This window comes from Penicillium crustosum, assembly GCF_028827405.1.
Source record: "Penicillium crustosum strain IBT 35664 chromosome Unknown utg000001l_segment0_segment0, whole genome shotgun sequence".
NCBI lineage: Eukaryota > Fungi > Ascomycota > Eurotiomycetes > Eurotiales > Aspergillaceae > Penicillium > Penicillium crustosum.
In genome coordinates, this window is record NW_026623122.1 from 7,051,997 (window position 1) to 8,131,738 (window position 1,079,742).

Below are 1,079,742 nucleotides of genomic sequence, written 5' to 3' on the forward strand. Positions count from 1 at the left end.
GGCTATTTCATTGATAGCGACTGGGTATATCGAGAGGTGCTACTAGACTTCAAGCCTATTTATGGGGCGCATACTGGTGCAAACCTAAGTAGTGCGCTGATAGAGACCCTCACAGAACATGGAATCGAAGATAGGGTGTTTGGGCTGACAACAGACAATGCATCAAACAACAAAACTCTTATGGAATCCCTTCAACAGGTTTTACCGGATGGTGTTATTGTTATTCGAATTCCTTGTCTTGCCCATGTTATCCAACTTAGCCTGAACCAGCTTCTTGGACACATCAAGGCAGTTCCAGAAAATGAGACTACAGAGACAAAGTGGACTGATCAACAGTCTAAAATGGCCCAGCAGAATGCACAACAACAGCAGCGAGGGATTTCTTCTACGCTGAATAAGATTCGTTACCTTGCAATATATGTGAACGCTAGTCCCCAGCGCCGGGAGAGTTTTTACAATCTCCAGCCCCAAAAAGTCAAGATTGCCCCAATCCAAGATGTGAAGACCCGGTGGAATTCAACATTCCTAATGCTTCGCCGCGCGAAGAGACTACGGTCTGTTTTTGGCCCTTTTTGTGAAGAGTATGCTCGTCTTGATCTGCTACCAGATACCGAAGAGTGGCGTCAAATTGACTATCTTCTTTGTATCACGGAGCCATTCTTTGATTATACTCTACAACTCTCAAAGACTCGGGATATTACTGCACATTATACTTTTAAGATATACAACCGGCTTTTTGAGCATCTTGAACAGTCAATGAAGCAGCTCAGACGGAAGCGTGTTCTATGGAAGAAACAGATGCTTGATGCGCTCGAAGCTAGTCGACTAAAGCTTGACGAATATTACTCTCAGACTGATCATATCCGAGGGTATATCTTTGCGATATGTACCATGCTTGCGCCTGTGAATAAGTTTCAATTCTTTCAAACTGATGACTGGGATCAAGAGTGGCGCGATAAATATCGCCAGGCATTCCAAAAAGCTCTCGTACCATATCAAGATCGGCTTTCTCATATACAAGACTCGCAACCTTCTTATAATCAACCTCGACCAAGTTCGAAGCTTGATAAGATGTTGAATAGTAATAGAAGACAGCTGTCGGGAGTCACAGATGAGATAACACAATATCTCGATAGTGGTATGTTAACCCTAAATAATATTAATATTTTACTAACTAGTTAATAGATACGATTGAAATTGCGCCTCTTGGTTTCTGGAGAGAGAATCAACACCGCTTTCCAGCTATTGCAGCTCTTGCAAGGGATATTCTCTCAATACCAGCAACAGGCGCTGGTGTTGAACGACTATTTAATACCGCTCGAGATATCTGTCATTACCGCCGGGGAAGAATGAAGTCCGAAACAATCCAAGAGCTTATGATGTTCCTTTGTACTTCAAGATTCGATCTTGAGGAGCAAGAGGCTAAGCGACTTGAAGAGTTTTTTACACAAGACGAAATTGAAGTGGCGAAGGAAGAGAAGGATGAGAGACCCGATGGGGTTGAAGTAGACCCAATTAGTGATACTGAAGAGCTAGATAAAGGGGATAAGGAGAATAAGGCGATAGAGGATATTGAAGATGATATGATTGAGCCTAAGCTACCGGATAATGGTACGCAGCTCCGATTATCAGGACGGAAGCGTAAACAGCGAGATGATGATAATTTCCAGTATCACTAGTTAGCTAAAATATTATCTTCCTACCCTAAATCTACATACTCTTGATATAGATAAGATGCAAGAGAAATACCCAAAATTACAATAAGAGATTGTATAAATTATGCAGTGAGGATTCCTTGGTATATTTGTCTTATTTGTAACCCAATTGGGGCCCCAGTATGGGTCCGGGTTGAGGGTAGTAACCCAGAACCCAGCGCTGGGTTGAGATTTTGGACCCGGACCCAACCCAAACCCGGGTTGGGTCCGGGTTGGGTCCGGGTCCGGTTGGGTTCTGCGGAAGCCTAATCGTAACGGCCTTTCTTTATACCGAACTCAAAGAACTAATTGAAATTGAGCTTCCTAAAGGTCAAAGAGAGCTGTATCCCGACGACATTAGCCTCCTTATAAAGACTATTTATAGTTTGAAATAAAGCCCTAGAGAGTAGTATAAGCTGTTACACAATATCTTAACCTCTATAGGATTCACCCGAACACAATCGGATCACTCTATTTTTATAAAAAGAGGAAATCCAGTCTTATATATCATAATCTACGTCGACGATCTTCTAGTTCTATTACCCTCTGAGCAGGAAATTCAACGGTTTAAGATCGCAATCGCTAAGCACTTTGATACATCTGACAAAGATATCCTCGAACGATACCTTACTATCAATATCTACTACAATAAAGGGGTGATTTACCTCTCCCAGTACGACTACGTTAACAAAATCCTTACTCGCTTCGGTCTTAAAAACTGTAAGGCAGTTGCTACTCTAATAGATAAGAAGCAACCTTTGATAGTATTTAACGGCACCGCTTCAAAAGCAGAGATCAAAGAGTTTCAAACTAAGATCGGGACACTGATTTGGTTAATAGTTTCGACCCGTCCTAACATCTCGTTTATCGTCATTAAATTGGCGAAGCATACCAAGAATCCAGGCCTATTACACTTCCAGGCATTAAAGCGAGTGTTTCGTTACCTTACTAGCACGAAGTATCTGTCTATTTCGTTTTATAGAAATAATGCTTTATATAGGTACTGCGATGCAGATTGGGCTGGCCCCTATAGTGAAAAAGGCCTCTCTACGTCTAGCTTCATTTTTATAATAGCCGGTGGAGCAATTTCGTGGACTTCAAAGAAGCAATCTTGTGTTACTCTGTCTACTACCGAGTCCGAGTACATTGCTAAAGCGCTTGCTACGCAGGAAGCTATTTGGCTTACTCAATTATTGACGGAGATTGGGATTGCTGGGTTTCTACAAAAGCCGATTTGCATTTATGCCGATAACAACGGAGCCATTGCTTTGGCTTCAAATCCAGAGTTTCATGTCAATACTAAGCACATTGCCATTAGGTATCATCGCCTACGAGAAGAAGTGGCAGCTAGTTCAGTGAAATTCGTTAAGATTCCCACTGCCGACATGGCAGCAGATGGATTGACAAAGCCCCTTGGAAAGATCATGTTCCGGAGATAGATCTTGCAGATGGGTCTAGTGCCCTATAAAACTGCATGATTTCTGGTTTACATACAAAAAATGGGGGGTTATTTCAAAGTCAAAACCTGGTTTTTTACACTGGAGGATTGAGTTGTGTCAAGTACTATGCATTTATGCATGCTGAAATTACCAGGTCTTTACAAACCGGGAAATCAATGGACCGTCATGATAACGGTACCATACAAAAATACATACATTGCTTAATCAGCTATGTCCGCCGAGATTGGAAAAGAGCGGATCTTGTCATTTTAGTTAGTTAGAGAATTTACATATGTCAGATTTACCATACATTGTCGTATCCGTCTATTTCTGTCAGTTATGAGCCCGGCTTCGTTCCAATTAAGATCTGTCTACAACATATAGACCATCTTTTACCTAGCTGTCGCCGATTCACAGTGGTTTTGACAACGGTCAACCCCTGAATCGTCGAAGCACCCCTATCTCCTTCGAAGAAGATCAGATTCATCGACGAAAATCGACAATAATGAATATTATGTCAAGCCTCTCCGCGGCCTCCTCCCGCGTCATTTTGAAGGATACAGAATCATGGGATGCATGGCTCTCATATATTAAAGCAATTGCAGTTGCATATAAAGTATGGGATCAATGCAATCCGTCTCTTAAGGAGGAAGAACGTCCTAAATTGGAACCACCTGAAGAGATCATCTCTGTCAAAGATGCCATAAAAGAATACCCAGAACACTGGTTCAATGTGAGGCTATCCCTAAAAGCAGATTGGGATGCAGAGAACAGAGCCTATCAGTCGAAACTACAGGCATTAGATCTAGTGGCGGTGGCAATTAGGCAGTCAGTTGATACTCCCTACCAGCCCTTTATCATTGATATACCATCACCTTTGGAGCTGATGCTCAATCTCCACAAACGATTTGCACCAGAGAGCGATCCTACATACAAAACTAAGCTCCGTCAACAGTGGCGGAACCTAGATAGAGGCCTAGATCGGAACACCGATATCGAGAAATGGCTTCTAAACTGGGAATCGCTTTACCAATCGTGTAAGAAGGCAAGGATGCCAGAAGCAGAGGATGCCACGAATCAATTCCTTGAAGCAATCTCTATAATGTCGCCTGGATTCTATGAAACATGGGCTCTCAGAGTACAGGATAATCAGGACATCCCTTTCTTCGAAATCATGACTCGGTACAAAGCCCACTGGAAGATTACCCATGGCAGGCCGGCTGCGCAAAGAGGCATCTCAAAGGCTGCTTTCTCGACATGGCAAGGCAATGAAGAAGCAAAGCCTATAGAGGCAAGGAATGATGGCCTAGAAAGAAGGCCATGTCCATGTGACAGGGTAAAATCGAGAGTTCATATGCCTTGGGCCTGCTGGGAAATCTATGAAGATAGAAGGCCTGCTAATTACCAGCCCTCACCGGCATTGAAACAGAAGTGGGAGAAGGCCATGAAGGCTAATCCTAGATGGAAGGCAATTGTCGACAAGAAGCGAGCTGCATATGCAGAAGGCCAAGGGGGACCCTTGCTAAAGAGCAAGCGAATACAACCCTCGACGATGAAGCCTTTGGCTTCTTGACAACCAACGCAGTCAAAATTGACACCGTTATGTCAACAAAAATCAAGGATTTTGAAGCCACAACTACACCTACAGAAGACAGATGGGTAGTTGATACAGGTGCTCAAATCCACGTATGCAACAATCGGAGCTTGTTTAGCACCTTTAAAAGCGTACAGAGCAACGTCAAAGTGGGAGATACAGAGACGAAGGTGGCCGGTATAGGCACTGTGGTCATCTATGGTGTAAACCCTACCACTGGAAGCGCCGTTAAGATGAACCTATTTCAAACTAGGTACTCGCCAAACTTCCATAGTAATCTGATATCTCATGGATTGATGATGAAGGGGGGCCTATTAATGAATCTCAGAGCAAACTGCATTGAGACAATTGATGGCCATCGTCAGATCTATAAGATCTACCACGATCAGAAGCTATCATGGCTCACCCAGACAAGGGGTTTTATAACCCAAAAGGCATCAGATTTGAAGCCTGAAATGACGTTTGCCACTAAGAAATCCAATCAGGAGCCAAAATCTGAGGCTTCAATTGAGCTCTGGCATCGTCGATTAGGCCACATTGGCAAGGCGCGAATTGTCAAACTGGCAGAGATGACTGAAGGAATCACTATTGCAAGCAACCCAGGCAAAGAAATGCAGGTATGTGAAGCTTGTCAATTGGCAGATGCACCTAGGCAAATCTCTCGCCGGAAGATAGGCCAGGCATATGGTATATTAGGGAGAGTACACTTCGATCTAGTACAAAACCAGCCTGCCTACAACGGTCATATATGGATGACGCACTTCTATCTCGATGGAATAAGGTGTCACTTCGTATTTACCCATATAAAGAAGAGCGAGTGTCAGATGGCAGTTCGTAAATTCTTAGCATTGATCCGAAACTGGTTGAAAATCGAGATCAGGGTATTTCATTATGATAATGAGAGAAGCGCCGGCAATGAGGTTGAATCTATGATTGAAGACGAAGGGTGTACCATTGAGCATGCACCACCTGGCTTGCCAGAGATGAATGGACCAGCAGAGAGATCTGGAGGCATGATAGTAAGGAACGGCAGAGCATTGCTCAATGGTACGAACCTACCCCACAATCTATGGCCAGAGACGATGTATGCATCTGCATATATGATGAATCGTACCCCTACAAAGATGGATGGTAAGTGGATCATACCATGGAAGGAATTGATGCGCTATGCGGCTCCAGATGGCTTAAAAGATCAAATTGTCAACCTGTCGAATATGAGGCTATATGGGTGCTTAACGTACTCAAGGCTTCTGAAGAGAGTACAATCTAACAAGATGGCTCCGAGAGCAGAGATCGGCTATCTTGTAGGCTATGTTTCAAAGAGCCTATACAAGATCTGGTTTCCATACAAAGGGCGAGCAGGCATAGGCAGAGTTGAAGTTGTAAGAGATGCTGTATTCGATGAATCGAGACAGTACTCTAAAACGAAGCCTTTACCGCAAGAAGAAGATGCAATTAGTACTATGACAAATGGACTAAGCGCTAAGAACTGGCCCCAAGTGCTCTCAATGGAAGAAGCGCAGTCAGAATTGAGCATAGAGATGCGTATGCCGATGTCAATTGCTCGCATAACTCTCAATGATGACGTCGAAAACCGAGAACAAGGTACTGCACCAGAGGCGGTAAATGAAGAAATCCAGGAATCTAGAGTTGTGGAGCAAGCTCAAACTCTAGATAGTAGGGAGGAGACACCAAGGGTCCCCCCTTTAAAGGAAACACCTGTTTTACCTTTAACACCGGCTTCAATGGCAGGCCCTGCTTCAGTGGTAGAACATATCTCAATGATAGAGGTAAGGGATCAAGAACAGATCCCTGGGAGCTTCCCTATGTCACCACAGAGAGCCTCACCACAAAGAGCACTATCGTCGATTGCTACGATTGAGAGTACGCCACATGAGAGATCTCCTACCTCGCTATCTTCGCCAGATCCGATCAATGTCATACAGTCGATCGAAGCTGAAGGGGGAGAGGGAGATCAATATGATGAAGATGAAGCAGAGATAGAGCGTCAATTGCAACAAGAGATGCAGTATACGCCTACTCCAGAGCCAGAAGATCGGCCTACTAGAGAGATCTCTGCGTCAATTGATGAATCTAACATCATCTCAGGCCCCAGAATACGGAAGCCAAAGGCAGATCCAGACTACACTGCATATCTATCGCTAGACGAGAAACAGCTAGCCGAGCCACCAAGCCTTCTATATGCCTTTACAACAGGTATTACGAAGAAGCTCAATATGCAAAACAGACTGCATAGAGATCAGATGCCTCCACCACCAGAGAACTGGAAGCGGCTAAAAATCCATCCCTTTGCCACGCAATTGAAGGCAGCTGCGGAGTTTGAAATTGAGACCTTAAAGGCTAAAGAGACCTTCTCTCAGGTTGCATTACCGAACAAAAAGAGCACCCAGATCTTGCCATTGAAGTGGGTATTTACATACAAATTTGATGCAGATGGTATGCTCGAGAAGTTCAAAGCAAGAATCTGCGTGAGAGGAGATCTACAGTGGATGTCAACTGAAGAAAAGAGAGCTGCTACACTAGCTGTCAAAACAGCGAGAGCAGTATTCGCACTAGTTGCCGCCTTTGATCTAGATATGATTCAGAGAGATGTGGTTACCGCATTCCTGAATTCAATGCTAGAAAGCGAGGTTTATACCAAGTGTCCACCAGGCTTCGAAGCACTAAATCAGTGCTGGCTCCTGCATAGAGCCCTCTACGGATTGCGCATGTCACCAAGGCTTTGGCAGCAAGAAGCTACAAAGGTGCTAGTAAAACTAGGCCTTACCCCAGTGGAAGAAGATCCATGCATCTTTACAACCAAAGGCATTATTGTCTTTTTCTACGTGGACGATATCATCATCGTCAATCACCCCAAACAGGCTAAAGAAGCCGCTTTACTAGATCAAAATCTAAAGAAGCAATGGGAGCTTCGAGAACTGGATGCAAGCTGGTTCTTGAATATACGTATTATACGTGATAGAGAGCAGAAGAAGCTCTGGTTATGCCAAGATAGCTACATCGAGAGCATGGCACACAAATACAATCTCGTCACAGAGAGAAAAATAGGGTCCCCACTGAGCATTGAGCCTCTAGTACCCTATGATGGGGTGGCATCACCGCAACAGATTCATGGTTTCCAGGCCAAGGTTGGATCTGCGCAGTATGCCACCACCATTACCCGGGTAGATGCTGCAAAAGCAACCTCCAAAGTGGCTGAATTCCTTACAAATCCAGGACCAAAGCATATAGATGCAGTCGATCGCATCATACAGTATCTCTATGAGACACGCTTTTGGGCCATTGAATACGGCATCAGAACACCAAACAAACAACCTAGAAATCGAGATACGACCCTGACGATGGCGGCGAAATCAGTTGAATTTGCAAGCGATGCGTCGTTCGGAGACCATAAAGATCGAAAGAGCTCCGAAGGGTATATCTGCAAGTTATATGGTGGCCCAATCGATTGGAAGGCCACTAAGCAGAAGACTGTCACCACATCGACTACCGAGGCCGAACTACTAGCTTTAGCAGAGGCAGGAAAAACCGTACAGTGGTGGCGACGAGTGCTTAATGCACTAGGCTTCGAACCAGATCACCCACTATCCATCATGTGTGACAACCAGCAAACTGTCGATTTATTGACGAAGGAAGGGGCCGCGATGCATACGAAGCTCCGGCATGTTGACATCAATCGATGCTGGATGAAGCAAGAAGTTAGCGCAGGTCGAGTATATGTGGACTGGGTACCAACTGCTGCGATGCCAGCAGATGGGCTCACCAAAGCTCTGACGAAGCAGAAGCAGGGACACTTCAGAGAGTTGGTTGGAATGAGGGACGTAGGTCACATGATTCGTCACATGACCTCTGAGAACAGAGGCTGTTTTGCGGAAACTGCATAAATCGACGATTTGAGCCGAGATCAGTGAGGAGACAGGTGAGGTAAGTTGGAATCACTTGCGAATCATTTGCGAAGCGGTTGCGAAGCAGCTGCGAAACAGTTGGAAGAAAGGCAGTCCTTGAGAGCTTTGAATAGCTTCAAGAACTGGGGGGTGTGTCAAGTACTATGCATTTATGCATGCTGAAATTACCAGGTCTTTACAAACCGGGAAATCAATGGACCGTCATGATAACGGTACCATACAAAAATACATACATTGCTTAATCAGCTATGTCCGCCGAGATTGGAAAAGAGCGGATCTTGTCATTTTAGTTAGTTAGAGAATTTACATATGTCAGATTTACCATACATTGTCGTATCCGTCTATTTCTGTCAAGAGTTTCTAACCGCGGTCAGAAACTAGGAGTATTAGTACTCGGGCTCTACCCGCGCTCACTGTAAGATCCCCTCAGCTAGAGTTTCTGACCGCGGTTAGAAAGTATAGTAGAATAAGGCTTTAATCGTATAATTAATTTTCTGACCGCGGTCAGAGATAGTAGTAGTCGAAAGGAGATCTCAACGTGTAAGGATAGAGTGACTACTTTACACTGTATTCAAAATATATTTCTACAACTTCAACCATGTCAGCAAACCTAAATTATCAAATACCACTACAACCATGATTATCTTTAATTTTTATTGGTAATAAACTAATATCTGGCCAATATAAAATGATATAAGTGTCTATTTAGTTTAGTCATATAAAGTTGATGTCGAATAAGTGAGTTCATATGGGTTCGATCTAAAACACAAAAAAATACGAAGATTACATGTTGATTATTTAGCAACTTTATGAACGCCAAGAGTTTGTTTTTATGCAAAGTTGGGTTTTACTGGGGCCCCATTGGGGGCCCAGCGCTGGGTCCGGGTTGGGTCCGGGTTCGCTGACTTCGACCCGGACCCAGGCTGGGTCCGGGTCCGGGTCCGATATCTCGACCCAAACCCGGGTTGTGCGATAGACTAGTTACGATGTCGATATAATAAATTGGCCAGCCTTTAGCAGCCGTAATGGCTACGAAGATTTTGAAAGATATCGGCTTAGCGACGACAGTATAGACTTTATAAAAGTCTAGATCCTTAATCTAACGAAATCTACGAGTAACAAGTCTTACTTTATACGTGCTATTATACTTAATTTTGAATACCTATCGTAAGGAGAGAGGCTTTCGGCCCTTCGTATTCCTAGATGATCGAGGGATTCGACGCTATATACCGTTTTTGATCTATCGAGCAAGTTCTTTATAAGCAGTATCTAATTATTTGTCTTTCTCGATATAGGCCATTGCTTCTTTCTAGCTATTAGGTTCGAAACTAATATTATTGGCTATCAATTTGGAAGATATATACTGTGGCTCTTTAGAAGTAGCTATAGAAAAAAGATTGATTAGTACCTCTGGGGTGTCAGCTAGAAGCTAGAGGACGTTGCTGTTAAAGAAAGATCGGCTAGCTAAGCTGTTAATATATGCCTAGCTAGGCTTTTTAGACCTTATCGATCGACGTACTGACCTAGGATCCGATAGATGCTGAGTGGACGGGACGTAGTCAGTATTGGGTAAATCATCTGGAATTGGATCTAGATAGGAAAAATCAATTGGTAATTCCTGGTTAATAACCTGCCGGGAAGCTGGTTGTGGCTCTACGAGAGCCCCTACCCCACCTACATCAAAGTAGACCTGGCTTTGAACCTCCGCATGGGTCCCTACCCCGGAACCTCGAACCTCACCTCTTGAGGTGAGGTTCCAACCTTACTAACCTCCAACCGCCCATTAACCTCCAGAGGTTCTTTGAGGTTCAACCTCCATCGACCCGCATGAACCTGCATATACATAATTTCTTGACGCCTTTCCTCTTTTGGCTGGATAAAATTGATGATTCATCTCTGTTTTTTACAGCTGTTCCGTTAAACTATAGACTTTCCACTGAATACTCTATCAATATAATGAATTATAAAGATATAGTCATTGAAAAGTAAATAGGAGGCGTGGTCACCTATAAATTATAGGTAATATCCGATGATATCGACGTGGTGGGTGGTCAATAGAGGTCATCGATAAAATAGCATGTAAAGTTGTAGATATATATATCGCAGACACTGTAAAGTATGTGTATCTTTATTAGTAGAACTACAGTTCTTTAAGAAAACTATAAAGATGCAGTTTAATTCCCCTCATTTTAATATCATTCAAACCATTATATCTTCTTCTATTACTTTGTCTTTTAGAATTCATGTTAATTGGTCTAGATATACCGTGAATCCGGATTAAATGTCCCAATTGTTAGACTTAGACATTCTATTTTTCCTACATTGAGGTTCTCGTTGAGGTTCGTTGAGGTTCATTGAGGTTCGTTGAGGTTCGTTGAGGTTTATTGAGGTTTATTGAGGTTCGTTGAGGTTTATTGAGGTTCGTTGAGGTTTATTGAGGTTCGTTTCTATAGTGATCCACTATACTAGCGAATCAGATATAGATAGGGCTTTATAAAAGTTGATATATCAATTTAAGCATTATGGAACAGGGATAAACAGATGCCCCAAGAAGACCCCGTAACTTCTACAGAATAACTAGTGAGTTCCTTATTATCTTCCCTAAGTTGTACTGGTTTACTAAAGTTATCATGTCTCAGATTACCGACGGCTACGGCTACGCATCATCTAGCTTCGAAGGGTTACCGCTAGACGCGCTACAGTACCTTACCCCTGACGATACGCTATACCAACGCGAAAGCCAGTTTGATTCAGTTCTGGACCTTCCAGACCTTCTAGACAACCAAGTCCGATCTCGTGCAGGACCTCGGGCCCTAGACACCCTTACGCGAATCAAGCCAGATAGTATTAACGAGTATATCGTCTTTACTACCGACATGTCCGCGGAATTCGTTAAGTGGTGGCTTCAAACTGATTTTGGTAAGAAGAAGCGGCTAAACTGGGAGGTCAGCCGTCGCGCAGACTGCTGGACTGGGTTTCAACAAGTTGCACATACTAAAGATGGAAAGCCTGGCGTTATGTGCAATCGGTGCCGTACAGTTCTTACGCATCCAGCTACAAATCATACTGGAAACTCATCGATGCAGAAGCATCTTGATGGGCCAAGGTGTCGACAGCGAATTACGAAGAAGGGTAATATCCAGCAACTACTTAGCGACGCGGTATGTTCGAAATAGCCTATACTCAATATCAATACTAATAATAAATTCACTATATTTTAGGCCGAGAGAAGACCAGCGCCTCTCTTTACCCAACAAACATGGGAACAGAAGATTCTAAACCTAATCACTGTATCACATTTACCCTTTCTCTTCGTCGAGCACCAAGAATTCCATGATCTCATTTCCTACGCACGGCTAGCACCTACACTACCGAGCGTTCCATCAAGAAAGGTGATTCGCGACCGCCTCCGGGGTTTCGTTACAGAGTATCAACAAGAGACACTACAACAGCTGCCATCTGGTGCAAAAATGTCGATTGCGCTTGACTGCTGGACTTCACCATTCAAGCACGCATTTATGGCTATCACAGGATACTTTCTAGACCAGGAATGGGAGTATCGTGAGGTCCTACTTGGGTTTGAGCCAATTTCTGGATCTCATACTGGCGTGAACCTCGGGGACGTAGTTATCCAGATCCTACAAAAGCACCAAATCGCTGACCGAGTGCTGGCGGTGACAACTGATAATGCGTCTAACAATAAGACACTTATCGCAGCAGTGAATGATTCAATCAAGAAGCTACATATGGAGACGGATTCTACGATTGTCCAAGTGCCTTGCCTTGCGCATGTTATTCAATTAAGTCTAGTTGATTTACTTGGTAAAATCAAGGCTTCGCCAAAGAATGATAACGCCGAGATAGAATGGTCTGATGATCGTGTACGTTTACTTCGTGCGCGCCAGCAGAAACATGAGATCGCCGATACTCTGAACAAGGTATGCTTCTATTTAGAAATCATGAATTATGATTCAATAACACTAACTATTCTGATTTCTAATAGGTCCGAGGTCTTGCGGTTTATATCAACGGAAGCCCTCAACGTAAGGAAGCCTTCCTAAATACCCAGCCTAGTAATACGCTCCGGCTTCTTCTAATCCAAGATGTTCGTACACGGTGGAATTCGACATTTCTAATGCTCCGACGGGCGAAGAGGCTTCATATCGCATTCAACAAGTTCTGTTCCGACTATGATCAACACCATTTTACATTAAGTGCAGAGGGGTGGCGACAGATTGACTATTTACTTTGCATTCTTCAGCCCTTTTTCACGCTCACTACGCTAGTTTGTCGTACTAAAGACTCGAGTATCCACCTTGTCTTTAGGATTTACAATAAGCTCTTCGATCATCTTGAAAGATCAATGGGTCAGCTTCGTCGAAAGAAGGTTCCCTGGAAACAGCTAATGCTTTCCTCCCTCGATGCTGCGAAAGAGAAACTGAAGAAATACTACGGCGAGACAGATGGTATCGAAGGCAATCTCTATGCAATTGGGACGATCTTAGCGCCGTCGAGCAAGATGGAGTTCTTTTCAACAAGTGATTGGGACCCAGATCCTAAGACAGGAAAGGACTATAGAAAAGAATACCGCGAGAGTCTTCAGTCTTTTTTTGAGAGATACAGCCAACGTATACCATCAGAGATGATGCAATCTGATAGCCAGTTATTCACAACTGAATCGGAGCTTGAGAAGGCTCTTGACGGCGATTCTTCACAACGATTAACTGCTCCGCAGTACGACGAGCTCACCAAATATCTCCAGAGTGGTAAGTAAGTAAGCCTACTTTATAAATCATATAACTAACCTTACCTAATTAGAAACTATTAAAGGATCTATTCGGATCTTCTGGAAAGATCATCAGAGGGAATTCCCTATTCTTGCAAGCATTGCCCGTGATATCATGTCAATTCCAGCGACTGGTGCCGGAGTTGAGCGTCTTTTTAACTCTGCCCGCGATGTATGCCACTACCGCCGGGGGTCGTTAAACCCAGAGACTGTTCGCGATATTATGTTATACATGTGTACAACAAGATTCGATATCAAGGAGGAGCAGCGGCTGATTCTCCAAGAGTATCTTTTAGACCATGAGATAGCCGCTTCGACCGAAGCACTTGATGTCCAGACACATGCTTTCGAGGCTATTAGTGATGATGAGGAGGATGTCGAGATATGTCTTGATGCAACCCCGGACGCACCGCTACTCTCAGTAGTCGCCGCTGGAAAGCGGCCTGCGGTTAATTCTGACGATGAGGAAGAATCTGATGCCGATGAATTTGCGGATCTAGATAAGAATAGGGCATCACCCTTACCTGACTTCCCTGATACGCAGCATCGTGCATCCGGTAGAATAAGGAAGAAGTCGAGACTACTAGATGGGTATATAGCTTGATTACTTGAATCTTGACTCTTGAGAACTATAACCCGACACTGAACTATAGATATAATATAAACCATTGATGATTGAAAGTTGAAACCCTAATTCGACGCTGAGCCAGTGAACCCATAATATGCACTAAATCCTCCTGCAAGGGCATACATTAATGAAGTGTTGTTTTATAATTACGAGAGAATACAGCCTATTTCTACATAATTTATGTAGTTGACCCTAAGTCACGTTTTTTACCTATTTGTCATGCTTGTTGAACCTCAGGTTCACCCGCGGGTAACCTCCATGAGGTTCGGTCCAAGATAGAACCGCCCGGAGGTTCTAGGTCATGGAACCTTAACCTCCGGGTGGGTGAACCTCCTTGAGGTTCGTGAGGTTCACCCGTGGTTCCTGGCCAGGTCTACATCAAAGTAGGGACTATTATCCTCCCGTTATACCTCTATAAACCTACCTAAACTACCCGCTATTTTATTATCGTCGCCGGGTAAATCGAAGGTATCGGGATCGGGGAGGGGAACGTCGATTATTGGAAGTAAAATACTTTCAATTTCTAGAATACGGTCAATTTCTAGAATACGGTATTCTAGAATTAAAGGGTTCGAAGGATCGAGTAGAGGGTTTGCCGGAGTAAGAACTGTATTATCAATATTATCCTTAACAGAGGGAGGGGGCGGAGAACGAGAGTCACTCCGTATATTATATAGATTGTTAAGATATTGATATATCTCACGACGATTATCTTCGTCGTAAAGGAAGTCAATTGGAACGTGTCGTTTAGGTGATTGAGAAGCTGGTTGTTTATCTACCGAGTCGAAATTGAGATCGTACTTAGGATCTAGAAGTGTTGCTAGTAAGGGGTTCTTATTAAAAATAATATTGCGAGAACGCTTAATCTTTTTAGTGCGTATATTATATAATATATAGTTATTACCTTTATCGTAAGCGATCAACCTAGCTTCTTCTATATATAGATTAAGCTTTATAGGACGCTTTTCCTTTAGAATTAAGAACTAATATTGATAACCGAGAGTACGAAGGTTAGATAGGTTAGGTTTCCTGCCATACAGAGCTTCGTAAGGTGATATCTCGATTTTTAAAGCGTATAAACGATTCATCGTATAGTTGATTCTACTAAGCAAATAACCCTAAAGGTATTTCGGGAGTTAGTACTCCGCTATAACCGTAATAAGGGGTTTAACTAGGTAACGATTTTTAATCTCGGCGATACTATTCAGTTGCTTAGTGTAGGGAGGGGTAGGGTCCTAAATTGTATCCTTCGAAGCAAGATAGGTGGCTAGTGGTTTATGCTCTATTGCATCGTCACTATATACCTTCTTAATCGTGAACCCGAACTAGGTTTTTAAATGATTCTCTAGTTAAATATAGGTTTCAGTAACCTACGATCTAGATTAAAGAAGAAATAGCTATATAAACCGGCTAGTATTATTAGTAAAGGTGATAAAATATCTCTCTCTACCGTACGAAGCAATTGAGATTGGTCCCTATACGTTAAGATGAATAAGATCACTAGGTTTTAATCTAATCGATCTCTCTTTACCGAAGGGGAGGGTATAACCCTTACCTTTAATGTATAGGGTGTATAGAAAGGTGATACCGGCACCTTTCTTTAATTTAATACTATCACTATAAACTTCCATCTTCCGTACCCTATTCTCGCTAGCGTAATAAGCTCGACGGTGAGCTAGATCAACTGAGATAGGCGTAGGAGAAGAACCTTTCTTTATAGTAAAGACGGAATTAGGGGAACCCGAGACTAGATTGGAATCTAGTATAGTATCAACCTTATTGATGCTAGAGCAGTTTAGCTAGTAGTGCTCTCCTTCGTAGGTAGTAAAACCGACAACTGATTCCGAGGACGTATATTGATCCTATAACTTGAACGTTATTAGGCCGTTCTTGACCTATATACCAATGTCTTCTTTGTTGAGAGCGGATATTGAGATTAAGCTAGCTTTGAGATCTAGAGTAAGCTATACCTTATAAAGGGTAAGCGAGCTAATAAGATCATCTGATTGTTTATTTATTATTCGAAGAATAATATTTCTATATCCTTCTGTGTAGAAAATATTACCTGTCGCTGTTGATATAGGTAATATATATTGACGGAAATTAATGAAGACAGATTTATATAGAGTTATATAGGTGCTAGTACCTAAATCGACTATCTATCGAGAGACGTCGTCGTTACTAGTACAAAGTGCCTCGGTAGAGACTGTGTGTACCCTATATTCTTAAGCCTGTTAAAATAAAGCGTTCGTGAACAATGTGTTGTACTTAGTAACTGGATCGTCAGAAGGAGGTCCTTACTGAGATAGTAGGTACGATGCCGGAGTATATACTACATTAGTAGTGCGAGGTTGTTGATGAACCGGGATAATCCGTCCTTAGTTGTCAACCTAACCGATAATCTAGCCGGGTTGTGGGATAGTTACCTGCTATGCTTATTGTTAAGGAGGTTGTATGATTGTATTAGCAGAGCTAGTATTGTTCTTTAATAAACAGTTCCTTAAGTAATAATTACCTAGAGTATTATAGAACTTGCAGAAGATAATGTTCTCTTTACGTTCGAAGGGCTACTTCTTCTGCTTCTTATCCTTAGAGGACGAATCGTTGGAATCCTTATTCCTAGACTGGCCTCCAGATTTGTTATTATTCCCTTTCTTATTATCCTTCTTCTTGTTATTGAAGTTGTTAGAAGAGTTGTCTTTGTTAGACGACGACGAGGTAGAATTTGCTATATATAACGAAGTATTGACTAGGCGGTTATATATCTCCGTCTCTATAAACTCGATATATACCTTATCTATCCAGTTAGATTCCTTCTTATTAATTCGAAGGTTCTAAAGGAAGGCGGAATATCGTAGATTTTCGAAGATTGCTTTCTTGAAGTGACAGAGTTCGAGTATTAGGGATAGAGGCCTAGATATAGCAGTTATATCTCGAAGAGCTTCCTGAAATTTGCGTACAAAGTCGGATACGGATCCACTCTTATAGCGAAGGTCAACCCACTTAGCAAAGTAGGTATAAGACTGTTAATACGAGGAACCGGCATACGTCTTCCGGAGCTTGCGGTACACTTCCCGTGTATCAATGATTTGTACTATAACGGATATAGCTTCAATACCGAGGGTCTTACGAAGGTTAAGGAGTATCCTTGTGTTGCAAGATTCCCAGTTGTTACACTAGGAGTCATACTTCTTCTCTAGCCGAGAATTGATCTCTTAAAGTTCAATAGTCCTCGTACGAATTTGAGAAGGTATAATAACAATGTTAGCTTCAGAAGTAACTGCCTAAGCATCTTTAAGAAGATCTTCAGTGACTCCCTTTACCGTGGTATCGTGGTATTGTGGAGGGGATAGGATCGGAATCCCGTGGGTGAGTATACGTGTATAATAGCGATTGTTGGCAGTAAGTGCTAGGAATAGGGCAGTTTCCTAGTCCCTAAAATTGGACTGTCCCTTCAATTTAGGGACGGAGTCATAAAAATCAATCTCTGATCGATTGATATCGAAATTTTCAATGTTAAATGAGCCAGCCATAACGTCTTCTTCGGTACCGGGGTGCTCGTCAATAGCTGTGGGTAGACCTGGCACTGCACCTCGGGTAACCCTACCGACCCTGCACCTGCACCTCCATTTGGGCGGTGTAGGTTCAAAGATTCCGACCCTCAGGTGCGGTAGGTTGAGCACCGCACCTCATGAGGGTAACCCTGAGGTGCCCCTGAGGTGCGAAAACTATGACTAATATGCTAGAAACGTGACTTGGGGGTAATTGCATAAATTATGTAGAATTGGGCTGTATTCTTTTGTAATTGTAAGCTAAAGATTTATTACTGTATAGCCTTACAAGAGGATTGAGTGCATATCATAGGTCATAGTTTCATGTTTGAATAGGGCTTCAATTCTCACATTTGCAGTGATAATATCTATTATACAGTATGTTCTCAAGAGTTAAACTATTAAGTTATATACCCATCCAGTAGTCTCGATTTCTTCCGCATCCTACCTGATACACGATGCTGTGTATCAGGTAGGTCAGGCGACACGGAGACCCTGCCCTTATCTATCTCCGGAAGTTCATCGCCTTCAGATTCCTCCTCATCACCAGAAAAGACCATAGGGCGCTTCCCGGCAGCAACTGCTAAGAGTGGTGGTATATCATGATGTACCTCAACATCTTCCTCATCATCACTGATAGCGTCGAAGGAGTGTGTCTGGATGTCAAGTGCTTCAGCTGAAGCTGCCATTTCATGATCCATAAGATACTCTTGCAGAATTAGCCGCTGCTCCTCCTTCAAGTCAAATCTTGTTGTACACATATACAACATGATATCGCGAATAGTCTCTGGGTTTAATGAACCCCGGCGGTAGTGGCATATATCCCGGGCAGAGTTAAAAAGACGTTCAACTCCAGCACCAGTCGCTGGAATTGACATGATATCACGGGCAATGCGGGCAAGAATAGGGAACTCTCTTTGATGATTCTTCCAGAAGAGTCTAGCTGAACCATCGATAGTATCTAAGAATATTAGTTTTATGATCATATAGACTTAGTGCTAACTTACCACTCTGGAGATATTTAGTGAGCTCGTCATATTGCGGACCAGTTGATCCCTTTGAAAGATCACGCCCACATGCCCTCTCAAGCTCTGACTCGGTTGTCATTAAATGGCTATCAGACTGAACCATATCTGATGGTACATGTTGGCGATACCTCTCTAAAAGTGACTGGAGACTCTCACGGTATTCCTTTCTGTAGTCCTTTCCAGTCTCTGGATCTGGGTCCCAATCACTTGTTGAAAAGAATTGCATTTTGTTCGACGGTGCTAGGATTGTCCCAATTGCGTAGAGATCACCCTCAATACTATCAGTCATACCATAGTATTTGATCAATTTCTCTTTTGCAGCTTCAAGGGAAGAGAGCATCATTTGTTTCCAGTGAACCTTCTTCCGCTGAAGTTGAGATATTGACCTTTCAAGATGATCAAAGAGCTTGTTGTAGATCCTGAAGACAAGGTGGATACTCGAGTCTTTGGTACGACATACCAATGTGGTGAATGTAAAAAAAGGCTGGAGGATACAAAGTAGATAGTCAATCTGTCGCCACCCCTCTGAATTTAATGCGAAATAGGGTTGATTGAAGTCCGCACAGTACGAATTGTACGTAGTATAAAGTCTTCTTGCCCGCCGGAGCATTAGGAACGTCGAGTTCCATCGTGTACGAACATCCTGGATTGGGAGGAGCTGTGACTGAGTATTGGACTGGAGGTTTAAGAAGTTTTCTTTGCGTTGAGGGCTCCCGTTGATAAAAACTGCAAGACCTCGGACCTATAAGTAATAGTTAGTATTATTCACAGTTCATAAATAGAAGCATACCTTGTTTAATGTATCAGCGATCTCATGCTTCTGTTGGCGCGAGCGGAGTTGACGTAACCGATCGTCAGGTAATTCTGACTCAGCATTATCATTCCTCGGCGAAGCCTTGATCTTACCAAGTAAATCAAGTAGACTCAGTTGAATGACATGGGCAAGACAAGGCACTTGAACAATTGTCGAATCTATCTCCGGGTCTGACTGTAGATCCTTGATTGACTCATTCACCGCTGTGATAAGTGTCTTATTATTAGACGCATTATCAGTTGTCACCGCTAGTATACGGTGAATGATCTGGTGCTGTTGTAGAATTCGAATAACAACTTCACCAAGGTTAACGCCAGAATGAGTACCAGAAATTGGCTCAAAGCCAAGGAGTACCTCACGATACTCCCATTCCTGGTCTAAAAAGTATCCTGTGATAGCCATGAAGGCATGTTTAAATGGCGAAGTCCAACAGTCAAGGGCAATCGACATCTTTGCACTGGGTGGGAGCTGTTGTAGAGTCTTTTGTTGAGACTCTTTGACGAACTCTCGGAGACGCTCACGAATAACCTTTCTTGATGGGATGCTTGGTAGTGTAGGTGCTAGTTGGGCGTAAGAGATAAGGTCGTGGAATTCTTGATGCTCGACAAAGAGGAAGGGTAAATGTGATACAGTGATCAGATTAAGTAGCTTCTGCTCCCATATTTGCTGTGTAAAGGTAGGTACTGGTCTTCTCTCAGCCTGAAATATAGTTAATTAAGGATTCGTCTTAATATTCAACAAGAAATATAGGTAAACATACTGCGTCACTAAGTAGCTGGTGGACACTACTAGTTCCCTGGAGTGCCTGCTTCGGTACTCGTTGTCTACATCTTGGACCATCAAGGTGCTTCTGCATTGTTGATGTCCCTGTATGATTCGTAGCTGGATGCGCGAGAACTGTGCGACAACGTTTGCACATAACGCCTGGCTTTCCATCTTTGGTGTTTGCAACTTGTTGGAACCCTTTCCAGCAATCTGCACGACGTTTGGTAGGACTTATATCCCAATTGAGATTTTGCTTCGACCTACCATAGCCAGTCTTAAGCCACCAATCCACGAACTCCTTTGTCATTTCTGGTGTACAGATAATGAACTCGTTGATACGGTCAGGCTTAATTCGCGCAAGGGTGTCTGGAGCGAGTGGTGAAATGTGTGACTGAGGGCTAAGAAGGTCTGGAACTGATCCAAACTGGCTTTCGGATTGGTATTGGCTCCGGCTCTGGCTCTGGCTCTGGCTTTCGCGTTGGGAGAGGGAGTCTTCGGGGAGGAGGAAGTGTAACGCGTCATATGGCACCCCGTCTTGACTATCGAAGTGAGACGATGGGTAGATGTCTGAGAGCTGAGACATAGTAGGTTCAGTTAGCTAGATACTAGAGAAGAAGAAGATAAAAAACGTACTGATTGCTTTACATGAAAAGATACATGATCTTCTTGGGGCCTCTGTTTGACCCTGTTCAAGATGCTAGAATTGATCTATCATCTTGAGTATCTATAAGTAGATCCTATTGGCTAGTTCAGTGGGTAATTTGTATAGTAACCCTACCGCACCTCAGTGCACCTCACCGCACCTGAGGGGTAAACCTAATTAAACCTCATCGCACCTCGGTACACCTCGCTACACCTCAGGGGTAAACCTGAATAAACCTCACTGCACCTCAAAGTAACCCTCAGGTTGAGAAAATATTATAATCAGAACAGCTAAGTCTAACAACTGGGAAGTTTGAACTCAATTCATGATGTATCTGTGTTAGATATTCTTAATTCTCTAAGACAACATGATAGAAGAAGATTTGACGGTTACAATGATATCAAAATAAGGTGATTTTGACAACATCTTGAAGTTCTTTACACAAAACTGTAGTTATGCCTTTGAAGATACATAAGGTAAACAGCATACTCGATATATATATCTGCAACTTTACATGCTGTTTTGTCAATAACCCTTATTGACCACTTCCAACGTCGAATTTCTTTGTATTTATTTAGAGTTTATAGGTAACAATACCTACTGTTTACTTTTACATAAGTATTTGTTCATAAATCCTTATGTTGATAGAGTATTCACTGATATGGCTTCAGGCTGACGGAACAGGTGTAAAAAACAGAGATGAATCATCCATTTTATCCAGCCAAAAGGGGTAAGGTGTCAGAAATTTATGCATATGCGGGTTGATGAGGGTAACCCTGCACCGAACCTGTCGACCCTCAGGTGCGGGTCAGGTGCGAAGGTCCGCACCTGAACCTCCTGAGGTGCAGGTGCAGGTGCGGAGGTACTGCACCTGTGGGCGGTGTAATGCCAGGTCTAGCTGTGGGGTATATGAACGGCGGTCGACTGGGTCGAACGGCCAATGAGAGACGGCGGTCGATAGGATCGAACGGCCAAGTGTGGATAGTCGAAAGACTCGACCAGTGAAAACTCTGATTTTTGCGATCAAAGCTCCACAAAGTGGGGTGCCACGCAAAGCACTAAGGATTGGAGGAAAGATGGGGCGTGAGGCATGCAGTGATGCAGAGGCTTCGACGGCCAGGTGCTCATAACCTGTTACAGAGAAGGCCAGGGACTAGTAAGTACGCTGGTAAAATCACTGTATTGCGCTGTAGAGAGAGAAAGAGAAGAAGCTATCTACAGATGCTAAGACTAATGTACTGGGAGCAAACAGTGGTGGTCACGTGACCTTCCAACAGCTTTATATCCAGAAATGTATATATATGTCTTGGACAGAACGTAAACTCCATCATGCCCCCGGACAACTTTTTACTCAACTTGTGCTCACCTCAATCACTGTTCGCAAAATGGGCTCAATCAAGGAAGTTAGTGCGCACACTGAGCATAGCTCCGAGATGTCTACCTCTCACGAGGAGCATAAAGAAACTGATCCTGTCACTGTCCTTTCGGCAGCTCAGGCGGTTGAAAGTCTTGATTATATCAAGCCTTCCCCGTGGACGCCGAGTATGTTTCGCCTTTACGCCGTTCTCTTGTGCGCTTATCTCGGTGCATGTACCAACGGCTTCGATGGTTCAGTCATGGGGTATGTAGATCTCAGGATTTGGCACCTTTCAACACTCTAATTTGGTCTGCAGAGGATTGAACGCCATGACTTCATATCTTCAATACTTCCATATGTATGGCGACCCGGAAACTCTCCTTCTTGGTAGCTAATTCCTATGTAGGGAATCGGCTTCTGCTTCTACTGGCCTCGTGTTTGCCATTTACGGAATTGGTACTAAGGATTGCGGACTTTGGCCAATGATATCATATCTAACTTTGGAAAAGGAACGATCTGTGCCCTCCCCTTCGTTGGTCCCGTAAACGATCGTCTCGGCCGACGTGCTGGCATGTTCACCGGAGCAACCATCGTCATCATCGGCGCCATTGTTATCGCGAAGTCGCTCACCACTGGCATGTTCTTAGGCGGACGCTTTATCCTGGGATTCGGGGTTGCTTTTTGCAACATCAGTGCACCAGTTTATGTCGGCGAAATAGCTCACCCGTACTGGCGTGGAACGCTCATGGGGATCTACTCAAGCCTTGCGTTCGTTCTCTCGCCTCATCCACGTCGTGAACGCCGTTTTATGTTCTAGGCACTCACATCTCAGTTAGGGGTATCGGTTCCATTATGGCCACTTGGGTCGTGTATGCTGCTCAGTTCTTAGGGCCGAGCGGATGGCGTATCCCTCTCTGGTGTCAGTTGATCTCAAGCGGCCTTCTCTTCGCCTTTGTGTGGACTTTACCCGAAAGCCCACGGTGGCTGGTTGCGCAGGGACGACTTGAAGCTGCGCGAAAAGTATTGATACGCTACCACGGCGAAGGAAATCCCGAGCATCCCCTCGTCAAGTTAGAGATGGCCGAAATGGAGGCTCAAATTTCGAGCACCGGATCCGATAAGAGATGGTGGGATTATAGCGAGCTCTGGAAGACCCGTGCTGCGCGTCGCCGGTTGCTCTGTGTATTGACCATGGCTACCTTTGGACAGTGGTCAGGAAGCTCGCTTACAAGTACCTATTTACCCGTTATGCTCCAAAATGCCGGAATTACCTCTCAGCAGAAGAAGCTGATGCTAAACGGAATCTTTACCGTTCTTACATTTCTTGCCAATCTTTGTGGAGCCAGGCTAATGGATAAGGTTGGGAGAAGACCGCTCCTGCTCGGCACGCTCTCCTTCTGCGTCGCATGTTTTGCGATCATCATTCCGACCTCGAAGTACGCCACTGAGAATCCGGATAACTCGGCTATCGCAAACACTTCTATTGCTTTCATTTACCTATTCGGCCTCAGTTGGTATTTGGCATGGGCTCCTCTTTCGCCCATGTATATCGTTGAGGTGCTTGACACGAACACGAGAGCTAAAGGGAAGTCCCTGGCTCAGCTTTTCACTGCGGTTGCTTCAACTGTCATCACATACGCCTCTTCACCGGCATTTGCGGCATTGAAATACTACCTCTATGCTATTTTTATTGGATGGGATATCATGGAACTTGTTGTTATATACTTCTTTTGGCCTGAGACTAGAGGCCGCACACTCGAGGAGCTCGAGGAGGTCTTCTCGGCACCGAACCCAGTTAAGAAAAGCTTGGAGCCGAAGACTTCTCAGACAGTCATGAACGCCATTCACGCTGGTAAAAGGGACGTGGAGATGACAGAGAACACCAATGCTGTCTAGAACAGCTTCAAACTCAATGCATCATTGATAAAGCCTTTGAAAAGTCTCACAGGTGTTACTGTTCTTTCCTTATAGGAATGGACACAAGAAAGAGTCGATACCTATTGATTCTAAAAAGCAGCTTTATGACAATTTTTAACTTCGGGATACATTTTCAATAAGGCGTTTAGGTGCTTATATATAAGTACTCGATTTAATCTGATTTAGTATAATTTTTTTTTTCCTGCTTTTACCAACTGTATGCTCTGCGTAACCCGGGAAATAGAGATTTAACCCTATCTCGTCATCAGGGCCCTAGCTGAGAGCCTTCGTGCATAGGAGCCTTAGAGAGAGAATCAGAAGGAAGAAGCTGAATGAGCGGTGACCACGTTGAATGATACATCCCCCCATATTCCATTGGCTGAAAGCAGCCTTTATTGCTGGAGTGGCCTCTAGCACTGCGAAGTAAGCTTCTTTGCTTATATGTTGTTGTTTCCCCCAGCATCCTAGTGGCTGGCTACAATTGAAAATAATTGTTGATTTTCGAGTTGTTCGTGACGAAGATAACATTGCCCCCACTTAAGGGGCACCTGGGCATAGGTGGTGGGTTATGTGACGCAATCAATCGACGAGTTCAGCTCGTATTGCGGCCCGGGGACCATCTGACGAGACACAGAAATGATAAACGAATTCTGATTGGATTCAATGTCTCCTACGCTTCGACTTAGAACCGGCAGAGATGCATGTTGCTGGCTTCGCGTTAGGACTGGTGGAGTTGACTTTCTTCACACCCAATAATGTATCTGTATCTGAATTTGATGAATCCGATGCATCTGATGCATGCCACTACAGAACTGAGATTCGTGATCATCACACTAATAATAATATACCATTGACGATGAATTCCTATCACTCCAAAAGACTCAATCTGGGTTTTGTTTTTCAGTGCCTATTCAACTCTTCGGTCAAGCACTGCCACCATGACAAAAATAATGGACAACTTTGCCGCCAAAGGCATCTCCTATTACACACCAGCACAAGACCCTCCAGCAGGCACACAATTAGAGGGATCAACCAAGCTGTTCACCCCTCTTACCATCCGCGGTCTGACGCTTCCAAACCGTCTGTTCCTTGCTCCCCTTTGCCAGTACTCTGCCAATCCCAACGATGGCAAGGTAACCGATTGGCATCTGACACACATGGGCGGAATTCTCCAGCGTGGCCCGGGATTGGCAATTATGGAGTCCACAGCCGTGCAGAAAGTGGGTCGTACCACGCCTCAAGATCTTGGTCTCTACGAAGATGGTCAGATTGAACCATTGAAGCGGATCACCGAGTTTGCCCACAGCCAGAGTCAAAAGATCGCTATTCAATTATCTCACGCTGGTCGAAAGGCTAGTGGTGTTGCTCCATGGTTGAGTCTCAACGCTATGGCTGCTAAAGAAGCCGGCGGGTGGGATGGGATCGTCGCACCGTCTGCAATCCCCTTTGAGAAAGGAGTCAACACCATTCCTAGGGCCCTTACCTTAGAGGATATCGAGGTCTTGATCAAAGATTTCGCGGAGGCTGCGAAAAGGGCTGTAAAGGCTAACTTTGATGCTATTGAGATTCACTCCGCTTACGGGTATCTATTGCACCAGTTTCTGAGCCCTGTTAGCAACAAAAGAACGGATCGGTATGGAGGTAGTTTCGAGAACAGGATCAGACTACTTCTGGAAATTTCCGAGGCGATTCGTGCTAGCATCCCGGAAACAATGCCTCTATTGATTCGAATTTGTGGGACTGATTGGTTCGAGTTCAGCGATAATGATGAATTGAAGAAAGACTTTCCCGAATGCTGGACAGCTGCTCAATTGGTTCAGCTCGCACCTTTGTTAGCTGACCGTGGTGTTGACTTATTGGATGTCAGCTCAGGTGGCATCCATCCCAAGTCCGTCAGTGCTATCAAACCGGGGCCTGCCTACCAAATGCATTTGGTCCAAGAAGTCAAGAAATCCGTGGGTGACAAGCTATTGATAACGGCTGGTGGTGGGATTAAAACGGGGCCTCTGGCCGAGGAGGTGGTGCAATCTGGCATTGATGCAGTGCAGATTGGGCGCTGGTTCCAGCAGAACCCTGGCTTGGTTCATGCTTTCGCTAATGAGCTAGGGGTGAAGGTGAGGATGGCCACGCAAATTGAATGGAGCTTCGGGAGGGGTGGAAAGGGAACAATCAAGAGCTCGTGATTACACAATTGGCACAACATGACCTATGACCTGCTTTGTAATAGATCAGCCATTCCAAGGTTCGATCTCACTTTTCTTCTAGAATAATGCATGCCTTGGGATAGACCTTCCCAGACTCGCAGTCGCTACCTAGGTATGAGAAACCAGACCACATATCGTGGGGAATACATTCCTGTTCATCGATTCTCTTGACAACACCCACTCCAGGAGAGCAAAGTTCCAAACCGGGACAGTCCATGGTAACTTTTCATCCGCTATCTCGTCAATCCAGTACGTTATTTCAAGGCCACTTAAATAGTGAAGCTATAAACTGATGTGGCATTACGGAGTCAGTCATGGAACCGGAGAATTCTCGCTCTTTGCTTTTTTGATTTTACTATCTGCTTCCCTTCCATCTTCCGATAGAGCTGCATACCCAGAGACCACCCATTTACGCGACCATGGATTGGTTGACGAATTTGTTCACAGGAAAGGATTCTGCGAAAACTGCACAAGAAAAGGCACAAAAACGAGGGAGCAAAAGACATAGTCAAAATGTTCTTGCGCGGGAGAAGGAGCTACGACGGGGGAAGGATAATGGAGGGAACAAGGCGCGCTTTTTCTGGGGATCACCGGGGCAGACGTACGAGAATAATGTTTGTCGTCCGGGCCAAGGGGTTTGAATGGCCAACTGGCGGATAGTTCGGAGGACTCCATTCTACACACAAATATTCGAAACAAGACGAAAATGTTATAGCATCTACTTTTTGGCTACTTTCTTGGTGACGATAGATCTCCGATGCCTCTGAAATATAATCTTGATTGGGATTTTGATTGAAGCATTGAAGGTAGCCCATCAACTCCCTTTTGTTGAACCTCCTCTAGATGCTATAGTTTTTGCCAACTAGAAACTCCAATTCAAACCATGCTCTTAGGTATCACCAACGCCTCGAAAGGAAAGAAACCCTTATGCAAAATCAAACAATATAGATGCAAGATGAGCAAGTATAAAAGATAATGAACGCACCAATATAACAACGATGTATGCAAATGCAAAAGAAAAGAAGAATACTAAAATTAAAATGTATTCCCATCATAAGTACCGCACACCCAAACCAGCATAATTAGGGCGTACCGGGGAACTCCCACTCCGCGCGCGAGTCCCATAAACCTCCAGTCGCGGCGCAGGCGCAGGTGCATAGACTTGACCCTCGTGCTGAATCAAAGGACCCGACAAATTGGGATGGTATAGCTGATACTGCTGGGGACGTGGGGGCAGCACTCGAGTCGATTCATGGAGTCTGAGTCGTGCGTCTCGTACATCAACGCGGTGTCCGCCAAAATGCAAATATTGCACCGGCTCAATCCCCGGATTCCAGCCAGGGTCGGGGTATTTCAGTCGTTCGTTCATGGAGCCGAGCTGTCCGTGCGATGACACGGGTGGACTGGGGTAGGTGGAATCTGACTGGAGAGCACTACCCGCCAGGGGCAATTCGGTTGTCCAGCCAGGGGTCCCAGAGAGCATTTGTTGTTGTTGTTGCTGATGCTGCATGCTCGATGGGGGACTCGGGATCATCTCGGGGGCCTGTTGAAAAGTTGGAACCGGTGAGAACCGCGGGGGGATATCGCACGGGTTCTGTGACCCATGATTGATGAGAGTAAGCCGAAGATTCACGCGACATCGGCTCGGGGATGGAGCGCTCAGGGGCTGAGCCCACGTGTAGTTTGGAACTAGATAGTGACAATGCGCCAGGCATGATTGCGGATGGATGAGCGATGGAAGGCCTAGGAGCCCCCGAGGTAGGTATTGAGCCCTGCGCTAATTGAGAAGATCTTCTGCGGCTTGAAAGAGTGACGGAGATGTTCTCGTCATATGGAAGAGGTGGTGGATATGGAAGGAGGGATGGCACGCTTGCGGATAGACTTTGAGGGACTTCCAGATGTGGCACAGAACCACGCCTAGAGGGAGCCCGGGATCCAGGCGCGGTATGTAAACCTGCTCCATGGTGATTGGGCATATTGAACTCAGGCTCGCTGTAGGTTGACTGGCTCAAAGGCTCAATTATCACTTCGTCGGTGATCTCATGGTATAGCGGAGACGTAAAGGCGTAGCCCGCTTGACTATCGAGGGACTCGGTGGACGGTTTCATCTGCAATCCGCCATTCAAATGCAAACCACTAGCTGGATCCAAGGCCTGAAAAACGGGAACAGATGATGGGCGTTTTGCTGTAGAGTCTGTCTCTAAAATTCGTCGGGTGGCTACATTCGCATAGGTAGGAATGTTCTCTTGGTTTGCTGGTGGAGAGGTGATTGTGGGCTGCAGGGTGCCAGCGGACGCTTGAGAATTGCTAGACCGACGCACTGCAGCAAGTGCTTTTTCAGCAGCTGAAGCCATCATCAAAGAGCTCCCCGTTTCGCGGGCAGCTGTGCGGCTTGATGATCCTTTGCCTTGGATGGAGGACAGTTTGACCAGTGGGGTGTCGAATTTGGTATCTCTAAAGCGATGAGGGCCTCTGTTTCGCCTCTTTGTTTGATTCACTTTATTTTGCCCTTGCTTTGAGTGTCGGTTGACCACTTGCCATTCCGACAGGCTAGTGGTTAATGGAGGACTCGATGAGGGAGGTGTATTGTTCGGTTTCTCTGTCGCTTGGCTCATTTGCGACATCGCAGGAGAAATTCGAATTGCCCCCTTGGCTTCACCATCTGTTTCATATCCCTCTTCGGATTCATACCCAGATTGTCTGAATATATGTGGTGGGAAAAGCTCTAACCTGAACTGGGGAGGCGGCATGGCTATTTCCTCGGGAGACTCTGCTCGAGATGACCCGAGATCACTCCAGTTGAAGGTAGACCTACGCGATGGACCTTCGTCGGCTGATGAATCGCGGAACGAGGAGGATGAGCTGCTTGACCTGTCGAAAACTGATTTCTGATTCCGTACAGAGTGGTGTGAGGAGCTTGGGGACATGTTCTCGATTTCTTTGCTGATCAATGACGCCAACCGTCGCAAATTCTCTCGCGTTTCACGAACTATTAGTGGATGTAGATGTATTGTTGCCTTCTTTGGAAAAAGCTCAAGCAGTCGTGAAGCGTGAGTTTCGTACTCTCGGTAATCCCGTACAAGGCCACAGTCTTCATAATGAGCCATCCGTCCCATAGCGGCGTCGAAAGACGTGATAAGGAAACGGGTGGCAACAATCAGCCAAGTATCGAAGAAACCAGGGTCATTGGTGCTCATGAGGCCTTTGTTCTCCTCGTCCTTGATTCGGAGCTCATCACGACAGAACCCTTGCACCACACTGTGAATCTTAACTACATCAACCACCGATTCATGGCGGTAAATAGAGAAAAATCCCTCTTGGCTGCTCTCTGTCAGAGAATCTGAGAGCTCCGGAACACTCTTCACATCCGAATTCCTCTGATCACCCTCAAAATAATTAACGGATGATCTCTGCTGAAAGAGATCGGCATCTGTAATCCGTTCAACCAACCCATAGTGAATGAGGGTTCCAAGTGTGGTATCGAGATTGGGATCTTCTCCTATTTGGCTGCTGGTCTGAATCTCCAAATTCTCAGCGGCCATAGCTGCCCGACCCAGGTTCAGAAGGCCCACTGGCACCTGGTGGCCAAGAAACGAGAGAAGGTTAATCAAGTGCAACGCCTGCTTTTGCTGCAACCGAAACAAATCGTTCATGATTCTCAAGAAGGGCTCTGCAAGTTTTTTGTCCGTCACCTGAGATTTGACATGGTACTTTTCGATTGGTTTACCTGTTGCGTTGAGATGGTGCCCAATCGCATGGATTGCCAAAGGTAGACATTCGTAGTGCTCGACTATCCGAGTAGCCTTAGAGATTTGCTCGGGTGTCGCTCGCGTAATCCCAATATCCTTAAACAGAAGCTTGCAAGCGTGTTCTACTTGCAACCGCGAAATCATCAAACAATACGGCTCGTACAGTCGCTGCTTTTTGCGCAGCGTTGTGTCGACCGAGGTGTATATAATACTGCACTGTTTGCCCCATGGCAAGACGTCCCTGAACTTATTGATGTCGTCGTCACGGTCGAAGGTAACACCATCGAAGATGAGGAGCCAATCTTTGCGTGTCTGAAGCCAGAGGCGGACTGCATTCACATACTTTTCAGTCTCGTGATACTCAGTGCTCACGGTGACCTTCTGTTCAATTAGCGTAGCTGCTTGTGCAATCTCCCAAAAACACTTGTAGGTTGATTCACGGGACTTGGCATCAATCCAAAATATGCCACCTGGGTAGCAGTCACGCTGAGTGAACACGTACTGGCGAGCTAGATGTGTCTTGCCGGAGCCTGGAACGCCGGAGATCAGTACGGCCATTGTCTTTTCCGGACGTGCCTTGGCTTTGAACAATCTGCTGTGCAGCACTTCAAGTTCTTTCTCCATTCCAAAAAAAGTAGCGTTGGGATGAAACCCTGGAGGTGCCACGAATAAGGGTGCATCTTTGGTGGAATAGTGGGAGAGTTGAAGAAGTTCACTATTTCCCAGATCAGATACTGGGGAGTTTCGACCTTCTGTCGCAGGGGCGCGCGGTAGAGATAATATGGATTGGCCTATGATGAAGTCAGCCAGCGTGACTCTAAAGAAATTTGATGGTTCTCATATTGAGAAGAGTGTAGGTCAGCTAGTTTGAGGACATGAGATGGGAGCCACCCTGGAGACAAGACCAATACTTTCAGTACAAAAATGAAGAACACACTGTGTATTGTGTGAAAAAATAATAGAGTGGATTTGCAAAAGTATTTGGCCCCTTAGCTCGATAACGAGTGGCCAAGGAAATCATGGACAAGAATTGGAAGAAACATGAGCAAACTGAGCCCGAAGAAAGAGCGGAATAAAACAAAAAAACAAAAGCAAATGTGGTTCGCCGGAAAGCTTCAGACAGGAGGCTCCTCAATCTCATAGTCCCTTAACGTGACAGCCACTTCCGGTGCAGGGAGAAGGTATGAATCCCTACCGGTTCTGTTTAAATCAGGCATGCTTCGATTTGCCGGGTCATCTATTCTTGCTGCAATAGTCAGCATCCGAAAGAATACATATCAAAAAGGTACCTGTTTTCGAAAGGCTCACCGTCATAGATTTCCCTTGCCTTGGCCTTCTTCTCCTGGGTGCGGGCTTTCTTCTCTTCCGCCCAGCGCTCTGTAATCACGGAAGGAGCCTGACGTGAGTACCGTAGAATGGCCTCGGCTACAACTTCATAGCCCGCCGCATTCTCGTCATCAAACTTGCACATATGGCTGTGATCGGCCTCGATACCAGCCCGCTCAACACCTTCCATGTACGGCGCGGCTGAGTGTTCGTCTACAATAACTTCGCGGGTACCACGCACGTCGGTGGACCGTGTTTCATGGAAGAAGTAGATGTGGAATCGGCCCATGATATCAACGAAGAGACTGTTGATGTGCTGTAGGGTTTCATTGTTGGTCCGCAGAGCTTTGACAAGCTGCGGAGACGCCTCCATGAATTTCTTGGGGAGCACAGCATTACAGATGTTGTGCAACAACAAACCCCATTTCGCAATATCGGATCCATTGTGAGGTGTGCCGAGAAAGAGGATGCCAAAAGTGGAAACATAGACGGAACGTAGATGCTCAGTCTTCTCACTCGAGAGACTACGGGAGTATATCAGGGCGCGCTTCACGATCAGGCCTCCCAGCGAGTGGCAGATGAAAATGATCGGACGGTTGGAGCAGTCTCGCAGCTATATGAGAAATTTAGGTCAGTTCTTGAGGCTCGATACCAGACGAAGAAGATATCAAAGGCAAGAGCAATCAAAAACAAAGTTGAGAATATAGACCTACATTTCGATTAGCAGCGAGACTGGATGCAAGAGTCTCAGCATGGCTGACAACTGAATCACGCGAAGCTCCATCGGTGAAAGCAGTGACATTCGCATTGTAGCCGTAAGTAAGAATGCGGGGACAGAGTGAGGCAAGCACATCCGGGAGAAGGTCCGTAGGCCAGAAGCAATCAGTGGTTTTACTGGTCCAGGAGTCGTGAGGATGGCCGTTCAGGCCGTGAACAAAAACAATATCGATCGTTGGATCGTCGCGCGGGGTATAGATCTGCGTCAAGCCAAAGGCCTTGATGGCCTTTGGATCGGCGATACGAGGCTTGGACATGGCAACGGATGAGACAATAGCAGAGTCAGGATGTTATTGCCATAATATATGAAGTTGGGAGAAGAAGAATTCAAGAGCCAGTCCGGACTTTGGCTTTTATAAATATGATGCAGGTGACTGTGGGTGACTGGGGGTGACTGGGGGTAACTGGGGGCAGTGTGTGCACCCCCCTGACCCAGGTCACCCGGACTATTTTGGTCGATCCATGGGGTTTCTGCATCGGTTTTGAATCCCGGGTGACGGGCCGCATATTATTCTTCTCTATCATTTTTTGGTTATGTCTTGGGTTTTGGCCATTGGTGATTTAACCCGGGGTTCCTTGCACAGCCCTGTCAGATCGGGTAACCTGCCAGGTACCGTGCCACTCAGACCTCGAGTTGCCGTTATTCATAGACATACATAAGTATAATATGTACGATGTTGCATCATTGCATCATTGATGAGTATGCCTTGTTCAGGGTATGCTGCCTTGGAGTATTCCTATATAGGTAGTGACCAGTGAGTCACGTAGATCAACCATGGGAAATGAAACACACTTATGTAATTTTGGCCCCAGGCCAATCTTGAAATGTTCATAATGTTCTCATTTGGTCCATTTGGTCTATATTGTAGCCTATTTAGGACCAGAGTCGGAGTCAGAAGTATAGACAAGACCAGGCTATAGATCAGGCAGAAGCTTAAAAGCACAACCATGGAAACAAAATATATCACTCCCCAATGGAAATAGATCCATGCATGCTACATAAGTAGATCACTATTTACTATTTACAGTCACTGAATCATTGTCTTATGGGAAAACCTATGCTTATTAACATTGGATTCCAAGGTTGGAAGGTTGCCCTCATGATCAGAAACCATGTCCACATGATGTCTCGGTATGTTAGTACGTACCTAACACTCTACCTTCAGTAGTCTATCCAGTCTATTTAAATCGGTTTTTCTTGTTCTGAGTTACTAATAGGAGTAAACTGCACATAAAAGTCCATAGAATTAAAGGGCATATCATTTTGATAATATAGCTTACCTAGGTGCGTCACCTTTTTCTACATATATCACTCGGCACTCATCCTATCACAAAACATTACCTCCCACGGAACGCCGGCTTCCGCTTCTCGACAAAGGCGCGCAGCGCCTCATACCGATCATCAGTCTCAACGACTGCCTCATAAGCCGCATTCTCCGCACGCTCACCCAGAGCATGAGCACCGACAGCCTGCATCGCCATCTTGATAGCAATAGGGCCACCTTCACAGATATCCAGAGCGAGCTTGATACTCTCCCGCAGGACACGTTCGCGGGCAACGCCCTCCTGTGCCTCCTCCTCAGGCAAAACCTCCACAAGCCGATCACAGAGCCCAATGAAGTAAGACTCGGGTCCAGTCACCCGGCGGCCGGTGAGAATCATATCCCGAGCGCGGTTCACGCCGATAATCGGAGGGAGGCGGTATGTGCCGCCGGCGCCGGGGATAATGGCAAGACGTGTTTCGGGGAGGGCGACAACGCTAGAGGATGCGAAGACGCGCAGGTGCGTGCACAGGGCAAGCTCGAGGCCGCCGCCGAGGGCTACGGACGAGACGGCGGAGATGGTGGGGATTTCGAGGGAAGCGAGTTTTTGGAAGGTGGCGCGGAGTTTGAGGAGGAAGTCTTCTGTTCTGGATAGTCGCGTTGAGTGGTTAGCTGCATATGTTCGCGTAGATTCTAGCTTCAAGCCCGGGGCACCGGGCACCGGGCACCAGGGCACCAGGGCACAGGGTTGTTTCTCACTCGGCCATGCTCATGTTGGCGCGTTCCTTCAGGTCTGCGCCCGCGCAGAAGGCTGCATCTGCGTTACTCGCTACAACCAATGCCCGGGTTGGTCCGTTGCCTCCTTCGGCGGCGATAGAGTCCACATGCTTCGAGAGCGTGTCGAGTAAGTGGGTAGAGATCGCGTTGCGAGCTTTGGGCCGGTTCAGCTGTAGCACGCGCACATGTCCTGAGCCTGGGGCGGGGATTTGTTGGGTCTTGATGATGTCTTCTTCTGTGCTGGTGCTGTAGCGAGAGATGAAAACCCGGGTAGGTACCGCGGTCGCCCGGAGGTGGGCGAGAGGTGCAGAGAGGCGGACGAGGCGCGTTGACATAATGGTTGCCATTGTGCAGGCGGCAATTCAAAAATCCAGTCAGATTACTCTCGACTGCGATATTCAAGTGAAGAAAGATAGACCACTGCGCTGAAAAGTTCTCGGGTGGAAGTTGTTCTCGGAGCTCGGGTGTGGGGAAAGCTCTGAGGCCGACGATTACCGAAAGCTACAGCGCTTGATAAATAGGATATATATGGGGGGGTATCATGTACATTGACAAAAGTTCTCTAAAACTACAATATTATATACACAGTCACTGACAATATTCTGCAACCTCCGCATCACTCGGCCAGTCCCAGCCTGTCCGGCTGATAAGGTCGTATGCTTCCACGATTAGGTCCGATGGTACCCGCGTGTCAATCTGTTGCTGTCGTCTTTCCAAAAACACCCTGATCGCCACAAGGGTTCGACGCATCATTTTGTCTCCGTTTGCATGTTCGTCTGCAGCTTCTTTCAATAGATCAGCTGACCGACTCATCCAGTGCAGCAGATGCAACAACCCTTCGTCATCCCCTACAGACCCCAAAGCCCGAACAAAGGCATGTAGCGTGGCAGGTGATGGTATTTGTAGCATCGAGGGAACATTGAGATGTGTCTCGGAGGCGATTTCCCCCGCAAAGACACTTCGCTCCGCATGCTCTGAGGTTTTGGAGGCTGGGAGAACAAGATGATCAAACTGATGCTTCAAAACCTGCAGCGCGTGGTGCATCAAAGCGTCAGTGTCGTTATCGCCTTCGTTTGTGGCCTTGAGACGACGGATGCGAGCTTTATGAATCAGTACAAAGCTTTGTTCGGCGGTGCCAGGGTGTTTAAGGGCAGCGTCAATGGCTTTTGTAAACGCCACACATAAAATGCGGAATCCTTCCTCGCCAAGTTGAACATCACGCTGTCGCATCCAACTTAATGCTCTGAGAGCCTGGTGCCATGCTAGTATGCGCTGAAGACTGCGAGTTCTTAGGCCATAATACCCGGTAAGGCGCTCCCGGGTCAGAGCAAACAGAATATGGGTCCAGGCAGGGGTGTAAGGAGCACGTCGCAATTTCGTCAATTGGATCGCGTGCCATAAAGCCCTTGGGTAGTGCTGATTACCTGGGTGTTCCTCGGAATATGCAACAAGGTCCACTTTCGCACCGGTCGAGCTGTCAGCGGCTATCAAGGCCGGGAAACGGTCGGCTGTGAGAATATTTCGATTACCGACATGCAGGCTAGTAATATCCGAATGTGTGCATAGAAACTTGATGAACGATGCAAATACCAAGTCCGGCAAGTCATGAAAAGCTCCAAGGTCCAAAGTTTGGTATGTGCGAGGTTTGTCCTGCACAACAGAGAGTGCCTCGATTTGAGCATCTGTCAAGTCTCCACATTGGAGATACTGCAACCCTGAATGCAGAGAAGTAGCCGACTGAAGTAATAGGCTGAGGAATCTTCCAGAAGGCCGAAGCCCCCGTCCGCGCATATGATCAAGGAACTCATCCACAGTAGGTGGTTCTGTGGGCACATAGATAATGTCGCGAGCAGAAGCTGGTTCAGGGTGGACTTCAAGGCCATCTCCTGGCAGAACATGACTCATTTGGTCAAACTCGCGTTCTATGGCATTTCGTCGGTAGATTAACTTTTCAGCCATGGCAGCGTAGATGGCACCCTTCGGGGGCAGGCCACGATCCTGATAGGAGAGAAAGCATGCCCAGGCTTCACGGACAGTCCTCGTAGAGCGAATGCGAGCAACCCACATTTCATGGTGATTCGACTTGGAGCCAGGTCTATCCGGTAAAGCTTGCGGGCGACGCATCATAGCCCTCGTCTGCACCGTCGGGCTGTGATCCGTATCCCAACCCGCCAAAATCGAGGATATGTCCTCCCAAAGACGATGGGAATAACCAGCATCCTTCATTTGTGAAAGTACCTGCATTGCACGGCTGAACATCCCTTCATTCCCACGCTGGGAATCAATTCCCAATTTCTCTTCCTTCCATGGGGGCCACGATGGAGCTTTTAGTTCAGCAGACTGGCGCTCTTCGGATGTTTTCTTATGGGCCAGCTGGACTGCAACGACCGCTCGATATCCTTGTCTTGTGACAGGAAGGACGGGCGTATGGGTTGCCATGGCTCGAAGAAGCTCAAATTGCGCTTGCTGTTGGATAGATGTGGAGCGGTAAGGAGCTATATTGGCCGGAATGGAAAGTAACCAGAGACATTCATTGAACTTGGCGGTTTTGGCGCGATCATCATGTCGAGTCAACAAAACCGACCTCTCGGCATCATCCACCCTGCGAGCTGAGAGGAAGCGAGCGAATGCACGTGCAATAGTAAGAAGTGATTGTGGCCACACGCGCCGAGCATGGCGGATTAAACGCACTACCAAAATCATGCATGTACCAGAATCGATTTGAGGCCGGAAGTCCTCGGGTGATAGCTCAGGATCATTTTCGGCAACACTAGCAGGAGTTTCAGGGATGGGGAAGGTATGTCCGCTCATGAGATGTAAAGAGTGAATTAGGAGCAAACGGAAGGTGTGAGCATCAAGGTTTTGCTGTCTCAAAAGATGGAGCGGGATAAAAGGTGGAATCCTCGGACTAGCAGCGCCAGATTTGGCTCTGTCCGTTTCGAACAAGAACAGCCGTACCATTGCCTCGTGGGGGCTGTGGCTCTTCATGATCCAGGCCCAAGCAGTCACATCGGCGGCATCGTAGCCACGCCATGATAAGTAGTCATAACTTGTGTTTCTGAATACTTTCTGGAGAGCGATATCCAAATCCTTCTTTGCGCGCTTATCCGACGTTGCTGAAAATAGCGGATCAACTTCTCGTAGGTACTCCCCAAGAATAACCGGCAGTGACGGCTTTTTTGGTCGACCAACTGTCCTCAGCTCGTTCTGTGCTTGGGGTGTATATTTGGAGCGAGCGCGGACAAGCCCGGCTGATTGACCACCATATCCAAGGGCGTGGCCAGTATTTCGCAAAGCTTTGGAGAGATATTCGGCAGGTTTCGGTTTTACTCTGATGTTGGGGGTCTTTTCGAGCGTTTTCTTTCCGAACGAGCTATCCACCGAGTCTTGGGGCACTGTTGCGCATTGTTCGTCGAGTAAGGAATCTGGCCGCTTTTTGTTGAAATTGTCACCGAGTTGTGAGGGTGGAGTGTCGATTGCAAGTGAGTCGGGCACATTGAGGAACGCAGTGGACTGGAACGAACGAAAACTGCCTAGGCTTAGGCCAGCCAGGGAATTGCGTGAATAATGTACGGGAGACTTGGTGTCGTGACGAGATATTGCCTAGGACACATCATGATCGTTTAGCACTATATCCAATGACGGGCAGAGTCAAATTAAAAAATAATTACCTTGTACAATTGACTATTGAGCAGGTCTGCTCTTAGCCGCGATACTCCCGAAAGGCTTCGGGCATGCTTGAAAACTGATGACATCCATGAACGTAGTCATGGGTGAAAGTGCCTGGACGCCACAGACCCATTCAATAGGCTCAAAGAGTTATTTGTCTCCGAAGATGAGAGAAGTCAAGTCAGGAATCAGAAAAATACAACAATCGCGCGGCAGAAAATGGGGTCACGTGATGGATCGTCAGAAGGCGCGCCATTCCGAAAAGCGCAAGTGAACGTTCTCTCCAACAAAACAGAAAAAAAGGAACACTTGACCTATTTGTTCGAGGGTTGTCTATTGCATTGATCATTGTCCTAATACCTTGGTCTCTACTGGCAATTATTTCCACCTCATATTCACCTCTTTTATTGTGGTGACGTGGAGGTTTTATCTTCCTCTCCCCTCGCTCTTCGCGATCCCCATCTTCTCTAAGGATTCGCTTTGACGCCCTATCCATCGAGGTTACTTGGACTTCGGCTGCTTTCCGAACCAAGTATCAACCTCAACACCAAATTACCAGGAAATATTTATTTCCACGATCGCATCCTTCCAATCTTTTCTTTCGACCTTCTGATTTGTGGACCCCATCCATTTACATTGGAGGGGACCGCGTCAAAGCAAGTATCGTGAACCTTTACCTCGGCGCGACTTCGCAACCATGAGCGCCGACGAAGCTGGAGACACAACACCGGTGTCCGCCACAAATGGCGAACCTCATCCTGACCCTGCTACTAATGCAACCTCTGGGAAACGGAAGCGCTCCACTCAGGACGACAAACCAAGCACTGATTCAAGTGCCACTACCTCCCGCGATCAAGCAAATCTTCATGAAACTCTACGCAGTCTGATAGAGCTTCTACTGAAGTAAGCTTTGATAAAAGTATGCGATTCTTAGTTTTTCGCTAACAAGTCACTCACAGGCACGACACCGAACTCCAACTCCTCTCTTGCCCCTTCCCAAATTCAACAACCAAGCCTCGTACCAAGCGCGCGAAGATTTCTGGCGATTCAGAAACCTCCAACATCCAAACACGCGTCAATTCGGGCAAATACAGCACATTGCAGGAGTTTCTTTCCGACATCGAAAGAGCATCAGCTGCTGTAATTGAACGCAATCAGACTCAGGCCAACGGTGCAAAAGAAGATGGGGCACCTTTGAATGAGGTGGTCAACCGGATCGCAGCATTCAAAAAACATATGAACAGCTTGATTGGCCAATCCTTCGTCAACCAACCCGAGGTCAAAACAGAGACAATGGAGGACGACACCGACGAATCAACGGAGCTTCACGCGATCAATGTCTGCCAGCGAGAGGATAAGCCCGCCCTAACACTGTTCGGAAATCCATCGAATCCCAAGCAGCTATTCTCAAGTCTTCAAAAATCAGTGAAGGTACCGTTGCAGTCTGAATCTGGACCTGAAAAGTTTGTCGAAGTGCAGGAGGAGCTGCGCGAGCTCGCTCTGCCTAATGGCATCACAGCCACCAAAGTCATCCCTTACAACCTTGATGCGGCATCTCAACCAAAGCGAACATTTGGGGAGGTATTTGCTCCACGCGAAACATTACCAAAGCTGGAACCTCCGCGTAAACGATCTCACCGGGCTAATTCGACCACATGGACGGATCGCTTCGATGCCACTTTCGATGTCAGAACATTTTTGGGGGAGCGCAGCAACTATTGCCTAGCACCCCTCCCTTCAACCCAGTGGCTTCAATACGGTGGAGTCACATCATCGCCTTCCTACTGGGACCGTGTAGAAAAGCATACAGATTCGGATAATGTTCATCGACATGGCGATCCTGCCCTTTGGACTGGCCCCGATTCGTCTGCTTTCCAGGGTGTCTTCTCGTCATTTGCCCCTTCTTACGACAGCTCTGGCGCGATTGTACAGCGCGCTTCGAAGGATATGATTTGGTGGGCACAACGGGGTGCGGACCGCGTGAGCAAATTGCTATCGGTCCCATGGGACAAAAGCATCAGACAAAATGACACCCAAACCGCTCAGCCGGGCAATATTGGCGAACTTGATGAGAGCATTCTAGATGAAATGGTCGAGTCATTCAACGCCCAAGACTTTGCTATTGACATCACGGAAACCGATCCGAGTAGTGAAGTCGACCTGGAATCAAAGGAGATCAAGCAAATGCTTGAGGAAGTATCCGACTTGCTCGACACTCTTAGTTCCTACCAGCGACTTCGAAGTTTCAAACTTCCCTCTGATTTGCAACTGCCTGGTCAACAAGTACCTGAGTCGAATGAAACCCCTGGCCTTGATTTGGGCGATGTGAACACGCCCTCTGAAGCAGAGACCCTCGTGTATGATACCCTCAAGTCAAGCCTTGCTGCAATCGTCAGCAACTTGCCACCTTATGCCGTCGCTAAATTGGACGGTAATCAGCTCGCTGAGTTGAATATCAGCCAAAAGGTTCTGGTTGAAACTCCTGACTACAGCGGCACCATGGAAAAGGATGACTTCACTTTATCGCAAGAAAGGGCTGCAGCATTGCTCGCAGCAGCCACTGCCGCAAACCGAACTTCAACACCCTCTACTTCACGGCCTAGTAATTACCAAGGCTCTCATAGTGCCTACAACCAACGTGCTTTTGCTTCCAATGCTCGGGTTCCGGCTCAACCCGGGTTCCAGGTCACGCCGCAGCACGCACGGCAGCCCTCAGCGCCAACGACATACACGCATGCTTATGGCGCGGGTCGTCCACCAAGCACACCCGGTCAACGCCCAGGCAGCACTCCTCAATACACGCAAATGAACCCGCAGTACAGTCAGGGCAACCAGGCTCCTCAATACCAGCGTCCTACTTCCAATGGATTTGCCCAAGTGTCTCCACAGCCATACACTCCACAGCCCAGGCAGCCGGGGACATTCAACGCCACGCCACAGGGACGTACACCCTACGCGACCGCAACGTCGAACCAGCGAGCTCAGTACCCAGGCCAAACTCCTTCACAAGCTGGCTACTCAAACTCCGCTGCCAGTGCCACATACTCTCGTAGTGCGGCCGAACAAGCTGCGCTGATGGACAGGAACAAGGCACAACTGGCGGCTCGACAGTCAGGCCACAGTCCTTCAACACCTCAACCCCAAGGGCTAGATGCTCGTTCTTCCCAAGAAGGCAGCATCACACCAGGGAGCAAACCAAATGGCACGCCCCTTTCAACCTAGAACCTGATACTTGCGCGAATTTGAGGATATGGGCTTGTATTCAAAATTCAAAAATGCGGTTTGTTTTTGGAGAGAGGCAAATCTCCAACATTACATCCCTCTACAGTCGGCTTTCTGCTTTATTGACTTTTGCATTTTCCCTCTTACTATTTTCGTTTCGAATGATGAGCACTGGATGTGATCCGCGTCTCCGATTTTTTTTCCCCAACTGTGTTGTTAATGAACCTCTTGATCCCTGGCTTTGTATGATTTCTTTTTATTTGGTGTTGTATTATGGACTAAGCGATTGGCGTGGATGGTTTTACTTCAAGACAGGTCAGCCTGGGTGTACAGGCTACCATTGCGATACAGCTAAGTCTTGCTTAGAGAGTTACTTGTTTTTTCGCTTTCGATCCAATTCAATCAATATGCTGCATATCAGTACACATTGTGCTTTCTAGTGTAAAGATTCCATTGTAAAGAGGGATACTGGTAAGAGAGCCTGCAGGGAGTTCCCAGAATATCTCATAAATAGTACATTGCTCAATAAAACCCCCATATAAAGAGAAACACCCACCCTGCTATAGTATCTCCCAGTCCGCTGTATCTCCAGTCCAATGCTCATATTCCATTACACGCCAGGCCCGAGATACTCGTCTATCTGCCATATCCAATTATTGAAGCAATCGCCCGAAAACCGAACGCCATATCTTTCTTGCGCGCTTGGTGGTGAGTGCCCTCCCAACCTTCCCTTCCCAAACAAATAAAAAAAAATCATAGTGACATATAGGGCTCGTCGCAAGGAAATAAAACAAAGAAGATTCGTAAGTCATAAGCTGATGCAGGCAGGATCCAATCCAAGTTGAGAAAATAGAGCATCGAAGCTATGGAATGAACATAGCAGCAATAGTCATAAAACCGAAGTATCTATCGAGAAACGTTAGTCACAAATGCAGTCCCACAACAGAATGGGAAGCAATCATACATCATAGCACAGCGCCAACCATCCCTCGAGTCAACCAGCGTATCAATACCAGCCGAATAATTCGCTGCAATGGCCGATGCGGCGCCGCCAACAACTGTCACAACGACGAGACGACCGGAGAATTCCGCAATAAGGCTAAACGCCAACAATGGTAGCAGTAGCGCTCCAGAGGCTATAATAATGGCGATGTAGACGGGTGCTGCGGCGGTAGAAGCAGCCAGTCGCGGGGTGAGGGAGACCAGATCCGCGTCGTGAATTAAGAACCGTGTCTCGACACCAGCGACCGGTTTGTTCTCTCTCATCCAGGTTCGATAGCCCGTGATTTCCTGTTCCGATGCTCGCGGGAGGGTCTGGAGGACTTTGCTATAGGCGCTGAGGGCGTTGTCTGCACACTAGTGAGCCGGCCTGCTTTGTGGAATAACGATATCGAAAGTGGAAGGAAAGAACTTACTATATTGTTCGGTCTTTTGGATCAAAGCACTCATGAGGTCCATTCGACGGTAATGTAAAGATGAGTACGCCTGTGACTGGGCGTCGCGCCGTCGTGAAGCAGGTAATGGCTTTGCGCCTTCCTGCTCGGCTATGTCGACTCGATGCATTTCTTCATATTCATCTAACACGTGGAGATCTTCTTCCATTTGGGAGATCTCATCTTGGAGGTGGAGAAGAACGCGGTGGTTCACGGTCTCGAAGCGTCGGTATAGTGGAGGGAAGCTCCCACTCTCTTCTGAAGTGGACTTGGTTAGGTGTGAAGCTAGGAGCCCATATCCTGATGGCTCTTGCGATGCGTTGGAGTCCCGTCGCTTTGTCGGCGTCCTGTGAATGCTATCTTCAGGGCTTCTTGGGGAGATGGTGGCAGCGGTGGTCTGTGGATAGCACCGCTGTCTCTTGATGAGTCATGGTAGGTCGATGGCCGGGACAGTTCTAGTTGGCCTTTTCCTGGGGAGATGTTTGCAGTCGAGATCGGACTCGGTTTTCTGGTTGGTTGTCTCTTCCGGGTGACTAACTGATTGCCAGTTGAAGGCGCGGGTGGTGCTGCGGACTTTCGCGGCTCTTTTGGACTTTTGGATGCCACTGAAGCTGATTGGGCGACTTTCTTCGGGGGTATGTTGCCTCCTGAGACCAACACGCCATGTGGTACGGTATTTGCCCGAGGCTTAGGAGACTGGATCTTGGTGGTAGTGTGTATAGGGCGTGGAGGATCCAGCTCCTCATCGGATTCGGATTCAGACTCCGACGATGATGAGGATGCTGATGATGAGTCTGAAGACGATTCCTCATTCTCTTCCAGGAATTCAAACACATTAGGCAACTTCTTCACCGGCTCTGCGGGTTTCTGTGGTGGGTTCTCTGGAATGGCAGGCGCATTTAGGGCTTGTCTTGACCCGTTGGGTTGCTGTGAAGGCGAACTGTTCGCGACAGTTTTAGGACTTGCAACAGGGCCAGCCTGTGTGTTTGTAGTGTTCGATAGCAACGAGTATGTCCTCTTTCTTCCATCCTTTTTGGACTTTCTAGTTTGGAGCGGCATGATGATCGGAGCAGTTCGGAATCAACACCCGATTCATACCTCTTCGAAATATAGATATCAAATCAGAGCATGCCCGCAGGGGAAGAAAGGTGAATGAGAAATAAAGTACATGAAATGAATTGCAGCAATGGAATCACAATGGAATTAGGAGTATAGGGACCCGAGGCATAGCCTAGGGGGAGGGGTGGAATTCCAGGTCTCAGATGGAGTCGAGTGTCAAAAGGTGCGGAATCTAGGGGATGGGAAATAGTATGATATCTCCAATTTCCCCGCGAATTCCATCAGACATTCCCAAGATAAAGGGAATACGGTATTATTATAGAAACGTCAGCCCAAGTTTCAAAGTTGGTAGGTTTTGTGTCAGCTGCTGAAAACAAGCCCAAAGTGTTTATGCTGGTCGAAATGTAGTCTTGTAATTCGTCACACCAGTCCCGGCGCAATCTGAAGCAACTTAGAAGCGCCGAGGGTTTTATTTAGATCGACCAATGACAATGGTGTCGCAAGGAGGTTCCTTGTATCCCTGTCGATCGACCTCTGTCTCACGATTCAAAGAAATCAGGCAATCAAGAAATAGGAAAACGTTGAATTGCCGAGTTGCTAAACATTCTGAACAATCCAGTGTGGGCCGAAGTGTGACAGCAAATCAGGCCTCATGCTTAATGCAAAATGCAAACGCATGTGTGTCTGAACGAAGTTAGAAAGGAACATGTAGTTATGCGCTGGTCGATCTTCCTTGCATCTGGCGGTCTAGCGAAGCGGGGGAATGTGATGCAGCTATGTGAACAGTGTACGGACTCTGTACAACGCCACTTCTCTGCCATATTGCGTGCATAAAGCATGAAGTGTCAAGAATGTATTGATATGGGGAAGTTAAGTAGTTGTCGGAAGTACTCTAGGTGCTAGAGGTTACGAGGATAGAGGGGAAATTGAGATAATCAACTATTCAGTATAGAGGATATACATATATGTAGATACATATGTAGATATATCATTTAATTTTCAATACCATAATTAAGTTTTGAACGATTTTTAATTATTCTGTGTACATACAATGTTGTACATACAACATTGTATGTACATTGTATGTACATTGTATGCATCTCGTCGTGGCATCCCCCAGGCTACACGCATACACCTGGGGCTTTCCCTATCTGCCTATCTAAGCTGCCGCTTTTACAAGGTTTCTTACATATGTAGTTAAACTGCTGCCGCTTTTGTGAGCGTGCTCAGGCTCAAGACCACTAAGTATATTTCAGCATTGGCTACTACTCAGAGACCTCAGGAAGTCACTTCACTGATTAACCTGTTTCTACTACGTCTAATGCTCTTATAATTACTATGATCGTGTTTCAATTCATGTAATCAATTTCTTCAGCCTAAAGCTTTCAAAGCTTCCTAGCCATCTAACATAGCACAGTCCAAGGCTGACACTTAATTCACCATCTTCTTGTAAAGGTCAGATGCACCTTTGATCGCAAATCCAATCGTTGTCAGTATCGGGTTACCTGCGAAACCTGTTGGGATCACACTGTTGCCACCGAGATACAAGTTCGTCGAATTATGAACGCAAAAGTTCGCATCCACACACGAGTCCTCCTTGGTCGAGCCTACGCGAGTAGTTCCCTGATGAATAAGTACTTATTAGATCCAGATAATACAAGACCGTGGTCTAAGATCGGGACCAAGGTACTCACATATCCATCCGGGGCTTTTTCCAAACCCCCAAACTGCGGCGTTGCACCTGGCATATAGCTTCCTAGACTCGCAGCAACTTCCGTCATACTTGTAGACTAGTTAACTGACCAGGTTCCATCAATGCGTAGAGGTTTTGACTTACTCGCTCATCATCTTATGCCCTCTTTCATTATCCTCTGTGTTTTGCTCAAATTGAGCCTCGTACTGGACGTCGAGTCAGTTTCTTTCGAGTCTATACCGAGCAAAAAGACACTCACCATGGGCATACCCCATCTATCTCCTATATCGGTTGTGAACTTAAGGCAATTTGCTGCATTAGGTGTGCTATATCCAAATGATTGAAGATGAAGCACCACCCGCTGGTCGACGGTACTGCTAGGTTTACCGACAGGAGCAGGGTTACCACCGAACTGCGTAGTATTCCAGGTTAGTAGACAGTTTGATTGGGTTGGAAGTAACAGTTCCATACCATAGTTGACAGCGGGTTCCGCTCAGAGTTGAACAAAGCAGGGCTACCACCAAACTGCTTAGTATTCCAGGTTAGTAGACAGTTTGATCGGACTAGAAGTAAGAGTCCCATACCGTAGGTAACTGCGAGTTCCCCTCGGATTTGGAAAAAGTAGGGTCACGGTGAATCTGTATAGTGTTCCATGTTAGTAGAAAGATTGATCAGACTGTCAAGTAACAGTCACATACCTCAGTGTACCACGGTTTCTCCTCAGAGAAAGGCAAACCAACCTAATCCAGTCAGTTTCCATCCTAGGCCCTGTACTACTACATCAATGGCATACCTGTGGTTCGGGGTCACTTTTGGGGATGGGAATCTTATCCTCTGGGTATTTCTGTTTGTGTTCATTGATCAGGCCCTGCCAGACCTCGCTGTTGGCTTTCGGCACGGCATGAACTATGTCCTTTTTAAGGATTACTTGACATAGCGCCGATTTCCGATCCATTAGATAGCGTCCCTGTAATGCGTATTGTAAGTCAAAGTCAAACTATCTGCTAGAGGTGAAATAAAAGGCGCTTACCAAGGCAGGGAGACGGTCACTTGAACCTGATTGCTCACAGCCGGAGCTGAAAAGCAATTGGGGAGTTTTGATGCCACCTCCACATATGACATAGTAACGCGCGAAGACTTTCTTTTCTCCTCCTTGTTCAAGATCCTTGACAATGGCATGGGCAATCTGATTGTTATCCTTATTTGAAGGATCTTGGAAAACCAGTTTCGTGCACAGGTGCTCGCACAGCAGCTCAAATTGCTCAGCCTTTGAAGACTTGAGATCAACTAGATCGCCGAGGATGGTGGAAACTGTCGACCACCTAGCCGAGCCATCTGTAGCATCCCTTGTGCAGGCAAGTGGAAGCGATTCAACTTGTCTACCCTCGAAGGACTTTGTCAGTGCCTCCTTCACAATTGCTTGACGGAGAGAGGTCTCGTCAAACGCAGTGTTGTTGACATCGATCAACTCTTTGGCCTCTTTCATAAGCGTGCCCCAATCTTCAGCTCGGTATTTGCTTGGTAGCTCGGCTTGGTGCGGCTCGGGTGTTGCACATGTTAAAGGAGCTGTTAGGGCGTCGTACCTAATTTGTATTAAAATCTTGATGACCAAATAGTGAAAGATCCGAGAATGGTGAGCCAAGGGATGACTGACCTGCCGTCCAACGTTACCATAGTAATCTTTGGCTTTTTCTGCGAATTAGCGCTCAGCTCCGCGATCTTTCTCGCGTAGGTGGCTCCTACAGGACCCGACCCAATGATGAGAAGGTCTGTAGTGATATCTTGACCCGCCATTGTGGAGGATTTTATACAGCAGATGAGGTGGTTACCAAATTTCCAGTACAAGTATACTAGGGGGGGATATCACACGAGGCTACGGCCATGTGCTTGGGGGATAGTTAAGCTCTATATATACCTCCCTTCGCGTGATGTATGTATCTACCATCGTCTTCTTTCAAGACACGTCAAACATGCAGGAAAACAGCTTGTCCCTCATACATACATCTGACCTTGCGACAATTCCAATTTTACGTAAAGGGTCCCTTAGACGAGGTTAACGATTGGTTGATCTATACTTTCTTCACAGATTAGGTTCATAGTTAACCACAGTGGAATGGCGGTCAATTGCAGCCACCGATTGACGAGTGTGGATCGCGGTGGTAGTGGACCAGCAGTGAACTAGTAGTCAGCTGCAGCCCATTGACTACTAGGTGTAGATCTCGATCTAATAAATGGATTGGGAAATTACAGTTTTCGACTCATCAATTATTGTGTCGACAGACTGGACGGTGAGATAAAATGTATTAGTGCATATATAAGGAAGAAGTGTATGGAAGTAACTCTCTACCTGGGTATTGAAGATAATAGATCGATATGAGAAATAGAGAAACCTTGGGAAAACATATATTCTACTGCGGTATGCAAAGCTACAGTAGCGATGAACCCCTCGAATTTAGTATATACTAAGGCTTATGCTGCCTTGTAGTATACTACAATGCCCAAGAAACTATACTTCACAAACCAATACTTGGATTTTGAACAGAATTGAGAGCTTTACTCGTGTTTAAGCGTTAAGTGTAGACCTGGGTGGATGAGGGTTCGTATAGAACCTCGAATTTTTCCCCCTAATCCCTTGAATATGAGCTCAATACAACTCTGCTAGGCATAAAAGATATCTGTAATAATATTCTATTTTTCTTATAATTTTTAAAATATTGTAAATGAATAAGAATGATGGTTCGAAAATGAGGTTTAAAAAGGTCTTTCCCGAGACGTCCAATGATCTGCAGATCGCCAAGTCCCAGCTTCTCCCGCAAATTCACGTCCTTCCAAGGTTCAACACTCTTAACCCGAGTCCAATCTCTCTATGCTTCGGTCATGGATTGGCAGCGGTACGGTCCGCTCTCTTTGCGTTCGACGCTTGACTCGGTCATCCCTTTCATCCCCTAAAGCCCGATTCTCCTCCGCGCCAACCCGTTATCTCCAACCGCCGGTCTCCGCAGATCGCGTTCCCCTCCGCAAACAACTCAAGCAGGAAGCTAAAGCGCTTCGGTCACACAAGAAACAACGCAAGGAAACGGAGGAGGCTTCGAGGCAAGAATGGGAACTCACAGTGGGTGTGGAGATCCACGCGCAATTGGATACAGAGTCCAAATTATTTTCCCGTCAGTACGCCTTGAAACTCGGAGACTACGAGTCATCCTCTCATAAATTGAATAGGGGCAGCAACATCGACAAGTGATACTCCCAATTCCAATGTTGCGTTGTTCGATCTGGCGTTCCCGGGTAGTCAACCGGTTAGTGTTATAGTATACGATGCTGTGAAATAGAGCCAGGGCTGATCAGGGACAGGCATTCCAAATTGCAACACTCCTACCAGCTCTCCGCGCTGCCATTGCACTGAACTGTGAGATACAGCCGATCAGTCGGTTTGATCGGAAACATTACTTCTACCAGGATCAACCGGCGGGGTATCAAATCACACAATACTATGGTAAGTACTGTCCCTATTTACCCGGTGAAATATACTTACCTCTGCCCTAGAACCATTCGCACGAAATGGATACGTTGACCTATTCGATTACGATGGAATCGCTCCGGAAGACGGCGAGCGGGTTCGTATTGACATCAAGCAACTCCAGTTGGAGCAGGACACGGCCAAATCCCAGGAATACCCGCCCTCAACACAACTTCTCGACTTCAACCGCGTGTCCCATCCTCTTATCGAAATCATCACTATGCCTCAAATACACACACCTGCAACGGCCGCAGCATGCGTTCGGAAACTACAAGCCATTGTACAATCGTGTGGTGCCGTGACTACGGGAATGGAGATGGGCGGTCTTCGTGCAGATGTCAACGTCTCGATCCGACGCCGAGGAGAAGCACCCGGGCAACATCAGTACGATGGGATCAGCGGGCTGGGTCAGCGTACCGAAATTAAGAACCTCAGCAGCTTCAAGGCAGTAGAAGATGCCATTATTGCTGAGAAGAACCGTCAGATCGAGGTGCTCGAGAGTGGCGGTGTCATCGAAGGAGAGACACGTGGCTGGACGATCGGCAGCACCGAAACTCGCAGACTTCGTGGCAAAGAGGGCTCGGTCGACTACCGCTACATGCCTGACCCTGATATTCCACCACTGATCATTGGAGAGGACCTACTTTCTAGTCTCAGAGAATCTATCCCGACAGCACCAGACGCTCTTCTTACACTGCTCGTCGGATCCGAGTTTAGTCTGCCAATCGAAGATGCCAAACCACTCATCGAGCTAGACAATGGAGCCCGCCTCGAGTACTACCATGATGTTGTGGATATCCTCCGCACCCTTCAAGTAGACCAGGACGACAAAACGCGCGCCAGTCTCGCGCGGGTGGCAAGTAACTGGGTTTTACACGAGCTTGGCGGTCTTGTGGCCAAGGCAGACCAGGCATGGGACGCGGAGATCGTCCCAGCCCGATCCTTGGCCCATCTCATCGATCATCTGCAGCGGAAACTTATCACCGGCCCGACAGCCAAACAGGTGCTGGCAACCATCTTTGACGGGGACCGTCGACCAGTGCCGCAACTACTGGAGGAGGAGAATCTCCTCCTGCGGCCGTTGTCGCGTGAGGAGTATCTAGCGCTAGCAGAGTCAGTCATTGCTTTGAACCCGCAGATGGTTGAACAGATCCGCAGCAAGAATCAGCTGGGTAAACTGGGCTGGTTCGTGGGGCAAATGATGCGCAATGGTGAGAAGGGCCGCGTGGAGGCACCCAAAGCAGAGGAGATTCTCCGGGAATTGATTCTGGAATAGCTTGTATAGTATAGTATAAAATGTATCCTATGGCATCAATGATACCCTCATGACTGTGACCAATACTGTGTGTGGCCTTTCAATTATTCTATTTTCCATGTAAACTCTCTCCCGGACCTCCGATACCACCCCACGGGCCTGGATAAAACGTCGGAAATGAAATTCTAGAAATTCCGGTCTATCAGTCACTGTAACAGGTCAAACCAAAAGTCTTGTGGGACACCGAATGGCCCTAAAGGGGGAGCTCTCCTCAACCTGTACTTAACGGAAGTGATGGAGATCCGGCGGAGTCGGTTTGATCGCTAAAAGCAGTTTTTAGCGACTTCGCGGGCACTGCGCAAGGAATGAAGGCACTGCCCCGGTTGAAGTCGGGGCAATATGAAAGATGCTTTGAGTCAATTCTGAGATATTTAAAAGGAACACCTATCCTCTTTTTCTTCTCTTCTTTTTTGTTTTAAAATAAAATATCAACATCATCCTGGACCTTTCTTATCCAGAGCCTCTCCACTTTTTTGATCTTATCTCGATCTTTCCGATAGCTCTCCTTAGGTTGTTACTTCCTACAATCACCTACAGTCATCCACATTCTACACAATGACACAACCTTCAACAATCACTTCGAGGTTCCTCTCACACCCTAACCAACTCGGCGTTGTTGCCGTTGGTTTCAATGGCGGCCAGGTAAGACACCCTGTGGAACCGAAGCTATAGATCAATGAATCATACTAACCCCACTATTCACAGTGCAAGAAGGGCGTCGAAGCCGCCCCAATGGCCCTCATCGAATCAGGCCTCCTAACTCAACTCAGCGAGGATCTCGACTATGAAGTTCACCACGACAACACAGTCCACTACTACGAGAATGACATCCCCACCGAAGACCCCGACCACCGGGGCATGAAGAAGCCCCGCGCCGTCAGCGCCGTGACCGAAAAGCTCAGCTCCCAGATTTACGAATATGCCAAGGATGGAAAGTTCGTACTCACTCTCGGTGGCGATCACTCCATCGCCATCGGCACCGTCTCCGGCACAGCAAAGGCAATCCGCGAACGACTTGGCCGCGAAATGGCCGTCATTTGGGTTGACGCCCACGCCGATATCAATATCCCCGAGACTAGCGGCAGTGGAAACATCCACGGTATGCCCATGGCCTTCTTGACCCGGCTGGCCCGGGAGGAGAAGAAGGATATCTTTGGCTGGATGCAGGACGAGCACATTGTGAGCACACAGAAGCTTGTCTATATTGGCTTGCGCGATGTCGATCGTGGGGAGAAGAAGCTTTTGCGTGAGAATGGTATCAAGGCTTTCAGTATGCACGATATCGACCGGTATGTTTCTATTTCTCTTTCGCTTGGTTTTCCTATGGTGGTGACCTCCGTGCTAACTTCTCTGTGCTCTACTAGCCATGGTATCGGTCGCGTTGTCGAAATGGCTCTCGCTCACATCGGTAACGACACCCCCATTCACTTGTCCTTCGATGTCGATGCGCTGGATCCTCAGTGGGCTCCTAGTACCGGTACACCTGTTCGTGGTGGTTTGACGCTGCGGGAGGGAGACTTCATCTGTGAAGCTGTGCATGAGACGGGAAATCTGATTGCGATGGACTTGGTCGAGGTCAACCCCAGCTTGGAGTCCAAGGGCGCATCCGAGACCATTCGAGCAGGGTGTTCGTTGGTTCGTAGTGCTTTGGGTGATACTCTTCTATAAGGACAATTCGATAAAAAAGATAAAAGAGAATAGAGAATATTAAATGAGATTTCTAGAGAATTCAGTCCAAAGATTGGAAGTACGAAGTCGATCAAAATAATACGGCCAGTCAGAGTACGGAGTAAATCCCCTGCCACCCCAATTTCCTAAATTTCCCCCTCCCCGGCCTTTTGTTTTTTTGTTTTTTTCCCTTGGTTTTTCCTCCTTTCTGTATTCTGTACAAAGTACATCTTGGCCTTTTCTCTCTAATCGGAGATTTATGCGCAATTGTAAATATCCACGTCGCACCAACTTCAAATCCCCAGGGCCTCCAGCGCTCAAGGGCGCCCAATGCGCTGTCCCAAATCACCGCGCCTCACCAGAAACATCCATACGATTCTACCAATCTCAGACTTGGATCACTTGACTCACGATCTGGCCATTCGATCCCAAGTCTGCAACAAAACATAGGGCATCCAAGCCTGCGTCGGGCAGTATACAACAACAATACCAGTATAAAGCAAGCAACACACTCCAGTCGCAATCGAGCTCCATCACCCATCGCAATCCAAAACACACCTCCAATCCCTCCATCGATATCCCACAAACGATCCAATGGCAGTCCGCAAGCGCCACGAAGCGCGCCGTCGCTACCACTGGCCCGAACTCCAACTCAACATCTGGATTATGGTCGTGTTATCATGTTCAGCAACATGTCTGGGTATCTTCTCCTGGTTCATGGCTGTACAATCACAAATGCATCTCGGGACACCATGGTAAGTGGTTTTTATATTTATATCTATACAATGTGGATTCGATGCATTCTTAGAATCCACACCCCACATTCTCCCCATATCAGACTTGTTATATAGAACACGGAGAGATAAGGATATACTAACGATATCCAGGCTCTTCCCTTACATGGTTGTATCCAGTGCCCTCGGTGTATGCTTCATTTTCCTTATTATGGTGCTTGCATCGCGACACTTCCTCTTACCGGGGATTATCATCATCGGCAGCTTTATTCTCCTTGTGCTGTGGCTGACGGGTCTGATTGAGACTTCGTTGCAGCTGTATGGGGTTGTAGGCAACGTCAATGATAATTGTCAGATCTATGTGAGGGATAATAAGTCTTGGGGGAATAATATTAATACCTTGGCTTGGTTGACGCAAAGTACCATATGTGAGTTCTTTGCTTTCTTATATCTCCTTTTGATATTCTCCAAAGTTAGATGACTGACTGTGTTAGGCAATTGCTGGAAAACTGCCTTTGCACTCGAACTTGTTAATACGATTTTCTATCTTTGGATGATGATTATGTCGTGGCAGGTTAATCGGGATGTTTATGATTGATTTGATTTTATGTTTTTTTTTTGTTTTGTGATACCATTTTTTTTTGCATCTATGGCGTTGAAAGCGATCTAGCATTGGATTTTTGGGGATGTACTATTTATGAGATCTGGTTTTATCTGAAAAGAATATAAACGAGTTGTTCCAACCTACATAGACATACAGATCATACTAGTCGATCCAGACAGAATCCCTAGTAGTTCATAGTATATCGAACTGAATTGTACAACTAGCGACTCACAGATACACACAAATTCCTGAGAATTACACACAAAACACATAAAGTCAAATGGACCTAATAAACGCCGTCGCTATGCCAAGAGCGCATTGCAACCGCACCCACGCCGGTGATGACACGGCAGAAAGCAGACACAAAGAGAATCTGAAACGAAAGCACAAGAATCAAGTGCTCTATCCATTCTCAGCTGCAGCATCTGCCTCTGCTTGAGAGTCATATCCTCCACCCTCAAATGCAGCAAGCATCTCCCGTTCCAGCTCATCGTCATCGTCATCAGGGTCAGGATACTCGGGCTTTGGGCCACTGGTTCCTGCTGTGTCAGAGTCAGACGTTCCTTCCACAACTGGTGTTTTTGGTTGATCTGGGGAAACCTGGTCAATTCCGGCGGCAGGAGCCGACGTGATTTCTCGCAGCTTGGTGTTGCGCTCGTAGGAGCGTTTGATGCGTTGGGAGAGTCGGGAGCCCTGCTTATCATGGTCGTCTCCGTCGTCGTCTCCAGACTCTTCTTCGTCGGTGCCGCTTTCGGTTTCTTCATTGCGTTTACGCTTCTTGCCTCCTGTGGATGGTTCATCTAATAAGGACTCGTTGTCGCTTTCACTTTCATCATCGCTACCCAAGAAGTCCTTCAATTCATCGTGTACGGCAGCTTGCTCGTCGGCATCATACCCAATTGGCGATGTCTCGTCCAGACCGGACGACTTGAAGATGTCTTCGGCATCATCTTCTTGTGTCCATTGGGACCCTGTCATATCCTCGTCTGTGGATGAAAGCATGGAGGTCTCGAGTTCGAGTTCACTTGGGGTCAGGGGATCGCCTCGGTCATCTGGGTGAAGCGGGAGGAGATAGGGTTCTTCGTCCACATGTCTCCACTGAACCAATGCGTCCACAAGCCATTGTGTCGTCACGATCTTAATATTGGGATAGCGAGTGGCTTCTCTCACCTTGGCGGTGCGATTGCGGCCAGCCACGAGGTGCGTTGTGCGAGCATTTACCCTTGACGAGATCGTCACACCAAAGCTCTTCGCCCACAGGGAGATGTCTGCATTTTGGAAGTCTATGCCCAGAGGAAGCACGCCTGAAAATACCAATACTACTCCTCCAAGGATACGCCGTTTGATCTGTGGCATGATGTCCTTGACATCGGGAACCAACTTGAGATCCACGTCTTTGTCTCTTGAGTGAACCTTTTCTCCCCTTAGAGCTGCCACCCGACCGCCAAGAGCGAGAGTCCGCCTCTTATCATATTCATCATAGAATTGAAGGTGCACTTGTTCAAGGCGGTTTTGCAACTGGTAGAGTTCTTGGTCGTGATCTTCAAGAAGATGGTGTCGATGCTTCGCATGTTCCTGGGTTTCTTCGACGCTAGACGATGCATCACTGGTTTCAGCGATATTATCCTCTGCCTCCAACTCCTTTTGCTTCTGCAACAAAGGTCGATCCTCCACTTGATGCAATATTGTCTCTTCTTGCGCATCGGTCTGTTCTTGGAGGAGTCTTGGGCTGTCTCCACCTCCCATGGTTACCAGCTGTTCTAGTGCTGAGATCTCGGTCCCCTCTTGCGTTTTACCATTGACATGGTGCTCTTTGGTCTTCTCGGGGGCCTTTGCTTCGATCTGAGGCTTGTTCGCTCCAATATCTTCCTTCTTTGGGAGGAAACTTGAATTGATATCACCAATTCCGACGAAGAAGTCATAAGGCGAGACCTTGATAAGATTGGGACTCCACCGCCAGATATCACCACGGTCATCAATGATCACCACCATCTTTGTGTCCACTGGGAAGAGCCGTTGCAGGTCCTTGACCGTCAAACTTCCGCTCTCATCACGACTAAGAATTCGGTCTCCAAAGAGCTTGCGGGTGGGATCAATGATATCAACAATATGTTGGGCATAAGCACGAGTGCCCATGGTGTAGATGTGCAATTCATATATCTCGGCCACATTTTGCAAGAATTCCTCCAGTCCTGGCCGCAGCTTGATGTAGTACCAACATCCACGCATCCCAGGTCCATCGTCAATCAGTTGGAATTGTCGCACATCTTTCACAGCTTCGTGGTTCGGATTTTGCTTGTCTTCTCTCCATTCCCCCACTGTCGGATCAACAGTGGCATGGATAATAGTTTGATCAAGATCCACCACCAAGGTCAAACGCCTTGATGCAAGTAGCCGGCGCTTCGCGTCTTCTTCGACTCGGGTTGCCTCCCGTTCGCTGACAGTAAGTGTGACATTATCATGGGCCATGGAGATTGGAGCGCGCATGGAATCTGTGATTTCGGTGTTGTACGTAGATCTGTTCGCACGATAGACGGTTAGAAAGGCATGTTTCCCGCTAATAGGGTTATACATACTCAGTCATGTCCTTTCCGCACTCGGCGCAAAGTCCTCCAAACTGGATCTCGTGCGCGCAAGGCTCATCGATTTCGACAACGTTGACCCTAGCAACAATTAGAGGACATTCAACAGCAAAAGGACAAGATTCGATATTCTCACGGTTCATCAATAACGTCTCCCTTGTGGATTTGCCATTTAACGATCTCTCCATCAACAGTCGATTCGAATCTAGTCGGGTATCTACGCTTTACCTCGACGATGTTCCCCAGTCCATCACCCTCAGTGACGGTAGTCTCATAGACATACCAAAACAAAGCCTCATCCCTCTCAACCGTGTCGCCAGGCTGCTTAAGCAGCGACGTCACGGTGATCGGGTAATGTAGGCTGGTGGGCAGACGGAGAAGCATCGTTGCTCTTCGTTCGCCCCCAGGCGCGATGTAATGTACAAATGCTCAGTCTTTGTCCTGCCGTTCTCCCAAAATATATCCTGTGCCCTTGGTTTGTTGACAGTGCGCGTCGAGGACGTGTGGGTCGAATGGATTGATCGCGTGCGCTTCCGGCTACGAAGCCATCACCGACACGCAACGCGTGTAGAGCTGGAGTATATCGGATTTCGGCGGGTGTATTTCAGCCTATGACTCAGTAGTCTGGGCTAGATCGGTGGGATAGGTAGGTGTTAATGGTGGTTTAGGCAGCGCAATGAGAATCGCCACTCCAAGGCGCAGATGGGAAAAGAAAACTGTGCGCCTAGCACAACCTGGCGCGGAGGTCAGAGGTAAGCCACACACCAGGCGGAGTAATTTGATTGAATTTGAGAAGGCGGAGAAGGTTGAAAGAGGAATGCGGGTTGCAATCAAAGAAAAGGGAAGCTCATTGAAGTTGTGCGGGGACTCGCTCGATCCAGGTTGGACCTGGAGCTACGTCCGCTTATGTCATACCGGTACTTGAAAACCGGTAACTCCTCTTACTAGTTGACATGCGATCTACTTCAGTCCAAGTATCTTTATTTTTCTGAATGGTCTGATATAATGGCTTGATCAAGCAACTACCGAGGTAGTTTTATTTCTACTCTAGGTAGTAATGGTGACATCCCACTTGGCTTCGGCAGTATGTATTAGAAACTTGACTGTAGATTGGTGCTTACCTGCACCTTAACCAGCATAAGCTCCAGCCAATTGCCACTCAATTTCTTACATCTGGGAATTAGCCGAGGGATCTAGCACGACATATGGAGTACTGAAGCCAGTATGGGGGAAGAATTATTCAATAACAAGGTCAAATGTAATAAGTAGATCTTAACCAATAAAGATATCAATTTGCAGTACCAATGAACGACAGGCCTCATGACGGGGCTGTACCAGCAGGGAAAAAAACAAAAACAAAAACCCTTAGCAATAGGCGAATAAAGTGCGCTATGAAACCATACGTTCAACCCAGAAGCCACATGTATATACATACGAAGCAATCTCTTGGTGTCACCTGATTCTTTGATATTCACAGCTCACTGAGCCAGAAGCATTGGGGAATTTATTTCGCCTTAGCCAGACCGACGGCGTTGTTACCGACATCGTAGACACTGTACCAACGGCGCAGGAAGGCATCACCCAAGATAGCAAGGGGACCCACGGGCTCGGGGAAGTCCATGCCCATGAAGCTACTAATGCAAGAGCCCTGGACCTCCAGGATGTAGTCATGGGGGCCAATAGTGAACTTGTGGCCACCCAGGGTGAAGGTGAGGTCGGGCAACGAGTCACGCTTGTCACACTCGACACTGTACTGGCCAGTGAAGCCCTTAGTGGCACCGATCTCCTTGTTCCTGTGGAATGGGTCAGCAAAGAAGGTTACAGAGACATGGGGAAAAATCAACTTACAGCAGCTCGGCCATGGTGGAGGGCAGAGCAATGAGGGGAGGTACCAGTGTCCAGAATGACACCAGTGTTCTCAAGTTCAGCAACGTTGTTGCCAAGGGCAATGGAGTTGAGTTCGACCTCCCAGTAGGCCTTGCGGCGGAGAGGGATCTTGATCAACTCGCCAGTGTAGTGGCTCTCATCGATACCACCAAAGGTGGCGACAGAGTTATCGCCATCCTTGTTGGCATCGCCAAGGTAGAAAGCGAACACAGGCTCATCCACGAGCTTCTGGTTGATCATGTGATAGAAGGGAGGAACCATCTTGTTCACAGAGATGGTATCGTAGCCAAGGCCGAGAATACCATCAAAGCGACCGAAGGCAAAAGCCAGACCAGGCTCATTGGTAGCTTCGGCGAAGTCCTGTCCCTCGACCTTCAGGTCACCGATCTGGAGGGTGTCCTTGGACACGAAGCCGCTCAGGCTGCCAGATCCATAGCGAATCTCGAACTCGGTGCCATTCTTCTGGTAGGTGCTCGAAGAAGACGAGTCATACTTGCTGTGGAGGAAGCAGGCAATAGAGCTGCACTGCGAAGAAGGGACCCACAGGTTGGAGCTACCGGTGTCAAGGACAACCTTGAAGGTCTGGGGAGGGGTACCAATCGAGATCTCGGAGAAGTCTGGGAAGGTCAGCGTCATCACTTAGACCGTAGATAGTCATGGGTATTATCTTACACTGGGCATTCAGGAAGTTATCAACGAGCACGTCATGGCCACTAGCGGGGTTTAGGGAAGTGTCGTGGAACAGGTCCTGGTGCTTCTCAGGACGAATGCCCATGTACTTCTGACCCAGGTTGTGTACATGAGCATCGATGTTGTGTGTGTTCTATCAATCGATTAGCTTCCAGGGTATTCTCAGGGCAATATCGATGATGATAATCATACCAGTTGCTCAGACAGAGGGACCTTGTTAAGCTTGAGCCTGTGAACCTCGGCGGCAGCACTGCCCAACAACGCCGAAGCTGTTAGGAGAGTGAATGACTTCATCATTCAATATGAGAAAAGAAGGCTGTAGATGTTAGATGCAAAGAAGAGAATGACTTGAGATGTGAGAAGGAACCTAGGAAGGAGAGGAGATAAGGGTAGATGGTAGATGGGGGAAGAGTGGAGGCTGGAGAGACGATGACGGAAGCGGGAGGGTCACACTAACCCCTTTTAGGGGATGGACTCATGACATGGGTCCTCATCCCCCGGGGCATTCCAGTTCCTGACGTACACAATAAATTATCTTGTTTCTCGGGCTATTTACTCACTGGATTACTATAGCTCCTCTATCATATACTCCGTGCAAAATCGAACCTGAGCAGGGGAAGCGCTTTGGGCTGCTGCCTGGGCGTGATTAGCGCTATGATCGGACTGGTCGGAAGACACCCCTCCCGGCGTACCTGGCAGCTGCAAGATAGTTGATGTGGCAAAAGGCCAGGCTCATGATTGTATGCCTTGTTCTACGGCAACGGCAGGGTATCGTGCCCTACTGTGATACGCCATGAAGTTTTAGATGCGTACGGAGTATCATTATTGTAGACTTGTAATCATATGTCTGTAGTTCATCTACACTGGAACCCAAATCCACTTAGTGCCTCTTAAGGGCGCCAACCTCTACATGCTAACTTTGTGTATAGCGCAACTTTTTGTGGGTTTTCCCTACCATTTTTTCATCGGTTTGTCTATATTCTAGCGATGCCTCGTATAAATGCACCCTACTAAGATGACCCGTACAGGGCTATGTGAGCTGCGTAACCCTGTAATTCAATATATGGTCCTCGGGTTGAAGGGGGTTGGTTCAATGGGGAGCCAACCCCCTGACAAGAGATGTCTTTTTAGAGTGACTTTGCGCCATCTTCCAACCTCATCGTGATGTCTCCAGCGACGCGTGTGTCCCAGCAGGATCCCGAATCTGAATATATGTATTTACTTCATCATAAACCTTTCTCCCGGGGTCCTCTGACACCACAAAGCTTCACCTGGGGGGCGGTGATAGTCGGACTGCTAATCGGTGTATTGCTCAGGTGTGCAGCTCTGCACATAAGAGGTGAGACTACCCCCTGCAGTGCTCGTCATATCCGAGTATTACAGACACCCGTGGACGACTGACAGAGCGTACGTTCTTTGTTCCCGCATGACCACCCGCCCAGCGCCGAGCCCTTTATGAACCTCAGAAGGTAGCCACCTACATACAACATAGGTAGCCTTGAGAACGTCCCTCTGGATATCATCCATCTATACCACTCCTGCTTCATCCGGGTATCTTTCTAGATCTTGTTCTTCCCACTATTAGCCTTCATTCTCACGAGTCAGCACATAGACCTCCCATTTCTTTATTTCGAAGAATGGCACCCATCGTTCTCGTCATAGGTCCAGGCCCACTACAGATGGTAAAGCAACTTCACCAAAGCACTGACACTTCACCTAGGCGCAAATCAAGGGATTGGATTCAATCTACTCCGAGCGTTTGCCGAATGTGGATGGGATGTTTATGGTACTATCCGAGCAGAAACTAGATATGACGCCTCATTTCATGATGCAAGCCAAGTTTCACCCTAAAGAATATATAGGGCAATCATTTTGCTAATAATATCCATGGAAACTACTGGCGCTAAGATCATGGATCTTGACTATCTGAGCGAGAGAGTACCATTGCGGCTGCGGCAAAGACATACGGCGAGAAAAAGCCCCTCGATGTTCTTAAGCAATACTTTTAAAGCCTACCTTACTACGAACTTTAATGCGTGAATACCATACTAGGCACACTTCAATGATATGGTCAGCTCCGACTTCCATTCTTAATGGGTGTAGATGTGAGTGTGAGTGTGACGTCAGTTGAAGTATCGAGTGAGGGTCCACCCGCTCCTTTGTATATACAACATTGAACATACAATATAAAACCAGCAATGATGACACAAAGGCATGGCTTATGAATGAATACTTGGTGGGTTTCTATTGCTACTTTGGATTTACCTGCGTTACTACAATCTACAGTGGCGGACTTTTTAATCTAATAATTTGTTGAACATTTTTTGTAGATGAATATATATATCTTGACATCCCACCCCCCAAAGTCATCCGTATCCGCATCTAAGAACCGATACCACAAAATAGACCATAATTCCATCGGTGGGTCCGTAGAAGAACAAGAAGAAGAAGATTAGGAAAATAGATATAATGTACATAAAAGAACCTTGATTCGACACGCATGTTAAAGCAAGTGGTATACAGGCAGGGTGTTGCCAGTCAATCTACAATCTACATCTACAATCTAAAAGAATGAACGGAAGACCATGGGATCAAGACATAATCCAAACACTGTGACACATGGCGCCTGCATATTATTGATAATACAACTGGTGAGGGAGACCAAGCTTTCGTCACCCATACCCACGTTCCCAAGAGACCCAAGCATTTACCGGTAGAAGTCAGGTCTGCAAGTAACCAGTTAGTGACATAGAAAATCCCCAAAAGAGAACAAGAAACATACCGGTCATCATCCTGTCCAGTCTTGACCTGGACGGCATAAGCATCTTCAAGGTCCGATTGGATAATATTGTAACGGTTCTTGCGGACAGCCCGCAGACCGGCCTCCTGCATGATAGCAGCAATGACAGCACCAGACAAGGGGTCATTGCGCACGATCAAGGCATCGAGATCGACCTCGGGGGACAGTGACATCCTCGCGGCAATGGTTGTGAAAATCAATCGGCGCTCACGTCGGTCACGCAGGTTTGGGAACTCGATCTTTCGGTCCAGACGACCAGGACGCAGCAAAGCTGGGTCCAAGGTGTCGGCTCGGTTGGTGGCCATGATGACCTTGACGTTGCTGGTTTGTTCGAAACCGTCCATCTGGTTCAGCAACTCCAGCAAGATACGCTGAACTTCACGATCGGCACCAGTTTGGGCATCGAAACGCTTCGTGGCGATCGCGTCGATTTCGTCAATGAAGATAATGGCCGGGGAGTTCTCACGAGCCATTCGGAACACGTCACGGACCATACGAGGTCCCTCTCCTAGATACTTCTGTACGAACTCTGATCCGTTGACACGAATGAAACTGGCAGTTGTGCTGTTGGCCACGGCTTTCACCAGCATGGTCTTTCCGGTTCCGGGGGGCCATAGAGCAAGACACCACGGGGAGGGTCAATACCTGCAAATCGTTAGCAGTGCCATTACACGCAATGGATCTCCATAACTACCCACCAATTTGCTTGTAGAGTTCGAAATGTGTCAAAGGCAGCTCGACCGCCTCCCGAATCTCCTGTTTCTGCATATCCAAGCCACCGACATCTGCGTATGTCACATCGGGTTTCTCGTTCTCGCCGAGCATCGCGATAGAGGAGTCAGCCTCGGGAGGAAGAATATCGACAAGGGCATTGGAGTGACGGTGAAGGGCGACCGAGGATGAGGGCTTCAACTTCTCGCGGTCGAGAGTGGAGAGGATACGGACGACGTAATTAGAACCGGTCGAGCTTTGCACAATGCCGGTGCTATGGATGAGTTAGCAAAATGACCATCTCGACTAGGGTCCCAGACACGGAAAGACATACTTTTGATCGATTGCCTCCATAAACTGTCCGATGACCAATGGCACACTCTGTATGCGCTTGATCTCTTCTTGTGCCCGAACCAGTTCCCTCTTCAAGCTCCTGCATCAAACGACGGTAGTTAGCCACTGATCCAATATTGAACAACAGAATCCAATATGCATACCTCTGCTCATCCTTGATGTATTCCTCCTGGAGTTGGATATACCTGTGTTCGACGTCAGTACAGATCACTCCATCCAACAAACATGGTTAGACATACTCGAGATGTCTCTGTAGCCTCTTGAGGGTAGCATATTCATCGTTTCCATCAGCCCCCGTGCCATCGAGGGAATCCAAGTTGGCGAGGGCGTCGAGCGCACCTGGCTTGGTAAGAGGCGTGACGTTGTTCGCCGGGTTCTCCACGGCAACGTCTCCCATGGTGAATACTTTAGATAATGAGCAAGATGAGAAAGGAGATTATGTCTATCAACTGGAAATGGAAGGGAAATGGGATGTGCTTTGAAGATGGTTGGTGAATGACGCGCTGTGTGAAGGGCTCGGAGTTCAGCCATCTGGAGCTTTCGATGCTATGGGCCGGGAAGCTTATCCGTCACGTGATGACAGCCAATCTTGCCAACGCTTATAGATTTAGTTCTATGTTCCATGAAACATTCCATCACAAGAGTTTCACGACTGGTTATTTTCTATATATTATGGTGTATATGTGTGGTGTCCAATACTTCCTCATTCCAGGGCTAGAAGATTGTGGCAATTGGCAATACGGTAACACTACCAAATCAGGCGCCCGTCAACTACTTGAAACATTCGTATGCAACAATCTCACCCAGAACAGTGAGATAAATTACACAGAGCTTGGAAAGTCTCGACAGTTCTGATCATCATTTCCCCTGTATCTTGCCCAGGCACCAAGTATACACTAATCTTGTCTGGGTGAGTGTCTCAATCCAAATCTATGGTCGGACGCTAGCGGCTGTCGCGGAATATGTAGCCCTGGAGCCAATAACGAGAATCTCAAGCTTATTCGCCTGGGTTGTATGTTTCATCGAGTGATCTGTAGATGCACGGAGCATGTTGCCAGTTTGGACACCTGATCAGGTTCAAGTCAGGAGAATATCATATTGGACCGCCGTGCGCAAAGGCCTTTGAGACGGTTACGAGCATCCTTGCCATTGGAGTTAGCCATATCCTCAAGCTTGGCCCAAAGCCCTACAGAAGGGAAATGAAGAAAAATTGATCCAATCATTTGTAGTGGTGGAGTAGGCCGGGACACGGTAGGTGGGACAGGCACCAAAGCTGTCATGATTTCCCACGCGGATCGAGTCGGATCCTTGCACGGGGTTCACTAGGAAACCCAGGTTAATCCACTCCTTAGTTCTTGACCTCGAATTGTTGGTAACTTCGGAGTATTGGGCGCGCATCGACATGATTATCAGACGCTAGTGCGAGCTTTATATAAGGAGAACCGCCCGCTGGTCACCGTCACGGCTCTAGATCTTTTTTTTTCTTCCTCTTCTATTATTTCTTTCCCCCTTCCCCCAGGTCTTGGTCTAGAAAGACTCTATTTTTTTTCCATGGCAGTTTTCCCCTTTGGAATTTACCACTGGGTGATTGCTAACCCTCAGACGATATCGGGGGTTGGAGTACTATATGATCTAACCTGACTCGGCCAGACCGTTGGAATGGATCATCGTTTAGATGATTTATGAAATCCGAGGGGAAGATGGGGTTTTTATGGGAATTTTCGCCCAGAAACAGATTTCCTTCATTCTCTTTCTGTTCCCTAATATTTTCTATTCCTTTTTCCTCTTATGTGTGGCCAGTCTCTTTCATACATATGCAGGTTGAGGCTGACGACACCCGCTCTCAACGAGATAACAAAACCAATGGGAAATCTAGACTAACACAAAGGACCAAAAACAAAAGAAACTCCCCCAAAAAAGAAGAGAATGAGAAAAACGAAGAAAAACGAGTCCAAAGAACTTGAAAACTGAAAAGAACAGAAAGACTAACCTAGTAACACAAAAACACCAAGTAACAACAGAGAGGGTTACTTGCAAAAGCTCTGACCTGTCAGTAATTTTCGCTCTCCTCTCTCCACTTCCCCTTTCATCCCTAACTGAACGGATCTTGTGAATCGGTAAGTACGCCAGTTTCTTATTTGTTTCGTTTGTCTTTTTATTTTTTTTTGTTCTACCCATATTATATTACATTATATTACCTTATATTACCTGTATTGATATGATTTGGTTGTGACCACGCACCCCCTTCTCTTTTTTTCCTTGCCTTCTGTAACCGTTGGTGGTTTCTGGAGGGAATACTCCCATTATTATATCTTGGCTCTTTATGAAAAAAGGATCAAGACTGACGTTCCTTGTCTATGATTTGCTAACATTTTAGTCTACCCCAGCCTTCTTACTTCCCCCCTCCTCTCCCCCTGCCCCCCAAATCCATAAACGCCTTTGCCTCCCGTGGTTTGCTGCCTTAGGTTCCCAACACCACGTGACCACACCTGGCCAACCTCTGTCCCCTTCATTATCCCCCATCTGCCAATTCCGGGACCCGGCTTCAGTCATCCGTATAAAAAGCGGAATTTAAGTCACTCCAGCCTTATCGGTATGTACCTCATTCCCTCCCCTCCTTCCCCCCATATTATCTCCTATATTTCCCCATGGTTGTGCCTTCCCTCCCCACTTTCTCTTTGACCTGTGTCGCGACCGGGTCTGGGCGCGACTCCAAACATCTCATCCCCGACGCGTCTACCTGATCGTCCATCATTGGACTAAATCCTACACTTCCTTCATTCCTATATGACATCGTTTGCACATTATAGCGATGGCGTATGAGCCAATGTTCACATGCTGACTCGCCCTAGGTAGATGGGTTGGCAAAACCGCTCGACATGAATGCCTGGCTTGCCGACGCCTCGAATATTCCTGGCCAGGATAATGGCGCCTTCCATCCATCCACTATAGATCCCTCTACTGCTTTCCTTCATGGCTCCCCGACCTCCCAGGATCCATCCCAATTCCAGCGCATGTTCAACAATGGCGTGCCGCGGAATGCTTCCCCAGGCTTCCACAATTCAAACCAAGTGATTCCATCCAAGCGAGCACGGCCGGAAGATGGCATGCCCATGTCACCAAGGCCAGCACCGGGTGGCGTGACGGGGTCGCGATCTCAAACCCCCCACCAACCATTTCCAGGTTATCAAGGACCGGCCAATGGAAACCCGCAATTCCCGCAACACCCGACGCCGTACCAGCATCTTCAGCAAGGAGCGTCTCCGAATGTCACGCAGTCGCCTATTATGCAGGACTATGATCAACAAAGCGCTCGTATGGGAACGGCCTCGCCAAGCCCCTTCTCGCCCGCTGGCCCGCCCCCTGGACCCCATATGTCTCCATCGCAGTCGGACGGCAGCCGCGTGAATACGCCGCAAAACGCCAACTTTATGCAAGCGCAGCAATTTGGTGGAATGACTTCTGGAGCCCCTCAGCCCTCGATGCAGGCGCCGCAGTTCAATGGCATGCAACAAGTACCCCAGGGCTACCATCAAGCTTTAGCAAACCAGCAACAGCGGCTGCATGCCATGCAGCAACATACACGGATGAACCCCAATCCTGCAATGGCTGGACGGCCGGGTCCAGGCATGAACCCGATGGCCAATCCTCAGCAGCAGCAGCCCATGGGAGGAATGAGACAAATGCCCCCGAACATGCAGTCAAACATGCCGAAACCCAGTAACCCGGAAGGATTTTTGCGCTCATTGCAAAAATTCATGGTGAGCCAGAATCTTCCGATGGACCCAAATCCAATTGTCAGTGGCCGTCCGATCAACCTCGTTCAGCTTTATGCCACGGTTATGAAGATGGGAGGATCAAAAAAGGTCACAGCAACAAATATGTGGCCAGCAGTTGCACATCAGCTCCAGTTCCCCCAGATGCAATACCCCATGGCCGCCCAGGAGATTCAAGCTCACCACTCCAGGAACTTGGCTCCCTATGAACAAGCTTTCATCAGCTCACAACAAAAACAAATGGCGGACCACATGCAGCAGCAACAGCAACAGCAGCAGCAACAAGGTGGGATACCGCGGCCGCCTAGTCAATTCCAGTCACCTTCAGTTAAGCCTAATCCGGGCTTTGAGCAAGGTCAGACAATGGCACAGTCCCCTCAGAATAATACGCCAGTTCATAATAATGCCCCCGGGAACCCAGTTAATGGGTTCGCCACGCCGACGCACGCTCGAAGCCAAAGCAGGCCACCCCAGGCCGGACATCGGCAAAGCATCTCGAGGGGTTCGCAGCCACCAGTCCCACCACCCACTGAAGCTGCTCCTGGACAATTCACAGCTCCTTCCCCGCAGTCCGTGAAGGGTGTTACACCTGTTCCGGGCCAACATCAGCCCGTACAACAAGAACAAAAGCCAGAGCAGCTAGTAAAACGACCTATTGAAGAAACCTTCAAACCCATGGTTCTGACAGGGAGTCGTTTCCACGGACCCATTGCCGTTGATGAGATGTACCAAATTGGCGAGGATATCTCCAGACTAAAGCCAAACGTGCCAAGCTTTGCAGAACTAGGAGTTGTTGATATTCATGCGCTGACAATGGCGCTCAAATCCGGGATTTACGCTGAGATCCGGGTTGCCTTGGATACCCTCACCACACTTTCTGGTGAACCATCTATTCAGATTTCATTGGAGAACTGTGATGACTTGGTAGAGAGCCTGATCGACTGCGCCGAAGATCAGGTCGACCTTCTAGCACAACACACCTTGGAAGAGTCGGACACTATGCTGCTACGTTCCTATGATGAAGTCACACGGGACTGCCAGTCTGAAAACACATCGCTTGCAGATGTTCCCGAATTTGGAAGTATTGAGTACGAACTAGACCGGGCCGTCGATCGACTTATCTGTATCACCACCATCCTGCGCAATTTCTCGTTCAGCGAGACGAACTTCTTACCTCTTGGTATCCCTCCTGTCGCCCAGCTGTTTTCAGCCGTCTTCCGTTACATGGGAACTCGCAAAATGTTCCTGCGGACAAGCCATAACACGTTAGACTTCATGAAGGATGCAGTGATCTTGCTGAGTAACTTGGCGCATGTTGTTCAAATCCCCGGAAAGGACGAGGCGCTGAATTTGTTGATTTTCTTGTTGGCATTCTCACCCGAACCTGAACCCACATCACCCTCCGGCAAAGTGATGTTCACTACTTTCAACTCTTCGGTTGATCGATACACCCCAGCTGCCGTTGACGGGCTTGCCAAAATGTTGGCTAGAGATGACCCGAACCGAACTTACTTCAAAGCCATCTTCTCGGGCGATGGGTCTGCACCTGCCCATCCGGAGTTGTTAACCCGTGCGTTTGGCCTTGCCATCTCCTGTGTCCCCGACAAAAAGCCCATGGCTGTCGTGGATGCACGCAAAGTGTTTTTAATGCAAGGTCTTCTGTCCGCTGATGTCCTCACCACATTCGCCGATGGTGCTCTTGCCAAAGCATGGCTCGAGTCAGTCGACGGGTTCGCCGTCCATCTCCTGCGACTTTCCTGTGCACTGTGCACAGAACGCATCCCGCAAATCAACATGCGACAAAGAAGTCAGGCCGAAGCCGATGCATATGCCTTCAGCTCAATTGTCAACCGAGGACTGGGGATTCTACGCCGACTGGCGGAAAAATCAAAGCAAGTTGACAACACCTCCCCTCTCAACATCCCATCGGGAATCCTTCCCAGAAAAGAAAGCTTGCTAGGTGCACTGCTCCTCCCCAACATCGACGGTGGTGTTGTTCGCCAGCTCCTCTCATATGCTCGGTTGGCGGAGTAAATGATATCTGCATGAACCTCTAATGCGCTGGTGACAGGTTGGTTTCGTACCAGTCCCGCCTAGGAGGAATCGGATCCTCTTCCACGTAGCATATACGACAATCTTGATTTTCTCTCATGTCATTTGTACTCATGTCGACTGTCAGTCTTCCTATTCTTAACTTTTGGGCGCTGGTCGGTGATGGGGATTCTATTTTTTTGTTCTTGTGAGATAGCGTTCTGTTCTGCTTCGGTGTACAATGCTCAAAATACCCTCGACACAAATCGAGAGATACTTGCATCATAACCAACTGGCCTTTGCTTCCATTTAAATTCGTAACTATCAAATCGGTGGCTTCCCAGAGATTCGTAGTTGGACCCAGCCACGTCGAAACATCTAGTAGAGACAGAAGAGGGCAATGGTAGCCCTATTCCATCATCCGCTTAGCGAAGTAGTTTGGAATTTATAATCTTGAATAAGTCTACCCGTGGCCTACGTTGGCATACCCCAATTGCAGACAGCAGCATACCTACTACACACTGTTACAGGTTTCCTGAAGGGAAATGCATGTGTTCATTCAATATCAAAGCACTAGCACCCATCGAGTCGTCGAAAATGTACAGATTGGAAGTGTTACAGGTAGATAGAAGAGCAAGGGAACACGAAAAAAAAGCAGGTGGACGCCAGAAGACACGACCAGATAGATAAGACACAAACACCAAAGGGAAAGAGGAAGGAAAAAGTAAAGAAAAACAACCCGAAACGAGATTAAACGTATGCACCGAGAGGGAAGAGGAGAGAGAGATCAAGAAAATAGATATTACCCATCCACATCAGGGACCACCGTGAGCGTTCGTTTCTTTCTTTCTCCTCCCTTGTTTTCAACGTGATGTGATTCTTGGTCTCTCCGATAAGTATGATCTAGCATACCCCTCGCAATAGGGGTATGATGATGCTTTTGGGGGTGAATCTTGGGGCCATTCGAATGATTCCAATGAGCTCTTCAATCGCGAGAGTATGAGATAAGATAGAGGTATTAGAGAAGAAAGCATTTAGAATTTCCGCTCCTGGAGGAAGTTCAGAATCTCGGGTTTGCGCCAGCCCTGTATCCATATATCAGTTTTCTGTCGCGTGATAATTAACTGCACCGTAGAAGCGAACATACCTTGACAATGATGTGGCCAGTGAGTCGGTTGAGAGTAACATCCGGGTTAGGCTTGTTTCCGTCAACGACACCCAAGGCAGAGGCTAGGTCGTTGCGGAGCGCGTCCAGATCGCCTTCGGTCTTCTGGAGCTTGGTGAGTTGCTTGGTGCCGCCGGCCTTGGTGACGACGTAGACGGGAAGCTGGTTGGAGGCAGTGCGACGGACGAAATAGGGGAGGTTGGTGAGCTGCAGGGTCGGGCTGGGTTTCTTGTCTGATTTGGCTGGGGATGGAGTCGCCGATGGGGTAGTAGATTGTTGTTTCAGGGCTTGCGCTTGACGGCCGAGATGAGCGAGGAAGGTACGGCTTTGGCGAGTAGGGAGAGTAGGGAAGGAGGATTGAGGACGATCTGAGAGGAAGGGTTAGCCATGCGCGCTCTTTTCTCAGTTGAAACTAACACGGCATAGATGCGTGTTTTTTCTTTCTTTCTTCTCTCTTGTTTGTTGGTTACAAGATATTGCAAGATCCGAGGATTCGGCCTTGCTCTTGTGGTTCTTAAAGATCAAGAGATCAAGATGAAACCGAACAAATCGTGACTTACGTGAAGCTTTCAACCTCGCCTGAGGACATAATGTGGAAAATGAACTACATGTCTGAACGGAAGCCACGGACTGTGCAGAGTTGACGCGAAGAGGAATCGTTGTGGCCTGCTTTCGCATGGCCGAAGACGGGCCTGAGTATAGAAGAGACGGCATTTCTCACGTTCTAAAGGACCGAAAGAAAAGACCTGGTTGGAGAAGATGGGGATATCAAGGCAGAGACTGGGAAGATCGGGGAGCGACATCTGATGCTCCTCTGCTCAGATTTTCTGCCACCGCTTGCCCAACACCCACTTCCAAAAAGGGTTTAGGGCCACCGACGCCCGCACAATCTGCAAATTCTCCATTGATCGCGGTTGGCCCTTTGTTATCCCCCTCTAGACCTTTAACCCCCTTCTGCCATCTTTTGAGATCCAATATGGCAGACAACGCCCCCCTACCGCTGAGACTTTGCTCAGCGGCGCTGCTGCTCACACGCCCAAGACCGCCGAGGATATCACCTCCCAGCATGATTTGCTGCCCCGACTCATCCCGTACCTCGACCGTCACTTGGTCTTCCCCCTGCTCGAATTCAGCGCTACCGGCGATGAGGAGGATAAGGAAATCACCCGGGCGAAGTACGAGCTCCTGAAGCACACCAACATGACCGACTACGTCGCCAACTTGTGGCAGGAGATCAACGATTCCGACACCATCCCCGAAGAGTTTGTGAAGAAGCGCGAGGAGGTTCTGGCCAAGCTACAGCACTACCAGGATCAGAGTGAGAAGATTACCGAATTGTTGCAGGATGAGGAGGTTGTCGGTAACCTGCGAAGCGACAAGGCCGCCAACTTGCGGTTCCTCGAGGAGCAGCACGGTGTCACCAACGAGATGGTCAACTCTCTCCACGATTACGGACGCTTCCAGTACAGCTGCGGCAGCTACGGAAACGCCGCTGAGCTGCTTTACCAGTTCCGTGTTCTGTCCACCGACAACGACAAGGTTGCCGCCGCCACATGGGGTAAGCTCGCATCAGAGATCCTGACCACCAACTGGGAGGGTGCGATGGAGGAGGTTCAGAAGGTTAAGGACTCAATTGAGACTCGCCTGTTCAACAACCCCCTGGCTCAGCTCACCAACCGCTCTTGGCTCATTCACTGGTCGCTGTTCCCCTTCTTCAACCACGACCCCGCCCGCGACGTCCTCACCGACCTCTTCTTCTCCCCCGCCTACATCAACACCATCCAGACCAGCTGCCCTTGGATTTTGCGATACCTCGCCGCCGCCGTTATCACCAACCGCAGCCGCCCCCAGAAGCACTCCGGTGTCTACCAGAAGCAATTGAAGGATCTGATCCGCGTTGTGCGCCAGGAGGACTACGAGTACACCGACCCCGTCACCGATTTCGTCAAGGCCCTTTACGTCGATTTCGATTTCGAGGAGGCACAGAAGAAGCTCGGCGAGGCCGAGGATATTCTGCGCAGCGATTTCTTCCTTGTCTCGGCCGCCGACGCTTTCGTCGATGCTGCCCGTCACCTCATCTCCGAAAGCTACTGCAAGATCCACCAGCGTATCGATATCAAGTAAGTTATTCGTATTGGGGAAATTGGTACGAACGACAGACTAACGATTTCCTTTTTTTTCTAGGGACCTTTCCACTCGCCTCGGTCTGAACCAGGACGAGGGTGAGAAGTGGATTGTCAACCTTATCCGCGACACCCGGGTTGACGCCAAGATCGATTACAAGGAGGGCACTGTTATCATGAACCACCCCCCTCAGTCGGTCTACCAGCAAGTCATCGAGAAGACCAAGGGTGCCTTCTTCCGCACACAAGTCTTGAGCGCTGCTGTCGCAAAATAAAAACACCATGACCTTGATGTTGAAAACTGAACTTTTCTCTGTTATGTGATTTCCAACTTGTTTCTGCCTGCCCCATTTTTTTAGTGATCTCCCCGTGTAGGTCACAACACGGTTGTTTGGGGACTCCATGCAGAGTGGCATCCGGCTGGCGTTTTTTCGGGGGTCCACACTTATTTCTTTACCTCTTTAGTCTTGCAGTTATGCAAATCACTCTCTCCCCATATTTTTTTTCACTTCCTGTGTCGGATATTTTGCTTGACCTCTTTATGTATTGGCCATTTCTGACCCTGGAGGTTTGGAGCGAGGGGGTCCCCAAAAGCAGCCAGAGAATCATGGCGCCCTCATATCTTTGGGGGGAAAAGATGAGAGATGGAGATATGTAGTAGACTCTTTGATCTTAGGGTCTGATTTATCTATGCTGTTACGAATGGTCTATAGAGATGAGTGAAAGATGATGTCTTTTTTGACAATAACCCATGTTCCAAAATATCCTTGTTCTTAGGCTAGGGTTATGTCCCGGTTTATCATTGATAACTCGTAACTATTATAATGAGCATTGAACATAACACCTATTTGACGTCCATATCTCCCTCTTCCAGCCCCAGTGCATACTGTGTGGTTGTGGGGATCATCCCATTTGTCTTTTTCTCCCCATGAGCCTCGAAAGATCAGCCCAGCGCATAGTTTGTTATAGGCTAGCAGCTTCAAATCCGAGATTCCAATGTATTCAAAATCAGATTTGGCGTTATGACAACTAATAGGCATCAAGACCACGAGAAGTAAGAGAGAAGGGTATATCAAAACGAGACGAAAGACACATATTTCTATCAGCTCAAAACAGGGCTACCCCCATTGCCCATAAGAGCCGCCTCCATCCCACCTGGGCAGGATTAGTGTTCCATTCCTTCCACTGGTCCATCGGAGTTCCTGTAGTCCAAGGATTTCACCTGGGTAACAAAGTCAGGGGTTGAATATCTATGTGGCCAATATCTGCAATCCACGAGATGCTCCGGGGCACGAAGAACGAGGCTTAAGGAGGGAAAGGGTCAAACGGAGCAGTATTAGGCGGCCATGCAGGAAAGTCCTTCCTCGTAGACGGAATCCTAGAACGGAGGCAAGAGGTAGGAAAAAAACAGCGAGTCCAATGGATGAAACCAAGAAAACAAAATTGGGCTCGACGACCGCCTCGTGAGTCTGGTTATGCACGCCTGCGTGTTCCAGGTTGATTAATAGGGATGATCTCATTGATGTACGGCTCAGACTGAGTTGCTGGGTTGTCGCTGCTGGAGCTAGAAGTGGAGGAGCCGCTGGTGTTGTGGGTCATCCGAGTAGCTTCCTGCTTTTCGTACTCTCGAGACATTACAGCGAGATCATCAATTTGTTCCTGTTCGAAAGAGTCAACGATGTTCGATTATTCTTCTCCAGGTTCGATTCATGTTCAAATAAAGGTAGGGGAAACAAACCCGCGTGAGTGGCACGCCATTGATGAGATACCCATCGCGTCCCTGCAATGATATCTTGTTAGAATGAGCCACACATAGAGGGGAGTAGTAGAAGCAATGGCAAGACATACCTGGTAGCTGTAGGGTCTAACTGTTGCACTTGGTCCAAGGAAGTAATGGATATGGCCTAAGACAATATGTCGGGACAGTCCATATCCCGGAAGCCAGTATTGCTGGACAGGAGCCATTATCAAGGCTAAGGGGTGAGGCGTCGAGACGGGGCGAAGAAAGGGCTATGGTCTGATGTCAGTCGACACCGACACACAAACGGACCGTGCCTAGAAGCTCTTTGTGGGACTTTGGGCACGGCTCAGAAGGATGAGACATGAGTATAAATAGGTTGGTTGATACCCTAGTTCAACAAATAACAATTCAACCAGAGACGGAGATGCATAAGACAAATCTCTATTGAAAATGCAGGCCCCGATCCTTCGGAGAATATGGTCTCACAACAGGTCAACGGCAGAGGGGACCGCGCATCCCCCCCCTTCATCGAACAGCACGATCCACAAGGTCGGCTGCACATAGGCAAATGAAACCAACCGGCTACCCACGAATTCGGTAACACTCAAGCGAGTGTCCACGGAGGGCGGCAAGAATCAGAAAGTGAAACCAGTGGAGAATCACCAGAAACGGCCCAGATCTTGTGCCTTGATCTCGAGAGGAGGGTTCATGTCGGAATGTTCGGGGGCGGAGGACAAGAGAACCACCCGCCTCACTTTATCAACCAACGAGGCCCAACCCTTTTTGCCCTCCCTTGATGTGTGTCAATTTGCAGCTTCTGACCGTCAAAATGGGACGGGATCTTGGTCTGCCCACTTTTCCCACTGTTTACTACCGAGGACCCGGTCTTGGACGAAAGTGAGGCTTGCATGGAGGAGCATCGGCCTCGAATCAATCTCAAGGCGCATAGAATTGGGGTATTCCCCTAAAAGGAGTGGACAGTGCACCTGTAGGAGTATTTGGAAGAGGAAGGAAATCAGTTCTGACGTCTCCTTTTCTCTCACCGCAGATTCTCAAACCTATGCAGCGCCAAATTGGCTCACTGCGGTGGACTGCGGTGGTGTCGTGGCACCACGGATTGTAGTTTTAGATCGCGGGGGCCACTAAGCTGCAGCGAGAATATCTGCAGCTCTCGCTTTTAGGGTATGAACTCGCCTCAATGGCATGAATTCTGTATTGCCAAGACGATATTGTATATGGGGTCATTGGTTTTCGAAACACATGGCAGATGGAGAGGAGCTTAGGTGCGGGGACGATTGGAGTTCCTCTCTCGAGGATATATATTAATCGGGGTCCGATATCATTTAGTTCAGAATTGTGTGTGCTGTATCTCCGATCGACCGAGATGTAATCAAGAGGTTCATCACGGAGCGTTAGGATGTGACAGAATATGCATGAACACATTCATGCCTGTTAGCCCGGATGCTCCCGAGGTGTCTACGTGGGGTTCAAACCAATCTTAGTCCACAAGGCGCTTCATGTAATATTCTCTAGTCTTTTCATAATTCGTCCGACATGAGCGAAAACAAAATATCTCGCATCGACATCGCCTTTACTGCGGAGGCACATATGGGGTCACCAACATCTCACTGAACTTCTCCAACTTCTCCTTCCCGCGAACTTCCTCAACAAGCATTGGCATACGGACCACATTGAAATCCTCATAGAGTTCCTCAATCTGATCGAGGTACTTCTTCTGCATCTTTCTCCGGGCAGTGCACTGTTCGCAGCCGCTTCCTTCCTTGGGGAACAGCAGCTGGTTGACAACGATTGCGTGGGTATCGATGTTGTAGCTGGTCAATTCCTGGATCATACGTTCCGTCTCGTAGAGCGACAAGAACTCTGCAATGCATACACAGACAAAGGTGGTCATGTCTGGGTTCTTGAATTGCGTGTTGACCTCGCTAATAGTCTCACGCAACGACTCCATCTTCTGCAGCAACTCATCCATGTTCTGACCTCCGGGTAGACCACCACGGGCGCCCAGAATCGAGTTGAGCATCGGACCGAACTGGGTGGAGAGCTGGGAGAGCTTGGCTAGCGCCTTCTCGAGTACGGTGGGGAATTGGAGGAATCGAAGGGTGTGGCCGGTGGGCGCGGTATCGAACACGATGACTTCGTAGGAGAGTGACTTGACCTGCTTTAGGACTTCGGCGAACGACATAGCTTCGTCAACACCGGGAATCTGCCATCACCAAGAGTTAGATTGACACGTAGAGTGTATTGCGCGACAATGGAATAAGCACTTACGCTGAAAGCAAGATCCTGCATCATGTTTCCCATGCCCAATCCCGCCATGGGATCTTCGGCCTGGCCATCTCCGGTAGCGAGCAGATCCTGGATGCTCCCATTGGGGTCGATCTCCATCGCGCTCAGGTTTGAGTAGCCATCGATCAGACGGGCCTCCTTTCCGAACTTTTGACCGAAAGCGTCGCTCAGGTTGTGTGCGGGGTCGGTCGAAATGAGGAGGACGGATTTGCGGACTTTGGCCAGCTGGATGGCCAGCGAGCACGAGGTGGTGGTCTTACCCACACCTCCTTTTCCTCCGACGAAGATCCAACGGAGAGTGTTTTGGTTGAGAACTGACTGGAGCGTAGGCTCCATGTCGAGGTCGTCGCCATTTACCACGGCGGAGGACATTGTGTATGATTTGTTGAAGTTCTGTATGTTGCGAAGTTGGGAGCTTGGAAGTTCAAGAGTTCCCAAGTTTGCCCCGCAAAATCGAACTTTCCGGAAGGCAAGACTTTCACATCATAACCCTTTCAACTTTCTCTGGGTGTTTTTATATTTTATGTTAGATACATGCAATTGGCCTTAGATGCAATATATCTAGGTAGAGTTATAATTAGCCCCGTTCATCTACTAATTGAAAAGGTTCCTATGGTCGTGGGAGCTCTTCGTCTCTGAACCCACAAATTTACCCTACTTAAGTTCTCACAAGAGAGATAATTCTATTTACTACAGATAGTCACTAAATTAGGAAGCGAAGAGGCTATAGAATATTCATGCGCGAGTCATGGATCCCCGATTGATAGTTGCATGGCACTCTCCGCAGCCATCGGTATCCTCCGATGAACCTTTGATAGCACTGTAGAGCTCCTCCTTCCAGGGCATTCTTCTTCTTTTCCCCTTTTTTTTCCTTCTCCTATATTCCCACCTTCCCTTTGAATGAATGGACTCCCCTCAAAATAACCAACAAATTGGTCGTACCACCAACCGCCTCGCACTTTATCAGCAACAAATCTCCCCCGCCCCGCACACCAAAGACTCAGTCCCAGTCAAGCAACAACCAACCACCATGGCAGCGCGCGATCCCATCACCTGCCATTGCCTCAACACTTTATCAGGGACACCCGCAGCCAACCTGCCAGTGACCCTAACCCTCCTCTCCGCCCCGACATCCGCCACCAGCGGCATCTCGTTCCGCGCAACTACGAACGCCGACGGCCGCGTCGCCAACTGGACACCAGTTGGAACAGCCTCAGAATCAGTCCCTGCTATATTGGCTGCTCTGCCTGCTGCAGACAGCAAGACCAACTGGTCTGTGCGTTTTGACGTGGGTCCCTGGTACGAGGCCCAGGGCGTCGAGAGCTTCTGGCCAGAGGTTGAGGTTAAGTTCACTGTCAAGGGACGTGGCCGTGAGGGCGAGGAGGGCTGGCGCCACTACCATGTTCCTGTCCTCCTGGGTCCTTGGAACTACTCGACTTATCGGGGTTCGTGAAGTTTTGGTATAAATGAGGGTTCCTTTTTTTTATGTAAATATTGCAATCTCTCCAGGGTTTGGTGAATGGATGTCAATGGGCTATCTCTATTGCAAAGGTGTTATTCTGAAGCATGGATCTTGGCTATGGTTTTTATTGCTCATTTGTTGTCTAAAAGCTTTATGCTTTATGTTTCTTTAGATATATGTAGGCTGTAGGGTGAACTGCGCAGGTGAGGATAACATCTTCCTATTGAATAATATCCATAGTTCATTTTCTCGGAATGAGAAACAGCAGGCAGATTACTTGGACTCCTTCAGACGAACTGTGGATACACTGAAGATCCTGTCAAACCTTGATATTTTTATCTTCTATCAATTATACCTTATTGAAAAAGGGTTGATATTGCAGTGCTTGGCTATGCCCTTAAGAGTTCGAGTCGGCAACCTGCTTTTGGAAATTACTTCCTGTGAAGTAATACTATCTTGACTGTGTGTTAGTAACTTTTGGCATATATATGGAGTTTAAATATAGTCGAATGTTTCATCCAATGCAGGTAATTTTGAGTGGCTCGATAGGTATTTTGGGCTACTACTTGATAAGCACCAAGCTCCCAAGATGCATTGAGAGTCATGTCCAAGCTGAGTCGTTGCAGTTAGACCTGTCTCACAATCGACGGGTGATGCACATACGTACAATCAAGGTTGAAGGATACCAAGACTGTGGGGAAACCTTGGAACTCTCCACCACCCTCAATCCCGACGAAATCGCCCAATTGGCATGGTGATCAAATGGCTAATTTGGGCTAGACCACTCTTTGCAATTATCGCATTGATATTCAAAATTACGATTGTTAATGATCTATACGATGGTATGCTCTCGAGACACTACTATGTAGAAGGTGATTGATATCACATACTAATTAGTTACTACCTAGCCTACGGAGCATATGGTAGGCCCCGGGGTCTTTTGCATTAATGTCAGGGGTAATACATCCCTAAATAACAATGTTATGTAATGTACAAAGTGCCGCCTGGGCCAGACGCGATCTTGTATACTCCGTACTCCGTATGCATACGACGCGTATGTTGTATGGAGTACCCATGGATACACCCGTGGACTGCCGTTGATTAATAATGTCCTGTTGGGGGCCGGTAACAGGTGATACAGGCTCTACACATACATAATAATGTACAGACCTTGGTCAGATACAATATAGTCTTTTCCTGTCCCCATTTAGCATATATAATATGTACACCTAGATTTCGGTCACATATGGGAGATCAACATATCTACGACTTGTAGAATTCCAGTGGCAACCTTGAAGATAGATAGGATCCTCACGTGCCATCGATTGCGTCATCATTTTCACCGCATTCTTTGGGTTAGGTGAAATCCTCATCTTGGCATTGAGGAATTATGTTCTTTTATTGGTCAAAAGGGTGCATCTGACCCACAGCGGGAGAGATTTCTGTCGTCACCGTGACATAATGAATAATACTGGGATGACCAACCTTGGAAACTCTCTGTATCAAAGATGCAAGCATCGACTCTCTACCAGTAGGTACAAGGATTGCGAAGAGTCGACTCGCGATTGTACAATTTCCTTTTTGTTCTCTTTTTGAGCCAGTGATATTGGATCAGGTTGACTCCGCTCTCCATGGCAAATGAAGATTGACCTATTCAACCGATTCTCCACCTTATGGTCAAAATCCTAGGTAAGGGTGTCTCTTTATGGTATAGAATGTCTGAGATGGGGAGGGTAGCACCCCATTTAGACCGAACAGGCAAATACGAAGATTAGAAGAGTACCAATAGCAACATTTTAATGTGTACAAAGTACAAAATACAAAATGGTGGAAACCAAGCTCGAACCTGATTCGGAGAACGACAGTTACCGTCATGTATGTTGAATATGCTGGACACCCATATAATTTGAGGTCCAATTTTTTTCAAATACAGTACCTGACCGTAATTGTGTATTTTTTCTTTTTCAACTGCCAAAATCCCCCAATTCCCTAAATTTCATCATATCCCTCTTCCCCCTACGTCACTCTCTTCCTCTCTCACTCTCACTCTCACTCTCCCAGAAAGCCCATTGTTTGTTTGGCTTTGCAGCATTTTATATCTATTATCTTCGAATAAGCCCGATGTCTGCTGCGGTCGCCCCAGCTGTATCGACTCTTCGATCAAACATGTCTTCCCCCATGGACTCGAAGAAGGAAAAAGAAGGTTCGTGTGTCACGCTTTTTTACATTTGCGCATTTTTCTAGTACTTTTGCTTTACACTGTGATTCCATATGGATGTTTCTCTACCTTATTTCATATTCTGCATTATACTTCCAGAAAAGAAAAAGTCCCCTTTTTTGGTTTGGTAATACGCCACTGCTCCCCCGATCCTTAAATTCCCCAAGTCCATTTGCCGTCGCGATGACTTCACCCACTGGCGTCATTGATCTCCTCCCCACCAACACATGAATCTTCCACAATGAAGCCCCCAACTCGATCCCAAAACCGCAGTGGTACCTATTTGCGATCGCATTAATTCTTGGCGCGTTGCTAACTCGAACTCTCCCCGTCAGACTCGCAGGCCGCGTCTTCACAGAACGACCAGAAATCTAACGTAGAGCCTCAGACCTCGTTGGCGCCGCCTCCACGACCGGGTGCGCCTACTGCGTCTGATACCCCGGACTACTTCAGTTCCATGCACAATCCTTTCTCGCTAGAGCCCAATCCATTTGAGCAATCGTTCGGAGGGAATCCGGCCGAGACTCCAGGCAAATCGCTTCTTCCCTCTGTTGCTGCGCTCACCTCACCGGCCTTACCTGGAACAACCTCTACTACTGGTGGTTACAATTGGAACAACTCCCTCCGCTCGGGACCTCTTAGCCCGGCTATGCTCCCTGGGCCCACCGGCCCTAATGACTACTTCGACAGTATCGGTCGTGGTTTCCCTACCCCGAACGAGTCATCTCTCCGCACGGGACTGACACCTGGCGGTGGAGGTTCCATGTTCCCGGCCCCCAGTCCTAACTCACAAGCTCTCTTGCAACAACTTCAGAACGGCGGTGCCACTCCTTCCACTATTGATTTCCATCGCACCGCACTCACAGCGAAGAAGAACAACTCGAATGCTCCCACCTCCAACCCCAACGAGCAGGAACAAGCTGCTGCTAATATGGATGTAAAACCAGCTCGGCCCGCTGACTTCACTCAGCATGATGCGGCTGATGCGGCGAATGGACTGTTCATGCTGGCAAAGGGTGGCCAGGCAAACAATGCGCCGATGAACCATGCCCAGATGCCAAATGATACCCGTGCTGCAACCCGACGTGTTTCCCAGAACACCAATGGTACCAGTGTTGAGGATGCATCTGATCATGAACCCGCTAAACCCGCTAAGGGTAAGGGCAAAAAGAGTGCCGCTAAGGCCCCTGCTGCCAATAACCGCCGCAAGGCCGAAGATGCCCCGAAGGGATCCAACAAAAGGGCCAAAGCCAACACGGAGATGCCCTCGGATATGGATGATGAGGACGATGACGATGATATGAAACAATTCCCAATGGATACCAAGAAGATGACTGATGAGGAGAAAAGACGCAATTTCCTGGAGCGGAATCGGTATGAATGATCCGGCCTTAATATATTCGGGAACTTGGGATACTAACGTTTGCTACAGTGTCGCGGCTTTGAAATGTCGTCAACGGAAGAAGCAGTGGCTGGCTAACCTCCAAAACAAGGTTGAGCTTTTCACCTCAGAGAATGATGCCCTTACTGCTACAGTGACTCAGCTGCGTGAAGAGATTGTCAACCTCAAGACTTTATTGCTGGCACACAAGGATTGCCCGGTCTCTCAGGCCCAGGGACTCGGCCCCCTCATGATGAACGGCATGTCAGCCGGATATGATCACCACGGGTATAATATGCCGCCTAACATGGGCATGCAGCCCGGTGGCATCCCTACACAGGGCATGCGTCGATGAGATAACTTGCTTTGTTTCTCATCTCAAGATACCTATCGTGCTTTTCGCCGCATGTAGGAAATACGGTTCACTGCTTAGATCCGGCGGTTGATCTCTTCTTCCTAGGAGTTTGTTTTTCCTCGCGGTTTCCTTCGGCTAAGGCTCCGCCGATTGTTCTGGCATGGGCAGGTGTTAATGATCCTCACGACTCAAAAATGGACGGACTAGGTGGTCTGGAATGACCTTTTTTGAGGGTGTGTCAACTCGGCGTATGAGATGCTTTCTTTCGATTTATGGCTGCTTCGAGGTTGATGTTCTGCTTTATGATGTTTCCCCTTTCCCTTGTTGTATTTTTTTTACCCTTCGCTTTTCTTCTTTTTAATCCTCCTCCTTGATGGCTCAGAGGAACTTTTTACCTTTCGCTTGTCTAATACTTGAGGGCACATCGGTGCATTGTTTGTTTTCCCAAGTGTGGGTTGCTTGTGTCGAAATACATGATTCCTGGGTGGCGTACGGATGGCTTTTGTGATTTTTTGATGTTTGACTAGTTTCCTTGAACCAGATGGTTGGGCAAATGAATCAACAATCGCTTTCTAAGTGTGTTATGCAATTTTGTAGATCTTCATTTAGTATATGCTGGGTGTCTTGTAGCTCTGGGATCTATAGGGGTCGTATCTTCAGACATCGTATATCATTTATTAACGTTTTATAGTAAACCCTTCAAAGTCGTGTACACATCTAAATTCTAGAAAATTCTTGTCAAACTCGGCTTCATCCACATGGGCTGTTCACACGTGTTGTTCATCCGCCAATTTTGGATCTTATCATTGTCCCATCCTGCCGTGAATTGCTCGGAAATTTCCAGCTTGCTCTTTGCTCCAAGTCGCAGGCTCCGCACAAACACGCAGACTCCAGCAGTATCATAAGTGTAAGACATACACCAATCCCGGTCATGGCATGCCTGGCGACAAGCTTCTAATGATTCATGTTGGGGTAGAGTATCAGGTTGTTCGATGATTCCACCCCAGGCTCCATTATCCCATCCTTTTCGCTCTGACAACTGTCCCAGACGAGGGTAGTCAACCAAGTCTGCGTAAAGTAGGGGCTTCTGTGATATGAATTAGCACTTTTATCAGCCAGTAGGCTCAGCAAAACGCATCATACCGTTCTATCTCGCTCATCCTCCCAGTCCGCCAGCCCGGTCATATCACCCAATTGTGATTTATGCATACTAATCGCAGGCTGGCACCAGTGATGATCATCACCAAACGGAATCGAGTCCAGCGGGTGCGCATTAAACATCGGCCACATCCCAGACAACTCAATGCCCTTTTCATACAGCGCAAACCCAAGCACAGAGTCACCACAGCAGTCATCTTTCACAGCCTGCATATACTGGCCACTAAGCGATTGCCCAATAAACTGCCCATATTCACCAACCTCCCGCGCCACCAATATATCAACCGCAGCTCGGGATAGCACAAAGCCCGAGCCACCGTATGCAAACCAATTGACCTTCCCATCACCGATATCGCGGCCTGGCGCAGGCGATCCCATATAAAGAGGGGATGATGGATCGAACTGTTCCAGCATTCGGAACAGGTTATCCCACACGAAGTAAGTATCCGTCTCGAGAAAGACGTACCACTCCGCTCCGGGGTTCACTTTCTTAGCACGCTCCACCATGGGCAGAAACTTGAATCTATCGAGTTTCCACCCTGCTGAGCCGTCGATGTTGCTCTGACCGCGTTGTAGTGCTTCGTACGCTTCGAACTCCGGAGTCTGATTCCGGGCCGAGGGGGGCAGATCAGCTAGAATATCGTGCACACGATGGCCATGGAGCTTGGTTTCCTTGTCTGATATAACTAGCAAGTTGGAAATGCAGCGGGTTACAGAGGCCATGTGTGTGTCGACTCGTTTCGGGTCTTCGGTTGCGCTGGTTTTCAAGATAATCTGAATGCGCGATAGCACGTCTGATGGGAAAGCGTCACAGGTCGCACTTTGCGAACTCTCGGTGTCATCGCTGTCATTTCCGTGCTTGGGTTTCCGGAACCGGGTGCTTGTTTCCCATGTCCAGTAGTCCTTCTCGTTCGCAAGCTCGTCTTTCGTGCTAGGTGAGATGTCCTCTGATAAACCCCGCGAAGAGAATAGTGTGAGTAGGAGGATGGTCGAGACGGTTAAGAACAGAGCAAGTAATTTGAGCTTTGCGTTGCCTAGTACTCTGAAAAATGGTCGCGCGGTCGCAGAGGTAGATGTGCCTGTGCCCATATTGGGAGATTGCACATTTGATTTACTAAAACAGGGACATAGAAAGAGAAAGGGAAGAGAATAGGAAGAATAGAGATAACACTAAAAAAAAATTTAAGCAATTAAGGCTTTGTTAGGGTCGCCTCTGGGGTGGCTCCAAATCCTACAGATCCTGTATGATCATGGACGTCACTATAGCGGGTCTGCTCTAAAATGCCCCGAGTCATGCCCGCAGTGTTGCGTACACGTTGGCTATACTTTGACTGTGCATTTGCTGAGCCTGAGCTCAACAACTGCTGGAATTGGGACCGAAGGGCCCAAGTTCCTTGCGCAAATTCCATGATGCATAATTCCATGATTGGTCGGTGAAGGCCATACTGCGGTTTTAAACTATGTAGATGGGCTCATGTGTAGATATCTAATTGTTGTGGAAAACTAACCCAAGGAGAAGCCTGTAAGACATCCCAGAGGACCTATATTATAAAGAAAGGACATGGAGTTGTGAGTCTCGAGATGCGTTGTAGTAACAACCATGGACTTTTACATGACAGGGAGATATCATATCGCCGGGCGGGTAAGGGCAAGCTCAGATAGCGATAGGACGATAAGGATTATGCCTTAGGGAATTGGCACCAACACACGCCAAACATCACAAACACAAACACTCAAGCTTCAAGCTTGAGTCCGCGTTACGTCCATTGAAATGCAACTTGGAGGGATCATCTTAGACGTGTGTTGAAACTTTACAGTCTAGTATCAGGCTTGGTTCGCGACCTTCTTCCCTAACCCGCTGCCTGAGCGATCTCTTCTTGCCCAACAATTCCTCCGCAAACAAAGCACCCACAGACGCCAACCACGAGCGAACAGATACAAGATACCGAACAATTCGCCCACTAGGGCACCGGGCAGACGATGTCAAATCCAGCCCGAAACCCTGCACGCGGGCGCCGCTTAGATGACGCCCTCTCCCAGCTAGTCGACGGCCTAACCCCCGCGCTCCCGATCTCCGCCATCCAAGACGAGGACTACTCAGACACAGAAGAAGCCCTCGCCTCAGCCGAAAGCCGCCGTCACCATGTCCTCATGGAGCGCGCCTGGCGCATCCTCGACACCCACGCTAGCACCAACGCCCCGGACCCAGGATCACCAGCGGGGCTTGGTGGACGCCGCGGAAGTCTCGCGGGAACAGAGAGCATTAACAACGCGCCAGATCTGATTAAGCGCAAGCTGCGCCGCGAAAATGTCAGCCCGGATAAGGCGGTGCGGTTTTCGAATCTCTACTCTCGTCTTCTGACGCAGCCTGTGCTGTCGCAGAAATGGGGTATCCTCTTTTTGCTATATAAGTTGTCTGCCTCGGATGAGCCAATGGAGGGCGGGGAACGAAGCCGGAGCCCGTTGATGGACGAGGCGCATTTGCACAATATGCTGGGGAAGGGTGGTGCACGTCCAAGACGGGGTACGATGATCGACTCGGAGGATGAGGGCCCCGCCGTCAGCTCGTCGGCTTCGCAGCAACACCAACGCGTACTACCGCCCAAGATGGAGCGGCAGAGCTCACTGCGACATGATATCGATCGTGATGTTATAGACCAGGCGGGGCGCAGCGCGACTGAAATACCAGCCACCCGCGTTGATGCTGGGGTGAATGATCGTTCCGGCGATGAGGATGTTCGTGCTGCTTCGCCTCGGCCCTCGAGTGCTAATCCATCGGGCCCAGCCAAAATGTCTGGGTCTGTTGAGAATAGGCTCCTGCGCGACCTTCCGTTCAACTTGCAAGGGTTGTCTTCGTCGAATCTGCAGTTTAGTTCCTCGTCGAGCTTGAAATTACCCTCCAATCTATCTGCGCCAATAACTTCACTTCTTAACACCTTGGCGGAGCCTTGTCTCCTTTATAAAGGACTGTCTGTGTTTGTGGGGGGCGAAGAAGGTGGACTGGTGAACCAGAGCTTGCGAGCTGCCATTGCCGTTGAGCTGCGCGCATATCTTAGCTTGGTGGCTACACTAGAGGCGGAAATCCGACAGGCGCTGGCCGCGATTGGAGATGGAACCGAGCCTCAAGGTGTACGAAAGGGTGGCGTTACCTTGAAGCGGTGTGTGGTGTGGACGAGAGATGCTACGATGGCCCTTCGGCTGATGAGCTTGATTGTGGAAGAGGCTCAGAGTGAGTGCACAGACAAATGACTAGACTTTCTTAATGGCTGACACATATATCATAGGCAAGAGGGGTGGCCAGTTGATTTCCTTAATACACGGCTTTTCAACATCCCACGGAGATCCCTTCGTGTGCGCATTCGCCGAGAAACTTCTTGCACATGTGACGCGCCCATTCTACGATATGCTACGACTATGGATTTATGATGGTGAACTGTCAGATCCATACAAGGAATTCTTTGTCGCTGATCCAGAGTTCCGGCCCAAGACTGACCCTCGGCGGCTTGCAACTAGCGTCTGGGAGGACAAATATAAGCTTGATGATGACATGCTACCTTCAATCATCACTCAGGAGTTTGCGAAGAAGATTTTCTTGATTGGAAAATCCTTGAACTTCATCCGCCATGGCTGCGGTGATTCAGCGTGGGTGGAAGCTTATTCAAAGAAAGCCTCCAAGGAGCTTCGATATGGTGACACTGCCACTCTCGAGATCTCCATTGATGAGGCATATAAGACCACAATGGCTCGATTGATTTCCTTAATGAATGGAAAATTCAACCTATTCGATCATCTAAAAGCACTGAAGAGTTACCTGCTACTGGGCCAAGGAGACTTCATTGCTTTGCTCATGGAATCGCTTGCCACAAATCTGGATCGCCCAGCAAATTCACAATACCGACATACCCTAACTGCACAGCTGGAACATGCTATCCGTGCCTCCAATGCACAATACGACACCCCAGAAGTGCTGCGCCGGCTTGATGCCCGTATGCTCGAGCTAAGCCACGGTGAAATTGGATGGGATTGCTTCACATTGGAATATAAAATCGACGCTCCCGTGGACGTGGTCATCACACCCTGGGCGTCAACTCAATACTTGAAAGTGTTCAACTTCCTCTGGCGCATCAAGCGAGTTGAGTTTGCACTCAACAGTACCTGGCGACGATGCATGACAGGTGCACGAGGAGTGCTAGGCAACGTGGAAGACAAAGTCGGAGCAGACTGGAAGCGAGCACGCTGCGTGATTGCAGAAATGATCCATTTCGTCAATCAGCTCCAATACTATATCCTGTTCGAAGTCATCGAGTCCAGCTGGGAACAACTACTCGAGGCCATCCGGAGACCGGACTGCACACTGGACGACCTTATCGAAGCACACACCAAATACCTCAACTCCATCACCCACAAGGGTCTACTAGGATCTGCATCCTCCTCACGCTACGGCACCTCAACCTCAACCTCCGCCAAACAACCCGAAGAAAGCTTCCTCAGTCAGCTCCACCAGATTCTCAAATTCATGCTTGCCTACAAAGACGCCGTGGACGGCCTATACTCCTTCTCCGTTGCGGAATTTACCCGCCGCCAGGAGATAAACGCCAAGATCGAGACTCGCTCCGCCCAGGGTCAATGGGGTCTCGCAGAGCGTGATCTCCTCTCCCGTCAATCCAGCACCCGGGCCGGAACATCAATTGCCTCCCCGGACATCCGACCCGATAGTGCTGGGGTAGATGGTGTCAACACCCCGCTTTCAATATCTGGCCCCAACTTCGCCGCCGACGACAACATGCTTGCCTCGCTTCGCGTCCGCCTCCGCGAACTCTCCGCCGAGTTCCGCTCCCGTCTGACTGTCCTCCTCGGCGATCTGTCGTACCAGCCGGATGTGGATATGCGTTTCCTGGGCGTTGTGATGAACTTCAATGATGTCTATGAACTGCCTAAACGGCGGAAGGCGGCTGGTCCGAGCGCCAGGGATAAGGAGAAGGAGAAGGAAAGGGAGAAGGCGAAACGGAGGGCTGCTGCGTCTGCAGCGGCTACCGGATCTGGGACTGAGAGCTTTGTACAGAAGGAGGTTCGCCGAGAGAGGAGGGATACTGGGGCTAATGATCCTGGGTTTGCTTCCGGGACTGGGACATAGATGTCTGCCGCTATCACGTTCCTCCTATGAGGGCATCATTAATGCGATTGACGAGTTCCACGATATCTTTCTTTTCATTGAAGTGTATACAAGTCTATCAAGAGCTGAATACATACTAGAAAATCAACCAAAATCATACAATTGAATGCAGAAATTCATCGCTAACAAGAGGTTGGGCGCTGGGAGATCTTCTATTCTCTGATATCAGCCAATAAAACTCAATTATCCCATGCCAAGCTTTTAGCCAAGATCTGGGTCCTGTCCATCTATAACATCAAATCCAGTCGATCATCCATAGTTTGTTGCCAATCTTCAGATGGAGCATACAACTCCCTAGAGTCACTCATCCCATATTCTGCAGGCCGTCTATGTAGATGCTAAGAATTCATCGTTTATCAAAACGACCCGAAGAGTGTCGAAGTGCTAGGTGCCCCCGTGCCATGTATGATCCTCGTCGAGACCTTCGATCTTCGATCTACGCGGCTTTCTGAGTTCAGATCTATAAGTTCGGCATCCTAAAATGCATTAATACGCCCTATGCTACAGACATCTCGATACCAGAAGCCCGTGTCCATGCACAAAGCTTGATCTGAAAATCTGACTCGAGACTTTGACATTATTTCTATTAGTCTACTATAAATGCTCATCATATCTTGGGCTAATGGCTATTGGTAGCTAGTTGGTAAAACTCCTCGATGTCAGTGTTAGTACGATTTATAGTTGCCAACCTTGGAACCTTAGAACCACTTGGGGCTGAGATAGAGGCGGCGTGGCATTAGATCTAGAACTACCTAGGTTACGTCACAATCTGCCAGACCATAGACTTGGATCTTCAGTGGTGGCTTCGGTCGTGACTTCCAAGTATAGACAGAAAAGTCACCGCCCTTAACTGCCATGGAGTATAAATAAGGTCGACTTCCAGATTTCTTTTCTTCTTTTTCCTCTCCCCAGTGTGCACGGGTGAGATCCCTAGTCAAAGACTACCTCAATTTTTGACCCTCACAGCTTGACTATGTCTGGCTTCACCGTGTCATTGGGCTTACACTAACCCCATACGATGCGAGCCCTTTTTTATCAACTGTAAGGCTTGTCCGGGCACTTGGAGAGGAAGTTGTCTATTGCGCATGCTCTAGGTACCATGTTATTGTCGTGTCCATATGTGTCCTTTACACAGTCTTCTGCCACTCTCAATGCCATACAAGTTATACAGTCGTACTTTGTTTGTTTCCTTTGAGGTTCCCTCCACGTCCATGACTCTCCACGACGTACATGCTCAAGATGAGAAATTATCACACATTGTATTGTGGAGCCAGTTGTTCAATAGCATCCGTTTGCTGGAACTTCGTTCGTCTTTGCGTCCCATAGGAGATCGCGGTTCCTGTTTCCCTCTTCTCCGTGAATAGATCTCCATTTCTTTGCTCCTTGAAGATTTTACCTGTAGATCACTGGTACATCAACATCAAGACCATTAGGCACAATTCTCTGACCGACGTTTCCGTACCCTGCACATCAATATTGATTATTTTGATATGTTTCAATTGGTAATTCCCTTCCAAATAGTTAGCCCTTCGGAGTATGTAGAAAGAGGAGACAATATGATTGGCTGGCGCAATTGATCGGCAGAAAAAAAGTAGTCTCCGCCCAACCATCTCAGCACCACAGTCGAGGTCGCATTTACAGGCCTTGAACTTCAGACTCCAGCCTTCTTTAGAGCGTCACGCTCCTCTCAATTCTATTTTGTTTCTCGTTAGGCCCTGTCGCAACCCGCCTGCAGCAAGGATGGCGCCCCAGACGGACGTCCAGTCCCCAGCGTCGAAAAAGCTTGGATCGAAGCTCAAGAAGTCGAAGGATTCTACAGGAGAGGAGGGAATTGCAGGCGCACAGGAGTCCACTCCCAGCAAAAAGGACGCCAAGTCCGACAAGAAGGACAAGAAAAAGCGCAAGTCCATTTCCGAAGATGCGGCTCCCGAGACCGACGGCGAAATGAAGAAAAAGAAGAAGCGCCGCCATACCGAAGATGACAACGACCAGAAAGACAAGGATGATGAATCGCACACGAAAAAGAAGAAGCGAGTTTCATTCGGACCCGGAACAAAGGAATTCGACGGCGACTCTGAAAGTGAGTCGGACGATGTCGACAGCAATGATGCTGCCGCAACCGACGGAGCCGAAGCAGACACCGAAGACGCCGGAGACAAGACCGCCGAGGAGATGAAGCAGCGCAAACGGGAGAAGAAGAAGCAAAGAAAAGCCGGTACCGCCTCGGCTGAGGCCCCAATCCACGAGACGCCTATTCTCTCGTACCTGAGCCACTACCACCGAGCACGCGCCACATGGAAGTTCCAAAAGAACCGGGAAACCAACCTGTTCAAGCACTTGTACTCGCTTGAGCATGTCCCCTCTAAGTACAATACATCACTGCTGGCGTACATGCAGGGCCTGAAGGGTGATGCCGCCAAGGAGCGAATGAGCAATGCTGCGAGGGGAGGTGATCAAGGCCGATATGGACCTTGACAAGCCGAAGGAAGACGAAGAAGGGGAGACCCGGGAGCCTTCAACAAACCCCGAGTACCTGGAAGCTATCAATGCGTTCCGCGAGTGCTTGCCAAAGGGAGATGAGGATCTGGACAACGTCAACTTCGGAGAAAAGTTGGAGGGAGACGTTCAAAAGCGTTTGCCGAAGAGGCAGCGAGCAGAGCTGGTCTTTTTCGCTGTTGCCGGCAAGCTTTTCAGCGCTGAGGACTTGAAGAAGCCGAAACCGAAACGCAAGGCTCCCGAGCCCGTGGTCAACAAGAAGCGGAAGAACAGAACTATGGTTGTGGATATCAGCAGCAGCAGTGAGGATAGTGATGATGATACCCCGGCTCCCAAGAAGGCTGTCAACAAGCCCGCGCCTGATAGCGATGACGACACCTCGTCGAGCGGCAGCAGCAGCAGCAGCAGCGACAGCGACAGTGATAGTGATGACAAGTCGTCTGCTGCCCCGGCCCCGGCCAAACAGAGTGCTGCGAAGATTCCTTCATCGTCCGCCCCCAGTGGTGCTGCAGTGCCTAAGGAGACCAAGGCTGCCAAGCAGAAGAAGGAGAAGTTTGTACCAGTCCGCAAAGAAAAGCCTAAGCCTGCTGTGCCGAAAAAGACGCAGAAGCGAAAGCTCAGAACTGCTCAGATCGAAATCTCGAGCAGCGAGAGTGACAGCGAATAGTTCTGACGAAATAGGATTCAGGTTGCTACCTAGGGTTTGGATGTGTATATATCTCTACCACAGCATTTGGGACGGTGTAATTATGTTCATGTCAAAAGTCATTTTATCCTCGTGTCGTCCGGATATGCATTGAAGTATGTGTAGTAGATATCTATATGGTTCGTTTTCTCTTCGAGGTTGATATTTCACGCATTCAAGATCGAACAAAAAAAATAGCAAAAATAAATCTGGGCCAGGCTTCTAGAAATCAACTTATAGGCCCTTGTTATTCCGTGAACTACCTCGAACTCACGAATAGTGGAAATCCATGACCAATGCTGGTGAACTTCAGGGCTGTTGATACAGGAACATGGAAGGCGGTGAAGCTGACCTCAAGCTTGAGCTCAGGCAGCTCTGGCACGCGTCACTGATCAACCCCCATCATCTCATCCTCTCGGACCCTCCTTCCTCATTTCTTTCCTTTGCTTCTCTTAATCTAGCTATAAAATACTTGAAGATCCGCCGTCATGTCTGGTATGCTCCCTCGTTGATGATGGCTCAGTCCAACCTCATGACTTCATCCCCGACTGACCTTGGTTCTCTCCGCAGGAAGCGCCTACGATAGACATATCACTATCTTCTCTGACCAGGGTCGATTGTACCAAGTTGGTATGTATCGCCCACTCGTCAACGATTCCACCTCAGCCTGCTCAGCGGTCTCAATCCGTACGCTGTTATTATGACCGCTGACCAAACATCTCCCAGAATATGCATTCAAGGCCATCACTTCGGCCAACATCACCTCCATCGGTGTGAGGGGCAAGGACTGTGCCGTGGTGCTCTCGCAGAAGAAAGTCGCTGTAAGATGGATTCCTCATTTATAGCTTGGGGGTTGCGCTCATGCTAATCTGCTGTCTACTAGGACAAATTGATCGACCCTTCCTCCGTTTCACATGTTTTCCGGATCTCGCCTTCCGTAGGCTGCGTGATGACCGGCTCCATAGCAGATGCTCGCGCATCTGTCGACCGGGCCCGTGGTGAGGCTGCTGAGTTCCGGTACAAGTTCGGATATGAGATGCCGTGCGATGTCCTGGCTAAGCGTCTGGCAAATATCAACCAAGTCTACACACAAAGGGTATGTGTTCCCCGCCACCGTGCAACCATCTCATCCAGAGAGACAGAATGGCTGACATGTATCTCTTTTAAACTCTCCAGGCTTACATGCGACCACTTGGCGTGGCTACGACCCTGATCTCCGTCGATGATGAGAGCGGCCCGCAGCTCTACAAGTGTGACCCAGCCGGTTACTACGTTGGGTACAAGGCAACAGCATCCGGCCCCAAGCAGCAGGAGGCGTTGAACTACCTGGAGAAGAAGCTGAAGAACAAGGATGCGGCCGCGGGTAGTTGGGAGGAGGTTGTGGAGCTGGGCATTACAGCTCTCAGCAATGTGCTAAGTGTTGACTTCAAGAAGCACGAAATTGAGATTGGTATCGTTGGTGGGCCGCGGGTCGATGGCGAGGAGGGAACCACTACAGCATTCCGTGCCCTGACGGAAGAGGAGATTGATGAACGGCTGCAGGCCATAGCCGAGAAGGACTGAGCGAGCTGGGCCTGCAAGCTATGGAGGTAATCGACCAGTAATGGAAGGACAACGGTGTTTATTTTAGAGAAGCAGACGATCTGTGAATGATAACTCAATTGTTTCCTGCACGAGTATACTTTCGGCCATGTTCGGGGCTCTCATCTTGCATATTGACTCCATACTACTAAAACATGCATATATTATCGCTGGTATTATGGATACTCGGGCATAAATCCATTTCTTATCGATACTACCTATGGATACTATAGCGTAACCCCGTCGGGTGGTCCGAGACCATATCCAGCCTGTCAAAACTACTGGAGAATCCGCCACCCGTAGAAAATTTTTAGATAGAAAATTCGGTATTACCGATTTATCACAGCTTCCGTACGTGCATAAAAGCAAGGAGACAGTGGACGGGCATGCTACTACTACGAGTCTGTTGTGCGGGGTGCCACATGTGGCTTAGCGGTGGCTGGATCCTGACAGCCCATAAATTATTCATCGATGCGTCCAATGGTCTTTCTCAATGGTCTTTCTTGGTATATGATTGGTATTGTCAATTGAACTAGAGAGGCTAGGGGAGACTAAAGTGGCTAATAGTAAGAGTCCCAGGCTAAGAATAAGTGTGGCAAATATCAGCTGAACATGTTCACCCTAACTGTCAGATCCACTACACGTCGAGCAGATCTCGTCTAATGCAGGTCCAAGGCTGAGGTCTCGACTTTTTTGCCCTTGCTCTATGTCTCTGGATTTTAACAGGGGTCCCACGAGCCATGATGCATCGCAAAAAAAAAAAAAAAAGAAAGGGAAAAAGAAAAGAAAAAAAAGGGAGAAAAAAAAGTATGGTTCCCCACTGAGTAGTTCATTCATACTCTCCAATCAGCATCATGAAACACCATCTGTCTCTTCTTACGAAAATCCCCAAATCGGTCGCACAGGAACCTAATCTCATATGCGGGACAACTCTCTCCACTTCAAATCCACAGCTCGGAATACTGTAAAGACAATAGGCCAGTTCTTTTCCCATGCGACATATGGGCCCTCCTTCCTGGGCCCTCCTTCCTGTCTCCCTAACTGTCTCCACCGATCCATCTCCTCGGAACAGGGATGGTCCTAGTCATGCCGTAAACGGTTTCTCGGGAGCTTATGGTGTTGCCCGGTCCCATCCCAGCTGTGCTTGACAACCCGAGCTCCCTGATCGTGGGATCTTGCCCGTCTATTGGTGCAGTTCGTTCTCTTGGTGATGATGTATCCTGACGTCGGCTCCGCTGTAGCGGGCTGATAAATCCTTGGTTTCATATTATTATTATTTTGTACTATTCTGGCTTTTTTTCCTTTTCTGGTCCACCTATTGAGGATTGTCATGTATGGGGTAAGGAGAGAGACACACCACAACCTTTGAACAACTTATATCTTTCCTACTTCCCCCAAGAACCGTTGGTGGCCTAACAATCTCGACTTCATGGACCATCAGTTCCTCTGACTATTGCCTTTATTTCATCTCTCATTGGCTATCGTTGATATCCATTCTTTATACTTGCTTTTTGCCTTCTTCCTACTCGTCCATCGTCTGATCCTTTTTATATACTTAATCTACCAGAAACATGGCAGACGGATGTAAGCTTACTTTCCAAAATCATCTCAACCAATCACCGAAACAAACTGCTAATAATCGTGCAGTGAACCAAGCCCGCGCTATGCGAGTCGCAGAGATAATCAACGACTACCGCACTCTCCTGCTCCACATCTCGCAACAAAATGTCGAAGCATCCCAAGAAGAATACTGGGAAGATGGCTTCGTAGTACTCCGCGAGTCCATAGCCTCAGCCCAGACCCTAATGTCCGCCAATTACCAAGCCTGTCCGGTAACAGGGCAAGGGAACGTCGAGACCGAGAAAGCCGAGCTACGAAGGTATGTATATATATACATATATATTTCTCCCTCTCAGCCTCCAAGTATTTCATCATTTCAAGACGCTAATGGTCTCTCTACAGAGTCATCCTGGACAGCAGTGCACGCCGATTCCAGGCGCACAAGATCTACCTGCGCGCCGCCGCAGCCCGGCGATGGGCCATAACCCGCGCCAGCGCTCTCCGCGGCTCCAATCCAACGGCCCAGTTGAAGAGCACAACTGCCACCCTCCATCAGGATCTGGCTCGCTTCACGGATCAGCATGTCGTGGCGGACTTGCGAGCTGCTGATCTACGCGCTGGTCACTGGCTTGACGATGATCCATCCTTGGAGGCAATCCATCGCTGGGTCGCGGGCCGGTAATGGGGATATGAAACGGATATGAAACGAAAATAAGAATGGAAACGGAAACGAATGCATGTCGCATGGGGTTGAGGTTGGGAGCCTTTTTTTCGGATTTTTGCCTTCTACTGATTCATGGGTGGTTGGGAGCCTTGGGCTTTGTATGATTCTTTTTAATAGAGGGGCTTGTGTGAGATGGTAGGTACAGCGCTGGTCGTGAGTACTGCCTTCTGTGAAGAAACAAAAATGAGTTTGGATTTTATTGCGTGGTTTTGGTTATAGCTACGATATCCCCTCTTTTTTTTTTTTTGGGTTGTATTTCTGTTTAAAATGTTATTAGTTATTTCTAAGAATCAATTTCTATTGTTTTATACTTAATATACAAGACTCGCAATATATACTCCGTACTCGTACAATAAGCCGGGAATTACCCGTGGACAGCCCTAATGGCCCCACAGGGATCTAACACAAGTACTAGTTACAAAAAGTACTCCCTACAAAATTTACTTTCATTGCTTTCAGAGACTACATGCAAAGACCGAAAATCATAAATGCAGGCCTCGTCGACCCTGTCGGCAATTGACATATGAACTAGACACCTGGGGCGCCGAGGCAGAGATGCCAGCTGAAAGATCCACTGTATATCTAAAGTGAAGGGTCAAGAAAAAAAAAAACGTTGCACAGATCAGAGTGGATCATCAAGTTGTAGAGATTTCCGACACGGGCTGCGAAGCTAAGGGCGTTAGTTCGGCTGTGTAGATCCAATCAGCACTACGAACGACCATATCGCGGCTCGAGTTCAGCTATAGATGGACTGGATTTTCAGGCGACATTTTTTCCCCTTTGTTTCTATAGTGGATTTATTATTCCCACGTTTTAATTTCCTCCCGTTAAACTTCCAAGTGGGCTATCGGATCACTTCCTATCCATACATTTTGACTCTTTAGTATCTTCTCGGTCGTCGCGGCACTCAGGAATAGTTCTGTGTCTATTTCGTCTTGCACGATCGGCACAACCGGCATTAGGGTATTAATACGAGGTGGGGCATGTTGGATAAAAATGCTCTGTCGATCCTTGTAAATCAACTTCTTCGGCGACCTCCGGTAGTTAGGTCTAATAATGTATTGGTGGATAAACAGTGGTAACCTCGCATTTTACGATATAGAACTATATATCTCATGCATCAATTTATAACTTAGATATTGTGATCCAGAAATTCATCACATGGGAACAAGTGGAGAGTATTAGAAAAGAAGAAATGAAATATATATATAAGGAAATTAAATAGGTTACATCAAAACCAAGCATACTTGGGGGTCATGCATGGACCTACAATTCCATGCTAAAATATTTATCTATAAGTTCGAGGATCATCTCATGACGAAGAAGAGCGTTAACCCCTCCACGTGTAGTCACGGTCGATCTTTGTTATATCACTCGCTATCCTGTTTATGTCACCACGCGGGATTGCCGCTTCTCCGAACATTCCTCGGCTTGAGGTTGTCACTTGCCACGGGTTCAATGGTCGATCTACTGCCGAAAAAAAGTCTGACCTATGCTCCATTCCCCAACCATATCTGAGGACGTAAGTCGCCTGACCCAAGGTTTATGTATCGAGGAATTGCGTGGCTTCGGGAGCTTATGTTAAGCTCCATTTGACGAAGAGCGTGCTCACTAGAGGTTATGAAGGTGTTTGTAGATCTCGCATCGCGATGTACTTCTAATCATGAGATCTTCAACGATCTTCAAAATATTCAATTTCACAACCAGTACAATCACAATGAGTTCTCATGACTAGTCAATCATGACTTCACATATAGTATTGCTTCTTTTTCCTAGGCGGACCATGTCGCATTCTTGCCTAGAGTTACATTCTTCAACATCACGAGTACTTGATACTCCATATCTTGTGCTTCCACAAAACAATCAAGTTTAAATTCAAAACCAATAAACTAACACACTATTACATGAAACATATTAGGGATTGGCTATGAATGAGGTTACATGCACCTTGAACAGGTGGAGGTGTCACGCACCACGTTTTGTTGGACCCTTCTGGGAATTTAGTAAACATACATATAGTCTCCCACCGACATAGGTTGTCTCCAGATTATCCAGATTATATCTTTGATTGCACAGATACATCTCCAATCTTCTATCTTTTTGGATATCTTTGTGGATATCTTTTTCGATCTATACTTAGCCACAATTAGTGCCTTGGTGCCTTGAATTATACACCGCCACATGTGAGACCCCTAGGGCTGACCAATGACGTTGTGGCGTTGATCTTGCCCAGACCCTCCAAGGTACGACAGTCCACTAACAATTAGGCTGCGACATAAAGTACTTCCTAGAAATACTTGCACGCTGCCTTTTAGTGTTTTGGTCGAAACTCTCGAACATAACTTTCTTCTGAATTGAAAATTGTGGCGTATCGTCTCAAATCCATTGCTTTGTTTACAGTCCTACTTGTGGCTGTCCTCGTGCAATACCTTAACTATCCCCGTACTACCCACCCCGCACCAACCATGTCTGAAATCAAATCAGTCGCCTACTTCGTCAATTGGGTATGTGCTTAACTTTACTTACCTCATTTCATTTCACTTTTGCATGATCTGCATATCATCTCACTATGTCTAACTGGCTGGACATATACACCGAAAAAAACACGAATGTTGACATACCCCACAGGCAATTTACGGCCGCAACTACAACCCCCAGGATCTGCCCGCGGAGAAACTGACACACATTCTCTATGCATTTGCCAACGTCCGTCCTGAAACCGGCGAGGTGTAAGTCCTGCTCCTGACCCTTACAGACTGCACAAGAATTTCCTGACCCAGAACTGCAGGTACTTGACCGACTCTTGGTCCGACGTCGAGAAGCATTACCCGACAGACTCGTGGAACGATGTCGGTGACAATGCGTACGGATGTGTCAAGCAGCTTTTCCTGCTCAAGAAGCAGAACCGCAAGCTGAAGGTTTTGCTTTCTATCGGTGGCTGGACTTACTCCGCGAATTTCGCGCAGCCTGCAAGCACCGAGGAGGGTCGCACTACATTTGCTGAATCCGCTACACGCCTGGTTCTTGATCTGGGATTCGATGGTACGTTTCGTCGGCTAAGCACTTCAGGACTGTATACAATGCTAATTTTGACTCTTTATAGGTATTGATATCGATTGGGAATACCCCAAAGGTGAGTTTGTCAGAACATACTTGAAGGAAGTACGAGGCTTATTTTATATTCAGATGACGCTGAGGCTGAGAACCTTGTTCTCTTGCTCCAGAAGTGCCGAGAGGTATATCGTTCTCCTAAATCTTTAATTGGACCAACTAACGGGAAATAGGTTCTCGACAGAGAGGCTGGTGCCGATCGCCGTTTCTACTTGACAATCGCCTGCCCTGCCGGTATGTTTATACCATAACCTCGATGACGGGAAAGTACCATGAACCACCAAACTAACTGCTTCCAGGCGCGAGCAACTACGAGAAGCTTAAATTCCAAGAGATGACCCCCGTGCTAGACTTCTACAACCTCATGGCGTACGATTTCGCCGGCAGCTGGGACAGCAACGCTGGCCACCAAGCGAACATCGCCCACTCAGATTCAAACCCTGCATCCACACCCTTCTCGATCAACGCTGCTCTGGACTACTACATCAACAACGGTGGTGTACCAGCCTCAAAGATCGTCATGGGAATGCCATTGTACGGCCGTGCATTTGAAAACACTGATGGACCCGGCGCCCCCTTCTCCGGAGTTGGAGAGGGCAGCTGGGAGAACGGGGTGTGGGATTACAAGGCGCTGCCCAGACCCGGGGCCGAGGAAAAGTTCGATGAGGAAGCCGGTGCCTCTTACTGCTATGATGGCGGTTCGCGCACGATGGTTTCTTACGACACGCCCCATGTGGCGCAGGTCAAGGCGAACTATATCCTCGAGCGCGGACTGGGTGGTGGTATGTGGTGGGAGAGCAGCGGTGACAAGGGGGGTAAGGAGGCTGATCCGGCGGAGGGAAGCTTGATCGGTATCTTTGTCGACGGTATGGGTGGCGTAGGCGCTTTGGATCAGTCAGAGAATGCTCTTGAGTTCCCCGAGAGCAAGTATTCCAATATCCAAGCTGGAGTCCCGGAATAGGTTGAGTGAGAGCTTGCACGGCTTTATGCAATGCTATTAGCAGTACAGTGATTTACCAGACAGTGACAATATCTCAGTCTACGAATACATACGAGTTTATCATTACGTGGGAATTTTGAGTTTTCGGCGGATGCCTAGTTTTATTCTTTGTATTGACTGTAGCACATGGGTATACCAAGGAACCATCATCAACCAACGTCAACCGTGATACTCCATCACTTGCCCCAGCCCAGAGAAAACCATGCTCAAGCTCGGTGACAGCACACCACGGCCCGACTTAGACCATTTATTTGGCCTCGTCGAAGACGTAGGTGAGGTGGCACTTACCGCAGTACTGGCGGTTGTGCATAGCGGCCATGAAGACACCGGCACCACACTATAAGAAAGGATGAATTAGTTTTTGTTGACTGAAATTGTAGGATATTGTCTTGCGAAAAAAAAAAGTGTGAACACATACCTCGGGAGCGGGGCACTCGCGGCGAAGACGCTCGATCTTTCCATCACCGTCAACCTTGTAGTACTTGAGGATGGCGAGCTTGGTCTTCTTGTGCTTGTGCTTGATCTTCTTGGGGGTGGTGTAGACCTTCTTCTTGCGCTTCTTACCACCACCACGCAGGCGAAGGACGAGGTGAAGGGTCGACTCCTTCTGGATGTTGTAATCCGAAAGAGTGCGGCCATCCTCGAGCTGCTTGCCGGCGAAGATCAGGCGCTGTTGGTCAGGGGGAATACCCTCCTTGTCTAGTGCGGGGTTAGCCCATGTCGCCTTTTCTGTATATTTTTTTTAAGAGCCTCGCATGTGTGCGATCGTGGCTCGTGGATTTCCGTTGTGCTTACCCTGGATCTTGGACTTGACATTGTCAATGGTATCGGAGGACTCCACCTCAAGGGTGATAGTCTTACCCGTAAGGGTCTTGACGAAGATCTGCATCTTGATGAAGGCCTGCGATAAAGTCAGTGGGATGCTCGCGATGATAAAAATGTGGCAGGTAGAGAGAGAATGGACTGCATGCTATTTGCGCATGCCCATCACATTCCTATTTGCCTGTATAGGACCAAGACTCACCTCGACAGTCGTGTCTTCCTCAACCTTGCAAGATTAAAAAAGATCGTTGTGCGCGGAAGCCGGTTGGTGATTAAAATCGTTGTGCGGTCACGTGGGTGGGTCATATAGCCGAAAGGAGTCTAGCTCAATAGAAAATGCTGACTGATATCAATCACGTGTTAGGCGGTAAAACAGTGACGGGAAAAGGTCGGCCCGTCTTTGCAGAGAGCCCATCACGTGATTCACGAGTGATGTGCATGGATTTGTGCCTGAGGCCACCTATATTATCCCGTGTTGGACAGGTCGAATATGCAAGATCAAAATATTGGATGTGACGCCATGGGGACTCTTTCGGCCTATCGGCCTATGGGTACTATATATGGAGCCAAGGTCTATATAATATGAGATCGACTTTGTTTATATTGAATCTCCTCGGAAACCAACCGAGGAGTTGGTTTTTTTCTTAAGTCTACGTACATTTAAATGGAGTATTATCCCAGGGATTAGCTGCCCTTGCAGTAAAAGCCGAATAATTCTAAGCAAGGTGATCATCAAAGGGCCAAAAAAAAAAATCAAAGGGCAAGGGAGTGGGGCTGATGTTCGTCAGAGCCTTGGTTTCCCAGACGCCCGGGCTAAGGCGTTGCTATGCCAACACCCCGATTGTTGATGAGAACGGGTCTCTCACATAGATCTGGGCCCCAGAACCAAACTTGGGAAACCATTCATACATCCGTGTTTCTGCTCTTTCAGGTTCAGTTCTGAATCCACAGTGTGACAGGTTTACTTGAACTTGATACTCTTGAGTTGCGCTACTTGAGGCTCTAACAACTTTCCTTCCTCTTCCCTGTTGCCCATTGCTTTCTTATTCACATACTGACACCTCAATCAGGACCCATCCGTCAATCGGCGATATAATCATGAACTCCAACGCGCTGGGAACCGGTCGTCATCGTCGTCAAATCTCCACACCAGTTGCTCCATACCAGCCTGCGCCAGTCATGACCAATATGCAAACCCGTCGGTCACATCGTCGAGGCCAGACTGTGGACTACAGCTCTTTCAGTCAACAGCCACCTATGGACCGACACATGCCGAAGACGGTCTCGCAGCTGCGAGATTATTTTAACGAAAAATCAGGTTTCCCATATCAGCAGAGGGATGTACAGCAGTATCAACAATATGCCCAGCAGCCCGAGCGGTCTTTCATTCCATCAGGCATGCACATGCAGCAGCCATATCAATATCAACCTCACCAATCGCTCGGGTCTGACTGCCAGGCTTTCAACCAAGAACAATTGCAAGCGATCCACACCACCACTGGCAGCCCTGCGCCCTCTTCCGTCGGTGCTCCGGCTTTGTCTCGATCAGCCAGTGAATGCTCCGAAAACACACCATTGAAGCTTGCCTTGCACCGCATGCAACAAGAACAATTCTCGAACCAGCAACAGGAACAATTTATTGGCAATGCCGACTGGGAATTGTTTCCTCAGCGCAACATGCCAATGGTCCAAAACGAGCAGGTGACGGCGTATGCCGGACAAATGCACCCAGTCTCTGTTCAACCAAAGGCTCCATCTGCGAAGATCCTTTCGCAAATGTCTACTGCTTGTATGTGTCGTTCTCTTCAGTCTAACGCGCCTGAAGCTAATCGTATTGCAGACAACTCCCCCATGACCCCCGACTCTACCCCATTGAAGAGATCTATTGATTATTCCATGTACAGCAATGACCCAACACCTTCCAAGTCCCAAAGTTTCTCATTTCCCCAAACCCCTGCCACAGCTGAGATGCAAAGAGCCCAGTCTTTCCAAGGAGCCCCCTATGTCAATTCCGTGCAGATTAAGCAGCAAATGCCGTCCCCCGTGAATTCCCCGATTACCGCGTCCTTCCCCGAGGTTGCTGATATGCCATCCCCGAGCTCTTACGGAATGACACCTCAAAATTCCAATGTCTCATTCACATCTTCCACTGGCAGAGCCAAGAAGCGATCCCAATCTACTGTGTCGACTCCTATCGAGTCAGTTGCTTACGATGGTGACCTTGATGCTCGAGTTAAGGCATCAGTCCAGCAAACCGGTATCTCGACCGACGAAATCGCCAAGTTCATCTCCGGCCCCGACCCCAAAGATGGAAAGTGGGTCTGTCTATTTACAGGCTGCCTTTGCCGCTTTGGTCGCAAGGAAAACATCAAGTCCCACGTCCAAACACATCTCGGAGACCGTCAATTCAAATGCGACATTTGCGAAAAACACTTTGTGCGCGGACACGATCTCAAGCGCCATCTCAAGACACATAGTGGCAACAAGCCCTTCGCATGTGCCTGTGGTGCCAGCTTCGCTAGACAAGATGCCTTGACTCGTCACCGCCAGCGCGATATGTGTGTTGGAGGCTTCACTGGTGTGGTTCCAAAGACTACCAAGCGTGGCCGTCCCCCGAAGAAGAAGAACAGCCGTCCCGATATCGAAACTCGCCAGGCTAAGTCCACTCGTACTCGTCAACGTGTTGCTGAAAAGTCAGCCTCAATCACTTCAGCCCAGACCCAGCCCACTCTGCAAGATGCTCCTGTGTTCAACTCGCCCAACTACGCCCCGTCCACTGCCGTCTCGTCATTCACGCCGCCAACCTCCCCAGGAGACAGATACCACACAATGTCCCCGCCGTGCCAAACCTACAACTCCCTCGATGCTCAGCTCGAGGATGACATGCTGCCCTTGTCACCACCCCAACTCGCTCACGCTAGATACGAGCAGGCAATGGCCGAGTACGGATCAAATTTTGGTTCCCAGACATACTCGCAGGAATCCACGTACTCGCAGGAATCTCTCTACAGCGAATCTGCTCTCTCGCCTCGGGAGATGTCTTCCCCTCGCTCGGCGCCCACCCTGGCTGAATCATCCGTCGGCTCGGAGATTGATATTTTCATGACTCAAGATCCATCCGACGAGTTGCGAGAGGAGTTCGGCCATCTCGGTCACTCGGGTCTCCCCGGTTTCTCCACTTATCAGTTCGTGGATACCACCGACTTCGCCTCTGTCTCATCATATTACCCCGAGAAGACCTTCTCTGGTCTTCCCCACATGGATGATGACCTGACAGACCCAATCGACTGCTTGTCCAGCGAGTTCCTGGTGGACCCTTGAACGGCTTTTGGTACACAAAATAAGAGCACGACACATACGGCGCGGCTTATCATTTTCTTCACGGCGACACTTCTTTGCAACGATACGGGACGACCTTGTACACTTTAATGACCCATGACAAAAAATCGGGCGTTTACTTTCTCTGCACATTTCGGGATTTGAAACAACTTTGCGGACATGCGGGTGTTTCGGGCTATTTGCTTTTTGCCCTTTTTGCCCTTTTTGCCCTTTCTGCCCATATTTACCCCCTGTATTTCTCCTTGTTTTTTTTCCCTTTGTCTTTTCGAACGATTTGCTCAATATTCACGTCCTTTTGGCCTTGTCTCATCCCTTTGAAGATGCTTGATGTATGGCGACGTGTTTATTCCCGGTGTTTACCTTTCTTTTTATATGTTTGATGATGCGATATGTATTTGATGTCTTTACTTTCAATGGATCTTTTCTGTACTTACCCTGTCAACAAGATGACTTACTTGGAGGAGGATTTTCCTTCGATGACAGACATAATTGCCGATAGCCTGTACTACTATGTTGAACTTTTTATGCACACAGTTTACATCTAGTTCCATATCATCTTGTTACTGTCTGGATTGTAGAATCGTAGCTTGAATCCTCTAATTTATATTTTATGAGCAAGGAAAATAAATGGTCTGACGAAGAGCCATACAGCGTAATGTAAAGAGGGCAAATACCTTCAAATCTATCAATGTACACCTAAAACTCGAAGTTGGAAATATTCGCTCAGAACAAAATGACATACTAAAATATAACCGTAAGCAACGCGCATTTCTATTTGGTATTTCTAATTATTCGAGCAATTCTGCTCGAAACAGTCGGTGACTGACAGTCTTCTCGCCCCATTCTATGCTGGGATTTCTGTGCAACTCTATCACATCCCGATATGCCTGCTCAATGACCTAATTTCCACTAGAGGCATAGGAAGGCAAAGCAATAGTGAATATGATCATCTACTTCGAAGTCCAGGTGATCTCAATCTCAATAGGCCGCCCCCCCTTGCGAAGCATACACATTACTTTGTGTACGCCCCTTGGGTGGACTGTCGGCATAGAAGGTAGTGTGATCACTGTAAGCGAGCTTACCATCCTTGGCCTATATGCAGTGTGAGGATTTGAAACGATATCTCGTAAAACGATTTGGGGTATACATACGGTGAACTCGCTTGCCGTGGTGACGTGGGGTCCGCAAGCAAGGGCGTCGCGCTCGAAGGCACAAGGCCCCTTGCTAGATTTCAGAGTAAATATATCATCTGCAAGATACAGTTTACTTCATGTTAGCAAACAATAGCAGAGGCATCATATGCGGAAAGCACATCTACGAACCGGAGATCTTTTCGGCTCGGAAAGTCGCACAGGTCCCTGACGAAAACCATGTTCCGTAGCTGATGATGCAACCATGCTTTCTGTTAAGCCTCTCCACAATCAAGTTACCTCGGCCTGTAAACGGAGTACCTGGTGACGTAGGCTCGGGGTGACCTATGGTCGTCGTATGGGTAGGCTCGTGGCGAGCATGCTTCAGTGGGTACTTGATTCCCCTAGAGGGGCAATTGGACTTCAGGCCATCTAGTCATCTTGTAAGCTTGCAATCTACCAGAGTGAGTAACTTTGAAGGTTGACCGACCTGGGCCTGCAGAGATGAATTCTCCCGATTGCAGACTTCCTGCGATGTTGAAATGGTACCAAACCTCATTGATGGCGCCGCTTCGACAACGAATAGTGACGGGGTTTCCATGGGCTTGTTCCAGCGCAGCTTCAATATCGGCAAGAGCATAGGTTCGTGTTTGGGATGGGATGATGCCGGCATTGGCCAGGAACTGATATATGGTTAGTTGTTTGATCCGAATATATATAGTTGGTCATTGATCGAGAGAATCAAACTAACCTCATGGGTGGGCAACTCCTTATAAACCTCAACAGTCTTGTCGAAGTAGTCCACAACCTCCTGTTGTGGTAGATAGTCCGAGTAGCAGTCTGGTTCCAGGGTGCTGACGCAAGTGCCGTGCTTGTTCCACTCATGTTGCCACAGATTGCTATCGTCACCACGGAAATCCTTCCAATACTCGCTCATGTATTCGAGCAAGTCTCCCCGGCCCGCATCAACTAGGATCAGAGAAATGTTGCTGTACTTGCGTCTGGAGTCGCAGAATTGGTCAAAGCCGCCGTTACAGTGATCGGGCCTGGAAGAGTTAGTTAGTTGTATACTAATTCAATCTGGAAATATAGTACAAACTCACCATAACCCATGGATAGTCCATGCGTCTTCAGGGCCAAGTGCAGGGTCGACATCCCAGAATTGCGTCTGTAGCATTTGACCGCCGGGGTAGTTGAAACAGCAGGTGTCTTGACCGTGGTAATTGGCTTGGCAACTTATTTCCGAGGCCGGGCACGACGAGGAAGTTCCGGGTTTTGCATTCTCATTTGAAGTTTGTGAAAGCCAGAGTGAGCCGACGGTCTTGAGGATCTTTTGGGGTCCAGGGATCCCCATGAACTGTTGTGATGATCCCCGCATCATCGATGGCAGCCGTTTGTGGTGATATCAGGGAACACACTTGTGAAATTGAAGCAGATGAAGAATATAACAATAGACAAGTAGATAAGTACTAGGATTGTCGTATTCAGAGGAGGGATAGGTATACTCAGGAGGCTACAAAGGTTGTCCGTGTACCGTCGGAGTCGCCTCGTGCGGAGTCTCATATGACTAAGCGCGGGGACAGCTGATAAGAGTCATCCGGGCTTTGTTTACTTGCATAACAGCAACCACATTCTGTATTGCACTCGTTTAAAGTTGAAGATGGTCATTCAGAGTAATATTCTTACATTCAAGAGTGGAGGGGTATCATAGTTGGTTGGTCCACGGCGGGCAAAATATTTCACTGACCTTGTGTCTGTCATTTTCTGGCATCAGGTGACTCTAGGCCTCCTGCCTGCGCGCCTCCTCCTGCTCATGTACTCTTTCTTTCCACAAACGCAATACTTCAAAGCCAACTTCAACGGCAATGAGCAGAATGATAATCCATTCGAGTCGGAGACCATGTGTCTCACTAAGGCGCTCCCGGAGTACACTTGCGATCTCTTGCGCATAGTCCATCTTCTCATTCAGCAGTTTGATGCGAATTCCAACATCTAAAGCTCTGCCAGCCTGCTCATAGTATCCTTCTAAGCCTAGCTCGTGGCGGCTGTCCCAAAATATATCAGGAAGAGAATCTGTGAGCTCGGAATAGAGATTGAGCTGTGCTCGGACACTAAGTAGCTGCCCAGTTTTGCGGAGGACAAAGTCTCGTGTAAAAGGAAGACGTGATCCTTGTGACAGGAGAGTCGGAATTGGCCGAGTCGATTCAAAATAACTTGAAAGAAGGCTCTCGAGGACAGCCAACTTCGTACTCCGGGCAAGACCCGAGGAAAAGGCAACCTTAGTCAACACCGTATCGACAGATTGTTGCCCCACTGGTGATCCCTCGGCATCCCCGTGGCCAGAGTTGGTTCCTAGTATAATTGTGTCCCCTTTGATCACACTGTTCTCCCGCTTCGGATCCTCCACGAATTCGAGGTCCTCGGTTTCCAATTCATCAACATGTGCACCTTCTGCTGCGGGCAAGAGAGTTCGTGTTGCTAGGAATGATGTGAATCCTTCCGGGAGCGACCACGCTACGACTGTACCAGAGGGAAACACAAATAAATCGCCCACTTCGTCGGATGATAGATCTGTGCTCGAGGGATTCGTCATGCGCTGTATGGAATCTAACGGTATCTGAACATGAACGACTTGTGGGAAGAGCCCCGTTTCCAACGGATCCGGTTCATATCCTCGTTCTTGTAAAATATCTCTGACTTTGCGGATGTTGAATTGCTCGGCTACAGCATAGGCAGTCACTGTCTAGAGACGCAAAACGATTAGTAGACGAAAATGGTAGAAAATCTCAGTTATGCCAACCTTAGTCCGATATAAACCTTGCTCTTTGAGGAGCGCCTTGGAGTGAATGCCATCCTTTGACCTCTGTGCCTCTACCGCTACTCGCCGCAATGAAGTGGGAGCTGCTGGTAACCTAGGCCCCCGTCGACGTTGCTTCTGGGAATCTGGAGAGAACTCAATCGGTTCATCGTTGTTGTTCTGTTTTTGTTTTAAGTGGGCATTGGATGAGAAGAAATCCTTCCGTCGGGGAAGTGCCAATGGAGGAGAGACGTGAAGGTATTGGGTCTGCGGTCGCGTAGGTAGCTGTAATAATGGGCGCTTGCAGCTCACGCAGACAAATGGCCTGGCAAACATTGTGTGTTTGAGGAACAAAAACACCAGTGGCTTGGTCGATGACATCGTTTTGCAGCCCGCGGCCCGATACCCAGCTTAGTCATGGAACCAAGCTCGGGGCCCTGACCTACCCCGGCTCAACTGTAGAACCACAGAATCCCGTTTCCAGCTTGTCGCATTCCACTTTAACCAGCTCGGGAGCTGCAGGCGCTGTGAGGGATTCGCCATGGACGCGCCTGGCGCGACACCGCCGGACGAAAGTGCCGTTCAGAGCACCCCCAAGCACGACACATCCATACGAACCAGTTCACCAACAGACACGACTGAAGGCGCCCAAGATAAGCACCAACGATACAATGACCACAGCTCTAGTAACAGTGATGACGAGGAAGAAGAAGAAGAGGCCGAGGAAGAAGATGAATCGGACGACGAGGATGAGGAGCCCCGCCTCAAGTACGCATACCTTACGAAGCACCTAGGATCAGTATATCGCAACGGGGATGCGACAAGCTCGTTCCTCGTAGCAGGAGATAAAATGGTATGTGTTTTTAGCGGAACCTATATTATGATAATGAGCTAACGATGTGCCTAGATCGTCGGGACACACAACGGGAACGTCGTAAGTTAGCCACACCAGCGCGCAGACATATGAGCTGATCCTGTCAAGCATGTTATGTCCTTGCCGCTTCTACAATCCCTCCGTGTATATCATGCACACTCAGCAAGTGTAACCTCAATATCGATATCGCCATTTCCACCTCCCCTCCCGAATCTTAGGCAAGACACCTTCAGCAAGCAGACCACAGAGGAATACAGACCATCCACGCGATCATCTAATACTACCGGCAGTATCCGTGGCCAAGGGAAACTGAGTAACCACCCAGCTGTCCCTCCCATACCATCGAATTCGATTTACATTGGAACCTCCTCAATTGATGGCCACGTGTGTATCTCGTCGCTGGTAGACCCCAAGGACGTGCAATTGCGCAATTTTGGTCGACCAGTCCAGTCTATCGCTTTGTCTCCAGAGTACAAAACTGATCGGACATTCCTGTCTGGTGGCCGAGCGGGCGAATTGGTTCTGACGACTGGCGGCCGTATTGGAGCGACCTCCAACTCGACAACAATGGGGGGTGCGGCCGCCACAGCGTCAAGTTGGCTTGGATCCATGGGCCTGGCATCCACTAGTGGAAAAGATACAATTATCCACAGCGGGGAAGGCACTATAAGCACAATCAAATGGTCACTTTCAGGAAAATATGTAGCCTGGGTCAACGAGGAAGGCATCAAGATCATGCGGTCAAATCTGCATCTGGATTCCTCGGAGACAGAATTTGCGTGGAAACGAATCAGTCATATTGATCGTCCAAATCGTCCCGGCTGGGATGAAATGGCAGGTGTTTGGAAAGCACGCGCAGAGTGGATTGACCAATCTGCTTTAGACAGTCGGGACAATCTCGATCCAAGTGACAACCCAGCAAGTCCAGAACTTCAGTTGACCGTGTCGACTGAGAAAGTGGAAAAGCTTGTCGTCGGATGGGGAGGAACTGTTTGGGTCATTGATGTCTACCCCGAAAGGGCAAGCAAAACATCGAAGGGCGAGAAATTGGGCTCTGCAGAGGTTGTTACAATGTAAGCTGGAGCTCGAACGCGTTGAATTATCCATCGCTAACTTTGAACACAGATTACGAACAGACTGCGTGGTATCTGGTATCTCATTGTATACGCCTCGTCTTCTTGTCATTCTTGCATATATGGAAACCGAAGGTGAAACTGCAAGTAACGGAAGAAGCAGTGGGACCCGGAATCGGAAAAAGGGCCTGGAACCGGAACTTCGTGTCATTGACATTGAAACCAAGGAAGAAGTCAGCGCTGATACACTTTCAGTAAACCGGTTCGAAGGTCTCTCGGCGTCCGATTATCATCTGAGTGTCTTGCCTCCGTGGAAGACCCCGGAGGGACAAGTCGTTCAGCGTGGTGCCCTGGGGGGCTCTTGGGTATGGGCTCTTGGATGCTACTATGTACCCTGCGCGGCTATTCAGCTCCGGGGCCAGCATCCGAAGTACCACAAGCAGTGGTGATAAGGGGTCTGGTAGGGTTGCTCCCTCCTTTATATCCAAACTCCATGCGGCCGAAGATGCCCTTCCGAAGGAGGTTCAGGAAGTTGCAGGTGCCCCTGGCGCCAAAATCTTTGTCCACAGCCCATACGACTGCGTTGTTGCAGTAAAAAGGGATCTGGCAGACCGTTTGTCCTGGCTTGACTCTCATGGCCAGTACGAGGATGCATGGCGTCTCGTCGATGAACATCCCGAAGCTGCGGGCTCGATACCTGACCTAGCCGAAGTTGTTTCCGTGGCTGCAGGAAGGTCTCAAACCAGTTTAGGTGAATTTTTTGCCGACGATCGATCATCTATCACAACGGCTGGTCGAACAAAAGTTTCTGCTGCTGAACAGGAAAAGGCTCGCCTTGGGGAACTTTGGATCAACCAACTTGTCAGCGAAGAGAAGTGGACTGAGGCTGCAAGCATTTGTGGCAAGGTCATCCGCGACGCCCCACGATGGGAACACTGGGCATGGACCTTTATCAAAAATGATAAAATTGACGAGATCACTTCGCAAATCCCGGTCGACTTAAATCCATCGTTGTCTTCTCGGATTTACGAAGCCATTCTTACTCACTATGTGTCACGAGACTTAGTCAAGTTCAAAGAACTCATCGAAATATGGCCATCCGATTTGTTTGATGCGAATGTGGTCACAGAAGCCATCGAAGCACAGGCGAAATCCGAATCAGTGCGCGCCGGGTCTGAGGAGTGGCGAATCCTCACAGATTGCCTCGCTAAGTTGTTCCTAGTAGGAGGACATCATCGCGAAGCCTTGCGTTGCTATATCCGATTGCAAGATGGAGATGCTGCTATGGCTTTGGTCCGGGAGCACCGCTTGCTTGACGCAGTCACTGATGATATACCGGCCTTCATTATGATTCGGGTTTCCAAAGAGCAGATGAAGTCAGCCACGAAATCCGAACTGGAGGAGTTGACTTCGGAGCCCACGCGGCTCCTTGTTAGTGAAGCATACACGGGAATTGTTCTCCCAGATACCGTGGTATCTCAGTTGATAGCCGCAAACCGGTTCCTGTTCCTCTATTTCTATCTCCGAGCGCTCTGGCGAGGCGAGTCACTACCGCACGACGCCTCTAAGCCCAGAAGGGGACGTGGAACCCATGCTCGGGATGCAGCCAGCAAGCTTGCTGCCGATGAAGGCAAAGCCCTGATTGATAACTTCGCCGATACGGCCGTTGAAGTATTTGCTGACTACGACCGGCCTCTGCTGATGGAGTTCCTCCAAACAAGCATATCATATTCATTCGAGAAAGCCACATCCATCTGCGAAGACCACAAATTCACACCAGAGTTGATTTTCCTCTTGTCGAAGATGGGCCAGACAAAGCGAGCCTTGAATCTGATTCTATCTGATCTCAAGGATGTTTCACAGGCCATTTCATTTGCGAAATCACAGGAGGATCCTGATCTATGGGAAGATCTGCTTGATTACTCCATGGACAAACCGAAGTTCATCCACGGTCTTCTAGTCGAGGCCGGAACGGCCATCGACCCGATAAAGCTTGTGCGTCGGATCCCGAGCGGGCTCGAGATTGAAGGTCTACGAGAGGGTCTCACTCGCTTGATCCGTGAGCATGATCTGCAAGCTAGTATCAGCCAAGGTGCGGCCAGGGTTATGCAAAGCGAGGTTGCACTTGGAATGGACTCGCTGCGTAAAGGTCAGCGCCGGGGAATCAAGTTCGATGTCATTGATGATAGACAGGAAGATTTCAATAAGACACCGACCGCAAAGACCCAAGCTCAAGATCAAATATCTGTGAGCAGTGGCGCGAAGAAATTCGGAGGCCCTGGACAAGGAAGATGCGGCGGTTGCAAAGCCGCCTTCCGGGAAAACGGTATGATCTTGACTAAACACCATTCCATATTTTATCCTCAAAAAAGAGCAATGCTAACAATAACTCTGCCACAGAGCGAGAAATCCTTGTTGGCTTTGCTTGTGGCCATATTTTCCATCTCTCCCACTTGCACGCAGATACATCACAGCCACAATCCAGCACGAATAGCCGTGACCGATCTGCAGATCTTACACCCCGAGCAATGTCTCCGGTTGACGAGACCCGATCTGCTACCGCATCTCGCACCGTTGGTCCTAAAGTCACGACGGCAAGAATCCTGCGGGACAAGATTGGTGATGGATGTCGGATCTGTGCTCTGACGAGAGATATTGAATCCCTTGGTGAGGTTGAGGTTTGAGCTCTGTTGGGGCAGGGAGATCTGTACCCATTCACGTCTGTCCTGTGTGTATACTCCATGTGCACATACCTATGCATTCTCCTTGTTTCTCTGAGATACCCTGGCTTTTAGCCAAGCTACTACACCCATTTGTTGGGGATATCAGTATTCATCCATTCTTTGAAGTAATTATACTGGCTATTGTGTTCATTTTACAAAGATGCGTGTTATGTTCAATGCTTTGGCTGCTCAATTACGTACGTAGTACTCTCTACTTATCTGTAATATTTGTTTCATGGCCGAAACATAACTACCCGAATGCATTGTTCGGCCAGCTCTTTTGTTTTTGGACTTCGTATTTGGCTGCAGATTACAGATTATAAGATATGTTGGACATAACCAATAGTGAACATTCTTAAAATTTGGAAAGCTATGCTTCAACTAGAATATTAGTCACTAATAAAATTTGCAAGATTAAGGGGAGCCAGTTGCGTCCCATAAAAAAAACCATGGGTTCATCAAATACCATCGCAAACACAATCATCGCATCAGGTACTATCCTTGCTACATCAGAAGATGGCTAGACTTGCTTCCTAACACGGGAAGAATGTGTGGCGTTCTCACAGAATCATGTGAAAGATATGAGAGAGGATAACCACAATGCTCAAGGTAAAAAGACGGCTGTCCATGATTCCAGCGGCATTGGCACTGTTGAAAACAGGAGAAGGGGAGTTAGTGCCACTGGAAGAAGTACCACGGGGAGATGGTGGGACAGTATCCTCCTGGGTGTGGGTAGGCTGTTGAGGAGGTGCAACTGAAACCTTGGACTCGGTTGTGGTACCCTCGGCCTCAGTCACCGCGGGCTTGGGAACAGTAGTGGTAGCCAGAGTGGTAACCTGCTGGGCAGGAGGAGCAGGAACCTTGACCACCGTGGTAGCCTCGACAGTGGTGGCGGGCGGAAGTGGGACCAGCTCAGTTGGCTGGATCACAGTAGTCACCACCTCAGTTGTCTCCTGTGGAGGGACACCAGGAATAGTTGGCTGTACAACGGTGGTCACAAGCTTCGTGGTCGTGTGCGGAAGTGGGACCAGCTCAGTTGGCTGGATCACAGTAGTCACCACCTCAGTTGTCTCCTGTGGAGGGACACCAGGAATAGTTGGCTGTACAACGGTGGTCACAAGCTTCGTGGTCGTGTGCGGAAGTGGGACCAGCTCAGTTGGCTGGATCACCGTAGTCACCACCTCAGTTGTCTCCTGTGGAGGAACACCAGGAATGGCCGGCTGTGCAACAGTGGTCACAAGCTTCATGGTCGTGTGCGGAAGTGGGACCAGCTCAGTTGGCTGGATCACCGTAGTCACCACCTCGGTTGTCTCCTGTGGAGGGACACCGGGAGCAGTGGGCTGGAGCACAGTAGTCACCAACTCAGTGGTGGTCTGCGGAACAGGAGCTGTGACCGGGATCGGAGTCACAGAGACAGTAGTAGTCTCCGCAGGGATGGTGGTGTACACCTTGGTACTGATGCATTTGGTGGTCTCAGTGCAAGGGATCTCAACTGTGACAGTGACCTCTTCAGTGGAAACCGGGACAGGAACGGGAACAGTTATCTCCGAAGGCAGGGTGCTGGTGGTGAGAACCTTGGTGCTGAGACACTTGGTAGCCTCGGTGCAAGGAACCTCAATGGTGATGGTGATCTCAGTGGTCACTGGGGTAGGGGCCAGCTCAGTTGAGTTGAGGCAAGGAGACGTGGTGTAATATGTGGTCACATCAGTTACAGTACTAGGAGCCTGGGGAAGAGTTGAGTTTGTGTACGTGATTCCAGTGGTACCAGGGACAGGAACCACATTGGTAGGACGAGAAGATGTAATGGACCCAGTAGTTACTTCAGAAGTAGCTCCAGGAATATCGGTGGTACCAGGCACAGGGGACACTTCCGAGGAGGAAGAGCAAGGCAACGAGATCGTCTCGGTGGTGAGCTCGGTAGCAGTGCCGGGGATTGCAGAAGTGGTGTGGCCCTCAGCAGTGGTGGCAGAAACAGGAGCCACGCTGGTAGCATTGGGAAGAGATGAAGAAATCGACTCGGTGGCAGTGGCAGTAACCGTGGAGGATTCAGCGTTGGTTACAGAACTGCTTCCAGTGGACACCTCAGTAGTACTGGGCACTGGAGTCTGAGTTCCGGGTACGGAAGACTGCGAAGTCACAAAAGTGGTACCAGGTGTAGGAGTATAGGTTGTACCGGGCACAGAAGACTTGGTAGTTACTTCAGTAGTTCCGGGAACAGAACTGTGAGGGCCAGCAGGCACAGATGACTGCGTAGTCACCTCAGGAGTGCTGGACACAGGAGCCTGAGTAGTAGTGGCAGGCACTGGAGTCTGGGAGGAAACTGGTGCAGTCGGCTGAGAAGACACCTCGGGGGCGTTAGACACAGAAGTCTGAGTTGTAACAGGCACAGTAGACTGAGAAACACCAGGTACAGGGGTAGTGACCTGAGCCGGAACGGGAGTAGTAGACTCCATGGTGAGAGGTGTAGTAGATTGCTCAGTGGTGCAAGGAACATCTGTGGTGACAGTTATGGTCGGCTCCTCATGACCGCAGGTAGTGTGCGTGACAGTGACAGTGACTGGTATCGAGTTAGTTCTTAGTCTGATGAAAGGCTCGGGAATTGAAAACTCCCCGTGTAGAGGATGAGGAGCCTAGACTTACTCAGTTCAGAAGCGCGAACAGCACGACCAAACAAGGCGCGAGGCAAAATATTGACTGTGAAGATTGATCAGCAACGGTAGATTCCAAGGTAGACCTAAACCGTGAGATTGACTTACCTTGACCAAACTGGTACTGCTCCCCAGTGTGGGGGTCCTGAAGAAAGACCGTCTCGATGTCATGGCATTCTGTTCAATGACAAGGTCAGTAGGTAATCAAAATTTAGCCAGTTATGGGTTATGAGACATACCAGCCGAGGCAGCGACCATGGTCACCAGAGTGGTGACCATAGCCAGAAGCAACTTGAAACGCGTCCAAGCTGCCATCTTGGCGAAGACGAAGGTTAACAAACGAATGTGAAGTGATGACTTGATGGAATAACCAAGCAATCGATGAAAACGAAGGTGAATGTAGAAAGGGGGAACGAGTGTGAAGTGGAAGAGGAGAAAAAAGAAGAGATAAGAAAAGAAAGTGGGAGTTGGGGGAAGAAATAGTAAACAAAGTCACCACCATCTTGAGGAAGGAACGGTGCCCGTGACTACGAGGGAACACGTGCTGGTTTCTGATTATGTGCTTTCCATCTTTGCCCAGGTGAAGTAAAACAGACAAGGAAGTCACGACTGCCACTTATGCCTATGGTGAAGGTACTTGATATGGCAGTACTCCTGAAATATAATTCGAACATCACACCTCTATGTGTGACTCGAATAGAACTTTAAACTGGATGCACCGGCAACCTTAGGTGTACAACCTGAGTGAGACAGTCTAAATCTAGTTCTTTGACGGAAGTGGATGTAAAAGAAAAGGCCTTTTGCCTAACATCGGGGGGTTTCGTTCGGTAGAATCATGCCGTGGGCGACAGTAAAGGGCTTCATGTCCGGCTTCAGCACAGGGATCGACTCAAAACCAGCCCCCTACGACTCTCGGATGAACAGAATCATTTCTATAAGAGGCTGGGGTATCACAGACAATGGTCTATGTGTCACATTAATAAGACCACAAGGTAAACAGGCATAGCTATATTTCCATTATTGTGGTCAGGCCATAGAGGTCCCGAACTAAGTTTGAATATAAGACAAAGTAACAAAACATTGCCAGGGGATTAACTTTATAAAATTATATTTGAAGTAACGATTAATATGGGCATGACAACCTAAATTTAGGCCAGACACTGTGAGAAGGCTGAGTCGGAAGTGGGATATCATTTTAGCCTTGAAAGTTGTTGATTATTAGCAAGTCTAGAACAGAGTTCTATTTGAACTTAACAGCCCAATATCAGTGCGAAGGATGATCTATGTTATACTTTCAGTTCAGGGGCAATGGTGACACAACTTAGGGCAAGATTTATCAGGTGGGATTGCAACGATATAATCACGTCAGCAACTAAGCAACCATGGATAGATCGGTATCATTTGAACTTTATAAGCACAATGTCAATGTTGACTGTGAGAAAGATAAGATCTAACTAGGTTAAGTACAACATATATATACTATAGACACAAGGTACGTTCCCATAAGCAATGCCTAGCCAAACTAAATACCCACTATAAAAAGCGACAAATGCCGAGCATAGTCCTAGCCGTTAGATAGATACTCGGATGAAAAAGAGAAAAAGAAGTAAAAAAGAAAAAGGTCCAATCAGGGACATCAGGGACATCAGTCAAAGTGGCAAACGATATTCAAACGCTTGATACACTCCGGCTACCGAAAAATACTAGTGGATACAGATACATACGTAAACGTATTTCTGAGGTACCCGGCAGATGGGTATATAACCGGAATCCCCTATACCCAAAGGAGCGGTCACGTACCGGGACGACCCGCGCAGAGAAAACGCGAAAGTGGAAATTATTGATTTTTGCCCCGCCCCTAAAGAACGCTATGACATCATATTGCTTTTGTGTGGAATGCTTAGGAATCCAAGTAGAAGGAGTTTGAAATACTTAATTTGTGGGTGTCTGATTAAGGATACTAATTAAGATACACCGAGTTTTTCACATTGTACAATACATATGACAAGTAGGCATGCATGCCTAGTTCCCACCAAAGTCGATCCTTGCCCCTAATTACTATCATACATATATGTAAGCCACCCCAACACGGCTACGTTTTTGTCATAGGCAATAATCCCGCCAGAATGCCATGCAGTAGAAGTGATTCAGCATCTGCAGCTATCTACAGCTATTTGAATGACAAGCGCTCAGACTATCATGCCGTGCATTCTACGGCATATGACTTGAGAAGGTTTCCAACCAGTATTTTAGGAGCATTCACTTCATTATTACAAGCGATAATCAGCGTGAACTAGAAAATCTCGCTGAATTGAATGGTATTTGGGAATGACTTCAAGAGCTGTGGGCAACACTAACCCCGTTTGGGAGTTTCCATGCATAGAGTGAAAGTAAAATGTTTGACTTAGCTCCATCGGAGAATTGTCAACGGGTAGGTAACAGACCAAAGGTTCGTTATGCTATATATATGAAGCTGTAGTCGTAGATAGCTCGAGGTTCCTAAAACCAAAAGCTTTGGTCACTACACTTTGAAGGCAGCTTAATATAGGTTCAACTCTTTGGCCCTATTAAGACACCCCCAAGCGCTTAGCAAGACTAAGAACTAGGAAGTTATCTAATTGTAATTCTGATCACTATGGTCTTGCCGCTCTGAAAAACCCCATTCCTCATTGCAATGTAGTTCTCTTCTTTCTATGACCAGGAGAATCTTTATGTTCGTATAGCTCGATGGTCAAGGAAATAGCTGCAGTTTTACTCAGTGATCAAGAAGCGACAAGAAGTAAGAAATAAGACAGGAAAGGAAAAAGAAAAGTTGCGAGGCAGATAATATCTAGTACACATGTGAGCTGGGGCGCTTTTTAAAGTATGTAGTTATTCCATGTAGTCGATCAGGAGGGGTAGATAGATAACCAGGTACATATATTAAAAATATGAAATGCTCAATAAATATTCGAGATATACCCCTCCTCAGCTCAACCAAATCTTTTAAATTTTTTTACGAGTCTTTGGTGGTTGAACAGTGTTGGGTTTTTAGGACACATCTAAAACACGCGATGTTATCGGCTCGCTTGTATTATCCACTCCAGGCTTACGCCATAAGGGGTACGTTACGATAAGAGCAGCACTTTGTCAGCACTATAAGATGGCGTGATTGGGAACAATTTGTACCCCTCTAGGAAATCAACTGCTCTAGTCCCTGCTCATATATGTATAAAATCACTACTATACACTCAGTAACAAAATGGCATCTATCCTATCTGCACATGAAATAGGCGAAGGCCTTCCCGTTTTAATAATCCATGGATGGCAGATGGAGGGAAAAGGCGAGGAGGTGGACTTCGAGCCGATCTTCAACAAAACACCTGGACTTCGCCGCATTTACGTGGACCTTCCAGGCATGGGCGCAACACCCGCGGATAATGTCAAGGATCTGGATGAGATCTACCATCGCCTTGTTCAATTCATTGATTCTCGACTTGGGAGCTCAAGATTCCTACTTGTCGGCTCATCATGTGGCGGCTACCTTGCCCGTGCGATAGCTCAGAAATATATTGATCAAGTCGATGGTTTGCTTTTACGGGTACCACTCATTGAGCCCAAGGACAGCATGCGCGATCTCGACACTTTCAGCCCTTTGGTTGCAAACGAGCAACTCATGTCGAACCTGCCAGCCGAGGATAAGAAACTGTTTAGAAACGTTCTCATCCAAACGCCTGCTTATGTTAAGACTTTAAAGGCAAAATATGAGGAAGTTTATATTCCAGCGGAGAAGGCAGCAGACAATGAGGCGTTGGATCCGATCCGAGCTGATCCAAATCGTTATCAGTTATCTTTTTCGTTGGATGATAAAAGTGCCAAGTTCTTTGCACCCACACTTGTTGTATGTGGTCGACAAGATGACAATGTGGGCTATAGAGACAGCCTTCGATTGCTGGAGCTCTATCCACGATCAACCTATGCTGTTCTAGATCGTGGTACGCATGGACTTCCTATCGATGAGACTGGGCTTTTTGAAGCTCTTGTTCATGATTGGATAATCCGGGTTGAGGAGTGGCGGGGTCGCACGGACAGCTAAGGGGATAGCAGCTCGGGGAGGCTTGAAAAAAGCTCGGGAAGACCCGAAACATTTGGGCTCATGCTGTCCAACTCCAGGGTGGATCAGAAAACCGGACACCTCAGGCTGCTTAGGGACGTGCTCAATTTCCTCAGTGTGAAAAAGTGGCGAGTGGTGAGCACTAAAATTGGAAGGGAGGGCCAAGAATTGCTAGACATTGTTCTGTATATATGTACGATATTACTTGAAATCTAGTCCAGTGTTCGGCAGTCTCGTTATAAACTCGGAATTGTTTTCCTCACGAATCAAAGATATGTTCTACCAGAAGGCCTATTAGAGAGAGTGATTTCATTATTGTGGGGTATTACTTCGAGGTCGATACATAGGGATTTAGACACTTATAGCATTTGGGTCGGATATCTCTACTCGGGATAGAGATATCACTGACTGTTGCCCGAGAAAAAGGAAAGAAAGATCAAATACAGAAATTAAAAAAAGCACAATATTTTTCTCGATTTAGCTGACATTCCAGGCCTAGAGCATCCATAGATACGATCTCGAAATGGACTCAAATACTCCATACCTCTCGCTCTCGGGATCTGGAGGAAGATCATCACGAAAACGAGAAAGAGATACATCTGCAATGCAACCGATTTTAAGCGTCGCAAGCCTAGATTACAAAAGAAGTAAGAAAAAGAGGGGTGAAAAAAAGCCAAAGAATGTATGTACTCTACGATCTACTGCGTACGTAGAAATGAGTGCTCGATCTGGAACACGACCGAAATTGAGACCCAAGGGGGTGAGTCCCGAACCGAAAAGCCAATTGGACATTGGCTTGAGGGCGGCAGGGCGGCAGGGCGGCTTCAGAGCCGTCCAATAAGAGGTCTCACATGTACCCGATGCAGTGGTTGGGATCTTCATGGGACCATCCATGGATGGGCAGTTCTCAACGGCTCTCTACCAAGTTGCTGGGAACCGGGGAGTGGATTACCACGACGTCCACGGGTGTTATCCATGGATGTTGGCTTTTTTTCGTGGTCGTGAAAGCCACAGTCCGTGCGCTTCTGGGTCGATGTGGAATGATTTGTGGGCCTTGATGCGTTCATTGCTTTCGTTCTTTTCTGCCTGCTCGGCACGGCAAACCCGATTTGGGGGTTGCGAGCGTCAATCATTATCGGTTAACGTGGCGGTTTTTCAATGCCAAGAATTAGTGACCAAACGCATGATGGTTCCAAGGTTCTTTTAAGTTGGTGGCTTTATTGCTGTGGTTGATGAGGCTTAACAACTTAGTATTAGTGATATCTTGTGCTCAAGGATAAAATACGGCTTCTACATGTAAGATAATTGAGGTAGCAAGGTCATCGTATTCTGCACTTGCATCAGTGTAGCTGACTTGTAGTCTCGTCCTCAGGCAGCTATCTATATTAAATGATCCAAATTCCGTAGATATGCACATGGCATAGACGTGGATAGAGATCGCATAAAAGTCGAACGCTCAGCGGGTAAGAACCAGCAACCAGCAACCAGCAAAAAAGAAAAGAAAAAGAAAAAAAGAAAGAGAAAATTGGTTAATGTCGAGTGAAAAGACGTGGAAAATCAAAAATGGAACAGGGTATCAACCTCGTATGCTCGGCCCTCGACCAGATCCAAATAATAACCATAACAGACAAAGATATCAATAGTTCCATACCCCATCGACTCATATACCGTCGTGGATAAGCAACGCTAAAGTGGAACAAAGAGATGTTAAAAAAATCAAGAAACATAGCGTAACAGGGTATCGTTGCTCGGAGACTCGTTTATTATCCCCATGTACAACGCCCCGTAGAAAGGAGAAACTGAATGCCAGCCCATTGAGAAAGGAAATATAAAAAACATAAAACGAGAAGAAGAGTGCAACCCATGCGCTCAAGATGGCGAATTCGTGTACTGCAGACCAGAGGCGAGTCGAAGAGAAAAGGTACTTTTGTATTATGTTCGAATTTGAGAGGCGAATGGCATGGCTTTGAGATGTATGCAATGTGGTTTTAATATGTTAATTTGATCTCCAAGGGGTGTCCGGAAGCACTGCAATTGGGACCTGGTGTTTCGGAGATGTCGACGATCATGTCTTGGCCCTCTGGAAGCTGGCAGACCACCTCGTCATCCACTATGACTCGCATGCCTTTGTCATGGACATGCACGATATTTGAGACTCGCATCGGATCAATGTGATATTTCTCGGTAATTTTCCTCACAAGATCTCGAGCGGTGCGTTCCGTCAAATAGATTGCACGGTAGTAGTCCTCTGCGCGCTTCGCATTTCCAGTGTATCGAACATAAAAGCATGCGACTGTGAAGAAAATTAGTAAACATATTAACGATCGGGTTGCGCTTGCAGAACTTACTCGGCTTGGGAGGGCGTTCGGCCGGAGGTCGGTAGGTCAAGTCTACACCCACGGCCTCTATGAAGCCCCTAGAGACTTGATCGCCAGCAGGGATTCTCTGGATGGTGGTTGGGCACTTTGCTAATCTGAGTGTTTGTGTAGGCGGCGAATTCGAAGAAGAGGTATTAGTGTTGGGCGGCGAAGGCATCATTGACTCCAATTCACGTGTGCTTGAACGGCTCATATTTCCATACTGAGGGGAATCGCCGTCGGCGGATAGCTGAATGGGATATAAGTCGGGATCGTCGAATGTTTCACCGCGTAAGCCGAAGATGCTCACTGAGCGAGTAGATGAGAACATCTCTTGCATTGTAGTCAACTTGGCTTGGAGATCATCCTCCAAGGAGACTTTCTCTGGAGGAACATCGTCCGAGTCTACCGACCAAGTTCGCTTGTGGGTCGAAGACTTCATAAGATTGTCGGATCCCTTTGCAGTAACAGGAGCGTTGCTTCCCCGTTTGCGCTTCGCGAATCCACCACCCATCTCCGCTTGGGAGACTTGCTGCTTAAGTTTATCAATGGTCTTCCTGACATGGGCAACGTCATTGGACAGCTTCCGCTCGGCACCATGATCCCGGAAAAGCTTTACTTTGCAGTAAGACAGCTCCGTATCCCGTGATACGCCTGTCTCCTCGCCCGGGGACAAAAGCTCGGTTTTGGCGCACAGTCTGACAGGAATTCCCTTCACGCCTTTAGAGTGGCTGAAATCCGTGGAAAGGAAATTAAACCGCACGGGAATGTTGCAATCGGATGCACCGCTCGCTGGATTAGCAGTCCAAGTGACGCAGAAACCGTCGACCGATATACTCTCGACTTGCACCTGTCGATTCCGGTGTGCATCACTGCCACCTTGTAACGGATCCACATATTCAACAGCTAATAATTTTCCGCCCCGTTGATGGGCTTCTGTAGTACCACGGCCTTCCTTCCATAGTTGCCAACATGTTGCCGGTTTCGCTCGCTGTTCTCGCTCTTCGAAGGAAACGCGGACAAATGTTCTATATCGAAGCAGTTCGTGGTTGATCATTGGTGGGTTCGTGTCAATAACTGAGATATTGTATGCTTGGCCCTTATTGAGATACGTCACGGGAATTTCACTCAAGTTCTTCACCATGGCGGTCGGTGCTCGGAGGGAAACATTGAAGCGGAATCTAGAGCGTGATAAAATGCGGTTAGCGTTGAACAGAAATTTACCTTTGAACAAATCATTTTAACTCACTTTTCGCCCTTGGCATAGGACATGTCACCAGCCATTTGAGCCGAAAAGTCCGTAGAAGCCGTCACGTTGGATGCCGTTTCGGCTTGTACACCATTTAGAGAAGAATCATCGAGAGTATCATCCATAGCGTCATATGAGGTGTCGCGGTGCATAAATGCGCTTGGTGCATATGACGGCTGCTGTGCGTATTGGTTCATGTCATGTACTGGATTCATGAACTGCGGATGGAAGGGCTCAAACCCATTGCTGTGGTGATTGTGTATAGCTGGCATGCCCCCCCAGCGGGGTCATCAGGTGCATCCCGGTTGGAGTATGCAAATCGCCAGCCTGATTATGGAACATGGCACCCATTCCCGAAGAAGTTGGAGTATAGAAGCCTGGATGTTGGTTGACAAGAGGCATCATGGAAAATGAGGCTGATTCCATCCATGAGGGCGTCAACCCTAGTTCGTGCATATTTCGGGGAGTGCGGTCGTTGTTGGTGATTGGGAACTTGATACCATGAGTCTCCTCCATTTTCACATCGTTGTTCTCGGCCATTCTAACAAGAATTGCTTTGTTAGTTTCGATTAAATGCATTTCACCCAGTGGAATACATGATATACATACCTCGATGCCATCAAAGGTTCACCTGCCCTCACATTGCGCGGGTCTCCGGTTGGCCCACCCTCGCTGTCTCGCCGAGGGACAATGTCTGAAAATGCTTGCTGGAAGCGAGTGATGAACTCGCCATCCGGCTTTCGAGCGCTTTTGCTGTGCAGAAAGAATGTAACGTTAGAAATGAAACCACTATATTATTCACAACTTAAAGCGTTAGAAAACTCACCGGCTGTTAAACATTATTTATTTTATCAATGCTTCGCTTGACCCGGGATAGTAAAGAAAAGAAACAAAGGTGGCCACCTGTAAATTGGTGGCCCACTCCCAGTAGAGTCAGATGTACTCTATCTGGTCTTCAATTTGAAGTGGATTTATCGAGATTGTGGGCGTGCGGATGTCGTATGCGGCGTTCGATGGGTTTGAAGTTATCCGGAGCCTTGCGTCGAGAGAAAGGATCTATGAAGAATTTCGTCTGAAGGAATGCGCAAATGACTAGATGGGGTGTGCAAAATGAAGTATGCCACGGAAGCTCGCGGGACTGAATAAAAACGGTGAAGGTAAATAAAGTATAAGGTCGAGCCCAAAACAATGTTTAAAATAGTAATGGAATAATTTTCCTTCTTATAGGAGATTGGAGGAAATGTATAATTGGAGAGACGAGGGGTGGAGGGGAGATGACGATGTTTTAAAGGGAGAGGGGGAGAAGGAATAGTAAGGATGGCACGGTCGATGAAGCCCTCCAATGAAAGATGTATAAAGAGATCCCACAAAACTGTCATAGAGCCACAGTGGACTTTTTAACAAAAAGGGGGGTCCATTGGATGTGCTCGGAAGATTTTAAGAGGAGTTATGATCTCGGGAAGAGGAAAGCTGTCGCCACCTAGGACCGATAAGAACAGACCACTTTTGGTAAGAGGCGTTTTCTTTTTTCTTTTTTTCTTTTTTTTTAAAAAAAGAGAAGAAAAAAAGACCTCTCCAAATGGTCGAACTACTAAATAAATTGTATAATATATTTGGCTACGAATAAAATGATTGGCAACAACAGAAATAAATTATGGGGTAAAGGAAAAGGGCCCCGGGGGGCACTTACCGAGCTACGGAAAGCCGTGCAGGTATAAGTGGGGAAAACAAATACGAGAACGAGCTGTAAATTTACCGTATTATATATATTCAATGTTTCCTGATCCCATACGCTTTCTATTGTATCTATGCTCGATACAATATACATACGTAGGTAGACATATATTGTAGACTACATAATAACATATACCAGCTGGAAACATTTCATAGTTCGCCATTTGTACTATACGATCCATGGTTCCCTATTCCTAGCATATACACCCGTGGTCTATTGCCAGACATGCGTATACCTACCTCACTGGCGCCAGCAGGTAGCATAGAATTTTCTCAATATGACTTATTCACGGGAACTTGGAACCATTTCCTTATTGGGTAATATCACTTTGTAGCAATGGCTATACCCAAGCAGAGTGTTTAGGACTTTGTACATGCCAACGTTTGTAGTCTTGATCTAATACGATAACCATCATTTATTGTTCGAGACTTCAAATGCGTCAACGTCATAATATATATCTAAAGTCTGACCTCATAACATGGCGTACATTGTACAACATACAAAAGTACATCGGCTGCGAAAGGAAGGAGAAGTTGTGTGGGACAGTGAATCTTTGGTAGTTAAGCATGATAGGCAGCCGGCCCGACCGGAACTGCAGCAAAACTGATATTACTCGGTTGTTCGGTTTGATCATGAGTTTTTCCATTGGAATCCATTGGCTGGGTCCGGGGATCTATCAATTGAATCAGTTATACCAGATGCATCAGTTGCGTGCTGCCTACCAAACATTCAAATTTATATTGAGATTGATGATCTCATCTTCGGTCTTTTCCGGCTCAAGGAGGACCCTTATGAATGGAGGCTGTGGTTTAGTTGAAAATTGAGTGGTTTCTCTCGTTGCGCGAGTCTATCATATACTATTGTATAAAACATTATTGTAGTCTACCAACATGGTTTTTACATGTAGTAATAGCCATAGCTTGTCTTCCGGTGTGGTTTATACTCGGTATGGAATGTATGTTGTAAGGTTTGATGTGACATGGAGTAAAATACAGCCACATACCATTTCAAAACAATGCCGGTCAAACACAGCTCATTGCTGGAAGGCCCACCCACCAGTAATATTGTTCGATTTATCCTTGAATGATCGGCAGAGCACGTGCTGTACGTATATTTACTAGGTACATACCTATAAATACTCGGCAGATTTGAATACATGTACATATGTTACAGGGTATGTACCTACTCGAGCTTCAATTTAAGTTATTGAAGCTAAAGCGCGGAATCCCAGATTCGTTTCCAAAATTGTAAATTACTAGTCTAGCGTATGAAGCTAACCCCCGGGGGGCTCATGGGCTTGAGTATCCAAGGTACTTTGTACGGAGTACTCCGTACATAAACACTAATCTTCTAAGGACATCTAACTAACCGAACGCCTTCTCCACTTGTATTACCTCATACAACAAGAGGGCGTCCACCATTGCTCGTCATTGACACCCTCTCCACATTTTTTTTCTTTTTCAAACGGTCGAGGGTCAAATTAGACCTGATGTAACGACCTTTCTTCTGAGATCAGATTTACTATGATTGTAGCAGTGCGAGCCAACGTCGTCATATGGAAACGCTTTCGGTGATAGAGCATGGAGGGATGGGCTAGATGCCAGCTGCCAGCGGCTGTATTGGAAAGGCCACATCTACGGTTGAGGAGAAAAAAAAATTTAAAAGTAAAGATAAAGATAAAAAACAGAAAATAAAAAACAAAAAACAAAAAATGTTTGAACTTGTGTCATTATCTATGAGAATCAATCGGAAACAGTAGGTGTACAGAGTACACAATCGATTATTGGTCGATCTGACTTTTGACAGGAGCATCGTAGGAGCTACCTTACAGGTGCGCCACAGTATAAAGTACGGAGTATGCTGTACAACTCAATATGCAAAGTTTGTCGGCTCAACGCGCCGATCGGTTACGTCATCTGTACAGGGGTATGTACGGAGTATAATGATCGAGCTTTACTAAGAGGACCACAAAGTACAAGTACGGACAGTTGGCCGAGCGCTTAGTGGTGTGTGTAAGCGGCTGAATTCCCCACTCTAGACGAATCCACCGCGCCGAATAAAAAGGGAATGAAAGTCAAATACAGTACGGAGTATCCAACGGAGTATCCGTTGGATCGGCAATGGGAGAGGGGCCGATCTACCGTGGCTTACAGTGGCGGGTGCTGGCATAGCCAGTAAGACCAACAAACGGTCTTGCCACTTTGATTTTCAGGCATTCAGAAGGCTCTTTGGGTAAACGGAATGCCCCGGTACAGCTTACGCAGCTTTGTATCAGCCACAATTATGTCCCAATTTTGTTTCCACTTATGCTCAGTTTAAGCGCGAATAAGACATTCGTATGTATTAACATATTACGTTGTACATTTGCACTTTATATTGATACGTCGAATCCCTGTAGGAAACAAACTTCAAAAGCTCATTGGCTACTTAACATGCTCACTCACTTACTTGGAGAATTTATATACTACTACTATGTCGAAGTATAAATGTATTTACTCTGTGATGAGCTCTATCCACATCATTGGCCATGGTTATATTTTCCTGGAGCTCGGATACATATCGTACCCAGGTACCTATGGAAATATCAAAAGTTCCCCGGGTCCCCGGGCCGACTCATAAAGTTTAGATATGACGAGGTCTGTCCCGAGAGATTGGTGATAGATATTGTTTCACTCCACAATAACGGGGGGAGAACGCACAGGCGTTCGGATTGGCCGGCTATTATTTCCGTCTACAGAGGGTAATTGAATATGTACTGAACGACATCATAATAAGTTTTATAGTGTGTTGATCGTACCTATGATTGCTCTAGACTAGATGATTGGTTATGGGCTACGGAGTATTTTCCCACAAAGATCCATCTCTATGGCTGTACAAAGTACGTTAGACAATAACTCAACGCACATTCCACCATGCATTTTGACGTCTCTGCAGTACTATCATGACCCACATTTTCGCTATGAATCATGAGTTGTTAGCGTGTGTGGTCATCTTTGTTTAATGAGACTGGGATTATTACGTGTTTTCGATGTCCCTGCCCATGTGGTGCTTCCCTGGTTATACATGTCAGACTATTTTCTGCCTTTCTCTGCTAGATACCTAAATTTTCGAGCCAACCGGATGTCGTCAAGGGCAGACAAATGTGGCCCTATTGTGGTCGAAAACTCTGAACGTGCCTTGTTAGCCCTTGCTAACATCGTAGCATTGTGGTTTATGCCTTGAACGATTGGCATTTGTTTACTCTTTGGATCTTAATTCTTGAACATTGACGGTGGTTTCATGACATTACCCTATATGAACTATCCAACTAATATGAATGATGTCCCCTTTACAAAATGATCCGGTAATGCTGCGTGACCATCCGTATGCCCAATGATTACCAGTAAGTATAGCTCCATCCACCCGGAGTCTGTATCGACCGCGTCTAAGGTCGAAGAAAATATCACCATGCATACATGCAACCCCAACACGCCCAGGACGCCGATGTGTGACAGAAAATAAAACAGAAGAAAACATATAGACACAGGCAGAATCCGACAGAACCTCGTGTATGTAGTGGCCAATGGCCGGTCCTTGATCGCGGAATTGCCTGTTCCCAGATTAGGGATGAAAAGAGGGTAAAAGATGCAAGAAAATGCAAGGCTTGGTACTGCCAAGCCGTTCAAAGGAGATGAATGAGGAGGATGCCTGCAGTCATTCGCAGTCCACCATGCTGTATGATGACCGGGTTTGTGGTTTGCCTCGAGGGATGAAAATGAGGACAAGGAGCTTCAAGAGCTGGAAGAGAAGGAAGGTGGTAGACAGCAAATTGCTATCAGTGTTGAATGATCAATGAGAACCCATCGATCCATGATGCACAGGAGCCGGAGATTCCAGCAATCTTGTATCCCAAAGGAGGTATTAAAGTGTGGCTGTTGGAAGTTGGTTAGCATGCTTCAGATATTGCGAGATAATAAAAGATGTTACATACCCTGAACCACCGGTAGCATTTCCATATATACCAGATTTCCTCCCCAGGCTCGTGAGAATTTCAATCCCATCAATCCAGAGACCAGCCCGGACATAGAACCCAAGTAGGATTTCACCACGTCGGGTATCAAGGACAAACTCATCACCGCCAGGTTTACCTCCTCGCTTGCCGAATAGCTGGCTGGTCGCATCCTCGTAGCAGAACTCGATACCATCCACTGCATTGCCATGGTAGACTTTGATCGATGTCAAGAGCTTTGTTTTGATGAAGGCACATTCCAGTAACACCTGCTCAGGTTCACTGCCTTCCATCGCCGACTGGCCTAATCTGCCGCTTTTGAAACCAGACTGGCTTTTGGGCAATTTGACGACAGAATTTTTCGATTTCAAATCACCAATGTTCTCAACAGTGTAGCTGCCCAATGCACCAGAGCAGACAACCAGGCGAATGTTCTTCTTCTTTTCCTTCTCGGTGCCATACACACGCTGGCGAAGCTCGATCTCGGTCACCGCAACTTGTCGCGGCAGTCCGTTGGGGCTCGACTCGCTGTTCAAATACTCAATGAAGTTGTGACAGAAGGTGTCACCCTCGGCATATAGTTCCATGAATGCAATCCCCGATGAAGCGGTGAACAATATCTTGCCGTTCTCGACTGGCCACACCTGGACGCTGTCATCCGAAGTGGGAGAAGGGTCACTTGGGAGTCGGAAGCTTGGGTGGAATCGGAAGCGTAGCGCATCGAGGCGGTGCCAGCTACACTCGTCGTTGGGCAAACACACCTTTAACCCTTGAGTCTTGGTGCGGGTTGAGAAAGGCTCTCGAGTCAGGAATGTTCTGTTCAAACGCACATAATCGCGAAGCATGACTCCCGACTCCTGGTGAGGACATCCGAAGAGATGGCCCACCTCGTGCAGATGAGCACCGATGCCCAGGTTTGCTGATTCCCAATTGGAGCCCGCCTCGCCACAGTCATTGGCGACATGGTTCGTGTCCGTGCGGGTGCAGTCTGTGAACGCATCCACGACTTCTTCCAGGCATGATGGATAGCTTTGGAGACAATGAGACCCAAACATGGCCATTTTGATATCGTCGTCGGCCGAACCTAAAGCCGCATGGCCGGTGATCATCTGGGATTGGGTATCCCAATGAGAATCAAGGAGGAGAACGGAGACATATTGCTTCTGGCCGGCCTGAGGCTGGAAATGATTTCGCACCGCTTCTTTAGCAATGGCGAACAACTCGTCCTTTTTCCCCGCCTTCTCGTTCTGCTGGGCGATATTAAGATCTCGGAGTTCGGCCACCGTTTTCTCAGTGCGGACTACGTGAATCTTGGCCTCATTCCGCATCTGGCCTTGTGCCAAGTCTCGACGGCTCAAGCTACCAGACTGCCACTCTTCCTCAAATCGGAAACAACGGCGCCCGAAATTATTGCGGAACATCTGCTCACCGGTGAAGGCCTGCCAGAGGTAGGCTGCCATACGGTACTTTCGAATCGCCGTTTCCAACCCGTTTCCTTCGCGCTCGACCCTTTCCGGTACTGCATCGTATGTGCCATCTGAATCTTTCCCCAGGAGGATAACCAGCTGCAATGGCGGGTTGTTGACCAGAGGAAGATAGTTGACGCAAATCCAGGAGGAGTGGATGGCGGGGTGGGTGCTGCCCGTGGACAGCTTTGGCGAGACAAAGTCAAAGCGCAGACGATTAGGACCGGGAACTAGATGAACGAGGACTTTAAAATGCGATGCCGTGACTGGCCAGCAGGTCGACGGGAAATTATCTTGGTGGTGGTAGACAGTGACGTTTCCGTCCAGCGGATGTTGCCTTGGGTCGCCGATTTGACCATACACTAGCAGCACTTTCTGGTTGACCTGCACGATAGTCAGACACTCGATTCTATTTCACCAGAGAACAATATGCGCCTCCAATTTCTGTGCTGGCAGGCAAACATACCCATGAATTGTCAGCCACAGACACGAGTCTTGGGGCGTAAGGTGAGACGGGAGCCTGTGATCGGTACACGCCATTGACTGAGGACGAGCTGCTACCCTATATCCCGAAGCGATCATAAGTCAGTATTGTCCGTTGTCGCGGGAATGAGTACCGGTACATACAATAACGCTGTTTCTCTGAGAACCGGCCACCAGAGGCCCTGGTCGCTGTGTAGGCGGGGGTACACTGACTGCGCTGGTGGGTTCGGATTCATTGAGGGCAGGAAGACTGGGTGTTGAAAGGGTTGGTTTGATCGATGACGGTGGAGTGATTGAGTTGTGGGAGGAAGTGTCGATCGTGGATGATGATTTTCCGGAGACCTCCTCCACACTCTGGGATGGAGTCTTATGAAAAGTGGCCTTTGACCGACGCCGTAGGTCTTTGAAAAAAGGCATGGCGAAGTTGAGAGAGAAAAAGAGGGAGCTTGCCTGTTGTTTTTTTTTAAGGCGGGTAAATTGTCAGGAACAGGGTAACCGTTTGCGGTTGACGACAAGTCGCCCCGCAAGTCACCAAATAGGGGGGAGGAGGGGGAGGGGGAAAGGGGGATGAATGGTTTAATGTTGGTTTATAGAAGTGTACATGTGGTTTTTTTTTGGAAAAGAAGAAGGAAGAAAGAAGAAAAAGAAAAAGATCAAAGATCTCAGGGATTCCCCTTAGCTTCAAAAAAATAATGAGCGACTATACTTAGAGCACTTTTAAAAAAAAACCAGAAAATAGCTCTAAAAGGGCATTACGTACCCTCAATCTTCGCCTAACCTTCGCTATTATTCTGTTATCAGCTCAGCTCAAACTCTTTTAAGTCGCAATGTTTCAGAGTGGATCGGATCGCACTAATATCCTTAGCTTAGATCTTGTCTGAGAGCTCACATAGCTATGTGCCACCTTGCCCACCTGGACACGGTATGTCCTTCTTCCTCATTATTCCCTGTTTCAGGGTAAACTTCCTGTTATGCTACATTTTTTTGGGAAAACGATGGGAGTTACGTAGGTGGCTCTTGTTAAAATCTACCTACAACATAGGTACCACCCTTAAGGGGGCCAAGATTAGAATCTTGAAACGGGGGTCTCTAACAGGGCCACATAGATGGCTAGATACAGCCTCACAGCCCAAATAAGAATTGATTTATTATTTCCTTTCATCACACCATGTGGACATCTATGTGGTAGAATGCTTATTTTATCACGTTTTCCCCATTTTCCCCATTTCTCTCATTGATCCTATTTGTTCTGTTTCCAGGATTGGATACTTCATACAAAGTTCATAAAAATGCTTTCGGCGATCTAGAGCATACCTCAGGGGAGAGACGACCTCATTCTCCAGTCCAAGTGGATCGGAATCTGTGGCTGCATGCCTGGTTTCTATGGGGATTCCGGAACAGAAAAAGAAAACATTTTTCTTCTTTGAGAATACAAAGCTGTGGACTAAACTGTACAGAGTATAGTAAGTAGGTGATGGGATTTCAACAGGGTACGTGCATGTGGATTGATCTAATTTCCAGGGCAAACGATTGTGTTTGAAAACAATAAAATAATGAAATAATGGAACTAGATAGGGGTTACTGAGTTGAACTATATAATAGTCGCTAAGTACTCCGTACTCTAAGTACTATAACGATGGCGTACTCCGTACTCCGTACGGAATAGTTCAGATAAAACGGTTACATAGTAGAGTAGATCTATGTTGTAGAAGAAAGTTGATGCAAGACAATAAAATTAAAATTAAAATTAGAGACATTTGCTTCCCCAGTATCTTCTGTTTGACAGTTTTAGCGAATAAGAGGTTTCTTTCTTTCAAACCCAATCTGTTCAAGTGCTTCTCCAGAATTGTTCTCCGAGTTCCCGCATTTCGCCAATCTCTCACCCTTCCCTTTCGCCCTTGCTCCCCCTCCCCAAACCCCAACCTTGACTCTTCGAAAACGTCTTTCATTTTTTTTTATTTTTTGCACAGGGGTGTCTTGCTTGTTTCATTGGGTTCCTGATACAATGCCTCTATCACAGCCGGGCTCGGCAGAAAAAACGATCCGCAAAATCGATATCGCCCAGGTAAGAGATGGAAAAAAAAAGAGGCTGCGGATCCCTTGAGATGCAGCCTTGGCTGTCAGTTCAAATACTTGCTACTGTATCCGAATACTTTTAGATGATATTGTTGGTGATGTGGGACTGACCCTGGATTCTCTTCGCACAGGTTTCTCTCAGTCTGCAGGATCGATTGGGCCTTGCCAAACTCAAGTACCAACATGGTCGACTGCACGGTCTAAACCCAAACCAGCAGGATGGCAGACCCGCTCTTGAGAGTGACAAGCCTTCCGACTCTTCGTCCGAGTTCTCACGCAGTCGTTGCGAGACTCCCTTCACCTCCCCTCCCCTCCAAGCCTCAACCTACTCCAAGGAGCTCCCTCGATCCGCCCGCAATAAGCATGCCGCCACCTTCAACTCTCGAGTCATGCAGCCCATGCTGTCTGCCAGTCGAAAGCGCCTCCGGTCTGACTCCGATTCCGAACGTCCTGCCAAGGCACCTCGGGTCTCGTGGAAGAGTTCTTACCGGCTGCCGGAATCCCCCCCTGGCATGAACCGACACCGTACGAGCCGGCGCACACAAGCCCCCTTCATGTCCGAGGCTACAATCCCGGAGATGTCATCGCCTGTATATCCTGGACCGTCGGAAGAGATCGATCCGGATCTGCCGTTGCACAGTTTCCAGAACATGAGCTCGATCGTAGGCTCCTCCCCTCCACGAACCCCTCCTCCGAAACATATGCGATTGCCCCGAAACAACCAACCTCAGAACCACGAGGACGGTGCGGATTTGCTCTTGTATCTCGCCAACTCCCCGACCCCGGCTCGGGTTGCAAGGGGCAACGGAAATCAGGCCTTCCCACCTTCCACTCCTCCCAGCCAGCACGCAGTACTGCCCGGCATGACACCCACCATGGGCGGTGGCATGTTCGCCAACATCAGCACACCCAATCAGCAATTCAATTTCGCGGATTTCGTGAATGTGACCCCTAGCCCGGCGCAACCAACTTGGGGTGGCCGCACCCCGGGCAATCCTGCTCGCACCCCACTTACTAGCAACAGAAAGCGATTGAACTTCGATGCCCTGGTTCCTCCAAGCAACACCAGCCCTCGACTTCGTGGCAAGGAAACAGGGCTGGCGTTACAACTCGGCGGCGAACTGCATCCATGAAACCCAGTGTTTCTCTCTTCATTTTTCTCTTCTTCTGTTCATTTTTGCCTTTAACTCCCTCTTAAAAACCCCATTGACGACTTTCTTATGATCATGTTATGTACACATTGTGTTCATCCCCTATGTAATTTGCCCTCTCTCCGATGTGGAGGCTTGCTCTTTCGAGGACCTGAGCCTCGATTGGGAGGGCCTCTACCTGGACTTGCATCCACAGGCGTTGTCTTTTTACCTTTTTAAATGCTTTACTATCATGTCTTGCATTACCTCTCATTCATGAAGACAATATGTCTTGCATTTTCTATGTCATTGTTTGCCCCTGGCAATTTCACTGTTCACTCCTATTTCTTTCTTTCTTTTTTCCACCCTTCCCAACTTGCCTTTGATGAGTTTGTTTAATATTTTTGCATAGCCCCTGTCTTGATATAAGAAGATGGAAGATGAAATGAAATATGTTCACTGAGAACATACGTGTATCTCAGCACAGCCTATAAAAAACCACATATTTCACCTTGCCAATCTATTTTTATTATGCTTAGTGGCCCAGAACACCCCGGGGGCCCCAGCCCACTACACATCTTATTGTGGACCTTAGAGCATATAGGGCGTCTCAGCCCAGCATGAACTTCCCTCTGATCGGCTTATTGAAAAATATGTTGTTTCCTTTCCCGTCAACCACGTAGTCAACCCCTCATTTTCACGTCCAATCCGGTCGCGTCTTTTCGCGTCACTTTCGCGTTGCGGTTTAAGAGGATTTTCGGTAGCCAATCAGAGACGATGAGATTGAAAGTCAAATGTGATGTCATATAAGGCCCTACCTAATATTTTGCCACTAGGATATAGATATACTTTGTAGATAAAGGACATCAGGACGAATAGAAAGTACGGAGTGCCAGATATCCAATTGATCTACACGGGACTATGTTGACACGAGATATTCCGAAGTGAAATCACACTCGGAATAATTCACACTAAAGGAGCCCAAAATCCGAGTTCGTGCCTCAAAAAAAGGTCATTCGATTCATGGTAAGCATCTGGTATATTCCGTATCGTGTATTCTGTAACCTCTATCCTATATCTTGTATCCTCTGCCATCCTTTCTCTCTGTCTCGTCGTTCAGTATAGTTTCTCGCTTGCTGTCATGCTTAACTTGAAGCTAATAGGAATAATGCTGAGCGCAAGCAAGAGTAACAGATGGCCGAAGGAGAACACCCGGTGGTTCTTGTCAGGTCGAGCCTGTAATATTCACAAGTTAATCATCCGGGCCTAAACCAGTCAATGGCTTCATTAACCAACTTACATCGTATGTCCAGTCATCCGAACGACTCCAATGGGTGGCGTACCACATGACAAATGAGTTCCATGGGTAGATGAACCAATTCTTCTGAGACTTGTAGTCGATAAAATACTGCCAGCAAGTGAATATCAGATATATATATATATTCTCAACATAAGATGGGATGTATTTCCTTACACTACTGCATGAGGTATTGAAGATCGTCGTGGCGATTTTCTCATGCAAATTCTCATTGTACTCTTTCTCACTGTCGGGCTTGACCTCGACAAATGAAGCCCGGTCTTGAAGAACCGGTGCAATCACTTTCATAACAAGGTTGACGTAGCTATTACCCCTGTTAGCGGGGATGCCATAAAAGGAGATCAGAACACAACTTGACATACTTTTCAATGCAGTAAATGGCAGATGTGTGGCCTTTACCAGAGTTGGGACCAAGGACATAGAAGAAATTGGGAAATCCGGACATCGCGATGGATTTGTATGCCTCCTTGTAGCCGAAGTTACCCCAATGTTCGTCACGGGTCCGGCCATTTCGCCCTACCAGCTCGACCTCGTATTGCGTCAGGGCGAATCCGGTGGCAAGAAGCTGTGTTGGGGAGAATAAGGCACAGCTGGGACAACAAGCAAAGGGTCTGGGGTATTTTGACTTACAATTGCATCTGCAGGGTATTCCTGGCCAGATTTGGTGAAAATCGAATGAGAGGAGATTTTGACAATGGGATCATCTGTAAGATGAATATTGCTTTGTTGAAGGCAGCTGATATATCTACTGTTGTCGAAGATCCGGCGCTATATTAGAAGAAGACTCAGTATGTGCCCCGAAATTGAATTGAGTTCTGAAACCTTGCCTTGCATCCAATCTCATAATTTGGTGTCAAAAGGGGCCAATATTGCTCTTTAATCCCATAATAATAAGCAAATGGTTGACATCAACTATTCATATTCATTGAATTGAGCTCACCGGGTGCAGTGCTTTGAATGTAGGCTTTGCTTCTCTCTGCTGATAGATTCCTGGCTTTGTTTCCCTTATAATTAATATTGAATCTGACAGCAGTGCTCTCCAAAAACAGAAACACAACCAGTCTCAATAAACGTAGAACACCGGGCATATAGCGAAAAATGAATTTCCACTTGTTGTCGATTTGCATGTTTTCATTTTGCAAATAGAATTGGGGTGTCTGGAATAATGAGAAATAATATCTTCCAAATGTGAAAAGCGTGTCTTACCCGAATAAATTGGGTGATACTTCCAGCTTCTTTAGCAATAGCGGGAATAAGCTGAGCAGCCGAACCTGATCAACTGTTGGTGACATGTCCTTAGCGGGGGGGAGAAAACTCACATCCATTGCCAACGACGATCAGATCTTTCTGATGAAGAGACAAATCTGCTTTCCATGCAGCGGTATGGACAATATCCCCTTCAAAAGTTTCGATGCCCGGAATGCCAAATTGATTTGGGTTTACTAAGGCTCCAACAGCAGATATCAAGATTTTACACTCGTGATAGAATGTTTCACCTGTGGACAAGTCCTTCAACTTGACCAACCAGCTGTTTGTCAAGTCTTGCCAATATGCCCCTTCCCATTCTGTGTTCGGAACGATGTGTCGAGAGACGTCGAATTTATCCGCAACCTTGTTGAAGTATTCCAATATCTCCGCTTGTGGTGGGTAAACCTTCGAGAAATCGGGATTTGGGGCAAATGATAGACTGTAGAAGACCGCTGGGATATCCACGGCACAGCCTGGATCTATAATGACATGTTAGGCACTGAAACGTTTGAAGAGAAAGAGAAAAGAGATCAAACAAAAAACTAACATTTATTCGCCCACCAAGTCCCTCCTGGGGCAGGTGAACGGTCATAGATGATATAGTCATCACAATTGTGCTCTCTTCGAAGTTGACAGGCTGTAGCTAGACCAGAAAATCCAGCTCCAATGATGAGCACCTTGGAGGAAGTTTTGTTCTCAGAGGGCACCATATTGAAAATTCAAGATAAATTATTCTTCAAGTTGAATGAGAAGCGAAGCGTGCTTCGTAGTTTTTCCTACCGATTTCTCAAGGCTGAACTTATAGCTGCCCGAAGATAGCATTCTTTGTGAGAATGTCGTCTATAGTTCGGGATTTGATGCTAAAAGGGCCATAGATACTACGTGACTAGCATGGCGTACATGTCCTGGAGTTACACAATTTGGTGGATCCACAAGTCACCAACCAACCCACTACACCCTCCGGAACATCTAGGACGATAAGAGTAGATCTATCGGATATGAATTAATTAAAATGCATTTACAGATTGTTGATCTTCTCGTGTTTGATCGCAGTAAATTCAAACCCACTTTATATACTCCACGACCTAAGGCAGACAGCCCTATCTGGTATTGCAATAGCACCCATTTCGTCTATACGCATACCCCTATCATACACCGTTTTCTAGTTTCCTGCAACTGAAATGTGAGAGAAGGATACGGTGAATGGTCGTGCCAATAGGGAGATACATTGAGTTGTGATAACTTCTTGTATAGTTCAACATCGATTAGTCGTATTTGGTTGCATCAAATTCCACTCTATTGCACAATTCCGTTCGTCCGATATACTGTCTTGTATATTTCTTTTCAAGTTTGTACAGCAGAAACTATCAGCTTCTTTGTCTTTTCAACTTTCATCCAGTCATTCCACTACCACGAAGGCTCGGCCAGAACCAACATGTTTATCGCCTTTGTCCCTATCTTGGTGGATATAATCCATCATATTGGTTGGATCAAGACCATAAAGGTGTTTGTACCTTTCTTCCTGATAGCTATTGGTAGTACATTACTTGCCTGGGTGTCAATGGTAGCATTTATCCGGCGCAAGTTGGTCTTGTGGTCTGATGGAGACCCCGAAGATGAGAAAACGTTACTGGGAAGACCTCAACTCTATCCAGCACACCTAACACATGCTCGCTTCTTCCCGGAGAAGTACCATTACTGGATCAATTACTTCCTCGTTGGGGTTCCAATTGGACTTCGTGGTCGTGTTGGGAGTGTGGTTTCTATTGAAAGTGACCAACACATCCCAGTCACAAATCCTATCTACGCTTTTCTGAAAAGAATCTTTCGGGTTCCACTTTGGTTTAGAATTGATACTAGTTGGTATCTTCATCGTGGAGATGGGCATGTGACCTTGGCCGCAAAACTAGAGCGTTTTTTGAAAGAACGGGTATGTTAGCTCTACCTGGAAAATACCTATGCCTGATGTTAAAACTTCTAGGGCGAGGATCCAAACCAATATCCCTATGCATATCTCATCAGCATCCCCCAGTTTCTCTGGTGGACCAAAAGTCCAATCTCGTATTGGTATCTCTACTCGCCTCTCAAAGAGCTTAGTGGAATCATCATGGAAATCAACAACTCATACGGCGAAAAAAAGAATGCGTTCTGTCGATTAACCAAGGAAGACTCTTCCTCTTACGAGAAAGCGGCAACTTGCGAGGTTTTCAGCACGGCTTTAGGAAAGGGACCTCATGGCGATCAACTCATTCGATTCACCTCATCGGCTCCCACTGCCAAGTATTATAAGGGCAGCTGGGAGAAAGACATATTTGCTTCGCCTTTCGAGAAAGTTGAAGGTGGATTTGCCCTTCGATTCATGGACCCATTGCATCCAGCACCTGAAAAAGGTGGCCCACTGCACTCTAACATGACTCTTATCAGCATCGACGGCAAGCCCAAGATCTCCAGCCGTCTCTTTTCCGTTGCTCCGCCAGTTGACCCTCTTGCGGCATCATCTTGGGAGCTGGCGAGCTTCCTTCTCAGTTGGTCATTTGTTGTGCCAGTATCGATTGGTCGGATTGTGGTAGAGGCACTTCGTATTCGATTCAGAGGCAACCTGCCCTATTTGAACAAACCGGATGTGAAGAAGGGAAATATCCCTCGTAATGCCTCAGAAACAGAGAGGTATTATTACCAATTTTCTTTGTTTTTGTTTAAACTTTTCTGACTGTCCTCATAGGGATTTGGAACCTTTTTTCCGGCTGTACCTCTCCCACCTTGTTGAGACATGCCGTTTTCCTTTGGAGGTGATCTATACGCCTGCAAAATCACTACATCTCCACCCCATGTCAATGCATTCCCCAGTCAAAACCTACACTTCTGCACCGCCTCCCACTCTCCAAATACAGCCTCTCACGCCTCAGTTCTATACGAATATCCTGAAATACCCGGATCCTAAAACCGGAGTTTTCTCCGAAATGGAGAACATCCCCCAACCCTGTGATCCGGAGTCCCAGCGCTTATGGGCATCAGACCCAGCGATGTTGCAGAGATTGATTGAATCGACAGTAGATTTGCCTAATGCCAAGGTAATTCGAGTCCCCTCGGTTTCAGTCCCCGCTGAGCTTCCGATCTATCCCGCAAGCAATCCACCATGGCAAACGAATACGGGACCGAGGACGTTTATGGATGCTTTTACCGATTCCAACTGCCCATTAGGCATGCGCAGGAGATATCGGGCCGCACGGATCTACTGCTACCTAACAGAGAAGTTTGCGTGGGGGTCTTACAAATTGGCTGCTGCTTATGAGTTTCTGCTGCGCACGGTAGTCTTGAGGCTATATTGGAGGGGTCTGTGGTGGATGTTGTGCGACTTTCCAGTATCACGTTACGAGAACGTTTTGATAGTATCAGGAGTTTATTTTGTGGGGGTTCGAGCGTGGATGGCCCTGAGTGGCTATTTCTATAGATAAGCGGGGGCTAGTTGGGCTGTTTGGGCGTTGTTCGTGTATTTGGTTGGCTGTGGTAACCCTGGGTGCATGTGAGATCTTTGTGCTAATTCGAATTTGGAATCTTCTGCGTCGTGAAGAACTCGTAGAGAAATTTCTTTTACTGCTTTGAGTTGGCACGATATGGTTATTGCGTACCTGTTTGGTGGCGTAACGACGGGCCTATGAACCCTCTCCACTCCCGTAATTTTATATTATTGTATGCAGCTCATGGTCTAGGTTAGAGATGATCCAATCAGCTGTAACCAATTGGTCTAAGTAGCGCTGAAGATATTATCACCATATCATCAATCCCCGAGAATCAACCGCCCAAGCCGCCCAATCTTACCTACACCAATATTCATTCGTAGCTTCTACACCCAGAAAAGTAAGCCGTCCCATAAATAGGTTGTTAAGCCTACCTTATATTGTAGTTTTTGGCTAATTATGTAGTCCTGTAGGGTTATTCTATGAACGTGTATAGGAATTGATACAAAGGTGAATATGTATTTGAACTTGGGACTCTGTTAGATTGCCTAACCTACATCACATATGCAGAATATTTGGGATACATGAACTAGCAGGAAAATTAATTTTAAACACCTACGCGGTGAAGGGGATGTTGGGCTGCACGTGGCATGCATCTATAGAGTACCATGTGATAAATAGGATATGTTTTTTTCTTGCCCTTCTCTTCGGTTCCTTTTTCCCCAAGAGTTTTTTTTCTATTACAGATCCAAGCATTTATAATTCTTAGATTTCTGTAGAATTATACAGAGGGTAGATTCAACCTTGAGCCTCGCGTGGCCTCCTCTTCCGCTCGTTCTCAGTAACATGCTCCCTTCATTCAATACCGTTCGTCTTTGGCGTTGTTTGGTAAAAGACGTCAGGAAACTCTTCCTTCAGCATCGCTAACTTCGCTGGCGCTGTCGGCTGGGACCCAATCTCCTCCCACTTCCGCTTGCGCTCCAGCTTTTTCTCAACAGAGGGCTCTGGGCGCTCTCCAAAACAATCGCCACCCTTCTCCTTTTCGCAGTAATTGACATGTTTCTCAATGAATTGAGAGAGCTTTTGCTTCGGCTGAAGTGTAGGCGTAGATATATTCAACGAATCACATTCGTTGCCTTCCACTAGGAATACGGAGCGCGCATGCTTGCGAGACCAGTTGGGTTGTTTCCCCAGGTTTACTAGCACATGGTAATGAATTCGTTCGGTTTCGTCATTCTCGCGACAACCGTAATATGTCGCCGTCCTAAGATCGTTTCGTTCTAGCATATAGCTAAACCCTTTTTCGAACTCATCTTTCGATTCAATAGAGCAGTGCGAATAGGTCAAAAAGACACATCGATGGCGCAACCGAGGTTCGATTTGGGAAGGAGACCCAGATACCTTGGAAGACTTCTTTGACTGTCCGCTCACAGAGCTTGCTCGAGATTTACCGAACATTTTGGTATTAACCGAAGACGACATTGTGCTTGTTCCCATTTGGGATTGTTCGCTCACAGGGCCTACTCGATATCTAACGAACATTTTGTTATCCAAAAAAAAATAGTTTAACTCTGCCCAAACTATAGGGAACCATAGTCTCCTTATATATTACATCGTGCATAACGTGATATGGCACTTCGTGCCAAGAATTACCTAAATAGGCAATTTTCTTAGACCGCAGCGGGTGGGGTTACTGTGCCAAGAATATCCTGTTTAAGGAGACGGTCAGGTGCTGACCGGCCCGTTTGAATGGCAATACCGTGCCATTGCCCGGCACTACCCTTCAGGTTCATTTATACGATTCTGGCCAATGACCGGGGTCACCTCCCGCTAGCTATCTGCGGGTCCTCCCGGTTCTCAAATTCACCCTAATCGGGGAATTACGTTGAGACTCTCATATTCAATCTCGACCACCTTGAGTCAAACCTTGGAATATATAGATTGAAACATGCACAACAAACGGTTGACAACCAAATTCTCCTTTTTAGGAGCGAAATCCTTTCTGGATATCATGAAAAACGGCGCTGAGAGATCATTTCATGATTACTTTACCTCCATTGGAACCTATTTTCGGACCCAGGATGAAACAATCTCGGGTGGAACTGCAATCATTGTCGCTTGTGCATCAAGTTCCATATCTGGTTGTCGGAAAAGAGCAGTAAAAGTAAGATATAAGTCTGCATATGCCAGACTAAGCAATGCTAGAGCCGGAGAATTTAGAAATTAAATAAGCATTTTACCTGAGCCCGGAACCTTGCCTTACCCCCTTTGACAAAAGAAACCATATATTTGTCTAGATGCTAGCCTTTCCCAGAAGCCGTCCGACGACTTGTATTGAACTTTTCGGGGTTCGGAATTACGGAAGGATTTATGTTCATAAAGTACGTTTTTGTGCTCATTGGAGTCTGTCTATGCATGAGAACAGACATAATAGGGCTATAGGATAGGTTTCATTTTTAATGCGCTAGTTGCGAAAGTAAATCCCAGAGAAAGAGGGTTTCCTTTTTTGGAGTTTTTCAAAGAAAGACTATAGAAAATACTGGAAGAAAAATACTTGAAAGCCAAGAAGAGGTGTCTAGGTGCAGCAAAGCTTTCTAGACCTGATCTACCATCTTTACGTTGTACTTTGGTTTATGCAGCTTGACAAATGCATAAGGGATGTATAGAGACACAAAGGCTATAATACACTTTTTAGGTGCTGCTTATTTTCGGCATCACTCCGTACCGAAAGTCCTGGTCTTTTCAAAAGTTCAAGCAGAAATGGGAATTGTGGCTCATATCGCAAATTGGATGCTACATATGTTGAATGCCAAGGGAACTAGACAGCAATTGGTCCGAAGATATGGGGACATATGGGGGTATGGGGTAGCCTAGTGGTACCTGGGCAGATCCGTGGACCTATCTGCATCAAGCCCACACCACGTCTACAGATGCAGATGCGCAATTTCTGCTTGAAAATCTTCCATCGGAACGCGCGTTACACATAATTCCCTTATTCCGAGATGTCTTACCACATCTGCTGCTGGGATTTCCCAATAAGGGACAAGGACCGTGATCGAGAACTTGACCAAGATCCGCTTGCGCGGGTCAGGGTCGTCATAGTCGGTTTCGATCGGGCGATCGGGCTGATAGGAGATGGCAAGAGGACTATAAGACAAGTCTCTTTTCAGCCGGAATTTTCTCTCCGGCATCATCACTCAGCATTAGAATCATCGTACAGCGCCTTTCTTTGCCATCATGAGCCAGCTGCGTCCACTCAATTCGCTTAGCAGTGGCGTTGCTTTCGTTGCTGGTGCCAACGGAATCACTGGTCATGCTATTGTTGAATATCTTACTCGGCGACCCGAAACCGAATGGTGAGAGATCCCGAATTCCTTGACATACGGCCCCTCAGATGGATTTTGTCTTTTTCTAACCAGAATTTTGAGGGGAAAACAGGTCGAAGATCATCATCATCTCACGTAGGCCACTCAACGCTCGCTTCACTGATCCCAGGGTTGAGTTCATTGCCCTGGACTTCTTGGACTCCCCAGCGAGCATTGTAGAACAGATCAAAGAACTCTGTGGAGATGTCACGCATGCATTCTTCACGTCGTATATCCACAGCAACGACTTCTCTAAACTCCACGAGAAGAACGGCCCCTTGTTCCGAAACTATTTGGAAGCCGTGGACCAAGCTTGTCCGAAATTGCAGCGTGTTGTTCTACAGACAGGTACGCCGTGATTCTTCGATTTGCCAGGATCATTCTTTGCCCTAGGTCTCAAAGATTGCAATCCCTAACTTTTACTTAGCATTACGGATTTCAATTCCGAGAGTTGACATCCCCACTCGTGGAAGAGATGCCTAGATATGATGGACCTGAATCCATCTTCTACTATGAGCAGGAGGATGACATGTTCGCTATCCAAAAGCGTCGCCAAACCTGGAGCTACAACATCATTCGTCCCATGGGAATTATCGGATATGCCTCTCAATGTAGGACAACCCAAATGTTTTCGTTACTACGAGGCTGACGCAATGAATAACAGACATTGGCATCAACGAGGCTCTGCCTATTGCTCAGTACTTCCTCATTTGTCGTGAGCTTGGCATGCCTCCCAAATGGCCAGGAAGTTTGAGTAGCTACCTTCGGGTCGAGACCCAGTCTTACGCCCCTGGTATTGCCGACTTGACCGTGTGGGCTGCTACCCAGGACTGCTGCAAGGACGAGGCGTTCAATCACTTCAACGGCGATGTGATTGTCTGGAAGTTCCTTTGGCACCTTCTAGCTGACTACTTCAATGTCCCGCTAGGCTCGAGTGAGCCCACGGAAGCCACTGAGCCCATGGACATGCTTGAGTGGGCTAAGGACAAGCGCCCTGTTTGGGAGAGCATTGTGGCCAAGAATGGCGGTGACCCCGACGCTTTCCAGCTAGACTCATTCGCCTTAATGAACTGGTACATCACACCCACTGTGATGAAGTCGCCATTAATTAGCACCGTGCGCAAGGCGAGAAGCTTCGGCTGGACCCATCACGATGACACTTACGACACGTGGCTGAAGACCTTCAAGTCCTACCAGAATGCTGGTGTCTTGCCTGCACCCTAGACTGGGAGCAGCATACTCGGTAGCTCTTGGTGTAGCTTGAAGAGGGGTTCTTTATTTGAAACAAAACATGTAGTCAGATCTCCTGCAAGGTTAAAGTACTAATCTGAATGGCAACTCGCACATATATCAGCCTGGTGGCAGGGTGAGAGTGGTCGAGGGCAATGTATATAGCATTTCACTATCGTATTCGACATGAACAAGAACCCATCTACTCTATTCCCTCCTCCAGACAAACCTCCCCAGTCTCCCCACCTTCCCCTGCCTCTCCTGTCCGCTCCATCTGCTTCCGCCACAGCAACGCCAGATAATCCGACGAGGTAGCCTCATCAATAGACTTATCCTCACGAACCTTGATAAACCGTGGAAACCGCAGGCTTAAACCGCGCTCATCGCTAACTAGGCCAATAGCAGCCGGGTATGTAGGACTGAGCGTGATATCCGCAAAAGCCATTTCCCACACTTCACACGGCTCAAACCACACATCTGGTTCGCCATGATACTCGACGTAGCTGGGGCGTGAGACGACGTTTGTGCTGCCATGCGCGTACTTTTCCTTGTTGCTTTGGTAGAATTTGTCCGTGAACCCGGACATGCATTTTGTTACGGCTTCTAGGGTCCCTGTTTCCGGGTTGCGTACTGCTAGTAGGATCGGAGACCACCATTTTGCTTTGCGGCCTTGGCCATGCCACCCGGCTATCGGGATGAGGTCGAGGGTTTCGGAGGAGGTGCTGTAGTCCTTTTTTACTTTGAGCCAGGATTCGAGGCGTTTATCTGGTTCGTAGGTTGAGAGGAGGGGTTTGCGTCGGGTGGGTTTCTCTTTGGGTTTTACTTGTTGGTTTGGTTGCTCGGTGGTTGTGGTGGCCGTTTCGTTGGGGAGGTTGTTGTTGACTTGAGTGTTCGCACCGGGCTTGTTATCGAGGAGTTTAACCATGATTCCCTCGCACTTGACATCAATAGCCGATTTGAAAAACTCAAGGACAGTCTCGGAATCCGCTGATGTCGCATCCAGGCTATTCACCCAGCCAAAATGTTTTGGAATCTCTACAAAGAGACTGCGAAGTAGTTCGCGGCGTTCTCGAAAGGGGCGATCTAGCAAAGGCTCGCCGTTGAGATACATGAGGTCGAATGCGAAAAGACAGACATTGACTTTAATGTCTCCGATTTCGACATTTTTCTTTGCACGATTGGTCAAGACCTGGAATGGCTTGAGATCACCAGTCTCACGGTCCACGGCAACTACTTCTCCCTCCAGTATAAAACTGGACACGCCTTCTCCTCGCATTTGCGGGACGAGAGAGACAAGATCTGGGTACTTCTCCGTCATGAGCTCCAGATGGCGCGAGAAGATAGAAACTTTCCCTCGCTCGTCGCAGTGTACCTGCGCACGTTGCCCGTCATATTTGTACTCGCAGCTAAAGTCTCGGCCTTGGAGCTTCGTCAACATTTCTGACAGATCGCGTGTGATGCTGCCCAGCATCGGCCGTAGTGGGATGTGCATGGTTAGGCCGCATCTGACCAAAAGCTCTTCTGTGGGCCCAATCTCTAATAAACAAGGCACCAAATCATTGTAATTAGGATGTCTAGCGTATGACGCTTTGACAATTTCTTCCGCATTGTTGTAGATTTCCGCGAGCTCGTCCTTCTTCAAGCGTGCAAGTTGATGCGGACGAACCTCAAAATCCGCCCCGACTGGCTTAGAATACAAGACAGCTCGAGCGAGAGCAATCAGCATCGTTGTCTTGACTGCACCAATTCGCAGGTTTTGGACCAATGTCCGAACAACATATCGACTCTCCTCGGCGCCGCGCGTATCCTGTAGAAGCTTCTCGACAATCCTCTGCTTTGTCTCTTGACTACCAGGCCCTTTGCTACTGGCAATTTTCTGAAGCGACTGGTATACTCCCTTGATTCTTAACGGCTTCGGCTTCACTAGAGTGAATGATTGTCGTTTTTTGGCTTCGAATGCAACATCTCCTGCATCGCCATGCTTATCATACAGTGTTTTGAGCCCTTGGCTATTGAGGCCGTATATCCTTTTTAGTGCCTTGGAGATGGAAGAGCCCCCCAGACCTAGCTCTAGTTCTTCGTAAGGAGGTGATATGGAATTGGTTGCTAGCCACACAGCAGGCAGGACACTCGATGGATCCCCTTCAATGAGAACCCGAAGAAAGTTGACCAGCGTATCGACAATCTTTATTCGACTGGTCGTCGCATTCGCCAGGACAAAAGCTCTCGTCAATAAAGCGTAAGAAGCATCCCCGCCTTCTGTTGCCCAATGCGACCGCAGTTCTGCTGCGTATTGACTCGCATCGAAGGTCTGAGGGCTTTGATCGAGAGGAATAGCAAGGGATATTGTATCCTCCGTGCCAGCTGATGACTGGAGCGAGAGAGTGCTCTTCTTTTGTATCGCCGGCGGTACCGGGGGTGAAACAGGCGAGTCTAATGTAGATGAAGCTGTATTGATCTGCGTATCTGATTTTGTATCTTCGGTAGGTGTGCTTGTATTTTCTTGCTCGTTCCACTCGGCCTGTAGCTTGCGCGCAAGAGCTTCATCAGAGAGAGTTTGCTCAGTGACATCGGGGACTTTTAAATTGATTTGTTCTGTGGTCTGCCCTTTAAAGAACGACTGAATACTGCGAGTCGGCTGTGACGAATCTCCATTTCTTTTCCGCTTCTTTGCTGGACTAGACATTACTCAAAGTGTTGATAGTGTAAGAGCTCATGGTTGCCACTGCGGAAGACGTCAGTCCAAAAGGCGGAGATCAACATTCGCGACACCTTGCGCTTCCGCAGTCAAGTTTCCCTCTTCAACGATGGCCTCCCTCACGGAATTATCTTCGCATGAGCGGACTCGGGTCGAAGATTATTTAAATGACAAGATTCAGGTTTCTGCCGATCTGGAGAGTTTAGATTCGCTGCTCTCCAGTCTACGCGCGCAACAGGAGCTTCAGCGGAAGCAGGTACTACCCCCCACAACCCCGACCTTCTCTCTAAACACTACTGATATAAACTCGTCACCAAATAGTTAGCGGAAGCTAGCGAAGCACTTTCAAATGCGACGAAAGCCTCTAACGACCATGCCGAAGCCACTCGAAAGCAAGCCGAGGCGTTCACCGCGGAGCAAGCGGACATCGACCGACGATTAATGGCCATCACACAATCCGAGACCAGTGATGAGGCGGTACGGAGTCTGGAAAAAAGCATGGAGAAGCTCCAGCGGCTTGAATTATCCAAGGGATATGTGGAGTTGCTTAAGGAAGCTGAAGAATTGAGGTAATGCCGCTTTCACCAAGCATGAGGGGCTGGAGACTGAGACAGCAATACAGCAAGCAAGCTTTGGCAGACATTGCCTCCGAACCACGCGCCGCTTTGAAGCCCTATGCCCGACTACGAACCATCGTCGGACTACTGAAGGACGCCCAGCCTGCTGCCGAAGGGGCGGCCCCCCATCTTGTCGACTATACAGACAAACTAGCCTCTGCACTGAGACAACAGATGAAGACATACTTTAGTGACCGGCTGCAGAAGACGCTTGAAGAGTTGAAATGGCCGACAAGACAATTGAATGTTACCGACCAGCTCCTGGCCCGGTGGAGGCAAGATGTTGAGCTGTTGATCGACCTGCAATTACCGTACGATCAGTCACTTCATGCTCGGATGCATATTCTAACGGGTTTCTTCTTAGTGAACTTCAAAGCCGTGATACACTAACTTCCGGGCTGAGCTTCGAGCCACCAGTTCTGTTCCCGTTAGAGGTTATGGTGCATCATCTTGATCTCCGATTCAAATATCACTTCAGTGGGGACAAGCCAACCAACCGGCTGGATAAGGTAATATCGCTCTATATCTACGCAGAAACAGAAGGCTAACTTGGCTTCTAGCCGGAATATTTCCTCTCGCACATAATGGACCTTATCAACCAATACGGCGGGTTTTTCGTCTCTTATCTGCAACCCATCTTTGATGAAAGGGCCGAAGCGGTCGGTCCAGGTCTGGAATGGAACTTTTACAATGCATCACACAGTTACATTACTGCATTACTTCCTATGCTGAGACAGAAAATCAGCCTGTTCCTCCCCCAAATCTCAAACTACCCTCAATTGCTCAGCCACTTCATTCATGAACTGATGAATTTTGATAACGAGATCCGAGAAACCTGGAACTATATGCCAGATCCATATGCGGACGACAATTGGAAGGGCGTGACCTGGGAAGTGTTGACCAAACAGGGCTGGTATGATCGATGGCTTGAAGTTGAGAAGGACTTTGCGTTGGCGCGATACAAGGATATCATCGACACCGCGGACAGTGGAGAAATCGACTACGATGGCATGGAGCTCACTGCAACGAAACCAACAAAGGCTGCAATCCGCGTGAATGACCTTCTCGAAACCATAACCGAGCGCTATCAGCCCCTGTCATCTTTTAGCCAGAAGCTGCGGTTCCTCATTGACATTCAAATCACGATTTTCGATCAGTTCCACGAACGCCTCTATTCTGCACTAGAAGCCTATCTCGCAATGACGTCCACGATTGGACGGACTGTACAGGGGGCCGACGGGCAGGCCAGCGTCGAGGGTATCGCTGGGCTGGAGCGACTTTGCAGAGTATTCGGAAGTGCCGAATACCTCGAAAAGAAGATGGAGGATTGGAGCAACGATGTGTTCTTCGTTGAGCTCTGGTCCGAACTTCAAGATCGGGTTCGACAAAACCGAGATAGCGGTCGCAACGTAGCCGGTACTATGTCTGTCGCAGAGGTAGCGTCGCGTACCTCACCTGCAGTGGCCAACAACAACGGCACCCAGACCGCGGCATCACCCGATGGCGCTCTCTTCGATGAGACGGCATCCGCCTACCGTCGTCTCCGACTTCGCTCGGAAACTATCATCACATCCACCTTGTCCTCTAATATACTCGCCGCTCTGAAGCCCTACTCTCGCGTATCCACATGGGCAACGCTGTCGACCCCCTCTGCCACAGCGACGGCATCTCCCCTCTCACCCACTTCCGATCTCTCCCATGCAATGCGTGTCTTGTCCACGCAGCTCTCATTCCTCTCTCGCGCACTGGGGACTGCGCCTTTACGACGAGTCTCGCGCCAGCTCCTATTGTCAGTTCAGAGCTACATCTGGGACAGCATCCTAACTAAGCACACCTTTTCTGAGACTGGAGCGGCCCAGCTTGCCAGCGATGTCGATCATCTCTGTCACGTTGTGGATTCTGCACTCGGTGCGTCTGGCCAGGCAGGCATCTCATTGCAGACCATCAAAAGGCTCAGTGAGGGATTGCGTATACTTTGCTTGAGTACGGCTGGGCAAGGGGACGTCTCTGCAAAGGAGGACGTGCCTTTAAGGCTATGGGATGTGGAGAAGATGCTATTTAGGGACAACGAGAGTGCACGGGGCGTGCTTGCTGAATTAGAGATTGACTCTCTATCGGAAGCTGAGGCTCGCTCCGTGTTGGAACGTCGGGTCGAGATTGGCAGTTGATGGCTTTGATATCACTCTATACCCAAGCTATTCTCCTTGCACAGAATTTATTACTACTGTTCAGGTAGGTATAGTTTGAACCTATGCCGAGTACTTTACAACCTCTGCATTTGAGCTCCGAGATATTGGCTCATCTTGTTCTTAGGGTGTTAAATTGATACACAGCCTTATATACTGCACCAGATATCTTGTATGTCGTATCCCGTCTCTCATGTCCATAAGCTGTACTCTATATATGCAAGTAAATCAAAAGAAAACAAATCACGCACCTGCTCAAACGCGGTGGACAACAGGCCCGTGTCCACGCTCACCAAGCCGCTTCTGCGGAACGGCCGAGTTACTCGCCTTCAAAGACTCAACAATACCAGGACCCACCTCCTCGATGGCGCGGACAAGCGAATCGACAGTCTCCTTGGTCGTCTGGACATTCACCACACACCGGAAGAACTTCCCATTCCCAGCCGCATCCTCGTCTCCACTGGGGGCGCAAAGTCCACCATGAAGCCCTTGGGCACGATCGCATGCGTCACCTGCTCGGTGACCTTGCTGTTATTCTTCGCGCGCTGTGTCTCATTCGAGACAATGCCACGCGGGTACACGAACTCCTTGCCCGGGGCGTAGTAAAAGCACACCTGCAGACAAGGCGGGGGGTTCTCACTAATAAGAACGAAATCAGGATGTTGCGCGATGGTATTAGCCAAGTGCGCGGCGACGTCGCATGCCGAGTCAATCTGCTGCTGGTAGCCCTCACTGCCGTAGTATGTCCAGCCCAAAAACAGTTTGAGGGAATCCGCACGTCGACCACATTGGAGGGTGAGGTCTGCCAAGTCCCACACTTCCGGGGAGTCGGCTTCCAATTCATTACCGTTGGCAGCGGGCTCGTCTTCTTCGTTGTGGAATAGATATCCCGCGGGGAGGGTGTTCGCCTTGTGGAACTGGCGCATATCGGAGGCCAGCAGGTACGAGCAGGTGACCGGAACGCCAAGCATTTTGTGCGGGTTAATGGTAATGCTGTTTGCTTTCTCTGCGCCGGCTAGCTTATGTTTCTGACGCTGGGAGAAAATGAACGAGCCGCCCCAGGACCCATCGATGTGGAACCACATATTGTATTTTTGGCAAATGGCTGCGATTTCGTTGAAGGGGTCGAAAGAGCCCATGACGGTTGTGCCTGCGGTGGCATTGACATAGAACGGCGTTCGGCCTTCGCTCTGTGCCTTCTGGGCCAGTTTCTCAAGCTCGGCTGGTATCATGCGGCCGACTTTGTCGATGGGAACGGGCCAAACGGCACTGCTGCCGAACCCGAGCATTTGCGCCGCTTTTTCCACGCTGTAGTGGCCGTGCGCGCTTGTGAAGAGCACGAACTTATACGCGCCGTTTCCGTCTGTTTTTGTGCTGGGGTAGAGATTGTTGCGCGCAATAACAATGGAGGTGGTGTTCGATGCGGATCCACCTTGTACGGAAATACCTCCTGCTCGTGGACCATTCAGCCCGAAGAGGTTCGCCAACCGTTGGCCGGTATATTTCTCAATGACTGTCAGCGCAGGTGACACTTGGTAGACGTGTACGTTGGTGTTCAAGGTAGCGAGGATGAGCTCTGCTGCCACGCCGGGCGCATTGGTTGACGCATACAGCTTGTCCAAAAAGCCCTGGTGCCAGGTGTTGACCGAGTATTTCAGGACCTTTTGCAAGACCTCAATGAGGCCTTCCTGCCTGGTGCCTTTCTCTGGGATTTCGAGCTGGAGGATATCCCGCAGCTCTTCGGGCTTCTTATAGTCTACCAACGAGGTCCCAGCCAGCCCGGTATGTCCATTCGTGCCGTTGGTGCCGTTGGTGCCGTTGGTGCCATTTTTCTGTATCGAGGACCCGTAGCGATCCTCGTCTGCAGATCGGATAAAGGGGATGAGGAGGTCTTCCACTGCTTTCAGAAGCTGAGTATAGTTATTATATTAGTATCAGAAATATCAAATAGAGGATCTGGTGGGGTGTAGATCATTGCGACATGGAGTTGACTCACGCTTTGCACTTCATAGGCGCGGTTGGACTGCGCAATGCCTGACATTTGTACAGATTCTCAGGTTCTAGTATTTAAAGATGCAATAGACAGGAGCGAGTCTATAGAAAAGAAATAGAAAAATAAACAGGGCAAAAGGCGCAATTGGAAAAAAAAAAAAAAAAAGTTTACCCGGCGATCTCGGAGATGACGATAATCCCGTAGAGCCTGACATCATCCAGTCTCTCGAGCCTGGAGCATTGGTCTATACAAACTACTCAGCTATGTACTCGTATTTTGAGGATTCTTCTTATCTACATTCCTTACATATGTACCGGATAATACCTGGCACTCGAGATCTTTTCCCTTCTATTTTAGTGCTCACCTCTTGCCGCATTTTGATCTCAGAGTAAAATTGAGCATGCCCCTGATTAGGAATGTGTATGCATTTCTACTACAAATATACGTGGTGGCTCCCCTGGTTGATGTGCAGATCCAATATCGAAAGTGGGCTCGATATGTGTCTCACCTTTTCTTGAATCGATCACCGGTATTCTCACACGAAGGGTGGTGAACATGGTAATTGAAGGTGACTTCATAAAATTAAGATTGCCCTAGACCTAACCAAATACTAATACAGAAGAAGTGTAAAACATAAAGCGTGTATTCATGCGGAAACTTGGCCCCATAGCGCGATATCCAGCAGACTAGCGAGATCGGTCGTACCGTCCTCTCTGACAACAGCACACCCAGAGCCTCTCAACTCTTCCCAGTCCCGAAGATGTCGTTCAATGGTCTCTCCCATAGCAGATGCATTAAAGATTTCACACATTCTCCAATGTGCATCGAGAATTGCGGGGCATGGAATCTCGTACTCTGTGTTTGGCAAAAATCGGACGCGTCGATCGGAGGGAATGGCGGGGATGTCAGCCGGGGGGTAACGCTTGTAAGTCTTCACCTCGTACTCATTTTCGATGTCCTGATAAGAAGAGTGAGCATAAATGGTTTCATGGTAGATCATCGCCTGCTTACGGTAGGCTTCAAGGCAATTGTGAATTTGCCAAACTGGGTATGCACCGAGTCTCGAAGAGTGATCCCATTACGAAGAGTGTTGATCTCCTCTACTGAAAGCATTTCTCGTAGCGTAGGGAAACACTTGTACAGTAGGGTCCATGTACTTGATGTATCTCTTGGCGCTCCGGACACCCCTGGCCAAGAGGCAAACGCAAAAGGAATTATGTGAGCCCCCTCAGTCGGGCCATAGAAAACGTTTTCTGGTTCCCCTTCGTGCTCCCATTGATCGGTGTTCAGTTGACCTGTGATTACACAGCGATAGTTGTCCCGCAGTTGGAGCTGTGCCGCGAACGAAGGGTCACGGCTTTCCGGTTGATCGAGGGTAGAGGCAACTATGTCAACGTGCTCCTGGCGCTTTGAATGAGGACTTTCCACAACAGAGGGTGCTTTTGATCGGGATTTCACTATTTAGCAATGTCAAGAAAAGTCAACGGATACTTTTGAACGGAATGTACTTACTCGGTGCAGCAAGTCCGGTGAAAAGGTTCATAAAAACATCGTACAGTTCACGGTCGGAGCTTGTCTCAATAACATCTCTCGCGATGGAGGTTCTGCCGGCCTCTGGTAGCCACGTGAGAAATGCATTCAAGCCGCTTTTCAACAGCGTCTCATGGCGAAGAGACTGGTTTTCATAAGCCTGGATCTTAATCCGGGCGTCTTTCTCCAAGCTGGTTAGAGAGTCTGTAGTGTCCGTGGAGAGTGTTGACAGTCCGCGGGGTGCTGTGGGTGGGGGTACTGTGGGCAGGAATTCTCTTGCCAATCGACGTATACGCGGCGTGTTGGAAGGTGAAGCTGATCGATTTCTCTTTGCCATTTTGGAACGGGGCGTATTGCATAGAATTGATAGACGCCAAGTAAAGGAAGATCTGCAGACCCCGAGCAGCCGGGGAAACCGGATCTTCAAATATCCTCCAAGTTCAATATAAGACACATTGAACTCCATGAGAATCCAAGGATCATATATACAAATGAGTTAGCTCCATAATTATTGGCGTTTGATTCTGATGTCTTCGATCTCCACGAATGAACTATATATAATTCGTCGATTTTCTAAATATCTCCAAGGTGTTTTAGAATATGATATATCGATTCATAAGAAAGGTATAGAAATAGATATAAAGCGATAAAACAATTGAATGCATTAACGCCTTTTTGTATGAGTACATGTGCATTTCGTCCAATATGTAATTTTATCACCAGTACCTCTTCACCTGCTAGCCACCGCAGTCTGATTCGCCCCAGTAGCGCCAGCATCGGCTGCTTCCTTGGCCGCTGCATAACGGGCCCGAGCCTGCTCAAGTTTAGACTTGGGACGTTCCGCGCCTTCATTGCCCTCGGTTCGCTCCTCAAGGCCCTTGGCCTTGTGAGCCCAATCGCGACGGCGGCGCTTGAAGAGATCCATTGACCAGTTTCGCCAGACTGCGCGGCCGACAAAGGAATCGCGGAGCTCCTGTTCATGCTGCTCGAGTTCTTGCGCCATGCGCTCCTTGACGAAGAAGATATCCTTGGTGGCAGTCCAGAGCGCATCCACCACGTGTGAGCCGCTGCTGCTCAAGGCAAGAGGTGTGAGGTGGCCTTGGAAACGGGTGGTGAGCTGTCGCCGGATTTGAGGCGTGGAGGTTGTGGAAGTCAGGGCCTGTTGGAGAACGCGGGAAGAGGTGGTTTCTTGAGCAAGTTGTACGATGGTTTCGGATGATTGGGCGAGGAGACTCGTGTAGACAAGTTGGCTGAGAGGGCCAGGAACAGTCAACATAATTTGTGCCAGCAGAGAGCCATGAAGTTTCTCGGCTTTCTCGGCCGCAGACACCGGGGGTGGGCCTCGTGGCTTGCGCTCCTTTCCGTCGTTGTCCTCGTCCATATCATGGTCTTCAGATTGCGGGGCCTTGTTCTCGGAGGGGTTGAATTTGAGCATCTGCTGCAGTCTGATAACAGGATCTTGGCTATAAGCATCCTTAAGTGCTTCGGCAAGAGGCTTTGTGTCGACGCCACGGACTACACACCGCTCGATCAACATCTTGGGGACAATGAGTCTCGACCGTTCAATCAGGCCCGGAATTTCGGGGATAATGTTGGTCAGGGCAATCTTCAAGTCATCCTTGCCAAGCCTTTCCAGCATCCGAAGAACCACATATCCAGCAGTGCTGTTGCGAGAGAGGGAGCCGATTCGGTCACCCAAGTTGTTCCTGTAAAGGTTTTTGAATGATTTACCAGGAAGGTATCGCACCATCGTCTCTAACAGGCGAGAACCAACTGGGTCGTAGAGGAGACCACGAATGAACACCGCGCTTTCGGATTCTTCCTCGAACGACTCATCGGGAACCAGTCTGCGGATGGTCGACTTAGGATCTTTGGCGCTGGACTTTCCGAAATGCGAAAGTTCCAGGAACAGCAACACCTGCAGCACGGGATTTCCAACCGGATGAGTAGCCAGGGCTCGGAGATAAACATCATCGAGACCGGAAACCATATCAGTCATGATCTTCTTGAGCGCCGGCTCAAACGCCTCTGGAACAGCGTGTTTCTCGGCTTTCGATTTGCCTGGCTTCTCCTCGCCCTGAACTGTCGGAATCTCGATTCTTTCCTTCTTCCGACTTGCGACAAACGACTCATTTGACGTGACATCAACTGGCTCGCCTGCAAGAACCAGCAGTAGCACTCGGATTGTGTGCGACGCAAATCGCTCTGTCAACAGATATCCCCAATTTTCCTTCAACTCCTCAATAACAGCCATGAACATTTCTGCGAGCGACATCTCCGGCTCTTCCTCTGCTTCTTCGTCTGACTTTTTGGGTTGAGATTTCGTCTTTTGCATGACGGCAGGCGCAGCGTGAATGAAAAGTGTCTCACAACAATGGCTGGCGAAGCGATGCTGCACTAGGTGGAGGAAGTGACCGATAAATTTGCTGAATATCCGGCGCAGTTGACGAGCGTCTGACATTGAGATCAATTTCTCCATGAGTCTCGAACAGCCCTGACTGCAGGCAATCTTCAACTCCTTGCCACTGGCTTCCGCGTACACACTGTCGACAAACAAGCTGCGCTCTTCGGCATCCTGGAACTGGTTGAGCTCCAGCATTTCGTTGGCGCGCTGGAAGTATTCGGACTCCTCCTCGTCTAGAAGACCGTAGAAAACCATGTCCCCATCGTTATTAGGCTGCTCGCCTTCCTGCTCTTCGCCCTGGTCAAGGGGAATGTAGTCCTCATTTTCGGCAATTTGGATGTCATCGTTGGCCTCGTTGCTCTCGTCGGCGTCGTCGGCAGAGGGCTTGATTCGCTTCGCGACCGGTTCTTCGGGAGTTTCCTCAAACTTTCTCTTGGAATCCTCTTTCTGAGCTTTCTTTTCGGCCCTGCGGCCTCTCTTTTGTTGTTCACGAGGCATTATGGCGGTGTGTCGTGAGGGAAGATGGGGTTGAAGCGCTGGAAATTTTTTGGATAAGCGGTGGTCCAAGCGTCTCCGCGGTGATAAGAGTTTGGTCTGTTTGCAACTACGGCCATTCTATAAGACCAAAACAACAGGCCGATTATTGAGTAGAGCAAATTATAATTGGATTTCATATGGCATCACTAATATACAGGTTCATTTTGTATCCTTTACACTGCAGAATAAATGGCAGAGACATGGCGCCCACATTCAACACGCTGTTCCATGTTCACATTGCGCGTTCCGACCTTGCCCTTGTGGCGAGGCATGATCTGCAATCGCGCTTCAGCCTGGGCTTTCTTGTTTTCGGGGGGTGCGTTGATGTAGGTAGGCTTGGACTGATTGCTTCGCCTTCCTGTTCCCAGCTGGAAATGCTCGTTGCCTCCCCACCAGAGTACATCATAGCCCCAGTCTTTAGATTGATCCAAAGAGTCCTTGGTAGTCTTGCTAACATTGGTTTTGTTGTCCAAAATAGCAGAGACATGTGTTGTACCGACAGACATGGCCCTAATGCGGATAGGGGTCATCTGATTTGTCTTCTCGTCATACTCACTCATACCACTTAGGGCTTTCACCTTGGTGGGCGAGTCCTGCAGGTGAACCCATCTGCCATTTCCGAGAGTACCCCAAATTCCCCTACCACAGGCCCATGTGTCTGCAGTTACATGTCCAAGATCATGAACATTGGCAGCCTCTTCTTCGTGTCCCAGAATGCGCTTGGAATCGACGGAGAAGAAGGTGTTGGCGCCACCAGCAGCAATGCTGGTAACCTTGGGCTGGTAGAGATTTCTTCTATATAGCTTTTGAACCTTCATAAGGAAAGGAGCATCCTTGAAAGGCCTCTCGGGTTCAAAATCAACACCCAATTGGCCAAATGAGTTGTCGCCAAAGCCAAACATACGGCCATCTTTGGTTAGCGCCAGCGAGTGGTAATCACCACAAGCAATCTGAACAATCTTAGAGCCTTTGAGAGCTGTAATTTCATGACAGGCATCTGCCGGCCCTTTGGGTCTGGTGGACCAGGTAAGTCCCTCCACACCGAGTTGGCCAAGCGAAGGGTAGTTTTCGGTGGATGACGCCGCAGAGAAGACTCGGCCAGAGCTTGTGAGAAGCAGTACATGTTCCTGTCCTCCACTGATTGTAGTGACCTTTTCACCAAGCTTCAAAGATGGGCTCAGCACCCGGTAGCTCAGATTAGACTGGTTAGGCCAGAACGGAACCCAAGAGCTTTCCGTTGTCTTTGGGCCGGTGCGTTGCCCGTCCTTGGATATGGGCAGTGAGTATACAGTCCCATCCGATGACAGCGCAATGATTCGACTTTCGGACAGAGCGAGTGAGGTGAGATTCTTGCCGGTCAGAGTCACCGTGGGCTTGAAGTCCGACTCCGAGTACGCCTTGCCCCATTGAACTAGATCTCCGTTCTCAGTGATTGCTGCACCTGACTTTTCCTCGATCTTGAGATCTCTCAGCACCTGGCCGTCAAAGTATTTGAAGCGCCGAGGAGTCTTGATGTCGGTATCTTTGGATCCCGGATCCACCACCCGATAAACGTTCGAGCCCCATGTGTAGACGGCGGGACTTTTCAGGCTTCGTTTTTCTTGAATGAACTGAGCTTGGAGGTCGTTGACATCGACGGGCACTTTCTTCGTAACCTCCGGGCTACTCATCCAAGCATCCTTTCCACCATCAGCTAGGTATGAGTATCCCAAAAAGGCTGCAGTTCCTGTCACAGCGAATCCGAGAGAATTGCGGATCCAGTGTGATGACGGGCCTGGCTTTTGCGATTGACTGCTAGCAAACCGGGACCATGGCGCATTTAGTGACTGAGCCGTAGAGTTTCTGAGGGGACGAAAAGCGAGGACAGAGTGCGTCGCGGGCCGTCGCATTTGGTTTTTCAACATTGTGGATGATGGCTGGATCACCAGCTAGAGCATAACCAAGCTGCAAAGGTGAGGTTATATCCGGGGAAGCTCTCAATGCCGCGCCTGTGATTTGTTGCAGCATCCAGGCGGGATCTATCGGCAGAATCCATCTCGGAGTTGACCACATCGCAGTTGGACCTTAACATCTAACTTGGCGTGAATTCCACTCTAGATAAAGTCGATAGAGAGAAATGAGCTGCGGGCTGACTCCTATCACACTCCCTGGGCCTTGAACGCACCATGTCTTCTACAAAGCAGCAGCGTGCCCGCCGTCAAACCGCCCCCTCTGGCCCGCCGCGCAAACCCACCGCCAAAGAAACTCAACCAAGCCTCCAAGCATTGGACGAGAAGTCACCTAGCGCTTCTGAGTGGAAAACACTAGGATGGACCAACGAACTTGAGTTTTCCCAATGGCTCAATGATGTCAAGAGTGAGCTGATTGAGGAGAGCTACGATGAGTACCAGTATGATCGACATTGGACGGTTATCGGGGGTGTACTAATTTACTTTCCTGTAGGAATTGCTTGGATGAACTTGAACAATCGAAAGAGCACATTGACGAAATCTTAACGAACACCCTGACCCTTCTGGATGACCTATCCAGCTTGTCCGAATCATTCAAATCGGTCGAGACCCAAACATCGAACTTCGAGAAACAATGCCAAGGGCTTTTGTCTGCCCAGGAACGAGATACAAAACTTGCGAATGGCATCCAGAACAACCTCCACTATTACGATTTCTTAGACCCCGCATCGCGACGGCTAAATGCTCCCGGTGCGGGGAATACAGTTCGCGACAAGGAGTTCTCAGATATGTTGAGGCGTCTGGACGTGTGCTTGGATTACATGGAAACACATGTGAGTGAGCTCGTCGTGGATATTTATGCGCCTATCGCTTACCTCCGCGCAGCCGGATCAAAAAGAAGCAGAAGTCTATCGCTCGAGATACCGTCTACTGCTAACGCGTGCCTTGACGCTTATCCGCGGCAACTTTGTATCTTCACTCAAGGATATTTACCAGAATGTGTCCAAAAAGATTTCAGATCAGCAGTTGAATGACACGGCCTTGTCGGCTCTTCTGTACGCCAAGTTCAGGGTTGGAGCACCCGAGCTGAAGCAGATTGGAATCGAGATCCAAAAGAGAGCTGTGCCACCGCTTAACCCGGATCAAAATAACGAAGCAGAGTATCAAAGTCTGATGAACGAGCTGCACAGCAATTACTCGGCTACCCGTGCAAAGCTGATCATTCCGCTTGCTCGTAAAAAGCTCGGCGAAATCACACAAACGCCTAGTTCGTCCAAGGACCTCGTTGCCTTTGCCCGAGCTAGTATCAGTTATATCCGTGGTCTGTGCCTAGACGAATATGATTTATGGGGAGAATGGTTTCACGGACAAGGAGGCTTGTATGACTTCCTTGAGACGCTATGTGAACCACTTTATGATCACCTTCGCCCACGGATTATCCATGAGTCTGATATCGTCAAGCTATGTCAGCTGTGCAATCTACTGCAGACTCGCTATTTCTCTGACCCAGAAGAAGAACCAGAACAAGTCGAGACGAACCATCTGGACTTTTCGGTTTTGATCCAGCCCGCTCTGCAAGACGTTCAGGCCCGACTTGTCTTCCGTGCTCTGGCTGTTCTGCGCGACGAAATCGAACGATACAAACCTCGCCCAGAGGACATCGATTACCCCATGCGCAACCGACAGGTATCTTTGACTGTGTCAGACACTCAGATCTCGGGCAAGAAAGACACATCTGCGGATACACTAATCGACATGACGGCCAAACAAGGCGACGACACAGGCGACTCTACACAGGAGACAGACGGAAAATGGGACTTTGAGACCCAGACCGCCCTAAAGGGCTGGTATCCAACCCTGCGAAAAGCGATCTGGCTCCTGAGTCGGATATATCGCCTAGTGAATGTAAGATGTCTCCCTGTGACGGCCGTGACCTCCCACCTATACTGACCATCTTAGTCTACCGTCTTCGACGACCTAGCCCACCAAATCGTACACCAAACAACCCTCTCCCTCCAAAACGCCAGCACCCTAATCTCCGCCAAAGCCACACCAGCGGACAGTCAGCTGTTCCTAATGAGCCACCTCCTGATCCTAAAACAACAAATCGTCGCCTTCGACATCGAATACGTCTCCGCCGACATCTCCTTGGACTTCTCCGGCATGACAAGTACATTCTGGGAGCTGCGCGAGCGCGGCGGCCTCTTCAACCCACGCAACCTGATGCGCCTCGTGGGCCACGGCCTCGTACCGCGCGTCGTCGAGAACATGCTCGACGCAAAAGTCGAGTTGGATGGTCGTCTTCGCACAGTCATCAACGACTTCATCAATGCCTTTGCTGCGCGCATGACCGCCTCGCTACCGGCTCAATTCGTTGATTCTCGCAATCTGGCCCGCGGTGAACTGATTCTTCCTTCCTGCCGCACTATCGAGAAAGAGGTGCCGGGTCTGCGTAAGGTCTTGAATGCGTATATCGACGACACGCGTATGAAAGAGACGCTTGTTGGGGCGGTCCAGGACCGCACTATTCAGATTTATGAGGATTTCTTTGAGAAGTATACTTCCTCCGAGAAGGCCAAGGGCAATTTTGTTAGTAAGAAAGGGAAGGGTCGGGACGATGCTGTCTGGGATGTTAATACCTTTGCCGAATGGTGCGAGGGTGTGTTCCGTGTCGGTGTCGCTGGGTTGCAGGCTGATATCCCCGAGGACGATGACGATCTCCTAAGTACCAGCTCTTAGGATTTGGATTCGTTCTCATGATCTTTTTTATTATCCGCTTTTTGAGCATAGATACCATGTTGAATTGAGTACTTTTGTACATGTACAAGCTGAAGAATTGTACAAATTCTTGTTAGCCCTAAGCAATTCTTGCCAGTATTGTAGTGTATCACAATCAGAGTATACAGAGGGAATAATAAATTTCCCCCGTAAATGTTACTATTCACAAATTTCAGAAGAGGTATATACAGCTGATCAGAAAGCCGGAAGAATCCAAACGATAAATCTCGCTTTGACGCATGTCAAAAAAAAAAAGGGTATGTACGGTCGATAGGAGAAAGCACAAAATCGTTAAGTTACTCCGAACCCAGCGAAACAATCAAAATCAAACCAAGGGAACTCAAAGAACATCGCGGATCTTCCCGTACAATTCCGTGTCTAGGAAGTTATAGTTCGCATCGGACTCGCAGAAGGGATGGCGGGTAAGCAGGGTTCCAGCAGTAGGACGTTCAGCCGAGTCACTGGGAATATGTTAGTAAAAGAAAATCCCAGAAACCAAGGTTTGAAAAATCCATGCATGAAAACTTACATTGTGAAGCAATCGTACATGAATGCAAGAGCCGCGGGACTAATGTTCATAGAAACATCATCCGGAATCGGTGGAGCCTGGCTCAGGCTGCCGAGTTTGAAGATGGCGCCAATGGCCTCCTCCTTGCTCCATGGTCGACGGCCTGCGAACATCTCCAGAACCACACAGCCAAGGGACCAGATATCGACCTTGGCGCTGTAGCCTTGGCCCTGGGACTGGATGACCTCCGGGGCCATCCAGAAGACAGAGCCTTGCATGGAGTTGGATGAGTCGTTGCCGTAGATGTCGTCTGTCTTCTTGGAGATACCGAAGTCGGAGATCTTGCATGTGCCATCAAGATCCAGGAGGATATTGTCTGCTTTCAGGTCGCGGTGGAGGATTCCCTTATCGTGCAGGTATGCCAGTCCGCCCAGGGTTTGCCGCGTCAGTGATCTCACGACACTTTCTTCAAATTTGCCATGCTTGCGCAGACAACTTCCGACAGACCCACCGGAAATATACTCCAAGTAGATAGAGATGGAGAATTCACCTCGCTCGCATCCAAGATACTGTACGATGTTGGGATGTTCGAGGTGCTGCATCGTGTCAATCTCTTGGTCCAGAGCGGCCACCATCTCCTTGATACGGTCTTTGTCTGCCCCTGCAATTCGGGGGTTGATCTCGACCAGTTTGACAGCCAAGACTTCACCATTGTCTGCGTTCATGCCTAGGTATACGCGACCATAAGTACCCTTGCCGATAAGCTGACCACGGATGATGCGGAAAGTGGGCTGTCGCTGAGGGACAGGGCCTGTATTGGACGCCACTTGGGTGCTGTTTTGAGGGATCGGATCGAGTTGGCTAAGCCGGGTGCCTGGCCTAGGCTTGATTTGCATAATTTTGGCGCCGAACATCTTGGTACTCTTTCGGCGCAGAAGATCACCCGACCTCTGGGGACCAGCATTGCTAATGCTGTTCGTTCGGTTTGCTCCCTGGGCCACCTGTCGAATGGATTTCATGCGAGAGAGTCCGCCGCCACCGCCTCCACTACGAGCAAGTTTCTGTCGAGCAAAATTGGCAGGTTCAGGTGGTCTCACCGGAGCTGTATCAGGTGCATGGGTTGCATGCGGCATAGGTGGCAGTGCTTCCTTTTTCACGTCATGTTCGCTGATAGCCTTGGTATTGGGCGATGAGGGCTCATCCAAGTAAGGAGCGTCAAGATCAACGTCAGGGAAGAAGTCATCGAGATGGTCGATAACGCCTTCGACAGCGGGTCTGCTTGCCCAAATATCTCGTGCAAATGACTCCCGCCGTAGTGGTCCAGGTCTCTCATCTTCAGGCGAGACTGGTCCCCAGGTACTAGACACCGGTTCCTTCCCATCAGATGCCTCCCCGCTGGAACTGGGACCGGCAGTGCTTGGAGATTTGAACCTGACGGACAATTTTGATCTTAACTGATCCTTTGTGTTGACAGTGAGCGATGGCCTCTCCGACTTCTTGTCAGCCTCCTTTTGCGCTTCTCTCTGTTCTTCCTGGGCCCTGGAAGGTCGGACTTGGAATAGGCCATCGTCCGAGTCATCATCGGAGTCATCATCAGAGTCCTGTTGCTGCTGAGGAGTTCGCTGGAAGGATACTTGATTCTCTTCAAAGTCGAACTCTGGGCCAAATGACTTGCGGGATTGCAACCCTGGTCTCGGTGGGTCTTCAGAAACAGGCTTTTCGGGTGACTGATTGGCAAACGAGACTGGCGGTTTCTCGCGTTCAGTGCCCATCTTCGAGGCGGGCCTCGAAGAGTCTGAAACATAGTCAGCGGGAGATCGATCAGGCCGCGCTGTGTCATGCATATACTGACCGAGGGTTGTTCTACTTGAAAATGTTCCAGTAGAATCAAATGATCCTGGTCGCTCAGACCCGGAGCTTGCACTGTCTTGAGTGTTGGCTGAAGGCTTAGATGTAGCCGGTACCGAAGGCAATGGCGTGCCAACGGCACTTGTAATGCGGCCAACGCTGGCAATTGCTGCGCCCAAGGACGGCTGCAACCGGTTTTCACGGTTTTCACGAGTGGTAGGTCTCCTGCTGAGAGAATTGACCTTGGTAAGAGTGTTGGACTCGATTGGAGCTGTTGGAGGTTTGCGAAGTGGTACGAGAGTATCCCCTTTCTTTTCGTCGTAAGGCGAGATACGAGGACTGTCAAAATCAATGATCTCGTTTCGCCTGTACCCGGTGTCACTGTACGCATTTTTGTTCTGGTGAGACTGTGGTATTTTGGATTGTAAATACTGTTTTTGTTTGCGCTCGACTTCGCGGAGATGCTCCTCATGGCGAGCGAGCAAATCGGATTGGTCAGACCCAAGAGCTTGGGTTGCGTCCTGTCCAGGCTCTGCCGAGGACGCCTTGCCTGTCGAAGCCTTGAGAGTAGTTTGCCGAGAGCCCAACAATGGAGATTCTGGTCTGGTGCGATGCGGTGATAACCTATTGAGGGCTTCTTCGTCCAAGGGCTTCCTATGGACCTGGTGGTGTGTTGCCGTGGGGGACATATTGGACTTGTCTGCGAATGAAACTCCCAGGCCATCGACTCGAGGAGTATTAGATGGCATGGGAAGCATAGGAGTTCCTCGTACAAACAGCTTGAGAGAACCATATGCATCCGACTTGCTTCGACGTGACTGTGCGAGGTTTGCGTCACTCATAGGATCCTCATGCTCACTCTGCCCGGGCTGAGTGAAAAAAATCTGAGCATTGGTCGGGTCGACCGCGAGGCTTTCACAGATCCCGTTACGCAATGACTCGTAAGAGTCCAGGTCGGAGATGTCAAGCAAGCGGAAGTTCAAGCCATCTGTGGTGACAAATATCCATTTTTTTGTCTTGGTGGTCGCTGTGGATGGACGCTCACCAACAGACATGTCGCTGGAGTTGTAAGAAGGCTTTATATAAGGAAGATAGGCCTCATTCGGGCGAGTTTCCGGGCTCGTCGTAGGTGACGAGTCTTCATGGTGCTGATCAGGAGATGGCTGACTTTTCGGCTTCTTCTTCAGAATATTGGAGAAAAAGCCCTTGTGTTCCTTAGAGTACGAAGACGAGGATTGGTCACTCCATTGCCGACCAAACCCATCTTGAGGCGAGGGGCGAGCACCCTCTGGGCCTTGCCTGCGAGCATCATAATCTTGGCCTTGTCTACGTGCATCATAGTACCGGCCTGTGGCGCCCCGACTGAATCCGGGGATCGACTCAGTACTATTGCCCCGAGAGTGATCATGCTGTTTCAACGTGAGATCCCCAGTAGATGATGAGAAAGCTCCTGTATAAGCGGGTGACGCATGTTGAAGGGCTGGGCTACCACTATTTGGACTTTCTTCATGGGGCCGAAGAGATGATCCCTGAAAAGTGCCCGATTCACTGCCAATGGACGGACTCTGGCGTCGATGGTCGGTGTTCATCCCCGACAAGGCGGTGCGGGTATACTCAGACCGCAAATGGTCAGGTCGCATCCAATTTTCTCGTGCCGGAGAGTCATTGTATCTCGGCGAATCGTGGCCACCAGGGACCGGCATGGTAACCGAACGTTGCCCAGGTTGCTTTTGGCCGTGGTTGGAGGCGTGTAATGCACTCAGATGATCCGGACTAACATCATTAACACCAGGGATAGGGCCAGCAGAGCGTGGCTCTGGGACATTATTGGAGAAGTAAGCTGCACTAGTCTCAGGGAACGCAGTCGCCGGCGGCTGCGTCTGATTCAGTGGTGTGGAGACGGTATAGTCTTGCGAACCATCATGGATTTGACGGATCAATTTGCGCATACGCTTTCCTTCATCTCGTTCCCGGCCAGGTTCCCATTTTTTGCCACTCCGGCCGACCTCCTTTGCCAATTGAGGATAGACTACTTGATGCATTTTTCCAAGATTTCCACGCCCACCAGATCCATGTCCAAGCTCTAGGAAGTCGGCGCCTTCGAGCTCCAAGGCTTTGAATGTTTCCTGCCAATCGTTGGAAAATCCATTCTTTGCAAGCCAGAGGAGCACGCGATCCAATGGCCACTGAATCGCAGCTTCACTGTGAGATAAACCACCCAGCGAAGTACCGCTGGGATTGTGACGATGACTTGTAGTTTTGGTAAGTTCGGTAGTTTGAACTGTCGCCTGCTGTTGCGGACTATCGTTGGACGTTAATTCATGAATGTTGCCATGAAGAGCGTAGGGCGAAGAAATAGTGCGGCCACCTGGCGTTTGGGGAAGGCTTGGATCTGTTTTATACGGGACTGAAGTATTGATGTGATCGTGCATTTGGCTGAGACCCAACCGTTGTCTCTCGGCATTGGTGTGGGCATATGGATCATATGGAGCAGCTCTTCCATGGGGGTCGAACAATCCTGGAATGCCAACGCCGATAGTATCGTTCCCGGGTATATAAGTCGCAGATGTCAGAGGCTGATGGTCATGACGCGGAGGAACTATCGACAACTGAGCCGGTGGGCGACCGTATGTTAGATGCTGGTTTGGTGCGGGGGCGAGAGGTGGCGGCGGTGGGAAGCCTGGATTCAGCGGCGGTCTGCCCCAGTTTTGCTGCCACCCTGTTTGAGCACCATAGGTCGCCCCTGGAGGTGGGCCAGGAGGAGGTGGTGGCACCATCGTTTGGGCTTGTGGGTGTCGAGGCGGAGGCGGAGGCAGGTTCATGTGTTGTGTTTGAGAGGAAGGCGGGGGCCCCGGGACATACTGCTGACGGCCATCCATTTTGATAGCCGATGCACTGGATTTGCCGGCTGGGTGTAGTTATATCGCGCTGTCTCGACTGCGACGTCCAGGAGGCGCTTGGGCAGAGGGGGGTTTTCGGGGTTGTTTAGGTATGATCATGCTAGACGTCCCAGGCACCGAACAAACAGTCGGATTCGAGGACTAGATACTCGGTCTTGTTGATCGCTTCAGAGAGGCAGAAATGACACGGATTTAGGTCGTCAGTGCGCGAGTTGACATGGTTCGTTTCGGCGTCACCGATGTTATCGCAGCGCTTGGGATTGCGGAACAGACCGAGATCGCGCGACGGGCTGGTACAAAGCCAAGAGAATCTCAATAATCGACTCAAACGAAGGGGGAAAAAGTCTTCTGAACTCAGTACATGGTTAGTCACCGGCCGAAGAGCTCCCAAGGGTTTAGCTCCCAAAGGTTTTGGAGGGCTGATGCGATTGGGTCGAAAGATTGGAAGATTGCAAGATCACAAAAAAGGTCGAATGAAATCCAAGCAGGTGCAAGCGAACGCAGAACACCACAACTCCTTACTTCCCATGTATTTTCGGGAAACGAATAGAACTCACCGATAATTATCGAAGGGATAATATATGAAATGGCGTGTGGAACGTCGTATATATTGTTTTGATGTCTTGAGAAGAATTGTCACGTGGCTCTTAGATTTGGTAACTTGCTCTTCCTTTTTAGGGTTATAGCAATTGTAGTTATCCTAGGTATCTAGGACACACAGTACACAGTAAGAAAGAAAGAACAGTATAACATACGTTTCAACCCTTTCTGCATGGGATACTTTCCAGACCCCTTCCGAGACCCTGAAATCTCCTAATCTCACCTTCGGTGGCCCGTGATCACCTAGCACCCGTTGCGCGCCAATAACAGCCCTGTGGCGTCTGTCTTCAATTTCTGACATGCTCTCTAGAAACGTTGGATGAGACATTCATGGTTTAGTGTACCCCTATAATTGCCATAGCCCGGAATACTAGTATTAGAGCGAGTCCTTTACGGAGAACTCCGTACTTACACTAGAAGTAACAGAACTCAAAGCCTGTCACTTGAAAAATAGAGTAAAAAAAAGGCATAATAAATTAAATTATATCGCGCTAGTAGCCCAACAGAATACCCATGAAGATTATTTTTGAGAAGTCATAAACATCCACAATTGGACACATCAAGTGGCCCCATTTGTTGTACACAAAAAGCCGAATCTAAATCTCGAGACTTTATACCTCCAGATCTAGAGAACAGTACCCTTGTTCTGTTCCTTGTCCACTCTGTAATGTCTCCACATACCGATACACGGAACAGCAAGCACAAGAATTGCCGTCGCAGCAATACAGCCGTACTTCTGACTGTAGCCGTAGGCGAAGTTGATCGCATCACGCTCCTCAGTGCCGGGCAGAAACTTCATTTGAGCAACATAGCCACCGGCATAAATGGCAGCCCACTGGTCCTTGGCACTCTCGGGCAGGGCCTCACGCAGTCCCTGGGGAAAAGTGTTGGCATAGATGGCAGCAGAGACGGCATAGCCAATGGCACCGCCCAAGTTTGAGAATAGAGAAACCAGCGAGATCATCATGGGAATACCTTCACGGTCCGAAGCGCACATCACGGCCATTTGCTCGCCGATGACCATCATACCTCCAGCGAAGGCAATGAAGATCTGACACATGATAACGTATCCGATGTCGCTGTCCGAGCCACGGAAGTGGATCATCAGCCCGGCGCCGAGGGTCATCAATGGAAGAGCGAAGAAGAGACAGCTGTACTTGAACTCCTTCACATAGCGGATCCATAGGCCGAAGATCGGGGACCAGAAGCAGGACCCCACTGTGTAAATCGCTGTCATATAGCCAGTCATCGTGACATCGAGATTGTATACGACCATCACAAAGTAGTAGTAGTATAGATCCCAGGAGTAGAAGCTAAAATAGAGGATAGCCGAGAGAGCACATGCGCCGAAGACGGTACGGTCCCTAAATAGCTGGTAGGGGATGAAGTGGGTACGAGCGAACCATTTTTCCCAAGCCGCAAATACGAAGAAGAGGCAGAAGCCAATAACTAGCGGGGCGATAAAGGCGGCTTCACCGTATTGTGCACGACCGTAGTTAGCCAAGCTAAAGGGAAGGAGGAACAAGATAAAAGCCGCCATCAGGATGAAGGCACCGATGACTGCAAATTCGGTTAGTGGTTGATTAAGAACAGAGGAAATATATATATATACTCACTATCAAACTCATGCAAGTAGTGAACGACGGACTGCATGATAGTCCGGCCGCTAACTGGACGCCGTAGGATACCCATTTTCCGGGCCTTGTTCTCATAGTACTTAAAGACACCAGCCAGGGGCAGGAAAACAAAGGGCATGATAATAGCAAAAGAGCCGTAGGCCCAGCGCCAGTTGGAAGTTTTCAGGAAATGCGTAGCAGCCAGGGGACCCGTGAACGAAGTGCAGATAAAGGGCGTGGAGGCAAAAGCAAAGGCGAAAGCACGGTTGCGCATACCCGAAGTATCGGCAATGAAGATGTCCAGGATGATATAGATCGCATCATATCCAACCCAGTACAGAACGTATCCGGCAGCGTAACTGTTGGCATTGTTGCAAGCAGCAAGAATGATAATACCGAGGATATACACGCACGTGAAGATGATAAGACCTTCAGCACGTCCCCATAGTGTCAAGATCTTTCCGATGGGGAGCTTAAGAACTCCACCGACAATGCTTGCCAGAATGGTGGCCGTGCTGACCTGAGAAGCATTCTGGAAGTTAGAATAGGCATAGTAGAGGACGTTGGAACCGATAGAGGAATGCAACGCCAGCATAAAGAAGCAGATCCAGATCCTATAGATGTTAGAGTCTAGTTCATCTACTACTCTGCTTCATACTACTTACCAGGCATAGGTCGCGACAACAGCCTTCTTGCTCCAAACCAAAGCAACAGCCTCAGCCTTGCGCACACCATCTGCGGCATTTGCGCTGACCTCGTCGGGATGTTCCCGGATTTCCTTCTCCGCACGATCTAGGTTGTTCAGGCCATCATCATTTGCATTCCGCTCCACATTGGTATCGGTTTTCTCGTTTTCTTGAGTTGGGCGCAGGTCCTCGACGATTGCACCGTCCTTCCGACCACGAGTCAGATTGATGACAACCATGGCTTACAAGCGAGGATCTCTCTTGTATGGGCAGCCCCGGAAGAAAAGATTGAGACTATGAGAAAGAAAAGGAAATGAAAGGGACAATCCGGGAATCCAACTATATATGGATCATTTAAACAGATTTTTAGTACTTTTATTCCTTATGGAAGCTAACCAAGAAAGCGTAGCTGAGACTTATCATTGCACATCCATGGATACAGGTAGTTAGTGCACCAAAGTGCCTGGGTTGAACGGATCAGATAACCCAAGCCATGGAACTAGAGCCGAAAAAATGATCCAGTCGGCACGCCACGCAATCTGGAAGGCTGTGAAATTCACCAGTGCTTTTCGTGGCTGAATTATGCCGGTACCATTCTGCGCACAGATTGGTTTATGGGCCACCGGTCAGGTCCGGCTTGTTTTTAGGGTTTGGCTAGACGGCTGAGAAAACCCGGTTTCCCGGCAGTCAGTCGCGGTAGGCTCGTTGTTTTTTTTTTCTTCTCTCTTTTTTTCACCTTCTATTATTTTCCCAGGATTTTATATTATATCTAGCCTATGAATTCAAGTGTTGCATTGCAGCTTGGAGGTAGGAGGTAGATACAACTAGGATATCCAAGAGTAGCAAAAAATACAGGGGAAACATGGGTTTTTCTAGTAAATTAATAGACCCCAAGACATGTTATATTACCCGATCAGTCAGGCCTCCAATGAAAATGCAAACCTATTGGGCGCCACAGGCTTGTTTTGCGCGAAGTGGAGAGGAAGGTGACAATCAGATGTATTTCGGGGCTCCACCCGAAATCTGCAGGGTGCCACATGATGTAGAGGTAGCCTTCGATAATTACATTGTCGTAGGTTTAACACGGGTATGTAAGCTAGGTATGATGAATAGGTACTAGTATCTGGACTTAGGCATAAGGCTACTGTGTATGTGTATAATCCATCTTATCAGATGAAGATTATCAGATCAATTCCAAGGTCCAAACCCAAATGCCGACAAGTGTATGCCGGGTGCTCTCGGGCCATTCATTCCAAGGTTCCAAGTTTTTCAGCCCTCGGAAGATGCGGCCACTACCGGGAGATTTTTATTTCTTTCCTGGTCTAGGAAGAGCAGAGTTTTTTTCTAAGGGTTTTTTTCCTCGTTGAGCCAAACCCGGCCGATCTGGGTCTATATTTTCACACTACAAAGTATAGACAAGCTCTGCCTCAGTCAACATCTCTCACAGCTTTACCTTAGCGGAAGCTGAAGTATTTACCTCGGTCCAGTATCCGAGGGTGAGGCTCTTTAGGCCATCGGCCGGCTCTTTTGCTCTTTCTTCTCTCACCGGTAGGCATACCGACCTTGAAATCCCTAGCAGGAGCAACTATCCTCAGAGCTGAACGAATTAAAAGGACTCGCATTTGGTAATTTAAATTTCTTCCCGAGAATCTCCAGACATCGGGCCGGCTCTGCAATTTGCATATCCCCATCTACTTTATAGCTTGCTATTTTTACGCCGGACGCTATTTAATAATGGTAGACTATTAAGAATATGAAAATTTCATTGCATTTCGTGACTGAATAGCGGAGATATTCGTGCTCCTCAATAGCAAGCGTTATTAAATCAGCCAGTACGTGGCTACCCTCTTTGAAAGAAAACGCCGTGAAGATAGAAAACAAACTGCTAAGGCCCAGATAATCCAGAGTTCAGATATTACGCTGTTTTCGTGTGCACCTGGACATTACAACAATAGCATAATATGTTCTCGCGCTTTGAATAGCTTATGTGCTGCTGTTGCGATGCGCAGCTGCCTCGGCGGTCAACTTCAAGGCCGCAGGAGCATCGTCGCGAGGCATGTACAACTCAACCAGCTAAATAGTGCGTTAGCAGAGAATTTGAGACTTCCTTGTGTTGGTACTTACTCGAAGCTTGTCGGACACGTTGAAGTCCTCGTCAGCGAACAGCTGGTTAAGTTCGTCACGGGTCTTGATACGGTAGCCTTGGTAGTTGTCCTTGGCTCCGAAGACTGTGGGGATGTTGGCAAATTCCCAAGGCTGGATGTCGTTGTAACCTGCGTCCCATCCGTGGATGTATCGCTCGATGGTGTAGCCATCGTTGCAAATAACGAAACTGGAGATGGTCAGTTGATGAAATGAGAATTATGGGCGGATGGTGATGCTTACACAATAGGGTTCAGCTTATTCTTTAGAATAGTACTGAGTTCCTGCACAGTGAGCTGGATACTTCCATCGCCGATGAAGAGAATAGTTCGGCGGTCTTTCTGCTCCTTAGCAGCGAGAGCAGCACCCTGGCAGGCTCCCATAGAATATCCAATGCTACCCCAAAGAACTTGGCTGATGGCAGTCACGTTCGCGGGGAAGCGAGTTTCCCAGATACCAAAGTTGGCAGTGCCAGTCTCTGTAAGGACAATGTCCTTTTCCTTTAGCCACTGTCCAACGATCGGCCAGAGCCACTTGTGGGTGATAGTTTGATCGGTAGAGGCTTGTTCACTTTCGGGCAGTCGGTTCGTGATCAGAGGGATATGAGCCGGAGTCAGAGCATTCATGCGCTCAACGACCTTCCTCAGAACACCTTTCATGTTGATATCGGGATACTCAGAGTACCGCACTCTCACGAAGGTACTGTGGAAGTCAATAGTGTTCAGCTGTCCAACACGATAAGTGAAGCCGGTAGTGTTGAAATCAGACTTGATCGCTCCGATGCTCAGAATGAGGTCAGAGGACTCAACGGCCTCACTGACTCCAGCGTTAGACCCGTTACCAGCATAAACACCGCCGAAGTTCTTGTGGTCCTCGTTCACGGCTCCCTTGCCCATCGGAGTCACAAAGGTTGGCAAGCCAGACTTCTCCACCAAGTCGCGCACTTCTTCTAGTGCGCGGTGACGAATGGCACAGGCGTCGACCAAGATGACAGGGTTCTTTGCGGCATGGAGATACTTCAGGACAACATCGACCACATAGTCCTCCTTCTCCGGGTCATTCTTAGGCAGTGAAAGATCAATCGGGGTCTTCAGGCGATTGCCGTTGACCTTGGCAGCGACCATATCAGTTGGCAGAGTGATGTACACCGGACGACTGCGGATCCAACATTCACGAATCGCGCTGTCGATCAGAGTGGCTGCGTCATGGGGGTCGTTCAGGCGTGCGACATAGCAGGAGATACCCGCGCTCATCTTGGTAAAGACATTGAAATCTCCGTTTCCGAGAGTGTGGTGCAACAACATTCCATCCTTTTGAGACTGAGTGGTGGGCTGGCCAACGATGTGGATAACTGGGACAAATTCGGAGTATGCGCCTGCGATGGCATTGAGGGCGGACAACTCTCCAACACCGAATGTAGTGACAAGGGCACTAATACCGTTCACACGAGCATAGCCATCCGCAGCATAACCTAAGAGAGACTGGTGTTAGATCCAAATAGTTCGTTTGTAGTGAAGTCTATCTTACCGGCATTGAGTTCATTGCAGTTTCCAACCCAGTTGAGATCACAGTTAGGCAGGTAATCCAATGCTGCAAGATTGTAGTCACCGGGCAGACCATGCACTGAGCGAATTCCAACCTCATGGAGACGTCGGAATAAGTACTCGGCAACATCGATGGGGTTTTCGAGCTCCTTGGTGGCAATATCGGTAGTTGCCATGATGAATTGATGTGTTTGTGGGTGGGGAGATAGATGGAAGGATGATAATTAAATGGTGGGAGGTAAGAGTCGAGGGGTAAGAGGTTTGTTATATATAAAAAAAAAAGAGTAGCACAAACTTGTGTTGCTTCCCTGATAAAGCAAAAGGTGAGACCACTTTAGCTACGTCATTGATTTGATGTCATACCACACCACTTTGCTATTTTTATGATATTGGATGTTGTGTTTAAAACGTTAATTAGAGGTCTAGAGCTCAAAAGATAAGAGATTTGTTTCAATATTTAGTATCTTTAAATAATATAGCGCATATAAAATATAGAAAACATAGTACGATGTAATAAGCATCTGTTGTTGAAAGCCGGCTAAACCCAATCACAGCCATCTCCCGGCCGATCACACAAAACTCCCACCCCCACCACCTCAGACCACCATCCTGGCATATCAAAGCTTGGTTTGTCCAAATGGGGAAAAGAGCTATGCCCGACAAATCAAATCGCGCTTCAAAGAAGAAAAGGGTTAGTTTCTATATCTGGATTGCCAGAGCACTAACTAATGAGATTAGGGTGGTGGTGGAAAATATGGGCCGCAGAAAAGTCGTGTCCCTATTGAATCTGGCGATGTGGGTGTCTTCTTGACATGCGATATGGGCAGAGAAGGGAAATGTCTATCTGAGGCAGTGGATATTTTTTCTCAGGTGGGACGATTTTTCTTTTCCCTTTTCTCACACCGAAGGTGAATCCTACAGTTTTGCTGACTTTTTATCTAGGCCATTGAGGGCACTGAAAATCAAGAGGAAGAGGAGCAAGATACCGACGATGAAGATATCGAGGCCCAGATCCGAAGGGAACTGGAGGGCCTACAGCCCAACAAAGATAAACGTCGTCAATTCGAGCCCATGCAAATGGAAATGCCGTGTGGTAAGTCGACGATTGTGTTGTATTCCCAAAAAAAACGCCATTTCGCTTCTGCGCTCGGCCCTTCGAACCGTTGATTGGTGCTAATCCTGATAGTGACATTTATGCGTCTTGATCCCTCCATAGACCCGGTGAAGCTTGTACACCGTCTGTGTATCGAGGCACATGCCCACCCGGAGACTAAGAAGAGCCGGTGGATTAAGCGCATGCATCCAGTCACGTCAATGCGGAAGACTTTGAGTGTGGACCTAGCGGCTTTTGCGAAAGAGATTCTCAAGCCTCATTTCCATTCGGGAGGGCCGCCGAAGACGGTGAGTTTAAAACCCCCTACCTTCCCTCTTTGGGCTTTTGGGCAGTCGGAGATGCTACTGATCTGGGAAATGATCCGATCATGCATTATGTTGCTGTGAGGGGAAGTATACTTTGAACATTGCTGATTTGTCATTTATTTAGTACGCCATTCGGCCTACTGTGCGAGGCAATTCGAAGCTCAAACGTGACATTATTATCAAGACTGTTGCTGATGCTGTCGGACCTGAGCATCCAGTGAATTTGACGAACTATGATTTAATGATCCTCGTCGATGTTGCCCAAGTGAGTACCAGAAAACGAACCCTATCCTGCTAAATCTTTAACTGACTCGTCGCAGAATGTGGTTGGAATGAGTGTAGTTGGAGGCGATTACGATAAGCTGAAGCGGTTCAACTTGGCCGAAATCTACGATCCTTCGCCAAAAGAAGAGTCAGCAGCCACAGCCACTGAAACTAAGGCTTAGTTTAGTGTCAATGGCACAGTACTTTCCACAGAAAGCACCAAGTTAATTTAGTGGAATCTTTTTATAAATACTATGACCCATATTACTCGTCGATCTCTCTTCTGTCGTTGCGATCAATTCAACAAAGGTATCTCAAAAAGGCCAAGCCAGTCATTCGGCGTCATCCAAAGTCTCGAAATAGTCTATGATGGATTGGATGCAGGATGAACTCCAAGTAAGACATCTTCGATATTGGGGTTCGTGTCACAAAGTATGATCCATGCAAATTTCAAATTTACCCATAGACAATCATGTTAGTCGGGGAACCTTCTCCACTTGACATTATTTTCGAGTTTTTCCGCGACTAATCTACTATCGTTGGAAGAATCGAAAACCATTAGAGGGTAATCGGATATCCACAAATAAAGCTGAAACGCCCCTGTTATGTTTTGTATTTTACACGCTTTTTTCCCTTTCTGGAGTATTGTCTTGTTATTTGGTGGGGTTGGGGGAGGAGGGGGGGAAACACTCTAGGAAGTTGGAGTGGATATATAATTGACACGACATCAACTATACCCACGCTAAAAGCACACTACTTGATGTTGAACCCCCCAGTATTTACTACATATCACATCTCCGTAGCTAGCGATGCCACATATATATTATTACGGAGCACAGAGTACTCCGTAGAGGACCCAAAAATCCCGGGCCGCGACCGAGTTCATGCAGTCATAAGCCGTCCACGGGCCCATGGGTCCAGACAGCATGGACGAATCACTAAAAAAGAAGACGGAAGCTATATGCAGATCCAAGGGTCTACTTAAATACTTGCTTGGAAGGTTCAGAAGTATTTGTAATGCAAGTCATTTAATTCAAGAAACCCTCCGGTGGCTTGCATGGACCTCAGGAACGTTCCGTAGCAATTCCAGAAAAATAGAATCGATTATCAAACCGGAATAGAGTACCCAGATCTAGGCAAAAAAGGAAATAAGTGAGCTCGGCAAGAAGCCGAGGAGAAGAAATATAGAACTTTGGACACTATAACTCTGGATCCACGGGAAGAATTCGGCAAGGGACGACTGTGATTGGTTAAAGGGTCAAGTGCTCGGATGATCAACTTTCTTAGAGCGGGATCGTTAGGCGAGACGGCTTCACTTAATTAACCTGTTCCCATATTTCTTATTAATCGTCGGCCAATGTGATAACAGCGTCCTTACTCTCGCTTGTGAATACTTCGCTAGCGAAACATATTCTTCCAATTTGACTCCGCAGTCTATCGTCAACCTCGGATAACAAGGGCTTCTCCATCGTATCTCGCGTGGATAAACCTAGAAGCGAGAGTCATGGCGCTGAAGACACGCTGTCACTGTGCTTCTATTGCGGGTTACGTACGTAGACGATCATGGCGGTCTGGTTTGGCCCATTGATATTCAACTCCAGGGAGTACTCCGTACTCCGACTATGGATTCTTTTTCGCGTATTCTCTGTTCTAGAAGCGAGATTTGCGCCACGTCTGCTGGGAGTATTATATCCTCGGCATATATTCGTCTTTGCCTGGCAAAGGTCCATGATTCACGATAGCCTTGTTCATACGTTACCCCTGTCAATATCTTTTCCAAGGTTCATGAGTCGTAGCCTTGCTTATATTAGCGTCCCACTCTGCCCAGGTGTTTGCCAATCTCCCCTACTAAATAGACCACGATGCAACAACTTAACCTGAAAACATGGTCTACGATGCCATCACTCAAGAGAACAAACGGCAGCGAACCTTTTCATCGACAGTCTCGTGCCGCCGAGGTAGACGAACACCATAGATTGGACGATGTCCTCTCGCTGCTGTTTCCTTCCACAGTCCGTGTGCAACACTCACATCCAATTTTTGGCCACATGCACTCATTGCGGCTTCTGACGCTGTCGAATGGAGCCCATTTGTTGCTCAAGGGGTCTCCATCATCAAGGACCGCTCTCCTTCGACGTGAGCGGTCGTTCCTCGAAACCGAAGCCCAGTTCCTTTCCCTTCTAGCGCAAAGTGCAAATCCTTGTATCCCTCGGCTCTACCATTATGATCCCCATGGAAGATTCTGGGGATCTGCCTACTTGATCCGACAGTATATGAAAGGGAAGAGTCTGTCAGAGATGGAAGGCAAGCTCACCTCCCAACAACGCGACGGTATCGACCGCCACTTGGGCTTCTTAGTGAGCGCCATCGGCCAAAATGCGGCTCCTGGGTTTGGCACTTTGCAGCAAGTGGCATTTGGCGCGGGAAGACCCTCCTGGCGAGAGGCCTTCTGTGCCCTGTTTGAAGGCATTCTTCGCGATGCCGAGGACATGTTCATCCACCTTCCTTACTCGGAGATCCGACACGAACTCAGTCGCCTAGCACCTGCTCTTGAAGATGTTTCACTACCACGTCTTGTGGTCGTGGACTTTGGTCGACCCTGCCACGTTTTGGTAAACGAAGAGTCGGGACAGTTATCTGGCATTGTGGACTTCAGCAGTGCCGTATGGGGTGATGTGTTGATGGCAGAGATCTTTGCCAATGCATCCCCAGCAGTTTTGCAGGGAGCAGGGATGGCGGTGTCCAGGACAAGGGAGGAAAATATCCGGTTGGTCTTGTATGTGTCGGAATACTGTTTACTATCTCAATTCTTTTGCGCTGTTGCTAATTCTTTTTCCCCCCAACCTAGGTATGCGTGCTACCGGCTGGTGTCCCAAATCACTGTGCAATATTATCGAAATCGAGACGAGACGAGCGAATTTGATGCGCGGAGACGATTGACAACCACAATTGCGGAAATGACGAGACTTACACTGGCATAACGGGGCAAGCATAACGGGGCAAATTGATTTAACTGAGCGCTTTATATGTCCAACGTGATACCTAGATGATCACTATTAGACTGGTTCTGTTGCATAGCGAGGTTCCTTCCAGCGACGGGCTGGCCCTATATAGCTGCATGCGATTTGGAATTTGGATCTTTTTTTTTTGCATTGATATATATAGCGTTTGTATCAAAAGGTTCGAATCAAAATAAAATTTGTGCTCATATCAATATATATGTCGTAGAACAACAAGACTCAGAGGAGAGAGAAAGAAGAATCAAGTTGCCTTCAATGCCAAGTCGGAACTGATAGGGCAGGGCGATAGGGCGGAGCGGGGCAGATCCGTTGTTTAGCTTCTGCATGGCGTCAATGGTATTCTCTCTCCGCACTTGACCATTTCTACATTTCCCATAACCTGCCACACCTCTATCGCAGATGGCTCAGTTCCTGCGAGGAAAGCAAGCTGGTATCCAGAAGGATCTGTCTGCGGGCTTATCCCCGGACTTGTTCCTCCTGGACGATGTAAGTTCTTGGCATCCCAGGCACCTCTTTTTCCCAACTGACACCGCTGTTCTCAGTTCGCACGATGTGGTGTAAACTCGCAGATTAGTGCAATCGCATATGATCCCATACAATCCCTCATTGCAGTCGGCACCAGTGATACTCAGTTCGGAAGCGGGCAGATCTATGTCTTTGGGCAACGACGAGTTTCAGTGGTCTTTGAGTTTCCGCGGAAGGCGTCCGCGCGGTTCCTTCAGTTTTGCGCCGATAAGCTGGTCAGCATCGACTCCAAGAATGAAATCTGCATATACTCCTTGGTGACTGGACGCATGGTGGTTTCCTATGCGCCACCGGGCCAGGTGACCGCTTTGTTAACGGACCCTTGCTTGGATTATGCGTTTATCGGCTTGCAGAATGGTCCGTAAATTGATCAGGAGGAAGAAAAGAACTGAATATTGACCTGTGAATAGGTGAAATTATTGCGTACGATCTCGATCGAGAGTCCCTCACGCCGTTCAAAGTTCCGAATTTGTGGTTGGAACGGAACCCTCGCGCGCGGTTCTTCCCCGTCGTATCTCTAGAGTTCTCTCCTCGAGATATTGGCAAGATTTTAGTGGGATATCCAGAGGGAGCAGTGACATTTACATTCAAGCAGAATCTTGCTCAAAAATACTTTGTTTATGAAATCCCCCTGGGGCACCGGGTGGAGACTCCCTACCATCTCACGACGTGCGCAGACCCAAATTGACGAACGCGATCTGGCATCCCAACGGGATCTTCATTCTGACAGTTCATGAAGACTCAAGTATAGTGCTCTGGGATACAAAGGATGGGCGCAAGCTTCATGCCCGGACTGTCCAGACACCCAATGTCGACCAACCAGGTGCTGGTGGCAGACCAGGCTCACCTGGGGAGGCTGCTGGGCCCAAAGAGCCTATCACAAAGGTTATCTGGTGCGTCAAAAATAACCCGGATGACACTGGACTTTTGGTGGCTGGTGGCCGACCAGTAGGTGATCAGACCAAGGGCCTCGTTTTCTTGGACATGGGCTCGACGCCCAACTATCAGACATCCTCATGGCAAATCCTATCTAATTATCTCGAGCGGCCACGGCGACAAATCAATCTCTCTGTCCCACCGGGGGCTAAGGTTGTCGACCTCTGCCTGATCCCTCGATCCTCACCCTACTTCAATGGCGCCCATGACCCAATCGCACTCATCGCTATGCTATCATCTGGTGAAATTATTACCCTGAGTTTCCCCAGTGGACACACAATCACACCAACTAACATGCTACATCCGTACCTCACTTTCGTCCATCCCTTTGTAAACAAAGCCGTGCTTACTCCCGTTGATCGGACGGTGTGGCTTGGTCTGAGAGAGCGCCGGTCGCAGGGACCCAGATTTGCAATGGGCGGCGTGGAGGCGAAGAACCCCCTGAAGCGCTTTGAAAACCGCAATGTTATTTCGACCGCACACGCAGATGGAACCGTCCGTGTCTGGGACTGTGGACACGATGATGAAATTGAAAACGGTGACGTGGTTCAAGTTGATCTTGCCCGTGCCATAGGCCGAGTCGGCAATATCGAGGTGACCGAAATGTCTCTCGCCAGCGGCACCGGCGAGATGTCTATTGGACTCAGAACCGGAGAGCTTGCTGTCTTCCGCTGGGGCAACAACCCCTCATACGGGTGCGAGGAGTCTCCTGGTGCCAATGAAGGACCAGGGAAGCTGACTCCGATAACCAAGCGAACTGACCCTGGTCTCAAGACAGGAATGCTACCTCTGACTCTTTTGAATATGCAACAAGGTCCGGTGACAGCATTGAAGCATGGGCAGGTTGGATTTGTAGCGGCCGGTTACCAGAGTGGTATTTTGGTGATTATTGACTTGCGTGGGCCTGCTATCATACACACCGCACACATGTCAGACCTCGTTAAGGGACAGAAGCGGAGTGGCTTCCGCAAGAACCGTGGCTCGGACGAAGTTCAGCCAGAATGGCCCACTCAAATCGAATTTGGTGTGATGACTTTGGAGGGCGAAGGTACCTATGCATGACTCAGGCTAGCGGATTAAACCAATGTACTAACCGTGTTCTAGACTACTCAAGCATTTGCTGCTTTGTCGGCACGAATAGGGGCAATGTGGCAACATTCAAGATCCTTCCTGCTTCCAATGGCACCTATGAAGTTGCTTTTGCTGGGTCATCGGCTGTTGAAGACAAGGTGATCAGTGTCATTCCCATCGATGCCGAGTCTGGTGGTCTTGCTTTGGCTACTCCAAGTTCAGTCGGAGGTTTGAGGAGTGGTACGAAAATTAATGGTGTTGTCATTGCCGTGACTCCCTCTGGCTGTCGAATTTTCAAGCCCCCGACATCAAAGGGTGCCCACAAGACATGGGATGACTGTCTCTGCGACTCAGCAGCCCTTGTCAAGACTGAGGGACGAGGCTACAGCTTGGTTGGTCTTTTCGGCGACGGCCACGCGCGAGCATTCTCGATCCCAGCTCTTCGAGATATTGGTTGCACCAAGATCAATCATATCGCGGATATGCGACGCCTCTCGGAAGCTTGCATCACCCCTACTGGAAATATCATGACATGGGTTGGCCCTTCAGAGGTCGGAATGTTCAATGTTTGGGGAGGTGGAAACAGACTGTATGCGCTCCCCATCAATTCGTCGAGACAGTGCTAATGCTAACTCACGTACAGGCACCCTTCAAATGATAAGCTTTACAACCCAGAAGCTGTGGTTCCCCCGCGTCCAACCATCACGAACGTCCAATGGATCTCCGGCACACAATATATTTCACCGGCTGACATGGACATTCTAAGTAAGTCAGCCCCATCAATGCCTATATAATTGTAATCTAACATCAAATCTAGTCGGCGGTCCAGGGCGACCACCATCGAAGGGGATGATCGAACAGATGAAACTCGAAGACCAAGAACGCCGAAGAGCCCAAAACGAAGGACGAACCCCACCGACACCCGCGCAGGGTAGCAGCCAGGAAGGCTACTGGTCTTACATGTCACGTCAAGTCCAAGAGCGCACAGAGCGTCTCGGGATCGTCGGAGATAGCATGGACAGACTAGAGGAGAACAGCAGCGGCTTTGCTAACGATGTTAACAAATACGTACAGTCACAAAAGAAGAAAGCTATCATGGGCGGTAAGTCGATCTTTCTTCAGGTCCACGGACCTATGTGTAGTGTTTAACCCCCTTGCATAACTGTCGCTGACCGGTCTTTTGACAACAGCGCTTGGTTCCAAGTTTGGCTTTTAGGCGATATCTCCTATCGAGTTCGGGATTTCTAAAAATGGGTGAACTATACCTACCTCCTAGGAGGAGTCTTGATTTTTTTTTCCGGTGTCAGGTTAGTTAGGTCAAGGCGGGATGTGACAGATCACTTAGCAATTTCACCCCTCCACTTGACTCCCCGCTGAAAGCTGGATCCACCTTGCTCGTACAATTGTAGGTGTTCACTTGTCTGCTTTGGCAAACTTAGAGCAGAAGCTATCAAAGCTAGTTCCAAGACATAACCACACCTAGCTACGTGTGAAATGAAGACAAGTACATAGCAACAATGAATCTGATAAAGTGAGACATAAGTTCCGTGCTATGTACTTTGGGTAAACAATAGACTAAGTTTTTGTTTTGGTGAATAGTTCGATGGAAAGGAACGCTCTAAACATTCTAGGTGTCAATTCTCGCCTCAAACTACAATGCTAGTATTTCATAGATTGTAGAAGGCGGTTTGACATTCATCAATGCCGCCCCTGCATGGTGCGTACTGGGGAGTTGGTTTATGTTACAAAAACGGCCTCACCACCATGCCTATTACTGCATGGAGAAGATTGGAGCAGAAGGAATATAAACGGCTGACTGAAGGCCAGTGGGATTCAAAATTATACCAATTCTATTTCAAAGACCTATAGTCAATGCCAATTCAGGGTAAGAACATGGAAAATCAGTCCAAGGGTCGTAAACATTGCGTTCTGGCTGTCGTTAAATAGCATTCAAAAAGGAAGAGTGTAAAAAGCAAAGAAACCACTCCTGCAGGCCGGTAGGACACCATAATTTAGTGTACCATGAGCTCAGGCTGAGGCTGGTGAGTTGGCTTGGCGGTATCGTCCTTGTGTTCTGCGTCGTCGCCCATCTCAACATCGTCGTCACCATCACCACCATCTTCCTCATCAAGATCATCCTCATCGTCGTCACTCTCCGCCTCAAGATCTTCACTTTCGGCATCGGAGATCTCTTCTTCCTCGTCCTCCTTGCCAGCAGGGGCATCGGTGCCTTCCATTTCATGGTCATCACCCTCGGCGGGCTTGTTGGATTCCTCGAGCTCCTTGAGGAGTGCAGCCTCGAGCTCACGCTCCTCAGCACCGTAGGTTCCACTGTCATCGTCGAGACCATCGGCCTCGGGCTGGTCAGGCGGGTACTCTGCGGGGGCAGAGTCATCAGAGTCCCTAAGAGGAAAAAAAAAAGGTAAGTAAAATCCCCACTAGGTATGTAAACAAACAAAACAAGGGATTCTCACCATTTGATGGCAAAGCGGGTCACACGGGGCTTCTCGGCGAGGACATTGCGGCGAATGCGCTCAATCACGGGCTTCGCAGGGGGCTCGGCTGCCAGCTCCTCGCTGTCGTACTCGTTATTCACGTAGTAGCCAACACGAACGAACTCTCGGCCATCGTAACTGCAGGTGAGGAGGATGACGGTGACGCCAAGCATCTCGGAAGTAGGAATGCGCTTAACATCAGGTGCGTCGGCCTCGAAGATGAACTTGTTCACTCCGACCGGGATGGGACCGACGAGGAGGGAATCGAGTTCCTGATCATACTCGGAGCTATTATAGTTAGAATCTGCAGGATTGGTACGAAACAAGGAGCGTTGAGAGGGGACGTACGAAGTGGCGGATCCGACGTAGGTGAGTTTCCATTCCAAATCTGAAAGAACTTGTTAGAAAACTCGACTAGAAAACAAGGGGGAACAAGTGAGTACTCACCCTTCTGAAGCTGCTCAAGGCACTCAAAGGTAATTTCGAACTGGTAAGAGGCGGTGAAAGGAGCCGGGTTGTTGAGGTTTTTCACTCCCAGGAGTGAGACGACGGACATTGTGATAAGATATGAGGGTATGTACGGGGAATTAAAGAGTTCAAGAGGCAATAGGAGAAGATTGTATGAACAGGGGGAGTGGAAAGAAGAAGAAAATAGGAAAAACAAGAGAAATCAACAGGTCCACAAGAATGCAGTTTACTCTTAACCCCTCTAGCTTAATGCGAGGAGCCCATCGATCGACGCGCCTTTCGCGTCCCTCGCATTGCCCTCACCGCCTGCACGTGACCCCAATTTCACTACCCGGGCAACTTGCATCACAGTCATCGCAGCTTTGCTCTCTACCTCTTGGCCATTATTTGCTATCAGATACATTGCGGCTGAGGGTTATCTCGTCAAAAGTGGCTGTGCTCCACCTTAACCCTTGACCTTTGGAAGAGTTGTCTTCATTTTAACTCATCCTGATATCACATCGCGCAAACCCTGCTTCGGCTTGCGCCGTCACCTTCTGACGTTCCCAGTTCCTCACTTTTCCTCGACTTTGCGATTATCGCATCGATCACCCCCCATCATGGCGGACGATGAAGCTGAAGCTGCCTTCTTCCAGGCTCAAGCCTTAAATACTGATTCCCAATCCCCAACTGTGGAGCAGGAAGGTGATAACTCAGACGCAGAATCAGATGACTATGACCCCTCACTGGCATTGGGGGATCAGTACTCGGCCTCGTTTCCCGAGACCCAGCAACCTGATGCAGGCCCCACTGATGCAGCTCCCTCGGGTGAGACCGAAGATTCCATCCCCAACCCGACTGCCGCCTCCGATGCAGATGTCGCCTCGGACGCAGACGCTGGCCAGACCAGTGATTCCACCGATCCTTCTCAGAACCCCTCACGCGCAGAGTCGTCGACACCTGTGCCAGCATCTGCCGCTGCTGAGGCACAGCCCAAGACACGAACAATTGGCGGATTTGAGGTTGATGATGACGAGGATGACGAGGGTGATGCGGAGTATGAGCCGCCGGCTGTGCTTGGGGGTGAAGATGTCAATGCTGTGCCTGTGACCATGTCTGAAGATCCCAGCTCAGGAAATGCAATGCAAAACACTTCCCCTGATGTATCATCACACCAAGCTGAGCAGGCACCTGCCAGCGGACCAGATGTTGCCAATAGTTCTTATTCTCCTGATCCTGTCTATAATATCGATCCCTCTTCTGTTCCTGTCCAATCGCAATGGGCTACGCAAGACTTGCAATCCGCAACCATGCAGAACAATACTGTTCCTACTTCTGTACCTGACTCTCCTGCTTCAAAGGGTCGTCTGGCCCATGACCGTGTCGGCATGCTGGAAGACCGGATTCGAGAGGATCCCCGAGGTGATATCCCTGCTTGGTTGGAGTTAATTGCCGAGCACAGAGTCCGCAACAGACTAGACACCGCACGCGACACTTATGAGCGGTTCTTGACGCTGTTCCCCATGGCGGTAAGTCTTCCCTTTTCTTGTCCTTTCTTTTTCTCTCTCGGCAAGGTACACGATTGCTAATCGGATACATCTCAGGCCGACCAATGGGTGGCCTATGCCAGCATGGAGTCTGAGCTCAATGAATTCTTCCGTTTGGAGCAGATCTTCAACCGGACGCTCCTGGCGACACCCAGCGTTCAGCTCTGGTCTGTCTACCTTGATTACATCCGTCGTCGTAACCCATTGACGACAGATGCATCTGGCGAGGCACGGAAGACGATTTCATCGGCATATGATATGGCCATTCAACATGTTGGAATGGACAAGGACTCCGGAAATATCTGGACAGACTACATTGAGTTCATCCGTTCTGGGCCAGGAATAGTTGGTGGCTCTGGGTGGCAGGACCAGCAGAAGATGGACCTACTGCGAAAGGCCTACCAACGAGCTATTGGCGTGCCGACCCAAGCTGTCAATACTCTCTGGAAGGAGTATGATCAATTCGAGATGAATCTAAACAAGCTCACGGTAAGCTGGACAGTACTTGAATCCAACTGGCTCGTATTAACGTTCTCCACCAGGGCCGCAAATTCCTTCAAGAACATTCACCGTCCTACATGACTGCGCGTAGCTCATACACGGAATTACAAAACATCACCCGCGATTTGATTCGGACGTCGCTTCCACCACTGCCTCCTGTTCCTGGCTCCGAAGGCGATGTTGAATATTCAGCACAAGCTGATATCTGGAAGCGCTGGATCGCATGGGAAAAAGAAGATCCTCTAGTACTGAAAGAAGAAGATCCTGCCGCTTACAAGTCACGTGTGGTGTACTTCTACAAACAGGCACTCATGGCACTGACCTTCTTGCCCGAAATGTGGTTTGATGCGGCTGAGTTCTGCTTCCTAAACGATATGGAAGATGCCGGCACAGATTTCTTGAAGAAGGGCATTGATGCAAATCCAGAGAGTTGTCTGCTGACATTCAAACGCGCGGATCGACTCGAGGTCACCTCAGATTCGGAACAGGATTCCGCCAAGCGCGCTGCCAAGGTCCGGGAACCATACGACAAGTTGCTTGATGCGCTTTACGAGTTGATCAACAAGGCTCGCAATCAGGAAACCCAAGATGTCGAACGCATCGAAGCTTACTTTGCTTCACAGAATGTGGAAACTCAACCTCAAAATGAGGATGAAGATGATCCTGAAGCCAAAGAAAGAGAAGCCGCCAAAACGGCACAGATTGATGCCGTTCGAAAGACCCATTCCGTTCAGATCAATATCATCTCCAAGACTGTCTCCTTCGCATGGATCTCTCTCATGCGCTCCATGCGTCGGATCCAGGGTAAAGGAAAACCAGGAGAATTGGCTGGCTCTCGCCAGATTTTCGCCGAAGCGCGCAAGCGAGGTCGGATTACCAGCGATGTTTACATCGCGAGTGCTCTGATGGAATACCATTGCTACAAAGACCCTGCGGCCACCAAGATCTTCGAGAGGGGCGCAAAATTATTCCCAGAGGATGAGCACTTTGCACTCGAATACTTGAGGCATCTGCTCGACATTAATGATACCATCAGTAAGTCGACATCCTAAGTTTCTAAGAAACCTACTAACCACTGTCAAAGATGCCCGAGCTGTGTTCGAAACAACCGTTAGGAAATTGACATCCAACCCGGAGAATGTGCACAAGGCTAAGCCCATCTTTTCCTTCCTCCACGAGTATGAATCACGCTACGGTGATCTCACCCAGGTGATCAACTTGGAAACCCGCATGCGTGAACTATACCCGGAGGATCCTGCTCTGGAACAATTCGCCAATCGTTACTCTAATTCCAACTTCGACCCTACTTCCGTGCAACTGATTTTGTCCCCGTCCCAGACTAAGCCGAAGACCCACATGCCAGGAATATCCGCGGAATCCCACGGTTCTCCCACGGCCAGATACATGGACACTTCCCTCAACTCACCTAAGAGACCTTATCCTACTGATGAATATGATGAAGACTCGGGTCGCCCACGAAAGTTTGTTCGCGCTGAGTCACCAATGAAGAGCGCACAAGCTCGGCGTCTCGACCAGCCGAAACGAGTACAACAGTTGAATGGCCAAAGTGCCTCATACAGACCGCAAGGTTCTCCAGCTCCCCTGCCTCGTGAAGTGGTGAATCTCTTGAGCATCCTGCCTTCTGCGGCTGCCTACAACATCACCCGCCTTTCTCCCGAGAAAATGATAGACCTTCTTCGCCACGTTGAAATTCCTTCCGACATTTCCCAAATACAGATCCCGCAAACTGCACACGGACCAGGTGGAGGTCAGAACCCCTACTCCGGTAAGATCGTCATATATCTCTCCCATAATGACATTCTTACTCATACCTCATCTCTAGGTGCTTACCGCTGAGCCAGTGGTTGCTCCTTCTTCTCCGAGGACCACAGTTCACTTGCAGTGTAAAATCACTTGCTCTCTGCTTTTGCAATTTCATTTCCCCGGCGCGCAAAATATCCCGATTTGTCTTTTAAGGACTTGATGACCCAGCTCTTTTTTCCCTGGGGGGCATTTCACGAAACATGGTCGGGGCATACGCGGTTGTTCAGAGCCCCCTTTGCATCTTCCATCGGCGTTGATCTATCTGGCATTTTTTCGTTCTTTGTTTTTCCAAATAGGGCCACAGGCCACCAATTTCTGCTTGCTGGTTGGGTCCACCCAACCATGCTTTGTACAGACTCAAATAAGCAGATAATCTCATAAACAAATTAAGCAAGCAGCCTGTGCATCCCTTTTGGTAGATTCTTAATCATCTTGAAGTGCACAAAGTCGCCCCCCTCCTTCGCCCATAGATCTTACGTCCATACATTCGATCTTTCTTCCAACTCCCCTCAGTGAAGTCGATATATATAACAAAGTAGAGGCGAGGACTAGGGCCTGATAGCGGATAAATGTAACTGACATTTTCTCGGGCGAGCAGTTCTGGCAAAAGGAAGAAAGGTTTGTTGATTCTCCTGAAAGTCAGGGTCTTGCCACTCTACACTAGGAAAAGAATAAGTCATCCAGAGAGTAAACCTATTCGATGGGTGTCCATGCAGTTTGAATTTAACATAGAATCTTAAAGCAAACCCTCTTCCAAGGTTGGAACTGCCCAGATGATGGTGATCGGTGGGGCATCTGCGGAAGCAGCGTGGGGAGTGGGTCTCTACGTCATCGTATACTCCACACAATGTGCCTAGGTAAAGCCTAGGAAATATCTTTGAGCTTGCACAATTGCGATGGTGATGGGGGAAACTGGCGACCGTCACCGTCACCTCAACTTGGACACATAGACCTAAACCTATACACCAGGTCTCATACTACATTCATGGTACCCCAGCTCAAACAGCTCTCGACCTTTTCGATGGCTTCTCCTCAGGGTGCTGTTCTCGATGGAAGTCGGTCACACATCCATGGGGGTTCTCTTCAAGGTTTTCATTACAGCACATGAACGTAAAGCAGTGTGGGAAATCCTTGCGCATTTCATCGGTGTCCACCTCAAACTCATCCCAATTGTCGACAAAAAGATCTTCGCCGGTGGGCTCATTTTTCTCTATTGTGGGTTAGCTTATTGAGCATACTCGACTGGACCGTGATCTCAATTTTTGCACAATCGTGCCTGGATTATATCGACAGCTTTTCTCCGTGTTGGTCGTAACATCGAATTCCTTCTCGCAATTGATGCAAGACGCGTATCGGGAAATTGCTCTTTTATTGCTGTCGGGGCTCTCTTTGGTATCGGCCGCCAATACCAGAAATTGACTCTCGGCTTCTTTACGAGCCTGGTCGTTTTTCGCGCAGATGGATTTGAGAACCACGCGTAGCCTCTGGTCGGACGCGTTGTTGATCGCGCGACCGAGCGTGGTGGCCTCAAGCTCTTCCTCGGTGATTGGCATGAGGATCTGTCTTGTTTGTTGGTTTGGCTTCGTTGCTTTGTGCTTAACCAAAACTGTAAATGAGTGGGTTGGTTGGGAGGGACTACAAGATTTGTATTAGGGGGGAATCTTAGACCAAAAAGAACAATCGGCCCGAGCCGCAGATTGAGCGTATTATCTTTTGTGCCTTTTTTTTACTACTACATCATGTAGCCCAGATCTTCTAGCATATTCCAGCCTTCTTTTTATGTTAAAATTAACATCAAAACTAACATTAACAAAGGAATAATCGGCCGCGTGTGCGGACTCTGTCCTTGAGAACAACGTAATCCAGTTAGGTCGATGGTAGTGTTTTTTAAGACGCCTTTTCAAACGTCTTTTTACATGTCTTCTTAGATATCTCATTTCAGATATTTCTTTCCCTTCTCAGTTTTATAGATAGATGATGGGAAATGGTGGGAAAGAGCTTAATTTATGGAAACATATTTTTTATGTATAACCTTTGATTCTGGTCAAACCACGAAAAGTCAAAGCCCTATTCATCATATCAATTACTTATACACCATCCAATTATCTCATGAAAAGGTTAGATAACATACAGATGGTTGAATCTTCATACTTTTCGGAGACCAGTTATTCGGTTTTGTAGGTAAGGTGAAACTGCGAACTAAGTGAGCACTGGACATTGAAAAATACTACAGCCAATTAGATATAGAAGTATTTGACTATTTCTTACTTTAGTCACATTTCGATCGCACTTCGTGTGCTAGACCCCGGCTCCTTCCTTAAAGTAGGTCATACCTATACCGAATCTGCCTCGGCCTTTATGGAGCCTGAATTGCATGATATTCCGCACTGTCTTATAGACAGGCAATGAAACAGTACAAAGGAAAATAAATGCTTTAAGTTAACCCGTGGAAGTGAGATGGGATATCTCGTGGCACATAGACCACACGCTAATGGGTCGATTGTGTTCATCTTGTTGGCCCTTTCTTTTTGCTTTGCACCGCTGCTTGAAGATGCCACAGATACTCCCATCGAGAAGACACCAGTTCCACTAAAATCTAATTCATATGTACTTATGGTTTTGCTCCTGAGCCTTCCATGTAACCCTATATGTATCATCCTCTGTTTGCTGACAGAAGTCGACAGCTAACGGAACCCAATCAGAGAGTTATGCCTTTATTCCTTTTACTCCACATTTTTATTCCGACTGACTGTTGGCTGTTTACCCTATCTCGGGTACGGGCAGAGGGGCTATTTCATCAACCTCTATGTAACACGCTAGTCAGTTTCCCAGTAGACTACTCATCCGGTGCCACCATCTTAAGCATCATTACCAAGGTAATCGACAAGATTTTTCCATAATATATTAGGTGTTATATCAATAGCGCCGCAACTAAGGAGCCTTGCTCTAGACAGCTTTCTGTCAGATCACAAATAGAACAAATCGTTGCCTATAAAGATTGTCGATTCACATTCAGAGAATAAGTAAAACTTGCACTAGCTCCTCCTACGCGCGTTTGAACCAGCGGACAATCTCAAGGGAAAGTGCGAGATATCTAAGCATCGGGTTCCTTGATATTATTAGACAAACGCTAGTATAAACGAGTATATTCAGTTCACATAGGTCGGACTTTGATGGCAATTGTAATGTTACATATATATATGCTATACTAGGTATCTCTATGGTATCCTCCATACTTGGAAGGGACATCCTGCTCTAAAAAAGGGCATTGTTCTATGCTTATTCATAGAGTCTGCCTACCTACTCAAAAGGGCAGACGCTACACAATACCCATTCACCTCGAGAAGGAACACACCTTGCCCCGTACCCCAGGTACCCGCCCTAACTTCATCTATAAAAACACCTCCCTCGTTGATCTCTTCCTTCTTTCTTTTTCTTCTCTCTCCATCACTCTCCATCACTTTGTCTTTAGCAATTGGGATTTCTGCATCTGTTTGCATCATCCAAACCGAAGACATTTCTTAGTTTGACGTTTAACACGTCTGACTACCTCTGTGATCCCCCCATATCATTTACCACGACAATCATCTCTGGCTCACTAAAGTTTTTGACTCTGTGTAAGTGGTCACTCTCATACTACCTACCCCTCTTTCATTCCGAGTTCAAGCGAAGCAAAAGCGAACGGTATCTACTTCACTTTACATTGCCAAGTAGTATGGCCTCTTAGCTGTCATAACAACCTCACTTTGTTTCGCCTGTCTTACTTGATGGCTCCACGTCTCTCATAAAAGAAATAGAACCTTGACTAACAAAGGGTGATTGATAGGAGCGTGATTTCACCATGGGTCCCCAAAGGCCTATGAAACCCTCAACTGAAGAGGATGATGAGCACAGGTCCCGTTCCGGGCACCGCTCTACCACTTCCTCCAAGCCCAAATCTACCTCCACACCTACTGCAGCTACGAAAACATCTTCAAAGCCTCCCCACTCTTCTTCGTCCTCCCGCCAACCCAAGCTCACCCTTGAGCTTCCTTTGCGCTACTCTGCTCCTGTGGCAAAGCCCTTGGATCCGCGCCAGGTCCAAGAGCTGCGTGACCACAAGGCTAAACTGGAAGATGAGGCAAGACGCAAAAAAGAAGCAGAAAGCACTGCTTGGATGCGCCGAACCCGATATGACCCCGAGTCAGGCGAGCACCGGAAGCCTAAGAGCACTGGTTCCAGTAGCAGTGACTCTCCCATCCGTCGAGTTGAGACCCCTCCAGAATTCCCGGCTAACTGGACTCCGGAAGAAAAGGCCAACTATGAGCGTCTTGCTAGAGAAGGAGTGAAAGTGGCTGTTTTTGAGCAGCACAGACTCGACCAAGAGAAGGTTATCCGACACAAAGATTACATGACCGTTGCCTGGGATGGCTGTAAGAATATTGACATTCCCTGGCATCGATTCAAAGTCAGGCCTTCTTCTGTAAGTTTGCGACCGATAATTCCCGATAACTCTACATCTGTGGATAACGAATTATGCTAACCAATCTTTTTCTAGTCTGCCCCAGAGGAGACTCAAATCCAGCGTCGTGTTGGCTACAATACTTCTGGCAAAGAGATCGAGGTTATGATGAATGCGTACCCGATCACTTCTTTCCCAGACAAGGCAGTTTATCAGTATGAGGTGAGTGCTTTTTTGCCCCTCCTTAATGGAATTATTTGCTCATCAATTACTAGATCAATGTTCTCCATGGAGACCAAAATGAGACTGACCGGCGGGTCTTGAGAAAGTGCTGGAACAGCGAGACTCGAAAAGCACACATTCCGGATGGCATCTGGGATGGTGGAAGAATCTGCTGGTAAGTATAATGTATTTCTGTTTACTGCCATATATTTTCTAATCTGTGTTGCAGGTCGCTGCGCAACTTTGATGACTGGAATGAGATTATCGACTTCAAGGGTGACTTGACCCGAGACATCAAGACTCTTGCTACTGTTGATGAGTTCAAGAGGAACCCTGCTTTTAGAATGTCCGTCATTCAAAAGCGAAAGATCAACTTGTCAGTGATCAATTCCTGGCTGCAAAACCGCCGTGATCTGGACGAACTCGTAATTGAATCTCTGAGTAAGTACTCCTTGATTTCGCGTATCACTCCGTTTTTGATTCAGCAAGCTGATAATGACAGGCTTCCTTGATCATTTGCTTCGCGAATGGCCCACTAAACAATTTTCTGCAATCAAGCGGGCCTTCTTCTTCGACAAGCTTGGAGATGATGAGGAGCTAAAGCAAGAATTTTACCAGCCGCTCGCCAATATGGGTGCTTCCGTTTACCGAGGCATCTACCAAGCAATTAAGCCCACTCCTGTAAGGCATCATCCGTTGATTCAAATTAAAGATCGGAAAACTGACGTTTACTTATAGCAAGGTCTAATCCTCAATGTCGATGTCGCTCACTGCGTTTTCTTTTCTCGTATTAGTCTGATGGGCTACATGATGAATGTGAACGGATGGAACGACATGTTGACTCTGGTCAGGAACCTCCAGTCAACTCGCGATGAATATGGTGGTACAAAGGAATCGAAGTGGTTTGCCCAGGTGAACAAGAAGATTCAGGGTCTTCGAGTGGCACCCAACTATGAGGGTTGCCCTTTCAAGCTGAAGAGTTTCATTGTCAAGGGCTTGATTCATGCAAAGCCCAAGGAGTTTTTCATTGATTATTACGACAAGGCCACTGGGAAGTCTACTCGAATTCACCTCGAAGAGTACTTTATGAGACGGTACAACATCCGCCTCGAATACCCCAACATGCTCCTGGTGGAGATGCAAAAGGAAGATGTTCATTACCCAGCCGAGTTCCTAGTCATCAAAGGCCTCCAGCGATACCGCTACAAGCTTACTGATGTACAGGCGGCACAAATGATTCAATGGTGTGCAACCAGGCCTCCAAAGCGTTTGGCCAATGCTCGCCAGTCCAAGGAGCTTCTCCAGCACAAGAATGACCCGATTCTAAAACTTTATGGCATGAAAATCAGCGATCAAATGATCAAGACCAAGGCTCGACTGCTTCCGAGTCCTGAGCTTCAGTTTGGGGGCAACCGCAAGCACAACCCTCAGCATTCTGGAAGTTGGGATCTCCGCGGTAAGAAGTTCTACAAACCCAATGAAAAGGCCCTTCAGGCTTGGGGTGTCGGGTTCTTTTCCGGACATCGAAAGTCAATCAGCCAGGATCAGACATTGAACTGGGTTGAACAATTTGTCAAGATGTACAAGAGCATGGGTGGTGAGGTGACTGGTCGACCGGTTGTCAAGGGATTGAGCGAAGACGTTGGCACCAGTGTTAAAAAGCTCTACGATGCGATCGCGGCGCAGAACAAGAGAGAGCCCCAGCTCATGGTATTCATCGTCCCCGACAAGGATTCTTGGGTCTATCTTCGCATCAAGAAGTCTTCCGACTGCCGATATGGGACCCCCTCTCAAGTGCTCCAATCTGCACACTGCATTACCAATAGGCCTCAATACCATGCGAATGTTCTCATGAAGGTGAATGCGAAACTTGGTGGCATCACTGCTCGCGCTGTCCCCAAGTCAAAGAGCTCAGGTCTACGCCCGGGTTCCATGATAATTGGGGCAGATGTCACTCATCCAATGATGGGCGTGTGGACCCCGTCGTTGGCAGCCATGTCTGTTTCGGCAAATTCTACTGCCACTCGCTACATGGGTGGATGTGAGACAAATGGAGATCGAATTGAGATTATCCGGGATAAAGTGATCGAGTACATACTACACCCCATGGTTGCTGAGTGGAAAGCAACTGTTGGGGGTGGCAAGGCTCCTGAGTACGTCTACTATTTCCGGGACGGTGTGTCTGCGTCCGAATACCAAAGAATTCTTTCAGAGGAGGTCCCTGCAATTCGCTTTGCCATTGCACATGCGTGTGGCCAAGCAATCTGGGCTGGCAAGATGTGTGTTGTGGTTGCCAACAAGCGCCACCATCTTCGAGCGTTCCCTGACCCCAAGAATCGCGCAGCCGCGGACCCCCATGGTGGCCCCCTGCCAGGTACTCTTATTGATCGAGATGTGACTAGCCCACATGACTGGGATTTCCTACTCTACACGCACATTGCTCTGCAGGGAACTCCACGCCCGGTCCACTACCATGTCCTGCTGGATGAGATGGGCCTGAAGCCCAATGATCTCGAGGGCATGATCAATGATCATTGTTACCAGTACATCCGCTCCACAACCTCCGTGTCTGTACACCCTGCAATTTACTACGCCCACTTGATTTCGGTTCGTGCTCGCCACCACGAGGATGTTCCCATTACCTCTGGGCCCCAGAGTGGCCCCGAGGTGAAAATGACGAACCCAAAGCCCAAGGAGCCCCGAGCCAAGAGATTGCTTCCCATTGAAGGCACCTCAAACAAGCTGGCTCTGGGTATGTGGTACGTCTAACTCAACTGTAACATTTTTATTGTTATGGACAGGATTCATCTTGTTCACTCGACGTCGTAGCCGATTCCTATCCAAAGGATTTGTGTTATGACTCCGGTTTCTCTATCTGCGAACTGCTTTGGGTATTATTCCACGTTGTTTTTATGTTATTCCTCGAATGGAGTTTCCATGGCATTACCTTTGTGGTGCTGCCTTCAGGATGACTCGATCTGACATCAGGGCTGCGGTAGATGTTGTTCGCAAGAACAACTGGACCGGTTGCACGCGCAATCTTACAGTTCTGAATGAGCCATACTTCCTTTTGTTTGTATTTTAAGAGGCTTTGTTTCTGATTTCTTCTCTCACGCTTCTCTCGATCTGGGCCCAATTTTAGTAGGCTGTTGTTTCTACAACTTGGCCTACTGGATACCGAGGCTGATCTTTAGTTGATGACGAGTTAGTTCCATATTTCTTTCCCATGTTGTTAACCCAGAAAATACCAAACCCCCCCCGTTCGCGGGAATCCTCTTACATTGTGCACACTCCGTAGATTTAAAACAATTGAAGGTTAAGTAGGCTTTTCCGTTCATTTTCTACTCCGATATATGTTTAATTATGGAGTGGAATCTGGTAAAAGGAGATATTGAAACCGTTTCAAGCGGATTAACTTTCTTTTTATGTGGGCATCTCTAACATAGGGCCATGGGATTCATCCCATAGAGCTTTGGAAACAGCTCCTGGTACTCACTTCTCGTCATTACTACTAGCTAAGTTACCCATTAATCTTTGCTTAAGCTGGTACATAAGAGCAAGATAAATGTCACACAAGGTCTGAATTGAATAATTCTGAATAGGTATTCTGTAAAGAAATGAAAAATCCCATCAAGGGACATTATGATACAAAAAGACTAAAATGGGGAGATCGTCCACTCTGCCTTTCCAGCCAAGGATAGAAAGGAAGTGAAAGGAAAAAGCAAGAAGTAGAGAAAAAAAAAAAACAGGTAAAATACAAGGACTGGATTATGTATCGCTGCAAGTTTGAGGGGTCAAAAAATACAGTCCCCCAATAATCAAATAATCATATAATCAAATATTGAGTGCTGGCTCGTATTGCTGACTCGCTCCCTTTTCGTCAATCGTATCGTGGCGAAGGGACACAACAGTCTATCTGATCTCGTCTCGAGAGACATGGGTCGCAGATATTGAATATCAGAATAAAAATGCAAGTAGGTATGCAAAAATCAAAGCATGCGACGCAAGATAAGGAGAGGAGGTGTGAAGGAGAGGATAAGGCAACTGTTTGTAGTCAACCGTAGACCTACCTGACCCTGCAAGTTACAAATCATGCTCCGTTGGTCATGGATTCACCAGCGCCATCACCAAGGCCGATGTCTTCAGTCTTCGTGTCGGCATTTGTGGCCTGGTCACCAGTCGTTTGATCGCCTTCACCATCTGGGTTGAAGTTGGGCATTTCGAGGGCCAGACTGTTTTTCTTTGATTTCTTCTTACTTGGCTCTCCGCCGCCGGATTTGGATACCATCGGTGGAGCGGCTCGTTTCTGCGGACTGGATGTAAGACCCGAGAGACTAGACTGGGGGATTTTGCCAGAGGCTGGGAGACGGGGTTTGATGGCCATGGGCCGCTGCTTGGGAGGCAGCTCCAGGTCTTCCACAAGAGGTTCATCACCGTTTGCGTCAAGCTTGCCCTTGAAGAAGTCCTGTAGGAGTCCAATCTGGCGAGGTAGGTTGTCTGTTGAGATGCGTGCATACGGGGGCGGAGGAGCGAAAAGAGTAACGGTCTGTGAAACGCTCGTGCTTTGCGGATTGGCCGCATTGAACATACGATTCTGGAGCAGATGCAAGGGCACACTGAGCGTGGAAAGGCCAAACTCCCGATCCAAGCCCAGTTCCTTGAAACCGAAGAAATCCTCGTCAATATCCTCAGCAAAGTCACCGCCGACGAACTGTTCACTGCCATCCGCAAATGCGTTTGAGCCATCTTCGCCGCCTTCAAGAGCGGGTCGAAGGAGTTCCGTCAGGAGTGACCTGAGGCGATCATTAGCAGTTGTGAGCTTGGTCCCCAGACGATCCACATCATCCTTGATATAGCACTCCAATTCGTCTATATGGATTCCCACGGTGGACAAGGTGTGCAGAACGATTTCAGAATGAGTGTATGCAGGCTTCCATTCGGCGGCTGAAGGTGTAGCTTCATGTGACTCCGTGGTAGGAACCTTCGGTGTTTCCATGTAAGACTTGAAGGTGGACCCCAGCTTATGGAAAAAGTCGGCGGCAATATCAGTAACCGCTTCGAGGGCAGATGGCTGGTATTCCTCAAAGCCAGTGTGATAGAAAACCTTAGCGACTGAGCGCTGCAATGCTGCCCTACAGGCCCAGGGGGCAATGACAGGGCCGTTGTCATTCATGACATGTGGTTCGATGTCTTGCTCCTGAAATGGCTCGGGTTGATATTTCTGGAATTGATTTTGGTACATCTAGAGAAAGGTTAGCCAAAATACCGGGTGATAGCAGAGCAATATGGTCGTTTACCTGAGATTGAAGCTGCATCTGCTTAACAATGCCAATTTTTGAGCAGATCTTACGAGTTTCTTGCATCTGTCGCATGTTGGAGTTCATCTTGCGGGTCAACTTGCTATCTGGCTGGACAAAAAGACCTTTTTCAAGCATATGAAGGAACTCTTCAGAAGCATCAACAACATTGCCTTGCGCGTCCTCCTTCCAGAGTAGCCGCTCAGGGAGATCAGGAACACCAGACATGACATCGTAATAATAAGGGAGCATCTGGTCTTCTTCCACCTCAATGCCTTCTGCAAGGCTCTCGCCTGCGGCCTCGGGTTCCAAGGCTTGAGAGTCCCCGTCGCGAGACTTGTCAGCTTCGATAGTAGCTTGTTTCTGGTGTCGAAGCCATCGGCGCATGCCAGCTTTACTTCTGAGCAAAGCGGGTTCTTCGGCGTTGAGCTTGTCTCCCCGGAGGAGACGATGTCGCTCCGCCGCAACGCGCGCTCTGTCTTTCTTGGTGACTTGCTTCCACACTTTGTACTCGGGGTCTTCCGGCTCTACGCCGCCGGAAACCGACATGGCACTGAGCGCAGTTGTCGACGTACTAGGGCCGTCGATATCCATTGAATCGTCCTGGCTCGCTGTAGCTATCGCTCCTGGGCCAGCGGGGTCAGATGGCGTGTTAGATCCAGGAGGTGGCGTGGAAAATCCATTTTGACTAGCTTCACCAGTAGCATCCGAATCCGCGCGAGCTGGCGCCGGTGGCTGAGTGCTGGGGGCCCTGGCGGGACTGGGAGTATTGCGAGAAGGGGCTGTTCCTTTTTTGGAGGTCTTCTTGCCGGGAGCCTTTCTGCCTCGCGAAGACATGATGGGCTCATCGTCACTCTCCTCGGCGCCATCGTTATCGGCAAGCTGGAGTCGACGTTCTTCGGCCTCAACTTCCGCACGGTCTCTGATGACAATATCCGGGATGAGAGGGACAAGCTTCTCGGTCTCCTTGCGCATGTAAAGTGCATGCTTCCGGAGGGGGTGTTCGGTGTTGGTATTGTATTTCAAGCAATTCGCCCAAATGAGGGTGAGGTCATCGACGAAGTCTTGTTTCGACCTATACTGTAAGCCTTTCAGCTTTTTGGTCATTGATCCAAGGTCCATCGGGTGCTTAATGACTAGTAGGAAGTTAGTAGATGAAATAGATCATTGCGGTGAAAGCGCCTCTTACTTGTATGATAGTCTGGCGCATCGCGTTTGTTGACGCGAGTCAAAAAAGCAGTTGAATGTTCTGTCATAGCTTTGAGCTCACTGAGAACCTTTTCCGCAGCTTCATAGAGCTCTTCTTGGCCGACCTTGTCTTCGTTCGCCCATTTGCTGCGATTCTTGCGAACCTCACTCAGCAAGCTCCGAAGTTCAGCATCCGATGCCTGGACCCGGTCGCGCTTCTTATCAATTCGTGCGATAAGGTTTTTCAGAGTCAAACTGGAAGCGCCCAGGTTGGTATTACTCAAGGAACTGTAGCCATTGGAAGCCCCCGAAACATTGTTGCCGCTCATGTTAGCTTGGCCAGATATCTCTGCCTCAACTTGTCTCTCTGATTCCTCCAAGCGCTGTTGATCAAGCATAGCATCCCGGTCATTCTCAAGAGTGTAAAACAGAGTGTGGAAGCTTCTTCTGGCGGCCTCCTCCGTTGCCTTTTTGTCTTCCTCGAGTTGCTTCCGGAGATCTTCCATTGTCTCCTTCTTGGGCTCTTTTGATCCATCTGCTATCGAGGTACCGGGACGGGATGCCAATGGCGCGGCACCACTAGGCTCCTGCGACGCAGAGGCGGACTTGGTTTTCAGAGGGGATTCAGCAGCATCGTCCATTTCCTCATCCTCGTCATCATCATAGTCATCGTAATCATCGTCGTCGAGCTTGCGAGCAGACTTGCGTGGGGCGGTGGAAGGGGGAGGCGCATCATCGACGCGTTCGGGTTGAGCTTCGGACGCCTCAGTAGTTTCCCCAGCCGCAGGGTTATCGTCCGAGTATCGTCCAGAGAACAGCGCACTTATTTTCGCCTCACTGCGGCGATACAATTCACGGAATTGAGCAATGCGCGGGTCCTCTTCGGGCGCGATATCGGCTTCGGATGTCGAACTAGGGTTCGGCGCTTCGGCGCCAACAGAGCCGCGTATTTGGGGCGTCCGGGAGCCAGATAAAGTCTTCACTAAGCCATTGACTGGGCGGGGAGAGTCCTGAAGATCATCTGGGGGCCGAATATTGCCCGGAGGCCAGGCGTTGTGGCCGAGCGACATGCTCGCTCCAAAACCCCGGTTCTGGGGCGGGCGAGACTCGATTCTCCGCGATTAGGATTACGGGCCGATCGGACGCGACACAGGGGTCGGGGAAGGGACAAAAGGCATAGAGATAGAAAACACCCCCGGTAAAATTGACTGAAGATGTCAAATCGGCAAAAAATGATAGCGTGGGGGTGAGGTTTGATGAAGAAGGTCCGGGGGAGCTTCATAGGAAGTTTCTCTGGACGGGGATGAAGTACAGGGCATGAAGGCGGAGTCAACCGGCAGATCTGGTCTCATTGTCAGTCTTTCGACTTGCGATCAATCGCTATTGTTCACATCTTGTCTTATTTCAATCTATTATTATCTGTAGTTTTTACCTGAGTTTACTGTGGGATTTGTCTGTTCCTGTCTCAGATTTTCCACTTCTTTGTTGTGAACGTCCATTGCTCCGCATATGACGCACAAGGCATCAGCTGGGGCCGAACTCCTCCACATTTGACAGCTCTCCCGAAGACTGGACAATCACTTTCACGGAAAAAGAGTTTCAGTCAAAGCTTCTTCTCACTTTCTTCCTCGCTGACCCTCATTCTCGATCACCATGCGCATTCGCTATCCTTTCGCAGGTGAGATTTGCTTACTTACTATTCTGATTCCGGCGATCTCCCCAACTAACCCGCCTCAGGTGCCTTCATCTTCCTGCTCTTCTTAGCTGGTTACATCGGCCTTCTTCCACACAGCACCTCTTCAACGATACCAACACAGCTTCAACCCAATGACAAGTTCCTCCACCTCGTCACATTTTTCCTACTCTCAGTAACATTTTACTGGGTCCTGGACACTACCCGTCGTCGCACGCTACACGTGACCCTCGTGGTCTGCACATTAGGGCTGGGTATTGGCTCTGAAGTTGTTCAAGGTTTCCTTCCAAATGGTCGAGACTTTGATATCTTCGATATTGTCGCCAATGTTGTCGGTAGTGTAGGTGCTGTTGGACTTTGCAGCTGGTACCACCGACGCATGATGGAACGCCGCCGACAAAGTCGGTATGGAATGATGGAGGAGGGCACTGAAGATGTCGAGCTCGGTGGCGTCGGGAATTCCCGTCGCGATTCAGAAATCATAGGCCCGCAGGAATCCGGTGTCATGAGTCTTGAGCAGGAAGTCGACAACTGGGATGAGAATGCAGTGGAGACTTGGGATACAGAAGAAGCGCCCAGCCCTGAACGAGAGACTGCTCCTCCCAGTTATCATGAAACTGGCCCTGTAAGTGGCCAATCGGCTGCAATTCCCGCCGCGGCAAAGCGTATTGATTAAGATTACTTGTAACTGGAGCGAAGCGTGTACTGTGTGCTTTGGAAAGGAGAAGCCTTGCGTCACATTCAGAACTTGTTTTGCCATAGTTACTCTCTGTTCTTATGTATGATGATGGATTTCATGTCTTGGTCTCACGTCGGTATGATAACAATCTCGATTTTGTGTTCAGCAGTGCGATTTTGTTTTGTTGTTTGTTTATATTGTTATATTATGCCTTGATGGGGATGATTTTCTATGGTGAAGATTGCAAGAAGTTTCTCGTTATTTTCAAGGAATTGTACAGTAGCGCGGACTTAGTGGGAATATGTGGGAGGTATTACATAGCCGTGAAAATGCCAATAACGAAGTCTGATCCCCCCAAAGCCTATGATAGATATGGTTATTCGGTAAAAGTAGAATGTCCCAGATCAGTCGACAAAGCATACAATATCACCAATTGGCTAATATACAGTGACTCTAGAGCGAGACTGACAGTGCTAGTCAATAAGCAATATAACTACATCCAAGATGATAACCAAAGTAACAAAACGGGGGGTATTTCAACAGGAAAGAAAAAATATATAGCAGGGGGGTTGAAACAAGGCATAATTCGGAAACAGTCGCAAGTTCAAAATCAAGTAAACACCGGATGCCATGAAGGGATGCAACATAAACATAAACTTTCCGTCCAAAGTACATGATCACGGATCGGACGGAAAGAGGTCAAAATGAAGGTTGAGCGGGCGTCATTCATTATCAGGATCAGAAAGTTCCGGTGTACCAGTCCGACTTCTCGTCGGCGTATGGATGCGATCTGGGACAGCTTCCAATTCCGGCTTGAAAGTTGGCAGGTAATCTGCCTGGTCATTCAACTTAGCGATTTTCGCAGATCGTTCCTCGCTGCCGTTAGGCGAGTCCATGTTCCAGTCTGTAATCTTGCCCAGCTTCCGATCGGTTTGTTCCCGGAGCACTTCATAGATAAATTGCATCTGCATCTCGTTGTAGACCATCATCATCCGTTGCTCGCGCATCTGATTGACTGTTTCGAAAACAGGATCGACCTCTGGATGTTCCATATCCAACAAATGTCCTGACTCCAGTTCGCATAGCAAATGATCAAGCGCAATGAAAGTTCCTGTCCGGCCAACCCCTGCGCTGCAGTGCACGATTCGCGGATTATCGGGGGTGGATTTGGAGGCTGACAACTTGATCAAGTCGAGAAGGGCTTGGCGATCGCTGCCTTCGGGTTTGGAGTAATCGGCCCAGCCAGCGAAAAGGAAATGCCAGACGATCTTTGACTCGGAACCGATGGCCAGTTCGAGCTTGCGGATTTCAGATCGTGATCTAGCGTCGAAAGTTGATTCCAACAAGGTCACCCTACCCAAGACGCCGGGTTCGGTTTGCTCGCTCTCATCGAAGAGAACGTCCGACTCATTTGCGAATAGGACCATTGAAGCCTGCTCCGTATCCAATGGGAAATATTGAGCGCACTTTTCCCGGCCCGCTTCAAAAGTTTGGGTAAGCATGACAATCACGCCGACCTCCTGGCTTTCATGGAAGACCATGTGCCAAAACTCCGCGAGATACCCAACTTTGGGGCCCTGATTAATGGTAAGAATGGTAAGCAAAACATATGATTTTATGATGGAACGCGCAACCTACCTGGGTCGCTATATAATTCCTTCTTTCCCGTGTCACCGAGTCTTCCAGTCTGATCGGAGATGCATTGATAAAATCACACTCGCCCTCGGGCACCCGCAGATGGACCCGACAATTTGCCCACGCCTGGACGTTAAAATAGCGATTCCTGTCTTTGACTTTGGGGTCTACCTCTAGGGCGAAGGGATGCGTGAGATCATTGGCCAGTTGAGCCTCGGCGAGACGTGTACGCTGCATCCATTCCAAATCCTCGAACTTGTCATGGATCTCTGCATAAAGGAAGCGGTCAGTCACATTCCACGTGCAGGGTTGTATTCTCCGATAGGCGTTTTATGCACCCCTCACTCACCCGAGACAGATTGACACAGGAACGGTGGAACATCTTCCGTATTTCCAGCTTCCAGATTCGGGTTGTCTTGATCCGCACCCAGTATATCGAGCCCCGCGTCGTCATTTTCGGGCAGTCCGCGCTTGGTCGCCTGGAAGCTGGTGTCGATCTTGATATTCGGATGCGCCATCTTGGCGGCCGCGATCCGCTGGAATGCTCGGACTTTGCTGATGACACCACGCGCTTTCCTCCCGACAGTTCTAGCTTTGGATCGTTTTTTGTGCGGGGCAAAGTCGAAGGAAGGAGAGGGGGAAGGAGACGGATCGGTTCTCGCGCTATCAAAATCCGCAGACACTGGTGCTATCTGCAGTGATGACAGATCGGGACAGCTATAGAAGCTGTCCCGGGAAGATGTGTCCAGGGCCAGATTTTTTGAGGATCGCGGGGGTTGGGCGTCGAGGAAGTGGAGGAGAGCGTCGCAATAAAAGTAACCTTATTGTGTCAGGCCGTATACTCCCGAGTCCACCTGATTGATTTTTCGGATCAGGAAGCAAATTTCATAAGGATTACAAGAATAAGCCGAAGGTTTAAATGAAAAGAAGAAGACAAGTAGGGAAAAAAAACAAGGCGAAACTGGAGACGGGCTAAAAAGGAGAGAAAGTGGAGGGGCGCATAAAAGAACAAAAGCTCCGAGATGCCCGAGTATATTTATATTTTATATAGTATTTATTGTAGTATTGTAGTATTGTAGTAGAGTGTTATATTAGTATGTAACATATAAACTGAAACTAATATACGGAGTAAACCGAAACTATTTATGTTTTCATATTCAAAGGCCATGTCGCATTGGTAACTGGGCCCTTTGCCACTCGAATTCAGCTGCTTGCGGCATCCCACATTCATAGGACATATACACTATTTAGGGCCTATTAATATTTGATTTTTAGTTGGTAACTGAATTCTGATAGAAACGGGGACTTTATTATCGATTTTACCCCTTTGATGACCTTGTATGACTCTATTATACTTGTATACTCTTTTATTTGATCTCCTTTACTTCTTTCGGCGGGGAATGCCTGAGGAACTTCATACTCTTCTCTCTTGTCTCTCTCTCTCTCTTTCTCTTCAACCTCTTCCTCTTTCTTCTCTGTATCACTCTCTCTTTATTTATTCCCTCTTTTACAATAATCTCCAATTTCCATCCTCGGTCTCGGATGACGCCCTCTTATCCTGACAGGTGTTGAACACCCCCGATTCGCATATGTCAACAAATCCCCAGAAATGGTTTCCCAAGCTCAGATCGTTGATCGCACAACCGCTCAAAGTACCGCTTCCCTAGTATCGCGTCCCTCAAGTAGACGACACCGTTCCGGTCGCTCGCACCATGGCGGCTCTTCGCATCCCTCTTCGAACGATTTCCCCATCTTCACGTACACGGGTGACACCGAGGTCGTGATCCGCACCGGATCGCAAGAAAGGCGTTATCTCCTCCACAAATTGATATTATCACAATGCTCGGGCTACTTTGAGGCGAGCACCAATGAGGGCTGGTCGCGCCAAATGGCTTTGGGTCCGTCAAAGCCTGAGGGAACGCTGTCGCGACTGAGCGAGGATGATGATTTATCGAACGGGTCAACGTTGGCACCGTCTGATAACGGTGGAATCTCGACGCGACCAGGGGAGAAGAGACGCTGGCGATATGAACTTGACTGGGAGAATCGCGCAGAGGATGAAGAGGCGATCCTTGTCCAAAAGGTATACTTTGCGCCGGCGTGTCGCATAATCTCATCTTTGCCAACAATGCTAATGTCGCGCGTTGAAACAGCAACCAACCTATGCCCCCATGTTCAGTGGCGACCAAGCTGCATTTCCTCCGACGATGACCAAGCCGTCCAACGCCCATGCAGGCTTCGTTCGATCTATGGCGAATCTAGCAGGGATGCAGTCGGTAGCCCACCTACCGCAAACCAGGGAACACACTGTCGCAGTCGACCCCTTAATACGTGACTATGACAATCTACTACGAATATTTTACAATCATGCCCCCATTCTCAACAGTGTCAACATCGCCTCTGCATATACAGAGTGCAAATCCCTCCTCGCATTGGCCGATATGTACGATGCGCTTCCGGTGACAGGGCCCCGCGTGGACCACCACCTGCTCGGCTTTGGATCTCGTCTATTCAAACAGATCGCCAAATACCCACCCAGCTACTTGAAGCTGGGATATCTCGCCCGCAGCCGGGTGATCTTCTCCGAAGCCTTGATCCATGTCGTCGGCCAGTGGCCCGCCGCCCTACCAAGTCTACGAAACGGCTCCTATGCGCCACTGCCAGACTCACTATTAGATGTGATTGAAGACAAAGTAGAAGATCTCGACGAGCTCAAAGCGCGCGTTGAATCCAAGCTCCTGCGCCTATCCTTAACCACCTCGCGCGGCGAACGTGTCGGCCCCTCAAATGCATACCTGGACTGGCTCGCCGTATGTCTCTTCCGCCAATGGCTGATAGAAAGCACCACGCCACCTCCAGCTCCTATTCTTAAAACTTCGGGTCCAAGCGATGGTCCCGTCCAACCTACTGCATCGGCGTCACACCCAGCAAGCACATCGCGATCAACCACGTCCCCAGACCCGTCCGCGCGCATCTATAGATTGATCGGCTCCTCTTCTCTGCAGGCATATTTGCCCCACGATGAGCTCAAGCGCTTCCTCAAACTCCATCCTACATCCTCCTCTGGCTCGCTTTACACGCGCGAGACTCTGAAACGCTTCGAGCGTAAGATGGACGAGATGAAACGGCTGGCACGGGATATCGTCAAGCCGCTAATGCGTAATTTCCTCGAGTTGGAGTTGAAGAGCCCGGACCAGGCACCCACTAGTACCGTTGGTCCTCGTGAGAATACTCCGGTGGGGTTGCCATATCTGACATGCACTCGTGTTGAAGATATAGACCTACCTTGGAAATGAGCCTGACAACTTCTTGGGATCTCCAGGGCTATCTATTTGGCTTGCGTTTTGTCCTGATCATCATCATCTTCTTGGGTATCTCTGCCCTACTTGGTTTTTTTTATGGCGTTTGGTTATTTCCTTTTTTATCTGCCTTCCTTCGCAGGCTGCTGGTCTTGTCTGACGAAAGAGACCAGATTGTACCCCTGTCTCTGTGATTTGCAATGATGAGATGTTTATGCTTACTTGATTTATGTTTTGTTTCTGATTTATGTGTTCACGAAGTCATGAATGGCTCTGCCTCTGATTTGTTCTGTTCTGTTTTTATTTAATATTCTGCTTTATCCTGCCCTCAATGAGGCAGCGATTGGGGGTCTTTTAAGACCTCCTTTTTGTCTACTGTGTTTTAAAAGATACCAAAAGGTCGCAAGTAATGCAATGCAAGGTTCATGAAGATAATCACCTATCCTTTTTATATTACAGGTAGCTCAGATGAAGCATACTTTCACTAGAAGAAATACATATATGTCCGCTACGTCCCTAAAAAGTACATAGTATACAGCGTCTCCACGAGGAGAGCGAGAATAACCCCTTAGCCCACCTAGCTCCGACCGATACTCTCCATTCCATCCATCCAAGGCCGCAAAACCTCAGGAATAACAACAACACCCCGCTCAGCATCCCACCCATTCTCCAAAATTGCAGCCAGCACACGCGGGACAGCCATAGCAGTCCCATTAACAGTATGCGGGAACCGTGACTCCTTCGCGCCACCGCCACGCACCCGAGCCGCCAACCGCCGACTCTGGTAATCCGTACAGATAGAAGCAGAAGTAACCTCACCCCAAGCCGACTCCAGATGATGAATCTCGGGATCAACAGGCGTAGCACTACCACCCGACGCCGCACGTAGACGAGACGGGAAGAGCGCCTCGATATCTCGCTTGCGCGTCGCGCTAGCCCCCAGATCTCCACTCGGCATCTCCAACACACGACAGGGCAAATGCAGCGCCGTCAGAATCTCCATCTGCATATCCAACAACTCGTTGAACATATCGTCCGAGCTCGGAACGGCCCCGTCCACGCTATCCGCCCAGCCGAACAGCTCGACCTTGGTGAACTCGTGAACGCGATACAGACCCTTCGTGTCGACGCCACGGGAACCCGCCTCGGCGCGGTAGCAGCGGCTCGCGCCGACGAGCTTGATCGGTAGCTCGGAGGCGTTCATGTCGCGCCCCGCGTACATGGCTGCGAGAGGGATCTCGGCGGTGCCGGTTAGCGAGCGTTGGGGTTTGGTGTTTTTGTCGCGTTCGTTCTGTTCAATGGACCAGATCTGTTGCTCGTTGTGTTGGTCGCGGGGTTGGAAACCGCATGCTTCAGCAATGTAGGAGTAGACGATTGAGGGCGGGGCGACGGTTTTCCAGCCTCGGCGGCGGGCGGTGCTCAGCGCGTACTGGACGAGTGCTTGTTCCAGCATTGCGCCTTCGTTGATCAGGAAGTACCAGCCCCATCCTGTTGTTGTGGCGGAGCTGGCGAAGTCGAGGAGTTTGAGCTCTGTGCCGATTGTGACGTGCGACCGGGCTTGGAGCTCGGCTTGGGATTGGCGGGTCCAGGCGGGGGGTTCTTGGGGGTTGAAATTGAGGTATTGGACGAGAGCTGGGTCGTGTCCGATAGGTGTGAATGGGGATGAGAGGTTTGGGAGGGAGAGGGCTAGTCGGTTGATCTCTTCGGTGCAGGTTGCTTTGCGTTCTGTCATGGACTGCGAGTCGTCCTTTAGGCGCTGAGCTTCTGACTTGAGTTCGGCTAGTTCCTCGCTTGGATTCAGGCCCTTCTCATTGGCGTTTCCATCTGCGCCTTGTCGAGTCGCAATGTGTAGCTTGGCGATGGTCTTTTCTAGTTGCTTGATGCGGGATCGAGGGGTTTTCAGGTCGTGATCGAGCTGTCTAGCTTCCTCTGATAGTTGTTGAATTTTCGACGGATGCCCGGCATGACCTGCATAGTTACGATCTATGCAGTTCTGTGCATAGAGGTCGGCATTTTGGCGGATGTGTTTGATGTCCGGCGTAGGCTTCGGAGCTGTCGCGGGTCGTAGTATGTCTCGATTGCGTCGGGCGGAGGAGAAATTGCGCAAAGATGTTTTCAATCCATAAGAGCTCCTGCAATTGAAGCAGACATATGAAGTGAGCGCCATTGGATTTTGGGGAAGAAGAAAAGAAGTGAACAGGCAATGAGTGGTGGATATGTAGTGGATCCCGCCTTAACCCTTTTGGGGGATCTGCATGTCCAATACTTTGTACTCCGTACTCCAACATATAACTATGCAGATCACAACTATCCAAATCTCGCACAATCATACTCGTTGCAGGTCTGTTATGAATGAAGATTGAATACATGCATTCCCTAACAATTCTTCTTAGTATTCTCATTTCAAACTTGGTAGGCAATGTCTGATTCAGTCTGTCAATCTCTCCAACGTTCATATATATATATATATATATATATATATATATATATACCAAGACTCTTAGGTCTATCAGCATCACCACATGTTGCAGTCGAATCACTATTCAGTCGAGCAAATCTCTCATCATGGCCCGTGAACGCCTTTTGATTGATTTGTACGACATTCCAACCAATATATGCTCGTGCGTGCGATCACCTTGGCCGCAACACACCATATCTCACTGTGTCGACACTTCTTTATTGGTGGGTTAGTTATATGCGCCAATACAGATCTATGGGCTGGTCTAATATTCGGGCGTGCAGTCTCTGGCGTTGATACATCAGGAATTATAACAATGGGTACTCATGTCCCCAATGCGATAGTATTGACAAGGAGACGCCGCTGACTTGTTGTCTTAAGGTTGGTGATATTCATAGATATAGCTGGGGCAGAGGAGCGGGGGTTATTATCAGTCGATGAACTATGCTATCCCGGAATCTGGACCACCTACCTTGTCTATGACAGACACGCCATTACGCATGGAGGCAGTATTCTACTTGATATCGAAGGGATATTTCCCTTCTCTTTCCCTCTCTGGCCCCTTCCTTTCTCGCCCCTACCATAGCCTACGCATTGATTTTCAATGAGGTATTTCAGGTATTATGCGATGAATTTTCTTATTAAAAAAATGATAGTACAAATAATAGAGGGGGTAGGTGAAATGAAGGAGGTCGAGATAGAAGAGTCGAGAACATTTGACTGATTTCACATATCCAGTCCATTTGCTTGACACTAAAGTTTTCAGCGTTAGAGAATGATAATTGGGAAGTGAGATTTGAATTACCATTTGCCAGTACATCCCCTTGTTGCGGAGTAATTCCTGGTGTGACCCCCTTTCGACGATCTTAGACCCATTTCCATTCTGACTCTCTCCAAAAACGAAAATAATATCCGCTTTCTGGATAGTTGCCAGTCTGTGCGCAACTGCGACAATCGTCATACTTCTCCGTGCTGCTAGACGTTCAAGGGCACCCTGGACAACCTTTTCAGACTGCGAGTCGAGACTGGATGTTGCCTCGTCTAGAAGCAACAAGGTAGGTTTGCGTAACAATGCACGCGCTATGCAAAGTCTCTGGCGCTGGCCACCGCTCAATGCCGTCTGTGCTTTTATACCTAGATCTGTGGAGTATCCGTCAGGCAGGGATGTAATGAAGTTGTGGATCTCGGCATCAATGCATGCCTGAACCACCTCTTCGTCAGTGTATTCTGATGGGTCGAGGCCAAGCGTAATGTTGTCTCGAATGGTGCCCTCGAAAAGCCGTGGCTCTTGTGCTACCAGCGACAAGGATCGACGGTATGAGGTTGTATCTATCGAAGTGATATTTTCGCCGTTGAGGAAAATGTTCCCTTTGTAAGGGTCGTAAAATCGCTCGAGCATGGATATAACGGTCGTTTTCCCGCAGCCCGAGGCGCCGACAAATGCAACGAACTGGCCACTTTCAATGGTGACATCGAGGCCAGTGAACAATGGGTTCTCCTGTGAAGCATACTTGAAGGCAACATTTTGAAATTCGATATGAGCTCCAGCATGAATAGCTGTATCCATCTTGAGCTTTTCGGGGTCCTTGTCGGAATGGCTCAAATCTGGACGGAAGTCGAGCATTCTGTTCGCTGCAGCAGTGCCCTGGGCGATATTAGGCCCATAGCTAAAGAATTGGCCCGCTTGCTGTCCGCCTAGAATGATGGACATGTACACAACAAAGAAGGAAACCGGCTCGTACTCTCTAGACGCTAGCAGCTGACCACCGTACCAGAAGGTCAGCGCCATGGCACAAAGCTCAACGCTATCAGAGAAGGCAAACACGAGAGTAGCGAGCCATGCTTTGCGAAAAGCTTTCTTTTGCTGCTCTTGCAGAAGGTTCGAGTATCTTTTCAAAATGGAATCCTCCATTGTTAATGCCGAGACAGTGCGAAATGCTCCGATAGCTTCTGCTGCGAACTGGGAGCTACCGGAGTAAACAGCAGCATTCATGGCCTCAAACTCCAGTTCATAACGAATGCGCATAAACGCAGCAAGGAAAACGAAGGGAAGAGCAGCAAACATAGCCACGAGAGATAATTTCCACCCAAAAGAAAAGGCAATGGCCATGCACCCAATCATGCTGCAGAGTGAGATGACTGGGAAAACACCATTTAACCCGATCAAATCTTGGATCTGCTTGGGATCGGTTGCCAGACGTGACACGAGCGACCCGGAGGCATTCTCGTTCAGATCATAGAATGGAACGGACTTTTTCAGAATGTTTTCAAAATATTCCGTTCGGCAAGTGGAAGATAGTTCCTATAATACTGTTAGATCCATTATGTATTTTGAGTATAATATCCACTGACAACTGCGAGTCTGTTGGTCGCGAAGCCAATCGCTGAATAACTGGCGCCAAGTCCAAGAGACAAGACAAAGAACCACAGCGACCAAAAGTTGGCGGCATCGGTCAGTTTCTGATCTCTAAAGCTGAACACATTGATAAGCTTTGCGAAAAGCCAACTCTGTAAAGGGTACGCAGCTGACTTATGGTTAACCAGGATCAAACAACGTTCGGGAAGACTGCTTACAGGCAGCACCCAAAATGCCGAGGAGTGCTAGGAGGAAGAATGGCCCATGAGTACGAGACTCATAGATCAAAAGTCCCACGCTGGTGAAGAAGCCCCGTTTTTTAGTCTTCTTGGCCTCCTCGTGCGAGTCTTCGGCAGTAGCAGTCGGATAGTGTTCAAGCTCCTCTTTCAAAGCTTCCATGGTCTCCACTGTATCACTTTCATCATCTCCGGCGATTTCAAGTCTCTGTGCATTGACCAGGCCCCGGTAAAGGCCGTCCTCCACAGCAAGAAGCTCATCGTGAGTCCCTTCTTCAATGTTCAGACCGCCGCGAAGAACAATGATCCGATCAGCTCGTCGAACGGTGGATAATCGGTGAGCAATCACAAGTGTAGTTCGGTTCCTAGAGACACGATCGAGGGCTGCTTGAACAATCTTCTCTCCCCGAACATCAATCGCACTTGTGGCCTCGTCCAGAACGAGAATAGTAGGCTCTTTAATGATACTTCGCGCTATAGCCAGGCGCTGTTTCTGACCTCCGCTTAATTTCGTGCCGTTCTCCCCCACAAGTGTCTCGTATCCCTGGAGATTTTAAGCAACGAAAATGGAAAGTGTGAGCAGCTTACATACCTTGGGCAGCCGATCAATGAACTCATCGGCAAATGCTTCTTTGCACGCATTTTTCACTAATCTGGCTTTGACTGAGTCAGGCTCATCTTCCCATTTAGTACCGATTAATCCGAAAGAGACGTTCTTGAAAATCGTATCGTTGAATAAGAACGGCTCTTGCTGCACAAGCCCAATGTTAGATCTCCACCACTTGAGATCCAGCTGCTCAATATTGCGCTGGCCCACTGAAATGCTTCCTTGCTCTGGAGAATACCATCTCTCTGTGAGTGCGACGATAGTACTTTTACCCGATCCTGATGGGCCAACTATTGCTGTTGTCTTGCCTCTCTCAAACCGCGCGTTGAGGCCGATGAGAATTTGGGTATCCGGTCTAGAAGGATACGAAAACTGGACATCCTTGAAGACTATATCTCCTGAGTCGAGGGCAGCTGCATCGCGGTCTCCGCCAGAAGGAATTCCTTCCGAATCGATTATCTCAAAAAAGGATGCTGCTGCACTGGCCGCTTTGAAGATCATCACTAATGGCGATGCGATACTGCCTATTACGCTCACTGCAATCATGACCGAAAAGAACACCCTAGAACAGATTTGTAAGTATCGACAAAGTAGCTGGGGGGAGAAGACATACGTTATGACTGTGTTAATGTTCGGTATATGACCCTGCTGAAACAGTCTTAACCCTAGCCAGAATGCCAACGCATAGCTAGCATACATGGCAAAGAAGATAAGACCAAGTTGAAGCCCCATGATGACAGACATGCGCATTCCTCTTTTCCGAGACTCTTGGACCCATTGACGGTATCTTGTGGCCAACGGTGTCTCGGCGCCCAGTGAGATGACTGTTCGTATGGAACCAAAAACTTCCGCCGCGATTGCCGAGTGTTTTTCATCTGCTTTGTCCACATTTTGCTGGATTTTGGAAATTGCGGGCAACGTCAGAGAGCATACGATCAGAATGAAGAGTAAAGCCGAGCTGGTCGCAAGGGTAAGGGCCCACGAATACTTGAAGGCTATGATGTATGCGGCAATCAAAAGAGCGAGAGATTGGAACAAAATGGCCAGTTTGTCGGAGATACTTTGCTGAATAGAGTTGGAGGAAGTCGTGATAGCATTGACAACTGTGCCGACTGATACTTGGTCCAGTTTACTCAAAGGCTGGGCGAAAAGCGAATCCATGTATTCGAGTCGTAAAGAAGCTGAAACTCGAAGGCTGGTAACACGAAAGCAGTACTGCGGTTGGATTTTCAGCAGGTTAGCTTTGGGGGAAGTACCGCAGTTTCACTTTGGGTATCCTAGCATACCATTGAAAAGTATGTCAAGACGAACTTCGCGATGAAGAGGTAGACGATATAGAGACTTTCAAAGTTAGCCTTATGATACTGTGATGACAATTGTGACCCTGCACTTACCTTAGTCGACTAACGGAAGCTTTGAATTCGCTTTCGGTCGTTGTTGAATCAGGAAGAAAGTAATCACTGAAGCTACCGACCAGCTCGCCAAAAACGATATTCATGATAGGCAATGGCTGAGGACCGATTAGTACCTTTTTTTGGTCCTTTGCAATTGAACTTCCAAAACACAATCAACTTACGACACCGGAGGCCATGGAGCATATGAGAGCGACCATCAAGACCATGCGATCTTTGGTGGTCAGGTAGGAAAGAATCCTCTGTATATTCTTAGCGATATATTGCGACGAAGTATTCCCTCAGTCACTTGACACATACGAAATAACCGCTAAGGGGCGCAGATTGATCTTCCACATTTTTGGTATCAAGATCCCGCTTGGGTTCCTCGTTGACTTCGACAACATTGGGCTGTCGGTCATCTGTCAAATGTGGAGAATGTGACTCTCCAGTCATAGACCTTGTCTCGGTCACAGCTCCTTGGGGTGAATCTGACGAGAGATCCATCCTTTGGAGAGCAATGTTGATGGTAGCAGAGGAGAGTGCTCATCCTAGGAAGAGGATTCCTTTGAACTTTATACTCGGGACAGGTAAATTGCCTGTAACTAGATAATGTGACAGGATACGGAAATTTCCAGACTAACTCACTGTATTTTTAGATAGTAGCTTTATGATAGGCCAATAAATCTCGGATCGTCATCAATGTGGACCAAAATGGATCAAAGAGATGCCTGCTTGGCACCCCTCAGGAGTAATAAAGCTCGAGCGAGAGGTAGTTCCTAAATAGGTTTAGATCGAGATCTAACCTAAACTAGCGTACGGTCTTTCGGGGTTACTGAGAGTCCAGCCCCACTTAACAGCCTTGTGACCAACCAGAATCGAGGACCCCAGATACTTGGAAGTCCCTCCGGACTTTCGGCCTTTTCGCTTTTCCCGCAACATCCACACGGAGCCAACGATAGCTAACAGTGCGACCACGAACAATAATGAGTACTGGGCTTACATCAGCGACTATTTCGGTGAGAAAATATTATGTCCACATGCGAATCGATCGAATTCTGACTTGAGGTTATCCTAGTGCGGTCGTTGTCAGTCTAAGAAGGTATAGAGCCCTTGGGGGTAATGTCATCTTCAATGCAGCCACAATAACAATCTTCTAGATTCGCTGCAATCGAGCTACGCCGATATGTGATAGATGTGAAGCCATAGGGGCTGAGTGTGCTTACCTGCCACGAAAGCCACGAACTAAGAAACAAAGGTACATTTGCTCAGCCATGAAGCATTAATACATCCCTCTAGATTTTCATTGACAAGACTATCGCAGGACCGAAATTTCTAAGAAGAATGCTCTTCTAGAAGTTCTCGAGCGCCTCAGACGCTTAGAGGAGCATTGTGGCTTGGATACTTTCGCGGGAAATCAAGACAATGAGGCCGATTCCATGTCTATCTCTTCTGTCGAATCAGAGAACACACGGATTGCAATCCTGCCTGAAATACCGACCACAATAGTCCCACCCGGGATCCGTGATATAGTCAGTCGTATCAAAGATGAAGGCAGTCAATCCATGCTTCTCTCTAGTGTCTTCTGTCACCTGCAACAGATCCAACCGTGCTTTCTCGCAAATGAACAATGCTTCTGTACCATTACTTCCGCCATGTCGGAAGTCGAGTTCATGCAAGATACAGAGCCTACGAAGCCATCAGAAGAGTTGTCCATTCCAAAAGACTTGGCCAAACAGCTCATAGACTGTAAACACATCTGACCCGTGCTTGATGATTCATTCGCTAACGTCCAATCCAGATTACTTCAGCTTCTGCGATTTCGAAGGCTTCAAGATGCCTCTCGAAAAATCATTTCTAACTTCAATTCCTGATCTGCTCGAAATACCCCATGTTCAACTAGATTGTACCTCCCAACTCATCTATTACACCACTCTTTTCCAAGGCCTCGTTTTAAAGCCAGAGACACTCCCAAGAAGAGGAACCTTGATCCATATTCTATATCGGAAATGCGTTTCTCTCAGCGAAGACTGGCTGAAAAATATCAAAGATACCCCAGCCGACTTCTTTGCAGCATTGACACTGGTAAGACAACTAGATACTTCTCAATATAACACCAATGAATTAACAATTTCAACAGATGTCATTGTCCCTCGAATGTTGCAATATCGATTTATCCTGGAAAGCCCTCGCCCAAACATGCAGGATATCTAAAGCCCTAGGACTTTTCTCCGTGGATGAGACACCTTCCGAGGGAGGAGATAAACAACTTTCCACAGAGCCGGAATCTCTCCCACACCAGGCGGAAGTAGAGCGAAATCGAAAACGGTTCGAATTCTGGCACATTTTGCGAACGGATTGTTTTTTTCGCATGTGTTACGGAAAACCAACTCTCATCCCGGCAGGATCGTGGAAAGTCAATTTCCCCGACCCAAATATCAGCAGCGTTAACCATGAATCATCCCGCTTCATAAATATCCATTTCATCGCGTCTATGCGACTGACGCTCATTGTGATGAAATATCTTGATTGGGTTGACGGAGGGAAAGATCCTGATCCCGTCTCCCATGATGCGACAATTGACAGTTTTATCGACGAGGTTGAGCCAATATTATTGGATTGGGATGTGGTACGTTTCACACTAACTTGGAACACCAATTTACGAAATCTTTCATTCCTAATTTATCACTCTAAAGGAGGGCCTTCTTCAAATGGCTACAAATCACCTCGAGATATGGTTCTGCGTCGATGTACTATTCAGCACTTACAAAATGCTCATCGTCCTCTATCAATCGAAAAAATGCGAACAGAGTCATATCCTACCAGCCAAGGCTGTGGATATATCCAGAAAATCCGTGAAAATCTTCCAATCTCTTCTTGGATCGTCGGAGTATGCGTTGTGGGGCGTCAGGTATGTCAAGCATACAACTTACCTTTCCTCGTTTGCGCAATTAATTAACCGTTCGAACAGTATCTTATTACTCCACCAGTTCATCCCCTTTTTTATCCTTTGTTTGGATATCATTGGAAATCCTGACCACGCCAATCTCGAGGAGGATCTCGTATCCATAACCTGGGTTAGCGATTTTGCCGAGATGGTCATTAAGGAACGAGTCGAGCTCAGGCCAGTTATGCTCATCATTAAATCTATGGCTACAGCTTGCCAGCAAACGAAAATAATAAAACTAGCGCGAGCTACTTGAAATGGTGTTAAAAGTGGCCGTTTCTTGCTTCCCATTCACCATGTCATCCTTAATTGTGGTAGTAGTAGCGGTAGTAGTAGACTATAAATAGAGGCAAATAAGAATATAAATATACCCTTCATATCTCTAGCGAATAATACTATAGTATTTTCTAATAACCGGGATAAATCGATATTAAGTAGTTTCTAAAGTATAGCCCTTGTGTGAAATGAATACCTAATCGTCGAATAAAAGTCTCCCACCGGCCATTCTTTTCGAGAAGCTTGGTAACTCCGGGGACTATCCATTTTTCTCAAGTATAGCCAATAGAGCAAAATGTCTTATAGATGACTGAAATATCAACCCCCAGAGCACAGGGTGAGTCAGTCACTCCCGTTTTGGTCATTAGCTGAGTGTTCACAACGCTAAGTTCACATATTCGATTCATAAATGGTCTGCAGTATTGTTGAATCCTCTCACATTGCCCATCTCACAACCCCAATTTATGCTTCTTAATCCTCGCACCCACTCCAGCGAGAATAAAAACGACAGAAACAAGTACACCCCATAGAGGGATGTGAATCGCTATCACGTTGTAGGTGGTCTGCGTCGCCGCCACGACAGTCGCCACCTCCAGCAGTAGCAAAACATAGCCGCTCCAGCGATGATACTTGTAAATACGCTTCCCAGCGTCGACACTGCCGAAAACGGTAACCGGCAAAAAGTACTGAAGAGCGCCGACCACGGCTTGTAGCACGATAGCGATGTAAGTAGCCAGACCTAGAATTCCGTGGGGAGAGACAAAGTGCGGATGAGAGCCCTTGTTAACCTCGATAATGACAAAGGCAGATATAAAAAGGGCCACGCTGAGTAGTTGTAAGATGTGGTGGATGCGAGTACCAGTACGTTTCTGTTGCGGGGTAGCAGTTGGTTGTAAGATGAGAGCTGCTTGAACTTGAAGCAGCAAGGCGGAAATTCCGAGTAACTGAATATCCAGTTAGTGTTGGGGATATTTTGTTTGGCTTCTTATATCTCCTTACTGGATGCGGGGTGAATAGCGAGAGGGGAAGGGATAAGACTCCTTGCCAGACCAACGCCGCTAGCTAATGTATTTTATTAGTCTTCTGATCTTCTAAATTGGTTGGAATGCTCTCACAATCCAAATCCCTGCTTGCGCGACACTCGCTGTTCCTGAATTTGGAGTTAGTTATGGGATTTCGACCAGAAGCTTTCACGCTCACCTGTGAAGAGATTCCGATAGATACTCTCATCGGGCTTTTGTGTGACATCGCCTGGACGGCCCAATAGAGGCTCATCTTCTCGCGCTATAATTGTTGCGGGGTGATCTTGAGGAATTCCTGTTGCTGAGGCCATGATGAATGATGCGCATATGAACAATTCAGAGAAAAAAGATCAAAGAAAAGAGGATGAGGGCGGTGGCTAATAACCCTTGCGTTGCTTTTTGCTTTTTTTCTCAGGTGTAAATGCACATCTACAAACATATGTGTTCTGTGCGAATCACAAAGTACTTGATTACTGAAATTATTCGTGATCGTCGCTATCAATGACGTTCTGCATCACATCCGCTTTTTGCCGAGAGCTGAAAAGGCCATTCAGACGCAGTCTATTGCAAAACCTGACTTGGCAAAATAAAATAAAATGTCGCGATTTGGACACGTTACTCTGTTATTCTCACTTTGTTACTCCAAATTAATATTGAGTCTCACAAGTACGTGGCCATCTTACTATGCTGATACTGCACTACTCTAGAAGACTACGTACAATTACTGGGGCCAAATTTCAACTGAAGAATTCCATTTGATCTAAACATCTAAAATCCAATCACTAAAGCACTGAAGCACTAAATATCGCAATTAACGCCTAGGCTCAGGGGAAGGAGCACCACTCCGGTCACCCCGATCAGGCGAAATCCGGTACTCAATATCGGCAGGGACACAAAAGTCCAAAAAGATCATCATGCTCTCGATATCAGCAGCGACTCGGTAGTTGCTGGTGGGGTCCTTGACAAGAGCATCTTTGAAATATTGCACCCGCTCATAGAGCTTGTTGCACTTGGCAGTCCAATTAGGGTTGTGGTAGGTATAACGAGCCTGTCCGGCGATTCTCAGGCCCTCAATTCGCAGAAGCAAAAGAGACAGAGAATTGATAACCATCTTTCCGCTCCCTTTGTGGTTGTCCTGGAGGATGTCAATCTGAGCGTGCAATGTGGTCATGAAATGACGACGCTCCTCTTCGTACGTACCGTAGGAAGTGCGTGCAGGCATGGTGTTGGTGAAAGTAAGAGTGGATTGTGAGGCTTACTTGTGATAGTGGCTTTTGAGCTGATTGCTTGGACACTGAGTAGCTGGTAGATGATGAGACATGTAAGGGTGGTGCCATCCGGCCTGCTTTATATCTTTTTGTAACCATCTGATCGAGTACTTGGTCAAAGAGAGACAAAGCAACAATGGTCTTTATCGGATTCTTTATATCTTAAACATAGCACATAGATTCGAGCCGGAGGATTCACATTTAATAAAGTAATGCTAGCACAAAGGTGTGTATCATCTTCTTTGTGGTAAATGGTAATAGACATCCATTTAAAGTCTATATTCAGCCGCCTTTCATGATATTCACCAAGGCATTGTCAACACAGGCCCTTCCTCTCCAGACCCAACCCTTCCAAAGACCACCTCCGCTCCCAGATTCTTCGGGTCCAAGTTCATAACAATATTGAACAAAGAACTACTTCTACTCGAGATATGGCGCGATGGATCCTCCTCGCAACATAGTGCCTGAGGCTTGTTATACGTATCGGAGAAGATACGTTCTCGCAATAAAGCGGGTGTGATAGCGTCGCCCTGAACACCATCCTGAATTAACTCCTGCGTCAACTCCCCTAGCCGCTGAAGCCGGATAGGTGACCCAGATAGCCAGGGCGGCTCATTCACATAGCGATTCTCAAGGAAGTGGTTAGTATGTCTAATAATCCCGGATGCATCCTCGAGGATATGCTTGTCTCCAACTGGTGATAGCTCAAGCCCTAGTGCTTTGGTACTGTCCGCACAAAGGATATGCTGAGCAGAGGCGACACCACCCAAAGACTCGAGGGTCTTCACGGCATTATCGACAGAAGTACTCTCCAAACACAACCGAAGCGCAACATGGATCGGGACTTTGCTACTAATCATCGGTTTGGCGCGAATTGCATTGAGACAAGTTCCGACGCCGTTGGCATTGAATCCAATCTTGCCGACGATTCCTGCCTGAAGACAGTTAATTACATATTAGAATATAGACGCATACAGGAGTCCTCACCTCGGCAATCATATAGATAGTAGGTTTCCCAGCCTGTTCAATTGATACCATCGCGAGGTTCTTCTTGACAGTCTTTGTCCAATCCCAGTTCTGTGAGAGCACTCGTGTCGTCTCACTTTTCTTCCAGCTGAGTGTTGTGCAGCCGTCGGAAAATCGGCCTAGTGCTATCTCACTTCGGCAGTTGAGCGCAATTATGTCGAGCACATCTAGCCCAGCACCCTCGGCGATACCTTCCATCTCCGTGAATAAATGAGGTGTTAGGCTCTGGAGGGTGGGCTGGAATTCAGTTGCGACTTCGCGCACATCTTTCCAGGCTAGTTTTGAGGTGTTCTGGAACATAAAGTCGTAGATAGATATCTGGCTATGGATTTGTTCCCGCAATGCGCGACCATGTTGTAGTCCGATCTAATTGTAATTCATATGAGTTAGCTGGAGTTCTTGTCGCATGCAGATGTTCATATTGGAGAGTGTACTTCTCGAGGAGTGCCATGGAGCTTCAGCTTGATTGGCTCGTTTTCAGACATCTTGAATTTACACAATAACTATACAGATGATCAAAGCCAAGGCTATCTTCAGCTATTTAATTGACTTGAGACATCAACAGCCGAGCAAGGTTCCCCTCAGTTGGAGTCATTCGGGGTCTAGCCGATAAGCATCGCAATGACCTGCCCTAACTGGCTATCATATGATATTCCAACAAATAGAAGCTTTATGTTGTGATGTTATACAGGGAACTAGTGGTGACACACTAGTCTCCAAAACACCCCGATGTAAGACTTATCTCGTATACCTACTGCCGAGGTTGTGTAGATTATCACAATATATATAACACCGATAACACCATCTTTGTGTAAGCATTTCATTTATGTTGATTATTTATCTTCCCATATAAATCATCTATGCGTCTTTAATCAAATGCTTGAATAACTTGTCCAGGTAATAGGCAGACTGCTTGGGATAGCGAGTCTTTTCTTCGGACTCAAAGTCGATAAATGTGGAACCGAAGCGATCCGCATACCCAGCGGCCCATTCTAGAGAACATCAGTCAATTATTCATATAGTGGATGAAGAAAACAGCCACTTACCCCAGTTATCAGTGAATGTCCAAGCAAAGTAAGACCGGATATCAACTCCGTCTTCCTTCACAGCACGCGCCAGCGCATTGCCAACATAGCCCTCAAAGAATCTGATGCGGAACTCATCATTCAGAACCTCAGGCGTGGGGGCTGTTTCACCCTTGGCGGTGGTACCATTCTCAGTCACATAAATTGGCATCTGGTATCGTTTATAGATCCAATTTAACAACTTCCTGAATCCCCCAGGGGCGGCCCGCAGCCACGGGGTATCACTTTCCTCCCCGCGAGACACACCTTGCTTATTCTCATCAAAGATCTCCACATTACCCTTATGGTCATTGATATCAGGCGCAGATGTTGTATGCTTCACAAAGAAAGTCGTATAGCTATTCATACCATAGAAGTCCGAGCTCCCGAACACAAGCTTCGATTCCTCCTCCGTGAACCTCGGCAATCGGTCACCGAGCTGCGCCCGCATCGACGCAGGATAATCACCCGTTTTGTACAACGGGTCCGCAAACCAAGCAATCTCGAACTCGCGCGCACGCTCCGCAGCTTCTTGGTCGCGTGGGTCCTCCTCATCCCACGGCTCGGACCAATTACCATGCAGTGTGATACCAATAGTTCCCTTCTGCTGGGGCTGGAACTCCTCCCGGTACAAGCGCACAGCATGACCATGCGAGACGAGTTCAGTGTGCGCGACGGTGAACGGCTCTGTGGATGAATCCCCCTCGGCATTGCGCTCACGGAAAGATGATCTACCTGGTGCGTGCACGCCCGCGGCATACCCGGCGAGGGTATAGACTCCCGGCTCGTTGTATGTAATCCAGTGCTTGACGCGGTCACCGAAGCGCTCAAAGCAGACGCGGGCGTAGCGCACAAAGTCCGGCGTGTAGGCTTCCTGGTTCAGCATGCCTCCGTACCGATCTTCCAGGGCTTGGGGGATATCCCAGTGGAATAGAGTGATGAAGGGGGTGATTCCATTGCGGAGGAGCTCGTCGATGAGATCGGAGTAGAATTTGATTCCTTGTTCGTTGACGGGGTCGTCGCGGCCGCCAAGGGGGATGATTCGGGACCAGGATAGAGAGAAGCGGTAGGCATTTACGCCGTAGGACTTCATGAGCGCCACATCTTCGCGGTAGAAGTCGTAGGCTCGGACGGCGTCATCGGCTGTGCTTCCATCGGCGATTTTGCCCGGTGTGTGGCCGAAGGTATCCCAGATTGACACGCCTTTGCCGTCCTTGTTCCAGGCGCCTTCTATTTGGGCTGCTGCTGTGGCGTACCCATGGAAGAAGTCAGGTCGGAGCACATCCTTGAGATCTTGCACTGAATTCAAATCCATCTTGCTGTGTTGTAGGATTGATGAGATTATGACAGGGGTGACAATTTATTTTCTTAGCTTGGAGCTCTCATCGATGATGCCCCGCAAAGACATTATCCGGATAAAGTCTTATTGTTGTCTTCGATTTACCCCGAGACTAGGATATGCGGGTGTTGCTCCGTGGTGGTTTAGGAAGTGCAGGGACCTCGCCTTAGCTGTTTATACGGAGTGGATATAGGCGACGGTGGGGATGCCAATGTTTGGAGGACGAAAGTACCCTAAGGTATTAAAAATCATACAGTTGAGAATTGAAGTCTTTTGTTTGACTAATTTATTAATCTAGTTGATCCTATGTTCACCACCACCAGTAATCTCTACTTGTAACTCATTGTAGTAAACAAGTACAGTCTCTCCACGCTCCGAAATTATAGTCAGTTCACCTACAACACGGCCATTTTCGAAATTAAATTGCAACTCAAACCCACCACGCGCCCGCACTCCTCGGATGGATCCAGTCCAGTCCATCGGACACGCTGGAAGGATGCGAATCACCCCGGACTCGTGGGATTGAACCAGCATTTCAATAATACCCGCCCCACCACCAAAGTTGCCATCGATTTGGAATGGAGGGTGACTGTCTAGTAGATTGGACAGAGTGGACCGGGACAACAGCAAGTCTAGATGCCTGCTACATTCATCGGCTTCGAGTAACCGTGCGTGTAGGTTGATCAGCCACGCGCGACTCCAGCCAGTATGGCCGCCACCATGTTCCGCGCGTCGACGTAGAACTACCCCGCACGCTTCTGCCAACTTCGGGGTTTGTGTTGGCGTGATTGCATTTCCAGGATGTAGAGCCCACAAATGGGACGTGTGACGATGTCCGGGTTCGACCTCAGCATAGTCAGTGGCCCATTCCTGTAGATACCCAGCAGGGGATATCTGCATTGGTGGGAGGCGAGACTTTGTAGCCTGAACTGCTGGAAGAAGGGCATCATCGAGATCAAGTCTCTTTGCACAAGATTGGAAGGCACCCAGAATAGCGTCTATGATTTGGATATCGATCGTCGATCCTTCACACAATACGCCCTTTTGGCCCTTGTGGTCGTAGAACGAGTTCTCTGGAGAAGCAGACGGACTGGTGACAAGATATTCACCATTGGCGTCTTTGACCAAAAAGTCGAGGAGAAACTCTACGCATCCACGCAGGGTGGGGAACATCCGACGAAGGAATCCTTCATCGCAGGTAAATTGGAAATGATCCCAGATGTGGTAGCAGAGCCATGCACCACCCAGGGGCCAGATACTTGCCGGCATCCATCGATCAACGGGGGCTGTATCGGCCCAAATATCAGTATTGGAATGGGCTGTCCATCCTCGACATCCGTACATGATCCGAGCTGTGACTTTACCGGGTTCAACCATGCGTTCGAGTAAATCAAACAGAGGGATTTCGCATTCGGACAGGTTACACACATTTGCAGACCAGTAGTTCATCTGAAGATTGACATTGGTGGTGAACCGGGAGCCCCATGCTGGATGGAAGGATGGGTTCCAGATACCCTGGAGGTTTGCAGGAAGTGATTTGTGCCCATCCCGACTACATGATATCAGGAGATAGCGATTGTAGTTGTGGTAGAGTGCGATGAGCCCTGGATCTCGAGAAGACTTCAGACGTTGATCGGTTGGAATTTCGGGAGAGTCTAGTCCAAGCTGCAATTCCATTCGGTCGTATAAAGACTGGTAATCCGCAACATGACGGGCGCGGAGGTCCTCCGAAGAGTGGCCCAGGGCATCCTCTGAATCTTGCTTGGTTCGCTGATCAATGTCTTCATGTCGAAATGTTGTTTGCGCCGCAATAATCAGCAGTGTATCGCTGGAGTTCACCACCAGATTATTTCCAATTTTGGTAATTGTGCTCTCAGCACTGTCGCAACGAACAGACACGATGCAGCACGCTCGATTACTATTCTTTCCCCCAGGCGTAACATGCATGGTGATGGAGTTACTGGTAGCACTGACATTGTCAAGCCACTCATTTGTTTCAAATTCCAAGTCACTCATGCGGGTTAGACGAACGACAAACTCAGCCTTGCTCGAGGAACGCAATCTGATCGCAAGCACATCATCCGGGTAACTGGCCAGGACTTCACGTTCGAAGCGAACACCCTGGTACTCATAGCTGACATGCGCTGTAGCACTTGTGAGGTCCAGTGAGCGCCGATAGCTTGTAACCTGATTGGGATCATGTCCCAAATCCAAGAATAGGTTTCCTAGCGGCTCATAGTTCCGCTGGCTGATAGGGTTAGCGAAAAACGCCAGCTTGGCGATCTTCTCAGCTTCGACATGGTTCTCCGCGCGTATAGCTTCTCTTAGGCGCGGTAGATACTCGAGCGCATCTTGCGGGTTGCGATCTTGTGGTCCTCCATACCACACGGAATCTTCATTGAGCTGTAGCATTTCGGTGTCGGTACGTCCATACACCATGGCGCCTAAGCGCCCATTCCCGACTGGCAGGGCTGAATTCCAGTCCTCCGCAGGTTGCTGGTACCATAATTCCGACATTTTCAATAATATTCAATGGGTCTGGTCTGCTGGTCTGTGTTGGGATGATGTATCAATATGGCCTAGCCCTGGTGACCAAGGCGGCGGTTCGGTCCGTCAGCCGCGAATTTTGAACAGAACAGGCTGAAAGACTGTAAATCAGACAGGTCAGAGGAGCTAAGAGCTAGTAGAGTAATCGGAAAACCGATCTGATTTGCCAAGAGCAAAGGATTCCGGGTAATCTTGCTGGTAAGCGCCAGCTCTAACTCTTTCCCCGGTTGTTCCCCGGATTCCAGGCTAAATGTCTCCACCGGATCACCCCCCTCCTTGTGATCTGGGGTAGATCCGGCCACTCCAGACTAACAATGGAGAAATATTTAAGCGATATTCCAACCAACTAGATGCTAGTTTCTCTCCGCAGTCGCATCTTACTGGTGAGAAATCCCTAGGGCACATGGCGAGAAAACGCAATTCAGGAATTGGCGTACAAAATGTACAGCGTGACCCTCATCACTCACCAATCACTGCCCATTCTGGTAGTTATATCATGCCACAAGCTAATCTGATCCCAAACTTATGTCTTCCCCGTGGCGAAATAGGTCGCTCGGCAACAGCCTGGATGCCGACCGTTGATTTGTTGCCCCCCCTAGCTTCGTGAGACCGATTCACCGAAGCAGAAATACCCCGGCATATCCCCGCTTTTAGCTCGAACTTGACTGCAGCTCAAGGGCTCTCGACCCCATACTTCTGGGACGATCATTTCTATACTCTTTCAAGCCCATTTGATCCAACTTGCCAAACCGTAACAATGACCTCGGGTGCAGCCTATGCGGAGGCCAAGCTGGGCAAGAGCGTGGATCCGGAACATATTGAGGAGGTTGCCCTGGCACGGCTGACAGAAGAGGATCTATGGAAGTTGTCCCAGGATTCCCTGACTCTACGGTCGTGGACCGGAGTCCGGTTGGGTCTCATCATGCTGGTCCATGGTTGCAACCAAGCCGGCTTTGGAATTGACTGGGGTGTCATCAGCGGCATCAATGCTTTGACTTCATGGCACAACTACTTCAAATTCGAGAGCAGTGGTGGCACATATGGATTGATCAATGCTCTGATGCAGATTGGTGTCGTTTGTGGAGCGCCCTTCATGGGTTTGGCGGACGTGATCGGCCGTCGTGGAATCAATTTCACCGGCAACGCCATTGTCATCTTCGCATCTCTCATGCAAGGCCTCGCCACGAACCTTCCAATGTTCATGGCCGGTCGATTCTTCATGGGATTTGGCACTGCACTCATGTCAAGCTCTCAGTACATTGGCGAGATTTCACCTGTCCATCTTCGTGGTGTTATGGTCGGCTTTTTTGGCGCATGCTTCCAGGTCGGTAGTCTTGGTGTGCTTGGTGCCATGATTGGACTTACCGAGTTGCCTGGTAACAACTCCTGGCGTGTTCCCCTCATTCTTGAGGCTTTATTCCCTACCCTTGTCTGTCTGGGAATATACCTTTTGACTCCCGAGTCGCCCCGTTATTATGTTATGAGGGGAAATCGGCAAAAAGCAAAGGAAATCATCGCCAAGTACCATACTACTAGCGCCGACATCAATGAGCCCATTGTCGATATTGTGGTGAGACAGATTGAGGAATCTCTCGAGAATGACCAGACAGGCTACAGGGCTGCCTGGGACTATCGCGTCTTCTTCACCAAGACGGCCCGTTTCCGACTCCTGGTTTTGTTTTTGTACTCTCTCTTCCAGCAATGGAATGGAGGTGGTATTATCACGTACTATGTGAGTGGTTAGATTGAAGTGACACCTTATTCAGTGGCTAATACCTTTTTAGATGGTTCCTTCACTACAGCAACTCGGAATGGAGGGCGAGAAGCAGCTACTCGGTGTCAACATTGGCACCACCGCAGTCTATTTCGTCTTTACAGCCGTTGGCGCTCTTATAGTCGATAGGTTCCGCAGACGAACCATGATCTTTGTGGGTCTTATCAGCATGATTATCTTTCAAACGGCTACAACAATCACATCATGGCAGTACAATGTTCACGGCACTGCAGCGGCAGCGGCGCTCACCATTCTCTGGATCTTCCTTTACCAGACCTTTTCAGCCACATTTGTTGCAACCATGCACAACTTGTATCCAATTGAAATTCTCTCTCTACCACTTCGTGCCAAGGGAATGGGTCTTTACGGTCTGATCCAGGGAGGTGCCGGAGCTGCACAGACCTACGGAATTGGCGTCGGTATCCAAAAGGTGGGTTATAAGATTTGGGTCGTATACATCGTGTACAACTCCATTCAGCTCGTCTTGTCGTGGTTATTCTTCCCAGAGACCAGCCGTTTGTCTCTAGAGGAGATTAACACGGTGTTTGAGACCCCAGGAGTCCACCCGGTGAAGATGTCTTTGGATATTGAGAAGGCCAAGAAAGCCAGAGCGGCGGCGGGCCGGGATGAGGAGGGCAGTGCTGATCGATAAGCATTCAATAGCAGGGAAGCGTTTATTAAAGGGACCGGATAACATAATTTGATGCATATTTTCCGTCTTTGTTTCACCTCCAAGCTCTAGACTTTAGAGCCGATCTAAACCTTAGAACTGGTCCTATCAATGCTTCGAAATGGAATTAAAAATCTCAATATTACACATAGATGAAGACAAATGCACAAGTGGAACAGTTGAAACGCGTCGGACCCGATATAAGCCTGTGCCTACCCGTCGGAGGGGTGCTTGTTCTGTCACACAATTTCCGCCCTCTGTCTTCTCAAACGTATATGAGACATCAGAAAAACGAGGTTTGAAATATTTTGTATCCCTATCAACTTCCCAAAAGGATAGTGTTATCTTCAACTCCATGGTCGGATCTACAATTAGTTGACATCAGATGATCTTCCCGAGCCCTAAAGTGCCCAGACCATCTTCAACCCGGCCCATTTCCCGCTGAGATACCTCATGGAATCTTTTCTTTTTTCTCCGAGACTCATCGCCACCAGTCTAGAATTCAATCACAGCCCATAGGTCCCCTACATTTCGGCCTGCAGCGTTACACAAACAAATCAGGTACCGAGTTACGACATTTCGCACTCCGATCCTTTTTTTAGCTCCGTCTTTCCAAGTGAGAGACTATTCTGATTAATGATTTGAGCCTGCGATTGGTATCATGTGCTATGGGAAGAAAAAATAAAAGCAAAACGGTCAACGGGTTTTCTGCAGTCTGTAGTGTCACAGATGACCCGGTGTGGTGCTCTGCAGCCCTAATATGGTTATCCTTAGAAGTATTGGATGGTGACGCAAGCCAGAAGGGAGACAAAAAGAGACTACGTGGCTGAAGCATATAGCTTAGCTGGTTCATGGGGTCTTTTTTTCCCCCTTGCCTTTGTATCCTTTGTAATGAGAACATATGTATGTCTCTGGGAAACGAGAAGAGTCAACAGTGGCAATTGCCAGTTACTTATAGTCTGGGCCAGACACTGCATTGATGCCAGTGGCATCGCGTAAGGGATTTTTGCTCATCTTCTCTGCAGCTATCGAGAGTTTGCAAAATCGACAATAGTCCATATTAAGATCTCCATGAAGAGTATAATGAAGAGGAAGACGGGCAAGGTGGAAATGACGGGCAGGCTACATCAACTCTATTTTTGTGTAATCCAGTTGCTTGCCTCTAATTGACCCTCGTGGCAACGGTATAGAACCGCTTAGATTCTTTTTGATTGTCTCTCAGCTGAAGAGATCCGGATCAGATTGTTTGTTGCAAACAGTCAATCCGTCCTATAACAATTGGGATATAAAATAATATGTAAATGTCCACAGTACAACTGCACAACATACAGGTATCTTTTAATCTACGGATCCTGATACACAGAGATGTACGCACGGCCATACGGACCGAGACGGGACTGCATCTGCCGATTGATGCTCGACCCTTCCAACAAAATTCCTAGAGTCATGCACGTCCGGTTGCGCGGTCTGGCGATTCAAACATGGTGTTACCCTGGCTTTTTCACTAAAAGCGCCAGACAAGGCGACAACTTAGATCCATTGGCTCGGCTTCTCATCACGAGACAGATGGCACTGTCGTCAAAAAGCAAGCGGGTCATCGCCGCTCAACACGGGATGTGCAGGTCCCTACTTCGAGTACCGTTCATTTTGTGAAGAAACTGTTGGGTTGGGTGAAATTCTCCCATGTGTATGTTGCATGTGTCTTTTGATCTCCTTCTCTTTCCGGGATGGTTTTATTGTGGCCATGTCTCCCCCTTTTTCTGCGCTGCAGTGTTGAGGGGTGATACATCCGGCATGTCGGGTATTGGAGGATGTTTCCTTTGGACAATGACGGTGAACATGATCTCGTCATGATATAATTGATCAAGTTTTCTCTTATATTCCTCCCCCTATAGCTCTTTTTTTCCCTTCGTCATTAATTTGGAACCCTTTTGTTTCAACACTATATTTCTATGTTTGCTTCAGGAGTGTTCTAGGCGTGACATGCTCATGAATCACTTGGTTCATCTTTCAACAGATATACATACTTCCGGTCTTTGAACACCGGTCTTTGAACATAATACTGTGCATATTCTTCACTTCTTCTAAACTCCCAACACATTCCATTGCCAAAACACGGTTATAAAACTAGTTCATTGCCTGCATCGACAACCAAACCACCTCTCTCTCGTGGTCCAGTCCGAGATGCCCCCGAAGAGTACACAAGACAACATGGTGCCCGAGGCAAAAGGAATCAAGTACGACGAATGCGAGATGGCGCTCTTCCGTGCCAAGCTATCGTACCATGCCACGATTGATGAACGGATGGCCTCACAGAACTCAAACCTGACTTCGATCGCGGAAGCCCAGGCTCGAATCCTCAAGGGATGGGAAATACAGATGCAGGGCACAAAGGATTTGGCTGGGAAGAATGGGGGTCGCTCTGAAAGTGATAAGAGAGCAATGGCACAGTATGCATGGAGGTATACGGCTCTGGAGAATGCTGCAACCAAGACCACTGGAAAGGGATAGCGACAAAACTTCTTCTTCTTTTGTTCTTCTTCTTTTGTTCTTCTTCTTTTGTTTTTGTTTTTCTTTTTTTTTTTTTTTTTCTTCTTCTTGCTATTTGCGCCCACCATATTGAATGATACGAAGGCATTGCTGGCGTTTGTTTAGAAGCTTCACAGCTTAGTTTGATGTTCTCGTGCTGAAATACTATGTCAACCTTTTCACACTGACATCTACTCTCATAATCTGGTGATGATATTAGGGGTCCTCATTTCTAATTTTATGTTTTTATGTTCCATAGGAGTTGAGGTCCCTCTCCCGCTTGTGGGCTATGTGTGAGTGCAATACAATTGAGTACCTTATCCCAGTCCTGAATCTCTGATTCGAGGGAGAATTCGTTGAATGTCACACAAGCAGGTTGATCAACATTGCAACAGTAACAAGTACACCTCGTGTGTACTCATGCAAAGGACTGGGGTGTTGCATTTGGTGAAAGACATTCGGGATATATGGGAATCAGCAATAAGTTCACGAATCACTGCGTCATTGTATAACCCCGTGTATGGGCAATAGTAGATACCGTGTTTGACTTGATCCCCATTCATTTTACCTCACAATTCTTTCTCTCTGCTCAATATATATCTACTGCATTGTATGGATGACATAACATGTAATGAGAAATAACTCAAGCCGAGCGGCTATTATCACTCGTATCTGGGGATAATGGCAAGTCTTATTGGTCGAATCGTTGAATTCCGTCGAACTCCGGGCTCTTAGAGCGGGTTGCGCAGGAAAGATATCACTGCCACAGTAGGCGCAGTAGGTGTAAATTGAACATTTTGGATTCCTTTGCCTTCTGTGGAGTCTATGACTTTCATTTCTAGTCAATGAGAGACTACCATTCGGATAACAGCGCTCATCGGAGACCTCCGATATGGCTCGCCATGTAGTGGGTCAACAATCCAACTCCGAAATCAACTCCGAAAGGCCCCAACCCGGCATTGGGCCTGGGCTTAGCGGCTACGGGCGAAACCTTCAAGGGAATCCCGGGAAAGATAAGTTCTGATTGGCTCTGACGAGAAGAGGATAGAAGAAGAATGGGGATTGTCGACGTCGGGGAGTAATGGAAATGCATTTCGAGGGGCAAGTTCCCTTATCGATAACCCCCCCACCCTCCTATTTAAGTATACACTCACGCCTACACTCTCTTCGACTTGTCTTTTTTAAAACTCATTAAATATATAATTCTTATAAATCAATCCAAAATGCAAGTCGCAGCTACCGATATTGATCAGGTGTTCGCACACACCACCAACCTAGCCTCGTGCAACCTAAACAGCAAGATCCTAGCCTGTTCAAACGACTACTTCGCTTCAGCCGATAACCTCCTCACCCCCACTCCCTCCATCTCACGCCCCGGCGTCTTCGTTCACACTGGTGCCTGGTATGATGGCTGGGAAACCCGTCGACACAACCCAGATCCCTACGACTGGGCCGTGATCAAGCTCGGCGTCGCCGCAGCCTACATCCACGGCGTCGAAGTAGACACCGCACACTTCATCGGAAACTACGGCGAGAAGGCAGAGCTACAAGCTACACACGCACCGGAAGGTAGTGGTATCACAGATGCCCAAATCGCAGACCCCAGCTTCGCCGGCTGGAAGACTCTTCTCCCCGCTTCGCCTTGCGGTCCCTCACAGCGCCACGGATGGAAGTTCGACGCCGACATCAGTCAAACTCCTTACACTCACTTCCGTCTGCTGATGTACCCCGACGGTGGCTTCGCCCGTCTCCGTCTTTACGGTCACGCTATCCCCCCTCCTGCCCCGGCCGTCCAGGGTGCTTCGGCGCCCGTTGAAGAGCTCTCGTCTGCTCTCAATGGAGGTGTGGCTCTTGCTGCCTCTGACGAGCACTTCACCCCCTCGTCTAACATTCTACTTCCTGGTCGTGGAAAGGATATGGGTGATGGATGGGAGACTGCTCGCTCGCGCGCTGCTGGCCACGTCGACTGGGCTATTGTTAAGCTGGGTCTTCCTGGCTCGGTCTCCAAGGTTGTTGTTGACACTAAGGACTTCCGTGGAAACTTCCCTCGTGCTGTGCGCGTGCACGGCTTGGTTGCTGGCGCTGGCGGTGATGGTGTCCCCTCCGCCGATGACGCAAACTGGGTTGAGATCGTCAAGGGTGACAAGCGTTGCCAAGCAGATACCGAGCATGTCTTTGGGCCTGATGATCTCACTGCTGGTGGTGAGGATACTCGGGTGTTCAGCCATGTCAAGCTGACCCTTGTTCCGGATGGCGGTGTCAAGCGATTCCGGATCTTTGGTCGTCGCGCTTAGATTCCTGTCTAATATCATGAGAATGAGGAATATGTATATAGCTGAGATTCTAGATTTAAATAATGCATTATGTTCAAATGTCCAAATCACAACATCTCAGCGAGGATATCCAAGGAAGAATTATGTCATTGATCATGATTATGAGTGGGAAACACCATCGTGTTGGAGACGAAAACGAAATCAGACGCACGATTCTCATAGAATCTCCAAAAGAAACACTAAAGAACTACCTAGGCAGTGAAGGACAAGATGCAAAATGAAATAAAAAGCTAAATAGAGATAAACTCATCGACCCAAATGACGCCTAACTTCTATCTTTGCAAACTCGGGTATAAATTAAAAATGCATGGACTCATTTCTTTTCCAATGACAATGGTTTCGGTTCATCTGAAGCCGAAGAGGAGTAACTGGTAGGTGTTCCAGCGCCACCATCAATACTTGCTTTCGAACGCTTTTCTCGAATAGCAAGACGAGACTTGGGGTAGGATGGCGGCGCAGGGGCGAGATATCTGTCCAACAATTCGCTCAAAATGGGCGAGCGGACCGGTTTCGGGAGGTAATTGTTCATGCCAGCCTCGAGGCATTTCTCGCGATCACCTTCGATGGCACTTGCAGTCATGGCGATGACGAGCACTTCGTTTACATTCGGGTCGGGATCTCGGCGCAGCTCGCGGGTCGCGTTGTATCCGTCAAGAGTGGGCATCATCACGTCCATAAGGACCACGTGGAATGGATTGCCTTCTTGGGAGCTTGCACGTAGAGCATCGACAGCTTGTTTGCCGTCGCTGTATGCGTTGCATTGGAGGCCAAGGCCAGTAACAAATTTCACGGCGATCTTTTGATTGATTGGGTTGTCTTCGGCAATGCAGACTCGGATCTGATCACGAGGGATTTGGGTGAGGTCGCGAGCTGAGGACCGACGGACTTCGTTTTCTGCATTGCTCAGATCTTGTGACCATGCAGTCTTGACCGCCGTCTTCTTGGGTGCTTTGTTGAAGACCAAGTGGAATGTCACGGTCGTTCCAACTCCGGATTTCGATTCAAGCCAGATAGCTCCACCGAGAACATCTTCAATGATAGCTTTACAGATTGACAGGCCAAGGCCACTACCGCCATATGATCTCTCTGTGGATGCGTCAGCCTGTGAGAATGGTCGGAAAAGGCGAGCTTTCTGTTCGTCTGGAATGCCGATGCCGGTGTCAGTGACCGAACATTCAAGGCGAACCCGACCTTTGCCCTCACGCGCAACCCTCGCTTTGACCGTAACTGATCCAGCAGGAGTGAACTTGTAACTGTTGCTGAGGAGATTCATGAAAATCTGGTGGAGACGAACAGGATCGCCGAGAACAACGAGCTCTGGTGGTACCTTATCGAGGTTCTCGATTGTCTCTAGGCCTCTGTCACGATGTGTGTATCGCAAAGCCCGGATGACTTCTGATATGGTTTGTTTTAGATTGAGTGGGACCGTGGAGATCTTCATTTTTCCGGCCTCGAGCTTCGAGAAATCGAGAATGTCGTTAATGAGGGTGAGCAAGGTATCAGCACATACACGAATCGATTCAACGTATTCATCTTGCTCCTTGTCAAGGAAAGTTCCCTTGAGGAGTTCCGATAAACCGATCACGCCGTTCATCGGAGTACGCAAATCGTGAGAGATATTGGCAAGGAAAATTGATTTGGCCCTTGCTGCGTCTTCCTTTAGCTTCACATTGTGCTTCGCTTCAGCCTCCGCATTCTTTGCCTTCTGTTCGGCCTCGCGTGCCAAGGCCAATGCACGCTTTTGGGACTCAATCATGGAAGCATTCTTGGCGCTGACCTTGCGAATTTCACGGAAGAGCAACGCGTTGGACAACGAGATACCAATTTGGTTGCAAAGCAGATGCAGCACCACAACATTGCGCTGTGTGAACCAATTTGGTTTTCCTTCCAGATGGATGACGCCGAGAAGGCGATCTCCTTGTACAACTGGCAACGCGATAACAGACCGACCCGTGGGGTAATTTGCCAGGTACGTCTCGCTCACGTTGGAAAACCGTTCATCTTCGAGAACGTTGTGAACAAGAACTTCCTCCTTTGTGCGCATGACATAGTCCGAGATATGCAAGGCCATTCGATCCTCCATTTCCGAGAAAGGGAGACCTTCTGGGAATGATTTCTGGCCCTTTTCCGAATCACCTGCTGCGGCAATTGCAAAGCCGTTGTTGTCATCAAAGTCTGTAGCAATGATGGCGAAATCGGAACCGTTGCAAGACTCCAAGATAATCTCAAGCATTTTCATGAAAAGCTTGTCAATTTGAAGCTCAGACGACATGACTTGGCTAGATTCGAGAATGCTGGATAAGTCAATAATGTCTAGCCCGACACTTGATATGTCTAGAGACCGTTCTCCGGCAGCCACACCATTTTGCTCAATCCACTGTTGTCTCCTCTCATCCTCTTCCATCTGCTGGGGAATCAGGATCTCTTCTTGCACAACATCACGGCTGATCTCAAGAAGAGAATCAATAGTCTGGCAGCCAACATCAACGGTTTTTGCCGAGGTGGCCGTCTTGAGTAACCATTCATGTTTCTCAGCAAGCTGCGAAGATTTGCCACCGGCACCAATAGCGCTCCAGGAGGCGATAGCATCTTGGATCACAGCACGAGCGGCCCTCTTTGCTCCACGTCTCACCAAAAACTCGCCCTGCAGCTCAAGAGCCAAGGCTTCTTCAAGGGGCCAACCATGGATTTGACAATGGTCAATCGCAGACTCGAAGCTCTGGATGGCAGCGCTGTGATCGTTGCGAACCTCGGAGATCAGGGCTTCTAAAATTAGAGCCCACATGCCATAATTTACTTCTGATGCATCCCGAGCAAAATCGATCTCGGCCTTGTATTCCAACAGTGTCTCCATCTTGCCATCAAGATATCCTTGGGAGGGATTGTCATTGTGAAGTGTGAGAAGTGAGGCCGCCAGATAGAAATAAATCACGTAGGACACACGTGCCGACCAGAGCCTGTGCCTAGTGAACAAAAGCTGAGTACCTACTTGAATCGTTCTGGTGTGGTGACCGAACAGGAACAGTGGGATCATGGCAAGACCCCAGTAGATGTCACGGGGTCTATCAGCGTTCGTGGAGTTAACATCCAAGTGCATCATGTACTCAGATGTGTTGTGATTGGCGTCTGACATGATGCCGTCGGCAGATCGGTAATCAGTTTTTCCTTGCAGAGCGCGCGAAACTTGGTGGACTGCAATAAGACTAGCCCCACCGCGGGTATCTTGTTTCCACTTGGGAATTTCTTCGGGGGTCTCCGTGCAGAAAGCTTCCAGCTGCGCCATGTCTTGGCCAAGATACAATCGAGTCATGGCCATTGATGAGATGCTGATCAGGGTGAGATATGGGTCACCCATCGAGAAAGAAGCCTCGAGCGAAGCTTCCAAAGCAGGTAGCGTGGATGCCATAGGAACACGTAAATGGCTGACGTAGAGATTATGAACAATGGAGCCTCTGCTCTGAGTCGACAATTCAGGGCAGAGCTCCAGTAGTTCCAGCGAAAGGTCGCTAAGTCTCGTGCCAAACTCGGTATCTTTGAAGCGACCCAAGGAAATCATGGCAAGATGGGAGCAACCTATCGCGATCTGTGTGAATCCACCCTTGAAGATATGAATGTTCATCACTTCAAGCGCCATCCGATAGAAAGTCAATGCATCATCCCAGTACGTGACTGTCATCGCCTCCGCCATGACTGCGCCGATAGTCACTATAGTGGGGTCCTTGGAGATTGGCTTTCGGCCAATAGAGCTCATGTCGGCAGTTTCGAGATAGGACTTGAGGCGCAGATAGGCAGCGTCGCACTCCTCGTAAGTTGTAGGTTGACGAAGATGGACACCAAGCTCATCGAGGCAGGTGAGAAGCGATTCCATCGAGCGATGATGATCGCCTATCTGGGCAAAGATTTTGGCTTTAATGATCCAGGCTTTCGACTTGCTTACAGCGTCCTTGCCATGCACAAACACCTCGTTGATCAACTTGAGGGCGTCGTCATTGTGGCCCTGGGACCACGACATCTCCGAGGTCGTGATAAATAGCCGCATGGTTTCGTCGTAATAAACATCGGGTTGGAGGTCATTCCACATATCATCCTGAAGTAAAGCGATGCAATGACGGAAGTACCAAAGTGCGGACGGGCGCGCGCCCGATTGGAAAGCAGTTTGTCCGGCATCCCATAAGATCCGTCGATACTCGAGCCGTCTAGTCACTCGAGACTTGATAGTCTGCGACGCAAGTGCCACATGATGAGCCATTGAATAGCGACTGCGATGGTCGTGGTAATATTTCATCAACACTTGTGAAACGATGAAATGCATCTTTTCTACATTTCGACCTTCGCTCAAAGAAAGAGCAGCTTGTGCAAGTCGTTCATTGCCGAACCTAGGAAAATTAGTAAGAGCTTTGGCTATAGCAGCAATCAACAGTAGATGTCTCACCTAAACTCGTCGTCGGTCTTTCCTGTGTTCAAAAGGTTCGCTTGGACCAAAAACTGCAATCCAACAACTATATCACCCTCTGATTGTCTGATAAGTGTGACATTTTGCGGTGATGTGAGATCAACATCATCGTCATCATTGCTCTCATAGAGAAATTCACTTGTCAAGAGCTTTTGCACCAGAGAAAATGAGAAGGGACTGCCCAGAAGAGATCCCCAGACCATGATTGATCGGGCGGCTTGAGGAATGTCCTGAAGACGCTTGGTAAGAAATCCAAGTCCAAGCCCTTCGCCGTAGACAGGAGCCACAAACTCCGTAAATATCCGATCAAGGTCGAATAACCACTTAGAGTCCTTCCATGAATACCAAATGCAGTTCGTTCGGTAACAAGTCTCAAGCATTACTCGAACATAGAAGGGATTTCCTCGGCTTTTCTCCTGAACAACTGCACAGAGTGGTGTCAATGTTCGATCGGGTTTCTGGTGCATTGTCGTCGCTACAATTTCCATGACATGCTCCTCTTCAAGGGGCTCAAGTGCAATTCGCGTGATCGTTGGTAGATCTTCCGCAAATAGAGCTTTCACCTGGTCAGATGGAATCTCCTCCTTGCGGCTTGACAGTATGAGGACACAGGGGAGCTTTGCTTTGATGATTTTCATTACCAAGTCCAAAGTTTCGTCATCTGCGTGTTCGAGGTCATCAAGACATATGGTGATGAGTTTGAAATGACACAACGTTCGCAATATCTCGAGGAATGTCTCCATGAGCCGCATGTTTTTCGAGGCAGCATTTGCCAAAAAGAAATCTTGGGAAGTCTGCCCCTGATCCAGCCCGGGGATTCTGACGTGCTTTGATGGCTCACCCTTATCTGGCATGAGAAGGCTGGCCTTTGCTTCAGTCGGTCTGTATTTCGCACCAGGGGACATCAGCTGCTCAGGAAGATCCAAAACTCTGTGCAGAGTAGGCCACATGGGTCGCAGGGCTATTCTGACATTATTGTGGTAATCTGTGGTGACATCGCGCTCGGAAAAGATTTGGCGCAACAGACTGGCTAACAGTTTTGCAAATGGTTCAAATGGGACACGTTTGGCTCGGTCGAGACGAGTAATTGCTATGCATCCAAGTTTGCGAACTGTTGGTTGTATCCGATTTAGGAGATCTGTTTTTCCAATTCCAGCGGGGCCGCTGATTGTAATCACTTCACAGCGCTCGCTGCGACGAGACTTCGCACTATTCTTTGGTTTATTCAATGAATGGAGTGATCCCGATTGACTAACAGTATGGTTTGTTGATTGTTGACTGGGAGGACCGATGGAAGGGTGACTATCGCGGTCTGTGTTATGGGAAGACCGAGAATGTGATGGGCTCTTGACTCTGCTGGAAGCTGTGCCTGGGCTTTGGCCATACGTATCGGGAACAATTGTATGGTTCGGAGTGCAAAACGACGTATCGCTACCCGGCGCAGATTCATGGGTGTTTACTTGTGCGAGATGATGACTGGTGACATTGGAAGCCGATCGAGGGGGCAGATGGAAGGAACCAGAGTCGCTAGAGACAGAGGCAAATTCGAGGCTTTCGATGCGGCTTTCAGAAATGGACGAAGTCGACGTGAGAGCGTGCATTGTCCCGGGACTTTGAGTTCCAGCTTTGGCCAAGGCAGCCGCCTGGCGTTTATTGACCTTTTCGATGATACGGAGGATCTTGTCATATTCTTCTTGCCGGCCGAACATCTTCGTTGGGAGAGTGAAAAAGGAAGACACGTCTCCTTGCGCGACTTGGAAATTGCTCAATGCTTCACCGTCACCATCACCAAGTAACTTCGCAATTTGGGTCAAGTCTCTCTTCACAGATGAAATTGTGTGGTAACGGTCATGGACTACCTTTTGGGTCATTTTTTGGATGACAGCGGAGAGAGCGTCTGGAATATCCATTCGTTTCCCAGAGACTGGCACCAATCTCTTGCCTAGTACATTTTGTACCACGTCAACGGGGTCGGTTCCTTCAAATGGGAGTTTCCCCACCAACATGGACCAGAAGAAGAGGCCCAGTGCATAAATATCAGTGCGACTATCCGGCTCTGTGGGCATCCTTCCAGTCTGCTCTGGGGCAATAAATTGCAGTTTGTACTTCGCTCCAAGCTCGCGCGAAACGGAGGACCAGCCCTCGCTCAAAACGTTATCAAATGATCTGGCACCGTTACCGGTGTTTGCGAGCTTCACTGCGCCAGTCTCTGCACAAAAATGGAACGCATCGCCTCGGATTTCGCCATGTACTGTCTTCAGGCCATAGTGCAGAATCTCCAGGCAATCGCATGCCCCTATTGCGAAATCGAAAAAGGCCTGTAAGGAGACCTGCTCGCTGGGAGTGGCATTGTTGTCCTCGCCTCTGGACCCTGCCGCAAATGAGGCAGGACCAAATGTGACTAGATCTCGCAATCTGTCATGGCCTGGAGACTCAAAAATCGCTACCAGCAGCGTCTTCGAGTGGCCATCATCTGGCTGTAACCTGATCAAGTCGACTGGCCGTATTGTATGATTGCAATCTGGGTCTGACGATTGTACAATTGACCTGAGCATATGAAACTCTCGTTCAAGCCGGATAATGTTGGTGGAGATTCGCGCGATAACCGGTATCCATGTTTGGTCTGTTTCTAGGCTATGTTGATTGGAAAGCGAAATCTCACTACTGGTTTCGCTTACGCTCAATCTTCGCAAGGCACGGGCAGACGGGCGGGTTTCTGTGCGCGGGGAGAAGCGCGTGAGGCTCGACGGTCCGGAGGAGGCGGGATTGGAGGAATTTGCGAGAGGGGTTAAAACATCCGGTTCTAATGCATGACGATATCCTGAGATATGCCAATGATTGTATGTCGAGTGAAACGGTTCGATCGCCTGGTCCCAGGTATAGCCAGGTAACTGGCCTAATCGTTCGAAAAGTCGGGCCGGTGGCAGTGGCAAGTCGTCGCTGAAAAGAGTACTCTCCTCCATATCTCAAGTTATTTGAGTCGTCTCCGCCCAACTTGCTACCATGAACACGTCCCGGGGCGATGGGTCAAATTGAGTGGTGGGGGGTGTGATGAGGATGGGACGATGGGGAAAGCGGACATGCAATATGCAATATGCAAGCATCCACAAGATAGATTATGCGCAGTAAAATGTACAGTGGATAGACAGAGAAGTGTCGCCTTTAGGCGTGCAAAGTGAAGACATCAAAAACAAAAGAGCCTGAAACAGACCAAGTTCTAGAATTCAAGATGAGGATTTTGGCCTGAGGCTGTGAATTAGTCAGCTGTCAGTTCCGCCGGATTAGGGCAGCTGATTGGACTTGGCCCCGGGGCCTTATATCAACGTTAATTAATATATGATACCTGGTATCTTGGGGGAATAACCCACTGCTCAGGCCACTGCGTATTCATTGTCTGACATCATTGAGAAATGGCCCAGGGGGCTGTGTTTTTTTTTTTTGTATCTAAATATACTCTGCGGCTCACCATATATAGCAAGCCAGAAGCGGATATGGTTGACGCCGTTTTTAAGCATAGCTTTCAGATATATGTACTCTTCATAAGTGATGAAGGCTGGATGGTATGCCCATTCACCCTTCGATGACAAGAATTGTGCTTGTTATAAATTTCCACTTCATAGCCATGCTACAATATCACATTATTACAAGGCCAATCTACCTAGCAGTCTAGAGTGTCTAGCCTACCTAAGTATCCTGACGACAGCCTGCTAATAACCATCCGAATTCCAGGACAACCCTCATGATACACAATACTAATGATACATACCAATCAGATCAATGTGAGACATCTCAGATTTAGGACTTGTGGGGTACAGTGCTCCACGTCCGGACCTCGGCACTGACGCCACTCAGGCACGAAATCCGGTTTGACATCTTCCAAGGTTAAGATCTTAAAGATCTTGAGATCTTTGGATCCTCTTCTTCTCGCCTCAATTTTCTTTCTTTCGCAGAAGCCAGTGCGCAGAGTTACTCCCGTTGCATTATGAGCTCCCTTAGGGATCCACTCGGCCTCTTAAAGGCACTATTGATCCGCATCCCGCTGATCCTCAAGACCATCCTCCTGCATGGCGTTCAAATGTCCCCCGTCAAGGGGAAACAGGACATGCGCACTGAATTAACCGTTGCCATTATTCGCTCATTCATGAAAACAAAGGCTCCACTTGGCAAAATCCAGAAGCAAGGCATACGCGACCCTGGAGTCAAGGGCCCTATGTGGGTGTCCAAGGTGACCCTCCCGCAGCCCGAGATCGACGTGCGCAATGCAGTACTACATGCGATCGAAGATCTCAAGACCGGTGATGAGACATACGATATCCCCGCAACTATCGCCGTCGAAGCCGAATGGACCGGTTACCGCGCGGGAGTAGGAAAGAAAACACCAGAGCCCGATATGTCGGAAGAGGAGAAATACAATAAGCTGCGCGAGGAATCCCCGTCTGATATGACGATCTTGTATTTCCACGGAGGAGCCTATTTGTGAGTGTCGCTGGATCCTTCAAAAACCGCGCATATAGCTAACGCATCCAAATCGAAAAAAGCCTGTTGGATCCGTGCAGCCACCGCGTCCCCGTCGCACACCTATCCCACTTGACAGGCGCCCCCGTCTTCTCCGTCCGATATCGTCTCGCTCCTCAAAACCCATTCCCAGCTGCGCTTGTCGACGCCTTAACAGCATACCTCTCACTCCTCCACCCCCCTCCAGGCTCCCTCCACAAACCCGTGCCAGCCAACAAGATCATATTCGCTGGTGATTCCGCAGGCGGAAACCTCTCCCTAGTCCTCCTTCAAACACTCCTAACCCTCGACCGCGCATCCCGCCCAATCCGCTTCCACGGCGAAGATGTGCCCATAGAATTACCCGCAGGCGTCGCAACCATTTCCCCATGGTGCGACGTGACGCGTTCAATGCCATCTACCAGCGACAATGCACACCTCGATTTCCTCGAGGCACCGGCTGTACCCTCCGACGACCCAACTGTCAAGACTGCATTTACCCCGCTCCCTTTTGCGCCAGACGACATCTGGCCCACGTCCCCGCCTCGCGCCGACTTCTACTGTAACGCTAGTATGCTGAGCCACCCATTGGTGTCTCCGCTCGCTGCCCCAGCTGCTCTCTGGAAGGACGCACCGCCTATATGGATCTCGACTGGCGAGGAAGGCCTCATGGACGAGGGTCTGGTTTTAGCGCGTCGCGTCTACCAGGCCGGTGCGCCTCTCGTTGCGGAGATGTTTGAGGGTATGCCACACTGTCACGGTTTAGTCATGATGAACAGGCCAGCTAGCCATCGTTTCTTTGAGGGCTTGGCTGGGTTCTGTCGTGATGCTGTTGCCGGCCGGGTCGTTTCAACAGGGAACCTCACCTGGTTGGGCTTCAAACTCCAGTTGACAAAGGAGATCCCTATTGAAAAGGCTTGCGAAATTAGCGATGAGCAGGTTGAGGCTCTCATGCAGAGAATGACTGCTTGGAAGCTGGAGGGAGAGATTGAACTACAGAAGCAATGGCGTGCGAGAGCACGGTTGTGAGTTGTTTTATATGGGTTGCTCTCCGAATTTCGTATTATACCCTCTTTGTATTTTTAATGATACTAATGACGAACCGTGTCTGTGATAGATGGGGGCCGATAGGGCAAAGTCCCCTACCCTATACTAATTGGGCGTTTATATGGCTGTCTGAAAGACTTTACATACTGGATTATTTTTCTTAGAGAACAGGTCTCTATAGCAACGAATCGCTACCCGGGATTGCATTATCAGATAGTAGCTCAAACCGTGCCGAATTAGAACCACGAGCAAAATGAATTACTGGGATCCACCGAAAAGCTATTCAACCAGTTCAGAGTGAAATTCTAAAGAAAGCAAATGTCGTGGGAACTTAAAAGACCAACTTCGGGAACTAAAGGTATTCATCGTCGTCCATTGCATCCTCCGCCGACACCTGGTCACTGACCCACTTCTGCGGGAGCGGGTTCCGAGCTGACCAGACAGGCTGCATTGGTTGTACGGGCTGCTGTGTATAGTGAACCTGCTGCGGCTGAGGTACAACGTTTTCAGCTGTAGGCGCTGACAGCCAGGGGAACGCAACTGGCGTTCCGTTGATGCGGATTTCGCCAATGAAATTTCCAAGCTCTGGTGCGTCATCCACATAGCCGTCCGAAAGACCCATCAATTGCGCCACGAGCCGAGAGAAAGCAACACAGATAGCGAAAATGGGCGTGAAAATAGTCGACAGATGTGACCAGCGCCACAGCATTGTGACGGTTACCCAGGGGTATAAAGGCGCATCGGGTTGAAGGCAATAGCCTTCGCATATTTCGGATATCTCGGGATGACTATATCGGTCCCACATCAGACATTCGATGATATACCACGATAGTGAGATGATGATGAGCCAGCCGAACTTAGTGGGCCGCAGACGTTGGGATCGCGGGCTCCGGTTCCACAGCCGGGGAAGAGGTATCGCGGCGTAGACTCGTCCATCAGAGTGCGTGCCACAGCCTTTGCAGGATTCGCCTGTGTGCAAGTGTGATGACTGCGGGTTCTTCTTGATTAAAGGGCTTGCTTGCGATACAATCTCGGTGTCGCGTGTAACATGACCCTCCAGGCCGTCGAGTCCTTTCTTGACTTCATCGATGTGTCTCATTAGTGAGTTGAGCTTGACATTCAATGAATCCAGGTTGACCACGTCATGATTGTCTTTTGAACTGGCATTTTCGAGCTGGGCGAGGACGGCCTTTTCGTAAGCTTCGTCGTCTTCCTCAATTTTGCCTTCACCTGGCCCGGCGTCCATAAATGCTTGAAGGGACTCGATGGTATCATCCCCGAATTCGACGTCTTTGCCAGAGCTGGCATCCTCGATGACCGTCTCCAACGCACTTTTAGGTAGATGAGGTCGCACCAACGGAGGTCTTGACTCCTTCCCAGGAAGTGCTTCAGGGGGGGTCTGTTGTTTCTCAGTAGTCTGAGCGGGCTTTGGATCCTCGGCTTTTGATCTGACATCTGTTGGTTTTGTAGAGGGTGCAATATCTTTGGGCTCATTCGTTATGGGCGGAGGGATGATATCTTTCGTCAGATCTTCGGGGAGCTCAATCTTCTCAGCTACCCGCTGTGTCATAGGAGTATCAATCCATGCGCCAGTCACCCGAGGGGTCTTGTCATAGATTTTGCTTTGAAACAATTTGAGTGGCTCGGGTGTTTGGACAGTATCAATTTTAGGGGTCTCAGTTCTAGAAAGTTTCCGTAGTAGATCCCGGGAGTCGCGCTTGCTGGGGCTGGGCCTCGCGAACGACGAGCTTTTGTACACAGTGATTGGGGAATTGGGGATTGCTTCGCCGCCACTAGTCGGTGAAATCAGCTTTGGGCCAGACTGAGTTTCCCCAAAATCCTTATGCGTTGCCTGCATATACGGATTGGCGGTACGTTCTTCAAGAGCGCTTCTAGCAGAAAGTGTGCTCCGCGCCGGAGAACGAGGAGAGGTACGTGTAGAATTGGGCGCTTGAGTTGCATCCGTAATAGTTGGCGACCATCGTCGACGTGCTTTTTCCACCTCTTCTTCGGAGACACTACGCTGAGTAGGTTTCCTCTCCCATTCTTGTCGGTGACCTGCGCGATGGCCCCAGCCAGTGGGTATATTCGGTGAAGGAACGCCGTTCCTGTCAGCCTCTGGCACATCATATTCCACCTCAGTCTTATCTTCCATTCGTCTTCTCAAATTATCCGCTGTCAACGCATCCCGTCCGACCTGAGCCCTGCTGAAGACCGGCGAGCGCTGGCCGGTGACGCGCTTTAGGCGCTCTTCATCTTTGGTATAGTCCCTGTTCTTGCGGGCTCGATGGTCGCCGAGTTCATCGCCAAAGCCAGTATCGGAGAATGGTCGGCCATTGGCTCCTCTTCCGTTGTTTGTGTCCCTCGCTCGGGAGGACGAGGGGCGGCTTCCGGAGCGTGCGCCGTACTGCGGCTCCCAGTCATAGTCGCGCACAAGATCGGCTAGAGCATCATCTTCGTCAATTCGCCTATATGCATCCTCGAGTTCTTTAGGGGGAGGAGAAGTCTGAGAAACTGGCGAGAACGCGTTAATCGGTTGCCGCTTCGATCGCGGGCTTGGTGATGTCACGTAGTGGTATTCGTCGTCGTAGGTGGCGGACATTGTGTGTTTTGATGCGTCTCGATATGCATCAGCTAGAGACCTTGGGCGAATAGCGTGTCGTGGATGCGGATCATCTTCCTGAGGGGGTGATGGGAGCTTCGCAGGTATATCGTAATGGTCGAATTTCGAGGCGCGTCGGAAAGGTGACCGTTGTCTGTCTCGCGAGACTCGATTGTTTTTATCGAATGACATGGCCGAAATACCCCTTGCAGCCTACAGAGGTTCACATGTAGGGAAAATAGTGTAAAAGGGAGAAAGACGCGGTTGTCCTGCACTGTGAAGAAATGACGGAGGTAAATACGCTCCCATGCCCCAATGTGGTTAGGCCGTCTGAATCCCTTCCGCATTACGTCGACACTCCTCCGATAATTTGTCTTCTCAACTTGTCTTTACTCTTTGTCCTCGAGACACATTAATAAGAGAGAATTTACAACCTCGTGATGTTCAAATGACCCTCATATTGTCTTGACATGTGACACGTTCACTCACCCTATCCTTGAAAGCTTCGATAAAAGCAACACGACTCGCATTCCATACCCTTGAAAAAAGCTTCATATCAAAAATATCCAGCAATTCGGTAGGACATACATATACCAACCTCCACGATGGCAAAATCATCACGGCGCTCAGGTCGCGGCAAGACAACCCCAGCGTCATCCGGAGCCTCGACACCAAGCTCCGCATCTTCAGGCCCGATCCCACCATTCACCAAAGTCCCGCAAGCCTTGCAGCCGTTCGTCGAAGACCTCTCTCCCGACGAAGTATACCTAGTCCACATCGACATCTCAGCAGAGGAATTGAAGCGGCAGACCTTCACCGTACCCCTCATCGTCAACCTGATAGTAACTGCTGTGATTGGCCTACGGATCTACATGGGAATCAGTACATATCCGGCGCTCGTGGCAACGCTCATCGGGCTTCAAACTTCCATGACTGTGGACACGGCAGCCACCCCGTGGACAGATTCGGTACAAATCATCCTGCGCCGCACGGTTACTATATGCATCGACTACTTCCTCGTGACCCTGTTGTGGTCATGGCCTGTTAATTTCATCAGAGGGCCCGTGCGCTGGCGTCGCGCCATCGGTTTCCGTGAGCGAGAGATCATTGTCCGCCGCAGTAACCGCAGTTGGAGTAAGGAGCTCGAGCGCAACAGGTGGATCCGCGAAGACGAGGTGCGTCGCGATAAGATCGTCGCCGCTGTGACCCCCGAGCGAATCGGAAAGACTGGTTACTTGCTCGTGGACGAGGATTGGAATTTAGATTATGCGGCTATGGTTCGCGCCCATGCTCTTGTTGATCGCACTCGCAGAGGCGATGGTGTACAGATGGATGAGTTCCGCACTGCTGTGTTGGTCAACACGGATGCCGATGGCTGGCTGATCTGGCGTGTGGAGGATGAGAATACTCCCACGGGTGAGAAGCGATCCATTCAGCGTGACCAAATCCTTGCCTTCAAGGAGAAGTTGACTGAGATGGGCAAGGAGGATCTCTTCCTCCGTTGGGTCGAGCTAATTCAATGGGAGAGCTCACGGCCTGGTGGCTTCACTGCGGAACGGCAACGGTCAGCGATGCTGCAAGCGAAGCAGATGTTTGAAGATGAGAACGTGAATTTCAGTCAATTCTGGGACGACATGGGTGGCATGGAAGGATTAGACTAGTGGTTTATCTTTCATGATCATGTCACATCTAGATTTCCCTCGACCTCGGCCTACTCGCCATGTAAAAATACTCTCTATATCTAATTTTGTTTCGACGTATGTTTCATAAAGCACGACCGGCACCTTACACCCTAAATCCTTTCAAGTAGATCGATATATTCAAGTGTAGATTGCATTGTTGGGTATCTGGACGAAATCAATGTCAAAAGCAAATGGGACGTGCAAGGATGCGCGGATGGCGGCGCGGAACGAAAAGAACAATGCAACGCCCTATTACTGCAGGGCTTGTTAAAAAAAAAAAAGCAAGAAAACAGTCTTATGGTGCGCCACCCTCAAGTCGATAATCAAGAGACCACAATTTCTCCCACGGGCGAGATCGTCGACGATCAGACGTCGACCGAACGGGAGAAGAAGCGGTGCCACTTATATTTGGTTGAGCGGATGCAGAAAGAGGACCCTAAGCCAAATGACACCATTAGCACCCGAGGCCAGATCATAAAAACAGACCCGGAAAAGACGGAAGATAAACAAGTCAATCCCTACTTTTCACGGGTCGGAGAGCAGGTCACGGCGAACCTCGTCGAAGATCGGAGCAGCCTCTCGAGGCTGCGAGCCGGCGTCCGCTTCGGTGGGGCGCACAAGATCAGTCGTGGATTCAACAGCATGCTGCGACGGCGTGGGGGTGCCCCGCTTGGAATTCGAACTCTCGCGGCGGCTATCTAAGCTTCTGGATAGAGTTTTGGCAATGGCGCCCTCGTCGGTACCCCGTTTGAGGCGGATACTACCCTTGGCATCGACGTGCGCCGATGCAACTGTGCTCTTCGCTATGCCCGGTGTAGCAGGTGCACCAGGCTTCTCTTCTACAGCCTCGAGGAGATACCAACGGAGGCCGTCTGAAAGCTCGAATGGATTCTCGTCGTCTAGAGAGGTGACGTCGCTGGCGTCCCCGAGGGAGCGACGGTCTGGTGCGACGCCGTTCATTGACTTGGAAAGATCTACAACTCTTTCCTCGATCTTGGTGATGCGGGCCAGGAGCCAGTCCCGAGCTTGTAGTTTGTGGGAATCTTGCTCGCGCAGGAAATAGTGCGGCGCACCCACGTTGAAGGCTGCCCAGGAGCGAATCGCCTGATTCCGTGTGGGAAGGAAGAGAGCAAGATCGCCTTCTTTGAAAGATCGGTAGGCAATCTTGTCATGAGCTTCGCTCTGAACTCGGTGGTATTTTTCACGGTAGCCTCGAGCTTCCTTTTGCCATTTCCGGGCTAGGAGTTCGATGTCCTTGACGCGTTTGACAACAACGTCACCAAATAGCGCCACGTCAAACTGAGCTAGACTTTCCATGAATGCTGAGAATTTGGCGTCTTCATCTTCCAGGGTTTCGGCTTTCATCCAGTCAAGAAGAGCTGTATCTGGCTTTAGGGATACAATGCCTGACTGGACGAGGCTTTCACCTAGGCCCACCGATGCACTGAGCTTCGAAGCACGCTGGACAACGAGTTGACCATCTTGCTGAATAATGGTGAAGCCTAATTGCTCGAGCATCCGACCCAGCTTCTCAACCTGTGCGAACAGTTGATTCGAAAGCTCGAAGGACTTGGTGCCCCGAGCTTCGAACCGTGCCACGGCCTGGTCATCGGTGTCCGAAGTGGCCCCTGCTTTCCTCTCCCATTCTGTGGCCTGATCTTTCAAATTTCGAGCTTCACTCTCAGCTTCCGCCAGTTTCCGTGACAGCTCTGCGTGTTTCCGTTCCTCTTCGGCGATCTGTCCACGCAGCGCTTCAGAGCCACTCTCTCCAGCAGCTATTTGAGATTGCAAGGAACTGAATTTAGATCGCTCTTTGTCCAGTTCACTGGTCAAGTCCTCCGACTTTGATTGCGCGTGTGAAAGCTCTGTAGTTAGTCGCGACAATTCGGACTGGCATTCGTCGAAGCTCTTTGCCCGCTCTTCTGCCTCTGACTCAAATTTGACAATTTGTTCTTCGAGGGCCTTGTTTTCAGCCATTGCCTCGGATGCATTCGATTCTGCGCTCTTCGCGTGGATCGAAAGACCCTCGGAGAGAACTTCAATGGCTTTGATTATGTCGGGAAGTTCGACAGGCACAATGCCCCCGGGCGAGAGGTTCATGAAGATAGCTTGGAGGGCCTGGTAACTATCTGAATGCTTTTGCTCCAACTCCGCTTGTCTGTGCTCGAGATCATCAATATTAGCCTGGAGGCTTTCTTCGCGCTCTTGCCGAGTTTGAATTTGTGCGTTAAGGTCAGTAATTTTCTGTGCGTCCTCGGCGGAATTGGCATGAGCATTTTCAAGGTCGACTTCGAGCTGGTGCATGCGATCGTCAATCTCTTGTCTTCCATGCTCCCTGCTATCCATAAGCCGATCAAGCTCTTCTTCCATTTCCTCGGTGCGAAGTCTGAACTTCTTCAACTCCGAGTCCAGATATCGGCGCTCATCTTCGAATTCGCGTTGGCGCGCTTCGAGGTTGCCTATGAGGTCCTTTTTGGTAGATTGAGCTTCTTGGTATTTGTCGGAGTTTGTTTGGCGCTCAGCATGAGCTTCCTTATGGAGTCGCTGGACCACATCTCTCTCGGCTGCCAGCTCTGCTTCAAGAGTAACAATGCGCTGGATGAGTGCTTTGTCTTCGGCAGACTGAGTGGCTGAGACTCGCCTCGAAGAGACGGATGACCGCCTGGAGAGTGCGTCAGGGTGTGGAGATGCAGGTGAACCAGGGAAGTCTGGGCCGAAGGTGCCGCTCGGTGGCCGGCTGAGCTGACTTTGACGATGCAAAAGGTCTTCCAATTTCCGGATACGACTGTCAGACCCCTTGAGCCGTTCTTCTAGCTTTGTTTTTTCCTCTTGCAAGCTACGCACGGAGTCATCGGCACGTAATATAGAGCTCCGACTCAAGTCAAATACGCTGCCTTGTTTGAACGCTTTGGCCCGTCGTCTTTGCTGCCGAGTGGGTGCATCCAGCTCCTTGAGTTGTTGGGTAAGCTGTTCCGCTAGATTGGTCAAGGAATGAGTGGTCTTTAAATCGTCGATGTAATACTCGATCTCTTTCCGAGCTACATCAGGCCATTCCTCATCCTGACCTTGAAGGTTGACTTCGATTCCTGGTGTGGTGGAATCAGTCACAGTCATGAAGTCTCCCATATTTTTTAGCCATTTTTTCCTGCGGCGTTGCTCTTCATCTCTCAAAACCGCCATCTCCTCAGCCAGCGTTAGGGAATCAGTTTTGATCTTATCACTCCATTCTCGCCGCCGCACGGATTCGATAAGAATCGACCCATACACCATTGGCATCTGAAAGACAGAGTAGATAACCTCAAAGGCATTACTCCCTACGTCCAGATTGACCATTCGTGCATGGGCGTCGGCCAGTCTAGACTCAAGGGAGGAGATCGTGCGCATATGTTCAATGGCTGCTTTCTCGGCGGCCCCCCGGCGCTGCACAGCATGCTCCAGCGCAACTTGAAGCTCGACGCTGATCTCCACCAGCGAAGGAAGAAGGTCCTTGGTATGGCTCAATGCAAGCCTTGATATATTGGCCAACGTTTTCTGATTGTTCGGCAGACTGAGAACATGCTCATAATCAGACCCGATCTTCTTCGCAATAGTCTCCACTTCTTCCAACAGTCCATCCACCTCGTCGAAATTCGAGGCAAGGGCCTCGTCCACCAGTCGTTGAGTGTCCGAGGCGATGTCGCCGATAGTTTTCTCAACGTCATGGATGCTACCAGCAAATGCCGACGACACAGTTGCTGCCTCTGATCCAGCCCGTTGAACCTCGCCTACGTCGACAAAGTCTCGCAGCGTTCCGGTTGGTCGATCCTTGTCCATTTTGGGCGTAGACGGGCGTCCAAGCAGAGGGAAATCTTTCCGCGCCGGGATGTTGTCCAGTGTGGAAAGAGCTCGTTGCCAGCCATCTAACGCAGCCTGCTGCTCTTCCAAAAGGCTATTTGCCCACGACTGTGCCTCCTGGAACCGATGCTCTAGGTTACCCACATGAGACTTGAGGTTCTCCAGAGCCACGCCCACCGCGCGATTTATAACATCAGTTCGTTCGTTATGTTCTCGGAGGTTTTTGTCAATTGTCTCACAGCGACTGGACAAGTCCAGTGCCCAGTTGCGCCGTGTCATATAGAGGTTCCGCCATGCCTGGAGGTCATTCACGTCTTTGAGGATAGCTGGCGGGGTACCGGGTCGGAATGGTTGGGGAGGAGGTAGTTCCGGAAATTTGACGTCGCCTGGTTCACTGACGTATTGTCGGTCATATACAAAGATCTCGTTCTGCGATGGTTGCCTACGAGTTAGCATATTTCCAGGCCATGATTGATATTGATAATATCGCACCTCGGTAGCGAGCGTTTGGATCTTGACATTCTTTCCCCGGGCGGTCATCAATATTTGCCGTGGAGGTGGAATGGATGTATGGTGAACAATCCATGACTTCAAAGCATCGGGACTATAGACGATAGACGGGCGTCAGCTGGAGTTCGGACAGTCCATTCAAACATAAATTAAGAGATAGTAGACACCATCAAATAGAGTTATTGAAGACTTACGAGGCAAATGCCACTGGATTAGCCAGGAAATGCTCCCCAGTGTGAGCAATGTAGATGTGCAACGACATTACCCCCCTCCGCACCAGGCGAGCTTAGATGCTCAGTAAGAGAGAAAAGTGAGAATTATTTCCTAAAGAAGAAGATACAAGGGAAGAAAGAAAAGTATGAGAGTCCTGAAGCCCCCGATCAGGCTGGTCAGGACGTTGAAGGTTGCGGAGCGACCTCGTGTGTGGCCGGGGAAGCTCGCCCACCGCCTCCGGTCTCATCTTCTTATCACCAGATACGTCCGCATTCATGAGATCTACATCCATGGCTGCAAAACATGGCCAGTCGCTGCCTCACCTGCAATCTGGTGAGGTGACACTACTAGATTATTCTGCAGATGACTCTCGTGATGTCGTGACTTTATCCGATAAAGAGGCCTTGGTGCTGCAGCTTTACAACCAAGTCCAGGAACAACAGCTAGAAAAGGCATTTCTTGAACAAGGTACATCTGATAAAAGCTTCGCTATGCTTAATTTTTAATTTTTTTTGTTCTTTTTTTGCTTTTTTTGCTTTTTTTTGTCTGTCTTCACTTCTAATCGCTTTCATCCTATTAGAACTGGAATCATTTTCGGGCGCAAATGCCGAAGAACAGCTCGCAATAGCAGAACGTGAGCTCCTTGAGGCGCGATCTACTTACACGGTCAGGAGGAAAGCCGTTCGCACTATCCTCATGACCGAGCCTATTCTCAAAGCTGTTCACCTGAAAGCCGCCACCCCTGCTGAGAGGTACGTACCCACAAAAAGCCCAGAAGTTAGATCGAATTCTAATAGAGGAATACGCAGAGCCCTTCTCTGTCTAGTGAATCGTCGCGATGTGCTTGCGCTCGCACATGAGAATCTTGCGTCGGCACATAATTTGGTGATGAGACAGCTCTCCAACCTAGAAGTAAAGAATCTACAGATCAATCGCGAAAACCAGGACCTGGTGCGCCAGCTACTAGAGCTCACGAAAGAGGATTCATCCTGGAGAGAGAAGCTTGAAGACCCCGAGCTGCTGTCGCAACTGGACAGTTTTGAAACAGATTTAAAAGCGCGCAAAGCTCAGTGGGAGACTATGAAGTCCATTGCAAGTGCTGTGGTTGTTGCCAGTGGACTAAATTGGGCCGATGACGACATGCTGCGCGCGTTGGTGCTAGATGAAAGTGATGACTGATGTTTTTCGTTTCGACGCGTTCTGATGCCCGTGTTTTTTTACGATTTTCCAATTCCGGCCCCTAACTGTACTCAAGAGCATAGGCGCTGCACAAAAATACCCAAGTCTCCGGAACATTCGATTTTTATCCTTAAGGAGGAAAGAGAAAATGGTAATTTTGAGCTGAAAATGTGGACCAGATAATAATTATTACCAGGGCAACATGTTAAGTCCATCAGTACTACAATAATGATGGCTATACACAGCGGTGTACAATACTCTGCGTCTTTAAAGTAAGGGCCTATGCTCGGATAAATGCATAGTTAACTAGCCCCCTTTATGATTAGTTAGAGATGAGATATAGAATGATTTAGAGCCCACAATACAGACGCGACTCTATGACGCTTTCCTGTCGGAAGGCGTGGAACTGTAGTACATTACAGGTGGATTAGCCCATACACTCAGTACTCCAATACTGCAGTATCAACGGTACTCCGTACACATACGGAGTAAAAAAAGGGACATCTTTGTTGACGGAACACCAGAATGTCCCCAGGTGGTCTATGCGTTTTTATGGATTTAGCAATCTCTACTCTGTACGGAGTACGTGACTTTCGATTTTGATCTGACAATCTGGCAACTCTAGCAAGATGTTAGCCTATAGAGAAGGCGTACTCCATAGTATCCGGAAGATAAATGAGATATTTTCGCGCACTTGGCGGTAGGCGCATGCTAGATAGAATATCCATGTTAAAGCCTACTCATATTGGAGGAGATATCCATTCTGAATTTAGCTTGTGATGATGGTGTGATCCGGCTCTGTAAGGAAGGAGTCTAAGCTTGATCATCTATTCTAAGACGTTCCACGTCCATACCGTTTTACTTTGTAACCTATCAGTCTGGGCATGGATATCCCTCGAGCTAAGAAAACAGCGATACCTCTATACCATATTCACCCATGCTTCTCACTCTAGAACACGTATGGCTCTTATCAACAAGGTAATCAACGTCAATATGTACATGTTTATGTACTTTAATGTTCCCTAGGTTCCTAGGTACCCGCCCAGCCGTGTTTTCAACTGGGGTTACGCTAAAAGGGTACGCCACGCTTATGATTGAGCAACCATCCGCCCTTGCCTGAAGATGATAGTTCAATACCAACACTATTATGTACACACATACCCTCAGGCGCACTTTGCGTCTGTGATAATTAGGGTTTGCATCATTACACAAAATCCTCAGCTGAATGATAATATCAATGGTTTTCACACCGAGCGCTTAAGTCGACCTTTTCTGAATCCTTGTTTTATCAATTAGAGGGAATAATAGTGCCAATGATCGTGAACTAGGCCCTGTTTTCTAGGGTTGTAAAGGTACCCCGTTGAAGTTAAGATGTACTCCGTACCTATGCATAACCTTGGGACTCGCGGCCAAAGCCATTATACGCTATACCATATGGAAGCAAGTTCATAATGTCCAATGTCTGTACCGGAGTACACAAGAATCGTGGCTCAAATTATGTTATAAAATGCTTGATTGTTACTTCTACCTCCTTCCGCATGTCTCTTGGAGGTGTTTTTCCGGGATTTTTATGACATACATCGTAGCCTACTTGGTACTTACAACAAACATAGGGCTGAAAGAGTATCGATGCCTATATTATTATTCAATAGACTAAATTTTGCGATATAAGCTACATCAATTCGATGGTAAACACCGATGGTAACAGGTACGGGGTACTTGCCGAGCAGACACTTTTACTATGATGTTACCGTGTACCGTATACCTGTGTACGTTTGCGCGGTTTATTAATATGACGGAGCGCAATCCACAAGTCCCAAGTGCCGGAATGATGGTCTCGTTTCATAACGCCGTATTGAATTCTCTAATTCATTCAACTGCCCACAAAGACTTGCCTATAAAAAATAAATTTTGAAAAAAAGAAGGTGTATGGATTTTATCCATTGCAAACAATATAAATGGAATTTTTTAAGGTAAATTAGGGAAATAATACGTAAATTTCGAGAAATCTGTTGCAAATAGTATGGTAGCCAGTGTAAATTACAAGTATTGAACCATACGTTTCTCTCAGCCAGTCAGCGAAACCAGCGAAACCGTGCTTGCCTTTCCCTTGCTGTGGCCCCCCTCTCTTTGCTACTACTACGGCCCTCCCCCCTCTACTCTTCTCTTCTCTTACTATCTTCCTACACTACTACAACTCCCCCATACAAAACTCCCCTTACAAAAAGGTACTGCATATCAACCCCCGAGTTCTATAAATCAACACTTCTGAAGCACATTTCCTCCACCACCACCACACCCCCTTTTTTCCCAGCTCTTTTGGTCCTTGGAATCCTTTATTTTCACCTCATTTCCTGTCTTTTTTTTTCCAATTTGCGCCGACCTTGCGGTCGCGCGCTACACCTTGATCTATGTTTTTGTCCACCTAACTAACATGAAAACTCACAGTTCTTTTTTTTCAACATATTCTAATTCGTGATCATCGAATTCATGTGAGTTGATCTTATCCCTATCATCTCGAAGCTTTGTTTTCCCTCGGTCGCAAGTGGTTGACTTGCGCGCGAAACGCGTCGAGCAAACACTCGCGTCCATCCTTCTCCCCTCTCCCCTCCACTCTGATTTCTTTAAATACTATGTCAATTGCGCATATAAATCTCCCCTTGACACAATTGCACCTTTTATTTCTCCAGCAATACACCTATTGTGGCAAAATTCCTCAGAAATCACATCTAACTTTAATCAGTCATCATGCCTAAGGAGACCACCACCAAGTCTACTCGCAAGGCCCCCGAGAAGCGCGTCCAGCGCCGCAAGAAGGGTAAGTCAAAAAAACTAAACCATCAGTCACCGGCTTGTACTAATTCACTTACTAGACCCCAACGCGCCCAAGCGTGGTCTGTCTGCCTACATGTTCTTCGCCAATGACAACCGCGACAAGGTTCGCGAGGAGAACCCCGGTATCAGCTTCGGTCAGTGAATCTCCTTCAGCTTAATTGTACCTCTCTAACATCCCTACAGGCCAGGTTGGCAAGCAGCTCGGTGACAAGTGGAAGGCTCTGAGCGAGACTGACCGCAAACCTTACGATGCTAAGGCTGCCGCTGACAAGAAGCGCTACGAAGAGGAGAAGGCCGCCTACCTCGCCAAGGCTGAGGAGGAGGAAGAGGAGGAATCCTCTTAAATGCCCTCTAGCTTCACTTCGTCTTTTGCCTCTGGGCGTTTGTGTTTCTCTAATGGTTCTCCTGATTTTTTTTCGGACGGTTTCATGCACGGTTTCTGGGTTTGGAGGACGGCTGGGGTTTACTTGCTTCTGAACTGTGCCTCTTTGCTCTTATCGAGGGTATTAAGTTATCAATGGGAAATCTCAACCTTTTAATTGGTGCCAACGTACATTCCAAGTAGCGTAGCTTTAAAACGATTGTAAGAAAAAAAAACAAGCAAGCGTTGGCAAACTCACTTGCTTGTTGGGGGTGATTCAAAAGTAAGCTTCGATCTGTTGTGCAAGGGGTTTTCTCCACGCTGTTCAGATTGACCTCACTTCAGCTCTGATCTTTGGCTGCCGAGCTTCGGGGAAGCTTCGGGAGCTCTGGAGAGCTCTTGGGCTTTTTTGCCCCGCAAAATCGCCGCGGGGCTCACCGCCTGCGTCATTCACCGCCACAATAATCCGGGGTCAAGCTCGAAGCTTAACCTTGAGTTTGTTTCGAATGCTACGGGAATCTTCCAAGCAACGTCGCTTCGTCCGCTAACCATGGACTTTTATCGGAAAGTCCCAAATCCATATCAAAGCGCATGTCAAACAAAAGTCAGCAGAGAGCCATGACCGTTGATCACAAAGCGTTATCGAAGACTACGATGGACGAAGAACCTACAGCTGCCTGGAGCTGGTGGTTCGTGAAACTCCGACCCTAAACCCCTGAATCTCACTCTGAAGATGAAAGCCCCGAGATCCTGTTGGGGTCTTTGGGGAATGGCCAGAATCGCCAATATGTCCTTAGGGCTAGCGCAAGTGAGTGCGCGCGGGGCATGCTTATGCAATATGAGCGGGGGTACGACGATCCGATTGCGACATAACACAGTGCGATTATACGCGGAATGTAACGATACGTTACGGGCGCGAAGACGCAGACATGGTGATTACTACGCAAGACGGTTACACTTTGGTCTCACGATGAGACAGGAACACAGCAGGGCGACAATACGGTGATAACGGTTTCACCACAACGCAGGACTCATGGGGAGCTTCAACACTACTGGCGCAAGGTAATAGGTCAATTATATGGAAGCCTTGAAGCCGAGATACACCGGTGAATGGACACGCTTCGGCGATTTCTTTGCAGAGGTTTGCTGGGCGTCATACATCAATCTCGATTCATGGGTTGTTATGCATGTCGACGATTGTCCAAGCAAGAGTCGAGCAGTTGTCTTCAATACTGGTGCATCCTGTATAAAGCCACCCTCTCGCGAATGTATTCACGAGTTCCAATCAGCAGCATATACTAGGTCCGGGACTCCTTGATGCGTTGGTGGCTTTCAATGAACTCATCAACGGAAATTCTGTCATCGCGGTGATCCAACCCATGTTTATAATGACCTCGGTAAGTGTCTATCTACTCCTGAACGGGATTTTGGTGGACTTGTCGAGTCACATGGACGAGCATTATGCATTCGGGCTGATCCCGACCTTGTTGTGTCGGCATGGCCTCGGTGTGCCATTTGTTGGGACATACATATCAAACCACGTTACCACGATGACTTCGGCCATGAGGGTGCGGTGGCATATACGCACCATTCAACGAGCGGTACACATGAATGTAATAGTGAGTAAATCACATATGAATGACTATATGATCGACTACCCCGGTGCAATTAGAAACCTGCGTGCAATTAATCGCGAAGTATGTTCGCATTCTAAAGCTTTGTAGCCTGCGCCGATCTTCGATGCCCGACTTCAGTATATAACGCCGGTTTCCATAGTGACAGTCTTGGCCCCAAACAGCCCTAATAAAGCTCGTTTACGCGAGTCATGTTAATATTGATGTTCTAGCCCGTTCTAAATCCAATATTTTTATATATATGTATGTACACGCCGGATTCTAGGCCGCGGGTCGATACGTTTTTTTTCGTTTTAGTGGTAACCTGTCAACTACAGAACCCGGCAAAACTAACAGTTTCTCTTGACCGCATCCCACTCCCACTTCCGCCACATAACCAGTTTCTTAGACTGCAGTGGTCATCGGTGTTTTCGATGGCCTCAATTTGAAGAGGAGGGGAATACACAGAGCTATATTCCTTCAGTCTTGGGAGGTCATTAAGATCTTGTGCAGCAGGGCCCTATCGTCGGTCCCATAGAATCTAGCGCCGTCTGTATTTCGAAGGGCAGTTCCTAACGTTTCCCAGGTTTTTTCAACTCGAGGGGTGTGAGACCCGCTATATGGCATGATTCATTAGAGGTGTGGAGTGAGGGAGAAGGATATGGTGTAGACCCTAACGTGGTAGATGCTTAGCGGCGCTATATATAGACTTTGAGCTGTTCCGAAAAAGGAGCGTATTGAGCCAGAGACCTCGAGCCGAAGATAAGCTAATCAACTTGGTAGCATTTGCTTTTTAGTACTCGTGAATACTCGACTATATAACCTATTCCCTCTTAACAGATTCCTCTTTCTCGATTTTCGTGCAAGTCTTCACGTGGAAGCGACCATATTCAGGAACCAAGAGTTTTTCCACTACTCCATACTCCCTGTACTTTTTGTCCCAAGGCGCCGTATCCTATGATTGGTCTAAGTGAGGGGGCCATAACCAGGTAAGACTGAACGGTTCTCCACATTTAGGGCTGGGAAATACCCTGTGAACCATGGAATCTGAGTCAACCTTATAGCTTATAAGAGTATACCTATATACATATTCCCCAGGTCCTCTATATCCCCAACAAGCGGTCTACGATTGAGAAAAAGAGAACGGGTTGAAGATGACGAAGAGACCAGGACTCCACTAAGCCCCGCCATTCGCGCGTGAACACGTCAGGTCTTGGACGCAAGGGAGAACCCTGAGAGAGCCGCATGGGCAATTTTTTTTTTCCTTGTTGTCTTTGTTAAATAATCTTAATTGTTCACATGTAAGCTTATTGGCCTATTTAATTCCTATTTTTTTTTCCGTAGCCCCTCCTCGAGAACCCTCCCCACCATATCCCTCCCCCTCCCCCAAAAAAAATAACCCTCCCAAAGCCTTATGGCCTAACCCTGTGGACTATAAGATGGCTCAGGCTCTGCGCGCATCTCGTCAGAGCGCCGACGACGTGGCGGCCGGCTTCTATGCATTCCGGGGTCCCCTCCCAGAACATGTGGGCGAAATCACATCGCTCATGTCCGAGTTATACGCAATCAGCTCATCCTTGACCACCTTGGAACGCCTAGCTGAAGATCCCCGAAATCGGCGTTATTTCGAAATGATCAAACCCGATTTGAATGTCGTGCAAGCCAGTTTCACATATACAATCGAGGATATCGGCGAGATTTTCAGAGGGCTCGATGGCCCCGATAATAGTTTGGCAAGATACAGACGCACTTGGGTAATTATGAGCCGGTTCTTTTGGGATCAATCAAACTATACCCTGGCCACCCGTCTAGCCAAGTATAAGACGGTCTTTAAAGAGTTCAATGACTTGGTAAGAGAGTAGGTGCTCCGCAAAAAAGGATCCAGTAGAAAAAGCGCACGTGTGTATATATACTCATTCACGGTCTTTATTAGGGGCCACTATACCTCCTCCCTTCTTGTGGGCCTTGTCGATGGCTTCAAGACTTTACTCTCCATACAAGATGGCCGGTTTGCTGCGCGCTTTGAAGGCATGACGCTCCGTCCGAATGACTCCCCCACCGGCAACCGCACGAGTCCCCCGAGCCCGGTTAGGGAGCGCCCGCTGAGGGACCGCCCAGTGAGAGAACATCCAACGAGGGAACATCCAGTGAGGGAACATCCAGTGAGGGAACATCCAGTGAGGGAACATCCAGTGAGGGAACATCCAGTGAGGGAACATCCAGTGAGGGAACATCCAGTGAGGGGACACCCAGTAAGAGAACACCCGGTGAGGGACCGCCCAGCGAGTGACCGGAATGCACGACGGCAGAGGTCATACGAGCGTACTCGACCGCCGCATATGTCTCCTCCGCCGATGTCATCTTCCTCCACCACTTCTTCGGATTTCCCGCCTTCTGTACCGGATATCCCACTCTCGCCGCTTACTTCTGCATCTGCAACGACGGCTACTAGCCACTCCAGTGACCCTGATGTTATCAGGGAACACTGGGCCAAGGATACATTTGGCTCTAGTGGCACCAGCACCCCCTCTACCATCTGTCAGAGAAAAGTGAGTTATCGATGGGTTGATTTGCTTTTTGGCATTTTGCTAATATATTTGACAATAGGTCACACTGCTGCGGAGAACCTTATCCGGGTATTAAACAATTAATTAAAGACAAGGGCTTCGAGGAGCTCCTTCAACTGCAAGTTGGGAATATTTACCTCTCTGGAGCATATGTTTTAACACAGTATAGATCTCTGAACGACGAGTCCGATATGCGCGTATCCTTTTACTTAAGAAGAACAGACCATCGCGTCCGAATCCTTTGCAGGGAACCCCACCGGACGGGGCCGAGTGACTACTACTGCTTGCCGCTTAATTTACTTGAGATCTTGCGAGATGGCTCTTGTCTCCGAATATGCAGGCGGCGGAATCGCGGAACAGAGCTTGTTCTATGGACGCAATTGAAGTTCACCACATTGGAAGGTCAGTGATGCCCATCTAAAAAGTCCGCGTTAACTATCGAAGTGACATGCTTACAGCTTTTATTTTGCAGATCTAGTGCTATTCCATTGCACATTCGTTGCCTTGCGCTCCCAGGATGAAGGCCACCCTGTCGGAGATATTTTAGACTACGAGCTGGAGCAGGAAGAAGAATGCTTTGGAGGGTAAGTAAATCATACCAAGAAGGGAAATCAAGTGCACAGAGGCTGACATCTACTAGCACAATCACCGACGATGACTACGTGCACGCGCTGCGCGTATACAAAGACACGGTGACAGGAGCTGTAAGACTCCAATCGTCAATTCACCTAGGCGATTTGAACCAGTATGTAAACTGTCGATTGAACGAACTAAACATTGAATGGCTGGTAACAATAAACGCAGTACGCCCGTCTGGACTGCGTTTGTCACTCACAACCTCGGGAAACGCAGTTGGCTTAAGTCGTACGATTCGAAAACGGTGATTTTGCGTGATGTCAAGCCTGTGATATTTATGTCTATGGATGATTATACACCCCCGCAGACGTCTCATGGACAACATGTCCTCGAGTTCACAAGCTCTTCTGGTAAGTAGTTAGACCTGAATGGAACCCGATCTCGAGTATTTTTGACTGATTGGATTTTGGCTAGATGCCAGGGAGTTCTTGAATATCATGGAGGAATTGGGCGATTGAGTTATGAATGTGACTGTGGGGGGGGGGACTTACAGTTTATAATTGGAATCTCTGTTCTGGCATAATGAGTTATGAGTTATGTTGATATGACTGCGATGATTCAAGATTTCAAAATCCGTGGATTGCCTTCTAGTAGTCCCGATAGTTGTGTCCTTCTTTGGATCTTTTTTTTCTCTCGTACAGTAGGCTTCAAGCTCTCTGCTTCAAGTTCTCTGTCGCCATAGCAGCCCTACCACTGGCTACGCTGTACATCTAAATAAAGTACCCTACATTCCGAGATCCTCAGAACCATTGAAATATACAAACACATAGACTATATTCAATCAAATGCATTCAAATGCATTGTTTGGAGGTAAAAGTGCAAGCTAACTAATGAGGGGTATCACACATGCAAAAGGAAAACGCAAAGTAGGAAGCAGAAAGCACGTTGTCAATCAAAGCGCGGGCAATGGGAATGTGGCAAGGTATCACTTGGCCACCGCGGAATACAAGGAAGAAACCTAGGAAGTCTCCTTATCCGTGTCCATTGTAGATTCGGCGATATCGTCTGGGTCAGGATAAATCATGACCATGTACCGTCGCCACAGTGGGCATTTAGTTCGGTCATACGGGGTGTCTGACTCAGGGTACAACCACATCGAGGGCGGTGGTTTAGGTGGAGGTGTGGTTTTGGGCTTAGGGTTGCGTTCGGCTTCAAGGTCCTCCAGGCGCCATCGCTCCCTCCTCTCTTCCTGAAGTCTGTTGATTTCTTTGATTCGCCACTCTTCATGAGCCTTGCGCTCAGCCATCCGTTCCTCGTCCGTTTTCCGCTTGAATAAAGTTTCCTCTCGTAGAACTCGGAGGTCTTCCATCTGCTGCTTGCGCTCCTCCTCATCGGTGGAGAAGGTATAGAATCCAGTTCCACGGTTGCGAACCTCTGCTTCGGCGTCGTAATGCTTCTTCTCCGGAGGGGTAGGCGAGCGGTCACGACGAGCAGCGAGGTGGGACATGTGCGACGCAATGTTGGCATCGGGATTGAAGGCTTCAGTCTGAACGGCCTCCCCGTAAATCAAATTTTCAGGACGAGCAGGGCGCCAGCGTTCCTGGGCAGCTCTGCCACCTGCTTCTTCCTCCTTAGCGCGAGCGGCTTCGGCGGCTTCGGCGCGAGTGCCACGGCGAGAACGGCCAAGATCGTCTTCATAGGAAATAATCGATGCATTGTCATCATCTAAATCATCTTGCTTGAGCGGCTCCTCGTTTGCGTGCTTCAGATCGAAATCAACCAATACGTCTTTCTCCTTGCGTCGTAGTCGGGCTAGGTAGGCGTCCGGGTCGGATGGATTAACTGGCATGTCATCATCATCACTGTCACCGGCAAGATGCAGTCCCTTCTTCATATCATCGTAAAGGCGTGCCTTTTCCTGCATGCGGCGTCGAGACCGGCTCAGCGTGTTGGCGTCAACGGAGCCAATATCCTGAGTGCTCCTGTGGACTTGCTTAAGCGCCCTGTTGTCATCTGCGAGATCGGCAGCTGCGCGCTTCTGAGTTCCTTTGTTGTGCTTTGAAAAGATATCTGACTTCGGATGCTTGGAGGGACGGTGGCGCCCGCGCGACGAGGCCGAGGTCGCATCTTGGGCGATGAGTGAAGAGAGCTGAGAGGTGAAGGCGAGGCTTGAAGAAGTGGTTTGCTCAGTTTTGTTCTTTTTCGAACGGGGTTGCCCGTAAAGGGAGTCCTGATCAACAGGCATGATGGTGAGAACGGGTACGTATTGTGTAATGTCAAGAAGTAAGTTGCCAGTTTCACGGAAGTTCTACGTCCTACAATGCCACCCGCTTATCGATAAGCCCGATGGGTCAATCTACACCGCCAAATCCTTGGAATTCATTTTCTGCCAGTCGTTGATGACTAAGGCCGATGTTCGGGGCAGCCCCGCACCCCCACTACTCAGGTGAATCGATCGCGTCGTGACTCAATTGATCAATCCTTTAATTTTGATATAATATTGAACTCTTGGTTGAGAATCAGAAGGTTAAATTGATCGAAATAATCAAGAAAAATTTATACAATCAGCATCATGTCCGCTAGCCCTATCTACCTTGGTGTCATTGGTAAGTCACCCCCACTACTGAGCTTGGAAAAGTCCGAGTCAATTGAGTACGTACTAATGATTTGATGAATCAGGAGTCGGAGGCGTTGGCACTGCCTTCCTCCAACAGCTTGCTCGTCTCCCCAATGCGCCTCAGCTTGTCGTCCTTGCCCGTTCCTCCCAGACCCTCCTTGCTCCCACTCCTGCCTATTCGCCCGCCATCCCCGCCGCTGACTGGGCCACAGCTTCTGCTGCACCTTCTCTGACCAAGAGCGGCGCCCTCCAGGCCGAGGAGATTGCCACATACCTTGCCGCAGCCCCCGGCCGGGCCATTCTGGTCGATAACACTTCCGATATTAGCCTCGCCCGGCAATACCCCACATTCCTCAAGAAGGGCATCTCAGTGGTGACCCCCAACAAGAAGGGTTTCTCCGATGACCTGTCCCTGTGGAAGGATATCTTTGCCTCTGCAGCTGAGGGCAAGGCGCTCGTGTACCACGAGAGCACCGTCGGCGCCGGCCTTCCCGTGTTGTCCACCTTGAAGGACCTGGTGGCCACCGGTGACGAGGTCACCCGCATTGAGGGTGTCTTCTCTGGCACTCTGTCCTTCCTCTTCAACACCTTCGCCCCTGCATCAGGATCTTCCGATGCTCAGTGGAGCGCCGTCGTCGCCCAGGCTAAGGAGCTGGGCTACACCGAGCCGGATCCTCGTGATGACCTGAACGGCATGGACGTTGCCCGCAAGCTGACTATCCTGGCCCGTATTGCTGGTCTGGAGGTTTCCCGCCCCGACTCTTTCCCCATTGAGTCACTGATCCCCGCTGAGCTCGAATCTCTGCCTTCATCCGCGGACGGCATTACCCAGTTCATGACCCGCCTCCCTGAGTTCGATGCCCAGATGGCCAACATCAAGGAGACTGCCGAGAAGCAGGGCAAGGTTGTGCGCTACGTTGGTAGCATTGATGTCGCTGCCAAGGCTGTCAAGGTCGGTCTGCAGTACTTCGATAAGGACAGCGCTATCGCTGGTCTGAAGGGCAGTGACAACATTATCAGCTTCTACACCAAGCGCTACGGTGCCAACCCCCTGATTGTTCAGGGTGCCGGTGCCGGTGGTGATGTTACTGCCATGGGTGTTTCGGCCGATCTTATCAAGGTTGTCGAGCGCCTGCGCTAAATGTTGAGTCTTGGAGACCTAAAAAGATAAAACCCAAAATATGACAATGCATATAAAGTATAAAGAAACAGATTTCATTTACCTCCAAGTCTTGTGCCATATCTACTCTTCGTAGTAACCATTCTGCTCGTGTGGATGTGGATCATGCTGATCCTTGCATACTAGTATTTCCCTCGTTTTCTGAGAACCGAGTATGCACTATGTTTATACTAAGTACGAGATCTCTCTCTCTCTCTCTATATCTAACCTTTGACTTATAAATTAGGCACAAATGATATAATGGTATAAGTGGTATATGCAGTGGTCTAGGACCTTAGGAAGTCCTTCAATGCTTCCCCCCACACATCTCCCCTCTTATAAGTATGCATTTTTGGCACATTCCCCCTCTTCAGGCCATCGACCGCATTCGCCAGATCCTCACCACAACCCTCATCCTTAATCTGCCTAACCGGATATGTGTAAGTGTGGACGGTAAAGACAAGAGCCTTGGATACCGGCAGCCGATGTAATGTCTGACGCTCACATCGGAGAACAGTCTTTAATATTATCAGCGCTACTCCAGCAAATCAACTTCCTCACATCCAACATACCTGATCAACATTCAATTCCCCAGGCTCAATAGCCTCCTCCTTTTCCCCCGCCACAGCATGTGTTCCGCTAAAAGCAGCAAATAGCTCCGTTTCAATGGTAATACTCCAATTGATTCGTTTCACAAATTTCCCAACCTGAAGGCGTCCAAAGAACCTATCCATGCTGAGCTCCATCTTCTCCCGATAGCCCGGGACCGGCACATGAATATCTGCTAAACGCAGACCGAGCTTCTTGCGCGTGTTGAAGCCAGCCGGGAAACAGACCGCATATGCCTGTAGTACATATTTCGGCTGTTCCTCGGCATTGGGTGAGAGCTCAGGGAGTAAGATTAGGAAATCATCGTCTACTGTCTGAGAGAGGATTTCTAGGGCTTGGATTGCTGGCGTCGTTGGTGACAGGGTTGTTGGCCATGTTGCGCCTGTTACCAGGTTTTGGAAGATCGAGCTTTCGGCGTTTAGCTTGAACATACTCGGGTATCGGGTTGGTAGGTATGTCCTCAGCACAAAATTGTATAGCTCGCTAATGGTGGGGCGGATGCGAGGGTCTTCCTCTGGGGTTTGATCGTTGTTGATTGCTACCACGACATCATGGTTCTGCTCCAGTATGGACTTGCGGATAGCGAGTCGGTCCTTGTAGGTTTTGTCCATCGGGAGGAGCTCTGACGGATCGAGGTTCTCAAGTGCTAAGATGCATTAGTCTAAATGTGTGTCAAGTGTTGTGATATAGCACATTTGTATAAGATCGGAGGAGGGGACTCACCCATGGTCAAGTTATATTTGTCTTTTCCTTTGAATGGCCTAAATTGTAACTGCTCGGTCTCCTCCCAATTGAACCCCTCCAGAGGTATGATTGGCGTTGTCTTATTATCTGAACAAGTTGTCTTCGTCTTCCTGTATGCATTATCCTTGCGATATTGTCGAACCCTCCACATGACACCACACAAGCCCACGATAAGAACATAGAGCAGATTTCTGGAGATTATGGGCCATGGTGCATCAATGTTTAGTTTGTATAGGGTTTCTGCCATGTTCAAATCGCTATGGAGTAGATCTGAGCCGTTGAAGTTTACAATCCTTGCTCAACAGAGAGTTTTATGCTCAGAACAACTACTTCCTCCGCATGATCTCCGCACGAGAAAGCGAAGTTGCGCTGGAAACTTTATGTTTGGGCTTATCTCTCTCCACTTTGACTGGCTGGACTGTCCGTCGATGTTTTCTGATTGACTCACCAGGCCGAGATGGTCCTGCGGGGTTGGCACTTTGAGATAAGATAGTTGGGGTATTATTAGATAGGGAAATCACTTCCTAATATCGACTTTGTGTAATAGATTATACTCTGCTATTATTGTACAGTCTTCGATGTAGTATAAGTCATGTACATGCAACCTTAGAAGACCCACAGTGTTGCACGATTCGAGACTGAAGGACAATAAGAGAAATGTATGTTTACTCAATAGTCAAAACGACATAAGCCACAAGAGACATAACAATAACACAAGATCGTAAACATCATCACAAGAGGAAAGAAACTCGAGCATCATATCTGCCCCGAGCTCCTTTGTTTCAAGACACCATCTCCACTCAAATGTGGATTCAATGTTTGGACAACAGGGCTCACGTTCTCCTTCCCAGGGTCATCACGATCTCTCTCCCTTTTCGACCACGGCGAATCATCTCGATCTGCCGCCTCGCTGTCACCGGTATCCATCTCCACGCCACGCAGTCCAAATGCCCGCCGTTGCCCGCCCGGACGTTCATTCAAGCTCGGCGCGCGAGGACGCTGTCGACCACGTGCTCGCCCACCAATCCAGGGGACTTCCCAAAGGATCAGTCGATATATCCAGATGGTTGCGTCGAGGAATACGAGGAAAGCCCATGGGCCAATTGTGATGAGACCGAGGAAAAACTGCGGAATCCGGGGTAGTAGATCAGTAACTGCGTCATAGTGAAGGGGGGTAAGGGCTAAAGGCGGGAGAGGAAAGGGGAAACTCACGAAGATGCGAGCTGCCCAGCTCTCGAGGTGGGTAAGCTCCGATGGTAGGATGGAATACCACGCCATTTTGGTGTGGATTTCGAGTGCTGGGGAGCCCTCGGGAGGTTACGGTTGCTGGTGGGTTGGAGCTGTGTCAGTGCTCTGGCGCGGTGCGACTGGGCGACTCGGTCCACCCTTGTTGACAGCTCCCTTTTCACGGTTGCTTCATTTTTTAGAGTCACCTCAAACGCTTTTGATTCTCGGTTGGTAAATGAAATGCAAAGAATCAAATTGCACTTGCTCAGCTTGGATTCCACGATTAAGGTACGGTACTTCGATCTAATTGGCTGGACCCTGGAAACTCACGTGAGCAATTATGGCCTGACAGTTCGGGTGTCTATCCATCTCATGAAATACAATCCTTACCATCCTCTTCCACTCTTTTTTATTCTCGAAGAATATACCAATCAATTTAGATTGGTCAGATACCAGAGTAAAGTTGGGTAGGTCTGTCTAAACATCATACTTCCCCCAGGTAATACCTTGGTATCCCACTGTTCTTCGACCACTTTCTCTGCATCATGCCCTCATAACATTTAGTCCTCAGCATGCCTTTGGAGAAGTAGACTATAGTCTATAATCATCGAGATAATAGTAGTGAGATATATGAACCAAACTCTTCTTATCATTTCATCTAAGCAAACAAGAGACATAATTACAGTATATCTGAACCTGTATCAACTTTCATTCCGCGTGGCACTAACGGCAGCATCCTCCTTTTTGACATTTCTCATCGGCATGGGAAGATCGCAAATGCTCATTCAATTTGTCCCTTCGACCGAATGACATATCACACGACGGAAAAGAACATTTGAATGCACCAGGGGATATGTGCTTCTCTTTGATGTGCCGCCACAACGATGTATCACGGGTGAACAGGCATGGGTTTGTGCAATCTTTCCAATCACATTTGATAGGACTGGCGAGGCCTCTCCTTGGGAAAATTCGTTAATATAGAGAAGTGGAGAAAGGATAGAGACTTGTATCAAGGAAACTTACTTGATGTTTGGTTTAGAGCGACGTCTACGCGACGTATGATCATCACTTGGACTAGCCTCACAGGTTGCATCTTTCAAAGGGACTCCTACTAGGGTTGAAGATTGCCCCTGTTGATGGCTATTTGAGCCAGAGTGTTCAAATTCCATGCAAGAAGTGTTTATCGTATTCTCTGCCCCAGCTGGCGAAGAGTTGTCTCTGACCCATCCAATGGTAAAGTCCATGCCAATTTGAGGGGACTTAACAGGGGTGCTGAGGCTGAAGCCATCCAAGGTCCATGGGGATTGCATATAAGGATCATAGATGGAACTTGAAAATGGGGGATTCTGTTCGAGGTAGGGAAGTGTGCTTTGGGGTGTGGTTTGAACAACGGACGAAGTATGAGCAAGACCCTCTCCCTCTAAAGGGAAGGCATGAGAGTGTTTGTCGGGAAAAGCGCGCATCATGACGAATGAGATTGACAAAAGTAGACAAATCAAGTGACTTGATATATAGAGAGGTTTGAAACACGAGTGTATTTCAAAGGAGATGCTAAAGTCAATATCTAGGAACGGGGGGGAAGGGTTTAAATGATAAAAAATCTGGGAAAAATATTGACATAGGAAAATACATAGATATTATTCTATTTGACGATTTGTCCTTAGCATCCACTCACCCACTCCATTCATTGCCGTATAATTCTGTTTTCTTTTTTTTTCCTGCTATGTTATTTTGGTATCATGGCGCTCTTAATACCAGTAATACAGAGCATGCATACTACCATACATAGTATAGTATAGGATTGCATGGTATAAGCCCCTGATTCAATTCAATGCATACTACGGAGTAGCTAATCCATGGATCTATTGATCGCTTTCAAAGTGGGTAGGCGAATCCCACCTGTAACTATATACCTTTGTACCAATAGTTAGACGGGGAGGATTGGAGATCAAGGACGACCAGTTACATCTATTAGGCTTACGGAGAACCGCTCCGTACAGGATTAATATTTAAAGAATCTTTATATACGTATGTACCGAGTACAGAGCGTCGGATCCACCGATCTTCTGAGCTCTTCCAATAGAATCCCTTCAATTCTCGTATGACACTTCACATCACATCACTTTCACTTCACTCACTTCACTCACTCCATCCGCTCCATCCACTCCATTCACTTCAGCTGAAGATATACACTACCCCACTATTTGAGGCTCTGGCAGATATGTAAGTAGTAACTAAATATATAACTAGTCAGTCATATTCTCTCAGATCTTGAAATATGAAAAGGCTAAAAAGCTCATATAAATTCCACATTGCCATCCTGAATTCTAGGTACTCCTTGAACGAAATATTCCCATCTACTTGATAAGTTTTCTGTCAACATGGGCTCATTGTCACTCCATAAAGATCATATATCGAGGCCTTGTCTTAATGAGAACTCCCATATTAAAAGTCTATCGTTAGAATGTCAAGTTTTCACCCAACTCTGCCTGTCTTTTCTCTTTTTCTTTTGCATTCCAGGCCCATAGCGCGCGTAGCGCGCGTCACTATATTGTAGTTAGCATAGTCTACATATTGCTTCGACAGTTACATCCCAGGCAGCATAATGCGTGTACATTGGCTTCAAACTATAATCTGCCATATAACTGAGCCAAGCGCCCAATATACCTACCGGGTATTGGTACGCTCCAGGGGATGCAATATTTCACCGGATACAAGATCTAGAAATCAAGTACCTTTTATATGATTTACCCATACAAAAGGTACTTAGACACCCCGTAGGTATAACACACTTTTTCTCAGCCCTCGAACTAGCTAAAGTAATAGGAATTGTAGGAATATATAGCGCCAGTATAGCTTAATTAACTTAATGGTAGTATTAGTCTTGATATCTAATATGGAATAATAATTATTTAGAAACGACGCTATATATATAATGGTTAGATACCCAGATGATTTCTTTGTTTTTAGTACACTTAACATTCCTTACTAAAGTTTTATTAAATAATATAGACTTACTTCACATCATATATATCTTCTTTATCTTCCCTAACTGGTTCGACGGCCGAGAAAAAGCGTGTTATACCTACGGGGTGTCTAAGTACCTTTTGTATGGGTAAATCATATAAAAGGTACTTGGTTTCTAGATCTTGTATCCGGTGAAATATTGCATCCCCTGGAGCGTACCAATACCCGGTAGGTATATTGGGCGCTTGGCTCAGTTATATGTCGAAACTATGTTGGAGGAATATAGCCCCCTCCCCCCTAGGCCCTAAACAAGAACCGAAGTTTTATTTATGGTCTAGTGGTAAAAAAGCCTGTATTTTTTTCTCCCACAATATATACCCCTGCCTAGCCCACATCAAGTGTAAAATCTCTCTTTACTTAGATATCCGATCCAACCATGAAAATCTTGATGATCCACGGTATATTGAACGCCAGAATCCCGCAGTGCCTACGAAGTAAACTTAACCACTACTCCGTAGGATCCCGCCAATCGGGCGAACTCTTCCGAGCAAAACTCCAAGCCTTAGAAAAATTAATCCACCGAGCCCTTGGCCCTCTCCAGCCGGGAGTTGAACTCGTGTATCCAACAGCTCCATTTGCTCTACAGCCCTCCTCGGGTACCACATCCGACCTGCGCAGTCGGCACGGTGCGTGGAGCTGGTTCGAATCCGAATCCATTGACGGTCTTTACCCGGGACTAGAAGGCGGCCTGGAATCTATTGCGTCTATTCTCAAGGATTCCGGGCCGTTCGATGGGATCGTCGGTTTTAGCCAGGGGGCCGCGGCGGCTGCCATGGTTGCCTCGCTGTTAGAAGGAAATCGAAAAGAGGCATTTGCTAGATTGGAAGCGGAGGCTGGGATTTCATATCCCGCTTGCTTCGCGGATCTTGAACACCCGCCGCTCAAGTTCGTGGTTAGTATTTCGGGGTATGTTGCTTCTCATCCGGATTATCGTGCTTTCTATGATCCTGTCATTCGGACGCCTGTGCTGCATTTTCTGGGGAGTATGGATACGGTCGTGGATGAGAGAGCGTCGATGAGGTTGGTGGAAAGTTGTCAGGAGGTGGGGGATGAAAAGAAACAGATTGTGATATGGCATTCTGGTGGACATGTGGTTCCAAGTGGGAAGCGAGAACTCGCTGTGGTTGCGCATTTTATAAAGTCTAACGTGAGCTGAGAAAAACTTCAAATTCAAGACCCATTTTTGTCCAATAGCTGTGTGCAATAAATTCGTAGAGGTGTTTGCTGGCACTATGCGCAAGGATGCTGTTGAATTAAGAGCTGGACTAGTAATTGAGAACTATGGGAATTGGAAAAGTTTGATACTTTGATATTGAAATTGAGCACTTTATGTGTATATGGTGATTTCCAAGACATGCTTTAAAACAGACAAAAAGATTTAATCGTGAACTTCGTGTTTAAAAATGACGCTGAGTCCCCCCCCGAGAGATGTTGTTCGCCAGGCTAGAATACAAAAAAAAAAAAGGCTATACAAATGCAGATGCCTGGCCCAACAAGGCCGATATGAACAAATCACAGCTTACCGCTGTGGACGGTAAGCGTCGTAGGAGGTGTACGGGGGCTCATCGTCCTGGCCGACAGGCCCATACCCACCGGTCCGCCAGCGACCGAGCGGATTCGTGATATCCATCTGCCCAGGAGCCTGTGCATGGGTGAGTAGTCTGGACTCCGCCTCATCTGTATTTGAGTATGCTCCCGTGCCACTGTCGCCTCGTGATAGCGGCACACGGAAGGCCGGATGAATCAGTCCAGTCGGGTCGGAGTGTTCATGCGCATTGTGTGTATGTAGAGGTGGGATTGATGGCAAAGAGGGTGCCGGTGATGAGGCACGTGATGAGCTGGGAGACCACTCGCCTCTCATAGTACTGCGGGGTGTGTGCGAGCGCTCTGTCATCAGATCCTCGGGTCGGCCGTAGATGCCGCCTCCGAACTCTTCCCGGAAGTCTGCTCGATCCTTGTAGTACGAGAAGTCTAGATGGTTCTCCGGGACGACCTCGAATGGCGCTGGTTCGGCAGACTTGCCGGGCTGCGATGCAAGCATCGGGTTCATTGCAATGTCCGAGTACTCGCCGCCCGTGTCTCCCTGGTCTAAACGACCCTGGTAGATTTCCTTTAGTGCTTCGGCTGCCTTGGCGTGCACCATAGGTGTCAAAAGTGGCTTGTACAGGGCAGGGTGTCCGAACTTGGTGTTCAGACGGTCGGAGGCCTTCTTGTCGGAAGTGTTCGCGCCTAAGGCCTCAGCATCGCTTAGGTTTGAACGATTGTAGAACTCGCAATCGGAGTCAAACGTCTTCATGCAATAGATCTTGAATCCAATCATCAAGAAAGGCAGAGGGGCCACGCAAAACACCATGTTCCACGTGCCGCTCGACTTGGCAACGAGAGCGATGATCACGTTGGCAAGAATAGTAGCGAAGATCAGGCGATTGAATAAAACTCGCCAAAACGCACCGCCAGACTCATTCTTAGTCACAAACACGTACATCAATAGATACTTCTTCAACATGGCATCCACACCAAAGTACAATGCCGTCACCGGTAATACAATAGGTTGCAAGGTAGCGAAACAGAAAGCCACGGTGGCATAAAAGAGGAAGTAGTTGTAGTAACTGGCGTAGTCGAATGGTGGCGGTGCGGTCCACTCAATTGCCTGTCGGGGTGTGGGTGCGAGGAACGTCTTGGCGAACCAGACCCAAGCCATGGTAACCAGCTGCACAAGATCGATAGCAGCACCGAGATTGCGCTGCAAAAGATACGTCACCCAGAACGGTGACACGGTGCATAGAGCGCTTACCAACTTGGCATACATCCGGCTTTCCAAGATGGCTTGCCAAGCGTCTTCGTGGTTTTGGGTTTTATCAACCACGAACGACACGAAGTACCAAGCCGCCGAGAAGAGTGAAAAGACGATCAGGTTGTTAAAAACGAAGAACGCATACAGATGCCCCAGCACGTGGCGCTCTCGAGATGTTTTAGTCTTGCTGCCACCTTGAATAGAAAGCCGACGGAAGATGACCGGAAGCGCCAGGTATACGAGCGAAGTCAGTGCAGGCGACGCAATACCCTGGACAGCAGCCCAAACTGTTGGGTGCCCTGCCAGCGAGGTCTGGAACGCCGGCCATACCAAACCCAGATTTGACAGGTTGGACAAGAAAATGGCAATCAGACCGTTAGGAACAATCCACACAAGGGTCAAGCATGTCACCCAGATGACATTGACCAGTCGTTTCCATTTGCGTGCCGATTTGGAAAGTGGAAGGTTTTCCCAGATGAGATCACTGGGCCGCGGCGCAAGAGTAATAGTGGTGCCCTCAGGGCGCTTACGGCGTGCGTTCCATGCCACAGCATGAGCGTGCTCGATATTGTCCCAGCTGGCAAAGCCGTAGGGCATTGCGTTTCTGCGATCTATCGACGCACGTCCATGCTTGATTTCCTCCTCCAAGACGCGAATCCGGACAGATAGATAATCGATCGCGTCCACTTTGCCGCCGGGTAGTTGATTGCGTTGTCGGCGAGGGGGACGTAGAGTCGGTCTTTTCGCGGGCAATCGGTCTGGGTTCTTAAGGTATTTTGCCAAAACGGACTCGAGTTCTCGGACAACCTCTTCATGTTCTTTGATGATCCTGGGTAAATCCCTGACATTACGGCCAATCGCGGCTCGTGGGAGGGCCGCGGTTGGATTAACCTGGTCTGTCAACCGCAGGATGCCTTCGTCGGTACGACTATTGGGAGGGATGTCCGTGATCATCAAGGTTCTGGCATGCAGACTGCGCTGATATTCAGAGCTTTGGAAATATTGCCTCCGCAGGTTCCGTACAGCGCGATAGTTCCTCCACAAAAAGAAAACAACAATAAGATCAAAAGCCCAGGCACATACCACTTGACTCCAAATAGCCGTGGGATTGGTGATGTTGAGGGGCGTCATCATATTGAAGGCGGCAGATGCCGATGAGTCGGTAGCACCCTTGCTCTGTGTGACATTGACTGGTATCATGACGAGGCAGCCGATTATGCTGAGAAAGATGAAGATGTTGCGACACATTTTGGTAAATCGGAGGAAGATTGCGGCGTCCAGGCCAACAGTCTCGATCAGCTGCGGTTCCCGCGTATTGATGACCGGTTTGACCCAGGCGAAGAAGCCCTTGCCCACGGGGGGTGGGGTGTGTTTGAGGTCTGCATGCTTGACTTTGGGCGCATAGACAAGCGAGTGACGGGGTCGAATGAGGGAGAAGAGGAGGGCGAGGAGGACAGTGACGCCGATCGAGGTGCCTAGTGAGGCCCAAATAGCAGTAACTGTAAACTGTAGCTTGTCAGCATAGTGTTCTTTCTCTCCGGAAACAATTTGAACTTACTGCGGAGCGGAATGGATTCGCAATCAGTTCGAGGAAAGTATCCTTCCCATCCGTACGAGCATGTAAGCTCAAGTGATGTAGATCCATTACGTCAAAGCAGAAACGAGTGGCGGATCCGGCATTAACGAGTGGCCGGAGGAAATCAAGAACCCAGCATGAAGATGAAAGGGAATAGATTAAAACGAGGGGAAAGGGAGATTCTAAAAAGATGGGAGAAATAAGAGGTGAGACAAAGATAATGCGCACGCATGAAAGAAAAAAAGGTGGACTCCGTTTGGCCTGAACTAGTTATTATTAGAATTTGGTCATGGAGTTATTGGATTCTTGGCCAGACTTAGCGTCGCTGATCTCCGCCGTTGGAATAAGGAGCCACCAAGAGCCACTTTTCTTCAATATGAAAGTCCCTCACACCGAGTACCTGAGTACAATCAATGCCGTTCCCACGGCTCTGAAGATCAGATTTTGCGTCAACATCAACTGGCGTTCACAGTGGTGCCCTGACACGTTTCATCTGTTCGCTGACCCATCCACTATCATATCATTGGCAGTCCACCAGCTTATGTCAAGTGGCACACCAATCAGTTGCCCAAAGTAGAAAAAGTCTGGAACATTGCAATTGTTGGGCCCAAGGTACCACAGTACCACACAAGACATGAGGTGGACTCATGTAGGTACGTTGTTGTGCCACCCTTTGGTGTTCCTGGCGTCCAAAGGCAGTTTGAGGGGGTTGTCGGAGCATGACGACCGGCATACCGGGGGATTTATTAATCCTACACATTTTTGTAATTAATGTTATGTAATCATGGCTCCATATAAATTGTACCAAGAGCCGATACAGAAATACAGAGAGTTGAATACCACTGATTGGACCCCTACATTTACAATACAGACCAATCCGACAGTTATGAGCCCGGTTCGCATCGAAGAAAGCATTACTATTTGAGATATAGTATCTAGTACACTACTAGAAGCCTGCTTTCTACCCCTTGAAACCTCCTAGCTACCCCTGAATTAGCAATTGTGAAGCTATTCCCAGCTACCCCTGAATCCAGCAATGGAGGCAGCATCAATTCTCTCCGCCATGAAGGGCGAAAAACTGAAGGACTCGCCGCAGTGGCTCACTTGGTTTGCAAAAGTGCAGCTATATGCCATGCAAAAGAACGTATGGGACCTTTGCAACCCAGATCCCCCGACGACAACCGAATCCCAAGCAATAAGATCTATACCTCTCCAAGAACCGGTGGAACCGGAATACCCAGAGGACGGCGATGACAAGGATCGAAGGATTTGGCGAGATCGAATGGACGTGTATAAAATGAAGTACACGAAGTGGGAGAAGCAAGCAAAAGGACTAAGTGATGTCAACGAGTACATCCTTACCTACCTCGACCCAATGCATCACCTTGCTCTGATCACATATCGTACTCCGTATGAGAGGCTTGTATACCTAAAGACTAGATTTGCTCGGTCAACGGCGTACGAAGAAGAAATCCGTATGAATTGGAAGGTCTTTGCCATGCAGAAACCAACCGGTGATATTGAGCAGTGGCTTCAAAAGTGGAATTCACTAAGAGAGCAAGCTATTAGCCTCGGCATTAGCGATGCAGATTCCAATCGAGACTTCCTACATGCAGTTAAAGAGGTACTGCCAATCTGGTGGCAAGGAAAATACCAAGAGATTGTTATGGATAAGAAGAAATATGACACTCGAGATCTTCTTGAATCATTCCGTGCAATGAATCGGGAGATAGGCGTCAAAACTGTGACCTCAACTAATGCTCCAAAAAGTGCTTTTTCAACCTGGCAAGGTCATCGAGAAGCAAAGCCGGAAGCGAAGCAAGAGAAGCTTCCATTCGAGAAGAGAAAATGTCCATGTGGCAATGGTCATCCACACCACAAGGTGGCCAACTGCTGGCTCATGAATGAAGCTATACGCCCAGAAGGATATACCCTAGACGAAGGGAAGCTAGAGAGAGCTAGAAAGAAGCTAGCAAATGATCCAGGGTGGAAGCAATGGGTCGACAAAGCTGTCAATGAAGCTAAATCAAAGCATCATGAATCTGCAAACCACGTTAGCTTCGCCACCACCTACCAGAGTAAGCAACAGGGCAGGCCTCAGAGCAGGCCTCAGAGCAAGCCTCAGGGCAAGCCCCAGGGCAAGCACCAAGGCAAGCTACTAAGTGAAGCTATACAGATTGGCAAGCATGCACTCTCAGCTGCAAAGACTGGCGAGCTCTCTCTCCGCAATCGATGGATTCTTGACACTGGGTCCAGTTCACATGTATGCAATAACAGAGCACTGTTTATTGATTTTACGCCGGAAGTCATAGATTTGACAACTGGTGACAGTACTACGCAGGTGCTAGGGAGAGGCAAAGTTCGACTAGTCGGCAAGCATCCACAGAAAGGGAGAATGGAAATCACATTGAGTGATGCTCTCTACTCGCCTAGCTTCCATACAAATCTAGTGTCGTACGCGATGCTAAAGAAGAAGGGGGGCACCTGGTGTCAACGTACAAACTGCATCCGAGATCCAAAGGATCTACCTGTTGTCAATGTACATCTATGGGACCAGTTTAACCTCTGGATTTTCGATGAACCAGGAGAGGTTCTACCGCAACAAGCATATGCCGTAAGCGCAAGCTCACTAGTACCGGTACCAAGAGTATCAAGAACGTCAGTAAAGCCGCAGAAATCAGAGGCATCCCCCGACGTCTGGCACCGAAGACTTGCTCATATTGAGCCCCGTGCCGTAGCTAAGCTTGCTACTATGGTAGATGGTATAGTCCTCCAGGAAGCAGAGCAAGAAGAAGCTTCATTATGCCAAACCTGTCATATTGGGAGAGCACCAAAACAGATCTCTCGCCGGCCAGTAGGACGTACTTTTGGACGATTTGGAAGGATCCACTTTGATCTCATACAACTGCCGCTAGCATACAATAGACACCGATGGATATCTCATTTCTATATGGAAGGAGTACGATTCCATTGGATAATGACACATGAAGTGAAGCCTGAATGCCAGCTGGCGATCAACCAGTTCGTACAGCTAGCAAGGAATCAGTGGAATCTACCTATCAAGGCATTTCACTATGACAATGAAGCTGCAGCAGGCAAAACAGCGGAGCACAGTTTGACAAGCGATGGTATCTTGATATATCATACTCCACCCGGCCACTCAGAGATGAATGGGTATGCCGAGAGATCTGGCGGGATGATCATTACCCGTATGCGTATGCTCTCTCTTGAAGGCAAGCTTCCGAAAGACCTATGGCCTGAATTCGCAAGCGCTGCAGTGTGGTTATTGAACCGTACCCCTACATACATTGCTTCTGAGAACAAGTGGTTAATACCATGGGAAGAAGTAAGAAGAGAATTTGCTCCAACAGCCCCGAAGATCAATCTAGCAAATGTTAGATTATATGGAAGTTTGGCGTACTGCCGCATTGAGAGGCAGATCCAGTCAGATAAGATGAATCCAAGAGCAGAGGTCGGCTTCCTAGTCGGATACTTGGCATCTAATATCTACAAAATCTGGTTTCCACACAGTGGGAAAGTGAGGTATATACGAGATGCAGTCATTGATGAAGCACGTAAATACTCGCCGGACTATGAGAAATCTCAGCCTATTCCACTACCATTAGTGAGAGAGCCAGAAGAGATTACGCCCGACGAAGTGGCGCAAATCATCAACCATCAGATCGCTAGCCAGGAAGCAACTAGTACGCCGGAAAGTGAGCATCAAAACCGACAAGATGAAACCGACGATGCTCTACCAGATGCTCTTCCAGATGCTCTACCAGATGCTCTTCTAGATGCTCTTCCAGATGCTCTACCAGATACTCTACCAGATACTTCACAAGATATTCAGCTAAGTGAGGTTGACTACCGAGAGATCACCCCACTTCAGGGGGTGAGCAGGCAGGCATTAATGCCTACCCCAATAAGCCTACCACCTATACTTCTGACCTCGGTCAGAAAAGAAGCCGGTGAGATCCAGGACATACAGAAGGATCAAGATCCATCACCATTAACCCCACCAAATGAAGAAACTGGCTTACAGCAAGGGGTGGAAACTGGCCCTGATCAGGGGGGTGGATACGCATGATCTAGATGATCAACTGCTCAGTGAAGATCAGGCCCATGAAGAAGCCTATGAAGAAGCCAATGAAGAAGCCAATGGAGAACCTAATGAAGAACCCAATAGAGAGGTGGAAAATGAGCTAGAAAGACAGCTCCAGGCAGAACTGCTAGCACCAAGCAGAGAGATCTCCAGCAATATAGATGCCAGCAACATACTAAGTGGACGTCGAATACGCAAAGCAAAACAAGATGACGATTTTGCATATGCAACCACTATAGTACAGGGTATTGACGAAGAAGAGCCACCGGCTCTACTACATGCATTTGCAGCTGGTCTATACGCCGAGAAACCAAACGCTCGCCGCCATCGAGATGATCTCCCACCACCACCCAAGTACTGGAAGGATGTCATAAATCATCCTTTTCAGCAAGGTTTTCTCGCAGCAATGAAGAAAGAGATCCACTCTCTATCTGAAAAAGAGACATTCGAAGTCATTGAAAAGCCAAAGGATCGAGGGATACAAATCCTTCCCTTACTATGGGTTTTTGCATACAAATTCGACCAGGACGGTTACCTTTTGAAATTGAAGGCTCGAATCTGTGTTCGTGGGGATCTTGAGACGATTACCTATGAAGAAAAGAGAGCTGCTACGCTAGCAGCAAGAACAGCAAGAATGATCTTTGCACTAGTCGCTGCCTTTGACCTAGACCTCCGTCAGCGAGATGCTGTCACTGCATTTCTGAATAGCAAGCTAAGCCAAGAGAAACCGACGTATACGCAGATGCCAGAAGGGTTCCAGTCCCTAGGTAAATGCTGGAAGCTTCGTCGAGCATTGTACGGCTTACGGATCTCGCCACGTCTTTGGCAACAAGAAGCAGCTAGTGTACTCCGAAAACTAGGTCTGCAACAAGCACCAGAAGACCCTTGTGTCTTCGTCGGAGAAGGGCTAATAGTCTTCTTCTATGTGGATGATATCTTAATTGCTAGCCATGCAAATGCTAAGGCAAGAGCCATGCAATTGGAGCGAGATCTAGAAGCCCACTGGGAGCTGACAGATCATGGAGAAGCATCATGGTTTCTCAATATCCGAATCATTCGCGATAGGAAGCAGAAGAAGCTCTGGCTATGTCAAGATAGCTATATGACAAGCATTGCTACCCGCTACAATTTGACAGATCGACCACCTGTCTATACGCCACTACCAGTTGACGAATTGACGCCTTACCAAGGCGTAGCCACCCCGAAGGAGATCCTTCTCTATCAAAAGAAGGTTGGATCCGCAGGCTATGCCACCACTATCACTAGGCCAGATGCTGCAAAGGCCACCGCTCGACTAGCTCAGTTCTTGACGAATCCAGGGCCCCAGCACCACCAAGCAGCTGACCGGGTCATCAGTTACCTATATACTACCCGGAACCTAGCTATTGAATATAGTGCAGACGCAGTAAGCACTGGAATCGATTCCATACAGTTCGCAAGCGATGCTTCATACGGAGATCACCCAGATCGAAAGAGCTCTGCAGGCTACATCTGTCAAGCTTATGGTGGACCAGTTGACTGGAAAGCGAGCAAGCAACCCACCGTGACAACGTCAACCACTGAAGCAGAGCTGCTAGGCCTATCAGAGACAGGGAAGCAACTTCAATGGTGGCGTCGACTACTAAAAAGCCTCGGTTTTGAACCCTCCCACAATATGACGATCGACTGCGACAACGAGAGAACGATCAGCCTACTTACTAGTGAGGACACTGCCTTCGAAACGAAGCTTCGGCATGTCGATATTCATCATCATTGGCTTCGGCAAGAGGTTAGAGAAGGACGCATAATGGTGCGATGGGTGCCGACGGCGAGCATGGTCGCAGATGGACTCACAAAGATGCTATCTCGCCAGAAGCATGAGAGCTTCCTAAGGATGCTCAGGATGGTGGACATAGGCTATCTAATGGCCTAGTCAATTAAACCATGGAGATCAATATGCCGATCTAACAAGTCCAGCAATCCCATACTGGGATAGCTGAGGGGGTGTGTCGGAGCATGACGACCGGCATACCGGGGGATTTATTAATCCTACACATTTTTGTAATTAATGTTATGTAATCATGGCTCCATATAAATTGTACCAAGAGCCGATACAGAAATACAGAGAGTTGAATACCACTGATTGGACCCCTACATTTACAATACAGACCAATCCGACAGGGGTTTGTTGCCTGAGGCAATGATTGATGCCTGAATAAATCCATAACCTTTAACGGTCCTTGTTCGCAAGATAGAGTGAGCAATCCTCACGGTTGATTCTCTCCTAATTCCAAAAATAAAACAATAATAATAATAGGAGTAGCCGGCTGTGGCAATTTAACCGCAGAGTATGCGATTTGATAATTGCTTTGTGGTTTAGTCACTACTCGATTTCCTCCGCATTAAACACCACATAAATGTTATAAGAGCTACACTACCAGTAACGGAGATACATATTCCCGAAAGTTCGATCATATATGAAACACTACCCTTTCAATCAATTCCTATTCGTTGACCCCTCATTACTCTAGAGAATTGTGGCGAGGGCCACGAGGCTCCCGCGCGGCCAAGAATGCTGACAAAGTTCTACCCCGTGCATGATGTTCTGCACTTGAAGCTTGAGTTCATAGCCGAGCGCTCTGTATCACATTTGCAGGTGGTCGACTGAGACTTGAGGGTGTGACCGCAGGTATATGTTATCATGTTATAACACATCGTGTTGTTAGGAGAGTAGCCCTAGAGATATGACATTAGCTATACGTAATATCTTTACCCAGGACACTTAGTAAGAGAGCCCATGGGCATACTCTGGGCCTTACGAAATAGATTTATTGTTGTTATGCTTAGATTGGATGCAAGAGTCTTGAGATTAAATCTATAGAGAAATGTGAGGTTTTGTTCCGTTTATATATTCAGTCATACGACGATTTCAAATAACCTAGGATTGGGGAAGATGACTTCCTCATCTTGGCAGATGATCATGAGCCCAAGTCGATTTGTTTGCTTCGCTTTTTGAGCCAATTACGTGTTGGAAGCCCGGATCCCGTTATCCCGACGGGAGCAGCTGAGCGGGGTGAGCAAGAATCGCAGAGAGCTTCATACCACAACCAACGGTCTGCCAGCGCACGCTCAAGGCTGATTGCAGGGATGAGGACCCCTATCGCAACACCAGTAAGAAGTTAGGAGGCCTGATTTTGATTCATGCATTCCACCCTAAGAATGAGTTCAGCCGCACCGACTCGCCCAATAATACTAGACCGATCCATGGCCAGTGGCTTATGCACTACCGCGTGTGTCGCCCTCTACAGCCGGTCGAGTCTGTTGGTACTGGCAATCTGCAGAAGTGGAGAATATCTTGAGTGCAGTAAGAGTACTCCGTAGGTCTCGCCCATATCCGTTCCTTGACAGTTTTTTTTTTTTGGGTCGAGGGCCTAGACCCGTAGGTCGGCTGCGGGTTGAGGAATATCTGCGAGCGACATTTTTTTGGCCTCAATCCTATTTCCTGCATAGTTATTTCTTTGGAAATGAAATATTCTCTTCTACTTCAACCCAAACTAAAACATACCCCTTACCTTGATACAGCGCAGTCATCTAAGAAGAATTGTGTGTGTATATCTCGCTGTGGGGTCTTTGGGCAAGAGTAGCCCCAAAATTGACGCATAAGCAATGTCTGCGCGTAAAATCATTAGACTTCATTAGACTACAATGATCTTACGCATAGGCATTGCTTGTGAAAATGGTTGTTATATCCAGTCTCGGTTGAAACGCAGAAGCACACGAAAAACGCATTTAGAATACGTGTTCTCCACATAAGATGCTATGTAACAAAACGTAGCGTCAACTCGATGAATTGTGCTCATCATGGGCAAGCTCTGGAAAAACCAATTACACCTTCGATATTGCCATTCACCTCGCAGGCTTGGGCCAACACTTCATGTTAATGGCTTCTTCTGTCTACGTTCTCAATGGTATATGTATATGTCTAGTGTGCTTTATAATTTTGTATGTTTTTAGTTCATTCTTGTGCAAGTTTTTTTTATCAACGTTGTGAATCGTAGATGGTATTATTCGCTATTTACATCGTGATATCATCAAAAGACAGGAGTACCGCCTAGATGGAGTTGCATATAGAATAAGTGGCTCATAAGAATATTGGCACTTTAGTTCTTGGCAGCCTCTGCAACATTGTTAGTACTATTCTCTAACCAGCTTTGTTCAATGGTTTCAGCTTACCCTTGTGGACATCAGCCTTGGTGTTGTGGGAAAGCTCGTCCTTCTTGTCGACGAGAGCATCCTTGGCAGCGCTGGCGCGGGTGGAGACGTTGGCATCGCTGTTCTTAGCGACGCTCTTGTTGGCCTCCTTGGAAGCCTCAGCTCCAGTTCCCTGGACGGTCTCAGCGACGTAGTTGGCGGCTTGCTATAATGTTTGGTTAGTCAATGGTAAGAGGCAAGTACCAAGAGACTTGGGTTGAAAACATACCTTGACGGTCTCCATTGTGAATTTGGAAGTTGGAAAATGTGATTTGTTTGAAAGGGTTGAATGATATTAGTGGAAGATGACTTGTGTAGAAGAATAATTGAACTTCTGGGGAAGTTGAAGAGATATTTATATTGTTCTGGGTCCTATCCGGGGCAGGGGCAATGATGTCATGACGTCATTAGTGAAAGGGCCCGTACCTCGCGCAGCCCAGTTGCCAACTTCAGGTCAAGCATAGAATCTTGGAAGCTTGGTGGCTGTGACCCCAGGTCGATCCACAGTTTATGCTTTCTACCATTTCTAACCTTTCTTACATCACCGGTTACATGCATTGGGAATACAGATTTAGATCTACAACACTTGCATTGCACGCGTGAACATACTTTGCGGCTTTGATAGACACAGCTAACTCGAACATTCCATTTTATTCCATAACCAGTTCTTCAAATATGAGAGGCCATTCCAAATATCCCCAGACTGTTCCCAGATCCACCAACCTGGCTGCATGACGTATGGACATCTTTACCCCAACAATGCAACTACAGAATAGTTGGCCCGAGTACATTCCATGGATGGAATATTGGTATGCTGTCATAATAAGTAGTGGTCTATGGAAAATCATTTGGTGCACACCTGACTTATAATTGAGGCAAATTGAAGCGAATATTGTGCCTATTCATCAGCAATTAGAGTCATTGAAAGAAATACCTCGGCTTAAAAAGGCAAACCTTCCATTATGCTACAATGATATATTATATTATCCAGATGTGGTTATACGACTGCGGGGTTGAACACTGATTAATGCACACACTGTACAGTCCGATCTACTTGGTATGTACGCAGGTCATGACTAGCGCCGAGCTTTTTGTATGGGCCTATGACGTAGTTCATCTGAAGTCTTCCAGGGTCGTCTAGACTACCTGTGGGCCTTTGGAAGCACAGCTGTTCGGCGAGTTAGAGTCCCCGGTATCTGAATCCACCAATGATAGTGAAATATGAACTCCACAATCTATAGAACTCATCCTCTAGTCGTCACTAAGGAGGTCAAAACATTCATTTATGTTTATTTCCAAGGATTACTAGTTCCAATCGATCCTAGTAGAGATCCATTAAGATTTTGCCAGGAAGTCAGGAGCGATGCTGGCGTTCAAGGGTCAGCCCCAAGAGCCGTAAGACAAGCAATTTATATAGGTAGTTCGTACCTTCGCCCGTGAATTTATTGGAGATGGACAAGAATATTCTCCTTTGTTTCTCCTAGCCCTATAGGCCGCGATGAAATAGATCCTACAAGGAATAGAATTTCCAAGACGGCTTGTGCTCGCGCGATAACGGCTGATCTTGCATCGAAGCCCGCGCCAACTCGATTGGCATACAATTCCCCTTCAAAAACCGGTCATGAAATTCCTTCTCAGCAAGGAGCCCCGTCTCGACAGTCTCCTTCCGCAGTGCATATATTTGCAATGCACCCAGCATATACCCGGCTTGATATAACGGCGAGTAATCGCCATTCAATGATCGTCTCACTTCTCCTTCTGCAGTGGCACGTTCGTGTCCAACTTGATCAACGAGCAGATCAATGCACTCCTGAGGAGCCATCTGTCCAAGATGGAACTTGATGGAGAATATAATTCGGGCGCATCGATGAAGTCGCCAAAACAGCATTCCGATCCGGTTCTGCGGCGTCTTTTTGAATCGCTCGTCATTCCACAAAATGAATTCCCAGTACAAAGCCCATCCTTCAATCCAAAACGGTGTGTCAAATAGCTGGCGATAGGGTTTGTATCTCACAATCATGTGCATCTGCAAATGGTGGCCAGGTATCATCTCGTGGAAGACCGTAGCGCGGGAGAAATGGATGTTGTTCCCACGCATCCCCATCAGCTTGGATTCATGATCCATCTCATCGGTTGGATATGAGACAATGATACAGTCACCTCCGAGGAAGAAAGGGTTTACTTTCTGGCGCTCGGGCGACATCATAAACATCTGCCAGTTCTCCTTGGCAACCGGTGGAACGGTGACGAGTTGATGATCTTCGACAAAGGAGATTGCTTCCATCGTGAGATCTCGGACTAATTCGGTCTGTTTTCCAGGCTCGACAAAGTCATTCTTGACTTCTTCCAGGGCCTGCTTCCAGTTATCCCCGTACCCCATGCTGCGTGATGCCTTCTTCATTTCACTGACACACCATTTGAACTCCTTCTCTCCGATCGAGATTAATTCTTCCGGTGTGTAGGCAATCATTTCACCCAAGAGTTCGCTAAGTAAACCCTCCCGACCGATGGGATCCCCCACTATCGCATCTTCATTGCCTGGGCGGATGCCAGCCAAGTTCTCTCGGATACTTGCTGAAACATCTTTCAGGCCCTTTTCCACAACCCCATATGGATGTGATACCCACCAGTTGAATGACGGATCGTAGCCTTTGTAGAATACGAACCATTCTTTCAGGTTGGTGTGCAATGAGTCTATGTTTCTCGCCGCTCTAAATGCAATCGTTTTCTCCATCCGGATCTTGGTCGAGCCGTTTTTGACCATGTCTATCACGGCTGCGATTTGATACTGGGATTCAACAAGCTTCCGTGCAGCGTCCTTTGAATTCATCGACACTACCATGGCACGAGCCTCACACAGCTCCAACAGTGTGTCTGAAAATGGTAGAAGTAGTGCGGTCTTTTCATCTTGTTTAGAGTTGAGTTCCAACTCGCGCAGCTGTCTTTCTAGATAACCTTTTATCAGAAGATAATCTACCTTCCCTTGTTGATCGTAAAGATCAAAGGGCTGGCTGCGGAGTGAGTCGAGCTCGGATGTAAGGTAATCGCGTAGCTTCTGGGTTCTTTTGCGAGATATTTTGATGGGGAAAAATTCTTTGATATCTTTGAGGTCCTCGGTGATGCGCTCAATCCTGTCGCGTATCGTGTCGGCTTGTGCACGTTGGATGGCGATGCCCCTAGGTGAAGTGACAGACACCATGATAGGCAAAATCTGGTTATCACTCTGTTTTGTTTGGGAATATATGAGTTTGCTTGTGTTTTAAAAATTATTTTCTTTCGAAGTTCATTCTTAGAGGCAGGAAATCAGAAAGAAGCAACGTGTAGTGAAGAAGCGCTTTCCTAGAACTGGACTAACTCTGAAAAAGAAAAAGCATAGACTCCCGGCTAAAGTAGAACCTAATTGATCCATTTGATTAAAATAAATAGGTCCTACAATACTACATCGGGTGTCGTAACCGACATTATACCTTATATCGCCGGGTGGTCCGAATGGTTGATTTTTGGTCATATCGTACAGAGTAACCTTATCTTATAAAAGTTGAGCGGTCTTTCTCCGCGTTTATACCTAAAGCAGTACTTTGTTATCTCGACGGGATGATACCCTAACGTGGGCAGTCCAGGGGAGGACTAGGGGTAATGCTAAAATGCGGGGAAATGAATCAAATGCTACGTTGCGTTTGGAGGAGCTACATTGTGTTTGGAGGAGAAACTTATTCTCCTAAGGACTGGACCGGCAAGTGGACCGGCCCGGGTTAACTTCTACATATATACTTTCATAGCTGGTGTGTGCAGCCATTGCCAAGTCTAGATAAGACAATTCAAGCTCAATTGACGCCGTATACAGATTACAGTTCTCTTAGCTGTTTGCTATGATAGATAGTCCCCTTGAACCTCCTAATCTCTCTTTCTCTTTCTCTTTCTCTATTTCTTCCTATCTACCAGAAATATAAGTATTGAATAATATCTGTCATGCCCAGAAAATTTTAATTTTAAATCGATCGCCCAGTCAAATCCTAAGCAGGTTACCTGCTACCCTATTGTCGCAGGATGGCTTCACATCTGCCTGTCACGGAGGGCCTTGACCCCTCCCAGCTCGGCATGCCAAACGAGAATGACAAGTCAGTAAGCAATATGATCCAAGAGTTACACAAGGTTCAGCTCTCCCACCAGTGGGATCCAAATTTGCCACAGGAGCAGATCGATGCCATTAACGAGGCAGTCAAGACAGGCGATCAGGAAAAGGCTGCCGAGTTGGAAAAGGCTCTCGCTCAGGAGTCTCAGTATGAGTCTGTTCGTGCCGCGGTGCGCAACACAGATGGCGGAGAAGTTGCAAACACCGTACGCGCCTGGGTGCTGGGCATGTTTTTCACTACTCTTGGAAGTGGACTCAACATGTTCCTTAGCATGAGGTGGGCTTTTATTCTGATGTAGCCTTTGAGTAGGAAATTGTTTGCTCATTTTGCGCTAGGAGTCCTGCCATCTCGTTCCCGGCCATCGTCGTGCAGTTGCTGGTCTATCCGATGGGTTGTTTGTGGGCCAAAACAATGCCGACTCGGAAGTTCAATACATTTGGAGTGGAATGGACGTTGAATACCGGTCCTTTCACCATCAAAGAGCATGCAGTTATCACAGTAAGCTCCTGAAAGTTGATACTCAAAAATTAATAAAGCTGACGTTTTGTTTTCAGATCATGGCAAAGTGGGTGGATCTTGATCGCATCGAAGCTTTGACATCAATGCTAAGCAATGTATAGTGTGTCGATCGGATATGCTTATTGTACGGATGCCCTCTTGGCATTGAAAGCAAAGCGTGAGCAATATCACTGGTGCTGAATAAATATTGGTCTAACATACACTTTCAGCACTTTATAATATGGAACTTGGATGGGGATTCCAACTTTTATTCGCTTTGAGCAGTCAGGTTGTTGGCATGTCACTAGCTGGAATTTTCCGCCGGTTCCTCGTTTGGTAAGCCGGAACCCTCTCTGCTAAGATTGCCAATACTCACAATGTCAAGGCCCGCTGCTATGATGTGGCCTAGTCAATTTGCGAACACTTCCTTGTTTTATGCTCTTCACGACTGGAGCTCCGAGGATGAATCAGAGACTCACGGGTGGAGCATCTCACGATACCGATACTTCCTATATGTGACAATTGGGGCTTTTGTTTGGTATTGGTAAGGCTCTCCTATTCCAATCCGAACTACATATGCTAATTTCTTCGAACTGCAGGATACCGGGAGTCCTATGGCAAGGCCTATCTGTTTTTGCTTTTGTCACCTGTAAGGTCCCATTGACTCGTTCCATTTCTGACTTGCGCTGACACCTTTTTCCTGTAGGGATCCGACCCAACAATGTGGTTCTAAACCAGCTGTTCGGAGGCTTTACAGGACTCTCCCTCATCCCTATCACATTTGATTGGACGTAAGATTTACAGTCCCTGTCACTCGTAGAACCCCGGAAAATATGTAAAGCTAATTATAACCAGCTACGTCTCCGCATATCTCGGAGATCCACTCTTGGCACCTGTCCATGCTCTTGTCAACACCTTCATCGGGCTTGTGGTGTTTGTGATCATCACCACGATCGGGATCTCTTACTCTGGGGCTTTGTATGCTGCGATATCTCAACAGACTCATTTCAAGGCTGACAGCAATATAGGTACTCCGCCTATCTCCCTATCAACACATCCAGCACCTATGATAACACACAAAATGCCTACAATGTAACCAAAATCCTAGGTTCTGGTTTCTCTTTTGATGAGGAAAAATACAAGGCATACTCACCGATGTTCCTGGCTCCAACCTTTGCCTTGAACTATGGACTGTCGTTTGCAGCCCTCACAGCAGCTATTGTACATGTTATTCTCTTCCATCGAAAGCAGATTTGGCATCAATTCAGGGCTTCTCGGGAACAGGAACCTGATATTCATCTTACCATGATGAAGAAGTACAGGGAAGCACCTGACTGGTGGTATGCGGCACTATTCCTGTTCTCGATCGCCTTAGGGCTTGCAGGTATTCTGGCATATGATTCGCAGCTTCCTTGTATGTGATATTCCTCTCGGTCTGATGCTCAAATCTGACGAAATACATAGGGTGGGGCTTTTTTGTCTCGATCATCCTAGCCGTGGTCTTCATAGTATGTTGTTGTGTTACGATCACTGCTGGATTATTTTTGACTCAAACAACAGATCCCGACTTGCATGATTCTCGGAATCACTAATATTACGCTGTGTACGTGCAGTCCCGCGCCTCTTGTGTGTGTACAATGCTAACCAATGTAGCTCTAAACGTTCTATCGCCGTTCTTGGCAGGTTTTATGATCCCAGGAAAGCCAATTGGGGTCATGGTGTTCAAGGTCTTCAGCACCATCACCTTGGGACAAGCGTATGGACGGATCCTCTCTTTCTAGAATGAAGGCTTACCTTAAAATAGTCAAGTATACTGTGCGGATCTCAAGGTAAGAAACTTTCTCCCCATGTCAGCGGACCAGATTGTTGACTCTTCTTCAACAACAGCTGGCCCATTATATGAAAGTGCCACCCCGCGTCACCTTCATGTGTCAAGTTGTTGCCACAATATGGGCAAGTATTGTTCAGATTGCAGTCATGAATTGGACTCTAGGCAATATCGATGAAGTTTGCACGCCGTATGTTATGCATATACTTGGAGAGAGAACGTGTTATTAACGATCTATGGGAACAGTACTCAGTCAGGGAATTTTACATGCCCAAACGGAAGAGCATTCTTTTCATCCAGCATCGTGTGGGGTCAGTTACCTATGTCTCAGGTACATCCCAGCATATTACTCCATACTAACTATTTATGTAGGTGTTATTGGCCCACAGCGCATGTTTGGACCCGGCGCCATGTACTCTCAAATACAATGGTTCTGGCTGATCGGCGCTCTTCTTCCCGTGGTATTCTATGTCTTAATACGAGTATTCCCTCGGTCTAAGCTCAGGTTCCTAAATGCACCTGTGTAAGTCACAGAATAAATATCCTTGGTGGAATATGCTAATATTATCAACAGGATGCTAGGTGCTATGGCTTGGCTGCCTCCGTAAGTCTACAATATTCCCGGTGCTGTTATTCACGGTTACGTGTTACTGATCATTTTACAGGGCCACTCCTTTGAGTTTCTCGTCATGGGTTATCTTTGGCCTCATTTTCAACTACTTGATTCGACGCCGGTGGGGCGGCTGGTGGCATACTTACAACTATATCACCGCTGCAGGACTTGACTCGGGCCTCATTCTGTCCACCATTGTTATTTTCTTCGCGATTATTCTGCCGAATGTCTCGATACCCCAGTGGTGGGGAAATACAGCTCCATACGAGACCATGGTACGTAACTATATCCTGACATTTATTCTTGTGGGCCTAATGAGGTATATAGGACTCTCTTTATACTGCAGTTCGAAAGACTGTCGCAGATGGTGAGACTTTTGGACCACAGAAGTGGTGATTCTCTCACTGCTCACAGGAACTATGCACTTTTTTTTGGAAATCACATTCTATAAATGCAGATTTGATGTTGAATACTATCCTTACATCCGGATATTTATAGAACCTCGGCCCACGTGACCGTGACTACAGGCCGTTAATACAACATAGTTTAGTTCCCCAGGGTTGCATGTAGCCAAGTGCTGACGTGGTCATAGTATTATATGCATGTTAGTAGTATTCAGTATTGCCTGGGGGAAAAAAACAATTAAACAGTGACCTAAAAGAACTAAGAAAGAATTAAAAGAATTTCTACAAAAAAGGGGGCGTAGTCGGGGATGAAACCCAGCCTCAAACAGAATTTGGGTATCAACTCGAGAGCTTGCAACCTTGGAAGTTGTCGCCCCTAGACGATCTCCGCACCCCAACCTCCTCTTACTCTTAACCCCCTCCCCTCTTTCATCTTCGTCCTTTTAGTATCATCATCTTTCATCGCATTTGTATCACGGGATTTGTTTCATCCCGTGAGACAGTCCTCGTACCGCATCAACCGTGCTCGGGGCCCAGCCGTTGCTGCGGCTTCCCTCCATCTCCCCCCGCTCATTCCTTTGACCGCTCCAAACCCCTCAAGGAGAGCCATCCACGATGTCGGTACCGACAACTAACGCACCCACTGTGGTCCGTAGCCACTCAACTACATCTCGTCCCTCTCGAGCCCCATCGGACCTCCCGCATCGGACACGGAGTGTGGCGGTTCGATCGTCTAATACGACCCAGCCTCCTATGCCAACTAACTTATCACATTCGAAAACTCCTTCCCAGGACCGACGTCCACCCTCAAACCACACTGCGCTTGAGGGTGCAGCCCGGCGCGAATTTGAGGCATCCAATGCCGCGCGCATGCCTTCTCGTCGAGAAACGTCATCGGACCGATCTCAGGAACGCCCCTCGACCGCTCGAACTGAAACCGGCCGGAGGCACCAAAGAAACCCCTCGACGCAAAGCCGTCAGCGAGACAGTATTGACATGACACCGAGCTCGGCTTCACAACCACCGCCGCAACATGCGACCGCAACAGGTGCCCCCGCAGCTGCAGCCGCGCCTCGGCGACGGACTACGATCACGACGCCGACGGGTCAGTGGGCACTAGGCAAAACAATAGGTGCTGGAAGTATGGGAAAAGTAAAACTGGCGAAAAATATGGAGACTGGAGAACAGGTACGAATATTCGAATCTTTGTCTCGAATTATCAACACAATACTGACTACGGTCGCAGGTCGCCGTTAAAATCGTGCCACGACTCTCGACCGAGGAACACCGCACCACGCGGGAAACAGAGAGAGCTGATCGCTCAAAGGAAATTCGGACAGCTCGAGAAGCCGCCATCGTCAGCCTGGTGAACCACCCGTACATCTGCGGCATGCGGGACGTTGTTCGAACATCATACCATTGGTACATGTTGTTTGAATATGTCAACGGTGGCCAAATGCTGGATTATATCATCTCCCACGGCAAACTGAAGGAAAAGCAGGCGCGCAAGTTCGCACGACAGATCGCCAGTGCATTGGATTATTCCCACCGCAACAGCATCGTACATCGCGATCTGAAAATCGAGAACATCCTCATCAGTAAGACTGGTGATATCAAAATCATTGATTTTGGTCTCAGCAACTTGTTCTCCCCAAGAGGTTTGTTGAAGACATTCTGCGGTAGTCTGTATTTCGCTGCTCCGGAGTTGCTCCAGGCCAGACAGTATACGGGACCCGAAGTTGATGTTTGGAGCTTTGGAATTGTCCTTTATGTCTTGGTTTGTGGAAAGGTACCTTTCGATGACCAGAGTATGCCTCAGCTGCATGCGAAAATCAAGAAAGGTGTGGTGGAATACCCGCCAGGTCTCACTGCCGGTAAGTCAACCTTGAAAAGATGCTTCCTCTGAACCCATTGCTGATTAGGCTTCGCAGAGTGCCGCCACATTATATCCCGCATGCTGGTCACTGACCCCAAGCAGCGTGCCAGCTTGGCCGAGATCATGAACCATCCCTGGATGAATAAGGGCTTTAGTAACCCCCCAGAGAATCACCTCCCTCATCGTGAGCCTTTGCAGCTACCTATTGATCCAGAGGTCGTTGAAAAGATGACCGGCTTTGACTTCGGGCCTCCGGAGTACATCACAGCTCAGTTGACTAAAGTATTGGAGTCCGAGGATTACCAACATGCTCTCCGGCTGTACTTCCGTGAACAACAACAACCTGTTTCCAATCACCCAGAGCGCAAACGAGGAGTGTTCGATTTCTACAAACGTCGAAACTCTGCGGCCAGTCGTGATACTCTTTCCGCACCTTCGGCCGAGGCGGTACAACTAGGCAACGACCCTTTAAATGCTTACAGCCCGTTGGTCTCCACGTACCATCTGGTCAAAGAAAAAATTGACAGAGAGCGGGCCGAAACACGTCCTGGTGCCCTTGGTCTTCGTCAAACCCCGAGTGAAGTCCATGTGCCTGAGCTGCGGCCCCCGGAAGCCGCCCACACCAATCAGTACCAGTTGGCAGGAGACAAGGATACTGGGCGGCGGTCTCGGCCACGCGCCCGCACTCATGGCGAGGACGAAGCCTCAGAGGGAATGAAGATACTTCATTCTTCCTCGCCATCTACACACGCAGTCCCAATCTCGCAGCCCGACGCCCCCGCCAAGAAAGAGAGCACTGCTGCTGGAATCTTGAGAAGATTCAGCACTCGCAGGACCAAAGATCGTAGCCGCGATGTCGATCGTGAACGCGTCAGTACCCCCAACACACCTACACTCAACGTTCAACCTCCTGCGGATTCGGCATCTCCGATGAACCGTGGCTTCAGTGTAAGGAGAACCCGACGAGCGGAGCCATCCACAGGCGAGACGTCTTCGAATGACAGCCGGCCTCAACAGGATCTTCTAGCGGCTCCGGGCTCATCAGAACGCAATGCGCAATCCAACAAATTCCTGGAAAGATCTGCCAGTGTCAATTCGGCTGACTACCGAACTCGGAGAGCCGCACGGAGAAGTGATGCCGATGCCTTGGACGTTACTGCAGACCGTCAACCTCCCTCTACCAGTGACTCCGATCAAGTTGTTCCGAATAATCAGCAAGATCCGGCCAGCGTGAGGGTTGGTGGACGCACGCACGCGGCGCGCACCATGTCGCTGGGACACGCCCGGCGAGAAAGTATTCAGGCCCGCCGGGCCCGACGAGAGGCTACTCGAGAGGCCAACGTGCCCGAAGAGACAGACGCAGACATCTCGGGCGCAGGAACAGCACTGGAGAGCGCTAATGAGGGAGAAGATCTGTCCAAACCCGTGTTCCTTAAGGGTCTTTTCAGTGTTTCCACCACCAGCAGCAAACCTTTGCCCGTCATTCGAGCCGACATTATTCGGGTCTTGAGGCAGCTCGCAGTTGAGTATGTCGAGATCAAGGGTGGGTTTAGCTGCCGCCACGCCCCCAGCATCGATCTAGACAAGGTCGTTGATGTTGCCCCTCCCAGTCCGGAACGACAGGGGCAAGTATCAGGGCATCGCCGTCGTATCAGCTTTGGCGGCCTCCTCAATCATGATGAAACCCCACACGACAGCCGCACTGGGTCCTCCAAACTTCGTCGAGCTCAAGCTCCGCCGGATCACAGTTTCACCACGAACTCGGACGGGTCAGATGAATACGTTGCACGGGAACATGGTGGTCCGGTCGGCGAACGTGTCGTGGGTGAAACCACTACTCGTGTACAGAGCGACACTGGAGAGAACCTCGTCCTTCGCTTCGAAATCCTGATCGTGAAGGTGCCCCTGTTCTCCCTACATGGTATCCAGTTCAAGAAAGTATCAGGTGGTATGTGGCAGTATCGAGAGATGGCGAAGAAGATCCTCGATGCATTAAAACTGTAACCTGTCCCATTCACATAAAAACCTTGGCCAAGAAGCACATTCTATGACAAGGCCTCTTCCTTTGTCACTGCAGTGCACAGTTGGCGTTTTTTTCCCTTTTCTTTTCTTTTGACTTACATCCATCTACGACGCATCCGCACGCATGAGCATTCATCCATTTTGCCCCTTATCATTTGCATGTCCATTGCTATCTTTGCTTTCCTCTCTTCTTTCATAGAGAGATCATTTATCTTCATTAGCCCGTTATTTTCTCTTTTCGTCCTGAACCTAAGTACTCCTCCATCCCTCAATACCTATTGACCTAGCTAGATTTGCACTATGGTCTTCATCGTGTATATTAGTGAAGACGTTTTGCTTGCCAGCTTTTTTGCTTTTGCTTTGCCCCCCTGTCATATATTGGCTGTTGTGGCCTCGGGAGATGGCGTTGTATCTTTCGTTGGACAGTTATGAACTTTATGTTGTGGCTACAAATACAAAATGGTTGCGGTAATCTCCCGTAGGATTTCCTATTTGTAACCTGCCCTGTGCTGTGTAAATAAGTTCAGGTCCAAGTGATATTATAATCCAACCCAAGTATGTTAGCTTATTCCCCCCTTTCTCTGTTGGTCCATATATGCCATCATCTATCCATGAGTGGCTCGCTGCTGATATTCTAACCCAGAACTTTATCTTGATCGGGATTCACCCAGAGCCGGTGGGCGAGCCAACAACACCAAATATCATCTAAGGATCCCACCAGACTCATTCTTAATAAGAGTATAGATAGATCCCGAGGTCATAGCTAAATTCTAGTCTAGGGGCTCAAAATCAAACCTGGGCATACCCTCCCTGTCCGTACTTACGTAGATGGCAAGTTTATGGTATTTATGCAATAAAAGAAAAATAGAATATGTAAACAGAGTACACAAACCATACATGAACTTTAATTTGATTGTTGAGGTCTTTGGTGATACTCGTGAAAACGTGGGACTAAATACCACGAGCGTAGCACCCGCTGTTGTGCCACTGAGGCCTAGAGCCCGGGGCCCAGAACCCAAACCAGGGACCCGGGGAGGGTCTAGGGCCCGATGCGAGCGCGCATATGTAACCCTTATCCCGGGGAGTGGGTGGGGCTATGGCTATGGGCGCGTCAGTGCGCCCGGGTGCGCCGCATCGAATTGACCAGTTGGCGGAGGTTTTGAGAACCCACTTCCCCCCCCGACTAACCAAAAGCCCTAAAGGGCCTGCTATTTATTAAATAACTCGATAGTTGGAAATTGAAACTACAAATAGAGGTTCTCTGTAAGAAGAGCTCTCTATTGTCGCTTTGGAGGTTAAAAAGAATTCTTTCGGGTTAGGGCGTAGGGGTAGAACTGTAAGACTCCCCCAACGCCAGCCTCCACTACCACTCACAGAAAGCCTTTAGTAGGGATGGCTTAGGGCCAAATACCCCTAAAAAAATCGCCTCCAAGGTTGCATATACGATGACTAAGGCATTAATAGAGGTCCAATATGTGATCACGTGATAACTTTTATACTTCGCTTTTTTTCCAAAACTCATGCGACGCCGACAAATTTCTACATAATTTGATCTTTTTATGCTATTTTATAGAGGTTTGAAATAATTATACTATGAATACCCTATAAAATAAGCAGACTCCTATGCTGAGTCATCAAACACATAGGACGTTGATCGGATGAACCTTGGAAGTGAGGTCCGACATTGATGCCAAGACTTTACAACAGCCTTTGCCCTCAAGCATTCAAAGCGCTCTATACGCCGTTCCCCACGTCTGATCGTATTGATAAATATACCAATCGATAGCAGGCGTTGAGCTCTATAATATGGAGCTTTTTAATTTGCATTTTTGGACTCTCTTTGGGTTTGGGAGTTACCGGGCAGTTGGAGATTGATTGAAGGCTCATAACTTTCCTGGGTGCTGTTCCCGCGCTTCCCCAACAACCCCTTTAAATCACTAATCAGCGGCCACCAATCAGAATACCCCTGTCAACCCAAAACACAGCAAACTCGAGACATAAAAGAGAAAATTAGCTTGTTCGATAGTGGAAATTATGAATATCATAATGATAATAATATATAGATATTTTTTCTTTAAATTGAGGAAACAACGAAGGCTAACGATAGGGTGATCATTACCTATCTGGGTAATGGGAATAAGGGTGCTGAGTCAGCACCTGTCAGGGCGGGCTCCACCACGAGGTCTTCCCGTCCTCGTTTTCTCAACCTCACCTGCTCACCACTAGACTGCGACATCGCCCGTCCATGGGCACCTAGGAGGTGCCCAAGGCCCGTCCACGGTGGGCCTTGGGCTATTTGGATTTTCGAGTGCCCGTCCATAACGCCCAAGGCCCACGGGCATGCCCACGGCGGGCATGCCCACGATGCCCACCATTGCATAAAGTCACCCAAAATGGACGTATAACTCGCTGACTTTGCATAATAAATAACTGTTATTTACACCTGTTTTGCCAACTCCATGTAAAATGGCAGTTTTAATCTACAACATCTATAAATTTTACTGAAATATCTATGTATATGAGAAACTAGTATATATATGATACGAATTGGAATAAAATTTTAATCGAAATACATCATATTGTGTGGTATTTTTATTAACTTATCAAATCATACTGTAACAGCTTGAAGATATATATTTAAGTCAGTGGTACATGCCTGGCATTTTCTATAAGTAAAATACTACTTATGGATTCTACTTTATCTCTCACTCTAGTATATTTCTCATAGGTAGATCGAAAGATAATTAGTATAATTCTTATTTTATAAGCTTATATCACTAAATTCTGTCAATTATATCACTCAAAGACTTGTGTTATTATTCTGGGAGTTTTAAATCCTTCGATTGTAACTCAAGATGGGCGTTTAGGTATGTTCCCATGGGCGTGCCCACGGGCGTGCCCACGGGCATGCCCATGGACAAAGACACTTATAGCCAATCAGCTTATAATATATAGTGGGTCTACACTCAATTTACGATCTATCAGATCTATACAAAGCACCCCTTTTACTAGTAATCCTCGTTTCACACGGTCGCAAGTTACCTATTGTAAGTTCAGATCACTCACTCTCCTATAGTCGTTATATTATCCCTTACATCACATTAACCATGTCCCAACCTAGTGCCTATACCGCAGGGCCTTCTTCACTTCCTCCGAGCTCCCAACCAGACCTCTCCTACGTCGCCGATATATTTGATCCTAACCTTAATCCAAATATTGATCCCAGTCTCTTCAACAGCCAACAGACTTCTATCTCACTGATAGAGTCCGAGTTCACTCAACCGGCTATTCTTGATTGCTCTCTCAAACGCGTCGGCCCCGATCGGAGAAAGCAGTTTATCCTCTACGACGCGATGAACAACGCGTCCAAAGTAAAGTTTATCGAGTGGTGGCGTACCACAGTACGCGGCAGCAGTACTGAGACACAACAAAGGCTACGATAGGATGCAAAACACATATTAGATGTCTGGGAGAACTTCGACCAGGTAATGAATTCCCAATTCTTTCCAGTGTTGCTCGCGACATTCTCTCTATTCCTGCAACAGGCGCTAGAGTTGAACGTCTTTTCAATTTAGCACGGGATGTCTGCCACTACCGACGTGGGCGGCTGAGTACGAAGACAGTCCAGGATATCATAATGTTCCGGTATAAAACCCAGTTCGACATTGAAATAGAAGAACTACCCGATGAGGATACGTCCTTGGATTCAATGCAAGAAGCAGACGAACAGAGAGAGGCTAAGCTTACCACTGACATGCCTGAACCAATCAGCGATAGTGAGGATTCCGAGGATAATGATCCTGTTGGACTGATCGAGTATGAGTTTATGATGGAGAGTCAGCTTCCTCGTCCTTCTATAGTGCTAAGTACGCGGAAGCGACAGAGAAGTGAGCTAGTCGACAGCGAAGATAAGAGCAGTCCTCATCTCCCTCATTATGGAGATAAGGGTAGCACTCAAAAGCGCCCTGGTTTAAGAGAAGCAAGGAAGCGTGGCAAACCTAATAATGATCAATTTGTATCGTATTAGTGTAAATATATGTGACAGAAATAGACGGATACGACAATGTATGGTAAATCTGACATATGTAAATTCTCTAACTAACTAAAATGACAAGATCCGCTCTTTTCCAATCTCGGCGGACATAGCTGATTAAGCAATGTATGTATTTTTGTATGGTACCGTTATCATGACGGTCCATTGATTTCCCGGTTTGTAAAGACCTGGTAATTTCAGCATGCATAAATGCATAGTACTTGACACACCCCCCCAGTTCTTGAAGCTATTCAAAGCTCTCAAGGACTGCCTTTCTTCCAACTGTTTCGCAGCTGCTTCGCAACCGCTTCGCAAATGATTCGCAAGTGATTCCAACTTACCTCACCTGTCTCCTCACTGATCTCGGCTCAAATCGTCGATTTATGCAGTTTCCGCAAAACAGCCTCTGTTCTCAGAGGTCATGTGACGAATCATGTGACCTACGTCCCTCATTCCAACCAACTCTCTGAAGTGTCCCTGCTTCTGCTTCGTCAGAGCTTTGGTGAGCCCATCTGCTGGCATCGCAGCAGTTGGTACCCAGTCCACATATACTCGACCTGCGCTAACTTCTTGCTTCATCCAGCATCGATTGATGTCAACATGCCGGAGCTTCGTATGCATCGCGGCCCCTTCCTTCGTCAATAAATCGACAGTTTGCTGGTTGTCACACATGATGGATAGTGGGTGATCTGGTTCGAAGCCTAGTGCATTAAGCACTCGTCGCCACCACTGTACGGTTTTTCCTGCCTCTGCTAAAGCTAGTAGTTCGGCCTCGGTAGTCGATGTGGTGACAGTCTTCTGCTTAGTGGCCTTCCAATCGATTGGGCCACCATATAACTTGCAGATATACCCTTCGGAGCTCTTTCGATCTTTATGGTCTCCGAACGACGCATCGCTTGCAAATTCAACTGATTTCGCCGCCATCGTCAGGGTCGTATCTCGATTTCTAGGTTGTTTGTTTGGTGTTCTGATGCCGTATTCAATGGCCCAAAAGCGTGTCTCATAGAGATACTGTATGATGCGATCGACTGCATCTATATGCTTTGGTCCTGGATTTGTAAGGAATTCAGCCACTTTGGAGGTTGCTTTTGCAGCATCTACCCGGGTAATGGTGGTGGCATACTGCGCAGATCCAACCTTGGCCTGGAAACCATGAATCTGTTGCGGTGATGCCACCCCATCATAGGGTACTAGAGGCTCAATGCTCAGTGGGGACCCTATTTTTCTCTCTGTGACGAGATTGTATTTGTGTGCCATGCTCTCGATGTAGCTATCTTGGCATAACCAGAGCTTCTTCTGCTCTCTATCACGTATAATACGTATATTCAAGAACCAGCTTGCATCCAGTTCTCGAAGCTCCCATTGCTTCTTTAGATTTTGATCTAGTAAAGCGGCTTCTTTAGCCTGTTTGGGGTGATTGACGATGATGATATCGTCCACGTAGAAAAAGACAATAATGCCTTTGGTTGTAAAGATGCATGGATCTTCTTCCACTGGGGTAAGGCCTAGTTTTACTAGCACCTTTGTAGCTTCTTGCTGCCAAAGCCTTGGTGACATGCGCAATCCGTAGAGGGCTCTATGCAGGAGCCAGCACTGATTTAGTGCTTCGAAGCCTGGTGGACACTTGGTATAAACCTCGCTTTCTAGCATTGAATTCAGGAATGCGGTAACCACATCTCTCTGAATCATATCTAGATCAAAGGCGGCAACTAGTGCGAATACTGCTCTCGCTGTTTTGACAGCTAGTGTAGCAGCTCTCTTTTCTTCAGTTGACATCCACTGTAGATCTCCTCTCACGCAGATTCTTGCTTTGAACTTCTCGAGCATACCATCTGCATCAAATTTGTATGTAAATACCCACTTCAATGGCAAGATCTGGGTGCTCTTTTTGTTCGGTAATGCAACCTGAGAGAAGGTCTCTTTAGCCTTTAAGGTCTCAATTTCAAACTCCGCAGCTGCCTTCAATTGCGTGGCAAAGGGATGGATTTTTAGCCGCTTCCAGTTCTCTGGTGGTGGAGGCATCTGATCTCTATGCAGTCTGTTTTGCATATTGAGCTTCTTCGTAATACCTGTTGTAAAGGCATATAGAAGGCTTGGTGGCTCGGCTAGCTGTTTCTCGTCTAGCGATAGATATGCAGTGTAGTCTGGATCTGCCTTTGGCTTCCGTATTCTGGGGCCTGAGATGATGTTAGATTCATCAATTGACGCAGAGATCTCTCTAGTAGGCCGATCTTCTGGCTCTGGAGTAGGCGTATACTGCATCTCTTGTTGCAATTGACGCTCTATCTCTGCTTCATCTTCATCATATTGATCTCCCTCTCCCCCTTCAGCTTCGATCGACTGTATGACATTGATCGGATCTGGCGAAGATAGCGAGGTAGGAGATCTCTCATGTGGCGTACTCTCAATCGTAGCAATCGACGATAGTGCTCTTTGTGGTGAGGCTCTCTGTGGTGACATAGGGAAGCTCCCAGGGATCTGTTCTTGATCCCTTACCTCTATCATTGAGATATGTTCTACCACTGAAGCAGGGCCTGCCATTGAAGCCGGTGTTAAAGGTAAAACAGGTGTTTCCTTTAAAGGGGGGACCCTTGGTGTCTCCTCCCTACTATCTAGAGTTTGAGCTTGCTCCACAACTCTAGATTCCTGGATTTCTTCATTTACCGCCTCTGGTGCAGTACCTTGTTCTCGGTTTTCGACGTCATCATTGAGAGTTATGCGAGCAATTGACATCGGCATACGCATCTCTATGCTCAATTCTGACTGCGCTTCTTCCATTGAGAGCACTTGGGGCCAGTTCTTAGCGCTTAGTCCATTTGTCATAGTACTAATTGCATCTTCTTCTTGCGGTAAAGGCTTCGTTTTAGAGTACTGTCTCGATTCATCGAATACAGCATCTCTTACAACTTCAACTCTGCCTATGCCTGCTCGCCCTTTGTATGGAAACCAGATCTTGTATAGGCTCTTTGAAACATAGCCTACAAGATAGCCGATCTCTGCTCTCGGAGCCATCTTGTTAGATTGTACTCTCTTCAGAAGCCTTGAGTACGTTAAGCACCCATATAGCCTCATATTCGACAGGTTGACAATTTGATCTTTTAAGCCATCTGGAGCCGCATAGCGCATCAATTCCTTCCATGGTATGATCCACTTACCATCCATCTTTGTAGGGGTACGATTCATCATATATGCAGATGCATACATCGTCTCTGGCCATAGATTGTGGGGTAGGTTCGTACCATTGAGCAATGCTCTGCCGTTCCTTACTATCATGCCTCCAGATCTCTCTGCTGGTCCATTCATCTCTGGCAAGCCAGGTGGTGCATGCTCAATGGTACACCCTTCGTCTTCAATCATAGATTCAACCTCATTGCCGGCGCTTCTCTCATTATCATAATGAAATACCCTGATCTCGATTTTCAACCAGTTTCGGATCAATGCTAAGAATTTACGAACTGCCATCTGACACTCGCTCTTCTTTATATGGGTAAATACGAAGTGACACCTTATTCCATCGAGATAGAAGTGCGTCATCCATATATGACCGTTGTAGGCAGGCTGGTTTTGTACTAGATCGAAGTGTACTCTCCCTAATATACCATATGCCTGGCCTATCTTCCGGCGAGAGATTTGCCTAGGTGCATCTGCCAATTGACAAGCTTCACATACCTGCATTTCTTTGCCTGGGTTGCTTGCAATAGTGATTCCTTCAGTCATCTCTGCCAGTTTGACAATTCGCGCCTTGCCAATGTGGCCTAATCGACGATGCCAGAGCTCAATTGAAGCCTCAGATTTTGGCTCCTGATTGGATTTCTTAGTGGCAAACGTCATTTCAGGCTTCAAATCTGATGCCTTTTGGGTTATAAAACCCCTTGTCTGGGTGAGCCATGATAGCTTCTGATCGTGGTAGATCTTATAGATCTGACGATGGCCATCAATTGTCTCAATGCAGTTTGCTCTGAGATTCATTAATAGGCCCCCCTTCATCATCAATCCATGAGATATCAGATTACTATGGAAGTTTGGCGAGTACCTAGTTTGAAATAGGTTCATCTTAACGGCGCTTCCAGTGGTAGGGTTTACACCATAGATGACCACAGTGCCTATACCGGCCACCTTCGTCTCTGTATCTCCCACTTTGACGTTGCTCTGTACGCTTTTAAAGGTGCTAAACAAGCTCCGATTGTTGCATACGTGGATTTGAGCACCTGTATCAACTACCCATCTGTCTTCTGTAGGTGTAGTTGTGGCTTCAAAATCCTTGATTTTTGTTGACATAACGGTGTCAATTTTGACTGCGTTGGTTGTCAAGAAGCCAAAGGCTTCATCGTCGAGGGTTGTATTCGCTTGCTCTTTAGCAAGGGTCCCCCTTGGCCTTCTGCATATGCAGCTCGCTTCTTGTCGACAATTGCCTTCCATCTAGGATTAGCCTTCATGGCCTTCTCCCACTTCTGTTTCAATGCCGGTGAGGGCTGGTAATTAGCAGGCCTTCTATCTTCATAGATTTCCCAGCAGGCCCAAGGCATATGAACTCTCGATTTTACCCTGTCACATGGACATGGCCTTCTTTCTAGGCCATCATTCCTTGCCTCTATAGGCTTTGCTTCTTCATTGCCTTGCCATGTCGAGAAAGCAGCCTTTGAGATGCCTCTTTGCGCAGCCGGCCTGCCATGGGTAATCTTCCAGTGGGCTTTGTACCGAGTCATGATTTCGAAGAAAGGGATGTCCTGATTATCCTGTACTCTGAGAGCCCATGTTTCATAGAATCCAGGCGACATTATAGAGATTGCTTCAAGGAATTGATTCGTGGCATCCTCTGCTTCTGGCATCCTTGCCTTCTTACACGATTGGTAAAGCGATTCCCAGTTTAGAAGCCATTTCTCGATATCGGTGTTCCGATCTAGGCCTCTATCTAGGTTCCGCCACTGTTGACGGAGCTTAGTTTTGTATGTAGGATCGCTCTCTGGTGCAAATCGTTTGTGGAGATTGAGCATCAGCTCCAAAGGTGATGGTATATCAATGATAAAGGGCTGGTAGGGAGTATCAACTGACTGCCTAATTGCCACCGCCACTAGATCTAATGCCTGTAGTTTCGACTGATAGGCTCTGTTCTCTGCATCCCAATCTGCTTTTAGGGATAGCCTCACATTGAACCAGTGTTCTGGGTATTCTTTTATGGCATCTTTGACAGAGATGATCTCTTCAGGTGGTTCCAATTTAGGACGTTCTTCCTCCTTAAGAGACGGATTGCATTGATCCCATACTTTATATGCAACTGCAATTGCTTTAATATATGAGAGCCATGCATCCCATGATTCTGTATCCTTCAAAATGACGCGGGAGGAGGCCGCGGAGAGGCTTAACATGATATTCATTATTGTCGATTTTCGTCGATGAATCTGATCTTCTTCGAAGGAGATAGGGGTGCTTCGACGATTCAGGGGTTGACCGTTGTCAAAACCACTGTGAATCGGCGACAGCTAGGTAAAAGATGGTCTATATGTTGTAGACAGATCTTAATTGGAACGAAGCCGGGCTCATAACTGACAGAAATAGACGGATACGACAATGTATGGTAAATCTGACATATGTAAATTCTCTAACTAACTAAAATGACAAGATCCGCTCTTTTCCAATCTCGGCGGACATAGCTGATTAAGCAATGTATGTATTTTTGTATGGTACCGTTATCATGACGGTCCATTGATTTCCCGGTTTGTAAAGACCTGGTAATTTCAGCATGCATAAATGCATAGTACTTGACAATATGAATATAATGAATGCCTAAGTCATTATGCAAAGGCTTCCAAGGCTTATTTCTGACCCCGGTCAAAAAAGTGACAATGTGTCAAGTTGTTGTATAAAGGCTTCTAAAGCTCATTTCTGACCTCGGTCAGAAAATTGACAGTAGTATCAAGTCATTGTACATGTAATCGAATTACTCAAAAATACAGAGAAAAAAATGCACAAATAATGCAGGTCACGAGGTCAAGAAATTCTGCTTACTAAAAAGGCCCATGGGCGCCCACGGTGTCCATGGACAATGGGCCCTAAGGGTAGGGCCCGTCCATGGGCGTATGGATAGTGCCCATCGCCCGCTTACATAAGGCCCGTGGGCACTGCCCACCCGCCCGTCCATGGGCGATGTCGCAGTCTACTCACCACCTCAGGCCTCTATCTTCAACCACGTCTCCCATCCGCCACAAACGTTGGATCTTCTTCCAATCACTTTTAGTTTTACCGGCGGCTCTCAAAGATATTGTTTTCCCCTTTTCTCGTCCTCCTCAAACGTTCTTTTCCTCCTATCCTTTTATTTTCCCTTTCTAGGCTAAGATCCTCGAGGCATCGATACTTCAAGGGTCTCCACAGCCTCTTTTTTTCTTATTCACCTCGTCTATCATCTCTACTATCCTGAAAGGGGTCGTAATTGCGAGAAATTACACTTTTTTTCACGCGTTCTAACACCTGTCACCCCCTAACGCCTACACGTTGCTTAGGATGGCAGGACGCGTTCTCCTTAGTTCGGGGGCTAACCAAAACCGAGTGTTCATCGACTTGACTGATGAGACTGACCCCGGCGATTCTGAAGTCGTAAGTGCATATGCCCGTTCATCTCGATCTTCCAAATATTACTCTGCCTAAGCCCCTGGGCCCGTGCCCCACTATATCTTTCTTTGTCTCGTCAATTATTATTTCCCTCTAGCCAACTGTTTACCTAACTATCTGGCAATCCTATCCCGTGGACATACACAACTACTTATTTGATTGTTACTGAATATCGCTCTTAGTCAAAGAACTTGGTGCAGGGCAAGGTTCCTTTTATAACAGCAGTAGCTTATCACCAACCAACTGTTCCACTCAAGAGGAAGAGCGTGGACATATCCGAGGATGTCTCAGATACTTCGTCGAGTGATATTCACCGGCTACCACGTCGTGCACGCCTCTCGCATGCTCACCCTTCCCCCTCCCCTTCCCCACATACGCCAAGTCCACCAGACATAAAGCCATCTCAAATTAGTGTTGTGATCCCATCGCCGACATCAAAGCAAAGGCGCGAGATCGCGATCGCACAAAATGCGTCCAATGTAGATGGCATGGACGTTAATATGTTTCCTACGACCGACGAGCAGGAAAGAGTCAAAAAAGCTGCATACCCTACTACCAAGCCTCGTGTTGACCGTCGTTCGGTCCCATTATCGTTCAAATCAAGCTCAGATCTGAACATTCTTAACTTACCATCGCTCGCCGAAACCAACCACCTTGCGAAACTCAGTCATACTCTTGACGAGAAGCTAAAACGCATCGATGGTCCTTCGGTCATTACGGCAGTTGAGTCACCACAGCGTCTAGCCAAACTAGCCGATAACTTCGAGTTTATCAATGGCTATCAATACCGCGCGGGTGTTGAACGGATTCCCGATGACTCGGATTTCAACATCGGTTGTGCGTGCACTGAAACCGAGGGTTGTAATCGATTTGAATGTGATTGCCTCAGCAAGGAAGAAGACTCTGAAGATCGCATCGTTCCGTATGAGATCTGTGAAAGCAATCCGAGATTGATTGTTGCAAACAAAAGCTTCCTCAAGCGCAAGGCCATCATCTATGAGTGCAACTCCCGTTGTGGCTGCAATGGAAAGCGGTGCTGGAATCACGTCGTCCAGAAAGGCAGGACTGTTAGACTTGAAATCTTCGACACTGGATCTCGCGGTTTCGGTTTGTCTCGTTCCATTCCCTCTTTGCCTCTCTATACTAACAATGATCTTTATTAGGTCTTCGGTCCCCCGACTTGATTCACCAAGGACAGTTCATCGATCTTTACCTCGGTGAAGTCATTACGAAGGCTGAAGCCGATGAGCGAGAGAACCTCACCGATGGTTCGCACACACAATCCTACCTCTTCTCTTTAGACTGGTATGTCAAAGATGACGACGATGAAGAAAAGAATATGAAAGTCATCGATGGCCGCAAATTTGGTTCCGCAACCCGCTTTATGAACCACTCTTGCAACCCTAACTGCAAGATCATCCCTGTTTGTACCACGAATCACGCCGACGAATATCTTTACCACCTTGCCTTTTTCGCTTACCGCGATATCTCCCCTGGCACCGAACTGACCTTCGATTATAACCAGGGCGAGGAGAACACAACTCCTCAGAAGATTGATCCAGAAGCAGTCCCGTGCTTGTGTGGTGAATCCAAGTGCCGTGGTCAGTTGTGGCCAAACAAGCGCAAGGGCCAGGGATCCAAGCCTTAATAGGCTTTCCTTTGTGTCAATGCCCGCGTGCCCTGGCTACCCTTCCTACCAACTAGCTAGTACCCTCTCGTTTTTGTTCTTTGCAGTTTTCCATACCCCCATCATGTGTGATTAGCGACTTGGTTTTTCTTTTCTTTTTTTTTTTTTTTTTTTTTTTTGCACAGTCATGACCATAACGCAAGTGCATAAAAGCGTAGCCTGCCCTTCTTCCAGACATATTTAAGCCTATTGGCTTTCTTTCATTTGTGATATCTTTGTTTGCCTTTACTGTGTGTTAGATTCACAATACCCTGACAATAATTATGTATGATTAATGACAAACAACAAACAAAGCCTAATTTCGAATTACTTTCAACTTCCTTGACTTAGCCCTAGTGGTATCGTTCTGTCGTGAGCTTGTCTCTCTGATAGGTGAGCGAAGTGGGTATTTGATCAAATCTAGAAACCAGCCTCGATAGGGCCATTAAACCCAGTGAGCTTTGGGTCTCGGTTTAACCCTAGGGGGATAAATTCCAACCTAGGAGCAGAAGGGGTTGCGATTACAGAATGGGAGTCAAGGAAGAGAGGAGGGAAGAAAAAAGTAAGATATCTAGGCACCAAGCATGGTTACCAACAGATAAAACAATGGCAATAGGATCTTGTTCTAGCCCTATGGAGACTGTAGCTAGATATAGTTCGATAGAGTGATGTTGACTGCTACTATGTAACGGGCCAGAGCCCGGCTTGGATCACGTGAGGCACGTGCCCATAACATACATAAACCCCCATCGCCAGTAGATAGTTACCTTTTCTCTAAGATTGATGTAAACAGCATGTTGGCCTAGCCTAATTGAATCAATAAAGCTTCAGCCCTTCACATACATCAATCTTCCGATTCTTATCGTTAAACCATCGGACCCCAACGGAAAAGCCCTAGAAGCGACAATCCCTAGGCATAGCAGAAGAATTACCCCTGAATCACCCCCGATTCAGCGACGAAGCACCAACAGAATACCAGTAACCATGGAACCTCAGGCTCAGCAGAGTACACCCCCACAGTGGGTGGAAGCTATAATGCAACAGATGATGAGGAATCAACAAGCCCATGGCGAAGCAATGGAGCAGTTCACTACCTCCCAACAGCGGATGGTGACTGCACAAGAGCAGCACGCGGCAACCCAGGAACGACTCTCCGCCGCACAAGGAGAGCGAATCCGCCGCCTCGAAGAGATGATAGCACAACAAGGCATCAGCAATCAAACCGATGAGATCACTAGCGAAACGGTCACGGAACAAGTACGAACCGCCACCGAAACGCCGTCGAGTATCGGAGAGCCCTACCGCCGACCAAGAGCGAGACTCCCCGACCCAGTGTTATTCGCGGGAAGTGTAAATGACTGGCCTACATGGCGCATCACGATGGAAAACAAACTGGCAGTCGATGGCGAAGCCATTGGTGCCACACACGAACAATTTATGTACGTATTCTCCCGGCTAGAGAAGCTCGCCTGGAAGAACACCGGGACGTATGTGAAACACCGACGAAACGACGGCACCCCGGAAGAGCTCCTAGATTACCTAGAAAAGATCTATGGTGACCCAAACGCACAAGCACGGGCTGCCCGACGCCTTCACCAGATCAATCAATCTGAAGGTATGGCTTTCTCGAAATTCCTACCACGGCTAGAAAAGGAGTTCGCCGACGCTGGAGCACTAGAATGGCCCGACGAAGCTAAGCGACAGATCTTGCTCGGTTCCCTAAATCGAACTATGAGCAATTCGCTGATGAATCGTGGTATACCCGCCACCTTCCAAGGCTTGATCTCCCGTCTTCACGAAATTAGCACAGATATGGACGCGTTGAACATAAGTAAACCGCCCACTCGCCGCTCTACGAAATCTGTAGATGAAATGGATTGGACCCCGACGGTATCGGTAAACCGCGTCGATCCGCACGCGAATCACCGACGAATCAGTCGCGAACGCCACGAACGACCAAAGAGAGCACAATGGGTTAGTGAAGAAGAGATAAGCAGCCGCCGGGAAGAAGGCCGCTGCCTACGTTGTGGAAAGCCCGGCTGCTGGATTTCGGAGTGCCCGCTCTTACCAGCAAGACGCCCAGAGCAGAAAAACCGCGTGGCGGCAAGCAAGCCGAAAAGGAAGGAGGATCGCGACAGTAGCGAAAAGCCGCCGAAACATAAACGAACCGCCCGTATCAATAAATCGCGAGCAGTAGTCGAGGAAGATACCGAACCTAGTTCGACAGAAGAGAGCGTACAGACCAATAGTGAGTCGGAAAACGAGTAGCTCCTGTTCTTAGCCGCGAGCAGGAGCGAAAGGGGGTCGAGAAACTAGACAGAAGCGAGGAACCACCGTTCCTAGTTGACGTTAGAGTGAATGGAATCCAGTTTGCAGAAGCACTAGTCGATCATGGCTGTCTAAGCTACGCAACAGTAAATGGAGCACTCGCTAAATCTCTCGACCTTCCGCGCATACAGATTCGTCCCCGACAGCTAGACGGAGTGGTAGCGAATCAGGGCCGAATCACCCACGTCACGTATTTCAATGCGGATATCCACGGCCACCAGAACGGTACGATCTTTGCGTATATCATTGAGGACCAGATAGACGAAATCATTCTTGGCCTCCCGTGGATCAAGGACGTCGATGGAATATACTCGCCGAACAAAGGATATATGGACATTTTCTCTAAAACCAGAGAGAAAACCAGATGCTGGAATCGAAAGAATAGGACCATCGGACCGGTCGGTGCAAAAGCACTACGTGTTAACCGCGCTTCAGCCAAGTCGATTCGGCAGCTATTCGATAGCACCCCTCGACCGGATCGTCTACAGATTGGGAAAGTCACGCTAGACGATATCGACAAAGCACTACGACCTAAGAAGCATGTCGATTTGAAGGAAAAGCTACCGAAACGGTACTGGCAATGGCTGGATGTCTTTAGCCAACAGTTAGCTGATAAGCTACCACCACATCGACCTGGAATCGACCATAAGATACCACTGAATCGCGACCGAAATGGTAACGAAGAACACCCGCCTTACGGTCCACTATACGGAATGAATAAAGAGGAGCTTTTATACCTACGAAAAACGTTGACAGATCTACTGGATAAGAACTTCATCCGTGTTAGCAAGTCACCCGCAGCCGCCCCAGTACTCCTAGTGAGGAAACCGGGCGGGGGAGTTCGATTCTGTGTCGATTATAGGGGGTTAAACGACCTAAGCGTAAAAGATCGCTATCCACTACCCCTTATCCGAGAAACCCTACGGAATATGGCGAAAGCGAAGTGGTTTACGAAACTGGATATCATCGCAGCGTTTCACAAAGTACGGGTAGCACCAGGAGAGGAATGGAAGACAGCGTTTCGTACCCGATACGGCCTCTTTGAGTGGAATGTTACGCCTTTTGGCCTCACCGGAGCGCCAGCGACATTCCAACGGTTCATCAACCAAACCCTACAAGAGTACCTCGACGACTTTGTATCAGCGTATGTCGACGACATCATCATTTACTCTAGCGGTTCGATAGAAGATCACCGCCGAAAAGTACACGAAGTGCTACGGAAGCTTAAGGACGCGGGGTTGCAATGCGACATTGGAAAGTCGGAGTTCGAACAGAGCTCTGTTAAATACCTTGGATTCATTATCCGTGCAGGCGAGGGAATTCACGTGGACCCGAAGAAAGTGGAAGCAATACGTGCGTGGGAAGCCCCGAAATCAGTACGCGATGTGCGCGGATTCCTCGGATTCGCCAACTTCTATAGATCGTTTATACCCCGATTCGCTGCCTTATCGGCACCGTTGACCCGGCTCACGAAGAAGGACGTGGTGTTCCAATGGGATGAAGCTTGCCAGCAGTCCTTCACAGAACTCAAGGACCTCTTTATTAACGCCCCAATCCTAGCACACTTCGAAGAAGAAAGAGAGACGGTAGTAGAAACCGATGCATCCGGATGGGCTACGGGAGCTGTACTATCTCAACGACAAGACGACGGCCAGTTGGCCCCCTGTGCCTATATCTCGCAGAAATTGACCCCAGCAGAGTCGAACTACGAGATCCACGACAAGGAGTTGCTAGCGATCATACGCGCACTACGGGAATGGAGGCCCGAGTTGAAGATGGTCCCACGATTCACTATCGTAACGGACCATAAAAACCTACGATACTTCAACAAAGCGCAGCACCTTAGTGAACGGCAGATGAGATGGGCAGGCTTAATGGCAGAATTCGACTTCACGTTACACTATCGGCCTGGGAAGCTCGCAGTGCTTCCCGATGCACTCTCACGACGGGGCCAAGATATACCACAGGATGCTACTGACGAACGACTATCGAATCGGTTCCGAACCCTCTTCGAAAAGGTCTCGGTTCGACTGAGCAGACCAAGACAAGCAGTCACCGATGCCTCAGAGGAAGAAGCGCGATTAGACTTCAATACCCCAGTTTCCCTCTTTGAAGAACCCAAGTTACAGGAGGAATGGAAGAAGGGCAGGGCGACAGATGGCACATATCAGCTATACTCCCAAGCTCTACAGCAGGGAGACCGCCGAATCGCCGCCGAAACGGGCGTGAAGACTAGCCTATCGGAATGTCACCTCGATGAACGAGGGCTACTATGTTTCCGCCAGCGATTATGGATCCCAGACAGCGAGCCATTACGCACAGGGATCATCCAGAAGATTCACGATTCTCATATCACCGGGCACCCAGGACGAGACGCCACATACTCGATATTATCTCGACGGTTCTTCTGGCCCGGCGCAGCCAAAGATGTACGACGATTCCTACGAAACTGTACGGTATGTGGAAGGAGCACAGTCTGGCGCGATACGAAACACGGGTTGTTAAAACCGTTACCGATTCCCCAACGAATCTGGGCCGAAATAGCAATGGATTTCATCACAGACCTACCCCCGTCGAAGGAAAACGGAGCCACGAATCTATTGGTTATAACGGATAGGTTGACAAAAGGGGTCATCTTAATTGGTATGACAGAAATCACGGCAGGACGGGTGGCGGAAGTCTTCTTAACGCATTTCTATATGCACCACGGACTCCCGCTAACGATCACGAGCGACCGAGGCTCGCAATTCGTAGGTGGGTTCTGGCGAATCGTCTGCGAGAAACTATCGATTCAGCGACGATTATCTACCGCCTTCCACCCCCAATCAGATGGAGCAACAGAGCGAGCGAACCAAGAGGTCGAACGGATCATGCGAACGTTCATTGCCTACGCTCAGGACGACTGGATGGGGCTACTACCAATAGTAGCTATCGCGATTAACAACCGAGACGCCTCCTCAACAGGTTTATCCCCGTTCTTCTTTACCCATGGGTATCATATCGACCCCCTAGGAATCGAAGACAGTAGTACGAACGCTCTCGGAACAATGATGACTCAGCCCGCACGCGCTGGCGAAACGTTCGTGAATCGACTACGAGAAGCCACCGATTGGGCACAGTCAGCGATTGCAGTAGCGCAGGAGAAGCAGCAGGAACATACAAACCGATCTCGGCAAGCAGCACCTACCTACCATGTAGGAGATCGGGTATGGTTGAACCTACGAAACGTGCGCTCTCAGCGCCCGTCGAAGAAACTAGACTGGATTCATGCACAATACCAAGTTGAAGAGGTGCCTACGTCCCACACTGTGCGCCTCAATGTGCCTTCTGGCATACACCCAGTCTTCCACGTAGAGTTGATTCGACCTGCCGCAACGGACCCGTTTCCGTCACAAATCGTGGACGATTCGCAGCCACCCCCAGTTCTAGTCGATGGCGAGCTGGAGTACGAAGTTGAAGAAATATTGTCGACACGGGAGAAACGAGTTGGTAGGGGAATACAGACTGAGGTTCTGGTGAAATGGGTGGGATATGCAGAAACGACATGGGAGAGGTTGGATCTGGTTGAGAGCTGCTCAGCACTTGATGACTACGAACGACGATACGGGCCCGTTCCGAGGCCCTCTCGGCACCGTTTCAACGCCGACGGCGACATCATCGTGCCTATTGTGAGGATCAATCTAAAGGGGGGGTACTGTAACGGGCCAGAGCCCGGCTTGGATCACGTGAGGCACGTGCCCATAACATACATAAACCCCCATCGCCAGTAGATAGTTACCTTTTCTCTAAGATTGATGTAAACAGCATGTTGGCCTAGCCTAATTGAATCAATAAAGCTTCAGCCCTTCACATACTATACCATTCTGCCTTCTAACTATTCCCCAACTGACGGATAGCCTATTTGATTCCAAACTGTATAAAGTTCTAACTCTAGTATGTAGTGATAACTATACGTATGACCACTTAGTTGGCATGTAAATACGTTTCTAAAATAAGGTTCTATATAGGCTATAGTTATCACAATAAAATAAAAATAGGGAAATAAAGCTTAAACTTTTAATTATTAAACTAAAATTTGATATATATAAAAAACTATGTACAGATAATAATACTATTAATATTGTTCCATACATATATAGATAAAATATAATATCTCGCCTTCTTTAGGATTTAGATATAAATTTATGAATCAGTACTTTCATAGGTAAGGTTATCTAACCTTGGAACCCTGGCATAATTTATAAGCCTTGAAGCCAGCACGTTCCAAGGTTAGGTATGGTCCGCAGACAGAGTATTGCGAAGGCTACGATATAAAAAATATATATTTACTCTTAGTGGATCTACTACACTTTCCATGCTACAGAAAATGAAATCAAATCCGCACCTTTTTTGAAAACCTGCTTCAATTTCTATAATATTACACAATAGATAATATTTCGGTCTCCTCTGTTCTGGGAGTAGAGGGAGGCCTTCAGAATATCCTCGTATCTCCCTCTGTGAGATGGAACCTAAAGCACCCAAAGACTGGGTGATAGGTCTTGCTTCGCATAGGTCAAAGCGGCATACAAAAGCCCTAGGCTTCCGGAAACAATAGCCCCAGAAAGGTGCTGGTGCCACGCCCTCAGTGGAAAAAAACAACAACATTCCAACTAGCCCTAAATTGGCCGTGAGGAGAGCATAGCCCAAAAGTTGCACCTTAAGCACACGCGAGCGTATCGAATCAACGCCACCAACAAAAAAGTATAGACCACATGCCAATGCCACAACAAGCAGATATGTGATAATGAATCTGAGTACTTTATCTAGATCGGGCCGGGAGTCTCGCGGTACCTCTAGATTATTCAGGGTCAGCGGTTTCTGGTAGCTCGTCTCGTATATTTCTTCTACGACACTAGACAGTTTGTGGATGCGGTGGAGGATGATTGTGAGTTGTTCGGGGTTATGATAGTCACGGTTGGGAGGATATGAAAGATATATATGGCTTGCAAGAGTAATATGGTTAGAGCGATAACGCCCAGACTGAGGATGGATTGCTGGAGAGCTGCCATTGTGGCTTGAGAGGGCATTTCCAGTAAGGGAGGCTATTAGAATTAAGCAAGATAAATCGCGAGATTTCGGATTGTATCTCATTGTACATCCTGGTGGTTTCGACCCGAGTCATCGGTTGTGATTTGTGCATTGTTTAGTTGTATCCACCCAAACTAAATGGCCCCCAATTCGATCTTCATATGAAGTCTGTGTATGGCTATGTTTCAACACTTGAGCTGGAGATTAGGGCCAAGCATGGGGCTTGATGCTTCGAGCCTTAGCTAAGGTTGATCTCGGAGCCCTCTGATGTAACTTCCGATATGTCCGCTTTTCTAACAGACCTTAAGGGCTTAGCCAATTGCAGTAGACGTGTAACCCTGGTTCATCAGTACATTATCCGTAATAGTCAAAGCATATATACTAATGATGGATAGCTTCCTCTAAATAGCCCACTATATATAACCGTAGGGTCCGGGCTTACCCGAAGCCTGAACCCTCTTTGGGGGTACAAGTATTAAGGAAGTGATTAGGACATCAATAGAACATTAAATATAACTATAAATATAACTATAAATATTCAGTTAGGCAGCTATTACAGCAAGGACTCAAATGTAACCCCCAAAAATACAATCCGACATATTTCCAATATCCAGCCACTATACAATATTCCCTATCCCACATGCTTTTCCGAAAGCAGAAAATCCCAACTTCAGACAGAAGCAATTAAAACAAATAGAGTATCACAGCAAAATCCCAAAAAAAAGCAAACAATAGCGTAAAGAAAAAAAGAAGAAGAAAAAAGTTCAGCCTAAGCCCTCCCTTCCATAACCTCAAAGATGCCGCCCATCACAAAATTAGGCTTCACCTCCCCAATCCCCAGATCCACAGGCCTCGGCTCCATCAGCCCCAACCCCTGTCTCTCAATCGAGTCCCCATCACATCGCGCCCGCTCTTCGCTCAGTGCCATGTCGATCTTCGACGGTCGTCGGCGGATAACCATCGCTGAGCGGCCGCGTAGGACAGCGCAGGGGAGCACGCTGCTGGCATTGTGGGGGGTTTCGGAGACTGGGTGCGGGCGGGTTGGTTGATTTGCGGGACCATCTGTGTGCTTGACACTGTCGGGTTGTCCTCGGAATGTGTGGGTGTGGAGTTTGGAGGGGTGGAAGGATAGGTTGAAGAGGTGGTGTGGGGAGCTTTGAGGTGAGTGGGTGGATGTTGGAGAGGATGGTGGTGAGGTTGTTGTTGAGCTTGGGCTTGAGGTGTCGCTGGTTGATTTGGGGCTTCTGGAGCGGAAGGATGTGCTCAAGGAGAGAAATGGTGAAGTGATATGCTTCATTGTTGGTTTGTGTGTTGTTGTGTTGGTTTGGTGCTCTTTTTGGTTTGTTGTTGTGGAATGTGAGGCTTTGGATATGACTATATCGTAGTAGAGGATTTGGGATAGGATTGAATTGGTTATTTGTAGGATGGAAATTTTTAGGGATTTAGTTGGGTTTATTAATTTTCTATTTGACTGCAAGGATTGTGCAGGGATAGTTAAGACACGGATTGAAGGATTGAACGCATGCGGATGAATGTGATTGTTCCCTGAAAACGGACACAATGCTTTTTGGCAGTTGGAGATGTTTCTTTCTTGATTGGTTTTGTATTATCTTATTATCTACATATGTACAGAGTATAGTTAACTAACTAGTTATTATCTAAAGTTCATGTACTCCGTACTCTTGGGGGTATAGGTCTCATTCTCTTCTTCTCCTATTTCCTCTTTCGGCTTCAATAGTAACTAGTTCGACCCACTTGATTCATGCAGTCTCCTATAGTTTAAACGATCATCTGTTTTTAATGTCCGATAGTCAATAGTCAATCGTGTATCCAATTCTATGGGGAAAAGTTAGGATTAAAATGGAATCCGACGCCGCTGCTATGCAAAATGCTCAAGGAGAGTAATATACAGCACAAAGTCAGAAAAACCAAAAGAACCAAGTAGGTCACGAAACCAAAAAAAAAAAAAAAAAAAGAAAAAAAACCAAAATCCCCAATCCATTTAAGGACAATGCCAAAGAAGAAAAGAAAGAAGAAAAAAAAAAAAGAGTGAGTAAAAAACCAAGCCACGCTACTATCCACACCATCCACTTCGTGATAACATCCAAAATTCATATAGATCAATACACAGCATTTTATTCCGAACTGCGATCGCCCGATCGTCGCTGCGTGAAGCTTCGTCGGATACTCTCACCCCAGGCGGAGTTGTCTAGCGAATGCATGACGTCTTGTACATTCATACCACTGTTATGACGCGAATTGTCGGCAACCGGAGGCGCCTCTTGTGTTTCGTTGGTGTCGAACGAAGTGCGCTCCCCATACATCTGTCGCGGTGTGATGGAGGGACTGATACTTGACCACTCCCTCGTAGGCGTGTTGGACCCAGATACTGACCCGCTCAAGTTGGTATTGATGCGGGGTAGAGCATTGCGGTTGGCAGTCGGGCTGGACTCGGCTCGTCTATGGTGCGAGACCGGGGAGAGCATGGGAGGGAAGTTTCCATCCAAATCTGGTTGTGTCTGGGGTGTGACCGCGCCGGAACCTGGCTGGTCGTGCTCCTCGTGGTCGTCGCCTGGATCGTCGACAAAGATCTCCGGTACAGTGAATGTCGGGACCACGCTCATCCGGCCGCTCTTCTTGCGGTCAATTTGGCGACGGAATTGGCGTGACCAGTACAGGGTATCAAAGAAACCGACGACGGTGTTTCGACGGACAGCCTCCTCCACCCGCTGCAGCCGTGCTCGGCGACGGAGGAATTCTTCAAGCCGCAGGCTCTTGCTATCGCTAATCACATTGTAATGTGCGAGGATCATCAAGCACTGGTGGAAGGAGATGCCGCGATCGGGGTCTGCTGACACGAGGATTTCTTCGTAGAAGGCATTCAATCGTCTGCGCCGCTCTCGAATACTTTGAACTGGAATCCGCGATATGATCCGAGAGAGCTCCTCCAGATCCACGCCAGACGAGACACGAGAGTTTGGCCGCATTGAGTGTCGTGGCTCAACCAGCGAGACCATCGAATTTCTTGCGTAAGAGCTCATCGAGTTCCTCTGAGGGTCGATCCGGCACTTTTCTAGGATACTTCCAACAGTGAAGTCCCCCTCGTAGATTCGCATTGCAAAGACACCAGAGAGCTCACCGAGGAGTCGAGGGAACTTCTCCGTGGATATAAAGCCCGTCCCGTCCGGATCATACGTGGCCCACGCCTGCTTGAACCGGCGGATCTCTTCGCGGCTAATCGCGTATAGCCCGCTACTCCGCTGGTAGACATAGGAGAAACTTTCAAAAATCAATGAAACAAACAGCGAGACGAAGATGTACATGCTGATCAGGTTCCATGCAATGAAGAGGGTTCGGGCCCACGGCGCGCTTCCACAGTCGTCATCAAGGAAATTGGCGTTCTGCGTGCACAAGGGCGGGGTCATAGTAGCGAAGTCCTCCATGAATTCATTCCATCCTTCTCCGCAACTTGCTCGGAACAGCAGGATCAGTGATTTGGGTACATCGCGGAAGTTTTGGTTGTGATCCTCATTTTCGCCGAACTTGGTAAGGCCGAACGCCTGGTTCATCGCAATGCCAAACACCAAGAACAGCACGAACCAGGTAGCTAGAAGATTTCCGATCACGGACAGACTAGCTGCTGCTGTCTTGAAGAGCTGATCAAGCTGGTTGTTCCTTGGAATAAGCAGCAGAGCAACAGACACGAGGAAAAGCTTGTTGAGCTCTACCACGGCATGGCTTCTTTCACGGTATGAAATGTCAAGGACGGAGGTGATGGAAGCGCCGGGTACGGCAATGAGAGAGTATAGATCCCATGAACTTCGGCTAAATCGATGCCACCCAAGACCAATCAGTCGGATGAAGACATTCGCAAGGTAGACAAGCATGAATGCCAAAAATATAATAGCTATATTGACCGATCAGTAACAAGCAACATTCAAACCAAGGCAAAAAAAAAAACCTACCTCGAAGCAGCTCCCACCAGTCGGGTTCGGGATAGTATTCCAGCACAAGTAATAGTAAGTGAACTACAAGGACGCAAGTCACAAACCACGCCCACCGGCCATGCTTCTTAACTGAAATTCGGTAACACCACAGCCGAAGTTTCTTGCTCTGGTCATCAAACGATCGTTTCGAGGGCGATACCTGTCGGAGAAGTTTCCGCAATTCCAACCAGGAACGTTGCTCAGCAGTCAGGAAGGCAACACCAGTTTGTTCTGTGTAATTGCGCATGAACACAGACACAAACAGTGTCAGAACAAACACGGCTCCAAGTAAGTTGAAAACCACGAAGAATAGTCCGTTCTCTGGCGCATTTAGATCTTCCGGTTGGGTCATCTTTCCAGTGATGCTCATTGCAGCTTCTTGTACGTCGATCCAACCTTCTTGGGAGACAATTTGGAACAGAATGAAGAGGGAGTCACCAAAATTATCGAAGTCATAATAAGAGTTTCCAGCCACTCGTGGAGCAAGCACATCCCAATTGTATGGCGAGCTGGAATATTCATTGACGCAGTTGGTCAAGTTCCCGGAAAAATCGCCGTCGTTGCAACTGGCCATCTGCCCGTTGAACAGATTGACTCCATAGATGGCGAACGGTATAAGGAAACTCATAGAAACCGCAGCGGCAGCAATAACCTTCCATCCCCCGACAATAATAACAGAGTGGAAAGTGTCCTTGGCGCTGTCACTGACGTTCAAAAGACGCAACGCCCTCAGCGCTTTGAAGGCGCCAATGGCTCTGGAAACACTCCAGTCCTGTTTGAGCGAGCCGCCGACACTGACCCACAGCGTGATCAAGACGATTCCGTCGATGAATCCCCAGGAACTGCGGAAAAATGCGTTCGGCGTCCAGAAGAAGCCATCGGCGATCACTTTAATGGTCGCTTCAATAGTAAACACAACGGCAAAGCCCAAGTCAGTATATACGAACCAGTTGCGGTCAGTACGGAAATACTGTCGCTGATACAAGGGTGTTGTAATGCAGGCGAGAAGCACCATGGCGACAATGGCTGCATAAATGAAAGCAGAGAACGCATACCACACTGGCTTGTATGGATCTACACCCTCAACTCGTTGGTGGCCACGTCCTGGGCCGACAATTCGCTGACAAATTTTCCGAACGAAACTATGCGGCGGGAAAAGAAACAGTGATTTGTTATAGTTGGGGTGTTTCACGAGGTATTCTCGCTGGTCCCGTTTTCTCTGCTCTGCCGCAGTAACAACTTCCCTTGCCATGGTTCTCGGATCCAACTCCTCATAAGCACGCGAAAACTTCAGCTTCGAGTAGAAAGGATTTGGTTCCCTCCGCATAACAAGCGTGGTAGCTTTCGTCCATAGAAGTGAGATCCACCCTGGTTGAATGGTCTCTTGAGTCGCACCTTCTAGCATTGCGCTCACCCTGCGTGTATCTTTCGGTCTTTCCCGTTGTTGTTGCCTTGTTTCTTCTTCATCAAGGAACTCTTGCACCACGGCGTCTTTCAGCAACATTTCCAACGCTGCAGGACCATGGTCGAGTGGATCTTTGTACCGGGCTGAATCGCGACCCATACGAAGGATTTTCGAGAGCGCTAGGTTTCCTTGGGGTGCCCCATGCACTTGCTTCTGTTCCAAGAACGCCTTGACCTGGTGCATTCGTTTTTCGTCTTCTGAAACATCAAAGCTTTCCTGAATGACAGCAATGAACATGTTTAGGATGATAAAGTTGGACACAATGAACCAAAGAGTAATGAATGCGGCAGAGATCCACGCTGTGTTGAAGCCGGTCGTATATGCGCTTGCATTGTAAAGAATCGTCGTCCAATTTTCACTTGACAGAATCTGGTACATTCCCAGGAATGAGTTGTAGATGTTCGAAAACGTGATCATGATCGTCGTGCCACTTGGATCTGTATCTGGGATCTGAGTTCGAAAAAGTTGTGTTGCGAAAATGGCAGATAAGAAGGTCATCAAGAATAGGAAAAATATCAAGTTGAGCAGACCGACAGCATTGCGGAATACAATCAGGATCAGCTTTCTGGTCACAGAGAAAGCCAGTACCACCCGGTAGACCCGAAGGATCTGGAACAAGGTGAGAACTGTGTATGCACGACCTGAGTTCCTGATAGGCGGTAGCTGGATGACGCAAGTGACGATTACAAGCAAAAGGTCTGCCAGGTTACGATGCCTTCGATAAAACATGCGCCAATCCGAGGCGAATCGCAAGATAATCTCGACTAATAAAATGAGAGTGACAACAGTCTCAGTAGTATCGATGAACTGAGTGCGTTGGGCAGACATAGACGAGCTTCTAAGGGCTTGCACGATAAGGTCAAAGATGATGAGACAGACCCAAACCCACTCAGTTTGATCATATATACGCTTGAGACGACTGACTTTGCGAGTCACTGTGTCATCTTCATCGACAGCATCGAGCTTTTGTACGGCAAAAGCACTGCGCTTGCTCTCTTCTCGAATCACTTGGAATGAGTGTGTGATAACCGCGACCAGTAAGTTCACCAACCACAAGCTCAAAATGACAAACCCACAGGCAAAGAAAAGAGCGGCAGCGAGATAGTCCGTGTCAGTGGTATAGTAGAGCAGATCGGTGAATGTATTGGAGCTCATGATCACAAAGACCAACTCCAGGGAGTGCAGGATGTTGTCAAAGCTCATGGTTCCATTGTAAGGATTGACACCTTCCATGCATACAGAACCTTGAGGGCAAAGATATCCTTTGGGGCTGAAACCTGAGTCGATACCATCGGGGTCAAGCCATGGCATTTTTCCTCCCGTCTCGTTGAGATACCCGCCACAAAATTGCAATGTGTCCCATGGATCATTCAATGTGTAGTTGCTCTGGCCTGCAGGGTCAATCCAAACACATGTTCTCTTCAAACTGGACTTGAAACTCTGGATGCCAATGATGGCGAAAAGAAGCCAGAAGAAACCGATGAGAAATGCGACATGAACGAGCAGAGGAGCTGCTCGCTTAAGGCTTCGAAGAATTACCTAGAATTAATTGGTCAGTATCTCGAAGGTCACATCCTCGTAATGGAAGACTTACCGAAGTGCCGTTGGTCATGGCAAGGAGACGTAAAAGTCGGAGACAGCTTAGCATGCGAAAGATGTACAGTTGGTGTGTTTTCTCAACCCCTGAAACTGAAAGGAAAAAGGATACCCAAAAAGCGACCACGGCTACAAAATCAAGCCGGTTAAAAGAGTGTCGAAGGAACGCGCGATGGGCAAGCCTGACGCGACGTTTTTGTAGAGGATCATCATAGACTTGGGGGTCCAATCCGTTCATCCCTGTAAATGTTCGCAAGATTGAAGCTTGGGGCTCAGCCGCAAGCATTGATGCTTTCTTGACTGTCCCCTGCCGATGCGGTGTGATCAGGTTCCTGCCCTTCTCTGCAATTGCTTTTCTGATGCCGAGGTTGCGATTAAGTGTACTGTACTCGACAGGGTTGAGAATAAGCCCAGACACCAAAATCTTAGAGCCTATCTCAAGCGTGTAAATGATGAAAATGGCTAAGAAAACCCAATCAAACTTGCTGCTTCCGAATCTCACTGAGTCCGGGTCACTAGGGAGCGCATCTTGGACGGTCAACAAGACGGTCTGGATGACGATAACAATCAAGATGAAGGGCTCCATGAACGGATTCACCAGGATATCACACAGCCAGAGTCGGAGAGGGTGATTCGGTCCCAATATTCCAAGTGACCTGCCTTTAAATGGATTGTTCCGATCCCTCCATAATCTGCTGGAGGAACGTTTCTCTCGAGCTGCTTGAGCCTGTTGGTTGGAGTCTTGTGCAAAATCTACCATCGCGGGCAAGACCGGGGGTCCATCCATCCGTGCATTCTTATCAAGTTCTTCCCTCTCAATCGTTTGTTGTACAACTTCCGGTTCGTTACTCAAATTAACCACTCGCTGCGACATGGATTTGACCATTGAGCCGGCGCGCTGCAGAGCCCCACTTGACGACGATGGAGACAAAGACCGTGATCGATCCCGGACACTGCTACCACGACGGCTTCCCATACCATCCTCCAGGTGAGGAAGATCATCGCCCAGTCTTGAACCACCAAAATTCACGGAGTGACCAGTGTCCGTACTATGCCGCCCTTCTGCACTAGCAGCACCGCTCATTGGCTGCAAATATCGAGGATCGGTCAACCGTACCGTATCATCTTCGGGGTTGTAGCCGTGTGGGTCGTGGGAATCATAAGTATCTAGAGGTACGATGTCAAGGTCGGAAGCAGAGTCGTCAAAACCACGGCTTGCTGATGGTCCCGGGGCCGATTCCCGTGATTGTGGCCCATTGAAACTGAGACCAACCGATGATATTGCTTGCGCGAAACCCCCCAGGTCATCAAGTGGGGAAGCAATCTCTGTATAGCGCGTTTGTGACGGTTGGAATGGATTCCTGCTCGGTGCAGCCGAATCGATTGGAGAATCTTCCGCAACACTCTCATAATTACTGCGCGACCCCCTCCCGATCAACGATTGTCGTGAGAAGAGACCGGTCCCCGCGCGGCTTCTCCCGCGCTCGTTGGAGACATCTCCCGGTTTCGAGAGATCTTGTAGAGGGATCTGGTTCGGCGGAGCGTTTTCGTCATTATCAAGGTTCTGGCTATCTGGCGCCATCGTCGGGCAGGATCAGAAATTATTGAATCGCAGACATCGCAGGCCGAACGGGGGGGTTCTTGGACACGGTGATGACACGTGTGGTTGACGGGAGAAAATATGTATAATACAGGAATAGAAAAGAGTGTGAATATAAGACACGAATTAAGAAAAGAGACAAGCCTCCAGAGCTGAAAATGGGCTAAGGGCGTCCGGATCGCAATTGCACTAAAGTGGACAAGTCCCGGCATGCACCTATGGATATTCAACGTTAGAACGTTGTTTTTGGCTGACATACCTCGGCAGGGCTATACATACATCGTACATGATGTATTTTTAATTGCTTGCTACATACAGATGTACCCCGTACTACCTAACACGTATATACCTTGCTTACATTACTATTTCAGCTCCTGGAATGAAAATTACAACGGGTTTCCCAGATGCTGACGCAGCCTTATAAAACTGTGTTGCCTAGTGGGGTTCCGTCCAAAAATAGTTCTACAACTTTCAAATGTCTTGGAATGTCTTGAAACATTGAACTCTCAAAATCTCGAAATAAATGTATTGATTGAATTCAATCGGTATCCATCTGAGAATCCTTTTCTTGAACGTGTTGCCGAACGCCATCCAGGAACGCATCTACCGCATCGCCACCACCAAGGGGTACTCCACCTCTCCGCATAAATCCTCCATTAGCCACGGGGATCTGCAAGGCCTCACTGATGCTCGGAAGCCCACCATCACGGAGGGCTACAGTAAGACTCGCCAAGCTTTGCATGAATTGGGGAGAACGAAGCACTTTTCGGAGAATATCTTTTTTCTGGGAGAGGTCGAGGGACAGGAGAGCAGCCTGGGCAAGTTCCGGGTCTGTATCGGCTTCCGAAGCCTCAGTATTGCCCTGGGCCAGCAAAAGTAGTGCGGGTGGCAAGAAGTTCAGAAGATGATCGGCAGTAGTGGTATCAGCAGAATCGATAAATTGGAACGTGGTCGAGGGTGGAAGGAGGTCTTGGAGTGTCGTAGATGGTCGTTCAGGATCTTGGGATTGGCTCTGGCTCTGGCGGCCGCCCAGGGACTTCAAAAAGTCCTGGACAACCGACGCTGGGTCTTCCTCGGTAGTTGCTCTGTAAGAATGGCAAATTAGCTTGGATGCCCTCGATCAAGGCTGTCAGAGATATGTACCTACGCTCGTCCACCATCGGCACCACCCTCTCGTGACTCTTGTCCCTCCTCACGCACGTCGCCGCCGGTCGCATCGGGGCCAGCACCACCGCTGCCTGTGCTGTGGTATCGGCCGCGATCATGGTCGGTTCCTTCCACGTCTTCCATGGTCTCATCGTCATCACCGCCCGAGGGCCGACGGGGAAGATTGGCGATCTCGTGCTCTACATCAACATCCTCACCCTGCAGAAGAACATCGACAATTTCTCCAAGCTTTAAGTCACGAGGGCTGAACCAGCTTGGGTCACCGTCCTCGTGCTGGGACTGGGACTGCATCCAGAACAGGTATCGCTGAGAGCTAGAGGAGAACTTCAGGACGAAGATCCGGCCATTCGTAGCGTCCCTACCGGATGGCTTGTAGGGAGTAAAGCTGCCATCTGAAGGAATCATCACCAGGTCAAGTTCGGGCTCGTCTAGTGAGGCGCTACGCGAGCGCCAGCAGAAGTGGATAAGATCATCTTCGGAGTAAAGATAGACGTAGCCGGGGGTGGGCTTCGGCTTTACGGAGGAGCTAGAGAGCTGGATTAAAACTGTCAGTAAGGTTTCAATGGAGATAGGAGTACATCCGGATGATGGAGTTGATCATCGAACTATCCCAGTCTGGGTCCGGAAAGCTAAGCTCACGTACATCCAGGTCACAGATACCTGCTTTGAAGGTGATGATCGGAGCTATCGACATGTTGGGAATTTGATTCTGAGCAGATAACCAATAATGGATTATACTGTATCGACAGAATTGGCACCCTCCAGGTAGATAAAAAAGAGTTGTGGAGAATGTAAGAGATAGAGTATACAGAATGAGAGAGAGGCTGCGAGCGGTATACGTCAGTTGTTTGTGTTGAGCACTGCTTCTGCGTTAGTGGTTTTATGGTCGGCCGTACATATTGGCCTTACAGATATGGCATCAATGGGATAAGTTACCGCTTTCCAAAACTGGCTAGGGCTGTCGGTTAAACACGTGATAGGGCTTCGTACACACAACCCTCAACGAATTCCCGCACTGGAGCCGACTCCGCTTAGCCAGTCCAAGTCCTCACCCAAATCTCCAACAACCACCCCGACAACCATTCATCCTTCGCCAGCAGCCATCATGTCGGACGGCCAGACGAAGCAGTTCGGGAAGAGCCAGAGGGTCGTGCCCGCCGACAAGGCCCAGAAGTGGTACCCCGTGGACGATCAGTCGCAGCCCAAGAAAGTCAGTACACCCTATGAAAATGGGACGCCACAAAAAGAGGAGGACATACGACCGGCACACATCTGCCCCCGATGATTGCGACGATAGCACCGGTATTCTGAGGAAGAGCCTTTGTGAATTACGGGGCGACATCCAGCCAGACACCGGTGTCAATCGACGACACATGAAAAAAAAGTTCATCAAATCTTGTGATCTTGTGCGAATCGCATTATCATCTGGGGAAGATGCGGCCATGGCGATGGAGATACTTGCGGATTCATCGGGAATCGCTGGGATTTGTGTGACATCAGAGACTAACTACTTTGTGTGTTTACAGGTTCGCAAGACCCTGCGTCCCGCCAAGGTCCGCGAGACCCTCGTTCCCGGCACCATCCTGATCCTCCTCGCTGGCCGTTTCCGTGGCAAGCGTGTCATCCTCCTCAAGTCCCTCGACCAGGGTGTCCTCCTTGTCACCGGTCCTTTCAAGATCAACGGTGTCCCTCTCCGTCGCGTGAACGCCCGCTACGTTATCGCCACCTCCAAGCGTGTCGACATCTCCGGTGTTGACGCCAAGGCTGTTGAGAAGATCTCCGCTCCCGGATACTTCACCAAGGACAAGAAGGCTGAGCAGAAGACCGAGGAGGCTTTCTTCAAGCAGGGCGAGAAGGCCGAGGTACGCATCTTGTCTAGGATATCACATACTTGCAGTGGTCAAAATACTAATTACTTTTTTGTCTTTGCAGAAGAAGGTTGTTGCCAGCGCTCGCGCCAGCGACCAGAAGGCTGTCGACCAGGCTATCCTTGCCTCCATCAAGAAGGAGGATTTCCTCGGCAGCTACCTCGCTACCACCTTCAGCCTCCGCAACGGCGACAAGCCCCACGAGATGAAGTGGTAAATGTGTGGTAGCCGCGGGTTCGGTAGATAGTTGGGGAGGACCATTTTTCCAACGAGGGGCGGCTCGATTGCAGATCGGCATCCTTTCGCGACTTTCGGGGGGCCGGTTTCATGAACCATGTCATGTAATTCCTACGGGATCCGTCAAAACACGTTTTTTCACTTTTCTTATGATTTGCGGTTAATTCGGATATCCGGATGTCGTTCTCATGTTTCATGTTTCAAGAAACCCGTTCCCTTTGCGCGTGGCTGATTTTGCATGAAGCTGCGTTATGAAGAAAGACTTCAAGCAAAAAAAAAGATTAAAAATCACCTCGTTCCAGCAGGCGGGCTGGATTCTCTTTTATGTTCAGTATGACCTACTCCCATTTCAAGGTTCAGGCGGCAATCCAAAATTGGGCAATTCCTTCGATTCATCTATACGGTCGTGTAATATCTTGTAAGACACTAAAATATAAGGTTGCTGGGCCTTGTCTGTAAGTGGATATCCGCATTGTGTGGAACTAAAAGTGTAAGATCTGAAGATCTAGGCATGGACGATCAAGTATAAAACAATTTGTGTCTTGACACTGCTCAATGGACAAGTGCAATGACTGCCCGGCTGTATTACTGTGGCATGGAAGGTTGTGTGACAAGTTACTAAGCTTTTCGATAAGGTTAATATCCCGTTAGATGAGTCTAGTGCCACCACTCCGCCAGTCATTAATTAGGGCTAAGTGCCAGCCATGTATACCAGCCATGTATCCCATCTTGGCTACTAACTGCATACACTGGGATTAATATTGAATAATTAGGCCAAATCAAATATTGTTAACATTAATGCTAACGTTTCACAAATACTATAAAGCTCAAAAAATCCAACCATCCTCAGATATATATTGTAGATTTGGATGATATATTTTGAACAATCCCAACCCACACTCCAAACAATACCAACAAAACAAGACAAAATCTACACAGCTGCTATCCCATGATTCATCATATACTCGTCAATGGTCATCTCATCGTCGCTTTGACTTTCCAGACCCAATAGCCTTTCGCTTCGCAGCCTCATATGCCCTCCGCATATCCCGCTCATCCGCCTCATCACTCGTCTCATCGTCGCTTTGCGGTTCTCCAACAGCAGTGCCAAGAATCCAATCCACAACACCCCATGGGCCATAATTCCCACTTCCACCCATTAACAAATGCATATCTGTGCGACGGGCCATCCCACCCAAGAAAAAGGTTGTCGGCATGACAGTATATCCAGAGTATGCAAAGGTTTCCTCAACAGAGATAAACAGTAGGTACAAAATATACGTAAGCATATGGAAGCGGAAGATAATGGCCGGCACATAGGTCGGGATGAACTTGGTAATCAGGTAGGGGACCGGGTGGTCATAATGCGCGGTCAATGGGAACGGAGCAGACAACGAATGATACCAAGTCTGGTGCCATCTGGCAAGTGTAGGAGATAGTCTGGAGTGGAGAGCGTAGCGGTGAAGGAAATATGAAAGAAACTAGTAAAAGGAAAACCAGAATGTTAGCAAATTGGACCATCAAAGAAAGTGCATCACAGCAGCGTAGCCGGGAAATTCTAATTTACTTACTTCTCGTCCCAAAATCGCCAAGCTCAAATCCTTACACATCTCAAATGGCATAGGGAGCTTCAGCGATACCTTGAGCGCACTGCGCTTGCCGAGTGTCTGGACAAGTACCATCTCAAGTACGCCCTGCACAGCGATACCCAAGAATAAATTGAACAGCCCCCACCCGGCAATTTTGAGTTCCTTCGCATGGATCTTTCGGCGCCTTCTCCCACCTGGCAAGCCCGTCGCGCCATGGGCCTTGATGAGAACCGCGGCTGATGGGGTCAGGATATCGAAGAGGAAGAAGATAATGGATGGCAGTGCGTAGAATATTACGCGCACGGCAATCGTTCCGAACATTTCCACCCGGAGTCGGGAATGCGACAGTACCAGCGTTGACCAAGTCATGTAGAAGAAGAGGAGGTTCAGGCTGGTGCTGTAGGATGACAGGATTGGAATGAGAAAGACAGACATTATCGGTATCGAGAAGAGGGCATCCATCTTGATACTAGTTTGAGCGGCGATTGCTGTTAATGGTGTTGAAAGACTTGAGGGTGAATTTGGTTGTAGCTTGTGCTATCGCTATCGTCGAGTCTTTTCGGTGGGGGAGCGAGGGTTTTGTTTCTGTTTCTCCAGCAATTCCTCTTTGTGCCGAAAATAGTAACCTGTGATCAGTTGCCATTCATATTTGAGGCAAAGACTCTTTCAAATTCCAAACTGGGCAGAGCAATTGAGAACAAAGAAATTTGGACGTCGAAAATGGGGTGGCAGGATAAACGATAAGCTTGGTTAACTACATCATACGTCATCCACCACATTGTGCTTTCGGCCTTTCATCAAGACAGTGCTAAAAATACGATTATAGACATGCCATTATTTTTTACAGTTAATACTAATGTGTAACAGAGCTCAAGAGGAATCGAAGAATGTTTAGGTGTTGGGAGGGACAGCCGAAGGAGGCGCCGCCGTACAAACAGCGCTCAGGGTATCATCATACATGAAGCAGTCGACAGAGCATGTGAAGAAAACAAGATTACGCCCGATCGTTACGAAGCCGGAGTACTACCTGGAATGCCGTTCTGCTTTCCCCAAGCGAACGTCTTGCTGCGAAGGTCTGGAATGACCTGGAGGAATACCAGGTTGCTGAGCCAGCTGAGCATGGTGTCACCGACAATGCTATTTTTCGGGCTGGGCCCAAGGGCCGTTCCTTTCATAATGGAACCAACAAGATTGGTAGTGATCAGGTACTCCCCACGCTCTAGGGCACGGATAGAGATTTGGGCGACCTCCGATGGCGTCTGGGGCTTGTCGGCTTCTTCGAGTTTTTTGGTCAATTCAGGCTTGGTCTTTTGCTCGTTGTCAAAGCCGGGCGAGAGGATGCCCATGGGGAAAACGGTGTGGATTTTGACATCCGCAGCCGGGGCATCACTGCGGTGCCGTTGGGTATAGGCTCCGTTGTACATTTCGATTTCCTGGCTCAGAGTATCGGATAGAGAACGAATGGCTGCCTTGGCAGGCGAGTACGGCGAATAGCCGGCGATGGGAACGAATGCAAGGGTAGAGCAGGTGAAAATGAGATGTCTCCGGGGTGTTTTCATCTGTCCACTCGGAGGAACGGGGTTCAGCCAGCTGCGCAGGGTGGCATGAGCTGTGTTGGCCGCAGTCCAATAAATTGTGTCCATTTGCTGTCGGTGATCTTGGATGGGCACATCGACGAAATATCCTGGGCGGGAGAAGCCCGCGCAGCACCAAACAACGTCGGGAGCAGCTCCAGAATTCCACGTTGTGACTTCTGCGATGACTCTTTCGCACTCGACGGGATCGGTGAGATCGGCGCTGATATAATGGAACTTCTGCTTCAAGATATTCGCTGCCTTGGCCTATATGATATGTGAGTGATATTAATCATTTGATTATAGAGGGATGTCTGACCTTCATCTCATCGACTGCAGTCACCAGCTTGGAGACAGTGCGCGCAACCACGACCACATTTGCGCCTTTCGCGGATAGCTCAAGTGCGACAGCTTTGCCCATGCCATCGGAGCCACCGGTAATTACCACGGTCTGTAAGATCCAGTCAGCACGTACCACATTAGTTACGTAGTCTTGTACATACCTGCCCCTCGACATTGAACTCGTTTTGGGACCCGAAACCAAACATCTTAGCAATAGTGTAAAGAATAATAGTGCAAAGGAGTGCGGAAGCGCCCAATATCGGGGTTGATGTATTATTATAGGAGGACTGCAAGGAGGAGAGAAGTTGAGGGAGATGGAAACGAGCAATTAACTCGCGAGGATCCATCGTGAATGAATGGCAGCTGCGTCTGTTGATTGTCCTCGAAATGGAAGGCACACAACGGGGTAGTAAATCGGTGACACAGAAATACCCGAGATCGTTCTGGTTTGGACATTTCAAGGTGTGCTACCGTAAGAGTACAAGTATTTGAATTACTGAAATGCAAACAAAGCAAAAGCCCCCCACTTGGGGCTAGCGCAACCAAGGCGGTGAGAGGCCAAAAAATAATTTTATCACAGTTTATCGGATCGACTGAATTGGTTCACTGTCGTTTGATTTCTACACGCAAAAATGGGCAGCAAAAAGAGAAAAGCCGGTCGCCCGGCGCAACCGAAAACAGCCCCTGAACCCTCTAAGTTTGACATCGAAGAGCGATTCGAAGACTCAGAAGATGACTTCCAGACCGGCCGTGATCAGATTCTACTTGAGGAAGGCCCAGAGGCAAAGAGACGGCGGAGAGTTGCCGAGGAAGGTATGTGACTCTAATAATGATTTAATCTGCTGCAAAAGGTGTCTTACTGATCGCCGCAGAGGAATTGATCCAACCCTCCGACGAAGAAATCCTTGGCTATGAATCCGCAGACGAGGATGACGACCTTGAAGACTCAGAAGAGGAAGATGAATATGATGATATGGGCCAGCCAAAGGGTGGCGCCGAATCCGAGGAAGAAGATGAAGGCATTGCTGCCTGGGGCTCATCAAAGAAGGATCTTTACAACGCAGATCAGATCGAGACCGAGGTCGATGCACTGGAGGAAGAGCAGGAGGCCAAGAGACTACAACTGAAGCAGTTGCAGGCTATGAATGAGGCTGATTTCGGGTTTGACGAGTCTGAATGGGTGGAATCCGGCAAGGGTGCAGAGGACGGCGCCGATGCTGGCGTGGTGACTGAAGTGCTTCCGCAATTGGAGATCACCGAGGATATGGATACCGATGAGAAGCTGAAGATTTTGAAGTCGAGATACCCCGAGTTTGAACCCCTGGCGAAGGACTTTGTGGATCTTCAAAGCTCCTTCAAGGATCTTCAACAAGCAGCCTCGAAGGCTTCCTCAACAGACGACGATTCAGAAGAGCCACAGCCATCTCCAGTGCCCGTGGTGAAATTCCGTGCGCTATCTGCGTACCTTGGCACGATCAGCATGTACTTCATGCTCCTCTCCTCCCCATCTCCCGATGCAACGAGCGAACACGTTCCGATGACCCCCGCCGAACTCCGACAACACCCTGTCATGGGATCGCTTGTCAAATTCCGGAAGCTGTGGAACACCGTCAAGGATCTCGAGGAGGTTGAGGAGGCCGTTGAGGAGCCTATCAAGGAGACTAAGACCGAGACAACCAAGGCACCAAAGAACCAGGAGACCCAAGAGAACAAGAAGCCTAAACAGAAGAAGCTCAGCAAGGCTGAGATAGCACAGGCAGAAGCTGAAGCTCTCCGCGCCGAGCGTCTCCGCCAAACAGAGGCCGGCCTCGCCGATCTCGAGAACCTGGCCACCGAGCCTTCACGGAAACGCAAGACACAAAAGGTCAAGGCACCTCTCAAGGATGACGACTCTGACTTCGGTGACGAGGATGCCCTCACAGCCCACGAGGCAGAGGAGAAGGCCAAGCAGAAGCGCTCGCTCCGCTTCTACACCTCGCAACTGGCCCAGAAGGCCAACAAGCGCAATGCAGCAGGCCGAGATGCCGGCGGAGACGCCGATCTTCCATACCGCGAACGTCTGCGTGACCGTCAAGCCCGTCTCAACGCGGAAGCCGAGAAGCGTGGCCGCAAAGAACTCAACCCCGACCAGCAGCTGGGCGGTGATAGTGACGACGAGGATCGTCGTGTCGCCAAGGAGCTCCGCCGTGGTGAGGGTGCCAAGGAAGGTACCGATGACGACGAATACTACGACATGGTGGCATCCCGCTCCAAGAAGCGCAAGGACGACAAGCAGGCTCGTGCAGATGCGCACGCTGAGGCTGAGCGCCTTGGTGGAAAGGTCTATGAGCAAGAGGAGATTGGTCCGGATGGCAAGCGTGCTATTACGTACCAGATCCAGAAGAATAAGGGTTTGCACGCGAAACGCAGTAAGGACTCACGTAACCCGCGTGTTAAGAAGAGAAAGAAGTATGAGGAGAAGAAGAAGAAGCTTGGCAGTACTAAGCAGCTGTACAAGGGTGGTGAGGGCCGTGGTGGATATGGTGGTGAGCTTACGGGTATCAAGAAGAACCTGGTTAAGAGTGTTAAACTGTGAATGTGTGCTTGATCATAAACTTCACGGTCTTGTGTGTATGTTTTCATGGCGTTCACTGCGGGCAGTTTCAGGCATTCGATGTGTATATAACCCCGATTTCATCTTTTGGTTTACCCGAAGTTTCAAAAACCGTTTTATTCATCTCAGTCCATCTTCTCTTAGTAGGTACATGATGCGCTTGATGCACTAGAAATTCTAGCTACTATGATCCCAACTTAGACTGTTTTTCCCGATCTAGATGCGAATGATCACCCGTGGACATTCATATAAAATACTACTTCATTCTCCTAATGGGATAGATCAACACCGTGGGTTCGGCCAATTGATGATGACATGGGGTGTAAATGTATGTTGCACTTCGAAAGGCGATTTGGGATATCCATGGATCATTGACCTCCATGCACTTGGTGCCGTAATAATAAATCCTTTCACTCGAACAAGCCTTCAAAGACTGCCTTCAAATGGTCTGAGCCACCCTGTGAGAAATCAACCTCTAGAAAACCTCTCGCTAGGGAGTTCTTGTAATGACGCTGTTAGTTCAATTCGTTTTCTTGTTAGAAAAAGAAGAACTCATACCGCTTCTTCTAGGTCTTGCATCTCCTCCGAGGATAGAACGGCACAGGCCGCGACGATGTTCTCTCCTCGTGCCGAAAGAGACGCAATATCATTTGCGCGAGATACAATAGCTGGGTCGATACCGTTGATTGCTGCACAACTATGCCGCGCGTCAATTGACTTTGAATAAGTGCAATGCGGGTACAATAAAAAGCAGGACGTACATGGTACCAAAGCTCTTGTTGCTTCGCCCCGGACGAAAGCTGTTAGAACCGTAAGCTTCATTCACGTACCATTAACCCAGGAGCCAGTGTTCGTGCACATACTTATAAAGATACGTGATCTGGTCCTCGACTTCCTGGGTTTCTTCGGAGACTTGGACTTCCATGTGGCCAAGCTGGAGTCGAGGGCGCAAAGCGAGGAAGTTATTCTCGAAAATCTCATGAAAATGAGTTGCTGCAATGACTTTAGCGGGACTCTCGAGGCGCAGCAGATAATCGAGTATGCCACAGGCAAGCCCGATGCCGTCTGAATGCGCTAATTAGCCTGCATCAAGAGCGATATCTAGACAGGACAAACCGCTTTCGTTGGTTCCCTTCCCAAACTCATCGATGATGACCAAGCTTCGATTTGTGACTTGTTTCAGGCAGAGGGAGATCTGCTGCAAATCGTTCATGAATGTGCTTTGGACCTAAACACATGTGAGCCTGCCAAGTCCGAGACTTTATACAGAGGGTTCGAGATAACCTTGGAGACACTCTCTTGGGTATTGATTTTGGTCAAGATCTTATCCGTGACTCCCAATTCCGCGCTGTCCGCAGGAACAAAGCTGTGGCTATTAGCCTTTGTATGACCATCTCAATGAAAAGAGAAATACCTCCCAATCTGTGCTAGGTAGACAATCAGAGCCACCTGATTTCAAGTTAGAAAATGTGTCCCACAAAGACAAATATAAATTACCTGCTTGATATAGACACTTTTCCCGGAGTAGTTCGGTCCAGTTAAGAGCAACATGCTGGGATTAGAATCTATGGATGACGCAGCATCATTGATCCCAGACTCATTCCCACCAAATATCAATGTGTTGTTTGGAACATAGGACGAAACAGTCAATTCTTGCAGAATGTGCCTGCTATTTGTCAGGGATATCGAGGGATGATTGTTGGCGAGGTCTTACCGGCCACCCTTGATTCTGATCACATTTTGTTCAGCCATTCGTGGTCTGGTCAGCTTATAAAAGCTGGCTGCCTGTGTGAGAGCAAGAAGGCTATGGAATTTGTATCAGTGGACCTCGCAACATGTTCCACAAGGACTAACCTATCAATATCCCCGCAAATATCAGACGCATCGACGAGCACGTTCTCATATCGAAGAACCCTCTGCGCCAAGTCGTACACAATCTCGATTTCTTTCTCTATCAAGGTGCACTTTTCAGTTTTCCATCTCCATGGCCTCCTATTAATCCAGCAAGCTTACCACATATAATACCGTATATATCCCCCAACTTCTCATCCATCTCTCTCATGCGGAAGTCTTTGAAATACGCCCGATTCTCCGTGATGAACATCAATTCCCACTCGTCATTGGAGCCAGTATAGACCGCGGCACCATGATCATTGAGTGGAATGGCAATGTTGAACCCAAGCTGAGGGAAGTAAATAACATTAACGTCGACATCGAGAGTCGCCGGGATTGTTGCGGCAATGTCGAGCGCAACGTGCTTGAGAAGACTGTTGAGACCATCGTATCTGTCTTTGATTCTATCAAGATCTCTGTCAATTCCTTGCTTAACTACTGTTCTTCCTTGCTCTTCGGAGTTATCAATATCGACCTAAAGGATTAGATGAGTTATTAATTCCCACTAAAAAGGGACCTTACAATTTCTTGAACCATACGACCAACTCTGTACAGCTGTGCTGCTTCAAAGACTTTGAGAGCCTACAAGACGTCAGTACACGAATAACTGAGATACCTATTAGAGATCGACCTTGCTTCGGAGAGTCAGGCTGTGCGCTCCAGAGACTTCCCGCAGTGCATCGTTGATGTCGATAGAGTAGAACGCAAACTGGTCAGTCAACCTATTAGTATTGCAATACAAGAATTATTACCCTGGCATAGACGGATGGTAGCAAATTAAACATACAGCAAGAAGGCTAGCCCAAACTGTAGTTTTGAATCCAGTAACTTTAGCACTGCCAGTACTAATTCCCTTGCGAAGATTGATCATGACAGGTCTGAGGTTTTTGATGTGTTTCAATGCCTTGGCCATCTTCTCCAATACAGCAATATTGTCAGGGCGGGAGAAGACTCCTATAAAATCATGCCGTTCACGAATCGCAGCTAGATCCACGCTTGGACGGAAAAATGTTTGCTTGAGTCTTGCCCTACCCTGAGGAGTGTATGCGAAGTGCTGGAAGAGCCCATAGACCGAAAGACCCTCTTTACCCGAAGCTGACTTTTTCCCTGGGCCCTGATTAAACATATTTGGGTGTGACTCCGACTGGAGAATCTGGAGAGAGGTGAAGGTGTTGTTGTTGATCCACATCGTATGCCGTAGATTGAACATCTGCAGTGCTCGAATCCGATACTCATTTCCTTCTTCAAGGGGGCTAGGTGCCGCGGCTCTTCGTCGCTGCAGGTAGGTGAGTATAGCCCCTGCACAGCCAATAGTCACGGGGTTCTCCATGTCGACGGAGCTTGAGATGTGCAACAGTCTCCCTTCTTGGAGGGTGAAGCCCATCTCTTCTGGATCCACTTCTTCCGGCCCGGCAAGGCCATTCTGAGGCACGAAAAACCGGATGCGCTGTTCGTGCGTAGATGAAATTTCTAAAGCCAGGAGTTTGCTTTCTGCATTGGAGTAACTGAATTCGGGTGTTGGACGAATGTCTATCTGGTAAGGAAGGTAGGTAGAAGAAACTAGATAGAAATTATCAGCATTTGCTTGCACTGGAAAGGGTCAAGAGCTCAAATGTACCATCTTCTTGTGCAAGGGTTTGATCTTGATTTTGAGAACTAAGATCGACACGAGGAGGTGTCAAAACCACCGTAGGCTTGATTTGGAGAAGTACTGCATATGGCCCGATTAGCACTTCAAATCTAGACATAAACAATGAACCCACAAGCGTCAATTGTCTCCATGTCCCCTGAGCGACTGTCTCCAAGCAGATACAACTTTTCTTCTTCGGCTGAGTAGTATGAGCACCCCACAGTTCCGTGGTCCTTCATGTCGATGGCAGCAATGACATGATCATCTAAGTCATCATCAGTAGCCCTCACCGAACGATCTGTTTCGATCTTAGTATTGGTAGGAAACGGAGTGCGCAATTGAATTGCCGATGAAATGATAGGAGTTTGAGGGGGACCACTTGAAATGCTGAGGGCTTGACTTGATGGCGCCCTGTGGCCCAGTCGTCGCCCAGAGGTACGAGGCGTGATTGGAGGGCGTGAAGCTGGTGTTCTCTTTCTTTGTAATGGAGGCATCTTGTCGAAGCTAATGGAATTGGGGTCACCAGGGATGCGATGAGAAAGGGAAATGATGAGGAGAATGAAATGGTGGGTTTCTATTGATGGGAAGCCGGCCTAGTCACCTGTCCACGGGTCGCCCTTCGAGCCTACATGAAACAGGCAATATGATCAATATGATTAGAACTAGATTATTGTACAACGAGTGAATGGACTAGTATACAAAGTCATACAGTCGTGATATGTAAAGTGCAGGCAGATTCGACATGCAATCGAAAAATTCCCAAAAAAAAGTAATACAAAACATCGTATGCACCACATAAGAACGCTAGATTTCATGTTTTCATTCACTCTTGCGTGGTTAGCACCAGGCCAGACTTAGCTTCATCCAGAGAAACTTGGACAGTTTGACCAGAGACAACTTCACCTCGGATGATCTTATCAGCCAAGCGATTTCCAATCTCCTTGGCAATGAGACGGTTCAAAGGTCGGGCACCAAATCTGGGATCGTAGCCTTTCTCGCACAGCCAGTTCTTGGTCTCATTGTCAACCTGTAAGATCATACGGCGGTCATCGAGTCTGGCCTGAAGCTCTTTGATTCTGATGTCGACGATATCACGTAGAGCATCCTTCGATAGCCGCCTGAAGATGATGAATTCATCAATTCGGTTCATGAACTCAGGTGGGTATGCGCTCTGAACCACATCCATAACAGCCGCTTTGACCTTTTCTGGGAGTTCGGCATCACCGGATTCTTTAATTGGGTGTAAGGGGTCTGCCCCGACCAAAATGCTAGCTCCAAGGTTCGAGGTCAACACAATCAGGGTGTTTCGGAAATCGACCTTGTGGCCTTGGGCGTCTGTCAAGAAGCCCTCGTCGAGGACCTGCAGCAGTAGCGCCGAGATATCACGATGCGCCTTCTCGAATTCATCAAATAACAGGACAGCATAAGGCTTCCGTCTGACAGCCTCGGTAAGCTGGCCAGCATCATCATATCCGACATACCCAGCAGGGGAACCGATAAGACGACTAATTGTGTGCTTCTCCTGGAATTCACTCATATCAAAGCGCAAAACAGCAGTTTCGGTGGAGAAAAGGAACTCAGCCATCTTCTTGCAGAGCTCAGTCTTTCCAACACCGGTGGGGCCAAGGAACATGAATGAGGCCATAGGGCGGTTTTCTCCGCTGAGGCCAGCTCTCTGCATCCGTACAGCGTTTGCCACAGCAGAAAGCGCTTCGTCTTGTCCACGGACTGATTTTCGGAGAGTATCCTCCATATGAATCAGCTTCTCCACGTCTCCAGCCATGAGCTTGTTAACGGGGATGCCTGTGGTCCGAGAGACGACATTTCCAATATCATCTGCAGTAACCGAGTCATGAATCAAAGTTTGATTTTGAGGATCCTGTTCAGCGCCCTCTTTAGGTAACTTGGTTTCGAGGTCCGGGATGGTAGAGTATCTCAACTCTCCAGCCCTGGCAAAGTTTCCTTCGCGTTGAGCTTGTTCAAGTTCAAACCGAGCGCGTTCCAAATCCTCCTTGGTGCGTTTGATAGCATCAATTTCGGCCTTCTCCTGCTCCCAGGCCTCGGTCAATTTAGCGGCCTCCGCTTGCTTGGTCTTCAGGTCTTCTTGAAGCTTCTCCCGCCGTTCGCGGCTGGCAACATCCGTTTCCTTGCGAAGAGACTCAAGCTCGATTTGGATTGTGGTGATATCACGTTCGAGTTCCCGAATTGAGTCGGGCTTCGACTCCTGCTGCAACCGCAGAGCTGACGCAGCTTCGTCGACAAGATCAATTGCTTTGTCAGGGAGGAATCGATCGGTGATATATCGATTGCTGTAAGTAGCTGCAGCTACTAAAGCACCATCTGTAATTCTGACACCATGGTGTACTTCGTATTTGTTTTTGATGCCCCGTAGGATTGAAATAGTCGAGGCGACCGATGGCTCGTTCACCAGAATAGGCTGGAACCGTCGGGCAAGAGCCACGTCTTTTTCAATTAATCGATATTCGTTGAGGGTAGTGGCACCACAGCATTGAAGCTCGCCTCGCGACAGAGCAGGCTTGAGCAGATTACTAGCATCAATACTGCCCTCGGCCTTGCCTAGTCCCAGCAAAGTGTGGAGCTCATCAATGAAGAGGATCACCCCACCTTGCGCATCCTCCACTTCCTTCAGGACGGCTTTGAGACGCTCCTCAAAATCGCCCCGAAACTTGGCTCCCGCGATTAAAGAGCCTAGATCCAATGCAACAACCCGTTTGTCTTTGATGCTCTCTGGGACATCTCCTTGTACGATGCGCTGAGCCAACCCTTCGAGAACGGCGGTCTTACCAGTTCCAGCAGCACCGATCAGCACAGGATTGTTCTTAGTTCGCCGGGAGAGAATTTGAATAGTTCGATGAATCTCGGCATCTCGCCCAATGACTGGATCCAGCTTGCCAGCTTTAGCTTTCTCTGTGAGCTCAACACCATACTTTTCGAGTGCTGGTTTCTCGTCCTCTCCACTCATATCCATCCGGTGAGTGCCACCTGGGGGGTGTGGACGCCCCCCCTTGGAATAGTGGCGGACATATACTGAGTTATGGTTGACGGCTGGTAGAATGATAGAGGCGCAGGGCAGTATGCTTGACCTTGGGATCGGAGACAGAAGGCGGGTCGATGATAGGTGAGACGTTCGCAAAAGCCGGCTGCGGGCATTGAGGGATAATCTCGCGGCCATGATGTAGATAATGGAAATCAGGCCTTGAGAGAGAGAGGAAAAAAAGCCGTTCAGTAACCCAACATCTGAGATGTCACTGGTATAGCTTAAATACCATCAACCAAGGTCCCTCGGGAGGCTTCTCGAAAGATCCACATAGCGAACGCTAAGTGGCGGAGAGAGCTGAAGCTCCGTCACCAGTTAGTCACCTGACTAGTCAAAGCTCCATCCTGAAGTCACCAGTCAATCACATGACTAGTCCAGACAAGCTCGCCAACAAGTCACCTGACTAGTCTTCGCTCTTCCACGTTTTTCCGTGACTCCGTTAGAGATTTTCCGTAATAAAAAAAAATCCTCCCTTTTTAACCCCTCCCTCATCTACTTTCTTTTCCTTTTTTCCTTTTCCCTCCAGATACCAACACACCTCTCTTTCACAATGGGTTTCACCGACTTTGTCTCTGATGCCGGCCTGACTCGTAGGCGCCCCTGAGATTTTGTTATTTCGAATCAATTGGTGACTGACTGTGCCCCTCAGTGGCCAACAACTTCCTGTCCACTCGGTCCTACATTGTTGGGTATGAATGCCTCCCCCCCTTAATTGCCCAATTTTTTTTTTTTTTTTCCATTCTTCTTTTCTTCCTTTCCTGTTATGCTTTCATGATGAGAAACATTGGTCCGTGTTTAGGAGGCGGATTAAGACCCCGCTGGATGACTACAACCAATCGCGAGCAATCGCACCTCTGATCTTGCTTTACTATGCCACATTGTTGAATACTTTACATCTGATGTGAACATCAATGCTAACTCTGTTCAACAGCAACTCGCCCAGCCAGGCCGATGTCGTGACCTTCAAGGCCTTCAGCGCCGCCCCCGACGCCGCCAAGTACCCCAACGTTGCCCGCTGGTACAAGCACATCGCCTCTTACGAGAGCGAATTCTCCACCCTCCCCGGTGACTCCTCCGCAGCTTTCACTACCTACGGTCCCGAGACCACCGAGCTTCCTTCCAACCCCAAGGACAAGCCCGAGGAGGAGGATGATGATGAGGACCTCTTCGGTTCCGACTCCGAGGAGGAGGACCCCGAGGTCGTTGCCGAGCGCAACAAGCGCCTCGAGGAATACAAGGCCAAGAAGGCCGGCAAGGTCAAGCCCGCTGCTAAGTCCCTCGTCACCATGGAGGTCAAGCCTTGGGGTATGTGTTTTTCCAATCTCTTCTTTCACCTCAGATGCTAACAAACATTTCCAGATGATGAGACCAACCTTGAGGAGCTCGAGGCCAACGTCCGCGCTATTGAGTGGGATGGTCTCGTCTGGGGTGCCTCCAAGTGGGTTCCCGTCGGCTTCGGTATTAAGAAGCTCCAGATCAACCTTGTCGTTGAGGACGAGAAGGTCTCCACCGATGAGCTCCAGCAGACGATCGAGGAGGATGAGGACCACGTCCAGTCCACTGACATCGCTGCCATGCAGAAGCTGTAAATTTGCGATGCCCATTTATGAAGCAGGAATTGTGTGATGGAAATGCGTGATGTCAAAGGAATCCTTTACGAACCTAGTCCAACTAGAAAGCTGGTCCAGTAGTGACCGGTCATTGATGAAAATTTAAAAAAAATTCATGACCATTATATACCCCTGTAAATTTTCCACTGTAATTTGCCAATAACCGTGTCAGGTAGTTGATCAAGCTTTCTTTCTTCCTTTTGGGACTTTCATACAGAATACTGGAGCGGTAATTGCTCGACTGACTTTCAAAAGACAGATATCGACTTTGGGGCATTCGATGTCTCGTATATCAACGCTCAATATATACATATATATGGCTTCTAACCAACATTCAATCAATAGTCCCAGATAATCAATCACAATTACCTGGCCTAGTCGTTGAATCGTTTCTGTTGACGTCGCTGTCTCATCATAATTTTCTTGTGGATGATGGTTTGGCCGCTTTATGGGTTATAAAGCCTGCATAGATCCTTGGGTAACTAGTACATATTCTACATTATACAAGCGAAGGTTTAAAATTCCTTGAGGGGCTCATTTAAATAACTAAAAATGGAAGAAAAAAAGTGTTGGTTAACCCATTTGAAAGGGAATTCTTCATGTCCCGAAATATATTTCCGCCACCCTGTCCTCCTTGCAAGGCTGGTACATTATAGCGATGACCTAATAAGGCTTAGCCCCCACAAGCTTCAGCAGTTTATCATTCAACTGTGGAAGCTCTAACGGTTGATCTCTATCTCTTGGATCCCTTGTCCCATCCTCAAGCATCACATGAGTATTGCGCACCACTACGTGATCATGGGGCCAATGAGTGGTTCCTCCCCAACGCTCGAAGACCTGCTTTTTGAGAGCCAGTTGTTCGGGGCTTGCCATGGAAGCCGGTGTGTATGCTGCATATATGGCCGTTCGAATCTGATTACTCTTTGGTGTGGGATCAGATCCATAGTGGATTGTGCGACTGTCCCATAGAATGAGGTCCCCAGGCTCCGCGCAGACCTTGTGTGGCCCCATACCTCGGACTCTAAACCAGTTCAGTTGCTCGGGTGGAAAGAAGTAGATGTCTTTGAGCGGCAGCCAAGAGTCCTTGTTTGGACGGGAATTGAAAAATTCTTCGTTATGCGCATGGGAGCCGGGCCATACGACAAGACCACCATCTTCGGGACCGGATGACGACAAGCATATGATACCTTGTATACAATGTAGTCCCCGTCGAAGAGGCGATTGATCCACGTGTTCCCAAGGTTTCCGTGTTGGTGCGTCGGGTCGATTTGGGAACGTGATGTTTAGGCTGTCAAAGCTCGCCAAAAGTTCATCTGTCCCCCAGAGAGTAGCGAACGTTTCTAGGACGGCAGGTTCCGTTCGAGCATCCCACATAAACTTTTCATGGGAAACACAGTACCCAGCAAAGGTGCGGATTTTATTCTGAACTGGCAAGTTTTTCTCAATCCAGGTATTGTTGTCCTCGAAATCAAGCTCAGTGCCAAATGAAAGGAGCCATTCTTTGGCCTTTTCACGATACTGCGTGACGCGCTCCGGGGGAATAACCCCCTTGATCACGGCAAATCCGTCTTTGGTCAGGTCATCACGGAAATCACCGTGGTTCGCTGATCTGATTCAAACTTAGTGACGTTGGAACAAAAGTATTCATATAGGTTCGATATTACCTCAACAAATCTGGTCTTGGCGAGGGAATCAACTGAATATCCGTGGATGAATTCTTGACATGTTCCGTGGACAAGCCTTGAAGAACTGAGACCGAAGGATACTTCTCACTTGACATTTTTGAAAAGTTAGTTTTCAATGGAGAAAGCTGATGACTTGAGGCCTATCATTTCGAACCAATATATACCATTTCAAAAGTAAGGGAGAGCCCGTATCACTGAGAGTTAGACAGGCCCAACCTACACATGTATGTACTTCGAGATAACTCTAACTTAAGAGCGGGCCAATGAAGGTCTTGCATCAAGCATTCCCCGCACTCACCCCACGCCCCCCACGCCCTGTGTGTCCCGTAGAGGTGCCCAGCCTGCCAGTTACGGCCCGTGTCGATGGTTCACTACACCCTAGAACGCCCCCCCAGACCAATATTGATCGGGTACTGCACCCTGTAAGGTCAGTAGCCGTTATCGCTACGGGCAAGAACTTATGTTGTTCGGACATTGTTCTCAACATCCCGAGGGTTTCTCCTATCATCTATCTCTTAACTACAACGGATATAATGATATCTTCACTTGTCAAGTAACAACTTTCAAGATTGTACCAAGACCTGAGCCAATGAGCAAGTAAGGCCTTTATCTTCACATCTTTTCAGGTCTGGTTCACCAGGTTGAGTGTTGTTAGGCGACTGCATGTCTTTGATAGAGATAAGGACTGGCTTAGGAATTGCAATCCGCCACAACCTTTCTTGCATCAAGGACATAAAACAACGAAAAGTTCCTTCCTACATCAATAACTCATCATTGAAAATCTTTTAAGAAATGGACCAACTTTTTAGCATTGTGCAGTTTGGCTCTATAGGCCCACTGCAGCCCAAATCAAGCAAATTGACAATTACTTTGCTTGTGATTACCTGTTGCGTCTTCGCCGTGGTATGTAAATTTATTTCTAGTTCGGGCTATGACGTACCGCGTCTAGACGATTTGGCACAGGACTAATTTTCATAGACAACTGGATACGATGCTGGCTTGATGTAAGGAATGTGTTGGATTTTGATTATCAAAACGCATGCTGACAGTGAACCCAAGGAATGGCATTAACATGATGCCCCAGTACGTGGATTGGTTTCAATTGACGACGGTGACCAAGTCTCTGAGCACTTGTGCGTCCTACATTGGATGGTTTATTGCTGCACTTTTCATGGGTCCTGTTATTGAACGCACCGGTCGAAAGGGCGGTATTGTTGTTTCAATCATCCTGAAGCTCATTGGGATTGCATTGATGACATCCGCTCAAAGCGTCGGCATGTTCATTGGAGGCCGTATAATTTTAGGATGGGCCAAAGGAACCGCAGCTATTGCTTCTTCCACGTAAGTCTTCGTTTACGTGCTCACTAAGCGCAGCCACTTGCTGGTGCATTATCTGACACAAAATATGGACCACAGTTGGTTGGCAGAGACTTTACCATCGGACATTCGTGGACGAGGCCTAAGTGTCACGTACTCGGTCTTTTTCGTTGGTGCACTCCTCGCTTCTGGGATATGCTATGGCACGGCAAATATAGCTAGCTCATGGTCCTGGCGTCTTCCATGTTTACTTATGTCTATGTGGTCCCTTGTTTGCTTTGGTGTACTGTTTGCGACGCCTGAATCGCCTAGGTGGCTGGTGAGCACATCTTGGACCCAAAGTTCGACTTTTATGAAGCTCATGATTGCTGATAAATCATGTCACAGGCTTATCACGGCCGAGAAGACGAAGCCTTAAAGGTTGTAGCGTCCATTTATTCGTCCGGTGACGTTTCTTGTCCGGTTGCAATTGCCCAGCACCTTGAAATTCTCAACGCAATGCGACATGAGCAAGAAAGTGGAAAGACGCTCTCCTACGCGGAGATTGTGCGAACCCCTAATTCTCGCAAACGCCTCATTCTCGCTCTGAGTGTGGCAGTTATCTCTATGTTATCGGGGAACAACATCGTATCATACTACCTGGGTGATATGCTTACTACGGCTGGAATTTACAACAGTCATGTACAGCTTCAAATTGTGAGTACTAATCTTGGTGATTTTAATGGCCGGAATTTTATGGGTCGAATCTAACACATTTAGACAATCGTCCTTAATTCATGGGCATTAGTCTGCGCAATGTCTGGCACTTTCCTGACGGATAAACTTGGACGAAAAACGTTGTGCTTGATGGCATGCACTATGATGACTATTACCTTGTTCTTGGTTGGAGTTTTAACTAAATGTTTGTCATCCACGATCATTCAGTTCAAATTGTGACATTTAATTACATACTAACACACGATTTCCAGTCTTTGGAAATGGAGCCGATACATCCGGGGTATATGCCACGATTGCCATGATTTTCCTTTTCCAAGGCTCTTATAGCTTCGGTATCACCCCTATAACCCAGCTTTATCCGCCTGAGGTGCTTAGCTACTCGATCCGTGCAAATGGCATGGCAGCTTGGACTCTAGTTGTTAATCTTTGCGGGTCAGCTTTCTTCTCCATTACTAGCATCTTATTCATCAAACTGACATAAGCTATAGACTTCTCTCGACACTGGCAATGCCAATCGCACTGGGAGCGATTGGTTGGAAGATGTACATGATCAATGGTGCGTGGGATGCACTACAAGCAATATTCGTGGTATTCTTTTGGATTGAGACCAAAAATCTCTCGCTTGAAGATATTGATCGGGTGATTGATGGCAACCCGCCACTCAATGGCATCGACCCTGAAGGGCACTATGACAAAAAGGATACCAAAGACCTGAATCCGATCACAGAGCATGAAGTTCAGAAGACGACCCGGGTTAAGCGGTTTTTCTGACTTACGTCTTAGTTCCTTTGCCCTTTTGTTTTCTAACGTTGCTAGGGCTTATACCGTGGTTAGTTGAATAAATTGACATCTCTCAAGATTATGCAACTACAGCAATGAATCGATGAAATGGCAGAAAAACTGTGTGCATGAAACCAACGAAAGAGTAAACACTATTGGCACAATAAAAAATAACCCCTAAATAACGTTCGGATCGTGTATGTTATTTTTCTTATTGGAACATTTGATCTTGGCTCAAACCTCGACCCTTTGTTGACCTGTGTTACCAAGCGTTAGCTGGACATATCATATATATGTTGATATTAACATCGACAGCCATACTCATCGGATGTGTTTTTTGGTGTCGATAGCAGAGGACAAGATGAATCAAAAGTGTTTACACCGCTGATAAGCCTGGCAAGAAGCTGCTCTAGCTGATCAGCATCGGGTGTGACCGACTGCACAAGTCGGGGTATTGGGGTATTGGGAGGATCTTTATATTGAGCCACAGGCTCTGTAGCCCGGCCGTCGAGAAAATGGGGAGAAGATGGATATATATCGTTTTGCAATTGTGCCATGTTAAGAGACCAAAGGAAAAATATGATGAAAGATGAATGCGAGAAGAACCAATCCCAGGATTTGATTGCTGCTAACGAAAGAAGAAATCACCGTAAGTGTCCGAGGGAATATGTTCTTTATGTTGGGCCCCACGGCTCATTTTTGGGATAAATACACCGTATATAGTGCAAACCGGGTAATTTGGAGTGTCTTGATCTTGATCTTTCTAGTTCCAGACCGGCTGGCAAATCGTGCAAGGTATATCAAACGTGTTTCCCCTCTCTTTCTTGAACCATATTTTCTCTCTGTGTGACAGCCACTTTAAGCCATCTATGAGTCCGCATCCTCCGAAGTTGACGGATCTTGCAGAGGAAGCAAAGTTTTTCGCTATCACAGAGGTTACTGAGGAATATCGGGGTTGGACAGTAGAGTCGAACAGTGTTACCCTCGCTCAGGGGCCGATCTACTGTGTGTTGCCCATTGGCGTCGCAGAATTCACCGAAAGGAAGTATACAGAAACAGTCATGGTTTTATGTCAGATACACCAGTTTATTCCATCAATTGACACCAGCATGTTCATTGATGGGGTTGTAGACATGTACATAAGTAGTAGTGTTCCAATGTCCAGTTTCGGGGTTGATATTGCAAGGAATGAATAAAAGGTTCACTGAAGAGTTAGGTAGGGAGATACCCCCTTTATTCACTAGAGAAGGCCCCATGGAAACAAAACCATGAATCATTTTCAATAGCAGGATGAACAAATGCAATAGATGTGATGAAATCTGAGCCAGTCAAAAGTTGATTAGGTAAACCGCGGGATGAGCCTGAAGGCCGGGGCCTCCACGAACCTCCCGCGAACGTATCAAACGGCATCACAACGCCGTCCACAGCCAGGGACCCCAGACTTCATCTCAACCTCAATAGTCCGGTGGAGATTATCTAGAATTATCCACCGACGAAAAAAACCCGCAGCGACCCAACCTAACCACCGAACACCAACTCGCAACCCAAAACCAACCTCACCACCCATCATGAGCTTCCTCTCCCGCGCGGTCACTTTGTTCGGCCTCATCCTGATAGCTCACGCGTAAGCTCTCCAATCATCGGCTTAATAACTATATCTACTCCCCCTCGAGCGAAGCTAACAATTCCCTCTACAGAGGCTACTCGGCCCACGAACACACTGTCCTCTACAGCAACCTCACATCCACCGCCCTCCCACAAGACATTATCATCGAAACCCTTGTTTCCGTATTAATTGTTTCAATCGGACTGGTCTTGGGCGCGCAGAAGTTGAAGCCGATTAGCTGGCGCGAATGGGCGGGCGAGATCGAACGGGATGGCGGAGCGCGCAACCCGTACCTGAGTCTGGAGGAGCGTTATGGATTCTGGGATATTCGGGTGAGTCTTATCTCTACTTTGATGTGTATCTTGCCGGAACTACATCCAGATGTGGATTTATAATGATGTGCTTTTATTGCGGGACATCAATCTTTGCTTTGAGTCAGGAATCTCAGGAGCTAACATTTGGAAAAAAAATATAGGCTAAGCGAAAGGAGTTTGCGGACTGGGTTCGCGGTCAGGATGTGTCGATCAAAGAGTGATTGTTGAATATTGAATATTGAGTTTGTGATTATGTGCTGCAGTGGGGGAGCTGTATAATATGCATTGCGGCAAAAGGATTCAGTTTTCAAATGAGATGCTCAGTTTGTTGCTGATTATGATATCTACATCCAGAACCGATAGTCGTGTACTAATCTTGGATAATCACTGGTGGCATGCGCCGATGATGAGGTGGCAAACTCATATTCATGGGATATACTCTAGAGGCGACCGAGAGGTTGCACAGACATACCACCCGTACGCCTCCCTGGCTGCCCGCTTGCTTGTGACCTTGAGCAATGGGATCACTGCTAGATATAGACGCTTTTGGCGCACCCGATTTGCATTCCCGCGCCATACTGATGCAGGATGGCGATGTATAATCTAGGCCATTGGAAGCATGACTCCGCCTAAATTATTGTGATTAGCCCAATAAGCAAGGGGGTTATATCACCTGCACGGTAGCAATAGGCAAGCTTATTCTAGAGTCGTCCGAGAATGCTTGGCTCAGCACAGGGAATCATGCGTTGAGGTGATCGCAATCCTGTATCTGGTGATGGGTAGAAGGCAAGTTGAGACCGAAGGCGAATTGCAGGTGCAGCCATGTAGTGCTGTAAATTGTATACATACGATGTAGCTGTACAACCTAATGACACAATATGCATGTCAATAGTACTACATACCTGTCCAACTAGTCACAAAAAGACCATCTGCAGTGCTCTGGGATCAAGCTTAAACCCTCGAGGTGCACGGTACGAGTATAGTATGTCGACCCTCTTTGTCCACTTTGATATCCTATGTACACCGTACGGAATAGGAAGATACTGCTATTTTAGTCAAGGCACTGCCCAGAAAAAAGAAAATATAAATATAGATGCGGTCCCCTACTGGATGGAGTTAACCGAGCCGTTGACTTGTCTCAAATTGACCCACCTTCGTCTGATGATCTGAGGAGTCTACAAAGTACGGGTTGGGGTTGCTGGTGCCCAAAGCACCAACCTCGAGATAATTGGTGTACAGAGTATTCCGTAGGGTGGAATTTGTGAATTAGATATTGTTAAAACTAGCTACATCCTTAAAACAATAATCTAATAATACTACAATGCCTAGTACATAGTAGAGGAAAAGGTACAGAATTTACCTCGGCCAACGGAGTACCTGATTTGATGACAACTGGAACCAAGTGATGTCTCACTTGGAGGCTGGTTCGACTTTCTTAGCCCCAAGACACGTAGGATCGCGCCATTATCTGAGGCCTAAGAAACTATTACTCATAGTAGTTTATATTGAGTCAGATGTGAGAAAATCCAGAACTGAACTGGATGGCATCAAAAGGGATTCGTATGCCGCCACGCGGTCAAGGGTATGTCCCACTTACTACTCCGTACGGGGTAGTAACTTCCAGGGTAACTTCCAGGGTAAGTAAACTTTCAGGCTACTGAAATCTGAATTATTGGCTGAAATTGAGACATATTTCGTTCCAAGTTTATAGATTTCTATATTTGTTATGATTACGGAGTACTTTGGATAGGCTGCCCAGCCCCGGTGGTCAGACGCGGCTAAGTTAGCTAGTGTCGGCATATTGCCACTATGTCAATATGCCAAGTATTCCAAGTAATTCCAATTATTTCAATTATTCCTTGATTTCGTGCAAAAGAAATAGGAACGCATTCTATATTTGCTGTCATTGCAGTTAATTATATTTGTCACGTAGCATTGTAGAAGTGAATATCCCCTATGAATATATCACCAAATACATGGGGCTTGTGGATTTGGTGTGACCCCAGAAATCGACTAAAATAGAAACAGCAAGACCTTGCAGATCTCAAATTGCGCTAGATCCAGACTCTGATCGCTGACTGGAACAGGTATTGGCAAAGTACGTGTGTAAACAGTCTACAATATGAAACTTCCGTTGTTTCCCAGGACAACCCCCAGCCTTATAATCCCACCACCCCCAGCCTTTTTCTGAGATCACTTTTATTTCTCTCTCCACCCTCCCCATATTTCCTTACAATAATCCATCTAATAATCTCTAATCCATCAAAATGCGTTTCTCCATCGTCTTCACTACCCTCTCGGCCATTGCCCTGGCCAGCGCCCAGAGCAGTGCCTCCGTCGAGGTAAGCAGAACCAAAACATCATACCATACCACCAAAAGAACAACATAAGCTAACCAATCCAACAGACTGTTGACAACCCTGCCACTCAGTACCTGACCCAGACCAACTCTCTCGGTGTCGTGACTGGCCAACCTGAAGCTGTCACTACTCAGCCCTCTGCTGTCACCAGCCAGGCCGCTGCCGTGACCTCGCAGCAGCCCGCTGCCTCCATCCCCGCCGGTCTGACCTCGCCCGTCGCCGGCCCCGGCGCCACTCACACCACTTTGTCCACTGCCTCCAGCAGCGCTGGCACTGGCACCGGCTCCTCTGCCACCGGCACCCAGACCTCAGGCTCTTCGGCTACTGGTACCTCTTCCACTAGCACCAGCTCCTCTGACTCCTCCGAGTCCTCATCCAGCTCTGGCTCTAGCTCCAGCTCGTCTGCTTCTGCTTCCAGCTCAGCCTCTACTGGTGGCGCTGCTATGGCCACCGCTGGCCCCGTCGGTCTCGGCATGGTTGCCGGTGCTGCTCTCGTTGCTTTCCTCTAAGCAAATTATGAGCCTTGTGACTGGCCAACGTCAATCTCATGTCTCCTATCGTACTGTGATGTCCACTCCGGTCCCAGTTAGGTGAGGGGTTGGTTGCGGTCGGTCGGTTATGTTGATCCAGTATTTGGATTAACGGGAATGAGGGACATGAATATGCGAACATCGATTATTTTTTTTAAGGGGAATTTGTTATTTCCCTCCCCCCAGGTTTCATATTGAATTTTTAATTCTTTAGCATTGGGCAGGACTCGTCTGTTTCACTGCGTTGTACTCGGAGGCGCATATTCACGGCGCACCTGGTTCCAACTTTTTTCTTCTCTCTTTGTGATTAACTTAATCCATCCCTGGGTAAATACGAGCCTTAATTTCCTGAGTATGTATCGAGAGTATAGATCATAAATGTGCGTTAGACATGTCGCAATTCCTCACAATATTATGGTAATAATTCATGCATATGATCGACAAGGGCTCGCTCCCTCATTTGTAGCAACAAGCAAATCTTAATTATTGCAAGGGGTCAGTGGGTACAGGTCATGATACATATCCCGCGATAGGTATTACGTATGTACGGAGTATGTAGTACATACATAGTCAGTCAGTCTCGTTAACGAGTGGGTGAATTTGGATTTCATCTAGGCACGCATTACACCACATATATGGAGTACCCCGTACAGCGTACTTAGTCCACAGCTTCTCGGAATAACACGCAAGGACCGTGATATAATTTTGTTTGGGCTGAAATAGGAGGCAAGGGCCATGAGCTCTCATCTAATTCAAATATTACTCTACCAAGACTTATACATGCCTGGCAGCTGCTATCGCTCTCGCACTCAAGGGACACGCCATGACCGCTTTCGAGGTACACATGTTGTCACCCAGATTCAAGAGATTGGAGAATTTAAATCACACTCCTTATCTTGCGGCTATTGATTAGATGGGGACTTGGCCCCATTCGAGACCTTGGAACTGAATATTATGGTGGCAGAATGGCCAGCTCTATCCCAAACTACCCTCAACAAGAACGACTAGATGCTGAGTACCCACGGCTCAAAAAACCATCAGATCTATTGTGCCGTATTGTAACAGATGCTTTTTGACCTCGCCGTTGAGGTTGATATTACCATCGTTCCACCGGAAAGTGCCTTTCTTTGTGAAGGTAACAAACACCATGCGATAGTACGACAACCACGGTCAAGCTCATTTCAAGAATGGGTGTACCCAGGGCATGAAAAGGCTGAAAGAAATAATGTAATTGGGAGTCAATAAGCAAGAGTAAAATTGAATGAGAGATCGTTGAGACCGGAAAGGACGAAAAGACATTGAAAGAACTGCTAGCAGTAGAAGAAAACCGGCTGCTTGAAGGTTTTTACAGGAGATAACTCTCAACAATGCGCTTGTCCCACGTTTAGAACGAGTGTCAAATTTCCCAGTTGTAAGCAAAAGCTGCGTCATTGGGACATCTTCATTTTCTGCCGCAAACTCAATCAAGTTGCAGCCTTACATCAGCCCCGTCTTCTATACGGAGTAGCTAAAGCGGCGATATCACTCTGTCCAGACTCCACTACTTGCGGAGAGGGAAATGTCATGCCAGTTGCTGTTGGGGAGTTTCTGCTCACACCCATCTTTGGCATTCGAGTGGCCAAATCTCGATGACCCCCTCGCACAGTCCAAATATACTTTTAGCTATCTATATGAAGATAGCTGGACCTTCTTCCTCTTTCTGTAAGCCTGACGTATGAATGATATAATATAAGTAGGCAGGGTATTATTTTTCGCCAAATAAGGAGATATGGCTCAATTAATCTCTCCCCCTTTATATTCCTAACTTCCTACAATAGATGTCTCATGGGATAGCAAGGGATATAGCAAGGACGGGGTGAAAGGGCAATCCCAAAGAGGTAATATTAGTTACGCGTCTATGACGCGACAAATATCACGTGACTGACGCGCGACCGAAAAGGTTAGTGCGACCTCCACTCAAAACAAACCGTCGACGAAGTAACCATTTCTTATCATTGTGATTGTGATTGTGATTGTTGTGCTTTCACTGGTCCGCATCACTTTCTGAATTTGCATTGTTCTCCAACATAGTTTATCCTATTCTTTTAGTACCCTACAACCATCCAAAAGTCCAGCATGGTAAGTCATTTATGTTCAACTCATTGACACATCGGTTTCCCAGCAACCACTGTATGCTCGTGCTCTGTATCTGACATGGATATCTAGCCGTCCAACTTGCGCCGGCTAGCTGCCGACCATGCTGCCCTGCACCGCGATCTTCCGCCGTACTACTTGCAGCCGTCAGACGGTGACGACCTGTCACAGCTGACAATACTTCTCACGGGCCCAGCGGGCACACCTTTTCACAGGGATTATGGGAGCTCCATCTTAAGATGCCCGATGACTATCCTAAGAGTCCCCCAAAGGCTACCTTTAAGACGAAGATATGGCATCCAAACATGGAGGAGCTCACCGGAGCCGTCTGTGTGGATACGCTTAAACGGGATTGGCAGCCCAATTTAACACTCCGCGATGTACTGGTGGTAAGTGGGACAGCGCTAGGGAAATGAGTTTTCGAACTAACGACAACACTTGTTTCTATTCAGACAATCTCATGTCTACTTATCTACCCCAACCCGGACTCTGCCCTCAACGCTTCTGCGGGCGCTCTTATGCAAGAGAACTATGACGCCTTCGCACACCAAGCCAAGCTCATGACCTCAATCCACGCCCCGATCCCACCCAACTTCAAGGATGCAGTAACCGAAGCAAAGCTCCGAGGTGAGGAGGCAGGGACAGCACGCGAGGAGAAAGAAAAGGACGCAGTCATTCAACGCCCGCGGAGACAGGCCCGCGCCCACGCCGCTGCAAGCAAGAAAACTGCCCGCAATACCACTGCATCTGAAAGCACACCACAATCCTCATATGCTTCCCAATCCTCATATGCTTCCCAATCCTCATATGCTTCCCAATCCTCATATGCTTCCCAATCCTCATATGCTTCCCAATCCTCATATGCTTCCCAATCCTCATATGCTTCCCAATCCTCAAACCCTTTCGCCGAACCTCCCCCGTCCATGACAGACGACGTCGACAGCGAAAGCGACGACCCCGCTAGCGCAAGCAAAGAAAACAACCCAACTCTTTCCCCCTCACCTGTCTACTTCGCGCCCCCGAGTCCTCGTAAGACTGCCTTGGGAAAACGCCCCCTCTCCGTCCTCTCAATTCACTACCCGGAAGACTCCGATGCAGACATGATGCTCATCGATTCTGACAACGACAACGACGCCCCCGCCATGACCTCCAATGAACGAAACATCACTGCAAACACACGTTCCCGTACTTCATCACCACTACGGAAAACACCCAAGCTCTCCCTACTCTGTGGAGGAGTCAATGCCTCCGGCCGTCTCCGCGATGAGATGCCAATATTCGAAGACTTGCCCCAGCTGGCTATGCAAGACCCCCTACGTCGGCTGAGCGGGGACGGTAAAGAGAACCGCGGATCCGTAGCCGTACGTGGGTTGAAAGAGAAGCGTGAATACCAACCCATGAAAACGCTTAATGGCTCTACTCCCGTTTCTCCAGCACATGCTCAACTACCCACGCCGTCACTACCATCGTCATCTCTGTCAGGCTCTTCCAATTCTGGAATCCCCAAAAAGAAAGCCACAAGCGGCTTGCACAAACGCCTAGCTGTCAGAGCAAAGCCGCGTATTGGAATCCGCCGGCTATGAGAAATCCATCCATCTATCAGGAACTTGATTTAATCTGATGGATTTCTTTTGTGCTGCATTTTCAGCCCTCTGTTTCATTTCGATAATTGGAGACAAACCAACTTCTGATTTGAGTCGAGCTGATTTTGATTTTAATTGGCTTTTGTTCTCCCCTCTCTCTACACCTATTTCACTACCCCTGCCCCCATTAGCGACATTTCTTGATACCCTTGGTGGTCTGTTGAATTCAACCGGACTTACAAAATTGCATGAAGCGAGGAGCGAGGAGGACTTCTGGAGCTGGTTCTATTACTGCATTGGCAACATGGCCAGGTTGGGCAAGGTGGCCCTGTAGTTACAATTTGACTTAGCTTGGACATAGTTGTCTGTTTGTTTATGAATTCGTATGAAATTACATGTCTCATGATAGTAACTAGTTACTGTAATACTCAAGGGAAGTAAGTAGCTACAGATCACTTCGTCTCTAGATATAGCAGCTATGAGCTGTGTTCCTTGGCCATCTCTCTTACGCGCATTGGAATTGGGTTCATTCTCTAGCAGGAGCTAGGCAACACCTATATCATAGGTTGATAGTGCAGTCAACAATGTGGCGCAACTTCATGACTTCTACAATCTAGTCCGAGCTTACAGTTTAGCAATGTTGTGATACTTGTGATACTTTCATGACGATATATGACCATATAGATTAATTGTACGTCTGCAGAAAGAGCCCTGCCCAGGCGGAGAGTAGGTAGAAGGTTGTAATACCATAGATTAATCGGAAGGATTTTCTGGGACTATCGAGCTGCAATGTCCTTCCCGCCAAGTTTCCAAACATTCCCAGAGAACGAGAACAAAGAAAACCAGGCAAGCTCTGGCACTAAGAGATTTGCCCAGGTTTCAACTAAAATGCTCAAAAAAAGACAAACAACCGCTTTGCACATATAACTGGATAAGTATAAGAATCCCAGGACACGTCGAAAAGATGATGGGTAGAATTGGGATAATTGGATGAAGCCACCGAGAAAAAGCGTAACCAAGAAAAGATATGCCGATAACGATATGTTCGATCCACGTTGGGATTGGATTATGTCCGTAGGCGTGCATGAGACACAGCATGCTCCGCTTGAGCGAAGAAGCTGCAGGGTGGCATGCAAGAAATATATCCCATGAAGAAAACAGAGCAGAGGTTCAGACCTCTACAGGGCGTAGGGGTTGACAGACCGAACAGTGAGGCATCTAGAGTTGAAATCGAAGTTAGTTAGGAACGCTCATGCTAGGGGGAAAAAAACTGAATGGGAATACATACGGAGGACTCTTGCTCAGGTCAGTCTTCAGGATGATGGGAACTCGGGTCATCTCTGTGACATCCTGGATAAAGTCTCCATCCACCTCGCGCAGCTTGAATAGATTCAAGTACTTCTCCTTGTTGGTCAACTTATTCTCGGGTGCATCACCAGTGCCGGAGGCAATCTTGGGGTCCGAGCGAGTACGGTGAGGTCCCTGCTGGTGGTGACCGTTGCGGGTAGGCGAGGGCGGCATGCTCTGAGTCGAGCGGTCGGCGGAGTTGAGCGACACGCCGGCTGCCATTTCAGTGACATCATCCACATCCTCATCGTCGTCGAAAAGGGCATCGACATCGTCCGCAGACATTGTGCCGGTCTCGGTTTGCTTACGCATGGCCTCATCGCGTTCTTTGGCCCGCTCTCTCGCGGCTTCGGCCTCGCGAGCAGCCGCGGCAGCTTGGGCAGCACGGGAGTTACCGGGCTTGGGACGCTCATCTTCGGGAATGTATGCGGACGAGGGAACACCCTTCTCCCAGTACAGCTCGAGCACACGGCTGTCCTTGCGATACTCAGCCTTCTTGAGCGGCAGCTGGTCGCAGTGAACACGTTTTTCAAAGCCGAATTCCGGAATAAGGACGTCAAAGGCAGACTCATAAACGCAGAGTACAATGCCCTCACTGATGAGATCGCCGCCAATCTCGCGACTCTTACGGTCCATTTTACGGCAGGCCTCAATGTGCACACTCTGCTCCTGGGCGTTGAGAGCCGAGTCTTTCTTGTTGTTGCAAAGATCGGCAGTCTTGTTCAGTGACTCGATATCGTCGTTGAACTCAATGGCACCCTCGGAGAGCACAGCCTCAAGTTGACGGTGCACAATGATATCGGCGTAGCGTCGAGAGGGGTTGGTGAAATGGGTGTAAGCCGGAACATTGAGCATATAGTGCTGGCGCATTTCATCGGGAGTACCACTGCTGACAAAGTACTTGGCACGCTGCATGGCCTTGGCAATGAGAGTCTCCATACCCTGCATCATGTGTTAATACATACATCTATGACGGTGAGTACAAGAAAGTCACTTACCTTGCGAAGATCCACATCTTGAACCTTGCAGAGAGAGCTCTGGAGGCTGCCGCTGCTGCTCGAGTCCATCTCGAAGCCAAGACGGTTCATCCGCTCAACAAACGAAGTAAGACGACGAGAGTTGGGCGAGAACTGACGACGCAGGAAAGCTCTGTCCGGCATAGCGGCCACGAGCTTACGAGCAACAAAGAAGTTGGCCTGGTGGCTCAGCTCCTCAACAAGTTCATGTGCTGGGGTTGACTCGAAAATATTGTATTCGACTGGCACATTCTCGTCATCAAGCTGCTGAAGCAGACGCTGCACAGGAACGTTTGACACGCGGTTACCGAAACGAGCTTCGCGGAACTTGCCAGCAGTGTTCTAAATGGTTGTTAGCATAAGGGAGAGAAAAAAAACGAGTGGGAGAATGCGAATAAACTTACGTGCAACAAGCGGATGCTGTCAGCAGAGATGCCACTGGTGTTGACATCAGACTTGCCCTGAACAAGTGCATTGACCTGATCGTAGTCAAGACGGCCAGCGCTCTTGATGACACCTTTGCCGATCCAGACATCGTCATCCACGATACCAGTGTTGGGATTGGCCTTGAATACCACGCTGACTGTAAGGCGATCTTCGCCAGGGACAAGAGAGCAAAGCTCAGTAGAAACACGGGTAGGCAACATGTTCATGATTCGATCCACCAAATAGACTGCAGTACCGCGCTTCTTGGCCTCACGGTCGACCAGAGAGTTACCCTTGACAAAGTGAGCAATATCGGCCACGTGAACACCGATCTCAACCTTGCCATCGGCAAGGCTCTTCACATGGAACGCATCCTCGAGGGACTTGCTGTCGGCGGGGTCAATCGTAAAGATGGTCTCTTCACGGAAGTCACGTCGCGAAGCCAGGGCGTCTCCCTCGCTAGAGACGGACCAGTCCTCCCAGCCGATGCTCTTCAGCACAGCATCGGAGAAGTCATCCGAACCGAAGTTGTTGTCGCGGAGGAGGGCATCTGTCTCAACCCGCAAGTCACCCATCTCTCCAAGCTGCTCAACGAGAGTTCCGAAGGGATGCAGAGAGGTAATAGGCCACCTCTTGATAGAAGCAACAAAGATTCGGTTGGCGTAGTCCTGGTGCTTCTCAACGAAGTCCCGGGGTGCCTGCTCTGTGGGGATGGCAATAAGTGGAACACGCTTGTCAGTGGGCTTGAACCAGACAATCTTTGGCTTGTCTTGGTGACGGTCATTGTGCGAACGACCTTGGGCACCATCTCTGGCTTGCCGCTCGGCCTCCTGCTTCTCCTTCGTAGCTTGGCTGCTGGGACGCAAGAGACCCAGGGTTCCTGAGAACATCTGGCCCGCCACACGCTCAATGACCGCAACAACATGGCCGGCGTACAAAGGCTTCTGCTCGTCGCTGATCTCATCCTCTTCGCACAGAAGAAGGCTCTGGCCCTCGACCTCGACATCGTCATTCTTCTTCTGGGTAGGGCGCTGGCGAAGACTACCACGGCGACGGATGCTTCCATCCGGGCCAATTTCCTGTCTATCGCCAGTGGAATCGGAGCGACCAAGCTTGTCATTTCCAGCATTGCTGTTGGAGCGGGCATCAGTGATGTCCTTGCGCTTCTTCTTTTCCTCCTTTTCTTTCTTCTGACCCCACACTTCGTCGACATCGAGAAGCTCGATTGCGACATAGTCACCCTCAAGGGCGCGGTTCCGATCTTTGCTACCGCAAATGAAGATGTCGGCATCAAGATCATCGGTGGTAACATAGGCATCGGAACGGTTCTTTTTGTTGACACGCAAAACACCAGCGACCAACTGTCCATTGCTAAGGAGCGCAGGGAGGTTTGCCTGAGGAAGGTAAGGAGTGAAAAGGGTCTTCCGCTGCTGCTGTTGTTGCTGCTGTTGTTGAACAGAAATCTGCGGTGGGGCATGCTGGCTTGCTTGAAGACCACCCATACCTTGGGCGTTCTGCTGCTGAAGAGCTTGGAGCTGAGCCAGCTGGAGAGGGTTCAGTTGCTGACTACCGAACATCTGAGGTGCCATCATAACTTGGCCCTGAGGAAGTTGGATAAGCTGAGGCTGGCCAAGCTGAGGTTGGCCGCCATACTGGAATTGACCAATGGAACCCATGGACTGGTTCATCGAGCCGCGCGAGCGGTGGCCGGGCTGGAATCCACCCTGCTGCTGACCGACAGGCCTCTGCTGATCCTGGCTCTGGTTTTGGTTGTTGGGTTGGCGCCAGTTGCCCTCAAAGTTTCGCGAGGATGACCGAGCATGGCCAGCCTGGCTGGGTCGTCGTTGATTATCAGATTGATTGGTTGTTGGCTCACTGGCTTGGGGGAACTGGAAACCGCCAGCACCGCGACCGGAGATGGAAGCTCGGTTACCACCGATGGCCATCGATTGGCTGCGGCCGTGACCACCAGCCCGCATATTTCCGGCCCGCTGGAAGGCAGGTCCCTGGGGTCCCTGGGGTGCCGGAGATGTGCTGGATGCAGGCTTATCATCCGATGAAGACTGATTATCAGAAGCACTTGCGCCAGGAGCAGGAGCTGGGAACTGGAATCCGGAAGCTGTTCTCTTCTGCTGGGCTAGCTCGGCAGCTTTCTTAGCCTCAGGAAGAGCAAGCGAGTGGCGGCGCTGGTGACCACCGCCGGGAGGACCTCCTCGACCGCGGCCGTGGCCGGTGTTCTCATTCTTGTTATTGTTGTTTTGACCCTGCTGGTTATAATCGGCGTATCCCGATGCTCCAGAAGACGGGGCAGGGGGTGGGCCCATGGGAAGACCAGGGAGAGCAGACTGGTTGCGACGGTGCGAATGCTGGTTCGGTGCGTTCATTGGTACTCCAAGCTGCTGCTGCTGCTGCTGTCCGCCCTGCGGGAACTGGAATGCATTCACTTGCTGTGGGGAGACACCGCCCATAGAGGCACCGGGTTGAAACGAGGGCACCTGGCCCAATTGCTGGGGCTGCAACAGCCCCATGTTAACGTATTGTTGGTGTGTCGCAGCAATTTGTTGCTGCTGCTGCTGGAGCAACTCGATCTGTTGTTGGATGGCCAGTTGTTCCACTGTAAACAAGTTTAAGTTAGCTGGGATGACGGGACTATGGGTTTATAGTGGGCAGTCAAGAGGGCGGTCACATACTCATCAACGGGGTGAGCTCAGATGGACTTCTCCGATGAGCAATATGGAACTTGCGGCCACCGGGGCCCTGAGGCCCAGATTGACTCTGTTGATCCATGATCCCAGATGACAGAAGCTGGCAGTTACTGTAGAATGTAATATGTGTGTTTGGCGGGGCGAATCCGGCGACAGGAGAGACTGGTACTGCGCCAAAAGGCAAATGAGCCGAGTGAGATGGATCACAGGCCAACCAAAAGGAGTCTGTATGTGCGGATTGTGGTTTTCAATACGTAAATTATCCTAGAAGAGTGACAAAGAGCGGATCAGTAAGGGTGCAGGATGGTAGTAGGAGCAAGAGAAGGCGAGAAGAGGGGAACACGGCGATGTTAGAGCCCATATGAAAAGTGAAGCCCAAAGGTAAGAGCGGACTCAACGGAAGCTTCGATCTCAGGGGGAAAGAAGCACACTTGACGATGACCTCACAAATAACCAAAAGGCGGCAAGGGCAATCGAAGCCGGGTGGAACTTCCAAAAGCAAATGCGTGGAGTATATCACAATCCTCTTACCTGCAAGATGAAACTAATGACAACCTCCCAACCCTAGCATTCCAAAATGACGTCTGCAGAGTTCAATGTGGGATGATCGCCTTTTTTTTTTTTTGTTACTAGTCCAAGAGGTGACGAGGGGCAACCGGGGTGATGGCAAGTAGAAGTCGAGGCAATTGCACGTTCAAGGAAAACTTGGAACGAGCAACACTGTAGCAACAGGATGAAGCTTCGAACAGGAGTTGGAAGGACCGAGGGGATGGAGCTGTGCTGGAAAGCACGACTGCAACCGACAAAAAGGGGAATTCGACCAAAAGTACCTCGATGAAGAACCGGGGTGGACTTTAGGTAAAGAAAGCCGTTGAAACGAGCTTGTCTTTAGGATGATTCCAAAGTTCTAAAACGGGGATTCAGAGTTGATCCCCGAAGAGAATGACAGCGAATACTGAAATTAGAGGGAAGGATAGAATAGACGATGAAACCATCGACTAATTCGACTCGAAGGAGCGATATTGGGGGGAAGAAGAGAGGGATGGGATAAGAACAGAGAGGAGGGGGGAAAGGAGAAGAAGAAAGGTGATGCTGGAGATACAAAGAGGTGTGGGGAGAGGGCCATTGGTACGGAAAGAAGAGGGTGTGTTCGGAAATGACCGAACAAGGTTTTATTACAGCTTTTAGGGCAATAATCCCAGAGTGGATCGTGTAAATACTCTGACAGTTATCCATCATACTCTGTTCCATTAGGAGCCATGGATGATCGCCATTGCTACCAACTTCATCATCATCCTGATGCATCCGTTGAACTGCTTCGAGTCTCCACTTAAAGTGTCTAGTATGATCATTGGGGTCTACATGTAAATAGGAGCCGGCGTCTTCTGTACCGGAAATACCGACTCTCCTCCAGTACTCCATACAGAAGTTCAAATATAGAACAACTAGTGGTGGGTTGGCTAGCTTAGGGACTTTTAAAGCTAAAGGATCAGTATCCGCTGGGCTAATTGAATATACCCTAGGGAAAACCCAATTGCAAGCTCAAGTCCGGTATGATCGAAGAAATTTGATCATTTTGTATTTTGTTCTCCCAATTATATAGGGCAAGTCAAAAATGGATGATGCTCACAATGATGTAAACGTCAACGTTTCCAGGCGGGAGCGCGCCAGGGAACCGAACCGGCTCGCGGGTCTTGCTTACATACTCATTTGTCTTGGGGGACCCTCAAGGGGGTTCCCCAAGACCCTCTTTGGCTATATACTGGCAGTAAATCCTAGGAAATTGGTTGATTGATGTTATTGGTGTGTAAATCAATTGAGATTGCTCTTACTGTACTCCGTATGTGTCTCAATCTTCTTAAGTACTAGGGCAAGGATGTTTAATAGCCTGATATTCCCAAAGTAGTGGCCGATATAGTAAGGCGGTGATGAGAAGGCGGTGAAAGTAGTTTGGTCTTTGGTAAGATTGAACTTTACAGGTAATTTATTTTCTTTGGCTTCAAGATAAGGGTTTTGAACATTGGAGGAAATATTTTGAAGGTCAAAGGTACATTCATGTACGTTGAGTACTCAAGTCGCTTACTATTGGATGGTTACGCAATGCAGGCAAACGCTTGATTCCGTTTGTGCCCCTCGAAAAGCTACATGCTAATCCCAACCTTCCCATAGCTTCAATCTCCATGGACCCTCCCTTCTACTACTATTGACGCGACAACGTCCAATTATTCGCTCACGAAACGCGCGATTCACTTTTTGAACTCATCACCTACCTCATAACCTCGCAATTACTCCCACGCCATACCCTTCAGCCTTCCTCTTACCCTCCACTTCAGATCGATAACTACATTAGTCGTGACCAGCACTTCGCTTTGCGATATTGTTCTATGCTGAAGGCTTCTGAACTCGCCTAACTACGGATATGGTCTCGGTTACTTGAGTTCTCTACGTTCACTTGAGTTCCCGCATATTCACTTGACCATCCTTTCCCCTCACCAGCCCTCCGAACCTCCCCGACCTTTCCCCAAACGCCCACTCGACCACTCCTCACCAGGAACCAGAATAAACATATCATTTACTCAAATGTCAACCCCCACAATGACGCGATTCCGAACTCATGTCCCACCCTTGGACAGCCCGTCCAAGCAACTGATGCTTGACCTCGTTCGCGATCTTGAACAAGTCAAAATCTTCGACGCGGATCTGAAAAAGGTTCATCAGTATGAGCGAAAGCAATTTTACGAAAATCTCGATCGGATCGACCGCGAGCGTGAAGCAGTCCACACAGCTGCCCTTGATCAGGCCGCCGCCTTCCACGACCGCGTCCGCGAGGAAGCGGAGACAACTTTAAAGGTTCATCTCCTCGCCGAAGAGGAGGAGCGCCTGCGGAAGGAAGAATCCATTCGCAAAGAAAAGGAACGACTTGAACGTGAAAAGGCTGAAAAGGTACGCCGCGAACGAGAAGCAGCTGCACGCGCTGAGGCCGAACGCCAAGCCAAAGAGCAGGCCGAGAAGAAGGCCCAGGAGGAGGCGGCTAAGAAAGCTGCTGCGCTTGAAACCGCACGCAAAGCTGCGATCGAGGAGAAGCTTCGCAAGGAACGCGAGCAGGCCGACGCCCAGAAGCGCAAGGAGGATGAGGAGGCTCGAAAAGTGCAGGAAGAGGCCGACGAAAAGGCCCGCAGCCAACAACAGCAGAAACTTGGTGCTGGGAACCTTTCGGCTGAGGATATCCAAGAACAGCAACGTTACGTTCAACTACACAAGACTCTCAAGGAAATGCGCAAATGGCTCAAGGACATTGGCCAATCCCAGCCCGACCTCAAGGCGACCATGGGCAATTTACGACGCTCAATCAAGAAGTCTGTTGGCCAGCTTCGAGCCGGAACCGGTGCGAATAAACAGCAGGTACGAAATCAAGCCCCCGTTCAATGGATGTGATTCTTTGAATGCTAATTTTGAAAATCAAACTTAGATTGTTCAACTCAAAGGTGAACTCGAAAAGGCACTTGCCTACCCAGAGCCAACAGTCGACATTCGAAATTTCATTGCATTCCCACCTGAGGAGATTGCAAAGTCGGAGAACAAGGTGCCGGCAATGCTCATCTACGGATTGAACATTCTTGCAAAGAGCTTGATATCCTCTCTTTTGGCTGAAGCGTCCATCAAACAATCCCACGCTGAGCCGATCGGCATCATTGCTGCACAGATTTTCTCCTTTGATATGTTCACGTACAAAGGTATACACATGTCCGACATCATGTGGGCTAAGTACCGTGTTGTTTGTCCTGCTCTGTGGGGATTCACAGGCAATGACAAGACCGAGGGTGGACGTCGTGTCCTGGGTTGGTGGCGTTCCGCAGACACTGGTTCATGGGTCTCTGAACAAGTTCACATGGACCGCATGACCGCACTCGGTGCGGGATATGCTGCTATGACTCTTCGTAACTTTGCGAAGTCCCCACGTCGCAACCCGTTCCCCAACACCATGTTTTGGGTTTCTATCCACAAAATTCTGGCCATTCCGCCCGCGGAGTTGCAGGAGACCCAGATTGCTCTTCTGGCAGCCCTCTTCCGGTCGTCGGGCGAACGCATTATCGGATTCTTCGGCCAGTACGGGCTCGCGCTGATGCACCATGTCATCGTCGAACTGCCCCGCAAGCTTGGGCGGGAGACAATGGCTGTGACACAGCTGAGCACTCTCAAGGAGCTGTACTTGAAAGAGAAGAATTTCGCGTTGTGATTTGGACTGGCAGGCGTTTTACGGGTAGGGAAGGATTCGAACCTTCAGGATCACTTAGGTAGCCCCAGCAAGGATGGCTGGAGGCAATACAAAACATACGGCGTTTTTCTCTCTTTTTTTTTTATCTAGACCGGCGATCATCGCCGGATATCATCATACCCTCTATGAATCATGTCAGAAACACTTTGTATGATAGAGCTTGTTACTATGTATGTAACAACAGCTGAAATCCTACAGCCAATGTCAGCACACTGTGAAAAACGCCCCCCCTGGTGAGTCTGGCTACAATAGAACGTTGGTTGCATTTACATTCCTGCGTGGGCTCGGCTAACCCCAGACTCCCAAGCCACAGAGCCACAGCCATGCATTGAACATTCTGACAAGCCCCCACTCACATACCTCGTGGCTCAGTACACAACCACCACCTAAGTCCTAATTCTGACCAACACATTGTAGAACCAAACGCCTGTATATTGGAGCGTTTCCATCCTCGGATTTTCAGTTCCCTCAAAAGGAACCAAACCCGCCCCTTGCTCATCCCACCCCTGCCATTCATGCATGAATCTACGCACCTCATTCGTTCGCCACTCATCCACATTTCCGAATGCTGTTTCCACTAGTGCGGCTTGACCAGGCGGGAAACTGACCGTCAATACTGTTATTTAACCGGAACTAACTGGGTATCCATCTAGATTTGGAGCTGAAGCTGGGCCGGGAAATGCCGGCTACCAGATTTGGGGTTCCGGGGAAATATTAGGTCTTGGGGAGAAGGAAGATTTCTTTCAAGGTATGTATGGATATCGATGGTGATAATGAGGATTCGAGGTGAGTACTGGCTAGATATTTTATGCATACCTTTTTACGTGTGTTCTTGTTTGAGATGAGTATTTGGACTCTTGAATGTTTTAACTCGGCTGTTATACTGCAAAGAAAGCTAGATATGTACTCCTCTACTATGTAGCTGAAACAAGTCTCCATTGTATGGAAAGTAACCCAACTTCCCAGTGACGTTGTAATTGCTCCAGACGTTGTGTGGTTCAGGATGGCAAGCGGTGATATGGGGCCACCCTTGGCTGCCATTGACCAATCCACAACGAGATCCAACTCTGCAATGTTGTAAACTTGGATTCTGACTGGAACATGCATCTCTGCCTTGACCATGGTGATTAGCTAATTGTGAAACCTGCAGGTGGTATGAGCTATCTCAAGTACATTTTGGCTGCAAGGGACAAAATTTGGAGTGGACGGGCTAGACCAGTGCATCATGCCCAAAGGCAGTTGTGGAGAGAGAGGCCCGGCTAGATTCTAGTGAACCCATAGGAAATTCCAGTTCCAAAGGTATCTCTCAGTGGTTCTCTTCTCAGAGGCAATGAGGATCGGCGAGGTGGGCGGTGTGGGCCAAACCACAATTACAATGTGGTTCCTTGCCATCCGATCGATTCTGGATTTCCCCAATTCTCTCCACATGGGGGCGGTTTTCCAGAAATCAGTTGGGCATCTGGAATTCTGGGCTGGGCGTTGTCAAGGTGACATCACGACTCATGCGGCTATATCGAAGATATTAAGGATATTAAGATGGGCATTGGATACAACTCAATGGAATGCGCGTTGAAGGAATTATGAAATCGAAAGATTATCTAGGTAAGGATATAGGTAGGACAGTCGGATCATAGATAGTCACGGTCATAGAAGCCTACAACAGAGGTAAAGGGGAATTGTTTCATCCACGGGCCCAAGAATAGTCTTTGTTTACTCTGATTGGTTCCCGGGTGCACCCCTATAACCTCCAGTGGGGAACTCTCCACAAGACAAAGCCAGACCCTGTCAGGGCCTAAACCCTCAATTTCCCCCCGTTCCCGGTCCTCTGGGTCTTTCTTCTTGGTCCCTGACGTACCTTCATTTTCCCTTTATAACCCTTACACTCTTTTTCTTCTTTTGTCACTCTTTGGTCGAATCTCTCGTTTTCATCGACCTCATCTTTCATAATGCGTACCTCTGGTCTTATTTCCCTTCTGCTGGCCGCTGCCCCGGCTCTGGTCTCTGCTAAGGGTACTCTCGGTTTCTCCCTCGGTGACAAGAACGCCGACGGTACCTGCAAGTCCACCAGCGACTATGAGGCCGATTTCGATGCCCTGAAGGGCCTCTCTACTCTCGTCCGTACCTATTCCGGCACTGAGTGTAAGACTCCTCAGAACATTCTGCCTGCTGCCAAAAACAAGGGCTTCAAGGTCGTTCTCGGCATGTGGTAAGTTTCTAGTTCTTCCCCTCGCCCCTAAGTGGAACTATTTTTAACCAAACTTTTCCTTTTTTAGGGTTGGCAAGCCTACCGACACTAAGAACCTGTTGGAGGAGCCTTCCTTCAAGGGAGATTGGGCTGCCATTCAGAAGGCCATCCCCGGTTACGAGGACGTCATTCACGCCATCACCGTCGGATCCGAGACTCTCTACCGTGGTGACTTGACTGGTCCTCAGCTCCACACTTATATCAGCCACGTTATGGATAATGTGCCCAAGGGTGTTCTTGTTGGCACCGCCGAGAGCTGGAACAAGCTCGCTGACGGCACCGGTGACGCCCTGTTCACCCAGGAGCCCGTTGTGAAATATGTGTAAGTGGGGGATAAACAAGGACAATGGGAACATTGCGCGCCAATACTGACCTACTTCATAGCTTGGCCAACGCCTTTGCTTACTGGCAGGGTACTTCCGCCGACGAGGCCCACAAGACCTACTTCGATGACATGGCTGGCGCCATGGAGCACATTCAGAAGATTGCCGGTGACAAGGCCGACCAGATCAACATTGTCACTGGTGAGACCGGCTGGCCCACCGATGGTGGTTCTGACTACGAGGCTGCCAAGGCCGGTACCAAGAACGCCGAGAAGTTCTGGAAGACCGGTATCTGTGGTATGCTCAACTGGGGTGTTGACCTCTTCTACTTCGAGGCCTTCGATGAGTCCTGGAAGCCCGATACCAAGGGTGATAACGGCGAGATGAAGGATGAGCAGCACTGGGGTCTGTTCACCGCGGACCGCAAGATCAAGTTCGATACATCTTGCCCCAAATAGACCATGTGTGACTATTTGTTCGCTTCATCTGAGTGTCTTTGCTTTGATGGCTTGCCCGCAACTAAGCGGTTTCTTTTTCAGATTGTATTCATTTATCCCGGGGATTTTCATCTCCTACTCCAATGGAAATATGGTTTAATTGGCTCTGGCTGTATAACTAGATAACAACATGGACATTGCTGCAGCGTTGCGCTGAGTTGAAATTGCACTTACAATACAAAATATAAACTGGGGAGCAGTTGCAGTCTATTATGACTATATAGATAGTGGTAGTATCTAGTAAGGTGTCAGAAGGTTGGTTCCCCAATGCTCTAATTCTGCAGTTTCACTCACAATTCATCAAGTCCACCACCAACCAGAATTACAGGCTATACAGGTCCCTAAACGCTGTTGGCCTATTCAACAACACTTGAGGATGGTCAAATTCTACTAATTGTCCATCACTTAGCACCGCGATCCGATCAAAATCTAGAATACTATCTAGACGATGCGCGATGGAAATAATCGTAGCTCCTTCAAACTCCTGGAGAATCACCTCTTGGATCACTTTATCGGTGGCTAGATCAATGCTGCTAGACACTTCATCCATCACAACAATCTTACCCTTTCGGAGAAGAGCTCTTGCAAGACAGAAAAGCTGTTTCTGTCCTGGCGAAAAGAATTCCGCGTCCAAATCGACACCGAGGCCTCCTTTAGACTCAATGAGCGACCATAGGCGGACTTTGGAAAGTGCATCAATGATCTCTGCATCATTATGCTTCTGCAAAGGGGAGGCATTAAGTCGAATAGTTCCCTTCATTATGAAGGCGTCCTGTGGTATGGCGTTGATTCCAGCACGAACAGTCTGTTTAGGAATCTTCGTTATATCCACGCCGTCGATGAGAATAGAACTTTCCGGTGAAACCTCAAGTAATCGCAGGAGAGTCATAATCAAAGAACTTTTCCCACTACCCGTTTCCGCATACTCCTATTTTCTCGCCGGGCTTGATATCCATGTTGATGTCCTTGAGAATGGGAATGCCAGCCAGGGAATAGGAGGCAGAAACCCCTTTCAAAACAATACCACCCCTGTCCGGCCAGTTTTCTGGAACGGGCTCACGCTCATCCTCGAGATTCTCTGTCGGTGTGGTTGAAGTGAAGGTCTTCAAGCGTGACACGGCGCCAATGGAAGTCTCCAATGCAGTCCATTGCCGAACAATCCATGTCAAGGATGCGCTGAAACTCATAATGTTCAGCAATGCTAAGCTGGCGTATTCCGCTCCCACAGATTGACGGAGCTCAACAATCAGTACCATCAGCAGAATAGCGAGCACTGCCACCATCACATCTAGAACGATGGATAGCCACCGCTGGATGCAGAATAGCAGGTAATACGCCCGCTGGGAGTTATCTAAGGCGCGTAGGTTTTGATTTACAAAATCCTCGGACCATCCAAATGCTCGGATAGTGACCAATCCAGAGAGGGACTCGATGAAGTGCGTGTACAGCGGTGACTTTGCCTCCAGGTCGAGTAGACGCACTTGGCGGGAGGTTCTGAGGTAGAACTTTTGTATGACTATTGATTTTCGACTGTTAGCTCCGGCTATCCCAAATTCTCTTCTATAGAACGAAAGCAGATACTTACCCCACACGATAGCAACCACTGGTGGCAGCGCAAAAGCAAAATAGCCAGTTGCTATACACATCAATATGGCGCCCATTATCGCTTGAATCATAGAAACCACCAAGTCAATAAGCGTAAATGGAAGTTCTTTGTCAACGATTGACATGTCCTGGCTGAAACTGTTCCTGAATGTTAGCGAGTATATATAGCAATGCAAGGTAAACCTCCAGCCTACCGGTTTGTCGTGACGCCTGTATCTGTACTTGTGAAGAAGGACAATGGAGCATCCATTACCGATTTGAGAAGTCCAGCATGTAGTCTTTCGGCACTGCCTGGCACCACGTAGAGGAAGAAGTGGTAAACAGAGACATTCCAAAATATGGCTCCTATTCCTGCTATTATTCCATATAATCCGAGGTACAGCGGACTAACTTCATCCCCACTGGTTGCGTATGCTTTCGTCCACAGAGAAACAACAAGCTCCGTCAGTTTCACAGCGACCCCGGAAAAGCTCACTAAGAACAGTGAGAGGCATGCTCTTGGCCAACCGATCGAAGCAAAGTAATACTTATAGGTAGACCATTCGCCAATAGGTCGATTGAGTTCATCCTGTCCGGCTTTTTTCTTTTGCACTGCACCGCCGTTTGGAGGTTCAATGGATATTTCCTTTGCGGAGATACGAGTCCCATCGGAATCTGATTCATACTTGTGCCTTTTCTCCAGGCTTTCCACATACCCTCCAGCGCCCCGGAGCTTATCAAGCGAGCCCTGTTCGGCGATGCCTCCAGTAGCATCCAAAGCAATAATATAGTCAGCATAGTGGAGGCGATGAACGGCATTGGTGACGAGAAGAACTGTTGCCTCCAGTTGTCTAAGCAAACCAGTCTTGCCAAATAGTCTTGTGAACACAATTTCCTCTGTCTCGGGATCTAGTCCAGAAAAGCCATCGTCGATAATCATCAGCTCAGATTTGGCATATAGCATCCGGGCCAGAGCCACGCGCTGCTTCTGCCCGCCACTAAGTGAGATTCCTCCACTTCCCACGATAGTATCTTTTAGTGATTGATTAGTTGTTATCATCTTTGCATTGAGTTATGCCACTGCATTGAGGTAGACATACCATGTGAGTCTGGCATCATTGCAATATCATGATCTAGGGCACATGTGACGACCACTTCCTCGTACCAGTCAACATTCAATAGCGAGGGCCCTATAATGTTCTGTCGGATTGTTGTGTTTTGAATCCATGGCTTCTGGTCTGCAAATGCACTGGTACAGGAGTCACGGTGCACTGTGCCCTGGGAGACTGGTGTCTCGCTCATGAGGCCCTTCAACAAGGTGCTTTTACCACACCCGACTGGTCCAATAATGAAAACAAAGCCTTTCCGCGCCATGGAGAAACTGACATCTGTGATTATAGGGGTGTCTGCAGTCCATGCAAATCCTGCGTTTTGCACTTTAATGAGAGTAGGGCTGGGATCACGCTGTTTCCGGGAATACAGTTTCACATTCACTAGATTTTCCTGGTTACTGTCTTGGGAGAGAAAAGTTGTGATGTCTTGTTCGGTATTTTTCACACCTTGTCCACTGGCCTTGAAGGATTCTTCCAGCGGTATGAATATCAATTTGCGGGATGGGGACTTTAAAAATTTCTCGATCCTGTCAAAACAAGCGAATGCGGCTTTGAGTGTTGGAATTGTTCTTAGCATAGTATTTACCGGGTTCGATAACATGCCAACCAGAGAAAGACCAGTGAAAGCAGTGGCAGAGGTGAAGTTCAACTTCTCGTGGTCCTGGATAAGGGCAAATACCAAGAATGTAACGAAAGGAGCTAGCACTCTCATGTTATTTGCTGGAGAAGAGTTAGGACAGATGATTCCAAGTATATTGTGTTGTACACATACTAAAGAACACGCTAGCCGACAAAAGACGTCTGAATAAGGTCGACATTTTCAATTCCGTGACGCGGAGATTCTGAACTGTTTCAAAAACAATCGGTGTAAAACCGAGCATCTTCACAGCCTAGCGATGTCTCCGTTATTCTCCCAACCCAAAGCCACACCCATAACGCACTACTCACCTTCATTGACCCAAGCATTGTGGCTGTGACATCGATACGTGTCTGTATACCTTCGTTCCACCGTTTCTGTGCTTTGCCGATATAACTCGAGATCTGTATGATGCACAGCGTTGACACAATTGCGACAACGGCGGGTCCTAGGAAGGATAATCCCAGTTCTCGATACAGTAACCACATGGCGATACCCAGTTCAAGTGGAACTGCCCAAATTTCATGGAGGTTTTGGAAGCCTCCGCATATTGTTTCTAGAGACAGCGCACGGGAAAAAAATGAGTTATGTTTCAAATAGCCCACAACAGACAATAAGAAAAGCTCACCGGTATCATTTGACATTAAGGTCATAGCTGCCGACTCGTCGAGGGATATAATGCTTAGATCCAGCGTTTTTGCGCAAATCATACTCACCAACGTACCGCGGACGACAGTAGTAAATCGAAAGGTCATGTGCGTATATACACCATTGGTAATCGCTGTTCCTAGGAACACGATGCCAAATGCTCCAGTCAAACCCCAGCCGATACTCTTCGCGTCAGTCTGGGAGGTGACAAAGTGCGCTGTCCGGGAAAGAAGAAATGGCTGGGTATATCGAAAGGCAATCAGGCAGATACGAGGAAAGACACAGAGGACCAGCTGGCGACGCGTTACGTTCAATGTCAACCAGAACAACGCATGAGAGCGAGATTTGTTGGTTTGGGTCCATTTTTCTTCGGCCCGTCGACAAAGCACAGTTGATTTCATCTCTTCTTCGACCGGGAATAAGTCATCTGTGTGGATAATCCGTCGAAACCCAATCGTCAACAGAGCGTTCAGCCACCAGAAAAGTGCTCGGCTATAGATCCCACTGGTCACCTCCGGGTGAACGTCCTGGTACGGCTCTAAGAGGATATTTCGCTTTTCGATTGCTTCCATTATTGTAAGGGCAAGCTTCACTGCTACTGTTACTGTAAACACGGCTGCAATGTGCAGGGGGGCACCTTGCATCCATAGTGTCCTTGTGTGTGCAATATCGAACAAAAAGGTGATCATTAGATAGGTATTGATGAGTGAAGATGGACGAACAGAGCGAACATGCTCAATGTGAGAAAGCCAGCATAGTCCTAAGGCGTCGGCGAGGACAAGCGCGGTCGCGGCTATTGAGGTTGATGTGCGAACGCCAGAATTTGTTGCATAGAGGATTAAAGCAACAGCTTGGAGAGAAGTAAAAACCACGAGCAGGAACTAATGAGTGATATAGGTCCTTATTAGTGGCTGCGTTGTGGTTGTTGGCTAGAGAGTCAGACCAGCTTGTTGCTCTGTAGAAAGCTACGGGAGACTTTGTGGGATTGTCCGTATAGTGCCCACAATCGAAATGGTATCAAGACTAGCAACAAGGTAGAAGGCAATATAGACAATATTGTATATTCGAATAAGGGACTGAAATCAAACTGATTCGGACTAGGCGCCTGGGGCCCAAAGACGTCGAGGCCAGCCTCAAATAGAGTGGAGTTCGATGCCATTGTGCATTGGAATAGATGTAGGATGCATGCTCGGCGACAAGTCTTTATATTTTTCTCGAGTTATATTGTACCTAAACTTGTCCATTATGACTCAGATGCATGAGCTCAGCTCACTACAGGATTGCAAATTCCTGCCTTCCACTTGCGTGATTTCTACCCTCTTCTCTCCTCTGTGGTTGTAGCGAATTCATTCAGCTGGGAAACAATACAGAAAGGGGTTAAAAGGATAACTCGATAATCCAAGAGAAATATGCATGGATTTTATACATTGAATTTGTTGAGGTACTACATATAGGTAGCATCTTAATTGAAGCGCATAAAGGAGAGGAAAGATACAACCAGAAGGGGTTTAGCCTGGAGGAGTGCGCAACAGGCATTGCCCGACACCCGTAGACAACGCTTGAAACTCTCACCAATCAGCATGAAGACACGAACCCTGGAACCCATTTGTTGCTCGGTAGACGTTGATTGGCGAATGAAGATACAACCCATTAGTCATACTGATAACACGGCCCTCGGGGATGGTACGGTATGGTCGAATCCATGGAAGGCTGTCCTTCTACCCCTGAATCTCTTAGATCTCCAGTTTTCATTGTTTACATTTACACAAGCAAGGGGAAATGTACCCTGAGGGCATGAGTACCCAGTATAAAAATCTATCCTTAACTTTGGACAAGGCAAGGGTCATTTGAATCAGATTCAGTGTCGGGTACATGTGCGTTATGCGTACATATGTAGCATAGCAGTTGACACCGTCAAAAAAAAAAGCCAACAAGACAAGCTAAGCCAACGGCCTCGGTCTACGCTAACCAAATAATAAGCGTTGAATGGACCCCCGGGCCTATGGTACCCTGTACACCGCATTAGCTCGTACTACCCACACTTTAGCAGGTACCCAGTACTCCGTACGACGATCCAATACCCGTGACGTCCGACCTTTTTTTCCCCTTAGTTCCCCATCCTGGTCTTTGATGCTTCAGACTCAAGCGTGCTTCTGATCTCTCTATTCTTTTGATTTCCTTGCAGAGTGCGCCTATTCAGAAAAGAAAATACGACAACCTGCACATTATCTCGCCCCAGGTTGTCTTGCCAGCGGTGATCTTCAATTCCGATTTGATTTCCATGCGTCAACATTCTGGACGATAAGCGGAGCGGCAAGCAAGTGCTTGCTGCAGGAGTCGACACGGAAGGTGTGTGTGTATACATTGGTGTTATTTCTCTTTAAACCTTTCTCGGGGTTGTGGAATTGGGGTCCCTACTTCGCGCCACGCGATTTGGACTTTATTTTTCAACTCCCTTGATTCAATCGCTCTTTTGCCCTTGACCCCTCCAAATATGTCACTCTAACCACGCCGGATGACTACAGATCTAGATCACTCCGTCTCTTCCGCCATCTCGGCGCCTTCTCCACAGTTCCACTCGCGGGACACGCGCCTCCTCCGTGAATCGCGTCTGGCTCCCTCACTACTCTTGTCCTCTCCGCCATCAGGAGACTCGAGTCCGTCGACCGTTGGTTCCCCTGGCCAACGAACCTCTCCGCGGAGCATCACCCTCGAACCCCCGCCTCTCCCATTTTTATCCTCGTATCGCGCAACCGAAGAATCTCGAGCCTCTTCGCCGGTCAACCGCGAGGCGGAAAGCAGCATCTACTACACCACTGCGTGGGGATCCCCATATGCAGCACCCAGCACTCGGAGACTGTCAGTGACCAATAGCCAAATCGAATTCGCTGGTGTCGACCACGGATCTGGTCCCATCTCGCCTGTCTCGTCAGTAGCCAACCACACCGAGTTGCGGAGATCGAGTGCCGCCAACGACGACACCCTTGAACCCGTGGACCGCGATATCCCGGCCCATAACGGAGGTAAATCGATACGGGACTTTACGCAAGATTGGATCAACCAGTACCTTACTGGTCAACCTAGAACAGAGCGCAGTAATTGGCTCAGCGACGACTCAGGAAGTGAAGCACCTTCGTTCATAACTGCGAGGAACCACTTTGCCGACGACGCTTCGGACGACTGGCTCGGTCTGGAAGACGACTTTCGTTCCGACGACCTATTGAAAACTCCAACGCTCTCTGATTTCGTTGGGAAAAAAGCCGCTGCGCGTGCAAAAGTCAACAAAACCTTACACAAACGCGCCGGTACCCTGCGGCAGGAGGATTTTTGGGGTTTTGCTTACGACAAAGATCCACCACAAAACAACATGTCAGACCCAAACACACCCACCGTCGAGGTAAACTCGCCAGTAGAAAAGCCGTTACCTCCTCCGCCCGCAAACGCAACAGAGGATGCTGCAAAGATGGAAGACCCACCCAACCCGGGTCCACTAAAAACACAGGTCTCTGATATCAGCAGATCAGCCACCCAAACACCACGGCGGAGAAAAAAATTGAATTGGCGTGGGAAAGCCTGCATAATCGAGCTACCGCATGATGATAAGAGAGGTTCGGGACCTGGGTATCGTCTCCTAACGCCTGCCGACGTTCATCAGCGAATGCAAGAATGGGAGAACGAAGGGTACGATGTTCGTGGATTCACCATTGGCGATTCCGAGGACCCCTCCATAACGACAACTCTAGGAGGTCTCAGCCGACCCCTATATCCTGACCCATATGACCTCCATGAAATTTCCAAGAGCCAACCGCTTGTCGTCACTTTCCCAGACAGGGCCAAGTGGGAGTCTTATATTACTGAGCTCCAAGAAGAAAAGCTACGCGCTCTTGGGGTGTCATTCGGTGATGATGAGCCCGAACAATCAATATCACCTGATTACTCGCTCAACCCCAGTGGCACACCTTTCCCAGGCCTTGTGGCATCCCCGCCGATCCCTACTGCGTCTGCGGCAAGCAATCCGCTCGGCCATATTCACCCATTCTCGCCCCATTTCAACCAGTCATCAATGCCTACGCCTGGTGCGATGGAATCCATGGCCTCGCCTTCGCAATTCGGTATGCAGACGCCATTCATGGGCGCGGATCAAAATATGATGGGAGGATTCCCCTTCCAATTCCAGCCCACGCCTCCTACCCAGGGATCTATGACTCCCCAAGGATTCATAAACGCCCGGCAGCCAACCACTTCGGCTGGCCCAGGGCCAATGGGCAACTTTTCCTCTATGCTATCGCCGGTTTCTCCGTTGCATGACCAGGGGTCTTTCCACCCCGGGTTCAACGATAAGGGTGTGTTCGATGATCAATATGGCCATGGCATGCACCAGGAAGGTCTGCCATATCAGGCTCCCAAGACCCCAGTTAATGGCCACCCAGATCATTTCCATGCATCGAACATCGAGATTGCCCAGCCTACACCTCGAGGTCACGGTCATAATTTGAGCGAAACTCTGCAAAGAGGACTGGACCAGATGACACATACCGATTACCATCTGGAAAACTCGATCGACCGACAATTGGAGGATGATTACCGTGATGTGAGCGACCACGCAGGCCTGAATGCCAACATGCTGAAGTCGCGCTGGGGATTGCCAGAAAATGAACACCACGCACAGAACCCTTCCCATCACGCACCCCATCCCTTTACCCAGCACCAGCTCCCTCACCAATTTTATGGAGACCAATATCAACAACACAATGGTCTTGATGCTTCTGATCTCGATACGAACCCCAGTGTTGCGGGTACGCCGCAGACTCGCCAAGGGCCGTGGCACGAGACCCAGCCCAGCGGCCACTCCTACCACGCAGGCCATCAGTCGCAGCTCTCGATTTCATCACTCAATGTTGAAGCCAAGGAATTCGACCCTACCGCATCGTTCAATTCCCAGCCTGTGCCGTTCGGCAACGACCCATTCCAGTTCGGTGGCAGGAGCGAGCAAGGACTCGGTTTTGTCCCGCCTCCCTCGTTCGCGCCTGGTAGCAGTATTAATGGCCCAATGGATTCCAAACTGAACCAAAATGCCAATGGTAGCGGCGGATTCAAGTTCTCCGCCGCATCGTTCAATGTTGACGCGCCTGTTTTCAACCCCAACCCCTCGGTCAGCCTCAACTCGAATGCCAGCTCCGTGCAGCCTCCCGCTGGTCAGCCTAAGATCTTCGGCAACATTGATATCAGCGAGATCACCACGCCTGACAAGAAGTCCAAGGCTATTCCTATTGTGCGGCCCGATGAGATCGAACAGGAGAACAATGAAAAAGAGCGGGTCGTTGAAGACGACGCCAACGGTCGACCCGTGCAGCCTACCGACCGCCACAAGCGTGCGCGTCGCGGTGTTGGCCACGCTGAAGGCGAGGCTAGATACAGCATCTCGACCCACCCTCTGGGTGAGGCAGGCAACGCTCAAGCTTCTAACGCGCTCCATGCCGTCGCTGAGGGCAAGGAGAATGCCATGCCCAAAGATAACAATGCGGTAGAGCGGACAGGTACGCCTGTTAGCGAAGCTGACACTTGGACTTTGTTCGATGCGAAGCGCGAGGCTGAGAATGCGTCGCAAACTGGATCACCCGCCCAGGCAGAGACCTCTAAGGATATTGTTGTCGAAGAACGTGAACCAAGGGAGCCCGGTGCAGGAGATGATACGTCTGTCACTGTCTCAAAGGGTGTCGACCACGCTCCTCATGGATCTAAGAGCTCCATCAAGAGCAGTGTGCTGTCCCCTAATGCCCAGCCTTTCGAGTTCAAGCCTGCTGTTGCTCAATTTGTTCCTACGGCGGTTCAACCATCTAGCTTTGCTGAGCCAAAGCTTCTTGAAGCAAATGTCACCGAGGAGCAGCGCATCGGAAACGCTGTCAAGAGTCCCGCTGAAGATAAATCTAAGCAAGCTGGACTCATGGCTTCTCGCTTTGCCGCCACAAGCCCACCTAAGAAGGCAACCTCGCCAGATCAGCCTGAGGCCCAGACTCCAACCCGCGTAGAAACAGAATTCATCACCCGCCAACCTAAGCATTACGATAGCCCGTGGGACTCCGAGGACGACTCACCTGACGACGAGGAGCTGAATGCAGTCATGGAACAGCTAAACGACGACGACGCAGATGTCGGCATCGAGCGACAAGCGACTCCTTACAGCACGATCCACGCGACTCCCTTCCAACCGCGACACGACCACCTCACGGAGTCGATGGGCGGTCCCACGAAGGAACAGCGGTTTGGTTCCGCGGAGGCCCGAAGTGAAGCCCCCAGCCCGAGCCCTGGTGGAGTCCCCAAGACCTACAAGCTCAGCATTCCCAAACTTGGCTCGGACATCGATGCCCACAGCAATGCTACCTTCTCTCCACAGAAGAGCCTTATCTCTCGTCTGCAGTCCCCTGTTCGCCACCTTGTTACTGAGAATGACCATGTCAGTGACTGGGATGACATGATCTCCGCCGGTGAAGACGAGAAGTTCATGAACCGTAACCGCTTCTTCGACCGTCGCATCAATGATCTTGTTGGCACCGCGATCGACGAGCATTTGGGCCCTATGGAGCGTGCCTTGGCTGTCATTCAGCAGTCGGTGGCTTCTATTGCCACGGGCACCGCAAGCAGAAGGGTCTTCCGCAGCACATCCGCCGAGATGGAAGACAGTGATGCTGATGATGAGGACGATGACGGCGAGGAAGCTTCAGTTCGCGACCGCTCGCCCCACAACATGAGGGAGCGTAAGCTGGAGATGCTCAAGAATGTTGTCATGGAAGCCTTGGTTACCCATGATATCCCTCAACGCGTTTCCCCTCACTCCAGCCACAGCGAGATGTCACAGCTTAAGGAAAGCATTGCTGAACTGCAGGCTCTCACAATCAAAAAGCTTGCTCAGGACCCTGTTGGCGATATGCGCGAGATTCTCGAGGAAGCCATGGCCAAGCAATTGGCCCAGCAGATCGCCTTGCAGAAGCCGCCAAGCCCGCGCCTGTCAGAAGCCGAGGAGATTGGTGCCGACAGCCTTATGCTCCAGATCGACGGTCTCAAGGGCATGTTGCGAGTTGCCGATGAGCGTGCCGAGCAGGAGTACAAGGATCGCCGCGATGCGCAGGATGCTATGACTGAGCTCCAGCGGCTGTTGAAGTTTGCTGAAGAAGACGCTGCTCGTCACAGTGCTGCTGCAGAGGATGCTGAGTCTCGTCTCCTCCAGTTCAAGGAAGAGAAGATTCCCTACTTTGAAAAGATGCAGTTCCGCACCGAGTCTCTTATGGAGGAGAGTGAGACTCTTAAGGTTACTATCGCCGAGCTGTCCACGAAGAACATCGCGCTTGAGGGTACCCTCGATGAGTACCGCCTTTCTAGCGATAGCTTCCGCCGTCAACTTGAAACTACCAAGGGCGAGAACAAGTCTCTACATGAGACTATTGATCACCTGAGAACTCGCATCGAGGACAGCATGGTCTCGCGCCAGAACCTCACTGAAAAGTTCGATCGCCTTCAAGATGATATGCTCAATGTCACTGCCGAGATTACTCGGGATCAAGCCGCCTGGCGCAGAAAGGAGGAAACCCAATCTGCTAGGTACAACGAGCTGCGCGCGTCGCACTCTCGTGAGCTCCAATTGCGCCAAAAGCTTGAGGAGGACGTCCGCGAATTCGAAAAGAACGAGCGGGAGGCCACAAAGCTGAGGTTCATTCATGAGCAATCGCAGCAAGAGAACGCTAGACTGGAGGAACTGGTCACTAATCTCCGAGCGGAGAACCATGACCTACAAATCAAGTCTGCCCGGTTCGAGCGAGAATTCATCGAAGCCCGTGAGAGCAGCCGTGTCGAGATCCAGCGCACTCGCTCCTCGATGGAGGCGGACCTTGAAGCTTCTAACAGCCAGGTCAATATTGTGCGTGCTGAGCTGGAGGCTCAGATCATTCGTCTGCAGACTCAACTTGACAACAACCGCATGGATACCGATACCTCTCGCGAGCGCTACGAGCTTCTCCTCGAGGAGGCCAGGGACTCGAAGGCCACCGCCCTGGCTGCTAAAGACCTTGCCATCGATGAGAACCGCAAGATTCATGAACGCGTTCTCAATGACCTACGTGAACGTCACGCTCGCGCTTTGCATAACTCTTCGGAGGATCGTGCGCGCGGTGAGAGTCACAACATGGAGCGCATAGCTCTGTCCGAGGACAAGGCTAACCACCTGCAAGAGCGCGTGAACCTCCTTGAAGAGAAGCTTGAGATTGCTCAAGCTGCTGCTCGTGCTGCTGCCGAAGCAGCCCACAGCGCCAAGACGATCCCTAGCCCATCGCCGGCTGCCGCACCCTCACACTCACGGGCGACGCCGTCCATGTCCTACAACAAGGGATCTGAAGAACCCGAACGGATCTCTCCTCAAGCCTTGCGCGAGTCGATCTTCGTCCTCCAGGATCAGCTCCAGCAGCGTGAGACACGCATCGAGGAGCTCGAACAAGAAGTCTCCGCGATAGATAAAGATGCACCGAATAAGATCAAGGAGAAGGACACCGAGATCACCTGGCTGCGTGAGCTCCTAGGCGTCCGCATCGACGACCTGCAAGACATAATCCAGACCGTGTCCAAGCCCTCATTCAATCAGCAAGCCGTCCGCGACGCAGCCATCCGCCTCAAGGCCAATCTGCAAATGCAGCAACAAGAAAAGGAACGCCTAACAACCGGCAACCTTCCTTCCCTCGCCGACCTTGCCGCCTCACCCCGCTCCCTCCCCCTAGCTGCAGCCGCCGCCTGGGGAAATTGGCGCAAAGGCCGCGAATCTGCCGCCAACGCCTCCGAGCAGACCCCATCAAAGCCCAGTAATGCGAGCACTTTCCTGTCGGGCCTTCTAACGCCCCCAAGCTCTCATGTCCGAGATAACGGTACTGGCTCGCAGACTAGTGCCGCCGCGCGATTTGCGCAAACTCGCCCATTGAGAGGCTTCAAATCAGCCCCAAGACGGGGCTCAGTTCGCAGCCAGGCACCTATCACAGAGCCGCCTCAGACGCCACCTCTTCTCCGTCGCTCGAGTTATGATCATGACGCTGAGCCGGCGAACTACGAGGATGGGAGCTTCGCGGATGAAAACGAGAGCACCGTTGATGGGATGGTTTCGGCTTCGCCGAAGGAGAGAGACGACGAGGGTCCATTTGGGCCTCAGATAAATGGAGTTGAAGCCGAAGAAAGCGATATTCAAGCCGACGCTGAAGCTGACGTCTCCTCTTCCGACGAACCCTCCACCGAGGAAGAGTGATCCCGCTGCCTTTGATCGTTACTCATAGATTGCTTTGAATTTTCCTCTCATCTCGGTGTTTCTTTGCTTTTTTTTTTTTTTTCTTTTTCTCGTCAGAAAAATGACTACAGAACGAATCATCGATCTGTGATATCTTTGCATTTATCGTTTACTGCTATTCTCTGCGTTTGGTGCCAGCCGCCAATTTTCCAGATTTCTCTCCTCTCGTTACATCCATATTCCCCCTTTCGACATACATACCTATCTTCCGGCTTCATGGCCGTTGATCGATGTTTGCGTTTTCGGATTTGATACCACACCGTTATTTCGCTTGCTTTTCTACCTCCCATCTCCTCCGAAGGTCTTGTACATTGAATATCCTACTTTACTTTTTTTTCCCTTCATGTCCTATCATTTACACCCCTTCTATACATACTAATAGTCAATCTGTGTCACTCTTTACTTTCTGATTGTTCTATATTATTCCATGCATGTCCCCCATTTTTGTGATGTCGTTGTCGGATGTAGCTTGTTGATACACGCTTCCCGTTGCGTTTCTTGTAGCTTATTACTATTCAAATGTTCACATATGTTAAACAAGCGTTGTTAACTAATTGGTACCGGCCTATTAAAGGTCTGCTATTTTTACTTGTATACATAACAGACTAAATCCCTCCAGGCAGACTAATTATTCAAGGCAGCAGTGTTGATTCCCCCATTTTGGGCTTGGCATCACCGGGTCGTCAAACCACTTGCTTAATAAACAAAGACCTTCACAAACCTCACATTTGATTCTTACACTGTAAAGCCAAGAAATACACATCAAAGCGAGAATGTGCGAAAAAATGTGCCAAAAAATATATTTCGCCAACAAACACCCGCTCTCTAGAGCTCGCAAGACACAGGTCCTTATCTCGGTGGTTTCGTGGCCATGCGCTCTCGCCGCCGTCTTTACGAGTCGTGATGGCCCTCAAGCATGGATCCAGCTCATTGCAGTGAGTCTTCCTCTCCTACTATGATAGAAGCCAACCTAACAATTCGAAGATCACGGTTTCTAGCACCATACCTGTATTCATGCTCTTCGGGTATCGCAAATCCAGAAGTCAATCTTATTCGCTTCTTGAAATCGCTATTGATGGCTTGGTCGCATTGTCCCTAGTCGGGGTATACATCTCTGGAATGATCCTCCTTTCTACTCAACAGATTAGCGAATGGGAATCTCCCTGGGACTATACGATTGCCCGTGGTCTTCCCCAGGTTTACTCCAACCTCTCATGTATCATCCTCGGGTAAGTCGGTCTAGCAATCAAATATCACCTGGTCTTTCAAATATACTAATGTCACTAGTCTGTTATATTTGCGCACCTTTTCCCAAGGTTTATTCCAAAAATGCATTAGGCCTATGCCCAAGACCCGCCTCGTCAACTACATCCTTTGCCCAACCTGTAACCAATCTGTGAATCTTCCGATGACCAAGAGTCAGGATGTGACTATGAGCGTGGCGGGACAGGGAAGACCCTTTGGCACGGCTGATAGTCTTTGGGGTCTGTACTCTGATGATGTTGGGCCCCAGATATTGCTACCCGAGAGCTCCTTGGGCATGGAGGGTATGCAGACTACTGGAATTGTGTCTAATAACTGAAGCTTTGGGATGCTGAGAACAAAGCTTTAATATGGATGCAAGGGCCTAATATTTTGACTTTTTGCAATCACCGATAGCCCGACTTTGCTTCATAAAGTAAGTCTCCTTTATATTGGTAAGACAAGTATACCTCCTACTAACGGCACTATCCCAGACAATCGGAGTTATATACAGGTGGCAAATAAAGGTGCGTCAATGGTGAGACGATTGGCTACTCTACGGTTATATATGAGGTTAAGTTTTAAGATGTCACCTTCCAAGGGAGAGTCTCCTAGATAAGTCATTAGAAACAAATTGCAAATAAGCGTACTGCTATAGATAACTTCAGCCGATTATCTGCCATAAAAGTACCACCTATAAGGTAAGAAGTTTAGTAATAAAATAGAGTACTTTATTATTTTAGATTACCCAATACCTCTGTTATAAGTTAGGTTTCATCTGTATAAGAATAAGTACGGGTAATATATAGTACTTAGATTTGCAATTTCCTAGTAGTTATAGTAAATGCTACTATATGATATTGGTTTAGAGTAGCTGATTCTCTACAATTACGATATTAGGAAGGCAACAAAGTATCACCTGGGATGTTAAGAATCTTGACCGAGGATGTGCTCAGGGGATGGTCAGGTGATACTCAGTGAGTGGGCACCTGAGAGCATGTTGATTATGTAGTAGTCAGTGGTCAGCCTTGGAAGTCAGGGTACCTAGGGGCGTGCTCGGTGATCAAAAGGCGGCAAGAGGTGAGCACTAAAACGGAAAGAGAAAGGTCTCGAGTTCCAGGCATTATCCGGTATATATGACTTCATACGTAGTGTCGCTTTCACATTATTATTATTCTTGCACGTTAAATATCGAGACTTGGTACTGGCATTAAATGAATAAGCTACATTCATATCGCATTTTTATAATCTTCCTCTTGCTTTATATAGTTCGAGGTTTGATAAAATTCATATCCTACGAAGTGGTGATATTTTGTGGCATAGCTGGCTGGTACAATTAGGTTTGGCCATGTCTAAATTCATTTCTCTCTGCTGTGAGTCTTCCATTGCTCGTTGTATATTGAATATACTGTATGATGCTTTCTTGCTTTGTATCTAGAATTGGTCAATTGGAACTGTTTGTTACTGTTTTAGCACTAAACATAGGTGTCTGTTTATAGTTGATGCACAGGGTAACGATATATATATGCTGCAGTATACATTGGAAGATTTTGGATAATCATTTGAATAAACGTAGAGACTATCATATAGGAGGCTCGGTCAAACAAGAAATTAGAGATAAAAAGATCAATCATCATAGTACAATCTAAATCCAACCAACTAGAGTCTAGAGTATACATCGAGCCAAGACCGAATCTCAAGGCGGAGCGGTGTTTATTGAAAGTGGTCCGAGCGCCGCCAATTGACACCTTGCGCGTTGACCAACAACCAACATCACCACCACTCAACTCGTTAATTCCCCCAGACTCATCGGAGTCAGTCGAAACCTTCCACTATGCGATTCTCAACAAGCACCATCCTGGTCACCGCGCTGGGGTGGATCACCGCCGCGACCGCACACACCATCCAGCTCAAGGCACACACACGAGAATGCTTCCACGAGTCACTGCACCGGGACGATGTCATGACTGTCACTTTCCAGGTTGGAGATCGGGAGTTTGGAGGGAGTGGAAACCTTGAGGTTGATTTCTGGGTATGAACTATCCCAGTCCCGGTCTTGGTGTTGGGTGATTTGAGTGTCGCTCGGGAGTCCTTTTCTGCTCCGATGGTGGCATTGGCCATGATATATCGGATCCAGAAACCGAGAGATAAATGTCTCCCACGACTAGTTCAGCTACTACATTGTGATGGAGGGATAGTTCAAGCGGAGAATGCAAATGCTAACGCTCGGTCGCCGCAGGTCGAGGATCCCCTGAGAAACCGCCAGTACTTCAAGCAAGCCGTTGCCTCCGACGACTACTCCTTCACCGCACAGGCGGATGGTAAATACAACTACTGCTTCAGCAACGAGGGTTGGACCTCGAACTCTAAGGAGGTCTCTTTCAACGTCCACGGAATTGTCTACGTGCCCGAACACGAGATGGCACAGGATCCCCTCGAGGTCGAAGGTAAGCGCGGGGAACAACAGCCGACAGAAGAATATTGAGACTGATTATCTGGTGCTATCTAGTTCGCAAACTCTCCGAGGCTTTGACGCAGGTGAAGGATGAGCAATCGTACATTGTCGTGCGTGAGCGAGTACACCGCAATACCGCAGAGAGCACCAACGGCCGCGTGAAGTGGTGGAGTATGTTCCAGCTTATGGTGGTCATCGGCGAGGGTGTATTCCAGGTGTGGTGGCTCAAGAGATTCTTCGAGGTATGCGTGGTTCCTTTGATTGAGACACCTGAAGATGAGATACTAATGCTCGATATGTAGGTCAAGCGTGTGGTCTGAACTAGATTTGCCGTGTTTCCTTGATCAAAAACATATCCTTTTTCCTCTTTTGTTATGCATCGATGAGCGGCAATTGTGGATTTTGGTATTTCTGGAGCAGTTCGTTTTCAGCGCGATTTACCAGGATAAATTTATCACGTTTTCACGCCATGGTATCATGCGACCGTCAAGTCTATATAATATCAATCTGTATTACCACAGTGACACATGAACTTCGTATGGACTTATACGGAGTACTCCGTATACTTGGTAGTATTATAGTTGTCCCGAGGATGCCGCCAGTGGCTGGTAAAAAGTACCGCAACCCAAAAAGAATGCGGAGATAGGTGAATTCTGACCCAATTGATACTGTCGCATGTTTGGGCCAAAAAATAAAGAAACCCTTTTACAAAATACAAAGGATTTCTCGCAATTACTTTATTTCACCGTGACGAGTATACATTGACCCCGCAACAGAGTAGAGACAAAGGTATAACCCCCGTTCTCTCAAATGCAAGGGAGGAAGTCTGACCACCGGGGACAGGAACAAAAATCCGATATCACGAGCACCTTACATGGTACTCAACCTTGGATAGTGATGGACGACCTCGAGGGAAACTCCAGCATCCTAAAAAACCCCGATCCCAGCGATCCGCTCTTCCATGTTTGCTGGGGTCGACAGTCGTGTTCAAGTTGCCTGACTGGTGATGTTGCCTGCAGCTGGTGTGCCATAGTAGGTCACATCCTCTTATGAACAGCTTGGCCTTTTTGTAGTCAAGTTTTACGTTTCTCTCCTTCTCTCCTTTCCCCGTGATTTACATTCCACATGCGCAAGCTCTCCACCGTACTCGTTTCACATCGTGCTCCCTTGCGTCTCCATTCTACAGAATGGGGAGAGGGGTTTCAAGGCCACAACCCGCAGTATTACCTTTGACTCTGACTTGATCAGCACGTTCAGGCCCATGATCTTTTCCCCCGTGCTGGAAGAAGCTGACTATTGATTGTTGATTGTTATGATATAGTCCTCGACCTGTGTTCCTAACCCATCGTGGGTTCCAATATTTGCGCCTTTGGGCTCAGAAAATATCTGCCCCCTTGGCTCCAAGGAGAGATGGGAGTTGAGAGCTAAGCCGTTTGGGTGTCACGCTAGTACCGTGACTGTTCTGTCAGTAATCGGTGCTGTGCTTACAACGCTGATGTTGGGCGTGGTAGGGGTTGGATTGGTGTGGCTTGTGTACCGGACTAGACGGCGTTGGAAGGAGGTAGAATATGGGGAGCTTGACGAGGAAGGGCAAAGATCATCTAAGTGGCGAGGTTGGGATTTAGGGGTTGCGTCCTTCGTTGGTCTCTTTCCTCAAAGGAGTCGGACAGAAAGTCAGCCCCAAGCCGAGGAGGAGATAAGGCCGCTGTTGGAGTAGATTCTAAGCACAGGTGATGCTATATTTATGTCCATGAGCTGAATATGGAATGTATAAGGAATGTTTCTTGGTATATTGCTATATAAATTGCTACCCCAATCAAGCGATACAGTTGATCATCTCGCGTGCCACTAAAGCCATCTCCTCTGCAGTCTGCTTGCTTCTTGGAATTAAATGCCCCGCGCCATGATCAAATAGATCAGCACTGTCTGGATCGCACATATTGTATAGTGCCATTGACCCATCAAGGAACGGATCAGCCGCACCAACAACATGGAAGGTAGGAATAGTGATTGGTTGTTCATCATAGTCGTCAGCCGTAAGAAGCTGGCCAGTCACGGGATGCACTGGCGGCCATCCGCCGAAAAAGATCGCGCATTTAATTCGAGGCTTCCGACCAAGTTCTCTTTCTCTTCTTTGCTCCTCGAGAATAAGCGACGCGGCAACTTGGGCGCCCTCAGAGAAGCCAATCACACCATCAATGTCGTCTTCACTGTCGAGAATGCCAACCAGACTGTCCACAACCTCGACGATACATGAGAATGTGGGATCATCTGCCGCCTTTGCAGCGGCTTTGATTGCCTCTTCCGGGGTGTCGCGTTTCGGGAAATCTCTCATGTTTGCGTGAACCCGTTTAGGCCCATCGACCTTGAAGAAGGTGTAGTTGGGTGGTGGACCGAAAAATCCGGCAAAATCTGGGGGAACATGTACCTCGGTGGCTCCCTGCGTGTAGTGGAAACTGGCATTTCCATTGGACGCGAGGGCATCAGCGAATGGACCTGGATTCACTATTAGTTCTCTTCCAGCAGTTCTTTCAACATTCACTGCATCAACTGCAGCTTACCTAGCTGTGTTTGGAGAGCCTATATATCCAATGTCAACTAAATGATTTTGTTTCCACGTGACAAAAAAGGATTGACATACCTTGGCGCTGCAATAGCCTCCTGGGAGACATAAAAACCTCATCACGATGATTAGCTGGGGAAGATCTTCGGAGAAAAACGCGAGATGGAATACCAGCCGGGGTGTTCTATAAAGATACTTTGTATGCGAAGACATGGACGAATTACGCCATCAGGGATCTGCCAGGATCCCGGGGGTTTTGCCTCTATGGTTGGAATGTACCAAGTACGCACCCTCGCCTTAGCAAGGGCACCGGAACGAAACACTATCTAAAACATCGCAAAGACGTGGCTTGGAGCGCCAGAGCAGATTTACTGATCCTGATTTGCAGCCCTGGAAGCCAAAAAATGAGAAGAAATGAGTGGACCCGATGCTTTGATGCACGGAGGATCTAGGATCCCATTGACGTGTTCGCGATTTGCTCGGTTCGTCATCAAGGAAGACAGGCATGGGCATTTCCAAGTTCTCTCGACCTATCATTGCCTGAATCAAGGTTGGATCCCCTGTTTTAATCAGGAAACCACAGGATGCAGATCGGCACGCGCACGCTTGGATGGCCATGCAAGGGCGGTTTTTACTCTATAACAAATTATTTTGACGCCCTTTATTATTTGTTATCCGCCTTTCAGGAAGTACTTGGATGAACTAATTGCCCGTTTTGAAAGGTCCGGCATTGTACTATTCTACACATTCTTTTCCTGCAAATCGATATTTGTTTCTTTGGACACTTGCTGGACATTGGTGGTAATTACACTGCCAGGTACATAATTCAACATCTTGAAACCGGACACTGAATCTATCAAAAGATGCGCCTTCAACAGCCCTGCGGGACTGGAACACCAGTTACTGAGATCCCAAATGCCTCTTTGCACGAGATGCCTAGTGAGAACCCCGATAGTGCCACGGGCGATGTACCCAAGCGAACAGCCATCATCGGCATGTCCTGCCGCCTCCCAGGAGACGTTTCAACCGCTGAAGATTTCTGGGACCTCTGTTCTCGAGGCCGAAGTGCCTGGTCGCCAATTCCGAAGACCCGCTTCAACGCCGATGCCTACTATCACCCTGATCCCGATAGACCAGGCTCTTTCAACCCGACAGGAGCCCACTTCCTGAAAGAAGACATTGGCCTATTCGATGCGCCCTTTTTCAGCATTACACTGGTGGAGGCACGATCAATGGATCCGCAGCAACGTATTTTCCTCGAATGTGTGTACGAAGCGCTCGAGAACGCTGGAATCCCGACCCATGAGATCACCGGCAAAAACGTGGGAGTCTTTGCCGGCGGCTCATATCCCGACTACGAAATCAACAACACCCGAGATATCTCAGCTATCCCCATGTATGCTGCCACTGGAACGGCCATAGCATTGCAGGCGAATCGGATTTCGCATTATTTTGACTTGAATGGGCCTAGTGTTACTGTCGACACAGCTTGCTCTTCTAGTTTGTCTGCTCTCCACCTGGCTTGTCAGAGTCTACGGAACGGTGAATGTTCGATGGCCATCGTGGGAGGATGTCACTTGAATATAATTCCAGAGGCTTTCGTCTCGATGACACGTTCTAGGTAAGTCAAACCGATTGATCTCGTGAAACACGTACGCTAATTACTGCGCCACTAAAAGATTACTTTCCGACACTGGTCGCTCATACCCATTCGATCACCGCGGCACTGGCTTTGGCCGAGGTGAAGGTGCTGGTTGTATTATATTGAAATCTCTCGAGGACGCCGAGGCGGCTGGAGACGCCATCCGATCCGTAATTATCAACAGTGGCCTCAACCAGGATGGACGGACCAGAGGTATTGCAACACCAAATGGCAAGGCACAGGAGGCATTGATTCGTCAAGTCTATAAAGAGGCATGTATAGACCCGTCCTTGGCAGGGTTTGTCGAGGCTCATGGCACGGGAACCAAAGTTGGTGATCCACTCGAAGCCACTGCATTGAACGCCGTCTTTGGAAAAGGACGGACTCCGCGTCAGCCGTTGCTTATTGGGTCTGTCAAATCGAACATTGGTCACACAGAAGGAACGAGTGGCGTTGTTTCAGTGATAAAAACGGCTCTGGCACTTGAGCGAGGCTTCGTACCACCAAACTGCAATTTTGAGAAGGCGAACGACGCGATACCCATGGAAAAGTGGAACATGAAGGTGAGACCAAGGGCCAACTTGAAGTATTAGCAAACCAAGCTAACGGCCAAGTAGGTACCCAAGAAGCTGATGCCTTGGCCTCGGGGCAAACCATATGCAAGTGTGAACAACTTTGGCTTTGGCGGGACCAATGCCCATGTTATTCTACAGCGTGGTCCCAGACACGAAGGCCAGCTTGCAGCGAACAACGATCCTCTCGAGCGCAAGCTGTATGTCGTCTCTGCATACGATAAACAAGCTACTATTCAACTTGGAAAGTCCATTGGAGCGTATCTCGACCTTTACCCAGTTGCTTTCAACGACAGCACTTTGGATAACATGGCCTACACGCTGGGACAGCGACGAACATTCCTGCCATGGAGATTGGCATCATCTGCAATCCTTGGACAGGAGCTGACTGCCTCGCTATCTACCAACGCAGTGCCTGTTCGTTCTTCCAAAGAGCCTACCGTCGGCTTTGTGTTTACTGGACAAGGTGCGCAATGGCACGGTATGGGCAAAGAACTTCTGAGCACCTACCCGGTCTTCAAGCAGACCATGCAAGACGTGGATGCTTGCTTGAAATCCCTCGGTGCTACTTTCTCAATTATCGGTATGTCCCATCTATAATACCGTCCACAGCAGTATTGAGCTACTCTAATACCCCACATAGATGAATTGCTTTTGACTGACCCTAGCGCAAGCTCGATCTCTGCGGCATATATGAGCCAGCCGGCTTGTACCGCGGTGCAACTAGCGTTGGTTGATTTGCTCTCCTCCTGGGGCATTCGTCCCAAGGCAGTGGTCGGCCATTCAAGCGGAGAGATCGCAGCAGCTTACGCGGCGGGGATTCTCAATCTTGAAGAATGTGTTCGTGTGGCGTACTCTCGTGGTGTCGCAGCGAACTTGGTTGCAAATGACGAGTCTCTTAAGGGCGGCATGTTGGCGGTTGGAGCTAGCGCCTCAGATATTCAGCAAATCTTGGATGCGATGCGAGACAAGCAGGCAGTTATTGCCTGTGTGAACAGCGAATCAAGCGTCACTCTGTCTGGTGATGCGGAGGTTATCGACCATCTGCAGACTGCTCTGGACAAAGAAGGGATCTTCACACGCAGACTGCAGGTTGAGGTTGCTTACCATTCTCATCATATGAAGACTGTTTCGAAGGAATATCGATCCCTGCTCGGCAAGATTACGCCTCGCGACTCCGATGTTCCGTTCCATTCGACCGTTTATGGAAAATTGGTTCCAGGGAGTGCTTTGGATGCCGCCTACTGGGTCGATAACCTGGTCTCCCCTGTGGAGTTTGTGGAGGGTCTGAAGAGCCTTGTGACTGACGAGGAGGGAAATACACCGATTAGCACATTAGTCGAAATCGGCCCTCACCCTGCCCTGCAATCACCAGTGAGGGATATTGCTCAGAAATACGCCCCGAATTCCAATGTGCAATACCTTCACACCTTGAAACGCAAGGTAGATGACATCGAGGCTGTCCAAAACCTTGCTGGCTCGCTGTTCACGCAGGGTATGAACCTCAACTTCCAAGCTATCAACTTCCCGAACTTGAAAACAACGATAAGGAAGCCAGCTGTTTTGACAAATCTGCCCAAATACCCGTGGAATCACTCAGAAAGATACTGGTTCAGCTCACGGATAGCTGATAACCATTTCCATCGCCAATTCGCTCGGAGTGATATCCTCGGCTCTTTGTGCATAGAGAATGTCGACTTTGAGCCTCGATGGAGAAATATCCTTCGCGTTGAGGACCATCCTTGGATCCGCGAGCACAGAGTCCATGGAACCACTGTGTATCCAATGGCCGGTTTCTTGGCTATGGCTATGGAGGCTATCTCACAACACGCACAACTTCACCATATTACTCCGGGAAAGATCGACCTCCGCGAAATCTTCATTAGCCGTGTCCTCGCCATCCCGGATAACTCATCGGTGGAGACAATGCTCAGCCTGAAACCAGCCCGAGCGGAAGCTCCTAGCAAATCAGTCCTCGGCTGGCACGAGTTCAAGGTTTTCTCATGGGCTGAGGGCCGCGGATGGGATCAACACTGCAATGGTTTCATCATGGTCCACGAAGCCAAGGACGTCAATCCTGTGGATGGGTCTCGACAGGAGGTTGAGAAAACCGCACGCGTCACTCAGCAAGCATTGAACATGCGGAATTCATGTTACGTGCCCGTTGACAGCAAGTTCCTCTACGAGAACATTTCCAGCGGAGGTGTTCATTACGGTCCTCTTTTCCAAGGACTGACTGATGTATCTGTGAGCAGGGATGCGAAAGCAATCGCTACCCTCCGTATCCCAGACACGAAGGCAGCAATGCCCCATCAACAGGAGACCCCCTGCATTGTGCACCCTGTTACACTTGATCTTTGCAGTCAAATCATGTGGGTCTTGAGTGGCTACGGCGAGCCCGGCCCGCAAGTCACCCGTGTGCCGTCGCATGTCAAGCAAGTCTCCGTTTCCTTGTCCCAAGAACTCAGTGCTGGAACTGTGCTGCAACTCTATGGTAGCAAGTCAGGAAATGAATCCGCTAGCAACCCTGAGACCAACCACATATTCGCCAGTCTTCCCAGCAACCCAGCGAATCTGCTCATTGACATCAGTGGTATCACTGTGGTACCGGTATCGAACGATATCAAAGGTTCAAAGAACACTTCGCCCGACCAAATTTGCTACAAGGTCCAATATGAGCCTTGCTTCGATTTCCTCTCTGCTGAAGATTATCTACAGCTCCCTCGCCCAGAGACTGACACGGTCCAAGGCCTTGAACGAATGCACCGACTCGAATCTGTGGCAGAGCACTATCTCGCACAGATGGTCAAGTCTGTGACAGAAGAAGAGGTCTCGAGTTTCGAGCCCCACCATCAGAAATTCTATCGCTGGGCCCAGAACACTTGCAAAAACGCGGGCATCCAAGCTCCTTTGCCCCTTGACGTTCTTGAACAGAACAGAACCGTCAATGGTGCAGGCGAGTTGACATTCAAAGTGGGAGAGTTGCTTCCCCAAATTCTCAGGGGCAAGGTAGACGCCTTGACTCTGCTGCTGGAGAATGACGGAATCGATAGACACTACCGTGACCTTGACGCTCTGAAAGAGGCTTATGCAAATGCCTCTGTCTGCATTGACAAGATGGCACATCAAAACCCTGAACTCAACATCCTTGAGATTGGTGCCGGAACAGGTGGTGCCACCCTGCCTATTTTGCAGAGTTTGGGCGGAGGCGAAGCAGGATCTACGCCTCGGTTCGGGCACTACACCTACACGGACATCTCTCCTGGTTTCTTTGAAAAAGCCAAGGCAAAGTTCGAGAACTGGGGACGCCTCATGACATACTCGACACTCGACGTGTCCGCCGATCCCATCGGCCAAGGGTTTAGTAATGGCACGTATGACGTTGTGGTTGCTTGCAATGTGCTGCATGCTACTTCCGATATCAGCCAAACAATGTCAAACATCAGAGCGCTTTTGAAGCCTGGTGGCAAGATCCTACTCATTGAGGAAACTGTCCCCAAGGCACGACACTTCCCATTCGTACTCCTGCCCGGATGGTGGCTGGCCAATGACAAATTCCGCAACGATGGGCCGCTACTCACCGTTGAAGGATGGAGCAACGTGATGATGGAAACTGGCTTCTCTGGCGTTGACCTGTGTGTTGAGGAGTACCCTGGAGCATCTTTCCAATCTGGTTGTCTTATGACATCCACCGCGAAGAGCCCAGTAACCGGTCCCGCAAACGCCGGCGATATTGTGATTCTTGGCATTGACTCGCTCGGCAGCGTGTCGTCCCTCAGCCTCGAATCTGGCCTCAGGAAGATGACCGGTGTTCACCCCATCACTGCTATGGACTCTGATGAGGTTGATGTCACTGGCAAATGGTGTATTTTCCTCGGGGGCATGGATCGCTCAATCCTATCGCACCTTACTGAAGAAAAATTCCAGACACTGCAGAGTCTTCTGAGCCGGGCTCGAGGTTTACTGTGGGTTGTTCGTCACAGCAAAACTGACCTAGAATCGCTTGGCGCGAACATGGCGATTGGACTGGCTCGTACTGTCAGATCAGAGACTGGACTCCAATTCGCCACGCTTGATCTGGGAGAACGAGAGACCATGCCCGATGCTGAGGCCGTGAGACACACGCTCAATGTTTTCAATGGAGTGTTCTGCGAGACATCGCAGCTGACACAAAACGACTGGGAGTTTGTTGTCCGAAATGGCAATGTTTGTGTACCCCGCTTGATTGATAACAACAAATTGAACCTCAGTGTCCAGCAAGAGACACCGGATGCGCCTCCCCAGATGCAACCCTTCAAACAAGATCGCGCTTTGCGACTTGCTGCGGGCGATGGGAGGGGCCTTGATGAGCTTTACTTCACAGACGATGTTTCCCGCAATGGAACCCTGCCGGAGGATCATATCGAGATCCAGGTCCACAGCACCGGCCTGAACTTCAGAGATGTTTTGATGGCCATGGGCCAGCTACAAGGAGACAGACTTGGACAGGAATGCAGTGGAGTCGTGACTCAAGTCGGAGCCGCGGTATCCGACTTCAAGATTGGAGATCGGGTTTGTGCGATGTCACCGGGTTCCTTGTCAACTTTCACTCGTTGCCCGGCCTCCGGATCCTGGGCAATTCCCGACGATATGCCTTTCGAAATCGCGGCTTCGATTCCTGCTGTGTTCTGTACTGCTTACTACTCTCTCATTGACTTGGGCCGATTGACTAAAGACGAGAGCGTCTTGATCCATGCCGCTGCAGGAGGTGTTGGCCAAGCTGCTATTATCATTGCTCAGAGTGTTGGAGCCAATATTTTCGCAACAGTTGGTAGTATCGAGAAGAAAACCTTCCTCATGGAAACTTACCAGCTCAAGGAAGACCATATATTCTTTAGTCGTGACATGTCATTTGCGCAGGGCATTCAGCACGCCACTGGTGGCCAGGGTGTTGATGTTGCTCTCAATTCGCTTAGCGGTGATGCCTTGCAAGCAACATTCGAGTGCGTTGCGCCCTTCGGTCGTTTCATTGAACTCGGCAAACGGGATATCACGACAAACTCTCGATTGGAGATGGCCCACTTCAACAAGAACATCTCCTTCGCATCTGTCGACTTGGGTATTGTCAAGGAGAAGCGTCCGCAATTGACGAAGCGGCTGCTGCGTGATTCGTTCAAGCTGTTTGTCGACACCAACGCCCAGTCGAGGTGGTCTGTCACCACTCTTCCCATCTCAGATGTTGAGGTTGGATTCCGGGCGTTGCAGGGCGGACAAGTGATCGGCAAGATGGTCGTCCAGGTTACTGATGACTCCATGGTTAAGGTATGTTTTCTCGGATTTATGACAGTCACATTTAGAGCGGATGGTTGCTAACTCAGCATGCAGGTCCATCCCGCTAGAAGGGATGAAAATCTTCTTCGCACAGACGCTTCATATGTGATCGTTGGTGGAACCAGCGGGATTGGTCTCGACATTGCCAGTTGGTTCCCAGAGAAAGGAGCCAAGAATATTATACTGGTATCTCGAAGTGGCGTTAAGACTGAAATCGCGAAGCAAACTGTTCAAGATCTTACTCACCAGGGTGTCAATGTGGAAGTCTGTCGCTGCGATGTGGCGGATAAGCAGAGCGTGGAGCAAAATCTTGTTCCACTCCTCGCTCGCATGCCTCCCGTTCGTGGTGTTGTATACGGCGCTATGGTTCTCCGGGTAAGTTTCTCAACAAATACCAAATCACATCTCCGCTAACTAGTCTCTTAGGACACCCTTTTTGAAAAGCTTAGTTTCGCAGACTACCAGACCGTGATGATGCCCAGAGTCCACGGAATCTGGAACCTCCAACGGGCGTTGACAACAACTAACGGTAGCGTGGATTTCTTTGTCAACCTTTCATCTGCCGCTAGTTTTGTTGGTAATATCGGCCAATCCCCCTACGCAGCTAGTGGAACCTTCATGTCAGCGCTCGCCCAGTACCCCGAGACAGCGAAGATGCGCTGCTCGACAATCGATCTGCCCATTGTGCGCGGAATTGGATACCTCTCCGACGACCAGAAGCGCGAGGCAATCGCTAAACAACTCGGTACCGAGTCCGTTGATGCAACAGAAATCCGTGGTCTTGTGACCGCGGCAATCCGCAACGAGTTCGACCTCTCGTGCCAGGGACACTGTGTGGTTGGCTTCGAAGGCGTCAAATCCACGCCGGTCAATGAACAGCCCTTCTGGGTCACCGATACCAAACTGTCGCATCTGCTGCGCCTCTCCACCCTCGCTGGCGCGGGTGAATTGGCCGAGTCTGCGCAGAATAGTACCGAGATTCCGCCCGCAGTTGCTGTCCGGCAATGTAAGGCCCGCGAAGCCGCCGAGGCAATTGTTGGGACTGCAGTGCTCAACAAGATCGCTACCATTCTCATGCGTCCTATGGAAGACCTTGATCCTGCTGCACCTATCACAGTTTATGGTCTCGATTCGCTGGTCGCCATTGAGATCCGAAACTGGATCACTCGCGAGTTGGAAGCTAATTTGCAGATCCTGGAGATCTTGACCAGTGAATCTATCCCAGCTCTTGCTGAGACGATTCTCAAGAAATCGGGTATCCTTACTTCAGACCTGAAGGCTGAGTGGGGTCTCGATGTGGCTGAAGGCCGAAACGGCCAAGAATGAATATTCTCCCCATCTACATTCTTTTGATTGAGAATATATCCTGTCAAATGTCAATCTCTTGCTATATTTTGGCAATGTATTGCACTCTACAACCTTTTCTTTACTTTGTTTATCTTATTTTGTCGGCATAGATATTGAAATTCAAACGTTTCCCCTGCATAATTAATTCATCGCCTATGGATTCGACGGCTAGCTTTATGTAGGCCGTCATCACACATGTAAATTATCACATGTTCTTACGGTGAGAAACATTTCCCGTTGAGTGCATTGGCGACTATCAGTGGAGAAAAAGGGATTGCCAATGGTCTGAGCGATGTCAAATCTCCGGTTTCTCCTCGGGGATCATCGCACTAGTGTGAATATTATTAGCCTTGTACGAGATATAATCCCGTTGTAAGAGGCTAATTGTAGCCGTTGCAATATACTTGAAATACCCCCCCTGTTGACCCGTAAGCCCTAGTGACATGTTTGTATTCTAGTTGGGCAATGCATCTTCCTAAAGGAGGTAGAGACATGGTGGCCCCATATATCTGCCATAATATTATAAACTGCATGTATTAACCCCACATCCCGCGTCTGACAGTTCAAATACCGGGGATTATTTATTCAAGCTGTGTTTTCTCTCAACTGTCTGCCTAAATCAGCCAAAAGGTAGCCATGACTCACCAAGAGGTCTTTCAAGTACAGCCTTTCGGGTGGGAGAACGACCTAGAAGAAGAGCGCTTTAAAGTGTCTACATTGGACTATTTGACAGCATGCACCTACAACAACTATGCTCTATTCTTTCGACTGGAAGACGCCGAGAAGAATCGGGCCGTTGATGTCTTGAAGGCTGGCCTTGAACGTACTCTCGGCCAAGTACGCCATCTTTGTGGGACAATTGAGAAGGACCCTACTGGTGGACATTCATTTGTCAAGAAAAAGGACAGCGCTGTCAAGTTATACGTTCAATGGCTGGATTCTCCAGATCTCTGCCAGGATTATCCATCATTTGATGAGATAGAAGAGGGCAACTTCCGTACCTCGGTATTGGGTGATCTTAAGCGATGGAGTGTACCTCCTATGACATACGGAGAGAAGCCAGAGGCACACCCAGATAATAGTCCAGTGGTGGCGTCCTATAAAGCCAACTTCATCCGTGGTGGATTGGTCTTCATTATGCACCATCTCCACTATGCCAATGATGTTATGGGATGGGCTGGGCTCACCCACCAATTAGCCGAGAATTGTTATGCAATTGTCCATCAGACAGAGTTTCCCTCGTGGGATGCTGGTTGCCTGGATCTGTCTCGTTTGATCAAGGCTGAAGTGCGCGAGGAATTGAAAGTTGATGGTCCTCCACCGCCTGAGATTCACCCGGATCATATCCCAGCCCAGAGTCTGCTCTTCCATTTATCAAAAAAGAAAGCAGCAGAACTCAAGAAGCTCGCTTCTCCGGCAGATAATACATGGATCTCTACTTACGATGCCTTTTCCGCATTTATCTGGCGCACAGTTACGCGACTAAGAGCACCAATATTCAAACCCGATCTCTCAGCGCCTCTATTCTGGGGAGAGGCTATTGATATGCGGCGCCGATTCCACAGTCCCAAGGTCCCCCCGCGCATCCAGCAAAACGTTGCTGCTGTAGCAATGTCGTCCACGGCACCTTGCACTGCCCCAACCGCCGCAGAAGTTATCTCAGAGTGGCCGCTGCCAAAGTTAGCCTTCTACATCCGCCAGTTGACCGACAGTGTTACGCAGGAGGCCTTAGACCTGGCATTGGAAATGGCGGCCACGGTACGCGATAGAACAGCGCTGAATACTCGGATTGATTCACAGCCACCGATGTCGGTACTCCAGACAGATCATCGCGATGCCAATGTTTCAAGTGCCAACTTTGGCTTTGGCTCTCCAGTTACATACCGTCATCTGATGGATTGTGTCACTCAAGGTGTTTTTATCATTTACCCGCCGCGAGACCTGTCTCCTGAATCGAATGATGGGCCTGAGTTCTCTCTTGCTTATGAGAAGAGCCTCAAGCAGGCACTCATTGAGGACCCGGAGTGGAACCGGTACTTTGAATATAGGGGTGTCGATGCCATGGATTCTCGTTACGAGGATACCTCTTCTGTGTGAATGTGAATTAAAATTTTATTGAGAGTATGCTTGTACATACGAATGCATTGAGCTTCTAATTCCTCTGACAAATCTACGGTTAACCATGACCACTCTGATTCTTAGAAACAAAAGTCCTAGGTTTTTATTATCCATACCCAAGCAAACATAGGGCACAACTGCAAATTCGGTTTGGATATCTCATATGGTGCACACTGGTACTGGTCACGTGTATAGTTGTATAGTTTTAATGTTCTTTCTTTGGCAACAACGACGCCCTCTGTTCTTTCTTTGCAGAAAATAACATTGTCCTTCTAGGTTGTTACGTCCTGCAGCTCACATCCTCGTCGCATCATGGCAGCTTTGTCACTATTCAAGGGCTGACTGACTTGTCTCTAACAGAATAAACCCCTGGCCTAAGCACCATGGATCAGAGCACCAGAAAATGCGAATACCCGGTCTTTCAGTACAGTAACTTCGATGTGTCCGCTATCTGTCAACTCGCAGGTGAGATGCGAAAGCTCTCATGCACATGTGATTTGAATCAGCGTCCAATGTGCGGCGGCTTTAACTGGGCAGTTTCCCTTTTATTCGCAGATGGAATCCAATGGGTTCTTCGCTCGCCGGCGCAGAACCACCCCGACCTGTCCGAAAGAAGTATCATCAAACTCCTCTTAAGCGAAGCTGCTACGCTCAGATATCTCAAGATTTACACGGACATACCTGTTCCTGATCTTCGTTCGTATGGGTAAGTGAGGTGAGCTGCAACATAAATGCCGTATCACGGAGCTGACTTTTGGAAGTGCTTATCGAAACAACCCTGTTCGGATCCCATACATTTTGATGAGCAAGGCGCAAGGCAAGTCGTTGAACACAATGTGGGGGAACGATGATCTTCGTAGCCGTCTGGATTCACTCGAAATGAACAAAGTAATATCTCAACTGGGACAAATTACATGGGACCTTGCTCAAGTCCGGTTTCCCCTCATTGAGTCTCTTTTTGAAGAAAATGGATCCTTTGCTGTTGGAGAATGCCTGTCAAAAGGCCACATCCAACATAAGAGACATTCATTGGAAGGAATTCCTCGTGGGCCCTTTGACAACGAGAGTAAGTTTTACTGCAGTCTCATTGTGGCTTTGACCAAACACGCCGAAATGCTACCATTGGGGCACCATTGCTTCACTGCCCCAATACCGTCTAGAAATGACTACGCCTATAAGGACCTGTGGCAGTGTGCCCGCGATCTTTGGAATCAATTCGTCACCGTTGGACAAAAGGTTGGCAGTGCCGCGAATAGAGTTGACTATGTTATTGCTGCAAATGTCCTCAAACATTTGATCTCTCAATATGAGTGCAACTGGTCTGGAGCCGGTCAGCTTTCCACTCTGCCACCCAGATCTCACCATGGGCAACATATTCGTCGACGATCAATACAACATTACGTGCATCATCGACTAGGCCTTTGCCACGACTGTACCCCTTCCAGTGCTTTTGTCACCACCCGGATTTCCTCAGTCGCGGCATAAGCTAGATGAGAGAGTCTGCCTTGGTTTCAGACACGGCTTCCAGGATGCAGCTGGGCCCAATACACACAATATACTGGTGGGATTGTCGGTTCCCAAGGCTATCTAGTGTGTTCAAAACAGCGAATTTGCTTGGTGTCTCACACGGTTTCTAGCATTCGATTCCACAGATGACATTTCGCTTTTTCGTACAATGTGGGGATCAGTGTACTCATCGGACCACAAACTCGAGTCGTATTTCTTTTCAGAAAGATCTCTACCGTATTATCGAAAGTTGCATGGAAAGATCAGAGAAGAGGACTTGACGGAATCTCGGATCAAAAAGTCAGAGAGTGATCTTTTCACCAAATCCTTGACCTTCGAGCTGTATTTAGCTCGTCATTTGACGATGATGTCAGACTGGGGATTCAATTATGACGCGTTCAAACAATCTGGTCTGCGAGATACAGAACAGATATTCGTAATTGAGGGGCGGGTTTGGCGATGGATTTTGGAATTCAAAAGACAACACCGCAACAGGATTGGCATTGAAGAGTGAGAGGTTTGAACATGGGCATGGGCAGTTTGAGAGAGACAGGTGCCCGGATGTGGCTCATACAGCTGACAAATAGAATACAAGTGTATTGTTAGGAAGAAAAGCAGCGAGAGATTATTGTTATGCTCAATCCATGTCCGATTTTCCAGCTCCGAAAAGACTCACAGCTCAAGATGACACGATGGTTTTTTAATATGGAGAGGCATATTTACACCAATACATTCATTCAACCCTCTCCCGTCCCATGTTGTATTGTTTGTCAGCTCCTTGAGGGCTTTCTGGGTGACGGATGGGCTGGATAATTCTATAAGCTTGAGGTTAGCTTTGGAGGTTAATTGGTCGCCGGGAAGAGATCTTAGGGGCAAGAAAGAGACACAGACCATCTCGGAATCATTGCCAGGCCGATGGCCCTTTCGCCTCTAGCAACCTTTTCGGCTTTTTCGGCTCCTTCGGTGGTATGTGGGTGGTCGTCTCCAAGAGAGCGGACCCCAATCCGATGGGGCTGCAAATGATGATGCTCTTAGGAAATGTAGGAAGGGTTGAAGAATGAAGAAGGAAGTTTACGGCCTGATGTTCTTTTATATCGCTCTTGCCTGGATTACGCGCGTTTCGCCTAGACTGCGCGCGTTCCGCCTGGACTATGCAGGGACATAGGGGTCATAGTTACATTCGGTTTTAATGCATACAATGGTGCTTTAATGCCTTAATTTAGTGCGGCAGAAAAGTGAAGATACCTGAAGTACAATTACAAAGGCCCGCGGGTGCCTGAACATCCGCTTTAGGCAGTATTTAACCCAATGAATATGAAGCTATATCTGCCATACAAATCCATACATCGTATGGTTTTTAGGCGGTTTGAACCTGAATTCAGTGATAAATAGTGTTCCGCAAAGCTCATAGATGGGCCCGAACCCCGGACTCAAAGCCCAACCAGCAGTAGGCTATTGGCCCACAGCCCATTCGTGGGGGCCTATAAGGCCCCTATCAAAGCCCATTAAGGGGGGTTTATTTAGCATCTTGTAATCGCTATATTCTGGCCCTTTTACTAGTCGCATAAACTCAAATTTAGTATTAATAACAAAAGAAGCTATATAAGTATATATTTTAAATTCAAATAAAATCCAATTAGGATAGGTCGAGATACTACGAAAAAAGAAAAAGAATGTTTTAAAACTCAATAACTATATAACTATATAGGATCTAGACGGGAGTACTACTACCTTCTAGGTGAACTTCTGTAATTTATAAATTATCTAAATAACGTGTTTTCTCGCGATTTTAAACACCACGTAGAGATATAACTAGTAACGGACTCTAAACCATTTAAACTAATAAAATATTACTTTTAGTATAAGGCTTAGAAACGGGGTTAAAACAAAGGGTAATTTTAAAATCCCTAAAATGGGGGTTCAACTTCCCAATTCTCAGCATATTTGTACTGTTTGAGGCCCAGTTGGGGGCCTATTCACCCGCAGTGGGCTTTTCCTTAGGTCCATCGCCCACCGATGGGCCCGAAGTAGGACCCAAGCCCAGCCCATTTGTGGAGCTCTAGTGATAACCCTGCAAAGCTCGACAATCGCCTTGTCACTTTACTCTACCAATCTTAATAGATTTGTATTTTATTATATTAACTAGATAATTAGTAGTTTATCTAACATGGTACGTTTTTATACTTGAAAAGCAGGCTTTGTAGAGTGTCAATATTGATGGACTGAGGTGGTAACCTTAGCCCTAACTAGAGAGCCCTGGAGCCCTGGAGAAGTTGACGAGTTACGTATAGTCCGGCGTACTAGTTATTCCGTGCCGAAAGCTTTACAGTACACTATATTCTGAGATCTGAAAGCGATCAAGATTAATGCCAACACCCTCGCCGTGGAATCACTATCTACCGTTGACTAGTCACAGATTGACCCCGAAGGCTTTTATATCCATAAAAGTATGCTCATGGATAGCGAAACTTCTGTATCGGGAAGAATGCAAATCTATTTACAACATACGATCACATCTGCTAGGTACGTACAACAGCGCCTCAGCCGCCAGAGATATGCCGGCGATCGGATCCTTTCCGCGGGGGACCAATCAGGACTCTTCGTATTATCGAACGCCCCTGGGCCCTCGATGGCCTGCTCGTACGCTTTTAAGCTTTACCGGGATTGGCTGGTTTTGATAGGCCCAGCCCATTATCTTATCGTTATTATGTACTACCTCCAGTGCGTTCCAGCGGAGATCTCCGACAGCCTTGTATACTTCCCAAGGTTATGTTCCACATTAATATAACCACTGATTTTAATCAAGGGGCCCCCAGCCTTGTGGAGAGCTCCGATGGGATTCCATTGATAAATCATAGATATGATAACGGGCTAATATAGTGGGTTTCATATAACTCAATCGGTCAATGTCTGTCTGGTGGTATGGATATGCCTCTGTCTCGCATCTTTTGCGTCCCTTGCTTGGGAAATCCCCATACTATTGACCCACTAATATGTCTCTTTCACCTCGAGCCGCCCTTTATGACCTCGGTCCAAGGCTCCTGAGAGATATTTGGACGCTCACTGCCATCGCCATTGTCATAGTCTCTTTGAGGGTGGCAGCAAAAATAAAGATTCGGAAATTTGGCTGGGATGACATTCTCATGGTTTCAGCATTGGTTAGCCCGTTCACGTCATGTCTCGGGTTTTATAATAATTTAAAGTGTCAAAACTGACCTCTTATCTGACACTTAGTGTCTTGCTATAGTAGGATCAGCTCTGATTACCGTGGGCATCAACTATGGGTTCGGTCGCCATGTTTGGGACCTTGATACAACTACGGTCGTTCCCAAAGTTGTTATGTTCGACTACCTAACACAGACGTTCGGCATTGCTGGCGGTACTTTGGGTCGCATCTCCTTCATTGTCTTCGTCATCGGTTTACTGGGCACCAAAAGATCACATAGAGTGATATTATGGATCATAGTGGGGTTACAAATCTTGACTAATTCGATATTGATCATTATTCTATTTGTTCAATGCCCGGGACATGCATCTGCTATCTGGAATCAGGATGGAAAAGATAAATGCTGGGATGTTCGTATCCAAGCATACTACGGGTACTATCAAGGATGTATGAGTTTCTATTTATTGCCCTGACCTATATATGATTGAGACTAATTATTGGACTATGAACAGCATTTAACTCAGCGACAGACCTTTATTTGGCAGTTTTTTCAACATATATATTCTGGAATTTGAATTTGAAGTTGAGGGTCAAGCTGGGCTTGGTCGTACTCCTTGGATTGGGCATTTTGTGAGTGATGAGTTCTCGGAACCTATTTTAAGATGTATCCAGCTAACACAGTTATCACGAATTTAGTGCCATGGCAGCCTCCGTTATGAAAGCAGTCCAAACCCAAGTCCTCGCACGCGCAGACGATGATCCAACTGTTGCAACCGTCAACTACGACCGCTGGCTATACATCGAAGCCTACTTGGTCATTATAACAGCATCAATACCTTGCATTAGATCGTTATTACGATCTGTTCGAGGACGAACAATTGAAACTGGGCGGAGCGCATACGAGTTGAGTTCGCCATACGCTAGAAACTCGATACCCACATCTAGATCCCGGAGATTAACACCGACAATAACCGGAAAGTCGATGATACATATCTCTGATAATTCTAGCGCGGATGATATTTTGGAATGGAATAATAATGAGATTGATGGAGTACACGAGATGACGGAGTCGAAAAAGTCGATACATGTGTGTGTATAGAATTCTATAGACATTGAGCTTGATAAAAGATACTCCAATTCCAAATGTAGTTGTTAATTAGTATGGCTTCAAAAGTGAGATGATCGAAAGTGGGCAGGCAGTAATCTCGGGGATACGAGGTTGGCATCACCGCTCTCAACCCAACCTGCACGTAAGCACCTCGCGGCCTAAACAAACTCCAAAATTGCAGCCGAGAAGTGGATAGAAGGCATAATGTGGCCCTTTTCAACATATCCAGAGAAGACAGCGGGTGATGTAGCCGGAAAGACGTTCGACTACATCATCGTCGGTGGTGCGTGTCACTTCCCTCGACCAAAAGCCATCAAATCGACTAACCCCAAAACAATTCCCCAGGCGGTACGGCAGGATGTCTAATCACGAACCGCCTTTCCACTTCTCCAAACGCTTCAGTCCTAGTCTTGGACAAGGGTCGCGTCAAGGCCGGGGTTCTCTCGCGGATCCCGCTACTCGGCATTCTGCAGAGCGGGGTCGTCCGCTACCACGCCGAACCCAACGCGCACTTGCGCGGGCGACATGTGCAACTTCTTGCCGGCGAAATGCTGGGTGGTACCAGTCGCGCTCACTCCATGGTATGGAGTCCTGGCGGCCAGCCCGAGTTTGACGGCTGGGCGCGTGAGCTTGGGCTGGATGAGTGGAGCTGGGAGAAGGTAGCACCGGCGTTTGCACGGGTGGAGAAGGAAATTCCGCGTAAAGGAGCGGGTGATTTAGGACTCATGCCGTATATAGATGCAGCGATGGAAAGAGTAGGACTGGATGATGGAGGGGGAAAGCGAGGCACTCAGCGATATACCCGCAGCGAGGTCTCGGTTGATGCAAATGGGAACAGGGTGTCTGCTTTGACGGCGTGGCTGGATGCCTCGGTTGTGAATGAGAGGAAGGGGCGACTGACGGTGTGTACAGGCGTGACAGCGACGAAACTTGAGTTTGAGGATGACGGGACGATGGTTACAGGCGTATGGATTAAGTCTGAAGGGGGTGCGGACATTTTGGTCAAGGCGCAACAGGAGGTGATTATCTGTAGCGGCGTTTTCGGTACGCCGCAGCTGCTAATGCAAAGGTTGGTTGTGATTTCCAGATAACCTCGCTTTGCGATGCTAACAGCTAACAGTGGCGTTGGCCCCAAGGACCATCTGTCCGCTCATAAAATTCCAGTGGTGCATGATCTCCCCGCAGTGGGTGCGAATTTGACCACCCACATCCTTGTACCAGTCATGTCAGAGCTCCCACTCAAGCACACACTGCATATCATTCAGACAGCGGCTATCTTATGGCACTTTTTGCTGTGGCTCTTCTCCGGCACTGGAGTCCTTGCCTCTAACGGTCAATGGGGCGCCGCATTTCTACACTCGGATACACTCAACGAGGCAACAATGACAGTCGTACCTCCTGAAGACAACGAGAAGAAAGTGACCGATCTTGAAATCCTGATTGCCCCTCTTAGCACGCTTATCGAGTACGGTGTCCCCGGAGTGCCCTGCGTGACGTGGTACGCGGCTCTTGTGCAGCCCCACACCACAGGCAGCGTTGAGCTGTCGTCTGGCCCTGATGCGAAATCGCCCCTGAAAATCACACTCCCGTTGCTAACAGACGCCCGCGATAGCGCCCGGTTGCGTAAGGCGGTACGGTTCGCAATGCGGTTGGCAGATGAGTTTGCGGGGCCGGATGTCGGGTATCCACACCCGGCGCCGTTGACTATGGCTCCCGGGATGGGCTTAGAGTATTTGGACGGTCTTATGGACAAGAAAAAGAGCAAGAGCGAGAAGAGAAAGCTTACAAGGGCGTTGCCACTACAGAAGGACGCTTGGAAAACTGTCACTGATACGGACATTGATGAGTATATAAAGAGGTTGGTAACAGGGAGCTATGATCCCGCTGGCACGTGTCGGATGAGTCTTAGAAAGGAAGAGGGTGTAGTAGATCAGAGCCTGAAGGTTTATGGAGTGCGCAACTTGCGAATTGCAGATGCGAGTGTGCTTCCTCGGTGTGGGGGTGCTTCGATCTCGGCGTCCATTTATATGATTGGGGAGCGGTGCGCTGAATTTATCATGGGAGAGGATGAGTTTCCTTCCTAGATATGCTGGAAGATTATATTTACTATAATTTGTCACGTCGAGGATGCCTGAAGCTCTCGATACTCCTTCAAGGCAGGAAGACTATAATATGGTACATGGAAGACGGAAAATGGAAGCACTTCCGAAACTCCAGCCGCCATTTCAGCGGCATCGCCGTGTATTTCCGCAGAATGGAACATTCCCGGGTCCACAATGAGAAGATCCATCTCTGCCAGCGCTTGCGCTAGGCCCCATGTATTCCCTATCGTATGAAGACACTGTATCACCCATCGACGCTGTGGATGAGTTGGCCCCTCGACGATGCCGGCAATAAATAGGGGCCATAGCATCATGAGACCGCCCAGGTAGCTCTCTGGTGGAAGTATAGCCGATTCTGGAAGCACTTCCGAGTTACAGGCACCCAGATGAAATGGAGTACTGCGACAAATGTCGGCGCCGAGTCGACGGATGGTTGAGCGCAGAGACTTGCTGTATAAGCGCAAATCATCGGACAAAGATGTAGGCGAGCTGCTGGATAGCTTGTGGACTTGTGATAATATAAGCTCACTGACAAAAATGCGCGCGCAACGGTAGTGGTTCCAGCAATTGGCTGCCCATATCCCTGGATAGATGTGGTACTCATTGTTGTAGGGTCGAATTCCGTGACAGCGGCGTTCGAAAGAACGGTCTAGCGGCATGAGTGTATGACTACTGTATGTAAAATCTGGTGGTAGCGCAGCCAACCAGGCGAGAAGGTCTGCTTCGATGGCACAGGCTGCACTAAGGATCTCTTGGGGATCGGTCAATGTTTGCGTGTGAATATTTGCCCGTAGATTCGAAAGATGGCCGATGATTAAGATAATTTTAGTACCAACGGCATTTTTTATCTGAGGAATCATGTCGAGCTTTGTAAATTCCAGTAGAGAGCTGGGCACAAGCACATCGCGCTGGAGACAACTGATGATCTATGAACGGATTAGTCTTTCCTTCATAGCTCTAACGATTGTCTCTAACGCACGATCTGATACCGTAGATGTATGAAAAGCCGGATGCCTACTTCGCTTTGCAATTGTGTAGCTCCCCGGTGCTTTAGTAGAGCTGCCGCCCCACAAATATGGTTCGTCCACCCCTCGATGCCCTGCGGAGCCCTTGATACCACAATCTGCGGATGTTGGCATTTGCCTTTTTCCCCTTGGGTTGGAGGGAAGTACTCACTTCATACAGAGCTAGAAGAACAACTGCGCCAAGTGTCTGGTTTGTCTTAGCTTCGTCGGCATCGGCAAGCGCCTGATTCACTAGCTTGAGAGCATATCCATATTCCTGATGCGCAATGTGGCTGAGTGACGCGGCACGTCGAACACGCGAAAGCATGGCGCTGGCAACCGCCACGATGCTGGATTGTATAGCTCGCTGGCCTAATGAGCCACCGGACTCCATGAGAAAATCGGTTAACATGTCTGTTATCAGGACATTTCCGGGAATGGCGTGCGACTGGAGGAAGAAGCAAATAGCCTCCTGCTTCGAAATTCCCGTGTTGGGGTGTGTCTTCACCGGACTTTGCCTGGCCTGGCGCTTCCAAGATCCATGGCCAAGATCGGGACCGAAATCATACGCTAGGTCGTCCAAGCCCCCGGATGAGTTTGTGGCGACAGATGATGCAGAACTTCGTCCTAGGTAGGCAGAACGAGGCGAACGGGACGGCATTCGGTGCCTGAAAGAAGATGACGGGGTGGAAGCCGTAGAAGAAGACTGAGAGGAACGCGCTTTGCGCAGAACGGATTCGGTCTCATCGCGGAACATCAGCGACAACTCATCGCGATACCCAGGACATTCTCGGTTCTTTCGAATGCATTCCCCGCAGGCCGGTCGGGCCTGGTCGCATTTGATCTTGCGTAAGCGACAGATTCCGCAACCTTTGCTAGGTTTTCCATCATTTACCATAGTGCAAATGCTTTTAATTGGATTAGTAGGGTTAGTAAAGTATCAATGGTTTTGAGGCTGGAGTGATCAGTGTTGAAAAATTTCAAGGATGTCGATTGGGGTGAAGTCTTAGCCCCACGACATTGGGCTGAGATTAAGGATCTAACCCGCATGGATCAAAGATCTGCATAAGTAAGTCCATGGGTGTCCACAGACAGACGTAAACAGACAGCTGGCACTCAAAAAGCTTGGACTCTATCCATCAAAGCTTAGATTTTGGCCTTGTGATCCACATTCACTTCCGTTGGCCATGCCCCTGGGGCTCATGGGGATGCTACCTCATACCGGAGAATTTGTGGCTGAACAGTTGGAATAGGCTAAGCAGTCCGGGAATAATGTATCCAGATACATGGAATACTCGACCTCTTAATATCACCAAACTCGTCCGGGGGGGCTAAACTGCTAAATGGAGGTTGTGTGGAGCTAAACCCAAAAGGGATAGCGATGCGAGGACCAATCAGCTGTGGAAAACTTACATCCAACTTCCCAGGTTGCATATATCAGCCTCAACATTTTGTTTTCGAGTGAGACACTGGGGTAAATGAGATGATCGTCATTTTTCTACAATTGGCAGTCGACGCGTGGGAAGGTGCTCAATGGACAAATCTACTAAGTCAAAATACCTCAATATCTCGAGACATTTACTGGTAATTAAGAGAAGCACTGGCCCCAAGACTCCCCCGATATAGCTAATTGATGGATCATTTGGGAGAGTTCCATTGTCATTCACACCGTAATATGGATATATTTGGCCCCCGATGGGCCTTGAATCTTATTTAAAGGGACGAGCTGAATACTAACTTTCATTGGGCATACCTAGGTAACCACGTTTGGAGGCTAAATCTAGGGACTCGTTAGGTGTTGCAAAGTTTTGGGGGCCAGTTCAATACTCGCATGTAACAACCAAACTTCTCAAGGCTGATTGGCTCTCGCAATATGCGCTGTAAGTGAATTAGCGTGGTACCTGAAAGTGTGCATTTCGTCGGGATGAAATAAGAAGATATTATCCAAAATAAATGAAGCCTGAACTAGTATAAGAAGGCTGTGATCTCTTGCAGTAAGATTTTGCTTTTCATCTCCATCTAATATTCCATTAATCGTCCCCTGTGCAATCTCAATCATGAAGCTGGCTTTGACTGCTCTTCTGCCAGCCTTTGCGGCTGCAATACCTTCCCCCCTTCTGTCACAATTGATGCTGGCGCAGTCCAAGGAGGAAGATGCGAAAATGGAAAAAATGCTGTCTTCTACAAGGCAATTCCCTTTGCTGAGCCTCCTGTTAATGAACTGCGCTTCGAGCCCCCCAAAGCATACAAGAAGCAATACTCCCAGGGTAAACTGGATGCAACAACTTCGGCCCCAACCTGCATTCAATTCTCAGATGACTTCACCGAACAAAAATTGAACACATCTGCACTTTCATCTGAAGACTGGTAAGTCAACTCATTGGGTCTCGGACCTCTCAATTATCTCATTATTTGTGAAGACGGAAGATCATACTAATACACCAATGTTGCAGCCTTTACTTGGATATTTGGGCACCGTCTAATGCTACTAAAGACTCAAAGCTTCCAGTCAAGGTCTGGGTCTACGGTGGCTCGGAAACAGAGGGCTCCATCTCGGACCCCTTGTACGATGGCTGTAACACGGCAGAGGCAGGCTCGATTCTCGTCTCAGTAAACTACAGACTTGGTCCCCTTGGATTCATGGCCCTTGAAACTGCCGGAATTTACGGTAACCAGGGAATTCAGGACTTGATTCTGGGGTTAGAGTGGGTTCGCGACAACATCGCGGCCTTTGGTGGAGACCCGGTATGACCAAATCTGCATTAAGCTACAATCAAAAGGCGAGAAAGGGAAGCTGATATGTGTGCTCTACTCCAGAAAAAGGTGCTTCTCTTCGGCCAATCAGCAGGTGCTGAGAATGTATACATCATTGGTTCTCTTCCCCAGGCGCCTTCTCTGATCAACGGTGTCATCGCGGAATCGGGTGGTGGTAGGAGTGTGTCCTCAAACTCGACTCAGCAAGAAATGGGCGCATCATTTGCTCGAACTCTCAAATGCAGCTCTAGTGATGTGAGTGGCGAGACTTTCATTTGCGATTTAGGTAGAGGACACTGACATTTTCACAGAAATCCTGTCTTCAGTCTAAGACAATTTCTGACTTTTATGCCGCATACCCAGCCGATGCTTTCTTGACTCAGGGAATCGGATACTACGGTGATGGATCTCTCAGTATCCTTAGTAAGGGAACTCATAATTTCTACCCCTATGTGGACGGCAATGTCATCGCCGAAGACCCCTACGATCGCGGAGTACAAGTGCCAACTGTATTTGGATCCAGTATGTGCATGATTATATGTTTTCTGGGTGAAATCTTGCTGACCTACCAACCTTCAGATTCGAATGAAGCTATTGTTTATACTTTACAATGGGCCAGTAAATCCAACCAAATTCCGACGACATCAATATACAAAGATTTTCTTCGCCACAACTTCGGCAATGCCGCCTCGCTTGTTGGAAAGGCCTACTTGCCATCTCTATTCGAATCGGAGGCTAAGGCTATCTTTACAGCTTCGAGTCAATTTGCTCAGATTGGCTACAACACGACCGCACTCGAAGTACTTTTGGCAATGACGCAGGTCATAACCGATTCTACCTATAGGTGTCCGGCATGGTACGGTGCAGCGCAGGCCAGTCGCAAAGGCATTCCCACTTGGACGTATGAATTTTCCCACAGTCCAACGTGCGCTTGGCTATACACAATAGATGCTACCGATGTTGGCTTTTTCGGCGGCGCTCACACAGCTGAAATTCCCTTTGTCTTTGGAAATCTGGACAATTCATATCTCCCCAATGGAACTTGCAATTCCACATCCGATGAATGGCATCTCGGAAGCCAGATGATGGATTTATGGACTGCAATGGCAGAAAATGGTGAGCCATCAACAAAGGGGATTGAGTGGCCGCGATTCCAGACCCAAGGGAAGAACCTGTCGACTCCAGGCTTGATTTTTGAGAACTCTACTGTGTCTGGTACCATTGATTACACCGGATGCGATCTGTGGATTCAAGTCAATGCGATGCTGTCAGCAAGCAATACTACAGCCTCGGGAACACCGACAACGGTATCTGGTGGCTCGACGTCTTCGCCATCTTCCACTCAATTTAATGGCGCGACGACCCTTCTGTCTAAAACCGAGGGATACCTTGCTTTGAGTGTGCTGCTCATGGGACTGGCTGCACTTTGATGGTAGTTTAGCGTTCAAGACATTGGGAATTTGGCTATTCTAGCAATCTACCCTTGTTTGAATGATCTGCCTACATACATATATGTACAACTTAGTATGCTTGCCTTCATTAGATGTGAATATGGTGGTTTTGTGTTTCCTCTTCATTTTTCCAGTCATACTTGTCCAATTGCTACGATTGAGCCCCCTAGAAGGGTCTTAGCCCAAACTTTCTATCGTATACAAAATTATTAATCTGTTCACGCCCACTATCTCCTCATAGTAGTGTTCATGGCTCCCTTCATCAAGAAACCTTGGAAATTAGTTTTTGGAGTCGATCGGGGTCAGTGGTTACCCGTTCGGGCCGCTTCCAAGGTTCCAAGGTTAAGGCTAGTCCCCACACATCCATCGGCGCGCTCCGACACTTTGGGGGGTTTGGGAAGGGATATCAGGGCCTTATAACGAACACAGATTTCACCAAACTTAGTGCAAAAGTTGAACGTCGGACAGGTATCCATTCGTATCATATTATATTGCTCGCGAAACAGATTAAAATCCCATATTAGACAACTTTCCAAACCACCCTTTCTGCACGAGGCTGAAAGTGGATATTTATAAAACTAAGCCAACCTCGCAGAGCAACTCCTTTTCCACCGCAACACATCCAACCCACACATGCGATATACCAATAGACCTCGACGAACGAAGCTTTATTCAAGCATCGGCTTCGATCTTCTCGGTAACGGTACCATCCTCCTGAACAACGATCTTGTCCACATTTAGGGAGGCCTTGACGGGGTTGGGCTGCTGGTAAACCCACTCCAACTGTTCCAGAGTTCGGCCCTGGGATTCGACACTGTAATAGCAGGGGTTAGCACGAAAGGGATTTGAAATGTGGGAGGAGTGTAAACGGAATCGTAATAAGCTTACCAGAAGAAGTACCAGAAGACGGACTCGACAACGTCCCAGCCGACAAAGATCCAGAAGTAGTTGGTAGAAATGTTCGCGAGACCAATGGGCGTAGCAAACTGGCTGATGAAACTAATGCTGCTGACCATGAAGCCGGACAGAGCCAAGCCCTTGGAACGAGTGGTTGTCTCCAGAGCTTCGGCCGGAATGACACCCTGGAGGGGAGTGTAGGTGAACGAGAAGACCACGTTGAAAAGGTAGTAGAAAGCAAGAGCAGCCTTGCCCTTGGTCTTGCCGATTAAACCAGTATTGGCGACTTCCTGCAGGATACCGGCATTGATACCCAGGGCGACAGCGCATGCTATATATTGGTTAGCCGGGCTGACTTTGAAGAAACTGGGGGGAACAATAGATGAGACATACCAAAAGTACCGAAAATAAGAACAGGGCGACGACGCATCCTGTCGGTGAAGTACACGGCGGTCAATGCACCCACAGCTGAGATAATAGAGTTGACGAGGTTAAGCAGCAATTGGGTTGAGCTGGACTCGTATCCAATAGCCTTGAAAATAGTGGCGTTGAAGTAGCCAAGACCGTTGCCAGACCACTGTCCAAAGACGGAAATCATGATGACCTGTGCGAAACGCCAGCGTCCACTCTTTGTCAAGATGAATGGTCGGTCTAGTGAGTTAGAAACGTTGGTCAGTTGCTATTGCGACAAATAGTGATTATATCAGCATTGCAAAACTTACAATCCCACCATCTCTTGTCAATGCCATCAATTCGAATACCTTCCTTCATTTCCTCAATCTCAAGACGGACCAATCGAGCGTTGGGGTCACCATTTCCGTGATACTTGACCAGGAATGCCTCTGCCTCTTCGTTCCGGCCGTTGGCGATGAGCCAACGAGGTGACTCGGGGATGAACCAAACGGATATAATGACAATAATACAGGCAAAGCACTGGCAGATAAAAGGAATGCGCCACTGATAGTTGTTACCAATGAAGTTGGTACCGTATGTGATAGCGGCAGCAGGGATGGAACCACCGAACCAACCGCAGTTGTAGAAGCCTGTTTTAAGGTTAGAACCGTATGTTATTTTAAGAAGGATCAAGATACTCACCAACGGCTCGACCACGCCAGTGAGGTGGAGAAATTTCAACAGCATAGGCAGGAGCGGAGACGACCATGATTTGAATACCGACACCTAGGACGAATCGACCGACAACGAATTGGGGCAGTGTCATAGCACTGGTGATAATGACAGCTCCAATGATGATCACCCATCCACCAATAAACATGCACTTGCGACGACCAAGCCTGTCGGAAATGATAGCGCTGATGGGAGTGCAGACAATAGAGCCACTGGGAACAATTCATATCAGTTGCCATAATATGTGTAGAACAGAGAGAAAGCATACACTGTGTAGAGCGACGTAACAACGGAGACCTTGGGGCCATCCATTCCGGTCTTGAAGACATTTTGATAATGATCCATGGCGAGGATAGATCCCATCAGAGATCCTATATTCGGTTAGTCGATGCCATTTTCTAGTGTCGATTGAATACTAACCATCATAACCGTTGGCACAGGCACAGCAGAATGCGACAAAGATACAGACTGTAATGGTCGCACCAGACGTTAGTGTCTGGGGAAATATTTGCTGCATTAGTCCAAAGGTTGTAACTTACAGTACAAGTGCATGGATTCCTTGCTCCATCTTTCGATCTTGGTCTCTTCAATAGCAGCGAAAAGATCGGCCTATATTGTTACCGAGAACTAGGTCAGTATTTCGCCCGTACACGAAGATTTTCGAAACTGACATTCTGGACCTCCTTGGTCTTTGCGCCCTGGCGCTTGGTTGTCTCCCCATAGCCAGCGATAACTCGAGCAGGGTCTTCAATGCCAGAGGAGATGCCATACACCTCCTCGCCTGCCTTCTTGTCGTCCGACATGATATAATTCCGCGAGTATTGAAGCCGGCGATCTCGGTAGATGATCCGGTCGGTGATAGACGGGACTGGCGCGATGAATCGTGAATTTCATGAACAGCGGGGCAGCATGTGGTTCTTATACTGTTAGCAAGTCACATCACCTAGTAATTAAGGAAATGACTATAATCCTCTTTGGGAACGATTGGGTGGAGTCTCCGGTTCCCCAGACTCTCCATTATCTTGTGACCCCGGACCCCCTGTTGTCACCAGTAACAGACGCCTCCAGTTGGTGGCTTTTTCAAATAACTCCGCGTCCTGATTGGAATTGGACATTCCCCAATCATACCATTCTTCCCCCACCATAGTCGCTATATTTCGATTGCCATCTTGAAAAAAATTAGGGTCTGATGCCGGGATGATCGGGCCTGTATCCCGCTTAGCGAGACTGGTGAAACTTGTTCGAAGTGTCCAAGCTGTTGGGGCTAGCCCCTTTTCGAATGTACCTAGCTACTCTCAATGCACAAGGAGCGAAGGAGGGTCGCGAGCCTCAAATTCAAGGCCAAATATTTACTACAATAGTTCTAGACCCATGGTTAGGTACATATTCACATGGCCTTCGTAATATTGCTTAATTTACTCGACACGCCTCTTCATGTGAGTGGCGATGTGTTGATGTTTTATTTTGGGATTCTTCTATCTATCCAGCTTGACAACTTCACATGTTCTTGCCATCTACCAAAGTTGCGTGGCTCAAAAATTACCTTTCCAATGATGCCCTCAGTATGCCACATATCCAATTCCCTTGTCTCACGAGGGCGAAAAGTTAGAAACGTTGCACGGAGCTACTGTCAGCGCGGAGTCTTCTCCGTGCTGGATCCTTCACGGACTCCGGGGTGCTTCCCCCACAATCCACTAAACTGTTTACACTCGACTTAACTTCTTTTGCTAGCTGCTGCTCTAGCTTATTCCCTTAGATTATGGTTGAATGTGCCATTCCCTCGACCATTACACTTCATCAAATTTCGGCCCGAATCTCCCATCAGATGTTCACCGCAAATGCCACTGAATCTAAAGGGCTGACCGTGCGTTGCGTTAGGTTTGCATGAACAGAGATCAGATCGATCTAAACTCGCTTCACAGAGCGCCATTACGGCGGAGGTTGGGCCGAAGACGAGGAACCAAAATATCACAGCTCCGGGCCGAACTGAGAATTTCTGGAAGCGACACTTCCGGAACGGAGATGGCCACGGAGATGGACCATAAAAGCTCAAGAAGGGCGTAGGGTAATTTCAGCCACGCATAACTCCGTACGGAGGATGGACGCCTCAGCTAGTCATTTCTCGGAGTCACCCGTAATTGCTTGGCAGCGGCGCTGACTGAAATCATTAAAAAGGGGGTGTTTTCCGTCAGGAGGCTGGGGGATTTGTGTGAGACCGTCTGCCAACGATTTATTGGAAAAAGAAATATCCCAAATGTTTGAGTGCACATCAAATGATGCTGTGAGAAAGAGTCCGGGGTAGGGAAGGACATCCTGCGGGTGGATATCCTGGAGTTCTGGGGTCGGGTGTCCACACGGACGAAAGCAAGCTAGCGAGCAACCAGTCCCGACGAGCGTCGGGAATCAGCGGGCCTCGGCCCATTTTGTTCCAAATAGTCGGTCGACATGAGTGTAGGGTCTTGGCATACATGTTTTCTTACCGTCTTGTCGGGGTTGAGAGGCAAACTTCGGATAACAACACACATTTATGCGCTGGAATTGTTAATCCCTCGTTCGCTAGAATATATATTTCGAATACATGTTCTTTAGGCAAGAGAATGACTCTTCATACACTCACCAGACTAATATTTGGGGGAGATTGGGTCAATATGGGATGTCTTTAGGTACAGAATACGCAGTACCATATAGATGGCAGTATTGAACTTAGATCGGCGCTTGGAAGCTGTCGACATTGAACCCTTCGCAAACAATCAATATTATTCAGGTATATTCTGCTATAAGCTCTCAAATGTTTAACATGATTAGGTCCTAGCCATATACGGAATACTCCGTACGGAGCAGTCATAAAGTCAAGCCTCGCTGGGCATTGGCACCGCGCTATGGAAGTCTATGATGACGACCCCAAACCTTGGAGTACGTATACAGTCTACACGTCGACCCGAACAAATCTCTACCTAGGTACTTTGCTATTCTCACCAACCCTTAGTGATCAACAACATTGGATCCCTCCAATTGGTTTATCCCTCTTGCAAGTTTCGTTCATGTTATGGGCGAATTTAACAAACCAGTGACATATTCCCCTAGTCGAAGGGAGAACCTACTACCTCTGATACTTCAGAAACTACCAAGCTCCTCTACTCGCCAAGAATCCATGAAACACTGACTTCTCTTTTTTCTATTTCTGCGACTCTCTGGTAATTCTCCGAAACGATAACCTCTCCAGGGGAAATATCGTAGCGATGACGCAGAATTTTAGCAGAAACCATCCAGCAACACTATCTCGGATCATCCCTACTTGCAGAATGCATTTTGCGCCCGGCGATATCCTCCAAAAAACCACCGTTAACCATATACCTCTCGAGTTTTCCATGGCTGCGAAGTTGTTATACAATTCTGTTTACCGGAGCGCAAGATATGCGAAAATTACCGTAGCCATATTAGCACCCGTGGACCCGGAAAGACCTAGGGTGCTCTACTAGGACCTGTTGCCAGTTCCTTAGGCGTTTCGGACTCTGCAGCAGATCATATCACTGGATACCGACCAAATTACCCACTATACGATGCCAAGCTACGACAGACGTTGGAGATATCATCATATTATGTGTCATACTCCAGTGTCAGAACAAAACTGCTCATTACTCGTTTAGATGTAGAGCTATCCAGTCGTGTTTAGTTATATTTTGTCTTTGGACGATTTTCCCCATACAAAGAGCTGTAGAAAGATAACTAGTAGACCTTTGGGGAATATTAGCTTGATTTTAAATTGGTCATTTAATACGACAACCTCGGGAATACACCTGGGGTTTCCTTAAATTTGTCAGCATGTTAGGGACCCGGGATTGTTCTGATGACTGAACGTCCCCAATACAATTACAAAATACATACACAACAAGGCTCAAGACATCCATGGATCCATAAATCCAGCCTATAGGGCTTCGGAGAGAGGTCAAGAAACTTGTAACACTTTTCCAATATGACATGCTACCGTCATTCACGGATATCTTTCAGGGTTCTCCCAACTTCTAACCTGTCACGACCTTCCAAGGTTAGAAACATGTATCAATCGTAACACAGAAACTGTAATCTGCCTACCCAGGTGTTTCTGCTAAATGCTGATACATCGTTGTTACACGCGGCCTGCATGGCTCGAATTGTTGATTTCTCATCAATGCGGACCAGTCGTCATTTTAGATTGGTCATCATCTCCCGAGTACGGTTGAGGGTTGTGAGATACGCATTGGGGAGAAATCTCAACATGGCGAATATAAATAGGGTGGTCTGCTGGCTCTTGAATCCAAGGTAACTTTCAACCCCATATTTTAGCAAGACAATCTTACTACGAAATCAGTACGCTGAGACCATCATGTCTGCCCCATCAGGAACAGCTATCGTTTTGATCGATCCTTACAACGACTTCCTCCACTCGGACGGGAAACTTACATCGGCGCTCAAGGACCTTGATGAGAAAAATACCATCAATCACCTAAAAGAGGTAGTTGCAAATGCGCGTCTCCATGGTGTTCCTATATACTATGGTTTGCATCAACAGTGGATACCAGACCATTACAACGGATGGCAGCATATGACCCCGAACCATGTCCGCCAGCAAGAAGTACGCTTGTTTGAGGAGGGAAGTTTTGGTTCTCAGATCTATGAAGGCCTAGAGCCAGACCCAAAGAATGGTGATGTGGTTGTGAGCCGCCACTGGTGCAGCGAGTAAGAAACATGCATATTCAGCTCACCAGACAGCATGCATGAAGGAACTGATAACTTACCATCCTATATAGTTCGTTTTCAAATACCGACCTGGACTTTCAGTTGCGACAACGTGAGATTAAGAGATTGGTTTTTGTGGGATTAACTGCCAACACGTGTCTTGAATCTACTGCGCGCCATGCCTACGAGTTGTAAGTAGCTAAGGACGAGCAAGCATTGTTTTAAGTATAACTGACTCATGGGCTATCATTATAGGGGATACCAGGTGACAATGCTGTAAGGATTCCTTTCGTTTCATTGAATCAAGCGATCTGGGTAACTGATACATTGTCTCAACAGGAAAGACGCTACTGCTGGGTGGTCGAAAGAGCTTATTGATGCGGCAACGGACTTGATTTGGCCATTGTTTGCACAGGTTATGACCGTGAAGGATTGGGTGAATGAATGTTCTTGATACGGAGGATTTCTAGCATGGTCAGGAAATGGAGGGATGAAGGAAGACAGAGCATACGCGGGACGAGGTAGATTACAGAAAAATTAACAAAAAAAGATGAAAAGCCTGGAAAATTGATCGTACAATTGAGGCCCGACTGCTAGATCCATATACAAACTTATAAATGGGTACATTGTGACAAAAATGTGACAGTACGACAATGTACGGGTATCCATGGACGGTGTCAGGTATGATATTTGTCATTCGTACGGAAAAGTTCGCGAACGAGAATTTGAAAGGTTCCAAGGTTAACGGACAATCTGACTAAACTTAATATGCACCCGTGGACCCTCCAGGGCTGTATGCAAATACAATATTTCAAAACGTGTATCACACGACCTGCACCTGACCATCCATGGATTCCAACCTTGGAAGGAACTTGATTTGTCATCAATTGATCTGAAGTTTGATTATTAATTGCTCAACCACTCCTGGGCCCGGAGACAGGTGACTTCCCGTTGGCTAGCCTTGAATTTCAAGCTATAATCCATATACTCCCTACATCAATAAACCAAATGCCGGTGAAGAATCCGAGAAAGGCGAAGGTGCAGCCGAAAAGCCCGACACGTGGTGTGCGAAGCAAAAGACAACGTCGCATGTTGTGCTCCTCGGAGACCCCTGAGATTGGCGATCAGGGCAATAATCGAGATGTCCACCAAACCCAAAGTATTGATTTGGACACAAACGACACAACCCGATCTCTTAATTGGGCTCTGATAGTTGCCAGCGTTGCTGAACAGCCATATCCTTCCCAAATCCAACAATACAAAGAATGGAGAAGTGCGTACCCTTCTCTTTCGAAGCAAATCTCAATAGATGCCCTCGAAAACTAAACCACATATAGGAGCTGGTTCAAAGCGCGAGGACTACTGCTGCATCTGCCATGAGTCTGATCGTCTCGAGAATTGTCATACATGCAAACTCGCATTCCATCGCGAGTGCTTACCCGCCGGCTGCGCACGTAATTCATATGACCACCTTTTTTGCTTGATATGCGTCCGTCGAGGCTGGGACAAAGCACCTCCAGTGCTTACACCACCCGCTTCTCCTCAGCCTGCCCCCGCCCAAATCCATGATCCTCCCAGCCATGCAACCAATGAGACCAACTCGAATGCTTCGCCGATTTCTCATCTACTAGGTCCTACATCAAGTCTAGAACTGCAACGAGGGGGAATTCAGACCCAACCCGCTCTAGGAGAATCGCAACCTAGTGCAGTTGACCGAGATACAAGCCACGATGTAACATATCCAGGGCCTGCTGGTCCGACCGCTACAGAGAGCCTCCAACCTACTGGACGTAAACGAAAATCGCGCTATGGGACGCTGCCCGGTGATGCGGATGCATCGCTTGCTCTCCAGACCGCTACAGATAGCCCTCAAGGCAATCGACGTGGGCGGAAATCGCGGTATAGCACGCTACCAACTACTGTGGATGCATCGCTTTCTGTGATTTATCAGGAACTCGAATCAATCGCCATGCTCCGAGCAGAGATCGAGGAGCTACGTACCCAAAACACCCAATACGCTCAAACCATCAAAATTCACGAACAAACTCAAGTGGCTCTGAGGAGAGACCTAAGCACTTTGCGAGAGAATGCCACCAACTCTGAAAGTACCAACAAGGAAATCAGTGAGCTACGAGAAAGAAATTCAGCTCTAGAGGCCGAACTGCTGGTTTCAAGGGAGCAGACAGCTGCGGCAAAGGAGCTAAAGGAAAGACTTGCGCAGTTGCTCAACACCTAAGCCTCAAAGTTTTTTGGTTTAGCCTATCAAGACTAAATCAGCCTTCATTTTCCATGTGTGCGAATGATAGACCTGACCTGTAAAATAACATAGGTCCATCTGTCCATACATCCATGACCATTAACTCAGGAGATTTACATCCCTTTTAATAAAACAAGGCAAGTTAGTAACTATAGGAATTTGGAAGCTTGGCATAGTTAGTTCATCATACCCTTGTTTCCGCAGTCTTCTACTTACTATGGCGTTTAGATGTTCACAAGCCTCCCATCTCCATATTTCTTCTTGTTTAGTCTGCCGCTTGATAGTCTCTTCTAGATATCGACATCAATATAGCCTTGAAGTACCGAAGCCGTCAGCCACTTAGCTATGACCTATTAGAGAGCGTCTTATGGTGTCTTGCATCCATGAATTGTAAACAATATCCTTAAAGGCATGTTTTGAAGGGCACTCTCGGCGTAATATGCTATTTCATGGCCCTCCACTTGAACTCAAGTACTCACCGCGCAGTCTGTTATGCCTTTGTCTGTTTATGAATGATTTGTCGGTTCCCTTCCCACCCATCTCTTGTGGCCTGTTATGGTCTTCATGAAGCTATATAAATGGATCCATGGCCACAAGTGTTCTCTATCTTGAAAAGTTCCTTCATCATTCCCTTCCACTTTCACACGTATAACTAAATATTCTACCTATATCTACATGTATCAACTGCAAAACCATAATGACGTTGGAAATTATCTTGCCAAGACTGTACATACTCAAATGTTTCCTCCGTTGAAGTAGATATCCAATACATCATTTTCTTCATATACGCTATCTACGTCTATTAATTACATTATCACTTGAATACCTCCAACTTTCACCCAACACCAAAATGTCTCTGCCATATCCGAGACCCGCTTTCATATTGTCGGTGTGTATCCCATATCAATAACATGTGAAAAGCGCATAACACTAACAGTGGCAATCTACAGCACAATATTCTTGGCCAGTTGGAGGCCGGTAAGTCACTCTTCCAAGCTGTTCATTCGATATTGTCACTAGATCACTCACGGTTTCGCCGTTTCACAGCCGGAACACCGTACTTTGAACCTTGCATCGCTATGGTAAGCCACCAAGAATCCCCGTGCTGAGTTACCCTATCATTCTAATATCCCTGCCTATCTGTAATAGGCTTTGTCCAGTGCTTAGTCTTCATGAGGTTGTATACATAAATTTATGGCCGCAAGTGCTCTCTACCTTTTAAAGCTTTGGTGCTTGCTCTTCTTTTTGGTTCTGCGCATAGAGGATACCTACGTGTGTCAATTGCCCCATCATAATAACTTGAAGTACATGCTTAAATATTCCCTCTGCTGAAGTCAGATATGTCTCACGTTATCTTCATATATAACTCAATCTTCTATTCGATCAAGTGACAAGATGGTTTATAGCACTATATAGCCAGAGTCCAGGATCTGTTATGGGTATTAAGACTGAGATAAGTAGCGTTGAAGTTTCCCTTCCATTACGGCCACATAGATTGCTCACTTTAAGTCTCAGATTGAGGAGGAAGTCCCGGTGTGAAATTTGGTGCAGACGCCTGTCCGCTGGGCATATATATGCACCTTCCACATCCTCTTCCACCTTTCCTTCCTTTCATTTCTCCCCTCCCATCCTTCTTCTTTCTTTTATTTCATCTTTCTCCATCTCTCGCTTTTTCATCACTTTCGACTTACATCACTTTTATCAAACTGATTGTACCTTTTCCACCATTATTCATATTTTCCATTCTTGGTTTCACTGACCGCGATATGGTAACAATGAGTTCCCGAGGGGCAAGACTCGCTTTCAATTTTTACGTGTGTATCTCATATGAATGGAAATTGAACCATGAATGATGCTGACCTGGCAGCCTATAGGCCGACATACGCGGTCAGTTAGAGACAAGTAGGTCCCAGCTCGAAGTTCTGCCTAGGATATTGTCACATATCACTAACGGATTTGTCCTGGTATAGCCGGAACGAACTATTTCGATCCGTTTGTCGCCATCGTGAGCCACCAAGCATCCTTAATACTAAGTGCCCCTGATTTTCAAATACCCTGCCTATCTACGGTAGCCTGGCGCTCGCGCCCACATCCGCAGCGCATCTGGATTTATGCCCGCTTTGGTCGCCACCGCAACCTATGTAGATAGTGAAAACACTGAGATTGTCCTTGGTGAGCACACTTAGTTCGAAGCGGTTCTGAGGATGGTGTATGTTAAAGCAAACCTTGCTGAAGAGGAATAATTACACGGGAAATTGCTAATGGGCCTTCTTATGTAGTGCACATGACGGTGCCGTGAGTCACTACAAGTCATCCTCAATCTAATCATCTATTTACATATATGCAGATCATATTTGTGAATATCTCCGCAAACCTCACCTGCCAGTAGTAATTTTGGTCATGCGATCTCCTGCCCAAAATAATCAATTCCGGGGGATACAAAAAAAACTTTATTACAGACTGGGTGAGATAGATGAAATGTGGTCATTTCTATAAAAAATTTAATGTTGGCAGATAGGCCCAAAAATCGGAATAATAATTGTGGACTAGAATAAAATTAGGCACCAAAAAGGATCGTTAACTATGGAGTACCAACCTATGGAGACCCAAGTCCCCAAGGTCCCTACAGGTTGGGCACGTGATGGAGTCATTGGCTGTCGCATGAGCAGACAGAGCAATGTTCATATGTCCATATGTCGATCTGGGGATAGTAGCCTAACTCTAATCGGGTGATCAGGTCATTTTGATCGACTGATTTAAGTGATTTGAATACATAAGGTATAGATAAGATCTTTTTTTTTACTCCGTACACGTTCTTCATCTTTCAAGTGTTTCTCCTTAAATTCACCATCGGTCTCTGATTGGTTGTCTCTTGAAGTTGTTCGGCTACCGCGCCCGCCTAGTGACGTGACCGTGCAGATAAGATATTTGCGCAAAATATTCCGAGCTTTCGACTTTCACTCTTCTCTCTTGATGTACCAGTTGGTTTAGAGGACTCATGCAGTCAATTTTCTTGCTGCTGGGCCTCTTTGCCGACGCCATCTCCGCCAGCCCCTTGGGGCAACAGCCGTTGGGCCATCTTGGTCCAGCGGAGCTACCTGGGCAACTGGTGGAGGGTTTGCGCAAACCTGTACGCGGGCGATTCTTGCATATAACTGGTGAGGGGACAGTTCTCTACCTTCGTGTGTCTGCCCCATGCTGACCAACAGATTTTCATCCCGACCGCCTCTACAAACCCGGAACCTCGATCGATCGCTCGTGCCACCGTGGTCAAGGCCCCGCGGGGTATTTTGGGGCTGAGGGCACAGATTGCGATTCACCCCTATCACTTGTGAACGAAACATTTCGCTGGATCGAAGAAAATTTGAAGGATGAGATTGATTTTGTAATTTGGACCGGCGATTCTGCCCGACACGATAATGACGAAAAGCTCCCTCGCACGGCAGATGAGATCATGGAATTGAATGTATTCCTGTCTCAAAAATGGGTTAGCATTTTCGGCGAGGAGGAGGTTCGTGAGACCTTGAATGCCGCACCCAAGATTTCGATCCCTGTGATCCCGACATTCGGTAACAATGATATTATGCCCCACAACATCTTCAACGAGGGCCCCAACAAATGGACAAAACGCTTTGCGGAGATATGGAAACCATTCATCCCAGAAGATCAGCGTCACACCTTCGTTGAAGGCGGTTGGTTCACCACGGAGGTGGTCCCCGGTCGGCTAGCGGTCATCAGCTTGAACACCATGTACTTTTTCGATTCCAACAGTGCGGTGGATGGATGCGACGCCAAGTCGGAACCTGGATATGAGCACATGGAGTGGTTGCGGGTGCAGCTGAAAATACTGCGCAGTCGCAACATGAAAGCCATCCTCATGGGCCATGTCCCCCCAGCCCGGTCGAGCGAGAAAAAGAACTGGGATGAGACATGCTGGCAAAAATATACGCTCTGGATGCACCAGTACCGTGACGTTGTTGTCGGTAGCTTTTACGGCCATATGAACATCGACCACTTCATGCTCCAGGACAGTAACAAAGTCAATATTGATTCCAAGGTTGATGGGAAGGTGTCGATCAACTCAAAAACCGACTACCTCCAGTCGCTTCGAAACCAATGGTCCTCATTGCCATCTCCTCCGTCGGGCCTTTTCGAGGACCTTGACTCCCTATCGAATTTGGAGGATCTCTCGGAAGTTGGAACGGCGAAGAAAGGCAAGGGGGGGTAAAAAGAAGGAAAAGAAGAAGCAAAAATTCTTGGACAAGATTGGGGGCCCATGGGCAGAACGATACAGTGTATCGCTCGTAGCTCCCAGTTTGGTACCGAACTTCTTCCCTAGCCTACGCGTGATCGACTACAATGTGACGGGATTGGATGATGTCGCACATAGGGCGGAATTGCTCACAGATGAGGTTGATGATACCACTGTCGGGCTCGACCATGCTGCGATTGATACAACGGGAACCAGCGATGATTCTCTGGCTGCCCCCGGAATTCAGAAGAAGAAAAAGAAGGGCAAGGGCAAGAAAAAGAAGCCCAAGTTCAAAGTCCCCGAGCCCCCATCCCCAACCGCTCCTCCGGGTCCTGCATACTCCAACCAAGCGTTCACTTTGCTTGGCTACACGCAATACTACTCGAATCTAACAAAAATTCACGAACAAATCGCGGCAGGAAAACGAGGCGATGATCCTCGTATCGACTACGAGATCGAGTACACCACAAGCGATGACGTGTATCAAATGAAAGACCTGACAGTGCGCAGCTTCTTCCAACTCGCTGCCAGAATTGGCGAGGAAGAAGCCGAAGCAAAACAGACCGACGCCAATAGCGAAGACGCTGATTGGTCTGTTGCTAAGAAAAAGCCAGTGAACAACGTGTGGCAGGCTTTCTTGAGGCGCGCATTTGTTGGCTTCCCAGTTGATGACCTGGATGAATAGAGTGATTTTGCTTTAGCGTCTTTCTTTTCTCTTTGGAAACTTTTGCATTCACGATACATAGCTTGCATCTCAGGCTTATACAGTGGAGACTTGTGCTATCACAAGATGTTATTCTAGATTATGGCCGTCGTTCAATGTTGGATATGGAACACAAGATTGAAGTAAAAGTAGAGCAAATAAAAAAACCCCCAAATTATCAAATTCCACATTATCTGCAACTTTTTACAATTCTACAATGGACTTGTCTAATTGGGCGATCAGCAAGGGCATCTGGCGGTGTAACAGGTTGGATACTGTACCTTTGGGAAATGGGAACACAACGTCAATAGAACTGCAGTTCATCAATATATTATTCGTTCCTATGTCTATGTACGGAGTACCTTAAGTACATAGATAGATGTTGTACAATGATCACTACAAACTTGTTACTTCCATCACATCACATAGGTGGATTTCCATCGCGACCACAATTACCCCCAATACCCACAATCACAGCCACTGCCAGCGTGGCAGTCCGTGCTAGCAAGGTTTAGATTAAATGCCCAGGTACATTCAAAGTAGTCTGGCCCGAGGACTTGGGCACTTAGCTGGGGAGACTGGTCCTGGAATAAGTAAATTCCCAGCCAATCTACGATGCTGCCCTAATTGTTTTTTTGCCTTGAGCCGCTGCCACGTAGCAAGCCCGTCATCACCATTTAGTTAACAGGCTCAAATTAACATCGCACGCAAAAACAAGACTAGTGCAGGACAGCACAGCATTCGCTAGATTGTACCAGAGGGAGATGACTTGCCACTGAGTATCGCAATTGCACAGGCCCTATTTTCATAGTACGTAGTAGACTTTATACAAATAGAGCACCACCTCCACTTCTAGCACACCTGTAATCAATTTTTCACAATTTCATACAATTCTGTTGATTATTGTGGGACTTCAAGACAGACTAGTAAATAATTACTATTACAGTACTCCATCCTTACGCATATCTTCCAACCCGATCTCTTCGTCATATCAGGGGAAATCCCCACGCAGCTAGCATGGCCTTGCATTTCTACGTCGAAAATCTTTCAATTTTCTGATTCTCTTTTAATCTGTGGACTTTGAATCCATACGAGCAGCCCTAACACTTACAATAACAATTCTAACCCCCTAGTGCTCCTAGCTCGAGCCCCCGAGCTAGTAGCTTCATACCCGAGACACAGTCCCCAATTCCCAATTCCTTCCCCGCACAGACTTCGCTGGCACCCAGAATCGTCGCATTTCGCATTTCGCATTTCGCCTCTGCCCCCCCCTACTTTGCCGGCCACACGATGCGTCAAGTTTACTTGCAATCCAGCCACGAGCTCCGTCACTCCATTGCCTGCTCCTTGCGTTGTTAGCCGAATTCCCAGCCACGATACAGTGTGAATACGACATTCGGAACTCAGCCGTCACTAGTCCGAAACGGGAAATATTGATTCGATTGATCGGACAGCGTTGTTCCGCACTTGTGTCTACAAAAATACGATTGGAACGTTATATACATTTGGTTATCGCTATTGGATTTGCTACCCGCACCAGGAACGAAAGCCATTGGCTGTGATATACTCCGCGGTCTGAACAGTCGCCGCCCCCTCGGGTCCCGCCGAACCTTGCAGCTTGCACCGAACTTGCTGCTCTTGGTTTCGGATATTCAGTGAATTACGCCTTTTGGATTGAGCGCGTCGCTGGAACAGTCTGAGCTTTTTGGGCGCCAAGATCTTGATTTGGCAGATCAATTGGTCCGCAGCTTGGGAATACGCGCGTGGTTGGAGCATGATTCAGTCGCTGCGTTTGGTTATTATTTGAAATTCTGTTTGCGCGCTTTTCGGTAAGTCCAAGCTGTCTTCGCCTATACCCTTCTTTGTTGGCGTATCCCTAGCTTCGCGATTGAGTTTTCTTTCGGTCAATTGGTCTTCTTTGAACCTCCACTTCGCCTGTTGCTTGAGACCAATGACCAATATGGCTGACTCTATCTGCCTAGACTCCCCAATTCCTGGGTCGTGGGATTTATGGATGGCCTCCTCTGAAGTGGACCAGAAAGCCCTGGGCAATTTCGCGGCCGTCATGGGCCTCGAAAGCCCCCTGCTCTCGGCAATGCTATACAAAATCCTCGGCGTCTCCGTCATGCTATCAAAAAAGCTACTTAGAGCCCGCAAACTGCGGCGCCTCGACACAACACGTGAAACAAGATCTCTCCAGCTGTACCATCACATCATATGGCTCTCCCGCGAAGGCCTACTAATACTGGAGGGCTACATCCTTCCTATGGTAGACAGGTATGTCGAGCTAAAAGTGCTCGCGTACAAACTCCGCGCTTCCTTCTACCATATTTTCGTCTTATTCCACAATCGCCCAATTTTCACCCCCGACACCGACATGCCAACCCGCCTCAAGCATGACTCTATATACGGCATAGATGCCCTTACCACCCTCGGCGTCTCAGACACCCACAAGTCCAAAGTGAATATGACTTCAACACCAACATCCCGCCCTCCCGGCCTACCAGTAATGCAACCAGTCCAGCCACCTGAACCAATTTCCTCCTTCCTCCTCCCACCACTAGACTACACAGCCACAGCAACAGCGTGCTTCAACCACGCAGCAGCCCTCTCCGACAAACTACTACCAGGCTCACACCCCCTCCGTCTCTCGGTCAAACTCGAATACGCAGCATATCTATACGACTGCCTTCAAGACCCTGTCGCCTGCCGCCGCCTCGCAAAACAGGCCATCGCAGACGTCTACAATGCCCAAGAAGGCATGGACGACGAGAGCTTCGAAGACGCCGCAGAGATCGTCAGTGTGCTGGGCAAGATGGTCAAACGCGGCGGGAAACCCAATTCCAGTACCGGCACTCCGGGGAGCAGTATCTCCCGCGGCGGTGGCTCACGCAGTCGCAGTAGTCGCTCGCCCAGCCATATGGATATTAGCGTGCCGACTACCGTCTCTCCAGTGCCGGTTACGAAATCTACCCCCGTTGATGGGACTCGTGTGGGAATGAGCCAGCCGGCTGTTCCTGATGCTTCTATGATTAATCCGATTTGATGGAAATGGAAATGTGCATGATTAATGAAAAGCTGGTGCTCCGATTCTTGTCATTGTGCTCTGAAATATATTGCTTCTATATGTGATTATGTATTGCTGTTTTCTGTTGGTTTCTGCTTTCAATAAGCATGTGTGTACATAGTCATTATGCACCTCTTTTGATATTTGTAGATATACGCTACGCTTTGATGACCTTCATTGAATATTCACGAAGGAATGACATGTTTTGCGCTCTATGAAATCAATTCTGCGTTGTACAGGTTGTTGTAATGGTGGGCATGCATATCACCGCGCTACTTATATGTGAAATTCTAGAAGAAAAGCAAACATTACACGTGGCAAGCCTTTGTTTTGTTTGACCTGCGCCAATAGTTCAGTGCTATAAAAGGTGGCGTGGGGTACGATAAACCTCAAATATCTTGATTTCAATTTTTATACCGTCATGCCTACTTGACATCCATCTATCCCCGATTCTAGTGACTAAGAATGATGTTCTTCTATATCAAATATTTAATCTGTCTATATACCATGATCCCAAATCTCTCACACTTCCATCTACTGGATACCACAACCCTGGTGCAGCTGATGTCCAAAGGTTGTCGGGCTCAATGTCTTCAACACCATGGCATAAGGCTGCACTGGTTCCACTCGTCGCTCTACGAGGGCTCTGGTGCGATGATTTCCTCCACAGTCCAGTGCTAAAGGCGAGAAAAGATAGAACTTGTGCTCTTGCTCTTGCTCTTGACTGTGGGATTTCCGACTTAGGGGTCCAAAATTCTCAGAAGACTTCGACGCCTCTACCAGAAAGCCACTCCTAAGATACATTGTAGGATCTGGCAATTGAGTCCGTGATGCGGTCACATCCAGGCTCTTTCAACCTTGCTTTAGAGCCCGTGGAAAATTTGGACTAGTGAGTATCCCTTGTGTCTTCGAGATCATCTTTTTAGGGGTTTTGCTAATCTCGAATTCTCTCTTATGGTAGTATGAAGTTATTCGCGGACACAATCGCATTTCACGCATTGTTAGAGTGAGTTTCCAGCTTGTGAGTTACCGAGGATCCCAGGGTTATAGAGAAAATAATAATGCTAACCTCATTTACAGCATTAAGGATGTCCGGGCTGCCGCAGTGACTATACGCTGCTTTAGCTTCCTCGGTCAACTCTTATGAGAAGACCTACACACTAGCAGGCAAGACATGCGCAAGTCTTGTGAGTCTTTGTTTCTCATTTGCTTTGCCTTCTTTCGTTTACAGTTTGCTAATAATTCCAACGATCCACCTAACTAGTCCGATATGACATCGATGCCTATCAATGCCATCTTCATATGAGGCCTCAGACCAGACTTACCGACACGGGCTTGAATTTAGACATCGAATTTCAAATGTCACCACCTAGTGACTCGAAGCAACCGAGCGGCATCTTATGGAAATCCCGGCCATATTCGCTCCTTCCTGTTAACGATACTTCCCACCCGAAACCTGTTCTGGTTGTGCAGCCTTCGATTCGACGTTTTCGTCTGTCTGGCTAGCATTCCTACTTTAAGGTTGGCGTGGTACATTTCTCCTCTTCCTTCCCGGCAGAGAATCCGGAAGTGGGCTAAGCTTCAGCATCGCCCGGGCTACTTGGCTAAGGGCCTCAATTTAGTGCTCTCCTTCTATTCGTTGTGGGGGGTGAAGCCGACAAAAGCTGCGAAATAGTAATCTTGAAGCAGTTCATCGTCGCTGTAAACGCATTGCTGAATGTAACGTAGTTATCCATGATCTTGATGCTGGTTATAACCTACCATGATGCATAGGTGAGGTTTGACACAAGTTGTTGCGGTGTCATGGTGAACACAACCCTGTCTAGGATATTCTCTATTGTATGTTCATTTGTTTACAGTATTGTCCAATTTTTTGACAATTCATCTAGGAAGGGATTTTCAGTGATCTACGAGTGGCAACAGCCCCAAATAGGAACAGAAAGGAAAGGCATAGCGTACTCCATAAGTAAGCGGCAAGCCAGACAGGGATGGCGAGTACCAAATGATATCAGTAGGGCGGTGCACGTGGTGGATCATAATGCCGATCAGTTGCTATTATTATCGGACGTTGGCGGTTGCCTCGGGCGATGGACTTGGCTCACATCATATCATGCATGAGAAGTGTAAACTCGAAGATAATATTGCACGAATCAATATAATAGTTAATGAAGTCGGTTGAAATAAATCAAGGACGCTCGAGCGGGAAAGCATGTTATTTCTATCTCAGGGTGGTCGATACGATGTTGCCAGGAACCTTGGAATAGTTATTGATGGCTCAAGCCAACATTCGAGTCTGGGAAAACCCCGAACCATCAAAATGGGAACAGCGTGGGAAAACATTCTTTAATATATTGCGGCATAGGAATTCTCAACACTAGATCAAATGGTAAATCCAAAACAACCCTAGATTATGCCCTAGATTATACTTATACTACACCTCTTCTGGCAACGCTAGCTATAGCTCCGAGATGAGTGAGGGACAGAGGGATCGCAAGGGCAAGTAGCTAAAGCAGAATATTGGGCGAAGGGTGAAGCTTCTGCGATGACCACGCAGATATTATTTTTTTGGCTATACGTAAAAAGGTTGTCTGTACACCTTATTCGTTTTGCCGTATCCATCCAAAAAGACATTAACTGCTATCTCACATAAAATATCCATATATTATCTTGAACCAGGCAAATCTGATCATTGAAGTCTGAGGTTGCCTGCGGAATATTTCCCACAGGGAGAAAATTACCAAGTGCCAGATTGCACAAGTGGACGTAATCAAAGATGCCTTTTTTTTATCCATCTGGGATAGCTGCCGGATGGCAGCGCTGCTAGTTCTGAGAGGTGATACATTGACGCATCCAGACAGCAAGGTAGGCCCTGCTTGCTTGTCTCCAGTCAGTTAGACCTCGGCGGTAAACAGATTGATCATCCCCCTGTATCTCTGTTGTTCACTCGATTATAAGTTAGCTGGCAACCCGTACCAACCATTCAAGATTCGGATAACTTCATCCTTCTACTCCTCGGCTAACGGAAACATAGAAAAATGATCGAAACCTCGTACAATGAGACTGAAAAACTATGAAACAAATTTCCACTTATTCGCTCTGAAGCCATATAACGACCCGAATGAAAAGTAGCAACGATGAGAACATGGTTATGATGAAACTAAGCTGAGAACACCTTGGGCAGGTAGTGACCGACGTGATGATTAGGAGAAAGCACCTGGAAAGCGGAAACTACATATATACTGTTGCCACTCGAGATATAGAGGTAATAAATACCTACTGAAGGCTGAAGTCGCAGCTCGAGACAACTGAAGAGCAACTTGAGAGGGTAGCCTGTATTAGACTGTGGCTTTGCCCTCCTACTCCACCACGGACCCCTCAAAGTCGAAGGACGTCTCGCTGGAGGATGACTTATTGGATGATGGCAACCCGATGGTGATCTAAAATAACAGAACGTTCCACTTCATATACGAATTTCATTGTTATCTTGGTAGCCAGCTGTGTATATGACCATTACGCTTTCACCTTATGCTCTACAATCCAAGCAAGATAGACACCCTTTGGGGGTTAATTCAAACTGTTTCACTGTACATTTGTGGGACACTGGCCACTTAGTAACACGGTGAAGCAACCTTAAAATGTTCCTCGTTTGCTATTGCAAGATAATAGCTGTGCTACTCACAAAGGCATCCATGGAGCTGCGACGAGACTGGTGGAATATTAACCGGTTGCCTCGAGCGATGGACTTGGCTCACATCATAGTATGCATGAGGGGTATTGCGGAAATACTAAATGGCTTAATTGACTAGGGCTGAAATAAGCTGGAATGACCAGAGAAGTGGGAAAATCCTGTTTTCCTGTTTTGGAGTGATCGACACGTTGCCAGGGACAGTGGTGCCTCAGGCCAACATTCTTGGAAGGGAAAACTTCCTGTCAAAATGGGGGCCAACGTGGGAAACATTCTTCGACGTTTTCAGTATAGAGGGGCCATTCTGTACACTTCAGATCAAACAACATATTTCGAATAAGTCCAAGTGATTGTACTACAACGGTCATCGACGTCATACTCTCAGTCTGTGCGAGAAAAAAAAAAGAGAGAAGCCAAGAAATAGCATCCACCTACCCCGAGGGCTCCTTATCGTGTTTCATTCGACTATTAACCCGTCGAATCCACTTGAATCCACCGCATCTCGAATTTCCTCTCTTTTCTCTTCTTCCCAGCTCCTACAAATCTTCCTGGTGACACTTCAAATACACCAGCCCCCCTGCGCGTCGGCGCGTTACTCTGCAGAAACGCTGCATCCTACGGAACGTTGCATTGAAACGCGAAACACCCGAGCTTATTCCCTCCATGGCCGTGAAATTGTCTCTATTGCTCCTCAATTCCCGTGAAGCCTGAACCTTAACACAACTTTTGGAAGCTCCCGGACGGAGTCGGGGAGCAGGGACGATGTGGTCCAGCTTGGATAAACCTGGCGCTCTCCCACTCCTGATTCTCATTGTGTTCTCGCTGCTCACATTGGTGCCATCACTACCTAATCTGTATCACTCGAAGTTCGCAGACTTCAGCTTCTACACCGGTGCAGCTCGTCGTATGTCCCCATTCCCGCCAAGCTCAAGCTCATTCGAGTTAACTAACCAATTCGACTTTCCAGAGATTCCACTGCTTCAAGATAGTGTCACCGAATTAGCACCGAAAACACATACCCTCAGCGAGCCTCGCAAATCATGGATTCTTTCAGCGTCACATCGATCGCGAGGAAATCGCCAACCGCTTACCGCGCGCGTTGGCAATGCCGCTCCCATCCCGGCCAGCGAAACAACCACCGTCGCAAATAAAAGTCGACTTTCATCCTTCACACGCGAATCCTCATTTTCATTCAGTCGCAAAGCCCGCGCATTCAGAACCTATTTCATCCAGCAATTAGACGACTACCCATTCCTCACGTCATTCTCCAACCGCAGCCTAGTTGCAGACTCGATGCATCCATATCCTACCATCACCATGAACGAATCTCTCCCAACATCCGAAAACGAATCTCCAAGCATCCCGTCATATAATAATTCATCCGATAGCATCCTGGAGCCACTACTGCCCTTTCCTGCCTTCCTTCGCGATATGTGTCAGCAGGCCTGTCATGTCGCCATTGATTTTGGAAAACGCGTCGGACTCCAAGGAGCAAATTATGCGAAATCGATCTCCCTCCCGGAGTGGATCACAGGGGCTCCCACATCATTAATACCCAACCCCACAATTCCCAACGCCTCCTCGGAGCAAGATTCATTCCCCCCAGCCGAGCAAGCACCGCCCCAACAAAAGGTTGGCGCTGAGGATTCCACCGATGCTGCTGCTGGTCGGCACTCCCAAGAACTTCATGGAAGCTGTATGGCTGTTGTGATCGGTCTTGTTGCAGGCATCATGTGGTTCTAGAGCATACTGTCTTGGGTACTGCTACTACTTCATGTGCGTCCGCTGATATGTGTGATGACCTTTTGTCTTATTTGGTTTTGGCGCATTGTATTAGATACTTGTAGACAATTGGGCCGGTGGCTCTGGTTTAGCCTCCTGTTGGAATCTAATAATCACATTTACCATTTCTCGTCTTGGCTCAAAATCCATACCTCAAGTCTTCGCCTAAAAGAACTTAGGCCCCTTTTTGTTACAAACTCTTCCACTAGAAGACGCTAGTCACGACGCCTATATCTATCTAAGAAATGAGGGAGCTATCGGTAATTACCCACAAAAGGCAACGAACGGAGGGAGTCGACTACAGCACTTTCACCCTTCCACTCCACCAAATGTACGGCTGTTCCTCTTGAGTGTTTTCCAAATGAGACGGTACTCTCTGTTTGAGGGAGAACGTGACTGAACAGAGTGATTCATTTCCAGTTGTATAATGAAGAAAGGAATCCCACCTGTGCGACCCAGGCGGCTTTGTGCGCACGCTTGGCCCTGTATATCCTCTCAATTTGGGTATAATTTGGTTCAATTAAATTCAAGAAGCAACCTATCGTCTACATAGGAATTACCATCATCTATGGCGAAGTGCAATTCTATCATATATCATACTTGGACGTATTCTGATATTACATCTAATCTCGGCTATAGGGCATAACTTGTAGGAACTAACGGAGTTTTCATCTTACCTCCTTGATAGTTTCAAATGCCATATTTCTACTATATTCCATTATCTTCTACTTACTCATCCAAGAATTTGGAAGAACACCCTGATGGACTTGATCCTTGATGACAGTGAGCTAACCCGATACGGGCTCTAGTGGAGATTTTTGTGGACGCTGGTTGGTCCTTCCGAACTATACCAACAATACACTTGAAGGACACTTAATCCCATTATCACCGAGAGAAAACATATAAAGCGGACCATTTCATCTGGCTGAAATGGAGGACATATCAATCAAGGCTTCTTTGTTTTCTTCATTGCTCTAAATCTTACACCTCCACCCAATATGTCCAACAATCAACAAGTTCTCCGCTCCGAGGTCGTCCTCGAGAAGTATGGCAAGGCCCTTGCTGGGAAGACAGGTAAGTCTAGATTCCCATCATCTTTTAAGGATAAGAATGCTGATGAAACATCTTCCTTTCGTAGTGCTCATCACCGGCGTTTCCGACGACTCCATTGCAGGCGAACTCGCACTTCAACTTTCCGCCGCCGATCCAAAGCTACTCATCCTGAGTGCCCGTGCCGAATCAAAAGTGGCAGGAATTAGAGAAAAGATCAAGTCCACCAAGCCAAATGTGGAAACTCGCTTTCTCAACTTGGACCTGAGTGACTTGAGCGCCGTGCGAAATGCTGCCGGAGAGCTGAAAGATGTGTCTCACATCGACCACCTTGTCTGCGTCGCCGGTGTAATGTTCCCGCCTTACAGCAAGACAAAAGATGGATTTGAGAGTCAACTAGGAGTCAATTACCTGGCAAACTTCCTGCTTGTGAAATTGCTTCTACCGAAGATCCGTGCCGCAGGGCCCGATTCGTCTGTGATTATCATGGCCTCGTCCATGGTCAAACAAGGGAAGATCCACTTCGATGACGTTAATTTCAGTGTGAGTTTAATTCACTGGTTATGTTTAGCAGTACTGACATTCTACTTCCTTGTAGGATGGCCAGACATACGACCCTATGGTCGCATATGGCCAGTCGAACGCTGCGAGGGTTATGTTTGTCAAGAGACTGGGTGAGAAGTTGAAGAGCGAGAAAATCCGTGTTTTCAGTATTGATCCTGGTGGTATGCCTTGGTTCTTCTGCCGATTCAATGGGTATAGCTGACGAATATATAGCTGTTCAAACTGGTCTGCAACGACACTGCCCTCCGGAATTTTTGGATCAGGTCGCCGAATGGAAAGAGGCCGGAGGTATGTTCGGCTCTTTTGCTAAATGCTTTGATTCTCACTAACGACATGTTTAGCCATGGTTGACATGGATGGAAAGCCAATCGAAATTCCCCCATGGACTACTACCTCAGAAGGAGCCGCTACAGTCATCACAGGAATGATTGACCCTACCATCGCAGGTAAGTAGAACGCCTTGCCAAGCCTGCATCTCGAGTTTCTTTTACTAATCATGTCCATATTCAGAGTACAACGGCTCATACCTCAGCCAGAACGCAGTCTCAGACCACGAATTGCACACCCATATCAACGACGAAGGCAACTGGACCAAACTCTGGGATCTAAGCGAGAACCTGACCCAAGAGAAGTTTTCTCTATAGGTTATTTGGAGTTGAGAAGAGTTTGATCTGTTTATTATATATAGGTTGAAATATCACTCAATCTCGAGCACGATAGGCTTTTCCCCTCGCTGTCTCCTCCAGTAATTAGAAGATTTGACTATGTCAGGACAATCTGTTGCCATCCATTTCCATTTCCTGATGATTGTCTCCGAGAGCTCATAAGCAAATGGATCCCAAGCTTCGCCCCAAACGCGAATCCCGACTTCTACTTCTTGTGACGGTCCACAAGTTCCATAAAAGTCGCAGCATAGTTCATCTTCGTCAATTACATTTGTCCTCATCAGGAGAGCCTCCCGGAGAGATAACACAGGAATTAAATCAATCCAGGGATGGTGGATAATCTTCCTCTGTTTCTGAGATGGAAACAGGCTTGCTGGGAGATGTACCGCCGACATCAACGGTCCGACGAGGTTGAACTGTGACGCAAGGTCTTCATTGAGAAGATCAAATGTGAGGCCCAGGAGATTGGCATTGATTAACAGAGCGCGAAATATATTGAACTGGGCGTCGTAAAAAGTGGGATTGCGTGGGAGAACGGGGTTCTCAATCATATGCATGGCTTTTCCATAAAGTTCATTCATAAGCTTATCGTGCCGAGAAGAGTTGGGGTAAGATAGATTTTGTTTATTTTGATTGAGAGGCGACGATGGTTGGGTAACTTGATGGCTTGTTGCTCCATCAGTAGATGTGCTTCTTTTTCGGATGTTTGAATCATCGACATAGACAATCCATTTCCTATCTGGCGTTTTCTGTTTGCCTTTAGACTCTAACGCCTTTCTTTTTCCTATATATAATGTTAGAATGAATATTTGATACTTGAAAGGCCGGATGTGGCGAATAAGAGTGCCACCTACTGCTCGCACGTTGATTGAGGCGATTTTGGAGTCGTCTTCGAGCCGCGGGATCCAACATGTCTCCCGAATTACTTGAAGCTGTTTGCTCGAGAGCTGGCGGGTGATCAACTTGGGCAGTCATCTTTAAAAAGCTGTAGTTGAGGAAACGAGGTGGTAAGAAGTGAGAAGGTTTAGACGGGAGGTGGTCGAATGCCAAGATCGGAGTTAGCGTTAGCTCCGAATAAACGCGGACAGCGAGACATTCTACAACATATCAACTATTTTAGAACTAATCTACCCATCTTGGCTTTTCGATCGAGTGTAACCACACATATAGACAATTTTTAACTATCTTACTAACCGCTGAGCAACTCGGAAACGCGTCCGATGACCTCTTCACCCCTTCATATTCATGACGTAGCTCAGTGGCCAAACACCAAAACAGTAATATCTCCAATGTCTTCGAGATAGCGAACGTCTATGGAAATTATTCTCTCATATTATATGGAATCCTCGGCCTTTTTCTCATCTATTGCGGGATAGAATATGACACTTGCCTCCAAACTCCGCCAGGTACTTACCTGTGGCCGTAAGAAAGATTCAGGTCCCCCACCAATAAGTGAGCCACGCACAGAGACTGGGGATGACAATATAGAGGATGAATCTTATGGGACCTTGAGTGAGGTCGCTGCTCCGGCTCCGGTTGAGCCTACAACTGAAGAAGAAGAAGCGCGGCACGAATCCCTAGATAAGAACCTCTCTGGGGCACATTCTCACCCTCAACTCGGCAATAATTGAATGGTTTGATCATAGGTACCTAGTCCCAGTACCCTTCCTATTTCTTGTTTACGGTATCGGCCATATTACTAACATCCTGAAGAACGACTTCACGAAATGCACCAGCAAGCAACCTTTGGGGAAATGAGTAACAGTCTTCCCGGACACCAATAGCTCCAAAGATACCCTGTTTGTTCTTAAATACTGCATACACACAATACTACCCCCCTTTGATCAGGCATCCCGAAGAATTTTGGATTGAGGCTCTGTGCAGGGTTAACCCTGTCTATGCATGGCGGGCCCCACTAGTTTAATTATGAGCTTAACTATACTCTTGAGTACCACTATTCGGGTCGTAGACGGATTTGCATTTATATGCAGAATAATAAATCTAATGCATATCAGGGATCAGGCATTTCCTGCCAACCGTTGGACCATGGTTCCATAGCTGGTATAGTATATTACATCTGGCGAGACGGGGCGTGTGGCTTACCTGATTGGGCAATGTGCTCGAGCATTTCATAACACTCGAGTGGGCTCTCTTGTTAACGCAGCTGGTTTGAGATCCTTCGGTAAAATCGAAAGATGACCGCAAATATCGTATCATACGATTGATTATTTCGACTAAATATTTCTATTTTGTCCAGACAGAGGCATCGTACCCATCCATCAAGGACGTATAGTCTGGACCAGCCGCAGCCCATCCTTTAATACCCCCCGAGAGAACCAAGCTCTTGACCTCTGTATCCTGTTGATCTTCGAGGTAATCCGCAAACCATCCTGATGCACGAGTACCTCGGCCGGCAGATGACCCTGAATATAGATCAGTATTGGCGTTTCAAAAAATATGCTATTATATTCATTGTGTAAGGCTTACCGCAATACCAAATCACATATTTCACACTGCTGTTCGATACCAGAGAATATAATGTTGGGATCGTAGGGTATAAACTCTGGGCTGGCAAGTTCAATGATCCTCGGATCGTTCCTCCCTTTTGACACATCAGCGCATGAAAATATCACTATGTGTTCCGAACTGCCCATACCTCATAGTCTGTGCGACGCAAATCAACAAGTAGAAAGTCTTTGCCTGCTTGTTTACCCTCTCGAATCCATTGCAATAGCTCTTCTCGCGATATGGATGGTGCTGCACCCCTTGGTGCGGGATATGCAGCATGCCATGGAATCTCGGCTGACATAGTGGTTAAGACAAATTCTGAAGTTAAGAATTGCGATATTCGACACTTCTCGGACTGTTATGCAGGTAGAATACCCCGAATACCCCGCCTGGGAGGAATGTCACTCCTGCTTTCTGATTGGTTAAGGTTCTTCGGGTGACGAACGGGAAGTGGACCCTTCGAATTCCATAGTCTGATCCTTCAGCCAATCAGCGCCTGCCAGTGACATATCATCACCATTTATTTCCAAAGATCTCAGGACGAATATAAAACATGCTCTGCTGTCTGGTACGTTCATTGAATTCCAACAATCGTCTACTCAATCAGTCACTAATCGAGCAATTTCGATTAGTCACTATGGCATCAATACGCCCACCAGCATGTTCACATGTCTCCAGTCCTCCCAATGACCAAATAAAAGCATGCGACATCGAAAAGCAGAATGAAGCCTCTTCTCCAGATGAGCCATCGAAGAAACAATCTATGTTCTCAAGTCTCGGTCTTCTCGACCGATTCTTGGCAGTATGGATTTTTCTTGCTATGGCAATTGGAATCATCCTGGGCAACTTTGTCCCAAACACAGGCCCTGCCCTGCAAAGAGGAAAATTCGTAGGAGTCTCCGTTCCAATCGGTACGTGCAAACAACTCCCAACGTTTGTTGTTTTTACTCACTGAATATTCTAGCTGTGGGACTTCTTGTCATGATGTACCCTATCCTATGCAAGATTCGGTTTGAATCCCTGCATCATGTTTTCCGAGCGAAGGAGATTTGGATCCAGATGGCCTTCAGTATTCTTCTGAATTGGATTATCGCCCCTTTCCTCATGGTTCGTAACTCTAACATTTACATGACACGAAGTTTATCACTGACTTGGTTTTATTAGCTGGCATTGGCTTGGGCGTTTTTGCCCGACGAGCCAGAATTGCGACAGGGACTGATCATTGTTGGATTGGCACGGTGCATTGCTATGGTAGGTCTAAACCACTCAGCAACTCACCCTTGGAAACGAGACTATTCTAACTCTTATCTTCTATCAGGTCCTAGTTTGGACAGGGCTAGCTGGAGGCGATAACGAATACTGTGCCATCCTCGTCGCTCTCAACTCGGTCCTGCAGATGGTTCTTTTCGCTCCAATGGGTGTTTTCTTCATCAGCGTCATCAGTGGCGATTCAGTCACTTTTGAATATTCAACAGCTGCCCAGAGTGTTGCGGTATTTCTCGGAATACCTCTCGGGGCTGCAATCCTCACCCGTTTCGTGCTCCGACGAATTTCTGCGAAATGGTACGATGAAACCTTTTTGAAGTGGCTTAGCCCATGGTCTCTCATCGGCCTTCTGTTTACAATCCTTGTGCTATTCGCCTCGCAAGGCCGCCATGTGGTCCACCAAATCGTCTCTGTGGTCCGAGTCGCAGCACCGCTCATCGTTTACTTTCTGATCATCTTCTTTGCGACCCTCCTTGTCGCATACAAATTAGGTTTCGGCTATAAGCTGGCCACTGTGCAGAGCTTTACAGCTGCAAGCAACAATTTTGAATTGGCCATTGCTGTTGCGGTGGCGATGTTTGGCGCGGATAGCAACCAGGCTCTTGCTGCAACTGTGGGGCCTCTCATCGAGGTTCCTGTACTGTTGGGTCTGGTATATGCCGTCAAATTGATAGCCAGACGAGTTGGGTGGAATGACTAAGACAAAAATGTAGAATCTTAGCTATAAAATAATTTAGACAGACAGTCCTAGATAGATATCAATTTGAAGTCCCACAAACCGCGGGGTGCCTTTTTTTGTTTAGTCCTGGAATATTGTCCGTGGTGCAACAACAACTTTCCTTCACCGCCCATAGTTAGATATCCATACATCCAATGCCGCACACCCTGTCTCTATTCAGTCCTGTGCCTCTCAAGTCTCCTGCTTAATAGGGCATCGGGGCTTTGTGATGGGCGGATTTACGCACGGTCATGCCGTGTGTTGTTTCATTGCAGACCGACTGTCGCTCCCAGGTAGCATAGTTCTCATCCGAGCTGTTAGGCTTACTAATAATCTTGACTATCCATGGATCCGTACCAAAAACGGGGCCATTAACAAGAAAGGAGATTTCATTCACAAGAAACTATTAAATCGTACATGGTATCAACCATTCCATGTAGACCTTAGGCAGGTAGAGCTCCTTACGTAGGCTCGTTATCGAAGTCAACAGGAATGCTCTCCAACCACCCAAAAGTCAGTCTTCGGCCCCCCAAGACTGGATGCGAGAAGCTTAATATTCCGATCCCCGAGAAAGTAGGAGCCGTGAAGGACACCGAGGTATTTAGCTAGACGTAGAGATGCGTAGACATAGAATGTAGTCTGCCCGGTTTGTGCGATATATCGAGAGGTTTGAGCGTAGATACGACAATGTTCATGATATAACGAGTAGTATGGGGATTTCTTGGCCCTCTGTGGCGTGGACTGGCGATAGATAGTGATGAGTAGCTTGGTACACTTCCTTATTGGTTGTGCACCTTGACATGTGTACCTAATCAGTGACATGCCACTTTCAGTTCATTGGACGACACCAACTTCCCCCTTACTTTCTCCACTTGCTTTTCACGTAATATCACGTTCCTACCTTAGAAGGTTGAATATCTTCAACTTCATCTCTTTCCCCAACATAGGTGTTAACTGTTACAGATTCTTGAGCCCAACTTTAACTATGCCTCGCCCAAAAACTAAGACCAAGGTCGGTTACCTCTGGCTCGTCCCATATTATTATTCTTTTGATTTCGTCCTACTCATGTTCAACCCATGTAGAGCGAAAATCTCGCCCGCATTCGCAATAATCAACGGCGCTCAAGGGCAAGGCGACTAGACTATATTCGGGATTTAGAGGAAAAAGCAAAGAAATACGACGAGCTAATTGCATCAACTCCTTCCCCATCGCTATCGAAATTTGATAAATTACAGTCCGAAAATGCCTGGATGAGAGGGTTACTGGCTACCCTAGGCTTCAATTTCAACTCTGTGGACCCACCTCCCGAGAGCATCCACGACAGCGAACCCAACATGATGTCAGCGGTAGGGTCACCAGATAAAGCAATCATTATCTTAAGTTTCTAATTATTTCAAGATCACGGGCTCGGTTGCTACTAGCGTGGAGACTCGCCAATCTATGGAAAATCCAACTTCCTTGTCATTCTGGGAGCAATGGGACTCGTCAGGTCTATCGCCTGACATGGGACTGGATTTCAATACTCCGTTACTATTGAACAATTTGGATACTCTCTCGGCAGAATCAACAGAACCGAATATTGAGCCCAGCAGCTACCAGGGGACCCAGGAGGCCACTGAAACAAGTCCTTCGAGCAACATGAATACAACTCTGTGCTCTTTAGCATGTCAATGGGTGATCCAATGCAATACAAAAGGCGTGGAATTGGATGTCCTGTACTTTCGGATGGAGCGTGGTTTCAGAAAAGGGAACAATCCGCTGGAGGGATGCAGGGTGGATAATCAAGTCCTTATTAAGGTTTTGACGGAAATATCTTGAGATAGATCGGTTCAATTTCAATTAATATGCGGTATTTCTCTTACTGCTTGACCGCATAAATTTGGAACGAGCCTGTATGAAAGTCAGACTTGGTTTAAGAATTAAAAACCTTGACTCACCGGCCCATTCATTAAAGTCACACTCCAGCAAGTCTCCTTCAGTGCCATTCTTCCCTCGTCCTCCCCCACAGCAACCAGATGGCTCCGACCGGTCGTTCGTGTCTCCAAGATCCATCTGACCCTGAACCAAATCTTTGTAAATATTGATGTCACTGTGGGTATCAACAATCACGATATCTAAGGGGAAATGGACGGTTAGTAAAACACACAAGCCACAAGCACACCTGGGTAAGCACCTTTGAATCCTGCCTCGGAGAGGTACTTCTCATACTCATGAACCTGGCTAGCCCCTGCAATGCATCCAACATAGAAAGACAGGCTGTTGACCACTTCTTGCGGAAGTTCCTTTCGGGTCAGGATATCACTGATAGCAAGGCGACCTCCAGGCCCCAGTAAGCGGAACATCTCGTTGAACGCAAGATGCTTGTCAACTGTAGGAACAAGGTTTACCACGCAGTTGCTGATGATGCAGTCGGCGGTAGCATCTGGCAGGGGGATAGAGGTGATCGAGGCTTCGATGAAGGATGCGTTGGAGGCACCCGCTTTCTCCGCATTTTTGCGAGCGAGCTCAAGCATGCTCTATATCATTTGCGTTAGTGGGGGTATCTCAAGTCGTTGATAGAAGGGGGATTCTCACCTTCGTCATGTCCACACCAATGGCTTTCCCTTTAGGGCCGACTTTCTTGGCTGCCAGCAGAACATCGATGCCACCGCCACTCCCCAGATCAATCACCGTTTCGCCCTAGAATAAATTGTTAGGCAGCTGTAAGATAAGATAGGTGGTCGTCAACACACCTCTCGCAAGTTGGCCAGGGCTAGGGGATTCCCACAGCTCACCCCAAGGTTTGCAGCCTGGGGTATTGAGCTCAGGTCTCCGGAGTCGTAGCCAAATGCTTGGGCAATATTTTTCTCGGCTTCCTTCTCCTCGTTGGTGGAATCTCGATCAGCCAATTCACCATAACGATTTTGGACACGATGATATATTGGGGCTGGGTCCATATTGTGACTCTGGTAGGTGAAATGATCGTTGGAAAAGAAGTGGCTGCAAAATGTAAATGGGTGCAGGTTTTATGTTTAAATATCCCGCGCAGATGTAGCAGCATGTCACCACCTTCGGATGAACGCTCCAATCATTACGCCCTAACAATCAAAATAATAAGATGACTTGGCCCTATGCCGTCATAGTGTGAGATCTTGGGGCATGTAATTGGCTCTCACTGTTTTTGGCATGTCACTGCATTAGGAACGAGAGGGCATGAAAGGTCTAGTGCTTAGATAATCTCGAGATCTCACTCTTGAATTAAAATCAATATACAAGAAAAAAGAGAGGCGCAGACCCGCTGTTTACCCCCAGCCCCTTGGGACCGCCACCCCCTTCAGGTACTCGGTGCCGGTCAATTACCCTGTGGGTGTGGAAGAGAACGCCTCTATAACGCCAGTTTGGCAAAGGAAACCATCAAGGGTAACCCCTCCCGCGCCAGTAGCTATATCATGCGTACCCCCCATCGCACTGAGCTAACCGGGGCGGATCTGCTGGGAGGGACATGTTTTCTTTCCTTATAACTAACCTATTTCCTAATTAGGAAGTGCAATTAACTAGGCAGCCAGAGTTCAATTACCCGGTATTAATTTCATTTCGATACTTTATTGCCGCAAATATTCCCTACGAAAGTTGCTGTGTCGTCGTTTTTCGAGTCGAGAAGGTTGACATTTCTTCCAATCCAGTTTCCCTTCTATCATCGGAGTCTCCTTGCAGTCATTCTCCTACTTCCACCAACAACACTCGAGTTCCTTCTTGGGCTCAAAAACCTTCGTTCTCCAAGAAGAGATCTGCTCCACACGCACGTGGTTAGACTCTTTTGTCTCTGATATACCATTGACAATATTCCAAGACTAAGCCAAAAAAAAAAAAAAGAATAAAAACTAAATTATCCATAGATACACTACATATATCCATGGATACATCAGGAGGATATCTATATCAAGTAATACCATTGATAAGAAAGAAGATTTCATTCAGAGAAGCTATTACATCATACATTTTCTTGAATTCATTGCGGTCCAGGACTAGCACCACCGTTCGAGATGAAGAAAACACCTTTACTTCTCCACGACATCCAGGTCAACGGGAATACTCTCGATCCACCCGAAAGTCAGTCGACGGCCAGAAGCGGTGGAATCTTCCGAACAAGCATCTTCCGGGAAACGTGGAAAGGGCACATCCAGCCCGAGTCGGTCATACAGTTGGTGCCATATGATACGCACAAGCTGTACGTCATTGTCAGCAATCACGGGAAATGAATCTCCGCCGGACACCATGAGTACGTCGTTAAGCTGGTCCAGCATGGACCGAGCTCGTCCAATTCGCCGTCCCAACTTTGGCACCATTGCACAGCATTCCTCATACATGCGAAGAAGGCCCTGAGCTCGACAGAACTGTGTCCTTATTGTTGTAGCCGACCTAGCGGTGCCACCAGTTTCAACTCGCTGTATCCAACCGATTGGGAAGCTGTGCGAGGCAATCAGGATGAGAGCAGCGGCATAGAGATGGTCAAGCTGCTCAAACTTCGAATCTTCATCATCCTCCTGGTTGAAGGATGTCCATAAAGTCTTAACAATGCCCTGGGCGGCAGCGATGCATTTTATGGCACCATCCTGAACCAGGCTAAGAAACGGATCCGAATTCACAGAATCCACGTTCTTGCCAGCTATATGAGGAGTCATTTCACAAGTGCACGAGTAGGAAAGTCGTAGGCACAAGACAAAGAAAGGGCGGTACTGGCGCAGCCGGAAGTAATTGTATCGCATATGAGTAACAAGGGACATGCGACGAATAACCAAGTCTTCCTCCAATGTCAAATCGATGCTATACCCCTTCCATTTCAGAAATTCGGGTAGGCCATGGTTCCAGCTGAACAGATTTCGATTGAGATCCTGGAAACCACTTAGGTCCACGACAGAAAGCCATTTAATGGGGCATTCCATACGAGTCACACGTAGGTTGTTTTCGACAGTGATGAGCTGATCTGTGTGTTTGTAGAGTGAGGCGGAAGCAACGAAGAAAGAATATGCCGCGAGGCGTCGGTTGCTCTGGTCACCTCCCATGTTGTTCTCAATCAGCGACTGCAGCGGCATTGGCAGATCATAGAAGGTATCGAGGTATTGATCAACAATTCCAAGCTGGAGGGTGAGAGAAAGTTTCTGCATCCACAGAAACTGCCATACTAGGCGCACCTGCTGCAAGGATTGCTTGTCGACGGCGAGGCGCCCACCGTGCATGGTTTGGATCCGAAGTGGCTGTGCTCTGGCAATAGAAAGGGACAGGGTTTCCCAGGCCAGTCTCAGATGTCCGACCATATGAAGATACTGGGTTCGGAGTATCTGTTGGTGGAAATATTGAAGCGACGACTGAGAGCCCAGAGTCACAGGAATGCGAGATGTAGCAGCATCGTACCATTTCCGGGGCTCTGAGGGGTCCTCATCGCCAATGAGGACACATGCAATTGCGAGGCAGAGGCCGAGGGTCGGATCAATACTCTTAGGTTCAAGGTTGCCGTGGTTCAATGCCAGGGCGAAAGTGACTTTGAGTTTGTCTAGATCAAGGATTGGAATAAAATGAGCCTGCTTGGCAAGGAAGATATTCCAAAGTTTCTTTGGGACTTCGGAGTTAAACGGAGAACGCAAATGAGGTGGTGCAATGATGTTGTCACGGCCCGACGACTGGGTGCCAGAAGGAGCACGCTTAGGAGCCGGAGTGGTCATCTTGTTGGGGTTCGAGGACTGGGTTCTAGAAGCAGCACGTTTGGAAGCCGGGGCAGCCATGTCGTTAAACTGGCCGCCAGAAGCAGGACGTTTCTTGGATGCCGGCTCGATGGAAAGCGACGCAGTGTCGCTAGATTGCGACGACTGCCTGCCAGAAGGAACATGCCTCTTAGGCCGGATGAAAGGATCGGACGACGGCATGGTGGCGTCAGTCAAATGAATGCGTTCCACAGGCGATGTGGGTGAAGATGAAGAACGAGAGGGGAAAAGAGAAGGATGGGTGATTGAAAGAGAGATGGAGGTGACAGAGTTTTCTTTATGGGTTATTGTTGCTCTTGAGGGTGTCTCTGGCGTGTGCGAGGAAGGCACGCGTGGAGACGTAGACTTGGGTGGCACCTTCCTTGTTGAGATCAGAGTTTCTGCTTTGACACCTAGACTACCCGTGCTGACATTGGTAATCCCACCATCTGGGTCTAAAAGCTCCGCAAATTTCCTACGGGTTGAAGGGCTCAGCTTCGAGTTGGCCCCTATCGCTGCAAGAAGCTGGGCGCCGAGGAAGCCGATACGTGGGTCTTCCTTGTCCAAGCCATAGGTATCAGGATTAAATATGATTCTTTTTAGTCGATGGAGGAACAGGTGGTTGTGATCGGATGTTGGAGCCGCCGATGCACTTGACAAGCACTCTTCGACGCATATGATACGCTCTTGCATCTTCTTATCCTCGGGGCTCATCAATGGGCCATATAAGAAGTTCTCAAAGCGGCTGAGAAGAGCACGGGAGCATCGACCACCCTTTTCCAGCTTGATTGTTGCATTTTGCATGAGATCATCTTCTTCACGCCACTCGTTATTCAATGGTGTGGCACTCGATCCAGCAATCGTGGGTTCAGTGGTTGGGCGTTCAGTCTTAGCTTTCATGAGTAGCTTGACGATGTTGCGCAAAGGGCCTGCTGCAAGATTGCGATGTTTCGTTCTCTGAACGTTGATTTCGGTAGTCAAGTTGCATCGGAGCTCCATCTCATCTTGAGGCAGAGTAGGAGATATGCTACGCAGTGGAGGAGCCGGTCTACTTTCACTGGGCATACCGGTGCTAAATGGTGTGTTTTGGTCCTGTTCCAACGCAGATCGCTTAGCGGCAGCTCCAGAGCCAAGTTCAGATATCTTTTGCCGTTTCGCAGGAGGCTGCTGGGGTATCTGCGTCTGCTGAGCATGGCTGAAATCATGTGGGATGGTTGATCCAACCACATCATTGACAAGCTCGGTCCGTTCAGAAGGACTGTTTGTAGCTCTTGGTCTTTTGTCGCCCGTTGTGGGTAAAACAGAGTCATTATTGAACACTGGCACTGAAAATGGAGCACCAGTCTTCTTGGTGATTCCGTCCTCGGCACTTTTGTTCTCGGTACTAGATGATATAAAATCAGTCATTTTGACTCGACCAAACTGATATCACGGATATACATACACTGGTAAGGCCACGGAAGGATATATGCATTCTGCTTCAAAGCCCAAGCTCTGACAGGACTGGCAGGCTATGTAAATAGTCAGTCGTCAATGCACTTGCAATCCTCATTGCCCTATCAAGTCATGGGGTACTTACATGGTCTAGTGCGATCACAGCGCTTGTGCTTTGTCTTGCATTTCATACAAGGAAATCCCGGCGGGTGGGTTGACTGTGCCGAATAAGTCGTTGATAATGGAGCCGATGGTGGCCGCAAAATGTCAGCGCCATTCGCCATTGGCGTTTGATCAGCCATTGCCAGGTTCAGTTCACTTAATTCATTTAGTGAAGAACTAGATCTATGAGGGTGGCAGTATCAGAGTACGTTGCTCAGACTCAGGAGGATAGAGTTCGCCTCGCTGAGTTGACTTGATAGAGACTGTACAGTTCCCCATAAAGCCAGCAACAAAGAGCTTTTCCTTTTGGAAAATCACTCGCCAATTTCAAAGACTGGACTTTTTGAAATGATCAAGTGGAACTGAAGAGAATGGAGATGTTGGTTGTTGGTTGTTCACGAAGTAAATACAGTTCACGGTGAAGTGAGAACAACCATTTGCACCTGCGATGAGAAAGATTTTGAGCCAGCACCACAGATTGGATTTGAGGACTACTTTCTGAGGAATTAAATAATATGTTGATCTGAAATGATTCACTGGGGAATAATTGATGAACACACGTCGAGGCGCGTGGCAGAAGCGTGATGGTCACAATGACAGATGGTTGTGAGGCTTGGATCACCACGAGAAATTCAAGGCCGAAACAAGAGTTCAAGGTCCAGTCCAACTGCGCCTCATCAAATCAAATCCCCTGAATGATAGACCTCATCTTCTTGCGTAGTGGCGATGATACCTGAACCGGGCTGCCATTCGAGTAAGAGTTAGGGGTGGTTGTTATCTTACCGCCTAACCATTTCCACTACTATACTCCCAATGCCAATAATAGCCCTATGATATCCATCTGGGAGTACAAAAGGAACTAAAAAACGTGCGCACGACAATTTTATTTTTCTAGTCATCAGTTCAGTTTACCCAGATACTTTAAGACAAGAGAGAGTGACTGAGCTGTGGCTAATACCACAAGTATTAGGGTATTTGTACGAAATAGCCGGGTTAGGTCAATTTGGGTAGCAAAACTGATTGGAATTAGAGATCAAGTACATATTCAACACATTAAGACGCCCTTGACGAAGAAAGACTACATATATACATATATTGTACAATTATGAGGTACCTGTGCACAGCATGAGTGGATCTACCATCATCCACCTGACAATCAAAGATGGACCAAATACGTGAAGTATACCCCCTTGTAGAATGTGCAGGGGGCAGCTAATTCATGCGAGCAGGGCTGGGGAAGAAAGTATGCAAAGATAATGCAAGAAGCGCCATATGCATTATTGTGTCGGTATTACGATGTCGATCCCTCGATATAGGAGAATCCCCCCGGTGGGTAATGGTTCCCGCCAGCAGACCACGAGAATCGGTACAGTTGAACATTCAATGCTCGTCCAAAATAAAATGATCAGGACTGTGCTTTTTCCGCTTCGTCCACCGATCGCTCGACTTCTTGCTCTGTCCATCGATGGAACAATTTGCGCGCGTCGGAGAGATTGGCCTCCTTAGGCACCCCGTTGTGGACTGACTGGACATGGAGGACTGGAACATCAAACTCGTAAACATCCTTCCAGGATTTGTTTCCGGGTTCCATGATGTCCGCTTCGACATATTCAAAGGAGCGGCGTTTCTGGAGCTGAAGCACAGTGTTTTTGGCGGTATCGCACAGGCCACAGCCTGCGCGTGTAAACAGCGTCAAGCGGGCTGGACTGAGAAGGACACGCGTAGGAAACATGGAGAAACAATATAGATTATGCAAGAAATGAATTCAACCACGGGATTTCAAGATGGCCGGTGCCGTGACGCGAATGCGGTCAGGGAGTTCTCCGCGATGGAACATTCGAGCTCCCCCGCTAAACCCTGTTAGGCAACCTGCGCCATTCTCTCCAGAATACTTTACAATCTTCTCTTTCGACTCAGTCCCATCAACTATCTTATAATATCTGTCTTGCTATACATAATGGCAGGCAAGTGCGTCCACAAAGCGTGTGGAAAGACCTTCACCGACCCAGAAGAAGACTGCGTGTATCATCCGGGTCCCCCAGTGTTCCACGAGGGGCAGAAAGGTAAGTACCTTGGTGTTCAAGCTATTCCAGATTCGTGGCCCTTGAGTCCACCAAGGGTTCACGGGGGACCATTGCGGCAGCGCAATGTGACACCTGATCGTGTTTCTAGCTTCTGCTACGTTTCTACCCCGCGGCACTGCTAACTTCTCAGGCTGGAAATGCTGCAAGCCCCGCGTCTTGACCTTTGAGGAATTCCTCGCCATCCCACCATGCACAACTGGGAAGCATTCCACCGTCGATGACACACCCGTCCCCGAGCCCAAGGCTGAGGAAGTCATTGCTCCTCCTACACCGACCGAGCAGAAGAAGTCCGAGCGGCTACCCATCTCCGCTACCCCGACTATCGCAACTTCAGCGCCGCCTGAGAAGCCAGTCATCGAGGAGCCTGAGTCTGATGACCCTGATGTGGAGATTCCGGCTAACGCAACGTGCCGTCGGAGGGGTTGTGGCGCAACCTATACCGGGTCTACTGCTCGCGATGAGGAGAAGTGCGTTCACCACCCGGGCCAACCGGTCTTCCACGAGGGCAGCAAGGGGTGGTCCTGCTGCAAACGCCGGGTGCTCGAGTTCGATGAGTTCCTGAAGATCCCCGGCTGTACAGAGAAGACGAGACACTTGTTTGTTGGCAAGGCCAAGCCCGCGGGCGAAGAGAAGGTGGACACAGTTAGGTGCGTACAAGACAACACAGGCGGACTAGCTCTGCTATTTTGTTTGGGAAATGGCAAACTGATATACTTTGGCATTCTACAGAAACGATTTCTACCAGACTCCCACCGCCGTCAACGTCTCCCTCTACCTTAAGAAGATTGACAAGCAACGGGCCAAGGTTGAATTTGCTGCCAACTCGATTATCTTCGACCTTCCTACCACAGACAACAAGCGCTATCAGGATACATATCCTCTCTTTGCATCAATTGACGCGGAGAAGTCAACTTTCCGCGTGCTAGGCACCAAGCTAGATTTGAGCTTGATCAAGGCTGATGGCACTAGCTGGCCGGTGTTGCGCAGTGATGACAAGTGGACTGGACAGCGCATCCAGGTTGGCAATGCTGGACATGCTTGATTGGGGACATGTATAAAAAAAAAAGTCTACACGATAGAAAATTCCAACGGTTATGACGGTGATGATAAATTGAGATCTCAGCTCCAGCAGTATATGTAGCTGTTCAACCGCGGCACATACATGGCTTGAGGTGCTATAAGCATCAACGAGATATATCTTGGCAAGAGTAACCTGAACATTACAGGTTCGATCTTATAAAGATATGGCATCGCAAGAGCTTATAAACCTAGCAAGGCTTATAAGGCGCTTTTAAGATGACTTGCAAAAAGTACGTCGTACATTTACACCATATGCCAATTACCAGTTGAAGATCGTAAGATATCCAATGCTACGCTCCTGCAACCTCTGATCAAATTTGAAAGATCAGAGCAAGCAGAGACAAACTCATATCACATGAAAGTGACTGAAAAAATGGTATGTGACGCCCTCTCCACAGCTAGCACCCATGGGGCTTCCCGAAGGATACCCTAGCAAAGCCATAAAGTGATTGGGAAAAAGAGAGACGCCTTTACTCTCCAGGGCCGGGAACGGAAGAAAACCCATCATGGCCGAAACCATAGGATAACCCTCAGCAAGCCACATTGTGGAGCCCCGTTGAAATTTACATTAAGTTATGTAAACCTCTACTGATGATGGAGAGAAAAGAAAAAAGAGTAAAGGCGCGGGCGAGGAGATCCTATTTATGCGTCTGGAATTCGATATACGCTAGTGCTGATTGGGTTTCGGTGTAAGTATTTTTCCATTTGGTTGACTAATATTGGATTTTATGACTAATTTCACTTTTTTTGTTGAGTGATTTTGTCGGATTGGGTAAGTAGGGCTAATCTCAGGGCTATACCAGTACATGTGACCCTAGACCCGCTTTAACCTCCTCTTTCATGTGATTGTCCCGTGACTTGCTTGCACCGTACATTACAAAGTTACATAGGTACATTCGAGATTGCTTGAGTACCATTTCCCAACCAAACAGCAATTGAAACAAGCAATACGACATCAAAAAAACGTTCTACAGTTATCCAATAGGTTCATATCTCAAACAACCGAAACTTTATACATCCATGTACCACTAGTAGTAGTGGCGGTGGGAAAGTCCCTTTTTATCTTCTCAAGTACCCTGGGCCCCAGCAAATAATCACATCTTCCAATCACGGGTCGGGAGCACGAGACCTCCCCTCGCTGTCTCAATTAACCTCCCCGCCATCGATAGCGCCTTTGAATTCTTCGCCCCTGAATCTTTTGTACCTTCGCCATAATACAGAATCCGCCTTTCCACATTGCGCTCTATTTCTTTCCAAAATTTTATCTCCATTCGCACATTGCGCTAGCAGCCTAGACGTGTGCAATTGCCTAAATCTTGAATTCAGGACATCGTCACTGTTATAGAGGCGGTGCCTCTCAAGCAGTTGTGGACTAATTTAATAGTACAAGATTATCCCGACACCCAAACCAACTCAACTCGCGCCCATACCCCTTTTTCCACCTCCGCTCCACTCAACTCCAACATGGGCTCGACAGAGACTAAGGCGGCCACGCCAGAATTCCGATACATTCCCCTATCATACAACCATGCCGACTCCCAGTCATCTGCTCTCAGACTAATCCTGACCCTCAACCCCGACTGGGAGGGTCCTGGCAACAACATTGAGTTCGTGCGATTCACCGACGGCATCACCAACACCGTGTGTCTCTCTTTCTTTCCCCAGTGCCGCTTCCCACGAGACCAGCAATAAGGTCATCGGAATCCAGTCGTGACTAACAGATTCCTAGCTCCTGAAAATTATCAACTTGAGACCCGGCCTGACGGAGGAACAAATAGACAATGAGGCAGTACTGATGAGGGCGTACGGAAATGGCACAGAGATCCTCATAGATCGCGAAAGTACGAGCATAATACCCCCGACGGATAACCTTCGTCAAAACCCCCACTTCTCAACCCACAAAAAAGCCCCTCCGCGCCTCCTTTGCCCATTGCGACATATGCTGAAGTAGATCAATTATTCTTAGGAGAAACCAACTCCCACGCACTTTTGGCCAGCCGCGGCCTAGCCCCGCCCCTCCTCGCTCGATTCAAGAACGGCCTGCTCTACCGCTTCATCCGAGGCAGGCCCTGCAGCCACCAGGATCTAGTCTCCCCGCCCATCTGGCGCGGTGTCGCTCGCCGCCTGGCGCAGTGGCACGCCGGCCTACCTAGTAGCGGAGCCGCATCTGTCGAGGATGTCTCTGTGACCAAGATCGCGGATGTCCAGGACGATGAGATCACCGTAATTCAGCCTCGGCGCGCGGGCCCATCTATGTGGGCTGTGCTGCAGAAGTGGGTGTTGGCTTTGCCAGTCACCACACCCGAGCAGCGCGCTCGTCGGTTGAGTCTGCAAGCAGAGCTGCAGTGGGCTCTGGATCTTCTGGACGATGGGAAGGGAATTGGTGAAGACGGGGTATGTGCCTCTCGGTCCCGGTCCGCTGGAAACGCGCGTCGCGTCGTTGGATATATGGCTAATCGCTGGGTTTATAGCTCGTATTTTCGCACTGCGATCTCCTCTGTGCCAACGTCATTGTCCTCCCCAGCGAGAATGGTGTTACAACCTCTGAAGATGGTATCGCGCCTGTCAACTTCATCGATTATGAATATGCGGTCCCTGCGCCTGCAGCCTTCGATATCTCCAACCACCTTGCTGAGTGGGGTGGCTACGACTGTGATTACAACATGATGCCGACAAAGTCTGTGCGCCGTCAGTTCCTTACTGATTACACGAAGAGCTACTGTGAACAACGCGGTCTTGACGCTTCATCTGAAGCTGAGATTGTCGACCGGCTGTACGAGGATGTTGACCGTTTCCGTGGCATCCCCGGTCTCTACTGGTGAGTTCAGCTAACACAATTGGAAAAACAACGTATTGGGCGTACCATGCTAACACTATCTCCTAGGGGTGTTTGGGCACTAATCCAAGCACAAATCTCGCAGATCGATTTCGACTATGCCAGCTACGCTGAGACCCGTCTTGGCGAGTACTACGCGTGGAAGCGCGAGGTAGACGGAAGCCGCAAACAAGCTGGAGAGGAGATGCCGCTGCGCGAGTCCCGATGGGCGTCAGAGGCGTAAAGCCATTCGCGGTTCTCCTTTTTTTAGTTCCCATTCTCTCCTACGCCTATGAAATGACGTCTATTAATTCCCTCGGCGCCTCATTTTCCCGAATACTTTGTCAGCGCTATCAATTCCTCACCTGGGCATGATCCTGACCAAATCTCACCTACCCCTTCACCTCATTCTTGCAATTGCAAGAACCCTCAAAATGGCACTCCAGAAATTCAACAATATCCTTGGAGTCAGCCTACACCGAAACCGAATCTAACCCATGAAACAAATCAAAGTTGTGGTCTTGGACGACCACAGACGAGGTTGGACTGAGAGGTCCAACATATGAGAAAATAAGAGAAAGATAAAGGAGGAACACTTTCCTCCGATTGCAGTGTATGGTCGGAGCAAAATTCTTTGTATCTGTCGATATAGATGGTGTGTGTCTCTTTGCATTGTGGTGGCCATTTTTCCTGGTCTTGTGTGTTGCCTTTCAACAACGTCATAGCTGGGGTGTTCTAAGGTTAACATAGTTTCATTTTCCCCCCTAATTTTTGAATCAAATTATTCTGAAGGCTTGTTTCTAAGGTTGTTTCTATATCTACATCAGGGGATGCTGGGAGCTTGCCACAACAAGTTCTCACTCAACAGTATCTAAATCAGGTTGGTCCCAACCTGTGGTAGTGTAGGTATTGTGTTGATATTTCTGGTAGACATAATCGTTACATTTTGAATTAGAATTGATTGTGAAAAAAAAAAAAAGAATCTAATAAACAGAAAATTGAAGTTGCAGAGAAATATATATATCCATTGCAATACTTGCATAAAGTAAACCTCCAACATCCATTTAGTAACACCATACTTTTGATATTTAGTTACTCAATGCAAAGATTTACCAACTCATTTCTAAACCCAACGAGATATGCGCCAGCCCCCCTAAATACCTCTGAACCTTTTTATTAATTTCTGTTGTTCGCCACGTATCCAAGATATTACTAGCCTAGGACCAGTTGAATCAACAACGATTTCAAAGAATCCTAACAATTTAGCAGCCGGATCCCTCTTCAAAAGCTCCTCCAAATACCCCTTCAATCGATGAGAGTTCTCAACATCCCATCTAACGCGCTTCATCCACACTGACATATCAACAGACCCATTCTCCTCCCCACATACGATAGACAGCATCCACCCGCTCCAAAGTGGGTCCTAGAACCTGCAGCAACGCGCGCAGCTGCCAAGAATTCCTCACCCAGCTGAGGAACCGCTCCTTCCTTTCCTACAGGCCGGGCGAGCGAGCTGCACCGGTTGTGTCGGAATGGGCAATCGCTTGCGACTGGGACTAGCTATCCCTTCCGTGAACTGCCTCAAGCGATCATCTCGATAAGAATTGCCCTTCTGTAGATTACCGAGGCGCCAAGGGCCTTTCCATATACCTGGAGCTACCTGAACTCTGAAAATGACTAGATAGGACATACAGAAGGCGCTGGCAATGATCTGGTGGATCAAATCCGGGGGATTCGCAACATGACATCGTCTGACTTTGACGGTAGGCTCTGATTCCACTGTGATGGGAATGCCGAAACACGAGGCCAAATATACAGGGAGGATGTGGGGAAGATGCCAAAGAAGCGTTCTTTAAGGTCATTTGGAGTTTGGAAGGCGTTCCGCTGCAAAGGCCGAGATTGTACACGCGCGATGTACCTCGTATGGAGGGTAACCCTAAAACATGAGTTCTAATGGCGCGACTCGCCGTTCGAACCCATCCATACTTTTTGGTCCTCCCAAGAGGCAAGGAAGTAGAAGAAATACGAGGGGAAACCGTGTGAGTTGAATGAGTCAACAAGTGGCAATAAAAGTATCTAAGCACGCGCAAAGCTCTGCTCAGTCTATTTACCCGATTATCTAGTCTATCCCGCTATTCCTCGCCCGACTCACGAAGAAACTGCGTTATTTGTCCAGCCACAGCAATATCCGGCTCAATTTTTACAACGAATCGCGTGCAAGGCCCTACAGATTGTTCGAAGCCGGAATAGAAGTTGATAGCCTCCTGTATCTCCAAGCATTTTCAAGTTGTCCAGGATCCCTCGTGGCATTTTGTGCATTATAGACCATGGTTGGCAGAGACAATCATTGCCATGTTCCTGGGGTGTCTAGCTTCCACCTATCATACAATGAGAATGTCACACTGCGAAGATTGAGATTGCTTTCGAGCCATGTCAATCCAAGATGTATGAGTACCAGGGTCGTTCCACCAGGTCTCAACGAACGAGAGAACACGCGCTCTGTCTAGAGTACGGCTGATACGCATAACATTGCCAAAACATTCCCGAATAACCCCGTGACCGGTAGGATGTCCTCGGAGTTCAGTTCCTGCCATGAAAAGTGGCCAGACAAGGTCCTGGGCGAACATGCCGTCTCGAGTCTCGGAGAGAAATTGTACATAGCGGAGGATTTCATCCCGAGACTTGTGTACATCGTCACCAGCAGTAGCATCATCTGATAAAGCTTGATGGCTGTAAATGAGAGTTGCGTGGTAGTACATCCATACTACTAGCTCAAAGCCATGTTGATCCTCTTCAGAGGAGAAATGAATAGATTTACTGAGACGCATCATGCTGTTTCTAGCCGATTCAATCTGCGATTGGATGTCTTGCATCGGGCCGTACGATGAAGCCTGCTCGATCGTCCCGGAACAAAATCTCAGACGCTCAAGGCGGGTGATTTGGTCAATGACCCGAATGAAGTCGGTGAAGACTGCGTTCTCGGCGCTAGCAGGAGGGGCCTTGATCGCCATGTTGTAGTTATAGAATGTCGTCAGATCAGCCCACACCGAAGCTTCATAGAATTCTAGCATGAGAAACTGCTCTATGCAGGCCAGCTGGTGGTGACGGGACGGTCGGTTTCCTGCCGCCAAGATGATCTCCCTTGCAGCAGAGAGATGGACCCTCCACCCGGCACCTTGTGGTTTCATAAACTCATTATTGCAGAGAAGAATCACAGATGCAAGGGTATAGGCAGATGTTGTGCTCGCTTGCAGCGCCGACGTAGATGTAGAAAGACCGTTCAACTCTTGAGCCAAAAGAGCCAAAGATTTATTTTGATAGTTTTTCGACATCTGCTGGAATGTCCCATGCCCCAGGTCATTTGGAGGGTACTCCGATGCCAGGTCATGGGCGGTGATAGCGAGAATGGAAGAAAGGACTGTTTCAGAGCTCTCGGCCATTGGCAGAATCATGTGACGCCATGCATTTTGTTGCGGAACCCACGCAAGTCGATGGGCGACTCGGTCGTTGAACCAGGAGAGCAACCGTGAAACATGCAGTGGTCGAGCTTGCGATAAGAAAAGTTCCGAAGCCGGGGATGGAAGAGGCCCCCGCGACGAACGTCTTGTGGAATAGTTGTACCGATCCAGAGAATTGATACTGTTACCGGTAGTATAGGTCCCTGTTAATATCTCCGATGAAGGAGGGGAGTCTGATGCCGTGATAGGAGCATCGAGGGAGGGAAATGCTCTGCCCCGCAGACTACCGCGGCTAGCGACGCCCTGGACCCATTTGAGCTGTAGGCCGTAGCCAGGGCACTCCAAATTGCGCTTCCCGCATTTACGGCAGGTAGGAAGGCCCCGATCACATTTGATACGTCGCCTTTGGCACGTTGGACAGTCTGGTAATGTTAGGACCCCGCTCTAGCACGAGGTAAGATCCATACCTTTAATAGCCAACTGTTCCGTAGAACCTGCAGACATTTGTCTGTCCCATTCGAATTTCTACCAGGGAACACAGAGAATGTTATAATAGAGCCAGAGCGTTGATATTGGCGGTTTTTGACTGTGTCATGTGATGCACAAAATGTGAATTTGATGCCTTTTACGAAGTTCAACCGCGCTAAACCTATTCGGGAATTTAGCGCATGCGGATTGTCCGTGGTATACTCCGTATAGTTATGAGGCAGGGGTCTGATCATATGGGGATAGAACTGTACTTGAAGAACGAATGATGATGGACTATAGAAGAAAGTCAAGTGTTATTTGAGGGAATGGCTGCCATGAGACGAAGTAATTGGAGTCTGTTGGATCTATGAGCAACTATGATGGTGCGTGGGAAGCTAATTAGAAGAGGCATCAACTATTTTGTTAAAAAACTGCCAGACAGTAGCCTCTTGAAGAAATATACGCAGAAAAGGATCAGAATACATTAATATTAGGGGATCGAACTCCGACTGCCCAGACATATGTACATATAGGTGCCTTCCTAATCAGGAAACAGGTTGGTTATAAGGAAGGTAAACATCTTCCCATCCGCAGATCCGCCCCGGTTAGCTCAGTCTGATGGGGGGTGCGCATGATATAGCTACTGGCGCGGGAGGGGTTACCCTTGATGGTTTCCTTTGCCAAACTGGCGTTATAGAGGCGTGCTCTTCCACACCCACAGGGTAATTGACCGGCACCGAGTACCTGAAGGGGGTGGCGGTCCCAAGGGGCTGGGGGTAAACAGCGGGTCTGCACCTCTCTTTTTTCATTATTTATTTTTTTCAACATCGAGTAAAGGCTGTCATCATAGTCTACCACGAGGCCCTGCCAACTGAGGGCCAAGAAATCACCATTCATGACGAGTTCGCATCCACCATAGACTCTTTACTCACTATAGTCGATCTTTACACGGTCCTAACATTAATATATACCAAAGGATTGCCCGTCGATACTCGTAGGGGATCTAGTCAACGCATCATGAACATCACCGTGCCTACGCTCGCCAAAAGCGTCTTGATATACCGCACAAACCGAGAAGGCTGCCCACGTATCTCTATATACGACTAGATACCCTAGCCACACTTCACAACTTCCACATCCTCAATGCTCACAGTACCGGCCCTCAGACGTTTAAAGGCTTTTGTTTTTATCAATATAAGACTTTACCAGCCCGCGTCCGCAAGCGTTATTAGGCAGGGACATTCTCTCAGATTCTGCTTAGCCTGATCATTCTTGCTATACCTTCATGCTATATGTATGGTTGATGGCTGATTTCACCACCTTCTCCCCCTTCCACAAAACCACAGCTCTGATCCCATACAACTATTGTTATCCCCATCCCGTTCTCTTTCATTCCTCACTTGCACCCCTCTCACTTCCTCCTCACTGTCCCCTCACTTCCATAGTTAGTTCTCTCTTCATACGAGGCATGTAGACATAGGGGTCTCCTTACACCCATTCGCCAGGGCCTTTCTCACCATTCATTGCTACGACGCACAGATCCGTCACGACGATGACCGAGGAGCTTAGGGAAATTGATATCTTGTTGCGCAACTATAAAGAGTAAAGAGAGTTGCGAGCAAGCATCAAAGCTCAAACATAGAATACAACGTTCGTGTGCCGCGATCGATCACCTCACGTTGCAGCCTGTCTCATGCGAGGGCATAGTCACAGAAAGCGATATCATGTTCGAGCTGGTTGTCTGGCGCCGAGTCTATGATAGACTCGACATTGAGCCTCGTTTTGCAATGTTCTTAGATCATCATCGCTCTGATGGCTCTGTGGTCTCGGGCCGCAGAAAGACCTACGCCTGGCTCGAAAGCCAGCCAATGGACCAAGTCTACTAGGGGTATTTCTGTGCCAATTAGGCTGCGTTAGGGATTTAACGATTTCACCTTCCTGTACAGAGTAATTTAACCTTGTGAAAATTTACCGATAAGACCCCCTTCTAAATGACTCCTTTGATACGAGAATATGTGCGCTTGATCGTGGAAGTCTAAGTTGTAATTGACTGATCAAACCTTTTGGGTAGAAAGATGCCCCACAAAATCCACGGCAAAGCGCTCTGCCGGGTCAGGTAAAATGCGGAGAGAATAAGACCGAAGGAGAGTATAAAAGGAATATATCCGATGAGCACCCGGTTATTATTGCGTGTCTACATTTGAATCTCATCTCCCAATATCAAATACCTCAATTCCACACTCTCCCATATACTATCCAGTCATCCCAACTCCACCGATAGATATCAAACCACACAAAATGGGCAAATCCATCCTCCTAATCAACGGCCCAAACCTGAACCTCCTGGGAACACGCGAGCCACACATCTACGGACACACAACGCTCTCTGATGTAGAATCAAACAGCCGCGAGGTCGCCGCCAGCCATGGTGCTGTGCTCGATTCTTTCCAGTCGAACCACGAAGGCGCGATCGTGGATCGCATCCAGGCGGCGCGTGGCAAGGTCGATGGTATCATCATCAACCCGGGCGCATACACACATACCTCCGTTGCAATCCGCGATGCCTTGCTCGGCGTCGCTATTCCCTTTATTGAACTCCATGTGAGCAATGTTCATGCGCGTGAGCCTTGGAGACACCACTCGTACTTCAGTGATAAGGCTGCGGGCATTATTGTTGGTCTTGGTGTTTATGGGTATAAGGTTGCTGTTGAGCATGTTTGTGTTAATTTCGAGGAGAAGGAGAAGGAGGCTAAGGCTGCACTGTGATTGAGTTGTGAAACCAGCTGATTGTACATACTCTTTATGGAAAGTTTTTATGTATTTATGTGGATAGAGTCCTGCTCTAGAGGCTTATTCTTTTGAAAAATGAATTTCTACACTAGTGATTTCTTATCTGCCATAGAAGGTATCCGGTATTACCAGTTGCCTGGCCTGGAGTAGCTTTGTGTATTGTGCATATTTGCAATGCATTGCCACATAGACAAGAAATTGGGACTCCTTTGAGGGTTCGAATATGCGATAGATTATAGCAGCCAGGGACTAGTTGCATAACTCTTGCTCCCCAGGAGCCGTGTGGGGAGCGGACCGAGAGGCCAATGAGGCCGACCAGCGGCGACAGAGTGTTTCCACGGCATTCATATCATCAGAATGGAATGATGCTACAAGTCATCATCGCTTGGGGGTTCCCGACATGTTAAGCGGCCCCGAATCTCGTCGCATACCAGAGGGAGTGCCATTATTAGGTAGCTGCTGGGTCTGCGCCAGCAAGAAAGGCTCGATCTGACCGGAGAACGAGTAGAGCTCAGGAATGCCCACATCAGAGACAAAACCTAGGTTCTGCATAAACTCCGGTTGATTGTCGGCTCTATAGGGGGTTAAAGTCAGTCATTATGTAAAGAAAAGGGAGACAAATTCTTACTTTTCTGCACCATCTAATGATGCGAGCTCATCAAATAATGCATCGAGATCAGGAGCAATCCGTTGCCTCCGTGGACGCGCATAGCCATCCATGTCAACGAACGTGCCCATATTGACCGATGGGTCATGGAATCCCGTTGGATGGTATTGTGCGGTTTGGTGATATGATGGCGAAAGCTCGGTGAGAATTCCGGTACTGTTATGGGATTCGCTAGCCACTGATGTAGGGTGAGGAAGCCCGCTGCTAAGAGAACCATCCAAGTGGCCCTGCAGTGCAGGAACTTCAGAGGCGCCCCCAACGGAGGTTAGGGATGACGGCGTACGGAGAAGAGATACATCTTCGATGTGTTGTGTGGTTCTAAGCCAAGGTGTGGAGAGGAATGGGTTTTCAGGGACAGCCGCAGAATGTGTAGTATTTTGGGGCCCATGTGTCGCATGTGTGGCATGAAGAAGATGCGAAGTTGTGGCGATCGAAAGCGATGACGGGATTGCCATGTCTCCACCGGTAGAGGCATCGATGTGCTGTGAGAGCGCAGGAGAAGTACCCAGTAGTTGAGATCTTTGTGATACATTTCGACCGGCGGTTTGTGGGTTTGGCATAGTCCACAACATAGAGAGCTTCGAGGAAAAATTGTGGATGTTATTTCGTAAACCCGTATCAAGGACTGACGGGAGGTCCCTAGAAATGGATCGCGGAAGACCAAATCGAAGCATCAGACCAAATGTTGGTGCGGTGGCTGAAAAGCTGTATGTCTCCATATAGGCCTGAAGCAATTGCAAAAGCCTTTTCGAGCTTTCTGTAGCACGGATTTTGTGAGGGGGTTCAGGTATGTTCTGATCATATTCACGAATGGCAATTTGAGAGCTAAGAGCAATGACAACACTTTCATATGTCATCTCTAGCCCAAAAATATGTGGAGAAGCAAGTCTCACAGGGCGACTTTGTAGATCTACACGATAGCTCTTTGGTAATTCTGTTACCCAGCGCTGTAATTGCAACTCCAGTTGCTCCAGCTGCGATCGAGATATTGTTGGGTCGTGCTTGCAACAGCATAGATCATTCAAAATCGAGACGAGGTTGACGAGGCGGTTGAAAGTGCTCAACGCGTGAAGGGGACCACGCTGCATAGACGCCCGTGAGGATTGGGCTGGGCGTAACCCAGTTTGATCTTCCCAAGGATGCCATTCCTCAAGACCATCCTCATTGATGGAGCCTATCCTGGATAAATCTGCCTTTCGCAGAGATGGGCATTGTGAAGTTGATTCCGCAATGAGGGTCTCGAGAACAAAGCAACCCAAAAACACATGTTTTGCTCGACCAGGCTGTTTTTCTTGATCCGGGGTTCTCGATGATGATGATGAATACGAAGGTTGATCGAGATTTAGTATATGCGCTATCCGAACAGCCTGACCAACAAGCATCCAGGAGCCAGTCCATTCTTGCTGTCCGAATTTGACTAGACCCAGGATCAGAAGTGCTTGCACGTGTCCGAGTTCGTGCGGGCCACTCTCAGGCGGAATCAATTGTCGGGCAGTAGCATACATTTGTGATGGGGTCATCTGATCACTAGGCTTATCTTCTACTTCGCTGGAGGCTGAGATGGAAGCATCCTGGAGCGAGGCGAGAGTGAGAACAGCCCACAAGGCCGCGTGCTCCCCAGACCCGGGGGTTAAAACCGATGCGTGTACATCGCCTTCGGTATATTGAAAAGCGGTGCGGAGTATGTCATGTTTCTCGAGTATGGGAAACCAACACTGCGTGTAGGAGAAATACACATCAAAAAGGGGCCATGCGTTGTAGGGGAGTTGAAGAGGGGTTTTCACAGCGAGCGGTCGAGGGCGATCATGGTTAGGTAGGAAGGTGAAAGAGGACGAGGGTTGGTCATCTGGTGTAGTTGTCTGACTACCGCAGTCTGCAGTCGGGCGTGGTCCGGTAACTTTCGCAGTGGTTCGAGTCGGCGATACTCCCGGTAATGGCGTTTCGTGGGCTTCCATGCCTTCTGGGATCTGCCACTCCTGTGCTTCAGCCGAAGAAAGAATCGCTTCGACATCCAGAGGTGTTTCCCCTTCGCCATATGCGTGCAGATTTCTCTCCCTTTCCTCCTCAGGCTGTTCCAGTACTACCAGTATGCGTTCAATGTCTCTGAGTACTGTGCTGTTTTTGAAGGAAGCTAGCAATGCATCCGACCCCTCTGCTTCCTTGCCCATCGTAGCCAAGTGACTGGGAAGATTGATTGATCGCATCAAAGCTCGCATGACGTCTTCGCTGCCTTGGATCTTTTGGAATGCTAGCCCCCAAAGCAACTCCAGCGAGCGAATGTAGCCCGTGGGCAGGCCTCGCTTCTTCGGGTTGGCCTTGTAGGTACATGGTCGGCAAAGGGATGCGCAAGTCGAGCACACTGGCTGTATTCCGTCGCATTTGTCCTTTTTCAACCGGCAACTATCGCAAGCCCGTGAGACTCGCTGACGCTTCGGTTCCCCCGTCGCCTTCCCGTCATCTTCTGGTTCGGTCCATCGCCGTTTGGATTTGCTACTAGCGCCAGTGGCCTGGCGCTGTTCGGCGTTCATGGTGATTGATTAAGCGATCCACTTGGAGGGTTCGGGCGCATGCTCCCGCAAAGCGATATTGATGAATCTTTTGCCGACAGGCGACTGCACGGACGAACCGGCGACTACGCCATGAAAATAAGCCCCACCGGAAGGGTATATTAGGACTGTCGGGGAGGGATGTTGGGACCGAAGCGCGATGTTGAGGTTAGATGCAGCACCAGGCAAGGCGCTTGCCAACAGGGTTCTTCCGGGGAAGGTTGAATACCCGGCTAGCGGCGAGCCAGTCACTGTCTCGCAAAAGGTAATCGCGCGCAGACTGGGATTTAGGCCATGGACTTGAATCTGATTTTTGAGCAAACTAGCGGCACAATGCAGACTAAGCCACAGCAATTTCGATAATTTCCCCAGCTGTTTTGCACGTTCGTATCTGAGCGCAAATCCCCCGCGGGGAAGAGGAAAACCGAAAGTCCCCGGGTGAGTGCTCGTCCGCCTTATGTAATAGTAACGTATCGGACACACGCGATTACCAAAAATATTCTTTTTCCCCCGCAAAACTTGGGGAATCCTGCTTACCATATCGGTTCATTTCCTCCACATCTCCGGATCCTCCATATACGTATATCTCAATACCCTACTGGGGCCGTCCATTCCACCTTTCCGTCCGTGGTAATGGGTCCTCGACTACCCTGCTCCTGATCTCATCCACACCTGGGACCCTTGATGCACCATGTCCATGTTGGTACGCCCACCGAAACGCAAGCTCCACGAGGTCGAGACCTCGGACAATGGGCCTCGGAAGTGCAGCTCGGGCGTCGTGCTCTCTCCCACTGTCCAGCTTTCATCCCGACCTTCTTCTAGTCAATTGAGTGAACATAGAGAAGCATTCGGAGACTCGCGTCTACCCTCGCTAAGAGAATTACAATCAAACCGTGGATCCCCAGTATTGTTTGAAAATGATCATCTTCAAACGCCACGCACTTTCAGCCCGAAGGCATCCGTCGTATTGATCGGAATCCGTGGCACAGGAAAGTCAAGTCTGGCAGTCATCCTCGCGGCGACATCTGGACGACGATTGATCGATGCAGACCGCTACTTTCATCAGAGTGTGGGATGTTCCCGTGCCGTGTTCAAGAAGGAAAATGATGGATCCGTCTACCGGCAACAAGAGGCGCGGGTGTTTGAATCGATGCTGGCAGATAACCAAGAGGGATGTGTGATTGCGTGTGGGGCTGGGTCGATGGAACGCAACGGCCAAAGACTTCTTAGGGAATTTGCGCAGACACATCCGGTTATTCACGTTATTCGAGATCCCGAGAGCATCCAGTCGTATCTCAAAGCGTGGGATACGCAAAAGGTGCGACATTTCCTTGAATTATCAGGCCCGATATATCGAGGGTGCTCGAACCTCGAGTTTTTCAATCTATCAGAGGCCAGAAATGAGGATCTATCCAATGATAGCGACAATTCATCACCGACGCATCGAACAGAGCCTAGGTCACATACTCCTATTCCGTTTCTAACGTTGAAACGAGTTCAGCGGGACTTTCTCCGCTTCATTGCCTTTATCACCGGTGACATTGCAGAACTTAACAGCCAGCATGCATCTTTCCCGCTGTCGCTGTTACCCGTGGAATCTCGTGTGTACACATCGGCAGTGTCAGTGCCGTTTTCTAAGGTGTGCGAGAAGGGTATGGATATTGAAGAGCTGGAGTTCACTGCCGATGCCTTCGAACTGGCAGTCGACGTAACAGACTCTTCTGGTCAGCCAGGCCTCAGCTCAAGTCTTGCGGACAGTATCAGCCAGGCGGTAGCACTCATTCGTCGCAATATCATTGTGCCGTTGATATATCACGTGGAAAGCTATACCACCTCCACAGGATCTCTGTCTCCTAGTCAAATTCCTGTGAGATGTACCGATGAAACCTACTTAAATCTCGTCCGACATGGCTTGCGGCTCTCTACCGGTTTCCTCACAGTAGACCTCACCCGTGACGACAATATTATTTCCCAGATCATCTCTGCAAGTGGGCGAACCAGGATCATTGGCCACTTCGAAGCCTTCCATCCTCTGCCGGGGGGCTGGGATGGCGATGAGTATATGAAAGTCTATGAGCGGGCCAAGAGCCTTGGGTGCGATATAGTCCGAGTGTGCCAACCAGCCGAGACACCTGAAGACAACCTCGCGGTGCAAAGATTCCGCCATCGCATTCAAAGTCTGCCTGTTACTGGTCTTTCTCTGATCGCCTATAACACCGGCCCTCTTGGCCGTATGTCTCGTTGCTTCAACCCTATCCTATCCCCAGTCACACATCCGTCCCTAGTAACGGAACTTCCAACTCACCTACGATCATACATCACTGCCCGTGAAGTGCAGAAGGCGCTTTATAGCTCATTTGCCTTGGACCCGATGCAATTTTTCGTCTTTGGCGCCAACACAACATATAGTATGTCGCCCGCGATGCATAACACTGCCTTCAAAACCTGTGGTTTGCCGCACAATTACTCCATTCACCAATCCCCTACCCTGCGAGGGTTAAATGACCTTGTGGAAAATCAATATTTCGGTGGATCAAGTGTCAGCCTTCCGTACAAAACAGAGTGTATTCCTCTCCTCCACTCAATGTCTGCGCATGCCCGAGCCATCGGCGCCGTCAATACTCTCATCCCAATTCGCAACCTCGATGACCTGGACGACACCCGTCTTCAAGAATCTTCAATCTTTCTCCAAAAGAGCCGTGCTGGCCCTATCAAGGGCCTCCATGGCGACAACACCGATTGGATCGGAATCTGCAATTGTATTCGCCGCGGGTTGTCTCCGGCAAATGCGGTTCGCTTGTCATCAACGGGCCTTGTCATAGGATCTGGCGGGATGGCCCGCGCTGCAATTTACTCCATGATCCATCTTGGTGTGCAAAATATCTTTGTCTACAACCGTACACTCGCTAATGCGGAGAGACTGGCGCACCACTACAACCGGCAAGATCTCCACTCAAAAGAGGCGGGCGGCTCTGGCCGTCCCACAGTTCACATTATTGCTTCATTATCCGACCCCTGGCCTGCAGATTTCAAACAGCCGACGATTGTTGTCTCGGGAATCCCGGCCCATAGTATTGGCGGCGAGCCGGCTCCCAACTTCCGTATGCCAGAACAATGGCTAGAAAGCCAGACCGGTGGCGTTGTTGTTGATGTAAGTTTACAGATCTCTTTTACACCAGCCTGAAAACTGACCTTATATTCCTAACCAATGTTTATAGCTGGCATACAAGCCCCTCAATACCCCTCTCATGAAACAAACACGAGCTCTATCCCATCGTGGTTGGGTAGCCCTGGATGGCCTTGATGTTCTGCCCGAGCAAGGTTTTGCTCAGTTCGAACTGTTCACCGGCCGTCGCGCCCCCCCGGCGCGTTATGCGGAGCATTGTGCTTCAAGAATACAAGGATGATGAAGGAAATAATGACCACGAAACGATACAAGATAGGTTACAGCAAATGGATGGACAACCAACTTGAATATCGCAACATGATCTCACGAATGATGATCAACTGCATCGAATGGTAGCATTGCCCAGTGGCACTACGGCCTGCCGACCAGCCATCGACCCCTCTATCCCCGTCAATCAACCTCCCTGTACTGCCGTCCGTGCCTGACAACGCGCGATGGCGTCGGTGGTCAGTTTGTGGGGGTGGCGGAGGTGCCCACCTAGACGGACACCATCTAGGGCTGAGCGCAGGGCGAATCTGGTGATTTCCGGCTTACTTTCCAAGCGGGAAAGGAGGCCAGCGACCATACTGTCATGATCAGGGCGATCGTCGGCCACGTCGTTGGCTGCGTGTAGAATTCCCTGGGCCTGGGGATTTTCCAAGGTCTTCAGCCCTTTTTTGATGGAGTTAGCCTTGAGGAAGATTCGATCTTTTCTCATGCATTGATGATGGCGGGATTGAACCATCCGACGGAGACTATGGAGTTTATCACAAACGTCCATTTTACCTTAGTCTTGTTTGGAGCGGCTGCGTCGGTGGTCGGAGACTGAATGTGGGCCAGAGCTTGCCGTTTGGAAGGAACCTTAGAACATGTTTGGTATCGACTATTGCGTGCCTCTGCGACCATTGGAGTTTGCATGTGCCGACGGTCCTCTATACCCTGACTGCCTTCCATGGTTTTAGTTAGTTAGGAAAACAATGCATGCTTCTTGTCAGCTTCCACAACAAAAATGGTCTAGATTTCTTAGACGATACTCCAACCCAGCAAATAATTGTCGTTGTCAAAAACGTTGTTAATATTCGCGCCGAGCACGCCCATGGTGCTGCTGTCACGTCATGTATAAAGGCCGGCAAAGACAATGTCGGCGAGTTCGCGTTGCCAGTGTCCACAGTCCTCGTGCTGAACAGTCACCTCCGACCCATGAACACGTTGGTGGTATGGAAATACAAAGCAAGAAGGCAAAGTTGTATTAATTGACGTGACAACCGACGATCCGTACCGCGTGGTTTCAATGTTTGGACTGAGGTTATCAACCAGTCCCCTATCCATTCAACCCGAAATCGTCCAGCAAAAGTCCTCAAGTATAACAATCGGAGTAGGAGCTTTGGGGTGTCAAATGTTGCAAATAGAAAAGGTTTCTGCACAATTTATGCTTTTTACCGTCTTCGTAAACACCTAAGACATCAGAAATGAGATCAAAAATGACATATTAGAAGAACATTTGAAGATAATGGGCTCTTACATAGTATATAAATACAAAGTGGGGAAACATCTCGACAACCACAACCTTGGAACCTCGAAACTCCCGAGGTCGGCTAGTGGCGGTTATTTTGAACCTCCAATTTTCACCGGATGACTCAAAAGGAACTAAACTGCCCCTTCAACATTGGGATATTTCCTTATATTTACATATTTTGATACATCTCTTGTATCCACACATCCCCATTGACCCTTTCCACCATGGCCGTCGGACCCTTCTCTCAAGATGAGCTGGATGAGATATACGCTTTCTCAAAAGACCTGGGCCGCAAGGCAGGCAAGTTGCTCATGGAGCGTGTCGAGCAGCGAATCTCAGGTGAAAATGGCTCCAACACCTTCGAAGAGAAAGAAAATGCCGTAGATATTGTGACACAGACTGACGAGGGTAAGGCGGCGCAGCTGATAAGACATATCCGACATTGTTGCTAACAGTTTTACTTGGCAGACGTCGAAGTATTTATTCGGAGCGCCCTCGAAACAAGATACCCATCTCACAAGTTAGTTTTTTTTTTTACTACAATACACTCACCGGCAAGAAAACTAACAGACCCCTTAGATTCCTCGGCGAGGAGGCATATGCCAAAGGCCAGTCGCGCGACTACCTCATTGACGAGCAACCAACATGGTGCATCGACCCATTAGACGGTAAATCAGAACCAGCACCATGACCGATTGGACTGCTCACGGTTCCAAACTGGCATTGCAAGAAACTCAACTAATAACCCCACCCCCAGGAACCGTAAACTACACGCATATTTTCCCTATGTTCTGTGTCTCAATCGGCTTCATCGTGGAACATAAGCCAGTAATTGGTGTAATCTATGCCCCCTTCACAGATCAACTCTGGTCTTCCTGCAGCGGGCGCGGGGCCTGGCTAAACGAGACTCGCCGCCTTCCGCTCATCCACAACCCAACCCCGCCTATGCCCGCCAATGCCCCCTCACAGTGTATCTTCTCTTGCGAATGGGGTAAAGACCGTCGCGATATTCCCGATGGGAATATGCAGCGCAAGATTGAGAGTTTTGTTAATATGGCTGCGGAGGTGGGTAGTCGAAATGGGAGAGGTGGTATGGTGCATGGTATGCGCAGTTTGGGCAGTGCGACGCTTGATCTCGCGTATGTTGCTATGGGATCTTTTGATATTTGGTGGGAAGGAGGTTGTTGGGAGTGGTAAGCTTTCCTTTTTTTTTCTTCTTCTATCCCAGCCAATATTTTGATGCTGACTATTATAGGGATATCGCTGCTGGTGCCGCTATTCTGTTGGAGGCTGGTGGACTTATGACTACTGCTAACCCTCCAGAGGATGTGGATTCGGCGCCGATTGAGGATGTCCGACTCGGTAGCAGATTGTATTTGGCTATTAGGTGAGTCTTTGAATTGTTTCTCTCATTTTAGATTTTGCTAATGACATTTTAGACCCGCTGGCCCATCCGCCACCGAGACAGGCCGTGAAACACAAGAGCGAACAGTACGGGAGGTTTGGCGACGAGTCCGTAACCTGGAATATTCACGCCCCGGAGCTTGAATAGCTTCAAGGTGTTTTTATTTTGTCTATACTGTGATGCCTCATATTTACATATTGACTGTATGGTAGATCCAGAGCGAAACGTGTGTCAAAATCAAAGACGCCATCCATTTATATATAGACAATGCAACTAGCGACTATGGCGCTCTATACAATGATTAAAACAAAATCGAAACATGATCGTAAAAAAAGAAATCACAGGCTAGACTTCGCAGATGCCCGTTCCGCAATGGTCTTAGCAACAAGATCCTTAACCTCCTGCACAAGACCAGGAGTACCGATAACATCCTTTCCAGTCCAAAGACGGGCCTGCTCCAGACCCTGCCAGATCAGAGCCTCAGAGCCGAGGATGACCTTCCACCCACCAGCAGAAGCCAGGTGAGCGATCTCAGTCCAGGGCGTGGGGTGGTAGCACATCTCCAGAATGACACCCTGCTGCTTCTCTGCATCGGCAGCAGTACCCAAGAAAGCCTGGATAATAGCACGAGCGCGCAGTTCTTCAGGAGACTTCGGGGGTAGTTGGGGATACCGGAGACGATAGCCGCGGGGGACTCGAGACGAGCAGCCTCGGCAGGGTCGGTGACAGGGATAAGAGGCGCCTGGGCATTGGGGTCAGGGTTGCGGCTACGGTCTTCCTCGAGGATGGCGGCGACCTCAGCGGCGTCACGGTTGACGATGTAGATGCGACTGGAGCCGAGCCAGCGGCGCATAACGTAGATGGCAGTGCGGGCAGTACCACCGCCGCCGATGATGAGTGCGGGCCGGCCGCGGAAGCGTGATGGGTCAGGTGCGTTCTGTGTGAGGGCTTCCCGGATGCCGTCACAGTCAGTGTTGGTGCCGACGTACTGGCGCTGACCGGTTGTTGGGTCGTCGCGCATGAAGATGGTGTTGCAGGCGCCGGCTTGACGGGCGTGCTCGGTGAGGTCGTCGAGGTACGGCATGATTGCGACCTTGTGAGGCATCGTCACGGACGAGCCGACGAACTTGGGATTGGACTTGATCGATGCCAGATATTTCTCAATCGGTGGCGACCGTGTGTAGGGAGGAGGGTATGTCTCTGATGGGCCGGACACACTGGATAGGGGGATTTGGGTCCAGTTGAGACCGAGCGCATTGTAGACTGTCTGGTGTAGAGGTGGGGAGAGAGAGTTCAGAAGAGGGTGGCCGTACAGATAGGCGACGCCATCGCGGTTGGAGGGGATGGTGATGGGCTCTTCTGGTGGCGTTTGGTTGATTTCTGTGACGGACATGATGAATTGTGTATAATTATCTGCTTGGATATGCAAATCTTTGAGAGGGAGGTGCTACAATGTTATAAGATGAAATTCGAAATTCAGACGGAAAATACTTAGCCTCACTATGCGTGCGAGGTGCAATGGATATTCCCTCTGCCGGGTGGGGCTTTCCTTTTTCGGGTTAGTTGCTGCCGCTTTTGCAAAACTCAGATTCTCATACATTTTAGTCCGGGGAAAGTGTGAACCGAGGCAGTTATTCTGGGCCATATTCCAAATTTGATTACGAAAACATCATGGAAAAAGAATAAACTCCCGAGGTCACAATCGCTTGTCCATCCTAGGCTGAAGTAGCAGAATGAAGAAAGTGGGCTTGAGCATAACCCAGGGCTCGCGCTTGGACTACATCGTACAGCGTCAATTCAGCTGTCCGCATGTTGACCGCTGGGCAAATTAAGCCGTTGCCGACATCAATTACTTCGGGCCAGATTTGAATCTTTGACGATGAAACAATTCAAAATCTTCTGTGAAGTTTCACCCATAGACATCGACGTATTACTTGCCAATCTTCGATTATGAATCCATATGACAGACCCAGACCATATTCCCCCTTATAACATATAAGCGGCCTTGCCACTTTGCAGTAGTTATTCTCCCAAACCGGATAACTTTCATTACAATACTGGCATCAGTATTTGATCTTTGCAACGAATCTGTGAGAATCTACCTGGACGATGAGGGCAGTCGCGACGTGTTCGCCCTTGGCGGCGTCATCATCAAGTCGAGGCATCTCCATACAGCAAGCATGAGAGATACTTCGACAACTACATTCCATAAAGCCCTCCGATAGAGCCAGACCCGCTCCTACGTCGTATCTGATCCCAACATTCTCATTAGTGGCCATATTCAACCGTAGAGGCTGATATTCTCTTCTCAGACATCAATACTGACCCAGGCATGAGCCTCATACACAGCGAGTTTACTGAGTTCAACTGTATAGTTCACAATGACAAGACCGTGGGGATCGTTGATTGAGAAATGGCTGGCTTGGTTGGCTGGAACACGGCTAGAGAAGTTCATCGTACAGCTAGACTGCATGATTCTTCATTTTGGAAAGATCTATGTGATCAAGATGCCCCTACTTATCGAGGGATAATTGATGTGTACTTTGGGCTAGCTACATCCGGTGAGCATTGAGGTAGTAAGGAAAAGCAGCTATGAACGAATTAAATCATCTAAATAGGGTTTCCTATCCATGTGCTCTTGCGGGACTATAGGCTTCAATCTTAATGTGCAGGAAGTGAGTCCATTACTAGAGACAGGTCTAGAACTTGTACGAATCCCAGATTTTTGCTCTATCTCATATGGCTTATGTATTATTTAATTCTTTATACGGTGAAGGTTGATCGGGGTGGGTTAGGTTGGATAGGGCAGTGCTGAGCTTTACCTAGTGAGCTAGAAGCGACAATACTTTGAGGAGGAAAACTACGTAGTATGGATAATGTAGGGGTAGTGGGATCTGTGAAAAAGCGATGAGTGGGTGGGGAAATAATTTGTTCTTCCACCTCTCTTACTCCCCTCAACCAATGTTATTGCCAACCTTAATAGTTAAATGATTGTGACCGCATCATAGATTTGTTGATTTAGGCAAACATAATCAATAAGATGATCATTGGCTTAGCCGCAAATTCGATGCTTCGTTGTCGACTCTGCGCCACCAAAAGAACATCTGCTGGGCTGAATGATTTCCCACTACAACCATCCATACCCCATGGGGAACTTATCATGGCGCACAAGAAACTCTATAAGAGCCAATGAAAAGATCACGGCTATTATAAATGATGACCGGAGAACAGATAAATTCCCCGGTAGAGAGTAGTCAACGGAGACTTCCCAGAGACCGAACTCGCCGGGGAAAAAGCTTTTCCCCGCCACCTATGTGCAACAATCTATCATTGGCCATTTCCCCCTCCCCCCTGTTCATGGCTCCATTTTGATTGATCCAATCAGACCAATTGCCATTCGCTATTTCACACCAAGGTCTGGATCGTGCACTACGTTGCCTCTGGGGTACCCCAGAAAAATTAAGCTGACAATGCACGTTGTCGCGGGTTACTGGAAAGCCGCTGGGGAAGTATCCACTTCCTCAAGCGGCATCGGATCCCCACAATCCAATGCCTTAAGCGAATAATCTCAGCTGGACAGACTTGGCTGCCCAGCAGAGTTTGCGTATTCCTTTGAATTTCGTTCCTTGGGGGCAAGCCACATAAGAGGTGCCAAGAGGCAAAGTTCTTCGTACTGAAGAACTTAGAGTATTCGTTTTGCCGCGCCTTGGCTTTTCTTCATTTTTTTGCAGCAAATTTTGACTATCTGTGCTATACCTTTCTCCGACTCCGCATCCCCACGATTTCTTCCCCCTTTTCAAACCCCGGATTCTCTTCTCTCTTTTCCCAAGGGCAAATCGACAGTCCGGGGCTCAATCCTATTTAGATCTTGACTATCCTCCCTAGTCTGTTCTAGAAAAACGTGGCGAGGACTTTCTCTTTGGTTCTCTTACCTTTTCTTCCCTTGCACCTGCATCTCACATATACCTTCATACGTGGTGATCGTCCTTCCTAGGACGCATATTTGACTACCTCTCTGCACCTAGCATTGGGGGATCAAGATCATCTGGTCACAGAGTCTTGCAATTCTTCTTCTTATTCTTCTATAACAATCCGCCACCATGTCTATTCTGAAGCTGGTCGAAGACCGGCCGACGCCTAGCGCGGTGTACAACTGGAGAGTCTATCTCCTGGCAGCGGTGGCCTCGTGCACATCCTGCATGATTGGCTACGACAGTGCTTTCATCGGCACTACCATCTCTCTTGACTCTTTCAAAAGCGAGTTCCACTTCGACACCATGTCTGACCCTACCAAGAACCTGATCAGCGCCAACATCGTCTCTTGCTACCAGGCTGGTGCCTTCTTCGGTGCCTTTTTCGCATATCCCGTTGGTCACTTCTGGGGTCGTAGGATTGGCCTGTTGGCCGCTGGTGTGGTTTTCACTATCGGTGCTGGTATCATGGTTGGTGTTAATGGCGACCGAGGACTTGGCCTCCTTTACGGTGGCCGCGTTCTCGCTGGTATTGGTGTCGGAGCAGGTTCTAACATCACCCCAATTTACATCTCCGAATTGGCTCCTCCGGCTATTCGTGGCAGATTGGTTGGTGTCTATGAGCTGGGCTGGCAGATTGGTGGTCTTGTGGGATTCTGGATCAACGTGAGTTCTTTTCTGTTCGCTTGTTTTTGACTTGTCTTGTCTGTGGATGCTAACACAATATCAATAGTTCGGTGTCGACGAGACCTTGGAACCGAGCCACAAGCAATGGCTCATTCCTTTTGCTGTTCAGTTAATTCCTTCTGGTCTCTTGCTCATTGGTGGCTACTTCATCAGGGAGTCGCCTCGTTGGCTCTTTGGACGCGGTCGCCGTGAGGAGGCAATCAAGAATCTTTGCTGGATCCGCCAGTTGCCCGAGGACGATATCTATATGATTGAGGAGATTGGTGCCATTGACCAAGCTCTGGAAGAACAGCGGCGTAGTATTGGCATTGGTTTCTGGAAGCCCTTCAAGGCAGCTGGAACCAACAAGAAGGTCATGTGGCGTCTGTTCCTCGGAAGCGCGCTGTTCTTCTGGCAGAACGGATCTGGTATCAATGCCATCAACTATTATAGTCCAACTGTCTTCAAATCGGTAAGTCGCTTCTTGTTGCCATCCCATCCATGGATGTGAGCATCGATGACTGATGCTAATAATGCTTCTAGATTGGTGTTAGGGGTACAAACACTAGTCTGTTCACCACCGGAATCTTCGGTGTAGTGAAGACTGTGGTGACTTTCATTTGGCTGCTTTGGCTGATTGATCACGTTGGTCGCCGTAACCTGTTGTTGATTGGTGCAGCAGGTGGTTCCGTTTGTTTATGGATTGTCGGCGCGTACATCAAGATCGCCCAACCTGAAAATAACACAAGTGACTCCTTGAGTGGCGGTGGTATCGCAGCCATGTTCTTCTTCTACCTGTGGACGGTCTTCTATACCCCAACTTGGAACGGTACCCCCTGGGTTCTCAACTCGGTAAGCAATCCCAAATTCGAAACTCCAGGCATTGGAACTTCGCTCCACTGCCTAGCCAATCCACGTGTCTTGCAACAGTGCTAACAGCGTCTGTAGGAAATGTTCGATCCCAACATGCGTTCCCTGGCACAGGCCTGCGCTGCCGCCTCCAACTGGCTCTGGAACTTCCTCATCTCGCGCTTCACTCCGCAGATGTTCACAGCCATGGGATACGGTGTATACTTCTTCTTCGCATCATTGATGATGTGCTCCATCGTCTTCGTGTACTTCCTCGTCCCTGAAACCAAGGGTGTTCCTCTTGAGAGCATGGACCAGCTATTCGATATCAAGCCCGTGTGGCGTGCCCATGGGCAGATGGTCGCCCAGCTCCGTGAGGATGAAGAGAGGTTCCGCAACGACGTCGAGGCTGCTGGTATTGACATGGGCAAGGTGCGCCCTGAGCAAGTCGAGGATACTGCGGCTGAGCCAAAGTACACTTGAACAATGCGATGGTGAAGCTTTTCCGTGTTGGTGTCATTCGGTGTTGTGGTCGTACAACTTGTTGTGATTTTATTGTCGGATGAAGTGGCGACTCGTTGGATTGGGTTCAGGTTGCACATTTGATGATCTTTGTGTACTAGGGCTGCCTGGTTTATATACACATCGCTTAACGAGTGTAGAGAAGCAAATGACCCAATGAATATACCCCCTTGTGTCTTTTCATGCGCCGTTTTCGATATATCGTAAGAAGATCAAATAGACGCGTCCGCTTCATAGATCACTATATCCAGCCAAGTCATATTAGTATGTAGCTAGTTAATTCGGCTTCGCCAATAAGTCAACATCAATATCCACAGGCTGACCCGACGACATTGCCCTCTGAACAGCCTCACAAACAATCAAAGCACGTAAACCTTCCTCTCCAGTACAGCTAGGAACAGCGTCCCCATTAATGACATCAACAAAATGCGCAAGCTGAAGATCAAAAGGCGCCTTATCACCCGGAAGCGGAATCCGCTCAACGGTCAATGGTGAATTCCAGCTCTTCTCAGGGCTAGCATCATAACTCCAACGGGTCAGGTCCGGCACACTGAGCGAAGCATCCGAACCAAATATGCGATAGAAGTCCGAGTCACCCCCGGTTATCGACCGCGGGATGAGTGGGTTCTCGCCGGTGCCAGTCTCAAAGTTATGTGGCGATGGCGTCGCATCACAGACTAGAAATGTGCCCACAACACCCGACGCAAAGCGCAGCGTTAAGGCAGCGCCTTCGTCGGCATTGTGTGGTGGGCTTGGGCGTTGCGGCAGCGTACGCTCTGCTGTCACCCGAACAATAGGCCCGAAGAAGTGGTGCATGAGATCGATGTCGTGGACGAGGTTGATGGGGATGACGCCACCTCCACGCTCGTTTGATGCGCGCCAGTCTGTTGGCGGCGCAAAGTATGCATCCGGCTTAAATAAGGTCCACAGACCGTTGATAGCAATAGGGCGACCGAGAGACCCAGCGTCTAGGACGGCCTTCGTAGCTCGCACGTAGGGGTTGAAGCGGCGGTGGTGGCCGACGAGAAGCTTGAGGTGGGCGCGCTCTGGAGCTTGGGCGAACTCCAGTAGCGAGCGACCAGTTTCCAGGGTATCGCTCACGGGCTTTTCGAGGAGGACGTGGACCCCGCCTGCAAGGAGCTCCTTTGCGACTGGGACGTGCGTGTGGTTTGGTGTGCAGACGATTGCTGCATCGGGCCGGTGGATAGACGCAAGTAGTGAGGCCACAGAAGGGTAGTAGTTGGTTTTGAGGCTGGATGCGGCTGCTTCGCCAGTCGGCATTGGGTCGACGAGAGCAATTAGCTCTGTTGAGGAGTTTGAGATTACAGATTGTGCGTGACGAGGGCCAATGAGGCCTGCGCCAATAATGGCAACTTTGACGGCCATAGTGATTTGATCGTTGGGGTCAAAAATAAAGTTTGGTTCTGAAAGAATTGAATTAATTCAATGCTTGCTGTTGTAACTTGTGCAGCTCACGCGGAGAATTCAATCTGGTGGTTTTTGTATGCCTGTTAGTTGCGCAAGGTGTGCCATTGCCTCGGACTGTGAGGAACATTGACTATTCGGGGTCGATTCTCCGGATATGTTTGGACCGATACGGAAAAGATATTGCCGGGTACCTACGGCTATTTTGTTTCCAAGGAGGGGAAAGCATTTCTAATGAAGCAAAACTCCGCGACGGGTGTGGAACTGTGGAGTGGTCGTGGAGAGGGAGTGGAACTGGCGGGAGAACGAAAAAAGGGGTAGCGTTTACCCGGCCATGTGATTTGCCTCTATCAGGTTCGGCCTCGTCATCAAGACACGAATCACAGCAAACCAGGGAAAACGTTCAGTCATGGAGGGCACTGCAGGGGATAACGTTTTGTCGCAATCGTTTTACTACTTTCCCTTTTGATACCCTAGAAAACCCCTAATATTGTTGGTTGTCCACCTTTACATTCTCGCACCCTGAATATCTCTCCATCTGGAAACTTTATTTTTTTTTTTAAAGAAAGCCTGCAACCAAATCACCTCTGAATTTTATAATATCGACATAGAAAAAAAGAACCCATTCACATAACTTCCAAATGGCTTTCAACCGCCCCGGCATCGCTTCGATGTCCCTAGGTCGACCCTGGGTACACGACCTACCCGGCAAGCTGATGCAAGCCGCAGACCACGGCTTCAAGGGTATTGAGCTCTTCTTCGACGATCTAGATTGCTACGCACAGCGGGTATTTGACGGCGATCACCACGCAGCTGCACGGTCAACACGGCTGATGTGCAAGCGCCTGGGCCTGACCATTATCTGTCTGCAGCCATTTTCCATGTATGAGGGTCTCATCGACCGCACCGAGTCAGACCGGCTCATCAATGAGAAACTCCCTAAATGGTTCACCCTGGCGCGGGCGCTGGGCACAGACATGATCCAGGTCCCATCAAACTTCCTAGGCCCAGATCCAAAGACCGGTGCTACTCGCACTACCGGCGACCGCACTGTCATTGTGCGTGATCTCCAGCGCCTGGCTGACTTGGGCGCCGGTGCTGGATTCCGGTTTGTCTACGAGGCTCTATGCTGGGGCGATCATATTGATACCTGGGAGGCTTCGTGGGAGGTGGTTCGCGACGTCGACCGTAGCAACTTTGGTCTCTGTCTTGACTCCTTCAATATCGCCGGTCGTGTATATGCCGACCCTGCTTCTCCTTCGGGTTGCACGCCCAATGCGGCGGCGGACTTGGCTGCTTCATTGGAGCGTCTGCGCACTGCCAACATCGATCCTGCCAAGATTTTCTATGTCCAGCTTGTTGATGGTGAGCGTCTTTCCGCTCCGTTGGATGAAAAACATCCTTTCCATGTTGCCGGACAGCCTGTTCGCATGAACTGGTCCCGCAATGCTCGTCTATTTCCTCTCGAGGAGTCGCGGGGAGGTTATCTGCCCATTGTGGATATCGCTCGCGTCTTCTTCGAAGATCTTGGGTTCCGCGGTTGGGTTTCCCTTGAACTCTTTAGCCGAACCCTCGGCGAGACCGATCCATTTGTTCCCGCCGATCACGCTCGTCGTGGTATCGACTCATATAACAAAATGGCTCGTATCCTGCACTGGGACGAGCCTACTGATACTGTCTCAGTGCCAATGGCGGTGCCTGAATCACCTGTTCAACATCGCCTCTAGGTGGTCCATCTCCACTTTGCTTTTTTCCATTCTGTATAGCATATGGCATGTGTACATACATCTCTTAACGACTTTTGACGATTTTTATTGTTTGACATACCGCGGGTATACGCGATTGACAGGGCGAGCATTTCCAAGGGTTGACTAGGCTCGATCACCTGTATACTTTACCAGGTACCAACATTCTACAATCAACCGCAATTCAAATAAATCTGAGTTTTTACTGTAAGAAAATGGCAAAGTGGGCAATATTGGCAGTGAATGTAGCTGATACTGTCATGCTTCCAAGTCTAGTCTTCTTAGTTAGATTGCTTATTTAGGCGCTCTTGTTGTTGATCTTAAGGAGTTCGACCTCGCTGCAAAACAGTTAGTTTCCCGATATTATTCTTCGGTCGTAGAGACTTACAAGATCAGAGTAGAGCCTGCAGGAATCTTGCCAGCCGCCCTGTGTAGAAGAATGTTAGAACACTCTCAGCTGAAGGATGTCACGGCGTATGTAGTAATCGCTTGTATTCCTAGTATCCACTTACTTGTCACCGTAGCCATAGTCCCTGAGAAATAATGTTAGTAGTGGTCCAATTTCCTCTTTCTCCATATGGACTTTACTCACGGAGAAATAGTCAAGGTTGCCTTCTCTCCCAGGGTCATCTGCATGACACCCTCATCCCAACCTAATCAGACAGATAGTATTAGCGCCCAATGTAACAAAATAAGGGGTTCGATTTAGTCATTGCAGATATGAATGGTTCCACTAAAATGCAAAAATAAAGAGGATAGGATACCTTTGATGACTTGTCCAACACCAATCTGAACATTGAAAACGCCACGTCCAGGGGTTCTGGAACTATCGAATCTGTTGGCATAGATAATTAGTATTTAGAACACTCGAGTTATAAGCTAAATAGCTCTAGTGTATGGCAGTCGGCTTACTGCTTGCCCTGGAAGCCCTTGTTGGCCTTCTTGGCATCGTAAATCCATCCTGTGTAGTGGATAGAGACCTTATCGCCTGCAGCAGGCGAGTCAGAGCCGTTACCACGAGTAATAATCTTTCTCTCGACACCCATATTGAATTCTGGTTTTGTAGTAAACGTTAAGGCAAAAAAAAAGTAAGAGCGATGAAAGAAGTGAGGATCGAGGGGCAACGCTGATTCGTAATTTTCTAAAAGTGGGGGAGAAAGCGGGAGCGGCGAAGGACCTCCGATATGATGTACAATGCTTGGATTTCGAGTGAACATCTCGCATTTTACTAGGTATTTCGGAGACATATTCATGGATTACTGCATCGGTTTTTTGCTCTTTAAAACTCAAGTTGATTGGCTTCAATATTCCCTCCGCCTCGTCTCGCGAGCCCCCTCCAAAACTTGAGCACTGCTTGAAATAGCACGCCAAAGTAGTCCCAAGAGCCTAGAAATGCTCAAATATGCTGCCAAGGATGGATTTCTGCGTGCAGGAATCTATTATCAACTCATCCGCGCATTGTGGCCTTCAATTCCGAAACACATCGCCCTTCCACACTCCTTTTGATGGCTGGCTGCGCTGTTTTCCTAAAGCAAAGAAAGCGCTATAAGAGAAGTTTGGTATATTGGCATGGGGAATTTTTTTAATTTTTTCACTTGTAACCCTTTTGTGCTAAAAATATAAGATATCACTTAGCGTTAAGCAAGGGGACACTATCCCTCGAGATGCTCGTATCGATTGTATCAACGTCAAGTTTGCATCTCATGATTCCAAAGTCCAGCCTTGGTGTTGCAAATCTCAATATAGACTTAGGTTGAAATAATAGTTAGGATACATGGGAAATTTGATAGAAGCGCATTTACCACAGATGCTCGTGTATAAGGCTGCAGTAATTGTACCTTTTCGAGACCAAACCTAAGGACCATTTTTGCTAAGCCAACGGCACAGTGGAAATGTGTTGTGTAATCATCAAATGGGTTCTCGAAGGGCTCACTACTACCGGCAAGACCTAGATTTATGTTGATAATCACACTCCACAACTCAAGCAAGCCCAGCATATCGTGGTGTCGTCGTAGTATATTTCCATTCTCCAGAACCCACTTGAGTTGGCTTGGCTAAAGCCGAAGTTTGCTCAACACTAACCTCGCCACAGCCGATGGATGAACCTGCAGGTCATATACTAAACCCTCCCCCGGGTGCCTCCTCACTAGCTGCCACCCAACGACCATCATGAAGTGGCTATCTCTTTCAGCAATATCAAGAGAAACAAAATGCCGGTCCTCAAATAATTTCCTTAGGTCCTCACACGTTGAAAAATGTATGTGAACCTGGATAAAAGCCTGTTTCAAGGTTTGACCATTGGGGCTCTTTTCATAGTGGACGACGATTTATTCCTCGAACAGCTTGTACTCAGATAGAAAATGGCAACGGGCGACAGAGATATCTTAACGGAAAAGGGCTAGCCCTCTCAGAATGACGTAGGTCGCGAGCACTATTTCTCTGCTGATGAGACTCGGCTACTCCCAGACATGATTACCCCAGAGGCAGGTTGCCGCCGTAGCAGAACGGGTAAGAGCCAATAGGCTTTCTCGATCCTCGATCTGTTTTGTTTGAACCTCTTCAAATTGACGATGTCAAGCACCTACTGCTATTGCCGCATAACGGACTGTAGCATATTCCTCACACATCTGATGCACGAACTGACCCTAGAGTAGATCTTCAAAGTAACGCATGCATTGGACTACCGTAATTTTGTCGAAGTACTCCAAGTGCCAGCGCCCTGTTCAATTGAGATGAGCCTGACTTGGATCGACCAGACGAACCATCGTCATAGATGGGGTGTGTGGGGCTTTATACATACCAAGTAGGGTTCATGCCCAGACATTGCAGTCTGACCACCTGAACAGGGCTTTTCGGCTTTACGCCAGGCACGGGTCCTCTTGTTGGGCACCTGCGCATAGCCATCACACTTTCATACCGGTTCTCGTGCAATTTCAACATGCTAGGAGAGCCTCATCGCAGTCTTTATGACGGATTCTATAACTATTGTAAACCCATCAGTAAGCCGTTACATGGATGATTGTGGATCATCAGGGCTGGGACTCCTTACTTCCCAAGGGGCCCATACTTACACATGATACATCCAGTTCAGACGCTCTACTGTTTTGATCTTGATTTTCCCTGTTCGGGCATGACTTGCATGGAAGACAATTAACGCCTAGACTTGCAAGGTCCAATATGCCTAGAACATAAGAAGGGAAGTCAGTTACGGGCTGCCGCGTATAAACCCCACCCTTGGCGCCGATCCGTCAGATATAGTATGAGGTCAAGGTATGTTCAATCTATTGTCGACCGTTCTGTATATTAATATAGCATTGGATGTTATTATTCATATTATGAATAGATGTTCGATAATATTGCAGTCTTTGTGTATTAAGGATGTGAACTGTGTGTATGGTTTATCATTTGATGTAGTTAGAGATACCAATCTCTCAGATCTATGGACGCGAAGTACCAGATAGATTGATAATTGTAAGTGGACCCAGTGTATCATTGGCCGCTACAGAGTATGAAATACACACCGATATTTATGATATTGCCTATCATGTATTTCATTTGCAAGGCCGTTGTTTTACGTGTCCAGATCGAAATCTCTCTCTCTCTCTCCCTCTTTGGCAGGGAATAATGGATAGTATACCGCAGCCTCAAATAATAAATAGATCTGACACACACTGAGACAAACCCTGATACATATGTTGGGTAATCTCGACACTTAATCTCTTTCAATTCTAGTGTGCCAAAGGAGTCCGGCTATTAATAGATAAATGTGTAGAGCACCGGCTTAGAAGTGCTCCGTACGGAGTACATAGTGTATTATCGTGGAAGCAAACGGTAGAACTACCTTGATACCATGTCACCTACAGGCAGCCAAAACAAAGACTAAATATACAATATTCAGCAAGTCCAATCAAATAATAGCTGTCACAGGCAAGTCACTCCTCAAGCCACTCCCCTTGAATCTGATGGACTCCCACGTGACACAGACCGTTTCACAATTCCCAAACAGCGCAAAGTACTCCGTAGGCACTGCCACTAAGACTGTGTCATCTGCAATTCAGCTTGGGAATATTCTTGAACCCTTTACCGGATACTCCATACGGAGTACTCCGTACGGAGTAAACTTGTGTGAAATTGACTTCAGCCGCACTCCAGATTATTTGTGAAACGACGCTGCACAGGGCTGAAAATGAAGGACCACAGTCCGGAAATAGTGTGTGTGAGAAGTGTGGGAGAGTGTTTGAGACTAAAGAGCCGTACCGTGGTCAAAACAATGGGGCTATGGAGTGATCCTTCGTAAATAGTGGAAGTGGAATGCCTAGATGGGAAGCTGAGGAGCTGAAAGATTGCTTGGGCCTCTTTTCTCAGATGGTGGCCCGTTTTGATTGGGTTGAGATTGTTGGGAGAGTATAATAATATCTGAGACTACCGGCTTCATTAGTATAATTGTGACGGAGATTAAAGTAGATTGGACCAAATTCAGGGGTATCAGGAACCTCATTGGTCATTATATGGGGAAATGAAGGTCCGCACGTTCTGGGCGCGCGTCAAAGGTACGATATAAGTAAGGTAGACGAGAATAGGTTGGGCATTTACCTACAATATATGTACTCTGTAGGCAGAAGGGAAAAAGAAAAAGGTACTCCGTATTCGTACGGAGTACTCCGTAAAAAGTAATTAAATCAGATTCAATGATATTTGTAAGTTTACGTGGGGAAAATCATTTGGTGGCAGAAAGCCAAAAGTTCACCTTCTACTCCGTAGTCTCTCCTTTCTCATCCCTCCCCCTAATCCAAATCTCATGTTTCATTATTGTTTCTTTTCTCTTTCTTTTTAATTATCGTCTCTACTCCCCGATTTCGTCTCCTTTCGCCTCGGGGGTTCCTCCGTCTGTCTAATCTCGAATTCCCACGCCCGCGAGGGGCAATCTCCGTTTCGGTTCGCCTGTTGCGCTTAACGGTCACAACACCCGCGATTATCTACCTGAAACACATCTGTAGCACGGCTAGTAGTGCCTGGTACGTCGAGAGATCGATACCCTTGATCCCTGGTTCATGGGTAAATAATTGCCGTCCCTATCATCCTAGTCCGACCCGCCCCATACCTGGCCAACCCTGCTTGTCTTGGTTCAGGATTGATTTGGGAGGACTGATGTCTTACGCTTAAAGCTGGATCACGTTTTTTAACTTCTCGGTAGTCTGCAGGTTCAGCCACCATTCGCCGTTCTTTCAGCCCCCTGTTGCTTCTCACCCCTCTAAACTCGCACCGACGTCCCCATTTTCCCAATTCCGGCTTCCAACGCAGGTTGCGCTCGGCAAGGACTATATTAAAGGAATCAACACCGACAGCGCATGTGTCTGCGACTGAGTTCCGTAGCGATCACAAATCGCTCGTATACACACAATTTTTGGACTTAGTCTGCGCCCTTCCCGCCAGACTTATATTCGCATCGATATATACGAACATAGTCGACCTTGCATTTTTGCGCATTAGACAGTGGATCTCGCTATGGAGAATCAGGGCGCTTACCCGGAGTCTCCTATGGAGCAGGACGAGTCCTACCCGTGCAAGGGCTGTGGAGAGGTAAGCACAATGTGAAGCAGGCGGACAAGAACTTGACTAATCGTCCTGGTAGACTCTTGAAGAAGGGAAAGCATTTGAGCTTGGTATGTCTGATACTTGCAGTCTTTTTCACCATTTTCTTATGACGCTAACCTTTGGCAGCTGGGAACCGATGGCACATCGACTGTTTCCGATGCAGTACATGCAGCACTCTGCTCGACTCGGACGCGCACCTCCTCCTTTTGGGTGATGGATCACTTATATGCAGTAACTGCACATACAGCTGTAGCTCCTGCAACAACAAGATCGAGGACTTGGCCATTTTGACGGGAGACCAGGCTTTCTGCGCTCAATGCTTCCGATGCCGAAACTGCAAACGAAAGATTGAGAACCTACGCTATGCGCGCACTTCGCAGGGTATTTTCTGCATGGAATGTCATGAATCGCTAATGGCACGAAGAAGAAAACGGAAAGCCGGCGGCACTAGTGGGAAAAAACCAGCGGGGCCCAATGTGAAGCTGGATAAGTCATTGCCCTCGTTGCCTCCTCACCTCCTCGAAGAAGCGCAAGCAATGGAGGAGGAGAACAGCGAATATACAGGCACGCCTGACCCCAATAAAACTTCGGAAACGCCCGATCTAAATGATGAAAGACCGGGAAGCTCAATTTCCAATCAGCAGGCTGATTCAGGTAAGAAAGTCTTTTTGCAGCCTAGGTGTATAATCATCGCGGCCTATCCTTTGTCGTCTATTGTCGCATTGTGGTCTCACATTGTGTGATCTATACATTGCTCTCTATTCTCCATACAGTATTGTCGTTACCGTCTGGACTTGTTGTTGTGATCGCATGATCTACTAAGAATGATACACATGGCCTTTTGGAACTCTTACTTACCTACTCATACAGATAATATGCTTCTTCCTTCCAGCACATACCGGAGCAATCGTCAATCGATTCTACGCAATACTGACGCAGACGGTGGTGAATTATTGATTCCACTTGCCTTTGATCCTTCGGCTGAGGGTAATTCTTCCCGAGGTCACTCCCAGACACGGCAGGAGCCTGCCCACGACTACTTCAATCAAGCTCAACCCGAATGCTCACACGGAGCCTCACGCGACGGCCGTGAACATCTGCAAGAACCCACTTCTCGAACTTCCTCGGAACATCATTCGCCCCATATAGCCTACGAGGAGAAGGGATGGGAACGAAACGGCCTCAATTCACCCGATAAAGCACCATTACCAACCTCCGATTCTTCCAAGCTCACAAAGACGGGCTCTACTCGCAGCTCATCTGATATACCAATCAGCTTCAGAGAAACAGGCAACCTCTCTGGGCCTACCAGCCCTGATAGCAGCAGATCAAGGGAATTCTCCAGCGACACAAAACGACACATTCCGATGGATAACATCACTTCGGCTGTAGGTCGTTCCTCAAGTGAGCTTCCTCGTCCTCACGACCACGGCTCAATGGAATCACCACGCTCTCCACAATCCGGCTTGCCGTATTTGCCGAAACGTGGCGATTCACTTGAAAGCAAGCTTCACCGGATTTCAAGGAAAGAGGTTGGATCATCGCCTGCATCATCACAATACGGGGACTCGCCGATGCTCCGTAGTGATACTTTCGAGCAACCTATTCAACCTACTGGCTTGAACACATCAACACTTGAATCACACCAACATGATGGCGCTGGCGCATCAACCTTGCTACGGTACAATAGCGGAGGCGACTTCTCTATGGATGAAGAATTATCGCGCATCATTGGTGGCGATGACACCGTTGGGCAAAATAACGATTCATTCCTGCGACGCGTCTCAAACTCTGTCCGCCATGGTCGAAGCTTCAGTGAGAAGAGTGCGCGGCTGAGCAAAGATCTCAAGAACCCTCGATCACCTAGCAATCGAAGCATAACCGGAACGGATGTTGGCAGCCCCGTCGCCGGATCGCAGAGTGAAGAGATATTCTTGCTTCGCAACGAACTACGCAAAGAACGCCAGCGAGTTTCAGAACTGGAATCAGCCGCTCGCACCGCAGCAGCCGTCAAGCAAGTTAATACCGAGCTTTCTGAGAAGCGATCTACCATGGTCGTCCTCGATGCTCAGCGCGAGATCGTTCTACGGGAGCTCACGGTTCTCACCGATCACATGGAGGCTGAAAAACGTGGTGGCACAAGTGGGCCATTGGATCTTGGCAAACTCTCAAACCATGTGCTGCGCGAGCTGGCAGAGTCGATTCAAAAACTGAAAGACTCGTATGCCCCGCAAATTGAAGAGCTTATGCAGAAGCGCAATGACCTGACGGACGAACTGGAAGCCATGAATATTCAAAAGGAGAAGAGCTTCCAGGAATTCGAGCAATTGTCTATGAAGAACGCCCAGCTAGCTGAGTTGAACAATCAGTTGGTTCACCAGATCCAAGAACTCTACAAGGCTACAGAAGGTCAACCGCGACCTGACGGTCTAGGCATCTCGCATAGTAAACAGAGGTCAACAAACTCCATTGAAGTGATGAAACCTTCCTCAAACGACTATCAGGGATCTATGTCGACTGCTCACATTTCGGAGGAGTCCGAGCCTGCTACGGCTACCGTTGTGCCAGGTCCTCAGGTTGTTAGCATTCGCAAGGGCCAGCCTCGCAAGTTTAACTGGAAGAAAGGTGGTCAGAACGTCGCCAAAGGTGTCAAGGGTCTTAAGGGAGCCTTCATGTCTAGTGAAGGAGGTCAAGGACAAGAAGGCGGAGGTGGTCTACCGCGTTCCCAGACCCAAGACCCGAGTCGCCAAGGCTTCGGTTTCTTCGGAAACCAGAGAGGCAAGCAGGGAGGAAAGATGTCGCAAGCCGACAGCGTGCCTGTGTTGGCCGAAGCTCCCGCTGATGGTATGTGCCTGATACTCCAATTCGGAACGATGTCAGTATAAGCTAATAATTTCCAGCTCTTTTCGGCACCGAACTTGAAGCTCGCATGGAGCATGAGAAGAGCATCATTCCATCCATTGTCACGCGTTGTATCCAGGAAGTTGAATTGCGAGGTAGGTCTTCTCCGTCGTTGTTGGATTGCTCGTTATACTAAAACTTAAAATCAGGCATGGACATGGAAGGCATTTATCGCAAGTCCGGTGCTGCTTCGGTCATCCAAACTATTCGCGAAGGCTTTGAACGCTCTCCCTTTGATTACGATATCTCCGACCCCGACCTCGATATTCATGCAGTCACTTCTACTTTGAAGCAGTATTTCCGCAAACTCCCCAATCCACTCATCACTTACGAAGTTTATGAACTCGTGATAGACTCTGCCGAGGTTAGCCCTATGTCTGCGCGAATTGAACTCATGCAGAAGAGTCTACTCGAGCTGCCTCGCGTGCACCGCGACGTCCTGGAGTTCCTCATTTTCCACCTCAGACGCGTAGTCGAGCGCCACGAAGATAATTTGATGACGAGTCAGAATGTTGCCGTGGTCTTCGCACCCACAATCATGCGACCGGAAAGTCTCGCCCGTGAGATGACTGACGTCCAGAAGAAGAATGATGTGCTCAAGTTCTTGGTGGAGAACTGCCAGGAAGTTTTCATGGGCATGCAGGGCTAGGGCTGAGGCACTTCTCTTCTCTAGTCCTCACATTCACTTCACTCTCTCCCAATTGCACCCTCATGCATCGTTGACCTCAGCTCTTGGGCGTGGATTTGAAGCATGACTTATCCTTTCGCCAACCCTACCTGCTCCGTTTCAAAACTTTGTCCCCTCCCTCTATTTTTGTACAGGTTCCCCTACTTCCCATCCCCTCCGCTCCCTCCACTCCTACTTCCCTACTCGGTTCATGATCAGCACTGCACGCTCGATACAAATACCCTGTCCTGCCCTTTCTCTCTTTCTTCATGCCCACGTTTTCCTTACATACTCTGCAGATTCGAAGCCAGTTCATCTCATCGGCCCTGGCTTTAGTTGAATCTAGCCTCACTGGCTGTTCCGGTGACCAAAATTCCTTATGGGTGGTTCACTTCCTGTCCTTTGAGGCACGTTGGTCTTTTTTCTTTTCTTTTTTTGTTTCTGACTCCGAGCGAGCATTGAATCGTCTTCTAGCGTTATGCATCTCTATACTGCACCTCAAGTGAAATGCGGTAGTAGCTGCATTGGTATTCATATACGTTAGCTAGGCTCTTAGTATGATATCATGAATATTTGATTTGATATTGAACGTTGTCACAGGTTATCCATGGAAAAGTCGTTAGGTATTGCACTTTTCGGGGGAGCCTACGTTTGTCAGTGAATTTTCACCACCGTAGGGGGAACCATTCGAGAATATGATGTTTTTTATATAATTTCTAGTCAGAATGAACAGATTACTCAACTTCCACGGCAATGATAGGCGGCATTAGTGACTCAGTGAGTATTCTTGTAAATGTAAAAAGTGTAGATGTGCAAGGTGGACGTGGACATAGCTGGTCCAAGCACCCACCGCCTACGACATCGAGGCCACCCGAGCTCCCCCCTCAACCCCGAAGCCGCTCCTAAGCCTCGTCGAAGGCCCTTGAATTCCCCGAATAAATAATCAACCATGTCCAAACCAAGCAAATACCTCCTGCTTTCCCTCCCGAACTCCATCGTCCCCTCGCACCACCGCGATGACGCCCTCGAGGCAGTCTCGACCACCGTCTCCCCGGACAATGGCTCCACCACCTCCTTCCCAATTCCGGAGTTCAAGATCGGCACGCTAGATGCCCTTGTTCAGCAGGCGGACGAGCTGTCCAAGCTCGAGGCTTCGTGCCAGAGTGTCGTTGCCAAAGTCGGCGATGCGTTGAAGAACATCCTGGAGGACGAGGCGCAGATTGAGCAGATGAAGGTTGTCAATGATAGTATGTCACCAGCTTGGTATTGATCTGGCTGTGGAGGGGAAACACAACACAGTCTTTGAAGAGTTATCTCTGTGTTCTAGGTTCTGACTGCCTACAGAGCCAGTCGATCAGTACCTGCGTACTTTCCAATGGAACAAAGTCAAGTACAGGGCCGACAAGCCCTTGGCGGAGTTGATTGATCTCCTGCAGAAGGTGTGTTGCATCGCGCATAAAAACGAGGGGTCAACCTGGCTTGGAGTTGCACGCTAATGATTTTTGTCTACTATAGGAAGCCGCCAGCATCGACAATGACATCCGATTCAAGTACTCCCAATATAACCAGGTCAAGAACACGCTGTCCACATTGCAGCGGAAACAAGCGTACGTTGACTACAATGGAGACTACGACATATGCATATAGCATACAAGAACCACAACTAACCCGCTCTACACAGAGGCAACCTTTCAACCAAGTCCCTCGCCTCAGTGGTCGACCCGAAAACTATCATCCAGAACTCTGAATACATCGAAACTCACCTCGTCGCCGTGCCTGCTCAGCTAGTAAAAGACTTCCTGAAGACCTACGAGACCGTCGCGCCAATGGTGGTTCCGCGGTCCGCGCAGCTAGTCGCTTCCGACAGCGAGTTCACGCTGTATGCCGTGACAGCGTTCAAGAAGCACAGCGTCGAGTTCGTGCATAAGTGCCGTGAGCAGAAGTGGATCCCACGCGACTTTAAGTATGTCGAGGGTGGAAAGGAGGAGGAGCGCAAGGAGGTTGAGCGCGTTGGTGGTGATGAGCGTAAGGTATGGGGTGAGACGCTGCGCCTCGGTCGCACCGCTTGGAGTGAGGCTGTTATGGTCTGGATTCATATTTTGGTCCTGAGAGTGTTTGTTGAGACGGTGCTGCGGTATGGACTGCCGTTGGATTTCGTCTGTGCTTTGGTCCGGGTATGTTCTTTCTGCTCTCCTTTTCGTTGGATTTTACAAATGGCAAGGGCTGACGATATTTTATTTTTTTACAGACGCAAACTGCCAAGCAAGCAGACCGTGCAAAGCATAACCTCGAGGATAAATACTCGTATCTGGCGGGCAACGCCTTTGGGCGAGACAAGAAGGGTCGTATGCAGCGGGATGATCCTGGCGAGATGCACGCGGGTGGTGAGGGTAGCGCGGACTACACGCCATATGTGTTTTATGAATTCGAGTTCAACTAAGGTCGCCTATTTTTGAGGCATTGCAGAGACGTTGCGTACATATACCACTTTGGTACATCTAGCACAAACTAGCATTCGATGTTTTTTTTGGATTTCTTCATTTCAATGACCACGCATTCAAGCGAATAGCAAAAAGAGGGATCTGATCCCATTATCAATTCTCAATTCAGCTCATCAAATGCATGTGCAAAAGCGATCTATATTGTCCACGCAGTATGTACAGCAAGCGGGAGGGGAATCAAGCACAAAAACACCATATCTAATCCGCTGTACAGGACTATTTTATGTCAATCCCATAGATACATCCCAATCCCAATTCTAAAAAGCAAAGAAAAAACCACCTTACTCCTTCTTGGCAGGGAGGTAACCCTTGGAGTCAAGGTAATCAATAATCTGCTTCACGGCATCCTGAACAGGAAGCTCATAGTTCTTCACATGAACCTCAGGGTTGGCAGGTGCCTCATAAGGGGCGGAGATACCAGTGAACTCCTTAATAACACCCTCACGAGCCTTCTTGTACAGACCCTTGGGGTCACGCTGCTCAGCAACCTCAACGGGGACATCAACATAGACCTCGACGAAAGGCAAACCGGTCTCCTCGCCGGGGGTAGCAGTCTCGTGCAACTGACGGGCAGTGTCACGATCCTTGCGGTAGGGCGAGATGAAAGAAGTGATGGCGATGGAGTTGGAGTCGGCGAACAGCTTGGCAACCTCGGCAATGCGACGGATGTTCTCGTTACGGTCGGCCTCGCTGAATCCGAGGTCCTTGTTCAGTCCGAAGCGGATGTTATCGCCGTCCAGACGGTAGGCGTGGACACCGCGGTCGCGGACGAGCTGGTGCTCGAGCTCGACGGCGAGGGTGGACTTGCCGGAGGCGGAGAGTCCGGTCAACCAGATTGTGAGACCTTGCTGGTTGCGCAGCTCGGTGCGCTCGCTGCGGGTCAGGGCGCTGGCGTGGAAGGTGATGTTGCTGCTGTTTTTTTGAGGTTAGTGTTGGGATAGATTGGCATTGAGTTGTTTTTTTTTTAGACTTACGTAGACATTTTTGAAGGTATATGGGATGATGAGAAAGAAAGGTGAAATTACAGAAAAGTCATTGAAATATAAGGAGAGGGGCAGTGGATTGGCCGCGTCACAGAAGATGTGATCATCGCGGGGTGTCGCCATTGCTTGGCGTTTTTTCTTTAACTACGTACTCTACAAGGATCTATAGATTATAGTCTATTATAGTCCTAGATAGTCTTATATTAGACCTATTCAGCAGAAATAACATATTTCCACCCCATAATCTCATGTACAATATATATAAAAGATGTTCTATCTCTTTAAATTTCATTTCGCCATGACACCCAGGAACCAGGAACAGGAACCCCAAAAATGCAGAAATTTCCCCCAAATCACGCCACTTTGTAAAGACTCGAAAGGGCCTGAAGAAAAAATTAGCCACCGAAAAAAAAAAAGTCAAAAATTTCCAAAATTTCCTTCCAACTTACAGCAGCTTGTCGAGGTTCAATAAACAAAGCCTTAGCCTCAACCAAAACCACAGGCTCTGTTCCATCAGTTGGAAGAGTCTCAATCCGACCTTCCACCCACGCCTTGCGACCCTCAACCTTAACTGTCTCCGCACGGAGAGCAACATACTGATTCGCCATAGCCGGAGCCCGGTAATCAATATTTAAATTGGCTGTAACACCCACTTTATTAGGCAAAGCCGGGAAGCAACAACGCGCCAGCCCCTCATCCAACAATGTAGCCAGTAGACCGCCGTGAACAATGCCCTGGTGACCGCAGACATCACCGCCGAGATACATGAGCGAGATCATGGTTTTACCCCCGCGCTCGCTAAATACATATGGCGGCACGACGATCTTCCCGGGTCCTGCTAGCGTTCCGGCTGTCAGGTTGCGTTCGCGGAGAGGCTCCGGGATTGTAAGGTGTGGGCGGGATTCGGAGAAGTCGGGGTTTGCGCGGAGGGCCTCGGCGACGGGGTGGGTGCGGATTGTGTTATCGATCTTGGAGGTGATAGGGTCCGTCGCAACGAATGCGATTAGAGTCTCCTCTTCGGTTGGGGTGGCCATGATGCGTGAGAGGGTGCGTTGGGTTTGGTAGGTTAGCCCGATGGTGAATGCGAAGACGGCGATGGAGGTGAAGCCGATGAAGCGGCGGATACGAGAGCGCTTCGCGTGAGGTGGTGATGGGTGGATAGAGGAGGGACTCGGTGCTGCAATTATTGGGTTAGTTCGTCTGTTGGGAAAGGGTCTAGGCTGTTTAGATCTTACCGGTAGAGTAGGACCGGGTATAGGGTCGCTTCGGAGCAGCGGAGAAAGAGTCGCGGATAAGGAGTCGCGAAGGAGAAAGTGTGGAGGGCAAGGAAATGGGATGAAGAGAATGAGGGAGAGGTATAAAAGATCGACGGAACATAGTAAATTATAAAGAGTGAAAATAACTAAAACAAAAATTCCAAATTTAGCGATCTAGAAGGCGAAGTTGTTGAGAAAAGAGTGGGTGAAGGATGCGGAAGTGGATTGGGGCGAGATTTACCTCGGCATCCTCATTTCACCGAGAATATCCTTTATGTTCATAACTTCTTGGGGATGTTATGTTGGATTATATATTTATAATCAGGTTGCTCGCGGAGTTTCTTCTTGTTTCTCTAGCTTTATACTTGGTCGCAGTACATATACATGCACAGAGTACGTAGCCGGACTAGACAATATAGTGCTAAAACACATAGTACATGCAATATTTTACATCCTTATATCTGAACAACTATGGTTGCATTATATAGCTATTCATAGGTCGTTTTAACCGTTTATTGCTATGGATCAATTTCAAGCAAATGAAAAGGCTTCATCCTCACGGTATCGAAAATTCCATTGCTAAATGGTAGAAATATATATGTCAACATCACAGAATCATCAAAATTCTCCAAACTATCTAAGAACGTAAGAAACATTCAGATCCTAGTAGAAACGGGTTAAGCCAACGTGCTGAGATATCAGTTCGTAATTTATCGCGTTTACTATGAGTTTTGGGTCCACGAGTATCCAGCTTATTCGAAGCTTCAATCCAGATCAGAGAAGATATTTCGTCAAGGTATTTTCCGATCTTAAATAGAGTGGATTGATCTGCAGACCCTCCGGCATGTTTCCCATCTTAGAAAACTACAGGGCCAACAAGTCCGGCGGCATTTCTCCGCCAGGGTTATCCCCGCATGAAATCCTCCGTGTATACGGAGTACTCATGTGGAGGTCCTTGGCATTGTATATGCAATATCCGATCTACATATGTATGTCTTATCCCACCGGAAAAATGTAATCCTATAAGGGACCCATTGTCAGTCCGCTGCACTCATGTTTTAGACAACACTTGCAGAATAGCTGAACCTACTACTCTTTCCGCTACGCTTTCTGTCCACCGGAGCAAGTCAAAATGATAAACTCCAGGGGCTGGCACAATCCCCTCAGAATATTCATTTACCTTCTTCTTTCTCTTTCCTCTTTCGTCAATGGAAAATCTGACTCAAAAGTCAAGGATGTTGGAGCTCAGGCCTTTGCATTCGATCTCGGTGGTGTCGAATTAGCCCAAGACCGCTTCCTGGACAACCAAGGTCGTACCCTAAAATATTTGAAGGAAATAGACGTCGACAGACTACTTTATGTCTTCCGGGCAACCCACGGACTATCTACACAGGAGGCAACGCCTAATGGTGGCTGGGATGCTCCGGATTTCCCATTCCGTTCGCATGTCCAGGGACATTTCCTCACTGCTTGGGCTCAATGCTATGCTGTTCTCGGCGACCAAACATGTTATGACCGAGCAATCTACTTTGCTGCTGAGCTGGCAAAATGCCAGGCCAACAACAAGGCTATTGGTTTCACGGACGGATATCTATCCGGATTTCCAGAATCCGACTTTGCAAAACTCGAGAACGGCACTCTGACAAATGGGAATGTGCCGTACTACGCGGTGCACAAGACTCTCGCTGGCCTTCTCGATATCTGGCGCTTGACAAAAGACACTACCTCTCGAGATGTCTTACTATCCTTGGCCAGCTGGGTCGACAAACGCACTGAATCGTTCAGTTACGATGCAATGCAAAAGTTGTTACAAACGGAGTTTGGCGGTATGAATGAAGTGTTGGCAGACCTCTACCACCAAACTGGTAACGAGAGATGGCTTACCGTTGCTCAACGCTTTGATCATGCCATTATATTCGACCCCCTTGCAGCCAACAAAGATGAGTTCGACGGCCTACATGCAAACACTCAAGTACCAAAGTGGATTGGGGCCGCTCGCCAATACAAAGCCACCGGAAAATCTCGCTACCTTGATATTGCCCGCAATGCCTGGGAAATCAATGTCAAAGCGCACACATACGCGATCGGTGGTAACAGCCAAGCTGAACACTTCCATGCTCCAAATGCCATCGCCGCTTATCTTACCAATGACACATGTGAAGCGTGCAATTCCTACAACATGCTCAAGCTGACCCGCGAGCTGTGGCTTCTTGACTCTGATAATTCGGCATATTTCGATTTCTACGAAACCGCATTACTCAACCACTTGCTGGGCCAACAGGACCCTGATGACCACCACGGCCACATCACTTACTTCACCCCTCTCAACGCTGGAGGTCGCCGCGGCGTTGGTCCCGCCTGGGGTGGCGGTACTTGGAGTACGGACTACGACTCATTCTGGTGCTGTCAAGGAACGGCACTCGAGACAAACACCAAATTAATGGACTCGATCTACTTTTACAATGACTCGACATTGTTTATCAATTTGTTCATGTCTTCTGTCCTGAAATGGCCCGAGATGGGTATTACCCTAAAACAATCTACGACCTACCCAGTAGGTGATAAATCAAAGCTGGAAGTTTCCGGAAGTGGTCGTTGGACAATGAATATCCGCATCCCCGAATGGGCATCAAGTGCAGAGCTGACGCTAAATGGGAAGGCTTTGTCAAACGTCAAAGCCAATCCCGGGACATACGCTCAAATCTCGCGCACATGGGCCGATGGAGATGTCGTTGAAATCCGCTTCCCCATGAGTCTCCGTACGGTGGCTGCAAATGACAATTCAAGTATGGTTGCAATTGCATATGGGCCGACTGTTTTGTGCGGCAATTACGGGGACCAAACACTGAGTGGTACGCCTACTCTCGCCCTTGACTCCATTAAACGCTCTGGGGCTTCCAGTCTTGACTTTACTTCCACCGCCGACGGCAAGAATGTTACACTGAGTGCTTTCTATGACGCTCAGGGATACAATTATAACGTATACTGGGCTACCACAGGAAGTCTCCACGCTGCATAGGGGCCCAGAACAGATCGTAGGGAAAGGGGATGTCTTATTCAATGAATTATTGGTCATGTTTTATGGGGACGAGATGTTATTTTAAAAGACAGGAGTAGATATTAGAGGAGAGCATTTGGTGTATGAAAGAAGTAATTATAAGCACCCGTTTACTTTAGGCTAAGTCATGCGAGAATCTTACATGTAGGCCACCGGTTAATTGCGATATCGATGCGCAACTGCCTGTCTTCGCTGATGAAATCTGCCTTCCGTTGGAGCTTTTTATCAGCCGGCAACCGTCCAATCATAGAGAACATGATATTGTGATAAATTGAGATATGCCACTTTGGATTCTGCGCGAGGTATGGGAGTACTGTCGACAAAGGGGGTATATAATAGGAGATTCAGATCGTTTTAGGGTCTTGAGTTGATTTGCTGTGGGCTTACGAGCCTGTCAACCTTCAGTCACTGGATTAGAAATTATCCAATCCGGAAGTTTACTCTTGAGAAAAAAATACTTGGAGAATCGTTGATCACTTATTAGCGGAATAATGTCGGGTTGATCGGGTATGGTCCCCCCGAGAGTGGGGTGAGAGGGTATATAAAGTAGAAAGTTTGCAATTGCTTTTCATAGTGGTCCTTTAGTAACAACAAGTATCAACCAAAAATTTTCAAACTCATGGCTTTTCTCCCCCTTTCAGCTTCGTTTCTGGGCCTCGCGGCTTCGGCTTCGGGCTTGAGCTTCAATGTTCCAACATCCCCACCTTCAAACTCGAGTGGGCAGCTCTCTGCAGCTCCAGTTGGTGTATCGTGAGTCTCGATTCAATTTATTAATGTATAGATTTACTTATTGTGCAGTCTGGAGTTCTTTACGTTTCCTGAGTATATTCAAGATGTCGAATCGACAACGACATGTTTGCAGAACTTGAAGGATCTCACAGGAACATGGCCCCCTATGAGGATTGGAGGGACTACTCAGTATGTACGACCTAGTTATAGGTCAATGTATGTTGTTAATAGTGTGCAGGGACCGAGCAACGTACGATAGCTCGTCGACCGAGGCTGTCACCTATACAGTGGCCAGCGCAGGTGCTGCACCAGAGACTCTTACTTATGGTCCATCCTTTATTTCTCTGGCTGCAGAGTATGCGGGAGAAGTAATTATTGGACTGAATCGCCGCTTGGATGATATTTCTAACACAATTTCGGCCGCGCTTCTTGCCCAAAGCAAAATGGAGAACCTGTACTCCATTGAACTGGGAAATGAGCCCAACTGTAGGTCTTTAATCCCCCCTCCTTGGCTTTGTAAATGCTAATTAAGTGTTCAGTTTTTGTTGATAGCGATCCTATTGCCAATGGCGCCTCCTGGACAGCTGCGGCAGATGAAGCATCCCAAGTCAGCTGGCAAGACGCGGTGTGCGGAAATCTCTCTGCGACTGAAATCATCTCCGCAGGTGTCTACTTTGGCACTTCGCCCATGAGCCTTGTTAGTCTTACTGCGAAAGAAGGTGATGCGGATGAATATGTGAAAGATTACTGCTCTCACAACTATCCCCAGTCATCTGGGTCCTACAACCTTGCCACTCTTATGGGCCACAGTGATATTGCTACCCAGATCGAACCTTATGCTGCAGAGGTCTCTGCTGCTGCTGGAAAAGGCAAGCCGCATATCTTCGGCGAAACCAACTCCGGTATGTTCTAGTCCACTGTCACTTGATAGAAATGCTAACAAATACCTAGCAACCCAAGGCGGTGGTGGTATCAGCCCAACGTTTGGTGCTGCGCTCTGGATTTTGGACTACGTGATGCAGTCCGTCCTGATGGGCACAAATGCCCTCTACTTCCACCAGGGTACCGTTGGAAACTGTAAGCTACCACCAAACTAGTCCGCCCTACCACAAACTGACTCTCAAGGCCAATACTGCTGGTGGGGGCGCTATAACATAGGCTCCCCGTACTACGGTGCTTACTTCGCCACCATGGCGCTCGCCAATGCCGACCAGATTGCGCCTCTGGATAGCCAAGATACAGCATACGCAGCTTATGCTATCTACAAGGCTGGTGTTCCTGTTCGGGTCCTGCTCTATAATTCCGACTACTATATCTCTTCTAGCGGAACACGCTCGTCGCAGACGTACACCCTGTCTGGACTTTCGTCCTCCAGTGTCACTGCTAAACGGCTGACTGCCCCTTACGCCACGTCCCGGATCGATCAAGGTGAGAACCCGACCGTTGCAGGCCAGATGTTTGCCAATGGCACTTGCACTATTCAGGGCACAGAGAGCGTGGAGACAGTCACTATCTCTGGCGGAGAAGCAACTTTCACCGTTGCTGCTTCCGAGGCTCTTTTGGTTTACCTGTAATTACTCGGTCTTAATTTCCAAGAAAGAAGCTCGGGGGAGACCTTGCCCGAAAAGTCCGAAGACTGGGGATGGATGAAATGTGGAGGTTGAATTTCCTCCTACAGGCGCTACGCCACCGGGGATTCTCTAGTTAGGGCTAGTGGGAGTTTGCGGGGTAGAGGCCTTTGGTTGCATTCAATTCAATGGCAACTTTTGCTTTCGAACATTCAATATGTAATCTGCGAGTAGTAAAATAGCAGTGAACAGTTTTTAAAAAGTACATATCGCTCTAGAGTAATTTCTCGGGAAAGGGGACATATGGATGTATGCCTTAACTCCGAAACTATGGTGAGCTTCCAAACTCATCACATCCTGTCGGTATCCCATGAATAATAACCAGCGACTAGTTAATAGCTTCGGTATAATTGAGAGCGAAGCATTTGCCGCTTGTTTGGGAACTCACTGGTATGCCTTTTCACAAGCCGACCAGCCATTTGTGTTGAAAACAAGACATGAGAACCTCTAAAACAGCCAGTCGGCAAATGAACCACAGGAGTTTAGCCTTGTAAGATCTAATTTGTGAGCTGGGATTTACACTTTACACCTAGCTACCTAGGTAGCTGAGCTCCTTGTAATAGAGTTAGTAGACCAATCCTTGTTAGTGCTCTAAACTCAGTCAGAGAAATGGAAATATAAAGATTAGCCTAAAGTTACCGACCTCCGCTTGAAAGAAACCTGGTGATTTTTCTTTTCTTGACATACCATATCTACTGATATTTACTATGGATGTTTCCAAGGCAAACGCTGAAAATATTGAAGATGCTTCTTCCCACCAGGGAGATGCCATGCCTATCAAAAGCATGGGGCCCATCATGCGATCTCGTGAAGATGACCTTGGCGTCTGGCAGTGTGTGAGGCGGTTCAAGACAGTGTCACTGATTGCCATGACCGCGGCGTTTAGCGCATCGCTAGACGGTTACCGTAAGATACTGCTTTTGGGACCTGTTAGATTCGAATTATGCTGACCTGATGGTAGAAATTAATCTTAATGGTGGTATTGTCTCCAACAAGGGTTTCATCCGACAGATGGCTTCCCCAGGAACATCGATTATCGCCGGCAAATACATCTCCGCGTGGGGTGGTGTCCAATCCGCCGGTCAAACTATCGGTCAAGTTGTATGTCCTTTGGACCGTCAGAGCTGACCTGCCGATTAACTAACTCCTCCCCAGCTCCTCCAATATGCCACAGAAAAGTTCGGTCGCAAAATCGCGTTCTATATAATCTGGCTTGATATTGTTATCAGCGTGTTTATTGAATCATTTGCAACAAGGTGGGATCATTGGCTCGCTGCGAAACTCTTCTCTGGAATGGGTGTCGGTATGCTGCAATCCACCTTGCCTCTTTACTTGTCCGAAATCGCACCGACCCAGCTTCGAGGCTTTTATATCAACGCGTACAGTTTGTGAGTTAGGGGTATGGTAACTATGGGAGTTTATCTGACTCTTTCTAGTTGGTTTGTGGTCGGTCAGATTTTCGCTTCGGTGGCACTCCAGGAACTCAGCGCAAAGGACCCATATGAATTCCGGGTTCCTATCTATACCCAGGTTCGTGGTGTTTCTCATGGCCAAGATAGTCACTAACAATTGCTACGTATGGTTAGTGGGCTATGGTTGGTGTCATTATCATCATTTTCGCCTTCATCCCAGAATCACCCTGGTGGCTCGCGAGCAAAGGCAAGATCGACAAGGCAGCCAAAGTTCTAACTAGGTGCAATGGAAATGTTGAGGGATACAGTGTCGACGAGCAGATTGTGCGTCATTATTCCCCTATCGATCGTATCTAAACAAATTTCTAACATGTCGTCTCAGGAAGTCATGACTGCAACCATTGCAGAGGAGCGTATCCTCGCAGAGCGTAACTCCGAAGAGGGACCCTGGGCTGTCTTTCAGGGTCGCAATCGTATTCGTTTCTTAATTGCTGCTTGGCCCAAGATTGCCCAACAGCTTGTCGGCTTGTCCGTGTTTAACACTTACGCTACATATTTCTGTGAGTATTAATCCTTTCATACCCTTCTTTCACGCTGCTAATATCGTCGTAGTCCAATATGCTGGTAGCAAAGATCCATTTATGGTAACGGTCATTTTATCGTGTGTCCAGTTGATATCTATGTTAATCACTGCCATCACCACGGACAAACTTGGTCGTCGCCCCTTGACAATCTACCCTTATGCAGTTACATCTGTGTCAGTTCTGTGCCTTGGAATTATTGGCTGCTTCGATTATACCAAGCCATCAACGAGTTCACTTCTGGTAAGTCCTCATTCGGAATATCTTTGGGAAATTACTAACTGCGATAGATCTTCTTCGCCTGTTTGGCAACTCTGTCCACCACTGGTGCATCAGCTATTGGCTATGCCTACGCCGCTGAGGTCCCCCAGCAACGCTTGCGTGCAAAGACAGCCGGTTGGGCTCTTGCATCCTCAAATTTGGTCGCTATCATGTTCAGTTTCTGTACACCTTTGATGATCAACAATGAACCTGTCTCACACTGGGGTGTCAAAACTGGTTTCTTGTTAGTTTTTCAGTCATCTTGCTCAAGACCACGTTCTGCAAAATACTAATATGGTATCCCCTCACAGCTTTGCAGGTACAGGCACGCTTGCGGTGATTATCGCTTGGTTCATTCTCCCAGAAGTGACACGCCGAACACCGGCTGAGATTGATGAGATGTATGTCAATCTCCTACCTGATATCCTTCTTATCGAGTTAACACGTTTTCTTTTCAAGGTTCGAGAAGAAGGTCAACCTTCGCAAGTTCAAGGGATATGTCACCGAAGTGCAGCTGCGCTCGAATGAGCAACGTGATGACCATGAGATGGTAGTCACGGCATAAATTCGAGTGAAGGGAGTATATTATGCGCTACTTGAGGCTGGAGAGTTGAGTTATGTTTATATTTAACTATGATATCACATTCCTTCAATTGTTGGTCCCACCATTTCTGGCTCAGTAGATCAGCAAAGCAGCCTCGGCGCCAACTAAAAGGTTACGTATAGAAAGGCCTCCTTCGCAGAATATGCCTTCTTTTTTAATCCTTTTGTCTAAACCTAAAAAGAGCATGCAAAAGATATGACAAGGCCGCATAAGCGGCAGGCTATTCTTGTCAATAATAAACTAACAATTTATACTCATAATACGAATTTCACTTGTACTAACATCATATCTAGAGAAAGAGATAGAAAATGTCTGCCTTTTATTCCTTGTGGTATCTTTCTTATTCTTCCTAGAAGTGCCTATTCAATCCTTAAAAACAAAGCTGAGATGATCCACAACCCCGTGGTCTTCCTCCTTGCCTCCTGGCAATTGACTGATAACCTCAACCGCCTTCTCAAGCCTGAGCTCTACAATCTTCTCATTTCCAGAGACCTTCCACGAGATTGTAGCTAGATTATCCTTACCCAGCGCCACCTTCGCTTCCAATGTTTCAATCAACCGAAGCCTGGGCCTGAAAGATATCTTCGACGAGCCAGCAGCGACTGGTTGAACACCCGCCAGCTCAGTACAGTACTCATAAATTGGCACGCTGCCCCAAGCATGACAATCAGACCTCTGTCTAACATCATCCTCCTCCCAAGTTGAAAGATTATTCGCCAGCATCCCCCGCCACGGAGCCCACATCCTTTCCCAAAAAGACTCATACAAGTCCTCACCAACTAAAGCAAGTGCCCGGAAAGCATAGAACCGCATCATATACGAACACTTTGAGAATCGCTCATTAGTAAACGATTCAGTCAAAATTCGCACAGAGTCTTCCGCCCTCGCCGCTCCACAGATAACAGCGAAGACCTGACAGTGCTGAGAATATGACAGCTCATCGGCAATATCAGCCGTTGAGTCGGTAAAGTATTGTCCATCATAGCAATGAGCCCGAATAGCCCCTATCAGAGATTCCGCCCTCGCTTCGTACTCAGCAGCTTGTCCCGGTCGACCAACATCACGCACAAGACCAGCAACCTTCCGTAGAACCCACGCATACAACATACTGAAATAAGTGTGTCGATTGGATTTCCGTCCGGAGGTCGGAACTCCTTTGTCAGGATGGTCGTCAGTAGCACCCCAGGTCGTAACCCAGTCAACGTATTGCCAGACGACTTCAGGCAGTCCGCTGACCAGTCCCAGCTCGTCGACGTGGGCATCGAAGAAGTCGAGGATGCCGTCGATGCGTGAGAGAAAGCTTCGCGCGAAGCGCGTATCGCCGAAGTATAGGTGGTGGTCGCAGACCTGTAGGATCCAATACAGAGAAAACCCGGCTATGACTTGTGGAACGTGTGAGGGAAAGCGGGACTGTGTGAGGCCTTCGGGTGTGACTGAGGCGGCAAAGTTGGTAATTGCTTGACGCATTAGTCGGTCGTCGCCTGAGAGGAGGTAGTGGAATAGACCGACGGAGCGGCTGTCTCCGGAGTATCTGGATTGTTAGCCCGGGTGTCAACTTTGGGAATCGTAAGGCTCACTGTAATTGTTCGTAGAACGGGCAGTCGGAGTAACCGTCGAACATGCAGTTACGCATTGTTCGGATGGAGACGTCCCAGATCTGCTCACTATGGGCATTGCCGGGTTCCCTCCAGCTGGCTTTGACGGCCATGGGGTAGTTTACCTGAGTAGCATCAAAGGATGCTAGCTCAATTGGCTCAGGGCCTACATTAATTTCAATTCTCAACAGACGGAAGGTTCTGAACCAGAATGGCTCGTAGACAACGGTTTCGGTGCTGGGAAGATCAAGTGTCACCTCATCGTATGGTCCGATAATATGACCGACACTTGCGTTCAGTCGGTCGGCCTTCGAGCGGAAGAAAGGGTAAGACCGAGGCTCGAGCTCATAGCCTTCTGAGTATGTCACTTTGAGTCTAATATAAGAAGGGTCTTTGGCTGCCTTGAAGGCCCATCGAAGGAATGCAGTTGAGTGGACATCCGCTTGCACTTCAAGTGTATGAGTTGAGTTTGCTGGAAGTGCGAGGGAGTGATGCTTTTCAAGGAACAATGTCCAATTGGCGGCATCAATTGCGCTGTCGCATGCTCTGATAGTTTTAACAACCGCTGGTGTTGACTCGGGCATGGGGATCGAGCGTGGACGCAAATGCCAGGGTGGAATGTCGCCATTGAGTGTCCTTATCTTGTAGGAAAATGGCTTTAAAGCAGGCCCGGGTTTAGTAGGAGTAATGCGCTCGCTGATCTGTGAAGGAAATGTCAGAACAATTCTGGGGGAGAGCTTCGATTTAGAGCCAGTCTTACATGAAGGAACACATCGTCAGCCAATCCCATTGGAAACTGAATGCTTTCATTGACCGATGCCATCCAGTTGTTGGAAGAAGCAACATCAACGACATCTTGGCCTGTCTCAACCTTCCCAGTAACTGTTAAGCCAGGAAGAGTCGTCCTCACGAAGGGCATTGCGCTCCTCGAAGCTACAAAGTAGCGGACAACCACAAATAGAATCTCATTCTGCCCCTCTTTCAGGTAGGGCGCAATGTCCAGCGTGTCGTAGTACCAGATCAAAGGACTGCTGCGAGTCGGTCCGACGGCAATATGTTTCCCATTCACATAGAGCTTGTAACGTGTGTCGGCTGAGAAATGCAGAACTGATTTTGTCGGTCGGGAGGACAAATTAACATAACGCGTGAAATGAACTATCTTCCCAGCTGTGTTTGCGCTTGAAGAGTCGGTCCAGTTCGGAACCCAAATCCAGTTAGCCCCGAGCTCCTTGATTGTCTTTTCGGTGCCATAATGTGTCAGTATTCAGTATTTCACTGCGTACAGTTTAAGATACACGTGAAATGAAATACCTTTTGCTCTTCTGCTGAAGACATCTTTGCACGTCGAGTGGTTTCTGTTCGCCGGGGAAAGTTCTGGGTTGTATAACCTCCGGTGGGGGAGGGGCCGGCGGGGATTCGGGACATCTTACAACGAGGAGGAATAGCTGTCGGCGATTGAAGGCGATTGAATTAAAGCTGTGTATAAGCGGTTGCAATCAGTAACAGCGCACAGACTGGAGGGATATATTATTAACATTCATTCTTGCTTCACTTTTCTTGAATATGGGATTCTAAGATAACAAACAGGCATAAAGCCACTCGGACTACAGCAAACTTGTATGAATCGTATGAGATCAACTGAGATATTGGATCCCAGCCTGGGGATCGAATCTATGGCTGCCCTGAAGCGAGAAACAGGCCCAGCCACCAGTAATCATCCTCCTTGTCCTCCTTGTCCTCCACCCTCTCGACCCCCCTATCCTCCTCATCCATACTTTCGATTTCGGTCTTCACTTGAAAAATCGACAAAGGCTTCTCGCATATATTTTTGGCAGGTGAAGCCAAAGCGTCCTGGCTATGCAATTTTACTTAGGACTTGGAGCCGTTCTCGGATGTACCGCTGTGGGAAGATGAGGATAATATAAGAGGCTTGTGTGTGGAAGTATGCAAGAGTCTCAACAATCTCCTGTGTATGACCGGAATGGTGCATGTCCAGATGTAACCACTCATACCAAAATTAGCACATCCCTTTAACTCATAATATTCATGATATAAGTAAGAACTGAATATTTGCTCACGTTGCCTTCACCCGAGATCATAAGGAAATGAAATCGGTCATTGTCCGTAGAGAGGCCGTAAATGGGATAGTTCACCTTATCCTCATACCTATGTTGCGTATGAACCATACCCATATAGGCAAGACACTGCGCCACACCGGCAGCAGATTCGCCTCTTCATGTTTCCACAATAATCGAATTGACGGCCAAGTCTTCTCCGCCCTTTGGGCCATACCACAGTGACAAGCTAGGGAAGCCACGTAGAGAGCACTTCATTTCAGCGAGCACAAATGGCTCAAATAAGAATTGGGTTTTGCCCATGATAGGGATCAGAGGTGAGGTAGGAGAATTTGGGTTGAGTCATGTGGTATGCACGTCACTGACAAAAATGCCCAGACGAAGTGGTATCTGAATCCGAGGATTGTCGAGGGTATTTAGAATTTTCCCTAGATAAAATGAGAGACTTTTCCAGACATGGATTCTTTCAAGTCAAACTTACGGCAGCAATCTGAGACCTTAAACGGAGTCCTAAACTGCGCCCAGTCGACATTATTGCGTGTGAGATCAAAGCCACTTTCCACGTCCGAGAGTTCAAGGGACTTGGCCTCAAGGGGAAACAGACGCCCCTCTCGTGCAGGTGCCATCAGGTGTTGAAAAGGAAATTCATATAGAGAGGCCAGTGATGTGGAAGAGATGGAAGGGAATGATGTGGGGAGGCACCTCTGCTCGGGTGGTCTACGACACGTTATTAGACACCCCGGGCCATAGCAAGCCAGATGGCAAAATGCTGTTCTTTTCTTCCATATAATCTTTTTCTTTTCCTTTGCAAGCTAATTAGGAACTGCCCCATATGGTGTTTAAGTATACTTTTATAAACAAGATTCAAGACCCACTTTATAGCTGCAGCTAAATGTCAAATGAAGGGCGTCGGTAAGACTAGGCTCCGATAACACCTTTTCTAGCTTTTGTTTCCGCAATATAAATTGCTGTTTTATCCTACTAACTTCATATATTTCCACACATCCCCGAGAAGACTTTATTGGGAGGATTTGAAAATTTTTTGCCTCAAATCGCTTCAAAATGGGCCATGTCGCTTCAGAAAAATTGAAGAAACCCTGGATTGAGACACCTTTGCTCGAGTCAGCGATACTATCAAAGGCTGCCGGATGGTAAGATTTGGCTTTTGTCTTCAACCAAACGGCCCGGGCGCTGAAGAGTAAATACAGTAGAATTTTCCTCAAGCTGGAGTTGCTCCAACCTTCTGGCTCATTCAAATCACGGTGAGTTTAGCATCCTATATTCGAATGTGTCAAAAGAGGTCTAACACAGAATCAACACCGGTTTAGAGGTATTGGAAACTTGATCCTCAGATCTCTTTCCGATCCATCAAACAATGGCAAAACCCTGCATTTCTTCAGCTCCTCAGCAGGAAATGCAGGGCTGGCAGCAGTTATAGCCTCTCGAGATCTCGGTTGTTCTTGTACTGTTGTTGTTCCTCTAAGCGCGAAGCCTATGATGATCAACAAGATACGCGCTGCAGGGGCTTCGAATGTTATCCGCCATGGCGCCAGTTGGTTCGAAGCTGATGCGTATATGCGGGAAACTTTCATTGAAAATCAAGACCAGGACAGCAAATCAGATGTCTTGGTTAGGAACATTTATATTCCGCCATTCGACCACCACGATATCTGGCAAGGTGCGGGGACTCTGGTTGATGAAATAATCAAACAGTTACCTCCAAGGGACAAAGTGGACGACAAAACCGATAAATATTGTTCCTTCCCAGCAGACGCAATCGTTTGCAGCGTTGGTGGGGGCGGGCTTTTGAACGGAATTATCGAAGGTCTGGAGAGGCATCTGCCAGCCTATCAACCGACAACACTTCCGAAGCAAGCGAAACAAGTTCAAATTCTTGCCGCTGAAACAGCTGGGGCGGACTCGCTAGCGCATTCACTACGCATGGGTTCTTTGCAGCCTATCCCTGCAATTACGTCGCAAGCAATCACTCTAGGAGCACTCTGCGTGGCACAGAAGACGCTGAAAAACGCGCAATTCCCCCCACCCGGTGTCGAAGTAACTAGTATTGTGGGTACCGATGCCGATGCGGCGATGGGAGTTGTGCGTTTATGCGATGAGCTGCGGTTGGAGGTCGAGCTAGCTTGCGGAATAAGTGTTCAAGTTGGGTTAGATAGGCTAAGGGAAGTCATGACAGACCTCACACCGGATAGTCGCGTTGTGATCATTGTTTGTGGAGGAAATGATGTTACTCCTGAAATGATTACGGATTACCGCCAGAAGCTTGAGAATGGTTGGCAATGAAAGACTTGAATTGACGTTTGTGAAAACTCACGATGAAGCTGGTTTGTGGAAGGTCATGGCTTCTTTCTACCTACACATCACTAGGGTTAAAATTGGGCAAACTATCTGTCGAGGTATGCCGGTCGAGAAATTAAGCACTGATCAAACTTGGATATCTCAACCGAACCATTATACTTTAAAAGATAAGATCGAAGCTTCGCCATGCCCTTAAAACAACTCTGCGGTGGAAAACTAGAACAATAACATCTCATGTAAGTGTGAACCATTTCCAATGATATCCCAAACATGCCCATCGCGCCACCACAAAAGCAATGAAACTGATGACAAGAACGCCACCAAGAAAGGCGACCAAATTCGAGGCCCCAACTACTTCTAGCAGCAGTCCACCAATTGGTATTCCAACCAAACTCCTTAGACCAAACGGATAAGCAGATGAAGCACTCATAGATATAGAGGATCGGAACTCACCCAAAGCTGGTAACAAAATAGCAAGTTCCAACCCACTGCCCGAAGTCTTCCGTCTTGCATAATTGCCCGATGCATACAGGCGTCAGACTGAGAATGCTCCCTGTTCCAAAACCGAGTAGACAGACAAAAGGATACAGCACACCAATCAGACGACCAAATGGATACCATAAGACAAAGATACAGAGTGCGGTAACAGCCATAATGACCGATATTGTGTTAAATCGACCGTAGTGATCAGAGGCCAAGCCTGCAAGCCATCGACCCAAACCTGATCCACTGTTATCATTGTTAGTCCGCACACCGGGCGAAAGTTTGATAGGATATACAGACGCATTAAACACAGACAATAAATAAAACCCAGTCTCGGAGTTGAATCCCTGAGCAAGGGCGTATGATGGTATCAGGCCCAGTGATGTAAAAACAACTATCTCCCCGACTGGATGGTGTCAATAAAGCGTCATCCTGGTATATCAACTGGGGAAAACATACAGAAGGCGCCTATCGTGGCCCATATGAATCGGGAATCCGCAAAGCATTTCAAGTTAATCGTTCCTCCACTCGTCTTCACCGAGAACCTGCTCTTGATGCACATATTCCCAATAGCGAGGAAGAAAAAGAAGATAAAGCCTAGGATCCGGAGAGCCCAAGCCCAGCCAAGTTTATCCAATGCTGGTCTCAATATAATCGGGAAAATTATGCCGCCAATGCTTGAGCCAGCCATAGCAATGCCAGTCGCAGTGCCACGGCGTCGATTAAACCAATGTGAAATAACAGCCAGGGATGGAGTTGACACAAGCGCACTGCTAACTCCGCTCAGTACGCCCAAACAGAGTAGAAATTGATAATACTTTTGGCAAGATCCCAATAGAAAGATGGAAATGGTGTATAGTATGGAACCAATGAGCATGACCCATCGTGGGCCGTATCGGTCGAACAACGGGCCAACTTGCACACCCAGCAACAAATTCAGGAATACAAACAAGGAAGATATCCATCCAATTTCACTGGATGAGTACATTTGCAGCTGGTGCGTCTCCCAGTAGGATTGTAGAACCCCCACCGTACTCATCATCCCGAACGTGCAGGCTAGCATCATGGATGCTCCGACCACCACAATCCATGCTGATAGGCCGCCTTCGGGGTATTCATATGAGAATGCTTCCACTTCAACCTGAAATTTGTTCTCCTGATCAGGGTTTATAGGGTCCAGTGTGGGATTGATCGTCAACGAGACATCTTCTTGCCTGTCTTGTGTATTCGACTTCGGAATTGATGACATTTTGTAATGATTTCAATGTAATAAAATATAGGTAACTTGAAGATTCAATCGTCTTGAATGGCATTGCGAGGGAAAAGTGAGTAGATATAGAAAAAATGTTTAAAAAAGAAAGTAGAAACTGGAAGCAGACATAAGGTAAGAAGGGGACTAGAACAACACGCACTGTGGAGACTGCACCCCACTGTGCCGTGTTAATGCTGATATCTCTATATTAAACCAACTGGGGCTTGAGAACTATGATACGAATTTGTAGGACTAACCTCCATGTGCGGCGGCAATGGATTTTGAAGAGATTTCAAGACTAAATTAGGAGTCCTTACCATTGTCTTTTACTCAACCAATTATAAGAGTATTGGTCATTTTCATCTTCTTGGGGAAGCACAAAAGGATATTACATATTTTCATACTGTATGAAAGTCCGAGGGTGGGGCTGGTAGCGAGGAAGGTGACTGCGAGACCATTGCCAACCAATGATATCTAGGCACGCCTTTTCATCTATACAGCTGGGGGTTTCATGCTATTCGTAATAAAACGTTCGCATCTTCGTGCTGAGTTACCGGATGATTATTTTTCGACAGTAACAACGATATATTGAATTTTATCTTTGGCACATCGCGAGCAACAAAAATGTCCGAGCCCAATTTGAGACCGTTCGATCTGAAAGGCCATTTCTCGAGAAGCTCACAGAAGAGAGCGCCAAATGTTCTCAAGGAATACTATAGATTTCTGCGTGTCCCAGACATGAGAAACCTTGCAGGAGGTATTTGCCGCCCAGTCCTCAGTAATAAATAGTAAGATCTCTCGGCTGACAATTCACCACAAGGTCTTCCATTCTCAGCAAACTTCCCATTTGAGAACATAGAGCTTTCAGTGGTCAGACCAGAGAGCCATTTACAAGAAAACAGCGAGGGTCTCAAGTTGGGAAGTGCAGAAGATTTCACAAACAAATTGCACATCCCGCGAACTGTCCAAGGCTCGAATTCTGTGCGTAGAGTCGATCTGGATACGGCCCTTCAATACGGCAGTGCCCAAGGCTATCCGCCACTCTATGCATGGCTTCGAAAGCTAGTAAACACGGTGTACCATCCAAATATACCTTACGAAGGCCAGGCCGATGTCATGATCAATGGTGGGGCAGCGGATGGACTCTCTAAAGTCTTTGAACTGTTATTCAATAATTGGGATGCAGATCTGAATGATGTTCGAGATCGGGAGGGCCTCCTTGTTGAAGAGTTTGTTTATGGGCCACCGATCGCCCAGATTAAGCCAAAAGGTATCAATGTGGTTCCTATCAAGATGGACGCAGAAGGCATATTGGCACATGGAGATGGCAGTCTGTCCCACGTGCTCCAAACCTGGAACTCTGCACTAGGAAAGAGGCCACATGTGGTATATGTTATACCGTGAGAGTTCATGTCCCGCAAGCTTTACAGGCTGCTAACAAAAACCAGGACGGGTCAAAATCCCACTTCTGGTGTACTTTCCCTCAAACGGCGAATCGAATTGTACGAAGTTTGCTCACAATTCGATCTTGTTCTGATTGAGGATGACCCTTACTGGAACCTATACTATCCATCCACTCTTTCAACGGCGACTAAGTACCGAGGCCGACCTATGTCAGCAGACTTTCCAACGGATCCGGATCACAACTATTGCACGGGATCTCTGGGCGGCAGGTCCACTGGTCATAGGTTCCTTGATCAGCTTGTTCCGAGCTTTTTGAGCATTGATCGGGATGGGCGAGTGATTCGGCTCGACTCTTTCTCCAAAACCATCGCGCCGGGATGCAGACTCGGATGGATTACCGCCCAGCCAAGCGTTTGCGAGCAGCTTTTCAGAATCACCGATAGCACCACCCAGCAGCCCTCTGGATTCGTCCAAGCTATAGTTATGCAACTTCTCGGTGACTTGGAAACTCCTTCTTTTGCCGAGTCCACATTAAACTCGAATGGGAAACCTGCAGGCTGGGGACTGAATGGCTGGGTCAACTGGCTCGAGGGCCTTCGCTCTACCTATGAACGCCGTATGAACGCAATGGCGACAGTACTCGAGGAGAACCGATATGTGTCATCTGAACATGGACAGACGGAGATGTTCTCATTCAACTGGCCTATGGGCGGGATGTTTCTCTGGGTTCGGGTCCACATTTCTAATCACCCATTGATATCTGTCGATCCAAGGCGCTTGATGCTAGCATTGTGGCTTCACTGCACTCAACAACCTTATCGAATATTGGTGGTTCCTGGCGGAGACTTCGCAGCCACCAAAAAGATAGAAGATGATCATGGGTACTTGTTCTTCCGATTCTGTTTCGCGGCAGTCGAGGAAAGCGCATTGGTAGCCTCCTCGATGTCATTTGCAGAAGCTTGTCGGAGTTTCTGGGATATCCAAGATATGGAGGTCATCGAGAAGATATTGCAAGAGAATGCTGATGAAGGCGAGGATGAGTTCGATCGAGAGATCATCGAGGACTAGTAGGAAGCATATTTATTCCAAAAGTGACAAGGCAGGGTCTATGATCAATCCCGTGTAGCTCAGACAAGATGCCTGCCACCTTTGTATCTCTGTTAATATTGCTCTAGGCAGCTCCAGAACTCCCAAGCATCGCCGTACGCAATGTCCATTGATGAAGTTTCTTCCGAGGTCATCAATTCATAAATTCTGTCGGCCAAGTTTAATCCAAAATCCCTACATATTGCGTCAAAGCCAGGCAGGAGGATATTATTCATGTTTTAAAGGAAAGTGGTAGACTTCAAATGTTTGGTCTCGTTAGTCGTGAGGGCCCTACATGGCTGGAGGTTCCAATTGGTCCACGGTCCACCTGTGCCCACCTGGGAAGTTTTTATGGATGACTCATCGTCATTATGCGGGGCCTCCGGAGCATAACATCGAACTTCCAACCTTAATATTGGTCGCCAAGATGGATGTGATGAAGAAAAATTCTCCACGCTGTCCCACCTATACATCCAGTGGGTCAGAACAATAAATAAATTGAAACTTGAGGCACAATATACATAAGTCCCAGAAGCAGACTGTCGTTCCGTTCAGCATGCAAGCACAAGCAAAGCCCCGGCCCATGACATTCACGGGGTATGTACGCCAGAATGCTCCAGAAACTTACTTGAAAAGGCATTCACTTATTTCTTTTTTTTAAAAAAAAATAGCTGTTGGACATGCAAAGCAAGGAAAGTCAGATGTGATGAAAGGTCACCCACATGCAAGAATTGTGAGAAGCGAGGTATTCCCTGTGGCGGCTATGATATTAGACTGCAGTGGGTATCAGACCCGTTCGCAGAGCCTGATATGGTCGCAAATTCCAATAAACAAGGGCGACGGAGAATATTGCTAGGTATGAAATTATCTATACCTTCCACCAGGCCTATCATCTGACGGCTTTAAAATGAAGATACCGTGTGTCGGTACCAGGAAGAGGACATCGATGACTTCCTATCCAGTATCGAGCATGATGTAGGATCTGGTTTATCGTCGAAAAGGGGTCCCTTCTCAATTTTCCCATTACATATTGAGGACCGTGACTCCTCCCAGAGCTTGGTCCTGTCACCTGATGAGCTAGGGGGAGATCAGGCAGGCTGGAGCTCCGATGGATACTTGGCAGGGTCAATAGGTATCGACCGCGACTATGCCCAAGACACAGAGTTGCAGGACTTGGAGCTAGACCAAGCCTCACTCCAATTTGAACCTTCCTGTAATGCTTCTTCTGACAATGCAGTCGATGTCTACGGCTTTCATATTCACAGCCAATCCAGCACGGAGATTGGCGGGAGTATCAGGGAGCACGATCATTGGGTAGAACTCACCTCGGCTCATGGAACGATGAGTGAGAACCCCCCAATATGCGACTGGGGTGATTCACTAGTGCACTCAGATACCACACCACTATCCACATCTCCAACTTTGTCTGGCTTAACGCTTATTCCAATTAGGCACATTGCAAGCAATGCTTTTGGAGATGGGGAAGTTGTGAAGCTGATGCTCCACTACTTGGATCATATTGCAGATCTTCTCCAACCCATCCTTCACACCCAAAATCCATATCGCAGCTTATATGCTGCAGCTGCAATCGAAGGCGCACAGGTCAGCATGTCAAACCAAATTGCGACCAGAGCAAAACTGCATTCAGCGATCTATCACGCCATTTTATCATCAGCGGCATTCCACTTGTGGAACCGTGATAAACTCCAGACCAGATGCTACAATATAGGTGCTAAACATAGGCACTATGCAATTCAATCTGTGCAGGCTGCCGTCGACTCCTCCACACCAGGGGCAGATTACAAATTTTGGTTGATGGCAATATTATCTCTTTGTACACTCGGAGTAAGCATGGCTAAGCTTATCGCGTCTATACATTCTCAGTGCACTCACTAATGTTCTTTAGGTAATATCCGGGGATGGAGACTTCAAAGTGCACTTGGATGCTGCAACCAAACTACGAAATTCGCGCAAAAAATGGAGTTTGATCAGTAGCTCGACCCGGCAACTCAATGAGATCAGTGCCTTTTTAGCACTCATGGCCCGAACAGTGTCTTTCGAGGCTACTCTGTCACCTTGGCCCGGTATCGAAGCCGACATCTCTCACACAGAGGATATGACCATTCAGTCAAGCAGTTGTTATGAATACATGTACGGGATCACATCAGCCATCGCCGCAATGATCCAGGAAACGTGTCGACTGGGTGAATTTGTGGCTCAGTTCGAGAGGCAAAAACAACCTATCCCAGACGATCTTCTCCAGGCCTGTGAAACCTTAGGCGATACCCTGCTATCCTGGAGCCTGGAAAATGAGAGAATATCGTCAATTGTGACAAGTGATGACTTGATGATGACCCTGTTCAACCATCAGGCAAAAGCTTGGCATTATGCGGCATTGATTTACTATTACCGACGTATCCAACATTACAAGCCCATGGATGTCAGAGAGGAAGTTCAGGATATCATCGAGCACCTAGATGCTGCCGAGCATGTCAAGTCGAGGTCAAAATCCCGTCGAGTGCGCATAATGGCCCCGATCACATGGCCGATGTTTATTGCTTCCTGTGACGCCATCGGCGCACAACGGGATTCCTGTAAATCGTGGTGGCACCGAGTAGATCATTACGGGATCACGAACATATCTAGGCAATGGGATATAGTACAGCGGATCTGGGAGAAGGTGGACGCCAACCGCAATGAGCTCGGTCCACTCTGTTGGATGGAGATTTTTGACTCTGTGGGAATTAATGTGTTACCTATATGATCCCAAATTGCCAATACTATTGATTTGCAGCAAATGGCAAGAGTCACCAACACTACCGCATTGTAACTGTGTCTTGTAAGATCTGAAAAAGAACCAATACATATTTACGAGGTCATTGAAAAGTGGAGTCTCGGAGTCTCTTTCTTTGAATTAAGTGTGGAGCCAATGGATCATCCAATAATATCAGGCCTTGTCCCCCACTTGACTGCAAATCCTCACTGGGTACATGTATACACCCTCGTCGTGGATTGGCTATTTGGTCAACCCAGTTCCTCTCCGAAGGGCATTGTTGAGCACTGGTCTATGGACATTGGTGGATATAAGATATACCGTCGGTGTTCGAGATTCAGTCGAATTTGCACATTTGACCAAACTGTCGCAAGTGATCCATATATCTATACAAAATGTCGACTCCCATGCAAGTTCATGGGACTAGGTCAGTGCCATATGAGCCATGATGAGGTTAGTAATGCTTGCAGCTCCAATGAGACATGCATGGTCCAAGTATGACCCTGGGTTAAGTGATCTGTAACCTATCTTTGGTAACCACCTGGGTAAAGCTGGGTATGTAATCTAATCCGTTTATGCGTTGCCCAGTTCTATCACTCTCTATCCTTTGCATTCCCCTGGACCAATTAATGTAAAACACGCGATCAGGTTACATGCGTGGTCCATGGCAATTTCCTTCCTCTGGATATATTTTCAAATTCGCGTCTGCTGTTCCCCTCTGCCATAAAACGCTTGACAATCCGCATTCTAATTCCCCCTTTGCCTTACTTCCGAGGGAAATTACAAGCCTCGAGGCGATGGGAATAATTTCCACCATCAACCATGACTCGGACACATTTGCCTGGACCCGACGTCGCTTCACAGCCCAAAATTGAGATTCAGCTGGTCGGCCAGCAACCTCGCATTGTCAACTCATATACCACTGGCGACCAAATCGATGGTACTGTCATCATCACCGTTGAACAAGAAACGCCTTTAGACGATGTTCAAATCGTGCTGCAAGGTTAGTTTGCTCTGGAATCTATTCGTGTCACCACAGGAACCCTCAGTTGACGCCAACAACACAGGCTCATCACACACGACCATCAATCACGTTCCGTGTGGCTGCATAGAGTCAGAGCATATTTTTCTCGAGCTCCGCCAAACAATTGAGGAGACTGAGTATCTGCTCCCAGAGGTTCTATATCCTGCTTGCTCATACTTGTTTCCTTTCGCATTCGTTGTGCCAGGTCGTTTGCTACCACAGGCCTGTACGCACTCACTGACAAACCCCCACGTTCACCGTGCACACACTATGCTTCCACCGACTTTAGGTGACCCTATGCTATCTAGTGATGGTCAAACCTTGTTGGATGATATGGCTTCCGACATGAGCCGAATTTCGTACATTATTGGCGTTGCTGTACTAAGGAAGTCCTCAACGGATCACCGCCAGCTCGAATATTTGGCAACCCATGCCAAAAAGGTGCGCATCATTCCAATCGTGGAAGAAGAACCGCCTATCAATGTTGTCGATCATCCCTACTACTGCACGAGCAAAGTAAAGACTGGACGACATGGACCCCTGCGGACCAAACTGGGCCGGCTTCTCGCTTCCTCGTCGCAACCCAAGCCAATCCGCTTACTCCCTCCAGGTTATTCCGGTGATAAGGTGAGCACTGTAGCCATAGTACAGCTCCGATTTGACCCAGTGGGTAACGAGCAGCCCCCTCGACTTGGATCAATTACCAGCAAGCTTAAGGCGAGCACTTTCTATGGCGCAACTCCTTGGGCGGATTTCCCTTGCCAGTCCGGTGCGATATTATCCGGGCAAGGCGGCCAGTGTGTATTCACTAAGTCTATCCCGCTGTTGACGATGTGTGTTTCCTCAGCCGAATGGGAGAAGCACTCAGCATCATCTGACTCTGACCGCCCCAACTCAATACACCTTGTCACTTCCCGAAACTCGGACGACCCATCGGTATCATTCTGCAAGGACGAGTATTATACCACCTCGGTCATCGTCCCTATCACCATCCCTAACTCTAAGACCTTTGTGTCAACCTTCCACTCCTGCCTAATATCCCGAACCTATTCACTGGATCTCTCGTTGACCTACCATACTCCTGGCATGAAAATTCTGAAACCAACTATCTCCCTCTGTGTGCCAATCCAGATCATTACCTAGCTCAAGTACGCTGAGTCTGTCAATTGTGAGTTGGGAATGATCATGAAACAGGAAGAAGAGAACTGTTTCTCATGGGCGTGGTGAGTGTTCACTATACATTATCATATTGCATATTTAGAAATTAACCTCTCAAAGGAGTCGTTCACAAGAGATTTGCAGAAAAGATAATGAGTGGGAATGAGTGATAATATGGATGCTGTCCACTCTTTTCTGACATTTGATATCCAATCTGAGGCTGAGGTGACACAACCGTGTTACACGGTGCGTTCTTCTTAGTTCCTGAGTTCCTTTGTTAATTGTTTATCTTTACCTGCTATGTAGAAATTAATAATGAAATATCCTACAAGTATTCTTAGAATAAATAAAGTTTTTGCTAGGAATTCTACGAAACTTATTGCCAGAAGGCATTGGAAATTGATCCAATTTCCAAGCTCGTCTTGGACAATTTCTCAATGCCATCAGTCCGGGTACACGAGTCTCACCAATCAACCCCTAGTACACCCTTGCACTACCCTCGACAACATCAAACTGATCCCCAGATCCAATACGGGAATATGCAGATCGGAATGTAACAGACAGGGATCGCCAGGGGCACACATACCAGGCAGGTGCGGGATGAAGGGGGGGGATCTAAATACCAGATCTTCCCCACGCGCTTGATCATTTTTATCCAACCTAGACCATGGTGCCCTATTTGTTACTGCCGCTATTTTTAAGTCGCGTCCTGGTTACTGCCGCGGATATCTCTCCAGTGGAAGATTACAATGTCCTACAATACATCAATCCCTTGATCGGTAGTGCCAACGGAGGTAAGTTGAAACAACGAGATGAGTTCAACTTCATACCAACAACAAATTCTCCCCAGGCAATGTGTTTCCAGGCGCGTCGTTGCCATATGGTATGGCGAAAGCCGTCGCCGACACAGATTCAGAATCCAATCAAGGAGGCTTCGCATACGAGGGCGGCAGTGTTACCGGATTCTCCAGTATGCACGACTCCGGCACTGGGGGCAATCCTTCGTTAGGGAATTTCCCTCTCTTTCCCTATGCAAAGTGTGCTGGGGACGATGTGAATGGCTGTGTCTATCCGAAGAATCAACGAAAGACGAAATATAAGCCTGAATCGGTCCAGGCGCACCCAGGATACTTTGCTATAGAGCTGGCATCGGGCGTCCGGGTTGATATGACAACTGCGCACCACACCTCCCTGTTTCGTTTCCAGTTCCCACATGATAACAGCACCAGCCCCCTGATCTTGTTAGATCTCACTGATCTGTCGAACTCCCGTCAGGACAATGCGACCATCTCGGTGGACAACACGACGGGTCGAATGACCGGTGATGCGCGGTTCGCTCCTAGCTTTGGATCGGGAACATACGTCCTGCATTTCTGTGCGGACTTCAAAAGCCCTGCAGCCCAGCGAGATAGCGGTATCTTTGTCAATTCTCGTGCTAGTGCTGGTGTTCATGATTTAAAAATATCGCGCAGTATCAATGGATACCCACTTCCAGTGAGTCGAAGAAATTTGTTCACATACAGAAAAATCTGACCGTGACTTTGTAGGGTGGTGGATTTGTCCGCTTCAAGTCTGCCCCGGATAATACAGTCCTCGCTCGAGTGGGCGTTAGCTTCATCAGCACAGAGCAAGCTTGCGCTCATGCGGAGTCTGAGATTCCACACTTCGACTTCAACGCAACTCGCCAGACAGCAATCGAACAATGGACGGACAAGATGCGTCCGATCCGTGTCTCAAGAACAAATATCGATGCATCCGTTCTGTCCAATTTCTACAGTGGAATCTACAGGACTATGATCAATCCGCAGAACTACACAGGCGAGAACCCACTCTGGCAGAGCAGCGAGCCTTACTTTGATTCGTTCTATTGTCTTTGGGATTCGTTCCGCTCTCAAATTCCGTTCCTCACTATCTTCGATCCTTCCTCAGTAATGCAGATGGTGCGCTCCCTCATCGACACCCAGCGTCATCTAGGCTGGCTGCCGGACTGCCGAATGTCACTATGCAAAGGACACACACAAGGGGGCTCTAACGCTGACAATGTCCTGGCAGATGTCTACCTGAAAGGTCTCAGGGATGGCATTGATTGGGATGCCGGGTATGCAGCCGTGCAAAAGGACGCCGAGGAGGAGCCATACGACTGGTCTAGCGAAGGCCGCGGTGGTCTACGCAGCTGGAAGGATCTACACTATATACCCGTGGAAGACTTTGACTACGAGGGCTTCGGAACAATGACGCGCAGCATTTCACGCACACTCGAGTATTCGTACAACGACTTCGCTATCGCACAAATGGCTCGCGGCCTGAATAAGACGACCGATGCAAAGCGGTACGAGACAAGATCGCGATACTGGCAAAACCTATTCAAGGAGGACCAGGCCTCTCTCTGGCAAGGAAAGGACACCGGCTTCACCGGTTTCTTCCAGCCCAAGTATCTGAATGGAACATGGGGCGTCCAAGATCCCCTCACATGTTCGAACATCGACCAGAGCGGACACGCCTGCTCACTACAAAACACTGCAGGCGAAACTTTTGAATCCAGCATCTGGGAGTATCAATTGTAAGCTGTCAGATCTCTTTTGTCAACCTAATCCCAGCACCCCAGTCCTCTTCTAACCATCCCCATAGTTTCGTCCCCCACGATATGCAAACTCTAATATCCCTCCTCGGCGGCCCCACCAACTTCGTCGCCCGCCTCGACTACCTCCACGACCAAAACATAACCTACATCGGCAACGAGCCCGCCTTCCTAACAGTTTTCCAATACCACTATGCTGGGTGTCCAGCTAAGTCCACATCCCGCGTACGCACCTATATTCCAGACTACTTTTCCCCCACGCCAGCTGGACTACCGGGTAATGACGATTCAGGCGCAATGGGTTCATTCGTCGCGATGGCGATGATGGGATTGTTCCCGAACCCAGGTCAGAGCGTGTACCTACTCACAGTGCCATTCTTCGAGTCCGTTAGTATTGTTTCCCCGCTGACGGGGAAAACGGCAACGCTGAAGACGGTGAACTGGGCTCAGTATAATACGGCTAATGCTACTGGTGCTGCTGCTGGTGGGAATGGGTTTATTCAATCTGCTACCCTAGATGGGAAGCCTTATACCAAGAATTGGATTGGTCATGATTTCTTCACAGAGGGGCGGGAATTGATTCTTGTTCTTGGAAAGGAGGAGAGTGAGTGGGGGACTAAACCCGAGGATTTGCCGCCTTCTTTAGCACCGGAGGCTGAGGTCCGTGGTGATGATGGGACTGTAAGGGACCCCATGTGGGCGAGTGTTGTTGGGGTTGGGGAGTTTGGTGATTTTGATGGTCTTCGGTCGAAGCGTGCTTTGCCTTCCTAATCGTCTTGTGGATACAGGGAACTTGGTTGGTTGATTTGGGGCTGTGCTGCTTGTAACCCTGGAGGTACCTGCTTCCTCAGCTTGTGTATTTGGTAGGTTGTTTATCCTTATAACATCATTTGTTTGCATTGAATACATAATTCTTGCTTCCAACTCGGAATATCAAGTAGGTTTTGAGTAGATCTGATCTACAGGCATCCTAATTTAAATAAAATACTTATAGAACCCACCTAAAACTGCATAAATTATGTGTCTTTACGATTCAATAAGATTTAATTAATGCAGAACCAAGAAGCCAAAAAGACTGTGGAGCTCAATGGGCCGTGATAGCTATTTACTATCCTGTTATCCCCCGTTGTGAGGTGTGCAGGCAAAAAGGGCGTTGGTCATTTCTGGTTCTTGGATTTATATGGAGTATCTGGCGAGCCATATAATGATTAAATGAAATTTACGTATTTTTAGAAGGATTTACATATTCTTTTCCGTTTCGAGCGCTATTGTATATCCTAATTGATGCGTCGATGATACTGGCAGATATGCCGCCAATGGCTTCAAGGCCAGAGATTACACCATGAGAGGGTAGAAAAAATATTGAATATATCAGCTGCGGAAGCAGAATCGAAGCAACTGTATGTGACTGGAAAATAATAGTCAAGATACATATTTGTGCGAGCAGAGCTAGCATATAATCAAAATGTGAAGTCAGAAAGTCTTTTGATATGATGAATATCAGTCATAAAATCGGAAACATATATACACAGGCCAAGTAATAAAAGTCATCGAAACGCTAGTCTTTCGCACAAGTCTCTCCATTTCAGAAAGGAACAAAACCGAACAGCACAAAACAAGAACCTAGAAGGAGAAGAATAGACCCTCTATCCTTTATTGAGGGGGACGGTGGAACTTGCTCTCAATCCAAGGCATACCAACAACAGTAGCCTTGCGGACCTTATTGCGGACCTTAACAGCCAGCTCGGTACCCTTCTTGTGAAGCCCTTGCTTGACATATCCCATAGCAATATTGGCACCGCCAAGCGACGGGCTCGGCAGACCGGAGGTGACAACGCCGACCTCAACGGGGTTCGCTGGGTCAGAGATGTCCACGACGACAGCGCCCTCACGAGCAGGGGGGGCCCTTCTCAACAGACAGTCCGATGCGACGCTGGGAGATAGTCTTCGGGCTGGCGAGTTGGGAAAGGATGACGGAAGCACCGTTGAAGGTGGCAGTGGCAGGATCGCGACGATCACGGCCAACGACCCAGCCAAGGGCCGCGGCGGGTGGAGTCTGCGAGGTGGAGATATCGTGGCCGTAGAGACACATGCCTGCCTCGAGACGGAGAGAGTCACGGGCAGCTAGACCGGCGAGACGGGACTTACTGCTGTCGGCGAGGAGGAGCTCGGTGACTTGTCGGGGGAGGGATTCAGCGCCGGAAGTCGGGATGGAGATCTCGAAGCCGTCTTCGCCGGTGTAGCCGGTGCGGGAGATGAGGAGGGGGTGAGGAGTTGCGCTGCCGTCGGGCAGGGTGAGGTACAGCTCACGGCAATTGCCAAAGTAGAGGGTGCTCAGGTCAGTTTCGGAGGCGGGGGTGTTTGCGGTGTTGATGAGGGGTTGGAGGACGGAGGCGGCGAGGGGTCCTTGTAGCGCGACCAGCGCGCGGTCTCCAAGGATCTCCCACTTGAGGCTGTCAGCACCGTGCTTGGAACGGTAGGCTTCGATCTCGGCGGTTAGGAAGGCCAGGTCCTCTGTGCGGCGGCCGGCGTTCGTGACGAAGTAGAAGGTGTCTTCGCTGCGGCGGGTGATAACGCAGTCGTCGACAATACCGCCGGTGCCTTCTTCAAGAAGGCAGGAGAGAGTGGAGGTGTTGGGGGCGAGCTTGTCTACTGAGGAAGGAGTCACCTTCTTCAGGAGGTCAACGGCTCCGGGGCCGCTGAGCTGATGCTGAACCCTATAGACGGGGAACTTGGTTAGCCATTGCGAGTTTGTTTTGGCTCGGAAGCGGTTGACTTACATGTGGCTCACATCAAAAGACTGGCCTTCTCACGAGTCCACATGTGGCTTTCCACATGGCTCAAATCCGCGTATTGCAAAGGCATATCGAACCCGGCGAAGGGCACCATCTTAGCACCGTGCTCCACATGCAAGTCATAGAGCTGCGTCTTGCTGAGGGGCTCGCTCGAGTTAGAGGCATAGCGCACAGCCTGATTCACAGCACGCGAAGCTACGGCCACCACTGGCGCATTGGCTTTCAATGACTGACGGGCTGTTGGTCGCACCATAGCCGCGGAGGAGAGCTCCCGCCTAAGTACAGTGGAGCCGATAGAGGCGCGGGGAAGGTTGAGGGTGGCGGCCCTCGCGGCGGCGAGGTCAACACCTCGTGTGAGAATACGGACGCTAGACATGGTGAATCAATGCTGAAGTAATTGAATTGACAAAAGAAAAGAGGAAAAGAGAAATAAATGAACTGCGAGAAGTCACCAATCCGCCGTCGGGGAAGCATCGCGGGAAAGTCACGTGGTGATAGGCGATCGGGGAGTAGCTCGTTGCCCGATTTGGACGTTCACAGGAGGCTGATGGCGATATATAGCTCTTAGAGTCTGACTATATCATTGGCCTGTTTCCATATAGAACGTGTTAACAATTGCATTATCATGGGAGAATCCTCGTTTGTGTTCTCCATCGGAGGCAATTGTGTCCTAGAGTCAGGTACATGGCTACATTGATTGGTAGACCAAAAGGCCATCGGAGTATTGCCGCGGCGATGGCAAATCATACCCGGAGAGCCAAATTGCAGCCCCCAAGCCGATCGCCTGTATTGAATTGGAATTTGACAATTGCATTAGAGAATGCCGGGATAAAAATATACATGTAGGGGAGCAAGCCCCAAGATCCAGGCGTTCCGTCAAGCTATACACAGCAATTGAGAGCCCTCGACAGGCAGTGCATCCATCTGGAAAAAGAAAAATAAAACAATTCCCAATACCCCAAAGGTGGCCAAGTGGTATGTGTAATCCACAATTATCCGCCCCTTTGCTTTCCGGTCATCACAGTCATAAGCCACCGGTATCTAGTCTATGAACCGGTCGGTCGAAAATAACGTGCACAAGAGATCCAAATGCGAAGATGAAGATGAAAAAATGGTACAAACTCCTCGCCCTGCGGGAAGTTTACAGTGCATTGCTGGCACAGGTGAAAACACCACCGACGGTGCCGTCTGCGTAGCTGGTGACGACGGACATAACAGCAGCCTAGAGGTAAATGTATTAGCACGGGGAGAAAAAAGAACAAGTCAATCCAAATAGCGGAGATCATCACTTACGTATGTTCCGGGTCCCAAAAAGAAGAAACCAACGAGAATTAAGAAGACATTAAAAATGAATCCAAGCCAGCCCCGAATTCCACGGACCATGAAGAAACGAGGTCCGTGGTCTTCAGCGCGCATGCGGATATAGGCAGTACCCCAGAAAATGAATCCGAAGAAAGAATCAAAGAGGGAGCTCATAATAGACAACAAGTCGGAGAAAAAGGGAATGACCTCGGCGATGATAAAGGCGGCAAGCCAAAGCGCGGCAAGAATTCCACCCCAGGCAGCCCAGCCAACGACAGTGTTGTTGCCCTTGTGGCGAGTGCCCTCGAACAGGCGGAAGAAGATGAAACGGGCCGAGACAGAGGCGTACAATACGCCCAGGAAGATTATAGTCGGGATCATGAACGAGAAGGAGACCTTCTTGAACACGTCGTCGCCGATGGAGCCAAAGGCCGGCGCAACCATATACTGGTTACCGACGTAGTTATAGGTGACTGCGCCGACAACACTGAAGACGATAATCTCGGCGATTGTCACGGCTGTGACGGACTTCCAAAAGTCGCGGGGCTCCTTCATTTCGGCGATGAAACTGGGAAGGGTGATTTGGCCAATGAAGGTGTAACTGATGTTCAAAAAGGCATTCATGCCTTTGACAAATGAGGTGCCCTTGGCAGGAACGACGAGCACAGTGGGTTCTCCCAGTGCCGCCGAGTATCCTGCTGGGTGATCTTCGACGGAGGCAAACACTGCAGCCAGGACGACGGAGATGAAGGTGAAAAATGCAGAGAGGGTCGCGACTTTAGATAGCGTACTAAATGTGCGGGGCAGCGAAAAGCACCAGGAAATGATGGCGACGACTAGAGAGAAGACGACTGTGCAGACAGCACCGTTGGACATCGTGTTCAAGTACTCGGCACCGACCACACAGTGCAGGCCCTGGATGAAAGTGTTGTTCAGGAGGAACATGACTGCGGTGGCCCACCACGCAATCTTGGAGTCCCAGAACAGGTATTGACCGATGTCGCAAACATCGCGGACTTCCGGGTGTCGCAGACAGAATCTCCTATACAAACATTAGCACCGAGGCTCACCGCTGGTTGTAGCTATTGGACGGGGTATCATACCAGGTGATCAGCGAAGTATACAAGACAATGCCGGCAATAACCACGGTCAAAATCAAACCGGGAACCAGACCCAGAATGGAGTATGACCAGGGGAATGACATAATAGCCAGACAAATGTATTCGGAGAAAAGCAATGCAGCAGTCTGTTTTCAAGAAAAAGGATCAGTCAATCGGCCCCAACTTCCTTATGTCGGTCTAATCGAAGCGTACCTTTTGCCAACTACACGTGCGGTATTTGATTGTGTTCTCGGACTCCATCTCAATCTGGCGACCGATGCTTTCTGTAGTTGAGGATTCGTCGAGAGCAGTGACATTATGAAGCGAGCCACGGCGGCCCTGGCCCTCAATGTCGAAGTCCTTCAGTTTGGGCTCTTGCTCGGACTTGTCAGACAGCTCGACGCTGTTGTGGTCCCGGTCATGGTCCCAGCTGGCAGGGTTAGGCGATCCATTTGGAACAGCCATTTTTTATTTTGAAAAGCGGACGAGCCGCGCTTGTCGGAACTCGGTGGAGTCGAGAGCAGAGTTGAAGATCTGCAGCTGCATGTAATGTTCCTCAAGAAGATAATTGATAGGAGACTGGTGGGGTGTAAGCGGATTGTGTTCTTTTTCTATGTTTGTTCTTTTTTTTTTCTTCTCTGGACGGATGCGCCGGTCAGACACTTACACTCAAATGATTGAATTCTGGGGATGATCGGCAGGTTGGAAGGTGAAGCGATCAAAGCTGGACGGATTAGGGCAAATGCGGGTACCTAAGGTAGTATTCCCTGAACTGCACGCAATTCTCAACTTGGATCGAAGAGTGGGAAGAAGAAGAGATGCAAAGGAAGAAATAGAAGAGAGAGATGAAATATAGTGAGAAGAAAAAAAAAAAAACTCGAAGTATAGTAGAATACCAGGCACTCCGTATGGCGCGATCGCATCTGCATGGTAATCTATTAATTTGGTATCTGGAGAATACCGTCATTTCCGACCTCCACTGAAACTCTTTGACATCCGGAAAGTAAAAAAAAAAAAAAAAAAGGGATAAAAATCAACTAAATCGCAGACCAGGCAAAATGTAGTAATATGACGTTGCTAGAGCCAAGCATCAGCCGCAATTGGCGAGGTATAAGCCGTGGCTTTTGGTAGGCTGTGCCAAGGGACTGTGTTCAGGACCTGATGAAGTCAAAGTACCTGGGCATCAGGGAACTTGGATACAGACCATTGGACTTGAAGATCGCAACTGTACACTATATATAGTACTGATGTTTGCCAGTACATAGGCATCCAGATGTCAGTATACAAAGTGTGCGCCTATTTTCCTCTTTTTCCCTCTTTTGATATCAAACTCCACGGGCATCCCGAATCCGCATTTTTCCAAGGGGGGCCAGGAGCTTAGCTTGCCAAATGATTGGAGTCTCAGAATGTGCTTAACCCACTAAGGCAAAGTCGGTTGCGCCCGCATCTCCGTATCGTGCGATATTCTTTGCATTGAGTGGACTGTGGCGGCCCCGCATGCGGATGGCTGTCGAATGAATCCATCCAGCTCAACGAATCCATGCATACCATGCCTCGCGAACATGGGTTTAGTCATGGAATAGTGGAAACATGGTATATTTGATCAGGGATTTTATTTTCAAAGAGTATGCTTTGGTACTAGGTAATTTATGGAAGGATCGGCAAAAGTTGTCAAATATTGACTTTGGGCTTGACTTTGCACTTAGGTTTTCTGCTTCTTTCTGCCTGAGGCCAACAAAATACATACCACGTGCTGCTGACTCAGAGTCTGGCCCCTGAGGCCCCGGCCCCTTGCTTGGAATCAAGCATAAACCATGCCCAAACACATAATATGCACCTAGGTATTCCAAGATACATACCTGGCATGGTATCTAACAAAAGAAAATATTGAATACTGTTACAAAAACAGTAAACAACATTGAACGTTGAACGTTCTGTACGGGCGACTAAATGTGCCACCGGGGTACAACTCTCTCATTGAATACTACCTGACCGCTTTTCTCACCGCTCCCTCGAAGCATGCTAATTTTAATCTAGTTGTGTACTAATTTCAACCTCTCTTTTACACTTTTAATATAGTAATTTTATGAATAGTCGGCCGCTTATACAGCCTTATATCTTTTTGTTTGTCTTTTTATTGGTCTTTTTGATACTCTTTTTAGGTATATACGAAGGCAGTAAAAAAAACATATTCTGTGCAAGAGAATTCCATTCCATGTACTCCGTACTCCGCACGGAGTATAACTAACATTTGATAAAGTGAGGGCGGATCTAAAATACTGCCTGGCAATATGAACCAATAAGAGAGCTGTGTCCCGGTGGCATACCTAGTCGCCGTAGTTCTGGCCCTCGGCCCCATCAGCCGCTCTTGCGTGCGAACCCGCAGCGATGGCATCAAGATCCACACGGCGTACTCCGGGTGGTGTCGAGGGATTTGGGGGGGCTTTCAAGCCACAGAAAGATCTGAGCTTATTTGGATGCCCTCGGTATTTAATAACATGTTCCCTGTGTAATTTTTACTCTATGACCTTATGATGCGCGACATTTACTACAATATACTTTGAGATCTTTTATATGCACGCAGTGCTCCGTACTCCGTACAGTCAGTCCCTCCGTATCCCTTGCGACCTTGCTGAAACCCAAAATTTACCAGCAGTATAAAGCGTACCCCTTTGATTGGACAACCGAAGCTGTCCTATAGGACGACGTACTTTTGCCTAGAGAGGGGTAAGGCTTGGTTTTGAGATCAGCAGGCTTGTTAGGTCTAGGTCCTGGGCATATTCCAAAGAGCTTGTATTGACTGCAGCGTCCAGAGACGGAATAGATAGTAGATAAGGTAGATATAGACAACAATGAAAAATAAGAAATAAAAAAAAAGGCAGAATGTGTGCAACCTGTAACAACTCCAGATGCAAAACAGGAATTTTGGCCCCCATTGGGAGTACGAAATAATCGAACTCTTTCTGTGCAAGAATAAACAGATTACATCCCATCGTCCTCGGCGTCCAACAGCGCAGCGTAATCGTCCGCGGAGGCGAAAGTGGGCAGCTGCTTGAGCTTGCGACGCTTGCTGCGGTTCGATTCGGGGGCAGCAGCATCGGCGGGCTTTTCGGGCTCTTCGAGATCGATTCCACCCAATTCCATATCCGATGGCAGCTCCTCGTCGCTGTCGATGAAGGCATCGTCGTCCGAGACATCCATGTCGAAATCGTCTGAGTCCTCCTCGGCTTCCTTGGAGGGTTTCTTGGCGGCCTTCTTGGACTTGACCGGGGGCGCGGCTTCCTCGGGCTCGCTGAACTCGGCCATTTCCTCGTCGGAAGGAACATCGGACTCGTCGTTGAAGATGACGCCACCGTCGGAGTCGTCCTCGTCCGCACCTTCCCCATCTTCGCCGGAGTCGAAGGCGGATTCCAAATCGGACATGTCCAGATCGTCGTCGCTGTCCTCGTCGGCTTCCAGCTCGGGGCGAGAGTCGACGAGAGCTTTCCAGATTTCATCCTCGTCTCCGCTGAGACCTTCGTCGGACTGATCTTCGGCATCGGCGTCCTTGCTCTTCTTGGAACGCACCTTCTCCTTGTCCTTGTTGACACGAGTGAAGTATTCGTGGAAGAAGACATCCTCCGCGGCAACATCGTTGGCCTTCTTCTTCCAAAAGGCTTCGGTGTTGAGCGGCATCTGGTTCTGTGCGTTCTTACCAGCCTCCACCAACCGGTCGGCGGCTTCACTACCACCCAGGGGCTGCATGATAGAAGCACCGCGGGAGCTGGCGTTGGCCTTGGGCGTGCGGTATACGAAGCGGTCGAGGAAGTGAGTGAGAGTGTGCAGAGTCAGATCTGGCTTGCCACTCATGGGGTTGTGCTCAAGCAGATTGGTAGCGTTAAGAGAGACGGAAGGATGGAAGTGAGTGGTGAAAGGCAGCAATTCCCAAAGACAACTCCGGTCAGCATTGCTGTGCTCGGGGTCTCGCTTGCGGGGATCGTATACGTTGCTCTGCTTCTTGGCTTCGACGACAGGAGCAGGTTCTGGTTGTTCGTCATCCTCGTCGAGGACGTCACGGAAGACCTCTTCATCATCATCGTCATTCTCCTCCGGCTGATCAACCAAGGACGAAAGGCCTGTGAAGGTCTTCTCGAGCTCGCGGATCATGAAGAAGACACCGCAGATGAAAGAGGGTTGGTGCATGCCAAGTACTTGGACAAGACGCTTCACGAATGCCTTAACTCGGCGGACGTTGAGATCATTCTTAAGAGACTTGAATAGGAGGTTGAGGTAGAGAGATTGCTTTGATGAGGTGGCCACGCGGGGGTCCAGCAAGGACTCATACAGAGTGCGGTAGAAGCGGTCGCCAGAGACTTGGTTAGACACCGTAAGCTGTTGAATCAGCATGAGAGCTTGAATGCTGGTGTTGAAGTTCGAGGAGTGTGTGATACGGAACAAAGTATCGAGGTGCTTGGACATGCTAGTAGAAGTCAGTATACGGTATGGAGGAATATGGTGTTAGAAAAGAAACATACCGCTCGGAATCAGAGTCAGTGAAAGGATAAGCACGGTTGACACCAGTCAAGACACCAGAGATAAGCTTCTCCCGCATTTCATCGTCCTGGGCCTGTCCTTTGGTAGCATCGTCGTCGCCTTTGCCCTTCGGTCCCTTTCCATGCTTGTTATATTTCCCCTTAGAAGCAGGCTTCCCGTTGGAAGCGGGCTTGCCCTGGTGGGAGGGCTTCAGAAGCACGAGGAACAGTCCAAAGTAGATGTCCAACAGCTGAGCTGCCACCTTTTCTTCCTTCAGTCTCAAGATGGTCTGGTTCAGAGTGATCACAGCGTAGTACTTGGCGTGAGAGCTCTGGCCAGGGCGGAACAGCACTTCTTCCACTGACTTGATGATAATCGGCTTCATCATAGGATGCGACTGCATGAGTTGCAGCAACAGGTATGATGCCCGAGAGGCGATCTTCTTGCCGGGATCTCCGAGCTTATTGACCAAAAGTCGAAGAAGATTGGTCTCCTGCTCGGGCTTCTCCTTGAGAAGTTCGTAGACGTAACTGACGGCACGGGTCCGTGAGAATTCAATCTCGTCATTGCACCAGATCTCGAGAATCTTGATAACTTCGAAGAATTGATCTTTCACGAAGTTTTCAAAGGCCCACACAATCAGCTGGCTCTTTTTCAAACCACCCGGAAGAGGCTCTTTCTCGTTCCACCGCCCACCGGCGCCTTGGAATGCTGCGACGAGCCCGGGCTGATTGGTGAAAGACTTCAATCGTCGGTCACTGGGCAGCAGAGTACCCTGCGCGAACATATCCTTCAATGATCGCAGAACTTCAACTGCCTGCGCACGGCTACGCTTCTTTCCGAGACCAATCAAGGTCTCCAGTGCCTTGGTGTTGTGCAAAGGCGACTCTTGAACGTTAAGAGTCAAGGCGGAGATTTTATCGCTCAGGGTACCAGACGCCATAATGGTGGAGTAGAACTTGTGGGAAGAAGAAGCAGATGCCCTCTGGGCGGCCGCATACTCCTCATTTTCTTCCTGTAGCAATTTGTTGGCCAGCTCGTGGACGCGCTCCATAAGATGGCGGGGTAAAGCGTTCATATGTTTCGTGTCGTCGGCGGAGGAGGGCATGGGGATATTGTACCAGTCGGACCGAGGAAGAACATTCTATAATGATCAAATTAGCAAAAGGCGTTTGGTGCCAGGATGGTCCATGACTTACCAGCTTCAAGTACTCCTTGGGAACTACAGATTCAGACTGCTTTGGCATCGGGGCCGGGGCTTCTTCGATATCGGATTCTGGCCCGCTGCTCTCAGCATTGTCCTCACTGTCCTCGATATCATCCTCGCTCTCTATTTCCTCTTCGACGTCTTCGACTTCGTCATCCGCTAGATCCTCGGGCACGACATGGCCTGAAGCCTCCAACATGCTAGAAAGCTGCTTCCGAAGATCATCGTCAACATTGCCGGACTCGCCCTCAACTTCAGACTCAGAGTCGACACCAGCAAGTAGATCAAGATCCTCCTCGGTACCACCCATAGCTAGAATTTCCTGGCGCAGTGTTTCGTCATCGTTGCTCTTCTTGCCAGCTTTGGGCTTTTCTTGCTTGGCAATTCCACCCTTGTTCTGCTCGCGAGCAATCACCTCGCCGTTGCGATCCCGCTTCTTGCCTTGGGCAGAATCTTGAGGGCGGCCGGGCTTGGCGGGAGATTGTTTTCCTTTGTTTGCGGAAGCATTGGAGGTAGGGGCCGATGTCTTGGTATTATCTTTCTTGCCTTTCCCGGTGCTCTGATTCTGGTTCTTCAAACGCTGTTCGATTTTTTGTCGTAGACCTGCGAAGGCACTCTCGTCCGGCATGAATGGCGTAGTTTCCGCAGCGGGAGCTGAGACGCTCGTCGCAGGAGCAATCTCATTAGCGCCCGAAGAGCGCTTTCCTTTCCCTGCAGCCATGGTGTATTTTGTTTGTGGTTGACTGATGGAGGAAAGAAAATTGAACGGAGAAATCTTTTGCGGCGGGTTATCGGGGCGCTCGGACCAACACGATAAGAAACATCGGAGAAGGGAGACTCGGCTTGCTCTACAATTTATTTTGTGTTTGGCCAGCAATTCAATTGCCAAAAATAATAGTTTTCGACGCCTTGGAATATCTTGATCGATGATTTCTAGGCTACGACCTCTATCAGGGCCCATAGCCGGGCGGCGGCTAGCGTTGAGCCTGCGCGTTCAGCAATGCAATCTTCATGTACGCGCTTCCAAAATATTGGTTAAATACCCTTGATAGTGAGTACTGACTCGGTGTAGGTTGACGGCAGAAGCCGTGTTTCAAATATCTGGATCCCTACAGGTGGTATTTCCAAGAAGCCCGTTGATGGTGAAAAGGGTACGCCATTCAGAACCCCGATAGGAATTGATTATCACCAGATATTAACGGAGGTCTAGAGGATGCCAATGACCTGCTAGTCCGAGGTGGTTTCCTCCGACAGGTGAGCAATCACATCTTTGTATCCAATTAAATATCTCTGACAGCCCTCCAGGCATACTCTGGAGTGTTTCATCTACTCCCACTCGGTTTACGCGTTCAAGATAAGCTTGAGCGCCTGATTGACAAGCATATGCGCTCACTCGGTATGGAATATACCCCGTGTCTGGCATGGGATGGTAACTAAAGCAAATCCAGGCGCATCTAAGGTCTCTTTGTCCTCGATATCCTCGCAAGAATTATGGGGACAGTCTGGCAGACTGACCGACGGCTCAGAAGTAGGTTGATCATACCCACTGTCTTTCAAAATGTCACTAACATCCAAACTAGCTATTCCGATTTCATGATCGGAAAGACACCCCATTTCTCCTGGCCCCAACACACGAGGAAGAAATTACAACACTTGTGGGGAATCTAACAACATCATACAAGAGCCTGCCTCTGCGGGTATATCAAATATGTGAGAACATTTATATGCCTGGTGCTTGTGAAATTCACTGACGCAATGATAAATGAAGCGCGAAAGTACAGAGATGAAGCCCGGCCCAGACAGGGCCTGCTTCGTGGGCGAGAGTTTATCATGAAAGACCTCTATACATTCGACTACAGTGTCAGCGAAGCGCTGAAAACATATGAAGCAGTCAAACATGCCTATACCCAATTATTCGATGAACTCAAGATTCCCTACCTGGTCGCGGCAGCAGACTCGGGGAATATGGGCGGCTCATTGAGCCATGAGTACCACTTCATCAGTCCCAAGGGCGAGGACGAAGTGGTCAGCTGCTCACACTGTGACCATGTATATAACGAAGAACTTGCAGACGGCAAGACGCACAGCTCTGAGGAGTCCGAGCAGACCACTGCACCTGGCTTCCAGACCGATGATAAACTTGTCGAAGGTGGACCCACAATTTCAACTGGCATGTGGATGGCTATCTCTCACGATAGCAACACCATCGTGCGGAGCTGGCACCCCAAGTTTTCAATGCAGAACGGCGCGACAGAGCCTGTTGAGCGCCATGTCAACTCACACGCCGTCAAGGCGGTAGCGACCGCCGCTGGTATTGATCTCGATCTAAGCGTGGAGAACCCACTAGAGCGATGGACCGCCCACGTAAAGGCAAACAAGTCCTCGACGCATAAGCCGCGCGTGTTGGACCTATACGACTCGCAGGTTCGGGTATACCAGCGCCCTCCGCTGAGTGATCTCCTCCAGGAAGTTGGCTGCACGGCCTCGGACATAGATTACTCTAAGCTGGACCGATTCCCTGGGACTTCAAACAAACTCAGCCTTGTCCGTGTGCATGACGGAGACCAGTGCTCGCAGTGCGCACATGGAACTTTGACTAGTCACTCTGCCGTGGAGCTAGGACACACATTCCACCTAGGAACTCGATACAGCAAAGTCTTGAATGCGTCTGTTTCTGTCAACTCTGCTCTTCTCGAGGGATCTTCGGATGCAGATGCGAAATCCTCAGCCAAGGAACAAATCGTACCCATGCAGATGGGATGTCACGGTATCGGTGTCTCGCGTATGATCTCCGCAGTGGCGAACCGCCTTGCTGATTCCAAGGGACTCAATTGGCCACGTGCTATGGCACCCTATGAGGTTGTGGTGGTTCCAGGAAAGGGGCTGGAAACCGTTGCGGATCAGGTCTATGATAGTCTTACCGGCGATGCCGCGGCTCCTGTCGATGTTATCCTCGATGACCGTGACAAGAGTATGGGCTGGAAACTTGGTGACGCAGATTTGATTGGATACCCTATCATTGTTGTTGTTGGTAATGGGTGGAAGAAGAAGGAAACTCTGGAGGTGCAGTGCCGTCGGTTGGGCGTTAAGGAGGATGTGTCGTTGGATGGACTGCGCACATTTGTTGAGTCCTTGTTGGCGAAATTGTGAATGGCTGGAAGCGACAGCATGTAATATTAGCTAGTCAATCTGTAAATTATCTCATCTCCGATCAAGCTACTGCTAAATGTAAGGTCACCAGGGCTAGTTCCCAATTTTCTTGACAATGATGAGCAACAACAAAGCATGAAACCCGAGCTGCCATCTTTCATGCCTCAACTTGAGTTGAGGGATATATATATATATAGCGCACATAACTTCTACGGAAACAACCATTGACCACAATCCAGTGAATGCTATCTACTACGGGGCACAGTAGCGGTGTAGTTGATAGGGCGTGAGCCCCTTGACCATCTAGAAGTAATGCATTGCATCGATAACGCTCAATATCCACTTTTGCTCCGGATTTCACGTTTTCCGTAGTGATCGACCATTTGAGGTTCTCCACGGGGTTGTCCACGCCGAACACTCCGGTCCGAATACTCCGGTTTGTCTTACTCCACCCGCCGATATAGAAATGGCCCTGACTCATTAAAAGGGCATTGATTCTATCTTTTTGGCTCTTGTTAGATTAATTTTATACTTATTTTCTATTACAATCTATTACTCATCCCTGAAAATCAATATAAGCATCACATCATGACCCGGACCAACATCCACATTCCAAGCCTCGGCGGAACCAATGCCTTCACCCGGACTCTGAACAAGGAAGATGTGAAGATCTGCGTAGCTGTCGAAGAAGCCTTTACAGAGGCAGAGCGATGCTCCGAGGAAAAGGTAAGCCCGAGCCTGAACCAAATGAGTTATTTCCAAGATTGTTTCTTCTGACACGGAGTAAGTTCTGTTATCGTCTGGGAGCATGCCCGGAACTATGTCTGGGACTCTTTGTTGAGAATGAGCAAGACGCAGCTTCACCTACACTCATTGGCCATGTCATTGCAGTCCGCTCTCCCTATACACGTATCACGGACGGATCGATGTCAATGCCGGAGAATTGGCGATCACTGGATGATGAGCCTGTTTTCGTCAATGATGAGTTAATCGGGAATCACAAGTATGGTGATAGCATTGCAGTTCACTCTGTTGCTATTTCGCCGGAGTATCAGGGCAAGAAGGTTGGGAGAGCTCTCGTCCGGGCGTACCTTGAGCATCTTGGGAGGGGGTGTTTTGGGGCAAGCAAGGTTGTGCTTATTGCGCATGACTACTTGGTAAATTTCTATGAGAGCGTTGGTTTTAAGAACCAGGGGAAAAGTCAATCCACCTTTGCAGGTGGTGTTTGGTTTGATATGGTATGTTCATTCGCGATTTGAAGTAATCATCCAGTGCTAACCCATTTCTAATAGACTTTTGATCTGGAATGATCCCAATTACGGGTTTTGTTTCTTGCACTGCAATTTACACAGGATTGAAGCGACTTTACAGGCATCAAAGAAGGTGACACCCAGAATAAAGATAGCCTTGGGAATAAATATAGAATCTTTTGCAGCACCCTTTCTTCCACCTCCGCCAACTATTGCTCACAATATCTTTTGTGAGCACCAAAAATCGAAGGTTACCTGTCATCATCTGCAATGTAGCCACTGGACCGGGTTTGCTGGCTGCCATGTCCCTCGGAGCTCTCTGAAACGCCATTCACATACTTCAAATCTTCCAAGTCAATCATCACGAAGGATTGTGACATGGGATTCCACAGCACATTTCGGAAGGATGCATCTCTTTGAATAACTCCGTGTTCTTGAAATACATCCTGAAGTTTATGCATCTCCTGTTCGAGGAACTGACACGTTTCGAGGGTCGCATGCTCCTCCTCCGTTCGGATGCCAGACCAGCTGAGAAGCAGCATGTATTCCATTCTAACCCCGTGATACCAATATGGGATCTTGGGTGAAAACATCCCAAGACATACCGGAATTTGACACCCCTGCAACGACATCAAATTCTCATAGTTCTCCAATTCAGCATGGATCCTGTCCGACTGCCTCATACTGGTGGCCTTGATCAACATCGTGTACCCATGAGATAGCAGTGTTGCTTTTGACAGATAACAGACTCGACCGGTAATATGTAGCTGCTGGAATCCTCTATACCGATTCGCTCGAAGTTGTTCATTCATCCTCTCGCAGATCTCCTGTGAGTTGATTCGGTGTTTTACTACGCCATGCTTATCAGCGTTCGGACAGTTTTGATCTAAAAGATCCTTTTCAAAGGTGCCCCGAAGACATGCCTGGGTACAGTAAGGCCTAAAAACGTCCGACTGTTGTGGACCGGAGCCTACAGAATTTCCCCTTGGTATGTTTGCATACAGAAGGTTGCCCCAGAATCTCGGCCAGAATGAGTTTTCATACATGAACTCTGCTGGTGGGCGGAGTCGAAGGTCATCCGGGGCTTGGGGCATGAAGATCGAATAATCGTCTTCGAGAGGGCGATAGGACTGATAAACTGCGTCTTGCCATTCCTGCGATGGTGGAGTGGAATTTAAAGATTGTAGTGCGAAAGCGAGGACTCGGCCCAAAGCCGACCGGCGAACCCAGTTTGAATCCGCATCATAGCCATGAGAATCGATGTCTTGCGTGGGAACACAGAGATAGTATTCGACAACACTACAATCATCTAAGGGGATGTGAAGAAATACCAAGGCCTCTCCTGTGTAGATATACCCATACCGGCGTCCTGAGCAAATCATTCTTGAATAGACTCAAACAATCGCATGGACCACTATGGCGGTGGCATGTTCCTCAAATGTATTCGGTCCCTTGTCGAAGGACCTTAGCGGTGATGTTGCGTGCAACCCTGCAACCAGTTCAGGCACCGTCAGACAAAACGAGGGAATATACAAAACTGCGTACGCCGGCTCTTCGAATCCGAATTTCGCAACAGCAACGCAGCAATCATGCAGGCGGTCGAAGTTCAACTGTCCACGGACATTGAACCTGTATCGCAGGGTGTCCTTTTGCTCTATAAAATTAACAATCATCCCAAGAAAATCATCCAGTGTTCTGTGTGCAAATTGCTTTAATGTGTCTTCCGAATGCACCGGGTACCACTGCAAGAGTTGATCAGTGTATTGGATAGAGGCTTGCGAAGGAAAAATACACGCATTGACAAGGTCGGACGCGCCGAGGATGTTTTCCCACATGCCTTCTTGGAGCCATTCTGCCCATGTTTGATCCATAATGTAGTGAGGGGATATGAAAATACAAGTTGAAGAATATGCCAATAATAGTAGGCGAAAAGTCTCTTTGACAGAAGTTTAGAAATCTGAAGACGTGCCGATTTGTTCCTGCCGAAGGATCCCCTTTGTTTACCTACAGGTACCTGATATAGTTATGATTTCACTGCCCCATTGCCTTATTGCTTCAATAGTCATTGAACAATACTAAAAATTTATTCTGCATATGTAACGACCGGAATTATTGCGGTTATCATGTAGGTCACTCTACCTCATGGGGTAAGGATGAAGAAAATACCAAGTTACCAGCGATAGAGAAGGCATCAACCCAACAGTTTCAGTCTGAAGATATCCAGCACATGGAAATCTGTGAGAGTTTACCTGACCCCGTCACCAAGTGCAATGATTTGTGGTGGCCTTTCAATCTTCTGTCTGAAGATGTATCGCTTGATCCACCAAGGAAGCCACACAGTGAGTTCATAATGAATGAATTTCTTGGTCGGCACCGAGAACACCTCTGCAATACATGTCAGTATATGTTCAAGTAAATTTGAGAGATGACTTACGATCCAATTCTTCTAGAGTCAACTGCTTGGTCTCTCTGACGAAGCAGAAGATCATAAACCAAGCGAGCAGGTTAAGACCAGCATAGAAGCCAACTAAAGGAAGGGTCAGCAATTTGAACATCGCGGTTTAAAAGTGTGTCAACTTACATGCACCGGTTTTGGTCATCACAGTCATCATTCGAGGGAAAGTTAGACTAAGGACGCCAGCTGGGGAAGATATTGTTAATGCGATGCTCGATTGGATTTGATTTTGGAATACCCACCAAAAGTGTTGTTGATGCAAACAGCCCACGCCATTCCTTGTTCTCGCTGAATAGTCGGGAATACCTCAGCAGAGTATTGGAAAGCGACTGGTCCTTCACCTAAGGAGTAGGCAATAGTAAACAGATACACAAACCTAATAAGACCATCTCAATCAGTCTATGCTCGGACAAAGTAGAAATAATACTTAAACCTACAAGGCAACCGGTGCAATCATTGCGGCGTGATTGTCCGTGTTGTTCAAAAGAGAGAGACCACCGGCTAGTAGAAAGATGCACATCAAAGGGAATGTCTTCGTAAGAACAAATCAGTAATATTCTGTAAAAGATCCTGGAACGACTCACAATTAAGGTCAGGGTTCTTCGGCCTTTGGTATCGATCAAGAACAAAGTAGGGATGGTGGACACGACTTGAATAGCACCGTAGCCAAGCGACGCATACAAGGCTTGGTCTTCTGTGTAGCCGACATCCCGGAAGATGGTTGAGCTGTAGAATGAAATGACTAAAATGTGTTACCAATTGCTACTCCCATGGGATGAAACATAACTTACTGTTAATACCGCACATTTGCTGCGCAATCATAACAGTCGAGGCACCATAGTTAGCCCGTCTGATTCTCGGCACGGCAAAACAGTCCCACAAACGGGAGAAATAGCCTGCACCCCGTGCCTCCTTGAGTTCCTCTTCATAGATAACATATGAGTAATAGTAGTCTCTCGCAGCGATAATCGGGTGAGCTCGCAACCGCAACATCGACTGGAATGCTTCGGCGTGTCTGTTATGCTTCATAAGCCAACGAGGAGACTCTGGGCAGAAAAATATGCCAACGCCGAGGATGAAAGATGGAATGAATGCGGAACCGAGCTGGAGACGCCACGCAATATCTTTTACGTCTTTGACAATAACGTTGGCAGCAAAGCCCAAGAAGATACCTGCACTAGAGATCAGCTATATTTCTTGACGAGGGATGAGAGATACCCACCGGCTACAACCCAAAGTTGCCAGAACATGACAAGAGCACCTCGAGTTCTGGCTGGAGCCATCTCAGCCGAGTAGATAGGCACCGTAGCGTTCTTTGCACCAATGCCGATACCCATCACAAATCGCGCAACAAATAGTCCTTGCCAAGACTTTGCAAAGCCAGAGCCGATTGGCGTGGCAGTGAGACAGAGAGCAGTGACGAAAATCTCACCTCTTCTACCCAAATAGTGGTTAAGTGGATCGACAATCCAAGCACCACTGTTTATGAAGTCAGTCGCCAAACATAGAAGGAGATCACTCCTCACTGCTGCTGCTAGACTTACATAAGACCAGCGGTCAAGAAGATAATAGAGTTGACGATTCCCACGATCCATTCATCTTTTCCCTCGCCATCAATACCGAATTCCTTGGGGAAGGACAAATTGGCACCGTTAGATCCAGTCTGATCCCATCCTTGTGTAGCGGCTCCGACAGCACACAGGCCAATTGAGTACCAAAGCATAAACGGGCCGTGCCATTTGTGGTCCCTCTCATATGCGAGTGCGGTGCGCTCCTCTTCATAAATCTCGGGAGCCGATTCGAATTCTTTGGGGCTCCTTGCAACGACAGCAGCCCGACCAAACAGATCGGCGTACTCGCTCATATTGTGCGACTCTGCGTACGCCTGGGCATCGATAATAGCCTGCTCCCTGGAGCTACGCTGTAGACGCAAGTACGGTCAGTGCTCATGCTCGGCATGACCATGAAAGATGGGAGCTTTCAGTTGTAGGCTTACCATCAACGGATTCTGAACGATGTTGATACCAGCAGCCTGGCGGCGCTCAGGTGCACCTGGGTTGGCTGCCTCATCCAGCTCTGTCTTGCCTGAGACCGCATTCTCATAGTGAGGAGGAGGGTCCTTAGCCGACTTTTCATCCATGATGGGGAGTTTTTTGGTGGCTTTTTCAGATTCAGGAGATCTTTCGTTTTACGTTTTAAAAAAAAGTTTAGGAGGGAGACTGGGAAAGATTGGCTACCCCACGGAATATAAAAAGAGATCAAACTTTCCCCGTGGGGTTGACACAGCTGCAGATCAGCCCCAAAGTAAACCTGTGGCTTTGTCTAAGGACAGCCACATTATACCACCCGTCAGCACTAAGACGCTAAACGGGATCATAGCACCCTGGGGCCAAGTCACAGGCAGGACGCCATACTACTAAATCTATACGTTGTGGCGCCACCGACATAGATAAAAGAGTCTCGAGCGAGGCTTGGAAGAGTGTAACACAGTTGTCCAAATTTCAAAATCAACCCGTGTCAATAATCATCGATCATCGCTGAATCGACCATGTCAAAGCGCATGCGGGGGAAGAAGGATGATCATGTAGGCCAAGCCTCGGCCTTTTCGGGTCATGCGACATACAACCTGGTCGTAAGGGAATGGAATAGGAAATATAACGTATGTTTTATTACATGTGGCTGGTTGTCCGTTCGATTCTCTCGTAAATCTGAAAAGGAGGTGAATTTTTCGGATTCTTGCATATGCTACATCCCTGCATATGACAAAGAGCGTGTGAGACTGCAGTCAGCATCGGATATACCCGGATCACATGATTCCGCTCAACCCTCTATTCAGCCGCGAACTCGTGGCATTGGAGATATTTGGCCATATTATAGGATGAAACTCGGGATAATATATGCGAGGGATGGAACTCTATTGTGAGATCCAATGCTACCTAATTTTGCTCTTCGATGATGTAATAAAGCATACTATAGAGTCCCCTTCATTTTAGGTTGTTACATTAGTGTAGGTGTCCAAGCGGTCTGACGGGGTGCGCGATTGCCTCGCGCCTTAAGCAATGGGACTCGTCCATCGGCATGCTTGTCCCCTAGGCAGGAAGGGCCCCCTCCACAAGTCCAATGCCCAGAACTTTCCAGGACCCTTTTCTCTGCTTGGCTCGTAGCTTGACTAGCCCAAAATCGAGAACCGAATGCACGAACTCCACACCGAGAAGCGCTGGAGGGGGAGGGGGGGACCTGTGGCCAAGCTCAAGTTGGGACGACGTAGCCGACTATACTGACTGAGCGATATTACTGGGGGACCAGCGGTGGAGTTATAACGGAGTACTTCTCGACTTCGAACAAGCTGAGTATTTCTTCGACACCAAAGCAAACCTCCAGCTACCTTGGTTTGATAGTCTATTTTATATTACCTCGGTTTCTAAGAGTGACCCCAGGCGGCATGTCGTCTTCCGGAGCCAATCAAAGAGACATAGAAATAGAGTGAGTTCGGAGTTCAGTATGACTTAGATGGTTGCTCAGGGAATTTATATAGTGCCTATGAGTTCTTGGAGAGTTAAAACAACGGAAAACGACAAACAGCAAAGACTGTGTGCCGCCCAGAAGAATTACGGCTTCTTACTATAACCATCGTTTATCAACTTGAGTTTATGGTAGACAACCCCAAAACCCGGGCTGGTGGGGTGATATTATCAGATGCTCGGCGCTTTAATGTACGGAAAGCGGTCACCCTTGCACCCGGCACCATCCGAACACCATATATCGGATATCCTTGGGTTCTTTGGAATCGGATCAAGGAATTATCTTAGAATTTTATTCCTACAAGAATTAATGCGCCAGAGGTTGGTATGGACGTGAACGATAATTTTACGCCTACTATCTATATAGATTACAATCCTATTTATAGATCCAGACGGTAAAAACTAGACTAGCACTTTTTTCCTATTTTGTTTCTAAATGGAGGCTCTAGTTACTCTTGGACACCATCTCCCTTTGCCCTCCTTTGTTTTCAGATGAGAAAGAAAACAAAGGCTTGCAATTAATATCCTTAATTAGCCCCTGGTCGATATAGACATTGTTTGGATTTGCCGAGCATCTCATCAATGCGTTGCTTTGTTCTAAAAAAACGTTGAGAATAGAATCTGTCCCTTTGTGGCTCTCGAAATACATAGGTCATGCTTGCAATAATCTAACAAGTAACACAAAGGGTCTCTTGGGCATTTAGCAGTTGTGGAATCCTACATAAACCATCATTATTTCCAACCATTCCTGTCAATTCCAAGTTATCAACTCAAGCCAATAACACAAACAAGCCAACAGATTAACTTCTATAAAATTCGCCTCTGATCAACCTTTTCCAACATGGCTCGCTTTTTCACAAATATGAGAATGAACATGAACGTAAAGCACGAAGATTCATTTTTTCACTCAATTGGTATTAATATGGCCGCGAACCCTGGAGGTGCCCAAGCCGTCGTCCACTTACTCCGAGAGATCTACAATCCGATGTTGTACGATTGTCTTTCAAAAGGAGGCCATTGGAATTCAGTATTCACAGGTAAGAAGGGATTTGATATCAGACGTAGGATCACCGCTAGGCACAATGACTTTCCAGCTCTAGTTCTCGCTCATGCTCCAGATCGAGTGGACCTCACCGAGCGTCTATTCGATCTTCTTCGATTTTACCGCTTCACTGATGCTACATGGAGAGCCGTAGATCCAACTTATCCTGTTGTTGACCCCGTTCCTGTTGTCCCTCTCCCTGCTGCTCCAGGCGGCCTTGCCCCTCACCCTCCGGCAGCACTTACTCCTCCTCCTATTATTCCTCTCACTTTTACCACTGCTCCAGATCTTCATCCTGCTACTCCTACTGCTGATACTCCTATCCCTCCTGCTTTTTCTAATGCTCCTATTCCTATTGCTCGTGTTCCTCTCCGTACTCCTGCCCCTATTGCTAGTACTCCTATTCCTCCTGCTTTTTATGATGCTTCTATTCCTATTGCTCGTGTTCCTCTTCGTACTCCTGCTCCTACTGCTGCTCGTGCTCGTGCTCGTGCTCGTGCTCGCGCTCGTGGTGCTGCCCGCCCTACTGCCCCTACTCTCGCTCCTGGTCCAGCCTTTGCCCCCGCTCCTCCCCCCGCTCCTGCCCCTGCGCTTGCTCCCACTCCCGCTCCTCCTGCTGCTCCTGCCCGTCCTACTTCCCTTGCCCCTACTCTCGCTCCTGGTCCCGCCCTTTCTTCCGCTCCTCCCCCCGTTCCTGCCCCTACGCTTGGCCCCGCTCCCACTCGTGCTCGTGCTCCTGCCCGTCCTACTGCCCCTACCCCTACTCTCACTCCCGCCCCCGCCCCCGCCATTTCCCCCGCTCCTACTGCTCCTCCCCCCGCTCCTGCTCCCACCCCGATTCCTATTCGCGCTCGTACTCCTGCCCCTTCCCCTATTCCAGCGCCTATTCCCGCCCCTGCCCCCGCTCCTACTCCTGCCCTTGTTCCCGCTTGTGTTCCTGGACGTCTTCTTGCCCCTGCCCCTACTCCTAGATTCACACCTGCTTTTGCTGCTGCTTTCGCTGCTGATCGGGCTGCTGCGGAGGCAATTGCTAGAGATGCCGGTGCGGATTCTGGTAATGCTCCTACTGGTAACACTCCTCTTATTCTTACTGATGACGCCCCTGACCGTACCCCTTCTCCTGGAATCAGTCCTGCCTTTCGTACTGACTATGTCCCTGCCCGTGCCCCTTCTCGTTCAATTAGTCCTACTTTCGCTGCAGCTTTGATTGCTGCTATCGCTGCAGATGACGCTGCCGATCGGGCTGCTGCCGAAGCAGTTGCTAGGGATGCCGGTGCGGATTCTGGTAATGCTCCTATTAGTGAGATATCTCCTCTTTATCTTTCTGGTTATGTCCCTGTCGGGGCCCCTTATCCTGGAATCACTCCTGCTTTCACTGCTGATGAGGCTGTTACGGAGGCAATTGCTGGCGATGCCGGTACGGATTCTGGTAATGCTCCTACTACTGACACAACTACTCTCATTCTTACTGATGATTTTCCTGCCCCTAGCCCCATTCCTGCTCATGTTCCTCTCATTCCCCCTGGTGTTGGTATAGATCCGGATCTTCCTCTCGTGATTGCACCGGAAGTTCTTCACTGTCCTCTCCCGGGTAGCCCACAACCTGGATACTATGTGCCGGTTCCTGCGGAAGTTCCATCTCCGCCTTGCACTGGGCTAGATGCTTTCACACGTACTACGGAACGTACTAATCGCAAACGGGCTGGAGATGACCCAGGGGATTCAGAGACTGCCCCGCCTCAAAAGAAGAGATCGACCGATGCTAACACGCCAAAGGAGAAGACCGAATGGACTAGTTTTACCACTCTAAGTGACTCGTCTTCAGAATGATTCACGAAGCCTGGATGCTGATGGCGATACTCCGATGGACGAAAACTATACGGCTTTTAAGGTTAAGAATAAGGAAGTTGAACCAGGGCCTGGCGTGTGGTCTACGATGCGAGATTATCTTGGTCGTATAGGCCGCCAACCTGCTCCAGAAGAACCGGATGAGGAGCTCTAGAAGGGCCCAAATATAGACAGGTAAGTGATCTATTCCATGACGATTTAACACAGCTTAGGGTGTATATATATGGGTTTTATAACATAAAAAGCAAAACAGAAGAAGATGAAGAACCAAATGTGATTATAATACATAGACAATGCAGGCCTTAGAATCATTAGATATATCTTTGATATGCTACTTGATTTTATGTTAGACTACAGTGTTTATTATCAAGCCTTGATTATTTGATACGGTAAATATGCCTTCTTTCAATTACTTGTTACGTACCTTGAAATAATTATAAGTGCACGTGCGGCCATTCTTTGAGTGGATTTATCCACATGTGCTTAAGACAATCTCCTAAACGATCGTGAATATGCCGCGTAGAGATGTAATAGTCGAATGGTATATAGGGTACCACGTGTTATACATGAACAGATTGATATTAAGAATTATTCTTTTCGGTGGTTGCAATTCCATATCTAAGCAATTGACAATTTCGTCGTATATTATTCCTGTACATAAATATGTCCATTCACTATATCGGAGGCAAACTAGGATCCGAAGCCAACAAAGAAGGGTGATACGCGAGGTTCTCCCAAAAGTCAGTCTCGAAATCACACAGATCCTGGCTGAAAAATGCAGCCCAATCGCCATTCTCTCCTAGATGTGGTGGCAGTTGCGTTGGCGATTGTATCCCTTCACGGTGTATAGAATCGAGGAAGCGCTCAATCGTCTGTGTCGCCTTTGATATCAAGGCGTAGTTTGGGTCTCCGCGCCGAACGATGCTCCCTACCTGCACCTGCGCAACAAAGATACCGAGATTGAGTATTGTTTTAGACCATGAGTCTCTTCCTTGGATTAGTGTGCGGTGTTGTTTCAGCATTGAAAGAAGGATAATCCCTGAAGCTGGGAGGCCGAAGTGGGCGATCTAATCGGGGTTTAATCTAGTAAGTACAGGTTCTGATCCTGGAAGTAGATAAACATACCTTCCAAACAAGTCCTGTTCCAGAGTTCACCAGTTGGTCTCGTAGAAGAATACTGTCCACTACAATAGAAAGCATTTGCTCCGAGATGTCGAGTATAGACGAATCGGGCTCGGTCAGAGTATCGAGAAACGCCAATTGAAGTAGAAAGAGAACATGTAGTTGGTCCAGGCGTATGCTAACTAGAAGGTCGCGTTCGAATGCATCCCCAGAACATTCTTTCAGAGCGCCCGAAAGTCGGAAGCGAGGAGGTAGATTTTCCCATTGAATTTCAGCTTTTCGCCGGATGATGCTATGTCAAAAATTAGTATGACCAAGGAAATCCTACATTATATGGCTTTGGCTTACCTAGCTTTCTGATTGAAATTCTCGCGTTGCTTTGATCGGAGCAATTCGAGGACATCTTCTTTCAGCGCAGCACAGAGGGTTGACCACCTGATACCTGACATGTAGCAGATTGGTGTATCTGTTTTCCATCTAACGACCTCGTCCTCAACGTGCGACGTGTTCCAAACCTGATCCGAGCTCGTAGGGGTCAAAGGTACTTGAAAATGGCAGAACCGCTTGCTCATCCGAGGTGGACGACCTAGGAATATAGCCACATTCTTGTCCGCTGAGTATGTGGTGGCCCAAGCCGTCTTTCGTAACTCCGCAAGAAAATTCGGAATTTGGGGTTTGGTTTTTTCGACATTCTCATGGTATCCAAGTGCAAACATAGACGACACAACATCTCCAAGTCTACTCCATGAATGATAGCCTTAATTCTCGATAAGCTGCGAGTTTTACAAACAAAACTGAGGGGGGTTTCTTACTTTGGTCCCCATCAACATGGGTGTGTACAATAAAGTTCTCATACTGTAGAACCAGTTGTAGATCGTTCAAGCAATCCAGCGAGAGGGCGATATCTAACGCAAGATCACTGAGCTTTGTAGATAGCCTTCGAAGGATAAACTGATCCTTTTCGGTTTTGAACAATGGCGGGAAAAATGATATATCTATTGCTGCTCGACTCACAGCAGAGAGGAAAATACCTAGACTTTCCCATCGGAATTTCTGGTCAAGGAACTGTGCAGAGAAAGTTTCCATGTCGGACGTGCTGCTAAACCTCAAAGGTTCCCGGGAATTTTGAGTTAGACGTTGGGCGTATGCCAAATGCCAGTTGTCTTCTTGCGAGAAGGACGTGAATAGGCGGGTCATGTCTTCAGTGCACTTCTCAGTAAAAGGCTCTGCCAGAGCTAGGTTCGCTCCCGTTGCTAGCCAGAAGGTAACAAAATCCTTCATGGCGGCGAGTGGAAATGTGTTTAACAGCTGCCTGAGAATATCTGCGCCTTGAATTAACAAAATATTCTCGCCAGTGGACTGGGACTGCATCAACATCGTCATATCCTCAGAAGGATGGTATGTATCGGATGTATGATAGTCTTGGGGGGAAATTTCATTGAAAATAGCGACATGGCTAGAGGATCCTAGAAAGCCCGGGTTCGGATAGGGATTATTCCTTGGGGTGAAGGATGGCTGAGCCGGAGGTAACCGACTGCAGATTCAATAAGCATGTGGGAATAAAGCGAATATAATCACATATCGCATACCTAGGAGACTGCAGGGGTGTAGAACTCTCCACCCTTTTTCTTTTGAAAGGAGTCGTTCGGTAAATGCAGATTGCAGCTCTATCGTTACTTACACACCGAGTACATGCCGGCCGCTTATGATCACAGGCGACCTTTGCTTTTCGGCAAGCTTCACATGCTGCCAGTCTTGAAGCCATTGAGGTGTAGTGAAGAAGGATTACGGAGCGGAGCGGAGAACTGGGAATCTTCGGAGTGATCTTTTCCCCGCAGATAACATTCTACCTCCAAGTAGTCATAGATAATGAATACATGGAGTATACACCGACAACTTATATTTAGCAAATTTAGAAGGTCTAAATATAATATAGGGTTGAAATTAAGCCTTTGGTCATTGTCAAAGATATGGTCTGTACAAGTTACTTGGAAGTGAGGTGGTCAGGTGCGTGTGTATAAACATAACCCGCCACTATCACCACAATCGCCACGCATTCAACCCAGGAGTTTTCTGAAGCTCCCCCACCACCTATACACATACAGTCCCAATGCGAGGACCTGATCTACAATAACACAAACCCACGATCCGGAATTGATTTCCTCAAGTACCCTATTCTACCTCCCGGATTCCAAAATGTCACAAAACGCCCCATCCTCAGACGGAGCTCCCCAAGGAAGTGCGTCTTCAATCCTCCCAAGCACCAAGATGACGCCTGCAGCGCCGGCTTCCGGCTCTCCGTGTCATATGGACATAAATACCCAGCTAACCACCTGGAATCAGTTAATCTTGCCTCACTCTCCGTTCCTCAGCTCCGCGCACTCCAAACCCGCCTTACCTCCGAATTGGAACACCTGACCACCTCGCACACGAAGCTACGCGCCGCCCAAGCCAAGTTCCGCGACTGCGTACGCTCGATCAATGACGGTGTGATTGGAAACGAGAAGAAGGGAACCGATGGTCGTGATGAGATCCTCGTGCCCCTCACCAGCTCGCTGTATGTCAAGGGCCGCTTGACAGATCGCGAGAAGGTGCTTGTTGATGTCGGAACTGGATTTTATGTTGAAAAGGTATGTGGTGGCGGGGCTATATTTAACGATGTCGGTGGTGGGAATTGGTCGGGCTGACAAATTATCTTGTGTTTTTAGACTGCGCCCAAGGCGATTGCATTTTACGATGTTAAGGTCAAGGGCTTGGAGGCAAACTTGCAGGAGTTGGAGAAGATCGTACAAACCAAGAGCTCGCAACTGCGCATTGTAGAAGAGAGTGAGTTGGCCCTTTCCTGGATATTAGGAGGCGGGATTCCTATCTCCTTACAAGGACCCTTTTCTTTCAATTGCTAACCTCTCTCCAACAGCATTGAGGCAGAAGATGCTCTCAGAAGGTGCTCCTCAGGCCGCTGCGGGCTAAATTCTACCCACGTGGTACGAATAGGTCAACGTGACTTCCCATAGAGAAATCCAAATCGAAATCATATGCAGGGTTTATATCTCCCATTTTGGAAGAAAACTGAAGATGGAGTACAATCGGAAGAACGAGACGAGAGGACTACACATTCAGGGCCTAAGAGGTTCTCCGATATTTGGAAACCAGGAATAACTTCAAATATGAATTTGGACTTTTATTGCTACATACCTAAATGATCTTGGCTCGATAAGCAAGCCAGGCGGTAGTAATTCTTTTTTTTTTTTTTTTTTTTCTCTCTTTTTGTCGATTTAGTTCTTCTTTGAATTGGTCCTTCTGGTCCAACAAGATGCGACAACTTTGGCTTTGGCGCGATTTTGCTGACTCGACTAGAACAGACTTCCAAGATCAGTCTCGAGGACCTCGGGCATCTCCGCGCCAGGATTCGCCAGCATCCGCGCAATCTTCTGGACAGCGCTCATGAAAACGCTCAACTGCTTCTCTTCATCTATCTTTCTGGTTTCAGCCTCCTTGCGGATCTCATCGTCTATTTTCTGCTTATCCGTATGTTCCTCGCCATCCCCCGGTGGGGGAAAGAACACCGACAGACACCCATCCTTGGAAATGTCGACGGGCTTGACATCAGCCTGCTCACCTAGTATATCATCCCAACTAGGATTGAACAGCGATGCTCCCCAGGACACTTTCGGGGTCATCGACCAGTGACCAGCCGCGTACGTGTACTCGTCGAAGCGAGAGAGCTCGAATACATGCGGCGATTCTTTAATTCGAAGCTGGATTGCGGCCTTTTCAATGAAGCGCTTGACCGGCGAACCATAAGAGAATCTCGCTTTGCGCTGGGGAGCGCATCCAATGTTCTTCGCATTTGGGCTCCATTGGAAACCAATAGAATGTATGAATTTCTCTAGCTCAGGGGACATCTCCCTTTCAGGGCATAGTTCAAGAGCCTTCACTTCAAATTGCCAGTCGGACCTAGATTCAAACTCAGCTTACAGCAAAATTCCAAAGGAATCTAGGGTAAACAAACCTTTCAAAGTCAATCATGCTGATCTGCATTGGCATCTGACGATCAACAGGAGCACTGATCTGTTTCGATTTGAAGCAACGGATTCCGTTGACTTCAAACTCCTGCGAGCCAAGTGGAAGAGAGAATTTCGCTTCCACGCGAATCACTGAATCATTGTTCACTTGGTACTCGAAGTTGGCGGAATATCTAGGCATCAAATTCAAGAGGGATTCGATTTTGGCTTTACCCCATGGCTTAAGAAACTTTGATGCAATGATTCGATTGAATATCTCATCTTGCTGCAGCCGGATTCTAAAAAGATAAGTCAGTCAGCAAAACCATCAGATTCCGGCTGGGGTGATAACATACCCCGGAACCAAACGTCCTTCGGTGTTCATATGTGTAAGCATCTCGCGAAACTCTGCGAACTCATAAGAAGTGCCATCTTTCGGCTTGCGCCACTGTTGCAACGTGAACGAGCCGAACTTTGCACGCATTTGCAAGAATCCCCGAAATTGAGGAATCACATGCAGCGCTTTCCTAAGACGGGTGGTGACAATGCTCTTGTTGTTGGCCTTGATCTCATCAGCAGTGGTCTCCCAGCTCGCGGCTACGTCTGGTGCCAGTTCCGGTCCGCAAAGGACAGGTTGTGAGAGCCCACCGGATTGTTGCAGGATGACGTGGGTTCTCATAAGCTCTGCCCGGGGCGCCGCAACGAGAAACAGCTTGATTTCTGTCTCGTGTTGGACCATTAGCCTCTCCCACAGCTCTCGGAATCGAGATGCAATAATGCATATATCCCGCTCATCATTCCCAGCCATGAAAAGGTAGTCTGGGATACCAGGCTTCATGTAGATATTCACGTCATATTTCAAGCGAATGAAATCGAGGATCTCACGCCGGGCGGTAATAAAATAGTTCAGCGAGGGGCCGTCTGAAGGCCAGAGGAAGGCAAGCTGTAGTACCAAGAATCAGTTAATCTCCGTAAAGTACCCAAACAACTAGGGCTAGCAGGGGGTTATCCATACTGTGTAATCCGCAGCAATTCTCGGTGGATTTCGCATCTCGGATAATCTTTCCTCGTGAGTTTCCTGCGACCGGGCATGGGCAACCTTTGTATTTGAATGCGCGTGTATCTTGGCCCAACGCGATGCTCCAGGCAAAGTCCGCTGCTGCATCAACCGACTCAACATATCTTGAAGCATTTTTTGGGCCTCCAAAACCTGATTTTGCTTGCCCCAAATGTGAACAAGCTTTAGGGCTATTAGCATATTCAGTCCCTCATATGTGGGAGAATTCTAGGGGGAACTGACTTTGGCATTTCCCACACTGATCCTCACATAGGCACCAGTCTCGTCGATAATTCTCTGGCGGAAATCGATGTTGGAAGTTTCTCCTGGAGTTACTTGTCTAATCCTTGAGTCTACATTAGTTCCAAGACCAAGGACTGCAAAGCTCTATATACTCACTTTGCTTGGAATACTTGACATTCATAAGGCAAACGATAAGAAGCTTATTTGACTGTTAGTAATGTGCTTGCAGTTGATGTGAGCACACGCACCATCTGGAGGAAGGCCCTTGCGCCACTTCGCCTTGGAATAATAGTCATTTTGCCCTGGTGCGAGGGGCGGATTCTTAGTTCTGTATTTCGAAGCAGATGCAATAGTACTGCCTCTTTTTGACTGAACCCGTGATTGTGATGGGAAATTATGGCCCCCCTTGAGAGGGGCACGTTGACCCGATTTGAGATTACCTGCCAAATGCTGTTGCTGTCGTGCGAATGTATTGGAACTGCCGGTGTTAGGCCCGCGCTCATTGAGTATTGGCCCCTCTAGTGCCTGAGTTCGTCCTGCTCTAGGTTCGGTAATAACTGCCTGGGTTGGAAAGGCGCTTTGACTTGGAATTGGTGATCGCGTGGGTACATGAAGTACACTTTGGAGAGACCGACCGGTTACGGGCACCGTTAGGGTTGGAGGCTGTGGCAGGTCGTCAACGGCAGAGGAATCATTGTTCATATCCTCGAAATCATCTTCCGCATCATTACCAGCATGTTTATCCTGCGCGTACTCGTCATAGTCTTGTCGGTAGATGGTACCGCGACCAAAATCTGGACCTGGGCCGTAGTTGGGCAGTTCCCATGCTAGATAGGTTAGTACCTAAAACCATAATTGAAACCAGGGTGTCTCTCACATTTCGCATTGAGACGCTCCCAGCTGGCAGAATGTATTAGCTGAATGTACTTTCAAATATCCGTACGCAAGGTATACTTACTCTTTCTCGTGAGACTGGGGCACAGACGTCATTTTAGCGGAATCAGGTAGCGGCAGGTATTCGGTGACCACAGTGATGTCCCACACGACGGATTTTTTGGAATGGGCCAAGCCGAAAGAAGGTAACACGTTTATCTCAGAAATATCAAACAGGCAAGTGAAAGAAATCGAAGATGTATTAAACCGCTCCTTGTCGGTGAAGGTGCGATGGAACTGAGCACAAATCGATTGTAGGGTGATGGAACCGGGCGAAAATTTATTACCGGGGGGAACTAAGTGCACAACTTAAGGAAAGTAGCGCAGGTGGGAAGTATAAGAAAGATAAAGGGTAGGAACGAATTAGAGCGAAGACGATGTGTCAGGGAGCCGAGCAACTTAAAGGGAGAGTTAGGGACATGAGGCTAAAGCTTTTTATCTAGAGGTTCATCAAAGAGTAGGAGCATCCATGCATCCATTCCTGCATAGAACCGCGCGGGGGCTACTCAAAAGAGTAAGAGTATGCATCCATACCTACATAAGTAGGTAGATTCTTCCGCGCTTATTGATTATGTACAAACTACGTAGCACCTGAGCAAGCGGGAGACCCCCAGGTGACTAGGTAAGCACATCCAGCTCATCCTACATTTGACTTTCTCGCTATAATAGAAGATATTGATGGATCCAGATATCCAGAAATCAATCTCCTCATAATAATCATGCGCCTGGTTCTTAGTAACTGTGTTGATGTGAAAGGTAAATGAGGCCTAATGCATTTCATTTTCAGGTTCCTGTTATGTAATACTTCTAAGTGGTGAGAAATTGAGTTGAAAGAACTCCGGTAGGGAGTTACCTTACCTACCTAAATATCTATATAAACCTGATCCACCAGGAGATGTTAAATTTCGGTGGATGTTAGGGTTCCGGAATATTATTGATCCGGGGTATATACAATTATTCTGCAATCTTGAAGCATCTGGCAAATGTGATCAACTGCTGTTTCAATTATTTATCATGGCTTTAAAGGATAGTACATATAACTATAGAGTAAGATTAACCCTTCAAAATAATCTAAGATTCCCCAGGGCATTAGTAGGTAGACTATAAAAATGCGAGATTTAGGTGAGCACCATGAGCGAATCGCACCATCCTGCGTTAAGCTAATATGTAACATATTAGACAATCAGGATCACCTGGGCACGTATTTTGGATGACCCTATTAAGTTTATACCATGCATCGTGGTAACGCCGGGATAGGAAGGTGTTGATAGTTTGACGACTTACTGTCTTACTATGAGGTAGATGCATTTGATTGGCCAGACCTCCTTGCCGGACTAAACCCAAAAGGGACGAAAGTGGACAACGCGTCCAGCGCGATTTCTCCTTCTTCATCGCACGTTCTACCTGGTCACATTTCTCGCGCCCCCGATGAGCGGTAGCGATTCAGACACTTCGCCTCAGAGGCGCAGCGCCCATGAGCGTGCCCAATGGATGACCAAGGGAGCTCTGGTTCGAGACGATTCTGATGATGAACTAGGCGTCGAGGACCTTCCGTGGGAATGGATTTACGATCAGAATGAAGAGATTACCCAGGAAAGTGAAGCTAAAGATGCTACCCCGGTGAAACGTAGCCGCAGACGATCCTCCCGCCCCGCTCGTCAAAAACGCAAAATCGTTGGCGCCCAGATGGGTCAATTCCAATGCAAAGTTGGCGATGTGATTCTCTTGAAATCCCCCGAAGCTGGAAAGGACTGGGTTGGCATCATTACGGAATTTTTAGAAGAGGAGGACGAAGATGAAGAAGACGAGGTTGTCAAATCCGCCAATATTATGTGGTTCGCATCCCCCGACGAATTCATGAGCACGAGAAACAAGCGCCGGACCGACGCCTTACCCAACGAACAATATATCACACTCGATTTCAACAGCAACCCCTTGACATCAATCAGCGGTAAAGGGGCGGTCATGTCTCTGGGCGCCTTCAATGCCAAATACCCGAATGGACCTCCAAAGAACAAGACCGAATTAGCGGAATACAACAAGTGCATCATTTGTCGACGAGGCGTGAACCAGGTTCAGGGACGGTATACAGATGAGTTTATCTGGGAGCAGGTGTACAATGAAGACAACATCCAACATCTGATCAACTGGATCAGGGATGGCTTGAAGGCTTCCAGAAAACGCAAGGCTGCAGACGATGAAGTGAGTTAAGCCACCTGGTTTCAATTGCAGAAGCGGTGCTGATTTGTGTCATCGCAGTATGTCGAGACCAAGGAGACAACTGTACCTACGACCCCGAGAAAGAGGCAGCGACTAGCAGCAACGAATGCTACGCCACAATCACAGCGCAAGAAAGCCCTGATGACTCCGACGCATAAACGGTAAGAAACGGCGGCAACAAATGTTTCTCATAAAGCAAGACTAAATGTATCAGGATCGTCGTGAAAAAACCACTCGAGTTTACTCCTCTGGGTACCCGTGTCCTCTCACCCACGCATTTCGACTCTCCCTACCGCCAAGCTCGGAATTTGCTACACGTTTCCACCGTTCCAGACTCATTACCATGCCGAAAGACGGAGTTCAACACTGTATACAACCATCTTAGTGCTGCGATTATGGAAGGTACAGGCGCTTGTATCTATATCTCCGGTACCCCAGGCACTGGCAAGACTGCCACGGTTCGCGAGGTGGTTGCCCAACTAAATGGTGCCGTGCTCGAAGAAGAGATGGACGATTTCATCTTTGTCGAGATTAACGGCATGAAAGTCACCGACCCGCACCAATCCTACTCTTTACTATGGGAAGCCTTGAAGGGCGACCGAGTATCACCATCCCACGCATTGGATCTTCTTGAAAGAGAATTCTCAAATCCCTCCCCTCGTCGGGTCTCTTGTGTTGTGCTCATGGACGAGTTGGATCAGCTTGTCACAAAGAATCAGTCTGTCATGTACAATTTCTTCAACTGGCCTGCGCTCCGTCACTCGCGCCTCATTGTCCTGGCTGTTGCAAACACCATGGATCTCCCCGAAAGAACCTTAAGCAACAAGATCTCCAGTCGTCTCGGTTTAACCCGTATCACCTTCCCGGGATACCGTCACACAGATCTAATGGAAATCATCAGTACCCGCCTGGCCAGTGTACCAGGCAATATCGTTGATCCAGACGCCGTCCAATTTGCAAGTCGCAAAGTAGCCGCCGTTAGCGGTGATGCTCGACGAGCTTTGGACATCTGCCGTCGAGCCGTTGAAATCGCCGAGCAGGCAGCCGACGAGGCTACTGCCGCAGATGAGGCCAAAGACGAGACAGAATCATTACCCCCCACACCCAGCAAAACTCCCGCCCGGCGCAACAAAGCTATCACAGCCCAAGCAGCTGGAGAATCAGCCATCGCTAAACCTCCCGCGAAGGGCCAACCAGGTCGCGTCACTATCGCTACTATCAAGCAAGCCATTCACGAAGCTACATCAACTCCACTTCAGCAGTCCTTGCGCTGTCTACCGCTATCAGGAAAGCTCTTCCTCGCTGCCCTGTTAGCCCGCGTCCACCGGACAGGCATTTCAGAATCTACATTCGGCGACGTCCTCGACGAAGCTCGCCGCATCGCCGATGCAGCCGTCGCCGTTGCTGGAGCCGCTGGTGCAGACGTAAAAGATTTCTTACTAGGCGGAGGCCCCAATGCTCGCGTGCGGAGCCTTGGTCACGCGGCGATGTCACTCATGAACTCTGGTATTCTAGCGCTAGAGCAAGGCTCTGGCTCTAAAAGCGTGCTTGGAGGTACTACGATTCCCACTCGCGGCGACCGCAGTAGTAAAGTTCGGCTCAGGATTGCGCCCGAAGATGTCAGGTCAGCTTTCAGGGAGGATGCCGAGGCTAAAGGCTTTGGTTTGGGTATTGAGCAGTGATGGTGAGGGGTTTTCTTTTAGGTGTTTTGGTACGATACGCATTATCTGGAGTTAGTGTAATATCGCACAATAGTTCGCATATGATACCCTTTCAGTCCAGCTGTGTCTTGTGCTATAGATCGTAAAGGTACTATTACGTGCGTTGTCCATTGCCAAGGGTATCATTTGGCTCAATTGAGGTTTGTATCATACAAAACGTTAGGACTCTTTCTCAGAGACATGAAACGAATCTTTCCAAGGAAATTCTTCCCGATACATGTTTGAATATTTTAAAACCAAGGGCCTTCCACAGACCACGCTCAACTCCACATAGTGCCAACAAGAACTTGATGGCAAGAAAGAAAATGAATACAGGGTATTGAAAAATCGGAACGGAGGGTACGAATGCCAGTGATGCTGGTCATCCCTCTAGTACCGCTGTCTACCGAGAGTCGGGGCCCAAGTCAGAGGATGAGTCTCGGGGGTAGCCTCTTCATCCTGCTTCCAGATCTTGATGGTCTTATCAGCTTCACCTGTGATAAGACGCAAACCAGTACGATCAAAGGTAGAAGTCATGATACCAGCTTCGGCTTCAAGAGAGCCGGGCTGTGCGGTAGTTTCCATAGATTGGAAGCGGTGACCAGTCTTCCAATCCCAGAAGGACATGGAACCGTCGTCACCACCGGAGAAGAGAACGTTCTCGTCGTTGACGGCGAGAGAGTTGATGACAGAGTTCTGACCCTCGAAGTTTTGCATGAAATCGCCCTTGGGACACATCCACTGCTTGATGCTACCGGTACTGGCACTGGCAAATGTAAACTCGGAGGGGTGAATGGCGAGGTTGCGAACACCCTTCTTGTGGTGTGTCAGGACACCCATGCTCTTACCAGCGGCCAAATCCCACAATCGGACTGTGGAATCTAGGGAGCCGGAGATAATCTGAGGGTCGGCGTCTTGGCACTTGATGTCGGCGACAGTGCCTTTGTGCCCGCCGAGAACGTGTACGTTGCTTCGCGTGCGCATATCCCAGACTCGACACACACCATCACGACCACCCGTGACTAATAGATCGAGACGAGGGTGAAGAGCCAGTGTGTACACACCGCTGAGATGACCGTGGTAGTGTCGAATGACCTTGTTGGTCTCCAAATCCCAACACTTGACCATCTTATCCTCACCACATGAGAAAAGGTACGGATGCCGGGGTGACACCGCTAAGCCACGGACGGTGGAGATGTGACCGGTGAGAGTGAGTCGCAATGCGCCCGTCGCCAGATTCCAGATCTTGATTGTCCGATCTCCTGCTCCACTGGCAAACCACTGGTTGTTCGGTTCCACTGCCAAAGCCCGCACCCATCCCAAGTGTCCCGAAATAACGCGCATCAGCTTCCAGGGCGCGTGCCACTCGGGCCGCTGTTGCTGGGTAGCCGATGGTCTCTGGACCAAACTCTTAGGCAGACCATCGCCAGCAGCTGCCCCCGCTCCCGTACCCGATGGCCGCCTCACAAGTGACATGGATGAGCCACTGCCGTCTGCGGGTGTCTGCGCTTGGATCTTCGGCCGTTTTGTTCGGCCGGCTGTAGCCTTCGCCTGTTTCTCTGCGAGAGCTCGTGGTAGCTCGGTAATATCTTCGTACTCCGCCTTTCGTCGGTAGGAAACGCCGATTGAGCCGTCTGTAAGAGTTGAAGGTGTGACCATCAGGTATTCAGCACCGAAGAGTTCGGCGGTCCGCTTTGCAGACATGCGCACAGCGTCATCTGGGGACTGGGGTGAAGTATGGTCCATTATGTGCGCAAGCAAGTTATGTGGGGAAAGTGAGATAGATTGGTGTGCTTTGAAGACAGGAGCTTCAAGAATCACGACCCAATGGTGCGCGCGATGAAAAAAAGCCTGCGGGAGGTTCGTGATCACAATCGAGTCCGGAGGTTCAGTCTAGGCACCGGTTTTGGACGCGCGGTTGATTGAAGACTGATGCAGCGTCTCTAGCAGCTGCGAGACAAGATATGGTTGAAGATGGTACAAGGACGTGCATGAATCTTTGGATCGAAGTTGCAACGGGTGTTCGTGCCTGAGGCGCCATAATTGACCCAACATTATATCAGCTCAAAAAGGGCGGTGAGACTACAGGGCGGTGGGCTGTGATATAATTCCGAAGGTTTGGGGAACTCGAAGATATTCTCATACAGGTGATCAGTTCTACCTACATACATTGTCGGTACCTTTTTCAAAAAATATCTGAATATTCTACCTTGGTACATATATTCTTTCGTCGGCTGACCTATTCTGGGATCTACCTGCGGACGAGATATATATATCCCCCATCAAAGGTACATTCCTTCTCAACACTCAAAGGTGAAAGAAATACTTATGAATCGTGTGTCGCTGGCTATGTAAATTAGTTCATATGTGGTATATGAATTCATTTGAAATCAACAGTTTGATTTTATGGGCGCAAAACAGAGTATATACGGATGTTCCTTTTGTATGAGGACGCAATACAATAAATAGGTATAAAGGTAATAACTTAGGCTAGATTTTATACTTCACATGAAGTCACGAAGAATAAGAACAATTGTAGAAAATCTGTATAGCTTATGTGAAAGCTAGCTATTTTCCCCAAGATAAAGTCAGTGAGTTTGTTAACAATGTTGTTACAACATCCTCGCTGCGAGATCGAGATCGCGGGGTGGCGCTCAATATTGCTGACTCAACCATCCTGGCTTATCGCAGCTCTTATCGCAACATCACTCTTCCTCCATCAAAGTCACCATGGATTCCGATCAGAAGTTCGCCCTGCACGAGGCTGCTCGAGAAGGAAGAAGTAAGAGCTTGAAACTTTGCTGTATAGTACAATGTACTAATATATCCCGTTAGACGAGGTTGTTGAGTCGTTGCTCAATGTGAGTTGTGCTCCACCTGGGGCCGAGGCTGCCCCGCAAGCTTGCGCTGGTACAGTTTGGTCTCTGAGAACAAAGCTAATTATTGAAACAGGCAAACCCAAAATCTGCATTCGTGAAAGATGATGATGAACGTCTACCAATCCACTGGGCTGCGGCCTACAATCGTGTCCCTGTCGTGGAATTGTTAGTTGCTATGAAGGATTTCGACCCAGATGTAGAAGTGAGTGTCACTGTCCTATTTTCGAAGATAATTCCTCATGCCTTTCCAACATCGACTGGTACCTATTGTATGACTTTGCTAAATTGGCATAGGATGGATCCGGTTGGACGCCTCTTATGATTGCAGCTAGTCTCAAAGATGCCGCAGGCGATGCAACAATCGACCTATTACTGCGAAAGGGAGCTGATGTCTCTATCAAAAGCAACACTGGACAGGTTAGCCTCCCGAGACAACGAATTGACTATTGTATGTACATGGGCTTACTGCGTACTAGAATGCGCTTCACTTCGCAAGTTCCAAGGCCAATATTTCCACCGTCCGCACATTGCTTGCCAATAAATGTAGCGCCAGAGTCAAGGATAGACGTGGCCAACTCCCCCTGCACAGAGCAGCCGCAGTAGGGTCTGTGCCTATTTTGAAAACTCTCCTGGAAGAGGGTAAGAGTCCTGTCAACGCAACGGACGGGGACGGATTCACCGCACTTCACCACGCTATCTCTGAGGGACATGGACCTGCCGCGATCCTATTGTTGAAATCTGGAGCAGAAGCAGAAAAGAGAGACAATGACGGTAGACTAGCAATTGAGCTAGTTCCAGACGACAAGGTAAGTCCCTCGCCAGAATTAGGCACACATTTAGATCAGAATGGCTAATTCTTATATCGTGTTTATCCAGGTCAAGCAATACATCTTACAGACAGCAGAGAAAGAAGGCATTGAACTCCCTTGATTATTTTGGAGAATTTCCGGGGTTAGCCCGAGAGGATTAGGCAAAACTCAGGCTAATCGTCGCGGTAATGCTGCATGCCTCGGTATGCATAGCTTCCCCTCATTTCATAGTTAACCCTTCCAAAATTGTGTATGATAATTTTGAATTATCGATTCCAGCTTTTAGTGAGCATATTAAGCCTTACATATCTTCTAGATTGTTCTAAATAGTCTTCTTTAATTGCCAAAAAAAAATTGAGACATGAAGTAACGGGGTGATTGCCTGCAGTTCGTGCATGATCTGTGTTGGGAGTTGCATAAGACATGCATAAACCAAGGGTTATTGGCCTCGGTAACTCTGGTTGAATGACCAGTAGTCCGTACTTTGTACATATTTCCTGTCAGGATCTTGCGGGGAACCTGTTGTTTATATTCTGGCCTGCCGCTCATAATTCACATTTATTTGTCAACTCTCAAGTGCATACTTAGGTAGTCAACCTCGTCCATAATGGTGGCATCGAGTAACACACGTCTCCCTGTGGGGAACAAAGACTTTACTAATGCCACTGTGGTCATTATTGGCGCTGGCATATCGGGTATGCTCAGTCCTCCAAGGTCAATAAATTTCACTGACCCTTCTTCAAGGAATGTGCATGGCGATCGATTTGATCAAACGAAATAAAACTCGGAATTTCGTTATCCTCGAAAGAAGTAGCAGTGTCGGCGGAACTTGGAATGACAACAAGTATCCTGGCTGCTGTTGTGATGGTAAGAATTACTCTGCTTGCTCAATGACAGCAACTGATAAAGTCTAGTCTGGAGTTCACTCTATAGCTATTCCTTTGAACAGAATCCTAATTGGTCAAGAGAATATCCCGGACAAGAAGAAATACATGTTAGTAATATTTGTGACCCTCAACCTGCATTGTTTGATAAGAGTCATCACTGATTTGTGCATCGACCAGGAGTATCTCGTTGGCATTGCAGAGAAATATGGACTCTACAAACATATTCGATTCAATTCCACCGTGGAGGAGGCCCGATGGGATGACATTGAGTCCAAATGGAAGACAAGCGTCATCATATCAGGGCAGAAAGACAGCGAGTTCTCACCCTCCTACGTTTTGAACTCTGATTTCCTTGTCTCTGCTGTCGGACAACTCAATTTACCCCGAACCCCTGACATCCCAGGCCTAGAGAATTTCCAAGGGAAGAAGATGCACTCTGCTAGGTGGGATTGGAGTTATAATTTGACAGGGAAGCGGATCGCAATCATTGGCAACGGTGCGCACTCAGCGAAAAAATGGCAATTTTTTGGTTTACAAAATACAATACTAACCCATTCTACAGGAGCAACTGCTGCTCAGATTGCCCCTGAAGTTGCTCGGGTTGCCTCTCATCTCACTATCTATCAGCGGACGCCAAACTGGGTTGTTCCTCGCCTAGACCAACCAGTATCTACCCTTCAAAAGGCCCTGCTCAGATGGGTTCCACCCCTGAAGTGGCGTAAACGTGCACTTCAGATGGAATTCCGGGAAGCATTTTATGCAGGCGTTGCAGATGGAGATTCGGACCTTTCCCATGTGTTTCGGACTTCATGTACCGATATGATGAAATCCCAACTCGCTGACCGGCCAGAGCTGTGGGATAAGCTAACACCCAATTATGCGCCGGGGTGCAAGCGAATCATTATTACAGATGATTATTATGCCGCACTTGCCCGTGAAAATGTCCTTCTGGAGACACGAGGCATCACAGCTATTACAAGTTCCGGTATCAAAGTTGATGGAGAAGACGAACAAGAACATGACCTGATAGTTTTTGCTACCGGTTTCCGAACCGTGGATTTCATGCATCCAATCCGGATCTATGGCGCAAATGGCCGGTCCTTGGAGGATATTTGGAGAAATGGAGCAACTGCGTTTAACGGTGTCACAGTCGAGGACTTGCCCAACTTTGGAATGTTCTATGGTCCCAACACTAATCTCGGTGAGTACTGCCCTATCTCCGGATAACATCACAGTTTGATTCATCCTAACTAATCGAAAGGGCACAACTCCATCATCCTCATGATCGAAGCACAGTCACGATATCTGAACACACTATTTGGGGAAGTGATGCAAGCCCGCCAACAAGGAAAGACGCTATCTCTTAAGCCAGAGCCGGGTGTATTGAAAAGTTACAACGATAGGATCCAGGCTATTCTAAGTCGTACTAGCTTCGCAGATCCGAACTGTAACAGTTGGTATAAGAGAGATGACGGGGCCATAACCAATAATTGGTCTGGGACTGTGATTGATTATCACCGTGAACTTTCTAAGGTGCAGTGGCAGGACTATATTGCCGAGGGAACTGGTAGAGATCGTGTCATGAGCAAGGCTGCTACAAAGGTAAGTCATGCTCAGGAGGAGATCTTGTTCAGCAATCTTTCTTTGCTTGTTGGTGGTATTGGTGTTTTGTCGGCCACTGGTTATTTTATGGCTTCGTCAAGGTGGCTCAAGGCACGCTGAAGCAACTTTGAGATATTGTTATAAACAAATATGACCAATCCACTGAGGACATCATTCTGAACCCCTCGAGCCCTGTTTCTATTTCGTTGTCGAATTAAAGGCCCATATTTGTAGAAAACGAATGGAACGGGTTTTCGCCTTGAAACGCTGATCGCCCATGATTTCACGGAGGTGTTTTGCCTTCCACCATATGAGTACTGGCCCATGGGATTCTATAACAAACAGAAAGGTGGCAGATGTCACCAGCCCAGCCATGATCATCAGACACTATTCAGTCCAGCGCCAGCTGATGTGCGTACTTACCATTGGGGCAAGAAAAGGTCCAAGGAATGACAGTGTGCAACAAATCGAAAAGGCATAAGTGCGCTTGATAGGCCGGTCGCCCGGCGACTCCTGTTTTCCCTGCTCTATTTGCATTTGTGGGCGTTGCAGCTGGTGGTATGTTGGCGTTTGAAGCCAAAAGTGAGGGTATTCGATGCGAGAAGTTTAGAGTTTTAAGGAGTTGTGCGGAATGTATGTATGAAGAAGAGCGAGTACCCCTGGGAAATTGGCCCTCTTTTTTTTTTATTACAACAGAACTACTTGAGTACTTGCCGCGTGATGAGAATTTAGACAGATGAGGCATGGGAGAGGTACTTTGCAATTTCAACATCTCAAACGCGGTTTTAAAGGTGAAAGAGGACAGTTGAAAGTACTCCGTAGGCCCGAAGTATTCATAAACCCAGCAATAAAGTGTGGAAAGGGGGGAAAGTATATCTGAAATGTCAACTGTTTCTGGATTTTCCCAAGAATGTAGGGCTGTATTTTGGAGTGGCAACTTGCCACTGGCAAGTTTTCCTTGTTTCTAGATAATATCATGGAACGTCTAGGATACTCCTGTCCTGAGGGTAAGCACATATAAACGATGCCCCCCCTTGCTCGACATCCATGGACGGATCCTCGTTTGACACAACCGGTTAGCGACGTCATACATACTATTGCCTGTCGATTCTCATTACCTGACCCTGATTTCTGTTGAGCTTTCTGATCTACCGAGCTAGCCCTGCTCGTCAAGAATCAACAGCATGGCCTCTTCAACACCATTAGCAAAACGATCCCTCTCTGGGCAAGAACCTCCGGGGGATGAACTGTTAAGCTCGCCCGCAAAAAAGCGCCGGGTCAGTGTCGCTGAGAAAATGGCGACTGAGACAGCTGTCGTGCCCGAAGGCTCCAGAGACCTCACACTCCAAACTGTTTCCCAAACAGAGGCGTTAGTCGAACGCGCCTTTAGCTTAAGAAGTACATTCGAGGATGATAATTTGCCAATAGAATGCGATTGTCCACCGTTGCGCGGCCGATCCGACTATCGCGCCTGGAGCCACCGAATGAGGCTTGTTCTGAGCCACAATCTGCTATTGGATTTGGTCGAGGGCAAAATCGGTCAACTACCTCCATCCCACTACTTGGAACCCAAATTAGACAGCCTGAACGAGGCGGCGGCGAAGATCATTAGTACAAATCTATCTGCCACTACTAGGCTGATTGTTCGCAACATTCGAAACCCACAGAAGATGTGGGAGAAGCTGGAAAAACACTGCAAACCTTCTGATTGGAGTGTGGTGCGATCTGGCTGGCTTGAGTTGCAGAATATCAAATACAGCCAATGTTATGACATCTGGGAGTATGTGTATAAGGTGGATGATGCATGGAGATGCATCTGCCTTGATCAGGAGGACATGCTTGAGAAACATGAATTCGCCCGTTGTGCTAGCCTTGTGTGCTCTTTGGATACACCCAAGTGGGAAACTTGGAAGATGGGGGTTCTCTCTGGTCGCAATATCAATATGCCGAGCTGGGCAGGCCTGGTGGAGAGTTTGACATCCGCTGAGGACAATGGCATTGTGTCAGATTTGATTGGCGTTGCGATCTGATCGAAGGTGTGGTGAGGTGTTGCGCATTCCCTTCATTTTAATTTACAGCGTTACCTGGGGTCTCAGAATGTCCAGTTGCGAATCGTGGGATTTAGAGCATATATAGACTAGGAAGGTTTAAGTAATTCCTTGGGTGCTGCGAGTGTGTAATTGATTCATTCCCATGTTGGCTTGGTGGTTGATTATGCTGCTGCCAACAAATCCCTCATTTTTTATATCTCACAAATCTAAAAAGGTATCAATAAGGTCGGAGGGCTGCTCAAAGAAATCGAACATTACAATCCCCACTCGCTTGCCTTTCTGTCTTCCTAGGAAAGGTACTAGTTGCTGGTTGACCCCGCCAGCCGGCGTATAATCCGAGCCGTTTCCCAGTGCCATGATCCGAGGCCAATCGGGAGGATTGTTTTCTATGTTGTTACTAGATGCCCAGGTCCAGAAGAGACTGTCCGGGTGTTGGCTAGTGGCTTTGCGGATGTGTTCCACTGTGGCGTTGTATTTCCACCTGATGTTCTCAATCGCACTGGACCCTGTCGGTGTGAGCGGCTGATAGTAGTCTTCTATGTAGGCACTCAAGCTCTTGGCTGTGTTGTATTCCAGGGTGATGTCTGGGCCGTTATCGGTCCAGAGACTCGGCGAGAAGTGTATCCCAGGAAGTGCGGCTGTGTAAGAATCCGGAAGCTTGTCCAGATCAAATCGACGCATGAGAGTAATCTTGCCACGCGAGTCACCCAGGGTGCCTAGTTCATCTTTTGTTTGCATGAAATAATGGCGCGCGACGGGGGAGGTGAGGATATTGTAGAGCTGTAGCTGTACGGCCGCATTGTTGGAGGCGTACAGAGCTGTCGAGCCTTGGTACTGGAATGAAAGGAAAATGGTCTCCGAGGGATGATCATCCAACCACTGATAAAAGCCAAACAGCACATCGTCGACCGTGGCTGTCTGCGAGAGCAGGGCCTGAGAATGGTAGAAGATGAGGGTGGAGTTTGTCGGATCGAAAGCATACCGCAGATCAAATGCCCGGATTCCCATGTCGAGCATATCGACAAAAGGTGAATCTTGGCACCTCAATGCTTCTGGCTCCGGAACAATAACCTGGTTGAGATCCGTTAGGCCCCGCATGGCATCTTGCGTCGCCTGGGTGTAATTCCATGTGGCGCTGTCATGGGTACCGGGGATGTTCATATGAACAAGCAAAGTTTCGTCGGGATAGGTTTTCATCCACTCCGCTTTTCCCCCAGTGCTTTTTTTGTATGATCCAAATATTGGAGTGGCATTGTCAAGTACTTTCTGAAGTGCGAAATCCGCTAAGGCGGCAGACGCCAGGGGAAGCGCCATGGCCATAACAACTGAAGTCTTCCACATCATCGTGAAAATACTCAAATTCTAGGCAACAGATAATCAAATATTCAGATCAAACATGGGGACTTTTTTGAATATATACAAGGTAGCGTTATATATAGTGCTTGCTGAAAGGAGCCCAGCCAATATTCTGCAGGGGGTATCGATGCCAAGACCCGAGACGCAGTTACCGGAAACATCGGGGGAAACACATTGTCGATCGCTTCAGCTAATCCACATTCGATATTCGGAATAGTCGTTTAGCCCAAAGTCGGCTATACTATGTAGAGCCACATGGCTGATGGCACTCCCCAGGTTGGCTTGACGACGCCACGTGCACCGATTGCCAGGTCGCGACTGGTGCGACTGCGGTGGAGCTTCATTTTGTTTATCGTCTTGGGTTTGCTGGCAATCTGTTCGGAAATTTACATATTCGAAGGGCTCCGACAGACTTGGTTTCTCTCACTCAACCCTATCTCCGTCATGCGCAGCCTTGTCTTGCTCTCCGCGGCGGCCTCGGTGCTGGGTCAAACCCCGGGGGACACCTTCTATCCCCCAACGCTGAATGATACATCATACATCAGCAACAGCTCTATTGGTACATATGGTGGTATCTATAAAGCCCCAACAAATGGCCCGACTGGGGGAAGCCCCTACGGTACCTATGACTACTGTTCTATGCCGCATCCTCGTTCGGAGGAATACGAGCTCCCCGAAGCTCTAACCAACCGCTCAACCAAGGGAAAACTTGTATACCTGGAGTATCTACAGCGTCACCAGCGGAGAACCCCGTACAATATTCTCCCAGGTGGGGAGGTGAGCAACTCTCAGATCCCGAGGTCGGCTCTCGGCTCAAACTAACCCGTTTCCCTAGAACCAAGCGTATCACTGCGATGATGTGCGTCCGTATCTCTACGCAGGCCCCAACAGCGCAAGCGGTATCCAGCCCATGCCGATGTATGCACAGACATACCAGGACCCCACCAACCCCTTCACACCCAGTGTGAACGGCACCTGTCAGTACCCACAAATCACCATCGGAGGCGTCCAGGACGGATATCAACATGGCAAGGACCTGTGGGGCGTTTACGGTAAGAAGCTTGGGTTGATTCCCGAGAAGCCAAACCACCGCGTCTGGTTCCGCTCCAGCGAGTCCCCTCTCACCCAGGCCTCGGCTGGCGCTGTCCTGCGCGGCCTGTGGCCTGACTACCAGGGAGCTCTACCCCTGCACCAGATGGTTTCGTCTTTCGACACTGTCAACGAGGGATACTCTTGCTCTGCTGTCAGCTCTACTCTGTCGAGTCTGCAATCTACCACACAGTGGAAAGAGCATCTAGCTGTCACCGAGGAGTTGCGCTCGAAGCTGGGCGCTATGTTGGGTGCGACAGAGAGCTCGTGGCAGGGTACATTTGACCACTTTTCGGATAACTTCCAGGGCCGCCTTTGCAACGGCTATGACCTGCCCTGTAGTCTGTCAAATTCCTCGGCCTGTGTCACGATGCAGATGGCCGAGGAGGTCTTCCGTGCTGGCGATTGGGAGTGGAACTACTACTGGCGGACAAACCCGGATGTAATCAAGTACATCCAGGTTGTCGAAGGCCTGTTCATTGGCGAGATAATTTCTCGTCTTCAAGCTGTCCTGGACGGGAAGTCTTCCCTTGATTACAGCCACGTCTTTGTTCATGATGGGGATATCGGTCCTATCCTAGGTGCTTTGGGGATCGAGACACTTCGCTGGCCCGCTATGGCATCTAACATTGCATTCGAAGTTTGGTATGTCAAACTATCTTCTGACACGCTAAGATTTGCTAACGAATTTTCAGGGAGACGAAAGATAAGAAGGATGGGAACACCTTCTACGCCCGGGTCTTGTATAGTGGCCATCCCATAAGAAGTATCCACGGTCTTCTTGACTGGGTCCCTCTCTCGAGGCTGATTGATATCATGAGGCCCTACGTCCCCGAGGATATTACCTCTCTCTGTGGATAGAAACAGGTCAGAGATAGGCAAACTATGGTCTCGTTCAATCTTTCTAAGATAATCGTTTCAAAGTGATCCATTTATACAATCAATTCCTATACTAGCCAATCAGCACGCCCCCTTAATCCCAAATCATAGAAGAAATAGTACCTAGCCATTTCTTCTAGTCATGTTTAGAAAAGTACAATTATTCAAGGGACGAGAAATTCTTCAAGTATTATGTATTAATATTCTCATTATTCATCACAATTTGTACGTTCGTCGTCAAATATGACGCCGCGTTTTGTCTAACAGTGTTGCTCAGCATATCCTATGCCAGCATCAACAAATATCCTGTAACAACTTGTCGTTAAAAAATCGGAAGTAGACAACCAAAAGATACACTCATTCCACCTCTTCCGAGATCGCAAATTTGCTCAAAGCACGAAGCCTGCTACCAAAGAAGTAAAGCAACCAGATACCAATGATACCAATGACACTCAGTCCACCAAGAAGGCTGACACCTCGAGCAACACCCAAGTTCCCAAACAGCGGGTGTGCAAACAGCACACTTCCACATGCAAGTGCGCTGCGGAAGAAATCATTCGCAGCGAACAGACTAGCCGCGTATTTGGGGTAGGTAAGGGGAATGTAAATGAAGATGCACTGCATGACGATGAAAACCGTAGCGCCATAGATGGTGATACCAATGGTAGGCACAATCCAATGAATAGACGCACGAGCCGTCCAGGCAAAGACGAAAAGGCCAATCGTAGGACCAAAAGATGCAGGCAGGGCAGGGATAAGGAAGGCTTCATTTACGGGGAGGCCGAAGCGACGGATGCGACGATTCGTCCTGAAGTGGATATAGCTGGCGTAGACGGCAATTCCGATAATGCATGAAACCATGATACACAGGAAGACCAGACCAATCTGACCGAGGTTCATGTTGTAGTCAACTGGGTAGACCAAAGGGAAGACCTCAAAGAAGGAGTAGTAGATGCCGTAGATGATGGCCGTGTAGATCTGGACGAAGAGGACGGCGGGATCTTTGATGGTGATTTCCATGGGCTTGATCAGAGCGTCGACAGCAATGTCTGAGACACGCATGTTGCGCTGGTCAATCTCGGATTGTGACATGAAGCGGTTGGTATTGTGGATTTTACGTAGACGGTCAGCGCGTCGGAGCAGGATTGTTGCGCTGCTGGTTTCCGGGAGGAACATGAACATCAGGATGAAAACAGGGGCGGAGGCCCAGATTGATTCGTAGAGGGACCAGCGCCAGCCTTTGACGGGGACGGCGAAGCCACTGAGGAGAGGACCGAGAGCGGCTGCGAAAGCGAGTTAGTATATAGACAGATATTGGGTATATATGGAGTGGGGGAAAAACTTACGTCCACAGTAGGCTGCAGAAACCCACGCCATCATGGCATAAGGCAAGGCCATGAGGCTATACAAGTCTCCAATGGAAGCACCTCCAGATGCAAGACAGGGCGAGCCAAAGAACCCTTGCAGGAAGCGGAGCACCATCAGGCCAGCGAAATTGTGAACCAAGGCTGTTGGGATGGAGATGATCACGAAGAGGAACATTGTGACGATGTAGACTGGATTGCGTCCAATCACGGGGATTTCACTCAGTGGAGAGAAAACCAAGGGTCCGATACCATATCCTAAAACATAAAGTGACAACCCCAAAGTAGCGACCAAGGTGCTCACGCCGAATTCCTTCATGACACCCTCTGTTGAGGAGGTGTAGATTGCAGAGGTGGTATACACCACAAAGGTATATAGGCAGATCACGGTAGTGACGAGAGCACGCTTTCGATTGGACCAGTTGTGTGGATTCTCCGAATCGTCGGTATAGTACCAATCGACAAGGATGGAACCGTCTTTTGTTTTCCTGGGGGCGATGGGGATGGACTTGACTTTTTCGATTTCATGCTGTTCGTCGGCCTCGAGGCGAGCCTCGGTGAATGGCATGGATGTTTGGGTAGAAGCCCTACTTAAGGGCTCACTGTGTTCATGGCTTCGGTTGGAGTCTTGCTGGACGACTTCCTTTTCGTTGCTTTGATCGGTAGAGTTCAACAATTGGAGCCATGTGTCGGGAAGCTTGAAGTCGGGCTTTTCTTCGGGATATTGGAAGTATTTATTGTTTGTCAAAAGACGAACAAGCTGCCCGAATGGGGCATCTCGAATGGCAGATTCCATTTGATAAGAACAAGTAAGACACCCTTAGGTGTGGTAGTTGGACGTTAAAATCGGATGATATACTATTGAATCAAATTTGTATTGAGAGGTGCAATGGGCAGACTATATACTTCTCAAGCAATACCCAATAACTACATATGTATTTTTCGAAACATTTTAGTAATGACTGGAATACGAGTATTAGGAATCAAAATGAGGAATCAGCCTTGAAAAATGTCTGATAGTTTGATTCCAAAGCAAATGGATTTAATGATCGATAATCAGATATTATGCTGATCCATGGTGGGCTCAGAGCTCGCACCAATCAAAAAAGACCAAAGGACGCCATCCCAAGATCCAGATCTCGTATATATCTGAATTCACCCGATCCCGACCCCTAAAATTTCAAAATTAACGGAATTAACAGGATTAGTAAGGTAACAAGGTTTGATATTGAAGACAAATCAACTTCCAAAGGTTATTGTCTCTGACTCATCGCGTCATTTACAACCATGGAACCTTGGAAGGTTATGTCCGAAGATTAGCTTAACTCCTTTATATCTCCTTTATCCTACATAGCTCCGTCTTGGACGTTTTGGCACCTTTCAATACCTCCATGACGCGTAGTCGCATAGTCGAGTTAATACGTGCGTGAACCAAAAGCAAAATGTAAGCTTCAAAAATAAAAGACATTTTGTGGATAATTGCTATATATATATATAAAAAAAAAAGTTATCCCTTGCCATAGCTCCCAAACGCCAGGGCTTAGATAGGTACATATGCACGCCAAACCTCCTGCCAACACCGACTTGCTGACAAAGAAAGTTATAGTGGTAAGAAATGGAGATAAGATATACACCCCAAACTGGAAAAAAAATAATAACATGAATCATTGCACATGAGGCATAATAGGCTCTCGCCGACTGGTCCTCCCTTAGTATGGGATGAAATCGAACTGCATGCGTTCTATGGACGAGATGTTAGCACGAACAAAGGAACGACTAAGAAAATTTCTTACCGAGGAAATGGCTCCAGTCTTCTTCCTCGCTGAGTTTGTTAGACCAATACTGCTCGAGGAATTTCAATGACTGAAGAACGTTCGGCACTCGAATAGTGTCATGCAAGGACGATAGCAGTTGCCTAACTGTATCTCGATCCTGACCACGCGCCTCGCAGCCTGCAATAAAGATTGGTGTCGTTAACATCACCCAAGGCGAGAGACCCGACGATGGCCCAATCTGCGCGGTACACTCCAGGATACGCTGGACCGACTGCTGCACTTCTGGCGATGTAGTTGGTGTTTTTCGAAGTCGTCGATGAATCTGGATAAGCGCACTGTGCTGGAATGCCTCATTGCATAGTAGGAGCTGCTGCGCGCTCTCTGCAGACAAGCCTTCTGCAGCCCTAGGGTAAAATGAGGGCTGCGAGTTTGAGTCACGGTTCATGAGCTGTCGAATTGCGAATTCCAAGGACGCAGCATCATCCTCAACACTGCTGTCAATCTCTCCTGCAACAAATCCCTGGGTACCCTTCTCAATTTCATGACTTCGCCAGGCGGCAGCGCCGATCTGCCTAAAGACGGCCGCAAGGTCTACGCTGAAACCCCAATAATCATCTAAGTAATCAGTAGACCCGCCTAACCCCATCAAATCAGACGAAGCGAAGTCCGAAATATCCCCAATGGGTGGACCATTCCCCGTCAGTGCCGTGAGCGAGACTATCGACCAGTACCAGCGATCCAAATACCGCCGGAAGCCGCTTGTAGACCGCAAGGAATCCTCACCGGCGGCGTCTGACGCCCTCATCAACGCCCTCGCCCCGTCAATGTGTGCTCTCCATGAGTTCGGGTTGATCGCCCCAGAATGAATCTCAGCTAGACAGAGCGTCCGAGCCGTCGCCACCAACGCCTCGGGGTCCTTGGATGAAGGATTCTGCAACTCTGTTCGGAAATGTTCAAGACTGAGAGCCATTAACCGGGCGATATCCGGCGCTGATTTTACGCTCTCCGACTGATTGTGTAGGGCTTGGATATGGATCGCCGATAGGGCCGTGGTAGCGTAGAGTAAGGAGGGAGTCTGAAGAGCCATTGGGATCAGCATGCGACATATGTCCTGCTGCATTCCCGAATGGCACGCTGTGATTTGAGAGGCATCATTTATAAAATGGTGTAATAGAGCCTTTTGGCTGGATGACAAAGACGAGAAGGGATCGACGGGTTGCGACAGAGTGAGATCTGATCCGGGTTTGGCGCTGGCTGACTGCACCGCCGCCTTGGTGGTGTAGATGAACTCTCCTGGTGAATATTCTGAAATGGTCAGAACTATGTAAAAAAAGCCTCTGGTATAGAGTACATACCTAGTCTCTGCATGCCTCCTGTCCCGACGCAAGCACCAAACCTGGAGCGCGAGAACGCCCGTCCACCCCACTGCAACTGCATTGCATATTGGCATTGCTCGCCTGCAGTCTGGCAGCGACCGCAGTTCGGTCTCTGCTCGTCACATTTTTGTCGGCGTGCCTTACATCTCTTGCAACCTGTGAAGGATCTCGACATGGGTGCTATGGGTTGGTGGGATGATGGTTTTCGGCGAAGAATTCCTGCGGGGGAATGGAAAGCTCCCCGGACATAACCCGCCCGGAAAATATAATTTTTAGGGAACAACCTTGGAACAATAGGGAGATCAAGTTATCACATTGGAATCTATAGAGAGCGATCAAGGGGTAACTCAATGTTCTTCTCTTGTTGCACCGTTACACATCTTGGGTTCTTTAGCGGTCGATCCCAAGATCCACCGGTTCGAGTATTGGAATATCAAAATTTAGGGGCCACGAAATTTCATAGATGAATATGATCCTAAGATTCCTCCAAAAAAAAAAGGAAGCGAGTATGGGCTATGGCAAGAAAATACACAGTACATGCTAACCAGAGTATATGTTCATCCCGGAAAGCCATCAACATATCAGAAAAGTCCTCTTCAGGGGATCAGCCCTCAAAGGTATATCGAAGCCATTCACCGACGGCGTGCAAGCTCTCCCATCGTACTGATTCATCTTGATCAACCATCAGTTCCATCACCCGCGTCTTTAAGCCTAGTCGCTCCAACTGCCCACGGCGTTCGGGAACCTCCTTCACCAAGTGCCCCACGTCGCTGCAAGCAATAGCCAGCACCTGCTTGTCGTTCTCCCAACTCTTAGACAGGATTTCGGCCAATTTCTTGGGCAAAGCTCCGTTCGACTCCTCAACAATTCGTCGAGCATTATCTTTCCAGAAGGTCGGGTTCTTGTGAGGGGGCGACCAGCGGAGGTGACCCGTCTGAACTTCGGCAGCATATTCGTCAAAGGTGGTCTGTGTCTTGGTGTACTCCTCCAACATGGAAGAGAGGGCGCTTAGATCCTCGAGCAGGTCGGGATCAGTCAGGTGACGACCAGCCAAGTTGGTCAGGAGGGCGGGGAGTCGAAGGAACACGGCAATGGGCAGCAGAGTCGTCCGGTTGCTGGAGCAAAGACTGTACAGAGTCGCAACAAGCAAACGTGTGGTCTTTTCTTTCGGTGAGAGACGCAGAAGGTGGATATAAAGTTGAATAATTTCATAGTTGCTAAGTGGGGTCAGTAGGCGCTCAGAGGGTCAAGCTATTGCTTGTCGTCACATCACTTACTCTTGGAGTTCTTCGCCAATGAGGGCGCCCTCGAATGCAAGCTGCCAAAGAACAAGTAGCACGCGATATAGAAGCTGGAGGCCAACACCACCGGCCAGACCTGGCTCAACGCTGCGAGTGCTGCTTCCCAGTGTGCTTGCGTTGCTTACGTTGTCCTTAGCCCCAGCCGCAGCCCGAAGAGTGTCGATCAATGGGGCCAGGGTCTCTTGACGTTGCGCCCAAAAGATCTCTCGGGCCCGGCTTGTTCTCAGCAGCTCTGAGAATCCTTGGACACCAATATCCTGGAGCCCACTGTCCTGGTTCTTGGTTAAGGTAGAGAGGTAGGTGTAGAGCTGCGGGAGAGCTTGGTTGTCGCGCGGGGCAGGTTTAGATGAAGAAACTAGACTGTGCGACACGAGCGCCGTGAGGAAGGTGGACGTGAGCAGAGGAATGGGGTCTTCAGCGTTTGTCGAGTGCTGCAGGAACGGTAAGAAGGGCTTGTAAGGTTCAGGGTGAGAAACAAGCGAGTTGGCCAGAGAAGGCACATCTATTAAATATTAGATCAGCATGATTCTTCGGCTTCAGCTCCTCCAGTAGCATGTACCTTGAATCAAGTCCGAGGCCAGCACCAGTATATACTGCACAATATCCGTCCTTCGAGAGGCAGAGTCCAGGACACTCTTTCCCTGTGCGCCGCCGGCCAACAGATCTGTGTATCCAGCAAGATCTCCTTCTACCGTCTGGCGGCGTTGATCCTTGCGCACCTTATCCACCGCCTTGATCTTCTTCAAGTGGTCATCGGTGATGTTGCCCGCTCGGACGGCACCCTCCCATGGAATTGGTCGAGCTCGGATGTTATTCTGGAGGGAGCTGAGGTAGGTGGGTGGCTCCAGTGACATTGTGAGTGTAATCTGGGAGGTTGGGAGCCAGAAAAAGGAGCGTCGCTGGCTGTGACTGATACAAACTGGAGGTGTGTCCAGAGAGACGGGGGAGCTTGGGGATGACGGAAGCCTGTGCCAAGACCGACGGTATCTCAACGCATAGTCTCAACTTTTGTTTTCTGTTCTCTATTTTGATTCTCGCTTCCTATTTGTCTATTGTCGTTCTTGTTTCTATAGGTCTTTTTTTGCCGATCATTGACTCGCATTCACATTCACTGTCTTATCGGCCCAGCGCCTTAATCTTTGTTCGGATTCGGATTTCCACCTAGTACGCTGAATTCGGCTTAAATCCTGACACACACACTCTCTCTCTCGTTTCACCATCGCAGCAAGTCCCTGCCATTGCCGCCTAGGCCTCGACACATCTAAAGAATTATTGTCGAATTGACTCTGAAAACATCCCCCACGACAATCGCAAGTCGACGTCCGAGCGCAGCCCCCACCGAACCCATGCGAATGCGACACGAGGCATTTGCCGCTTAGTAGCCTGTTCCCAATTTCCAATACAGTAATTCTACCACGATGGCGCAGAATTCGCAGACACAGAAGCCAAAATGGGGCGTGGGTTCTTTTTTCCAGCAAGCAGTAGCCGGCGTCGAATCTCGGCTGGATCACATCTTGATGGATGACGAGGGAAATCAGACTGGCTCTTCTGCAAAGCCCACTGAAACTCAAGGCGGAGAAGCGTCACCGACAAAGGCACCTGTTGCTTGTATGAAATCCACAACACTTATGCGAACCAATAGAACTGGCTAACATCTTTCAGCGGTTTCCCGCAGTTCATCGACCGCGCGAAGAAACGACCGGCTTCAGGAACGTCTAGCCCGAGCTATGGTGAAGCAAAATGCCTCGAATCTCTCTTCCCGGTCTCCTCAGAGCCGAATCTCATCACCGCCTGCTAGTCCAGTACCCAGCAATGGAGCTCGGTCGAGTATGGACATTGATTCTAGTGTTGCATCGGTGAATAGTGCGGTGGAAGATCCCGAGGTCTCTCAGTCCAATGACGACAGCAGCACCGCTAAATTAGCCTCACCAAGGGTAAGCTATGACTCTGGGGCATCACCGCGTGTTTCAATGGACATCAGCGTCGCAGACTCTGCGCCCAGGAGCTCTATAGATGTGGCACAACCATCAACGGCCTCGGCCAAAGCCAGTCAAGAAATGCCGGATTCGCAACGCAATGAAGTACTGAGTGAGATTGCGTCGCGCGATAGTCCGCGGGTTAGCATTGAATTGCCATCAGAGATGCCAGTGGAAGCTGAAAACGCGGATATCGCTCGCTTGCAGGCCGAGCATAAAACTGCCGAGTCTCAATGGCAAGATGAAATGCATGGTTATATTGAACGTATTGATGCATTGCAATCGAAATTGAAATACCTCGCCAAGGACGCTGCGGAATCGGCTAAAAATGCTGCGGCAAGTGCTACCCCAGGGAGTGCGCAAAAGCAGCTCCTAGAGAAAGATGAGAAGATTGCATTGCTTCTCGAAGAAGGGCAGAAGCTGTCTAAGTCGGAGATGGACCATCGCACGGTGATCAAGAAATTGCGTCAGCAACTTACCGAAAACACCAAATCTCAGACTGAATTGAAGAGAAAAACGGACAAGCTTGAGCGGGACTTGGTCAACTCGGAAGCACGAGCGAAGCGGGCAGAGGCCGCGGAGAGGAGGGCAACCGAGTCTTTGTCATCGCAAACAAAGTCGACTAAAGACTTGGAAGCTGTTACCAATGAACGCAATGCGCTCAGCCAGACTGTCCAAGAGATCAAATCGCAATTGAGTCGTGCGATTTCCCGCGCCGAAACCGCTGAGACAAAGGCGAACTCCGATGCCCTAGAGCTGGAGAAGCAACGGGCGACAGAGCTAGACGAGGAGCTATGCAACCTGAAGATCGAGCGCGACATCAGTGAAGAAAAGTCCAAGAGGGAAATTACCGAGTTGAAAGAGAAGATAGAGCAAGAGAAAGAAAGGGCTCGAATGCTCGAGGCCGAATTGAAAGGCGAACAGTCTGTCTTAGAAAGCAAGATGGAAAGTCTTCGCTCCCGCGCCGAGGAAGCTTCATCGGGGGCAACGGGAGAGACGCAAGCCAAACTTCTGCGTCAAATCGAGACATTGCAAACTCAATATGCCGCCGCTAGTGAAAACTGGCATACACTAGAAGGCTCTTTGCTCTCACGCCTGGCTAGTGCGGAGAAGGAACGCGATGATGCTGGTCGACGTGAGATTGACCTTCGCAAGAAGATTCGAGAGATGGTAAGATCTCAAACTCCATGGCTTAGTGCACCGCGGGATTAACCAACATCAATGTAGAACCACAAGTTAAAGAAGTTTGAAGAGGAACTAGACAATGCCAAAGAAGCCGAGCACGACTTGGAAAGCAGGCTTGAGGAACGCATGGAAGAGCTGCAGAAGCTGCAACAGAAACTCGAGAAAGCGGCAGAGGACCTCGCCTCGACGCAAAAAGATATGGCCGAGCAGAAGAGAACATGCGACGCAACGTGGGCGCAAAAGCTAGAGGAAGAACGGACCAAGTGGAGAGAGCAGGTGAATTCCCCGTCACAACTGCGTGGAGTATCCCCCGTTGCATCTCTACGGCGATCGAGCACCCTCGACGCCATAACCCCAGGGCTATCGGACTTCCGCCCTCCTAGCCGGCGCTCATCTACTATGGCTTTCACCTCACCGGAAATTGGCACGCCGCCTCGGCAAAACTCCTACCCTGCCTCAATCACCCAAGCTACGCTTTCTCCCCCGCACATCAACACCAATCCATCGATCCTTGCAGCACCCTCCATCAGCTTTGAGCCGGAAGAGTACTTCGAAGATTCTGCCACTCCTGCCACTCCTTCAGCATACGGCGGTACCCAAGCACCTCCATCGCGCGGTATCAACGACATCATCTCCGAGTCAACCGTCGGTGCCGGCCCTTCTGTGCAGCTGGTCGAGCGCATGAGTGCCACCGTCCGCCGGCTAGAGAGCGAGCGCGCTGGCTCCAAGGACGAACTAGCCCGCGTGACGACCCAGCGCGACGAAGCCCGGCAACAGGTTGTGGACCTTATGCGTGAGCTTGAAGAGAAGCAGCTCTCGGATTCCCGCGTGCATGAACTCGAAGCTGAACTCGAAGACCTTGACCAGCGCTACCAAACCACTCTTGAAATGCTAGGCGAAAAGAGCGAGCAGGTTGACGAACTAAACGCTGATATCGCTGATCTCAAGAAGATCTACCGCGAGCTGGTTGACAGTACCATGAAATGAGGGCGAACTGGTTAGATGTTTATCTACCATTTAGTGAGCCACCAGAGGGTCGCTTCTCGGCTTGGGTCTTTCATGCTTAGACTTATGCCACTCGGGTTTGTAAATAGAATATATATCCTGTCCTGTACAAATTAATCGATGTCATACAACGAATTGGCTTCTACATCACAGCGCACCTTCCCATTTAAGCGGAGCAGCCATAAGTGCCCCGGGGCTGAGGCCATTTTGAATTCGGAAAATGAGACTTGCAGGCGAGATTGGAGCTCGCGGTAATTTCCAAGAGAAATACTCGTATTATCCAAAACGTGCCTTGGTGATTAATTTCGGATGTCGGCAATACTATGAGCGCATTTCTTCAGGGTGTTCCACTTTCTCTCAAATTTGCTACAAATAAACATATCAGGAAGATGAGGAATGCACCGAGTTCCCAGTGTCCGGCCTAAACTGCACCAGCTGCTGAGAGCTTTCGGCCTGCTTTCTATCCCAACTCGCAAGAAGGACGTTAAGCAGTTCGTTGGCGACACCCAACAACAAGAAAATTGCAATAACCTGTCCAAATGTCCACCCTTTCTCTTCGGGGTCAAGGTTGTTGCGATGGATAGTCTGTTCAAGCGAAACAATCAAGTATATGCAGAATGAACAGTACGCGACCGTGGTCAGTGTGAAGTTGAGCAGCGCCTTGCCGTGCAGCCTCTCGGGTGGGTCAAGACGATCTTGATAAACAGGATGCTTGACCTCCACAAACCAGCTCATCCAACCTCTTTTCTGGCCCTCAATCCGGTTTCCAGCGTCGGGATTCCGCCTCCGATACGCAACGTACCCACACAGACACGGCAACATACACGTGAAAGTAAGAGCACAACCAGCCACAATTGCACCCAACGTACCCAGAATGATGTACCGGAATACAGGAGAAGTGGCTTTGATGCTGACACCAAAGATCACATACACCGTATCCTTGTTGCACTGAGGCTGGCTGCCAAATTGCGGCGCCTTCACCCAGACATAAACGTTGAAAGCGAGGAAGGCCGCCAAAGCCAGGAGCTGGATCGCGGAGAAGAAATACAGTCGCCATGGACCGAGTCCTGCATACCGGCCTTTGCTTACCATATTCATGCCAAGTATGGCGAGAAGGTGCACAACGCATATCGCGTGGAAGAGTGTTAGGTCGCCCCGAAATGTCTGGTAGATTGCTGTGCAGAGGAGGGCTAGGCCTTGCATGCCGAGGGCGGAGGAAACGCCACGCGAGAACTCTTCTTGATCTTCGCCTGGGGCAAACACGCGGAGTAGATAGCTGGTGATTGACCCGCCTAGGCAGAGGGCGTAGATCGATATACGGATCTGTGTGGGTAATAGCTTAGCTGAGGGTTCCTTCAAGGTAGGGAGCTAGATTGTGATAGCATGAAAGTTATGGCATATGAGATGATACTTACTCCGACCCCAGATACATCGGGGTTAGCCTCGATGACACATGTCGTTGAGTTCATCTTGTGCTGCACGATGATCGTTGTAACGACTTTCCAAGCGATGAGCTAACGGTGGCCTGCGTGGAGGGGTGAGACGCTCTATATCTTAGCCTCAGTTCAATTATCCATAGCTCTTACAGTCCTCGATGGGGCTCTCTCGATTCACATGACGAAAGGGCAAAGGAAAGGAAAAAAGGAAAAAAGCATGTGCCCGGGCACGAAAGTGGCTAAGCAGTAGCATTGCGCCACGACACCCTGCGATCACCAGTCAAAAACATCAAGTCTTCACGGTTTGGTAAAGACAAAAAAGCGGCTGAGTCTGCCAAGATGATCTTGATCGCACTGGGATTGGGTCGCCTGGGTATGCCCCATGTGGCGCCCGAACGATGCTTACTGCCGCTAAGGCCGAATTAGGGCTGGTTAAAGAACGCCAGGGACCAAGTCTCGGTAAATGAGCTCCTTGATTGGTCAATCGGGAACTGTATATTCAAGCTACTGCAGCCCTTCGTTTAATGCTTCGTGATTGACCCCGTTTCAGTGAGAGATAAACAGGGCCTTGAGCTTTTTCAGCCTCTCCCAGCGTCATCCGTATGACCCCCACGAGGCTTTTGGCAGTGAGAAATGGGGAGCTTGCCTATCTATAAAGTCTTGGCCAACAAATCCAATTTTCCTATAAGACAACTACTCTCATTCTCAGTGCTAGGCATAAATTCCGACCTTGTGAATCGTCACTAGTTCTATTACAGTCCATGAATCGAGCTGGTTGTTGCTAACAATTCTCACCATGGATATGGACAATGTCAACCGTCCTGCTATCAACAGTAAGTCCCAATTTTCCTACCCATGAACCCTAAGCAAATCGAGATTAATCCCTCATTCCGATTTCATCATGTTTCAACCCAATATTTACTTACTTTAGTATGGACGTTCTTCGCCCTGGCTGCCTTGGACGTCGCAGTAAATGCCGCCGCTGGTCCAGCTGCAGTGGCGACTGCCGCGCATGTCAATGGGAGTCCACTGACAGCGAGAGCAATGCAAATCGGTGCTCTCGCTGGAGTTACTAAATCAGGGGTGTTGGCGTTTGTCGAATTCGCGGGGTTCGCGGGCTTGCCAACTCCGGCGTGGATACTGTTAATTCTGGTAGCAAGTTGCTTTGGGATTTGTGTCCTGGTGACAGCAGAAGTTAGCAATTTGGTTCTTGGAGAAAGTGAGTGAAGGCCCGTCCTCTGAAGTATCGTTCGGTTTGAACTCTATGCGATGCGACTTGAGTTGGTGGTTATGATTATGAGGTATCGGGTGATCGTAGCTAACGGTAGATAGCACCAAGCGCGTTGCTTATTGCGGCTGTTGTCGCTGCTATTCCGCTTGCAGGGGAGTGCATGGGGCTATATCAATGTAAGTCCATTTTCTTCGCTTGCAGCTCTCCATTGCTAATCTTGATTTGTATCTCAGCGGCTGGGGGCTATATGGTAGCAAACCTCAGACACAACTTTGTATTATGGGCTTCGATGCTTTGGGAGGATACGTCTTTGCTCGTATGGCACATAACGAAGGTTAGTTACTGCCTCTCCCTTATCATGAAAGCTTTGGGGGCTACTCTCTTCGCTGTTCTTGATGCATTTGGTGAGGTATGATTTGACTAACACTTGAAATGTGGACTTTAAGGTTATGATATCTGCGCTTACAATGTTGCTGCTGCCGCTGGGGCTGTATATGGTGTCATCACTGGTTTCTTCCATGTTATCCTTGGGTGTATGGCCGGATTTACCTCCTATGAAAGCACAAATGGACATTATGAAATACGCAATGTCTTTGGGACTGCGCGAGGGTATAACCCCAATTGGAATAATAATATCGGGGTTTGATTCTAATATGAAGGGGACTCTTCTCTTGTCTGCACGCCAATGTTTGGGGCCTTTCTATAATACCCTTGTGGGACGAAGCCTTGAAATATACGAACACGAATTCTGATTCAACATTCCATATGGTTTATTATTCTGATCTTGAAGTCCCTAAGGTTCTCCGCATCATGCGCTCACTTCGCCGAGTCGAAAGAGGCACATTGGTCACTTTCGTTATGCCGCGCAACACTTCACAACGCAAGTCACACATAACTACTTCCAAGGTTAGAATTCCCATGTGCCTCATCTGGGATACTTAGATGCTCTCGCACCAGCTTTCCCCATTCAAAGATCAATTCGTCTTACGTGAAATCCAAAGCGAATGCATTTCTTTTAGTTCTTTGATATTGAAGTGATGAAGGCCACGTATCCTCGGCCCTCGAGTGTTTAGATGGTAGGGTAGGGACAGACAGTGGGAGTTGATCTATAATATGAATGAGTGAAGGGGACGATGGGGGTTATACTCGCTGGGGACGTCGCGCCTTCCAGATGATTTCAATTGCCTAATTAGGCCACAGTTGTACGCAGGTTGGGAAGGAACAACAATAGGGTTTGGGCTCTCGTCATTTAGATCTCCCAGAATCATATTAGAACTGGTAACTGATGGACGAGACTGTCAGGTGTCCCATAGAAAAGGTTTGAGATGGCTTGGATAATCATATTCTCATTGTTTGTCGTGGGTCCACATGCAGTACAAGCTTTCTCGCATGGTTCACCTCCCGTGGACAGGGTTTGAGGTTTTGAAAGACAGTACAGAGTAAATCTGTAAAACCTAAGATGCGTTTGGATTAGGGATCAAGGAGAGGGGGACAAGGCTGCGAAAGGAAAGTACCGAGGCCCTGGTACATAAACCCTGCTCCTATTGTCACCACCATACCTATAAAAGTCAGGATGCGGGAATGATATCCACGGGTGTGTGAGCCAAATATTGCACCCAATAATCTAGGAGCCCAGCATGACTCTGCTTTATTTTGTTCAAAAACAAAGTATAAACAGCAAGGGCCCCTGAAACAGCGTGGATGCAGCATCGAGACATCTAGCCGCCCGATGGATCCAAATATTTTCAACTGCTTCTAATGATAGAACGGCAGTGGCTGGGATTTGAACAAAGTCAGAAGATCATTGATCGCCGAACGGGCGCAAGCTATGTTATCAAGTCTTTGAATGTGAGACAAGATCAAATGTGAGACATCATCTAGACTAGAGGGAGTGGAGCAAACGGGGGGTGCATAAGCCGCCTTTTCTTTATTGACGTGCAGGTGGACTGAGACAGCTACAACATATCTTGACTACTTACTCCATACGGAGCCGGAGCCGATTGTGTTAAGATTAAAAGTTAAGTGCATATGCTTTGGATATAGTGACCCAAAATATCCCCAATTCATCCCTAAAAATTAAACATTAAATAACCAAAGTGATATAATGTACTCCGTACTACTTACTCTACATAACACTAACTCCGAACTCTGAGTTGTCAACTCTGTCAGCGACAGCTAGGGTGGACCCTGATGGACCAGCCCTACACATTTTAGAACCATTATTAATTTCACACAATATATCAAGCCACCTCGTATGGCTATTTTTGTATCACCGTTGCCGGGATCATAACGTCCAGGCTAATTTTCCTACATATATTGTACTCCGTGAGACCAGTGAAACAGTTGTCTCCATAGGGGATAACACGGCGCAAGTCCCAGAAGTTGCATAAACGCCCCGTACTCCGTACTCCGTACCCCCTAAAACCCTTATAGATCGATAAGGGGTTGATGACACAATGATTTTATAATGTTTAATATTTTCAGACCCTAGTCTTAAATAAGCGTAGTGTGATAATTAATTAGTGCTGAGCCTTTTCTTCACGCCACGGGAGATTGAGAAGTATACATGGACATCGATGTACAACTTAGAGTTGAATCCTTCAGGCCTGAGTTGGAGCAAGGAGCACATGATTGTCCAATCAGTCCCAGGCGCGAAAATAATCCATACGGAATGCAGTAAGTAATGTTTTTTCAGGTGGGGCCTGGAGCAGCAACTTGGGATTCAACTCTGGACAAAAAATGGAGTAATGTCACATCAGTGGACTGTAGGGAGTACGGAGCATAAACTACAGTCATATTGGTCAACTTCCTGATGTGACACGATGCAGGAGCAGGTTCTTTAGCACCTAGGCGCTTAGCCCGTTGAAGCAATACATGCCGGTCCACGCGCTGGTCCGAGTGTCTGGCGAGACGCTGTGTCGATCGACATCTCACTTTGATTGGACACAGCTTAGTGGTCAGCGTGTAGTATTGAATTCAGCACGTTCTTCTGCCAGGGAATAACTTTGGTCTTTTCATAAAATTGAGAAGCTTGGACTAGAGACGGAGCTCCCAAAGGGGAAAAGGGGCAACATGTCCACAGTTGGAGATGATTTTTTTAGGACCCCTTAATCTACTGCAGACAATTAAATATGTGGGTATTAGATATGTACACATTGAGTTCAAATTTCCATACAGAGTACGGAGTAGGTGGAGTTATCTACAAAAACTAGATGGAATACATAATTTGAATCTACTGTATAATAGTGAAATAGCACTTCAGATGTACGCTGACACCGACAAAGTAAATACCAAAAGGTAGAATAAAGTACTCAAAAGTACTTCTCAGTATTTAAAGATAAGTAAAGTTACAGAAAAGTACAGAAAGGTACATGTTCGGTACAGGGCGACAAGGCTACCCCTGAATTGCCAAGCATTAGCCCGGGCCAACCTCTTCATCTCCACGACTCAAGGGGTTCTTTGTGCCACTTGACACTATTGAATGTTCTATTTTCATATTTTGAACCGCGTCACCATATACTCCATATACTCCGTACAGAGTAATTCCATATATTGATACAGTATAGAACATCTTACGGTGGCCGGACTATCAATGAGGATGTCAACCCTATCACTACGCTTCATAGTAGGTTCAAGTGATGTCGATCCTACCGGCCAGAGCACCATTGCACGATGTATCGTACCAATCGAATCCATGCAAGTCCAGACCCACGCCAGCCCCCCTGCGCTCCACCCACGCTTACTCGTCCCGAAGCCAGCGCTAATGAAATGGAGAACCCACGGGCGGTTTGCGCCAATCGCCCCGGCTTGTCCTAGACCAAGACTTTCTCCTTTTCTCCCATTTCCCTTCTCGTTTGATATTATCCTGAGAATAATCCTTACCCTTTTGGTCGTCTCATTGGCGCGTGCCATACCCTTTCCCGTGCTAATCGGCATGAACGACCGTCGATCTATGGCTATTTTTTGATACGGACCAGGGTGTTTCATGGCGTCTCCTGTTGGGTCTGGCGGCTCTCCCGCCCATTCAGAGAGCTACTCTAGTTTTAATCCCCCTCCAACTACTCCTCCAGTGCGAAGGAAACCTCTCCCGCACAATGGTGATCCAGTGACTTCGGGCCCTGACCACCCCTCCTCTCCCATTTCGTTCGAGGGAGATAAACCCACCTCAGTTCCCACTGCACCCGTGGCCAGACCACTATCCCCTTTATCAGTGGATGGAGACTCATATATATCGGTACAAAAGAACCCCAATAGGTACGCGACTAGCATGACCCCGGTTTTTCCTCTCCCGGCTCTTTCTTCAGACCCTCCTTTTCTTTCCCCGGCTACCTACCTTGTACCCGCCAAGCATGATATGGCCTATACATGATATTCCGCTTCTCCACAGTCTGGAAGGCTAATCGCGTGCCCCTGTCCCAACTCCCCAGATATTCCCGAGGACGGAACCCTACCCAACCCCTACACATCGATACCGCCGCTTCCCGCCACGGCTCCGCCTCATACTTGAGATCCGTGCTTGAGGACGACGACGACGACGAAGACGAGGATCCCTCTTACTTTGACGAAGAATACGAACATCAGTATCAGTTCATGAATGGAACGCCCCTACACAGTCGTCTAGATAGCGAACCATTCATCCCGGTCCTCAAATCCCCTCCTCCAACGAAACGATCGTCACGACGGGCAACGAGCATGGCAGTACATGCACCTATGAACAGGCCACCTCCACTACACATCGACGTCGATCCGCGTTCTATATCAATGTCAATGGGTTCGGGAGATCCACGACACCCCAAAACCCCTGGTAACAAGATCAGCTCCTTCTTTGGCTGGAAGGCGGCGAATAGTAATACAACTACATCCCCTGGGGGCGAATCATCAAGCACTGAGATCTCCGACTCCGGTCGATCAGCAATGCCTTCCCCCATGCCACCATTAGCAAACGTCCCTTTCAAACCCGGATCCCCATACGATTCCAAGACCAATGGATATGGTCTTCCGGCACGGACCCCTTCACTGGGGGCTTCGAGTTTAAAGGAAAATATATTTATGTCCAAAATGGCAGACATAGAGAATGAATTACGAGAGATAAGCTCCGAATTGGCGGGATCTATCCGCCGAGAAATGGATTTGGAGGATCTAGTCGAACGGCTACAATTAGAAGGTCCGGACATCAATCGACGGACAAGTGACTATTTCTCGGATTCGGGTACTAGCTCTGTTCGCTACGCCTCAGATGCTGGGAAGAGTGAAGATATCGAAAAGATTCGCCGCGCTGCAGAGCAAGAACGGGCACAGCTCAAGGTCGAATTATCGCAGAAGTTACAGGAAGAGCGGTCCCAACGGTTGGCATCAGAGTCACATGTTCAAATCCTGGAATCTCAAGTTCAACAGGTACGGCTGGCAAACTATGTGCAACATACGACTCCTGCTAACATTTATCTAGCTTCGACGCGAGAGAACGGATTTGTCCGATTTGTCGTCGAAAACTAAGGAACTCGAGACCGCCCTGGAAAATACCAAGCGGAAGCTGCTCGAGGAGCGACAATCCAAGGATAACTTCGAGGACCTACTTACTGCCATGCGAGTAGAGTTGGAACAATTACGGAATGATCGTGATCAACTTCGAGACGACAACAGGCTCATCGAGGAAATTGAAGCTTTGAAAATCGAAAATGCCTCTTTGGCTCAGCTACAGGGTGGTCGATTCGCTTCCATCGCCGAGGAAGGTAGCTCACCCAGAAACTCGGCATTTGGGGTATCACGATCGAGCTCCATTGCACGCAAGCCCAGCGGCTTAGCTCGCTCGGGTTCGCTTTCTCGGTCCAACTCGGTCAATAATAACAACGGTGGTAAATCATCAGAAACGCGTGAATCATTGGTTGATAAGGTCCACGATATCGAGGTTCAACGTGATGCCCTCCACCGGACATTGCGTAGCCTCCTCGACCGCCAGGCATATCAGGCCCGCGAGTACGAGAAGCGCACTCGTATGCTCGAAATGGAGCTTGCTCAAGCCCGGCAATCGGGGCAGCCACGGAAACTGGGCTATGAGAGAGATGTGCGTAATCTGCGTGACGAGGTGAATCATCTCCGCATGCGCGCTGAGGATGCCCTGGATGGCAAGTGGCAGTGTGAGAAGAACCTCGCTGGTCTCAAGATGGATCTGGACCGTGCGGAGCAGGAGACCAGCTCTCTACGCGCGCTTCTTCTCGAGGACACTGCCGCTGGTGCAGAGTTGATGACCGGCCAAGAAGGGTTTGCCGAGGTCGTGACCACCTCCTCTTCCCTACAATCTGCATTCCAACAATTGCAGGCGGATCAATCTGAGGCTTCGGCGGATGTTGCGGACTCGGAAGAGCTTGCTTCCTCCCTTCTCCGTACTGAAGCATTGGGCAGCAAAGTTCATTACCAGCTTCAGACCAACTCCTCTTTGCATGCCCGTCTAGCAGCAGCCATTGATAAGGGAGACAAAGATCAGCAGATCTCTGTTGAACGGATTAATATTCTGCAGAACCACATGAGGGAGCTAGAGGAAGATCTTTTGGTTGCGCAAAACCATTCGGAAGAAGAGATGGCCAAGCACGAGGACGAGATTCGTTTGCTGAAGGAAAGCCAGCATGCCCAGCTCACGCGTATGATGAATGGCGGTCGCAACCTAGTCGGCCTCTCGCCACGGCCGCCGAACGCACCATTCGATTCCCGCTCGCCGCGTCTTGATCAGACCACAAGCGGTGAGGGTGTACCCTTGACCGAGGTTGTCCAGTCTGAAATCCTCGAGCGGCGAGTCAAAGATCTCGAGAAGCTCCTCCGTGATGCTGATATGGAGATGGAGCAAGTGGTTGGACGGATGAACCGCACACAGCTCGATGTGGCTCAGCTTCAAACTGACAGGTATGCAATTCGTGTTTCGTCTGATATTCCTTGCTTCCATCCCATTTACTAACTCATCCCACAGAGACGACGCTCTACGCCAGACCCGTCAACTTCAGACCGAAATCCAAGCTGAGCGTGAGGCCCTCAGAGGGCTTATCAACGCCCTGTAAATTTGACGAATCTCGCGCTTTGTCCTTTTCTAATATTTTACTATACCACATCTGCATTTGCATTTGCGCTCCCATCGTCCGCGATGGTAGAGTACAATATCTTGGAGTTAGCCCGGAGTACCGGGTTTTTGTTTTGGGTTCTTTTATGAAGATCATGCCTGTGGCATCGCGCTGGCCTCTTCCCTGACTTGGGCTCGGGGCGTTTTGTCTTTTACATTCACGAGACTGGTGGTCGACTATTATTGGTCGCACATGTATATAAAACCCGTCTCTATTTGGGTAAATATCTAATCTAGTGTATAGTATCATTTGTTATCAATTTGATATTCATGAAAAGTATCGAGATCAGCTGAGAGTATTGAATAAGTGAGACTCATGGACCCAAATAGAGGATCTCTTCACATGCGATGTTTGTTTAGTTTGCATCCTCTTATCATTCGGGTGCCACGCCGCAACTTGGAAACCCCAGCTTGAATGTCACATTCGCTTCTTGGCCTGTCTATCATTGATCGCATCGGAATATATACCCCCAGAAGCAAGCTCTTCTAGTCTCCGCTTCAGTTGACGCCTAACACATTTACCAAAACCCTTCATCGACCTGGTCGCATTGCTCAACTACAAACAACGAGCTCCAGCACGAGACCAAACAAAGCGCCCTCGAGTCAAAGAACCCACACTCTGACTATTAAAAGGCCAGGGTATTCTTTCCCTGCCTCGCATCGGCGGTCCTTTCGAAGACATCCATTTTCAAGGGTCACAAAGACCTAAATTTCTTAAACAAAGCGCCAGCAAGTCTAAAGAAGACCACCGACCTGACACGCGAGGGACATCTCTCTCTCCCTCTCTGGTCTCTGTCTCTCCCTTGTCGACCACGTCAACAAACATACTCAAAGACACAGCGATCATGGACTTCTTACCAGGTATCTACCTCACCTACTTTCAAGCCATAGAGATACGAAAACCGCAGTGCAAAGTCCCACAAGCTAACCAATCCTTCCACCGACACAGAGAACCTCCAAACAGTCCTTCAGAATCCTGCATTCACCTATCTCCAAACAACAACACAGGACCAGCTCACAACAAAACTCTCGCACCTACGTACAATGGTGCTCCAACCATACCTAATCGAGCCCTTGTCGAGTTTCCTCGCCTCCTACTCCTCCTCCATCCCAGACCTGCTCTCAGTATTCATCCTCCTCATCATACTCTTCGTCTCCGTTAAGATTCTAGGATACGCCTACCGCGTGGTCATGTTCTGGGTCACACTCGCTTTCAGGCTTGCCTTCTGGGGCACGATTATCGGCATCGGCTACTATGTCTACAGCGTCGGTGTTGAGAATGCGAGCAGGGATTTCGGGTGGCTTTCTGGTGTGATATATGGATTTGTGAACGATTTCCAGGAAAAGAGTAAGATCGCTGCGGCGGCTTACGCGGGGAACCCCAAGTAGGGTGGTTTGGTTTGGTTTATTGGATGGGGTTGTGTAATTGGAAAAATTGAGGATGTTTGTGGTATTCAAATCCTCGGATTCTTACTGTCTTTTATCCCAGGCTGGCATGCCTGTTTGGGGGTATATGATGAAAATGCGCAATGGGTCTGCCTGTTTCTTTACTTCATCCCGCTAAATTGGGCTAGCGATTAACGACTTGTTTTGGAGTTCTAGACATCATAATACTCATGAATTGTTTGGGTTTCATTATAGTTTCATTATGATTCTGTTATCTGGGGATATGACCGAATATCCATTTGCTGTGTACAGAGCTCTCAACTCTGACTCTGGTAGCATCAGCCACGGTTGTGTCGTAAGTATGGTTGATTTCAGATGCCGAGGGAGCTCCAATGCTGCGTAGGTCGGCGCGATAAGCATATTGGAACGTTTCCAATGTTGTAATACCGGCCGTATGATAGCAATGTGAGATTAAAAATGCACTTTGTCTCAGACTGCTCCGCTGCGGGAAACTTGAGGCTGCTGCATGAGGTGGCATTGGGTGAAGTGGTCGGTCGTGGGGGGTCTCGAAGAATATGCAGAAATTTTGACTTCAAGTCACAGCGCTGCAGTAATCACGTGTGATATCCCTCAATCCTCATAGTCCACCTCAACTGCATCCTTGGGTTCTCTCGGTTCCTGGGCCTCATGGTACTGGATAGCATCGTCGATATGGCTCACAATCGCCGCGACGCTGTCCTCATCCGAGACATCCAATTGCAAGAATGAAACCATACTGAAATCGTCGATCAACTGTCCGACAGCCCGGTTAAGCTGCTTGAAAGACCCGCCGCTCATCAGGGATTCCGCAGCCATTGGGTTTGCACTTGCAGTGAGATCGTCCTCTTCCTTCTCTTGCAGCAATTGCACATCCACGTTGGTAAATCGTTTTAATTCCCGGCGTGTCACCATATCACGGACTTGGTCCATCTTGCTGAGAATGTTGACGTGTGGCATCTCCATCATCAGCATGGCAGACATGGCGCTGAGTGTACCGGCAAAGAATTTGGCTTTATCGATGACAAATGTACTTTCGAGTAGGTAGGCAGCACACATGTTGATATTCAACGGACCCTGTCGGGAAAGGAATGTTGTGAGGGTTGGTAGAAGAGGAATGTGTGTGTAGAGCTCGATTTGGCCGGGCATGTCGAAGATGATCAAATACTCTTCACTCAATGGCTCCAATGCCTCAGATAGGAATTCCAGGTTTTGGAGTAGGAACTCGAAACAGTAGATGAGACCTCCATTTGGTCCTAGGCCCATCTCTTCCATCACATCTTCCAAAGTGATCAGGTCACGAATATCGAGATCTGGTTCGTAGGCAAATGTTTCCGCGGCGGGGTCGAGGTTCACGTAGAAACAGCTACGGCGAGTTGTTTGAAGGTGTTGAATTATCGCATTGCTGAATGTGGTTTTGCCTGCACCTGCAGGGCCCATTACCAGGACACCGAATTTGGACATGGTTGTATATCGGATAGAAAGTATAGAAAGTACAAAAAAAGCACTTCAATGCTCTTCTATCTTATCACAAGAAAATTGCATTGCCCGGGTAAACTGCCCAAGCTCACCGCCCCCCGATGGCGCGATCACGGGGGCTGACAAGGGACAAGAAGTACCGCGTACGGAGTACAACGAGGGTACTTGAGGGTACAGTGGCGTTGCATGAGTATTTGCACCCCAGTACCTCGGAAGGCTTAGGCCCCACTTATTTTCTGCCGTTTAAAACTTCTCATTTAGAAACACCTAACTAACTAGCTAGTAACTAGTATGCCAACCTTCGTATTTAATAACCTCTTCCACCCGGTGCGGCATAGTCTCTGCTAAATTTACAAAGTGGTGCACTGTCAGATTCTCCCATGCATACTGCGCTGCATCTACTAGCTCGGCCCAGGTCTCCTGATTATTAGGCATCTCTCGTAACCAAGGCCTTAGCCTTAAGATATCTGCCTTTAATAACGCCCAGAGGTTCTCAATCGGGTTTAAATCAGGTGAATAAGGAGGCCAATCCATAACATTTACACCTATCTCGCGTAGTAGTTCTTGAACTATATACGCAGTGTGTGTAGGTGCGTTATCATGTTGGAAGATAGCATCTTCATTTGCAAGTAAGGTAGGAAGGATACCACGGTAGAGACTATAAATAACCTCTTTTGTAATACCCTTCCGCTCTGCATTTGGATCTCCGTATAGAGGAATAAGGCCAGTTTTCCGTGGAGCACCTGAGAAATAGGCCCAAAACATCTGTTTTGACTGCTTCCCTTTCGAGAGTGTCATTTGAATACCGGAATTCCGATTTTGAAGCTGATCTTTAGGAGGAATAAAAGTCCACTCCTTCCGAGCACCTTGTCCACGTTCAACTGTAGTCTCATCCGACCAAAAGACCCTTTTCCAGTCCTCAGGTGTAAAGTGGCGATAGGTAAGGGCCCAATTAAGACGTTTTGCAGCGTGAATAGGCGTAAGATAGGGTCGATTCATCTTCCGCCATTTTCGAAGGCCCATTTCGTGGGTTAAACGCCAGATTGAGTGCGCTTTAACCTTATAATCGACCTCAGCAAGTAGATCCTCACGCGTAATATCAGGACGGGACTGAATAGCATCATACACACGATCTCGGTCCTCTTCAGTAAGCTTCCTTGGACCACCAAGGCGAGGCATTGAGATACCATGGGAGCGCTTTGTTTCCTGGCGTAAGGTGTAATGAATAGTTGAAAGAGGGATATGAGGGTACGCGTGCTTTTGAATACGTTTAGCACCCCATTTTGCTGAGCGTTTTAGCTCACATATACGCTCGCGAACGTGCGGTGGAAGCTCTGGGCCACGGGCCATAGTAGTAGAGTATAGAGAAAGAGTTAGAAAGGTAAAAAAAATAGGAAGAAGAGGGGGTAATAGCCTGTATAATACTAGTATACTGCGCGCTGCGCGTAGTCGCGTAGTATACTAGTAGGAATAGGTAGGCGGTATAGAATAGCGGTGAAGTGACGGAAGTACTGGGGTGCAAATACTCATGCAACATGACTGTACTTCGGTAGTACCTGACCAGTCCCCCACTCACACTATCTTTTCTTTGGTACCGTCTATGTAACTCGAAAAAAAAAAGCAAAACCCCACCAAATTCCCCCTCCCCAATAGATCTTCCTCCCTTTTCCTTTCCTCTTCTCTCTCCATTCTTCTTTCCCCCATTTTTTTCCCTTGTCAATTTCCGTTTCTTCACACACCGTCACAATGGGTTCTGTTTCAAACAGTGGCACTTTCCTCTTCACCTCCGAGTCTGTCGGTGAGGGTCACCCCGATAAGATTGCGTGAGTTATATCCCCTAAAACCTCGTTTCTACCCTCGGAGGGTTATGAGACGGGGTTTACACCAATTCCAATCGGCACAAGTATTAATCCATCCATAGTGATCAGGTTTCCGATGCCATCCTCGATGCCTGCCTTTCTGAGGATCCCCTCTCCAAGGTCGCTTGCGAGACTGCAACCAAGACTGGTATGTTGATCAATGATTACTTTAGGCCAGATCTCAGTCTGACATGTTACACTAGGTATGATCATGGTCTTCGGTGAGATTACCACCAAGGCCCACCTGGACTACCAGAAGATCATCCGTGGCGCTATCAAGGACATCGGTTACGATGCCTCCGAGAAGGGCTTTGACTACAAGACCTGCAACGTCTTGGTTGCCATTGAGCAGCAGTCCCCCGATATCGCTCAGGGTCTTCACTACGAGGAGGCTCTTGAGAAGCTCGGTGCTGGTGACCAGGGTATCATGTTCGGCTATGCCACCGACGAGACCCCTGAGCTCCTGCCCTTGACTGTCATCCTTTCCCACAAGCTTAACGCTGCCATGAAGGCCGCCCGTAATGATGGCTCCATCCCCTGGTTGCTCCCCGATACCAAGACCCAGGTCACCATTGAGTACGCCCACGACAACGGTGCCGTCAAGCCTCTGCGCGTCGACACCGTCGTTGTCTCTGCCCAGCACAGTGACGATGTCACCACTGAGGAGCTCCGTTCTGTCATTAAGGAGAAGATTGTTCGCAAGGTCATCCCCGCCGAGCTCCTCGATGACCGCACTGTCTACCACATCCAGCCCTCCGGCCGCTTCGTCATCGGTGGTCCTCAGGGTGATGCCGGTCTCACTGGCCGTAAGATCATTGTCGATACCTACGGTGGTTGGGGTGCCCACGGTGGTGGTGCTTTCTCCGGAAAGGATTACTCCAAGGTCGATCGTTCCGCCGCCTACGTTGCGCGCTGGATTGCCAAGTCTCTGGTCCACGCCAAGCTTGCCCGCCGTGCCCTTGTCCAGCTCTCCTACGCCATTGGTGTCGCTGAGCCCCTCTCCATCTTCGTTGAGAGCTACGGTACTTCCTCCAAGACCTCCGACGAGCTGGTCCAGATCATCCGCGACAACTTTGATCTCCGTCCCGGTGTCATCGTGAAGGATCTTGACCTGGCCAAGCCCATCTACTACCAGACCGCCAAGAACGGTCACTTCACCAACCAGGAGTTCTCCTGGGAGTCACCCCGTGCCCTCAAGTTCTAAGCGGGCTCTGCTTAATCCGGTGACTCCGGACAATTTTTGACGACTGTGATGATTTGCTTTGTTTTCAACAACTCAAAGCACGATGAGCATAGACTATAAAAAACCCTCATAAAATCGAGAAGTTGGTTTCCACTAGGAGACCAACTTCTCTTGTTTCATTATCTGCATGGTCGCGCAAATGACGGGCCTTTTCGGCGAAGACAAAATTCAACATGATACCACTTTTCATCGGCTGGGAAAGGAAGTTTTTGGCGTTTTTCTGGAGCGAAAGTCTTCAACACCACCTCTCTACCTCATTGCCCATGGTACCTTCGGGGAGCCTCTGGTCCTGCTTCTACGCTGGATCATGCTCTAACGGTTTCGAGGGAACCTTGATAGCACTCTCTGCGAGAGTCTTTGAGGGTTCTTTTCGTCTTGGTCCTGGGCATGCTAATCCAAACATTAGCGATAGACTCATAATATTATATCTTTTTTCATATATTGTTTTTGGAAGCATACCACTAGTTTACGTACTTTTTAACGCACTCAAGTCTCCTAAGAAAGGATTTTCAATACCTAGATGAAATTCTTGAGACAGTCTCTCGACCACTGTATTGAAATCAATTAACGTCTTACTTGGTCCAGGCGGAGTGCACGTCCCGACGCGTGACGCCAGACCCGCCCAAATTTGAGCGCGATCTGTCGACACCTACACAGCCAACGTCAATTGCTTTGTTAGTTTAGCATAAGACTTGACTCTTGCGTTCAAATTACAGGATGCCTACTATTTCCTAGATGCCACCATGGCCTCGCGTATAGTCCCCAACATCCTGGATCCGCTCAGTTCGTCTGCGCTGAACAAACTCCCCGAACCGACCCCTCCACCCATAAAGAAGCGGAAAAGAGGCGATCAAGAGGAGCTAAACAGTACTGCTGGGCATCTTTCTACCTCTTCTATCGTGATAAGAGTGAGTCACGCCTATAGTTGGCCCAGCATACGCTCAATCCATTGGTTGCTGTTGCTCACTCTCCGGAACTTGTATAGGCTCACTCGGCGTCTTTATCTGATGAACCCTTGATCCTCGAACCAATTACCGCCCTCCCCCGCACAAGGCTGCCCCTATCGTGGCTTGACGACACGCCCTCCTCTCGATCCGATGAGCAACCAGGCGGCCTTTTCACCGCGGACATCCCCACACTAGAAATTGACCTATGCGCAAAGACGGAACCAACCGTTCTCGCTGTGCGCCTAATCCCCAATGATGGACTCTACATCATTGAGAGGGTGAAGAGAGGCATATACTCGCTCTCCAAGCTCGCTCGATGGGTGCATGAGGGCAATATCGTTGTTGCGGCCAAGGGGTGGCATGGAACTGACGCGGCGGGGGTGGATGGCGTGGCTGTCGATGATACCAGTGTTGTTCCCGATGGGGTTGAGTGGTGGCAAATGGCTCATATCGATGAGTCTCTTTCCGAGGTTGAGATGGGCGAAGAGCCTGCTGGGTTAGATATTGCGGTTGTCTTTGGTCCATCCGAGTCGGACATTGGGAATACCGAGACATCCTTTGTGGGTGTTGTAGAGCATCGGAGTCATTCGCTTGCTCCGTCGAGGAGTTTCGATACCGCTGAGGGGGGCTCTTTCTTGCTTCCAGAATCTCAGGTCTTGGGAGATGTCTCTACGGCTATGGATGTTGATGTTGTCGATTCCAATGTCGTGGATGTGCAACAATCGCCAGAAGAGTTACTGGACGGGATGAGAGATCACTATCTGCAGGCTCTCTATGTGTCAAAGGTGATATGCTCTGCTCGATATTTGGACGTTGCATTACTAACGTTTTCTAGACTTCTGTGGCGTACTTTGCGAAGGGCCCGTTAACGCGCTGCCGGACTGCTTTCCAGGCTCGTGACTCAGAACAGCCTCAGGGTTCGACAGAGCTCATTGAATCCTACCGTGAAGCTATCCTCGCTACAAAGAAAATGGACCTCAAATACAGAGAAACATTACCGTCGACAATTCGCGATGCGGTTCTTGCGCTTTCTGACGATGGCGCAAAATCTAAGAAGCGGAAGAGTAAGAAAAAGAAGATGGGCAAGAACGGTCTTTACCCAGAGGAGGAAGGATTCATCCAGAGGTGGTGGAAGGATAGAATCTTAAATGAGTGTCCTGCGCAGGAATCATCGCGTGAAGCAGAGTCTAAGAAGCAGATTTCAGATCTCCGGTTGCGCGAGACCCAATTGCAGATCCTGCTAATTTTGGAGGTCATGGTGTTGGAAATGACTATTGCTTCGATAGAGAAAAACAACACTAACAAGGAGAAAGATACAAATGGGGAGCAAGATACATCGAAGAAAGCCAAGCCTAAAAAGCCCACGGATTTGAACGTGCTGCTTGAGCTCCATCTCGATCGGATGTGCATTTGGCACGCCGTGACAATGGAAGAAACGTCTGCCGCTGATACGGCAAAAGCTTCTTCTTTCAATAGCAGCCATCTTTCAGGCAAGAAAGTTGAGAGCGATGCAGTGCGTGACTTCTGCACGGAAGTCATCATTCCATTCTATGCTGCCCGTCTCCCGGACAAATGCAAGTTGATCACCCGCAAATTTGGCGTATCTGGCGGTATCTCCCCAGCTGCTAAGAAGACACAATATTCGAGTAAATCACACCGCGCGGAGCCTGGGGCGGAAGTCAAGCGACAACAGCCTGCACCGAAGCCCCGACGAACCTTACAGCGAGTACTTACGGACGATAAAGCGGCAGCGTCCCATGCTCGGCACCCAGGACTGACTCGATCTAATACTGCACCGAGCCAGCATAATGCGAAACGCGATATTGAACCCTTGCTGCCCACTGTTCTCAGTGGCAGTGTCCGTGGCGGCATACAGAAAGCAAAACGCACGGAAAACCGCGAGGTTGATCTAAATGCCGTAGCACGACAGCATGAGGCCAAATTGAGAAAGGTTCAAATGCTGGCCAACCAGAAGAAAGAGCTGGATGCTGCTATTCACGCCCTCCGGAAGCCGAACAGAGAGCTTGTCTCCAAGGATCTAGCAGACGATGCATCAAAACGGGCTATAAGCGGCGGAGGCAGTTCAAGAAAGTCAAGAAACCCCGTACGCAATCCGTTCGGCGAAGGTGTGCAAGTCATGGCGACTCCTCGAGGCAATCGAAGGAAGGACGCGGTGGCTGGGCTACCGTCGCTCCCTCGTAGTCTGGCCCCATCCCGGTCATTTGCCGGTGTGGAAAATTCTCCTTTTGGCGAGTCTCCCACCATGATCCCATCCTCAGGTCGACGGGCGATCTCATTCTCTGGCGCCGACTCCGACCCTTTCAATTCTCATGACAATCCACACGATGGACGAAGTCCACGATCAACCCAGCCGGATGGGGCTATTCAAGAAACTCCAACTAGGCCATCTTCCAAAATTTTCCAGAGTGATACCATAGCTGCCCGTCGACCATCATCCTCCACTGGCAAAGGCTTGTTCAGGGTACCCAACCTTCCAGCGCCTCGATCATCCACACAGCCAATGGTCCCTGGCTCCCCTATTCATTCACGCTCTCGGGATATCTCCGCATTCGCAGAAAACTTGTCAATGTCATCTCGACAATTCAGCCAGTCGCTCAATCAGGCTCGCACCTCAGCAATCATGGAGACCCCGCCCAGAAAACAAGCACCGCAGAGTATATCTACTCCCACTGCTGTGCCATTTTCTCTATCGCTTGATGCTATGGTCACCGATAATCCTCGTTCTCACTCCCCACCTGTGGTCATTGGAACCCCCGTCAAAGGCGCCACAACTGTGCCCGTAACGCCTGATAAATCACAATCCAAGTCGATATATGAGCAGTTGGGATGGGACGACGAGATGGAGTTCTAATATCCTAATTTCCGATGCATATCGTCCTCACGTGTCATGCATTTATGCGGAGTTCTCTGTGCTGGTTTTGCTCTGCTGTGTGTTATTTTTCTATTTTATTTGTACTGGTGTTCGAATACACCTGGAGTTCGAGACGGCTGAAGCACTGGCAATAGCGTGCATTGTTGACTTCTTTTTGGATATATCCCCATCACTGCATTATCTTAGCTTTCTCATACTCATAAACATACAATACATTCTATCCATGTCTCAGGCGAGAGAAAGAAAAAAAAGTCAAATTTTCCGTACTATTTTTTATTGGGCTTGACATTCATAAGATGCCACGTGAGGATTTTCCTTTGAAGTGAGACACAACATAAAGTTCCAGGAAATTGGACTCCATATCTAAAGGTTCTAGCTTAGGATCGTACACCCCTAATTCGTGTTTCAGGTAGAGTGTACGGAGTACGAATAATCACGTCACAATGTACTCCGTAATTCTGTACTTCGTACTTCGTACTCCGTCGGAGTACGCGAAGTACAACGGGTATTCACATGGATCTACACTCCCGATACGCGTATTCCCCTGGTCAATGTTTTTGCACTTTTTACACTTTTATCACTACATGTATGTTGTGTATTAGATATTTAATGGTTCATTCTTCTTGCTATGTTAGCTATAGTACCAATAGAGGAGGGATGTCTAACAAAAGGATACAATGGGGAAGACTAAGACCGCCAAGAGACCAAAAATATATACTAATAAGACTAATAAGGCCACGCATATGACCGGCTATTCTTGTCCACTTTACACTAACCTGTCAGTTTTATTGGCTTAATGAAAGTCAATTGCAACTAGAGGGCCACTAGATCGATCTTGGCTTGACCTAAAAGGGCCTTACGTGGTCGCTCTAGTGGGCTCCACATTGAAGGCAGTCGTATTCGGGTGAGGATGTTTTGAATATGCGAAAAACTCCTGAGAAGGGCAGTCTAAACAGTCAGCTTTACTTCACCTCCACATTCGCCTTTTTGATATGACATCTAAACCTTTCCAAACTTTTCAACACAAATCCAACGATGCTTACAAAAATTCCAAGGAATCAGAGATCTGCACATATTCTGTGCCACTCAGTCCGGTCATGAGCGAACAAAACCATCACAAGGCCCCGAACCACAGCCGACCTTTATTATACGTCCCCAATACATTATGGACGCGATTATTTGCAACAACGGTCATCATTGAGACCATCCTCACAGTGGCAATTGAAAGGTAGGGGCCCGACCTCGAATACCAGTGCCTTCTCGGACTTGGAGCTTATGGGGAAAATTAGCTGGATACTGATGAGCTTGTGGGACGACCTCGACGACGACAGCAAAACAAACGGACAAATGCGCCTTCAGTCATTCCTAGGCCTATACATTTTCGCTCTGTTATACGAACTGGCTCTGTCATATGATGCACTGCGTCGAAGGAACACAATCCAGCTGGTCGGACTCTGCATCTGTAACCAGGGCCTGTTCGCATTTGGCATCCTGCAGATGCGGGAGATCAAGGATACTATCGCCACCTTGGCCAATAAAGACCTCAGCGACCGTCTGCAGGACTTGTATAAAATTGAACTCATTCTTGTCCCCGTACTTTTAGGTGTCGGGACTCTGTGCATGAGCTTTTTTACGTGGAAGTTGCGTGGGGAGTTCTCATGGTCTATATACAAGAATATCAGTGCGGACTTGCAGATGAAGCGTCGATATTTCGTATATCAGGTTTGTTGCGACTGTGCTGATAATGTCCTTTGTTCTATGACTGACCTAATCCTTTCCAGGTGTATATCGCTCTCCTGAAATTCGATTTCTTCTTCGTATTCGGAAGTCAACTCCAAATCCTCCTTGTCGTCTTTCAAGCCCAAGACTTCGATTTTATTATCAATGCCTCTGTGATCCCAATCACGATACTGACCTTGGTCCTCTCAGCTCAATTTTGCAAGCGTGAGAAAACGAAATCTCTCATACTTATGATGGTGCGCATTCTCGAGTGCGACAATATCCGACTCCAAACTAATCAGTCATTCAGTTCTTTATGCTTCTTATAATTGGATTTCTTGTCCTCATTCTCCTTCGAATTCACAGCAATTCAGAGAGCACTGATTTTAGCTCTTTTCGGGTATCCCTGACATTATTTGCAGCAGTGTCAGCACTTTTGATGGTTATCACAGTCATCAACTCCGTGATGTGTATCATGAATTTCAATAAAGGATTGAAGAATCACGTCTTCACCCCCAAAAAGCGGAAAACCTCTGTCTCGTTGGAACTCCAACCTCAAGAGACACCTACGCGGTTCCTGTTGAACTAAGTATGCTGATTCTACGACTTACTGCCCTTTGTTTTTGTGTATAATACCCTGATTATTCCATGTACGTATTGACTTGATTTACATATTTGGTGACTCAACCACCTGCTTGATTTTCTCTCCCTTCCGTTTTAGTATTCACCTCTTGTCGCTTTTTGGTCAGTAAATATGAGCACCTTCCTGAGATGAAAGTAAAAGGTATAAGGGGAAGCTTGTTTTGATATTGCGACAATGGACTACTATGCTATGGGATTGACGTTGCCTCTGTTAGTTCACGCTCAAGTAGCATTGCCTCATCCAAAACCTTCATGAATTCCTCCCCTTCGGCTTCCCTCAACGGAAGCAATGGCTTTCGTGGAGCAATTCCATACCCATGCAGCTTGTTCAATGCATACTCTATGTATAGTTAGCCCAACATCCATTAAAATCCTCTAGGGAGATACTAACTCATGGCCCGTATACCACCTGGAACTGCAGAAGCATCAGCTCGAGCAAGAATTCCTTGGATCTTTTTTGCTTCCTTGCGCTCGGCCTCCGTTGCTGATGGCAAATTCAGTAGTGACCAGAGCCTCATAGAAGCCACTGGCACAAAGTTAGGAATACCGCTAACAGTGCCATGACCACCACATTGCATCCAGGGGGTTAGATCCGCAATAAGGCCGTCTAGCAAGAGAAATGGGTACTTCCGTGACTCATTTATTGTGGTATCTTCAGAGATCAGGGCCTGAAGACGGATCAGCTTCCCCATACTCCCACCGCATCTGCTCTTATCAGCGCTGTCCAAATGGTAATAGTTGCCGAGAAGGTTAAATAAACTCACGTCAACTTCACTCCACATAAGTTAGTTGCTCTTTTCATAACTGCACTGATAACTTCTGAAGACATATCCTGGCCGCCAGCGTTGGAAGGGAAGTTGTATAACAATAGAGGAATCTGACACTTCATGAGCAATGATATATATAGTGCGTTATGGACAATTCATACCGGCGATGCTTCACAAATATCAACATAATATTGAATGACTTGGTCCATGTCCGTGTTCAGACTTGCAGCGTAGTAGGCTGGTAGAATAACCATTCCAGCATCTCTGTTATTGTTAGAAGGAAACCAATCAGTCAGGGGGTTCAGTGCCAACTTACGCCCCGGCATCTGCAGCAGCTTTGGATAAGCTAATAGTTTCTCGGGTACTGAGCCCTCCCACACCAGCGACTATTGGTGTAGAGTGCAGCCCTTCCCCATCCAAAGTTGCCCTGATGAAGCGGATAATAGATAGACGCTCATCGAAATCCTAAGAATATTTAGTAACATGAAAAATGCATAATAGAAGGAATGGAATTCACCAGATGAACAGCTTCCCCTAACGATCCAGCACATACTGGTACTAAACGAGTGGTCGCATTAGTGTGTGGGGTTTCATACTATACGTTAAATCAACTTACCCATGCCGCGGGTGACCATAGCTGTGACCGATACCAAATTAGTTTCATGTGGCTGGTAAATTTCCAAAGATAGGTCCTGTCTCACCTAGGAGATGTCTCCGGTAGCTGTCAAAATCAATCTCTTGGTTGTCATCGAAGAAAGTTGGTAGTGGCACGTATACTCCTGGCCGGAGTGGTCGTGTAGTGTACGCCATTGTGAAATCGCTACAAGCAGTTGAATAGTAGTCACTAAGTCAAATTCCAGATTTTCAGGTTCTTCAATATTTAATGTCCAACCCCTTCGTACCTATGAGGGGCATGAGTATCGGGAGCATCGGTCGGTAAGCCGCTGATAAGATAGGTGCGGCAAGTCTCCGCTCGACCCGCATTGTAGTCAATCGTTCCACGGTTGGAAGAGAAGCCTTATCGCAGAGATAATGAGTTGGTTTAAGCTCCATGTGGCGTTTTTATGGATGGGTTGATAATTATATATGAGGATTGGTCTCCCTTTTGACAAAGGCAAAGATTCATTCCTCGACCAGCTACGTTAAACAATATGCAGGACGAGGTAAGATATATTTCCTTGGGCAGTAAGATGGATATTTTGATATTAACCCACATCTCAGAAAACCAAAGAGTTGGCTTACGATGCCAGCGAGATTCCTGTCGACATGGGAACTGTCCAAGACGCAGGTAGCAACCATGGCCTCCAACGACAGCTTAGGGTATGTCAAGCCACACTTTTTGTTTTGATGACTACTGGAGTGAACTGACAACAAATATAGCCAAGGCATTTGTAAGTGGCAGCACACTTGGGTCTTCCAAGGACATAAGGGGACTCACAATTTGATCTAGACAAATGATTGCCATCGGAGGTGTTATCGTCAGTCATTCATCCTGCCCCCATGACTTTATTTCCGTACTGATAAATTTTCAGGGTACTGGTCTCTTTCTAGGCACAGCGAGCGATCTTAAGAATGGTGGACCAGCTGGCCTTCTTATTGGATACTGTATTATGGCTTCGTTGCTATATTCGGTAATGGTAAGGCAACTGCCGACTTCCTCATATCTTCAAGAAGAGCTAACGACTATCTACAGGTTGCTCTCGGTGAGATGGTATCGCAATTTCCCATTCCAGGCGGTCAATTTGCTTTGGCTGGCCGGTTTAACTCACCTGAGCTTGGATTTGCTATGGGTATTCTGTTCTGGTACAAGTGAGTGGGATTGTATTCTGATCTATGAGAGCCTGGGCTAACAAATTCTTCAGTTATATTGGTGCGGCGATTCTTGCCTATCTCGGGAAATCAGGAAATATCTAACTTTCATAGTTGTCTTACCGGCTGAAATTTCCGCGGCGGCTGTTCTGGTTACATTTTGGACCCCGGCAGGACAGGCAGATTCCACATGTTCCACTGGCATCTGTAATAATGCCATGTGGGTTGGACTGATGCTTATAGCTGTGGTATGGATTTTTTTTTACCCTTCCAAATAATTGGATTGCAAATGATACTGATGATGATAGTTTGCTATCAACTATGCGGGCACGCGAATCTTTGGTGAAATGGAATTCTGGTTCTGTTCAATTAAAGTAAGATTGGGATCGTGCAGTCTCAAAATTGCGGAGATACTGACCGATATAGGTTGTGACCATCATTGGCCTTATTATCACTGGCGTTATCATTAGTGCCGGTGGCGGTCCTAACCACGAGGCTATCGGATTCAAATTTTGGCACGAAACTGGTGGATTCATGCAGTATGAAGGCATTGGTAAGCCGATCAATCCAGTACCACAATTTTTACCAGCATCTAACATTCAATAAAGCCGGTTCGAAAGGGCGTTTCCTCGGATTCTTCGCCGGTAAGACCAGATTCAACCTATAAGCTCGTACCGAGTAACTCATTGGTTTATAGTTTTGATTAATGCTGCGTTCGCATTTATTGGATCTGAAATTACAGCAATTGCAGCTGCCGAGACTTCAAACGTAAGAGTTTTTCGAACTGATCGCGAATTCACTTCACTTACAACCTATTACAGCCACGAAAGAATGTCCCGCAAGCCATCAAGAGTGTCTGGATTAGGCTTGTACTATGTTAGTTGAGGTTATTTCTTTCTAAGACGGCGATATACTAACTTCCCTTCCCTTCAATACAGTCTATATCTGCAGTGCCTTCTTGGTAAGTGTCCAAACCTTGATAATTACTAGCAGTCTGCTTACAATCACAGATCGGACTCCTCGTGTCTCCCTCCGATCCCTCTCTCAGCCTTTCTTCTACTGCGGCCAAGAGTCCCTTTGTTATCGCCATCCAAGTAATTTACCACGCAAATATTGTCTTAGGGTCAAAAAGCTAACATATACAAACAGAACTCTGGGATCTCGGTCCTTCCTTCCATTATCAATGCAGCCCTTCTCACCAGCGCGTGGTCTGCCGGTACAGCCGATCTCTTTGTCTCGTCGAGAACCTTATACGGACTGGCAACCCGTGGACATGCCCCTAAGATCTTTCTCAAGACTCGGGAAGACGGCTTCCCTTGGGTTTGCTTTTTGTTCTGCGGTGCTTTCTCCTTCCTGTCATTTATGGCCGCTGCCCACGGAGAAGCTGGCAAAGTGTTTGGCTATTGTGAGTGGATATCTCGAAGAAATTCTGTGCTAGATTATGAAACTAATTCCAATGAAGTCTCGAACATGACTGCAATGTGTGGTATGATCTCCTGGACAGGAATCTTGTGGACCAGCATCCGTTGGAACAAAGGCCTCAAGGCGCAGGGCATCGATCGAAAGACACTCCCATATATGGCACCTCTTCAACCATATCTATCATACTGTTCGTTTTACAAGATTCTGTTTTGTGTGGGAGATACTAATTTCTACGATTTTTCAGATGGAATCTCAATTTGCATCATGGTCATCATCTTCGGCGGGTTTGGTTCCTTCAGTGAGTTCACAAGACATGAAGCACCTCGTTCCCTTTACTAACCTCCGCCGCAGTGCCTACCTTTGATGCTTCCACTTTTGTTACGACATACTTTCCAATTCCGTTCTTTGCCGTGCTCTTCTTCGGATACAAGTTCTGGAACAAGTCAAAGATGGTCGATTATGCCAATATGGACTTTGTCACCGGCTCTTCGAATGAGGTTACCGAGAAGGTTAGTCCCATGTTACCCTAAGCGTTTCATCTAATTAACAGTTGACCGTCTAGGCGAGCCCTCAGAATCTGTGGCAGAAGATTTCCGATAGGATCTAGGTAACAATTCTCTTGCGCCGACAAGCCATACGTGATTAACAATTTATAACCTTATTTTACTGCTATGTATACGATAGACAAAGTGCTTGTTTCAATTTGAATTACTTATTATTTCTCTCACTGGTCGTTAATTGCAGTAGACCATGGGTTTCTTCCGCAAATTATAAGGCTTAGCATAAATGCTTCGAACCCTGGGTGCTATACACCTACAACGTGCCTTTGGTGTGGGGCGATAAGGGAAAATCAGTAAAGCGTTATCGCCTATAATCAACCTTGGAACTTGATAGCGATAGATAATCCTGTATCTCAAAAAACACATTGTTCCTGTCATCGGACAGATAAGCGGCACAAGCCGATGGCTGTCGGCTTGAGAGCCGTGCGTCCCGCTTTATTCCATTTTACTAGAGTTCGACATCCTCTCTCAATTTAATACTGTGATATTGACAAGTCTATCGAGAACATGGCGCCTAACTTTGATTTGGTGGTGATTAATGCGACAGTTGTGACTGCCAGCGACATCAGGTACCGGGCCTCTGGTGATTCCCTAAACATATACATGGTCGCTAACGAAATGAAGCAAATGCTGTATCGGGGTCAAAGATGGAAAAATTCAATCTCTTGCGAATTCATTCACAGATGATGAGTTGGCAGGTACTGAGATCATAGATGCTGAGTACGTGCTCTGCGAATCCGAAAAACCAAACACACAATTAACATGTCGAATACAGAGGTGCATATGTAATGCCTGGGGGTGTCGATGCACATGTCCACTTATGTCAAGACCTGAAAACTGGTAGCTAAATCACCTGTTTTAAATCAGCATTGAGACTAATTTTTGTAGGTCCACACGGCCTTGGGGGTGAATGCTCCGATAACTTTGAGACCGGGTCAAGAAGTGCTGTTGCTGGTGGAACCACTACCATCATCACTTTCGCCACTCAAACTAGAGCGGAAGAGGACCGAAGCCTCTTGAAGGTGGCTGAAAGGTATAATGCCCGTGCTGAGGAGACGGGCAGTTATGTGGACTACGGATTCCACATCATTATTGTTCGCAATGATGCGGATATTCTTGAGAACGAGCTACCGGTATTAATCAAAGACTGGGGGATCAGTAGCTGCAAGTTATTCTTAACGTATGCGACGCAGCGTTTGACTGACTCACAAATGTTGGATGTTATGTTTGCGGCGAGGAAGAATTCTATCACCACAGTGAGTTAGCCTCTGTCAACGTGATATCTACAGTGGATGGCGGTTAATATTGTATTAGATGATTCATGCCGAGAATGGGGATATGATAGAATGGTTGACAGGTAAATTCATTGCTGGGGGATATAGAATGTTTAAAACTGACTCAGACACAGAGAAATTGGAGAGCAAAGGAATGGTTGGTAAGTACACACACAATTATTGAAATTTTGTTTCCTGCTTGCTAACCTATACCAGCTCCGTATTATCACGCCTTGTCGCGTCCTCCGCTTGTTGAGGGAGAAGCCACCAATAGAGCGATTGCCTTAGCACAGCTCATCCAGAATCCAATTTTGTTTGTTCATGTTGGCTCAGTGGTACGTCCATTTCTCATAATAAAAGGGTCTTATACTAAATCAGGTAGCTTGGTGCTGCCAATGTGCGTCGTGCCCAGACGATGGGACTGCCAGTCTACGCAGAGACATGTCCTCAATACTTCCACCTCACCTGGGATGATTTGGTAACTTGCCCCAACCTAAAGCAAATAGACAATCACTAATTTAAATTATAGAAACGGTTTCACTCACCCACATGTTTCGAAAACAGCAAGATGATTTGCTCGCCACCTCCGCCACCCACCGCAGCTGATCATGAAGAGCTCTTTGTGTAAGACTGGCTGCATTTAATACAGGGTATCTTTAGCTGACATTTAAAAAGCGGCCTGTCAAATGGGACATTCACGATTTACTCATCTGATCATTGCCCTTTCCGCTACGACCACCCTCATGGAAAACCATCCGGTGTGTTAGAGCACGAAGCAAGTATGGAGGGAGAGAAGTCATGCAGCGGATCAGAGCTGCAAGGTTTATTGAAGCGGAAAGGAGGCGCATTTCGCTTTATTCCAAATGGGATCCCGGGCGTTGAAACACGCCTGCCGTTACTCTATACGGGGGCATTGGCCAGTGGTCGCATTACGCCGCAGCGATTCGTTGAGTTGACATCGACAAACCCGGCCAAACTGGTAATTAGATTCTTACACCTTTTCTAACTCCTTGGACTATTACTAACCTATCGATAGTATGGCCTATATCCTAAGAAGGGGGCATTAATGCCCGGATCAGATGCCGACTTTGTGATAGTAAGATATAAATTCCGATATACAAACCGCTGCTCCATGATGAAATTGACATGCTGTAATTCCAGTGGCACCCAGAGAAGACGTTCTCCCCGTTCAATCTCACTAATTCGATGCTACACCACAACGTCGACTGTAAGTGCTACCCACGATCAAGGATATACTTTACAAGCACGGAAAGCTGACATTGTAACTTTAAAGACACCCCGTACGAAGGGATGAGGTTCGAAAACTGGCCTCGATATACAATTCTTCGTGGTAAGGTCATGTGGGCAAATGGCAAGATAACCGGCAAGGTACGAGATGGAGAGTATGTAAAACGTGGACCGAGCCAATTGGGGCCGGTATCTCCTAGAGCTACTCGCGATCCTCGCACTGTAGCCGATTGGCTCTATGAATAAAGCTTTCTGGGGTCTATAGATGGTACTGCGAAAAGCAGGCTTAAGTAGGAATACAATGTACTCCCTCCAAGCCTTCCATCTAAAGACCGTCCAATATTTTATCGGTGTGCTATGTACGACACCATTTGTATTTCTCCGACTAATTTACAAGACGGACTAACAAGATTAGAGCCAAAAATTAGGCGTGTGGGCCCTAGATTAAAAGTGGTAGCGCCTCCAAGCTAGGAAGTCAAAAATAGCATTTCTACTCGAGATATAAAACACACTTTGCACAAGTGATTTTCAGGCAATTTAAGCCTAACTCCGAGATTCTATATGGTAATTTCTCCAAAGCCTACCACTTGTTATCACTTTCAATTGTATCCGATATCCTGATATCCTGTAGGAATTAGACTTTAACGGAAGTTCCACTAAACCTTCCAAGGTTGCCCAGGTGGAACCTTCCAGGAACACCCGGATATCGGTAGCAAATCAGCGTCTGAGACGTTATCACTGATAACGAGCAACGAGTATCCCCAGGCCTTTTTCTTTAGTTTGACTCTTTAAGATGTGTCTTGTGTCTTGTCTTAGTCCCAGTAACATAGGTGTGAACATGTCCTTCAATACCAACTGGCCAGATAATCATAGTACAGACGATGAGCGGCCAGCCAAGACACGTCGGATTGCCCGAGCTTGTCTACAAGTGAGTGCTACAAATTCAACAAGGCGATATAGATACTTAACACATCCGTTTTAGTGTCGAGCACGGAAACAACGATGTTTACCATCATCCGAAGAATACAATTTACAATTACCATGCAAGCGATGTCAAAGACTAAGCATCACTTGCTCATTTGAGACAGATAGAGCTCCAACATTGGATCTGACTCAAAGTCCATCAGGTCTAGTACAGCTGGTAATTGAACTTCAAAATCGGTGAGATTTAGAATTTCCACTCGGTCAAGAGCAGATGTTAAAACCTGAAGCAGACTTAACCAACATGAGACACGAATATTTGAGCTAGAAAATCAGAAGCGTCCATTCAACGTCAATACAAAGGAAAGTCCCAGAGATATCCAGCCTGAGTGCCAGGGAGCTCTTTCGAGAAGTCAAAGCGATATATATGATTCTCCCGAATCGAGTATCGACGGAATTCATTTGGGCCCTCCTATTGCAACACTGCGATCGTTAAGAGTGCTTGCGGAAGAAAGAGTTCATGCATCAACTTTGAGAGCCCAGAGATACAAGAGCATATACGACCCTACATATCAGGGACTTCTTACAGTCGAAGAGGTTGAGCGAGCAGTTGAAATGTATTGTACAACTCTGTTCGGGGGAAATGCTGCCTACTAATATGCAGTAGATTTTTTCAGCATTGCCATGCCTCGGCGCCTGTATTAGATGAAGGCATCCGGGATACATGGCAGGAATACCTTCAAACAAGCCCAACACTCATACTGGCCATATGCTCAATTGGTACCCGGTTTTGGGATACGGGTGATCAAAGGTAGAGAGTGCGAATAGCTGAATCCAGAAGCAAGGCTAATAATACGTACTCATGTCCAGTGATGGCTCTATTGTCGGTCATCCCCGATTCCACGATCTTACACAATTACTCGACAAAGCGGTCTCCAAACTCCTTCTCCGGCCAACTCCATCAGATGTCACATTAGACTCTATCTGTGTGCTTCTACTCTATGCCCAATGGATGCCGTGCAGCAAAGAAGATGATGAAGATGAGAATGTTGAGTGCCAAAGTACCTATCACGAACCTAAGGCTAAAAGTCGATACAACGAGATCAGTGCTTGGGTTGTCTTAGGCCTAGCAGAACGATACTCTGTCCTGCTGGGCCTCGAACAATCAGCCACATCACTTTTTAAAACCCCCAACAAGGTACCATCCATAGAGGATGTGAAGAGGCTACGAGTGTGGTACAACCTGCTCACATGCAACTTCAACCTTATGCTAACATCTGGTCTGCCTACATCAATTGATCCTAGTCCATCAGTTCAGGTAGCGTGGAGGTTTGTCTCTCATGAGTTGATGCAGTCCCCTGCGGATCTTCGAGTAAGGGGACTTGTGGAACTTGTCGGGATAGTCCACCTTGCTATGTCTAGTTCTGGGGATAAATCTGGCCGCCAATTGCAGCCGAGTTGCTTGGAACGGCTGAACAGTGATTTAGATGATTGGGAGAGGTAAACTAATATTCCTGGGGGTTCCATTTTTGACTTACTGACAGCTCGCAGATCTTGGTTTTCTCGTTTACGTGCGTTCATGAGACATCTTATACTCACAGCTATTAACAATCACCAGAGGAAACCGAATCCCATTACAACCATTTGCCATTCACTTCGGCCCGGGTATGCAATTACCTATCTACACGTTTCTGGGATAATCTAACCGGAGATGTAGTGGTACCGACTCTCCCTCAATTGTGCATCATTCGCACCACTACTTTCTTCCCCACGGGTATATCGACGATCAACAGATTCAAGTGAATCACGTTTCCGACAGGCACTTTCAGTTAGCTTGACCGCAGCAGCACAAATCATATTAGCACAATCCACCTTCAAGGCAGATACTGTCTTCTCACTAGATTCGCAGGAACTCTCTAGCTTTCCTGACGAGTCATACAATGTGGACCGTTCGTCCGTGAGTCGATTATATTACACGGTGGACTCAACCTGGATTTCACACACATTCGCAGTCATATTCTTATGTATTTGCTACATTCGGGGCATCATCGATGGTAAGATACTCATATAGATGCTTTGAAGTGATAATCTAAGCTTCTCAATTACTGACAACATGGAAAACAGAAAGCCTACAAATTTGTAGCCAAGGGTCTAGTCAGGAGGAAGGGAAAATCTTGACACGCCTTCCCTCCTCTTCTTGTTCAGTTCTCGCTCGACTCCTTCGTCTTGCGATAGAAATCTTTGACAGTGTTTCTCCGGCCACGACATTCCATTTTGCCCACGACTTCCAAGCCATTGTTCACTATGCAGTTGCTTTGGTACTAGTCTCTGAAAAGGACAAGCAGCATATTGAGGAAAAGGAGATCGATGATATGGCATTCCAGTCTCTGTTAGATTTGATGAATGATTCGGGTGTTGACTGGGCAGGGAATCTTTTCGGAGAGTCGCTTGATTTCCCGGAGTTGAACATGGATGGAATGCTTGATAATTGATAGTTGCATATTATAGCTTTGAAGAGCCATGCCTATATCAAAATTTCGATCTATAATTAGTATTCAAAGAAAGCTGTAGCCTATACACTGGTGAGAATAAACTTACCTCTCTGCAACATCCAACTCAAACAAAACATCTTGGGCTCCCTCCCAAAGCACCAGCTCACCCAGTGCCTTTAAGTTCTCAGTTCCTTCAACAATAGTCAAGAAATGATTGGCCGCCAGCGGCCCCATTTTACTTGCAAACGCAACACCTCCATAGCAGAACAGAATCTCTGTTTCGGAGATGCCACCAGGATATAGCAGAATCTGACCCGCAGCAGGGTGAGCCGTATGGTTCTCAAATGGTAGTCCGAAATCGGTCTCTCCTAACGGGATCCACATACCCTCCCCGCTCCAACGAACATGAATGAGCTTTTGGCGGTATGGGAGGAGGGTGCGGAAAAGGGCCACTGTTTTGGGAGCTGAGGATTCGAATCTCGCGCGGAATTGGTATGGACCGGCTGTTATTAGGATGGAAGTCATTTTGGCGATATGAGAGGAAATTAAATTATTAACCTTTTGTTTGAGAGGAAGAAAATGTTGAACTATTTGAGTAACCGTATCTCACGCATCGGCATTTTCGGGGTCGGGCCGCGCGGGCTTCAAGCCGCGCGCGGGTTGATCAGGAGTCATATCAAAAGCGACGATTGCCTCGCGAAGTTGGAGATTATACAACTCACTTCACAATTCAATGTCTGATCATATGGATATTTTGGTGTACGATAACACCTGTCCTTCTCGGGCAGGTGCTCAACAAACGATCCAAGAGGGCTCACTGTCCATCCACCCAATACTCCACTCGGAAGACTCATCTTTTGGCGCAGAAGTATACGGTGTTGATTGGAGCAAGCCTATCCCAGGTCATGTTGTCGCGCAAGTGAGTTATATTACGGAGGTTACAAGAAACCACTGACAAGTTGCTAGTTGATCGCTTTGCAAGACAAGTATGGAGTATTAATATTCCGCAAAACAGGGCTAGACAATAGTCGGCACATTGCATTCTCGCAGCAACTAGGTGACAGGTTAGAAGTCAATCCGTTCTTTTACGGACGAGAAAATGACAGATTGGGCGAACCGTTACTATTCGACGTAGCCAAGTAAGTGTTCCACGAAAATGCAATATCGAAGGTATGTCACGTTCTAATGAGAGTAGCATCGAGTTGGATGGTTCTCTGGTGAAGATGAACAGTCGCAGGTATCATCACAGTTTGGGGAATGCGTTATGGCACACCGTAAGCATTATCATCCCCAGCGAGCAACACCCATGGGTACTGACCAATCTAGGACTCCTCATATCACCAACAACGATCCAAGTATTCCATACTGCTTTCTCATGGGAATCCGGTCGAAGGCGGATCGTGGACCCATTTTGCAGACACACGTCGTGCCTACAGTGACCTATCTCAAGCGAGAAAAGACGAGATTGAAAACCTCGTTGTTGAACACGAGTAAGCCATCTACTTCGAGATGTCCCTGTCTCTAAAGCTAATTTTATCCAGTCTCTGGCATTCCCGAAAACTCGCCTCACCGGCTGTATTTGGAAATCCTCTTCCTCATGAACTGGCAGCCAAGCCACCGGCCTACCACCGTCTCGTTCAAACAGCACCAGACGGGCGAAAGACATTGTACCTGGCGGCGCATGCCAAACGGATCGTCGGCAAAGGTATCGAGGAGAGCCAACAGCTCATTTGGGAGTTGATCGAACATTGTACACAGTCAAAAGTGAGTCTAAGTCAGCCATTATCTACCAACCTCCGAGGCTAACTTGGGCAGTATGTCTTCAGCATGGAGTGGCTGTCTGGCGGGGATATGGTCTGGTGGGATAATCGGTAAGTCTCAAAGAGTCTTGCCTTATTGCATTACTAATAATTATAGCCAATCGATGCATCGTGCCAATCCCTATACCGCGACGATGACTGCGAGGGATGTCCGCCGTTCCACGATCCTTGATGATGGACCTTGGGCATTGGGCGTCTCGCCAGCAGAACTAGAATAACGACCCCGCCGATACAAGGCCATAGCATCCACGGCATCGCATCAACATATGCTGTAAACTAGCATAATGTGGTTAAATAGAAACAGTGAGTAGCGGTTTGTCGTTTAGATGTACTATATACTAGAATCAGTCGCCCTTTCCTTAACCTCCAACTTGCCGTTACCTGGTCCACTAGCATGTACACATATTACCTAATCGGGGAACAAGGGCTCCCGGCCCCCTCCTAATTTGGAATATCACATGATCCATCGCCTGGCCCGGACTGAAATATACCTAGATTAGGTAATTCTGAGTATTTTCATAAAAGCGGCACTAAGGTGTATAGCTAGATACCGAAGTAGTTGGGGGAAAATCAGCTCTATATTTCGAACTGAATGGAGATTTGCATCGAATAGCAACTCGATGCACTTTCCAAGGTTGATTCAATTCTTCATAAAATTGAAATCTTTCAAAACTCCGTTGATGGTATTTCCGTTCATGATTGGGCAGACCGGCGGACTGAAGATTTGCCGAACACCTCAGTGACCTCTCCCAACTCGCCTCATGGTTTTCTCTAGGAAAAGCAATCTGTTTGCATTTTGAAATCAGCTTATGGATCGAGATGTCCACTGAATTCCAGGGTATACCCAGTCGGTCTAGCCAACAGCCCACCCTTCGCACCACAAGACCCAAGAAGAGACCCGTGGCGTGAGTATGTCCAAAAGCGGCATCAAACTTCCGCTCACCACTTTCACAGCTGCCATCGGTGTCATGCGCAAAAGATCAAATGCTCCGGAGAAAAGCCTTGCTCCAAATGCCGAGTTGCAGGCTACGAAGCGCAATGCAGATATGCGACCCGAGATCGCAAAATACGGGTGGATGAGAGGTGTCCATCTTCTTTGATCGCTAGTTTCAAAATGTGTCACTGACTTGAATAACTGATAGCTATTTGGAGCAACTCCTAAAAGATAGCCAAGAGCTACATGATCGACGGCATCGTTTGAAACAGGAAGACCGCTCAAACAGACAAGAGCAAAGCTCTAGTCCCCAACAAATATATGGGGATACTGCCATTGAAAACACCGAGCCCCTGGTACAGAGTAATCTCCTTGGTGAGAAGCCGTGGTTCCAGTCCAACGATGCGTCAGTGGTTCCTCTTTATATCAGCGAGGCAACTTGCGCTGCCTTTGCCACTCGTCTGTGCCAATCATTAAAAGGGACCAGCACGTCAACACCTCATCTTCCAAGATCCCGTTATACTGACGAGACCACAATATCATCTTTACTTTATACAGATGTACAATGGCCCGGCCTTGTAAGTGCCCAGCTGTTGGCCAAGACCGCACTTGGCCACATCACCCCAAGCTTCCATTTGGTATTGAAGAAAGACACATTGGACATGCTCCATGGTGTCTACCAGAGGGGTGACTTCGATAATCCCAGTATAAAGTGCAAATACTTTGCTATTTTTGCCATCGCCCAAGTTTTTTCAACTCCTCATGATCTTTCCGACACGTCGAGTGTACCTGGCTTGGCCTATTTTGCCAAAGCGTGGAGCCTGGTGCAGATCGTCCCCGAACGACCAAGCATGATTCATATAGAAAGTCTCCTCTTGATTGTTAGCCCCCTTGTCGGCAGTCACCTCGGCTCTTGCTTACTCTCTGTAGGCCTTCTTCTGCCAATTTTTGAACCGCTTTCACTCTGCCTACCTTCTGGTCGGAAATGCATTACGACTCGGCCTCAGCATGGGCCTAAACTATAACATTCCGCAAACCCAAAATCTACACCCAGTAGCACGAGAACACCGCATTCGAATATGGTGGACTATTTATGTGCTTGACCGGTTCTGGGGCTCAAAGTCGGGATTCCCTATACAAATTCACGACGAGGATATCCATGTCGATCTACCGTCCATCTCGGCATCTGAAACATACCATGACCAATTTTCAGATGGCGCTTACCAGGTGGCGTCCATAGAACTTGCCAAAATTATCGGTGACACAACAGGGGAGATATACTGTCGGAAGATTTCGGCCGAGACCTTTTTGCATCGTGAACAGAGCCTCTTGACTCAATTGAGACAGTGGGTTCGGTCTCTTCCTGAGCATCTGAGACTCAGTACAGAAAGTTCAAACTCAAAACATACGGTTCAGATGCATCTACAGTTCAATTATGTAAGAGCATCACACTCTCTGGATCCCTTCCAACATCAGATACTGACTATTTTAGTGTGTCATCCTGGCAATTCGACCAGTCCTTCTCCATGTCCTCGCCTTCCAAATGAAACACCAAACCAATCAGTCTATGGATTCCATTTCACCCATCCTGGTCACTTTAAGCGAGGCATGTATACACGCAGCAAGACACTCGCTAGCATTATGTGTAAATGAATGGACCGGCGGATCCCTGGCAATATTTGGCTACGCCTTCCCTGCCTACCTCTTCTCTGCTGCATTGGTTCTGGTGGTTTCAAGTCTTCTGCCGCTCGGAGATCCAAGTGATTTGACATCGGCCGAAACCGCAACAGAAATACTCAGGAATCTCAGCTTATCTGATAATCTCACATCGAGGGACCTATACGAACGCATGCAGCGCGTGCGCCAGTGTCTCCACGATAGCCCGCTGTATTCTTCATCGGCATTTTCCCACGGTGTCGTGGAAAATGTTGCCAGTATGTTGCCGATGGCTGGAGAATCGGATTCCGGATCATTACAACCACGCCGAAGTTCAAGCAATCTCCAATCCTCCACCGGGCCGCTGGAAGATTTGGGTCGACCACTCTTTGAATCGAATGTCCCATATCTCACCACGGAAATGGCTCTACATCAACCAACCATGCTAGATTTCTTGACCCAGTCTCATGTGGATTTTGGACTACTTGACCCAGTGGAGATGTTCAATGATTTCGATTTAGCTTTTTCAATGCCTACCAATTGATGCCTGGGTTAATAATCAGAGGTGCATAAGGTTCCGATTCATCATCCGGCTGCCTTAGATTTGGTCGTTCAAAAGTGGACCACACCGCAGGTAAGCGATGTCGGCCATTTTCAACTTGGTTATAGAAACTCACTGATCGGAAGCATTGAAAGCCTCACCTAGCTCCTTCGCATCAACCTACGAGGTTGAATCCGCCTTTACGGACGCCGAGTGGGTAGACCGCATTACCATCCCTGATCACAAAGTTTTCATTTGTGTCGCCACACCACTCCCCCATGATGGTCCACGCTTGTCAGGGCTTTCGTCACGAATGGGGACGAACCATCTTCTGTCGGAGGATCGGAGCTCGGCCATAGACTAAACGGAGTGGGTTGGTTATGGTTTCTTGTATATCGCGATCATAATGTCTTTTTATGTGAAACAGCAGATAAAGTCTATGGTCGTTATACGTATTGTGGGAGGGTGAGAATACATGGCCACCAACATTGTCAGTGAAATAAACAACCCTTCATTGGCGTAAAATATATATTCCTAGATTGAATTCAGGATGCAACGCTGCGGAGTAAAGGTGTGGGGTGATAGCCGGTTAATAGCTCTAATGTCTCACGTCGTCTCCTCTTCAGAGACTCGATATTTAACCGTGGTATCAGCTGTGGTATCTTGCTTATATTCCGTGGTTTTTTATTACACTCTGTCAAGCTAAGGGTCGTGGTGAAAAGCCTGCCTCGGCTATAGTTTTCCATAATGAAATTTAACACGGGATTATTCATGTTATTTTCTGTGGCCGTGCAAGCATACGATGATGCACTTGGTTTAAGTAATGGCTATGCGTTTTTATCCACGGCCAACTTCGACATCAAGTTAGTCAAGGATTCCCAGGTCCTCGCCTCCCTCAAACCAGCAGGCGAGTCTTTCGACTTCTTGCCTTTCGATGATATTGTATACAGAGCGGCAAATGGCCAGTATCATAACGGTGACATTTCATATCGATATCGACTGTCGGGTTCAACACGGTGGATTGCAGGCGACTCATCAAAAGCAAGGAAATCTTTGAAAAGTTTCAAGTCCGATGCGCTTGCCGCCGCTGATATGACACAAACCCTACCGACCTCTCCTATCAATATTCTTCGGAAATGGATTGATATTGACGGTGATCTCGGGTTGACTTATACTCTGACCAATAAGGGAAATCAGACACTGGAAATTGGCAGCCTGGGCTTCCCGACCGAATTTAACAGTATCTTTTCCAGCCGTACAGCGGATGATATGGTGGCCAAGTGCTCGCTCACAGATCCATATATTGGGATGGATGCTGGGTACCTTCAGGTGAATCCCACGTCTGGGACTGGGGCATCGCTGATCGTTACCCCGTTACTCAACACGAGCACTCCACTAGAAGCATGGCGAAACCTAGATGAGCCTAGCACCGAACCTCTCTATTACGGCAGTCAAACATTTGAGGGATTCTATGAATGGCAGACTCACACTAAAGCCTATGCTGAGAATGAGTGGTCTGGTGTCACCCCATGGAACAAGCCTAGCTCTCGACTCGTGAGCCCAGGTGAGTCAGTGACCTACGGATTGCGCTTTACGGTCGTAAAGAACGGTGTACGTGGTATACAAGATGCAGTCAAAGCCACCAACACGCCTTCCACGCTGGGCATTCCGGGATACGTGGTACCAATCGATCTCACAGCTCGGCTTTACATATCTCACTCTCGAATCTCCGAGGTCGTGTCCGACGACAACTCCTTTCAAATAACCCAAGGTGCAAATGGCACTCTATCACTCACCCCAACTGGCGAGGTTTGGGGTCGAACCAGGGTAACCATCACATATGAAGATGGGAAAGTTCAAACAATACACTACTTCATTACGGACTCGGCACCAGCAACAATCAGCAAATTGGGCGAGTTCACTACCACGTCGATGTGGTTTAATGACACAACCGATCCGTTCCACCGAGCTCCATCAGTCATGACATGGGACCACTCAATCCAAGCACAGGTCCTCCAAGCACCCCGAGTCTGGATGTCCGGGCTAAGCGATGAAGGCGGCGTGAGCTACTTGGCCAGCACAATGAAGCAATCTGGTCAGGCCCATGCGACTGAAGTATCAAAACTCGAGCAATTTGCTTCCGAGGTTCTGTCTAAGACCATCCAAAATACAGACTTCACCGTCCGTAAGAGTATATTTTTCTACGAGCCTGCTCAAGTTCCCGAATACACATACGATCAGTCTCTCGACTGGGGCAACTGGTGGTCGTGGAATAAGGATGATTCCTATGCTACAGACCGTGCATATGACTATATCCATGTGATCGGGGCATACTGGGCGTTGTATCGCGCAGGTCGAGATAACGGATCACTTCTGAAAACACACACTTGGCAGTGGTATCTTAGACAAGCATATAATACCACAGTGACCTGTTTCGCCACGGACTCGAGTGGGGATGGGATTGTGGGGTACTCGCGTCTCGGACTCATGGGCGAGACTGTCATTGGCGAACTTCTATCGGATCTGAGGCGTGAACATTGGACTCCCGAGGCCGACTCTGTGGAAGCTGCTATGAAGCTTCGCGCCGAGGCATGGGATACACAGGATGTTCCCTTTGGCAGTGAGATGGCTTGGGACTCAACTGGCCAAGAGGGAGTCTATTACTGGAGCAAGTGGGTTTTTGCTCTTGGGGGACCTTTCTACCAGTGATACTTGATTTGTTAACATTCTATTTAGCTATTTCAATTTGACCAACACAGCAACGAAGACAATCAACAGCATTCTGGGGTACATGCCCACAGTTCCACATTGGGGATGGAATGGGAATGCCCGGCGATATTGGGACTTTATGTAGGATCCAGCCCAATCTTTTACAGTCGAGATTTATTGACTTGCTGTCATTACTAATATCCCCTTCAGCTATGGCGGCAAGCTACAACGCATCGAGCGCATGATCCATCACTATGGATCAAGCCTCAATTCACTACCCCTGTTATCCCATTTCCGCCAGAATCCAACGGACATCCATCTCCTCCGAGTTGGCTATGGCGGATTAACAGGACCGCTATCCAACATCCGACAAGATGGGTCGATGTATAATGCTTTCCACTCCTTCCCTGATACCTTACAAGGCGACGATTATTCAGGTGATTACGGTCCAAACTTTCTAGGTATGATGCTTGGATCCGCTGTCTACATTGTCGACGATCCCGATGTCGGGCTTACCGCATATGGTGGGAATGTCGCTACCAATGGAAACATAGTCACCGTGGAACCACGAGATGCTGTGCGGCGTCGGGTCTATGTTGCACAGATGGGAGTATACATTACGATCAGCGCTGGGTTGATAAAAGAGGTTTCGTTTGACATTTCCTTACCGACGTCTCTTCAACTACTTATTGTTCCTGGCTCGTCCGATGTTTCTTCTGTTATTGTTTGGGTTGAAACTCCAGGTACAGAAGATAATTATGCTGTGGCCGGGAATCAATTGCAACGCACGAGAGGCGGCTGGAATGTCAAATTCGTCTCCGGGGAAGCGAGTGTTGTTGTTTCTAAATCGTGATTTACGGTGAACACAGATGCAGATGCTATTGGATCGTTCACTCTTTCCCATACGATGTATCCATGTATCCATGTGAAATAGGGAATTACAATACTCCGTACGGACAAATCAACTACTCAGCTGCAGGGTTCGTGCAGGATCACTTGATCAATTGCGATGACTACACCTTCACCCTACATCTCAAAAATGGGGCTAATGCAGACTTTTACTAATTGGGGGGTGCATAATTTCTTGCATATTCACATACTTGGTCTCACCTACATCCCAGTTGTTGGAAGCGTCCGGCTCCCAAACTAATGGCCCATGCCCCCCTTCAACAATAAAAAATTACATTTAGTTGACCACTCCTTAACCACCGAATCGAATCTCCGTGACACACCATCCCAAATTGCTCGCCTAGAAGTGGATGCTGCAGCTGAGGATATCGTCACTGAGGGCATGCATGGAACTGCAAGGAAAGATAGGCTCCGGATAGGCTAGAGAGGCATTTGGGGTAACCGTAATACATTCTTGGATATAGCGACTATGCCATTGTGCTTGGACAAGGGGAAAACAAGATTATGGTATAAAGAGGATGAAGTAAAGGAATGGGCCAGGCCAAGGCCAAAATATAAATGACTAGATAATACGCAAGCACTACGACATCCAAACCACCCTTCACGGTTATTATCAATCTACAACAAAGTATGTACTCAAAGGTATTGTGTGCATCGACGCTTCTAGACCCATCAACTTGTTCACTTTTAGCCACACTTTAAGCTAGACTGCTAGCCGAAGTTTGGGATCAAGCAAACTAGCGTCATCCATAACATTACCGAGCGCTGTCAGGCAGTTGACGTCGATCCTGGTTGAGCAGTTCCCCACGAGCCGAGAGTTTACCGAGGGGATACTTCCAAGGTTGATACGGGGAATGGGTGAGATACCAGCCAATCGGGGCAGATCTGCTATTTGAAAGGGCGTTTTGTACTGGGGGATCATTAGCAGTGCTAGAACGGAATGTCAGATGTTCCTTCGGCCGAACAGTGGCTAAAGTTCCGTAGTGACGTCCTCCAAGTACTTTTTGTAAGTACGAGACTTGGTGGGTTTCGTGTTCTGTGTGCTGTATGGCTTTCCGCTTTTTCGTTTCTTGTTTTCATGTTCTCATAACTCAATTTGATTCAAGGTTGATGGACACGATCCGGGGTATCATAGCGATGTCAGCCATACATATTGATAGCCACCGATCAATGCATTCCCATTTACCAATTATGGTTAAGAGTGGAACAAATCGGATTGCTGGAAAGGTTTCCGTACAATGTACGGAGTACTCCGTACTATAACTGAGAATGTGACATGATGATGATGAAACCCGATCGGCGGGTAAGTGGCGAATCAGCCTGTTTCCACCATACATAATTCGTTATTCTCCAGTGTCGTTTGGATTCCATGAGGATCATGGTTCCACACACCAATTTCTCGGGTTTTGGGCCTGCGTTAGTTCTCCAGGATTGATATTAATATAGATTGAAGATCAGAATTCCATTTTCCATTCTTGGGTATGGATCATGTGACCGGGGGTACGCGGCAGGTGAGTCACTTCGCTTGACCTTCCGGCTTGGGCGTCCAAGAATAGAGTCATGTGGGGAATTTGGGGAAGTGAAGATTTCCGACTGAAAAAAAAGCTCCCAAGTTTGAATGGGCCATATTATGCTGATATTATTATTTGAATTCTTATTGTAGAATCAAGGAAGGTAGATTGTCCAGCAAAAAAAATTGGTTCTTTGGTAATTATAAAGTGACATATTGTAAAAAGGTAAGGTAAAAGTTATATACATGGGTTGGTTCATTTTGGTATGTTCATTATGGTCATCAAATCGTAATATCGTGTTGGTCGCAGAGGATGAAGAGAGAAAAAAAATAAGGTCGGCGGTTGAGGGTGTAGGAGAGAGAGGATATTAAAAAGCGAAGGCGAGTTCAACCCGCGATTGGGGAAACTATGCAGGATCCCCCTGTCCATAGGTGTTTGGAGGTCGCCTCAAGACAATTGCGACCCTTTTCCAAAAAACCATGCTCGGTGGAATTTTCAGGTGACGTTGGTGATGTCGGGGTTGCCGGGGTTGCCGGTGGTGCCACAACGGCGACCGGCTCTGATTTTATTGATAGTTGTTCGGTGACTTCGACTGGAGTCTCGTTGGCCGGAGCCCTATTCCTGAGAACAGGCAGTTCTGTGTTGATCTCATCCACGTCGTCTTCGTCATCGGTGTCTTCGAAATCAAATGAACTGATGCGAGACTTCATGTCATTCTCAGTCCAGGAGACGGAACCACAGTGCAGGCGGAAGTGAGCCACGCAGCGGCGAAGGTCAGGGTCTGGTGCGGTGGCTTCACGGGCGAGTTTCTCTTTCGAGAGGTGTGTGAGCTTGTAAGGAAGGGCATTTCGGTTTGCCATAGGGGGCCAGCGTTTATTTTGGATAATTGGCACGGAGGCGGTTGGTTTTGGGGTCTTGGGTGCTTTTTGTGTAGTGCCGGTGTTCATATTGTTTTGATATGGTGATCATAGACTGAGGGTGTGTTTTTTTTAAGAAGATTGTAACCCAGATAGATTGAGATGTGTGTGATATGCAAATTGATTTGAATTGGGGGAGGTCCAAAAGGAAAAGGGTAAAGAGAAAAGGTGGGAATAACGAGTCTTATACCCGAAAGAAATAATGGGGAACCTGGTCCAAGCGCCCCCTTCTCGAGGGTGCCGTGTCACCAGATCACGAAACCGGTTCCAGGCCTCTGATGGGTCATCTTCTTCCTGTTTTTCCTCTCTTTTTCCCTCTTCTATGACTTGTCTATTACTTTTAAACTCTTTTTACCCCAGAAAGTTAGTCCATTATTTCTTGATCTCAATTCATTTTCTAATTTGATCATTTTCCCAGTCCAAAATACTTTTTGAAAAAGAAGGGAAAAAAGGGATTTCCGGTGTACGTAGCGGCTATTCGGACCCTCTAAAGTGGATGGCCCCAGTTTTTTTGATCATTTGATGCTTCGAAAATTTTTCGGTGGAGACTCTTCTGCGGAGCTTATCTTGCTTATTCGCCCTAAAGAAAAGAAAGGAAAAGGAAAATACAAAACGTTGCACGGGGAAACTCACGATCCCCACGGATTACTTTCCTTGGAAATCCGAACCCCCTCATCTTTCGACGTTTGCATATTTATATGGAAAGGGGGAGAGAAAAAAAAAATCCTTGCCCTCAACTTTTATTTGTCTTTTCCTCTAAATAAAAATAGACTCTGAAATCATATCTCCTCATAGAACCCTGATTTTCAAGGCCGATTTCCCTTAAAACAGCACCATCCCCGGGGGCCCATCGTTAAGGTGACTCAGCAAGACCTAGTCCTGGCCAACCCTGGATACGATACATTCAGTTCTTCCAACCCAAGAGATCACCGCATTATATTAATAATAATATAAGGGCCCCAAGCACCCATCATGTCCCGTGAGCATAATAATGTGCTGGACAAAGAAGATCTGTACACCGACAAGTCCAAGCATTCCACATGCTAGTGTCGAATATGCCCCTCCTGGCGATCTTTTGGAATCCGCCGAAGACGGCTCTGGTCCCTAATCGTCTGGTTACAATACCCGCCCGTGCAACGGAGGTGCTCCAGAACCCCCGCTGTAAACCTACACCAGCTCCTTCCGTGGACACCAACCAAATAAACCAAAAAAAAAAAAAAAAAAAAGGTGGCGCCCCAAGATGGAGTGGATGGAATGCATTTACTCCGCCTACGAGTTTATCCTTCCAACGGAAATAAAGCAGTGGAAAATTATCCTGCCGATACTTCCTATTTCACTACGGCCCCGCTTGGGATGAAATAGGAAGCCAAGAAGAAAAATACAGAGGTTCTCTCTGGTCTATTGTAAAACCTGAAGCCACACATAATGAAATAAATAATACAGCGTAAAAAAATTTTTTACAATAAACTCGCAGATAAGGATGCAACGCCGTTGATGGCAAGTGAAACAGAAAAGGGAAGGGAGGAAAAAAAAAAAGATGGTCAGATCTGCTGCAGGAGACCCCACTAATTCCAACATGTTTAGAGCTATTGCAGCCACCAAGCCCAAAAATCGAAGTCTAGAATCTCCTTTAAAGGGCTGGGCACTTGGAGATGCTTGGAAAGCAGGTTCTGTACCCGCTAGCACACGTTGGGTGGGACCCACAATGCTTCTAGCGCCAGCACCTCGAACTAGTTCGCGCCGCTTTACAAAGTAAACTAATGGATTGCTAGCTATTTGGGGCATTATTTGGGCGGTGCATCCCCTAAATGATGACTTGTCTTTACGGTCGCAGCTACTCCGTACGGAGTAGAGGTCTCATGCCTGCAGATCATACTGTAAAACAGATCTGCAATCAGCGAAATATCGGTCTCGAACCGGAACAAATATCATCATGTGAAGACGCAGACTGTCCACCGTCAGTGACCATCAGTCGATGCTCCATACTCCATACGGAGTACACATAAACCACATAACAATCTGATACGCAGTTTACTGCGGGCTTACACCATTGCTCCTAATTATCTAAAACAAGCTGGTCCTGTCATGCTACTGGTCCTTTTACATGTTATCCTTGGTTTCTTACTACTTGAGTCTCGGTAGAGTTAGCAGCGGTATGATCTACTCTATGGCATGATATCCAGACCCCGCACCTTCGCTCTCGGTTCACAACATTATTACATTCTAACATTCTAGTACTACAATGTAAACTCCGCCCCCTTCCTACAACAACGTACATTCAAAATATCAGTCCAGTTGTCTTGCTCCGTGTTGATATAGATAGACAGCAGCTCAGGCGGCTCTGCTTGGGCCACCAGCCGTTCTGCGGGAAATCTGCACTTGGCCACCACTCTATTTACAGCCACCCCGCTGGACCTCAACCTAATATCCGTTTTCGGTCTGTGCATTGTTTCAGGTATAATTTCTGACCCTCTTATTGTAGGCTGACAATTTTATTGTCATCGATGTAGCATCTCGAGATAGACTTTGATTCTACCGTGGTTCGGATACGGCCCGGCTGCCCTACCAGGATCTCTATGCCGAGTCTCTCCTAAGGCTCCTCCGTCCTTTCTAACAAGACAAATTTCCTTTGACATGGAAAGCGTCTATAACTTTGACTAGAATGATATTCCATGCACGATGTACAATGGCATTGACCTAGCTCTTGCAGGATGTGCGGGTCTCCATTTGTCTCTCTCCCCAGTTATTATACAGGTTTCGTGGATAACCTCGAGTATCAAGTCTTTTTCCGGGATGGCTAGGGTAACTAAACAATCAAATCGTCTATCCTTTAAATCTAGAGTATCTTAATTTCTTTACCTCTCAATTTATCGTTCCTACCCGCAACACACATCGTACATTGTATCTTGCAAAGACAATCATATTATACGGTAGATCCCAAGAAGGAACATCTACCATGTACACACAAACTCATACCAAGCCAATCGTGTAACATCTCCCTTGGACACTGCATGCTCAGCATAAACTACTGCACGACGCCCAATGGGCTTCACAAAACCCCTTTCCTAGGTTTAGCTGATTTCACACCCTGCCGATCTTACTTGATCTCTGGGTCACGAGCTCTCTACCCCGGGCACTTCCGGCTACTGCTGTTGTTATTGTTGTAGCCCAAAACAATTAATAAATATGATTCAGGCTAATGCATGCACACAGGCTTGGAAATTTGCTCATCAACACCCTAGGAGGGTCTCGTCTCCGGGTATCTGGCATACAACTGCAACTAAGCCAGTTCCTGGGCTTACTAGGGTATTTACTAGATTACGTACCCAATGCAGCAGAAACAGGCCCTCGGGCGACAAATATAACTATAAGTGCCGTTGGAGTAAATATTCGTCACATAGTAGTGGGTCAGGATATAGCTCCAACTAAATCAATGAGCGCAGCCTCGCGGAGTTACATAGTATCTGCAGTCTTCATTGTTACATTCAAATGCCACTAAAACAACTTTCCTGATTTTCGGGTTTTGGATCAGGCCCGCACTACGTTGTAGATCTGCGCGTCATAGTAATCAGTATGAATCCAGCACTGCTGTGTATCCCTATGTACAACTATAGTTTCCTGTTTCAGCCACATTGACAGTTACGAGTCAGACTAGTCTATATACATAACCAAGCACAATGTTCCCGGTTTTTCTAAAAAGGGTTGTGGGCTGAGATGGATCTAAAGCTAGGATATCACTACTTCGGATGTGGATCTGTACAACGCGTGGCCCCCGACACGCAACTCTCAAGGCAACCTTAAGCATATTCATTATATTACATTGGAAATAGTAATTCCCAGTTCGCGCCTTGCTTATGACATATGAGTATATATGCAGCTTACACGTGCTTCTGTCTGTCTTTTCTACGCAAGTCATAGCTAGTAGTTCCTAGAATTACCACCGCCACCACTATCAGAAGCACCATAGGATAGAAAGAGACACAATATACGTGCGCCCCTGGCTTATTGGAAACAGCAAGCTACCTCCCGAACCCCAAACACTTAGCTTCAAAGGGCGTGGTGATAGTCACTCTCTGGGTATCTTCTATGTCCTAATTCTTAGTCAGAGCTATATCTGCCCCTCGTTGTCAATAGTAGAGGCAAACTATGTTCTAATCAAATGCTATACATAGAAAAGTCTCCTGCATAAATTATTAAAGTGTTGCGTCAAGAGGGAAATATTCTAAACTCTTCCCAGAAATGGAGTCAAAAAGCAAAATTGGTTAAAGACGCTATTGGGTATATCCACTCAATGTTTTTAACACCTTGTTGTGCTGACGAATGATGTTCTCTTTGGCTTATACCTGTGTCAACTAACTGGCCCCGGATGTGTTCAATATCTGTATGTCTCCAGGAATGTAGGGGTGAAAGTGGGGGGCGGTGTTGCTGTAGACATCACCAATGATAGAGCTTGGAGGTGACCAGGAGGTGGCGGTATAGCGGTTGTCGTCGGTTGTCTTTGAATGCACATTACTTACCATACATTTCTGCTTGATGAGATTGATGTGAACATATTATCAGATGTACGTATTTGTCGATACCCAGTAGGCGAAGAGCAAGCACATAACCCAATAGATCTGCGTAACAAATAACAAAAACGCCACTCGGTGCGAGTCGACTGTTCACAAAGTTAATACCAATCCTTTGTTTGAGGTGGTAATTAAGAAAGCATGTTGCATCCGGGACATAGCTCGACTTGGTCCGTTAGCTAAAGGACACAGATGGATTATGCAAGGCTTAAACTAGGCGTCCACGATCCAGTCTTTCCCTATTCGGAGTTGCAAGGTCACCTTGTGCTCTGTGAGTCTGGCATAGATCCTGGCATTGTGTGACGGGAAGGGGAAGCCGGCGCCGAGCGTGGAAAACGGCAGCTCTGCAAGACCGGGCTGCTGTGAGACCTAGGACAGCGTGTATAATTACCTGGGCTTTTTCCATTTCGAACCTTGTACATTTGCAATATACTTCATGGAGTAGTCCGACTGTCGCGACGGGCGTTACTGTGCGACGATACTACATCTTGCTCTACCTCGTACAGCCGTTGCGGTTCCCGAGTATATGAGCGAAAACTAACTCCGATTTGGGCGATGGTTTTAACATAAACAGTACCTTGAGCACCATGTATGATTTAGAAATTATGCTGATTGGAGCATTTTGGGGTAGCTTTGCTTTTCTAGTCGCGCATGGGCCGTTCGTTGATCGACTACTTAGGTAGTTCCCACTCAAATGACCTGCTCCGTTCCATCTATAGCGTCTTCTGCAGGTCATCCGCTCGTCGCTGGACAAATCAAAGGCCTTAACTGGGCTTTGAATAATTCATTGTCTGAGAAAACACTGGTCCCCGAACACGAGGCTTGCATTTATATTGCAAATATAACCGTTGGATCCACGTTGTAAGTCCCATATTATAGGACTTCAACCCTTCTTCTAGCTCGTTATAATGCGGGCGTATCCCATTGTCCCCTAAATTATGAGCAGGTATGTTCTCTGGGTGACACTCGAATCGAACATTCCTGGTTTGAGCTAAATCAACTCTCCCACAATGAACGAGCATGGTCCCATGTTCATTCATGAAGCACTAAGTCTAAATAGTCACTAGCTCCGGTTAGGCTGACAAGATGCGGTCTGAGCCCATGTCTCTTGCTCACTTCTTTATTTTTATTTAATGGCCCCTCATTATTGCCTCCTCCGGGAGATTATCGTCCGAGTTGTTTAAATATCGGCATAAAACAACTGCCTCTTGAGTTTAGGTAACCAGAACCATTTGAGTATCATGTGGCTTATTTTCCATTTATTATTTATTCTTTTAATATTTCTTATAGCTTCCAGTTCGTGCTTGACCCGATATAATCCGACCGCACATATTGGTTGCTTTGCTTCGGATTGGACCTTAACTTCCTGCATACTACACTAGTCGACATCGGTGAGAAACACATATATCCTGGTATCATCAATAATACCGTGTCTCCTCTTTGGAGTTCATTATCTGGGGGGCTTTGTCAGGGATTCACTCTTCATTTCCACGTCTTAGTTTTTTCGTGTATAATTTTAACCCCCAGTTAGCTGTTCAAGACACTTCAAGTTACACAATACACGATCCAGACTGAATAGATGTGATCATAGCTCTATCCGTGGTCTATCACAGTGCCTAGACTCCGTGCTATGTTGTGATGGACCTTGCTCGAAATCGGAATAGGGAAAAGGCCATTCAAGTACTGAACAAAGTTGTCATTTTATACACACACTCGCTCTCCATAGCCTATACTCAAAATCTTGGTCTCCAGCGATCAGCAAGAAGAATATTGGAAGTGGGATATCTAAATACAAGGACAATACCAATACTTCAGATGTGATTGACCTTGTGATTGGCTCCAATGCAGACAGTCCCTGAGTACTCCGTAATCCGTACCTAGTTAGGAATTTCAAACCAAAAGAGCGTTGTACTCTCTTGTGCTACGGTTGCACCTTGTTTTTTAAATTTTTTTAATTAATTTATTCTTTTTCCTTTATTGTACCTCTTCCTGCATATGTCTCGACGCTGTTGCCCGAAAGACGCAGGGTCCTTCTCCGTGTTTCTCAACCCATATCGAGGATTCGATCGCTGTGCCACTTCGGAAAATCGTCCCTCTTGGATTACGTTGAAATATCAAAGGTAGTCAAAAGAGAATAAAAGCATCATTTTCTATGCTTATGCTGCAGCTGAGTGCTACCGTTCATGATATGATTTGTCTCCTATCAAGCCTGTTGGTACATTGGCGCCGTACCCGCGACACCCAGAAGATCACAAAAAGAACCCCATACCCTCCGGTCCCATTCAGATCAGATCCTTTTACCCTGACCAATATCCGATCAATATCCGATCAATCTACCTATTACGTGGGGACAAAATTACTAGTATCCAACACCGCAACACAACAATATCAAGTATTCAAATCCCGTGTGTATCTTTTACTTGTTTCGGGGGCTCTTCAGGATAACGACTTGGCCTAGTCTCTACAGAGCCCAAAGCATCTTCAGCCTGCGGGAATTAGATCATTTTTTTGTCTGATTCGGCGCCACTTTCTTAGCAGAAGACTTGTGAGTCTTAATTGTTTCTACTCGTGACCAATCACGAGACGACTGTTTCTTCTTTTTGATTTGATTTTCTTTTTCTTTTTCTTTTTTTTTTTCTCATTGCCCCTTGCAAGTCTTTTCCCCGATAGAGACATAATAGAAAGAGATCAAAATCTTGATTTTTGCAAGATTACCATTCCCAGTTATTAACAAGTTGATACCCTCTCCGTCTCTTTCAGTTGGTTGCAGAACACCTGAGCAATCAGGCAGCAATCTCACCGCCTCGAGTCCCTTCCCCTCTCAAACCCAAGTTCATCCGAGATCCTACCTAAAAGGCTCCAAGCTCCTGACTTGACCTAATTCGATCTACATTAGAGGTCCGAAAGTCCTGCCTGAGCATCTCCTGCTCTATTGCGCTGCTTTTTATTTGATCTCTGCCCGGATACCTTGCGCGTTGACTTGACGCGCCATCTTGCGACGGGTGCTCTAACCGTCCGACCTTCGAGCCGCTATGTATGGCACATCTCACTCCTTATCTACAATGAACGATATGGACATCATTAATGGCTCGGGGACCATCGATCCCGCAAACTTGAGCAACTCCGGTATGTATCTTATCGCATTTCTTGCTACCTTGGCCTCGCGCTTTTCATTTCCTATTTCGTCCTCAATCACAAATTCTCACGCGCGACTTGTTTTCTTACTTCGTGGAATGAATTACATCTTCCTACTCATTCTATCCTCTATTTGTGCATTCCTTCCCCATCGGTGCTTTCAAACTGATACCCCTCCTAGTCTCTGTTGCCCTGCCAGCACATTCCCCTGCAATAGCAAGTCCCCGTGGTGTCAAGCGTAGTCGCACTCCAGACCACATGGGAAATGGACATGTCGAAAGGGATCAGGATGATGGTACGTGCGTGGGACGGCATTGTCAATAGGTTCTATCCAGAACCGTGCTATATTCCCAGCAGCGCTTGCATCTTGCCTAGTCACAGCTTCTACACTTCACAGGATGGGTGCTAACATTGCCTTGTTTGTTTTCTAGAAGAACAAAGTCGCCGCAAGCGCGGCCGCCCCCCAAAGACACCTCGGCCAAGTTCTAGTGAACATGCCATCGCAAACACATCTATTCAAACTCCTCAGATGCAAGCACGTCCACTATCGCAAGCCACCGCCGGGTCACCATCTCTTGCATCACCGGACAGCAAGGGCACACCAACAAAAACCCTGGTCAAAGCGCTCCCTACTGTGAGAGATCACACATCAGACCAGCTGAACGAAGAAGGCGATGAGTACATCCCGAAAGAGTTTGATGAAGCAGGAGAGACCAAGGCAGATCCTATGGGATATCCGCAAGGTGGCCGTGAGTATAAATGCCGGACATTCCGCGTCCCCCTCCGAGGCAGCAAGCTATTCATGCTTGCGACTGAGTGTGCGAGGGTATTGAATTATCGTGATTCATATCTTTTGTTCAACAAGAACCGATCCTTGCATAAAATCATTGCTTCGCAAATCGAGAAAGACGATCTTATCCAGCAAGATATTCTGCCATATTCCTATCGGTCCCGACAAATTGCTATCGTCTCCGCCAGATCCATGTTCCGACAGTTCGGGAGCCGGGTGATTGTGAATGGCCGACGGGTTCGAGATGATTACTGGGAGACCAAGGCTAGGAAGCAGGGCTTTACGGAGGATGACCTCGCGGGTGAGAAACGCCCTGGGGCGGCTAAGGCTCGGGATGGTTCTGTCTCAGAGCCAGCTACAAACCTGTTGCCGGCACTACCTCACAACGATGTTGTCTACAGTAATGCCATCGAGCCATTGCCTCACGGGCTCTCGCTGGATGCTTCTGAATCTTCCATCCCCCTAGCTCCACTTCCCATGATCCATATGTCGACGACGGATGACCCGCGGCTGCGGGATTACACTGTCATGTCTCGTGCACGCCAGGAATTGACCGGACAACCTTACCACGACCGCACTCAAACTAGCTCAGCAGCCGACCTCATCAACCAAGCCCAACACACATCTGATTTCAACAAAATGTTGAGCATTCAGCGCAGTTTCCGCCAAAAGGGCTTGGATGAATTTTACTCCAAGCCCCGCGAGGCTCCAGCCTCAGAGACTCAGTCTAATACTGCTCTTGAATCGGGTTTGTCTGTGTCACAGCCTGTTCAGGTATCGCAGATTCCCTCAGCGGGGATCCCAAATCCCGCTCATACGCAGCATATGGTCCCTCAGCAGGTTCCCATGCAACCTAATCCAATGATGGGTGGACAACCGGGTTACCCCCAACAGGCTCATCCACAATCCGTTGGACAGTCTCCCATGAGAATCCCACCAAACATGCAGCCCGCTCTTATGCAACAGCGGTCCAACCCATCCATGGGTGGCGGTATGAGCCAGGCTCCTCCATACGGATATACACCGCAGCAACAGCAGGTATGGGGACAACCACCACCGCAGCCACAACCGTCCCCGTTACCGTCGTCAGGCCACCAGGGCGTTGGAATGTCTCAGTATGGTCAACAGATGTCTGCAGCTCCGCAACAAAGCCCATCTCCCCTCGGGCATCATCCTCAGCAGCAGCAGCAGCAGCAGCAGCATCACCACCAGTCTCCTCGCAACCAGCAGCGACAGTCAATACCTCAGATGCCCCAGCAATATTCCCAGATGCAACACCCCCAAGCGGCACAGGCTCAGGGTATGCAGGGCATGGGATATCCGGGAGCCAACCCGGCCGGCTATCCGGGCATGGCACGACCCATGTACCCACCCAATCAGGCTCATGGCGGCCAGCCCTTCATGGGCGGAAACCCTCAACAGGCGGGACTTGCAATGAACATGGCAGGCAATGGTATGCCTGGATGGCCTACCGGACCTGGTGGCCCCATGCAACCCGGACAACCTCAACCCGGCCAGTCTGGCAGCCCCTTGGGAGGTGGGTGGTCATACTAGCTCGCGGTGGCCGGCGTTATCTAGATTGGCGTTTTCTTTTTACCGGCTTTTACATTATCATCTGACGCATGACTATTTTTCTTCACTCTCGCCACGTGCTTTCATTCATACCTGAAATATTCTCCTTTGCCGTTGTTCCAGTGTTCCACTGCATTCTTCACTGCATCACATGGTGAGGGATGTTCGGTTAATGTTAATCTGGGCCAATCAATCTTCCTATACCCTTTGTTGAGTTGTACTTAGTCGACGTACCTATTTCTTTGTTTACTTATTCTCCTTTCCTTCTTGTTTTCTTAGTGTGTCTTTACTGGCGTTGGGTCTTTGTGCTCGGCGTTTATTCTACCCTTTTGGACAGAGTGTTACAGGATTATGAGTATGTATGTTTCTCTTCTGTTTCTTATACAAGGTCGATAGAGGGTGAATTGTGGACAGTCTAGTTTTTCTTGCACATTGCCCGAGATGTCTCATCGTCTTTTGGCTTTTCAAAGAAATATATGACCCTTGTTTGCTTGCATCTGCTTAGCACTGTATATTTGACTTCTATCGTTGTTTTCAAGTCCCGTTTTACGTGCCTGCGTATCAATTATTTTGGGGCTTCATTCTTGTTATCTCACTCGTGTATACCTGTTGAGTGACGGTTTGCTTCTCTTCTCGATGTACTTGGTCTCCACTGCTCTCTATGCTTTATTTCTTCTGCCGGTTTCAGTCGGCATGGGATTTCCACCCTATCTGGGGGTGTTTTCTCATATATACATACCTACTTTCGCTAGTTTCAAGTTTATCATGAGCATTCTTTGTATTTATGACCTATGTAGACGGTTTGATGGAGTGTTCCATCAAACATAACATGGACAATTGTTTGCTATATCTCACGGGTGTGGTTTTTTTTTCTCATTTTATTGCCTTTTTTGGGATTCCAGTTCATTGATACATATAGGGTGCAAACACTGAAATCGTCCACGGCCCGTCTGTCCATCATTATATAAAAACAGAAGGGAATCTCGGAACGGAGCAAAAAAAAAAATAAAAACAAAAAGAAACGTCCCCGGGAAGGCTTGAACTTCCAACCTCCCGATTAACAGTCGGACGCGCTAACCAATTGCGCCACGGAGACTTGTTTGATGAAAGAACGATAATGTTTTGGATCTATAAGCAAAAGCCTACTGATCTGTCCTATATAGCAAACAATTCTAATATTATAGTATAGCATATTATCATGTACGAATTTCATGTTCCTTTGTCTAACAATGATGAAATACTTTTAAAACCCCTATCGAATATAAATAAATATTCATTTCCAAGCGGAAACGGCGAAATAAAGGGAAATATTTATTTTGGGACTCATCCCTACAAAGATATATATATGACTGTGCTACCTTGTCTAGCAATATTTCGAATTTGTTTACCATAGATATCGAATGCCACATGAACATGGCCTAAAAAGATAAGGGACACCATCGACAGGGACACAATAGTTCCCCACACTACTACAGGAAAGGGCCATCTATAGCCCCGAACCCTACAGCCAACCAAACAGCCACCGGATATAGCTTACACTTGTCGGAGTCATACATATACCATATGTCAGTATGTCAGCACCAAGACAATTTAGGATATATAGGCAAAAATGAAAGTTGACCAGCCAGAAGGGATCATGTTCAGCCACAGGAGGACCCCCCGTGGAGTTTTCGCTCCAAGAGAGCAAGAGTAACTAACCTGCATCCCATGAATCTCAAATCCAGCGCCATCTGCTCTCGTGCCATCAAATCTGCTCTCATACCCCAGAGGTCCCTTTACATGCAGCAAACTAAGGGCCCTAAACTAGATTTCCAGTGAGCCGGGTTGCCTATCGTCACCATGGCGTAAACCAGACAACCCAACACAACACACATCGAAATCAGGACGGTTCGAACCGGGATTATGGGCACCCTTCTCCCCCCTGCAAGTGACTAATATTTATACATACATGCCCCGAGGAATACACTAGAACCGAAACAGAAAAACCATAGACCGCGAAGTGCCTGTTCTCATATTCACAGTCAACATCAATCAAGCCTCGCTATCGCCAGTTGCCGGAGACTCCGAATAACCAGAGCCCACCAATATCTAACCATATCAGAAACCGAACAAAGTAATGCAGAGCTGGCGTAGCCAGTACACGAACCAAGATTACCTGGCACCACAATACCATAGCCATGGATTACCTGGCAGTCAATCGATTTCTCTTTATCTTCGATATTTCGCAGTCAAGACCTTGTCAGCATCAAGAAGTACATGTGTTTCTTCTTACTTACTTCTTAAACATAACAAACCCATAAACAACCTCTCACTCCAATCCCGACTAAAATAAAACCTCCCATACATACCCAATAAAGAAAGGTTATGCACATCCATGGATACATCTGGTAGTACAACAAATAAAGTTCGATGATTGAGTTTAAATGAACCTCCCCTACTATTTTATGAACCAATTTTTTTCTTTAAACAAAAAATTCTGCATGACAAAAGATAAAAAAGTACTCCTGCCACCGATTTTGTAAAATCTACAAAAAAACAAAAACAAACGTCCCCGGGAAGGCTTGAACTTCCAACCTCCCGATTAACAGTCGGACGCGCTAACCAATTGCGCCACGGAGACTTGTTTGATGTAAAGCGAGCAACATTTATAACATATAGAGCAAGGGACCTCATATGTGATTGATGATGGATTGTAGATATCGACGGAAGGACAAAAACGAACAGAGTAAGAAATAGCTTGAAACCATTAGATTCTAAATTTCCCAGGGATTAAAATGGGGTGAAATCTGCTCCACGAATTTTTTAAAATTTGCAGAGCCATGCTCTCTTCTCTACCTTGGTTTAAGCCCAACATAACCCGCTATGTAGGTATGTATGCATGGGTTTAAATAACCAACCATTTGGGTGCCTATATAGGTAGTTAACTAATTATTTATTAAATGATATAGTAAGTAAATAGGTTTTATTACTTACAATTTTAAATAGCCCTACGCTCGAACCTCCACTATATTACACCGCAAACTTACCAACCAACCAATCTAGGAAAGGAATCATCCGTTTAAAAAAAAAAAAGAGAAAGAGAATATAAGAAAAAAAAAGAAAAAGAAAATACATGTGGCACGACTGGAGATCATGACGACCAGACGTAGCGTCAAGAGAAAATTCATACATACATTCCTGGAGATCTAGACGACCAGGTGAATGGGGAGTAAGGTACTCCGTAGTCAGTTATCAGGTAGGTAGATACCTCAAGAAAAAACCTTAAGGGAAAGCCTCAATTATCTGGGAAATTTGTTCACAGCAGCAAGCCCAGAAATAAGAACAGCAGTCACAAATCATGAAATCGCCCCCCGTGACCTCTTTGTTCTGCAAATCTTGCTCACTATGTATCCCTCGAATCAGGGGCCGTGGATTGGTGAAATGGCGGGAAAAGGCAATACGAACATCTAGGTAATCCTTTACGGCAACGGTTTGTATTCACCAATGATCTCCAGTTTGTAAGAGCTAACCAGTCCGGGCTATGAACGGTCCAGAGTGCTGCTGGGTAATGTGAGAATGAATGACCGTTGTGCTGGGCACTGGCGCCAGTCATCGAGTACCCACATCCTTCAACACGAAGCCATATGAGATTCCAAGGAGGAAGTGCTAGATGACCATCAAACACATTCTCCCAGGACCCCGTCATGAGCCGAACCTCGATCAATTCAACGCGACGTAGCTCATCGTGAGCTTGTATGAAAATCTTCTTGAGGGTTTCATGGTTGATCCTCACACCTTCAAGCCGGAAAATTTTCAGTCTTGTGAAGCTCTCTGCTTCCAGATCAGACATATCAAACCAGGCACGGGAATACAGGCTGAAGACCTTGATCCGTGTTGCATAGGAGATGAGCTGGACGAGATATGGAGCAAATCGATCGAGTGGATACTTGGTCTTGATCACCGAGCGGGGCCATTTCGGGTCTCTTCTGCCGTCAGAGCCAGTGCTGTCATTAATAGTGATGTGGAGCTCTTCGATCTGAGCGAAAATGTTGGTGAAGTCCCTGGCATAGCCGCTCGACTCGAAGAAACGAGCAAATTCTGCGGTGGTTGGCATAGACAAATGGAGACACTTCAGCCTCGGGACAGACACGAAGCGTAAAGTGTTCACAAGGGAGCTTGTCAGCCTGGCAAGCATTGGTGGCTTGAGTTGTCCTTCTTCACTGAATGTATCCACCACAGTGGGGGTTTGCAACCTGAGTGTTTGGATGTTTTGGAAACGACTGATCAAGACCGGAAGAGCTCCTGCTGCCAGGTCGTCGATGTAGCGATCATAATCCAGTCCGGGCAGCCATGATCCCACGAAACCAAAACTCACGTCGCGTACATAAATGGCTTGTGGGCTTTCAGAAATCTTCAGGATGCTATCGAGAGGTCGACCAGCAGAGTACCCGACGACTGCCTGGATGTGCCTAAAAAGGAGAGGAGTCGCAATCCTATTCCAGATTTGGTTCACCAGTCTCAAGGTCGAAAGGGTCTTTTTCGTCGCCGGGTGTTCGAAGACATCGTCATAAATGAAGTCATTTTCCTCATGTGCTAAGCTAGTAAGCATGGCATAGAAGACCTGATATCAAGTTAGCCTGGTTTAAGCTCCACGGATTTGACCCGGTGTAGTACTTACTGTTTCCCAAGCTTCATACGGGAGCGATGGCTCTCGTGCCAAGTACCGAAAGTTGCGAGAGGTCTCATCAGACTGAAAGTTATTAGAAGGAGTTCGCGAAGGAGAACGATTCAAGTGTCCAGATAGGTGCCTGTCGAGGGGGAAGGCGTGTTGGGAAGGCTCGAAGTGGGGGAAGGACTTTCAGTCAAGTGAGGAGTCCTACGAGGGGAAGTGCCACCAAACAAAGAGGTGTAAGTGGGGGAAGCTCTACCAGGGGCACCAGTGGGATCAGTAGGTGCATCACGTGGAGCCTGCTGAACGGGTGGGCTGTTCAGGGCCATCTCAGCCAGCCGTCCCGAAGGTGAGGCATTAAAGGCCATTGCAGCCAGCTGCGCCGATGGCGAGCCGTTCAAGGCCATCGCAGAGAGCCGCGATGAGGGCGGGCTTTGCGCCTGCGATGGATCCATTTCTGTAGCTGAACCCGAAAAGAACCAGCAATAACGCGATACGAATTAGTGGGTTAAGAAGAGGGCCCACGAAGGTACTTTCTGAGGAGTAAACAAGTAGTAGTGGTTTGTTTTGATGAACAAGAGTTTGTTATGATGGACTGGGCACTAGGCCTGAGGCAAGCAGGGTGCTGATACACCCTTATGATAGATGCCCCCATCCTGTTCGGCTCGGAAAATGAAACTATCCGAAGGAAACAAGGTGTATAAGGAGAAAAAGGAGGAGCAGGAAGTCGGTGAGGAAGGAAGAAGTACATGTAGCAACTAATTAGACCATAGCACGCGCGCAACCCTCTAAGGACCTGGGTACCTGAGCAAACAGGTACACTGTATAATACACGATTGACCAATCATGACGAATTATAGAAAATAATTGACCAATCATGTTAAAGAACAGAAAAAGTTTAACCAATCACAACGAACCTTGGAAGTAGGGAAAAACCTTGGAAGAACGTTGCACCCATTCCAAGGCTCAGAGCCTCATGAAGCTCCAAGGTCCAGTCGTTTTCAAGGTTCATACCTACATCCAACCGATACAAGGTTATTTTTATTTTCACAACAGTTGTACGTAGAATCTCCCGAGGCTGGTTCCCCAATTATGCCACTACCATAACTATTATAGATACTTAATTTGTCTCGTTTATACTCTCGGTAGTAGCCAATAAAGCCATTGTTTTTGGATCCACTAATGAAGCCATCCCCGCTAACCTTTGCCACAATCAAGTCTCCGTGGCGCAATTGGTTAGCGCGTCCGACTGTTAATCGGGAGGTTGGAAGTTCAAGCCTTCCCGGGGACGTTTCTTTTTGTTTTTTTCCCCCTTAACTTGCTATTATCAGTCATGCTATTTATTTATGACCTGCAGACAACTTGAACTTTTTTTTTGCAGCACAAGGGGCTAGGGTAGGGTACGGCAAACACCAAGAGAGGGGGAGAGGGGATATCTCAAAATATATTCAACAACAGATTTATTTTAAACAGACATTGAATAGACATTGAATAGACATTGAATAGACATCAAAATATTGAATAATATCTCATTGTCGTAGCGAGTAGAAAGCAAACAACGCCAACCCCAGCAACCCCAAAACAAACCCACTCGAGTTAATTAAGAAGAACCAGCAGCACTTTAAAAAAAAAGCATCTAAAAGACATCCAGAGGAGATTTTAGAAGAATTGAATGTTATGTCCCTCATACTATGTTAAACTAATTGTATTAGATTACTGATCGACGTCGTCAACCTTGGAAGGACAGAAGCCGCACAAGCGGCCGATTATTCTTATATTGCACATCTGTGTCTTTCCTTGGTAGTGTCAAATGTCATCACAAAATCCTTCGTTTGAGTGTAAGCCGGATCTACCCCATACAATTAAATCCACCTAATCTACCCTACCTAACTTACAAATCTCTCTAAAATCCGGTAGCCAAAGGCGTCGTAACAGGCGCCACACCGGAAGGACAAACACAAGCCGTAGCCGATGAAACCGGAGGCTCTGTGCAATGCGGGCTCACCTCCCAAGGCACAGAAGATGTGACGGGGGCCTTGCCTCCAATCCTCTCAGCCTTGACCAACACCGGAATAACAGCACCGGTATTCAACTTGAAGGTCCGGTGACCAATAACCCTCAGAATAGACGAGATTTCACCCGAATGCGACGTAATCGACACAAACGACTTCTTCTTGGACAAAGTAAAGAAAATATCCCCCAATGCTTGCGCACTCCGAATATCCTGTGCGCCACTGGTCTCACCAGTCACGCCATTCCACAGCTCATCCACCTCGGTGAACCCGTGCTCAATGGACCAGTGCGGGAATAGGTCGTGGATGTAGCTGCGACTGCGGCGGTGGTCACAGGTGTGTACGCTAATACCTTCGCGGAAGAGTTCCTTGATGGTTGGCTTGAAGTGCGCGCTGTGCTTGGGTAGGTCCAGGTCCCCGAAGGTTAGGTTGGCGGTTTGAAGGGTGCGTGTCAGTGGGCTGACGTAGTAGTGGTCTGGTGTGTGGATTCGTTGTTCGTTTATCTCCTTTTGCCAGAACTCATTTGCTTTGAGTGCTTGGGTGATACCGCCGGGTGTGAGGGTGGCGTCTGCCCAGCTTGCTGTGCTGTTGCCATCCAGTTCGGACCAGTAGCACTGAATGGAGATAGTTAGGTTGGTCCTAGCGTGAGGTTAAGGTGGTAGGGAAGGACTTACGTTCCACGCTGGGGTGCCATAGTAGGTCTCGGCGGCATTGTGCCATCCTTCTCCATGTCGACCAAGGAACAGAACCTTATACTCGATGTGCGGAGGAGAATGATCATTCAACTTGGCGACCTGGTTATAGAAGCGCTCCCATTGGGTTAGAGACTCGTGTTTCTTGTTCTCCTTGTCTGCGGGATATGCGCGGCTGATCAGGCCGAAGTTCTCCGCCGTCTGAACATGTTAGTGGACCGAATTAATGACCAATTAAGGGATCGACAAAGAGATAGTTTTTGAGGTAAAAGATATTCTCAATTCGCCAGAATTTGCGCTTCACTTACATAGTCAAATGTAGAGGCATCAGTCGACTCCTCATCCTGCAAAAAGTAGCCTGTGACCGCAGAGTAACTGATAGTCGATGCCTGCGCGACAGCTAGGCCCACAAGGGCTGAACCGAGGGTGGAGAGTTTCATTGAAAAACGAAGATACGCGGGTTTCAATTCCAACGTTTCAATTCACAATTTTGGGTTGTTATTTCTTTCTGCTCTCTTAAGATGAGATCGACAAATATCTTCCTTTTATATTTAGGTATAAACCTTGGAAGACTGTAGCGCACGTGGTGGTTAAGGTTGCTGCACGTTCCAGTGGCGCTTTTTGCGCGTTCCACGGTTCTGGACGACAACCTATGGTCTGGCGCACGTGCTGAATCCATGATTGTACGATGTACGGAGGTACGGAGTACATGCTCCGTACAATTTGGAATAATATATGTCCGGAATATGTACTCATACGAGCGAGCCAGAAAGGGGCAAGTGCCACAAACAGCTTGAACTAATAGCTGAGTCGTGACCGTTTGGTGGTGGATCATTATTTTATTCTCCGGGATTTACTTCCGGGAAACGCGAAAAGTGTAAGAGATCGACCCCTTTTTTGATTGAGAGATATGAAATAGTATAGATACGTAACAAAATGTATATATCATGGAAAATGTCAAAATAAGTCGAATGCTGCCAAAGCCATATGCAATCCCAAGTTCAAATCCCATCCACAAAACCCGATTCCAAATGACGGGAATAAAAAAGAGGTCAAAGACAAAGACAAATAATCAATGGTAGAATATAAAAAGGTCTCGAGGTTCCCATGAGGAAGCCCGGCAGAAATTAAAAGGTCCTATCAGACACCAAAAATAACAAAAACAATCCCAGGCCAATAAACAGTATGCAAGGAATGCTCCAAATATGTAGAAACCCGATAAATACACCCCAAATAAAGAGACACGAAAAAAAGTATATAAGACATAAAGTGACAGTGGTTCTCCGCGCGTGGAGGGTTGGCTAGACAACATCTCCCTTATGAGAGAAGGTGTAGGAAAACGAAGGCGAAAGCGAAAATTTTGCGAAGTGAACTCGTCCCAGACCAAAAACACCGAAAGTTGACGCCCATTTCTCATACATCCATAGTAAGGGAAAGATCAACGGATCCAGCCCCTAGGAAGGGTAGTTACTTGGCGTCGTATTGTTCGCGAACGTGTAGGCTTTCGGCTTCTGCATCGATAGCAAGTGATGGCCACCAAAGTGGGTATCGTGCTCTGGGAATTCATGCATCATAAATTCAGTCCGCTTCCTCTCCGCGAGCTCGGCAGAGCCTGGCATGTCGGTATCTTCGATGGAGTAGATCAAAGACGGGGAGCCAGAGACCGATTCCATGCCAAACGCCTGTCCAGTGTGGTCGGTGGTCGCGCTGTAGCCCATGGGCGAGACGGTAGTTGAGTGCGGTACCTGGAGACCCGGCGGGTACTCGGGTGAAGATATGGAAGCAGTGTCGGCCCAGCTGCGGGCCGGCATGGGAACCGAGTCACATGTGATATATTCAGGGAAGGAAGATACATGAGCCGGGGCCGACATCGGCGGGGCCACGTTTTGGTAAGGGAAGGGGGAGTAAATATCCAGTGGTGTAGCAGGAGGTGATGCCATATTGACCTGCATGGGCTGGGAGGTAGGGAAGAAGTGGGCTGTGGAGTGGGCCGACAAGCAGTAATTACTTTCCGTGGGGGAGGCAGGCATGAAATGCTGGAGGTCTTGCGGGGTCAAGGGAGTTGGCGGAGCTAGGCTAGTGGTCGAGACCGAAGGTCGCAACATCTTCTCGGCCTTCTTGATAGACCCGGAATCCGCAAAAGTGAAATTCAGTGGAGACCGCTGGGCAGCCGACGCCTTTCTCACACCGGCATACCGGGAGTTGAGGCTTTGAGTTGACTTGGATTGCCTCATCGAGTTGCCGGCACCGGAGTTAGGCATACGAGCGGTAGGCGAGAGCGAGGACATCGAGGTCGAGTTAACCAAAGGACGAGTTCCCGAGGTGCCAATAGCAGCGGGGCGAGGGCGCTTGCGGCGTGCGGCGAGGTCGAGCTCCTTACCGGGCTCCTTCCAGCAAGTTGCTTCTACCCGATCGACAGATTGAGACAGCCCAGATTGGCCGGTAGTACAGATTCCGATGCCCTCCAGTGAGGCGGTCAGCGCATCAGAAGACTCACGACGTGTGACCGAGATATCTGGTGTCTGCATGGACATCGGATATTGCATATTTCCGTAGACAAGGTTGTCGTGTCGTGATTCCCTGTCCTCAGACCATTCTTCCCTGTGAGGGGGCAGATGGTTCGAGTAAACGTCCAAGTTTTGGTGCATGGAGTGGGAAGGATTCGACATTTCCGCCATTGGTTGGTGGCAATTGGAATATGGGGTCTGCTCTGCAGTGCTATATCCCACATTCTCATTGTGCTCGCCGGATCCCCACGAAGCGGGTTCTTCCTTGATACCCGACCAGCCCGAAAAGGAGGAGTTCATGTTGGCAAGATTTCCATGGTCACTAGCTGGAGTGGCCGTTTTTGGTGGTGGCATTGATCCAGGGGACACTGCCTCTTCCCCTTCGTCTTCTTCAGGAAAAGACTCGTTCTTGCTCCGAGGGTTGATCCGGCGACCGAATCGATCCCGGGCAGCACAAGCAGCATTCAGCGCCCTCTGCAAAGACGCAAAAGTTGCTTCTCTTGCCGACTCACTCTTTGTTTTGTGGTGTTTGGAACGGCTGGATGTGGAATCTGTCTTGGCATGGCCACTGGATGTGGAGGTAGGTGTTTGCTTAGGAGTAGCGGATTTCTCCGATTCCTCCTTGGCAATTGATCCTTTTCGAGATCCAGACAGTTGGTCCAAGGTCTCTGATTTCCGGCGAGCAGCCTCCTCGGCTTCCGCCTTGGCCTTTGTCATCTTTTCAAATTCCTCCTGGCGTTTCTGTTGCTTGGCCTTGGCGCGACGGTTCTGAAACCAATTCTATTTATTGGATTAGCTCTGGCTAGACAAGAAGGGTTCAGCTTCTAGGTATACGTACCGCAACGCGAGGAAGACTCAAATTTGTCTGAGCCGCCAATTGACGCTTAACGTTGCTGCTTGGCTTCGGATGAGCCTGGAATTGGGCCTCCAGGGTTTCAACTTGTTCCTTGGTCAACCGTGGTCGCGACAGATTTTCAGTGTATTCGTCGTAGTCCATAATCGGTTGGTGGTAGTAGTCAATCATCTCCATTGGCGGGTGAGGGTACATGTAGCCCTCCATAGGATGCATCATCGGAGGAGGGACCATGGACGGGTCATATGCCATGTGTTGTTCCATTGGGATGCCCTGGTGGCCCTGGTAGTTCCATGAGGGGTGAATATAGCTCATGGCGATGTGTAGAGGAAAGTATGTAGGTATAGGAGGGACGAAGTTGTGGGAGGAGCGCGAGAGAGATAGAGAGGGATGGGGATGGAGATGCTGCGCAGGAAAGTAGCAGCTTCGAGGAGTGAGGTCTATATCATGAAGTAGATTCGGTTTGGTCAACCTATAGCGATCGAGACAGGGACCTTGGTTGTAAATGTAAAGAATGGCAGTACGGATAGTCCGTTATTGAAGAAAAAGAAATGAGCAGTGGTAGCTTGTGATAATGGTCGATGTTAAGGAGAGACTCGGGATTTAGGGACCCAAAAGAGTGTGCATGGAAAAAGAAACCAAGAGAAAAAGCAAAGAAAGAGCTCAGGGAACGTAAAGAAAAGACTGTGTGAGAAAGGAAAAGGATGAAGAGAAAGAAAGATGGAGTTTGGAGGCGCTGGGGGGGAAGATCGGGGGTGACGGCTGGTAAAGCGCGGTACACAGCTGCCGAATAATTTGGTATGATTGGCTGGCGGGCGGGTATTGTTCAGTAACGGGTGGTAATCAGATGAAACAACCTTTGCAAAAGGTCTGTGCCTGTACTGGGTACATGAGACTTATGTACTATGAGTACCCGGCTTGCGGGTACCTGTACTTCAATCGAGTATAGATATAAATAATAATAAAAAATCACATTTAATATTAACATATTAAGAATTAATCAAAAAGAATTGCAATGGGAAAAGCAATTCAGATCTGGGATCGTCTTCCTGCCCATCTACGGAGTAACAATCCAATGATGCGAACAATACCCACACAAATTGAAGGCTGAATTACCCCCCACCGTATTTCATCCTTTTTTAGCCCGTGGAGTCGCGCTACCGCCCGCTCGGTAGGGGGTGGCGGCCTGACTCTTGCATCAGAGTCACATTTTGATTTTATTTGAATATTCTTTATTTTTATTCTTATTTACGATGTATCCTTTGTCCTTTATTTTTTTTCAACCCTTTTTTTTTTTTTCCCTTTTCCAGAATAGAGTTGGCCCAGGACATAATTCCGATCCCATCCAGACTCCCCCTCGTGAACTCATTCTAACATGGACGTGTAACAAAAAAAAAAAGGGATCCGAGGCTCCACGGAGCCCTACCCGATCGATTCGGATCTCATGAATATTTGTGCGAAAATACCGATCTATATTTTCACGTACCTGCTATAGCATTGGAGGTACCTAGGTACCTACATAAAATGTAACAGGAAGGGTACATCGTATACCTAGGTAGTAAGCTTCGGAGTAAACAAAGGTGAGCCAAGGTTCAAGTGCGGAGAGCCGAGTTTGGGTCGGATGCCTCCCGCGGTAATTTAATATACGATGTGATACAATATGATACATTGTGATACACCTGCTGTTATGGGTCCTCAGGGCTTAAGGACCCTCATCTTGGTCTCCGTGAATTTCACAAACCAAAAAAACGCAAACGCAAAAAATCCCAGTTCCTGCATTAGCGTCATGTCTGATCCCAGGAGGTGCCCGTCGCTGCAAAGAAAATCATGTCCACTATAGAAGAATTTAATTTGGAAAGAAAAATCAGTGGATCTGCTAGCAAGTACCTAATTTATGTGCAATATTATTTGTTAACTACATATTATACAAAGTACCGAGTATGTGTATTTGTAGCCTGTAGCTCCAAGTTCTACAAAAGACGTTATAATGCTGTAGATATCGGTACAGAGTACTCCTGTACGGTGATCAGACTTGCATACTCAATCTGCTTTGGGTAGTAGTCACAATTTCCTCCCTAAACATCCCGGTCTTCGCAAGTGTTCCCTCGTACCGGGGTGACTACGTAGAGACCGGTGCTCTGGGTCAGGCGATCGGGCGCAGTCCCTCGGTATAATAATACAGCTATATGATTCGAGGATCGTCACGATTATGGAGAACGACGATGTCTAGCCTATCTACAAAGGTACGTTGTATAATACTCCGTAGGCTATTGACTCCTGAGGCAACTGTCAGCTATCTGTAACTGACAGTGACCAGGTTCCCCTTTCCGCTAGGACAAATTGATGCTAATGCAGGCGCATGGCAGCGGTCAGCCAAGACAAACTAAACATCAATAGTCGACAGATCCCCCGTCGATCACTCATGGATCTGCCGAGCTTTTTCCCTTATCTCTTTCTTTGGATGTGGCGCCCCCCCCCTCCTGAGCATATCTTGTGCCCCCCTGTTATCCGGCTTCATCCAGGCTCCAACCATATTCTGGGTGTGTGACACCATCTTGTCTTTTCCCGGGGCTCTGGTTGGACCCTGCTCGACAAGCGCTAAACGTCTTGGAATAAGTCGCTCCATGCACGCAAGTCACGAGGGTTGCAGCCCCAACTTTGTCCACCCCCTTAACATGCACATGCGCCTAAAGATGATCACTGCCCAGACATCCGGAGACTGCTGCCCATGGCGCTATGGTCTTTTTTTTTTTTTTTTTTTTTGTCTCAACTTTGTTTCATTCCACGCTTAGTTTGGTAGTTAGATAGCTATAATGTGTGGACATTGTACATAGTAACCAATTATGGTGTATTAGTTATGGTACTGTTTAGAATCATTTACAGCAAAACATTCCAGATATCTAGGCGACGAATCCTAAACTATGGAGTCGGGAGATCCCCAAACGTCTGTCTTCTCGCTGTGATAGGATCGCATATGGAACCCAAACTCTGACGTTGGCACATGGATAGTGGCACCCGCAGAAGGTAAGGCAACAATCAACCGGTCTAGCGGAACCTCTGCTCGAGCTGTAAGCTACAAGAGCGCCCCTGGTCCCCAATTTAGTGATCTACCCCCTTGACTGCTCGATTTGGTAGCATGATCTGACCCAAAAAGCCGCCAACGCTATAGTGATCCAAGGTTGATCATCCTCGGTGGGCCAGTCATATAGATCAAAAGATTGCCGTGGATTGATTGCTAATAGGGAAGGATCAATCCGGAGAAAATCCCATAGCAAAGACCTTGTTTGAGACTACTAACAGCCCCACGGACTAGGTAGATCATTTGAGAGTATGTACTTCGTACACAACGTGGCGCTTAGATTCCCCCAAACTTTGTATCGCGGTGTGCCATTGTCCTTGCTCTTTGGAAATAATGCTGCGACGGACGTGATTGTGACGAAGTAAAAACTTAGGTTTCCCATTCAAGCTTCATGTGCATCAGGGCGCGTATCGGTGCCCGCACATCACATCCGATGAGATTTCCGATGGCTTCTTGACTCCTCCTTTTGGGCGATTGTGCTCACATTTTTCTTGGCACATCCTGCCCCACCAATCCACCAAGAAAATGGTCTCATGGTCCAAGGTGATGGCGAGAACAGTACGGAGTATGGAGTACATCGTAGGCAAATCCGACCAGCGTGGACACGGACCAATTTGATATCACTCCAGTCTGGCCGAGAATCCCCGATCTCTTTTTTTCTACTTCAAATGCAGTAATATAAGTACGGAATACAAAGTACAATAAATCCCATTGTCGTACTTTAGTACCTATTTAGGCTATTGCAGTTATGTTGCACACAGATCTACTAGTAGTTTGAAGTAAAAATTCGGGGGATCTGCCATGACGACCCCTGGGTCGATCCGCAACGTATTTCCCGCACGGATCCCTTCGCCCCATCCGACTATTGATTGGATCTCATGTGAACCGTTACACCGGAAAATATAATCTCAAATATCGGACCTTGCAACAACTACGGAGTAAAAGTGTACGGAGTACGGATACAATACAAAAGGAGAGAATATGGAGCACAATTCCCCGGGAAAACTTGAGGATATGATCGACAGTGTGATAGAAAAATTAAATATCCCTCGGGTTCCCAAACCTTGATAGATTGACTGTCAATTGGGGCCGAGGTCGGATCGTCTTCCTCCATTATGATATCAAACCCCTATTCATAGCAATGCATGGCTTGGTTTTTTCTTGACTAGCTAGGGGATTTTAGGGGTCCGGAGTATTTCGGTCAGAAGCCAGAAGCCTGGTGGCTGAGCTGTGCAGATCTGTCAATGTGATAGATCCCCACGGCCGTCCTCGGGGACGCTCTTGTGGCGCTGATACTAGGTCTGTGGCGGTGCGCAACTAAATAGAGCGCCCTGCATATGGATAAACTGGGAATTATGTATTTGTCACTTTCGTGGGGCCAGGTGCTCGAGCTAACAGAATAATCTGCGAAACTACCCTACACAGGAACGGTCTGTAACATGATTGGATGCGCCCTTCAACACAATGCATCCCCATTACGGTTCAGATCGGAATTGGGGAAGCGTATAGGATCAGAATCTACCGTATGTGATGAGATTGCATTTGCCCCTCATCTGTCATCACACATCTTCGTACAGGATACACCGTAATAGGTGTGGACGAGAAACCCCTCCAGATTGGAACAAAAGCGCTCTCCCACATCGCCTTCCTCGGTCAATTGTGATGATATTCAGGAGTTTACATTCGAACATCACCTTTTCCCGACCCATACGCGGGATGCAACCTGGCCCCCCCTTGCATGCTATTCTCACCGACCAAGCGGCCTTCCTCAACGTCATTGGAGAGAAGCTCTGCTCTCGCCCCAAACTCCCCAGTCAGGTAGGATGTGTCCATCCCCCAAACCACTTGGTCCACCAATGACATCCGCACAGTGCGTTTGTTTCAAAGTTCCCGGGAGAAAAAGTATCGATATCCTCGTGAGCATCCAACTCCTTCCTCAAAAAGGCTGGCTGCAGCTGCAGCCGGAACGCCCAATCCCAATAAGAACAGATCTGGTATTTTTTCCAAATCTGAAGTCATCCTCGGGGATGCGTTTCCGTGCTCACAGTCTGGTTCCACATCCACCCAGGGCTCAAGCGTGCATGAACGGTAGTTCGCGGCCCGCCCTACCTGAATGATTGGACCAGATGTGAGTAGCAGGTGCATTTACATGCTGTAACGCCCTGCCGACAAAATCCGGCTTTGAGCTGCAAGGATTGCGTGGTTGCATACCCACGAAAGGTGTCCGCGACGCACGCCATGGTGGTCTAGGGCGTCCGGTTACTGTGTCAACAGCTATACAGCTTGATCCTTACCGGTCGAATCATCTAGAAGAGCCGCCATCCTTGTTATGAGATGTGTCGGATGTCACTAAACGAATCCGTACTCCGTACCGCGGCAATAGCACCCCTGATTCGTGTGCAAGGCTGGGATGAGCTCCATACCTGCTTAAAGGTAGCTACACATGGTGGGTTGTATGTGGAACTCGTGCATACGTACTTTCTATGTTGCATCTTACACCTTGCTTAGCCCGATTACATCCCCGCCCGGGGAACCAGAGCCACCTGAGCTACTTCATGGCTTTGTATCTTTGTATCGTTTCAGGATATGCAGAGCCTGGTGCTGGTGGTCGGGGACGATCCAGCCCTGTTCAGAAGACCCAATGAGCATGAGAACCAATTACATAACCTGAGACAGCAGCAAAAATAAGGCCGGGTTCCCTCTCTACCTAGATACTAGGTACCCTTTTTCAGCACCGCCAGCTATGGTACTCGCTTTCCAGGGAGATATGGATAAATGGTGGACATTTGCCAGTTTACAAGCCGTCTAGCACGACTGACTTCCATGCTAACCCAAACAAACCAAAGGTCGATAACAAAATCTAAACAAATATGTATAAATATATATATATATATGTACCAATCTAACCTGTATGTAGTGCACGTTAATTCTAAAAAAGCCATGAGATCTTTAACATGAGACCTTTAGGCTGTGTCCAACTCTAAGAAACCTGCTACGCAGGTGCAAATGCAAGAGTACATCCCTGCCCATGCAGCAGCGAATCGGCGAAACCGGGATGGTCACGACCATCTATTGATACGCATTCCTGATCTCGATCTGTACCTGGCCATCAACAACCGCCTTGACCGAAATACTGGTCAAATCTTCCACAATCCAATCCGCGCCAGCTTGTTGGAGCTGGTACAGCGAGTGCGTCGTCTTCAATGCAATCACCTTGAACCCAGCAGCCTTACCAGCCTGGATACCAGAAGGTGCATCCTCGAGTACGACAATTGAGGTAGAATCTTCGATGCCAAGCTGCTTCCGGCCTAGCAGATAGCAGCGCGGATCCGGCTTGCCGAGCGGTACGTCCATTGCCGTGACCAGGTTCTTGGGGCGTGGGAGGCCGAGCACTTCCAGCCAGCCGTCGACTAGAGGGCGCGTACCGGATGTCACAACACCCCATCTTGCGCCGGAGGTCTCAAGGGCTGCGAGGAGGTCGCGGCCGCCGGGGATCTCGACGGCGTCGGAGCCATATTCTTTCGGGATGCGGCCTTCGATTTCATTGACATCTGCGAGGGGATATTGTCAGTTTATATCCTATGTTTGTTTTGAAGGTATCGGTCGGTTCTGGGTGTCTGGTAGACTTACAGTCCCAGTTGGCCTTGGTCTGGTCGTATAGGCCCATTACATCGATGCTACGGCGGCCATGCGAGGTCGCGAGGATAGTCTTGGGGTCGACACCGAGTTCCTCGCCAATCCTGAAGGGGAATTTATGTTAGATACTCTGCTCGCGGAGGCCATGTTGGGCTGTGTTTATGACTCACTTGTGCCAGTGCTTCACAATGGCTGTTTAATACTGCATGGTTAATATTGGTTCCAATTAATCCTGGGACTCGAATTGGGATCGAATACCATCAGTTGAGTCCACAATTGTCCCATCGAAGTCAGAAAGAAGGCCATCGAATGTGTGTACCTGCGCAGGTGCGGAGAACGATCCTGTTGTTAAGGACATGGTGGGGGATGCGGGGGGGAGTGAAATGCACGGAGTCAATGAGGAGTAGACAGCGAAGCTGATGGTGAGTGAAAGACAAGAAGCAATCTGCTGAGAATCTTCTTGGGGGTATCAACAGTTAAGAAACAAGAACTTGAAGAGAAGATAATATAGCCCTGGAGGCTATGGCGTTATCCAACCTGGAATATATTTCTTGCTTATTCCCGGTGTAGGTATGCACCTACCTAATCTGGTAACTGTTCCGCAAGCTTAGTCAGTTCGAAATTTATCGGCCCCGGGGAGATCGGCCAAACTACTAATCCGCTTATCGGCTGGGAAATCTTGGCACCCAACTTTTTCTACTCCCGTTGCGGATAGGCTTTGAGGATTTGCTGTGCACTTTTTTTGTGATTAACAAATACGTGCATTCAAAATGGTTACTAAGAGCGGTTTCGGTATGATACCCTTTTCTCATCACCTGCTCATGCAGTCCTGAGGTGTAATTCTAACGGTCTACAGGCAAGACTTCCAAGCGGGTTCCCGTCCGCTTGAGGCACAAGATTGAAAAGTCTGCAGTTCAGAAGCAGAGAAAGCAAAAGAAGCTCGCAAAGAAGGTATTGCAGACAATATATCCATAATAGTTATGATCGAAGGTTCTGACAATTTTCTCTCCAGAACCCCGAATGGCGGTCAAAGCTTAAGAAGGATCCCGGCATTCCCAATCTCTTCCCCAACAAGGACAAGCTTCTCCACGACATGGAAGAGCGGAAGCGCATGAAGGCCGAGGAGCAACAGCGCATTCGGGAGGAGGCACGAGCCCGCAAGGCTGAAGGCCTGCCCGCCAAGACTGGCACCGAGGCTGTCGACATCGACGAGAACGATATTATGGATGACGATATGGATGCCGAGGGCAATGATTCGAACCCCATGGCTGCTCTTCTCGCCTCGGCACGCGCCCGTGCTGTAGAATACGATGATAACCAAAGCGAAGACGAAGACATGGAGGAAGATGAAGACGATGATGATGAGATGGACGAGGACGATGAGGGCGGCGCAACTATTGACGAGTCTGCCCCACCATTGGTCAATTCAAAGTCGTTCTCCAAGGAGAGCTCAAGACGCCAATTCGATAAGGTGTTCAAGCAGGTCACCGACAACGCCGATGTTGTGCTATATGTGCTCGATGCCCGCGACCCTGAGGGTACCCGCTCCAAGGACATTGAGCGCGAGATCATGATGGCAGATGGTGGCAACAAGCGGTTGATTCTTATTTTGAACAAGATCGATCTGGTTCCGCCTCCAGTGCTCAAGGGCTGGTTGCTTCACCTGCGCCGCTCCTTCCCCACTCTCCCCCTCAAGGCTTCCAGCGGCACCACTGCCAACGCACACAGCTTCGACCACAAGCAATTGACGGTCAAGGGTACTTCGGATACACTCTTGCGTGCTCTTAAGTCATACGCTGGCGCCAAGCAGTTGAAGCGAGCCATCTCTGTCGGTGTCATTGGATACCCCAACGTCGGCAAGTCGTCCGTCATCAACGCACTCACCGCACGTCTGAACAAGGGCTCAAGTAACGCATGCCCCACAGGCGCCGAGGCTGGTGTCACTACTAGCCTGCGCCAGGTCAAGCTGGACAGCAAACTTAAGCTGATTGACTCTCCCGGAATCGTCTTCCCCAGCTCCAGTGAAAAGTCTAGCAAGAAGAACAAGAAGCAAGAAGACCAGGCTCGTCTGATTCTCCTCAATGCCGTTCCTCCCAAGCAGATCGAGGATCCCATTCCTGCGGTCAACCTTCTGATGAAGCGTCTATCCTCCTCGGAGAACCTCCTCGCCAAGATGCTCGAGTTGTACGGCATCACCGCTCTCTTCCCCAGCAATGGCGACAAGACCACCGACTTCTTGGTCCAGGTGGCCCGCAAGCGCGGCCGTCTCGGAAAGCGTGGTGTCCCCAACATCGAGAGCGCTGCCATGACCGTTATCAACGACTGGAGAGATGGCCGCATCCAAGGCTGGGCCAATGCGCCCGTGCTGCCCGTTGTCTCGGCAGATGCTCCTGCTAGCGATATTCAGCCTGGCGTTGACACCACAAAGGTCGTCACTGAGTGGGCCAAGGAGTTTAGTATCGAGGGTCTCTGGGGCAACGGACAGGGTGATGATGAGGAGATGGCCGAGTAAGGGCTGCTCTTCTTGCTCGCGTTATGAACTCATTATCTCATTTGATTCTATCTTTCTGGATACCAAAAAGTGGGCGTTTTATGTTGGCATTCCATCCTTTCCCTAGGTTTGATCTCAATTTCAGTGGTATAAAAACATTAGTAAAATGTCTTTTTTTCCAAATAAACCAACTAAAATTGTAGATTGTACTACATATTATTGTTAAAAATCAAGGTAGAAATAGAACTCAAGTCGAAGTAGAGTAGACATCACCGCCAAGCCCCCACACTCGCGCATCAAGAAATCCAACGCGTTCGCGCGTCCTCCTTGCAACCCTCGAACGTCATCCCATCTCCAATCCCTATAACCATAGCTCAAACCCGATTATAACCCAAGGCTCTTTACAGAAAGAAATAATCAGGCCTTGACTCGATTCAATATCCGAGGGGGGCCCGAATTATCAACCCCCCAATCCCTTAATCCGCGCAACCAGCACGAAGGCACCTATCCGCTCCAGCCCTACAGAAATGCCACCTCGCAAATCCACCTCCTCGGTGACGCCCGCTGATCCTGATGACTCCCTGCTCCAACAGTCGCCTCTAGCACCGCAGACTGACAAGCCCATCTTTGCGACGGAGCAGCAGTTGAAGGCTCGGGCTGAGGCAGGCGCGAGTGTTGAGGTAAGACAAAGACAGAGACATGACCATGCGTTGCATATTGCAGGATGATACCATACCAACGGATTCCTTCTCATACGGCATGTGAAACAAGAAAACTAGGCCAAGCTAACGCTCTCCCCGGTCATCTGTAGGACTATCTCCTGCCACGCTCACTGACGATTCGTCTCGCCAAGTCGGTTCTCCCGCCGAATACGACAATCCAGAAGGATGCTGTTTTGGCTATGCAGAAGGCTGCTACGGTGTTTGTTTCCTATCTGTCTTCACAGTATGTTTTACCCTTCCCCCGCTGCCTTCAGCCTTTGCATTCGAGTCCTCCAGTCCAAGATAAAGGATGATAAATTTCGATTTGTTCCACTCTGTCCCTTGACATGATACATCGTTTATCGAACTAACCTCGATGAAACCTTAGCGCCAACGATGCAACCCTCAAACGTACGATTGCCCCATCAGACGTCTTCAACGCCCTCTCCGAGCTAGAACTCGACTCTTTCCGCGGCCGTCTCGAGCAAGAACTGGAGGCGTATACTGAAATCAAAGCTGGGAAGCGCAAGCCGAAGAAGGCTGATGAGAATGGCTCGACGCAGGATGCGTTAGACGAGGGTGCGACTCAGGGTAATGGCGATGTTGAGATGCTTGATAATCCCGCGAAAAGGGTAAAGCGGGATGGAGAGGGGGAGGTGGCTGTTGGTCCGTCTGCTGGGGACGATGGAGACGAGACTCAAGAGGAAGAAGTCGAGGAGGAAGAGGAAGAAGACGATGAGAGTGAGGATGACGAAGAGGAGGAGGAGCATGCCCCGCGTGAGGATAACCTTGAACATGTGGAGGATCTGGACCGTGAGCCTGGTGCGAAAAGGGGACTTTATGATCCTGACGCTGAGGAGACGGACGAAGATGAGGATGGGCCTGGTAGTCAGTTGCGGGATGATCTTGGATTGGGCTAATTATCTAGGCCATGCCAAGGTGGTTTATAGGTAGATGAGCCAAAGAGGACTCATGCTAGATGGCACCAGGGGAGGTTGCCTGGCAAAAGAAAAAGATGTTTCTGCTGTACTATACACATAATGACGAATGGATTTTATGCTGCGCTCTGTTAATATATACTTGGGTATAGCGAACATGATATGTAGGTAGACGTAGATGAAGGCCAATATTATATCAATCCTCTGCAAAAGTACAGTTGAGCAGCTAGGAGGTTCAATAAATGATATATATCAAGTCCCCAATGCTCTACAACAAAAATTATAGGAAGAAAGAGAGACAAAATCATCTCAGAGAACAAGGAAATAAGTATTAAACGGTACAGCACCTAACAACTTTGAATTGTATGAGGTGCAACTAAAGTCTGGAATATCTGATTTAGATAATCCAAAGATGAACACCCATGCAGATTGACATGAGTGCACATGTGAAAATAAAAATAGAATAAGAATTGGAAGTAAGGAAACAAACCCCATCACACTGGAATAAGCCAGCTTCTTTCCCGAAAAAACGCCTGAGCCAACCCATGCGAGAAATCGTGGTCTATCAATGGTATCTTTCGAAAAGAGGACAGCAACAATCATCAACCCAAAGCAAACGCAGGTGATGCAAGTAAGAATACAGTCCACGAAAAGGAAGTATGTAGACATAGGTGAAGAAATAGAAAGCACAGAAGGGGACAGGGAGAGCAGTGAAGGTAGCACTGGAAAATGCAATGAAAAAAGAACACCAAGGACGCCATTTGGGAACGATGCATCATGTCATGAACTTGCAGTCAACATGGAACAGAATATCAATACCATGACCGGAACATAAAAGAGTCAGGAGGAAGCCACTGGCCGAGGAAGAGACTCTGCGTTGGGCATGCCGTTCGCTTTCTCGGATTGCTCTGTTTTTGGTAGAGGACCATTGTTTCTCGAGGCGCCCGCTGGGACCGGTTGCATAGCTTTGCCGTCGGCCTTTGTACCGAACTGGCCAGCGGATTGAGAGGTTTTCGTAACGCGGCTGAACGAGGTGATTTTCTTGACCGGGGCGGCAGGCGCGGCCCGTTTTTTCGAGGCAGTGGTTGTTGCAGCCTTCTTGGGACGAGGATTGGGGGCGGGCTTGGTGATGAACTTGGAGGTAGGCTTGCGAGCAATAGGCTTTTCTTTCTTGATAATGTCTTGGATGGACCGGCCATTGCTTGCCGGGTTCTCGAGCTTGATTTTCGTAGCCTTGGTAGCCGGCTTCTTCGTCGGCTTCTCATCATGGCTGGAAGAAGGTGTGGCGAGACCGGTATCTGTACGAGGTCTCTTTTTGGGCGTGACGACGACAGAAACGTCGTTGGAATTGAACCCATGAGAAATGGGCTCGGGCGACGACTCGTACACGCATGGAGTAATGTCCTCCGACTCCCATGATTTCAGATTCACCTGGCGTGCAACTTCATCGCATGACCCCTTGATGATCAAGTCAAAGCAGTTGTCAAATTCTTTGCCGCTTGGTGGTTCATTGTTGATGAACATTGTGACACCATCCTTGCGACTACGGATCATTGTGCACAAGCTCTTGACGAGTCGCCGGACCCCGGGGATCTTCAAGCTGGTCCCGGCGACAATCAGGACGCGAGGGCGGGACTTGATATCGGCGTTCATCACGGAGGTGATTGCCTCTTCGTCGGGGTTGTGTTCATTGTAGAGGACGATGCGCGGGCGCATGCGGCCGATTCCGTGACTCCGTTGACCGCTGGCTTGGCGAACTTCGTCGTGCTCAACACAATCGTCGCAAGCGGGCGGGTCAGCTTTGGTGAAGATGTCGGGGTTGAAGTCGGCGAGGTAGCGGCACTTCTGGCATACCATCTTCTCAATACTGCCGTGCAGTTGAATAGTAATCGGCCAATTACCCTTGACATTAAGTGGGACCTCAGTTGCCAATGGGCCCATAGAGGTCTCAATGCCGTCAATGTTTTGGGTGTAGAGTCGCTTCAGGCGAGACTCGATACCTAATCGGGCGAGCATTTGGTGGAAGGCGGTGGGTTTGATATTGGCAACTTCTTCCGACAGCGACCGGACCATTTCGTGGAAGGGGGCGGTCAATGCGTCATCCTGATAGACAGCAGCATCGAAAAGAAGCTTGCCGGAAGCTTTCAAGTTGTGTTTCTTCTGCAATGATTTGAAGAGACCATCTGTGGAACGGAAGTCCGGAACTATGTGTAGAGTTAAGAGTTGTGTTCGAATACGGCAGAATCCAAAAGCAGAAACTTACTACCCGCAGCCGTGGAAATGCCAGCGCCGGCGATGACGACAATGTCTTTTTGATGACGCAGAGTTTGAACGAGCAAATAGTGTTGATCATTTTGTTCATAGAGAGATTTGGACAGATCGAGATATTGAGTAGTCCGTTCCTTTGGTAGGGGGTTGCGTCTCCTCTTTGCGGGACGGGCTTGGCGTGCAGAGCCCTCAGCAGACTCAGCTCCCTCTTGGGATGAAGGTGTTGGGTATCGCTCTGCAGGCTCTGGTGATGACTGCGCTTCTAATGTTGGTGATGGAGGTACGGAGCTCAACTCCGAATCGGACGAAAAATCTAAATTGTAATCGCCCATGGCTGTGTGGGAGTTGCGAATGGGCTGAAAGGTGTAACAGCGTAGGAGAATGTTCACCCCCAGGGGGAATCGGGGCGAAAAGAACCGGGTGGTATCTCCTAATTGCTCACAGACCGTAGAAAATCTCGAAAAGAGAAATCATATGTGCCTTGGGGAGTGAAGATCAATAAAGATCAATGACGTGTATGACCTTGAGATAGATGGAAGAAAGGGTAGACAAGAGAGTGGGAGTAGTTGTAGGTAGAAAGTTGTAGCGCTGGAGAAAGTTGACGATGAGGTCAGCGTTGGGGGGGAAGGGGCCTTAATGAAACTCGTGCACTTCAGGGTTCTATGGGCCGGAGAAAAAAAAAAGAATTCAAAAAAGGGCCCGCAGGAAAAAACACCCTTTGTTTTGGGTGAAGGTATGGGATTTTCGTTAGGAATGTTGAAGAAGTAAATTGACTTGACCGAACCGAATGATCAGAAAAAAGGTGGGACTCGATGTTGTTTTGATGCGAACGGTTGTGGGTTTAAGACTGCTACGCATATACTTCGGAATAAAGAGGGAAATTGGTCCAGTAATAGCTTCTTTGATACTCTTGAAACTCCCCATTGATGGTACTTTGTAAGGGGGTTTGATAATAGTCCATTGCCCTTTCATACCCTAATAGGGACATCTGAATACTTCCTATTGTATTCTTCGTCTTATTCTTATATTTTTGCCTATTTTGCTTCCTATTTTGCCTTCGGGCTTTTCCCGGTGCTATTGTGCTATTGTGCTATTTTGCTATTTTCCATGTTTTGGCAGTTCAAGGGCTCCGTGCTGATTCGCTCTGTTTAGATGGTGGGTCACCTGATATCCCTCTTATTGGTCAGTTGTCGTTGGCAGGGCTACCCGTCACCTGATCTATCCATGGATGTCACGAGTCCTGACTAAGCAACATCATTGGGAAATCCACTGGTCCCTGGAGGTCCAGGCGCTGACGGCATAGGAAACATCTGGATTTGGTCTATGGTCCCCCTCATATTGAAGTTGGGAATTCCTGCATTGACTGTGACATCGCTGGTGCTGTTTGTGACATCTCCTCAAACATTAGCCGCCGCTCTCGGGGATCCCCCTACTCCCCCCTTCTTGACCAAATAATAATAAAGCCATCTGATATTCAATGGTCCCGGGGAACTCTATGAAGCGATGCTGCTGTAGTGATTCCCTGATTATCAAAGATACTTGACAAGTCATCCGACAAATATTATGCCCTTGATCATGGAGGACGGTATCAATGTGGATGATCTCTTTGGAGAACCCAACTCCTTGGAGCTAGGCTTGCCCGCCGCCTCCCCAATCAAAGGTCTAGCACAATGCCTAGATGAAATGCGTCTATTAGGGTGCTGCCAGTAAGCTTGAAAGAATGCCCCATATCCACATTCCAAGACTAATAACCTTTTAGGAAAATCGCCTGGTCTCGGATGGGATGTATTGCATCCATTTCCCCAGACGGACTCCGGGTTATTGTCCGCCACCTCCAGTGCCGTCCATCAGATGGAAAATGGGTGCTCGGGGAAGAGTCATCTTTGGCTCCAGTATTGGAGGCCCATAATGGCAATCAACTGGCCCATCTATCATGGAATGAGACCGGTTCGGAACTTGCCGTTGTCGACTGTTCTGGTCGCATATCAATATATTCCATTTCCATTGCACTGAACAGCATCACAGGCTTGCGCCAGGCCTCATTTGACTCCGGCGATGATGGTAGCCAGGTCGTTGGAATGATGTGGCTGAACTCCCAGCGTTATGTACGTTGTCCCTACCCATTATCCATCAAGATATATCAAGATAGAAGTAAAAGGACTCTAACATGGGAATATAGGTGCACGCATTTCACCAAGCAGCCAAGGTGAATGGTCGATGGGCATACTCGCCATTCCGTAGACGCCCCGTCGGGCCATTTCACCCAGCCAACAAAGGCGCATTGATATGTGTGACCAGAGCTGGCCAGATCAAGCTGATATATCAGAATCCTGACAGCAAATGGGCCGAGCTGCCAGCCGAACTGAAGAACACAGGGTACTCCGACCGACTATTAACCCATGCATCTATGACCGCAACACAAGGTATTGCCGTTCAGTCAAAGCTCCATTTCCCGCCGTCACTGACGTATTAAAATAGCTGGGATCCTTCTCTCCACCTATTCTGCATGCCAGAAAATGTGTCTTTATAGAGTACACATCAGCTGGAACCCGTCACAATGGGAGCCGGCACAGGGAAAACCGCCTGGCCAATTCCCTATCCCCACCTTCCGTTTAATCCACTGTAAGGTCGACATGCCCAGCAATATATTGAACATCAATCGCGGGCCCGACCACTCCGATCAGTCTCTGCCATTTTTGAACTCAGTATACTCGTTGACACGACTAGAGATCATGCCGGGACAGTTTGATAGCCCCGCGGGGTCCACTGCCAACCCTTGGATCCTGGCTGTCTTATCGAAGCCCCTCCATGCCATACATGACTACCCAGATCAGCAAGGTCCTCCGAGTGTGATTGTCAGGTGGCATTTGGAATCTGCTCCGCAGATCCTCCATCCCAAATTCGACGAAGTGACGTCAAAAAAGAGCAATGCTCAAGCGAAGGTGCGAATTCCTCGGAGTTGGACTTTCGCGTGAAATTGAAACTGACCTATTCTCAGCCCCAAATGGAACTTCGCAGGCTGGAGGACGTGTATTGTGATAAGTATATTGTCTCGGTGGATTTAGTAGAGCATGGGACGGTTTTGGCTGTCAGTCATGACGACAGCTCAATAACATGCTACGACACACGGACAATGACCGTTTTGAACGGCCTTGACGATTCAACCACAGTGACATGTCTGGCTCAGGCTGGGTTCCAGTACCCACTCGAATCATCAGGTATACCTGGGACCGATTGATCTTGCTTTCAGAGGCACGTCTAGGACTAACATGGACCAGGTCTTCACATTGCTTTCTCTCCCAACGCTTGCGTTGCCGTTACGCTGGATTTTGACGGACATATGCAATTGAGGGTGATGGAGCATTCGTTCGGATCCACAGAGGGTCTCTATGACGAGAGTATGTGTTTTGTTATCAAGTCACCTGCATGGAATAACAATACTGACCGAGACATTTAGACAATTTCTCCGCAGCCATCGCGGCCTTGACATTGGCATTTAGTCGAGGCTGTGGAGTTGATTTCAACACAGATGACATACTCGTGGTTGCCCTCGGGCAGCTCTCGCCTGGTGAGTACTCTGAAGACCTTCGCAATAATATTATCAAGATGCTGATGACCGCCAAAGAGGCTCAAACCACATTCATCAGCGAGGTGTATCGTGCACTACCGGTTAATTGCAATTTCACAGCCGAACAGGACAAACTCATGAGCCATCCTTACATACCTCGCTGTCTCAGTTTACAGGCCGGACTGGGCTTCAAAGGGAGACTCAAGCGCCGCAACCTCTCATCGGCCGTGCCGTGGGCAAGCCTTCAACTCAGACATTCCTCGGTTCTATTTGCATATTTCTTCCAGTATAATAAAGGGGGACAGACTGAATCGCATGATCCAGGTGAGTTCAAAGAAAGCCAACTGAACTATCGTGGTCCGTTGCTAATTGAAACAAAAGATGTTCTCCGCATGGTATTGGGCAACACCAAATGGACATTAGACTTCTCTCACTTTCTTCTAAACGAAATCTTCGACATGGCCGATGAATTCGAAGACGTCTACCATGATCCAGAAGCATTCACACAGAAATGTAAGGAACCTCCCCTTAACAAACTCCAGCTTCAAGGTTCCCCCCTGTCTCACCATCTTCACAGTGAAAAACTCCTCCTCCCTTCCCCTTCTAATCCTCCTCTCAAGCATGTCGCGCGCCTTCCTCCGCTTCATCTGCCGAGGCCTCCGCGGCGTGAATGCCGGCTTCGCAAACGCAAACCCCGCCTCCCTCGTAGGTGACTCTCGAATCTACTACACAGAGATCTGCCAAACACTAGAATCATCACCGGTACGGATCGACGTCTACGAGAAGTTCTTGGCAGGTGTCGACTCAGCAGTGAAACATGCCTACCAAGGCGCTGGCTTCGGCGACGCCGAAAGACCAGGCCCGGAAAAGGAACTGCTGGTTAATGCGCGCATCCCACCAGTCCTCACCACAGCCGTGGCCACCCTCCTCCGGCAGACAGTTCCCGCGCTCAAATCCGAAATCAATCGCAGGGCGATCTACCTTGGGGACTATAGCTGGCTTGGTTTTGGGAATGATCGACGCACGGCGTTGTACCGTAAACAGCGTGAAGTCGATATTCTTAAGAAGTGTCCGCTGCGTCCGCCGTTGCCGTTGGGGAATAATGGTCGCGTGGCGCCGCTGAAGAAGCGCAGGTGTGCGCGATGCTGTGAGGTCTCTGGTGATACGAATCTGCCCCGGTCGCTTCTGTCATTCAAGATGATTGCTAAGCTGGGGCTGTTGCGGTCTTGTCTTTGCGGGGGGATGTGGGTTCTTGAGACGGATACTGGGGATCTTAACGCTAGGGCCGCGAGTACGAATGGCAGTAGCAACAGGGTTAGTCAGGCTTAGGATATCAGCCAATGCTGAAATTGGATACCATGGCTTGCAATCTGGTTTTGACTCAAGGTGGTGTGGGGTTGGTCGATGTAGGACGTGAGGGTACGTTGGTTCTTTTTAAATCTTAGGCGTACTTGTGGGGGGGGGTATTAGGATGTCTTGCATCTAGATTTAGATTTGTTTGGTAATCGTAGCAAGATATTCTTAGTCGGTCATTATTTTTTGCTGTGTACTTGAGTCATGTAGACTATGTAAAAATGCAGACCACTCAAGATACGTATATTGTAGAAATATATATCGAGTCCTGGCAGACTATACATATCCATGTGATATCTTCGCTATCTTCGCTGGTCGTACATGAAAGCAAGAGCAGGGAAGCTTGGAGAATGTCTAAAATCATGTCATGTCAAGAGTCGATTTGCATCCTATTTAGATACATAATCAAATTCCATTTTTTTGGATGTAAAAAAAAGAGAAAACCGACCCCTACACAAGCATTCGGATCCACAGTCACGTCCTGCTCATGTCCAAGGCCAGCAACGTCTTCCCACAAAACTCCATATCCGAACAGGTTCTGCGTTTAAGCCTGCAGCAAATAAACTGTTAGTATTATGTTCGGCTGATTCGTCTCGTTTGATGGGCGAGGTTTTGGTGGAGAGGGCAAAGATGAACATCCATGAACCCTTATTCCACTTTTTCCTGCTCAGGATTGTCGGAGAATGTCATACCTTAACGGCGTACTTCCGCTGGGGGAAGTGGATGGCACGCTTGCGGAGCTTGTCGGTGGTCTGGGTACGCTCGTGCTTGGTGAGACGGCGGCGGATCTCACGGGTGAGCTTGGGGCGGAGGTCGAGCGGGAGGTACTTCTTGTTCTTGTAGAACAGACGCAGCTGAGCGCGCTGGTTGGCGTTGATGACAGTGAGAACACGAGCGATCGACTTGCGAACCTCGCCGCTAAAAAAAAATTCCAGTCAGCATCAAATCTCGAAAATTGATGACCCCCAGTATCGTGCGCTTTGTGCCAGATCGTATAATCCCTCTCTTCCTCATCGATCGTTTGGTTGAATGCTGGCGTAGTCCTCCTCTTGTATATTGTGTTTCCCGGGTTCGATCGTTCCCATCCCGCAAATCTTCAAATTCCATCCGCACAAAAAATCAAATATCGGGGGTGTCGGATACGCACATTCTCTGAGTCTTGGAGGAAGCGCCGGAAGCGATCTTCTGAACGCGGAGCTGGTTAAGCTCCAACTTCAACTCCTCGAGCTGTGTGGCGAGCTCATCCTTGTTCTTGCCCCAGAGCTGACCAGCCTTGACCTTGGACGACTGCAAAAAAAGAGCGATTCATCAGCATTTTGATACCAGTGCCTTTACACAGCGTGACATACCATGGTGGCGTTGAATTGTGTGGGTTGTCGACGTTGAGAATTGAAGATGTCCGAGGGTCAATTTGCGACTGGTTGTGGGACTAGGGCTAAGCGAATTTGTGACTTTAGCGGGTGCACGTGATTACGGTGGCACTAATGCCTAAATTTAGTGCCTGAAGTTTCTGGCTTGTTGGTGCCTGGGCCCTGGGGCATAAACTTACTGTATTCGGTTAGCACATTTTACCCCGTCATGGGCTGGCACTTACGTAGACAAGCAGGTAGCACCTCGGCCCTTGCACTAGTTGACTTGTTGGTTTGAGAAGAACTTCTAAACAGACCAGACTTCTCTAGTGACTCAATACCAACTTTCCATATACTTCCTGCTTGCTATGGCATCCTCAACTAGTTCCGGCTGGACACAACTCCGGCAACAAGCACGGTCGCTTGAAACTCAGGTACCAACCATAATCTCACCAGGAGTTCTATACCAATGTTAACTGACGTACCGGTAGACCGAGAACCTTTTCCACACTTATTCACAATTTGCCTCCATTACCAAGCCTCCACAATCACCCTCTGAGGAAGAGCTGCGGCTTGAATCGCAGTTGAAAGACCTTCTCGAAAGAGTACGTCCATCCACCAATATTCAACAGAAAAACAAGGCACCGACAGCTAATTAATTTCCGTACAGCGCGAGTCTGTCATCGCCCAACTATCCCGTCTCCTCGACTCCGAAGCTACCCTCACCTCCTCCGCCCTAAAACAGAACAATGTCTCCCGCCACCGCGAAGTACTACAAGACCACCGCCGTGAGCTCCAACGTCTGACCGCAGCCATATCTGAATCACGCGACCGCGCAAACCTACTTTCCAATGTCCGTTCAGATATCAGCTCATATCGCGCATCCAACCCCGCCGCCGCCGAGGCTGAGTACATGCTCGAAGAGCGAGGCCGAGTTGAGAACAGCCACAGCATGATTGACGGCGTGCTAAGCCAGGCGTATGCCATCAATCAGAACTTTGGTGTGCAGAGTGAGACAATTGCTAACATTAATCGCCGCATTGTCGGTGCTGCTGGCAATGTCCCTGGCATGAATTATCTCATCGGCAAGATTGGGAACAAGAAGAGGCGGGATGCTATTATCCTCGGGTGCTTCATTGGGTTCTGCTTTTTGATGCTGCTGTTTTTCCGATAAACTATGGATGCGAAGCTCTCTCAGGCGGCAGGTCAGTTATACCGCCGCTATGTCTTGTTGTTCTTGTGTCGATTGCTGCTCTCCAGCGAGTGGATTTCTCTTGTCGAAGGCGTTTGGGTTTGGGCATGTTTCGAGTCCCCCTTGATGGGGGATGCGACAGAATCGATGATAATTCTCGCGAAAGGGTCTTGAAGGCGCCTATTTGTCATACTTTCTATTATACAGATTCTCTATTATATGTACAAATTCAACCGAGAACGGAATAAAATCACATCTAAGGCTCCAGTCCAGGTAGTCCTTATCACCTGCGGCCTCAATCAATACTTGCGAGACGGGTCCTGCGCGCGGAGAGCAGTCTTCTTCTCTTCAATAAGCTTCCGCAAACCAGCATTAAGTCCCTCCAACTCAGACTTATCAGCCGGTCCACTCCCCGCCCAGCGAATGCGACACTCGGAATCAACCAGGTAGACATAACCTACCTTGGAATTCATCATGCCAATGGTCTCCTTGAGTGCCTGGTCGAAACCCTTCTGTACAAGGAAGTAGCGCGAATGCTGCTCCTTGGGCAGTTTCTGGCGCATCCGCCACATGAACGTCTTCACCAGAAACGCCTTCAGTCGGTTCTCCTCAAGATTGATATCAATCCTCTGCACTAGTCTTCCGCCGCTGGCCATCGCCTCCGCAAGTCCCGGATTCTGCTCCTGTCCCGTAAACGTCACAACTTGGCTCTCGGCCCACATGCTTGAGAACAAGTTTACGACAGAGATGCTGCCGCGCAGCTGAGTTGTCGTGTTCTGAGGATCTTTCGGGGTTGCAAGCGTTACGCCATACATGTTAGGGAAGTAGAGGGCTCTGTCTGCTTTGAAGAGCCGTGGGTTTGAGACAAAGGTTTTGCCCTCGGCGAAGCGAAGATTGGACCATTCGCGGAAATAAGGCTTGGCGACTTGTTTTGTCCTATGGGTTTCCATTGTTTATTAGCACTATTTTTACCATCTTTGGGCTGTATCCCGGGGTGTGAGAGGAAGAGGAAGAGGCAAGATCGTACAATTCCTTGCGCCGCTTGATGTGTCGGTCATAGTTGGTGAAGTCGTCACGCCGCTGGCGCATCGACCGCGAGTCAATACCTGTATTCTGTCCTTCCAATGGTGCTTGTGGGCTACCAATGGGACGGTCCAGACTCGGAGGGACGAAGTCTGCGTCGCCGGGCTGAGGTCCATCTTTGGGCTGGTTCTGTTTGAATTCGATGGCAGTCGATAGGCGGTGTGCCTCGTTTTTTATGTTTCGTTTCACAGGCGCAGCCTCTTTTGTGTCGACAGATTTCTCGGCTTTGCTGGAATATTGGCGCAGAGAAAAGGGTTTGGTCCGTAGCTGCGAGAGGGTTGCTGGGTTGCGGAATTGGCAGCTTAGACAGCGGCCGGTCTGCAGAAGGGGGAGGTCGGCCAAAACGGTGGGGAGGGTGGATTTCCACATAATGGCTGACAGTCTATCAGTTAACGGGCTGTGTGTACGGCGGTGGGTTGTGAGGTTATTGCTTTCGAACTTGTTCGCGCATTTGATCTTCCATGGGAACCGAAAGTCACATGACATGATATTTCCACTTTGGGAATAATTGTCGATGCTAGTCCTACCCTTTTTGGGAGCAATATACAACAGAATATATGTTGTAGAATGTCGATATATAAATGGAGTATGTAATATCTAGGTCTTATGCAATTCTCAAATCCAGATTAGATATTCCTAACTATAAGGTCGCCCGCGGGGAAATACACCAGCACAAATGCACCTTGAACAGTGAATCATCAAAGGTTATATACATAGCAAAGTCTCTTGCACAAACTATGCTATTTTTACGGCTTTCGTGTACACCCGAAAAGAAAATCTAAAAGAGCATCCAAAAGAGCACCGAAAGGATACCACAACGCCGCATAAGCGGCCGACTGTTCTTGTAACTTTCATTTTGGACTGGATCACATGATCTGGCGCCCATTTCGCGCCGGTTAATCGCGTCTGGCGTCTGGCGCCCACAGTTCATCCAAATTGATCCAAGGGAGTTTCGGACCATTACCCTTTGTTTTCTCTCGAACAAAGATTATACGAGTCATCCATGGATGTCCCACAGTGACTCCAGGCACCTATATAATGAACCATCCCTCACCTAGGCACCTGCCCCTCCGTTGGAAACCGGACTAGCCTGTCTAGGTACCATGAAAGACCCATTTCCGACTAAAAAGAGCTTTTTCGCGACTCTTGACCAGCTGGATGATTCAGATGATCAAGATGAAGAGGATGAGAGCTGGGAAAGTCTCTTAACTTTTGCACACAAAGAACTTGACAAACCCAATCCAAAGCAAGTCGCTCTTTCCTCGGAGCTTATCCCAGTTCCTCGAGCAAATTCGAACCCTATATCTTCGTGTGACCTTCAAAGCAAGAGAAACAGTCCTGTTACTGTGCCGAAACCTGCTCCCACGAACCGTCCTTGCACGACTGGAACTATGCCTAACATCAAGAGCGGAGGGCCTCCTCAAAAGAAAAGGAAGACCAATAATGCTAAGATAATCCCAGATGACCAGCAGATATTTAAGGGATTGATCTTCTGTAAGTTTTCTTAGATTTCTCACAGCCTACTCTCACTGAACTCTCAATTCCAGTCTTCTTCCCAAACAACGATATATCTCCATTCCGACGATTGCGCATTCAACGAGCGCAAGATTATGGTGCACGATGGAGTCGAAATTGGGCCACCGATGTCACTCATGTGATTATGGACAAAGGCTTGCTATCAAGTGATCTCCTCGGCTACCTCAAACTTAAAAATTTGCCGGTCAGTTCATTCGAGATATTCAGAATTCAGCATTAACTGTTGCAGGCAAGTGTTGCTCTTGTCAATGAATCATACCCATCCGAATGTATCCAGTTTCGTTCGGTTCTTGATACCTCGCATCTCCGCTTTCGTGTCAATGGAACCCCAACGACCGCCGAGATGGAGAAGTCTGCAGTCGCAACATCGCCTTCCCCTGATTCTCTTCCATTGAAACCATCGCGGCGGGAGAAGAACCAGTCCCCAGAACGTTATTTGTCTCCAGTTGGCGAACCGACTCCAAATCCCTCGCCAGAGGACTACCCAGAAACCGTGCCTGAAAGTGTGCCCGATGCCGTGTTCTCCAAATCGGCCCCTGAAACTGCAACCGAAGAAGCGCGTAAAGGAGGAAAATGGGAGCGTGATGCACTGGATGATATAATAGATGAGGCTAAAGCCACAAGTCATCTGGTAAAACGCCTTCTTTGTTAATGAAAGCTCACACGACTAATCTTCATAACCAGCCCCTGGACCCAGTTGAATTTCCGATTGACGAATCTGCTGCCGATGCCTCCGATGTCGAAACCTCGAGCTCAGGGGAGGAGTCAAAGCCAAGTTGGAAGACTCCAAAAAATCCCGCTGGAGAGAGCAAAGGCAAAGACAAGTCTGACTGGACCAAAGGTTTCGCCTGTATGCAGAAGTTCGATCTGGACACGAAGCTTGACAACCCGAATAGTAGAACCATCGAGGTACTACAGCAAATGCTGGAATACTATACCCAGACGGCAGACCAGTGGCGGGTTATGGCCTATCGCAAAGCCATCAATGCTTTGCGAAAGCAATCGAACAAGATTGCTACACGAGCACAGGCTCGGGCCATCCCTGGTATTGGAGAGCGGTTGGCTGATAAAATCGAAGAAATTGTCTTGACTAACCGCCTTCGTCGTCTCGAAAACGCGAACCATACCCCAGAAGACTTGATAATCAAAGAATTTCTCGGCGTCTATGGTGCTGGCCTTCCCCAGGCTTCCAAATGGGTCGCACAGGGCTATATATCTCTGAAAGATTTATTGGAAAGGGCTCCATTGACTAAGCAGCAGCGTATTGGGGTGGAACGTCACAGCGACTTCGCACAACGCATCCCCCGCAAGGAGGTCGAAGCCCACGGGGCGATTGTGCGAAAGGCGGTGCAGGCCGTGGACAGGGATATGCAGGTGATCATCGGGGGCTCTTACCGCCGCGGGGCACTCACCTGCGGGGACGTGGACTGCCTAATAACCAAACCTGGTGCCACGCTGGAGCAAATTCGCACCACGATGCTCGGTCTTGTTGTCCCCAGGTTGTTCAATAGTGGCTTTCTTCAGGCCAGCCTTTCCATCTCGTCGCATCAGGATGGATCTAAGTGGCACGGCGCATCAGCTCTACCTGGCACCACTCTGTGGCGTCGGATTGATTTGCTGTTCGTTCCGGATGCGGAGATCGGGGCAGCGTTGATATACTTCACGGGGAATGATATATTCAACCGGAGTATGAGATTGCTGGCGCGCAAGAAAGGCATGTGCTTGAATCAAAAAGGTCTATATGCGGATGTTCTTCGGAACCAGCAGGTGAAACTGAATGGGGGGCGGCTGGTTGAGGGCCGGGATGAGCGTCGGATTTTTGCGGTGCTGGGTGTGCCCTGGCGACCTCCTGAGCACCGGATCTGTTGATGCACATGAAGGATGAGGTGCGATGATAACAATATTTTTAGTGTCGTTAGTACTGGCTATAAACAATATGGCTAAGTGAGGTTTTCGGCCCCGTGGGGGAGCACCGACATATAAGTACGGGAATGACGATATCTCTGGTTTGGTGGTTTTTCTACAAGTAGGGATATTATGTATGCTAATTATCTGTATTGCTGTGTACCAAGTAGATACATATTACCGGCCTCCAAAAAGGGAAAAAAAGAAAAAAAGAAAAGATACAGCTTGCATAACTGCCCATACATAGAGTTTCCATACAGAAGGTGAGAGAGAGAGATTCAGAGAGAGAGGGAGTGGCAGTCACAGTGGCACAAAGTGACTAAGAATTCCTCTCCCTCCAGTACTCACCTTTCCTCTTCTTCAACCCCATCCCATAACAACTCATCCTTTTCCTCGTTTCATATCCAAGTTGATATTGAGGCATTCTTCTTCTTTCATCACCGCCTTTCCCCTACCGCCTTGAAGACATCACCGCCTTTCGTGCGGTGAAGCCTCCATCGCGTGTTCCTCCCCTTGCGATTCCCAGACCGCCCTCTACTGCCCTGGGTTTTGCCCGCACATCGTCGAATCAATCATCTTGAGATTTGTTGTTTTTGTTCCGTTTCGAGTCTCTTCTGAGGCTATTGCTTCTATCCGAGGTTCACAGCCTGGGCCTCCCAGTCCCCAGTGACTGTGTGCGTGATTTTTCTCCCACATCCCACACTCCACGTTTGCTAATCCGAGTCCACAGACATCAGCTTGGTGGGACACACACCCCATTCTGAGCGAGCGACACGTTGATTGTTCTGGTTGACTATTTACTATCACTAGACCTCTAATTGACACGTGGAAACCTCTCAAAAACACGTCTACAGCCACCCCCACAATGGGTCGCAAACCCAACCAACTCATCCTCGAGTTCTTCCACCGAGGTCCCAAACTGGAAGACGCGAGCAATCGCTACCAACATACGTGCAAAGCCTGCGGCGAAGTATTCCCAAAGGGCCGCATTGATAGTCTTACCAACCATCTGGTGAAAAAATGCCAGGCGATCCCCCTACGCGACCGCCAACGCGTGTTGTTGCGACTCCACGAACTCCCCGACTTGACCGACGGTGATTCGAACAAGGATTCCCCTTCTGGAAGCAAAGGCAAGTCTGCCGATGGTGGATTTCCCAACCGACAGAATTTCGATGGCCTCAACGTGTTGGCCGAAGCCTCGCGACAGGTGGGCGCCTCGGATGTGACCAAGCGCGGACCTGGATACACTCAGTCTGTGACGGCTGGAGGCAAGACCGTGATTGTTGACCCTGCGCTTGAAGCGGAGGGATTCCAGGGACACTCGCAAGGGCCTGACTCCAAGATGGAGGGTGCAGCAAATATCGAGGGTATGTTTTCCTTTTGTTCACTGTTGTACACCTTCCACTAACAATTTGCAGGAACTCCCCAATCATCAAACGCTCCTAGTATTCCTGCCCTCCCAAGCCACACTACGGGCGAGCACCCTGCATCCATGTCTCCGCCACTTGGCGATGCGTCCATGTCACCTGAATCTACCTCTAATGCGCGCCAGTCACAACTGTCGATGATTGCAGCCTCCGCCAACGAGATGGTCCCTCAAGGAATGTCCATTGACAGTGATAACCTTAGCTCTGATATGAAGCTGGGCCAATGGAACCAGCAGCTGTCCACACATGAGCAACTTCTTTTCGACAGCTTGCAAGAACATGATCCTTCGTTGACTGCTGCCACCCAGCGTGCGGCGTCTTATCCCCGCCCTATTGCGATGAACCCAAATACCCAGGCAAAAGGGTTTGTGAACGAGTTTGGTAACTCAACAAAGCCTATGAAGCCCAAGGTGCGGGGACGTTTCACTGCAGAGCGACGCCGTGAAGTTCAAGACGTGCGGAAGAAGGGCGCATGCCTTCGTTGCCGAATGCTAAAGAAACCTGTATGTATTCTTGAATATGGGGATGTGTGAAATAAGTGAATCTTACTAACGAATGTTGATAGTGCTCTGGCGATACCCCTTGCACAACTTGCGCTAGCGTGGAGAGTGCTCGTTTATGGAAGCACCCGTGCCTGCGCACCCGCCTTTCTGATGAGTTTGAGCTCTACAATGCCAGTATGTTGTTTGTATCTTGCTCCTTTCGAAGATATACTGACCCGGGCTCTAGACCTCAACTCCACACTTGCCTACCATGACACTAACAGCATTAAAAACCAAATCAAGTTTGAACACTATTCCGGTCGCATTGAAGTTACTCACTTCGAGGAGAGCAACTCTTTCATGACTTTCAGTGGACTGCAGGGTCACCGCACTTCAGTATCTGCACTTGACCCCCAGTTGCAGGCCCTTGGCGATGACCAGTTCTCTGGTCCCTCGCAAGAAGTCTACCTCCTGGACGCAGACTCAGATGACATCCCAGCCAAGTTGGAAATGTACATCAAGAAGAACGCTTCTTACTTTTACGAGCGCGAGACCTCGCCTTTCATGAAGCCCACTTTGCTGCTCGCTGCCGAGCTTAGCCAGGGGAAGAAGGTATGTTATGTGATATTCAATATGAAACGTGTATTAACATAGATGCAGGATATCCTTCTGGAACGCGTGCTGGAGCTCTGGGTCGCGACTCATATTCTCGTCGACACAGAACTCACCTGGAAGACCTACTACAACCCTACTCTGCCCCCGAACTCATTGCACTCTCTTTCTCAGCCATCGGATGAGGGCCGTCTGCCCATCGAGGAGGTGTCTGACCCGGAATCATACGGACTTCTCTGCAGTCAGTTGCGCGCCGCTATGGAGAAGCGTGCCTCGCAGCTGAGCAAGTTTGTTATCAATGATTTGGAACGTCGACTCCTTCAGCGCCAGAAGTGTGGCTGGTTTGATACTTTCATTGTGGCTATTATCCTCCTGAACTGCGTGGAGCGCACCTGCTGGCTGTTCCGTTCATGGGACAACGAGAACTTTTCTCAGCGCGTAAGTAGTTCCTGGATACTCTTTCATGATGCGTCTCATACTAACAATTCATCCAGTGGCCCCTTGACAAGCGTCCTCCCTACTACTTCAACCAGTCTGACCGCTTCTCCGACATCTTGGAGATGCTTTTGCGCATGCGCCACATTCCTCCCAAGGCCACTTTCCGTCCGGACAATGGTATTCTGAAGGCAGTCGACGGTAGCGACGAACACGCCGTCCGCTGGTTTGATATGATTCAACTGACCCGTACGTCACATCGTATTGTATCATGAGTTACATATATCTGAAGTTCCTAGACTAACATTCTGTTCTGCACAGCCTATTTCATCGAAGAGCGCAAGAACGCTGTCTTCGACCCATCCGACTCGCGCTCCCTGGATTGCCACCACAGTGCCAATCTCCTCGAGCCTAACAATGCCACTTAGCTTCTGACAACAAAAACGAACAAAAAGAAAACGAAATCACCACAAAAAGTCAAAAAGCACAAAACCTCGAAAAAAAGGAACCAACAAACAATGTCCTAGTCACCTTTTTTTTCGTCCTTTGCGTTGTCAGTGTAGGGTCGGTCAATTGCTGGTGAAACTTGCCATTACGAAAGCGATAGCGAAATGCATGGTATCAGTCCAAGCCTCGATCTACTTCTAGATTGAGGCTGGTCTTGGGTCTGATTTGCTTGTGGAGTTTATTTGCAGGTGGATCTCTTTTCAAGCGAACTGCGATAGAAAACATCGGAGGAATCCATGGATGTGGAATGTTCTGATCTTTCTAATTGGGTGTTCGTGGGTGTTGAAGGGTGTTTTTTTTTTCTTTTTCTCTTCTGATATCTGTAGCTTTAAAGCTTTATTGATTAGGCTTGAATGTATGAAGTAAATGTTATTCCATGGCTTATAGATGTAGATGTACGGAGTAGATGAGTTCGATGTGCATGTGCACCGAGGTTGGGCCGAAGTCACTCAGGGACAGGGTCAGGGTCAGGGCCAAGGAGTTAAAAATATCCATATAAAATCATACACAATCATACAATATAGTACTTTGTATTTTATGATATTTTATCCAAGTCTTATTGGCTGACTCTTATTTTCATCCATGGCATATATTTATTGGATGACGTAGGCTCAGGAATCGGGTGATGGGAGACTTTGACCCTAACTGGGACCCTTCACAAGGAAAATCCCCAGACTTTACTTTCTCAACCATGCCTCCATTTCGGAATTTCCTACGGCCAAAGACCCAACCCAATGGGGATCCGGCTATCTTGGATGAGAATCATCTCTCTCCAAATCAACGCCCTGCGCCCATACCGATCCGCAGTAGCCAGGATGAACCCACCGAGTACAAATTGAGTGGTATGTTTGAATCCCCCGCACTTCTTTGACCGATGGGGCTACTGTGATCGCTGTGACTGCTTTGGTGACTTCACTCTCTTCAAATGCTAATCTCGGTCCTTAGTGGTCAACGACAGCGGTGTCTATCTTCCGGTATAGGATGTGTGATCGGGAAATGTGTTACACCTGCTAATTACCGTGATAGCCTTCTCCCCCAGAGCGCTCGAGCTTTTGGCGCCGGTACCCGGGTTCCAACAAACCCATCAACCATCGAGATCTCGTTGATGAGAATGAGCCTTTCTCCATCTCTCGCGAGTCCTTTGACTCTTACCGCCGATCATTTGTATGCCCCGCGAACTGATCCGAACCGATCCGCATGAATCCAACTGACGTTAAATCTCCAATCTAGGATATCTCCGCGCGCTCACCTATCATTCACCCCGATGCTGGTCCTTCTCGAACTTCTCTTGACTCTCGATTCTCCCGGTTAACGCCGTCCGGCACTCACTCCAATAGCCTCACCAAGTCTGAAATCATGGAGGAAGAAACTTTTGAAGAAGTAGGATTAAATGACGAGGTGAAACCTAAGAAGAAGGGTTTCCTCTCCAGATTCGGTGACTCTAGCAACGATGCGCAAGCACCCGGGCCCAAGACTTCTACTTCGTCCTTCGGCTTCCACATTCCTGGCCGGAAACGCGGCCAGAGTGGCGGCGGGTCAGAACTGGCATCTGTGAAAGTGACCCCATCTGCCCCGGCGCCCACCGATGAGACATGAAGTGATGAATGATGAGATATGTTTAATGCGTTGTGGTTCTCCCTACGGCGTTTCGGGTTTGTTTCGGGTGATGCAAGCCACACTCGTTCAAGGGACAATATAATTTGGGACTTGGTCGATGATAATAGGGATCATCTTTTACCTGGAGAGTCTGGGTGGCTCATGTCACTTATTAGCATTTTGCGCATCTGTTGCCATCGAGTTGCGACTCGGGCCATCTGTGCTTCGTTCAGAGACAATATCCTACATTTTATTCTAGAATGTCCATGGCACTACGTCCTTGGATATCCACATACTATCAATCTTATTTTGTATAAGAAATTCAGTAGAAATATTTATTTTAATATGGTTGCTATGTGTATGAGCCTGCTGGGCATCATAGTCCACCTGGGCAGGGCTATGCTGTATCTTATCAGTGCAAACTGTGCAAACAGCCGGCAAAAAAACTTCCTCCGCCTGCGATCAAAAAAAATTATCCACCAGGACATCGAGCAGTCTCCGCTCGCAAAGACCCCAGTTTTAATACTTTTTTCAATCGGAGATACCCTACAGCCTACGGAAATTATCTTTCATAATGGCTGGATTGAAGCGTGCCGTTGATGGCAGCGAGGAGCGCAATGGCAAGCGGAGCAAGACCAAGGAAGGCTCCGCATCGAAGTCCAAGTCCGTGAAGTCAAGCTCTTCGTCCAAGAAGGACTCCAAGAAGGATTCCAAATCCAACAAGAGCGACAAGAAGACCTCTAAGAAGGTCCAGAAGGAAGAATCCGAGGACGACGATGACTTCGACATTGACGATGTTTCCGACGAAGACATTGATGCCCTTGATGCCCTTTCAGACGATGAAATGCCCGATGTGAGCGAAGAGGAGGAGAAGCCCAAGTCAGACAAGAAGTCCGATACGGATGACGAAGAGCACAGAGAGGCCCCAAAGAACCCCAATCCCAACCCTAACAGTAAGTTTCAGTCCTGCCTCCTTGGCGGCGTCGCATCTAATCGTTATTGCGCGTTTAGACAACAACTCTCGCGAATCCCACATCAAGCAAAAAGCACTCCAGCAGGAGCGCAAGGCCGCGAAGCCCAATGCCGATACCGTCGCCCGCTCTAAGAAGTTGTGGGAGCAGTTGCGCCGCAAGTCCCACGTGCCTCTGGAGCAGAGGAAGAAGCTTGTCAAGGAGCTGTTTGAAATTATCACTAACCGCGTTCGTGACTTCGTCTTCAAGCACGACTCGGTGCGAGTTATTCAGACTGCTCTCAAGTACGGAAACCTCGAGCAGCGCAAGCTGATCGCACACGAGTTGAAGGGCACTTACAAGGAGCTGGCGCAAAGTCGTTACGCCAAGTTCTTGGTTGGAAAGTTGATTGTCCACGGAGACGATGAGACCCGCGATTTGATCATCCCAGAGTTCTACGGCCATGTCAGACGTCTCATCCGCCACCCCGAGGGTTCATGGATTCTTGACGACATCTACCGCACAGTTGCAACCAAGGCACAGAAGAACAGACTCCTCCGCGAGTGGTACGGTCCCGAGTTTGTCATCTTCCAAGATGAGAATGACACCACTTCCGATCTCGCCAAGATCATCGAAGCCCACCCGGAGAAGCGTGGACCGATTATGAACTACTTGCGCGAGCTGATTAACCAGCTGGTGCAGAAGAAGAGCACCGGTTTCACTATGCTTCACGATGCTATGTTGCAATATTTCCTCTGCACAAAACCCGGCAGCAACGAAGCGAACGAGTTTGTCGAGCTGCTCAAGGGTGACGAAGAGGGTGATTTGGTCAAGAACTTGGCTTTCACCAAGTCCGGCTCCCGCTTAATGTGTCTGACACTCGCATACTCCAACGCTAAAGACCGCAAGCTGCTTCTACGATTCTTCCGCGACACCGTCAAGGCCATGGCCGGCGACGTCTACGGTCACCAAGTTATCCTTGCCGCGTACGAGGTCGTTGATGACACAAAACTCAGCGCCAAGTCCTTCTTCCCCGAGCTTTTGAACCAGAACGAAGCTGAAGAGGCCCGCAATGAGGAACTCTGTTACCAGGTCAACGACTTGACCGCACGTATCGCTGTGCTATACCCCTTCGCCGGCGAGCGCGTCAAGTGGCTCCTCCCCGAGGCCGATCAGACAGTCCTTGAAGAAGTCCGTGAGGTCCGCAAAGAAACCTCCAAGAAAGACCCGGCCATCCGCCGCCTGGAACTCGTCAAGGCCGCTTCGCCGACACTTCTCGAATTCATCGCTGCTCGCGCCTCTACCCTCCTCGAGACGACCTTCGGCTGCCAGTTCCTCTCCGAGGTGCTGTTCGAAGCCGACGGTGACAAGACCGCCGCTCTCGAGGCTGTCGCCGAGGCTGCTAAGTCGCACACCGAAGCCCGCGATACCGCACACGCGGGACGTCTTCTCAAGTCTCTTGTGCAGGGTGGACGATTCAACCCGGCCTCGAAGTCTGTCGAGAAGGTGGACCCTGCGTTGAACTTCCACGATGTGCTGTATGCGCAGATCAAAGATGAGGTCGTGGACTGGGCGACGGGGGCTAACCCCTTCGTGATTGTCGCTCTAGCCGAATCGGAGGACTTTGAGAAGAAAAGCGAGCTGCTCAAGACCCTGAAGAAGAACAAGAAGGCGCTGGAGCAGGCCTCGGCGTTGGTCGTGGAGAAGGATGGAAAGACGAAGCCCAGCCCGACTAGCAGTGGTGCGAAGTTGTTGCTTTCGAAGATCTAGATATAAGCGTTTCTACGGGATTATAGCATGTGTAATTACGTTGTATACAAAAAAGCATACCTTTCTTTTTTTTTTTCTCTGTTTCCTCTTATCTTTTGCCTCTTTCCTCCCTCTAATGAATTTTAAGATGGCCTGAAATTAGCTTCTCCACCGATGTGGAACTCATAGCCATACGGGTGGCTGATCTCAGGGGTTCGTCCATTGTTATTTTAACCATAACAAAGACCCTAATTATGTAGTACAATCAATAAAAAAATGTCTGTATCATATCCTTACTGCAACAATGCATCTTATACGGCGTGTGCATAGGTATATATCACATTTTAAGGGCCATGTCTCTCTGACTACACCGTATTACTTGGAATAGTTGGCGTGAGACAATCCCAATCAAAGAAGAAATTAGAGCATAGACATTTTACCAAGCTAATTTTATTATTATAACCCGAGAAAAAGCCTATTGCTATCGAGGTGTACATAGGAAAACACTGATCTGATCTATCAAGTGCTGGTTTTACACCTAATACTACTTAAACTACTACTATTGACAATTGCAAGGATAGTTCGAAGCCTAATCCCCATTGACTTATTTAGTCTGTAGGAAGATAACAAAATTGGGAATATCCTCACCACCACATATCCAAATAAGGCAATGATCAGGGCACGCTAAACTGTCTAAGGGGAGAAACTAACTGTAACGGTACCCAACCCGTACACGGGTCGAATCTACGACTTCAACCCTTTCTCTCTCTCTTCTTCTACCCATTCTGCAACGACAAACCCCCAGGCCCCAGGGCCTGAGAGAGAGAGAGAAAATATGCCCTCACTCACTCTGTCAAACCCGGACATGATCCTACCGTACGAAGACGATCGCCAATCCCAAACTCCCTCCCCACCGCAAATCGCGTACTTGTCGCATCTCAATTCTCGTCAATCAGACCCCAATGCCCCCATCTCAGCACCTAGTCGACAGAAGAAAAATTTTTCCCGCCATGCCTGGACACACGACGACGTGAATGCCAGCCGCCGTTTGTCGGATATTGGCGAGGAGCTCTCGCCCACGAGATCGGAGGGATTTGGCGATTCGGACGAACAAGACCTGGCCAGCTCACCGCTACTGCATGAGCACGACGATCAGAACAGGGATAATCCGACATGGAGTAGCTCCAATTCCACAATCAGTGCGGGGAGCAGACGCGCTTCTGCTTCCAAGGATGTGTCTGAGGCGCATAATGGACGCGACGAATCCCCCGTTCATCCCGAGGTCGCGAGAGCGCAAGCCACCGCGGTCGTTGGAGCTGCAGGGGGTTCTTCTGTGCCAGCTAGCAATGCCGTGGCGTCTGCAGCTGCAGAAGGCAAGGCGCCTGGGGAGGAGTTTTCCTCGGCAATACTGAGCAGCGAGGCGGAGAGGATTCTGGAGAATGCGAAGAAACGGTTAAATGTATGTTGATGTCCCGTCTTGTGCGCCGTAGGTTGGCTAGAGGGTAATACTAACGTGTTTGGTTTCCTAGCTCATGGAAAACAATCTCACTCGAGCTCGGTCGACGACACCGCGCACCGCCGCCTCACCCTCGCCCTCGAATTCGGGCTCCCAGCCGATGGGTATGCACCACCCGGTGGGCGGACTGTATCGGTCGATTTCGCGCACGGATCCTAAGAACTCTTCGCTTCGACGGCAGTCGCTCATTGCGTCGCAGGATACGACGAATAATCGTCATTCGAGAGTCCACTCTGAGACGAATATTCCGTCTGATTCGAGCCTCTCGAATGATAACAAGCGCATGTCGCGCTCTGTCAGTGCGATGGGCGCAAGCACTTCGTCCAGCCTTCATACTGATAATCGGTCGTTCCAATATGCACCCACCAGGGCGTATCTGACGCACCGGTCATCAGTTTCTTCTATCCAGCCTCCGATACATTTGAAAGACAAGGGCCAGCAGGAGCAGATGGCGCAGTCACCTGTTTCCACCGAAGACAGTTCGCCGGACTCACCACATGGTTTGGGCATCTCCTCGGACGAAGGATCAAAATCAAGCCCGGATGGTTTCAGTCCAGTCTACAGCTCCTTTGGTCCCCCTAGCCGCGCGCAATCGCAACTACAGGTACGGGATCTCCAGTATCAAATGAAGGGTCTTCACATCAAGATCTCTTCTCTTAAGGTGAAGACACAGGAGGATAATCTTCGCCGGCGTAGCTTGCAAAGCTTGCGCACGCCCAGCCCACTGACAGCCGCTGATCACTGGTATTCCAATGGGCTAGAGCTCAGAGATGATCAGAGCAGCCGTGCCTCCAACCCCCGACGCGACGGCAGCTCTGAAAACACTCGGGATGTCTCGAATGATGCAACGGCGGAAGATTGGCGCAGGTCCGATGAGCGAGCTGCTGGGAATACATCCAAATATGCCGGAAATTGGCAAGGCAATGAGCCTGTTGACTATGCCGATGACCAATCTGTCGCCGAGACCATGTACGAAGATGCTGAAGAAGGTGATTTTGATGAGGTTGACCGCGAAGCTCTGGATGAGATTTTGCGTGAACCGCTTGACGATGACTTCGAGAACGACATGGAAGCCTTCCCTGACGTTCCCACGCACACGGACGCGACACCCCACGAGATGCGCGAGGATGCGTTCGACTATGAGCATTTCATCTTGCATAGCGCATTAGGCAATTACACCCAGCAACTCCGTCGGGTGAGCAGCAGCTCGAACGGATCAGTCGAGACAACCCGGCCTGCATACGCCCGGCACTCCCGCACCAACAGCAACATGTCCGTCTCGACAGTGGCAACCTTCGCAACCGCGAACGAAGGTGAGCGCCCCGACGACGAGGACGACATTGACAGCGTGATGTACTGGGACCGACGGTTCAATCATGGTGCGTTCCCGCGATCCATCTCCCCTGGCGTTTCCGACACTAATCCTTGGACAGAGCTGCGACATGGACATAGCCATAGCCACTCCCAGTCGCATACCCACGGCTACAGCCACCAACCAAGTCCAATCCAAGAGGTTGAAGTCGAGGGTGATCGCTCGGAAACACCACGCGGACCACGATATGGCCCCAGCGGCGATGGCAACCCAGTAGACCCGAAAAATCTGTCCCCCCAGAAACATACTGGCCGCTCATCCTCAGCTACGGCCGGTTCTGCAACCCCAAACTCTCTTGTCTCGTCCCTCGTCTCGACCGTGCGCGCGGCATCCAGCACCCCTAGTGCTGGTGGTATCAACGACGATGACACCCAGATGCTGGAAGCACTGTTCGCCAGTCTGGGTAACGTTTGTATGGATCTGCAGGCAATCACAACGTCTGAAGATCCAGATCTGAAAGCTGCGCGTGTGCTGCGGCGTCGTCTTGATGCTGCGCGGCGAGTGCTAGAGGGAGAGCTTGATGCTTGATTTGATTGTCTTCTCATTTCTCATCTCATCGCTGCCCAGTAAATGATGCCGTACACCACGATTTATCCCCGATCCCTGATTGAGCGGGATTAACGTTCTTTTGTTTTTTTGGCTTTTTTTTCTTATTCGTTTTTCTTTGACCACATTATCATGATACCCAGTGTTTCTTTTTCTTTCTTTATCTGTTGACTGTGATTTTATTGTACCTAGGTCATCTAGAGACTTAGAGTATAGGAATAATCTAATTAATGTGATCAATGCATGTTGTGTATGGGATCTAAATATCTAAGAAGTCATTTTAGTACATGTAGACTATAATCACAATATTCCTCATTAAATCCCTCCCGAGGTCCCCTCTAGGGCTCTTCTGTTGGCTTATTTTCCTTCCAAAAACTAACAAACGACATTCAACTCCCCATCTCTCTTCATCTTCATCTTCATCACAATATACATTTCTTCGAAGTCCCCCCCTTTTTGCCCCGCGATCTCCTAATCGGGACACTGATCGCCCAACGATAAGCAGAGCCTGTCGCGCCCTCCATACACGCCACAGTCAACAAAGAGTAAGAAGCCTGTGGTGAACTATATGCAAGAAGATCATACTAATTAACCGCAAAAAGAAAACGCGCTATCGCTAAGCACCAAACCCAGAAACACAGCACAACAGTCCAAGGAAGGAAAAGGAAAAAAAAAAAAAAAAGACAACAACAACAACAACACCAAAGAAAAAAGAATAGCCAAGCTGAACAACTCCTCCCCCCAAACTCCAAGTCCAAGAAAAAGAAAATCCAACACGGATCTCCGCAAAAACCTATTACGCACTCTGCACACTCAAAAAGCCTTCACGATGAGCATGAGCGCGAGCGCAAACGCCAGGCCACCAGCAGGCGGACCACACTCAAACGCCTCGCGCCGTCTCCTCATTTTCCAGGAGACGCGCAACCCACAGAATGTCGCAGAGACCGTCTACCTCCCCGTCAACAAGCTGGGACTACCCATTTGTGGCGATGGACCTGAGATGCCTTCTATTTTGGAGTTACCGTTGCGAGTGCTGAGGGTGTTTACGGATATCTTTAATCAGCCGAAGTATAAGGGGTGGTATGTTTTGATTTCTTTCTTTTATTTTTATTTTTATTTTATTTTATTTCATTCTTTTTTATATTTGCTGTTTGATATCATGTGTACTTGAATGTGAAATCATATGCTAATTTACATCGTTGCAGGGCCGTCGTCTCTGCAGGTCCCTACCGTGATATTTCGGAAGAAGGGAAATTTTATGCTGTGGTTTTGGAGCAGACGCAGAATACGGTGCATGCATCGTATGAGACTCATATGGGGACACCTTGATTTTCAAATAGGGAAATAGGGATTTGGGGACTGGATTGTGTGTTTTGTTTTTCCTTTTCTTGCCTCATGTGTGGAATATTGGTCGAGTGTTGATTTTTTTATGATTTTCTTTGTACATTTTTTTTATCATGCTATTGTTAGCGTGTTTAACTTGTGGTATCTCAATATATTCCCTAGGTCAAAGTGTATGGTTTGATTAAGATGTATTCAGGTATTCATTTATGTATTCACAGGATAATAGAGTAAGTGAGGTAAAAAAATCACTCAAAATTAAGGGGGTGTTGAATAGCTTCAAAAAAAAAAAAAGAGAAAAAAAAGAAACAAAAATAGTAGTTGTCACACCAAATTGCCAAGTTCCCTGTAACAGGACGGTGTAATCTGGCGACGCCATCCCGGGGTGGAAATGTCTCTGCAGAATTGCTTCCCTCAAGGGTCATTTCCATTGCTTAGTGGCTTCCAGCGTCGTGGATTACTCGCACGAGTGAAAATGCCAACCCCAGGATTCGTACCAGGCACCTTTCCTGCTGACCTTGACAGCCGAAGCAGGGTAATTAGCATGGGCGGTGAGCCTTCCACTGGGTTATCCATGACAGATTAGAATTTATTGACCATCTTTGAAATAACTACTACATTTAATTTACTATTTAAACTATTTTTATTTTAACTGTATTAACAATATTAACATTCAAGGTTGAATACAAGTTGCTCTATTGTCTCCATTCTATACACTTTATCAATTAAAATACATTTATTTTCACATTCCAACATACCCGTTTCCAACCCTCATTCTTCACATCGCCCAGTGTCAATATCGGCCTCGACAGCCTTCACAAACTGCGGTCGGAAAGCAACCTTGTGGCCAATATATAGCACCGCAAACAACATCAGACTGAGGTAGTTGATAAAGAAGTCGGTAACACTGAACTTCGGAATGAAAGCGGTGAAGCCCTGAGTAATGATGATAAGCAGGTTGAAGAACAAGCCGTACCACGAGAAAAAGGGTTGCCAGGGAGCCTTATATGGAAGCGTGTCGCGTGAAACCCCCTGCGCAGCTAAAGCTCTCATAAATGCAAGATGGCAAATATTAAGAGATGCCCAGGTAATAAAACCGGCCAATCCAGCAATCTGCATCAACCAGTTGAAAACAGTGGCTCCGGCGTTGGACACATTGAGGAAGCCCAACAGGCCAAAAAGAGCCGTGAATCCAACACTTGCATAGGGCACGCCGTGTTTGGTCGTTTTTAGGAAAAAGCGAGGAGCGAAACCCTCATGAGCCAAACCGACAAGAATTCGACTCCCGCTGTAAACGTTCGAATTGGCAGCGGAAAGTACCACCGTAAGCAGGACCGCGTTGATGATACTAGGTAGGACGTTGACCCCGGCACGTTTCGCGGCGATGACAAAGGGGGATGCATCTGCATTTGCACCGCTGGCATTGTCGGTAAGGCGCTCGTCGTTGGATGGCACGACGATGCCGACGAAGAAAATGGTAAAAACAAAGAAAAACACGATTCGGAAAAAGGTCTTTCGAATGGCCGAGGGAATGTTCTTGCGGGGATTTTCAGTTTCACCCGCAGCAATACCGACAAGCTCGGTACCTTGGTAGGAAAACCCGGCTTTGATCAAAATCGCCCAAAATCCGACAAATTTAGCCAGAGCGTCTTGTCCAGGATCCTCGATCAGATAAGGACGGAACGGGCCTGGGTGCACCCAGTATCTGAATCCCAGATAACCCTCCCTACCAACGCCAGCATTGATGCAAATGGCGAAAATCATAAACCCGACGACGGTGATGATCTTGATGCTTGAAAGCCAAAACTCGACTTCACCGTAGCAGCTCACAGGGAACATGTTCAAAATTATGATAACAACCCAGAACACAGCAATGAAGATTGCCATTGGGATCGTGTCATCCCAATATTGAATGATTAGGCCAGTGGCAGTCAACTCCAGGGCAAATGTCGAGGCCCATGAAAACCAGTAGATCCAGCCCATTGCAAAGCCTAAGCTAGGATCGACCAGGCGTGTCGCATATGTAGCAAAGGCTCCTGGGATCGGTAGGTAGGTGGCCACCTCACCCAAGGCTATCATGACTGAATACACGATTGATCCAATGAAAGTGAATGCAATCAAGGCGCCAACGGGGCCTGCAGTAGCAATTGAACTCCCACTACCAATAAAAAGACCTGTACCTATGGCACCCCCTTCAAAATAATAACAATAAGAATGAGAATAAGAACAAAAATGTGTATAGCTCGGAATTCTTACCCATTGCGATCATCTGTAGATGTCGGCTTTTGAGCCTTCGCTGCAACTCCGGCAGTTGAGGTGACTCGCCATTGCTATGTTTCTCTTGATTCCCTTCAATGTCGTCGGCCATTGAGTATCTGATCGAAATATCGAAATTTCGAGTTTGTTAGAAGCAAATAAAACGTGGCAGAGCCGCTTTGGGAAATCTCAATTTGGATTTTCCTGGTCTCTGATTGGTTGAAAATTTTGAATATGCTACTAGGCACGTGATTTTACCTGTCTGCCTTGGTGCCTTAGGGCAATGATTCGAACCAAGTAATCAACATCTGATGGGTACATAGTATGGAAGAGACGCTTATGCATGTTGTGTCTTCCTAAAAGGGAAGGCAGATATCCTCCTCTATGATATCTTGTCATCTTTCATTTTCGTGTGACTCTGGATTTGGTGGGACCATTCCGATCACTTCCTGATATCCTTATTCTTTCACAACCTTCCTTTCACTCATAGGCGACGAAGTGTGCCACGCAGGATTTTGTTTGTATTCGTCAATATTATGTATATGTGGATGGATAATGTAGATATACAACCTGTCATAATTTTAATTGTTTTTAATGGTGTGGTATAATTGTAAAGTATAGTTTGTTGTATAGTTATATATATATATACCCCATCAATCAATATAGATTCCTTTCGTATAGATCAGGCAAAAGAATAGAAAAACGCTGTATACTACAAGATCAACAAGGGGTCGATTCCTAATGTACATAATTGTACAATTATATAAATAATGTCACCTTTATAAGCACAATATAGAGTTCACCCCCGGCCCTGACATCCCGGTATACGAGTCCTTCGCTATGTAATGGAGGATAATAGTTTGCCGGCACTAATAGCTAATAGGACTAAAGTCTCTGGTGACAAACTTCGTCACCCGTAATACTGGTAGTGTTGATCTGACATGATACCAGTGATTTAGCCCTAGAGGGTTCCTAAGAATGTCGCTCTATGTGACACAATCTCGCTCTACGTAACACAACCTCGCTCTATGTTACACAATCTCGCTCTACGTTACACAATCTCGCTCTATGTCACACAATCTCGCTCTATGTCACACAATCTCGCTCTATGTCACACAAGTTCGTCACCTTTCATAGGTATCCATGTTGTCGTTCTTATTTCTTACATTTTTCTTTCTCCTACTCCTTCCATCTTCCCAAAATGGCCATGGCTGCTCTTCCTGAGATTAAGGCAGAGCTTTCTGGAATCATAAAGGCATTTCTTTTGGACATTGGTTACGAGTTTCCTCTTCTGAAACCGTATCCTGCAGTCGGAGGCGAAGTGAAGCGGCATTTCAAGAATAATGGGTTCTCAGATGAATTTGTTTCGAAGATCAAGCCACAGATTAAGACCGGTATCGGAATTGCAACCACGACTTTCCAAACAACCCCCTTCAACATACAATGTACAGTGGCAATATTCACTACTTATTGTCTGATTATTGATGATTTTGCCCATGAACTCGAATTCAAGCATCACCTAAAACGATTCAATACCTGCCTTTTGACTCGGCAACCTCAAGGAAGCCCGATCCTTGAGAGCATGGGAGAGTTCCTGAGCTCTTTTCATTCTCTCTTCGGTCGATTTGCCGGTGACATGATTATCAAGGACTCACTGCAATTCATCAGTGCATGTTACGTCGAAGCGGAGAGCGAGAATATTAAATTCCCAATAGAAGCGCATCTGTTCCCCAGCTACTTTCGTCTGAAAGTTGGCGTGGCCGAAGCCTACTCCTTTATGCTATTCCCAACCGCCCAATTCTCCGAAGTCGAACGTCTCCGGTACTGCCTACCGCTGATACCGTATTTGACATCGGCTTTCAACTGGATAAATGACATCATGTCATTTTACAAAGAAATAGCTCAGATGGACAACTGTAATTTCGTCACGAACTCGGCCAGGTGTAAAGGGCTGACTGAGATAGAGTTTCTGAGAAAGCTCTGTGATGATACAAGCGACATGATTCGGACTTTGCGTACGCTTGGCAAGGCTCACCCTGGGTTATCGAAAGTGGTTGAGGCTTTTGTTTTTGGTTATGTGGTGTATCATCTGACGCAGACGCGGTATCGAATGGAGGATTTAGATCTGACATTCGTTTCTGATGCTAGAGAACGACTCAAAGCTTCGATTGAGAGCGGAGAATAAACGTTGCATGGGTGAATAGCTCCTGGGAAAAAACCTCGAAGTGTAGTATTGAGAATTCAAGACATCACCAAGTAAATGAATTTGAGCCTAACTTCATCCGTACAGATAGGAAATAAAGAACATCTTAGAACCTTTTACCTGAACTCTTTTTGTAAGAACAGAATGCGCTGGAGGCCTGGAGGAATATGGTGGTGTAGAGTTCATTATAGGACGTGAACTTCGCTGGAAAGGGAATATAACGTGTTCATAATAGGCAGTGACTTTAGTGAGACACCTGTGGGGTGTTAAGCAATAAGTATTCAAATAAAATAACACAGCCTAAGTATACTTAGGCTCATTACTGGAAGTATCCCTGGCCTGAACCTCAAATGATATACAAAAAGGCTCATGTCATACACTAACACCACCAAGTGGCGTTTCTTGGGCTTTTTGGTGCTGAGATGTTAAGAGTTGCTAAGCTAAGACTGTGGCTTTAGAAGCGTAAATGTGACGCCAGCTCAAATAGGAAACCATCATCCGACAGGGAAAAAAAGGTTGCTCCATAGTTATGAAGCGCAACACGCGACATGATTTAATGGAGAGAAAACCGGAAAATAGAATACGGTGGAAAACACAGCGGAAAACGCAGTAAAATTCAAATACACGTAACTTTGGAGCGCCCTGGTATTTTTCAAATACGGTAAACGAGCTCACCGTATGACACCAATAGTTACACCAGGACCATACACATACATACTACCTAGGTATGGAGACAACACAACAACGAAAGGAAGGGAATCGCCACGCTCTGGAATACTTGGCCCCAAAGTGTCTCCGAGTGGAAAAAAAGTAAGAAAAATCAAAGCTGAAATGGGCTGATCAAAACGGAACGCGGTGGCATCAGAACATTGGAACCCGAGGACAGAATTTATTGGACTGAGAAGCCCCCTAGGAAGGGCTATGGATCCATCTTCTTGACGCTTAGGTACGCCAAGGGGGCCAGCCCCAACTAATCTCCCTGGCGGCAATAGAATTTATTACATACCGGACACTTTCCTTGAGCCAACCTACTCATTGGCGCAGAATCTTCCTTGTTACCGATATCGGGCTAATGCGGACCTAATAGACCAAGATATATATATATATCCCAATCCCACTGATCGGCGCTTCTTGGCCAAGTTAGTATTCGAATCATAGAATCTCTCGCCATGGCATCGAAGGAAACTGAGATCGCTCGCGATATGAGTTCTGACGTTATCAATCCCTCTGAGAAAGAGCCAGAGGCATCCCACACACCGAAAGAGACGACTGATGTCCATGGAAACTCGGATAATGAGTCTCTCGACCAAGAGGCTCAGGCTGGTGTGAAGGGAGTTCAGGCCGCGGCAGCCGTTTGGACTAAGTCTCATCTGATCCTGGCATATGCGATGTGAGAATTTCTTCATGATTTGACGTCTATATCCGTTCAACCCACTAACTTTCTTGTGTGAAGCATTTGGTTTATCTATTTTGTTACCTCCATCCAAGAGGTCGTCATCCGTTCTCTAAACCCTTACGTGACCAGTGCCTTCATGCTCCATTCTTTGACTGCCGCCACGAGTATAATGGCCAATATCATTGGAGGGTTGAGTAAAATTCCCTTGGCAAAGATATTGGACTCATGGGGTCGGCCTCAGGGTATGTCTTTGATGCTGATCATTTGGGTTGTGGGTTTCATCATGATGGCGGGCTGCAACAACGTTCAGACCTACGCGGCTGCACAAGTTTTCTCATCCGTGGGGTACGATATCCATATTGAATTTCTTTCTTTTCTTTTTCTTTTCAATGTCTTTCCAACAGCCTAGCTAATTTGCAACAACTCCTAGATCCCAAGGAGTCAGCTATTGTTTGACCGTTTTCATTTCAGACACCTCTGCATTGAAGAACCGAGCCCTCATGTTGTCGTTTGCAACCTCGCCATACATAATCACCACCTGGATCGGAGGACCAATCTCCCAGAGTGTCCTCGAAGGCCCCGGCTGGCGATGGGGGTTTGGAATATTCACCATCATCGTCCCGGTTGTGGTGGCTCCTCTGTGTCTTCTGTTCTTTTGGAATCAGCAGAAGGCCAAGAAGATGGGCCTGCTAGCACCCAGCCGTGGTCCGCTCACCTTGTCTACAGTAAAGCAATACTGCATAGAGGTCGACTTGATTGGAATCATTCTCCTGGCTGGTGGAATGGCCTTGTTCCTACTTCCATTCAGTCTCTGGTCATACCAAAAGGATGAATGGCGGTCGGCGATGATTATCTGCATGATCGTATTTGGAGGACTTTTGCTCATCGCATTCGCTCTCTACGAGCGATTATGGGCCCCAGTGACTTTCATCCCATTCAATTTATTGATGGACCGAACCGTCTTCTTCGGCGGGCTAATGTTCATCTTTGAATTTTTCAACTCGATGGTCTGGGGTAGTTACTTCGGATCAATGCTCCAGGTTGTTTGGGGTCTGGATGTTACAGAAGCCAGCTATGTCTCAGCCATTTATAGAGTTGGATCCTGCCTCTTTTGTCTCCTCGTCGGCTTCCTAATCCGCTGGACTGGTCGCTTCAAGTGGCTGGCGGTTTACTTCTCCTTCCCGCTTATGATCCTGGGCGTTGGACTGATGATTAAATTCCGTCAGCCCGATGCGGGTATTGGGTACATTTGCATGACTCAAATCTTCGTTGCCTTCGCTGGTGGAACTACTGTTATCTGTGGCGAGCTTGCTATGATGGCACCTTCGGATCACCAGCACATCGCTGTTATACTTGCTATGCTGAACCTGTTTGGTAGTATTGGAAGCGCGATTGGATCAACTGTGTCTGCCGCTATCTGGACCAGTGAGTTCCCGAAAGCGCTGGCCAAGTATGTGCCGGCGGAGGTGAATGTGGCAACGGTATATTCGGATATTACGGCCCAGCTGTCGTACGAGTGGGGAAGCCCGGCTCGGAATGCCATTGCTCACGCCTATGGAGATGCGCAGCGATACATGCTCATCACCAGTGTTTGTATGCTGGTGGTTGCTTGGGGTTGTGCTGCGATGTGGAGAGACATTAAGATAAAGGATCTTAAGCAGGTCAAGGGACGCGTGATTTAAATTGATGTACCGTTGATAGAAGAGTGCGAAGCTGGCAGATGAAGCTTATGGGGATCAGATCGAAGCTAGTAGGAGTCAGTATGTAATAATGTTATTCTAATTAGTTGTCGGTCATACGGTTAGTATAGACAATATAGGATCGAAGAGTGCAGCTCATTGAAAACGATAGTCCAATGATTAGGGGGGCTTCCACATGGCCGAGTAGGGATTCTAACGTAAATAAGCTTTGACAGATTACTATTTTCAAGACATGGCCGTCATATCAAAAACTAAAGTACTATTCTATCAATATTAGTACATTCCAAGCCCTCTCATTGTTTATACTCACTAAAGTTACAAGATTGCAATCCTATATGATACCTAACACCGACTCTTTACGGGCACAATTTTAGAAACCCCTTTCTGAATCTCCAGCCCGTGGGCTTCTACTCGAACATACCCAAGCCGTCCTTTGATGCTCGTCATGGTCTCAAATCCTGTCTTCCGCTTCACTGCGACGGGACTCAGGCCTGAAGTAGTAGCACCCCCGAAGACCTTCCACTCTTTATGCTCAGTGGCTCCGTTCCAACTCATATAAACATTGGTTGTGTTACGACCCTGGTCAATGCAGGAAAACACATCGGGAAGAGTTTTGGGGATACCGACCCAGGGGGAGCGATACGCTCGGTAACTTGCGACGACATCATCGAATCCAAACTGGGCAGTCATGACACAAGAACCGTTGGCATTGTACTCCTTGATTTTAGGGTTTGACCCGTAGCCCATCAATACATGGTTTTTAGGCAGCAGTTGTGTGTTTCCTTGAGAAGTTGAAAAGATCTCGTCTTGTTGATCGTGGAGAGTTTGGATAAGGGAGACCTGGCGAGTAGCTAGATTGACGTTCATCAATATGCCTTCAGTGTGATCAGTGCCATTCTGAACATCAGAGTTGGAATTGTCAAAAATGCTAAGCATGAATGTATCCTTGGCCTCATCGTGGATGCGGGCGTCGTGTTGGTAGCTGAATTTGATTCCATTGAGGTCAAAGTCGCCACCAGTTTGACCCTATTGTACATTGTTAGCATATGGGACATATTTGTAATACACTTGAAGAAGCTTGAAGTTACCTGAAGCGTCCAGTCAACCGATCCATCCTTCGCGATCTTAAACAGCGAACAGTAGTAACGAGAAGAAATGATGTACGTTCCATCTTGAAACTTGTCCACTGAGTTGATGTGAAAGTAGCCATAGGGAGAGCTGCTATTGTGTCCCCAATCTTGAATAGGGTAGAATGGCTGTACATTTTCCAAAGGAATCTGGTGAATATGGTCCAGGGCACTCCAGCGGAAAAGTATCTCGTTGGTCTTAACATCAATCTCATAGAAGAGTGAGTCGGCGACCCATCCATTCTTGGGACCTCCCACGGAACTGAGATCAGTCTGAGTGACATTGTAGCCAGTAACCAACATTGTACCATCAGACGTGATTGTATTCTCGTGCATGTCAATCCAAGATACGAAAGAGGAGCTGTCAATGCTGCCCAAGGCCTTGTAGTTGTCGTTCGTCACGGAGACATTATAAATACTTTGATAGGACTCATCCAAGACCTGGATAATACCGTATCCCCAACCAAATGGCTCTGGGACCCCAAGACCGTTGAAGTACGTCAGGACAGGCTTCCCATCCAGCTTCTGTACTCGGAAACCCTTTAGGTCACCAGGTGGGCTCTGCCAGACAAGCTCATTGCTGTCCGACATAACAAACACGCTGTACCGATGCGCATCCCATGATTGATCGAAGAAGAGGTATCCAGGGCTTACAAGGCCTGATTTGGACACCTTGAGATTCGGCGGCTCGTGAGGGCTGGACTTGAACGTTTGCCAGGGCCAAGTAGTGTTCCCAGCTACAGCAAGGGTAGCTTGGAGCCCACAAAGGGCGGCAAAGGCGGAAAAATGACGCATGGTAGGATTGACTACCCTGCAAGTGTGGACTACTAATTCTTAGGCTTCCCTGGATGTCTCGAACTCAAATATGACTAGAATTGCTTGGAAATCCCACTGTCTAGCCGATGTCGGCCAGCCAATTCACTCCCTTATACGAGTGATTTAATTTGGTATTAGGATCGTCCTGAAGAATTCAGTTGTATCTAGGTCCACGGGTATATAGGCCCGTGGGCTGTTTGGGGATCATCTGATAATTCTTGATCAGATTAGATTAGCGGCTCCACATTGTATTTCAATACGGTACACTAGTCTGTGTCATATTACCCGTATTTCATGGTATCCGTAAAAGTGAAAGTCAGACGGACAGGGACTGATCGGCACTTGCCGAGCTCGTTCCAAGGTTTTCATATCCACCGCATTCATGGGGATGGGTCAGCTCGGGGTGGAGTATCCATGGATATAGGTACGACCTTATACTGACTAATTTACTCTTAGAACTCTCTTTAAGTTACGCCAACCCGTTGTTATCCCCACAGAGATATACCCAAGCCCACAGTGATACGCATAGAAACTGCCGGTGACTTGATCATCTACCGATCGGGAGTGACGGCAACGCTACGGATTACCATTTCGTCGCCCTTCTCTTTTGGCGCGCCCCTGTCGTCATTCTTGGCTCGGTATGAAAATTTTGATTGACAAAAGGGTCTCACGGATCTGATAAAAAAGCCTCACCTTCACAAGTGCGCCAAGTCTTGGCTCTAACTCTCAGTTCGCTTGGGCCTCTGGGTAACTCTCAAACTCCTTGCCAAGACCGTTGGAAAGGGATGACCAGTTTCATCGTCTGCTTACTGGAGTTAGTCGGAGTTAACGCCCGTGTGAGAAGCTTAGATTTTGGTGCATATTTTACACGCTGCAGGCCAGGAACGGGTGTGTAAATGCAGTTTAACGTTGTACACACATGGGAGGTTCTCTTAGTGTTGGAAGATGGGATTCTGGAATGTTATACGAGCATGTAGCCAATCGTGTCTTGCATTGAAGGCCTAAACGAAAGTATGTAGATCCCTAATTTATACAGAGGAATTCTTGTCATCCGCCCATTCCTCAAATGCCGTGTTTCCCGCAGCTGTGGGCATTTTCACCATGAGTGGTGCTCGAACCTCTTTTTCGACCCTGGTAATTTCGGGCTTGAACAGGATGCTTTCCGAGAGAGTCTGGAAGCCAAGTTTTTGATACAAGGGGACTCCCTCCACTGTTGACTCAAGGTAAATCGGCAAATTCAGCTGCTCTGCCACGTTTATTCCCCATTGCATAAGCTGTGCTCCGATACCTCTACCCTGGTAATCTGGATGCACTGCAACTGTGTGACAGTCTGTTGCCGGGTCAATATATGGTTATAATTAATATAAGAATCGGTAGCCACTCACACACATGCCTCTTGGACCCAATCCACTTCTCCCTCTTTTCCCAAAGCTGTCCTAAGAAGCCTTCGGCACGCTCTCGCTGTTCACCTTCCAACCATCCAATCCACGGCTTCTTACGCTCTTCGGTGGTCCTTTCCCGCCAGTAGACTTGCCAAGTCGCCATGCCGGCGATTTTACCGGTGTTGGTGTCAATGCATTGGAAGGTGTGCTCCATGCTCAATCCTTTCCAATATTCAAGAGTCCCCTCGGTGTGGACTTTACGGAACGCCTCATCGTTGAGATCGGTTCCTGGGTAGATGAGGTCCAGGATTAATTGGCCCTTGAATGCCGCAAACCAGACATCATAGATAGCCCGGATATCGGGGAGCGTGGCAGGGACAACAACAAAGCCCATATTGAGTGAGTGCAATAGAAAAGAAAAGTATAATCACTATTGAGGAATAGTTTAGAAAGAGTTGAAGAAAGTGGCAGTGTGGTATTAAGTGCATCAATATTCAACAAATTATTTCCTTGGCGCCAAGGCTCCCGAAGTCGGATCTGATAAGACAAGGTTGCATTGAAAGTTAAAGTTACGTAGGTACGTAATTGGCTGTATTCCCTCCGGGGCCGGGTAATGAGACATTTGGCCTAAATGTAGTTTAGTGATGATGATCCGGTCCGTTGTTCGGGTGGATTTGTCGGGTGCTGTTTTGGTTTCTTTCTTCTTTTTCCCATCCCAACAACCCCCCTATTATTACCAAAGCCGACTATAGTGATCGCCGTCATGCCTGGTCTCGAAGAACAGCCGCCCTTCAAGGTTCTCATTGTTGGAGGATCTTATGCCGGGTTGGCCGCAACTCTTAACCTTGTTGACCTGTGTCATGGCCGGAAATGTCGATTCAACCAGACTGAGAACGACCAGGGCCCAGGGAACAAGATTCCCGTGCAAGTTACCATCGTGGATGAGCGCGACGGTTATTGTATGTGATATCCTCACGTAACATTGGAAGCATGTCACTGACAGTAATTATTTAAGACCACCTGATTGGTCTGCCTTTAGCCATCGCTTCCAATGCCGATGCTAGCACGTTCTGGAATAAGTTTGTGGATATTCCCGCTCTCCAGTCCCCCGATATCAATCACATACAAGGAAGAGTAGACTCGATAGACTGCAAGTCCCGGATCGCAAGAATCCATCAGAATACTACGAATGATGGGCACAAGATTGTCGAGGAGAGATACGACTACATGATTACGTGCTCCGGCTTGCGAAGGGAGTGGCCCAGTGCACCCAAGTCTTTGACTCGGGAGGCATATCTTGCTGAAACTTCAGACTCTGTCCAGACTATCGAGAAAGCTGCAGGAGGTGTGGTTGTTATTGGAGGGGGTATGTGTCACCATATTTCTTCCGTTTGAGTTGTACCAATTGACTGGGTCGTTGCAGGTGCTGTCGGTATCGAGATCGCCGCTGAGATCAAGATGCTTCAGCCTCAGACAAAGGTGACCCTCGTTCACTCTCGGCAACAGCTGCTCTCCTCCGAGGACCTCCCCGATGAGTTCAAAGCAAAGGCTCTTGAAATGCTGAAAGAGTGCAAGGTCGAAGTGGTGTTGGGAGCACGCGTCCAGGATACAGTTCTCGGTAGCGACTCTGATCCGGCGAAGTACACACTGAAGCTCTCGGATGGCCGAGAGCTCATCACTGACCATGTAATTAATGCTGTTTCACGGTTTACACCAACATCTTCATATCTTCCCAAGGATGCTTGCAATCCCGAGGGATATGTCCGTATCACGCCCAGTCTTCAATTCTCCGCAGATGTGCCGAACAAGAAATATCATTATGCTGCTGGTGATATTGTCTCCTGGTCTGGTATTAAGCGTGGTGGGGCGGCGATGCACCAGGGGCACTGCGCAGCTGTCAATATCCACCAGCAGATGCTAGCGGAGCGATACAATACGGAACCAAAGTTCGTCGAGTTGGTTGAGGTGGCTCCCATGATGGCTTTGGCCCTTGGCAAAACCGCTGTTGGGTACTTCCCGACCATGGGACTGTCCACGGGCGACGAAATCCGCAATATGTTCTTCAATGATGATCTAGGACATGGAAGTAAGTTGACAATTCTTGCAACCAGATTGATTAAGCTAACAAAACCAGTTTGTTGGAGATGGATGCGCTTGGGAGAAGCAACTGAGTAAATATTCAAATTGATAGAAAGGCCATGAAACGATATTTTATGTAGTAGGGTATTGTGGAATTGCCTATCATAAAAGATTGGGATTAAACAATATAGATCTATATCAACAGAAACAAAAGGGCAAGAAAACAGCCATCTACTTTTTTCAATTATCCATCCACTGTTTGGTTCAAGGCATTGACCCTGTAATTCTCACTCCGCTCGATTAGCTGTGCGTGAGTGCCTTGCTCAACACAACGCCCATCCTCAATCAAGAAAATTATATCCGCCTTACGAATCGTGTACAAACGATGCGCAATTGCGATCACTGTCATGTTTTTAGATGCCTTCTCCAATCCGTCCTGGAGCAATCGCTCAGACTCTGCATCCAAAGCACTGGTTGATTCGTCTAGGAGCAACAACTTCGGCTTTCGGATCAGCGCCCGCGCAATAGCCAGTCGCTGCTTCTGACCTCCGGACAGACGATCACCATTTGGCCCACAGTGCGTATCGTACCCGTCGGGAAGTTGCACAATGACATCGTGGATATTGGCCAATTGACATGCTTCTTCCAACTCCTCTTGCGTAACTTCGTGGCCAGGTCGCGCACCAAGGCCAAGATTGAAGCGAATAGTCCCTTCGAACAAAACACTCTGCTGTGGTACATATGCAATGGAGTCACGGAATGATATGTCACCATAGGCAACGTCTCGGCCATCAACATGGATGGTGCCGGACTCGGGGGAGTATAGGCGCTCGACAAGTGAAATGATAGTGGATTTTCCAGCACCACTAGGTCCGACCAAGGCGGCAAACTGGCCCGGCTTGACGTTCAAATCTAAGCCATGAAGCACGCGGGTGTCTGGCCGTGCAGGATACGCGAAATGGACCTGTTTGAGGGATACGCTGATACCATTTCGAGTGTCATCGACCTTCTCGCGGCTGATTGCCATGGATTCAATGTCGTTCGTAGACTGCAAAAGCTTGCTAGGCAGGGTGTGGATGGGTGCTGACAGTTTCTTCGTGGATCCCAGATCTAGCAGATTTAACAAGCGGCGGGTGGCCTGGAAGGCGCGCGAGACATCAGGAGCCAGGGCAAACATCTGTCCCCATAGCTGTGAGCTGACGAGCAGCGCTAGCTGAACAATGAAGAACTGTGTCTGAGTATAATACCCTGCAATAATGTTTTTCGCTCCCCACCAATATGCCAGGCCATATAGGAAGTTACTGAGGCCATACCCGATAGCAAGCCAGACATTGGCCCATGCACTTTGGCGGGTTATCTCCTTCATGGGTGCCGCTAATGAGCGACGGTATGTTCCCATAATCTCGTCTTCAGCGGAGAGAGACATGACGGTCTTGATCGAGTTGACAGCCTCCACTGTGATTCCCACCGACCGAGCAAAAGCCTCCAGGTGTCGCTCTTCAAACTTTGCCAATGAAGTAACTCGCATCCAGCCAGCAGCCAGCAGCAAAGGTACCACAGCAAGGCAGACAATGGCGATACGCCATGCGATAATGTGCGACATGATAATGGCAGCAAACAGGTTGATGAGAATAGACAAAATTGTGCATAAAACGGAGCCCGTTAGGCCTGCAAGAGCATTGCTGTCCTTGGTGATCAAGGAAAGCAGCAATGATGGGTTGCGGTCATTGGATTCGTGCCATTGGAGATCCTGCTCGAGAATGGATCGCAGCGAAAGAACTCGCACTTTGTAGATAACGTTTTCTGCCATCCAACCAAAGAGAGACCAGCTGACCAAATTCGCAAAGAATTCAATAATGGCAAGGACAAAGAACATGAGTCCGTAGAACTCTCCAGCATCGCGAATATTCTGCGGCTCCTCGCATCCACTCAGCTTACCCACGACATTACCAAAGATCACTGCTGAAGCACAGTACGTGCCTCCAATAACAACAGAACCTGCCACGGCGAGGACCAGAACAAATGTATATGGTCGGAACATAGAGCCTAGCGAGCTAGCTGTTGAGGAAACTGACCTTTGTGCATCGACAACGCCGCCGGTTTCTTTGGACTTGGAGTCTTGGGCAGTAGAGATATCGACTGTTTCATCTTTATCGCGGATATCACCGGCCACGGAAAGACAAGGCTCGGCCTTTTCTGTTATTTGATTCACAGGTGACACCGATCGGGTGGATGTTCCCTCTTGCGTATTATCGACATTGAGGTTTTGAAGGCGAACCAGCTCTGCGTAGGCACCATTTGCTGCCAGTAGTTCCGTATGAGGGCCTTGCTCAACAAGTTGTCCTTGTCTCATGACAATGATGTTATCCGCATTTCTGATGGTAGACAGACGATGGGCAATGGTAATAACAGTTCGCCCCACGGCCACACCTTCCAAAGCTCGTTGGATGCGCATTTCTGTCGTTGAGTCCAAAGACGCTGTAGCCTCGTCTAGGATGAGAATCCGGGGGTCTTTCACTAAGGCCCGTGCCAAAGAGATACGCTGCTTCTGTCCGCCACTGATCAGGTTCCCACTAGAACCAACCGAAGTACCATAGCCTTCTTGGAGCTTCCGAATAAACCCACTGGCATCAGCTAGCTTTGCGGCACCTTCGACCAAGTCTGCTACCTCCCGCGCATGGTCCCCGTGTTCTAAAGAGGCGGCTTCAAGGGCTTGGCCACCCCTCACAGCGGCAGCAATTTCAACAAGCGCGGTGCCGGTCAGGGTCGACTGAAGATGAGCGTGTACAGGGGAATTTATCAGGCCCAAGGCAATGTTCTCGAAGATTGATCGATCCAGAAGACAAGGCTCTTGTTGGACAAGACTGATATGGCTCCTCAATGCACGCACATTCAGGCCCTTGACATCATGTCCGTCCAACATAACAGTTCCCTCGGTCGCGTCATAGAATCTCGTGGCTAAGCCGGCGACAGTAGACTTCCCACTCCCAGATAAGCCGACAATGGCGGTTTGTTGGCCAGCAGGACAGGAAAGCGAGAGATTTTGAAGGACTGGCTTATCTGGGCGAGAAGGGAAACGGAATGAAACATCGCGCAGCTCCACATGGCCCTTGACTTCGGATAAGACCTCTCCAACGTCCTTCGCAGTGCCGTCAATTGTGGATGAGTGCTCTATATCAGCCTTCAATTTCGTGAAGGCAACCGAAGCGGCGTCGAAACTTTGGATGAAAGGTGCCACTGTACTGAGGATCAAGGATGCTGAGAGATAGAATGAGTTAGCAAATGGTCATATTGATGCATGAATATAGACACTCACCATCAACTAGAATAAAAATTACAGTATATGTTGCCCCAACTGTCATGCCGCCCGCATCAGACTCTACCGAATCTGCAATCTGCCTAGACCCTTGCCAGAAGGCCAATGCATTGGCCGAGAAAGCAATAAAATAAAGCAAACCCGCTTGGGTAGCCGTGGCGATCGATTTGCGAATGCCCGCAATCCGGGATGGGTTCAAAAACTCGATAAACTTCTCCTCCAGCCGGGCGTTGGCTGAGAAAGCATGAACTACCATTGTGTTGGAAAATGCCTCGAGTGCCACTGAAGATGCCTTGGTCATGCTTTCCAGCGCGCGACCGAAGTACTTTTGCACGAAATATCCACCCAGCAGAGACATGATCAAGTAGGCGGGAGTCAAGGAGACCAACATTCCAGCCAACTTGGGATCCTTGATGAAAGCCACGATGTACGCGGTGATGAAGAAGGCAAGACTGTTGATCACGATGCCGACCTTTTCAGATGTTCCTTGTTGCACGGTGGTAATGTCACCTGTGATTCTCGAGGATGCTTCGCCAGCTGGGAGGTTGTCGAAGAAGGCCACATCCTGGCGGAGAAGGGCTTTGAAATATTTTTCACGTAGACGCTGAGCCAATCTCTCGCCAGTCAGATTCCAACTAAGCACATAGATATAGATCAGGAAAAGGTAGGCAATGCCGATGTAGACAATCATCAAGACTTTCTGGTTGATACCATCTTGGTATGAGTCGCCATTAGTGCTGTTGGCACTGCAGGTCGTTGAATTCATCTCATCCACCAATTGACCAAACACAATAGACATGATCGGAAAAGGGATTCCGGAGGCAACTGCGGAGACAAGGCCGAGGATAAGGAGGGCGATATCTGATCTGCTAGGCTCTCCATAGACAAATAGGCGAAAGAAGATAGCTCTCTCCCTCCACTGTGACAAGTTAGCTCGAGAACTTAAAGGCTCTAGAGGTGACATACGCTGCGCTTTTGCGCTGGTGTATCTTCAGCAGCCATAATAAAAATTCTGTCTATTGACGTGAATGGATGAGAGCATTGAGGAAGATCATTTGTTATTTTATCCCAAAGGTAAATATGCTGTGGCAGAAACCTATGAGCTCCACTCATCGATTGACTCGATTACCAAGATTTTACAGCGAAAAGCCGACGTCGGACAATACGTAAGATTGGACCCTTTATCAGATCGACTAGTAAATAACAACTGCCAAGAGCCAAGTATGTATTTGTTGTTTTTTTGGTTTTGGTCTTGGAGCTTCTTGGGTGTGGGGCTGGACCTAGGGCTTGGCCGAGAATGCTTTATGTACCTTTTGTCCGGGCAAAGACCTTATTTGAGAAAGGTCTAGCAATTTCCGATGCGATGATCTCTACTGTATGCTCGCTATATTCCGGTATGTTCATCCCGCAGACTGCTTGGCTATTGCGGATTATATTTTTTTTGCGTAAGTTGGGGTTATTACAACTATCAAACTCAAAATCTCGGGTTCGGGTCCAAGGGGCACATTCTAAATCTGATTAGATTTCAGTTTGTCCGGGAAATTTACTTCGCTGCGTTGCCGGTTGTCGGCTGAAGGTTTACGCCGTTATGTACGAATGTATCTGGGTATATGCTTCAAGTCTTTCCCACAAGTGCGTAACAGGCATAATAAAATCACATCATATTTCACATTTTTGAATCATCACAACTTCAATGAGCGGAATGGGTTGCGATCAAGGGTATCAGACCCGTCAAATCGTAGAGGTGCTACATGGAAGAACTTCTCCCTGCTACCAAGGATGAGCGCGGACCGTTTATGTGGCAGATCGACTAGCTTGGCCAGGTTCATTCCTGTAGCGTGGTCGTAGGTCAAGGGAGCCAAATTAGAGTATTTTGGCTCTCCAGTCACGAACTCCGTACGCGGATCATCCAGGAAGATGTAATGCATCAAGCCAGACCACCACGTAATTGTGCGGTGCGGGCCTCGGAAACGCTCATCGCCGACTAACGAGTGGCGGCCCCTGTCCCAGTCACCGGCATCGTAGTACGCACCAAGATGGTCTTCCTGTAATTTTAATTAGCCACGATCAAGATATTTGGGCGGAATAGAATCCATACCTTCGTCCAGTATATCTCATGATAGGAAAAGAAAGTGTCATTGAACTTGGCCAGCACAGCGATTTGGTGCGGATCCTCCTGGATTTTGCGCAAGTATTCACGATGTTGGTCCAAAGTTCCAGTTTCGTTCCACCCCTGAGCGACTCGGGGGTCATTCTGCCACTTATTGAACAGCCCCAGGTGCTCGTCATTTGTGTAGTCTAGCGCATAGACCGAGAAAAACTCGTCCAAGTGTGGAATGTAGCGGCTGTAGATGCGAGAGCCAGGGGCTGGTTTGGGTGGGCGTACGGGGTGAAGGGCGTGTACTCGACTCTCCGGGAAGCCAGTGGTGACTGTGTGTTGTCGTGGTCGGGAAGGGTAGTTGCTCAACGGCTTGCGCATATAGCTGTAGATCCCAGGGTCAGATACCCATGCTGGGCGGGTGCCAAAGGGTGAGCCAGCTCCTTGCCAGAAGCTACTGCGGGAAAATACCAGCTGCCCAAGGTGGTTGGTGGTACTTGGGATCGGCTTTCCTGGAGCAGCAGAGGGTTCTGGGTGCGCGATGGCTAAGCCCACACCCTGTAACTCGCATGCAAGTATGTCACTCCCATGACCAGACAGCACACCACGGAATATCTCGAATTCGCTGCGCAGGGTCTCGATGGCATGGACCACATTCCAGATTTGGCCCACCGTTGGCGTCTCCAAGTCTTCCCATGTAATATAGGTAACTGGGCTCCTCTGTGCGCGTGCCCAGGGTGAATTGTTTCCCTCCTCTGGCGTGGAAGAAGTATCAGGCCGGGCTAAATCTGTGAACCTCAGCAACGCATGGTCCAAAGACTTCGGGGGTGGTATGCCCTCATCTCCGCGAGGAGATCTCAGCAGCTGAAACTTGCGGAGGTTCTGCTCGGTTGATACGACGTGCAATTCATAAGTTGTCTTGTACGGCTCCGGTAGCCGCACCAAGGGCAGAGAACTTAAAGACATAACGATAGCTATGCTATCAACTCAGAAGAGGAGCACAAGGGAATAAGTAATCAGATATGCAATATCGGCATTGATCACCTTATCCTCGGTATACTCCGGCTCGGGGGTTTCTCGAGTATGCCATGTAGGGAATTGATCATCATCGTCTATGTGCACGAAGCACCGGTCCACCAGTCATCGGATTCAGGCAACTGAGTCCTTGGCTGCTACAAAAGGCCATCCTTGTATTTCAGTATCGCTGCTTGGCGCAGATTAATACCAAGAAGGGGAAGTTGATGCAAGCCCCCCATACATGATCGAGACATGAGTTTCCATGGTTGGTTCAAAAATTCCCAACGTAATCAATCAACGGATATCCGATGTCGCAACCCATCTTATCAATCTGGCGGAAACTTGCGATTCCCCGAAAAGGGTAACTTTGAAAAGGACGATCATCATAATGGTAACAGTGTTCCACCAAACAACATTCGAAAATTTCGAATATGACTGTCAGCAGAGTGCAGGCCCCACCGATACAAAGTACAAACCCACATCGGCAGTGAACTTAGAGATAACCCAAGACCTGTATCGTCGACTGCTAGAGCTCTGATGGGTTGCAATAGGTTTTTAGTGCCAAGGTGGGCCCGGGGTGGCAGTGCCTAACGTAGATCTCGGCAGCCCTTGGCGGCTCTTGGGAGACACTGTATGGTATGGTATGTAAAGTACTTTTGGTAATTTGCGTTATAACCATACACGGGCTCAGGTTTCCCCATTCTGGTATACAACGTACTGATCCAAGTATACGACAGCTCCATTGCAATATTGACAATGAAGTCTCGGCATCTGGTCGGATTGTTTCTGTCCGTTGTGGCTCTATGTGCTGTAGACACGGGATTTCTCGCAAGATGCCAAGTCCATCACTGAAGATCAGCATCAGATAATTTAATCAGATCGTTGCTTCGTAGTCCCCAGAAAAGCCCTAGAGACACTTTCTTGATACTACTCTTTTTCAAAAATATGGGTGAATATATCGAGTCCAGTGCGACCCCTTGGGTCGGCAAAAAGTTGAAGAAGCCACATGGTGCTGGCTGGTCCGACTGTATGGCTCTGCCAATGCTTCCGGACATAAGGCATGAGGAACTTCTCGCTCTCGCTTGGGTCCTCCTTCTCTTTCGGGGAACAGTGCACAGTGAGGATGGAGGCTTTTCCTGGGTGAAAGAAGGCAGTCTCCAGGGGTATCTTATCTCAGATGTGATTGAGGGAGAAGGCAGCTCGCTGAGATCTGCTTTAGAAGCAATCCGAAGGCGGGGTCAATTTGACGGCGAATTTTCGGATACACTGTTGTGTCAAAATGCCTGTCTTGAGACTAAAGTAAGTAAATCTAAGCCTATTGGTAGCATCGGCTGTTAACTCGATCAGTGGACGTTTGCTTTGGAAACAAATATCTCGCACGATGTTGTTTATATTCGCGGGACTCCTAGGTCCCCGACGGCCACGCAGCCCGTTGAAACCATCCTGCCTCATGTCCTCACCGACCTCATTACTTCCATTGCCAATGATCTTGATCAGCCCATTGCGGAGGCCGTTCGGATTGGACAGCAGGAGCTGTCACAATTGTGGAAATGGAACGGGCCAATACCCCTCACTATCAATCATTGCATCCAAGATATAATCAGTGAAAAGGCTCAAAGTCAACTCGATCGTCCAGCAGTTGTGTCTTGGGATGGAGAGATGACCTACAGACAGCTAGAAGAGCGCTCAACAAACCTAGCTAGGCATCTCGTTGATCTGGGACTGCAAGTTGGCAAGGCTGTTCCACTCTGCTTTGAAAAGTCCATGTGGACAATTGTTGGTGTCCTGGCGGTGATGAAAGCCGGTGGTGCATTGGTTCTCATGGATCCCAGTCAGCCAGAGGGACGACTGAGAACCATCGCCAGCGAGGTTGAGGCTGGTTTTATATTGACCTCGGAGTTGCAGGCGGAGCTGGGTTCACGCATTATCCCAGGAGGAAAGCAAATAATTGTTGGCCCACTGGTCGACGAAAACGAATTAAAACCACGCACTGTGGACCTACCTGTGGTTCCATCATCGTCAACCCTTTACATCCAGTTCACCTCCGGTAGTACTGGCAAGCCCAAGGGTGTGGTTATCTCGCACTCCAGCTACACTAGCGGTGCAGTGCCTCGTGCCGCAGCTGTGGGATACAAAGAACACTCGCGAGTGCTCGACTTCCCCTCGTATGCATTTGATGTCAGTGTTGACTGCATGTTGTGCACTCTGGCCAACGGAGGCTGCATTTGTGTGCCCTCAGAAGACCAGCGAGTCAATGACCTCAGCGGTGCTATTCGTCAAATGGGTGTGAACATGGCACACATGACACCATCAGTCGCGCGTGTCTTGGCTCCTGATATTATGCCCTCGCTAGAGGTCATTGGCCTTGGTGGCGAGGCAATATCTGCTAGCGATGCGGCCGAATGGGGACAAAAGACGAAGATTGTAATTGCATATGGCCCATCAGAGTGCACTGTTGGCTGCACAATCAACAACGACATCCCTCCCGGTCGATTGTACACTAGTATCGGACAGGGAGTCGGTGGCATGACATGGGTGGTAGATCCATCTGATCATGACCGGCTGATGCCCATCGGCGCGGTAGGAGAGCTGCTTGTAGAAGGCCCCGTGGTTGGCGATGGATATCTAAATAACCCGGAGAAAACCGCCGAGGTTTTCATCGAGGACCCAGCATGGTTGGTTGAGGGTGGGGGGATGTACCAGGTCGCAAGGGCCGTCTCTACAAGACGGGTGACCTGGTAAGATACGACCCTGATGCCTCAGGCAGTGTTGTTTTCATCGGCCGTGCCGATCAACAGGTGAAACTGCGTGGCCAGCGCGTGGAACTGGGCGAAATTGAACACCACGTCCGAAACTATTTTCCCACTGGAGCAAGTGTGGCAGCGGAGGTAATCTTTCCCGGAGGGAAGAAATCAGATGCCACACTAATTGTCTTTGTGGCGGAAGAAAAGAGCGACAAGACGGGTGCAATCAGCGAGATTATCTCATTTTCGAGTTCATTCCAGAAGCTGATTGCCGGTATTGATGATGCTCTCGCGACAAACCTGCCCCGTTATATGATACCCACCGCATATATACCACTCAACCATATGCCACTTCTGGTATCACTTAAGACAGATCGGAAGCAGCTGCGTGCTCTCGGGAATGACTTGACAAGGCGGCATATTGCGGAGCTTAGATTGTCTACAGTTGTCAAAATAGCACCCCGAACAGAAATGGAGCGCAAGCTTCACGGCCTATGGTTGAAACTGTTTGGTGATGAGACAGAGATCGGGGTCAATGACCACTTTTTCAGCCTCGGGGGTGACTCGCTGAAAGCCATGAAGTTGGTGGCTGCTGCACGAGAGCAGCTTCTTGCTGTTCAAGTCACCGATATTTTTCAATCACCCGTGCTTGAGCACCTGGCCCTCAAGGTAAAGGAAGGTGAGAATAAAGTTCCGCTGGATGTTCTTCCATTTTCGCTACTTCCAGCAAGCTGGGAGGCCGACGCTGCACGGGTCGAAGTGGCCTCATTGTGTAACTTGGATCCGAGAGAAGTGGCCGATCTGTACCCCTGTACACCTCTCCAAGAAGCCCTCATGGCCCTCTCCGCAAAGTATACCGATGCTTATGTCGCGCAGAGAGTCATTGAGCTCCAGGATATACAAACCGCGGAACGGCTAAAGTCTGCTTTTGAGCGTGTGTCAACAGAGTCTTCGATCCTACGGACAAGAATTGTCCAAGTTCCACGCCGAGGATTGATGCAAGTCGTTGTACGGGCCAACACTCCATGGCTCACCAGTTCCAACTTGACAGAGTATCTGAGTATCGATACTATTAAGGGGATGTCCCTGGGAACTGAGCTTGCTCGTTTCGCTATTGTGAACGATAATACAACCAGCAGAACATCCATCGTCCTGAGCATCCACCATGCACTTTATGATGGTTGGTCAATGCCATTGATAGTTGACCGAGTAAATCGAGCCTATCGCGGTGAGAGTATTGGCAGCCCAGCACCGTTCAAGAACTTTATCAGGTGGCTTGGTAACACCGATAGAGCCTCCACGGAGACATATTGGGCAGCTCAACTGGAAGGTGCTACATCGCTACAATTCCCTCTCATCCCATACACTGGGTATCAAGCTCGTGCTGATTCACTCCTTGAACATTACGTTAAGCTGCCCCGGGCTTCGTCGAGCTCCACAACGAGCATTGCAACCACTATTCGAGGTGCTTGGGGTCTTCTAGCAGCGCATTACACATCCTCTGATGATGTCGTGTTTGGGGAGACTATGACCGGCCGCACAGCTCCCGTGGCAGCGGTCGAGGAAATCGAGGGCCCGATGATAACCACCGTCCCAGTTCGAGTTTGTATCGATCGCAAGGCTCGAGCATCAAACTACCTTCAGCAGATTCATGATCAAACGGTAGATCGCATTCCCCACGAACACATGGGTCTGCAGCATATTCGACGTTTGAATGCCGATGCTCGTGAGGCGTGTGAGCTGCGCACAGGTATTGTAATTCATCCAACAGTCGAGGAAAGTGTACCCTCTTCGAAAGAAGAGCCAGCCACCGCATTTGTGCCAACCAGTGAGGCAGAAGCCGCTCGTGAAGCGTTGAAATTCAATTCATACGCCCTCATGCTTGTCTTCACCGTTGATACAAAGGGTTTCCTTGTCATGGCTAGCTTCGACTCAAAAACCATTGATGTCCCGCAAATGGAGCAAGCACTCAAACATTTTGATCGACTGGTGCAGCAGATCCTCGAGGATCCAACTCAGCGAATCCAGCATATCTATAATTCCACAATTGAGACGGATGTTGCAGAACAATGTCGTTTGGCCAAGATTGGCCTGGCGAGTCTCCCTGCGGAGGACCTTTACTCGGCTGCCATATCTACTTGGATCGTTAACCCAAATGACCATGAGTGTCTTGTACCATCTGGTGGGGTGGGTGAGCTGCTCGTTGAATGCAAAGGTGAACTGGCTTCCGGCGATTTGATTGCGAATCCAACTTGGTTCAAAGACCACACGAAGCTGTACACGACAAACCAGCTGGCGAAATATACCAATGATGGCTCCGTTATTATTATCCGCGCACGCGATGCCCAGATCGATCAACTCAAGCCCCGAACTAAAAACCCCGATGGCTGTGCAGCAATCACAACGGCCGCACAGCAAAAGCTCCAACGGGCCTGGAGCCAGGTCTTAGATATTCCCTGCGAGGATATCCTTTTGGATGATAGCTTCTTCGATTTGGGTGGTGACTCCATTCGTGCGATGAAGTTGGTCTCGGAGGCTCGTATGGATGGCCTGCAGCTCACTGTAACCACAATCTTCGATCACCGGTCTCTGTTTGACATGGCCGCACACGCAGTGGAAGCCCAACCATCAGTCATTACATCTCATGATTACGCGCCATTCAGCTCACTCGATGTGACCGATGTAGATGCATTCATCAACAAGATGACCCCATTGCTTGCTCAGCCTGAGTGGAAGATCGTGGATGCCTATCCAAGTCGCCCACTCCAGGAAATTGCGGTTCGGGGAACTGTCCAGCTACCTCGGTATTCTATGCGATACGAATTGTTCTACATGGATACCGTGGTGGACCACACTCAACTGTTCCAAAGTTGCCAGGAACTTGTCTCTCGAAATGAGATCCTTCGAACTGTGTTCGTGGAGCATGAGGGGCTCTCGGTGGGAGTGGTTGTCGACGACCTTCCCTGCCAGATAATTGAATATGAGATTGAAAGTGACGTGGAAGCATTCAGCCAGAAACTCTGTGATGTGGATGTTCAGTCACGCATTCCTCTTGGATCACCATTCTTGAAATTCCTCTTCGTTCGGCATGTTGACGGGCCCAGCAGCCTGATCATGCGCATCTCCCATGCCCAATACGATGAAATCTGTCTTCCGATCTTGCTACAGCAGCTATCGGCGCTATACGAGGGACGAGAGGTGCCGAAGAGTCTGCCATTCTCGTCTTATGTCGGTCACGTGACTCACACTAATCTGCCAGTCAGCATTCCGTACTGGCGTGATCTCCTTCGAGGGGCGTCTATGACGCGGATCCAGCCCGATATCCCTGTGGTGTCTGCAGCTCATTTTGCCATCTCCAAGGATGTTAATATAGCCGCGCGACCACAGGAAATTACAGTCGCAACTCTCCCTACAGCGGCCTGGGCGCTGTGCCTTGCGCGACGCCTATCCCTTGATGATGTCACTTTTGGCGAGGTAGTAAGTGGTCGCAACATTGACCTCCCCAACGCTGGTTCAATTGTTGGACCATCATGGCAGTATGTACCAGTGCGGGTGAAATTTGGGGATAAATGGAGTGCCATGGATCTTTTGCGGTTTGTTCAGCGACAACATCTCCAGAGCGCGCAATTCGAAGGAATCGGTCTTAAGGAAATTATTAAGGACTGCACCGACTGGCCGGATACTGTTGACTGGTTTGATTCTGTTGTGCACCAAGACGTTGAGCACGTTGAGGGTCTCTCTTTCATGGGGGCCAGTAGTCGTATGCAGACCATCTACCCGCATTTCGAGCCATTGCGGGAGATCAAGGTGCAGGCATTCCCGAAGGGGGATACTCTATGTATTGAAGTTGTCACTGTCGAGTCATGGTCGGAATTTGCTGTGTCTTTGCTGGATGAGATGGTCGACACTGTTGGACAGTTGGTGAATCAGGTCCATTCCAGGATCTTGTAAATGGGGTCTTTCTACTTGCTACCTACGTTCCTCTGTTTATGTCAGTTAATTATAAAGTTTGAGCTTGACTCAGTTGGGAAAATGTAATGCTTCACCACAGAAACGCAGTATGCTTGGTCTAATCCAAGGCCTGCACTAATTGGGTGAATATCCAACCACCACCTACTATTAGGGGTATATAAAATATAACTATACTTGATTATGAACAATTTAATTTTGGCAAATATGGTAGAGTTGTAATATAATGCGTTGCGAAGGGTCAGATATAGGTTGGAAATATATATTTGATCCCAACTGGCCAAAAAGTCCCAGTCGATTTTAAGAACCATCATGTTGGTTATAAGATCCAAAGGACAAGATATATAAGCAGAAAGCGACAGGTCAAGCAATGGACTATATATGGAGCAAAGACGGAAGCTCCTAGGAATTATCCTACAATTTGTGAAGCTTGAATTCCTCCAGGACTTGTATTTTAAGTGTCAGAAGTGTATCCATGAAAATATTCATATATTGCACACTGCAAGATAAAGATAAAAACAATCTCGTTTGACGTGCAGAAGGAAAGATAAAGACAGATGCTGTGAATATTGGATATGGATAATGGATGCCGAGGTTAAGGTAAGTGCCCTACTCCTGAACTCGCTGCTTCCTCCAAGTCAAGAAGACCACATAGAACTTCTCAGTATTTGCATCAGATTGTGAGTGACCCCCAGGACTAACATCGCTACTGGTGTCCAAGTCGGATCGAGGATCAAATGGCACCAAAGCCGGAGCCACAGGAACCGGCTCCTGGGCAGATTGAGATTCTGACCCAGGTTCAGTATAGACCGGCCATGCCGGTCTCTGTCTTTTCAACTCCGCCTCTTTCGCCCCAGCCCAAGTATATGCACTCCTTGAGGGAGGATCAGCGACCAGATACAAGTCCTTGTCAGCCTCCATGGGAAACTTCCACCGGAGAGCTTGTTGTATGATGGCATCTAGCTGGTCCCTTTTCCGCATGACCGTCTCAAACTCGATCACAAGCTCCTCAAGACAGGGGATGGAGCTAAATTGATTTCCCCATGATCGAGCTGCGGCGTGCGGGCAAACAGCCTTTCCCATATCAGCTACGCGGGTTCTCCCGGGTCGGAATGGATCGATGCCTAGGGGGTCATTGTCCTCCCAGTACCACCAGTCCGTGTGACGAAACGTGATAGTCATCTTCTTGGGCGCGATTCTGCATTCCCCTCGCAAACTGCGCCCGTCGTCGCCTATTTTGAGCCCTTCCCATATCCGGGACCAATGATTGTCCTCTAAGAAATACTGCTGGGTAAACAGGTGTAGATGTTGTACCTGAGCCCGCTGTTTGGGGGTCATTTTGCGAAAATAATCCAGCGGAGACGAGGCATCATTTACATGTGGCGGAGATCGATAGAACCAGAAAGTATGCTCGTTTACTGCTGGTGGGAGGAGGGACGCCTCAACGTAGATTTGCTGGCATGTCTGGAGGAGCGCAGTCTGGATGCGCTTGGGTTGCTTGTACCCGGGCCGGTAGTAGAAAGCATTTTGCTCATAGAGGGAGCGAGAACCATCATCTGTGAGAATATCCTCAGATTCAAGGGCAAGCGTATAAATGCGATTGCGGATCTCAGCGGGAAAGACGGTAAATAGTGGGGATGTCAATGGGGCTGCAGGAAGTGATGGGACAAGGTCCTGGAGTGTCTCCAATCCCTGTACACGGCGTTTTTTTAATAGTCGACTCGAATGCATGTTGTAAGTAGAGTTATGGGCACGTAAAAAAGAATACCTACCACGTTATATATACACGGAGGGCACAAGTCAGAGAACCCCCGCTAGAAGTGGATTAGCCCCATGGGAGCCTAGAAATGTCTCATAGTTGAGCCGCAATGCCTTGCTGACGTAAACCCTGCTGGAAATTTGGAAAGACTCAAATAAAAAGAAAAGTATCAACTTCAGAAGTGAAAAAAAAGAAGAGAACAAAAAGAAATACGGACTTCTATCTGCGTGAGATTGAGACTTGGAACACATCTGTTATTAATGCGACCAACTCCGAGAATCTCTTAGTGATTCTCACTTCTTGCCCTTCCTCACCTTCTATGACTTCAAGCTAAGCTCTAAAGCCTCTAGATTCTTCGCTAGTAAGTACGTTAAATACTAGATTCGTAGTCAAGATTCTACTTCGTAAGGGACTAGTTACTACCTATGCCACAATTCGAAATGAGCAGACTGATATTTAATAAATTGTATAAAACTTTTCCATTGTCGGACTTGACTCTAAGATAAACAAGGAGACAAAAGGCTAATAATACAGACTCGCTCGAAATCAGTTCACCTTTTTATTCTCTTCTCTCTTCGAGATATTTTTGAACTCTATTTTGCAGTACACCATACCATTTATGGTTACTCTACCCCTGACTTACATTCTTGGCAGTATCTCCATACGGTAGTTAATAATGACATCAAAACAGCCATCGTATTGTATATGCATTGTCTATTCCGTGTCTAGAATATTTCCTTGAAAACAAAGTAATCGTTGTGGATGTCGACGATTGAACGCGACCACATTCAGCAGCTTCGGCCATCTGCGATATGTTTAGGGCTTCGCTAGGTATCATATCACGTCATATCTTGAGCTTGGCGGAAGAAGCCTTGGTCCCGTTTTGCGGAGGAATAGTGGAATGTTCAGCATGATGGCGGTGGAAACAACTAAGGATTGGCTGGCTGGGTTATTTGGGGAACGCCATTGGAAAATTAATTTATGCTTCGCCTGCTCATCCATCTGTTTACTGAGCAGGCGAAATGATTTATGGTTGGTAGTCTGGGGGTTGCTGGGTATTAGGGAGTGCACGTGTCCTTGTAATTCCTGGGAGCTTGGTTCTTTCTCGAAAATCGATCTGAAAACTATAGGCCCTTGGTTACTGCCAGCTAAGAGAAACATAATAGTACATACTCACATTTTCTTAATTGGCAGATATCGTAATTAGCTTCCCTAATAGGACGAATCACTTACAGCTTGCTGCTACTACAGGTGTAAATAAGATTAATATACATACAAAACTAGTTTTAGTATATTAAAGCGTATATACTCCTGATTTCGAGAACATATAGCTTAAATATACTATTGCTACCGAGTCAAGACGTCTCTAGGAAGGAGTTCCTAGTATTCAGAAGAAGCCATTAAAGAGCAAAGCACCAAAAATAGGACAACAAACAATAATAACAAAAAGCTAGCGATAAGACTACTTAAGAGTACCAGAAATGTAACATAACCTCTTGATTATCGGCAGAAGTTTACAACTACTATAAAATACAGTTGCGATAGACCGCACGAGACCTAATATCATCCATAAAATTGCTTCCCAAGGTACTTCCTTGCTCCCAAGCTGAAGTCACAAGGTATAGACGAAACCGGCGGAAATTTTGCTGAGATCATGGCACTGGCACCACCTTCTATGCGGAAGTCTTATTTAAGCAACAATATACAACCTCGTGATGGTATCTACTGGTATCATACGACGGGATATTTATTTAAGCCGACTTTAGGAATATAACTATCCTCATGATTTTGACTACCGTAAGGCACCACCTTCGCGGTATTCGGATAAGCTCTGGTTCGTTCCATTCAAGAATCAAAACTTAAAGTTACCCGTTACCCCGCGGGCCCGCCAGCTAGACCGAAACCGGCTCGAAGCTTTGTTACACAATCTTTTCGTCATTTGCCATCCCAACAAATTCATAATAATAAGATTCTAGCTTCGTGCCATAGTACGCTTTAACTAGATTGGAATACGTAAGCCCTCGCACTATCTCTTGTTCTATAGTCCTATAAATTCTTCTGGAGACCCCCCACTCTGCCCCATTCCACATCAAAAAGTGAACTTGAATATTGTATTTGGAACACAGATACTACTACCCCTATCGCCATTTCCAACTATGAGATTCTCTATCAATGTCTTATCTCTAGGCTTGGTAGCCACTGCGCTAATGCTTAAGGTGTCAGCCATGAAAAACTGCGCCAAACAAGATGTTCTCAACAATGAGAACAGAATCAAGTCAGACGACTCTGGCCAGGTCATATTTGTTCGTGAAGGACAAGTCTCAGGCAGCGATTGGAAGAGTGGATCCCCTCCTTCGCTTGGACTTGGACTACTTGGGGGGGAATGTGATGATTGCGACTGTTGTGTCACAGCCTTCTGTGGAAGCACAGGATGGCCACCGATTGGAAACAAATGGAAATGCCGTGGTGGTGCGGATAATTGTAATTGTGGCTGCTCCCTTGGCTGCCTGTAATTTTCATGTTCGTTTTTGATGGGGTTTAAAAGTTCTTGTGTTGTCTCTAAATTGGACTAGCCTCGACCAATACGTCAACAATATACTGAGTAATTAATTCAATTTTATCAAGAACCATGGCCAAGCGCAAACAGCTTGCCTCAGATCAGATCAAGGTGAAGACTTACCTCACAGTTGGATTCGGCATCTGAGGATAGACCGGGGCACGTATTGATCGTGTGTTTTGAATTAAGGTTTTGGGAAGAAGTATAAAGAAAGAAAAAGGTGAAACTGATTTCGATTATCATTAATTAATGCCTAACCAACGCCGCGATATAAAGATTGTCCATTGGATTAAGCAAAGGGGAGGATGCCGTCAAATCATGAGGGATGCGAGGAAGCGAAATGACAAGGCTTTGCGAGTGGACGACGTCATATCCAATGATCGAATGAGTAGAATATTCTGGCTGGCCGAGATGCGAGTACTGTAATCTACACCAACTCATCCAATGTACATCGACAGATGCAAAGGTGGACGAAATATAGTCTTATAACTAGTGCATATTAGGTAGGGCTTGAGGGAATAGACACAGAGAGAACAGGGGTAAAACTGATTTCGAATATCATACTATATGTGGCTAACCATGGGAGGTTAAATCCACAATCGTATGTATCCTTCTTGTTGGTGAGTTACAGATTCACCGAGCGTGTAACTTACTGTTACAAAGCATTTCGTGACCTTGCGTTAGGCTAAATCAAAGATAGGATAGCGTGTTTCAGAATGAAGTTCAATAAAGAATTGAAGAGAATCGAAATGTGAAAATGATTTCGAGCGCGTCTGTATATAGCTCACATTAAAGACCGAAATATAGGTCATATCATATGTCGTAACTGGCTCAGAATAAAACAAAAAGTGAAAACATATCATGTTTCATGAATCATGAATCGAAGATTGGCCCGTAGGCTGGAATCCCTTGGGATTCAAACTCGTAAACAATGTCTTGAGTCATCTTGGGGTTGCTGATCACAAACACTGCCTCCGCTTTGAATTCCTTCACTTGCTGACGCACGACAGGAAGCATGTCAACACGGCCGTCACGACTGGTATCGAAGATAATCGGATCTGGGCCCATCTGATGGACGAGATCAAGGACATCCTGGCCATAGGTTTGCAGGGGGTTACGTGTCTGCCAAATGACCTTGATCAAGGGCCGGTTTTTGTCGCCTAGGAATCCGAGACAGGGTCCTATACCGGAGCCCGTGGTGACTATGATGATGCGGTCGAAAACACGTAGACCATATCCGACGCCGCGCATCAGCGACCCGCGCTTCCAGAGGTGAGTTGGCGGTTCACGGATAGTATCGGCCGTCCAGTCCCCTGCTTTTGACACCACGATAGACCAGCTCCTCTTATGTCCGTGGCCCTTGACAAATGGTTTCTTGCCACGTGTGTTTCTGGCAACTGGCTTCTCACAATCTGGAATGGGGTCTGGGAATCCGGCAAAACTGTGCCAGTCGCGCAGAGGATGCTTTGAGACTTGAACGCCCTTTGCGAACTCGATTGGCTTGAAATCGAAGGACAGTCGTACAGCATGCGAAGACAGTGGCTCGGCCTTTACTGGAACCCTTCGCAATAGTAGCCATGGGTGGGCCACGGCGACGATAGCCGCAATCAACAGCCAAAATGCAGGTAGAGTGACGAGGAAGTGACCAAGGGTTACCTGCTCAGCCCCGCTTGATTCATGAGCGAAGATCATGACCAGGGCCACGAAAAGAGCCAAAATCAGCCATGAGGTAAATCGGTGGGTGAGTTCAAAGTAATCATGCATTCTCCTGCGGAAGGTGGGGTATGCCACAACTACCATCACGAAAAGCAGCACGAGAATGATGTAGGCAACGGCGATTGGCGCGGGTGAGAACTTGGCATCTGTCTCTGTGCTGATGGGAGAATTTCTCCAATAGATCTGTGACAGCAAGGCAACAAATCCAATATACCACACCAAAGATGCAGTGCCACAGCCACTGTGGACACCGCCGTAGTGGGCTGCCTTAGCGCATCTGCGGCGCAAAGACAGGGGTGCACTTCGAGGAATCGAGCATACCACTCTGTAGATAGCATTGACCATCATTGGGTGTCGAGCGAGACCGCATGCGACCAAGTTTACAGCTGTCGCATTCACAAGTGCGAGAAGCTGCCGATCAGAGATCATCACGTAGAGAAAAACTGCGAGATTTGCGCAAAATACGACAGTGAAGAGTCGCCGATAAACAGTGAACAAAACATATCTGAAGTGCGCAAACCGCTTTCGTCTGGGTTCTGTAGGCTGAGCCTCCAGATCAACCACACCAGGGGACTCGTTGCCATTGGATGAGACCTCCTTAGAAGAGTAGTTGTCAACTTCCTTTTCAGTATCTGGCTCAATGGCCAGGTCATCATCTATGATAATGATCTGCTCAGGATTTGGATCAATGGCTAGATCATCATCTACGATGATAATTTGTTCGGAATTTGGGTCAACGGCCATGTCACAGTCTGTAACAATGCCCTGTTCGGAATGTGGAACAATAGCCTTGTCATGATCTACGACAATGGCCTTGGCCGGGGGTGTCGGCATGCATAGATCGTTCTTTTCAGGGTCCTCCATAGCTGGAAGTAAGAAGATGGAAGAGGAAGGAGGGAGAAAAGAAATTAGATACGGCAGCAGGGTGTTTTATTGCAATTTTTTCCCGTGTGGAAGACTAAAAGACGCCTTACACATTTTAGTGCATAGAGGATTTTCCTATGAAAGTCACCCACGGAATCCTACAGTTCCCGGCCATTGAACTAAAGTAATGGATCCATGAGAAGGCTCCACGGTGTGGAGATACCTACCCTATGTTGTACAGACATATGGAGTAATTACAAAGTATGGAGTAATATGTTGATGGTGACTTGCCTTGCTTACCAGGTGGGAACATGGACGGTCCAGCCCAAGAGCCCAAGATCCACACTCTACCCCTCAATGCAGCTGCTTCGAAGCCTTTCCATTTAGGGTTGTTTTGAAATTTGACCAAATTCGGAGTACCTCGGTCGATGTAACCGGACAGACACCAACCTTGGTAGATCCCGACACCACCCGGACACCGAAGGCTCATATATTATTTGTTCATAATAGTGGTGGGTTTTCCCTTCTGGCTGGCACAGAACCTAAAATTGAGATCTGTGGGACCAGGGAAAGCAAAATGAACATTTAAAGAATCGGGATGCGTGGTGGAAACCATAAAAACTACATAGTCGACAAGCGGGGCTTATCGCCTTGCTTCACAAGCGGCATGCAATTACAGAGTATTATCCCACCCATGCTGAAGCAAGGGAGACCATGCAGCAAACGCAGGTTTGTGAACAGGGCAACGTGTCCTCCATACGGAGTCCACGTTCCTTGCTATCATTCCCATTCGGGTGTGAGAGTGTAGAAAAGAGGTCCCCACCGTGGTCCGCTCCACACAATTCGAAAAATCCGGTGTTTCTGTTGATCAACATGATCGGGCAGTGTCGATCCAGTTCCCGATGTGTTGAGACTGTGGACTGTCATTAGTGGAGCCTTGGACGAGGTTGAAGTTGTTCACGCTTGGTCCCCCTCACTACATTGAAATAGTATCTCTCACCCCGACTATTGCATATTGCAATGATCCTGTAATATGCACAGCGGGGCTATCCGTCATGCAATATGCGAGGTTGCTTCAAAGATAAACGGTCGGATTATCCCCTGAGCATGTGAGCTTGATGACGGGACTCGGGACCCACTCGCGGCACGGGCTCTCAACACGGAAGGTCTTGGCAATTTCGAACATTTCATACATTTCGTATGCAAAACACTGTACTGTAAATAAAAAACACATATACTGAATATTTGGACTATTGAAACATTGAACCAGCCAAAATTGAGAAACGCTAAAAAGCAAGGAACATGATGAAGAAAAGGTTACCCTTAACCTATTCTATACTCAGTATGGATCATCGGAAAGTTCTTTAGCTCTCTTCAGCTCGCTACTGAGACAAATGAACTAGTAGAGGCAATTTTCCTTGCTAATGCCTTTGTTGGTTGCGAGCCAAGAAATTCGAAGGAGGACAGTTCTGCCCCTAGTTCGCGAGAGACCCAGTTTTGGACGGCTGTAGCTTTGAGGGAATCAACTAGAGGCCAGTATTAGTCAAATGCAAGACCACAATGCGGAAATATTAACCGGGGAAAAAAAAACGTACCGCCCAACGCAGACAATGGGAGATCTGAGTCAATAGCATCGGCGGTTGTAGCCATTGCATCTGCTAGATATTCACTCAGAGCGCTAAGGACAATCTCAGTAGCTGCATCGATAGAATCAGACTCCTTAAGTAAGGTGCTGGTCTGAATAGAATCCTCAGTATTCTCAACAGCGAAACAAAGCCGGTGATCGAACTTTCGATCGAGAACCCAGCCTGTAGAGCCATTGCTTCGAGACAGGGAGTCGGTCATGCCAGCAATAATCTGAGATGGAAGAGAAAGTTTGCTGTTGATGATCACCCGAAGCAAGGTCTGGAGCTCATGGGTCATGATTTCTGTGCCCTCAAGATGTTTGTATCGACGGCGGCGTTGCTCTTGGTCTTCAGAAATGTCACTGAGTCCACTGGCATCTGGAACGAGGCCGATGTTGATAGAATGACCTGGGAGACCATGGCTGCGTCGCCATTCCATGAGAGCATCAATGAAGCCATTGCCCGCAGAATAGTTAGCCTGTCCCATATTACCAATGACACTAGCCACAGAAGATAATGCCACAAAGAAACTCAAGCCTTGGTTCTCCGAAAATAGATGGTGCAAGTTCAACGTCCCGCGGATTTTGGACTGTGTGGATTGGGTCCAATCATCAAAAGTCATGTTCTCAAACATTGCGTCCTGGAAATAAAAGAATTAGATCATGTTGATAGAAGAAAAGAAAACGAGGGAAAGTTACCTTCAGAACTGTTGTACACTGAATCACACCTGCGACAGTCCAGTTCTTGCTGCGAATCTTGTATAACAGGTGGTCAATGTCTCCCTGTTGGGAGATATCACAGCGCAGTATATCTATGCTACACCCGCGATTGCGAAGGAGATCAAGGGCTAGCTGCTGACTAGGCTGTGTCCCACCAGATCTTCCAAGGAAAACCAAATGGCGGGCCCCAGACTGCACTAAGGTATCAGCAAGCGCAAGGCCCAGATTACCCAATCCACCTGCTAGGATATATGTGGCTCCTTCTGGCAGGCCGGTAAGATCTGGCAGTGGGAGTACAATGGGGACCTTTCCAGGAGCCTGAAGGTCCAAAATAGCTCGGGTTTTGGTCGCTTTGCAATGTTTCAAAGCTCCTTGGAGATCAGAAACAGGGAACATTGAGTAAGATTCCACGCGGTCCAACATCCGATGCTGTTTCATGAAGTCAATCACATGTCGAACTGAAGCATGGAGACTGCCAGGCTTCTCTGAGAATGCTTTCTGCAGTCGCGGCGAAGAGAACGTGCAGCCACTGTCGATGAAGCTCTCTGGAAGAGCACTCAACTTCATCTCACTAGACAGATTAATGTACTGTCCACCTTGGACCAGACACCTAGCAGCATTCCGACCCGGATACCCACCAAGGAAGCAAATGCTGGCGTCGACTCCACATCCATTGGTTAGCCTGGACACGCTAGTTTCCAAGGTAGCGTGAACACCTAGAATTCGATCCGCCAATACCGGGTAGCGAGAGCGAAGGCTCTCAGTAGTATCTGAAGAATCCGTTGCCACGATAACTTGCATGTTCATGGCAAGCGCATAATCTACCATGGCCTGGAGAGTTTGACTGATAGGTCCAACCAAAAGGACCGAGGAACTTGAGCTCAGGCGACCGACTTGGGTGAGGATTTGATAAGCATTGAGGTATGCGAGAGGAGTTGATATCGCCTTTGTTGGGTCGGTGTTTGCAGGAATTCTGATAGTGTCACTTTCCAAGACACGCATTGTTGTCAAGAGTCCCGAGTTCGCCGATGCCAGCGTTAACACTTTATCACCAACGGCAGAGTCGTGCACACCAGATCCGATACGAGTTACTTTTCCAACAATTTCGAACAATGGAAGAGCTGTCTCTGGTGTGTTCCCTTGATCCCCGTGCAAATCAAAGATTGTGGCCATTTCAACCTTGATCTCAGTGTGGTCTGGCCGAAGTTGCTCTTCGAGGAGTTGTTGCTCCTCCCAGCGTGCATTGTCTGCGTCCTGGAACTTCAACTCAAGGGTCCTTGGATCAAGTATTAGCTCTGATAGTACGGGCCTAGGACCGTTCACAAGAGTATGCATGGCCTCATCCACCGCTGGAGTCTCGAGGACTCGTGGAACTAGCAGTCGACCGTTTGCCAGGCGATACTCCAAGTCTGGCCGGCGGGAATTCTCTTGCGTCGTGAGCTGCATCACTTGGAGAATGCCACAAGCGAGTCCGAATTTATCTTCCAAATCTTCCGCATCCACCAGTAGGTGTGGGATGGTAGTGTTCCACTGCTCATTGCGAAGTGTTCGCAAAAGGCCGCCTGTGGCGCCAGATCCGATATTCTCAACAGCACCTTGGCCCCAGGAAGGCGACACCCAAAGAATGTATTGAACTCGGATTAGCTCTTGGAGGCGTTCCAGATCTCCCTTTGTCCAGTTAGATACCCAAGGACTCGCCAAGTCAAGCAATGAAATCACAGTCTTCCCTGCTAGTGTGGCCACCTGATCCAATCCAATAGGCACTAGGCGAACGTTGTGGGTGGCAAAGATCTTCTCCAGGTGCTCAAAAACAGGGAAGGAGTTGGAATTGTCTGCTGGACTTAATACATAGATTTCAGGGTCTGTTGTCCACGAGACTGGCGTGAGGCGCGCAATGATGAAATTGCGATCTTCAGTCATGCTGTGAATTTCGAGGCCATCAAATTGCTGCAGCTTCTCTGCCGCTGAGTCCAGATCGTTATCTGACACGCGAATTGCTGCCAAGCCTCCATGTTCAAGGATGGTGGGCAGGCACGACAGAATAACTTGAGTGATTTTGTCCTCCCACAGCCTGGGCTCATCGATCACGACCAAATCATATTTGTCCTGAGCGAGCGACGAAGATGGAAGTTCGTCAAGCGTAGCCAGGGGAACCTGGTGAGTGCCTGGCAGGCTATTCTCTGCAGAAGTGGTGCCCTCCACCTGATTATCGGGGCCATATGAAGCGATAGTGACTTTTCCCAGACAAGGTCGCTTTCCGACACTTGGTATAAATTCTTGGAGGTTTTCAATCCAAGAGCTTGATGCCTCCGAAGTTGTGACCAGTGCCTTAGCATCCCCGTTTGTATGGCACAGTCTCTTGATCCAGTCTATCAGCTGGAAACTGCTGGCTTGCACGGCCATCTTCTTGTTTCCATCATAGATTTGGCTAGTGACAAGGGGCGACTCCAAATGCTCCTCCCAAACAATCGACGAATATCGGCTCTCCGAGGATGCGTCCTCTTGCTTTTGAGAATTGGGGTTAAAGGGAAGGCGTCCGAGATGAACACCTTCAAATGTGATCCAGGGCTGTGACCACGAGGGGTCCGACGCAATACAATGGGATCGCGATTTTCCGTCTCTCCACTTAGTCTCTGTGTGAACAACAAATGGCTCACCTGGCTGCGGTTGGAACGCATTGGAAATGTAGACATTATCCACTCCGATAGGAATATTTGCATCATTGCTGGAGAGTGCATCGGAGCAAGACAAAAGGGCGGACTGGAAGAGGCAATCAAGAGTTGTCGGATGGATCAAACTGGGTGACTCCTTTTCGAAAGGCATTGATTGTTTTGTGTCTGTGACTACCCCGGATAGCCAGAGACGAGGCTCTGAATCGCAAAAGGAGACGCCAGTGATTGTCTGGAAGGCCGGTCCTACGGTGAGTCCTCCTGTTTGAGACAACCATTCACGTGCTTGCCTAACATCAGCCATTTGTGCGACTGTTTGGGTATTCTTGATGCGCTCCAATGCTGTTTCCCAGTTTGAGTTATGCTCATCATCGTTTCGGTTCTCGTATCGCGTAATGAATGCACCCTTCGCGTGTTGAATCCAAGAACCCCCAGAGGGAAGTGAGAAAATTCCGAATTGGTACCAACCCGGCATCCCTGGATGAGGCGAGACCTGAAGGATAGTTTCCAGGCCTCGCTCTTCGTCCGGAATAACCACTCCTCGCATGAAATGCAGGTCCTGGAACTCTATGCCCTTGATATTTGCCCCGTCATCGGCAAGTTGCCGCGCTGCCTCGGTAGCCATCACCAACATGCCTGCGGCTGGGAATACAATCGATCCAGCGACAATGTGATCGGCCATCCATGGATTCTCCGAGAGTCGCAGAAAATTTCTCCATCGTGGCTCCAGAGCGTTTTGATAATCCACGGCGGCTCCTAGAATATCATGGCGGGGATGCTTGCGTTGTCTCAATTGCGCCGTCTCTATCGGCTCGTGCCAGAAGGACGTCTGGTGATTCCAAGGATAAGAAGGCAAATCCGCAATCATTATTGGGCTTGTAGTATCGACACTGCTGTTGACCGCAGCAAGGTCTATTGTATGTCCTGTGCTCCAAAGGGACCCAGCAACTTCTAATGCTGTTCGCAAAGCATGCTGATTCCGTGAAACCAGTGAATAGTAAGGCAATGATGCCATATTCGCATTGACAGACTTCAGAATTTGATTGACGGGTCCCTTCAAAACGGCGTGTGGGCCGATCTCAACCAATGCAGTCCATTTGATTGGAACCGGTCGTCGGCGAGACTTGATAGACTCGCTCAGATTTGCGAGCTGCGACACTGCGGCAGTAAACTCAACTGAGCTGACCATATTACGCACCCAGTATGCTCCACCAAGCTCAGCGGGATAGACACGCTCTTTTGTGACCGATGAGAGCATGGGGATTGAGCCACTGTGGCGATCTTCTGGCTTGATGCAATTGATGGCATTACCGACCACTTCAACGAGGTCCTCCATGTGGGGGGAATGATAAGCTGTATCAATGCGCAACTTCCGGGCAAAGTGGCCGTCCTGTTGTAACCTTGCTTCAAGCTGATCAATGAACTCCACATCACCTGAAAGGGTTGTACTGGCAGGACTATTGACGCAGGCAACCACAACTGAACGTGGAGGAAGCTCTTCAAGGTACTTCTGTGCTTCGGCTGCGGAAATACCAGTAGCAAGCATACCTCCTCGTCTGTCGCTCTGGGCGATCTGCTGGGAAAAGAAACCACGGAACCAAGCGACTCGCAAGGCATCTTCGTGAGAGAGATATCCAGCAGCATATCCAGCGGCTATGTATTGCAAATAAGTCAGCGATTATTCATCATGGGATGTCTGTTTTAGTAAGGAAGAATGGAGGATGTTCATACCGATTTCACCGCTAGAGTGACCAACAACTGCGTTTGGATAAACCGACCAACTAGCCAAAAGATCAACCAACGCAATCTGCAAGGCGCAGGTGATAGGCTGGCTGCGATCGGGTCTGTTAATTTGACTGTCTTTCGCCTCCGCCTTTATCTCATCTACCATATCAAAGGGACATCCTAGGGCCGAAAGGATGTCTTGCGATCGTGCTATGCTTTCCCTGAAAGTGGAAATCCTCAAAAGCTCCCGGCCCATTCCAGCCCACTGGCCACCCTGACCTGTGAACACAAAGGCAAGTCTTGTTTGGGCTTTGCGGCTAGCTCGAGAAAATTTAGGAAGTCCCTTCTCTAAAATACTCTGGAGCTGGTCTTGTGAGTTAGCCACCGCGAAGCTGCGGAAGCCCAACTGCGATCGGCGTGTGAGCATTGTATGGGCTAGATCTTTGAGTGGGATCTCCTGCTCGGCCTTTTGTTGACGTTGAAGGAATGTGCTCCAATTTTGGCCGGCTCGTTCGATACCCGCTTGGTCGAATGTAGAAAACACCACCACATGAGGGGCCGGCTCCTTGTCCTCGGCATTGCCCCTGAAGGCTTCTTTGGTGCTTTCAAGAATTAAGTGAGCATTTGATCCACCGAATCCAAATGAGTTGATACTGGCCCGCTGTGGGAGATGTTCCGGCCAAGGCATCGTTTTGTCGCTCAGGCGTAAACGCCAATCGTCGAGCCGGATCTTGGGATTGATGTTTTTGAACCCGGCATTTGGTACCAATGTGCCCTTTTCTAAACACAGAACGACTTTGATCAAGCTAGCGACTCCTGCGGCTCCTTCTGTGTGACCAAAATTTGTCTTCACTGAGCCTACATATATCGGCTCATCAGTTGGTGTTCGTGCCTGACCCAAAGTCATTCCGACAGCAGACAGCTCTATGGGATCCTATTCATCATCAAGTTAACAAACTGAGTACTCAAGTAGCAAGAAATAGGGCCTTTTTGCTTACCCCGACCGGGGTTCCAGTTCCATGGGCTTCAAAGTAAGAAGTGTCTCTCATTGAGATACCATGGCGTTCGTAAACCGAGCGAATCAAGTTCGCTTGAGACGTTGGACTGGGGAGGGTAATTCCAGGAGTACGACCATCCTGATTAATTCCTGTACCGCGGATGATGGCTCGAATATTATCTCCATCGGCCAATGCGGCGCTGAGGGGTTTCAAAAGCACAGCACCTATGCCCTCTCCCCGGCCATATCCATTTGCAGACTCATCAAATGAATGACTTATTCCATCTGCGCTCATCATGTGCATGTAGGAGAGTCTTTGTGTGAAATTAGGGTGCAAGATGAGACTAGCTCCAGTTACCAGGGCCTGCCACAAGCATGTTTAGTCCATGCTATAAACAGATATACAGGTTGCAGTACTCACCATTCCACATTCGCCAGATCGCAAGGATTGGGCTGCTAGATGGACTGCAGTCAAACTCGAGGAGCACGCTGTGTCCATCATGATACTAGGGCCTTGGAGATCAAAGAACCACGACAAACGATTAGCCAGCATAGTCCTTCCGTTGCCAGTAGCTGAGTTGTGAGGCATATCATAGATATCTCTTGTCGACAATAGCTCATAATCATTGGTCATTGAGCCGGAGTACACTGCTGTGTTACTCCCTGGAAGTGTGTCTATTGGTATTCCGCCTATTCCGCCCATTTTAGCTGGACTGGTTTTCGATCAGTTTTTGAATCTCGCTTGTCTTACTGTTTTCGAAGGTTTCATAGGCGACTTCAAGCAACAACCGCTGTGCTGGATCCATGCCCGCCGCCTCTTTGGCTGTGATAGAGAAAAAAGGAGCATCAAATCGTGAGGGATCTTCCTGCAAGAAGAATCCACTATCATGATTGATCTAATCTCATGACCTTGATGTTAGAATAGTACACCAACTTCTAATTGGGGTGTTCATACCGCTCCTTTGCGTTCATGGCTAGGGTGATGCCAGGCCGAAGCTTCATATCGGCTCGTGGGAACCGTTCCATGTCCAGTACGCCCATCGCACAGCATCTGCCAGAAGTTCTCAACAGATGTCGCTCCTCCAGAAAAGCGACACCCCATTCCAATTACTGCAATTCCCTCCATATCTGTAGGGGCAGAAGTAGTCGTTGGTCGGCCAGGCATCTTGTGGGTATAGAATGGCTGAGGATAAGTTTAGACAAGATCATGGAGCAGGGGCGCTGTGGGGTATTATACTAAATGCTGTGCATTCCAGGTTCGGCAAGTCCCCGTCCTGATTGCAGACCATCAAACGGGCTATGAATCCTGGACGCTAGTGCCATTAACACGTAAAGTGTCGCATATTCACATGCATATTTTACTGGCTATCCAAGCGGAGAACATGCAGTGGAGACCGGGACTAATTGAAAAGCGATATGAATGATGTATGAAGTACGGAGTACATCAATTGACATCCTTTGGTGCTTGGCTTGCTGAAACCAAGCTCCCTACTCCGTACTCTAGAAGCGAACATCTGGAACATGGATCTGGCTAACGTACTCCGTAGTTGGATCTCAATTCGTGCAGCTCCGATGCTAAACTCAGTTCCATCATCATTTTCTCTAGTTTGCGTCTACTTGGATGCCCCTGAGGTGAAGAATACGGGAATGGTATCAAGTGGAGACTGTCTATTCTATCGATCAACGAACTGGATCGTCAATACCTCAAGATGGACCTGATGTACATGTAAATTGTACTGTGACACCTAGTTACCAGTATCGGTCACTGTATTTCAAGATTGCCAATCTTCCATACTCCATCGACCCGCACGGTCTGCCCCACTATATTATAGCACTAGGCCAATGTCCGTACTCGAAGATTGCCTATCAAGATTTCTTTTCTGGCCTTTTTTTTAATGAGGGGATTCCTATCCCGCAGTGGATAAACCACTCTCCACTCCTAGCCCCCTATTTGAGACAAGCTCCACTTTTCGGACTTGCGTTTCCCTTACTCCGTACTCCGTACATGGATGTATTTTGGAGAATACCACTCTTTCCCTGTGGGCTATCTGGAGGGCTACCTAGTTCTTCCGCCGTTATCCTCGTGTTGCAATCTCACACCAGTGATATTTGGCAGTGGTAACTGGGTGACTATTACTGGCATCGCCTGGGATAGCGGATCTCAATTTCACGATCTTCTGGGCTGCGGAGCACATTTACAGTAGTAATTGACTTTATTGAAGCTACTAACGCCTGCTTGCCTCCACTCCACGCAGATCACCTGCAATATATGGAGCACATTTTCACTTGCAGTACTCTGCAGTCTACGCTAGATAGCTAGATTATCGCGCGGCAAAAAAGAAAACCGTGCTTTGTCTGAGCTCTTCAATAGTTCGATCTCGCTCGCAACCCTAGATCACTCTACGGAGTAATTCCAAGCCACATACGGAGAATTCCCGTGAGATGATGTTCATCTCTTTCGTACCCCCTAATTTGCCATTTAAACGAGCTATCTGAAGACGTTCAAGCAATACCCCACCTCTCTCGCACATTTTATTTCCCCCTGTGTCGCGACATCTGTTAAGAATGACTACCCAGAGCGCCATTATCGTCCAAGAAGCTGGCCGCGCGACGCTAGCAGAAGGTGTCCCGCTCCCCGAGTTGCCGGATAATTACATTCTCGTCAAAACAAAAGCTGGTATTTTCTCCTGGTGCTCTTCTTCGCCCCTGCCATTCATAAGCAGTTGGACTAACACAGTCCGAAGTCGCTTTGAATCCAACAGACTGGCGTCATATTGATTTTGTACCCTGCACTGGGGCTACCGTGGGCTGTGACTATTCGGGAATAGTAGAAGCCGTGGGGCCGCGCGTGAAAAAGGCATTCAAAAAAGGCGATCGAGTTGCTGGATTTGTACACGGTAGCAATGCCGTTCGCCACAATGGCGGTGCATTTGCTCAGTATGTGATTGCGAAGGGCGACCTCCAGATATTGATACCCGAGTCCATGAGCTTTGAGGCGGCAGCCACCTTTGGTGTGGGTTTGACAACTGTTGGTCAGAATCTTTACCAGAGCATGGAGTTGCCTTTCCCTGGCGACCAGGAGAGTGAATCAAACGACACAAACATCCTAATCTATGGAGGCGCAACGGCCACCGGCACGCTTGCGATTCAACTGGCAAAGTTATCGGGACTGCGCGTGGTCACAACATGCTCTGAAGCCAACCGCAGCTTCATGTTTGAGCTTGGAGCAGACGCAGTTTTTGATTACCACGACCCACTAGTGGGCGAACAGATCCGAGAGGATACTGATGATGCTCTCGAATTTGTCCTTGATACAATCTCTACGCCCCAATCGGCTGCCATCTGCAGTGCTGCCATTTCGTCAGCGGGCGGTTCCTATAATGCCCTGCTGGATGTGCCATCAGCAAGAGATGACGTTGATTCACATGTCTCAATGGCGTACGATGTCCTGGGCGAGCCTTACCGCATGGGTATGAACGAGGTATCTCCTGATAGCACTAACTTTGAATTCGGCATCAAATGGTGGGAATTGGCGCAAAAGCTACTTGAGGAGCGCCGAATTCATCCTCATCCGTATCAGGTGAAGCCAGGTGGTTTGGCTGGAGTGTTGGCTGGTCTCCAGCTATTACGGGAAGGTAAAGTCCGAGCCTCCAAGCTAGTCTACCGAGTCGATGAAACGGAGTAAAATGTTAAGAAAACGAAAAAAGCGAAGAACTTCTTGACTTTTGGCTTTCTATCGAGTTTCAATAAGATGTTTGATCTTCTATGGGGACAACAATAAATGTATAACATGTACAAGACCCAATCAGGAGAGGAAGCTCACCATTTCCATCTTTGCGACGGGCTTACGTATACTTCATTTCCAGATTGGGTCTTATATGCGGACCGAAATCCATCATAGTACAGCGGGTCCTATATTTTTAATGAGTTATATCCGTTGCACAGGGTGCACTTGTGATTGATAACTTGATCTGTTCTATACCTAGGAAATTGGTTACTATACGTAAAAGAAGGGATCATATACTAAGTATTATATCAATTAAAATATCTATATAATTAGTTATCTCTTTATATTAAATATATATATATTTAATGCTTTAGTGGCATATAAATTTGGGGTTGAAATTGATTATATATGTTTCCCGGAGTGCGGGTAAAATCCGATTTTCGCAGGGCTTAGCCTCATAGGCTGTAAGCAACAGCCCCGACATAAATGACTGTTTGCTCCGATAGTGATAAAATGGCTTTTGTGAAACGCTGTCACGCAAGCAGAGAAACAGTAACCAACATAGAGCGTCAAGAAATTTTGTTAAAAAAAGGTCTGGTCAAGTAGTTCGGAAGCTTTACCCGCAAGTGGAATCTTGGAAGGCGTTTAAGAGCGGAGGCAGCGAGATCTTCTAGGGTGAGGGTCCACATCAGATCGAACAAAGAAGAGCTCCAAAACCTGTGAAAACATTTGTAAAAAAAAAATTCAGTTTAATTTATGTAGAGGTGTTGTAGAGCAATTGCCGACAAAGCCATCAATTAGCGTGACCTGCCATCGAAAATAAACCCCTAAAAAGGGCAAAACTCCTCAAAGATTCAAATTAGGATGCAAAGGGTCATGCAAGAGAGGACCTGATCGTTAACCAGAACCAGACCGACAATTATCTAACCACATTGTTCCGTCTGACCACCGGTGACGGGTCAACGGCTTCTACTTAAACCAATCACCCCAGCCTCACCACGTCTCGTCATTTATTTCCTCCTTCCCCCTACTTCTGGTTGATCAACTCACCCATTACTCTGCCTCTAACTATTAATTACACCGGAATGCGTTTGGTTCCTGCTCTCTTCGCGATTGCAACAACTGCCACTGCAGTATCTCCTGGCACGGTTCCCCCGGAGCTGACAGTCATCGGCGAGCCATCGACCCTTTTGAATGTGACATACTCTACAGAATCTTTCCGAAGTCAGCTTCAAGCCCGGTAATTTCCTCAATGCAATAGGTATGCAAAAGAAACCTCCAAAATGCCTCGATAGTCTACCGATTCAAACTGACTGTGAGTTTCCAATTCTAGTCTCCAAGGATGAACCACAGCCCCACCTGGATGACTTGGGATTGAACAGAACCGATCGCTACCTTCTGCTAATGGTTGACCTCGACTGGAACAAAACTAGTCCCCCATCGGTAATTGTGCACACCGTCGTCGCCAACCTGACCACGAATATCAACAGTACTAGCAAGGCAAACATCATCGCGACGTACATTGCTCCCCAGCCAAAGTCAGGAACACACAATTACACATTATTCCTCTTCAAACAGCCGTCCAATTTTAGTATACCTGTCCACTATGAGTCCTTCATGGAGACGACCGATCAAACCCTGTTCAACCGATTGAACCTACCGCTAGAGAGTTTCATCAATCAGACTGGCCTCGGACCACCGGCAGCAGCCAATTACTTCCGTGTTACGGCAAGCAACGGGACCAGTACTGACACCGCCACCACCACCACCACCACCACCGGCAGGGTCGCTAGCAGCACTTTCAGTGGGACATCCATCAAGATGGTGGCTAGAAATTATCTTGCGGGTGCACTGGCCTAGTGGGAGCAGCTTTTATTGCTGCTTAGGTCGGTCTTCGCTTGTTCTCAAACAAAGTTTGCAGCAGAGTTGTTTGGATCTCACCTACAGTTCACTTAGGGAGTACCAGAGCCGTGGTTACATTCAGTCATTTGATGCTCATCTAGCGTCGTTGAATTTCATCCAATAGCCCCACATCGCTCAGCTTGTACCAACTAGCGGTGGTGCTATCACCTTCGCGGCTCTTGCCGATAAATATGGGCCACCCGAGGTGGACGTGTGCCGCCTCGCCCGCCACGCAATGATCAGAGTATTCGAGGAACCTCGCGATAATGAGGTCGTCCACACGTAAGGCAGCATACTGGAAGCGGAGATTGGAGAGCGCGACAATTTTGAATATGTTGATATTGTTGGATGCACGGGAGATGGATGAGGTGGCGGACTTTGCTACAAGTGCAGATGCGCGATTTACAAGGCTTAGGGCGGAGGCTGATTGGGAGTTCGTTGGCATGGTGGACGCTATCTTGGAGGGGTAATCTAAGTTGAATTTTTCTCCCTATTTATCGCTGTCCAATGGTATAGCTGAATGGACGGTCGTTAGTGGTGAGTTGTGAGACCTGACAACGGTCTGCAGGGGCCCGTGGGGGCCGTTGGGGGCCTAGGCTAGGCTTATTTGGCTAAGCTTTGCATACAACGCCATCATCACTAGTTAGAATCCCGGTTCTTGCAATTTATAAAAAGAGGGGGTTTCTCTTGCTTCCTCTCACTTTGATGATGGACCGTCTAGATTTATCGTGTGCATAGTGAATCTCCAATTATAGAGCCCCGTCTTCTAGCCCAAGATGACAGATAATGCAACGACCCCAGGTTGGTACCAATCCAACGTAACAACCGTCGACCCCGATGCCCGATCACTTCTAGAGGAATACAGTGGCCTCCAACCCGACGAGGTCCTGTCCCATGTTCTCGCCCTAGTAAGTTCGCCTCCTGCGGGCGTAGAAGAGCCATAATCCGGCAATAGACTAATGCACTAGGAAAACCAATCAGCGAGATGAAGCTTTCAAAATTTTCCCTTACCCCTGCATCGGGCAAATGCGGTTTTTGAGCTGCCACCTCGCGCGCCTTCCATTCTATCCACGTGTTCTCGCTCGCCTCCAGGCTGACGCCTCTGCAGGATTCCTTGATGCAGGATGCTGCGTCGGTCAGGAGCTTCGCTACTTGGTACATCGTGCCAAGATCCCAGCTCGGAGCCTGTATGGGTTTGATCTAGAAACCGGCTTTTTTGATCTCGGATATAAACTTTTCCGAGATGATGCTACTAAATTTCCAGCGACTCTGCTGCCAGCAGATCTGGTGACTAAGGATTCTGAATGGGAATCATCCCCGGTTGTAAATACTATGCGGGGGAAGATTGATGTGGTGTGGGCAGGCTCACTGCTGCATTTCTGGGATTTTGAGGGCCAGGTTCAGTCAATTCTTCGGTTGATTGGGCTGTGTCGTGAGGGGGAGGGAGTGATTGTATGTGGAAGGCAAATGGGTAGTTTGTTGGCTGGGGAGTATACAATGACCGGGTTACTGGAAACGAATCACTATCGGCATAATGTCGAGAGTTTGAAGGGCTTGTGGTTCGAGATCCAACAGAGGACAGGACAAAAGTGGGAAATCGAGGGGAGTTTGGAGGTCGGTGAGACGACGACCAAGATGCAGGGAATGAGTTTTGTGGACTCGAATGTGAGAGTCATCTGGTGGTGTGCCACTAGATTGTCCTAGTCACTCGCGGATTTTCTATACATCTTACTGCGCGTCCATTGTCAGCTATATTGAAAAATAGTCAGCCTTTTGCGCCATATCTTTCTCGCTTGTAAAAGGTAATTTGATGGCCTCGGGAATACCACTTTATTCAATATAAGCTCGCCTGTACGAACGATAACCGGAACCTGCATATATCTAAGAGTTGACACGAGTGTAGCAGTCAAAGCACTGGATGCGAGAAAAGGCCTAAAAAAGACATCTTGGGCCTGTGTTGGGTATATTCAGTGCATTACTGACTCTTCACATTCTATTTAAATACTCACAAATCCCTTAATGTAATACATGACTAGTCCTGCATCCAACCCTCCAGAATCCCATCCATCATTTCACCCTTCAGCAAGCTCTCGTATACCATACTTACTGAGCTTCCAATACTCTTTTTCCCTTTGTGGGAAGCCCCTTCTGAGCGTTATATAAAGGATCGTCTTGGAGCCCACAGTTCATAGGGATGTTCAGATTCGAGCGTACCCAGGTATAGATTTGCGCAGTCCCCCTACCAAGCTGTGCGGTCACCTGCTCGGGGGAAATAGTCGGGCCGGGATAAAACATTTCCTCTGCTGTGCTGGACACGACGCTCTCAAATTTCTTCTTAAACGCGATGATAGTGGAAACTGAACAATCAGGGTTGTGAGTTGCCACGAATACGTTCACTGACGACATAACAGCATCAACAACAGATAAGACACGGTCTTTCCAAGTATTGGAATTAGCGCGATACCAGCTCGACTGGACAATGGGCAGAAGTGACGCGCATAGCGTCTCAACCTGCGAACCCTCCAATCCGAGTCCATACAAGGCTCCGCTTGGGGTGAAGTCTTCCATCTTGGTGCGAAGTGTTAAAAGGAATCGATTGTGGTTTGCTCTGATTTCGACACCCTGACATGAGACATATATATGGCAAGCACTCATATGTGCTAACAGATCTGCAGCCTCCATAGTTCGTCGAGCTGAAATCAATGCAAGGGAGTTGATACCCTGATTGTGCATCTCAGCGGACATAACGTGGGCAGAGACGGGGTGTGCCAGGGCCGCCAACTCAGACATATACGCTGACATGTTTATGTCGATTCCCTTCATGGTGAAGTTCTCTGATGCGGTGGCATTAAGGTTGGCCTCGAGTCCATTATTTGTAGCAGGGTTGATCATCTCAGTAACCTGGGACCAAAGCATTCGTCCGATCATCTGAATGGCCAATCGAGCCTTATCCATAGCCGACGTGACAGCAGCTGCTTGGAAATTTCCGCCAGAGTACACTCTTCCATTAGAGCCATCGTCTTGCTTGCTTGCGTCCACCAGAGGGTTATCTGATGTAGAATTGAGTTCCACTTCGAGCTGATGTTGCGCTAGAAGAAGGTCCTCGATATAAGGTCCAATCCATTGAGGAGCTGTTCTTGTCGAATACCGATCTTGGCAGAGTCCGTCACCAGATGCCTGGTGCGACTCCAAACCAACAACAAACTTGGAGCCTTTCAAGAAGCGCCGGATATTGCCTGCCACCTCAATTTGCCCGGCGTGAGGTCGAGTCGCGTGAATGAAGGGATGGACCCATTCTACATTCCCGGCCAAGCATTCCGAAGCGAAAGCCGTCAGCATTTGTGATAACAACGCGAGCTGCTGCGTATCATACAATGCCAAGCTTGCTACTGCCACAGAAGGAGCAGTTCCATTAATAAGCCCAAGTCCCTCCTTCGGACCGAGTCCCGTTGGGGAGAGCCCGCTCATTTTCAAGGCCACAGAGGATGGCATAATTGTGGCTTGTGCACCCTTACCCACCTGGACAAAGACATCTGGGTTGCCCATAATTGCTCCAGCAATGTATGCCATAGGCATAAGATCTCCAGATGCAGAAATGGTGCCCCTAAGTGGAATTAGGGGAGTAATGCCGTTGTGCAGCAGGTCAACCAGACTGTTGAGCACGCACTTGCGGATGGCACTGTGACCCCTGAGATTCTGATTTGCTCTGGCCACAATGGCGGCACGAGCCCAGGCGAGAGGCATGACGTGGGATGGTTCCCGCTCCGAGTTGCTGGCCGGATCCTTGTCAGCGGCCGTGATGATTCCACTTTGGATAAATTGCAGAAGATGGGTCTGCAGGTCGATGAGTTCGTTGGTTCTTGTATCAGCACTGCCACCGAAACCAGTGTTGACGCCGTAGATGACACATTTCTGAGAGATGACATCGGCTAGAGTGTCAACCGAGATCTCAAGCCGCTTGGAAAGCAGTTCGTCCGTGCTGATAGTGGGCTCGACTCCATGACGGGCGACAGCCACGATAGAAGCAATATCGAGGTTATTGCCATTGAGCTCAAGACTTCGCTTCCTGTTCCTCAAATCATGCACATGTCCCAAGAGTTGTAGTGTTGCACTCATATGGGCCGATCGGCCATGCCTCGTCAAGGTCATGATAACGAAGAGGTAGCAAATTATATAATCTCTCAACTCCAGGTGTCGTTGTATCGTCTGCTCGATTACCAAGGATTCAAATCACTATACAAAGGTTCGATTGAGTAATGCAAAAGAATAGAGGAAAGGGAGATATATAAATATATAAATATAGGTAGTATATTCGCTGTCTATTGTACTCGTCGAGTACAGAAAGTATTGAAAGTGGAAATCCGGATATGCAATCCTCCCGAGTGAAAATATCTCCGTGTAAATCTGGCATATTGGTATGAACTGTACTGGTCCCGCTTTATTTGAACTTTAATTGGGTACTCAGCTGATCGGCACTACAGGCGATGGAGTGTGTCACCAGCGAATTTAGGTTTATTGGCTATATTACTGGCGGGAAAAGGGCAAATTCACCGCTATTTCATAGCTGAGGACTCGAGTGCCGGAGGGCCAAGGCCCCGAGAGTGAACTCTACTTCTAAGGTGCCTAAGTGGAGCTATAATCGCCCAGGAAGCTCCCGATTTCCCCACCCTCTAGGTGACTACTCTACCTATACCCTGAATGACCCCGGGGCCTCGGGGCCTGGGAATCGACCACCGGAAAAGCAGTAAATAAAGGTTCGCGAATAAGCGGCAGATTTCGTCGCCCGTATCGACACCCACCATTGGCTGCTTTGTAGATTCTAAATCCCTGGTCAGTTACTTAGCCAGAACATGTACATTAAAAGGTTGAGCAGCATAAATGCCAATCTGCAGGGTATGAGGTAAATATCAATCCAGATTAATCAAGTTTCTTAATTTAGCTGAACGGGGAACGTCCCTTGTTGATCGAGACCCACTAACCACGATCTATCAGACTAAAAGGGCCCACCGGGCCCTAATGAAGACTACAACATTGTGAAGATAATATCGATTCACTGTTACACTCAATATCTAAACAGGAACAAATTCCGTGTCGTGCTCAGCTGGAGCCGATTTCAGATAAGTGGGCTTCAGAAACTTGAAAATGAGACCAGGAACACTTGGTGGGGCAATGTAAGGGGGGTGAAAAAAAGCAATATAGTTACTACTTGCTCACTAGTATATACTAGTGACGAGTAGTACTTTGTTCTTAAGATTCTAGATCTCAGACCTCACGTGCGTATGAAATGATAAAATTGCACATATTCCCGGAAACTACATTCAAAAGCTTACCCTTCATTTTACCAGCTTATGAAATCCAATAAGAGTGCCAGTATACGACTTTCCGTTCACGCTTTATGACCCTCGCACAGTAGATTACGCATCTCAGGCCACTGCAAAGGGACATTGTTCTCGTGATTACGTCAACGAAAATACTCGAACATACTTTGACGAGAAGGACAAATGGTACTACTGGCAGAGCTTGCAGGTTGATGATCTAGTCGCCTTCATACAGGAAGATTCACACATTGGCGATATAGAATGAGTAATATTTGCTGAAAATAATAATCAATCTATTGTCCAGTCCTTCCAAATCGTTCTTTAATGTGAAACCAATCTCCGTATCTCATTAGTAATGCCAAAGGGGGGATGAAAGCGGCTGCGATAAAGGATGAAACTCTAATGTCCATCCGTAGATGAGGAAGCCTAGAGGAAGAATGACTGAAGTAAGGAGCAAATGCATCAGCCTAAACTCCGGCTTAAATGCGTCACCCTTTGTTTCACGTTGGTGGATTGTATAGCGGTCGGAAGTGAGACTATAGAAGATCAAAGCGATGGTATTGCCGATAGCGAGACTTAAAAATGTCAAGCCAATGGAGCCGCTAGAAAAGACGATAAGGTACGTCGACTCTATGGTTTCTATGAGTGTGGTAAGGATCAATAAGACTAAAGCATATGTTACGCTATATAGCTCGTTGTTGAAATAAGGAGAGGAGACTGGGCTAGGATCTACATTGGTTTTATAACGCTTTTTAAGTATAGTGGATATATTAATATGGGCCTAATATTTAGAACGATACCTTCTATCGTCCGCGCGCTTCTCTTGTAACCGCTTCCCCTTCCGCCTTAGAATGACGACTGTATATATCTCCTAGAGTATAACTAGTAAAGGTAAGCCGAAGAACCTGAGTACGATAGCCGCTAACCAAATCGACTATCGCTAACCTAGGCTCTGTGAGATATACGACCCTACGATAGATAAAAAAAATCTACTATTATTTAAGTTCCTATAACTAACGATATGGACCGGCCGGTTGGTTCTATTTGGAACAAATTCCTAATAATGACGGGCCCGAGGGAGAGAATCGATAAGAAGCAACCCGTTAAGACTCGGAACGTAATCGGTACAGGGATGTTTAGGTATAGGGCGCTGGCGATTAAGCAATATAGCCCGGGGAGATTTCTAATGTAGAAGACTTGAAGTCGGCCGAATCTTTCGGAGAGCGGCGTAATGAAAAACGGGCAAATCCCTTCCCCGAGCTCCTAAATTGTGACGAGCAAGGCCTAGTGGATCTTATTGTGCGAATGGAACTCTTGTAAGACCCGAGGCACCGTGGGAACAATCTTTATTGTCGAGAAGACACTAATTCGGAAAATTAATGAGCGCAGATATACAGACTGGCGAGAAAAGGAAAGACGCTTACCTGACGAAACCCATCTACGAGATAACGAACAGAATCAGCCATTTTTGTGTTGGCAGCCAATTCAAAGGGTTTTCTGGGTCGTTCTCCTCGAAGTCCACGAGGACAACATCTGGGTCGCTGTCTCCGCTGTCATTTTCCAATGGTTTTTCGGCGAAATAATCATTCTTGCTTCCCGCTGCAGCCAGGAGATCTTTGCCTGACACTTCCTGAAGCTCTACTGAAGATAAAAGGTGGACAGGGTGGGTGAGAGCCTCATCAATAAAAAGTATCAGTGTCAAGCGGGTAGAATACGCAAACAGTATCTGTAAAACTGCTGAAATAGCAGGCAGGAAGGGACAGAGTGGGAAACAAGGCGACAGTTTAAGGGACAACGTGCAGTCACGGCTGGAGGATTATGACAGCACCTGATTACAAGTCATTTCCTCATCCTTTGTGTACATTTTGCTGATCCACCTGTGAAGGAGGCCGAAAGGCTAAGCATTGCTATGCATCCAAACGAGTACCTTTGCTCCCGGCGGACTCCAAGACCCAACCAACAACCACCCCTGGACGAGGCTACATTCGGTTTCGTACGAAGCTAATACATGGCTTGAAGCGATACAGGTGATCTTCCCGTTTGTCCTATACACTCCCCCTGCGTTGTCCTTCACTACTCATCATGTGGTAAATTGTTATAACTGAGCACGATTATTTCGCGGTCTCTTCGACCAATACCGAGAGGGCTCGCTCCCATAGAGATAACCAACAATCAGGGCCAGAGGAAAAGGTGCTGACCACGTCACTGGAGGATAATACGGACGACAAAATAGAGAGTCATGCGCGTCCCAAGGGAGCAATATTTGTCACTCATTCTTCATCCTGGCGAAGGGTTTATTTGTTGCATATATATGTGACAAAATGGTCCCTCGCTACTGCCACGCTCAACAGCGATTTGCCTGACCTAACAACTGAGAGAGTCGTATTTGTTGCGGCCTGGGTAGGTTAGTCAGTGTTTCTCTTTCCATAATGCACCATTGTAACTGAGCCAAACAATCAAGTACCTTGTCTTGACATTATGTCAATGTAACACCCACCTGGGTAAGCAGAACTTCTGACACCCAAGGTGAGGTAATAGACTAGATGCCTCAGCCTTTGGGTTTTATGTGAGACAGATGGTTATCAAAGCATTCATTATTTGACAAATCTGCTCGTTGACTTTCTTGAGCAACCTAGGCTAGCAAGACATAATTGTTGAAAGAAAGAGGAGAGAGAAGAATGATTGATTCTCTACAAAAAGCAAAAGCTAGCTAGTTGGTTAACTAAATAGTGTGTAGAAGCCTGACAAACCAGGAATTTACAACACTCTGCCAGGTATACCCTGGAGTAAGCACCGGACGGTCCACAGTCCTGAGACTCCGACACTTGAGATTCCGTAACCCTAAGGCCACCTTGATACTCCCTCAGTAGATGGTAGCTCATTTGCACTATATTTCCTTTTAGCTATCCGCTATCATGTTTGGCCATATCTGTTTTCAGAAAAGTCGTAGTAGCAAACTTACCCGTTGGTCAATACAGCTCCCTTGTCCCTCACAGCACCGGAATGTGCCTCCGTTAACGCAGAATTGGCCCTTCATGGAGCACCCAGCTCTCGCCTCCAGATCTGGTCCGGCTTCGGCCATTGCGTAGGCAACAAGTGCAAACAGGACAATAAAAAATTTCATTTTTGAGTTGATTCGTAAAAAATTGTTCGAATTTTCTTTGAAAGGTTTGAAGAGATAGAATAGAAGGGTAGTTTGAATGTACTGTTGAGGAATTGGTTCCATCACCCCAATGGGCGTCGAGGCTTATATAGAGCCGATGATATATTGACTATTGCCTTAATGCAAGCAATAGCTTGCAAGGGTTGGATGCCTGATGCTGGGGCAGTTCCAGTGTGTCATATCGTGTGTCATATCATATTTCATAAATTAGGATATATGTATTCTATTGGCTAGAAATTGATAGAAATGAATACTGTAAATGTTGACACTTTATGAAGCAGTTGAGTTTCCCCTAAATAAAGACTAAATATAGCAGATGGTATACTAATTTAAGAAGGTAGTAGTTAGGAGAAGGGGTACTAAAGATTTTGCTGTGTTACTGCAAAGATGAATTATTGAAATTTGTACGAAGCCCTGGAAGAGATGATACGAAATTTGAGGCGTTGAAGGCGGTCGAAGCTTAAGATGGAAAAAATATGATATGGGGTACAGGGCGCTATGCACTGTCATACCTAATATCCGAAAACAATGCCCTAGTAGTTCGCAATTTGAGGTTACATTGCAGGAATTAGATCAGTTGGCACTGGAATACCTTCGAGCTAAGAAGTAAATAGGTCAGAAATTGCAGGTCTCTGCTCAAACAGCAGAATATCTGTAGATCAATCTTGGCATCTTGGGATATGAGTGAGCATTCGTGAGGATTATCCCTGCATGATGGAGATCATGCACATACCAAGCCTATACGAGCCGCGGCAGTGGATCTCTATCTAGTAATTGATCGTCGGGCGTCTACGTGCACGGATGGGGTCTGCCTTTTGCAAGAACAGCTAGGAGCAAAACAATGTCACAGAAAAGAAGGCAATTCAACATTGACGGATAAAAGGTCCTAGAAGTCTCAGTCTGATTATTTATTGACCAATTGAACTTTCTCTATGGGCACGCATTGGGCGAGAACACTATGATTGGTTGTATCGTTTGGATCCCATATTCACAGGTAGAAGCTTGCGCAGAGCGCTGTTTTTCGGCATTGCAATGGTAAAATAAAACGAAAGACTTTGTCAAGACGAAGAAAAGGTTCATATATAGATAGGCGTGAGAAGCCTGGCAATATCAGTCGGAAATTTAGAAGCTCGGGCATAGCAGCCAGGCTTTATTTTTGGATTTTCACACATGTCTGTAGTTCATTTTGTTTGCTTTGCAAAAATATTCCATAAGTAAAAAGGAGCCTAGCCAAGCGACCCACTTTCGGGTTTCAACCAGTATTTCAGTTGGAAGTTCACCTAGAGGGGTCTATCTGCAAGTCCAGGATATCCAATACTACCTCACTTGGGCCTTCCCGGAGCCTGAGAAGGCACCGTAAGACCAGAAGGTTGAATATCACCCATACACCCTTGATCCCATTTAGAGTGAAAAAAAATATATAAAAAAAATAAAAAAACACAAAGCCTATAAAACTGCCAGGATATCCCACTTTTTAATTGTAGTCTCACCATCGCAGAGAAATCTTCTTTCACACTACACAGCTAAAATTTCATATCCCCAGGGTTCTACCTTCGCACTTATACAATGAAGCTCTCCGTTGCCATCCTTACTGCCTTCTTCGGCTTTTCCATGGCGCTTGCCGTGCCTAATGCTAAGGATGTCTCTGAGCAAGCTGTTCCCAACAGCCAACATTCCCTTGTTCAGAGAAATGTCTACTGTCCTTCGAATAAGCCAACCGAATGCTGTGGTGTGAGTTGGGGATATTCACTGATTTGCCTTTCCATCTCACTAACAAGTTTCGAAATACAGTGTTCCGGCGGGTTCGGAACTTGCATCAACTACAGTTGTGTTTGCCAAGGCTGTTAGTAAACAGGCAGTTTACTGGTGACCACTGAGACCCTTTTAAAGAAAAGCGCAGCCGGGGTACTGAGTTTCGAGGAATTTGTAAACCTCAGATTGTTGTTTCTCGTCCTTCGTTTCTATTTGGTGATTGCAGCAAATCTATGTTTCTGGTGTTTTCCCTAAAAGTCTGAGATAAGGTGGAATCAATTGAATAGCACTATGGTATCCTCGATGTGGTTACATATGCCCTGTTTCCTCAAATTCATGCTACCTAACGATCAGCCAATTTTCCTATCAAGTATAATTTTGACCACCCTCTAGATCTTGGATACTAAGCTGCGCACTTCAGGTCAGGTAGTGATAACATACTGTCCATGCGAGATAAAAAGGGTCATAAGGGTTTGAAGTCAAAGACCACTACCGGGGTAGCATCCCAGGCGAAAATAAGGATGCCACACGGCGCAATCAAGGCCAAAAAAACGGCAGGAAGAAGGCGACGTTCAGGAGAGCCAATTCCAGTCTGGTATGTGTACGGCTCATAGTGGAACTTGACAAGGGGGGCCAAATATGTGCCGGCCCCGAAGAAGCAGGCTACAATAACGCACAGAAAGATGGCTCCCAACCCACGTAAAGCCACAGAGAATGAGAAGCTCATACATAGACCACATCCAGGAGCTGAGAGGCACTGAGAACCCAGATAAAAGCGGACCTGAGGCGGGTCCTGCCAGAGTTGCACATCCCCAGAAAGTAAGACCATACGGTATTATTGGGAAAGAAAGGATATCAGCAGCTAAGGCTCCTCCTATTGCCAACACCTGGGACCCAATAGTCCCTAAATCAACCACAAGACAACCAATCCTGCGAAGTTCGACACGCGAGAGGTCACGGCGATGATAACTATGAAGAGCGTAAACGAAACGAAGTACGGGATATTCCATCCAACTGCAGGTACTTCCGACAAAGGGCTAAAAGGCAATGGCCCAATACCCTAGGAGATCCATATTAGTTTGGAAATGTCTACCGAGGACAAGGGTATACTTACATATCTTAAAACATACATCGAAAGTGCCAAAGACGATTCTTGAGTGTTCACACCGAACACCTCCACGAAAGTTGGTTGAGCTGGAGTAATGATTGCGGATCCACAGTACACTATCTAGTCAATATAAAAAAAGATCTTACGAAATCCCTCGTCAAATGGCCGGAAAGGTAAGAAGGCAGATCTGCGAAAATGTAATAGTCTTTTTTGCGAGTGACCACGTCTGCAGGTTTTAAGGATTAGTTTCGCTATACCAACTGACAGTCTGGCAATCAGTCTTTGACTGGTCTGGCGATGATACAGGCTCAGCTTTCTCCACGTCGGCATCCGTGTCTGTAGAGCTACTGTTCGCGTGAGGGGTAAGTACTTCAAATGGTCTTTCTTCCGGCGCTTGATAGTGGAATCCAGCCTTCTCATTGGGGTAAAGAAAAACTTGGGGACCGAGAACTAATCGACAGAATTGGCCGAACGGCGCATCTCGAACGCTGAACGCTGACATGGTCTTGAATCAAAACTTAAGACGCTCCAACAAGTACCTTCAGCTCCGGGTTGGTAATAGGGTGAGAACAACTTTCCATGCCATTTTCTGGCTTTTGTTCAACATAAAATATACTGCGCATTTCCTTTATCACTACATCTTCATATCCGTTCCTCGGTGTTGCAGCCTAAAAGGATTTATTTCTTTGTCTTCAAGAATAAGCTAAATTAAAAGGGGCGTCGAGCCTCCCGAGCTTCACTTGTGTCAGTAAGCCACTCCGACAGCGTAGGCGCGATCCTATTGGCCGGGAATCTTCGATCGATGTGCTCGGCCCCAGGGCCCACTTGAAGTTACACATCACGAGCCGCCCGAGATCCCTGTCTAGCACTTTCAGTGAATTTCTGGCCAATGCTTTCGTCTAATGATGCCTAGATCTCGGTCTCTCCTGTATGGACTTGCACTTTGGAACAAGGATCGCGGTTCAGGATGTCGAAAATACCGACTCACTCGCTGTGTTACCGTCTCGGACGTAATGGAATGTGAAGGTTGAGTGGGCTCTCCTTATACTATGGATGATACTCGTAAAGTGGTTGAATATGTTAAGATGCCTAGATTATCCTATCCTTCCCAATCTAGATCTACTACCGAAGCCTGGAAATTCCCGAAATCACTGTTTTTCCGCGTATGAGAGAACACAACATCCAGACTACATTAACAGGACGATTTTGCTCTAGCCCTTGCCCTTATTTGAGGGTCGCCAGGTATGGCAACTGAAGTGTATCCCATGTGTACGATTTTCTAATTGTGGTGGGTGTTCTGTTCTAGAGCTTTCCTGGATGCTACACGACGTAGTCTCCGCACTATCTCAGCCGCATACATGAGACATGGAGTTTTATCCTTCAGGGCCCCGGCTATTCGTCGCTGATTAGATCCGAGTTTTCATAAACTGCTTTCAGAGCTTCCTTTTCTTCCAGCGCATCTTGGCTGCATTCGATCTTTAAACTTGTAGGCCTAAACTAAAAGCACAAAGCCCGCTGCGAGCTTTAGAAATAGGCTCGAAACCCGATCCTGTTAAAGGTCAAGCCGGGTCGGGTTTCAGGCTCTGCGAGCTTTATGAAGTCTATTCATGCCTAATAATAGAAAACTGGCAGTATTAGTATGGATAAAATATGACAAAATCCGCACTAATCTTGATATGTATGACACGCTCTGGATAGTCTATGGATATTCCGGGGGTTTTCAGTACTATAATATTCTACCGTGGTATTGGCCTCTCCACAGAACCCAGGCAATTAGTCCCAGACCCAACCCAACTTTGGGTTGGTGGGGGCCAAACGTTGGCCATAAGTTCAGTCTTAGATTATACTGGGTGGCCTAAAAGAATCCGTGGGCACCTAATTGGGTACCAAACATAATCACCAGACGCAATCAAATCAGTTAAGATCGACAAAATCGTCCAAGAATGCAGCAGTGATTGTCGAGCAAATACCCCAGCTCTGCTCAAAGTGACTTTGACGGGCTTGCTATAGATCTAGAAATCGAAACAGGAGATAATGTAGCCGACTTCGCCTAGACAGCGAGGAAAATTTATCGCCAGGCTACCTCTAGGTACCTGGTTCCAGCCTTATTTTAGAGCCATTTGGTAGGCCTATTTTGGAATGAGAATTGGATTTATGAGAAATGAATGATGAAAAAGAAAAAAAAAGAAAATATAAGAAAAGGTCCCTTTATCGAGTGTCCTATATATAGCTTTGACTATTTTTACATGATGACTGCAATCACTCACTATGTATAGGGCTGGGAGGGCTCCAGGGCTGTGTTTCTGACTTACCTAACAAGCGAACGGACGTCTAAATTTGTTCCACTAATATGCTCCCCTTTGTCCAATCCTCATCAGTGTGGTGTCCAAACTCTTTATGTAATTACTTCACGATGTTAGTCGACTGTCCGCTCTCCTCCCAACCGCGTTAAAAATCGATACAGTAGTATAGATGCCAATTCATAGCCATCAAAACCACATCTCTTTCTTCACACCGTATACTAGAACGGTTCATTAATGTGGTACCAGTGCGATAGCTGCATTGTTTGTTTTGCATTAGCAGAAATTTCTTTAAATCCGCCTTCTCACCTGTTAAAATCCCTGGTCAGTTCCCGGGACAAGTTTGGCAAGGTGGGTACTATACGAGCTTGAACTGGGCTAAGCAGGATGACCGCATGGCTGACATGGGATTATCGGTATGGACCAGTCGACCAAGGGCATGTTGGCCAAGGAAGGAAGGACCTGTGTTGTATTCTGTTGTTTGTATGTTCGACTACGAGGACAGCTTATGACATCATCCTCGATCGTATTCATGTGGGGTAGGCATAGATGACTTTAGACAGAATTGCGACCGGAGTCGGGTGCGGAGAAACCGGTTGGATTATCGATAACCAACGCATTCCTTGGTTCAGGCAGGCTGTCCACATAGCTGGAATTATTCTGCAGTCCAAATAGAGAATCATCAACAAAAGCTCCAGCCACTGTTGAGAAAATGGAGGGATTATGGGGTAGATGTAACGCTACCTGGTGGTTACATCTACTCGGTGTAATGTCTTTAATGTGGGGTACATGCAGTGGCGGTGATGCGCATGTCTCACCTATCAGTTGTATTGATTCGCCATAGGGTGGAGCGGGTGGTGGCCTAAGCATCCAAGACGTGGGATAGGGGCCATGTCTTAGATTCAAGGCCTCCCAAATATGCTCTAGCGGTACATCATCGATACTGCCTGTGGTCCGAGTAGCAGACCTATATGAGGACCCCCAATTCCTTCCCTTCTCGGGAACAGAACAGATCATTCAACCTTCTATTTCAAAACAAAAGCTAAATACCAACCATGAAGACCTCCCTATTTACATTTGGTGCCCTCGTCGGCCTGGCCTCAGCCCAGAATGCCATCGTGTATAATAACTGTGATACCACCGTGTATGTGCAGTCGTACCCTACCGATGGTAGCGCCCCCGGCCCACTCACCACGGTTGCCGCTGGGGAAGCTTTCTCTGAGGAATTCAGAGTATCTGGTTCGGTACGTTACTCCATCCTATTCGGTCTGCATAATACTCCACATAGCAAGGGAAGCTCACTGGGGATCGAATGTATAGACTGTGAAGATCGACAAGACAAAGACGCTGGATACGCCTCTCTTCTTTGGCTATTCATTCTCGTCCAACCCAGACTACGTGTACTGTGAGTACACTCAATCTATCTGTCAGGCGGTAATCCTTTACTAACTGTATCCTTCTTCAAGATGAGCTGAACACGGACTGGGGTAACCCCTTCGCAGCGGACCACAACTCGCTCAGTCCCGGCGATGGCTGTGAGGCCTTTGACTGTGCGGCCAATGATGCCGCCTGCTATAGTACCCAGGCTGACAAGAAGGTTTATGGGTGCCCCCAGCCAGTTACCCTGACCGCGAACCTCTGCCTGTAACTATGTCGCCTACATTCTGTAACATGGTAGATTTATGGGGATATATTGTTGCTTTATTTTCCGTATCCTTATTTCAACCCCTTTCAACCTGTCGCACCCCGTTTCAAGGATAGCCATGCGCTAGAATGTGACGGGAATTTGTCATGAGCTACTATATATAATCTATTGGATTTTCCCATTCTACCAAAAAGCCTAGGATTGCAGTAGTCGAGAATGTTTCTAACATTTCAACATAATCACAATATGAAAAATAATATGATACACAACGACATTACTAGTGGCATGTATAGTTAGTGCGTCCTAGGGATTCGATTCCCTTTGAAGAATATGAATTTAATATACCTTTTACGCGAACTGTTGGTAGTTCCATCACAACAACTAGCAGATACGGTATATCACAGTCTGAGGGCAGGTATGATTGACCCTATGATTATCAATTTATTTTCTTTTTAATCTAGTCTTCGCCTCAAATATTCGGCCCTACCTTCCGCTGCTAATCCCCAATCATAAATTTTCAGTTTGGATCTATTGATATATAGTATATATGATAAATCTAGACAATATAGCGTTATAAGCCCTGTACTACGGGTTTCTAAATGTCAAGTGAATAAGGTGTATTAAGTGTGGGAATAAATCAAAATTAGTGAGTTGAGCCGTGAGCCGAGTATCTTGCGTCTTACAGCGATGCCTCCGATATGGAAAAAGGAATCTATGCGTATAGATAAGATATCACTTCTATAGTTCATTACAGTGTGGACACTCTAAGACACGGCATTTGGTATGTTACTGTTCAATTGATCTTCACACGAGTAATCTCCCAACCTTGGTGGGAGGGATCAACGAGAGCGTCACTCGTCTAGGCACTTCATTTTGATTCCAGTAGGCAATCCCGTGACGAAGCCAACTCGCATAGGTACCAGGTATGATATCCGAGCCCGGGTTGTCCCGCCAGAGTGAGCCGAGAGTGACCTTGTTAACCCGCAGAATGAGCCCGTGAGCAAGCTTGAAGCCAAAGCTGCGCGACAGACAGGCCACAACAACCTCACAAGCCTTTTTTTGTTTCTCTGACTCTTCTACTCCTTCTTTGGGTATGGGAAGTGATAACAAATCAAATGCTTCCTGTCCATTCCAGGCAGTTAGCTCATTAATGAGCTGCGACCCTTCCATGAACTCAATCGCATAGAAATGCTGCATGCAATAGGCTGGACCGTCCCAATTATCTTCGGTATCGACCAACCCCATGACTGCAGTAGCCACCTGGCCTTGGATGATATAGTCGGTTAAAAGCCGGCTGACCTCCGCAGGGCCGATGAAAGTCCCATCATCTTCGGTAATTGTAAATTCACCACCCATCAAAGGAACGCCTTGGAGGAGGGGGCTAGCATGCATGCCATCGGTGCTTGTTTTACCACCATCTGCGCCCCAAAGGGCGACAAGTAGACGATGGCAACGAGTGAAGAGTGCGTTATTGGGCAATGCGGCGAGGAAATAATTGCATAAACTGTAATGATCCTCACCACTTGGTGTGTAAGATAGAACCTCGTATGGAGAGTCAGGGTTTTCAATTGTCGAAGTCCATAACGTATCCAGATCGCCAATTTGCATCATACCCACATCCGCATAGACACCCCCATATCGTAGGAGCAGCGGCCAACGAACAAGGTCCGAGGTGTGTTGTAGCGCATAAGGGCCAGTGAGAGTCTCATCTGTAAAGGCTCGTGGGAAAAGTGCTGGATCGGTGACATCTAAGAACTCAGCGATATTGCTTTTTGACCCTGGTTGCCGGTCGATGATTCGCACAGTCCACCCTTGCATGGTGAATCGGCGGTGCCATGCACGAACTGTGCGCTGTGTGTATGGGTGCATGTTGGCGTAGCCTGAGTGCCAGAAGAACCATATGTTTTTGACGCCCCTTACTGGCTTGGGGTGTAGAAGGTCAAAGTCTATGTCGGCATCTGGGCGTAGATCGAGAAGGCCAGAGGGGATGATGTGCATCCCGGTAGGTACAAGGTATTCCATTGCCGAAATTGAACTCGAGGTAGAAGTAATTGAGGATATATTGGATGCAAGCATGTCGCGAATTTTGATTTCACACAGCGTGATACTCTCTTTTATAGATAGATGTATCCATAGATGAACCTCGGAAAGTTTTTAGAGGGGCGTATTGACCAATCACGCGGTGATTAGATGTGAGCAACAATGAGTCAACGCCAATTTAGACCCCTGGACCTCGAGACCAGATTGACATCTCAGGGTTCTCCTGATAAGCAGCTATTATTAATTCATCATACTATCATACCATACATAGACGTATGTAAGTACCTTTGGTCAATCTGCCAGTTCCACATTCATCCACTGAGACGGACGAATTGGAAATAAGTTACAGTATGAGACATATTCAAAACAATATGCGGATTTTCCCCGTAGAGGACCGCAATTACCTTGCGATATACAGTTTTCATTTATATGGTGATTCGGTTGGTCGGCGCGCTTGGGAATCAAGTTAGAATGTGCCTAGTGTTCCAACCCAACCCACAGCTCATCCTAGGCGGCCTCTGTAATCGTTGTATTATGACCTTCCACTAGGTATATAATTTTAAAATTTAGAATTTAGGATCATAGTAGCTATATAAGTATATGTTTTAGATTTAAATAAAATCCGACCGGTAGAGGTCGCGTCGCGAAAAGGGTTAGTTAATATTAAAGTTTTGGCAAGATATAGTAACCGGGTCGTCGAACTGCGGACACCGGGACACCGCGAAGGCGGTGGCCGCAGTTCGACGACCCGGTTATGGGATTAGTATAGGAGTACTACTACTTTCTAAACGAACTTCTGTAATTTATAGGTTATCTAAATAACGCGTTTTCTCGCGTTTTTAAAAGCGATATCAAGAGATAACTAGTAATAAAATATTACCTTTAGTATGAGGTTTAGGGACGGGGGTAAAACGAAGGGTAATCTAAAAGCCCCTAAAAGGGGGTTCAACCTCTAAATTCTCGGCATATTTGTACTGTTTGGGACCCATCTAGGGGCCCATTAACTCGCAATCGGCTTCTCATTAGGCCCATAGCCCACCGGTGGGCCCGAAGGTAGGGCTTAAAGCCCAGCCCATTTGCGTGTTTGGCTGGGCTATGGGTTTTATGGGCTTTGCGGAGCTCTAAATGTGCCTTTGTGAAGTTGCCGACATAAACACTGGTGTCAGAGCCCTGAATCGTTTCCAAAGGCACAACGGCATTCTCGAATGCCTCATAGCGCACTTTGAGGAGTTTCCTTCGCTGGGCGTCCATGGAGGTGGCTTCGAGGTTGTTGATCCCGAAGAATGCGTTTTCGAGGGATCGGACGATCTCCTGAATGAAGTACCCACAGGTTAAATTGATACTTGTTGTGGCTGCTAGTAGAGGGAGAAAGAAGAACGGAGTCTTGATTCATATATATGAGAACCGGAAAGGAAATCACGACTTGACTGGCTTACCCCGGCTGTAGTTACACAGATAGCGATGCGGCCATACCGGTCCTTGACTCTCGCTATCAACGCTTGCACCTGCGCCCTCCTCACGGACGTCGACGTGGTAGGCGGCTGCCCTACAGGCCTCTCGGTCTCGCCATACGACTGCGTAGCTTGACGTGGCAGGTTCTTGGGCTTGGAAGAGATTGATGTCAGCGCAGACTAGAGTGGTGAGACCTTGCGCGACAAGTGCATAGGCAACCGCTCAGCCAATGCCACTTCCTGTAGTTCAGTTAATCCACCTATTAGTTTGATCAGTGACTGGTGCAAACAATGGGCTAGGGGGCTGACGTTGGGATCGGTGAGGCAGAGGAAAATCAGAAAGGGGGCGAAGTGGACAGTATACCAGCACCAAGGACCAGTAAGACACCTTCAACCTGCATCGGGGCTATAGATGGCCGATTCTGTCAACAACCTCTGTGGTTGGGGTCGATTTCAGTATTCTTTGTGCATGCAGGCTGTCGCGTCCTAGCTAACACCTTTAAGTAGCGGGAGAATGTCTGTCATGTACGGTATTGGGTGGCTCTTGAATACATACTCCGTGCACAAAGGAGTCAATACTACTCATAGATTAGTGAGCTTAGTATTTGGGATTAGGAGTCCAGGATGTTGTTGCCACTCTTACCAAGGCCAGGACCGAGATACATAGGTCGACCAGCCATCCTGCTGAATACTGTAAGGTCAGATGTCTCGGGAGCTCGGACGGACTCGGCGAACGCCTGAGGGCCCGCACTGGCGGCAGTGGCCGGTCGCTGCTCTCCTTAAATCGATGATCCACCGATGAAACGACTAAGCTCTCTATCCCCGGGTGAGCTCGGTCCAATCTGTCAGCCTTTGTATGGCAGGTGATCACCCGTCCACAATTGTCTTTCGGTCATCACGCTAATCCAACGATGATATTAATTCTCGGAGATGGATCTCCACCCTGGTCCGCCATCCGAGCATTTTGGCTAAAGGGGAGATTCGACTCGGTGCCTAGCGCCAATTGATTTTTGTCGCATTTCTATTTAATCCGCTGCGACGACCAACGCGGGGTCCTGCATCAATCACCCAGCAACCGCCCCGCCTCAACATGCCGTGGACGTCAACCGAGCACTCGCCGAACACCTTCACCCGGTCCCTTGGCCCCAACGAGGTGTTTATCAAGCTGGTCAGTGATCCCGGTCACCCGCTCGGTCGTGAACACTGGGCCATCAACTACACGGCCACCATCAGTCCTCGTGGGGCGTTTGCGGCCGTGTCGGGCCTAGTCTATCGCACAACCCGGGTTTGGGTCGAGATATCGGACCCGGACCCGGACCCAGCCTGGGTCCGGGTCGAAGTCAGCGAACCCGGACCCAACCCGGACCCAGCGCTGGGCCCCCAATGGGGCCCCAGTAAAACCCAACTTTGCATAAAAACAAACTCTTGGCGTTCATAAAGTTGCTAAATAATCAACATGTAATCTTCGTATTTTTTTGTGTTTTAGATCGAACCCATATGAACTCACTTATTCGACATCAACTTTATATGACTAAACTAAATAGACACTTATATCATTTTATATTGGCCAGATATTAGTTTATTACCAATAAAAATTAAAGATAATCATGGTTGTAGTGGTATTTGATAATTTAGGTTTGCTGACATGGTTGAAGTTGTAGAAATATATTTTGAATACAGTGTAAAGTAGTCACTCTATCCTTACACGTTGAGATCTCCTTTCGACTACTACTATCTCTGACCGCGGTCAGAAAATTAATTATACGATTAAAGCCTTATTCTACTATACTTTCTAACCGCGGTCAGAAACTCTAGCTGAGGGGATCTTACAGTGAGCGCGGGTAGAGCCCGAGTACTAATACTCCTAGTTTCTGACCGCGGTTAGAAACTCTGGCTGAGGGGATCTAGCAGTAAGCGCGGGTAGAGCCTGAGCCTTAGTACCGGCATTAGCCCGTTATAATTGCTGGGTTTTGCTGGGTTTTGCTGGGTTTTGCTGGGTTTTGCTGGGTTTTGCTGGGTTTTGCTGGGTTTGGCTGGGTTTTGGCTGGGTTTTGCTGGGTTATGCTGGCTCTAACCCACTTAAACCTATAATATATACCAATTAAATGCTAGTGAAGTAGGTACTTTTGATAAACGACGACTTGATCGTTCAGCTCTCTATTCACAGCTAGGGTAATACGTCTTCTGCCCTTTGTAAGTAAATCCCTTCTCTTATTCTTCCCCTCGTAATTGATCATTTATTTATTTCGCCTATTATGTCCCAGAGCCAGCAATCTAATTTGACATCCTCGATTTATGATGGAGATATAGACAATCTTGGTTATCTTACCCCTTCAAACCGACTTGGTACCCCTGAACCATCCACTAGCCAGCAGACGTTCGATCTCGACTCTATTGACTCCGAATTCCTTCGTCCGATTATTCCCCTTATACCTCCTACCTCACTTCTACGTGTTGGTCCCGATCGGAGAAAGGCATTTGTTCTTTATGACAAAATGACTCATACCGAATGGGTCGACTGGTGGTTACAGACTGATTTTGGAAGGAAGAGCAAGATCCATTGGGACTCAAACCACCAGTCTGATGTTTGGGGTAGGTTTAACCAGGTTGCAAATAGTATCGATGGGGCACCAAAGGTTATGTGTAAGAATTGCGGCCAGATTCTTGAGCATCCTTACACTATCCATCCTCATCCAACGGGCGACCGGAAAGCACAATATCATGGCACATCAACAATGTCAAAACATATCAAGAGCGCAGGGTGTCGAAAGGCTAAGGGTGGATCAAAGCTAGAGATCACAAGATTCCTCAGCAAAGCTGTATGTTCTATTATAACTTAATCTTTTATTCTCCTTACTAAATTTTTTTAGGATGATACTCCGACCGAGGCTCCTTTCTCACAAGAGGCCTGGGAGGAAGAGATTTTATCCTTCTTATCTCTTAATCGACTCCCATTTCAACTTATCGAGCACCCAACGTTTCAGAGCCTAATTCAAATGGCTCGCACCTCTCTATCCACCCCGTTTATCCCCTCTGCTGATACAATTCGTCGTCGGCTATCAAGCACAGTTAAGAGTCGGCAACAGAGTGTGCTTCAGATGCTTCCATCTCACTCAAAGATATCTATTGCCCTTGATTGCTGGACCTCTCCCTTCTCACAGGCGTTTATGGCAATCACTGGCTATTTCATTGATAGCGACTGGGTATATCGAGAGGTGCTACTAGACTTCAAGCCTATTTATGGGGCGCATACTGGTGCAAACCTAAGTAGTGCGCTGATAGAGACCCTCACAGAACATGGAATCGAAGATAGGGTGTTTGGGCTGACAACAGACAATGCATCAAACAACAAAACTCTTATGGAATCCCTTCAACAGGTTTTACCGGATGGTGTTATTGTTATTCGAATTCCTTGTCTTGCCCATGTTATCCAACTTAGCCTGAACCAGCTTCTTGGACACATCAAGGCAGTTCCAGAAAATGAGACTACAGAGACAAAGTGGACTGATCAACAGTCTAAAATGGCCCAGCAGAATGCACAACAACAGCAGCGAGGGATTTCTTCTACGCTGAATAAGATTCGTTACCTTGCAATATATGTGAACGCTAGTCCCCAGCGCCGGGAGAGTTTTTACAATCTCCAGCCCCAAAAAGTCAAGATTGCCCCAATCCAAGATGTGAAGACCCGGTGGAATTCAACATTCCTAATGCTTCGCCGCGCGAAGAGACTACGGTCTGTTTTTGGCCCTTTTTGTGAAGAGTATGCTCGTCTTGATCTGCTACCAGATACCGAAGAGTGGCGTCAAATTGACTATCTTCTTTGTATCACGGAGCCATTCTTTGATTATACTCTACAACTCTCAAAGACTCGGGATATTACTGCACATTATACTTTTAAGATATACAACCGGCTTTTTGAGCATCTTGAACAGTCAATGAAGCAGCTCAGACGGAAGCGTGTTCTATGGAAGAAACAGATGCTTGATGCGCTCGAAGCTAGTCGACTAAAGCTTGACGAATATTACTCTCAGACTGATCATATCCGAGGGTATATCTTTGCGATATGTACCATGCTTGCGCCTGTGAATAAGTTTCAATTCTTTCAAACTGATGACTGGGATCAAGAGTGGCGCGATAAATATCGCCAGGCATTCCAAAAAGCTCTCGTACCATATCAAGATCGGCTTTCTCATATACAAGACTCGCAACCTTCTTATAATCAACCTCGACCAAGTTCGAAGCTTGATAAGATGTTGAATAGTAATAGAAGACAGCTGTCGGGAGTCACAGATGAGATAACACAATATCTCGATAGTGGTATGTTAACCCTAAATAATATTAATATTTTACTAACTAGTTAATAGATACGATTGAAATTGCGCCTCTTGGTTTCTGGAGAGAGAATCAACACCGCTTTCCAGCTATTGCAGCTCTTGCAAGGGATATTCTCTCAATACCAGCAACAGGCGCTGGTGTTGAACGACTATTTAATACCGCTCGAGATATCTGTCATTACCGCCGGGGAAGAATGAAGTCCGAAACAATCCAAGAGCTTATGATGTTCCTTTGTACTTCAAGATTCGATCTTGAGGAGCAAGAGGCTAAGCGACTTGAAGAGTTTTTTACACAAGACGAAATTGAAGTGGCGAAGGAAGAGAAGGATGAGAGACCCGATGGGGTTGAAGTAGACCCAATTAGTGATACTGAAGAGCTAGATAAAGGGGATAAGGAGAATAAGGCGATAGAGGATATTGAAGATGATATGATTGAGCCTAAGCTACCGGATAATGGTACGCAGCTCCGATTATCAGGACGGAAGCGTAAACAGCGAGATGATGATAATTTCCAGTATCACTAGTTAGCTAAAATATTATCTTCCTACCCTAAATCTACATACTCTTGATATAGATAAGATGCAAGAGAAATACCCAAAATTACAATAAGAGATTGTATAAATTATGCAGTGAGGATTCCTTGGTATATTTGTCTTATTTGTAACCCAATTGGGGCCCCAGTATGGGTCCGGGTTGAGGGTAGTAACCCAGAACCCAGCGCTGGGTTGAGATTTTGGACCCGGACCCAACCCAAACCCGGGTTGGGTCCGGGTTGGGTCCGGGTCCGGTTGGGTTCTGCGGAAGCCTAGTCGGGCCCACCCGACATTCTACCAACCCTCATCCGCTACAGTTGGTTGCATCTGCGCTTCCAACACCCCAGTCTAGCTGCGCATCCGGACTCCAACTCCAACGTCGTCTACACAGTTCCTGACTCTGCCGATAGTCTTAGCGAATGGGCCTCTCAGACCTTTACCGTGGAGAGCGATGCCCAGTCCGCCGACGAGGTCATTTCCACCATCGCACCAGCACCCGACGCCCGGCTGTACTATGTCACCCAATCAAATGAGCTGCTCCTACACACTGCACACTGGCGCATGGATGGAGTCGGTGGGCTGTTTCTCCTCGGCCAGCTGGTGGACTTGATGGTCTCGCACGCCGGCACACTCCTCTCAGGAAAGCTGCCAGACCCCTTTGATTCCTTCCGATGGGGATCGGAGATTACGCGGCTAGTGCCACCAGTCGAAGAAGCCGGTAACATGCCACTTATCGCGACCGAGGAGCAGAAGGCTGTCGCTCACGGGGCAGTCGGCACCTTTGCCCTGGCGGCGGGTGCCCTCGGGGTGCCGTATAACGATGATACCTCCAGCATGCCCTCCGGAACGCGGGCCGCCGAGCTTATGTTCTCGCCCGCTACCACATCCGCCGCTGTATCCGCGGCGAAGGCACTTGGCGTCGGGGTCACAGCCGCCGTCCATGCCAGTCTGGCTGTGGTCAACTTCCGGCACGCGATCGCCGAGCACCAGGGCCGCCACTACACTAGCACCATCAAACAGTCGTTGCGACCGTATCTGCCCGAACCTTACTCGACCCCCGCGGCAGCAGCTGGGTTATACACGTCTGGCTGGTTGGCACGGGTCGAGGGCCTCCGGCACCTGGGAGGAGAATGCCCGCATGTATCAGGCAGAGTATGAGAAGGGAATTAGCAGTGAGTATCTCCAGGCGCACCGGGAGTATGCGTCCACTTTGGTCGAGATGATAAAGAATTTGCCGGCCCCGACAGAGCCACCCAGCGATATCGATATCAGCAGCATGGGAATCATGGAGAAATATCTCGAGCGTGAATATGGAACCCCGGAGCGCGGGTTTAGCATCACGCATGCTGGGGTGGGTGTGGAAATAATTTCGCGCCAAGGAGTGGTTTTTGTGTGGACATTCCGTGATCAATTGACACTGCGGTTAGTGTATAACGAGGCTTTCCACACTCCGGAGCAGATGGCAGAATTTTTACAAGACATCCAAGTGGAACTTTTGAAGCAATTAGGGGTGGCGGAGTAGAGAACTGTCGGATTTAAAGAGTCGTTGAGAATATGACTTTAGGGCTTGCACTCCAGATTTTCTTTAACTCATGTAATCCGCTTTGAGCCTCGTGGAAATTTCGAGTGCTTTAATATATTAGTTTGCTTTTTGTTTGCTTTTAGTCCAGTATGCCTATATATTTATGAGAAGGTAGACACGCAGCCAAGAATAAAAGCAGAACCGAGCGAAACATGCGCCTGCAATCTGTCAGGCAATATCCCGCTCCGAGACAGGTCGCGTTGCTTCGATTGTACTTTTAATGTGGTTTCTGTTCGGATTCCCTGAGTATTGGTCCATCGGGGCGGCCTCTCTATCTTCCTCGAAGGGATGAAACGATCGGTTGCCACTCAACAACTCCGATGCAGTTTGCTTGCTCCTAGATAATGACAATGCGCTGGTAGTGGGCTGCTTATTTTTGTTTCGCAGGCGGCGTGCTAGTTCCATAATATTAGGCAGGCATACGGACATGAGAGAAATCGGGCCTTCACACTGCACCCAACAGATATATCGGATGGTGCTCCATGTCAGATCCTCTTCCAAGGCAGAACCGCCCATCAGGAGAGTAATAAGACGACCAATGGACAAGATGACCACTCTGACGTGTGCCAATCCTGGTTAGCAAGTTCGTGATAGTTAGACAGCACCTAATGTGGTTGGGGAACTTACGAGTAACCGCAAATAAAGAGGCCAATTAGCATAGCCTTCTTCGCCTTGGACATGTGCAACGACCAGAGAAGTGGCAGCGGGATCAACAGGATAATCAAATCCAGTATTGCACTGGGGGCAGCAGTCCCGGTAAAGAATTTCCACTGCGTGAAGCATCTGGCGCCGGGAACAGCCTGCCAGGCGGCATTAATGGGCGTACACTGGAAGGTGGTCAACAACCCGGACCCGATCAGCCAGCAAACACAGAGGGCACCGACCGCCCACAGCGTAGGGATGACCCAGGTGGCTCCCCGTCTCAGCACTCGATAGTAGAAGCAAAGCACCGATAGTTTGGGCAATGTAATGCATAAATCGTATAAGTAGGCGGCGGCAAAAATAAGCTTAGGGCCCGCGAGTTGATTGCTGATGGGTAATGTGGCTGAATGACGACCCAACCCCAGAGAGATCCAGTAGAATGCAAGGGCGAATTCGGCGATAATGAAGGGCTATAAGACACAGGGTTACCTCACAATGCTCGGCACCAAGGCGAGGAGAGCCCCTATAGGGACCAGCACGTACCAATGTTAGGATGGCAAATGCATCATCGTAGCCAAACTTTCGATTGGGCGAGCCCCAGATAGACCAACAACGGAGGGCGATCGACACCACAGCTAATATGAGCATCAAGACACAAAGGGCAATGAGCCCCGACTGTCGGTTGCCATCAGACTCTGCGGAGGACATGTTACGACCGCTCTCTCGGTCCTGAAGCGAACTTGGCCTAATCATACATGGATGGGGGGCGTACGAACCTGAGAAGAAAGGAGAGGCGGAAACAGTAAGGCAATAAACAGTAAGGCAATGAAGGAGTTAATGTAAGGATAATTACTCACGAGCAATTTGGCCTGAGATGCAGGTCTGTACATAATTAAGACAAATACAAACACAATCCCTGCGGAGTATGTAGGACCATATTGATCTGTGCATCCGTTCAAACAAGAGTCGACGGCATTTGCGGCCTTGTCGAGTCTTTTCAGGTGTCTTATTTTAATACGCATTAGTTTCCAACATAAACGACGGAACAAGGGGCAAAAAAGCTTAACATACAACATGACTAGGGACATGCCACTATCTGTGAAACCCACACGGCTGATGGACTGGGCTGGCTTAGTCTACGGAGTATTTTGGGGGGCTGGGAACATCCACTATTTAATGTTACATCCATTGGTCTCGGTTTTGCGCTAGCAAACTAAGGAACGTCGCCCGCCCAATTGGATAGAACGGCGCGATCCACATGCCTGCGCGAGTATGTCTTGGCCTATTCACTTACTGCATCAAGCGCAGATATCACACCTCGCGACACGCCGGTGATCGAGGCCTATGGCCGCTATGGGAGAGTTGATTGCGATTGTGATTGACAAATGCTGCCTGGCAAAAACTTACCACCTTTACCACGGGAGAAATCCCAGGTTGTATATCTATAGCCTTTTTTTTCATTATGTAGTGACCGTCGGAATTTTGTTTCGGTAGAAAGTTATTGCGCTGGATTAAGGCACGTACTATATATATTAATATAGGTCCGCTATAGGCCGTACTCCATACGGAGTAATCTTGTGGGGCGTAAGCTCAGGGGGGCCGGGCCGGGCCCCCCCGTGCACCCGTCTCTTGCGGGCCGGCCCTGGGATCCACGGGTGCTTAGGTAGGTGCTTTCCACCTCCAGGGCTGGGCAAGGTATCACGATTAACTAATTGAAATATTGCGGTGTTTTTTTTTCGGTAGTTAGAATATTATATTTTTAGTCATATGCCCATTGCTCTACGCTAATTATAATGGGGCTCTTAAATGCATACATGTTAAATAACATAACTTGAAGACAATGGCATAAGAGGCTCCCCCCTAACATAACCACCTGGATTCCGACAAGACACTGCTGGTTCAAACACCACCATTATGCACTAGAATGGGGCACCCAGCATTGTCCCATGCACGCCAATGTGAACCAATCGCGATCGTGGGCATAGGTAGAAGCGCTACGTCGTCATCAAGTTTGGCGTGCTGACATTTGCATTAGGATGCTGATTACCAGGGAAAGCTTCACCATCCAGACTGTGGGAGTTGCTCGTCAGGACGAGGCGGGTCATTGCGTTGTTCTATCGGAGCGCTACAATACAAGGGCATATTATCACCCTGACGCCGAACGACCAGGAAAATATTAAAGTCCGGCTTGGTGGTATCATTCGCTAACTGTGCCCAACGTTTGAGTGTAATTATGTAATAGTACATTTGTGATGCACCCACCTGGGCACCCGCAGGGAAGTGTTTGCCCGCCTGTACCCCCTAAATCTGTTATCAACGGTTGACATCAAACTCAATGACCGGGCCATTATAGGCCTTTCTCCCACTGATCAAATACCATACGAGCCCAATAAGGAACTCGCCAGTGAAAACTACAATTGACCAGTTCATGTTCGCCAGTGTGACCGGCATCTCGGCAGGAAAGAAGGAGAAGAAGATAGCAATTGTTAAGAAACAAATTGAGGCAATATTGATAATAATGCTGAATTTGCCGAGCTTCCAGGGGCCATATGGAATTGGATCTCCTCTGATCTTCTTCATGAGAATGAGCACAATGGCGATTTCATAGGAACCGAACAAACCCGCGGTGGTCAGCGAGATGATGGCGTTGAATGCTGCCGTTGATCCAACGTTAATGATGCAGATACAGCCGGTAATGCATGCGCAGAGGCCGACAGCGCGGAGAGGGATGGCGGACCCGGAGCTGACCTATATGCATGGAATAAAATTAGTCACACCTCTCTACAGAGGCAAAGAAGGTGATAATCAGCCTTACGTGAGCAAGGAAATTCGAGAATGGCAATCCCTTGTCTCTGGCAAAGGCCCAGGTGAGACGCGAAGCGGAAGCCAGGAACCCAAACGACGCGCAAATAACCAATGCTATGGGAATGGCGGTCATCACAGATGTTCCCGCATGGGACTTGGTGGCCGCGTAGAATACTTCGATGAAGTCGTAGCCGGTGGCGCTGCTCAGGGCGTCATCCACATTTCCGATACAAAATAGGAAAGCGACGACGATGACGAACCCAAGCGTGCCATTTAACAGGATTGTGCCGATCATGCACCAGGGAACGATAATAGAAGCATTGATGACTTCTTCGGCTGTGGGGATCTGTGAGCTTACGATTCCTTCAATTACTGACTTTAATCTTACCCATATGGCAGGGGCCGTCATACCCTGCAAAAATTAGTTAGAAAAGGTCGTAATCGACGGGAGGATGGGTGTCACACCAATGAATGGGAGGTTCGTGCCCGCCAAGCCAATCAACCAGGTCAGACCTGCGTTGCTCCACCCTGAACTGTTTTCAAAGGTCCCAAAAACGAATGATGCATCTTTGTGAGGTGCAAGATAAACGAGAGGAATGAGAATGGCGAAAAATCCCGCGACATGAAAGATCAGAATCAGACCCTCGACCTGAGGAAGTAGCTTTGCCCCAATGGAGTTGACAACCACGCAAATAACCAATGCAGCGAACATCATCAAGGTTCCCTGCCAGCCCTCCAAAACATAATTTGGGTAATTCAAGACTACAAGGCCCTGGGTGACTGTGGCCGCAAAGTAGACACCAGCTGCAGTGTTGGCCCACCATCCAATCATGGCCATCCATCCCGTCACCCAGCTCAAAAATTTTGCCTGGCCCTTTGGGGCTAACATTGCCACCCAGTGGTATTGTCCGGAGGAGGTAGGGGCCCTGTTACCTGTTTAGCCTTGACTCTTATATTATTTGGGCGGGTTTCATACATTGAGGCCATCTCGGCCAACGAGGATGCAGTTACCAAAGCGCCAAACCAGCAAAATAAGAATCCATAGACGAGTGTCACTGGACCACCATCGTTCATTACAGTTAAATTAGCACTACGGTATATGGTTAGTTTGAGTCCAGTGAAGGTTGGGACAACTTAATCTCACAAAAGCACAGCTTCCCAAGTGCACATCATGGTTGTCGTGAATCCCAACATGGACAAGAATCCAAAGTTTCGCTGTTTGCGTTAACTGAGTCCACCCCAAGATCTTTTCTTCGGTGAAGCCATACCTGAAACTGTTGCTTCTTGCCCTGCTTTGCCATATCTTCGGCATCGCGATTCTTGTAGCTGCTGGAGCTCAACTCCTGGACCGCCATCTCCCCATTCTTGAACGGCATTTTGGGGTTATGTTGCAAAATTCGGCAAAGGTAGTCTATAAAAGGCAAACCTAGGATGAGTAGTCGGAATAGGGAAAGAGGAAGAAACTAAGAAACAAGCATTGAAGGATAAAAGACCGTGCTCAGCACTTGTCTGGTTATCGGACGTCCAGATAGATACTAGGAAATGTCGCTTAGCCCTTGGCAGATTTATCAGGTTCACTTCATGAATATGGGAACGCTTTTCCGGAATCCAGACCGCTCGTAGATCGGGTGCAATCAATCTTTACTCGAGACAAAAGCTAGTATGTAGAATCACCGACAAATTTTCACTATTCGTTGACACGCTCAACCTACGTATACACTATACACTAGCTCGGTCCTTTCGGTGTACTACTTACGCCACATGGATTTACTATAGTATTTCCGAATCAGCATCCCGTTGCCTTAATTAATTCAAAGCATATTGGCAGATCAGAACCATGCCCCGCTGCTGTGGGGCTGCATGTAACACTTCTAAGGCCCAATTGGGGGAGGGGGCGCAATTAGAAACATTATTGGTAGACTCGTACTCCGTAAAGTACGGAGTAGTCACGGAATCACTGTAAATCTGTAAATACAAAGTATTCCTAGTGCATATTTGCGCCTTTAATCTATATGCACAAAGTCGAAAGCTTGTGGACAAAATAACAACCCCGCTTTCACATCTGTTTATGTCTTCTCAACTTCCTACTTTAAGCATTGATATACCTTTTCGACACCTTTCCATCCTTGATTTAACATGGATTCTATCATTGACTGGTCCTTACGTCCAGTCTACTCGCCGGAGCAATTGAACCAGTACTTTAACCGGATTGGTCTCCCTCAAAAGTACCGGGAGTCACCGGTGGTCAAGTTCGGTGCAAGTGTCGACAATGAGGCCGCCCTAGCCTTTTTGAAAGTTTTACAACGCTACCAGGTGGCAGCGGTGCCTTTTGAAAATCTCAATCTGCATTATGCAGTCCGCCGCTACATTGACATTGATGCCCAGAAACTATTTGACAAGATAGTAAACCCCAAATCCCATCGAGGGGGCTACTGTATGGAGAATAGTACTCTTTTTGGGACCGTCCTCAGGACTATTGGATACAATGTCACGTCGGTCGGAGGTCGGGTAAATGAGGCGGTCCAGCCCATATCAGCCTCAAAGGACTGGAAAGGCCCAAAATACGATGGATGGTATGGTCATTCCTTCAAAATATATCTGAAACATACGGAATACTGAAAAATCAAACATAGGAACCACATGGTCAATATTGTTGCTTTCGGTGAACAAAAGTACCTGATAGATGTGGGTTTCGGCTCGAATGGGCCACATCAGCCACTTCCATTAATCAATGGGTTTGAGGCGCACAATGTCGGCGAGCAGTCTGCACGGCTCATTTATGGGCCTATCGCCCAGCACACGAGGGCTGGCCAATTCCTCTGGCAGTACGAGATCTGCAATGTGGGTGGAGCGTGGATTCCTGCCTATTGCTTCACTGAAACGGAATTCCTTCCGGAAGACTTTACGATCATCAACTACTATATGAGCACTTGTCCGGAGAGCTGGTTTCTTTTCCACGTGATGTGTATACGGATGATTCTGGACGATGAAGGTGAAAAGGTCATTGGTGACCTAACACTATTCGACAATACACTGAAGCGCCGCTTGGGGGCCACGTCGGAGGTCCTGGAATCCTTCGCCTCTGATGAGGAGCGTGTGGCTGTTCTGGAGAAATATTTTCACATCTCAATTTCAAAGGAAGATCAGGAAAGTATCCGCCAAACACCCTCAGAAATTCCGTAGTCTTGTCTATTTAACAACTTTGCAACCTCATCAATATAACCTGATCGGTTGTCCATATTTTCAATAGACAAGGAATTTAATTGATAGCTTATGTGTACTCCGTATAAATAAATCAGACCATACTAATCATTCTCTACACTCCATTCATATGAGCAACTCACTGGAGGATATGGAAATTGACAGGGGTACGGGGCCAATTTACGCACCCCGACGGGGAACGTGACGCCACGTGTGCACCAAAGCCATAGCCCACAATAGACCGCCAAAGCCCATCGCTATACATAGTCCAATATACCCCGTATTGGTATCACTATAGCCGAGATTAACCCAAGACATTTCGTTCTTGCAGGGCTAAGCATTTGCTTTAATCTTTCTGACGGATTCTACCCGACTCTTCCGGCTATGCCCATGAGGGATATATATCCATGTCCATTCAACCCTGTAATACGTGCTAGGATCTTATTACGGAGTCCAATACTCCGTACACCAATTACTCCTAAAGGTATACGGAGCTCGGAGTACAGAGTAGTGGCAATTAAGTTAAAACTCTGAAATTTTAGCAAAAAAGACAATGGCAAGATTCTTTGTAATGCTGTATGTATGGTTACCTATCTATGTAATAAATCTACCATCAAGGCAAATTTAGGCTAGCACCAAAGGTCACGCATGTCAAAGTTCTTGAATAAATGTATGGCCTGTCTATGTTGCTGCTTATACGGGTCTCATGATGAATATTGCGAACTATTTACAAACACGCTCCATCGACAGACGCCAGGGCTCGTCTACATTCGACCATGGAGATGAGGTCGCCATTGCGGTCTTGTACCTCTTGGTGATGATGATAATGGCTGTGCTGATCCGACTTGCCTTTCGATTCTTCATGCTTCGCTCATTGCAACGAGACGATGGGATAATTTCCCTTGCGCTGGTATACGTTCCCACTTGTGCCTTACGACACACCCCTTGACTAGATCATTGCCGTCCAGTCTCTAATGCCGGACTTTCAAAAAGGATAGATCTTCGGCATCGCCCAATCTGGTGTTATCTTTCAAGGGACAAAATATGGTATGGGGAAGCGTCAATCTGCCTTGTGTACGCAGCAAGTGATCGAAGTGGAAAAGGTGAACCATTCTTCCTGAATCAATCAATAATATTTACCAATGCCAACATCTTTCCTAGATCCTATATGTATCTGATCTCCTTTACGTTCTTGCCCATAGCCTCACGAAAGTCTCAGTCCTAGAATTCCTGCATAAATTGTGCGTTAATAAATCACACAAAAAAGTATGCTTTTGGACATCGATCATCGTTTTAGTCTGGACATTTCCAGTCTTCTTTACCTTGGCTTTCAAATGTGGAGCATCAAGACCATGGGAAATGGACAATGGTAGATGTATTGATACTGTGAGCATTGACCTTTAACCTCAGCGATCCAATTCATACTGACTGACAACCTGATTTCTATAGTTCAGGTTCTGGGCAGCTATATCCCCCGTCGACATTGCTACGGAGTTAATTATTTGCCTCCTCCCGATTTATATTATCAAGCCTGTTCAAGTTAGCTTTGGAAAGAAAGTCCCCGTCGTGGTCGCATTCGCGTACCGCCTAACGTACGTAAGTCTCTGAATTTATGGATTTCCAACTAAATGGGTGCCTAGTGTAATAATAGCGATCATCCTGCGCCTGGTTTTTATGCGAAATGCCCCCAATTCTACAGATATGACACAATCCGCCTTTGAGACCAGAATTACCACCCAATGCGCCCTATGCGTCACCCTCATTACAGCATGCATTCCGTGCTTAAAGCCTTTTCTCGACGCCTTCGATAGTGGAATGCTTGGCGTTGGTATGCGGAAGCGCACTGTTGGGAGCCATAATAACTTCTATAACAACTCATATGCGTTGGCGAGTATGAGCTGGGGAGCAAGGGAGGCTACATCGCGTTCTCGTTACTTGGAAGATGAGGTGGAGGGACTGGGAACGTCCGCCGCTGCTTTTGCTTTTACCCCTCCGGTCAAGCCACAGCAACTAGAAGAAATATGTCCTTCGATGGGAATCCAAAGGACGGACCAGTGGAGCATTAGGTGTGAGTATGTCGATACAAAGGCCAGGTCGCTCGGGGAGGGATTAGAGGAGTCGGAGACAAGCGGTAGCCAAGTTGAGCATTCATTGTGATGAGGACCACGCACATTTGTCTATCGCTGGTCTTTGGGTTTTCTTATGGCTTCAAAATTGCTTAAAATTAGAACACTGGACATGACCAACCATCATTAATAAGAGAACCTGTGGCCAATTCCTTCGACACAAAATCTGGGTGCAACTTGAAAAGCTTGACAAGAACAACATCCGGTTTTAAAAGAGGAGAGAAAAAAATAAAAGCAGAAGCATAGAATAGCATGTAGAAGGTGGCGGCCAACTAACGCCTACGCGCCTCGCTGCTCTATCTAGCGCACTGGGGATAGATATTCAGCCCATATAGTAAAAGGCATATTTCTCATTCTAATTGAAAAAGCTATCAACGCCCTTCTTTTCTACTCCGTTTTGTCTTTAGCCTCGCTTTATTAGCACCGCACACACTTTGTAGTCTACATGAGTGAATGATTGATAGTGAAGGTTGGTACGGGGTGAGCACATGCAAATGCTGGCTGTTGTATGTTTCTTTTTTTTTATATAAATTTGAGTTGCATAGAGAGTAGTCAGTATAAGAACCCTGAAAACGAAGTAAATGTGATATGGTGTCGCTAAAAACCACGGTTGAACTATCATTCTGTTTCGAGCGAACTTTTAGACACTCTCTTTAAATCACTTTTAAGAAGCCACTATTAAAATACTAACTTTTTGCTCAATGGCCCCATGGGGTCTCTACAAGGAGATCTCTATAATAGGACCCTTGTAGATGTGCCGGGCACGCACAATATAGTATATAATGGCAAGGAAGACGCTGCCTCCGATTGCCAGAATGCTCCAGTTCATGGTCTCCACCGTTGGGTTCATTGTACTTGGCCAGAAGCTGAAAAAGACGACGATGGTGACGTAGATAATCGCATACCCGTTGATCACAGTCCCAATGATGCCGGGGCAATGGAACGGTCCCCAGACAAGCTTCGCACCGGGCACGTTGACAATGTCATCCTCGTTGTCATTAAATCGGGAAATGTCGCCACGGATGCGGCGGTAAAACAAAAGAACGGAAACCGTGAGGTAAGAGAGGTAAATACCGGACACTGCCATGGATACAATGTCCTCCATGGCGGTATTGGAACCAATGTTAATAAGGGAAAGCAACACAGCGATGGTCACTGTAAGGATTATGGCGAAAATAGGTAACTGTTTCGTGGAAGAAACCTTGAAGGGCAAATGTTAGGCCATGCAAGGCTTCTAATTGATAGAGAAGTACTTACTTGACTCCACAATCGCCACCCGGGAACTCCCCTATCCCGAGAGAAAGACCAAAGCTGCCGAGAAGCCGCAGCCAGTAAACCCATGAGGGAACAGACATAAATAATGATAACGATAGCACACATGGTCAATGAACCAGGTACTGAGTTTGTTGCTTCCATGAATATACCCATGAAGTTATACCCTGTGGCTTTCCCCAGCGTACCACCAAGGTCGGCGTCGGTGCAGAACATCATAACAATGATCATACCGAAGCCGAGACAGCCGTTTATTCCGACACTAATCATAAGGGCGTTGGGAATAACCGTTGAGGCATTTGCGACCTCTTCAGACATCTATTCGGGTTAGAAGCATGTAGAGGAAACCGTAACCCGAAGGAAACTTACATGCACGGCAGCATCACCTCCAGCAAAGGCAAAGGCACAACTGGTCATACCCACGAACCAGGATAGACCTTGCGTGGCAAAGCCTCCTCCATTTTGGAAAGACAAAAAGACCTGCTCCTTTGTGTTATGATCCGCCATATAAGTGAGGGGGATTATTATGCCGAAGAATCCAAGAATATGCACAACCAGAATTACGGCCTCAATGCGGGGCAGCAAGTTGCCGCCGAGCAGGTTCACGGCCAATGCAAGACTGAGTGAACCCCAGACAATCAATGTTCCTTGCCAAGGCAGAGCATTGTAGAGGTTGTTCCCTAGGATCGCGGCACCCTGGATCATCTTTCCTGTCAAAAAGGCGCAAGCGGCGAAGGCACTCTGCCAGCCAAGCACAGCAAACCATCCTACGGGTTTAAGTATCAGCAACAATGAATAGCTCCAGTGGGTGGGTGCATGAAGCGAAAATGTACCTGTGATAAAACTCAGGAATTTTTGGAGTTTAGCTGGGGCAAGCATTGCAGCCCAGTGGTATTGACCTCCTGCGGTAGGCGCCCTATTTTATAGTTAGCTTTAAGCCTTAGGTTAATTGAGAATGAGCAACACACATGGAGGCCAATTCCGACAGGACCATGAAATTAGCAAAACAGCCAACCCATCCAAAGATGTAGGCATAGATCGCACCACCCGAGCCGCCACTATTACATGTTAGAGGATGTTGCAAGGCAAGTTGTTGACATGTGAACACACTTTGTAAGAGGGCCAGTGAAGGTGCTAGGCAACCGATTAGCGATGGATTACGTGAGAATTTGGAATTCGACGACTCACCCAAGAAGGCCTTCCCAAGTGCCGAGAATAGTACAGCTGAAACCGAGGATCGATAGAATGCCGAAGTTTCGCTGATTAAATAGACGTGTCAATATTCTAACCGGGTGTGTTTTGCCTCGAGTCATGCATTGCATACCTTAAGCACTGGCTTCTTTCCCATCCGCTGGAGATGCGCATTATCACGCTCCACCTGCCCAGCGCCCCTGCTGGTGACAGAAGTACTGCTCTTCATTTCATAGGCCACCATAGCTGGTTTTTGAAGGAATAGAATGGACACAAGTGGGAGGTAGATGTCAACGTAAATATGAGGAAAGCGACTGGGTTAAAAGTACAAGAATGTTCGGGAAAAAGTCCATTGGCCAATATCGGAATGCGGGTGGAAAGGTGTGCAATTTGATCAGATGCATGTATGTTACATCGACTAGACTTGAGAGTACATGAGTGGACGACGCTAATGCAATATGCTTGTTCCAATTTAATCTCAGACATGGTCTCCCCGACGGACGTTCCAAGGAGGCCCTAGGCCCACCACATGCGCTATGCGGCAATGTCCACAGTGTCGATCACACGCGGGAAGGATCCCCCAGGAAGCGCACCATACCCAATTACACCACGGCATGGATATTCTATGTGGGGCATATACCGGGCATGGCTACTCATAGGGCAACAAGCAATTGAGGGTTGAACTAATGCGAGGGGTCGGCCCCCGGGGGCCAGAATACGGGACCGAATCCTTTGAGTAAAGGGGGAGCTGAACGTGATAAAGGCTCGGTATTACCATGTCCTTTTACAATGATTATTGTCAGTTAAAAAAAAATTTAAAGAAAGAAACATCGCACCAAGTGAAGAAAGAAGTAGGAACAATGTCATTCAGAAAACAGACCGAACATATATAAAACATATAGAGATCGAGATTAGCGTCGCGCGAGAATTAGAAGAACACCCCTTCAGAGACCTTCGTATACATGGTGTTTATCTACTAATGGCTGCTGAGACGGGAGTTGCATTTTAGTCGCGCTATTCTGGGCACTGGACATCGAAGGCGTACACTACTAGGTCGCGCGGCGACATATTAAAAAGCATACGGCATTTTCTCTCAGCATCATTATACTCTTTAATAGTTCCCCTTCCTTCTTTTTTCTTCCTTTTCAAGTAACTCACCACCGTTTCACATATTTTGGCTCAATGGGCACACGATTCAAAGGTGACACCAAAGACCCGGCAGTTAATGTCACCACATGGGTTCTTTTGGTTACGATCATCTTTAGCGTCTCCGCTCGACTGGCAACGAAAATTCGGCTGTTCAAAAGGCTCACCACAGATGATCTTCTGATCATCGCATCCCTGGTCTTCGGCATCGGTCAGAGTATTGTTGTTTCACTCGCAGTTGGATCGGGTTACGGAAAGCATTCCAAAGATGTCTCAAGCACAGATATGGAACAGGTGATGAAAGTACGCATCTTCCGCTTTCTTGTGATCGGTTACTCGATCTTTTTCTTTTTGTGAAGCTAAGGCTAATTATGTGTCTATTGCCAGAACCTTTTCGCGGCGTCTCTGCTATACCTCTTAAGCCTTACCTTCTCAAAGCTATCTCTGGTCGTGTTTATTCGAGGTCTTACACCATCTGCCAAAGATAAATGGCTCGCCCGAGGTGTCGAGGTCATTGTATATGGCTGGATAGTTGTTACAATCTTTGGAACTGCATTCCAATGCTCTCTGCCTCATACTTGGGACTTCCAGAATGGTCGATGTTTTAACCTGGTAAGTGGTGTTTTGCTTTTGTCGCTATCACTTCCTACGCCCTTAATTCGGATAATACTAATGCAGTTTGACGGGTCCTGTTCAGTTAGCTTGGCGTTATTTTGTCGCTATCTCCAACATCGTTACCGACCTCTTGATTGTCACCCAAGCGATGATCCTGGTTTCTAGCATCCAAACGACCCTGGGGCGACGACTGGTTTTTGCAGGTATTTTCCTGCCTCGGCTCTTGTGGGTAACCCAGCTCTACGGAGTGATCTCCGTTATAGTTCCAAACTCAAAGCTCATCCTCTTTCCATCGATAGTGTGACGGTCGCAACGATCGTCGAGCTTGCCTTCATTAAGAAAGCCACGAAAACAAAGGACCCAATGTTTCAGATGTGTGAAATCACTATTTTCGAAGTGCTCATTCAGTGCCTTAGTATCGTGACGGCGTGCTGGGGACAACTGAATCCGTTCTTATCCTGGATGCGATCGAACGGACTCAAGCTCGATGGCGTGGAAGACCCAACCTCTTGGAGCTACAAGATGCGCTCACAATCACACGTGCAGTCTAAGTCGCGGGATCATAAAGTCAAGTTCGAGAGCCACCAAAATTTGGGTTTTCCGGTGCGAGACGATCAAATTTTGGTGACGCAGGATTGGGAGGTCGACAGTCAGTCGAGCCAGGCGCACATAATGGGAGATTCCGGGACACATCCATAGGTCAGGACCAGAAGTGGTCCAACTCCTAGTTGACAAATAAGAATAATAAGCTTCTCACATCCCGTGGGGATCCCGATATTGATATTGATAGTGTGTTTGTAATACTTTTTTTCTTCTACAGAGTAATTCCACTAGCAATATCGAGCGCATCGTATGATGAGACATGGGTTTCGGGGGCCAAAACATAACTCCTACAGGCCAAAATGGCTAGGCCTCTTATATGCGGCATTTTTGAATCTATCCCTGTCGATAGGCATATATTTTTAGGTAACCGCTGCAACACTGTTATCGGTTCTTCGAAAGTTTTTTGCACCCCTGCTCTACCCCTGCTCCTCGACCCGCCTATTGAAAACGCACGTCAAACCCTCCAACCATTATTGAGTGGGTTTTATTCCCACTCCGGGGCTATGTTTTACCGGGAAATAACCCCTCGGTCTTTCTTTATCAAATTTTATTAACCCGGCCTTGCCCTGGTGTGAGCTCCCTAGTCCATACTCTTCCGTTAGTCACTTGAACACATATTCAAACCAATTTCAATATGGGGACAGCAACAAATTCTCTCGTTTTAGAACTAGCAACACCGGAAGACGTTCCTGCCATCACCGAGGTATGGTTCGCTTCCTTCACACAGCCGATAATCGGGGAAATCTTCCCCAACACTCCTGGTATGCACCAATGGCATCGTGATTGGCACATGAAGGACATTCAAAACCCAAACTGCAGATATCTGAGAGTAGTTGATACCGAATCGAAAGATGAGCAAGGCCGACCGCGACTAGTTGCTTTTGGGAAATGGGACCTGGCCATGCCAGATGAGCGAGGTCGTCGCTTTCCAATTTGGCACGCAGACTCACCTTACCAGCAATGTGAGGATTTCATTGCGGAACTGGAGGAGTCGCGGAAACGCGTCATGGGTGACGAAAAGCATTACTGTATGAATGAACCTCCTTCAAAAATACATAAGGGAGGAAATTCTTACTGACATGCGGAACTGAAAAAAAGACCTGGATACACTAGGCACTCATCCCGATTACCAACGGCGCGGAGCTGGGTCTATGCTTGTCAAGTGGGGCTGCGACTTGGCGGATAAGGATGGTGTTGCGGCCTACGTGGATGCAAGCAAGGAGGGCGCACCGCTATATCAGAAACATGGATTCGTGGATTTCAATCCGCCCGACGCGGACGTGGCTGCGATGGCTCGCCCTAAGGCAACTCCGAGCGATCGCACTTAAATTGCGGAATGCACCCGACTATGCTTCCATGCCGCGACCTCTGTAATTGGAGAGAAGGGGGAAATAGATTTCACCTTACTGGCTCGGGTGGTAGCTGATATTTAGTGTTAAGTCTCGCAATGTGGCCTATTTTCTTAACAGGCTTGATGAAGCATTACAAGCGTCTCTCATATTACTTACCGTCTTCGAAGAATAACGCTCTTTTTCCCCGATCATCTAAAAATGAAGACAGTCTTGAATTTGGTATATGATTTTCTATGCGGCTCAAGTTCAGTCTGACAGCTTTCCGAGCCTATTCATGCATCTATCAGCGGAGTCTTGTGTCGACTTGGGAGGAGGAGCCGCTACGTCTGAATGCGTATCCATGATTAAGACCACCGTTCATTACAAAACTGTGTATCGTGCGCTCGCTGCTTCCCTCTAGAGATATAAAAGCATGGTACAGCTTCTCCTAGAAAGAGAGCGGACATCAATACGTAGGGCGGGAACTACGGCAATGCTTCCGGGGGTTGTCCGGCTTCCTAACTACCTACCACCCTATTGAACAATCCACCGAGAGCTTTCACATTGGATAACATTAAATGCAAAGCATAGAGCAGGTGAGCTATACTGCTAAATTCAATCCTTCGATTATGCATTATCGAGGACATAGAAGTGGAACCCTAGGAAGACAAGGTAAATTCAATTGGCAGAGCTGTTGAGCGATCCTATATACATATTCCGGTGTAGGTAATCTCGCAGCATCGGATCTAATGTCCCAGAACCATTGTTTCAACTTTAGCATCGTATTTGTGGTCTTTTTGCCACTTCTTCGAATACTTGACCCCAAATCCGCTGCTGAAAACTTCTCGAATAGCCTCCAACGGCATCCCTTTGCACTCAGGGTAAAACAAAACCACGAAAACCCAACCGAAAAAGCATATTCCGGCATAGAACCCAAAAGCACCACTTGGGGTCCAACTCTTCATCATGGAAAGGAAAGTCGATGAAATGATGATATTGGTGCTCCAGCATGTGACGGTGTTCTAGTCCGGTGGGTTAGCATGTGTATTAGGAACATGGAATGGGGGCAGACATACTATCATAGTTCCCATTGCTCGAACTTCGAGCGGAATTAGCTCAGTGCCAATCCATGCAATAGTTGCAACACCGGATGAATAGCAAGCGACGTAGCAAATAATCGCGACAAGGACCAGGGTACCTGGCCAGCCTACATTGTTACTTTCCACAACCAGTGTCTCAGTATCTATTGGGATATATCGGAACGCAATGACAGCGACGATCATGCAGATAGACATCCCAAGGACGGTGATTGTTAGAAGAGTACGACGGCCAAACTTATCCACAAGCACGAGATTGACAATCGAAAAGACAAAATTTGTAGCGGAGACTGTGATGCCGACGGCTGTGGAATTGCTGAATCCGACAATCGAAAATAGCGTTGCTGCATAGTACATTAGAGTGTTGAACCCTCCGAGTTGACTAATTGCCATGATCATGCAGGCGGTTAGAACTGCACGACCGGTGGAAGGTGTGGTGAAAATTCGCTTAAAAGTGACCCAAAGGGATTCTTTGCTCATCGCTTGTGTCACTTCTTGCAGGGATAGCTCAATTGATCTCATTTTCGCTTGCCGTTGCTCAACAGTCGACTTTGGGTATATCCTTAGAAGAACAGCGTCCGCTGCTTCATGCTTTCCATGAGCAACTAGCTGTCGAGGTGACTCTGGGCAGAAAAATAGTAACCCGGCGAGCGCAAGAGCTGGGGCAGATCCAATACCAACAGTCGCTCGCCAGCCTTCGCCTTTTACAGTAGCAAAGCCCGCACCCAGGGCGCTTGCAAGGAGTTGACCGAAGGTGACACTCATGTTGTTGAACGCAACCATGCGGCCGCGGTATTGTGCAGGCGCCAACTCGCCAACTGTAGATAGGTAAGCCCATTGAGACAGTCACTGGAGGGGAAGGAGACTTACTATAGAGAGGAACGACCATAGATACACTTCCTACTCCAAGCCCCACAACAAATCTTCCAGTCGCAAATTGGGCGACGGAAAAGGCGGATGTCTGGAGGATAGTTCCAATCACGAAGACCAGGCAGGCGCCCCAGATAGGCCAGCGACGACCAAATCGATCGGCAGTGAGACCAGCTCCTACCGCACCAACCAGGGCGCCACCGCTGGTGAGGGATGTTACCATTTCTTGTTCACTCGATGTAAGGATATGGCCGAGCGATGAACCGATTGTGACGAGAACGGCGGAGATGTAGCCCGTGTCGTAGCCTAGATATAGATCATTAGCCAATGCCCCCTCGCGCGTGGGCGGTTACATGAATAATATACCAAATAAGAGACCGCCGATGGAAACGACAATGGAGATCAACCAAGCTGTCTTGGAGGCAGCTGTTGCCTCAATGCCGCTGAGGTCGGACTGAACTTTCACATAGTCTTCAGGCTCAACATGCTCGATCTGCTCGACAGAATCTTTGGATATATCCTCCAAATGCTCTTCTTCGTTCTTCGGGCTCATGTTCGCTGTGAATGTTAGAGTGAGAAATTTCAAACAATAGTGGAGGCACTTCTGGAGATAGAAGATGTGGGAATCAACAGGAGGGTCTTTCACAGATCATTGGGGTGTTTTATACCCATATGCCAATCGACAATACAGCAATTCGGCTTACTGTGAGGGATTGCAGAGGGATCGACCTTTGACTGGAAAAGGCTATTTCCCCATGGGGGTGCATTTCCCCCACGGGGGGTGGGGGGTGCACGATGGTCTTCATTGGATTGACAGGGATACCACTTGCGGGGAACTGGGCGTAATTGGGAAGGGCGGTGGCAAAAACGAGATATTTGGAGGTGATCGCCAAGCGAACCCATCACTACAGCCGGGGAATACTTCCCCAACGAGAGGGGATTCTCGGCACTTGGTCCCATCGTCATATTCCCCGCCATTCCCCCGCTATTTCCAACAAAGTTTAAACATATCACCCGCACTCAGCCTAGCCGCTTGGGTGCTGGAAGCGTTGGTATTGGGCCTGTAGAATAATCATCTCAAGTACGGCCGCGGGGGCGGGAAGCCCCGTTTCCTACGCCAAAATCAGACATGACGTATGCAGTTACATGAGGATATATAACCCAATGTGAACCCACACTAGGAACAATAAAGTTTTGTTAAATGAGTGTATTCGTGTGAAAACTCCACAACTAAGGCCCAGATAACAGGAGTGTAAATACAATATCGCCCGAGTGGGTGAACTAAAAGAATGTCAACGGTCCCAAGGGATGTGGGTCACGTCTGTGAAACACATCACGTAGTATACAGCGGAAAGCCTTATTCCGGTATGTGTAGCTGTTGTCCGCCACAAGGTCTGCACCATTGTGTCTAGATGGCCACAACTTGGACATAGAAGCGAGTATCGTCGCTCTGGTACTTCTCATCACTCTCAATCTGCTGCTGAATCCATGCCACACCATCCATATAGTCTGTTGACAAAGTCAGCCGAGCGGTCCGTGAACTAGGGGATGATATCGGGCAAAACTCACTCTTGATGTCCTGGGTGCCCGGGTTGTTTACACCTGATTCTCCGTTGCGGTGACCACTAAACCAGGTCTCATACCCGTAGTGCTTCTCGCCGTCGTGACGAGCTTGGATGTCCTTCTTCAAATCCGAACTAGCGATCGAGCATTAGCCAAATATACCCCGGTCCATAACCCACGCTAACACATACTTGAGGATTGCACCGTTAGAGACCTCGTCGACACTTTGGCCGAGGAATTCAGATGCAGAGTTTCTCAGCATGAACCAATTCTGCTTGAAGATACCGAAGTTGGTGCCGTCGCCTGACTTTCCATCACCTAGGTATATATGTTAGCATTACTACTAGTTTCGCCGGCCGACATTGGGAAATACCGTAAGTGTAATCGGTGTTCATGTTATCGCTAGTACTGGTTAGCAGGGGTATCAGGTATAGCGACCAAACAAGTAAACTCACGTCTCCAGCATCGAAATAGCCAGGTCACGAGTGTTGCCACCAGCACCCACGATCTGCTGCTTGCGAGCTCCGAGCCCAGCAACGGTGTAGCTGCCTCGATCAGCTGCGATCACCGAAGACACGAAAGCCAAAGTCGAAAAAATGGAGAGGAGCTGCATCTTGCAAAAAGAGGGAAAGGATGAGTTGTTTGCTGGTTGGTTTAGTTGGTAGATTTGTGATGTTTCCAAAATTTCGAGATCAGCAGCTTCCTTTTATAATGGTGATTTGACATTTGTGGATGCGATGCGTAGTTTGACATCTGGAGCAATAGGAATGGTATGATTGAATTGCTTTCTCTCTCCCGCGTGAAAATTGGAAATGATCATCTTGTTTCAGGAGTTGCTTTGTAGTAAATTGGAGAGTTCATTTGCACTCTCTATGAACGTGGAAAATATATGGACACAACCCCATTTTTCTTCTTGTTTGCAGTGCGGATCTTTCTATATTAATCTGGATGTAGTTTCAGGTACTGCACTAGTCTCAAACCTTGGAAGTATAGCTTGAAGGAGATAGTGTTGCCTCGCAATTCAACAGGGAAGTAAAGAACAAGGGGACCCAGAGATGGATTTGAAGAGGATGTCTGTGAGACTACATATCTAACCGATACGGAAAAGATATAAGACGTTAGGTCAAATAGCTTGATACATGTACTATTCCGAATTGACGTTTTTAGAAGGTTCCAAGGTCAACAGGATCCACACTTGAGCGGAGTTTCTTCGGAACTACCTGTTTCGATCGGACTTCCGCCCACGGTAGGCTCAAATAGGCAACTTTATGTAATACAACACTAGGCATCCATGAATCCATCTAACTATGCCCAGGGTTTCAAAACTTGTGCCTAGAGTGTGTTACCCACATATGTAGATAGCATACATGTAAGAACGTTAATCTATATCTTCTAGGTCAATATGTATGCCCTCTTTTATATGTGACATAGCAATAAAAGACTTAAATGAACGAAAAACGGGGAATTTCAACAGAGCAATTCTAACTGTTTACTCCTTTGCACCATTCTCATTTTTTTGCACCCACAGTGGGGTCAGTATCGTTAGTGATACCATACAACGCAATTTTTATTTCTTTTTGATCTAAAGCTGTCTGAAACAGGGAGGGCCCAAAAAGGGAGATATATACGTACATACACCCAAACTATGGAGCTGGCACCAAGTTTAGCAGCCACTGGATATCTGTTGAAGGGAATCACATGAAGTTGCATGGGATAGCAATGCTTGGGTTATACTGAGGCGCGCGCTCCTCTTTGGTACATTGAGAAGATTCAACAAGGTCAGCCGGGGTATGCTTTGTTTTGTAAGGATTTGACCATAAAAATCCCAAAGAGGGCAGTTTCAATGATTTGATTTTAACGGCATTGTCTAGCTGGGAAGGGGTTGGCGATCAGTTCTCAGGGGATTAAACGGGTCAGCTGCGGCAACTGGTGGCAGAAGCTGGATTATTCGGCGCTGACTATAGCCCTGCGGCTCGTGGTTGAAGGGGGTTAGTAAAACAACCACAGTACCTAGGTAACCATGGTAGTGAGATCGCAAATATGTTTAATAGGCGAGGAGCTTTGATGATGTATAGTCAAGTCATATTAAATGGTGTAAAGGAGCGATTATATGTTCAATGGTAGATGTATATGCAGAATTTATGAATATATATTTTAACATGCGCACTTTGGATTCTCAAAAATCATCAGTAAACGTATAACTACCACTCGAACTACTATATTAAAATACACCACAATAATGAGATAAATTATATCTAATTCATTATACCATTATATGTAAACAAATATATGTTGAAGTATTGGTGATATATAGATATCAGATGCAGTTTAGTATGGTAAGTTTGAACCAAAAAGCCGAATACCTGACCTACCCGACGGAGGTCACCGTGGCCGAGTTTAGTGCGGGTACCCAGCATACCTCCTAACCCCTGCCAACTAACCCGGGGATGGGGCCAGGGGATGGGATGTTCCCCTTGGGACCGATTGGACCTTCCAACGTTAGGTTATTGTTCTGACATACTTAACAATTTGTGTAAGGGCTTATTAAAGACTACAACCACTGGCAACCTTGCCATCAAAGTTAACTAAATTGGGCTTAGAACACCAATCACGGAGTCAATTATATCATATGTTGTTCTTGTTGTTCTTGTTCTTGTTGTTGTATTAATCATGGTCCATCGGGGATTCTATCATTTCACAAGTACGAAATGGCATCAAGGATCAGATTTATTGAAGACATCAGGCGGTAGGAGAGTCGTGGTGCCGATTACTACTACTGTCGCAAACAAATTAATGGAAAATTCGTGCAACGACCAATCTGCGAGAGCGTTGGATGAATATTCCTGGATATATATTGTCTATTGTAGGAGGGGGAATTAGCCCCGAGGAAAATACTGCGTCTCAATTTGAGGGCCGTTTTGAACTTTGCTCGACTAGACTTGCAAAAAAGATCCAATAGTTGAATCGACTTCCTAGTATTTGAAGAAGCCCTCAAGACCAGGCGTAAGAGGCTCAAATTGCCCAGTTGGCAGGCATGCGTCGAGTCATGTTCACAACCCTTGGACTGTTCATGTACAATTTTAAGATCTCAAGGGCATAATTCTTCCGAGTTGTTATCTTTAGTTGATGACGTTTAAATGCTCAGACTGGAGCAAGGTCTATATTTTGGCAAAGAGGTGTGAACTGGACACTATAAAACAGATATATCAAAGGACGGAGTTCTTCGGAAGCACCTGTTTTGATCGGACCTCCGCCCATTGTCCGCTCAAATAGGCAATTTGACGGAATGGAGGAGGCCACAGCGTGACATTTTCGGCCGATCTACATCGCAGGTGGGGTAGGAGGTATTAGCGGGGGTCCAACAACCTCTAAAGATATCGTATCGAGAAGACTATGATTATGTGCTGTTCAGCATGTTTTCTCCTCTGCAAATTTACAGCTGAAGTGTTTGATCTGGGCAAAAAAAGGACCCAGTTGCGTTCAAGCGCCCACTGCCGATATAAATTGGCCCATTCCACTGTCTCAGAAATTCCTCCCAACTGAATCCGCTGTGAAACACCAACAAGAAACTTATCTTATACTTGAACCACAAATATGGCTTTTTTCAAACAAGCTCTGTCCACGGAATGGACATTCAAGGACCGAGACGATGAGACAGTGGATGCATGGATGCCCGTGCAAGCAATCCCTTCCACTGTGCAGCAGGACCTGATTGCAAACAAAAAGTTGGGGACCCCAGCACCACACAATCTTGGAATATGACATCGACTGACGTTTCTTTATTATGTAGGCTCGAGGATCCCCACCTAGGCCTTAATGAACTCAAGGCGCGCTGGGTCAACAAAAAGGCATGGGTGTATCGACACACTTTTCAGCGACCGGAAGTCCCTGCTGGCGCAACCGTGGCGCTGGTGTTCGACGGCCTGGACACTTTTGCCTCTGTCAAACTCAATGGCAAGACAATCCTCGAGTCTAGCAATATGTTCCTAGGCTACCGTGTGGACATAACAGAAGCTCTGGGGTCACCCGACAATACAAACGTTCTAGAGATCGAATTCGATTGCGCCGAGACCAAAGCGACCGAGCTACGCAAAAAGGACCCGGATCATAAATGGGTCGGCCTTTTCGGAGATCCGGCGCGCTTGGGTGTGCGTAAGGCTCAATACCATTGGGGCTGGGATTGGGGACCGGTCATCATGACAGCTGGTATCTGGCGTGAAGTGCGGTTGGAAGTCTACTCTGCACGAGTAGAGGATCTATGGCCGCAGACAAGCCTCGCTCCTGACCATAAAACTGCCACTGTAACGGCAATTGCGAAAATCGATGCGGTTAGCTCGGAACGCCATATCGCTCGCTTCCATTTGACTCTACGTGGACACGAAATCGCGAGCCAGGATATCCCTGTTAGCGACGATGAAAGTGCTCAAGCCATTTTTGAAGTCGACAATCCCGAATTATGGTGGCCACATGGCTATGGCTCTCAGGCCTTGTACGAAGTGTCTGTGTCACTCTTACGCGATGGTAACGAGCTACACAATGTGTCTAAGAAATTCGGCATTCGGTCTGCAGAAGTCATTCAGCAACCGGATAAGCATGGGAAGTCATTCTTTTTCCGAATTAACGGAATAGACATTTTCTGTGGAGGCTCCTGCTGGATCCCTGCCGATAACCTCCTTCCTAGTGTCAGCGCAGAGCGATACCGGAAATGGATCGAGTTAATGGTGGCGGGTGGCCAGATGATGACTAGGTATGTGTTAGGCCAGAACATACCTATTAGAGGGCAGCTAATAATATTTTGAAACAGAGTGTGGGGCGGCGGAATCTACGAAGACGATGCTTTCTATGACGCTTGCGATGAGCTTGGCGTGCTAGTATGGCAGGACTTTATGTTCGGTTGCGGCAACTACCCAGTGTGGCCTGAGCTATTAGAGTCTGTACGACAAGAGACAGTCTTCAACATTCGCCGATTGAGGCACCGTCCTTCAATAGTGATCTACGTTGGCAACAATGAAGATTACCAAGTCCAGGAGGAGAAGGGATTAACTTACAACTACGAAGATAAGGACCCGGACAGCTGGTTAAAGTCTGACTTCCCGGCCCGCTACATCTACGAAAAGCTCCTACCAGAAGTCGTATCTGAGTACTCGCCGAGTACTTTCTACCATCCGGGAAGTCCATGGGGTGATGGAAAAGTCTCAAGCGACCCTACTGTGGGAGATATACATCAATGGAATGGTAGGCCAATTCGATCCCCGCAGAGAATTCCAATGGGATTTCTAATTGAAAATTGTGACTGACGGCTCTATAGTGTGGCATGGAACGCAGGAGAAATATCAGATCTTTGACACTATGGGAGGCCGCTTTAACAGCGAGTTTGGGATGATAGGCTTCCCGCATATGTCGACGATCGAGTACTTCCTAGAAAACGAGAAAGACAAGCACCCGCAGTCCCAAGTCATGGACTTCCATAATAAGGCCGATGGCCACGAGAGGCGATTGGCGACATACCTAGTGGAGAACCTACGCTTGTCTACTGATCTGGAGGTACGTTGTTTATCGCGGTCGTCCGAAGTATAGAAGAAGAAGAAATTACTCACACTATACTTAGACATATATCTACCTCACACAGGTAATCCAGGCAGAGACGATGATGTTCGGATACCGTGGATGGCGCCGCCAATGGGGTGATGATCGAAAATGTGGTGGAGCGCTTCTGTGGCAGTTGAATGACTGCTGGCCCACGATCTCGTGGGCAATTGTGGACTACTTCCTACAGCCCAAACCCGCATATTACACAGTTAAGCGAGTGATGCAGCCCATAACGGTCGGCGTACAACGCGCACACCATGACTGGAGTGTGGTGCACGCAGAACCAGCCAAACAGAGCCCCTACCAGGTGTGGGTTGCTAGTAACCGACAGGCCATGGTGAAGGGAACTGTCGAGCTACGATTCTTATCAGTGGAGACTGGCAAGGACCTTAGCGCGCCAGTGGTCTTTGAAAACGTTAACATTGCAGCCAATGGTACCACCGACATCACAAATGGGATCATTGACCATGTCGCCGAGCCCGAGCCACACGTTCTGGCTGCACGGCTATGGATAGATGGCCAGATTGTGTCCAGGGACGTTGACTGGCCACAGCCGCTCAAGTACCTCGATTTTCCTGATCGCGGACTGAAAGTGAGCCCACAACCAGGAGCTTCGGCCGGAAAGCAAATCCTAGTAATCAGCTCACAGAAGCCGGTGAAATGTCTTGTCTTCGAAGAGCGGGCGAATGTGCGGGTCAGCGACAGCGCTATAGATATTGTTCCGGGTGATGAGCAGGTGGTGGAGATTACGGGGCTAAGTGACAGTGACCAACCGTTAGGTTATCGTTATTTGGGCCAGTAGACTTTTTTTCAACCATTTTAAGAAACAAGTGCTGTGATACAATGGAAGTTTCTAGTTTTCTAGTTGTGAGATGGATACGGTTTGAACAAAGAGGAATCTTGTAGGAGTATTTCACCAGTGGGAAGAATTGTGATGTTAATTACTCAAGTGTACTATGAGAGAAAAATGGCCTCTGACCTCACACGGCAAGTCTACAGAATGCATCTATACCTTGTGATGGTCTTGACAGGTGACTGGTCTGATTTTGACTTAGGAGAATAACGCCCTTATGCCCTAAACGGGAACCGAGGTGGCAAAATAGCCCGCATCTTTTGCCACAACCGTTAATGGGCTTGTTAAGTGCAACGCTTGTTAAGCTGTCTACCCCAAGCCGAAAGTATCTCTTTTTTTTACGTGCATAACCTGTTCCCAAATATTTCTACAAGTAAATAGCCGAGATAGTAAAAGACTCTAATCACATGGCATTTGACTCCACATCTGCAAACCCGCAAACCCGCAAACCCGCAAAAGTCGTTTTCACGGAGACGTCCGCAATATTGGGGCCGAAATAGCCGTCAATCCGGGGAAGTAAAGGCGGAGTATTACCTTTTTAGTCGAGGAGTAGGCGGAGGAAGCCGAGCCATTTTCGGCAGAGCACGAGTTACCCCGGTTTTCTACGTAGCGATCGGCTTCGATCACTCGTTCGGGGTAATTCATATCCCCACCGAGGAGCCGAAAGGCCTCTTGTGATTGGATACACGGAGGGCAAGGAATTTGACCAGAATCCGTTTCAGCTAAGGACATCCGAGACATTCACACACGTACCACTCACTTCATATGATATGCTGACAAGGGAGATAAAAGTATCTCCCCGTCACGACAATAAATATCATGCCACAGCCATCTTTTCCCCCATGAATTGAGTCATTATTTTCACGGATCACATCCGGCGTGGAGAACACGACCTTTTCATCATGACAGATAATACATATCCAGATCAATTAGTCGAGAAAGAGGGTGCTACCGACGCTATGCATCAGGAGCACAAGGAGGGCGTCAAGGTTGAGACTGTTCAAGGCTCACTGGCTCTCGACATTGCCAGGCGGACGAACCCCCTAACCCCTGGAGCGTTCAGATGAGAAAGCTATATTTATTTTTGACTGTGGCATACCTTTGCTCGGCCGTAAACGGTACGACAAAGAAAATTGATACCCGATGAAAAATTTTCACTAACTAGTTCAGGATTTGATGGCTCCCTGATGGGTGCTCTGCTCCCCATACACCAGTTCCGTGAAACTTTTGGTTCCGGTTTGGTCGGTTCCAAAGCCTCCTTAATTCAGGGAATGTACACCATTGGAGGTGTCTCCGCGCTGCCGTTCGTCGGAGTGTTCCTAGATACTTGGGGCCGACGGTGCGGCATGTTTACTGGATCCTGTGCTGTTATCCTGGGTACAATTATCGGCGGTACTGCCAACCACATGGATCAATTGCTCGCCAGTAGATTCTTCCTTGGTACGTGTCTAACACCTTTGCCCCATTCTGGATGACATTGTTAACATCTCTCAGGGTGGGGATATTCCCTGGCCTCCGCTGCCGCACCCGCCTACGTCGTCGAGATGAGCCATCCTGCCTACCGTGATGTTCTGACCGGTTTATACAATTGCCAGTACTTCGTCGGCGCTATTGCCGCGGCTGGTGCTTGTCGTGGATGTCTGAGATTTGAGAGTTCGCTCGCGTGGCGCATCCCCATTTGGTGTCAGTTGATTTCATCCAGCATTGTGGTGTTGACTGTTTGGTTTATACCCGAATCACCTCGATGGCTCTACAGCCATGGACGCCGCGAGGAAGCCTGGGATGTTATCACCAAATATCACGGCGAGGGTGTCCGGGATAATGCCTATGTTCATCTACAGGTCCGGGAATACGAAGAGGCGATCAACCTGGAAGGTTCGGATAAGAACTCTTGGGACTTTAGAGGTCTCATTAACACAAAGGCCGCGAGATGGCGCCTCATGTGTGTGGCTATCGCATCTTTTATGAGTCAGTGGGCCCAGGCTGGTGTCACGACCTACTACATTGGTGGGCTTTTAGCCACAGCCGGTATCACTGATACAACGCGAGTGCTGGACGTCAATCTTGGCAACACAGTTCTTTCTGCTGGATTAGCCTATCTGGGAAGTTATTTGGGCCCAAAATTCCGACGCAGACCTATGATGATTGGCGCGTCTATTGCTTGCAGTGTACGTATAAACGTCCCGCGTGGTTCTTCTTTTTATCAATGTGCTACGCTAACGGCTCCACTATACAGATCTGCTTTGCTTGCTTCGCAGCCACAACCGGAGTGTACACAAAAACAGAGGATACAGGAGCCGCCACAGCTTCTATTGTGTTTATCTTCTTGATCGGCGCTTGTTTCAGCTTCGGCTGGACCCCATTGCAAGCCATGTACGCCGTCGAATGTCTTTCATACGAGACTCGTGCTAAGGGTATGGCGATGTACTCTGTCTTCACCAATATTGCCTTGCTGGTGAATCAGTTCGGAGTCGGCAATGCTATCGATGTTATTGGCTGGCACACTTATATCATCTTGGCCGGCTGGAATATCGTCCAGGGAGTGTTTATCTACTTCTTCGCTGTCGAAACGAACAATCGGACCCTCGAAGAACTCTCAGAGATCTTTGACGCGCCCAACCCTCGGAAGAAGAGTACGGAATCACGGCAGGTCTTGGTTTCAGAGACTGCGAACCAGGTGGTCGAAGTCAAGGGTGCATAGGTTATTCAACTCAGTCTGTGCCAGTGTTCTTTAATTGTCACGAATATTCTACCATGTTTGTTATGGAAATGCCCAATGTTTTGCTCATATTTGGAAATAGGACATGATTATATGGATGAGAGACTTGGGATAGGTGGATCGCTCTTTTCTTATGAAACTAATTGTTGATATTGCCGTGGTTTCTCTCGCCCTTATAAAGTAACAGAACGAAAATAGATATAAAATATTGTTAATAAGAGGCACCAAACTATCTACCTACATGTCCTATATAAAAAGTATCACTTCGACTATACAATCAATGCCTGGATCCATGACTTGGTCTCTGGATCAGAGATACTAGATCCCACATTCGGTAACGGTGTAGCCGTGTAGCCATTTACCCCATAAGCAGATACATACTCCATAAGGCAGAAACCCCAATTTATCAAAAAGTGGACCACCGTTGTCACCACTACAAGCGGAGGCACCGAGACTCAGTGCATCCGCCTGAATACACATCATGTTCTTTGTAATCGTGCTGTCATGACACCAGTCAGAACCGCATGTCGACCGGTTGACTGTAAGAATATTCGCTTGGTGTAAGGTAGTTCGCACGGTTTTATCGGATGAAGCAAGCCTGCAACTTGTACAGGAAGACCACTTGTCTCGGCTGGGGTGATTGCATCGCCAGGCAATGAAATTGCAATGACACCTTCACCCAGGGCATCATCGGTCAAGTGTAAAATAGCATAGTTGTGGTCGGAGGTACTAGAGCTGTAATTAACGCATTTGAAGATTTTTCGACATGCAGCAGTTTTCCACCAGTAGTATGGTCTGCGCTCCCAACACGGACGGTGAGAGATGCGGCGGTACTGCCCTCGACACAGTGCACGGCAGTGAGAATCATCTTTGGGCCCACGACGGTGCCAATGAATATCACGGAGTTTCCGAACTAGTTGTTACGGACGAGGACGGCGCTGAAAGGGCATTCGAGACTGGTGGCTTCAGTACCGTGAACTATGGCGGTGACGAGAGGGTTGAAAATAACCCAAAATTGGGGCAAGAAACATGAAGGAACGCATGTCGGAAAGTTGAAGGGAGCAGAACAAAAAGGGGAAAGGATTTATGGGATTTCAGGTATGTGCAGAGTCAAGGGCTGTCGATAGGGGTGTAGTTATCTATAGAATTCCTTAGATGGAACAACATTGAAGCTCAAGGCCCACTTCCAACATTCCCCACAATCACGACCAATTATGTACAATAGTTGGTGCCTTGGGTGTATAAATCCAAATAAGGAAGTTTCTTATCGCCGTTCTTCGGCAGGTTGACATCGAAGTCATCCATAAATAGTTTTACATACGAATGCATGTACTCTGTAGTAAAATGGCGGTTCGACATGTGTCGATCAACACTCCGACGATCCTCTGACGATCATCAGAGCACATGGGAGAACGGGATCTACCAAGGAATTTTCTCATGTGGGTCAAAAATTGATTGGCTCTAGTCACCTGCAGGACGAGGTTAATCTGAGACATGTGCTCTCATTACGTAGGCCTTTCGACCTTCGAAAAATTAATAGGCCTGCCGATCAGACTATGTACGAAGTCTAGATCATGGCGCGGTGCATGAAAAATGAACTAGTGGGTACGGAATGACCGAAGAGCCAAGGTTTCTAGTCCGTATTTCATTATGATAGAGCCAGATACGGATTATGGTACTCCGTGTATAGATATGTGTTACGATGCAGACAAGATTGGTATCATTTATGCGATAAATTATAAACATAGGAGGCAATGCGACAACAATCTCACGTATTTCCTGCAGGGGAATGAGAATTCAGGAAAGGCATTGACGCATCTTCATTCTGAGCATTGAGGTCAAAAATCTCAGGCCAGAGGTTGCTGTGGTCCCAACTCAAGTACTCCCACATGTACTGAGACGAAAGTGTCTCAAAGGATGTCGCAGTCCAATCTGAAACACGATCCCGAGCCACCTGTTGGCCGGTGTTAAAAACATTCGGAGGAGGGAAATTTTGGGGGTCGAGACTGTCTCCACTTGCATCAAGTGGCGCTGCCCTCGGAGCATGAAGATTACAATCCAGAATGCCCGAAATTACCTCAAGGGTGCGTCCCGCGGTGTGCCCGTAAGGTTTCATGCGGCCAAGGGTCAACATGGCCGTTTCAACCTGCGCCTTGCAGGTTTCGAAGGAAGCAGCGGAATCGTGGTCTGCGACGCCGGCGGACAGACAAATTAGTGGAACCATAGTAGCTTGGAATAACATCCAAACAGCGTTCCAGCCGATCATTTGATTTAATCGGGTTGTTGAGGAGATGTCTTGGATGGAAATCGCTGCGATTTCCTGGCATTTCTGGATAGCAGTGCGTTCTTCAACCCGGATAGCCATGAACGGAACTCGTCGCATTGCGTAGTTGAGTAGAGTTGGGCGATAAAGTAGCATGCGATGATTGTAGAATCGCCACCGCATCACGGTACGCACTGCATATAGTGATTCGGGACATGGTTCGTAATCTTTAAGGACTGGTGGCAGATCATGCCACCACCGAACAAGCTGCGAGTCCAGATCGAACATCTCCTTGTGTGACAGGGTTGGTAGCGCAGCTAATGACTCTTGAATCTTTAACGCAATTTTCACAAATTGGACATTTTCCGTCAAGGGGAGGACCTCGAAATATGATTCCTGTCAAGAGTCAATTTAAGAAGAGAACCTGGAATGAACCACCCCAGGGGAAAAGAAATTAGGGTCAGGGGATGTGCACCTTGTCAAGTCGACTAGGCAAGTTGACTGTGATGCTCGGGCCAAAGTAATCCATACTTGGCCGGCCGAGCGTTTCGTGGCCCCAGGTCTCCAAACAGCAAAGTGACCACCAGACGCGACGTTTAAATTCCTGGATTCCGGACTTCTTAGGATCGAGTATCGAATGAATATCCGAAGGTTCCCGCTGCAGGCCTAATGTAACCGCCATCCGCAGTGACGCGCCCATGAGGGAGTATGCGAGATTCGGCTGGCTGGTATAGTGACAGTACCAGCCACCCATGAGTCCTAGAGCCTGAACGACTTCAAGGCTTGGATTCCCGAGTGAACGTAGATTTAGGTGATTCATTGAACGCTCAAAGTACACATGATGGGTATTGTTATCTGCGCCTGCGGCTGTAATATTTCCCAACGCGAGAACTATGTTGAGTAGTGCAAGCCATCGATCATCCTTCCGACGGCCAAGTAAGTAAGTTGTGCGAAAGGCTTCCTCGTCTATGAGTGGCGCAAAGGGCTGGAAGTTGATAAAGTATGCATCTAGCATTTGATGCTCCGTGGGTGGGGGGTCAGGTTGAGCCGTCGCTTGCGACCGGGGTAGCGAGTTGGTTGGCTGTGGTCCTTGGTCTTTACATAAGGACTGAGCAAAATATGAGTTAACTGCTGGATGAAGCCATGCAATAACCTTCAATGCGGCCTGAATAGACGAAACGCCTAGATAGGATGTTGGGTGCCGAGCCGAGAGTGATAAGGCGTTGACGTCGTCTGAGATATGTCCGACTGATTCCGAGGTACTGGGGCAGTGAATTTCATCAAGTTGCTCTGCGGGTATTGTATGTAGTGACTCCAGACCAGGCATTTCTCCCGACATTGCAGAGTCGTGAGTGTCGAGGGACGCGGCCGCAATCGACGAGTCTTGGTGCTGAGAATATTGGGACCCGCCGCCTGCGGTCATCAAATCTAACAATTTGTCCCTAGAAAAATGGGCGATGTTCTCAGGGGCCGTGTCCGGAAAAAGCCTTTCAAGTGTGCTTTTGTAGTCGGGCGAGGGTATTGTCAATTTCTCCGACTGGCTAATTTGATCAGTTTTGTCGTCCAACCTCGTGGGTTTTATGTATTCAATTTTCTTGTTTACCTTTGCGAGGCTCGGGGTCCTGTGTAGCCACACAGCTCCGGCTTCTTGTACCATCGACAGGCTTCACAGGGCTTCTCGCCATCGCATTTAATTTTGCGACGACGACACGAAGTGCAGGCTCGCGGTGTGGATCCTCGCCGACTCAGTCGTTCACTCCGCCTTTTATGCTTGGGGTTCCGCAAACCCTCTTCGCCGTCCTGAGCCTTGAACGCGATAAACATGATATAAAATGTACACTGTACAATGTACAATGTACAATCAGATGCGGGGTAAGAATTCGACGTGCCTGAAAAAAAGATGGATGCAAAAGATAAAAGAGGACATGTGGGGAGGGATAGAAAGGGTCTAGTCCGCGGGTTTTCTCGGCCCCCGTTTTGTCAAAACCATCGTTGGATCCCATGGAATATGCAGGTGAGAACCTTGGAACAGCCAATGCGGGGGATTCGGCTTGTCTAAGGGGTAGCTTCAATGTGTTTTTTACAACGGTACAGTGTACTCCGTACTCCATATACATAATGTTAACTATTCATAGGTGATTCACAGGTGATGCCCACTCAACTCACTGATCATCTCACGACTATCCAATGAATACCCATGTGTCATCCGCCCCCTATTTCCACTTTTTACAATTCATCTGTAACAACTTCGAGGTATAAAATATAACACCGGGATTTCTCCGACAGTCCCAAGGTTTGTTCAGGCGTGTCCACCTGTCCGTTTGGGATTTGAGACACGGAGACTAAGCCTATTTTGGTAAGAAACAGGCGGAGCTCGTGACTTCGCTTACAACTTTGTATAATCCTATAATCCTATAATCCTATATCGATAATTCAGGTAGGCCTGGTTTCACGTGCTCGGTGGCATGTTTCTGCTCTTGCTTACTTCCTACAACTATGGCCTGATCAGAGGATATGGAAGAAGGATAGACGCACAATCGCCTATGGCGTTGACTATCAAAGCTTTGCTTATATTAGAGAGCAGTTCTCAATCTGTAACTTCTTTGAATGGTCACCCCAGATCTGCACGTACTAGGATAGAGCTCAGATTCCCCAGATTGAACCAATCCCGCAACTCCACTTGCCCCGGATCAGAATTTCTTGGAAGGATTCCAAGCTTCCTGATTCGCCTTGGAAAGTTGCACTAATGCTAAAGCATGCTCGGGGAAACCCGTGAGGGGCGGAGACAAACTATGAGCATTGGACGCCGGGTTTCCCCACCCCTCCGGCATTTCAAGGTTGGTACATATGTCCGAACCAAGAGCGTTACCTAGAACGAAAGCAATAAACGAGATGGTATCCCCAGGATAATGTGTACCTTGAAAGCGGGGCCAAATACATTGTTTCTCGTCTGATAACCCCGTGCCAATCGGTGAATAGTTAGCGCCTTCGGGTATTTTTGCCCTGATTCTTTCACCATCGACCTGGTCCAAAGTAAAGCAGGTGCCATTTGCATGTGGAGCATTCTCGAGGAATGAAACGGTGGGAATGCTGAGCTTGGAACTAATTGCCGGGCACTATGTGGGTTCTCCTTTACCACGTTGTATGAATGTCGAAATAGTGTTGGAGTTTCCAATTCACACGATTGGGTATCATGTTCCTAGTAGACACTGTCGTACTTCTGGCTGTTGGATGGTAGTAAATATTTGTTTGCAGAACGAAAAGAAAAAGAAAAAGAAAAAGAAAAAGAAACAAAGGTCATATCTGGGGAAAATGTTCTAGTATATTCTTATTCTTTTTTAAAGACATGCCCTGGTTGAACAGTCAGAAGCCGGTCTCTATAGTACCTGATAATGATGGAAAAAATAGTACAAAAAGTAAATATGCAACAACATACAGCCAAACGTATGGCGGTGGTTACCCGGAACACGAACACATCGTGTTCGCTGAACTGGTGTTTCCTTCTGCCATTCGCCTAACCTGGTGAATGTGTCCTCACCCGGACTGCGCAACTTTACCCTTGACCCACGCCTCTAGGCCACCTTCCGCAATGATCTCCTGTACATTCGCTGGCAGCTCGCCAACCTGCTCGGTCCAGCTCTCTCCTGTCTCACCCTCCTTCACCTCAACAACAGAACGCTTCACGTCCCACGTCAAAGTCCAGCCTGTACGGCGCGTCAGCTGGCGGGACTTGACATCACCAGAGGATGGCTGAGCAAAGGTAGCACGCAGACGCTCAATAAGTCTCGGGACTTCAAGGCCCATGAGCGCGTTGTTGATACTGTTTCGGGAGAAAATGTTGCCGAAACTGCCAGCGACGACCAGGGGAATCTGCTTAGCCAGAATTGCAGTCGCGGCCTGTTCTCTTGAGGATCCGCAACCGAAGTTGAAGCCGGCAACGAGGATGTCATTTGGCTTGGCGATGCCCTTGAACTCAGGATCGTAGTTTGACATGCAGGCGGCCGCCATATCATCCTTCGAGACGTTGTCTTGGTATGTCAATTTACCGGGGTATATGCTATCAGTGTCGAGATTGTCGGCATCGAGGAAGACGATCTCGCCGCTGATACGTTCGGGGAAGCCGGGCAGAATCTCGGTGGCGGGTTTGGCCTCGTCTCCGGCGGACTCAACCCGGTCAATCAGAGACTCCATCTGTTGGAGAATGTTGGAGAGCTCATTCTCGGTGGTGGGTTCGAGACCAGTGCCGAATCCGTGTTCCACACCAGACCAGTTCTCTGGCACTTGGTAGGCGCCGGGGCCAGAGATAACACCGCTCAGAGCGCTAGCAGCCACGACTTCGGGACTTGCCAGGTATGCCAGGGCGTCTCTGGAGCCCATACGTCCCTTGAAGTTACGGTTACTGGCACTGATTCCAACCTCACCGGGCTCCAGGAGACCTGTTCCGAGACCAATGCAAGGCCCGCATCCAGCGGGAAGCGGCTGGGCACCAGCATCGAGGAGAGCCTGCCAGTCGCCGGTGGATTCGGCGGCCTCTTGTTCGGGCACGGAAGCAGCCGCGATATAGAGTTTGACACCGTCGGCAATCTTGGGGGTTGTGTCAGGGTTGGCCTTGGCGGCGTCTTTGAAGACCTTAGCGGCGGCCGCGAGGTCGGAGGCACGCGAGTTGGTGCAGGAAACGATATATGCGCGGTTGACTTTGATGTCCTGTTGGACGAGCTCGTTGAGTGGTGTCGCGATCTTCACTGAATTAGGACCTGAGACGTAAGGCGAAAGAGTAGAAAGGTTGAGGTAGAGTTGCTTGGCGTACTGAGCATCGGGGTCAGCTGTGAGGGGGTTGGCGAACAACTCATCGATTCTTTCGTGTGTGATACGCTTCCGGGTAGTGCGGTCGTCAGACATCGCAGCCTCCGTAGCCTTGTATCGCAACCAGCGCTTCAATGTGCGGTCAATTGGGAACAGACCCGTGAGCGCGCCCCACTCAGTAGTCATGTTGGCAATTGTCAGACGGCTATCCACAAGCAGACTTTCCATAGTCTCTTCAGAGCCGGTGAACTCAATTGCATGGTTCAGCACGTCACTGTTGAAGAGACCACACAACGCGACAATCACATCCTTACCTGTCACGCCTACTGGTAGCGTTCCGGTGAACGTTACCCGCGCAACAGGAGGAATCTGCCACCATGTCCGCGACGTGGCCCAAATACTAGCGGCGTCGGTCCGCACGACAGCAGTTCCAAGGCAACCAACACCACCGTAGTGGTTACTGTGGCTGTCTGAGGCTACCGCCATGGTACCCGGCCAAGCATATCCTTCTTCCACCATAACCTGGTGCCCAATACCCCGGCCCGCAGGATAGAAGTCGATACCATGCTGTCCAGCAAAAGTCTCGATCTGCTCGTATTTCTTAAGGTTCGCTGCGCTGGTGTTTTGAACGTCGTGGTCGAGGGTCATGACGATCTGCTCTGGGCGATGGACCTTCGTGGCTCCCATGGACATGAACTTGAGAGCGACGGGCCACGAGTTGTCGTGGGTCATGCAATACCCGGGAGCGAGACTGATGTAGTCGCCGCTCCGAACGAGCTTGCCTTCAGGGAGACCAACGGCATAACGTTGTACAATCTTCTCCGTCAATGTTTGTGGCGTGCGCTTCTGGGATGGAGTCTCAGAGAGAGGAATTGAGGCATTTTCGTGCTGTGAGTGGAAGCCTTCGACCCGAGCGGAGGCTGTCGTGCTCAGGGAGCGAGAAGAGAGGGAGCTCGAGGCTGATCGCAAGGGATGATGAATTGTCCTGCTTGGGACGCCGAAGCTCGGAGTCCACCGAGGCCGAACCTGGGGGAGTCAGATACAATTGGGTGCTCATGAGAGAAAGGTGTACTCACTGGCCTGCACATCATGGCGGCCGGAGGCCTAGCCACGCGCTTCAACAACATCGAACACGGAGACATTGGTGAGTGACTCTTAAGCAAACTTTTCCTTGATGCCGACCTCGGGAGTTGGCCAGGAACGCAATCACGTGATCTCGAGTTCCGGGGGTCGGCCTCTTGTGGCAAGAGTATTTCAAAGCAACCCCGGAAATGCCAAATCACGTGGTATGAAAATTAATCTCCATCTTTTTCTAGAGAGACTGTACAACATACATCATACGACCCAGGCAATGGACGAACTAGTGGTTTAAACCGACGACTTGAGATTTGTGCGACTAAACATTCGCCCTGTTTCCCCTATGCGGCAGACCAGGACAGTGGGGACTTACTCTACGACCTGAACCCATCGGTCAAGGTCCTGAATCCTAGATGCAGATCCAGGTACACAATATATACCATAGTCAATCAGTCGAGAACAATACCAGCAAGCGTATATATCTTTTTTGGAAAATCAACGAAAGAAGAAGTGGGAGGAGAGTCAGGAGGAGAGGCAGAGCTACACTAGCCAAACTAATAGGAAATATATATATTGGTGTTTGATTTGAGGTAAAATGCGGCATCTTCTATAAATTCGGCTAGTTCCCGAGCCAACTTTGGAGGGACTTTTCAAGAATGGCTATGTTTGTTGAAGCCTCAAGAAAAGGTCTACTACTAGCATGATATAAGAAGATGGCCTTGGGGAAGTAGAATTGTTCCGAGGGTATTTTACAGAGGGAGATGGTAGAATTGGTTGACCAATGAAACGTGATTACACTATTTCTTGGCATATGCACGTCTCCGGTTAGTGTGACATGCAAATTTGCCCGATTAGATCTGTATTACGTTTCCCGGGGTGTCCTTTTAGGCAGAATCAATATGAATGAGGGAGTGCGGAGTACCTAGGTAGGGCTGTGAAGGCTGTGAACTGATTAACTTGGTACTTATCAGGACCGTTCCAGGGTTATCTCCCAGGTTACGTAACATATCGGATTTGGCCCCATCTTCCCCAAGTTTCGAAGCTGGGAAGAGCTAGCGAGAACACGAGATAAGGACAATGTGATCAAACCTGCCAAGAGTAGAATCTCTAGAATCAAAGAATAAAGATACGGGTTACTTTGTACATTTGTAGTTTAGGGCAAGCAAAATCAGTTGAGATGTAATCTTGGCCGAGGGGAACGTGCACGGTCAGTCCTCGGACTCACCGAACCTAAGCCGATGGGAATAACTAAGTTAGGAGGCATAACCAGGGGACGTTCTAGGACCGTTTAGGTATTATGATCCAGTAGAATCCCAAGATACAAAAGAAGATCCCCGGCTCGTGTCCGGATGCGGGTTAAGTCACAGCCCGTGCGGGGGCGACAAAAGGTATTCCAAGCCAATCAACCTTGGAATTGATTCAAATGAAACCAAAACCGACCAAAACTGACCAGAACTGACCATAACTGACCAACTAAACTGCGTCATAATGGGCTTGGTATGGCTTTTTGATGGCTTGAATGGCTTACATGGGCTTACATGGGGGCTTATTGCGCTAATCGGGCTAATCTTGTCTCGAGGCAAATCTCTACCCTTTTAAGTTCTCTCTCTTACTCCCACGTTTTTTTTTTTTTTTTTGCCTTCTTTTCTTTAATAGATGTTTTTGCCATCTTACATCTTATGATCCTGATCGCATTACTCTTTTTTACTTCTCCAACTATCCTCTTTCTTTCGAGAATTGCAAAGTCTCTCCGCTAAACTCCGTACTACGGAAATCCCACCCCCGCAGACTCAAAATCTCCGACAGTTGCCCTTGCCATTGCACCTTCCAACATTTCAACATCCATAGCGACAATATCATTGCCCACAACGTGATCGATTTCCAGGCCCTTGCAACATAGCCCGGCATCCCACCTTTCTGTAGCAGATCCACCCCCGGATTATCCGCCGATCCACCCCAACATTTGCAGAACCTATACTCCGTACCCCGGAATCTAGACGAATAAGCGACAACAGCCCATCCAGTTTATTTCGATCGCACCATACCCACACAGTATCAGCCACTAAAAATCCCAAACAGGAATGCAAACAAAATGGCTATCCTAAGTGATAAGGACAAGGACACGAGCGGCAGTGTGTCGGAAACACTCGGCCTCAAGCATGAGGGCGGCCCTCGTGATGTACAAGAAGGTGTGATGGCTGAAAATGCCGACAACCTTCAACGTCATCTTGGAAACCGTCAGATCCAGCTGATTGCCATTGGTGGCTCTATTGGAACGGCCCTTTTCGTGAGCATCGGCACGGGTCTTTACCATGGTGGACCCGGCAGTTTATTTATTGCCTTCAGCGTTCAATGCATGTTTTTGGCCATGGTGAATAACTGTCTCGCTGAAATGACCACTGCCTTCCCTGTTAGTGGTGGTTTTATTCGCTTGGCTGGAAAATGGGTCGACGATGCTCTTGGTTTCATGGTCGGCTGGAACTTTTTGTCCGTTCTCTTTTTGGCTTAGCCGAAATCCTTCCCGTTATCCTTGCTAACACTCCTTTTTAGTTTCTATGAGGCCCTTTTGATTCCCTTTGAGATCTCGGCTTTCACGCTCGTCTTGTCTTTCTGGAGTGATAAGATTACTGAACCTGGTCCAGTTGCAGGTATCTGCATTGGTGTCATCCTGGTCTATGGGTGAGAACCTCTTCCGTCCATTCGGCCATTTGCGTTTACACGTGAGATTTTATCCGAATACTGATATCTTGCATAGCTCCCTTAACGTTTTGGCTGTGAAAGCGTATGGTGAAGCCGAGTTCTGGCTGTCCGGTGGCAAGGTCATTCTGATCTTCTCCTTATTCTTTTTCACCTTCATCACCATGGTCGGTGGAAACCCAGCCCATGATGCCTATGGCTTCCGCCACTGGAACAATCCCGGCTCTTTCATGGAGTATCTGGATACCGGCGCCCTCGGTCGCTTTGAAGGTTTTCTTGGATCTCTTTGGTCGGCTTGCTTTGCTGTCGTCGGTCCTGAGTACATCTCCATGGTTGCAGCTGAAGCAAAGCGTCCTCGCGTCTATATCAAGAATGCGTTCAAGACAGTCTATATTCGATTCGGTCTTTTCTTTATGGGCGGCGCCTTGGCCGTGGGTATCGTTTGTGCCGCCAATGATCCGCAACTAGTCGCAGTTGTGACGGGTGGTTCTTCTGGTTCTGCTTCGGCATCGCCTTATGTTATTGGCATGCGAAACTTGGGCATTTCAATTTTCCCTTCAATCATCAATGCGTGAGTGCCATTAAAAAGAATAAGCTTGGCGAACAGAAGACTGACCATACTATTTGTAGTCTCTTGCTGACTTCGATTTTCTCTGCTGGCAATACCTACACTTACTGTGCTATCCGTACTCTGTACGGCTTGGCGCTCGAAGGAAGAGCTCCGAGAGTTCTCACTTACACCACGCGCAACGGTGTACCGATCTATTGCTTCGCAGTCGTGATGATCTTCCCGATGCTTTCCTTTTTGCAATGCTCTAGTAGCTCGTCCATCGTCATCACGTGGTTCGCTAACCTAGTTACTGCTGGAGGTAAGAAACGATGATGGAATTTACCCTCGGACCCATTACAATACTGACAAACATAATCTAGGTCTCATCAATTATATCGTCATCACCCTGACGTACATCTTCTTCCACCGCGCGTGCAAGGCGCAGGGAATTGACCGCCGAACCTTCTCCTATTTCGGGTACTTCCAACCCTACTGTGCCTACATTGCATTCGTTTGGATGATCGTCGTGACCATCGTCTACGGCTACCCCGCATACAAGCCTTGGTCAGTGTCCACCTTCTGGTCGGACTACACCATGCAGATCGTCATCCCTCCTCTCTTCCTCATCTGGAAGATCATCAAGAAAACCAAGTTCGTCAAGGCTAATGAAGCCGACTTGGTCTGGGAGCGACCTCTAATTGATGCGTACGAGGATAGCTTCCTTGACCCGCCTACTGGCTTCTGGCGAGAAATGCTGCAGATGGTCGGCATTGGACGCATCAAAGGGGGCAACGATAAGCGATCGAATGCAGTGCCTCAGCCTCGGCACTCTGATGAGGGAAATTCGGCATGAATGTAATCACAAGCAGTGTTTTATTATATCCACATGTATGTTTAGGGATCTGGCTGCCTTGATGGGGTCAGCAAATGCCCGTACGGTACGACTTGAGCCATCTTGACACGGGAATTTCTTTCCTGTTGCATATTTGTCAATATGATACCCAGCTATTTTGGTCGTTTCAACAATATTTCAGAGCGTAATCGGTTTGGGAACGGGTACTGCCATTTCTTGCCTGGTATTCCGGCACCGTAGAGTACGCATGAGTAGCTAAAAATATCAAATGCCACTGATTGGTTGCAATTGAAAACTGCATATATATTATGCTATATACCCGTTGAGATGGATGTCTGAACAGTCACAAATCTCAACAATAACGAAACTGAACAAACATATTGAGCAACATGATTCTATTCACTTGTGCTCATATTGGTCCATCTCGCCTTCAAACCATGTGCCGCCATCTTAGGCTTGCGGTCCCTGGTAAACACACCCTTCTTATTACCATCCACCCGCATGGTACCCAGAGTGGTCTGGAAGTCAGCAAAGTTCCAAACATGCTCACCAGCCATAGACTCGATAGTGTCAAAGACCCGGTGGTACATGGCGAGCATATCCTCCTGGAACTCTTCGCTCCAAGGGAGACCAAGAGTGGAGTGAAGACCGGCGATGGTATCGGCGCCGTACTCAGTCATGATGATTGGCCTGTTGAACTTCTTTTCCCAGCTTTGCAGCTCCTTAGCAAGAGCAGGCTCTGCTTCCTCGAGGTCTCCTGTTTCCGAGTACCACCCGAAGTACCGGTTGAGGCAACTAACATCAAACAGGTCTGAGATCAGATCCAACTCAGCCGTCGCCCCACCGACGTTGGCAAATGTAATAGGACGAGTTGGATCAAGCTCACGAGCCAACTTGGCCAACGGCTCGAAGTACTCGCGCGCGCCATCTTCTGCGGAGGCAGGCTCATTGGCGATCGACCACATAACAACACTAGCATGGTTCTTGTCCCGGCTAATGAGTTCACGGATGGCTTGCTTGTGCGCCTTCTGGGTGTTGTTGTTGATATTCTCCTCAGACCAGGTTTTTGGGATATCGCTTCCAGACACACCCAGCAAACCAATGTTCAGACCTACGGCGGGTGTTTCATCGATCACGACAATTCCCTGTCGGTCTGCAAAGTCCATAACCTCTTCAGCGTAAGGGTAGTGCGAGGTGCGGAAAGAGTTGGCGCCGATCCAGTCCATCAATTGAAAATCGTGAACCATGTAGGCTTGATCGTGTCCTTTGCCGCGAACTGAGGTGTCCTCGTGTCTTCCGAATCCGGTAAAGTAGAAGGGCTTGCCGTTGATGAGGAACTTCGATCCGTCAACCTTAACAGTGCGAATACCAGTGGCAACGCTGTAGGTGTCAACCACCTTGTTGCGGCCATCCACAATGTTGGCTTGGAATTGGTAAAGGTAGGCTGCACTGGGTTGCCACAACTTGGCCGAGTTGATCTTGACGGTACCTTGAGCTCCAGAGGCAGTTGCAACAACGGCTCCCTCCTCATCGAGGACAGAGATCTTGATATTCTCAGTCGAGTTCTTGGCCACCTGAATGTTATAGTTGATGAGACCAGTCTCGCCATCTACATCAGTGACAACAGTGATGTCCTCGATATGTTGACGAGGCACAGAGTACAGCCAAATAGAGCGAGAAAGACCAGCATAGTTGTAGAAGTCGTGGTTATAAGTCTGGATTCGCTTGCCGGTGCCCTCAGCGATCTCGATCTTTCCAGGTGGGATTGTTTCGTGGGTAAGCTCGTTGTTGACACCAATTGTCAAGCGGAATTTCTCTCCAGCAGTCACAAACTCGGTGATATCGGCCTCGAAAGGTGTGTAACCGCCGACGTGCTCGGCGAGTAGACGGTCATTCACATAGATACGACCGTGATGGGTGGCAGATTCAGCTCGCACGAAGTACTGCTCCTTAGACCAGCCCTTTGGGACAAAAACCTCGCGCTGGTAGTAAACCCACCCCACGTGGTCGCGGATGTCCCGATCAACGAAAATATCATTGTACGACGCTGGGACGGGGCATTCGAGAGAGCCACTGGGGAATGGTACGGTCCAGGGTTGGGTCGTGTCGTTGGCACCGGAAGCAAGGGTGAATTTCCACAAACCATCGAGGTTCACAAGATCACGCGAAGAAGTTCGCTGAGGCTTTAGCTTGATCAGGGGTTGCTCAGCCTGAGTTACCTCATTGCGAGGGTGCTTGCTGGCTGTAGGAACAGCAAACGAAGAAGGAATGAGGGACAGCAGCGACAATCCCGCTAGGAACTTCATGGCGATGGAATATTGTACGTTATTGACTGAGGCGTGCCGCAGTCACTTGTGATACAAATTCCGTTCTGGGCTGATTGAAGCATGATAGCAAGTTCATCAAATATATATATCACTTTTTCTAGCCAGTATACCGGCAATTGAGATGCCAACTACCTCCATATCGGTGATTGATTAGCTTGGCATGTCGACGGTCAACTATGAGGTAATTTGTACAGCATGTTATGTATGTTGATAATGGTATATGGAATTTTGCCAAGATACTAAACCTGGGGCCCCCAGGATATGCACTGCTTTTCGCGGGGGTGGGTCGGCAGTTCGGCATCTATTTGTGCGTGCACATACCCCATGCGTCGGCAATTCGCCACGCTTTCTCCACGTCGGGTATTGATTGAATAACATACTTATAGGTCCAACTATGCGCATGTGGAGCTCTTAACCCTATTGGTGAAGCATAGCGAGCACATAACTTTAAGCAGTGGGACAGCTTCCTAATTGAGCTTTAGTGACCTTCTAAGGTTCCTAACTATACCTATAAGGCGCCATATAAGATTTGCTCGAGTCAGAGCTCGGCAGAAATATACATCATCGGAATGATTCCGCAGTAGGTAGAGTCCTCATAGTTGATTATAAATATATAGCTGAGTTCCTATAGGTGCAATTGATCGTGCAACTGAGAAAAGCATGGGCTTGGCATAACTCCCAACTCCCGTCAACTAGAACCCGGAAAAGGATTATCCGCCGTGTCGACTTGGCTAACTAGGAGTCCATAGGTGTTAGGTTGCTCATTCAGTATATGTTCATGTTCATGTTCCTTCATTTAATAAATGCTCGAAATATATCTCCCATTCACGTCTGGGTTGTTTCGCTTCTTGATCTTCCTTTGTCCAGGTCTTATATAATAAGAGGACAACCAAAACACTACATCAGCACAATGAGAAGCTAATAAAATGGTAAAATAGAAGTTGGAATGATGTGAGAAATTCGTCTTACGGATGTATTTGTGCCCGTTTACCCCGCCTCGTGGGTTGGTGCTCAATGCCCAAACTGTGATACCATTCCTTGATACACATGACGATAGTAGCCCACGAATATCTGAATACAGCCACTGCAATTTATGAGACTATTCAGGAACAATAGAAGAAACCCAAGATTTACTATTTCGGACGAATTGAAAGAACACAAGTAATTTTGTTTACCTATTGTAGTGGGGAACCTGGTGCTCACTACGTATAGGCCTTGCTAGCCCTGCCGAAGTTCTTTTATTGCACGATTCATTATGTAATTATTTTTTTTTGAAAAGGATACAGTTAGTAGATAGTTACATAACTATTGATAATACAAACTTCTAGACCTCTCTGATCTCAATTCCTGGGCTGTACGCCCGGGTTCCTTGGTATGCAAGGTTGGATATGAAGCTAAATTGTGAGTGCCGAATCAGCCTGTATGCCATTAAGCATACTGCTTTGAGCCTTCCCCTCTTCACTATCTAGAGTCTATGCACTCGAAAATTTCAGGACGGAAAATGGACAAAAGCATTGGAGTTATATACAAACTTTCCCCATACCCCTTCTAGTTGTGGACTTCTGGGAGGACAAACAGGTTCCAGAACTCATCGAAGTCTAGCGTTTGAGTCGCACCGATGTCGCCTCCCTTGGCCTCTCTCAAAGTGGTTCCATTGCCTAGATATGAGAACCGGTTGATTTTTGCTTCAGGCGTCCGATCCATTTTGAAGTCCTCCCAGCGCGGGTTCTTCATAGCTTCCAAGAGGTGGAAGATAGATCCACCGTAGATGGCGATAACTGGGCCATCGATAGTACCACGTTTGTACCAACTGCGGCAATCTCGAGTCCAAACTGTACGTTCAAGGTACTTCTGGATGTGCTGGTTGTACTCCTCGTTGACTTGGTCATCGACCTCGAAGCTGCGAATACCTTCTGTTTGCATCTTTTCCATCCATTTGTAGATATAGGTGGCTGTTGCTTGAATGCCAAGAATCAGTGACCCGTTTGCCAGCGGTGAATTGGGTCCCACGAAACCTAAGCATGTTAGTAAAAAGGAATCACGGTGGAAGGGAGAAAAAAAAGGGAAAGACTTACAGAAGTAGTTTGGAAATTCTGGGACGCACATGCCCATGTATGCCTTTGGGACGTCCTTTTCCCACTTCTCCGCCATGTTGGCTCCGTTGCGGCCCACCAGTGGGAATGAAGGCTTGAACGAAGTGTCAAACCCAGTTGCACAAACAATAATGTCATATTCCAACTCAACGCCGCTTCGTGTAAGGATTCCTCGCTCAGTGATCTTTGAGATATCATCCCATCTCAACTCGATGTTATCCTGGATAATAGCTTCCAAGAACCCAGGTCCTGGTGTTTGGCGACGGCATCCAACTGGGAAGGAGGGCACTAGAAGCTCAGCCGCGCGCTTTCCCTTCTCACTGTTACCCAAGCGGTCGGTCATGGACTTTCGGAAGAGATCTTGAGCCTGTTGCTGGAGGTCACAATCAGCAATCACCCGATTGAAGTTTTCTGCTCTTCGGTTCATGATGGCGGCGCGATAGTCACGAAGGACTTTGGGATCCTTGAACAGCTCTAAAGTGCTTTCTGCAAAATTATAATCCTTATCCATTTCTGGGTCATTTGCTGTAGGCTCGTTGATTCCAGGGGCCGGGCTGATCCACGTTTGGCTCCGTACGTAGCAGTCCATATTCCCGACGACTAGAAAGATCAGTTCCCTGGTAGACTTGATGGAATAGGTGTACAGGCGTACCACTAGCGAGTTTTGGGACAATCTGAATGCCCGAAGATCCGATTCCGATACATGCAACACGTTTTCCGGTGAAGTCATAGCTAGAGTCCCAGTGCGCCGAATGCATGAGTCGTCCTTTAAAACTGTTCAGTCCCTCAATTGAGGGCCACTTCCAATTGCTGTAATATCATTTTGTCAGCATCCACATGACCAAAGACAGGAAAGGAAATGCATACTTCAATACACCGCTGGCATTGATGAAGACGTCACATTCGTCTCGGATAAGGGTAGAACCATTCCTGATCTGGAGATCCCACTTGCCCCTTTCTTCATTCCAAATAGCAGATTCAACTGAATGTTGAAGGCGAATATATTTCTCGACTTCGTATTGCTTAGCCACATCTTTCATGTAGGAATGAATCTGCTCTGATGTCGCGTAATAATTCGGCCACCCCGGGTTGGCAGCAAAGCTGTAGGCATAGTTATGCGCTGGAATATCACACTGACATCCCGGGTATCTATAATCGACGCGTTAGCTACAATGGAATGCTAGATTTAGCCCGGGCTCATCACACTTACCGGTTCTCATACCAAGTTCCTCCCAAATCGGCATTTCGCTCATAAATAACAAATTCTGCATTGGCATCCTTCATGCGCTCATTGAAGACAATACCCATCATAAGACCTGAGTACCCTGCGCCAAGGCAGACCACGCGAAGTGGCCGCCGGGTGCCGATGGGCTGTTCAACAATGGTGTACCCGGGGTCGAGGCGATGCTGATGAGCGCCGACGGTGGTCTTGTTGCTAAAGCCATTCTGGAGACCAGGCTTCATGACTGAAGCCATCGGCTCTATAGTTGCTGCGGGTGGTGACATAGATGAAAGCAGAGATAATGCTGGGTACAACCTCGTGTTATAAGTGACTTGATGCCTCTAAGTGTGATGTCTATGCTTATCTCAGTCTTTCAGAAGAAGATAGTTTCTGTAAGCATGGCGTTGCGATTGTCATAAATATGTAAATATTTGCGATACACATTGGAGGGGTATTCTTGCCGAATCTCCGGCTTAGATTCTCAGATCGAAATAAACGTACAAGGTGCGCTAGCTTCGGAAAATAAGCCGAAAGACTCTACCCCGGGCTTCCAGATTAGGATAACCGATATACCTCACAGCCGAAGATGTGGTGCGACATCGGTCCATGTACCCCGCGTTCACTTGTGGGGAATTCCGGGGGAGCGGCAGGGGGAAAGAACCTCGGAACGTTGCAAAATTGAAAATACAAAGTGGGAAAGTCGTTTGGAATTAATTTGGAGGATGGGAGTACTTGTTATTGGTACACAGTCACGCGAGGTATGTCTCAAACATCCTACAAGGCGTCATGATGCCTTCATACGGCTGATAGCTAGTTGGTGGGACAAATGAAATTGGAAAATCCTATGAAAAGACATATTTTGAACCACATAGATACATGTATCTATTGAACAACATTCCAGTACCACTGATATACCAGCATCCCAGAAGCCGATTAATGTTCCTGAATGACAAACTCCCCTGAGGCAGAAGGCTTCGTTAAAGCCCATCTAATTCCGTCCTCCATGGTCTGATCCCATTGCTTGCAAACTGACAATCTCTCGCCAAAACGTCGAAATCCATGGGGTACACCTTTGAACACATTGATATTCGTCGGTACACTTTAATATTGCGTTAGTGGGGGATATAGATTGACCCTGCTCGAATATTTGCTCACCCATTTTCGGTCAATAGCTTTCCATATAACAGCCCTTCATCTCTTAGAGGATCATAGCCCGCAATTCCAAGTGTTGTTGGTGGTAACATTGTCGCGTCTTCAGAGGACAAAAGCCCAGGATTCAGCCGTTTGTCAGTCGGATCTGGGTTTTCCACTTGTAAAAGACCATTGAACAGCTGCTTCCTGCGCATATTCAGGATCGGCGCGTTCTCGTTTTGAGAATATGACGAGACACTAGGACTTTTTATTTGGCGTAGTTGAGATTCATAACACTTGGTGTACACCAGAGCAGGGATCATCAGTACCTGGCCACAAATTGCCAAGGCTGGCGAGACTGGGAGCTCTGATCTCGATGCTGCCAGTGTCAAAGAGGCGGCGAGCCATGCACCGGCCGATATCCCGCCGATGACGATTCGGTCCGGATCACCGTGCAATCTAGAAACGTTCTCGCAGACCCAAAGGAACGCGTCTTCGGCATCATTCCAGGCAGTCGGATATGTATAATCGGGAGTATGGCGGTAGTTGACATTCACAACAATAACTTGTGTGTTGACAGCAAGCCGTGAGCAGATCGCATCCTCCGAGCTCAAAGTACCAAACAAAAAGCCACCCCCGTGAAAGTGCATGTAAATTGGCAGATTCTCAGTAGGGGATGCTGAGATTGGACGATAACTTCTCGCCTCTAATTTGTAGCCATCACGTCCAGCAATTGAGTGATCTTGCGTAGAGACTTTGGTAGAAAAATCTGCCATCCCCTTTTGCGCCACGGTTTCTCTGCCTTCGTTGGCTGTTCGCTTCAGCTGGGACAGGCTCTGCTCTTTCGCTGGTGGCAAAGTGGCTTCCACACGTAGCCATTCCTCGCTGGGAATACCGTATTTTGAGAAGTCGCACATATTGTGTGAGGCTTTGATGGATGAAATCAATGTATTTTTTGTTAAATTGGTTGCTTGCTGATGCGCCGTTATCTCATGTCTGAGGTCAGTTTCGTACTATCAGCCACTGCGCCAAGGTCTGAACAGGGCTTTGTATGTATCATTATGAAGTCCTGAACAAATCCCGGAATTGCCGATACTCTCGGCTCTCGGAACTGGTACTATATTAATGATTCGTACAACGACCGAATAAGTACCGTGATAACAGTGGAGACATTTGTCGGTTGTAAACCCGCATTTGTAATAGCTTATGAAATAGAGATACTAGTCTAGCAACCATCTTTATCTTAGGTATTCGGATCATAACCGGTATGGAAATTGCAGTAATGGAAGACAAACTAGTGTGGCTGGGGTGAGCCAGTTGATAATTTCATGAGGATCATCTATGCAGCTTCATCAACGCTTGGATTCTGACTGGGTCTATATAAGCACTAGCTTAATAGCTAGTCAAATGGTAGCCGAGAAGGTGTAACCGCTGTCGTCGGCCTAGCGTTGTATCAAATAGACATGGCCGTTTACCCCCAAGGTAGGCTACACAAAGGCATTTGGATCAGCCCAACTCTCAAGTCCTTGCATAAAGTCCTGATAATTCGGCATCGTGTCGGAGGTCACGTCATCCAAGCCATCCCAGAAAACGAAGCCCATGTTTTGGCTTTGTTGAACCAGGAGCTTCTTAGCAACGACACTCGTCTGACTGGTGACGAAAGGGAAGTAGTCCAGCCAATCTATGCCACTGTGCAGCGCTTCTTCCTCCGAATTGAGGGCTCGAGTCGATTGTTCATTTCCTAGGTGGCGATTGGGAAAGTCCTCCGAGTTCAGAGATCTCTCGTTTGATCGTAGCCGGTCAAACTTGTGTTCAAAAAGAGCGGCAGTCGCCCACATATTTTTCAATCCCTTGATAGAGAGTGCTAGAACATCTAGATCTGCACTGGCACTATCTTTGAGGCTCTCGCTCCTGGATGCCTGCAGAAGAGCCATGAAGCCCATACCGACGTACCAACAAGTAATGGGCTGCAAAGATCTGATCTCACTCCTTACCAAGAAATCTTTGAGAATGCGAGCAATGCAGGATCCGGCGAGCGTTGCGGGCGGCAAAGCTTGTGGAAGCGATTGTGGTGATCTCGTCAGATGAAGAACTATTATTACGGCGAGATAAGGGAGATGTAGCTGGTGCACATCACGGTTAAAGCTCGGTGTATGGCGGGACTCAATGTGTAGCTGCAAATGGACAGGAAGTGATTGAACCCAGTCAATAAGTTCTTTAGCTAAATCCACAGGGAAGGCTTTGGAATTTGACGATGAATTTGCCGATCGTGACAGTCCCTTTGCAATGTGTCCGATAATAGTGCATAGACGGATCCAATATACGAATACCTCAGCCTTGTTCGTGTCTTCCAAATGTGGGAAATCTTGCAACGATGGCGGTGGTATATTGCAGTCCTCAGGGTCTATGAGGCATGGCTTACCCTGACAGATCGCCGTCAGACGCTCTCGGGCCTGAAAATATTGTTTAGCGTAAACAAAGCAATAAGCTGACTTGGAATACCCACAAAGGCAGTCCACCATATTCGCCGTAGAATGTATGGCTTGATGCTATTTCTAGACATGTCGGTAGCGGACTCTCTATAAAAGCCGGCTTGTTGGGCTAATTTAATGACGATGGAAGTCCACCACCAGGAGGAGTGTCTGTGTGAGACCGACGGTGGCCGAGGTGCCCACCAGTAAAAGAGGGAGACCGCTTTCAGGGTGGCAATAATGTCTTCTTCTTTTTCTTCTTCTTCCACCTCTTCGTCATAGAAGAGTCGCCGGGCGCGACTATAATAAGTGGCTGGCCCGGCATGTGGGATGAGAGGCGGACGGATATGGCTCCCTAAGATCGCAATTGCGTTATCCAACAGTGGGGATTCTGCGAGTTCCGTTGATAAGGTCGCCCTGTCGAGTATTGGACACCAGGTGTAGCAGTATTCGAAGTATGTTTCCGTAAAGCTTTGACGTAGATCGGGCTGCAAACCGACATGACTACCTGAGTCTTTTCCCTCAGATCCTCCTGTTGATGCTCCAGGATCATCCGTAGTTGTACTCGTCCTGCTATTCACTGGACCACAAGCTGGCTGGAATGGAACTGCCACCTGGACTCCATGTGACTGCTCATGGGACGAAGGTCCCCAGCCCGCCGACCAAGCATCTAATACCGATGGCGTATTGGTAGGTTGCGTTTGTTTGGACCTAGCCGTCACAGATTGTTGGGTTCCTTCAGTCGCGCGGAAGGTAGTCCTCCGAAGGAGTTCCGCATCGAAGTCAAACAGACTTGGCCGAACTAAGCTATGAGGTGAGACATCCTGCATGTCTACATCCCCAGCATCAATACCGGGACCGCTTTGTCCCACGCCGGAGTGCAAGGATGCAAGGTCAACGCTACTGTCGCCACAAGGATCGGCAAGAGGGGGAGAGACGGGTGATTGCCCAGTCCCAGGAGCCAATAGACCCTTTTCACGCTTAGATGGCCTCGGGCTATAGGTTGTCGGGGTTAGTGCCGCTTGTTAAACATTCTAACAGGGGGAACACCGACCTGCAGACTTTCCCCGTTGACGCGCAGTTGCTGCAACTGCTTTGGCCTTGGGGTATCTTGGCTTGGAGATCGCATTTGATCTGTGATAGTTTTTGAGTACGTGAAAGACCCCATAGATGGATCTTACGGAAGATCTAACCTTCTTGGAGTGGCATGAAATACACGCGAGCCCTGCGCGTTTGCGTTTTCCTGTCCCGGGGGTGGATTGCACCCACTGCGCCTCAGTCATCGTCGCAACCACGGCATGCGGTGACAGAAGTTGGTCTCATCCGCATCATTCGTTAATATTATCTGGACATCGCCAAGACAGGGTTGGTGTTGTGCCACGTGGTGATCGCGAGAATACAGGCTGTGGGGAGCTTCCCGAGGTCGGATGGAGTTCAAGGTATGTATCGACACCTAACATTCAAGGGGGTGTTCTAAACCCTAGTTTGGCTTTGAACTTTTTGTGCACTATTCTAGTGGGTCGATAGATATTTCGCTTCCGTTCTCGCGCTTGTATGGCAGACGGCTGTATGCCAATCAGTGCTGTGTGGGCGATTCCCATTTGGGTGACTAGTGGTCTTCGCAATTCAAAGAATCATTCGGAATCCACTTTGGGTTCAACAGAGTAAGTATCCCCAAAGCCGAGACACGAGGAATCAACCGATCATGTCGGTGTTTCCAAAAGCGGATAGCCGTAGGCACGTGTCGCGCTAGCCCCGTTCAGCGAGATCATCTCGGCTGCCCAGCTTTCCTTGGGTGTACATGCGATTGAACCCTTCGGCATGCAACTTGTTTCACTAAGGTCACGGCGTCTGGTGGGGCAGGATGGGTCGTTCTGTCGGCACGGAACGTTCTCTTGGTGGCCTGCACAGGAAAGGGTGGAGGCGTCGCGTGTGTTCTCTCCCGCATTCCTGTTCTAGTATAAAGTTGGGGATTCTCGGCAACGAAATACATCAACAAGTCCAATTTGTCGATTAACTTACTTGACAACAGAAGTTTTGGGTTATAAAAAGTTCAACTAGGATCTTCTGACCCTCCAACCTTCATCGAAACCACTTTCCCACGGCAATGGCACCCTCCATCGTGACTCCAAACCTACCAACGTCACATGTGGCGGACGGTAAGGTTCCTGCGGCTTTCACCACGGAAGCAGCGAAGGACCTCCCGGAAAGCTTGCTTTCGCATTTCGCCGACCGTATCAACGGCAAACCCACCGAGAATGGTCCGAAATCTACAGCTAGCGACCAGCTCAAAGAACATTCAGTCCCATTCTATAACCAATACGCCCTAAACCCCCGGAAACTCCGTATCATCACAATTGGTGCCGGCTTCTCTGGGCTAGTGCTTGCGCATAAATTCCAACATGCCTACCCGGAGCTTCAGGACTTTGTTGATCACACGATCTTCGAAGGCCGAAGCGATATTGGAGGAACCTGGCTAGTCAATACTTACCCTGGCGTGCAATGTGATGTACCTTCTCACATCTATGTAAGTATACGAGAACTGTTCCCGATTTGAATGCACTGCTGACATGCCCAGGCCTTCCCATTTGACCCTAACCCAGACTGGCCTCGCTTCTATTCCAGCGGTCCTGCAATTCAAGAGTACATCAAGACAACAGTAAAGAAGTGGAACCTTGACCGTGATATTCAATTGGAAACTCAGGTCGTTGGTGCCTACTGGCAGGAAGATTCAGGAAAATGGAAGATTACTGTGAAACACGGAGGAGTCGAACGGGATGAGTTCTGTGACATTTTGATCTCAGGCCAAGGTAACTTGGTGTAAGTACTCAACTGATAGAATCCAAACTTGAGAAGAAGGTGAACTAAAATTTGGATAGGAGTCCTTCCTGGCCAAAGATTGCCGGACTTTCCGATTTCAAGGGTCATGTTACGCACTCTGCACGATGGGACCACGACTTCGATTACTCCAACAAGCGGATAGCTGTCATCGGCAACGGATCATCTGGTATCCAGATCGTGCCTCAAATGACCAAACTGCCGGGTACAACGGTGCGCAACTTTATTCGTGGTCCGGCCTGGGTCTATTATCGTGTCCCGCCCTCCAAGCACCTTGGGAGAGAAACTGAGGACACCAATCCTGAATTCTTGGAAGAAGAAAAAGAGCGGTTCCGCGATCCTGTTCAACATCGGGAATACCGTAAAGGAATTATCCACCGTACCAACAAGGCATTCCGCTTGGTAAGGCCACATCCCTTAACTCCTCCCCTTAACGAAAGCTAATAGGGGCCATCATATAGTTCATGAAAGGAGAGTCCAACGAAACTACGGTGGCACTGGCATCAGCTCAGATGGCTGAGAAGCTCAACCATGATCCTGTGCTGTGCGAACAACTTATCCCCAAGTGGGAGATCGGTTGCCGCCGAGTGACCCCCGGCCCTGGCTACCTAGAGTCATTCTCAAAGCCCAATTGCAGTCTCACCTCGAGCCCAATTACGAAGATTACCGAGAAGGGAGTTGTCACTGCCGACGGGCAAGAGTTTGAGTGCGATGTTTGTAAGTTAATCCCTTGGTCAACCTTTCATTTCATCGCTAACTGAGTGTCTTAGTGGTCTGTGCCACTGGCTTCGACGTCTCTAAATGCCCCCAATACCCTCTGGTCGGCCAGAACGGAGTCAACCTCGCTCAGAAATGGAAGGATGAACCCACCTCCTACCTGTCAGTAGGAACCGATGACTTCCCAAACTATTTCACAATGGCCGGACCCAACTGCCTGTGCGGCCACGGATCCCTCGTTGAGGCATTGAACTGGACAGGCGACTACTTTGTCAAGATGATCAAGAAGATCGCCACAGAAGACATTAAATACATGGTCCCAAAGGCGTCCTCCGTGCACGCATTTGGCAAATACCAAGACGAAATCCACAAGACATTGGTCTGGTCCGGTTCCTGTCGCAGCTGGTATAAGAGAGGCACTGTAGACGGAAGAGTCACACATCTTTTCGCGGGTAGTGCTATCCTGTTCCGCCGCCTGCTCGGCGAGATCCGCTCAGAACACTACGACATTGCTTACAACTCTGGTAATCCCTTCCGCTTCCTGGGCAATGGATTTACTGAGTGGGAAATGAAGGAGGATGCCGATTTGGGATGGTACGTGCAGGTTGCTAAGCCGGGACCAGAGGCCCATGCTGCCGATGATAAGAGCTGGGTAGCGAAATAGATAGATACATACCCAAAGACACGCCCCCGCTATCGATATTTTTCTATTTTGATTTATTACGTTTCTTCTATATAGTCTGCAACTTGAATATACACTTTCCTACGCCTATTCTATTAAATCTATTCTGCGTTTATCATCGATACACTTATATGAGTCAGAATAATCACCTGGGTAGTGGAGCAAGTAGCGTCGAAAATGGAACCATATGATGTCTCTCTTTCCCCTCTCGTTAGACTTGATACTGAGTTGGATTTCGTTGATGCTATCTGCACCATACTACGCTATTGAATGTCACATATCCAGAGATATTACATGGATACAGTATACATGTAATACTCCATGGGTTTGTTAGTTACGGTGCTGGTCCTTTAAGGAGGGGAGGTGAATGTGAACTGTCCGAGGAACACGGTGTTGGAAATGATCAGCGAGATGTCCTTGAGAAATGACGATCAATTGTACCGAGAGTTCAATGAATTATTGGTAACTTCTGTATTGACAAAATATTGTATTCTCCCGAGCCTAAGACTAAACTAATTGTTATACTTCGAGTTTCCCCAAACTACCCTCCAACCCGCCGATCGTCGTTCTCTCACAATGAATACCGGAATTGCATATTCTGCAGGTCTGTTAATAAATGAGAGCAAACTAGAACACGGGTTACTCACCATCTTATCAGTCAAGTCATCCTCGTAAGCATGTTCAAAGCCTTCCACGGTCCCTGTCTTGTCGCGGCGGCGGTTCTCCATTGAACAGAGGATTCGATATACTAGAACCAAGGAGCCCGCGATAACCGCCGTGATAACTACCACGATGAATCCCAGATTATAATGAGGTGAATCTTGGTGTCGGAAGACCTGGGGTCCTGCGAAATTTCCTGCTGGAGGTCAGTGGCAGCACTTTTACATTTGTGGGTGATAACCTACCAAGGGAGTATCCAATATACAAGCCCGAAGAGGCAAGTGACCGTTTGGTATAGCCGGCATTGTTTGCGAGGAAAAGGCCCATTGTTACTGCATACCCAGCGCCCGTAGTCGTGAGGATGTAGCAAGCAAAAAGGAGACCTCCAAGTTCGGACCGAGGCAGAAGCCAGAGCATGAGAGCAGCAGCCATCGTAACCAATTGGCAGATAATAATGATATATGCACGCCAGCCAGGGAATTTGTAAGCGAGGTATGTTGTGATCAACATCATGGTACCAGCATAAACGCCAGAAGGGATCATGAGAAGCAACGAGTTGAGTGGGTTGAAGCCGAAGCCATCAATGATGATAGCCTGGAAAGTCGAGATTGGAGCATTGGCGAACATACCACAAAGGGCGTAGAAGAAGATAAGCCAGAACTTGATATCGGTCAGGAGCTCAATGGCCTGACTACCTTTGAAATGAGTGTTTCTGACACCAGAATTGTTCGTCCTCATGCGAGACACCGCAATAAATCGTTCCCTGTCGTTGAAACCCTTGGCTCGGATAGGGTCGGATGGGAGGACAAAGTAAATCAGGACACCGCAGATGATGGTGAGAGCCCCGGCAAAAAAGTACATATAGAACCAAGGGGCAAGACTTCCTCCGAGATGCCCAAGTGCGTAGTTAACAAGAGGCGAGAAGATGGAGACGTAACCTGTGCATGAGTACCAGGCACTAGAAGCGAGTCAGCTAAAAGTCAAATCGACACAGTGTTGATCCTAGAGCATACCCCATTCTCAGTGATTGTTCATCCTTTTTGTACCATCCACCCTAGATCGCGGTTAGCCGATATTGTTTGATGGGAGCAAAAAAGATCACATACGACGATCATCATAAAAATCGGACTGATGCCAGCCTCAGTGAAACCGAGGAAGAACCTTTGCGCGTATAATCCATGGAAGTTCGTACAAGCGGGTGTGAGGATCAAAGTAGTTCCCCAAACGATGATGGCGAGAGAAGCAACGCGCTCAATGGGAAATCTCTGGGCCAGGAAGGTGACTGGATAGGCGCCCAAGATAAACCCAAGGTAGAAGATAGAAGAAGCCATAGAGAAGCGATTTCCGCTGTTCAAGCCCAGATCATCCTTGATACCAAAGAGAGCCTGGAAAGGTCATCAGTTTGTGGAGTATTCTAGGCCAGGGATTGGTCGTACCGCTTGTCCAAGAAGGACCTTGTCGGCATAAAGAAATGCGTAGGTGACACACAGGACAGGGAGCAGCTTCAGGTCAATCTTCCTGCGCAGCTTGTTCTCCTCCTCTGGAGTCCAGGTTTGATCACCCTCATATACAGCGAGGACCTTAATCGCTTCATCTCCGTGCGCGGTGTCGAGCTTTTTCAAGTCACCCTCTTCGCCATTCGAAATATGGGAGACATCTTCCTTAATTGAGGTCATAGTAAATGTCTGAATATAATTAGCCTGTGTGTTAGAAGACCAAAGCAGCCTTCATGGCGATGGCTGGGAGCCCCTTTTTATCTCCGGACATATCGTACTGGATTCCTGGGGAAGAGATCCATACCGAGCTGCAGAGTGCCAATCTCTGGGCATGATTAACCTCCGTCGTGTGCGTAATAGTGTTATTATCATGTAGGCATAATAAGACAGCCGACGGAAACTCCCTAGCAGGATTACCGATGGGATAGCCGGAATGTTTATTAAAGCTTTACAGCCGTCCATGATGAGCAGGTGATGCTACGAGCGTTTAGCCCCCGAAAACGCGGGGGCATAAATGCGGGGAAGCGCGGAGAATTACGAGGCCAAACCATGGAAGGCTAGAACCTGTAACACAACGAAGGAGATAGGAGCCGAAGATGTGGGGGGGAGACTCGCGATGGTTATCCAAATCCGGAAATACCGATAGTGTCCCACGGCCGATACCGCCCAAGAGCGGGGCGTTCCACATCGCGTGGACTGCAGGTCGCATAAAGAAAAAGGCATATGTATCATATTCGCTTCAGGTTGAAAGAAAATCCCAACTGAAAATAAACATGGCAACTAGTCGACCACTTATCGAGCTGCCTCCTGGCAAGGAGGTGGTTAGCGTGAAAATGATCGTCCCCGTCAATTTCGGTCCAGCTATCATCAAACGGTTCATGGAACCTCCTGTGCCTGGTGTGGAAACAAAGAAACCAGGGCCTGTTTTGACGTTCCTTTTGGAACATCCCTCAGGTCAAAAGTTGGTATTTGATCTGGGAATCCGGAAGGATTATCAAAACTATGCTCCAGTTGTTGCGAATTATATACCAACAACAAATTACAACATACAAGTATCAAAGAACGTCGTCGATATCCTGGATGAGAATGGCATCTCTGGAGAAAGCATTAATGCAGTTATCTGGAGGTATTTAATTTCAAAGCATTGCAGCCTTTCAACACAGAACTAACGACGACTTTACAGCCATTGGCATTGGGACCACATAGGTGACCCATCGAGTTTCCCTAGCAGCACGGATTTGATCGTGGGAGCCGGGTTCAAGGATGCGATGTTGCCTGGTTATCCTGCTAATCCTAAATCCCCCATCCGGGAGAGTGATTATGCGTAAGTTCTAGTGTCATCGCGGAATAACCCTGATTCCCTTTCAGGTTTTGAATCTAACTTATTATAGTGGTCGATCCCTCCGTGAGATCCGATTCGATGGTCCTGATGCCCTGCGTATTGGGAAATTCCCTGCTGTCGATTACTTCGGCGATGGGTCATTCTACCTCTTAGACAGTCCAGGACATGCAATCGGACATCTTTGCGGTCTAGCGCGAACGACTGCAAATCCACCTACCTTTGTGATGATGGGAGGAGATATTTGTCATTATGCGGGCATCTTTCGACCGTCAAAATATCTTCCTGTGCCCCCAGAAATATCCCCCCATCCGTATAACACAGAGAGCGATGTACCATTCTGCCCGGGAAGTGTTTTCGATGATCTGCAGCACACGAGAGGAAGGAAACCAACAGATACGATGTATGAAATGTGCTTCGGTCATGATATCCCCCTTGCTCAAAAGACTCGTGACCAATTACAAGAATTGGACTGCGACGAGAACATATTTGTTATTATTGCACATGATGCGAGTGTTAGAGATGGTGTGGATCACTTCCCATTGAGTCTTAACGATTGGAAGGAGAAAGGGTGGGCCCAAAATGTCAAGTGGACTTGGTTCCGGGATCTGGAACCCTTTTGGAAGTCGAAAGGCTTGTAAAGGAGACCAGCCCGATTATTTATATGAGGGCTATAGGCCTGTCACAATGTTCACGCGTTCCATCAGGAAGTATAGAACTATATACCGCATTTATCTGCGTGCAGTCTCCATAGTTGTCAAAACAAACGCTACAATATCATTCAAAGATTCCAGTAAATATTTGACTACCTAGGTAGCAAGATTGGGGGTAATTGGGAGCTGGCGATTGAAGCCACATGATTTTGACAGCGCTAGATCATGTTAGCAAAAAGGTTACTTGGGAGAAATAAAGAATACCGAACATTAAGCCCTTATTGTAGCATTCATAAGGATTATGAGATAAACATATCTACATTATAATTTGAGAGCAGTATAATGTTGTTCAATGTGCTCTAGCCTGGATGCTACTCATGCAGCAGGGCAACCCGGGCTTTGACCTTTCCATCACAAACATTCTTTAAGATATTGGGGAATTCCCTCAAGCCAGCAGTCTCAACCTGCGGCTGAATTACTCCCTTCGAGATCAAATCCAGGACTTCTTTCAGATCTCTCCATTGCCCGCCGTACGTAAAGATAATGCTTAGTCTTTTCTGGATCCCAATCTTCATGTCGACTGTGTTTTCCTCGTCGATAGTACCAACACAGAGAAGCTTTCCTCCCCTTCGAACTTAGGAAATGGTCAGTGCCATAGGATATTTCTGTTGCGCAATACTTACCAATGTTTTGTGCATCCTGGAAAGTCTGGTGCGTTCCCACAAAATCCAGGGTAGTGTCAATCTTCCCCTGCAACCCATTTTCACGCACAAAATCCTGTACTGACTTCCCAGCTGGTACTAGATCCTGTCGAGGAACACCCCACCGTGCAGCTTCCTCCAGCCGTTCTTGTCGAATATCAGAAACAATAACTCGAGCCCCGATATGCAGAACAATTTGCAACGCATTGAACCCGAGGCCTCCAAGGCCAAACAGAAATACTGTCTCGTTAGACTTGACCTCTGCGCGTCTCACGATGGCGTGATAGCTCGTTTTGACGGCATCCGTTGCCACTGCTGCCACGGATGACGGAATTCCTAACAATTTTGTTAGACCAAGCCGCATAACACTATCCTGGAAACAAACCTTCCGGGACATGAACCACTGCTCGCAGATCTAGCGCTGCATATGGTGCATAAAAGCCGTCCTGACCAATACCGGCGTGATGGGCTTGCTCACATAGCTGAGCGAGATCCCGTGAGCACTCCGCACAGTTCTCTGATCCACAGCCAGGAACCGCGATAGTCGCGATTCGATCTCCCTATACATGTTGTTAGGTCCAATTTGTCTTCTAGAAGTCTCCCAGGAAAACCTACCACGCTGAAACCGGCGTCTTTCACTTGGTCGCCTATCTGTACAATCTCGGCACATCCTTCATGACCCTTAAAACAAGGAAATCTGGTCAACATTTTGAATTTCCTATAGCTTGATGCACAAGACGTGATCCATGATCAGCATACCAGGGTGTATTTCTCTTGAAACCAAGGGCGCTGTTTTTCACTCGTGAGAAGTGAATGGTCGCTATGGCACACTAGCAAGCAGGTATTAGGATCTCTAGAAGACGTCATGTGAAGCCCAAGGACAGCCGTTAAATACTCACCCCCAGAGGCTAGTAATTTCACTAAGAATCCTCCCTTGGGAGTTGCAGGAACTGGTACCTCTTCCCAGACCAGCATGGCTATTAGCAACGCTTACTCCTAGTGAATATGTCGTTACTCACAGGCTCAGGGTTTCCCTTATGCTTCCTCCACGCGTACATAGACGACGGGATGCTAATGCTTGCAGAAACTGTCATGATGTGTTGATCTATATAGTATGAGTGGGTGTGCGTGCCAATGTTCGAATTATGGCCGCTTATATGTATATAGACTACAGAAGTCCTAAGTACTACTCATTAGTGGGATCCTCCGTTCGGCCGTGCGCTGCCGACATAGCCGAGCATACCGAACGGTCGTTTACTTTGTACCGAAGCATTCTCCGGATTATGGTATGGAGCTACTATATCCGTATTAAAAACGCCGATAGGCGGTTGTCCAGATATATTGCAAATGGAAAATATGGGCGCGTGATGATAAGTATCCAACACAGGAATTTAAAAATTGAAACTGAATTGATTCCAAGACTAGACCAGATGTGCCACTATAGTAAAAGCTGCTGCTCACGATCTCCGCCCTTGACCCTGTCTCTGCTCCGAGTCAGCAGTGAAATGCGACTCAATCTTTGTAAATCCTCACTTTATAATCATCCAGCCATTTATCTTCGATAATGACCAACTGCGACGCTTGCTTCTTGGCAAAGTACTCATCTTTGGGGTCGGAATAGTCTTCCTTGTTTACATCCACGAATCCCTCCTTGGCAAAGGACCTCGGGGTAATCATGAGTGAGCGTCCTGGTAGGGCAACGTTAGCCGTAATATCGCTATGATATCTTGTCTAAAGACAAGGTAAAAAGAGGAGAAGTGTGAGTCGACATACCGTTGATGGATTTATCGCAGGCGATCCGCATCATTGCACCGGCGCAATCGGCCTGTTCGCCAAACTCGACGCCACGCTCAATCAGCCAATCCTCGTATTCCTTGGTACGAATGGCACTTTTGATCCAGCATGGCGCGACATAGTTGATTCGGACTCCTTGCTCCCAACTGTTTCGGCGCACGGTCTTCATGAAGCCGCGGAGGCCATACTTAGTCGCTGTGTACTCCCAGTTTCCCTAATGCGATGGATTAGTCACTGAATTACTTGTATAAAGGGCAAATAATTCAAGGAGGGTGCAGACGGCATATTTACCGGTGAATCAATGTATGCAACCATGCTTCCTGTCATGATGAAGCAACGGTCTCGGTCCTCGGTATCGGGTTGTTTCCTGAAATAATGAACGGCGAGTTTCCAGGTATAAAATGTCCCGTCCATGTTGACACGGACAATATTCAGATTAGGCTTGGTGGGTTCCCTGTTAGGGTCTATGGACTGTCAGTGCCTTGGTTTTACGGAAATATACACGCCCAAATTTCGAGTATCTTGAACTTAAAGTTACCACATATAGATAGACTTACCATCGAGAGTCCACAGACTGTCACCTGAGGCACGCGAGATTCCTGCATTGGCAATGACAATATCAACGCTGTTGTGCGGACTCTTGGATTTGGCCGTCTCGAACAGGGTAATCAAACTGTCCCAGTCTGTAATGTCGCATTTGACGAACGCAGCGGTTTCACCCTTGGCGTTCAATTCCTTAGCGAGATCGTCTCCTCTGGGGTGAAGGTCGCCAAAGGTGACAAAGGCGCCGGCCTCAGTAAAGGCGCGCACCATAGCCTCACCCATTCCATTTGCGCCTCCGGTAATGATGACGGATTTGCCTTTGGCATTGGCTAGATCGGGAACCACGGTGTGGTCGATTGGGCCGTTGTAGATATATTTAGGAAGAGGCATTGTGAACTAAACTGTAGGTGTACAGAGTATGATTGGGGGTATTGGTTGATTCTGGAAATGTCGCGGTGACAGAGGACCTTAGTTATGCCACTTATAGCACCAGCCTATCTCACTGTATTTACAACATATCCGAGGTAATTTTTCGTTTCTAGGGTAGGCCGGTATAGGATACCCCGCGTTCGCCTAGACGAAGGATTGCTGCCGAGATTATTGCCAAGCCGGTAACCTAAAAGGGGACAACCGACCATAACCGGGGTAGTCGAATAATAAAGGCTGGCGGCCATGGGGATGTTATGACCACAATCCCCTGTTTTAAGGGCAAAAAATTTATAAAAGGAGACTCAAAATGTCCATTTGGGTGCGAACGTGATCCTCCTGGTAAGAACCCTGACTTATCAAAAGTGGAGCCTAGTTAAGGTCCACGGTATTTTGACTGCGAATATATGGAAAGGTGGACTGGAGCTTATGTCTCAATTTGAGCGCAGATGAGACACTCGCAGATATGGGATACCCCTGTAGGTGTCTCTACCGGGAGATCATTTCCCCAAAATCTGTTGGCGATGACCTACTAACTCACACACGTGTGGGCTAAGTACCGCGGACCAGGTGGAGATCCCTGGGTCTCACCCTTTCAAAGGCCGTGTTCGTGTATTTCGAATTCGATATTGCAGAGGCTAATAACATTCAAGGGTTGGCTATCGAAAGCCTGTACGGAGTATGGAGTACATGATAGCGAGCTCCACCTCAGGGTCGCGCGACTCAGGGTGAAGCAGTCGTATCGCGAGCTCCTTGAGATCGGCAACGGCTGGCAGCTGCGATAAGGCATCGCCAAAGTCCATAGGAACTTCAGTCCCCGTATCCGCGGCCGCGAGGCCGCACAACTTCAAAGCAGTGGGCCGACGCGGGTGGATCCATACGGGATGCCCGGAATCTGAAATTTAGTGATGGTTGAGTCCAGAGCACTCACATAATGGTGTGTGTCGTGAAAGCGGGACCAGTACCTCGGGATGTTGCACAAGAAAGTCTCATACCCGACCAAAAAAAAAGGAAACGGGAAGGAATCAAAGTTTTGATAGACAAAGGCGATGCCTAATTAAGTTAGAGCTGGGTTCCCAAGCTCGCGGAACTCCGTCCGTGAACCGCACGATGACCAGGTTTGGGTAAAGGTGGAGACGGTACCTACATTAGCGGGGGGGCTAGCTTTTGTCATAGCGGCACCTGGACATGAGGTGTGTGTGTGCTAGGCGAGTCTACGGGGAAAAAAAAAAGAAAAACCGAATTTGATACCAGTCCATAACAACTCATTACATTATGACCACCCGGGCCCTCATTATATAATTCCCTCATAACCACCATTCATTACCACCACTCATTATAACCGTTCACACCAGGTGCTAAGCGCATATATCAATACTCCAAGGCTGATCCCCAGGCAGCTCGATAAAACACAGTATTTTCCCGAAAACCAACGCTTACGAGGAGTTCGAGTTGTCTAGGCAGCTGAAAGAGGAGCCTGATAAAAAAGGGTTAGTCGAAAGTTCTCCACTGTTAGGATACACCAAAACATACCAATCATTCCTGTTGCATAGGCATCAATGATCTGAATAATGACACCGTAAGTCGCACCAACAAGGAAGAAGATTCCGAGAAGTACCATTCCCCAGTGCAGCAAGTAGATCACCTTCTGCACAAGTGTACCCTTCCGGTAGTGACTGTTGCTGTGCAGCCACAAGAAACCAGGAAGACACATGGCCAGAGGGGCGAAGCAGACGGACCCAATCAGGGCAACCAGGTAGTTGAAGATGGGGATAGTCTCGCTAAGGATAAAGGAGATAGCACCGAGACCGATCGTGCAGCTCATCCAAGTCACCCAATGAACGACAGTGTTGGCTTGCAAATGACGCGTGTTACCTAAGATACGGACAAAGATGTATTTGGCGGCGATCTAAATTGCGAAGTCAGTTCTGAACGCATCAGTCGCGAGGAAGATACTCACGTGCAAGTAGATCGTGGCGCTCACGACCAGTCCCAGCAGTGCAACACCATAAGACACCATCTTGATCGTCTGCCCAGCGCTCTGTAGATAGAAAAGAATAAGTTACTTATACCCGATACCACCACCACGGAGATAATACATACACCCAAAGACGGACTAGCCACCCACTGTCCACACCAACGATAGACAACCAAGCTGAATGCAAGATACGACGCGTTAACCACAATCATGCACAGGTACAACGCCTTCTTGTAGTCCTTCGGGTTGCGCATCTCCGACATTACCGGGATGAAGGCGCTGGTACCAGCCGTGGAGACGAAGATAGTACTGGAAGCAACCATGCCAGCAGCAAATCCGGGGTTGTTGATAGCCACGTAGCCCAGGTCATAAGGGCCCTCCTGGGGTGCAGCGGCCGGCCGGTCGCGGGTTGTAACTCCGATGACAACGATCAGAACTGCGGCATAGATCGAAATAAATCCTGCATATGTGAGCCAGCCCACATGCTGGAGTTTGCGCACCGAAGCTGTCGCGATGATAACAACCGCTCCAATCAAAGACCACCAGACAGTGCACGCAGAGTGGTGGGACAGGGCATTCAATGCAGTTGAAACTCCAATGATACCACTGCCCGTCACAAGAACGTAGCCGATGAGAAAGAGGATGCCGGTAAGCTCCTTCGCGAAGAAACCGCCAGCAACCTCCGCCATGTCGGCGATGGAGTGGCAGTGAGGATGCTTCTTGCGGAAGTTGCCCAGAATCACGAAAGAGTAAGTGTTGAATGCGCCCCATGCGACGATACTGATCGAGCCACCCACCGCACCGAGGGAGTACAATGAAGCTGGCAGCGACAGCACACCCGTCGCGAAGAGGACCTTCACGAAGATAATACACGCCTTAAACCAGCCAACACCGCGGAAGCTGACGCCATCCTCGGTCTTCTTGAAGACTTCATGCTCCTCGGTAGAGTCCCTGGGGCTTCCCAGCTCTGTGTCATTCACGCTTCCCTTCTCATTGATATTCATGATGAATGGACGAGTTTGACTCGAAAATTGCAGCCCACGGGAAAGGTAGAGTTTAAAAATGGAAATCCCGGGAAAATGGAAAAGTTTTCTACAATGGTATTGTTCTATTTGTCTTAGAGACCTTCCATGGTGGTAATTAACTGTGGGCCCTGCAGTGCAAGCGTTGATAAATTGGCACTAGTTGGGCTACACTAGTATTCCGCACACGCGCTTATTTGCAGTTAGTCTATATCCCCGGTCACAAGATTTTCCTCAACAGCTAAAATCACATCATTCGGGATCTTCTTCTTTTCCTTGAGGTCTGCGGCGAGGGTTTTCTTGCTCGAAATTCTGAAAGAAAAAAAGACTACTAAAAACCGCGACGTGGCTGCCATCTTGCTGTTTTTCTAATGCATATCAGCAACCCGCAGGATAAAAGAAGTGGCGTGGGGCTTGCATTCTGGAACCCAGTCACAGCTTGGCTAGTTTCAGGCATATTGGCGCGGACCACAAGGCTAGCTTAGCTGTCTCTCAGGTCATACTTTTCGGTGAGGCAAACTTATCACTAGTCAAGACTTGTTCCACGTGGACAATGCCGGGTATAACACATTGTGACTATGTTGAGATGTGGAACAAGCGGACGGGAGAGTAGGGATAGAAGGGGGAGAGAACTACTTGATGTGGGTCCTACCACGTGTGTCGATCGTGGCCGGAGGCATAGCAACTACTGAAGAATAAGATAATTATTATACCGAGTGACACTTTTGCTACCTAAACCCATTTTCTCTTGTAGGAAATTTCTGGAAGTAACCTGTGATAGTGAGCTTTGGTCTAATGCGGGAAAGGGTGCGACAGGGGAGGAACAAGGGGGGGAACGAATCAGCACCAGGTATCCGGCGATCTGCATGGGCCACTTTGCCCTAGATATTGGTTAGATCGGCATCCACTAGCAGGTAATATTGCTGCTCTCCAGCTATGAAAGAGCATGCATATTAAGAAGAACACGAACCACAAAAGAATTCCTTTTTCACGAGGACGGCCAGGCTTGCTAAATGATTATATGGGCCTCAGGATTACTATAGCATTGAGACTGCTCATTCCAAAGCCTAACCATCTAACTAATTAGATATCACCAGTATTAAAATATCATGTAAGCGAGGCATGCCACTAGATGCAAATGAAATCGATGGCACAGTTATTCCGGCCCTGGATTGGATAAAAACTAATGAAAAGTATTATACTAACCCCAAAAAATATTTGTCCAAGTGTTTATTTGTATTGTTGGGTTGCGCGGGGAAAACAAAAATATGACACGAGGAAAGCTCAACAAAACATCGAAAACTAGAGTAAATTGGGACGGCAATACACTCCAAGCAAAACAAAAGAAGAAGAAAAGGGATAACAGTTGAAAGGTGGGTTCCAGCACAAGCGACAGTCTGGCAGAGAAATGACAGGTATGTCAGTCTCTCAAGGAACTCCAGGTGCTGCTGGAGGGAACCTAAATTGTCCTCCCACCGCAGCTAACCACGGGCCATGTGTAGTGGCGAACCTTCCTGGGGGCAAGGGATTGTGTACTATTGGATTATGCTGTCCAGGGGTGATAGCAAGATTCAAGTCTGGCAGGCCAAGTTCAAACCTCGTGGTTGAGACATATGTCTCACGAATGCCATTAGGTGCGCTTGCCACGTATAACAGATCTGACACAATTGGGCCATCTAGTCGAGGGGCAGCTCCATTGGGTGACCAGCCTCCTGGAACGAGATTGCAAAATGTTCTAGTCCAAGCGATCATCCTTTGACGGTTTCCATCAAGGATTGTGACTTCTACTTCAATCACTTCCCTAGTTACAAGGCCATTACCAGTACTGATTGTTGACATGCAGACGACCGGTACCCTTGGCCCAACAGCACCGCCAAAAGGACCAAGAAGCACACTAAGATCCGCTTGGAACATGGTAAGCCTACTGCACCCAGTATCGTGGACAAATTCCAACTCGGCAAACCACGCTATTCCCGGAAGACGGATTGCTAAAGACAACTAGATAAAATAGTTAGCAAAACATAGAAGGGGGTTGTGCAATAAGTATGGATCTTACGCCCATCAGCTTGTCATATTGTGAATGTGGAAGTAGTGTGATCGCTGCATAGGAGCTCTCATTTTCAAGACCGCAGATCTAATGTTATTCATTAGTGAGTCGTTGTCAGAAGGCTAAAGAGATCAATTACCCCTTCCACCCAAAAGCCTTTGTAATCCTGGTAGTGGGAATTAATCGCTTCAAATTCATCCCAGTCAAAGGGTCTTGGTTGAGAAATCCGAGTGCCCTTCAACCAATATGTAACAAGGCCGGTATTCCAATCCAGCTCCCCCGATTTATATGCTTCTAAGAGAGCCTCGATATTTGGAAGTTGCTGGTAGTCATCCGTAGTGCTCGCCAGATATGTCTTCATCATTTCCAATTCATGCACCCGTCGAATGGTCTCCAAGCTGAGCTCTTCATACCCCAGAAACCTCATCTCACTACAGTATAAAAAGGTGAGAATCTGTGGAAAAAATATCAAGATAGCTGACTCACTCCTCTTTCGCCTTTGCAGCTGTATACTCCTGTAACCTTTGCTGAAAAACATGCGGCATTATATTTTCGGCAATTCTCTCGTGGCATCTTTCGATTTGACCATCGATGTCACTATTAAATTCCAATTAGCTTGTTCTTTGTATGGACAATTAAATTCAATGCTGTCTCACTTAAGTTCAAGATCGTCTTCCTTCATATGCCACCCCCGAGGAAGCTTAGCAGGGTCGGTAATGGGGTCGGTTCCTGTCCGTTTAGCCCATGGTCTGCTTTTCTTTGGCTTCTGTCGTTCAGGTGGCACGAAAGTGCCAACGTAACATTTTTCAAGGTCTAGCTCTTCTATCTTGAGCGCTATGCGTGGAGTTGGATCTTGTGGCGAGCCCCTATGGTGGTGGGGCGGTAGTTGCTTCACACGAGTACTACGTCGAAAGTTATACCGGTCTGACATGTTGAAGATAATATCAAGATTAAGTCTCGCAAATTAAAAATGCCTTGATGCGAATGCACAACCAAGTCAGAGGGTAATAATATATAAATACCGGAAGAAATAGAGCCACGCTAACGAGGAAGATAAAGAAATACTTTGGAGAAAGAGAGAAAACGTACACTTAGAATGGAGTGGATTTTGGGGTCAAGGTCTCAAAGACACGGTATAGCTACAACAAAGAATATATCCTCGGAGGGGATGACTGTAAGCCACAAGGCTCGTTTCTTACAACTACATTTCCCTATACTCTCTTCGCTCGCTTTCATTGTGGAGAAACTAGAATGAATGATAGGAAAGCTTTGATTCTCAGCCTGGAAATGCTTTCTACAACATCAAACAAAAAGAACCTAAGATTTAACATGGGATTAAAGAAGGAAAAGTTGAGGAATATATATATTTAGCATTGTGGAGTTGACTATGTTTCTATTTTTGACGACTGTGAAATGAGATACGAGTTGGAGTTTTTATTTTTTTATTTTCTATAACCCAGATATATAGATTTCGAATTTTAAGCCAAGTAGATTGATAGTAATCCAGACTTTTTTTTTTTTTTAAAAAAAAAAACATCGTTTCTTTATCTCGTTTTCTAGTACAAATAGGGACACTAGTTATCACGTGACAGGGAGTTACAATCTGGGGAAACAACCCTTGACCTTGACCCCCTGAGCTCTTTTACTCTGAATTATTAAGTCACTTTTCCAACTCCGCTCTCAATCCAATTAGGAACTTTCCTGTACTTCACCTGTCCTCTCAGTATCCTATCCATTGGCTTCCACACCTGGTTGACTCCCGTGCGGCCTCCGTGAGACAATGAAATTCGTGACGCGATCGAAAAGTGACAGTCCAGCCATGCACAAACCTACCCTAACTCTTCTTAAACAAGGTCGTGAATGATTCGTCCAGCGAATAACATAAAGTCGAAGGAGACACATAACGCAGTTCTAATTATTTCATCGGACGAGCAGGAGCCGTTTGGCGGGCTGGTTTCTCCAATCTTCAGGCCACATAATTTGCCGGGTAGCCAGTGGTATTCTCAGTGGCTGCAGACTTCAACTGACAGTATCAGATGTGTCTGTCCTTCAACCATTCAAATGACAGAACTTGATTTGGCACTTCCAGGAAATGCAGCAGCCGATTGCGTGAAGTAGAGGGACACCAGTCCAGTACAATATTCGGCAGCCCGCTCGGTCTGATGATCCCAGTCATTCCGCACCTATTTACTGCACGGAATGCGCGCATATTTACCTTGAATATCTTCTCACAAGGCCTAGTCAAGGGTCGATGCCCACTCATAACAACCCAGAGAAAGGTAAAATCCCAATGTAGCTCGATAATGAAAATTTTCGATACTTTGGCTACTTGACCTGTTTTTAAATGTACATATTAAAACATCCGACTGGTTATCGCCACGCGGTCCATTAGTTTAATTGACAAAGCTTCCTGCCAGTATTATTCCTCTATGGGAACCACAAAAATTAGGAACCTCAAGTTATTTACCCTCCCAAATTTGCCTGATTTACGGAACAATGATGCAAATAATACCTACAACCGCGATTTTACTATCTAGATTTTAATGCCACATCTGTCATTCCGATAGAAGACCCTGATATGCATAATTATGGATATAGTCTATGGCAGCCTTTTGCGGGGTTGTCACTTGCATCATATCACGCCATGTCAGCATTTCAATGCGCCCAAGACCACTCGATACCTTCTCCGACCATTGGCAAGCGCATGGTGTTATTGTCAGAGATAGCACGTCAACTTTGGTCAGTTCTCGATTTACGATGTTAAATTTGTCATTCTATAGGACGGATAGCACGGCATTAGTGTTGATGTGTTCTGTATAACCGACCTTTCCACACGATGGCTTGTGATTGTTGCTTGTACCGGACACGAAGGAATCCATACGTGATTCTACAATAAAATGGCGCGAAAGAAATAAAAATCTAGAACCGTTGGTATTTAAGTAGTAGCTGCTCACAGATCTCGAGTAATTGCTCAAACTTGATAACGACAGAACTTACCAATATCTCAGCACAAGATGGCACCATCTATTGCCCAAACCACCACTGCGGAAGTTGTTGTTCCTGTGAAAGCCACTCCTGGAACAACTGAGACCAAAGCCAGAGTGAGAAGAATCATTGACGAGGAAGGGGGAAACACAACTGCCAGCGTAGGTCATGGCTAGGCCGTTGAATCTCTCCACATATAGCCTGACCTGACAATGACGCAGTATCCAAACTACCTGCCTGTATACGACTATGGCGAGAAATACCCTCCTCTTGAACCTTTTACCCACGTCGAGCACGGGAAAGACGCCGACCCCTCCTTCAAGGATCTTCTCCCTGAGGGCTCCAAGATTCAAAAACTGACTCCGACTACTGGGTCTGAGGTTACAGGCGTTCAATTAAGCAAGCTAACTGCTGCCGGAAAAGATCAGCTCGCTTTGCTCGTTGCCCAACGTAAGGTTGTCGCCTTTAGAGACCAAGATCTCGCGGACCTGCCAATCCAGGAGGCCCTCGATTTTGGAGGCTACTTTGGCCGCCATCATATCCACCCAACTAGCGGGGCTCCAGAGGGATATCCTGAGATTCATCTCGTTCACCGTAACAACAATGCGTGGGAATATGATGAATATCTCCAGACAAAGAACAGCAGTGTCGCATGGCATTCTGATGTCACATATGAGCAGCAACCACCTGGCACCACGTTCCTATATGTGCTTGATACCCCTGAGGTTGGTGGAGATACTGCCTTCGTGAACCAAGTTGAGGCCTATAACCGGCTTTCTCCAGCGCTCAAGGAGCGTCTTCACGGCTTGAAGGCTGTGCATTCTGGATTTGAGCAGGCTGAGTTTAGTCTGAAACGTGGTGGAGTTGACAGACGAGAGCCGGTGAAAACCGAGCATCCTCTTATTCGAACCCATCCGGTGACTGGCGAGAAAGCGCTTTTCGTCAATGGTGGCTGTAAGTATCGTCCCGTGTTCTTGGAAAAAGGAATCAGTACTTACACCAAGACTAGTCACTCGCAGCATTGTCGGACTTAAGAAGGAAGAGAGCGATGCCCTTCTAGGGTTCCTACTGGCCCACGTGGGTCGTGGCATTGACTATCAAGCTCGTATTCGATGGGCCCCGAAGACTGTTGTTGTATGGGATGTGAGTTGTCTCTTGAACTATTCATCAACAGTTCACAATACTAATGTGCATGCAATATAGAACCGTGTCACGGCCCATTCTGCGATTGTTGACTGGACGACTGGGGAGCGTCGCCACTTGGCGCGCATTACCCCCCAGGCAGAACGCCCTTATGAGACGCCTTACGTCCCACAGGAGGGTGAACCCAAGGAGTAGGGTTCTATTAGATAACTATTCAAATACTTCGAGATAATAAAGGGTTGATACAATCGTACATGCTTCGTTTCGACAAGCCCAATTTAGAATCATGCACACACAATGATTTATACACTTTGGATGAATTGTGATTTTATTGGGAACTGTAGAATCTCCGAAGAAAAACATATCCAAACCCCTCACTGACGACATCTTGTAATATGAATGCATGGCGCTAAGATAGCCGCAAGACAACCTCATTTGAGCCATAATGATGCAATATGTGACTAACCACACGAGCCTGTACATCAAGTTCTTGTCAAATTAGTGCCTTCCGGTTACTCCAGTGCTGAAACTATGATTGATAATCAGAACTTAAATAAATTCAGAACTTAAATAAATTTCCTTTTTTGACAAAGTCATTATATTCTAATCGATTTGTTATGAACAACGCATCTTTGTCCCTCTTACTATGGATTGACCTGAAGTTTATTCAATCGCAACACTGAAGCGTTGAATGATATCGAATCTTTGGAATTCATCCTGCAGATTTATATATCTAACGAGCAAACCGGAAGTCAATTCTATACAAGATAGTTAGTTGGTAGACACTAGAAGTAGTTATACCCTACAGCGCTAACGAACCTCTTGTTGGTCAATACCGGGTTTTCACGCAAGTAAAGTTCTCTTTGCTCGCTCGTCATAGCGTCCCATTTTGTAGAGTTATGTCTGTACGTAAGTCAGCAAGTATGCTCCATGTTAATGTTTGCATGAGATATGTACTTATTCCACCAATCGTAGTAGACCTTGGCGAGCACAAAAAGGAATCCACTGACGACAGCCATCGCGATAAGAACCTTGTTTCCATTTTTATAGTACGGCGCATCCTTTGCTTGGTACACCTGTTCAAGATTGTTAGCATCCCAAGTAGTGAATGTATTTCCTAGCCATCGGTAACCAAAAAGGAAGGACCAGAAAGACAACGACTAAAACTCACATTAGCGCTGGCAATGCTGCTCAATTGTACAGACATATTATACAATGCAGAAGCAACAGTTCGAGTCCGGACAGATCCGGCATTCCGCGAAGTCAACGCCACCACAACAGGATGAATACTCGGCGAACCAACAAGAAGTGTAAGTATCGCCCAACGCGGCCAGGGCATGCTTTTTTCAGGAAGTACCTCCAGTGCAATCAGCAGGACTAGGTTCCAGAATTCCACTCCCACACCCCAAAGCAGGCGCTGGTTTGTGCGCTCCGCAACCCAGGTAATGGTTATCATGGTGATAATCGTAACGACAGCCGATGGAATTACCAACAAATTGGTCTGGAATGTCGTGAATCCCTGGGATCGTAGCTGTAGCGTGAGATAGCCTTGCGCTGGACTCGTCGGAATCATCCAAATCAAACCGAGAGCGTAAATGGGCCACATATGGTAATCCTTGAGCGACTCCCAAAAGAGCCGTGGGGTGACGGCTTGTCGATTATGCATACTGCCCTTACTAGGATCGTCCCTGATAACTCGATTCACTATGATCTTCTCTTCATGCTCCGTAAACCATCCATCCTTTCCGCGGAAACCCCCTTGGTTTGTACGGGAGATGCTGGCATCCAGAAATACGCAATGATTCCAATGACGCCGGTTATAAGACCTTCATACGCAAATAGATATCTCCAGGCACCGCTGCCATCGGCATCGGTAATGTGAAGGAGGCCAAAGGCTAGGAATGAACCAATGATTCCAGCGATGGTGAAAGAAATCCAGAAAGCTGTCAATATTCTCGGCAGCTCACTAGACTTGTAGAAGAATGATAAGAAAAGAATTGTGTCGGGTATACTACAACCGGTGGTTAGTTCCATGTTAAGATTTTGCGAAATGCGAATACTCACAAACCGCCTTCTAGGAACCCCAGCAGAGCTCGACAGCCCAGATATGAGCCCCGACCAGTTAAAAAGGCCTGGCAAGCTGCGACTAGACTCCATGAAACAATTTGAATAGGAATCCAACGGTCTGGCCCGACTCTCTTGGATAGTAGCTGGGAGGGCATCTCAGCCAATAAAAAACAGACTAGAAAGATTGTCTGACCCAGGTTGTAATCGTTGGTCGTCATTTCAAGATCTTGTAGAAAGGTACTTGAGAGTGCTTGGCTGATGTTTCCTCGATCTAGCTGCAATGCAAAGAAGGTGACACAGGCAAACGTGCAGACACGAGCATCGATCTATCCGAATTTAGTCAATTGGCAATTGGATCGTGACATAGAATAGTTAACTGACCTTCCTGACGACTTTCTTCTCCTCTGTCTCCGTCCATTGAAAGTTGGGATCCCAGCGATGGAGTCCTTCATAGCTGTCAATGGGACGGTAGAAGTGATGGCCTTCACTGGCCTCAAAGGTACCTTCTCCTTTGTGTAGTTCACTCTTCTGCCCCTCTTCGTCTGATCCGTCCGCACTAATAGCAGCAACCTGCGCTGTCTTTTTTCCTCTATGGACATCTTTCGAGATTGAAGGCAGAGACAAATGCGGAACCTTGTCGAAGATGATTGCGAATAGCATCGTGAAGATATCTACTTCGGCCTTTATAGTTCTGGAGAAAGTACGGGTTGTTGCAATTGCTGTCACGCAATTCTGGCCTAGGAAGAGTTGTTATGTTGTGCCCGCAGGCGTGAATGAGACAATTGCAAACCAAACAACTTAGCTCTGGAATAGCGCCTGGCATATACAATTAGCGTCACATATACTTCCATGTTCTTGCAGCAATAAGTATGTATGGTTTGTGGGATAATGCTGACACATGTCTGGTTAGCCTTTGGGGCGGGGTCCAAGCAACTTGCATCATTCGGAGATTTAGACACGCCATTTGGGCTAATGTTTTATCATTCAACGAATCTCTTGTTATTGGTGCTTTAACATCGCTTAAATATTATCGATCGATGCTTATCTCGTTTTGAGATTTACCTTTTACTGCAACCATTGCGTGATGCGTAAAGGACCAACCTCGCCTTTCAGTCACCGGCAAATGTTTACACAGATCACCTATGCCTACTTCATATCCAAACTCATACTCGGTTCCTCGGTAGTTGCTTGGTATATATTTTCTAGCTTCCTAATATTCGGATTTGAAGTAATGCACCGGAGTTGTTATGAAAGACTATCCTACAATGCATACAAAGTCGGTGTCGTACCACAGGGCTACATGTCCACAAGATGTGGTCAAATTCGGATCGAGAAAAAGACCACTGTAGCGATGGGATACTCGATTCATCATAAAACAATAACCATGGCGGGTGCATTGCGTTAAAGCTTAGGATCCGCCGTGCGTCCATTCACTGGGAGCTTGCGATCATGACCAGCCTTCTATGGAGATAAAACATGGGTGAAGGGATCAGAAAAAGATATTTGTGCTCAACCCATTCCATGACTGTACTCGCCCATCACATGCCGCTGTCTGGGACCTGTCTATTTTGAGATGGGACACCAGTCAACGTGGCCCTCCTGGTTGTTTCCCCACCACAACGGGAATGGATGAGATGGTCCACCAGCTCCGTACACGGCGAACGATAGAATGAAGATGACAAAAAGGCTCCCGGCGTCGAACGCCCCCGCAATAATGTATGAGTAGTCTCTGAAGATGCGTGGGTGGTAATTCCGGAGGTAGGCCTGGGTAAATAAGCCACAGAGTAATCCACTAAGAATGGTGCACGTCTGTGGCTGGGTTGAGATATTGCCAGCGTACTGGATAAATTGTGGGAGGTTAATTTCCGAAAGGTCAAGCTGTCCGACTTTGGGAATAAACTAAAACGCAAAAATGGGTCAGGATCAACGAGTTGAAGAATCTTGGGGCTGTTTTGGGCTTGCTGACCTGGTAGCAAAGCCTACGAACAACCACCGCAGCAGCACCAACAGCTAGAGCAATAGGAATCATCTCGTACTTCGCACCAAGCTTGTACAAATAGGGAGCCAAGGCCCAGTAGGCCGCCTTCGTGTTGAAAGCTTGCATTGTCATACCACTCCAGGAGGAGTTTCCATTGCCTTCAATAAGGAGATCCCGATTGGCTGAGATGATGGAAGACAAAATTGCATAGTTGATAAATCCACCAAGTACAATGCCATACATTTGGGCCCAAAGCATGGTTCTGGGGGGTATTTTCAGGTATTCGCCTAGCTTGAGATCAGTGGACACTGAGACTGAAGATATGACAATATTGTGCGACCAAGCAGCGAAATACATGTTACCAACTGGGCGCCCGGGAAGCATGAGCCCAGCCAGCATCTTCGACAGGTTATTGGTGGCAATACCGTTGCCGAAGCGAGCAAAGAAAATGACGCTCTAGAACATAATATCGGTCAGAGAATTTGCAAAGCTGTGTCTTCGAGGATACTCACGAAAGGCGAAATGAAAATTGCTAGTGCTAGCGCAACAATGTACGCCCAGACCGGAAGAGTGATCTTCTCTTTGATCACTACGATAAGACCAAGAACAAAACTCAAGACGATAATGCCGGCGAAGCACCACCATGGGGTGTCCTTGCAGTGCTTGGCCATGTGGGTGTGATGCGGATCATCATGCTTACCTTCCCTGGCGCGTCGATATACCCTCCAAATACCTTTGCCCCAGAAGAGGATGCAGTGAGGAATCAGGGCACCAATCTGTAACCCCGTGAGTGTCTGAGTTTAGGGTAGGGGTATTACACTCACCGCAGCATTGGCCGTGAACAGACCAAATGCAAAGGACTCACTAAGCTGGGGTAGTTCATGCTTTTCAATGACTGATTTGTCGAGTAAGCCACCGGGAAAAGCTTCTCTCACTGGATATTTTGTGCCGTTGGCCATGAGCAGGTTGGTCGGCATTAATGGGAGTGATCTTGAACCCCAGCCGTTTCCGAAGTAGATACCAATCATCACTATGGCGCAAATTCCACCACGAAAGTATGAAGTACTAACTTAAGAGGATTAGCAGTTGAAGATGATGTGATCTGAGTTCAGAAGCCTCGTTAGTTAGTATGCAGTATCACTTGGGCATCATGTGCCAACTCACATATTGCCAGTCAAAGGACAAAGAGAAGAGACCCAAGCCTTCATTGGCAGTAGCACCGCCGAAAAGGTTGGTGAGTATGGCACCTTTCTTGCCGGCTGCTTTCTGTGAAGCTAAACACTAAGATTTTGTAGTCTAGTCAGATAGAGTGGAGGGGATGTTGCTAGAAGGCAGTACATACCGGAATGGAGACAGAGTTTAGCCATGGAAATATGTATGCAGGGAAGATCTCATAAAGAAAAATACCCGTGAAAGCATACCAGAAATATTTCAGTGGCTTGAGTTCTCGATTTGTTCCCAGTGAAGCTATTGGAGAGTTTTCACAACAGGCAGGCTACCCCAATAAACAGCCTCAACATCCCAGACAGCAAAGAACCGCATGAATCCACAGAGGCCACAGCCAAAGAGACCGATAGAGATAATTCCCAGGATGACAGTAGGGGCGCTCAGAGGAAGATCGTAGAACAGCTTTTGTGCCGCAAACACAGCCGTGTCATCCGTAACGTACCCGGCTGCCGTGGCAGTGATCACGGAGATCGAATGCTCTTTAAGACTGAACGGCCCAGAGTTCATAAACTTAATTACAGTGATTCACCAAGGGAGCCCGACCTGCCCATTTTGTTCTCTCCATCTCGCCTCAGACCTATCACCGCGGGGGAGAAATTTGGCCCAGGCGGTACCGATAAAGTAGGAAACAAGAACGAGAAAAACACCTGAAATGTTTACTTGGGTCGGTTTGAACTAAGAACACATATATTAGGAGACCTGGGATAATAAGTAATGAAGCGATGTGCAGGTTCACTTACGGTGTAAATCTGGGTCATGACAGCCAGAAAGGCCGCGAGACCAGAGCCCAGAATAGCAGCTCGAAATGTCAAAGTAGGGTCGAAATCATCTCGCATCGGCAAAATATGAGAGGCCACATCGGCTCCAGTGATAATGACAGCATCTGCAGAGTCACAGGCATTTTCCACAAACAACTCGTTGCCACTGACTTGGGCCGTATCCTTTCCTGGAACCGTGACAGCTTTCTCGTCGATCGGCTCCGGGGTAGATACCACGATACCAACACCGTGTGTAGGTGGATCAGACATGATTGTAATACAGTATGATGAGGAATATTGATTGAGTCTGTGCTATTTGTGTCACGTTAGATGGAACAACAAAACTCAGGAAATGAGGAAGGGAAGAAGAAAACACAGAAGAGATAGCAGACAGAGGATATATCTGCCATGGATTGTACGATGGCGCAATCCATTGGGACTGGAGTGGTTTGCTCTTTCCTCCGAAATAGTTCCTTCCACGATGTAATATGTGCAGGTGGTCCAAGGTCGCAACACACCTATGCAGATAAAGGTTATAGCGTAACACAGGTTCCGCCCGCGGGTCCAATCACTCGGAGCTGCCGAGGTCCTTTTGCAACATATGCCTACGACTGGCATTACATTAAGTAAAGTCAATTGTTGTCGATTGAATAGTATTCACCATACTCCTCCAATACACGCATGGCTTGCCATGGCTTTCACGAGGGGGTTTTCACGTCCACTGGGCTCCCACCATATCCTTCTGACAAGCGGTCAATAATGCAAAGGTTAAGGTATGCGCTTACTCATCGCAATCTTCTTTTGCGCCGAATAATAACCGACACTTGGGAAAGTGAAACTATCATGATCGGCCCGAAGGTTCCTTGAGTCAAATCTCTGATATATCCCACGGTTTTCAAATCGAGCCTACCCATAGACTCTACCTAGATATACACTCATCGCTAAAGCTAGGGCTGGTGGATAGAACTTTATCTTGTGTCAATCTCTATAGAGTATTGCCAGGTAGGCTGAAGTGGTAGATCCGTGCTGATAATCCACTGGTAGTTACCTGTTTAGACGGTCAGCATTCATTGCGAACCTGAGCGCCTCCAAAATCTCGGGGATTTGATTAAATATGTGGCTTCATGAAATTTAGTCCTATAGAAAGTAAAAAAGTGGAAGGAAGAAGAAAAGAGAACAGGAAGAATATAGAACCTCCATACATACCTACCTGTTACGTAGTTAGTGATGCAGGTAGACTGTCGGAGCATGACGACCGGCATACCGGGGGATTTATTAATCCTACACATTTTTGTAATTAATGTTATGTAATCATGGCTCCATATAAATTGTACCAAGAGCCGATACAGAAATACAGAGAGTTGAATACCACTGATTGGACCCCTACATTTACAATACAGACCAATCCGACAGTTATGAGCCCGGTTCGCATCGAAGAAAGCATTACTATTTGAGATATAGTATCTAGTACACTACTAGAAGCCTGCTTTCTACCCCTTGAAACCTCCTAGCTACCCCTGAATTAGCAATTGTGAAGCTATTCCCAGCTACCCCTGAATCCAGCAATGGAGGCAGCATCAATTCTCTCCGCCATGAAGGGCGAAAAACTGAAGGACTCGCCGCAGTGGCTCACTTGGTTTGCAAAAGTGCAGCTATATGCCATGCAAAAGAACGTATGGGACCTTTGCAACCCAGATCCCCCGACGACAACCGAATCCCAAGCAATAAGATCTATACCTCTCCAAGAACCGGTGGAACCGGAATACCCAGAGGACGGCGATGACAAGGATCGAAGGATTTGGCGAGATCGAATGGACGTGTATAAAATGAAGTACACGAAGTGGGAGAAGCAAGCAAAAGGACTAAGTGATGTCAACGAGTACATCCTTACCTACCTCGACCCAATGCATCACCTTGCTCTGATCACATATCGTACTCCGTATGAGAGGCTTGTATACCTAAAGACTAGATTTGCTCGGTCAACGGCGTACGAAGAAGAAATCCGTATGAATTGGAAGGTCTTTGCCATGCAGAAACCAACCGGTGATATTGAGCAGTGGCTTCAAAAGTGGAATTCACTAAGAGAGCAAGCTATTAGCCTCGGCATTAGCGATGCAGATTCCAATCGAGACTTCCTACATGCAGTTAAAGAGGTACTGCCAATCTGGTGGCAAGGAAAATACCAAGAGATTGTTATGGATAAGAAGAAATATGACACTCGAGATCTTCTTGAATCATTCCGTGCAATGAATCGGGAGATAGGCGTCAAAACTGTGACCTCAACTAATGCTCCAAAAAGTGCTTTTTCAACCTGGCAAGGTCATCGAGAAGCAAAGCCGGAAGCGAAGCAAGAGAAGCTTCCATTCGAGAAGAGAAAATGTCCATGTGGCAATGGTCATCCACACCACAAGGTGGCCAACTGCTGGCTCATGAATGAAGCTATACGCCCAGAAGGATATACCCTAGACGAAGGGAAGCTAGAGAGAGCTAGAAAGAAGCTAGCAAATGATCCAGGGTGGAAGCAATGGGTCGACAAAGCTGTCAATGAAGCTAAATCAAAGCATCATGAATCTGCAAACCACGTTAGCTTCGCCACCACCTACCAGAGTAAGCAACAGGGCAGGCCTCAGAGCAGGCCTCAGAGCAAGCCTCAGGGCAAGCCCCAGGGCAAGCACCAAGGCAAGCTACTAAGTGAAGCTATACAGATTGGCAAGCATGCACTCTCAGCTGCAAAGACTGGCGAGCTCTCTCTCCGCAATCGATGGATTCTTGACACTGGGTCCAGTTCACATGTATGCAATAACAGAGCACTGTTTATTGATTTTACGCCGGAAGTCATAGATTTGACAACTGGTGACAGTACTACGCAGGTGCTAGGGAGAGGCAAAGTTCGACTAGTCGGCAAGCATCCACAGAAAGGGAGAATGGAAATCACATTGAGTGATGCTCTCTACTCGCCTAGCTTCCATACAAATCTAGTGTCGTACGCGATGCTAAAGAAGAAGGGGGGCACCTGGTGTCAACGTACAAACTGCATCCGAGATCCAAAGGATCTACCTGTTGTCAATGTACATCTATGGGACCAGTTTAACCTCTGGATTTTCGATGAACCAGGAGAGGTTCTACCGCAACAAGCATATGCCGTAAGCGCAAGCTCACTAGTACCGGTACCAAGAGTATCAAGAACGTCAGTAAAGCCGCAGAAATCAGAGGCATCCCCCGACGTCTGGCACCGAAGACTTGCTCATATTGAGCCCCGTGCCGTAGCTAAGCTTGCTACTATGGTAGATGGTATAGTCCTCCAGGAAGCAGAGCAAGAAGAAGCTTCATTATGCCAAACCTGTCATATTGGGAGAGCACCAAAACAGATCTCTCGCCGGCCAGTAGGACGTACTTTTGGACGATTTGGAAGGATCCACTTTGATCTCATACAACTGCCGCTAGCATACAATAGACACCGATGGATATCTCATTTCTATATGGAAGGAGTACGATTCCATTGGATAATGACACATGAAGTGAAGCCTGAATGCCAGCTGGCGATCAACCAGTTCGTACAGCTAGCAAGGAATCAGTGGAATCTACCTATCAAGGCATTTCACTATGACAATGAAGCTGCAGCAGGCAAAACAGCGGAGCACAGTTTGACAAGCGATGGTATCTTGATATATCATACTCCACCCGGCCACTCAGAGATGAATGGGTATGCCGAGAGATCTGGCGGGATGATCATTACCCGTATGCGTATGCTCTCTCTTGAAGGCAAGCTTCCGAAAGACCTATGGCCTGAATTCGCAAGCGCTGCAGTGTGGTTATTGAACCGTACCCCTACATACATTGCTTCTGAGAACAAGTGGTTAATACCATGGGAAGAAGTAAGAAGAGAATTTGCTCCAACAGCCCCGAAGATCAATCTAGCAAATGTTAGATTATATGGAAGTTTGGCGTACTGCCGCATTGAGAGGCAGATCCAGTCAGATAAGATGAATCCAAGAGCAGAGGTCGGCTTCCTAGTCGGATACTTGGCATCTAATATCTACAAAATCTGGTTTCCACACAGCGGGAAAGTGAGGTATATACGAGATGCAGTCATTGATGAAGCACGTAAATACTCGCCGGACTATGAGAAATCTCAGCCTATTCCACTACCATTAGTGAGAGAGCCAGAAGAGATTACGCCCGACGAAGTGGCGCAAATCATCAACCATCAGATCGCTAGCCAGGAAGCAACTAGTACGCCGGAAAGTGAGCATCAAAACCGACAAGATGAAACCGACGATGCTCTACCAGATGCTCTTCCAGATGCTCTACCAGATGCTCTTCTAGATGCTCTTCCAGATGCTCTACCAGATACTCTACCAGATACTTCACAAGATATTCAGCTAAGTGAGGTTGACTACCGAGAGATCACCCCACTTCAGGGGGTGAGCAGGCAGGCATTAATGCCTACCCCAATAAGCCTACCACCTATACTTCTGACCTCGGTCAGAAAAGAAGCCGGTGAGATCCAGGACATACAGAAGGATCAAGATCCATCACCATTAACCCCACCAAATGAAGAAACTGGCTTACAGCAAGGGGTGGAAACTGGCCCTGATCAGGGGGTGGATACGCATGATCTAGATGATCAACTGCTCAGTGAAGATCAGGCCCATGAAGAAGCCTATGAAGAAGCCAATGAAGAAGCCAATGGAGAACCTAATGAAGAACCCAATAGAGAGGTGGAAAATGAGCTAGAAAGACAGCTCCAGGCAGAACTGCTAGCACCAAGCAGAGAGATCTCCAGCAATATAGATGCCAGCAACATACTAAGTGGACGTCGAATACGCAAAGCAAAACAAGATGACGATTTTGCATATGCAACCACTATAGTACAGGGTATTGACGAAGAAGAGCCACCGGCTCTACTACATGCATTTGCAGCTGGTCTATACGCCGAGAAACCAAACGCTCGCCGCCATCGAGATGATCTCCCACCACCACCCAAGTACTGGAAGGATGTCATAAATCATCCTTTTCAGCAAGGTTTTCTCGCAGCAATGAAGAAAGAGATCCACTCTCTATCTGAAAAAGAGACATTCGAAGTCATTGAAAAGCCAAAGGATCGAGGGATACAAATCCTTCCCTTACTATGGGTTTTTGCATACAAATTCGACCAGGACGGTTACCTTTTGAAATTGAAGGCTCGAATCTGTGTTCGTGGGGATCTTGAGACGATTACCTATGAAGAAAAGAGAGCTGCTACGCTAGCAGCAAGAACAGCAAGAATGATCTTTGCACTAGTCGCTGCCTTTGACCTAGACCTCCGTCAGCGAGATGCTGTCACTGCATTTCTGAATAGCAAGCTAAGCCAAGAGAAACCGACGTATACGCAGATGCCAGAAGGGTTCCAGTCCCTAGGTAAATGCTGGAAGCTTCGTCGAGCATTGTACGGCTTACGGATCTCGCCACGTCTTTGGCAACAAGAAGCAGCTAGTGTACTCCGAAAACTAGGTCTGCAACAAGCACCAGAAGACCCTTGTGTCTTCGTCGGAGAAGGGCTAATAGTCTTCTTCTATGTGGATGATATCTTAATTGCTAGCCATGCAAATGCTAAGGCAAGAGCCATGCAATTGGAGCGAGATCTAGAAGCCCACTGGGAGCTGACAGATCATGGAGAAGCATCATGGTTTCTCAATATCCGAATCATTCGCGATAGGAAGCAGAAGAAGCTCTGGCTATGTCAAGATAGCTATATGACAAGCATTGCTACCCGCTACAATTTGACAGATCGACCACCTGTCTATACGCCACTACCAGTTGACGAATTGACGCCTTACCAAGGCGTAGCCACCCCGAAGGAGATCCTTCTCTATCAAAAGAAGGTTGGATCCGCAGGCTATGCCACCACTATCACTAGGCCAGATGCTGCAAAGGCCACCGCTCGACTAGCTCAGTTCTTGACGAATCCAGGGCCCCAGCACCACCAAGCAGCTGACCGGGTCATCAGTTACCTATATACTACCCGGAACCTAGCTATTGAATATAGTGCAGACGCAGTAAGCACTGGAATCGATTCCATACAGTTCGCAAGCGATGCTTCATACGGAGATCACCCAGATCGAAAGAGCTCTGCAGGCTACATCTGTCAAGCTTATGGTGGACCAGTTGACTGGAAAGCGAGCAAGCAACCCACCGTGACAACGTCAACCACTGAAGCAGAGCTGCTAGGCCTATCAGAGACAGGGAAGCAACTTCAATGGTGGCGTCGACTACTAAAAAGCCTCGGTTTTGAACCCTCCCACAATATGACGATCGACTGCGACAACGAGAGAACGATCAGCCTACTTACTAGTGAGGACACTGCCTTCGAAACGAAGCTTCGGCATGTCGATATTCATCATCATTGGCTTCGGCAAGAGGTTAGAGAAGGACGCATAATGGTGCGATGGGTGCCGACGGCGAGCATGGTCGCAGATGGACTCACAAAGATGCTATCTCGCCAGAAGCATGAGAGCTTCCTAAGGATGCTCAGGATGGTGGACATAGGCTATCTAATGGCCTAGTCAATTAAACCATGGAGATCAATATGCCGATCTAACAAGTCCAGCAATCCCATACTGGGATAGCTGAGGGGGTGTGTCGGAGCATGACGACCGGCATACCGGGGGATTTATTAATCCTACACATTTTTGTAATTAATGTTATGTAATCATGGCTCCATATAAATTGTACCAAGAGCCGATACAGAAATACAGAGAGTTGAATACCACTGATTGGACCCCTACATTTACAATACAGACCAATCCGACATAGACTTTGTTCCTGAAATATCAGGCAACAAGTCAGCTCAGAGTGGGACACGCCCCACTCTGTAGTTGCATGGGTCCCCACCTTCCAGATCTGTCCACGAGTATAGGGCTCCAACCTCACTATTGAGCTATCTCCCTTTAGGGGATTATGGTCTCGGAAATCCGCCCTTGGAAATATTCCAAATTTACAGGCTCACTTTTATCCTGATGAAATGGACGTCTCCACAAGACGGAGAGAAGAAGGAACAGCTCGGTGGGCGAGGAATACCTCAGCGAGGTTGTAGAATCTGGATAATATACTTTCTTTGTCGCATTGGTATTTTTGGTCGTGGCTTCCACTATGGCGCACACTAGCTGATATATTTCGCTTGAGACTGTGCCTTGGGTTGAAAGGTGTCCATGCCTTGATGCGCCAAAAGAATCTTTCTATCGTAGCAACCCCCGTGCGCACCTTCTGTTGGAATTTCATTAGAGCTTCTACGCAAATGTTTTGGATTTAGCTCTAAATGGGTATACCTGTCCGGTGACTAATTTATATCCATAGTCTATGGCGATTATGCCAGATTCGGTAAATCGCGGTTCAGATCAATCGTTTCATTTACCTCTGAAAGACCTTGGTGCTTCTGATCGCGCCTGTTCTAGGAAAATACCCTCATAGATCTTTGGTGGTACTGCACAGCAAATTTTAAAAGAAATCAGTAAGTAGTTTGTTGCAATGCCGATGTACGCCACTCAACAGCGGCAATAGGCAAGATGCAGTTGAGGCGTCATCACTTGAAAGGGTGGGAATCACCATGGTTGTGGGCGCATGGTTGAATTTACCGATGAATACATGAAGAATTTTGCTTGTCCAGAAGAATCCGAATGTTATCGAGGTCCAACTTCATTTCCTTGGGGTCCAAGCTGGATGAGAGTTTTCCTTCTTTGTCTCAAGGAGGTGTGGAGCGGCCCGGTAGCAACGTGGTTTCTTTGACACCCCTGAACTCTCGGTTAGTTGTGCAATCATTGTGGTTATATTTTCGCTCCACACCCCTGTGATTGAGCCACCACATTGATAAGAAGTGAACTGCTTCCCAGGTGGGATGGGTCGCTGCACCCTGCTTAACAGAGATCAAGTGGGCTGTACCTCAGATATTCCGGGAGGCCAGAATACATGGACTTCACCTTATATGAAGCATATTCATAATTCACGTTCTTTGAATGGAGATGAAATACTTGCCAATGAAATTATCTTAAAGAATTGAGTGCCAAAACGTACAATAAACTAGTTCTTAATGGTCACATCCAGACCACACAACCATAATTGTTCGCCGGGGTCATGATGTTTATAGCGTTGACAATGGTGGCGTTAATATTAAAGTCCGAGTTCCTTCCTTTTGAGTAAAATGCACATGGCTCGAGGTATCAAACTTCATATCCTCAAAGAACCTAAGCAAAATGTCTTTTAGCCGCGCCAATAGAAATAAGCTCGGCACAAATTATGTAGAGGGTAGGCATACCAACACTGGCAAGGGATCAACAAAGAATAGTACATCTAAACAGCCAGCAATATAGTTTCACTGTCGATATAATTCTACCATCTTGTCGTTTGACAATCTAGCTAGAATTTCTTTACCAACTCTATATTAACAATGGCAGAGATTGATGATCAACGCAGCAGAGTCCCAGAGCCAGTGTTCTTGGTGGGTATCCAGCGTATTTATGCAACTGTTTTGTATGTCTAACTAACCGTGTGCTGATAGGGCGTTGTATGGGCTCTCACGGGCATGTCGTTTATATTTGTTGTATTTCGTGTCTATGCTCAAATTACCGCATTTCGTCGACTATTCCTGGATGATTCCCTCGTTGTCCTCTCATGGATTATTATACTCATAGCCGTGGTCGTTTGGCAAATCCTGGGGAAGATTCTTTACGAGTTATACGCGATCAGCGCTGGCACAAAGCCATTCACCCTTGAATTCCTTCCGAGGTACTATACATTCATGCGCTTTAATGCTCCGTTTGAGATATTATTTTACTCGGCGCTGTGGTGTGTTAAATTCTCATTCATGGCACTCTTCTACCGAATCAGTGCCAAGGTCAAGTCTCTCCGTATCTGGTGGTTCGTGGTCCTTTTCTGTACAGCGAGTGTTTTTATTGCATCGGTGGCCGATATCGAATACAAATGCAGTTTCGGCGGAGGGCAGGATTATATCATCAGTAAGAACAAGCGAGCTAAAATTCGGAATGATTTGCCCTGACACTGGACTTTGCAGCTGAATGTCCCCAGCCTAATCACGTTCATTATGAGAATCGCATGCTCTGGGCCAACTGTGCTGGAGATGTTACCGCGGACTTGATGAGTAAGATAATTGCAAATAAACTGGAAAATTAAGCTTGCCCTTTAACTTATCAATATTTTAAATTTCAGTTCTGTCTATTCCCTTCCTTGCGCTGTGGAAAACGCGAATCTCGCTCCGCAAAAAGCTCATCCTGCTCAGCATTTTCTCGGCGACTATCTTCATTATGGTCACCGCTATACTCCGAGTGGCCGTCGGGATGACCTATGACGGTCAGATGAATATTGACTGGCTATGTTTCTGGAGCTTTGTTGAGGTGGATGTTGGTACGTTGTTTAGGTTCTTACCGCGTTATTTTCCTAATACTTATCTTCACTTGGTAGCCATTATTGTCTCCTGTGTCGCCTCTCTCCGGCAGCTCTTCGTAGCTTCACAGAATCAGAGCTCATCTGTAAAAGCAGCTTACAATGATACGAACGAGCCCATTCTGAAAAAGGCAAAAGAGGGGTATAGCCAGAATCTGTCGCGGTCTGGTGGGGATATCGAAGCACCCACCAATGATGATGTCCCCATGTCTCCATTGAGTGTTGTACATGTTCTTCAAGAGTTTGAAGTGACTCGCGTTGATGCAGGCCAGTCTACTAATGGTGACGAGTCATATAGACATCAGACTAGCTTTGCCTAGTTTATAAATTCCATAGTGCTACTTTCTTCTAGGTGTATCTCATTTATTCTCAACTTATAGATATATCAGGATGCCTGAAAATGGATTTGGGGGAGTTTAGCGAAAGATTAGTCTTGATGTCTCTATAGCACTTTAGACCAACAGTTACCAGGGGTATTCATTTGAGGGGGTTGAAACGTTTAACGGTGTCCAATTCGCAGAAGGCTGGATATTGTTATATTTGTTTTTGAGTAACCGGTATTGCGATGGCGATCACACTCTCCCCGAGTGAGTGTGGATCCAGATCGGAAATATAAGCCTTCAATGGTGAATCCAAGACGGTACAGAATATGTGAGTGATATGGGGTTGCTTTTTGGTCTAACTAGGCAAAGGTCCAGCAGTGTAGATCTCTGCTGGGATTTTTGCTCTGGGGCGCTAATTTCGTCATCTCCCAGGTTTAATGACTACATCATTCTTGATTAGATGTTGTTGTGACTTGTATGCATGCTGGCAGCAGGCCTCCAGATTCTCATGGTCGATAATGTTCGGCTGATCGTATCAACCTTAGGTGGCTCTTCCACATACACGAGAATGACGTGAATGCGATATCTGGACATGACCCGATAATCGAACGCTCTGGCATCCCTAGGCACCACCTCCCATGCCTTTGATATATCCTAGGAATTCTCAAGTCGCTTATCGCTCTTCGCCAACTATTCACCCCGTCAATCTGCCACCTGCATTGCGAAATAACACTGCAAACCCGAGAAAAGGAAAAGAGCTACTACACTTTCTTTTTCTATGGAAAAAAGTATATATACAAAAAAGAACAAAAACATACAACAGTGAGGATTCGCTGGTGGTCACCCACCCAACTACTAACTCACCGGCGTGTGGCTTAAGTACGGCTGAGCGGACGGGAAGCCCTGTTTTCCACACCCTATGGTCGTATGTATCATCATATGCGTGCGAGAGACTGATAGAATGTCAAGAGCTCGGTGATGGGCGGTAATAAGGGTATGTTAAGGCGTCTAGTGTCTAGTAGCATAATCTATATAATATAGTCTAGATGTATAACGGGACAAGGTCCAAAGTCTAAAGAATCAAACAGCTAAAGGCGCGAACTGTTCTTGGCCTTCGCTTCCAACAATTGACCAATGCGGGGATCGACCTTGCTGAACATTGCAGCCACAGCCTCCTTGAGCTGATCAGGCACGTCTTCCAAAGTCTCCGACACATTTGACACCCACTGCCTTCTCTCAGCCTCATCAAATACCCTGTTCCACAGCTCTCGTGGCTGAAGGAAATCCTCGTCATCAACTAGAATCTCATTGTGGCCGAGAACCGCGTTGCGCAAGATGCGCTCAGTGTGTCGTACGTTGGAAACAGTCTGGCTGGGGACGCCAGTGCCCAGTGAACTCCTCACATAGTTTGGGTCACCACCGTAGTTTCGGGTCACAGTTCCCATGCCGTCGCGTTCGAATGGCGCGTATACAGGGCAGATTGCCCGGTTTGAAGGAAGCTGTGTATAGTTCACTCCAAGACGGTATCGTTGAGCGTCGGGGTAAGCGAACATGCGCGCCTGCAACACTGTAAAGACGAAAAGTGTTAGTACCCTGTCCCATTCTGAGGAGAACATTAGTGTGTACTTACTAGGATCAGGTGTCATTGCAATCCCAGGCACCATGTTAGAAGGCGAAAATGCGGCTTGCTCGATCTCGGCAAAATAATTCTCGGGCTGTGGCTGTTGTTAGCACTTGCTTTGTCTCTAAGATAAAGGGCCACCCACATTCTTATTGAGAGTCATTTGACCAACTTCGATCAAGGGGAACTCCTTGTGGGGCCAAACTTTGGTGATATCAAACAGAGCACGGCCGTAGGTTTCAGCCTGTTCGGGTTCCATGATCTGCACGAATAGTTTCCAGGCCGGCAAGTCTCCTCGAGCAATAGCGTCCCACAAATCTTGAGTGTGGAAGTCGGCGTTTGCGCCAGCCATGCGAGTACCTTCCTGGCCAGAGAAGTGTGTGATATTTTGGGTTGGGCGGAAGTGGAACTTGCAATAGCGGAAGCCACCATCAGCCGACACCATCTTGAAAGTATGTACACCGAAGCCTGTCACTCGACGGATGGAATCAGGAATACCCCGATTGCCAAAAAGGTGCATTAAAGCGTGAACACTTTCCGGTTGGTTTGCGTGGAAATCCCAGAACTAATCGGTTAGCTTCATCCGAAATATGAACCCGTCAATTGGCACTCACCATGGTCCAATCCGGCCGGTTGGTGGCAGGATGTCTCTTGTGACTTCTGTTGAGAGAAGGAAACCTAACAGGATCGCGAACAAAGAACACTGGCTTCAGGGTCATTAGAATATAAAATGTAAGAGTCAAGGGTGAACACTTACAATGTGGTTCCCTACAATATCATGATTACCCTCCTCTGTGAAGAATTTGACAGAAAAGCCTCGCACATCGCGGACAGTGTCTGCGCTACCCTTTTCACCTCCAGTGGTGCTCAAACGGAACAAAACAGGAGTTTTCTTTCCAACACCATTCAGGAATTTGGCTGACGTGAGGGCGGAAATGTCATTTGTAACCTCAAATTCTCCCCAAGCGCCCGCAGCTTTGGCATGAACGACTCTATTTAGCGTTAGAATATATTTTCCTTCCAAGTATCAAATTGAATGATCTGATACCTTTCTGGGATACGCTCGCGGTTGAAATGCGAAAGTGTCTCAATGAGAAGCGTGTCACCCAGTGTCGTAAGGCCGCCGCCACCAAAAGTAGGTAACGTGGTGCTGACGGATGGGTCTGCAATTGGCTGGCCTGTCTGGTGTTAGAGTCGGAATGTTGTTTTAGTATATTTGGTACTATACCTTCTGCCAACGTAAAAGTATGGTTCGTCATTGGAATTGTTTTTGTGGAGAATTCGAGTTCAATTGGTAATATGTATGCTACAAATGATCCATCTTCTGGGAAACAGCCTTCCTTTTATTAGGTTGGTCCTCAGAGGGGAAACAAGACCTTATCATCAACCTCCCCTCATGAGGGAAACCCCAAATCAGTCTCCAACATCTGTCCGTTACATCTTGACGTGAGGGGCTTAAGACAAAATTAAAGTCGAAAAGGCTATTTTTGAAAAGCCTCATGCCGACCGGGCGCAAAAGGCGGTCACCGAGCCAAGGCCGAGTTCTGGCCGTTCCCGGTAACATTTACCGCGACTCTGATTGGCCAGAGAATTTGACCACCTCGTGCGGGGAGGGTTTTCCCCTCATGAGGGGATCGAAAACGTCACTCTTGGAGCTTACATTCCTTCTAGAACACCTTTCTTCACCTCCATGCACGGTTACATGCAAGCCACCCTTCCATCAGCCCTACCAATTCAGGGTTTAGGATCTACTCTGGCCAAGATGTCCCTAGTAACCCGGAAGAGCGGCAAGACAGATTGGCAATATTCTCGCGATGAAGAGTGGAATATAAAATCGAGGCGATGCCTCGCCCATTTCTACTCAACACACACAAACACAATCCCACAGTCTCACAACTATTAAACAAGCCTGACTCTCAAACAATTCTCTTATCCTCAAAAACAACCAATCTCAAACCATGGCTTTCGTTTCGAACGGCTCTGAGTACGACTTTATCATTGTCGGCGGTGGTACCGCTGGCAATGCAATTGCTGGTCGCCTTGCTGAGAACCCAGACGTCCGTATTCTGGTTGTCGAAGCTGGCATCCCCAACCCTGATCAGATCGAGCAAATCAGCACCCCGTCGAAGGCTTTCACCCTTCGCGGAAGCAAGTACGACTGGTCTTACAAGACAACCATGATCAAGCGCGATGATTATGAGCGTGTTGAAAAGCCCAACACCCGCGGAAAGGCCCTCGGTGGTAGCTCGTGTGCCAACTACTTCACCTGGATCCCTGGCTCGAAGCCTACATTTGACGATTGGGAGGCCTTCGGTGGCCGCGATTGGAACTGGGACTCCTGTGTGGAGTACCTCCGCAAATGCGCCACCTACCATGACGACGAGAAGCTGTATCCGGCCGAACTGAGCAAGATTGGAACCGGAGGCCCTTTGCAGATCTCCCATGCTGACTTGGTTCCGGAGATGAAGCCGTTCCGTGATGCGCTCACTGAGGCCTGGGTCTCTAAGGGTGAGCCTCTGACCGAGGACATCTACTCAGGCGAGATGAAGGGTCTTACCCACTGTGTTGATACCATCCACCACGGCGAGCGCCAGGGTAGTTTCCTCTACCTGAAGAACAAGCCTAACGTGACAATCCTCTACGGTGTTCACTCGAAGAAGCTGCTCATCGATCCTGCCACCCGCATCTGCTCCGGTGTCACTGTGATAAGCGATACTGTCGACCAGGAGATCAGCGTTTACGCCAGCCGAGAAGTTATCCTGTCTCAGGGTGTCTTTGAGACTCCCAAACTTCTCATGCTCAGCGGAGTCGGCCCAGCAGGCGAACTGGCCAAACACGGAATCGCCCCCATTGTGGAGTCCCCTCACGTCGGTCAGCATCTGTTGGACCACCCGATTGTGCCTTTCGTTCTTGAGGTCAAGGAAGGGTACAGTTTGGATAACCATATCCTCCGCCCCGGTCCTCTCAATGACAAGGCACTGTCCACCTACCAGAAGGACAAGACTGGCCCCGCAAGCTCTGGATTTTTGGAACTTGTTGGATTCCCTCGAATTGACGAGCGTCTAGAGAAGTACCCTGCTTACCGCGAGGCCAAGGCCGCTAACGGCGGACTGGATCCTTTCGGCCCGGCTGGACAACCTCACTTCGAGCTTGACTTTGTCGGCCTGTTTAGCTCCGCATTCCAGTGGCATTACCCCATGCCTGAGAAGGGTAGCCACATGACTGTCATTGTTGATCTGCTGCGACCCCTTTCCGAGGGTGAAGTTACCCTGAACAACTCGAATGCACAGGTCCAGCCGAACATCAACCTCAACTTCTTTGGCAATGACTTGGACATTCTGGCCATGCGAGAGGGTGTGCGCTGGACATATGATCTTTTGACCAAGGGTGCTGGATTCAAGGACATTGTTATCTCAGAGTACCCCTGGAAGATGCCCCTTAACTCCGATGATGATATGAACCGGGCTGTTTTGGACCGCAGCCAGACTGGCTTCCGTAAGATGACCCCTTCAAATATTTCAAAACAAGTCTAACAATTTACTTTATAGATCCTTGCGGTACCGCACGTCTCTCGAAGAGCATCCACCAGGGTGTTGTTGACTCAAAACTGCGAGTTCATGGTGTACGCAACCTCAGAATTGCAGATGCTTCTGTCATCCCTGTGATTCCTGATTGCCGTATTCAAAACTCGGTCTACATGATTGGCGAGAAGGTTAGTAACAAATCCACAGGCTCCCAGAACAACACTAACGTATATCTAGGGTGCGGATATCATCAAGTCTGAGCACAAGGATCTGTATGAAGCCAAGAACATTCCCTACCTTGTCTCCAGCAAACTTTGATCTGTTACGGATTATCTCGAGCTGCTTATGATATTTTTAGCATTTGCGCACGTGTAAATTGTTTTGGTCTATTTCATCCCTTCTTTCTTCTGGCTGTATGGTCTTTGTTTTATTTAAATAAATACTCATCATTTTCTTCTTGTGTCGATTCTTGTTAGCAATTAGATTGTACTTGCGTAAATGGAAGGAGGTAGTGCCAAATAGTATAGAGCAAGGTCTCTGAATGCCAGCGTATTAAATCCAGAGGGAGTAGCGATATGTATATGTATATGACAATCTGGATGCAAAACACAGGTAACTCGGGGGAATTGGAGCATGGCAGTCAACAGATATTGCCTATGTATTCGACGGGACGTAGAAGAGGTAGACCACATATCCAGGCTAGTTGACAATGTGATGTTGGCGTTGTAACATATCGTGCATAATTCAAGACTCTGCTTGTCAACACTGGCCCGTTATGACATAATGAAAATCCGCATAACTAGTTAGAGAAAGATTGCTATAAAATAAATTGCAGTGCACGCGTCGATCGAAAGTTTGTGGTGATTTCTCTCCCCAAGCAATCCCTCAAGCTATTTCGTACCTGCTTTCGCTCAAAGTCTCGTCAGGTTACTTGATCCCTGGTAACATCTAACCATAGCCGACCATGACTCTGTCTGAAGTACAAACGGGACGTGAGATATCTCGTCTGCTAGATCATCCATGCATCGGCAAAAGGTTTCCGTCTAACAGCACGAAGGGCACAATCCTCACTGCGGCAATCTCTCTGTCAACGATGAAGTCCCTCTCGCAGCTCATCGCGAAACACATTGACCCGGTTCCCATCACCATATTCGCCTATTCCAATCAGTTATTGGTGCCAGGAAAAAAAACACAGCATCTTTATATCCAACTCACCGCCTCTGATCCAGGTCCAGAAACCCCAAAAAAACAATGCGTCACATCAAAATTGGATAGAAGGCTTCTCGAAGGCTTTCAATATTCTTGGAGGGAACGTGTAGCAGAAGGTACAGGAAGGCTCATCTGACACATCTTACACATTCAATGAAGATGAGAATTAGGTTATTTTTACCAGCAAATTTCGATGTTGAGCCTGGACGATCAAACGGGGCGAGCTGGATGCGGATGCAGATGCTGGCGATGGCGGCGAAGGGGATGCTGGCATCCTTGAGGCTCTCATACGCCAGACAGCCAGGCGTGCGAAACAAAATCCCACCAAGAAAGGAAAGAAAAATAAACGGGGACGAAAACCGAAGACAAAAGAGAAGCCAGTGGAGAGCACCTCTGTTTCATATCCACAGGAATTCTCCTGGAGAGCTATCGCATCATCGAAGACATCGAAGATGAAACCGGCATGACCACCGATTATTTGATGGCTGTCCAATCAATTACCGAGCGGTTGATACGGCTCCGACATGAATTGTAGGGCGCCTGGCACAGTGTTGCCTACTAAGGCATGAATACTGCCGTTTCTTCGTATAAGCGGATATATATACAGCTGTATCAATAATGGAACAAATTGATAATGATCTTTTGGCCTACCTAGTTGGTACATATCCAAGATCTCCGAGATTGGCCCCGGGAATTGTTGGGATTGTGACAGAAATGGACGAGTACGAATAATATATTTTAAATGATAAATGTAAAATTCTCTAACTAACTAAATTAATAAAATCCGCTCCTTTTCTAATCTAGTTATAAGGATATTCCTTGATTAAGCAATATATATATTTTTATATAGTACCGTTATTATGGCGGTCTATCTATCTTCCGGGTGGTTATTACTCGGTAATTTCCGCCATGCATCGTGCATGGTACAGTGGCGTATCATTAGTATTTGTACCCCAGTACTTCCGCGCCTGACCGCTCTTCTATACCGCCTGCCTATTCTCACCACTATAAGCTAACCAACTAGTGCGCGTAGTTAGCTAATCATTGAAATTATTATCCCATGAGACTATGCCACGCCGTGTGGAAGAGGTTATTAAATATCAAGGCTGGCATAACTACTAGTTACTAGGTAGATAGGAATTCAAGGGGTTATACCGGCAGAAAAGAAGTGGGTCTAATGTACTGGGGTACAAATACTAATTGTACTTGACAGATTACAATAGATGTGATGTGATAGGAGGATTTATCACGTGATGATAAGATTATACACGTGATCTTTGTATCCTGAATTGCGGAAAAGCATATCCCCGAAAAAAAGTGTCCAGACTCGCCCTTCGCGATCTCAATCTTCATCAAAATATTACGCAAAAATGGAGGGTAAAGCACAGGCTCGGTATGGTCCTACAGAAGGAGAAGAACAGAGTATCCCTGTTCTCACGACAAAGAAGGCTGTCAGTTCTTGGGTGCACCTTCTTGCTGGCGCGTACGTCTTTTTCAGCTACTATCATCTTTAATTCTTCTGACATCTATCTAGGAGCGGCGGAATGGCTACTGCGATAGTGACTTCGCCTCTTGATGTCTTACGAACACGTCTTCAGTCCGACTTTTACCAACCACAAAACAGGGGCTCCGATGCCTCCTCACGGCCTCTTCAGCGATCGAATCATAAAACTCTCCGAATTATCAACTCCATTTACCGTGCCGAAGGCTGGCGAGCTTTCTTCCGGGGCCTCGGTCCAAGCATGGCGGGTGTAGTCCCGGCGACTGCGATCAAGTTTTACGTATACGGAAATTGCAAACGCGTGGGAGCTCAACTCATGGGACACACCGAAGACTCCGCCATGGTCCACGCTCAAGCTGCAATCTGCGCAGGTCTCGCAACTTCTACGGCAACGAATCCAATATGGCTTGTCAAAACACGACTACAACTTGACAAAACACAAACAACCACCGGTGGTGCTTCGACTCGTCGATATCGCAATAGCATTGATTGCATCAGGCAAGTCATGCGGACTGAAGGGCTGGGTGGCTTTTACAGAGGATTGAGCGCAAGCTATCTGGGCTCGATTGAAACGGCCCTACACTTGGTGCTCTATGAGCAGTTGAAAACTCGGCTCAATCGGTCATTAGAAGCTACCGAGGGACCACGGACTCCCTTCTGGAACGAAGTTTTCCATTGGGTTAGTACAAGTGGTGCCGCGTCTTCCGCTAAGCTAGTGGCAGGTCTAATCACATACCCTCATGAGGTACGCCACTCTAAGGCCATTGTTTTCGTCTCACACTGACACTCAAATTCTTAGGTTATCCGGACACGATTACGCCAGGCACCTGTGGAACATGGCCAGCCCAAATACACAGGCTTAGTACAATGCTTCCGTACAATCGCCAAAGAAGAAGGTATGGCGGGCCTGTATGGAGGCCTCGCTCCTCACATGCTCCGTTCTTTACCCTCAGCTATCATCACGCTTGGCGTATATGAATTTGTGCTGAGGGTCACCGGTGCTTAGGTCAAAGCACAACTCTGTACACTACCGATAGATCTTAGACATTCTTGTATTATATTCCTGTATTATATTTGGCGTGGTTCATCTCAATTACATAATCTCATCTTTCACAGCCCCGGGGGGGTTGCGCTACTTTAGAGTATTCCATCTTATTGATAACTTGCCATTATCATTCCAATACATTCTTCATTGTGTCCAGAACCGCTCTTCTCCCCAATACTCTTCGCTGAAGCGAGCAGGCGTGATTGTCTCTAGTGTCCCTGCGTCATATGCCTCTACCATTCTTCCCTCCCCAATATACATTGAAACGTGATAAATTGTTCAATTGTTCTTGGATCGCTGAGATTACTCGCGTATAACATGGGACCTAGGGGTTTCAAATCTGCCTTCGCAACTCTAGTGGACCAGTGAACTCAACTTGCGTGTCAGCATAACGGGCAATAGAAATGCCTAGAATGGAGACATCTATAGATATAAATACCGGGCTTCCCTCCGCTGACCGGATAATGCCTGGCTGTTGTGCATTCGAGGATGATTTCCGGTATGCTAGTACGCTTCATCAATTAGTGGTTCACACGCTAAACTTGCTAAAGAGAAAATTCTCCGGATTGCCTCTATACAAAAGGCCGATCATGCACTTATATGAGAAGTCTCTTATGCTCACTATATCAAGCCCTTCAGGACATCTCGATTTCGTCGTCTATACCGTTACGCATACTTTTCTTGTCTATATCTATATCCATGGTGCCTCTCAGCCCACGTTACTTTTCTCTCTTGTACATAAGATGATACATACGACCATAGGGTATGGAAAACAGGGAGGCCCGCGATAAGTACTTCCGGATTATTCCTTTTAAGATCTTCCTCTAAGATCCGCCTAATCTAACCCTATAGAATACTTATAAGCTATTTTATCTGTGCGTTAGGTGTAATAGCTAGCTTTTGTGGCATAACACGTTTCATCCTGTTTGATGTGGACGCGGGAAGAGATTCAGTTAATTCAGTTCCGTAGGATTTATTTTCTGTTCCGTCATCCGGGGCCAGATGAAAATTATTTTCGATTGAGATATCATAATTTGTTATGTCTTGTTTGAATCGTCGTTGTTGAGATGTACAAATTGTTCATACCACGCTAAGCATCCAGGGTTGATGATGGAAGAGTTAGGAGTGATATTTTCCCCTGAAACTTTCTTTTTGACCACAATCTCAGCCTTCTTCCGAACTGGACATCCTTGCTATTTCCACCGGATTTGATTCAGTCGCTAGAGATCTCAATGATATCACCATTCAGGGTTCAAACGGAGAAATGTCGGCTGATAAGTGGAAGAAAGAAGCACACATATATTTAGGGATGGCGACATCAGGCTTCCCAACTTCTTCTTCACATATGGACCACAAGCACCTACTCCTTTTAGTAACGGACCCGCTTGTATTGAAGTTCAAGCTGACTAGATGGTGGACCTTCTAGTAAAGATGCGACAGGAGAGTGTCCAAAGATTCGATGCTGAAAAGAACGCAGAGGGCGAATGGAAGGTTACGGTTCATGACTTGAGTTCTAAAGGCCTCCGCCACTACACGGATTCATGGTATAATGGCGCAAACATCCCAGGAAAACCTAGAGGGCCCCTCAACTACGCAGGTGGAATTCCAATGTATCGGAAGACACCTCGGAAAGTGAGGGAGGAGAACTACACTGGCTTTAAATTCAAGCTTAGTTCATATTATATTATGTAAAATAATATCGTCTTAAAAGTCGGCTTATAATATTCACTAGGTCAGGTGTAAGAGTAGATGCTGTTGTCGGATCAAGTATTTATCGCAACGGAAATAATCGCTTTTATTATAGGAAAGTGTGATGTTAAAAATTAAACACAGATTGACGGAGATGAACTTCCGCATAAGAGTAAAGCTAAGTACAAGAATATATCCTACTGTTCATAGTCCAGTCCCCATCAGACCGTTTTTATGCTGTCGCCTTCAGCGCCGATGTAGTAGAAGTGTCCGACCCCCGGCGAACACTAGCGAGCGCACTCTTGGGTACGAGCCGTAGACCAAAGATGAACATGCCGAGCACTAACAGCCCAATAATGACACCCAAGGTCACCATAGCACCTATGACACCTGCCACCCCTAAACTCATCCCCCTGCCCGAAGACCCAGACGATGAACTGGAGGATGAACTATCCCCGTCAGCATCATTGGAAGTTGAGCTACAGGTTCCAGTCGTGTTCCCACAGGCCTGACACCATTGTTGCTGCGATGAAATGGCAAACTCATTTGACTTGTCAACAAATTCCGCCCAAGAAAGCTCGAGCATCGATTGTCTGAAAAGTGGATAAGTCTGTAGATCCGTCGAGCCCTCGACACTAGTTCCATTGTGAAACATGAAACGAACACTGATATCCGATGTGGAGGGCATTCCGGTGCCAGTATTGTTTGTCACAAGCTCCCATACCATAGACGAAGCGTAGTCTGGTATACTAGTGAATCGTTCATCTGTGGTGCTCAGTCCGGCTAGGCCGAAATAAGACAAGAAAGTGGCATAAGCACCGAACTGGATGTTCAGTTTCGATTTGCCGCTAGATGTAATTGTCTCGTTCAAAGCTGCAAGAACTTCGCCAGCAAGGGTCATACCAGCAACAGCACGGATCTGATCAGAGCTATTGTATGCTAGGTTGGACTCATGCTCGCTCGCGAGAACAAAGAGCCTTTGCATCATCTGATCATTGAGAAGGCTAGATGGGGGGAAGGCCGTGGTGGAATTGTGAATCAAAGCCACATGGAGTAAATCCCATATGGTGTATCCATTCTCGAAGTTCAGCTCAGCGGAGCTGAATGTCCCGTTGACTAGCGGTTCAAGGGACTGGTAAAGCTCCTTGGTGGACGATAACACGCTCTTAAAGGAGTTCGAGAAGAAGTAATTATTGCTACTGACTTTGGCATTGTTGCAGGAAGTTGTACTCTGGAGCCACATGTTGTCCTCGCTCCCGCTGCCGGACTTTACATCTGACATCGGGATCAGCTGGTAGCCGTTCATCGGGGATTGAATTGTTGATCCGTTGCGCAAAGTATCTGTGGCAAGAGAACCGATCGGAGGGTAGAGGCCTTGCAGGAACCCCTCTCCTGAGTTTTCGATAACATCGTCTTGTGGCGCACTCGCAGTAACCTGGGACAAGTTGACTATGTCGGTACTGATCCCTTCAATCTGATAGGAGGAGTTTGACGAGATATAACGGTCATGAAAAAAGGTACCAGTCACATACTCTTGAGTGTAACCCAGATTGGTCAATTTAGTAGGTGGCCAGGATTTAGCTGTACGGTCCCCATGGCGCTGGAAGACATAAGCCCCAAGGACCCTTTCTGCGTTGGTAATATCTACCAGAGGCAGAAATACCACCATAAAGATTGTGAGTAGGACAGACATGGTTGAAAGATTTTTCTCTCGGTATAGAGACCAGTCAAAGGTATATTGAAACTACAGTGGGCTTACCGAGCTTTATCAATAGCCTATCTCGTGCGGGGAACGGGGAGTTAACTCTATACAGCCCCCCCTCATTACTCGGTATGGTTTTTGGCATTAAAAGATCTATGCACAAGGTGATACATTTGGCGGTTAAGGTTTTTCGGGTTTTCCTAGCAAGATGATATCACCATCTAGAGGAGAAGGAAAATCAGGCATCGGATAACGCGGGTGAAAGATATATACCAAGGTACACCTCAATCTAGTCTGTGTCTGATCGTAGAGGAATACGAGATGTTTAGCGAAAGACAAGACTAGACTATTCATGCCTCAGCAGGAGGCGAATAAAGATGAGGGATGAGGGATGAGGGACCAAAAAAGCATCCCCCCACTCACGCTCGGCCCCACCGAAATAAGTCATACTACGATCTAGCTGCATATAAGACCCTGAGTGGGGATTGGCCTGAGAAATGGCAGGTTGTATCCTTCGTGCGTACCCCGCCTTTCACTTGCCTGTGAAATTTGTGGTAGCGAGGATGTATCCTTCCAAGTTTCATGCACGCCCCGCCCTTCAGTTCCTCGCCTATACAATTGGTGGGCGAAAATCGGGTTCAAGCGCCCGCTACCTACCGCTACCACTTTTAAGCTTCTCTGTAATTTTAGATCTGAGTTGATTCGTTCCATGGTTCTGCCCTAGCCAGCGCATCATTCCGATATTGTTTTTGGAAGGTCCCAAATATGCCAATTAAGAATGTGTTACATCAGTTAGTCTGATTGGGCATTCATGCTGTAAGAAAAGTGAATTTCAAATGGCGTTTTAACATGTATTGACAACCCATACTGGCCGAGGAACAGGGGAGAGGGTCTCAAAAGATAAACTGCAGAATAGAGGCCACCCCATACCATTCTATTACGTATTTTTGGTTTATTTTTCACCCTGATAATTCAACCCAATAGAAACCGAGGGGGAAACAACAATGGAATGTACATCAATAAGGATTCTAAATTTTTAGCCGGGATAGATAGACTAGTGTGAGGCGCAGGGAAGGTTAGTTAGATATGAGGAATTATCTATCGTCTTCCTTCTCGCGTACCCAATGGCCGCTCTTGCCCCCTTGTTTAATTCTTGTCTTCACCAGGGAGAAAAGTATCGTGTCGGTCTACTCGAGAGCTGGTAAATGGCCGTTATAGGACCAGGGTACTATTTATTCAGATATCAGCATTAATCTTAAAAGATAAGATCACACCCCAAACAAGATTTTCAAAGTACGTAGAATCAAATATCCCGAATGTGAGTTGGTATTTTCCATTTAAATGCATGGAAAATATACAGGTCATAAATCTTTTTAATTACAAAAAGAATATCCCTACCCACCAATGAGAATCATGGGACGGTTCTTCATGTTCTTCAGCTCATCCATCCCCGCATGTTTCGCCTTCTTGCGTTTCACGGCCATGCCGATAATATCCAGGATCTCACGCTCTCGTTCACTGGCTAGGCCCCTATTGTCCTGTGTAGTGTCTAGGAGACATAGTCTTTTTAAGGCTTCCTCGTCGATAGGCTGCCCATCATTCTCCTTTCGGATGATATCTCGCAGCGAAACCTCCGAATTACCAAAAAGACATACCTTTAAATTGCCATCACTCGTGATTCGGAGCCGATTGCAGGTGCCGCAGAAATTGTGCGTCATGCTCGTAATGAATCCGACATGGCCTTTAAATCCAGGTACTTGATATGTTTTACTAGTATCATTTTTATGATCGTCGAGCTTCACCAACGTCGGATATCTCTCTCGTATCACCGCCAGCATCTCCTGGTATGAGAACATCTTGCCCTTATTCCACTTGTTCCCACCAAAGGGCATATACTCGATAAAGCGTACCTCGATAGGCTTCTCGCGACATAGCTCGACAAATGGGATGATATCACGATCGTTTAAGCCACGCATCGCAACGCAGTTGATCTTTAGCTTGATGCCAGCGCCAACTCGATTCATCGCCAGAATGCGATCTATACTCTTCATCACTGCCTCAAATCCACTTCGTCGGGTCATGATCTGAAACTGGAATGGATCTAGGGTGTCTAGACTCAGATTCACGCCTGTTAGGCCCGCTTCTACCATCTGGTCTAGCTTTCGGTGTAGGGAAATCTGTTGGATGCCTGAGGCATCACCATGTGATAGAACCCATAGTAGATAGTACACCTGCTCTCTCTCCCCTTTCTCTCTCCTCTCTCTGTCCAACTCAATACATACAGTCTTTTCTCTATGAGTACACTCGCACTGTATTAGGTTATGAGTCCTTTCTTTTGCTAGCTGGACCACTAGCAACTCTTTCTCTGAAGCCATTTTCATCTGGAGACTTTTGACGATCCGACCCCACTGTGGATCCACCTTGTTAGTGGTACACTCGGATCCAGCCAATAACATCTAGGAAATCCTTCGAGACCCCGCCGGCAAAAGCTCCGTTTAGCTTTACAACCCAATCATGGCCGACGTCGCGACCGGAAATGTGGGGGACACCAACCCGCAATTTCACGACATATCGGCAAACCCGATTGATCCTAATGAAGTCCCATCCTTGAATAATCCGATTCAATTCGTATAGGATAATAGTGATAGTAAGGATGAGGATAACAAGCCGTCCTATCAGGGACATAGTCTGCTAGCGATTGCAATAACCAAAATTTAGAAAGTTCGGATACTAGAGCATAATAACACCGACCCGAGTGGTTGGAAATAGGCATTAGCGTACTAGTTGATCCTATACGCCTTAGTAGACTGCGACAACGCCCGTTTTTGTGGAGACATTTTTAGCGTCGCCAAGACATATGCGGGCACTCTTGGCACGGTGGGTACTGCCAAGAACTAGTTATGTACATAAAATCGCCGAATAGGGTAATTTTTGCATTATTTTTGCATAAGGATGGGCGATGGGCGTCGAATTTCAAAAGGCCCACGGGCCGTGGACACTTTCTAGTGCCCATGGACGGGCGATGTCGCAGTCTACGCCTTAGAATAGTTACTAGATAGTAACGTTCCTCGACCTCTAAAGTTGTATACTTTATTCGAAAGATAGAAGTACTGGTCTCGCTTAATTATAAGCTGGATATATAACTAAATCGATATAACACTGCAAAATAAACTACGCAACTTGTCAAAGATACCTAAGTATACTAATTATCTGTACGATAAACTTACAGCTATAACACAGGGTAGTGACCGGATGCAAACGGCGTTCCTCGAGATATATAAGTTCGATAAGATGAAACGTTCGGACTACAACTCGGTAAGTAAGTATATCGAGGAATACTAGCGTCAGTACCACGTACTTACTAGATTTAAAGCAGTACTATACCCAGCATATAGATTGTTATAAGTTCTCTAAAATCTTAAACTGGAAGTTAAGAAGGTCTAGTTTATTAGGGAGGAAGTCGTAAGTCTAGAACCTAAGAAACTTAACCTCGATAAGGTCGAGGAGTACTAGAGAGTACTGTAAGCAGCGGCAGATATAGAAGTAGACCTGGCACTGCACCTCGGGTAACCCTACCGACCCTGCACCTGCACCTCCATTTGGGCGGTGTAGGTTCAAAGATTCCGACCCTCAGGTGCGGTAGGTTGAGCACCGCACCTCATGAGGGTAACCCTGAGGTGCCCCTGAGGTGCGAAAACTATGACTAATATGCTAGAAACGTGACTTGGGGGTAATTGCATAAATTATGTAGAATTGGGCTGTATTCTTTTGTAATTGTAAGCTAAAGATTTATTACTGTATAGCCTTACAAGAGGATTGAGTGCATATCATAGGTCATAGTTTCATGTTTGAATAGGGCTTCAATTCTCACATTTGCAGTGATAATATCTATTATACAGTATGTTCTCAAGAGTTAAACTATTAAGTTATATACCCATCCAGTAGTCTCGATTTCTTCCGCATCCTACCTGATACACGATGCTGTGTATCAGGTAGGTCAGGCGACACGGAGACCCTGCCCTTATCTATCTCCGGAAGTTCATCGCCTTCAGATTCCTCCTCATCACCAGAAAAGACCATAGGGCGCTTCCCGGCAGCAACTGCTAAGAGTGGTGGTATATCATGATGTACCTCAACATCTTCCTCATCATCACTGATAGCGTCGAAGGAGTGTGTCTGGATGTCAAGTGCTTCAGCTGAAGCTGCCATTTCATGATCCATAAGATACTCTTGCAGAATTAGCCGCTGCTCCTCCTTCAAGTCAAATCTTGTTGTACACATATACAACATGATATCGCGAATAGTCTCTGGGTTTAATGAACCCCGGCGGTAGTGGCATATATCCCGGGCAGAGTTAAAAAGACGTTCAACTCCAGCACCAGTCGCTGGAATTGACATGATATCACGGGCAATGCGGGCAAGAATAGGGAACTCTCTTTGATGATTCTTCCAGAAGAGTCTAGCTGAACCATCGATAGTATCTAAGAATATTAGTTTTATGATCATATAGACTTAGTGCTAACTTACCACTCTGGAGATATTTAGTGAGCTCGTCATATTGCGGACCAGTTGATCCCTTTGAAAGATCACGCCCACATGCCCTCTCAAGCTCTGACTCGGTTGTCATTAAATGGCTATCAGACTGAACCATATCTGATGGTACATGTTGGCGATACCTCTCTAAAAGTGACTGGAGACTCTCACGGTATTCCTTTCTGTAGTCCTTTCCAGTCTCTGGATCTGGGTCCCAATCACTTGTTGAAAAGAATTGCATTTTGTTCGACGGTGCTAGGATTGTCCCAATTGCGTAGAGATCACCCTCAATACTATCAGTCATACCATAGTATTTGATCAATTTCTCTTTTGCAGCTTCAAGGGAAGAGAGCATCATTTGTTTCCAGTGAACCTTCTTCCGCTGAAGTTGAGATATTGACCTTTCAAGATGATCAAAGAGCTTGTTGTAGATCCTGAAGACAAGGTGGATACTCGAGTCTTTGGTACGACATACCAATGTGGTGAATGTAAAAAAAGGCTGGAGGATACAAAGTAGATAGTCAATCTGTCGCCACCCCTCTGAATTTAATGCGAAATAGGGTTGATTGAAGTCCGCACAGTACGAATTGTACGTAGTATAAAGTCTTCTTGCCCGCCGGAGCATTAGGAACGTCGAGTTCCATCGTGTACGAACATCCTGGATTGGGAGGAGCTGTGACTGAGTATTGGACTGGAGGTTTAAGAAGTTTTCTTTGCGTTGAGGGCTCCCGTTGATAAAAACTGCAAGACCTCGGACCTATAAGTAATAGTTAGTATTATTCACAGTTCATAAATAGAAGCATACCTTGTTTAATGTATCAGCGATCTCATGCTTCTGTTGGCGCGAGCGGAGTTGACGTAACCGATCGTCAGGTAATTCTGACTCAGCATTATCATTCCTCGGCGAAGCCTTGATCTTACCAAGTAAATCAAGTAGACTCAGTTGAATGACATGGGCAAGACAAGGCACTTGAACAATTGTCGAATCTATCTCCGGGTCTGACTGTAGATCCTTGATTGACTCATTCACCGCTGTGATAAGTGTCTTATTATTAGACGCATTATCAGTTGTCACCGCTAGTATACGGTGAATGATCTGGTGCTGTTGTAGAATTCGAATAACAACTTCACCAAGGTTAACGCCAGAATGAGTACCAGAAATTGGCTCAAAGCCAAGGAGTACCTCACGATACTCCCATTCCTGGTCTAAAAAGTATCCTGTGATAGCCATGAAGGCATGTTTAAATGGCGAAGTCCAACAGTCAAGGGCAATCGACATCTTTGCACTGGGTGGGAGCTGTTGTAGAGTCTTTTGTTGAGACTCTTTGACGAACTCTCGGAGACGCTCACGAATAACCTTTCTTGATGGGATGCTTGGTAGTGTAGGTGCTAGTTGGGCGTAAGAGATAAGGTCGTGGAATTCTTGATGCTCGACAAAGAGGAAGGGTAAATGTGATACAGTGATCAGATTAAGTAGCTTCTGCTCCCATATTTGCTGTGTAAAGGTAGGTACTGGTCTTCTCTCAGCCTGAAATATAGTTAATTAAGGATTCGTCTTAATATTCAACAAGAAATATAGGTAAACATACTGCGTCACTAAGTAGCTGGTGGACACTACTAGTTCCCTGGAGTGCCTGCTTCGGTACTCGTTGTCTACATCTTGGACCATCAAGGTGCTTCTGCATTGTTGATGTCCCTGTATGATTCGTAGCTGGATGCGCGAGAACTGTGCGACAACGTTTGCACATAACGCCTGGCTTTCCATCTTTGGTGTTTGCAACTTGTTGGAACCCTTTCCAGCAATCTGCACGACGTTTGGTAGGACTTATATCCCAATTGAGATTTTGCTTCGACCTACCATAGCCAGTCTTAAGCCACCAATCCACGAACTCCTTTGTCATTTCTGGTGTACAGATAATGAACTCGTTGATACGGTCAGGCTTAATTCGCGCAAGGGTGTCTGGAGCGAGTGGTGAAATGTGTGACTGAGGGCTAAGAAGGTCTGGAACTGATCCAAACTGGCTTTCGGATTGGTATTGGCTCCGGCTCTGGCTCTGGCTTTCGCGTTGGGAGAGGGAGTCTTCGGGGAGGAGGAAGTGTAACGCGTCATATGGCACCCCGTCTTGACTATCGAAGTGAGACGATGGGTAGATGTCTGAGAGCTGAGACATAGTAGGTTCAGTTAGCTAGATACTAGAGAAGAAGAAGATAAAAAACGTACTGATTGCTTTACATGAAAAGATACATGATCTTCTTGGGGCCTCTGTTTGACCCTGTTCAAGATGCTAGAATTGATCTATCATCTTGAGTATCTATAAGTAGATCCTATTGGCTAGTTCAGTGGGTAATTTGTATAGTAACCCTACCGCACCTCAGTGCACCTCACCGCACCTGAGGGGTAAACCTAATTAAACCTCATCGCACCTCGGTACACCTCGCTACACCTCAGGGGTAAACCTGAATAAACCTCACTGCACCTCAAAGTAACCCTCAGGTTGAGAAAATATTATAATCAGAACAGCTAAGTCTAACAACTGGGAAGTTTGAACTCAATTCATGATGTATCTGTGTTAGATATTCTTAATTCTCTAAGACAACATGATAGAAGAAGATTTGACGGTTACAATGATATCAAAATAAGGTGATTTTGACAACATCTTGAAGTTCTTTACACAAAACTGTAGTTATGCCTTTGAAGATACATAAGGTAAACAGCATACTCGATATATATATCTGCAACTTTACATGCTGTTTTGTCAATAACCCTTATTGACCACTTCCAACGTCGAATTTCTTTGTATTTATTTAGAGTTTATAGGTAACAATACCTACTGTTTACTTTTACATAAGTATTTGTTCATAAATCCTTATGTTGATAGAGTATTCACTGATATGGCTTCAGGCTGACGGAACAGGTGTAAAAAACAGAGATGAATCATCCATTTTATCCAGCCAAAAGGGGTAAGGTGTCAGAAATTTATGCATATGCGGGTTGATGAGGGTAACCCTGCACCGAACCTGTCGACCCTCAGGTGCGGGTCAGGTGCGAAGGTCCGCACCTGAACCTCCTGAGGTGCAGGTGCAGGTAGACTGCGCCAAAACCCGCAAACCCGCAAACCCGAAAAAACCCAACCCGCAAATGGGTCGGGTTTCGGGTCGACTTTCATAACCCGCAATGGGTTTCGGGTTTGTTTGGGTAACCCGCGCGGGTTTGCGGGTTACCCATGCGGGTTACTAAACAGTGCAAACATAGGAAGAGTCGTATCTACATAAATTATGCATTTCTTACCTGTATCTTGTTGTATTTCCTTTTCACCTCAAGGGGGTAAAAGCTCCTACAGCCCGCTCTAATTCCAATATACCACTACTATTTCTAACGGCTGTCAGAAATTACTTATGCGTGAAAAGCCACTTTGCCTATACTATTTCTGACCGCGGTCAGAGATAGTAGTAGTCTGAAGGGAGTTTTCAATGTATAGATAATTTCTGACCGCGGTTAGAGATAGCAGTAGTCTGAAGGGAGTTTTCAATGCATAGATAATTTCTGACCGCGGTCAGAAATAGCAGTAGTCGAAGGGTGCCTTAGACGTATAAACAAAACCGCCGTAGATTACTGTATTTTATTAGTATAAATCAGCATTTTTATACACTTCGCCATGGCTTAATTGGGAAAATTATGCAGCCGCGGGTTTTTGCGGGAACCCGCGCGGGTTACCCGCGCGGGTTGCGGGGCGGGTTGCGGGTTGGTCGAGTCTACCCATCGGGTTTGCGGGTTCGGGTTGCGGGTCGACTTCTCTTACCCATTCTCGGGTTTTGGCGCAGTCTAGGTGCAGGTGCGGAGGTACTGCACCTGTGGGCGGTGTAATGCCAGGTCTACGTGTAACAGCTTATACTACTCTCTAGGGCTTTATTTTAAACTATAAATAGTCTTTATAAGGAGGCTAATATTATCGGGATATAGCTCTCTTTAACCTTTAGGAAGCTTAATTTCAATTAGTTCTTTGAGTTCGGTATAAAGAAAGGCCGTTACGATGTCGATATAATGAATTAGCTAGCCTTTAGTAGCCGTAATAGCTACGAAGATTTTAAAAGATATCGGCTTAGCGACGATAGTATAGACTTTATAAAAGTCTAGATTCTTAATCTAACGAAATCTATAAGCAACAAGTCTTACTTTGTACGTGCTATTATACTTAATTTTGAATACCTATCGTAAGGAGAGAGACTTTTGGCCCTTTATATTCCTAGATAATCGAGGGATTCGACGCTATATACCGTTTTTAATCTGTCGAGTAAGTTCTTTATAAGTAGCATCTAACTATTTGTCTTTCTCGATATAGGCTATTACTTCTTTCTAGCTATTAGGTTCGAAACTAATATTATTAGCTATCAATTTAGAAGATGTATACTGTGGCTCTTTAGAAGTAGCTGTAGAAAAAGATTGATTAGTACCTTTAGGGTATTAGCTAGAAGCTAAAGGACGTTACTGTTAAAGAAAGATCGGCTAGCCAAGCTATTAATATATACCTAGCTAGGCTTTTTAGGCCTTATCGATCGACGTACTGACCTAGGATCCGATAGATACTGAGTAGACGGGATATAGTTAGTATCGGGTAAATTATCTAGAATTGGGTCTAGATAGGAAAAATCAATTAGTAATTCCTAGTAAACAACCTGCCGGGAAGCTAGTTATAGCTCTACGAGAGCCCCTACCCTACCTACGTCAAAGTAGGGACTATTATCCTCCCGTTGTACCTCTATAAACCTACCTAAACTACCCGCTATTTTATTATCGTCGCCGGGTAAATCGAAGGTATCGGGATCGGGGAGGGGAACGTCGATTATTAGAAGTGAAATACTTTCAATTTCTGGAATACGGTCAATTTCTGGAATACGGTATTCCAGAATTGAAGGGTTCGAAGGATCGAGTGGAGGGTTTGCCGGAGTAAGAACTGTGTTATTAATGTTATCTAGACTGCGACATCGCCCGTCCATGGGCACCTAGGAGGTGCCCAAGGCCCGTCCACGGTGGGCCTTGGGCTATTTGGATTTTCGAGTGCCCGTCCATAACGCCCAAGGCCCACGGGCATGCCCACGGCGGGCATGCCCACGATGCCCACCATTGCATAAAGTCACCCAAAATGGACGTATAACTCGCTGACTTTGCATAATAAATAACTGTTATTTACACCTGTTTTGCCAACTCCATGTAAAATGGCAGTTTTAATCTACAACATCTATAAATTTTACTGAAATATCTATGTATATGAGAAACTAGTATATATATGATACGAATTGGAATAAAATTTTAATCGAAATACATCATATTGTGTGGTATTTTTATTAACTTATCAAATCATACTGTAACAGCTTGAAGATATATATTTAAGTCAGTGGTACATGCCTGGCATTTTCTATAAGTAAAATACTACTTATGGATTCTACTTTATCTCTCACTCTAGTATATTTCTCATAGGTAGATCGAAAGATAATTAGTATAATTCTTATTTTATAAGCTTATATCACTAAATTCTGTCAATTATATCACTCAAAGACTTGTGTTATTATTCTGGGAGTTTTAAATCCTTCGATTGTAACTCAAGATGGGCGTTTAGGTATGTTCCCATGGGCGTGCCCACGGGCGTGCCCACGGGCATGCCCATGGACAAAGACACTTATAGCCAATCAGCTTATAATATATAGTGGGTCTACACTCAATTTACGATCTATCAGATCTATACAAAGCACCCCTTTTACTAGTAATCCTCGTTTCACACGGTCGCAAGTTACCTATTGTAAGTTCAGATCACTCACTCTCCTATAGTCGTTATATTATCCCTTACATCACATTAACCATGTCCCAACCTAGTGCCTATACCGCAGGGCCTTCTTCACTTCCTCCGAGCTCCCAACCAGACCTCTCCTACGTCGCCGATATATTTGATCCTAACCTTAATCCAAATATTGATCCCAGTCTCTTCAACAGCCAACAGACTTCTATCTCACTGATAGAGTCCGAGTTCACTCAACCGGCTATTCTTGATTGCTCTCTCAAACGCGTCGGCCCCGATCGGAGAAAGCAGTTTATCCTCTACGACGCGATGAACAACGCGTCCAAAGTAAAGTTTATCGAGTGGTGGCGTACCACAGTACGCGGCAGCAGTACTGAGACACAACAAAGGCTACGATAGGATGCAAAACACATATTAGATGTCTGGGAGAACTTCGACCAGGTAATGAATTCCCAATTCTTTCCAGTGTTGCTCGCGACATTCTCTCTATTCCTGCAACAGGCGCTAGAGTTGAACGTCTTTTCAATTTAGCACGGGATGTCTGCCACTACCGACGTGGGCGGCTGAGTACGAAGACAGTCCAGGATATCATAATGTTCCGGTATAAAACCCAGTTCGACATTGAAATAGAAGAACTACCCGATGAGGATACGTCCTTGGATTCAATGCAAGAAGCAGACGAACAGAGAGAGGCTAAGCTTACCACTGACATGCCTGAACCAATCAGCGATAGTGAGGATTCCGAGGATAATGATCCTGTTGGACTGATCGAGTATGAGTTTATGATGGAGAGTCAGCTTCCTCGTCCTTCTATAGTGCTAAGTACGCGGAAGCGACAGAGAAGTGAGCTAGTCGACAGCGAAGATAAGAGCAGTCCTCATCTCCCTCATTATGGAGATAAGGGTAGCACTCAAAAGCGCCCTGGTTTAAGAGAAGCAAGGAAGCGTGGCAAACCTAATAATGATCAATTTGTATCGTATTAGTGTAAATATATGAATATAATGAATGCCTAAGTCATTATGCAAAGGCTTCCAAGGCTTATTTCTGACCCCGGTCAAAAAAGTGACAATGTGTCAAGTTGTTGTATAAAGGCTTCTAAAGCTCATTTCTGACCTCGGTCAGAAAATTGACAGTAGTATCAAGTCATTGTACATGTAATCGAATTACTCAAAAATACAGAGAAAAAAATGCACAAATAATGCAGGTCACGAGGTCAAGAAATTCTGCTTACTAAAAAGGCCCATGGGCGCCCACGGTGTCCATGGACAATGGGCCCTAAGGGTAGGGCCCGTCCATGGGCGTATGGATAGTGCCCATCGCCCGCTTACATAAGGCCCGTGGGCACTGCCCACCCGCCCGTCCATGGGCGATGTCGCAGTCTAGGGAGAAATCGATAGAAATCGCGAGATGTACACCAATCTTCGTGTCGCGTATTACTTTGGCAGAGGTTTACTGGGTCGGCCGGGGCGGTAAGACCTTGGCGGTGTAGTGGGCCTGCCTAGGTAGGAGGACCCGATTTTGGATGGGTGACTCGGTCATGCAGGAATTACGCTAATTGTTGACGTAATCCCCGGCCGTCCTGCGCACCGCAAACACACATTAATTCCGATATCTTTATTCCAACAAAAGATATGACTTTGCATTGTTTTCAGAGTATTAGTTCTTCTATGCTTAATATATTATGCTAAATATATCTAGGTGTTGAGATATAATGTTGTAGTAGCGAGATGGCCGGGAGTTCCGTTCTAATTCCCGCTTAGTCATGTTCCGACTACAACAGAAATGAAATTGGACCAGTCGTTACTAGACTGCGACATCGCCCGTCCATGGGCACCTAGAAGGTGCCCATCGCCCGTCCACGGTGGGCCTTGGGCTATTTGGATTTTCGAGTGCCCGTCCATAACGCCCAAGGCCCACGGGCATGCCCACGGCGGGCATGCCCACGATGCCCACCATTATATAAAGTTGTCTTAAATATATATAAAAATTAGATATATAGTAAATTATAGTATATATATTTATATATATCTTATTAAAAATCCGGAATTATGATTGTAAATATATAAAAAATATAAATTTAGTTGAAATATTTTGAAATCTGTCAATTAAAATCACGTGTTGCGCTAATTTTGCTTACTAAAAAGGCCCACGGGCGCCCACGGTGTCCATGGACAATGGGCCCTAAGGGTAGGGCCCGTCCATGGGCGTATTGATAGTGCCCATCGCCCGCTTACATAAGGCCCGTGGGCACTGCCCACCCGCCCGTCCATGGGCGATGTCGCAGTCTAGTCGTTACTTTGAGGCAAAGGGCCTAGAGTACACTCAAGAATTTTAAATGGTACAGCATGATAGTGAATGAATTTTTAGACAATGATGAAGCCATCTGGGCTATGGAGATGAGGAGCTCAAGGCCTAGACTTACGGGTCAAGGGCTTTATCTCGGACCAGAGCTGAATTAAGCGATCCGCTTCCCGGAGATCCGAAAAGCCGAGGTACATATGCGGGCCTTCTCCAAATCCAGTTTCTGCATTACTAATTCTCACGGACGCAAACGGAAAATCCGATGGGCAACCCCTTCCTTATATTTCTGCCCTGGTGCGTCTACTTGGTTATCAAAATGCATCTTCAAAGGGGCCCGATGGGGTGCTGCTTTGATTTCCGCATCCTCGAGAAATTATATTAAGATCCAGAACATAGATTATTTCAGTGAATCCGTGATCAGCGTACTCTTAAACCTCCCAAAAGCCGAAATCCGAGAGAACCAATCAACTTTCTCATATTCCGAACCTCTCTCGGAAATTCTCTGATCAGGCTGTTTTTAAGGCCTGTTGGCCAATCGGCGAATCGGTCGGAACTGTTCTCTGGCAAATTCCCCAGGCCAAAAGTTCCTCCCAAGACTTGTCTCGGAAAAAAGAGCGACTTCTTTCCTACCCCTTGTTCAACCAATTAGCCCACCATGGACCACTCTCGGATCCCGTTGCCCCCAACGGAAGACAGCGCATCCCATATCTTGACGTTTCCCCAGGGGAGAAAACTGCCAGCCGTAAGTTAAGCGAGTTTCTCTTTTACAGTCTCATGCGCTAAGTTCTGTGAAAACCCATGAGTAGTGTGACTCATGCCACAGCAGAAAGGTATCTTCGGCTTCTGGCACTCATTACCTCTTCATCACTACAGGGCCTTTCTGAAATCTGGAATAATGACCTGCCTGGACAGATCAAATGTGACAGGGAACAAATCTGCCGCAGCTGCGCGGATAGTAAAATCCTTTATCTACGAACGCGTCGAAGGAAGCGCCGTACCATCCCGTTAAAGTGAGTCCGTTGCATGTCAATTTTTGAATGCAATTTACTAAGGTTGCTATCAGCAAGAAAAGTTATTCGACCAACCCACGGGCATTGTCGCAGAATCTTGGTGAGACCACAGCACCTGGCGATTTGGGCCATTTTTCTTGCTTCCATGCTGCCAATATCACAGACCGGGGATTCAACGGGGCAAAGTCCTCGGTAGACGAGGGGGATGAGATATCCCAGAACCGAGCCAACCCTCAGTTGACAGCTTCTTCGCGGGTTAATACCAGCCCGGTATTCATACCTGACGATCCTACCTCCGACCTAGTTGAAACCAGGGACTGCACAAGCAATTTGATTCGACAGGAGCTTGCTTCCCATGGAAACCTTTCCCCAGACCAAGTCCACATCCTTGAGTCAGCTCTCTCGCTTGTTGGGAAATTTGCGTCCTCATCCCATAGTGTAGAAGATACACAGGATGAGCACCATGCAGATAATGAAGTACCTTCGACGGAACTTCCAATGGAAGTGTTTTATATGTTACTTCACGGTTCGTTATTCTCCATTTTTTTCCCTTCCAAAGCCCGTAAATAACCCCAGCACCGTTCAAAGAAGGGCCTCTTGGTCAAGAATCTGGATGGTATGCGAACTGGCCGGATCACATCTCGCCCAAGATCTTGGAACGCAATTGCTTGGCCCTGGGTAACCTCACCGTGGGAAGCCAACTTGCTCTTCAATACACATTGTGTATCCTTTCTAAAGCCACAATATTTGTCAGTCGCTGGCTACGCTTCTGTACATCTGAAGGTTTGGTGGACCGTCTCGAGCGATCAAGAAGGTCGTACATCGCTTCCGGTCTCCGATGTTTGAAAGAGATTGATTTCACCAGGACACCAAGTCTCCCAATGCTCCAAGCACTACTCTCAGGTGTATGCGTCCCTCTTGAAAATGGTGCATGAGATCCCTCTTTGTTGCTAATAATTAACAGGCTTCTCTTGTACAGCTTCTCGGTGAAACTAGTCGCTCGTGGTTTTTGACTGCGTTAGCTGCTAGGAGCCTTGTGGCTCTAGGATATCACCACTTATCCCCAATTTTCCTTGCCAGCAACGACGGATCCGAAATTCGGCAGACTGTATATTGGTGCTATTACATGGATAAGACATTAAGCATGCTCCTGGTTCGACCATCCTCTTTACCGGACTTGCCGTTTGACCCAGCGACGTTGGTGCACCTCGACCCCAAGAACCCTTTGACTTATAAAGTAAAGATCCTGGTGCGACTCGCCCAAATCCAAGATTCCTATCTTGCTGCTCTGATTCGGAGGCAAAACAATCGCCCCTGCCCACCAGAGCTTGTGGAATCTCTTCGACTGAAGCTAGCTTCTGTTCGCCAAGACATCCTAGAGGTAAACTAACTAGTTGACACCTTATTCACCTCAGTCTAACTTTCTTCAGTCTCGCTCTCGATACATCCACCTACCTGCTCTCAAAGCTGAGTGGGATGCTGTTGACTTTACATACTTCTCGATAGCCACCACTGTCCTTCGTCTCAATTCAATATCCTTGCATGATCAGGCCACACGTGAAGAGTGTGTACAATATGCACGGAAAGCTCTGTGGTCAATGCAAGAGTGTTGTGCACTTATCTCTAGTAACTCAAAATTCACGACAGATTATCTTTTCTGGTAAGGTCGGCCCTTTCCCCCAAGAACCACAGCCTCATTAGAATATAGGACCGTCCTCTTGTACCCTCTTACTCCTTTCTTTGTGATCTTCTGCAATTTTGTTGCTACTTCAAATTTTCATGATCTAATGCTTCTGAAAGACGCCACTGCAACGATTTCTAGTATCCCAGAGCATTTCCTATTCAGCAAAAACCTTCAAAAATTGTTGAGTCAATTAATCGCTCTTTGTTCGCATCTTGAGACCCCATGGAAGCACACCCAGATTGACGAAAGGGAGAAAGATCCAGGACCAAGTTGCAAAACACCACAATTGCCTCTTCCTTCTCCCATTACGACATCAAATGGGGCCGTGATTAGTGAACTGTCTCATATGAGAACGACATCCGACACATCTGTTACACCGGGTACAAACATGAGTCCGCAGGTTACCCTTGCATCGTTTGGACAAGAAGGCGCTCATGCTGAACCAAAAAGAAACTCGATCTGGGATGACGAGCGGCTGTGGGAGTTGTTCAGCGTTCAGCCGTCTGTAGAATGGTTTGATTCAGACTACTTCACGAATTTCATAAGCAGCTAAGCTTGAACGGTCATGTCGACTCCCCTATCTAAGAATAATTGGACAATGTTATGGTGTTTTCAGATGAAGCAGCCTGGAGATCGTTGTAGTAGCAACCGCACTGTATCTTGACCCTGGGCCCCTTGTCTAATACTTTGACAGTTTCGCGATGGCCTCCAGATAAAGCAGCTGGAGCAGCGTCACCATAGTTGCCACCATGTGGGTTGAAGTTTACATGAACAGAGATTGAATTGAGGAGCATCCACGGCAGAAACCAAGCATGGCGAGAAGATAAGGTTTGAGACTAAGGGTACATGTTTGTTTTCTACCCTTTAATTACAGTAGCAGGCATCCGCGAAGAAATGTTTCTTATCGTTAAATTGACTTCTTTTGCTGATGAACGATGACACAGCCGCTGGTCATATTAGTACCAACGCAAGTTTGAATGTACGGTAGCTCTAATTGAGAATAGGAGGATCCCTCTGAGCGCTTTGCGTTCAGAAGATTCATACTTGTGCTCTCCAACTCGCCAGATTCAACGTATATTTGTATGCCACAGGTGCCGATCGTTTCTGCCCATAGGTAAATATAATGTCCCATGCTGGGGGCTTTGATATGTTGCCCCGCCCCCTGTGGGTGAAACCATACTCAACATAGCGGTACATCCAACAGTACACCAGCCAGTCAATTTTCGGGCCCTATACAAGTTCTCCCTAAACATACCGCAACTTTGAGGCATGTTTTCAGGTGTCACTCACCTAGCACCTTCCCAATCCCACTTGGCACAATCGACCTCCATGTATGCTCGTATTCTATAGACCCACCATCCAATTTCCCGGTCTACAGAAATGAGGGATTTGAGAACGTCACCCCGGTGCTATTGTTGGCCTTACTCACATTCAAGGTCCTCGCACTCCTTTTCTAGTGCCTCTTCACAAATAGGATCAGGTAAGTCGATTCCAAGACAGACAAATGGAGCTCCAAATCCTCGCAGAAGTCTCCAGGACCGTAATATATGTTTGCGCAAAGCCAAGAGCTCAGACATTGTCTTAAGGCCTGCCTGTCCTTATAGAATACCAGGCAAGGCCAAGCGGCTCAATCCACTCATGGTGTTGCATACTGTATTATGATCTGAGAGGTATTAAGATACCAATGTTTAGATATTCACATCCAAGGTAGGTATTTTATGAAATATCATACTCTAGAACGGGAAAGAGGTGTATGCCGTATCTTGTATGTTGAAAATACTCTCAGCCCATCTCCGCAATATCTTACTACTCCAACCATTTTACCACGGGTCTAGCCTTGGGCTGGGGAAAACGAAAGATATATTTACTGCAAGGAAAAAAGAATAACATGTGTTGATTGACAAGCAGTATCATAGATCCTTCACGACTCATGTTGTCTACTGCCATCTAGGTTGGGAAACGTACTTTCGAGAAAATTGGAGATCTGAGGTAACTCTAGGGTGAGGTCTAGATTGCCACCAAGAAGATCAACTGGCTCGACTGAAGGACCAGAAAGCTCGCCCATTTCACTCCGTGACAAATCCTGCAACCAGGGAAAGAGGGCATCGTCGAAAGGTTCCGACTGGAAAGAGTCGGCGGCGCAGGGAACGGCATCCATGAAACCAGAGCTCGCCATATTACTGGTACCGAGCTCGTTTGAATTTTCCTATAGCGAAGGCCGTGGCCAAGTTTCTTGCTGCGAATCATAGCATGCCGCCGGTTCAGATTCACTAGCAAAAAAGCCACCATTGCTGGTTGCAACTAGGTCAAGGATGATCTTCCGCGTTATTTGAATTGCAGGGAGCCTGGCCACCGAAATTCCGCGCTCAATGGCACACAGATAGCCGATGAGCATCGCACCGCGCGAGCCAATTCCTGATGTATCGGCCCGGGTAAGGAGCAATGTCTGAAGTTCGGCCAATCCCTTCCGTCGAGAAGAAATATTTGGAAACACTCTCTTTTGAGAGGCCGCATGGATAAGATCAAGGGATAGTACGATCCCTGCAGCAACAAGCCAAAGGGTGGTTGTCCACAAGCGATAGAACGTGGGTTGTAACCCACGGTTAGACAGATCTATTATTGTCTCAGAGGCCTGTATATAAGCTGTGTAAGATTTTCTGTAAGCTGAGTCTTTGAATAACCTCACAAAGTATGCTCTGTGGATTAAATATGTGCGGTAGGCGAGCAACATTCCTATCACTCTTCCGGTATTGACCAATCCTAGGGGAACAGCAGTTGATTGCATTGCGCGTTGCAAGTCTAGAGGAAGACTTTGGGATATCCGTTCGAGATCAAGCGATAAAGATAGAACTGCCTCATACGGGGGATTCTGATTAGGAAGAAGGTTTCCGTACAGTTTGTATAATATTTCTGACGATTTGCAGCATGCAAGAAAAAAGGTCAACGAATGTGTGCCAGAGCTATGGGCAGCAGATGCTCCGTTGTCTGTCAGATCTGGCAATACTGTATTAAATTGAGTGGGGGAAATTGCTATTATGAAAGGTGTCAGTGAGCGTTATAAGGAAACTAACGACTTTAACTGACATGTATATCGGTGATATGGCAAAAAGTACCATTCTGCCTCGACAATGTGCCACCACACACGGCGACCTATCTCGCGTTGAAGAAGATTTTCCTCTGAAAGAGCTTGGGAATTACCCAAAATGTGCAAGTTCATTGCCCGGGCCATGCCGAGGACAAGGCTACCCATGGAAACATGGATGAGCGTATTCCCCGACAAATGAAACGCATGATTCAATGTCAGAATTGTCTCACAGGCTGTAAGAGAAGGATGAGTCAATCCATTACACCGAAAGAAGGTGGCAACGCTACTATCGAACCAAACTTTAGAAAGTCTTTACAGCTCTTGATGGTCGAACCCTCTCAATTGAGCCTGCTCCTCGTCCAAGAAGAATGCCGATGTACTCAGCACGGCGAAGAGTAGTGCTAGCACCATACCATCCTGTGGTTTCTGCTGCTCGTAATCTGTCCAAAAGGTATCATGCTGTTGTACCAAAGTAGGCTGATGCAAGCATGCACACAGATAGTCAAGGTGCTCACAGTACCATTTGAGCAGTTTTTGAGATTCATGCCGCCGCGGAAGGGCCAGCAGACATGTTGAGAATGGTATAGACGAGAACCATCGAGAAGGCACAGACTCTGAGGGTCTCCTGCCCGCAAGTAAAAGCGAACTACCCTGCCATCTCCGCTTTTCTCCAATCCCCAGCGCAGCTTCTTCTATGGCACCGGCAAGCCCATTCTCATTGAACTCCTCGGCATCGGTAAACTGAGGTTGCGGCGTACTGCTCCGTAGTGAGATAGCAGACTCTACCCGCTCCAACCGGCTGCGTAGGCTGTCGAGCTCAGCCTGAATCGCAGGCGGCACCGTCGAGCTGTATCTCGTCTGAACTTGATGCTTGGCTGGCAAAGGCAGCTGCCGGCGACACAATTCTGCCTCGCCCCTCTCTATACAAGCGCGGCATGGTATTTTTCTGTCACATTTAATCTTGCGCCGGCTGCATTCGCGGCAACTTTTAAGACATCTCTGTCGTGGCTCTTTATGTAGGCTTGTCTCAGTATTTTCTTCTTCGGTTAGGCTAGACACTGCGGAAAGCCTCGGTTGGATAAGGGGGTAAGAGTCTGGCATGGTGAAAATTCCATCAAGCACAATAGTTACCCTTGTTCGCTCCGTCTCTGATTCTGCCCGCTACGGTAATAATCAAAGGCGGTGAGATTTTCTAAGCGAGCTGACCGGATGGATCCCATTTACAGCGGACTTATTACGGAGTATAGGGATCACACAAGCCCACATCCCAATGCCTTCACCGCTTCTTCACCGCCTCTTCTTCCGCCCTCATATCTAACTACCCTCATGCCGATGTAGCTTATCCGTGCCTTTCTGCCCGCCCAAACTGTTGCCTCGGCTATGCGGGATTCATCAAAATCGCTAGATTTACGCATCTTTAGTGGTTGAATTGGCAAGTAGGCTACTAGTACAAAAATGCCCGGGGTTGCGGAAAGCCCAGGAACCCGGCCCCCCAAACCCGGTTAAGAGTGATTATAAAGAAATGAGAAGGAAGCAATTCTCATGCGACTGGCAATATCTGAGTTCAGCAATTTAACTAGGTATGTACGGATATTCAGGCTCGGATCAGAAGAGATTTCAAACTTGTTCTTTCTAACTAGTAAAACATGAGGGTTTTATAATATGATGGGGAAATTCAATCAACAAGAAGGAAAGTAGAATGTTGGGATTCCCATTGCTTCTCCTTCGAAAGACGGATAATCAATGCGATCATTGAGGATCAATATAAAAAGCAAAGGATCTTGGTGTGCAGTGTAGATCAGATTGCATCTTTATGGTCGATGCGTACCAACTGATCTACACGCATATGTATATGCCCACAATTTCTTTTTATATTAATATTTAATTCAGGGTATAATAAGTACAGGAGCTTAAAGTGTTAAAAGAATATAAGACAAGACTAATAATATTATAGTTCTATCGATCAGTGATCCTAGAAGAGATCCACAAGAGGCCTATAGAATCTGTCAGCATGTGTACTATGAGGAACCGGACCCTGAACAATACGTGACCATTTATATCTAAGGAAAGCTGAATTTGACGCATTTTTGGTTCATTAGGTCTATCATGTGACCGTATCCGTCCTTGGGCGCCCACCTAAAGTCCGACAGAATCTAACTCAATCGATACTTGCAATGATAAGCTAGAGTTACCAGGGAATATATGAGTACGGGTTTAAGGAGAAAGCGAAAGGCTATGGAGGCTAATACATTCATAAAGATTTAAAAAAGAGCATTATGACTTAATGATAATTTTGTCTTTTTATTCGGTCGTAGTATATAGGAGGAATCCTGAATTTTACAATTAGTTAGTTAGTTAAACCGTATGTATTACTTAAGCAGTCACGTGGATAAAGTGCACAATGTTATGACTAGACTGCGGCACGGTTTTGGTTGCGGTCTTAGGTTGAAGACCAAAATCAAAAACTTGCGGTTGCGGTTAGCAAGGTAAAAACCGCAACCAAAACTCTTTGGTTTTGGTTAACACTTTACCAACCAAAACCGAACCCGCAAATTTGCGGTTAACCAAAACCATAGTGCGGTTAACCAACGGTTAACCGTAAATACATAATTTTCAAAAATCCTTCCTATTTTAGTAGTTTCGTGATCTTTATGCAGCTATCTAATAATGCATTTTTACACCATGTTTTGGTTCTTACAGGCAGATTATGTTAATACTACTAATTAACTTTGGAAAGATTTTGAAATCGAATTGTATTTAAGTCTGATTAGTGTATATTAATTGAGTATTAGTATAGATTTATCTAGAACGGTAAGTGGATAGTGGTAAATGTGTGGTTATAGATGCTTTTGAGACTTGGTCGGCTTTGCTGCGGAAATATATATCGAACACTGTAAGGGAGTCATTCTATTTCTGAGTAAACTAACATTTGAAACCTCGATTTCTCCTAATTTACCTCCAATGATAATTTATCCTAAATATAATATAGAGTTAGCCAAAATTAAGTTTTTAATGGCTTTCTATTGAATAAAATCCTATAAAAAATAGAAGTAAATCATGAGTTTTAATGATCAGTTAAAGTAGCATATGGTTAACGTATTCGGTAAGCGAGTCGGCCATGTAAGCCAGCCGGCCACCCCCAAAACATATAGTAAATGCGATAAATTACAACTTGGTATCTCAACAACAGTAGTCTATATAAAGATTCCCTTATAGTCTAATGCTTTCTAGGTAATATCTAGTCTCTCTAGGGAGTTTGGGAAATATATATGACTTTGTTGTTAAGATATATATATTTCTGGCTTTTGGCAACGTAATTTTCAATACCATGATAATGTACCTTTTCGATTTCCTTAAGATTGATATATAGTATTCAAAATCCTTATCAATAGCTATCGACAAGTAGTGAAATCAAATAAAAGTATTGGCGTTGAGATATCAAGTTATAATTTATCGCACTTACTATGTGTTTTGGGGTGGCCGGCTGGCTTACATGGCCGACTCGCTTACCGAATACGTTAGTTTGCGGTTAGTTTGTGGTCTTTGCGGTTACCTAGCGGTTATCCAATAGTTAACCAAGAAATAACCGTACTACTAGATAGCGGGAACCAATTAGCTTACAGGATTAACCAGCAAACTATAATTGCTTTTGATATCTATTGATTCCCCCCGGTCGCAACTTATTCCCTTTCATCCCAAAGCGAATCCCTAGTAAGTTTCCTTTTCTCCCAACTAGACCCCTACTACTTCGGCCTTTCTTCATAATGGCTTATTCTCAAGTATCTGGTTTTACCGATCAGTTTTCTGAGGCTGACTTTCTACAGTCAGACGATCTACCTACCCCTAGCAATACCTGCCGAACAGCCACGTCGGTTGCCCTGTCTGATCCTCGCCAGTCTTCCCAACAGCTAGCACCATCCTCGTTAAAACGCGTTGGCCCTCGGTTCCACCAGATCTGGATACTGTACGATACAAATCCTGAGATGGAGCAATCCCGCTTACAATTTACGGAATGGTGGCTACAGACCGAGTTCGGAGTAAAGGAGGATGCTAGAGCTTCGATCGGCTGGGATAATGAGAAAAGATCAAGTGTTTAGGATGAATTTGACCAAGTTGCACACGAGAAGACTGGCGAGCCAAAGATCATGTGCAAGCGCTGCCACACTACCCTTACTCATCCCCAGTTACGCCGCGGAGGAACAAGCCCGATGAATACGCATCTTAAAAGTACTACTTGCAAGCCTGGGCTGCAAAGAAGAGGGATTGATCAGCTACTACTCCAATCGGTCAGTTTAAAAGTTATCTCATTCTTCTACCACTATTTACTAACTCTCTTCTTATTCAGCCCCAGACTCGATCGCCACAGTCCTTCTCTGAAGATCTTCTTATCCACCATCTTCTCCAGCTCATCACTATTGCCCGACTCCCATTCCGTATACTTAAGCGTCCTGAGTTCCAACAACTTTGTGATGTCATTCAACTAGCTCCTTCCAAGATTAAACTACCCTCTGCTCGGTCTATTCGTCGTCGGCTAGACCTAGAGGTTCAACAAGAACAACAGAGTGTGCTTGATAAGTTACCACAAGAGAGCAGACTCTCAATTGCATTAGACTGCTGGACATCACCCTTTTCCCAAGCATTCATGGCAATTACTGGCTATTTCCTCGATAATGACTGGGAGTATCGTGAGGTCCTTCTTGGGTTTGAGCCACTACATGGTCCACATACTGGAAGCAATTTAAGTTCCGTCGTTATCAACATTCTTGAAAAACACCAGATCACTGATCGGATATTATCGATCACGACAGATAATGCAACGAACAACAATACCATGATTAATAGCATCCAAGAAGAGATCAAGGTACAAGGGATTGGTGACACAGGGGTCTTTCGGATTCCATGTCTCGCCCATGTGATTCAGCTGAGTCTTAATCAATTACTGGGGAAAATGAAGGCAACACCCATTAATGATGAGACTGAGATTGAGTGGTCGGATGAGCGTGCATACTCAACACATCCTAAGCGCACAAACAGAGAGATAGTTGATACTCTGAATAAGGTAAGTCTTCCTTCCTCTCTTTTACTACCAGATCACTAACTTCTCACTCTATACCTAGATTCGGAACCTTGCTATCTTCATCAATGCAAGCCCACAGCGCCGCGAAGCCTTTTTAGGCCTTCAGACCGAAGAGCCTCATCTACTCCCTATTCAGGATGTCCGTACACGATAGAATTCTACCTTTCTAATGCTCGGCCGTGCAAAGCGACTACAGAAGACCTTCAAACGATACTGTCAAACCCATGGATACCCCCAATTCCGCCTTGACAAAGAGGAGTGGCGCCAGGTCGACTACCTACTTTGTATCACCCAGCCGTTCTTCAAGTTCACTACTGCTCTTTCAAAGTCAAAGGATATCACTATTCATCTCATCTTTAGCATCTACAATAAGCTCTTCAGTCACCTTGAGGCCTCCGAAGAGCAGCTTCGCCGGAAGAGGATTCCCTGGAAGCAAACTATGCTTCAAGCACTTCAAGCAGCAAGGGAAAAGCTCTCAGAGTACTATAAGATGACTGACCATGAGTGCTATAGTGATATTTACGCAATTGCAACGATCCTGGCACCTTCGAAGAAGCTTCGCTTCTTTAAAACCAAGGATTGGCAAAGTGATGTTGACTACGCTGGACGATACCGTGGTCGATTGGAGGAGGAATTCTGGCGTTATAAGAGACGGCTTTCAGACAACAATAGCCCTCTATCACTTAGGGCTTTAGCTGGTTCACTCAATACCGTGGATGAGATTGAGATGCTTTGTGACTCCCAGAATGCTCTTCAACCGGAGGAGCCCCAAGGGAACAATGATGACGAGCTTAATCGCTATCTTGCTAAAGGTAAGCCCCTACCTATGCACAAAGAAACTCGAGAAATTAGAACTAATAAGCTAGGACTGATATCTCAACATCCTCGCATGTTCTGGAAGGAGCATCAACAAGAGTTTCCAATTCTTGCAGCCCTTGCACGGGATATCTTGTCTATTCCTGCTAGTGGTGCTGGTGTAGAGCGTCTGTTTAATTACGCGCGTGATATCTGTCATTATCGACGTGGGCAATTAAAATCGGAGACAGTTAAAGCGCTAATGCTTCATATGTGTGCAACAAAATTTGAGGTTGAACAAAGGGAGATTGATTTCACTAAACAGCTCATTTCAGTTGGGGAGTCAGCTCTTCTTGAACAGGAGACAGGCTCATTACCACCCCTCCCTTCTCTGGATCCTATCAGTGATAGTGAGGAGGCCGAAGATGAAGATACAGTGACTGAGATTCCCTCTCAGCTGCAGCCTCAGGTTCAGAGTGAAAATACTAGACCCAAGAGACCTCGGAGTAGAAGCACTCAATCCCAGGAGGAAGTCATACCTGAACCGGCTGATCTGGAGAATACACAACGACCTAGTCGAGTACGGAAGAAGACCAGGATGCCAGAAGGATTTGAAATCGGAACCCCATAAGTGTATAATAAATCAAAGAAGTGCACTATTATATTAAATTATTTATTTACAAAAAAAGTTGACTTGCGTAAGATACTCTATACTGACGAGATACTAGAAAAATACCAAAAAGACTGCATAAAAAATCATCTAACCAAAAGGTCACGAGGCTTAGCCTGTTTGCTATGTTTATCTAACCATTGGTTAACCAAAACCAAATGGTTTTGGATATGGTTGCGGTTAACCATGGTCTTTGCGGTTAGTGCCGCAGTCTAGTTATGACGAACCTAGCTTGGGTTACTTGGGGCTCCAGTACTGGGTTGGAGGGTTGGAGATCAGGCCTTGAAACCTAACCCAGATTGGGTCTGGGTTTTTGGGGTTTTGCAGAAGCCTGCTACCTATGGCTGAGCGCAGGTATATCAATACAACTTAGCATCCCCCATCAAAAGAATTCGGCCTTGACCTCAAACTAGTAACGTAAGACCCTCCCACATGGCTATTCTAGATTCTGATCTGACATTTATATAGATCATAGTACCGGTTCAGAAGATCCACAATATCTGATCAAGAAACCTCGAGGTTTTGGGATCTTAGGCGGGGTGTTTGGCCCACTGGGCCCCTCCCCTGTTGAGTCGGAATAAATTAGGAAGTAATCCAGCAAATACTGGAGTTAAGTAATTTGGCTAAGTTGCATACGATAACGAGTCTCAGAGCAGAAACGGAAGAGAATTCAAACTTGTTCTTTCTAAGTGGTAAAACATATAACTTTGCCAAAATGGTGAAAATTCAATTGGCAAGAAGGAAAATAGGAACGTTGAATTCCTCATCCGAAAGTGTGAACGTTGAGGATCAACATAAAAAAAGTAAAGGATTCTGACATTTATATTTGCTGTGTAGATCAAATTGCGTTCTGGTGATGCTTTTTTGGCTTTCTGCGGGAAATACAGTGGCCATAGGAATTGGGCATGACCGCGCAATGCTAAATAGATTTAGCAATTCGGCAACACACACCCTCATGCCGACAATCAAATAACGTGAGGCTCGGAGAATTACTCGCGTTTTCCATGCACCGTATAACGCCAGATAGAGTTGAGAAGGCTAGCCGATTTTTTGGGAATGCGCTTATATCCGGCCTCACGATCCACAAATGTGACTCCGAATCGCGGCTGGTAGCCGTTGTGCCATTCAAGATTGCTATATTGGCTGTTAGTGGTGAAATAAAGGCCAGGCTTGTAATTCAGAAACAGCACACCACTCACTCGAGGAGACTCCAGGCGTGATATCCTGCAACCTGCACCCCATCCATTTTCACTGCGTCACACAGGGCCTGGAAGTAATTGTTGTAGTACTCCTGTCGAGCGGTATCGTCTATAATAGACTCAATAGCCATGCTGCTTTCATTTTCCATGGCATATCCGTTTTCATAGACAATGATGGGAATGTCTAATGCTTTGGCAAAATGATCCCAACAATAGACAAGCACCTTTCTGAAGCCCCAGGGAACTATTGACCATTTCTTAGCTCTGCGACACACCGTAGGACGACTGACTCACCAGTATGCGGGTGGCCGTTATGGCCTCGTCTCCCGATTAATATTCCATCTTTTGTCCATGACTTCTCTACTTCATCCATAGTCCATATATCCAGCTTAGATCCAGGCTCTAGGATCCTCCCTGTAGCGTAAGACGTTCCATAATGATTCACAGAGAAGCTAGATCAGATAGGCGCCGTGCATAAGCGACTGAATATCCGGTAAGGCGAATTGGGACACTCACAAGTCTGCAGAACCATTTAACATTTGCAACTCTTCCTCGGAGAATCGAGGAAAAATGTCACTGTGGCGATCCCAAGCATTCGTCTGCGTACCGAGAACTATCCAGTTTGTAAGTGATAGATCATTTTGCTACGGCCAATGACCTACAGATAGGCTTCGCAAACTATATGTCCATTAAAATTGTCAGTTTATAGCCTGCAAAGAAAGTGCTATAGGGGTCTTTACCCAATCAATGCATCTCTCTGTGGCGAGATTAGCAGCCTGCACAGCCGCAGGGGATTCATCAACAGGCTCTACCCATTCCATATTCTGTATGAAGTCAGTATATGCATAGGGTGTGATGGGCTCCTTAGAGAGGACGGAAGGTATCGCACCAGAGCAATCCCAATCTGACCGTCCTGTGTCATTTTAAACTCTTCACGATAAAGACGAGCGACGTGGCCATGAACGAGTATACAGTTGTGTCCAACCCTTTTCTTGTTAGTCATATCGTGCACCGGGGCTCCCCAGTCAACTTTGCCCACCTGAAAAAGTCGGGTTGAGTCCAGTCTTCAGCAAGACCCAAAGAGTACAATATCGTAAAGATCCAAGGCTTGATTGCAACGTTAGGAAATCTTAGTTTGTGGAAAGGAAAGTCACACACCTCGTTGATGGTTAACTATCGTTTCACCCGGTCACCGAAGGTCTCGAAGCAGAGCCTCGCAAATGAACAGAAATCTTCAACCAATTCTCCACTGTCGGCTGCCGCAAACCCTCTGTACCGTCTCTGGAGTGACAATGGAACGTCATAATGGAACAAAGTGACCGTCGGCTCGATTCCAGCTTCCAAAAGCCCATCGATCTAAAAGTTTAGCTTGCAATCGTGGAGATATTATGAACAGAAGTACGCACGAGGTCATTGTAATACTTGATTCCTTCATGGTTAACCTCGTCTTTCCTGCCTCCTGGTCGCGGTCCTGTTAGCTAAATGATGTATAAAGGACCTGCAGTGACCTTGACGTACCGAGAGGCTTGATTCGCGACCACGATATGGAGAATCGATATGAATTAGCCCCATACTGCTTGAGAAGTTCGATATCATTTCTCCACAAATGATATGAGTTGCAGGCAGTGTCACCATTTTCCGGCGAATCTCTCAAGAACTCATCCCAAATGGATGCCCCACGGCCACCCTGAGAAGTTGCGCCTTCGATTTGGTAGGCTGCCGATCTGAGTAGCGATTACTAGAGGTCAGAGAAATGAAAACAGGTTTGAGGATTCTCAAAGCTGGGTTTACCTACGCATAGCCGTGAAGAAAGGTTGCTGGTAGAATGCTGGAGTACTCCGGATTCTCTGAGAGTTTGGCGAACGTCATCCTGTGTCTGGCTGTTGTATTGAACTCCGTATGTCTCGTTCTGCTGCCAGCTATTTGTACCCGAAAACTTCGGAGGAGGAGCATATTTGTAGGAAATAATAGCTTATGATATTATGATACTTTCCGAGAAAGGAAGGACGTACTTGGTAACGGGCCCGGCGGGTCCGGCGGGTCCGTTGCATAAGTTAGTCCAATAACTTACTGTTCATGGTCAGGAGTGGTCGAACTCGGGACTCTGTTCCGACAACACCCGCAGACTCCGAGGCTCCCCACAACCATATCGGGTCTCTCCACCTACGTCGGGCCCGTCGGGTCCGTCGGACTCGTCCGCCTTATCAGTTACGAGGTATGAGTGACACTCACCTCAGTTTCTCCAACCTACTATCCCCGGTCGCATCTCGTAACCTAAGTTTGGGGCCCCGGACTGGATCCAGACCATATCCTGGAGAGGGTGGGGGACGGCCGCACCGTTGGAGACGCCACTTTGCCCCTTATTTTCTATAAAGAGTTCAATTCGCCTGTTAAGAAATTTTCTGTCACGATAAGGTATTCCCAACCTTTCTATTTGCCCAGAATGTTCGACTACCTCGCAGGAACGACAGTGACCGGCTTTTTCTGTATGGGCTTAGCGTCTGCAGGAGCACTGCTATTTGTATGTATTATTTTACCTTGGACTGCCGCGATATACGTGGCAGATATAGTAACAACGACAATAGGGTATTGACAATGGCTGGTGGGGGACCCTGCTTGGAGCGGAGGAATTTCTTCGAACCTATGGGTCTTGCGAGACTGTGAATGGTGTACATCTCTGCTCTTTATCGACTGCGCAACAGTCTGCAGGGAGCTCAGTTCAGTCAGCTGGGATAAGTATGGTTATCAAGCTCTTGGTTGGCCTCGGAGAGTTCTAATTCTTTTTTTCTGCAGTGGCTGGCTCGTTGATCTCAATATCCGTAAATAACTGGCTCGGCCGCAGGAATTCTCTCCTCGTGACAGGGGTCATTTCTATCATCGGAGTACTTATCGAAATTACAAGTGCCGTCGGCGCGTCAGCGCGCTTCTCACAGCTTGTGGTTGGCAAGACTATCGCAGCTCTAGCAATGGGACTTTGTGCGAATGTCGTCCCTATTTATCTTTCGGAGACTTCCACAGCCACCGCTCGAGGCTTTGCAGTCACTATGTATTCGAACGCGCAGGTACTTGGTTCCATTGTGGCCGCGGGCACGGTATATGCGACCTCAAAGCGAATGGATGCAGGCTGTTACTATATTCCGATTGGCATCCAGCTTCTTCCACCACTTTGTATGATCATCGGCTCACCATTTCTTCCTGAGAGCCCCAGGTGGCTTGTACTTAAAGGGTGAGCATCTACCTTCTTTCCTCATCAGCGTCTTATTTTCCAATACACTACTGAGACAATCATCAACCGAGTAGTCAAACCGAGCGTGCTGTTGTTGCTTCTAGCAGGCTTTTCGCTTCGAAAAGAAACAATTTTGATGCCCAGGCTTACGTACGAACAATTGAAGTGGCGATTGAAGAAGAACGCCTTAGTCAACAGTCTTCGGGCTGGATGGACCTACTTCGTGGATCCGACCTCCGCCGTTTACTTATTGCAATCGGTGTTCAGTGTCTGTGTCAAGCGCAGGGATCAACCTATATCCTGAACTACGTTGTCTCATTCCTCAAGTCAGCTGGTATCGCCGATGTCTTCCCAGTCATCATGGGTATTTACTCTCTTTATTATGTAGGTATCCTGGGGGGACATTATTTGCCTGATCGGTTCGGCCGTCGCTCCTTACTTATGTCGACTGCCGGAATTTGTGGGGTGTGTCTTTTAACTATTGCCATTATGATCACTGCAATTGCCTCACCCACCGCTGCTTCCCGCAAAGCGGCTATTGCCTTGATCTTTATCTGGGAATTAATGTTTGCAGTTCAAAGCACTGTCATTTGGATCGTCACCACGGAGTGCGCTCCTTCTCGAAACCGGGAAAAGGTGCTGGCAATTGCCGTCTTTTTCGGGTTTGGAATTTCCCTGTTAGTTGCTTCGGTCTCTCCGTACCTCCAGGATGAAGCCTATGGCAATTTAGGTGGTAAAATTGTAAGTTCCATATACCTTCATCTAGAAATGTCAACTAACATATCCAGGGTTTCATATGGGGGACATTCTCAATAATCGCTGTTATTTGGACTTTTTTCACAGTTCCTGAGATGAAAGGTTTCTCTCTAGAGGAACTTGATCACCTGTTCAACCGCCAGGTCCCTACACTAAGATTCAAAAGATATCAGTTTCCGGTCGAGAATGGTCCCGAGAAATGATTGGATGTTCTCTGTGAAGCTCAGAACGCAGACTATTTAAAGTGCAACTTTGGGCTTGGTGATTAAATATATCGACAAAAAGAACCAGAAGAGCATTGTGAGAAGTGCGAATGCAGTAGCTTGAGCTCTCCTTGAAGTCCGAAACCTTTGTCATTAGATGGTTGCTTAACAAAATTCGTATATCGACGACCGGCCCTATTCCCTGTTGTCAATTGGTATGCACTACCCCTACCAATCGTTGAAAATCTGGCGTTCATAGTGATCCGGCCTTGGCATTGTTCGCTTCTCTTCCTGGTGGCGTGGATAAGTTTAGTCTTCTCCGCTGTGAAGCTAGAACCCGTCCCTAGAGCCTATGCTTCGAACCGTGGTATGTCCTCGGATTGGATTCTCACTAAGTTTTCTTCGGCGGTCTAGCCAACCCGCCAGCAGAAATAATCGCCGATGAAGGCTATGCCCCGCCGTGGAAGTCGAGGGGCTGATCGGATAGGTCGCAGTTGAAGAAAGCGAAGAGTATAGGTGATAAGGGGGAGCCTTACGCCAGTCTAGCATTGTGAAGTGGTGTTATGTCCGAACTATAGTCATCGAATTTAATGTTGGCCCGTCGTCCGGAGCGTTCTGCGAGTTAGGACAGTAGCTTAGCTATAACTGCCTCTAGTAGTCTACCGAGAGTATTAAGAAGTGAAATTGGGGGATAGGCCCCTGGAAGTGATTAATCTGGTTTCCCGGGTTTTCGTAAAACAACAATGCGGGCGCTCCTCTATCATTGGGAGTAATATCCTAGCTTGATCGATGCTACGAATATCCTAGTGATGAAGTATCCTAGGTGTCTCTATAGACATTTTCAGATCAGAATAGGGAGAATGTCTTCCCATATCTTGATTATTCTCTCCTCACCAACATCATCCAGTGGCATATTTACTATGCGCACTACGACCTTCCCTTTACCCACGGCAAAGACCCAACAAAGACTCTATACACTATGTCTAACAAAAATTAGGGCTCGCTAAGGGAAATCTATGTGTTTACTTGAATGAACATAAGAAGGAATTCCTAGTACTTACGAGACTACCGTAGCACAAGATACTCCCTTGATTCCTGCTAGTGGAGCTAGGGCTAAAGCGTTTACTTAATACTTACGATAACAGGGCGTCCGGAAGAATCCGGGTCGATGGGGACACAAGTCGAAAATACTGCTGAGTAAATCATACCGCGCGCCAAATGGAAATCAACAAGTCTGAATTGCTATAGTGCCCCTAGCTGGCAATTTAAGTTATGTGGGGATGATAATGACTAATACTTGTGGGAGATCATCTTCCGTTCTCCACTGCTGCTACTGTTCCGTCAACACTCAAGGCTGGCATCAGCGAAGTTTTTCAAGTAGACGATTGATGGCCAAAGCAGTGCCATGCACATCTTCAATGATTATCATGTGGCCGGTGTTGAGGAGGTACCGAAGCGGGGTTTTCCCAGAATTTGCGATCAACCCAACGAGCTCGTCTGTGACATGCACAGGAGAGATATTATCCGCCAGTCCCCCTATCACACATGTCGGGCAGGTGATCGATGAATAGTTTGGATCAACATGGGTGTCGTCACATAAAGCATCGCACATCTGCGCATATCCTTCTGGATTGGTTTGAGAGGTGACAGCTCGGAGGAGAGCGCGAGAAAGCCCAGCAGTTCCTGGTGGTATGTTGTAATCCACCCTCTCGTCAACATCCCAAAAAAGACCCCTTGATCGGGCTGCGCGAGAGAGTTGCAGCGTGAAGCTCTTGGCGGGACATTCGACTGCTCTAGTTCTACCAGCCCCGATGACAAAGAGGGCGTCCACCCGACCTGAAAACTGGGCTGCAAACATCATGCTGACAATACCACCTGCACTGTGTCCCACTAATATAGCTGAAGAAATTGTGAGATGATCCATCACGCCTCGAAGTATCGCTACAAGGATCGGCATTGTTACTTTCTCTGTCGTGTTGTTCAGACTGCTATGTCCATGGCCCGGCCAGTCGATTCGCACCACAGTGTGAGTCTTATAAAATATCTCCATAAGCGGATAGAAGACATTCGTATTTGCACCCAATCCGTGTGTCATGATCATATAAGGGCCATCGCCGTCAATTTCGACAAATACATCAAAACCGACGACGGAAATGATCGCAGACCTTCTTTGTTGATTTCTGAGCACACTCCCGGGTACAGTCACAGTTTTGTCGTTCATTGCTTGGGTCAAGTTTGAAGATTGGATTGATAAAGAAAGGGCGCGTATTGCTTGAAGATGGACCCGAGATAGACGAATCCTGGATTGAGATTGGTTTTTGGCAGGGAACACAGCTCATATCTATGAGTTGATATACCTTATTTTCGTAAAAAGAAATAAGAGCAGTGTGGCTATTCCCGCTAGCAGAAAGATCTGTTGGTAATCTCGGCCGAGAATAGTGTGGTGGGTTAATAATTGCTGGAGAGGAAAGAAACACAAATTTCGGCCGAGAATTCCCCATCAACATGTACCTTCGATTCATTGGTTTCTGGTCAACATGCGTCATTTGTCTTTTTTCAATGGCTTTCTATGAAATAGATTGATCGAAGCAAACTCCTCTTCAGACCTATAAAACGTTCCACTACCTACGCAGGGTTGATGCTCAGCAAGGCTAATAAAAATAGCGGTTTTGGAATCAAAGGTTTCTTCATTGTAAGCCTCGTGAAGCGGACGTACGAAAACCCAAACCGCTGGTTGGTGGTTCCAGTAAACTTGACATTAAACATCATTCCATCTCGCACCCGCCCACCTTTTACCCCAAAAGCAATGCCGAGAAGAGCCTCAACTCGCGACAAATGTCTTAAAGGAAGGCTACTGAAGCTTACAGTACAGTGGGGTTAAAAACGAACACTCGTTCGGCTGCCACATGGTCCATTAGAACTGTCCCGCGTTTTGCCCGGTCGCACCGGAAACCGTATGGACTGTTCGAATCTCTCTGCCCCCAATAAGGTCTCATTTAGAATTAAGCAATAGTCAGCTAAGCGAATAAGTTACGCTTGATGTTACGTTCACCTATAGAGGACTAGGGAATCACCAAACCGGGCAGCTCTTACTGTTAAAAATACTCCCTCTCGGCTTCACACTGCACGTCCTATCATCAATATTACGTGCAGAGTGTGATCATGTGGCCTAGTTCAAAAATAAAGAAGCTGTTGAATCATCTCTTTGTTAGGGGTATTTTTTTGAGATTCTGCCTCGTCTTCCACGACTTCTCATAAGTTTTCCTAATCGACATGAAAGTAGCCGTAGCTTGTCTGTGGGTTCCTGAAGTATGTGATATTCTACCAATCAGTGTCACCAAACATGGCCCCATGCACACCCATCTGAGAAGGTATCTGCAGATGTTGCAACACATCAAGCTTCACGTAAGAGATGATCTGCTCCAGGTTGAAATCGCCGTGATTTCCAAGTGATATAGTTTCTCTCAATTCCAATAAACACTCGATTATACGGGCGCCTTTTCTTGAAATTTGACTCCTTGTACTCGTATCTCGCAGCAAGTGCAATAGCCCCTGGACCAAATTTTGGATCTCGCCACTTTCAAACACACTGACCTCAGCAGAAGACGCGAAGATTTGTTCAAACAGAAGCGCGATAACTGCTGTTATAATATGCGTGTTTACCGTCCACATATTTCGGGCCGTCCAGGTGTATTCGTTCTCGGGAAGGGCAAGTATAGACTTAAGGCTGAGTCGAGCTATTGGGAGACAGGACAGCTTTTCATGTCATTAGTTATGTTGCTGGAAGGGGGGCAAGTTCGGATAATCAATTGAGCTACCCACCCTCGTGTAAGAGAACCAGGGATTTTGAAAGCAGGAGATCTGAAAATGGCGGTGAATACTCAGGAACTAGCGTGAGTGTAAGCACGAGATAGTTCGGCATCAGATCGCAAGATGCAGAAGCTTGGGTTACAAACTTTATGCGACAATGAAAGCTGTGTTACCTCTCTTTGCTGCACAATATGCGCAGGGAGGGTCTTATCTTGAGACACCTTTTCACGGAAGAAAATAGGCATTCGGCTGATGATCTTTCGTAGCTCAGTGTCGGCTATTATGATTTCTTCGTAGAGCCTACGTTCACCATCAGGCTCCCGATCGGGATGTCCTAGGAGACACAATCGATCTTGGGTTCTCCAGAGTAGAACGGCAACTAGAAAATCAGATTAGGTTTATAATTCGTAAGTTTCACTAATAATATCTCACCCTCATTCAGCACCGCCGTGTAACTGCCCTGAGTATATGTATCGATTCCACATTCGACCACGCCATCGTCGCCAATTTCAATCAATGAGTCAATGCAGTTTTTGGGTTTAGGTGTGTTGAATTGTGTTGGGTGGATCGTGTAAGTGTTTATGAAAGGTATTTGAAGCCAATCCTGGCGAATGAGGAACCACCACACCCTCTTGCTTATTTCGCGATCAGTCAGTTGCTTCTTTGCCTTTCCTCGTTCCGTTGACTTAACCACACTTCCTGTTTTATCTGATCCCAGACGGTGAATACCGAGCGACTGCGCGATGCGAATGGCGGAGCCCATCAGCGTGGAAATCAAATCTGATTCACCAAAGTTGTGCCCGCAATGGATGAGCATACAGATGGCTTGCACGGAGAAAATTGAATGGTTAACCATAAAATTTGAGGCGTGTAGGAATTCAATGCTTTTTTCATGTAGGTGTAATGCAAGTGGTTCTGACATACGGTTAGAAATGCAGGTTAACAATTCCATCAATACGAGCTTGAGCTTCCTTACGTTGATCGACAATTCCACATTGCTGCAACAAATCCGGCGACGTCAGGTATACAGTGCACTACCACAGATTAGTAAGAACGGATATCCCGGACAGGTGAAAAACATCGTAAGCTCACAGAAAGCACGGTATAATAGAGAGGTAGCCAGAGCGGGCTGATTGGAACCCCCGAATCCAGAAATGTGTCACATTGTTCACGAAATGTGGCCATATGAAGAATATTGTGCATCCAAGAAATGTTTTTCTCGTGGTAGTCCACCAACCAGAAAGCCTGAGCTGGCGTGACGATTGGATCAGCCATATTTGCGGAATGGGTTGGTAAAAAAGCCGGCGATCCCGTGCCCAAACCATGCCCAAGTCTCATGACATGCTGTCTACCGAGAGCAAGGAACTCGAGGGTGACTGCAGTATTCTGTCCAACACCTTTCATCAATCCACTTTGTGAGGTCAACGATGAGTGGGGGAAACGCCCTCGCTCAGAGCTACTCCTGGTTGTGTTGGGTGTTTCTCTAGGCACGGCTGTTGGGCTGACGGCTAGTGGGTCATTGTCGGAGCTGGGTGCCATTTGATCTGAATGCATGTATGGGCTAGTGGTATCTATTAACGGCATCCCTATGCCCTGTGGTGGTGAAGATTCAAGTGGACTAGAGGCAGAAAGAGGAACGTGGTGGAAATCATGAAGGACATCATCACCATCTCTCTGCTGCACATCACCCGAGGCGGTATCTTGATTTGATCGCATCGTTCTGTCTAGCTTATTAGCCTTTCTATTACGGAGCAAAACATTTTCTCGATAGCATAAGTGGCCAATGCCTCGATCCATACAAGCACCACACGGGATCACCTTAGAGCAGCGCAGCTTGCGACGAGCGCATTCTGTGCATGCTCGTGGTCGTCTCTGGGTGACACGTAGTGTCGAGGTAGAAATGATGTGATCAAAATTCTCCATGGCGATGAGAGACGGAAAACGGGAGAGTGAACGGAGTTCGGGCACGGCTGTCGCCGCATTCAAATATACCCGCGGCCGCGGGGAGCAATAACCGATATCCTATCACTTATCGCTGCAATCAACGTACCACGGGTTAGTGGTCTTGGCATGGTTAGGTAATCAACGTCACCAATTGTCCGCAAATATCTTATCAGGTCGTAGGATGGCCGTATGGACTTGTACAGAGGATAGTACATGAGTACTGAAATAAGCTAAGTTGAGGACCATCGTAAAATATGTATTATACAATACCACCGCGATCACGATTTCAGCGCCCAATATACTCCAGTCTCGTCCATGTTATACACATTCACCAGGAGAATGGCCGGATCAGCCAGTTCACGGCCAATGATGGCAAACCAGTGTCGGACTTTCTCCTCGATCTACCGATCATCCCACTTCCGATCGATCGCTCGTAGCCGTCGCGCTTTCAATTGCGGATGGCGCAAGTAAAAACCCTGCGGCCAATTCTTTCCCGGAGGCTGGATCTCGAGACTGCGACCTATAACCTAGAAAATCGAGGATCGTTGGCGCGCGATGACCGGAGCGAGCGATCGTAGAAACTTGACTGAGTGCGTTCTTCACCAACTGCAACACATACTCTAAGTTAACTTACCAGCGCCTGCTCCTCTTGAAGGGTGAGGTACTGCTGATTGACGGCTTTGTCGGCAACAGAAGGCTTTTTATTGGCCCGGCGCCACAAGGTTGATGCGGGAATCCCCGTCGACCTCGACCAGATTGCGTACGACGTCCATCTCTGGAGTTGATGGGTGGGAGACATCGGGACAATTTTGAGCGCAGTATGCTTGCTGCAAGGCGTCTACTGCTTCAAATCGAGTCATGAAACTGTGGGATCGTGAGAAGGTATTGGACTACAGTATATACCGCAACAATTAAAGCAAGTAAAGGATTCCAGGACATGTTACTGTATCTTAGATAAGTATTGAGACTGTTTTCACCTCTAGCTTAAATGAGATCATCTTGGAACATCTTCCACCGGTCGGAATCGGTGAATTCTATCAAAATCTTGAGAAGGCCAAAAGCCAGAGAGTCTTGATGTGTAACGTCAACACCCTCAACGAAATTTGAAGCTGGTGAAATTACCTGACTTACGGTTTTTTGATCACTGTGGATGGATCTGCCAGACTAACTCAACTGTCGCGTGTTCAACAGTCATAGTTCATTTCCGCGAATTCCGCCAATAGTGGTGATGCAGTCAGCATCCATGATTTGCTCAAATACCTCGCGGGTGTGATCGTTGAAGAATAGGTGACGATTTGAACACTGTTGATTAGGCATAGTTGGTTGCGCATAAATCAGTGATGAAACAAGGACAAGTATGACTTTTTATCAACAGCCTGTAGACAAAGCCTGCGCATAAGCTAAAGCTTTCAGAATCAACCTTTGATAGCAGCCTCTACCTGTTGAAAACAAGTGGAAAATCGAATAATCTCAGTTGAGCACAAGCAAATAGGGATAACGTGGACGTTGATAGGGTGGACATGAACAGGGTCAATGTTTGAGCAAATTCAGGTGCATTTGTTAAGTCAGGTTTCACCATTTAGCAGTTTTCACCAACACCGTTTAACGAGATCTTGAGTTAAACGGTGGATTTTGTGGAATTTGGATGAACCCCGCACCTTGCTACCTTGAGTCATTGGTCACGTGGAGTTCGGGGTCTATGGGGGTCCCCCAGGGACAGAAAAAGGAAGAACTGAAATTTCTGCGGATCGCCTTGAAGGCAGGCTCACATAATCCTTCCTCTGGGAAGCTAACTCGAGAGTGGCTAGGCCCAAGCTAAACCAAATTTGTTTGGAATCATAGCACGTGATGTCCAGGCATGACTACCTATGTTGAATATCCCGGTCCCTAAGATAGAGAGCACGTGCATGTATATATGTATATATCCACCTAGCTACCAGCCTCCTCGGATTCAACACAATTAACTCCTGTCATCTATCCAAACATTGAAGCGTCACTTATAACTCAACAACCTAGACCTCGCCAAGCACGGGTTTGGGTCGGGTTTTCAATTTCTTTACCCGCCCACGGGTAACCCACCGCGGGTTGTTGAGTTATAAGTGACGCTTCAATGTTTGGATAGATGACAGGAGTTAATTGTGTTGAATCCGAGGAGGCTGGTAGCTAGGTGGATATATACATATATACATGCACGTGCTCTCTATCTTAGGGACCGGGATATTCAACAATGACTAAGACCCAACCCAACCCACGGGTAGGGTTTTCGCGGGCGGGTTTGGGCGGTGGGCGGGTTTTGGCGAGGCCTATGACTACCTATTAGCGCTAAGCCGTTCCACCCAAGGTTCGCTCCTTCAAAAAGGATAAGAGTGGCACTGGATGGCGGTAAAGCATTTTTTCTCTGTAGATAAAGTTACTTGCGAGGAACTTGGATTTGATAGTGTATACGGTCCCTACTGAGCGATAGTAGCAATAAATAACTCTAGGTGCAGAAAACGTAGAGATGGATTTCAATTCTAGACCTATACCTATACAACGAATCGTAAAGGCAGCATGTATATGGATCTGATGTCTTTTCTTCCTGCATTTCGGTCGTAACTTTTTATCCGCAGAGGTCGGTGCGGTCCTGACCTTTCTTCCGCTAGACTCACGTTCCCTTGTCGCAGGCTATCTCCCACCTGCGGACACGTTTAGGTGGGGCTCTTCCGCTTAGCGGGCGCTAGTATCTTTCATACAACACTTTACATATTCGTTTTTTACCTGTGTATTGGCCTCATCAGGGCCTTTATTTCTTGTACCTTTCGAAACAAGATTTCGTAATGTGCTGGCCAATTTTCCAAATCCCACTATCGCCACTTGTAATTTGTATCCTTCATACTTGTAACACCAACGGTCTGGTAAACCTTGAAACGAACGAGGCAGGCGCATTAGGTCTAATTAACACGATATACGTGAGTGAGTGTTAAAAAATAAGTCATTGTACAATGACACCACCCTCACCAACCTACACCCACTACCTTGTGCCAAAGATGGTGGACGCGCTTCAACTGCCGAATATAGGATGTTGAACACTTGAAGAAGCGCCTTCAAGCCAGTCTACTAACCAAATTACTAACCCACAAGGATCCCTGTGATATTGACAACTGAGAGGACACATACGGCAATGACCCTTGTATGGGCTCAAAGGAGACACGGCATATATATATTAAGACATGTATTGATCGGATCAGTTTTAGTTGCCCTTTCGGCTTAGCCGCCGGGCGTAAATGAATTTGTGTGTGTGTGTGTGTGTGTGTGTGTGTGTATGTAGCGGGGTCATCTCTCTTGTAACTCTCTGGATAAGCCAACTGGGATTCAAGGAAGATACAACGCGCTGGGACTTTGCATGGTCAAACGTCTCGACCTTTCGGTATATACCCTATCTAATCCCTTTAAAATTCACGATAAAACATAGCTATTTGCAGCTTTGGAGGTGTTTTAGCGAATTCCTAATGATTAAAAGCAGGATATGTCATATATCCTCCAATGTGTTTTCGTCTAGAGAAAATTGAAAGGGAACTTGCATCGCATTGTTACAGGCTTGCAGCTCTGCGAGTTGTTCCTGGAGCCAAGATTTAACAGCTTCCAATTCAGCAATACCGTCCGTTCGTCTCCTCTTTCTTGTCGTGTACCCAGAGGCTGTAGAGCCGACTTGCTCGAAGGAACATTCCGGAAGAAAGTCAGCATGTAACAGTTGTTGCGGATTACGCTCATAAACTGAGTAACACCAATCGGCGTGAAGAGCTCTCCGGTCCTCCCCTGGGATATATATGTGAAACCGATGTCGTTCCAGCCCACCAAAAAAGTTGCTCAGAGTCTGTTGCTCATTTGGCAGTCTCAGCTCTCGAATGGGCTCTCCTGGTATTGAAACGTTTATGGCAAAGAAGGGAGGCTGCTGGTTCTCCCACAATAGTTGTTGCGAGGCTATGAGAGGATTGAACTCCTGTGCTGAGTAGACATCTGTCATAGGGTCTGAGTGGCCTTCTGAATGATCATTCGGTGGATTGTGAGGCATCTCATTTGGCATATCGACTGCTATGTCTGATGAGAGATCATCTCTATGCAGGGCATTATCGGTGGCTGTATTGTTCGATTCAGTAGGGCAATCCTGCGTACTATGTCTATTAGGATTGAGATATCCGAAAAAAGCCGAGAATATAGATCTGCTGATGAATCCTGCCGTAATACGAGGGGTTGTCCAAGTCTGCTCCAATGATTCTTGTGTCAAGGCATAGCGATCAGCCTCTACCGAGTACATAAATGGCTTACCACATCGCTGTGCGATCGGAATCTCTTCCTCATTTTCGGGATAGTCCTGTGATAGCGGTGCAGGTAGATTGGCTTCCTGTGCTTGAAAGCCACCAGCCAAAGGGGGCCAGATATTTCTCTGTCCGGCAAGCCAAAAAAAGTGCCCCCAAAGCACCGCCCGATTTATTGTTGCCGGCCTTTCTGTCATACTTCTCAGGGAAGGACGACTATTCCCAGGTTTCGGGCGAATCACGCGTCGCTTATGGTCAGTCATTTCAAAGCCGTATTGAAAACTAAACCGCCAGAGTTCGTAAAGGTCGGGACGAATCATTTCTTGCCTGAAAGGGGTCGGCATGGGAACAGCTGTGCCCCAATGCTCCCCCACAGCTTCATCGATTGTGAGCTTTCGCTCAGGATTAGGAACGAAAAGCTGTTGCATCACAGATCGCCCAACTTCGAGATACAGCCTATCTTTAAAAAATGTTTTCAGTGTCGGAATAGGATAATCAATACCCTCGAGTCGGTTCCATATTTCACAACGCCGTGCTTCATTCTCAATCTCTTTGAAAAGTTCGCCTGTTTCCATTCGAGTCTTGAGAAAAGCCAAGTCTTTTGCTGATACTTTGGGTGCTCGAGACTGAAGTAACTTTACGCTCACGCCATCTACCAGAGGTAAATAGTCGTCTCCTCCCATCAAGTACGAGAAAGTTGTGCCGATGAGGCGCAAGTAGTTCATAATAGGCTGCAAGATTTGGGCTAGTTTAGAGATTGAACACGTAAATGGGACGGCACGTACCTCGTCACATCGCATCGAAGTCACCTTGTGGAGTAACCCGATTCGCATACCCTCCCAGATGCCTGGTATTGGCAATAGATCATCAAAAGCCTGGGGCAGGCTCTGGTGTTTCAGAAATGCTCTAAGATACTTTCCTTTTTTGCTCCCGTCTGTCTTTTCCAAAATAGCCCACCAGTGATTTGATGCTATAACAGCCCACAAGCGATCTGGATGTGTTTCATGGTCGATTAATCGACCGTAATAACGGATGCGCTGATAAATCAGGCCATCTGGCGGCGTATGATCGTTTGGGAAGCGTTCTTGAAGAGACCTAATGAATTTGTCCTGGAGAGAGTCACTGTTTTCTATGTTGGTGGCTTCATTTGGGTCAGATGAGATGTATAACAACAAGTTTGGGATGTGATGAAGTTCGGTCTCCTGTGTTTAGTCTTACTGCCACGCACCTTGCCGGTCTGTTACGTAAACATCGACAATCCACCACTGATTCCGCGGAGGCCTAAGCTTATTGCGGGCAGCTGTGATGAGGTTCTCATGATCTTGAGCGCGAAGCTCATAGTCAATATCCACGTCCAACCAAGTACAAGTACCGTCTAATTGCCGCGGACGGACACGATTGCCCCAGTCTGCTGCAGGAACTAGAACTGGCACATGACACTCCTTCTTCAAGCGCTGGCAACCTTGGATATCCATGATTTTCTCAAGTCTAGTCACATTTTGACGATCATCCATTTGTCGCTTGAAACTTCGATCCCAAGAAAGACGGGAAATATCAACTCGCGCTGATAGCTCAAAGTGAGTCTCTTGATACGTAAAGAGCTCATTCTCGGCTGCTTCCACTTGAGCTTGGGACAAACGTGGCATGATTTTCAAATTCTCAAAACGTAATTCAAAAGCTCTAGCAAAATAATCTTCATGAGGATGAGAATATATAAATGAATTCGTTGTTTGAAGGGATGTTTTCACCGTGAGCTGTACGCCTGAGTTGTGCACATTTGGTTCACCGTTTATGTTGGATGCAGCCCACTGTACACCACTTCGGTCACTGATGGTCTTTAAGGATTTGCAGTGGTATCAATAAAAGAGGAATCAAGTCTTTGAGGGTACCCGCTTTTTTTCCGTCTCCCATATTTCAGTTGAAAATATCAGTATTGCAAGAGTACAGTATGCACGTTCAAAAAATATCACACCAATGAACGAGACATCTATTCCCTAGCCTAGATGTGCCCCGTGAAAGCCACCAATCCTCCGTCGAATCCCCTTGACACAACTCCCTTAACCTCCCTCACTTTTTAAAAATAATCAAAGATCAACTCCAGAGCTACTGTAAATTTCTCCTTGAAGTCAGTCGGACCTACATATCTTACTCCAACTCACCAAACTACAAGCAAAATTTAAGCACTTTCCTAACCAGGAAATAAGTTGTTTTCCATTGGCAAAGTAATTCCTTCCATAAGCCTTGTCTCCCGGTGCGCCAATATATGTACTGAATCTTGGGCTGATTTACATTACACACACACACACACACAATTCATTAACGCCCGGCGGCTGAGCCGAAAGGGCAACTAAAACTGATCTATCAATACACGTCCTAATATACATCTGCTGTGTCTCCTTCGAGCCCATACATGGATCCTTGCAGTATATGTCCTCTCAGCTGTCAATATCATAGAGATCCTTGTGGGTTAGTAAGTTGGTTAGTAGACTGGCTTGAAGGCGCTTCTTCAAGTGTTCAACATCCTATCTTCGGCAGTTGACGCACGTCCACCATTTGTGGCACAAGGTGGTAGGTGTGGGTTGGTGAAGAGGGGGGGTGTCGTGTCGTTGTGTTGGTTAACGTGATTAGGTGGCGTCGAGTCGGCCCGTTGCGATCGCAAATCGTATTGAGGCTCGCACAGCTTCCAAGTTCGGCGTCCAATGCGGATTATCAGAAGGCGATTTCCCGCCCAGAAAGAAGGAGAGATTTCCTCGGTGAGTTTGGCTACATTGCAGCAGTGCTATTCGTTGTGTGGTCCACTTCCGACATCGGAAGAGGAAGTGTTCCACGGTCTCACTCGCTTGTCCACATGCACACTGATTCGTGTCTGCCACGTTGATCCGACAGAGATAGCTATTGAGTCTGGCCATGCCAGTCCGGAGTTGGGCCAGTACGCTCGCTTCCTTCCACGTCAATCGATCATACAGCTGTCGAGTGTGCTTTCCTGGCAGTGCTGCATCTACTCTTTTCACGTGTCTTCCTACGTTCTCCGGCAAGTTATTGCTGGGAGCCGCATGAGACCGAGCGATCTTCAGCGTTGTCGACTTCATTCTGGGGGCAGGTTTTTGCAGGGCGGCATCCTTCTGGGTCGCGGTCCTGGCTTGCCCTTTGGCCAGACCTAGCGGTTTATTGTCCGCGCTGGTAGGGCCAAGAGACATAAAGTAGCTTTGGCAGGCCTACTTGCATAGACCACTACCCCAGTTTTTCACCCAATAAAGAGGCTTCTGGACTCTTGAGGTGGACAAAGCCTCTCACCCTGGGTGTCTCTCAGTTTGCTCCTTAAGCATACATCACGGGCCAATCAACTAGGGCGACACCGCTTTGATCAGGCTTAGCTGATCTCAGGCCCTCAGTGCGAGTGAGGTAGTTGATTCCCGGCTGTTTGTATACCGACACGCGCATCCGTCCTCTCGGGCCATACAGACAGTCTCTTAACAGGCCCCGACCCTGTTGCAGTGGCTGCCATTGTACACCACGCCCCGCGAGAGCTTGAACTCTCGTTTCGCGTTACCTGGGGAGGTCTCCCCCGCCAGGCCGACCGTGTCTTGCAGAAAGCCCTCGTGTACGCTCCGTCCGGCAGTGTACGTCGGCCACTTTCCACTAACCAAGCTTGTTCCCCAATGCCTGAGCAGGATCGATGGTTTGCCCGTGGCAACGCCTTAACGAGTTCCATCGTTTGCCACCAGCCAAATGCCAATCCCTTCCAGAAATCCCGTGTATCTCCCAGGAGGATGCCCGTGTCTCGGTGCTGTCCGTGTCAAGAAGAGGAGCCGCGTCAAAGGTTGCCCGTGGCCAGGCCTTAACGAGGTCTTTCGAGGCGGTATCTTCAGGTCTTAACGAATTTGAGTCTTAACGAGGTCTCCTGGGCCTTGAACGAGGTCTGTTCGATATTAGCTTGACTGCCTGTGTCACCGGTTCACTACCGCCTCGCCGCATCTCGCACGATGCGATCCCAGACCGTATGCAAGCTCAGGGGTGTCCTGTCTTCTTTTTAGGGCGACACCACTTCTGCTGGTAACGCAAGACCAGCTTCTGGGCCCGAGTGCGAGTCGGGTAAAAAGAAGTCGGATGGTTTTCGTATCCCGTTATCCCCTGATTTTGGTGTGGTTGTGCGGTCGCTTCCCGCACCGGGCCGAACCGCACAACCACGGCGGATTCAATTTGGTCTCCTCCACGAGGATTAACACCGGACACCACGAGAAGGTATGAATCCATTGTCCCAGCAGCCTGGCTAGAACTGCTGCCCAGTGCGAGCTCACTGGGGGCGCATACAGTACAGACAAGTGCAAATCCAGCTTCACCAGTTTACACTCAATCATTCTTTCTGGGCCCCACTGCCAAGCCGCTAGTCTAGGAACTGGGTATATATTAATGGTCCTGTATACATTACGTCATGAGCATTTTGCTTAAAACGACGATGGGCAACGGAGTACCAATGGCTTGCACTCCGTTGTGAGTTAAGCGGATGGACATAATTCGGCTCTATAGTTAATTAATTTGCAAAGGATCCCATGACTTAAACACGCTATTTTAATTTACCCCGTAGACGAATCTTACATATCGTGATGAAGCTTTCTTGAGCTATATATTAGTCAAAGACTTGCTAGGACTCTTCGACAATAAGATCTAATCTGCGTCCTCTTCAACCACAACGTTCGCATGCCGGAAATGACCTTCTGCACTTTCTCTTTTCGCCCCGACGACATCCAGGCTTCATTCAAGAAAATCTTTGAAATCTTGACCTGTGTGATGTTGCCAATTCCGTCTTACGAATGCTTTGAGTTCCGCGAAGAATTCCTCGATCGGGTTTAAGTCAGGCGAGTACGGTGGCAAGTACAACAGCTTGACACTAGCAATTGAATATAGTTCTATTATTTGTTCAGTATGGTGAAAAGACGCGTTGTCCATGATGAGAACGGATTTGGGCTCCGGCCATCTACCACAATGATGAAGAAGCTGTTTAACAAAGTCCTCAAATATACTCGCGTCTATCGATCCTTGGAAGATTCGCGACATCAGGATACCATCTTGGCAATATGCTGGGAGGATTTGATACCGCTGGCCGCGCTGGAAACGGGAAACCTGGACAGGTGTTACCCCGCGTGGGGACCAGCCGGTCCTCCTGAACCCAGCCCGTTTATCACAGCCTGATTCGTCTATGAAGACCAGGTGATACGAGCGAAAATCTGAGAGCTGATGCAGATAATGATCCCTCAGATCCGCATTTCGTTCTTGTGCTATTCGTCGTGCTACCTTTTTAGTCCAACCCTGCGATCGAAGGGCTCGACTAACAGTGTATGTGGACACGAGCAGTTCGAATTCGTCATATAAAAAGTCTGCCATTTCGTCTAGGTATAAATCCGGTTTCCCAATCAAGTGTTCGCATAGAGCTTCGAGCATAAACGGTGTGATCATACGAGGACGGCCACCAGGGATCAAGGGTGCTCGAACATCGCCGAATATTCGGAGGTTGTTACTGATAGTTATAATCGAACGCTTGCTGCAGCCAGCCGCTTCTGCCATCTCTGAGGTAGTCAGCGATCTGCTGTCAATCATATCACGAATCATCACAAGCTGGGAGGGGGCAAGCCGAGGCGCCATGATGGTCTTTGTCGCGCTGTTACTCGAAGCAGTTGGTGGGGTTGGTAAGGGCGTAAGGGAACAACCTGGGTCGTCTGGGTCGGTTCGGGCCGACTGTCCAGCCGAAGGCCCATCCAGCCATTGCACCAATAGAAATGAGCCTTTAAAAATAGCCGCAACTCTGTTGGCGGCTACCCCTCTTTCTCAAGCTTCAACCTGAAGCAATTCCCTGGTTCCACCTAATCTCACTATCCTGCCGTCTATCTTGAGACAAATCGAGATTGATCCAGCCAGCAAATTTATTTTGACAACTTGAAAATATGAGCTCGTCTCTCTACTGATATAATGAATCGACCTCAACAACAAGACCCGGAGTCGACGGACTCCTACACAATAGCATGGATCTGTGCCCTGCAAGAAGAATATTTCTGTGCATGCCGTATGCTCGACGAAGAGTTCACCGGGCCGGATATGAGCGAAGCCAACGATGATAATACGTACGTCTACGGTCGTATTGAGAAGCATTACGTGGTGGTTGGTTGTCTTCCAGCCGGTCGGTATGGCACCCATTCAGCTGCCCGTGTTGCCCGAGATATGGTTCGAACGTTTCCACATCTACGGTTCGCACTGATGGTAGGCATTGGAGGCGGCGCTCCGACCGCCCGAAATGACATCCGATTAGGGGATGTTGTCGTGAGTCAACCAACAGATGGATTCGGCGGAGTGATACAATATGATCTGGGCAAGCTCAAAGATGGTCGGTTCCAGAGGACAGGTCAACTCAACGCGCCGCCCGAGAAACTTCTGGGAGTTATTCTGCAGATGTGTCGACTATTCAGTGATAAAAAGAAGCCAGACAGATTCGCGGAACATCTTCAGCGTCTTGATGATATGGAAGATTATCAACGACCAACTGTTGACCAGCTTTCTTCCATCGAATATCCGCCTAGGGATACAAAAACTTGCAAGGAAGGCGCTTCACACTCGGTAGTGGTCCGCCCAGAACGCCGCAACCACCGTGTATTTCATGTTCACTACGGAAATATCGCGTCAGGAAATACTGTGCTCAAGGACGCTATTATGCGAGACAAATTTGCAAACGACCCAGAGCTGAATATCTTGTGCTTTGAGATGGAAGCTGCGGGTCTGATGAATAATATTCCGTGTCTAGTAATACGCGGAATCTGCGATTATTGTGACTCTCACAAAAATGACGACTGGCACAAATATGCTGCGCTCACTGCTGCTGCGTATGCACGGGAGCTACTCTTAGTTCTGCGGCCGCAGCGTGTGGATGCTATGCCAAGTTGGGTAGACCAAGTGACACAGGAGCTTCAACGAGGTTAGATCCCGAATTCAACTTTTAGGACATAAATAACTTTCTCATTACATTCCCTCACTCGGCCTAGTTAACCGGAAAATTGACTGGGGTAAACTGCAAACGGTTGAAGATGCGGCATTTGATTCATTTATGGACCAACATGAAGATGAATGTTTCCCAGGTACCAGAACCGAGCTTCTTTCCCGGATCAAAAAATGGGCTCAAGCTTCGGAAGCCAAACCTATCTTCTGGCTGAATGGCAGGGCTGGAACAGGCAAGTCGACAATTTCCCGAACAGTGGCGAGGTATTTCAAAGAGAGGAAGCAGCTAGGAGCGAGTTTTTTCTTCAAGAGGGGAGAAGGAGACCGAGGGAGTGCCAAAAAGTTCTTTCCAACAATCATCAAACAGCTTGTTACGCCTTTTCCTCAGCTGATCCCAGCGATACAGAGAGCCCTCAGCGATGAGCCTGAAATTGCAGGGGAAATCCCTGAAAGACCAGTTTGATAACCTGGTCTTTCAGCCCTTGCTCAGTTTAGTGGCATCAGACACCCAACCTACAACCATAGTGATAGTGGTTGACGCACTAGATGAAGGTGAACGGGATGAAGATATAGGGCCGCTCGAAATCAGTTTCACCTCTTTGTTCTTTTCGATTCTTTCTCGAACTCTATCCTGAAACACGCTAGTCTATTTTTAATTTTGTTTCTCGTAATATGGTGAAACGTATTTATGGATGAAGTCACACGAATTGTTTTTTATGTAATGTAATGTACTTGAAATAAAACACATTCCTCTATGTCTGGCATTATCTGATCATTAAATAAAGACTTTCTTTTTACGGGTAATAGGTAAACTACTGTAGCATTGCGTGGTCGCTGTCATTATGATAATAGACAGGGAGCCAACGTAGCACAAACCTCCGTGGATATATCAGTAGCATGAAATCGAGAAGATTGGTCCCCCTGACCAACTTCATCGGTCACCTGATTGCGGGGTAAACTTCCAAGTCAGCAACGCCAACTTTGGTACCACCAAGCATCGACCTGATTCGAGGACTATTATGGCAACTATCTCATATGACGGCCCTAACTCGGGGCTTCAAATCGGACAGAACCATGGCCATATCACTGCTCAGTTCTGTAGGTAGGAGAAAGTACGACTCTCACAGAATGTGACTAATCAGTTCGATTATCTCAGTACAATCGGAAGCGTCATTGAATCAAGCGTGCCTGCGGGATCTGCGAACGACGAGTCCTCATGATAACAAGGACCGCATCGAACGAACCAACGGAGGGTTGCTGGTAGACTCGTATCGCTGGATTTTAGACAACGAGCAGTTCAAACAGTGGCAAGACAACCAAAGTAGCCGTCTCCTCTGGATCCTGGCAAAGGCAAGACAATGCTTCTGTGCGGGATCATCAATGAGTTAACCCGATCGATCGGGGATACTGCAAATATCTCCTTCTTTTTTGCCAAGCTACGGACGTACGAATCAATAATGCAACGGCCGTTCTCCGTGGCTTGATTTATTCACTAGTCGAGAAGCAGCCATCACTTCTCTCTCATGTACGGAGCCGGTACGACCAAGCGGGAAAGTCGCTGTTTGAGGACGTAAACGCGTGGAATGCGCTCTCAAAAATGTTCAACAATATTTTGAAAGATCCGACCTTACAGAATACTTATTTAGCGATCGATGCGCTCGACGAATGCACAACGGACCTCCCTTTGCTTCTGGACTTGATTGTTCAGGAATCATCTACCTATTCGCACGTGAAGTGGATTGTCTCGAGCCGTAACTGGCCTGGTATCGAAGAGCGTCTGAATACTGCAACGCAGACAGCGCCTATCTCATTAGAGTTAAATGAGACATCCGTATCTAACGCTGTGCAACAGTTCATTCGGCATAAGGTTCACCGATTGGCAGAAATCAAAAAGTATAAAGATAAACTCCGCGATGACGTTTACCGTCACTTGTCGTCACACTCACAAGGCACTTTCCTCTGGGTAGCCCTGGTTTGTGAAGCTCTTGCCAGACTGGAAGTGTCACAGAGGCATGTCCGTAACAAGCTTAAGGAGTTCCCGCCTGGACTGGATGCGTTGTACGGTCGAATGATTGATCAGGTTGGAAAGTCAGAAGATGCTGAGCTCTGCAAGCGAATACTGGCTGTAATGTCGATAGTGTATCGGCCTATCACTATTCACGAACTGACCGCCCTAGTTGAAATACCTGATAATCTCTCCGATGACGATCAAGCTTTACTGGAGATCATCGCAATTTGTGGCTCGTTTCTTACTAGGCGTGAGGACGTTATTGTTTTCGTCCATCAGTCTGCAAAGGAATTCCTGCTCAAAAAGGCGCGAAGCGAGGTGTTTCCGGAGGACCAAGAAGCCGAACATCTTATAATTTTCTCGCGATCTCTACAGACTATGTCCAGGAAACTTCAGCATAATATCCTGAATATTGAACTTGTTGGGATTTCGACCGAGGAATTCACACACCCACGTTTGAATCCTCTAGCAGCTATAAAATACTCTTGTGTGTATTGGGTTGACCACCTTTTAGAAGGTTGGTGTGGTGAAGACAAGCATCACACCCTTGACGATGGAGGCTGTGTGGACAGGTTTCTACGGCAGAAATATCTTCACTGGCTTGAAGGCCTCGGCATTTTGGGATGCGTACCAGAAGCAATAACCGCTATGCTAAAGCTGGAGGGCTTACTCCATGTGAGTGTCTATTAAAATTCCGAAAATATCTGGATGTTAACGAGGCACTTTGTAGGAGAATGGAGTATCACTGGACCTGCTAAGGCGAGTTCAAGACGCGTCCCGGTTCATTCGTTACTACAGACATGCAATCGAAAGCAGCCCGCTTCAAGTGTATAGTTCAGGACTTGTCTTTAGCCCAACTCAAAGTATCACGAGGATATGTTATCAGAAAGAGAAACCCGATTGGATTTTGAACAGCCCAGTGGTAGATGAAAGCTGGAGTTCATGTCTTCAAACCCTCGAGGGGCATAGGAGCCCGGTCAGCTCGATTGCCTGGTCGCCAGACGGGAGCCAACTCGCATCGGCGTCAGTTGATAACACTGTCAAGATCTGGGATCCGGCCACCGGCCAGTGCGCATCTACCCTCGAGGGGCATGGTAACTCGGTCAGGTCGATTGCATGGTCGCCAGACGGGAGTGGGAGTCGACTCGCATCGGCGTCAGATGATAGCACTGTCAGGATCTGGGATCCGGCCACTGTAGACTGCGACATCGCCCATGGACGGGCGGGTGGGCAGTGCCCACGGGCCTTATGTAAGCGGGCGATGGGCACTATCCATACGCCCATGGACGGGCCCTACCCTTAGGGCCCATTGTCCATGGACACCGTGGGCGCCCATGGGCCTTTTTAGTAAGCAGAATTTCTTGACCTCGTGACCTGCATTATTTGTGCATTTTTTTCTCTGTATTTTTGAGTAATTCGATTACATGTACAATGACTTGATACTACTGTCAATTTTCTGACCGAGGTCAGAAATGAGCTTTAGAAGCCTTTATACAACAACTTGACACATTGTCACTTTTTTGACCGGGGTCAGAAATAAGCCTTGGAAGCCTTTGCATAATGACTTAGGCATTCATTATATTCATATATTTACACTAATACGATACAAATTGATCATTATTAGGTTTGCCACGCTTCCTTGCTTCTCTTAAACCAGGGCGCTTTTGAGTGCTACCCTTATCTCCATAATGAGGGAGATGAGGACTGCTCTTATCTTCGCTGTCGACTAGCTCACTTCTCTGTCGCTTCCGCGTACTTAGCACTATAGAAGGACGAGGAAGCTGACTCTCCATCATAAACTCATACTCGATCAGTCCAACAGGATCATTATCCTCGGAATCCTCACTATCGCTGATTGGTTCAGGCATGTCAGTGGTAAGCTTAGCCTCTCTCTGTTCGTCTGCTTCTTGCATTGAATCCAAGGACGTATCCTCATCGGGTAGTTCTTCTATTTCAATGTCGAACTGGGTTTTATACCGGAACATTATGATATCCTGGACTGTCTTCGTACTCAGCCGCCCACGTCGGTAGTGGCAGACATCCCGTGCTAAATTGAAAAGACGTTCAACTCTAGCGCCTGTTGCAGGAATAGAGAGAATGTCGCGAGCAACACTGGAAAGAATTGGGAATTCATTACCTGGTCGAAGTTCTCCCAGACATCTAATATGTGTTTTGCATCCTATCGTAGCCTTTGTTGTGTCTCAGTACTGCTGCCGCGTACTGTGGTACGCCACCACTCGATAAACTTTACTTTGGACGCGTTGTTCATCGCGTCGTAGAGGATAAACTGCTTTCTCCGATCGGGGCCGACGCGTTTGAGAGAGCAATCAAGAATAGCCGGTTGAGTGAACTCGGACTCTATCAGTGAGATAGAAGTCTGTTGGCTGTTGAAGAGACTGGGATCAATATTTGGATTAAGGTTAGGATCAAATATATCGGCGACGTAGGAGAGGTCTGGTTGGGAGCTCGGAGGAAGTGAAGAAGGCCCTGCGGTATAGGCACTAGGTTGGGACATGGTTAATGTGATGTAAGGGATAATATAACGACTATAGGAGAGTGAGTGATCTGAACTTACAATAGGTAACTTGCGACCGTGTGAAACGAGGATTACTAGTAAAAGGGGTGCTTTGTATAGATCTGATAGATCGTAAATTGAGTGTAGACCCACTATATATTATAAGCTGATTGGCTATAAGTGTCTTTGTCCATGGGCATGCCCGTGGGCACGCCCGTGGGCACGCCCATGGGAACATACCTAAACGCCCATCTTGAGTTACAATCGAAGGATTTAAAACTCCCAGAATAATAACACAAGTCTTTGAGTGATATAATTGACAGAATTTAGTGATATAAGCTTATAAAATAAGAATTATACTAATTATCTTTCGATCTACCTATGAGAAATATACTAGAGTGAGAGATAAAGTAGAATCCATAAGTAGTATTTTACTTATAGAAAATGCCAGGCATGTACCACTGACTTAAATATATATCTTCAAGCTGTTACAGTATGATTTGATAAGTTAATAAAAATACCACACAATATGATGTATTTCGATTAAAATTTTATTCCAATTCGTATCATATATATACTAGTTTCTCATATACATAGATATTTCAGTAAAATTTATAGATGTTGTAGATTAAAACTGCCATTTTACATGGAGTTGGCAAAACAGGTGTAAATAACAGTTATTTATTATGCAAAGTCAGCGAGTTATACGTCCATTTTGGGTGACTTTATGCAATGGTGGGCATCGTGGGCATGCCCGCCGTGGGCATGCCCGTGGGCCTTGGGCGTTATGGACGGGCACTCGAAAATCCAAATAGCCCAAGGCCCACCGTGGACGGGCCTTGGGCACCTCCTAGGTGCCCATGGACGGGCGATGTCGCAGTCTATTTCTCCCTACCCACGCATTCAGATCGCCTATTTCTCTGGGTAATATGCCTCCTATTCGATCACATCAGACTAAACTACCTTCTACAAGAGCCCCTATTCGCCCACTACATCAGAGAAACCAAGAACTCAACCTATCTCGCGCACAAAACTTATTAAATTATAGATAGTTGCTAAGCGGTCTTATAATCAGATTCACAAGACGTATCCTACAATTCCACTATCTATCATTGAATCTACGATTTTGGCCGCATCGAAAAGAATTAATTACTAGCTACTACGCTCTAGGCGCCCTCGGAAGCTTAAAAGGACGATATTAAGAAGATTGACGATATGATTAACAAAATTCCATGCGTTTTAATTTAGGACCTCCTTAAAGGTGTCTTAAATAAGGTGAAACAAACCTCTATCTAGCGCTTTATGCACGAATAAGGCCGCCGAAAGTGATTCGTCCTTGAGCGCCTAAGCTTAACCCCCCAAGTATGCGACTATATATCTTCGCTGGGCACTTGAGTACTATGACTTTACGCATCAGTATATACGGTCGAAAGGGGTATTAGTGATGGCCGTAAGTACTGTACAATTTTACGCCTCAAAATAGGTTAACTGCTTAGCGAGATATCCGCACAGTTCTATCTCTAGGAAATAGACTAAAGACTGCTTTCTCGGGATCTACGAGGTGAACTGGCCTTGTCCCTCTGTTCGGCGATCCGAGCAGTGCACACGGGGGTGTGTATCGCTTTATAATTCGCGATCTTTACCAGCGAACACCACCAACCTTGATCACTAATCGCTGTGCTCAGGAATGAAGCCGCAATATCGGAAGTAATTCCTGCTCTATGTATGGGAAGAACCAAATTGGTTGGAAATTAACTTGGACTTCATGTTGTTTATATACCCTCATGTATTCCCTCAGGAAGATTAATCAAGCTTTCTTTTGCATTACAACACTCTCAATATCTTGCGAACGGTAAGCTCTAACCGAAATGCTTGATTTGGTATAATACTAACGAGTTGATCTGATAGGTAAAATTGATGTTTAGCCTTTTCAATTCTGGAGAGAGAACCAATCTCATTTCCCTGTGATCCCCTTCCTCGCCTGTGACGTGTTCTTTATTCCGGCAACAGGTACTAGGATAGAGCCACTATTCAATGCTGCTCGAGATGTTTGCCATTTTCGTCGTAGTCACCTAGTCTATCGCACAACCCGGGTTTGGGTCGAGATATCGGACCCGGACCCGGACCCAGCCTGGGTCCGGGTCGAAGTCAGCGAACCCGGACCCAACCCGGACCCAGCGCTGGGCCCCCAATGGGGCCCCAGTAAAACCCAACTTTGCATAAAAACAAACTCTTGGCGTTCATAAAGTTGCTAAATAATCAACATGTAATCTTCGTATTTTTTTGTGTTTTAGATCGAACCCATATGAACTCACTTATTCGACATCAACTTTATATGACTAAACTAAATAGACACTTTATATCATTTTATATTGGCCAGATATTAGTTTATTACCAATAAAAATTAAAGATAATCATGGTTGTAGTGGTATTTGATAATTTAGGTTTGCTGACATGGTTGAAGTTGTAGAAATATATTTTGAATACAGTGTAAAGTAGTCACTCTATCCTTACACGTTGAGATCTCCTTTCGACTACTACTATCTCTGACCGCGGTCAGAAAATTAATTATACGATTAAAGCCTTATTCTACTATACTTTCTAACCGCGGTCAGAAACTCTAGCTGAGGGGATCTTACAGTGAGCGCGGGTAGAGCCCGAGTACTAATACTCCTAGTTTCTGACCGCGGTTAGAAACTCTGGCTGAGGGGATCTAGCAGTAAGCGCGGGTAGAGCCTGAGCCTTAGTACCGGCATTAGCCCGTTATAATTGCTGGGTTTTGCTGGGTTTTGCTGGGTTTTGCTGGGTTTTGCTGGGTTTTGCTGGGTTTTGCTGGGTTTGGCTGGGTTTGGCTGGGTTTGGCTGGGTTTTGGCTGGGTTTTGCTGGGTTATGCTGGCTCTAACCCACTTAAACCTATAATATATACCAATTAAATGCTAGTGAAGTAGGTACTTTTGATAAACGACGACTTGATCGTTCAGCTCTCTATTCACAGCTAGGGTAATACGTCTTCTGCCCTTTGTAAGTAAATCCCTTCTCTTATTCTTCCCCTCGTAATTGATCATTTATTTATTTCGCCTATTATGTCCCAGAGCCAGCAATCTAATTTGACATCCTCGATTTATGATGGAGATATAGACAATCTTGGTTATCTTACCCCTTCAAACCGACTTGGTACCCCTGAACCATCCACTAGCCAGCAGACGTTCGATCTCGACTCTATTGACTCCGAATTCCTTCGTCCGATTATTCCCCTTATACCTCCTACCTCACTTCTACGTGTTGGTCCCGATCGGAGAAAGGCATTTGTTCTTTATGACAAAATGACTCATACCGAATGGGTCGACTGGTGGTTACAGACTGATTTTGGAAGGAAGAGCAAGATCCATTGGGACTCAAACCACCAGTCTGATGTTTGGGGTAGGTTTAACCAGGTTGCAAATAGTATCGATGGGGCACCAAAGGTTATGTGTAAGAATTGCGGCCAGATTCTTGAGCATCCTTACACTATCCATCCTCATCCAACGGGCGACCGGAAAGCACAATATCATGGCACATCAACAATGTCAAAACATATCAAGAGCGCAGGGTGTCGAAAGGCTAAGGGTGGATCAAAGCTAGAGATCACAAGATTCCTCAGCAAAGCTGTATGTTCTATTATAACTTAATCTTTTATTCTCCTTACTAAATTTTTTTAGGATGATACTCCGACCGAGGCTCCTTTCTCACAAGAGGCCTGGGAGGAAGAGATTTTATCCTTCTTATCTCTTAATCGACTCCCATTTCAACTTATCGAGCACCCAACGTTTCAGAGCCTAATTCAAATGGCTCGCACCTCTCTATCCACCCCGTTTATCCCCTCTGCTGATACAATTCGTCGTCGGCTATCAAGCACAGTTAAGAGTCGGCAACAGAGTGTGCTTCAGATGCTTCCATCTCACTCAAAGATATCTATTGCCCTTGATTGCTGGACCTCTCCCTTCTCACAGGCGTTTATAGCAATCACTGGCTATTTCATTGATAGCGACTGGGTATATCGAGAGGTGCTACTAGACTTCAAGCCTATTTATGGGGCGCATACTGGTGCAAACCTAAGTAGTGCGCTGATAGAGACCCTCACAGAACATGGAATCGAAGATAGGGTGTTTGGGCTGACAACAGACAATGCATCAAACAACAAAACTCTTATGGAATCCCTTCAACAGGTTTTACCGGATGGTGTTATTGTTATTCGAATTCCTTGTCTTGCCCATGTTATCCAACTTAGCCTGAACCAGCTTCTTGGACACATCAAGGCAGTTCCAGAAAATGAGACTACAGAGACAAAGTGGACTGATCAACAGTCTAAAATGGCCCAGCAGAATGCACAACAACAGCAGCGAGGGATTTCTTCTACGCTGAATAAGATTCGTTACCTTGCAATATATGTGAACGCTAGTCCCCAGCGCCGGGAGAGTTTTTACAATCTCCAGCCCCAAAAAGTCAAGATTGCCCCAATCCAAGATGTGAAGACCCGGTGGAATTCAACATTCCTAATGCTTCGCCGCGCGAAGAGACTACGGTCTGTTTTTGGCCCTTTTTGTGAAGAGTATGCTCGTCTTGATCTGCTACCAGATACCGAAGAGTGGCGTCAAATTGACTATCTTCTTTGTATCACGGAGCCATTCTTTGATTATACTCTACAACTCTCAAAGACTCGGGATATTACTGCACATTATACTTTTAAGATATACAACCGGCTTTTTGAGCATCTTGAACAGTCAATGAAGCAGCTCAGACGGAAGCGTGTTCTATGGAAGAAACAGATGCTTGATGCGCTCGAAGCTAGTCGACTAAAGCTTGACGAATATTACTCTCAGACTGATCATATCCGAGGGTATATCTTTGCGATATGTACCATGCTTGCGCCTGTGAATAAGTTTCAATTCTTTCAAACTGATGACTGGGATCAAGAGTGGCGCGATAAATATCGCCAGGCATTCCAAAAAGCTCTCGTACCATATCAAGATCGGCTTTCTCATATACAAGACTCGCAACCTTCTTATAATCAACCTCGACCAAGTTCGAAGCTTGATAAGATGTTGAATAGTAATAGAAGACAGCTGTCGGGAGTCACAGATGAGATAACACAATATCTCGATAGTGGTATGTTAACCCTAAATAATATTAATATTTTACTAACTAGTTAATAGATACGATTGAAATTGCGCCTCTTGGTTTCTGGAGAGAGAATCAACACCGCTTTCCAGCTATTGCAGCTCTTGCAAGGGATATTCTCTCAATACCAGCAACAGGCGCTGGTGTTGAACGACTATTTAATACCGCTCGAGATATCTGTCATTACCGCCGGGGAAGAATGAAGTCCGAAACAATCCAAGAGCTTATGATGTTCCTTTGTACTTCAAGATTCGATCTTGAGGAGCAAGAGGCTAAGCGACTTGAAGAGTTTTTTACACAAGACGAAATTGAAGTGGCGAAGGAAGAGAAGGATGAGAGACCCGATGGGGTTGAAGTAGACCCAATTAGTGATACTGAAGAGCTAGATAAAGGGGATAAGGAGAATAAGGCGATAGAGGATATTGAAGATGATATGATTGAGCCTAAGCTACCGGATAATGGTACGCAGCTCCGATTATCAGGACGGAAGCGTAAACAGCGAGATGATGATAATTTCCAGTATCACTAGTTAGCTAAAATATTATCTTCCTACCCTAAATCTACATACTCTTGATATAGATAAGATGCAAGAGAAATACCCAAAATTACAATAAGAGATTGTATAAATTATGCAGTGAGGATTCCTTGGTATATTTGTCTTATTTGTAACCCAATTGGGGCCCCAGTATGGGTCCGGGTTGAGGGTAGTAACCCAGAACCCAGCGCTGGGTTGAGATTTTGGACCCGGACCCAACCCAAACCCGGGTTGGGTCCGGGTTGGGTCCGGGTCCGGTTGGGTTCTGCGGAAGCCTATAGTCACCTGAAGTTAGTTACAGTGGAAGAGATGATATTGTTTCTGTGTGCAACAAGGGTTGATCTTAGGGAGAATGAGGTAGGACAACTGGAGCAGGTCTTTGAGATTGAGGTAGTAAGAGAGAAATGGAATGAATATTCAGAGGGCCTAGAGATAAATATGATAGGTAATACCGAATAACAGGAGGACAGAGCTTCTGATCTAGTAGATATAGGGGAGACTGAACCATAGCTACCAGAGAGCTCTACTCAGGTATGAGTGTCAGGGCGAAAGCTAGTACGAAGAGAGGATGATGTTGTCGTGCATTATTGGTAGATTATGATGAATTCAATTTGCTCGAACTGCAGAAAACTAGTTTGCTCAAAAGATGTGTAATCAAAATACTCGAAAATTTAGTAGGAGACTGCATTATTTCTGCAGTTACGGGATGCAGGGTTGTTCAGTCTGCTTACACCAAGATGGGTACCCCATGGGTTATAGAATTTGACCAAAACCCGGGACAGGTTCGGTTAGGTTTGAGTTGGAATCGGGGTTTATTTTGAAGTCTGGACTAAGTAGGTACTGCAGCTTTCAGACACCAGCGCATATAGGAGAGAAGCAAAAATGAAAACAACTTCTTAGTATCCACGAGCTAATTAAGACCACTCTTAATCACTAGTACCAACTAGTTTTAGGTAGTTAGTGGGATCGAGGTATGTATGTGTGCTTATTGGGAAATTTCTTAGGAAACGAAGTACAGGGATAAATTAACCCCTCCCCCCTCTTTTCTTTAATTGCCATATTTCATGCATAAGCCTTCTCAGCCTCGGCCGACAAATCCTTCATCGCCTTATTATTATCCTTCGCACCATAAGTATCCGCGTACCGACCTGCAATCCAATCCTCGACCGAGATAGGAGGGTACTTGGCGCCGCTGGCTTCTTCACAGCCTGACAGACATTTCACAATATACTCTGGGTTACCAGAGAAAAAGAAAGGGACAGAGTAACGTTCTTTTCCTGTCTTATTGATCACGCGGTGCAGATTGGACACGTAACGGTCATTAGTCCACCGCATCATCATGTTGCCAAGGTTTACGACGAAGGCACCTTCCAGAGGCTTCACGTCAACCCAAGTTGAGTTTTCTTTTTCCACACCTGGAGGCCACCGACCATGTCTTGCAGAAGAATAGTGATACCACCAAAGTCAGTGTGAGCCCCAATTCCTAATTAATCCGATTGTTAGAGGCTTTTCTTGCTCCACCACGTTCGTGACTCCCTTACCTCTCTCATCAGAAGATGCATTAGCCGGCTGGGGGGGATAATGCAATAGACGTAGTATAGCGATCGGCGTGTCAACGTAGTCTGCGAAAAAATCCTGATCTAAGTTCAATGTAGAAGCCAGAACCCTCAAAATATTGTGCGCCAGCTTCTCAATTGCTTTGAAATAGCTGTCGACAATCTTCTTGAATGATTCTGGGTCGGATACATCTTCGGGATACTTGTTAGGTCCCAAGTTGATTTTACGTCCAACAACGTAAGGGTGGTCAAGAGGGAGGTCGGTGCCAAAATAGTAACCCTCTTTCAAGTCACCCTCGGTTTTTTTCTCAAAGTTCTGCGCTCGCAACCGTTCGTAACCACGGTTAAAGCCGCCAATGTCTAGTGATTCGCCATATTAGCGGAGAGCTTCGCAAACATGAATCTAACGCAGTGGCTTGCCCTTGTTATACTTCTCCTTGATCTCCAACGGGAGTTTAAAAAAATCATCCGATTGTTTTAGGATTCCCTGTCGGAGGGACTCTGGAACGCCATGGTTGATAATTTGGAAGAAGCCGAAGCTTTCACATGCAGAGCGAACTTGCTCGATAAGTCTATGTCTCGCGGGCTGATCTTCCCCGTAGAAAGCTTGAAGAAGATAAATCAGCTGAATGAACTAAAGAAATAAACTTGATCGTGTCATCTGATAACGAGACAGCTGACGTACGCGAAAAGTCAATTATCGGTGGAGCCTGTTTGGTCGGCATATCTGCGATAAAGCTAAAATCGTTGAATCGTTGTGATGTGAAGAAAAGTACTCAGATCAATGGTCTCGCTTAGGTGCTCATTTAGGGCCATTTATAGGAATGGTGCTCTGAATAATCGACAATTGACACAACTAATCATGATGCAAGTAACCCACGGGATCTTTATCAAGTCCGCGGCCGAGCCTCGCTCCCCACTCTATTTCCAATACACAACTTGCTATCTGAAACGCAGGCCTGACATATGTGCTTCATAGATCTCGGCAGAGTCCGTCCATGGACACCCCTAAGATGTCCATGACCCGTCCATGGACGCCCCCCTAGTGTCCAACTTCCAACTGCGCTAAGTCCAGCCCAGCCCGCACGCGCTTAAGTACCAAACCTGTCCAAACCTGTCCCAACCTGCCCATTCGTGCATTAAACAATGTATAAATATGATTATTCAGCAAGATTATAAGCATATCTATGTATAAATACCCCGTATAGGCGGGTTTGGGCGGGCAGGTTTGGACAGTGGGCGGACACCCCCTTATCCTGTCCGCCCATGGATATTAGTGGACCGTCCAAACCCGCCCAGTAGGCAGCTTTGGGCAGCTTTGGACAGTCCATACGTGGACTCTGCCGAGGTCTAGTGCTTCATCTTCTATTCCGCGGTCGAGTTTCATTCATCGTTCTTCCGCTTGCCACGGGTTGTTTCGGAAGGGATGGCATGGCCTGCCCTGGCCAGCCGTGCTTCGAATACGACTTCTAATTCAGAAGGTTCTTGATTTGGCTCTGAATCACGACTACAACTGGAGTTTTCTCGGTGTGAACATTAGATTAGATTATTGATTAGAGATTCTACTACTTGTAGGGGAACGAACGGGCTTCAAAAAATTTCGTATACTCGCGAATTAGTTCCCCTGGTTCATTTGATGCTCCGGGTATTCAATGATTCCCCGTTAACCTTTCGCACTTGCAACTATTTTATTCAAGGAAAAAAACTGTAATTTAATTCGGAGATCTGCACGAAGAAGTGACAAATGTAGCTTACACGGACAAGGCATATACCAAGTTCACTGTCCACAGCTACTCTCGTCTTGGCTTTCCGCGACAATCGACCCCGGCAACGAAGCGTATCACCAAAAGCTGGACACTTATAGGGTGATACTGTTCGATTTCAGATTACCTGCGTTCGCAACACCTAGCGTTTTCAAATACTTCAATGTCTTGTTGTCCACATCGCCAAAGTTTCTAGCACCATCCTTCTGTTCTAAACTACCCCAAGTCAATCGAAGTCGGACTTTGTAGTAGTCGGCATACGTCAGTTGTTGCTCATCGGTATTATCCGGCAGTATCTTGAGCTGAAGCTTAGTTTCTATAAGGGTCAGGATCAGGTCATTGAAGAAACAAGGAAAATTAAATCAGATGCAATACAACATACCGAAATTTGGGTGCACGAAGTAAGGTATACTATAACGATCCTGAGATCTTGGTACTTTATCCCAAGAAATGCGGTGCATGGTGGATTTGAGCTGCTTTCCAGTCCATAGAGATAGAGCGTCACCAATATTGATAGTAACTGCGCCAGGAATGACGGGCACTTCATGCCATTGATTGCTCGGGTCGCGAACCTCTAGACCCGGCGACTTTGTGAACAACAGAGTCACGCTTCCCCAGTCGGTGTGCTCAGATAATCGAGGAATAAAGGCTCCTGGCTGTTCATCCAGTTTCGGGTATTTGATAAGCTTGAGCGTGTTCCCGGGCAATACTTGTCTGTGCGAAGCTGCAAAAAAGTCTTTCGGAAGGTCCATGTTGACGGCGAAGCAAGACATTATTCTGAGGTTTAGCTCATTGCACTGAGCCTTGAAGGATTCAACTTCAGTCAGCTTATCCGCATCCCACCAGGCATGAATGTTGTCACTTTTGAATAATTGCCCTGCGGGAAGCCCGAAAGACATGCCCTCTGAAGCAGCAAAACTATAGATAGATGTTGGTTGGTATATTTGTCACTTTCTTTTGGCCATCACTTTGGTAATTCTTACGAGGTAGCCTGATGTCCATCATATCCTACTGGGTCTTCATTTAGAATCTTCTCGGACTTGATGTCCATTGGTAAGTCAAAGAATTCACGCGCCTAGTATAGTTGTTAGTAGTTTCCACGTTCAAAGTTGGTTGTCTCGTAAAAAATCACCCGGTCGAACATTCGGTTGATTCCATTGATTCCATGGTCTGTCACAATAAAAAATCCCCATTCCTGGCTGGCCTCGAAGATTTGTTTGGAAATCTTGTCAAATTCGGATGGGAAGTCTTTCAAAGAGATGATAGGAAACTCCATTCTGAGAGAAATATCGCGCGTATTTCGAATTTGTAGACAATGGAAATAATGAGAATAGAGTGCTAGACGCGAGCTGCCACTTAAAGTCTGCAAAAGTCCTCGTGCTGAAAAAAAGGCTCTGTTGAAATGTCTGTCGTTAAGTTCGCACCTCACTGCCAAGCTAATTTATCTATCACATGATCCGGCCGCCCACCTTCATGTTCCCCACGGCCGAGATATGCGATAACGGGATCGTGGAGTTTATCTCACCCTCTGGAGAACTCGTCCGTGGGATATTACTGAGCTGAATCATACCCAATCTCCTGCTCTCGAGATACACAATCAGATGGGCGCTTTTAGGAGGTTCTATGATATTCATATCTTCGTGATTCGATTGGGGACTCACGTTATCACACATTTTGAAAACTAGCACTCTGGCCATCTTAGTATAAAAGTTTCCGCAGTATTATTTAGCGTCGGTCTTTAATACCGAGAAGCAACGGATTACAAGAAACATTTCAACAATGGCGCTGCTACCTATGATGAAAACACGGATGAAATGTCACATTACCGAATTAAAAGTTCAATTTTCTTCGATGGAAGCATGGAAAATCCCGAAAGAACCTAGCAGCCTGGCTCCTGCTGGAATACCGAGCAGCAAAGGTAGGGAGCTATCGTTATTGCTGATTAATAATATATGCATAACTAATAAATTAGCCAAGATTCTGATCCAATTGGCCCTGAGCTACAGACCTGGAAGGGACTTGATTTTGTGAACTATTGGTTTTCTGACCTTGTCAATATCACCAGCTGGACTATTGGGACAGCACCTCTCCTCGTGGGACTGAGTACCGTGGATGCCATTCTGATCGTTTTCCTCTCGGGAGTTTGCAACGGCCTGCCCACTGTTTTGAACGGATATGTTGGAATTGATTATCATATTCCCTTCCCTATAGCCATTCGCTCGAGCTTTGGGTATTACTTTGGGAATTTCGCCGTTTTCTCTCGTGCTATTCTGTCCGCCGTTTGGTTCGGTGTGAACTGTTATTATGGACTCTTTGGTATGACCGAGGCTTGTTGTTTCCATCCGTATTACCTTCTAAATCACTAACATCAATACCCAGGCAATTGCTGCAATATGGCCTGGCTATCGAAACATGGCCAACCACCTGCCCAAGTCAGCTGGAATATCAACAGAACAAATGGTATCATTCTTTCTATTCACCAGCTTACACATTCCATTTATGATGATTCCAGTCCAACGACTTAAGTATGCCTCATCATCATTCTTCTATTGTTTCACAAGATTAACCGCTTAAAAGACGGCTATTTCTATTAAAAACCATACTCATTATTCCGGTAAAATCCTCTTCGAACTGATGTTCGCCTGAAAACTCACTGTTACTAGGTCTCTATTGCAATGGCGGTCTGGATCTGTGTTAAAGCTGGTGACCTTCAAGGAATATTCAACCAGCCAGCAAAAGTGTCAGGACAAGCGCACATTTGGCTTTGGCTTGCTACTTTCTCATCTACTACCAACTCTTGGCTTACCAATACGATAAACATGTCGGATTATTCACGGTTTGCTCGGAAAGAGTATGTTCATATTCTGGCCTTTGATTAGCTCAGAAAAGCGTTCTAACATAACCCTAGGAGCCGTGGGCATTGGTACCAGGCATTAGCCATCCCTGTTATCAAAACCATTTACGCTGTTCTCGGTCTGGCAGTGGTTGGTGCTGGGCGGGTACTATACGGAGAAGACATATCCAGTCCTGTCCAAATGCTTCCATACTGGGGTAGTACGGGGGGCAGTCGCTTCCTTGCCTTCATTTGTGCTATCCTGTGGATGCTTGCTCAAATATCTTGTGATATCTCTGCAAACTCCATTCCCTTCGGTCATGATGTCATGTCCTTTGTACCATCATTGATAACTATTAGACGTGGCTCACTACTCTGTTTACTTCTCGGTGCATGGGGCATGGTGCCATGGTTGATTGTCAACAGTGCTTCCAAGTTTCTAAGTTTCATGTCTGCTTATGGAGTTTTCATAAGCCCCATCTGCAGCATCATGATCGCAGATTATTTCCTTATCCGCCGGAGGAAGTTAAATCTGCCTGACCTATACCACCCTCGTGGCTGTTACCGGTATAGGGCTGGTATAAATTGGCGTGCGTTCGTGACCGAGCTTAGCTTCGTCGGAATCAATTTGCCAGGGGTCATCAACAACGTCGCCCCACGGATTTTGATTCCTATCGGACTAGCTCATTTGTATCAGGTCAATTGGTTTATCAATACATTTGGCTCTTTTTTTGTTTACTTGTGTCTTTGTACCTTGTGGCCACCTCTCGATTCTCTTGATACCACGGTTTTGCGTCATTAGGCCCACCCGCTCTTTATTTATCACGCTATCAAATTCCAAGGACACGTGAATGTTGTGTTCAACTTGGTTGCGGAAGCAGTGCACTTGATTTAGAGGTCTGCGGAAAGATCTCGCACGATTCGAATAGAAGTCCCCGAAACAAACTTAACAAGAATAATAGCGCGTGATATGACTCAATATTTGAATGGAAGTTTGATTGAATCTGTTGTTTTATAGCACAGCCAACCATAAACAAGACACTTACTAATTTATAGGCAAAATGTGAGAAGTTGCCCCAACATATCTAGGTTTATCATAGCGTAGGCTTGGGGAGAGGGTAAGAAAGTATAAGGTGGTAACATCAGCTTTGGAACCGAGACCACTATAAAGAGTTCCTTGTTCTGTCTTTATCCTGCAACTACATTGAAATCTTCCTTTCTGAACAGCCGTGAGATTAGGTTCATATAGTTTATCATCTGTCACATTACCATTAATGCCTTCCACCCGGCCTGAAAATGTTTCCAATGTTATTAAAGAGCCTCTATCTCATAGGTCTCTTTTCATGGATTCTACCGTGCTAAGGCTGTGGTGGGGAGAGATACGGTATTGTGACCCTTGAGCCGATACTGTTAGCAATAAATTTCATATAATACCGTCGCCCGTGGCGGCCTTTCCTAGAATCGTCTTTGGACGATCAGTGCCTCGTATGCAGCGACAGAAGTATGGACTTCCTTACTATTTACGACATTTCTATGATTGGTCTCACACACTCAGGACTTATTTCGGCCAACCCATCACAGATTTACAGACGGAAAGGGCATCATCAGGGCAGAGTTAGTTAAATCAGCAAAAGCTTCTTTCTTTGCTATCTATAAGATAAATTCGATCGCCTCAAAGGCTTTATACCGCGCTTTGGTTCTACTTCTCTTGTAAATAATACCATTATTCATGACCATTTATGACAACGCTGGCATACATCGGAGCTTGACACGCTCCAACGACAGGATGAATTTTCTGAAAAACGCCTATAGGGAATTTCTTCATCATAACTCGAACCTTAAGCTACAAGGAGGGCCGTAACTATTTCTTAGCCATTTTGTACCAGACAAGCATAGCACTACGAATGAGTAGAACAATACGAAAGATGAAGGCTTAGGTCTGCGAGCACAGAGCGGACAGTTTGAGATGATTTGAAATTGAAGCGGATTCATTTTGTTACTTATTTAAGCGTGGTGTACTTAATTTACCTGAATAAATATTTGCTGCTTCAGATGTAAAGCCAATAAAATTAAATAAGGGTATGGACCCAGAAACATTATTTTCAGCAGGGCCTCTTCGGAGTTTCGACCCATTCTGTATACAGGACTATACTGATAGCAAACAAAAAATCTAGCTCCAAAGACCCACGCGCCAGTGGAAGGTTATGTTCTGCGATCAGAAAGGCTAATCCGACGAAAGTGCTCGAGAAATTCCGGCAGTAAATATGAGGGTGACTAGCACCCTCTCTGTCAGATCATAGAACCAACGTACATCAGAAACCTTGCTCTAATGAGGCCCACAATAATTTAAGCTGGGGACATTGCATGTGAAAAACGGGACACTTAGTTGTAGTCTCTGTGAATATCAGGAAGGAAATACTCTAACGTAATCCACGGCCGCATGAAACACACTGCTGCGACATGAGGCTGTTGTTACTCATCAATGAAGGTTACTCATCAATGAAGCTGCAACATTGGAAAGAATTCCTGTCCGTCTGTACCAAGCCTAAGTTGCTTTCCAGTCAACTTGGATGGGTTCATGCTGTATATATATATATGTCCTCTTTGTAGCCCTCTAGGAAGATCATAACCAAGCTCCCTTTTGCGTTACAACAAAAACCGACTGAAACACCTACCCCAACCACAGAATTTCAGACCAAGGCCTCTCAACCAGAACGCATTAATTGATTTAAAATAGCAAATTTTACAAGAAATAATCCTCTGCTCATTCTCCCTAAGCCCGCTAGACCTCACTGGAGCTCTAGTAGCCTGCTGATCTGGCTGAATAGGCCATTCGCCCCGCGCATGGGATATAACCTCATCCGCTAAACTGGCTTATCTTTCTGCTGAGCTAGCTATAGACCCTTTTCAACAGTAAGGCCACCTTCATATGGTATATGCCTGGCAGTCCGATTGCGTTTCTCTCGTTTCTCCACATTCGCTGCGGGTAGATTCGCGTTTGCATGCGCTCGGAGCGTAGTTTTGTTTAGCGATACATAGTGGCCTTTGATAATCTAATCCATCAAACCTCTTTGACCGCTATTCTAGAGGAAACGCGACATGACGGTAGCGAAGCAAGATCCCATGCAGCAATAGAATTTGAACGCCGAGGACAAGTTTCTTAGAAGATCAGGGGAGAAGCGCAAGGCTAAGCAGGTTTCTAAGCGTGGAAACAAGCGGTTATTGCTCAGCTCAGTTTAAAATTTATAGACTCTTTCGGGCCCTTAGAACGTCTTTATACGGAAGCAATCTACCGTTTTCTGTGGCCGGCTATTAGGTCCTATATACCTCTCTTTACTCGCGTATGATTACTACTATATAGTTATTCACGGCTTGGGTTAGTTTCCCTACAAAGAGTAGCAACTAAAATGGTCAGATTGGAGTGTGCAATGTGACTACTGCATGTGAATACACCCTTCTTCATGATTATCAATACGGTACCATGGTTGGAAAAAGGGAAAAGCAAATAAATACTGTATTTAATCTATAATTGACCTCTAAGTTGAACATGTTTCCCAATGGAGCAAAGGGTGGCAGTAAAGACCTGAACCAGCGACGGAGAAATGTGCGAAATATAAAGTGTAAAGAAGCAAGGAAACGGCGAATCCAAACGAACAGTCCTCATTGCGCAGGTCTTGATCACGAATTTTAATCCTCACTCGGCCTTTTTGGAAGGCTTTGTTTTCAGTGCCATGAAGAAATATACCAAAGCGTATGAGCTGATGACGAAGAGAACGGTGATACCCACGTCTCTCCATCCAAAATACCACTCATTGATGTTGATGGTATGAAGATAGTCACTTCCCTTAGAGTAAGGGCAAACACGACAGCCGAGCGAGTCTTCTGGGTTCAAGAGGTTTGCACCCGAAGTGTTAAGGTAGGGGACTAGATATTGGCCACAAGTCATGTTACTGGGCGGGTCAAATAGCGACAGCTCTTCGGTCGCGCATTCAACTTCGGCGTCAAATATGGTGAATGTAAGCATACTACCAACCAGGTACGTCGTCGGGTTCAGCCAATACATCCAGTATCTCCAAAAAGCAACGATTTGCTCGTAAGGGACCAGGATTCCACAAAAGGATACAATGATTCCAACAAGAAGCGGATTGGTCAGTGCAGCAAATACAGCATTCGGTGCATAGGCTGCAATGAATTGTCCAATCGATGTGTAGAGAAATTCGTATATAAGAACCACAAAAAATGCAGCACCTGCTTTATCGGACTCCGTGGGGCTGCCGACTGTGTAGTACCAGCATGCGAAATACAAGACGGCACAGAGGCAAAGGTATGGCATTTCAGAGATGACCAAAGCTGTGACGAAGGCTTTCCAAGAGTATATTCTTGCTTTCTTCTCTCGGGCATCATAAAGATCCCGGCACTCAATGAAGAGGGGCTGAAGTTGATTGATGACACCGGGCGCAACAAACATCCAAACGAATACGGTGAAAAGCTTGAGCTGTAAATCGGCTGCCGATTGTCCGATTTTCCAGTAGCTGAACCCATTGAATAGTCCCAGACCAATGTGGAGAGCAATCTTGTTGTTGATATAGGACGTATTCCGGAACAGCGCTAGATTCATGCGGCGCAAGACGTATTTGGTCTGGACAGCCAGTGGTACGGCAAATTCAAAACCATCCTCCTCCATGGGACCTTTGGCAACCGACTGTTGCAGGATAGCCTCGAGCTCGTTGGTCGTGTCCTTGTGCTCAGGGGAATTAAGCCATGTCTGATGCCAATCGGTATCTGAGAAGCGGCCTGAAACCACATCAATCATGTGCTCCGCCGGATTGGACGAAATAGGGCAAGGTGCTCCATATCTCCCAAAATAATCCTTGATCGTCTGGCAATTCTTTCCGATGTCACCAAGATATACCATCTTCCCGCCAGATTTCAAGAGTAGAAGCCTGTCAAATTGTGCCATGAGCTGGGCGGACGGCTGGTGGATCGTTACCAAGACAGATTGGCCCGCGTCAGCAAGCTTTCTCAAAAAGCGGACGGTGTTGAATGCTGACTGGCCATCCAGACCTGAGGTAGGTTCGTCCAAGAAGATAAGAATTCTAGGCTTCGAGACCAATTCCACTCCAATAGTCAAGCGCTTCCGTTGTTCAATACTCAAGCCGTGCCCTGCGCCAGGCTTTCCAATCAGGGAGTCGGCGATGTCGTGAAGCTCCAGTAAATCAATGATGACATCGACATATCTGAGCTTTTCAACCTCAGGGATATCTCGGGATTGACGAAGAAGAGCAGAGAACTGCAATGCCTCCCTCACTGTGGCATAGGGCTCGTGGACATCGAGCTGTTCCGTGTAGGCGGCCGAGCGTTGAAAGGATATGGGGAGGGGATGGCCATCGACCAGAATTGATCCTTTGATTGTTCCTTCGGTTTTTCTCTGCGCGAGAACATCCAAAAGGGTTGTTTTTCCTGCTCCTGACGAGCCCATGAGTGCAGTGAGGGTTCCGGGCTTAACCCAGCCATAAACATTATCGAGGAGCACTCGAGGGCCTGAGGATGTCTTAACAGTATATGTCAGAGCTTTCCACGTGAAAATTGAAGTATTTTGTAGTATTTCCTGTTCAGCGGGGGCAGGCTGTTGGAGTGACTCGTTCGGATTGGACGAATGCTTAACCTTCCTTCTCTCCGTACACTGGGACTCTTCGTCAACGGGAGAAAGCCGCTGGTGAGAAGCTAATCTTTCGCGAGGAATGAGCAGCGAAGCTCCCGACTCAGAAGCATCATGCCAGCGAATGACTCCAATTAGTGTGATTCCGACGTACACAACCCACCACGCACACAGTATTCCGAAATTTCTCCAAATGTGAGTGTGGCTATACATCAAAGACGCAAGATATTCATCGCCTGTCAAAGAGAGAGCTCCTGGCTGTGCACCCCCGATGCCAGCACACGAGGCATGCTCGTCCTGGCTATAACCAGGGCCATTGGGAATCAGATTGGTGTTCACACATTTGATCGCATGAAGATGAAACTCGTTTCCCATCAATGCCTCAAATCCGTATGACAATGGATTGAGCCAATATAGCCAGCCAAACCACGGATGCATCTGCGTTGTATGGATTTGATATCCAGCATACATAGCCATGATAGCGATCGCATATCCGGAGAGCTGGGCAGCGGTGTTGAATGAACCGAAAACAGCGCCAATTGCACGGAACAGCCCACAGGCACACATGTTGGTAACGAACAAAATAGTCCAGTATGTGAAGAAATTCGATGCATCAAGGACCAGGCCAGCCATGAAATAGATGATGAGGGACCATGTAGTAACTTGAAGAATAATGATAGGGATATCTGCGGCAATTTGGGCGATGCAGATGGCTGCTGGATGAACGTAGGCCAAAGATTTGTGCTTCAGGATGACAGGTCGGCCTGTGAAAGAGTCCACAACCTCAGACATTGCGGTCATGCTGTTGTATAGCACAGACCAGAACAGCACGCCCCCTTTGATAAACACCCCGGAGGAGTCGTCGGCTGCTTGGTAGTATAGAGAACCAGCTATCAAAGCTTGGGCGATGTTCGAGCCTTGTTTCATTCCAAAAGTAACCATATCCCCAGCGATGATCTGGTATTGACGAATAATACATGCCTTCACTTGAGAGACAAAGTCGACGGTGTATTGGCTGCGTTTGGATGCTCTTTCGAGAGCGACGCTTTCCTTGAAGTCTGACGTTCGCCGACTAGCAAGCTCTGAGTTGGGGTATGAATAATGGGCAACGGCGTTTTTGAAAATATCTGTGTTTTCGTATGAAGAGCGGATAGATTCTGCGTCGCGCGGGAAGCTGGCTTCGAAGCCTGAGCGAATCTGGCGCTCAGTCGGCACTGTAACTCCGGTTAGGAAGTCAGCGACGTTGGCGCCATCCTCGCACACAAATCCAAGGTCTTCCATGAAACCACGAGCCTGACTCATTGGGCCGTAGTATATCTGCTTTCCTTCGTCCAGAACGAGGACTTTGTCAAAAAGGTCGTAGATCTGGTTTCCAGCTTGATAAAGCGTCACGATGGAAGACAGGGAGTAGACATCTGTCATTGCTCGAATGGCTTTTGCCCAGTCCAGCGCACTACTGGCGTCAAGGCCTCTGGTACTGTTATCCCAGCAGTAAATCGATCCTCGGGCAGCAAGGCACTCTAGGATAGAAACACGCTTCCTCTCACCTCCCGATACACCACGAACATACTCGTTTCCAACTTTGGTAGTTGCGGTGTGGGATATTCCAAGCGAGCGAAGTAGGAAATCGCTCAGCTCATTTTGGTACTCGTGTCTTGATTTGCAACCTTCGGGGAGATGGGCTGGGATCTTTCCGCTAGTCGCAAATATGGTCGTCTCGCCGACAGTGAGGGTAGGGAAAAACGTTTCATCTTCGGTGTTCATGACGATTTGGCCACGATATTTCTCTGCTTCTTCGTGCGACATATCTCCAAATCGAACGTCCCCATCAATTTTCTGGTAGCCTGCTCGCCTGTTGGAGAGCATCTTGAGCAACGTGGTACAACCTGACCCAGGTCTGCCCAAAACAAGCAGCATCTCACCAGGCTTAACGCAGCCATGGCTTTGGTCCAAGATTGTTTGTAGAGAATTCCTGCGTCGGAAACGGGAAAGGTGCCGGCGAAGGTCGAACTGCGAAACGAAGTTTTCATTGATTGCAGCTTCGGCACTAGTTCCTTTGACCGTGAGATTTTTCCAGGTGACACCAAGTTGCCGAGGTTTGAATCCGGAAGCAAGATCCCGTTGGTTGAACTCCTCCAGTTTGTCGATAAGATGCCATCGGTCTTCCTTTTCCGTCCATTTCTCATTCAGCGAGGGTGGAAGGGATCCAGCCGGTGTTGGGGTCTCTGATTCTTCCATAGCGAGACACGAAATTGAGAAATCTGTTATTGGAATGGGAAATTGGAAGGCAATTGCAAGATAGTGATGAATTATTAAAAGGGGCCGTGAAAATAGAGTGTCCAAAGCATTTGTATGTTCGTCTATATGGGACTAACAGATTGAAAAATGTCTTTGATTTCCGGTTCGCTCGTAATCTCCAAAGGGAATTTTGGGCCGGCCTAATGTTCGACGTAGAAATATCACAGCGAAAGGCAAAGAAAGAAGGCCGAGAGCCCGGTTAGAGTACAGACCCGGAAAAAACGATCTTCATATATCCAAAGCCCGAAAGTCCGAGATGCGGAATTTCGGGAGGATGTACCTTTTGGGAAGTTACCGGATGCGAATGATTAGTTCGGATTGACCCGATTAATGATATGGGCCAAGCTCCGGAAAATAACGTAATTCACGGCCGAGCCGCGCACCCCAAAACACAAAGTAAATTCGATAAATTACCATTTCATATCTGAACAACCATATTTTATTTTTACTTAAATACTAGGATATATGACTTTCTTAGCGTGTGAAATAACATATCTTAGTCTTAAGCAATTTCAATAATCATTCCCGATGGGTTACCATAAGATACGGCGTAGTTTTGGTATATGGGACAAATACATATATCTGAATCAATGCTTCAACTAATTGTCCTATACTTCTCTAGTAAGTTAGAAATACTATCTAGATCATAAGATTTTAATATCCTATCATCAATAGATATGGTTCTTGATATATAAATTGGTAATTTATCGCATTTACTATGTGTTTTGGGGTGCGCGGCTCGGCCGTGAATTACGTTATAGGATCTTCCTGATAGACAGTGCTGCAGTAAAACAGTACCGTATACCTCCTTCGTCTCCGATAGTTTTTTGTTAACTAAAGATACAAGAAAGCTATCGTACTACTCTAGAGAAAAAGTTTATAACTAACTAGCAATAAGTGACGATCTTACTAATACACGTCTTTGTTAGTCCACGATAATCTAGTCCCCGATACTTTTTTTCTACTCGTGCTCTAGAGGGCTTTGCACGGAACTAAAAATAGACATGTAAGGCATTTTTGAGATAGAATAGCTGTATTGGGTTGGGTGGAGTGACTTCTTACAAGCGGATCACATTTTTTTAGAGTTCATTTCGAGCTCCCGTCATAAGCTTCATTGCCCAGGTTTTAAACACTTTTATGGGTGCTGTGAATATAAATAAAGACTTCTTCAAGTCATTGCTCAGTTACTGCTGTTTATTATCACTGTAGGTGAAGACGTCGCGTCATATTCCAAATGCTTCCCCAGAAGATTCCCTAGCTTTTGCCGTTCACTAATTTGTTTGCCTTAAAAAAACATGCAAACGATTGGGGTGGATCCTGTCATTGTGAGCCAACTGAAGTATCAAGAAGGGTTAAGTAATTAGAAGGGACTATCCCGCTAATAGACTTGGTAATCTGAACGAACAGCCTTGCTCTAGCATCTAAAATTTTGTATCTGAGAACGAAAATGCTAAACTCAATTTACATTCAACTCAATATATAGAGGTATAAAATTCACATTTCGGTTCACTTGCTTCATGGGTGCGTAGTTTCTTGAAAGTCAGAACTGTGGTAATCAAGCCACTCAACGGACGGGTGAGTATTGAAGAGCTCCCGCATAAGACCCTCATCCCAAATTGAAGAACGTTTTGGCCCTTCACAAGATCGATGACAATCTGATTGCTGGGTTCGTTGTTGCACATGCCATCTTGAATTGGCATCACCCTCCGTAAAATTCAACATGGCGACTTCACTTTCGATAGTCCTGTTGATTTTCCCAACAATCGATGAAACACCAGTCGGTGATCCTTGACTTTGAACATGATGATTATGAGGCGGTTGACTAGGCTGAATATCATGCAGATTGGAACAGAGTTTGATCAATTCGGATAGAAGTCTGTAAAGATTCGAGCCAAAGGTGCATTGATCTTTAATTCTTGATATTGTGGAGGTGACATCTTTCAACAGCTCCAAATCCTCTATATCCGAAGTAGCGACGACGTTACAAAAAACCACAAATAATGGAGTCAGAGGATATAGTAATGCGGTCCTGTTGAACGTCAGAACCATCGTACTTTTTGGATAAAGGTACCATACCAGAAGAGGAAGTCTGTTGTTAGATTAGGTAGAACAGAGATATGCTTCTGGCATGCCTGCATTGAGAAAAGTGCTCTCCGTGCGTACCGCAAGCACTCTTGGCGTCTACTATTGTTTTGCACGGCTAATGATTTAAGGCGAAGGACACTCGTTGCGATCGAAAAGAAAGTGAAGTCAATGGCATCCCATTCAATCATAGCAGCGGGCTGTTCAGCAAATTTCTGACGGGACTGAGATTCATGTCAGTAATTTGGAGTTGGGAATTTGACAAGAACTCCCACCTGCCGAATCTCCTCACTGATAGACTTTAGTCTATTTTGAAGGTCTTCAAGCAAAGCAGGCTCCTGAGCCATTGCGAGCTCTTCTTTTTGACCTTTTAACATGAGAGATAACGAGATATCCTGAACTTGAGCGAGTTTCACCAATATCCTGACTTTGTATGATAATGGATTTTCAGAAACCGTGTTGAGAAGATCTACCGGGTCGGACGCAAGGACGGGTAAAGATGTAGGACGGACTAGAAGCATGCTTAGTGTCTTGTCCATATAGTAGCACCAAGACAAGCAGCGACGAATTTCGATTTCTTCGTCAGCATCACAGCCGATCGAAGTCGAGGTATGATAACCCAAAGCTACCACAACACGGGAGGCTAGAGCAGTCAGGTGCCAAGATCTTGTCGTGTCTCCAAGAAGCTGTACTAGTGTGGCCTGATATAAGTTAACGACATATCTGCATAGGGACTGAGGATCACCGACACCAGAAAGAAGCGCTTGTAGCATTGCAAGGCTGGGAGACCTCGAGAAGTCAATCATACTGAGAGATTCAAGGAAAGCTGCAGTATACTGCTTTCTAGATTTGGCTAAACAGTCTGATAATCCCCCCGGCGAGGAAAATCGCAGCCACCGACTGACGAAGATGGTAGCCTTGTAAAGTACACAAAGCTTGTATTGAAGATCTGTTTGCCGACCAACAGTACCACTCATCAAGGCTAAACACATTCGCTGCAGAGTTAGGGGTGAAATGTGATCCGGCCAGTGGAGAGCTAGGGCGTCGCGTTCATTTTGACCTGCAGTATTTAGAATGAGGTGCAATGCCCAATAAGGATAAAAAAACATACCGCCCATCATCATATAGAAAAGTTCGATTCGAAAATCAATAAGTTTTGATGCAGGATCGGGAGTAATCTTTTCATCTGGTATGCTGTCCGCATGCTGTGATGATGATATGAACCTTTTGACGATGTCCAGTGCCGACCGTAAAACGCCCGTCCGGGCCACAGACAAATGGGTGTTAGTGTTAATCTCATCTATAATCAAACTGCTTGTATTATTTGATTGTTTAAGGGCGCTGACCACCGCACCATGGTCCGTGAAAGGTTGGTAAGTATCTGCGGCTTTCGAAACAAATGTGATCGAGTCTGGGTCTTGTTCATCATCTTCAAACTGTCTTCCACGAGTACTACTGATAGAAGCCCCGAAGGAAGTGTCAGGAGGTTGAAACCAAGGTGTAAATTCTTTCTAGGGATGCGCTTACGGCAACGCTGCCAAGCGACGCGTCCGCGTCCGTCGCTGCCGCTCTCGAGTACACGTAACCCCAGCTGCGGTACAGCGTTGGCACTCGATTCTTCTGTTGCACTTAATCTAGAGAGGGTACCGAGTGGTATTAGGATTTGTATTTGCAGTTGAAGATCATTGGGTTAAGGCAAAGACCAACGGTACCTTTCTCGCGTGACAAAAATCGCACTCCTTGGATGTAAGCATAATCTTCCCTGGCGGAGCATGATTTGACGAACTTACAGCTTGGGCTTTTCCGTCTACACCGACGGTATTATGCTTAAAAATCAAATTATGAGACATATTCCGACATTTGGGAGTTGGGAGTTGGGAGTTTGGTGTTAAATCTTTCTGTCACGATTTGAACGCCAATTGCGATCCTAAGTTAACTGACAGAAATAGACGGATACGACAATGTATGGTAAATCTGACATATGTAAATTCTCTAACTAACTAAAATGACAAGATCCGCTCTTTTCCAATCTCGGCGGACATAGCTGATTAAGCAATGTATGTATTTTTGTATGGTACCGTTATCATGACGGTCCATTGATTTCCCGGTTTGTAAAGACCTGGTAATTTCAGCATGCATAAATGCATAGTACTTGACATTAACTAACGTATTCGGTAAGCGAGTGGGCCATGTAAGCCAGTGGGCCACCCGACCCAACCTACCAATTTTAAATACAAATATGTCAACCAAAACGCCATTAAATTAAATACAGTAAAATCATCTATCTAGCTAGGCATCTATTAATCTTATGTCCTATTTCACCACAACCACTACACTTTGGCGGGGCCCGTGTACGTGGTTGTAAAGCCGGCGAAGGGCTTCTTCGTAGAGGGGAGGGAGGTGCTTTAATTGCTTCCACCGGCTCAGTATCCAATTGAGAAGCTTCCTGTACTGTAAGGCCTGCTTAGTCTATCGCACAACCCGGGTTTGGGTCGAGATATCGGACCCGGACCCGGACCCAGCCTGGGTCCGGGTTAGACTGCGACAACGCCCGTTTTTGTGGAGACATTTTTAGCGTCGCCAAGACATATGCGGGCACTCTTGGCACGGTGGGTACTGCCAAGAACTAGTTATGTACATAAAATCGCCGAATAGGGTAATTTTTGCATTATTTTTGCATAAGGATGGGCGATGGGCGTCGAATTTCAAAAGGCCCACGGGCCGTGGACACTTTCTAGTGCCCATGGACGGGCGATGTCGCAGTCTAGTCCGGGTCGAAGTCAGCGAACCCGGACCCAACCCGGACCCAGCGCTGGGCCCCCAATGGGGCCCCAGTAAAACCCAACTTTGCATAAAAACAAACTCTTGGCGTTCATAAAGTTGCTAAATAATCAACATGTAATCTTCGTATTTTTTTGTGTTTTAGATCGAACCCATATGAACTCACTTATTCGACATCAACTTTATATGACTAAACTAAATAGACACTTATATCATTTTATATTGGCCAGATATTAGTTTATTACCAATAAAAATTAAAGATAATCATGGTTGTAGTGGTATTTGATAATTTAGGTTTGCTGACATGGTTGAAGTTGTAGAAATATATTTTGAATACAGTGTAAAGTAGTCACTCTATCCTTACACGTTGAGATCTCCTTTCGACTACTACTATCTCTGACCGCGGTCAGAAAATTAATTATACGATTAAAGCCTTATTCTACTATACTTTCTAACCGCGGTCAGAAACTCTAGCTGAGGGGATCTTACAGTGAGCGCGGGTAGAGCCCGAGTACTAATACTCCTAGTTTCTGACCGCGGTTAGAAACTCTGGCTGAGGGGATCTAGCAGTAAGCGCGGGTAGAGCCTGAGCCTTAGTACCGGCATTAGCCCGTTATAATTGCTGGGTTTTGCTGGGTTTTGCTGGGTTTTGCTGGGTTTTGCTGGGTTTTGCTGGGTTTTGCTGGGTTTTGCTGGGTTTTGCTGGGTTTGGCTGGGTTTGGCTGGGTTTGGCTGGGTTTTGGCTGGGTTTTGCTGGGTTATGCTGGCTCTAACCCACTTAAACCTATAATATATACCAATTAAATGCTAGTGAAGTAGGTACTTTTGATAAACGACGACTTGATCGTTCAGCTCTCTATTCACAGCTAGGGTAATACGTCTTCTGCCCTTTGTAAGTAAATCCCTTCTCTTATTCTTCCCCTCGTAATTGATCATTTATTTATTTCGCCTATTATGTCCCAGAGCCAGCAATCTAATTTGACATCCTCGATTTATGATGGAGATATAGACAATCTTGGTTATCTTACCCCTTCAAACCGACTTGGTACCCCTGAACCATCCACTAGCCAGCAGACGTTCGATCTCGACTCTATTGACTCCGAATTCCTTCGTCCGATTATTCCCCTTATACCTCCTACCTCACTTCTACGTGTTGGTCCCGATCGGAGAAAGGCATTTGTTCTTTATGACAAAATGACTCATACCGAATGGGTCGACTGGTGGTTACAGACTGATTTTGGAAGGAAGAGCAAGATCCATTGGGACTCAAACCACCAGTCTGATGTTTGGGGTAGGTTTAACCAGGTTGCAAATAGTATCGATGGGGCACCAAAGGTTATGTGTAAGAATTGCGGCCAGATTCTTGAGCATCCTTACACTATCCATCCTCATCCAACGGGCGACCGGAAAGCACAATATCATGGCACATCAACAATGTCAAAACATATCAAGAGCGCAGGGTGTCGAAAGGCTAAGGGTGGATCAAAGCTAGAGATCACAAGATTCCTCAGCAAAGCTGTATGTTCTATTATAACTTAATCTTTTATTCTCCTTACTAAATTTTTTTAGGATGATACTCCGACCGAGGCTCCTTTCTCACAAGAGGCCTGGGAGGAAGAGATTTTATCCTTCTTATCTCTTAATCGACTCCCATTTCAACTTATCGAGCACCCAACGTTTCAGAGCCTAATTCAAATGGCTCGCACCTCTCTATCCACCCCGTTTATCCCCTCTGCTGATACAATTCGTCGTCGGCTATCAAGCACAGTTAAGAGTCGGCAACAGAGTGTGCTTCAGATGCTTCCATCTCACTCAAAGATATCTATTGCCCTTGATTGCTGGACCTCTCCCTTCTCACAGGCGTTTATAGCAATCACTGGCTATTTCATTGATAGCGACTGGGTATATCGAGAGGTGCTACTAGACTTCAAGCCTATTTATGGGGCGCATACTGGTGCAAACCTAAGTAGTGCGCTGATAGAGACCCTCACAGAACATGGAATCGAAGATAGGGTGTTTGGGCTGACAACAGACAATGCATCAAACAACAAAACTCTTATGGAATCCCTTCAACAGGTTTTACCGGATGGTGTTATTGTTATTCGAATTCCTTGTCTTGCCCATGTTATCCAACTTAGCCTGAACCAGCTTCTTGGACACATCAAGGCAGTTCCAGAAAATGAGACTACAGAGACAAAGTGGACTGATCAACAGTCTAAAATGGCCCAGCAGAATGCACAACAACAGCAGCGAGGGATTTCTTCTACGCTGAATAAGATTCGTTACCTTGCAATATATGTGAACGCTAGTCCCCAGCGCCGGGAGAGTTTTTACAATCTCCAGCCCCAAAAAGTCAAGATTGCCCCAATCCAAGATGTGAAGACCCGGTGGAATTCAACATTCCTAATGCTTCGCCGCGCGAAGAGACTACGGTCTGTTTTTGGCCCTTTTTGTGAAGAGTATGCTCGTCTTGATCTGCTACCAGATACCGAAGAGTGGCGTCAAATTGACTATCTTCTTTGTATCACGGAGCCATTCTTTGATTATACTCTACAACTCTCAAAGACTCGGGATATTACTGCACATTATACTTTTAAGATATACAACCGGCTTTTTGAGCATCTTGAACAGTCAATGAAGCAGCTCAGACGGAAGCGTGTTCTATGGAAGAAACAGATGCTTGATGCGCTCGAAGCTAGTCGACTAAAGCTTGACGAATATTACTCTCAGACTGATCATATCCGAGGGTATATCTTTGCGATATGTACCATGCTTGCGCCTGTGAATAAGTTTCAATTCTTTCAAACTGATGACTGGGATCAAGAGTGGCGCGATAAATATCGCCAGGCATTCCAAAAAGCTCTCGTACCATATCAAGATCGGCTTTCTCATATACAAGACTCGCAACCTTCTTATAATCAACCTCGACCAAGTTCGAAGCTTGATAAGATGTTGAATAGTAATAGAAGACAGCTGTCGGGAGTCACAGATGAGATAACACAATATCTCGATAGTGGTATGTTAAACCTAAATAATATTAATATTTTACTAACTAGTTAATAGATACGATTGAAATTGCGCCTCTTGGTTTCTGGAGAGAGAATCAACACCGCTTTCCAGCTATTGCAGCTCTTGCAAGGGATATTCTCTCAATACCAGCAACAGGCGCTGGTGTTGAACGACTATTTAATACCGCTCGAGATATCTGTCATTACCGCCGGGGAAGAATGAAGTCCGAAACAATCCAAGAGCTTATGATGTTCCTTTGTACTTCAAGATTCGATCTTGAGGAGCAAGAGGCTAAGCGACTTGAAGAGTTTTTTACACAAGACGAAATTGAAGTGGCGAAGGAAGAGAAGGATGAGAGACCCGATGGGGTTGAAGTAGACCCAATTAGTGATACTGAAGAGCTAGATAAAGGGGATAAGGAGAATAAGGCGATAGAGGATATTGAAGATGATATGATTGAGCCTAAGCTACCGGATAATGGTACGCAGCTCCGATTATCAGGACGGAAGCGTAAACAGCGAGATGATGATAATTTCCAGTATCACTAGTTAGCTAAAATATTATCTTCCTACCCTAAATCTACATACTCTTGATATAGATAAGATGCAAGAGAAATACCCAAAATTACAATAAGAGATTGTATAAATTATGCAGTGAGGATTCCTTGGTATATTTGTCTTATTTGTAACCCAATTGGGGCCCCAGTATGGGTCCGGGTTGAGGGTAGTAACCCAGAACCCAGCGCTGGGTTGAGATTTTGGACCCGGACCCAACCCAAACCCGGGTTGGGTCCGGGTTGGGTCCGGGTCCGGTTGGGTTCTGCGGAAGCCTAGGTTGGACATAGCAGTGGCCCGATCCACGCTGAAATTCATCTGCCCCCAGGTAAGACAGAAAATCCAGCCAAGATCAAGACCGCCTGACTAATAGCCGCGTCTCCTTTAGAGCGTCCAGAAACTCCGCCGAACCCTTTATCAACCGTCCCATTCGCACGCGATCCAGATTTCGTCTGCCGTAGGACCCTGCTTGAGTCGATTCACGAGAAAACCTCGATCTTAGGGTCGAGAATAGCCCTGGTCGGCCTGGGTGGTGTTGGGTGAGTGTGAAGCGACTAATTCCTGGCCCGCAGCTCACAAGTGAAAGGAAAACGCAACTTGCCATCGAATACACGTATCAGATCCGATCAGAGTCACCAGACACATGGGTTATCTGGGTCCACGCAAGCAATGAGGCCCGGTTCGAGCAAAGTTTCCGGGACATCGCAGACCAGCTAAAGATCCCTAGTCGTCAGGATCCCAAATCCAACATATTTAAACTGGTCGAAAACTGGCTGCGGGATGAGAACAAGGGGAAATGGATTTGTATCCTTGATAATGCGGATGATGACAAGTTCCTTTGTTCGCTTCCGGTGGCAGAAAAGGGAGCTTCAATGAAAGAGCCACCAAACGCCTCAACAAAACCTCTTTTAGAATACATTCCCAGATGTCGGAATGGATCTATAATCATCACAAGTCGAAGCAGAGAGGCTGCGCTCAGGATGGTCAAGCATAAGGACCTTATTGACGTTAACCCGATGGCAAGGTCTGAGGCACTAGAGCTTCTTCAGAAGACGCTTGATCAACCCGAAGAAAGCCAAGAGAGCCAACAGTTAGTGGAAGAACTCGAGTTTATGCCGCTTGCAATAGCCCAGGCCGCATGCTATATTCGAAATCGGGCGCCTCGCTATTCAGTATCACAATACCTGAGAGACTTTCAGAAGAGCGATAGCGAAGCGATAAAGCTTCTCAAAAAAGAGGCGGGTCACCTTGACCGGGATTGGGAAGCAAAGAACTCAATTCTAGTGACTTGGCAAATATCATTTAACTACATTCGCCACGAAAAGCCATCTGCAGCGGAACTACTTTCTCTTATGAGCTTTTTCGATCGACAAGGGATACCGGAGAGTGTTATCCGCCAGCCACCGGCTAGCTGCACCTCAAGGACAGAACTCTTCGACAACTCTAGTGACGGGGAAACATCTGAATCCGACGGAGGTCTGGAATTTGAAGATGATGTTACAACTTTACGGAATTACTCATTTATATCTATTAGCGAGAATGGGACTTCCTTTGCTATGCATCGACTAGTGCAACTGACTACGCGCGCATGGCTGAAATCTCATGGAGAAACAGAACGGTGGAGGGAAAAATTTATCGCTAATGTGTACGGAGAGTACCCTACAGGTCGATATGAAAATTGGGGGAAGTGCCAGTCTCTCTATCCTCACGTTCGGTCAGCGATGTCTCAACGACCAGAATCACGAGAGTCTCTCTTGAGATGGGCCACGCTACTTTATAGAGGCGCATGGTATGCGTCAGAAAGCGGCCATATTGCGGATGTAAGGGAAATGGCATCGAAATCGCAAAAGCATAGAGTCGAACTGCTAGGTGCGGAGAATGACGAGGCCCTTGCGAGTACTGCGATGTTGGCTGAAGCCTATTCACTAGAGGGCCGATGGGAGGAGGCGGAACAGCTCGAGGTGCAGGTCATGGAGACTCGCAAGACGAAGCTCGGCGTGGACCATCCTGACACGCTGACGAGTATAGCTAACCTAGCATCGACGTATTGGAACCAGGGCCGATGGGAGGAGGCGGAACAGCTCTTCGTGCAGGTCATGGAGACGAGCAAGACGAAGCTCGGCGTGGACCATCCTTCTACGCTGACGAGTATGGCCAACCTGGCATCGACGTATAGGAACCAGGGCCGATGGGAGGAGGCGGAACAGCTCTTCGTGCAGGTCATGGAGACGAGCAAGACGAAGCTCGGCGTGGACCATCCTGACACGCTGACGAGTATGACCAACCTGGCATCGACGTATAGGAACCAGGGCCGATGGGAGGAGGCGAAACAGCTCGAGGTGCAGGTCATGGAGACGAGCAAGACGAAGCTCGGCGTGGACCATCCTTCTACGCTAAGGAGTATGGCCAACCTGGCATCGACGTATTGGAACCAGGGCCGATGGGAGGAGGCGGAACAGCTCTTCGTGCAGGTCATGGAGACTCGCAAGACGAAGCTCGGCGTGGACCATCCTTCTACGCTAAGGAGTATGGCCAACCTGGCATCGACGTATTGGAAACAAGGCCGATCGGAGGAGGCGGAACAGCTCGATGTGCAGGTCATGGAGACGAGTAAGACGAAGCTTGGCGTGGACCATCCTGACACGCTGACGAGTATAGCCAACCTGGCATCGACGTATAGGAACCAGGGCCGATGGGAGGAGGCGAAACAGCTCGAGGTGCAGGTCATGGAGACTCGCAAGACGAAGCTCGGCGTGGACCATCCTGACACGCTGACGAGTATGTCCAATCTTGCTTTCACCTGGAAATCTTTAGGGTATAATACCCAAGCTCTCGAGTTACTACGAGATTGCCTGGCCAGGCAGAAGCAAATACTTGGGAGCAATCATCACCATACCATATCCAGTTCTCAAACCTTGCTGGAGTGGGAAACAGAGATGTTGGATATTGGTAATAAATGAGCAAGGTACTTAAATAAACTATTTTTCCGTCAGAATGGAGCTAGCGTAGTGGTGCAATAAAATAATTTTGGAATCATAATAGACTTCATATAGGGTGCGCGAAAGAGCTTGCCGGTATGATCCTGGCTAGCAGACTCTGGTGGCATATTCATGTTTAGAGTATTTCGATAAATTGCAATTACCCACAGACAGCCAGCACATGCTCGTAAGAATCGACGGTATACCGTATACTGCGGACAATCTACTCGAGAGAGTCTTCATTCTTTATCTAAACATATCACGATTTTCTAATTAGGCCTCAGGAAAACCCGTTCTGAGTCAACCGGTGAAATGGATCTCGAATCCGCTGTAGCCATGCTACATCTCCTCTATAGTCACGCCAGCATGCCGGAAATGGCCCTCTGCGCTTTTCACACACCAGTCGAGGAAGGTATCAAATCCTTGGTCAGGATTACCTTCATAGGACTGCCAATTTCGCCCAATGAAGGCTTTCAACTCAGCAAAGAACTCCTCAATAGGATTCAAGTCCGGTGAATATGGAGGCAAGTACACCAACTTTACCCCGGCTTCCGAGCACATCACAGACTTCGGCTCTGGCCACTTCCCACAATGCTGCAGAAGCTGCTCAATAAAATCCTCAAAGACGACGGCATCGGTTGAGCCCTGGAACACTCGAGACATAACAATACCATCTTGGGCATAGGCGGGTAGTACAGTGACTACGCAAAAGTTTCAGCACCCCCTAGAGACCCACTCTTAGACCGCCTAATCTATCCACCTACCGCCTACCTAAATCGCGTATACAGAAATACGCCAAGGACCGCGTAACGCGATTCTATTGCAAAATATCCTTTCTACTACCATTCAATCTCTCTCAAATTCCTTTGCAATCTCTATCTCTACGATTTCTTTGATATGGCTCCTTCTTCAGAGCTTACACCTGCGCTTAGAGAGCGTATATGCGAACTAGACTGCGACATCGCCCATGGACGGGCGGGTGGGCAGTGCCCACGGGCCTTATGTAAGCGGGCGATGGGCACTATCCATACGCCCATGGACGGGCCCTACCCTTAGGGCCCATTGTCCATGGACACCGTGGGCGCCCATGGGCCTTTTTAGTAAGCAGAATTTCTTGACCTCGTGACCTGCATTATTTGTGCATTTTTTTCTCTGTATTTTTGAGTAATTCGATTACATGTACAATGACTTGATACTACTGTCAATTTTCTGACCGAGGTCAGAAATGAGCTTTAGAAGCCTTTATACAACAACTTGACACATTGTCACTTTTTTGACCGGGGTCAGAAATAAGCCTTGGAAGCCTTTGCATAATGACTTAGGCATTCATTATATTCATATATTTACACTAATACGATACAAATTGATCATTATTAGGTTTGCCACGCTTCCTTGCTTCTCTTAAACCAGGGCGCTTTTGAGTGCTACCCTTATCTCCATAATGAGGGAGATGAGGACTGCTCTTATCTTCGCTGTCGACTAGCTCACTTCTCTGTCGCTTCCGCGTACTTAGCACTATAGAAGGACGAGGAAGCTGACTCTCCATCATAAACTCATACTCGATCAGTCCAACAGGATCATTATCCTCGGAATCCTCACTATCGCTGATTGGTTCAGGCATGTCAGTGGTAAGCTTAGCCTCTCTCTGTTCGTCTGCTTCTTGCATTGAATCCAAGGACGTATCCTCATCGGGTAGTTCTTCTATTTCAATGTCGAACTGGGTTTTATACCGGAACATTATGATATCCTGGACTGTCTTCGTACTCAGCCGCCCACGTCGGTAGTGGCAGACATCCCGTGCTAAATTGAAAAGACGTTCAACTCTAGCGCCTGTTGCAGGAATAGAGAGAATGTCGCGAGCAACACTGGAAAGAATTGGGAATTCATTACCTGGTCGAAGTTCTCCCAGACATCTAATATGTGTTTTGCATCCTATCGTAGCCTTTGTTGTGTCTCAGTACTGCTGCCGCGTACTGTGGTACGCCACCACTCGATAAACTTTACTTTGGACGCGTTGTTCATCGCGTCGTAGAGGATAAACTGCTTTCTCCGATCGGGGCCGACGCGTTTGAGAGAGCAATCAAGAATAGCCGGTTGAGTGAACTCGGACTCTATCAGTGAGATAGAAGTCTGTTGGCTGTTGAAGAGACTGGGATCAATATTTGGATTAAGGTTAGGATCAAATATATCGGCGACGTAGGAGAGGTCTGGTTGGGAGCTCGGAGGAAGTGAAGAAGGCCCTGCGGTATAGGCACTAGGTTGGGACATGGTTAATGTGATGTAAGGGATAATATAACGACTATAGGAGAGTGAGTGATCTGAACTTACAATAGGTAACTTGCGACCGTGTGAAACGAGGATTACTAGTAAAAGGGGTGCTTTGTATAGATCTGATAGATCGTAAATTGAGTGTAGACCCACTATATATTATAAGCTGATTGGCTATAAGTGTCTTTGTCCATGGGCATGCCCGTGGGCACGCCCGTGGGCACGCCCATGGGAACATACCTAAACGCCCATCTTGAGTTACAATCGAAGGATTTAAAACTCCCAGAATAATAACACAAGTCTTTGAGTGATATAATTGACAGAATTTAGTGATATAAGCTTATAAAATAAGAATTATACTAATTATCTTTCGATCTACCTATGAGAAATATACTAGAGTGAGAGATAAAGTAGAATCCATAAGTAGTATTTTACTTATAGAAAATGCCAGGCATGTACCACTGACTTAAATATATATCTTCAAGCTGTTACAGTATGATTTGATAAGTTAATAAAAATACCACACAATATGATGTATTTCGATTAAAATTTTATTCCAATTCGTATCATATATATACTAGTTTCTCATATACATAGATATTTCAGTAAAATTTATAGATGTTGTAGATTAAAACTGCCATTTTACATGGAGTTGGCAAAACAGGTGTAAATAACAGTTATTTATTATGCAAAGTCAGCGAGTTATACGTCCATTTTGGGTGACTTTATGCAATGGTGGGCATCGTGGGCATGCCCGCCGTGGGCATGCCCGTGGGCCTTGGGCGTTATGGACGGGCACTCGAAAATCCAAATAGCCCAAGGCCCACCGTGGACGGGCCTTGGGCACCTCCTAGGTGCCCATGGACGGGCGATGTCGCAGTCTAAGCAAAAGCAAAAGCGAGGCAAATCCCGGAGTCAGATACAGGTAGAAGCAGGCCTTACAGTACAGGAAGCTTCTCAATTGGATACTGAGCCGGTGGAAGCAATTAAAGCACCTCCCTCCCCTCTACGAAGAAGCCCTTCGCCGGCTTTACAACCACGTACACGGGCCCCGCCAAAGTGTAGTGGTTGTGGTGAAATAGGACATAAGATTAATAGATGCCTAGCTAGATAGATGATTTTACTGTATTTAATTTAATGGCGTTTTGGTTGACATATTTGTATTTAAAATTGGTAGGTTGGGTCGGGTGGCCCACTGGCTTACATGGCCCACTCGCTTACCGAATACGTTAGTTAACTTAGGATCGCAATTGGCGTTCAAATCGTGACAGAAAGATTTAACACCAAACTCCCAACTCCCAACTCCCAAATGTCGGAATATGTCTCATAATTTGATTTTTAAGCATAATACCGTCGGTGTAGACGGAAAAGCCCAAGCTGTAAGTTCGTCAAATCATGCTCCGCCAGGGAAGATTATGCTTACATCCAAGGAGTGCGATTTTTGTCACGCGAGAAAGGTACCGTTGGTCTTTGCCTTAACCCAATGATCTTCAACTGCAAATACAAATCCTAATACCACTCGGTACCCTCTCTAGATTAAGTGCAACAGAAGAATCGAGTGCCAACGCTGTACCGCAGCTGGGGTTACGTGTACTCGAGAGCGGCAGCGACGGACGCGGACGCGTCGCTTGGCAGCGTTGCCGTAAGCGCATCCCTAGAAAGAATTTACACCTTGGTTTCAACCTCCTGACACTTCCTTCGGGGCTTCTATCAGTAGTACTCGTGGAAGACAGTTTGAAGATGATGAACAAGACCCAGACTCGATCACATTTGTTTCGAAAGCCGCAGATACTTACCAACCTTTCACGGACCATGGTGCGGTGGTCAGCGCCCTTAAACAATCAAATAATACAAGCAGTTTGATTATAGATGAGATTAACACTAACACCCATTTGTCTGTGGCCCGGACGGGCGTTTTACGGTCGGCACTGGACATCGTCAAAAGGTTCATATCATCATCACAGCATGCGGACAGCATACCAGATGAAAAGATTACTCCCGATCCTGCATCAAAACTTATTGATTTTCGAATCGAACTTTTCTATATGATGATGGGCGGTATGTTTTTTTATCCTTATTGGGCATTGCACCTCATTCTAAATACTGCAGGTCAAAATGAACGCGACGCCCTAGCTCTCCACTGGCCGGATCACATTTCACCCCTAACTCTGCAGCGAATGTGTTTAGCCTTGATGAGTGGTACTGTTGGTCGGCAAACAGATCTTCAATACAAGCTTTGTGTACTTTACAAGGCTACCATCTTCGTCAGTCGGTGGCTGCGATTTTCCTCGCCGGGGGGATTATCAGACTGTTTAGCCAAATCTAGAAAGCAGTATACTGCAGCTTTCCTTGAATCTCTCAGTATGATTGACTTCTCGAGGTCTCCCAGCCTTGCAATGCTACAAGCGCTTCTTTCTGGTGTCGGTGATCCTCAGTCCCTATGCAGATATGTCGTTAACTTATATCAGGCCACACTAGTACAGCTTCTTGGAGACACGACAAGATCTTGGCACCTGACTGCTCTAGCCTCCCGTGTTGTGGTAGCTTTGGGTTATCATACCTCGACTTCGATCGGCTGTGATGCTGACGAAGAAATCGAAATTCGTCGCTGCTTGTCTTGGTGCTACTATATGGACAAGACACTAAGCATGCTTCTAGTCCGTCCTACATCTTTACCCGTCCTTGCGTCCGACCCGGTAGATCTTCTCAACACGGTTTCTGAAAATCCATTATCATACAAAGTCAGGATATTGGTGAAACTCGCTCAAGTTCAGGATATCTCGTTATCTCTCATGTTAAAAGGTCAAAAAGAAGAGCTCGCAATGGCTCAGGAGCCTGCTTTGCTTGAAGACCTTCAAAATAGACTAAAGTCTATCAGTGAGGAGATTCGGCAGGTGGGAGTTCTTGTCAAATTCCCAACTCCAAATTACTGACATGAATCTCAGTCCCGTCAGAAATTTGCTGAACAGCCCGCTGCTATGATTGAATGGGATGCCATTGACTTCACTTTCTTTTCGATCGCAACGAGTGTCCTTCGCCTTAAATCATTAGCCGTGCAAAACAATAGTAGACGCCAAGAGTGCTTGCGGTACGCACGGAGAGCACTTTTCTCAATGCAGGCATGCCAGAAGCATATCTCTGTTCTACCTAATCTAACAACAGACTTCCTCTTCTGGTATGGTACCTTTATCCAAAAAGTACGATGGTTCTGACGTTCAACAGGACCGCATTACTATATCCTCTGACTCCATTATTTGTGGTTTTTTGTAACGTCGTCGCTACTTCGGATATAGAGGATTTGGAGCTGTTGAAAGATGTCACCTCCACAATATCAAGAATTAAAGATCAATGCACCTTTGGCTCGAATCTTTACAGACTTCTATCCGAATTGATCAAACTCTGTTCCAATCTGCATGATATTCAGCCTAGTCAACCGCCTCATAATCATCATGTTCAAAGTCAAGGATCACCGACTGGTGTTTCATCGATTGTTGGGAAAATCAACAGGACTATCGAAAGTGAAGTCGCCATGTTGAATTTTACGGAGGGTGATGCCAATTCAAGATGGCATGTGCAACAACGAACCCAGCAATCAGATTGTCATCGATCTTGTGAAGGGCCAAAACGTTCTTCAATTTGGGATGAGGGTCTTATGCGGGAGCTCTTCAATACTCACCCGTCCGTTGAGTGGCTTGATTACCACAGTTCTGACTTTCAAGAAACTACGCACCCATGAAGCAAGTGAACCGAAATGTGAATTTTATACCTCTATATATTGAGTTGAATGTAAATTGAGTTTAGCATTTTCGTTCTCAGATACAAAATTTTAGATGCTAGAGCAAGGCTGTTCGTTCAGATTACCAAGTCTATTAGCGGGATAGTCCCTTCTAATTACTTAACCCTTCTTGATACTTCAGTTGGCTCACAATGACAGGATCCACCCCAATCGTTTGCATGTTTTTTTAAGGCAAACAAATTAGTGAACGGCAAAAGCTAGGGAATCTTCTGGGGAAGCATTTGGAATATGACGCGACGTCTTCACCTACAGTGATAATAAACAGCAGTAACTGAGCAATGACTTGAAGAAGTCTTTATTTATATTCACAGCACCCATAAAAGTGTTTAAAACCTGGGCAATGAAGCTTATGACGGGAGCTCGAAATGAACTCTAAAAAAATGTGATCCGCTTGTAAGAAGTCACTCCACCCAACCCAATACAGCTATTCTATCTCAAAAATGCCTTACATGTCTATTTTTAGTTCCGTGCAAAGCCCTCTAGAGCACGAGTAGAAAAAAAGTATCGGGGACTAGATTATCGTGGACTAACAAAGACGTGTATTAGTAAGATCGTCACTTATTGCTAGTTAGTTATAAACTTTTTCTCTAGAGTAGTACGATAGCTTTCTTGTATCTTTAGTTAACAAAAAACTATCGGAGACGAAGGAGGTATACGGTACTGTTTTACTGCAGCACTGTCTATCAGGAAGATCCTATAACGTAATTCACGGCCGAGCCGCGCACCCCAAAACACATAGTAAATGCGATAAATTACCAATTTATATATCAAGAACCATATCTATTGATGATAGGATATTAAAATCTTATGATCTAGATAGTATTTCTAACTTACTAGAGAAGTATAGGACAATTAGTTGAAGCATTGATTCAGATATATGTATTTGTCCCATATACCAAAACTACGCCGTATCTTATGGTAACCCATCGGGAATGATTATTGAAATTGCTTAAGACTAAGATATGTTATTTCACACGCTAAGAAAGTCATATATCCTAGTATTTAAGTAAAAATAAAATATGGTTGTTCAGATATGAAATGGTAATTTATCGAATTTACTTTGTGTTTTGGGGTGCGCGGCTCGGCCGTGAATTACGTTATTTTCCGGAGCTTGGCCCATATCATTAATCGGGTCAATCCGAACTAATCATTCGCATCCGGTAACTTCCCAAAAGGTACATCCTCCCGAAATTCCGCATCTCGGACTTTCGGGCTTTGGATATATGAAGATCGTTTTTTCCGGGTCTGTACTCTAACCGGGCTCTCGGCCTTCTTTCTTTGCCTTTCGCTGTGATATTTCTACGTCGAACATTAGGCCGGCCCAAAATTCCCTTTGGAGATTACGAGCGAACCGGAAATCAAAGACATTTTTCAATCTGTTAGTCCCATATAGACGAACATACAAATGCTTTGGACACTCTATTTTCACGGCCCCTTTTAATAATTCATCACTATCTTGCAATTGCCTTCCAATTTCCCATTCCAATAACAGATTTCTCAATTTCGTGTCTCGCTATGGAAGAATCAGAGACCCCAACACCGGCTGGATCCCTTCCACCCTCGCTGAATGAGAAATGGACGGAAAAGGAAGACCGATGGCATCTTATCGACAAACTGGAGGAGTTCAACCAACGGGATCTTGCTTCCGGATTCAAACCTCGGCAACTTGGTGTCACCTGGAAAAATCTCACGGTCAAAGGAACTAGTGCCGAAGCTGCAATCAATGAAAACTTCGTTTCGCAGTTCGACCTTCGCCGGCACCTTTCCCGTTTCCGACGCAGGAATTCTCTACAAACAATCTTGGACCAAAGCCATGGCTGCGTTAAGCCTGGTGAGATGCTGCTTGTTTTGGGCAGACCTGGGTCAGGTTGTACCACGTTGCTCAAGATGCTCTCCAACAGGCGAGCAGGCTACCAGAAAATTGATGGGGACGTTCGATTTGGAGATATGTCGCACGAAGAAGCAGAGAAATATCGTGGCCAAATCGTCATGAACACCGAAGATGAAACGTTTTTCCCTACCCTCACTGTCGGCGAGACGACCATATTTGCGACTAGCGGAAAGATCCCAGCCCATCTCCCCGAAGGTTGCAAATCAAGACACGAGTACCAAAATGAGCTGAGCGATTTCCTACTTCGCTCGCTTGGAATATCCCACACCGCAACTACCAAAGTTGGAAACGAGTATGTTCGTGGTGTATCGGGAGGTGAGAGGAAGCGTGTTTCTATCCTAGAGTGCCTTGCTGCCCGAGGATCGATTTACTGCTGGGATAACAGTACCAGAGGCCTTGACGCCAGTAGTGCGCTGGACTGGGCAAAAGCCATTCGAGCAATGACAGATGTCTACTCCCTGTCTTCCATCGTGACGCTTTATCAAGCTGGAAACCAGATCTACGACCTTTTTGACAAAGTCCTCGTTCTGGACGAAGGAAAGCAGATATACTACGGCCCAATGAGTCAGGCTCGTGGTTTCATGGAAGACCTTGGATTTGTGTGCGAGGATGGCGCCAACGTCGCTGACTTCCTAACCGGAGTTACAGTGCCGACTGAGCGCCAGATTCGCTCAGGCTTCGAAGCCAGCTTCCCGCGCGACGCAGAATCTATCCGCTCTTCATACGAAAACACAGATATTTTCAAAAACGCCGTTGCCCATTATTCATACCCCAACTCAGAGCTTGCTAGTCGGCGAACGTCAGACTTCAAGGAAAGCGTCGCTCTCGAAAGAGCATCCAAACGCAGCCAATACACCGTCGACTTTGTCTCTCAAGTGAAGGCATGTATTATTCGTCAATACCAGATCATCGCTGGGGATATGGTTACTTTTGGAATGAAACAAGGCTCGAACATCGCCCAAGCTTTGATAGCTGGTTCTCTATACTACCAAGCAGCCGACGACTCCTCCGGGGTGTTTATCAAAGGGGGCGTGCTGTTCTGGTCTGTGCTATACAACAGCATGACCGCAATGTCTGAGGTTGTGGACTCTTTCACAGGCCGACCTGTCATCCTGAAGCACAAATCTTTGGCCTACGTTCATCCAGCAGCCATCTGCATCGCCCAAATTGCCGCAGATATCCCTATCATTATTCTTCAAGTTACTACATGGTCCCTCATCATCTATTTCATGGCTGGCCTGGTCCTTGATGCATCGAATTTCTTCACATACTGGACTATTTTGTTCGTTACCAACATGTGTGCCTGTGGGCTGTTCCGTGCAATTGGCGCTGTTTTCGGTTCATTCAACACCGCTGCCCAGCTCTCCGGATATGCGATCGCTATCATGGCTATGTATGCTGGATATCAAATCCATACAACGCAGATGCATCCGTGGTTTGGCTGGCTATATTGGCTCAATCCATTGTCATACGGATTTGAGGCATTGATGGGAAACGAGTTTCATCTTCATGCGATCAAATGTGTGAACACCAATCTGATTCCCAATGGCCCTGGTTATAGCCAGGACGAGCATGCCTCGTGTGCTGGCATCGGGGGTGCACAGCCAGGAGCTCTCTCTTTGACAGGCGATGAATATCTTGCGTCTTTGATGTATAGCCACACTCACATTTGGAGAAATTTCGGAATACTGTGTGCGTGGTGGGTTGTGTACGTCGGAATCACACTAATTGGAGTCATTCGCTGGCATGATGCTTCTGAGTCGGGAGCTTCGCTGCTCATTCCTCGCGAAAGATTAGCTTCTCACCAGCGGCTTTCTCCCGTTGACGAAGAGTCCCAGTGTACGGAGAGAAGGAAGGTTAAGCATTCGTCCAATCCGAACGAGTCACTCCAACAGCCTGCCCCCGCTGAACAGGAAATACTACAAAATACTTCAATTTTCACGTGGAAAGCTCTGACATATACTGTTAAGACATCCTCAGGCCCTCGAGTGCTCCTCGATAATGTTTATGGCTGGGTTAAGCCCGGAACCCTCACTGCACTCATGGGCTCGTCAGGAGCAGGAAAAACAACCCTTTTGGATGTTCTCGCGCAGAGAAAAACCGAAGGAACAATCAAAGGATCAATTCTGGTCGATGGCCATCCCCTCCCCATATCCTTTCAACGCTCGGCCGCCTACACGGAACAGCTCGATGTCCACGAGCCCTATGCCACAGTGAGGGAGGCATTGCAGTTCTCTGCTCTTCTTCGTCAATCCCGAGATATCCCTGAGGTTGAAAAGCTCAGATATGTCGATGTCATCATTGATTTACTGGAGCTTCACGACATCGCCGACTCCCTGATTGGAAAGCCTGGCGCAGGGCACGGCTTGAGTATTGAACAACGGAAGCGCTTGACTATTGGAGTGGAATTGGTCTCGAAGCCTAGAATTCTTATCTTCTTGGACGAACCTACCTCAGGTCTGGATGGCCAGTCAGCATTCAACACCGTCCGCTTTTTGAGAAAGCTTGCTGACGCGGGCCAATCTGTCTTGGTAACGATCCACCAGCCGTCCGCCCAGCTCATGGCACAATTTGACAGGCTTCTACTCTTGAAATCTGGCGGGAAGATGGTATATCTTGGTGACATCGGAAAGAATTGCCAGACGATCAAGGATTATTTTGGGAGATATGGAGCACCTTGCCCTATTTCGTCCAATCCGGCGGAGCACATGATTGATGTGGTTTCAGGCCGCTTCTCAGATACCGATTGGCATCAGACATGGCTTAATTCCCCTGAGCACAAGGACACGACCAACGAGCTCGAGGCTATCCTGCAACAGTCGGTTGCCAAAGGTCCCATGGAGGAGGATGGTTTTGAATTTGCCGTACCACTGGCTGTCCAGACCAAATACGTCTTGCGCCGCATGAATCTAGCGCTGTTCCGGAATACGTCCTATATCAACAACAAGATTGCTCTCCACATTGGTCTGGGACTATTCAATGGGTTCAGCTACTGGAAAATCGGACAATCGGCAGCCGATTTACAGCTCAAGCTTTTCACCGTATTCGTTTGGATGTTTGTTGCGCCCGGTGTCATCAATCAACTTCAGCCCCTCTTCATTGAGTGCCGGGATCTTTATGATGCCCGAGAGAAGAAAGCAAGAATATACTCTTGGAAAGCCTTCGTCACAGCTTTGGTCATCTCTGAAATGCCATACCTTTGCCTCTGTGCCGTCTTGTATTTCGCATGCTGGTACTACACAGTCGGCAGCCCCACGGAGTCCGATAAAGCAGGTGCTGCATTTTTTGTGGTTCTTATATACGAATTTCTCTACACATCGATTGGACAATTCATTGCAGCCTATGCACCGAATGCTGTATTTGCTGCACTGACCAATCCGCTTCTTGTTGGAATCATTGTATCCTTTTGTGGAATCCTGGTCCCTTACGAGCAAATCGTTGCTTTTTGGAGATACTGGATGTATTGGCTGAACCCGACGACGTACCTGGTTGGTAGTATGCTTACATTCACCATATTTGACGCCGAAGTTGAATGCGCGACCGAAGAGCTGTCGCTATTTGACCCGCCCAGTAACATGACTTGTGGCCAATATCTAGTCCCCTACCTTAACACTTCGGGTGCAAACCTCTTGAACCCAGAAGACTCGCTCGGCTGTCGTGTTTGCCCTTACTCTAAGGGAAGTGACTATCTTCATACCATCAACATCAATGAGTGGTATTTTGGATGGAGAGACGTGGGTATCACCGTTCTCTTCGTCATCAGCTCATACGCTTTGGTATATTTCTTCATGGCACTGAAAACAAAGCCTTCCAAAAAGGCCGAGTGAGGATTAAAATTCGTGATCAAGACCTGCGCAATGAGGACTGTTCGTTTGGATTCGCCGTTTCCTTGCTTCTTTACACTTTATATTTCGCACATTTCTCCGTCGCTGGTTCAGGTCTTTACTGCCACCCTTTGCTCCATTGGGAAACATGTTCAACTTAGAGGTCAATTATAGATTAAATACAGTATTTATTTGCTTTTCCCTTTTTCCAACCATGGTACCGTATTGATAATCATGAAGAAGGGTGTATTCACATGCAGTAGTCACATTGCACACTCCAATCTGACCATTTTAGTTGCTACTCTTTGTAGGGAAACTAACCCAAGCCGTGAATAACTATATAGTAGTAATCATACGCGAGTAAAGAGAGGTATATAGGACCTAATAGCCGGCCACAGAAAACGGTAGATTGCTTCCGTATAAAGACGTTCTAAGGGCCCGAAAGAGTCTATAAATTTTAAACTGAGCTGAGCAATAACCGCTTGTTTCCACGCTTAGAAACCTGCTTAGCCTTGCGCTTCTCCCCTGATCTTCTAAGAAACTTGTCCTCGGCGTTCAAATTCTATTGCTGCATGGGATCTTGCTTCGCTACCGTCATGTCGCGTTTCCTCTAGAATAGCGGTCAAAGAGGTTTGATGGATTAGATTATCAAAGGCCACTATGTATCGCTAAACAAAACTACGCTCCGAGCGCATGCAAACGCGAATCTACCCGCAGCGAATGTGGAGAAACGAGAGAAACGCAATCGGACTGCCAGGCATATACCATATGAAGGTGGCCTTACTGTTGAAAAGGGTCTATAGCTAGCTCAGCAGAAAGATAAGCCAGTTTAGCGGATGAGGTTATATCCCATGCGCGGGGCGAATGGCCTATTCAGCCAGATCAGCAGGCTACTAGAGCTCCAGTGAGGTCTAGCGGGCTTAGGGAGAATGAGCAGAGGATTATTTCTTGTAAAATTTGCTATTTTAAATCAATTAATGCGTTCTGGTTGAGAGGCCTTGGTCTGAAATTCTGTGGTTGGGGTAGGTGTTTCAGTCGGTTTTTGTTGTAACGCAAAAGGGAGCTTGGTTATGATCTTCCTAGAGGGCTACAAAGAGGACATATATATATATACAGCATGAACCCATCCAAGTTGACTGGAAAGCAACTTAGGCTTGGTACAGACGGACAGGAATTCTTTCCAATGTTGCAGCTTCATTGATGAGTAACCTTCATTGATGAGTAACAACAGCCTCATGTCGCAGCAGTGTGTTTCATGCGGCCGTGGATTACGTTAGAGTATTTCCTTCCTGATATTCACAGAGACTACAACTAAGTGTCCCGTTTTTCACATGCAATGTCCCCAGCTTAAATTATTGTGGGCCTCATTAGAGCAAGGTTTCTGATGTACGTTGGTTCTATGATCTGACAGAGAGGGTGCTAGTCACCCTCATATTTACTGCCGGAATTTCTCGAGCACTTTCGTCGGATTAGCCTTTCTGATCGCAGAACATAACCTTCCACTGGCGCGTGGGTCTTTGGAGCTAGATTTTTTGTTTGCTATCAGTATAGTCCTGTATACAGAATGGGTCGAAACTCCGAAGAGGCCCTGCTGAAAATAATGTTTCTGGGTCCATACCCTTATTTAATTTTATTGGCTTTACATCTGAAGCAGCAAATATTTATTCAGGTAAATTAAGTACACCACGCTTAAATAAGTAACAAAATGAATCCGCTTCAATTTCAAATCATCTCAAACTGTCCGCTCTGTGCTCGCAGACCTAAGCCTTCATCTTTCGTATTGTTCTACTCATTCGTAGTGCTATGCTTGTCTGGTACAAAATGGCTAAGAAATAGTTACGGCCCTCCTTGTAGCTTAAGGTTCGAGTTATGATGAAGAAATTCCCTATAGGCGTTTTTCAGAAAATTCATCCTGTCGTTGGAGCGTGTCAAGCTCCGATGTATGCCAGCGTTGTCATAAATGGTCATGAATAATGGTATTATTTACAAGAGAAGTAGAACCAAAGCGCGGTATAAAGCCTTTGAGGCGATCGAATTTATCTTATAGATAGCAAAGAAAGAAGCTTTTGCTGATTTAACTAACTCTGCCCTGATGATGCCCTTTCCGTCTGTAAATCTGTGATGGGTTGGCCGAAATAAGTCCTGAGTGTGTGAGACCAATCATAGAAATGTCGTAAATAGTAAGGAAGTCCATACTTCTGTCGCTGCATACGAGGCACTGATCGTCCAAAGACGATTCTAGGAAAGGCCGCCACGGGCGACGGTATTATATGAAATTTATTGCTAACAGTATCGGCTCAAGGGTCACAATACCGTATCTCTCCCCACCACAGCCTTAGCACGGTAGAATCCATGAAAAGAGACCTATGAGATAGAGGCTCTTTAATAACATTGGAAACATTTTCAGGCCGGGTGGAAGGCATTAATGGTAATGTGACAGATGATAAACTATATGAACCTAATCTCACGGCTGTTCAGAAAGGAAGATTTCAATGTAGTTGCAGGATAAAGACAGAACAAGGAACTCTTTATAGTGGTCTCGGTTCCAAAGCTGATGTTACCACCTTATACTTTCTTACCCTCTCCCCAAGCCTACGCTATGATAAACCTAGATATGTTGGGGCAACTTCTCACATTTTGCCTATAAATTAGTAAGTGTCTTGTTTATGGTTGGCTGTGCTATAAAACAACAGATTCAATCAAACTTCCATTCAAATATTGAGTCATATCACGCGCTATTATTCTTGTTAAGTTTGTTTCGGGGACTTCTATTCGAATCGTGCGAGATCTTTCCGCAGACCTCTAAATCAAGTGCACTGCTTCCGCAACCAAGTTGAACACAACATTCACGTGTCCTTGGAATTTGATAGCGTGATAAATAAAGAGCGGGTGGGCCTAATGACGCAAAACCGTGGTATCAAGAGAATCGAGAGGTGGCCACAAGGTACAAAGACACAAGTAAACAAAAAAAGAGCCAAATGTATTGATAAACCAATTGACCTGATACAAATGAGCTAGTCCGATAGGAATCAAAATCCGTGGGGCGACGTTGTTGATGACCCCTGGCAAATTGATTCCGACGAAGCTAAGCTCGGTCACGAACGCACGCCAATTTATACCAGCCCTATACCGGTAACAGCCACGAGGGTGGTATAGGTCAGGCAGATTTAACTTCCTCCGGCGGATAAGGAAATAATCTGCGATCATGATGCTGCAGATGGGGCTTATGAAAACTCCATAAGCAGACATGAAACTTAGAAACTTGGAAGCACTGTTGACAATCAACCATGGCACCATGCCCCATGCACCGAGAAGTAAACAGAGTAGTGAGCCACGTCTAATAGTTATCAATGATGGTACAAAGGACATGACATCATGACCGAAGGGAATGGAGTTTGCAGAGATATCACAAGATATTTGAGCAAGCATCCACAGGATAGCACAAATGAAGGCAAGGAAGCGACTGCCCCCCCGTACTACCCCAGTATGGAAGCATTTGGACAGGACTGGATATGTCTTCTCCGTATAGTACCCGCCCAGCACCAACCACTGCCAGACCGAGAACAGCGTAAATGGTTTTGATAACAGGGATGGCTAATGCCTGGTACCAATGCCCACGGCTCCTAGGGTTATGTTAGAACGCTTTTCTGAGCTAATCAAAGGCCAGAATATGAACATACTCTTTCCGAGCAAACCGTGAATAATCCGACATGTTTATCGTATTGGTAAGCCAAGAGTTGGTAGTAGATGAGAAAGTAGCAAGCCAAAGCCAAATGTGCGCTTGTCCTGACACTTTTGCTGGCTGGTTGAATATTCCTTGAAGGTCACCAGCTTTAACACAGATCCAGACCGCCATTGCAATAGAGACCTAGTAACAGTGAGTTTTCAGGCGAACATCAGTTCGAAGAGGATTTTACCGGAATAATGAGTATGGTTTTTAATAGAAATAGCCGTCTTTTAAGCGGTTAATCTTGTGAAACAATAGAAGAATGATGATGAGGCATACTTAAGTCGTTGGACTGGAATCATCATAAATGGAATGTGTAAGCTGGTGAATAGAAAGAATGATACCATTTGTTCTGTTGATATTCCAGCTGACTTGGGCAGGTGGTTGGCCATGTTTCGATAGCCAGGCCATATTGCAGCAATTGCCTGGGTATTGATGTTAGTGATTTAGAAGGTAATACGGATGGAAACAACAAGCCTCGGTCATACCAAAGAGTCCATAATAACAGTTCACACCGAACCAAACGGCGGACAGAATAGCACGAGAGAAAACGGCGAAATTCCCAAAGTAATACCCAAAGCTCGAGCGAATGGCTATAGGGAAGGGAATATGATAATCAATTCCAACATATCCGTTCAAAACAGTGGGCAGGCCGTTGCAAACTCCCGAGAGGAAAACGATCAGAATGGCATCCACGGTACTCAGTCCCACGAGGAGAGGTGCTGTCCCAATAGTCCAGCTGGTGATATTGACAAGGTCAGAAAACCAATAGTTCACAAAATCAAGTCCCTTCCAGGTCTGTAGCTCAGGGCCAATTGGATCAGAATCTTGGCTAATTTATTAGTTATGCATATATTATTAATCAGCAATAACGATAGCTCCCTACCTTTGCTGCTCGGTATTCCAGCAGGAGCCAGGCTGCTAGGTTCTTTCGGGATTTTCCATGCTTCCATCGAAGAAAATTGAACTTTTAATTCGGTAATGTGACATTTCATCCGTGTTTTCATCATAGGTAGCAGCGCCATTGTTGAAATGTTTCTTGTAATCCGTTGCTTCTCGGTATTAAAGACCGACGCTAAATAATACTGCGGAAACTTTTATACTAAGATGGCCAGAGTGCTAGTTTTCAAAATGTGTGATAACGTGAGTCCCCAATCGAATCACGAAGATATGAATATCATAGAACCTCCTAAAAGCGCCCATCTGATTGTGTATCTCGAGAGCAGGAGATTGGGTATGATTCAGCTCAGTAATATCCCACGGACGAGTTCTCCAGAGGGTGAGATAAACTCCACGATCCCGTTATCGCATATCTCGGCCGTGGGGAACATGAAGGTGGGCGGCCGGATCATGTGATAGATAAATTAGCTTGGCAGTGAGGTGCGAACTTAACGACAGACATTTCAACAGAGCCTTTTTTTCAGCACGAGGACTTTTGCAGACTTTAAGTGGCAGCTCGCGTCTAGCACTCTATTCTCATTATTTCCATTGTCTACAAATTCGAAATACGCGCGATATTTCTCTCAGAATGGAGTTTCCTATCATCTCTTTGAAAGACTTCCCATCCGAATTTGACAAGATTTCCAAACAAATCTTCGAGGCCAGCCAGGAATGGGGATTTTTTATTGTGACAGACCATGGAATCAATGGAATCAACCGAATGTTCGACCGGGTGATTTTTTACGAGACAACCAACTTTGAACGTGGAAACTACTAACAACTATACTAGGCGCGTGAATTCTTTGACTTACCAATGGACATCAAGTCCGAGAAGATTCTAAATGAAGACCCAGTAGGATATGATGGACATCAGGCTACCTCGTAAGAATTACCAAAGTGATGGCCAAAAGAAAGTGACAAATATACCAACCAACATCTATCTATAGTTTTGCTGCTTCAGAGGGCATGTCTTTCGGGCTTCCCGCAGGGCAATTATTCAAAAGTGACAACATTCATGCCTGGTGGGATGCGGATAAGCTGACTGAAGTTGAATCCTTCAAGGCTCAGTGCAATGAGCTAAACCTCAGAATAATGTCTTGCTTCGCCGTCAACATGGACCTTCCGAAAGACTTTTTTGCAGCTTCGCACAGACAAGTATTGCCCGGGAACACGCTCAAGCTTATCAAATACCCGAAACTGGATGAACAGCCAGGAGCCTTTATTCCTCGATTATCTGAGCACACCGACTGGGGAAGCGTGACTCTGTTGTTCACAAAGTCGCCGGGTCTAGAGGTTCGCGACCCGAGCAATCAATGGCATGAAGTGCCCGTCATTCCTGGCGCAGTTACTATCAATATTGGTGACGCTCTATCTCTATGGACTGGAAAGCAGCTCAAATCCACCATGCACCGCATTTCTTGGGATAAAGTACCAAGATCTCAGGATCGTTATAGTATACCTTACTTCGTGCACCCAAATTTCGGTATGTTGTATTGCATCTGATTTAATTTTCCTTGTTTCTTCAATGACCTGATCCTGACCCTTATAGAAACTAAGCTTCAGCTCAAGATACTGCCGGATAATACCGATGAGCAACAACTGACGTATGCCGACTACTACAAAGTCCGACTTCGATTGACTTGGGGTAGTTTAGAACAGAAGGATGGTGCTAGAAACTTTGGCGATGTGGACAACAAGACATTGAAGTATTTGAAAACGCTAGGTGTTGCGAACGCAGGTAATCTGAAATCGAACAGTATCACCCTATAAGTGTCCAGCTTTTGGTGATACGCTTCGTTGCCGGGGTCGATTGTCGCGGAAAGCCAAGACGAGAGTAGCTGTGGACAGTGAACTTGGTATATGCCTTGTCCGTGTAAGCTACATTTGTCACTTCTTCGTGCAGATCTCCGAATTAAATTACAGTTTTTTTCCTTGAATAAAATAGTTGCAAGTGCGAAAGGTTAACGGGGAATCATTGAATACCCGGAGCATCAAATGAACCAGGGGAACTAATTCGCGAGTATACGAAATTTTTTGAAGCCCGTTCGTTCCCCTACAAGTAGTAGAATCTCTAATCAATAATCTAATCTAATGTTCACACCGAGAAAACTCCAGTTGTAGTCGTGATTCAGAGCCAAATCAAGAACCTTCTGAATTAGAAGTCGTATTCGAAGCACGGCTGGCCAGGGCAGGCCATGCCATCCCTTCCGAAACAACCCGTGGCAAGCGGAAGAACGATGAATGAAACTCGACCGCGGAATAGAAGATGAAGCACTAGACCTCGGCAGAGTCCACGTATGGACTGTCCAAAGCTGCCCAAAGCTGCCTACTGGGCGGGTTTGGACGGTCCACTAATATCCATGGGCGGACAGGATAAGGGGGTGTCCGCCCACTGTCCAAACCTGCCCGCCCAAACCCGCCTATACGGGGTATTTATACATAGATATGCTTATAATCTTGCTGAATAATCATATTTATACATTGTTTAATGCACGAATGGGCAGGTTGGGACAGGTTTGGACAGGTTTGGTACTTAAGCGCGTGCGGGCTGGGCTGGACTTAGCGCAGTTGGAAGTTGGACACTAGGGGGCGTCCATGGACGGGTCATGGACATCTTAGGGGTGTCCATGGACGGACTCTGCCGAGATCTATGAAGCACATATGTCAGGCCTGCGTTTCAGATAGCAAGTTGTGTATTGGAAATAGAGTGGGGAGCGAGGCTCGGCCGCGGACTTGATAAAGATCCCGTGGGTTACTTGCATCATGATTAGTTGTGTCAATTGTCGATTATTCAGAGCACCATTCCTATAAATGGCCCTAAATGAGCACCTAAGCGAGACCATTGATCTGAGTACTTTTCTTCACATCACAACGATTCAACGATTTTAGCTTTATCGCAGATATGCCGACCAAACAGGCTCCACCGATAATTGACTTTTCGCGTACGTCAGCTGTCTCGTTATCAGATGACACGATCAAGTTTATTTCTTTAGTTCATTCAGCTGATTTATCTTCTTCAAGCTTTCTACGGGGAAGATCAGCCCGCGAGACATAGACTTATCGAGCAAGTTCGCTCTGCATGTGAAAGCTTCGGCTTCTTCCAAATTATCAACCATGGCGTTCCAGAGTCCCTCCGACAGGGAATCCTAAAACAATCGGATGATTTTTTTAAACTCCCGTTGGAGATCAAGGAGAAGTATAACAAGGGCAAGCCACTGCGTTAGATTCATGTTTGCGAAGCTCTCCGCTAATATGGCGAATCACTAGACATTGGCGGCTTTAACCGTGGTTACGAACGGTTGCGAGCGCAGAACTTTGAGAAAAAAACCGAGGGTGACTTGAAAGAGGGTTACTATTTTGGCACCGACCTCCCTCTTGACCACCCTTACGTTGTTGGACGTAAAATCAACTTGGGACCTAACAAGTATCCCGAAGATGTATCCGACCCAGAATCATTCAAGAAGATTGTCGACAGCTATTTCAAAGCAATTGAGAAGCTGGCGCACAATATTTTGAGGGTTCTGGCTTCTACATTGAACTTAGATCAGGATTTTTTCGCAGACTACGTTGACACGCCGATCGCTATACTACGTCTATTGCATTATCCCCCCCAGCCGGCTAATGCATCTTCTGATGAGAGAGGTAAGGGAGTCACGAACGTGGTGGAGCAAGAAAAGCCTCTAACAATCGGATTAATTAGGAATTGGGGCTCACACTGACTTTGGTGGTATCACTATTCTTCTGCAAGACATGGTCGGTGGCCTCCAGGTGTGGAAAAAAGAAAACTCAACTTGGGTTGACGTGAAGCCTCTGGAAGGTGCCTTCGTCGTAAACCTTGGCAACATGATGATGCGGTGGACTAATGACCGTTACGTGTCCAATCTGCACCGCGTGATCAATAAGACAGGAAAAGAACGTTACTCTGTCCCTTTCTTTTTCTCTGGTAACCCAGAGTATATTGTGAAATGTCTGTCAGGCTGTGAAGAAGCCAGCGGCGCCAAGTACCCTCCTATCTCGGTCGAGGATTGGATTGCAGGTCGGTACGCGGATACTTATGGTGCGAAGGATAATAATAAGGCGATGAAGGATTTGTCGGCCGAGGCTGAGAAGGCTTATGCATGAAATATGGCAATTAAAGAAAAGAGGGGGGGAGGGGTTAATTTATCCCTGTACTTCGTTTCCTAAGAAATTTCCCAATAAGCACACATACATACCTCGATCCCACTAACTACCTAAAACTAGTTGGTACTAGTGATTAAGAGTGGTCTTAATTAGCTCGTGGATACTAAGAAGTTGTTTTCATTTTTGCTTCTCTCCTATATGCGCTGGTGTCTGAAAGCTGCAGTACCTACTTAGTCCAGACTTCAAAATAAACCCCGATTCCAACTCAAACCTAACCGAACCTGTCCCGGGTTTTGGTCAAATTCTATAACCCATGGGGTACCCATCTTGGTGTAAGCAGACTGAACAACCCTGCATCCCGTAACTGCAGAAATAATGCAGTCTCCTACTAAATTTTCGAGTATTTTGATTACACATCTTTTGAGCAAACTAGTTTTCTGCAGTTCGAGCAAATTGAATTCATCATAATCTACCAATAATGCACGACAACATCATCCTCTCTTCGTACTAGCTTTCGCCCTGACACTCATACCTGAGTAGAGCTCTCTGGTAGCTATGGTTCAGTCTCCCCTATATCTACTAGATCAGAAGCTCTGTCCTCCTGTTATTCGGTATTACCTATCATATTTATCTCTAGGCCCTCTGAATATTCATTCCATTTCTCTCTTACTACCTCAATCTCAAAGACCTGCTCCAGTTGTCCTACCTCATTCTCCCTAAGATCAACCCTTGTTGCACACAGAAACAATATCATCTCTTCCACTGTAACTAACTTCAGGTGACTACGACGAAAATGGCAAACATCTCGAGCAGCATTGAATAGTGGCTCTATCCTAGTACCTGTTGCCGGAATAAAGAACACGTCACAGGCGAGGAAGGGGATCATAGGGAAATGAGATTGGTTCTCTCTCCAGAATTGAAAAGGCTAAACATCAATTTTACCTATCAGATCAACTCGTTAGTATTATACCAAATCAAGCATTTCGGTTAGAGCTTACCGTTCGCAAGATATTGAGAGTGTTGTAATGCAAAAGAAAGCTTGATTAATCTTCCTGAGGGAATACATGAGGGTATATAAACAACATGAAGTCCAAGTTAATTTCCAACCAATTTGGTTCTTCCCATACATAGAGCAGGAATTACTTCCGATATTGCGGCTTCATTCCTGAGCACAGCGATTAGTGATCAAGGTTGGTGGTGTTCGCTGGTAAAGATCGCGAATTATAAAGCGATACACACCCCCGTGTGCACTGCTCGGATCGCCGAACAGAGGGACAAGGCCAGTTCACCTCGTAGATCCCGAGAAAGCAGTCTTTAGTCTATTTCCTAGAGATAGAACTGTGCGGATATCTCGCTAAGCAGTTAACCTATTTTGAGGCGTAAAATTGTACAGTACTTACGGCCATCACTAATACCCCTTTCGACCGTATATACTGATGCGTAAAGTCATAGTACTCAAGTGCCCAGCGAAGATATATAGTCGCATACTTGGGGGTTAAGCTTAGGCGCTCAAGGACGAATCACTTTCGGCGGCCTTATTCGTGCATAAAGCGCTAGATAGAGGTTTGTTTCACCTTATTTAAGACACCTTTAAGGAGGTCCTAAATTAAAACGCATGGAATTTTGTTAATCATATCGTCAATCTTCTTAATATCGTCCTTTTAAGCTTCCGAGGGCGCCTAGAGCGTAGTAGCTAGTAATTAATTCTTTTCGATGCGGCCAAAATCGTAGATTCAATGATAGATAGTGGAATTGTAGGATACGTCTTGTGAATCTGATTATAAGACCGCTTAGCAACTATCTATAATTTAATAAGTTTTGTGCGCGAGATAGGTTGAGTTCTTGGTTTCTCTGATGTAGTGGGCGAATAGAGGCTCTTGTAGAAGGTAGTTTAGTCTGATGTGATCGAATAGGAGGCATATTACCCAGAGAAATAGGCGATCTGAATAGACTGCGACATCGCCCGTCCATGGGCACCTAGGAGGTGCCCAAGGCCCGTCCACGGTGGGCCTTGGGCTATTTGGATTTTCTAGTGCCCGTCCATAACGCCCAAGGCCCACGGGCATGCCCACGGCGGGCATGCCCACGATGCCCACCATTGCATAAAGTCACCCAAAATGGACGTATAACTCGCTGACTTTGCATAATAAATAACTGTTATTTACACCTGTTTTGCCAACTCCATGTAAAATGGCAGTTTTAATCTACAACATCTATAAATTTTACTGAAATATCTATGTATATGAGAAACTAGTATATATATGATACGAATTGGACTAAAATTTTAATCGAAATACATCATGTTGTGTGGTATTTTTATTAACTTATCAAATCATACTGTAACAGCTTGAAGATATATATTCAAGTCAGTGGTACATGCCTGGCATTTTCTATAAGTAAAATACTACTTATGGATTCTACTTTATCTCTCACTCTGGTATATTTCTTATAGGTAGATCGAAAGATAATTAGTATAATTCTTATTTTATAAGCTTATATCACTGAATTCTGTCAATTATATCACTCAAAGACTTATGTTATTATTCTAGGAGTTTTAAATCCTTCGATTGTAACTCAAGATGGGCGTTTAGGTATGTTCCCATGGGCGTGCCCACGGGCGTGCCCACGGGCATGCCCATGGACAAAGACACTTATAGCCAATCAGCTTATAATATATAGTGGGTCTACACTCAATTTACGATCTATCAGATCTATACAAAGCACCCCTTTTACTAGTAATCCTCGTTTCACACGGTCGCAAGTTACCTATTGTAAGTTCAGATCACTCACTCTCCTATAGTCGTTATATTATCCCTTACATCACATTAACCATGTCCCAACCTAGTGCCTATACCGCAGGGCCTTCTTCACTTCCTCCGAGCTCCCAACCAGACCTCTCCTACGTCGCCGATATATTTGATCCTAACCTTGATCCAAATATTGATCCCAGTCTCTTCAACAGCCAACAGACTTCTATCTCACTGATAGAGTCCGAGTTCACTCAACCGGCTATTCTTGATTGCTCTCTCAAACGCGTCGGCCCCGATCGGAGAAAGCAGTTTATCCTCTACGACGCGATGAACAACGCGTCCAAAGTAAAGTTTATCGAGTGGTGGCGTACCACAGTACGCGGCAGCAGTACTGAGACACAACAAAGGCTACGATGGGATGCAAAACACATATCAGATGTCTGGGAGAACTTCGACCAGGTAGCACATCATATTACAGGCGAACCTTTGGTCATGTGTCGGACGTGTGGGGTTACATTGCCTCATCCAAGTACAAAGCAAAGCGGCACCAATACACTCAAGCGGCATCTAGCCTCAGGCAAATGCCAAAAGGGTGGTAAAAGCAAGGCTACACAACAGTCGATTAAGGAGACCATGCAGCATATACCGGTAAGTCTTATATTATTATACCCTTCAAGATAACTAACATATTACATATTAGGCACTGGAGTTATCTTATAACTCAAAATTCTCGAATGATGAATGGGAAAGAGAGCAGATTGAATGTCTTACCAGTCTGAACCTCCCTTTCCGGATACTTGAGAGGAAGCAATTTGCTTCCTTGATTCGAATGGCACAAAAGGCTCCAGCTGAACCCACTTTACTCCATCCTCGCACTGCTCAACGCCGGCTCAAGAAATTGGTCGACGAGGAGCAACATTCAATTCTCGCTACCTTACCACAAGATGCGAAGCTCTCAATTGCCCTCGACTGCTGGACATCGCCTTTTCAGCAGGCATTCATGGCAATCACAGGGTACTTTATCGACCGAGACTGGAATTACCGTGAGCTCCTACTTGGTTTCGAACCACTTGATGGGGCGCATTCTGGTGTGAATCTAAGTGAAGTACTTATGGAGATCTTTAAGAAGCTTGATATTACTGATCGTGTGTTAGCGATTACATCAGATAACGCGTCAAATAACACAACTTTAGTACAGGCAGTTCAAGACTCTATTGACTCCCTTGAACTACCGAATAGCCCGGTGGTTGTTCGAATCCCTTGTCTTGCACATGTTATCCAGCTAAGCCTTCGCGAGCTACTTGGATCGGTGAAGGCCGATCCCCAGAACGATACCACAGATCGGAATGTTTCAGATGTCCAAGCCCAAGCCCAAGCTCGATCGCTCCGTGCTTCACAGAGTGAACAAGTCATTGTACAAACCCTTGTCAAGGTAAGTGTATCACTTTGTTTATCACTTAATATATCTAATAACTATCTAGATTCGAGGGCTTGCTGTGTTCATTAATGCAAGCCCCCAACGTCGCGATGATTTCTTCCGTCTCCAGACCAATGGAGCAAAACTTGCGCCTATCCAAGATGTCCGCACCCGCTGGAATTCTACCTTCTTGATGCTTCGTCGTGCGAAACGCCTCAGCAAGCCCTGCGATGAATACTGTGATAATATTGGGACTCAGAAATACAAACTCAGTAAGGCAGAATGGCGGCAGGTCGACTACCTCCTGTATATCACAGAGCCGTTCTATCGCTTTACCACAGTGCTTTCAAAGACCAAAGAGATAACAGTACATCATGTTTTTGGTATTTATAACGCCCTCTTTGAGCACTTCGAGGAATCGATTGCACGACTCACTCCGAAAACCATACCTTGGAAGAAGGCGATGCTACAAGCCCTCAATGCTGGGATGGCAAAGCTTACCTCTTACTACACAAAGACGAAAGAGATCCATGGTAGTCTCTACGCGATTGGAACAATTCTTGCACCCCAGCATAAGCTTCACTTCTTCTCAAGTAAGGCGTGGGGTACATCGGAGAACGACACAAACTGGAGTGATCAGTATAAGGAAACGCTTCGCCAGTTCATAGCTCCTTACGCCCAAAGACACACTCAGACACGGTCCCTACGAGAAGAGCAACCCCCTAAGCGTCACTCAGCCAGTACAAGTGACCTAGACGCCCTCCTTGACCTTCTGCCTCACATCCACTCTGATCCATCAACGTCGGAGCACGAACTTGCTAGATACCTTGAAAAGCGTACGTTATATTCACTGTTATTACGAGCAGGAATACTAATACCTATGATAGCAAGGAGAAAGGTCGATCCTTTACAATTCTGGAAGGAATATGAGAATGAATTCCCAATTCTTTCCAGTGTTGCTCGCGACATTCTCTCTATTCCTGCAACAGGCGCTGGAGTTGAACGTCTTTTCAATTCAGCACGGGATGTCTGCCACTACCGACGTGGGCGGCTGAGTGCGAAGACAGTCCAGGATATCATGATGTTCCGGTGTAAAACCCAGTTCGACATTGAAATAGAAGAACTACCCGATGAGGATACGTCCTTGGATTCAATGCAAGAAGCAGACGAACAGAGAGAGGCTGAGCTTACCACTGACATGCCTGAACCAATCAGCGATGGTGAGGATTCCGAGGATAATGATCCTGTTGGACTGATCGAGTATGAGTTTATAATGGAGAGTCAGCTTCCTCGTCCTTCTATAGTGCTAAGTACGCGGAAGCGACAGAGAAGTGAGCTAGTCGACAGCGAAGATGAGAGCAGTCCTCATCTCCCTCATTATGGAGATAAGGGTAGCACTCAAAAGCGCCCTGGTTTAAGAGAAGCAAGGAAGCGTGGCAAACCCAATGATGATCAATTTGTATCGTATTAGTGTGAATGTATGAATATAATGAATGCCTAAGTCATTATGCAAAGGCTTCCAAGGCTCATTTCTGACCCCGGTCAAAAAAGTGACAATGTGTCAAGTTGTTGTATAAAGGCTTCTAAAGCTCATTTCTGACCTCGGTCAGAAAATTGACAGTAGTATCAAGTCATTGTTATCAAGTCATTGTACATGTAATCGAATTACTCAAAAATACAGAGAAAAAATGCACAAATAATGCAGGTCACGAGGTCAAGAAATTCTGCTTACTAAAAAGGCCCATGGGCGCCCACGGTGTCCATGGACAATGGGCCCTAAGGGTAGGGCCCGTCCATGGGCGTATGGATAGTGCCCATCGCCCGCTTACATAAGGCCCGTGGGCACTGCCCACCCGCCCGTCCATGGGCGATGTCGCAGTCTAGATCTGAATGCGTGGGTAGGGAGAAATCGATAGAAATCGCGAGATGTACACCAATCTTCGTGTCGCGTATTACTTTGGCAGAGGTTTACTGGGTCGGCCGGGGCGGTAAGACCTTGGCGGTGTAGTGGGCCTGCCTAGGTAGGAGGACCCGATTTTGGATGGGTGACTCGGTCATGCAGGAATTACGCTAATTGTTGACGTAATCCCCGGCCGTCCTGCGCACCGCAAACACACATTAATTCCGATATCTTTATTCCAACAAAAGATATGACTTTGCATTGTTTTCAGAGTATTAGTTCTTCTATGCTTAATATATTATGCTAAATATATCTAGGTCTTGAGATATAATGTTGTAGTAGCGAGATGGCCGGGAGTTCCGTTCTAATTCCCGCTTAGTCATGTTCCGACTACAACAGAAATGAAATTGGACCAGTCGTTACTTTGAGGCAAAGGGCCTAGAGTACACTCAAGAATTTTAAATGGTACAGCATGATAGTGAATGAATTTTTAGACAATGATGAAGCCATCTGGGCTATGGAGATGAGGAGCTCAAGGCCTAGACTTACGGGTCAAGGGCTTTATCTCGGACCAGAGCTGAATTAAGCGATCCGCTTCCCGGAGATCCGAAAAGCCGAGGTACATATGCGGGCCTTCTCCAAATCCAGTTTCTGCATTACTAATTCTCACGGACGCAAACGGAAAATCCGATGGGCAACCCCTTCCTTATATTTCTGCCCTGGTGCGTCTACTTGGTTATCAAAATGCATCTTCAAAGGGGCCCGATGGGGTGCTGCTTTGATTTCCGCATCCTCGAGAAATTATATTAAGATCCAGAACATAGATTATTTCAGTGAATCCGTGATCAGCGTACTCTTAAACCTCCCAAAAGCCGAAATCCGAGAGAACCAATCAACTTTCTCATATTCCGAACCTCTCTCGGAAATTCTCTGATCAGGCTGTTTTTAAGGCCTGTTGGCCAATCGGCGAATCGGTCGGAACTGTTCTCTGGCAAATTCCCCAGGCCAAAAGTTCCTCCCAAGACTTGTCTCGGAAAAAAGAGCGACTTCTTTCCTACCCCTTGTTCAACCAATTAGCCCACCATGGACCACTCTCGGATCCCGTTGCCCCCAACGGAAGACAGCGTATCCCATATCTTGACGTTTCCCCAGGGGAGAAAACTGCCAGCCGTAAGTTAAGCGAGTTTCTCTTTTACAGTCTCATACGCTAAGTTCTGTGAAAACCCTTGAGTAGTGTGACTCATGCCACAGCAGAAAGGTATCTTCGGCTTCTGGCACTCATTACCTCTTCATCACTACAGGGCCTTTCTGAAATCTGGAATAATGACCTGCCTGGACAGATCAAATGTGACAGGGAACAAATCTGCCGCAGCTGCGCGGATAGTAAAATCCTTTGTCTACGAACGCGTCGAAGGAAGCGCCGTACCATCCCGTTAAAGTGAGTCCGTTGCATGTCAATTTTTGAATGCAATTTACTAAGGTTGCTATCAGCAAGAAAAGTTATTCGACCAACCCACGGGCATTGTCGCAGAATCTTGGTGAGACCACAGCACCTGGCGATTTGGGCCATTTTTCTTGCTTCCATGCTGCCAATATCACAGACCGGGGATTCAACGGGGCAAAGTCCTCGGTAGACGAGGGGGATGAGATATCCCAGAACCGAGCCAACCCTCAGTTGACAGCTTCTTCGCGGGTTAATACCAGCCCGGTATTCATACCTGACGATCCTACCTCCGACCTAGTTGAAACCAGGGACTGCACAAGCAATTTGATTCGACAGGAGCTTGCTTCCCATGGAAACCTTTCCCCAGACCAAGTCCACATCCTTGAGTCAGCTCTCTCGCTTGTTGGGAAATTTGCGTCCTCATCCCATAGTGTAGAAGATACACAGGATGAGCACCATGCAGATAATGAAGTACCTTCGACGGAACTTCCAATGGAAGTGTTTTATATGTTACTTCACGGTTCGTTATTCTCCATTTTTTTCCCTTCCAAAGCCCGTAAATAACCCCAGCACCGTTCAAAGAAGGGCCTCTTGGTCAAGAATCTGGATGGTATGCGAACTGGCCGGATCACATCTCGCCCAAGATCTTGGAACGCAATTGCTTGGCCCTGGGTAACCTCACCGTGGGAAGCCAACTTGCTCTTCAATACACATTGTGTATCCTTTCTAAAGCCACAATATTTGTCAGTCGCTGGCTACGCTTCTGTACATCTGAAGGTTTGGTGGACCGTCTCGAGCGATCAAGAAGGTCGTACATCGCTTCCGGTCTCCGATGTTTGAAAGAGATTGATTTCACCAGGACACCAAGTCTCCCAATGCTCCAAGCACTACTCTCAGGTGTATGCGTCCCTCTTGAAAATGGTGCATGAGATCCCTCTTTGTTGCTAATAATTAACAGGCTTCTCTTATACAGCTTCTCGGTGAAACTAGTCGCTCGTGGTTTTTGACTGCGTTAGCTGCTAGGAGCCTTGTGGCTCTAGGATATCACCACTTATCCCCAATTTTCCTTGCCAGCAACGACGGATCCGAAATTCGGCAGACTGTATATTGGTGCTATTACATGGATAAGACATTAAGCATGCTCCTGGTTCGACCATCCTCTTTACCGGACTTGCCGTTTGACCCAGCGACGTTGGTGCACCTCGACCCCAAGAACCCTTTGACTTATAAAGTAAAGATCCTGGTGCGACTCGCCCAAATCCAAGATTCCTATCTTGCTGCTCTGATTCGGAGGCAAAACAATCGCCCCTGCCCACCAGAGCTTATGGAATCTCTTCGACTGAAGCTAGCTTCTGTTCGCCAAGACATCCTAGAGGTAAACTAACTAGTTGACACCTTATTCACCTCAGTCTAACTTTCTTCAGTCTCGCTCTCGATACATCCACCTACCTGCTCTCAAAGCTGAGTGGGATGCTGTTGACTTTACATACTTCTCGATAGCCACCACTGTCCTTCGTCTCAATTCAATATCCTTGCATGATCAGGCCACACGTGAAGAGTGTGTACAATATGCACGGAAAGCTCTGTGGTCAATGCAAGAGTGTTGTGCACTTATCTCTAGTAACTCAAAATTCACGACAGATTATCTTTTCTGGTAAGGTCGGCCCTTTCCCCCAAGAACCACAGCCTCATTAGAATATAGGACCGTCCTCTTGTACCCTCTTACTCCTTTCTTTGTGATCTTCTGCAATTTTGTTGCTACTTCAAATTTTCATGATCTAATGCTTCTGAAAGACGCCACTGCAACGATTTCTAGTATCCCAGAGCATTTCCCATTCAGCAAAAACCTTCAAAAATTGTTGAGTCAATTAATCGCTCTTTGTTCGCATCTTGAGACCCCATGGAAGCACACCCAGATTGACGAAAGGGAGAAAGATCCAGGACCAAGTTGCAAAACACCACAATTGCCTCTTCCTTCTCCCATTACGACATCAAATGGGGCCGTGATTAGTGAACTGTCTCATATGAGAACGACATCCGACACATCTGTTACACCGGGTACAAACATGAGTCCGCAGGTTACCCTTGCATCGTTTGGACAAGAAGGCGCTCATGCTGAACCAAAAAGAAACTCGATCTGGGATGACGAGCGGCTGTGGGAGTTGTTCAGCGTTCAGCCGTCTGTAGAATGGTTTGATTCAGACTACTTCACGAATTTCATAAGCAGCTAAGCTTGAACGGTCATGTCGACTCCCCTATCTAAGAATAATTGGACAATGTTATGGTGTTTTCAGATGAAGCAGCCTGGAGATCGTTGTAGTAGCAACCGCACTGTATCTTGACCCTGGGCCCCTTGTCTAATACTTTGACAGTTTCGCGATGGCCTCCAGATAAAGCAGCTGGAGCAGCGTCACCATAGTTGCCACCATGTGGGTTGAAGTTTACATAAACAGAGATTGAATTGAGGAGCATCCACGGCAGAAACCAAGCATGGCGAGAAGATAAGGTTTGAGACTAAGGGTACATGTTTGTTTTCTACCCTTTAATTACAGTAGCAGGCATCCGCGAAGAAATGTTTCTTATCGTTAAATTGACTTCTTTTGCTGATGAACGATGACACAGCCGCTGGTCATATTAGTACCAACGCAAGTTTGAATGTACGGTAGCTCTAATTGAGAATAGGAGGATCCCTCTGAGCGCTTTGCGTTCAGAAGATTCATACTTGTGCTCTCCAACTCGCCAGATTCAACGTATATTTGTATGCCACAGGTGCCGATCGTTTCTGCCCATAGGTAAATATAATGTCCCATGCTGGGGGCTTTGATATGTTGCCCCGCCCCCTGTGGGTGAAACCATACTCAACATAGCGGTACATCCAACAGTACACCAGCCAGTCAATTTTCGGGCCCTATACAAGTTCTCCCTAAACATACCGCAACTTTGAGGCATGTTTTCAGGTGTCACTCACCTAGCACCTTCCCAATCCCACTTGGCACAATCGACCTCCATGTATGCTCGTATTCTATAGACCCACCATCCAATTTCCCGGTCTACAGAAATGAGGGATTTGAGAACGTCACCCCGGTGCTATTGTTGGCCTTACTCACATTCAAGGTCCTCGCACTCCTTTTCTAGTGCCTCTTCACAAATAGGATCAGGTAAGTCGATTCCAAGACAGACAAATGGAGCTCCAAATCCTCGCAGAAGTCTCCAGGACCGTAATATATGTTTGCGCAAAGCCAAGAGCTCAGACATTGTCTTAAGGCCTGCCTGTCCTTATAGAATACCAGGCAAGGCCAAGCGGCTCAATCCACTCATGGTGTTGCATACTGTATTATGATCTGAGAGGTATTAAGATACCAATGTTTAGATATTCACATCCAAGGTAGGTATTTTATGAAATATCATACTCTAGAACGGGAAAGAGGTGTATGCCGTATCTTGTATGTTGAAAATACTCTCAGCCCATCTCCGCAATATCTTACTACTCCAACCATTTTACCACGGGTCTAGCCTTGGGCTGGGGAAAACGAAAGATATATTTACTGCAAGGAAAAAAGAATAACATGTGTTGATTGACAAGCAGTATCATAGATCCTTCACGACTCATGTTGTCTACTGCCATCTAGGTTGGGAAACGTACTTTCGAGAAAATTGGAGATCTGAGGTAACTCTAGGGTGAGGTCTAGATTGCCACCAAGAAGATCAACTGGCTCGACTGAAGGACCAGAAAGCTCGCCCATTTCACTCCGTGACAAATCCTGCAACCAGGGAAAGAGGGCATCGTCGAAAGGTTCCGACTGGAAAGAGTCGGCGGCGCAGGGAACGGCATCCATGAAACCAGAGCTCGCCATATTACTGGTACCGAGCTCGTTTGAATTTTCCTATAGCGAAGGCCGTGGCCAAGTTTCTTGCTGCGAATCATAGCATGCCGCCGGTTCAGATTCACTAGCAAAAAAGCCACCATTGCTGGTTGCAACTAGGTCAAGGATGATCTTCCGCGTTATTTGAATTGCAGGGAGCCTGGCCACCGAAATTCCGCGCTCAATGGCACACAGATAGCCGATGAGCATCGCACCGCGCGAGCCAATTCCTGATGTATCGGCCCGGGTAAGGAGCAATGTCTGAAGTTCGGCCAATCCCTTCCGTCGAGAAGAAATATTTGGAAACACTCTCTTTTGAGAGGCCGCATGGATAAGATCAAGGGATAGTACGATCCCTGCAGCAACAAGCCAAAGGGTGGTTGTCCACAAGCGATAGAACGTGGGTTGTAACCCACGGTTAGACAGATCTATTATTGTCTCAGAGGCCTGTATATAAGCTGTGTAAGATTTTCTGTAAGCTGAGTCTTTGAATAACCTCACAAAGTATGCTCTGTGGATTAAATATGTGCGGTAGGCGAGCAACATTCCTATCACTCTTCCGGTATTGACCAATCCTAGGGGAACAGCAGTTGATTGCATTGCGCGTTGCAAGTCTAGAGGAAGACTTTGGGATATCCGTTCGAGATCAAGCGATAAAGATAGAACTGCCTCATACGGGGGATTCTGATTAGGAAGAAGGTTTCCGTACAGTTTGTATAATATTTCTGACGATTTGCAGCATGCAAGAAAAAAGGTCAACGAATGTGTGCCAGAGCTATGGGCAGCAGATGCTCCGTTGTCTGTCAGATCTGGCAATACTGTATTAAATTGAGTGGGGGAAATTGCTATTATGAAAGGTGTCAGTGAGCGTTATAAGGAAACTAACGACTTTAACTGACATGTATATCGGTGATATGGCAAAAAGTACCATTCTGCCTCGACAATGTGCCACCACACACGGCGACCTATCTCGCGTTGAAGAAGATTTTCCTCTGAAAGAGCTTGGGAATTACCCAAAATGTGCAAGTTCATTGCCCGGGCCATGCCGAGGACAAGGCTACCCATGGAAACATGGATGAGCGTATTCCCCGACAAATGAAACGCATGATTCAATGTCAGAATTGTCTCACAGGCTGTAAGAGAAGGATGAGTCAATCCATTACACCGAAAGAAGGTGGCAACGCTACTATCGAACCAAACTTTAGAAAGTCTTTACAGCTCTTGATGGTCGAACCCTCTCAATTGAGCCTGCTCCTCGTCCAAGAAGAATGCCGATGTACTCAGCACGGCGAAGAGTAGTGCTAGCACCATACCATCCTGTGGTTTCTGCTGCTCGTAATCTGTCCAAAAGGTATCATGCTGTTGTACCAAAGTAGGCTGATGCAAGCATGCACACAGATAGTCAAGGTGCTCACAGTACCATTTGAGCAGTTTTTGAGATTCATGCCGCCGCGGAAGGGCCAGCAGACATGTTGAGAATGGTATAGACGAGAACCATCGAGAAGGCACAGACTCTGAGGGTCTCCTGCCCGCAAGTAAAAGCGAACTACCCTGCCATCTCCGCTTTTCTCCAATCCCCAGCGCAGCTTCTTCTATGGCACCGGCAAGCCCATTCTCATTGAACTCCTCGGCATCGGTAAACTGAGGTTGCGGCGTACTGCTCCGTAGTGAGATAGCAGACTCTACCCGCTCCAACCGGCTGCGTAGGCTGTCGAGCTCAGCCTGAATCGCAGGCGGCACCGTCGAGCTGTATCTCGTCTGAACTTGATGCTTGGCTGGCAAAGGCAGCTGCCGGCGACACAATTCTGCCTCGCCCCTCTCTATACAAGCGCGGCATGGTATTTTTCTGTCACATTTAATCTTGCGCCGGCTGCATTCGCGGCAACTTTTAAGACATCTCTGTCGTGGCTCTTTATGTAGGCTTGTCTCAGTATTTTCTTCTTCGGTTAGGCTAGACACTGCGGAAAGCCTCGGTTGGATAAGGGGGTAAGAGTCTGGCATGGTGAAAATTCCATCAAGCACAATAGTTACCCTTGTTCGCTCCGTCTCTGATTCTGCCCGCTACGGTAATAATCAAAGGCGGTGAGATTTTCTAAGCGAGCTGACCGGATGGATCCCATTTACAGCGGACTTATTACGGAGTATAGGGATCACACAAGCCCACATCCCAATGCCTTCACCGCTTCTTCACCGCCTCTTCTTCCGCCCTCATATCTAACTACCCTCATGCCGATGTAGCTTATCCGTGCCTTTCTGCCCGCCCAAACTGTTGCCTCGGCTATGCGGGATTCATCAAAATCGCTAGATTTACGCATCTTTAGTGGTTGAATTGGCAAGTAGGCTACTAGTACAAAAATGCCCGGGGTTGCGGAAAGCCCAGGAACCCGGCCCCCCAAACCCGGTTAAGAGTGATTATAAAGAAATGAGAAGGAAGCAATTCTCATGCGACTGGCAATATCTGAGTTCAGCAATTTAACTAGGTATGTACGGATATTCAGGCTCGGATCAGAAGAGATTTCAAACTTGTTCTTTCTAACTAGTAAAACATGAGGGTTTTATAATATGATGGGGAAATTCAATCAACAAGAAGGAAAGTAGAATGTTGGGATTCCCATTGCTTCTCCTTCGAAAGACGGATAATCAATGCGATCATTGATAGGCTTCCGCAGAACCCAACCGGACCCGGACCCAACCCGGACCCAACCCGGGTTTGGGTTGGGTCCGGGTCCAAAATCTCAACCCAGCGCTGGGTTCTGGGTTACTACCCTCAACCCGGACCCATACTGGGGCCCCAATTGGGTTACAAATAAGACAAATATACCAAGGAATCCTCACTGCATAATTTATACAATCTCTTATTGTAATTTTGGGTATTTCTCTTGCATCTTATCTATATCAAGAGTATGTAGATTTAGGGTAGGAAGATAATATTTTAGCTAACTAGTGATACTGGAAATTATCATCATCTCGCTGTTTACGCTTCCGTCCTGATAATCGGAGCTGCGTACCATTATCCGGTAGCTTAGGCTCAATCATATCATCTTCAATATCCTCTATCGCCTTATTCTCCTTATCCCCTTTATCTAGCTCTTCAGTATCACTAATTGGGTCTACTTCAACCCCATCGGGTCTCTCATCCTTCTCTTCCTTCGCCACTTCAATTTCGTCTTGTGTAAAAAACTCTTCAAGTCGCTTAGCCTCTTGCTCCTCAAGATCGAATCTTGAAGTACAAAGGAACATCATAAGCTCTTGGATTGTTTCGGACTTCATTCTTCCCCGGCGGTAATGACAGATATCTCGAGCGGTATTAAATAGTCGTTCAACACCAGCGCCTGTTGCTGGTATTGAGAGAATATCCCTTGCAAGAGCTGCAATAGCTGGAAAGCGGTGTTGATTCTCTCTCCAGAAACCAAGAGGCGCAATTTCAATCGTATCTATTAACTAGTTAGTAAAATATTAATATTATTTAGGGTTAACATACCACTATCGAGATATTGTGTTATCTCATCTGTGACTCCCGACAGCTGTCTTCTATTACTATTCAACATCTTATCAAGCTTCGAACTTGGTCGAGGTTGATTATAAGAAGGTTGCGAGTCTTGTATATGAGAAAGCCGATCTTGATATGGTACGAGAGCTTTTTGGAATGCCTGGCGATATTTATCGCGCCACTCTTGATCCCAGTCATCAGTTTGAAAGAATTGAAACTTATTCACAGGCGCAAGCATGGTACATATCGCAAAGATATACCCTCGGATATGATCAGTCTGAGAGTAATATTCGTCAAGCTTTAGTCGACTAGCTTCGAGCGCATCAAGCATCTGTTTCTTCCATAGAACACGCTTCCGTCTGAGCTGCTTCATTGACTGTTCAAGATGCTCAAAAAGCCGGTTGTATATCTTAAAAGTATAATGTGCAGTAATATCCCGAGTCTTTGAGAGTTGTAGAGTATAATCAAAGAATGGCTCCGTGATACAAAGAAGATAGTCAATTTGACGCCACTCTTCGGTATCTGGTAGCAGATCAAGACGAGCATACTCTTCACAAAAAGGGCCAAAAACAGACCGTAGTCTCTTCGCGCGGCGAAGCATTAGGAATGTTGAATTCCACCGGGTCTTCACATCTTGGATTGGGGCAATCTTGACTTTTTGGGGCTGGAGATTGTAAAAACTCTCCCGGCGCTGGGGACTAGCGTTCACATATATTGCAAGGTAACGAATCTTATTCAGCGTAGAAGAAATCCCTCGCTGCTGTTGTTGTGCATTCTGCTGGGCCATTTTAGACTGTTGATCAGTCCACTTTGTCTCTGTAGTCTCATTTTCTGGAACTGCCTTGATGTGTCCAAGAAGCTGGTTCAGGCTAAGTTGGATAACATGGGCAAGACAAGGAATTCGAATAACAATAACACCATCCGGTAAAACCTGTTGAAGGGATTCCATAAGAGTTTTGTTGTTTGATGCATTGTCTGTTGTCAGCCCAAACACCCTATCTTCGATTCCATGTTCTGTGAGGGTCTCTATCAGCGCACTACTTAGGTTTGCACCAGTATGCGCCCCATAAATAGGCTTGAAGTCTAGTAGCACCTCTCGATATACCCAGTCGCTATCAATGAAATAGCCAGTGATTGCCATAAACGCCTGTGAGAAGGGAGAGGTCCAGCAATCAAGGGCAATAGATATCTTTGAGTGAGATGGAAGCATCTGAAGCACACTCTGTTGCCGACTCTTAACTGTGCTTGATAGCCGACGACGAATTGTATCAGCAGAGGGGATAAACGGGGTGGATAGAGAGGTGCGAGCCATTTGAATTAGGCTCTGAAACGTTGGGTGCTCGATAAGTTGAAATGGGAGTCGATTAAGAGATAAGAAGGATAAAATCTCTTCCTCCCAGGCCTCTTGTGAGAAAGGAGCCTCGGTCGGAGTATCATCCTAAAAAAATTTAGTAAGGAGAATAAAAGATTAAGTTATAATAGAACATACAGCTTTGCTGAGGAATCTTGTGATCTCTAGCTTTGATCCACCCTTAGCCTTTCGACACCCTGCGCTCTTGATATGTTTTGACATTGTTGATGTGCCATGATATTGTGCTTTCCGGTCGCCCGTTGGATGAGGATGGATAGTGTAAGGATGCTCAAGAATCTGGCCGCAATTCTTACACATAACCTTTGGTGCCCCATCGATACTATTTGCAACCTGGTTAAACCTACCCCAAACATCAGACTGGTGGTTTGAGTCCCAATGGATCTTGCTCTTCCTTCCAAAATCAGTCTGTAACCACCAGTCGACCCATTCGGTATGAGTCATTTTGTCATAAAGAACAAATGCCTTTCTCCGATCGGGACCAACACGTAGAAGTGAGGTAGGAGGTATAAGGGGAATAATCGGACGAAGGAATTCGGAGTCAATAGAGTCGAGATCGAACGTCTGCTGGCTAGTGGATGGTTCAGGGGTACCAAGTCGGTTTGAAGGGGTAAGATAACCAAGATTGTCTATATCTCCATCATAAATCGAGGATGTCAAATTAGATTGCTGGCTCTGGGACATAATAGGCGAAATAAATAAATGATCAATTACGAGGGGAAGAATAAGAGAAGGGATTTACTTACAAAGGGCAGAAGACGTATTACCCTAGCTGTGAATAGAGAGCTGAACGATCAAGTCGTCGTTTATCAAAAGTACCTACTTCACTAGCATTTAATTGGTATATATTATAGGTTTAAGTGGGTTAGAGCCAGCATAACCCAGCAAAACCCAGCCAAAACCCAGCCAAACCCAGCCAAACCCAGCCAAACCCAGCAAAACCCAGCAAAACCCAGCAAAACCCAGCAAAACCCAGCAAAACCCAGCAAAACCCAGCAAAACCCAGCAAAACCCAGCAATTATAACGGGCTAATGCCGGTACTAAGGCTCAGGCTCTACCCGCGCTTACTGCTAGATCCCCTCAGCCAGAGTTTCTAACCGCGGTCAGAAACTAGGAGTATTAGTACTCGGGCTCTACCCGCGCTCACTGTAAGATCCCCTCAGCTAGAGTTTCTGACCGCGGTTAGAAAGTATAGTAGAATAAGGCTTTAATCGTATAATTAATTTTCTGACCGCGGTCAGAGATAGTAGTAGTCGAAAGGAGATCTCAACGTGTAAGGATAGAGTGACTACTTTACACTGTATTCAAAATATATTTCTACAACTTCAACCATGTCAGCAAACCTAAATTATCAAATACCACTACAACCATGATTATCTTTAATTTTTATTGGTAATAAACTAATATCTGGCCAATATAAAATGATATAAGTGTCTATTTAGTTTAGTCATATAAAGTTGATGTCGAATAAGTGAGTTCATATGGGTTCGATCTAAAACACAAAAAAATACGAAGATTACATGTTGATTATTTAGCAACTTTATGAACGCCAAGAGTTTGTTTTTATGCAAAGTTGGGTTTTACTGGGGCCCCATTGGGGGCCCAGCGCTGGGTCCGGGTCCGGGTCCGATATCTCGACCCAAACCCGGGTTGTGCGATAGACTAACAAAAGGTATAGTAGCAAAGTCTATTACAAGGGGATTTTGTTGATAGGCTCGGCCTTTAGGACTACTGCTTACAAATTCGGGTATAATTTTTTAATAGTAGCAGCTCATTATAGCCGGTTAGTGTGAAGGGCTGAAGCTTTATTGATTCAATTAGGCTAGGCCAACATGCTGTTTACATCAATCTTAGAGAAAAGGTAACTATCTACTGGCGATGGGGGTTTATGTATGTTATGGGCACGTGCCTCACGTGATCCAAGCCGGGCTCTGGCCCGTTACAGTACCCCCCTTTAGATTGATCCTCACAATAGGCACGATGATGTCGCCGTCGGCGTTGAAACGGTGCCGAGAGGGCCTCGGAACGGGCCCGTATCGTCGTTCGTAGTCATCAAGTGCTGAGCAGCTCTCAACCAGATCCAACCTCTCCCATGTCGTTTCTGCATATCCCACCCATTTCACCAGAACCTCAGTCTGTATTCCCCTACCAACTCGTTTCTCCCGTGTCGACAATATTTCTTCAACTTCGTACTCCAGCTCGCCATCGACTAGAACTGGGGGTGGCTGCGAATCGTCCACGATTTGTGACGGAAACGGGTCCGTTGCGGCAGGTCGAATCAACTCTACGTGGAAGACTGGGTGTATGCCAGAAGGCACATTGAGGCGCACAGTGTGGGACGTAGGCACCTCTTCAACTTGGTATTGTGCATGAATCCAGTCTAGTTTCTTCGACGGGCGCTGAGAGCGCACGTTTCGTAGGTTCAACCATACCCGATCTCCTACATGGTAGGTAGGTGCTGCTTGCCGAGATCGGTTTGTATGTTCCTGCTGCTTCTCCTGCGCTACTGCAATCGCTGACTGTGCCCAATCGGTGGCTTCTCGTAGTCGATTCACGAACGTTTCGCCAGCGCGTGCGGGCTGAGTCATCATTGTTCCGAGAGCGTTCGTACTACTGTCTTCGATTCCTAGGGGGTCGATATGATACCCATGGGTAAAGAAGAACGGGGATAAACCTGTTGAGGAGGCGTCTCGGTTGTTAATCGCGATAGCTACTATTGGTAGTAGCCCCATCCAGTCGTCCTGAGCGTAGGCAATGAACGTTCGCATGATCCGTTCGACCTCTTGGTTCGCTCGCTCTGTTGCTCCATCTGATTGGGGGTGGAAGGCGGTAGATAATCGTCGCTGAATCGATAGTTTCTCGCAGACGATTCGCCAGAACCCACCTACGAATTGCGAGCCTCGGTCGCTCGTGATCGTTAGCGGGAGTCCGTGGTGCATATAGAAATGCGTTAAGAAGACTTCCGCCACCCGTCCTGCCGTGATTTCTGTCATACCAATTAAGATGACCCCTTTTGTCAACCTATCCGTTATAACCAATAGATTCGTGGCTCCGTTTTCCTTCGACGGGGGTAGGTCTGTGATGAAATCCATTGCTATTTCGGCCCAGATTCGTTGGGGAATCGGTAACGGTTTTAACAACCCGTGTTTCGTATCGCGCCAGACTGTGCTCCTTCCACATACCGTACAGTTTCGTAGGAATCGTCGTACATCTTTGGCTGCGCCGGGCCAGAAGAACCGTCGAGATAATATCGAGTATGTGGCGTCTCGTCCTGGGTGCCCGGTGATATGAGAATCGTGAATCTTCTGGATGATCCCTGTGCGTAATGGCTCGCTGTCTGGGATCCATAATCGCTGGCGGAAACATAGTAGCCCTCGTTCATCGAGGTGACATTCCGATAGGCTAGTCTTCACGCCCGTTTCGGCGGCGATTCGGCGGTCTCCCTGCTGTAGAGCTTGGGAGTATAGCTGATATGTGCCATCTGTCGCCCTGCCCTTCTTCCATTCCTCCTGTAACTCGGGTTCTTCAAAGAGGGAAACTGGGGTATTGAAGTCTAATCGCGCTTCTTCCTCTGAGGCATCGGTGACTGCTTGTCTTGGTCTGCTCAGTCGAACCGAGACCTTTTCGAAGAGGGTTCGGAACCGATTCGATAGTCGTTCGTCAGTAGCATCCTGTGGTATATCTTGGCCCCGTCGTGAGAGTGCATCGGGAAGCACTGCGAGCTTCCCAGGCCGATAGTGTAACGTGAAGTCGAATTCTGCCATTAAGCCTGCCCATCTCATCTGCCGTTCACTAAGGTGCTGCGCTTTGTTGAAGTATCGTAGGTTTTTATGGTCCGTTACGATAGTGAATCGTGGGACCATCTTCAACTCGGGCCTCCATTCCCGTAGTGCGCGTATGATCGCTAGCAACTCCTTGTCGTGGATCTCGTAGTTCGACTCTGCTGGGGTCAATTTCTGCGAGATATAGGCACAGGGGGCCAACTGGCCGTCGTCTTGTCGTTGAGATAGTACAGCTCCCGTAGCCCATCCGGATGCATCGGTTTCTACTACCGTCTCTCTTTCTTCTTCGAAGTGTGCTAGGATTGGGGCGTTAATAAAGAGGTCCTTGAGTTCTGTGAAGGACTGCTGGCAAGCTTCATCCCATTGGAACACCACGTCCTTCTTCGTGAGCCGGGTCAACGGTGCCGATAAGGCAGCGAATCGGGGTATAAACGATCTATAGAAGTTGGCGAATCCGAGGAATCCGCGCACATCGCGTACTGATTTCGGGGCTTCCCACGCACGTATTGCTTCCACTTTCTTCGGGTCCACGTGAATTCCCTCGCCTGCACGGATAATGAATCCAAGGTATTTAACAGAGCTCTGTTCGAACTCCGACTTTCCAATGTCGCATTGCAACCCCGCGTCCTTAAGCTTCCGTAGCACTTCGTGTACTTTTCGGCGGTGATCTTCTATCGAACCGCTAGAGTAAATGATGATGTCGTCGACATACGCTGATACAAAGTCGTCGAGGTACTCTTGTAGGGTTTGGTTGATGAACCGTTGGAATGTCGCTGGCGCTCCGGTGAGGCCAAAAGGCGTAACATTCCACTCAAAGAGGCCGTATCGGGTACGAAACGCTGTCTTCCATTCCTCTCCTGGTGCTACCCGTACTTTGTGAAACGCTGCGATGATATCCAGTTTCGTAAACCACTTCGCTTTCGCCATATTCCGTAGGGTTTCTCGGATAAGGGGTAGTGGATAGCGATCTTTTACGCTTAGGTCGTTTAACCCCCTATAATCGACACAGAATCGAACTCCCCCGCCCGGTTTCCTCACTAGGAGTACTGGGGCGGCTGCGGGTGACTTGCTAACACGGATGAAGTTCTTATCCAGTAGATCTGTCAACGTTTTTCGTAGGTATAAAAGCTCCTCTTTATTCATTCCGTATAGTGGACCGTAAGGCGGGTGTTCTTCGTTACCATTTCGGTCGCGATTCAGTGGTATCTTATGGTCGATTCCAGGTCGATGTGGTGGTAGCTTATCAGCTAACTGTTGGCTAAAGACATCCAGCCATTGCCAGTACCGTTTCGGTAGCTTTTCCTTCAAATCGACATGCTTCTTAGGTCGTAGTGCTTTGTCGATATCGTCTAGCGTGACTTTCCCAATCTGTAGACGATCCGGTCGAGGGGTGCTATCGAATAGCTGCCGAATCGACTTGGCTGAAGCGCGGTTAACACGTAGTGCTTTTGCACCGACCGGTCCGATGGTCCTATTCTTTCGATTCCAGCATCTGGTTTTCTCTCTGGTTTTAGAGAAAATGTCCATATATCCTTTGTTCGGCGAGTATATTCCATCGACGTCCTTGATCCACGGGAGGCCAAGAATGATTTCGTCTATCTGGTCCTCAATGATATACGCAAAGATCGTACCGTTCTGGTGGCCGTGGATATCCGCATTGAAATACGTGACGTGGGTGATTCGGCCCTGATTCGCTACCACTCCGTCTAGCTGTCGGGGACGAATCTGTATGCGCGGAAGGTCGAGAGATTTAGCGAGTGCTCCATTTACTGTTGCGTAGCTTAGACAGCCATGATCGACTAGTGCTTCTGCAAACTGGATTCCATTCACTCTAACGTCAACTAGGAACGGTGGTTCCTCGCTTCTGTCTAGTTTCTCGACCCCCTTTCGCTCCTGCTCGCGGCTAAGAACAGGAGCTACTCGTTTTCCGACTCACTATTGGTCTGTACGCTCTCTTCTGTCGAACTAGGTTCGGTATCTTCCTCGACTACTGCTCGCGATTTATTGATACGGGCGGTTCGTTTATGTTTCGGCGGCTTTTCGCTACTGTCGCGATCCTCCTTCCTTTTCGGCTTGCTTGCCGCCACGCGGTTTTTCTGCTCTGGGCGTCTTGCTGGTAAGAGCGGGCACTCCGAAATCCAGCAGCCGGGCTTTCCACAACGTAGGCAGCGGCCTTCTTCCCGGCGGCTGCTTATCTCTTCTTCACTAACCCATTGTGCTCTCTTTGGTCGTTCGTGGCGTTCGCGACTGATTCGTCGGTGATTCGCGTGCGGATCGACGCGGTTTACCGATACCGTCGGGGTCCAATCCATTTCATCTACAGATTTCGTAGAGCGGCGAGTGGGCGGTTTACTTATGTTCAACGCGTCCATATCTGTGCTAATTTCGTGAAGACGGGAGATCAAGCCTTGGAAGGTGGCGGGTATACCACGATTCATCAGCGAATTGCTCATAGTTCGATTTAGGGAACCGAGCAAGATCTGTCGCTTAGCTTCGTCGGGCCATTCTAGTGCTCCAGCGTCGGCGAACTCCTTTTCTAGCCGTGGTAGGAATTTCGAGAAAGCCATACCTTCAGATTGATTGATCTGGTGAAGGCGTCGGGCAGCCCGTGCTTGTGCGTTTGGGTCACCATAGATCTTTTCTAGGTAATCTAGGAGCTCTTCCGGGGTGCCGTCGTTTCGTCGGTGTTTCACATACGTCCCGGTGTTCTTCCAGGCGAGCTTCTCTAGCCGGGAGAATACGTACATAAATTGTTCGTGTGTGGCACCAATGGCTTCGCCATCGACTGCCAGTTTGTTTTCCATCGTGATGCGCCATGTAGGCCAGTCATTTACACTTCCCGCGAATAACACTGGGTCGGGGAGTCTCGCTCTTGGTCGGCGGTAGGGCTCTCCGATACTCGACGGCGTTTCGGTGGCGGTTCGTACTTGTTCCGTGACCGTTTCGCTAGTGATCTCATCGGTTTGATTGCTGATGCCTTGTTGTGCTATCATCTCTTCGAGGCGGCGGATTCGCTCTCCTTGTGCGGCGGAGAGTCGTTCCTGGGTTGCCGCGTGCTGCTCTTGTGCAGTCACCATCCGCTGTTGGGAGGTAGTGAACTGCTCCATTGCTTCGCCATGGGCTTGTTGATTCCTCATCATCTGTTGCATTATAGCTTCCACCCACTGTGGGGGTGTACTCTGCTGAGCCTGAGGTTCCATGGTTACTGGTATTCTGTTGGTGCTTCGTCGCTGAATCGGGGGTGATTCAGGGGTAATTCTTCTGCTATGCCTAGGGATTGTCGCTTCTAGGGCTTTTCCGTTGGGGTCCGATGGTTTAACGATAAGAATCGGAAGATTGATGTATGTGAAGGGCTGAAGCTTTATTGATTCAATTAGGCTAGGCCAACATGCTGTTTACATCAATCTTAGAGAAAAGGTAACTATCTACTGGCGATGGGGGTTTATGTATGTTATGGGCACGTGCCTCACGTGATCCAAGCCGGGCTCTGGCCCGTTACAGTTAGAGATAATTGACAAAGAGGAGTAAGCCAACCTCGTACGGAGAATTTGGGAGGCCGCTATCCGTTAGGATGAAGTATCGGCACTTCCCCTCTACGTAGACCTTTTATAGAACTCTCTAGGGGCCCCAGATATGGAACTGGCAGACTATCTTCTGGAGCTAAGCACAAGATTCTTAGTTTAGAAATACCTCCGAAGGGAAGCAAATAAAGAGTAGTTTTATTATTATAGAACATACTACGCTAAGGTAAGTATACCTATTCAGCGGTTGTAAGAATATAGATTGACTACTTCCAGAATACGGATATAATCCGCGATAACCTAAAGAAAAAGCTAGCCAGAATTCCGGAATCGCTGTGGAATTTGCTCCGGTCAAGTTCCCCGATCAGAACAGCGGAGGAAGAGCTGATTACACTATTCAACAGCGCCCCGGTATATTCAGCTCCGAACTTATCTTTCGCTATAACGGTTTAGAGAGTTTTGAAATTATATATAGCTCTCTATAACAGTATAAAGTATACGATGTGACGGTTAGCGGGGCGCAGCATTCGGCTCCCATTGATCCGTCGCGCTGCCGCCCTCGACCGCCTGCCCAAGTCCGGTCGGCCAATGCCTTTCTAGGGATAGCGTATTTTGGTGGTACCTGTCTAGGTTTAGCGGGGCCCTGGCCGCTTTTACCGCCTGGTCCGCCAGCCGTCCATCTATAAAACACCGCTCTCCGTCCTCTCGAATTGACCACGCACTTTCTCTTCTTTGTTCCCTTCCCTTTCCTTGACCCCTTTTTTTCAGCTATTGAAAAAATTCGTGCGTCTTACAGCGCCACCTGGCGCTCTGACCCATCACCTCGCCGAAGATGCCGCTCGAACCGACGGTCAGGGCCGTTCTGGCCAGCGTTAGTTACAACCCAGTCCACAATTGCATCACTACAGCTACCACATGCCATGGTCTACGATGAGATGAGTCAATGTCAAGACATCTTGAGATACTGTCCTTCCCTGGGCCATAATAGGTCTTTCTGCACGAGTCCAGTGGTGCAAACTCTCACTCTCGCCCTCCTACTACCCTGGCTCGTGACCTCTATGGCAGGCATTTGTCGTCATCGTCGGGGTCTCCGAAACTTTCTCGCCCCATTGATGCCCCTCTGAAACAATAGACTCATTGAACAAGCCAATGGCGAAAATACCTCATTCATTCCCGGCTTCAATTTCTGTCTCTGCCTACATCATGGGACCAAAAGTGGATTGTTACGTGAATCACACGATCCTGTCCCTGATCCTGTTTCTCTTGGCGCATGGCGATCACAATGGAACAATTCGGAGGTGCCTTCGTCATGAATTATGGCCAGAGAGCCTTGCCAGTGAGTTATGTAATTGTCACTACACAATTGCTGCCGATGGTGATGAGTCGGATTAGCTTCAGCTTGTGGGATCTTGGCTACCGGTGAATTCGCGAGCTCCGCTAGTCATGATTCTGCATATAAAGGGTACCCTCATCCCCTATTCTTGACATTCAGATCGAAACCTCCCTTTTCCCCTTAATTCTATCCCATCATCTTCAACCCTTTCCTTCCCGTCCCCAATCGCTGTACCCTCTCCAGCCTGCTGTTAGACGAGCGTGCCCCGAATTACCCATCCCCAAGTCCAAACATCCCTTTCCCTCACGACAATGACAAGTGCAATTTATCGCCTGGATTCGTTTCGGCCCTGGAACCCTTTCCATGACAAACCACAGGCACTAACTTGTCGTTACCCAAGCCCCATCTCAATGACAGCCACCCAAGCTTCGGTGTCAGATGAAGTACCTGATATGCATACCTATGTCGACAAAGCTCAACGACATCCTCTTCCCGCACGGCCGCCGAAAGAGGTATGCTTGAATATTGAAGCTCAGTCACCTTTGCCATCGATCGTGCCCGAGTTCAGAACTCCACAGCAAACTATTACCGTGGAGAATAGGCACCGGAGTTCTACCCCACAGACCCCGGTGACCACAGCGCACATTGATCCCAAAATTCTGGATCATGCCTCTTGTTCAATTGCTAGACATCCCAGTAAATCTTCATCCTGCCAGGAGGAGGAGGAGGATGTTGATACTGCAAGCATTTCGGAAACGTCCTCTGTACTACCTTCCACCTTCGACAACGTACTTCCAGCCGAGAACCCTGGACAACATTTCCGAGCGGAGCTGGTGACTACGCATCGACAAACTGCATCTGTGACGAAGAGCTGTCATACTCGGAAAAACCCTATGAAAAGTGGCTCCAGTCGACGTGCTTTGCGAGAAACGACTTCTCACAACAGCCCCACTTTTTTCTCTGTTCGTTCTCAGTTCTTTGCTATGTCATTACAAGATCGATTGCAATTTGTATCCTGGTTATTCGAGGGCGCCCTATCCCAATGTGTCTCACAGCCCATGGGAGCGGATACAGCATCTGCATCGAATTGTGGAGCATTTGATCCAGATACCATGCACAATCTTGCGCACCCAACCCTCGACTGGTTCCCACATCAGGGATCCAGATTTGAACCACAGGTCCACGGAGATATACCACCTTGTGAAGCGGGCGAAAATGAACTAGAAGACGATCAGCTCGAATATGAGATTGAAAAGATCCTCACTCATAGAAGTGATGCGCATGGCTCTGTCTCATACCTTGTCAAGTGGAAAGGCTACGGTGATGCCGATGCGACTTGGGAACCAGGATATTCATTAAGGGATACGATTGCGTTAGAGAACTACGAGTTACAACGAGCTATCAAAGCGGACAGAGTCTATGAGACACCGGATTGCAGTCGCAAAGCTGATCGGGCGCGGAGCAAAGCCTTTGTCACCCGTCGGACGCACTCGATCGCCAAGGGTAGCAGCACGCGCAGCAATCCTATCATAAGGAAAGGTCTTGCATGGTCTCTGGAAGAAGTCGATTTTCTAACTAAGCTAAAAGCCCACAATGATCTTCCCTGGTCGGCTATCCATCGGAGATTCTCGCAGAAATTCCCTGGTCGGTCTAAAGGCTCTCTCCAAGTGTATTGGAGCACAAAGATGAAAGACAATCTACAAGAAACGAGATTTGTTCGATAGATACAGTCAGTTCCCCTGTCATCTGTAGTGAAAATGGAGAATGTACTATTTAATTGGTCTACTTGATCAACAACGATTTGATACCGGTGCGAGCACAATCATTGGAGCAATTTGTTCATTCTCTTGTTTGTATTCAGGTGATACCTCTTGGTCAGCTTTTCTTCCCTTCTTTGGGAATTTATGCAGGTCCTCAGTCTCCGAGAGGAACGTGACATTATACTTGATTCATTGAAACCCCTCAATGGTTACACTTTACAAGACGAGATTTAAGATCATGTTGGGAGAGAATACTAATAACGTCTATTTAGCATCGTATGGAGAGAGGTGTGGGTAGTGGTCCCATGCGAATAAGCTCCAGATATACGCAACGAAGCATCGATTTCACGCAGACTTCCTGGTGCTAAAGCCTGACACGAAGTCTTTCTGGCCAATGCGATGCGGACAGATAACCTAATGCACTTTATACAGCCTGGGTTTAATTCCTGATTGTCTTCATGAGCCGAGGGAGCCTACTTATGCTATGATACGATTGATGATTTCTTAGGACAAGATTATCTAGTCTATATGCTGAATTAGATCCAGAGACTCCATGACCAGTTCCGGAGTAATCCAGGAGCGTCCTTGGAGTAGCCGGAGCAATCCAGGAGCAGTCTTGGAGCACTCTTGGGACACTCTTGGAGCAATCCAGGAGCTGTCAGGAGGCTCCTGGAGCAATCCCGGAGTAATCCGAGAGTACCTGGATCGTTTCCGGAGCTCTCCCACCGCTTAGCGCCCTCAGTTACGGGGTTTCTTAAAATCGCCTTGACCACTACACTGTGACCCAGCCTGTTCCGGCCCCACTGCTAGGATCTTAGCGCAGCTCATCAATAGCACTGGTCACACTTAGTTGGAGAATCCTACATAACGATTCCGTGTACGATACTGTATCTCTCCCTTCAGAAATAGAAAAACGAAACATCATAATACGCTTTGCATTGGTGTACATGTTGACGGTCCTTTCTAAGAAGCATATTCTAGTGGACCGCAAATTCGCGTTGTGGACCAAATGAATGGTAAATGAATGATCCGCGCTAGGGTCTTGTCATTAAAAGTAAGACAATTCCTATACAGACAGTGTCAGTGTGTACTGGTCAGGGCAATTTCCAGAAACCATGTATTTTTTTTATCAATGGATGCATAGAGAATCTTTCACTGTGACTCTACAGTTACCGTATCATGCTCTAATTAGTAGGGTCCGTTTACTACGCAAACCTGCCTCCGATAAATTATACGTACTCTCAAGTCAAATGCTGCAGTTCGGTTTTTGCTACGGATTTACAGTGTAATGGTCTTTCCATTTCTTTTTATTGGTGCTGCTGAGGTAGTATATGCTTAGCCGATGGAAAAGGTTTCTTGATTCCAGGATGAACCACCTCATGGTACAATCTTCCCCAATACCTACCACTCCATAAAGACATACTGTAAACTGGGACTAGCTAGGTGAATCAGTGCTGGCCCGCAAAGAGTCGCCACTCACCGAAAATCTGTGCATTTCTTGTCTTCCATGTGACTTTGAATGGGTCAGGTCGGCCCAGCGCTTCAGATATTACGATTTATTGATGGGGCGAAATGAAGCGAACAAGTCCTGAACAGGTGCAAGGTTTACTTCTCCCAAACAAAGCAAAGCACGCTTAGTAAATACCCCGGCTGCCGAGCCCCTTTTTCGATACGATTATTACTGAGAACACAAGATGAACAACGTGTAGTTGGACGAAGAGAACAGCTGTCAGAATACCAATGATTTACCTACAACTATAAATCTTAAACCACACAAAATCGAAGGTTGGTCAAAATTGTAGCTGCATTCCTTGTAGGGCTAACTGATTGCTCAGACCCCTATTTAAAGACTAATTCAATTGAGTTGTTGCGAGTGGGTTAGAACAAGATAAGTTAGAGCCTCCTGGTGGATCAGCTAGGGTTCCTAGGGTGGGAACTGACGCTGGGGCTGGCTATGCCCTGTCCCGGGATAAGCGGTGCGTATCCCAGAGGCACGACATTGGATCCTGGGAAGCTATCAGCCCCAGGAACAATCAACCTTTTAATGTCAGTGTGCGAATCCACCACAGTAGTAGACCCTTTAACATTACCCGTTACAGCTTTCAGAGAATTAAGGCCATTCCAATCTGCTTTGGGCTCCTGGGACTTTACAATTTTTACATCGACGTAATTATCAGTAAGTTAAGCTCCCTTGCACTACGACAAATGCAGAAAATCAAGATATAAAATAGCTAGCCCCTATGTGATATTCAAGTCCATCTTGGTTATCATCGATGTCCAGGTACTACAAACTTGATTCAATTGAACAGGTCCTCATCACCTTTCTGAGGTGTATCACCAAGTACTGCCCACCAAAACGACACATTTCTCTGAAACTTCAACTCATCATGGTGGGCTGCCAGTCGTCAGGTTCAGAGATTCTTCAGCGTTCGAGTATTAGAGGCGACGAAGGTCACGATTCTAGCATGGTCGATGAACATGATGCGGATAGAAAGACCGTGCCGATGAACTCACCTGAGTTCTGGAACGGGGCGGATATGGAGCATCTTCATGTTATACTGAACAGCTTCATACTCAATGAATCTACTCCTGAGTCAACGTATGCTAAGTACCCCGGCTGCCGGAGCTTCGACTGCACCCGCATCTTTCCACACCTAGAGTCGACGGGCGGTCAGCAGGGAAAAAGGAAAATTGAGACGGACGGCGTTGAATCAGGTGAGTTACAGTACCTTCCCTGTTTTCCTTTCTATTTTCATGTTGTTTAAACTAATATAGTGACAGCTTCAGGATCGAAGAGAAGTCGTCAATTTTGTGGTAGTGGTTCAACCTCTATGGATTTTCCACCCCTCTCTTACAAAGAGTTCAAGTGTCTTGGAGGGGTTGACCAACAGCAATACTACAATAGCACGGCTAAAGCTTCTAGTGCCTGGAAGACCTTTGTGACCTCATGCCCCCGTATTGATAGGATGGTTTTTCAACACTATGAGACCAATAATCGACTGACTATCGCTGAGAGGGAGGCGGCATATTCTGTGCAGGAACACATAGAGCGGACGTGGCGCTTATCCAAGCCACCACTCCCTGAGTTCCGAACAAGACATACACCCCGAAATATGAGCGAACAAACTTGTTGGTACGATGACGATCTTCGATGGAACTCTTTCAGTTCAAAATTCGAATTCGGGCATTCTCAGCTTTCCCAATCAAGCCACCAGTCGTTAGACGATTTTGAAAGGTTGACTTGTCAGCGCGGTTTTTATAAGCACATATCTTCTCCTCTCATCTTTTACCGCCTCAATAGTCTCGCTGGGGAACTAGAAGTTGAGAGTGACCATTACAAGAGTTCTTGGGATATTACATTTCATCACTCGAACAGCGCTGGCACTACCCTCCGGCTATGGGACAGCAAAGGAAGAGCAAGGGCAGTGTTCTCCGGTTTGAGAGAGGCGGAGGGAGACGCTCTAGAATTGATCAACTTTGTGACCTGTTTCAAGTCTCCCCATACTTATGATGGAGTGATATCAGGCACGGTGGCTTAAATTCCTTTTTGAGATTTCTCACTTCGCAGTACGGAGCAATCCATGCTTGCTTACTAATCGCCTCCAAAGAGAGGCGATCTGAGAAAGCAGGCTCATCAAAACATGACAGGATAGCGCCCGACATATTGCTTTTCCCTTCCAGTCAACGGGCGGGCATGGTAATTTTCCCACTTCTTTGGCGATCCTTTGCCATTGTAAGCAGAATGTATTTAGCAGTCATATCCCAAGATTTACAATATTACAGGAGCACTTGATGAACGTTGCAAGTAGGCTTCTTTCCCAAGACTGAAATCGTCGAATCGAGTGGACGGCATTCCCTTCACCGGTGCACGACCGACACACTCGACAACGGTGGTATCTAGCCCCACCACCCTCTCTCTTTTCACCACCCTCTCTTTTCACCACCCTCTCTTTTCACCACCCTCTCTTTTCACCACCCTCTCTTTTCACCACCCTCTCTTTTCACCACCCTCTCTTTTCACCACCCTCTCTTTTCACCACCCTCTCTTTTCACCACCCTCTCTTTTCACCACCCTCTCTTTTCACCACCCTCTCTTTTCACCACCCTTAACTTATCAGTCCACTAACCGGTGAGTATCCTCTTTTTTATTATTCCGGGGCGCTGGTGATTCGGCAATCCACGGTGAAATCTAGTGAAATCTTGGTCCGTTGTAAGGTACCTGCTTCAACGGCTCTTTGGGTTGTCTACCGGCCCAACTCATCCTAGCCAGCCAAAATGTCGATTTCACCATGGAATCCACCTTTCTACTACTATCCACTGAACTCTAGGCCATGCTTTTCTAATGGAAAGGAAACATCACAAAGTGTTTAAACCAAGGGTATGACCATGGTACGTGGGTGAGCAATTATGTTTACTTTCGAAATAAATCTGCGAAGGCGATTTTAGCTTCTCAAACCAGGCGAGCTCAGTCACGTCGGCGCATTTTAGCTAATCATGCAAAGTGTAGGAAAACACCTAGAGACTGTATTAGTGTGAGTCATACAGTAGTATTCAATAATACTTCTGCGAGATGCATAACTGTAGGGCAACCAGGAAGGATCTAGGAAGGCGATACTGCTCCGCCTACCAAGATGGTGGAAAGTTTTCTATTGCGTTGGCCCACTTAGAACGGCGCTAACCGTCTGACTTTTATGTCGACCGATCGAAACGTCGAACGGTGAGAAAGAAACATGGAAAAGCTACTACTGTATCAACCGCTGGGCCTACCGACAAGAAAACCGGGGAGCTTCTAGTCGCTCAGCGGTACCAGCCAGGATGTAGCCAAGTACATATGCACTCCTGCTGTTTGTCGCGCAGAATGTTACCGAATTCATGCTACTGGATCAGCCTTCCCTGATCGACTTTGCTCGCCATCCTGTTAACCTGAAACCCTTTGCCACCCAAACCCCTTTCGATAGTGAGACGAATGACGTTGATCATGAGCTATAAACAGAGACGTAGCACAACCCCGAGAGTGACGCGAATGCTGATCACGAATGCTGAGGGATTCCGCCTTCCTCGGCCTTCAAAAGGTCACCCGTTGGCTGAATCAGAACCCACTGACTGCTAATGTTGACGACGTTCGAAAGATTGACAAGTGCCTAGCATATTGTATTTTAAGGGGAATGCCGTATTCCCTGGCTTCCGACAAAAACATGTATATCAGACCCAATCTCACGAGAGCGTTGCAAATCTGCGGGCAAGCGACGCATCTCGTTTTCCAAAAAAACTTACAATCTAAGTGGCATAGGACAATATTCAGAGCGCACTTGATACTATGAAGAGCTCGCCGTTGCCGCGAGTCTTGAGGCCAATTCCTGAATTGAATGCGTCACGAAGAATTATCGAATTTTGCACCCCGACAGAGAAATGTCACCGAATGACATGGGTGTTGGTATTAAGTCTCGGGTGTCCGACCTGCCTCTTTAGCGCAAATCAGTGAGCCGGGCTTACGGCCATCCATCAATCAATTAAGATATTTGCTTCGCAAAATTTCCATGGGGCCGGCCGCTGATTACGCAAGGTCACTTGGCAAAAAGCAGTTCAGACCGACCACTTATTATTTGGAAAGATCGCATCTATAACACCAGGATGGTCGCCTCTCAGGACGCAATGCCCATAAACGACGTCGCTTGTTATCTTTGGTAGAGCCTGGTAAAATACAGTACTGAATCTTCTGTAACAAAAGACGTTTCATTGTAGTATACATCTTTAGGCAACTGTTATTCTATAAGGACACGACCGAGGCACAACCGAGGCACACGTTGACGTGCGGTTGTTGCCAAGATTAAATGATTTCATTCATTCACAATCTTTCTTCTGTCGCTTATTATGCTGAATGGAGACTTCCCATTGCATTGGGTGAGTATGAGGCGGTGGTTGGACTGTAGATGCCTCAGGGCTTTGCAAGCAAGGCTGTGCCCAAACCGACAAAGCTTGTACACATATAGCCTGCGGTATATGATTCCCGATCTGGTTCACCTAGAACATCCTTCGAAAATGGAAGACCCTGGTCAAGCGCAAAACGGGTGCCACAGTAACCCCAACAAAACTGAACAAGATGATGCGCGAGTCTTCGGATATGTATGTTAAGCAAGAGCCAAAAGATGACAGTCTTTTCGTCCGACAACCTAAAGCAACGGGTGAGCTGCATCGATCGTCAGCTGCAGCCGATCTTCCTGGTGCCGCGCAGAAATCTGAGAAACGAGAGCCACTCCAATTCAGCAAATGGACTTTATACAGCGGAATTAAGACGCTCAGAGAAGTGGGACACTATGAGCGAAAAAGAGCAGGCAAAGCGCATGGCCAAAGTTGCAAGTTATTACCATTACAGAGAAGAACGGCTCAGGATGGGCGATATCGAAGAGTCGGACGACGAGGAAGAGGAGGAGAGGATTTAGAAAACGTAGGGAAGGGCAGTTTGAAGTGAGGTATGCGAGAAAAACAGATTGATGTCGCGGGAGACACTAAGCCTACTGCGAATTGCTATTGTAATTGTCCGTTTTTGAATTCGTTAAACAATAGGAATTTTGATTTACGGCAGGAACAATTGATTTACTGTAGAATTTGGAAAGTGTCTTTGAAAATTTGGAATTCTAGTGTCGTGCCATTGATTTCGCATCGAAAATGAACCGATGAGTCTCCATGCCAACACACTACTGTGCAGTCACCGTTTTAGTGGAAAGAAAGAGAGTGCGTCTGGGGGTTCCTGTAAAGCATCTACGAAATGTACTGTACTGTAATAAAATCGTCATCACGCGTCCGTTAAAGCGACCAAAAACTGCAGTCCGTTGCTATAGAGGTTGAAGATGACTTCTAGCGCTGCTGTTTAATTGATTGAATAGCGAGCAGAACCCTGACGAGATCTGTGTGCCCCCACTGCCTAGCCGTCGCGAGCGCTCTATCAAACCAAGTGGTAGTGAGGTTTGGGTTTTCTTTGACGTGCTGCCTTATGAGGACTGTCACAATGTGACAGTGGTTACGGGCGATACTGACATCCAACGGCAATGTACCGCACCAGCCGTTGTGGATATTCACACCTTCCATTTTGATGAGTCGATCGAAAATCTGGACATGACCGTAACGCGCAGCGACAAACAGTGGCGGAGGTGCCGATTTGTTAACGTCAATATCTGCCCTGGTAAGAAGTAGTTCGACCATGGCCAAATTGCCACTATCGGTGGCATGATAGAGAGGCGTCCATCCCATATCGTCGGTTTGATTTGGGTCAAGTTCAGCATGCTGAAGCAAGATACGCGTCGTAGAAAGGTCTGCTTCCGTCACTGCATGGTGAAGCGCGCCCGTTTGGTGCAGCCCAGTAGCGTTCACGTCGACACCATCACATGCTAGTAGAAGCCGCTTGACCTGTTTTCCTCGTGCGAGACACAGAGCAGTTGACCCATATATGTCTTGCGCATTGATATTCACCTGAGGTATTCTCAGAAGCAACTTGACCATCGAGATATTTCCTTTCATTGATGCCTGATGAAGCACTGTGCTTTGGTACGTATCTACAGCATTGATATCTGCGCCAGCCTTAATCAGGAGCACGAAGATTTTGTAGTACCCCTGCTCTGTCGCAATTTGGAGGGCAGTGCGGCCAAGAAAGTCAGTCGAGTTCAGCTCAATCCCATCCCAATTGAGAAGCATGGCAATGGAATTAAGGTCGCCAATTTCTGCTGCATAATGCAAAGAAGTCTTCCCAAGGTAATCTTGAACGTTCACATCGGCTCCATAGGAGAGCAATAAGCGGGCGATTTTCCGCTTTCTCTTTCGAACAGCCAAACATAGAAGGGGGATCTTATCATAACCATCAGGTTCAGCGGTTTGTGATGAAAACCCTCTAACATGTTGTCCATGTCGTGCCGTATGGAATAGAAGGAATAGAAGCTGTTTCACCAAGGGTAGATTTCCTTGGTAAATAGCCACACTTAGTGGGCTGAACCCCAGGATGTCTGGGATGTCAATAGTGCTTCTCCCTTTCTTGAGAAGCTGTTGTATGAGGCGACTGTTGTGGGTAGCTATCGCGTACCATAAAGCCGTCCTACCCTTGCCATCTTCTGCTGTAACGGAGATATCAAGGTGTTTGAGTAGTCTGTATGCCATGGAGCTCTTGCGGGAACACAGTGCGTAGAGCAATGGCGTCTGCGAATTTCGGTCCCGGCAATTGACTTTTGTTCGATGGTCGTTGAGAAGGATATCCAATATCACTTCGTCTTGGTTTTCGACGGCGTGGAATATTGCAGTCCGTGAGTTCTGGTCACGAGTGTTAACATCCGCATTGTGATGATCGAGGATCCTCTTCACAACATGGCTTGCCCCGTTTCTGGATCCCCAAATAAGAGCGGAGCTTTTGCAGTGGAGAACGTTGATTTTGTACAGCAAGGGCAGAAATACAGCCTGGAAGTGAGGATTCACACAGGCCAGGTCAAGGATGTGTGTTGGCTGTAAGCTGTTGCAGATCTCCAACAAAAGCTCAGTGGGAAGGTCGAGGAAAGACATTTGACATAAGGATTGATTGCTGAAACAATTCATATGGATTTAGATAGATCACCTCGCAGTTTGTGAATGTCACTTCAAAACAAATCAGTTCACCTGTGGGCAGAAGGTGATGAAAGGGGTGTTATATATACTTTTTCGGGGACATGGTCGAGGCTGGCATCTCAATTATTATCACCCAGTCTGCACTTTCCAAACAGTATAGTCGCCTGACTCAGGATATCGAGCAGGGCAAAAACCTTCACTGGAGAAGATCATCATCCTACCAACCCGACTTAGGAATACTGCTTGCAGAACTGAATGGCGATTTCACTTAGCTCTGGATCCTGGAGAATGGGCTGAAAGTACCCGGGTATTAGAGTATACAAGATCGTCCCCAGGAGCGTATTCCAGCGTTCCCCCGCACAATCTGGCTCCTAGAGTCCAACCCTGATGCTCCCAGGAACAAAAGTCCTACAAGGGAGATTTAAGGGCGAATATTGAGAATTTCACGCTTCTAAGTTTGGAAAGAGAGCCTCCAGAAACGATAACCAATATGCATATCTACGGCAAGCCACGTCTCTATATTTTAGAAGTCCGGCTCCCAGCAGTGTCCCATGTTCACTCGAAGGATGTAACCGGGATCTAGTTGGTAGACGACCTAATCAATTCTAAAGAGATAGGTGCAGCTCACTGCGTTCAACCGGATTGCTAATATGCCGTGATTTGGGCCGCGGACAAAATGTGACTTCTAAATCCACATCGATATACATGTACAAGCTGTCTATGCGTTTGGCTGACTGACGCGCAAAGTAGCAAGCCACGCGAGTGACGTGGGCGTGCGCGGAAAGCTTGGCGGACAGACAACGGTTGAAGGATCCTATGGCATTTGGCGATCGATAAGCGAGGACGTCAACACCATGGCCGACAATTTGACCTCGCAGGTTCGGGGCTTTGGCGAAATCACTGAGGCTGCCGTGAGCGGGGACTTCACCTCATTGATCACGGTGTCGGCGTCTGGTGAGATGGATTAATTGAAACAGGAGATAAACCAGATGATCTCGGGCTTGCGGGACAGCGTTCAACGCAATACTGCGGCCCGCGAGGCTGCGGAGCTGGCAAACCGGAGTAAATCCGAGTTTCTTGCAAACACAAGGTGGGATGAATTGCTACATCGGAGATGTGGACGATTCAAAGCTAATGCATGCATCTAGTCACGAGATTAGAACACCGATAAACGGTAGCATCGGGCTGACGACTCTGCTTTTGGATACCGAAGGGCTCCCAGCAACTGTCCGGGAAACACTGAACATGGTCCATGCGATGCTTGGGGACCGGGAGAAGTGTCTTGCGGCCGGCATGGATGACTACGTGAGCATACCTCTCAATCAAAGTCTGTTGATTGAGACAATCGCGAAATTTTCGGCCACAAAATTCAGCGCATAATCCCGCTTCCAGACTGCAATGACGGTACCTCCACTCCATTCCGAGCCTCGGGCCAGATAGGACAACTAGAAAATGAATAATAGCTAGCTGATTCCCCGGGATAGGTGTCGAGATTATACTGGATAGACATGCAGAGTTGTCAGCCGACGATGTCTGCCAGTGGCTTGCTGTGTATTGGAATTGGACCCTCAAGAGCGGTTGCTCCAGATCTCCGTAATGTATTCCGTACTCCGTACTACGTCAGCAATCTATTTGTTAACTATATCGCTTATCAGTCCACTGAGATGGTGGGTTTTATGATATTCGCGTGAACTTCTTTGAGCTGGAAAGTTAACGAGGAGCCAGAATCGGCAATACGAATGGGCTCGGACACAGCAGTGCAGGTTTCCATAAGTACTGCTGAATGTGCTGAATGCACGGTTATGGTCCTCCAAAATGGAGCTGGAAGAAACATAGGCCAATATTTCCGAGTCCTCGAGCATATCCTTGATATACTCAGGTCAATGGGCAATCCGAAGATGGCCCATCGTTTGGTGGCCTGGTAGCCTTGTGGATTGGATACTAGTATTAGTGCCGTGGTTATACTAATCTATTGTCAAGATTTGCAGAATTGGTATTGACTAGTATGCATTGGAACGAATGAGAACTGCCGGAATCATCCAGAGAAAGATTGATTGATTGAAGGAAGGAGGACTCGAACAAATGGGAAAAGGGGCTGTCCTACATACTGTAGGAACCGGGTATTCAAGTGACCATACCAGTGTTGAGAGGTTACCCGCATCTTACATACAAACACATAGTGTAGTGGGAGAACAGGTGACGATGTAGAGAAGGTGATTGGGTGGGAGTATACTGAGGTGTATTGGAATACGCTGAGGAGTATTGATTGAACGACTAGTCATTTACCAGTCAGCCTCCTTTTCCTATTTTGTACTAGTCTGAGATTCTGTTTCCTGAGGTATTCAGACCTCTCCACGCTCATTACTTCGGAAAAGGGAGGAGGAAAAAGAAGAACACACTGATGAATACACACTCGTTTGATTCTCCTCTGCGGATACCTATCTTTCACTACTCAGTCTCTCAGCACGATTCCTAGGCTTGGTGGCAGATACTCTCATCTCGACCCGTCTGATTGGTCAGACTGCCGTCGGGCGCTTCCCTCTTCAATAGGAAACTTGGGAAGGAAATGGGCCAACCCGAAGTCACTGTAATGAATCTCTCCATTTTTTCATAACATCTATTTTTGGTATACCACATGAAGTAGCGAGGAGACGGACAATTCGTATTTACCAGAGGGCGGCCGTTTCTGGCAACCCCCCGTCTTGGGTTTAGCGCCCGGCCCTTGCGGCCCCGTAGTGGTTCAGCGTCGTCCTGATCAGGCATGGCTTCCCGCGCTATCCCGCAACGGGAACTGCCGCACGTCTCCGCCTTCACGGCCCCCCGTCAACTATATAATCCGGCTGGTGCGTCGCTCGACGACGTCTCCTTCCCACGTCCTACGCTCCTCGTCAATTCGGTCCCCTGAGGTCGGACGCCACCGCTCCGGCCCCTTGCCCTCTCGGAGATGACCGTTCCCAAAAATGAGTGCTCTGCCCCCTTCTATCCCCACTCATGCCGCTGCGAAGGGACGCTGGCGTCCTCCGACATGGTTGACATCGCGAGTGTGAATCGCTGATCTTTCCTGGAGGGTGCGAGATGACCGGTGGCATGGCCTCGCCTGCCTGGATGGCCCGCCCCCGAAATTATTTTCTGGGGCGTTGGCGGTTGCCTACGTCCGCCCCATTCCAACCCTCCAAGGCGTTCCTTCATTCAAAGGTCCGCACAGGGGCCTATGGCTCATTTCCAAGTCGAGGACGATGACGTGTCGACAGGCCTGCGCCCACTCAGCGCAGCGTGAATACCAATGGCAGAATTCCCTCATGTTCTATTCCTGTCCGAAGGCCCACGCAGGTGCCATGTCTCATTTTTGAGACGAAGCGATGACTTGTCAACGTGCGTGCGGTGTCTGCACCTGGTCATCTGCACCTGATCCACGCAGCTTGAACGCCAATGGCAGAAATGCCGCATGTGTTCCAGGGTGTCCTCCGTCCGCTGTAGGCGTTCAAGCGTCCCGCTGAGTTAACTACAAATGACCACATGCGAGAAGGCTGAGGAGCAGGCTGCATGACGACTCCATCGAACTCGCTGCGAAAAGATCCGGTTGGTGGGATGATGACTGGGTTACGCTTGAGACTGTAACCAGGGCGATGATGCTCCTGCACGGGATTGCGCTGGATTGGACCGGAGATTATGGGGACTCTGTGTGGCTGTAAACTGCTGGCCCTGATCACGGGAAGGCCCTAGGGGTTGGTATACAAAACCGGCCAATGAAGGCATCCATATGTCCTCGAAGTCCGACGAGTGCGATCGAATCCCAAACATCCGTTCCGCGAATGTGGGATCATTTTGCATTGCCTCTCATGCGGATGAGACCAGTGCCGGGCATAGAAAGGGGCCATGACGCTAAACAATGCGAACCACGACCTGACTATTCTTTCCCTATGGGTCCAGACCACTACGGATCTCCCGTTCTCGCCCCGTTTAATTATGTTGGTGCTTGCAACCTTTGTGTGGTGATGCCGAGAAGCAGCGGCCCTACTTGGCGTTCGTTCTGAAAAGTGACTTCAGATACCTTATAAGCGCTTCTCACTCCCTGTCCTTTTTCTCTGTCGCAAAACAGTATACTTCATTTTTTTTCCTGAGAATCTCGACACCATGACTATCAGCCTTGATAACATTAGCTTCTACTCTCACCCCCCTCCTGCAAAGCCTCCTCCATGTACCTTCCCTGTTTCCTGCTGGAAGCCATATGAGACTCCTCTTGCCTCACGAGCTATTTCGTGTGCACTTCCACCCAGGGCGCCTTCCCCTAGGACGACGATTACCCTAGCTTCTGATCCTAGGCCAGATGTGTCCCCGCGATCTAGGGCTCCTGCGAGAGAAGACCATGATTTGCGTGCCGTTTGCAATGAATTTGACATCGAATTAGAGAGGATCGTTAGGGCGCAAAACTGCCAGGTCACGCGAGAGGCTGATCTGACCTTGCATCGCGACTTGGGGCTCCCAAACGGAAATGATACCGATGGGCCTCAAGACCAGTGCACTTCTTCGGTTCCAGGTATGTCGGACTGCTTATGGAGTGTCGATCAGAGGACTCACTAATGTTAACCTACCAGAGCATCCAGACCAGTGCCCTTTCGTAGAGGCTGTTAGTGACTCAGACCCGGTTTCCATACCAGCAAAACCAGATTTGCATCAGTTTGGTAGGCACGACTGTCACCTTTTTGTTTAGCTTATTCCCTAACACACAATAGGTCCGCCCTTTGACCCAACCGAAAAGCTTGAATTACATCGAGACAGTACTCCATTATTAGGAACTTGCTACGAGACCAACAAGGATTCTGCTTCACCCGAAGTCAGCTTTCCTTATACGCGTGCATCACCTTCACCCTCGCCGGATACACTGCGAAGCGTACAGCATCTTCAAGCTAGGCCTGTCGCTGGAGTCATCATGGGACACGAATCAGCCGTGGATGACACCAAGGCTTGACCAGAATGTTCCGGAGACCGGGCTGAAGGCCGGGGGGATAGCAAGACCACAGTGCAAAGTGTGCGGACTTGTAGCCCCTCGGTCAAAGAGGCTGGTCTGGGGAATGATGAAAGAGGCAGACCCACCGAGGAGAGTCAAGCGACTGCACTCTCCCGGTTCGGACCGCGAATTCTTCCGCTCGAGCAATCGAAAAGCCCTTTAACTCACACCCGTTCCCTTCGTCCGCAGCCAAGTACAGACGCGGCCTGGTCAGAGCGATTGCCTACCGTTTCAGTACTCATCCCGGCCCGTCGAACCGATGACTTAGTGGCAAGAACCAAGACGAGTCCTCCAACTAGAGCACGACGTTACAGTCGTCGGGGCGGCGGCGACAGCAGCAATCTTAACCATGATCGGGCAACACGTGCGCTGACAAGGGAAGATTCACCATTTTCAGGTGGATCCAATTCCAAGACAAGAGGACGCCCACGGAAGAGAGCAAAGAGGGCAATAGAAAACACAGCCTCGACCAATGACCAATCCCCAAACCCTTCAGTGGGTGGTTTAGACGTCACCCTGGGTAAAACACAAGAGATCTTCGGACGCGGGATTCTTCGTATTCAAGCTCACGGTCCTCGGCATGTCTATTTCATGTCGTTCCTTCCAGAGGAGCATCACCAGCCGTCTATGCCATCTACCTTTGAAGACCAGGAGAAGCATTCCCGCTCTCGGGATTCAGGCGTGTCTACACATTGTGAAAACCAAATTGGCAACCAGCATACAGAGCAACCCTCCCGGAAAGGGTCCCGCCCTGTGAAATCAACCGTGCGAGCCCAAGCCCTGTCTAAAGATGACCGGCTTTTGATTGAATTGAAGGAAGAGCGGAGCTTGCCGTGGAAGCGGATCGCAGAGTATTTCCCTGGAAGATCTGTAGGTTCCCTACAGGTGCGTTATTGTACACGCCTCAAGGGCAGCAAGGCTGGAAATTCTGGGCGGCCTGGGCGCAATTCCAACGTGACAAGCGGATCCTCGTACAGAGGCACATCCTGCGAGGCAGTTCAAGCCGCGGATGGTAGGCGTAAAAACACCCAAGGTGTGGCAAGACAGCGATATGGTCCACCTCGGTGCAGGCAAATCGTGGACCGCTATTCCCCAGTTTGATTGAGCATAGTTAGTTATTGTTATGTGTTAATATCGTCTAAAACAGAGGCTAGTCCACGAGTGTCCAGCACCTTTAGCATGTTGGGTCGAGTTGAACGTTATACCACGTTTCAAATCAGCATCCATCAAACAGGCGCCAGGGCCCGGCACACCATAGGTGACGTTGCAGGGCGTCGAGTAGCGAACCATCCCAGCAAAAACTCCAAGAAAATCTCCTTCCTGGACTGAAATGATGGGGCATACAGAAAAGAAGTCCTTGTCTTTGGGTAGTATGGTGACAAATATAGACTTGTCCCTCATCGCGTCCGCCCCTGAATGTAAGTCAAGGAACTCACCAAACTGGACGAAAGATGGCTCATATGGCCCACTCGATTGGAAAGCGGCTGCTTCCTCGTCGGAAAGCCACTGGTTACTCGCACTGTTCCATGCAACATCTGAGATCTTCAATCTCTCGGCCACATCGGGCTGAGCTAGCCACATTCTTCGCGTGAAGTCACCCATACTCTCTTGAGTTACTCGGCTTTCTAGCTGTTTGATCTGCAAGCTCAAAAAGAACAGAATTTTCTTTGTTGGGAGATTACGAGACAATCTGCACAAAATCCTCCAGAAGAGCAAGCGATTACTACAGGCATAGGTGTAGGGGAGCCTAAGTCTCCAGTAAAAGCGGTTACCGTAGTGAAGGATATGGAAAATGCGACCATTCTTTGGTGAAGACCAAGAAGCAGAATGTCGTACTGTACGCTTATAGCTTTGTCGGAAACCAAACGGACCCGTATGTCCACAAATAACCCAAACCATCTCATTTCGCAATAATCTCTCAAACCCAATGAGATGAGAGGAATGGTCCGCGGCTAATGATAGGACGTCACTTGGCTGGGTGGCCTCTTCCAAGGAACAAGCCGTAATCAGTGGTCTTGACAAACATGAAGCACTTTCGCCGTCAGGGGTTCGGCGTCAAATGGCACAGGGTGTATTACAAGCCCCAGATTATGACATGCCCCTACATGGTCGAGAGGAGTCGCTAGGCCTCATAATAAGACAGAAATGGTCACGGACTGGAAGAGCGAAAACTCTCCGTAGCAACATAGGTTGCCATATTGGAAGGTCCACTGTAAAAGTACCCTGATGTCACTTGCTCTACATATGTACATGCTGCTATGCGGGAGTGTTATCAGGCCAGCCTGCAGCGAGAAATGGCTGCCAGCGCCCATCGTTGGATGCGGCTTGATGTCAAGGGATCTGATCACATGACACCGAGGATAAAACAAAACCGAAGTGGTCCCATCACCCCGGATTTCTGTCTCCTTTAACTCTCTTGATCCGACAAGCTTTCATCACCCCACCCCGCATATCGCTTCAGCCACTCTCTCAGTCGCATCAGCCGCTCAGGAATCCGTTGGATGTCAAGGGGGTGTGATCAACACCTTATTTTAATTTCTACTTGAACATAATTGGCAGCTAATCAGTTGTCTTGTCTTTCTCATCGTCATGGGAGCTTGGTATATACCTCGCTGCCTTCTGCCAGACTTTACATGGCAGGAAAAAAACGTTCGGTCGATCGCGAACCAAATACCACCCACGCCTCGGCCGACACACCCGTTGCTGTGTCGATTCTGGGGCATTTTGCATAAATATATGCGACGATTCTCTCGATCTTATTGCAGCTGGGTTGGGATCGATTACGACAACCAAATTGCTCAGCTTCCGTTTGGGCTGATTCTGAAATGGTCTGATGGCACGAGGCTGGAAGAAGTGTTGGCTATGCAGGTCGCTAGGGCAGCTGGTTTCCCGGTTCCAAAAGTGATTTGCTATGGAGACCATCCAGACACTCCACACGCTCCCGTCTCGATATTGATGACTCGCTTACCTGGCAAAGAATTGGGCCAAGTGTATGAAACCCTGAGCAGCGAAGACAAAAAGTCAGTCTCAAGAGAGCTCAAAAACTACTTGGAGACAATGCGTGGATGGACAAACCCGTGGGGTGGAAAGAGAATATGCTCTTTGTTGGGTACCCCAATTAGGAGCGTTCGCGTTCCTAACCACTTTGCTGGCCCATTTGAGTCCGAGGAAGAATTCAACGAATATCTTATCCGACCATCTTGGTCTGGTGGTTTCTCGTCCGAATCAGCATACAATGATGCACTCAGTCTTGCCAAAGGTATGGGCAAGATGTCACATCGTACTGTTTTTACCCACGGCGATCTCAAACCACATAATATCCTTGTCCAGGGGAGCCGGATCACAGGATTTCTGGACTGGGAATCGGCAGGTTGGTACCCTGACTATTGGGATTTCACCACTGCATTGAGATTCACACGGGAGGAATTTTGGTGGTACAGCTTCGTGATTGGCCTTGGTGGTGGCGCGTATTCAGCGGAGTTGGAATGTGAACGCGCATTGACTTCTCTAACAAGTGCTTCGTATTACTGGTGATTTTCCGCCGGGCTCTTGGCTTAATTTTAGTCCCATGTTTCCTCTTTCGTACTATTTGTTTTGCACGAATACTTGCGCAACTCACTACTATCATTCTTATTGCTGAAGAGATGTAGATGTCTTTGCTACCTGAAATTGTAAATCTATTAAAACCTACTGGAGACAATCCTTTCTTTCGTGAGGCAAGTAATCGTTAAACTGGGTCGGCGGTACCATACGCGTGGTAGGGCATTAGAAATAATATGGTCAACTACCAAGGCGGTCAAGCCACTGAATGCAGCTCGATCCTCTGGCCGAAAAATGGCGCATATTAAAGGGCAATTTTCGGCTAGGAATAGTCGTGAATCATACCCTTTGGTTCGTATATAAGTAGTCTGAATCAATCTTGCGGGCGCCAAAGGACTGGGCCTGTTTCATGGCCCAAGCCACAAGTTTACTTAGCCGCCTTTCGAGCATGGACACGGTTACCAAGCACTGTACTCATTATTAAACCCAGTGTCTGACTATAGCGCCCTCCATTGAAGCGCGCGCGAAAAATGCTAAGCTCAAGGACCTATCATGCCTCTTTTGCCTACGCATTGAGGCCATAAATAGAACCAACTTGATATTAATAGCGTCCTACCAGAGATTGACGAGGCCAGAGGAAGCAATCAAGAGGGTATAAAGTGAAGCTACCACGACTTTGAATCTGCCAATGTACAAGCAGCAGCCGCTCTATATCCACCGACTTTAACATTTTATCGATTTTCTGGTTTATCAGTATCCAATTTCTTCCAGCCATGTCTCTTGCAAATCTCAAAGTGAATGGGCTCTACATCATCTTATTCATCAGAAATCATCCCCCAGTCCAGAATGATTTCCACTGGGGTCTCTACTTTCATCGTCATCCCGATACTGGTGGCACAAAATATCACATCAAGCAACAAGGTAGTGGCTGGATCCCCGACCATGGGCCTACTGCGGGGGTGTTCAAGTCCTTCCTTCTCGTTGGGCTTTTCAGAATCGCTCATGTCCCAAGTGGATGGGAAGGCCTTTTGGATCAGACCATTAGGACATACGATGGCCAGCTGAACGCTCCGGGAATCACCTGCCGAGTCTGGGTCTTATGGGTGTTGGCTCTTCTGCAAAAGTCCATCAATGGGCAGACAATTCTGAAATGCAGTAACTTAAACGCACTGGAGATCGAAGTTAAGAACTGGGGAAATGCAAATGCCAGGGGTGCTGCAGACAATATCCAACCAAGGCCAGTCGCAACCTCGGCTCTGTGCGGACTCTAAGAGACTTTTCAAAGTAAGTCCAGTGTTGTACTGTCTTTATTTGAATGACTCATAGCTTATTCTAAGTATTTCAGCAGGCTTCGTTTTGTATTGAAGAAGTCAGAGGATCCGAAACTGAAACGGCATGGCAAATGTTGCGGTAACTTGGGTCCTAGAACCCTTTTCTTGATTGAGTGATGTACTTGACAGCAGAATAAAGTACGATTTCCAATTTGTGCCAGTGAAATTCCTTCTAGGTTATCATTTTCTTCATGAGCCTACTTCATTCGAGAAAGAATGGTAATAATCAAGAGACAGCGAGACTGTTTGAAGGAAATGCAAGCAAGTAGCGGCGCCTATATAGATAGTCGTAACCCTCATTGGAGGTCAAAGAGTAATTGTGTTGCCAGTTTCTCTGGAAATACTCGGTGGTGTGAAGGCCCAGATAAAGTGCAATGAACGGCTCCGCGTATGCATGAGAGGTATCTGGAAGCGCACTTGGTCGAGAAGGCGACGCTGTTGGCTCATGCTGATGACGCCCAATGAAGATCGCCGTGGCCCTCTTTTCGGCAACCGCGCTGCCAGACCATAATTATGTATATGTGCACAGTCTTGGGTTTACTACCTAATATAGTCATGGCCAGTTTTGGTGCTATTTCCAAACTTGGTGATTGACCACCTTTTGAGAATTTTCCTGTTCTGTACTCTGTGCTCAGCCTGCATGCATGAGACTTTGTGTCATGATCCCCGTCATTGGTCATGGCTTTTGGGGGCTGTGCCAGGGAGGGTGGAGAGAAGCGACCAAACTGGCCAATCTCAGGATATCGGGCCCGGCACAGGCACAAAGTCGTCAATGTGGCTTTCCACGAGCCAACCAATGCAGACTCTCTCCTCTTTCTGGCAAAAACGTTCTCTCGGGCACGGGTGTGAAGGGCAAGGAGTTTGAGGAGGAGAAATGGTATTCATACATCATCCACAATAAGACAGCAACCATTCCAAACTCAGCTTTTGGACCATCTTATTCTTTGCTATTTCCAGGGGGCTCGAGGCATGATCTACCATCTGTCAGTTAGCATTGTAAATATCCAAATCAGGGGGGGGTGGTGGCATGTTTGGAATAATCAAAAGCATACCAACTTAACAGTGACAGGGTATATCTTCCTGTCTTCCCGGAAATAGTTTTAAGGTATTCTCTTGGTTCCGCCATAACCGTTGCATTTGGGGCATATAGATGTGCCAACCATTCCCACATCATTGCATTCAGAGCAAGGCATGTTTTCTTTTCGACGTGTTGGTTCAAGAGCAGAGGGACAAGAGGGCGATTTCTTGTATGGGGAAAGCGAGAACGAGGGGGTGTTGTAGTTTTCGGAAAATGGTCACGTCAAAGAAAGGAAGAGGATATTTATAGTTACCGCCAGTTCCGATACCCAAACTCGTTGGGTGGCAAACCCCCGACCGTGGCAAGGGCTCCAAATGACCCCGCCCAACTAGGCTTGTACTGTGTACACATTTCGACTTCCCACATACCTGTCGCGATGCCCAATCCTCCTCGTTTTGTTAGAGTCGATCCAAGCCAGAGAAAGAAGCAAAAGGTGGAACAACCACAATGCCAGACTTGTTTCAATTCATTCGGAACACAACAAGAACTCCGCGACCATATCGCAGACTATCAGGCCAGTACAGTCGGGACTCTCTCGAATTTATCCACTGACCGCCAGTATAGTTGGAATTCCAGCTCTTGACCGCACGGTTACTTGAAGTCCAAGCACACTTGCCTCGAAAACACCAAAATCCTGAAATAGACGGTCTACAGGCGGATAATATCATAGCGGATTGCATTACCCGTGACTGGGACACCGAGCAGGAAAATGACGACAGCAGTAACCTCGCAGACAATGGATACGACATCGATGACAGTGATGATGGCAATTTGAGAGACCAAGATGACGATCTCACCTCAACAAAATGCCCTCACTCAAGATGCCGTCACAAAGGGCGCTTCCTGAACCGAGCGGGCCTTGAGCGCCATTTCGAGTCACGTACGCGACTTTGACGGATGCACCAGATTCTGATGCTAATCGTACATTCCAGATGTTCAATGCCACGAAATATGCATCTACTGTCGCCAGTTATTTCAGCAAACACGACAATACATACGACACACGTGCCTCACGAGGCAAAAGGCCAACGACGACGAGAGAGACTTCTACAGAAAAGAGCGGTGTACTCAACTCAAGAGAATATCTGCCGATAAACTAAACTGGATGCTTGCAAGTGAAAAGCACCAAAGTAGAAGGCTCGGTAAAAGAGGCACTGAATGCTGTGATGAACCCCCAACCAGCCCTCGCAAACTGCGGAAGGGAAATGCGATGCTTGAGATACAGAACATTGTGGACAGTGAAGGGTTTGATGGTATTTAACCTCTGTTTTCTACTGAATATATGTTAACACTATCAACAGGTCGTCTCAATGCAGAAAATGCCATGCAAGTACCGTTCATCGCGCCACGTAACCTAAACCCAATCCCATATCCATCAACTTTATCCAACGCTACCTTCCTATCCAAAACCCCCTCCGTCGAGCATATGCAACGATCCTACGATGCCTTCTTACCCCAGCCGTACGCGCCAATATTTGATGATATCACCATCACACCCTGCTATGATTTGGTACAAGAGTCATATGCATTTTCATCAACGCTGCAGAATGCGACTTATCTAACACAGTCCCATGAGGATCAGAGCGCTTTGCCAACTTCTGAGGCAAGAATGAGCTAATCAGGATCACGTTTGCCATGGAAGTACGTAACGTTCATGCCAAAATTGGGTCCTTCCATGTTGCTGACTACTCTTTGGAGGGACTTAGGAAGCTTCATCGGAGCCCACCACTTTTTCAACACATCTTCTGAGGCGACTCCAAATGTGATAGCACTTCCTTCCGATACTTCGACAAAAAGGCGGGTATCACGGATAGAACTATTTAAGAAGATCAGATATATGACGACGAGATAACTCAAAATTCCACTTACAACCCCCCATTCTCAAATATGACGTGAACAGGCTCAAGGCCGAGCCTTGTGAGTGCCACACGAGGGGCTCTCCACAAATTATTTTCTCCCTTCATGGTAGTGACCTGCTCAAGGTGTGAACCTTTCCAAAATGTAACTTTCGAACCCCTTTTCCAGAATTGTATCAGGAGAGACTCCGTCTTTGAGGATAGATCGCTCTGTCGAAAGGCATAGTCACCGGGCATGGCACCGAAAGTTCGATAAAGCCCCAGTCCGAACCACTGGAAGCAAGAATCAAGGACCTGTCGCTTGCGCTTTCACAAAATCAGCCTTCTTATCAAGGAGAATCCGCGGAATGGGAAATACCGGGTCGTCAAGGACATTGGTTTTGTAGAACTGTAACCCTGCCTCTGATGCGAAAGGTATGCAGTTTACTTCCATCTCTTCGATTTGTTGCCCTGTCTCTGTATCTTTCTCGAATATGTATCCATCTTTGATGAATGTATCCTTGCAAGTTATATTTGACGTCGAATCGATTGCAGCCATCGACATGGAATGCGACCCGCTGTGTTTGACTAAGAAGTTCTTTCGAGAGAGGGGTTCCAGTTCAAGAGCGGGGGCCGGGAAATATAACTTCCGTTCCGAAAGCAAGAGTTACTGGAGGGTAATCACATGACCCAGACCTAACGCTTTCACACCATTCCTTATTTGGAGTAAACACGAATTTGTGGACTTCCCTTATTACGCGAAAGCACAGATCTGGTAATTGTAACTGAGTTACCTAGTTAGTCATTGACCACGATTCTGTGTTTACCCTTACACTATGTTGTGATGTGTACTCAATTAGTGTTAGACCTGCATCAAACTTTCGCATTTTACGCAAGTCTTTGCGCGGGATGTGTTTTCATCTGCATCTACAGAGTACTAGGGGTAATGATCTCGGACGTTTGCTCCTACAGTCCAATCATACATCCAAGTTCAGACAGGCTGCTCTCAGGTCAGCATGCGATCTTCGTGCAATCCTTATGCAGACACATCTAGCCCCTGGATGAGAGGGGAGCTTGGATTTGCGCTGCCAGTTCATGTGCATTGCTGCATGCATATTTTGTCCAGAACAGAGGGCGAGACACAGCCATGAATAACCAGGGTTACGAACATATAAGAAGAAGCGATTCCTCGTCTCATCGACCTTTCTGTTTATCATTGGCATTCCAGTCTCTTGGGCCAGTTCATACCAGCTTCCCATATTGCACCGATATTGCTCAGTCGTTCAAATTGCACAACATGGCACTGAAGACTTCCTCCTGCCAGCAAGGCTTGACGCCACCCGATAGCCCAACAAAGGAGTCGACTATGCCTCCTGCCACCTTGAACTATCTGAAGCATATCTTTGGTGTGTTTCTTGAGAAGGCGCTACTCGATCTTACCAACCAAGAGCCTCCAAATACGCCCCTCTCCCAGGACCGGTCCCCAGCAGGCCCCGACATGGTTCGACTGAAGCAGTTGCTGGTGAAACTCACCCGCGACGAACGTGCTTCAGTCGGACCCTTCGTGACAACTAATCTTGCTCAGTATGATCTTGCCAACAATGAACAGGAAGAGGTTGTTCAGGTGGCAGATGAAGCTGATCTCAGTCGTCCAATCTGTACTACTCCAGATGATTTCAAATCGTTTGAGAAGTGGGCATCGACATCCCAATTCAAAACAGTTGTTGAAACGTATGAGCAAGCGATCAGACCCTTCCTTGTTCGGCAGTTGCTGACACAGGTACAGTTGGGACAAAGAGGCATGTAAATACAAGATAGCCGAGCCGACGGAGACCGGCACCGATCTAGACGACTACGCTGAATATGCATTCATCGTCCGTGAACGTGTTGGTACATAATGTCTTCGCGCAGGGGACCGAACCAAGACTAATCGCATGATTAGATCGGAACTCCGACGAGGTGACGTCCTACATAGACATCAAATCGGAAGGCTTACGTGACATCCTGCGTGTGGTGTTACACGACATCAAAGCTATTAGCTTGCTGGAGGACAAGCCATCGGTAATTAAGACTAAGTAGAGTCTCGAAGGGAACGCTAACGTGGGTCTAGATCGAGCAAAATGTCCTTTTCCATTTCCTCCCAGAGCTCGACAGATGTTTAGACAACAGTTCGGACCATGACCCGGCACATGCGGAGTATCTCCGCCTCCTCATCGACCACCTTACGTACGCATACGCTTCTATCTCGCAGCGTCTCGAATCAATGTTGCAGCACGGTCATATTACTTATGACCTTCTTTGGGCGCTTTTCAAGCCTGGTTGCCATGTTTATACTACATGCATTGGCACAAAAGAGCCGCGATGTGTCGTATTCGATGCGGGGGAAGAAATAACCCAGAATGACGAGACGTGGTTTAATCTCGAATGCCGATTTCTTGATTATGACGGAGTCAAGTTCGGTGAGGCCGGAATCTTTCTGCGTGTGCCAAAGTTCCGAGGGTCAAAGCCGATCGCGACTCTTGAAGCTTACCCTCTCTGCCACCATCCGAGTCACGAGCAGGTCCGAAATGACCTAGTTGATAGAGGTCAAAAATTTCGGGATTTAGCTGGCTCGCACATTCAGCACTGTAAAGGCAGTGCATTCTATGTGAACAAGGGGAAGATTTTCAAAATCAACATCAACAGCCGAGTGGCAGTGGACGCCGCATTTTTCCATGAGATGCAGCCAAACTACTCCCGACCGTCACTCCGCGATTTAGGAGTAAGAGACAAGAATGGCATTGCAGTTATTGATATAGGGGCAATGCTCATGGAGGACCGCGAACGAGAGAAGGAGAGAATGCGAGGGGACGGTGTGGATGCACAGAAGCTGAGCGAGGCCGATTTGTTAATCGCCTGTCCAACAGTTTGTTGTTTCAGCTTCAAGGAGAAAATGTTCTGTACGTGACACGATTGATAATGGGTTGAGAACCTGCTGATGGGATTCCAGTGGAGTGCGCAGTTAGTGCTCTTAGGGACGTGAACTGGTTACCTGAATCATTTGACTGCCTGCAAATTCCGCCAGAGAACAAGGCACTCCTCTTGTCAATGGCAAAAACCCGCTTGGGTCTGATACAGACAGTACCCTTTGACGACGTAATTGATGGGAAAGGCCAAGGAGTCAACATTCTTCTGGAGTATGTCGGCAAATTGTTCATGTCCTATATCGAAGCTTCCATCCTAACCCGTGTTAGTGGCCCACCCGGCGTCGGAAAGACGTTCACAGTTGAAGCAACCTCGGAATATTTCCAGCTGCCTCTCTATTCGGTACGAGCCAGTCGTGGCGCAGATTGTGGCCTCACTAATTTTCTCAGATATCTGCAGGCGAGCTCGTTGTCGACCACGGAGATTCCAATGCGCTTGAGCAACAACTTGAAATTGTATTCAAGATCGCTAAACACTTCAAAGCTGTGCTCCTTTTGGATGAGGCAGATGCGTTCATGGAGCAGCGCACGTCGTACCACGATGCTCACAACCGCCTGGTGACCGTGTTTCTCCGAAAGCTGGAATATTACCAGGGAATCTTATTCTTGACTTCGAATCGGGGTATTCAGTTCGACGACGCAATCCTTAGTCGGATTCATTTAATCGTCAAGTATAAAGACTTGAGCAGGGAATTTCGCAGGGGTCTCTGGTCAACTTTTCTGAAGAGGGCACGTACAGTCCAAGGACCTGCTATAATCGAGAAGCACGACCTCCGACGATTGGAGTCTTTAGAGCTCAATGGACGAGAGGTGGGCTCCAGAGCGCAGCTGTGTACTTCTCGCTTGCTGACTAACATGGACTAGATCAAAAACATCGCAGCAATTGCACATGCTCTCGCCGAGGCGAATGCCAGCCAAGTGAGCTATAAATACCTGGAGTTAGCCGCGGAATCGAATCAGAAATTTTCGAAGGAGTTCGGCAGACAGGGGCCTGCTGATGGAATGTATGTCTGACAGCATACCTGGGAAAGTCATGTGGATCATCTCGTTCATCAAGGTTGTCGAGCGGGCGGTGGGCGTTTATCGCAATATTTTCGGTTCGTACACGACAGTTCATAATATCGGCCCTGAAGCTTCATAGTTGAATCAATGTTTTCATATCATTCATGGCATCACGTAAAGTCGAGTCCAAAAGCCAGAATTGGATGATCAATCCGTCATTGTCCACACCTATAGAATCGTATATCACCTGAGGCTAGTAGATGTAGCGAAGAAGCGGGCACCAAGAATGATAATAGATTGAAACCCTGACTAATTCATGCGGATACGGGCCAGGAATGCTTCATGCTTCATTATCATGCATAATTGAATTGCTAATCCAATAAATGAGCACCCGTCTTCACTTCACGCGAAGACGTTTTGCATCAACTATCTCTGGTTGACGTAGTCGTCGTTTTGAGGCTCGCGGCCGCTGCAAAGTCGGTTGACATTTCAATGTGGAGCGGTGAAAGTCGATGATCATCGCCCGCCCAAGCTCTTCATTCCAAAGAACATTGTCACGCCGAAGGTCTTCGTGAATGATTCCCAAAGCTCTGATTTCCTTGTTCGATTGGCGAATCCTCCGCAGAAGCTTAGGCGTCAGCTCCATCGATGCCGTACTTTCTCCCCCCCAAGCCATCACGAGCATATGACGAATCTCGCCAGCCCCGTGAAGGAAATAAATTTTCGCCAAGTCGATCGTACCCAGGAAAACAGGTACAGCGGACCCTTGCGCCTTTTGCAGAATTCGGTATACCTCCGCTTCGCGAGAGACTTCTTTCCACAGCGCCGACGTAGTTCCTTTTCCAATGACGGTGTAGCCATATACAACACAAGTAAGTTTGAAGGGCGCACCGTACGCCCCGCAACCTCCAAGGGGTGTACATCGGTCAATGTTTTCATCCAATTGTGCCTTTAGTAAACGCACTAAATCCTCCGAGGTAATCAGATGATGAAGGTTATCTTTGCTTCGACGATGGAGCATCACATTTGGACAACAGTCATCTAGAAGGCCGCCAGACTGCAACCCGAGTAAACATCGCTGGGTGCAAAATTGCGCATCGCGGTGTCGGGACTGGTTGTCCGGGCCTTTATTATTATTTGTGTCCCTTTGTCGGCCCACGTGTTGGGTAGATGGAGAAGACAGAACTTGGCTGAAGGCTCGTTTGCGGCCTGTTGCTGGGTTCAAATCAGGCCCTGGTGATCGTGGCGACCGTGAGCGATGTCTCACATCGGATGGGGGCACAGCTAACTCGAGATCTAGTAGAGACCCGACGAGTTATTGATTCGGGGGGATCTGGCGGAGATGATGACGGTTCGTAAGGCGAACCGGTATCTGGGCTTGGAAATTCTGGAGCGGTGCTATCGGAGGTGAGAGGGTGCTGGAGTTCGTCGTTGGGAATGTGAGAGCGAGTGTGATCAAAACCGGTCGTCCAAATAGGAATACCTGGTCGTGCGGAATTCCTCCACTCCTGACCGCGCACAGGCGAGCGAAAAGCCATCAGACACAGACATAGCGTTCTTGCAACAGAGGTATTTTCGAAGGAAGCTTCGATCTCTGGATTCACCTCGCTGTTAGGATCACAAAAGAAGTAGTAAAGCGTGGCAGGGTCGTCATGCGAAACACGGAGGAGGACCCGAGCAATCCCGTTGGTCACGTAGGAGTATTGAAGCCCTTCTTGTATCATCACATGATACTCTTGGACAATGGCAGAGCAGACAAGGCGCTCTGTACTATACCTCAACTTTGCGTCCTCGTCCGTGGGTATTTTATTCAACTTGACCATCTCCTTCCACAAGTCCATTGGTCGAAGCCCTGTCCGAAGGGTTGCCACGGGAAGCTTGTGCGGTGGCTTATACTCGACGGTTGTGAGGAGAGTGGTGGTGCGCCCATCGACACGGTGGATACAGAATTGATCAGGCCTTGGATGGTGTACACTTGATGGTTGGCTTGCATCTGCTTCAATAGCACCGTAATTGTTCAAGGAATTTGTATGATTGCTGAACTGAATGCCATCGCCTAGGCCAAACTCTTCACGAGCAGCGGGTATCTTGCACAATTCTGTTATTATATCATTGATGTGCTCTTCCACAGCGAACCGCTCATAAGCCTCGAGTTCTTGCTCGCTGCTGATGGGATTGCGATTCAGGCGCCGGCCTAACCCTTCTAGCTCATGTAAAGATGTAAACAGACGCGGCACCTCTCCTGGCGTCGGTTGGAGATACCTCTGAACGGACCTGTAAAGGTCTGACAGTTGCACTGGGCACTCGGCCCAACGTTCCAGCCGTATCGGGCAGTATTTTTTCGTGGGCAGAGGTATTTTTCCGCTGGTCGAGCGAGATGGTGTCTCGACTCTCAGCGGTCGGGAGAGCGAGGTGTGAGAAAGGCGCATTAATTCCATGAAAGTAGTCGGTCGGGTTCGCTCCTTCTCTCGACCTCCTTCGTCTTCTGCCTGCTTTCGCCTCTCTTTCTCTCGTCTTCCTTCATCTTCTGCCTGCTTCCTTCTCTCTTCTTCCTGCTTGCGTCTCTCTTTCTCTCGTCTTCCTTCATCTTCTGCCTGCCTGCGCCTCTCTTCTTCCTGCTTGCGCCTCTCTTCTGCCTGCAGAAAGAGAGCCTTGTAATCAGGCGAGTTGTCGGCCATCGATCTGTCAGAGAGGGAAATAGCTTGGGACAAACGCGACAGGTCTCGATTGGTGGGTACCTTATCAAGGAGGCTGATGTCGGCTGATCGCGGCTTCCGGCAGATGTATTTTCCGAGAAATGACGCAAGGTTTCCGCTGGTTTATTTTAGCATCTCCAAATATGACATATTATCCCCTTCGTCAACAAAGACGACGAAGTACTCACTAAAATAGGATTTCCTCACGCTTCAAAGGGATATGCGCTGGCGGTAAAGTCGCTTCACCGAGTGGTCGGTCGCCTCGCACTGAGTCGTGAGGGTCGCAGCCGTCTCAGCTCGGATCGCTTGAGACAGATATATCGCAGCGATCGAAATGCCAAACAGTGTGTTGGGCCGGAGTCGCCGTTCCGCCTCTGTTGTTCTTCAAGCTGATATCACAATTCGGCGATTGTTTGCTCCATCCCTTGTTGAAATAAGTTTCAGTAGATAGTAGGATGATGCAAATTGAAGTCAATACAGTAGGGGGCTGGCTTGCTGGCGTGGGGAATGGACTGTCACGGAGGGGATCCAGCTTCCTCCTTGACTCCAGAGTGGATTGGTGCCTCTGACATAGCCAATCTTTGGCCACGATTGATTTTAATCACCGCTTCCAAGACATACACCGATTCGATGGTACGTAATGTGCCTTGTCAGTACATAGATAAGTTCTGTCCATCTTCAAAATCCTTTGCAAGTCCAGTCACCGTAGCGAGATCACTATCTCGATTGCATCTCTCGCGACGTCCGCATTCCGTCCCCCTATAGCAGCCCGTTACTTCGAAGGATAATTATGTTGTGTCATTTCGCTGTGAGGAAGGTACACAATAAAGGTAGAAGTCAGCGAAGTTCTTTTGAAATAGAGAGAATACGCTTACCTCTATCGGTATCCGTCTGACGAAACATGCTTCGGCTTGCCCTAGTCTTTGCGGTTAGATATCACGTAATTATTCCGAGGGACGTCGCGGAAAAATAAAATGACGTACCTGACCTATCCGGGTAGTCAGGTCCCTTTTAAGGAATAGGATCTGTGCATGAGGCAAACTGAAGTGCCGTCGTTCACAGAACCCATGGCCAGAGGGGTGAACGTAGATCTCTGACACGGTATTTATATATGCGAAGCATTCTTGATCATGGTATTCTTTGACTGTATCATCCTCAGTTTTGAACGGGTTAATGGAAAATTGGACGGGTACTGTAGAGTGGAGCAACCCCGCAGAGAAACCAAGGAGGCCGAGGAGATATTTCACTCGCACCTAAAACATTACCCTCAATTAAAGCTGGTGATGGATTATACCCACTGCTTTGCATGCCTCATATTTTAATATTTTTGCCCATATTCTTCAGATGCTCATGAAAACGTTCCTTTATTCAGCAACAACTAAAACACTAATTAAATGTACACGAAATACCTTATGCTTACCCACTATTTACACCGCACTTTTTTGGAATTGTAAAATTTCAGCACAGGTACACAGTTTTCTGGACGGAGGTATATGTTTTCTGGAAGATCAACCCATCTTCCTCATCTTTCCCACGATCTGTTGACCTCAAAATAAATTTGAGTTAACTAGCGTCAATTATAGGCCTGGTAATTTCCCCAATCCATTGACTATTGTTCCACCGTTGGTTATCGGTATCTTAGCTATAACGGATCCCGTGCCGCATCTTCCGACTTCAACGCTTAGCTTCGCCGAGCCAGTTGTATGCCGAACCAGTAGTGTTCGAGTGGGCTTGTGCTAGCAGCGATGTGCTCCCCAAACATGGAGAAAAGGTAAAAAAACCAGCTAATTCAAGATATTGTGTAACACGCCCGCTGGTCAAACATTCTTGGGTAGGCCGACCTGCCTCTTCAAGAACTCAAGTTGCGCTGTAATGTTCTTTTCAGTCACATCTTGCTTGAATGCCTGCTGCTCCAAGACGAGCGCAACTGGATGAGAAACGCTCTGTCAGAGCGTGGAGTCGCTCTTCGACTCGATGAGCTCCTAACGCGGCCAGAGGCCCGCGCGATTGTGGCCGAATTCATGATACGGACAAATCTCTTGGATCAGTTCCAAGCAGTCGACCCAATGGCTCTCGGGGTCGAAAAAGGCGACGGAAAAGAATGACCCCTCAGGACAGTGTGACGGAAGGAGAAGGATGGCGCCCGTGAGGAGTGCAGTGCCAGGTCCACTGTACTCCCTTGATACAAGCGAGCACAAGAGTGGCAGCCGACAGCCAGGATGGCTGTGTAGAAAGAAGAGTGTGGGGAAGGAGATGTGTGTGTAGTGAAGTTCGCCTAGGTTGTTAGCGGGGCGTGGGTGACGCTCGTTTGAGTTTTGTCAGGAAGAAGGATTTCCGTACGAACTAGTACTCATAGTCCAATTTAGAGGAAAGTTGATTGACTGTCTGGTTGCAGAACTAAGTGTGCTTTTCAGGGGGGAAATAAGGAACTGTGGGCGGACGCTGAATAATCGTCCTAGAGAGGAATAGCGGTAAAATCACCTCTCTATAGGTTGACAAGTTTCCTTTGTTTATTATGCTTACGTAACCGAGTCTGTCTCATTTGTACCTATAATATTCTCGAACGACCATTCAGGGGGTTCGCCCAGCGAGCCCTATGAAACGGTTGTTCAGTGGGCTGGCGACCACCTTGAGGCTGTCGGCAGACCTGACAGCACTCCCGCATAGCAGCATATATTAGAGCAAGCTACATCGGGCAAATGAATTCATCATCATCATCATCATATCCTTGATGACCTATGCTTTCTAAGTATAGCATCTCTCTCCGTGCTTCGTGGACGAGCCCTATTATATCTTGAATCGTCTCGCATGATAGAGCTCAAGCGAACTCCCTCGATAGAGAATAAAGCTGTAGTCTGTCTGCTCCCTTCTCGCCTGCCCATAATTTCATAAGAGAGTGTACTCCTGTGCCCCTTATTTTTCTTTTGCAGGGGCCCACGGACGTAGAAGCCAGATGGGAGCTTCGGACGCATAGCATCCACGCATTATTGAAACTGTGGAGTGGCCCACGGTAAAGAGAGCCAGGAGGCAGGCACTGGCGCATGGTATCCACGCTTTCCAGAAACCGTGATGTGGCCTACGGCAAAAAGTAACAGGAGGCAGCTACTGGCGCATGGTATCTTCTTTTACAGAAACTGTGATGTGGCCTACGGTAAAGAGAGCCTGGAGGCAGGTACTGGCACATGGTATCTACGCTTTCTAGAAATCGTGATGTGGCCCACGGTAAAGAGAGTCTGGAGGCAGGTACAAGAGAGACGGAGACAGAAGCCGTGCACGTGATGCAATTTAGCGTGCATATTTTGGTTTAGTACACCCCCTCAATCGCCGCTTCAACATTAATTCTTCTCTCTCCTGCTACTCCTCTCTCACCACCCTTCCCCCATGCGCGCTTTGCTAACGAGGCATTTTTGCCATTGATCTAGTTCACCGAGCCCCCTATCCTATTTGCCTCCGACGCAAACCAGCCGATCCTTTTGCGGTCCCTCCCCGAGTACTCGAGTACGGTCTGCGCTGCTTTCCTTCTCCAGACTCGGCTCGGTTTCCCTTTTGCCCTTGGTTCGCGACCTCACACGTTAATCGGTCGGTCGATCGTCGAACTTGGCGCCTCCAGGTGCTTTCACACTTTGCTCCTGGGCCATCGCCGCTGCACAGCGGGGCTTCAAATCTGCGTTGAGGGCGTAAGGCGCCGGTGAGGGCGTTGGCAGCCTCGGATGATGATGTTCGGATCATTTCGGAAACGAGGAAGACCGGGATACTGCTTCGATGATTAGTGACGCTGTTACAGGAAGTGGCTCCTGTGATGCGGGATCAACGAAATGCAAATTGTCGCATGACGAAGGCATCTCTGCTGAACTCGGACGATTTGAGCGATTGACAAAAAGAGCAAGAACTTGACGTTGATATTCAATGTAATGAGTTGTTGTAAGTCTACAACGAAAACCGTGGCCCGCCTGTAATAGCTTGGAAAGAGGGAAAACCTGGCCCGTCTCAGGGCACATTGTATCGGGAGCAGCAAGACTGCCTGGGATAGCTTAGAGGAGGGGAAAATGTGGTCCATCTCAGATAGGGCTGCTGTCAGGGTACGTAATGGCATTGCGTACATGGGATCAAAATCACGCTGCAACCGTCTTCTTCCAAGACGTTTACGGAATATAACAGGGAAAATGAAGACTAATTACATTTATATAGCAGGTGCCTGACGGGCCACGCAGGGGGTTTTCATTATAGGCTGGGGGGGGTGAGGTCGTTCTATCAATCCCCTATATATGGATTGCCTGACCTGCAGTACAGTATCTGCCTTTCGAAATCCTCATCGCGCGGTTGTGACGGTTGTGCCTTCTCTTGTCTTCTCGAAGTCTCGGTCTGTAATCAACCTTGGCGTTGGGTAGTAGGAGCCCTACAAGTCAGCTTTCTTTCCCTAGCGGAAGACTCTGCCACATACTAATTGTGAAGTAAGAAAAGCCCAAAATCCGGAAGCATCTGCGGACAAAAGATGAACCTGACCCGTCTCCCGGAAGCGAATGCCCACACATACATCTGCGTCGCACATCTTACTATATTCACATGCCTTTCTCATCAAACTTGTTTTGCGACGGCTAGGCGATGTTTAGTGAACCTGATAGAATCTGACAAATATTGGGATCGTGTCAATGGGCGCCGCCGCAGTGACATTGCTGCCGCCCTCAACCTCCCCCTCAACAGTATGCTCGTTATGGCCAACGATGAGACGGCCCCATCGGCTTCCCTTGGGAAGGTATACTTCCCTCTCTGTCTGTCCAGCCTCCATGATCGGAGCGCAGAGGTACTTGTGCCCAAACATGTACTGAGTCTCGACCTCCCAGCACTTCTTATCCTCGGGGAATTCGAAGAACATTGTGCGGATGACGGGGGTACCACAGTTACTCGCCTCCTCCATCAGTTGTCGAATATATTCCCTTAACCTCTCTCTCAGTCTCACAAACTTGAGAAGAATAGGGTAGTTCTCTTCGCCAAAGCTCCAAAGCTCGTTGTCCGCGCCGCTGTCGCACGCTGCTAGACCTCCCTCGCCATTCTGAGGAGTGTAGACGGGCTCACGGCACCCGTGGAGACGCATCACGGGACAGAACGTACCCCATTGGAACCAACGGACTAGAAGTTCTCGAAACTCGGAGCTCGCAGTTTCGCCACCGTAGAAACCCCCAATGTCGGTGGTCCACCACGGGATACCAGATAGGCCCATGTTCAGACCCGCAGCTAGCTGGTTTCTGAAGGCCGTCCAAGAGCTGGCAGTGTCTCCGCTCCAGATGAGGGCTCCGTACTTCTGGCTTCCTGCCCAAGCGCATCGGACAAGGTTGACAATTCCATCCTTGCCGCCCGTGAGCTGGCCGGCCGCTAGCTGACCCTCATAGAATGCTTGCGTGTAACAGCGAGGGTAGAGGTTGCCGACACTCATAACAGGTCCCAGATAGTATCTGTAATTCTCAAACGCGTAGGCGTTGTATTCCGGCTCTGCCTCGTCTAACCAGAAGCATTTGACTCCAATATCATGGTAGTTCTTCTTGATCTTGTCCCAGACATACTTGCGAGTAGCAGGGTTGGTAAAGTCGGCCTGCAGATTCTGTCCCATGAAGTCTCGGGTAGTGTGGATGCCGCGGTCGACACGGACGAGAAGCCCCCGCTCCAGCATCTCGTTATAGGCTTCGGAGCGCTTATCGACGGTGGGCCACACAGATACAAGAAGCTTGACATTCATCTTCGCCAGTTCGTCGACCATGGCCTTTGGATCAGGCCATGCAGTGCGGTCCCATGCCCAGTCTCCCTGGGTTGACCAGTGGAAATAATCAGCCACAATGACATCGAGAGGGATCTGGCGCTTCTTGTACTCGCGTGCGACAGTCAACAATTCCTCCTGATTCTTATATCGCAGCTTGCACTGCCAGAAGCCAAGTCCGTACTCCGGCATCATAGGGGAATGGCCCGTGACATCGACGTAGCGATGGAGAATTTCCCGTAGAGTCGGGCCGGTGACGATCCAGAAGTCGAGCGCACTGGTTGAGTTGGCCTCAAAGGACGTGATGTTCCTGCCAAAGACTGCACGTCCAATGGAGGGATTATTCCACAGGATGCCATACCCAAGGCTACTGACGAAGAATGGCACACTGGACTGCGAGTTCCGCTGAGCAAGCTCAATATCTAGACCCTTTAGGTTGAGGAAGCTGCTTTGATACTGGCCCATGCCATAAATCTTCTCACCTGTACTTTGCGGCTCTATCCGGTATATAATGTGATATTCTGTGGCTCCTGTGCCGTGTGCGCCGAATTCGCGGCTCTGTACTTGGATAGCAGATGTCTTGGGGTCTGTATGATCAATCTTGGTACGATTGTATTCCTCGAAAATCTGTTTTCCAGTGCTCGTGTTCCTCATGGTCAGCTTTCCGTATGCCGTGATCTGGGCTTGGAGGAGTCCATTGGTGATGGAGGCTGTAGAGTAATCCTTCTTGGTTCCGTGCATACTTTGATCAGGTGCGATCAATGTTGGTTGTGTCGATGGGAGACTGATTTCAGGCGTGTGCTGCTCAACTGGTTCAGACAATGCCCAGTTTTGCGGAGGCATCTCTGGCAATTTGGTGCTTCGAACACGGAAGGCGTCCGGACCCCATGGCTTGATCTGGAGATGCTCGCCATCGTAATGCCAGCTGAGGGCGTCATCCTGGGAGACGAACATTATTCGTGGTTGCCGCTTTGTTTGCGACCCTTGCGATACTGGGTTGGCTGTTGAGTTTTCCCTTTGCCTCTAGAGAATGTGGAGACCAATCTTACCATAGTCGAATTTCTGTACGTGTTTACATTTATCGCAAGCTGTTCAATTTATTTCTTCACCCCGGCTGATATTTATTTTGGGGTTCCCATGTGATCATACAATCCCGCACCGGCGGCGGTTACTGGCCGTTTTTGGACGCCGTGCCGCTGCGGCTGTGGGCGGACATATTTAGGCTGAATAGAATCTGCTGACTACTGACCCTTGAGACCATGCTAATGAATGCTCCGAATGGAATGCCTGTACGTGCCACTGGCCTACGTAGCGTTTACTGGCACCCCGTAGCGACGAGTTTGTGGTTCAATGAAAACGGGCGTGCGTGGGTCACAAATATCCATCTATTCCAGGTATCTTTCAATCAATAACAGAAGGTCGAAGAGAGCCATGTAATAAGCTGACGGTGCGAGGCAGGGACAACTTTGCCGGACTTAGGCAACGTCTCTAGTTAGCTTTGCCGACTAATAATCGAAATCGTCCCCACCATGATCCTCCCGAGCCCCTGCATCATGTAACATCTTTGGTACGATGTATGAAGATGCCCTACGTTGCAAAACGGTGAGTGGACTAATACGAGGACCTGACGGGATTCAGGAACACACATGTTATCAGAAATGAATGCACCTGATTGTGATTCTTTGGAAGTACTAGTGTAATACTGCGTCCTCAATTGCGATGCACTAAAGAACGGATGGGAACAGGGTTGAGATGGAATTTGATGCCAGAATGTCGACAATGGTAGATCTCCGTTGTTGGAATCCTTACGCTGCAATACTATCTAGTATCCTCCCAATATGACACGTCCTACTTTGTTCAGGTGCCAAGCTTCGAGCGGGCTTCGGGCAAAGCGAACGACATGACTCAGGGGAGTTCTATATGGATCAAGCGTGCCGAAGGCGTAACTGGTATCTCAACCTCCAACTCCATCGGCGACAAGTACAGTCCAGTCTTCCATTCCCTTGGGTACAGCGTTTCTACTGACGCCTTCGCACTGCTGACCTGTGGAAGAGGGATGTTGCACTTCGTCTCCCCTCCTCGTCGCCACACGCCGAGGTAAATGTGCTTGCCAGCCTGCAAGCCCAAGACAACCCAATGCTCGTTCCACTGGCCGAGGCCAAGTGGCCAGAAAGGTACTGACTCCTTAATGTGATGCCTGATCTTCTTGTACACCTTACAGCCCTCGATGACAACCTGGAGCTGTTGATCATTCAGGAGGTCGATCCGCCCGCTCAGGTGGACTCGTCCCAGGATGCTGTTGACCACGCAGTAGGCGTTTAGGTCATCGGTGTATTCTGGTTGAGGATAAGCCCAGGTAGCACTCTGCTCTGGAGTCACGGCTGTGGGGACCGCTGCAGCGAGGGCGGCGTTCAGGACAGGATCCTGCAGGTCGCTGGTCGATTGAATAGAATGCGTCGCGAGCATCTCGTAGTCGAGTCTGCAACCGCCACTGGAGCAAGTCTCCAAAACGACATCCGGATGACGGTCGTAGATGGAATTGATCCAGGCCATATACGCACGACGATGCCCCAACATGCCGTCGCCTGGACTGGCTGCGTTAACATCGGTGCCATGAGTGACGTCGATATTGTAATCCAGCTTGAAATAGCCCACACCATAGTTGATGATGAGATCGTCGACAATGGTGTTCAGGCGTGAGATGACAGCCTCGTGACGGAAGTCCAGTTGGTAACGGCTTTGCTCAATAACGCGGACACCCCGACGCTGGAAGAATGCTTCCGGTGGTAGCTCACCCAGAATAGGGCTGTTTACCCCCACGACTTCCGGCTCCATCCACAGACCGGGAGTCATCCCCTTGGCACGGATGTTGTTGAGCAACTTCTTGAGTCCGCCGGGAAAACGTGTGGTCGAGGGCTTCCAAGCACCCACCGAGTCCCACCAGCTGGGTTCGTCGGCGTACCAGCCGGCATCAATGACGAAGTACTCTGATCCACAGCGTAGGGCAGGCTCGATGAGCGCTGTAACCTTTTCGGTAGTGGGGTCTCCCTTTAGGCAGTTCATGTAGTCGTTGAAGATGAGAGGCAATTTTTCATTGTCGGTATGCTTGCGGCGTATGCGCCTGCGGTATTGCGTGAGTGGCCCGAAGACCGACTGAAACGGACCATTTATGACGGCCAAGGCGGTTGTAACACTGGTAAAGGTCTCTCCGGGGCTGAGCTTCTTTGTCCACTGGTGGTTCTGATCATTGGGCCCTCCAGCGACCAGATACAGCCCGGAAACGATGTTACCAAGCTCCCACTTCCATGCTCCACTGGACTCAATTTGCCATGCGACGGAGTGCTTGCCGTCTCTTTTCGCAAGCACGCCCATGGCGAGTGAACCCGAGGTGGAGAATGTGCCAATGTTTGATCTTGAGATAGAAGCTCGCGTCCCTGGCTTGTCAAAGTCACTGTCCCCGACCCAGTCCATCCCGACATCGGGAAAGTCGAATGCCTTCCATTGCGCCTCGCGGAAGTTGGTGCTGTTCGCAATGACGATCTGGTAGTCGTTGTACCACTCCTCCGCACCACGGTTGAGGAACCCAAGAGAAAGAGAAGCGAAGGTCTCCAAATAGACCTCTTGCGAGCCTGGGTTGCTTACTATGGCGGTAGAGCGGACAACGGGAACAGCCCCAAAGACAGTGTATCTGTTGAGGACCTCGATTTTGGTCAAGGGGTCCTGTGTCACGATCTCGAGGATGTGGGTGTCCTCGCCCTCTATGGATTCCTTGTGGCTGAGGTAGACGAGACGGCTCGATGTTGCGCTGTACACTTGACGTTCGGAGGTACCAAAAGTCGATCCTTCTCCAAGCAGTCTGATCTGGGTCAGTGGTAGAGCGTGCTCGACTTCTTTCTCGATTTCGTAGTTGGTCACCTGCGTTCCCTTAGGCCGAACATTGTGTAGGTAAATGTGACGCTCGGAGTCGATAAGAAAGTCGAGATCAAGTGTGCCAGGTGCCCAGCGAAGCCAGTCTGCATTGCAATCAAGTCCATGGTTAGTGGTAAGATGGTATCGGTGTTGGTCGCAAAGAGAACTACCTTACCATGAGACGAGATAGACCCCATTTTGTTCTCGGGACGGTCCTACTCGAAGAATGGCCGTCGGTCAGACTTAATGAATGAAGAGATCAAGAGCTAACACTACAGCAATTTTACTTCACTATTGTCCTTGAAATGCAAGCTTGGAGTAGAGAGGATCCCGTGTCGGGATCCGACCCCGCGTTGGGATCCGACCCCGCGTTTTCCTCCCTGCTATCGTCGCATGCCGCAGTGGAGCGGACCCTAATTTCATGCTGCGGCGGAAAAGTTCTATTTAGGACGTGGCCGCCTCTTCCAGGCCGCAATGAGTAATCCATCCGACACAGCCGAGCCGTCTGATCGGCCACTGTCCGATCTGTCGTGTCCCGACACCTCCCATTCACTCGCTTCCAGACCGCTTCACTGAGTCTGCAGGGTAACCAAGTCCTGCTGACGCTGCGTTGAGCCCAACTCCAGACCAATAAGTGTCACTCATCAACAATGCTTGCGAAAATCTAGCACGTCAGCGTTGCCTCCAAGCCGAAACCCTTTTGGGTTAGACTAGACCTCGCCCTCACCCGCGGGTGACTCTCGGAGGGTCACCCTCATACCCTCGTTTTGAGGGTCGAGGGTCCGGTCCACTTACCCGCAGCGAGGGTCACCCGCGTGAGAGTCGGCGAGGGTCAAGGGTCGGGTAAGGGTCAAAAATTTTAAGCAAACCCTCGCGAGGTGAGGGTCGAGGGTCTGGACCTTGGACCCTCGCGAGGGTAATTCCGAGGTCTAGGTTAGACCATGGCGTTATACTTTGAGGAGCTACTCGCAAAGGGGTTGTTTATATCAGCTAGAGTTCTTCTTGGTCCCTGAATCACATCTTAAGGGTGAGGTCTATGGGCATGGCATTTGAATATATTAGGTCCAAGCGGATTCTCAGATATTCGATTTGAGATCTAGGCTATATCCAATACTCCTATAATTCATTCGCTACTATTCATCCGTAGATACTTCCCGCAAATGCTCATTGTACCTTTATTCCTCCATGCCGAACGGGCTGACATCAGTCTTCTTGAACTTGCGAGCCGGCACCTTCATCGAGAACAGCATGTCCAGCTCCTCAAAGGTGCGGTCCTTTGATTCGGGAAGGCAGAAGTAGGCCCACACAAAGACAATGAAAGCCGTACCACCCCAGAAGAAGCCGGTGTAACCACGGAGATTCCACGCCGAGGGGTTCATGAAGTAAGGCTGGAGGACACCGGCGACAATGTTTACGAGGTAGTAGGCGTTGCGTGCCAGACAAATCGTCTTCTGGCGGAGGCGTGTTGAGCCAATCTCTGCGGGGATAGCCCATCCGAGCTGTCCGACGGTCATATCAAAGAGGAGGTTCCAGAACATGGCAAGTCCTGCCTGGGTAAATCCAACCGAGGAACGCTCGGTCCACACGTTGAGGATACCAATGATTATCAGGACTATGGACATGCAAAACATGCCCCAGGTATAGAGGGTGCGACGTCCGAAGTGAGGCATACAGAACAGCCAATTGATAATGGTACCGAGGAAGGCAAGCGCCAGGCCACCGATGCTCAGCGAGTAGACAGTAGAGGTATGAAGACCGAGCTGCTCAAAGAAGTATGACGAGTTATCTAGAGTTCGCCGTGCTGTTAGTTGTCGAAACTTGGATTTTCACGGGAGAACAGTGTTGGTTCTGTGTGATCGAGGAGGGACGGGTTGTCTTACAAGCAAAGTTAGAGCCAGACAGGACCTGGCCTACGAAAGCCATGCAAGCAATCTGCGTGCGGCGAAGTTCGAAACCCTTGAAGCAGTCAAAGTATGTGGTTCCGACTGACATCTCCTGCTCGAGATCGTTGGTGTGAATGATCTCGGCAAGGGTCTTCTTAACATCAATATCAGCAGATGCTCTCTGCAAGCGGCGCAGGCTCATCTCGGCGGATTCGATGCGGCCCTTGCGAACCTCGTGCCAAGGGCTATCGGGAGAAAAGTAGAGAAGAGGGATAAGGAAGACGGGCCACACCCATTGGATAGCAAAGGGGATGCGGAAACCCCACTCATCCTCACGGCCTGAGAGGCCGCGCAACACACCAGCAGCGATCAGTTGTCCGATGCAGAAGCACATGTTGGCCCAGGAAGTGAAATACACTCTCAAGACCAATGGCAAGCACTCGGATGCGTAGGCCGGAGCAGCGGTGGCGAAGATACCCCATGGAACACCAACAATCAGCTGGCCAACACAGAGGACAGCGACGTTAGGTGCGAAGAAGGTAATGAAGACGCAAGCGGCCATGGCGACAAGTGAGGCCAAGAGGACGTGGCGGTGGCCAAATTTGTCGACAACGTATCTAAGGGTTCGAAATCAGGACTGGTGGTCTCGTCACACTGGGAAGGGGAAGATGGTGAGTCTGTTACTTACCCGTTGACCCACGTTCCCGTGAATGCTCCGACAACGGCAGCGTTGCTAAGTCCAGCCTGCCACGCGGCAGTGAGCTGGTAATTTGGGCTTCCGTCGGCATTGTGGCTGACGACGCTGCCGTATTTCCTCTGGAAAGTGGGATATGCGTACAAAGATGGCACTAAGATCTGATCGTAACCTTCCATGATGACACACATGGAGATGGAAAGACACCAGAATATGGCCATGGGATATGCGCGAATGGCATCCCGGACAGTCAGGTTGTGAGCTAGCGCAGCGCTCTGCTGCGCGTCGACAGTGAGCGTCTTTGCATGCTTCTGAACCTCTCCCATGCCAGGCTTCTCAACTAGCCTGTCCAGATGGTCGACTGTAACTTTTCCTTGATCTTCTTCGTTCATGGTGGACAGCGGTATAGGGGGCTGTGAGGTGAAATAGTCACTTGACTGTGAGCGATCGAACAAGGATGGAATGTCAAAAATTCGCGAAGTCGTAATAGACTTATAACGATCTGTACAGGTCGTCAGGCCAATTCCCCACGGGGCATGCTGTGGGGTTTGCGCTGGGTTAGACTTTATGCCCCATAAAGAACATGAGGGGAAAAAGTTAAGTAAATCATTGTTTCGTGCAGCTGAGTGGATCGTTCGGGTCCATACGGAGTACATTCACACACTCAATGGCGGCGTTAAGCCAAATTGGGATCAAGCCGCTCATAATTGCCACTTAGCGGAAAGCAGCCAAAGCCTGCTAGACTGGATAGTATTGGATGGTATTTGAGACGGCAAACACCGAACATGGGTTAATTGCCGACGATTCCCCTTCTAAGCTTTAGTGCCAGGAGGCTCGATGGGGCGGTGCGCCGCCGTCACGAGGGCTCTAGCCTGCCAAATTGCGTAGTTATCAAGACAAAATGGGGGGCAATATGGCCGCTACCAAAAATGCTCCATGGGCGACATTCTTAGTTGTTACCGTCATTTATTGCTTTAACAGTAGTTTTCCCTACCAGTAATACGGTTAGATACTGTCATATGATTCGAGTCGACTAACACCAAGTCCTGAGCCAGCCGCTCCAATCAAGAACCCACATCCAGTTCATCGATAGTAATAGCAGAATGAGACCTACAACATACACGCTGCCTTGACAATAGTTCTGTCGTGCAATCTACGCCAGCCGGCGGGTCACGGCTGTCGCCAATGTCCAAGGCATCGGTATGGTGTACAAAGCTCTGGATCTGCATTAAACATACTACTACATGCCAGTGATCTCCTGAGCCTGGCAACGCTCCAACAACTTCTCAGCACGAAGAAAGATTTTCGTCTTGACCTTCGGGGATATTTACTTGGAAACAACCGGCACATCCACCTGTCCAATACCAGCGGGGAAGACAACATGGTCGACATCCCTAGTTTCAGTGTATGCAGTCTTCGAGGAAGCTCGAACTTGGCAGCCACAAGTGACCAGAGTGCCTAATCTCTGGTCGAGGCCCTTCTTCTGGATGATGATAACAGCAACCAAAGACTCAGGAGGCCGATCGATGGCTTACCAGTCAGAAGGGAAAGTCTTAGCAGAAGAGACCAGTAGATTCAGTCACAACTGAGATCGGTGTACCGCGGTCGAGGCCTGAGCTCAGCGACATTAGATCAGCCTTTCTCAGAACCTATACTGTGACCGATCGAGTCTCGACTCAGCGATCGGCCCGAGATTTGTCAGGGGACATGGAGAGAGGAGCATATCCAAGTTTGGAACCAGATTCATTCCGCATGGGTTCGGTTTTGAACCAATGAAGGGTCTGATAGTAGTGTGCTGCCAATGAACAACTGCCCAAGAATATAAAGAGTAGTATACCAAAGATGTACTTCCTCGGGTTGGCCTTTCAGGGAGCGGCAGTAGATGTCTCCGTTCAGATCCGCAAAAATTCCGCAGATGCAGAAGGAGGCTGCTGTCCTACTCCATCAGCACTGAAACACCAACATGTAGCGTTATCGCTGCCTGAATATGAGTCTCTAATTCTAGGGAAGAGTTAACATGTTTCTTCGATTTATTGGATGCTTCCATATGAAACCGATGTAGAAGGATTCAAATCAGCAAAAGCATACTGTCCGCCAATAGAACATGCTTTGCCAGTATCAAGATAATGACCGAAAGCGTCGCCACCGTTGGTAGCATCCAAGTGCGAAAAATCGAATATCCCAGGTGCCATGAGCGCTTCGAATCCATCGACGTTTCCTCCGAACCCCAGGGAGAGAGCATTGTACATTTCATCAAAGCCTGCCGAGGTCGTGTCTGGTTGGCTCTCGTCCGTGAACTGGGTCTCCAAAGTGCCCCCTGAGCTTGTTCTAGTAGTTGCTGATTCCCAAGTCCTGTCAGAAACGCGGCCCAGAGCTGATGGTACTCCCTGGCTGGGTTCATCACCTGCTCCGCCATCTTCTAAGAGGCGCTGACTGCTTGCTAGCTGCTGGTGGTCATTCGCCTTCAATACGGGTGTCGTGGAATTAGCCGCCGGGGCTCTGAGAGCGCGCATGAGCTTATGACCGAGCCTGCTCATCTCTGCGGCTTTTGGGGACCACTTCCCAAGCTCTTGCAATGTGTCTTGAAGCAACGTAATTCCAGACATAAGATCGTCCACCGCTTGCGGACAATCTTTCAGTGCGCGCCAAGTCACACTCAAAGACAAAGATATTGCATAAGGAACCATGGGAAAAGGAGGAAGAGTAGCGTGTCTCCCACAGGAAGTAAGTTGCTGAACGCGCTCGGCGCTTCGGAAGCGACGTTCATAAGGGATTGTGCCAGGCGTGCTGTATCTGCACGACAACATTGCTAATACGAGATACCAAATCTCGAGGTAATCTGTTCCATGATGAAGAGTTAGCTAATGGAGGCACCATCTATGTCGGCTTTGAGTACTTGCCTTTATGGGATTCTTGTAGCCTCGATAGATCTACCCCAGCGGCGATCTCGGAGAAGGTTGGGAATTCATCCAACACTGTCTGACCCCGTCTTTGCAGAAAGGGTCGGTATATCTCCATTACTTCATCCATTTCGTCCCCTAGCCTCAGCGTAATAGTAGCAACCTGGGAACGGTTATCCCCCTTTAAAAGCGGCCGCGATAGATCAACGTCGCGGTCCGCGATGACAAGGGGGACGCCTTGAAGACATGCGTTTTGTCGATCGAGTGCTCGCAGCGTCCACCACAGATAGCTGCATTGTACGCGGGCCGGCCTGTTCGGGTTCTCGAAATGCAAAGATAGCACAAAGGCGTCGTGGATGGCTTGTGATAAGTAGGCTGAAGATTTCTGCATGCCACGATATTCGTCATGATGGAGCCACATAAGGGCGAGGATTTGGACTTTGATAAGCCTATTCGGCTCCAGATCCAGTTTCATGGCGACCTCCAAGTCTCTGTAAATGGCCTTGGCGAAATCGTTTGGTGCCAAGGTGGGGCCATCGTCTGACAGTCGCAAGTATGGAGCAGCTTGTTTCGTCTTGCACGATGTGAGGCATATCGCATTTACCAAATATGGAGATGCGCGACCCATTGTGTAATCTCGAAGGATCTGTCCGCCGTCGACGATTGGAATGAGTGCGTCAAGGCTTGATATGTACGTGGTAATTAAGGCATCTTGTGTGTCTCGGGGCAATGCCAATGCTTTGAGAGCACCGGCATGGTCACAGTAATGTTCAGCAACCCATGTTTTCGGCTCGCAGGTAAGATCGTATTCCCATCTATTCTCGTGGCGCTGGATAGTCTCAATACAACAGCGCGATAATGTGTTCCTTCGGCCAACAAGCTGAGTGACAGAAGAGTCGTACGGCTCGCGGTAGTCTTGGGTTCCCGGTCTATCCACCATTTCCCCTGGTGTTTCCGCAGCCAACTCGGTGAGAAGCGACTCTGCATGGTAATCGCCAACTTGGATTGGCTCACCAGATGTCTCTGAGGGGTCGTCTGATGACTTGGTGACATCTTGTGGAGGTTCTTTAAGTGTGTAATCGATACATGTTGTGCCCGGCGACTGTGCGCCACCGCGGCCGCCCGGAGCTGACCGGCTATGTCGTCGTTGAGAGAGCGATCGCGTATGGGGGCATTTCTTCTTGCGCCTCTTGCAGTCATTGCACGCCTTTGCGGCGCGTCTCTTCTGCGTCCCAGTCGCGGTTTTAAGCTCCCAGACGACCTCCATTGCGTCCTTGCGCCTGTCCCTTGATCCCGGCCGGTTTGCGCAAGAAAGTTCTCTGGAGTCGCCAGGAATGATGTGTGGGAAAATGGAACTCTGAACTAGCGCTGTGCGTCCTTGCTTTAGTACGCCGTCCTGATAGAGTGAGTACAATTCACCCAAGGAGATCAAAATGTATCTTTAGCTGGCGATTAGTTGCGACCTTCTGGAACCTGTCGCTGGCATGGAGGCCTTGTCATGCATCAATCCATCTGGTTGACGCTGGCGAAACTTTGCTGGCTGCCCTGGAAAATAGATGGTCCGGTCGCGTATCTTCGGTCTAGTGCGCGGAATCGAACTGAACTGTGGTATGAGCCTGAGCCTTTAAGTGGGTATCTAGACATCCGTCTACGGCCAAAGTGCACTTCAAATGATTGTCGCAAAGTCAAGTTGGTTGAGGTACATTGGGTTGTGCGGCCGCTGTGGACGTTAAATTGAAGGGAAAGAAGGTCGCGAGCCGAGGACTATTACGGCGGACTATAGGGGCAACTTCCCCAAAACCCCCAAATCCTACTAAGTCCCTTCACCGCTTCTTCCACCGCCACTAATTCTTCTACCGCCCCATGCGCCCATGCACTGTAACCGAGTATCTCTATGCAGTAGTAATCACACCGATATCTATATGACTCACTGCAAGCTCGTCAATTCAACCTAATTGGCCCTACTCAAAGCCTCGTTTCCTAGTATGATGTATACTAATGTGGCTAATTCGGGGTCCTTATGCGTTGCAAGTAGAAGGCTAGCCTAGTTCTATCTACCTCACAAGTACCACAGGTCAATCCACTACTTATAAAGCTTCCTCTCTGGTATTCAATTAAAGCTTTCTGGTTTATATGCTAAAGATGCCTCGTCCTCGAATTGATTTAAATCCTTATAAGGATAAGATTTCTACTCTATTTCATTAACATAAGACCACTGAGACTATCTGCCAAGAACTCGCCCGGCGCTATTTAATTGATATCTCTTACAATACACTTGCCCGCCGCCTATATGAATGGGATCTCCGTCGGTTACCTTCGAAGCTAATTGATAATAAGGCCCTTTGTGATCGTATAAGGGTACTTATATATGATAATTACTCCGATTCAGAGGCACTTTCACAGCTACATAAGGAAGGTTTCCAGATTTCCGAGAAAGCTCTAAAAACCATACGGCAGTAGCTTAGTCTTCGGCGGCGGATAGATAACCCTGAGGCACAGCGTATATAGGAGGATCAGATTACTGAGGTCCTTAGGCAAGAGATTCAGGATGGTTAGTCTATCGCACAACCCGGGTTTGGGTCGAGATATCGGACCCGGACCCGGACCCAGCCTGGGTCCGGGTCGAAGTCAGCGAACCCGGACCCAACCCGGACCCAGCGCTGGGCCCCCAATGGGGCCCCAGTAAAACCCAACTTTGCATAAAAACAAACTCTTGGCGTTCATAAAGTTGCTAAATAATCAACATGTAATCTTCGTATTTTTTTGTGTTTTAGATCGAACCCATATGAACTCACTTATTCGACATCAACTTTATATGACTAAACTAAATAGACACTTTATATCATTTTATATTGGCCAGATATTAGTTTATTACCAATAAAAATTAAAGATAATCATGGTTGTAGTGGTATTTGATAATTTAGGTTTGCTGACATGGTTGAAGTTGTAGAAATATATTTTGAATACAGTGTAAAGTAGTCACTCTATCCTTACACGTTGAGATCTCCTTTCGACTACTACTATCTCTGACCGCGGTCAGAAAATTAATTATACGATTAAAGCCTTATTCTACTATACTTTCTAACCGCGGTCAGAAACTCTAGCTGAGGGGATCTTACAGTGAGCGCGGGTAGAGCCCGAGTACTAATACTCCTAGTTTCTGACCGCGGTTAGAAACTCTGGCTGAGGGGATCTAGCAGTAAGCGCGGGTAGAGCCTGAGCCTTAGTACCGGCATTAGCCCGTTATAATTGCTGGGTTTTGCTGGGTTTTGCTGGGTTTTGCTGGGTTTTGCTGGGTTTTGCTGGGTTTTGCTGGGTTTTGCTGGGTTTGGCTGGGTTTGGCTGGGTTTGGCTGGGTTTTGGCTGGGTTTTGCTGGGTTATGCTGGCTCTAACCCACTTAAACCTATAATATATACCAATTAAATGCTAGTGAAGTAGGTACTTTTGATAAACGACGACTTGATCGTTCAGCTCTCTATTCACAGCTAGGGTAATACGTCTTCTGCCCTTTGTAAGTAAATCCCTTCTCTTATTCTTCCCCTCGTAATTGATCATTTATTTATTTCGCCTATTATGTCCCAGAGCCAGCAATCTAATTTGACATCCTCGATTTATGATGGAGATATAGACAATCTTGGTTATCTTACCCCTTCAAACCGACTTGGTACCCCTGAACCATCCACTAGCCAGCAGACGTTCGATCTCGACTCTATTGACTCCGAATTCCTTCGTCCGATTATTCCCCTTATACCTCCTACCTCACTTCTACGTGTTGGTCCCGATCGGAGAAAGGCATTTGTTCTTTATGACAAAATGACTCATACCGAATGGGTCGACTGGTGGTTACAGACTGATTTTGGAAGGAAGAGCAAGATCCATTGGGACTCAAACCACCAGTCTGATGTTTGGGGTAGGTTTAACCAGGTTGCAAATAGTATCGATGGGGCACCAAAGGTTATGTGTAAGAATTGCGGCCAGATTCTTGAGCATCCTTACACTATCCATCCTCATCCAACGGGCGACCGGAAAGCACAATATCATGGCACATCAACAATGTCAAAACATATCAAGAGCGCAGGGTGTCGAAAGGCTAAGGGTGGATCAAAGCTAGAGATCACAAGATTCCTCAGCAAAGCTGTATGTTCTATTATAACTTAATCTTTTATTCTCCTTACTAAATTTTTTTAGGATGATACTCCGACCGAGGCTCCTTTCTCACAAGAGGCCTGGGAGGAAGAGATTTTATCCTTCTTATCTCTTAATCGACTCCCATTTCAACTTATCGAGCACCCAACGTTTCAGAGCCTAATTCAAATGGCTCGCACCTCTCTATCCACCCCGTTTATCCCCTCTGCTGATACAATTCGTCGTCGGCTATCAAGCACAGTTAAGAGTCGGCAACAGAGTGTGCTTCAGATGCTTCCATCTCACTCAAAGATATCTATTGCCCTTGATTGCTGGACCTCTCCCTTCTCACAGGCGTTTATGGCAATCACTGGCTATTTCATTGATAGCGACTGGGTATATCGAGAGGTGCTACTAGACTTCAAGCCTATTTATGGGGCGCATACTGGTGCAAACCTAAGTAGTGCGCTGATAGAGACCCTCACAGAACATGGAATCGAAGATAGGGTGTTTGGGCTGACAACAGACAATGCATCAAACAACAAAACTCTTATGGAATCCCTTCAACAGGTTTTACCGGATGGTGTTATTGTTATTCGAATTCCTTGTCTTGCCCATGTTATCCAACTTAGCCTGAACCAGCTTCTTGGACACATCAAGGCAGTTCCAGAAAATGAGACTACAGAGACAAAGTGGACTGATCAACAGTCTAAAATGGCCCAGCAGAATGCACAACAACAGCAGCGAGGGATTTCTTCTACGCTGAATAAGATTCGTTACCTTGCAATATATGTGAACGCTAGTCCCCAGCGCCGGGAGAGTTTTTACAATCTCCAGCCCCAAAAAGTCAAGATTGCCCCAATCCAAGATGTGAAGACCCGGTGGAATTCAACATTCCTAATGCTTCGCCGCGCGAAGAGACTACGGTCTGTTTTTGGCCCTTTTTGTGAAGAGTATGCTCGTCTTGATCTGCTACCAGATACCGAAGAGTGGCGTCAAATTGACTATCTTCTTTGTATCACGGAGCCATTCTTTGATTATACTCTACAACTCTCAAAGACTCGGGATATTACTGCACATTATACTTTTAAGATATACAACCGGCTTTTTGAGCATCTTGAACAGTCAATGAAGCAGCTCAGACGGAAGCGTGTTCTATGGAAGAAACAGATGCTTGATGCGCTCGAAGCTAGTCGACTAAAGCTTGACGAATATTACTCTCAGACTGATCATATCCGAGGGTATATCTTTGCGATATGTACCATGCTTGCGCCTGTGAATAAGTTTCAATTCTTTCAAACTGATGACTGGGATCAAGAGTGGCGCGATAAATATCGCCAGGCATTCCAAAAAGCTCTCGTACCATATCAAGATCGGCTTTCTCATATACAAGACTCGCAACCTTCTTATAATCAACCTCGACCAAGTTCGAAGCTTGATAAGATGTTGAATAGTAATAGAAGACAGCTGTCGGGAGTCACAGATGAGATAACACAATATCTCGATAGTGGTATGTTAACCCTAAATAATATTAATATTTTACTAACTAGTTAATAGATACGATTGAAATTGCGCCTCTTGGTTTCTGGAGAGAGAATCAACACCGCTTTCCAGCTATTGCAGCTCTTGCAAGGGATATTCTCTCAATACCAGCAACAGGCGCTGGTGTTGAACGACTATTTAATACCGCTCGAGATATCTGTCATTACCGCCGGGGAAGAATGAAGTCCGAAACAATCCAAGAGCTTATGATGTTCCTTTGTACTTCAAGATTCGATCTTGAGGAGCAAGAGGCTAAGCGACTTGAAGAGTTTTTTACACAAGACGAAATTGAAGTGGCGAAGGAAGAGAAGGATGAGAGACCCGATGGGGTTGAAGTAGACCCAATTAGTGATACTGAAGAGCTAGATAAAGGGGATAAGGAGAATAAGGCGATAGAGGATATTGAAGATGATATGATTGAGCCTAAGCTACCGGATAATGGTACGCAGCTCCGATTATCAGGACGGAAGCGTAAACAGCGAGATGATGATAATTTCCAGTATCACTAGTTAGCTAAAATATTATCTTCCTACCCTAAATCTACATACTCTTGATATAGATAAGATGCAAGAGAAATACCCAAAATTACAATAAGAGATTGTATAAATTATGCAGTGAGGATTCCTTGGTATATTTGTCTTATTTGTAACCCAATTGGGGCCCCAGTATGGGTCCGGGTTGAGGGTAGTAACCCAGAACCCAGCGCTGGGTTGAGATTTTGGACCCGGACCCAACCCAAACCCGGGTTGGGTCCGGGTTGGGTCCGGGTCCGGTTGGGTTCTGCGGAAGCCTAACAGTGGGCTCGTCGCTATCAACACTTTACACCTACTGATTGGGCCCGTGTTTATTGGTCTGATGAATGTACTGTTGAGCGAGGAATTGGGCTACGCCGAGATTGGACCTTTATCCGCCCTAAAGACCAATGGAAACAGCGTCAAGTCCATGGTTTACCACACCGTGGCTTTCAGGTTAAGCAGATGTTTTGGGCTGCTTTCTCGGCTACTCGACGTACCGGTTTAATACCTCTATTCGGCGATCCTGAATCTGAAAGAGGAGGTGTGAATCGATTCGTGATTGAAGAGCTATATCGTCGGGTTCTTCCTACGTTACTACCTTCAGAGGGTGGTATTTTTATGCATGATAACGCACCTACACATACTGCGTATGTAGTACGCGATGCATTAGAAGAACTAGAGATCGAGGTAATGATCTGGCCGCCTCATTCACCAGATCTTAATCCAATTGAGAACCTCTGGTCGCTTCTGAAGGCTGAGATCTATAAGATACGACCCGATCTCATCGATATGAAGAATAATGAGACTACTAAGCGGATATTGGTGGAAACTGCGCAAATTGCATGGCAAAATATCGATATGAAGCACTTAGAGCACCTTTCTGAGACTATGCCTAATCGGGTACAAGCAATTATTGAATCGGAAGGGTGGTACACGCCTTACTAGGTAGATTCTATATGTATATAGTGGTTAATATGCAATTCATGGAGTTCTGGCGGAGGTTTTGTGACCGGCAGTATATTATGTAATTAGGGTGGTGTGGGGCGGGGGGTGCTGAAACTTTTGCGTAGTCACTGTATCTGATATCTCTGATCACGATGGAATTTGGACACCTGAATTGGCGCTATACCCAGTGGGAACCAACCTGTTCGCCTGAAGCCTATCCTTTTATCACATCCAGACTCATCCACATAGACAAGGTGGTAAGACTGAAAGTCTGAGATATAGTGAAAGTATTCGTCACGGAGCTCTAGGTTGCGCTCTCGGGCCATGACGCGGGCAGTCTTTTTTGACCAGCCTTTGGACCTAAGGGCACGACTGATGCTTGCTTTCGTCGCGAGAAGAGCGAATTCGTCCCACAGGAAAACCGCCATCTCGTCGAGGTACAAGGTGGGTTTCTCGAGCAGGTGCTCGCATAACGCGTCGAGCATGACTGGAGTGATGTTACGGGGTCGTCCGCCCTTATTAGGCGGTGCTTTCACGCTGCCAAATATCCGTATATTAGAAGAGATTCTTCGAATACTACTCTTGTTGCATCCAGCAGCCTCTGCCATCTCCGAAACAGATAGTTCCCCACTGTGGATCATGTCATAAATAAGCTCATGCTTGGAAGCAGCTAGGTTTGGAGCCATCTTTGGTTCGACCACTTGTGATTGATTGTTAAGATGAGGCGTCCCGAGGACGTCTATGTTGGAGGAGGGGTAATGAGGTACCGGATGTATTGAATTTACAAGCGAATACGTTCCCGTAATTGATGTGTAATATTTGTAAGAAGCAATACAACGTTGAATTGACAGGGGTACTTCGGAAAACTCTTAAAATAGACTAGTGGATCTTGGTGGTGGGTCTAGAGAATCTCTCGAAGTGTGTAGGAAGGTGCACCGGTTTTGAGACGCACTGTAAAGGTCGATAGCGCGGACAGGATAGAAGGCACTACGAGGACGTGGTGGTTGATAAGATACTGATATAAAACTGTCGTGGTTGTGTGCCGAGCGGGAGCTAACCCCGGACCGATGACGGACCCACCACCGGGAGGGCCCGAACCCCCTCCCACAAACACACAAGAAACCACCGCCAGCTTCACGGACGACGATCTCGAAGCCAGTACCACCGCTGGAACCAGAAGGAGAACCCGAAAGAGAGATGCGTTTGCTCCATCGGACCCCGCCGGCCGAATCACCACCAAGGAGGTGTGGAAATTGATCGGCACGCTGAAGGACGTGATCCGACACCAAACCGCAGCCATCACAGCCACGCAAAACGAACTCCAGGAGATCAAACACAACCAAAATGTGCTCCAAGAACAAAACGAAAAGCTTCATGAGGAAGTGAGAGCCTTGCGAGCGCAGGTCGAAAATACCCAGGCCGTGACTGCGACCAAGACGTGGGCCGCAGTCGCAGCCAGCAGCGGTGAGACCACCGCCCCCTCGCGGAATCACCAGCAATTCGAGAAAGAGCAAAACTGCATCCGAATCAGCACTCAGAGAACATTCGTCGATCCAAGAGACAATGAGAACAACGCCGATAACGAATTTGGGCGATACCTCCCCACCAACACCGCCAACGCCCACATCCGCGCAGCATTACAGAGCGATACTGCGACCCAAGACGCCCAGGTAGCTGGTGTTGGTACCACCAAAACCGGTTACCTTATCAGGTTCAAGAATGCGGAGTCGGCCGAAGCGGCGCGCAATAACACCGAATGGCTACAGAGTCTGGGCAACAACACTAAGCTGGTCAAACCACGGTTCGGGGTAGTGGTGCACCGCACTCCTACTCAAGAGTTTGACCTAGAAGCAGGAGCCATCCAGGCCGCAGAGAAGATCATAAGAGAGAACGATCTGGCGGAACACGGTTTCCACATCGAAGAGCTAGCCTGGATGAAGGCCAAGGACAAGGCCTTAGGGAAGTTCGCATCGCTGGGAGTCTGGTTCGACTCTGCCGAAGGGGCAGAACACATGCTTCGCAATGGATTTATTGTCAGCGAGCACTATATCCCCCATGTGGAACGCCGCGAGATCAAGAAAAAGAGATGCTTTCGATGCCAACGCTTCGGGCACTTGGCATGGTCGTGCAAGGAAACACCGCGATGTGGACACTGCGCAGGGCAACACGAACGCGAGCGCTGCCCACCAGGAGTGAGAGCGCGCTGCTTGGACTGTAGCGGCGATCACCCAACTGGTGACCGACAGTGCCCAACGCCGGCAACCTCGAATCCCGCTAGATGCTAGAGAGAAATCTCCGCATCCTACAGTTGAACATGATGAAAAATGGACCGAGAATGGAAGCACTGATCAACGATCCTCAAAGCCAAGACCTGGATGTCCTTCTGATCCAGGAGCCCTCCATCACTACGTATCGCACACATGTCAACCACAGCGCCTGGAGACTATATCGACCTACGACACAGCTCGATGTTGCCCGGTACCGCAGCCTGATCTACGTCAACAGAAGAGTCTCCACATCCTCCCACCGCCAAATACCATGCGACCACCCAGATGTTGCAGCCATCAAGATCTGGACAGCTAACTCTCAAATGCTTATCTTTTCTATCTACATACCGCCCGTACCGCTTTTCACCGGCAATGATGCATCGGCATTACCCGCCTTCACTGCAATCCAAAGCTCCATCGCCGCGACTACACAAGATGAGCCACGGTCAACCGCCATCGTTGTGTCAGGCGACTTCAATCGACACCATCCGATGTGGGGCGGCAACCACATTGCGCCTAGGTTTATCGAAGACGCCAGCGACCTAATCGACTTCTTCCAAGCCCACAGTCTCCAGAGCTGCCTCCCCCGAGGCACGGCAACCTACTGGGCCCTCAACAACCCGGGACAGAACTCGACCATCGATCAAACAGCAACAGACCGCCCGGACCTGCTAATCAAATGCCACCTATACCACGAGAACTACGGATCGGATCACCGCGCGACATACTCGGAATGGAACCTGCAACCCCAGACGAAACCGAAGACCAGGGCAAGGAAGGCCTACGAGCGAGCGGACTGGACCAAAATCGGCGAGGAAATAATCCGGCAGATGGGCCCATGGAGTGACATTAAGACGCGGCCAACACTTGACAGGATTGTGGAAAAACTCACGTCCACCACGGCACAGACAGTCGACCGGTTCACACCCGACGCACGCCCAACGCCATACTCCAAAAGATGGTTCACCCCGGATCTCAAAGTGCAACAAGTAGAAGTCAACCAGCTACGCAGGAAATGGCAAGCGAACTGCGCAGAGCTCGGACGAGAACACGCTCGGACCCAGTCTGCCTTCCAGGCTATGCAACAGAAACGTCGAGCATGGACTCGAACCATCGAAAAAGTGAAAGCTACGCACTGGAAACAGTTTCTGGACGAGGCAGGCGAGGGGAAGCTCTGGAAAGCCGCGACGTACATGAAACCCCGGGAAACATGGGGCTGCATCCCGACACTGCAAGTGGGTTTGGAGGAAATCACTCGGAACGAAGACAAAGCGAAAGCGTTTCTCGACACGTTCTTCCCTGCCATGAATACACCAGAGCCCGGCCCGCCAACCTCGCCACACCCGGAGCTTCCGTGGCCCCCGATCACGGAACTAGAGATTGAACGAGCGCTGAGGTCCGCGAAAGGGACGACAGCGCCAGGCGAGGACAACCTTCCGATGCTGGTTTGGAAAAACCTATGGGTACACCTAAAAGCCGTGATTGTACGTATCTTCACGGCATGTGTAGATCTAGGACACCACCCCAAACAATGGCGAAGTGCGAAAATCGTAGTTTTACGAAAACCGGGAAAACCAGACTACTCAGTGCCAGGCGCGTATCGCCCGATATCACTTTTGAACACACTCGGCAAGGTCCTGGAAGCAGTGATGGCCCGGCGGCTGTCTTACCTCGCAGAGAAACACGGCCTGCTCCCGAACAGCCAGTTTGGAGGGCGACCGGGCAGGACCACAGAGCAAGCCTTACTGGTGCTATCTAATGCGATCGACAAAGCATGGTACAGACATAACGTGGTGACACTGATCTCATTCGACCTCAAGGGCGCTTTCAACGGGGTGAACTGGGTAAGTCTGGATGCCTCGCTACAGGCAAGAGGGATCCCAATGGCAGCAAGGAAATGGATTGCCAGCTTCATGGGTGATCGACACGCCAACATTGGATTTGACGACTTCCGAACCAAGTCAGAACCCCTCGCGAACGCAGGCCTAGCGCAAGGATCACCACTCTCTCCCATCTTGTTCGCCTTTTTCAACGCCGACCTGGTTGACCAGCCCGTCGATCCCCACGGAGGCGCATCGGCCTTCATAGACGACTACTTCCGATGGCGAGTGGGCTATTCAGCCGAGGAAAACCTAGCCAAAATCCAGTCCGAGGATCTTCCCCGCATCGAGGAATGGGCACGCCGAACCGGATCCCGTTTTGCAGCAGAGAAAACCGAGCTCATCCACCTAACCAGGAGAAAAGGAGAGCACTCAGTGGGAAAAGTCACATTCAATAGAACCGACATCAAGCCATCGTCAACGGCCAAGCTGTTAGGAGTGGTGTTCGACCACGGGCTCCGCTGGAAGGAACACGTCCAGCAGGCCATCAAACGCGCCACCAAGACAGCTATTGCCTTAAATGGACTACGACACTTGCGGCCGGAGCAAATGCGACAACTCTACCAATCATGTGTCACACCCACCCTAGACTATGCATCGACGGTCTGGCACGACCCGCTCCGAGACAAGACCCATCTCCGCCACTTGAACACCGTACAGCGAGCCGTACTAGTCCGAGTCCTATCAGCATTTCGAACAGTAGCGACAGTAACGTTGGAAGTGGAAGCCCACATCCTCCCCACTCACCTCCGTCTCCGACACCGAGCGCAACGCACCATCGCGAGATTACACACTCTACCACGCGACCACCCAATCTGGAGTGCACTGTCACGCGCCCAGAATCGTAGAAACAACGTGGGATCATACGCGCGCTTCCCTTTAGCGGAGGCGATGAAGACCATGGACGTCGACCGGCTCAACGAACTAGAGACGATCGACCCACGCCCGCTGCCACCGTGGCGAACGAATGCTTTCGCTGAAATCGAACTCGAGCGTGATCGAGAGACAGCGAGAGAAAGGGCGGAGTCCACGAGAGCGACATCCGACGTTGTTGTCTACTCGGACGCGTCCGGGCGTGAGGGCCACCTGGGAGCGGCTATTGTCACGCTCAATAGTGACGAAAAGGTGATGGAATTCCGCCAGGTACAGGTGGGCCCGATGGACCGCTGGTCGGTTCACGCGGCAGAGCTTATTGGCATCTTCTACGCGGTGGATATGGTGTTCAAGCTGGTCCATCAACGCACCGACCGGGAGGACGGACCTGTGTCAACAGCAACAATCCTATGCGACAGCAGATCAGCCCTACAAGCAATCGAGAACCCACGTAATAGATCGGGGCAACGCATCGTCCACGCAATCACACAAGCGGCCTCCGAGGTGCAGGCAGCGAATGTCAAGCTCCGCCTCCAGTGGGTGCCAGGACATTGTGAGAATGCCGGAAATGATACAGCGGATCGACTCGCGAAGGAAGCCGCGCAGCCCGGTAAAACCCATCCCTTCCGACCGCTACTATCGAGAGAACATGCGTTGGTCCGCAGCACTGTTCACGCCCAGTGGGAGCAGGAGTGGAAGACAAGCACCAAAGGTTCCCACCTACGGAAGATAGACAGCGGCTTACCCGCGCGGTACACGAGAAAGCTCTATGGGAATTTACCAAGGAATCGCGCCTATCTGCTGACGCAGCTACGCACGGGCCATAATTGGCTATCCACCTACGCGAAGAAGTTCGGCTTCCGCGACGACGAACTATGTGAATGCGGAGCGCGGGAGACAGTCACCCACGTACTATTGGAATGCCCAAGGCTCAGAGAGCTGAGGACAGAATTGAGAAGAAACGTTGGAGATACGCTTAGCAGCGTGTCGAGTCTGCTGGGAGGCTCAAACGAAGGTGAGAAAGGTAAACCAGACATCGTCTCGAGGGCAAAGACGGTTCACGCCGTATTGGACTTTGCCGAGGCGTCACAGCGGTTTCGCAGTCGTGCGCCATGAGAGCAGCCTAACAATGGGAGCGGCAATGGGCCACGGGAGGCCGTGACGAGGCTCAAAGATTCTGTCAGGAAGTGGATCATTCTATGTGTAGATACCCGGTATATAGTTGTCGTATACTGCATATCGCTTTGGCGAGGGGTCAGTGTAAATGAAATCACACACACACACAGACTGTAAGCCTCTTGAGATTTTTGTTGGATATAATGCCTCTTGGTTCTGCTGTAGTCGAGTATGAGGTCTAACATCGACTGTACTTGCACCCTTATGTTAAGCTAAACGAGTAACGCGAGTTATAATCGCCGTATGCTTACTGTATAGTCTTGGAAGGGGTGTAAGTCTTGGGACAAAGCTGTTAGATAGTTAGAGGTAGACTTCGGCACAACCCACTCTAACCCGGACCCAACCCAACCCAACCCAACCCAAAATGGGTTTTGGGTCCATTGCTTCGACCCAACGATGGGTTTTGGGTTATAGCTCATAACCCAAAACCCATTGGGTAACCCATTGGGGCCCCAATATAGTGCAAACAAAACAAACCAAAAAATTATATGGTTGAAATTCAAAGATTTGAATATATATATATCTAGCATAGTAACTCAATTTCAAAACAAAAACAAATTTATATAAAAAGCATTTTATACTATTAAAAAAGTATATTTAAAAATGCCAAGACTTGGATTTTATGAATTTTATGAATTTTTATGCAAAAATGGGTTCAAATGGGTTATTATTGGGTTATTGGGTTTAACCCATTGGGTTTTGGGTTGGGTTGGGTTATAGAGGGCGGAACCCAAAACCCAATGGGTTGGGTTTTGGGTCGGACACTCCGACCCAAAATGGGTTCTGCCGAAGTCTAGTTAGAGGTAGCTTACTAATCAGTATAGGATATATTCTCTTTCTATTAATAAATTATACAAGGCCCTTATAAGAGCCATCTATAAACCTATGGAGGACGCTTTCAGACAGCGCCTTCTAACTTAGCTAATACCATAGAAATCTTAAGGGAGGTAGGTCCTAACCAGGCTGTGGCTTTACTGTTATTGCAGTCTTGTATATCAACTAGGTGGATACCTATTAACTTTGTGCTGCCTTATATCTACGATTTTTCTAATATCATATCTTTAGGTGGAATGAAGTTAACGTTTGCTTAAGGCCAAAATTTTCCAACTTTTCTACGGTAAGATCTCTAGCGACTAAATATCTATAAATAATCGATCGTAGCTAGCTGTGAAGAATTTGCCGTTCCTTACCCTTAGACCTGGCACTGCACCTCGGGTAACCCTACCGACCCTGCACCTGCACCTCCATTTGGGCGGTGTAGGTTCAAAGATTCCGACCCTCAGGTGCGGTAGGTTGAGCACCGCACCTCATGAGGGTAACCCTGAGGTGCCCCTGAGGTGCGAAAACTATGACTAATATGCTAGAAACGTGACTTGGGGGTAATTGCATAAATTATGTAGAATTGGGCTGTATTCTTTTGTAATTGTAAGCTAAAGATTTATTACTGTATAGCCTTACAAGAGGATTGAGTGCATATCATAGGTCATAGTTTCATGTTTGAATAGGGCTTCAATTCTCACATTTGCAGTGATAATATCTATTATACAGTATGTTCTCAAGAGTTAAACTATTAAGTTATATACCCATCCAGTAGTCTCGATTTCTTCCGCATCCTACCTGATACACGATGCTGTGTATCAGGTAGGTCAGGCGACACGGAGACCCTGCCCTTATCTATCTCCGGAAGTTCATCGCCTTCAGATTCCTCCTCATCACCAGAAAAGACCATAGGGCGCTTCCCGGCAGCAACTGCTAAGAGTGGTGGTATATCATGATGTACCTCAACATCTTCCTCATCATCACTGATAGCGTCGAAGGAGTGTGTCTGGATGTCAAGTGCTTCAGCTGAAGCTGCCATTTCATGATCCATAAGATACTCTTGCAGAATTAGCCGCTGCTCCTCCTTCAAGTCAAATCTTGTTGTACACATATACAACATGATATCGCGAATAGTCTCTGGGTTTAATGAACCCCGGCGGTAGTGGCATATATCCCGGGCAGAGTTAAAAAGACGTTCAACTCCAGCACCAGTCGCTGGAATTGACATGATATCACGGGCAATGCGGGCAAGAATAGGGAACTCTCTTTGATGATTCTTCCAGAAGAGTCTAGCTGAACCATCGATAGTATCTAAGAATATTAGTTTTATGATCATATAGACTTAGTGCTAACTTACCACTCTGGAGATATTTAGTGAGCTCGTCATATTGCGGACCAGTTGATCCCTTTGAAAGATCACGCCCACATGCCCTCTCAAGCTCTGACTCGGTTGTCATTAAATGGCTATCAGACTGAACCATATCTGATGGTACATGTTGGCGATACCTCTCTAAAAGTGACTGGAGACTCTCACGGTATTCCTTTCTGTAGTCCTTTCCAGTCTCTGGATCTGGGTCCCAATCACTTGTTGAAAAGAATTGCATTTTGTTCGACGGTGCTAGGATTGTCCCAATTGCGTAGAGATCACCCTCAATACTATCAGTCATACCATAGTATTTGATCAATTTCTCTTTTGCAGCTTCAAGGGAAGAGAGCATCATTTGTTTCCAGTGAACCTTCTTCCGCTGAAGTTGAGATATTGACCTTTCAAGATGATCAAAGAGCTTGTTGTAGATCCTGAAGACAAGGTGGATACTCGAGTCTTTGGTACGACATACCAATGTGGTGAATGTAAAAAAGGCTGGAGGATACAAAGTAGATAGTCAATCTGTCGCCACCCCTCTGAATTTAATGCGAAATAGGGTTGATTGAAGTCCGCACAGTACGAATTGTACGTAGTATAAAGTCTTCTTGCCCGCCGGAGCATTAGGAACGTCGAGTTCCATCGTGTACGAACATCCTGGATTGGGAGGAGCTGTGACTGAGTATTGGACTGGAGGTTTAAGAAGTTTTCTTTGCGTTGAGGGCTCCCGTTGATAAAAACTGCAAGACCTCGGACCTATAAGTAATAGTTAGTATTATTCACAGTTCATAAATAGAAGCATACCTTGTTTAATGTATCAGCGATCTCATGCTTCTGTTGGCGCGAGCGGAGTTGACGTAACCGATCGTCAGGTAATTCTGACTCAGCATTATCATTCCTCGGCGAAGCCTTGATCTTACCAAGTAAATCAAGTAGACTCAGTTGAATGACATGGGCAAGACAAGGCACTTGAACAATTGTCGAATCTATCTCCGGGTCTGACTGTAGATCCTTGATTGACTCATTCACCGCTGTGATAAGTGTCTTATTATTAGACGCATTATCAGTTGTCACCGCTAGTATACGGTGAATGATCTGGTGCTGTTGTAGAATTCGAATAACAACTTCACCAAGGTTAACGCCAGAATGAGTACCAGAAATTGGCTCAAAGCCAAGGAGTACCTCACGATACTCCCATTCCTGGTCTAAAAAGTATCCTGTGATAGCCATGAAGGCATGTTTAAATGGCGAAGTCCAACAGTCAAGGGCAATCGACATCTTTGCACTGGGTGGGAGCTGTTGTAGAGTCTTTTGTTGAGACTCTTTGACGAACTCTCGGAGACGCTCACGAATAACCTTTCTTGATGGGATGCTTGGTAGTGTAGGTGCTAGTTGGGCGTAAGAGATAAGGTCGTGGAATTCTTGATGCTCGACAAAGAGGAAGGGTAAATGTGATACAGTGATCAGATTAAGTAGCTTCTGCTCCCATATTTGCTGTGTAAAGGTAGGTACTGGTCTTCTCTCAGCCTGAAATATAGTTAATTAAGGATTCGTCTTAATATTCAACAAGAAATATAGGTAAACATACTGCGTCACTAAGTAGCTGGTGGACACTACTAGTTCCCTGGAGTGCCTGCTTCGGTACTCGTTGTCTACATCTTGGACCATCAAGGTGCTTCTGCATTGTTGATGTCCCTGTATGATTCGTAGCTGGATGCGCGAGAACTGTGCGACAACGTTTGCACATAACGCCTGGCTTTCCATCTTTGGTGTTTGCAACTTGTTGGAACCCTTTCCAGCAATCTGCACGACGTTTGGTAGGACTTATATCCCAATTGAGATTTTGCTTCGACCTACCATAGCCAGTCTTAAGCCACCAATCCACGAACTCCTTTGTCATTTCTGGTGTACAGATAATGAACTCGTTGATACGGTCAGGCTTAATTCGCGCAAGGGTGTCTGGAGCGAGTGGTGAAATGTGTGACTGAGGGCTAAGAAGGTCTGGAACTGATCCAAACTGGCTTTCGGATTGGTATTGGCTCCGGCTCTGGCTCTGGCTTTCGCGTTGGGAGAGGGAGTCTTCGGGGAGGAGGAAGTGTAACGCGTCATATGGCACCCCGTCTTGACTATCGAAGTGAGACGATGGGTAGATGTCTGAGAGCTGAGACATAGTAGGTTCAGTTAGCTAGATACTAGAGAAGAAGAAGATAAAAAACGTACTGATTGCTTTACATGAAAAGATACATGATCTTCTTGGGGCCTCTGTTTGACCCTGTTCAAGATGCTAGAATTGATCTATCATCTTGAGTATCTATAAGTAGATCCTATTGGCTAGTTCAGTGGGTAATTTGTATAGTAACCCTACCGCACCTCAGTGCACCTCACCGCACCTGAGGGGTAAACCTAATTAAACCTCATCGCACCTCGGTACACCTCGCTACACCTCAGGGGTAAACCTGAATAAACCTCACTGCACCTCAAAGTAACCCTCAGGTTGAGAAAATATTATAATCAGAACAGCTAAGTCTAACAACTGGGAAGTTTGAACTCAATTCATGATGTATCTGTGTTAGATATTCTTAATTCTCTAAGACAACATGATAGAAGAAGATTTGACGGTTACAATGATATCAAAATAAGGTGATTTTGACAACATCTTGAAGTTCTTTACACAAAACTGTAGTTATGCCTTTGAAGATACATAAGGTAAACAGCATACTCGATATATATATCTGCAACTTTACATGCTGTTTTGTCAATAACCCTTATTGACCACTTCCAACGTCGAATTTCTTTGTATTTATTTAGAGTTTATAGGTAACAATACCTACTGTTTACTTTTACATAAGTATTTGTTCATAAATCCTTATGTTGATAGAGTATTCACTGATATGGCTTCAGGCTGACGGAACAGGTGTAAAAAACAGAGATGAATCATCCATTTTATCCAGCCAAAAGGGGTAAGGTGTCAGAAATTTATGCATATGCGGGTTGATGAGGGTAACCCTGCACCGAACCTGTCGACCCTCAGGTGCGGGTCAGGTGCGAAGGTCCGCACCTGAACCTCCTGAGGTGCAGGTGCAGGTGCGGAGGTACTGCACCTGTGGGCGGTGTAATGCCAGGTCTACTCCCATGGGACTTTGATGGGACTCCCATGGGACTGTAAACAGTGCAAACATGTAGAAAAATGTGACCTGCATAACTTATGAAGAATGCCACTGTTTTTTTGGGTATTTTAATTACTCAAAGAATAGAGATAATAATACTTTGGGCTTGGTATTAGGACAAAAATAGTAGATTTGCAGTGCTATATCTAGAGCGCAATTTCTGATAGACAGTAGAATTTGATATTTTAACAGCTGTTAAAAAATTCTATACTAATCTATCTCTATTATGTATAAGTATACAAATCATCATCTCTTCGTCGCTTGCGTTCTCTTTGGGGACGTTGTTGACTGAACGGAATCACTGGTAATTGGTGGCGTATAGAATGATCTGGCTCTGCCTCTTCTGTGGCGGTATCCATATTGTCTGGATTAACGTTGTCGGCTTCATCGTCTACACTGTCTTCGCCATCTTCACCATCACTGATTGGCTCTGGCGTATAGTCAGGAAGTCCTGCCTCCCTTTGTTCGTCAATCTCTGTTCTTTCGTCTTGGTTAAGAACGGATTCAGGTTGAACAGTATCCTCAGTTTCTTCATCTCTAATGTCAAACCTTGATAAACAACGGAGCATCATTAGATCTTGAATCGTCGATTCATTTAAAGAGCCCCGTCGGTAATGGCAAATATCGCGAGCAGTACTAAAGAGACGCTCAACACCTGCGCCTGTGGCTGGGATCGAAAAGACGTCCCGTGCAAGTCCTGCGAGTGTCGGAAAGTTACGCGCATTCTCCCTCCAGAAATGGCATGGATTCGTTGCGCTCCATTCTATAGAGAGTTAGTAACGTGGTTCGTAAAATAGTAAAAGGATAGTATAAACTTACCAAGATTGAGATATCCCTTAAGTTCTTCTTCCCAACCAGTGGCTTTTGATGGTAGTGGGGGCGGTGGCTGATCCTCAGCGAGAAGGCTTGCCATTTCATCCTCTGTATAATGTGCCGAAGGTATCGCTGTGGGTGGTACTTCCCTTTCTGGCTGATGTTTCGAATAGTCTTCAAGATGGCTATAAAGCGAAGACTTGTATATATCATGCCAAGAGGAAATAGTATCATTGAGCTGAACCTGACCTAACCATTCTGGGCCTTCAAAAAACTTGAGCTTATACTGGGGAGCAAGAATGGTACCTATGGCGTATAAGCTACCATAGGCTTCCTCTGTTAATTGGTAGTATACCGAAAGCTTTTCCCTTCCAGCTTCAAGAGCCGCTAGCATAGCCTTCTTCCAGGGCACCTTCTTACGACGAAGTCGGGCCTGGGATTGTTCAAAATGTGTGAATAGCCGGTTATATACCATAAAAACATTGTGAATGGTTGTTGTCTTGATCTTTGATAGACCGACCGTCCACTTGTAGAAAGGCTTTGTGATACAGAGTAGGTAATCGATTTGGCGCCACTCCCCTTTACTGATGTGGAACTCAGGGCGCTGGTGCTCTGTACAATACCGCTGGAATATTGTCTGAAGGCGCTTGGCACGCTGGAGCATAAGATATGTAGAATTCCACCGAGTGCGGACATCTTGGATTGGAGCCAGCTTTATTCCGTCGCTCTGGAGATTCAGAAAGGCCTCCCGTCGCTGTGGGCTAGCATTGATGAATACAGCAAAAGCGCGAACCTATAATCATGATTAATATAAGATACCTTTATAGAGGTTAGATATATACCTTTGCAAGTGTATAAATAATTCCCTTCTGTAGCTTTGCTTGCTGAAGGATGCTCCCATTTTCTTCTGACCATACGGTCGCGGTTTTATCATTCTTTGGATTGGCCTTCATCAAGCCAAGAAGATCTTTTAGACTCAGCTGAATCACATGGGCAAGGCATGGAACCCGTATAATCTCAGTGGAATCCGGGAGATCTATCTGTCGGATCGATTCACAAAGACTTTCAACCATGGTTTTGTTGTTTGACGCATTATCAGTAGTAATTGCAATCACCCTATCAACGATCCCATGGTCAGAAAGAACACCGAGGAGAACCTCTGCCAAGTGAGCGCCGGTATGCTGGCCATGAACCGGCATAAAGCCTAGAAGTATCTCATGATATACCCAATCGATATCCACAAAATACCCTGTGATCGCCATAAACGCTTGTTGGAATGGTGAGGTCCAGCAGTCAAGAGCAATCGAGAGCTTTGCCCCAGCGGGGAGGTGGGAGAGTAGCTTATGCTGTTCTGCCTGGACAATCGATTGGAGTCGACGCCGCGCAGTTTTCGGTGAAAGAAGGCTCAAAGGTTGTGGTGAAAGCTGTGCCTCTGCTATAAGATCTTGGAATTCTTGGTGCCGGAGGATTTGAAATGGAAGGCGAGAGTTTGCGATAAATTTTACCTGGGCTCTCTCAAATCTTTGTAGATTAAAGGCCTTTCGAGTAGATACACGGTTTGACTAAGAATGATATAGAAGTTAGCCTTAGATAGATTATTTATAAGACCCTAGTCTTACCGAAAGTTCAAACGATTGTTGTATATCCTGTTGGGTTGAGTCCTTTTGTGCGCCAGTTTTGCATGCGCGGCTACTCAAGTGCGCAGTTAGGGATTTCGACCCATTCAAGGTTGATGATGGGTGCGATAGCACCTTTCCACATCTCCGACAGAGTGCCATTGGTTTTCCAGTTTGATAGTGTGCTACCTGGTCAAACTGATCCCAAGCAGAAGATGTATATCGTGCTTCGAAGTTCACTTTATGGAGTGGAGGGTATGGATGAGCACCAGTTGTATTCCTCCACCATTCAATAAACTCTGCCTTATTCTCCATAGTCCAGAGAACCCAGAACTTTTGATTTCGTGGACCGATTCGACGAAGACTAGGTGGAAGAGGTGTTGATTCAATTTCGGACTGAACGACTGAGGATGGTGGTACGCTATAAATCGGCTGCTGGCTAATCGAATGGTCTGGTGTAAGGGGTTCATCTATCAAATCAAGATTATAGAGTGAAGATGGTGGAGGTATCCCAATTTGCGAGGAGGCAATCTGGGACGAAGGGCTAGCCTCAGCATAAAGATCGTATTGAGACATGATATTCCAATAATCATTATATCGTAGAGGACTGGGGTAAAGAGGGGAGGGACTTAGGAGTATAATAAGGATAGAATAATCTTGACTTACCTCTCAAAAATCTTCTGATTAACGATCGCATCTATCCTCTATACCTTGAGTACTCTATAGTAGGCCGAGTAATAACTAGCGCGAAGATAGATCATAAGATAGTAAGACCTTCTATTTACAGCTCCCCGATTGGTTAAGCAAGCTTTATAATAGTGGGGGTCCCACGGGTGTCCCATGGGAGTCCCGCGGGAGTCCCGTGGGAGTCCCATGGGAGTCCCATCAAGTCAGGGGTATAGTCAGTTTTGAGGGTCAACCCGATCCCCTAGCATTTTGATGGAATTTCTTGTATAAAGGCTTCCAAAGCTCAATTTTCTGACCCCAGTCAAAAAACTGACAGTCGTATCAAATCATTGTATCTTCTACTGCCATTTTTCTGACCTCGGTCAGAAAATTGATAGTCGTATCAAGTCATTGTATAAAGGCTTCTAAAGCTCATTTTTCTGACCTCGGTCAGAAAATTGGCAGTAGTGTCAAATCATTATACTTCTAAACCTACTATATGCTAATGCTACTACTATGTACATATAATTAAATTACTTAAAAATATAAAGAAAAAATATACAAATAATGTAGGTCACGAGGTCAAGGAATTCTACTTAGTTACTAAAAAGGCCTTAAGGCCCGTGGGCAGTGCCCACCCGCCCGTCCATAGGCGATGTCGCAGTCCAGACATTGATTTCTATACCAATAATATGATATTAAGAGTAGTTTTGAAATAAAAGGATGAAATAAAGACCTATCTATAGTATCTAATGCTGTAAAAAAAAAGGATTTATTATATTTTGGTATAATTTTTAATATGTGTAGAGCTTAGTTGAAACTGGAGAGTATAGCATGTATGTGAATATATATATCTCTACTGACTGACCATGATACTAAGTCAACAACTTCTTCTTGATCTCCTACACCTAATTTTACATATTTGAGCTTACTTTTGCTTGAATATAATATTTAAATATATGGCTGAGATATTCATCTTCTATTTTTAATAGTATGCCATATAAAAAAGTTAGATTGCTACAAACTTGAAGTGAGAATGTTGATACACCTGTAAAAAACAGTATTTTATCTGCTGAGTTAGCATTTTTGTGCAACCAAAATAGGAAATGCTTGGCAAAAATATGTATGCCATGGGACCATATGGGAGTCCCATCACTCCCATGGGACTCCCATGGGACCACTATGGTAATGGGACCAAAATTTTGGCTAGTCCCATGGGAGTGATGGGACCAGGATATGGGACCAAAATTTTTCTAGTCCCATGGGAGTTGGCAAGGTCTACTGGTAAGCTACCTCCCTTAAGGCTGACAAGTATCTAATTAGGAATAGGAAAGATGCGATTGTTGATAGATTTCAGCTCGAGATTCGAGATTTTTAGCCCCGGTACGAGAACAAACGTGACTACATATATATCACAGTCGTCGTACCAGACCTCTCTCGTCCGTATAGGCACGGCCGTACTCTAGGATTTATTAAGTATGAGAAGAAGGCGGGGCGCGTAATTCTAGCTAATTACTATTCTTCACTTCGACCTAACGATCTTTAGCTCGGGCAAACCTCTAAGAAAGGGAATGACCGTCTCTCTAAGGGGTACGGAGAAGGCTTAAAGTTGGCCGCGATGGTGATTAGACTGCGACATCGCCCATGGACGGGCGGCTGGGCAGTGCCCACGGGCCTTATGTAAGCGGGCGATGGGCACTATCCATACGCCCATGGACGGGCCCTACCCTTAGGGCCCATTGTCCATGGACACCGTGGGCGCCCATGGGCCTTTTTAGTAAGCAGAATTTCTTGACCTCGTGACCTGCATTATTTGTGCATTTTTTCTCTGTATTTTTGAGTAATTCGATTACATGTACAATGACTTGATAACAATGACTTGATACTACTGTCAATTTTCTGACCGAGGTCAGAAATGAGCTTTAGAAGCCTTTATACAACAACTTGACACATTGTCACTTTTTTGACCGGGGTCAGAAATGAGCCTTGGAAGCCTTTGCATAATGACTTAGGCATTCATTATATTCATACATTCACACTAATACGATACAAATTGATCATTATTGGGTTTGCCACGCTTCCTTGCTTCTCTTAAACCAGGGCGCTTTTGAGTGCTACCCTTATCTCTATAATAAGGGAGATGAGGACTGCTCTCATCTTCGCTGTCGACTAGCTCACTTCTCTGTCGCTTCCGCGTACTTAGCACTATAGAAGGACGAGGAAGCTGACTCTCTATTATAAACTCATACTCGATCAGTCCAACAGGATCATTATCCTCGGAATCCTCACTATCGCTGATTGGTTCAGGCATATCAGTGGTAAGCTCAGCCTCTCTCTGTTCGTCTGCTTCTTGCATTGAATCTAAGGACGTATCCTTATCGGGTAGTTCTTCTATTTCAATGTCGAACTGGGTTTTACACCGGAACATCATGATATCCTGGACTGTCTTCGCACTCAGCCGCCTACGTCGGTAGTGGCAGACATCCCGTGCTGAATTGAAAAGACGTTCAACTCCAGCGCCTGTTGCAGGAATAGAGAGAATGTCGCGAGCAATACTGGAAAGAATTGGGAATTCATTCTTATATTCCTTCCAGAATTGTAAAGGATCGACCTTTCTCCTTGCTATTATAGGTATTAGTATTCCTGCTCGTAATAACAGTGAATATAACGTACGCTTTTCAAGGTATCTAGCAAGTTCGTGCTCCGACGTTGATGGATCAGAGTGGATGTGAGGCAGAAGGTCAAGGAGGGCGTCTAGGTCACTTGTACTGGCTGAGTGACGCTTGGGGGGTTGCTCTTCTCGTAAGGACCGTGTCTGAGTGTGTCTTTGGGCGTAAGGAGCTATGAACTGGCGAAGCGTTTCCTTATACTGATCACTCCAGTTTGTGTCGTTCTCCGATGTACCCCACGCCTTACTTGAGAAGAAGTGAAGCTTATGCTGGGGTGCAAGAATTGTTCCAATCGCGTAGAGACTACTATGGATCTCTTTCGTCTTTGTGTAGTAAGAGGTAAGCTTTGCTATCCCAGTATTGAGGGCTTGTAGCATCGCCTTCTTCCAAGGTATGGTTTTCGGAGTGAGTCGTGCAATCGATTCCTCGAAGTGCTTAAAGAGGGCGTTATAAATACCAAAAATATGATGTACTGTTATCTCTTTGGTCTTTGAAAGCACTGTGGTAAAGCGATAGAACGGCTCTGTGATATACAGGAGGTAGTCGACCTGCCGCCATTCTGCCTTACTGAGTTTGTATTTCTGAGTCCCAATGTTATCACAGTATTCATCGTAGGGCTTGCTGAGGCGTTTCGCACGACGAAGTATTAAGAAGGTAGAATTCCAGCGGGTGCGGACATCTTGGATAGGCGTAAGTTTTGCTTTATTGGTCTGGAGACGGAAGAAATCATCGCGACGTTGGGGGCTTATATTAATAAACACAGCAAGCCCTCGAATCTAGATAGTTATTAGATATATTAAGTGATAAACAAAGTGATACACTTACCTTAATAAGGGTTTGTACAATGACTTGTTCACTCTGTGAAGTACGGAGCGATCGAGCTTGGGCTTGGGCTTGGACATCTGAAACATTCCGATCTGTGGTATCGTTCTGGGGATCGGCCTTCACCGATCTAAGTAGCTCGCGAAGGCTTAGCTGGATAATATATGTAAGACAAGGGATTCGAACAACCACCGGGCTATTCGGTAGTTCAAGGGAGTCAATAGAGTCTTGAACTGCCTGTACTAAAGTTGTGTTATTTGACGCGTTATCTGATGTAATCGCTAACACACGATCAGTAATATCAAGCTTCTTAAAGATCTCTATAAGTACTTCACTTAGATTTATACCAGAATGCGCCCTATTAAGTGGTTCGAAACCAAGTAGGAGCTCACGGTAATTCCAGTCTCGGTCGATAAAGTACCCTGTGATTGCCATAAATGCCTGCTGAAAAGGCGATGTCCAGCAGTCGAGGGCAATTGAGAGCTTCGCATCTTGTGGTAAGGTAGCGAGAATTGAATGTTGCTCCTCGTCGACCAATTTCTTGAGCCGGCGTTGAGCAGTGCGAGGATGGAGTAAAGTGGGTTCAGCTGGAGCCTTTTGTGCCATTCGAATTAAGGAAGCAAATTGCTTCCTCTTAAGTATCCGGAAAGGGAGGTTCAGACTGGTAAGATATTCAATCTGCTCTCTTTCCTATTCATCATTCGAGAATTTTGAGTTATAAGATAACTCCAGTGCCTAATATGTAATATGTTAGTTATCTTGAAGGGTATAATAATATAAGACTTACCGGTATATGCTGTATAGTCTCCTTAATCGACTGTTGTGTAGACTTGCTTTTACTACCCTTTTGGCATTTGCCTGAGGCTAGATGCCGCTTAAGTGTATTGGTGCCGCTTTGCTTTGTACTTGGATGAGGCAATGTAACCCCACACGTCCGACACATGACTAAAGGTTCGCCTGTAATATGATATGCTACCTGGTCGAAGTTCTCCTAGATATCTGATATGTGTTTTGCATCCCATCGTAGCCTTTGTTATGTCTTAGTACTGCTGCCGCGTACTGTGGTACGCCACCACTCGATAAACTTTACTTTGGACGCGTTGTTCATCGCGTCGTAGAGGATAAACTGCTTTCTCCGATCGGGGCCGACGCGTTTAAGAGAGTAATTAAGAATAGCCGGTTGAGTGAACTCGGACTCTATCAGTGAGATAGAAGTCTGTTGGCTGTTGAAGAGACTGGGATCAATATTTGGATTAAGGTTAGGATCAAATATATCGGCGACGTAGGAGAGGTCTGGTTAGGAGCTCGGAGGAAGTGAAGAAGGCCCTGCGGTATAGGCACTAGGTTGGGACATAGTTAATGTGATATAAGGGATAATATAACGACTATAGGAGAGTGAGTGATCTGAACTTATAATAGGTAACTTGCGACCGTGTAAAACGAGGATTACTAGTAAAAGGGGTGCTTTGTATAGATCTGATAGATCGTAAATTGAGTGTAGACCCACTATATATTATAAGCTGATTGGCTATAAGTGTCTTTGTCCATGGGCATGCCCGTGGGCACGCCCGTAGGCACGCCCATGGGAATATACCTAAACGCCCATCTTAAGTTACAATCGAAGGATTTAAAACTCCCAGAATAATAACACAAGTCTTTGAGTGATATAATTGACAGAATTTAGTGATATAAGCTTATAAAATAAGAATTATACTAATTATCTTTCGATCTACCTATAAGAAATATACCAGAGTGAGAGATAAAGTAGAATCCATAAGTAGTATTTTACTTATGGAAAATGCCAGGCATATACCACTGACTTGAATATATATCTTCAAGCTGTTACAGTATGATTTGATAAGTTAATAAAAATACCACACAACATGATGTATTTCGATTAAAATTTTATTCCAATTCGTATCATATATATACTAGTTTCTCATATACATAGATATTTCAGTAAAATTGATAGATGTTGTAGATTAAAACTGCCATTTTACATGGAGTTGGCAAAACAGGTGTAAATAACAGTTATTTATTATGCAAAGTCAGCGAGTTATACGTCCATTTTGGGTGACTTTATGCAATGGTGGGCATCGTGGGCATGCCCGCCGTGGGCATGCCCGTGGGCCTTGGGCGTTATGGACGGGCACTCGAAAATCCAAATAGCCCAAGGCCCACCGTGGACGGGCCTTGGGCACCTCCTAGGTGCCCATGGACGGGCGATGTCGCAGTCTAATGGTGATAGCTAGGGAGGGTTATAAAGTGTATATAGCTGCCGATGGCTATAACTGGAGCTTCCGAAGCCGCGGGCCACCTAACTTTCAGTTTTGCTGTGTCATTCGCCCGTCTAAGTATATCAATTCCAGCTACTATACCGACCCCTCTACGGATATAACCCAATTACGCTCGCGTATCGAGAGGGATATTGCAATCACGATTAGTCTAGAGCGTAACCGAAGGCGTAAGAAGGTCGCATTAGACGTTTTTAAAAGGTAGTTGGAGATTTCTCTCGATATCCGCGGTCTTTCTTACCCGGTACAGATCTTTGAAACTAATATAGGAGACATCATCCTCGACAAAAGGTAGGCTTCCGCAGAACCCAACCGGACCCGGACCCAACCCGGACCCAACCCGGGTTTGGGTTGGGTCCGGGTCCAAAATCTCAACCCAGCGCTGGGTTCTGGGTTACTACCCTCAACCCGGACCCATACTGGGGCCCCAATTGGGTTACAAATAAGACAAATATACCAAGGAATCCTCACTGCATAATTTATACAATCTCTTATTGTAATTTTGGGTATTTCTCTTGCATCTTATCTATATCAAGAGTATGTAGATTTAGGGTAGGAAGATAATATTTTAGCTAACTAGTGATACTGGAAATTATCATCATCTCGCTGTTTACGCTTCCGTCCTGATAATCGGAGCTGCGTACCATTATCCGGTAGCTTAGGCTCAATCATATCATCTTCAATATCCTCTATCGCCTTATTCTCCTTATCCCCTTTATCTAGCTCTTCAGTATCACTAATTGGGTCTACTTCAACCCCATCGGGTCTCTCATCCTTCTCTTCCTTCGCCACTTCAATTTCGTCTTGTGTAAAAAACTCTTCAAGTCGCTTAGCCTCTTGCTCCTCAAGATCGAATCTTGAAGTACAAAGGAACATCATAAGCTCTTGGATTGTTTCGGACTTCATTCTTCCCCGGCGGTAATGACAGATATCTCGAGCGGTATTAAATAGTCGTTCAACACCAGCGCCTGTTGCTGGTATTGAGAGAATATCCCTTGCAAGAGCTGCAATAGCTGGAAAGCGGTGTTGATTCTCTCTCCAGAAACCAAGAGGCGCAATTTCAATCGTATCTATTAACTAGTTAGTAAAATATTAATATTATTTAGGGTTAACATACCACTATCGAGATATTGTGTTATCTCATCTGTGACTCCCGACAGCTGTCTTCTATTACTATTCAACATCTTATCAAGCTTCGAACTTGGTCGAGGTTGATTATAAGAAGGTTGCGAGTCTTGTATATGAGAAAGCCGATCTTGATATGGTACGAGAGCTTTTTGGAATGCCTGGCGATATTTATCGCGCCACTCTTGATCCCAGTCATCAGTTTGAAAGAATTGAAACTTATTCACAGGCGCAAGCATGGTACATATCGCAAAGATATACCCTCGGATATGATCAGTCTGAGAGTAATATTCGTCAAGCTTTAGTCGACTAGCTTCGAGCGCATCAAGCATCTGTTTCTTCCATAGAACACGCTTCCGTCTGAGCTGCTTCATTGACTGTTCAAGATGCTCAAAAAGCCGGTTGTATATCTTAAAAGTATAATGTGCAGTAATATCCCGAGTCTTTGAGAGTTGTAGAGTATAATCAAAGAATGGCTCCGTGATACAAAGAAGATAGTCAATTTGACGCCACTCTTCGGTATCTGGTAGCAGATCAAGACGAGCATACTCTTCACAAAAAGGGCCAAAAACAGACCGTAGTCTCTTCGCGCGGCGAAGCATTAGGAATGTTGAATTCCACCGGGTCTTCACATCTTGGATTGGGGCAATCTTGACTTTTTGGGGCTGGAGATTGTAAAAACTCTCCCGGCGCTGGGGACTAGCGTTCACATATATTGCAAGGTAACGAATCTTATTCAGCGTAGAAGAAATCCCTCGCTGCTGTTGTTGTGCATTCTGCTGGGCCATTTTAGACTGTTGATCAGTCCACTTTGTCTCTGTAGTCTCATTTTCTGGAACTGCCTTGATGTGTCCAAGAAGCTGGTTCAGGCTAAGTTGGATAACATGGGCAAGACAAGGAATTCGAATAACAATAACACCATCCGGTAAAACCTGTTGAAGGGATTCCATAAGAGTTTTGTTGTTTGATGCATTGTCTGTTGTCAGCCCAAACACCCTATCTTCGATTCCATGTTCTGTGAGGGTCTCTATCAGCGCACTACTTAGGTTTGCACCAGTATGCGCCCCATAAATAGGCTTGAAGTCTAGTAGCACCTCTCGATATACCCAGTCGCTATCAATGAAATAGCCAGTGATTGCCATAAACGCCTGTGAGAAGGGAGAGGTCCAGCAATCAAGGGCAATAGATATCTTTGAGTGAGATGGAAGCATCTGAAGCACACTCTGTTGCCGACTCTTAACTGTGCTTGATAGCCGACGACGAATTGTATCAGCAGAGGGGATAAACGGGGTGGATAGAGAGGTGCGAGCCATTTGAATTAGGCTCTGAAACGTTGGGTGCTCGATAAGTTGAAATGGGAGTCGATTAAGAGATAAGAAGGATAAAATCTCTTCCTCCCAGGCCTCTTGTGAGAAAGGAGCCTCGGTCGGAGTATCATCCTAAAAAAATTTAGTAAGGAGAATAAAAGATTAAGTTATAATAGAACATACAGCTTTGCTGAGGAATCTTGTGATCTCTAGCTTTGATCCACCCTTAGCCTTTCGACACCCTGCGCTCTTGATATGTTTTGACATTGTTGATGTGCCATGATATTGTGCTTTCCGGTCGCCCGTTGGATGAGGATGGATAGTGTAAGGATGCTCAAGAATCTGGCCGCAATTCTTACACATAACCTTTGGTGCCCCATCGATACTATTTGCAACCTGGTTAAACCTACCCCAAACATCAGACTGGTGGTTTGAGTCCCAATGGATCTTGCTCTTCCTTCCAAAATCAGTCTGTAACCACCAGTCGACCCATTCGGTATGAGTCATTTTGTCATAAAGAACAAATGCCTTTCTCCGATCGGGACCAACACGTAGAAGTGAGGTAGGAGGTATAAGGGGAATAATCGGACGAAGGAATTCGGAGTCAATAGAGTCGAGATCGAACGTCTGCTGGCTAGTGGATGGTTCAGGGGTACCAAGTCGGTTTGAAGGGGTAAGATAACCAAGATTGTCTATATCTCCATCATAAATCGAGGATGTCAAATTAGATTGCTGGCTCTGGGACATAATAGGCGAAATAAATAAATGATCAATTACGAGGGGAAGAATAAGAGAAGGGATTTACTTACAAAGGGCAGAAGACGTATTACCCTAGCTGTGAATAGAGAGCTGAACGATCAAGTCGTCGTTTATCAAAAGTACCTACTTCACTAGCATTTAATTGGTATATATTATAGGTTTAAGTGGGTTAGAGCCAGCATAACCCAGCAAAACCCAGCCAAAACCCAGCCAAACCCAGCCAAACCCAGCCAAACCCAGCAAAACCCAGCAAAACCCAGCAAAACCCAGCAAAACCCAGCAAAACCCAGCAAAACCCAGCAAAACCCAGCAATTATAACGGGCTAATGCCGGTACTAAGGCTCAGGCTCTACCCGCGCTTACTGCTAGATCCCCTCAGCCAGAGTTTCTAACCGCGGTCAGAAACTAGGAGTATTAGTACTCGGGCTCTACCCGCGCTCACTGTAAGATCCCCTCAGCTAGAGTTTCTGACCGCGGTTAGAAAGTATAGTAGAATAAGGCTTTAATCGTATAATTAATTTTCTGACCGCGGTCAGAGATAGTAGTAGTCGAAAGGAGATCTCAACGTGTAAGGATAGAGTGACTACTTTACACTGTATTCAAAATATATTTCTACAACTTCAACCATGTCAGCAAACCTAAATTATCAAATACCACTACAACCATGATTATCTTTAATTTTTATTGGTAATAAACTAATATCTGGCCAATATAAAATGATATAAGTGTCTATTTAGTTTAGTCATATAAAGTTGATGTCGAATAAGTGAGTTCATATGGGTTCGATCTAAAACACAAAAAAATACGAAGATTACATGTTGATTATTTAGCAACTTTATGAACGCCAAGAGTTTGTTTTTATGCAAAGTTGGGTTTTACTGGGGCCCCATTGGGGGCCCAGCGCTGGGTCCGGGTTGGGTCCGGGTTCGCTGACTTCGACCCGGACCCAGGCTGGGTCCGGGTCCGGGTCCGATATCTCGACCCAAACCCGGGTTGTGCGATAGACTAGTCCAACCTGGAGTCCGCTATTTTTGTCCCCAAATGATATCGACGTCATGAAGAAGTACTGTACAGTAAATTGTCTCGTGTGTGGTTCAAGATCAGTATTATTGCTGGATTGCCACAAGCTGAAAGAGGGGCACTCCTCAGCCTCATCGTCATGTGACTCCAAATCGCTAAGCTAAGAAATACCTACGCCTCTGCCTCATTCGCAGGACCAACGTTAAGGTTGATACCGCCAACAATTAACGCAGGGAACAGGCCCTAACCGGAAGGTCCGACATCCATTGGGAAGATAAAGCTGAAACAATGTTGACCTCATTAAACGGCGGACGAAATCTACTCACAATAGTGACATCCGTTATAATATCCGATGATGTCCTCTGTACAGTGTTGGCAAACCCTTTAGAACGGCCTTGCCTACTATATTATGGCAGTGCCACCGCTGAAAGAAATCTAAGCTCATTCAGAACTCATACGCTACTCATACAAGGAGTAAATGCAATATGCCATACTGTACCACTATGGGTTGTTCGAAATCACAATATATAAAATATTCAGACTAAAGGAAAATGTCGCTGCAAGTCGCTTCTCTCCGCCGTTTCACCCAAAGGCCAATGTCACGAACGAACCGCCGGGCGGCACCTACTTTCACGCCGTGCTTGACAAAGAAACCTGGGTCCTGATCCTCATAAATCTGCATGAGGTCGAGACAGTTTTCGAGGGTCACATCGCGTGCTTTGTTGATGTTTTCCCTGAAAGTCTCGTTGCTCACCCGCGATTGCTGCCATTCAGTATATTCCTCCACGGCGATATCTAACAGGCCGTCAACCATGATAAATTCAGTACAGTCGGGCGCGGTAGGTATGGCGTCGTTAGCAGGAGGATGTATCGATTGCTGAGGTGATCCAGCCGGGAGGACATTGATATTGATAGGAGGACACATTGACCCCATTGTAGAGTTCTCTGTGGGTCTCTTTTTTTGTCCAATCGTTGATTCTCCTCGGCATAAAGCTGCTCGCGAACACTGTTAGGGACATCAGCGTGGGTCGTTCGTGTTGGCACCGTGGGAGACTCGCATACAGAGCGATGGTGAAGCAATGCCGCACTCGCACATCGTACCGGGCGGATCATTGCAAGTTGCGGTCAGCAGTTCAGCACGAAACGGCCTCGTAGGTTTTGGGGTGGCGATCAAGAAACAGCCACCTCGATATCGGAAGCTGAAACTGAAGACCTTTTCCACGACACTAGGCCCAAGATTAGAGCAAAATCCGTTCTCCGCGGAGCTAGCAGCACTGGCACACACATTGAAAATGCTAGTGGGACTGAAAGACTACAGGATCACGCTGCTCACGAGCAACAAAGCAGCGGCCCTCACGATGAGGAATCCTCGGCAACAGTCGGGCCAGGAGTTCGTCTGCCAATCGTACAAGTTGATGAAAAGGCTGCGGAGAAACGGAAACCACATCAATATCCTATGGGTCCCTACCAGCGCGGACAATAAACTGCTAGGTCTGGCCAAAGGGCAAGCCAGGACCGCGACCCAGAAGGATGCCGCCCTGCAAAAACCTGCCCCCAGAATGAAGTCGACAACGCTGAAGATCGCTCGGTCTCATGCGGCTCCCAGCAATAACTTGCCGGAGAACGTAGGAAGACACGTGAAAAGAGTAGATGCAGCACTGCCAGGAAAGCACACTCGACAGCTGTATGATCGATTGACGTGGAAGGAAGCGAGCGTACTGGCCCAACTCCGGACTGGCATGGCCAGACTCAATAGCTATCTCTGTCGGATCAACGTGGCAGACACGAATCAGTGTGCATGTGGACAAGCGAGTGAGACCGTGGAACACTTCCTCTTCCGATGTCGGAAGTGGACCACACAACGAATAGCACTGCTGCAATGTAGCCAAACTCACCGAGGAAATCTCTCCTTCTTTCTGGGCGGGAAATCGCCTTCTGATAATCCGCATTGGACGCCGAACTTGGAAGCTGTGCGAGCCTCAATACGATTCGCGATCGCAACGGGCCGACTCGACGCCACCTAATCACGTTAACCAACACAACGACACGACACCCCCCCCTCTTCACCAACCCACACCTACCACCTTGTGCCACAAATGGTGGACGTGCTTCAACTGCCGAAGATAGGATGTTGAACACTTGAAGAAGCGCCTTCAAGCCAGTCTACTAACCAACTTACTAACCCACAAGGATCTCTATGATATTGACAGCTGAGAGGACATATACTGCAAGGATCCATGTATGGGCTCGAAGGAGACACAGCAGATGTATATTAGGACGTGTATTGATAGATCAGTTTTAGTTGCCCTTTCGGCTTAGCCGCCGGGCGTTAATGAATTGTGTGTGTGTGTGTGTACACCCCGGAATATACGATCTGCCTGGTCGAAGAGCGGCCTCTTTCCCTTCGATCCGTCTCGCGTCCTACGAGAGCAAGCGCCCCAACTCGAGATACAGACCATGGTCCCAGTGGACCCCTCAACCGTATCCTTTCACCTCTGTCACACTCCAAACACTTCTGATCATTTCGCTTTGCTTTGCAGCGAGGTGGAAAAAGACACCCAGAATCTAGATGAAACGTGCAAACATCGTCTGCAGACATTGAGCCGCGCGGCCGAAAAGGTCTTTGCCGAACGCGCCTTATTGCTGGAGGAGAACCTCATCCTGTTTGAGCAGAACAACGAAAAGACCTGTCGACAATCCGCTGGTCAAACGGTCGTAGGACATGCAAAAGTCATGAGCTATGAAGATATCGTTGAGGGCGCAGAAGAAACGCTACATGACGGCGGCGAAACAAAACCTCACGCGGAAAAAGAGATCGAAAGCCGGGGGCGGTCGGTTACCGAATCGGAGGAGAAGCGCAAGGCTGAGCAGGAGATCCAAGCGTGAACCTACGTGATTATTGTTCGGTTTTGGATTTATAGACTCATTCTGGATGTTAGAATTCTCCATAATTCAATCAACCATTTTGCGGAAGTGAGTTAAAGGTTCCACGGCTGGCGTTCGTATCGTATATATCTCTCCCTACTCGCATGTCGTTATCTACTCCGTACAATTAATTACCTCTAGCCCGACCCTATCAAAAAAATTCATGAAATTTCAAAAATCCACCACACTTTAATTACGTCTCGTACGTTTCTGAAATTCAGAATATAAAGATATCTAATACTAACTTAGAACTTCCTAAAATCCTACCTTCGTACGAAGCCTAGAAGTAATTCCACATTACTTACCACTTTTATCCCCTATACTTAAGGAAAAAACCCCAATTCCACCCTAAGTTAGTAGGATGTAATTACTCCTATATGGCAAGATAGGACTATCTTAATTATATTCCCGCTGGGGCATGGCGAGAGAGAATACATTAATTAGGGTTGGGTGTTCGGGACGGGCGGGAATTATCCACTTCTCTCAACAATGCCATATATTCCTACTGCTTTATATCTTGCAGAGCCCTACATAACACTAGTAGAAAAGGTAAATGAAGACGTGTGTCAGACAAGATCGTCACTCATCGCTGGAAGCCCTTTCTGTGGAGTAGTACCATGGCTTTCTTATGTTGTAATTAAGTAAAAACGCATCGGAGGTGAAGGAAGGTGTATTATTAGCCCTGTCAATTGGGAAGACCAAGTAAATAAATCGAAAAAAAGAAAACCTAAAATTGGACTTTCGAATAATCTAAGTGGCCCCTTGCTAGCGCTATGGGCTTCAATCCCTCCCTCTGCCGTTTTGTGCCCACCATATATGTAAACTTGCATTCTTCCCTCTCCCTTCACTATTCACCATTACTCATGATTATACTATCAACAACCTGAATTCCTTATTTCAAATCCATTTTATATTTCAGATAAGACTCATCCTCCGATCGAGACATCTCGAAGAACCAGACCCGGAGTTATCCGACTGTACCGTCCTAAGAGCCCACCCTGTAATTTCCGGAGTTTTGGCCTATTTCATTCATCTGAATAATCCGAACCAATCAAACGCATCCAGTAACCTCCCAGGGTACACCCTCCCGAATCTCCGTTCTCGGATTTTCGGACTTCGGAAATGTGCAACCGTTTTTCGGGGCAGGCTCTCTGTGGTCGCTCGGTCTTGTTTCTCTGCTTTTCGCTGTGATATTTCCACGTCGAACTTCCGGCCGGGAAAACCCCCGGTCTAATTACGAACGTAGCTAGAGGTAACCCGTTATTGTCAAACTACGCTCTTCTTGCTCATCTTGGCTGCGTGAGCTCACCAATTAAGTTCGAGTAGATGCCATTACCAGAGTCACCATCACCAGAACGGCCGCTTGTACAGTCATACCCTATGATGCCACTCTCTTTCAAGACTGAAGTTCAGATTTTGGAAGAATACGAATTGATCATCAAACCTCAGTCTGACTCTATACATAAACAAGCATCCGATATAAACAGTCTTCAGTCCAAGCCGCGCGGTGAAAGCAAATAGCCAGTGCGCCGCGGCACTCCACCTGAGCCTCCGCGCCCAATACCGTCTATCATTCAAAGTCCTTTGACCTACGGCTTAGCTTTCTCAAGAGGTCGGTTTCAAGTGTCCAGCCGGGAGAGCATCTCTCAATCATGGCAAAAGCAGGCCTTATGACTGATGTCACTCAAAAATTGTTTGCGGAGCTAAAGTCGACGAAGGAGGAGACTCGAGTCCGAGCTGCCTGTGAGCTCTATGACCTCATGCTTTTGGTTTCGAGAGGTATGGGAAGGGGCAATTACCCCGAGAACTCTGATCTGTGCTGATATTTTCATTCTTCAGATTCGCCTTCGGAGGAATTTGTTGAGTTTTACAACGCCGTCAGCCAACGCATCGCCCATCTGGTGGTGACGGGCAAGGAAGCGAATGAGCGAATCGGTGGAATCCTAGCCCTCGACCGATTGATCGATTTGGATGGTGTCGACGTCGCTCAGAAAATAACACGATTCGCGGGCTATCTCCGCAGTGCACTTCGAAGTAATGAAGATGTCGTACTGGTATACGCAGCCAGGTCGTTGGGGCGTCTAACAAAGTCTGGCGGTGCTCTTACTGCAGAGCTGGTGGAAAGCGAGATTCAATCAGCTTTGGAATGGCTTCCATCAGAGCGACAAGAAAGTCGGCGGTTTGCCGCCGTGCTCGTCATCCGGGAGCTTGCCAAGGTTTCTCCGACACTCTTGTACGGATTTGTGACACGGATTTTCGAGCTCGCTTGGGTTGTGCTACGGGATCCAAATGCTCTGATCCGATCCACTGCCGCGGAGGCTGTGGGCGAGTGCTTTGAGATCATTGTTGCCCGTGATGCGCAATTCGGACAGTCCTAGCTCGCTAGATTTTATGATGAAGCCCTACTGGGCCTGAAATCTCATAATGTGGATTGTATTCACGGATCGCTTCTCATACTGAAGGAATTCGTGCTCAAGGGTACCGTCTTCATGAGAGAGCACTACCATAGTGCTTGTGAGATTATCCTACGTTTTAAGGACCACCGAGATCCCATAATTCGTGCTCAAGTCGTCCTCACCATCCCTATCCTCGCATGCTACGCACCCAATGATTTTGCTGAGGTCTACCTACATAGATTTATGATATACCTGCAAGCGCAACTCAAGAGAGACAAAGAGCGAAACTCGGCCTTCATTGCGATCGGCAAAATTGCAAATGCAGTTGGTCTCGCCATTGCCCCATATCTAGACGGAATACTTGTCCATATTCGTGAAGGGCTTTCGATGAAGGCGAGAAATCGAGGAAGTTTCAAGGAAGAGCCAATTTTGGAGTGCATTTGCATGTTGTCGTTGGCAATGGGTCAAACATTTAGCAGATACATCGAAGCTCTTCTAGATCCCATCTTTGCTTGTGGCCTCAGCAAATCATTAACTCAGGCTCTGGGGAACATTGCTCACTATATTCCTTCTACCAAGCCTATGATACAAAAGAAACTCATTGATATGCTGAGCATCATCTTGTGCGGCGCCCCATTCCGGCCGCTGGGATGCCCCGAGCATCGTTTACTCCCCATGCCCTCATTCGCAAAAGTTTTAGGGGCCCTTGGTTCTCGCACCGCCTCCGAACTCACTCTGGCTCTTCACACCCTTGGCAGCTTCGAATTTTCGGACCAAATTCTGAATGAGTTTGTACGCGATGTTGTTGTCAAATATATCCAGCACGATAACCCCGAGATTCGGAAAGCATCGGCGCTCACTTGCCGCCAACTATCATTTCATGATCCGATCATAAATCAAAATAGTGGCCATTCCACCAAAGTTGTCAGCGAAGTCATTGATAAACTTCTAACCATTGGCGTTGGTGATCCTGATCCCGAGAATCGGTGCACTGTTTTGAGGTCATTGGACCGCAAGTTCGACCATCACCTGGCAAAACCTGAGAATATTCGATGCTTGTTTCTGGCTGTCAATGATGAAGTCTTCCATGTGAAAGAGGCCGCCATCTGTATTATCAGTCGTCTTGCCAGTGTGAACCCTGCCTATGTATTCCCGCCATTGCGGAAATTGCTTGTTAATCTTCTTACTGGACTTGAGCTTGCGAAAACTGCTCGCCAGAAGGAAGAGACCACACAACTGATCAGCTTGTTTGTGTCCAATGCAACTCGGCTGATTCTTTCTTACGTGGACGCTATGGCAACAGCACTATTACCGAAATTAACGGACGCTAACCCCAGAGTCGCTGCCGTTACATTCAAAGCTGTCGGTGAGCTTGCAAATGTGGGTGGCGCAAAGATGACGGAATATCTTTCCCAGATTGTGCCCAGAATTTTGGATTCGCTCCGGGATTTTTCCTCTGTTATCAGACGCGAAGCTGCACTGAAGACGCTGGGTCAGTTAGCGAGCAATTGCGGCTATGTCATAGAGCCCTACCTTGAATATCCTCACCTTCATGGTGTATTGATCAACATAATCAAGACCGAACCAATGGGCACCCTGAGAAAGGAAACTATCAAAATTTTTGGTGTTCTAGGGGCTTTGGACACCTACAAGTACGAGCAAATCAGCAACACCGAGCCTGATGTCCATCATATCAATGAGATCAAAACTGTCTCCGATGAAGCTTCCATCACGCAAGGCCTGACGCCATCCAACGAAGATTATTACCCCACAGTGGTCATTCATACTCTGCTGCAAAACATTTTGCGCGAGAACTCCTTGGTCCAATACCACTATGCCGTCATCGATGCTATCGTTACCATCTTCAAGACCCTCGGTCTTAAATGTATTTCATTTCTCCGGCAAATAATCCCGGCCTTTATCTCGGTTATCAGAAGTTCTCCGCCTAGCTGCTTGGAGTATTACTTCAACCAAATGGCTATTCTCGTCAAAATCGTGCGACAGCATATCCGTGTATACCTCCCAGATATAATTGACGTTATTCGCGAGTTCTGGGATACTTCCTATCAACTCCAGGGTACACTCTTGTCGCTTGTCGAGGCTATCGCTAGATCCCTAGAAGGAGAATTCAGGAAATTCCTCGCTAGATTGATCCCCTCGATGCTCGATACGTTGGAAAAGGACACAACGCCCCACCGTTCACCATCGGAGAAGGTGCTCCACGCTTTCCTGGTTTTTGGTTCGACCGGCGAGGAATATATGCACCTGATCATACCTTCCATTGTAAGAATTTTTGATCGACCCTAAAACCCGCAGAGTCTTCGCAAGTCTGCTATCAAGAGCTTGGACAAGCTTTCGCGTCAAGTGAATATCTCCGATTTCGCATCCCTCACGGTGCATGCTCTATCACGAGTAGTTGCCAGTGGAGACAGTGTTTTACGGAAAGCTGCCCTGGACTGTATATGCGCCTTGATCTTCCAACTCGGTCAGGAATTTACACATTATATCCATCTTTTCCACAAGCCTCTCAAAAAATATCAAATTACGCATGTCAATTACGAAATCCTAGTCACAAAACTTGAAAGGGGAAACCCTCTTCCTCAAGACCTCTACCCCGAAGAGCATTACGCATATCCCGCCGATGACCCTGTTTTGGCGGAGGCTGGCCAAAAAATTTTTTCTGTGAACCAGCAGCATCTCAAGAATGCCTGGGATGTTTCCCAAAAATCTACGCGCGAGGATTGGCAGGAGTGGATACGTCGTTTCGGACTTGAGCTTCTTAAACAATCCCCATCTCCCGCCCTGCGTGCATGTGCTAGCTTGGCTGGAATCTATCAGCCACTGGCAACGTATCTTTTTAATGCTGCCTTTCTGTCTTGCTGGATGGAGCTGTATGATCAGTACCGAGATGAACTGGCTCATTCAATCGAAAAAGCTCTCATATCTCCAAACATTTCGATGGAGATCCTTCAAGTCCTTCTCCACCTTGCCGAGTTTATGGAACACGATGATAAGGCTCTTCCGATTGATATCCGCACACTAGGTAAATATGCTGCAAAATGTCATGCTTTCGCCAAAGCACTTCACTACAAGGAGCTTGAGTTTGAGCAGGAGCAGAACTCGGGAGCAGTTGAAGCTTTGATTACTATAAACAGCCAGTTACAGCAATCAGACGCTGCTATCGGCATTTTGCGTAAAGCACAAGCATACCTGGATGTGGAGTCTAAGGGAACCTGGTTTGAGAAACTTCAACGATGGGATGAGGCTCTCGTTGCGTACAAGCGTCGCGAGAAGGTAGGCCCCGACTGTTTTGGCATCACAATGGGTAAAATGCGCTGTCTACACGCCCTGGGAGAGTGGGAGGTTCTGTCAGATTTGACTCGAGAGAAATGGAATCAAGCATCTCTTCAGCACCGTCGAGGCATTGCTCCTCTGGCTGCCGCTGCCGCCTGGGGCTGTGGACAGTGGGAGCTGATGGATTCGTACCTTGGCTTGATGAAGGAGCAGTTCCCAGATCGATCTTTCTTCAGTGCCATTCTTGCCATTCACCGCAACCAGTTCGAGCAGGCCCATATGTACATTGAAAAGGCACGCGATGGACTTGACACTGAATTGTCTGCGCTTCTGGGAGAGGGTTACAGCCGAGCCTACAATGTGGTTGTGCGGGTCCAGATGCTTGCTGAGCTGGAAGAAATCATCACATACAAACAGAATGTGGGTGACTGTGCAAAGCAGGATTCTATGCGCCAAACCTGGAACAAACGTCTGCTCGGGTGCCAGCGACATGTGGAAGTATGGCAACGCATGTTCAAGGTCAGAGCTCTTGTCACCGCCCCGCGAGAGAACCTTGACATTTCCATCAAATTCGTCAACCTTTGCCGCAAATCTGGCCGCATGGCTCTTGCGGAAAGATCTCTTGCCTCGCTTGAGAAATTTACTTCTAATGATGATGGAGCATGCACAATATCACCACCCGAGGTCAAATACGCCCGACTAAAACTCATCTGGGCGAATGGCAATCAAACAGAAGCCCTCGATATGCTCAAAGATTTCATTGCAGACTTGACTGATGATCTTTCCAAATATAACACTTCAATGATTTCACAGAATGAGCACCAGCATAACGGAATGAATGGTGTCAATGGAATGGCAGGCCCAAGTCACCTCGAAGCCTTTGGTTTGTGTGGACGAATTGGTGATGTGGACAAACTAAGAAAGCTGCTTTCTAAGAGCCACCTGAGATTGGGAGAATGGCAGACTACCCTCCAAAACGGCGATTGGCGAGCGCAGTATGTACGTAATGTTCTCAGCGCTTATTCAGCCGCCACACAGTACAATCGCAACTCTTACAAGGCTTGGCACTCTTGGGCTCTTGTCAACTTGGAAGTTGTGACGACAATCTCCAACCAAGCCAGTTGTGATGGCAAGCCTGCGCCAGTCCCCGCGAATATCGTGACAGAGCATGTCATTCCAGCTATTCGTGGATTTCTGCGATCTATTACACTGTCATCAAACTCCTCATTGCAAAATACGTTGAGATTGCTTACCCTGTGGTTTACCCATGGCGGTGATCACGAAGTTAATACTGTAGTCACCGAGGCGTTCACCAGCATTAGCATTGACACCTAGCTCGCTGTGACCCCGCAGCTTATTGCTCGAATCAACCAGCCTAACATTAGGGTTCGTTCCTCAGTCCATCGGTTACTCGCTGAGGTTGGCAAGACGCATCCTCAAGCCCTGGTCTATCCATTGACAGTGGCCATGAAGTCAAACGTGACAAGCCGCTCCCAGTCTGCTACTAAGATCATGGAAAACATGCGGCAACACAGCGCCAAGCTCATTGAGCAGGCAGATCTTGTCAGCCACGAATTGATCAGGGTTGCTGTCTTGTGGCACGAGCTTTGGCACGAGGGCCTGGAAGAAGCGTCCCGCCTCTACTTTGGCGATTCCAACGTTAAAGGCATGCTCGAAACGCTTGCGCCACTTCATGACATGCTTGACAAAGGTGCAGAAACGCTCCGTGAAGTGTCGTTCGCGCAAACCTTTGGTCGCGATCTTGCAGAAGCTAAGCACTATTGCATGCTTTACCGCCAGACCCTTGAAATTGGTGATTTGAACCAAGCTTGGGACCTCTACTACACAGTATTCCGTAAGATCAGTCGACAGCTTCCGCAACTGTCTATCCTTGATCTCAAGTATGTGTCTCCGCGTCTAAAATGCTGCTCGGACCTCGACCTTGCCGTGCCGGGAACATACCAAAGTGGTCGCCCGATCATCCGCATCATGAGTTTCGATCCCGTCTTACACGTTCTTCAAACCAAGCAGCGACCTCGACGAATGACACTCAAGGGTAACAACGGATGCTCCTACATGTATGCACTCAAGGGTCGTGAGGATATTCGTCAAGATGAGCGAGTTATGCAACTCTTCAGTCTTTGCAACACTCTCCTTGACCATGATAGCGAAAGCTTTAAGCGTCATCTTTCTGTTCAGCGTTTCCCTGCTATTCCCTTGTCTCACAGTTCTGGCCTTCTGGGATGGGTGTGTAACAGTGACACATTGCATACATTGATTAAGGAGTACCGCGAAAGCCGCCGTATCCTTCTTAATATCGAGCACCGAATTATGCTCCACATGGCACCAGATTACGATAGCCTCACTCTGATGCAGAAGGTTGAGGTCTTCGGATATGCCATGGACAACACTACAGGGAAAGACTTGTACCGGGTCCTGTGGTTGAAGAGCAAAAGCTCAGAAGCGTGGCTTGAGCGACGGACCAACTACACTCGATCGTTGGGTGTCATGTCAATGGTTGGCCACATTCTTGGCCTGGGTGATCGTCATCCTTCCAACTTGTTACTAGAGCGCATGACTGGCCGTGTCATTCACGTCGATTTCGGAGACTGTTTCGAGGTGGCTATGCACCGTGAAAAGTATCCTGAGCGAGTGCCATTCCGTTTAACTCGTATGTTAACATTCGCCATGGGGGTAAGCAACATCGAGGGAAGTTATCGTATTACCTGTGAGGTGGTCATGCGTGTTCTCCGCGAGAACAAAGACTCACTAATGGCTGTTTTGGAAGCCGTAAGTTATAGTGTCTCCCAACTGGGTCTTATATTTTATATTTCAACACGCCTAAAATATTCCTTAGTTCATCCACGACCCATTGATCAATTGGCGGCTTGGTGCTCACGATTCTCCCGATCATGTGTCTCTCACCGCAGAGCGCCACCAGTCAATCGAGGACATCAACTTTGAACACGGCGTGCAATCGAATACCTACACTCGCCACCGCCGTTCTTCTATACCGGAGGGAGGTTTTCTTGATGCCCAAGAAGGGGTTCCAGTTGAAGCACATGAGGCTCAGAATGCCCGTGCCCTAGAGGTCCTTGCTCGGGTCAGACAGAAGCTGGCTGGACATGACTTCCAGTACCATGAGGAACTCAATATTAGAGATCAGGTCGACAAGTTGCTTGCCCAGGCTACTAGTGTGGAAAATCTTTGCCAGCACTGGATTGGCTGGTGCAGTTTCTGGTGAGCTCCGTTTCATTTTGTCGGCTGGGTGCTTTCTCTTAAATTTTCTCGGCATTTTAATCTATTATAACGTGTTTCTTTACTCTATTTGCTAGAATCCCTTCTCCTCTTTGTATCTCCAATAATCTCTCTTTCTGTCGTTTTACATATTATCAGGATGAGGAACCGATACTGGCTAGTACGGAATATGTACAATGGAATCAGATGGTTCATAAAACGTGTTGGGATATAAATCCATACTTGGACGAATTGGATAAACGATAAATAGGTCTGCCCTGCAGGGTTTCTGGTGGTGTTTGACCACATCGCCTTTTGCTTTTCAAGGGTATGTCCTCTACTGCTTCTAGCATAGACCGAAAGTCCATAAATAAATTCCGACCTAGGGTGTAGCTCTAGACCTTTCTTTATTTGGGTTTAGCAGTGTTGTACCCAGTCAATCTGACAAATGGAAATCAACGCAGGACCCGGGGGGAAATATCTTTGGTGATTCTCGGAATCCGAAAAGCCGAGAGTGATGATTACTGCTCACTAAATTATGTGTTGTCATTATTAATGTATTAGCTATGAGGCGCTATCCGCGTAAATATGATCGGATTCTACTCAATAGCCCCGGAAATAAAGTGATCGGCAGCACCTTCATATCTAGTTTTCGGATTAGGAGAATTCAGCAGTCGGCTGACGGTGAGGGATGCTATGATCCGGCGCCGATTGGGCACGAAGAAATGAATTTCCACTAAGTTATGTTCCATCATAAATACACCAATGAGTTCTGATTGTCCTTCAGCTAGAGCAAAAGGGGCTCTGTAAATAGACAAAATATCGATCTGATTCTTTCGCTATTATGCTGAATGAAATATCTGGTAGTTGTAGGTTCTGGTACCCGCGGATAAAGTCGCTATTCCTGGCAGTGACCATGTTAAGAGGAGACCATTTCTGGACTTTGATTAACTTCGCCTCTTTTCTCCAAGGCTTCTGCAGCCTATGTGGGTCTTCATTTCGAACTCAAATTTGGACAACCATTTCAGGTAAGTGCCGATCAGCCGGTATTGCCACCCACTGAATTATGTAAGCTATACGTTTAGTTAACGTATTCGGTAAGCGAGTGGGCCATGTAAGCCAGTGGGCCACCCAACCCAAAACGCGTCCATGAATTAGCACTTAGTTAGTTCAACCACCCACTATGCCACCAATTCGCTCCCGATCCTCTAGCAATTCAGCAGAGCAAGAGGGTAGGATTTTATTAGCTATCCAGGCTTTTAAAAATAAAGAAATCTCTTCAATTCGCGAATTGGCGCGTCGTTTTAATATACCGCGTACAACTTTACAACGCCGCCTTACTGGTGATCTCTTTCGTCCTGAAACACGCGCCAACAACCATAAATTGACTGAAACTGAGGAGGAATCTCTTGAAAAATGGATACTCTCTATGGATCTACGTGGAGCAGCCCCCCGGCCCTCTATGGTACGAGAAATGGCAGATCTTCTGCTTCAAAAGCGTGGAACTACCCCAGTTCTTTCGGTCGGCGAAAAATGGGTATATAACTTTGTGAAACGGCGTCCTCTCCTCTCCTCTCGATTCTCGAAACGATATAATTACGAGCGCGCGAAATGCGAAGACCCTAAAATCATTAGGGAGTGGTTTGATTTGGTTCAAAAGACAATCCTTCAATTTGGAATCGATCCCGACGATATTTATAACTTTGATGAGACTGGTTTTGCTATGGGATTGACTGCAACTGCGAAGGTTATTACGAGGAGTGAATACTACGGTCGGAGGCCGGTTTTACAACCTGGAAATCGTGAATGGGTAACAGTGGTTGAATGTACGAATGCTTCTGGCTGGGTCCTTCCTCCGTGTATGATTTTTAAAGGCAAAGTCTTTATTAAATCATGGTTTGACGGCCTCCCGGGGGATTGGCGCTTCGAAGTTAGTCCTAATGGTTGGACCTCTGATGAAATTGGACTTCGGTGGCTTAAGAAGCTCTTTATTCCTAGTACTTCGCGTACGAAGGGGATATACCGGCTTTTAATACTTGATGGCCACGGAAGTCATTTAATACCTCAATTTGACGAAGTTTGCGAGTAAAATAAGGTGATACCAATCTGTATGCCTGCGCATTCATCTCATCTTTTACAACCTCTTGATATTGGTTGTTTTGCGGTGTTAAAACGTGCGTACGGTCGGATGGTTGAAACTAAGATGCGGAACGGGATCAATCATATTGACAAACTTGACTTCCTCGAAGTATACCCTCTCGCACGAATTGAAGCTTTTAAACCGGAGACTATTAAAAATAGCTTCGGGGCAGCCGGTTTAGTCCCTTTTAAACCGGAGAGAGTGATCTCTAAGCTTAATATTCGGCTTCGAACCCCAACCCCCCTCCAAGCCGGGGGAGTGAATCAAGCCGGAATTTTACGCCAAAAACTCCGTTTACAGAGAAAGATCTACGTCGACAAGCTTCGTCAATCAAAGCTTTACTTCGTACAGGATCTCGAAGCCCGCCTAGCCTATCAGATCGTGCATTAAACCAGCTTATAAAAGGCTTCCAGCTCCAGCTACAAAGTCATATTTTACAAGCGCAAGAAATCAAGGAATTACGCGCCGCCAACGAGAAGCAAAAGTAGACTGCGACATCGCCCATGGACGGGCGGGTGGGCAGTGCCCACAGGCCTTATGTAAGCGGGCGATGGGCACTATCCATACGCCCATGGGCCTTTTTAGTAAGCAGAATTTCTTGACCTCGTGACCTGCATTATTTGTGCATTTTTTTCTCTGTATTTTTGAGTAATTCGATTACATGTACAATGACTTGATACTACTGTCAATTTTCTGACCGAGGTCAGAAATGAGCTTTAGAAGCCTTTATACAACAACTTGACACATTGTCACTTTTTTGACCGGGGTCAGAAATAAGCCTTGGAAGCCTTTGCATAATGACTTAGGCATTCATTATATTCATATATTTACACTAATACGATACAAATTGATCATTATTAGGTTTGCCACGCTTCCTTGCTTCTCTTAAACCAGGGCGCTTTTGAGTGCTACCCTTATCTCCATAATGAGGGAGATGAGGACTGCTCTTATCTTCGCTGTCGACTAGCTCACTTCTCTGTCGCTTCCGCGTACTTAGCACTATAGAAGGACGAGGAAGCTGACTCTCCATCATAAACTCATACTCGATCAGTCCAACAGGATCATTATCCTCGGAATCCTCACTATCGCTGATTGGTTCAGGCATGTCAGTGGTAAGCTTAGCCTCTCTCTGTTCGTCTGCTTCTTGCATTGAATCCAAGGACGTATCCTCATCGGGTAGTTCTTCTATTTCAATGTCGAACTGGGTTTTATACCGGAACATTATGATATCCTGGACTGTCTTCGTACTCAGCCGCCCACGTCGGTAGTGGCAGACATCCCGTGCTAAATTGAAAAGACGTTCAACTCTAGCGCCTGTTGCAGGAATAGAGAGAATGTCGCGAGCAACACTGGAAAGAATTGGGAATTCATTACCTGGTCGAAGTTCTCCCAGACATCTAATATGTGTTTTGCATCCTATCGTAGCCTTTGTTGTGTCTCAGTACTGCTGCCGCGTACTGTGGTACGCCACCACTCGATAAACTTTACTTTGGACGCGTTGTTCATCGCGTCGTAGAGGATAAACTGCTTTCTCCGATCGGGGCCGACGCGTTTGAGAGAGCAATCAAGAATAGCCGGTTGAGTGAACTCGGACTCTATCAGTGAGATAGAAGTCTGTTGGCTGTTGAAGAGACTGGGATCAATATTTGGATTAAGGTTAGGATCAAATATATCGGCGACGTAGGAGAGGTCTGGTTGGGAGCTCGGAGGAAGTGAAGAAGGCCCTGCGGTATAGGCACTAGGTTGGGACATGGTTAATGTGATGTAAGGGATAATATAACGACTATAGGAGAGTGAGTGATCTGAACTTACAATAGGTAACTTGCGACCGTGTGAAACGAGGATTACTAGTAAAAGGGGTGCTTTGTATAGATCTGATAGATCGTAAATTGAGTGTAGACCCACTATATATTATAAGCTGATTGGCTATAAGTGTCTTTGTCCATGGGCATGCCCGTGGGCACGCCCGTGGGCACGCCCATGGGAACATACCTAAACGCCCATCTTGAGTTACAATCGAAGGATTTAAAACTCCCAGAATAATAACACAAGTCTTTGAGTGATATAATTGACAGAATTTAGTGATATAAGCTTATAAAATAAGAATTATACTAATTATCTTTCGATCTACCTATGAGAAATATACTAGAGTGAGAGATAAAGTAGAATCCATAAGTAGTATTTTACTTATAGAAAATGCCAGGCATGTACCACTGACTTAAATATATATCTTCAAGCTGTTACAGTATGATTTGATAAGTTAATAAAAATACCACACAATATGATGTATTTCGATTAAAATTTTATTCCAATTCGTATCATATATATACTAGTTTCTCATATACATAGATATTTCAGTAAAATTTATAGATGTTGTAGATTAAAACTGCCATTTTACATGGAGTTGGCAAAACAGGTGTAAATAACAGTTATTTATTATGCAAAGTCAGCGAGTTATACGTCCATTTTGGGTGACTTTATGCAATGGTGGGCATCGTGGGCATGCCCGCCGTGGGCATGCCCGTGGGCCTTGGGCGTTATGGACGGGCACTCGAAAATCCAAATAGCCCAAGGCCCACCGTGGACGGGCCTTGGGCACCTCCTAGGTGCCCATGGACGGGCGATGTCGCAGTCTAAGCAAAAGCAAAAGCGAGGCAAATCCCGGAGTCAGATACAGGTAGAAGCAGGCCTTACAGTACAGGAAGCTTCTCAATTGGATACTGAGCCGGTGGAAGCAATTAAAGCACCTCCCTCCCCTCTACGAAGAAGCCCTTCGCCGGCTTTACAACCACGTACACGGGCCCCGCCAAAGTGTAGTGGTTGTGGTGAAATAGGACATAAGATTAATAGATGCCTAGCTAGATAGATGATTTTACTGTATTTAATTTAATGGCGTTTTGGTTGACATATTTGTATTTAAAATTGGTAGGTTGGGTCGGGTGGCCCACTGGCTTACATGGCCCACTCGCTTACCGAATACGTTAGTTAACTTAGGATCGCAATTGGCGTTCAAATCGTGACAGAAAGATTTAACACCAAACTCCCAACTCCCAACTCCCAAATGTCGGAATATGTCTCATAATTTGATTTTTAAGCATAATACCGTCGGTGTAGACGGAAAAGCCCAAGCTGTAAGTTCGTCAAATCATGCTCCGCCAGGGAAGATTATGCTTACATCCAAGGAGTGCGATTTTTGTCACGCGAGAAAGGTACCGTTGGTCTTTGCCTTAACCCAATGATCTTCAACTGCAAATACAAATCCTAATACCACTCGGTACCCTCTCTAGATTAAGTGCAACAGAAGAATCGAGTGCCAACGCTGTACCGCAGCTGGGGTTACGTGTACTCGAGAGCGGCAGCGACGGACGCGGACGCGTCGCTTGGCAGCGTTGCCGTAAGCGCATCCCTAGAAAGAATTTACACCTTGGTTTCAACCTCCTGACACTTCCTTCGGGGCTTCTATCAGTAGTACTCGTGGAAGACAGTTTGAAGATGATGAACAAGACCCAGACTCGATCACATTTGTTTCGAAAGCCGCAGATACTTACCAACCTTTCACGGACCATGGTGCGGTGGTCAGCGCCCTTAAACAATCAAATAATACAAGCAGTTTGATTATAGATGAGATTAACACTAACACCCATTTGTCTGTGGCCCGGACGGGCGTTTTACGGTCGGCACTGGACATCGTCAAAAGGTTCATATCATCATCACAGCATGCGGACAGCATACCAGATGAAAAGATTACTCCCGATCCTGCATCAAAACTTATTGATTTTCGAATCGAACTTTTCTATATGATGATGGGCGGTATGTTTTTTTATCCTTATTGGGCATTGCACCTCATTCTAAATACTGCAGGTCAAAATGAACGCGACGCCCTAGCTCTCCACTGGCCGGATCACATTTCACCCCTAACTCTGCAGCGAATGTGTTTAGCCTTGATGAGTGGTACTGTTGGTCGGCAAACAGATCTTCAATACAAGCTTTGTGTACTTTACAAGGCTACCATCTTCGTCAGTCGGTGGCTGCGATTTTCCTCGCCGGGGGGATTATCAGACTGTTTAGCCAAATCTAGAAAGCAGTATACTGCAGCTTTCCTTGAATCTCTCAGTATGATTGACTTCTCGAGGTCTCCCAGCCTTGCAATGCTACAAGCGCTTCTTTCTGGTGTCGGTGATCCTCAGTCCCTATGCAGATATGTCGTTAACTTATATCAGGCCACACTAGTACAGCTTCTTGGAGACACGACAAGATCTTGGCACCTGACTGCTCTAGCCTCCCGTGTTGTGGTAGCTTTGGGTTATCATACCTCGACTTCGATCGGCTGTGATGCTGACGAAGAAATCGAAATTCGTCGCTGCTTGTCTTGGTGCTACTATATGGACAAGACACTAAGCATGCTTCTAGTCCGTCCTACATCTTTACCCGTCCTTGCGTCCGACCCGGTAGATCTTCTCAACACGGTTTCTGAAAATCCATTATCATACAAAGTCAGGATATTGGTGAAACTCGCTCAAGTTCAGGATATCTCGTTATCTCTCATGTTAAAAGGTCAAAAAGAAGAGCTCGCAATGGCTCAGGAGCCTGCTTTGCTTGAAGACCTTCAAAATAGACTAAAGTCTATCAGTGAGGAGATTCGGCAGGTGGGAGTTCTTGTCAAATTCCCAACTCCAAATTACTGACATGAATCTCAGTCCCGTCAGAAATTTGCTGAACAGCCCGCTGCTATGATTGAATGGGATGCCATTGACTTCACTTTCTTTTCGATCGCAACGAGTGTCCTTCGCCTTAAATCATTAGCCGTGCAAAACAATAGTAGACGCCAAGAGTGCTTGCGGTACGCACGGAGAGCACTTTTCTCAATGCAGGCATGCCAGAAGCATATCTCTGTTCTACCTAATCTAACAACAGACTTCCTCTTCTGGTATGGTACCTTTATCCAAAAAGTACGATGGTTCTGACGTTCAACAGGACCGCATTACTATATCCTCTGACTCCATTATTTGTGGTTTTTTGTAACGTCGTCGCTACTTCGGATATAGAGGATTTGGAGCTGTTGAAAGATGTCACCTCCACAATATCAAGAATTAAAGATCAATGCACCTTTGGCTCGAATCTTTACAGACTTCTATCCGAATTGATCAAACTCTGTTCCAATCTGCATGATATTCAGCCTAGTCAACCGCCTCATAATCATCATGTTCAAAGTCAAGGATCACCGACTGGTGTTTCATCGATTGTTGGGAAAATCAACAGGACTATCGAAAGTGAAGTCGCCATGTTGAATTTTACGGAGGGTGATGCCAATTCAAGATGGCATGTGCAACAACGAACCCAGCAATCAGATTGTCATCGATCTTGTGAAGGGCCAAAACGTTCTTCAATTTGGGATGAGGGTCTTATGCGGGAGCTCTTCAATACTCACCCGTCCGTTGAGTGGCTTGATTACCACAGTTCTGACTTTCAAGAAACTACGCACCCATGAAGCAAGTGAACCGAAATGTGAATTTTATACCTCTATATATTGAGTTGAATGTAAATTGAGTTTAGCATTTTCGTTCTCAGATACAAAATTTTAGATGCTAGAGCAAGGCTGTTCGTTCAGATTACCAAGTCTATTAGCGGGATAGTCCCTTCTAATTACTTAACCCTTCTTGATACTTCAGTTGGCTCACAATGACAGGATCCACCCCAATCGTTTGCATGTTTTTTTAAGGCAAACAAATTAGTGAACGGCAAAAGCTAGGGAATCTTCTGGGGAAGCATTTGGAATATGACGCGACGTCTTCACCTACAGTGATAATAAACAGCAGTAACTGAGCAATGACTTGAAGAAGTCTTTATTTATATTCACAGCACCCATAAAAGTGTTTAAAACCTGGGCAATGAAGCTTATGACGGGAGCTCGAAATGAACTCTAAAAAAATGTGATCCGCTTGTAAGAAGTCACTCCACCCAACCCAATACAGCTATTCTATCTCAAAAATGCCTTACATGTCTATTTTTAGTTCCGTGCAAAGCCCTCTAGAGCACGAGTAGAAAAAAAGTATCGGGGACTAGATTATCGTGGACTAACAAAGACGTGTATTAGTAAGATCGTCACTTATTGCTAGTTAGTTATAAACTTTTTCTCTAGAGTAGTACGATAGCTTTCTTGTATCTTTAGTTAACAAAAAACTATCGGAGACGAAGGAGGTATACGGTACTGTTTTACTGCAGCACTGTCTATCAGGAAGATCCTATAACGTAATTCACGGCCGAGCCGCGCACCCCAAAACACATAGTAAATGCGATAAATTACCAATTTATATATCAAGAACCATATCTATTGATGATAGGATATTAAAATCTTATGATCTAGATAGTATTTCTAACTTACTAGAGAAGTATAGGACAATTAGTTGAAGCATTGATTCAGATATATGTATTTGTCCCATATACCAAAACTACGCCGTATCTTATGGTAACCCATCGGGAATGATTATTGAAATTGCTTAAGACTAAGATATGTTATTTCACACGCTAAGAAAGTCATATATCCTAGTATTTAAGTAAAAATAAAATATGGTTGTTCAGATATGAAATGGTAATTTATCGAATTTACTTTGTGTTTTGGGGTGCGCGGCTCGGCCGTGAATTACGTTATTTTCCGGAGCTTGGCCCATATCATTAATCGGGTCAATCCGAACTAATCATTCGCATCCGGTAACTTCCCAAAAGGTACATCCTCCCGAAATTCCGCATCTCGGACTTTCGGGCTTTGGATATATGAAGATCGTTTTTTCCGGGTCTGTACTCTAACCGGGCTCTCGGCCTTCTTTCTTTGCCTTTCGCTGTGATATTTCTACGTCGAACATTAGGCCGGCCCAAAATTCCCTTTGGAGATTACGAGCGAACCGGAAATCAAAGACATTTTTCAATCTGTTAGTCCCATATAGACGAACATACAAATGCTTTGGACACTCTATTTTCACGGCCCCTTTTAATAATTCATCACTATCTTGCAATTGCCTTCCAATTTCCCATTCCAATAACAGATTTCTCAATTTCGTGTCTCGCTATGGAAGAATCAGAGACCCCAACACCGGCTGGATCCCTTCCACCCTCGCTGAATGAGAAATGGACGGAAAAGGAAGACCGATGGCATCTTATCGACAAACTGGAGGAGTTCAACCAACGGGATCTTGCTTCCGGATTCAAACCTCGGCAACTTGGTGTCACCTGGAAAAATCTCACGGTCAAAGGAACTAGTGCCGAAGCTGCAATCAATGAAAACTTCGTTTCGCAGTTCGACCTTCGCCGGCACCTTTCCCGTTTCCGACGCAGGAATTCTCTACAAACAATCTTGGACCAAAGCCATGGCTGCGTTAAGCCTGGTGAGATGCTGCTTGTTTTGGGCAGACCTGGGTCAGGTTGTACCACGTTGCTCAAGATGCTCTCCAACAGGCGAGCAGGCTACCAGAAAATTGATGGGGACGTTCGATTTGGAGATATGTCGCACGAAGAAGCAGAGAAATATCGTGGCCAAATCGTCATGAACACCGAAGATGAAACGTTTTTCCCTACCCTCACTGTCGGCGAGACGACCATATTTGCGACTAGCGGAAAGATCCCAGCCCATCTCCCCGAAGGTTGCAAATCAAGACACGAGTACCAAAATGAGCTGAGCGATTTCCTACTTCGCTCGCTTGGAATATCCCACACCGCAACTACCAAAGTTGGAAACGAGTATGTTCGTGGTGTATCGGGAGGTGAGAGGAAGCGTGTTTCTATCCTAGAGTGCCTTGCTGCCCGAGGATCGATTTACTGCTGGGATAACAGTACCAGAGGCCTTGACGCCAGTAGTGCGCTGGACTGGGCAAAAGCCATTCGAGCAATGACAGATGTCTACTCCCTGTCTTCCATCGTGACGCTTTATCAAGCTGGAAACCAGATCTACGACCTTTTTGACAAAGTCCTCGTTCTGGACGAAGGAAAGCAGATATACTACGGCCCAATGAGTCAGGCTCGTGGTTTCATGGAAGACCTTGGATTTGTGTGCGAGGATGGCGCCAACGTCGCTGACTTCCTAACCGGAGTTACAGTGCCGACTGAGCGCCAGATTCGCTCAGGCTTCGAAGCCAGCTTCCCGCGCGACGCAGAATCTATCCGCTCTTCATACGAAAACACAGATATTTTCAAAAACGCCGTTGCCCATTATTCATACCCCAACTCAGAGCTTGCTAGTCGGCGAACGTCAGACTTCAAGGAAAGCGTCGCTCTCGAAAGAGCATCCAAACGCAGCCAATACACCGTCGACTTTGTCTCTCAAGTGAAGGCATGTATTATTCGTCAATACCAGATCATCGCTGGGGATATGGTTACTTTTGGAATGAAACAAGGCTCGAACATCGCCCAAGCTTTGATAGCTGGTTCTCTATACTACCAAGCAGCCGACGACTCCTCCGGGGTGTTTATCAAAGGGGGCGTGCTGTTCTGGTCTGTGCTATACAACAGCATGACCGCAATGTCTGAGGTTGTGGACTCTTTCACAGGCCGACCTGTCATCCTGAAGCACAAATCTTTGGCCTACGTTCATCCAGCAGCCATCTGCATCGCCCAAATTGCCGCAGATATCCCTATCATTATTCTTCAAGTTACTACATGGTCCCTCATCATCTATTTCATGGCTGGCCTGGTCCTTGATGCATCGAATTTCTTCACATACTGGACTATTTTGTTCGTTACCAACATGTGTGCCTGTGGGCTGTTCCGTGCAATTGGCGCTGTTTTCGGTTCATTCAACACCGCTGCCCAGCTCTCCGGATATGCGATCGCTATCATGGCTATGTATGCTGGATATCAAATCCATACAACGCAGATGCATCCGTGGTTTGGCTGGCTATATTGGCTCAATCCATTGTCATACGGATTTGAGGCATTGATGGGAAACGAGTTTCATCTTCATGCGATCAAATGTGTGAACACCAATCTGATTCCCAATGGCCCTGGTTATAGCCAGGACGAGCATGCCTCGTGTGCTGGCATCGGGGGTGCACAGCCAGGAGCTCTCTCTTTGACAGGCGATGAATATCTTGCGTCTTTGATGTATAGCCACACTCACATTTGGAGAAATTTCGGAATACTGTGTGCGTGGTGGGTTGTGTACGTCGGAATCACACTAATTGGAGTCATTCGCTGGCATGATGCTTCTGAGTCGGGAGCTTCGCTGCTCATTCCTCGCGAAAGATTAGCTTCTCACCAGCGGCTTTCTCCCGTTGACGAAGAGTCCCAGTGTACGGAGAGAAGGAAGGTTAAGCATTCGTCCAATCCGAACGAGTCACTCCAACAGCCTGCCCCCGCTGAACAGGAAATACTACAAAATACTTCAATTTTCACGTGGAAAGCTCTGACATATACTGTTAAGACATCCTCAGGCCCTCGAGTGCTCCTCGATAATGTTTATGGCTGGGTTAAGCCCGGAACCCTCACTGCACTCATGGGCTCGTCAGGAGCAGGAAAAACAACCCTTTTGGATGTTCTCGCGCAGAGAAAAACCGAAGGAACAATCAAAGGATCAATTCTGGTCGATGGCCATCCCCTCCCCATATCCTTTCAACGCTCGGCCGCCTACACGGAACAGCTCGATGTCCACGAGCCCTATGCCACAGTGAGGGAGGCATTGCAGTTCTCTGCTCTTCTTCGTCAATCCCGAGATATCCCTGAGGTTGAAAAGCTCAGATATGTCGATGTCATCATTGATTTACTGGAGCTTCACGACATCGCCGACTCCCTGATTGGAAAGCCTGGCGCAGGGCACGGCTTGAGTATTGAACAACGGAAGCGCTTGACTATTGGAGTGGAATTGGTCTCGAAGCCTAGAATTCTTATCTTCTTGGACGAACCTACCTCAGGTCTGGATGGCCAGTCAGCATTCAACACCGTCCGCTTTTTGAGAAAGCTTGCTGACGCGGGCCAATCTGTCTTGGTAACGATCCACCAGCCGTCCGCCCAGCTCATGGCACAATTTGACAGGCTTCTACTCTTGAAATCTGGCGGGAAGATGGTATATCTTGGTGACATCGGAAAGAATTGCCAGACGATCAAGGATTATTTTGGGAGATATGGAGCACCTTGCCCTATTTCGTCCAATCCGGCGGAGCACATGATTGATGTGGTTTCAGGCCGCTTCTCAGATACCGATTGGCATCAGACATGGCTTAATTCCCCTGAGCACAAGGACACGACCAACGAGCTCGAGGCTATCCTGCAACAGTCGGTTGCCAAAGGTCCCATGGAGGAGGATGGTTTTGAATTTGCCGTACCACTGGCTGTCCAGACCAAATACGTCTTGCGCCGCATGAATCTAGCGCTGTTCCGGAATACGTCCTATATCAACAACAAGATTGCTCTCCACATTGGTCTGGGACTATTCAATGGGTTCAGCTACTGGAAAATCGGACAATCGGCAGCCGATTTACAGCTCAAGCTTTTCACCGTATTCGTTTGGATGTTTGTTGCGCCCGGTGTCATCAATCAACTTCAGCCCCTCTTCATTGAGTGCCGGGATCTTTATGATGCCCGAGAGAAGAAAGCAAGAATATACTCTTGGAAAGCCTTCGTCACAGCTTTGGTCATCTCTGAAATGCCATACCTTTGCCTCTGTGCCGTCTTGTATTTCGCATGCTGGTACTACACAGTCGGCAGCCCCACGGAGTCCGATAAAGCAGGTGCTGCATTTTTTGTGGTTCTTATATACGAATTTCTCTACACATCGATTGGACAATTCATTGCAGCCTATGCACCGAATGCTGTATTTGCTGCACTGACCAATCCGCTTCTTGTTGGAATCATTGTATCCTTTTGTGGAATCCTGGTCCCTTACGAGCAAATCGTTGCTTTTTGGAGATACTGGATGTATTGGCTGAACCCGACGACGTACCTGGTTGGTAGTATGCTTACATTCACCATATTTGACGCCGAAGTTGAATGCGCGACCGAAGAGCTGTCGCTATTTGACCCGCCCAGTAACATGACTTGTGGCCAATATCTAGTCCCCTACCTTAACACTTCGGGTGCAAACCTCTTGAACCCAGAAGACTCGCTCGGCTGTCGTGTTTGCCCTTACTCTAAGGGAAGTGACTATCTTCATACCATCAACATCAATGAGTGGTATTTTGGATGGAGAGACGTGGGTATCACCGTTCTCTTCGTCATCAGCTCATACGCTTTGGTATATTTCTTCATGGCACTGAAAACAAAGCCTTCCAAAAAGGCCGAGTGAGGATTAAAATTCGTGATCAAGACCTGCGCAATGAGGACTGTTCGTTTGGATTCGCCGTTTCCTTGCTTCTTTACACTTTATATTTCGCACATTTCTCCGTCGCTGGTTCAGGTCTTTACTGCCACCCTTTGCTCCATTGGGAAACATGTTCAACTTAGAGGTCAATTATAGATTAAATACAGTATTTATTTGCTTTTCCCTTTTTCCAACCATGGTACCGTATTGATAATCATGAAGAAGGGTGTATTCACATGCAGTAGTCACATTGCACACTCCAATCTGACCATTTTAGTTGCTACTCTTTGTAGGGAAACTAACCCAAGCCGTGAATAACTATATAGTAGTAATCATACGCGAGTAAAGAGAGGTATATAGGACCTAATAGCCGGCCACAGAAAACGGTAGATTGCTTCCGTATAAAGACGTTCTAAGGGCCCGAAAGAGTCTATAAATTTTAAACTGAGCTGAGCAATAACCGCTTGTTTCCACGCTTAGAAACCTGCTTAGCCTTGCGCTTCTCCCCTGATCTTCTAAGAAACTTGTCCTCGGCGTTCAAATTCTATTGCTGCATGGGATCTTGCTTCGCTACCGTCATGTCGCGTTTCCTCTAGAATAGCGGTCAAAGAGGTTTGATGGATTAGATTATCAAAGGCCACTATGTATCGCTAAACAAAACTACGCTCCGAGCGCATGCAAACGCGAATCTACCCGCAGCGAATGTGGAGAAACGAGAGAAACGCAATCGGACTGCCAGGCATATACCATATGAAGGTGGCCTTACTGTTGAAAAGGGTCTATAGCTAGCTCAGCAGAAAGATAAGCCAGTTTAGCGGATGAGGTTATATCCCATGCGCGGGGCGAATGGCCTATTCAGCCAGATCAGCAGGCTACTAGAGCTCCAGTGAGGTCTAGCGGGCTTAGGGAGAATGAGCAGAGGATTATTTCTTGTAAAATTTGCTATTTTAAATCAATTAATGCGTTCTGGTTGAGAGGCCTTGGTCTGAAATTCTGTGGTTGGGGTAGGTGTTTCAGTCGGTTTTTGTTGTAACGCAAAAGGGAGCTTGGTTATGATCTTCCTAGAGGGCTACAAAGAGGACATATATATATATACAGCATGAACCCATCCAAGTTGACTGGAAAGCAACTTAGGCTTGGTACAGACGGACAGGAATTCTTTCCAATGTTGCAGCTTCATTGATGAGTAACCTTCATTGATGAGTAACAACAGCCTCATGTCGCAGCAGTGTGTTTCATGCGGCCGTGGATTACGTTAGAGTATTTCCTTCCTGATATTCACAGAGACTACAACTAAGTGTCCCGTTTTTCACATGCAATGTCCCCAGCTTAAATTATTGTGGGCCTCATTAGAGCAAGGTTTCTGATGTACGTTGGTTCTATGATCTGACAGAGAGGGTGCTAGTCACCCTCATATTTACTGCCGGAATTTCTCGAGCACTTTCGTCGGATTAGCCTTTCTGATCGCAGAACATAACCTTCCACTGGCGCGTGGGTCTTTGGAGCTAGATTTTTTGTTTGCTATCAGTATAGTCCTGTATACAGAATGGGTCGAAACTCCGAAGAGGCCCTGCTGAAAATAATGTTTCTGGGTCCATACCCTTATTTAATTTTATTGGCTTTACATCTGAAGCAGCAAATATTTATTCAGGTAAATTAAGTACACCACGCTTAAATAAGTAACAAAATGAATCCGCTTCAATTTCAAATCATCTCAAACTGTCCGCTCTGTGCTCGCAGACCTAAGCCTTCATCTTTCGTATTGTTCTACTCATTCGTAGTGCTATGCTTGTCTGGTACAAAATGGCTAAGAAATAGTTACGGCCCTCCTTGTAGCTTAAGGTTCGAGTTATGATGAAGAAATTCCCTATAGGCGTTTTTCAGAAAATTCATCCTGTCGTTGGAGCGTGTCAAGCTCCGATGTATGCCAGCGTTGTCATAAATGGTCATGAATAATGGTATTATTTACAAGAGAAGTAGAACCAAAGCGCGGTATAAAGCCTTTGAGGCGATCGAATTTATCTTATAGATAGCAAAGAAAGAAGCTTTTGCTGATTTAACTAACTCTGCCCTGATGATGCCCTTTCCGTCTGTAAATCTGTGATGGGTTGGCCGAAATAAGTCCTGAGTGTGTGAGACCAATCATAGAAATGTCGTAAATAGTAAGGAAGTCCATACTTCTGTCGCTGCATACGAGGCACTGATCGTCCAAAGACGATTCTAGGAAAGGCCGCCACGGGCGACGGTATTATATGAAATTTATTGCTAACAGTATCGGCTCAAGGGTCACAATACCGTATCTCTCCCCACCACAGCCTTAGCACGGTAGAATCCATGAAAAGAGACCTATGAGATAGAGGCTCTTTAATAACATTGGAAACATTTTCAGGCCGGGTGGAAGGCATTAATGGTAATGTGACAGATGATAAACTATATGAACCTAATCTCACGGCTGTTCAGAAAGGAAGATTTCAATGTAGTTGCAGGATAAAGACAGAACAAGGAACTCTTTATAGTGGTCTCGGTTCCAAAGCTGATGTTACCACCTTATACTTTCTTACCCTCTCCCCAAGCCTACGCTATGATAAACCTGGATATGTTGGGGCAACTTCTCACATTTTGCCTATAAATTAGTAAGTGTCTTGTTTATGGTTGGCTGTGCTATAAAACAACAGATTCAATCAAACTTCCATTCAAATATTGAGTCATATCACGCGCTATTATTCTTGTTAAGTTTGTTTCGGGGACTTCTATTCGAATCGTGCGAGATCTTTCCGCAGACCTCTAAATCAAGTGCACTGCTTCCGCAACCAAGTTGAACACAACATTCACGTGTCCTTGGAATTTGATAGCGTGATAAATAAAGAGCGGGTGGGCCTAATGACGCAAAACCGTGGTATCAAGAGAATCGAGAGGTGGCCACAAGGTACAAAGACACAAGTAAACAAAAAAAGAGCCAAATGTATTGATAAACCAATTGACCTGATACAAATGAGCTAGTCCGATAGGAATCAAAATCCGTGGGGCGACGTTGTTGATGACCCCTGGCAAATTGATTCCGACGAAGCTAAGCTCGGTCACGAACGCACGCCAATTTATACCAGCCCTATACCGGTAACAGCCACGAGGGTGGTATAGGTCAGGCAGATTTAACTTCCTCCGGCGGATAAGGAAATAATCTGCGATCATGATGCTGCAGATGGGGCTTATGAAAACTCCATAAGCAGACATGAAACTTAGAAACTTGGAAGCACTGTTGACAATCAACCATGGCACCATGCCCCATGCACCGAGAAGTAAACAGAGTAGTGAGCCACGTCTAATAGTTATCAATGATGGTACAAAGGACATGACATCATGACCGAAGGGAATGGAGTTTGCAGAGATATCACAAGATATTTGAGCAAGCATCCACAGGATAGCACAAATGAAGGCAAGGAAGCGACTGCCCCCCGTACTACCCCAGTATGGAAGCATTTGGACAGGACTGGATATGTCTTCTCCGTATAGTACCCGCCCAGCACCAACCACTGCCAGACCGAGAACAGCGTAAATGGTTTTGATAACAGGGATGGCTAATGCCTGGTACCAATGCCCACGGCTCCTAGGGTTATGTTAGAACGCTTTTCTGAGCTAATCAAAGGCCAGAATATGAACATACTCTTTCCGAGCAAACCGTGAATAATCCGACATGTTTATCGTATTGGTAAGCCAAGAGTTGGTAGTAGATGAGAAAGTAGCAAGCCAAAGCCAAATGTGCGCTTGTCCTGACACTTTTGCTGGCTGGTTGAATATTCCTTGAAGGTCACCAGCTTTAACACAGATCCAGACCGCCATTGCAATAGAGACCTAGTAACAGTGAGTTTTCAGGCGAACATCAGTTCGAAGAGGATTTTACCGGAATAATGAGTATGGTTTTTAATAGAAATAGCCGTCTTTTAAGCGGTTAATCTTGTGAAACAATAGAAGAATGATGATGAGGCATACTTAAGTCGTTGGACTGGAATCATCATAAATGGAATGTGTAAGCTGGTGAATAGAAAGAATGATACCATTTGTTCTGTTGATATTCCAGCTGACTTGGGCAGGTGGTTGGCCATGTTTCGATAGCCAGGCCATATTGCAGCAATTGCCTGGGTATTGATGTTAGTGATTTAGAAGGTAATACGGATGGAAACAACAAGCCTCGGTCATGCCAAAGAGTCCATAATAACAGTTCACACCGAACCAAACGGCGGACAGAATAGCACGAGAGAAAACGGCGAAATTCCCAAAGTAATACCCAAAGCTCGAGCGAATGGCTATAGGGAAGGGAATATGATAATCAATTCCAACATATCCGTTCAAAACAGTGGGCAGGCCGTTGCAAACTCCCGAGAGGAAAACGATCAGAATGGCATCCACGGTACTCAGTCCCACGAGGAGAGGTGCTGTCCCAATAGTCCAGCTGGTGATATTGACAAGGTCAGAAAACCAATAGTTCACAAAATCAAGTCCCTTCCAGGTCTGTAGCTCAGGGCCAATTGGATCAGAATCTTGGCTAATTTATTAGTTATGCATATATTATTAATCAGCAATAACGATAGCTCCCTACCTTTGCTGCTCGGTATTCCAGCAGGAGCCAGGCTGCTAGGTTCTTTCGGGATTTTCCATGCTTCCATCGAAGAAAATTGAACTTTTAATTCGGTAATGTGACATTTCATCCGTGTTTTCATCATAGGTAGCAGCGCCATTGTTGAAATGTTTCTTGTAATCCGTTGCTTCTCGGTATTAAAGACCGACGCTAAATAATACTGCGGAAACTTTTATACTAAGATGGCCAGAGTGCTAGTTTTCAAAATGTGTGATAACGTGAGTCCCCAATCGAATCACGAAGATATGAATATCATAGAACCTCCTAAAAGCGCCCATCTGATTGTGTATCTCGAGAGCAGGAGATTGGGTATGATTCAGCTCAGTAATATCCCACGGACGAGTTCTCCAGAGGGTGAGATAAACTCCACGATCCCGTTATCGCATATCTCGGCCGTGGGGAACATGAAGGTGGGCGGCCGGATCATGTGATAGATAAATTAGCTTGGCAGTGAGGTGCGAACTTAACGACAGACATTTCAACAGAGCCTTTTTTTCAGCACGAGGACTTTTGCAGACTTTAAGTGGCAGCTCGCGTCTAGCACTCTATTCTCATTATTTCCATTGTCTACAAATTCGAAATACGCGCGATATTTCTCTCAGAATGGAGTTTCCTATCATCTCTTTGAAAGACTTCCCATCCGAATTTGACAAGATTTCCAAACAAATCTTCGAGGCCAGCCAGGAATGGGGATTTTTTATTGTGACAGACCATGGAATCAATGGAATCAACCGAATGTTCGACCGGGTGATTTTTTACGAGACAACCAACTTTGAACGTGGAAACTACTAACAACTATACTAGGCGCGTGAATTCTTTGACTTACCAATGGACATCAAGTCCGAGAAGATTCTAAATGAAGACCCAGTAGGATATGATGGACATCAGGCTACCTCGTAAGAATTACCAAAGTGATGGCCAAAAGAAAGTGACAAATATACCAACCAACATCTATCTATAGTTTTGCTGCTTCAGAGGGCATGTCTTTCGGGCTTCCCGCAGGGCAATTATTCAAAAGTGACAACATTCATGCCTGGTGGGATGCGGATAAGCTGACTGAAGTTGAATCCTTCAAGGCTCAGTGCAATGAGCTAAACCTCAGAATAATGTCTTGCTTCGCCGTCAACATGGACCTTCCGAAAGACTTTTTTGCAGCTTCGCACAGACAAGTATTGCCCGGGAACACGCTCAAGCTTATCAAATACCCGAAACTGGATGAACAGCCAGGAGCCTTTATTCCTCGATTATCTGAGCACACCGACTGGGGAAGCGTGACTCTGTTGTTCACAAAGTCGCCGGGTCTAGAGGTTCGCGACCCGAGCAATCAATGGCATGAAGTGCCCGTCATTCCTGGCGCAGTTACTATCAATATTGGTGACGCTCTATCTCTATGGACTGGAAAGCAGCTCAAATCCACCATGCACCGCATTTCTTGGGATAAAGTACCAAGATCTCAGGATCGTTATAGTATACCTTACTTCGTGCACCCAAATTTCGGTATGTTGTATTGCATCTGATTTAATTTTCCTTGTTTCTTCAATGACCTGATCCTGACCCTTATAGAAACTAAGCTTCAGCTCAAGATACTGCCGGATAATACCGATGAGCAACAACTGACGTATGCCGACTACTACAAAGTCCGACTTCGATTGACTTGGGGTAGTTTAGAACAGAAGGATGGTGCTAGAAACTTTGGCGATGTGGACAACAAGACATTGAAGTATTTGAAAACGCTAGGTGT

General features: G+C 47.7%; 352 protein-coding genes across 352 annotated transcripts; 179 read left to right on the top strand and 173 right to left on the bottom strand.

Moving 5' to 3' along the window:
* Positions 1–22,253: 22,253 nt before the first annotated feature.
* On the top strand, positions 22,254–24,121 carry N7487_002673 (Major facilitator superfamily domain general substrate transporter; the record flags this gene model as incomplete). The annotated part of the gene is made up of 5 exons (XM_056870420.1): positions 22,254–22,489; positions 22,542–22,583; positions 22,632–22,681; positions 22,735–22,993; positions 23,062–24,121. The coding sequence occupies 5 exons, from the start codon at positions 22,254–22,256 to the stop codon at positions 24,119–24,121; spliced, it is 1,647 nt and encodes a 548-aa protein (XP_056735204.1).
* Positions 24,122–25,080: 959 nt separating this feature from the next.
* N7487_002674 (NADH:flavin oxidoreductase/NADH oxidase) lies at positions 25,081–26,325 on the top strand (the record flags this gene model as incomplete). The annotated part of the gene is made up of 1 exon (XM_056870421.1): positions 25,081–26,325. The coding sequence occupies one exon, from the start codon at positions 25,081–25,083 to the stop codon at positions 26,323–26,325; it is 1,245 nt and encodes a 414-aa protein (XP_056735205.1).
* Positions 26,326–26,765: 440 nt separating this feature from the next.
* N7487_002675 (uncharacterized protein) lies at positions 26,766–26,987 on the top strand (the record flags this gene model as incomplete). Its single annotated transcript, XM_056870422.1, has 1 exon — positions 26,766–26,987. One exon carries the CDS (start codon positions 26,766–26,768, stop codon positions 26,985–26,987), a length of 222 nt encoding a protein of 73 aa, XP_056735206.1.
* Positions 26,988–27,397: 410 nt separating this feature from the next.
* N7487_002676 (uncharacterized protein) lies at positions 27,398–32,455 on the bottom strand (the record flags this gene model as incomplete). Its single annotated transcript, XM_056870423.1, has 6 exons — positions 27,398–27,889; positions 27,936–30,810; positions 30,831–30,886; positions 31,217–31,341; positions 31,404–32,034; positions 32,135–32,455. 6 exons carry the CDS (start codon positions 32,453–32,455, stop codon positions 27,398–27,400), a joined length of 4,500 nt encoding a protein of 1,499 aa, XP_056735207.1.
* Positions 32,456–33,536: 1,081 nt separating this feature from the next.
* On the bottom strand, positions 33,537–34,592 carry N7487_002677 (putative mitochondrial methylglutaconyl-CoA hydratase (Auh); the record flags this gene model as incomplete). Its single annotated transcript, XM_056870424.1, has 2 exons — positions 34,220–34,592; positions 33,537–34,107 (listed from the first exon to the last, which is right to left on the bottom strand). Exons 1-2 carry the CDS (start codon positions 34,582–34,584, stop codon positions 33,537–33,539), a joined length of 936 nt encoding a protein of 311 aa, XP_056735208.1. The 5' UTR covers positions 34,585–34,592.
* Positions 34,593–34,825: 233 nt separating this feature from the next.
* N7487_002678 (uncharacterized protein) lies at positions 34,826–37,992 on the bottom strand (the record flags this gene model as incomplete). The annotated part of the gene is made up of 2 exons (XM_056870425.1): positions 34,826–37,840; positions 37,909–37,992. The coding sequence occupies 2 exons, from the start codon at positions 37,990–37,992 to the stop codon at positions 34,826–34,828; spliced, it is 3,099 nt and encodes a 1,032-aa protein (XP_056735209.1).
* A 611-nt stretch (positions 37,993–38,603) lies between these two features.
* On the top strand, positions 38,604–41,128 carry N7487_002679 (uncharacterized protein; the record flags this gene model as incomplete). The annotated part of the gene is made up of 2 exons (XM_056870426.1): positions 38,604–38,809; positions 38,866–41,128. 2 exons carry the CDS (start codon positions 38,604–38,606, stop codon positions 41,126–41,128), a joined length of 2,469 nt encoding a protein of 822 aa, XP_056735210.1.
* Positions 41,129–41,991: 863 nt separating this feature from the next.
* On the bottom strand, positions 41,992–43,620 carry N7487_002680 (uncharacterized protein; the record flags this gene model as incomplete). The annotated part of the gene is made up of 4 exons (XM_056870427.1): positions 41,992–42,034; positions 42,093–42,477; positions 42,544–42,921; positions 42,972–43,620. The coding sequence occupies 4 exons, from the start codon at positions 43,618–43,620 to the stop codon at positions 41,992–41,994; spliced, it is 1,455 nt and encodes a 484-aa protein (XP_056735211.1).
* Positions 43,621–45,051: 1,431 nt separating this feature from the next.
* Positions 45,052–47,107, bottom strand: N7487_002681 (Glucose-methanol-choline oxidoreductase N-terminal; the record flags this gene model as incomplete). The annotated part of the gene is made up of 10 exons (XM_056870428.1): positions 45,052–45,243; positions 45,315–45,402; positions 45,458–45,519; positions 45,573–45,725; positions 45,785–45,838; positions 45,898–45,951; positions 46,012–46,053; positions 46,107–46,280; positions 46,344–46,896; positions 46,968–47,107. 10 exons carry the CDS (start codon positions 47,105–47,107, stop codon positions 45,052–45,054), a joined length of 1,512 nt encoding a protein of 503 aa, XP_056735212.1.
* Positions 47,108–48,179: 1,072 nt separating this feature from the next.
* N7487_002682 (glutamyl-tRNA(Gln) amidotransferase subunit PET112) lies at positions 48,180–50,106 on the top strand (the record flags this gene model as incomplete). The annotated part of the gene is made up of 4 exons (XM_056870429.1): positions 48,180–48,477; positions 48,533–48,609; positions 48,665–48,806; positions 48,857–50,106. 4 exons carry the CDS (start codon positions 48,180–48,182, stop codon positions 50,104–50,106), a joined length of 1,767 nt encoding a protein of 588 aa, XP_056735213.1.
* Positions 50,107–50,700: 594 nt separating this feature from the next.
* N7487_002683 (arginase) lies at positions 50,701–51,813 on the top strand (the record flags this gene model as incomplete). Its single annotated transcript, XM_056870430.1, has 3 exons — positions 50,701–50,787; positions 50,851–51,434; positions 51,510–51,813. 3 exons carry the CDS (start codon positions 50,701–50,703, stop codon positions 51,811–51,813), a joined length of 975 nt encoding a protein of 324 aa, XP_056735214.1.
* A 594-nt stretch (positions 51,814–52,407) lies between these two features.
* Positions 52,408–53,145, top strand: N7487_002684 (uncharacterized protein; the record flags this gene model as incomplete). The annotated part of the gene is made up of 3 exons (XM_056870431.1): positions 52,408–52,568; positions 52,701–52,975; positions 53,042–53,145. 3 exons carry the CDS (start codon positions 52,408–52,410, stop codon positions 53,143–53,145), a joined length of 540 nt encoding a protein of 179 aa, XP_056735215.1.
* Positions 53,146–53,553: 408 nt separating this feature from the next.
* Positions 53,554–56,512, bottom strand: fcpA (protein-serine/threonine phosphatase; the record flags this gene model as incomplete). Its single annotated transcript, XM_056870432.1, has 3 exons — positions 55,870–56,512; positions 55,728–55,814; positions 53,554–55,669 (listed from the first exon to the last, which is right to left on the bottom strand). Exons 1-3 carry the CDS (start codon positions 56,115–56,117, stop codon positions 53,554–53,556), a joined length of 2,451 nt encoding a protein of 816 aa, XP_056735216.1. The 5' UTR covers positions 56,118–56,512.
* Positions 56,513–57,237: 725 nt separating this feature from the next.
* N7487_002686 (uncharacterized protein) lies at positions 57,238–58,607 on the bottom strand (the record flags this gene model as incomplete). The annotated part of the gene is made up of 4 exons (XM_056870433.1): positions 57,238–57,519; positions 57,582–58,237; positions 58,293–58,443; positions 58,503–58,607. The coding sequence occupies 4 exons, from the start codon at positions 58,605–58,607 to the stop codon at positions 57,238–57,240; spliced, it is 1,194 nt and encodes a 397-aa protein (XP_056735217.1).
* A 2,410-nt stretch (positions 58,608–61,017) lies between these two features.
* rpt3 (proteasome regulatory particle base subunit RPT3) lies at positions 61,018–61,700 on the bottom strand (the record flags this gene model as incomplete). Its single annotated transcript, XM_056870434.1, has 2 exons — positions 61,018–61,036; positions 61,093–61,700. 2 exons carry the CDS (start codon positions 61,698–61,700, stop codon positions 61,018–61,020), a joined length of 627 nt encoding a protein of 208 aa, XP_056735218.1.
* N7487_002688 (Proteasome regulatory particle subunit Rpt3) lies at positions 61,691–62,572 on the bottom strand (the record flags this gene model as incomplete). Its single annotated transcript, XM_056870435.1, has 5 exons — positions 61,691–61,755; positions 61,809–62,095; positions 62,156–62,254; positions 62,319–62,360; positions 62,415–62,572. 5 exons carry the CDS (start codon positions 62,570–62,572, stop codon positions 61,691–61,693), a joined length of 651 nt encoding a protein of 216 aa, XP_056735219.1.
* A 2,482-nt stretch (positions 62,573–65,054) lies between these two features.
* N7487_002689 (putative ARID/BRIGHT domain protein (SWI1)) lies at positions 65,055–67,985 on the top strand (the record flags this gene model as incomplete). The annotated part of the gene is made up of 1 exon (XM_056870436.1): positions 65,055–67,985. The coding sequence occupies one exon, from the start codon at positions 65,055–65,057 to the stop codon at positions 67,983–67,985; it is 2,931 nt and encodes a 976-aa protein (XP_056735220.1).
* Positions 67,986–69,016: 1,031 nt separating this feature from the next.
* On the bottom strand, positions 69,017–69,825 carry N7487_002690 (mitochondrial 54S ribosomal protein mL49; the record flags this gene model as incomplete). Its single annotated transcript, XM_056870437.1, has 3 exons — positions 69,017–69,067; positions 69,130–69,515; positions 69,708–69,825. 3 exons carry the CDS (start codon positions 69,823–69,825, stop codon positions 69,017–69,019), a joined length of 555 nt encoding a protein of 184 aa, XP_056735221.1.
* Positions 69,826–69,953: 128 nt separating this feature from the next.
* N7487_002691 (eukaryotic translation initiation factor 3 subunit E) lies at positions 69,954–71,545 on the top strand (the record flags this gene model as incomplete). The annotated part of the gene is made up of 3 exons (XM_056870438.1): positions 69,954–70,010; positions 70,087–71,267; positions 71,332–71,545. The coding sequence occupies 3 exons, from the start codon at positions 69,954–69,956 to the stop codon at positions 71,543–71,545; spliced, it is 1,452 nt and encodes a 483-aa protein (XP_056735222.1).
* A 1,198-nt stretch (positions 71,546–72,743) lies between these two features.
* On the bottom strand, positions 72,744–73,235 carry N7487_002692 (uncharacterized protein; the record flags this gene model as incomplete). Its single annotated transcript, XM_056870439.1, has 3 exons — positions 72,744–72,929; positions 73,009–73,050; positions 73,119–73,235. The coding sequence occupies 3 exons, from the start codon at positions 73,233–73,235 to the stop codon at positions 72,744–72,746; spliced, it is 345 nt and encodes a 114-aa protein (XP_056735223.1).
* Positions 73,236–74,602: 1,367 nt separating this feature from the next.
* On the bottom strand, positions 74,603–75,690 carry N7487_002693 (ArsA family ATPase; the record flags this gene model as incomplete). The annotated part of the gene is made up of 2 exons (XM_056870440.1): positions 74,603–75,235; positions 75,301–75,690. The coding sequence occupies 2 exons, from the start codon at positions 75,688–75,690 to the stop codon at positions 74,603–74,605; spliced, it is 1,023 nt and encodes a 340-aa protein (XP_056735224.1).
* A 532-nt stretch (positions 75,691–76,222) lies between these two features.
* On the top strand, positions 76,223–76,771 carry N7487_002694 (hydroxyisourate hydrolase; the record flags this gene model as incomplete). The annotated part of the gene is made up of 1 exon (XM_056870441.1): positions 76,223–76,771. One exon carries the CDS (start codon positions 76,223–76,225, stop codon positions 76,769–76,771), a length of 549 nt encoding a protein of 182 aa, XP_056735225.1.
* Positions 76,772–78,762: 1,991 nt separating this feature from the next.
* Positions 78,763–81,049, top strand: atfA (bZIP transcription factor atfA). Its single transcript, XM_056870442.1, has 3 exons — positions 78,763–78,983; positions 79,334–80,372; positions 80,431–81,049. Exons 1-3 carry the CDS (start codon positions 78,902–78,904, stop codon positions 80,732–80,734), a joined length of 1,425 nt encoding a protein of 474 aa, XP_056735226.1. The 5' UTR covers positions 78,763–78,901; the 3' UTR covers positions 80,735–81,049.
* A 409-nt stretch (positions 81,050–81,458) lies between these two features.
* N7487_002696 (uncharacterized protein) lies at positions 81,459–82,981 on the bottom strand (the record flags this gene model as incomplete). Its single annotated transcript, XM_056870443.1, has 2 exons — positions 81,459–81,821; positions 81,878–82,981. 2 exons carry the CDS (start codon positions 82,979–82,981, stop codon positions 81,459–81,461), a joined length of 1,467 nt encoding a protein of 488 aa, XP_056735227.1.
* A 101-nt stretch (positions 82,982–83,082) lies between these two features.
* N7487_002697 (uncharacterized protein) lies at positions 83,083–83,301 on the bottom strand (the record flags this gene model as incomplete). Its single annotated transcript, XM_056870444.1, has 1 exon — positions 83,083–83,301. The coding sequence occupies one exon, from the start codon at positions 83,299–83,301 to the stop codon at positions 83,083–83,085; it is 219 nt and encodes a 72-aa protein (XP_056735228.1).
* A 571-nt stretch (positions 83,302–83,872) lies between these two features.
* On the top strand, positions 83,873–87,026 carry N7487_002698 (tubulin gamma complex associated family protein; the record flags this gene model as incomplete). The annotated part of the gene is made up of 2 exons (XM_056870445.1): positions 83,873–85,121; positions 85,177–87,026. 2 exons carry the CDS (start codon positions 83,873–83,875, stop codon positions 87,024–87,026), a joined length of 3,099 nt encoding a protein of 1,032 aa, XP_056735229.1.
* Positions 87,027–88,805: 1,779 nt separating this feature from the next.
* N7487_002699 (WKF domain-containing protein) lies at positions 88,806–90,228 on the top strand (the record flags this gene model as incomplete). Its single annotated transcript, XM_056870446.1, has 2 exons — positions 88,806–89,514; positions 89,555–90,228. The coding sequence occupies 2 exons, from the start codon at positions 88,806–88,808 to the stop codon at positions 90,226–90,228; spliced, it is 1,383 nt and encodes a 460-aa protein (XP_056735230.1).
* A 349-nt stretch (positions 90,229–90,577) lies between these two features.
* Positions 90,578–91,809, top strand: prs2 (proteasome core particle subunit alpha 1; the record flags this gene model as incomplete). The annotated part of the gene is made up of 5 exons (XM_056870447.1): positions 90,578–90,741; positions 90,821–90,876; positions 90,973–91,067; positions 91,130–91,342; positions 91,423–91,809. The coding sequence occupies 5 exons, from the start codon at positions 90,578–90,580 to the stop codon at positions 91,807–91,809; spliced, it is 915 nt and encodes a 304-aa protein (XP_056735231.1).
* A 1,589-nt stretch (positions 91,810–93,398) lies between these two features.
* Positions 93,399–94,069, top strand: N7487_002701 (uncharacterized protein; the record flags this gene model as incomplete). The annotated part of the gene is made up of 3 exons (XM_056870448.1): positions 93,399–93,411; positions 93,475–93,706; positions 93,790–94,069. 3 exons carry the CDS (start codon positions 93,399–93,401, stop codon positions 94,067–94,069), a joined length of 525 nt encoding a protein of 174 aa, XP_056735232.1.
* A 2,507-nt stretch (positions 94,070–96,576) lies between these two features.
* On the top strand, positions 96,577–98,183 carry N7487_002702 (glycoside hydrolase family 18 protein; the record flags this gene model as incomplete). Its single annotated transcript, XM_056870449.1, has 7 exons — positions 96,577–96,615; positions 96,740–96,840; positions 96,900–97,153; positions 97,215–97,244; positions 97,298–97,347; positions 97,396–97,456; positions 97,522–98,183. The coding sequence occupies 7 exons, from the start codon at positions 96,577–96,579 to the stop codon at positions 98,181–98,183; spliced, it is 1,197 nt and encodes a 398-aa protein (XP_056735233.1).
* Positions 98,184–98,385: 202 nt separating this feature from the next.
* On the bottom strand, positions 98,386–99,360 carry N7487_002703 (ubiquitin-ribosomal 40S subunit protein eS31 fusion protein). Its single transcript, XM_056870450.1, has 4 exons — positions 99,247–99,360; positions 99,018–99,123; positions 98,641–98,921; positions 98,386–98,559 (listed from the first exon to the last, which is right to left on the bottom strand). The coding sequence occupies exons 2-4, from the start codon at positions 99,109–99,111 to the stop codon at positions 98,470–98,472; spliced, it is 465 nt and encodes a 154-aa protein (XP_056735234.1). The 5' UTR covers positions 99,112–99,123; positions 99,247–99,360; the 3' UTR covers positions 98,386–98,469.
* A 782-nt stretch (positions 99,361–100,142) lies between these two features.
* Positions 100,143–102,365, top strand: ace2 (putative C2H2 transcription factor (Swi5); the record flags this gene model as incomplete). The annotated part of the gene is made up of 2 exons (XM_056870451.1): positions 100,143–100,833; positions 100,885–102,365. 2 exons carry the CDS (start codon positions 100,143–100,145, stop codon positions 102,363–102,365), a joined length of 2,172 nt encoding a protein of 723 aa, XP_056735235.1.
* Positions 102,366–103,361: 996 nt separating this feature from the next.
* N7487_002705 (T2 family ribonuclease) lies at positions 103,362–104,891 on the bottom strand (the record flags this gene model as incomplete). Its single annotated transcript, XM_056870452.1, has 6 exons — positions 103,362–103,475; positions 103,535–103,632; positions 103,706–103,945; positions 104,004–104,196; positions 104,265–104,559; positions 104,617–104,891. The coding sequence occupies 6 exons, from the start codon at positions 104,889–104,891 to the stop codon at positions 103,362–103,364; spliced, it is 1,215 nt and encodes a 404-aa protein (XP_056735236.1).
* A 402-nt stretch (positions 104,892–105,293) lies between these two features.
* N7487_002706 (RMD1 family protein) lies at positions 105,294–106,646 on the bottom strand (the record flags this gene model as incomplete). Its single annotated transcript, XM_056870453.1, has 2 exons — positions 105,294–106,256; positions 106,314–106,646. 2 exons carry the CDS (start codon positions 106,644–106,646, stop codon positions 105,294–105,296), a joined length of 1,296 nt encoding a protein of 431 aa, XP_056735237.1.
* Positions 106,647–106,851: 205 nt separating this feature from the next.
* Positions 106,852–110,941, top strand: N7487_002707 (CLH domain-containing protein; the record flags this gene model as incomplete). Its single annotated transcript, XM_056870454.1, has 6 exons — positions 106,852–107,163; positions 107,218–107,244; positions 107,293–108,257; positions 108,310–108,519; positions 108,575–110,583; positions 110,658–110,941. 6 exons carry the CDS (start codon positions 106,852–106,854, stop codon positions 110,939–110,941), a joined length of 3,807 nt encoding a protein of 1,268 aa, XP_056735238.1.
* Positions 110,942–111,540: 599 nt separating this feature from the next.
* Positions 111,541–113,943, bottom strand: N7487_002708 (uncharacterized protein; the record flags this gene model as incomplete). Its single annotated transcript, XM_056870455.1, has 4 exons — positions 111,541–113,537; positions 113,621–113,674; positions 113,737–113,805; positions 113,868–113,943. The coding sequence occupies 4 exons, from the start codon at positions 113,941–113,943 to the stop codon at positions 111,541–111,543; spliced, it is 2,196 nt and encodes a 731-aa protein (XP_056735239.1).
* Positions 113,944–116,869: 2,926 nt separating this feature from the next.
* On the top strand, positions 116,870–117,703 carry N7487_002709 (alpha/beta fold hydrolase; the record flags this gene model as incomplete). The annotated part of the gene is made up of 1 exon (XM_056870456.1): positions 116,870–117,703. One exon carries the CDS (start codon positions 116,870–116,872, stop codon positions 117,701–117,703), a length of 834 nt encoding a protein of 277 aa, XP_056735240.1.
* Positions 117,704–119,709: 2,006 nt separating this feature from the next.
* Positions 119,710–122,218, bottom strand: N7487_002710 (grainyhead-like protein; the record flags this gene model as incomplete). Its single annotated transcript, XM_056870457.1, has 6 exons — positions 122,154–122,218; positions 121,937–122,080; positions 121,568–121,868; positions 121,328–121,545; positions 120,070–121,259; positions 119,710–120,014 (listed from the first exon to the last, which is right to left on the bottom strand). The coding sequence occupies exons 1-6, from the start codon at positions 122,165–122,167 to the stop codon at positions 119,710–119,712; spliced, it is 2,172 nt and encodes a 723-aa protein (XP_056735241.1). The 5' UTR covers positions 122,168–122,218.
* Positions 122,219–126,818: 4,600 nt separating this feature from the next.
* N7487_002711 (zinc metalloproteinase family protein) lies at positions 126,819–129,416 on the bottom strand (the record flags this gene model as incomplete). The annotated part of the gene is made up of 4 exons (XM_056870458.1): positions 126,819–126,973; positions 127,033–128,900; positions 128,983–129,078; positions 129,144–129,416. 4 exons carry the CDS (start codon positions 129,414–129,416, stop codon positions 126,877–126,879), a joined length of 2,334 nt encoding a protein of 777 aa, XP_056735242.1. The 3' UTR covers positions 126,819–126,876.
* Positions 129,417–130,932: 1,516 nt separating this feature from the next.
* N7487_002712 (uncharacterized protein) lies at positions 130,933–132,208 on the top strand (the record flags this gene model as incomplete). The annotated part of the gene is made up of 2 exons (XM_056870459.1): positions 130,933–131,064; positions 131,207–132,208. Coding segments are annotated over 2 exons (1,134 nt in total), but the record flags the coding sequence as incomplete, so codon positions are not given.
* Positions 132,209–133,457: 1,249 nt separating this feature from the next.
* On the bottom strand, positions 133,458–135,481 carry N7487_002713 (flavin-containing monooxygenase; the record flags this gene model as incomplete). Its single annotated transcript, XM_056870460.1, has 9 exons — positions 133,458–133,613; positions 133,680–133,827; positions 133,886–134,088; positions 134,154–134,291; positions 134,346–134,362; positions 134,464–134,680; positions 134,730–134,794; positions 134,843–135,250; positions 135,319–135,481. The coding sequence occupies 9 exons, from the start codon at positions 135,479–135,481 to the stop codon at positions 133,458–133,460; spliced, it is 1,515 nt and encodes a 504-aa protein (XP_056735244.1).
* A 725-nt stretch (positions 135,482–136,206) lies between these two features.
* Positions 136,207–138,226, top strand: N7487_002714 (uncharacterized protein; the record flags this gene model as incomplete). Its single annotated transcript, XM_056870461.1, has 3 exons — positions 136,207–136,701; positions 136,753–137,438; positions 137,494–138,226. The coding sequence occupies 3 exons, from the start codon at positions 136,207–136,209 to the stop codon at positions 138,224–138,226; spliced, it is 1,914 nt and encodes a 637-aa protein (XP_056735245.1).
* Positions 138,227–139,084: 858 nt separating this feature from the next.
* Positions 139,085–139,711, bottom strand: N7487_002715 (uncharacterized protein; the record flags this gene model as incomplete). Its single annotated transcript, XM_056870462.1, has 1 exon — positions 139,085–139,711. One exon carries the CDS (start codon positions 139,709–139,711, stop codon positions 139,085–139,087), a length of 627 nt encoding a protein of 208 aa, XP_056735246.1.
* A 1,755-nt stretch (positions 139,712–141,466) lies between these two features.
* N7487_002716 (SDR family oxidoreductase) lies at positions 141,467–142,818 on the top strand (the record flags this gene model as incomplete). The annotated part of the gene is made up of 4 exons (XM_056870463.1): positions 141,467–141,585; positions 141,668–141,926; positions 142,022–142,205; positions 142,259–142,818. 4 exons carry the CDS (start codon positions 141,467–141,469, stop codon positions 142,816–142,818), a joined length of 1,122 nt encoding a protein of 373 aa, XP_056735247.1.
* A 208-nt stretch (positions 142,819–143,026) lies between these two features.
* Positions 143,027–145,510, bottom strand: N7487_002717 (putative DNA ligase I; the record flags this gene model as incomplete). Its single annotated transcript, XM_056870464.1, has 1 exon — positions 143,027–145,510. One exon carries the CDS (start codon positions 145,508–145,510, stop codon positions 143,027–143,029), a length of 2,484 nt encoding a protein of 827 aa, XP_056735248.1.
* Positions 145,511–145,631: 121 nt separating this feature from the next.
* Positions 145,632–148,307, top strand: N7487_002718 (RINT-1 family protein; the record flags this gene model as incomplete). Its single annotated transcript, XM_056870465.1, has 5 exons — positions 145,632–145,778; positions 145,844–146,091; positions 146,145–146,450; positions 146,504–146,648; positions 146,700–148,307. The coding sequence occupies 5 exons, from the start codon at positions 145,632–145,634 to the stop codon at positions 148,305–148,307; spliced, it is 2,454 nt and encodes an 817-aa protein (XP_056735249.1).
* A 273-nt stretch (positions 148,308–148,580) lies between these two features.
* On the bottom strand, positions 148,581–150,366 carry N7487_002719 (pyridoxal phosphate-dependent decarboxylase family protein; the record flags this gene model as incomplete). The annotated part of the gene is made up of 3 exons (XM_056870466.1): positions 148,581–148,754; positions 148,805–150,235; positions 150,322–150,366. 3 exons carry the CDS (start codon positions 150,364–150,366, stop codon positions 148,581–148,583), a joined length of 1,650 nt encoding a protein of 549 aa, XP_056735250.1.
* A 598-nt stretch (positions 150,367–150,964) lies between these two features.
* On the bottom strand, positions 150,965–152,185 carry N7487_002720 (HNH endonuclease signature motif containing protein; the record flags this gene model as incomplete). Its single annotated transcript, XM_056870467.1, has 3 exons — positions 150,965–151,276; positions 151,330–151,775; positions 151,831–152,185. The coding sequence occupies 3 exons, from the start codon at positions 152,183–152,185 to the stop codon at positions 150,965–150,967; spliced, it is 1,113 nt and encodes a 370-aa protein (XP_056735251.1).
* A 393-nt stretch (positions 152,186–152,578) lies between these two features.
* Positions 152,579–154,750, bottom strand: nop9 (RNA-binding RNA processing protein NOP9; the record flags this gene model as incomplete). The annotated part of the gene is made up of 1 exon (XM_056870468.1): positions 152,579–154,750. The coding sequence occupies one exon, from the start codon at positions 154,748–154,750 to the stop codon at positions 152,579–152,581; it is 2,172 nt and encodes a 723-aa protein (XP_056735252.1).
* Positions 154,751–154,962: 212 nt separating this feature from the next.
* On the bottom strand, positions 154,963–156,678 carry N7487_002722 (RCC1 domain-containing protein; the record flags this gene model as incomplete). The annotated part of the gene is made up of 1 exon (XM_056870469.1): positions 154,963–156,678. One exon carries the CDS (start codon positions 156,676–156,678, stop codon positions 154,963–154,965), a length of 1,716 nt encoding a protein of 571 aa, XP_056735253.1.
* Positions 156,679–156,954: 276 nt separating this feature from the next.
* N7487_002723 (Golgi transport complex subunit COG3) lies at positions 156,955–159,477 on the top strand (the record flags this gene model as incomplete). The annotated part of the gene is made up of 4 exons (XM_056870470.1): positions 156,955–157,178; positions 157,232–157,571; positions 157,624–158,643; positions 158,698–159,477. 4 exons carry the CDS (start codon positions 156,955–156,957, stop codon positions 159,475–159,477), a joined length of 2,364 nt encoding a protein of 787 aa, XP_056735254.1.
* Positions 159,478–159,856: 379 nt separating this feature from the next.
* On the bottom strand, positions 159,857–164,751 carry bck1 (uncharacterized protein; the record flags this gene model as incomplete). Its single annotated transcript, XM_056870471.1, has 3 exons — positions 159,857–159,977; positions 160,046–161,819; positions 161,877–164,751. 3 exons carry the CDS (start codon positions 164,749–164,751, stop codon positions 159,857–159,859), a joined length of 4,770 nt encoding a protein of 1,589 aa, XP_056735255.1.
* Positions 164,752–165,997: 1,246 nt separating this feature from the next.
* On the bottom strand, positions 165,998–167,913 carry N7487_002725 (Major facilitator superfamily domain general substrate transporter; the record flags this gene model as incomplete). The annotated part of the gene is made up of 3 exons (XM_056870472.1): positions 165,998–166,932; positions 166,989–167,602; positions 167,654–167,913. The coding sequence occupies 3 exons, from the start codon at positions 167,911–167,913 to the stop codon at positions 165,998–166,000; spliced, it is 1,809 nt and encodes a 602-aa protein (XP_056735256.1).
* Positions 167,914–169,657: 1,744 nt separating this feature from the next.
* Positions 169,658–171,565, bottom strand: N7487_002726 (alpha-keto acid decarboxylase family protein; the record flags this gene model as incomplete). Its single annotated transcript, XM_056870473.1, has 4 exons — positions 171,344–171,565; positions 170,060–171,287; positions 169,799–170,006; positions 169,658–169,747 (listed from the first exon to the last, which is right to left on the bottom strand). Exons 1-4 carry the CDS (start codon positions 171,534–171,536, stop codon positions 169,658–169,660), a joined length of 1,719 nt encoding a protein of 572 aa, XP_056735257.1. The 5' UTR covers positions 171,537–171,565.
* A 274-nt stretch (positions 171,566–171,839) lies between these two features.
* Positions 171,840–173,225, top strand: N7487_002727 (THUMP domain-containing protein; the record flags this gene model as incomplete). Its single annotated transcript, XM_056870474.1, has 6 exons — positions 171,840–172,051; positions 172,099–172,230; positions 172,303–172,453; positions 172,547–172,761; positions 172,904–173,044; positions 173,100–173,225. The coding sequence occupies exons 1-6, from the start codon at positions 171,998–172,000 to the stop codon at positions 173,223–173,225; spliced, it is 819 nt and encodes a 272-aa protein (XP_056735258.1). The 5' UTR covers positions 171,840–171,997.
* A 1,680-nt stretch (positions 173,226–174,905) lies between these two features.
* Positions 174,906–176,024, top strand: N7487_002728 (phosphotransferase family protein; the record flags this gene model as incomplete). The annotated part of the gene is made up of 2 exons (XM_056870475.1): positions 174,906–175,819; positions 175,892–176,024. The coding sequence occupies 2 exons, from the start codon at positions 174,906–174,908 to the stop codon at positions 176,022–176,024; spliced, it is 1,047 nt and encodes a 348-aa protein (XP_056735259.1).
* Positions 176,025–176,462: 438 nt separating this feature from the next.
* On the top strand, positions 176,463–179,811 carry N7487_002729 (uncharacterized protein; the record flags this gene model as incomplete). The annotated part of the gene is made up of 8 exons (XM_056870476.1): positions 176,463–176,549; positions 176,606–176,945; positions 176,999–177,257; positions 177,335–178,572; positions 178,629–179,184; positions 179,239–179,360; positions 179,413–179,697; positions 179,786–179,811. The coding sequence occupies 8 exons, from the start codon at positions 176,463–176,465 to the stop codon at positions 179,809–179,811; spliced, it is 2,913 nt and encodes a 970-aa protein (XP_056735260.1).
* Positions 179,812–180,607: 796 nt separating this feature from the next.
* On the bottom strand, positions 180,608–181,646 carry asf1 (nucleosome assembly factor ASF1; the record flags this gene model as incomplete). Its single annotated transcript, XM_056870477.1, has 4 exons — positions 180,608–180,998; positions 181,070–181,378; positions 181,439–181,478; positions 181,538–181,646. 4 exons carry the CDS (start codon positions 181,644–181,646, stop codon positions 180,608–180,610), a joined length of 849 nt encoding a protein of 282 aa, XP_056735261.1.
* A 511-nt stretch (positions 181,647–182,157) lies between these two features.
* rna14 (cleavage polyadenylation factor subunit RNA14) lies at positions 182,158–185,442 on the top strand (the record flags this gene model as incomplete). Its single annotated transcript, XM_056870478.1, has 4 exons — positions 182,158–183,066; positions 183,142–183,573; positions 183,627–184,620; positions 184,670–185,442. The coding sequence occupies 4 exons, from the start codon at positions 182,158–182,160 to the stop codon at positions 185,440–185,442; spliced, it is 3,108 nt and encodes a 1,035-aa protein (XP_056735262.1).
* A 965-nt stretch (positions 185,443–186,407) lies between these two features.
* N7487_002732 (uncharacterized protein) lies at positions 186,408–186,962 on the bottom strand (the record flags this gene model as incomplete). The annotated part of the gene is made up of 2 exons (XM_056870479.1): positions 186,408–186,617; positions 186,648–186,962. The coding sequence occupies 2 exons, from the start codon at positions 186,960–186,962 to the stop codon at positions 186,408–186,410; spliced, it is 525 nt and encodes a 174-aa protein (XP_056735263.1).
* Positions 186,963–189,250: 2,288 nt separating this feature from the next.
* Positions 189,251–192,841, top strand: N7487_002733 (putative eukaryotic translation initiation factor eIF-2C4; the record flags this gene model as incomplete). The annotated part of the gene is made up of 6 exons (XM_056870480.1): positions 189,251–189,871; positions 189,947–190,072; positions 190,126–190,247; positions 190,302–190,513; positions 190,575–190,753; positions 190,811–192,841. The coding sequence occupies 6 exons, from the start codon at positions 189,251–189,253 to the stop codon at positions 192,839–192,841; spliced, it is 3,291 nt and encodes a 1,096-aa protein (XP_056735264.1).
* Positions 192,842–194,162: 1,321 nt separating this feature from the next.
* On the bottom strand, positions 194,163–197,627 carry N7487_002734 (SAGA histone acetyltransferase complex subunit SPT7; the record flags this gene model as incomplete). Its single annotated transcript, XM_056870481.1, has 3 exons — positions 194,163–195,314; positions 195,370–196,505; positions 196,559–197,627. The coding sequence occupies 3 exons, from the start codon at positions 197,625–197,627 to the stop codon at positions 194,163–194,165; spliced, it is 3,357 nt and encodes a 1,118-aa protein (XP_056735265.1).
* A 576-nt stretch (positions 197,628–198,203) lies between these two features.
* N7487_002735 (VanZ family protein) lies at positions 198,204–198,926 on the top strand (the record flags this gene model as incomplete). The annotated part of the gene is made up of 2 exons (XM_056870482.1): positions 198,204–198,235; positions 198,295–198,926. Exons 1-2 carry the CDS (start codon positions 198,211–198,213, stop codon positions 198,924–198,926), a joined length of 657 nt encoding a protein of 218 aa, XP_056735266.1. The 5' UTR covers positions 198,204–198,210.
* A 725-nt stretch (positions 198,927–199,651) lies between these two features.
* ptpB (tyrosine protein phosphatase PTP1) lies at positions 199,652–201,082 on the bottom strand (the record flags this gene model as incomplete). The annotated part of the gene is made up of 3 exons (XM_056870483.1): positions 199,652–200,506; positions 200,568–200,833; positions 200,914–201,082. The coding sequence occupies 3 exons, from the start codon at positions 201,080–201,082 to the stop codon at positions 199,652–199,654; spliced, it is 1,290 nt and encodes a 429-aa protein (XP_056735267.1).
* Positions 201,083–202,173: 1,091 nt separating this feature from the next.
* Positions 202,174–203,860, top strand: N7487_002737 (uncharacterized protein; the record flags this gene model as incomplete). The annotated part of the gene is made up of 2 exons (XM_056870484.1): positions 202,174–202,647; positions 202,718–203,860. The coding sequence occupies 2 exons, from the start codon at positions 202,174–202,176 to the stop codon at positions 203,858–203,860; spliced, it is 1,617 nt and encodes a 538-aa protein (XP_056735268.1).
* A 580-nt stretch (positions 203,861–204,440) lies between these two features.
* N7487_002738 (putative serine--tRNA ligase DIA4) lies at positions 204,441–206,030 on the bottom strand (the record flags this gene model as incomplete). Its single annotated transcript, XM_056870485.1, has 1 exon — positions 204,441–206,030. The coding sequence occupies one exon, from the start codon at positions 206,028–206,030 to the stop codon at positions 204,441–204,443; it is 1,590 nt and encodes a 529-aa protein (XP_056735269.1).
* A 1,017-nt stretch (positions 206,031–207,047) lies between these two features.
* N7487_002739 (ABC transporter B family protein) lies at positions 207,048–211,418 on the bottom strand (the record flags this gene model as incomplete). The annotated part of the gene is made up of 10 exons (XM_056870486.1): positions 207,048–207,074; positions 207,127–208,623; positions 208,674–208,846; positions 208,896–209,457; positions 209,506–210,082; positions 210,134–210,735; positions 210,807–210,861; positions 210,915–211,030; positions 211,097–211,174; positions 211,233–211,418. The coding sequence occupies 10 exons, from the start codon at positions 211,416–211,418 to the stop codon at positions 207,048–207,050; spliced, it is 3,873 nt and encodes a 1,290-aa protein (XP_056735270.1).
* A 653-nt stretch (positions 211,419–212,071) lies between these two features.
* Positions 212,072–214,114, top strand: N7487_002740 (transcription factor domain-containing protein; the record flags this gene model as incomplete). Its single annotated transcript, XM_056870487.1, has 6 exons — positions 212,072–212,169; positions 212,236–212,660; positions 212,713–212,996; positions 213,052–213,540; positions 213,608–213,822; positions 213,883–214,114. Coding segments are annotated over 6 exons (1,743 nt in total), but the record flags the coding sequence as incomplete, so codon positions are not given.
* Positions 214,115–214,583: 469 nt separating this feature from the next.
* On the bottom strand, positions 214,584–215,467 carry N7487_002741 (cytochrome b561 domain-containing protein; the record flags this gene model as incomplete). Its single annotated transcript, XM_056870488.1, has 4 exons — positions 214,584–215,078; positions 215,134–215,196; positions 215,250–215,284; positions 215,335–215,467. 4 exons carry the CDS (start codon positions 215,465–215,467, stop codon positions 214,584–214,586), a joined length of 726 nt encoding a protein of 241 aa, XP_056735272.1.
* A 500-nt stretch (positions 215,468–215,967) lies between these two features.
* N7487_002742 (uncharacterized protein) lies at positions 215,968–216,378 on the bottom strand (the record flags this gene model as incomplete). Its single annotated transcript, XM_056870489.1, has 1 exon — positions 215,968–216,378. One exon carries the CDS (start codon positions 216,376–216,378, stop codon positions 215,968–215,970), a length of 411 nt encoding a protein of 136 aa, XP_056735273.1.
* A 348-nt stretch (positions 216,379–216,726) lies between these two features.
* Positions 216,727–219,829, bottom strand: N7487_002743 (uncharacterized protein; the record flags this gene model as incomplete). The annotated part of the gene is made up of 4 exons (XM_056870490.1): positions 216,727–217,359; positions 217,412–217,772; positions 218,340–218,442; positions 218,497–219,829. 4 exons carry the CDS (start codon positions 219,827–219,829, stop codon positions 216,727–216,729), a joined length of 2,430 nt encoding a protein of 809 aa, XP_056735274.1.
* A 318-nt stretch (positions 219,830–220,147) lies between these two features.
* On the bottom strand, positions 220,148–222,370 carry N7487_002744 (glycoside hydrolase family 95 protein; the record flags this gene model as incomplete). The annotated part of the gene is made up of 1 exon (XM_056870491.1): positions 220,148–222,370. One exon carries the CDS (start codon positions 222,368–222,370, stop codon positions 220,148–220,150), a length of 2,223 nt encoding a protein of 740 aa, XP_056735275.1.
* A 787-nt stretch (positions 222,371–223,157) lies between these two features.
* Positions 223,158–224,826, top strand: N7487_002745 (putative MFS sugar transporter protein; the record flags this gene model as incomplete). The annotated part of the gene is made up of 2 exons (XM_056870492.1): positions 223,158–224,132; positions 224,185–224,826. The coding sequence occupies 2 exons, from the start codon at positions 223,158–223,160 to the stop codon at positions 224,824–224,826; spliced, it is 1,617 nt and encodes a 538-aa protein (XP_056735276.1).
* Positions 224,827–226,209: 1,383 nt separating this feature from the next.
* N7487_002746 (uncharacterized protein) lies at positions 226,210–227,355 on the top strand (the record flags this gene model as incomplete). The annotated part of the gene is given in 3 exon segments (XM_056870493.1): positions 226,210–226,421; positions 226,435–226,531; positions 227,023–227,355. 3 exon segments carry the CDS (start codon positions 226,210–226,212, stop codon positions 227,353–227,355), a joined length of 642 nt encoding a protein of 213 aa, XP_056735277.1.
* Positions 227,356–228,596: 1,241 nt separating this feature from the next.
* Positions 228,597–229,667, top strand: N7487_002747 (allantoicase; the record flags this gene model as incomplete). Its single annotated transcript, XM_056870494.1, has 1 exon — positions 228,597–229,667. The coding sequence occupies one exon, from the start codon at positions 228,597–228,599 to the stop codon at positions 229,665–229,667; it is 1,071 nt and encodes a 356-aa protein (XP_056735278.1).
* Positions 229,668–230,019: 352 nt separating this feature from the next.
* On the bottom strand, positions 230,020–237,122 carry N7487_002748 (putative sensor histidine kinase/response regulator; the record flags this gene model as incomplete). Its single annotated transcript, XM_056870495.1, has 2 exons — positions 230,020–234,082; positions 234,139–237,122. 2 exons carry the CDS (start codon positions 237,120–237,122, stop codon positions 230,020–230,022), a joined length of 7,047 nt encoding a protein of 2,348 aa, XP_056735279.1.
* Positions 237,123–238,141: 1,019 nt separating this feature from the next.
* N7487_002749 (uncharacterized protein) lies at positions 238,142–239,682 on the top strand (the record flags this gene model as incomplete). Its single annotated transcript, XM_056870496.1, has 2 exons — positions 238,142–238,635; positions 238,698–239,682. 2 exons carry the CDS (start codon positions 238,142–238,144, stop codon positions 239,680–239,682), a joined length of 1,479 nt encoding a protein of 492 aa, XP_056735280.1.
* A 370-nt stretch (positions 239,683–240,052) lies between these two features.
* N7487_002750 (uncharacterized protein) lies at positions 240,053–242,494 on the bottom strand (the record flags this gene model as incomplete). The annotated part of the gene is made up of 1 exon (XM_056870497.1): positions 240,053–242,494. One exon carries the CDS (start codon positions 242,492–242,494, stop codon positions 240,053–240,055), a length of 2,442 nt encoding a protein of 813 aa, XP_056735281.1.
* Positions 242,495–242,907: 413 nt separating this feature from the next.
* N7487_002751 (uncharacterized protein) lies at positions 242,908–243,963 on the top strand (the record flags this gene model as incomplete). Its single annotated transcript, XM_056870498.1, has 1 exon — positions 242,908–243,963. One exon carries the CDS (start codon positions 242,908–242,910, stop codon positions 243,961–243,963), a length of 1,056 nt encoding a protein of 351 aa, XP_056735282.1.
* A 546-nt stretch (positions 243,964–244,509) lies between these two features.
* Positions 244,510–248,653, bottom strand: atg11 (autophagy protein ATG11; the record flags this gene model as incomplete). Its single annotated transcript, XM_056870499.1, has 3 exons — positions 248,523–248,653; positions 248,311–248,422; positions 244,510–248,247 (listed from the first exon to the last, which is right to left on the bottom strand). The coding sequence occupies exons 1-3, from the start codon at positions 248,588–248,590 to the stop codon at positions 244,510–244,512; spliced, it is 3,918 nt and encodes a 1,305-aa protein (XP_056735283.1). The 5' UTR covers positions 248,591–248,653.
* A 178-nt stretch (positions 248,654–248,831) lies between these two features.
* Positions 248,832–249,720, top strand: N7487_002753 (centromere protein H; the record flags this gene model as incomplete). The annotated part of the gene is made up of 3 exons (XM_056870500.1): positions 248,832–249,009; positions 249,122–249,293; positions 249,351–249,720. The coding sequence occupies 3 exons, from the start codon at positions 248,832–248,834 to the stop codon at positions 249,718–249,720; spliced, it is 720 nt and encodes a 239-aa protein (XP_056735284.1).
* Positions 249,721–252,468: 2,748 nt separating this feature from the next.
* Positions 252,469–252,899, top strand: nhp6 (high-mobility group nucleosome-binding protein; the record flags this gene model as incomplete). Its single annotated transcript, XM_056870501.1, has 3 exons — positions 252,469–252,538; positions 252,594–252,689; positions 252,739–252,899. 3 exons carry the CDS (start codon positions 252,469–252,471, stop codon positions 252,897–252,899), a joined length of 327 nt encoding a protein of 108 aa, XP_056735285.1.
* A 173-nt stretch (positions 252,900–253,072) lies between these two features.
* Positions 253,073–253,464, top strand: N7487_002755 (uncharacterized protein; the record flags this gene model as incomplete). The annotated part of the gene is made up of 3 exons (XM_056870502.1): positions 253,073–253,105; positions 253,161–253,199; positions 253,246–253,464. The coding sequence occupies 3 exons, from the start codon at positions 253,073–253,075 to the stop codon at positions 253,462–253,464; spliced, it is 291 nt and encodes a 96-aa protein (XP_056735286.1).
* A 2,504-nt stretch (positions 253,465–255,968) lies between these two features.
* N7487_002756 (uncharacterized protein) lies at positions 255,969–258,190 on the top strand (the record flags this gene model as incomplete). Its single annotated transcript, XM_056870503.1, has 8 exons — positions 255,969–256,387; positions 256,463–257,078; positions 257,137–257,165; positions 257,266–257,498; positions 257,569–257,680; positions 257,737–257,841; positions 257,901–258,082; positions 258,147–258,190. 8 exons carry the CDS (start codon positions 255,969–255,971, stop codon positions 258,188–258,190), a joined length of 1,740 nt encoding a protein of 579 aa, XP_056735287.1.
* A 500-nt stretch (positions 258,191–258,690) lies between these two features.
* Positions 258,691–259,917, bottom strand: N7487_002757 (CCDC174 family protein; the record flags this gene model as incomplete). Its single annotated transcript, XM_056870504.1, has 1 exon — positions 258,691–259,917. The coding sequence occupies one exon, from the start codon at positions 259,915–259,917 to the stop codon at positions 258,691–258,693; it is 1,227 nt and encodes a 408-aa protein (XP_056735288.1).
* Positions 259,918–260,244: 327 nt separating this feature from the next.
* Positions 260,245–261,430, top strand: N7487_002758 (homoserine dehydrogenase; the record flags this gene model as incomplete). The annotated part of the gene is made up of 2 exons (XM_056870505.1): positions 260,245–260,278; positions 260,352–261,430. 2 exons carry the CDS (start codon positions 260,245–260,247, stop codon positions 261,428–261,430), a joined length of 1,113 nt encoding a protein of 370 aa, XP_056735289.1.
* A 305-nt stretch (positions 261,431–261,735) lies between these two features.
* N7487_002759 (heme-dependent oxidative N-demethylase family protein) lies at positions 261,736–262,784 on the bottom strand (the record flags this gene model as incomplete). The annotated part of the gene is made up of 3 exons (XM_056870506.1): positions 261,736–261,966; positions 262,021–262,703; positions 262,781–262,784. 3 exons carry the CDS (start codon positions 262,782–262,784, stop codon positions 261,736–261,738), a joined length of 918 nt encoding a protein of 305 aa, XP_056735290.1.
* Positions 262,785–263,557: 773 nt separating this feature from the next.
* On the bottom strand, positions 263,558–264,079 carry N7487_002760 (uncharacterized protein; the record flags this gene model as incomplete). The annotated part of the gene is made up of 1 exon (XM_056870507.1): positions 263,558–264,079. The coding sequence occupies one exon, from the start codon at positions 264,077–264,079 to the stop codon at positions 263,558–263,560; it is 522 nt and encodes a 173-aa protein (XP_056735291.1).
* Positions 264,080–267,431: 3,352 nt separating this feature from the next.
* N7487_002761 (alpha/beta hydrolase) lies at positions 267,432–268,211 on the top strand (the record flags this gene model as incomplete). Its single annotated transcript, XM_056870508.1, has 2 exons — positions 267,432–267,453; positions 267,514–268,211. The coding sequence occupies 2 exons, from the start codon at positions 267,432–267,434 to the stop codon at positions 268,209–268,211; spliced, it is 720 nt and encodes a 239-aa protein (XP_056735292.1).
* A 363-nt stretch (positions 268,212–268,574) lies between these two features.
* On the bottom strand, positions 268,575–271,494 carry N7487_002762 (putative DUF221 domain protein; the record flags this gene model as incomplete). Its single annotated transcript, XM_056870509.1, has 2 exons — positions 268,575–271,355; positions 271,408–271,494. 2 exons carry the CDS (start codon positions 271,492–271,494, stop codon positions 268,575–268,577), a joined length of 2,868 nt encoding a protein of 955 aa, XP_056735293.1.
* Positions 271,495–272,461: 967 nt separating this feature from the next.
* N7487_002763 (uncharacterized protein) lies at positions 272,462–277,442 on the top strand (the record flags this gene model as incomplete). The annotated part of the gene is made up of 3 exons (XM_056870510.1): positions 272,462–275,320; positions 275,391–275,396; positions 275,457–277,442. 3 exons carry the CDS (start codon positions 272,462–272,464, stop codon positions 277,440–277,442), a joined length of 4,851 nt encoding a protein of 1,616 aa, XP_056735294.1.
* A 2,240-nt stretch (positions 277,443–279,682) lies between these two features.
* Positions 279,683–280,019, bottom strand: N7487_002764 (Glucose-repressible protein Grg1). The gene is made up of 2 exons (XM_056870511.1): positions 279,990–280,019; positions 279,683–279,926 (listed from the first exon to the last, which is right to left on the bottom strand). Exons 1-2 carry the CDS (start codon positions 280,002–280,004, stop codon positions 279,711–279,713), a joined length of 231 nt encoding a protein of 76 aa, XP_056735295.1. The 5' UTR covers positions 280,005–280,019; the 3' UTR covers positions 279,683–279,710.
* Positions 280,020–281,270: 1,251 nt separating this feature from the next.
* N7487_002765 (uncharacterized protein) lies at positions 281,271–282,959 on the bottom strand (the record flags this gene model as incomplete). Its single annotated transcript, XM_056870512.1, has 1 exon — positions 281,271–282,959. The coding sequence occupies one exon, from the start codon at positions 282,957–282,959 to the stop codon at positions 281,271–281,273; it is 1,689 nt and encodes a 562-aa protein (XP_056735296.1).
* Positions 282,960–283,807: 848 nt separating this feature from the next.
* On the top strand, positions 283,808–286,172 carry N7487_002766 (uncharacterized protein; the record flags this gene model as incomplete). The annotated part of the gene is made up of 13 exons (XM_056870513.1): positions 283,808–284,169; positions 284,229–284,391; positions 284,448–284,458; positions 284,514–284,569; positions 284,622–284,727; positions 284,777–284,935; positions 284,991–285,040; positions 285,098–285,182; positions 285,247–285,369; positions 285,420–285,805; positions 285,856–285,899; positions 285,952–285,994; positions 286,045–286,172. The coding sequence occupies 13 exons, from the start codon at positions 283,808–283,810 to the stop codon at positions 286,170–286,172; spliced, it is 1,716 nt and encodes a 571-aa protein (XP_056735297.1).
* A 457-nt stretch (positions 286,173–286,629) lies between these two features.
* On the top strand, positions 286,630–287,228 carry N7487_002767 (uncharacterized protein; the record flags this gene model as incomplete). The annotated part of the gene is made up of 4 exons (XM_056870514.1): positions 286,630–286,742; positions 286,794–286,823; positions 286,885–287,107; positions 287,160–287,228. The coding sequence occupies 4 exons, from the start codon at positions 286,630–286,632 to the stop codon at positions 287,226–287,228; spliced, it is 435 nt and encodes a 144-aa protein (XP_056735298.1).
* A 623-nt stretch (positions 287,229–287,851) lies between these two features.
* On the top strand, positions 287,852–291,116 carry kin1 (putative serine/threonine protein kinase Kin1; the record flags this gene model as incomplete). Its single annotated transcript, XM_056870515.1, has 3 exons — positions 287,852–288,424; positions 288,483–289,110; positions 289,168–291,116. The coding sequence occupies 3 exons, from the start codon at positions 287,852–287,854 to the stop codon at positions 291,114–291,116; spliced, it is 3,150 nt and encodes a 1,049-aa protein (XP_056735299.1).
* A 10,549-nt stretch (positions 291,117–301,665) lies between these two features.
* clrD (uncharacterized protein) lies at positions 301,666–303,421 on the top strand (the record flags this gene model as incomplete). The annotated part of the gene is made up of 3 exons (XM_056870516.1): positions 301,666–301,758; positions 301,956–302,880; positions 302,937–303,421. 3 exons carry the CDS (start codon positions 301,666–301,668, stop codon positions 303,419–303,421), a joined length of 1,503 nt encoding a protein of 500 aa, XP_056735300.1.
* Positions 303,422–311,603: 8,182 nt separating this feature from the next.
* N7487_002770 (uncharacterized protein) lies at positions 311,604–312,131 on the bottom strand (the record flags this gene model as incomplete). The annotated part of the gene is made up of 1 exon (XM_056870517.1): positions 311,604–312,131. One exon carries the CDS (start codon positions 312,129–312,131, stop codon positions 311,604–311,606), a length of 528 nt encoding a protein of 175 aa, XP_056735301.1.
* An 838-nt stretch (positions 312,132–312,969) lies between these two features.
* On the bottom strand, positions 312,970–319,463 carry cch1 (calcium channel protein CCH1; the record flags this gene model as incomplete). The annotated part of the gene is made up of 3 exons (XM_056870518.1): positions 312,970–314,741; positions 314,800–317,824; positions 317,880–319,463. The coding sequence occupies 3 exons, from the start codon at positions 319,461–319,463 to the stop codon at positions 312,970–312,972; spliced, it is 6,381 nt and encodes a 2,126-aa protein (XP_056735302.1).
* A 556-nt stretch (positions 319,464–320,019) lies between these two features.
* On the bottom strand, positions 320,020–321,342 carry N7487_002772 (uncharacterized protein; the record flags this gene model as incomplete). The annotated part of the gene is made up of 3 exons (XM_056870519.1): positions 320,020–320,566; positions 320,629–321,182; positions 321,292–321,342. The coding sequence occupies 3 exons, from the start codon at positions 321,340–321,342 to the stop codon at positions 320,020–320,022; spliced, it is 1,152 nt and encodes a 383-aa protein (XP_056735303.1).
* A 411-nt stretch (positions 321,343–321,753) lies between these two features.
* N7487_002773 (60S ribosomal protein eL6) lies at positions 321,754–322,733 on the top strand (the record flags this gene model as incomplete). Its single annotated transcript, XM_056870520.1, has 3 exons — positions 321,754–321,858; positions 322,175–322,510; positions 322,581–322,733. 3 exons carry the CDS (start codon positions 321,754–321,756, stop codon positions 322,731–322,733), a joined length of 594 nt encoding a protein of 197 aa, XP_056735304.1.
* Positions 322,734–323,434: 701 nt separating this feature from the next.
* Positions 323,435–324,804, bottom strand: N7487_002774 (sterol desaturase family protein; the record flags this gene model as incomplete). Its single annotated transcript, XM_056870521.1, has 3 exons — positions 323,435–323,489; positions 323,750–324,234; positions 324,325–324,804. 3 exons carry the CDS (start codon positions 324,802–324,804, stop codon positions 323,435–323,437), a joined length of 1,020 nt encoding a protein of 339 aa, XP_056735305.1.
* A 545-nt stretch (positions 324,805–325,349) lies between these two features.
* Positions 325,350–326,725, bottom strand: ksrA (3-dehydrosphinganine reductase; the record flags this gene model as incomplete). The annotated part of the gene is made up of 3 exons (XM_056870522.1): positions 325,350–326,183; positions 326,236–326,367; positions 326,420–326,725. Coding segments are annotated over 3 exons (1,272 nt in total), but the record flags the coding sequence as incomplete, so codon positions are not given.
* Positions 326,726–326,890: 165 nt separating this feature from the next.
* N7487_002776 (something about silencing 10 family protein) lies at positions 326,891–328,833 on the top strand (the record flags this gene model as incomplete). The annotated part of the gene is made up of 2 exons (XM_056870523.1): positions 326,891–327,071; positions 327,131–328,833. 2 exons carry the CDS (start codon positions 326,891–326,893, stop codon positions 328,831–328,833), a joined length of 1,884 nt encoding a protein of 627 aa, XP_056735307.1.
* Positions 328,834–329,261: 428 nt separating this feature from the next.
* Positions 329,262–332,868, bottom strand: N7487_002777 (MutS family protein MSH5; the record flags this gene model as incomplete). Its single annotated transcript, XM_056870524.1, has 16 exons — positions 329,262–329,351; positions 329,410–329,548; positions 329,613–329,651; positions 329,715–329,916; positions 329,968–330,079; positions 330,136–330,217; positions 330,266–330,300; positions 330,349–330,517; positions 330,566–330,655; positions 330,706–330,802; positions 330,865–331,219; positions 331,267–331,326; positions 331,376–331,453; positions 331,532–332,304; positions 332,363–332,455; positions 332,508–332,868. The coding sequence occupies 16 exons, from the start codon at positions 332,866–332,868 to the stop codon at positions 329,262–329,264; spliced, it is 2,775 nt and encodes a 924-aa protein (XP_056735308.1).
* A 329-nt stretch (positions 332,869–333,197) lies between these two features.
* Positions 333,198–335,567, bottom strand: hsp78 (chaperone ATPase HSP78; the record flags this gene model as incomplete). Its single annotated transcript, XM_056870525.1, has 1 exon — positions 333,198–335,567. The coding sequence occupies one exon, from the start codon at positions 335,565–335,567 to the stop codon at positions 333,198–333,200; it is 2,370 nt and encodes a 789-aa protein (XP_056735309.1).
* A 335-nt stretch (positions 335,568–335,902) lies between these two features.
* On the top strand, positions 335,903–337,181 carry N7487_002779 (translation elongation factor 1 subunit beta). Its single transcript, XM_056870526.1, has 4 exons — positions 335,903–336,022; positions 336,082–336,121; positions 336,364–336,737; positions 336,792–337,181. Exons 1-4 carry the CDS (start codon positions 335,983–335,985, stop codon positions 337,019–337,021), a joined length of 684 nt encoding a protein of 227 aa, XP_056735310.1. The 5' UTR covers positions 335,903–335,982; the 3' UTR covers positions 337,022–337,181.
* A 524-nt stretch (positions 337,182–337,705) lies between these two features.
* On the bottom strand, positions 337,706–338,822 carry N7487_002780 (phytanoyl-CoA dioxygenase family protein; the record flags this gene model as incomplete). The annotated part of the gene is made up of 2 exons (XM_056870527.1): positions 337,706–338,651; positions 338,707–338,822. 2 exons carry the CDS (start codon positions 338,820–338,822, stop codon positions 337,706–337,708), a joined length of 1,062 nt encoding a protein of 353 aa, XP_056735311.1.
* A 697-nt stretch (positions 338,823–339,519) lies between these two features.
* N7487_002781 (uncharacterized protein) lies at positions 339,520–341,532 on the top strand (the record flags this gene model as incomplete). Its single annotated transcript, XM_056870528.1, has 8 exons — positions 339,520–339,630; positions 339,706–339,731; positions 339,787–340,068; positions 340,144–340,363; positions 340,432–340,740; positions 340,804–340,945; positions 341,013–341,193; positions 341,250–341,532. 8 exons carry the CDS (start codon positions 339,520–339,522, stop codon positions 341,530–341,532), a joined length of 1,554 nt encoding a protein of 517 aa, XP_056735312.1.
* A 1,577-nt stretch (positions 341,533–343,109) lies between these two features.
* On the top strand, positions 343,110–343,682 carry N7487_002782 (membrane magnesium transporter family protein; the record flags this gene model as incomplete). Its single annotated transcript, XM_056870529.1, has 3 exons — positions 343,110–343,165; positions 343,239–343,479; positions 343,623–343,682. 3 exons carry the CDS (start codon positions 343,110–343,112, stop codon positions 343,680–343,682), a joined length of 357 nt encoding a protein of 118 aa, XP_056735313.1.
* A 2,046-nt stretch (positions 343,683–345,728) lies between these two features.
* Positions 345,729–346,330, top strand: N7487_002783 (putative GPI anchored protein; the record flags this gene model as incomplete). The annotated part of the gene is made up of 2 exons (XM_056870530.1): positions 345,729–345,803; positions 345,869–346,330. The coding sequence occupies 2 exons, from the start codon at positions 345,729–345,731 to the stop codon at positions 346,328–346,330; spliced, it is 537 nt and encodes a 178-aa protein (XP_056735314.1).
* Positions 346,331–348,466: 2,136 nt separating this feature from the next.
* N7487_002784 (putative ubiquitin conjugating enzyme E2) lies at positions 348,467–350,067 on the top strand (the record flags this gene model as incomplete). The annotated part of the gene is made up of 4 exons (XM_056870531.1): positions 348,467–348,469; positions 348,557–348,630; positions 348,681–348,873; positions 348,937–350,067. The coding sequence occupies 4 exons, from the start codon at positions 348,467–348,469 to the stop codon at positions 350,065–350,067; spliced, it is 1,401 nt and encodes a 466-aa protein (XP_056735315.1).
* Positions 350,068–351,245: 1,178 nt separating this feature from the next.
* ssdA (mRNA-binding translational repressor SSD1) lies at positions 351,246–355,643 on the bottom strand (the record flags this gene model as incomplete). Its single annotated transcript, XM_056870532.1, has 5 exons — positions 351,246–351,285; positions 351,356–352,356; positions 352,413–352,772; positions 352,835–355,470; positions 355,547–355,643. 5 exons carry the CDS (start codon positions 355,641–355,643, stop codon positions 351,246–351,248), a joined length of 4,134 nt encoding a protein of 1,377 aa, XP_056735316.1.
* A 2,513-nt stretch (positions 355,644–358,156) lies between these two features.
* N7487_002786 (putative RNA export mediator Gle1) lies at positions 358,157–359,798 on the top strand (the record flags this gene model as incomplete). The annotated part of the gene is made up of 2 exons (XM_056870533.1): positions 358,157–358,963; positions 359,031–359,798. 2 exons carry the CDS (start codon positions 358,157–358,159, stop codon positions 359,796–359,798), a joined length of 1,575 nt encoding a protein of 524 aa, XP_056735317.1.
* Positions 359,799–361,783: 1,985 nt separating this feature from the next.
* On the top strand, positions 361,784–362,863 carry bgt1 (1,3-beta-glucanosyltransferase Bgt1; the record flags this gene model as incomplete). Its single annotated transcript, XM_056870534.1, has 3 exons — positions 361,784–362,043; positions 362,111–362,404; positions 362,467–362,863. 3 exons carry the CDS (start codon positions 361,784–361,786, stop codon positions 362,861–362,863), a joined length of 951 nt encoding a protein of 316 aa, XP_056735318.1.
* Positions 362,864–363,224: 361 nt separating this feature from the next.
* On the bottom strand, positions 363,225–368,042 carry N7487_002788 (uncharacterized protein; the record flags this gene model as incomplete). The annotated part of the gene is made up of 8 exons (XM_056870535.1): positions 363,225–363,767; positions 363,829–364,418; positions 364,488–364,645; positions 364,702–365,518; positions 365,587–366,318; positions 366,371–366,488; positions 366,547–367,764; positions 367,827–368,042. The coding sequence occupies 8 exons, from the start codon at positions 368,040–368,042 to the stop codon at positions 363,225–363,227; spliced, it is 4,392 nt and encodes a 1,463-aa protein (XP_056735319.1).
* Positions 368,043–369,398: 1,356 nt separating this feature from the next.
* Positions 369,399–376,160, top strand: N7487_002789 (putative myosin class II heavy chain (MHC); the record flags this gene model as incomplete). Its single annotated transcript, XM_056870536.1, has 1 exon — positions 369,399–376,160. One exon carries the CDS (start codon positions 369,399–369,401, stop codon positions 376,158–376,160), a length of 6,762 nt encoding a protein of 2,253 aa, XP_056735320.1.
* Positions 376,161–377,029: 869 nt separating this feature from the next.
* Positions 377,030–377,781, top strand: N7487_002790 (uncharacterized protein; the record flags this gene model as incomplete). The annotated part of the gene is made up of 3 exons (XM_056870537.1): positions 377,030–377,134; positions 377,184–377,428; positions 377,487–377,781. Coding segments are annotated over 3 exons (645 nt in total), but the record flags the coding sequence as incomplete, so codon positions are not given.
* Positions 377,782–379,275: 1,494 nt separating this feature from the next.
* N7487_002791 (p24 family protein) lies at positions 379,276–380,216 on the top strand (the record flags this gene model as incomplete). Its single annotated transcript, XM_056870538.1, has 4 exons — positions 379,276–379,473; positions 379,681–379,888; positions 379,951–380,138; positions 380,199–380,216. The coding sequence occupies 4 exons, from the start codon at positions 379,276–379,278 to the stop codon at positions 380,214–380,216; spliced, it is 612 nt and encodes a 203-aa protein (XP_056735322.1).
* Positions 380,217–380,793: 577 nt separating this feature from the next.
* On the top strand, positions 380,794–381,613 carry N7487_002792 (uncharacterized protein; the record flags this gene model as incomplete). Its single annotated transcript, XM_056870539.1, has 2 exons — positions 380,794–380,928; positions 381,218–381,613. 2 exons carry the CDS (start codon positions 380,794–380,796, stop codon positions 381,611–381,613), a joined length of 531 nt encoding a protein of 176 aa, XP_056735323.1.
* Positions 381,614–381,712: 99 nt separating this feature from the next.
* On the bottom strand, positions 381,713–382,579 carry N7487_002793 (uncharacterized protein; the record flags this gene model as incomplete). Its single annotated transcript, XM_056870540.1, has 3 exons — positions 381,713–382,392; positions 382,458–382,476; positions 382,538–382,579. The coding sequence occupies 3 exons, from the start codon at positions 382,577–382,579 to the stop codon at positions 381,713–381,715; spliced, it is 741 nt and encodes a 246-aa protein (XP_056735324.1).
* A 743-nt stretch (positions 382,580–383,322) lies between these two features.
* N7487_002794 (type I polyketide synthase) lies at positions 383,323–391,309 on the top strand (the record flags this gene model as incomplete). The annotated part of the gene is made up of 6 exons (XM_056870541.1): positions 383,323–384,080; positions 384,139–384,664; positions 384,719–385,256; positions 385,317–389,974; positions 390,038–390,358; positions 390,410–391,309. The coding sequence occupies 6 exons, from the start codon at positions 383,323–383,325 to the stop codon at positions 391,307–391,309; spliced, it is 7,701 nt and encodes a 2,566-aa protein (XP_056735325.1).
* A 657-nt stretch (positions 391,310–391,966) lies between these two features.
* On the top strand, positions 391,967–393,427 carry N7487_002795 (uncharacterized protein; the record flags this gene model as incomplete). Its single annotated transcript, XM_056870542.1, has 1 exon — positions 391,967–393,427. One exon carries the CDS (start codon positions 391,967–391,969, stop codon positions 393,425–393,427), a length of 1,461 nt encoding a protein of 486 aa, XP_056735326.1.
* A 404-nt stretch (positions 393,428–393,831) lies between these two features.
* Positions 393,832–395,468, top strand: N7487_002796 (uncharacterized protein; the record flags this gene model as incomplete). The annotated part of the gene is given in 4 exon segments (XM_056870543.1): positions 393,832–394,154; positions 394,210–394,849; positions 394,866–395,038; positions 395,054–395,468. 4 exon segments carry the CDS (start codon positions 393,832–393,834, stop codon positions 395,466–395,468), a joined length of 1,551 nt encoding a protein of 516 aa, XP_056735327.1.
* Positions 395,469–399,432: 3,964 nt separating this feature from the next.
* Positions 399,433–401,312, top strand: N7487_002797 (GMC family oxidoreductase; the record flags this gene model as incomplete). The annotated part of the gene is made up of 3 exons (XM_056870544.1): positions 399,433–399,511; positions 399,574–400,297; positions 400,349–401,312. 3 exons carry the CDS (start codon positions 399,433–399,435, stop codon positions 401,310–401,312), a joined length of 1,767 nt encoding a protein of 588 aa, XP_056735328.1.
* Positions 401,313–401,344: 32 nt separating this feature from the next.
* On the bottom strand, positions 401,345–403,232 carry N7487_002798 (Zn(II)2Cys6 transcription factor; the record flags this gene model as incomplete). Its single annotated transcript, XM_056870545.1, has 3 exons — positions 401,345–402,256; positions 402,310–402,453; positions 402,507–403,232. 3 exons carry the CDS (start codon positions 403,230–403,232, stop codon positions 401,345–401,347), a joined length of 1,782 nt encoding a protein of 593 aa, XP_056735329.1.
* Positions 403,233–404,207: 975 nt separating this feature from the next.
* On the top strand, positions 404,208–406,518 carry N7487_002799 (carboxylesterase/lipase family protein; the record flags this gene model as incomplete). Its single annotated transcript, XM_056870546.1, has 6 exons — positions 404,208–404,214; positions 404,398–404,701; positions 404,788–405,079; positions 405,152–405,343; positions 405,415–405,610; positions 405,668–406,518. The coding sequence occupies 6 exons, from the start codon at positions 404,208–404,210 to the stop codon at positions 406,516–406,518; spliced, it is 1,842 nt and encodes a 613-aa protein (XP_056735330.1).
* Positions 406,519–407,211: 693 nt separating this feature from the next.
* Positions 407,212–409,364, bottom strand: N7487_002800 (uncharacterized protein; the record flags this gene model as incomplete). The annotated part of the gene is made up of 9 exons (XM_056870547.1): positions 407,212–407,353; positions 407,428–407,767; positions 407,830–408,087; positions 408,159–408,479; positions 408,532–408,773; positions 408,830–408,932; positions 408,982–409,029; positions 409,101–409,170; positions 409,233–409,364. The coding sequence occupies 9 exons, from the start codon at positions 409,362–409,364 to the stop codon at positions 407,212–407,214; spliced, it is 1,656 nt and encodes a 551-aa protein (XP_056735331.1).
* Positions 409,365–412,924: 3,560 nt separating this feature from the next.
* N7487_002801 (cysteine hydrolase family protein) lies at positions 412,925–413,731 on the top strand (the record flags this gene model as incomplete). Its single annotated transcript, XM_056870548.1, has 4 exons — positions 412,925–413,277; positions 413,349–413,468; positions 413,533–413,553; positions 413,617–413,731. The coding sequence occupies 4 exons, from the start codon at positions 412,925–412,927 to the stop codon at positions 413,729–413,731; spliced, it is 609 nt and encodes a 202-aa protein (XP_056735332.1).
* Positions 413,732–414,285: 554 nt separating this feature from the next.
* Positions 414,286–415,513, top strand: N7487_002802 (uncharacterized protein; the record flags this gene model as incomplete). The annotated part of the gene is made up of 2 exons (XM_056870549.1): positions 414,286–414,550; positions 414,615–415,513. The coding sequence occupies 2 exons, from the start codon at positions 414,286–414,288 to the stop codon at positions 415,511–415,513; spliced, it is 1,164 nt and encodes a 387-aa protein (XP_056735333.1).
* Positions 415,514–418,532: 3,019 nt separating this feature from the next.
* On the top strand, positions 418,533–420,471 carry N7487_002803 (endopolyphosphatase; the record flags this gene model as incomplete). The annotated part of the gene is made up of 3 exons (XM_056870550.1): positions 418,533–418,692; positions 418,744–419,758; positions 419,829–420,471. The coding sequence occupies 3 exons, from the start codon at positions 418,533–418,535 to the stop codon at positions 420,469–420,471; spliced, it is 1,818 nt and encodes a 605-aa protein (XP_056735334.1).
* A 1,969-nt stretch (positions 420,472–422,440) lies between these two features.
* erg27 lies at positions 422,441–423,535 on the top strand (the record flags this gene model as incomplete). Its single annotated transcript, XM_056870551.1, has 1 exon — positions 422,441–423,535. The coding sequence occupies one exon, from the start codon at positions 422,441–422,443 to the stop codon at positions 423,533–423,535; it is 1,095 nt and encodes a 364-aa protein (XP_056735335.1).
* Positions 423,536–424,090: 555 nt separating this feature from the next.
* On the bottom strand, positions 424,091–424,360 carry N7487_002805 (uncharacterized protein; the record flags this gene model as incomplete). The annotated part of the gene is made up of 1 exon (XM_056870552.1): positions 424,091–424,360. The coding sequence occupies one exon, from the start codon at positions 424,358–424,360 to the stop codon at positions 424,091–424,093; it is 270 nt and encodes an 89-aa protein (XP_056735336.1).
* A 3,643-nt stretch (positions 424,361–428,003) lies between these two features.
* N7487_002806 (uncharacterized protein) lies at positions 428,004–428,984 on the top strand (the record flags this gene model as incomplete). Its single annotated transcript, XM_056870553.1, has 2 exons — positions 428,004–428,145; positions 428,209–428,984. 2 exons carry the CDS (start codon positions 428,004–428,006, stop codon positions 428,982–428,984), a joined length of 918 nt encoding a protein of 305 aa, XP_056735337.1.
* A 1,037-nt stretch (positions 428,985–430,021) lies between these two features.
* N7487_002807 (uncharacterized protein) lies at positions 430,022–431,281 on the top strand (the record flags this gene model as incomplete). The annotated part of the gene is made up of 6 exons (XM_056870554.1): positions 430,022–430,097; positions 430,162–430,616; positions 430,672–430,798; positions 430,851–430,925; positions 430,979–431,083; positions 431,148–431,281. 6 exons carry the CDS (start codon positions 430,022–430,024, stop codon positions 431,279–431,281), a joined length of 972 nt encoding a protein of 323 aa, XP_056735338.1.
* A 53-nt stretch (positions 431,282–431,334) lies between these two features.
* On the bottom strand, positions 431,335–432,397 carry N7487_002808 (bZIP transcription factor; the record flags this gene model as incomplete). Its single annotated transcript, XM_056870555.1, has 2 exons — positions 431,335–432,086; positions 432,157–432,397. Coding segments are annotated over 2 exons (993 nt in total), but the record flags the coding sequence as incomplete, so codon positions are not given.
* Positions 432,398–432,681: 284 nt separating this feature from the next.
* N7487_002809 (uncharacterized protein) lies at positions 432,682–432,933 on the top strand (the record flags this gene model as incomplete). Its single annotated transcript, XM_056870556.1, has 1 exon — positions 432,682–432,933. The coding sequence occupies one exon, from the start codon at positions 432,682–432,684 to the stop codon at positions 432,931–432,933; it is 252 nt and encodes an 83-aa protein (XP_056735340.1).
* Positions 432,934–433,546: 613 nt separating this feature from the next.
* Positions 433,547–434,111, bottom strand: N7487_002810 (putative arsenate reductase (Arc2); the record flags this gene model as incomplete). Its single annotated transcript, XM_056870557.1, has 3 exons — positions 433,547–433,725; positions 433,790–433,904; positions 433,959–434,111. 3 exons carry the CDS (start codon positions 434,109–434,111, stop codon positions 433,547–433,549), a joined length of 447 nt encoding a protein of 148 aa, XP_056735341.1.
* A 336-nt stretch (positions 434,112–434,447) lies between these two features.
* On the top strand, positions 434,448–435,776 carry N7487_002811 (arsenic resistance protein; the record flags this gene model as incomplete). The annotated part of the gene is made up of 4 exons (XM_056870558.1): positions 434,448–434,721; positions 434,775–434,917; positions 434,975–435,061; positions 435,129–435,776. 4 exons carry the CDS (start codon positions 434,448–434,450, stop codon positions 435,774–435,776), a joined length of 1,152 nt encoding a protein of 383 aa, XP_056735342.1.
* Positions 435,777–436,740: 964 nt separating this feature from the next.
* N7487_002812 (bZIP transcription factor) lies at positions 436,741–437,613 on the top strand (the record flags this gene model as incomplete). Its single annotated transcript, XM_056870559.1, has 3 exons — positions 436,741–436,806; positions 436,878–437,141; positions 437,194–437,613. Exons 1-3 carry the CDS (start codon positions 436,780–436,782, stop codon positions 437,611–437,613), a joined length of 711 nt encoding a protein of 236 aa, XP_056735343.1. The 5' UTR covers positions 436,741–436,779.
* Positions 437,614–437,653: 40 nt separating this feature from the next.
* Positions 437,654–438,731, bottom strand: N7487_002813 (uncharacterized protein; the record flags this gene model as incomplete). The annotated part of the gene is made up of 5 exons (XM_056870560.1): positions 437,654–437,685; positions 437,733–437,909; positions 437,957–438,311; positions 438,370–438,474; positions 438,528–438,731. 5 exons carry the CDS (start codon positions 438,729–438,731, stop codon positions 437,654–437,656), a joined length of 873 nt encoding a protein of 290 aa, XP_056735344.1.
* Positions 438,732–439,832: 1,101 nt separating this feature from the next.
* Positions 439,833–443,248, bottom strand: N7487_002814 (transcription factor domain-containing protein; the record flags this gene model as incomplete). Its single annotated transcript, XM_056870561.1, has 3 exons — positions 439,833–442,896; positions 442,957–443,023; positions 443,092–443,248. The coding sequence occupies 3 exons, from the start codon at positions 443,246–443,248 to the stop codon at positions 439,833–439,835; spliced, it is 3,288 nt and encodes a 1,095-aa protein (XP_056735345.1).
* Positions 443,249–444,513: 1,265 nt separating this feature from the next.
* N7487_002815 (glutaredoxin family protein) lies at positions 444,514–444,840 on the bottom strand (the record flags this gene model as incomplete). The annotated part of the gene is made up of 1 exon (XM_056870562.1): positions 444,514–444,840. One exon carries the CDS (start codon positions 444,838–444,840, stop codon positions 444,514–444,516), a length of 327 nt encoding a protein of 108 aa, XP_056735346.1.
* A 225-nt stretch (positions 444,841–445,065) lies between these two features.
* Positions 445,066–446,234, top strand: N7487_002816 (cysteine and histidine-rich domain-containing protein; the record flags this gene model as incomplete). Its single annotated transcript, XM_056870563.1, has 3 exons — positions 445,066–445,171; positions 445,323–445,839; positions 445,922–446,234. 3 exons carry the CDS (start codon positions 445,066–445,068, stop codon positions 446,232–446,234), a joined length of 936 nt encoding a protein of 311 aa, XP_056735347.1.
* Positions 446,235–447,350: 1,116 nt separating this feature from the next.
* N7487_002817 (putative ethanolamine kinase) lies at positions 447,351–449,331 on the top strand (the record flags this gene model as incomplete). Its single annotated transcript, XM_056870564.1, has 5 exons — positions 447,351–447,913; positions 448,002–448,113; positions 448,239–448,666; positions 448,744–449,090; positions 449,157–449,331. The coding sequence occupies exons 1-5, from the start codon at positions 447,737–447,739 to the stop codon at positions 449,329–449,331; spliced, it is 1,239 nt and encodes a 412-aa protein (XP_056735348.1). The 5' UTR covers positions 447,351–447,736.
* A 2,137-nt stretch (positions 449,332–451,468) lies between these two features.
* On the bottom strand, positions 451,469–453,049 carry N7487_002818 (Zn(II)2Cys6 transcription factor; the record flags this gene model as incomplete). Its single annotated transcript, XM_056870565.1, has 2 exons — positions 451,469–452,967; positions 453,013–453,049. The coding sequence occupies 2 exons, from the start codon at positions 453,047–453,049 to the stop codon at positions 451,469–451,471; spliced, it is 1,536 nt and encodes a 511-aa protein (XP_056735349.1).
* Positions 453,050–455,311: 2,262 nt separating this feature from the next.
* N7487_002819 (type II 3-dehydroquinate dehydratase) lies at positions 455,312–455,779 on the top strand (the record flags this gene model as incomplete). The annotated part of the gene is made up of 1 exon (XM_056870566.1): positions 455,312–455,779. One exon carries the CDS (start codon positions 455,312–455,314, stop codon positions 455,777–455,779), a length of 468 nt encoding a protein of 155 aa, XP_056735350.1.
* A 402-nt stretch (positions 455,780–456,181) lies between these two features.
* N7487_002820 (putative C6 transcription factor QutA) lies at positions 456,182–458,998 on the bottom strand (the record flags this gene model as incomplete). The annotated part of the gene is made up of 2 exons (XM_056870567.1): positions 456,182–456,377; positions 456,432–458,998. The coding sequence occupies 2 exons, from the start codon at positions 458,996–458,998 to the stop codon at positions 456,182–456,184; spliced, it is 2,763 nt and encodes a 920-aa protein (XP_056735351.1).
* Positions 458,999–459,707: 709 nt separating this feature from the next.
* Positions 459,708–462,423, top strand: N7487_002821 (putative quinate pathway repressor protein QutR; the record flags this gene model as incomplete). The annotated part of the gene is made up of 2 exons (XM_056870568.1): positions 459,708–462,167; positions 462,235–462,423. 2 exons carry the CDS (start codon positions 459,708–459,710, stop codon positions 462,421–462,423), a joined length of 2,649 nt encoding a protein of 882 aa, XP_056735352.1.
* Positions 462,424–462,597: 174 nt separating this feature from the next.
* On the bottom strand, positions 462,598–463,136 carry N7487_002822 (uncharacterized protein; the record flags this gene model as incomplete). The annotated part of the gene is made up of 2 exons (XM_056870569.1): positions 462,598–462,937; positions 462,958–463,136. 2 exons carry the CDS (start codon positions 463,134–463,136, stop codon positions 462,598–462,600), a joined length of 519 nt encoding a protein of 172 aa, XP_056735353.1.
* Positions 463,137–463,922: 786 nt separating this feature from the next.
* On the top strand, positions 463,923–465,246 carry N7487_002823 (inositol monophosphatase family protein; the record flags this gene model as incomplete). Its single annotated transcript, XM_056870570.1, has 6 exons — positions 463,923–464,106; positions 464,167–464,218; positions 464,278–464,366; positions 464,456–464,891; positions 464,954–465,085; positions 465,138–465,246. The coding sequence occupies 6 exons, from the start codon at positions 463,923–463,925 to the stop codon at positions 465,244–465,246; spliced, it is 1,002 nt and encodes a 333-aa protein (XP_056735354.1).
* A 195-nt stretch (positions 465,247–465,441) lies between these two features.
* N7487_002824 (shikimate dehydrogenase family protein) lies at positions 465,442–466,703 on the bottom strand (the record flags this gene model as incomplete). The annotated part of the gene is made up of 3 exons (XM_056870571.1): positions 465,442–465,689; positions 465,755–466,550; positions 466,605–466,703. 3 exons carry the CDS (start codon positions 466,701–466,703, stop codon positions 465,442–465,444), a joined length of 1,143 nt encoding a protein of 380 aa, XP_056735355.1.
* A 279-nt stretch (positions 466,704–466,982) lies between these two features.
* N7487_002825 (kinase-like domain-containing protein) lies at positions 466,983–467,634 on the top strand (the record flags this gene model as incomplete). The annotated part of the gene is made up of 3 exons (XM_056870572.1): positions 466,983–467,030; positions 467,071–467,247; positions 467,479–467,634. 3 exons carry the CDS (start codon positions 466,983–466,985, stop codon positions 467,632–467,634), a joined length of 381 nt encoding a protein of 126 aa, XP_056735356.1.
* Positions 467,635–469,203: 1,569 nt separating this feature from the next.
* Positions 469,204–471,072, top strand: N7487_002826 (sugar porter family MFS transporter; the record flags this gene model as incomplete). The annotated part of the gene is made up of 4 exons (XM_056870573.1): positions 469,204–469,740; positions 469,808–470,212; positions 470,284–470,592; positions 470,689–471,072. 4 exons carry the CDS (start codon positions 469,204–469,206, stop codon positions 471,070–471,072), a joined length of 1,635 nt encoding a protein of 544 aa, XP_056735357.1.
* A 315-nt stretch (positions 471,073–471,387) lies between these two features.
* Positions 471,388–472,497, bottom strand: N7487_002827 (Gfo/Idh/MocA family protein; the record flags this gene model as incomplete). The annotated part of the gene is made up of 1 exon (XM_056870574.1): positions 471,388–472,497. The coding sequence occupies one exon, from the start codon at positions 472,495–472,497 to the stop codon at positions 471,388–471,390; it is 1,110 nt and encodes a 369-aa protein (XP_056735358.1).
* Positions 472,498–473,177: 680 nt separating this feature from the next.
* On the top strand, positions 473,178–474,263 carry N7487_002828 (sugar phosphate isomerase/epimerase family protein; the record flags this gene model as incomplete). The annotated part of the gene is made up of 1 exon (XM_056870575.1): positions 473,178–474,263. One exon carries the CDS (start codon positions 473,178–473,180, stop codon positions 474,261–474,263), a length of 1,086 nt encoding a protein of 361 aa, XP_056735359.1.
* A 316-nt stretch (positions 474,264–474,579) lies between these two features.
* On the bottom strand, positions 474,580–475,327 carry N7487_002829 (FKBP-type peptidyl-prolyl cis-trans isomerase; the record flags this gene model as incomplete). Its single annotated transcript, XM_056870576.1, has 6 exons — positions 474,580–474,619; positions 474,670–474,708; positions 474,794–474,814; positions 474,874–474,934; positions 475,046–475,116; positions 475,194–475,327. The coding sequence occupies 6 exons, from the start codon at positions 475,325–475,327 to the stop codon at positions 474,580–474,582; spliced, it is 366 nt and encodes a 121-aa protein (XP_056735360.1).
* A 4,459-nt stretch (positions 475,328–479,786) lies between these two features.
* N7487_002830 (uncharacterized protein) lies at positions 479,787–483,426 on the top strand (the record flags this gene model as incomplete). Its single annotated transcript, XM_056870577.1, has 6 exons — positions 479,787–479,861; positions 479,914–479,944; positions 480,003–480,530; positions 480,747–482,720; positions 482,777–482,872; positions 482,927–483,426. 6 exons carry the CDS (start codon positions 479,787–479,789, stop codon positions 483,424–483,426), a joined length of 3,204 nt encoding a protein of 1,067 aa, XP_056735361.1.
* Positions 483,427–484,393: 967 nt separating this feature from the next.
* Positions 484,394–485,884, top strand: N7487_002831 (H(+)-transporting V1 sector ATPase subunit C; the record flags this gene model as incomplete). The annotated part of the gene is made up of 5 exons (XM_056870578.1): positions 484,394–484,691; positions 484,789–484,883; positions 484,960–485,051; positions 485,126–485,618; positions 485,693–485,884. 5 exons carry the CDS (start codon positions 484,394–484,396, stop codon positions 485,882–485,884), a joined length of 1,170 nt encoding a protein of 389 aa, XP_056735362.1.
* A 342-nt stretch (positions 485,885–486,226) lies between these two features.
* On the bottom strand, positions 486,227–486,927 carry N7487_002832 (adenylyl-sulfate kinase; the record flags this gene model as incomplete). Its single annotated transcript, XM_056870579.1, has 2 exons — positions 486,227–486,854; positions 486,920–486,927. 2 exons carry the CDS (start codon positions 486,925–486,927, stop codon positions 486,227–486,229), a joined length of 636 nt encoding a protein of 211 aa, XP_056735363.1.
* A 354-nt stretch (positions 486,928–487,281) lies between these two features.
* Positions 487,282–488,305, bottom strand: N7487_002833 (PaaI family thioesterase; the record flags this gene model as incomplete). The annotated part of the gene is made up of 3 exons (XM_056870580.1): positions 487,282–487,311; positions 487,378–488,105; positions 488,164–488,305. 3 exons carry the CDS (start codon positions 488,303–488,305, stop codon positions 487,282–487,284), a joined length of 900 nt encoding a protein of 299 aa, XP_056735364.1.
* A 1,011-nt stretch (positions 488,306–489,316) lies between these two features.
* Positions 489,317–491,203, top strand: N7487_002834 (uncharacterized protein; the record flags this gene model as incomplete). The annotated part of the gene is made up of 1 exon (XM_056870581.1): positions 489,317–491,203. The coding sequence occupies one exon, from the start codon at positions 489,317–489,319 to the stop codon at positions 491,201–491,203; it is 1,887 nt and encodes a 628-aa protein (XP_056735365.1).
* A 658-nt stretch (positions 491,204–491,861) lies between these two features.
* N7487_002835 (glycosyl hydrolase family 79 C-terminal domain-containing protein) lies at positions 491,862–493,545 on the top strand (the record flags this gene model as incomplete). Its single annotated transcript, XM_056870582.1, has 6 exons — positions 491,862–491,992; positions 492,041–492,160; positions 492,210–492,457; positions 492,511–492,873; positions 492,923–493,048; positions 493,097–493,545. 6 exons carry the CDS (start codon positions 491,862–491,864, stop codon positions 493,543–493,545), a joined length of 1,437 nt encoding a protein of 478 aa, XP_056735366.1.
* Positions 493,546–494,306: 761 nt separating this feature from the next.
* Positions 494,307–496,418, top strand: N7487_002836 (uncharacterized protein; the record flags this gene model as incomplete). Its single annotated transcript, XM_056870583.1, has 10 exons — positions 494,307–494,505; positions 494,561–494,700; positions 494,755–494,987; positions 495,036–495,129; positions 495,186–495,335; positions 495,394–495,571; positions 495,624–495,835; positions 495,883–496,097; positions 496,165–496,254; positions 496,313–496,418. The coding sequence occupies 10 exons, from the start codon at positions 494,307–494,309 to the stop codon at positions 496,416–496,418; spliced, it is 1,617 nt and encodes a 538-aa protein (XP_056735367.1).
* A 402-nt stretch (positions 496,419–496,820) lies between these two features.
* N7487_002837 (putative rhamnosidase B) lies at positions 496,821–499,477 on the bottom strand (the record flags this gene model as incomplete). The annotated part of the gene is made up of 4 exons (XM_056870584.1): positions 496,821–497,988; positions 498,035–498,753; positions 498,813–499,289; positions 499,364–499,477. The coding sequence occupies 4 exons, from the start codon at positions 499,475–499,477 to the stop codon at positions 496,821–496,823; spliced, it is 2,478 nt and encodes an 825-aa protein (XP_056735368.1).
* Positions 499,478–501,189: 1,712 nt separating this feature from the next.
* Positions 501,190–502,428, top strand: N7487_002838 (putative L-serine dehydratase; the record flags this gene model as incomplete). Its single annotated transcript, XM_056870585.1, has 3 exons — positions 501,190–501,278; positions 501,336–501,389; positions 501,456–502,428. 3 exons carry the CDS (start codon positions 501,190–501,192, stop codon positions 502,426–502,428), a joined length of 1,116 nt encoding a protein of 371 aa, XP_056735369.1.
* A 247-nt stretch (positions 502,429–502,675) lies between these two features.
* N7487_002839 (uncharacterized protein) lies at positions 502,676–504,175 on the bottom strand (the record flags this gene model as incomplete). Its single annotated transcript, XM_056870586.1, has 3 exons — positions 502,676–502,868; positions 502,897–503,332; positions 503,386–504,175. 3 exons carry the CDS (start codon positions 504,173–504,175, stop codon positions 502,676–502,678), a joined length of 1,419 nt encoding a protein of 472 aa, XP_056735370.1.
* Positions 504,176–504,802: 627 nt separating this feature from the next.
* Positions 504,803–506,650, top strand: N7487_002840 (uncharacterized protein; the record flags this gene model as incomplete). Its single annotated transcript, XM_056870587.1, has 3 exons — positions 504,803–504,935; positions 504,999–505,578; positions 505,627–506,650. 3 exons carry the CDS (start codon positions 504,803–504,805, stop codon positions 506,648–506,650), a joined length of 1,737 nt encoding a protein of 578 aa, XP_056735371.1.
* Positions 506,651–507,224: 574 nt separating this feature from the next.
* N7487_002841 (Zn(II)2Cys6 transcription factor) lies at positions 507,225–509,432 on the top strand (the record flags this gene model as incomplete). The annotated part of the gene is made up of 4 exons (XM_056870588.1): positions 507,225–507,265; positions 507,340–507,524; positions 507,582–508,513; positions 508,575–509,432. 4 exons carry the CDS (start codon positions 507,225–507,227, stop codon positions 509,430–509,432), a joined length of 2,016 nt encoding a protein of 671 aa, XP_056735372.1.
* Positions 509,433–510,263: 831 nt separating this feature from the next.
* N7487_002842 (uncharacterized protein) lies at positions 510,264–511,608 on the top strand (the record flags this gene model as incomplete). Its single annotated transcript, XM_056870589.1, has 2 exons — positions 510,264–510,444; positions 510,509–511,608. 2 exons carry the CDS (start codon positions 510,264–510,266, stop codon positions 511,606–511,608), a joined length of 1,281 nt encoding a protein of 426 aa, XP_056735373.1.
* A 682-nt stretch (positions 511,609–512,290) lies between these two features.
* Positions 512,291–514,972, top strand: N7487_002843 (glycoside hydrolase family 92 protein; the record flags this gene model as incomplete). The annotated part of the gene is made up of 4 exons (XM_056870590.1): positions 512,291–512,417; positions 512,474–513,117; positions 513,171–514,183; positions 514,252–514,972. 4 exons carry the CDS (start codon positions 512,291–512,293, stop codon positions 514,970–514,972), a joined length of 2,505 nt encoding a protein of 834 aa, XP_056735374.1.
* Positions 514,973–515,854: 882 nt separating this feature from the next.
* N7487_002844 (glycine decarboxylase subunit T) lies at positions 515,855–517,372 on the bottom strand (the record flags this gene model as incomplete). The annotated part of the gene is given in 3 exon segments (XM_056870591.1): positions 515,855–516,107; positions 516,121–516,918; positions 516,993–517,372. 3 exon segments carry the CDS (start codon positions 517,370–517,372, stop codon positions 515,855–515,857), a joined length of 1,431 nt encoding a protein of 476 aa, XP_056735375.1.
* Positions 517,373–518,137: 765 nt separating this feature from the next.
* Positions 518,138–519,863, bottom strand: N7487_002845 (putative neutral amino acid permease; the record flags this gene model as incomplete). The annotated part of the gene is made up of 4 exons (XM_056870592.1): positions 518,138–518,218; positions 518,290–519,340; positions 519,402–519,544; positions 519,612–519,863. 4 exons carry the CDS (start codon positions 519,861–519,863, stop codon positions 518,138–518,140), a joined length of 1,527 nt encoding a protein of 508 aa, XP_056735376.1.
* A 2,517-nt stretch (positions 519,864–522,380) lies between these two features.
* N7487_002846 (RNA-binding ribosome biosynthesis protein MAK21) lies at positions 522,381–526,078 on the bottom strand (the record flags this gene model as incomplete). The annotated part of the gene is made up of 3 exons (XM_056870593.1): positions 522,381–523,857; positions 523,913–525,054; positions 525,110–526,078. 3 exons carry the CDS (start codon positions 526,076–526,078, stop codon positions 522,381–522,383), a joined length of 3,588 nt encoding a protein of 1,195 aa, XP_056735377.1.
* N7487_002847 (putative proline--tRNA ligase AIM10) lies at positions 526,044–528,267 on the top strand (the record flags this gene model as incomplete). The annotated part of the gene is made up of 7 exons (XM_056870594.1): positions 526,044–526,130; positions 526,190–526,268; positions 526,328–526,371; positions 526,423–526,513; positions 526,566–526,645; positions 526,698–526,827; positions 526,886–528,267. 7 exons carry the CDS (start codon positions 526,044–526,046, stop codon positions 528,265–528,267), a joined length of 1,893 nt encoding a protein of 630 aa, XP_056735378.1.
* Positions 528,268–528,855: 588 nt separating this feature from the next.
* On the top strand, positions 528,856–529,577 carry N7487_002848 (uncharacterized protein; the record flags this gene model as incomplete). The annotated part of the gene is made up of 3 exons (XM_056870595.1): positions 528,856–528,993; positions 529,056–529,505; positions 529,560–529,577. 3 exons carry the CDS (start codon positions 528,856–528,858, stop codon positions 529,575–529,577), a joined length of 606 nt encoding a protein of 201 aa, XP_056735379.1.
* Positions 529,578–529,768: 191 nt separating this feature from the next.
* Positions 529,769–530,899, bottom strand: N7487_002849 (uncharacterized protein; the record flags this gene model as incomplete). Its single annotated transcript, XM_056870596.1, has 1 exon — positions 529,769–530,899. One exon carries the CDS (start codon positions 530,897–530,899, stop codon positions 529,769–529,771), a length of 1,131 nt encoding a protein of 376 aa, XP_056735380.1.
* Positions 530,900–530,911: 12 nt separating this feature from the next.
* On the bottom strand, positions 530,912–531,388 carry N7487_002850 (uncharacterized protein; the record flags this gene model as incomplete). The annotated part of the gene is made up of 1 exon (XM_056870597.1): positions 530,912–531,388. One exon carries the CDS (start codon positions 531,386–531,388, stop codon positions 530,912–530,914), a length of 477 nt encoding a protein of 158 aa, XP_056735381.1.
* Positions 531,389–531,762: 374 nt separating this feature from the next.
* On the bottom strand, positions 531,763–534,112 carry N7487_002851 (uncharacterized protein; the record flags this gene model as incomplete). The annotated part of the gene is made up of 10 exons (XM_056870598.1): positions 531,763–531,902; positions 531,952–532,044; positions 532,099–532,158; positions 532,215–532,348; positions 532,410–532,504; positions 532,557–532,714; positions 532,764–533,144; positions 533,195–533,451; positions 533,517–533,893; positions 533,969–534,112. 10 exons carry the CDS (start codon positions 534,110–534,112, stop codon positions 531,763–531,765), a joined length of 1,839 nt encoding a protein of 612 aa, XP_056735382.1.
* Positions 534,113–536,334: 2,222 nt separating this feature from the next.
* On the top strand, positions 536,335–538,537 carry N7487_002852 (uncharacterized protein; the record flags this gene model as incomplete). The annotated part of the gene is given in 3 exon segments (XM_056870599.1): positions 536,335–536,530; positions 536,594–538,330; positions 538,347–538,537. The coding sequence occupies 3 exon segments, from the start codon at positions 536,335–536,337 to the stop codon at positions 538,535–538,537; spliced, it is 2,124 nt and encodes a 707-aa protein (XP_056735383.1).
* A 520-nt stretch (positions 538,538–539,057) lies between these two features.
* Positions 539,058–541,270, bottom strand: N7487_002853 (uncharacterized protein; the record flags this gene model as incomplete). The annotated part of the gene is made up of 5 exons (XM_056870600.1): positions 539,058–539,450; positions 539,509–539,797; positions 539,854–540,262; positions 540,318–541,039; positions 541,095–541,270. The coding sequence occupies 5 exons, from the start codon at positions 541,268–541,270 to the stop codon at positions 539,058–539,060; spliced, it is 1,989 nt and encodes a 662-aa protein (XP_056735384.1).
* Positions 541,271–541,701: 431 nt separating this feature from the next.
* Positions 541,702–542,475, top strand: N7487_002854 (prefoldin subunit 5; the record flags this gene model as incomplete). The annotated part of the gene is made up of 4 exons (XM_056870601.1): positions 541,702–541,744; positions 541,849–542,135; positions 542,214–542,331; positions 542,423–542,475. The coding sequence occupies 4 exons, from the start codon at positions 541,702–541,704 to the stop codon at positions 542,473–542,475; spliced, it is 501 nt and encodes a 166-aa protein (XP_056735385.1).
* A 383-nt stretch (positions 542,476–542,858) lies between these two features.
* On the bottom strand, positions 542,859–545,799 carry N7487_002855 (uncharacterized protein; the record flags this gene model as incomplete). The annotated part of the gene is made up of 9 exons (XM_056870602.1): positions 542,859–543,462; positions 543,518–543,808; positions 543,866–544,452; positions 544,525–544,749; positions 544,810–544,906; positions 544,966–545,008; positions 545,058–545,636; positions 545,687–545,709; positions 545,768–545,799. The coding sequence occupies 9 exons, from the start codon at positions 545,797–545,799 to the stop codon at positions 542,859–542,861; spliced, it is 2,481 nt and encodes an 826-aa protein (XP_056735386.1).
* A 1,371-nt stretch (positions 545,800–547,170) lies between these two features.
* N7487_002856 (origin recognition complex subunit 1) lies at positions 547,171–549,644 on the top strand (the record flags this gene model as incomplete). The annotated part of the gene is made up of 3 exons (XM_056870603.1): positions 547,171–547,944; positions 548,002–548,123; positions 548,177–549,644. The coding sequence occupies 3 exons, from the start codon at positions 547,171–547,173 to the stop codon at positions 549,642–549,644; spliced, it is 2,364 nt and encodes a 787-aa protein (XP_056735387.1).
* A 408-nt stretch (positions 549,645–550,052) lies between these two features.
* Positions 550,053–551,408, bottom strand: N7487_002857 (WD40 repeat domain-containing protein; the record flags this gene model as incomplete). Its single annotated transcript, XM_056870604.1, has 1 exon — positions 550,053–551,408. The coding sequence occupies one exon, from the start codon at positions 551,406–551,408 to the stop codon at positions 550,053–550,055; it is 1,356 nt and encodes a 451-aa protein (XP_056735388.1).
* Positions 551,409–552,392: 984 nt separating this feature from the next.
* On the top strand, positions 552,393–553,471 carry N7487_002858 (ankyrin repeat domain-containing protein; the record flags this gene model as incomplete). The annotated part of the gene is made up of 6 exons (XM_056870605.1): positions 552,393–552,444; positions 552,498–552,523; positions 552,615–552,743; positions 552,836–552,958; positions 553,018–553,347; positions 553,418–553,471. 6 exons carry the CDS (start codon positions 552,393–552,395, stop codon positions 553,469–553,471), a joined length of 714 nt encoding a protein of 237 aa, XP_056735389.1.
* Positions 553,472–553,957: 486 nt separating this feature from the next.
* Positions 553,958–555,959, top strand: N7487_002859 (flavin-containing monooxygenase; the record flags this gene model as incomplete). Its single annotated transcript, XM_056870606.1, has 5 exons — positions 553,958–554,045; positions 554,095–554,217; positions 554,317–554,733; positions 554,800–555,438; positions 555,499–555,959. 5 exons carry the CDS (start codon positions 553,958–553,960, stop codon positions 555,957–555,959), a joined length of 1,728 nt encoding a protein of 575 aa, XP_056735390.1.
* Positions 555,960–557,023: 1,064 nt separating this feature from the next.
* N7487_002860 (uncharacterized protein) lies at positions 557,024–557,869 on the top strand (the record flags this gene model as incomplete). Its single annotated transcript, XM_056870607.1, has 1 exon — positions 557,024–557,869. The coding sequence occupies one exon, from the start codon at positions 557,024–557,026 to the stop codon at positions 557,867–557,869; it is 846 nt and encodes a 281-aa protein (XP_056735391.1).
* A 219-nt stretch (positions 557,870–558,088) lies between these two features.
* On the bottom strand, positions 558,089–559,234 carry N7487_002861 (phosphatidylinositol-specific phospholipase C; the record flags this gene model as incomplete). The annotated part of the gene is made up of 1 exon (XM_056870608.1): positions 558,089–559,234. One exon carries the CDS (start codon positions 559,232–559,234, stop codon positions 558,089–558,091), a length of 1,146 nt encoding a protein of 381 aa, XP_056735392.1.
* A 267-nt stretch (positions 559,235–559,501) lies between these two features.
* Positions 559,502–561,196, top strand: N7487_002862 (histidine phosphatase family protein; the record flags this gene model as incomplete). Its single annotated transcript, XM_056870609.1, has 3 exons — positions 559,502–560,023; positions 560,082–560,980; positions 561,031–561,196. 3 exons carry the CDS (start codon positions 559,502–559,504, stop codon positions 561,194–561,196), a joined length of 1,587 nt encoding a protein of 528 aa, XP_056735393.1.
* A 375-nt stretch (positions 561,197–561,571) lies between these two features.
* N7487_002863 (MFS transporter) lies at positions 561,572–563,374 on the bottom strand (the record flags this gene model as incomplete). Its single annotated transcript, XM_056870610.1, has 2 exons — positions 561,572–562,497; positions 562,561–563,374. 2 exons carry the CDS (start codon positions 563,372–563,374, stop codon positions 561,572–561,574), a joined length of 1,740 nt encoding a protein of 579 aa, XP_056735394.1.
* Positions 563,375–564,231: 857 nt separating this feature from the next.
* Positions 564,232–565,913, bottom strand: N7487_002864 (Zn(II)2Cys6 transcription factor). The gene is made up of 3 exons (XM_056870611.1): positions 565,709–565,913; positions 564,372–565,658; positions 564,232–564,319 (listed from the first exon to the last, which is right to left on the bottom strand). The coding sequence occupies exons 1-3, from the start codon at positions 565,902–565,904 to the stop codon at positions 564,288–564,290; spliced, it is 1,515 nt and encodes a 504-aa protein (XP_056735395.1). The 5' UTR covers positions 565,905–565,913; the 3' UTR covers positions 564,232–564,287.
* Positions 565,914–566,333: 420 nt separating this feature from the next.
* On the bottom strand, positions 566,334–567,884 carry N7487_002865 (H(+)-transporting V1 sector ATPase subunit H; the record flags this gene model as incomplete). Its single annotated transcript, XM_056870612.1, has 3 exons — positions 566,334–566,946; positions 567,007–567,532; positions 567,590–567,884. The coding sequence occupies 3 exons, from the start codon at positions 567,882–567,884 to the stop codon at positions 566,334–566,336; spliced, it is 1,434 nt and encodes a 477-aa protein (XP_056735396.1).
* Positions 567,885–568,448: 564 nt separating this feature from the next.
* Positions 568,449–571,178, top strand: N7487_002866 (M protein repeat protein; the record flags this gene model as incomplete). Its single annotated transcript, XM_056870613.1, has 3 exons — positions 568,449–568,638; positions 568,693–570,176; positions 570,234–571,178. 3 exons carry the CDS (start codon positions 568,449–568,451, stop codon positions 571,176–571,178), a joined length of 2,619 nt encoding a protein of 872 aa, XP_056735397.1.
* Positions 571,179–571,577: 399 nt separating this feature from the next.
* N7487_002867 (uncharacterized protein) lies at positions 571,578–572,665 on the bottom strand (the record flags this gene model as incomplete). Its single annotated transcript, XM_056870614.1, has 2 exons — positions 571,578–572,519; positions 572,612–572,665. The coding sequence occupies 2 exons, from the start codon at positions 572,663–572,665 to the stop codon at positions 571,578–571,580; spliced, it is 996 nt and encodes a 331-aa protein (XP_056735398.1).
* Positions 572,666–573,428: 763 nt separating this feature from the next.
* On the top strand, positions 573,429–574,509 carry N7487_002868 (uncharacterized protein; the record flags this gene model as incomplete). Its single annotated transcript, XM_056870615.1, has 4 exons — positions 573,429–573,465; positions 573,564–573,851; positions 573,965–574,267; positions 574,310–574,509. 4 exons carry the CDS (start codon positions 573,429–573,431, stop codon positions 574,507–574,509), a joined length of 828 nt encoding a protein of 275 aa, XP_056735399.1.
* A 2,304-nt stretch (positions 574,510–576,813) lies between these two features.
* N7487_002869 (uncharacterized protein) lies at positions 576,814–577,434 on the bottom strand (the record flags this gene model as incomplete). Its single annotated transcript, XM_056870616.1, has 2 exons — positions 576,814–576,873; positions 577,294–577,434. 2 exons carry the CDS (start codon positions 577,432–577,434, stop codon positions 576,814–576,816), a joined length of 201 nt encoding a protein of 66 aa, XP_056735400.1.
* A 414-nt stretch (positions 577,435–577,848) lies between these two features.
* N7487_002870 (uncharacterized protein) lies at positions 577,849–581,083 on the top strand (the record flags this gene model as incomplete). Its single annotated transcript, XM_056870617.1, has 4 exons — positions 577,849–578,139; positions 578,259–579,257; positions 579,310–580,757; positions 580,822–581,083. 4 exons carry the CDS (start codon positions 577,849–577,851, stop codon positions 580,907–580,909), a joined length of 2,826 nt encoding a protein of 941 aa, XP_056735401.1. The 3' UTR covers positions 580,910–581,083.
* Positions 581,084–581,813: 730 nt separating this feature from the next.
* N7487_002871 (Apq12 family protein) lies at positions 581,814–582,357 on the top strand (the record flags this gene model as incomplete). The annotated part of the gene is made up of 2 exons (XM_056870618.1): positions 581,814–581,829; positions 581,918–582,357. The coding sequence occupies 2 exons, from the start codon at positions 581,814–581,816 to the stop codon at positions 582,355–582,357; spliced, it is 456 nt and encodes a 151-aa protein (XP_056735402.1).
* A 627-nt stretch (positions 582,358–582,984) lies between these two features.
* N7487_002872 (putative signal sequence-binding GTPase GPN3) lies at positions 582,985–583,854 on the bottom strand (the record flags this gene model as incomplete). The annotated part of the gene is made up of 1 exon (XM_056870619.1): positions 582,985–583,854. One exon carries the CDS (start codon positions 583,852–583,854, stop codon positions 582,985–582,987), a length of 870 nt encoding a protein of 289 aa, XP_056735403.1.
* Positions 583,855–585,615: 1,761 nt separating this feature from the next.
* N7487_002873 (S-adenosylmethionine synthetase) lies at positions 585,616–586,932 on the top strand (the record flags this gene model as incomplete). The annotated part of the gene is made up of 3 exons (XM_056870620.1): positions 585,616–585,692; positions 585,791–585,876; positions 585,932–586,932. 3 exons carry the CDS (start codon positions 585,616–585,618, stop codon positions 586,930–586,932), a joined length of 1,164 nt encoding a protein of 387 aa, XP_056735404.1.
* A 782-nt stretch (positions 586,933–587,714) lies between these two features.
* N7487_002874 (uncharacterized protein) lies at positions 587,715–590,790 on the top strand (the record flags this gene model as incomplete). The annotated part of the gene is made up of 3 exons (XM_056870621.1): positions 587,715–587,879; positions 587,957–588,703; positions 588,754–590,790. 3 exons carry the CDS (start codon positions 587,715–587,717, stop codon positions 590,788–590,790), a joined length of 2,949 nt encoding a protein of 982 aa, XP_056735405.1.
* Positions 590,791–591,803: 1,013 nt separating this feature from the next.
* On the top strand, positions 591,804–593,119 carry N7487_002875 (uncharacterized protein; the record flags this gene model as incomplete). Its single annotated transcript, XM_056870622.1, has 4 exons — positions 591,804–592,039; positions 592,101–592,533; positions 592,593–592,787; positions 592,841–593,119. 4 exons carry the CDS (start codon positions 591,804–591,806, stop codon positions 593,117–593,119), a joined length of 1,143 nt encoding a protein of 380 aa, XP_056735406.1.
* A 241-nt stretch (positions 593,120–593,360) lies between these two features.
* On the bottom strand, positions 593,361–594,749 carry N7487_002876 (dihydrodipicolinate synthase family protein; the record flags this gene model as incomplete). Its single annotated transcript, XM_056870623.1, has 8 exons — positions 593,361–593,512; positions 593,564–593,877; positions 593,937–594,049; positions 594,101–594,203; positions 594,256–594,404; positions 594,493–594,497; positions 594,556–594,576; positions 594,641–594,749. The coding sequence occupies 8 exons, from the start codon at positions 594,747–594,749 to the stop codon at positions 593,361–593,363; spliced, it is 966 nt and encodes a 321-aa protein (XP_056735407.1).
* A 341-nt stretch (positions 594,750–595,090) lies between these two features.
* N7487_002877 (uncharacterized protein) lies at positions 595,091–597,777 on the top strand (the record flags this gene model as incomplete). Its single annotated transcript, XM_056870624.1, has 20 exons — positions 595,091–595,102; positions 595,161–595,259; positions 595,320–595,330; positions 595,390–595,417; positions 595,472–595,576; positions 595,633–595,748; positions 595,802–595,809; positions 595,863–595,996; positions 596,057–596,122; positions 596,175–596,301; positions 596,357–596,392; positions 596,446–596,516; positions 596,570–596,624; positions 596,687–596,709; positions 596,759–596,842; positions 596,898–597,153; positions 597,211–597,357; positions 597,415–597,468; positions 597,522–597,679; positions 597,733–597,777. The coding sequence occupies 20 exons, from the start codon at positions 595,091–595,093 to the stop codon at positions 597,775–597,777; spliced, it is 1,635 nt and encodes a 544-aa protein (XP_056735408.1).
* Positions 597,778–598,237: 460 nt separating this feature from the next.
* Positions 598,238–600,498, top strand: N7487_002878 (uncharacterized protein; the record flags this gene model as incomplete). Its single annotated transcript, XM_056870625.1, has 12 exons — positions 598,238–598,299; positions 598,355–598,450; positions 598,506–598,570; positions 598,619–598,986; positions 599,045–599,165; positions 599,221–599,339; positions 599,387–599,482; positions 599,534–599,628; positions 599,680–599,983; positions 600,041–600,100; positions 600,166–600,232; positions 600,299–600,498. 12 exons carry the CDS (start codon positions 598,238–598,240, stop codon positions 600,496–600,498), a joined length of 1,653 nt encoding a protein of 550 aa, XP_056735409.1.
* A 1,537-nt stretch (positions 600,499–602,035) lies between these two features.
* On the top strand, positions 602,036–603,665 carry N7487_002879 (fungal specific transcription factor domain-containing protein; the record flags this gene model as incomplete). Its single annotated transcript, XM_056870626.1, has 4 exons — positions 602,036–602,673; positions 602,792–602,838; positions 602,967–603,122; positions 603,298–603,665. 4 exons carry the CDS (start codon positions 602,036–602,038, stop codon positions 603,663–603,665), a joined length of 1,209 nt encoding a protein of 402 aa, XP_056735410.1.
* A 102-nt stretch (positions 603,666–603,767) lies between these two features.
* Positions 603,768–604,190, bottom strand: N7487_002880 (uncharacterized protein; the record flags this gene model as incomplete). The annotated part of the gene is made up of 1 exon (XM_056870627.1): positions 603,768–604,190. One exon carries the CDS (start codon positions 604,188–604,190, stop codon positions 603,768–603,770), a length of 423 nt encoding a protein of 140 aa, XP_056735411.1.
* A 208-nt stretch (positions 604,191–604,398) lies between these two features.
* Positions 604,399–605,703, top strand: N7487_002881 (TauD/TfdA dioxygenase family protein; the record flags this gene model as incomplete). The annotated part of the gene is made up of 7 exons (XM_056870628.1): positions 604,399–604,584; positions 604,632–604,804; positions 604,861–604,939; positions 604,992–605,155; positions 605,207–605,429; positions 605,481–605,536; positions 605,583–605,703. The coding sequence occupies 7 exons, from the start codon at positions 604,399–604,401 to the stop codon at positions 605,701–605,703; spliced, it is 1,002 nt and encodes a 333-aa protein (XP_056735412.1).
* Positions 605,704–606,396: 693 nt separating this feature from the next.
* Positions 606,397–608,619, top strand: N7487_002882 (fungal specific transcription factor domain-containing protein; the record flags this gene model as incomplete). Its single annotated transcript, XM_056870629.1, has 4 exons — positions 606,397–606,557; positions 606,628–607,300; positions 607,350–607,856; positions 607,912–608,619. 4 exons carry the CDS (start codon positions 606,397–606,399, stop codon positions 608,617–608,619), a joined length of 2,049 nt encoding a protein of 682 aa, XP_056735413.1.
* Positions 608,620–609,363: 744 nt separating this feature from the next.
* On the top strand, positions 609,364–612,178 carry N7487_002883 (uncharacterized protein; the record flags this gene model as incomplete). Its single annotated transcript, XM_056870630.1, has 3 exons — positions 609,364–611,288; positions 611,353–611,466; positions 611,536–612,178. 3 exons carry the CDS (start codon positions 609,364–609,366, stop codon positions 612,176–612,178), a joined length of 2,682 nt encoding a protein of 893 aa, XP_056735414.1.
* Positions 612,179–614,131: 1,953 nt separating this feature from the next.
* Positions 614,132–614,692, bottom strand: N7487_002884 (uncharacterized protein; the record flags this gene model as incomplete). Its single annotated transcript, XM_056870631.1, has 1 exon — positions 614,132–614,692. The coding sequence occupies one exon, from the start codon at positions 614,690–614,692 to the stop codon at positions 614,132–614,134; it is 561 nt and encodes a 186-aa protein (XP_056735415.1).
* A 7,430-nt stretch (positions 614,693–622,122) lies between these two features.
* N7487_002885 (putative nuclear localization protein) lies at positions 622,123–624,709 on the top strand (the record flags this gene model as incomplete). The annotated part of the gene is made up of 3 exons (XM_056870632.1): positions 622,123–622,356; positions 622,547–622,660; positions 622,797–624,709. The coding sequence occupies exons 1-3, from the start codon at positions 622,263–622,265 to the stop codon at positions 624,707–624,709; spliced, it is 2,121 nt and encodes a 706-aa protein (XP_056735416.1). The 5' UTR covers positions 622,123–622,262.
* Positions 624,710–625,490: 781 nt separating this feature from the next.
* N7487_002886 (uncharacterized protein) lies at positions 625,491–627,400 on the bottom strand (the record flags this gene model as incomplete). The annotated part of the gene is made up of 3 exons (XM_056870633.1): positions 625,491–625,571; positions 625,751–625,822; positions 627,275–627,400. The coding sequence occupies 3 exons, from the start codon at positions 627,398–627,400 to the stop codon at positions 625,491–625,493; spliced, it is 279 nt and encodes a 92-aa protein (XP_056735417.1).
* Positions 627,401–628,109: 709 nt separating this feature from the next.
* On the bottom strand, positions 628,110–629,315 carry N7487_002887 (uncharacterized protein; the record flags this gene model as incomplete). Its single annotated transcript, XM_056870634.1, has 1 exon — positions 628,110–629,315. The coding sequence occupies one exon, from the start codon at positions 629,313–629,315 to the stop codon at positions 628,110–628,112; it is 1,206 nt and encodes a 401-aa protein (XP_056735418.1).
* Positions 629,316–629,494: 179 nt separating this feature from the next.
* N7487_002888 (uncharacterized protein) lies at positions 629,495–629,830 on the bottom strand (the record flags this gene model as incomplete). The annotated part of the gene is made up of 1 exon (XM_056870635.1): positions 629,495–629,830. One exon carries the CDS (start codon positions 629,828–629,830, stop codon positions 629,495–629,497), a length of 336 nt encoding a protein of 111 aa, XP_056735419.1.
* A 1,448-nt stretch (positions 629,831–631,278) lies between these two features.
* On the bottom strand, positions 631,279–632,519 carry N7487_002889 (phosphoglycerate mutase family protein; the record flags this gene model as incomplete). The annotated part of the gene is made up of 3 exons (XM_056870636.1): positions 631,279–632,001; positions 632,062–632,280; positions 632,388–632,519. 3 exons carry the CDS (start codon positions 632,517–632,519, stop codon positions 631,279–631,281), a joined length of 1,074 nt encoding a protein of 357 aa, XP_056735420.1.
* Positions 632,520–633,533: 1,014 nt separating this feature from the next.
* Positions 633,534–635,754, bottom strand: N7487_002890 (homeobox domain-containing protein; the record flags this gene model as incomplete). Its single annotated transcript, XM_056870637.1, has 2 exons — positions 633,534–635,366; positions 635,425–635,754. The coding sequence occupies 2 exons, from the start codon at positions 635,752–635,754 to the stop codon at positions 633,534–633,536; spliced, it is 2,163 nt and encodes a 720-aa protein (XP_056735421.1).
* A 5,833-nt stretch (positions 635,755–641,587) lies between these two features.
* On the bottom strand, positions 641,588–642,512 carry N7487_002891 (HAD family hydrolase; the record flags this gene model as incomplete). Its single annotated transcript, XM_056870638.1, has 4 exons — positions 641,588–642,069; positions 642,149–642,258; positions 642,325–642,346; positions 642,413–642,512. The coding sequence occupies 4 exons, from the start codon at positions 642,510–642,512 to the stop codon at positions 641,588–641,590; spliced, it is 714 nt and encodes a 237-aa protein (XP_056735422.1).
* A 412-nt stretch (positions 642,513–642,924) lies between these two features.
* Positions 642,925–644,666, top strand: N7487_002892 (GNL3/Grn1 family GTP-binding protein; the record flags this gene model as incomplete). Its single annotated transcript, XM_056870639.1, has 3 exons — positions 642,925–642,946; positions 643,011–643,105; positions 643,167–644,666. 3 exons carry the CDS (start codon positions 642,925–642,927, stop codon positions 644,664–644,666), a joined length of 1,617 nt encoding a protein of 538 aa, XP_056735423.1.
* A 506-nt stretch (positions 644,667–645,172) lies between these two features.
* On the top strand, positions 645,173–646,266 carry cbfA (uncharacterized protein; the record flags this gene model as incomplete). The annotated part of the gene is made up of 3 exons (XM_056870640.1): positions 645,173–645,325; positions 645,457–645,590; positions 645,735–646,266. 3 exons carry the CDS (start codon positions 645,173–645,175, stop codon positions 646,264–646,266), a joined length of 819 nt encoding a protein of 272 aa, XP_056735424.1.
* Positions 646,267–647,124: 858 nt separating this feature from the next.
* N7487_002894 (putative SIR2 family histone deacetylase (Hst4)) lies at positions 647,125–648,884 on the bottom strand (the record flags this gene model as incomplete). The annotated part of the gene is made up of 2 exons (XM_056870641.1): positions 647,125–648,488; positions 648,548–648,884. The coding sequence occupies 2 exons, from the start codon at positions 648,882–648,884 to the stop codon at positions 647,125–647,127; spliced, it is 1,701 nt and encodes a 566-aa protein (XP_056735425.1).
* Positions 648,885–650,115: 1,231 nt separating this feature from the next.
* On the top strand, positions 650,116–653,449 carry N7487_002895 (mediator of RNA polymerase II transcription subunit 16; the record flags this gene model as incomplete). Its single annotated transcript, XM_056870642.1, has 9 exons — positions 650,116–650,258; positions 650,312–650,657; positions 650,732–650,975; positions 651,031–651,494; positions 651,551–651,770; positions 651,831–651,950; positions 652,010–652,444; positions 652,502–652,633; positions 652,698–653,449. 9 exons carry the CDS (start codon positions 650,116–650,118, stop codon positions 653,447–653,449), a joined length of 2,856 nt encoding a protein of 951 aa, XP_056735426.1.
* Positions 653,450–653,774: 325 nt separating this feature from the next.
* Positions 653,775–654,956, bottom strand: N7487_002896 (60S ribosomal protein uL29). Its single transcript, XM_056870643.1, has 4 exons — positions 654,823–654,956; positions 654,621–654,760; positions 654,166–654,391; positions 653,775–654,023 (listed from the first exon to the last, which is right to left on the bottom strand). Exons 1-4 carry the CDS (start codon positions 654,823–654,825, stop codon positions 654,018–654,020), a joined length of 375 nt encoding a protein of 124 aa, XP_056735427.1. The 5' UTR covers positions 654,826–654,956; the 3' UTR covers positions 653,775–654,017.
* Positions 654,957–655,190: 234 nt separating this feature from the next.
* N7487_002897 (putative vesicle transport v-SNARE protein Gos1) lies at positions 655,191–655,996 on the top strand (the record flags this gene model as incomplete). Its single annotated transcript, XM_056870644.1, has 3 exons — positions 655,191–655,256; positions 655,314–655,427; positions 655,493–655,996. 3 exons carry the CDS (start codon positions 655,191–655,193, stop codon positions 655,994–655,996), a joined length of 684 nt encoding a protein of 227 aa, XP_056735428.1.
* A 317-nt stretch (positions 655,997–656,313) lies between these two features.
* N7487_002898 (mitochondrial ATPase complex subunit ATP10) lies at positions 656,314–657,466 on the bottom strand (the record flags this gene model as incomplete). The annotated part of the gene is made up of 2 exons (XM_056870645.1): positions 656,314–656,950; positions 657,042–657,466. 2 exons carry the CDS (start codon positions 657,464–657,466, stop codon positions 656,314–656,316), a joined length of 1,062 nt encoding a protein of 353 aa, XP_056735429.1.
* A 734-nt stretch (positions 657,467–658,200) lies between these two features.
* Positions 658,201–660,502, top strand: N7487_002899 (DNA-directed DNA polymerase IV; the record flags this gene model as incomplete). Its single annotated transcript, XM_056870646.1, has 4 exons — positions 658,201–658,591; positions 658,645–658,817; positions 658,863–659,264; positions 659,318–660,502. 4 exons carry the CDS (start codon positions 658,201–658,203, stop codon positions 660,500–660,502), a joined length of 2,151 nt encoding a protein of 716 aa, XP_056735430.1.
* A 901-nt stretch (positions 660,503–661,403) lies between these two features.
* On the top strand, positions 661,404–663,922 carry N7487_002900 (uncharacterized protein; the record flags this gene model as incomplete). Its single annotated transcript, XM_056870647.1, has 7 exons — positions 661,404–661,905; positions 661,957–662,468; positions 662,531–662,642; positions 662,695–663,059; positions 663,108–663,497; positions 663,554–663,743; positions 663,816–663,922. 7 exons carry the CDS (start codon positions 661,404–661,406, stop codon positions 663,920–663,922), a joined length of 2,178 nt encoding a protein of 725 aa, XP_056735431.1.
* A 770-nt stretch (positions 663,923–664,692) lies between these two features.
* Positions 664,693–665,597, top strand: N7487_002901 (uncharacterized protein; the record flags this gene model as incomplete). Its single annotated transcript, XM_056870648.1, has 4 exons — positions 664,693–664,843; positions 664,947–664,975; positions 665,028–665,165; positions 665,232–665,597. The coding sequence occupies 4 exons, from the start codon at positions 664,693–664,695 to the stop codon at positions 665,595–665,597; spliced, it is 684 nt and encodes a 227-aa protein (XP_056735432.1).
* A 574-nt stretch (positions 665,598–666,171) lies between these two features.
* Positions 666,172–668,317, top strand: N7487_002902 (uncharacterized protein; the record flags this gene model as incomplete). Its single annotated transcript, XM_056870649.1, has 2 exons — positions 666,172–666,550; positions 666,609–668,317. The coding sequence occupies 2 exons, from the start codon at positions 666,172–666,174 to the stop codon at positions 668,315–668,317; spliced, it is 2,088 nt and encodes a 695-aa protein (XP_056735433.1).
* Positions 668,318–669,161: 844 nt separating this feature from the next.
* On the top strand, positions 669,162–671,712 carry N7487_002903 (uncharacterized protein; the record flags this gene model as incomplete). Its single annotated transcript, XM_056870650.1, has 2 exons — positions 669,162–669,755; positions 669,826–671,712. 2 exons carry the CDS (start codon positions 669,162–669,164, stop codon positions 671,710–671,712), a joined length of 2,481 nt encoding a protein of 826 aa, XP_056735434.1.
* Positions 671,713–672,559: 847 nt separating this feature from the next.
* On the top strand, positions 672,560–673,059 carry N7487_002904 (uncharacterized protein; the record flags this gene model as incomplete). Its single annotated transcript, XM_056870651.1, has 2 exons — positions 672,560–672,810; positions 672,936–673,059. The coding sequence occupies 2 exons, from the start codon at positions 672,560–672,562 to the stop codon at positions 673,057–673,059; spliced, it is 375 nt and encodes a 124-aa protein (XP_056735435.1).
* A 783-nt stretch (positions 673,060–673,842) lies between these two features.
* On the bottom strand, positions 673,843–675,439 carry N7487_002905 (uncharacterized protein; the record flags this gene model as incomplete). Its single annotated transcript, XM_056870652.1, has 2 exons — positions 673,843–675,263; positions 675,328–675,439. 2 exons carry the CDS (start codon positions 675,437–675,439, stop codon positions 673,843–673,845), a joined length of 1,533 nt encoding a protein of 510 aa, XP_056735436.1.
* A 1,089-nt stretch (positions 675,440–676,528) lies between these two features.
* On the top strand, positions 676,529–677,512 carry N7487_002906 (uncharacterized protein; the record flags this gene model as incomplete). Its single annotated transcript, XM_056870653.1, has 1 exon — positions 676,529–677,512. One exon carries the CDS (start codon positions 676,529–676,531, stop codon positions 677,510–677,512), a length of 984 nt encoding a protein of 327 aa, XP_056735437.1.
* Positions 677,513–678,699: 1,187 nt separating this feature from the next.
* On the top strand, positions 678,700–680,608 carry N7487_002907 (uncharacterized protein; the record flags this gene model as incomplete). The annotated part of the gene is made up of 3 exons (XM_056870654.1): positions 678,700–678,920; positions 678,984–679,271; positions 679,357–680,608. 3 exons carry the CDS (start codon positions 678,700–678,702, stop codon positions 680,606–680,608), a joined length of 1,761 nt encoding a protein of 586 aa, XP_056735438.1.
* A 360-nt stretch (positions 680,609–680,968) lies between these two features.
* Positions 680,969–682,548, bottom strand: N7487_002908 (arylsulfotransferase family protein; the record flags this gene model as incomplete). The annotated part of the gene is made up of 2 exons (XM_056870655.1): positions 680,969–681,652; positions 681,715–682,548. 2 exons carry the CDS (start codon positions 682,546–682,548, stop codon positions 680,969–680,971), a joined length of 1,518 nt encoding a protein of 505 aa, XP_056735439.1.
* Positions 682,549–683,597: 1,049 nt separating this feature from the next.
* Positions 683,598–684,345, bottom strand: N7487_002909 (GNAT family N-acetyltransferase; the record flags this gene model as incomplete). The annotated part of the gene is made up of 2 exons (XM_056870656.1): positions 683,598–683,899; positions 683,955–684,345. 2 exons carry the CDS (start codon positions 684,343–684,345, stop codon positions 683,598–683,600), a joined length of 693 nt encoding a protein of 230 aa, XP_056735440.1.
* A 369-nt stretch (positions 684,346–684,714) lies between these two features.
* N7487_002910 (uncharacterized protein) lies at positions 684,715–686,126 on the top strand (the record flags this gene model as incomplete). The annotated part of the gene is made up of 4 exons (XM_056870657.1): positions 684,715–684,910; positions 684,967–685,317; positions 685,375–686,037; positions 686,086–686,126. 4 exons carry the CDS (start codon positions 684,715–684,717, stop codon positions 686,124–686,126), a joined length of 1,251 nt encoding a protein of 416 aa, XP_056735441.1.
* A 148-nt stretch (positions 686,127–686,274) lies between these two features.
* On the bottom strand, positions 686,275–690,348 carry N7487_002911 (ABC transporter ATP-binding protein; the record flags this gene model as incomplete). Its single annotated transcript, XM_056870658.1, has 3 exons — positions 686,275–689,288; positions 689,347–690,265; positions 690,313–690,348. The coding sequence occupies 3 exons, from the start codon at positions 690,346–690,348 to the stop codon at positions 686,275–686,277; spliced, it is 3,969 nt and encodes a 1,322-aa protein (XP_056735442.1).
* Positions 690,349–691,028: 680 nt separating this feature from the next.
* Positions 691,029–692,410, bottom strand: N7487_002912 (GNAT family N-acetyltransferase; the record flags this gene model as incomplete). Its single annotated transcript, XM_056870659.1, has 2 exons — positions 691,029–691,391; positions 691,445–692,410. 2 exons carry the CDS (start codon positions 692,408–692,410, stop codon positions 691,029–691,031), a joined length of 1,329 nt encoding a protein of 442 aa, XP_056735443.1.
* A 996-nt stretch (positions 692,411–693,406) lies between these two features.
* On the top strand, positions 693,407–699,156 carry N7487_002913 (uncharacterized protein; the record flags this gene model as incomplete). The annotated part of the gene is given in 3 exon segments (XM_056870660.1): positions 693,407–693,760; positions 693,809–695,147; positions 695,165–699,156. The coding sequence occupies 3 exon segments, from the start codon at positions 693,407–693,409 to the stop codon at positions 699,154–699,156; spliced, it is 5,685 nt and encodes a 1,894-aa protein (XP_056735444.1).
* A 627-nt stretch (positions 699,157–699,783) lies between these two features.
* Positions 699,784–700,905, bottom strand: N7487_002914 (uncharacterized protein; the record flags this gene model as incomplete). Its single annotated transcript, XM_056870661.1, has 1 exon — positions 699,784–700,905. One exon carries the CDS (start codon positions 700,903–700,905, stop codon positions 699,784–699,786), a length of 1,122 nt encoding a protein of 373 aa, XP_056735445.1.
* A 2,275-nt stretch (positions 700,906–703,180) lies between these two features.
* N7487_002915 (uncharacterized protein) lies at positions 703,181–703,465 on the top strand (the record flags this gene model as incomplete). Its single annotated transcript, XM_056870662.1, has 1 exon — positions 703,181–703,465. One exon carries the CDS (start codon positions 703,181–703,183, stop codon positions 703,463–703,465), a length of 285 nt encoding a protein of 94 aa, XP_056735446.1.
* Positions 703,466–704,363: 898 nt separating this feature from the next.
* N7487_002916 (uncharacterized protein) lies at positions 704,364–706,070 on the bottom strand (the record flags this gene model as incomplete). Its single annotated transcript, XM_056870663.1, has 1 exon — positions 704,364–706,070. The coding sequence occupies one exon, from the start codon at positions 706,068–706,070 to the stop codon at positions 704,364–704,366; it is 1,707 nt and encodes a 568-aa protein (XP_056735447.1).
* Positions 706,071–707,444: 1,374 nt separating this feature from the next.
* Positions 707,445–714,970, bottom strand: N7487_002917 (type I polyketide synthase; the record flags this gene model as incomplete). The annotated part of the gene is made up of 8 exons (XM_056870664.1): positions 707,445–707,596; positions 707,666–708,335; positions 708,394–712,736; positions 712,815–713,742; positions 713,807–714,169; positions 714,227–714,495; positions 714,557–714,701; positions 714,761–714,970. 8 exons carry the CDS (start codon positions 714,968–714,970, stop codon positions 707,445–707,447), a joined length of 7,080 nt encoding a protein of 2,359 aa, XP_056735448.1.
* A 1,400-nt stretch (positions 714,971–716,370) lies between these two features.
* N7487_002918 (zinc-binding alcohol dehydrogenase family protein) lies at positions 716,371–717,490 on the top strand (the record flags this gene model as incomplete). Its single annotated transcript, XM_056870665.1, has 2 exons — positions 716,371–716,482; positions 716,550–717,490. The coding sequence occupies 2 exons, from the start codon at positions 716,371–716,373 to the stop codon at positions 717,488–717,490; spliced, it is 1,053 nt and encodes a 350-aa protein (XP_056735449.1).
* A 1,127-nt stretch (positions 717,491–718,617) lies between these two features.
* On the top strand, positions 718,618–719,392 carry N7487_002919 (mitochondrial 54S ribosomal protein mL38; the record flags this gene model as incomplete). Its single annotated transcript, XM_056870666.1, is given in 3 exon segments — positions 718,618–718,728; positions 718,745–718,793; positions 718,866–719,392. The coding sequence occupies 3 exon segments, from the start codon at positions 718,618–718,620 to the stop codon at positions 719,390–719,392; spliced, it is 687 nt and encodes a 228-aa protein (XP_056735450.1).
* Positions 719,393–719,531: 139 nt separating this feature from the next.
* On the bottom strand, positions 719,532–719,879 carry N7487_002920 (uncharacterized protein; the record flags this gene model as incomplete). The annotated part of the gene is made up of 1 exon (XM_056870667.1): positions 719,532–719,879. One exon carries the CDS (start codon positions 719,877–719,879, stop codon positions 719,532–719,534), a length of 348 nt encoding a protein of 115 aa, XP_056735451.1.
* A 331-nt stretch (positions 719,880–720,210) lies between these two features.
* On the top strand, positions 720,211–721,138 carry N7487_002921 (uncharacterized protein; the record flags this gene model as incomplete). Its single annotated transcript, XM_056870668.1, has 2 exons — positions 720,211–720,342; positions 720,416–721,138. The coding sequence occupies 2 exons, from the start codon at positions 720,211–720,213 to the stop codon at positions 721,136–721,138; spliced, it is 855 nt and encodes a 284-aa protein (XP_056735452.1).
* Positions 721,139–721,537: 399 nt separating this feature from the next.
* On the bottom strand, positions 721,538–723,583 carry N7487_002922 (aromatic amino acid ammonia-lyase; the record flags this gene model as incomplete). The annotated part of the gene is made up of 1 exon (XM_056870669.1): positions 721,538–723,583. One exon carries the CDS (start codon positions 723,581–723,583, stop codon positions 721,538–721,540), a length of 2,046 nt encoding a protein of 681 aa, XP_056735453.1.
* A 1,518-nt stretch (positions 723,584–725,101) lies between these two features.
* Positions 725,102–726,190, bottom strand: N7487_002923 (uncharacterized protein; the record flags this gene model as incomplete). Its single annotated transcript, XM_056870670.1, has 5 exons — positions 725,102–725,500; positions 725,583–725,721; positions 725,771–726,015; positions 726,085–726,115; positions 726,177–726,190. 5 exons carry the CDS (start codon positions 726,188–726,190, stop codon positions 725,102–725,104), a joined length of 828 nt encoding a protein of 275 aa, XP_056735454.1.
* On the bottom strand, positions 726,191–726,616 carry N7487_002924 (uncharacterized protein; the record flags this gene model as incomplete). The annotated part of the gene is made up of 2 exons (XM_056870671.1): positions 726,191–726,478; positions 726,581–726,616. The coding sequence occupies 2 exons, from the start codon at positions 726,614–726,616 to the stop codon at positions 726,191–726,193; spliced, it is 324 nt and encodes a 107-aa protein (XP_056735455.1).
* Positions 726,617–727,651: 1,035 nt separating this feature from the next.
* Positions 727,652–727,876, bottom strand: N7487_002925 (uncharacterized protein; the record flags this gene model as incomplete). The annotated part of the gene is made up of 2 exons (XM_056870672.1): positions 727,652–727,681; positions 727,715–727,876. The coding sequence occupies 2 exons, from the start codon at positions 727,874–727,876 to the stop codon at positions 727,652–727,654; spliced, it is 192 nt and encodes a 63-aa protein (XP_056735456.1).
* Positions 727,877–729,481: 1,605 nt separating this feature from the next.
* N7487_002926 (uncharacterized protein) lies at positions 729,482–729,763 on the top strand (the record flags this gene model as incomplete). Its single annotated transcript, XM_056870673.1, has 2 exons — positions 729,482–729,646; positions 729,707–729,763. 2 exons carry the CDS (start codon positions 729,482–729,484, stop codon positions 729,761–729,763), a joined length of 222 nt encoding a protein of 73 aa, XP_056735457.1.
* An 808-nt stretch (positions 729,764–730,571) lies between these two features.
* N7487_002927 (cycloheximide resistance protein) lies at positions 730,572–731,277 on the bottom strand (the record flags this gene model as incomplete). Its single annotated transcript, XM_056870674.1, has 3 exons — positions 730,572–730,727; positions 730,798–730,895; positions 731,037–731,277. The coding sequence occupies 3 exons, from the start codon at positions 731,275–731,277 to the stop codon at positions 730,572–730,574; spliced, it is 495 nt and encodes a 164-aa protein (XP_056735458.1).
* A 2,853-nt stretch (positions 731,278–734,130) lies between these two features.
* N7487_002928 (uncharacterized protein) lies at positions 734,131–734,723 on the top strand (the record flags this gene model as incomplete). The annotated part of the gene is made up of 3 exons (XM_056870675.1): positions 734,131–734,319; positions 734,396–734,480; positions 734,542–734,723. 3 exons carry the CDS (start codon positions 734,131–734,133, stop codon positions 734,721–734,723), a joined length of 456 nt encoding a protein of 151 aa, XP_056735459.1.
* An 801-nt stretch (positions 734,724–735,524) lies between these two features.
* N7487_002929 (uncharacterized protein) lies at positions 735,525–736,742 on the bottom strand (the record flags this gene model as incomplete). Its single annotated transcript, XM_056870676.1, has 1 exon — positions 735,525–736,742. One exon carries the CDS (start codon positions 736,740–736,742, stop codon positions 735,525–735,527), a length of 1,218 nt encoding a protein of 405 aa, XP_056735460.1.
* Positions 736,743–738,176: 1,434 nt separating this feature from the next.
* On the bottom strand, positions 738,177–738,891 carry N7487_002930 (Glucose/ribitol dehydrogenase; the record flags this gene model as incomplete). Its single annotated transcript, XM_056870677.1, has 2 exons — positions 738,177–738,391; positions 738,855–738,891. 2 exons carry the CDS (start codon positions 738,889–738,891, stop codon positions 738,177–738,179), a joined length of 252 nt encoding a protein of 83 aa, XP_056735461.1.
* Positions 738,892–739,301: 410 nt separating this feature from the next.
* N7487_002931 (uncharacterized protein) lies at positions 739,302–744,600 on the top strand (the record flags this gene model as incomplete). Its single annotated transcript, XM_056870678.1, has 3 exons — positions 739,302–739,407; positions 743,431–744,230; positions 744,265–744,600. The coding sequence occupies 3 exons, from the start codon at positions 739,302–739,304 to the stop codon at positions 744,598–744,600; spliced, it is 1,242 nt and encodes a 413-aa protein (XP_056735462.1).
* A 228-nt stretch (positions 744,601–744,828) lies between these two features.
* N7487_002932 (uncharacterized protein) lies at positions 744,829–746,010 on the bottom strand (the record flags this gene model as incomplete). Its single annotated transcript, XM_056870679.1, has 3 exons — positions 744,829–745,216; positions 745,288–745,772; positions 745,846–746,010. 3 exons carry the CDS (start codon positions 746,008–746,010, stop codon positions 744,829–744,831), a joined length of 1,038 nt encoding a protein of 345 aa, XP_056735463.1.
* Positions 746,011–747,615: 1,605 nt separating this feature from the next.
* On the bottom strand, positions 747,616–749,483 carry N7487_002933 (Amino acid/polyamine transporter I; the record flags this gene model as incomplete). The annotated part of the gene is made up of 7 exons (XM_056870680.1): positions 747,616–748,050; positions 748,118–748,443; positions 748,496–748,519; positions 748,573–749,033; positions 749,084–749,197; positions 749,252–749,322; positions 749,376–749,483. The coding sequence occupies 7 exons, from the start codon at positions 749,481–749,483 to the stop codon at positions 747,616–747,618; spliced, it is 1,539 nt and encodes a 512-aa protein (XP_056735464.1).
* A 760-nt stretch (positions 749,484–750,243) lies between these two features.
* N7487_002934 (arylamine N-acetyltransferase family protein) lies at positions 750,244–751,290 on the top strand (the record flags this gene model as incomplete). Its single annotated transcript, XM_056870681.1, has 2 exons — positions 750,244–750,680; positions 750,741–751,290. The coding sequence occupies 2 exons, from the start codon at positions 750,244–750,246 to the stop codon at positions 751,288–751,290; spliced, it is 987 nt and encodes a 328-aa protein (XP_056735465.1).
* A 727-nt stretch (positions 751,291–752,017) lies between these two features.
* On the top strand, positions 752,018–752,257 carry N7487_002935 (uncharacterized protein; the record flags this gene model as incomplete). The annotated part of the gene is made up of 1 exon (XM_056870682.1): positions 752,018–752,257. One exon carries the CDS (start codon positions 752,018–752,020, stop codon positions 752,255–752,257), a length of 240 nt encoding a protein of 79 aa, XP_056735466.1.
* A 403-nt stretch (positions 752,258–752,660) lies between these two features.
* Positions 752,661–753,465, top strand: N7487_002936 (uncharacterized protein; the record flags this gene model as incomplete). The annotated part of the gene is made up of 3 exons (XM_056870683.1): positions 752,661–752,677; positions 752,763–752,900; positions 752,949–753,465. 3 exons carry the CDS (start codon positions 752,661–752,663, stop codon positions 753,463–753,465), a joined length of 672 nt encoding a protein of 223 aa, XP_056735467.1.
* A 687-nt stretch (positions 753,466–754,152) lies between these two features.
* Positions 754,153–756,141, bottom strand: N7487_002937 (uncharacterized protein; the record flags this gene model as incomplete). Its single annotated transcript, XM_056870684.1, has 8 exons — positions 754,153–754,635; positions 754,692–755,024; positions 755,076–755,473; positions 755,540–755,622; positions 755,675–755,764; positions 755,817–755,840; positions 755,895–755,965; positions 756,031–756,141. The coding sequence occupies 8 exons, from the start codon at positions 756,139–756,141 to the stop codon at positions 754,153–754,155; spliced, it is 1,593 nt and encodes a 530-aa protein (XP_056735468.1).
* Positions 756,142–757,079: 938 nt separating this feature from the next.
* On the top strand, positions 757,080–758,357 carry N7487_002938 (uncharacterized protein; the record flags this gene model as incomplete). Its single annotated transcript, XM_056870685.1, has 4 exons — positions 757,080–757,346; positions 757,431–757,655; positions 757,741–757,883; positions 757,958–758,357. 4 exons carry the CDS (start codon positions 757,080–757,082, stop codon positions 758,355–758,357), a joined length of 1,035 nt encoding a protein of 344 aa, XP_056735469.1.
* Positions 758,358–758,895: 538 nt separating this feature from the next.
* Positions 758,896–759,589, top strand: N7487_002939 (uncharacterized protein; the record flags this gene model as incomplete). The annotated part of the gene is made up of 2 exons (XM_056870686.1): positions 758,896–759,289; positions 759,360–759,589. 2 exons carry the CDS (start codon positions 758,896–758,898, stop codon positions 759,587–759,589), a joined length of 624 nt encoding a protein of 207 aa, XP_056735470.1.
* Positions 759,590–760,338: 749 nt separating this feature from the next.
* N7487_002940 (myo-inositol transporter) lies at positions 760,339–762,112 on the bottom strand (the record flags this gene model as incomplete). The annotated part of the gene is made up of 4 exons (XM_056870687.1): positions 760,339–760,614; positions 760,669–761,507; positions 761,560–761,865; positions 761,926–762,112. The coding sequence occupies 4 exons, from the start codon at positions 762,110–762,112 to the stop codon at positions 760,339–760,341; spliced, it is 1,608 nt and encodes a 535-aa protein (XP_056735471.1).
* An 855-nt stretch (positions 762,113–762,967) lies between these two features.
* N7487_002941 (uncharacterized protein) lies at positions 762,968–763,735 on the bottom strand (the record flags this gene model as incomplete). The annotated part of the gene is made up of 5 exons (XM_056870688.1): positions 762,968–763,068; positions 763,129–763,256; positions 763,314–763,440; positions 763,496–763,524; positions 763,578–763,735. 5 exons carry the CDS (start codon positions 763,733–763,735, stop codon positions 762,968–762,970), a joined length of 543 nt encoding a protein of 180 aa, XP_056735472.1.
* Positions 763,736–766,716: 2,981 nt separating this feature from the next.
* On the top strand, positions 766,717–769,513 carry N7487_002942 (beta-mannosidase; the record flags this gene model as incomplete). The annotated part of the gene is made up of 5 exons (XM_056870689.1): positions 766,717–766,847; positions 766,913–767,869; positions 767,927–768,357; positions 768,431–768,666; positions 768,731–769,513. 5 exons carry the CDS (start codon positions 766,717–766,719, stop codon positions 769,511–769,513), a joined length of 2,538 nt encoding a protein of 845 aa, XP_056735473.1.
* A 953-nt stretch (positions 769,514–770,466) lies between these two features.
* On the top strand, positions 770,467–772,265 carry N7487_002943 (uncharacterized protein; the record flags this gene model as incomplete). Its single annotated transcript, XM_056870690.1, has 4 exons — positions 770,467–770,621; positions 770,730–771,004; positions 771,059–771,732; positions 771,801–772,265. 4 exons carry the CDS (start codon positions 770,467–770,469, stop codon positions 772,263–772,265), a joined length of 1,569 nt encoding a protein of 522 aa, XP_056735474.1.
* A 784-nt stretch (positions 772,266–773,049) lies between these two features.
* Positions 773,050–773,316, top strand: N7487_002944 (uncharacterized protein; the record flags this gene model as incomplete). Its single annotated transcript, XM_056870691.1, has 1 exon — positions 773,050–773,316. The coding sequence occupies one exon, from the start codon at positions 773,050–773,052 to the stop codon at positions 773,314–773,316; it is 267 nt and encodes an 88-aa protein (XP_056735475.1).
* A 735-nt stretch (positions 773,317–774,051) lies between these two features.
* On the bottom strand, positions 774,052–776,370 carry N7487_002945 (Zn(II)2Cys6 transcription factor; the record flags this gene model as incomplete). The annotated part of the gene is made up of 3 exons (XM_056870692.1): positions 774,052–774,942; positions 775,022–776,087; positions 776,150–776,370. The coding sequence occupies 3 exons, from the start codon at positions 776,368–776,370 to the stop codon at positions 774,052–774,054; spliced, it is 2,178 nt and encodes a 725-aa protein (XP_056735476.1).
* Positions 776,371–778,080: 1,710 nt separating this feature from the next.
* On the bottom strand, positions 778,081–780,491 carry lysF (homoaconitase LysF; the record flags this gene model as incomplete). Its single annotated transcript, XM_056870693.1, has 2 exons — positions 778,081–780,375; positions 780,426–780,491. The coding sequence occupies 2 exons, from the start codon at positions 780,489–780,491 to the stop codon at positions 778,081–778,083; spliced, it is 2,361 nt and encodes a 786-aa protein (XP_056735477.1).
* Positions 780,492–782,478: 1,987 nt separating this feature from the next.
* On the top strand, positions 782,479–784,526 carry N7487_002947 (uncharacterized protein; the record flags this gene model as incomplete). Its single annotated transcript, XM_056870694.1, has 5 exons — positions 782,479–782,913; positions 782,977–783,105; positions 783,182–783,694; positions 783,754–783,992; positions 784,054–784,526. The coding sequence occupies exons 1-5, from the start codon at positions 782,519–782,521 to the stop codon at positions 784,524–784,526; spliced, it is 1,749 nt and encodes a 582-aa protein (XP_056735478.1). The 5' UTR covers positions 782,479–782,518.
* Positions 784,527–784,921: 395 nt separating this feature from the next.
* N7487_002948 (uncharacterized protein) lies at positions 784,922–786,832 on the bottom strand (the record flags this gene model as incomplete). The annotated part of the gene is made up of 1 exon (XM_056870695.1): positions 784,922–786,832. One exon carries the CDS (start codon positions 786,830–786,832, stop codon positions 784,922–784,924), a length of 1,911 nt encoding a protein of 636 aa, XP_056735479.1.
* A 1,569-nt stretch (positions 786,833–788,401) lies between these two features.
* On the bottom strand, positions 788,402–790,452 carry N7487_002949 (flavin-containing monooxygenase; the record flags this gene model as incomplete). Its single annotated transcript, XM_056870696.1, has 5 exons — positions 788,402–788,868; positions 788,929–789,546; positions 789,599–789,756; positions 789,814–790,095; positions 790,157–790,452. The coding sequence occupies 5 exons, from the start codon at positions 790,450–790,452 to the stop codon at positions 788,402–788,404; spliced, it is 1,821 nt and encodes a 606-aa protein (XP_056735480.1).
* A 649-nt stretch (positions 790,453–791,101) lies between these two features.
* N7487_002950 (alpha/beta hydrolase) lies at positions 791,102–792,216 on the bottom strand (the record flags this gene model as incomplete). Its single annotated transcript, XM_056870697.1, has 2 exons — positions 791,102–791,267; positions 791,324–792,216. The coding sequence occupies 2 exons, from the start codon at positions 792,214–792,216 to the stop codon at positions 791,102–791,104; spliced, it is 1,059 nt and encodes a 352-aa protein (XP_056735481.1).
* A 570-nt stretch (positions 792,217–792,786) lies between these two features.
* N7487_002951 (uncharacterized protein) lies at positions 792,787–795,053 on the bottom strand (the record flags this gene model as incomplete). The annotated part of the gene is made up of 4 exons (XM_056870698.1): positions 792,787–793,752; positions 793,806–794,766; positions 794,825–794,904; positions 794,964–795,053. 4 exons carry the CDS (start codon positions 795,051–795,053, stop codon positions 792,787–792,789), a joined length of 2,097 nt encoding a protein of 698 aa, XP_056735482.1.
* An 824-nt stretch (positions 795,054–795,877) lies between these two features.
* On the top strand, positions 795,878–797,989 carry N7487_002952 (flavin-containing monooxygenase; the record flags this gene model as incomplete). Its single annotated transcript, XM_056870699.1, has 5 exons — positions 795,878–796,297; positions 796,349–796,590; positions 796,650–797,010; positions 797,070–797,325; positions 797,379–797,989. The coding sequence occupies 5 exons, from the start codon at positions 795,878–795,880 to the stop codon at positions 797,987–797,989; spliced, it is 1,890 nt and encodes a 629-aa protein (XP_056735483.1).
* Positions 797,990–798,578: 589 nt separating this feature from the next.
* On the bottom strand, positions 798,579–800,343 carry N7487_002953 (uncharacterized protein; the record flags this gene model as incomplete). Its single annotated transcript, XM_056870700.1, has 6 exons — positions 798,579–798,605; positions 798,655–798,863; positions 798,913–799,625; positions 799,681–799,721; positions 799,774–800,052; positions 800,104–800,343. The coding sequence occupies 6 exons, from the start codon at positions 800,341–800,343 to the stop codon at positions 798,579–798,581; spliced, it is 1,509 nt and encodes a 502-aa protein (XP_056735484.1).
* A 593-nt stretch (positions 800,344–800,936) lies between these two features.
* Positions 800,937–802,143, top strand: N7487_002954 (MBL fold metallo-hydrolase; the record flags this gene model as incomplete). The annotated part of the gene is made up of 3 exons (XM_056870701.1): positions 800,937–801,289; positions 801,347–801,487; positions 801,555–802,143. 3 exons carry the CDS (start codon positions 800,937–800,939, stop codon positions 802,141–802,143), a joined length of 1,083 nt encoding a protein of 360 aa, XP_056735485.1.
* A 383-nt stretch (positions 802,144–802,526) lies between these two features.
* N7487_002955 (zinc-binding dehydrogenase) lies at positions 802,527–803,950 on the bottom strand (the record flags this gene model as incomplete). Its single annotated transcript, XM_056870702.1, has 7 exons — positions 802,527–802,789; positions 802,839–803,192; positions 803,242–803,416; positions 803,472–803,537; positions 803,616–803,676; positions 803,756–803,789; positions 803,845–803,950. The coding sequence occupies 7 exons, from the start codon at positions 803,948–803,950 to the stop codon at positions 802,527–802,529; spliced, it is 1,059 nt and encodes a 352-aa protein (XP_056735486.1).
* A 418-nt stretch (positions 803,951–804,368) lies between these two features.
* N7487_002956 (uncharacterized protein) lies at positions 804,369–805,583 on the bottom strand (the record flags this gene model as incomplete). The annotated part of the gene is made up of 4 exons (XM_056870703.1): positions 804,369–804,544; positions 804,630–804,864; positions 804,942–805,114; positions 805,208–805,583. 4 exons carry the CDS (start codon positions 805,581–805,583, stop codon positions 804,369–804,371), a joined length of 960 nt encoding a protein of 319 aa, XP_056735487.1.
* Positions 805,584–807,055: 1,472 nt separating this feature from the next.
* Positions 807,056–808,601, bottom strand: N7487_002957 (putative neutral amino acid permease; the record flags this gene model as incomplete). The annotated part of the gene is made up of 4 exons (XM_056870704.1): positions 807,056–807,096; positions 807,153–807,528; positions 807,580–807,660; positions 807,723–808,601. 4 exons carry the CDS (start codon positions 808,599–808,601, stop codon positions 807,056–807,058), a joined length of 1,377 nt encoding a protein of 458 aa, XP_056735488.1.
* Positions 808,602–810,047: 1,446 nt separating this feature from the next.
* Positions 810,048–811,597, bottom strand: N7487_002958 (uncharacterized protein; the record flags this gene model as incomplete). The annotated part of the gene is made up of 5 exons (XM_056870705.1): positions 810,048–810,617; positions 810,676–810,753; positions 810,806–811,097; positions 811,153–811,263; positions 811,323–811,597. 5 exons carry the CDS (start codon positions 811,595–811,597, stop codon positions 810,048–810,050), a joined length of 1,326 nt encoding a protein of 441 aa, XP_056735489.1.
* A 2,083-nt stretch (positions 811,598–813,680) lies between these two features.
* Positions 813,681–814,989, top strand: N7487_002959 (TauD/TfdA dioxygenase family protein; the record flags this gene model as incomplete). Its single annotated transcript, XM_056870706.1, has 4 exons — positions 813,681–813,812; positions 813,873–814,605; positions 814,661–814,794; positions 814,855–814,989. The coding sequence occupies 4 exons, from the start codon at positions 813,681–813,683 to the stop codon at positions 814,987–814,989; spliced, it is 1,134 nt and encodes a 377-aa protein (XP_056735490.1).
* A 538-nt stretch (positions 814,990–815,527) lies between these two features.
* Positions 815,528–817,521, bottom strand: N7487_002960 (uncharacterized protein; the record flags this gene model as incomplete). Its single annotated transcript, XM_056870707.1, has 7 exons — positions 815,528–815,552; positions 815,614–815,697; positions 815,752–815,870; positions 815,966–816,572; positions 816,629–816,805; positions 816,859–817,187; positions 817,243–817,521. The coding sequence occupies 7 exons, from the start codon at positions 817,519–817,521 to the stop codon at positions 815,528–815,530; spliced, it is 1,620 nt and encodes a 539-aa protein (XP_056735491.1).
* Positions 817,522–818,424: 903 nt separating this feature from the next.
* Positions 818,425–821,094, bottom strand: N7487_002961 (OPT family oligopeptide transporter; the record flags this gene model as incomplete). The annotated part of the gene is made up of 10 exons (XM_056870708.1): positions 818,425–818,760; positions 818,849–819,295; positions 819,352–819,615; positions 819,664–819,829; positions 819,910–819,941; positions 820,004–820,120; positions 820,182–820,285; positions 820,339–820,553; positions 820,596–820,741; positions 820,807–821,094. The coding sequence occupies 10 exons, from the start codon at positions 821,092–821,094 to the stop codon at positions 818,425–818,427; spliced, it is 2,115 nt and encodes a 704-aa protein (XP_056735492.1).
* An 8,152-nt stretch (positions 821,095–829,246) lies between these two features.
* N7487_002962 (uncharacterized protein) lies at positions 829,247–830,579 on the top strand (the record flags this gene model as incomplete). Its single annotated transcript, XM_056870709.1, has 5 exons — positions 829,247–829,297; positions 829,358–829,814; positions 829,871–829,957; positions 830,026–830,220; positions 830,278–830,579. 5 exons carry the CDS (start codon positions 829,247–829,249, stop codon positions 830,577–830,579), a joined length of 1,092 nt encoding a protein of 363 aa, XP_056735493.1.
* Positions 830,580–831,670: 1,091 nt separating this feature from the next.
* Positions 831,671–833,462, bottom strand: N7487_002963 (catalase; the record flags this gene model as incomplete). The annotated part of the gene is made up of 7 exons (XM_056870710.1): positions 831,671–832,149; positions 832,213–832,297; positions 832,349–832,768; positions 832,818–832,910; positions 832,961–833,195; positions 833,252–833,381; positions 833,432–833,462. The coding sequence occupies 7 exons, from the start codon at positions 833,460–833,462 to the stop codon at positions 831,671–831,673; spliced, it is 1,473 nt and encodes a 490-aa protein (XP_056735494.1).
* Positions 833,463–834,161: 699 nt separating this feature from the next.
* On the top strand, positions 834,162–836,045 carry N7487_002964 (GMC family oxidoreductase; the record flags this gene model as incomplete). The annotated part of the gene is made up of 3 exons (XM_056870711.1): positions 834,162–835,698; positions 835,752–835,915; positions 835,965–836,045. 3 exons carry the CDS (start codon positions 834,162–834,164, stop codon positions 836,043–836,045), a joined length of 1,782 nt encoding a protein of 593 aa, XP_056735495.1.
* A 2,261-nt stretch (positions 836,046–838,306) lies between these two features.
* Positions 838,307–839,443, top strand: N7487_002965 (putative mitochondrial carrier protein (Rim2); the record flags this gene model as incomplete). The annotated part of the gene is made up of 3 exons (XM_056870712.1): positions 838,307–838,419; positions 838,471–839,182; positions 839,237–839,443. The coding sequence occupies 3 exons, from the start codon at positions 838,307–838,309 to the stop codon at positions 839,441–839,443; spliced, it is 1,032 nt and encodes a 343-aa protein (XP_056735496.1).
* A 1,470-nt stretch (positions 839,444–840,913) lies between these two features.
* N7487_002966 (uncharacterized protein) lies at positions 840,914–841,174 on the top strand (the record flags this gene model as incomplete). The annotated part of the gene is made up of 1 exon (XM_056870713.1): positions 840,914–841,174. The coding sequence occupies one exon, from the start codon at positions 840,914–840,916 to the stop codon at positions 841,172–841,174; it is 261 nt and encodes an 86-aa protein (XP_056735497.1).
* A 229-nt stretch (positions 841,175–841,403) lies between these two features.
* N7487_002967 (uncharacterized protein) lies at positions 841,404–842,864 on the bottom strand (the record flags this gene model as incomplete). The annotated part of the gene is made up of 1 exon (XM_056870714.1): positions 841,404–842,864. The coding sequence occupies one exon, from the start codon at positions 842,862–842,864 to the stop codon at positions 841,404–841,406; it is 1,461 nt and encodes a 486-aa protein (XP_056735498.1).
* Positions 842,865–844,267: 1,403 nt separating this feature from the next.
* On the bottom strand, positions 844,268–845,023 carry N7487_002968 (Molybdenum cofactor biosynthesis protein A; the record flags this gene model as incomplete). The annotated part of the gene is made up of 1 exon (XM_056870715.1): positions 844,268–845,023. One exon carries the CDS (start codon positions 845,021–845,023, stop codon positions 844,268–844,270), a length of 756 nt encoding a protein of 251 aa, XP_056735499.1.
* Positions 845,024–856,154: 11,131 nt separating this feature from the next.
* On the top strand, positions 856,155–858,746 carry N7487_002969 (fungal specific transcription factor domain-containing protein; the record flags this gene model as incomplete). The annotated part of the gene is made up of 7 exons (XM_056870716.1): positions 856,155–856,241; positions 856,373–856,509; positions 856,563–857,035; positions 857,086–857,414; positions 857,474–857,890; positions 857,940–858,169; positions 858,218–858,746. The coding sequence occupies 7 exons, from the start codon at positions 856,155–856,157 to the stop codon at positions 858,744–858,746; spliced, it is 2,202 nt and encodes a 733-aa protein (XP_056735500.1).
* Positions 858,747–859,479: 733 nt separating this feature from the next.
* On the bottom strand, positions 859,480–859,770 carry N7487_002970 (uncharacterized protein; the record flags this gene model as incomplete). The annotated part of the gene is made up of 2 exons (XM_056870717.1): positions 859,480–859,565; positions 859,623–859,770. 2 exons carry the CDS (start codon positions 859,768–859,770, stop codon positions 859,480–859,482), a joined length of 234 nt encoding a protein of 77 aa, XP_056735501.1.
* A 344-nt stretch (positions 859,771–860,114) lies between these two features.
* N7487_002971 (uncharacterized protein) lies at positions 860,115–860,369 on the bottom strand (the record flags this gene model as incomplete). Its single annotated transcript, XM_056870718.1, is given in 2 exon segments — positions 860,115–860,140; positions 860,159–860,369. 2 exon segments carry the CDS (start codon positions 860,367–860,369, stop codon positions 860,115–860,117), a joined length of 237 nt encoding a protein of 78 aa, XP_056735502.1.
* Positions 860,370–860,399: 30 nt separating this feature from the next.
* Positions 860,400–860,978, bottom strand: N7487_002972 (uncharacterized protein; the record flags this gene model as incomplete). The annotated part of the gene is made up of 2 exons (XM_056870719.1): positions 860,400–860,825; positions 860,880–860,978. The coding sequence occupies 2 exons, from the start codon at positions 860,976–860,978 to the stop codon at positions 860,400–860,402; spliced, it is 525 nt and encodes a 174-aa protein (XP_056735503.1).
* Positions 860,979–861,590: 612 nt separating this feature from the next.
* Positions 861,591–862,379, bottom strand: N7487_002973 (uncharacterized protein; the record flags this gene model as incomplete). Its single annotated transcript, XM_056870720.1, has 1 exon — positions 861,591–862,379. One exon carries the CDS (start codon positions 862,377–862,379, stop codon positions 861,591–861,593), a length of 789 nt encoding a protein of 262 aa, XP_056735504.1.
* A 6,430-nt stretch (positions 862,380–868,809) lies between these two features.
* On the bottom strand, positions 868,810–870,888 carry N7487_002974 (glycoside hydrolase family 1 protein; the record flags this gene model as incomplete). The annotated part of the gene is made up of 11 exons (XM_056870721.1): positions 868,810–868,954; positions 869,020–869,263; positions 869,314–869,471; positions 869,536–869,632; positions 869,682–869,697; positions 869,760–869,843; positions 869,909–870,058; positions 870,205–870,375; positions 870,426–870,478; positions 870,538–870,743; positions 870,815–870,888. 11 exons carry the CDS (start codon positions 870,886–870,888, stop codon positions 868,810–868,812), a joined length of 1,398 nt encoding a protein of 465 aa, XP_056735505.1.
* A 574-nt stretch (positions 870,889–871,462) lies between these two features.
* N7487_002975 (uncharacterized protein) lies at positions 871,463–873,204 on the top strand (the record flags this gene model as incomplete). The annotated part of the gene is made up of 5 exons (XM_056870722.1): positions 871,463–871,540; positions 871,605–871,755; positions 871,813–872,245; positions 872,320–872,986; positions 873,034–873,204. 5 exons carry the CDS (start codon positions 871,463–871,465, stop codon positions 873,202–873,204), a joined length of 1,500 nt encoding a protein of 499 aa, XP_056735506.1.
* Positions 873,205–874,564: 1,360 nt separating this feature from the next.
* N7487_002976 (alpha/beta fold hydrolase) lies at positions 874,565–875,425 on the bottom strand (the record flags this gene model as incomplete). Its single annotated transcript, XM_056870723.1, has 1 exon — positions 874,565–875,425. The coding sequence occupies one exon, from the start codon at positions 875,423–875,425 to the stop codon at positions 874,565–874,567; it is 861 nt and encodes a 286-aa protein (XP_056735507.1).
* A 1,660-nt stretch (positions 875,426–877,085) lies between these two features.
* N7487_002977 (C6 transcription factor) lies at positions 877,086–878,937 on the bottom strand (the record flags this gene model as incomplete). Its single annotated transcript, XM_056870724.1, has 4 exons — positions 877,086–877,393; positions 877,447–877,929; positions 877,991–878,048; positions 878,107–878,937. 4 exons carry the CDS (start codon positions 878,935–878,937, stop codon positions 877,086–877,088), a joined length of 1,680 nt encoding a protein of 559 aa, XP_056735508.1.
* Positions 878,938–879,366: 429 nt separating this feature from the next.
* On the bottom strand, positions 879,367–879,757 carry N7487_002978 (uncharacterized protein; the record flags this gene model as incomplete). The annotated part of the gene is made up of 2 exons (XM_056870725.1): positions 879,367–879,564; positions 879,593–879,757. The coding sequence occupies 2 exons, from the start codon at positions 879,755–879,757 to the stop codon at positions 879,367–879,369; spliced, it is 363 nt and encodes a 120-aa protein (XP_056735509.1).
* A 2,709-nt stretch (positions 879,758–882,466) lies between these two features.
* Positions 882,467–884,899, bottom strand: N7487_002979 (uncharacterized protein; the record flags this gene model as incomplete). Its single annotated transcript, XM_056870726.1, has 3 exons — positions 882,467–883,984; positions 884,039–884,394; positions 884,482–884,899. 3 exons carry the CDS (start codon positions 884,897–884,899, stop codon positions 882,467–882,469), a joined length of 2,292 nt encoding a protein of 763 aa, XP_056735510.1.
* Positions 884,900–885,877: 978 nt separating this feature from the next.
* Positions 885,878–886,450, bottom strand: N7487_002980 (uncharacterized protein; the record flags this gene model as incomplete). The annotated part of the gene is made up of 1 exon (XM_056870727.1): positions 885,878–886,450. The coding sequence occupies one exon, from the start codon at positions 886,448–886,450 to the stop codon at positions 885,878–885,880; it is 573 nt and encodes a 190-aa protein (XP_056735511.1).
* Positions 886,451–887,236: 786 nt separating this feature from the next.
* Positions 887,237–887,476, top strand: N7487_002981 (uncharacterized protein; the record flags this gene model as incomplete). The annotated part of the gene is made up of 2 exons (XM_056870728.1): positions 887,237–887,251; positions 887,288–887,476. 2 exons carry the CDS (start codon positions 887,237–887,239, stop codon positions 887,474–887,476), a joined length of 204 nt encoding a protein of 67 aa, XP_056735512.1.
* A 1,741-nt stretch (positions 887,477–889,217) lies between these two features.
* On the top strand, positions 889,218–890,219 carry N7487_002982 (uncharacterized protein; the record flags this gene model as incomplete). Its single annotated transcript, XM_056870729.1, has 1 exon — positions 889,218–890,219. The coding sequence occupies one exon, from the start codon at positions 889,218–889,220 to the stop codon at positions 890,217–890,219; it is 1,002 nt and encodes a 333-aa protein (XP_056735513.1).
* Positions 890,220–891,253: 1,034 nt separating this feature from the next.
* On the top strand, positions 891,254–893,545 carry N7487_002983 (uncharacterized protein; the record flags this gene model as incomplete). Its single annotated transcript, XM_056870730.1, has 4 exons — positions 891,254–891,332; positions 891,391–891,600; positions 891,731–892,917; positions 892,973–893,545. The coding sequence occupies 4 exons, from the start codon at positions 891,254–891,256 to the stop codon at positions 893,543–893,545; spliced, it is 2,049 nt and encodes a 682-aa protein (XP_056735514.1).
* A 16,751-nt stretch (positions 893,546–910,296) lies between these two features.
* On the bottom strand, positions 910,297–914,499 carry N7487_002984 (uncharacterized protein; the record flags this gene model as incomplete). The annotated part of the gene is made up of 1 exon (XM_056870731.1): positions 910,297–914,499. The coding sequence occupies one exon, from the start codon at positions 914,497–914,499 to the stop codon at positions 910,297–910,299; it is 4,203 nt and encodes a 1,400-aa protein (XP_056735515.1).
* Positions 914,500–916,074: 1,575 nt separating this feature from the next.
* On the bottom strand, positions 916,075–918,491 carry N7487_002985 (fungal specific transcription factor domain-containing protein; the record flags this gene model as incomplete). The annotated part of the gene is given in 5 exon segments (XM_056870732.1): positions 916,075–916,588; positions 916,723–916,865; positions 916,917–918,152; positions 918,169–918,261; positions 918,432–918,491. The coding sequence occupies 5 exon segments, from the start codon at positions 918,489–918,491 to the stop codon at positions 916,075–916,077; spliced, it is 2,046 nt and encodes a 681-aa protein (XP_056735516.1).
* Positions 918,492–923,965: 5,474 nt separating this feature from the next.
* Positions 923,966–925,945, top strand: N7487_002986 (uncharacterized protein; the record flags this gene model as incomplete). Its single annotated transcript, XM_056870733.1, has 1 exon — positions 923,966–925,945. The coding sequence occupies one exon, from the start codon at positions 923,966–923,968 to the stop codon at positions 925,943–925,945; it is 1,980 nt and encodes a 659-aa protein (XP_056735517.1).
* Positions 925,946–930,282: 4,337 nt separating this feature from the next.
* On the top strand, positions 930,283–931,443 carry N7487_002987 (fungal specific transcription factor domain-containing protein; the record flags this gene model as incomplete). The annotated part of the gene is made up of 3 exons (XM_056870734.1): positions 930,283–930,289; positions 930,341–931,125; positions 931,177–931,443. The coding sequence occupies 3 exons, from the start codon at positions 930,283–930,285 to the stop codon at positions 931,441–931,443; spliced, it is 1,059 nt and encodes a 352-aa protein (XP_056735518.1).
* Positions 931,444–933,542: 2,099 nt separating this feature from the next.
* N7487_002988 (uncharacterized protein) lies at positions 933,543–937,745 on the top strand (the record flags this gene model as incomplete). Its single annotated transcript, XM_056870735.1, has 1 exon — positions 933,543–937,745. One exon carries the CDS (start codon positions 933,543–933,545, stop codon positions 937,743–937,745), a length of 4,203 nt encoding a protein of 1,400 aa, XP_056735519.1.
* A 15,935-nt stretch (positions 937,746–953,680) lies between these two features.
* On the top strand, positions 953,681–956,272 carry N7487_002989 (fungal specific transcription factor domain-containing protein; the record flags this gene model as incomplete). Its single annotated transcript, XM_056870736.1, has 7 exons — positions 953,681–953,767; positions 953,899–954,035; positions 954,089–954,561; positions 954,612–954,940; positions 955,015–955,416; positions 955,466–955,695; positions 955,744–956,272. 7 exons carry the CDS (start codon positions 953,681–953,683, stop codon positions 956,270–956,272), a joined length of 2,187 nt encoding a protein of 728 aa, XP_056735520.1.
* A 733-nt stretch (positions 956,273–957,005) lies between these two features.
* N7487_002990 (uncharacterized protein) lies at positions 957,006–957,296 on the bottom strand (the record flags this gene model as incomplete). Its single annotated transcript, XM_056870737.1, has 2 exons — positions 957,006–957,091; positions 957,149–957,296. The coding sequence occupies 2 exons, from the start codon at positions 957,294–957,296 to the stop codon at positions 957,006–957,008; spliced, it is 234 nt and encodes a 77-aa protein (XP_056735521.1).
* A 344-nt stretch (positions 957,297–957,640) lies between these two features.
* N7487_002991 (uncharacterized protein) lies at positions 957,641–957,895 on the bottom strand (the record flags this gene model as incomplete). Its single annotated transcript, XM_056870738.1, is given in 2 exon segments — positions 957,641–957,666; positions 957,685–957,895. The coding sequence occupies 2 exon segments, from the start codon at positions 957,893–957,895 to the stop codon at positions 957,641–957,643; spliced, it is 237 nt and encodes a 78-aa protein (XP_056735522.1).
* A 30-nt stretch (positions 957,896–957,925) lies between these two features.
* On the bottom strand, positions 957,926–958,504 carry N7487_002992 (uncharacterized protein; the record flags this gene model as incomplete). Its single annotated transcript, XM_056870739.1, has 2 exons — positions 957,926–958,351; positions 958,406–958,504. The coding sequence occupies 2 exons, from the start codon at positions 958,502–958,504 to the stop codon at positions 957,926–957,928; spliced, it is 525 nt and encodes a 174-aa protein (XP_056735523.1).
* Positions 958,505–959,116: 612 nt separating this feature from the next.
* N7487_002993 (uncharacterized protein) lies at positions 959,117–959,905 on the bottom strand (the record flags this gene model as incomplete). Its single annotated transcript, XM_056870740.1, has 1 exon — positions 959,117–959,905. The coding sequence occupies one exon, from the start codon at positions 959,903–959,905 to the stop codon at positions 959,117–959,119; it is 789 nt and encodes a 262-aa protein (XP_056735524.1).
* A 10,672-nt stretch (positions 959,906–970,577) lies between these two features.
* On the bottom strand, positions 970,578–970,989 carry N7487_002994 (uncharacterized protein; the record flags this gene model as incomplete). Its single annotated transcript, XM_056870741.1, has 2 exons — positions 970,578–970,824; positions 970,862–970,989. The coding sequence occupies 2 exons, from the start codon at positions 970,987–970,989 to the stop codon at positions 970,578–970,580; spliced, it is 375 nt and encodes a 124-aa protein (XP_056735525.1).
* An 821-nt stretch (positions 970,990–971,810) lies between these two features.
* On the top strand, positions 971,811–973,124 carry N7487_002995 (Chromo domain/shadow; the record flags this gene model as incomplete). Its single annotated transcript, XM_056870742.1, has 1 exon — positions 971,811–973,124. The coding sequence occupies one exon, from the start codon at positions 971,811–971,813 to the stop codon at positions 973,122–973,124; it is 1,314 nt and encodes a 437-aa protein (XP_056735526.1).
* Positions 973,125–975,547: 2,423 nt separating this feature from the next.
* Positions 975,548–976,699, top strand: N7487_002996 (uncharacterized protein; the record flags this gene model as incomplete). Its single annotated transcript, XM_056870743.1, has 2 exons — positions 975,548–975,875; positions 975,942–976,699. 2 exons carry the CDS (start codon positions 975,548–975,550, stop codon positions 976,697–976,699), a joined length of 1,086 nt encoding a protein of 361 aa, XP_056735527.1.
* A 2,500-nt stretch (positions 976,700–979,199) lies between these two features.
* N7487_002997 (uncharacterized protein) lies at positions 979,200–979,600 on the top strand (the record flags this gene model as incomplete). The annotated part of the gene is made up of 2 exons (XM_056870744.1): positions 979,200–979,283; positions 979,337–979,600. The coding sequence occupies 2 exons, from the start codon at positions 979,200–979,202 to the stop codon at positions 979,598–979,600; spliced, it is 348 nt and encodes a 115-aa protein (XP_056735528.1).
* Positions 979,601–980,015: 415 nt separating this feature from the next.
* On the bottom strand, positions 980,016–981,701 carry N7487_002998 (uncharacterized protein; the record flags this gene model as incomplete). The annotated part of the gene is made up of 1 exon (XM_056870745.1): positions 980,016–981,701. One exon carries the CDS (start codon positions 981,699–981,701, stop codon positions 980,016–980,018), a length of 1,686 nt encoding a protein of 561 aa, XP_056735529.1.
* Positions 981,702–982,597: 896 nt separating this feature from the next.
* On the top strand, positions 982,598–983,123 carry N7487_002999 (uncharacterized protein; the record flags this gene model as incomplete). The annotated part of the gene is made up of 3 exons (XM_056870746.1): positions 982,598–982,654; positions 982,733–982,833; positions 982,892–983,123. 3 exons carry the CDS (start codon positions 982,598–982,600, stop codon positions 983,121–983,123), a joined length of 390 nt encoding a protein of 129 aa, XP_056735530.1.
* Positions 983,124–985,877: 2,754 nt separating this feature from the next.
* On the top strand, positions 985,878–986,712 carry N7487_003000 (uncharacterized protein; the record flags this gene model as incomplete). The annotated part of the gene is made up of 3 exons (XM_056870747.1): positions 985,878–986,280; positions 986,339–986,425; positions 986,477–986,712. 3 exons carry the CDS (start codon positions 985,878–985,880, stop codon positions 986,710–986,712), a joined length of 726 nt encoding a protein of 241 aa, XP_056735531.1.
* A 630-nt stretch (positions 986,713–987,342) lies between these two features.
* Positions 987,343–987,852, top strand: N7487_003001 (uncharacterized protein; the record flags this gene model as incomplete). Its single annotated transcript, XM_056870748.1, has 1 exon — positions 987,343–987,852. The coding sequence occupies one exon, from the start codon at positions 987,343–987,345 to the stop codon at positions 987,850–987,852; it is 510 nt and encodes a 169-aa protein (XP_056735532.1).
* Positions 987,853–987,879: 27 nt separating this feature from the next.
* N7487_003002 (uncharacterized protein) lies at positions 987,880–988,332 on the bottom strand (the record flags this gene model as incomplete). Its single annotated transcript, XM_056870749.1, has 2 exons — positions 987,880–988,163; positions 988,188–988,332. 2 exons carry the CDS (start codon positions 988,330–988,332, stop codon positions 987,880–987,882), a joined length of 429 nt encoding a protein of 142 aa, XP_056735533.1.
* A 1,008-nt stretch (positions 988,333–989,340) lies between these two features.
* On the top strand, positions 989,341–990,285 carry N7487_003003 (uncharacterized protein; the record flags this gene model as incomplete). Its single annotated transcript, XM_056870750.1, has 1 exon — positions 989,341–990,285. One exon carries the CDS (start codon positions 989,341–989,343, stop codon positions 990,283–990,285), a length of 945 nt encoding a protein of 314 aa, XP_056735534.1.
* A 779-nt stretch (positions 990,286–991,064) lies between these two features.
* Positions 991,065–991,562, top strand: N7487_003004 (uncharacterized protein; the record flags this gene model as incomplete). The annotated part of the gene is made up of 1 exon (XM_056870751.1): positions 991,065–991,562. The coding sequence occupies one exon, from the start codon at positions 991,065–991,067 to the stop codon at positions 991,560–991,562; it is 498 nt and encodes a 165-aa protein (XP_056735535.1).
* A 1,514-nt stretch (positions 991,563–993,076) lies between these two features.
* N7487_003005 (uncharacterized protein) lies at positions 993,077–994,318 on the top strand (the record flags this gene model as incomplete). Its single annotated transcript, XM_056870752.1, has 4 exons — positions 993,077–993,218; positions 993,344–993,580; positions 993,633–993,953; positions 994,002–994,318. 4 exons carry the CDS (start codon positions 993,077–993,079, stop codon positions 994,316–994,318), a joined length of 1,017 nt encoding a protein of 338 aa, XP_056735536.1.
* A 524-nt stretch (positions 994,319–994,842) lies between these two features.
* N7487_003006 (uncharacterized protein) lies at positions 994,843–995,094 on the bottom strand (the record flags this gene model as incomplete). Its single annotated transcript, XM_056870753.1, has 1 exon — positions 994,843–995,094. One exon carries the CDS (start codon positions 995,092–995,094, stop codon positions 994,843–994,845), a length of 252 nt encoding a protein of 83 aa, XP_056735537.1.
* Positions 995,095–995,832: 738 nt separating this feature from the next.
* N7487_003007 (uncharacterized protein) lies at positions 995,833–998,512 on the top strand (the record flags this gene model as incomplete). Its single annotated transcript, XM_056870754.1, has 7 exons — positions 995,833–996,266; positions 996,322–996,425; positions 996,478–996,596; positions 996,646–997,474; positions 997,525–997,841; positions 997,889–998,308; positions 998,363–998,512. 7 exons carry the CDS (start codon positions 995,833–995,835, stop codon positions 998,510–998,512), a joined length of 2,373 nt encoding a protein of 790 aa, XP_056735538.1.
* Positions 998,513–998,897: 385 nt separating this feature from the next.
* N7487_003008 (uncharacterized protein) lies at positions 998,898–1,001,178 on the bottom strand (the record flags this gene model as incomplete). Its single annotated transcript, XM_056870755.1, has 2 exons — positions 998,898–999,733; positions 999,768–1,001,178. 2 exons carry the CDS (start codon positions 1,001,176–1,001,178, stop codon positions 998,898–998,900), a joined length of 2,247 nt encoding a protein of 748 aa, XP_056735539.1.
* A 1,778-nt stretch (positions 1,001,179–1,002,956) lies between these two features.
* On the top strand, positions 1,002,957–1,003,301 carry N7487_003009 (uncharacterized protein; the record flags this gene model as incomplete). The annotated part of the gene is made up of 2 exons (XM_056870756.1): positions 1,002,957–1,002,967; positions 1,003,082–1,003,301. 2 exons carry the CDS (start codon positions 1,002,957–1,002,959, stop codon positions 1,003,299–1,003,301), a joined length of 231 nt encoding a protein of 76 aa, XP_056735540.1.
* Positions 1,003,302–1,004,631: 1,330 nt separating this feature from the next.
* On the bottom strand, positions 1,004,632–1,004,925 carry N7487_003010 (uncharacterized protein; the record flags this gene model as incomplete). Its single annotated transcript, XM_056870757.1, has 1 exon — positions 1,004,632–1,004,925. The coding sequence occupies one exon, from the start codon at positions 1,004,923–1,004,925 to the stop codon at positions 1,004,632–1,004,634; it is 294 nt and encodes a 97-aa protein (XP_056735541.1).
* Positions 1,004,926–1,005,505: 580 nt separating this feature from the next.
* N7487_003011 (uncharacterized protein) lies at positions 1,005,506–1,005,745 on the bottom strand (the record flags this gene model as incomplete). Its single annotated transcript, XM_056870758.1, has 2 exons — positions 1,005,506–1,005,592; positions 1,005,638–1,005,745. The coding sequence occupies 2 exons, from the start codon at positions 1,005,743–1,005,745 to the stop codon at positions 1,005,506–1,005,508; spliced, it is 195 nt and encodes a 64-aa protein (XP_056735542.1).
* Positions 1,005,746–1,005,802: 57 nt separating this feature from the next.
* N7487_003012 (glycoside hydrolase family 31 protein) lies at positions 1,005,803–1,007,899 on the bottom strand (the record flags this gene model as incomplete). The annotated part of the gene is made up of 1 exon (XM_056870759.1): positions 1,005,803–1,007,899. One exon carries the CDS (start codon positions 1,007,897–1,007,899, stop codon positions 1,005,803–1,005,805), a length of 2,097 nt encoding a protein of 698 aa, XP_056735543.1.
* A 951-nt stretch (positions 1,007,900–1,008,850) lies between these two features.
* Positions 1,008,851–1,011,051, bottom strand: N7487_003013 (putative Melibiase subfamily; the record flags this gene model as incomplete). The annotated part of the gene is made up of 2 exons (XM_056870760.1): positions 1,008,851–1,010,958; positions 1,011,030–1,011,051. 2 exons carry the CDS (start codon positions 1,011,049–1,011,051, stop codon positions 1,008,851–1,008,853), a joined length of 2,130 nt encoding a protein of 709 aa, XP_056735544.1.
* A 978-nt stretch (positions 1,011,052–1,012,029) lies between these two features.
* N7487_003014 (general substrate transporter) lies at positions 1,012,030–1,013,844 on the bottom strand (the record flags this gene model as incomplete). The annotated part of the gene is made up of 3 exons (XM_056870761.1): positions 1,012,030–1,012,655; positions 1,012,735–1,013,354; positions 1,013,426–1,013,844. Coding segments are annotated over 3 exons (1,665 nt in total), but the record flags the coding sequence as incomplete, so codon positions are not given.
* Positions 1,013,845–1,014,758: 914 nt separating this feature from the next.
* N7487_003015 (uncharacterized protein) lies at positions 1,014,759–1,015,059 on the bottom strand (the record flags this gene model as incomplete). Its single annotated transcript, XM_056870762.1, has 2 exons — positions 1,014,759–1,014,961; positions 1,015,032–1,015,059. 2 exons carry the CDS (start codon positions 1,015,057–1,015,059, stop codon positions 1,014,759–1,014,761), a joined length of 231 nt encoding a protein of 76 aa, XP_056735546.1.
* Positions 1,015,060–1,015,461: 402 nt separating this feature from the next.
* On the bottom strand, positions 1,015,462–1,016,238 carry N7487_003016 (uncharacterized protein; the record flags this gene model as incomplete). Its single annotated transcript, XM_056870763.1, has 1 exon — positions 1,015,462–1,016,238. One exon carries the CDS (start codon positions 1,016,236–1,016,238, stop codon positions 1,015,462–1,015,464), a length of 777 nt encoding a protein of 258 aa, XP_056735547.1.
* A 70-nt stretch (positions 1,016,239–1,016,308) lies between these two features.
* N7487_003017 (fungal specific transcription factor domain-containing protein) lies at positions 1,016,309–1,017,598 on the bottom strand (the record flags this gene model as incomplete). Its single annotated transcript, XM_056870764.1, has 1 exon — positions 1,016,309–1,017,598. The coding sequence occupies one exon, from the start codon at positions 1,017,596–1,017,598 to the stop codon at positions 1,016,309–1,016,311; it is 1,290 nt and encodes a 429-aa protein (XP_056735548.1).
* Positions 1,017,599–1,024,526: 6,928 nt separating this feature from the next.
* On the top strand, positions 1,024,527–1,029,595 carry N7487_003018 (reverse transcriptase; the record flags this gene model as incomplete). Its single annotated transcript, XM_056870765.1, has 2 exons — positions 1,024,527–1,025,651; positions 1,025,738–1,029,595. 2 exons carry the CDS (start codon positions 1,024,527–1,024,529, stop codon positions 1,029,593–1,029,595), a joined length of 4,983 nt encoding a protein of 1,660 aa, XP_056735549.1.
* A 19,041-nt stretch (positions 1,029,596–1,048,636) lies between these two features.
* N7487_003019 (uncharacterized protein) lies at positions 1,048,637–1,049,029 on the bottom strand (the record flags this gene model as incomplete). Its single annotated transcript, XM_056870766.1, has 1 exon — positions 1,048,637–1,049,029. The coding sequence occupies one exon, from the start codon at positions 1,049,027–1,049,029 to the stop codon at positions 1,048,637–1,048,639; it is 393 nt and encodes a 130-aa protein (XP_056735550.1).
* Positions 1,049,030–1,049,174: 145 nt separating this feature from the next.
* N7487_003020 (uncharacterized protein) lies at positions 1,049,175–1,050,119 on the top strand (the record flags this gene model as incomplete). The annotated part of the gene is made up of 1 exon (XM_056870767.1): positions 1,049,175–1,050,119. The coding sequence occupies one exon, from the start codon at positions 1,049,175–1,049,177 to the stop codon at positions 1,050,117–1,050,119; it is 945 nt and encodes a 314-aa protein (XP_056735551.1).
* A 433-nt stretch (positions 1,050,120–1,050,552) lies between these two features.
* N7487_003021 (uncharacterized protein) lies at positions 1,050,553–1,050,981 on the top strand (the record flags this gene model as incomplete). The annotated part of the gene is made up of 1 exon (XM_056870768.1): positions 1,050,553–1,050,981. The coding sequence occupies one exon, from the start codon at positions 1,050,553–1,050,555 to the stop codon at positions 1,050,979–1,050,981; it is 429 nt and encodes a 142-aa protein (XP_056735552.1).
* A 1,691-nt stretch (positions 1,050,982–1,052,672) lies between these two features.
* On the top strand, positions 1,052,673–1,059,954 carry N7487_003022 (uncharacterized protein; the record flags this gene model as incomplete). The annotated part of the gene is given in 6 exon segments (XM_056870769.1): positions 1,052,673–1,052,799; positions 1,052,860–1,053,391; positions 1,053,407–1,055,699; positions 1,055,733–1,057,994; positions 1,058,046–1,059,500; positions 1,059,568–1,059,954. 6 exon segments carry the CDS (start codon positions 1,052,673–1,052,675, stop codon positions 1,059,952–1,059,954), a joined length of 7,056 nt encoding a protein of 2,351 aa, XP_056735553.1.
* Positions 1,059,955–1,065,890: 5,936 nt separating this feature from the next.
* N7487_003023 (fungal specific transcription factor domain-containing protein) lies at positions 1,065,891–1,067,051 on the top strand (the record flags this gene model as incomplete). The annotated part of the gene is made up of 3 exons (XM_056870770.1): positions 1,065,891–1,065,897; positions 1,065,949–1,066,733; positions 1,066,785–1,067,051. 3 exons carry the CDS (start codon positions 1,065,891–1,065,893, stop codon positions 1,067,049–1,067,051), a joined length of 1,059 nt encoding a protein of 352 aa, XP_056735554.1.
* Positions 1,067,052–1,069,150: 2,099 nt separating this feature from the next.
* Positions 1,069,151–1,073,353, top strand: N7487_003024 (uncharacterized protein; the record flags this gene model as incomplete). Its single annotated transcript, XM_056870771.1, has 1 exon — positions 1,069,151–1,073,353. The coding sequence occupies one exon, from the start codon at positions 1,069,151–1,069,153 to the stop codon at positions 1,073,351–1,073,353; it is 4,203 nt and encodes a 1,400-aa protein (XP_056735555.1).
* Positions 1,073,354–1,079,742: the final 6,389 nt, after the last annotated feature.

Excerpts from the sequence above, each read along its gene's own strand:
- N7487_002864 (XM_056870611.1), bottom strand. The coding sequence starts at position 565,904 with ATGTCGAGATCCTTCACAGGTTGCAAGAGATGTAAGGCACGCCGACAA. Across the intron at positions 565,659-565,708 it reads AGGAGGCATGCAGAGACTAG|AATATTCACCAGGAGAGTTC; the intron begins GTATGTACTCTA and ends TGACCATTTCAG. Across the intron at positions 564,320-564,371 it reads AGACTGGAGCCATTTCCTCG|AACGCATGCAGTTCGATTTC; the intron begins GTAAGAAATTTT and ends TCTCGTCCATAG.
- atfA (XM_056870442.1), top strand. The coding sequence starts at position 78,902 with ATGTCTGCTGCGGTCGCCCCAGCTGTATCGACTCTTCGATCAAACATG. Across the intron at positions 78,984-79,333 it reads CTCGAAGAAGGAAAAAGAAG|ACTCGCAGGCCGCGTCTTCA; the intron begins GTTCGTGTGTCA and ends TCTCCCCGTCAG. Across the intron at positions 80,373-80,430 it reads AATTTCCTGGAGCGGAATCG|TGTCGCGGCTTTGAAATGTC; the intron begins GTATGAATGATC and ends CGTTTGCTACAG.
- N7487_002896 (XM_056870643.1), bottom strand. Across the intron at positions 654,392-654,620 it reads TCCTCCAAGACTCAGAGAAT|CGGCGAGGTTCGCAAGTCGA; the intron begins GTGCGTATCCGA and ends ATTTTTTTTTAG.
- N7487_002703 (XM_056870450.1), bottom strand. The coding sequence starts at position 99,111 with ATGCAGATCTTCGTCAAGACCCTTACGGGTAAGACTATCACCCTTGAG. Across the intron at positions 98,922-99,017 it reads TGTCAAGTCCAAGATCCAGG|ACAAGGAGGGTATTCCCCCT; the intron begins GTAAGCACAACG and ends ACCCCGCACTAG. Across the intron at positions 98,560-98,640 it reads GCGAGTGCCCCGCTCCCGAG|TGTGGTGCCGGTGTCTTCAT; the intron begins GTATGTGTTCAC and ends CCTTTCTTATAG.
- N7487_002779 (XM_056870526.1), top strand. The coding sequence starts at position 335,983 with ATGGGTTTCACCGACTTTGTCTCTGATGCCGGCCTGACTC. Across the intron at positions 336,122-336,363 it reads ACTCGGTCCTACATTGTTGG|CAACTCGCCCAGCCAGGCCG; the intron begins GTATGAATGCCT and ends TCTGTTCAACAG. Across the intron at positions 336,738-336,791 it reads CATGGAGGTCAAGCCTTGGG|ATGATGAGACCAACCTTGAG; the intron begins GTATGTGTTTTT and ends AAACATTTCCAG.